This window comes from Lynx rufus, unplaced genomic scaffold (genome assembly GCF_022079265.1).
Source record: "Lynx rufus isolate CCGP_SWC_20201006 ecotype Redwood Valley unplaced genomic scaffold, mLynRuf1.p SCAF_21, whole genome shotgun sequence".
Classification (NCBI taxonomy): Eukaryota; Metazoa; Chordata; class Mammalia; order Carnivora; family Felidae; genus Lynx; species Lynx rufus.
Genome location: NW_025814836.1, coordinates 7,399,902 through 8,553,334, shown reverse-complemented (window position 1 = coordinate 8,553,334; position 1,153,433 = coordinate 7,399,902). Strand labels below are relative to the sequence as shown.

The 1,153,433-nt window shown below is 41.6% G+C and overlaps 4 protein-coding genes across 5 annotated transcripts; 3 read left to right on the top strand and 1 right to left on the bottom strand.

Moving 5' to 3' along the window:
• The first annotated feature begins 136,466 nt into the window (after positions 1–136,466).
• On the top strand, positions 136,467–243,999 carry TJP1 (tight junction protein 1). Its single transcript, XM_047086813.1, has 28 exons — positions 136,467–136,591; positions 162,197–162,253; positions 180,664–180,788; positions 181,422–181,524; positions 186,705–186,981; positions 190,229–190,332; positions 191,180–191,348; positions 192,157–192,304; positions 205,448–205,584; positions 206,690–206,795; positions 209,782–209,932; positions 212,414–212,522; positions 213,500–213,719; positions 214,163–214,347; positions 214,447–214,542; positions 218,174–218,256; positions 218,808–219,018; positions 219,559–219,659; positions 223,102–223,452; positions 223,785–224,024; positions 224,673–225,545; positions 225,700–225,797; positions 227,888–228,115; positions 233,149–233,309; positions 235,991–236,468; positions 238,203–238,420; positions 239,629–239,772; positions 242,458–243,999. Exons 1-28 carry the CDS (start codon positions 136,565–136,567, stop codon positions 242,550–242,552), a joined length of 5,295 nt encoding a protein of 1,764 aa, XP_046942769.1. The 5' UTR covers positions 136,467–136,564; the 3' UTR covers positions 242,553–243,999.
• A 117,833-nt stretch (positions 244,000–361,832) lies between these two features.
• ENTREP2 (endosomal transmembrane epsin interactor 2) lies at positions 361,833–822,918 on the top strand. Of its 2 annotated transcripts, XM_047086770.1 has the most exons (11): positions 361,833–362,051; positions 554,749–554,805; positions 692,556–692,666; positions 746,898–747,032; positions 795,082–795,189; positions 804,613–804,773; positions 805,384–805,519; positions 813,933–814,008; positions 819,606–819,812; positions 821,402–821,476; positions 822,596–822,918. In XM_047086770.1, the coding sequence occupies exons 1-11, from the start codon at positions 361,833–361,835 to the stop codon at positions 822,916–822,918; spliced, it is 1,608 nt and encodes a 535-aa protein (XP_046942726.1). The 2 variants fall into 2 exon arrangements, with proteins under 2 accessions (XP_046942726.1, XP_046942727.1); XM_047086771.1 differs by lacking the exon at positions 746,898–747,032.
• NSMCE3 (NSE3 homolog, SMC5-SMC6 complex component) lies at positions 674,419–676,018 on the top strand. Its single transcript, XM_047086772.1, has one exon. It carries the CDS (start codon positions 674,507–674,509, stop codon positions 675,365–675,367), a length of 861 nt encoding a protein of 286 aa, XP_046942728.1. The 5' UTR covers positions 674,419–674,506; the 3' UTR covers positions 675,368–676,018.
• Positions 822,919–827,015: 4,097 nt separating the features above from the next.
• Positions 827,016–1,050,795, bottom strand: APBA2 (amyloid beta precursor protein binding family A member 2). Its single transcript, XM_047086754.1, has 13 exons — positions 1,050,710–1,050,795; positions 954,740–954,793; positions 895,214–896,219; positions 873,309–873,389; positions 872,158–872,194; positions 852,668–852,813; positions 848,311–848,397; positions 845,419–845,604; positions 841,159–841,338; positions 839,903–840,115; positions 838,243–838,362; positions 830,700–830,840; positions 827,016–828,304 (listed from the first exon to the last, which is right to left on the bottom strand). Exons 3-13 carry the CDS (start codon positions 896,177–896,179, stop codon positions 828,233–828,235), a joined length of 2,229 nt encoding a protein of 742 aa, XP_046942710.1. The 5' UTR covers positions 896,180–896,219; positions 954,740–954,793; positions 1,050,710–1,050,795; the 3' UTR covers positions 827,016–828,232.
• Between the last annotated feature and the right edge of the window lie 102,638 nt (positions 1,050,796–1,153,433).

The following is a 1,153,433-nucleotide window of genomic DNA, read 5'->3' as shown; positions in this document are numbered from 1 at the left end:
TTGTGAATGGTATGAGAAAGTTGTCTAGTTTCATTCTTCTGCATATTGCTGTCCAGTTCTCCCAGCACCATTTGTTAAAGAGACTGTCTTTTTTCCGTTGCATATTCTTTTCTGCATTAGTTGGCCATACTTTTGTGGGTCCACTTCTGGAGTCTCTATTCTATTCCATTGGTCTATGTGTCTGTTTTTGTGCCAATACCATGCTGTCTTGATGATGACAGCTTTGTAGTAGAGGCTAAAGTCTGGGATTGTGATGCCTCCCGCTTTGGTCTTCTTCTTCAAAATTACTTTGGCTATTCAGGGTCTTTTGTGGTTCCATACAGATTTTAGGATTGCTTGTTCTAGTAGCTTCAAGAAGAACGCTGGTGCAATTTTGATTGGGATTGCATTGAATGTTTAGATTGCTTTGGGTAGTATTGACATTTTAACAATATTTATTCTTCCAATCCATGAGCACAAATGTTTTTACATTTCTTTGTATCTTCTTCAATTTCTTTCGTAAGTGTTCTATAGTTTTCAGCATACAGATCTTTTACATTTTTGGTTAGGTTTATTCCTAGGTATTTTATGATTCTTGGTGCATTTGTGAATGGGATCAATTTCTTTATTTGTCTTTCTATTGCTTCATTATTAGTGTATAAGAATGCAACTGATTTCTGTACATTAAATTTTTATCCTGTGACTTTGCTGATGAATTCCTTTTTTTTTTAATGTTTATTTATTTTTGAGAGAGACAGAGCATGAGTGGGGAAAGGGCAGAGAGAGGGGGAGACACAGAATCTGAAGCAGGCTCCAGGCTCCAAGCTGTCAGCACAGAGCCCGGTGTGGGACTCAAGCCCATGAACCATGAAATCATTACCCGAGCCGAAGTCGGACACTTAACTGACTGAGCCACCCAGGAGCTCCTGAATGAATGAATTCTTAATAATGCATAACTGGGAAGGAAATTTTTCTGCTATTAAATGTAAAAATTAAGATGTGGGAATAATATTGGAGGAGCTATTAGACATGAATATTAGCATCATTTGGCCACCAAATCTGGAAACTTAGGTTTATTCTTTTTCATCACTGGAATGCCTCTTCTGAACATATATTCCCCAATACATTTTGTGAGGAGAGGACACGAGAAAATAAAATTCAGATAGTTTAGTACTCTGGAGATTCATATTTCAGGCTGGCAGTGAACTGGGGCCAGCATTAAAAACCATCTTACTAAGAGATGGCCTGGAAGAGGCAGGGGGATTTTGTTTAACTTTTCCACAATCTTAAATGAGCATGTCAGAATTTCTGCTCAATGTTATGTGAGTTTGCAAATACTAATGTAGTTTCTGCAGTGGCAAAGTGAAGAGCATATGCTACAGAAACTCTAGAGTGGATGGTACTTTTTAATGTTTACTTTGAGAGAGAGAGAGAGAGAGGGAGAGCGAGTGCACATGCACACATGGGGGAGGAGCAGAGAGACGGAGAGAGAGAATCCCAAGCAGGCTCTGTGCTGTCAGCATAGAGCCCAATGCGGGGCTTGATCTCACAAACCGTGAAATCATGACCTGAGTGGAAATCAAGAGTCAGACAGTCAACTGACTGAGCCACCCAAGTGCCCCAAGTGGATGGTATTGTTAAATATAACATACATATATAGTTTTGTGGGTTTTTTTAAGTTGAAGAATATTGTGCTGCCTGATCCATCGATCTTATATCTTCTGGAATTTATTTTCTAGATTAACATTTCATTTTGTTAGTATCAGAGCAACTGCACATGGATAATTGAGACAGAACGCACCTTTACGTAGCAAGAAGATATGTAGATATGGGTTATGACTCCTGAGTGGTGGGCGGGAACCAATAGCAGACATCAGAATGGTTGTCAGACCTTGGGATGCAATAGCTTATAGCTGTTTACAAGATGTGAGGGCATACTATGATCATTGGATGTGCTATGTATAAGAATTTATATGAAGGTGCTTCTGAAAGCTTATATGCTATCTGTGTTCTGTTTAAATTTTTGCAGTCTCTGTGGAAAAACTGCATGCCTGCAAAGCCTATGCTAGTGTAAGTAAAGGGTAGGGCTGAATGTTTCAGTGTTTTGGCCCCACACTTCTATCTAGTTTGACCTTTTGTGCTCATCAGCTTCCTTTTGTGCAATATCTTTCTTTCTCATTGACTCTGCAAATCCATTAAGGAATATTATATTTACACACAATTTAAATGGACACTAAAGCAGAAAAACAGCCAGACCTGCATTAGTGGCATCTGCAAAAACCCTCTTCTCCAAGAAATTTAGGAAGTAGGACTGTTGGCAGTGTTTGGTTCTGAATCACTACTGTTTAGGAGCCTGGAACTAAGGCCTGTTAGCTCTGCCTGAGGTGGGTGTGAGTTTGCTCAGCTTGCTTCCTTTGGGGGGTTTCTTCTTATAACTGCTGGTGATGAAAGCACTAAGGCGCTGTATTTCCTAGAGCTGCTACAACATTACCACTAACTCAGTAGCTTGAAACCGCAGAAATTTATTCTCCCTCCGTTCTGGAGGCCAGAAGTCTGAAATCAAGGTGTCTTCAGAGCCATGCTCCCTTGAAGGCTCTTGGCAAGAGTCCTTGCCTCTTCCAGCTCCTGGGGGCTCCAGGCATTGCTTGTGGCCAGATCACTCCCATCTCTACATCTTCACATAGTCTTCTTGGTGTGTCTGCGTCTCCTCCTCTTCTGCCTTTTCTAAGGGCATTTGTCATTGGATTTAGGGTCCACCTGGATAATCCAGGATGATCTCATCCTGAGACCCTTGACTTAATTACATCTGCAAGGACCCTTTTTCTAAATGGGGTCACATTCACAGGTTCCTGGCTTTAGGAAGAGTGGAGAGAAAGGGCACCATTCAATCCAGTACAGGTACCAAGGCCAGCTCCTTGCTCTCCAGTGGGTGTGAAGCCCAAAAAATTGTTAACTCCTGTCTATTTTATGTGACATGTGAAAAATATTTTCACAATAATTATATTGTTGTCAGTCTTGATTTTTGCATCGAGTGCTCTTAGGAATATTTATATGGATCTTAGCGGGGGAGAAAGAGTATCATTTCATTTTCTTCAGGCTTCTAAATATATTTCTCTTGGTTATTTGATTCAGTAATTATTGAAGGCCATGTGACATCAATTCACTCACTCATTAAAAATTTTTTAATGTTTATTTAATTTTGTGAGAAAGAGAGACAGAGTGTGAGTGGGGGAGGGACAGAGAGAGAAGGAGACACAGAATCTGAAGCAGGCTCCGGGTTCTGAACTGTCAGCACAGAGCTCGACATGGGGTTCAAACTTACAAACCTTGAGATCATGACCTGAGCCGAATTCAGACACTTAACAGACTGAGCCACCCAGGCAGCCCTCAATTCACTCATTCAAATAGTTGTCCAGTAATCAGATTGTGCAAATAAGAAGAACTGCCATTCATTGAGCTTAGTGCCTGCTGGGCCCAGCATAAGTGATTTCCAAGCATCCTCTCATTAACCTGTAGCACCTCTGTGAGGTAGGTGCTGTATTTTCCCAGTTTTACAGATGAGGTCATTGACCTGCCCAGAGTCACAAATCAGGTCTTACTTATACCAGTGGTTAGGGTTAAAAACACATTTGAGCAGGGACATGACAGTCTAGAAATGAAGAATGATTGAAAACAGGTACAACATGACTGAAAAGTGCCGTATAGGATGTTGTTTCTCCCAGGGTGGCACATAGCCCCCTCATGAGTCATAGAGGTTCCCCTGATGAGGCGGGAATGTCTCTAATATCCAAGTCCTTTCTCACTGTGTTTTGTTTTTTTTACTTTTTAAAAATTTATTGAGGTATAATTGACATACGATATATTACTTTCAGGAGTACAGCATAATAATTCAGTATTTATATATATAGCCAAGTGATCAGTACAGTGAGTCTAGTTAACATCCATCCCTCCGTTTCTTTAGTGAGCAAATTGTAGCCAATTATGCACCTTATTATTTACAAGTACAGGTAAGGGCCATTTAGATAAACCTTTTAAGTGAACTCTTCAGGTTTTTGAAGTCTGATACTTACAGACAAAAAATTAGGATTTTACTAGCTTTTACTTAAGTGTCCTTCACAAAGATTCAGTATCCTAAAGTCAACTTCCCTGCTGTGCTTAGGCACCTGTTCTTATACCCTTGTTTGGGGGGAAGATACTTTGCTATCACCAATTAGTGTTAATCTTGAAATGGTTTGTGGTGTCAATTGATGATATATTAAAATTAATACCTTGTAGAAGAATTGTTAGATGTTACCTTTGTTGGTAGTTTCTTCTTGCGTAACTACCTTGTTTTTACCATCTTGATGGTTTTTGCTCAATATTTTGTTATTATTGAGATCTTTTCCACTAGAAATTAGAGGTGGGCGAGGTAGATAAGCTTGGGAGTTGTTTGTTCCAAGTGAACCATGGTCAAAAATGATTGTGAGCCAAAGCTCCCGAGTTATAAACAAAGTGAGAGGGTGGACCCTGGGTTTCTGCCTTTCAAGCATGCCAGCCATGCCCACAAAAATATGGTGCGAAAATATGAAGGGATTGGAGAGAAGCAGAAATTTTCTTCCCAGTAATCCCCTAGGGATGATTAAATGGAATTCGGAATTAGGAAAAGAAAAAACTTCATTGGAAGCTAAATACTGATTTCCCCAGAGTTCAAGGGAAAATATCTAAGATGCCTGTATCTCAGTTACTAACTTTATTTTCCCTACCATCAAGGGCCGTTCTCCTAAATATTTAGGAAATGAACTCCAAAGTCTGATTTATTCAGTTCAGACCACACCATCAGGTTGAAGGAGAGTGGGGCCCTGGGACTAAAAAGTACCCCTTATACTCCAGATCAGGAAGAACTGTCCTTGGTGGGTGTTTTGTATCCAAGTACAGCCCTTCTTACCTGAGTTGTAATATACCTCTGTATTATTATTATTTTTTTTAAGTAGGCTCCACACCCAGTGAGGAGCCCAACATGCGGCTTGAACTCACGACCCTGAGATCAAGAGCTGAGCAGAGATCAAGAGTCAGATGCTTAACCGACTGAGCCACCCAGGTGCCCCTATACCTCTATATTCTTATGAATGTCCAGCAGAAAACGATTTGAACGCACATATCCCTGCCCCAGGACAAATATTAATTCTCAAAAACTGTAGTAAAACAAAGGAGTAGAGACATCTTAAATTCCCTAAACCTCAAGACCCCTTCTGCTTATCTATGATTTGTTATTTACCCTCCCAAACAAATGCTGTCATCTTCATTGATGTTAACAAATAAGTCCTCTTGTTAACATCCTTCTTCAGGCGATGTCAAACTGTATATCACATATGGACTAGATAACAACTGTTGCTGCATAGAAGTAGAGAAACTATAAAACTAAATTGCGCTGTATCACTCAGATTAAGTATTTCCACATGAGTTACTACTGAAATATTCGCTATCTCTATGATTAACAGTCTGTATTGTTTTTTCTTTTTTTTTAATGTTTGTTTATTTTGGGGGTGGGGAAGAGCATGAGCAGGAGAGGGGCAGAGAGAGAGAGGGAGAGACAGAATCCAAAGCAGGCTCCAGGCTCTGCACCATTCAGTGCAGAGCTTGATGCAAGGCTCAAACCCATGAACTGTGAGATCATGACTTGAGCCGAAGTCAGACGCTTAACTGACACAGTCTCCCAGGTACCCCACCATTCTATTTATTACCTGGAACTGTGTTTATTCCTTTTCTCTTTTTCCCACCAAAGAAAAGGGGGTCATTACCGAATCTTATGCTTTTTAACAGTTGACCTCCTAGCTTCACAAAGACCTGGTCAAAACTTTACAGTTACTGAAATTACTGGGTAGGAGCCTGGTTCTATGTGTAGACAAGGCACCTTCCTTCTGCCAAGTCTGTGGGTGGGGTGGGTACAGACCTGATGTTCCCCTGCTATGCCCAATTCAGCTTTACTCCTTAATAAATGTTTTTATTATGATCCTGGTAGGGAAGGGAAAAAGCCATCCTTCTAATTATATTTAGGATGTTTTTTTTTTTTTTCTGTTTTACATTGTCACTGGCCTCAGTATTACATTGAGGTAAGTCTGATGAATTTCTTGGCTGTCATTTATAAATTTGGTATATGTAAATTCTTCTCATAGGTTTTAGATTTGGACAAAAGGTAAATAGTGATGTGTTTCTAAGTCAAATGAGAGGAAAATTTGTGACAGATGTCTTTTGTCAGAAAAGCTTATATTAATATCTTGTAATATGATTATGCCACATAATCAGTGCTATCAAAGTTAAGTGGGAGAAAGAAGACAAAGAAAATTTATGACTTATACAATGTTGTACAACTATTTTTTTTCCTATATGCCCTCTTTTCTTAAGTGAAATTCTTTGTTTTCATGGAAGCTTTTACTCTGAAGAGAAGAGAACAAAACTGTACAGCATACCACTTTTTTTTGTATTGAAATAACGAAAGAGACATCATCAGAATTTTATTCTGGGAGGTGACTTAAAAGGTGTTCTCATTGGCAATTCAGTGAAATAACAAATATATGAATTTAAAAAGCCACAAGAAAAATAACAATCTGAGCAAACAACGACGAATACCATCAGTGGACCAGCATTTTTGAGGAATCTCTGAAATGTACTTAGTAGATCGGATGAATCTACTAAGAGAAAAGCCTCGGAACCACTGCCTATAGGACTTTTGCACAAAGAGAGGTTGATAGCTTGAAGCAGCATTCAGGGATGGAAGAAGCAGAGGACATTTGGGGAATTAATCAGATTCAATGCACTAGGTTGGTTGACCCCTTTGCCTCACTAATTTGTGATAAATTGTGGGCAGCAGTGTGGCTTCCTTGCTTACTAAAGCAGTGAATGTGGGCTCTTGGTCCAGGGAGACTGTACCTAAGATGGCTACTGAATCCTTTGACCCAGAAGAGAAGTTGCATGTCCCAGCAGCATGTCCCGTCTCCCTGCCAGAGTTTCCAAAGGTAGGCCATGGTAAATGCTGCAGTATGGAAACAGATGTTCTAGAATACAAATATAAGTGGGCAGTAAAAATCACCAAACAGTTGGAGGAAGCCAGTATTAAGAGAATTACCATACTCAGCAAACAAAAGAACTAATCCCTGAGAAAATAGAAAAACCTTGGATTAACATGGTTATTTTCAGAAAGATGCAAGAGAGTACTGTATTAATAAAAAAAAAAAAAGCATACTAGACACTTTAGAAATTTAAACTTGACTCACTGAAGCGAAAGAAAATGGCTGAATTGACAAAATTGAAAAACAAGTTAGCAATCTGGAGGAGTAAGCTAAAGAATCCCAAAAGAACAAAGGGATCAAAAAGTGTGAAAGAGAAGTTAGGAGACCTTGAAACTATTTCCAAGAAAAGGTAGGGCTTTTGGTAGGGTTGTAATAGTGCTGTAAAAGAAGAGAAATGAAGGTGTGTTAAATGTCATTTCTTGTGTGAGAGGAGATGAGAATACCAATGAACCCTAGATGTTGATAGAAATATTTCAGACTAAATATATATGTATGTACATATATATTTATGTATGTATGTATCTACATGCATATAAATATGTAAATATTATATGTGTGTATAGTTAGCTAGAGTCAGAGTTGCCCTAATAAGATGTAGGAATTTGAAATTACTAATTGGAAGGGAGAAGGTCTAGGGGTGGGTAGAGACTAAGAAAACTCAGTCATACTAAAAAGGTAGGAAAAATATGGAAATAGGAAAAGTAGGAAAGAAGAAAGCATTTAAATTAAAAAAACAAAAACAAAAACAAACCAGGGGTTCCTGGGTGTCTCAGTCGGTTAAATGGCCACCTCTTGATTTCGGCTCAGGTCATGATCTCACGGTTCATGAGATCCAGTCCCGAGTTGGGCTCTATGCTGACAGCATGGAGTCTGCTTGGAATTCTCTCTCTTCCTCTCTGTCTGCCCCTCCCCTGCTTGCACACTCTCTCTTTCCCTTTCTCTCAAAATAAGTAACTACAAAACCAAACTAAACCAAACGAAACAGAACAACAACAACAAACCAAAATTGTGTCTTGATTTCAGCTCAGGTCATGGTCTCACAGTTGTGAGATGGAGCCCCATGTAGGATGGAGCCTTCTTAAGATTCTCTCTCTCCCTCTTCCTCTGTCCCTCTCTCTCACTCACATTCTGTCTCTCAACAATAGCAATAACAACAACAAAATAAAAAACCACCACAAACCGTAAAAGAACATGGCAGGAATAAATCTAAACATGAATAAATTTGAATGGATTCAGTTTCTCTCAAAAGATACTTATTCTTAGATTTAGTAAAAAAGAAAACAGACCCCTGGGTGGCTCAGTTGGTTGAGCATCTAACTTCCGCTCAGGTCATGATCTCAGAGTCTATGAGTGTGAGCCCTGTATCGGCTCAGAGCCTGCTTTGGATCCTGTGTCCCCTCTCTCTACCTCTCCTCTACTTGTGCTCTCTCACTCTCAAAAAATAATAATAATAACACTAAAAAGAAGAAAGGAAACAGTCCAGCTACACACTTTAACAAAAGTTAAAGTATAAGTTAAAGGAGGAGGGGTGGGGAGAGACAGGCTGATACTTGTCAAGGTTGAAAATATGAGCACAGAAAAAGATAAGCCAAGAAAAGGGTAATATAAAAATGTAGATGTGGGGGTCACCTGGGTGGCTCAGTTGGTTAAGTGTCCAACTTTGGCTCAGGTCATGATTTCACAGTCTGTGAGTTTGAGTCCTGCTGACAGCTCAGAGCCTGGAGCCTGCTTCAGATTCTTTGTCTCCCTCTCTCTGTGCCCTCCCCCACTCACACTCCGTCTTCTCTCTCTCTCTCTCTCCCCCCTCCCCCGTCTCTCAAAAATAAATAAACATTTAAAAAAACTTAAATATATAGATGGGGAAATTATTAGACAAAATAGCATTTAAGGTAAAATCTTTAATTGAAACAGATTTAAAAAAATTTTTTTTAATGTTTATTTATTTTTGACAGAGAGAGAGAGAGAGAGAGAGAGAGACAGAGCATGAGTGGGGGAGGGGCAGCAAGAGAGGGAGACACAGAATCTGAAACAGGCTTCAGGCTCCAAGCTGTCAGCACAAAGCCTGATGCGGGGCTCGAACTCACAGACCGCGAGATCATGACCTGAGCCGAAGTCAGACGCTCAACCAACTGAGCCACCCAGGCACCCAGAAACAGAGACTTTTAATATGATAAAAGGTTAAATCCCTAAAAAGATATGAATTATAAACATTAAGGCATCTAATAAAACAGATTTGAAATATATAAAGGAAAAACCAATGTATAAAGGTCAGTTGTCAGATCCATATTCATGTTGGGACTGTGTAATGGTCTTTTTTTTTTTTTTTTTTTTTTTTTACAGAAAGCAGCAATTCAGCAAGACAAATATAATGAAGGACATGGAGAAGTTGAGTTATAAAATAATAAAATAAAATTATTAAATCACCCTTATGTTTAAGGACAACTGCCCCCCACCCCCCCCATAGGAACATTCTTGTATACTGTTGATGGAAGTGTAAATTGCTAAAGCCATTTTGAAAAGCAGTGCCTAGCAATACCTAGAAACCTCTGACCCTGCATTTTACTTCTAGAAGTCTTTCCTAAGTAAATACTGTGTTTGCACCCAAAGATGTAAGATATGTTCATTGCTTTATAATTTGATAGCAAACATTTAGAAACTAAATTAAATACCCATTGGTAGAGGAGTGGTTGAATAAATTGTGATACACCTATACAATGGAATACTGTTTAGCCATTAAACAAATGAAATAGAGCTGGGTTATTATGGGAAGAGCCTCAAGAAAATTAAGTGAAAAAGTAAGGTGCAGGACAATGTGAACAATTTGGTCACTTTGCTGAAAAGTTTTGAAAGGAGATTAACACATATGTGGATAAGCAAGAACATTTATTTGGGAGGTTATACAAAGAACTGTTAATGGTGATTGTCCTTAGAAAAAGGGGTGGGGAGGGGTGCCTGGGTGGCTCAGTCGGTTAAGTGTCTGACCCCTGAAATAGTTGGTTAAGTAATTCTTGATTTTGGCTCAGGTCATGATCTCACTGTGAGATTGAGCCCTGAATCGGGCTCTGCACTGAGCGTGGAACCTGCTTGGGATTCTTTCCCCTCTTCTCCAGCCTCTTATGCATGCGTGTGCACACTTGTGCTCTCTCTCTTAAAATAAGTAATCAGTTAAAAAAAGAGTTGGGGATTTGGGATGGGGGGGAGAGGAAGGTTTTACTTTTCACTTTTGTATCTTTTCATACTCTTTAAATGTCATAACTATAGGAATATGGCACTTTTACTTTAAATGCAGTCATACCTAGAATACTCTATTTTATGATATTTACTCCCATCTTATTATATAAGTCAAATTTACTTTGCTGGTAGTTCATTCTCTGTGTTCTTGTCAAGCAACAAGAGGCCTATTTGATCTCTTTCAGACAACAAAATCTTAAATACAAAATATTAAGTAGGTCAGGAAAGTTGAAAAGTATATGAACATAGGATGTATACAAGCAGGAAACCTGACCATAAAATAAGGAAACTGATTTTGATAAGCCATACTTACCAGTCGGTCTTACTACTTAAAACCTTTGTCATCTCTAAGACGATAATCCACTAAGCAGTTTCCTCCCAGGTTCCCAGGGCACCTGCTAAGGCTGCCAGCAGAAGTGGCACAGAAACGATTGAACACATGACAGTCTTGAGTGTGTGTATACATATACAAGCATGTATGCTGATGTGCATCTGTAGATAACTTAGATTATTTACCACTTCTTTTTATCTGTATTTTCGTTGTTCTGTAATCATGGTGAACTGAGTGTTGACTGTCAATGTTTAAAATTTTTAAAGTAATTTTCCTGATTAAAAAAGCATGCTGAACGGTGTCTGTGGTTGTACACAAGGAGAGCTGACTTGCATTGGGCGTGCCAGGCGCTGGGCTGAGTGCTCCATATAAAGAACTACCCAGCAGGAAGCAGATACCTTCCAGTTACCTAGGAAACTTCAGTCTGGCTTTAATTGCTTCTTTGATGGTCACAGCGTTGACTTTTAGTAAATCTTAATGTAGAAACGTTTGAACCCTGTCAAGAAAAATTTCTAAACCAGCAAACTGCTGAGAAATACTTAGTAAGGGTATCTGATGGGAGGTAGCTCGGCTGTGGTTCTTAGCTTCTTGGTTGAAAAAAAGGAGCCTGAGGTTTCCAAAGCTGTCCTCAAGTAAATACTTATTTCATACCCGAGAAATGTGTTTCCCTGTAAACCTAAATGTGTTTCCTCTTCTTTCAGGGTAACGCCGTCCTCTGAAAATCCGAATGGTGCTACTTCTAGCGTCAGCCAAGGAAAACCTTCTTTAAGACGAATAAAAGGGAGACTCCACAGAAGCAAAAGCCTTGATAGCATCGATTTCTGTGAACTCACTGTAAGTGGACTGTTCATTAATTTTTTTTATTTTTCAAAAAATATGAAAATTTTGATTCCATTATTTTTATTTTCATATAAAACACAACAGTCTTATTTGTTGTGAGCATTTTTTTAATAATGAAAACTGTTTTATCCAACAGGTTACCAATCAGAATGCTTTGTTAACTGGTATCCTTTTGAAACATTTATAATAAATGATTCTGATTCAAAGACCAAGATAAAGAAATACTCCCTGAACTCTACAGCAAAAATTAAATTAAGTTCAGTGGACTGTTAATGTAAATGTCTTAGGAATTTTCAAATCCACAGGTTGGCATAAGTAGAGATCTGAGTATTTGATTAACCCCAGACACCCAACTTCCTGGCAGTGCCAGAAAATAGTGTTACTTTGATATTGTTAGGACAGATCCTGGTTTAGTTAATCCTGGTGCTTTCTATTCTAAGTGATTAACATTAGTGGATATATATATATATATATATATATACATACATACACACACACATACATATATGTGTGTGTGTATATATATATAGGTACATACACATATATATGTGTGTATATATATTCCAGGCCAAATGACAGGTTTTCCTGTGGTTATGTGGTACATTCATGCATGTTTTTAGAGGAACACACGGGCGCTGTCAGCCCCCACTGTCCTTTGCTATTAGTTATATTGTCTTACTCCATAAGAGATACTGCAGTGCTATAAAGGGCATAGAATTTTCTTTGCAATAAGAAAATTTCAAATTTATGTATTGTAGGGTTCAGTGGCCAGTGAATGGATATTTACAATGTTTAGTAGACCAGATGTGTTCACTTCTTCCCTTTGAACTCTGACAGTTTCTGAATTGTAAAAGTACCAGTAACCATACCTGTTTCAAACAGTGGTAACAAGGCCTTTCTTTCTTGAGGATGAGACTTCTGCATCTTTTATCTATAGTTCATGAAAACAAAAGTTCAGTAAATGTGGATACTCTATTTTTTTATTTTAATAATTGCTCTTATTAAAATAATTATACTTGATTTTGCCTGAAAGTGTTCTTGACCATTTTATCACACAAGACATCAGAAGGTGAAACGTGACCTATCAGAAGACATAAAGCAATAACTGAGAAAAGGAATAAAAAGACAGTAAATTTTTGTTAAGTAAACCTAACAATTAAAATGACTGAAGGAAACATAATTATAGTTTAAAATAAAGCAAATTGCTTTTCAAAAGTGAAACACTGAGTTGAGAAGCAAATTTGAATTACTTGTTGGAATATAAAAATGGAAATTGGAATTTCATCAGGTTCTTTTTTATGGTATTAAACATTGTCATTACTGAAGGATAGTCCAATAACTAATAAATTTGGCATGTCATAAAATATGTTTGCTTGCTGAATCAGTCTCTGTGGTTGTGGAAGAGGTTAAAATATCTGTAGAATGTGACAGAAAAAAAGCTTTACTTCATGTAATATTGCTTTCAGTATCCCAGAAATAGAAATAGATTATTTCAGCTATAAGGAAAAGTTGGCAAGTAGAGTTATCTCTTTATCATGATGAATACGTTTTAAAATTATTGATAATTCATTCATTCCCTGCCTTATTCGATGCAAGAGTTGATCTGGCTCAAGTGAGTACACAGTTCAAGCAAGGAAAAATAACACTACCCAGGTGCAGTTAACATCTGCAGAATTAATTTCTTTCTTTTTGATGATCTTTCCTGTTTGACTTTATCTCAAAAGTGAAATGTCTTAGTATCCCCAGAGTGAAGGTATTTGACATTGAGGTTAAGAGAAAGAGGTAAATTGAGGTTTACGGAAGGTCCATTCCAGGGAGGAGCATGTGTTCTGGTGTAATACTTTATTCAGCTTCAAGGACTATGTTTGTGGTTTTTGCCTTCTGGAGGGTACATTGGAAGGTCGTGGACTGGACTTTGGTATACTGATATTTCATCTCAGTAATGAGTTTATATTAATGAAATGTAATTACAGTTGGCCCTGGACAATTGCAGAGGTTAGATGCGTCAACCTTCTATGCAGTCGAGAATCCATGTATAACTTCACTCCCCAGAAACTTAACTACTAATAATACCCTACTGTTGACCAGAAGCCTTACCAATAACATAAATAATCCATTAACATGCATTCTGTATGTCCCATGTATTATATACTTTATTCTAACAATAAGCTAAGCTAGAAAAGATGTTATTAAGAAAATCATAAGGAAGACAAAATATATTCATAGTACTGTATTGTAAAAACTGCATGTATAAGTAGACCCATCATTTCACACCTGTGTTCAAGTGTCACCAGTACTGCAATCAATTAGACTTTTTTACAATTTGAGTTCATTTTCCTTCTCAGGTTTTTGCAATAACGGGTGATAGGATAGCAATCTTTGAAGATTTTTAGATTCTTAGAAATTTTTACAATGATCATGTTCCATTTTTAGGAAAGCAGTAAACTGATTTTCCAAACAATAAAGAAATTAAAAAAAAAAAAAAGAGCCTAACAGCTTGGCTACTCCCACCCACTGCCTACCATAAGCTATGGCAATTAATATTATAATATCCAAAATACATACGGGCATAGAGCATCTTTGGCATGGAGATGAAAAGGATGTTTTTCCCCTCCACTTTTAAAATTCTGTCTTTTTAAAAGAAGGAAGTACACTTAAGTAGATTAGAAGAGTGTCATGGGAGGTGAAAGGGATTCAGATCTGATTCTCTAACACAGTTGACTGTAATGTAATTGTAGAGAACCACATTTTAAAGCCTCAGCCACAGTGTCTAAAGGACAGTTATTTGGTAAATGATGTTCAATTACACAGGAATAGATAATTCTTGTCCCCTTTTGAAAATAGTTTAGCCACTGTAGGTATCTCTAGTTCAAAAAAGACTGAAAACTTTGTCATACACTATTTTCAAGTTGTAAAACTTTTTATTAGATGTATGGCTTCCTTTGAAAACCTTAAACTAGAAAGACTTAAGCTTAGTGCATGATCTCCTGTCATGGGCAAAGATCAAATTTGCATGACCAACAGAATAATATTTATATTTTTATCTTTGCATTTTACTTTTAACTTTGCCTAAGAAAAAAAATACAATTTTTATTGCTTTTGGAAAAAACATAACAAATGGAACAAGAGGTTCAGTTGCTATGCATTCAAGGTTCCAGTTTCTGGCTGAGAAGCCTCAGGTTCCAGCTGAGATGGTTGGCTTGGGTCCCGGGTGTCAGATTGATGCCATTTCACTCCTGGGGAGAGGTGATTGTTTCAGCTTTCTCTGTGGGGATTAAATGGGATGGGCATTCTTGTTCGTTTTGTAAACCCTACAGCATAAATGACTGACTTCCTAGCTCACTGGAGGAGACTGGAATCCATCCAGTCTCACTAGTTCCATGAGACAGTGTCCCAGAGAGACTTGGTAAAATTTTCTTAGGCAAGGCCTGGACTAGACAAGTCTGTTATGAACACGTTTTGCCTGGAAGACCTGTGCCTTTGTTTAACACTTTAATGGGTGCAATGCTCTAAAACCATGTCACAAGTTCCTTTTTTTTTCCCCTGGAGGTAATGGAGTGATATATTGATAATCAATATGAAGAAGAAAAGTAACCATTTGTTTTTAGCTTCATTTAATGTTTAAATGCTTAGCTATTCCATTCCACTCTGGTGTTATTGCCTATTTGTCTTTTTTTAAGTTTATTTATTTGGGGGAGGGTTGGGAAGAACATACAAGTTGGGGAGGGGCAGAGAGAGAGGGAAAGAGAATCCCAAGTAGGCTCCAAGCTGTTGGTGCAGGGCCCGATGGGGGGCTTAATCCCACAGACCATGAGATCATGACATGAGCTGATATCTAGAGTTGGACGCTTAACTGACTGAGCCACCCAGGCACCCCTGTTGTTTAGGGTGATCAGGTTGCCTTTACTCTTCTGTCCTTTCCTCCCTCTCAGATTCTAAGTGTATAGTCAAAACATTTTAAGTGATAATTTAAAAATTCAACAGATTGCTTGAAATTTTACAGCTTCTCTTGATTATACATCCTCCCTAAAACAGGAAAATGGAGCCAGTTGAGTAGGATTCATTCAGTGGGGGAAAGCTATCTTGAATACAGACTTAAGCAATTTATTTCCTGCTTGTGGGTGTAAATCTAGACTGCTAATTTTCTCTGTCTGCCAACAGACAAATACTACAAAAAGTTTTATGCACAATAAAGAGAAACAGTGAACCAATTAATAGTTTATGGCTATGTTCCCTTAGCCTTGGATGAAAGACAGTTTCAGTCATTACTGAGTACTATTAGGCAAAAATGATACATTTCAAAATCTTTAGAGGATTTTTTTTCATGAGAAGAAAAATATATGATAATAAGATATTATTTGGGGTATTATATTTTTGTACATTTCTGGGCTAATAAGTCCCATTTCACTGCTGCCTGAATATAAGGTAGTTCTAAGGTGTTTTTGATGATCAGTGATTTTTCACATTTGAAAAAAAGTACTTTTTTCTCATGATGAAGAGGAGTCTCCAATTAGGCCCCTAGAAAATATATATAGCCTATGGAGATATCAATGATAGATGTTTTCTCCTTCTCCCTCTACCTTCAAGACCTCTTTTATGATCTGTGGGACACTGAGAGATCTGGAGCCCTGTTTTATAACTAAATATTTATTTGACTTTGAACATATACCAAGTTTGCTTTCTTCTTGGCATTATTGGGTACCTGACTGGTGAATAAGTAGCTGGGTGCTACAAGGTGAGAAAATGGTAGAGGGTGAACATGTGAAGGGACACTGAACACCTAGTTATCCTGCCTCCTACTTTGTTGGGAGGGGACCAGCCACTTCTCCTCTTTCTCATTCCCACTTGATTAGCATTGCCCAAATCACCAGTTGGTATGAAAGCCTAGAAGGAACAGCAGTGAGCACTGGAAGCCCCTTTTGTTCTGGGTGCACAGATGTTCTTTCCATCCTGAGCTCTAGTGACTTGGGCATCTTTCTGTTCACTTTTACATATCTCTGTGTCATTACAGGTGCTGGCCCCAAGACCATTGACACATCTCCTCACTGTGCCCTCAACTCTTATTGCTGGTTTTGTTCCTGACTGTATCATGGGCTTCAACTCTGCAGAGACCGGGAACATTTCTTTTATGTTTCCCATAATGCTAAGCATATCAGATTTTATGCCCATTAAATATTTGTTGGTTGACTGACTACTTCATTACTGTAGCAGCTCAGTAAAGAAAAGCTTAGAGACCATTAAATGTTAAAAGTGGTGGGTATTGAGAGAAGTAAGAGGAGATATAAAATAATGTAACTCATTTGATATGGAGTCAAATAAAGTAACCAACTTTCTCTATTCACTTTTCTTTTGGGAAACATGCCTGAATACCAAGGAATAAAGGGGAGCTTTTTTGAATAGCCAAAGTAGATACTGTGGTCCCATTAGAGCTAGTGGAAGTGGAGGTGGAGGTGGTGGTATTGGCGATGGAGGTAGAAGTGATGATGGAGATGGAGGTGGTGGCAGTGGTACTGGTGGTAGTGGTGGTGGGGAGGTGGCAATACTGGTGGAGGTGGTGGAGGCTTTGGTGTTGCTGATGGTGGTAGTGATAGAGGCAGAGGTGGTGATGGAAGTCAAGGCAGTGGTGCAGGTGGAGGTGGTGATAAAGACAGAGGTGGTAGAGGTAGATGTGTACACACTCACTGTCACTAGTCTTTTGTTGAAACTTTTTGAAAACAAACTGTAGACATGATGACCCACAACCCCTAAATTTTGAAGGGTTCAGTTCCCCCAAGCATTGTCATTCTCTGCTTAACTACCATGTAACCAGATCAGGAAATCAACACTGACACAAGGATGCTGTTCAATCTATAGTTCTCATCCAACCTTCACTACTGCCCAGTGGGCCTCTCTTTCCTTTCTGTCCCAAGGTGCCATACAGGAACATGCATTGCTTTTAGGTGTCATGTTTCCTCCTTGACAGTTTTAAAGAATCTTCAAACTGGAGCTATTCAGTGTTTCTCAAGACTAGATTCAGGTCATGTGTTCTTGGCAGGAACAAGGGCCTGCCCTCACTAGTCCCAGTTCACCAAGCGTCTGGCCTCCTTGCTGGCTTGGGTGTTGGTGAACTGGACACCAGTGTGTTCTGTGGCCCGCTCCCAATCTTTCCTCAGGATATGCATTGCTGTAGGTGACAGGAATCTACCAAAATTATCACCCTGATTAATTTTCCAATGTGAGAGGAATCAGGTAGAGTATTGAGGCTTTTCTGCAGAACAAAGGAATATTTAGCTATTTATTACCTTTAGGACTTCCAGAGGCCAATCTGAATCTAGTTTGCCAGTTGATGGCCAATTAATTGTAGATGGTTTGCCTTTAATGGTTACTTTCTTCATTAAACTGAATATCCGGATATTTCTAAGGGACTCTTACAGACAGCCTTGCAAGGACTCTTGTTTTTTGAAAAGGTTAGAAGCACAGTGGCTGTGAGCTGTCTATTCTTGTGGGTATAGTCAGCCTCCATCTTTATCTAACAGGATTTTTGGATTGGTTTTGCAGGTCAGAATGCTGTCTCTGTCTTGGACCTGTGCCAACATCTTCCCTCTTTAGTTTCTTTTCACTAGCAACTGCTGCTTGAGAAGTTTGTTGGCTCAGATTTTAGGTAGGATTTTATTCATCAACACTGAAAGAAAATACAAGCCTTTTAGAAACTTATATCTTAATGAAAGCAATAGAGAAATATTTCAAAAAAGAGAATGAGGTCTTCAGTATTCTGCCTTAACTCACATTTCATAATCTGTTTTGAAAGCAGTTCTTTGATTTTACCTGACTTTTTAGGGCTTAGACTCCATCCTTGTTGGCCAGGCTGGAGAGCCACAGCCATTGTTCTTTCCCTCCCTCCAGCCACCACCTTGCTTCTTTTCATGCAGATCAGGGCACTGGCCCCACAGCAAGAACACACCCAGGCCTCATTGTTGATCATCTGGGACCCCTCTCCTTCATATCTGTGATATCTCCTTCATATCACACCACCATCACCACCACTACCCTCCTCTTGTCTGCCATCGCAGTGGTCAGATCTAGTAGGGCAAGCAGGATTGTAGACAGACAGTGTTGCACAACGAACAATAGTGGAGGCAGTCCAAGGTACCTCCAGGGAAAATGGAGTGCTCATCTCAGGCTGGAACGGCAAAGAATCACAAGGAAGGTGCCCCCTGAACTGGATCTGGAAAGAATGCATCTGACTTTGTTGGGTGGAAAAGTGAGAAGGAGGTCATTGGATTGAAGGAGCAGAGAAGGGAATGGAGACAGAGCTGAGAGCTACCAGGGGTGTGGAAGGAAATAGTTTGTTCAGAGCCCTACAGGTCTGCAGAGATGCCCTAGGCTGGACTGGGTGGGTGTTGAACCCCCATCCTTCCCTCCAGCTGAAGTAGCTCTGATTTGTTCTGTTCTCCTGGAAGGTGGGAGGGACACACAGCATTTCTTCTGGGGGGGAGGGGGAGATTTTACCCCTAGGACAGCTTTGTGTACTAAGAAGGCTAATGCTCCAGAGAACCAGAACCAGGGAACACTAGTTCAAGGGCAGTCCAAAGTAGAGGAGTATGCCGAAGAAGTTCATGGATAGATATTAGAGAAGCTGAGGAGGGCGGTTTCCAGAAGGGAGTGAGTGATCCACAGATACATGTGGCCTCAAATAGCTGGGGGAGGGCAGAGGGAACTTGGGCCTGCCGGTGATCAAAGAAGATCATTCAAGGAGCAAGAACTAGAATTTATCTTTTCCTTTGTTTTTTATGTTGTAAGGAGGAATAATGTAATTTCTTCAGAAAGTCACAGAACAAAGAGCCATCACCACTTCCAAATCTACAGAGCTGATGTCATGGACTCTGACAGTTATATCACATTTCTGACAGTTACAGCCGCCTCCCCCCAAATTTTTGAGCAGGGCACCCTCCGGATGTTCTGCTTATGGGGGTGAGCAGGCATGAGGGTGGGAGGGAACGTTTAGAGGTGGTTGGCGACATTAGCCAAGGGCAGTGGGGTGGGCAGGCAGGCCTGAAGAGGTTGAAAATATAGAAATAAAAAGAATGTGTTCATGTGTGCTGAATGAGTAAATGTATGGAAATGATTCTTCTTTATCTAAAATGGATCTGCTTCAGGTTCTCAGAGATGATCTTTTTTATTATTTAATGTTTATTTATTTTGAGAGAGAGCAAGAGTGTGAGTGGGGGGAGGGCAGAAAGAGAGAGAGAATCCCAAGCAGGCTTCACGGTGTTAGCTCAGAGCCCACCACGGGATTCGAACTCATGAACCACGAGATCGTGTCCTGAGCCGAAATCGAGAGCTGTGTGCTTAGCTGACTGAGCCACCAGGTGCCCCTCTCAAGGATGATCTGATATTATTTCATTATTTTTCACTCAATGAACAGAATCATTCGATTTGCACATTTGTTATTGAACAGAACAACCTCTGAGGAATGTCACAGATCTGTGTCTATGCATGCACACACGTAATTTCCAGTGTACATAGAAAACTGGGCACATTTCTTTTTGGAACAGACATTGTGCTCCTGGATTAAAGCTCCACATGTTAACTCATCTGGTTATTTTGTGACTTCTGAGCTTTAGAACAGAAGTAGAAGTCTCAGAATGTGTTGTTTTCCATCTCCGTAATGTGTCCTATTTTGGGGAAGCTGCACATGTCGTAGTAGCTAACATTTAGCATGGGCTGACTGTGCCTGGCAGAGAGGCGAGTGAGGGCCACACACACACAGCAAGAGCGCCTGCTCTTCACACCGGCTTCGGGGGTCCTGAGATAATAAGCCAGGAGGAAAGGAATCCTTCTATTTCCTCAGTGCTTTACTGTTTCCATCTCTGAGGCAAATGGGGGCATGAAATATTGATTTCTCCTCAGTGGTGACTTCATAGCCTGCAGGAAGGCTCTGTCCTCAGAGCCTGATTTGGGTGCTGTCACGAGACCCAGTGTTCCCCAGATGTCCTTGTGGCCTTTTGGTTCTGGATGTCTCTCACATTCTGCGTGTTCTGGAAGTCCCACTCTGAGAGTCAGTAATGAGCTTGGACAGTGGCTCTGTTTCCAGATTATCAGGGCTAGCTTTCCCCTTCAGAGGCACTGAGAGCCTGCCCCTGAGGTTGGGAAGTAGCCACTGATGGACAGCCCTGTGTGGGGAAGTCCATGGGGTGGGAACCAGAGAGGAAGGGGACATTCCAGGACAGACTCCAGGCAACTGGGGCTGGGAAGGAATGGTCCCAGACCACAGAATGGGTACCAGACACAGAAGGAGTACCAAGAGCCCAGAGTGCCAAGATGCCCTGTTTGCCCCAGGACGAGAGAACGACTTACGTGATCTTTATGTACAACTTTAATGTTAGCTGATGGGGTGCCTGAGTGGCTCAGTCAGTTGAGCGTCCGACTTCGGCTCAGGTCATGATCTCACAGTTCATGGGTTCGGGCCCCGTGTCGGGCTCTGTGCTGACAGAGCATGGAGCCTACTTCGGATTCTGTGTCTCCCTCTCTCTCTGTCCCTCCCCCACTCATGCTCTGTCTCTCTCATTCTCTCAAAAGTGAATAAACGTTAAAAAAAATTTTTTTAATATTAGCTGAAAGATCATACGTAGTGAAGCATTACCGGCAAAACATAGTCGTGACCAGGACAGATGTCATTTAAATTGGGCTTCAGCATCATCTCAGAACGTGAATTGTCCCTATTTGCACAAGCCACATGTGAGAACAGCCTCAGTAAGGTACATGCAGGTACCACATGAGTTGTTGGAGTTTCTGTTCTCCAGCAGTTAGTTGTTGCATATCCACATTGTCCAAGACACCATCCCTGGGAAACGTACAGTTTCTGCTTGGGAGACTTTATCCTGAATCTCTTAACAGCCAGAAGTGGGCACTTCGTGTGATTGTTTTAGGTGGGAATCTTCCCACTCTGGGCCCCAGGGCAGGCGGCCCGGCCACACAGCAGTTCAGCCGGCCACATGGGGGCAGGGCTTTCTAGCAAGTGCACTCTGGCAGCCTGGGCAAGGCTGTCCAGCTGGGGTCCTCCGTGGCGAAGAACTTCACTCTTTGTGCTTGTCACCCATCGTAACTCTACTTACACTTATGGTGCTTGGACTTCCATGTGGAAATGAAAGTGGCAAACCTGTTACAATTTGAAGTTATTTTGGATGTTTGAATTGCTGGAGGCGATTGGTATTTGAAGAGGTGCAGCCTGGGGCAGAGTGGACTTTTGAGCTGCTCTTCGCTTGGAAGGTGATTTCTGTGTCAGGGGCTTTGATGATTGGAGGGTTTCTGACAGTCGTGGCTCTGCTTTATTCTTCGGGATGAGTAACAAAAGTGCCCCTACCCTTCAGTAAGGACTTCGGTGTTATCAGAAAGAAGCCTTTTCTGTTGATTTTTTTTTTTTTTTAAGGAACTTGGTTGAAATTCTTTAAAACTAGCTATGTTCCTGTACTCCAAACGTGATTTTAGTTTTTGATTATAATTTTAAAAATTATGTTTTGGTATTCATTTCCATGTTTAATATAACTAGAGCCAGCTTTGTAAGCATTTATTAGCTTTGTTTCTCCATTTTCTGTTATGTACTAAATTTTGAAAGATTTATTATAATTAGAGAATGAAAACCGTAAACTGGCTTTTAAGGAATTTTACTTTTCTCCTTCTGATCCAACTGTATACTTTGAGTTGCTGCAGTTTATTTAGGTCACTCATAGTCACTGGCATTTTCCTACTATTTTGGCATGAAAATTCATTTTCAGCATTTTGGAAATTACATAATTCAGTATATTCTTGTTGCTACTATTTACATTTTAAAAGTCTGTTTCACCTTTGTCTCCCAGTGTATGTTCCATATACACAGGAGAATGTTTACAGCGGACTATTTAATTTTAAATGATTTGCAAATGTTTATTTTTTTTCTCCCTTAAAGATGTTAGAAAGGCATGCTAATGCCTTGAGTCAGGGCCATATTTTAATACATCTAAATTTTGTTTTAGTGGAATATTAGATTTACCATTTGATAATTAGATTTTTTTCTGGTAAAGAAACATGTTTTCCATTGTTCTTTCCCATGTCTAGGTATATTTTGGACCAGGGCAAGAGAACAGCCTAACTAGAACTACTGAGTTGGCAAGAATGTCATGTAGGAAAGGATTCCAGAGTCATATGTTGCCCCTCCAGACTTACTCTCTCAGTGATGATTGTGTTAAGTATCTTTCTGAATGTCATTTTCTATCTTGGACTCAGTCAGTGTTGTCTGTGTTAGGTGGCATGCAGACAGTCTCCAACTTGCAGTGGTTCAACTTAATCATTTTTCAACTTTACAATGGTGCAAAAGTGATGTACATTTCAATAGAAGCCATACTTCAGATTTTGAATTTGGATCTTTTCCCAGGTTGGAGATATGTGGTACAATATTCTCTCCCGATGCTAGGCAGTAACAGCATCGGCCACACGATCACACGAGTAAACAACCAACGCCCTGACCAGCATTCTATCCCTATACCACCATTCTGCTCTTCACTCTCCATATAGTACTCAATAAATTACATGAGATACTCAGCACTTTATTATAAAACAGGCTCTGTGTTAAATGTTTTTGCCCAACTGCAGGCTGTTATAAGTGTTCTGAGCATATATAGGTAGGCTAGGCTAAGCAATGATGTTGGTGGGTTAGGGATATTAAGTGAATTTTTGACTTAACGATATTTTCAACCTACAGTGTGTTTATCGGGATATAACCCCACTGTAAGTCAAAGATCTATACTTGCTTATTACCTTTGCTCATCGTGTGCAGATGGGTATCTGATAGCTGCTTTTCCAAGTTATTAAGTACTTCTCTGTTGTACATTCATGAGGAAAATTTTAGTATCAGTTGGTTTTAGCATGCCATCTTTTCTTAGTTTTCATTTCAGAAGATACAGTATATAAATGTACTACTATTTTTTGGTGTGTGCAGATTCTTTTTGGATCACTTCTTTAAAACATAATATGAGTTCCTTTGTTTGGATTGTATAAAATAAGAAAGTCAAAAATTTATCTGGTAGAAACCAGCACATTTGTAAGCCTAAGGATCCCCAAATCTTTGTTTAAGATTTGATTTTCCAGTATATCACTACCTGATACTAACCTTTTTTTCCTTGGTTTTTGACTGAACAGTTTCAGAAATTACTTTCAGAAATGACTTTACTCTTAAAATGCTGATCTTCTCTGAGCCTAAATCTTGGAGCACTCATGTTATATATAATCTCAAACTACAGAATATCATAGGGTCTGTAATAGTTTGCTGACCACTGAAAGAGTTGTATAAATTTCGGAATTTGGTTCTAGTGCTTAAAACAACTTAAAATAAGTTATAAATGAAATGAAACATCTGTTACAGCATGCGTGTTTGTCCACAGGTTTGATGAGAGATCTGTTGGAGATTAGTAGAAGATGAGAGGAAACCATAAACAAGGGAGCCAGGGGGAAAGGGGACCGGCCTGCTATCCCGTCGGAATCCAACACAGCAGCCAGTGTTCCTTGTGGGTTCACTGCAGTTCCTGGAGTACAGATATCCGGAGTACAATCTGAAACTAAGCCAGGAGCTGGGTGATCAGAGCTGCAAGTGTGAGAAAGAAAGCCTTACCTTGGGGGAGCCAGCGGGTGGCCCTCTAGATCCAGACATAGGAAGGCCGGAGGCTCGGTCTGAGTGGCTCAGGAACTTATTGGAGCTGAAGCAGCAGGAATGAGCATCAGGGTCTACAGTAAGATGGACGAGGAGGCAGGTACTAACAATATAAAGTAATATAACGAAAATTTAGCAGACGACTCACTATGTTCAGGGTGTAGTCATGTGTTAACTGTACTGTATAGAAATTTGTAATTTTTAATATATGCCATTTTTTTTTAATGGAAGCGTATTAAGCATCTTTATGTGCCTAGGGAGACCTTTGAAGATGCCAGAGGGAGAAGGAAGTGGATGGAGTGTTCTGCTGCTGGGGGGGTGGGGAGGGAATGGAAACCTCCTCCCAGAGGAGGAACTGCATAGTTGAACATAGAGATAAATTCTGGGTTGGGAGGCAGTTTCATTTCTAAGTGGGCTTTGAGACTACCACTTAAGGAAGAGGTGAGGATTCTAAAGAGGGGTGACTATGTAGAATTGCAAAGGGGGGAGGAAATGACTGGTAATGTGATAGGGACTGCCAGGCCTGGTTGAGGGGCCAGCAGAGGTCTGAGACCATGACTCAGCCTGGGACTGAGCAGTGGAGAGCTGGCCTGGCTACAAAATGAAGGGTGTATACAGCAAGACAAGGAAGGAGAGGCTTTTGAGGGGTCCAGACTGAGAATGCAAGGCAGTGAAATCAGAAGGGACCGGGCAGGCTGGGGCTTGATGTAGAAACCCAGAGCTTTGGCCTGAGTGCTGGAGGCACACGTTTGAATTGTCGGGGGAACAGTGCTGACTTTGGGAATGAACTGATGAAACTGAGTGGCGGGAGGTGGGGGGAGGGTCAAGGTCATTCCAGGATTGGTGAAGCCAGGAATTTTGAAGTCATTTGGAATGACCATGGGTGAAGAAGCAGGGATTCTTTCCAGTTTTCCTGACCTCCTACTATCCTTTCCTGGGCCTTACTGTGCTGCTCTGGGAGGCCCCTGTAAAGCCACAGCACCCCACAGAAGACAAGAATTTTAAGAAAATGCCTAACAATCATTGCCAAAAGAGATAGGGACTTAGAGAGTCATGTAGTTACTGATAATTGGAACAGAGGAGGGGAGTACAGAGTTTAAAAGGTAAAGATAAAGAATTTAAAATTAAATGAAATTCGAGGAGAGACTGGAGAATAAGAAACCTTTGAAGGATGAGAAAAACACTTTGTGGAGGTAGTTTGAATTAATTGGAGAGTTAAATGCTAAATATTAAAAACACCTAGGAAATCTGCAAGTGTTGGGGGTATGCCAAAGAGCAAATGCTTCCTGTAAGCAAATAGAAGAAACATCTGTGGAATGTGGAAGAATGTGGGTATAGTAATTTCTCTGTGACTTCATTTCTGACAATCATTTTCCAGATACTTCTGAGAAATTAACAATTTCCTGTTAATGGCATTGCTTTGATATTACCTCAAAGACTTCCACATTTAATTTACTAATTTATTTTAACCTTTACAGGGAGATAAAAAACGATTTCAGAAAATAGAATTGTTGAACGTTTTGTAAATCCACAGTCAAATGAAAATCTCTGCCAGCTCTGCTTCCTCAAATCACCATTAACTCTTCACACACTGCTTACAACAAGGCTAATTAGCTTTGCCTGTAATAAATGTTTGTATTTGAAGTTGAAAACCACTTTAGAGCTTCCAGACATTTCAATGTAGGCTTTAGTTACGCACATACTTAGAAGGTAAACCTCTCAAAAAATTTTTATTACTCATAAATTTTAGATCTCTTTTTAAGGAATAATTAACGAGGTCAGTAAGCATTCTTGTTTCTCCAGTTTGGTGGGTTTGTGACACAAAGAAGTCTACATTCAGGTTTTAATGTGGCATCACTCAAGGTGGGGCTGACTTTTGATGGCATTTCGATGTTGAAGGAGTTGAGAGATCATAGTGACAGCCCAGCCCTGCTTTTCTGTGACAGAGAAACAGCCTCAGTGTAACTTAACAGTACCATGAATCATCACATTTCTTGTTTAATCACAGATGTTTAGGAAAACATGAGTTGGATTATTTCACCTTGACTTGTTTTACCTTTAATTCTATAGGTTAAACTAGCAATTGCTGAATTGACCATGTTGCACGGGAACGTTCATTAGATGCAGCATCCCCAATAGTGTGGATAGACTTTTGTGTTATCAGAGAATAACTTTAAAATATATCAAGCTTTTCCTCCTTTTAAGGAAATAAGAGCTTGTCAGTCATTTGGGTCAGTGGTTAACTTGTTTGAGAAATTCCCCTTAGCGTCAGTTTGTATGCCATTTCCCTCAAATTCGTATCTTGGTTCTCATGCCATGAATGACTTGAAGTAAAGATGTAATGAGGGATTTATTTTTTAATTTGTAGTAAACTCTCAGAGACAGCTTAATGGAGATGATTCTTGATATAAATACAGAATTTTGTCCCACGCCAGGTCCCAGGTCTCGGTACTGAACTCCCATCCATACCAGAGGTTCCCCCTCTTGTCATTAGCTTGAAACACCAGTTCTTTTCTCCTGTGCTCGGCCACAACTCATGTTTCTCTTTTCCCAAGCACACTGTCTCCCACTGTCTTCAGGCTTTTGTGTCCTTGTTTTCTTCTCTCCTCCAGCGTCTTCAGTCTTGCAGTGTGTTGGGCTTCACTTCCTAGAGAGAAACAGATTTCTGCCATCTTGAAAAACACTTCCACTGATTTGTCACCTTCCTGCCACATTTGTTGACCCATGTGGTCCACACACACATGCCTTTATCTCCTATTTTCTTCGCATTCCAGTAGTCTGATATTTTCACCACAATGCTCTTGATTGCCTTTTCTTAGCACTTATTTGCCTGCAGGCTTTGGCAGTTGAGCTGTATTCTGGCCTTGAAATTCTTCCACAATATCCCGATATTCCTCCCACCTCTATGATTGCACCTTTTCATTTTTAGAGAGTTCTTTAACCCAAAACCTCAATATAGTCTTCATTCCAACATTTAGTCTTCACTCTTATTTTCCTCTTACAGTCTCTTCTTCCTCCAAAGTGGTCCATTTGTGGCTCAAAGAATAATCTGTCCACTCCCCACTCAGCTAACCTTTTTAGGTATTAGCTTACATCTCCAATGTGATGGATGTCACTTCAATGACCCGCCTTCACTTTTGATCCAACTTGTCATGCATATGTACATATGTATACGTTAAGATACATGTACATTTCTGTATATAGTAATGGAAACAAAGTATAGAAAAAAATTCCAAAATATTAACCAGAATGTATGTGCATGAAGGATTATTAATGATTTTCCTATTTTTCTATATTTGTTTCTTTTTAATTTTAATGTTTTAATAATTTAATATTTCAAGTGTAAATTTTAATATCTTTACAGGATTTCTACAATTATTTTATAATCATACAACTGTTAAAATACTTGATTTTTAAGTTTTTTTCAACAGTACTGTTCAAATCAGCTTTAAATTTTGTGTTGCAAATAACAAAAAGAGAAAAAGAATATTTTCAGAGAAGCCAAATACTTATTTTTCAAAATGGAAACAAAATATGGAGACTTTTCAGACATAGCTTTATTTGGAGAGAAGATTGATTATAGATTTGTAGGAGTTCTTTTTTTTTTTTTTTAAATATAATTTATTGTCAAGTTGGCTAACATACAGTGTATGCAGTGTGCTCTTTGGTTTTGGTAGTAGATTCCTGTGATTCATTGCTTACATGCAACACCCAGTGCTCATCCCAACAAGTGCCCTCCTCAATGCCCATCACCCATTTTCCCCTCTCACCCACCCCCCATCAACCCTCAGTTTGTTCTCTGTATTTAAGAGTCTCTTATGGTTTGACGCCCTCACTCTCTGTAACTATTTTTTTCCCCTTCCCTTCCCCCATGGTCTTCTGTTAAGTTTCTCAATTTCCACATATGAGTGAAAACATATGATATCTGTCTTTCTAGGAGTTCTTTGTATATTGTAGTTATTAGTCCTTTGATGGTAAGATGTATTGCAAACATCTTGTCTGTGGTTTATCTTTCACTTTCTGTTTCAGGTTCTTACTTTTAATGTTGTCATATTTAGCGATCTTTTCCTCTGTGATTTTTACTCGTTTAATGTCTTGCTTAAACCCTTTCTTCATGGGCACCTGGTGGCTCAGTCAGTTAAATGTCTGGCTTCAGCTCAGGTCATGATCTCACAGTTTGTGAGCCCAAGCCCTGCATCAGCTTTGTCAGTGCAGAGCCCGCTCTGAATTCCCTGTCTCCCTCTCTCTCTGTCCCTCCCCTGCTCTCTCTCTCTCTCTCTCAAAAGTAAATAAACATTTTAAAAATCTATTAAAAAAAAAACCCTCAAGTCATAAAGATGTTCTGCCTTGTATTTTTAAAAATGTTTTAAAAAATAATATTTTAAGGTTTACTTTTCACGTTTGGTTCTTTAATCTTGAAATTTGTTTTTTGGGTGTGGTGAGAGGTAGAGATTGCTTTTTTATCTTCAAGGTGGATAATCAGTCATCTCAGGACCATATATTGAATGTTTCAACCTTGTCGAATGTAAAGTTTCCATACATGTGTGGATCTGTTTTTCTTTTCTTTTCCACTGCTCTGTTTACCTATTCCTGTGTTGTAACTACAGTGCTTTAATTACTATAACTTAATAACAAATTTTACAAACTGGTAGGGCAGGTACCTTCCTTCCCCACCCTGGTTATTTGAAGTTGCCTTGGCTATGCTTAGCCCTTTGATCTTCCTTGTATATGAATCTGTCAGATTCCAGACAAAACACCCTAGCAGGAGTTCTATTGGAATTACATTGAAGTATAAAATGAAAATGGGGGGAGAATTAATATCTTTATAATTTGGACTCTTACTATACTTGGATAGAACACATCTCTCTGTTCTATTCTTAAAATTACTTTTTTTAAAAAATGTTTATTTATTTTGAGAGACAGCAAGAGGGAGAGAGAATCCTAAGCAGACTCCACACTCTCAGCATGGAGACCCATGTGGGGTTGGGTTTCACGAACCATGAGGTCATGACCTGAGCTGAAATTAAGAGTTGGACACTTGGGGTGCCTGGGTAGCTCAGTCGGTTGGGTGTCCAGCTTCGGCTCCTGTCATGATCTCACGGTTTGTGGATTCGAGCCCCGCATCAGGCTCTGTGCTGACAGCTCAGTGCCTAGAGCCTGCTTCAGATTCTTTGTCTCATTCTCTCTCTGCCTCTACCCCACTTGTGCTCTCTTTCCATCTCTCAAAAGTAAATAAATGTACAAAAAAAATTAAAAAGAGTCGGACACTTAACCAACTAAGCCACCCAGGTGTCCCTAAAATTACTTTCAATAAAGTTTTATCTCGTAACTTACTAAATTTGTTATACAGTATAGTTTTTGGCCATTGCAAATGGCTTATGTTTTCTTTTCTTTTTTTTTTTAATGTTTATTTATTTTTGAAAGAGAGAGAGCATGAGTTGAGGAGGGGGAGAGAGAGATGGAGACACAGAATTCAGATTGAAGCAAGCTCCAGGTTCTGAGCTATCAGCACAGAACCCAACATGGGGTTTGAACTCATGAGCTGTGAGATCATGACCTGAGCTGAAGTTGGATGCTTAACCAACTGAGCCACCCAGGCCTCCCTACTTATATTTTATTTTCATTTTCTAACTATGCTAATGTTTACATATGTAATTGACTGTTGTGTTTCCATGTTATAACCAGGAACCTGCCATTTAATTCTAATAACTTGATTATGTCTTGATTATTTTGTATACTTTCCTAGTCTCTGCATGTACAAAAACAAATTTTTCTTGCTTTCTAATCCTTATACCTGTCTTATTTGTCTTACTTCCATTCCAGTAGTATTGAATGGAGGTGGTGATAGTGAGCATTCATATCTTCTAATGTTTCATTGTTTAGTATGGTGTTTGCTGTATATTTTTGTAGGTCATCTTTATTAGGTTAGAGAAACCTTTTTCTGGTCTTAGTTTATTAAGAGTTTAAATCATGAATGACTGTTAAATTTTTAAAAATGCCTTTTCTACACTTGTTGAGATCTTAATTGACCTGTGCATGTCAATGTGGTGAATTACAAAATTATACTAATGGGGGTACCTGGGTGGCTCAGTTGTTTAACCATCTGACTCTTGATTTCTGTTCAGGTCATGATTTCATGATTTGTGAGTTCAAGCCCTGCATCGGACTCTGTGCTGCTGACAGTGCAGAGCCTGCTTTGGATTCTCTCTCTCCCTCTCTCTCTGCTCCTCCCTGGCTCTGTCTCGCTCTCTCAAAAAAAAGAAAAAAACTAAAAAAAAAAAAAAATAGGGGTGCCTGGGTGGCTCAGTCAGTTAAGCGTCCGACTTTGGCTTAGGTCATGATCTCACAGTTCGAGGGTGCAAGTCCTGCGTCGGGCTCTGTGCTGACAGCTCAAGCCTGGAGCCTGCTTCGGATTCTCTGTCCGCCTCTCTCTCTGCCCCTCCGCAGCTCACACTCTGCCTCTTTCTCTCTCTCAAAAATGAATAAACATTAAAAAATAAAAAATAAAATAAAAACAAACTTATACTAATGGATTATTAATTCTTTTTATTGTTTTTAGTTTCATTGTTCTACTTGTTGTTCCTCTAATTTTTTGAGTTGCACAGTTAGATTGTTGATTTTCAGTCTTCTTTTTTTTTGTTTTTTTTTTTAATTCATTTAAGTAATCTTTACACCCAATGTGGAGCTCGAACTCACAACCCCAAGATCAAGAGTCACATGCTCTTCCAGCTGAGCCTGCCAGGTGCCCCCAGTCTTTCTTCTTTTCAAATATACTCTTAAAACACCACATTTTTCTCTAAGTAGTAATTTAGCTGAATCTCATGTATTCCTTTTATTTTCCCCCTGTGTATCTCAATATTTAGTGCTTTCATTGCCACTAAAGTTTTAAGCATTTTCTAATATCCTTTATGGTTTTTTCTTCTGACTTAACAATTACTTACAACTCTTAATAAATTTCCAAGGAGATGGGCACAAATTACCTCTTCCCTTTTGATTTCTGATTTCATTGTGGTAACAGAAGACAGTCTGATAATAATTCATTGATAATTGTGGAAATTTGCATTATTGTCTAGTGGAGTCATTTTTTTTAAATGTTATCTGTAGGGTTGAAAATAATGGATTCTCTAATAAGATCTTATATTTCCTTTAGGCTTATTACTTGTTATTCAGCTTTTTTTCTATTTGATCAATTAATTTACTGAAATAAGTGTGTTAAAATCTATAATACTGGTATTACCATTTTTCTTTCTACTTTTCCTTTCTACTTCTACTTTCTTTCTGTTTTTTTACTTTTACTTTTAGAAGTTTTCTTGTATGTGTCTCATGGCATACATGTGCCTGAGTTTCTGTGGGATGTATAACCAGCTGTAGAATTACTGCATCTTAGGTTATGCATATGTTCAGTTTTATTAGATAGTACTAAACAGCTTTCTAAAGTGGTTTAAACAATTTATAATCTTAACCAGTGGTACACAAGAGTTCCTATTAACTCTGTTTGTAGCAACACTTGATATTGGTATTTAAAAAAAATTTTAGCCATCAAGTTGGGACGTAGCAGTAAGCGCATTGTGGCTTTAGTATGCATTTGTATAGGTAATGAGATTGGGCCTTTTTGTATATTTATTTGTTCTTCTTTATAGTTTCCAGTGCTCTGCCAAAACAATCAATCTTTTCTTTTATCTTGTTGACAGAGTAAGCAAGATTATTTGAAACTTTATGCCTCATTCTCTAATATCTAGAGGTATTGAGGGTATTCTATTGTTTATGATTTCTTTTTCTTTTATAGAGTCTTATCTTTTTGTGTGGTCAGTTTTGAGTACCAGAGAATGAAAAAAATTAAAAATAAATTGACGTCTGGGATAATGTAGTCTTCCTCCCAAATAGTTTGGTGTTTGTTTCTGCTGGCTACTTGTCAACCATAGCAATCTGGGGTCACTTCGGTCCAATTTCCAGGACTGAGATGATTCAGGCCCTAGCTATAGTGCCTACAGAGACCTGCTGATTTCAGGTTCATCTTCAGAAATGCTCCTTCAGAATTCCAATCCAAATTAAGGAGGATTTGCCTCCTGAATTTGGTGGGCCTTGACTCAAAGTTTCTGAAACTCAAGAACTCAAGTTTCTGACCTTAAGAATTCAAGTTTCTTGAATTTCAGAACTCAGGTTTCTTTCCCTTAATTCCCTGATGGAGTCATAGTGCTGCTTAGTCACACTCTCCAGAATCAGGGGACACCCCTGTGGGAAAGTGGTCCCTGTATGCTTGACTCATTTCTTGGACCTCCATTTTCCCAGGATTTAGCTTGGCAGTACTTTGTTGGTTCTGTGATGTCTTCAAGAAAATGTCCCATATATTTTTCCAGTTATGTTCAGAGGGAGGCTAGGTCTGAATTACTAGTCCATCATTCCTAGAATCTAAATTCCTCCCATACATGTATCTTTCCTCTTTTTATCTTAATCTATGTGTCTCTGTGGATTTTATGGGGTTTTCCTTATTACACAATCTAAATTTTTATCCAATTAAATTGACACATTTCTTATATTCTGATTTATGATATATTCAGATATGTTGCTGTATTGTTTTTTAATGCATTGTTTACCCTGCTTTTTCCAGGATTTTTAATTTTTGGGGGGGTCTGTCATTGTCCATCACACATATGGATTTTTGTCTTGTCCCAAATGATTATTTACTATTTGATGGGTCCATACAGTTGTTTATGGGATTTTGATTATTTGTGGGAATAAGGGCAAAAATTATGCAAGAAAGCTCTTTTTAAAAATAGGTCTCAGCTTTTGCTTATAAACACTCAGCTTGGCACCTATACTTTAAAAGTGCACAAAAATGTTTTATTTTTTTCACCTCCTTTTTACCCTTGTTTCTTTGGTTTTCAGTAAAATCATATATTCTGAACCTAGAGCTTGTTCCTCTTGGGGGAGTGTTGGGGGCCATAGTGTAGTGAACTAAGCCTGCTGCCCTAGCTTAAGGCTCCCTCCCAGACTTACCACACCACCAGGTGCTCCTGAGGGGCCAAAGGTGGCCATGGGTTAAATGGGGTGCCCAGGAAAACACAATAGAGGAGGGGAAATTGAAAATGTGGCTGAGAACAGAAAATGCTAATTTACGTTTTATCTTCCTCTCCATGCTGGTCAAGATCTGCCTGTCAGTAATAGACACCACTGAACTTTACCCTTTAAATACGTGAATTTTATGGTGTGTGAAGTACACCTCAATAAAGCTATTAAAAACAAGGAAGATCAGCCTGTCAGAAGAGTTAAAGGAGAATGTGTCAGAAATTGCTGACCTGCTCATAGGTTCCAGAAGCCTGCTGACTCCGTGTGACAAGTATTTCCAAGTAGAATTTCCAAGAAGAAAAGTATGTACATGTATATAGGAATGATTTCCTGGGCTTTTGGTGAGTGCCATGGCTTACAGGTTGTATGTCTGCAGCAGCAAGTCGGCATTTTGTTTGTTTGTTTGTTTGTTTAAAAAAGAAACACTTTTTTTTTTTAATAGAAAAGGAAGTAGCACAGAAGAGGGACCAGAGGTAACATTTGATGAATGGCCTCAGTGAGGTGAATGTTGTCCCGCCTCCACATTACAGATGAGAAAACTTGGGCGTGGAGGTGTTGTACAACTTGCTTGAGTAAGCAGGGACAGGAGAGGAGCAGAGCCTGGTCGAAGGGGCCTGAGCACCTGCCCTCTTTCCCTTGCTGTGCTCCTGGGGCAGATTTGTGAGAGCTCTTAGGTCCCCCTCTAGCCTCAGAAGATTTGGGTGCTGTCAGAGAATGTGCTCAGCTCAGAGGATACTGAGAAGACTCAGCTTGATGGATTCCCCTTCACATTTTGTGGTGTTGCTTGTTGTTTCTGCAGTGGTGTCATCTGTGTGCCAGGACACAAGGCAGCTGATAGGAGGCTGGAGTGCAGCCCTGAAATACTGAGGGGGCAGCCCCTGGGTCAGGGAGTGCTTGATTCTCTCAGTCTGCAGGAAATGCAGCAGTAGTGCTGACTGGGATCCGTGGCTACACCTACGAACAGTGCGATTAGAAATTCTAGACTGACCCGTATGTATTAGCGAGATCGGCTCTTAGATTATTTACTGTGGTTGGAGCAGGTTAAACAAGAAGATGCTACAGGGAGCTGCTGGCACAGGTGGCCACCAGCCAGCAGTGCTCCCATGGGATTAGCTTTGCTGTTTACAACCAGTGTGTGCTGGGAGAGTTCCTGCTTCTGCATTCCAGCCAGTTAAGAATGATAGGATTTAGGTGCAGCGAGGAAGAATCAGAGCTGCCCTGGTGGGCCTGGATTTCAGCAGCATTCCTCAGATAACTACAGTCTGCCAGGGACTTGCACTTGCAAACCAGGCCTGGGGTTAGAGCTCTTCAGCTCAGGAGGGCAGCCAGGTTGAATCTCATGGTTTCATTTGCACATTTCTAGGGAAAGGACTGTGATTGCCCACCCATCCCCAGATCAGTCTGTGTCCCTCTGGCTAGGCAGTGTAGTCGTATCACAGTAACATAGTGGTTCTCAAGGAAGGAGATGGTATTTCCAGAAAGCAGTGGATGTCCCCCATACCCATGTTATAGTTATATATAATGTACATAACAAGGATCACACTCTGTATACGCTTTGTGTTCTGATTTGTTTTCATGCATAGATCATGAGCACTTTTTCTTTATATTTCTGTGTTCATTGAAGACATTTGAATGGCTTTTCACTATTCCTTACTGGACATATTATAGCTTATTGATTTTTCAGTTATCTGTAATCTGTATCTGTAATGTTTAGATTGCTTTCATTTTTCCCCAAATTGAAGTATTTCTTTGAATATAAATTTCTAAATTAAATGTCCTTATAATAGATTTCAGAAAGATAATATCTGATTCAAGGTAAGAGTTGTTATTTTAGCTGTTGGTATGTTTTGTCAGGTGACTTTCTAGAAAGGTGGAGTAACAGATGAATATAGAGCTGGCTTGTTGTGTACAGGTGGTGAAATTCACACTGTATTTAGCTTTAAGAATGGGAGTATTGAGGTGACAAAGGGGCATGCAAAGATATTCAGCACTTGGGAGGGCTTTTTATGTCTTTTTTGGGATATAATTTATGTACCCTATACAATTCACCCATTTAAAATGTAGAATTCAGTGGCTTGTAGTATATTTACAGACTGTGCATCCATCATCACAACTAATTTTAGAATATTTTCATTAACCCCCAAAACCCCACTCCCTTTAGCTATCAGTCCTCTGTCATCCTCCCAGCCTCCCTGTATTCTCCCATTTCCAACCTTTCTCCCCAGCCCTGGGCAACCTGTAATCTGGGCTGTTCCTGTTTGCCTATTTTTAGCATTTCTTGTAAGTGGAATCATACAGTGTGTGGCCCTTTGTGACTGCTTTCTTCAACTTAGCATGTTTCCAAGGCTCATCCTGTAGACTGTGTCAGTGTTTCATTCCTTTTTACTGCCAATAAGAGGGTTTTGGCTGTGTTAGTAGAAGGGCCTTTAAGTCTGTTTAGAGAAGTTGAGGGCCCATTTGGGAGCAAAGATCATGAATTTATAGTGGCACTAAGTTTCTTTGTTATGTGACTTTCTCCAGCATCCTTATGTTTTTAATGGCAGTAGCAGCAACCCTTTTTGCAAATGTTTATTTGCAAATGTTTATTTTAGTTTATTTACCCTATCCATTGTTAACGGATATTTCAGTTTTTCATGATTTTCACTCTTTTGTACACTGCTTCCGTGGGCATTCTGATGGATGTATCTTTGAACGTTTATTTTCTAGAAGTAGATTGTCTTCTAGACGTAGATTTGGTGGCTGAAAAGGTATGGTCAGGTTTCATTTTGAGCAGAGTACCAACTGCTTTCCTAAAAGGCAGAGAGAATTTACCCATCAACCAATGGTGCAGGAAAGCATTCATTTCCCGTCTTCATGACAGTGAAATAGCCTTCTTAAAAGGTAGTGATCTGACGAGTGAAAAATAGCTCATTAGAGTCCTTGTTGACATTTCTTGGCACTTTCCAGGTTGAACAGTTTTGTTTTGGTTTTTTGCCATTTATGTTTTTTCTTTTAAAATATATAAGTTTAGAAGTTCGTAAGAATTTTTAGATAGGTTTTTCAGTATTTTAGGATTTTCTTCTACTGCTTTAAATTTAATTAAGATTTTAATATCTTCTAAATGTCTTCTTTAATATCTTTTTATTACTATTAATTATCATTATTCTACTGTTAACCTGTTTATTATTCCATTATCCTTTTCTTTGATTGTTCTATTACCATTTCCTTTCTGCTACTTTTCCTGTGGCTTTTAATAACCATTTAATTTCTTTTAAAAATGCCACCTTCAGTGTTACTCCTCAAAATATTTATTCTTCTCAAGATACAAGAAACTTACAACCCTCAATTAGACATTTTCCCACACAGCTAACCCTTGCATTTTCACACCAATTATTTCTTTTTACTTTAACTAATTTTAGAAGACTCTCAACTGCTAACTGAAGATTTTCTTAGAAACGTAAAAAGCATGGCCCTTTACAAATGCAATGTTTATGCGTGGCCTATGGGTTAATCTGTTAATTTAAAAACTAAATGTCAGATTCGTAGACTAACTTTTTCTGACCTTTGCATTATTTTCCCTACTTCTGTATAGTTCCTTTGTCTGATTTTCCTAATTCCTCTCTTAATTTTCCCTAATTTCCTTCTTATCCCTTCTTTGGAAAGAAGGGAAAGTAACATTCTTTTTATTCTCCCTAGAAAATCTTCCTTTTTATTTCGTGCATTACTTTTTCATGAGTAATCATGGTGAAAAGAGCCTGTCTTTGCAATCAGAGGTAACTCTGGCTTTGAATGATAATTCTGTAATATTGTGATTGTGAAGACAACAGGTAAGAGCTGAATGAGATGACTAAGAATATCATATAGAGGTATCAGTATAATTTACAATGAAGAAATGATAGTCTTCCATATGTACTCTAAATAGCACAGAAGTGGCTTTCCCAAAGCAGAAACTGTAGAAGATGAAAAGAGAAATAGATAGGCACTAATAAATAGGGGTATTTGACATATCACTCTTTGATTTGTGTAAATCAAGGTGTAAAAAATTAGTAGGGATATAGATGGCTTAAGTGAATAATCAGTAAGGGGATCTGTAGATCTATATTGAGCTGTGTACCCCAATAATAGAGACTGTACCTTGATGTCAAGTGCACATGGATCATTTATACCAGTCAGCCTTGTATTAGTTGATGGTAAAAAAAACTTCAAGTAATTTTATTGAGAATTGACAAACTTAACATTTTTTATTGTGGTAAGAACACCTCCCATATCTACCCACTTAACCATGTTGCACAGTGGATCTCTAGAATTTATTCATGTTCTACAGCAACTGTTACCATTTAAAAATTTTTTCAGTGCACCTGGGTATCTCTCAGTCAGTTAAGCATCCAATTTCAGCTCAGGTCATGATCTTGTGGTCGGTGGGTTTGAGCCCCACGTTGGGGTCTGTGCTGACCACTCAGATCCTGGAGCCTGCTTCAGATTCTGTGTCTCCCTCTCTCTTTGCCTCTCCCCTTCTCACACTCTGTTTCTCTCTCTCTCAAAAATAAATAAACGTTAAAAAGAACAACAACAACCTTCATTGGGGCACCTGAGTGGCTTAGTTAAGCGCCTGACTCCTGATTTTGGCTCAGGTCATATTCTCATGGTTTCTGAGATCCATCCCTGTGTTCAGCTCTGGGCTGACAGCGCAGCTCCTACTTGGGATTCTCTACCTTCCTCTCTCTGCTTCTCCCCTGCTCTCTCACTCTCTCCCAAAATAAATAAATACAAACTTTAAAAAAAGTATATATTAAAATTTTTTTTTATTTTTTTAGCTTTGATATATAAGTGACAAATTGTAAGGTTTTTTATTGCAGTATAATTGACATACAATATTTTATTAGTTTCAGGTGTACAGCATAGTTACTCAACATGTATATGCATTCATTACGAAGTGACCACCATGATAAATCTAGCTATTTGTCACTGTACAACGTTGTCACATATTAACTATAAACAACTTCAGATAATTTTGAAAAACAGTATTTCTGAATAAAATAGAAATTAATGAAAACAAAAGGGTGTTTACACAGTAGTGTAAATATACTTAATATTACTGAACTATATACTTAAAACTGGTTAAAATGGTAAATTTTATGTTACATGTATTTCACCAGGGTTTTTTTTTTTTTTTTTCTTGAAAGGCCTAACAAAAAAAGGGAATAACAACAGCAGAAGAAAACCCAACTACCTTGGGTTTTCATGGTAGAATACATGGTCCACCCTTAATAGATAAGTAGTGCAAAATGGGGCTGACTTTGCCACCATACAGACTGGGTTCAAATCATGTCTAGTTTCTTCAAGTGGCTTGGTATATAAGCAAAGCAATCACCTTTAAAATTTACTCACCTGGGTGCCTGGGTACCTCAGTTTGTTAGGCATCGGACTTTAACTCAGGCCATGATCTCACAGTTTGTGGGTTCGAGCCCCACATTTGGTCCTGTGCTGAGAGCTTAGAGCCTGGAGCCTGCTTCGGATTCTGTGTCTCCCTCTCTCTTTCTGCCTCTCCCCCCCCCCCCCCCCGTCTCTCTCAGTCTCTCAGAAATAAATAAACATTAAAAAATATATTTTTTAATTTATTTCCCTAATTTCGAAGTGGGTAATATCACTTCCCTTTACAGTGAATATTTATTTAGAATTTATGTAAAATGCTTGGTGAATTCACATTAAAAAAATAATAGGTTCTTCCTTCAAAGTTTTTGTCATTAAAATAGTTCCATGAAATGAATCTATAATTAGCAGTCAACATGAACTCATAATTTTCATGAACATTTAAAGAAGATACTAATATGGACAGCAGAGGGAAATGCAAAATGTGGTCACAAGACTCCAGATTTCTCTGCTTTAAATTCAAGAACAGGTGAGGAGCAGCATTTTTACTTGAGTGCCAATTTATTCTAAATAGAAAACAGAAGTAATTATCACTTACAGTGCAGCTATGGAATAGAATTTAGACCTAAAACCTTAGAGTCAACGCCCTACTTAAACAGATGAGGGTATTGAAGCCCAGAGAGGTTAATTACAGCTGATTAGTGATAAAGCCAGGATTTGACTTTGTTTTGTATCAGGAGGGTAGACCAGAAACAGAGGAAAACTAACAGCACCAGACAAAGAGGGATAACAGCATACAAAGAAAACAATAAAGCAATTACAAATAAAAACAAAACTTCCTTAGAATATGTAAATTTTTAGAGTGGAACACCCCTTCGCTCCAAAGTGCAAAGTCTTAAGTAAAAGGTTATTCTATTCATTAAAAAAAGAGAGAGCCTCTAAATCTGGTACATTTAAAACCCTGTTAAATAATTTTTGGAGCAAAAGGAAAAATGTGAACAAAACTAGAAAATTCTGAGAGAATAACAATATTGAAAACATGCTATAGCAGAGTCCGTGTGATGTAGTTGAAACAATGTTTAGGAAGATTCATAACATAAATATCTGTAGAAATAAATTTTAAAAATGAACTAAGCATCAAACTCAAAACACTGGGAGAATAAACAACAAAGTAAACAAAGTAAAGATAGAACATAAGGCATTCAGTAATATAAAAACTGAAATTAACTGTTAGTAAACATAAAAATAATAAATCAAGAATTTCAATATTGAGATAAAGATCAAGAAAAAGAAAACTACTAGCCCACCTAATTTTTAAAAAACTGGGGAAGAAAATAATATATACCCAAATGAGAGGTGACAAGAGGGAAATAACCATAAAAACAGAGGAAATTTAAAATAAAACAGGAGACTACATTGCAAAACTCTGTGCAGATATATTTGAAAACCTAGATAAAACAGGCCACCTTTTATGAAAATATAATTTACTAACAGTGATCCCAGTGGAGATAGAAAATCTAAAGGGCCCAAGAATACATGTAGTAGGAAAAATTGCAAAAGAGTTTGGTTAAGCACAATGCCCAGATAATCTCATAGGGGAATTCTTCCATATCTTCAAAGCTCAGATAATCCTAATACTACTTTAACTGTTCCAGAGCATAGAAAAAGAAGGAAAACTTCCAAATTTTTTTTAACAAGTTAAGATTAATACTAAAATCTGATAATGGCTTTACAAAAAAGGGAAAGTGAAGAACAATATTATCAATATCAGTGCAAAAATTTTAAGTAAAATGTTAACAAATATAATCTGATGGCACAAAAAAAGACACATGATGATCAAGTAGTTTATCCCAGGAATTCGAATGTGACTTATTAATCCATTTGTATGGTTTGTTATACTAAGTCAGTGGATCTAAGAAAAAAAATTAATTATATCGCCGCCTTCTTAGAACCAAAAATGTCATTTAGCAACATTCAACACTTACTCCTTTAAAACTGCTCAGCAAAGTAAGACTCAGTGCAAAGTAGTTTAACATGATTAGACATTCTCACATGTGTATATATGTGCCCCAAAAGGAGCATCTTACTTAATGGCAAAAATCTAGAGGTCTTCCCTTTGTGGTCAGGAACATGAGAGACATACAACTGAGAAAGGATTAAAAATCTCCATTTGCATATCTTAGGTAAAAACCCTGTAATGCTAAATCTTAATTGGAAATAACACAGTATGAGCTGATTTTTTTATTAAAAAAGAAAAACATATTTCTGGCCCTGACCTCAGAGCAGTCCTGGTAGCAGGGATAACTCTAATAACTCCAACTGTAATGTCTAACCAGGGCTACTTAGAAGAATGGCCAGTTCCAGATTTGGCAAAAAAACTTCCATGCTACTCCTCCATCTTGGCCCCTCCCCCAGTTCCAGATTTGGGGCAGTAAATATTTAAGATGAGCTTGAACATTTTACTGTGCTGGAAAGCAAAGAGATCACCAAAGACCCTTGGGACCATACCCGGAGACACAGGAGCCCACACGAATGGGCTGACATTGGCCAAAGTTAGGAAGATTAGGGAATTACACGTAAAAATGTGACTAGTTGAAACACAAGCATATGTATAAACTTGTTACTTTATAAGAACACTTTAAAAGAGAAAGTCAGAAAACTCATTGAACCTTCTTGGGTGAATCCAGAATAAGGGTCCTAGTCTTACTTTGAAGTTAGCGATTAAAAGGTAAGAATTACATACACACCTATCCTGCCTTTTGTGTATCACCTAGAATATAGGTAGACAAGTAACTGGAGCTCATGCGGAAAAGTTCCTCTTTATAAAGGAATGTCAGCTCATAGCTGTGGAAAGAATGATAGAATTAGAAAATCGTCATTTTACAACCCTTGATGAAGTGGCAGATTGAGGCATTGACTATCAGTGGGTGAAGCCATTAGACAGAAGGTGGAGGGGCATTACGATGCAGAGTTCAGGCTATCAGCACAGGCTATCAGCACCTCTGTCCACTGATGGCTTCCTAAAAGAGGGGCCAGCAAATGCTGTGGGCCTCCTAAGGTACAAGGTAGAGGCATTGGGGAGGACAGTAGACTGGATGACAAGGAATTTGATTTGAAACATTGACTCTTTTATAGGCAGCCCTAAGTAAGGGTAAGGTGTGAGAAGTGAGGGGACTCCCATGGGTATCGAGGGTTAGGAAGCTTGAGGCTGGCCTGTTGAATGCATCATTCACATGGGTATTGAAATTCTCCAAGATGATGGGAGAGCCCCCTGCCTGCATTTTATTATGAAATTTTTCAAAAATACGACAAAGCTGAATGTTATAGTGAATACTTCTATACCCAGTACCTGGATTCTACTTTGATCATTTTGTTTCACTTGTTTTATCACGTATCTGTCCATCCCTTTATCCATCCATCCATCCATTTTACATTTTTGACTCATTTTAAGTTAATTGCAAACATGAGTGTGCGTCTCTCCTGCAGGAGTTTTGAGGATTAAATGCGAGAGTATCCTTTAAAGAGTTAGATGCTGTAGAAATACACAGTATTTTAAATCTGGCTATGAAGAAGTTGCCTGACTTCAGGTTTCAAATGATGACTCAGTTCTTGAGTCAGGTCTGGGAGCAGAGCCAGACCCAGATGGAGACAGGGCCACCCCTACATTTCCTTGCTCAGCAGGAGCATCAGGCCCCATAGCTGCTGACTCCACATGTTGGCACGCAGCAGCCACTCCTCCCGGCCTGCCCCTCACACGCCCCTGCCTGCGGATGCAAACACTGCTCTGCTGTCAGGTAAAGAAAGGCAAATGCAGTGTTTGCAGTGGAAAACTAAGGTGGCATATTCCAGAAGGGACCTAGCAGTGATGCCAGTAACCCAGCCATTGAAACATTCTTCTTCTTGCAGGTTGAATTTATTCCATCTTTTATGTGCATTTCTTTCCTGAATTGTAGTTGTTTCTAATCTGAGAGATACTAAGTCTAGCCTACTTTTGGTACTTGTCTCTTACCCCGGGTAGCTAGAAAATTACAGCTCGAGGAGAAGTTCCAAGACGACTAGACTTATGTTTTATTACATGCTAAGCTAAAAGATCTTTTGTTCTCTTGAACCAACTTGAGCTTTATGTTCACTTGCATGGATAAAGTGAAAAGTAACAGGAAAAACATTTTTAAAAAGTTTTTTTTAACATTTATTTATTATCAAGAGACAGAGAGAGACAGCATGAGCATGGGGGGGGGCGGGCAGAGAGAAGGGGAGACACAGAATCTGAAGTGGGCTCCAGGCTCTGAGCTGTCAGCACAGAGCCTGACACAGGGCTCAAACTCACAAACTGTGAGATCATGGCTTGAGCCAAAGTCGGATGCTTAACCAACTGAGCCACCCAGGTGCCCCAAAAACATTTTTAATAGGTCATGTTGACGGGTCTCTGAAACAGGCCCAAACTTACAGTTTGGACTCTGTAAACTAATGTGATCTGTGACCCTGGGCACGTTCCTTACCTGGTAGTGCCTCAGTCCTTTGCCTCACTCTTATTTTGTGAAAAATACACATACAAAGTGACAGAAGTGTAAGGTCGCCTGTCTGCCTCGGCCAGTTTGGAGGCCTGGACTTAGCACATTAGCATTTAACCTCTTGTGTCCTTTCTGTCTGTCTGGGGTCCCATCTCCCTTGTAAGGTTTCCGCTGGGGAGAGAGAGGATGGATCTGACAGGGCCCCACCCTTGTGGTGGCTGGGGCTGCTCAGCCCTGCTGTTGGGCTGCAGGCAGAGTTACTTCCCAGGGCATCTGGAAGAGATGAGATGGCTGGAGCAAGCGGAAAAGCTTGTCCTTGGAGAGCGCCTGCCAAGGGAGTGGACTGAGGGGGTTGGGGGGAGGTGTTGGAGTCTCTGCCTGACCGGCTTCCCCCAGAACTCCTCGGGGCTCTGTGCCCCTGCTGTACTCAGATCCCCAAGATGGCCTCCACTCTCTCTCAACCAGCAGGGTCACACTCTGTCTCTTATACTGCTGATTTTGCTCAGCGTTTACCCAACAGGATGTAATGGTTTGTTTGTTGTCCTTCCCCACCTTAGAATGGAAGCTCCATGAAGACAGGAGCTTCATTTTTATCTATCGTGTACTCCCAGCACCTGGAACAGAGCAGTGCCTGGTACATATTAGACACTCAGGAAAGACTGGGGAGAGTGAATGAGTCAGAGGCAAAGCCACAGGAACATAATACAATGCAAGGGCAGACAGAAGCTCCCCATGCCCTGCTCTGACCAGCCATGCTCTCTGAGTCAGCTGACTTCTCTGCCCCTCTCTGAGGGAGACCCTGTTTGCCTCCGGCCTGGTTAGTGGTTTGCTTAGGTATAGAATTCTAACTTGAAAAATATTTTTCTCTGAATTTGGAAAACGTGTTCTATAGTCTACCTTTGAGTGTTGCTATTGAGACCTCTGACACTATTCCACTTTTTTTTTAATGTTTATTTTTGAGAGAGAGAGAGAATGTGTGCAAGCACAAGCAAATGGGGGAGGGGCAGAGTGGGGGGGCGGGGCCGGCAGAAGATCTAAAGCAGGCTCTGCACTGACAGCAAGATCTCTACCCTGGGCTTGAACTCAGGAGTGGTGAGATCATGACCTGAGCCAGAGTCAGATGCTTGACTAACTGAGCCACCCAGGTGTCCCGACACTGTTCCACTTTTTAAATATTTATGTAACCTGCATTTTTCTATGAAAGCTTTTAGCATCTTCTCTTTATTCCTGGTGAAATTTCACCATGATACGGCTCATGCTGTCATGTTTTCCAGGCACTGGGAAAGCCCTTTGAGTGTGGAAGCCAGTATTTTCTAATTTTGAGAAAATGTCTTCTGTTTCTTTGATAAACAACTTTCCTCTTTTCTCTCTTGGAATCCTGTTAATTTGATGTTGGGACCATCCGTATTGTCTTGCAACATTTGATCTCTTTTTTTATACAACTCTTCTTCTAAAAATTTTTTATTTATGCTACTTAAACATTTTCTGGATGCCTTTCTCATTATTTTTGGTTTGTCTTTAATGTTGGAAAGTTTTCCTGAAATATTTCCTAATCTTTAGTTATCACATTATATGTACATGTAAGTCACTAACAAACAATTGGAAGCCCTTGAGCAAGCTGGCTGTTTCACTGGGAGAAAGTCTCTGTGCCGGGTGGGGGTTTGGGCGGGGAGAGACCGAGGGATCCAAGTGCTCCATATAATGGCATCCACTGACTCCCCGTTTTCAGCCCTGTACCTGCTTGCCCTGCCCTTTGCAGTTGGTTTCAGTGCCCTGAGCCTAGAGCCTTTCCTGGGGTTCAGAGCAAATCGGTTTCTGTGTGGTGGACCCTCTGCAGGCAAGAGGCTGCAGTCTCTGCTTTTTTCGTTTCCTCATTTCCCCGCTCCCAAAAAGTGTTGCCACCTTCCATACACTGGGATCTTTTTTCCTTGTGGCTTTGTATCTTTTTTTTTTTTGTCAGTGATTCAGGAGGGAAAGGAGATAATATGCGTGTACTCTCCACCTTTTTAATGAGAAGTTTGCAGGTAGATTTTAATAGTTCTAATCATATAATTATGGACATACCGCTTTAATCGTTTTAATCCACTCACATGCAAATGGAAAGCAATTCACTTGATCTAACTGTCCACACTGGTACCACCATCACCTGGGAGCTATGATCAAAATACTGAGTCAGCTTTCAAACCCAGGCTGCAGTGTGCAACAGGTCCCTTCAGAGAAGTGTCCGTTCATCTGTAGCTGAAGTGGCATGGCTCTGTGTCCTGATAGCACAAGGCAATTCTTTTTTTTTTTAATTTTTTTTTTTTTACATTTTATTTATTTTTGAGAGAGAGAGAGACAGAGGGGGAGGGGCTGAGAGAGAGGGAGACACAGAATCTGAAGCAGGCTCCAGGCTCTGAGCTGTCAGCACAGAGCCCGATGTGGGGCTCGAACCCACGAACCGTGAGATCATGACCTGAGCCGAAGTCAGCCGCTCAGGCAATTGTTAAAACAGAAAACAACAATACTGAAACCTGTAGAGAGTTAAATCCTGTATGTCTTATCTTTTTGTCAGCTATTTAAAGAAGGCTAGGGGCGCCTGGGTGGCGCAGTCGGTTAAGCGTCCGACTTCAGCCAGGTCACGATCTCGCGGTCTGTGAGTTCGAGCCCCGCGTCAGGCTCTGGGCCGATGGCTCAGAGCCTGGAGCCTGCTTCCGATTCTGTGTCTCCCTCTCTCTCTGCCCCTCCCCCGCTCATGCTCTGTCTCTCTCTGTCTCAAAAATAAATAAACATAAAAAAAAATAAATAAATAAAGAAGGCTAAAAAAATACTTCCAAACTTGTCAAGAGAAATTATCGTTAATTTGGCTAAATTTAAACCACAACTGTATGGCATGAAAAACTAGTATGTGTGTGTCTGTGTGGGTTTTGTGTGTGTGTGTGTGTGTGCATGTGGCAGTTGGAAGGTAGATTAAGGAGAGAGCTCGAAAGGAAATGTCACATGATTTCACTTCTCACTGTTTTGTTGATGGTTTAAAAATGGTTTATCCAAATTGCTTAATTGATATTATAGAATGATACACTAAAATAAATTAGTGAGTTGCTTGTAAACCTAAGTTGTGATAGCCACATGTTAACATTTAGGTACATCTGCCCTATTCAGTGTGATTCATAAGGTAGAACTTGTCTTCATCCTCAAACTGACAACAAACCTCAGGATTGTAGGAGCTGATTGTTAACTGTAAGCAAGACTTTGAGCACCAGAGGAAGATGAATTTGTACAAATGAATTTGAAATTCACACAGTTGTGGTAATTTCTAGTGTAGCTACCTATCACACAAAGTAAATGTAATTTTAGTAAGACCATTTTTTTCTTTTCTAATTAAAGGTAAAGTTAGTTGGCCTCTAGAGGATTAAATGTAAGGGATCCCATCGCCCATTCAGGAAATTCAGTTCCATTTTCTCAGGTTGCTCTATTACGTTGAATCTTGTGTATGAAGACCATCCAGGACATCCCACCCTGCTCCTGAGATCTTACAAATATTCCAGAGTATATTGGATAATAATATAGTGACATTTTAACACATTAGGAAGAAAGAGCTACTGCATAGGTGGTATTCGCTAACAGCCTTCTGATAACATGGATTTTAAAGCATCAGTTTTCATTTATTTTGTTATTTTTATTAATTTTTATTGAAGTAATTACTATACCCTATGTGGGGCTCAAACTCACAACCCAGAGATCAAAAGTTGCAAATCATCAGTATTTAAAGGACAGCGTTTCCAACTGAATACAATTTTCAAAAAAACACAAGGCAGTTATTCAACAAAGTGACAGATTCCGTATCAAATTTTAATTTCAGTAGTTACAACTTGAATGTTTTTGTTACTGTATAGATTGTCAAACTGAAATGTGCTAAAACAAAATAAGTAACCACATATTTTACATCCAAAAATTAATTTTAAGTTTTTTTTAGATAACCTTCAATATTTGAAATTCTGCAACTGGATTACAGATGATAACAGGCACTAAGAAACTGCTTTGACAGAGCGCGTCACAGAGCTGTTTGGCGTCGACCTCCTTGTCTACGATACATGAAATCCTATTAGACAAGTTGTAGGAAGATTTGGCGGCAGTTAACGTTCAAGTCTTAATATGAAATTCTTTTTATCAAGGGAAGCCAAATGCAGATTACAGTAAATGAGATTGTATGGTTTGTGAATCATCTTTGATAATGTCCAGTAACAGAGCCAAGGATTTTCCAGTTGAAAGGGAGTGCAGCTGGTCATGGGTTGTGTGGGGCGATGGTGGGTGATTGTGGCACTGATAGCTATTCTGGTTAACTTCACATTGGGGAGGGAGGATTTGGAGAATTGTTGGCACTTTTGGTTAACTCCTATGGCAGCTGGCCAGCAAATTCCAAAACTGCAAATCAGAGAATCATAAAAAAAAGATCCATATAGCCCTTAAACACTTTATATTAACTAAACACACATAGATGCACATTCACTTACTGATGTTTGGATGTAGATCCCAGGCTTTTTCTCTGAATATGGATTCGTTCTTCTAACCACACAGCCATGTTGCAGCTGGGGTTTCTTCAAAGTGGAAAGAGCTGGATAGTCTGGGTGGAAGATTCACTATGACTTTTAGTAATTTCCTTTCCTCCTTTTTAGAGGTAATGTCTTCCATACCAAATTTGACACCATTTTTTTCATTTTTAGTAATTTGTCTTCATCAAATTCTTCCAAGGCATTCATTGAACAGGCTTTTTTTTTAAATTTTTTTTTAATGTTTATTTATTTTTAAGAGACACAGAAAAACAGATCACAAGCGGGGGAGGGACAGAGAGAGAGGGAGACACAGAATCCCAAGTAGGCTTCAGGCTCTGAGCTGTCAGCACAGAGCCCGACACGGGGCCCGAATTCACAAAGTGCAAGATCATGACCTGAGCCACCCAGGCGCCCCCAAACAGGTTTTTTTAGTACTCGTTCATCAGTTACATTAAAAAGTACAAGTGAAACAGTACAATTGACTAAGATTTAAAATTGTCTTGTCCATAGAGCTCAGTTGGTGAGAGCAGAAGTGTGTGCCTGTGTTTGTGCATGTGTATGTGGTGTGTGTGTGCATGCGTGTGCAAGTGTGTATGTGTGCAAACATGCCTGTGCTTGCCTGTGTGTGTTGCGGAGTGGGGGAGAAGCCTGAGGGCCTTGGGCGGGTGTGGGTCCTCAGTGGGTGTGAATACTTTATGAAGACGAAGAGGGGTAGTGGATCCGGCAAAGCAGCGTGAGTAGCATTCAGGTAAGAGCACCTTACTGTTTAGATACAAGCATTTAGGAAGCCTTGGATGCTCTTCCAAAAGGCCCTGTTCTCAGTCACTGTCATTTCCATGTGGCAGCCATCTCCTTCCTGGAGCTACAGTCCCTGGCCTCCCAGGCCATCAGGTTCTTCTCCACAAGACTGCTGCTCCACATGGCTGAGCATGACTCTACAAATGGAGGGCCCTCACATCTTCGTTTTTTCTGACACCATCATAGCGTCTGGCTCTTGATACCTGTTGGATGAACACAGTTCTCACAGGCCTTCTGCTGTTGGGCTTTTTCCAGGCTTCTGAAGGCTAGTTTGAAGCTCTTTGGATTTTGGGTCCCCTGGAGGTGGGTCGGACAGAGCAAGCGGAGCAATTGGAGACGCTCTCTGTAGAACACCTCTTTCTTCTTGGAGATGCTCTCTGTAGAGCACCTCTTTCCGCTTAGGCCACATGAGAATCTGAGGAGTGGGGAGGCTCTTAGAGGTAGGAATGGCCAGGACAGTTAAATCAGAGTGCTGGAGGGCCGCTGGCTTTTGATCTCTAGAAGACCTCCATCTTCTGGGGTGGAGCATTCTTATTGTCCAGGGCAGGAGAGGGGGGTCTCCAGTGTGGCTTGGGGCCATGCCACCTGGCCAGATACACCATCTGCTTCTGCCCTGTGCTGGGGGGAGTTTGGCTCAGAACAGAAGAGCACAATCTTTTCTGGAGGTGCAGACCCTGGACAGTGTCATGAAAGCTGTGCACTCTTTAACAGGAAAAAAAAAACAAAACAAAACTCCAGGATCAACAGCCTTTTTATCCAGTTTCACAGAGTTGAAAGACAATAGGAGTAAAAGGAAACCACTCCTAGTAATGTCTGCTCTTCCCAAACCCATCCTTTCTCCCATTCTTACCCATCTCCAGCCCACTCTGCTTCTCCTCTTTCCCCTTCTCTTCTACTTGAACCTTACATCTGGACACTGCTGCCTTGACCCTTGCTGACTCCTTTAGTACTCAGGGCTAAAGTGGTTTTACAGCTCTAGAGCTACATGTTTCCTTAGCATGTGCCAGAAAACTGCCTGCAAACAAGCTGTTCTGTGGTAGAAAAGACACTTCAGCAGAGGTGATAATGCGGCCCAGCGCCTCTCAGAACCCTGGCTCTGAACCAGCAGAGCAGTACTGGACACTTGGTACGTGCAGAATCTCAGGCCCCAGACCTGCTGAATCTGAAACTCTGGGGGTGATGCTCACCCTCTGGGTCATGTTTATTCAGGCTAAAGTGTGAGTACTGCTCACAGAGTGAATGAGGGCTCCACTCCCCCAGTTTTAGTGAACTTTTCCCAGGTTGTGTGAAGTTCTTCACCAACTCAGCTTCAAGCCCCTTTGCAATCAGACTGTAGCCCCGCAAAGGCCTCTAGAAAGGAACTGTGGACCCTATGGATGCAGTGCCAGGAGATGCCTCCTCTAAAAGGAGTTTCAGTCTCTGGCCCTGAGAATTGGTACGGTGACAGCAGAAGTCCACTACCATCCCCTCCCTCACTACTGCTCGGAAGAGAGAGGGGAGGCCGGGGCCTGATCTCTGCAGGAGGCTGGCAGGTAGCAGTGAGGGGGATGACGGAAGGGTTGCTGTGTGGGCCTCTTCTCTTACAGTCTTTGAGAGATTTTTAAACTTCAGAGCCATGTCTGAGTTAATGGAATCAGAGAAAGTCATAGAAGAGCCATTTAAGAACAGTCTGGAAGGAAAACTGTGTGACCAGTTTCCTTGAATATCACCAAAGTCAATGTTTTGGCAGTATTGTAACCCCATTTCCTCCCATCAGACATACAGAGGAGTTTGATGTCTTTCTGTCCCTTTCTGAGCCTTATTAATTTTACTATTAGCCTTATCTCTTTGTCTCTCTTTACCACTCACTTCTTAGACCCCTGGCTTTCAGACTTTCTTGCAATCAAGAACCACGTGGGAGACTGTTAAAGTTCAGATTCCTACTCCACTGCAGAGATTCTGATTTAATAATCTAGGTGGGACCCCAGAATCTGCCTTTCTCATACACCAGGACATGTTGATCCCATGGCCGTGGACTGCTTTGCTGTGGACTGCTTCGCTGGCCCATGTAATGGAATATGTGCCGGGATAATAGTGATTTATTTAAAAAATGTAGAGTGCTGTCATGCATTACATAGGTAACAAAAGACGATATTTTAAAAATTGTGTTTTAACTAAAGAAATTCTTGTTTTACTTAGAAATTGAAATGCCAGGGGCTCCTGAGTGGCTCAGTCAGTTAAGCATCAGACTCTTGGTTTTGGTTCAGGTCATGATCTCGTGGTTTGTAAGATTGAGCCCCGTGTGGAACCTGCTTGGGTCTCTCTCTCCCTCTCTGTGTCCCTCCCCTGTTCACACACACGTGTTCTCTCTCTCCCTCTCTCTCTCTCTCTCCCTCAAAATAAATAAATACACTTAAAAAGAAATTGAAATGCTAGATGTGAGCAATTAATTACATGTATTGGACCCAACTTTTGAGTGCTTCTGTGTATCACTTTTAACTTTGGAGAGAGAGAAAGAAACAAATCAAAAAGAACTTTAAGGCTCTGCTTAACAAATGTTTCACCACTAAAGATATGTAAATTTGTTCCTCGATATATGGTATGTATATAAAGACATGAAAGATGAAGCTATATTAAAGGGTAATCCACACTGGTGGATTACTTAAAGGGTAATCTACACTGGTGAGTCAAACTAATTAGTAAAAATCTCAAGTCCTAGGAAATGTTTTGAATATTTGAAAAAATTATCATTGTCTGTATTGCTATCTTTAGTTTACCTAACTCATATATGCTAAATTCATTGGCTTCTGTCACTGAAGCAAATGCCATGTCCCGAGGTTTTCTGATGCCATGAGAGTATGGAAAGCAGGCCAACGTAGAGAGAGAGGTCACTGTGAGAAAGACTTTGAAGATTGTTTTCTCATCTGCTTCTTATTTTTATATGCAAACAGGGTCTTCTGTAGTTCATCTTAGCTCTGTCTTTAGCCAGAAATACTTTGGCCCATAAAAATGAGGAAAAAAATCTCCGGCTCAGAGTGACACAGGCGAAAAGGTCAAGTATTTGATTCTTTGAAGTAAAATAATTTATTTTTGTTCTTAGTGTAATGATACCCCTTTCTGTCCCTTTCCCCCCTCTCTCTCCTCCCCACGCTTCCCAGTCACCAAGCTAGAACCTTTATTGTCATCTTTAAATCCTCCTCCTCTCTCACTCCCTAGTTAATGGCAAGTCCAGAAATGCAATCCTGATCAAGTGTCTCATGGGTCACTTACATTCATTTTGCACTTACTGCTTCTGCCCCACCACTATACACTTGAACATTAACTTTTTCCTCCTTAATCTTTCTGAGGTTATGGACCCTATGAGCATCTGGTGAAAACCACAGACGTTCTTCCTGAGGAAATGTGTGTACTCACATGCGTGTGCACACACGCACACAATTTTGCAATCATCGTGAGAGATCTGCAGACCCTGATTAAGAAACCTTCATCAGAGCCATTTTCATGCCTCTAATATATCTCCGGCAACAAATAAATTTTTCATATTTTTACCAAAGTAATCTTCCCAAAAGAGATTTAATTAGGTCACGACCTGCTTAAAGTTTAGTGACTTGTCTTTGACTATAGAATAATGGGCCTCCATAATCTAATTCTGCTTCATTTGGCTTCCCTGCTTTCACAGACTTCCTGTTGCCTGCTTTACTGTTCTCCAGATACATGCTGTGGGTTTGTATAACTTTTTGCCTGCTACTGCTGCTCATGTACCTAGAATGCCGACATCCTCACCCCCTCTTCATCTTTTGAAAGCATCTTTCTTTTTCAAGGCTCCAATGAAACAATAGCTGTTCAGGAGACCATCTGTTAGTCCCTTGTTAGTCTCTGCTCACCTCTGCTTCCGGTGCTCCCACAGAACCATCTGCCTGTACTAGAGCATCTGTTAGTTTGAACGATGTGAAATTGCTGATATTCAGCTGCTTTTCACTTTTTACTCTTGAATTTACATACAGCAGAATTCACTCTGGTGTACGGTTTTGAGAGTTTCAACCGATACATTAACTTCTGTAACCATCACCAGTCAAGATCCAGAACAGTTCCATCACCTGCTCCCAGAATATTTATTCCTTCATGCAACCCCTCTGGAGTATTCTATTTTTTAATGTAATTTTTAGTGTTTAATCCATAACGAAATAGTTGTTTATCTTTCTCATTGGATTGTAAACTTTTCAAGAATCCAAGCCATGGCTGTTTTCCCATAGTTCCTAACATATAGCGTGGTGCATTTTAAGTTCCCAGGGCCTGAGTCCTAGTTGTGTCAACACATGAATGCATGGTTAACACAAACAATTAGGAGAGTTGTTTTAATTATGACATTGAACTTTCCTCACCCTCATTTTCCTTCTTCAGCTGAATCTACTAATGGGTTCCACCATGCCCTGTGCAGTTCTTGAGTCAGTCATGATAGAAACAGCAGCCTTGGAGTGCCTGGGTGACTCAGTCGGTTAAGTGTCCAACTCTTGGCTTCAGCTCAGATCTGATCTCGCGGTTCATGAGTTTGAGCCCCATATAGGACTCTGTGGTGACATCATGAAGTCTGTTTAGGATTCTCTCTCTCTCCCATGACTCTCCCCTGCACAAGCTTGCTTGCTTTCTCTCTCAAAATAAATAATCATTAAAAGAAAAGAAAAAGAAAACAGCAGCCTTGACCCCTTCAGTCTCCAGATTTTGGAATGAAGTTATGAGAGTGAGCAGATTGTAGCCAGGGTACAGGGGTGTCAGAGCACCTGGCTCTGAGGGGTCCCAAACAGACCAGGTTCAGCCACTTACCAAAAGTGTCAACATAGAAATAAGTGGTAAGTGAAATAAGAAAAGAATTTAATGAGGCCAGCACTGGGAAGAGGGCAGACTAATGTCTCAAAGACAGTCTCCAAAGTGCTAAAAATACTTCCAGGTTTACATAAGGAGAATGTGGGACAGAGGTCAGTGGATACCTGCAGGTGGGCAGTGAAGGCCAAGTGGGACCGAGGTCAGTGGGTACCTGCAGGTGGGCAGTGAAGGCCAAGTGGGACAGGGGTCAGTGGGTACCTGCAGGTGGGCAGTGAAGGCCAAGTGGGACAGAGGTCAGTGGGTACCTGCAGGTGGGCAGTGAAGGCCAAGTCATCATTGTCTCAGGGTCAGTCCTGGGCAGGGTCTTGCTGGCTCAGAGCAGTCCTTATTGCTTGGTGGGGACAATAGGGGGAGGTAGTTTTGGTTCCCATCAGGGGATGCTTTGCACTTAGGATCTTTTGCCTAAGTTAGGAGAGAAGCTGGAAAGAAGAACTTATCAAGTAGCAAGTTTGAGGTCAGAATAGAGGTAGTTGAAGTCCTCTTTCAAGATCTGGTGTGCTTCATTCCTGCTCTGGGCCAAGGCATCTGGACAATGTCTCAGTGGCCCTGGGCAGCTGCTGGCTTGGTAGCATGCAGGTAGCTTTCAGGAGAGACTCCACTGCAGGTAAATGTTCCAAAGAGGGAGAATATAACTTTATCATCACCACACTCTGTTTGCCTCTGTTCTCTCAAAAATCATCATGGCACAACTTACTTGCCTCCCGTGCTCTGAAAGCAACAGAATTATCTGGAGCTGAAAGTGCCGGCTAGTGACCAGACTCCCTTTGATCTCCCATGTCTCTATTACTATGCACATGTGTGCTTTCCTTTGCCTGTCTTCCAGGGTTCATGGCCCATCTGATACCACCTCTGGTCATCTCTTATTCCCTCTCACTTTGCCCCACTAAATATAATTGATGATCTATAATCTGTGTTTGAGCTGGGGCCTCTCTGTTCCTGTAAGATGTTCTTTTCAAGACAGGAGTGATAAGTTTCCTATCTTTGGAGCTCTTAGACCAGGGTTGATATTACTTATTATGCATATCAATCATTATAAAAACTGATTCACAGGTCCATTTTTTACTAGTCTTATTAGCACAGTTTGTTAGAGCTGGAGCATACTACAAGTATTTTTAACTTTAATAAAATATTATAGAATTGCCTACATGCAGGTAATAAGCATAATCTCTCTTGCCTGATTTAATTAAAATATTTTCTTTCATATAAACTATTAAAATATAAAAGCAAACATAATATCAGAAAATATTTTAGAAGTGGAAAGGTTAAAGGAGGGTGAAAGTGCTCAAAAACAGGGCTGTGTTTAGGACTTCCTAGCGATAGGCCAAATACTTTGGCAAGGATTCAGGTATTGTAGCAATGAAGTTGGGTGGAGTGAACATATTAAAGTCACTCTTTCCACTTTACTGTTTAAAAATATAAGCAGGCTTTGATGTTAAGGGAGAAAGTAAGTGTACATAGAACATAAGTAATGTATTTATTTTTCCTTGGGTTTCTGTGACATTATAACATTTCTTAGTATAAAAGGCTCTGTCTCCACTGCCTGCTATTGTTTTGCAAGGAAAGTAGGCGTTAGATATCAATTTAGATTTGGGGAGGTGAGTAACAGTTCACATTGTTTTTCCAGATAAGGCGTTTTCTCCAGTGGTTTTTAGTAGTACAAATAAACAAATATCACGTTACTTTTTAGAGTGTTTTCCAATTTCAGTGCAGATATCCCAGCCCTTTGTGGAATATGAATCTGGATGATTCTAGAAACTCTGCTTTGACTGAGCTAAATGATGACTTAAAGAGTTAAGTTAGTTTCCCACTACTGCCTGCTGCAGCTTAACCCATACATGGGTTCCAGCTAAAGCCCATGGCTGGCCCTGGAAGGGTTTAGCCACCCCCCATGCCTTGGGGGCCTGAGTTCTAATCTACAGACTCCAGTTTGGCACCATTGTACAGAGATATTGTATTTTCTGGGAAGGGGCGCTCGGCTCCCCTCAGAACTTTGTGTAAGCATGGTGTGCAAGTGGGAGGTGCCAGGGTGCAGGGTGAGTATCTTGAGAGCAGTAGTGGGTCTTCGCGTGGTGGGAGACCAGTCTTAAAGCCAGAGCTGTTGAAGACCTAGGCACTGGGAAGGGCAACTTTGTTTTTGACTCCTAAGTATTTTGTTAAGAAATCGGTTTAAAAGCATTAGAATCTCCTTCTCTCTGGTTTATCATGTTGAAATATCATTTAAAAAAGTATCCGGTATTTTCTTTTAAATGTTTAACACCTCCATAAGGCAATCGCTTGTTTTTGTTTGGGAATTAGTGAATCACTTTTCTGGTACTTTTCAGATAGCTGAAACCAGGTCTCTGAGGTTTAGAGATGAGCAGATATCAGAGGAAGGGAGAGTCTGGAGTAGAGGAAAGAGGGGCCTGGAGAGGGCCAGCTCAGTGGGTTTGGCTCATATGGGTGCTGAGGTGCCTGCAGGGTAGAGAGAGGAAAACTTGAGAACAAAGGATGCTAAGAATAAACTTCGCTTTGCTCACTTTACCTTTGACCAGCTCCAACCATAAGGAAGCTATTAGATACTTGTTTTGAAGAATGTGGAATTAAATGTCCAAGTTCACAGTCTTCCCTGATGGAAATCTTCCTACTCTGGGATAACATTTTAATAGACAAGTCCCAAGAAACCTCCCTTTCTTCATCCTCAGGCAGAATTAAGGTTCCCCATGCCTACATCCCAGGGACAGCTCCATGCTAAGTCCTCTCTGGCCATCTGCAGCACCACCATCCTTGGGGTGGGCCTTCAGACACCCCAAGGATGATTAAGATGATGAGATTTACTCCTTTCTCCTTTAAAAAAAATTAATTCAGCCAAGTAATTATTCTCTACCAAATCCGATGGGGTATACTGCAATGGCACTTTGGCACTGACCACCCAGAATTGGTGCAGACCCCACAAAGTTAGAGTACCTGGCTCCCAACATAACTGGTCCTTTCCTCAGATGCCAGCTACACTTTGGAGGTCCCAGGCCACCTGCACTCCTGACCAACTGGCTATAAATATGAAGGTTCTCATGGCCCCCTAGGGTTTCATAGCTTGCTAGAGCAACACACAGAACTCAGGAAAGCACTGTACTTACGATTCAAGTTTTATTATAAAAGATGCAAATCAGGAGGATCGCCGAATGAAGAGACCTATAGGGCGACCCCACATTGGGGTCTGGGAAGGAACACCGAGCTTCTTTGCCCTGTCCTGTTGCATCAGGGTGTGTGGCCATCGTGGCACAGTCATGTGTTCACCAGCTGCACTGAGCTTCAGTGTCCAAAGTTTGTATCAGGGCTTCATCACACAGGTGAGATTGATGAAGTCATAGGCCATGTGACTGAACTCAACCTCCAGCATCCCCCCCCTGGAGATGGGGTGGCTGAAATTCCCAACCTTCTTATCACAAGGTCAGTCTTCCTGGTGGCCAGCCCCTGTCCTGAAACTCTGTAGGGGACCACGATGAGTCCCCTCATTAACACAACGAAGACACTCCTATGATTCCAGAAAGTCCAAGTGTTTTAGAAGCTCTGTGCTGGAAATCTCAAAGACAGGACAAATTCTTTATTACACTACAGTAATGTATTCATATAGTTTGCTAAGATAGTATTACAGGATTTAAATACCTTCAACTTTTAACTTTTTCAGGGTGCCTGACTGGCTCCATAGGGAGAGCATGTGATTCTTGATTTTGGGGTCTTGAGTTCAAGCCCCACTTTGGGTGTGGAGATTATAAATAATAAACTTTAAAAAAAACACTTTTAATTTTTTCTTTGGAATTTGTTTCCATATTGCTAAATAATATGCTTATTCTGATTTCTCTTGATTCCTCTGCCTTAGATATTTATTATCCATTGACTGTCTGAAAGATGGGGAAGTAGCCTCTTCACCCTGTGCTCTCCCTCCCTTCCACTTCCCTTCCACCCCAAATGCTGAGTTCATACATTGTAACTATATAAATATTGTTCACTGCTGGGCCAAGTAGTATTCTATGACCACTCTTTCTTTCTTGTACAAATTTTCATTTCTCTTGGACTTAAAAACTGCCTCATTTTGTAATTTGCTCAATTTTCTTTGCAGCTATTATTAATGTCTTCTTAAACTGAGAGAACTACAGAATACTTCCTTTAAAATTTTTTTTTATTTTAAAAATTTGGTGGGGGGGACACCTGGGTGGCTCAGTCGGTTAAGTGTCCAGCTTCGGCTCAGGTCATGATCTCAAGGTTCGTGGGTTTGGGCCCCGCATTGGGCTCTGTGCTGACAGCTCAGAGCCTGAAGGCTGCTTCAGATTCTGTGTCTCCTCTTCTCTCTGCCCCTCCTCTGCTCTCGCCCTCACTCTCTCTCTCAAAAATAAATAAACATTAAAAAATTAAATGTATTTATTTATTTATTTTCTTCCAGATTTTATTTAAATTTGAATTAGTTAACATATAGTGTAATATCATTTTCAGGAGAAGACTACAGAATGCTTCTTAATGTGATTTTTCACGTCATCACAAAGCTGGTGTCTCTTTTTCCTGGAGGCTGCCTTGGAGCTGCGTGCCCCAGCTCTTGTCTGCAGGTCTTTGCCCAGCTGTGTCCCTTGCTTGTCCTTTTATGGTCATCCTCGGTATTGCCTTCACCTCTCCTATTTCTTGGCTCCAGGGAGGCCTCCTCCATTAAATGTCTGAGGAAGGGTGTATATCTGTTCATGATGCTTGTAGCTACAGGTGATAGCCAACTAAAAGTGACTTAAACAGAACGGACATTTCTTATATCAGGTAAGTCTGGAATTAGGACGGTACGGAGTAGGTTAATGGTGTTTTCAAACTCAGATCCTTTTAAACTTCCAACTCTTTGAGTCACCCGCCATGTGAGGATTTGGCCTTGTGGGCTAGCTGTGGCATGGGTGCCTTGCTGCAGGTGTCGTATGCAGACAGCAGTTGTCTGGAAATGAAAAATGAGCCATTTTCTCTAGTGAGCCTCATCTGAATCGTTTCTTTAAAGCCTCCTTCCTAGCCGCCTCATATCACATCTCAGGCCATGGCGAAGGGAATGGAATTACTGTAACTGAATTCTAATAAGGATTCACCCTCTTGGGGCTTATGCCCCACCTCCTTCAGAACAGGTGACAGATGATCACTTGGGGCACCTGGGTGTCTCAGTCGGTTGAACGTCTGGATTTCGGCTCAGGTCGTGATCCCACTGTTATGGGACCGAGCCCCACATCGGGCTCGGTGCTGAGTTTGGAGGCTGCTTAAGATTCTCTCTCTCTCTGCCCCTTTTCCCCCATCACATCACACTCCCTCTCTCTAAAGTAAAAGAGAAAAAAACAGATGACCACTTAATAAATGAATAAAATTGGGGTTTTTCAGCAAGGAAGAAAGGGGATGGCTGTTGGGTTGGCCATTAACAGTGGCTGCTATGGTGCAAGGGAGTAAACAATGTCTGAGACCATCTATATGTCACCTGTCCACTAGATAGTTTCATTGAGTATAGTATTCTAGATGGAACATTAGTTCCTCCTCATTTTGCAGGCAACACTTCCTATCCTGGTTTCCAGTATTGTCACTGAATCCAGTGGCATTCTGATCTCCTATCCTTTATATGTTCCTGTTCCTCCCTTCTCTTTGGAAAAATTCAGGAAACTCTCTTTATCCCAGGTGTCCTGATGCTATGAAGTCTGTCTTTTTTTTAATGCTGATGGGCACTTGGAACTAGATAATGCCTTCCAAATTTGGGGAAATTGTTTAGTGGTATTTTCTTTCTCTCTTGTTGGGCCCCTTGGACTGATCTTTTAATTCCCTTTTCTTTTTAATCTTCTATTTCCCACCTCTTTATCCTTTTATTTTTTCTTGCTATATGAGAAAATTTCTCAATTTTGTCTTCCAAATTGCCATTTTCCCCCTGTTCTCCCACATTTTTAATTTTCAAGAGAACTTTTGTTCTAGGGATTTTTTTTTTTTTTTAAGATCAGTAAATGACAAGACGAACAAATGGGTGATGTGATGTGATGGGTGAAAATTCCAGGAAACTTTATTACACAAGCAAGGGAATTAGAGGTGGTTCATGTGAAATGAATTTCAGCATCCCTGAGTAGGTAGGCAAGTTGCTTAGTAAAAGAAAAGGAAGTAGAAGGAACCTGTGGGATATTGGGAGGAATGGAGAAGTTACAAAGGCCATGAACAGGAGTGTGATGGATAAATGCAAACAACAAAACAGGTGGCATCGAGAGGTTCATTAAAGCAGTTTGTTATTTTTTTGTCTCACATTAATGTTCTTTGGTTTTTCAGACCCCTGCATTTGTTATTACTTTTATTTTTTATTTATTTATTTTTTTAATGTTTATTTTTGAGACAGAGAGAGACAGAGCATGAACAGGGGAGGGTCAGAGAGAGAGGGAGACACAGAATCTGAAGCAGGCTCCAGGCTCTGAGCTGTCAGCACAGAGCCCGATGCGGGGCTCGAACTCACGGACCGTGAGATCATGACCTGAGCCGAAGTCGGACGCCCAACCGACTGAGCCACCCAGGTGCCCCTTGTTATTACTTTTAAATGACATTAACTCTTTATTCCTGATTATGAAACAACCCACTAGTTTATTGTAGAAATCTTGAATATACGAAATCACAAAGAGAAACATAAAAATTGTGTATAGTTCCCCCCACTCAGAGATAACAATTATTAATATTTTAGTGTTTTCGGTGGTGTATCTAATAATACATGAATATCCTGTATGTTGCTATATAATATTTAAAAACAAAATTAGAATCACACGATAGGTCATTTTTTATTCTTTGCTTTTACCCATTAATAGTATATCACATCTCTTGAGTACTCTTGATGTCAGATTTTTTTGGAGATCGTTTTTTTCTTTTGAATTCTTTTTAAATTAATAGACTTTATTTTTTAGAGCAGTTTTTAGGTTCACAGCAAAGTTGAGCAGAAAGTACAGGGGGTTCCCATGGACTCTGGTCCAGAGACCTGTTCCAGAGACCCACAGTCCTTTTACACTCATAGCCTCCCCGACTATCACCACCTGTACCTGGGCAGTGTGTTTGCTACAACAGACAAATCTACAGCGACACATTATCACCCAGAGTCCATAGTTTATATTAGGGTTCCCTCTTGGAGCTGTACATTCTGTGGGTTTGGACAAATGTATAATGACATGTATCGGCTGTTACAGTACCAAGCAGAATGGTTGACCATTCTAAAATGCCCTGTGCTCTAGCTGTTAATCCTTTCCCACATCCCCATGAACCCTGGCAACTGTCTTTATAGTTATTACTGTCTATATAGTTTTGCCTTTTCCAGAACGTCATATACTTGGAATCGTACAGCATGTAGCCTTTACAATACTGGCTTCTTTCACTTAGTAATACACATTTAAGTTTCCTCCATGCCTTTATATGGCCTTACAGTTCATTTCTTTTTATCACAGGCTAATATTTCAGTGTATGGATGTACCACAGTTTATTTACCCATTCACCTGTTGAAGGACATCTTGGTTGCTTCCTGGTGTTGGCAATTATGAATAAAGCTGTTAAAACATACGTGTCAGGATTTTTTTATGTTTATTTTTGAGAGAGAGAGAGAGAGTATATCAGGGGAGAGGCAAGAAAGAGAGGGAGACACAGATTATGAAGCAGGCTCCAGGTTCCAAGCTGTCAGCACAGAGCCCGATGCGGTGCCCAAACTCATGAGCCACCCAGGTGCCCCTGGTAAGCCTTCTAAAATCATCTTTTTAAAATCTTGTATGTTAACTTCAGCTTCTGCCAGCTGGGTATTTGGGTATGCAGGTATGCGAGTATGCGAGTGACTGCTTCCCACATTATTGATAACACCGTATGTTACTGTATTCGTTTCCCAGGGCTGCTGTAACAAATAACCTCAGTGGCTGAAAACTACAAATTTATTCTCTCACAGTAATGCAGACTGGAAGTCTGAAATCAGGTGTCAGCAGGCTGGCTGGGTTCCTTCCAAAGACTCTAGGGGAATATTCTTCCTTGTTTCTTCTTAGCTTCTGGTAGCTTCTGGCAATCTTTGGTGTTCCTTGACTTCTAGCTGCATCAAGAAAGCTGCATCTTCTAGCTGCATCAAGAAAGCTGCATCTCGCCTTTGTCATCACATTGCCTTCTAACCCACCTGTGTATCTTTGTGTGCTCCATCCTCTTATGAGGATGCTGGTCTTTGGATTTAGGGTCACTTTAATCCAGTATGACCTCATCTTAACTAATTATATGTGCAAAGACACTATTTCCGAATTAGGTCACATTCTGAAGTTGCTGGTGGGGCAGGAGTTTTGGAGGATACAATTCAACTCACTACAGTTATCTTCAAAAAATTTTTTTTCTAATCAGAGTGGAGTGGGGACATCCTATTTTTGTCTTCATTTCTGTAATTACTAGTGATGTCGAAATCTTTTGATAGGGTCATTTGTATATGTTTCTTGTTTTGAAAATTGTTGGTAGCCCTCACCTGTTTTTCATTTGAATAGTTTATCCTAACTCCTCAAGCTATCTAATAGGAATTTATTTTTATTTACAAAAAGAGGTGAGAGCTGTTGCCTTCCTCTGGCACCTGGCATGCTCCCTCTAATTGTGTACCAAATCTGGTCACCCCTCTGCCTCCTCCACTGCCTGCAAGGTCTGAGCCACTCTTGTTTCCCACAAGAATCTCTGTAGGACCCTTGCCTGACTCCACCCAGTCTGATCTCCACACAGCCACCAGAACAATCCTTTTCAAATGTAAATCAGACCCTGCCAATCCTCTGCTCACACCCTTCAATGGCTTCAGCTCACAAATGGAACAAAAGCCCAAGCCCTAACTGCCCTAATCGTGGCCTGCAGGTCCTGTGTGATAGGCAGCCTCTTCCTGGTCCTTTCCATCCACTCCCCCCCAGCCTCCCTCCCTCCTGTTTATCCAAACACATCTACTGATCCAGACTTCAGGCACTGAAGCCTCCAAGGAGTTCAACTTTGCTGAAATCTGCTCTAGTTATTTTAGGCCTCACACCCAGCAGTAAGAAGTCAAAGAACTGATAATGGAGCTGTCCCCAGGCACTTCTGTTTCCCTACTCTGCCGCTAGTTTTGTGTAAGCCTGGGATTTTGTCTTCAGGTTACCTGTTACAAAAGCATGTGTTTATTTGGTTCCCATGAAAGAATTTCCCATTGCTAGGATCCAGTTAGATTGCTGCCTTACACAGATGTTCGGCTCTGATTTCTGAAGGAGAAAGGACAAATATCTTGAAGACTGTAAAAGGATATTTTCTGATTTTACATTTTAAATATTTTTGAAAACTTGGTAAGATTAAACACATAATATTGAACAGTTACTAATTTCTCAGTGACTAAGGCTTTAATCTCTATCTGCTCTTTTACCAAATGGCAAGGAGATCCTTCTAGATAAAAATACTTACCATGCTATTAGAAGTACATTTGATCCTGGAATAAAACTAAATATTACATTTATGGCATGCTCGGTTTATGCCGTTGTAAAATATTCATCTCGAGCTTTATATAGAACAGATGATACATATATCAGTTAGAAAGTTTTGCTTCATTCAGCCTCACCCCTGTATGGAGATGGGAGATGGGTGAGAAATGTGTGAAGGGGGCCTGGTAGATGTATTTGTGAACAACCTAGCCTTTACAGAGGCTGGGCTCGCCTGTAAATCACTTAGGTCAAAACCCGGCCTGTTAGAAAAGATACTTTTCATAAATGAGGTTCACAGTTGTGTTGTTTTTCCTCAGAAGCGAATAGCACATGACAACTGAGATGTTAACTTGCTAAATTGTTGGTTTCTAAATCTCTGGTTCTTACTAGTTTCCTTTGACTCAAACTACTCCTTTGGGGGGGAGGGCAAGTGGTACCTCCGAGCAGTTTATTAAGTAAGAAATTCTGTCATAACTGGTTCATGGCAAAAAAATGAACATTAATAAAGACTAATTTCTGTGTTAACCTGATCCTTAAGGTGTTTGTAAATAGGACTAGGACTCTATTCCCATAAACCTAAATCAGTGTTATGACTGCAGAGGAAGTTTCTTTTAAAAATTAAGCCTGGGGGCGCCTGGGTGGCGCAGTCGGTTAAGCGTCCGACTTCAGCCAGGTCACGATCTCGCGGTCCGTGAGTTCGAGCCCCGCGTCAGGCTCTGGGCTGATGGCTCGGAGCCTGGAGCCTGTTTCCGATTCTGTGTCTCCCTCTCTCTCTGCCCCTCCCCCGTTCATGCTCTGTCTCTCTCTGTCCCAAAAATAAATAAACGTTGAAAAAAAAAAAAAATTAAAAAAAAAAAATTAAGCCTGACCCTTGATTGTTTTCCATATAGTTAACTGAGTTCATCTTATCCTTAGTTAAGTAAAGATTTCTTCCTCCCTGAGTACTGCAGTTAGAATAAAAAACAAACTAATAACACTATTAGTTTATATTTTCTCTGGCTGTGGAATCTGTAACTTTCAAATAACCAGGAAGCAGAAAAAATAGTGTTGCATTTTTTCAGTGGAAAGGTTTTAAACATTGCACTTCCTTATGGGCTAGTTCTGTTTGTTTTCCATTTTCCAATTTTTAAAAGATGTTTATTTATTTATTTGGGTGGGGAGTGGCAGGGGCACAGAGAGAAGGAGAGAGAATCCCAAGCAGGCTCTAGCGACAAGGGGCTGGATCCCACCAACAATGAGATCATGGTTGAAATCAAGAGTCAGACGCTTAACTGACTGAGCCACCCAGGCGCCCCTCCAATTTTCTTATAAGATAAAACTTCAGAGATCTTTATGATTCAAGTTAAAGAAACAAATGTGACACTGTCAATAATTTCATTTAATATCTGGATTTTTTTTCCTATTTGTCTTCTGACTTTGGGAAATAAAGTAGTGTTCGGAATTGACATGAATTAGGGTAATGCAGAAATTAGGGGCTTATTTTCCCATATTATTTAAAAATTTTTGTAGTTTTAAAATTTTTCCCCTTACTAAGAAAAAGCAAATGAAATACAGAATTATTGAAACTCTTAAAAACTGAGAACAAACTGAGGGTTGATGGGGAGTGGGAGGGAGGGGAGGGTAGGTGATGGGCATTGAAGAGGGCATCTTTTGGGATGAGCACTGGGTGTTGTATGGAAACCAATTTGACAATAAATGTCATATATTAAAAAAAAATACAGAATTATAGGCTGGTACTAAATCTGTGTATAGTATAAGAATTCTGGCTCATGATTGACCAGTAAGCAAACGTGTCACCAATTTCGTAATGTTATTCAGAGTGATACCTATTCACTGCAGAGGATCAGAATGCCCCAGAGGGTTCTGTGATTCTTGGAATCTAGGAAAGAGTAAGCCTAAGGGCATGGATTAGGGATCAGGGAGCTGTAGGCTTCTGTAGTGTTTTGCTTTGGAGGTCTGTAATGCAGTTACACTGCTGATTAGCATAGACTAAGCAGGTTATAATTGTGAAGGCAAGAGCAGTCAAACCAAATAACAACTTTGTAGTCAAGGAACATTCAGAAGGACTGCACTGCAGTCATCAGAGACCCACATCTCAGTGTTGTGGTTCACAGAGGACACACTGTCTCTGTTTTCAGTAGTAGATGGTCATTATTCAACGTGGGGCAAAATTCTTTCAACATCCTGTCCTTCTCTGTAACCTTTCCCCCAGCTGTAATTCTCCTAGGTTCTTCTCTTGTGAAGCCCACCCCTTACTCTGCTGTCACCTACTCCGGGAAGCCCTCTTAGACTTCTCCCATCAGAGTCAGTCACAGCCTTTCTGCCTGACTTTCATGTCTTATGTGCTTTCCTGTGACTGCTGTTGAGCCTTGAAGTACAGAGGAATATTTCTTTCTCTCACCAGGTTGTGAACTCCTCCTGGAGGGTGGATTCCACATTTTACCCCATTTGTATCTCTAAACTTAGCAGAGTCAGAGCCAGGCACAAAGTAGACATTCAGTAGGGTGTGCTGATTTGAAACCAAATGTAACTTGAGAGCTCCTGTACCAGGCACTGGGCTGTGTGCTTACATATAATCATTACTTATCTGATCCTCAGAGGCGGAAGTTGTCCCACGTATGGTGTAGGCAGTAAGTAGAATTTGAATCCCATCTGACTCTCCTACCTTACCACCTCATTAAATGATGGGGCCTGCAACATAATAACGTGGCTAAAGACTTGAAGGTTATTGGTAATAAAGGCCATTTTGTACTAAAGGCTATTAAAAAAAAAAAGAGGCCCCAAATTCTGTCTTTGACTTTATTTTGAAGGGTTTTGCATGGTAGCCTCTTGTCTTCTGGACTAGACCATTCTGTATATAGTTGCCAGTTTTTCCAAATTATCTGTGGTGATTACCCTGGAATACAGAAATTAAAAGTGGATCACACTGGTAGAGGGTGTCTCTTTAACCAGAGTCTCCTCTTTCCGCCTGCACCCATTTATCATAGCTAATCCACACTATACATATGGATCAGAATGAACATGTCTATAGTATATTTTGTAATGAGTATGTTATATAAAACTTACTTTTGTTTTTCTGAGATCATGGGTCAGTAAATTTTTGTGAATATCAAATAGCAATTATTTTAGGTTTCGTGGACCATGTGTGGTCTCTGTTGCTTCTCTTCCTCCTCTTCTGTCTGTCTCCTCCTCCTGCTCCCGCTTCTCCTCCTTCTTCATTAAACCCTTTTAAAAAGTAAGTAAAAAAAAATTCTTAGCTCTTGCTCACAGGTTGTAGTTTGCTGACATTGTTTCTAGATTAAATGAGCACTTTAATTCATTTATTATCTCTTTTTAAAAAATGTTTATATACTTCTTTTTTAAAGAGAGAGAGAGAGAGAGAGAGAGAGAGAGAGAGAATCTTGAGCAGGCTCCACACCACCAGCAAAGAGCCCAATGCAGGGCTTGAACTCATAAATCATGAGATCATGACCTGAGCCAAAATCAAGAGTCAGACACTTAACCAACTGAGCCACCCAGGCACCCCTATTTATCATCTCTTAAAGGATATGAGGAAAGATAAAAATGGATCATAGAAAAATAACAAACAATAAAAATTATTCACAGTTTTAAAAAACTGGTGTTATTTCACAGAGTAGGTTAAATATTTGATTGCTATTTTTTTATAACCATTCTGTTGAGATTATTATTCACATTTACCCATTTAAAAAAATTTTTTTTAACGTTTATTTATTTTTGAGACAGAGAGAGACAGAGCATGAACGGGGGAGGGTCAGAGAGAGAGGGAGACACAGAATCTGAAACAGGCTCCAGGCTCTGAGCAGTCAGCACAGAGCCCGACGCGGGGCTTGAACTCACATACCGCGAGATCGTGACCTGAGCCGAAGTCGGACGCTTAACCGACTGAGCCACCCAGGCGCCCCCACATTTACCCATTTAAAGTAAACATTTTAGTGGGTTTTTTTTTTAAAGATGTATTTATTTTTGAGAGAGAGAGAGAGCATAAGTGGGGAAGGGGTAGAGAGAGAGGGGGACAGAAGATCTGAAGCAGACTTTGCTCTGACAGCAGCGAGCCTGATACAGGGATCAAACTCATGAACCGTGAGATCGTGACCTGAGCCGAAGTTGGACGCTCAGCGGACTGAGCCACCCAGGCGCCCTTCAGTGGTTTTTAATATATTAACAGAGTTGTGCATCTATCACCACAGTCTAATTTTAAAACTTATCACCTCAGAAAGAAACCCTGGACCCACTGGCAGTCACTCCCTGTTCCCCATCCTAATCCCCACCCCAGCCCTAGAGAACCACTAATCTGCTTTCTGTCTCTATAGATTTGCCTGTTCTGGGTGTTTCATTACAATGGAATAATATAATATGTGGTCTTTTGTGATTGGCTTCTTTCATTTAGCATACATTTTTCAAGGTTCAGTCCTATTGTAGCATGTATTAGTACTTCATTCCTTTCTATTGACTGATTATATTTCATCCTGTGGAGATGCCACATTTTATTTATTTGTTTATCAGTTGACAGACATTTGGGCTGTCCCATTTTTTGGCTATTATGAATAATGTTGCTGTGAACACTTGTGTATGGATATATGTTTTCATTTCTCTTGAATATAAATCTAGGAGTGGAATTGCCAAGTCATATGGCAGTTCTGTGTTTAAGTGTTTGAGGAAATGCTAAACTGTCTTCCACAGCAGATGCGCCATTTTACATTCCCACCAAGCAATGCATGAGGGTTCAATTTTTTCACCTCCTCCCCAACACTTCTTATTGCTTGTCTTTTATTTTATAACCATTCTGGTGGCTGTGAAATGATCTTCCATTGTGGTTTTGATTTGCATTTCCTAGATGATTAATGTTGTTGCGCATCCTTTCATGTGCTTGTGGCCATTTGGGTATTTTCTTTAGAGAAATATTCAGATCTTTTGTCAGTTTTTCAATTGGGTTATTTGTCTTTTTATTATTGAGCTATAAAAGTTATTTCTATGTTCTGGATAGAAGTCTTTTATTAGATATATTATATGTAGATATTTTCTCCCATTCTGTAGATTTTCTTTTACTTCATTGATGCTGTCTCTTGAAACATAAATTTTTATAAGTTTTATGAGATTCAGTTTATTTGCTCTTTCTTTTGTTACTTGTCCTCTTGGTGTCATATCTGAGAAACCATTGCCTACTCTGAGGTCACGAAGATTCACTCCTTTGTTTTCTTCTAAGAGGTTTATAGTTTAAGCTCTTACATTGCAGTGAGCGGTCTATTTGGAGTTAACTTTTTGTGTGGAGTGTGAGATACAGGTTTCCAAATTCATTCTTTTGCTTGTGGGTATCCAGTTGTCCCAGCACTAGTGGTTGAAAAGAATTTCATTTTCCCTATTATATTGTCCTGACACCTTTGTTGAAAATCAGTTGATTGTAAATATGTCAATATAAGCATTTATCTTTGGACACTAACTTCCATTCTGTTCATATATATGCCTGTATTTATGTCAGTACCACACAATCTTGGAAACTTTGAAGTTGGGAAGTGTGAGTTCTCCCACTTATTCTTTCTTAAGATTGTTTTGGCAGTTTGGGTCCATTGTGTGTCCATATGCATTTAGGAAGAGCTTGCCAATTTCTTTTTTAAAAGGCAGTTGAGACTTTGATAGGGATTGCGTTGAATCTGTACATTTGTAGAGTGTTACTAACTTAACGATATTATGTCTTCCAGCCCTTGAACATGGGATGTCTTCCTTTTATTAGGTCTTCTTTAATTTCTTTCAGTGATGTTTTGTTGTTTTCAGGGTACAAGTCTTGCATTTGGCTTTCTTAAATTTATTCCTAAGTATCTTTTTTATGCTGTTATAAATGGAATTATTTCTTATTGACTATTTAAAAAAAATTTTTTTTAACGTTTATTTATTTTTGAGACAGAGAGAGAGAGCATGAACAGGGGAGGGTCAGAGAAAGAGGGAGACACAGAATCTGAAGCAGGCTCCAGGCTCTGAGCTGTCAGCACAGAGCCCGACGTGGGGCTCAAACCCACGGACTGCGAGATCATGACCTGAGCCGAAGTCGGACGCTTAACCGACTGAGCCACCCAGGCACCCCTTATTGACTATTTTTAAGTATATAAAGTGTAACAGATTTTTGTACCTGTTAGAGAAATACAGATTTTTTTTTCTTCCAGTTCATAAAGGACAAAATACAAGGAAATGGAGTTTAGCTGGAAATGAGGAAGTACTTCCTGAGAATTAAGATTAAGGGAGCCTCTGGAGTTTCAGTGTATGGTTAAGAAGAGAATAGACTGGAATGCAGAGGAATCAGCTGAATCTTCACATTCTCTTTTCAATTCACTTAAATTAGGCTCTTACCTCCACTCCTTCCTTGAAACCACTCTCCTGGAAGCCACCAGTGATCTTCATGTTTCCAAATCCACAGTCCTGTTGGTCAGGTTGTTCAGTTCACTATCATCCTGCTTGACCATCCTCATGAGCTTCATCAGCACAAACAAAACTCCCTTCTGGGACATATTCCTAAAACTCTACAGTCCTCTGGTTCTCCTTCTATCCCACTGTGGCTCCTTTTTCATCTTCCAACATCTTAATTTGGGTCTAGGATTTCATTTTTCTATCTATACTCATTTCCTTATTGACTTCATCCAACCTCATGGCTTACCAGATACCATCTAAATGCTGTTGACCCTCAAATTCACATCTCTAATATAGACCTCTGCCTTGAGTTTCACCATTATACGTGTCTAAAACCAAGCTCTTGATCTTCCTCCTACCCCATATCTGTTCTGCCACCCCAGTCTTTCTTATCTTAGTTAATGGTAACCTCATCCTTTTACTTGCTCAGGTGAGAAACCTTGGGATCATCCTTGACTACTTCCTCTCATGCTCTGCTTATATCCCGCTCATCATCAAATCTCACCTTGGCCACACCTTTGGAACAGATCCAGTATATATGACTGTTTCTTACCGCCCACATTTACCACCCCAATCTAAACTGTCATCATCTCTTTCCTGGTTTGTTGCAATAGCTTCTTAGTAGCTTCTTGCTTTCACTCTTACCCCTCCTACAGCCTATTCCCAACACTTTCTTCAAAGAACCTGAAGGATCCTGTTGAAAGGTAAGCTGTGTTATGTCTCTCCTCTGCCCAGAACTCTGCCAGGGCTCCCATCTCACTCAGAGGAAAAGCCAAAGTCCTTATCATGGCCTAGAAAGCCCCTTACCTGTCTTTTCCCATCATTTCCTTCTCTTCCCCTGGGTAACTGCTCTAGCCACACTGACAGTCCTGACTCACTGGTGCAAGCTGCTCCATTTGTCTAGATAGCTGCATGGTTCCTCTCCAACAACTTTGCATCACCTTTGTCTGAAACTGTTAAAATTGCATTTCTTATCCCCTCTGAGTTTCCTCCTTTCCCTTTTTTTTTTTCCTCACAGCACCTACCACCATTAAATACACATTTTTACTTATTTGTTGATCATGTTTTCCCTATGAAGATATAAGTGTCACAAGAGCAGGAATATTTGCCTGTTTAACTGCTGTATCCTTAGTACCTATAACAGAGTCTGGCACAGAACAGAAGGTTAATAAATAAATTTTTAATCAGCGAATCAGCTAGTCCAGCTTCCTGCTAGTAGATGAGTATTTGTTGGTTTTGTTTTTTGTTTTTTCTTTTGGAAGATCCTCTTAGCTATATGTATGTATAAGCTCTTAATGGGCCTTCCAGTGGCTTTAAACCTCACAGCAAACCTGTGGTGATGTAGACATCATTATTTCCATTTTACTGAAGAAGAAGGTGCAGGTCAGAGGGTTTTCACAGGTTGGCCATGATTACACTTCTGGTCAGATGGGCCTTGAGTCCCTGTCAGGTGGCCTCCAGCACACTGGTGCCTGTCCCAGGTGGTGCCCTCACAGTTGGCAGGGTAAGGAGGGCCAGCAAAAGCTCCCAAAGACGATAGTGAGGAAGCAAACGAAGTAAGGAGCTAGATTGGAGAGTAACTTAGCATCATGATTGAAGGGAATACATTGAGTTGTCTTTTTTTTTTTAATTTTTTTTTAGAGAGAGAAAGTGTGACGTGGGGAGGGGCAGAGAGAGCAGGAGAGAGAGAATTCTAAGTAGGCTCCGCACTGACAACACAACCTCACGCAGGGCTCAAAACCATGAGCCATGGGATCGTGACCTGAGCCAAAGTCAGTTGTTTAACCAACTGAGCCACCCAGGGGCCCTGACTTGTCTTAATAATTGAGAACAGAGAAGGCAACAAGACTAAATTGCAATATAAAAGGAATGATTAAAGTAGAAGACATAAAATAAGGATTTTTAACTTTTCTGTCCATGTATAATTAAAAACAGAAGAGACCTTCACTTCCTCATGCTGGTAGAGGGCCATTTTTCCTTAACGGTTGGGAACATGATGGCTTTTGGGCCTCTTTTCTTTAGGCCATTTTCTGTCTCATGAGACATTGGCTTCATGTTTTCAGGGCTGCTGATTAAGTGTACAAAATAATGCATAGAGGCTTAATAGAATCAGTATCATCCCAGTAATGCTTTACATTTCTGTCCCACAGACCAACCCTAACACTTGTCTTTGTCCTTCCTTTTTCTATACATACTTCGTTTCAACCAACTGTTCTAGCTGAAACCTAATCAAAATAAACCAAAAGATTCAAGTATATCTTGTTTTCATATAGTTAATGAACATGTCATCTATTCATCATTTTCTCACTTCAAGAGAATTGGGGGTGCAAATAATTCTTTCAGTTTGAGATGATATTGGCATTATGTAACAAATAATGCTGTATTTCTTTTATCGGATAGATATTGTCTGAAACATTATGAGACATAATTAAATATAACTATTCATTGAAATTAAAGAAATTTTTGCTTGTAAAAAATATTTGAAGGGGTTCTGGATAGCTGTTCCCTGTGTTCAGATTCCTTCATGTACATACGTTTACAAATTTAGAATCTTTTCTAATCAACCATCCATGGAGTGTGTGGACAGAGTACGTCTTTCATTATGTGTCCTACAAGTGACATCATTTCTATTCATCTGGCCCCAGACACAATGTTAATGAAGCTACCAGTGAAAAACTTGCTTCTCAAGACATGATCAGATAGGATTCCTTCCCCCTCTTCCTCTTTTGCAAAAAATCTACCTGTTACATAAATGTTGCTTCATAGAAGCTGTTAAAAGTGAGAGGAAAATTGATGGGAGTGGAGCAGAGGATGACTTTATGACTTTTCTTTCACAAGGGAACAAGTATAATAAATCTGTTACTTCAGAAGCTTCTGTTTTATACTCCACTTTACAAAATAGGGAGAACAGAAAACTAAAATACTGTTCAGAGAATCCTCTTTTCTCAGTAGTTCGCTACTGAGTAAGTGAGTGAACAGAGTGAACAGTAAGTTCATTACTGTTGTAAATTGTAACTGCAACAAAAAGTTGATGGCCAAAAGGATCTGAGCCAAGAATTTCTGATTTTCAACTCTGGTCACAAAATCTCTGAATTGGAGATCTGGACCATAAAGATCTGATTTGATCCCTTCCAGGATTTTCCCAACATGGAGACAAACACTGTGTTCAGTGCTCCTCCTACCTGTTGGCATTTAGTCCTCACCATCAATCTTGATGCTGACTCACACCCGTGCATAGGAGGACTGAAGCCCAGGGATGGTTTCAAGTTGATGAGTAGAGGATGTAGGATTTGAACTGCAGGCTCTTGACGTCAGGTGTGCATAGGGCCACAAAACACTGTGGGAATAGATGCTGTCCCTAGGATGACATGGGTCCTTCACCAAAGCACACCGTGTGGAGGTAGAGCTTGGGTTGGAGGCTAGCATGCTCTCAGTCCCTGCCCCAGTTTGGCACCTCTGTGCAGGGCACACATTGACCCAAGTCTGAAGCATAGGCTTCAGCAGTGCTACTGTAGAATAAGTAGACATTTTCCCTGGCAGGATCTGTCCTTATTCATAGCTTTTGCAGTCTTCTGTTGCATTGATTTTCTCACGATTCTGCTTTTTTGACAGCAGACGAGGGAGCAGTAAAAGAGAATTCTCTTTCCTCTGTTAGCAGTTGTGTAGAGATTTGCTACCACATCAGGTTCTCTGTGAAGGACTAAGAGGGGCCCAATAATTTTCAACATATTTTGTACTGAACATAATATATATATATTATTCCTTTCACAACAGAACATTTGCCCAACAATCTGTCCTAGAATTTTGTTAGGGATCGATGCCATATTTACCAGTTTATAATTTTCAGAATCTTACTCATTGCTCTTTTCTAAAAACCAGGGAAATATTCCTCTGGTTTCTATGACCTAACAGCTATCCATTTTTTCCCACTTAGGAACCCACACCAACAATCGCTCCACAGAAACATATGTAATTGCTTTTCATTGCAGTGGGAGTAATTCACTTGGGCCTTGAAGTTGTTAAGAATACCCTTCTTTATCTCCAGCTTTTCTAGTTTGAAGATCTTGCTGAAGGTGTTACAAATTAAGCAAAATAGTGAAGTGGCTCTACTTCTGTTTTCTTAGTCTGTTTCCCCTTAACTCTCATTTTGCTTCAGATGGCTTCTAACAGTCATTTCATTTTAAATGATATGAGAAAAATCTCATTTCCCTGGCAGCGGGATCCTCTCAGTAGACCCAGTTTTGTTGGGCATTTTCACTCAGAGTGGTAGACTCAACATGGGTGAGGCTGCACGGCCACTGTCTGGCCCACTGTGGAACTTCTGTTTTGCTGAGTGGGGTGGGGCCCCGGAGGGTCAGAACTGTATCTGAAGAGAGGAGAAAAGAGAGATTAATGAAGCTGGCAGAAAGGGAAGTTGTGAGCAGAAAAGAGGAGATATTTAATGGAAGATAGTATTTTTTTTCCTCTGTGGTATATACCATATATGGTATATGATTTCCTCATGAAATCTTTAATAAGACGACTATGCCTTGATAATGCCGTGACATCAGCTTTCTCTGGAGGATGGGACGAATTATTTACTAAGTGTGACCTCACAGTGGGAGAGGGCTGAGGAGGGGCCTGCCCTGCCATTCACAGGAAAGTCTCCCATAGGTGTGCTTCCAGAGCCTGGGGAATGAGTAAATGATAAGTTATAATATCCAGGAGGGCCTACCGTCCTTACAAAGAACTGTTGTAGTTACTTGTGTTTAAAAATAATATCCAGTTTATGGAAGTTACACTTTTTAAAAGCCAGTTTTCCTTTTCAATTTACAAAGCTTATTGTTCCATTAACGAATGTAATTATTTTGTATAAAATAAGACGGATTGTTGAATAATTTTAGTTCATTGAGTTTCCACCGAACATTTCAAACTACATTTACAGGTATAGTATATTTTGTTTTTAAGCATTGAAAATGTCTGAGAGGCGGCCGTGCAGGAGAATTAGGTAAGAGGTGGCAGTGTCTGGCCCTGTGGAGCAGGCTCAGCCTGGAGGGGCCCCACATGCCCAGCTCATCACGTGGACCAGGGTGTCAGACAGCAGTGTGGGCACCCCCCCTCCCCCACATCTCATCCATCCATCATTGCAACCTGCACTTCTGCCTTGTCCAAAACTTCTGGTGTTTTCCACTCCCTGCTCCTCCCTGCCCTCAGCCCCAGGTCCTCCTGAACCAGTGTGGATCACAGCTCAGCCTCCCCTTTAGACTCCAGGCCTCCAGACCCCAAAGTGGCCTCGAGTGGATCCTGTCCCTCCCTCTGGAACTTCTCTCTAGTGCCCCTGTCACTCTCAGCCATGGATGTATCTCACCCTCCCACCAGGAAAAGCAAAAGTGATGCAATCTAACCAATATATGCAATTATTTATTTATAAATTATTACGTATGCCACTATACGAATATATTGGATAAATCATAAAATACATGCCAAAAAATGAAAACTGAAAAAAGAATGAAAGAAAGAGTAAATAAATATTTAAAAATACAAATAAAAAATAAAAAAAATAAAATGTCTGAGGAGCAAACTTAATCCCAGAAAATAACCCCTAATAAATTAAACTTCTAAGTACAGTAATCAGATTATATCAGACATAACAGTATTTACAAACTTAATACATTTCTGATACATCTTGCAGCTTATAGATGACAAGACCATTATGACAGGTTTCCTAAAATATTAGAAATATAGAAAATACTATATATTAGATTTAATATATTATTAAAATATTAGAAATATTTTAAATGACAATCACTCAAACATTATCTTGTACTTCACACTAAGATAATACATGTACATACATGCTATGTGTTTGATTTACTTTGAGGCCTCTCCGCTTACTTTCTTTCCAGGACTGGTTATTCAACTAAGGGAACAGATTGACCATCTCTTGGTCTTGGGGAGCAGGCGTCCTTGGCCTTGCGCAGAGCATGTTTTCTGGGCATTTTTCAGCTAAAGCACTTGATGAGATCCAGTCTGTGTCTGCTGCCTGCTTGGGTCCTGCACTGCCTGTTATTCTTGCCGGGCCTTCAGCCCCAGTCCATAGTCCTTTTAATAACATCGCATTGCATCCAGCATTCCTCCCGTGCTTCTGTAAGGGTGTCACTCTGATGACAGGAGTGACAATGCTCGAAGGTGCCATTGGAGCTCTGGGAACCCTGAGCCAGAGCCATTCCTCACGTAGGCAGAGAATGTTGTTTTCAGACGTACGCTGGGGGAAGCAGAAACAATGAAGTCTTCTTACGCAGACTGTTATGTGCTACTCACTCATTGTAGGAAACTAATTAGTTTTACTTGAGCTTAAATGGCTTGTCGTTTTGAATATGAGTACTGTTTAATATATGCTTAATTCATAATGTGTTTCTTTTATGACTGGTGGAAAAAAAAATGGGAATTTAGAATACCCTGGAAATTAATTATATTACTCTTGAAATGAGTGGTAATGCTTACGTTAGTGACTTTTGGCCTTACACCCAGTTTTTTTTTTTTTAAGTTTATTTATTTATTTTGAGGGAGAGAGCTAGAGAGGGAGCAGGGGAAGGGCAGAGATAGGGAGAGAGAATCCTAAGCAGGCTCTGTGCTGTCAGCGTTGAGCCTGATGTGGGGCTCAAACTCATGAACCATGAGATCATGACCTCAGCCAAAATCAAGAATTGGACACTTAACCGACTGACCCACCCAGGTGCCCCTACATCCTGTTTTTTGAACAAAGTAAAGATATTAAGCAGGTGATGTGTGTGTGTGTATATATGTATGTTTATTAAAATATATAATATATGTGTATGTATACATACATCATATACGTACATACATAATGATGGGTATATTTGGTATTTTAGTGAAATATTTTAATATTTTATAAATAAGTCTAGATTTTAAAGTAAAGTTATATTCCTCATTAAGTATACAATTAGTATCTTGATTTTTTTACATTATAAAAATTTAAACATTATTACACGTAATTTCTAAACTTTTTTTTTTAATGTTTATTCATTTTTGAGAGACAGAGACAGAGCGTGAGCTGTCCCCACAGAGCCCAATATGGGGCTCAAACACACAAACCTTGAGATCATGACCTGAGCCAAAGCTGGATGCTTAACTGACTGAGCCACCCAGGTGCCCCATAAGCATCATGTTAAATGATTGCATAGTTTACTTACTGCTCTTTAATGTGTTTCTAGATTGTCTCTGCTTTTTTTTTTAACTGTCATGAGCATCTCTGTTTACAGAGAGTATTTATTATTTGTGATTATTTTCTTAGGCTGGATTTCCAGAAATGGAATTACTGGGTCATGGGTAGAAATATATTTAAGATTCCAGTTACATATACTGCCAAATTGCCTTCCCAAAAGTTTGTACTAGTTTACTAGCTACTAGCAAATCTAGTACAAATGTTATATCTCTGTTTATTGGAAAGTCTTTTTTTTGATGATCATTATTAACTACAAATATTTATTCCTCTTTGGTGTTTCTTTTCCACAAGTATTTTCTTTTTCTTTTTCTCTTTGTTTTTCTTTTTCTTTTTTAGAGAGAGAGCACGCCAGTGGGGGAGAGGGGCAGAGGGAGAGAGAAAGAATCTTAAGCAGGCTCCATGCTCAGCACAGAGCCCAACGTGGGTCTTGATCCCATGTCCCTGGGATCATTACCTGAGCCAAAATTAAGAGTCGGATGCTCAACTGACTGAGCCACCCAGGCACCCCAACATAAATTCTTTTAAGGTAGAAAAATCTATTGGATATTTAAAATACTTCTGGGGGTGCCTGGGTGGCTCAGTTGGTTGAGTGTCCAACCCTTGATTTCAGCTCTAGTCATGATTTCGTGGTTTGAGCCACATCGAGCTCTATGCTGACAGCGCAGAGCCTTCTTGGGGTTCTCTCTGCTCATGCACATACACTCTTTCTCTCAAAATAAGTAAATAAACTGCAAAAACAAAAAAAGAATTTTTGTTGTTAAAGTCTTTATTTCACGTGGAGTTTATTTCAGTGTATGGAATTGGATGAGGGGGCCTTTTTTTCTGCCTGACTTACTACCCAGTTTGCCTAATCCTTTCCCAATTTTATTTGATTGATTTTTTGATTTTTTTTTTTTAATATATGTATGTTTTATTTCTGGGTTGTCTACTCTGGTTTGTTGTTCTGCTTGTCTGTGTTTCCACCACTGCCACACTGTTTAAATAATATAGTATCTGATAGGCATAACCCCCCCTCCGGATTCTTCTGCAAGTGTTCTTTGTAATGCTTGCCTGTTTGTTCTTTCAGATTAACTTTGGAATACTTATGTTGAATTTACAAATTATTTTGGGAAAAACTGGGTATTTATACATGTTTAGTCATCCCAGTCAAGCACATGGCATGGCCTGTGTATTTACTCAAATCTTACTTTTCATATTTCTCACAGAATTTTCCAGTTTTCTTTAAATAGGTCACATGCATTTCTCATTATGGTTATTACTACTTATTTTATAGTTTGTGTTTTCATCTCCTTTTTCATATTTTTGGACTGATGACACCTGGTATTTTGATTTTGTGTATCCTGTGTTCACTCACTTTTAAATTAAATCTGATAGTTTCCCCTGTGATTCTACATCATCCAAAAATAAATATTTTATTATCTTCCTTTGTAATATTTAAGTGGCGGTGTCTGTCTCATGTCTTTTAGGATTGCCCTGAATTTCCTGAAAATTTTTGCAAGAACAAAACATTTTAAATGACAAAACAGTAAAATTTTAAATGAGTAAAAACGTATTGAATGTTGATAGCGGCATGATGTGCTTGAAGTCTTACAGACATTCCACAGAACCTTTATTAAACAGCACCTTTTGACACAACCTGGTTTTCCTGCACTGCTGTTTAAATTTACTTAGAGCACACAGTGGTTTAAACTGGGATCTCATGCAGCTTGCTCTCCTGACTGAAGGATCAGTCGATGAGGGGTTTTTAAATCTGAACCTGGCCACTGGAACTTTTGCATGTTGTCATGTCTTGAAAAACTACAAATGCTTTTGCAAACCTCCTTTGCATTCTTTGAGTCTCTGAGACATAGTTTACATTTCTCAGCTGTAGTCATTCCTAAGTACTACACAATGGGCCACATGATGCAGTTGTTACTAGTCCAGGCAAAACCATAAAAAAAAAAAAAAACAGGTAAAATATGTTTTCATAATCTGAATTTATTCTGCTTAAAGAATTGCTCTTTTTCTGAAACAGTGGCTTTCCTTCTCTGTATAAACTATAGATGTATGCTAGGCTTTGTACTCTAGAAGCAAAAGATGCTTTTTTTTCTTTTCCCCCAAATATTCTTAGATGCCAAAATAAAAGGTTGACAATTCTAGGTCAGTTCTTTGCTTTCCTCCCTCCACTTCTTTTTTTAATTTACTGGCCCAAGGCTGAAAAGAAAAGCTGATTGTTGATCAGGTTTTTGTTCTGGTTTTAAAGCTTGAAAACACAGGCAGTCTTGTGCTGACTGTCCTCAGCCTCACTGGGGGCATTTGCTGATAAAGAAGCAGGAAGAAGGGACAAAGCTTCACAGGCTGAAGCTCCTCCCCACAGCTTTCAGAAGTGCTCCTTTGTTTGGATTTCCATTTCCCTCCTAGTACTACCTCAGGGAGTTCCCTGACAGCCAGATGCTCAAAGGGAACTTTGTAGTGAAAGAACAGTGGCTTAAGAGTCAGGATATCTAGATCCAAGCCTGGTAGCTGCCGCTCACTTACTTACCAACCTCAGGGAAGCCTTGCTTCCATCTCTAAAAGATAACCTAGAAGACACTGTGCATGTTGGGTTTCCTATCAAAATTGTGGGGTTTGGGGGCAGGATCCACATCAACAACAGAGCCTGAAAAGGAGCAGAGTCTGAGGAGTGAGGAGTCAGGAAAACAGTCCCATCGTGGCCAGCCTGGCAGCCCTGGAGGTGAGGGAGACACCATGCCTGAGGGAGGATCTTGTTTTGTGTCACCTACTGTTCACATTAAGCACTTCTGTACAAAGCAGTACCTTCCAAGGCTGCAGCCCCAGTATGATGGAACCCTTCAGTGTTTACTAAACTTGGTGGTGAATGAGAATGGTTAGGTGAGTTCCTCCCCTGCCCTTAGCAGTCAGTCCCTTGCGCAGCCCTCCTTCCTGCCAGGCCAGATCTGCCTTCCTATATGAAGTCTCTTTATCATCTGAACGAGAAGTGAGGGCTTAGCTACTTAGATCTCTTGGTTCTCTTTAGTTAACCCACTCCTGTGGTGTTTATCACAGGCTGTCTTGAATTGCATCCCCTTGTGTGAATAGTTCACCTCTGCTCACTTGTAAACTACCTGTGGGCACTTCTGTAGTGCCTACTGCTATGACAGCGATGCCTTATGTAATGTGGGCTTTCTGTAAAGATTTGTTGAATAAATGAATAAGCAAGACCCAATATACTACTGTAAAATAGTTGCAGAAAATACAAGTGTTTTTTCTGCCTTTCTATAGTTTGGTTTTTAGTAAATGTTACGTTACAGAACGGTAGTGTGATATTTTGATTATTGGATTAAGTTCTACCTAGCTCTGTCACTCTACTCTTGGACAACCTAGGTTTGAGTTTCTGTGCTTGAAAAGGGAAGAGACTTAAAAAAATTGGGGGGTGCAGGGTGCCTGGGTGGCTCAGTCAGTTAAGTTTCCAACTCTTGATCTTGGCTCTTGATCTCACAGTTGGTGAGATGTAGCCTCAAGTTGGACTCTGTGCTCACAGCGCAAAGCCTGCTTGGGATTCTCACCCTCTCTCTCTCTGCCCCTCCCCTGCTCTGTCTTGAGTGTGTGCATGCTCGCTCTCTCTCTCTCTCAAAATAAATAAATTTTTAAAAAAAGAAAAGAGAAGAAATAGGATAACAGAGGTTCTCACAATTTAGTGGATAATAGTATGAAATAAGGTACTTATTAACTGTAGATGTCTTTGGGCACCTGGCACTCAGTTGGAAGAGCATGCAACTCTTGATCTCAGGGTTGTAAGTTTGACCCCCATGTTGGGTATAGAGATTACTTAAAAATAAAATGTTAAAAAAATGTAGATGGCTAGTCTCTGTCCCCTGAGATTTGCCAGGCTTGGGGTAGGGCTGAGAACCTGCAGGTTAAATCTAACCCCCAGATGCTCCAAAGAGCACCTATTGAGAACTAATAAAGAAGGTGATCTCGATGGTTTTCCAGTGTTACTTTAAAAGAATACTTAAAACATTATAGACATCTATTTGTAAAATTACTTTCTTTCAAAAGATGTTTAATTTTTCCTATTGTGAGTTCAGTGCAGTGGCAAGGACAAATAATGAGCACATGCCACATACTTTAGTAGAAAAGGCATGCCTTCAATTCTCTACAAGGAGAGAACAGTCAACAGGCTGTCCTTGTTTTAGTAAGGGATGCCCTTGGACAGCTTTGGGACTACAGACTTTTTCCCAGGAATTTTTATCTTTTAGGAATTTCCGTATTTAACATGTGTTTACTTTGTTAATAGCATTATAGTGCTGGAGCATGGTTGTGACAGTGCCACCACCAAATACATGAGGCTATCAAGCTCCATGTATAACTTGTCTATTCCTTCATAAATTTGAACTGTTAATATGTTATGAGTAGAATATATCCACACATTCTAAAAGATTTATGAAAACTTACCATTCATTGAAATGCAGTTCTTTTATTGCTAGAGACTTTTTAAAAGAAGGAGGAGGAGGAAGGGAAAGAGGTAAAGGAGGAGAAGGAGGAGGAGAAAACCCCATCTTCACAATTAAAGCCAGAAATGAAAAAAGAAACCCTTCCTAAAAACACCTCTTTCTCTTTGTCATTTGATCCAACATTAAATGGCAGCAATAGAATAAATGATCTCGGGATTAAAAAGGAAAAAAATACCATGTCACCCCTAAAAACTTGTGCGTGGAGGGTGATAGGGAGTTAGTCACTGCAAGGAATGTATGAGATTATATTTATTTTATAATTTTTTCCTCAGTCATGATACAAAAGTTACTCTCCAACTGAGCAGCAAATATAGGTTATTTAATAAGCAAGTGTAAACAACTCAGAATAAAAAAGAACACAGAACATTCTGCATTCCCTGCATTCCCTGAGCATTTTGTGCAGAACTGTCACCAAGCCCTTCCTTAAGAACCTATCTCACCAGCTTTCCAAGTCTGCAGGAAATGGACCCAGCATTACCCTAAGTCCCAAGGCAAGCCTAGATCTTGGCAGAAATCTTTTACTTTATTAGATTCCAAATTAAATTTCTTTGACAAGAATTGAAGGAAGCAGACAGATTCCTAGTGGACTTCAAGCTGTATACAGAGGTCTTCACATTTTAGCATGGAAGAAATATTTGTTAGATGTTCCTTTCTAGCAGGAATGATAGTTCTAAAACTCAAGTAGGGGCATATTTTTTCCCCATTAATTAGATCAGTTCTTTCAAACAAGTATTTTATTTTTATTTTTTAAGTTTTTATTTAAATTCCAGTTAGTTACCATACATGTAATATTAGCTTTGGGTGTACAAAAGAGTGATTCATCACTTCCATACCACACCTGGTGCTCATCACAAGTGCACTCCTTAATCCTTATCACCTATTTCACCCATCTCCCTACCCACCTCCCCTCTGGAAATCATCAGTTTGTTCTCTAAAGTTAAGGGTCCATTTCTTGGTTTGCCTCTCTCTTTTTTTTTCCCCTTTGCTCATTCGTTTTGTTTGTTCAATTTTACATATGAGTGAAATCACATAGTATTTGTCTTTCTCTGACTTAGCATACGATTCTGTAGCTTCATCCATGTGGTTGCTAGTGGCAAGATTTCATTCTTTTTTTGTAGCTGAGTAATATTTTATATATATATAATATATGTATGAAAAATTATATTTATTATATATACATGTGTATATATATGTATATATATGTATGTGTGTGTATATATATATATATAATTTTTTTTTGTCTTCCCAGATGTATGGTTAGGGTAAGGGTTTTATGACCAGGGTTAGGGTTAGGGTTCGGGCCAGGGTGAGAGTATATGCCTGGTATCCTACAATTTAGAGAACTCTCCAGAGGGCTCGATTTAGCGTTAGTTCAAACAACCATTTTAAAAGAATTCAACTGCTTTAGATATTTTTGTACTCCTTCCAGCTAAAAGTCAGTCATAGGACTGGCAGAATCAAAAGGGGCAGAAAGAAAGCAAAGACACAAGTCAGAAGGTATTACTGAGTAATGAAGTCATCACCAAGACCAAATAGGTAAGCAGCCAGCTGGTCAGATCTTGGGTCTATTTAACTTCATCTGGTTACTCTCAAAATCATCCTCTGCCAGATTTATCCAACAGGTTTTTAGGGTTATTTATTTATTTATTTAAGTTTTGGGTTTTTTTTGTTTGTTTGTTTGTTTTTAACCTTTATTGATAACCTACAGGGTCCCTCAAGCTGAATTGGACTAATGACTCTGGATTTGGGAAAGGTAATTAGAGAGGGACTTCCTTTGTTATACATGTAGGTATTGTTGTTTTTCATCTGGCCCAGCATGTTTAATCCAGACATCTCGGTCTCTTAGGAATTTCATATTTAAACCTAGTTACAGATTTAATTTTGGTCCTGTTCCCTCTTCTGTGCATGATATCATGTGCCTCCTGGTCATTTTGTGGCCCATTTTCTTCAGTCTATTGAGTGAGTTGTTTGCCTAACAATTTAGAATGAAAGTCACAAAATCATTTTTAGAAAGGTTATTAATGTCCCTAAAATCTCCATGCACTCCCAGAGAGTCTTTTATTGTTGATACTGGTAATGAGGACATGAGAATCATTTCATGTTTTTGATCTGCCTTGTAGTTTAGCTTTGAGCCTACTGACGTCCTTTCTCCTCTTCCCCCAAACCAAAACACAAACAAACAAAACATATAGTAAAAATTCAAGCCCCAGTGCTTGCTGGTGGGGAGATTGTGTTAGTGAGGGGCTTACTTGGTCTCTTTAGTCAGTGCACTGGAGCAATTTAAGGTTAGCTTGGGCTAATGCTATGAAATATGATGCAAAACACTATTTCATAGTCCAGGAACACTTTTTTAAAAGTCATTTAGTTGACTTTCTGGAAATTACTACTGAATATCCACACAGCTTCCTGAATAGAGGTGAAAAGTTTCTATCCAAAGTATGGGTCAAATTTGAATATGATACAACACACGATGAACATTAGTTGGATTTGGTCTTAGTTAATAGATGTGATCCTATGTCTTTCAGTTAATATTATCCCAGATTAGAGAGAGAAATAAACCAGCTAGAAAGAGTAAATTACTTGCCCAGTGTTCAACAGTGAGAGCAAAAGGATTTGAACTCAGGTAATGAAGCTGTAAGCTTCTCCTACACTGGACTACCTGCCTCCAAATGGCACACCAAACCATGGACAAGGACATTTAGTATTATCACAGCTTTGGTTTTAGAGACAAAGCAAAAACCAAAGAAACAGAAAATTCTGAATGTGCGTATACAGAAAAATGGTGGAATAAGTTGTAACATATTATACCAAGAAAAAATTATTGAAGATATAGTGGAAGAGGAAAGCAATAAATATAATAAAAGCTTGAGTAATTTTGAAATTTACTTTATATTTGTGAGAAACAATTGTTTTCTTAAGGCAATACTCAACATACTTCAAAGTAGCTACCAAGATGAAGGTATTTTTCACTATCATTAAGATACATTCATTAATATTATCACTTGGTCCAAACCACATATACAAGAGTACACTTCTGGTGTCACAATTCTGTTGTTAAAGTCCTAGCAGGTCAGAGGAGTGGGATTTTCTTCTTTCTTTCTTTCTTCTTCTTCTTTTTTTTTTTTTATGTGTATTTCCCTGATGAATAATGATGTTGAGCCCCTTTGCACATGCCTATTGGCCATTTGTATGTGTTCTTTGGGAAAATGTCTATTCATGCCTTTTGCTCATTTTAAATTTCATTTTAATTTTATTTAATTAATTTATTTATTTTAATTATTGAAGTATAGCTTCAGGAGAGTAGGATTGATGGTGATTATGACAAGTTTGCCATCTCTGAGAAGGACATTTCCTAGAATTTCCGGACTGAGCTTTTTTTTTTTTTTTTTTAAGTTTTTATATAAATTCCAGTTAGCATAGTGTAATACTAGTTTCAGGCATACAGTATAGTGATTTGGCACTTCCATACATAACCCGGTGCTCATCACAAGTGCCCTCCTTAATCTCCATCACCTATTTAACACATCCCCCCACCCCTATACTGAGCTTTTAAACCACTATAAAAACTGAACTGATTATATCATTAATACAGCATTAGAAATAGAAACCTATGAAAATATTTGAAAGAAAAAAAATACCACCAACAGATCTGGCCCTCAGGTCTTGGCTCTGGGGAGGCTCCTGGAGGCAGCTGTCAGGGAAAATGCAGGTGGTCTGAACATGGGCGCAGACAACTAAAGGAGGGGGCAGACAAACCTTGAGACTTCTCATCAGTGTCTTCCCAGCCTCAAGACAGTGTGCTGCCTTTCTTAGAAGTTTCTTCCCCACAAACACTGTGTCTGATACTCTCTTTATCCTATTTTAACCACTTGTGTGCAGATGTGTGCAGGGGAGAGGAGCCAGGGAGGTAGTGTGGGCATTAACTAACGTGCAGGTGGTGTTTTCTCCTATACTAATCGCAGGCCTGCCCTGCCTCCTAAATCAGCTTCCCTGCTGGTCTAGGAAGAATGGGAATATTATACAAGCAAACGTGGATACAAATACATACAAAAGGGAAATCATTTTTTTATTTGAGCTGTTTGCATGCATGATTAGAAATTATACAGAGCTATGGAACTCTAAAATTGTAGGGATGGCTTTTAAAGAATGCCTCTAGAGACTTCCCTTTTTTTGCAGATTTATTTCTGTTCTAAGGACAGATTGTTGTACGTTCTAAGGACAGACAGTGAACCATGGTCTGTTTTTCTAAAATGAGATTATATCTGAATGATCTGATGTACAAAAATGAAGTGTTTATTTGAGAATATATGTTACTTCCAAGGAATTCATAATGGTTCTCTCGGGGCAAAGTCCAGAGCTTGATGATGGAAATCAAGTTAGTTGGTTAGTTTATTTATTTTAATGTTTATTTATTTTTTGAGAGAGAGAAAGATGCACAGAATGCAAACGGGGAGGGGCAGGGAGAAAAGGGGAGACACAGAATCCGAAGCAGGCTCCAGGCTCTGAGCTGTCAGCACAGAGCCCAACACAGGGTTCGAGCCCACAAACCATGAGATCGTGACCTGAGCTGAAGTCAGACGCTTAACTGACTGAGCCACCCAGGCACCCTGAGATCAAGTTAGTTTAGATTGCACTTGACTAGTCACTGTTAACCAACTTTTAAAAAACTGCACTTAACTATGGAGAACAAACTGATGGTTAGCAGAGGGAAGGTGGGTAGGGGATCGGTTAAATAGGTAATAGTGATTAAGAAGGGCACTTGTGATGAGCACCGGGTGTTGAATCACTCTTTTGTACACCTGAAACGAATATAACATGTATGGTAATTAACTGGAATTTAAATAAAAACTTTAAAAAAAACTATACTTTTAGGGAAGACAAACTTTTTTTTTAGTGAAAAAAGTGTAAATATTATTTTTAAAGACATAATCATACATTTTATGTCCTTGAGTCAAATATTAAGGCAAATGTTCTAAAGTCTTTTGCATCTGTCATTGCTTTACATGGACGTATAAAAACAGTGAATCAGATCTGAATTAGTAAGGATTAGGTGTAGTAGAATGCTGCTGTTATCAGAGCTGCAAAGTAAACTGATGTCACACAGAAAATTGTAACAGAAATGAGGAGAAACTGAATGGACTTCAAACTTAGCTGAAATTCTTCCGTTTTGTGACTTAAGAATTCTAGTTACTTAAGGCTTCACTGTGTTCTCATAAGTGTTTGATGTAAGCACTTGCGAGGTGGTATTGACCTATCACAGGAAAAAGATGATTTCAGGCTTCAGACCAGAGGTCTGGTTTCTCAGATTCGTATTCACAGCTTGGCTGGGTATTACACTGCCCTTGCATTCTTCGGAAAAATGAGGGGCTGTAGCAGTCCACGTCGTTTTTACTCATTTCAGTCTTCTCAGCTGTGTAGGTCCTGGTAGAAAGTGTTTCGTCTTATCCAGGAGTGTGAACAACCCACCTTTCTTCTTGTAGAGCAATGCTGCCCACTAGTATTTTGCACACTGTTCAGTATGGCTGCCACTCGTAACACGTGACTGTGAGTCGCTTGAAATGTGCCTTGATTGTGTCTGAGGAACAGGATTTATAATTTCATATCATTTTAATTAATTTAATAGTCACATGGGGCTAGTGGCTGCCACATTGGACGGCACAGGTACAGAGTTTTGGGTGAAGTAGTGGCCTTTTGCCATTGGAGATGCAGCCCACAGGGAAGATGGTAACACTTTCCTCACAAAGGCAGAACCAGAACCCACAACCTGGACCGGGGGCAGAGTTTATGGACTTGTACATAGCATCTCCAGGAAAATGTAGTCCTCAGATACTTGTACGAGTGTTTTGCTTTAGGAATTCCTGTAGCAGGTGGAAAAGGGGACTCCACTAAGTTAATAAGGTCAGCAGCAACTTTCAACTGCAACAAGGTACTTGAGTGAAATAAAATCAAACCAATGAAAATTAAGTTGAAATTACCCTTTAAAAACCTCCCAGGTTGTTGAAGGCACAGTACAGGCTAGAGGCATGCCTTCATCTCCTTCTGTGGATGGGCACGGTGCCTCTTACAGCGGCACACTTACTGGGGAAGGGTGCAAGGTTTGCTTGAAGTCCCCAGTGAGTTCCTAAGCTTAGATTTCCTACTCCTTATCGGGGTCTGCTACATGACTGACGGATGTGGGCACGAGGGGAGTGGGTCTATATTTAAAAGAAGAAATCCTTGTAGAATTGACCTCATCATTCCGTCAGATGAGGTTTTGCTTACTACAACCCAAGAAAGATGCAGATATGCAATAAATGTGACTTTCCACTGAGGAAGAGAAGGAAAATCTAACAACTTTTAAAAATCATTTTAAATGGTATTATTTGTTTCTTATAATCCTGAACTCTGTCTTTACCCAGATGGTTCTACTTTATGTTTATGCATGTCAAAATCAATCAGGCAACACTTTTCACATGATGTGTGTGTGTGTGTGTGTGTGTGTGTGTGTGTGTGTGTGTGTTATTAGAAGCATCCAGTAACACTTGTAATACTGATACCGCTATGCATTCAGGTTGTGGTGTTTAAAAGCCATTCCTCATTAAATAAGGAACTAGACTTCTTTGTCTCAAAAGCTCACAGTCAAGTTTGCAGACAAAAATGTGAAATTCTATATTTGCTTAAAACAGTGGTTTTGCTAGTTTGTACTTGTTTTAGGGAATGCCATTAACATGGATTTTTTAGTAATGCCATTGCATCAGCCCAGAAAGAACAGAGACAACGATTCGCTGAGGTTTCTCTTATTTCATAATAGGGAGGATTCCTTTTTTCACCCGGGCATTGTCCCTCTGACTGCCGTCTGTGGCAGGCTTGTCTCACAGTTGACGATGCCAGTCCTGATGGTGTCCTGTGACTGAGATAAGCTGTTTCTGAGGTTGGCGCTCCCCACCCCCACCCACCCCCACCCCCCACCACTGCTGTGTGGACCAAGTTCCAATGAGCCAAGTGCCTGATTGATTCTGACAGAGCACAGTGGGGCCTTCACGGGGTTCTCTGCAGCCTCAGCCCTGACACGCTCCCTGCTGTCACCCTGCAGGTCTTTTTCACCTGTCACCCTCCTCAAAGAGAAAGGACACACGTTACCTCTGAACAGACCCTCCTTGTTTTATTAATGTGGTCGTCCCTCTGTTACTGTTATTTTGGTGTGATGGTGGTGACAGGCGTAAATGGGAAACCTGAAAGAGAACGTGCAGTATCGTCTGTGTCTAAACACCAAACCGTGTGACTGAGAAGATCCCTGTGGGCTGTACATTTTGGGGGAGAGGATGAGGAGGAGGAAGTGGAGGAGGTGTGAGAGAAGAAAACTGTTTTTCTTTCTGTCCCTTAGTTTTTTAATTTCGATTTTTTAACCTACTAGGTAGGAGCTCTGTCTAATGCTCTACTTTGTGCAATGTCAAATGTTTTTCTTGTTCTCAGCAAAATAAAAAGTTACGATCTACCTTCCATTTACACCACAAAGATTTCTAGATTTATCTGGAGAAAAATACCTATTTGTTACAACCCCTAAGAAGTCCACCAAAGCCACAAAGCCCAGGGTCTCATCTAGGCAAAAGGAGTCAGCTGAAAGAAAAGGAGAGCCTGTGCTTGAAATCTACCAGATGAGAATATGAAAACTTGAAACTGACAAAGAGTATCAAGTATAGAAAATATTGCCGTGATCATAAGTGAATAGTCCTCTACGTTTTCTTTACGTTTCTGACTTGATTCCAAAAAAGAAACTGATTCATGACAACAGTTTGCTCTTACACCGAGAAGTATGGCAGGCCATGCTGGGGGCTGGGGAGCAGGATCCCAAAGAGTAAATTCCTGCAGCAGGGCCTTGGTGATCTTCTTCCGCAAGGTGTTTCCAGCACCTGGATTTGCTGGTTTTGGCTGCGAGGGATGTCACCTTTGAATTTGGGAACAACTGATATCCAGAATTAGCATTTTATTTGTTATTGAAGTATAGTTGATATACAGTGTTGCATTAGCTTTAGTGTACAACAGTGATCTGGCAATTCTGTACCTTACTCAGTACTCCCCATGGTGGGTATAGTCACCATCTGTCACCTTACACACCATTATTACGGTATTATTCACCATAGTCCTTACGCTGTACTTTTCATCACCATGACTTATTTTGTAACTGCAAGTTTCTACTGCTTAATCCCCTTCACCTATTTGCCCCTCTCCCCACCCGCCTCTTATCTGGCAACCGCCAGTTTGTTCTCTGTATTTGAGTCTGTTTGTTCATTTGTTTTGTTTTCTAGATTCCACATATAAGTGACATCATGTAGTATTTGTGTTTCTTTGATTAATTTCGCTTAGCATGATACTTTCTAGGCGCATCTGTGTTGTCACTAATGGCAGGTTCTCATTCTTTTTTATGGCTGAGTAATAGCCCATTTATATACATACCACATCTTCTTTATCCATTCATCTGTCAGTGGACACTTACATTGCTTCCATAGCGCGGCTGTTATAAATAATGCTGCAATAAACACAGGGGTGCATATATCTTTTTGAATTAGTGTTTTCATTTTCTTTGGGTAAATATCCAGTAGTGGAATTACTGGGTTGTATGGTAGTTCTATTTTTAATTTTATGAGGAACCTCCATATTGTTCTCCACAGGAGTTGCACCAGTTTACATTCCCACCAGCAGTGCATGAGGGTTCCCCTTTCTCTGCATCCTCACCCAACACCTGTTATTCCTTGTTTTTTTGACACTAGTCTTTCGGACTAGTATGAGGTGATAGCTATCTCATTGTGGTTTTCATTTGCATTCCTCTGATGATGAGTGACGTTGAGCATCTTTTCATGTGTGCGTTGGCCATCTGTATGTCTTCTTTGGAAAAATGTTCAGGTCCTCTGCCCATTTTTAATCTGATTTTTTTTTTTTTTTTGGTGTCGAGTTGTAGTTTTGTATATATTTCAGATATTAACCCCTTATGGGATATATCATTTGCAAACAGCTTCTTTTATCCAGTAGGTTGCCTGTTGTTTTGTTAATGGTTTCTTCAGAATTATTTTAAACCTGAAAGATAGAGGGACTCTCTCAGAGGTGTTTAGTATATCTGGCAAAATACAGTGAGTTGGTCTATTCAATATGAGTTTTTTTTTTTCTAAATAGACATCAAAAGAAATGCTCAGAGCTGCTTGAAATTTCCCAAGTTCATGCTACTCTCAGGACAGAGCGTCATCCATCACCCACAGGTGGCCCCTGTGTATGTGCTCATAGAATGACATGGCCTCTGCAGTTTCCTGCGGCATCCATTTCTCCTGGAAGGTCCATTTGAGATGCAGCTTTGAACCTCAGAAATGACTGTTGAAATGACTGGTGTTCACATCTGCTTGTTAAGGATGAGACATCCGTGGGACTTAGCCCCCTATTGCAAAGTATCAGCTTTCTCCATATCTGAAATATGTTTTCTTATACTGTCCTTGAATTGTGTTTTGTTTTTTATTTTCTGTTCTAGCCTATGCTTTCATCTTTGTTTTATATTTTCAATTTGAATTTGAGTTCAAGGCACTCCATAATCATCTCTGATTGAGATACAATAAGATTTAAATGTAAAAATTTTTTTAGTTCTAGAGAAAATAAAGAACAAAAGGACGTTCCTACATAATCTAGGATAGTACAAGTAATTCTGCATTTATGCTTACCATATAAATACCTCTTTAACCCTAGAGTTTGTAAGAGAAATAACCAGTAGGGCCAAACATGATTCAAATTGAAAGCTAAGTGCTGTTACTGAGTCCTTCAGCTGACAGCCTCCTGGACCCCACTGTTCTGTTCCCTTCGCATAAGGTTTGTTCTCTCTGGGGCGCCTGGGTGGCGCAGTCGGTTAAGCGTCCGACTTCAGCCAGGTCACGATCTCGTGGTCCGTGAGTTCGAGCCCTGCGTCGGGCTCTGGGCTGATGGCTCAGAGCCTGGAGCCTGTTTCCGATTCTGTGTCTCCCTCTCTCTCTGCCCCTCCCCTGTTCATGCTCTGTCTCTCTCTGTCCCAAAAATAAAAAAACGTTGAAAAAAAAAAAAAAAAGGTTTGTTCTCTCACAGAGGACCCTGTTAACCACCTGCCTTCCTTTCCACAGCTGTGAGCCTCTGTACATTCAGACCTACCCTCCTTCAAAATACCTCAGAAAATAGAGATGCATTTTTTTAAGTTTATTTATTTATTTTGAGAGAGAGAGAGTGAGCAGGGTTGGGTCAGAGAGAGAGGGAGAGAGAGAATCCCAAGCAAGCTCTGCACTGTCAGCACAGAGCCCAGTTTGGGGCTTGAACTCATGAACCATAAGATTATGACCTGAGCCAAAATCAAGAGTCAGATGCTCAACGGACTGAGCCACCCAGGAGCCCCTAGAGAAGCATTTCTAGGGCTTTTCATTCAGAGAAGCGGCACGAGAACTCAATAATTGTTTATTAACCTTTCTGGTTCACATTCCTCATGTCTCATAGCAAGAAATCCAGTCAAATATTTTTCCACAGTTTGGTTAGCTAAGGTTTCAGTGATGTATTCTTGAATAAGAAGCCACCCCAGAAATGAGTGGCTTATTTATTATTCCCTCTCGGTTCTGGTTCTGTGAGCTAGTGGCTCTCACCAGGGGTCTGTCACAGAACTGCAGTCAGATGGTATTTGGTCTGGACTCCTGTGAATGCTCAGCTGGTCTGTATGTCCAGGATGGCTTCTTGGTGTGTGTGTCTGGTGCCTCAGCAGTGGTGGCTGGGCCATCGGGGGGCCGACTGGCACCTCTCTCCAGGCTGCTTTCCCATGTGACTGGTGTGCATTTCCTCATGAGGGAGCCTTTCGGTAGTTGGGCTTCTCCCACGGCTGGCTAGCAAGCAAGGGTTCCAAGGGGCTCAGGTGGAAGCTGCAAGGCTTCTTGGGAATCCAGTCTCAGAAGTCCCCACGGCTTCCACTTCTGCTGCATTCTAGGGGAAGGGACTGCAGGGGGTAAATGTGGGAGGTCTCGCTCTCCGTGAGAACAGTAGAAGTTGAGGGTGTCATCTTGAAGATTAGCTACAGCAGCCAGAAAACCCACTATATGTATGTCCACATTTTATAATGTTTTGCACTTTTATTAAAATCTTCGACTTTTACTGTTACTCTCGCAGTATTTGAAGTGTCCCTTTTGGGCCTCATTTCCTGCTTTGCATCCTTTTTTAGAAGTGTATGGGAAATAACCTAAAAGTTGAGTAAATGAACCTTAAACTGCAGACCAACTTCAATGACCAGCTGTAAATGAATGTCCAGTGTCTCCTTTAGAGGAGTATCTTTCATTTCCTTTGTCTAGTAAAAATACTGCAGAGTATTCAGGGGAAACTCTTGGAAATGCCTCCTCCCGGCTACTCAAACCAGTATTTGAGGAGGTGGCTGGAGAAGGCCCAGCTGGAGGAGGAAAGCCCTTGATCTCCAGGGCTGGCCACAAGTGAGTTCCCTTGTGACTTGGGCAAGTTATCATACATGCACAACCTTGGTTCCTCTCTTTGTCTGAATAGATCGGCCAATAAACTTGTAGGTTGTATTATTTTCCCCATTCTTTCTTCTCCTCTTTGCATTTGCCCTCAATTTAAAATTGTTCTCTCTAGTCTTCAAGTAGGTGTAGGTCGGCTTGTGTTTGGCTGCAGGGTCTTAGAAGCACAGGATGTCTTCCTGAGGCGGAACTTCTTAGGTTTCCTCACATCCCTGTGAGGGACAGTTCCCCTAACAGGAATTGATAAGGGCACGTTATGTAAAATCTGGAGGGCAAGCCTTTCCCTTTTAGGTCAACATTCAGCCGCAAGCTAAAAGGGCTAATCAACAGAAGCATTTTCTGTGTTCATTCCAGAGAATTTCCCAGGGGCACAATAAATCGAGCCTGCCTGTTTACAGGAACATGGTTATTTAACAAGCTAGTCTCCAAAGCTTAAGAGTCTTTGGTTTCATCCAATCTAACCCAACTTGCTAAATTTGTGAGATTCATCACTGTCTACTTCTGTTGCTCTATGTATTGTAAGATAATTTTGCATACTTAATATATAAATGGTTTTTACACACAAGACCCATGTTACATTTATTACAGAACTGTTTTAAAGTTTCATCTCTCTCGTTTTTCATCTTTCACCTGTGTTTCAATCCTGTCTCTAATCTGCCCACTGGTATTTCCAGTTAGCTAATTAAACTTATTTACACATTCATTCATTCATTGGTTCATTTATTCAGTAAATGTTATTTTTCATACCTGTGCGGGCTGTATAAATATTATATCAGAAAGGTGGTAGGACAGCATACTGCCTTCAACTTGCTGGAGCCTAGGCATCTTTGGCCAAGGCAAGTCAGTAGTGCCACACAGTGAGCTTCATAATCATTTGGTGTCAAGACAGCGCCCATTTGATTTGGCATCGAGGGGTATCATTGGTGAGTATAATCAGCAGTGTGAGTGGGTTGTGGGAAAGAACCTGATTACAGTGTGATGATGACCTGGAAATAGCACTGCTCCTTCTGCAACCTTGACCTCAGAGCGGAACCTCAGACCATGGGAGTCTATTTATAGGGTAAATTCTTTTTGGCCCAGGGATTGCTGAGATTCAGGTTTCCTAAATTTTGATAAACATTGCCAAATCCCCCAGAAATACTGCATGTAATGTTTACTCCCCTCAAGCAGTATCTCAGTGACCCAGGCCCTCCCCAGAGTTTTGCAGTGGGGTGTGGAAAAGAAATAGTATCTCATTATTTGATTTTACCTCTTCAAATATATGTGAAGTTGAGCATTTTTTAATGATTTTTTTGTTTTGTTTTAGAGATTTGTATTTCCTTCCTTCAGATTTTCTGTGATTCATTATTCTGTTAGTTTTTTTTTTTTTTTTTTGTTTGTATGAGCACTTTCTAAATTAAGGAAGTTAGCCCTTTGTATCTGTGATACAAATATTTTCCCTATTTGTTTTTTTATTTTTGTGTTATGTGTTGCATAGAAAGAGACCATCCTGTCCATCTTTGAGATACTCTGTTCACCAACACTTTCTTATAGCTTCCTTTTTATACTTAGAAACTTTGATTCATCTGAAATTAATTTTGGTATAAGGAGTAAAAGAAATCTGGCTTCATTTTTTTCCAGATAGCTACTTAGTTGCATTGAACACTTTGAGTAATCACTTTGATATGCTACCATTATAGTATAAAATATACCTTTACCATGTACCTTTATAGTAAATTAAATTCTCCTATGTATTTTTAGTCTTTTGTTTCTTGTTTATTTCTTCTCTAGTTGCAAACTGTTCTAATACTGAAGCTTCATAATATGTTTTATTATCTGCTGGGATTAGTTTCTACTCATTATTCTTTTCTGGGGGGGGGGTTTCCCTTGTCAAAATTTTACAGAGTTTAATAGCACCAGCAAAATCTTTCTCTTATGTCCTCAGAACCAGTCAAAAAACCTTAAATTTGAGCCATTTTGCATAGAGGGTTTATCTTCTCAACAAATACTGGGAATCTGGAGTATGCCAATGCCAGACATGATTAGCCATTTTATTCTCTTGATTTGTTTCTTCCTTCCTTTTCTTCCTTTCCATCAGCCTTTAGTACATGTTGCCACGTGCTGGACACTGTGCTTGGCTGGGACTTTGAGAGGAGAGCCGGCCATTCCCTGATGCACTGATAGTGCGGCAACCTTAGCCTGGCCTTGTGACTGAGCCGCATGCAGATTCGAGCTCATGTAGATTTTATAAGAAGTCAGAACGCCCAAAAGGGAAAGAAGCCTCCTCAGCAATTTTTTCTTCATTTTATCCTAAACCTTTCTGCACAACCACTGGCCAGAATTGGCAAGCTTACAACTGACCAGTTATTTTTAATTCCTGGAAAATTACAAAGAGGGAATTAGGAGCTATTGCTCTAATCCTCTGCTAATTCTTTAAAATGTTTTTAAAACAAATTTTTTATACACTGAGATGATTTTTGAGGGAATATGCATACCTGTATGGAGCCTGTGGAAAGAGGCTGGAGAGCTCCATTCAAAATTCCCACATGGTGGCAAGGGAAAAAAAATGTTTCTCCCCTGCCATGAGTGGACATAGGCTCTGTTGGGATATGCGAAAGGAAAGCAGGCTGCCTTCTTCCAGGGATGCCTGCTGTAACATTTGAACAGACAGGTTTACAGCTTCGCCCTTGGCCCTTTTGTGATGGCTGTCACATAGATGATCCCCACCCCCACCCCCGCAGTTGATTTCTTGCTCACAAATTGCCATTTGCTTTTATAAAATGGCTCCATTCTACTGTTGGCCACAGACAACACATCTGATCTGGGCATTGCTCAACTTTGATGGGTTGAAGTTTCTTATGTCTAGGAGAGTTTGGGTGCCAGTCAGAAATGACTCTTCCCACTTTGTACGTTTAGTATAATACATACTTGATTATATTTGTTGTTAATAAGTGTCATAAAAGTCCAGTTCACTGTATTTTGCAGGAAAATAGAGGGAACAGACAAGCAATAAGAAGCGCAGACACCTTTGAGCATCCATGCTAATAAAGTAGGAACCAAGGGACAATGTGATCAGGCTCGGTTGCGTGTTCTCCTTTTCCCGGAAGGCTCAGGGCTACTGGTGGGGGGTTGAGGGGTGGGGAGCTCCCTGCTGCATGTCCTTGTGCACCCGGGGCCCCTGCTGTCTTCCAGGCTGTCTCCAGTTAGGGCAGCCACTGGAGAAAGCTCATGGATGGTCTCTCCATCCACATTCCTTGATAGTTCAGTTCCAACCAGAAGGCTTCTGTATTTTTATGAAGCATACCTTACCCCTTCAGTTAATTTGTTGCCGTGAAAGGCAAATGATATTTTTCAATGGATCGAAAACATTGGAATACTTTCCAAACATTCCAGAGCACTATTTTCTGATGTGACATTTGACTTACATAAAAGCAGCCTGTTTGTTTCCTGCATAAAATATACACTAAGGACAGCTTTTGTAATATAGTAAATAAGATCCCACACAAATTCCACTTGACATACTGTGTGGGGAGTTCACATAATAAAATGAAGAATGCTGCCTGTTTGTGTTCTAACCAGTGTGGAGTTTTCATCCAACCCCGCATCTGTCAAAACCATGTTCAAATACAGAAATGATGTATTTCAACATACTGATTAAAAATGGACACTTTTTCTTCATCAAGCAAAACACACACGTTATTGCAGCTATCCTTTATATTTTAGTAAGGGTGAAGGCAAGCTCTAAGTATAGCTAATGACTTAACCTAATGCCAAATTTGTGAGAGAAAATGTGTTGAAATTCAGGTGGGTGTTGCCAGAAGGAACAGGAATGTGGGGGGGGGGGCAGGACTAGGTGACATGGGGATAAAATCATGCCAGACATAGGCACACATTTCAAAGAGAAGACTTAACAGAGAATTAATATGCTGCTATTTTTGAAAAGGAGAAGGTGTCAGATCACTGAAAGAGAAAGAAAAAACGCGGAAAGCTGTATTTACATCAAAGTTTATGTCAGCTCTATGTTTCCTTGCTTCCAAATGCCAATGGTGAAAGTATGCTTTCGCAATTGCTGTTTGCAAATTTATTTCTGTCTCCTTACCGAACAAGGGCAAACAGCTTCTCTTCTTGTGTCCCCCAGTTCTTAGCGCAGTGCCTGGCGATTGGAATTGATCTGAACAGGACTGGGCATCAGTTTCTCTTGAACACTCTGCTTCTATTTCTTTAGCTATTCTGTTTCTCTCTCTGATAGAGCCCCTCACTTCTTTTTTTATAAGTCATTTCTCCAACAGCTTTGAGGCTTCTGAGGGCCAGCCACATTGTTTGGAACCAGTGATGATGTCTAGCTCAGACCTTGCATGACACATTTTCAGATGTGTGTGCATCTCTACTAATCCTTGCGGCCAAGGCTCCTATGTGTATTCCTGTTCCTCTTGGTGCATGTGAGAGGTTTTCAGATGCTTCACATATTTATGCATGCCCGTTCATTCATTTGTTTGATAAATATTTATCAAAACAATACTTACAAATAAAAAATGCACTACTGAACATGATATTTTAAGTTCTTTACAGATATTTCAGATTTCTTTCCGTGTAAAAGGCTCTCTAGGGGCCCCTGCATGGCTCAGTCAGTTGAGCGTCTGATTTGGGCTCGGGTCACCATCTTAGGGTCATGGGATCGAGTCCCACATTGGGCTCTTCTCTGAGCATAGATCCTGCTTCAGATTCATTCTCTCCCCCCCCCCCCCACACAATGTTCCTCTCCCCTGCTTGTGCTCTGTCGAAAGAAGAAAGGAAGGAAGGAAGGAAGGAAGGAAGGAAGGAAGGAAGGAAGGAAAGAAAAAGAAAAAGAAAAAGAAAAAGAAAAAGAAAAAGAAAAAGAAAAAGAAAAAGAAAAAGAAAAAAGGCTCTTTGAAGCTGAAGGGAGGTGCAGTCCATTCTTTTGGGAAAATGGTGTTTTGAGGTTGCACTGGACCTAGTAGAGTAAAATTTTCAACATGGAACGGAATAAACTGCACAGTTTACGTTAACATTGTAAAAATCACCTGCTTCATTCCCATGCACTTAGGCTTTAAATCCATGTTCTTTGTTAATATCTTCTTGGCATTAGCTGCTGTCAGTAACTGCTGAAAGAGTAATTCTTACCCTATTGGAGAGATTGTTGTTGATTTGTGTAGCTAAAACCAAGAAAAACAGCCATCTAATCTTGTCCTTGAATAGTTTCCTGGTCTTGTTACATATTGCTTATCCTGTTAAAATTCACCTGTAGATTCCAACTCAAGCAAATTATGAAGATCTTGGCTCCCATGAGTGGTCATGGTTTCCTGAACCTTCAGATCACAGTTGGAAGGGCCCTCTTGTTGTGTCACTCCTGGGGAAGGAGAAAGAGAGGTTATTTTAAGACTTCCAAATTTAGCTAAATATTTGCTTTTTTATTATATAACTTTTGTTAGTTTAGAAAAGAGATTTGAAAACAAAATACAGGTGTTTTTAAAGCAAAAAATTAAAAGGAGTAAAAAAAATCAGCATACCACTCAGTACTCTGTAAAGCAAAGGAAGAACACTGCCATGTATAAAAGATCTGTAGGAGAGAAGGCACCCTGCATAGCTAGCTGATAAGAATTATGGGGATAGTGATAAGACAGGCAGGAAGTCAGACATAATACCAGCACCACAAGAAAGATCTGGAAGCCTTCAAGGTCAGATTCTGGGTTCCTTCTCCTCTGCCTTTTTTCCTCTTATTTGGATGAAGACCCCATGGAATTGAACCTGGCCCAGAGGCCTGCAGGTAACCCGAGCAAACAAGAGTTTGTAGGTAACAGTCCTGACAATTGGAATCCTGTACAATTCTCAGTAATAATTATCTCCTGAGGACCAGGAACCTTGTTAACTCTTGTGTTAGTAAAACCAAATGAAACATACAGTCCCTGTCCTCAGGGAGATTATACTCTGAGAGAAGGATGGGGTGAAGAAAGTTCAGGAGAAAACAAAGGACTATATTGGATCTAGGGTGCAACTTTTTAACCTGAAGAGATAGAAATATTCTGAGAGATACCAACTGAAGACAAATAGGAAATACCACCTCACTGACTAGCACCAGAATCTCCAAACAACTTTGGAAGTTGCAGCCTGTAGTTTAAAAGAACCTTGGCCTCCCAGGGAACTGCAAGTCCACTTGCCAAAGCTTTCTGCCTTAAACCTTCAGTATTTAAAGAAAACACAGTTAGACAAGACATTTTCAAAGACTTTATTTTTGTTATTGCCACAGGAGGCCAGGAACCAGCAGCGCAAGCTGTTTAGAGTAGCAGGTTCAGCAAAAGCTTTGTGGCCACCCCGGGAGATGGGGGTGGGAGGGTGAGTTAGGCGCATGGAAGTGCAGAGATTAACTTCTCTCTGTGTTCTTTCACCACCAAAGAGCCAATAGCAGCCCACTTTCAATTTATCCTGTGGGTTTATGTTTTCTCCTCTCTCTCCCTCTCTCTCCATTATTGCTGCCCTTAGTTTGGGTCCAGGTGGCAAACTCAAATGGCCACAGGGTCCAGGGAGTAACATAAATTAAAAAAAAAGCAAACTCAAATGGCCACAGGGTCCAGGGAGTAACATAAATAAAAAAAAAAAGCAAACTCAAATGGCCACAGGGTCCAGGGAGTAACTTGCTCTGCCCCGGGCAAGTCTAAAGAGGGAGTGTTGGGGCTGTGGCAGTCCAGAGGGAGCTTCCCTCTCCCTCCTCCCTAATCAGGTATTCAAGTTCAAGATGTTTTAAAAACATTCTTCTAGCCAAACAACACACAATTGCCACCTACTTCTGAAAACTGATGGTAGGCGGAGAACTCAACTTTGGGCCTGGTCATGAATTGTTTCAAGAGTCTCCTAAAGCCTTCCTCCAGGCTCTACCTCCTATGGCCCATCATCCATGTTGTCAACAATAAATTTCTAAACGACAGATCTCGTGGTGGCACTTCTCTGCTAAAACACTGGGAGTGACTCCCCATTGCCCACCTGAGAGGGGCAAGCTCAGCCTGGTCCTCAGCATACAGACCCTTTGCAGCTTGGCCTGTTCTCCTATCACTCCCTCCCCCTTTTTTGCTCCCAGTTTATTGACTATATATGCTTTTGACAACATTCCAGTGTAAATACTTTTGTAGTTGAGCTTTTTTTCTGCCTGGAATAACCCTCCCTGTGAATCTAAAATCACCAGGCAGTTAATCAGTTCCTTCTTTGTGATCCCACAGCACTTTGCATATTTCTGCTCTCGTTCCTGAACATCCTGCATTGTAATATGTGCCTCCTTTACTAGACTTCAAAATTCTAAGAAGTAGGAACCAAGTGTTCTCCTTTTCTATAACTTCCTTTATTTCAAATGTAGAGCAATTTTAACCTAATCTCTCTGGGCCTAAAACTTGCCCTGGGACCTGTATCTGTAAAACAAAGATGTTGGAGGCGTTAGACTGGAATTCAGTGGCTCTTGACTAGAGGTGTACATCAGAATCACTTGGGAGTTCAGCAAATGGTGCTGGGACAACTGGATATTTACATGGAAAGGAGTGAAGTTGGATCCCTACCTCACACCATAAACAAAAACTAATTCAAAATGAATTATAGACCTAAATGTAAAAGGTAAAACTATTAAACTCAGAAGAGAACAGAGTAAATCTTCATGACGTTGGAATAAGCAATGGTTTCTTAGATATGACACCCAAAACACGAGTTATGAAAGAAAAAATAAATTGGACCTCATCAATAATACAAACTTTTGTACTTCAAGGATATCATTAATGAAGTGAAAGGACACCTAACAAAAATGTGAAAAAGTTCTTGCAAATCATATTTAATAAGAGCCTAGTGTCCAGAATATATAAAGAAGTCTTACAAGTCAACAATTAAAAGGCAACCCAATTAAAAATGGCAAAGGACTTGACTAGACAGTTCTCCAAAAAAGATATTCACATGGCCAATATGCACATGAAAAGATGCTCAGCATCATTAGTCACTAGGGAAGTGCAAATCAAAATCACAGTGAGATACCACTTCACACTCACTAGCATGGCTATAGTCAAGATGAACAATAACAAGAGTTGACTAGAAAGTGGAGAAATTGGAACCCTCAGGTCTTCAGGCGAGAATGTACAATAGTGCAGCTTTTGTGGAAAAAAGTTTGCAGTCCTAAAAACCAGAGTCACTGTATGGCCCGGCAATTCTGTTCCTAGGGATAAATATGTAAGAACTGAAAACATCTCCACACAAAATTTGTACATAAACTTTCACACAGCATTATTTCATAATAACTCCAGTGTCCATCAACTGATAAATGGATAAGCAAGTTGTAGTGTATCCATACAATAGAATATTCTTCAGCCATGAAAAGGAATGAACTACTGATACATGCTAGAACATGGATGGACCTTGAAAACGTTATGCTGAATGAAAGAAGTAAGTCACAAAGGGCCACATATTGTATCATTCCATTTATATGAAGTGTTCAGAATAAACAACTTCATAGAGACAGAAAATGTTCATTAATGGTTACCAGTGACTAGGAGGTTGATGAGGGTGTTAGAATGGGGAGTGACTTTTAATTGGTATGAGGGTCTCTATGGGGTCCTGAAAGTATTCTGGAATTAGATAATGATGATGGTTGTGAACAACCTTGTGCATATACTAAACTGCACTGAATTGTACACTTTAAAAGGGTGACTTTATGGTATCTGAATTCTATCTTAATGAGGCTGTTATTGAAAAAATAAATCCCTTTGAGAGCCTTTATGAAATACACATGTAGTACCTACTGTTCTCCAATCTTGATTCAGATTCAGAAGGACTGGAAAGTATCTAGGATTCCACTTACAATACTCTTCTGTGACTTGACAAACCAAAAGTTGTACCAACAATGCACATACTTGGGTTATTCTGTAGCAAATGTGAAGTGTTTTTTAAATATGTAAGTATAGATGTGAAAATTTTAAAAAAATTTTTTTTAATATTTGTGTGTGTGTGTGTGTGTGTGTGTGTGTGTGTGTGTGTGTGAAAGAGAGAGAGAGCACGAGGTGGGGAGGGACCGAGAGAGAGGGGGACAGGGGATCTGAAGCAGGCTCTTCACTGACAGCAGCGAGCTAGATGTGGGCTTGCACTCACAAACTATGAGATCATGACATGAGCCGAAGTCAGATGCTCAACCGACTGAGCCACCCAGTCATCCCTAGATGTGAAAATCTAAGGGTACCTCTGCATGACTTGAAGAGGGAATGAAAGCAGAGGTGTTCTGTAATTCTGCAACCAGGCAACAAGAAGGAGGAGAGGGAGGCATGTAAGACTGAACAGTAAACTAGGACTCCCAGGGAGAGCGAGAGAACAGAGCACTCTCTCCTGGGGTCAGAGTGCAAGATGTGGTCAGGTCTGGGGCAGGTCCCAGGGCAAGGACTGTGATGCAGATAGTAGGTATCATCGTCACCTTCAGTGATGTCTGACACAGGGTTCTGGGTTGGGCACAGAAGGGTGAGACAGAGGGTCTGGTCTGCCTTCAAGGCACATATACCTGTAGTTTCATTTGGTTGGTGGCCAGAATATCTTTGGAGAGGTCCTGCAACTGAGTTTTCCCCCTAAGATATTTTCTTTTGAGACATAAAATCATTGGGCATAAATGTAAAAATAAAAAACTAGCCATATAATTCATTAATTCATTTATAATTCATTCTCCCCAATGTAGGGAGAGATGGACAGTAGGAAAAATTGTTTGCTTTCTAAGTTAGACGGTCATTTCAGACCCATAAGCAAGATCATCGTAATAGCTGTATGTTACATCTTTTGGATGTAATGTTGGAACTGATCTTAATGGTAGGGCTTTAGCAAAAGGACACATTTTTTCATTCTTACCTTAAAAATTAAACACTTCACCTCATAGTCACTCATATTTTAGGTATACTTTGATATTACTGTAAATAAAACCCAAAACTCAAGGATAAAAATGGAAAAATCATGTTGACTATGAAACTGAATTTTTATTGGCCATCTTGTTTTGTCATTTCATACGCTCTGCCAGCGTCTCAGCCTTGAGTGTATCTACTATCTTTGAAAGCTGGGTTTTTTCCCCCACACATTCAGAATCTTGTCTTTTTAAGTTTACTCATTTTGAGAGAGAGAGAGAGCATGTGCAAATGGTAAAGGGGCAGAGAGAGAGGATTAGAAAGAATCCCAGGCAGACAACATGATGTTAGCAGGGAGCCAGATGTGGGACTCAAACCCACGAACCATGAGATCATGACCTGAGCCTAAATCAGGAGTCAGATGCCCAGCTGACTGAGCCACCTGGGCGTCCCTCAGAATCTTTTAAACAGTTCTTATGGAAACTAGGTGGACTACAGCTCGTATACATTTGTTTCCAACTGAGATGTTAAAATTGGACTGCTAATATGGAGACACTGAGCAAAAAAACCCCAAAGGCATGAACACTGTTAATTGGGAGATTAAAAAAAATAAAGCCATTGTTAACAGAACATTTTCTAATAATAATAATCTTGGAAATGAAGCAGCGTTTGGGAAGAGCCCACTAACTGAAAAGGCAACATATTATAATTTGTATAGTAAGAGTAAGAGAAGACAAGTCTTATCCATCATCTTTTGCCCTTCTCAACAGAATAGCCTCCTGAGTGGTGTAAGTAGGTGTCTTTAAATGATAACGTACTAGAAAATAGTCCAGTGCTTTGTGGCTACAGCACTCAGAACTTTCCTGAGGCAGCTTTGCCTAAAAACCCTGTCTGTAAAATGATCGCAGTGGTTTTTTTTTCTCTGATATTAGCATACATTTTTATTCTGTTAGATTTTTTAAATGATTCGTATATTTTACAGTACTATAGTAATAAAATACACAATATGTAATAAGGGTTATAACCAAATTGGGCAAAATAGCCTAGATCTGACATGATGATGTATTCCTCGATAAAGGCCATGTTATAACAGGAGGCATAGTTTAATGACTGATGGGGTAGATGAACTGAGCTACCTTAAGCATATTTGGGTATAAAGAATGCCTTTGGAGCAGTGTGGCATCATGATAACCAGCATTTATTGACCATCTCTTACATACATGCCAAGGTTTGTATCAGGAGGCTATGTTATTTCTAATCCTCCAAAAAGGCTTAAATGGTAGATAGTTCTGGTCCCATTTTTCAATAAGAAAACTGATGCTCAGAGTTTAAGCCCATGTCTGCTAGGATCCAGACCCCACATGGGTAAAATATGGCATAGTCCAGAAGTTGAAGGATGCTGGGTCCTAGTCTTGACTTTTCCATTGTGACGTTGGGTGAGTCATTTCACCTCTGGATCCTTTTGTCCTTATTTGTACAATCAGGGATGTGGATTCTACAACTTCTGAATTACTTCCAAATTTCAAAAGCCTGTGAGAATAAGGAATATTTAAAAGATAACTATTGAAGTACCCTATCATTATATATATATATATATATATATATATATATATTATATTATTTACACATAAAATCTTGGTTGTTCAAAGTCATCAGGAAATGATTAATTATGAACTGCCAAGCACTGAACTTAAATTTTTAATTTCATGAATTCACATTTTTCTTAAATGTGTCCAGTGCTTCCTTGGCCTTTTTGAGTGGCATGTACTTTGTGTAACTAGACTTTTGATGTGCGAGAGCATTGTGAACACCTCTTACTGGGGGTGTGGGCAGAGGAGGGAGATCTGTACCACAGCTCTCAGGAGCCAGCATGCCCCATTGTCTTATACCTGCACTTTTCCCTTCAAGTTACTGTGAAACCTGAGCAGTATCTAGGTTGTTTTCTACAAACTCTGAGTGCAAAATGAAAACAGCTGCTCCCTGAGAATTCTCCTTGCCCTTTGGAGAATTTCCTTCCCTGATGCTCTTCATATCACTTGACCGGAAGGAACCGTACAGAGCATTCATTAGTAACTCCTGAATCACCTCAGTGATTTGCAGATACTCTAGTAACTGGGTCTCTTTCCTTAAATGAAGTCTCCAACTGTAAAACAGGAGAGGCTCTGGAGGGAAGAGACAAGGAAAAGAGCTTTCGAGCTGCTCTGATTTAGAGAATCAGGCCCAGAAGGTGCTGGAAGCTGGACCTCTGTTCACCTCCTCCCCTGCCCTTTCCAGGTGACCTCCACGGAACCCTGAGGGCTCTCAGGAACACAGATTTAAAGTGACTTCCTAGAACAAGGGCTGGGGTGGGAATCCCCAGGAAGATTGTCACCCCCTGCGTTTTTTCTGGTGCTTTGTTATTCATGGGACAGGAGAGACTATCTCTTTTGCTCAGAGTTGCTGGTGGACTGTGTGGGGTAAGAGACCGCAGATATTTTGTGATCAGATAACACATACCTCTGCTGCCTTGCCTCCTGATTCAGTTTTCTTAAAGTTCTTCTTCGTTTTATTCACTCCCCAAAGTAAGCTTGCTCATTATAGAAAATTTGGAACTTCTACAGCAGAAGATTACTACCATAGCCTCACCATTCAAAGGTAGTTAACTGTCAACACTCTGATCCTTCCAATCTTTTGTCTATACATAGGTTTAAAATGTTCTTATATAGTTGTGATTAAGATATATGTTAATATTGGGGAACCTAGGTGGCTCAGTTGGTTAAGTGTCCACCCTCAGCTCAGGTCATGATTTCACAGTTCATGAGTTCGAGCTCTGCGTCGGGCTCTGTGCTGACAGCTCAGAGCCTGGAATCTGCTTCAGATTCTGTGTCTCCCTCTCTTTCTGTCCCTCCCCCACTTGCGCTCTCTCTCTTAAAACTGAATAAAAGTTTTTAAAAAATGCTAAGATGATTTATTTCACTTAACAAAATAATATACTTTTCATTGTTATTACAAATAGCATTTTAATAAGTAGTTTTAATGGAAGTAATGTCCATCAATCCCTGGTTATTGGACATCAACCTTATGGATTTCTGCTATCATGAATAATCTGTCCATCTGTTTTAGGAGACACTGTACCCATCTTCCATTAAACTGCCTGGCAGGTAGTAGAGACTCAATGTATAGTCAGTCACTGGATTAATATTTCTACCTGTAGCTGTTTTTATATTTAACATTCTGGAAAGCAGAATTCCTGAGTCAAAGCAGTGGAAACATCTTTAATATAATAAACTTTATTCATTTAGACATCTTTTGTTGTTTACCAAGGCCGGTTTAAGTACTGGAGTATCTCCCAATCCCCAGAAGGAGAATGCATGTACGCCTGGGATAAAGCTAGAAGAGGGAACTTGAATGACATTAATACTCAGTACTGCATAATTTATGTCCTCCCTCTGTGTGTATATCTTTTATTTTTCTTGTTTGTCTGAAGAAAGACCTGCTCTGCTTTTCTTGTCCCCATGTCAGAAAGCATGACTGGTGGATGCATGTGATAGAAGAGGCAGAATGGTTGAGTTGGGGGACTACCCAGAGGGCGTCTGCTACTTTGGCCTTTTAAAATACTTGAATGGAAACGTCTTCTGTGTTTTGGTTGTTTGTTTGTTTGTTTTGTTTTGTTTTTAACCCAGCAGTATCCATTTAGGAAGTCTCTTGCATTGTCTGAGTTGGTAAATTTTATATACTCAAGTCTATCCATCTTTTATAATTTCTTTCATCCGTGCCATGCTTAAAAGTAGCCTTTCCCGATTAAAGATTATAGTAATATTTTTCTATATTTTCTCAGATATACCTTCATGGCTTTATTTTTTATTTTAAAATCTTTAATCCAACTGAAGTTTATTTCATGACATGTTACAAAGTAAAAATATAACTTTATAATTCCAGAACATTTCTATCGCCTCAAAAGAGCCTCATACTAATTGGTAGTCACTCTGCATTTTTCCTTCCCTTAAGTCCGGCAGCCACCAATCTTCTTTCTGTCTGTATGGATTTGCCTATTCTGAACATTTCATAAAAATGGAATAACGCAATATATGGCTTTTTGCATCTGGCTTCTTTCACTTAATGTGATGTTTTCAAGACTTATTCATGTTGTAGCACGTGTCAGTATTTCATTTCTTTTTATGAGTGAACAGTATTCTATTGTATGAATATACTATCTTTTGTTCATTTATTCATTGATCCATTTAGCTGGTGGACATTTGGGTTGTTTCTGTACTCTTTGGCTATAATGAAATAATGCTGCTATGTATGTTTGTTTACAAATTTTTGTAAGGATATATGTTTTCAATTTCTCTTGGATGTGGAATTGCTGGCAATTCTATATTTAACATTTTGAGGAACTGTCAAACTATTCTTCAAAGTAAGCAAACCATTTAACATTCCCACCAGCAGTATATGAGAGTTCCAAGTTCTCTGCATCCTTCCCACCCTTGTTTTCTTTGGTCTTTTTGATTATAGCCATCCTAGTGAGTGGGAAGAGGTGTCTCATCCTGGTTTTGACCTGAATTTCCCTAATGACTAATAATGTTGAGCCTCCTTTCATGGGCTTATTGGCCATGTGTACATCTTCTTTGGAGAAATGTCTATTCAAATCCTTTGCTCACTTTTAAATTGAGGTGGGTTTTTTTTTTTTGTCTTTTTATTTGAATTGTAAGATTTATTTCTCATACTAGTTATTAATATCTTTTTCCTGTCTTCTCTCTTTTCTGGTGCCCTTTTCACTGTGAGTGAGTTTATTAGATATGAGGATATTAATCCTTTTTTCTTATTTATTGTAAATATTTTCTCCAGCTCATTTTTTTCTTTTTTTTTTTTTTCCACCCTAAAAATTCGGCATAGTACAATGTATCAATCTGTTTCTTTTTTGGCTTATTCCATTGCATTTACAAGACCTCCTCTTTTCTCACTCTCCCTCCCACCACCCTTGCCTCCAGGTCAGGTCAGTTTTCTCTTTTATATCCCTCTGGCTTATTTGTTGTTTAATTTTTGACACTTAAGTCTTCAGTTCATTTGTAGTTTATTTGCATATATGGTGTGATACAAAGATTTGATTGCTTCCCTACTGCCACTTCACCTTATTCCTATAGAGTTCATTCATTTCATATTACCTTTCCTGTTGCTGTTTTACATACATTAATTCTCATATAATAAGATTTATTTCTCTGTTATCTATTATGCTTCATTTAGCTTCTTCCTTATTTTAATAACTATAGCTTTATGTTATGTTTTAGTATATGGCATATCTTGTCATCTTTTTACCCATTAGTTTATAGATCTTTTTTTCTCACTAGAATTTTATACCATAGGTATATTGGACTCATTTTAAATATCCTCCAAAAATACATGTTTGCATTGTGTCAGACCTGTCAACAAACTTGAGACTAACGTGTGTCTTACAGTATTTAGTTATCCACCCAACAACTGGACATGTTCTACTTATTCAAGACTTCCTGAATAAATTAAAAATTAACAAGTAATCATAAAATAATAATAATTTTTGTTTTTTATAGGTTCATGCGTGGTTGGTTAAAGTTATTTCTTGATACTGTGTTTCATATTTGCATACTTCTGTGGATGCAATGTTTCTCTGTTATATTTTAAACTAGTGTTTCTAGTGTATACAAAAGATACCAATTACCTCGTATTCACCAATTTTATGCTTATTTTTTACAGAATGCTTATTAATTCAGGGAATCACTTATTTGATTTTTCTTTTTTTGGTGGTGATGGTATTGTTTCCCTTTGAACAGAAGTAAAAATTGTTTCTAGGGGTGCCTGGGTGGCTCAGTCAGTTAAGCATCTCACTTTGGCTCAGGTCATGATCTCACGGTTTGTGGGTTCGAGCCCCATGTTGGGCTCTATGCTGACACCTCGAAGCCTGGAGCCTGCTTCAGATTCTGTGTCTCCCTCTGTCTCTCTCTGCCCCTCCCCCACCCACACTCTATCTCTCAAAAAATAAATAAAAACATTTAAAAAATTGTTTTCAAACTTTTTTTCCCTCCTCCTAATACCTTTCCGTTCAGTTGTTTCTTATTTGTTCTGGATTCAGAACCAGTTTGGAGGTCTCATAGTTACGTAAATTAGGTTCTGGATCTGTTCTATCGTGAATTTAAAAGAGTGATTCTCATGTTTTGCTTTGATTGGCAAGTATGTGAATTGTATTCTCTAATAAAGGGAGTATACTACTTTTCTGTGGCTGTTGTAACAAATTACCATACAGTTTTGGAGGATGGAAGGCCAAAATTTATCTGTTTTCAGAGATCTAGGGGAGAATCTGATCTCTGTCTTCCAGTTTTTGGTGGCTGTCCAGCATTCCTGGGCATTCTTGGCTGGTGGCCTCTTCAGTCTTTTGTCTTCACCTCCCCTTCTCCTCTTGTGTTTTTGTCAGATCTCTCTGTGCCTCATTATTATAAGGACAGTTGTCATTGGATTTACGGTCCATTGGGATCATCTAGGCTGGTCTCTATCTCAATCCTTGACTTACATCTATAAAGACACTTTCCAAATAAGGTCATATTCACAGGTGCTGGAGGTTAGGATGTGGCCATATCTTGTTGGGGGACACCATGCACCCTACTACAGAAGCCATGCTTTAATTGCCAGTACATAGACTCTGTCTCTTGTTTGTAGTTTTTGATAATTCTATGTATTTGTCTTTCTGTATTTTCTACATGGTATATAAAATGGTACATTTTGCACATGGTTTTAATTTGGTTAAATGTATATTTTCCAAGTAATCATGGGATTTCCTTTGACAGTACCATGGCAAGAGAATGGCCTTGTCATTTTTCCATGTATTCTACAACTTAGTAAAAGTGCTGTGACATACTGATTTTCTTAAAAATGATTCATTGAAGTCTAGTGGTGATGTGGTGAAGGTAGAAATGCACATGTACTGTTGCTCCCGTGATGTGATGTGCATCTGTTTGGTGAAAGAAAACCCCCTATCATTTCATTATTACATAATGCAGAACAGCATTATGTAAGTCATTCTCTACAAAGGATATTCATTTCAGAGGGTTTGGGTTTTGATCTAAGGAAATTGCTTTCATGATCCTGAAAATAAACACATTTAGTAACCTTGTAAAATTAACATTTTATAGAGCTTTGCATTTTTTCAATACAAGAATTTACTTGTATTTATTTTAGTTTTGATATATTGATAAATAACCACAGGGTACCAGTTCCTCCTTAGTTTTGATAGCGTGGCCATTGTGTTCATTATGAAGCTCGTGGGGGTAAAAATAGAGCCTTTAAAGTGTATATTTATCCTTACCTAACTTTTATATATTTTTCTCTAAAAAATACTCCAGGAATCTCTCATGTTGCCTTTTTCTAACCACACGCAGTTTTCTCCCTTCCCCTAACACATCCGGCTAATCTATCCTCTGTCTCTAAAATTTTATCATTTCAAAGTGTTATATAAACAGGATCAAGGATTCAGTACAGAATGAACCTTTTGGGGTTGGCTTATTACACTCAACATAATTTCCTAGAGATCCATCCAGGTTGTTGCTTATATCAATTGTTTGTTCCTTTTTATTACTGAATAATATTCCATGGTATGGATAGATCACAGTTGTGTGTGTGTGTGTGTGTGTGTGTGTGTGTGTGTGTGTGTGTGTTTAACTCACCTGTTGAGGAAAATCTGGGCTGATTCTGATTTGGGGGGGCTATTATAATAAAACTGCTGTTAACATTTGTATACAGGTTTTTGTGTGAATATGAATTTTCATTTCACTGGGATAAATGCCCAAGAGTGTAATTGCTGGGTATGGTAATTGCATGCTTCGTTTTATAAAAAACTGCCAAACTGTTTTTTAGAGTATCTCTACCATATCACATTTCCAGCGGCAATGTATGAGTGATCCACTTTTCCCACATCCTTTCTAAAATTTGATGTTGTCACCAAATAGGTATGTAATTGAAAGATATGCAGTGATAGCTCATTGTGGTTTTAATTTGCATTTCCCTGAGGTCTAATGATGTTGGACATCTTTTCATATGCTTATTAACCATCTGAATATCACCTCAATTAAATATCTGGTTTTTGCCCATTTTTAACTTGGATTGTTTGGTTTTTTTGCTATTGGCTTTGAAGAGTATGTTATATATTCTAGGCTTTTGTCAGATGAGTGGTTTGCAGATATTTTCTTACAAACTGTAGCTGGTCTTTTCATCCTCTTAACAGGGTCTTGGGCAGAGCAAAAGTTTTTAATTTTGATATTGTCCAATTTGTCAGTATTTCCTTTGGTGAATTGTCCCTTTGGTGTCAAGTCTAAGAAATCCTTCCCTAGATCCTGAAGATTTTCCCTTTTTTTCCTCTAAAGATTTTATAGTTTTACATGCAGTGTCTGATTTATTTTGAATTATTTTTTGTATAAGGTATGAGGTTTAGATCCAGGCTCATTTTTTTCTGATGGATATCCAGTTATCCAGTTGTTCAAAAGGCTATCCCTCTTTCATTGAATTGCCTTTGCTGCTTTGTCGAAAATGAGTTAAACATATTTGTGTGGGTCTAATACTGGATTCCACTGATAGTTGCTAATACCATAGTTTGGATTAGTGTAGCTATATAATAGGTCTTAAAATCTTGTAGACTGACTCCTCCCATTTTATTCTCTTTTGTTTTTCAGAGTTGATTTAGCTATTCTAATTCCTTTGCCTTTGCGTGTATACTTTAGAACAATTTTGTTCATTTTAAGTAGGCTCCATGCCCAGCATAGAGCCCAACATGGGGCTTGAACTCACCACCCTGAGATCAAGACCTGAGCTGAGATTGAAAGTCAGGTGCTTAACTGACTAAGTCACCCAGGTGCCCATAGAATAGTTTTGTTTGTATATACAAAAGTCTTGTGGGGATTTTGATTAGTGGTAATTCTTCCTTAGATGTTTGGTAGAAGTGTGCAGTGAATCCTTCTCGCCTTGTAGATTTATCTTTTGGAAGCTTTTAAATTAGATGTTCAATTTTTAAAAATGGTAATAGGCTATTCAGATTGACTATTTCATTTTCACTGAGTTTTGATAACTTGTGATTTTGTAGGTATTGGTCCATTTCTTCTGAGTTATAAAATTTCTGAGCATAAAGTTATTCATCATATTCCCTTATTATCTTATTAATGACTGTGGGATCTGTAATGATACTGCTTATTTCATTTATGATATTTTTTTTGTTTTCTTTTTATTCTTTTTATTCTTGCCAGAAGTTTATCAATTTTATTGAAACTTCTCCCCACCCTCCACACTGAACCAGCCTTTTGTTTTTTTGCTTTCTTCTTTTGTTTTTCTATTTTCAATTTTATTAATTTCTGCTCCTATCTTTATTACTTCCTTTTGCTTGCTTTGTGCTGCTTTTACTCTCTTTTTTTCCCTTCTAGTTTCTTGAGGTAGGAAGTTAGGTTATTGATTTGATATCATTCTGCATTCTTCATATAAGCATTTTTAGTGCTATATGTTTGCTTCTCAGCCACTGCTATAGCTGTGTCCACATGTTTGATATGTTGTGCTTTCATTTTCATTTAGTTCTATATATTTTTAAATTTCCTTTGAGGTGTTTTTTTGCACATTGATTATTTAGAAATGTTTTATTTCCACATAATTATTCTTTTCTCGTTTGATTTCATTATGGTAGCGAACACACTTGTGTGATTACAGTTACCTTAAATTTTTTGCAACATGGTTTATGGCCCAACATAAGGTCTCTTCTGATGAGTGTTCCATGAGTGCTTAAAAATAATTTATATTTTACTGAGATTGTTTAGTGTACTGTATATGTCAGTAAGATCCTGTTAGGTTGTGTTGCTCAGATCTTCTCTATCCCTGCTGATTTTTTTATCCAGTAGTCCTCAGTTACTGAGAGGGGGATTGCAGTCCCTACCTATAAATGAGGATTTAACCTGTTTCTCTTTTCAGCTTCATCAGCTTCTGCTTCATGCATTTTGAGGCTCTGTGGTTCTGTGCATACTAACATTTATATTCAAGTTTACATTATGTTAAACATATCAAGAACTGAAGTTCTAGCTATTATTAATTATCTATTTAGACTGCCTTTATGGAGTCACAGAGTAAGCCAACTAGAAACAAATTTAAAAATGTAACTTTCCAGCATAAGTAATATAGCAACTATTCTTCTAAAAGATTGCTTTTAACACTTTTCTTACATGTAGAGAATTGGTGGTGCTTTATTATTTTAACATCTTTTTTATATTACAGTAAATAAAATATGTGATTTATAATTACATAATAAACTGGGCAACTTATATCATCAGTAAAAAAGGCTTCCAAATAATACTGCAATCGTGAAATGTGATCCTTATAAATAAGTTTTTAAAAGATAGAACCAAAATAAAACTTCAGATTTTATCAAATGGAGTCTCTTAGACTTAATATCTTGAGGAGATTTTGAGGAACACCTCAAAGGTTTGATCCTTGGCTAAATTATTATTTTCTTCATGAAATCTACATATGGCACATCTACCTTCTTGTATTTGTCACATTCTGATTTGTGTTATACTTATTTACATGTGTGCTTATTTCAACAGTGTACTGTAGTCATTCCTATGGAACCAGATATGCAATGTGCTGGTTTTAAAAATCTCTGATCTTCTTCCCTTCAGGTCAGCTTAATTCCCTCCCCTTGAATGTGGGCTGGGCTTAGTGACTGGTTCCTAATGAACAGACTAAGGCAGAAGTGATGGTGTGTACTGTAGACCTGGTCATACACAGCACTGTGGCTTTCTCCTTGTCCTCTGCCCGATCAGCCATTCTGAGAGAAGACAGCTGCCTTGTCATGAGGGCATTCAAGGAGCCCTATGGAACAGTGTATGTGGTGGGGAATTGAGGTACTCCAGACAGCAGCCATGTGAGTGAGCCACCTTGAAAGTGGCTCAATCCAGCCCAATCAAGCAGATGACTGCATCCCTGGTCAACATCTTGACGGCAACCTCATGTGAGCCCCTGAGCTAGAACCACTCAGCACAACCGCTCCTGGATTCCTGACCTGCATGAAATAATAAATGTTTGTTGTCCTAAGTCACTATATTTTATTATGTAGCAGTAGATAACCAAGGCACATAGCGTTTTGTAGCATGTTGCTTTGCATATAGTATGTACTAAAAAAATATTTACTAATTTCAGGGCACCTGGGTGGCTTCAGTTGGTTGAGCATCTGACTTTGGCTCTGGTCATTATCTCACAGTTCATGAGTTCGAGCCCTGCATTGGGCTGTGTGCTGACAGCTTAGAGTCCAGAGCCTGCTTAGGATTCTGTGTCTCCTTCTCTCTCTGCCTTTTCCCCGCTTATTCTCTCTCTCTCTCTCTCTCTCTCTCTCTCTCTCTCCCCCTCTCAAAAATAAATAAACATTAAAAAAATATATTTACTAATTTCTTCAAGAGGCATTAATTTGAATTAGGCATTTATGTGTTTTCAGACACTTTTCTGTAACCCTAACCCTTTTATTCCTCCTTGAACCTCTTTCTAGGTCTGATCTTGTCGACTCCTAGCTCTTTGCGATCCCCACTGTTTGAGATCCCCATTTATCTTGACATGGCTAATCTCATGTCTGAGATTGCAGTGTTCGAGTGTTGTGATTTTGGAGAGGAGTCAGTCTGGGGTGATGGAAAAGCCCAGTGTATCCCCCTGGTGTGTATACCTGAGAAGGAGTACAGATTAGGAAAGTGCAGGGCTTAAGAAGCCAGTGGTGAATGTTGACGTCCTACCTGCCACAGGTGGGCATTGGGCAGGAGAAGAAGTCTGTAAGCTGGCATTCTCTGCTGTTTTATAATAATGAAAATAGATCATAAGTACATTTTATTTTGAAGTTTGCCATTTAAATGTAGTGCTCTGTCATTATTTTTACCTTACTTATTACGTATTTATTCTTGTCACTCGCCAAGGTTGTCATCTCCTTACATATTTGCTCTAGTCTTGGGAGGTTTCTGTGTTTCCTTTGCTGTCTCTGGGGCTTCCATTCCTCTGGAATGCCTGAGGAGACCAATTAGACCTAGCTGGAAAATCCATCTTTGAATAGATTCCGGGATGTGTTTAGAGTTTAGGGGAGCAGGAGGGGAAGGAGACACATCCTGACCTATATTGTCTCTTTGTTCTTATGTGTTATAGCTTTCTTATCTTTAGTGTCATTTTAGGATTTAGGAAAAGAGATAAATATGTGTGGAAGCTCTCATGTTTAATTGTAAGGCCTTCTGAAAACATTGAAAACTGAATTTAAAAAATGTCTTATGTTAAAGACTAGCTTAACATAAATTTTTTGAAGATTTTGGAGTATCAATTTTGGTCAGCTTTTGGTTATCTTCCTCACCTAGCAATAGCCTTTGACACAGTTCACAATTAATCAGTCCCTTCTTGAAATGTTTTCTTCACTTGGCTTCTAAGACACCTCCTGTATCTTAGTGGTGGTCACTTACTCTCAGTTGCCTTTACTCCTTCTCCCTAACCTCTCAACATTGGCATGCCCCAAGCTTGGTTTTGGTTATCTTCTCTGCATTTACACCAACTCTTTTGTGAGCTCATGCACCACTGGCTTAAGGCGTCTTAAATTGGTGATCATCAATGCTTCCAACCTGGCCCTCTTCCCTAAAGTCCATATTCACATCTCCAACTGCTGACTCAACACTCCTATATGGATGTCTAACATGGGACTCACATATAATGTGTCCAAGACTAGCTCCTGATATCAGTCTTCAAAATCTGCTTTTTCTAGTCTTTATGATCTTATTTTATGGCATTTCCATCCTTCCAGTTGCACATATCACAAGTCTCAGCATTAACCTTGACTCCTCTTTTTCTCTGTACTCTGTATCCAGTCTGTCAACACACCCTGTCAGCCTTACCTTCAGACTACATCTGGAATTCACAGACAGCACCTCCAGCCATGCTGCCTAGTCCAGACCAGCAGACCTCATCTTTAGGCTGCATTAGGTGCCTTCCTGCCTCCACCCTTGCCCTCTCACTTCATTGTCTGCATACGGCAGAGTGTTCTGTTAAAACAATTGCTCCATTTCACTTCCTGTTCACATTCCTCCAGTGGCTGCCATTTCACATAGGAAAAAAAGCCTCTGAGGCCCAGTGTGACCCACCCGCCCTGCTATAGTTCCTTTACTTCCTTGACATGCTTCCCTTTAACTCTGCTCCAGTATGCTGGCCTCCTTGCTGTTCCTCAGACACACCAAGGCCTCTCCCATCTCAGAGACCCTGCAGTTGGCATCCCTTCTGCCTGGAAGGTCTTCCTCAGATGTGTACATGGCCCACTCCCTGCGCTCTCATAATGAGACCTTCCTGAACCCACAAAATGAACTGTCCTCTGCCTTTCCTAAGGATTCCCTATCCTTCTTCACTTGATTTTTCTCCCTAGCACTTTCTACCATTTAACGTGTGTTTTTCTTACTTATTGTATTTGTTTCTGTCTTTCTCCACTGCAGTGGAAGCTTGTGGGGGAAGGGCTTTTTGTCTGCTGAGGGCTTCTTAACTGCTGAGTCCCCAGCATATAGAACATGATAGATACTCAGTAATTGAATCTGGCCTAGAAAATAACTTTTTTCATCTTCAGAATGGTTGCTTAACTCTTCTGACCTTACACTGATAAAAAAAATAAGAACAGTAAATATCAAATAGCAAGTCAAAATTAAAAATGGAAGCACAGAATAATTTAGCAAAAGCAATAAGCAGATATTTATTGAGTGCCTGTGTGCTATCTCATATGTGAGCCCATTTAATCCTCAACACACCAACTTGTAAAAAGCAGTGATTTTCATTTTTATTGATAAGCAACTGATGCACATGGTCAGGATATATCTGGCAAAGCAAGGACCATTATGCAACTTTGCTTGTCTCAAACCACAGATTAATTTAGCATTTCAGAAGTGATATTTTCTTCTCACATGCAGAGAAGAAATGTGTAACTTAAGAAAACATCATTCTTGTTGCTTGGGCAGCAGGTGTTAAGGGACCCGCAAAATGGTCCTTCTATATTTCTTCATCAAAGATTTGCACTTCTGATCATCACATTCATTCTTCCTTGTATACTTACATATGGAAGTTCTCCCTTGCCCAAATTTTCACCCCTTCTCAAAATAAAAAAGTTTAACTTGAGCTTCCTAGTTAAAATTTTACCAGCAGATGAAAACACCTTTCTCTATCCCACCACCTCAGGAAATGCCCCTAGTTATGGGAATTCTTCATAGGTCTCCAGGCTTTGGAAATCCCATTTATGGCGTTGAACCCAACTTTGTTATGTGTCACACTTCAAGAAATCAGAAGACAGAGACCACAAACTCAAATTTGATTCTCAGCCACATCAGCTATGGTCAAGAAGGATATAGATTATGGGGCACCTGGCTGGCTCAGTCGGTTAAACGTCTGACTTTGGCTCAGGTCATGATCTCACAGTTTGTGGGTTCAAGCCCCACGTGGGGCTCTGTGCTGACAGCTCAGAGCCTGGAGCCTGCTTCAGATTCTGTGTCTCCCTCTCTCTCTGCCCCTCCTGCCACTTGTGCTCTATCTCTGTCTGTCTCTCAAAAATAAATAAACGTTAAAAAATTTTTAATTAAAAAAAGAAGGATATAGATTATATTTTTGGTGATAACTTTTACTTTCCCAATGGCTTATAGTCATTTAAAATTAGTAAAGGAGAAGAAGGGCTACAGTTTTGAGCTTTTTAAAATCTTGAGAATTTACTGATCCTGCTACTTCTTGCTGGCAAGTTGAGAGACAAGTCAGGACTTCACAGCTTGTACACGACAAAACTTCACTAAGTCAGACTAATTGAGCACAGAGAAAGTTGGAATTAGTCAAAAGTAAAATTATAGCATGTAAAGAAATGCAGCCTTTTAATATTTTGCTTATACTGTAACTCCCATTAAATAGTACCTAAGTGTTGCAAAGTATAGGTCCCAAAGGGTGGGCCTCCTTTTAATGAGTAGTTAAGAATCATTTTTAATCAGCAGGTTGTTTGTACACAAGTATAAATTATTTTCAGTGGGTTAAATATTTTTGCTGAAATATTTTCCCCCTGCCCTTCTGCTTGGTAAGCTTTTTGTCGTAGATTAGCCAAACTCAACTTCAGACTACATTGGAATGCTGGCTCAGTGCCCTACCACCACGTTTAAGGCCCAGCCTTCCAGGCAAGTGGGGAGGGGATAAGACTCTTTCCCCTTGTCAGCCTTATGCAGTCACATTCCCCTCTTGTGAGTTCTTCTTGCTGCTCTTGGGAAATGTCAATGTCCTATTTTTAGAGGAGCAGTCCTCAAACTGGTGGTACCCTTTGAAACATACTTCAAGGACTTTGCAATATAGGAACTCTGATTCTGAGGTTAGCGATTTTCTGTTTAAGATAGTCACACTTCCACCAAGTTCTCTCCTAGGAACACCTTCCCCCCCCCAACCTCCATCCAAGTTTTCCTTTTCTCTGCTTGCTTAGTTCCCTCTCTGCGTTCTTAGCCCTTACTCTACTGGTTCTCCTTTTATTTGTCTCCCTCTCTAGACTGCAGATTCTTTGAAGACAGAGACCTTCCTTTTATTCTTTCTCATATTCCAGACGGCACTGTGAGTGACATCTAATAAGGAAACAATTAATGAATTATGGAGAAGAATGCTTTGTATTTACAGCAGGGCGATAATGGTGCAGCTTTACTCCACGGCATTGGAGTGGAAAAACTGGAAAAGTTTGGGAGCATTCATACTGCAGCCTTCCTATTGTGGGGTTTGCCCCTCCAACTCCTGTCTCTTCCTTTCCTGGAAAGGGGAAAGTGAGGAGACTACATACAGTTTTAATTTCTGAACCAAGAGTGAAATGGGGACATGGCAGAGGAGGAGGAAGAGATGGAGACCAGCCCATGTATCTGCTCTCCAAAACTTCCCTCTCTGGTCCTCTGGAATGAACGTAATCAGGTCAAGGGATGACCAGAGCCAGTAAGAGGGGCAATCCTACTCTGAGGGCTTTCTAGAATAACTCTTTTACATTTCACGCTAGGGTGACTAGTTATTCTAGGGCTTTCTAGAATAACTCTTTTGCATTTCACACTAGGGTGACTAGATGTCTTCTGTTGCCCAGTGTCCCGATTCTAGCACTGAAAACCCTTTGTCACAGGAAACCACTCCCTGGCTTTTGGTGGTGGGCACTGAAGGTTGAGGGAAAAGTATGAAACCCGTGAGGTGGCCTCCAAATAGGAGCCAAAAGCAGGGGCGCTTTACTGCCAAAATGTACTGCATAGATGATCTACTGTCTGTAGTTGCTGTCACCCTTTTTACTCTAACACTCATGGTATCTGTGATTTACAGTTCATAGTAATGGATCATCATCCATTGTTGCATCACTCTGAGCAAGGAGATTTAAGTGTATAATTAAGGATGTTGTAATCATGAGTGTTAAGAATATGGCTTTGACGTGGCCCGTTGATTAACTGTTGTGCTTTAAGATAGTGCTTGTTAAAATGTTAACATTGTGAATATTCTGATCATGTCTTCAAAGAATTCAGATAATTAACGATTACAATAGCAATGCCAGCATGGCCCACATCTCATTGAAAAAGAAAGCTAAATGACTGGTGTTTTACTGACAGATGGAAGGACGCATTCAACTGGATTGGGGAGTCAAATCAGCAAAACAGGGCATGCTACACAATACACAGAATGGACATTGGAACTGGGCATGGAGAAGGTGATGTGAAGGCACATTTGGAAGCCGAATCCCACCAGTTTGGGCTGAGATCCGCGAGTACTTCTAAATCAATGAAAAGTTTTCTCATCTCCCCAAAAGAGATCAATAATCAGTTGGAAATAGCTGCTGCTGAACAATCTTAGACATACCACACGAATGAATATGCATTATGGTTTTATTCCCTGTTGCTCTATGCAGCTTACATTTTCTGATTCACAGGTTACAGTAATGCACCCTTGTGGGCAAACAAGGAAACCTAAATGCCAGATACGTTTGCCCCTTATGGTATAGAGCTAATTCTCTCAGGTCTCTGCAACCATCCTGCTGTCCGTAGCACATCAGATCAAATGTTCTGCCCAGCTGTATTTTGATTTAAAATTAAACTTTTGAGTCATCTTCTTGATTTGTGTGAAGATTTTAATGAAATCTGAAGACAACAAAAAAGGCACAAAGATTGTTGACATCTCATTCTACTTTGCTTACTGTTTGCAGATCCAGGATAGTTCAAATGTAAATTTTGGAAGTTCCATTCAATCTACAAACTTCTCACCAAAGAAACTGAAATGATCTTACCTATTAAATGCCTACATGCCTCATACACATACTCTTTAAAAAAAAAAAAAACATTTAAAAACAGAAGCAGTGTGATTGTTTACCTATGAAATTGAGGCTTTCATAATCCAAGTTTTGGGTCACTTTTCCATTTCCTCAAAATGTGCAGAAGCATTTAATGAGATGTTTGAATTTATAGAAATGCAGGGAGAGAGCCTCCTAAGCATCTTTGCCTTACAAGATGATTGTCATTGTTGTCAGTATAAAATGATACTAATGAATTGGCCGGGTGTAAAATCGTATTTTCAAGTGTTGTGGGACAAAAGGAATGTCCTTCTCTAATTTGGAGTAACACTGAAGATGAGAATGGAGGGAAAAGGACAGTAAAACAGACATTTATATGCTGTTTCTTCAGAAGTTTTTAGTGATCTTTGATGAAGCCCTAAGAAGCCTATGAAAGGATAAAATGACTGAATCTGAGTCATTTGGTGTTATATGTAGGTTGTGGCAAAAACTCATATGGTAATAAAATGACTCCTTTTTGGAAATGACTGTTTCAATTTTTTTTTAAATTATTGGAAAAGGGAAAAAATGTCATTAGAAAAGAGTCACGAAAAAATATTTTGCAAACTACATATCCAACAAAGTCCTTATATCTAGGCTATATAAAGAACTCTCAAAACTCAAGAGTAAAATAAATAAATAAATAAAAATCTTGTTAGAAAATGGACAAAAGACGTAGACATTTCCCTGAAGGAGATATACAGGTGAATTTCTCATTAGCCATTAGAGCAAGGCAAATTAAGATTACAATGAGATACAATTACACACCTACCAGAATGGCCAAAATGAAACACAGTGAGAACACCATATGCTGGCAAGGAAGCAAACTGCATTACTCATACATTGTTGGTTGGAATGTAAAATGGTACAGCTACTCTGAAAAATATTTCTACAGTTCTTCTCAACCCCCCCCCCCCCAAATAGGATTTACCATTGGACCCCGCATTTGAATTTTTGGGCATTTGTCCCAGAGAAATGAAAAGTTATTTTCAGGCAGGGATTTGTACACAAATATTCAAAGTAGTTTTATTCATGCTATTCCCAAGTTGGAAAGTACTCAAATGTCCTTCAATGGATAATAGTTAAACTATGATACCTCCATAAGGTGGAATAAGGAAGAAATTAGTATTAGTATTAGTATTAGTATTAGTATTAGTATTATTTTTACAAAGGAATAAATTAATGATACATGCAACAACTAGTATAAACCCTAAGGAAAACATGCTGAGTGAGCAAAACCAATTCCAAAAGGTTATATACTGTATGACTCCATTTATGTAACATTCATGAAGTAATATAATTATAGAGATGGGGAACAGATTATTAGTTGCCAGGGGTTAGAGATTGGTGGGAGAGGGAACATAAGAGATTCTTGTGGTGAAAATACAGTTGAGTATCTTGGTGGTGGTGGTTGTGGCTATATAAGACCACAGCGATCAAGTTGCATAGAGCTACACGCACATGCACAACACAAGCCCTTATATAACTGGCGAAGTCTGAACAGTCTTTGGAAAGCACCACTGTCAATTTCTTGGTTTCCATATTGTATTAGAGTTGTGTAAGATGCTAGCATCAGGGGAGCTGGGTGAAGGGAGCATGGGATTTCCCTGAACATTTCTTTGCATGTTCTTGTGACTCTACAATTACTTTAAAATAAAGTTTTATAAAATAGATATTTTAGATAGGGACAGCCTATGTGATGAATTTATAGGTGCAAACAACCTGATTAACAAGCCTTTAGGTACAATGTGGATGGATGTTTTTGGAGAGGTGGGAATGAATTCCCACAAGTCTAAAAACCTGTCCTTGCTAGTAAATGAAATCCTAAGCATTCCACCCTCAAATGGTTTTGTTGAGACGATATTTAGCTTAATGTCATTATATTGGGCTGACACCAGGGATCTGTGTCACGTGGGTTTGAGCTGAACAGAGCTGCAAGTCAAAATGAATTTTACATATGACTGTTCAGTTTTGCGAGCACATAAACAAAGGATGTCTAAACTGCTACAGGTGGTTCAGACAAGTGTTATTGAAAAAGGAAACAGAAAGAATAAAAATATCCTATTGTATCATGGCACTGAAAGAAGCAGGGCGTTATTATTTTTGTGGGCGGTGGTAGTTAAATGTATCTGTTTAGCCCTGTTGTAGTTATATTTTCCTTTTAAGGAGTCTTAAATTTATATATCTTAAAAATATACAATATAAAGCCTACAAAATTAAATACCCAATAAATATTTTTTAAGAGTTAAATTGTTGTATCAGAGGACAGAAAAACATAAAATCTTTTTACATTTTTCTAATTGTTCAAATAGTCCTATTAATTACTACTGATTGCCACTATTAACTGGTTCTTCTGTTGTTTTGTTAACATTTATGCACAGAGAAGGAAATAATGCAGAATAATATATAATCTCCATCCACATAAAATATTTTTATGTTAAAGCAATCACACATGTTTATAATTACTTACTATATATTATAAAGTCTTTTGTCTGTTATTTCTGTCTCAGATTCACTCTGTAAAAGTAGGTCACCGCAGGCATAACTTCTCTTTACAACAGAGGAAGAAGCAACATTAAGTGCAGCCAGAACTGTATTTCTCTTGAGGTGGGAGGGGGAGGGTAAAAAATACCGAATTGCTCATCTATTTATCTGCTCCTCCTGACCCATGTATGTGGATTGGGTTTTTCCCTTCATAAGAGAGCATTCTGCTTTGAGTACCACAGTTTAAATGTGCTCCTGGGTAGTGTGAACATGGCATCATACCTACCAAAGACAAGAGAGAGAGTAAAGGAGTATGAAGTTAAACAAATAAACCTGGAAGCATTTTAAAAGAAGTGGTTTCTGGCACGTAGTAAGAGTTCTAAAAATACTTGTTGAATAGGTGAAAACTGCGCTAATGAACAAGTGAGTGAAAACTATGCTAAGTGTTGCTAAATTTTCTAGTCCAGCCAATGGCAGATACTATCTCTACAAAAGGAATTATGAGAACACAGATTAAAAATCTTATGGGCGTCTGTCACATTTTTTAGTTGACTTACATTGATTACATGCATAGGAATATCATGTTTTATGCTATTTTAGGCACGAGTTCCTTGCTGTGTTCAGATATCAGAGAAATGAATTTGGCTTTGTCAGAATATTTCCAAACAATCCAGAGTCAGGAAACCACACCCTTTCAAAACATACTCTCTCGCACACAGATTGAAGTTTAGCTGGATTTTTGCGTGTTTTCTAATTTGTCCAGCTTTTATAAAATTTTTCACTTTCATATATATACTCTCATGTGGAAATATTCATCATCTTTAAAATTAGATCCATTTAAAATTAGAGCTGTTCACAGAAGCAGAGTCTATGGTTTTATCATCTGTATTTTCCCTGAACTTGTAAAACCTACAAATAACCACATCCGATATTAGCCTCATAGTGTCAGGGATCAAAAGCTTTTGACTTTTTAGATCACTGAAAGTTATGGCTGGAAATGGTCTTAGGATTAATCCAGCATCCCCCTCCCCCCCGCCAACACACCCCAATCTCCCAGGTCACTCCCCTCTGTTGTACAGATGAGGAAACTTTAGTCCCAGAAGACCTTTCCCAGATTATTTCCATTATGTTTTTTCTGATGCTTTCAGCATATGTGTCCACACTTTGTTAACAGGAGAGAACATTTATTTTAGTATTAGGTAGAATGATAATGAAGCTAATGGCTTTTCCTCAGCTCTTTGTGTTGTGCTTTCATTTTTTAAAAAATTTTTTAACTGTTTTTATTTTATTTTTGAGAGAGAGACAGAGACAGAGCATGGGAGGGGCAGAGAGAGGGAGACACAGAATCCGAAGCAGGCTCCAGGCTCCGAGCTGTCAGCACAGAGCCGGATGTAGGGCTCCAACTCACAAACTGCGAGATCATACCCTGAGCCGAAGTTGGAGGCTTAACTGACTTGAGCCACTGACTGAGCGCCCCTGTTTTGCCCTTTCAATAGGAAAAGGCAGGACTGTCAGGAGCAGGAAATCAAAGTTCTGTCCCAAGTTAAGGAGGCCGAGTGGGGCCCTGGCTTCTGCTGCACCAACCTTCAGCTCAGCTGCAGGTTCTTCATTTGTCCCCTGTAGGTAGTTCCATAGATAATGAAGCTGCCACCAATTTTTCTTAGTTTTTAAAGTCCAGTCTTCCCAAATACCATATTTAATGATCTTTTTTTGTTGTTAGGCTTTTTTGAATAATGTTAATTCCAAATCCATACATAGTCCAAAAAGGCATTTGCAACGTTTACTAAATAATAGTTTGCTAATTCAAAAGAGTATAAAATATGGCCATTTACTTATAAGATTCTGTGCTTTAAAAAATGTACTTAAAAATTATATTACACCTTTAAAAATATAAATGAAGAAGTTGGATAAATTAACATGTAAACGTGGGTGGCATTTGTGAGAAGAGTAATTCTAATGTACTGAAAATAGCCATATTCATCAAAAATTAAAGTATCAAATTGATTTTAAAATAGTTGCAAATAAATAGCTAGTATTATGGAGAAATACTTAACTGTCTTGAATTTTTTTATAGGTTTAATATTTTGCTGATGATACTAAGAGGAGCCATACAGTCCTTTGGAGGATTATTTTAAAGTTATGTGATTTAGCTAAATTAATCAGTCATGATTTAAAACCCTTTAGGGGTGCCTGGGTGGCTCAGTTAGTTAAACGTCCAACTTCGGCTCAGGTCGTGATATCACGGTTCGTGGGTTTGAGCCCCACACTGGACTCTGTGCTGACAGCTCAGAGCCTGGACTCTGCTTCAGATTCTGTGTCTCCCTCTCTCTCTGACCCTCCGCTGCTCATGCAGCTCTCTCTCTTTCTCTCAAAAATAAGTAAACATTTAAAAAGATGTTTTAAAATCCTTTAATATTTTTCCTTTAGTAAAAAATACCTTGGTTAAAATATCCATATGCACCTCAGTGACTCCTGTGATCATTTTTTTTCCTGTGGTACTTTAAACACTCTCTAATTAGTCCTTATACCTGAGTCCAGCATTTGCAAGTGGATATCTGTGGTAAATAGGAAACATGATTTGTTCTTTCAGTACGAAGGGTGCAATGTGCCCTGTTGGAGAGTGCCCCAGATGTGTTCATATATGCTAGCATAGCCCCAGCTGTGGTGCTTAGAGGAGGGAGGGTCAGCCAGACTCTCACAGATGTGTGCTCTCTTTATGCACTGGCTACTTGGATTGCAGAATTGTGAGGGAAGAAAGGCGGTGCCATCTGCCAGCAATCCCAAAGACTACTTCTCTTTTGTCTGGGATTGGTGACTGGAGGCAGAGCCGGACCTCTGTAGTCCTCAAAAGAAAAAAGTTCTCCATGGTCCATCAGTCATACCTGCCTCTATCAGTGAAGTGACTACTCGATTTGATAGCCCTCACTGTACAGACAAAAGGAGGCTATCTAGCAAAGCCTCCATTGTCTTTACAGTGGTTTCCATGTGTACATTTTCCTTTTTAAAAAACAATTTTTTTAATGTTTGTGTTTGAGAGAGAGAGAGACAGAGTGTGAGTAGGGGAGGTACAGAGAGAGGGAGGGAGACACAGAATCTGAAGCAGGCTCCAGGCTCCGAGCTGTCAGCACAGAGCCCCACGTGGGGCCCAAACTCACGGACTGTGAGATCATGACCTGAGCTGAAGTCAGGCGCTTAACCAACTGAGCCACCCAGGTGCCCCCCATGTGTACATTTTCTAGTGTCATGTGAATTCATAGTGAATTCCCAGTCAGATACCTTTATGGATTACATGCCATGTGCCCCCACGGTACTTAGAATCTCCTCTTTTGCATATGTTTGTGTAGTACTCCTGGAGATTTAGCCATACACATCAGTTTGACCTTGCTGTGTAACAAATAACCCAGTACTTAACATCTTAAAAAACGTTCATGATTCTGTGGGCTGCCGACTGGTTCTTTTGCTAGACTTGCCTGAGCTCACTCATACAGATGCAGTTTGTGGCTTGGCTGAAACTGGATGGTCTAGAATTCCCTCGCTCAAATGTCTGCAGGTTGGCACACTGTGAGCGAGGGTGTCTCATTTCTTTTCCACATGACCTCCAGCCCCTGCCAATTGGGGCTTCTTCCCATGGTGGTCTCAGGATTCTTAGCAACAAGAGAAACCACACCCTATTGCCCAAGTGTTTTTTAAGCTTCTGCTTGTGTCATATTTTTCTTTTAACTAAAACAGGTCACATTGCTGCCCAGATTCAAGGGATGGGGGGAAAATATTCCAACTCTTGATGAGAACTGCGATGCCACAGTGCAATAGGGTCTCCAAATAGGGATGGCTGCAGTGTCTGACAGTTATCTATAATATACCCACCTTTGCTGACAGGAATATTTGTTTTTATTGTTTTTGTTGATTTGCATGATAAAAAATTTCAAATGTATATGAACATTCCAATATACTCCAAAATAGAAAGAATAATACAAGAAACTTCCCATATGCCCATCACCTGGATTCACCAATTTTCAATATTTTGCTACATTTCTGCCTCTACTTTTTAACTTTTCTCTTTGCTTAAATGTTTTTAAAGCAAATCCCAAGCATTGTGATATTTGAACTCTAAATGCTTCCATATGCATCTTTTTTTTGTTTGTTTGTTTTTGTTTTTGAGTGAGTGTAAGCAGGGGAAGGGCAGAGAAAGAGGGACAGAGGATCTGAAGCAGGCTCTGTGCTGACAGCAGTGAGCCTGATGTGGGGCTTGAACTCGTTAACCATGAAATCATGACTTGAGCCAAAGTCAGATGCTCAACCAACTGAGCCACCCAGGTGCCCCTCCATATGCATCTCTTAAAAAGGGATACTGTCCTGTGTAGCTGCAATACCATTATCACATCTGGGTATCATTGCACACTCAGTCCATAATCAAATTTCCCCAAATGTCTGAAAAATGTCTTTTTACAATAGGTGGATCTGAAAAGGAATCCATCCACAGATGGTCCATATCAGTCCCAACTTGCTTTTCTTTTTTTCTAGTGATTTGTTTTGAAAATTGGGTCCATTTTCCTATGTAGAACTTCCTTCATTCTGTATTCATCTGTTTGCTTCCTTGCAGAGTCGTTTAACTCCTGTATCTCTATCTCCTGTATTTCTATTTATGAAAGTTAACCCTATAGGCTGAATTTCATGCAAGTTCCACTTTGGGGGCAGACATCCTCTGTAGATAGTACTGTTTGCTTCGGTTGTAGCACATGGAGGCATAAATGTTTGTCTTAGCTTTTAATGATGCTAATCTTGATCAGTGACTTGATCCTTTGATGATCAATTGCCTAGGTCTATTATTTCAAGTGTTACAAGATGATTTCCTTGTTAGCTGGACTTATTATTTTTTTTTAAAGTTTATTTATTTATTTGGGGGGAGGGGAGGGCAAAGAGAGAGGGAGAGAGAATCGCAAGCAGGCTTGACACTGTCAGCATGGAGCCCGACGTGAGGCTTGAACTCATGAACTACGAGATCATGACCTGAGCTAAAATCAAGAGTCAGATGTTTAACCAACTGAGCCACCCAGGCGCCCTTGTAGTAATTATATAAGGAACATTTTTTTCATCAATTAGACTTATTTGATCATCTGAAATAACTCTCATAGTAAATATATTCTTTCCTTTAAATTGATGGCTTACAGAATAAGAAGTTGGTGCCCAAGTTATATCCAGGGCTATTCAATAAGTAGTTGTTTGGGGGTTCTCTCACTTTCCTTTTTGTTGTTATTATGAATTCATGGGATTTAGAAATTCAGTACGTTTCAGTTAATTGCCTTTTTTTTTTTATATTGGGGAGCTCAAGTTGTTTTATCTTTGGCTAATGGGAACTCCTGGTTGTTGGCTTCTGTATCCCTTTGAGAACTTCCTTGCTTTCTGGCACAAAATACCCCAAGATTATCTTGTATATTTCTTGCTCCAGACCTATAGCCAGGCATTCCTGTCTGGAGATTACAGTATGCGCACTAGATGTGCTTGTTGCTATTGGGTTTTCATCCTTTCTAGTCTTTTTCATGGGTGAGAGCTAGGAAATCTCTACACACACACACATACATATTTATATTTATATATGTTTTAAAAGACACTTTAAAAACTAAGTCACACTGATTTTTAAAATTTAAATTAGAATTGCAACATTTTTATTTAGCTTCTTTGATTTTATACTTAAGTAAAAATCTTGTTTATAAGAATGTTAATATACCCTAATATATATTGATGCATTAACTAATATATAACCAATGTATAAGCATACATTATAATATTAACATTATTAGCATACACTAACATGTAAGCATTATTACTTTGAAATTGTTATATATTTATATGTAACTTTGAAACTATCATACATAATATAATGCTAATATTATAAATTATTGTATGTTAATGCTAATATATTAATATACTAATGTATTTGTTAAAACACATAAATAGCAGCTAATTATTATATATAGCTTAATATGCAAATGAATATATAACCGTTTTATATTAGCTAATGCACGCATACACATGTATTAATAGTTTCAAAGTAATAATGCTGATATTATTACTAATAATTTACTGAATGAAATTTAGGATTTCTTTGGAGTGCTGTTTTCCTTAGAATATATTATACAAAGAATCTACAATCTACACTCATGCAAGAGGCATTGGTTAGGTCACCAACTTAATGTATATTTTATTGCTTCAGTTCCTTTTCAGTTTTAACAGATTTTTTTTTCTTCTTCATTTCATTTATTTTCTTAAAGTGTGTAAAACATTTTTATGTTTCCAGAGTTGCAACTATGTTATAGAGTATATGTAAAAAAGTTATTATTGATATCTCCTCCCTGTTCCAAGGTAACTGCTTGTATTTATTCTTAATTTTCCTTCCAGTGTTTCTTTTACAAGCATATGCAGCTATTTTATTCCCTTTTAAAAATTATTTTAAACATAAAAACATATTTACCTTTTTAAAAATGGAGTTTTACTCACATTTCTATATTTTATGTTTGTTTTATTATTTTTTTTAGACATTGATTTATTTTTGAGACAGAGAGAGACAGAGCATGAACAGGGGAGGGTCAGAGAGAGAGGGAGACACAGAATCGGAAACAGGCTCCAGGCTCTGAGCTGTCAGCACACAGCCCGACGCGGGGCTCGAACTCACAGACTGAGAGATCATGACCTGAGCCGAAGTCGGCCGCTTAACCAACTGAACCACCCAGGCACCCCTGTTTATTTGTTTTAAAAGAGTATTATTATAAAGATTTATCAGACACTCAAGCACATACAAACACACACACATTGTTAAAAAAAATCCAAACATACTCTGGGGGGACTCGATCATTCAGCTTATTTTAAGGAATGTCTTTTTTTTTTTTTTTTTTTTTTTTAATCCAGTGAGTTTGGGACTCCCTGCCATCTAGGGAAGACAGAATCCAAACTAAAGTGAAGTCAATAGATTTCTTCTTATCTCTGTTTACTGTTTGAGGCTGGAAAAATATCCCATGGCAATTCTTTCACAAACAGGAGTCTGAGAAAAAAAATGTCCCTGGAACATAAGAACTGTGAACCTCCAGGTGTACCCTGTGTATTGTCCTCTGTGACTTTTTGGTTTATACTCTGACTCATTCGTAGTTACGTTCACAAACCTGAACTTAAGAAAAGTCTAGAGGCTCAAAATGATTATGTCTAAAATAATTACCTTAAGATTTGGAAAGGAGGAAGAATTGGCAAAATTGGAAGAATATCAGAGTTAAAATTGGCAGAATTTGATGCAGTTAGTAATCTTGTAACAATGTTAATTTTTTTAGCTTTTAACAAATCTACCATAGTTATGTAAGATATTAACATTAGGGTGTGGTGGGTAAACTGGGTACTATCTTTGTAACTTTTCTGTACATCTAAAATTACTCCAAAACAAATTTTACTTAACACTCACACACACAAGCTGCTGATTAAAAAGACTTAGGTGCATTCAATTAAAAGTTTACTTGAAGAGCTTCAACAAATCAATAACAAAAATAACAGAAGGAAAAGGGGGGAGGGAGTAAATGAGATAAACAGACAAGCAATGTACAATTTTTTGTCTACTAGATGGGCAGAAATCTAAAGGATTAATATTATCAAGTGTTCATATGGTGGGGGAAACAGGATAAGTTGGTCTGGTATTTTTTGAGGAATGGTAGACCGTATCAGTTTAAAAAAATTTATTTTAAATAAGCATATACTTCAACCTAGAAAACCTCCTTTTGGATGTCTCTCCTAGAGAAATACTTACACGTGTGCACAAGAAGATATAAATAAGGGTTTTCATTGTAGCATTATAATATCAAAACCATCTTACTGAGACAAATTATGGTATATCCATATTATGGAGTACTAGAGAGTCATTTTAAAATGGTGACGTAGGGGTGCTTGTGACTCAGTTGGTTAAGAGTCTGACCACAGCTCAGGTCATGATCTCACGGTTGGTGGGTTCAAGCCCTGCATTGGGCTCTGCCCCTCCCCTGCTCATGCTTGCTCTCTCTCTCAAATAAATAAACTTTAAAAATAAATAAATAAAATAAAATTATGATTTTCATTGACATAATCTCTGACAAAAATATTAAATAAAAAATTGCAAAATAGTAAATATTAACTACCATTTGTTTTTAAAAAAGAGTATATATTCCTGTATAACTACACACACACTTCTCCCCCCTTTCTCTTTGTTTTCATACAGATGTGTAAATAAATACACAGAAAGTGATCTGGAAATACACTGTCTGATTCAGTTTAAATAGTATTCCTGGGTAATAGGAATGAGAATGGGGGCATGTAGTCCAGTTGGACTTTTATTTTTATTTTTTTTTATGTTTATTTTTCAGAGAGAGCGCACGTGGGGGAGGGATGGAGAGAGAGGGGGACAGATGATCTGAAGCAGGCTCTGTGCTGAGAGCAGCAAGCCTGATGAAGTGGGGCCCGAACTCACTAACCTGGAGATCATGACCTGAGCTGAAGTCAGAAGCTCAACCGACTGAGCCACCCAGGTGCCCCCAGTTGGACTTTGAAAAATACCTGTGATCTTTCTTTCTTTCTTTCTTTCTTTCTTTCTTTCTTTCTTTCTTTCTTTCTCTTTCTTTCTTTCTCTCTTTCTCTCTCTCTCTTTCTTTTTTTGTTTCTTTTTTAATGTTTATTTATTTGTTTTGAGAGAGAGCATGCGCACGCGGGGGAGGAGCAGAGAGAGGGAGAGAGAGAACCCCAAGCAGGCTCTGTGCTATCAGCGAAGAACCCAACCCCGGGCTCAATCTCACGAACATGAGCAGAAATCAAGAGTCCAACACTTAACCAAATGAGCCATCCAGACAATCCCCCACCATTGCTTCTTTCATGGAAGGAATGTATGTCTGCATTCATTGTGAAATTGTGAAATTAAGGTGAGAAAGAAAGAATGCCAACAGACCTAGGCATGCCTTGACAACAGACAGACCTAGAGGCTAAAGAGAACTTGTGAGAAGCTTGTCACCAAGTCCTAGACTGTGATCTAGAGAGAGAGGAGGTCTCAGAGCTAATGCCTACATAATTTGTGGGATACAGTAAAAAATGAAAGTGTGGGACCTTTTATTCAAAGAGCAGAAGACAGTGCCCTTAAAGGTACATACAATTTTACTGTTTATCTTTTTTTAAGTGAGCTCCACACCCAACACTCAGCTTGAACTCACAAGCCTGAGATCAAGATGCTCCACCAACTGAGCCAGCCAGGCACCCCACCATTTATCTTTATATTGAGCAGTGCCAGTTTTAACAGCAAAGATCAGACTTTAACTTGTATGAGCAATCACTTAAATTACACAATCTGTATTTTGCTGCTTGTCCCTGGAGTTTGTCCCTTAGGCTGGCCAGAAGAGACAACCATAGGCAGACTCAGGGTGGAAGGAGAGAGGACCCCATTCCTGGGAGGAGCACACTGTAGCCAGTAGAGACCCTCATAGGGTCCTGGGGGTTCCACTTGCCTCCTGGGCCTACTGGGACCCCCTTCTCACAAGCCACGTGACCTAAATGCCCTAGCTGAGGGCAGGTCCTAGGGAAGCTGAGCTACAGGACTGCTAGCTCATGGCAGCCCCTAGCAGATGGCAACTACCAAGGATCCTTAAACCTCCACCCCTGACAGCTTGGTCCTCCAGTGGGGGCTAGGCGGGAAGCTCACCCCCACCAGGATATGGCCTCCTGTCAGCCTGGGGCTCTTGCCCAGCATAAGGTGCTATGGGTACACAGACCTGACCCAAGCCTGTCCCAGATCTTTGTGAGGGACAGAGGGTGGTGGAGCAGGGAGAGAGAGTGAGCCCTGACAGGGACTTCAGGAGTTGGGGGAATGAGTAGCCAAGAAACTCTCTGCGGATTCCAAAACAAATAGGACCACATGTGAGCTGAGGTCCCCAGTGCATGCCCATTGCCCCATCACCTTCCTTTACAAAACAGATTCAATGCAAAAACTGTTAAGATTCAAGACAGCGCTGGAGAGCATTAAATCCCGTGTGGATTCTGAGCACCAGGTTCTGTATAGCTGTGCTGGCTGCATCCCTTTGAAGGTAGCCTGGGGAGGGTCAAGGGTTGCCCCCTTGACCCCACCCCCACTCCCAAACCTCATTTTTAAGTTGGAAGACATCAGAGAAGCTTGAATTCTGAGAGGCAGAATACTTTGGCTGAAAGAAGATGAAAATGATGGTGAGACAAAACATAGCTGATGGGGCCGGCCAGCACCCCTCTCCCCTCCCCAACCGGGATGGGATTCACAGCACAGGGGGAGGGAAAGAGAAGAAAAACAGGTACCCTCGGTTTGTAAATATGTCATTGTTTGGCAGGAAGAGAAGGGAGTTTCCATGCTTCAGTTTCTATTTTCTGTATGCATTACTGTTTTCACTGGGGAGGAGGTCTTTGAGGGATCTTAGCAGAGTGTGGAAGATGGGAAATAGGAACTATAGAGAAGGGGAGGCAGACTGCTCAGAGATGAGTTAAAGCCTTGGCTTGCCAGTTAAAGCCTGGCTGGGGTCATGGATTCTATGGAGTTATGGAACTAATCCTCTGCCCAGTTGTGTGACATTCTGGACCCTACACAGAGAAAGCTCCACCTTGGCACAGTCAAGGGAAGGGTGGCCCCACTCTTCTTTTAGGAAGGACTGTACTTTATTCTGAACTGAATAAAAAAGGACTTGTTTTTAGTGTTTGTATGTCCTTTTAAAAAGAAATGTACATTGGTGATAGTGACATTCTTTTGGGGTTTTTTTTTATTGTGGCAAAATGTACATTATATAAAGTTTACTATTTTAGCCATCTTCAGGTGTATTAATGTTTGTTTTTAAATGTCACTACTTTGCAAAATAAAATGAGTGAAAAAGTTGGTAATCCTATTCTGTACCCCTAAAGTGTTTTTTCTTTTTTTGAAATTTTACTGGTCTGTGAAGTCTAGAAACTTTATAAGCCTTAGAAAGTTGTTTCTTATTTAACCTTGTTATATGACTTTATTGGTAGAGGAAAACTCAGAAGCAATTTATAGAATTTTTTGAAGTTTATTTATTTTGAGAGAGAGAGCATGTGAGTGCATGTGTGTGGGGGAGGGGCAGAGAGAGAAGGAGAGAGAGACTCCCAAGCAGGCTCCATGCTGACAGCACAGGGCTTAAACTCAGGAGCCCTGTGATCACGACCTGAGCTGAAATTAATAGTTGAGTGCTTAACCCACTGGGCCACCCAGGTGCCCCTGCAATTTACAGAGTTTTTAAAGACATGGCATAAGAGTAAGGTTAGGTTCGCTTTCTTTTTTTTTTGCTGTTGTTGTAGTTATAATGCTTCATAAAGTTCTCCTAATTCTCCTGTTTTGTATATATATTCTCTTCTGTACCATTATCAACATTGTCTCATGTTCTACCATAGTTTTATAATACTTCCCCTTTGCATTTCATATGTAAATTAAGAGCTCATATCAAAAATAACATAAATATGCCTTTCTAAGGATAAAGTTTTCAGTAATGAAAACAAAATATACATGTATAAAATGTGGGCATAGATATAGCTGTTCATTTGGTCAAGGCTGTTTTAATAAACGGTTCTAAAATTTATAACGATTTTGCACAGTGGTTTTGTTTTTTGTTTTTTTTTTTTTTTTTCGTTTTGAGCCGCAGACACCAAAAATCCCACAGGAAGTTCTCTTTGTAAGTGTTGTGGTTTTTTAGTTCCTGTTCAGTTTGTACTAGATGATCAGAAATAAGATAATCTGTGTAATCAGAAGAGATTCTTGGTTAAACTTCATTGTAATTCTAAATGAGAATCTCAAATTTGCTTGTTTTTCTTCCCATGTAATCAGTCTAGAGGAGCTATAACCACATTCATACCTAGCATTAAAGTTGTGGTATAACTTGATCATTTTTTGTTGTTCAGTGGATAAACTCTTCATTGTTAAAGGGGCAACTATCTGAGATTATGCTCTATCCTTTCCACTTCTTATCAAAGCATCTCCCCCAAAATAAACCATAGGAATGGAGATGTGTTTCTCCTTGACAATACTTGACATTAGTGTTTTACTTTTATTTTTACAAATGACAAAAAATTTCTCTTGTTTCTTTGGAGAAAAGGAAATATATAAAATATAGGTTATACAGTTTACTTCAGATATTACAAATACCATTGAAAAATTTTAAAGGGTACTATTACTCATTGAGATATTTTTCTTAATGTAGTTTTTAAAGCAAGATATTCTCAAAGTAAATTTTTTTTTATTTCATTATGTTTCAAACTACGGCAAAAGTAAAAGAAACTAAAATTGTAATCAGATGGATTAGATCTTTGACAAATCACGTAATCTAGCATTTATTCATATATATATGTTTTAATGTTCACTTATTTTTGAGAGAAAGACAGAGCCCTGGTTAGGGGAGGGGCAGAGAGAGAGGGAGACACAATCCAAAGCAGGCTCTAGGCTCTGAGCTGTCAGCACAAGAGCACAACCTCGGGCTGGAACTCAGGAACCATAAGATCTTGACCTGAGCCGAAATTGGACGCTTAACCAACTGAGCCACCCAGGTGCTCCTGTAATCTAGCATTTAAATGATATATGGGAGACTTGATGAAAAGTGACAAACGAGAAAAAAAAGAGTTTCTGTGCATTTTTAGGTATGTCTCTAGGTTTAAGTGCTATTGAAGACACAATGCCTAATTCTAGGCAGGTTATGTGAATTGCACATCTAATTAAATGGTAAAAGTAATGAAGATATGAAAGGTATTTTATTACTATAAAAAAACTCCCCAGATTTTTTTTTAAAAAGAGTGGTTACTCATGAGTACATTTTAATTACAGTTCTTAAAAGAATAAATAATACTGTGCCTCCAAACAAAAAAATTACACACACCATAAGTTTAAAATAAAAGTGACTTCAGCCATTTCTATGCAGGGGGGAAAAAGAAAAGAATGAGGGTTTGATTTGCAGAATATTTTTTCTAGTTCAGATAGCTTGGCTGCAAAATATATGAAAAGGTTACTTTATAATCTGGGTAGATATTTATGTATGATATACAGATATTTCTTGGTTAAGAGAAGTTTGATCTTTCCATAAGTTGAAGTTACAAACAGAAAGCCATCGTTTAAAACCTGGTGTTTATGCTTTTTCCCCATTTCTTGTGTACCTTTTGTGGCACTATGTTAGATACTTTGAATGTTATTTATTGTTACTAAGAATTTCGGACATTTGTGGAGAGCTTTACATTTTACAAAGTTTAGAAAAGTGAGGATCGACATGATTTCTTACATATCCTTTGGTGTGTAGCAAGGCGGTCAGCACTGTGGGAAGTATATGCAGTGGCCGATTTAACTTGGACCATGGGCTTCAAGTCTTTACCTCCTTGTCTGCCCAACGTGAGCTGGAGAACTGGCTTTAGAAATGCAGGGCGGCCTGATCCCTTCACTTGCCACTAAGAATTTAAGCATTTTGGATGCCAAAAAATAAAGTTTTGAGATCCCTGCCTAGAAGGGTGAGAGAAGGAAGACTTTGGATATATCATCAGGCCTAATGTGGGTGGACCATGATACCACAGTTCTTTCTAGTATTTCTTAGCTTGCCCAGGAGTGCCCATGACCTCCTTCCCAGTTTTAGTTAGCACAATCGGTTTGAATGAGAGCAATTATTTAGACCGTGTTCTGAGCGCCCTAGAGATGAAAGCCAGGACATGCTTTACCGAAAAACGCATTCTGCTTTCAGTGGGGCAGCAAGGCCCAGGCATGTGGTGATGGCTGTGACCATCGATATTTACTAGGTTAAAGAACTATTGTCAGGTATTTGCTGTATCAGCCTTTCCAGCCGCCTTTCTGCGTGGGGGCTGATCCACGGTGGCTTGCTGAGGGGCAAGAGGACACGTCTCTGTTAGAAGTCGAAAACGCTTTGGTACACAGGGCCTCTGTCCTCGGGGGCGATTTCTGCCGGACCTTTGATTAAAAACAAACAGGAAGACTCGCATGCCAGCGGAAACTGCCCCCAAGTACTTCGGAAACTGGGCTTTTCCTTCCGCGACTGGGGTCCGACCCCTGGAGGAAGCGGGCCGCTGGGCGCTCGCCCCGCCCCGCTGCGACCCCGCCCCCACATTGGCCCCACCCCCATGGTGGCCCCGCCCCTCCCAGCCGGGCATGCTCAGTGGGCCGGGCCGGGCCGGGCCGGCAGGTTTGCGTGGCCACCCGCAGTTGCCGGCGCCGGCTCAGCCTGTCGACGCTGGATCCCTTCTCCGCGGCTGGTTCCAGGGAAGTTACGTGCGGAAGCCGGCTTCTAAAGAGCCATCGAACGGGCTACAGGGACGGCGGGAGGCCCTCGGTGCTGCCGAGTGGCGAACAGGCGGGGCCGGCGTGTCCGGGCTGTGAGAGCTTCGGGAGGCCGAGCGAGTGGCCGCACTCGGAGAGAGGCGCCGGCCGGGCGCGCCCCGCGGAGAAGACCCGGGCGGGGCGGGCGGGCGGGCGCTTCCCGGACTTTTGTCCGAGTTGAGTCCCCTCCCCGTGGGCCGGGCCTCTGCGGCCGCCCCCGCCCCCAGCCCCGCTCGCTCCCGGGAGATGTTTATCTGGTCCGTGGCGTGAGGAGCCGGCGGGCTGGTGGCGCGGAGTTTCGGGTCCGAGGAGCCTCGCGCGGCGCAGGAGAGAGACAAGATGTCCGCCAGAGCCGCGGCCGCCAAGGTGAGCGCCTCCGCGGCCGTCAGGGCCGATCCCGAGCGAGCGCGGCCGCCTGCGGGCGTCGGGCCCGCGCCCCGCCCTCCTCCCCGCGGGCTGCTGCCCCGGCGCCGGGGGCGGCGGCGGGTGGGCAGGGCTGACTGTGGCAGTGGGCCGCTCGGAGCCCCGCGGGTAGGCGGGCAGGCGGCGGGCGGGGGCCCAGGAGGGGGCGGCGGGCGCGCCGGGCTGCTGTCCGGGGCAGGTGCATCGCTGCCGGCGTCGGTGCCTGGCTCCGGCTCTCCGCGGGCGGGGACGCGCAACAGGTCCTGCGCGGGCAAACTCTGTGCGTGGAGTGGGTCCTGCGGACACCCGACGCGAGCGTGCGGCGGGCCGGAGGTCGGGGTTTGGGGTGCTACCTCCAGCCAGCCGGTAACTGCTGTCTTTGGAGGAGTGGTTGGTCACCGGCGAAACCGTGTAGTTTCGATCTGATGTCACTCTTCGTGGTATGCGCGCGCCAGCCGATAAGACATTGAGACAGCAAAACAGTGTTTTGTGTGTAGTAGGTTGGAATTTTTTTTCACGGTGTCATTTGTTTGAGGTGGCGTTGAAAAAATAACTCCTTAACACTTCTTAATAGTTTAATTTGAATTAAACTTTCAGAAGTAACACAAAATACTCCTACAAATGGACAATGAAATGAAGTCTAAAAAATAAAAAAGACTTGTGGGTGCAGCGGAAAAGTAACTTTTTCCTATCAAGTTTTACACGTGCTTTGAAGTATGCTGTTTTTCTCAGTGCTGTGAAACCAACGTGTATGTTACATCAGAAAGCTGAAGTTAGTAATATTCCGTTAAAATCCTCTTTTCCTTTTGTACATTTTAATCTTTCTCATCATAAAGTAGTATCTGCTCTTTTTAACAGTTACAGACATACAGAAATTTGAAGAGTAAAAATCGCTCTCATTTAAAATCAACTCCTTACTTCAAACGGTATCGAAGTACTTAATCAGGTAGTGGTTTTATGTATTTATTTTTCTTTTGGAAATGTTTATTCGTAGCATCTGGAACAACGTATGATATGGCCCTGAAGTTTCTGAACTCAGGACCTTGTTTTCTGGGAGGCAGAAGTTACCGGTTATACTTAGTAGTGGGTATATTTTTTAAAGGAATATAGTATTCTTTCTCTATGAAAACTTTAATTTTCCCCTTTATGACCTTACCTTGATGACGAACAATCTGAAGATGAAACTTGAGCCAATAACTTAGAATAAAAAGCAAAATTTTGCTTTGATTTTAAAATAAGTTCACATTATTTATCATTTTGGGGGTTTCCTTTCCGAGGAGGAAAGGCTTTGTTTTCATAATGGACATAATGTCACTTTGTTCCTGAGGTGTAATCTTTGGTGCTTGATATCCAAGACAACACACTTTAAAAAGGTTATTTCAAGTTAGAGTAGGATGATTTAGAAGAAATAATATTTTTCCTCCGAGTTATGGGATTGAGATTTTATGGTATATTGAAAAGCATCCCTACACACTGTAGGGATGTGTGTATTCTTAAATATTTATGAGTAAAATGTGAGTTGAAAACTTATTTTTTTAAATGCTGTATTATGAGACTACCACAAAATCTTTTATACAACAAGGCAGGCCATAAAAAAATAGGTGAAATGAAAGAATATTCAGCCGTTTCACTGAGTCGCATTTAATTTCTTAAGGTGACTGAAATGCTACTACAAGCCAGACTGTATACTTAATACTTTACATGTGATACTTTTGTTCCCCTACCCTAACCCTCAGTTAAAAAAAGCAAAAAAACAAGACATTAATTTGCAGCTTGTTTTCTTGTTTTAGCAGAGTGGTTTGTAGAACTCCTCTCTAAGCAAGTACCTGTGATTTTTATATTCTTTGTAATAATATCCCAAGAATACGCTGCAGATCACCATTTCTTTAATGACAGACATTTAACTTGTTTGGGGGATTTTGCTATTGTACTAAGTAGCTTTATATTTTTATATCTGTGAATGTTAGAGTGTGTTAAATCCTTAGAAATGGAATTTCTGGGTCACAGGGAATGTGCTTTTAAAATTCTGATAAATTCCAGTAAATTTTTCTCCCAAAAGGTCACACCTAGGAATAAATATAACAGTTGTTGGTAAATTACATGTATTTTAAAGGACATAAAATGTGAATAAATTAGGTGAGGGAGATGGGGAGAGTCAGTATTACAGAATATATCGGTTTCCCGAAGTTGATATACATATAAATGTAATACGGTTCCAAATAGAATTTCATTGTGTTATTATAGAAAACTTCACATATTAATGAGAAACTTTATCTGATAAAATGATTGATAGCTATGAAATTTTGGAAAAAGGAGGTCCTACTAGAAAACCTAATGTGTTATAAATTCAGAGGAATTTAAAACGGTCTGTCAGCTCAGGAATAGACAGTGGAACCACAGAATCCAAGAACAGCTTTTTATTTATAAGCTTTTAGTGATTATCATCGTCAGCATTTAATGTGTCAGGTATTGTTCTAAGGGTTAAAATAAACTGATTTAATTCTAGAGTAACTCTGTGAAGTGAGCATTACTATTATCCCCACTTTCTGGATAAGAAAATTGAAACACAGATAAAGTAACTTGCCTATCACTTATCCAGCAAGAGGGAAAATTAAGAATATGTATATGGTAGGGGCGCCTGGGTGGCCCAGTGGGTTAAGCGTCTGACTTCGGCTAACGTCATGATCTCGCAGTCTGTGAGTTCGAGCCCTGCATCGGGCTCTGTGCTGACAGCTTGGAGCCTGGAGCCTCCTTCAGAATCTGTGGCTCCTCCTCTCTCTGCTCCTCCCATGCTCATGCTCTGTCTCTGTCTCTCAATAATAAAAAAAAATTTTTTTAAAAGAATATGTATGTGTTAAAAGTAACATTGTAGATTACCTGGGAAAAGATGGGTTATTCAGTAAATAGTGCGGGGTCAGTTGGTTATCTTTAATTTTTTAATTTTTTTTTATGGTAGTTCTCTGCCTTAAACCATAGACTAAATAAATAAATAAATTCAAGTGTTTGAATAAGAGCAAATAAAATAAATAATAAAACTAGAAGAAAGTGTAGGATACTTTCTAAAAAAATATGCCTGAATTGGAAAGGGCTTCGTCGTATGTGACATTAACTTAGAAATAATAAAGGAAAAGGTTTTCATATGTATAACATACATCTGAATTGCACACAGAATTACTAGTGTGCCTGATAAGAAAATTATTTTAAAGTTGAAAACAGGAATTTGAGGGTGGTTCTCTGTCTCATCACGGAGTTAATTATGTAAGAAAATGGTGTGAATAATTATTAGGAACATTTCCATTGGTTGAATCACAGAAAGTGGCTGAAGGAAATTGCAGTGGCTTCTGGATTTTCAAGCTGTTTCACTTTTGAGGAAGCAATAATATTTAAGATTATACTATCATTTATGCTTATTAGATTTTGCTGCTTAAATGTTTCCATTATGTTTCAGGGACAGTATTTTTCCCCCCTTCTGGTTCTCTCTCAAATTCTACCATAGTTTAGTGTGGAAATTATTTACATTTCTTCTTAGGAATTGATTTATTGTATCAAGTAAGGCACAATGTACTTTGCTTAGTAGCTGCACATTTCAAAGTTAAGAACTGTAGAAATTAGTCTTTATGGGTAGGAATTATGTCCTGAGTGGTGGGTATGATGTAGTTTTAATTTTGGTATTTATTCATCAATGCATATTTGCTGCATATTGCTTTAAAAGTAAAGGAATAACTCACTGCACTTTATGACAGTTCACTTGGGCCTGCCAACTTCTAATGAGCTTCACTGTATTAGTATTTTTCTGGACATCCTAAGTTTATACAATATTTTTTACTAGGAATATTTTTAGAGTGCTTAAGGCAAAGGGCTTTTAATTTTTTATGTTAGCATTTTAGATATTTATGGTTAAAACTTTAATTTATGTTCTTTGTTGATAATCCTGACTATATTTACAACTTTTAACTGCATTTTAGGACAGCTCTGTAAGACAGTGACTTCAAATCATGCTGTGCCTTTTCTCTCAGATTGTGTAATGGCACAGATTCCACTACACTGTTAGGAAGGCCCTTTTTTCCTTCTTTTCTTAAATACTGATGTTTCCATGTTAGGATCTTACAACCTTTATTTTATATTTAAGAAAGACTTATGCTGTCATTGATTGCTGTCAGTTTGTGACAGAGATCAGACATCTATAGCCAACAAATAATGAGTTTGAAACCAATCTGTGGCTTTGAGGGCTGCAATGCAGTGTAGATAGTACTGTTCTCTGTTTGGTTTGAAGGAAAAAGATTACAGTAGTTTCACTCGTTTTTTTCAATCCTGGAGACAATGTACTGGCTCTGACTTTCACTTGCTCTTTAATCTTTTTTTCTATTTAGAGACCAAATGTAAACTCTGTACAGTTCTAAGAATAAAACAGTATAAATAAGACAGATCACCATGCTACTAAGGAAAACCTCTTAAAAAATAATTTTGGAGAAAATTTGTAAATGTAACCATTTCTTGATATAACCCTGACATGGTAAAAATTCAGTCTGCTGGAAGACTTGTTAGTCTGACTGTAAATTCGTGTGTAGGACCACCCACCCCTGACTGCTCAGTCATAGCTCATTCCAGGCTCCTGTACGCACACATGCACTGGGTAGCCAGTACTGACTAAGCATTGTTGCTGAAGACAAGCTAGTTATTTTTTATTAGTAGCGTTTCTAATCAAATGTTAAATAAGATTAAGAAATAGTTGATTATGACTAGTTTGATATTTCTGAAATACTTGACTGGAACTTGCTTTGCATCTCTGAATTTTGATAGACAGTCTTGAAAAACCTTACTAGTTTAACAACTTTTAATCTTGTAGGAAGAGTGAGGCATTAGGATAGTTTTCTGAAGTTTTTGTTTGTTTTTGACAGTATTTAATCTAAAATTGGTGGGTTTCAGAACAGTATTCCAGTATAAAGCAGCAATAAATATAGCCCTTTTGGTATCTCTGACCTAGAGTTCTTCTTAATTTATTTATTGCAGAGAAGAGTAGCTTCAGGTTGCTCCTTTATGGGTTAGCCAGGTGCTTTATTTCCATTCCTTCTCAAACAGATAAATTGTTAATAATGAGACGTGTATGGTGAGTATATGAGTAGGGAATTTCATTTTATATCTTAAAAATGATTGCCTGTATCGTGGAAACACTGCTTTAGAACAAGAGAAAACCAGTGTTGCCAAAATTTGTACTGTAAAACACACCATTTGAGACTTAAAAACAAAGCCCTGGTTGTTACATTTGTAGTGTTAAATACTGAATCTCAGATGGCCCTTAACTTTGGGATAGATCAAAAGATAAGTTTTTATTAGTTTGTATTGTAGGTGTATATTAGAACAGCCTATAACTCTTTCATGTTGGTGGAATGCTGGGAAGTGAGTTGACTGATGAATGACCTCAAATCATTCTAGTTTATTGTACCCAAAAAGGATGTGAAAACAGGAGTTAATATTACTTTATATGGATACTAATTAGGAACATGAGGTTAGCATATGCCTTCTTTAATTAAACACTTTTTTGACTTGCTGAAATATTTTTTATGTTTGGTTTTTAAAAATTTTTATTTTATTTTATTTACTTTAGAAACAGAGCATGAGCTGGAGAGAAGGGGGCGAGAGAGAGAAAGAAAGAGGGAGGGAGGGAGGGAGGGTTAGTGAGTGTGAGTCAGCCTTAAGCATGCTGAGCGTGGAGCCTGACGCAGGGCTCAATCCCATGACCCTGGGATCATGACCTGAGCTGAAATCAAGAGATCAAGAGTCAGATGCTTAACTGACTGAGCTACCCAGGAGCCTCTGTTTTTTGTTTTTGTTTTCTTAAATAGTATACATTCCCAAGGAGTGAAAATTATTTTTTCTTGGTTGTTTTAGGAATTTTCACTCTTTTGGAACTGCCACTAGTAATCTTTGGGGTTTGTACAATTTCTGATGACTGAATTAATTTTAATTAGCTCTCAATTCAGTTCATAATTATAAAATCCAAGAGAATTTTAGTAATGACTATTTTGTTGTTGTTAGCCCAACATTCATTGAGTACATTTTGTTTTGGATCCCTGTCCTCTAGAAGCTTACAGTTTTCAAAGTGCTTTATACTGTAATGATTGTGAAATGTGTAATTAAGTTTTAAGATGCAAAGGATTTATATTAATATAAGAGCACACTTATGGTCATCTTATAATAACATCATGTGTGCTTTTTTTGGTTGGAGAAAATGTTGGAGTCCTATCTAGAGCCTGGGCTGGCTGTAACACATGAGTTTCTGTGTTTTTCCTTGTTAATTTTTAAAAAATGTTTTAATTGAATCTGGACATATCCATATAAGTGTTATATGCATGTGTTTGGTTAAAGCATCTCAAAAGGAGAAAAAGGTTAAGGATTATAAAGTAATCAGAATTTACTTATATACTTACAACTTCTTGAGGGTACTGACATGGAAAATGCACTATATGCTAGCAATTACTGTTATATTTAGAGTCTGACAAGTTGTGAACTATGGAACAATTTGAATTTTTGAAACTTTATTCTGCATTCAACACATATTTATTGGGAACCTGGTATTGGGAGTCAGGCACTGTTGTAGATTCTGGAGATAGAACAGTGAACATATTTCTGTACTCATGGAGCATTTTAACAGTGTGAGCAGACAGCAACAAACAAAATACTGTACACGATGATAAGTTCTAGAATTCCTAACATGCCATTTCTGAATCATAACCTCCTTCTCCCAAAGATTACAACTATCTTGTCTTCTGTGGTACTCATTTTCTAGCTGTTCTTTATAATTTTACCACTTAATTATGCATTCTGTGGATACTGTAGTTTTCCCTGTGAACTTTATACAAACAGAATCTTCCAGTGTGGATTCTGTTGTACGTGGCTTCTTTTGCTCAGCATGGCTTTTGTGAGATGTGGGCAAATAGTTCATTAGTTTTCATTGTATTCGTGGATCAAATTCATCCCATTGTATGAAGACTTAACTGCCAAACTGGCTTGGGTGGGGGGGACGTTTGGGTAGACTTTTCTGGTTTTTATTGGAGAAAAATACTGTATACCAAATTCAATAAGCCTGGTGAGTGGTCATTGGAACATAACAGCTCTGTGAGAGATGTAAGCTGCTTTTGGTGTTCAGATGAAGTTTACCTTGAAAAGTCAAAAGTCAAAACTAAAGTCTTTAATTTTGATTGAGGGTATTGTATGACTAAGGTCTTAAAATTCGTCATCTTAAAGTGTATTTAATAGGTGCCCACTTACCTGACTCTGATCAGACCAATAAAAGCCACAATCTGGTGATATACATCTTTTGGGAAAACAGGCCTACTTTTCAAAGTATAATTGTAGGAAATCTTTACCATGGTGTCATGTAAAGGAACTTTGGAAGATTTATTTACTGGTTGTTGTTTTTTACAGTGATACATTTTGGAGTATCTGATTAAACAAATGTATATACCAACTCATATTTTTCTGCTGTATTGTCTATAAAATCAGAAGACAGTGGCCACGGCAAGTAAATTTATATTCTAGTTGTAAATACAAGAAATGTGTGTCTGTAATAAATATTAGTCCCCTAATATTGAGCACTGATTCTATGACAAGTGCTAAGCTAATGTTTTGTGTGCATTGTTTCACCTTAATCTTAACAACACTGTTAGGTACTACTATAACCTCTATTTTAAAAGTGAGGAATGTGAGGTTAAATTTACTTGCTCTAGCTAGTATGCTTTATAATTCATATACATGCACATGCTTATATGTTGCTGTGTTCTAAAGGAGTGTCACGGAGATGGATGTGGAATGGTGTTAGGTGAGTTTTAGACCAGATAGACAGCATGAATCATGAAAGCTGGGAGGCATAGGGTACTGTAGCTGTCAGAGAGCACAAGCTGACCTAAAGGAAGTGTGTAGCTATTGCTCAGCTTTAGCTGATTGTTGGCATGGAAGAAGGCAGGCCAGATCTTCCGGTTTTTCAAAACAGGTTGTAAATCTGGATTTTTATGTAAATAATCTTGACTTAAATGCTGTCAGCTGATGTGTTTTTATTGTGAAATATAATACATATATAAAAGTACATAAAGCAGATATACATTAATAAATAATTATAAAGTGAGTACCCATGTAAACGCCATGCAGGTCAAGGGAATACAATGTTGCCAGCTTTTCAGAAGCTTCCCATCTTGCTGCTTCTCAATAACATTACCCTAGTAAGGTAGCCACTGTCCTGACCATAAGATCCATAGGTTGTGACCTTCGTAAATAACACCTTTACTCCCCTAAGTCAGTTGCTGTTCTGACTTTTAAAGATTCAGATGTTGTTGCATATGAATTCATTCCTCTTCATTGCTGTATGGAATTCTATTGCATGAATATGCCACAGTCTATGCATTCTCCTGTTGATGGACTTTTGGGTTATATCCTAATTTGGGCAGTTAAGAGTAATGCTTCCATAGAAACTTGTACATTTTTCTTGGTAAACACACATACATTCCTCTAAGATACGTATTTAGGGATGGAATTGCTGCTGGATTGTTTAATGTATCTTCAAAATAGTAGATAATGTGTTTTCCAAAGAGGTTGTACTAATTTATACTCTTCGTCATCAGTGAATGAGAGCTTCTTTTGCTCTGCATTTTTACCAGTGCCTGGTGTTATTAGACACTGTAATTTTAGCTCTTCTGGTAGGTCTTTAGTACACTCTCATTGTAGTTTTAATTTGCATGTCCTTGACTAGATGAAGTTGATCAACTTTTCATGTTTATAGCCTGCCTGTTAAGTTTTTTGTCTGCTTTTCTGTGGGACTTTTTCTGTTGATTGGCTTTATGTTTTTTGTATAAAAGCCAGTTGATTGTATGTGTTGTAGACATATTTTCCAACATGGTAGTTCTCTCTTAATGGTCTTTTCATGAGTAGAAGGGTTTTTTTGTTTGTTTGTTTAAGTTTATTCATTTGTTTTGAGAAAGCATGCGAGTGGGGTAGGAGCAGAGAGAGAGGGGGGAGGAAGAGAATCCCAAGCAGACTCTGCACCATCAGCACAGAGCACTGTGCAGGGCTCGAACTCACTATGAGATCATGACCTGTGCCAGGATCAAGAGTCAGATGCTTAACTGACTCATGAACAGCAGTTTTTAATTTGAATGTGGTTTGAGGGTAGTGGCCCAGGGCAAGGCCAGCAAAGAAAGAAATTTCAAGAGAGAGACCTGCCAGCATGCCAGATCCTGCCGAGTGGTCAAGTGAAATAAGGACTGGAAAGGTTAATTGAATAACCGTAAGTTTTTGTAGCTTTACTATATGAGTTTAGGCTCTGGAATCTGAATCTTGAGTCTACTACTTAATAGCTGTTTTCTCATCGTGAATTGCAGTAATGATGACAGTACCCATCTCAGAGTGGTTGTGCACTCAGCACAGTACCCAGCACTGTTCTGTTCTGTTAAGCTATGCCTTTTAAAAACATTTTAAGTGAAATCCATCTTAATATCAGAGAAGAGGCATGTATTTATGTATATATTTCTTTGATATTGGACAGAGGCTGGCCTGTAGATAAGGAGTCTCAGCCCAGCAAGATGCGCTGTGGAACAGAAGTCCTTGGGCTCTGAGACACTTTTGAAAAAATTATTACAATAGCATTAAGTAAGACATGCAGTCTTTATTCTGATGGATTAGAGAATAGAAATTAAAGACTATTCCAGATCCAGTGCACAGTTGGAATATCTACCTGATCTGAATGGTTGATTAGCAAATTCTGTTTAGTTTTTAACTCTTGAGCACTTTGTAGTTTTCCACTTGTTCTATCTGTACCTTCTATCATCTCCTATGTCTCCCCTCCCCCTGTGCACATATACATATATGTGCATACATCATAGTTGCTCTGGATTCCTGTAATAGCTGCCTAAGTATAATATACCCCTTCTTTCTCCTTACTCTTTTTCTAAATTGATTCTCAAAATCCAAGTTGTATTAGTTTCCCACCCCAACACACACACTCTTCCTAAAACTCCTAGGCTTCTTACTGCCATTAGAAGTAGAAGACCAAAGTCCATACTGTATGGTCAATAAACTTCTGGATTATTTGACCCCTGCCTATCCCTCTAGACTCATCTTCCATCTTGTTCCTTCTTGCTGTGTTCTCCAACTATGCTGTCCTCTTTTTGGTTCCTAGTAGAAGTTGCACTTTCTGCCAAGTTTCTGAGCTCCTCTCAGTGGCACTGTTTTCCTTTTTAGTACTTATTTAAGCCTATGATTATGTATTCAGTTGTGAATTTTTTTCCCCCACTGGACTGTAAGCTCCATGAGAACAAAGGTCAATACTGATTGATTATTCACAGAACTTAACACAGTCTCTAGCATAATAAACTCTCAAATATTATTTGAATGAATGAAAGAAGGAAGTACTTTTTTTCTACCCGGAAAGCTTCCCTACCTTCATCCCTCATTCCTCTAGCATCTGTCCCAGTTCTGTTCCTCAAGAACTATGTCCTGAGCCCAGAAATTAGGTCAGAATTCTCTTTTAAGCTCTCAGTACTTTCTCTTTGTTACACTACAATAACTTATATTATCTGTCTGCTGGTTATTTGATTAATATCTGATGTCCTTCCTAGAATTAGAATGGCCTTTTTAATACTCTGTTATTGACTCACTGGTAAGTCAACCTAGAAACTCCTAGAAGGTACTAGCACATCTCCAGATCTAGTTGCATTTTTCTAGGGAGGGAGCTCCTAGAGTAGTCAGTCCATGGAAAATTTACTTACCTCCCTGGCGTCTTGGTAGCAGTATTCTTGGTGTAGGTTGTTCCTAGATCAGTAATTAATTTTTGGTCCCCTCATTAAGGAGTGCACTTGTTGTGATGAGCACTGGCTATTGTATGGAAGTGTTAAATCACTATGTTGTTCAACTGAAAATAATATTACACTGTATGTTAACTGGAATGTAAATAAAAACTTAAAAAAACCAAAACAAAAGACATACAGCTGGCCAACAGACACATGAAAAGATGCTCAACATCACTGATCATCAGAAATGCAAATGAAAACTACAATGGGATAATGCCTCATACCTGTCAGAATGGCTAAACTCCACAACACAAGAAACAACAGGTGTTGGGGAGGATGTGAAGAAAGGAGAAAGAACCCTTTTGTACAGTTGGTGGGAACACAAATTGGTACAACCAGTTTGGAAAACAGTATTGGAGGCTCCTCAGAAAGTGGAAAATAGAACTACCCTCCAATCCAGCAGTTGCACTACTAAGTATTTATATACCTAGAGAATACAAAAATACTAATTCAAAGGGATACCTGCACCCTGATGTTTATGGCAGCATTATCTATCATAGCCAAATTATGGAAACAGCCCATATATATCCAGTGGAATATTACTCAGCCATAAAAAGAATGAAATCTTACCATTTGCGATGACATGGATGGGACTAAGTGAAATAAACCAGAGAAAGACAGACACATGATTTCACTCATGTGAAGTTTAAGAAACAAAACAAACGAGCAAAGGAAAAAATGACCAAGAAATGGACTCTTAACCATAGAGAATTGATAGTTACCAGAGGGGAGGTAGATGGGGGGATGGGTGAAGTAGGTGGTGGGGATTAGGAAGGGGCCCTTTGTTGTGATGAGCACCAGGTGTTGCATGGAATTGTTGAACCACTGTATTGGACACCGGAAACTATACGCTATAGTTTACACTATATGTTAGCTGGAATTTAACTAAAAACTTAAAAAAAATTCTAGTCCCTTGAAGTTATCTTCTTTTTTTAAAGTGGAAAAATTTCAAAACCATTCAGAAGTAGATGAAGATTATAAAGAATCCCCACATCACCATCACCAGGTAGTTATCAAATTATGGCCAGTGTTGGTTCATTTATCCTTCCAATGCATTGTATCCTCACTCCCCCATTATTTTGAAGCAAATACCAGACTTGTCTTTTCATCATTATTGAGTATATATTTCTAAAAGATAAGAATTCTTTAAAAAAGAACTAGATGACCATTGTCACACTTTAAAAATAAATTCTAAATCCAAAATCCAGTGTTTAGTCAATGTAAAGTTTCCAATTGTTAAAAATACGAACTTTCCTTTTTAAATATATTTTTAAAAAATCAGGATCCAAACAAGGTCCTCCTGTTGTGGTTGTTTGGTATATCTACTGATAATCTTAGACTGTAAGGTCCCCCCATGTCTCTTGGTCTTTATCCTCCCTGTCCTTCTTGTGGTTTTATTGGTGAGGAACAGTTTTGTTTGTCCTCTTAGAATTTCTTAATCTGGATTTTGATGCTTGCTTCCCCACAGTGGTTACAATGTTTCTCTGCCCTCTATTTATTAATTGGTGATATAGCTAGAGCAGTTCTAATAGAAATATGTGAGCCACACATGTAAAATAAAATTTTTATTAGCCACATCAAGAAGTTAAACAGGTGAAGTGAAGTTAAGGGGTGTCTGGGTGGCTCAGTCTGTTGAGCATCTGACTCTTGATTTCAGCTCGGGTCATGATCTCACAGTTTGTGAGATCAAGCCCCACATCAGGCTCTGTGCTTACAGTGGGAAGCCTGCTTGGGATTCCCTCTCTCTCTCCTCTCCCCCGCTGCCCTTTACCCCACTCACACACGTGTGTGTGCATGCTCTTTCTCTTTCTCAAAATAAATAAATAGATAAAAACTTAAAAAAAAACAGATGAAGTTAATTTAACGTTTTATTTCATGCATATACCAAAAATATTATCATTTTAACTATGATAGTACCTTCAGTTTCTCTTTCCTTGTCTTTCACAACCTTGACACTTTCAGTGAACACTGGTCATTTATTTTTTAGAATGTTTCAATTTGGGTTTATGCGATGATGTCTCATGATTTGATTGAGGTTGTGCGGTTTTGACAAGACTACCACAGACATAATGGCTTGTCTTTCTCAGTGGAGAAAGTGTCAGGAGAAAGTATGTCTGGTCTACTTCTTTTATTCTCTCTTCATTTATTAATTGGAATTCCTTTGTAAAGAAGAGTTGCCCCTGCATTTATTTGTTTGATTATTTATCAGTATGCATTCACAGATAATTTATTCCATGGGTTACAATGTATTATTATTACTTATTTTGTTGCTCGTATTGTTAACAGCTTTGGCCATTGGAAGTCCTGTTTTGAGCACTTTTTATTTATTTTTTTTTTTAATTTTTTCTAACGTTTTATTTATTTTTGAGACAGGGAGAGACAGAGCATGAACAGGAGAGGGTCAGAGAGAGGGAGACACAGAATCTGAAACAGGCTCCAGGCTCTGAGCTGTCAGCCCAGAGCCCGACGCAGGGCTCGAACTCACGGACCGCGAGATCACGACCTGAGCCGAAGTCGGCCGCTTAACCGACTGAGCCACCCAGGCGCCCCACTTCTTATTTTTTTGGTACATGATTTATGTTGTATTTTCCCTACCCTAACCCTGGCTTCTCTCACTTATACAAGAAGACCTGATTCTTTTATTGGAGAATGGAATTTAGATACCTGGATCTGTATGTCCAGTTGGTACGGCAGTGGTTGTTCCTTTCAGCAGTCACAACTAGACAGACACATAGGTTAGTTTTTTCCCCATCCTTTTCAGCTGTGGTATTCATTTGAAATGGGTTTATTTATTTTTTGAGTTTATTTATTTTATTTAGAGCAAGTGAGGGGTGGGGGAGAGAGAGAGAGAGAGAAAGAAAGAGAAAGAGAGAATCCCAAGTAGGCTCCGTGCTCTCAGCGCAGAGTCTGATGCAAGGCTCGATCCCACAAACCATGAGATCACGACCTGAGCCAAAACCAAGAGTCAGACCCTCAACCGACTGAGCCACCCAGGCACCACATGGAATAGGTTTATTTGTTAACTCTGTGTATTCTATTTTGGGTCCCACCTCCATGACCATCCTTGTTGATTTTAATTATTTATTATTTTGGGGTATGTGAAACATTACTGTAGTTCAAAGCTGTACAAAAATATATGCTCAGGAGTGTTAATTCTTCCTCATTCCTACAACCCCAAACCCATTTTCTTTTCCTTCCCACCCCTTTCCCACTTAACCTTGTAAGGTAGTTCCTTTAGTTTCTGGTTTATCATTTCTATATTTCTTTTTCACAGAGGAGCAAGTACATGTGCATAATCTTACATTACCTTCTTTCTTACACGAAGGGTAGCATACTATAGATATTCTTGTACTTTGTTCACTTAAAGGTATGCCCTTGAAGTTGGTCCATATCAGTTCATAGAGATCACCATTTCTTATAGCTGCCAATACTCCCATTGTATGGATGTACCATAATTTTTTCATTTACTAGCCCATATATAGTCATTTAGGTGTTGCTGATACGTATTTGCAACAACAAACGTTGCTGCAATGAATGACCTTGTACCTATGTCTATTCACATTGTTGGAGGTGTATTGTAGAAGTAGAATCTCTGGGTCAAAAAGTAAGTGTTAGTTTTGTTAGGTATTGCCAAATTCCTTCCAGAAAGGCAGTACTAATTCCCATTAGAAATGTAAGAGAAAGTCCGTATCCTCACAGTCTTGTGAACAGACTGTGTTGTCATATGTTTTATATTTTTGCCAGTTTGATAGGTGAAAAATGGTATCTTGGAGTTATTTTAATATGCATTTCTCTGTGAGTGAGTTTGAACATTTTTTCAAATATTTGAGGACCATTTTAATATTTTTGTGTGAAGTATTTTTTTTTCCTTTTTTAAAATGTTTCTTTTTTTCTGCATTTCTTTCTTTACATATTAGAGATATTGGCCCTTTGAGGTATATTTTGCAAATATTTTCTACCAGGCTGTACCTTGTCTTAAGACTGGTTATGGTGTTTTGTGTGTGTGTGTGTGTGTGTGTGTGTGTGTGTGTGTGTGTTTTGGTCATGTGAGCTTTTTTTATGTACCCAGGGTTATTTTATTTCCTGAGAACTTTTAGTTATGGTTAGGAAGCCTTTCCCTACACCAGCCTTAAAGAATTCACTTGAAGGGTGCCTGGGTGGCTTGACAGTCAGTTGAGTGTCTGACTCTTGTCATGTCATCGTCATCCAGGGTTGTGGGATCGATCCCCATGTGGAACCTGCTTGAGATCCCCCCCACCCCCACCCCACTGCCCCTCTCCCCTACTCACATTCTCTCCCTTTAAAAAAAAAAACAACAGGAATTCATTTAAGTTTTCTTCTAGTACTTTATGGTTTTATTTTTTACATTTAGATCCATAATTCTTTTTTTTTTTTTTTCAATGTTTATTTATTTTTGGGACAGAGAGAGACAGAGCATGAACGGGGGAGGGGCAGAGAGAGAGGGAGACACAGAATCGGAAACAGGCTCCAGGCTCCGAGCCATCAGCCCAGAGCCCGACGCGGGGCTCGAACTCACAGACCGCGAGATCGTGACCTGGCTGAAGTCGGACGCTTAACCGACTGCGCCACCCAGGCGCCCCTAGATCCATAATTCTTTTGGAGTTTATTCTTATGCACGATGAGATATAGATCTAATTTTATGTTTTTTCCTAAATGACTGCCCAGTTTTTCCAACACTATTAATAAGTGACATCCTTTATACCAGCGATTTGACAGGTTACCTTTCTCATATCCTAATTTGCCATTATTTACTTTGAGCTCTATTTCTGGATTTTCCATTTTATTCCACTGGTCTATATGTCTAATCATGCACCAGTACCACACTTTTAATTATAGAAGCCTTGTAGTATGTCTTAATTAATTAAGAGCTCTTTAACTGATAGGGCCAGTTACCCCCTGGGAGTTTTTCTTTTGCAGTGTTTTGGTTTTTTTGTTTGTTGTTGTTGTTGTTTTAACCTGTTATTACAGTCAAATGAAAACATATTGTATGTGTTCTTATGTCTGGCTTCTTTTGTTCAACATTGAACAACATTGTAAGATTCATCCATATTGGTTTGTATAGTTGTAGTTTATTCATTTCATGGCTATATAATATTACATTGAGTGAATGTTGTAAGCCCTTAGCAACTTCTGTTCTATTAGGCTGTCTTTATTGATAAGAATTCTTTGTGTATTCTGGATATGAACACTGTGTTGGATATATAGATATTAGCAGGTTATTTTTTATTTTTTGACAACAGATCAAGTTTATTAAACTCTTATGCGTCTGCAATTAATGTTACTTTAAAAACTCAGTTTTAGGGGCGCCTGGGTGGCGCAGTCGGTTAAGCGTCCGACTTCAGCCAGGTCACGATCTCGCGGTCTGTGAGTTCGAGCCCCGCGTCGGGCTCTGGGCTGATGGCTCGGAGCCTGGAGCCTGTTTCCGATTCTGTGTCTCCCTCTCTCTCTGCCCCTCCCCCGTTCATGCTCTGTCTCTCTCTGTCCCAAAAATAAATAAACGTTGAAAAAAAAAATTAAAAAAAAAACAAAAACTCAGTTTTACATGAAAATAAGTGATGTTGCTCTTTGTTGTGTATGGGAAAAGTCCTAAGTTTACCTAAGTGGCTTGCATTAAAACTGATGTATTTACTCCATTTCTGTTGAACTTTGATCAGTTACTGTTGCCCAGTTCAGTGGTAAGATTTTTAGCCTGGAGATGCCTGATTTTATTAGAAACAGGAGGGAGTGCCCTGATGGAGTGTGCCTAAGGAAGTCTTAGCAGTTGAAACACAGCTTGTCACCTTTTTGCCTTAGACTTTTTGTGACTCGTTTAAAGCAGTTTGAGGGTTTAAGGTGAAGGAAGAAGGCTAATTTTAAAGAAATGTGACCTGTTGAATCTGCTAATTTGGTCTGTTTTTCATTGAGTGCTTTGTTGTGTATCATGTTTTCTCATATATCTTTAGAAACCAAAAAGGTTTTTTAAAGTTTTTTTACTTTGAACTAATGTTAGAGAAAAGCTTTAAAAATATTGGTTTGCTCGGGCGCCTGGGTGGCGCAGTCGGTTAAGCGTCCAACTTCAGCCAGGTCACGATCTCGCGGTCTGTGAGTTCGAGCCCCGCGTCAGGCTCTGGGCTGATGGCTCAGAGCCTGGAGCCTGTTTCCGATTCTGTGTCTCCCTCTCTCTCTGCCCCTCCCCCGTTCATGCTCTGTCTCTCTCTGTCCCAAAAATAAATAAACGTTGAAAAAAAATTAAAAAAAAAAATATTGGTTTGCTTATAATCCCTCATCCTATATGTTTTATATAACCATAGAACAGTTATCAAGGATAAGAAATTAATATTGATAAAATAATAAAATAATATTAACCAAACTGCAAACTGTACTCAACTATTACCAGCTTTTCCTCTTTCTGTTTCAGGATTCCACATTGCATTTAGTTCTTGTTGGTGTCTTGGAATCTGCAACAGACTCTCAGTCTTCCCACTGTGTTTTATGACCTTTATATTTTTGAAGAGAATTGATTTATTATTTTGTAGAATGCCCCTCAATTTGCTTTGCCTGATATTTTCTTTTATTAAATTTATTTATGTATGTATGTATGTATGTATGTATGTATTTTAGAGCGCAGGAGCAGGGGACAGGGGCAGAGGGGCAGAGGGAGAGAGTGAATCTCTAGCAAGGCTTCATGCTCAATGCAGAGCCCAACAGGGTTCAATCCCATGACCCTGGGATCATGACCTGAGCTGAAATTAAGAGTTGGACACTCAGCCAACTGAGCTACCTAGGCACCCAATCTTTTTTTTTTTTTTTTATCTTTTTTTTTTATCTTTTTTTTTTTATCTTCTTATTTTTATTCTTCTTATTTTAAGAATGCTCCATACCCAAGGTGGGGCTTGCATTCACAACTCTGAGATCAAGAATTGCATGCTCTACCCACTGAGCCAGGCAGGCATCCCTGTCTGATATTTTCTTACCATTAGAATGAGATGATGCATTTTTGGCAAAACACTATAAAAATCTTGATGGGTCTTGGTGCATCATATCAAGTGGTTTATAATGTTGGTATGTATTATTGGTGATGTTTACCTTGATCACTAGGTTAGGGTGGTAATTCTCCACTTTGTAAAGTCACTATATATTTTTTTAATTGATAAATATTTTGGAGGAGGTAATTTGAGACTCTGCTAATCCTGCTGCTTCTCAAACTTTCACCCACTAAATTTAGCATCTATTGGTGGATCTCATCTGCAACAGTTTGTGGGGTTTGGCTGATGGTAATTTTTGTTTCCCTTTTTCCTTCCCCATTTGTTAATTGGAGTTCCGTTGTAAGGAGTGCTGTCTCTTTCTTATTTATTTATTTGATTATATTGGTATAGGCTCAAGGATATCTGTTTTCTTCTATGGGTTAAAATTGAATAGTATCATTATTTACTTGGTTGCTCAAGTTATTCCAGCTTTGGCCATTAGAAGCTCCCTCAGATTGGTTCCTGTGTTCTTTTGACAAACTTACTTTTTTTTTTTTTTTTTTTTGGCAGTCCTTTAATTTCTGGTATCACATGATATTCGAGGTTCATTTTATATTTTCACCCTGAAAGCAACCACTTCTCCAAGGATTCCTGATTTCTTTTATTAGAGAATCATATTTAGAAATTTAGATCTTCATGATGGTGGCTGTGCTCATTGCAGTGGAGGTTTTTGTTTGTTTGCTTCTAGGCTCTTTCAGCAGCTAGAGCTAGGAAATAGATATATGTATAGTAATCTGTGCATATGTACGTAACTCTTTCTGTATCTGTGTGTATAGATGTCTAAAACCAAGGGTTTGTCCTGATACTTCAGATTCCAATCTTATTTATAACCTTCCTCCTTTTCTTATTTATAACTTTTTTCTCCCAGCAGTAGAAATCCAGCTTTCATTATCTACAGTGTATTTGCTTCTTGGTTTACTTCTGATATACATACAAAATAGTTTCAAACTTATACCCATACCTCCAGGAGAAAGACTAACTAGGCTACAGAATTTCTATACAATTCTTTTTGTCTTTGGCTTTACAGCATTCAGTCAGGATACTGTTTTAAAACTACAGTTTCTTACTTGTGTTTTCTCCTTGGCTTTCTTCATGTGATCACATTATTCATTTATAATACAGTTAGATTCATACTTGTTATTATTTGTATTCCATTTTGGATAATTTCCCATATCTCCATATCTGTGTTTTAATGTGTGTGTGTTTTGTTTTGTTTTGATATGCAAGGGTGTGTGTATATATATATATGTATATATTTACATACATATAGATATATATTTATAGAAAGAATACTGTGGTTCTGAGAGTCAGAGTTACACAAAAAGATACACTTAGAAATATCACTCCATAGTCCTCCCTGCCACTTCAGTCCCTTTCCCCTTTCTACCTAAAAAGAATTCGAAGTCTTTTTATCCATCTTCAGGCCATTAGAAAATGTCTACCTAAAAATAGTTTTATTTTTGATAACTGGAAAGCACTCACAGTTTTCTAGAGTGTCTGTAACTGTCCCAGATGAGAAATTGTCATTTTTAATGTGCATATAATGGTAACTTAGTTAAGTTGATATCCTTTCACATTGATTTTAGGACAGGGCAAAGATTTATTTGTAAACTTATATTTTACAGAGACCTCCAACTTTGATCAACCAAAAAATTCCATTTATACTTTATGTCTTCTAGCTGTTAACGTTTTCTAATCATATCTATCATCATTTGTCCCCTAAGTTGCCAATCAAAGAGTGGACAAAATAAAGTATTTGAAAATTTAACTCTTGTTGAGTATTAGTTGGGTGTTAGCTACTAAATTTTCTTCCTTTCTATGGAGACTGTCATCCAACTCAACATCTATTGAGAGACTGCACTCTTACTTTGATCATTATTTGAATTCTTAAGCTTAGTGAATTCTTAACTTGTATTTGAGAAGTTTGTTGAATCCCTGAGTGTCTCCAAGACCTCTCTTCATTTGGCTTTAGATTTGTCTCTTTTACTACTTGAAGAACATTTTTTACTACTTCTTGGACATCTCTATTTTGAGAGTTCACATGACAGCCCTTCAGATTAATCCAAATGCTTATTTTCCCTATTTTTTAACACATACTCTAGTCTTTTTCTTTGTATTTCATTTGTATATCAGTGATCACAGTTGAAATTAAATACTTAATTGATAAGGCCAAAGAGGTCAGGGGTCATCTATCTGTTTTATTCGTTAAAACTTAGGTTGTATTTTTTAAGTTCCTGGCTCAGCCTGATCTCAGTAGATGATCTTGCATTTTATTTTGGGTGGAAAATAACTCAAAACAAAACAAAAACACTTTGGAGAGCAGAAGAATTCAGAATAATTCAGTGTAGCAGCTCTGTTCACAGAAGGACTCCAGAGAGAGCACCTTCCTTTACTACTTGATTTTCCTAATGGAGGACAGCAAGTTGTCAAGAGTGTTCAGCTGCCTCATTTAAGAGATTGTACTGACTAAACTAGTCTAGGTATATATTTAATATTTAAAGGTCATAGCTTCCATTTTTATATTTTGTTTTGGTGTACTCTCCGAGCAATAAATGATGTTTTATGTTAGCTCATTGGTTTTCCTCTATCCTCATTGGCTGTTCCTTTGGTCCCCGCCCCCCCCACCCCCCCAAATACTTGTAGTCCACAGGGTCATCTTAGTCCTTGCGTAATTGGATCTTTTCTCTTGGTTTCAACACTACTTTGTTGATTACTTCTAGATCCTTATCTACTGGCGATCTCAGTCTTGATCTTCAGCCCTGTATATTTACCTTCCTATTGCCTATATCTCTGCTTCAGTATTTCCACAGGCACCTTCCATTTAGGATGTCTAACACTGTATTTATAATCTTTTCTTCTTCCTGCTTTTCCACTCAGCTGTCCATCTAAAGATGCCAGTTGGCCATCTTTAGCTTCTCCCTCTTTACACCTTAACTTTCTAACTGGTCTCCTTACCTCAAATCCATCTTCCACAGCCTTCAGAATGAGTTTGGGCTATGTCATGTGATTGCCTGAAATTTCTTAGTGTTTTCCCACTGAGCTTAGAGTCCTTAGCATTATATTACAAGGTCTGTTGTAAAGGAACTTTTGCAACTTCTGTTTTTACCCTTTCCTCATCCACACATCGTACAACTCAGCCATCCCACAGCCAACTTTATGTGCAGCATTAACAACCTTGCTGATGTGATGTTTCTTCTGAAACTTGTCTCCCCAGTTTTTTTTTTTTTTTCCTGATCATTCTCCAAGGTTGAACTTGAACATTGTTTTCTCAGGGACTCCTATCTCTGATCTTCACAGCAGGCAGAATCTTCATTCTCTTCTACACCATGTATGTAGTGTTATAAACTTTCTCCTTGAGCCCTTTAGAGAGGAAGAGGGACCTATTTTTGGCCTCCACACCACTTGCATATCTGATAAATATTTGTTGAATGAATGAATGAATCAATGAATGAGTGGGTTGCTTTTAAAATTACAGCTATAGCAGTAAAATTTAACTGACTATAAATCCTGCTATGTGTCTAGATAATGTTAAGGAGTAAGATTTTTCCTTCGTTTGTAGAATAGTTGCCTTATTTATTGTTTTGAATTTGGTTTTCTCCCAGTTATAGGTTCATCTTGTTTTGTCAGTTTTTGTGTCCTCCTGTCTATTCCCCATTTAATCTGTAATCATCCCTAAAGGACAGCAAAACTGCCTAGAATGGGCATCTGAAGTTTTGGCAGGAAGCCCTTTAGAGTTGGTGATCTGAGTAGTGTCTTTGCCAGCTGGATCTTAGAACAAAGAAACCAAACAAACTCTTGGCAAATTCTGAAATGCAGCTTTTTGCTTCTTCAGAAATTGTGATTCTAGTCAGTTGATACTGACTTAGAAATGTACTCATAACTCAGAATCCAGTAGTCACAATTTGCAGTCACTCCTGATGTCTGCAGTACTCCACTAATAATTGAATTTGCGGCAAGTTTGAAATTGGAATTATAATTGGACTACAATTAGAATTATAGTCCAATAGAATTTTGGAGGTAGAAAGAACCTTTTACTTGAGATAATTTCATCCAGTTCTTTAATTTTATAGGTAAGGAAAACTGAGGTCACCTATCCAGTATGGCAGATTTGGGCTCTGATCTCAGTATTTCTCATCTAGTTCATTTTCCGTGTAACAGCATCTTTCCAGGTTACTAGGGAATAATAGTGCTGGTATTGTGCTTAAAGGAGTAACACTTTTTCTTTGGTCTCCTAAAGCCCAGGGAATGAGACTGTAGATTTCTCAGAAGATCCATGTCCAAGTTATGCAGCTTTGCACTGTTTTTAATAAGAAACGAGAAGCAACTTTACAATAAGGATGTTGAGTTTAATCATCATGTATTTGTATAGGTAATAGATGAACTTGATAAAACACTACAGAAGGGGTCATAGTGAAAACGTAAGGTACTCTTAGGTATTCTAACAAAAGAAACCTTCTGTCCCCCTTTTTCTAAAGCATCAAAATTCTGTTATTAGTGAACTTTTTTTTTCTTTTAGTAGCGCTTACAAAAATAGTGTTTAATAGGGGTGCCTGGGTGGCAGAGTGGGTTAAGCATCTGACTCTTGATTTGGGCTCAGTCATGATCCCAGAGTCCTGGGATTGAGCCCTGTGTCAGGCTTCCTGCTGAGTGTGGAGCCTGGTTAATTAAGATTTTCTCTCCCTCTCTCTCTCTGCCCCTTCCCCACTTGTGCATCTGTGTGCACGCATGCACTCTTTCTGTCTCAAAAAAAAAAAAAAAACAACAGCACGAAAGTCGTGTTTATTAGTATAAAAACTGTTTCATATCACTTTTAGCCTTCAATTTTGAGTGATTTACTGTAAGACCCCCCACGCCCACTTTATTATTATTTTTGAACATAGTAAAGTCAAAAGAATTTTGCAATGGATACTTGAATCCTGACAAATAAGAGTCTTCCATTATATTTGACTATATTTGCATTATCATAAACCCATTCATTCATCTATTCTCTTCTCTATTCATTGAGAAATCCTTGTAAGGTCTACCTGGTAATGTAAACAAACATGGATAGAATTTGGCTGCTTCTGCCACTGAAGGAAACCAAAGGCTAGAGAGTGGAGAGGAGAGGACATGCTTCGTGATTTAAACTAGGACTACATTTTGTTGTTGTTTTGTGGTTTAAGTGGTAGGATTGGCAAGGCATAATAACTCATTCATATTGTGGATTAAATTGGTTTAATGTGCTGGTCAAGAGCCTGACTAATCACCTTTTTTAAATGTCTCAATCTCTATTGCATACGTCTCCCTTGTGATAAATCAAGCTAATAAGGCTATGTTTGGCTTTAACAGAGAATGAGCAATTACTACCCTTTTTTGGGAAGACATTGAGTTAGTTGAGATGTGTACTTTTCTAATCCCTCCAAAGAAATATTCATTTTGATTGGAATGCCAGACAGTTGTTGTGGTATTTTTAGTTTTTCCCTTATCTGAACAAAATTAATCTCTCTTACTGCAGTTTTCTTCAGGCTTGTACATTAAGACCTTACCAACAGATCCCTTACCAACAGTTGAATAACTACTTTTTATAATTAACAATAAAAGAAAATAATTTCCTTAAATATTACTTGGTTTCCTAAAACAAAGTTAATAAAGATATTTGAAGTTTCCAAGGGGATTTGGTGAATGTGGTTTAAAATACACTGGCAGTTTATTCTGATTGGGAATAAAGAAAGGAAAGCAAAAAGATACAATACCTAATGAAAAATGTTCTTCCTAATCCCTTCACTTTGAACATGATCAGTGTTAACACTTTGTGTCTTTTCAGCCTCCTTTACTACTCACGTTTAAAATTAGAATAACAATATATGTTGTTTCATAACCTCCTTAACATTAACCCTTGTTAACCCTCCTTAACATTAAATGAATTCCTTGTTTGATTAATACTCTTTTGAAAAATGGAAAACTTGTGGTGATTAAAATCATATGGAGGATGATAAGCTGCTTCATACCAAAGAATATGTTATCAAGGTACTTGTCTGTTGTCAGATCACTTTCCCTTTGCACTGATATGAAAGGGATTGAAAAGGCAGTTGAAGCAATGCTGCTGGTTAAAGTGGATTGAGAATAGATGAGTTTAGAGCCATGCAAGCAGTTCTCATTTTTAATAAGTCAGCTAAGATTGGACAAACTGGCAATTATTGCAGATATTTTTATCATGTATATTTCAGTAGGACTCTCGATGTTTAGCAGAATTACTCATATCATCGTTACTTCACATTGATGGAGGAATTTTTTTAAATACATTAAATCCTGGTCAATTTTTGTGAAAAAATAAAACAGCTTTGTTTCTAGCAGAGTTTCATTAAAGGGAGGTTTTGATGCATTTGATTGGAAGATTGAAACAAAACTCTGGTAAGGTTGGTAGATCTTATCTATGGGAGTGAACAGAGAGATCCTTTCTCCCTCTTTTTTCATCTGGCAGGAAAGTTAATCTAGTTGCTTTGAATTTAGGGAAACAGGCTTTCCTTAAAGGGATTCATTTTCTAAAGTGGCATTAATCTTCGATTAAAGATGTTGTGGGAAAGGAGAAATGGGTCTATGGTACCTTGATGGGCATATTCTCACGATGCTAAATGACAGCAGTGTGATAGAAGACGGATCTCACTTGTGAAATCAGCATTTCTAACAGTGGGTAACCTGTGATGTTCTGAGAATGTCATGCTCAGCATTTTCCCCTTCTACCCAGCTTTTTGTTAATTCTGGAAAGGACTTTGTTAAAAAAAAAAAGTTTGTAAATATAATATATTTTTAGTAACCCCAGTTCTATAAAATGGTAACATTAAAAGAGACTGAATTATTTAAGCCTCTAAGAGCAATTAACCCAATTTCTAAGAATTTTTTTTTTAATTCTTTAGTGCTAATGCCTTGAATAGTAACTTATTTCCCGCTTTACTAAGAGGTTCTTGACAGGAGGTGAGCCTGAGCTACACTATGGTTTGAGTAGTACCTGGATTGAAGGTGTGTTGTTTTAATTTAATGGTGATTCTTGGGGATACTTTGTAGTTAATTTGTTTTTTTGTTTTGTGTGACCACGATACATATACTAGAAAAAACTTTTTTTTTTCTTTTTACTTAAGGGTTATAACCAGAGCTTGAAAAGATAATTCTGTAGCAAAACTGAAACTAGGTGGTGCAGTAGTGTTTAACTATGTGATATTAAAGCAACCAATGTCCAAACATATCTAATGGTCTTATCTAGTTTCTGGTAACATGTATATTTATACTTACTGAGTTAAAAAGTATTTGACTTTTCCTTCCTTTGCACAGTTACACTGCGCAATGCTTTTTAATGTTTTATGTGTCATCAGATATTTTAAAATAGTACTATTCCAACTTTTATTCTTTTCTATCTGATGTTAAGTATAAAGTTACTACAGAATTAGCTTGAATGCCAGTTTGAGCTGACATGAAATGAATGTAGAGCAGCATCTGTCCAAATTAAGTTAAAAACAAAGGAAGTTCCTGTGTGTAGTTTCCTGTCTCTTACAACAAAAACAAAAAGCAAACAAAAGCCTTCCATAATTATTAAACTCTTTTCAGAATATCTAATATTAACAGCATGAATTTTGGTATTTCAGTGTGCGAATTGTTTGCTGGATTATCTCACTCACTTTATTAAAGACATTTTCTTAACAGAGAAATGATTTGTTTTTCTTTTCCTTTCTCAGAACACAGCAATGGAGGAAACAGCTATATGGGAACAACACACAGTGACGCTTCACAGGGTAAGTTTTCTGTTGCAGTAAATAATCTGTGTATAACTCAGGATACTGGCAGCTTTGGAAAACAATAGAGGAAAGCCAGATGTCAGGAAGTCAGAAGAAAGGGGAAAAAACTTTTCTATATTCCTTTGTTTAAAATTAGAGTTGCAATAAATTCTTTATTAAGGTTAGAGGTGAACGTGATTACTTTTTCATATATCCTTTTGGTGATTATTTGTATATTTGGTTTATTTTATTCCTGACTTGAGAAAGTAAGTGATTTATTTTTAAAAATTTGAATCATCAGATAAAACACATTGCATGTTGATATAAACTGTAAACTCCTTCAGACTTTCTGAATATATGTGCAGGTATTATAGGGTTAAAATCAAAACAGATTGTGTGAGTAATAAAACCTTAAAAGATATTTTTGATTTGAAACATGTAGATCCAAGCTATTGTTTAAGCAGTTGCAGATGGACAGAGAGCAAATAGCAGTAAGCTGGGTAAGATTAAGAGCTTTGGGGGCCCCTGGGTGGCTCAGTCAGTTGAGTATCTTTGATTTTGGTCATGATCCCAGGGTCATGGGATTGAGCTCCACATCAGGCTCTACGTTGAGCATGGAACCTCCTTGGGATTCTCTTTCTCCCTCCTCCCTTGCACTGGTGCATGTGCACTCTCTCTTTCCCAAATTAAAAAAAACTGAGGGGGGCACCTGGGTAGCCCAGTCCATTGAGCATCTGACTCTAGGTTTTGGCTCAGGTCATGATTTCAAGGTTTCTTGAGTTTGAGCCCCCTGTCGGGCTCTGTGCTGCCAGCATGAAGCCTGTTTGGGATTCTCTCTCTCTCTGTCTCTCTCTCTGTCTCTCTCTCTCTCTCTTCTCTCTCTCTCTTCTCTCTCTCTCTTTTCTCTCTCTCTTCTCTCTCTCCTCTCTCTCTCTCTCTCTCTCTCTCTCTCTCCCCCCCCCCTTTCTCTCCCTCTCCCTCCCTCCCTCCCTCCCTCCCTCTCTGCCCTTCCCCCACTTGGGCTGTCTCTGTCTCAAAATAAATAAACTTAAAAAAAGAAAATGAAAAAGAGCTTTGTGTCTGAAGTGAGACTGCTCTGAATTTGAATCCTAGTTCCTTCCTCTTTTCTTTTAGAAAGGAGTAAGTGATCTAATAACCCCCTGCTGGAGCCTGGGTTTTCATAGGTTTAAAATGGGGCTAATGGGACCTATTTATGCTTACCATGAAGGAAGTGCCTTCCATAATTCTCCCCAGTCCTGCTTTGAAAAGAGCTAACTCTTCAGAATGAATAGAAAGAGATTAGAGAATATTTAAATACTTCACACTACTGTTTCTACCAGCAGTATCCATTACTAGGAAAATAGAAAGGGGTATGTAAATTAAGTTCCTGAACTCTGCCCCTGATTATCTTGTATATGTTTGAATCTGAACATAATAGATAATGGGTAAATTAATTATTAAAAAACAGTGATTTCAGATAAGATACGGTTGACTTTTTTTTTATGTCTCCCTAAGTGGTAGAAGAAATCATTTAAGTAACAATAACCTTAACTTTTAATTGTTAAGGCTGAAATATGGCCACTCTGTTTGAAACGTGCTATTAGGTAGCATTTTTAAATCAGATTAAACATGTTATAAAATAACTTCATACCTTATAAGTGTTTGGTTGTGATATAATTTTGTATTATGTATTTTATTTTATCACATTACATTTTCTTAACACCTTTATTGCTTTTATTGGTATAATTTGCATATAGTAAAATTTATCCTCTGTGTACAGTTCTCTGTTTAATAAATTCATATAGTCATGTAAGCACCAGCACAACCAAAATACGGAACTGTCCCATCACCTGAAACTTTTCTCTTGTACCCATTTGTCATCAGCTTTGTTCCCTTACCCCGGCACTTGGTAGCCACTGGTGTGTTTTTTTTCCATATAGTCACGTAAATGATTTCATACAATATATAGTCTTCTAAGACTAGCTTCTTATACTCTCAGCACTTACTTCTTATACTCTCAGCCTGATGCATTTGTGATTTCTCCATGACGTTGCTTGTATCAGTAGTTTCTCTTGTTGCCATTATTTTTAGTTCCTTATTGCTTGAGTATTATTCCATTGTATGGATGTAGAATTATTTGGATATTTTGCAGTTTTTTGTGGTTATAATTCTGCATAGTGTACAGGTTTTTGTATGAACATAACTTTTCATTTCTCTTGGGTAAATATTTAGGAATGGGCTTGCTCTGAGTCTTATGGTAAGTGAACATTTATAAGAAACCACCAAATGGTCTGTACCATTTTGCATCTCCATTGGCTGTGTATAAGAGTTCTGTTGCTTTTGTATCCTTATCAACACTTGATATTATCAGGGGTTTTTTGCCCCCCTAACTTTAGCCCTTCTAATAGTTGTGTAGTGTGTTTGTCATTGTGGTTTTAGTTTGCATTTCTCTAAAGACTAAGGACATTAAGGTCTGTATGTTTGTCATCCATATATCTTCTTTGGTAAAATATATTTAAATCCTTTGCCCACTTTTAATAGGGTTGTTTGTTTTCTTAATATTGAGGTATTAAGGGGGTTTTTGTTTGTTTTTGTATTGGTTGCAGAAAAATACACATAAAATTACCATCCGTTCAAGTTCTTTGCCCATTTTTTAATTGGGTTATTTGTTTTTTGTTGTTGAGTTTTAGGAATTCTTTATATGTTCTGAATATTATTAGCTCCTTAGCAGATATATGACTTGTAAATATTTTTTCTCATTCCAGGAATTGCCTTTCCCTCTGTTGATTGTGTCCTTTGGTGCACTGAGGTTGTTACTGAGTTTTGAGAGTAATTTATATATTCAAGGTACAAGTTATTTATCAGATATTGTTTTGCACGTATTTTTCCCAGTCTACAACTTCCTTTTTTCCTTCTCTTAATAGTGTGTTTTGCAGAGCATAAGTTTTAAATTTTGATAAAAGTCCAGTTTGTTAGTTTTTACTTTTATCAATCATGCTTTTGAGATGTTTTTGCTAAGCCCAGGGTCACAGGATTTTTTCTGGATGTTTTGAGTTAAATTTTGTGTATGTTATCACATGTGGGCAGAGGATTTTTTTTTTTTTTTAATACGGATGTCCACAAACTTTTGGGCCATTGTTTATGAAAAGATTTTCCTTTCTTCATGAAATGCTTTCTACCTTTGTCAAAAATAGGTCTTTCCCTAGTCTGTTCTGTAGATCCTGTGTGTCTATCCCATCTGCCAGTCACTTCTGCATTTGTTATTATAGATTTATATTAGGTGTAGGAATCAGGTAGTGTGAATCCTCCAAATTTATTTTTTTTAATTGTTTTGACTATTTTAGTTCTCTTGCTTTTCTACACAAATTTTAGAGTAAGTTTGTCAAATAAAAAAATCTGAGATTTTTATTACATTATAGATTAATTCAGGGAGAACTGACAATACTGAGTCTTCCAGACTTTGAACATGATGTATTTTTCCATTCTTTTATTATTACTGTTTTATAGTGTTCGGCATGCAGATCTTACACACATTTTGCTAGGTTTTTAGTTAAGTACATTTCATGTTTCCTGAATCTATTGTAAATGGTATTTTTTTCATTTAAATTTTTGATTGTTCATATGTAGAAATACTATTGATTTTTTTTTTTTAATAAATGAACTTACAACTTTTATTCTATGTAGTCATGGCATCTGTGAATAGAGGCAGTTTTATTTCTTCCTTTTGATCTGATCTGTATGCAGTTTCTTTTTCTTGCCTTATTGCACCAGCTAGGATTTCCAAGATACTATGGTGAGCAGACCTCCTTGCCTTATTCCTAATTTTAGATTAAAATATTCTGTCTTTCACCATTAAGTATGATGTTAACTGTCAAGTTATCGTATATGCTGTTTATCAGGTTAAGGTCAGCAAAGAGCTAAACACAGGGCTAGAACTCACGAATCGTGAGATCACGACCTGAGTCAAAGTCAGACGCTTAACCAAGTGAGCTACCAAGGTGCCCCGCCAGTACTTTGTTTTTACAAGTAGTGCCTGAGGTTAGGAAATGAGTATTCTTACTAGTTTGTTGGTGTAATCATTGTCTTGCTTTTTGAATACTCAACAGTTTTGCATTCCCAAGATAAATTCTATTTGGTTGTGATTTATTTTCCATCTTATATATTAATAGGTTGATTTGCTAGACTTTTCTCTTATATTGTTTTTCTCTAGTTTTAGTATCAGGGAAAGCTACTAGCCTCAAAACCAGCTGTTGGAAAGTATTTCTTCCTATTGTGTTTTCTGGTAGAGTTCTTGTACAGTTGATGTTATTTCTTACTTAAATGCTTTATAGAATTTAGAATTCACCAGTGTAGCCATCTGCTCCAGGAGGGATTTTTGTGTGTGTTGTGTGTGTGTGTGTGTGTGTGTGTGTGTTTGTTTTTGGGGGGGAAGGCTTTTAACTTTAAATTCAGTTTCTTTAATTTTTTTTTTTAATATATGAAATTTATTGTCAAATTGGTTTCCATACAACACCCAGTGCTCATCCCAAAAGGTGCCCTCCTCAATACCCATCACCCACCCTCTCCTCCCTCCCACCCCCCAGTTTCTTTAATTTTATATAGGATTATTGAAGTTACATATCTCTTTATTAGTTTTTTGGGTAACTTTGGTAATTTGTGTGTTTCAAAGTATTTGTCCCTTTCATCTAAGTTGTCAAATTTATGGATATAAAATGGTTAATATTCCCTTATTCTAATGTTGTAGGATCTGTAATAATATCCCTTTTTTCATTCTGATATTGGTAATTTATGTCTTTTATTTCCTGGTCAATCTAGCTAGTGATTGAACAATCTTATTGATCTTTTAAAAAACCAGATTTTGTTTTCATCAATACTCTTTATTTTTTGTTTCATTGATTTCTGCTCTTATTTTAATATTTCCTTTCTTTTGCTTACATTGGGTTTAAATTGCTGTTCCTTATATAATTTCTTTAGGTAGAAGCTAGATCACTCAAAACCGTAGAGATAATTTGGCATTATCACATGTTTCTTTTTTCCTCATACCTTTTAAGTGTAAATAAAAGAAGACACAAATCAGCTAAGTTTGTTTCTCCTTTCTGCTGCTTTGCTTGGTTTTGTTAGGTTTTCAAATGTGGGGAAATGCTAAGTCATTTTACTACAGATCTGTATTTCATTAGCTCAGGTAAAGTAGGAAAAGATCTCGAATATTGAGAAAACAGAATCCAGTTTTCTAAATGTGTTAGAAGTATCATACCAACTCGTGGTAGGTGTAATAATCAGGCAAGTCTGAGTTTTCTATTTAGAAGATGAGTGTAGTTCTGTTCTGTAGATGACCTCTTCTCATACTTCAGTTTTCTTTTGCTATGAGAAAGGTACCAGCCCAGGCGCCTGGGTAGCTCATTCAGTTGAGCATCTGACTTCGGCTCAGGTCATGATCTCACAGCTTGTGAGTTCAAGCCCCATGTTGGGCTCTGTGCTGACAGCTCAGAGCCTGGAGCCCGCTTCTGCTTCTATGTCTCCCTCTCTCTCTGCCCCTAACCCACTCGCATTCTGTCTCTGTCTCTCTCAAAAATAAATAAACATTAAAAAAAAAAAAAGAAAAAGAAAGGTACCAGCCCAGAAAAATGTCATCAGAAGATACATAGAGATGAGTTTATAATTAATAATTCTTTGGTTTTAAACATGTTCACTGTTAAGCTGGGAACATAGACCTGTGTTGCTTCTGGGCTTCATCACAGAGACTATGACAGAATGGAAGTCTTCAAAGACCATCCCTCTAGGAATTGTTTTTTTGTTTTTTGTCTTAAGGAATTGTTTTTTGAAGGTTTTTAAAATTAGCCCTGTCAGTGCAAATTGAGACATATATGCCAAAGCATAATTCAGTTGACTTCATTCTCTGAGGCCACAGAACAGTACTTTCAAATCTGACAGTCTTTTGGTGTTCTGAGTTGATCCAGAATAGTAAGATTTAGACTATTTTAGAGCATTATCAGCACAATGTATTTTGAAGTGCTGGATGATAAGTAAACATTTTACATGTTGTAGACCATAAATTTGTCACAGCTACTCAACTCTACAGTTGTATTGCAGAAGCAACCACAGACAGTAGGTAAACAAGTGGGTATGGCTATATTTCAGTAAAACTTTATTTACTTCTTATTTCGGCCTGGAGGCTATAGTTTGCTGACAACTGACTTAGAGCAGTGGCTCTCCAGGTTTATTATAAAGAGAAGTCAACTTGGTCATCCCCCAGTGAACAGAGGTTCTGATTCATTTGGTTTGGAATGGGGCCCCTAATACGTGTTTTTAAAATGTTCCAGTTTGAAATGGAGGACCATGGCCTCTGGCGTCATATTTTTTTTTTAGTGGGTTTTTTTTTTTCATTAATGTTTGTTTATTTTTGAGAGTGGCGGGGAGGGACAGTGAGAGGGAGGGACAGGATCTGAAGCAAGCTCTGTGCTGACAACAGAGAGCCTGATGTGGGGCTTAAACTCATGAACCTTGAGATCATGACCTGAGCCAGCATCAGACACTTAACCGACTGAGCCACCCAGGCAGTCCTGGCATTGCATTTTTAAGAAGCATTGACAGAAGAAGGAGAAAGTCACTCTCCTTGAGGTGAGCTCATGGGTTTTTGGCAATCGTGGTGAGTAAAGAAGATAATTTGAGGCTGTATGCTTTCGGCAATAACTTGTAGTATAGATACTGAGTATTGCCAAATACGGTCAAATCATGTTCTTTGACATCTGACAGTCAGTGATAAGAAAGGTGGAAGTAACTTCTTTTGAAAGAATAAAATTACTGTGGACTAAAACTCTTAAAGTTTTCTATTTATTGTCAAGAATAATATATGATGTGCTTCCATATTGTCTCATCTGTTTGTGTTCTCAGAGGAAACTTTCTTCACCTTAGAATGCTAGAAACCACTGAAATCCTATTTAATATTCAAGGCTAAGTAATTTTTTGGTATTTCTCTCTATTGTAAGCATAGAGAACAAAAACAGGCAGAACTCCTTGCCTCATGGATTCTGGTCTCCCCATTGAGCCTCAGTGACAGATGAATATATTCCTTTGGTTGTTGTCTATCCCTTCTCCTACTGCATTATAATTTTCTTAAGGGTAGGAAATCTTAATCAATTTCCTATCCCTTTGGTGCTTGGTACTTGGTTATGCCCAATAAAACTTAATTCCCTAGAAGGCCAGCCTGTTCAATAAAGTCACTCTTAGGGAAAGTCTGTATAGCAGCATTGTCCAGTAGCAATACAATGCAAATGCAGACCACATCTGTAGTTTAAAACTTTTTAGTCTTCACATTAAAAAATGTAAAATACAGGTGAAGTTAAAATATTTTATACACATTGAGTTAAATAAGATTATAAAATTTTGTTTAAAATGTCATTTTCTATATGTACTCAATATTCAAAACTTGGTAAACTTTTCTCATTCTGACTCTTACACAACCAATGTACATTTTGCAATTTCAGCACAATTTCAGGTAAGACTAACCACGTTTTAAGTGCTCACTCATGATGTGTCTAATGGCTGTCATTGGGAAGTGCAGGTCTGTAGCTTGAGATGCTAATGGCATTCAGAGGGTCCTGTGTTCCACCCCTCTTGCCACCGTGACCCACCTACACTTTCTTTAGCTTCAGATGTTCTCTCTTAGAAAATGCATGTGTATTTTTATGATCCTTTGAACAATTAAGCAAATTCTTATTTAGGAATTTAAAGGAATGAGTTGGTCATCTTTTTTATTTTCTTAAAAAGCATTATTTAAAGATTATCTGAGTATTTGTATATTAAAGAATTAAGGGTAAAAGTTAAAAGAAAGGAACCTAGTTAGGAGATATTCTAAGGGTGAGCAGTCAAATGTGTCAGCTAGTGAGGTGACTGAATTAAGAAGTAAATTTGGAACAAGGTGCCAAGACAGTATGGTGGGGGGAAGTATAGTCTTTCTAATACATGCTACACTATGGATAAATGTTGAAAACATTATACTAAGTGAAGGAAGCCAGTCAAAGGACCATATATTGTATAATTCCATTTATAAGAAATGGTCAGAACAGGTAAATAGAACATAGACTAGTGGTTGCTTAGGATTGGGGACATAGAGGGATGATGGCTATAAAGAGGTAAGGAATTTCTTTTTAGGGTGATGAAAATGTTGCCAAATTAATTGTGATGGTTGTACACCTCTGAATACATAAAAACATTGAATTGTACATTTTAAAGGGTGAGTTTTATGTTATGTGACTTACATCTCATTTAACTTGTCCCAAGTTGAGCAGGTGGCAGGGGAGGGGGGAGAAATCCTTCATATCTGGTAAGTAGCGCCAAATTGGTATAAGATGGGTATAAAGTAAGCATTTACACTGATGTAAACATGTAAACTAAGGTAGGCTTGTTTTAGCTGATTGAAGGCCATTGTTTACCTTGGTAGAGTGCATTGTGTTTTGAACTCTTCATTTTAACGTTCTGTGAAGAAGGTGTTCATAGCCACACAAAGTAAACTGAGTGTCAGATAGGTCTTGTGAAATGCTGCATAAAAGCTATAACTTGAGCCCAGGTCATTGGACTTAGCATGTAATGCTTTTTCCATTTATATGTCAAATTAATTTTAAATTTAAAAAATGTGTATGGAATGTAATTTCTGAAATTCAGAACTCCTATAATTCTGTCACATAAGCTACCTATACGTGCAATAAATAAAAACAAGTAAGTTTGGTAAGGAAGCAGCCCAAGTTTGGGTCTTGTTGTTTTTTGGTGTTTTTGTCTGTTTTTTGGTGTTTTTTTAAGAGTAGAACATAGGTGGCGAGGTCAGTTTTGTGGAGAAAATGACAGTTTTGGAGAAGAGCAGTTGGAGGTGTCCTGTAAGAAGCTGGGAGTAAGAAAATAGAATAGGAATTAGAAATGGAAGCTACAGATTGAGAATCAGAATTGTTAGAGAGTGTGAGAATAAATGGGGACACATACACACACAATTTGAGTAGCCAGGGGACTGTTTAAGGACACAAAGATAAAAAGGAACCAACCTAACAGTCAAGATAATTTAAGCAACATTCTGAGAACTACCAAGATAGGTAGAAAAACTGCTTTAAGGGTCTTTTTGAGCTCTCTTTTTTAAAGCTTAATTAATTAATTTATTTATTGAGATTGAGAAAGAGATAGAGAACATGAGCAGTGGGGGAGGGAGAGAGGGAGAGAGACAGAATCCCAAGCAGGCTCCATGCTGTCAGTGTGGAGCCCTGACATGGGTATTGATCTCATGAATGGTGAGATCATGACCTGAGCTGAAATCAAGAATCAGACACTTAACTAGCTAAGCCATCCAGGCACCCCAGCACTAACTAATTTTGAACAGGCCTTTAAAACCTCATAGAATCAAAGTGTATCAGAGTTAATAGAATCCTAATCTCTTTTAAGTGAGGGAACTCAAGTCCACAGAGGTCCTACATAAAGTCATAATCTGAAAGTAGTAGAGGCACACATAGGACCCCCGACCTTCTGCCTTCATTTGTAAAAAGGAAGTTGAATCAAATGATTGCTGAGAATCTATTTGGTTTTAAAATTCTGTGATCCCAATGTCCATTGGGAAAACAATTAGAATAGGTTTCATAGAATTTTTTTTGTTATTAAATTTATTTATTTTTGAAAGACCGAGTGGGGGAGGGGCAGAGAGAGAAAGGCACAGAATCCAAAGCAGGCTCTAGGCTCTGAGCTGTTAGTGCAGGGCTTGATGCGGGACTTGAACTCATGAACTTTGAGATCATGACCTGAGCTGAAGTTGGATGCTTAACCAGCTGAGCCACCCAGGTGTCCCAGGTGTCATAGAATGTTGAGGATTGATTGGAAGAACAAGTGGAGAAGAGTTAAACTGTAATTGGCAAAAAAAGTTAGGAAAGATTAAGTGAGCTGATTGTAAAAATGTGGCATGGAAAACCAGGAGAAAAAATAGACAGTAACAAGGGAAATCTGTAACTAGAGAATTGGGCATCTTTAAAGAGAACAGAGAAGAAGGGCGCCTGGGTGGCTCAGTAAGTTAAGCATCCAATTTCAGCTCGAGTCATGATCTCATGGCTCTTGAGTGAGTTCAAGCCCCGCATCAGGCTCTGTGCTGACAGCTCAGAGTCTGGAACCTGTTTCACATTGTGTCTCCCTCTCTCTCTGCCACTACCCCATTCTCACTCTGGCTCTCTCTCCCTCAAGAATAAATAAACATTAAAAAATTTTTTTTAAAGAGAACAGAGAAGAATGTTTGGAAAAGAGATTATCCAGATGTTTCTGCAGCTAAGTCAACTTTTAGGAACTACTCCTCCCCTCACCTCCCTTTTTTTTAAAGAATCAAAAAATGCTTTAATACACATGACTGGGCAAACCTTTTCTGTAAAGGGTCAGATAGTAAATTATTTCAGCGTTGTAGGCCATAGATAGGATCCCTGTTGCAACTACTCAAGGCAAAAGCAGTCATAATGATATATAAAGGAATGGGCATGGTTAATGTTCAGTAAAACTGGACAAGAAACTGAACAGATTTCAGGCCTCTTATCATAAATTCAGTTTCCTTACCAGGCAAAGATAGAAACATTTAAGCTATTGCTGCTCATGGGTGCTTATGGTCTCAAAAGGATAAAATATGGTGAAAGTACAATTCTTTGATTCTCTTCCATCCAAAAGCTGTAACTGTATATGTGTGTGCACAAATACATGAGATTGTATGTATTCCCTTTAATCCCTTCCCTCAGCACCATAATAAAAAACATTATCTGGACATTTTCTCATGTAAGCGTGTAAAAGTCAGCTATCTTTGGGCACACCTACAAAGTGTTTATTGTAAAAATACAAGAGAAAAAAATGGACTAATTTGCATTTCTTTTGAAAATCCCTTGGGAAGGCAACCATGTTAGTCATTTAGTAAGTCCAGTACAGAGCATATGATTGTGAAGAATAATAATCATTCTGCCACTGGCAATTCTGATTAGTGAACACAATGCTAAAAATTTTTACACATGCTATCCTTATTCTTCTCCCGATTAAAAAAAAAAGATTTTTACTATATGTAGCTCATATAGCTATTACATACTTTAATCCTTTCACCCCTTAATCCTCATTTAATCTTCGAAGTAAGTATATATTTAATGCTTGTCACCAGTGCTCTCTGTGTGTCTCTTATTTTGATTGTCAGAAAGTCATTTTCTATTAGATTCTTAAGGAAGATCATGAAAACAGTATTCTCTGTTTTTGCATGTTTATTAGCTCATGTGTGCCTTTTATTCTTTCCATTCTGTCCATTCTAGTGGATGTAAAATCCTTGGCTTACTGTTTCCTTTGAGTATTTTATTTTATTAAAAAAAATTTTTTTTTGAATGTTTATTCATTTTTGAGAGACAGAGACAGAGCACAAGAGGAGGAGGAACAGAGAGAGAGGGAGACAGAATCCAAAGCAGGCTCCAGGCTCTGAGCTGTCAGCACAGAGCCTGACGCAGGGCTCGAACTCACAAACAGTGAGATCATGACCTGAGGTGAAGTCTGACGTTTAACTGACTGAGCCACCCAGGCACCCCATGTTTCCTTTGAGTATTTTAACTGTGTTATCTTTGGCATAACATTTTGCTATCCAAGGGTGATGATAATCTAAGTTTCTTTATAAATTAGGAGCTTTTTTTGCCTAGATGTCAGAGAGTCTTTTTCCTTAAAATATAATCATTTTATTTGGGTAGATCTTTGGCGTTAGTCTTTCTGAATTGATACTCTCAGATAACTCTCATATCTACAGCAGTGTGCATCCTTTGAGTATGTAGTTTAATTTAAAAAATAATAGTATTGGTTAAGTTTTGTTTGTTTTTGTTTTTGTTTTTTACCGGTTTTATTGTTCTTTTCCCTTATTTTGGTTTAGTTTTTTAGGGACTCCCGCTGTACATATGTTGTATCTCTATTGCCTATCTTGCAATACTTACTTTCTTTCAGAATTTAAAAAAAAAATCTTATGCATCATTTCTTTTTTGGTTTTAAAAAGATTTCTCTGTTTTTGCTTTCTTTTTCTCTTACAGTATTTATTTGGTCTTGTGTTCCTATCAAAAATGACTTTCAAATTTATAAATTAGCTCTTGAATTCTGTCAACTCATTTTTGAGTTTTTCTAATTCTTATTTATGTTCTTTCATGCCTTACCTATTTTCCTTATGCCTTTTAGTTTTTTAATAGTAACAGTTTTGGTCGTTTTTTTCCTCTTTTTTTGAACACTCATTCTGGCATGCTTCCCTTTTCTGTAGGGATATTATTCTGCTACTCACTATATTTATAGTAATTTTGTAAGGGATTTGATCCTGTTAACTTTTTTTTTGCTCATTTTATATAAAATTAGTTCTTTTGAGTTCTTTAGAAATTGGCTGTTTTCCTGTGTGTGTTTGTACACGTACTTGCATGTATGTCGGCCAAAAAACCTTACTGCTGCTTTCTGACATTTCCTAGCTATTTGCCTTTTGCACACTTTTATCTGGACCTTCTCTTTTGTCTCTGTTATTCCTGTCCCGCCCAACTTTGATTGCACTGCCAAAAGTTTCTCCACAGTGTTGGGCCCTGTCCAGAAAGGCCTGATAGGTCAGTGTTGAGAATTCCTAGGGGTCACACTGCTCCAGTTGATTCAGGCTCTGCTGCCTGATTCCTTGCTCTCACCCACTATTAGGGCAGGGGAAATCCCTCCCAGTTTCCACTGCTGTTCTCAAATTGTTCTGCCATTCTTTCCAGTGAAGAATACCTATCAGTTATTTGGGGGTTCTTCAGGTCTAGGTATGTCAGACACTGTATGGCTTTCCTTCCACGTAGGTATTGGGAACACACAAGTCTCATAGCTGGTTGCTCAGCCCTGACTGCTTGTGTTTTATACCTGAAGAGCATTTATTGGTTACCTGGATTTGTTGTAAATGTCTGTGGTTTTTTTGTTTGTTTGTTTATTTATCATGCAGTTGCCCTGCTTGTTTTTATTTGAGAATTCAGGAAGGTTCAGAATCCATGATACTATGGCTGTTTATTTTTCTAGAAATCTGAGCTGCTAATGCTCAAATTAGTGCTAGTTTAAAAAAAGACAGCTTTCTATAAAGGGGAATTTAATTAAAATTAAATTGAATAATTAATCATATACTTGTTTTAGTTTGTTATTGTTTTTTTGTAATTTTTTTTTAATGTTGATTTATTTTTGAGAGAGACAGAGAACGAACAGGGGAGGGGCAGAGAGAGAGGGAGACACAGAATCCGAACCAGGCTCCAGGCTCTGAGCTGTCAGCACAGAGCCCAACACAGGGCTTAAACTCACCTGAGCTGAAGTCAGACGCTTAACCAGCTGAGTCCCTAGTTTGTTATTGTTGACAAATCACTTTGTGTTAGGCCCTTGCAGGGTTGTTCTTAGCTGGAATATGTAGATGAGTATGTGAATCCCTCCCAGGCTGGGCCTTGATACCCCAGGCTTTTTACAGTGCCATTTGTTAAGTAGAAGTGTATCTCTCTTCTACTAGTGGAAAAGTGGTTTGGTTTTATGAATGGGATGACACCAAACTTGGATTTTAATGAACTGAAACTTGCAAGACTGATGAGATGCTAAAGGAATCCTAGGTGTAGAGAGGAGATACAAAATAGAGTTTGCTAATGTATGGCATGCTTAAGCAGGTATTCGTGGTTCTGTGTGTTTAGAGCAAAGACTAGGGTGCTGGGAAGCAAGTTGGAGTTGTATTTCACAATGCTTCATACTAAAGAATTTGAACCTATGGCCAATGGAATGACAGGATTAGATTGTTTTACAATGGTAACTCTTCATGGATGTCTGGGTGGTTCCATTGGTTAAGCGTCCACCTCTTGATTTTGGCTCAGGTCATGGTCTCACGGTTTGTAGAATTGAGCCCTACGTTGGGCTCTATACTATCTGTACAGAGACTGCTTGGCATTCATTCTCTCTCTCTCTCTCTCTCTCTCTCTCTCTCTCTCTCCCCTCCTTCTTCCCCTCCCCCTCCTCATGCTGACATGCATTCTCTCTTTCTCTCTCTCAAAATAAATAAACTTTAAAAAAATGATAACCCTTCAAACATGAGGGAAGGTAAATTGTAAGTAGGTGGAGGTAAGAAACCTATTGAGAAGGTCAAATAAGACAATGGTGAAGGTAGAGGGAAGGGGAAGTGTGGAATAGTTGAAACCTTTGAATTTTTTTTCTTAATTTATTTATTTTGAGAGAGAGGGAGAATGCACATGCCCGAGCAGGGGAGGGGCAGAGAGAGGGTCCCAAGAAGGTTCCATGCTGTCATCACAGAGCCTGATGTGGGGATCCATCTCATGAACTGTGAGATCAGGACCTGAGCCAAAATCAGAAGTCGGACACTTAACCAACCAAGCCACCCAGGTACCTCAGAGAGCTCTGAAGGTTCTTGATTACCAACCTGGTCTGAAGTTCACAAACCATTTAAGGCTGGGGTTCTCAGCCCTGGTTGTCCATTAGAATCACTTTTTAGGGGCGCCTGGGTGGCGCAGTCGGTTAAGCGTCCGACTTCAGCCAGGTCACGATCTCACGGTCCGTGAGTTCGAGCCCCGCATCAGGCTCTGGGCTGATGGCTCAGAGCCTGGAGCCTGTTTCCGATTCTGTGTCTCCCTCTCTCTCTGCCCCTTCCCCGTTCATGCTCTGTCTCTCTCCGTCCCAAAAATAAATAAACGTAGAATCACTTTTTAAAAAATGCTTGCCAGCTCCCCTCTTCCGGTTTTATTTAATTGGTATGAGGTGGGGGGTTGTACATCAGCAAGCACTTTGAAACTGTTCTCAAATGATTCTCATCCCCAGCCAGATTTGGGGATCACAGACATCTGGGTAATCATTAAATGAACTGTAGCAAGCACTAATCCAGGAATTCCCTGCCTTACTAAGTGCTGGAGCTGCACAGAAGCAGTGGTGCAGGCCAGGTTTTCGACCCTGGTTCACTGCAGCCAAAAACTACACTTAGACTGGCTCACAAGTAAAACCTTAAGGAAAATATCTTCTCATCTCTTTCTCATCGAAAGTTCCTGATATTTTCAGCATTTCTTTATAATTTTTTTGTGTTATTTTTAAATTTTTAAATGAAAGAATTACCAAGCAAGATGTAAATGAACAATATAAAAGTACATAGAATAAAAGATTAGTCTAGGGGTGCCTGGGTGGCTCAGTCGGTTGAGCGACTGACTTTGGCTCGGGTCATGATCTCACGGTTTGTGAGTTCGAGCCCGGCATCAGGCTCTGTGCTGACAGCTCGGAGCCTAGAGCCTGCTTTGGATTCTGTGTCTCCCTCTCTCTCTCTCTGCTCTCCACTCATGCTGTCTCTGTCTCAGAAATAAACATTAAAAAAAAAAAAAAAAAAGATTAGTCTGAGCCTCTTCCAAGGAGAAACAAAAAAAAAGCAGAAGAATAATTTGCTTTAAGTACTTTTCAAATGACTAAGGCATCCTGTTATACAATCATGATGGGTGAAATATCCATTGAAAGTGTAAAACTGGCCAATGGGTATTCATGTAACAGTACAAAATATTTATTGGTATTCAGATTGTGCATTGCGACTGTTAAGAAACTGATATCAAGTTTTGGTTTAAGATCAAACAATATCCATAATTACCTAAAAGGGCTACTAAAATAACTCTTCCTTTTTAAAATTACATATGTATATGAAACTGGATTTCTTCATGTAATTTACTAAAAAGCAACATGTTACAATTGAATGCATTTTCTTTCATTTTTTTAAATTTCTTATTAGTGAATGTTGGATTTTGTCAAAGTCCTTTTCAGGATCTTTGGATATAATCATAAAAATGTTTTCCATTGAAATTTAATAATAGAATATATGATACCAGCGAATTTCCTTATATATCAATCTTGCATTCCTATAATAAATCCCTTTGTCATGGAGTATTTATATGCCCCCTGTTTGCTCTTTTTTGGCTTAATACTTTTTGTATAGATAGATATACATAAATCATGTTGGGCTTTAATATTTGTAGTGGGGCTCTGTCTTTATGGACAGTCACTATCAGAGTTAGATACCAGTATTCTAGTTGCTTTTTAAAAAGAGTTTAGAAGCTTTCCTTCATTTTCAGTGCTCTGGACGAGTTATATGGAGCTTTGAGGCTATGAATTCTATGAAATCATCCTATGAATTCTCTTATGAATTCTTCCATGAAGTTGGTGGAATTCTCCTATGAAATCATCTTGTTCCTGGTGCTTTTTTTGTGGGATAATTCCCTCATAATGTTCTCTATTTCTTCTCCAGAAATTACATTGTTTAAATTGCATTTTTAATTTCTGATGGAGTCATTTCAATAATTGTGTATTTCCCTAGGGAATTGTCTGGTTCGTGTAGGTTTTCAGATGTATTTGAATTTGTTCTGTAAAGTAGTTTCTTATATTTCTAATGCTGTGCTAACAGGTGTTTCATGCTAATCATTTATTTTTGAAATTTTAGGCCTGTTTCTGGCTGTTTTGAAATTTGGATATTGTCTGTCTTCAAGTTATAATAAGGGAATGGTTTTGTGTAGTGATTTGTTCTTATATTATTTTGGGAAGATATATAAGGAGACAGATTCAGACAGATGCCATTGTTTTTGGCTAGCTAGATGTTTTCCTGTTTGGGTTTTTTTTTTTTTTTCAACATTAACCATTTTTTGCATTAGCTTTATTGCAACATAATTTGCATACCATCCAACTCACCCTTTAAAGCATACAATTTGATGGTTCTTAGTATATTCACAGAGTTGTATGACCATCACCAGTCATTCCTTCAGTATTTTCATTATCCTAAAAAAGAAATACTGTACCATAAGCTATTACTGCCCAGTCTCTCCATCCTTTCCCATCCCTTGTTTTAGACAACACCACGTACAGATTTGAATTTGTCTTTTCTGAACATTTCTTGTGAATGGAATTATACTGTATATGGTCTTTTGTGATTGGCTTCTCTCACAGCATGTGCTACTACTTCATTTCCTTTTACTGCAAATACTATTCCATTGTATGGATGTACACATTTTTATTTATCCATTTGGATAAATAAACATTATCCATGTTGATGGATATTTGGGTTGTTTTTCCCTTTTTGGCTATTATAAATGATGAGGCTATGAACATTTGGGTTTAAGTCTTTGTATGGGCATATGTTTTCATTTTGGGGAGGTATATACCTACAAGTGGAATTACTGGTGTTTATTCTTTTGTAAGGAGTTTTTCTTTTTTCGTTCTTGTTACTTCAGTAGGCTTTGGGGTAGGAAGGGGGGGAGGTCATGACATATGCCTAGTCTGTGGTGGATATAGTCTCCTCTCTTGTGGACTAGATAGCCTATCTCCTCAGGTGGTTTAGATTGTAGTACATAGTGTAATACAGTGTTATATGAAAACATACTCCTCTGCTTTAGTGATTCTGGAACCCTAGGAAAATATTTGATGTTTCTTTAGACAACTCTGAATACTTCATTTAATTTCAAGGGAATGGTGTGGATTTCTTTAAGATTAGTTAATTTTTTAATAACTTGGAAATATTTTGAATTTCTTTTTTGTATTGGTATGGCTTTAGTCATTGTGACTAAGATTTTCAGTTCATTTAGAAGTATGTCATGTGTTATTTCCTTTAATTAAAAACATATTTTAAAAGGTTTGATATGGTTCTACTTTCTGTTATATGCAATGTGCATGTAAGACATGATTATAATGTACTACTTCCTAAATATATTTTTAGCATAATTGAGGGAAGGTGAAATAACATATTTGATTTTCACAGCTGTTGATTTATTATACAAAATGGCATCAGATGTTTATACTAATTGTTTATTCTATAAGTTAGTTGCCAGTGTTTGTGATGGTCACACTAGTATACTGCCAATACCTTCAGGAACCCTTTTGATAATCAAAAATAAATTCCAGGATTTCAGTGTTGAGAATTTTTAAATGTATTTTAGTACTTAAAAAGCACTCATGTAATTGTCAGTTTTTAATATTCTTTTATGTCCAGCATTTATTAGAACATGCATTCCCATACCAGGATAGATCATTCTGATATGAATCTACCCAAGTGTTTGGATCATAGGTGTAAGGTGTAATAATATTGTAATTTTTAGGGGCGCCTGGGTGGCTCAGTCGGTTGAGTGTCCGACTTCGGCTCAGGTCACAATCTCGCGGTCTGTGAGTTCAAGCCCCGCGTCGGGCTCTGGGCTGATGGCTCATAGCCTGGAGCCTGCTTCTGATTCTGTGTCTCCCTCTCTCTCTGCCCCTCCCCTGTTCATGCTCTGTCTCTCTCTGTCTCAAAAATAAATAAATGTTAAAAAAAAAAATTAAAAAGATTGTAATTTTTATATCTAAACTTTTTTAGATTATAGAGTGTGATAGAATGAATAGTTATTTTTCGTACTGGCATTGTTTTCCTATAATTATTACCTTAGGCTCCTGGATTTGGATTTGGAATTGCGATATCTGGTGGAAGAGATAACCCTCATTTTCAGAGTGGGGAAACGTCAATAGTAATCTCAGATGTTCTGAAAGGGGGACCTGCTGAAGGACAGCTACAGTAAGTGCATTTGCTCTTTTGGGTGCCTATGTTACAAGCACCGTTCCTACCCTTGGTCACTGGCACATAGCGCTAGTGCATTCTTTAATATATATTGCCATTTATGTCCATCATAAACAGAAAGCTAGTCACTGTAAAAATAAAAATGGTGAAAAAAAAAACTTGCTATGCAGTTTGGCGTGGAATTTAGCCTTCAGGAACCTCTTACCCTTAATCTTGTCCTTTTTTTTCAGTTAAGATAAGCAAGAGAAAGAGAGGCAAAAGATTACCAGCTAGCAAAAAGTGAGCATATAATCAGGATTGAAAGAAAATTGGAGTGAGAAGGACTTTATTTTTTAAAAGGGAGTAACTTTTCCAGCTATGCCCTGTAATTGTACTACCAAAAATCATTTTTTGTATTGTGGTACCTGTTTACTCTTATGTAAAAACAAAAGATTTAAAAAACATTAATGACCTGTGATTAGTGACTTCCTAAATGTTGTAGGAGATGGGAAAGTAAATCATTTGACATTATTGTAACATTATCTGAAAGTATCCACAAAATTGTGGAACTATCCATCTTGAAAGTATATTCATAAACCTGTCTGTATGTTTTTTTCTAATATGTAATTTTGGTGGCCTTTTTTTCCTTAGGGAAAATGACCGAGTTGCAATGGTTAATGGAGTTTCAATGGATAATGTTGAACATGCTTTTGCTGTTCAGCAACTAAGAAAAAGTGGGAAGAATGCAAAAATTGTAAGTATCTTTTACCTTTACTTTAGTAAGAGTATCAATTTTATCATTGAAATGTTTCTGGTGTTTGAATTCCTCTTTCCCCTTTAAGAAAACGAAAACTGGATCAGTACTTATAAAGTTAGCTTACAAAAGTGTTTCTTCTAATACTGGTGGTATGTTTTATAACAGAAAATATATTTTCTCAAAGTTTAGATACTAGGATTTTTTTTCGATTGAAAAAGAAAGGCAGTGATTGAAAGGTGAAAGGTCACCTCTTTATGGCTTAATGTTCCCTTCTCTTTTAAGTTCTAAAGTTAGACTGAATCTTGGCATATAGTCTGTTTGAAATATTTAGCCCTGTTTTCTGTTACAGGATTTGTTTAATGGGCAAGTTTTACATTGTCCCTTGAACACATACATCATCAACCACTTTCCTTGTTACTGTGATACAGTTTGAGGAGAGAGAAAGTGGTAAGATTTTCTTTGTAGAGTTGTTGAGGGTGCATTTTAATGTTACTGTTTTAGTATATAGCTAGAATCTTTCTTCTATTTCATTATTTCTCTAAGTCCACTTTTTTTTTTTTTTTAAGTTCAGTTAACTCTTGATAACTGGTCTCAAATCACAGTTAAAACTAAGCAGATGTGGCACAGCATAGATTTAATGTAACAGTTCTGTTTAAAATCATATCCATGTTTAGGAACACAGTAGCTACTTTACCCACTTTGCTCCTTCCCCCATTCTGCCCATCTAGCCTCTGAAAGGACTTATTAAGGCACTGCTTTAAGCCCTTAGTTCAGGTATAAAGAACAGGAGGAGGAGGCTGGGTAGGCAGCTAGATGGATTGTCCTGCCTTGTCTGTTGAGAACTTTGCTACTTCCCAGCAGACACTCAGAACCACAGTGGACCCAACAGAAGGGAGAGGGCTGGAAGTGAGGGGAAGGCCTGCCCTGTTTTGACTTTGGGGATTGGGTGAGAGCTAGGAGGTGTATTCCCTGAGACTGTGCACTTCACAGTTGCTAAGCCCTCTTCCATCGTCTAGGCTGCTGTGCCATATGGTTTATTTCTGCACCAGTATCTTTGCTGATGAGGTGAGAGTTTTCTCAGATTGCAGTAGACCCACTATTTAGTTACTGCATTCCAAATGACAGACATCTTCTTTTGGGTATATATTTTCACAACTTCATTGTAGTCATATTTTTACACTTATAGTGTTATTTTTAAATCACAGTTCATATACTTACTGGCTAGTGTGTGGTAGAGTTTTTAAAGTTTTTATAACATGAGATTGTAATATTTATAGAAGCAAATTGCTAATTTTTATAAATTGAGTAAGTTTTAGCATTCTTGCCTTAGCTGCTGATGTTGAACATTGTTACTATTTTTCAGTATTTTTCAACTGCATATTCAAAGGTGAGCACCTTAGGTAAATTGGGTGTTTTCTTCCTGTATCTGAGTTGTGAGCTTCACCTGTAACCTCAACGTTTTAAGCTCTGTTCCTCTGAAATGTTGAGCTGTTTTGTTCACCATGCAAAATATTCAATATACATATTCCACATTGATAATGCATCTAAGAAAGTTGTATTTCTGCACTATAGACTTCTCCCCATAGAAATCATTTTATGAGAAGTAGGTCCAAAACCTGTAGTGTATTTGAAATAGGAAAAGGATTTGGGACAGCTCAAGGATGGATTTTGCTCTGATTGTACTTAGCTACGTGACTTGGAGAGGCAGAATAAAACCCCAGTGTCTTACAATGTGGTCTTTCATTGTGAGGTGTCTTTCTAAACTCTTAACGCATCCCTAGCCAGAACCAGAACCTCAAGGTCATTATATACATTGTTTTTGCTTTGTTTAGTTTTGTTTTTTTCATTTCTGAATAATCAGCTCCTCTTCCTTCCTCCCCAATCTACCGATCTGTTTTCCTCCCTGTGTTCTTACGTTAAGGTGGTTGGTTGTTTATGTGATTTTCATTCCATTAACCAAGAGCTCCCTGGGTATTAAATAACCTGTTTCTTTTCTGTTAAACTAAAATGTTAGAAGTCCTTTGATAATATAACTATCATAAATAGGTTTAGTTTAGTTTAACAATAAGTGAAGTTAGAAGTAGTTTATGACACAGTGAGCGTGTATAATTTTTACTAAAATTCTGAACATCTTTAAAAAGCATTATGAAGTGTATGAGCAGAAACACCTCCTAGAGATAATGTTTGTGAGCACTTCAGTGTATCTCCATGTGGTTATGTAGCATTTCACTGTGTGTACGTGCTTACCTAACCCATTCATTGGTGGGCATTTCAGTGTCCAGTTTCCACAAGTATTAAAAAAAAAAATACTGTGTTGAAGATCATTGTGTTTCTGCCTACTTGTTCAGTTACTTTTTTAGGAATAACTTCTTGGGAGTGGCTTCTCAGTCAGAGGGCATGAATGATATATGCATCACCAGCCCTTCAGAAAGATGATAGGGCATTGAGAGTCCAATTTCAGCAACACTTTTTAAATCTTTGCCAAACAGACTGACCTAGTATTTCAAATGAACTATTTTACAGTACAAATGAGTTTGGTCATGTTGTAGTGTACATACTGCCCATTTATGTTTCTTCTTTGCTTATTCCTTAGCATTTATATGGTGATGATTGTTGTACTAGGGTGTGGTATATATTAGGATTATTAGCCTTTTGTTATATATACTGCATATATTGTGTACCCATTTGTTTTTTTGAGTGTAGGTTGTTATGGTGATTGTTTTGGAGGGGTTTGTTTTTATATCACTTTGTTTCAACATTGAAATGTTTTCATTTTTATGTTGTCATGTCTGTCAGATGTTCACTTGGTTGGTTCTGCCTTTGGTGTCAGGCTTATAAAAGCCTTTTACCTTTTACCAGTTATAAAAGTGTATAACCTATATTTTATGCTAGTACTTGTATAGAATTCATTGCTTTATTTTACATTTGAATCTTTATGTCAGCTAAACTGTCTTGAAGTAGGCATTTCCCCCTAAGTTTGTTTCAGAGTTTTCAGTGTTAAAATCAAGGATAGTTGCCAAACCTTCTAAATCTCTTCTTGTAAGTTTACAACCATTAACGATAATGTAAACGGAGAATTGTAACAGGATTGGATATTTTTCAATAAGTTAAGCACTTACTGGTTGCAAATATTTCATTATATGTACAGTTAAATGCATGGCAAGGACCTTCTCTAAACAACTTGAATCTTAATAGGATAGACGGGTACCCACAATCATAACCATAATGCACATCTGAGAATGAGAGGCGTTTCAGGTACAGTAGATTTCCAGAGAGGTGGTAGGCACTCTCTTGGGGGAAGACATGGAAAGCTCAGAGTGTTCATCTGGTTACTTTGTTTTTGTTTGTACATAACTAGGGAGGAATTGAAGATTTAAAGTAGTAATACAGCAAAAGTATTGCTTCTAAAACAGTATGTCGGAGATTGAAATAGAGGTGAGACTAAAACGCAGAGAGTCGGGTAGGAATGTTTATAGTAATTGTTACTTGCTAAGGGCCTGAGCTGTGGAAGGACAGGCAGCCTTCTCTACATTCACAACAGGGCATTGGCTGTCTGACCTTGCCACATATAGGCATCTTGCTGCTGCTTCAGCTTCAGTGTTGTTTCCTCAGAAGGGCCATCTCTGATGACTCTTGGTGGTAGTAGGCAGCAACAAGCACTATTAAGGATACAGCAGCCCTTTGAAGAAAGGGAGGAGATAAGAAAACATGGAAATGAATAGCAAGACAGAGGAATAGAAGATTAATTAGCAGATTAGTAGTAGAGGACAAATTTGAGGGAGAGATTAAAGTTGTAAGTACCCTGAGGGGGTGTTGTTGATGAGGACAGTCTTGGAGGTGGGTAGGGATAAGAATAAGAACTCATTTGGGAGAATTTCGTTTGTACAGAAAGAGGTTCGACTTGGTCTTTGGACCCTGAAGGAAGGAAGACTAAACAAATAAGGTATTGAAAACCATCTGGAATATAGGGGATGTGAAGTGGCACTGAGCTGTGTAAGTCAGGCTGAGTGATTGGGATCTTGAAGAATAGTTTTGGAATACCTGTGTTAGCAAATTCCATAGAGAGGCAAGAGGTGGAGGAAAGGATTACTGACAAGCAAAAGAATTCTGTAAAGTAAAATGAATTTATGGAGGACCTAATCAGCAAAGTTTGGAAATGCAGCCATCTGAAGGTAAAGATAATACAGGACTGAAGTTTGTCATGGCAGGTGATTGAGAGGTCACAAGAAAGTTATTTAAATATCACAGCATGACGTCTCACACAAACTTGAGAGCAGCACAAGTGAAACCAGGAAAGAATTGGTGGACTGAGAGAACAGAAAATGGAGGAATCATAAAAAAGATGGGCATAGAAAAGTTTCAGTAGATCAAGGAGTGTTCCCCAAAAAGATCTTGCAGATCTCTGATGAGATTGAGGGTGTACCAGAATGAGACAGTCAAGTGCAGTCCAGGGATTAAGAGGCCACACAATCAGAATGTAATGCTTATAGATCTTGAACTTGCAGAAAGTAAAGGAAATAAATGGCCAGGGAAAATTGAACCACATAGCAGTCATTGAGGAAAGAAAGCCAGAAGAAGGGATTTATACCAACAATAGAAATTGGAGAGATACAGAAACTGAACAGTTTATATTGGTAAAGTATTAGCTGCAACTTAAGAAGTTGAATGTTAATGTGGAGGAGGTACAGTAAATTTATCCATTAAGAGTTTTAGTAGGATAGTTGTGGGCCTTGATACTGATGGATTCTGAAAATTTCAAGGAGTCAAGGTGGGCTTACAAGTTTGCGATGGTCTTGGTAGCAACTAACGGTGTATTTGATGGTATTAGAGTACACTGCCCCATCCTTTATCCAAATCACTAACAATTACTAGTTTCTCTTTAAGCTTGTGATTATTACACCTAAACAATCTTTCTAAATTAAGTAACTAAGGACTTTATTAGGCTCACTATTCCAAATTTGGTTCTTAAACAGATCTGTTTGTCAAGAGAGCAGAAAACATAACCATTATGGAAATGTATTCTCTAGTAATTTCTTACAATTTTTTGTGTATTTTGTCTCTCTGATTCATAATTAATTTATTTGACATAGGACCAGAAAAACATAATTTTCCTTTCTCTTAAGAACTAAAAGTGTGTGTAGAAATCAATCAGCTTTTTTTGTAATCTTTATTTGTAGACCATTAGGAGGAAGAAGAAAGTTCAGATACCAGTTAGTCGTCCTGATCCTGAACCTGTATCTGAAAAAGAAGATGATAGTTATGATGAGGAGGTCCATGATCCGAGAAGCAGCCGTGGAGGTCTGGTCAGTAGAAGGAGTGAGAAGAGTTGGGCAAGGGATAGAAGTGCAAGCAGAGAGAGGAGTTTGTCCCCACGGTCTGATAGGCGATCTGTGGCCTCCAGTCAGCCTGCCAAACCCACCAAAGTCACATTGGTGAAATCCCGGAAAAATGAAGGTATTCTCTACCAACTTGTTTATCATTTTCACATGAAAATGTTAACACTAATTTTGATGAGTGAAATTGCTGCCCTTTCCTATCCTCGTTTTTGTTGTCTTTTGTTATCTTCATTGTTGTGTCCTGTTGCCATAAGTCCTATCCCTTTATAGCAGGCTTCAGGGATCATCTACTTTTCTCTTCATGAATTAATTTGGTGCAGCAGATCGTACTTCAAATAAATTGTCCAGTAGTTGGGATTTTGAATTTCTTGTTGTGGTTAGAATAGCCAAATACAAATTATGCTAACAAATGTCACACCAGTACCAAGCTGAATTTCAGTGTTTTACTTAGCTGTTAGGATCAGTAGTAGCATAACCATTGGAAGAAATCTTGGGATTTCTGCTTTTTGGGAAGGGGGGCAGACTTCTTTTTAAATGAAGAGATTAAGGGGAAGGAACCCCTGATAGGGTATTTCTCTATAATGCAGGACTTCTTTAAACTGAAGCTAGCCGCTTCTCCTTACTTAATCAAATTTGATAAGAATGAATGCGATTGTGACCTCGTCCTGTGGACATGTCTCTCAAATGCAGGCAAGCATCTGTGACTGATCATTTTGGTGAAAAGGTGTTCTACTAAGAATATCATGTAGGCTTGCTTTGATCTGCTATACCAGCACCTGACAGACCTTTTTTCTAGTTCTTGCTCCCCACCCCACTCTGTGGTGGACATCTCAAACTGTCTACCCTTGCTGTTTCTACTTCATTTTGCCACTCATTCGTCAACCCTCTCTGACCTGGTATCTGTTAGACCTTGCTCCCAAAGCTGTTAAAACTAAATAAACCCAGTAGAAATTTTCAGTCTTTATTTTACTTGCCTTTTCAGTACCATTTTCCATAGTGTTAACCACTTCCTATATTTTGAAATAATGTCTTCTCTTGGCTTCAGTAATACTGTGTTCTTTTGGGTCTCTCACCCCCTTACGTATCCTTTGCAGGCTCCTTCTCATCCTACCCTTTAATCTTCCATAGATTTCTATTCTAGAATCTCTTTTTTCCCCTCAACGTAACCTCTTTAGGCAATTGCATCTGCTCATTGTCTCAGTTAGCTGCTGCTGATGGCAAAACTTATTTCTCCAGTCCAAGTCTGTGTGGTTGTGCGTGCCAGCTGTTAGGCATATTGACTTCAGTATTTCACGTAGCTCCCTCAGACTTAACACACCTCAAGCAAAACTCCTACCTTCCTCATAAAATTTTTGTGTTTTCTTATGAAGTTGCTCATTAGATATATTCTCATCTACCCAGTTTCTCATGCCAGTTATGGAAAATATTGTACTTATCCTTGACATCTCTTTTTTCCTCACTTCCCTGTACCCAGTTAATATATCGTAACTTCCTCAATACCATTCTTAAATAACCTCCCACTTCTGCCTTTCTCCACTATCACCACCACCTCCCTCATCCATGCTGCTGTAATCTTTTTTTCTTTCAGCTTTATTGAGGTGTAATTGACATTATATATAAATATATAAAGTTATATATATTTAAGGTATATAACATGATTTGATACATGTATACATTATAAAATGATCACAGTCAAGTTTATGACATCAGGCATTTACGTGCATTGACATGTATTTACTTAGTTACCTCAGAGTTACTTTTTTTTTTTTTTTTTTTTTTTTTGGTGCGGTGAATAACTATCATCTCTTAAGTGGACATAATGAGTCTCAGAAACTAGTCTCTGGATCCCTTCCAGTCAATTCTGCAGACACCTTCATAGAGTTAAAGGATCTTCTGTGACATTTGTTATTCTTTCGCATCTCTCTTAGTTACTCCTCAGTCCTAGCTACCCTAACAGTTGTGACTGTTCTTCATACCTTTTGGGACATTTGTTTGTAACCATTCTGTCTCTACCACCTCCCACCCCACATACACATTCACAGGTGTACCCTAATCCTTCTGGTTTAGTAGTATTTCTGCTTTAGTATTTCTTCCTCTCTGGCTCTGTACTGGACACTGAATCTATATTGCCTTTGTATGAACTCTTCCTCACACTTACATTTGCCCCTACTGACTGTTGCCAGAGTGTAGGGCCTCTGTCTCATTCGCTGCTTTTTAGCCATAGTGCCTGGTGTATAGTTAATATTTACCCAAGGAAACACTTGGAGTTGATGAATATGTGAGGATTACTTTGAAGTAATCTCTGTATTGATTATTTATAACTTTTTAATCTTGAATAAGGACATTTTTGTCATTTGTACTATATTCTTGTGATATAACAACCATTTCTCAAGCACATATATTTGACTGCCTAGATCCTCTGAAAAGTCATTTTCTCTTTTCACCCTGATTCTTTTCCTGTTTGAGCACTCTGTGTGTATTTGCCTTAAGTTAAGCTGCAATTTAGGGTTTTTTGTTTTTGTCCCCCCCCCCCCACCTTTTTTTTAATGCAGTAAGATGCAGAGTCCTTTCCTCTCTCCTGACAGAGCCAGGAGTGTTCCTTTTCCTATTGATGTGCTCTTGTCATCATTGTTCTGGTTTACAAACACACAGAATTGTGCGGTTTTGCAGGTCCCTGGACAGTTTTCTAGACTCTCCTGGTACTTTCCTCAATTTTGACCATTTCCTCATCCACAGATAAAATTAATGTTGCCTCACATTTGGATACCTGGTTGGTTGTTAAAAGGAAAGGACTGGCCTTTTTAACTCCTGCCTTTATCTGCACAGCTAGTTGAAGCCTTTGTTTGCACCAACACAGAATGTATATAGTAATGTTCTGCATGTCTCTCTCCATGGTTAGAGGTGTGTAGAATCAGAAAAACTTTTGCTCTGGGAAATTGGGGAAAACAAAACAGTGTATGCTTAGTAATACAAGTCGTCATTAAAATTGTCAACCTTTCCAGAGTTTTTCCAACCTCAAGCAGTTCACTTTTTAGAAGTGTATTCATTAAACCTTCTGAGAAGCTAGTTTAATACAACATAGGAAGAAATGGTCTTCTCTTCAGGCTTGGGTTTTTTTTTTCTCCTTTCCCCTTTCTGAGTAAAAATTGGAATAAGTATGTCAGTCTTCTTCTTGGATCATAGACTTTCTTTACTTTCACATTGGCAGTGCACACTTTTTGATGATTAGAGGAAATGACATCTTTGCAGGGTGACCAAGAATAATTTCTTGCTGTTGATCGTACTTAAAAACTCAGTGTGGTGATGATTATTATACTTTTAAAGTGTGTGGTTTACGCTAAAGACATTTAAATATGTTATTTCAGAATATGGTCTTCGATTGGCCAGTCATATATTTGTGAAGGAAATTTCACAAGACAGTTTGGCAGCAAGAGATGGCAATATTCAAGAAGGCGATGTTGTATTAAAGGTATAGTCATATTCTTACATTTTAATGAACTGAAGTAGAAAACAAATTCTAGTGTAACCATATAGTTTCTGCTCATGTTTGAAGCAATTTTGCCAAAATTAAAAATCAATGTTTGGGGCACTGGATGGTTTGTCATTTTTAATGGACAAAAATGGTTTGTCCGTTATTATGTGTCAACACTGATATTTTTCTTTAGGCATGGAGTCATTCTGAGCAAATTAATCATTACAAATGAATATCCTTCACTGCTAGGAACTACTTTGTAGGTAGATATGTCTAGTCTTACACAATAAGTGGTTTTGATAACTACTCTAAATATTATTAAAATGTTTGTTTTGGGGGCGCCTGGGTGGTGCAGTCGGTTAAGCATCCGACTTCAGCCAGGTCACGATCTCGCGGTCCGGGAGTTCGAGCCCCGCGTCGGTCTCTGGGCTGATGGCTCAGAGCCTGGAGCCTGTTTCCGATTCTGTGTCTCCCTCTCTCTCTGCCCCTCCCCCGTTCATGCTCTGTCTCTCTCTGTCCCAAAAATAAATAAACGTTGAAAAAAAAAAATTTTTTTAAATAAATAAAATAAAATGTTTGTTTTGTTTGTTTGCTTATAAGTAATAGAAAGTGACAGGCTTTTGGGGATTGGCTCAGAGATACTAATTCGGGTTTTCTGACATAGCAACAGCATAGTAAAGATTTTATTTCAGGAAAGAGGAGTACTTTGATATTATGAAAAGACTAATTTTGGTTCTTACAGCAAGCCAAGGAGTAATTTAAATATTCCTGTTTCATAATATTAAGTTAACATTTGTATTTTTATCATTTACTTTCAACTTAGAGGTTTTTTTTTCTGTTGCAGATAAATGGTACCGTGACAGAAAATATGTCACTGACAGATGCAAAGACATTGATAGAAAGGTCTAAAGGCAAGTTAAAAATGGTAGTTCAGAGAGATGAACGAGCTACCCTGTTGAATGTCCCTGATCTTTCTGACAGTATCCATTCTGCTAATGCCTCTGAGAGAGATGGTGAGTATAGTTCTGTTTGGAGAGTCCCTTTAAGTAACCTGTTAAAGTAGTAGGAAGATTTGATATGTTTGAATGAAATAATTTTCTACAAGCCAGACACCTTCAGAACCTAAGAATTACAAATATATATACTGGGAGTGGAGGGCTTAATTTTAATTACATTTTTCCTAGTTTTATTGAGAAATGTGGAAGTTTAAGGTACACAGCATGATGCTTTGATTTACATCTATTGTGAAATGATCACCACAATATGTTTAGTTAACATCTTTTATCTTCTCCTGTAGATAAAAGAAAAAAAAAAGATTTTTCCATGTGATGAGAACTCTTAGGATCTAGTCTCTTAACTTCATATATCCTATAGCAGTGTTAGCTATTATCATCTATTGTACATTTCTTCCCTGGTGCTCATTTATTTTATAACTGAAAGTCTGGACCTTCCTCCAGTTTCCTTTTGCCCCTCCCCCCACCCTCTCTGGTAACCACAAATCTGATTTCTTTTTCTGTGAGTTTGGTGGTTGTGTGGGTTTGTATTTTTGCTTTTTGTGAGTTTTCTGGTTTTTTTTGTCTTTCTCTGACTTATTTACCATATGCCTTCGAGGTCCACATCCATGTTGTCACTGTCCTTTTTGTTTTGTAGGCAGCTCACCATTATTAATCAGTGGTTGATGAAGTTAATGCTTAAATCAACCATTTTATATGAAATTATATTTAGTAGCTTATATTCATTATCATTGGAGTATCTTACATTTTACATTATTTTACTATGATCATTTCATGGGAAAATAAAAAGCACCCTTTTACTTAACAGACATTTCAGAAATTCAGTCACTGGCATCAGATCATTCTGGTCGATCACATGACAGACCTCCCCGCCACAGCCGGTCACGATCACCTGACCAACGGTCAGAGCCTTCTGATCATTCCAGACACTCTCCACAGCAGCCCAGCAGTGGCAGGTAATCACACTCTGTTGTTAAAATAGTTACATGTGCTTGATACATGTTTCTGGTATTGCTTACAAATAAAACTAGAAGATAGATTTTCTTTTATTAAGATTAGGTTGGAAGTTTTTGGTTTTTTTTTTTTTAATTAATTTAGGGATTACCTAGAAAAACATAGGTCAGTTAATCTTCCTAAAGGGTGAAGTGGTAAATATTTTAAGTATGTAAGCCATATAATTTCTTATCACTACTCTGTAGCACAGAAGTGTAACTGTAGATAATATGTAAATGAACAGACAGGGTAGTGTTCCAATAAAACTTTATGAAAAACACTTGGCCATACAGCTGCAGTTTGCTGATCCCCACTGCATAAGAAGATGCTGGCCAGCTAAAAGAATATACTGCTTGGGAAAGTTAAACATATTAGCAGCCCTTTCCTAGACACTTTAACCCGGACTTTGTTTTCCCTCTTAAAAAAACAGTCTGGTATTTATGCCAAAGAGTCTGGTATGTTAGTAGTATGTGACTTACCTGAGTTTACATGGTCTTTGGGGTTGCATATACAGTTGAGAATCTGAAAATTATGACCCTTATTTCTAGAATAGTACACATGTACACATAAACATTTGGCATTTTACATAAAATTTGTGGATATTCCTAGGGCTCTGTAGGCCACCAACTGATTTATGGTTCTGTAATAATCCATATGAAGATCTTCTGGAGGCACTTGAAAATTTGAGCTGAACATTTTAGGGTTAGAGATTAATTTGGGACTTACTTCCATGTAGGTGTTAGCTCAAGCCATAGAAGTCATTAAAGTTACTAAGAAAAACAATGTGGAGGGAAGGCCAAGATATTAGACTGGAGGCAGTGTATTCTTTGAGGAAGGTGAGGAGGCAAGGAAGAAGTAACCAGAGAAAGGAGGAGTGTGTAGCCAGAAGAAAACTTTTCTGAAGATCTTTAAAAACCATAATGATCATTATTTTGCACTGCTGGTTTTAGAGATTTATGAAGTGAATTGTCTTTAAATTTCAAATTTTAGTTTTATAAATTATATTAACTCTGATCTTTATGGTTGTAATAATTATTTATTTATTTACTTACTTATTTTAATGTTTATTTTTGAGAGAGAGAGAGACAGAGCACAAACATGGGAGAGGCAGAGAGAGAGGGAGACACAAAACCTGAAGCAGGCTCCAAGGTCTGAGCTGTCAGCACAGAGCCCGACGCGCGGCTCGAACCCACGAACTGTGAGCTCATGACCTGAGTCGAAGTTGGATGCTTAACCAACTGAGCCACCCAGGCGCCCCATAATGATTTTTTTAAAAAATATTATAGTACATCATATGCCATCCTGGCTTATCTTATAACTGATACAACTGATTGTTATTTTTAACTGCTTCAAGTTAATACATTAGTTCTAAAACTCTTCTTGACATAGCATAGATGTTACCTGGGAAAGGATCGCTGCAACCACACACACACACACACACACACACACACTGTGATATAAATCACACCCTTGGATGATTCATGGGAGTAGCTATAATTTTAACACATTTCTCTCACCTAGAAACCATGCTGGTGTCAAGAAATTTGGATATGATTTTCCTTAAAAAAAAAAAGAATCATCTACATTTTGGCCGTTAGTTTTTTTTGTGAGCAAATTCTAAATCTTAAAAAGTTTTTTTGATGCTGACTTTTTTTCATTTAGAGTTCCTAAACACTTGGCATTCGTAACTTAAAAGTTAAAGAGGTTTGTTTTATTTTGTTTTTTTTAAACATTTTAATATAAAATTATGTTGAGGTGTTTTAATTGGGAACCTCAGGTATCCTTATGGGTCACACGAGTTATATGAGATCTTTTAAAAATACAGAATCCTAGGCTCTGTTCTCAGGTGGAGTTTGTTTGTTTGTTTGTTTTTAGGTTTCTGATATCATCCTCTACTGTGCACTACCAAGTTTGGGAACTTCTGGTTAGGACATGTGGTACATACTAAAGAAAAGATAGTACTTCACGTACAGAAGGCCACAGGTCTTCAGATTATTTCCAAATTTTTGTGCTAAGAATTTAATTTCTGAAAATTCAGTGACCTTCACACATTCAAGATGTACAATAGTACCAGTTGCTTAAAGATTTCATTTTTTCTCCTAAAGTTCATGTTAAAATACAAATAACTGTGGAGTTGTGGAGGATTATCCTGTGTTTTGAGAAACAGTTTAGGTGTTCTTTAAAAGTAAAATTCTAGTAAAAACACCATGGGTTCTGTATTCCATTATTCTCATGACCTACTTGAGTTCTGTGTGATGTTCTTTTCTGAGAGAGCAAACGTTGTGGACAGAGCTCTTGAGAAAAGCCCATTAGCTTGTTTCTTCATAAGTAGATGAGCAATGCACCCTTACTGTTATCCAGAACAGGGGTTGGCACACTACAACTTGCAGGCCAAATACAACCTGCTGCTTGATTTTGCAAATAAAGTTTTATTGGAACCAATCCTATAATGGCATAATTGAGAAGTTGCAAGAGAGACTGTATGGCTCACAGAATCATATAAGGAAAACGTTTGCCAGTCCCTGGTCTAGAATGTTAAAATAGGCGTTATTGAACTAAAAAATTATATATATAGAGAATTACTACAGTGATTTTCTTACATCTTGATGCGTGTTGCCAGGTTTGTTTTATATTTTATTCAGTGATGTTTCAGAGCCCCTTCTGGGCCAAGACTTGTTCTAGGAACTCGGGATACCGAGAGAGCCCAAAACTTGTGCCATTGTTTCATGCTCACAAGGTAGCTCTCACAGAGAAGATTCTTTTCACTGATCTCACTGTGGTCCCTACATAACTGAGTATTTGATTTGCAGGGTATGTTCTAAGCCTCTCTTTGGTCATATAGTTTACTGTCCCTACTAACATTTAATTGCACCAATCCATTTTATGACTTTTCTCCCTAGAGTGACAACATATGTTTACCTTTTTTGTTCTGTTCTATCAGCTTTATAATAAAGGTGACTGTGGTGCTACTGATTATCATAAGCAGGTTCAGTATTGAAAAAATTCTGTAGTAAAAGCTGAGACTAATTAAAATTTAATGTTGAATTGTGGAACATTTGGATTATAAAGATTATGTTTTATATTAGACTCAGTCATTCCATAAACTAAGTTTATTTAAGGCCTAAGTTGTCTAAAGTTTTTAGGGAATGTATTATAACAAATAGAAAAGGTTTAATTTATATTTAGCATATTCGTTTTATAAAAATGGTTGCTTTTGAGGTACTTGCAAGCAGTGTCTTAAAAAGATTGAAACTTTGTAAAATTTTCAAATATTCTCTTTATTCACTATTTCTCCTGAGAGAAAATGCTCCCCCTAAATTCTGAAAGTTAGTGATATCAGTATTGATAATGGGTTATGATATAGTAAATATGTGATAGTAAAATTGAATTTTACAAATGAGAAATTTGTAGACAAATCCAAGTGTTGAGCCCCATTAAGCTGATATATTTGGGATAAAAACCTTTTACCTATACAGTCCACCTTTTCTGTCAGCCTTTGACTATACAGGGTTGAATTGAGCTCATGATCTGTTTCTCCAAGAGTGCCAATAAATCCTAATACCTATGCAAATAGGGCATATAATGTATCCGCTTAAATACCTTAGAGAAGTATTGACTTTTAAAGATCTTTTTTTCTTTACATATTTTACATTTTCCGTTATCTTCCATAATTATTTTATTTGATTCTAGAGGACTGTAAATATTCTTTAATTCTAGAATATATAGTCTCTTTCAGATACTGCTTGGTTCTCTGGAACTTTGCCAGTTGGCTAAAAATTATTGAGACATTTACATGTATCAGTTGTACATTTTTTTTTTTTACTATTGTAAAATGTGGAGAAGTGCCCATTTTCTGATTAGCGAATTTCGGATTTTGTTTTCTGATCTTTGGTTTTAGTTCTTTAAAAACGTTTTATTGGGGCGCCTGGGTGGCGCAGTCGGTTAAGCGTCCGACTTCAGCCAGGTCACGATCTTGCGGTCTGTGAGTTCGAGCCCCGCGTCGGTCTCTGGGCTGATGGCTCAGAGCCTGGAGCCTGTTTCCGATTCTGTGTCTCCCTCTCTCTCTGCCCCTCGCCCGTTCATGCTCTGTCTCTCTCTGTCCCAAAAATAAATAAACGTTGAAAAAAAAAAAATTTAAAATAAAAAAAAAAAAACGTTTTATTATCTCCAATTTAATAGATGCTTTATTCAGGACAAGATTTACATGTGATAATATTGGCAATTAATTTGGTATAAGTACTGCTTTATTTTTCATTTGAAGTCTTTCATGTTTATTTGTTTGTTTTTGGTTTCTCCTCTGTGAAAGATAGAAAGGGCCAGGTAGAAAGATAATTCTTGAAGTATCTCAATGAAATTAATTGATCACTTCTTTCCCGTGGATTCTATGCCTTCCAGCTGGACTAAGGGAGTTGGTTGTGAGTTGATGCAGCACAGTGAACTTTCTACAGTAGAGTGAATGTTGAAAGATCTTTTTTTTGCCAGTAATTTTGACATTATCCTGCTGATTCTTACCATATTATATATTTATTGATACCATGTATATGTTATCAGTATATGGTTATAAATTTTCCCTCAACAAACTAGGCAAGATCCCTGCTGTCCTAGAGCTTTAGGCTTATATCAGAGTGAAAAAAGCAGATAAGTAAGTTTGAAAAATACATTTCACTTTCCATCAGACTAATGGAAATTATTCCATTAGTGGTAAGTACTATAAAGAAAATGAGGGTAGTACGATAGTGAAGGCGGAGGGGACGATATTAGATAACATGATCAGAGAAGAAGGCTTCTCTAAAGTGACCTCATCTTGAAATGAGTAAGAAAGAACCCTCCAGATGAAGATTATTGTAGAATAAGAAATAACGTGCCGTTTCTCAACTTGTTGGAATACCAGCTGGATGCTGGATCACAAGAGTAAAGGAGACGGTGATTGGAGTTCTAAGAAGTATTTTCTTCTGTTTTGGAAAAAATTGTTTCATGAGAGAAAATGTGAAAGTTTTTTAAAAAAGAAGTTGTTTATTACTTGAATTGGTTTTGGGGTTTTTTGGGGGGTTTTTTTGTTTTTTTTTTTTGTTTGTTTGTTTGTTTTTTTGCTGAGATTCTTTGTCTAATGTTTTGAAATGAGTGGAATATTGATGACCCATCCTGAATTTCTGTTACTTAAATAAGAGCCAACTTGTTTTCAGTCCTTGGGAATTTTAGGTTACCAGGTTAAAATTCCAATCTGAGGTTTTGTTTTTGATATGCTTTCTAAGGAGGCCAGGCCAAGGGAAGACCATAGTTGATGCACTTCTCTAGTAATTAACTAGCAACCCAAGTGTAATAATATGTGTGCTCAATGATTGCTGAATAATTTTAACTCCTAAGAGAATATGAATCTAATGGCATAAAAGCAAGCTTAAATATTATACTTTATCCCACAATTTAAAAAGTAAAAGTATGAATTTTGTTCATCAGCTCTTACACAAGTACAATATAAAACATAAAATATGATATTTAAAAATAGACTCTCTACTTGGTAACGTATTAAAAATAGTAAATGAATGAAAAATCTTACTTCCAGATAACGATCTTCTCTTGTCCTTGGGAGAGAACCTTAGTAAAAAATGAAGAGAGTGTCGCAACATTGATCCCTTGTTATAAATCAACCAGACATTCCACTCAGTCAGAAGATTGTTTGACTCTAAATATTAATCTAAGTACCTGATAATCATCATACCACCAAAGATGGCCTAACAAAGCTATCCTTAAATTTTAAAAAGCTCTTTCTTAGTCTTTCTCATTATTAAAAATTACACATTTCTGCAAAAATCATACTGTCTGAAATCAGATGCACTAGGTTAGTCATCATCATAATAAATGAACATGTAAGATGGGAGAGAAACTCTGTACAAAATGATAAACTTTATAAAAATAAGTATCTGGATTATTACCTAAAAGCCATTTGCCAAAATGAGCAATATAGATACTCAGATTTTCTTCAAAAGCATATACACACACACATGTATTTCTAGAAAATAGATTATAGTGTATAAAGAATAAACTTAAGTTGTGGGAAATTAGCTTATAAATATGGCAAAATTGGTATAAAGTAACTATTTCTCGGCATACTACCCTTAATTTCTGTATTCCAGGACCAGCTTAGAGTCTCTTCTCTGCGTCTCTCTGCCTTTGTCATCCCTAGAATTCTGTATGTGCCATGCAGAGAGAGATCATTAATTTTTTTTTATTGCTATGAAGGAGGAACTGCAATGTATAAATACCTATTTGTTTCCATATAAAATTTAGAAAATTAACAGTGGTTGCAGCATTCTAAATAGTCAGAATGATTTGAGTGTGCCTTTAGTTTTTCTTTCTCAGGTGTCTTCCAACCCTCCATGCTGACCTATTCTGTCAATGGAGAAAAACTGTGGGGTATGGTTAGGTTAGTTTCTTTATTGTTAATTATGGCTGAGATAGTCCAGTAGCCTCTAAAGGAATTAGTACCTAGTTTTTGTTTTCATCCTAAGTTCTGAAGGTCTTGCCTCCCTTTATGCAATAAATGAGTTTCTGAAAAGAAACTATAACTTCATTTTTTAGGATGAGTCATTTAGTATGTAATGGGAATTTGGAATTGGTGTGATAAAAGGATGTTTTACTGGAGTGACTGTTCACCCTCAAGTTTATTTCCTACATTAAGGTGATTTTTAAAATAAGGCATTACTGAACAGTCATTTGGGAAGGTGTTTGGGAGCCAGAAGTATGAAAGAAAGCTTCATGAAGAATGGGCCATCTGGCATGTTTTGTCAGACAGGGTCCAATCAAGACAGCAAGTCAAGCTTGGAGTGAACCTAGCAAGTTTAATGTAAATAGATTAAATAGAAAAGGATTGGAGTAACAAAGGATTAGCTAGTAAGAAGCTGAGAGAACTCTAAATATCAGAATCGGGTATGAGGAGCAGCCACTACCCCTGGTGCTGATATGGAGTGCCCAAGGAAGAGGCTCCCCCACCCATCCCTAGGGTGAGAGCCAGCCTGCTTGGAGAGGGCACGCCCATGGCTTACTGAATGGCAGAGAATTTGGCTGTGGTGTGTTCTTAGAAGAACTTGGCAGGAAATTTTCCCTCCAAAATGTTTGGAAAAGGAGTTCATGGGCAAGTGTCTTATTAGATAGAGACCTTGCACACAACTATCCTAGGGAGTCACTGGGGGAAACTGCTGACTGCTATGTGCTGGAGGGGCCTGCTGAGGAGACACACCCCAGAACCCACAGGGGAGCCCCTGACCAAGCTGCCTGTCCTCTGCCCTCTGCCCATAGGCCTTAACAGTTGTGATTTTACACCTGAAGTTTTTCACTTAAAACAAGTTGTTGCTCCTTGCTGATCTGACAGTGTGTATGTTAGTCTGCCACCCTATTTACACAGTTAACTGGGTAAGACTTAAAGAAGGCTCTGTTTACAATGAGTTCATTTACGTGAACTGTAAAAGCTCTTCAGAGACTGTTTCACTTTGTCTAACAGCTGTCTTCCATAGGGTTTTTAATCAACCCAAAATTTCTAGACCAGTGGGTCACTACCATTAGATTGATGTACAAATGAAAAATCCAGAAAATAAACCCCATATCCTACCCTCCAGGAGAAAACAAAAATGCTCTTAAGAGGATCTTGAGGTCCAGGGGCTCCTGGGTGGCTCAGTCGGTTAAACATCTGACTTCGGCTCAGGTCATGATCTCACGGTTTGTGGGTTTGTGAGTTCAAGCCCCGCGTCGGACTCTGTGCTGACTGCTTGGAGCCTGGAGCCTGCTTCAAATTCTGTATCTCCCTCTGTCTCTGACCCTTCCCTGCTCGTGCTCTGTCTCTCTCTTTCTCTCACAAATAAATAAACATTAAAAAAAAAAAATTTTAAAAAGGATCTTAAGGTAGAATGTTGAAATGTCTGTCTAGGCTACTTGGAGCCAGAGTGTGTAGATTAACATGACTCTGACTCAGGACAAAAATGTTTTTTGTATAAAGATAGCCTTCCTCATAATAGCAAAAAAAAAAAAAAAAAAATGTTTTATAAAGCTTAGATACCATTTCAGAGCCATGGTAGTGTCCTGTATGGAAGATTTGAGGAAAGTATATTTTCTTTTAATTGTCACAGCTTTACCAGTTTCTTTCAATAACTGCCACTGATTGTAAACTAATCTGGGGTGTCTAAATTTGGTTTTTGTCTTGCAATAGACTTAGTGGTCACATCTCATAATAGAACTCTTCAAATGATTGGAAAATTTGATGATTCTGTACCATAACCATGCGTCTGCATTGCCCAGTGTCGTTGCTGCTAGCCACATGTGGCTACTGAGCATTTGAAATGTGGCCAGTCCAAATTGAGATGTATTGTTAAGTTTGAAATAACACATTGGTTTTTAATGACAAAAAAAAGATGTAAATTACCTCTAATAATTTATGTTGATTACATAATGAAATAATATTTGGATGTAATGGGTTAATAAGTAAAATGTGTTAATTGATTTTATCTCACTTTATTTAATACAGATTCTAGAAAATTTACAGTTAACATAGATGATTTGCTTTATAATCCTGCTAACAGTGCTGCTCCTACTCTGCATGTATTATTGAATAATGCCTCCATCTTTTGGTAGATAACAGAAATGCACTAAAAAGAACAGTGATTCTCCAAGTACTAGTTGTTACGAAAAATTTAATAGAATATGAATTCTATCTATCTGAAATGTTATTTAATTCATAACAGTTGTGTTAGAGGAAAAATAAAGGTGGTGGTCAGTACAGTATGGAAATTAGGCAAAATGAAAATGCTAGCAGTTTTATGTGATGGGGCAAGAGCACAACAAATGACACCCTTCTAGTTATCATCATGGAGGAGGTTTCCATCAGAAGGTTATAACTCAGTCAGGATGGGAGTTATCATTAGTATCAGTCTTTTTAAATTTAGAAAGTTTAAGTTTGAAGAAATAAAATCAATTGTAAATGTTTTTAGATCTTTTTAAAGCAGTTTAAAGTTTGCTTGTTACAGAGCAGTAAGTCTATAGAACTATTAAAATTATGCATTCTTTAATCTCATTCTTTTTCTTTAAAATGTATATATTTATAACATAATTTGCATATTTTATGCAAAGAATGTAAAGGGAACCTTCTGTTTTGTACGGCCCTTTAAATTCTGAGGTACCTAGAGCACTTTGGGGATAAAGCTTAATTGTGCTTATTTATTCTTGGATTAATTGTGAGATTTTATTACCTAAGCTGTGGCTAAAAATTTTGACCTTTTATGATTTAAAAATACCTTGACTTTTATAGTTTTGCCTAAAAGACTGTTTACCTCCATGCAGCTCATAGTAATTTAAAACTGAAAGTACACCCCCACAGAATAATTGACTATGAAAATAGAAACTGTGAAAAGTGCTTATGTTTTATCCTTTCAGAAGGGTAACAGGTAAGAAACATTTTCTTCATAAGAGACTGCTAATAGTATGCATTAATAGAACCAAATTCTTTGTTTAAAGTTAGACTTAATTGCATTTAAAAATTGGGGTATCTGGGTTGCTTAGTTGGTTAGGCGTCCAACTTTGGCTCAGGTCATGATCTCCTGGTCCTTGGGTTCGAGCCCCACGCCTGACTCTGTGCAATGTATGCTTAATTAGAACAAGTAAAATAGGTCTATTCTACCTCACCTACTTCCCACTCCTCTTGAATTAAGCCTTTCTCCATATTTCTGCATAATTTATTTAGCATCATATAGAGTTTGTGTTTTTAATAATTAAAAAACACACTCTGCACATTATTTTCTAACTAGCTAATTTTACTTAACAATACAATGTGACCATCCTTCCAGCTTATTCTTTTGATGAGAAATTTTACATATTATGGAAATTCTGTTTCTAGGTCTTTGCCTGTGCAATCAATGTTGCATAAGCATCTTTGTCCATGATTTCATATACTAGCTTTTTATTTCTGAAGTCATTAAAGAGTGTGTTGGTATTACTTTTAAATTTTCACGGATGATGCCAGATGACTTTCCAAGAGTAATATTTGAGACTACACTTGTTTATTTCTCAGAATTCCATGTTTACCTATCTGATCGTTGTAAATTGGCGACTCCGTATTTTATTTTTAAAAAAAAATGTTTAATGTTTATTTTTGAGACAGAGTGAGAATGAGGGAGGGGCAGAGAGAGAGGGAGACACAGAATCTGAAGCAGGCTCAGGCTCAGAGCTGTCAGTACAGAGCCCAGTGCGGAGCTCGAACTTAGGAACCCTGAGATCATGACCTGAGCCGAAGTCGGACACTTAACCGACTGAGCCAACCAGGCGCCTTGGCAACTCCTTATTTTAAATTGATGGTTTCCAGATTAGTAGCAGAGCTGAGCATCTTTTTATGAGATTATTGACCATAGTATTGCATCCTCGTAAATTGCCAGGTTAATTTCTGTTGCTCATTTTCTGTTATATTGTTCTTTTTCATTTTCCATCAGCTAGTAGTAGCTCTTTTGGTGAGTGTGTTGCAAATATAAATCTTTATATCTTTTCTTGTGCAATTAAACATTTTTAATTGGGGCGCCTGGTCAGTTTTTAATTTTAACATTTTTAATTGGGGCGCCTCAGCCAGTTGAGTGACCGACTTCGGCTCAGATCATGATCTCATGGTTTGTGAGTTTGAGCCCTGCATTGGGCTCTGTGCTGACAGCTCAGAGCCTGGAGCCTGCTTCAGATTCTGTGTCTCCTTCTCTCTCTGCCCCTACCCCACTCATGCTCTGTCTCTGTCTCAGAAATAAACATTAAAAAAATTTTTTTTAATAATAAAAAAATGAAAATAAAACCATTTTTAATAGTGAAATATTTTCATCTTTATGGTTTTTGAATGTTTATCACATTTAGGGAGATCTCCCCCAATCTAAGATTGCACAGGTTTTATCTAGGAGTTTTACAGTTTTTAATGCTATTGGTGCTGGCATATTTTTTCCTTTTCATTTTCCTCTTTCTTTTTTTTTTTTAATTTTATTTTTTACATTTATTTTTGAGAGACAGGGCAAGACCTAGCACGAGTGGGGGAGGGGCAGAGAGAGAGGAGGGACAAAGAATCCCAAGCAGGCTCCAGGCTCTGAGCTGTCAGCACAGAACCCGACACAGGAATCGAACTCACGGACTGCGAGATCATGACCTGAGCCGAAGTTGACTGCTCAACCGACTGAGCCACCCTGGCGCCCCTCATTTTCTTCTGATTGTAGAGGACATTGAGGAAAATAGTTGATTTTTTAAAATTAAAATGTAATTATAATTCTCTTTATATAATTTTTATAGTATTCTTTTATACTTACTAAAATTCTCCCCAATATTTCAAGCCTGTCATCTATCTCATGATTATATCATCTGAGTCTTCAAAATAGTGGTAAATAACGATAGTATTGGCAGGTATCACTGTGTTGTTACTGATTTTGGTGTAAATACATTCAGCATTTCCCTATCTAATATGGTATTAGCTCTTGATTTTGGGAACTAGTCTCATAATTAATTGTATTTCCAGTATCTTTGCTTTATTTGTGGTTTTTATTAGGAATGGCTGTTGCATGTTTTCACATGCCTGTTTGATAGTTTTTTCTTGTAATATTTAGATGTCATAATGAATTCTGTGATAAATTCCTAATGTTAAACTAGCCATATACTTGTGAAATAACCCTGCTGTGGTCATTGTAGAATAATCTTTTACTACATAGTACATCCCCTTAGTATTTTATTTAGAATTTTTTCCTCCACTCATAATTGAAAATATTTATTGTTTTCTCTGTCCCATCATTGTCATGGTTTGGGTGTTAAGGTACTGTTAGCTTCAGATTGAATTTCTGATAGAATGTTGAAATTTTTTTAAATACATGGTATTTTTATGATACTGTTTTCTGTGTTATTAGATATGTTTGGAATTTTCCATAAAAAGTTTGAAGAAAATTAAGTTAGAGACTGTTCTATTTCAGTGTGTGGTATAGAGTAGTTAAAGACACAAATTATTTGTTGCTATTACAACTGATAACATAATAAATATTCTTAAAATGTGTTCTTGGACAAAAAAACAAAAACAAAATGTGTTCTTGGACATGTATGTATTTCTCTAGGATAAACCTAGAAGTCAAATTGCAGGTTATTGCATGTTTGCATTTTCTGTTTTGATAAATGACTTCCATTTTGCCCTCAAGTAGTTATACTTATTTACACTTACTTTACCATCCTTGTATGAGTGTCTGTATCTCCATGTCCCTCCTTACAGTTGATGTTATTGTGAAAACTCTCATGAGAAGGTGATTTCAAGTTACTTTAATGTGCGTTCTCCTAGTTACTTGTGAAGGTGAACGTATTTTCATGTTTATTGTTATTTGTATATTTTTTCTGAATTGTCCCTTCCTGCTACTCATTTTTTCCTCGGTTGTCTCTTTTAAACTGATTCATAGTTCCTTATATGCTCTAAATATCAAATTCTTGTGTGTGTTGTTAGGTCAGTATATAAATCTTAATATTGAACTCATTACACATGTTCTTTCAAACTATGAAATTTATTCAGTTTGAACTTTTTAGTTATTTTAAACCCCATTTCATTTGGTTCAACCAAAAAATTATATACTATATTTTAATTATTTGCATCCTTTTTAACTTCTTATGTAATCACTGCTGTTGATATATGAGGGATTTTGTGCCTTGAACTTTAACAGTCCTCTATTTTTGATGATACAGATATTTAAGAAATATATTATGGTTTGGAGTTTGTTCCATCTGAAATTGTATTTTTGTCATTGATATGCATAGAGATCTAATATTTCTAAATCTGTAGACATTTGTCCTAACATCATTCATTAAATAGCATGCTTTTTTCTGACAGCTTGGGGCTGCCACTTCATTAATAAATTTTACTACTGTGGATAGATTCCTCCATTTTCTATTTTGTTACTTTGATCTGTACTACTCTAGTTTTCATTATTAGGTTTTTATAGTATTTTGATAACTGTTAGAGTGTCATTGTTTTTCACAGTTTGCTTGGCTGTTCTTACACTGTACTCCTACAAATGATTTCACAATCATCTTTATGCTTATAATTTTTTTCTTTTTTTTTTAATTTTACCAATGTGTAGTCTCCGGAGCAGAGAGGAAGAGAGAATTTCTAAACCTGGGGCTGTCTCAACTCCTGTAAAGCATGCGGATGATCATACACCTAAAACAGAAGAAGTTGTAGTTGAAAGAAATGAGAAACAAGCACCCACTCTTCCAGGTAAGCCTAGCAAAATACTACATTCGGAAAACATTTGCAGTCAGACTAAATAAAATAATTGTCAGAATTTACAGAAGACTTAAAGATGCTTTCTTGATTATGATGATTGTTATTTCTATTACTACTATTACTCCTACTTCTGCTACTACCTATGTTTGAATTTTTCTGTATTTGACTTCCAGAATATTCCTTATGGGTGTAATGTTGGCATGAATCAGTAGGCTTTCATGAATTTTAAAAAAAAATTTCTGGATAGAAATTATTCATAGTTGCAGTGCCTGAGTGGCTCAGTCAGTTGAGTGTCTAACTCTTGATTTCAGCTCAGGTCATGATCCCAGGGTTGTGGGATCGAGCTCCGTATCGGGCTCCACGCTGAGCATGGAGCCTGCTTAGGATTCATTCTCTCTCTCTGCCCACCTCCCACATGCTTACTCTCTCTAAAATTTAAAAGAAAAAAATAAATAATTCATAGTTAACAACTATTCACAATTGAGTAAAGTTGTTCTCTAACACTTCTCATTTAGGAAAATTGGCATAAGTTTTTTTAAGTTATTTTGCCAGTTGAAAATGTTTTCATAAGCACTGTAAGTTATACCTTGTGAAAACGTATGAGATCAGATATAAGAATCTGCAAGCCTCCTAGATCCATTTTCTTGAAAGGCTGGGAGATTTTGCTTCTCATGTCTCAGTTCCTTTGCTCAAATCTTTTTGCTCTGCTTGTTTAGTGGCAAAGAATGTGGTTATTTAAAAACAAATTTTACCACAGTGAAGAAAGATGGCTGCTTTGACAGTCTGAGAGAAATGTAGTGATTCTGTCTTGTTCTCCTTTTCCTCATCTACCTCTCCCCTCCTCCCCCAGAGGATTTTTCAGAACCTAACAGCATACTTGGTGTAAAGACATCAGAATTTGTAACTGTACTCTGTGCTTTAACATATATATAGTATATATGTTCCTTACCAATTTCTCTGAGCTTATATTTTGCTGATGAATTTTTACATGTATTTTGTGGACTCTTTATTGTTTGAATATTTTCCTGACTGCTTACATTATTCTAGTTTTTAATAAAGTGATTCTTGCACGATTTTTAAATTTTCTTTCTTTTAGAACCAAAGCCTGTATACGCTCAAGTTGGACAGCCAGACGTGGATTTACCTGTCAGTCCATCTGATGGCGTCCTGCCTAATTCAACTCATGAAGATGGGATTCTGCGGTAATGTGATTTTAAACTTGTATTGTCTTCTCTGTCCATTATTCAGCATGATTTAAAGTGAAAATTCAGTCGCAGACCATATTTCATATCCTTTTTTAAAATAGTGTGTACCACTTAATGCTATGGTTTTTTATTTTAAATTATTTATATGACAGAGATTAGAGAATAAACAAGAAACTTTTTGGATGTTGACTTTCTCACCACTGTCCCTGCCTAGTTTTCAGGTCGGGAATTACAAAAGTTAAAAATTGTTTTCTACTTAAACATCAAAAATTTTCACAAGCTTTCTAATGCCCTAGCATTTAAAAAAAAACAAAAAACAAAGAAACAACAACAACAAAACAGTGTTTCTCCATTTTAACACTATTGACATTTTGGGTTGGGTACTTGTTTATTGTGGTAGACTGTCCTTCTCATTGTGGAATATTTAGCATCATCCCTGACCACTAGCTGCCAGTGGCACCTTCCAGTTGTGACAACCAAAAATATCTCCAGACATTGCCACATGGTTTCTGGGGGCAAAATCACCCTTGGTTGAGAACCTGTTCTCAACCTGTTAGCAACTCAAAAGTAAGTTTTTTATATTCCACACCTTTTATTGCTATATGTTTTATACTTTATGGGATTGAGATATAAATTTTATAACCAGATTGCAAACCATCATGATCACCAAATTAGTCTTTTGTTGCCTCTGTGGTAAAGGGGCATAATGTTAATAACTGAAAATAACCAAACTTTTTAAAGTGGGTTAGATCTAGACCCCTGCTCTCATTTGTTTTCTTTGCTAAAGGGAATTGGGTTGTCACTACAATACCTAGCTAGCTAGAGAGAAAACTCCTGAAATAGATGGTATGACACAGATTAAAATTGTATATATTGCTAATATCAGATAACTGATAATTCAAAATACAGATTGTGAAGGAACAGTTTCCTTCTTTTTTCCTTTCTTAAAAATTGCTTGGAAGCTTTTATAACTCTAAAGTTTAAGAAAAAGTAACGATGTGATTCCAGAGACCTATTTCCCAGGAGAGCCCTCAAGAACAGATACCAAAGAAGATTGAGGATGCGGGCAGGATTTGTAGTTGAGCCAGAAAACAGTTCATTCACATCCAGTGACTGGATTTGGGGCAGAAGTAGTTAATGGGTTTACCTTTTGTTATTGTTGCAAGAAGTTGATATAATGCAGATAAAACAGAGTATAAAATGTCAGTCCTATAGGCCACATGACAATGAGACTGGGCCTAAAGCTGTCCTCAAAAAAAAAAAAAAAAAAAAGCTGTTCTTTAAAAAGGCCTATTTTGCTAAGGGATGCAGACTAAAAAAATCAATGATTTTTAGTTTTTGAGGCCTGTAGGTCAGTCTGTGTGATAAAAGAACTACCAGGGACCTGGAGTCTCAAGGACTTTGAGGAAGGGTTTCCAAAACCTCTCCTTACAATTGGTTTGGGAGAGGAGTCTGTAAGCAGGCTCTGGACTCAACCTGGCAAAGTAGGATACCACCATGCCAGGTGATTGACATGGTCCATGATAATACTGGCTACTAGTTTCATGGAGGAACCAAGGGTGCCACCAGCCCTGGGAGTAAGTGACCTTATCTAACCTACAGGCTCTGATGTTTACATCTTAGTAAATGTTAGCTCCAGGTGAAGAAGTGGGATCAAGTGTGAATACCTTATAACATCTAAAACTTAAGGTGGTCTTTAGTTGGATTAAAAGAACTAGACTCCTCTCTCTTTCCTCAGCTCATTCATTCATTGATTTGATTTGTATTTTTTACTTTCTATGAGTTTCTAATAATTTTTTCATTGTTACTTAATGAATTAAAAGAAAGGGACTTTTTCTATCCTTCATGTCAGAATAGGTAATAGAATTGTGTGTCTTCTTGACTAGAAATTGTGAGAAAGTTCTAGAAACCTAGCTGGGTAATTTGTATTTAATTACCCTACAGGGTAGTTTGTAATTATGATCCGTTTCTGCCCACTCATTCTTCTAAGACATCCTTTAGTCTTTGTTTCAGGAATATCATGGTGATGGTACACTGATGATAAAAGAATGTGCATACATTTATTCCTTCCCATTCTCTCTCTCTCATAAGAAAAGGGCAGAGATTGAGTATGGGGCTAATCCAGAAAGGCTGATTGATGATAAGATTTTTATTTAAAATCCAGAGAGGCTGCAGAGTAAGTGATCTGTATGAACTCAGAGTCTACCAACTGCAAAGTTTAAAAACGATTATCTATTGGATGTAAAGATCACAATGCTTGGAGCCTCATTTTGATTCCCTGGTATTAGGAAAATTTGTCAATTTGTGCTTCAGTTTCTACCTTTGTAAAACAGTACTTTTCAGTTATTCCATAGAGATGATATGAATGAATTGGGGTGGAAAAAAATGGAAGTTTTTTGGTTTTTTTGTTTTTTTTTTTTAAATTTTTTTTTTTCAACGTTTTTATTTATTTTTGGGACAGAGAGAGACAGAGCATGAACGGGGGAGGGGCAGAGAGAGAGGGAGACACAGAATGGGAAACAGGCTCCAGGCTCTGAGCCATCAGCCCAGAGCCCGACGCGGGGCTCGAACTCACGGACCGCGAGATCGTGACCTGGCTGAAGTCGGACGCTTAACCGACTGCGCCACCCAGGCGCCCCTTTTTGTTTTTTTTTTTACCATTGTGAATGTACCATGTATATCCAAGACTTTGAGTTGGGAAAACATTGTTTTTATAAACTAGTTTTAGAAATTAGTTGTAAAGCAGTAATTGCATATTAAATTCAGATATTTTAAAACTTATTAATCAGAGAATAAAAGAAAATACCATTAAATCTGACTTGGAATTCTAGCACTAAATTGTATTCAGTAAATTAGTGGTATGAGGGAAGTTTCAGAAATGATCGTCCTTTGTTTCATTCTAAATATAGTTCTCATTGTATCAGTTTACTATAACTTTTCAAGCTTCTCTTAACCATTTCAAATGAAATATTTGTTTTAACAGGCCCAGCATGAAATTGGTAAAATTCAGAAAAGGAGATAGTGTGGGTCTGCGGCTGGCTGGTGGAAATGATGTTGGAATATTTGTAGCTGGTGTTCTAGAAGATAGCCCTGCAGCCAAAGAAGGCTTAGAAGAGGGTGATCAAATTCTCAGGGTATGTTGGTATATCAGAAATGTGATTTGAAAGTACTTAGATCTTTAGAGAAAGACCGCAAACACAGCAAACCTATTATAATTCAGTTGTAATCTTCTGTCACAGCCTATTGAACCAGACAACCATTCAGATGAATCCGTCAAGTCTTGGTTTTACTGGCCTCATCCCTTCCCATTGCTGCATTCGTTCTTGTTGACTGCTGTGTTATGTGTTACTACACAGTGTGATGCTCTGGTTTCATTTAAATCTCTGGCGTTCATTGAACCTACCAAAAAAAAAAAAAAAAAAAAGGTCTTAGATCCCTATACCAAGTAGTCATTTTAAGTTCAACTAGACCTTTAGGCAGGCAAGACTGTCACGGGCCACAACTTGCCATCTGTCGTTTCTCTCCCATGGGATCAGTCCTTGCAGCAGTCCTCTGGGGCTTTCTTCACCCCGGTGTGATGGCTTATGTGCAGGGAGATGGGATTTCCGTCAGGCAAATGTGTAAGCTGCCCTGGCTCCAAAGCTTCATGGCCCACAAGAGACAGGACCAGTTACAGGAGTCGGAAAGTCCACTTCAGACGTGGTCTTTTCTTCTGTTGTTGTTGTTTTTCTGTCTTTTCTATAAGCAATGCTATCTAGTCACATAGGACCATCCATGTCTGTCTCTTCTTAAAACATCCAAACCTCATGGCAGATAAACTATGTCCCATTTTAACAAAAAGATCATATCTATTAAATGTGAATTCCTATTTGCTCCACCTCTCCACCTCATATTGTCATCACCACCCCTATTCTGCTCTCTTCCTGCATTCAGGCTACCTCCTGGCCATGTGCTGGATTCAGTCTCCTTCCTGCTCAGGATCTTTCTGCTTGTTCATGTTTTTCTCTTTCCCTCTCCCCCGCCTCTTCATTTATTCTGTACTGTCTTCTTTCTCTCCTTTTGCTGTTGAACTTGTCAGTATGGTGGAGTCCCTTCCCTGCTTTGTTTTCAGTCATTGCTGTCATAAAATTTTATAGTTTGGCTTCTACCTTAACCACTGCTGAATCTGAATTTTCATAAGCCATCATTGACCTAATGGCATCCTCAGTTCTCATTTTCCTTTATTTCTTAGCAGTGTTTTGACTATCTTAAGTGCTTTCATGAAGTGCTTTCTTCCTTGGATTCCATAACATTGCCATTCTGATACTCCTTTAATCTTTTAAATTATTTTCCCAACCATCTTTAATGGTTCTTCTAAAACTTGGGGAATATAAGCAGCTCTGTGCTTCTCTCTTGATACTACGCAGTCTCCATCTTGGGTTTGATGACTCATGTCAGCAGCCCACTCTCGGAATCTTCACTTTGAGCTCTTGCCTGAGTTTCCTCACACTGGGCCAGCTGCCCATGGCCATTTTCCTCTTCTACTTTCTGTCTTCCTTTCCCTCCAAACTTAGCATAAAATCAAGGTATGATCTTTGACTTACTGGTTTCCATCTCACAGTGTACTTTGATTCTTCCTGGTGATATTTACATTGTGCTCAGACACTTCGTGGATAACAATGTTCACTGTATTAAAGAAATTAAACAGACCTATCTCTTATCTGCTGCATATCCTATTTGAAATAATCAGGGCATACATACATCATTTTATTTTATTTTATATTATGTTATTTTATTTTTTAAAAGCTCTTTCTTAATTTTATTTTTTAAGTAAGCTCGTCCCCAACATGGTGCTTGAGCTTACAACGCTGAGATCAGGAGTCACGTTGCTCTACCAACAGAGCCAGCCAGGCACCCCTACATACATCATTTTTAATTTATTTCCTAAGAGTTTGCTCTTGTTTTGTATCATAAAAGTACTCATGTTAATAGTTTTTAATCTGGAAAATTTTCAAAAGGTAAAAAGGAGAAAATCTATCTGTAATCCTGCATGCACTTAGTAACATCATTTTGATATGTGTCCTTTGGTTCTTAAGAGCATCAAGTATAAGTAAATATTGACTTGGCAAACCTTGACTTACATCATACAAAAACTCTTACAGAGATGCCACAATGTATACACTTATTTTTTTTTTTTTTTGCCTCATTTCCTTCTGATTTCTTTTTCAGAAACTATTAAAAAGTAGGATTCTATTATACATTCACAGAATTTTAAAAAATCTTTTTATTGAGGGGGGTATATTGGTATACAACATTATAACTTACAAAAATTTAAAGCCAGAGAGTTGTCTTTTTTGGTCTAAATTGGTTAGATTTTGCAGTAGATGATCTTTAATGTCAGCATGCATTGTGGCTTTTCTTTAAATGAATTTACACTTTCACTCAATTTACTTGGTTTCTACTTATTTTAAAGTAAAGTATATTAATTTCTTCCAAAGGAAAATCATTTTTTCCCTCTTAAAGATGTGATATTTTCAAATTAGCTGAAGTCTGAAAACACTTGTTCTCTATGTAGAGAAGTATTTTCATAATTTTAAAATATGACCAAGAGTAATTTATGAAATACATTTTAACAGGTAAACAATGTAGATTTCACAAACATCATAAGAGAAGAAGCCGTTCTTTTCCTGCTCGACCTCCCTAAAGGAGAAGAAGTGACCATACTGGCTCAGAAGAAGAAAGATGGTGAGATATTGCCTGAAAATGGAGAAAATCTGTAGAATTTTGAGAAATTAAATAGGGACTTGAATTTCCATTTTTTAATAAATCACTCAGAGTTGAGTGATAAATGAATTTGTTAATGTCAGAAGGAGTTTAAATCACTTAGGGGCACATAGTGTTACATTATGCTTATTTGAAAGTGTGATAATACCACCAGCCTTTCTGGCATTGTAATTTAGATAGAATGCTGTCCAGACCTTCACATGGCATAGAAAAATCCTGGTTTTTATTAGCCATCAGAACCATGCAGAAGCATATGGTTAGCTTCCAAAGTTTTTACTGATGTTTTCTAAATAATACATTTTTGTTAGCATTAATTAAAGACAATGGCTAATTGTCTTTGATTAAGCAAATACACTTTTCACTTAAAACAGGATTTCTCCACCTCAGCACTGCTGTCACTTTGGGCCAAATAATTGTTTTTGTGGGAGCTGACCCATTCATTGTAGTATGTTTAGAAATGTCCCTGGCTTCTATCCACTAGATGCCAGTTGCACACATATCAAATCAAAAATGTCTCCAGATATTGCCAAATATCCCCTGGGGGAGCAGAGTTACCATTATTTGAGAACCATTTATTTAGAAAATGTGAATATCTGTAATAATTTGCAGCAAAATTAAGTTAGATGACTTAAATAGAGAGCACATGCGTGGTTTTGGACAAGTTGCTTGATCTTGCATTACTCAGGCAAGAGCTCGAGTTTCTGCATTACTTTCCTTATCTGCAAAATGGAGATGCTAACCTAAGCATTCCTGTTTCATGAGGTCATGGTGATATACATGAGCTAGAATACTTAATACAGCACCTCATAGTAAGAATGCAACATATGTTGAGGGCTATTTTTATTATTATTACCAATAGCATCTTCACATAATCTGTTCTTTTCAGATTAATTTATCTCACTAGCTATTGATACTGTTTTTGTTTTGATTCCTTTTAGTTTATCGTCGCATCGTTGAATCAGATGTAGGAGATTCTTTCTATATTAGAACCCATTTTGAATATGAAAAGGAGTCTCCCTATGGACTTAGTTTTAACAAAGGAGAGGTGTTCCGTGTTGTGGATACCTTGTACAATGGAAAACTAGGCTCTTGGCTTGCTATTCGAATTGGCAAAAATCATAAAGAAGTAGAACGAGGCATCATCCCCAATAAGAACAGGTATGAATATTTGGATACTTCTCATAGAACAAGTTAAGTAAATGATGATGGAAGACTTTAATCCCACTGGGAAATTTTGGCAATGTAAAGAGTTAGTTTTCATTGTATTTACTGTGTCTATGATTGACTTAGTTGTACAGACTCCTTTATTTTAGTTTAAGCATTGAGATTTATTTTTTATTTTTTTTCAATATATGAAATTTATTGTCAAATCGGTTTCCATACAACACCCAGTGCTCATCCCAAAAGGTGCCCTCCTCAATACCCATCACCCACCCTCCCCTCCCTCCCACCCCCCATAAGCATTGAGATTTAAACTGCATGTGAAGAGAATTCTATCCAGTATTTTGACGTTTTATCTATGAGTCTTTTTGTTTTGTTTTGTTTTTAAATATATTTATTTGTCTACCTGTCCTCTGTCTATTCTGTCTTTTTTTATCCAGGGCTGAGCAGTTAGCCAGTGTACAATACACACTTCCAAAAACAGCAGGAGGAGACCGTGCTGACTTTTGGAGATTCCGGGGTCTTCGCAGCTCCAAGAGAAATCTTCGAAAGAGTAGAGAGGATTTGTCAGCTCAGCCAGTTCAAACAAAGTTTCCAGCCTATGAAAGAGTTGTTCTTCGAGAAGGTTATTTTCTGTAGACTAACCTTAATACCCTTTAATGTCAATATGCTAAAGAAAGAAAAAGTATAAACTATGTTGTTTTTTCTTTGACTTTCTCTCCAGCTGGATTTCTGAGACCTGTAACTATCTTTGGACCCATAGCTGATGTTGCCAGAGAAAAGCTGGCAAGAGAAGAACCAGATATTTATCAGATTGCAAGTAAGTAGCCTTAAGACTGACTTAAGATCAAGGCGCCTGGGTGGCTCAGTCGGTTGAGCGTCCAACTTCGGCTCAGGTCATGATCTCGTGGTCTATGAGTTCGAGCCCCGCGTCGGGCTCTGTGCTGACAGCTCAGAGCCTGGAGCCTGCTTCAGATTCTGTGTCTCCCTCTCTCTCTCTGCCCCTCCCCTGCTCATGCTCTGTCTCTCTCTCTCTGTCAAAAATAAATAAACATTAAAAAAAAAAAAGACTGAAGATGAGGTTGAGGGTGTTACTTAATTAGTTATTTCTCTAAAGGGTGTATCTGATCCATTCACTTAATAGAAATAAAACTTTCTGGAAGTGAAAATTTGCAGTTTACCTCATGTATTTAATTTGAAGGGAAACTTGAGTGATTGTGTTCTTGTTATACCAATTCCCTTTAATAATAAAAAGAATCACCATTTATGAAGCCCTGGCCTTCATATGAAAATTGCACACAATCTTGTTTAATAAATCCTGACAATATTACAATGGGATGTCAGTATCCATTTACCAGCATTATCCATGCTGAAGTCAAGTAACTTGAGCGTTAGAGTGGTAGGGACCATCACAACCTGTTTACTCCAAACTTTCCTGATGACACCCAGCTGATGAGTCACAAAACTCAACTTTGAACCCAACCTTTCCTGGCTTTAATCCAGTGCTTTCAGTCATTGAGCTAATAGAAATACTCAAGTATATAAAAAGGGTAATGAAAGCATGATTCAAGCGATCAGTTATTATTGTAGGCATTTATAGTAAGCTAGTGTTAAATATAAATATTGAAGATGTAGTGCTTTAAATGCCTTGCAGAGTTTGCTTGCAGATTTCTTTTATTAGTTCATTAGTTTAGCTATGGTGGTATTTAAATATACAGACTTAGTTATGACCACTGTAGCTTGCTCTAAACTATATGTAAACACTTGAAACTGGTTTTTTTCCCCTAATTATAAAAATATCATTTTCTATTTGGAAAGGTTAGAGAATTAGTTTTGACATACATCATAATCATCCTAAATTTTATCCTGTCATATTTTATTCCACCCTATCACCCTTTGTAAGCAGACTTTTGTGGAGTTTTATTTATTGTTTTCTTTCTTAATAGATAATACCATATTTTTTTATTATCCATTCTGCAACCAAAAATTGGTTGAACAGCCTTCTGTTGTTTACATAATTTTTTCAGTGTTATATTTTACTGTTATAAAGGATACAGAAATCTGTCCATATTTTTATTTGCTTGTTTATGCCCTGCCTTCTTTCCCAAAGGATTTAAATACTCAAGAATATAGCTTTTTCCATATTTACGGTAATTTTCTTAGAATTTTCAAAGACAGGAAGGAGTGAACCATAGGATATGAACATTTTCTGGCTACTGCTGTTTATAATCCTATTGCCTTCCAGAGGGTTGTGCCATTGTTTTTGTTGTTTCTACCTACTATATGAGATCTGCGTTAATATTTTTAACTTCATAAGTGCTAATTTAAAGGATCAGAGCATTGCCTTATTATATTGCTTTTCACTTGGTTTTTGGTAAAGTTGAATGAGGATATTTTATGAAACTAAGATTTGCAGACACATAGTAATAAAATTTGAGCAAGTAAGAAAATGTTTATTTCTGATTCCCCATTCAGTTTGATTTTTTCAGAAGAGGTTTTTTTGGGTCATTGTTATAGGTAACATTTAACATAAAGAATTTAGTGGTGGGGCGCCTGTGTGGTTTAGTTGGTTAAACATCCGACTTAAGCTCAGGTCATGATCTCCTGGTTTGTGAGTTCAAGCCTTGCTTCTGGAGAGCTCAATCCCCACTCTGGGCTCCGCACTTTCCCTCTCTCTGCACCTTGTGGGATTCTCTCTGCCCCTTGCTCACTGGCACATGGGTGCTTCTCTCTCTTTCTCTCTCTGTCTCTCTGTCTCTCTCTCTCTCAAATAAATAAATACAATTTTAAAAAAAAGAAAAAAAGTTAGTGGTAACCCCACCCATAACCAAACCTTGGGTTTTTTAAATTTAGGAAAAGTGTGAAGACTTATAAAGCTCTACCTTAGGGAGCAATTGATTGATTTAATTGGGTTTACTCTACACTATAGCCAGACTCTTATAAAAGAGATTCAAATAGCTTAGTTAGTGTCCTCTCTGAATCTAATGAAGGTCTTTTGAGTTAAGGAATTAGTAGCTTTTCTCCAACCAAAACTCCCAGTTGATCTCTCTCTCTAATTCTCTGTTCACCAGATTTGAAATTCTGCTCTCTTTGTCCATGGAGCTTTTACCTTATGATAGTCTCATTCTCTAGAGTCATTCCCCCTATCATTCATTGTGACCTTTGTCCTTCCAAATCTCTTGATTTTTGTCTGATCTGAAACACCAGAGTTCCTTTTTGTCTTTGAAGCTTTCCATGTGACCAGAGTCACAAACATTGCTGTACCTTTTTAGGGAAGAACTTCATATAAATTGGACTTCTGAGATAATTTGGTTAGTAACCATCTCAAGCTGCACTTGACATACTGTACATGAGTAGAGAGAGATAGGTTACTAGTATGAAACCATAGGCTGTCTCACAGTTAGAAATCAACTGCTCCTAGGTTCCCCTTCTACTATTATAGAAAAGATCTCTAACCCAGAAGTCTCCAACCAGTCTGCTATATTGCATTGTTGCTGATGGATCTGCCCAGGTATTGATTTTGTAAGTCCCCGTTGGCTAGATGGAGCTCTACCCGGAGAGGCCTCCTCAGTTTATCTCTGTTGGCCATACAAATAGTGCCATTTTCTCTGCATGTCACAATGTGTAAAACATTTGGAAGTAGTGCCATGTCAAGCCATTTTAAGCACAAGGCAAAAGAAAAAATGTGGGTCCATACATACATGTTTTTACATCTTTTTCAATGGCTGTTTTTTCCCAGGACATTGAAGTAGTTAGAAAAATTTTGGAAAACATGAAAAATATGTGTATTAAAACTCATATTATTTCAAGTTTAAATATTTTATTTGTATCAAACACAGAATTTATAATTTTCTTTTCCTGGCTTTAATGGAAGCAAGCTCATCAATATTTTTAAATCTGCTTTTTAAAATCATATTTTCAATGGGAAGAATTGCCATATTTGATCATTTCTCTTGACCAAGTGACAATCTTAGATATTTACTCATGTTTCACTTAACTGGTTCTATTTAAAATTTTGGTATGCTGTTTATTGTGGGTTACTAATTTTGATATTTTGAACATATTGCAGCAAAATATTACTTGATTGCAGAGTTTTTGTAGTACCCCTTAAATATTGCTCCTGAGGCAAGCACCTCACTTACCTTCTCCTAATCCCGGAATTGTTGGGAAGCATTAATCTTAACCCAGTGGTGCTCAGCCAGGGGCAGTTCTGATCTATTGTGGATATTGGCCACTCCTGGATACATTTTTATTGGTCCCAGTGTGGACCGGAGGCATATAGCAGGAGGAGGCCAGAAATGCTGCTGAACTGGCCATGGTGCACAGGGCAGCCCCTATAACTAAGTATTGCAGAGCCCAACATGTCATTAGCACCCAGTAGTTGAGTTGAGAAACTCTGGTCTAACCAATAGAAATTTGATGTTTTGTTTTTGTCCTGACGTCATGAATAGAAAGTGAACCACGAGATGCTGGGACTGACCAACGTAGCTCTGGCATTATTCGCCTTCATACGATAAAGCAAATAATAGATCAGGTAAGTTCTTAAAAATTGCCCTATTTCATTATTAACTGTGAATGTTGTGTTTTGAGTGGGATGAAGTTTAGTTAATTTGAAAGTAGAAAAGTAGCTTTTCTAAGATTATTACTGATATACTATAAAAAAATTAAACCTCTACTGAAAGGCATTCCAGTAACCACTTTCAAAGAAAGTGCATTACATGCATCAAAAGATATTTATATGCATAAGGAATATGTTGTTACTTGACAGGGTCATGTTAGGAACATTAAATTCTTGTACTCTTTTCACTTTACTGAACATAGATAATGCTGTCAACTTGTAAGTATTGGGGCTGTCTTAAAGTGAGCTGGTTAAGAAGTTTTTTAAAAAAAATTTGGGCTAGAATTTGTATTGAACTAAGTTCTGATTACAGATTTTTCTAACATATACTCTGGAGACATTTTGGAGCCCAGTTAAAGGTCTATTACCATTGGAATGTAATCTAGGCTGTGACTTTTTTTGAAGGTGATGATTCTTAATTAACTGTGGCTTGTGTCCTTATTTGTTTTTTTGCTTTGTGTCTCCAGGACAAACATGCTTTATTAGATGTAACCCCAAATGCAGTTGATCGTCTGAATTACGCCCAGTGGTATCCAATTGTAGTATTCCTTAACCCTGATTCCAAGCAAGGTGTGAAAACTATGAGGATGAGGTTATGTCCAGAATCTCGGAAAAGTGCCAGGAAATTATATGAACGGTCTCATAAACTTCGTAAAAATAATCACCATCTTTTTACAAGTGAGTATATTAAAGGCCTTCATTTAGTTTAAAATGTCTAGGCAACAATATGTAGACAAAAATGTTGTGTTGTTTAAATGCCAAAAGCTATATAACTTTTGCCTTGGAAAGCTTCCTGTTAGTATTAACGGCTGCTGTTGGATTGAAAGAAAATGTACAGGGCCGCCTTGTTGGCTCAGTTGGTTAAGCATGAGACTTCAACTCAGGTCATGATCTCACCGTGCATGAGTTTGAGCCCCACGTTGAGCTCTGTGCTGACAGCTCAGAGCCTGGAGCCTGCTTTGAATTCTGTGTCTCCCTCTGTCTCTGCCCCTCCTCCTCTCACCCTCTGTCTCTCTCGGTCTCTCAAAAAGAAATAAATGTTAAAAAAAAATTTTTTTTTTAAATGTGTAGCACCAAAACAAATTTCAAAGATGTGTGTCCTCAAATATTGTATTTCAAATAATTAAGAAATGATGATTGAGCTCTAAGCAGATTTGAATGAATTCTGGCTTTTGACGGTATTCTAATCGTTAAACAATGTTGTTAATTTATTTTCAGCTACAATTAACTTAAATTCAATGAATGATGGATGGTATGGTGCATTGAAAGAAGCCATTCAGCAACAGCAAAACCAGTTGGTATGGGTTTCTGAAGGAAAGGTAAGAAATTTCCTGTTATTTTTGAGCCCTTTCAATAAATGATATAACAAATCAGAAAAGCCTTTGAGTTACCATTGTTTCTAATTAGATCAACATATTAGAATAATTTGGGGAGAGTTTGTTTTTGATAGTAAAAGACTTTAAGTTTTTATAAATTGTTTTTGATAGTAAAAGATTCTGAAATTTCCCTACCTATTGAATTACCACTTCAGTGGTATCATCTCAGAGAGTTCTTAAATGATAACTAAAAGAGTAAGTTTGAGTTCTGGCTCTGCTCCTGTCTGAGGAATGACTTAGAACCTGGCTTCAGTTTCCTTCTCTGGAAATGAGGAGAGTTGGGTGGGTAGGTGAGTGTTGCCCAGAGTGTTGTCCTCTGCATACAAGATTTAGGACTTGGTCAGAAAGAAAAAGGCACTGTGAAGGCAAGTAACAGATGAGAAATCTGCAACCACACCCCCTACATGGGGCAGTGGGACCCACCAGCATGATAAAGGCTTTGAGAAGTCTTAAGTAAAGAACATGTGTTATTTTGATTACCTAGGGATTTTTTTTTTTCACTTAGCAGCTGTTAATATTGTTTTAACATACTAGGAAATGTTGGACAAAGCAATTCATCATTTTTAGATTCAAATTTTGATTTTATATACATCCAAATGGCCAGCTCTATTTTTTTTTTATTATTTTTTTAAGTTTTATTTCGAGAGAGAGCATGAGCAGGGGAGGGGCAGAGAGAAAGAGAATCCCAAGCAGGCTCTGCAATGTCAGTGCAGAGCCCGGATGTGCGGTTCGAACTCTCTAACCGTGAGGTCATGATCTGAGTCAAAATCAGGAGTTGGACACTTAACCAACTGAGCCACCTAGGCGCCCTGCAGATGGCCAGCTTTAAAATAGCTACTATCTATTGTATTGTCAGTCTCTCTGGTTTTATAGCAGTCTTCAATGGGAAAAAAGTGTTCATTTTGTTTGGCAAGTTAATACAGCTGAAAGAGCCTTTTGTTTTAATATCTTTTACCTTCAGTATAATATTATTGATGTTTTGGTTACTAGAGAAAATTGAGAATATCTCTGTTGTTTTTTTTGTGTGTGTGTGTTTTATACTTCCTTGTTGGCTTGGTTCTTGTTGTGTTTTGCGCCTGCATGGCCTCTACTTTCCTCTGCCTGGCTATGGCTACAGCTGCTCTGGCAGTGCATGCTGCATGCTTAGGACCACCATGCCCTTTGTCCAGGAAACACAAACCTCTGCAAGAAGAGATGTTACAGTGCTTACATCTAGAGGTAGTGTCTGCTCTGCTATTCCCACCTGTATTCATGTCAGAATCATGGTTTTTCTCATCAGTACCACTTGGGGGATGGACTGTGCATATGAGATCATCAGACCACTTTGAATAACTGATATATCAGCTGGGACACTTGACAGACAAATCCAGGTGGAAAAAACCTACTGCACCACTTTATAAAAACACAGTATTACTAATTTTCTCTCATGTGGCATTTGATACAAAGGATCGCAGTCCCTGTCATACTAATCTGTAAAAACACAATTCTTTCAGCAGCCTTTGTCCACTCGAGTGGTTAATAGCTTGCATTGGTGATTCTCAAAATGAAGTTAGTTTATAAATACACAGAATGTGCTCTCTGCCTATCTGAGGGATTTTCTTTATCCACAAATCTTAATATTGTATAAATTTCTTTTTGTGGTATTATTGTGTGCTTCCTGTCTTGCTTGGGTTTTAAAATGCAGGTCTCACTCCCCCCAACTTTTTATGTGAGGAAAAATAGATCATTCGTTACTAGGATAGATGGATGCATTTTGTAAATCATAAAAGGTTGTTATAATTTAAATGAAGCTTGCTAGATCTCCTGCCCCTTCTATTCAAGTATATTTTATCATAATAGACAAATTCTTAAAACCACATCATTTCACATTGACTTTCCTGAGTGTACTACTTTGGTCTAATTGCTAGGAAGAGATCTTTTTTGCAAGATCTGACATGGTCTTGTGTGTTCCCTACTAAACCAAGAAAAGTCATCCTGAGGCTTTCTTAACATGTAGGCATATGTCATTTCTTGGTTCAGAGCAACCCATGGTTCTTGCTCACTAGTGCATTTCACAGCACTGAAAGCGAGGTGGATTGGTGAGTTCCAAGTTAATTCTTCCCCAAGAACTTAAATATTTCCCTGGCTGGCTGATGGGTTAGAGTCTTACAGAACCCTGGTGAGTTAAAGGTTAGAATAGATAGCAAAATGGCTTCTCTTCTGTAGCAGCCATTAGGGAGTTTAGACACCGTTGAGATTTCTGTGGGGGAGAGTCTGCTCTAACATAGAGAGAGCCCTGGGATTCTCACTCCCTGAGCCCAGCAGGTACTTTGTTGAAAACGAGAGCCCCTAGGAGGCCTGACATACCCTAGTCTTTCTTATCAGGAAGGCAGTACTCAGGCTCAGGCTCATAAGAGAGCCAGGCATAGGACTGTGTGCAAAGTCCCATTCAGGCAGCTCAGGCCTTATGTTTCTCCTTCAGTCTGTGCTACAGTGGAAGGAGGATTGTCTGAATTCTGGATTCCAGATCATTCAGCTCTCTTGCCTAACTGGGCACAATGTCCAGGCAAGCTCTTCAGGGACTGTTCTAATTAATCCAGGTACTAATTTCAAACTAGTATCTAATGGCAGCCTGTTGATGCAACTCTTTAGATTCCTTTCCCTCAGGTACTTCTCATTATCTTTCTAGTCTACTCAGAAGGTAAAGTAGACTAATAAAAACCAACTCAGTTCTTAACTACTTATCAAAGAGAAACATAATTGCATTTCTCCCTCAGCATCCATTGGACACTACATCTATGAAAAAAAATGAAAACAACAATTCTTAATTTAATGAGGCAACCGGCACTTAGGCGATTCTTTCCCATTTTGTTTTATAAAAACTTAAAGGGCCAAATACCAACTTTTTAAACAAGTTGTTTTCTCTATGTATATGTATGTCAGCTCTTACTCACCTTGAACTGTGGCATTTATTTTCATAGTTACTCTTACATGCGCTGTTCTGTCAGTGTGTCCTTGTTTCTGTCAGCTTGGTTTGGTAGCATTCTCCCTCTTCCCCTGGCTTTGGGGCAGTAAAGTAGGGACCGATTAGGTTGATTAGGTTTTATAACCCTGAGTGGTGTCAGAGTTTCTTCATGGACTCCTGGGGCTGAGCCTCGGAGTCCAGCTTTGTCCTGGCTGGCCAGCCAGCCTTTCATTCTTCCAAGCCCCTTCAGATCTCAAAGGATGTTCTGTGTGTCTGCATGTGTGCTTGTACAATCTTCTTGACCTTTCCTTGCCAGAAGTTTCAAGAAATAGATGTGATTTCTCCAAAGAAAAATGCCCTTTTCAATCTCCCTTGTAAAATAAAGGCCATCTCTTAAAGAACTACTGAATAAAATTTTTGATTTACTTTTATTTGACCCAGGCGGATGGTGCTACAAGTGATGACCTTGATTTGCATGATGATCGTCTGTCCTACCTGTCAGCCCCAGGTAGTGAATACTCAATGTATAGCACGGACAGTAGACACACTTCTGACTATGAAGACACAGATACAGAAGGCGGGGCCTACACTGATCAAGAACTAGATGAAACTCTTAATGATGAGGTTGGGACTCCACCGGAGTCTGCCATTACACGGTCCTCTGAGCCTGTAAGAGAGGACTCCTCTGGAATGCATCATGAAAACCAAACATATCCTCCTTATTCACCACAAGCGCAGCCACAACCAATTCATAGAATAGACTCCCCTGGATTTAAAACAGCCTCTCAACAGGTAAGCAGCAAGCATTCAACGTTTTGTAGTTAGAAGTGAATTATTAAATCTTAGAATGTGGTGATTGAGTTGAAGAGTATATTTTGTCCTTTCTTCAGATTAAGAATTGATCTTTAATTTCAATTTGACAATACCAAGGACTTAATTCTAAGCTTTGTGTGTTTGTCTTACACAGCAGTATACTGAAGTTCTTTTAAAAAATTGAGGACATGAGGTCATAGTTTTGTTATTCAGCACACTTAAAATGTATGTCTACCAACCCCTATAAATGGAAGTGGGAAGTTAGAAGTAAACAGAAACACTATATTTAAAATATTTTAAACACTTCACAGAAAGCAGAAGCCTCATCTCCAGTCCCTTACCTTTCGCCTGAAACAACCCCAGCATCATCAACCTCTGCCGTTAATCATAATGTAACTTTAACTAATGTAAGACTGGAGGGGCCCACCCCAGCTCCTTCCACATCTTACTCACCACAAGCTGATTCTTTAAGAACACCAAGTACTGAGGCAGCTCACATAATGCTAAGAGATCAAGAGCCGTCATTGTCGTCGCATGTAGATCCAGCAAAGGTACCTGTGCCGCAGTGTTGCCCTCATTTGTTGCTCTCCATCAGTCTAGCACACGATCATTTTTGCTTTGCCCTTTAAGTGTTCCTTTTGCTTTTTTTCCTGTGGGCTTACACACCATGGTGCTTTCCAATCAATATGGATCATTTCAGTTTTGTAGTGTGCATGGCTTCCGGTGGTATACTACTGATAATGTGGAGATAGGCCTTTTAATTGGGATTTGTGCTAATGTTTTTATTACTTTTATTTTTTGGTTTTCAGTACCCTCCAGAGTTCCTTGTAGTATGTAGCTGTGACCCATCATGAACATTTTGTGTTTTATGAATTATGGTGTCCATACTTTTCTTTATGATTTTTATTTACTCTGTCCAAATCAAATGGAATCAGTAGTTCAGTGTATTAATTTTCTACTAAATTTAGTAATTATCTTTAGCTCACTTTCATTTAGAACATGCTAAAACATAAAAGCCCTATACCTGCATTATAAATTTTGAGCTTTCACTTAAACTAGCTTTCTCACTAATCTCTTTCTGTCTTGATAATAAATGGTGGAACATACCATTTTCACATACTAAATTATATTTTTGTGTATTAAAGTAGACTAGAATTGAAAACCAGCCGTTGTATTTACACATGAATTTTTTTATACAGGTGTATAGAAAAGATCCCTATCCTGAGGAAATGATGAGACAGAATCATGTTTTAAAACAGCCACCTGTTGGTCACCCAGGGCAGAGGCCAGACAAAGAGCCTAATCTGAGCTATGAATCCCAACCCCCATATGTAGAGAAACAAGCCAGTAGAGACCTTGAACAGCCCGTGTACAGATACGACTCCTCTGGCTACCCAGACCAGTTTTCTCGAAACTATGACCATCGTCTACGCTATGAAGAGCGCATTCCTACATATGAAGAGCAGTGGTCATATTATGATGACAAACAGCCCTACCAGCCTCGGCCTTCTTTTGATAATCAGCATCCTCGGGACCTTGACTCCAGACAGCATCCTGAAGAGTCCTCAGAACGAGGCTATTACCCACGTTTTGAAGAGCCAGCCCCTCTACCCTATGACAGCAGACCACGTTATGACCAACCGCCTAGAACCTCCACCCTACGACATGAAGAGCAGCCAACTCCTGGATATGACATGCATAACAGATACAGACCAGAAGCACAGTCCTATTCTTCAGCAGGCCCGAAGGCATCTGAACCCAAGCAGTATTTTGACCAATACCCACGAAGTTATGAGCAAGTACCATCACAAGGATTTACCTCTAAAGCAGGCCACTATGAGCCTCTCCATGGTGCTGCAGTCATCCCTCCTCTAGTACCCACATCTCAACATAAGCCAGAAGTTCTGCCTTCAAATACCAAACCACTGCCTCCACCCCCATCTCTGACTGAAGAGGAAGAAGATCCAGCAATGAAACCCCAGTCTGTGCTCACTAGAGTTAAAATGTTTGAAAACAAAAGATCTGCATCGATGGAGAACAAGAAGGATGAAAACCACACTGCTGGTTTTAAGGTAAGCATGTAACCATGCTTTTCCTGCCTTGGACACGTGGGCACATTCAGTGAAGGAGCACTTCAGAGTGCTTCGTGGCTCTCCCTCTCCTGCTTAAATGAAACCTGTTGTGTAACTATCTGTTCCTGGGGCATGTTTGTCTTCTTTTTTGCAGCCTCCAGAGGTAGCATCTAAACCTCCAGGTGCTGCCATCATTGGTCCTAAAGCCACTCCTCAGAATCAATTCAGTGAACATGACAAAACACTGTACAGGTGGGTACACTTGGTGGTGTTTGTGGTATGGAACTGACCAAGAATCTGACCCAGTTAATAAGCAAGCCATTTACTGTGTTAGAAGAGGAGAGGAAGGAAAAGGGAGAGGATCTTGATTGTTGTCCTTAAACGAAAACTACTAGCCTTTCTAATTAAGATAGTGGCCCTAGAAAGAAAAATAAAGGTCTTGAAAATGCCTTCTGTAACAGATCTTTGTTAGCCTTCAGTAATCAAGTTTTTCAAAGAGATATTCTTCTAGCAAGCAATTAAAATAAAAATTTTAAAGCCCTGCATTTGTATTATGTTTTTTAGTTTTTAAAGTGCTTTCAGACATGTAAACTCTTAGTCTTTGGGGGTAAGGAAACAGAGTTTCACTAAAATAACAAAAATTAATTATTTAGGGAGCATACTCGTATGCCAGTGTGCTAAGCACTTCAGTGCAGTGTGGGTCCTTTCCTCCATTTTAGAGAGAGGCACTGAGGGGGGTGACTGGGTGGCTCAGTTGGTTAAGCATCCAACTTTAATTCAGGTCATCATCTCATGGTTTGTAGGTTCGAGCCCTGCGTTGGGCTGACAGCTCAGCGCCTGGAGCCTGCTTCAGATTCTATGTCTCCTTCTCTTTTTACCCACCCCCCTTCTCTCCCTCTCTGTCTCTCAAAGATAAATAAACATTTAAAAAAAATTTTTTTAAGAGAGGCACTACGGCTGAGGGTTTTGAGTAGCTTTTAGGATTTAGTGGAGCCAGGAGAGAAACCTGGCCAGCTGCTCTCTTAACAGTGGCCTCATCATACTGTGAGTAAATGACAGACTGGGTTTGAATAGTTTTTCTGCCCAGCTAATGAGTTTTATTTGCTTACATTTGTATTTGTAATAAAGAGAAGCTGCTATCTGACATTACGTTTTCTTTTTAATGATGTCTAGTGCTTTTCATGAAAACGTAAACTACTGTTGGGTCTTCTTTAGCCAGTATCATTAGCTGTTTTCCATAAGTTAAATATGTAATAACTGAAAGCTTAGGCCCTTTTTTGATGTGAAACCTATTTATTTTTGTTGGAAAGTTTCTAAAATTCACTTAAGCAGAGTGTACATAACAATGTATAGACAGACAGTCCTCAACTTAATAATGGTTTGACTTAGGATTTTTCAACTTTACAAGAGTGTGAAAGCAATATGCATTCAGTAGAAATCATAAAAGACCTTTTCAAAATTTTTAATTTTAATTTTTTTTCCCCCCAGGCTAGTGATATATGGTACAGTACTCTCTCCTGATGCCGCTTAGCGGCAGCTCCCCGTCAGCCATGTGATCACGGGGGTCAACAGCCAGTACACTTAAAACCACCCTGTATCCTTACAGCCATTCTCTTGTTCACTTTAAGTATAGCATTTGATAAATTACATGAGGTACTCAAACTTAATTATAAAATAGACTTTGTGTTAGATGAGTTTGCCCGACTGTAGGCTCATGTATGTTCTGAACACACTTAAGGCAGGCTAGGCTAAGCTAGGGTGTTTGGTAGATGAGGTGTACTAAATGCATTTTGGACTCCTGGTATTTTAACCTGACAGTGGATTCATTATGATGTAACCCCATCATAAGTTGAAGAAGCTCGGTATTAATTTGCTTAATAACTTACTTTCTTCCCCACTGCTTCCTGTGCCTTGTAGAACTTTGGACTATATAGAGCTGTTTCCTTCTATGAGAATCCTTTATTGATCCTGGATTAAAGTTCTTAAATTCTCTCAGTTATTAATTGTTGCTAACATAGATGTATATACTTTGAGAAGTTCTCCACTGTCTTAGTTAATGCTTCCTATTCTCTAATTAACTGCTTCTAACCTGCTGTGAGGCTCTGACCAAATAATTATCAAGCTTATTAGGTTATGTCAAAGGACTCATGAGCCAGAAGAGGGCTGCCTTCTGAGTGTAAATGTATGAAGACATGGGATTTGGAATGTCTATTTTGACTGTTGGATTGTTCAGCTAGATGCTGAATAATCATAGCAGTAAAAGGTCAAGATAACATATTTGTGTATTCCATTTTCTTTGTAAAATTAACATCTAAAAAGTTCCATTTGTCATTCATTGTCAGGATCCCAGAACCTCAGAAACCTCAAATGAAGCCACCTGAAGATATTGTTCGGTCAAATCATTACGATCCCGAGGAGGATGAAGAATATTATCGAAAGCAACTCTCCTACTTTGACCGAAGAAGTTTTGAAAACAAGCCTTCTACACACATTCCTACTGGCCATCTCTCAGAGCCTGCCAAGCCAGTTCATTCTCAGAATCAACCAAACTTTTCTAGTTACTCTTCAAAGTAAGTTATTTCACCTGAGACTTACTTTTAAAAATAAGAAACATAAACGTTCAGTTGCATAAAGTAGAGTAATCATGTGAAGTTCAGTGTATTTGGAAGGAATATAGTTAAGTCCATATTTAATACATGATTTCTGTTGGCTCCAGTGGTTCAGCACTGTGCATAGTCTGTAGCTCTAGAATATGTGTGTGTGACTTTTGTCCTTAAACCCTGATATCTGATACATGAAATTTTTGCATTAGGAAAGTTGTTAAAATCAAAAGGTTTTGAGGTGAAGACCCTGATTTTTAGGTGAATCATAAGTCTCCCCTCTCTCTGTGCAGCATATTTCATGCTGGTTCTTTTCCTTCTTTTCTGTTTTTATTTTTTAAGTATGAAAATAGCAAGGGGGGGTGACATTATTTGAGGGAAGATAATAGTTTGTTGTTTTTTTCTTCAAGGTGAGAAAGAGCTTATCTTTTTTTAAATGTGGGAGCTTGAGACGACTTTAAGTATTCTGGTCCAGTTTTACACTTGGAAAAGAAAGGAAAGTTTTAACACATGAGGTGACGTGATGGGCAGGCAGAGCTAGGACTGAACACCCAAGTTTCTCCACTCCCAGTCGTTTTCCCTGTTCTGTGCTCTTTCCTTTTGTTGACTTGTCTATTGGAGGTTTTGTTGATTTGTTTTTCTTTCTTGTGGTTTTGTTGGGGTACAAATCCAACTGAGAGTGAGGTAGAAACTCACATAGGCATAGGTAGGTTTATACTTCAGCAAAACAAACCCACAAGAATGAGAAACAGATGTGGATTTATTACAGGGAATTCATTTACACCGTTGTAGGACCCTGCTAATAAACAAGTTGTGAGTTCACAGGACAGGAAGAGAGAAGATCCAGAGCTGTTTGAGAGTCTCTGAGTTCAGGAAAGACCTAAGTTCTTTTTAAAAGGGTCCATCCAGATAATCTCCCTTTTGATTAACTGAACTCAACTGATTTAGAGGCATTACATCTGTCAGTCCCCCTCACAGCAGCACCTACATTAGTGTTTGAATGAATGATGGGGACTATAGTTTGACCTACCCAAGTTGACCTACCAAGTTCCAAAGCACCCATATTTTTACTGAATTAGATGCTTGGGATTGTCTGAACTTAACTATCATTTGTCGTGTACTGTTGAGTGAAAAATTTTTTTAAAAATACTTTAAAACCTCTATTGTTAAAAATCTAATTATAATTACCACTTTTTTCTTAGACATCATTTGAAGTGAAGATTTAAAACTTTTTTCCCACTGTCCTCTATTTCAGTCTTTGTCTAGAGAAGAAAGCCCTTTATGTAAAATGCAAATGCAAACTTTGGGTGCTGCAGTGGGGGTTCTGTTAAATACAAACAGTGTCTTATACCAGTATTGTGAGCCTCCCCCAACACAATGCTAGAGAGGTGCCCAGTACATCTGGGGAGGGTGTCCAGACTCCGGTGAGCCTTAGTAGCTCCCCTCTGGTAAGGTAGGAGGGTATATCCTTTTGTAATCATCTTTACTTAAGTCATTAAACACATTCGTTCTTGTTAGAAGCAGGTCCAAGGGTATAGTTTAAGGAGAGAGATTTTATTCATCCTTTTATATACTCGGTAAATAGAATGCAGTCTTAAAAGAACACATTTAGGTCTGAAAAGTAAGTAAGAAGTCTCATCAGAGAATCAACTGACAAGGCATTTTTGGTTTTGGGTTGAGTTTTCTACAAAGAAGACTTAACGTATTTGTGACGTATAATTTTCATTCAGGGTCTAGAACGCTGCCTAGTATTTGGTGGGTGGGGACCCAGCAACACAGGGCATAGTGTGCTAGGTGTGTCAGCTGCCCACCTTTTCATTAATGCAGCTCTGGGAGGAATGAGTCTTAACTGGTCAGAGGTTTCTCAAGGGTAGATTGCCTTTGACAGAAACACATAACATCTGTCTTTGAGAATAGGCCCCAGACTCTGAATGTTTGTGTTTCCTGCCATGAGTGTTATGGAAGCCGGAAAGTGTGACTTGAGATGCACATTTTAATACATTTCCTTCCTTTGTGATAGAAATCAAAAACTCTTTGTAGTTGTGCTTCACGTCCCCATGTGGGTATTCGGTGGGTAGAGCTTTGGGAAGGAGAATGAGGAGTGAGACATGATGGCTAAGACATAAGGGGTCTCTGTGCCTTGCCCTTCTAATGCTGTTGTACTGTTGTGCCCAGTGAATACGGCTTTAACAATTGGAAAGTCATTTAAAATATACAGCCCTCTTACAGTATTTCAAAACTGCTCTTTGTTACCAGTAGACTGCCTACAGGCTTTCATTTTCTAAAGTATAATATAGAAATAGCAAAGCTCTTTTCTTCTGGATAATAGGTGCTTATGTTCCACTTAAAAACATACCTCCGAGGGGACCTGGCTGGTTCAGTTGGTTAAGTGTCTGACTCTTGATTTCATTCAGGTCATTCATCCCAGGGTCGTGGGATCGAGCCCCACATTGGTCCCTGAACTGGGTGTGGAGCCTGCTTAAGATTCCCTCTTACTCTGCCCCTCCCTTGCTTGTTCTCTCATGTTCCCCACCCTCCAACAAAAACTCCATACCTGAGAAATGGTGGGGGTTGAGAAGGGAGAATGGTAGCACAGGACAGACGCCCCAGAGAGCAAGTGGATATCACCTGTCTTACAGCTCTGGAGAGCTGGGTTGGAATTGGGGAGATTAGGAGATCAGTGACTCAGACATTGATCTTCAAAACAAGTAAGGAGTTTCCAGGATCCTATGACAGGGTTAGAAGAGCCCTGTGCATGTGTCCCAGCCCAGAAACTGAGCTTCTTCAGGGCAACGAGAGATTTTTTTGTCACTAAAATATCTTGTCTCTCAAAAGTCAACTTACTGTGAGACTTTTAGGTCTCAAAATAAGTGTTAGTAGTTTTCAGCTTTTTAAGAACTTAGTAAGATTAACTAGGTTTCTATCTGCATGTGGCATTCACTGAGAGAGGCTGTGAGATTCAAACATGGAAGCTTTGCAAATAGGCTCCCCCCATCCCAGGACTTACTTTAGGACTGGTAATGGATTCAGGTCTTGCCAGGAAAGAGCACAGGTTAATCATAGTCAGGTTTCAAAGGCATGCATATTTCAGCTTGCCTGTTCATCATCACCCCCACTAGGGATCAGCACAGCTGTTGTGTTGTACGGCTTCCTCCTACATTTTCACTTAGAGGATTTCTTTTGCCCAGCCCTTTTTTTTTTAATGGAGCATTTCATTCTTACTTCTTCAGAGTCTGCTGATTATTCTTAGTATTGCTTCTTTATTTAGTCTGTTTCTTTGCGCACCACTAGCAAGTGAAGCCAAAGTGGGCAAAGATGGAAGAGTAATAAAGCTCAAGCACCTTGCTACTCACTAGCAGCACAGTTAAAATACGTGGAGGGCCGGGACACCTGAGCAGCTCAGAAGGTTAATTAAGTTTCCGACTCTTGGTTTTGGCTCAGGTCATGATCTCATGGTTAGTAGTGCAGAGCCTGCTTGCAATTCTTTCTCTCCCTCTCTCTGCCCTTCTTGCGTGCATGCATGTGTGCGCGCTCTCTCTCTCTCTCTCTCTCTCTCTCTCTCTCTCTCAAAATAAATAAATAAACATTTTTAAAATGTATGTGGAAAGTGGGCAGGCAGTACCTAACTATATTAACTGTATTTTGATTTATTGGTGATTTTCCAAACTTAAGTGAGAGCTAGTGATGTTTTCTTTTATAGATCAGATGATTCTGAAATGGTGGATGTGTATTTTTTGGTTGATATTTTAAAATGACATTTGAGTTCCATTTGCTGCAAATGTACTTAGTTAGATTGACCATTTTCTTTCATTTTTCTATTGCGCTTTTGCTTTGCCATCACCTAGATTTCTTGGCTCTTACCCTAGCTATGACTACTTGAAAAGGACCGTCAAGTGGTAAGACTGGCATTAATGTGAGGCTGTTACATGAGGTGTCCCTCACTGCGTCACTGGCATTATGTGCACTTTTAGATTTTAAAGTCATCTTCAAATGTTTAGCCTAAGTGCCTGAAAGCGACAAAACCACATAGTTTTAAAGCCAATCACTAGAGTAGACTTCCCCAATGAAATTTTCTGTGAAAATACCTTCCAAATGTGTGTTTTGTTTGTGCACATAAAACCAGTGCAGCTTTGGCTCTCTGCAAAGGTTTAGATGGCAGTGTTGTAATTATGGGTCTATTTTAAAGATTTCTTTTGTTTGAATTGTACGTGTTACGTATTAACAATTGGCGATCTGAAAAATAAGCATACATGGCACAATTTGACTTAAAAGAGCCTTATAAAATCAAGCAGTGTCTGCTACTCTAGCAACTATTTAAACAATTAAAAATGGATCTAGTAAATCAAGGGCAGTTTCAAAGTGAAAGATGTCCAGTGTGTTTAGTGTTACTGGAACACAACCACACCCATTTCATTTACATATTGTCTATGGCTGCTTTGGGGCAGAGTTCGAATAGTTGTGACAGAGACTGTATGGCCCAAAAAGCCAACAACATTTACTGTCTAGCCCTTTACAAAAAATTTGCCAACCTCTGGTCTATAAAAACATTTTTTGTGGTGCTCTGAGTGTGCCAGAAACCAAGGATTTGTACTTTAGATACCAAATCAGTAGTGAATCTAAGGAAGATTTGGGCCAATAAATATTTTTCAAAATATTTGCAAGACTTTCTTAAACCTCCCAACCATTACTGCCTTTTTGTAAGCAACACAATTAATATTACAAGTATACCCAAAATTTCATCTGCCTTTGGTTGCCATCTTCTGGATGTTTTACTAATATTCTTTAAGTATCTGTCCTGTCTTTACATTTCTTGTGCTGATGAATGATTGAATTTGTTTGTATATTTTGGTAGAGTTAGCCATTTATACTCATAAGAATAAATTGTGAAATTTCCAGTTTTTTGTTGTTTTTTAACTCAGGGATAATTAGAAGAATGAAAACTTGCTTTTTTGTAAATGTGAATCCATATTCATAAGTTGGCATTGTCTTTGTTTTTTTCATAGGGGAAAGTCTCCTGAAGCTGACACTGCGGATAGATCATTTGGTGAGAAACGCTATGAGCCGATCCAGGCCACTCCCCCTCCTCCTCCATTGCCCTCCCAGTATGCCCAGACCAGCTCCTCTCTCGCCCTCCACACGCATGCCAAGGGGGCACATGGTGAAGGTAGGAAGTTTGGTTTGGAAGTTGGCATTACTGCTGTAATAGAGTAATACTTACAAAATTGCATTCTTGCAGTTTGTAAGCAAAAGTGTTTTTCATTTAAAAATACATACTTGGGAGCCTGAGTGGCTCAGTCAGTTAAGTGTCCAACTCTTGGTTTCAGCTCAGGTCAGGATGTCACAGTTCGTGAGTTCAAGCCCTGCATCAGGCTCTGCACTGACAGCACAGAGCCTGCCTGAGATTCTCTCTCCCTCTCTCCCTGCCCCTCCTCTGCTCTGTCTCTCAAAATAAATAAATTTAAAAACAAATTTTTTTAAAAATACATACTTGAAACATATAGGCTGGGAACAATGAAACTAAGTGTTTTGTTAAAAGTACATCTCCTAAAAAAAAAAAAAAAAAGTACGTCTCCTGTTTTTATAACTATAACCATTATATCAGAAAAGACTTTTAGCTAAATAGATGTTAATCTGTTTTACTATCACAGCTCAATTTTTGGAAGTAGTATTTGTTTGCCGGTATGTCTGAATCTAAATTTTTGATTGGTGGTTTGTAAAAATTACTGTTATATTCCATTTATATCCATGGATATAGGAAAGCCATAAAGTCCCACATAACCTGCAACCCTTAGCACCTCACAGTTATGTGCTGTGGCAAAATCCCAGCAGAGTAGCCAACAGCTCCAGGTGATTCATTTTAACAGCTGTACCCCTGCGTTTTTCCCATCTTCTCTCCTTCATGTCTCCCTGACCAGGAACTATTTTCCTTTACCCATGCCGCCTCTCTTCCAGGGCCATTGGCATGGCTCCTCTCCTTCATTCCTGCTTGCTTCATCTTTCTCTCTGGCCTCACACAGGTGCAGCTCACTTCTCCATTGTTCAGAGCACCTGTTGTTCCTGCTGCCTCCTCAAACTGTCCTATGTCTCTTTGCCTTCCATCAAACACTCTGAAAGGGAGACTGTTGCCTTCACCTCCAAATGCCCCTTTTTTGGCCCTTTCAAAAAAAAAAAAAAGATTGTTTATTTTACCCTAAGAATATACCATGATTTATCCATTCTCCTGTTGGCTTTTTGCTACTACAGACATTTCTCTGTTATTTACAAGAATCAAATTCTAGGCCAGCTGTAGAGGTGTACTGGTAGATTGATCTTACCCCATGTTTAGGATTTTCTTTCCACACTGTCATGTCTGCAGGTAAAGTTTTAATTCTTTCCGATCCTTAAATGCCTTTTCTTTTTCTTGCCTTCTTGTGCACTGTCAGGGACCTCCGGCAAATGTGTCAGTTTGGAAGTGATGAGAGCAGACATCTCTGCCTTCCCCATCTTAGGGAGAAAGGATTTAATGTTTCACCCTTACGACATTAGCTCTATGTTTTTTATGGCTTGTTATAGCTACTCTTTATTAGGTTTTAGATATTCCTTTCTATTCCCCTCTAGTTTGCTGAAAGTATTAGGTCACATGCTGTTTCTGCATGTAGTAAGATTACCGTAACATTTTCCTTCTTTAGTGTGTTAATGCAGTAAATTATATTGCTGTGTTCACAAGGAATTTGGGTTTATTTTTTCCTTTTTATGTAATGTCCCTGTCTGGTTTTACCATCGTTGTTGTGCTAGTTCATAAAAGAGAGCCTAGGACATGTCCCCTGTTTTCTTTCTAAAAGACTTTGTATAGTGTTGGTGTTATTTTTTCTGGAATTATTTCCTAGAATTCAGTTAGTACTTCTTTACCTTGCCACCAGCCATGCATGGAGATTCCTGTTCCACATCTTTGCCAACTCTTGGCATTACTGAACCGAAGTGTTGCCAATCTAATGGGTATGAAGTGTATTTGGGGTTTGTTATGTATTTGCATTTCCCTGGTAGTGAGGTTTTCTGTCTTTTTTTTTTTTTTTAATTTTTTTTTTCAACGTTTATTTATTTTTGGGACAGAGAGAGACAGAGCATGAACGGGGGAGGGTCAGAGAGAGAGGGAGACACAGAATCGGAAGCAGGCTCCAGGCTCTGAGGCATCAGCCCAGAGCCTGACACGGGGCTCGAACTCACGGACCGTGAGATCGTGACCTGGCTGAAGTCGGACGCTTAACCGACTGCGCCACCCAGGCGCCCCGAGGTTTTCTGTCTTGTAAGGTAACTGAGCATTCTGGCCTTCACTTCTGTTGTTGCCTCTGCACAGCTTTCCCCATATTCCTATTAGTAGCATCTTTCTGGTGGGTGTATAGGGGTTCTTTATAGGTTTTAGATCCTAATTCTGTACAGTTATGCAAATTGTGCTCCCAGTCTGTGGCTCCTTTTGACTTCATTTAGGTGAGTTCTGTAGTGTTGATTTTTTTTTTCTTTTTTTTCCTTTTTTTAACATAGCTATACTGTCATTCTGTTTCTAATTTGATATGGACAGTGGGAGAGGGTACTCAGACAACCAGGCTCTGGAGGCCTGGACCCTGAGCAGCATGACCCTGACTCCACAGTCACAAGATACCCCAGAGTACCACATGTGTCCATGCCCCTCCTGGTCCCTCGATGTCACAGGTAGCCACCAGGGTTCAAGAGTCACTTTCTAATTGTGGGGACCCTGACTTGGGCCTTGACTTCAGCACCGAGACAAGTTAAGATGGGAGAGACATCATAGGGGCTATTAAAACTTCTTTGAGGAAGTTTTTTAAATGCTTATATATGTTTATTTTTCAGGTAATTCGGTGTCATTGGATTTCCAGAATTCTTTAGTGTCTAAACCAGATCCACCTCCGTCTCAGAATAAGCCAGCAACTTTCAGACCACCGAACCGAGAAGATACTGTTCAGTCTACTTTCTATCCCCAGAAAAGTTTCCCGGATAAAGCTCCAGTTAATGGAGCTGAACAGACTCAGAAAACAGTCACTCCAGCATATAATCGATTCACACCAAAACCATACACAAGTTCTGCTCGGCCATTTGAGCGCAAGTTTGAAAGTCCTAAATTCAACCACAATCTTTTGCCAAGTGAAACTGCACATAAACCTGATTTGTCATCAAAAGCCCCTACTTCACCAAAAACTCTTGTGAAAGCGCACAGTGTGGCACAGCCTCCTGAGTTTGACAGTGGAGTTGAAACTTTCTCCATCCATGCAGATAAGCCCAAATACCAAATGAATAATGTCAGCACTGTGCCTAAAGCTGTTCCTGTGAGGTAAGATTTTTGCCTTTTTCTTGGCTCTGTGATTTGTCTAATGTGAGTTTGGTGTAGTTTATGTGATTTGGGACTTTTAAGAATCATTCTGACATAAGCTTTTTTTTTTTTTAATGTTTGCTTATTTTTGAGAGAGAGAGAGAGCACACATGCACAAGTGGGAGGGGCAGAGAGAGAGGAAGACACAGAATCCAAAGCAGGCTCCAGGCTTTGAGCTATCCGCACAGAGCCTGATGCGGGGCTCGAACTTGTGAACCATGAGATCATGACCTGAGCCAAAGTCGGATGCTTAACTGACTGAGCCACCCAGGCTCCCCTTAACTTAAACTTTTAAACTGAACAGTTTTGTCCAAAAGGTTGTTGCATTGAATGCTGTTTATATGAAAGGTCCTGCAAGAGGTGGAAGAGAATATTAATAAAATAATAAAGCTAACTGATCATGTACAGTCCATAGATACTGTCAATATCCCCATTTTACTAAGAACTGAAGTCAGGTGACACTGCATGTTGCCCAGTCACACAACTAGGGTGAGGGAGCCCCGGTTCAGCTGCTCCTGGTCATCTGAATACAGAGCCCATATTCTGAACCAAACATAGCATTCCATAACCTCTAACCTTGGCCTGCTTGCATTTGGAAAATATCTCAGAAGCCTAAGCACCTGTATTCCCTGTCTACTCTCTGTTCAACAGTGATACTAGAAAATGTAACAACTTCAAAATGGTTGCTCTTTTTATGGTTTTAGTGAGTAATATATTTGAGCAAATGAGACTGGGAAAGCCTCATATACTCCTTTCTCTAGACCTGTTCTGGCCTCACATAAGCTCACCTCAGCCTCCCAAATCCACTTACATTGTCAAGCCACCTGCTGAAACAGAAGAACTTGCAGGCAGAACCCAGGGCCAGGAGGGCCACCTGCCAGCTTCCCAAAAACAGGGATGGTCATGGAAATGTGCTGCCTTCTCCTCTTTGTAAGCCTTTCCTGTAGTGGGGGATGGGGTGCCGCATCAGCATTGTCCCTGCTGCTCTGGTCATGCAGGAATCATTGTAGCTTCCCTCCACACACTTACTGTGTCGGTCCATCTTTCTGCTCACTTTTAGGTTGTGACTCAAAATTTTACTCCAAGCAGTCTTGGTAGCCTATGCTTTTGAAGCAGTCTTTGATACCACATCCCCTTGGCTTCTGATATTCTTTGTGTACTAAGTGAATATACTTTTTTTTTCATGGGTGCTTGGGGTGTACCCATACCAAAGTATTATAGAAAGCTTTGACAGCGTGGGCCATAAGTGTGCATGCTCAAAATCCTAGGGAGATAGAGAACCTAATTAGTACTCATCAAGTCTGAGATGCCATAAGTTGCAAGATGCACTATTGTCTTATATATCACTAAGAAGGAAAGAAAAGTGCTATCAGTTAAACCATGACTTACCGTCAATTTTAAAATACGAATTTCATGGATGTTAAAATGCGGTTCTTAAGACCAACGTATTGTAGTAGTTGGGTGAGCAAGGTATTAGGCTTTATACATTCAGTAATGAAATGGATTAGTTATCTTCAAAAATGAAATCGATTTCTCCAGGAAGAATATGATTTATTATTCCTGTGAGTAAAATGTGTCACCAAAAACTTACCTTTTTGATTAAATGGAGAAATAAAATGAAACAACCTGTTAGTCATAATGGAAACTCTGCTATATTGTTGGAGGTTTATTCATTAGCTGTTTCTGGATTCTCAGCCCTTCAGCTGTGGAAGAAGATGAAGATGAAGATGGTCACACCGTGGTGGCCACAGCCCGAGGCGTGTTTAACAGCAATGGTGGGGTGTTGAGTTCCATAGAAACCGGCGTTAGTATAATTATCCCACAAGGAGCCATTCCTGAGGGAATTGAGCAGGAAATCTATTTCAAGGTCTGCCGAGACAACAGCATCCTCCCACCTTTAGATAAGGAGAAAGGTAAATGGTTTTATTTTTCTGCTTGGTTTTTAATAACTTGAGTTGTCCTGTGTGCTCTTCAAAGCTTGTAGTGTTCAATTGAGAGGATAATCTGGACCCCTTTTCTGCTTTGCCAACCCCAGCACGTTTCTCCCATCAGGGCAGGCCTCTCCAGTGGGCACTGTGGAGGGGGGTGCCCTGGGATGGCATCACAGGCAGGCACAGGGTGTCCCACAGGAAGTCCAAGCTGGTGGAGGTGAGCACACAAGACCTTCCACTCATTGGGCTTTACTTTCACTGTGAAAGTGACAGTGACAGCAGATGACTGGCCTTTGGGCATTCCTCCCTTGGTCTGCTAGGTGGTCTTAGCTGACCTCACCAAATCTGTCTTTGCGTCATTCATCCCTTCCATGTCTAGAGACAGGTTAGATAACACTCACTCAGAAAGGCTTTGCTCCATGCCTGTCACCTGACTGTAAGACAGAAGCTTCTCGGGGCAGGTGCTCGTCACCCCAGCTCTAGCACTAGTAAGAGGTCCACACGGCGAATAAAATATCCCTCTCAGGTATCACCATGTGTGTTTCTGAACTTAAGGAATCCAGGAAAGCTGTTATTTTTCGTAATCTTCCTGGATATGTCAGGACGATACGATGAACTACGTGATGACTTCTTTTGGAGTCTTATAGCAGTTGCTTTACTTCCTTAAATATGTTACTCGAGCTCATTTTCTTACATTTTGCTGGAACACTAACATATGTTGGCCCTGTGTGAATCCCTTAAACCAAGTCTGTAGCAAATACAACATTTAAAACGTAAGATCTAAGTAACATTTACAAAAAATACATTTGAATATACAAGAACCCCATGATCGAATGGTGTAGCCACTAGCTACCTGTGGTTATTATGAATTGAAATGTGCTGGAAGTATAAAATACACACTGATTTCAGAGATTTACTATGTTGGTTACATGCTGAAATAATGTTTGGGATATATTGGGTTACATAAATATTAAAAATTTATGTCCCTGTTGTTTTTTCTTAATGTGGCTACTAGAACATTTTAAATTACACATGTGTCTTGCATTATGTTTCTCTCAGTCACTGCAACTATAGAGAACTAATGGCATTTGGCTTTAAAGCATGTCATTAGAAGGGAGGATGAGGAGAACTGTGGGCTAGAAAGAAGATGGTCATCTAACCTCTCACTCCCACCCCCTCCTTGACTGCAGGCGAGACACTGCTGAGCCCCTTAGTGATGTGTGGGCCCCATGGCCTCAAGTTCCTGAAGCCCGTGGAGCTGCGCTTACCACACTGTGCGTCCATGACTCCTGACGGTTGGTCTTTTGCTCTAAAATCATCCGACTCCTCGTCGGGTATGCTGTCTTCACTCTGTCCTTTGGGGGCTTTGGGTACTGTCATTGATTAATCCTTGGGCTGTTGGAGCTACACATGCTGTTTGTTAGCACATCTCTACCTCTGTTGCTGTGGCCTTGTAGGCATCACCAGTGTTTTGAAATTTCTTTGTGGTTCATATATAAATGAATATGGAAAAGTATGGGAAGTTTCTGCCTTTTAAACATTGATGATTTGGCCAAGGGTTGGCTGTTTCTTGGTGTTCAACAAAATTATTTGTTCTGTCAAAATTTTTAAGATGTAGTGGGAGAATTTTTGTTGCTGTACGTACATGGGCATTTCCATCTTCTTATTAAGATGATTCCTTTATATAATAATTTCTGTTTTGGTTACCAGTCTTTAATTCCTCAATCTACAAAGTATAGACACCAGAGAAATCTGCAAGACAAAAAATACCTTCCACTGGGATCATACTTGGCCACGGTTTTCAGTGCAAAACCCTGAATAACTGCTGTTGTACACACTACTTTTAAATGGCTTTTTTTGCTCTTAAGATCATAATTTCAAAATTTCCATTGCATTTTCACATTTCTCACTTCTTTGGGTGACTACATCAGTTACCAGTTGAAGCATTCTATATTTTTTGGTATAGATCACTTTAATTAAACCTAATATAGAGAAATAAGAATTTAAAGTTTTGCTTCTGAATTTTTAGTAAATCAGGTGAACATAATGCAGTTTTAATATGAAATAGAGCTTTAGGGTATTAAAATTGTAGGAATATAATTTAATACTACCCAAGATTAAAAATTATATATAAATATGTATTTCCTGATATCTGCAGGTACATTTTCTGGAAGAAGCTAATAAATTAATTTTAATACACTGGATAGTAAAGCTGTTTCCTCAGGGACTCCACTGAGAAGCATTTTATTAGCCTAGTTTGAATTAATGAATTAACATTAATAAAACTGCACTTAAAACGTGATATTCTGAAAGTCAAGTTGTAGCATGAGCTCTGATTGTTTTCTAAACCAAATTAGGATGAAAGTCTTTAAAATAACTGTCTATTGTAGTTAGTTGTTTTAGAAATGATTTTCTTCCGGGATATTACATGAAGCATAAATTATCTATTTGTTATTCCTGCTTTTTATGCCACAGAACAAAAGTTATTTTGTTAGATTGAAACAACTTTTTCCTGTGTTAAATTTTGAGTGCGTTCACATAGAAGAGAAATGTTCCTCTGTGTAATCCCATATGGCTCTAGAATGCTTTGCTACTGTAAATTTCTGTTTAGAAAGTCAGGGATAGCTTTTTTTTTTTTTTTTTTGTCTCCAATGTTTATTTTTGAGAGAGAGAGAGAGCGCGCACGCCAGTGAGGGAGAGGCAGAGAGGGAGAAACGGAATCCAAAGCAGTCCCCAGGCTCTGAGCTGTCAGCACAGAGCCCAACACGGGACTTGAACTCATGGATTGCGAGATCATGACCTGAAGCGAAGTCGGGTGTGTTCAACCCACTGAACCAGCCAGGCCCCCCATGGGGGGTAGCTTTTGATAAGTACTAACTTGATCCCAACAAAAATTAGTATAATAAGTGGGGGGTTTTTTGTTTTCTTTTTTTACTTCCAAAGAGTTGTTTTCACTCTACCTCATGCCTGAGCAGGCTGTTCTCTGCAGTACTGCCCATAGAGATCTGTGAAGTTAGATCACTCGGTTTTAAACTGCTGAGCCCATGATGACTCAGAGACCATTTCGGTGTACGGCTCGCTGTACATAGCGTCTCTCAACCTTGGCGTAACGTGGACGTTGTGGCCAGATGAGAATTCTTTGTTTGTAGGGGCTGTCCTGTGCATCGTGGGCTGTGTAGTGGCATCCCTGGCCTCTGCTCACCAGATGTCAGTTGTGACAGGCCAAAACGTCTACAGACATCATCCCACAGGGGTGCAGAATTGCTCCTGGTTAAGAACTATTGTGTAAGGGAGGCAAAAGTCAGCAGCTTGGAGTATCCCTTACCTTGGATGCCACAGAGCATACAGTCATGCTAGCCTTCTTCACACTAGGTGTCCGATACTGGGGCTTCTTAGCTTCAGCTGCAAATCTGAAAAGCAACAAGAGCTTGTTAAAAATGGAAATACCCAAGCCCTGCTTCAAACTCAACAGACAGTGAATTTTCAGAATTTCACAAGTGATTTTGTTGTACCGCCAAGTTCAGGGCTGAGAAACTCTCGGCCCAGACTTGCTGATTTTTGGGGGGTAAAGGGGAGGAAGGGTCTTCCTTCCAGAAGAAACCAGATTCTGCAGAATTTTCAGGCATTCATTTATTGGCGTGTAGTTGAGTGTGAGAAATGTGTTCTCATATTCAATTCAAATGGGTCCCAACTTTCAGAAGTGCTGTCAATAGTTCTGTGGAGCCAGGCACTGGAACTATACCCCAGGCGTATTTGTCGCCCCAACTTGTATTCACTGTTTGAAAAGGCATAAACTTGAAAACATAAAGAATAAAGGAGAAATCTGAAACCACTTTGAATCCTTAGATGCTAGTGGGTCCTCAATGGAATATAGCACTTAGAGCTTTGATAACAAGTGCACATGCTGAAGAACGAGAAGAAGGTTGTATGGAAGTATATGTGTTTATGTTTGTCCCATGACCATTAGGGCTGGCACTTTAACCAACCACAATTGATATGAACTTCTTTTTCTCTCATAGGTGATCCTAAAACCTGGCAAAACAAGTGTCTTCCTGGAGATCCAAATTACCTTGTTGGAGCAAACTGTGTTTCTGTCCTGATAGACCACTTTTAATTCTTAAAATATAGGAACTTGTTAAATAATGTGAAACTGGGTTAAACTTACTAAATCTAAATGGAAGCACTCTATCAAGTATTACACTTTTCTTAGAATTGATACTGCGATTTGTTAGTATTAAGCATTTTGTTTGAACAGATGAAGATTAGTGAGCATGCCCCTGCCCATGGTCAGAAAACATGCTGCAAACTGCGTGTTTATAATTGAAAAACTATTGGTATTGGCTGGAGGGTCAAAGATGGTTTGCTTTGTAATGATTTTTGTACTTTTTTATGGTCACTGCTTAACTTCACATATTGATTTCCGTTAAAACACCAGCCAGTAAATGGGGTGCATTTGAGTTCTATTCTTTCCAAAGTACATTGTTTCAAACTTTATTATGGCCCTAGCCTGGCATACACATTTTATTTTATTATGCATGAGGTAATATGCACACATTTTAAAAATGTACCTGGAACCATATAAACCAGTGTAGTAGATTTAACAGAAATGTACAGCAAGGGGAATTTATAGCTCTTTTTGGCAGGGGTGGGGGGAGTCAAGTGAAGACAATTACTTATTGTATATGAAGACACATTTTTTTTAGGGAAGGACACCAAAGCATGTGAGACTGGTTCTGTGGCTTCTTTGGATCTATAAATTAACCATATCACCACAAACATACTAACCAGCAGGAATGCCTTACCCTCATGTTTTTAATTCTTAGATCATTCTCTCCGTGTATTACTAAGTTTTTATGGCTTTTGTGCACATCTAGATACTGTATCATGAAAAAGATTGAGTAAATTGTGGATTTGGTGGTTTCAGAAATGTATAATCACCCAGAAGAAAAAAATGGTGTGATTTGGGGATTTTTCTTTTCTTCCTCCAAGGGGCAGTGGTGGTTTTCTGTTCTTTTTGGCTATGCATTTGAAAATTTTGATGTTTCAAGGATGCTTGTACATAACGCGTGCATACCACTTTTGTTCTTGGTTTGTAAATTAACTTTTATAAACTTTACCTTTTTTTATACATAAACAAAACCGAGTTTCTTAAGGCTACCTTTGTATCTCTCTCCTGTACCTCTTGAGCCTTGAACTTTGACCTCTGCAGCAATAAAGCAGCATTTCTATGACACCTACAAGGTCATTTTTAAAAAAAAAAAAAAGAATGCACAGAGTTGTTACATTTTTAAAAGTGCTGCATTTAAAAGATACAGTTACTCAGAATTCTCTAGTTTGATTAAATTCTTGCAAAGTATCCTGACTGTAATTTGTGATACCATGCTGTGCCCTAAAGTGTATTTTTTTACTAATAGACAATTTATTATGGCACATCAGCACGATTTCTGTTTAGATAATACACCACTACATTCTGTTAATCATTCATTAGGTGTGACTGAATTTCTTTTGCAGTTATTAAAAAATCTCAAATTTCTAAATCTGCAGAATAAAACTTTTTAAAATAAAGTGCTGGTTTGGTCTGTTTCCCCCCAGTTTCTAGTTTCATGCAATTTTATACTCCTGTTAAAAGTCCTGCATCCTGCTGCACATCACGTAGTCCCCTTCTGCATCAGGTAGGGTGTCTGTGGAGTACGTCCCTGCATCCACTGCACCCAGATAGGTGAGCAGTGCCAGTCACTGAAACCTCAAGACAGAGTAAGAAGAGAAGGAGGCTGACTTAGAGAGTTCTTGGCAGTGTTTCCACCGCTTCTGTAAATATACATATATTTATGTGTGCATTCGTGTCTTGTATCCTGCTTTTTCCCAAAAACGTAACATGGACATTTTCTTATGTTGTAACATTTGGGGGTAGAAAGTGATTTTAATGGCTTTAAATATTCCATCATGATTGCCATATTTATTTAACAACCGCCCTATTGACATAGAGGTGGTTGGTTGGTAGGAAGTGCAGGTCTATGTAGATTCAGTCTATTTTATTTGTTGCATCTTTTTTATGTACAGTAAAAGTATCCGTTTTAGTGTGCAGTTCTCCAAATTTTGACGGAGGTACATAGTTTTTTAACCATTACTACAATTAATACATCAAACAGTTTCATCATCCCCCAAAAGTTCATTGTTTCTCCCTCTTTATACCACCCCCCCCCCCGCCACACACACACACACACACACACACACACACACACACACACACACTTCTCCAGCCCCTGGCGGGCAATGATTTCTACCCTATAGTTTCTCCTTTTTGAGGGTGTCCTGTAAGTGGGATCCTGCAGTATATAGCCTTGGAGTCTGGCTTCTTTCACTTAGCATAAAGCGTTTGAGATCCATTTATGAAGTTGCAAACATTAGTAGTTCTTTGTTATTGTGAGTAATGGCCCACTGTGTGAGTGCACCACAGTCTGTCTGTCATCCCCAGGTGAACTTCAGGTGAACCTGTCTCCAGGTTTGGAGATTATGAATAAAGCTGCTATAAACGTTTGCATCTAGGTTTTTGTGTGAACGTAAATTCTTCTCTTACTTGATTTAAACACTAGGTGTGGGATCACTGACTCCTATTGTGAATAGAAGTTGAGCTTTGCAAGAAACTGCCATCCAGCCTGCAGGAGTGCTGTACTGTCATGCATCGGCCATCTCTGAGGGGCCAGTGGCTCCTCGTCCTCACCAACAGTTGCAGTTACCAGTGTTGTGTTTAGCTACCGTAATGGGCCGTCTCCTTGTGGGTTTGATTTGTGTTTGCCTGATGACTTAGGATGTTGAGTATCTTTTTACTTATCTGCCATGCATTCTTTGGTGAGGTATCTGTTTCTAGCTTATCTTGTTTGTGTAAATTGCCTTGTTATTTTGAGAATTCTTTGGTTTTTTTAAGTTTACTTATTTTGAGAGTGCATCAACAGGGGAGGTTCAGAGAGGAGGAGAGGCAATCCCAAGTAGGCTCCGCGCCATCAGCACCGAGCCTGATGCAGGGCCCGAACTCACGAACTGTGAGGGGATGACCTGAGCTGAGACCAAGGCCTGGGTGCTCAACCAACCGAGCCATCCAGGCACCCCAAGAGTTCTTTACATAATCTGCATGCAGATTTATTACCAGATATGTGGGTTGCAAATATTTTCTCAGTCTGTTCATTTTCTTAATGTCCTTTGAAGAGCATAAGATATTAATTTTGACAAAGTCCAGTTTATTTGTTTCTTTTATAGATCTGGCTTTTAGTGTCATATCTAAGAAATCTTGACCTAATCCACAGCATGGAGATTTTTCTGTTTCAAAAGTGTCTTTTAGTTTTAGGTTTTATGCTTATGTCTGTGATCCTTTTGAGTTAATTTTATACATGGTGTGAGATCTATGTGCCATTGAGTCTGTTCTCTTATTTTAATTGAAATATAGTTGACACACGATGTTACTTTAGCTGTTCAGGTGTACTAGTCTCTTCTGTTTTAAATGTGTCCTTATTGTGAGCACAGATCCACATACACAAGGCCTAAACAAGACTGCATGTTTCCATATATATCAGTTTGTTGTTTGTACCTACCTACCTGCCTGGCTTTTACACGTATACACTGCATGGATGTCAGGCAAGGTTTATATACCTGGTGTCTTATCATGTTTACAGGAGTGAGGGCGTGTTGTTCCCTCAGACCACCTTCCTGTAGCACTGAGCATCATACACTGAAATGACTCAGACGGTCAAGTTCTGGTGCTACTCGTGTTACGTGAGTCAATTCCTCCTCCGTTTGACTTAGTGCATTTTCACTTGGTGCAGCACACATCCGGCATCACCCAGGTGGAGGTCCAGGTGAGGGGATGCGGATCTGGAGGCAGTGGCTCTGGCCTGGATGGGGACGCAGTGGCCAGGAAGGATGTGGCAGCATATGCAGGCAAATGGAGAATCCAGGGTTTGTCGTTTGCCTTGATTGGCAGCTTGAAGATTGCTTAGTGGCTAGGAAGCCGGCTCCCATCACAGAGGTGTCCCAAGGTGGGTCACGGAGGAAGACTCCCAGCACTCTGTGCTAACCAAGCTTTCCCAGAGAGAGAGCTGGGAAAGCCCACCGTAATGTGCAAACTGACAGAACCATGTTGTCATCCCAATAAATTGGGTCACAGTTAAAGTAAGATCTGTTAATGGCATTTTTAACTTTGCTTTCAAACCACTTGACAGCAAAGGGACAGTTACCCGGGTGTAGAAAATTTGGTGTTTTCAGAATTCACAAAGAACGTACGTATTAAACTTGTTCCAATCCTATTTTGTAGGAAACTGTGGCTTTACAAATTGTCTTTAGGGCTTACCGTAGAGCCTCTTTCTTCCGGGCCATGGGTGAGCATTCAGGTCCACTGGAAGCTGGCACACACAGGGCTCACACAAGACCGTCCTGAGCCCTTGGTCTCTGCTCTCTCTTCGCAGGTTAGGCTCTTCTGAGGGAGCTGTGTTTCCAGTTGTCTTAGAAACCACATACCTATGAAGGCTAAAAATTGAGTTCTGTTACCGTGAGTATTTTCCCTGCAGGGAGGATGTAAGCCAGTTTTCACTTGGTGCCCCTGACAAGTGGGGCTAACGGAATGCACAGGAGCCCCCCCACGGCACAGCCCATCTCTGCTCTGCATGGGGAAGGTCACACACAAGTGTGCGGGGGTTTTGGCGTTCGTGTATTCACATGAAGTGTGAAGTCACAATTTTTTTTTTGAGACAGCGACAATACCATTCATCCACAGGCGTCCTCCTAGTGTGAAGTGGATTTGAAAACCTAACTGTCATAATTCTTTCTTTTTTTCTTTTACGAGAAACTGAGATGGAAAATGTAAAAACAGACGGGGAACCAGTATGCTAATAAGATCTAAATGTTAGGGAGAAAAGCACAGTATTCACACTTAAAACCCTTCAGTGCTTGGTCGCTGGGTTTATGACAGAAACAAGCCTCAAATCAGGGCAGAGGGTACCGTTAGCTAGAACCCTGGTGGTGGGGCTTCTTGCAGGGGACGTTGAGGACCTGGGATTTCCCAGAGCGTCTGGAAGAATGAGTCCCTTTCACGTTGTATGAGGACAACTTGAAGGTGAGGGCAAGTCCGGCGGAAGATGAAGCTTGTCTTTGGGCCCTGGTCTTGGTGCTCACCGGTCGGAAAGAGTCATGAGGGGGGGCAGCTGTAGGGTTTCAGAAATCCTTGAAGCCAAGTGATTTAAATCAAAATTGACTTTCTCAGCAGACTGTTACTTACCAGACAGTGTAATGCAACAGTGCCAGGGTTTCACTGGGTTCATCCCGAGCGACCCAGGAAGGAGGGTGGATGTGCAAATGGAAGCTCCCCAAATAGGGGCCAGTGCCCCGAGAAGCTGGGGCCCCCCTCCCACCCCTGCCTTCATGCCTCTGCTCCTCGGGAGAAGTGTTTTTTTTTCCTCTTTGTTTTTGAATATTAGAGTAAACGTAGTTCAAGTGTTGTATCAGCCTTGGGGACCTGCCCCCTAGTTGTAGCAACTGTTAATGCGCCACATTTGTGACAGCACAGACGCTGGGAAGCATCCGAGTGGGCATGCAGGATACTGGTCCTTTCTCCCCTGACACAGCACAGTACTGAGAGCAGATTGAAACCAACAAGGCCAGAGCAGCTTTCCGCACATCCCGGCCTCAAGCCCCCAGGCAGTGCCCCTCAAAAGAGTTTTTGTGAATGTCTCCCCAGAAGTGAGACCAGAAGTTCAAGTCCATGACCTGCAGGGTCAGAAGTTGACAGTAAAGCTGGGAATGTTCTGCTCTGGGACAAATAGGGTTAATGAAGGGATGTGGCCATTATCTTGAAAACTGCCCGAAACTGAATCACCCACTTGCCTGCAGGAACCGACCCCAAATTGCACTTAGTTCCTCTTTCAAGTGCACCACTGTTTCTTACGCACAAACTTCTCAATCATCTCAATTAGAATTTGGAGGAGGCATGAAGTGCATTTTGTCTTGGGAGAGAACACTCGAATACCCAGGGCCATGCTAGTATCAGGAAGTCTGGGTGATAGGGAAGGTTCCAGCCCATTTGCCTTCAAAGAAATTCCACAGCAGTTACCGGTTTACAGCGTGGCAGAGGATGCCTTTCTCCCAGGTTCCTGGCACCCCTTCTTGGTCCTGGCACCCTCCAGCCAAACACCCTCCTCCTCTCTCTCGCTCTCAGTGACCTTTGCCGTCCCTGAACGTGCCACACTCCTGTCCCAGCCCAGAGAAAGGCTCTCACACTGTCCCCTGACAACACACCCACCCTGGGACAGAGCAGTAACTGTTCAGCTTGCTGGGGCTGCTTGCTGGAGCAGTGAGTCCGTCCTGACATATACACTGATTTCCCCAAACTGGAGTCTCCCGGCAGGTGTCACCCTGGAGAATGGTCTGGGACGTGGCTGAGAACAGCTCAGCACAGAAGGGTGTGCATGGCACGTGCCCTGTGAACAAACGGCAACAGTCTCTAGTCAAAACCCCTCCCAGTAAAACCTAACTGCTGGTTCCACCCAGAGCTCTGGCCTTATCAAGGGCAGGTTGGAATGTCAGTGCTCATTTCCTGGTGACCCTTGGCAGCACTAAAACTGTAACTTGAGGAAATTGGCAAATGGGAACGGGCTCACCCAGCCGAAAGCTACTCCGGCCTGACTGTGGACGGAAAGGACTCCAGTGTGTATGGCTTCCTGCCCTGCAAAGCCACACAGCCTGCATTGATGAGGGCTGCTGGAACTGCAGAAGGATCTGGAGCGTCCGTGTGGACAGAGGATGCTAAGTCACCTTTCAGCTCCACTGCAGTACTTGGGAGAAAGTCACACGAGACCAGCCAGCCTTTGTGAAAGTGACCACTTGTTAACTTTAGGCAGCACTGGGTCCACAGACCTAGGGAGGGGCTAATTCTGGTGTCTGTGATGGACAGGAGGATCTGGGCCCACTGCCACGTAAAGAGAGGACAGTATAAACGATCCACACACGCTCAGCCTTTGCACAAAGAATTTGGAGCCTAAATGGTTTTAGCTTTAGAGGGCAAGGAGGGACTTAAAAGCCATTAGAGCTAAAATGAGTGTTTAGGGCAGTTGTCAGGTTGCAAATGGGCAGCTGCATTTCCCATTTGCCTTTGCCATGATGCCGAACAACTGGGATCCGCAGGAAGGTTCCTTTCCTCCTGCTGCCAGGTCATCCGTCTCCCGGGACCTGTGACCAGGTCACAGGCTGAGGGCCCAGGCTCATTGTTTATGGGATGAGTAGGGGTGTTATTGGGGACCCCTTTAAGAAAACCATCCTTTTTCCAGAAGGCGAGAGAAACATCCCCTCCAATGCATAACTGATTTGGCAAGAATTCTGCCTACTCAGCTGATAATTTGTGGAATCATAACTCTTAAATGCAGAGGCGCTGCCCCACCTCCCTTTTTCTCTGCCTTATTTTATGTTCAAGAGCACGAAAGTGCAGGAAAAATTACCAAGCAGCCTCAGTCCTGTCCACCCTGGGCAAAATGGTCAACCCGCACGTGGCCCGGTCCGCAGGGTCTGGACCTGCCTGCCCTGCGGTGACGGCAGCCATTTTTCTCAGGCAGCCAGGCTGCCGCTTTCCACATGATGACTTTCGCCTCCTAGATGAGCTTTTCTGCAAACATTATAATTCTTGTCAACTTACTGCAATTTGAATTTCATGGCAGTTCTACATTTTATGCTAAAATTACTCATTTTCCCCCATTGCGGCAGGATGATGAATACTGTACAGATGGCAACTGCTACTGTTCTCATGAGCCTTGCAATTAGGAAGCAAACGATAAAAACCCCAGACTTGTTACCTACTGAACGATTTCCAAGTTTGAAATGCACTGAAAAGAAAAAGTTGTCACCAGCCCTGCTGGGAAGGGAGCAGGGGCTTCATGAGGACAGAGTCCTACCCTGACCAGGCAGGGCCTCTGACCTTCTGGGTCTGGGTCTGGGTCTGGGCCTCTCTTCCTCCTCCTTTCCTTCCTTCCTTCTTCCCTCCCTACCCCCTCCCTCCTCCATCTCCTCTTCCTTCCTCTTCCTTTCTCTCCTCTCCCCCTCCCCCTCCCCCTCCTTCTCTTCTTCTTCTCTTCACCTTCTCTTCTGCCTTCTCTACATCCTGGGTTTCCTGAGGAGATAAATACTCATGGTACTCAAGGCAAGTGACTTTAACCAACACTGCTGACCACGTGCAGGAGCCCTTGGCATGACCTGATGGGAGAGGCCAAGGCAAGTGACATGTGGCCCCGCTCTCGCTGGGAGAGATGAGCCACATCCACAAATACCCATTCCTGCAGGGGCCAGCCTCTCCTGCTTGCACAACCACCAGCAACCCTGAGGCCATGGCTCCGTCCCCATCCCCCCGGGCTTGCTCCGGCTGGGGCTCCTCTGCAGCCCCACACACCAAGGCGCTGCTCTTGCTGCAACGTGGGACGGCAGGCTGGCCTCTCCGACCTGCATTCCACACAAGCCAGAGCAACTTTCTACACTGCAGCCCTTTGGCCTCCTCATCGTCCATGTCCATTGTCCAAATTCTAGCCCCTTCCCCTTGGTGTCCCAGCCCTGGCTTAGCTCAGCCCTCCCGGCCGCACCTTGGCTCATCTGCAGGAAGTTAAATTACCTGTTGCTCACCCACCCATTTTGAAAGTGGGGACTTCATTTCTATTCTCACATTTATCTCCTTTTAAATTTCTTTTATGTTTATTTTTGAGAGAGACAGAGCATGAGTGGGGGAGGCACAGACAGCAAGGGAGACACAGAATCTAAAGCAGGCTCCAGGCTCTGAGCTGTCAGCACAGAGCCTGACGAGGGGCTCAAACCCATGAACTCCGAGATCGTATCCTGAGTCGAAATCAAGAGTTGGATGCTTAACCCACTGAGCCACCCAGGCGCCTGCCCCTCTTTTAGATTTTCTTTTTTAATTGAAATAATGGTTTCAGGAGTACAACATAGTGATTCGATGAGTCGGTACTTCACTCGGTGCTCATCTCCATAACTGTAGTCCTCATCCGTCACCATACAACGTTATTGCGGTATTACTATGTTTCCTACACTGTGGTTTTCATCAGCATTATTTACAAGAGCTAAGATAATGAAGGTAATGTAAATGCCCATCAGTAGATGAATGGATAAAGGTGGTATGTACACACACTCACACACACACACAAACACACACACACCACAGTGGAATATTAGCCATAAAAAAGAATGAGACCTTGCCATTCACAACAACAGGGGTGGACCCAGAAGGTATCAACCTAAGTGAAATAAGTCAGAGAAAGAAATACCATATGATTTCACTTCTATATGGCCTCTTTTAGATATTTTAAACACATTTTATTATGACAAATTTTAGGCATACAGAAAAGTCGGAATAGGGTAATGATCTATATACTGTCTTGATTCAACAATTGCTATGCTAACTTTTCTCCATGTTTGCTTTATATCGATCTATACACACACAGTTGCAGACATCATGATAAATGTGGCATTTCTTATAGACAAAGGAAAGATAGACTCTTTAATAAGTGACATTGGGACAGCTGGCCAGCCCCTTAGTGGGGAGTTGTGCCCACTGCAATCTTTGGCTAAAATAAATTCCAAATGAAACAAAAATTTTAATCTGAAAAATTCTATGATGTAAGTACTAGAGGAAAACATGGGTAAATATCTAATAATTTGGGGACAGGAAAGGACTTTTTAAATGTGCTGTAAAACTCAAAAACAATGAAGAAAAAGAGATAAATATGACAACACAAAAATAAATACGGTAAAAGCATGCCTCATGAGCTGACTTTAAAAGAATAAGAAGGGCGCCTGGGTGGCTCAGTCAGTTAAGCATCCCACTCTTTGATTTCAGCTCAGGTCACCATCTCGCAATTCATGGGATCAAGCCCGATGTTGAGCTCCATGCTGATAGTGTGGAACCTGCTTGGGATCCTCTCTCTGCCTCTCCCCTGCTCGTACTCTTTCTGTCATTCTCTCTCTTTCAAAATAAAGAAACTTAAGAAAAGGTATGGGCAGCAAATCAGAAGTCAAACAGAAAATTTTCTCCTAGTCACATGACTATTTAAATTTTGACTAATACAATTAAATCAATAAAAAAATACAGTACATTTGCTCTTGTCACAATTCAAATGCACGCAATTCACAGTCACGCAGGGTCAGTGGCTACCATACTGAACAGTGCAGATTATAAGTCGTTTCTATCATGGTAAAAGAAATTATTTGCACCACGTTGTACAAACAGGTCTTGCAGCCCAGTTTTAAAAGGAAGACAAATCCAAGAGCAGAGCTCAGTAATTGGCAGTTCCCAGAAGTGTAATAGCCAAGAAACATGGAAACACGCTCAATCTCGACCACCACGTGAGAAATGTCAAAGAAAACACCAAGGTCTTGGTGTCCTCTTGGGTCTCATCAGCTTGCAGAAGACTGAAAACCGAGATGACACTTGGAGCAGGGCCCGGCCTCGGGAAACACGCACTCACACAACAGAGTGGCTCTACCCTCCCCAAGGACAAGCACCTCTTCTGGTGAGCCAGAAACCTTGAATTTCAAACTTCCAAATCCTTTGGACCCAGCAATTCTGCTGCTAAAAATTTATGTCCCAGAAAAACAAGCGTGCAAAGTCAGATCTACAAGGATGTTGGCTGTGGCGCTCTTTGTAACAGGGTGGGCGGGAGTAGGGGGAGAAGCTAGAAAGGATCCACTCTCCATGAATATGGAAATAGGGGACAAATGGCTGGAAACCCAGCCTGGCTGTGATATGGTCACAGTGAACAATGCAGACACGCAAGACCTGCTGGAGCTGACAGAGAGAAACCAAGAAATGATGAACCCAGAGGCTCTGTGTGGCGGGGAGCCGCGTTCCCAGGTGAGCCCGCTCCTCTGCGCACCCCGGCACCTGTCATGGGGTGGGGAGGGGCTTCGACTCTGTGCCTCCACCTCCCCATCTCTAGGACAGGAATGGTGACAGCATGGAGCCTGCTGTGGGCTGTGTCCTCCCCAATTTCATTCCATGCCGCCCTCACCTGCAATGGGCTGGTATTCAGAGGTGGGCCTTTGGGAGGTGATTAGGGGTAGAGGAGGTCACAAGGGGGAGGCCCCATGATGGGGTTAGTGCCCTCACAAGGAGAGACACAGCGACACTTGTGTTCACACTCTCTAGAGCTCTCTCCCCTCAGATCCCCCAGCGTGCTGGAACAAAGGAGAGATCACTTGAGCCCCGTGAGAAGGTGAGTGTCCACAGAGGGAGCCCTCACCAGCACGCAGCCCTGCTGCCGCCTTGGCTTAGACCCCCAGCTTCCAGAGCTGTGAGAAAATGCCCACAGCCTGTGGCACTGTGCTGTGACCGCCCGGGCTAAATCAGAGCCAGTAGGATCACTGCTGTTTAAATGAATAAATCCACAGGAAGCCCATGGTCAATCTTCAGCAAATGTTATTGTTATAACATATCCATTCTTTTGTTCTGTTTTGTTCTGCAAGAAAATGTAGTGTCTTTCTTTCTTTACAACTGACCTGACCTTTTTTATTGTGGTAAAAAACACAAAAAATTATACCATCCTCAAGTCTATATTGTTAAATGGACGTATCTATCCGTGATGTATACGTATTGGCATAGAGAAGATTCTTGAGGAGTATATATCAAACTTACCAAAGCTCATCTCTGGGACTGGAGAGGCGGCAGATATTATAAGGGTTCTCTCTCTCTCTCTCTCTCTCTTTTTTTTTTTTTTGAGAGATACAGAAAGAGGGAGAGAGACAGAGCTTGAGTGTGTGTGCACATGCATGAGCAGGGGAGGGGCAGAGGGAAAGGGAGAGAGTCCCAAGCAGACTCCATATCCAGCTCAGAGCCCAACATGGTGCTCCGTCTCACTTCCATGAGATCAAGACCTGAGCCAAAATCAAGAGTTAGACACTCAACCCACTGAGCCACCCAGGTACCTTTAGGGGCTCTTAATAAATGCCTATAAATTTTACATTTTTTCCTAACAAGGATGGTTCATTTTTATCATTGGGTAAAGGATAAGAATAGAAAGGGGTAACCCTGGCTGTCTTAGTTGGGCTGTTGTAACAAATTATCATAGACTGCGTTGGGGGGGGTGGTCTTTAAGCCACGGAAACATAGTTCTCACAGTTCTGGAGGCTGGAACAGGGTACCAATATGGTTGGTTCTGATGAGAGCCTGTTTCTTGGTTTATAGATGGCCATCTTTTCATTGTAGCCTCACCGGGTGGAGGGGCAGGGGGACTCTCTGGGGATCCTAATCCCATTCTCTCTGGGGACCTAATAATCACCTCCTCCAAACCCCACCTCCTAGTTCCATCAGATTGAGGGTTATGAGCTTCTGCATATGAATTTAGGGGGACACATACTTGCACTCCATGACTGTGTAAGCCAAAGACCTCACTTCCAGATTCGTGGTCATGCTGGCTGTATGGGGACCTCACGATGTAGCAGTGCCTGTCTGCTGGCCTCTGGCAAAAATCACATAAAGGGGCACAGGCACCAGCCCCCCCCACCCAGCAGCTGCCAAGGCTAGGTGTCGGGAGGGGTAGTCTGGAACCAGCAGCATCCCCCAGTCCTGTGGAGGGACCATCCAGGCTCCCAACTGCCCAAGAAATAGGTTTCTCCTCTGCAAAACCTGTCACTTTGAGGTTGCCCCAAAAATTCTCCCTGAAGCAAGCCTGCCATTCACCAGTTCTAGTTCCCAGACTTCAAGGAATCTGACAAAGTAGTGTCCCCCTGCTGGAAGAGGGGACTCCCTTGTGCCTATGGCATGCCACAGCCTGGCCTTCGGTGAGTGGGACTTACCCTCTTCATTCTGTCACCAACAAAGCCGAGATGTAGGAACTCACCATTTTCAGGAACAAGGAGGGCTTTTTCCTTCTCCTTGCATAGCAGAAAGTTACAAAACAGTAAGTTCAAATTTGAGAGGGAAAATGTGTTTCAAATACATTTTGTTTGTTAAACACAGCCAGCTAGCATGCTGACTTACTGGTGAAGGCTGGCTTTTAGTGTTAAAGGAGAAACTCCATGTTTCTGATTCCTTGACATTCCTTCTGAAAGAGAGAGCATGTAAGTTTTTTTCTCACACCACAACTGGGCTTGTAGATTTCTTTAGCTTTTTGCCCCAACCATTTAGTGAATGGTTCCCTCAGCCCGTGGGGAAATGTACATTGATTTAATAAGTTCAAGTGTCTTTTTCGAGTGGCTGTTTCTTTGTTTACAAACTTGGAGCAATGAGAATACAGGAAAGGGACAGGTTCCTGGAGAGGGACAAAAAGACATGACAAATATCTCCCCTTGTCCCCATCCAAGCCCTGAGCGCACTGCTGAACCGCATGGAGATCGATGATGGGTAGATGTGATGAGATAATTCATATCAGTGGGCTGTGCTCTATGAGAAACATCTAGAGAGCATCGTAAGAGCAGTCCTAAGAACGGAAGGGTTCAGAGCTCAGTTGACTTTATAGAATTCTCACATGCCTTGTTTCCTAAGGAGTCAGATAAATGTGGTGACACTGAGCGCTTCCTGCAGCCTGCTTGAGATCCTTCCCCAGGCCGGTGCAAGGCCCCTTTAGCGACAGCATAGACACCAGGAGAGAGCAGCTGCTCTCTTCTCTGTGGTTATGCCAGGACCCATCCTTGTCTAAAAACAAATCTAATACCTAGTGAACAAGGAAGCAGAGCTCCAATAACACCATTTGAACACCTAGATCCAGCTGTGACTGAAGCATCCCTTGAATGTTCTGCAGGATAGTCCTTTCCTCTTTGGGGGTTGGATATCACTGAGCTCCAAGCAACTGGACACGAAACCCAATGGCCACCCAAAACTCTGGGCTTGGGAATCAACTCTGCTCCCCAGTCTCTGTCTCGAGGGTTCTGATGTGGAGACATACACAAGGTTTATCAGTGACTTGTCATTCCTCTAATAAGCTTTAATTTTTCCTCCTCCCTGAGGGGCCACCACCCAGGAGGGTCACTAGCATAGGTAAGGGCATGAGTCCTCAGCCACCTGAGCGTGCAATTACTCCCACAGCACAGTGGATATTTAAGCTGGGAGTGTTTACCTTATGGCGGCATTCACTGCCCCCACCGGCTGCAAATGCTGATCTGGCAAATGGCAGGAGTTCTGCCAGAACAGCAGCCCCCGATGAAGCTCCTCTTCCAGGGTCCCTGCAACCTCTTGTCTCTCCAGGGGACCGGCGTTCAGCCAGCACCTTGCCTCAGCCCCTGTTTTTGCTGCAGGAACTCTGGATGACTCACCTGCTGGCTAGGCGGTACCCTGGGTCCGCAGCCATCACCCAACCTCCAAACCAAACCAAGTGCAAACCACCTCCAGAGCACGTCCACCGGTCCAGGGCTCCCTTGGGAAGCTTCCCATAAGGTCTTCCAACTGGCTGGCTGTGATTGTGGCCCTCTGCGATGTGTCCACAGCCTGAACCTACCCTCACCTCTCCCTGTCTTCCCCTGCCACCCTGCCTGCCTCCTGAATTTCACCTCCTCCATGGAGCCCCCGTGATCACTCATTCCCCAAACACTATATAACCTGGCTTATGGCTTCTGGGCCAGAACATCTCAACTTTTAACACCTCAGATGAAGGAGCAGGACTTATCTTAACACAAACAGCTCAGGGTCACCCGGAGTCTGACATTTCCTGTGTGTTCCATGATCTTCCCTGGCTAGAGAAAGAAACCCACTACTTCCTATTTGCTGTACTGAAAAACCCTCTTCTAGGGAGAAAGAGGACCACTACATAGGAGGGCCACCAGGCAAAATCCATCAAAAGCACACACCGGCCGGCCCAGCAGTGCCCTTTGGGATCTAATTAGTACCTACTCACGGGGAGGTGGGGGTGACAGCCAGGAACCCTCTGCCTGCCACATGGGATGGAAAATCTCTCCACCACCACTGCGTCCACATCTGAACCAGGCCCAGAGCAGCCCATAAAACCCCCTCGACACCAGCTACCAGGGCAGGACATGGAGGGGGCGTGATTTGGGGTGGCCAGAGAAGAGGGTCTGTGGGAGATGAAGAGAGGGGTGGAGAAAAGCCCCAGGAGAGGGGGACAGGACTGGGGAATTAAAGGAGAGCTCCTGGGAGCAGAACCCACAGGGCTTAATAAGGGAGCAGAGATGGGGGTCCAGAGGTATCTGTAGGGTGGCTCATGGGAGGTGAGCCAACAACCAGGAGACAGACCCTGGGAGGGGTGCAGGAAGGGGATACTGAGGACACAGTGAGAATGGGGAGTTGTCAAGGGCTCCTGGGTCATATGTGGTAGGAGCCTTGCAGTAATCGGGCTGGAGACCCTGAGACACACTCCTGACCAAGAGAGAAGGGCCTGGGGGAGACTTGGGGAGGTGTTGGAGCTGAGGCAACCTGAGTGCCCAGTGGCCAAGTGAGGCCAGGGTGGACATAAGGGTGTGGCCCTCTCTAGACAGATGGCATTTGAGGAGCCCCGAGGGGTTGGGTGAACTCAGGGTAGGCTGTGAAAGACCTCCAACTACTGAAGAGCCAAGAAGGAGGCCGTGTGGGAGGAGGAGAAGGAGCGTGGAGGAGGTGACAGCCATGGAGGAGGCCAGCGGAGCAGAGCAGGGGACAGGAATTATGAGGGGTTTGGCCTCGGGATGGAGGCCATTCCCAGGGGTCTCTGTGAGGGGCGGGAAGGGGCAGGAAGTGCAGGGAGGGGCGTCCAGTGACAGGGTCCCCCTCTCTCTCTTCCTCCCTCTCCTCATGCCTCCCTTGCTTGTCTTATTTTTCATTTGAAAGATTTACATGTATTTATATGCTGAGAGGAAAAACTGTCCCTTCTTTTCTTCTTCCTTCCATTCCTCAAAATTCTTAATCCCTCAAAGCAGTCCATCTCATGGGGACTTAGAAGAAAGAAAAATCTGATTAAAACTTTGCTCAGCCCAGCAGGGAGAAGAGGGGAGCATTTGCTGACTCTGGGGTGGGGACAGGCAGGTGAGGAGAGGGCTTTCTTGGCCCCCTTGGTCTTATCCAGTGTCGCAGGCCCCTGAGTGAGTTGGAGTTTCTCCTTCAACTTCCATGCTTTTTACCCAGAGCTGACACCCAGGCAGCCTACAGCCCAGGATACCACCTCTGAGAGCCAGGGAGGGCCTCCTGTGGCCAGCCAGGCCAGCAGGGAGCCATGACACCATTTCCTTAGTGAGCCTCCTGCCTGGCCCACAGGGGAGTGAGGTAAGTGGCCATGCATGCTGGTTTTTCCAGATTCCATTAGAGCAAAACAGTCACAACCGAATTCTCTGAACATACACACAGCAACTGGACCTGGGTCCCCATGTCCCAGGAAATGGGACAAACTTGCAGGTCAACCTACCCCCAATTCTGCCTGTGAAAGCATGCACTCAATGATAAGCCTTCACAAAATGGCACCTGTGGACCACGTGTGGTAACTTCTGATCAACCTCAGTGTTCCAGTGGCTAGAAAACTCCAGTCATCCTGGATAACTGGAATTTCCCAGATTTGATTTGATTTTTAAGAAGGGGAAACAAAAAGAAGGCAGCAGTGTTTTTCTTAAATTTTCACCTGGAAATCTTTGAACTTTATGGGGTGGTTAAGAACCCTTTGAAAAGCTTATGACTGAGTTCTTCAGAAGAGCAGGACCTTAAAAGAAACACTTGAGGCCACACGAATGCTGTGGTGAGGTCTTCTCAGAACCTCACAAAGCCATGGTGGGTGCTGCATCCACTGCCAAAGCTGATGCCACTGTGGGTGGCATTCGAGGAAGATGGGGCTCCTCTGGGACACCAAGTGCTGCCTTTGAAGGGGGCCACAGCCTCATGACCTCAGAAGCTGGGAGGCTTGTTGGGGTCACCTGTCCAAACAGAGAGCCCACAAGGACCCCAGGGTGCATGAGGGGACTCATATCTGGAGCCAGCTTTTATGTTAAAAGGAGTGTCTTTCTACCTGGTGAAAATTGAAATGTCAGAGCAGCAAATCAAACAAAAGCTGCCTTATTGACAAATGGAGAACAGCTTCCCATCTTAGTCTTCCATGGGTGTGAGGCCTTGGGCTGCTGAGTGTCCTCTGGGCCTGGGGGACAAAAGTCCGTGCCTTGTAGAACCCTTCCCTGGACCCCTGAGGAGGGCCCCAGTAATTTTGTGTCATCATTTTGTATTCTTTCAACTCTATTTATTTTGAGGGAGAGAGAGGGAGAGAGAGAATCCCAAGCAGGAGTTATGCTGTCAGTGCAGAGCCCTACGCAGGGCTTGAACCCATGAACTATGAGTACAAGACCTGAGCCAAAACCAAGAATCGAATGCTTAATAGACTGAGCCACCCAGGCGCCCCCTATATTCTTTTTCTTTAAGAGTACTCCTTAGTCTTATAAACTCTGAGCCCCATAAATCTTTTTCAGAGTGTCGTGATTCAGTGTGGCTTTTACTATCACAGAAGTTCCACAGAGCCTTGAATGAGTAAACCCAGTCCAGCAAGTTCATAAATTGATGGTAGTGTGGGTCAGAGTATATGCCACCTCAAAGGGCTGGCCCTTGTCCACAAATACCTAGTCTCCCCAAAGACTTGACTCAGTAGGTCATCCCCAAACAAACCGGTGGCTAGGAATGGATGCTGGAACCCCCGTTCTGTGCTCCCAACTAAAGTCTTCACGCGGCCTGCTCGAGGGTCACTGCACTTCTAACAGAGCAAGTCTGGCCCTGGTGCCCTGTCCAGGGACTCAGCACTTTTTTCCCATCACCCACGTCGCCTCTCCCCTGCCTGCCAATCCCACTGCCGTCCTCTCCCCCCAGCCTCAGGCCCCCAATGTGGCTCTGTCTTGAAGGTGAATTCCACAGGCTGCATTTAGCCCAGATTAAAATTGCTGCAAAATGAGATATTCAAAATCTGCGTGTCGCTCAAGTTCATCACAAATGAGAGATGCAATCAAGTCCTTTATCTTGACAGCAGAGCTGACGTGGCTTTGCAGTCAGTGGCATCTGGAAGCTCTGCCTCGATGTGGCAAGAGCTTTCTGGTGAACCCTGGGCTGGGCTGGAGTGACAGGCGCCCCAAGGACTCCGCTCCTTGCCTCTTCCAGGCTAGCACTTTCTTACTTTTGGCAATGGGGGACGGGATGAATGATGGGGAGCGCTGAAATCAGCACATCATTCAAAATGGGGCGTACATGGGGAAGTGACTAGATCTCTGCTTCCCAAGGCCCTTCTGAGGAAGCTTCTAGAAGACCTGAAACCGGCCGCTCTGGGCCCTCCTTGAGCCGAGCAAGGCAGTGAGCAGCCTTCATCTCCTCCTCGAGGAGCCTGACAGGAACCAGACAGGCCTCTGGGTCAGCCTTGCACGCGATGAGCAAGTTACTTAAGATCCAAGTTTTCCTTCTGAAGTAGTTCTAGTGAAAAGTGTCTCGAGCCTCAACGCCGGTTTGTTCGCAGGCAACTTAACTCTGCTTTGGGCGCCAGTGAAAAAGCAGCGGGTGCCCTCCTGTGGGGGTGGGACTGGAGGGTGGGGGTTTGAGTGGGGGTGAGGCTGGGGGGTGGGGGTGAGGAGTGGGGGTGAGGGTGGATGAGCATGAGTGATTGCGCAGATGTTTGTATATAAACGTGAATGTGTGAGAATGTGTGTGAAAGTATGAGAGAATGTATGCATGTGTAAGAGAGTGGGTGAGAGGATATGTGTATGTGTGTGAGTGCAAAAGTGTGTGCTTGTGACAGAAAGGATAGGAGTTGTATGTACAAGAGAAAGTGTGCATGTGTGTGTGAGAATGCGTGTGATGGAGTGTATGAGTGTATATGTGTGTGTGAGTGTGTAAATGTGTGTAAGAGTATGAGTGTGTGTGCGTGTGTGTGTGTAAAGCTGTTTCATTAACTGGAGAGTGAGGAGCCTGAGCCCTGGGCCGGCTCACCCGAGGGAGGGAAGCGCCCGCACACATGGGCACCAGGGTACCCGGGTGGTGCCTCCACTTCCTGCAGCCCTCCCTCTGCAGCCACCCTGCATACCAGGCTGGCTGGTACCTGGCGTCCTGATTCCAGCAAGTTCATCCTGAAATCCACCCAAGTATACTGGGCAATTTTTTTTTTTTGTCTCAAAAAAACACTTATTTTTCTGACTTCAAAATATGACACTTTGAATAAAAACGTAAACAAAAAAAATTACAGTGTGTGAATCCACTTCCTTCAGATACCATGGTTAATATTTTAGTCTATTTACACTGAGTTTTTTAATGCCCATTTTTATGACATGGGGTCATAATGACTACATTGCTTATTAGCCCACATTTTCCCACTTTGTGACTTCAAGAATTTCCCCTGATACTAAATATGCTTCTATTTTTAAAAATGTTTATTTATTTGAGAGAGAGAGTGACCGAGCAGGGGAGGTGCATAGAGGGAAAGAGACAATCCCAAGCAGGCTCCACACTGTCAGTACAGAGCCTGATGTGGGGCTCAAACCCATGAACCATGAGATCATGACCTGAGTTGAAACCAAGAGTCAGATGCTTAACCGCCTGAGTCCCCCAGGCGCCCCTGATATTAAATATGTTTCTAGACTCCAGTGTTCCTCACAAGATTCATTCATGTGGGCAGGCCATGATTCAACGAATTGAGTACATTTTTTTCTCAGTTTTATGAAAGTGTCTTCTATATATTCCTGAGGTAAATTCCTAGAAATTAAATTACTGGGGCAAATATATAACCATTTAAGATTTTGGTTCCTGGAAATGTAAAGGATGAAATGTGAAATAGGTACTTGACCTACCATATAAACTTTTACTATTACAGAAATTGCTGCTTAATCCTTTTTTTTCCTGTACCTCATGTCTAGAAACAGGGTCTCATCATAAAACAGTGTACATGAAGCAGGTTTGGAATGACCTCAAAACCGGCACAGCAGCTACATTTGTGTGGGTGGGTTTTTATCTGCCCCAGCTTTTTTTTAATTGATAATTTTTTTGATGTTTCTTCTTATACATTATTTATTAAGATAAAATTCACATATCATAAAATTCACTTTTAGGGTATTCTCTTCAGTGGGTGTGAGTATATTCACAGATTTGTGCAACTTTCACCACTATCTGATCCCAAACATTTTCTTCACCCTCAAAATTAACCTACACCCATTAGCACCTGCTACCCATTCCCCTTCTGGCCCAGCCCATGGCCACCACTAATCTACTTTTCGTCTCTGGAGTCGAAACATTTCATATTAATGGCATCATAATATGTAGTCCTTTGTGACTGGCTTTTCTCACTTAGCATGGGGTTTTCAAGGTCCATCCGTGTTCATGAATCAGCATTTCCTTCCTATATACGGTCTTCTGTGTGTGGATATACCCCATTTTGTTTATCCACTCATCAGTTGATGAGCATCTAAGTTGCTTCCACTTTGGGGGTATTATAAAAATAATATTGCTATGAACATTCATGTACAAGTTTTTGTAGGGACACATTTTCATTTCTCTTGGGTCTATTCCTAGAAGCGGAATTTCTGGGTTACGTGGTAACTCCATGTTTAATTTTTTGAGGAACTGCCAAACTGCTTTCCGAAGTGGCCAAAAGTCCGGGTTCTCATTTTTGCTTTTATTTTTATCATTACTTTGCATGGCTGCTAGGTTCCTTTTTCCTGGACCAGCAATAGCAGATCACGGGGTATGCGCAGTCTACCTGGTTTTGCAGATCAATTGCTCCCTCTTCTGTTGCCAGAGTGAAGGGCACTTTCTTAAATGACACCTTTTTCTTCTACCATATTTTGGGATGGTGCAATCTTGCTTCATGCTTGCGCTTAGTTTTTGCTATTTTCTTCTTCGCCTGCCCCTTAGGTGTGCCATAGACATGAGCGATGGGTGGTTTGGTTTTCTCTCCTTGCTCATCTGTACAATTTTTAGGAACATGGGTGGAGAGAGTCGAATTTCAACAGCTGCCATTGTCCTTTGGGACAGCCAAATACATTATTTTTAGACAGTGGAAAATGCCATAGGGAAAAAAAAGCAGGCAGAGATGATAGAGCAAATCAGTATTCTACGTAGACAGGATGTAGTTACAAGTTACCTTGTGTCCCTTAAAAAGATGTGTTGAAATCCTAACCACTAGTACCTGTGAATCTGACTTTATTTGGAAATAGGGTCTTTGTAGATGTAGCTGAGGTCATACTGATTGGGGGAGGGGGTCCCCTAATCCAACATGACTGGTGTCCTTATAAGAAGAGGAGAAGGTACACTGATGTAAAGGGTAAACTCCAGGTGACAATGGAAGCAGAGATTCGGTGACTCATCTACAAGCCAGTATTCTGTTGGGGACGCCAGAAGCTAAGGGAAAATGTAGAACAGATTCTTGCCTTGAGCCTTGAGAGAGATCTTGGCCTGGTTTGACCCCTTGATTTTGGACTTCCGGCTCCAGAACCTTGAGGGAATCTAGTTCCCTCACAGTCACCCAGCTTTAAATCACCCAGTTTGTGTTTCCTGCAGCCCTAGCCAACTAATACTGACATCAAGCAAGGGCCACTCTACTGGCTTACTTCCCAGGGAAGAGCTTTTCCCTGCGGAGGGCACAGCCAGTGCAAAAGTTCTGAGACAGGAGTTTGCCTGGCAGGCTCAAGAAGCAGCAAGGAACATAAGGTGATCACGACCAACCTTAATGTGGCCACCATTCTCACTGTGCACTTGAAACCATCGTGTTTTACACCTTCCATTCACACCACGTTATTATATTAACGATCGTGCAATAAAACTGGGGGGAGGGGAAGCAGCAAGGAGGCTGGGGACAGAGCTCGCAGGGCAGCAGACTGGGGGGAACACCTGGCCACCCGCTAGGCTCGGCACTCAGAGGACTTCAGATCTGATTCCAGAAGGGCTAGAGGGCCGTTTTCAGCAGGGACAGTGCAGAGTTTCATGATGCAAACCGCCTAGCTTTCCTGTGGCGAGCAGAAGCGAGTGGAAACAAGATGGCCACCGCAGGAAAAATGGTGGCTCTTGGGGCCATAGTCGGGGCAGGAGGGGGCAGAAGTAGTGCGGGCGGGCATAGCTGGAAACTCAAGCCAACAATATCGCGATGGGTGGGATGTCGGGTGAGCGAGAACCAGAGGCCAGTCAGGCTGGATTTTTGGCCTGCACCGCTGACACCCTGGGGGGGATGGAGCCGGCTGGAGAGAAAGGAGAAAGACAATTTCGGGTTCAACGCGTTACGTTTGAAATGCCGATTAGACATCCAAGTGTATAAACAGCTTCTGTTTTCTCTCTAAAGAGTGGGAGAGCCAAAGCATAAGAGACTGTTAAAAACTGAGAACAAACTGAGGGTTGATGGGGGGTGGGAAGGAGGGGAGGGTGGGTGATGGGTATTGAGGAGGGCACCTTTTGGGATGAGCACTGGGTGTTGTATGGAAACCAATTTGTCAATAAATTTCATATATATAAAAAAAATAAATAAATAAAAATAAAATTAAGAAGTAAAAAATAAAAAAATAAAAAAAAAATAAAGAGGATTGAAACACGTTCCCGGCGTTTCTTAAATGCACACGCCTAGGCTTTGCAAAATGCAGATGGGTCATCGCTTGAACATTTAGACGTTCGGAACAGATCCCGTGATACGCTTACCCATCCTGTTAGAGGAACGGAGGGCGCCTGTGCCAGGAATGGCTGCGGGTCGGGCCTGTGCTGCTCAGGGAGACAGACTATGCTCAGCCGGCGCTCCCGCGGCCTGTCAGCGCAGTTCCCCACAGACTCTACGCCTTTAATGGCAGCTTTTTATAGCGCAATCCAGTTTCCTCCCATGAGGAGGGAGTCGGAAGGGTGTAAGTGTTCCCTGGAGGGTCTCCATTACCCCCAGCAGGAAAGCAAGTGGTAGCAACCCATGTTGTGTGCCCCCCACAGAGAATGATCTGTGCCACCCCTTTTAGAGAGAACCTTTTCATCTAGGGGGAGCACAACAGTTAAGAGAGAGAGAGAGAGAGAGAGAGAAGGAGACCAGGATAGTTGAGCAATATTTGCATTTGGGCTAGATTGAAAGTACTCAGCAGCTGCTCTGTAAGCGGTGTTTGAGGCATTAAGGCCGCTTTGTGTGTGTTTACTATTGAACTAGGCTCTGCTTATAGAGAATTCATCATACGAGTCCAGAGCACAAAAACAGGCTCTAAGAGAGTGGAAGACGCAGGAGAGAAAGGGCATGAGGTAAGGCAGTGTCCCTGTGGAGGTCAGAGGCTGGGATCCAGTGCCCTGGGAAGGGCTGGGGTGTGACTCACTGGCAGGACAAGGAGAAGATGGAAGGGTGGGCGCAGATGTGGGGGGGCTCAGAGCAAGTTCCCAAACCAATGGCTGAAATTTTTTCTTTGAAGTAGGAAGGGAGAATGAGAATCAAGGGCTTCAGGAAACCAAAGACTTGAAATAGTCACAGCAGAGGGTGGTAGAGGGAGCTGACTTGGGGGCACCTTAGGTTTGTGGGGCATGCGGCATCCCTGCTGAAGGTGAGATTTCTCTCTGGCCGTGCCCCACAGTGCTGGTATATAAAGACAGGTAGATGCTGGTCCATTTAGCTCAGGTTTACCCAGGTAAGTATAAAAGGATAAAGGCACAAGGGAGTTCCAAATGTTGGCGAGAAGACCCCCAAGATTGGTTGAGCAATTTGTTAGTGTATCCCAACTGTGATAACCATCAAAATGCCTGCGTTTTAGTGAGTTAACACTACAAACTAGATTTCACAGCCCAGTGTGGGGTCAGGTCAGTGGGACACTGACAGCACCCAGCCTGAGCACGGGGAAGGAACACCAAGTACTGTGGGTCAGACAGAAGTGGAGGCAGCATGGCCTCATCTAGCTGCAAGGGATGCTGGGAAATTGTTGGGAAAAGTTGTGTGTGTATGTTGTATGTTGGGAAAAGGGGGAAAGGGGGTTTGCCAACAGCTTCAGTCTCAGCTGTTCTTGATGAGATAGACCATGGAATCCAATGGCACAAAGGGAGACGGGGAAGTGAGAAAGCCCCATGGGAGTTAGAAGAAAAAGAATCTCTTCCCACTAGAGAAAAGTATGGCAGGTTTGAAAAACAACCTGGAGCGCTGCCCAGACCTGCTGGGACAAAGCAGCTGTGGGTTCTCCACTTTGGTGTGGGGAAGTTCAAAGAGACTGAGAAGTCATCAAGCAGGCTTTGGCAGATGAAAAAAGGAGGTAAAGTTTGGCATCACAGCTGCAGCCCCCAAACCAAGGAATACTCCTCACCTTTGAGATGCAGAATGACCACGTGTACATTAACACAGTTGTCCTTAGTTCTAGTCACAGGCTGTCACCACAGCTTCAAGACAATATGGCCCTTAACTTTTATAGTGTAAAAGAATTCACATGTAAGAATTCTTTAGATTTTAAAATATTTTTAAGTCAATAGGCGCTGATTGGCAAAATGTAAGGCTACCCCCTGTATCCAGTGCTGTTACTAAAAATGATTCTTAGAAATGACTCCCTCTCATTCTCCCCGTATCCCTGTGAAGCACACTGAACATGTGTGTGACAGATGGAGAGGCTGAGGCTCAGAGTATTAGGACTCAGACCCAGTGCCCAGGGGGGTTAAGAACTCCACTGAGCTGGGCAGGGGTCGAGGCAATTATGGATCTACGAGAGGGTCAATCTTGTGGATGGAGTGGGCAGCAGGGGCGGACAGAGAGACATGTGCTGGAAGGTCTGGGTGGAGTACCCACCCCCATGAAGGGAAGCAAAACTCCCCCCTTCCAGGCCAGGCAGCAGAGCCTAAGCCAGTAAAAGTGGCCCTGTCACAAGTGTCACAAAGCCCAGGCAGTGCCATGAAGAGGATGGCCCATGAATATCACTATGCTGGGACATGTGTTACCCTATTAAAAAAATTGTTTTTTTCAGGATACATCCTCACAAATCTGATTTTTATTTAGTTTTTAATTTAGTTTTCTTTTCCTTTTTATTTTAGGAGGAGGGAGGGGGAGAGAGAGAGAAAGAGAGAGAGAGAGAGAGAGAGAGAGAGAGAGAGAGAGAGAATCCTAAGTAGGCTCCACACTCAGCATGAAGTCCGATCTGGGGCTTGATCCCACAACCCTGGGATCATGACTTGAGGCAAAATCAAGAGTCCAACACTCAACCGAGCCACCCAGCTGCCTCACAAATTTGACTTTTTAAAAAATACACACAATAAGCAGGAAAACCAAAACTATGACTCAGTTGTCTTTTTGACCTATCTACTGGTTCTTCTCTCTGGAGGCTCCATATTCCCAAGTAACCAGAGTAGGGGATCTTTGTGAGCAATCAGGCATCTATATTTTCTTTAGGTAAATAGTGTTCTGATCTCTTAAGTAGATGTGGACACAGAAAAAACATCCATGTTTTAAAGGTTAACGAATGTGTCATTGCTCACATTTGTATTCAAATACTTTTTACACTAGTTTAACAATGGTGCTGAGAGTATCCATTAACAGTGAAATGGAGACTGTAAGCCATTAATGGTTTTATGACTTCTGTGTATTACAGCCATGGAGTCTTGTAAATTTGTGTACATGTGTATAGCTCATTAAAAGTTCTACTGAATTGTAATATTCAGCCTAATATTAGGTTGTTTATAGTCAGGTTTTAAAGTAAAATCTCAGAGACAAATTAGGTCAGCTAAATTAAAACACAGGGAGGGTGTCTGAATTCTATTATATAACCTTTCTTCTTCTCAAAGGATATAATTCTCTGCATTCTTCTGAATGGAATTTTAATTTCCTTTTTCAATTAAAACACTAAAGAACACTTTTGGCTTTGTTTGCAATTTACCTTAAAAAAAGGAATTCTTTACAAATCAGTGAAAAAAGAAAATGCTGCCTTTATGACCTACCATACTCTTTTTTTTAATGTTTGTTTATTTGAGAGAGAGAGATAGCATGTGAGCATAAGTGGGGGTGGGGCAGAAAGAGAGGGAGAGGGAGAGAATCCCAAACAGGTTCCTCACTGTCAGTGCAGAGCCCAACACAGGGCTCTGTCTCGTGAACTGTGAGATCATGATCTGAGCCAATATCAAGAGTTGGATGTTTAACTGAGCCACCGAGTCCCCCCATCATGACCACATTCTTAATCCATCTAAATATTATTAATGTTTCAGAATAGGTTTATTTATTTATTTATTTTAATGTTTATTTATTTTTTGAGAGAGACAGAGCGTGAGTGAGGAAGGGGCAGAGAGAGGGTGAGATGCAGAATCCAAAGCAGGCTCCAGGCTCCACAGTGTCAGCACAGAGCCCGATGCGGGACTCAAACTCATGGACCTGACTGTCAGGAGATCATGACCTGAGCCGAAGTCAGATGCCTGACTGAGCCACCTAGGCACACCCCAGGATAATTTGAATAACTGGATTCTAATGGCAAAAGACAGAAATAAACAAACATTAAAAACTTTTACATGCAAGTGTGTATTTGCACAATTTGTCAACAAGAAATCTGAAGAAATACTGATTGAATTTGTTCATTACTTCAAAATGTAATTTAATTTTAAATTAGGAATACATTCCATACTTCAAAAGGTATATATCTAAAAGGCATATAATAGAATGCTCCTTACAGCATGGTTTATAATACCTCAAACCAGAAACAACCTAAATGTCCCACAGTAGCACATAGATAATTATAGTGTGATATATTCATGCAGTGGAATATCATATAGCAATAAAAAACAACTACTTACACAGCAACGCGGATTCCTGCAGCCATAATGTGGAGGGAAAGAAACCAGTAATAAAATTATCCATATGATTCAGTATGATTCTATTTCTGTGAAGTTCCAAAAAAGGCAAAACTAATCCATGGTGTTAGATGTATGATAGTTGTTACTTTCAGGGAGGAGAAACAGGACAGTGTTTGAACAAAAGCATCCCTTCTGGGGTGCTAGTTATGTTCTATTTCCTGATTGGGGCAGCGGTTATCCAGCTATGCTATTAAAGAAAGAAGGGCTACTTTGTTATTAAAATGTGAGTGCTGCATTTATGGATTTCACTGACTGGTTCCCCAAGGGGAAAAATCAGGGATTTTACATGCTAGAAAAGAGAGGTTCATTATGGTTTTGCCAATTATGGATTGCAGCTTGTACTGAGGATTGGCCGGGAGGAGTCCCTATGGATGTACATCTTTGTGTGAAGCCCATCTTGTTCTGTAGCCCAAGAATTAGGTTGGGTGACCCTAACAGAAGTCATTCAGACTCTTGGTTGTTTATCAGCTTTGCTAGTGCACTGCTTAAAGTTTAATTATTAGCTTATTTATCAAAGTCATTTATCAGCTTGGGCTGGTTAGAACAGCATTCAGATTTGATAAATGCCAGGTAAATGTTGCAATGATTGTAAAGTTGTTCTTTCACAAGTACTTTCTAGTGGCCCTGCCTTACCCAGGGATAAAAAGTTGAACTCAAAGGATAAGAAAATTATCAAGCTTTCCTATCCATATTAGGTTCAGATCAGTTTTGAGTATTGTATCAAATAGATTTTTTTGTTTTATTTATTTGTTTTATATTTAATGAGGTGTGATGTATACACAGGACAATTCTTTCTTATTAGTATACAGTTCTCTGAGATGTGACAATCACACATAGTTGTGTAACCACTGCTACCACCACCCACACAATCAAGATGCACAAAGATCCCCTCACCCATAAAAATTACCCCCTTTCCTAATTCTCAGTCATTGGAAACCCATGATTTATTTTATTTCCCTATAATTTTGCCTATTTTAGCATGTCATATGTCTTTAAAAAATTTTTTTTAACATTTATTCATTTTTGAGAGACAGAGCATGAGTCGGGGAGGGGCAGAGAGAGAGAGGGAGACACAGAATCCGAAGCAGGCTCCAGGCTCCAACGAGCTGTCAGCACAGAGCCTGATGCGGGGCTCCAACCCACAAACCGTGAGATCATGACCTGAGCCGAAGTCGGCCGCTTAACCGACTGAGCCACCCAGGTGCCACAATGTCATATGTCTTTTGAATCTGACTTCTTGCATACAACATAAGGCATCTGAGATTCATCCCTGTTGTTGTGTTTATCAGTAATTCAGTCCTTTTTTTTTTTTTTAAAGTAGGTTCCATGCCCAGCACAGAGCAAAATGTGGGGCTTGAGCTCACGACCCTGAGATCAAAACCTGAGCTGAGATCAAGAGTCAGATATTTAACGGACTAAGCCACCCAGGCACCCCAATAGTTTGTTCCTTTTTATAGCTGGGTTGTGTTCCATTATACTGATGTACCACAATGTGGTTATGACCTTTCCCCAGTTGATGACCAAACAGGAGATTTCCAGTGTTTGGTGATTATGAATAAAACGGCTTTAATCACTTGTATACAAGTAAAGGTAAGTTTTCATTTCATTTGGGTAATACCTAGGAGTAGGATTATTGGGTCATATAGTAAGTATATGTTTACCTTTATAGGAAACTGACAAGCTCTTTCCCAAAGTGTCTGCCCTGTTTTGCTTTCCCACCAACAATGTGTAAGAGTAAGTTGCACTTCATCCTCACCAGCAATTGTTATTGTCCGATTCTTAGAATTTCAGCCATTCTAATAGGTGTGCGGTGGTATCTCATTGTGGTTTTGTTTTGTTTTCTCTAGTGGCAAATAATGTTGGGCATCTTTTCATTTGTTGTACTGATCTAAGTTTCTGTCTGCTATCAGAATTCTTCTACCTTAAAAACTTCCTTTAACATTTCTTATAATGTAGATCCGCTAGTAATGAATTCCCTCAATTTTTGTTTGTCTGAAAAAGCTTATATTTCTCCTTAATTTTGTAAGATATTTTCATTGGGTATATATAGCATTCAGACATGAGAGTTCTGTTCTTTCTGCACTTTAAAAATGTTCCATTGTCTCTTGGCCTGTATAGTTTCTGAGGAGAATCTACTGTAATTCTTACCTATTTTCCCTTTATCTTGTGTATTTTTCCCCCTCTGGCCTCTAAGATATTCTCTCTCTCTCTCTCTCTCTCTCTCTTTCTTCTTGTATTTGACTCTTTGAATATGATGTGTTTAGATGGATGGTTTTGAGGAAAAGCAGTATTTATCTTGCTTAGTATTCAACAAGCTTCTTGCATCTGTGGTTTATTTCTTTCATTATTTCTATAAAAATCTCAGCCATTCTCTCTTCAAATATTTTTTATGTCCCTTTCTCACTCTCATCTCCTTCTGAGATTCATATTATATAGTGTTAGACTGTTTGATATTGTCTCACAGCTTTTGGATTGTCCTCTTTTTTTTTTTTCCTGTTTGTGTTTTGATTTGGGTAATTTCTGTTAACCTCTTTTCCAGTTGATTGATCCTTTCTTCCATGGTGTCAAGTCTTTTTTTTGAAAGTTTATTTGTTTATTTTGAGAGAGTGAGAAAGAGAGAGAGACAGTGCAAGCAGGGGGGAGAGAGAATCCCAAGCAGACTCTGTGCTGATAGCAGACTATTCTGATAACGCAGAGCCTGACATAGGGGTCAGTCTCACTAACTGTGAAATCATGACCTGAGCTGAAATTAAGAATTGGTCACTTAACCAACTAGCCACCCAGATGCCCCTGGTGTCAAGTCTTCATGAGCCTATTCAGGCATTCATCATTTGTTTTAACCATGTTTGCTTTATTCTCAATTCCTATTTGATTCTTCCTTACAGTTTTTACTTCTTTGCTGAAATTCCTCATCTTTTTTGCATATTGTCAACTTTTCCATAAATCTTTAACATATTAATTGTAGTCATTTAAAATTTCCTATCTGATACTTACAACATCCAGTCATATCTAAATCTGCCTTTGTTCATTGTGCTGTCTCTTGAAAAGAGTTTGCTCTTTCTTGACTTTTTGTCTTGTAATTTCTGGTTGAAATCCAGACATGGTGTATTGCTCAGTAAAGGCTGAAGTAAATGGTATTTGCACTGAAATAGGAATGGGAACATCTTCTTCTACTAGGCATTTAGGGTGGGAAGTTTAGTCAATATAAGCAGTAGCTTGGTTTGGTTTATCTTGTTTCTATGGTTACTCTCAGTACACCTTGGGCTTCAAAGTTCTCTGGTTTTACCTTATGCATAGATTGGGGCTGTGATGACAGAGTTTTTCTCTTGTTCCTGTTACATTCTCAGCTTTATGTTTTTCCTATGGTCCCATGCTTCAAAGAGGACATGTGGAAGAAGCTAAGGACACAGAGAAGCATGAAGAATTGGGGCCATCACACTCTATCATAGGTACCAATCTCTCAGAAGTTGTATTTATTAGAATTGCTTTAGAATCTTTTTGATTCAGGATCATGATGTTTGATGAGATGTAAGTATGCTACAGCATTTTAGAACCTGTTTATATATAATTTGACAACCCTACTGATTAGAAACAGAGTTAGAAAATGCATAATTAATATTTACAAAGCACTCTTCCCTTTGCCAAATTCAGGCCATGTGAAAAGATCCTATGGCACATTTTGTCAGATTTTGGATAACCAGTTGGCTTTTTCTTTAGTTTTATGTAAGGAACTCTCATTTATCCAGTTTTAACAGGAAGTTTAGCCAGCAAGCAAATATTGCCTTATCATACTAGTGTATAATCTAAAGCATTTCTGTTATCTAGCATCACTTCATCAAGAAAGTTCAGGCTTCAAGTTTCTTGGATTGGCTTTTTCTGCCTCCTGTAGTATATATATATATATTTTATATATTTATATATGTTATATATATATAATATATATAAAATTTTATATATTTATATATGTTATATATATATAATATATATAATTTCCCCAAGTGACCAATGTTGACCCATAGGCAGGGACATCTCTATGCCCCTATTCAGCAGGAAGAAGTTACAGAAAAGAAGACCTTCCACCTTCAGCAACCTTAAAGATTTAAGGGTCAAAATTGTTCACAGGGGAATGATGAGGGAAACAAAGGTAGAAAGAAATGTAGATAAAATGAAATTTCCTTATTGTGCAACCCACTGACAAATACTTGAGGCAGGCAGAGTATGATATTCTTACAGGAACTCCCAGCTGTTTTAATGTTATCATCATGATGATGAGCATAAGATCTTTATGGGAACATGTCTTAAAGAGATTAAAAAGCATAAAATAATTCATAGTATATTAAGTATCAACAAGGTTAACTCACAAAAATAAATCAGTATCTATAAGGATTAGACACAGAAGTGGAAAGCATAAAGAAAAAGAGTTTAAAAAGAAGGAAGGAAGGGGAGAAAAATAGTGGTTTTGGGTATTTAGTCTTGTTATGGTGATCTTGGGTAGAAGCTGTCTACTTCAAGTATTCATCAGCTTGGTTCAAAGTACTTGGGTAGCTACTGTCAGCCATAAAGTAGTTTACTTCATCTGGATGTAAATTTAAGGCTCAGTTTGAGACAATATTCCCAGTTGTCCTCTACTATCAAATAATTTTCTATGACCTCCTTTTGCATAGGAGATAGACACATGGATCCAGAATAAACTCTTTGTAGTTTTATGACAGTATCTGTTGTTAAGGCGCCTTCATAGGATCCTTTCCAGCATTGTACCAGAGAAGATTTCCAATTGGTGTCTTTTCCAGAATACTTAGTACTTAAGTTGAAACAGTGAAGAGGTTCTAAAGGTGAAATTTTTGAAAATCCAGCTTGTACCCATGGAAGATAAGAGTAACTATTGAATTTCATTTTGACAGCACTTAGCTAGATCTGTATGATGCAAGGTCAAATCAGCGATATGTGCTAAGACTTACAGGTGCATGGTCTTCTAGTTATTGTCCCAGAAGTTTATAGTCTATGAGTTTCAGAATGGGCTGACCTGATGGCCACTAGGGGTAAAATTCTCAGCCAGGGATGTTCAAGAGTTTCAGAGAACTTGACCAATTTCAGTTTTTTCCCCTTAATTTAGAGCTTAGATTTGACTTATTTTTTATTTTTATTATTTTTATTACATTATATTTATTTATTATATCCTATTCATATTTTTGCATTGACTTGCATTATAAAATCAAATTTGTTTAAATAGGGGTACCTGAGTGGCTCAGTCAGGTAAGTGTCTGACTTTGGCTCAGGTCATGATCTCACAGTTTGTGGGTTCGAGCCCTGTGTCAGGCTCTGTGCTGACAGCTCAGAGCCTGAAGCCTGCTGTGGATTCTGTGTCTCTTTCCCTGCATCTCCCTGGCTCGTGCTCTCTCTCTCTGTGTGTGTCTCAAAAATAAATAAACAGTAAAAAAATTTTTAAATAAAATAAATTAAATCTGTTTAAATAAAATAATGTTCAGCTCTAATAAATCTATAAAAATGCAGTAAATGTTTAAAACAATTAAACCATCAAAATCTTAGAGGAGAACACAGGCAGCAACCTCTTTAACCTTGGAAGTAGCAACTTCTTACTAGACATGTCTCTGGAGGCAAGGGGAAAAAAGCAAAAATGAACTACTGGGACTTTATCAAGATAAAAATCTGCACAGCAAAGGAAACAATCAACAAATTTAAAAGGCAGCCTATGTAATGGGAGAAGATATTTGCAAATGACATATCTGATAAAGGGTTAGTATCCAAAATCTGTAAAGAACTTACCAAATTCAACACCCAAAACCAAATAATCCAGTGAAGAAATGGGCTGAAGACATAAAAAGACACTTTTTCCAAAGATGAAATCCAGATGGCCAACAGATACATGAAAAGATGCTCAACATCACTCATCATCAGGGAAATACAAATCAAAACTATGATACCACATGATACCTGTCAAAATGGCTAAAATGAACAACTCAGGCAACAACAGATATTGGCGAGGATGTGGAGAAAGAGGAACTTTTTGCACTGCTGGTGGGAATGCAAACTGGTGCAGCCACTGTGGAAAATGGAATGGAGATTTCTCAAAAAGTGAAGAATAGAACTACCCTACAACTCAGCAATTGCACTACTAGGTATTTATCCAAAGGATATAAAATACCGATTCGAGGGGGCACATACACCCCAATGTTTATAGCAGCATTATCATCCACAGCCAAATTATGGAAAGAGCACAAATGTCCATCAGTTGGTGAATGGATAAAGAAAGATGTGGTATGTATGTATATACAATGGAATATTAATCAGCCATAAAAAGGAATGAAATCTTGCCATTTGCAATGTTTTGATGGAGCTAGAGTGTATTATGTGACACAAAATAAGTCAGTCAAAGATAAATATCATATGATTTCACTCATATATGGAATTTAAGAAACAAAGCAGATAAAATAAGGGAAAGGAACAAAAAGAGATGCTGGCAAACTATAAGAGATTCTTAACTATAGAGAATAAACTGAGGGTTGATGGAGGGGAGGTGCTGGGGGATGGGCTAGATGGGTGATGGATATTAAGGAGGGCACTTGTTGTGTTGAGTATTGGATGTTATGTGTAAGTGATGAATCACTAAATTCTATTCCTGAAACCAATATTACACTATATGTTAAGCAACTAGAATTTAAATAAAAATTTGAAAAAAACATTTAAAAATGATAAATAAGAAAAATCAACACGAATCCAATGACATTTATTTATTTTTTTAAACTTTTTTTTTAATGTTTATTTACTTTTGACAGAGAGAGAGAGAGAGAGAGAGAGAGCTGAGCGGGGGAGGGGCAGAGAGAGAGGGAGACACAGAATCCGAAGCAGGCTCCAGGCTCTGAGCCGTCAGCACAGAGCCCAACGCAGGGCTCGAACCCACAAACCGTGAGATCATGACCTGAGCCGAAGTCGGTTGCTCAACCGACTGAGCCACCCAGGTGCCCCAACATTTAAATATCACACTATTCCCCACAAAAGAGTTCAATGCAAAATAGGTGTTGCCTGACATTCAGTTTGTGTCTTTATCTTTATTCTCAGACAAATATTTTCTCTTAAGACTAATGCTTTAACTGTTCCTTGTAAAGATATTTAATTTATTCAATAATTCATTCATTATTTACATTATCATCTATGACTGATCATAAGCAATTAGCTATTATCTTTCTAAAATTTTAGGTTAGGAATCATTATTATATTTATTAATTAAAAATACCCTTAATTTTAAAAATGTCATTATTTCTTGTACTGTTTTTAAGTAGTTTGTTTTACTGAGTGTTTTGTGGATTAAAAATAAATAAATATTTCTATATCCTAAGTTGATGAGATCTATGCAGCTCTTTATTATACCAGATATTAAAACCTTAAAAGTTAATCCTCATCATCATTGAAAATTTTTATAGGGGTCAATTGTACCACACTTATATTTGTAGGATATTTTGCCCAGCTGCTCAATCCGGAGTAATGCAACTCAAAGAAACCAGACTGTAAATTAGTATCTGTGTCTAACTGATACTGATACTTTTTTTTTTCAACCTGTATAATTGATCTTCCAAGGCATATGGAAAAGGAATACAATATTTAACTTTAGCAGGATTGCTAAAGTATTGGCAACCAACCAATGCCCTGTAAACACTTTTATTTTGGCAATGGTCCACAAGGTTAACTTCTTGAGAAGTTACAATGAACTTCCTGATACAGTGAAACAACTCAAGACAACTAGACTATATAATTTTGAGAGAAAATATATAAATTAATACTTGTTTATAATTACTTACAAAATGTATGTATACTAAAATTGCTACAGACAATAAGGTACATACCCTTTAGAAAACAAAATTGGTCACATATTCTTTTTAGAAATAGTCATATAAAAATGGAAATAGACATTTGTAGCATCAATTCTTTGTTTTAAGTTTATTTATTTATTTTGAGAGAGAGAGAGAGCAGAGGAGGGGCAAAGAGAGAGGGAAAGAGAGAGAATCCCAAGCAGGCTCTGCACCGTCAGCATAGAGCCTGATGCGGGGATTGAACTCAAAAACTATGAGATCACAACCTGAGCTGAAGTCAGATGCTTAACTGACTGAGCCACCCAGGCACCCCCATTTTTGTTTTTTTAAGCATCAATAGGTTTGATTAGCAAATATCATCCATGTAGGTATGACTGCCAAATCACGAGCCAAACAAAGTATGCCTTTGATTCTAATCATTATTGTAACTTAATAAACTGTAAATTATATCATGACTTGTAATCCCTATCCACTACCAGAATTTGTAATATATGGCCATTCTAACTCACAACCCTGAGATCAACAGTCAGATGCTCAACCAACTAAGACAGCCAGGCTCCATATATGGTGATTCCAAACCCCCCCCCAAAACAAAAAACAAAACAAAACAAAAAACCCCACAACACTGTGTGCACACCAATAGGTTTTCCAAACCTCCCAACAGAGATATTTTTCTTTAAATGTTCAAGTACTTCATCATATCTGTGTGAACAAATCCTGGTGCAACAATACTCACTCTAATTTTCTTTCTTGTTACCTTTAGTAAGAATATGTGAAAATCCAACTAATCCTCCTTTACCAGTGTTATGCACAGACTGGCCAGAGTTGCCTTTTAAACCAAATATGTGCTATATTAACAAGAGGCCTTCTTGGTTGTTGAATCATAGTCTTCATGGCAGCTTTACAAGTCAGCATGGAACCCAAGAGATTAGTATGAGCTGAGATGTCATATCTTCAGGCTTTGTTCTTGCTAAAAGGCTATCCCTGTTCATTCTAGCTGTATTTACCAAGAAATAAACTCGATCTAAGTTTTTCTCCATCTCTTCAAATGTATTTTGAACCTCATGTTTTTTGGCAGCATCATAGCTAAATACCAAAAGATCTCCACCAACCAGGGCCAGTGGCTTTGGCCACTTCCAGATTCCTGGAAATGATGGCCAATCAGTAGCGTTTCTGGGCCATTAATTGGGCCACTGCCCTGCCAATGCTCTGGGAGCCTCCTGTGCATCTTGGACCTGTCCATCTTGCACACTGTCCATCTTGCACGTCAGAGTCACAAACTCAGAGGGAAGAGGTCTAGGAGTGGCAGCTCCCTTCCAGATTCCCTCGGTTCTAAAAAAGCCAAAGTGCCACAAAAAGCTACCGTTGTACACCTCCTCCTACTGCCACCCCAATACAAAGTTTTTGATAGTTGCATTTTACCTCTACTTTTCTCGGAAACTGTGGTGAGTAGGAGCAATAAGATTTTTGATTAAACGAGAACACCTTACCAAGTTCCTTTATGACTGTCCCAGTACCTAGGGAGTAGGGATGGTATCCCCCAGGTGGGAACATTACTGTCTAACAATTTGTGTAGTTATTTCAGTGCTTGGAGTAGCTTTTCTGCTAGAGAAGTCTTCACCATCCAGAGAATTTATAAATGATCCCAAGTACATATTCATAATCTTGTGACTTGGGTAACTGGATAAAGCCCATCTTTATGTGTTCGAAAGTCCTCTGGGATATGGCTCAGACCCATATGTATCCCACTTTTTAAGTTTTATTTTTTCCTGGGTTATGATGGTACAGATGAGGCCTAAGCCCTCCACACCTCTAGCTACCAGTGAGAAATTTCCCCACAAACTCTTATTCATGGTGGAAGCAGTATTTTTACATTTTGGTCAAACTTTACCTCGTTTTTTGGGTGCAACCACATGGCCATCTTAGCTGCATTAGAAACCATTGAAATGGACAGAACAACTTTATTTTAGCAAACGTTTCTTTTGTTTCTGAATCTGAGGCTGAATATCCTATGTCTGAAACAGACTTTATGCATAAATATATTCATTTTCTTACATTCGTCTCATAAGTGAGTTCTCTCAGCAAGGCCAAAAGTGCCACTTATTTTGTTTAATGATCTGCCAGTGCATTCCCTTCACCTTCTTTTTTTTTTTTTTAAAAAAATGTTTATTTATTTATTTTGAGACAGAGAACAAGCATGAGTCAGGGAGGGGCAGAGGAGAGAGAGTCCCAAGCAGGCTCCATGCTGTCAGCACAGAGACTGACTTGGGGCTCAGTCTCATAAACCGTGAGATCATGAGCCGAAATCAAGATTTGGATGCTTAACAGACTGAGTCACCCCAGGTACCCCACCCTTTCCCCTTCTTTATAATTGCTCTTACTATGTGCCTTAATGGCTATTAATTCCACCACTTGGGCTGACCCAGCTTTGGTCAGTTTTATACAAACTCTTACACAGTTTTATGTAGTCTCTGTCTAACCTCGATGGTATTGACCTCAATCATTTAAAAAGAGCATTTGTTCTGTTTGCCTGTGTGGCTCAGTTGGTTAAGCATCTAACTTCAGCTCAGGTCATGGTCTCGTGGTTCATGGGTTTGAGCCCCGTGTTGGACTCTGTGCTGACAGCTCAGAGCCAGGAGTTTGCTTTAGATTTTGTGTCTGCCTCTCTCTCTGCCCCTCCCCTGCTTGCTTTTTGTCTGTCTCTCAAAAATAAATAAACGTTCAAAAAAAGTTAAAAACAAAACAAGGAACATCTGTTCCCCATTCCATAGGGTAACATCAACTCAATCTTCCTCTTGGACATTCAATTTTACAGTTGCTGTTATATAGACATGAGGGTCTCCTTCATCAAGTAGTGGAAGCAACATGGCAGGATTAAGATTATAACAGTGACAAATGGTCACACAAGAGACAAACAATAGGGGTCAGTCCTAGTTAATCGGTTGACTGAGCAATGCTGGATGTTCCTTGTTAGTAATCAGGACTGAACAGCATGTAGAACCTATGAAGTTAGTGGTGTGGCAAGAATGTATCTACAGATGCATCTACCAGTTTTGCATCCGTGATCATGGCACATAACAGGAAGGAAGACACTAGCCATTGAATCTAGAAAAATATGTGAACAGAAAGTGGTTCTTCCCATGTTCTTGAGCCAAAACCTCTATAATTGATACCTTCCTGCCAACCCTTTTTTTGCTTCAGCACAAGGAAATGTACAGAAAGGACATAAGATGTGCTTTCTTTGTTTTTGTTTGTTTGTTTGTTTTTGTTTTTGTTTTCATTCCAGTAGACCTGGGGTTGCGGTCTCCTGTAATTTAGATTTCAAAGTGACAAAGTCAGTTCCAGCTTTTCAACTAAATTCTGGTCACCTATTTTTGGTTAAGTTCTTGAAGGAGTCAAGTTAGTCTGGAAAAGTTGGGAATCCATAGCCTAAACTTAATACCTGTTAAGTTTTGCAAATCTTACCAATTTCTATCTGGTTGTTGGGTTTAGATTTTGCTGGACCATCTAATCCAATTTTGGGGTAGAGTGCTCTCTTTGGTGGAGAAGTCACCTCCTAACTAATGTACTACCTTTTGGCAAAATTGTAAATTTTCTTTAATGCTTAACCATATTCAGCCACTTGCTCTTTCAAGAGGTAGACTGAATCCTTGTTTTCCAGGAGAGGTAAGTATGAGGTAACGTCTTCAATATTGAATGAAATCTTAACTTTTTAGGAGTGTTACCTTTTTAAAATAATTACTTAAAGAATAAAAAAACAAAAAAACCATAAAGGTGCCTGTGTGAATCCCCAAGGCATTACTGCCCAAATATATTGTTAGTCTGTTCCAAATAAAGGAAAACCTATCAACTGTCTTTATTTACAGAAATGCTAATGAAGATGAGCCAGGCCACTACTGTGAACTATTTTCCTGTTAAGTGGAACTGAAGAGAGAAGAACATTAGCATTAGGCACTCTGGAAACCTAAGAATGACTCACTGAATGGCTCTTAAGTCTTGCAGAAACTGATATCGCTTTCCACTAGGTTTATAGGAAGGCCATGCTTAGACTTGTACAAAGAATTTTATGTTGTTGCTGTTGTTGTTGTTGTTGTTGTTCTGAGGATCTATGACTGGTTTATTCCTTGAATACCTTCTGATTTCAGAAGACATTAGAGTGGCTTAGAAGGATACACCTGTATCTCTATAGGTTCTGTTCTCAGCATTTTCCTTCCATCAATAGAGCTTTTGTTCACAGATTGCAATGTACCAGTTGAAGTAAGGGCTCTAAAGTTCCAAAAGTCATGGTCTAGGACAGTTTAAGAAAGTTAAAGGCACAAACAGCATGCTGTGAAATTGTGTTTCTAGTGATTCTTTATTTTCTAAGAATAATCTTTCCAGTGAGCAGTTAATCTGACAGCTGCATTTATATAAAAGGCTTCTGCCAGGTAGTTGAAAGGTATGGGAGCACAAAGGAGTAATCAGTGTTGTTCTGTTGGTCTTAATATGGTAGCCAAAGGCTCAATATGTGTAGAAAAGGAAGTGGGTTTTAAATACCTACTGTAACACATCAATTTATCTGACTGGTTGTTGTAATGCAGTGGGGCTCAGGATAGAAAGGGTAGCACTTATGTCAACTAGGAATTGGCCTTTTTGTCCCTTTATGTTTACAGAGGTGTAGGCAGGGTCGTAACAATGCCCCCCTGCTCCAGGAGTCCTAGGGCTGGTTATAGAATCAAACATTAATGTAGGTGCTGCCAAGAAGGGATTTCATAGTTGTAATTAAAGTTCCAAGTCAGATGACATTAAGATTCAGAGGTTATCTGCATGCACCTCATCTAATCACAAGTCCTTAAAAGCAGAGGACTTTTTCCAGCTGATGGGAGAGGAGTAAGGTAGAAGACGAAGGTAAAAAGGGAAGTCAGAGAAATTCCAAGAATGAGAAGGAATCCAGGTGCTAAGGCTGGTGCAAAGATGGAGAGGCCACATGTGAAAGAGTGTGGAAGGCCAGTCCCTGGTCCCTGACTGACAACCAGAAAGAGAACCAGGACCTCAGTTCCTACCACTGCATAGAACTGAATTCTAACAGCTTCCTGAATAAGCTCTGAAGTAGATTCTTCCTCTGAACCTTCATATAAAAACCCAGCCTGGCCATCACCTTGGTTTCAGCCTTGTGAGACCCTGAACAGAGAGCCCAGCTGAGCCAACTGCATTCTGACCTACAGAGCTGTGGAATAATAAATGGGTATTGTTTTAAGTTGCTAGGTTCGTGATAATTTGTTAAGCATCAAAAGGAAATGAATACAATAATTTTTCTGAAAGAGGAAAACAGGAAGCATAGCTGAGCACTTTTACGGCCTTTGGAATTAAGTCTCTGGAGCTCTTTTGGTTTCAACTAGCATTTTGTTTTCAAGACAAGCCCGGTATGGAAGCAGAAACCTGATATTTTGCCCCACCTCCACAATGACATGTCATGGTCAGGAAGAATACCACATAATTCACTCTGAGATAAACCAAAAAAAGCAAGGTCTTAACCTTTTATTCTAGCCCCGCCAATAGATAAAATATCAAGCATGTCCCACAAAACTACTGTGATGTTTATGAATATGACAATCAATGAGAAACATGTGAGCAAGTTTCTGGTTTCTCACCAGAAACAGACAGGTGTTGTATATGGGGCGGCCTTGGCAATATTGCAAGAGTTTTGTATGTGTTGGGGGGATTTGTTTTTGTTGTTCTTTTAAACTTTTGTGCTTTATGTTTAATGAGTAAATGCTTCTGAAGTCTGACCCCCTTGTTCTTTCCCTATAAACTTGGCCTTTTCTTTCCCCAATACTTTTGCCTCTGAATCTTCCTTTGATACTGGACACATTTTCTTTTTCAAAGTCCCTGCTGTTGGCAGTATCTCCATCTATTTTTTTCACCATTTTAGACTTTATTCTGGATTAACTGAGAACAAGAATTCTCACATGTCTGTTGTCCCTGGGGTTCAGGTTTGGTGTTAGCTCCCTAGATTGGAGGGCCATGGATTTCTTTCCTTTTCTATATTCTTCATCTCTAAGTGTTCTCTGATAATGTCCTACTCTCTTTGGCAGTTCCTCTAAGTTTGTGATCCACCCAATTTCTTCTTATTGGTGTAGCAACTTGGGGACTCAATTCTATCATGACTTCTTCAGATTTCTGGTTTGCTTCCTTGGCTATAGCTGACTCATAATAAGTAGTTTTATTGAAATGTCATTCATACACCAGACAATTTATCCATTTAAAGGGCATGATTAAATTTGCATTCATATATTCATGGAGTTGTATGTCTATCACCACAACCCATTTTAGAACATTTTCATTGTCTCGAAAAGAAACTGCATCCCTTAGCTATTACCCCTCTCCCAGCCCTTAGCAACCACTAACCTACTTTCTATCTATAAAGATTTGACAATTTTGGACATTTCATATAAATAAAATCATACAATGTGTGGTTCTTTGTGACTGGCTTCGTTCAGTTAGCAAACGTTAATCCATATTGTAGCATGTAACAGTGCTTGATTTAATCTATTTGCCAAAAAAATTGCATTGTACAAATGTACCACATTTCATTTATCCACTCAACAACTGGTAGACATTTGAGTTGTTTCTACTTTTTGGCTACTATAAATAATGCTGCTATGAACATCCGTATACAAGTATTTGTGTAAATATATGTTTTTATTTCTCTTGGGTATATATGTAGGAGTGGAATTACTGGGTCATACGGTAACTATTTAAGGAACTGCCAGACTGTTCTCCAAAGCGGCTGCACTATTCTACATTCTTACCAGTAGTGTCTTAAGTTATGAAATTGGGAATTGGGAATCCTACAACTCTGTTCTTTTTTCAATATTTTTGGGTTATTTTGGGTCTCTTGAATTTCCTTAAGAATTTCAGAATCAGCTTGTCAGTTTCTGAAAATAAGCTTAGATTTATTATTTTCTGAAATCAGCTGAGATTTTCATAGGGATTACATTATTTCGACAGATCAATCTGGGGAATATTGCCATATTAACAATATTAAGTCTTTTAATCTATAAACATGGGAAGTCTTTCCATTTTTTTAGGTCTCCTTTAATTATTTTCTTTCTTTTTAAAAAATGTTTATTTTTGAGGTGCCTGGGTGACTCGGTTGAGTGTCCAACTTCGTAGCTCAGGTCATGATCTCACAGTTCCTGGGTTTGAGCCCCACTTCGGGCTCTGTGCTGACAGCTCAGAGCCTGGAGCCGGTTCAGATTGTGTCTCCCTTTCTCTCTGCCCCTCCCCCACTCACGCTCTGTCTCTCTCTTTTTTTTAATAAAAAAACTATTTTTTAACGTTTATTTGTTATTGAGAGACAGAGAGAGACAGAACGTGAGCAGGGGAGGGTCAGAGAAAGAGGGAGACACAGAATCCGAAGCAGCTCCAGGCTCTGAGCTGTCAGCACAGAGCCCGACAAGGGGCTCGAACTCACAAACTGCAAGACCATGACCTGAGCTGAAGCCTGTCGCTTAACTGACTGAGCCACTCAGGCGCCCCTGTCTCTCTTTCAAAGATAAGTAAACATTAAAAAAAATATTTATTTTTGAGAGAGAGGGAGAGAGAGCAAGAAAATGTGCACAAGAGAGCATGTGAGTGGGGGAGGGGCAGAGAGTGAAGGGGACAGAATATCTGAAGCAGGCTCTGTGCTGACAGCAGAGAGCCTGATGTGGGGCTTGAACACACAAACCACGAGATCATGACCTGAGCCAAAGTAGAATGCTTAACTGACACAGCCATCTAGGCAACCCTTCCTTAATTTCTTTCAACAATGTTTTGTAGTTTCCAGAGTACAAATTATGCACTATTTGGTTAAATGTATTCCTAAGTATTTGCATTAATTTTGATGCTCTTAATAGATGGAATTATTTTCCTAATTTTATTTTTGGATCATTCACTGATGGTATATAGAAGTACAGGAGCACCTGGGTGGCTCACTCTGTTAGGCAGAAGACTTTGGCTCAGGTCATGATCTTGTGGTTCACAAGTTCAAGCCCTACATCAGGCTCTGTGCTGACAGTTCAGAGCCTGGAGCCTGCTTCAGATTCTGTGTCTCACTCTCTGTTCCTCCCCTGTTCATTCTCTGTCTCTGTCTCTCAAAAATAAATAAACATTAAAAAATTTTTTTGAAAAGAAGGACAATTGATTTTTGCATATTGATTCTGTATCTTGAGACTTTGCTGCACTCATTTATTGGTTCTAATATTAATTTTTTTTCATGAACTCTTTCAGAAATACAAGATCATACCATCTTCAGATAGTGATAGTTTCATTTCTTTCTTTTAATTTTGAAGCCTTTTATTTCATTTTCTTGCCTAGTTGCCTTGGCTAGAACCTCCAGTACAAGGTTGAATAAAAGTGGAAAGAACAAACATCTTACCTCATTCCTGATCTTAGGGAGAAAGCATTCAGTCTTTTCCAACTTAGTACAATATTAGCTATGAGATTTTCATAGATGCCCTTTATCAGGTTTAAGAAGTTCCCCTTTATTCCTAGTTTTTAGAGCATTCTCTTTTTTTAGATAATGAAATAGTATTGAATTCTGCTAAATGATTTTTCCACATCTATTACAATTATCATTTGTTTCATCTTTTATTCTTTGATGTGGTATATTACAATAATTGTTAGATATTTTTGAAAATATTTATTTATTTATTTTTGAGAGAGAAAGAGAGAGAAGGTGGGGGTGGGGAAGAGAGAGAGGGAGACAAAGAATCTGAAACAGGCTCTATGCTGTCAGCGCATAGCCTGATGCAGGGCTTGAACTCACCAACCCTGAGATCATGACCTTAGTGGAAGTCAGATGCTTAACTGACTGAGCCACCCAGGTGCTCCAATAATTGTTGGATATTAAGCCAACATTACATTCCTGGGATAAATCCTGCTTGGTCATGGTGTATAATCCTTTCTATACATTGCTTGATTCCTTTTACTAGTAATTTGTTCAGGATTTTTGCATGTGTACTCATAAAAGATATTGGTCTCTAGTTTTTGTTTGTTTGTTTTTTCCCTTGTAATATCTTTGGCTAATACTGACCTCATAGAATGAGTTGGGAAGTGTATCCTCCTCTTCTATTTTTTGGAAGTTGTATGAAAGATCAGACCCCATTAAATGGTAGAATTCACTAGTGAAACCATCTGATCCTGGTCTCTGTGGGAAGTACTTTTTTTTCTCAGTTACTAATTCAATCTCTTTTCTTTATATACGTATATTTGGATTATATATATATTTTTTTCTTGAGTCAGTTTTGGTAGTCTGGGTCTTTCTAGGAATTTTTCCACTTCATCTAAGTTAATCTAAGTTGTTGGCACACAAGTTTTTTTATAGTATTCCCTCACAATTATTTTTTATTTATGTATAGTGGTAGTAATGTCTTCTCTTTTATTTCTGGTTTCAGTAATTCTATTCTCTTTTATTCTGGAGCAATCTAGTTAAAGGTTGGTTTATTCTGTTTGTGGAATGATCTAACTTTTGGTTGTATTGATTTTCTCTATAGCTTTTCTGTTCTCTATTTTATCAAATTCTTCTCCAATTCTTATTCTTTCCTTCCTTCTGCTTGCTTTGGGTTATTTTGCTCTTCTTTTCCAGTGTCTCCAGATGGGAGGTTATGTTATTGATCTGAGATTTTTTTCTTTTCTAACATAGGTGTTTACAATTTTAAAGTTCCCTCTAAGCACTGATATAGTTGTACCTTATAAGTATATGCCTGACTTTTTTTAAGTTCATGCAGCCTGAATTTTATTGTGTTATTGTAGTAAAATATACATAACATTTATCTTTTTAAAAAATTTATTTATTTAAATTCAATTCGTTAATACACAGTATAGTACTGGTTTCAGGAGTAGAATTTAGTGATTCATCACTTACATATAACACCCAGTGCTCATCCAAACAAGTGCCCTCCTTAATGCCCATCACCATTTAGCCCATCCCTCCACCCACTTCCCCTTCAGCAACCCTGTTTGTTGTCTGTATTTGAGTCTCTTTGCCTCCCTCTCTGTTTTTATCTTATTTTTTCCTTCCCTTCCCTTATGTTCATCTGTTGTGTTTCTTAAAGTCCACATATGAGTGAAATCATATGATATTTGTCTTTCTCTTCCTGACTTATTTCACTTAGCATAATACACTCTACTTCCATCCATGTTGTTGCAAATGGAAAGACTTCATTCTTTTAGTTTTTTAAGTTTATTTATCTATTTTGAGAGAAATAAAGAATGAGTGGATGAGGGACAGATAGAGGGACAGAGGATCCAAAGCAGGCTCTGTGCTGACAGCAGACAACCCAAGGCAGGGCTCAAACTCACCAACTGTGAGATCATGACCTGAGCTGAAGTGGGTCATTCAACTGACTGAGTCACCCAGGCTCCCCAAGATTTCATTCTTTTTGATTGCTGAGTAATATTCCATTGTATGTATATACCACATCTTCTTTATCCATTCATCAGTTGATGGACATCTGGGCCCTTTCCATAATTTGGCTATTGTCGATAGTGCTGCTATAAACTTTGGGGTGCATGTGCCACTTCAAATCAGTATTTTTGTATCCTTTGGATAAATACCTAGTAGTGCTATTGCTTGGTCATGGGGTAGTTCTATTCTTAATTTTTTAAGGAAACTCCATACTGTTTTCCAGAGTGGCTGCACCACTTTGCATTCCCACTAGCAGGGAAAAGGTTGGGAAAGAGTTCCCCTTTCTCTGCATCCTAACATCTGCTGTTTCCTGAGTTGTTCATTTTAGCCATTCTGACAAGTGTGAGGTGATATCTCATTGTGGTTTTGATTTGTATTTCTTTGATGATGAGTGATGTTGAGCACCTTTTCACGTGGCTATTAGCCATCTGGAAGTCTTCTTTGGAAAAATGTGTAGTCATGTCTTCTGCTCATTTCTTCATTGCATTATTTGTCTTTTGGGTGTTCAGTTTGGTAAGTTCTTTACAGATTTTGGATACTAATCCTTTATCAGATATGTCATTTGCAAATCTTCTCCCATTCTGTAGGTTACCTTTTAGTTCACCATTCTTTTTGATGGCTGAGTAATATTCTATTGCATATCTATATATCACTTCTTCTTTATCCATTCATCAGTCAATGGACATTTGGGCTCTCTCCATAGTTCGGCTATTACATGACTCTATGGGCCCACTGGGCTCAGCTGGGCTCTGATGTGCTCTAAGGGTCTCTTATCTTCTTTTTTTCCTTTCCTTTCCTTTCCTTTCCTTTCCTTTCCTTTCCTTTCCTTTCTTTCTTTTCCTTTCCTTTTTAAAATACATATAGAGGGGCGCCTGGGTGGCGCAGTCGGTTAAGCGTCCGATTTCAGCCAGGTCACGATCTCGCAGTCCGTGAGTTCGAGCCCCGCGTCAGGCTCTGGGCTGATGGCTCAGAGACTGGAGCCTGTTTCCGATTCTGTGTCTCCCTCCCTCTCTGCCCCTCCACTGTTCATGCTCTGTCTCTCTCTGTCCCCCAAAAAATAAATAAACGTTGAAAAAAAATTTTTTTTAAATAATAAAAAAAATAAATAAAATACATATAGAGAGGGAGCATGAGTGGGGGAGAGGGGCATGGGTGAGAGAGAGAGAATCCTAAGCAGGCTTGGGATTTGTGGAGCCCCACTTGAGGGGGATCAGGAACTGAGTTGAAAGCAAGAGTCAGACACTCAATGAACTGAGCTACCCAGGCGCCCCTAAGGTCTCTTATCTTGTGACTAGCAGTGACTGGGACATGTGCTTCTCATGGTGAATGGCCAGGGCCCACGCACTGAGCCAAACTGCACAAGCTCATTCAAAGCCTTTGCATTTGCTCATAATCTGAATAACCACAGATGACAAGATTGCTTTCACATCTGTTAAGAACTATAGTTTTGGTGAGAGATGTGGCAGCAGGGTTTGAATGTGTAGTGATTTTCAGCAAAGGGCCTGCCTTAGCCCAAAGCAGTTTTTGGTCCTTTCTCTCCTTGAAGTAGGGACGAGCTCCACTTCTTCTATGCCTGCATCTCTGGCCTCCTATATAGTAGGGTCTGGCTCACCATGGGAAGTAGATATTTGGTGTCAAATAGATTTATGTTCTGAGGCATTTTCCTTCCCAAATATCCTTACATCATCAGAATGCAGATGGGACCTGGCCCAAGAACTCCTGGTATCGATGACACCAGCCAATATTTTAGATAAACCTTTTCCTTGCATCAGCAATGGCAGCTTCATCTGACTTTATAGGGAATGAGTGGGGTTTCAATTAATGCCCATAAATCACACTGCCTGGATCAGACTTCTCTTTTTTGATTCCTCAATATATTGTGGACTCATCAAAAGGGCTCAGCTAAGACTTGGTAAGTGAGTCTCATGTGACCAGACTCAAAAGGGGGCAGCTCAGTGTGACCCTGAACACACAGTGACAGGCCCTTGCCCTACAGTGCTCAGCCATGTGGACCCCACCAGGTTGTGCTTTTGGCTTCACCTCCCAGGGTAGCCTCATGTCTTGTTATTCCCCAGTGGCAGCAGACTATGGGGACACAGTACAGCCCTGTGGCACTTCCAAGCTCCCTCATGTTATCCATGTTCTCATCCCATGCACATCCCTCCCTACAGCCTCTACAGCACAGGACTCCTAAACACATTTGGATGAGGCTGGGTGTGCCAGGCTCACAGACCCCTAAGGACATCTTCAAAGGGAGGGCATTGGATGGAAAATGTGGCCAGAGCTGGCTGTGAGTTACAGGTTTAGGCCCCAGCAGCACTAGGCAGAGATCCTAGCCTACTCTGGGAGAAATAAAATGGATTTCTGGCCTTGTCCCAGACACAACAACCAGCCCTGAATTGTGGCAGTTATTACCCTTTAGCTTTCCAGGCAGCTCCCACCTGTCTGGAAAACTGGCCAAGCTTCATCTATGCTGTACCCGGGGGCCTCTCCCTCCCCTATGATAAGCATCTATATCTGTTGCACATGAAGGGGCATCTGGAGGCCACATCCTTGGAGCATCTCTACTCACAGCACCAGAGATTGCTGGGTGTGGCCAGTCTGGGGCGGCCAGGGGCAAGAAGTACCATCCATGCAACTGGGAAGGCCCAGGTTAGACACTGAGCACTGAGACCACAATAGAACTCTTACCCCATTTGACAACATGGCTGCCTTCTGAAATTTCTGCCTGCAAAATTTTGCATAAGCTTATTGAGGTTGTGCTTTTCCTTCCCTACCTTTTTATCTTTGTGTCCTGCTTTCCTGGTTTGCCTGTTTTTTTTTTAAACACTAATGACCACACCCCCAACCCTACCCCATCATATCAAACACATTAAAATGTTCCCATCTCCAACATCAAATGCAATTTTTATCTCACTATATATCAGTTGAATTACAATCGACTATTTGACATTAAAAATACATGTTATAGATATTTAATTAAAATTAATGTTGATCTTGTTGCTTTCTTTCAGAAGTTGGAATCAATACTCTCCCCTTCCACACCCTCCTCAGGCTGCAGGCCCTTGGAAAGCTGGTACTTGTGTTTAGTCAGCCTCCTGGGCCCTCCAGTGGGACTTGCAATGTGCTGTCATCCAGCACTGGAGAAGGGCTGACAGTTGGTGGTTCCAGTCTCTGCACTGTCACAGAATCCTGGGGTACCCTGAAGGCAGATTTCCAGAGAACTTACTCCTATGGGAGTTTGCAGTTGCAATGTTCCTCCAACTGCAAGTTTACTTATTCAGCAATCAGAATTCATTCACATTGTGTGCGATCCTAATGCCAATGTCTGTTTTATTCCTGACCCTGTCCCTGAATTGGGAGCCTGGAGTAAAGCAGGCCAGGTATGTCAAGTCTCATCCCCATGTAGATGACCTCCTGACAGCCAGGTGGGCCAAGGGCAGAGTGGCTAGCCTTTCTGTGTCACGTCCAGATCACCAGTTGTCCCCTATAAGACTGGGATCCCCAGGGAATCTTCCACCTGAGTGCCATGGGTGCCAGGATGCCGATCCTGAAAGACAGGTGGAAAAAGCAGAAACCAGGCAGGAAAGCAGAAGTAGAAGTGACAGACCGAAGCACCACAGGGTGATCCAGACCAGGTACCCCTGATGGGCTGCAGTGTATGCATGGCAAAGCTTGCTCTTGGGGCCTGCCCATAGCAGCCATGGCTGCAAGCGGCTCTGGACAGAAGTTGCTCACGTAAAAGGTGATAGGTCCGTGTTCCACCTGCATGGGTAGGTCAGAGGGCTGCAGGTCTTCTGAAAACATAAGTCACATCTCAGGGAGCACATAGCTTTTATGCACAGGATAACCAATGAAATGGTTGGGCTGGACTCTTGGATTATTATTGGCAAAGTGGCAAATGCATCGTATTTATGTTGGAGATGATTATGGAAAGACAGTGCATGATTTAAGCTGTGGGATTTTGTGTTTCTCTTGTCCAATTCCTTCCAGCCCCTCTTGTGGCACTGTTCTGGGACCTGTTCCTCTGTCATGGTGGTGCATGGGGAGGTAAACTTCTGTTAAGTGGTCTGTAATAGCAAACACTTGGGGGTGCTCTGCAGCAGTGTCATTTGTCATAGTTAAGGGAGAGTGAGACAGTTCTTGATTTGAGGTTATGGAGCTCACAGAGACACCTGTCCACAGGAGAGCCCAACCTCTCATTTCAATACTGCAGAAAGTTAAGAAACAAACCAAAGAAATCTTTCCTCCAATGACTCTATCATGTAATGCACAAATGCATGTATTTCTCTGGCACAGACATTACAATATACTTTCAGCTAAAATAAAATTTTCTCTGTTAATCTAATTCTTGATCACTTTTTTTAGACTCCAATTAATCATTATTTAGGCATAATAAAAGGAAACAAGTAGATGATATTAAAAAAGAGTGTGTAGTTCAAAGTTTGCTTTGTACAAAGTGCTTGTACAAGTTGCTAAAAGAAAAAAATATATTTTTAAATACACTTTATGTTGACCAATACAAACTGGGTGTTTTTAACAGTTTTAACTAAAATGTAGTTGACATACAATATTACATTAGTTTCAAGTTGTACAACATAGTGATTCAACATTTATACACATTATGAAATGCTTGCCATGATAAATATAGATATCATCTGTTACCATGGAAAGCTATTACAGTATTATTGAATATATTCCTTATGCTGTACTTGATCACATTTTAATAAGCATATTATAAGACATGTATATGTTTGAAAAATACACTGATTTATTCTGATATTAAAAAAAACAAATTCCAGGAATTTTAGCTACAAAATAAAAGGGGGGAAAACCCCTAGTATAAAAAGAAACAGTTCTAGAAAAGCTTATAGAGACTCACTTCTCTCAGCTCCTTTCTGCTAAGAAGAACTAAAAGCCCTGGATATAATTCTTTACCCATTCAACTATGGATAGACATTTACATGGCTTCCATATCTTGGCTATTGTAAATATGCTGCAGTAAACATAAGGGTGCAATTATCTTTTCAAATTAGTGTTCTCATTTTCTTTAGGTAACTACCTAGTAGTGGCATTACTGGATCGTATGGTATTTTCCTTTTATTTATTTATTTTTTGAGGAACTGCCTTACTGTTTTCCACAGTGCCTGCACCAATTTACATTCCCACCAACAGTGTGCAGTGGTTCCTTTTTCTTGATGTCCTCGCCAACACTTGCCATTTCTTGTCTTCTTGATTCCAATCACTCTGACAGGTGTGAGGTTATATACCATTGTGTTTTTGATTTTTGCATTTCCCTGATGATCACTGATGTTGAGCATCTTTCCTTGTGTCTGTTGGCCATCTCTATGTCTTCTTGGGAAAATGTCTGAATAGGTTCTCTGCCAATTTTTTAATCAGATTGGTTTTTGGTGTGGAGTTCTATAAATTTGTCATATATTTTGGATATTAACCCCTTATCTGATATATCATATGCAAATATCTTCTCCCATTCAGTAGGTTGCCTTTTTGTTTTGTTGACCGTTTCTTTTGTTATACGGAGGTTTTTTATTTTGGTATAGTCCCAATAGTTTAATTTTGCTTTTGTTTCCCTTGCCTGAGGATATATACCCATAAATACGTTGCTAAGACTGATATCCAAGAGATTATTACCTATGTTTTGTTTTAGGAGTTTTATGGTTTCATGTCTCATATTTAGGTCTTTAATCCAGTTTGAGTTTATTTTTGTGTATGGTATAAGAAAGTGGCCCAATTTCATTTTTTTGCATGTAGCTGTCCAGTTTTCCCAGAATCATATATTGAAAACGCTGTCTTCTCTTCATTGTATATTCTTGCTTCCTTTGTGGTAGATTAATTGACCATATAAGGATGGATATATTTCCGGACTCCATATTTTGTTCCATTGATTTATGTGTCTATTTTTGTGCCCCTACCATATTGTTTTGATTATTGTAGCTTTATAGTATATCTTTAAATCTGGGATTGTGATACCTCCAGCTTTGTCCTTCTTACTCAAGAATGCTTTGATTATTGGAGATAATGATCTTTGATATAATCAAAGTTGATACAGTTATGGACAAGATTCAGCATCATTTTATGAAAGAGCCTCAGCAAACTAGGAATAGAAGGAAACTTCCTAAACTTGATTAAAAGCATCTACAAACAACCTACAGCTAACAGAATACTCAATAGTGAAAGACAAATTTCTTTCCTCCAAGATCTAGCACAAGATAAGTATGTCTGCTTTCCCCATGCTTACTCAGTATATACTGAAAGTCTTAGCTCCATAAGGCAAGAAAAAAAACATACAGGACAAAAAAGAAGAAATAAAACTGTTCCTGTATGCAGATGATATGATTCTCTATGTAGACAATCCAAACTATCTAGTAAAAAAACCTTAGATCTAATAAGTGAGCATAGTAAGGTTGTGGGATCCAAGACCAACACACAAAAATAAATTGTATTTTTATAAGCAACAACATGAAGAAATAAAAATTTAGGAATACAATACTATTTGCAATTACTTGAAAAAAAGAGACAAATATTTAGGTATAAATCTAACAAAACATGTTCAGAATCTGTGTGCTGAAAGTACAAAATACTGGTGAATGAAATCAAAGAAGATCTAAAGAAATGGAGACATACTGTGTTCATGGATTGGAAGACTCAACACAGTAAATGCATCAGTTCTCTCCCAAGTTATTAATTTCCAGCCTTTTTGACATAGACAAGCCTATTTTAAAGACACATCTTAAGAAAGAAGAATAAAGTGTGGGGAATCACTCTAGCAGATAGTAAGTCTTACTATAGAGCTATTGTAATCAAGACAGGGTGAAGGGAGAGACATAGTTCACTGTAACTGAATAGAGAACCCAGAAATTGACTCACGCAAATAAGCTCGACTGACAAATGCATAAAAGCAATTCTATGTAGGAAAGATAACCTTTTTGATAAAAGATGTTATAGCAATTGAACATCTTAGGGGGGAAAAAGAATTCCAACCTAAACCTCACATCTTATACAAAAATTAACTCAAAATGGATGATAGATTTAAATGTAGAATACAAAACTATAAAACTTTTAGAAGAAAACAGAGGACATCTTTGGGATGTAGAGCTAAGCAGACTTAAGACTTTACCCTCCATACCACAATCCATAAATAAAAAAGCAATACATTGGACTTCATCAAAATGAAAACTTTTAGTTTGTCAAAGACAATGAAAAAACAAGCTATGGATGAGGAGAAGATATTTGTAAAACACATACCCAACAAAGGACTTGTATGTAGAATACATAAAGAACACTTAAAACTCAATACTAAAAGCAATAATAACAGCAACAAAAACAAAATCAAACAAAAAAGACCATTTAGACAAATGGGCAAAATATATGAATAAAACGTTTCAACAAAAGGAAATGCAGAGGACATATAAGCACACAAAAATTTATTCAACATTATTAGCTATTAGGGAAATGCAAATTTAAGCCACAATGAGATATTACCACACACCTATTAGAATGACGAAAATAAAAATAAGGATAACACCTAATATTGGCAAGGATGTTTAAAAACTGGAACTCCCAGACTTCGCTGGTGGAAACATAAAAATGATATGGTTACTCCTGAGAATAGTTTGGCTGTTTCTTAAAATACTAAATGTGCACTAACCATATGATCTTATGGTGAAATGGAAAGTTATGTTCACATGAAAGTGTGTACATGAATGTTCATAGCAACTTTATTCATACTAGCCAAAAAATGGAAACAACCCAAATGTTCTTCAAAGGGTGAAAGGTTTAACAGACTCTGGTGCTTCTATAGAATTGAATAATACTCAGCAATAAAAGGAACAAACTATTGATTTATGCAATGGCTTGGATAGAACTTAAGGGCAGGATGCTTAGTGAAAAAAAGCCAATCTAAAATGGTTACATATAATGAGTCTATAAGCACCTTCAAAAGACCATAGAGTTGGGACACCTGGGTGGCTCAGCTGGTTAAGCGTCAGACTTTGGATCAGGTCATGATCTCATGGTTTGTGAGTTCAAGCCCCACATCAGTCTCCATGCTGACAGCTCAGAGCCTGGAACCTACTTTGGATTCTGTGTCTCCTTCTCTCTCTGCCTTCCCCCGTTCATGCTCTGTGTGTGTCTCTCTCAAACATAAATAATCATTAAAAAAAAAAGCTACAGAGTTGGAGAAAGGTTAGTGGTTATCAGGAAACCAAGCCAAGAGTTGGGCAGATAGGTGAGATTATAAAGAGATGGGATGAGAAATTTCCTTACCGACCATGATGGAACAGTTTTGTGTCCTGAGGATGGTGTTACATGAATCTGTACACAGAAGAAAACTGCAAAAAACCACACACACACATACGCACACATGCATATGCATACATGCACACACACAAACATAGGTTAAAAAAAAAGTAAAACTGAATAAGGTCTGTAGTCTAGTTAATAGCATGTGCCAAATGTTAATTTCTTGGTTTTGAGATTGTACTATGGCTACGTCACCATTTGAGGTCTCCAGAAACTCTGTATTATTTTTACAACTTCTTGTGAGTCTACAATTATTTCCAAATAAACAGTTAAAAAAGAAGTCAGCACTGATGCTTGGGTTTTTTCCCCTTTAATGTAAATTTTCTTAGATTCTATAGTTAGATCTCACTCAGTTCTCCAAAATAACATCACTAAGTTACAGCAAAATCATGTGCTGTTCTGGTTGGAGACAGAATGGCGTTTACATAAATCTAACATTTTGTGGGAACACAACTCTGATCAGGTGGAGACATGTCGCCTTACACATAGCCCAAGGCCAAGAAAATGTACGGTTACACCACCCACACATTTGATTTATGGCCAGAAACTTGAGTTAGAGTGTTTTCTAGATACTACGTTGCCTATATGTGCGCGCGTATGTGCACCCTTTATTGGGGAATAGAAGAGAAGAGATAAATTCTTGCGACTTTTCTGCTATAGCAAAGCTAGAAATGTTTAAAATTGCATTTGATAATAAGAAATGAGAGAATGGGTACCATTGGAATTTTTAGAGAATTGCATGGTGGCATGTGGACCAAGAAGACACTGAAAACCCATCAAAAGGTGAATAACAAGTAGAAGTGCTGATGGGCAAAGGGAGTTCATATTCTGCATAGCTCATGGTTTATAATTGGTACAAAACTAATAATGATAACTACAGATGAAAAAAAGAAGGACAGAAGGACAGGAATATGGAAGGAAGGAAAGGAGGGAGGGAAGGACAGGGAGGGAAGGAAGGAGGGAAAGAGGGAAGAAAGGAAGGAAGGAAGGAAGGAAAGAAGGAAGGAAGGGGGAAGGAAAGCAAGCATAATTCTCAGGTCACAGGTCGAAAGACAAACAGGCAATTTTGATGCCTTTGATTTCCTTTTGTTGTCTGATTGCTGATGCTAGAACTTCCAGCACTATGTTAAACAACGGTGAGGGGCGCCTGGGTGGCGCAGTCGGTTAAGCGTCCGACTTCAGCCAGGTCACGATCTCGCGGTCCGTGAGTTCGAGCCCCGCGTCAGGCTCTGGGCTGATGGCTCGGAGCCTGGAGCCTGTTTCCGATTCTGTGTCTCCCTCTCTCTCTGCCCCTCCCCCGTTCATGCTCTGTCTCTCTCTGTCCCAAAAACAAATAAACGTTGAAAAAAAAAAATTTAAAAAAAAAAAAAAAAAACAACGGTGAGAGTGGGCATCCCTGTCGTGTTCCTGATCTCAGGGAAAAAGCTCTCAGTTTTTCCCCGTTGAGGATGATGTTAGCTGTGGGCTTTTCATAAATGGCTTTTATGATCTTTAAGTATGTTCCTTCTATCCCGACTTTCTCAAGGGTTTTTATTAAGAAAGGGTGCTGGATTTTGTCAAAGGCCTTTTCTGCATCGATTGACAGGATCATATGGTTCTTCTCTTTTTTTTTGTTAATGTGATGTATCACGTTGATTGATTTGCGAATGTTGAACCAGCCCTGCATCCCAGGAATGAATCCCACTTGATCATGGTGAATAATTCTTTTTATATGCTGTTGAATTTGATTTGCTAGTATCTTATTGAGAATTTTTGCATCCATATTCATCAGGGATATTGGCCTGTAGTTCTCTTTTTTTACTGGGTCTCTGTCTGGTTTAGGAATCAAAGTAATACTGGCTTCATAGAATGAGTCTGGAAGTTTTCCTTCCCTTTCTATTTCTTGGAATAGCTTGAGAAGGATAGGTATTATCTCTGCTTTAAACGTCTGGTGGAACTCCCCTGGGAAGCCATCTGGTCCTGGACTCTTATTTGTTGGGAGATTTTTGATAACCAATTCAATTTCTTCACTGGTTATGGGTCTGTTCAAGCTTTCTCTTTCCTCCTGATTGAGTTTTGGAAGAGTGTGGGTGTTCAGGAATTTGTCCATTTCTTCCAGGTTGTCCAATTTGTTGGCATGTAATTTTTCATAGTATTCCCTGATAATTGTTTGTATCTCTGAGGGATTGGTTGTAATAATTCCATTTTCATTCATGATTTTATCTATTTGGGTCAAAACTAAAAGGCAACCAACGGAATGGGAAAAGATATTTGCAAATGACATATCGGACAAAGGGCTAGTATCCAAAATCTATAAAGAGCTCACCAAACTCCACACCCGAAAAACAAATAACCCATTGAAGAAATGGGCAGAAAACATGAATAGACACTTCTCTAAAGAAGACATCCAGATGGCCAACAGGCACATGAAAAGATGTTCAGCGTCGCTCCTTATCAGGGAAATACAAATCAAAACCACACTCAGGTATCACCTCACGCCAGTCAGAGTGGCCAAAATGAACAAATCAGGAGACTATAGATGCTGGAGAGGATGTGGAGAAATGGGAACCCTCTTGCACTGTTGGTGGGAATGCAAATTGGTGCAGCCGCTCTGGAAAGCAGTGTGGAGGTTCCTCAGAAAATTAAAAATAGACCTACCCTATGACCCAGCAATAGCACTGCTAGGAATTTACCCAAGGGATACAGGAGTACTGATGCATAGGGGCACTTGTACCCCAATGTTCATAGCAGCACTCTCAACAATAGCCAAATTATGGAAAGAGCCTAAATGTCCATCAACTGATGAATGGATAAAGAAATTGTGGTTTATATACACAATGGAATACTACGTGGCAATGAGAAAAAATGAAATATGGCCTTTTGTAGCAACGTGGATGGAACTGGAGAGTGTGATGCTAAGTGAAATAAGCCATACAGAGAAAGACAGATACCATATGGTTTCACTCTTATGTGGATCCTGAGAAACTTAACAGGAACCCATGGGGGAGGGGAAGGAAAAAAAAAAAAAAAGGACGTTAGAGTGGGAGAGAGCCAAAGCATAAGAGACTCTTAAAAACTGAGAACAAACTGAGGGTTGATGGGGGGTGGGAGGGAGGAGAGGGTGGGTGATGGGTATTGAGGAGGGCACCTTTTGGGATGAGCACTGGGTGTTGTATGGAAACCAATTTGTCAATAAATTTCATATATAAAAAAAAATAAATTCCAACACTAAAGGGAAAAAAAAAAAAAAGAAAGACAAACAGGAAGAGGGATGAGGTAAGGTGAGGGAGCTAGGGCAGAGACCCTCCCCTACATACACACATACACAAACACACATTCCAGCCTGTATTGACTTTCTTTCCTACCATCTGAGTTTTTCCTTTCAACACCTAGATTTAAAACCGAAAGCAGTCATCTGTTCAGGTACCAAGGCATCTTTGACCTCCTCCTGGAATCTGGATTTCCAGAGTTCTGCACTGTCTTGTTGTGGCTTACACCTCAGTCTACCAAAATCCAGGCTGCATGGTGGAGAAGCCTGTGGGCCCTATGCCCCTTCCCACCTGGGTGCATGCCTCTTGTCTTCCAATCACTGGCTGTGACCCTGGAACAAACCTGATTTTGTTGTCTTGAAGGATTAGTTCTCCAGCTGGAAAATGGAGAGAATTTCAGTCTTGAAGTGTGTAAGGATGAAACTGGATCACAATTTGCTATTGTAACATCCTAAGCTTTGCCCTTAGCTTGAGTACCATGGCTTCAGGACCCTACACTGGAACCGATGAGGGCAAGGGGTGCCAGGCCATTCCTTGCTCAGATGTTGGTACTGCAAGGATATGTGTGGTTTGGTGCTGAGTGCACCCTCAGGGGAAGATGGCCTTAGGGCTCCTGAGGAATGGCAGGTGCACCTGTTCTCACTATGTTTCAGAAATGACTCTTCCTTCCTCACCTTCTCATAACACTCTGTCCAAAGTTAATTTAACAAAGCATAAAACAGCAATACAGGTACTGAAGAAGATTCATATATTTTTAATAATTTTTAAATTTTTAAAGTTTATTTATTTTATAAGAGAGCACAAATGGGGTAGGGGCAGAGATAAAGGAGAGAGAGAGAGTATCCCAAGTGCTGACAGCACAGAGCCCGATGCAGGGCTTGAACCAATGAACCGCAAGATCACGACCTGAGCCAAAACCAATAATCAGACATATAACCAACTGAGCTACTCAGGCACCTCGGAGAGTTTATAAATTTCAACTGCTGCAGCAGAATTGCAAATGTGATCATAAAGCCATGGAAAATGCTGTTTGGGGTGAAAGTGTTTATGAACAGTCATCCGGCCCCACAAGGGAAGTGCCTAACTTCAAGGTTCAGGGACATTCCTCATCACTGTGACCAGCTTCAGCCTCACACTGTTCTCTCCCATGCAGAAAGACTCATTTGCCTCCATGGCTACCATACCAGCTCTGGTGTTATCACAGCAGAGCCAATGAAGACAGTGGATGCCTGGTTACACACTTAGAGCAAAAGAAAACGGATGCCTGAGTGGCTCAGATGGTTGAGCATCAGACTCTTGGTTTCAGCTCAGGTCATAATCTCATGTTTGTGGGTTCAAGCCCCGCATTGGTCTCTGCAGTGATGGTGTGGAGCCTGCTTGGGATTCTTTCACTCTCTCTCTTCTTTCTCTGCCCCTCCCCTGCGCACTCTCTCTCTCTCAAAATAAAGAAATAAATTTTAAAAAATAGAAAATACACATTGTGGTGTAAGTAAATTTCCATTTTAGTTTTCCCAGATGTGAACACTGAAACAGGAAAAGGGAGACTGGAGGTCAGCGTACCCTCTCTCTGCTGCTCCAATTTATCAAACAGGATAAACGTGTTTTAGTTTGGCACATGCACCCCATGCTTATAGCAGCGCTGACAACAATAGCCGAAGTATGGAAAAAGCCTAAATGTCCATCAACTGAAGAATGTATAAAGAAGATGGGTATATGTATACAATGGAATACTACTCAGCAATCAAAAAGAATAAAATCTTGCCATGTGCAACAGCATGGACGCAACTAGAGTGTATTGTGCTAAGCGAAATAAGTCAGGCAAAGAAAGACAAGTATCATATGATTTCGCTCATATGTGGAATATAAGAAACAAGACAGATGAGCATAAGGGAAAGGAAGGAAAAATAAGATAAAAACAGAGAGGGGCGCCTGGGTGGCTCAGTCGGTTGCGCGTCTGACTCGGGCTCAGGTCGAGATCTCGCAGTCCGTGAGTTCGAGCCCCACGTCGGGATTCCTACCCATCGCTTGGAGCCTGTTTTGGATTCTGTGTCTGCCGCTCTCTCTGACCCTCTCCCGTCTGTTCTCTGTGTCAAAAAAATAAATAAAGGTTAAGAAAATTTTTTTAAAAAAGATAAAAACAGAGAGGGAGGCAAACCATAGAAAACTCTTAAATACAGAGAACAGACTGAAGTTGCTGGAGGGGAGGTTGGTGGGGGATGGGCTAAATGGTGATGGGCATTAAGGAGGGCACTTGTTGGGATGAGCACTGGGTGTTATATGTAAGTGATGAATCACTGAGTTCTACTCTTGAAACCAAACTGCATATTAACTAACTTGAATTTAAATTTAAAAAAATTTTTTTAAAAATTACAAAAAAACATGTTTTGGTTGATGACGACACGGAAATTAAATATTTTCAATAAACACTTCCCTGTTTCAACATTCTTCCTCACATTAAAAAATTGTGGTAAAATATATACAACATAAAAGTTACCGTCTTAATCATTTTTAAGTGTACATTTTAGTAGTGTTAATTATATTCACATGTTGTGCAACCACTACCACCGGTCTTCCCCAGAATTTTCATTTTGCAAAACCAAAACTCAGCATCCATTAAATACTCACTCCCCATTCCTCCCTCCTCCCCATCCCCTGGAAACCCCCATTCTACTTTCTACCTCTATGAATTTGGCTACTGTAATGCCTGAAATAAGTGGAATCATACAGTATTTGTCTTTTTGTGCCTGGCTTATTTTATTTAGCATAATGTCCTCAGGTTTTGTCCATGTTGTAGCAAGTGTCAGAATATCTTTCCTTTTTAAGGTTGAATAATATTTCATTGCTTTTATAGACTGCATTTTGCTTATCCATTCATTTCTCAACGAACACGGGTTATTTCTACCTTTTGGCTGTTGTGAATAATACTGCTATGAACATGGGTGTAAATATCTCTTTGAGTCCTTACTTTCAATTATTTTGGATAAATACACATACATGGAATTTCTAGATCATATTATATTCCCATTTTTAATTTTGTGAGGAACTCTACAGTGTTTTCTGCAGTGGTTGCATCAATTCACATTCCCACCAACAGTGCGTGGAGGTTCCTGTTTCTCCACATCCTCGCCAGCACTGTCTTTTTCTGTGTTTTTGACAGTAGCCGTCCTAATGGTGGGAGATGCCTTCTTACATTTTAAGCAAGAGTAACTACTGCCATACCATTCCTCAAGTGTAGTAAGGGTGGGTCCTAAGGTAAGACTTGAGGTGGGAGAGCATGATGAGATACTTCCTACATGACTTGGGATCATCTGTTTACTCTTTGTGTTCCTGCTATACTGTCTATCTTCTGAGGGTAAGGCACATCTTTTACATTTACTTTCAGCTTCTAACAAGAAACATCCAATCAATGGTGAACTGGTTGAATGGAAGGGATTCATTCATCAGTCCTCCCTTCCTTCCCGTCCTTTTCCTAGCCTCTCAGGAAGCCCCTATCTGCCCAAGGGAAGCCTCCATAACAGGCACAGTATCCAAGACAGAGCTGGGCAGGTTCCAAGGACTCCTCCAACCTAGGTTTTTGGGTCTTAGCAGCCACTGTGGACAAGAGCTGAGCAGTCCCCTTGTCAAGATTTCCAAGTAGAAGGGAAGAAGCAGCTGCATCATTTTTATGCTTGGAGCAGGAGCTCTACAGCCCAGGCACACTGTCCCAGATGCTCTACATCACTTCACTGGCACAGGACAGCAGCTGGGCCTGCAGGAGTTAGCTACCACCAGTTCCCCTGCTCCAGCCTGCCTGACCATGGGGCCAGGACTTTGCTCATGTCCATAGTGAAGGTTTCTGCAGGTAGAGGTTTGGAGATAGGGAGAAGCCAGGAATGGTTCCAAGATCATCTTTGAGGGTTCCAGCTTGGATTCCTTGTTCTCCCCGTTTCATGACCATCCATACTTCCTAATGGCCAGTCCAGGAGCAGACTTCAGCTCCAGCATCAGTCAGAAGCAGCAGCTGTACATTAACCTTTATCCAGTTCCCATAAATGTGTGAGGTCAAATCCCTACAGTAAATCCTACATTCCATATCATTCTTTGTGGTTCTGCTTCCTTGACTGAACCCTGGCTGATACAGACTCACCCACTAGGACTGAGGACACTGGGGAAGTCAAGATCAGTCTTCTAGCTAGAGTCTGAGGGTTTGAGTTTCCTGGGATCTTTGCATTGCAGAAGCAAACTTTGCATGGCGGGAGAACAGAGAAAGCCTCAGGAGATGGTCCAAGATCAGAAAAGCCACCTGGAACAGAGACAGGAGGGCCTCCTAGCTCACAGCCAAGAGGAGAAGGACAAGCCTGGCAAGGAGATGAATGTGAAGTGGGAGGATGGCCAACAGGATTATTGGTATCAGGTAATCTTTGGTGTCTGTCCTGTGATGGTCAGTGGAAACTCAGAGAGCACCAACCGATTCTTTCCTGAGCAATCAGATCTCCACTTGACATTATTGCAGTGAGACAGTTGACACTTTGCCCTTTGCAGGCACTGTTCAATGTTGTTTCCTTGTCCCTCAGGGGGCAGTGTGCTTGATGGGGAAGTGAGTGGGTCCTAGAGTTAAGTCTAGGTTTGTGTGTGTCCCAGCTGTGCCATGACCAGAAGTGTGATCTTCAGAAGCTATTTAACCCTTGTGCCTCAGTTTCCCCACCTGTAGATAAGGATATCTACATCACGAGTTTGTTGTGAATGTTTAATGCATGTCAAACACTCAGCACATGCCTGACAATGTAGTAAGTGCTCAGAAGATGTGATTTGGCTTTAAAATTCAGATGGGCTCCTGCTTGGTGCCTCACCACTGGGAGTAGGGTCCTTCTCCAGCACCACCCATGAGAATTTTTCCCAATTCTCATCCATTCAGATTCTGTCTCCTACATGTAACTTTCTTTCCTTAGTGCCTACAGGGGCTGTCTTAGCTGATTCCCTGCTTTATCACCAAGAGTACTGTGGTTCTTTCTTGAGGACGGGGTTAAGCTACTCTCTTCTGTGTTTTTCCTAACATTGTGTAGACCCCTGAGCAGGACAAGTCTCTGTTAAGTCCATGGGGACTGCCACCTGGTATGGGAGTGCCATGTGACCAGACTAGAAGAGAGAGTTCCTTTTTCAGGGGATCCTGCCTGCAGCCACCATCCATTAGGGTAGCCTCTAGGGACCTGAGGTTTTCCTACATTGTGTTTCAGAGAAGAATTGTACTAATTTTCATTAGGAGATAATGTAATTTCTTCTTTTTTTAATGTTTATTTTTGAAAGAGAGAGTCAGAGTGTGAGTGGGAGAGTGGTAGAGAGAGAGGGAGACACAGAATCTGAAGCAGACTCCAGGTTCTGAGCTGTCAGCAAAGAGCCCAAAGCGGGGCTCAAACTCACAAACTGCGAGATCATGACCTGAGCTGAAGTCGGCCACTCAACCAACTGAGCCATCCAGGTGCCCCAATGTAATCTTTTCTTTTACCTGGATCATGTCTGTAGTTTTTATTAAAAGAATATAGTAGCAAAGCTCTTCTCATGGGTTTCTCTATTTCTCTATTAAAACACAATGAAAAACAGATTTAGGGTTCCTTCATAGATGGTTTCCTGGGTCACCTGTAAAAAAAATAATTAAAAGCAAAAGCATACCACTATGGCCATAGCTACAGATACATGAACTGTTATTTCTAGAATGTGGAGGAAAAGGAACCCTTGTGGACTGTTGGTAGGAATACAAACTGGTATAGCCATTGTGGAAAACAGTATGGAGTTTACTCAAAAATTTAAAAAGTAGAACTACGCTATGATCCAGTAATCTCACTGGGTATTTAGCCAAAGAATGTAAAAACATTAATCTGAAAGGCTATAAGCACCCCTGTGTTTACTGCAGCATTATTTACAACAGCCAAATTATGGAAGCGGCCTAAGTGTTCACTGATAGATGAATGGATAAAAAAGATGTGGTATATAAATATAATGGAATATTATTCGGCCATAAAAAGAATGAAATCTTGCCATTTGCAGTGAAACAGATGGAGCAAGAGTATTATGCTAACAGAAATAAGTGAGAGAAAGATAAATACCATAATGATTTCACTCGTGTAGTTTAAGAAAAAAACAAATGAACAAAGTGATAAAAAGAGAGACAAGCCAAGAAACATATTCTTTTTAAAATTATTTTTAAATGTTTATTTTTGAGAGAAAGAGAGAGAGAGGGAGGGCATGAGTGGGGGAGGGGCAGACAGAGAGGGAGACACAGAATCTGAACCAGGCTCCAGGCTCTGAGCTGCCAGCACAGAGCCCAATCGGATGGTGAGATCATGGCTTGAGCTGAAGTCAGACGCTTAACAGACTGAGCCACCCAGAAACAGACTCTTAACTATGAAGAACAAATTGATGATTACCAGAGGGGAGGTAGTTGGGGAGAATGGTGAAATAGGTGATGGGGATCAAAGAGCATCCTTATGATGAGCACTGAGTAAAATGTAGAATTGTTGAATCACTATATTGTACACCTGAAACTAACATAACACTGTATGTTATCTATAACTAGAGCTAAAATTAAAAACTTAATAACATTTTTCAAAAATAAAAATCTAGGAAATAGGGAGGTAGTTCACAAAAAGTGGAAAACAGAAACAGGTAGAAGTGGAAAAAGTCCAATCCTAAACTGACAGGAAATAGCCGGTTGGTTAGAGAATGGAGACCCAGATGTGAGACCCCGGGAATTTGTGCAAAGAACTCTGGAAATGAAGATATCAGCTGCAGGTCCTTCGTCTCCCACCTGATAGGCTGAACACCCAGATGTGTGTCAGACTGCCCCAGGGCCTCCAGCTTACCTGGCCCCCTCCGCACTGCCATGCAGCTCCCAGCTGACAAGCTGCTGCAGGCTTCTCTGAGGGATGCCACACCACAGTGTTCCCTACTGAGCGCCTACTCCACTGATCTGTATTCCTATGCTTAGTGACTAGGGGGCTTGGTGGTTTCAGTATCTTTCCCCCAAAGCCTTTTCAACTAAAATGCACCTGTGTTGATGAATTGTGCTGAAGTGGTTTAACGGATTCAGTCAGAGTTATTAAGGCATTAGCTAAGAGTTGAGTCATAGAAAAGTATTTAGTTGTAAAGGGGAGATGAGATTCAAAATATTTTAGAAGTTTTCTTTCCCTCTTTGTTATAGTTCGCATAGCACAAAGTGAAAAACGAATATTCAGGATTAATGATGCCAGCAAGATGATGAAGTAGGAAGTCCCAGATCCTCCTTATCCCCACAAACACACTGATTCAGCAACAATTCATGGACTGATTTTCTTTGTGAGAAATAAACTAATTGAAAGGCTCCTGCATCCTGGGAGAACATGAAATCAGGTTCGTTGAATATGGCAGTGAGATTTGGGACACCTTGTCCCCAGAGACCCTGTCCTCGGCACAGTGCCAACAATCAAGAAGGGACCCCTTAACTCCCAGGTTCACTCAGTGGAGAGAAGGGTTTGCTTCAAGTGTCTAGTGCCCCAACTTTTGAGGGGAGTTGCCCAAAGAACTTGATTCTGTTTTGCAGGTCTTGGAGCTCTAATGGGTCCAGCACAATCCAGCCACCTGGGGAGAAGAGAGGTAGCTGCTTAGGCTGGTAGATTCCAATGATTCCCCCTCCTGCTTAGCACAGACTGAAGGATGAAAAATCCCAGCTCTTAGCTTCCCCTTGGCTTCCCCAGGAGGGAAAGAGTTGATCTTTGTATTCAGTACCCTAACTTCTCTGGAGCTGCCCCAAAACTATACCTGCCTCACCAGTCCACTTATGGGAATATATCAAAAAAATAATAATCAGAATCCTAAACATATATTAGCACTACAATGTTCATTACAGGATTATTCCCAATAGCTGAAATATGGAAACAACCCAAGTATCCAACAGTAGATAAATGGATAAATAAAATGTGGTATATACATACAATAGAATACTATTTAGTCCTTAAAAAGGAAACACTCCAATATGCAACAACATGGATGAAAATTGAGAACATTATGCAATGTGAAACAAACCAATTACAGAAAGGCAGATACCCCAGGATTCCACTCATATATAGTATCTATAATAGTCAAATTCATAGAATCAAAGAGTAGAACGGTGGTTACCAGGGGCTGGGGACAGGGGTAAATGGGAGCTACTGATTAATGGGCATAAAGTTGCAGACAAGCAAAATAAATAAACTCCAGAGATATGCTGTACAACATTGTACCTATAACCAGCAATAATATATTGCACACTTAAAAATTTCTTAGGAAGATATATCTTATGTTAAGTGTTCTTATTGCAATAAGTTTAGAAAATTAAAAAAGAAAGAAAAGTTCACCAATGAGCACAGTCACAGAGATCTAACTGGTATTATTACATAAATTATGTGGCAACACAAAAATATAGACAAAATGGACAATTATCTTATAAAATGGGTGCCATTTGTTGTTCCTAATGAGTTGTACTCAAAGCTTGGTATGCTTTTTTAAAAATGTTTATTTATTTTTGAGAGAGACAGAGACAGAATGGGAGTGGGTTAGGGGCAGAGAGAGAGGGAGACAGAATCTGAAGCAGGCTCCAGGCTCTGAGCTGTCAGCACAGAGCCTGACGCGGGGCTCGAACTCATGAGCTTTGAGATCATGACCTGAGCTGAAGTCGGACGCTCAACTGACTAAGTCGGACGCTCAACTGACTAAGCCACCCAGGCGCCCCATAAACTTGGTATGCTTTTAGATATTACTATATCAATATACCCATTAGTATGGCATAATTACATTAGCTAAATTGAATCACTTGTGAATCTGAAACAATGCCTTTTGCTATTTCACAAACATACACACATAGGGAAGCAAATGTAAGACTCTACCTCAGGTCTCTCTTCTATATTTTCAAACTAATCCAAAAAATAGAAGAGGAAGGAAAGCTTCCAAATTCATCCTATGAAGCCAGCATTACCTTGATACCAAAACTAGATAAAGACACTACAAAAAAAACCCAAACAACAACAACAACAACAAAAAACCCCTAAAGGCCAATATCTCTTATGAACATAGATGCAAAAATGGTCAACAAAATATTAGCGAACTGAATCAAATGGCACATTAAAAAAATCATTCAGCACAATCAAGTGGGATTTATTCCAGGGATGGAAGGGTGGTTCAATATTTGCAAATCAATCGACATAATACATCACATTAACAAGAGAAAGGGTGAAAACCATCTCAATAGATGCAGAAAAAGCATTCCACAAAGTACAACATCCATTCATGTTAAAAACTCTCAACACAGTAGGTTTAGAGGGAACATATCTCAGCACAACAAAAGCCATTTACTAAAAACATATACTAACATCATACTCAATAGTGAAAAATTGAAAGCTTTTCCTCTAAGATCAGGAACAAGACAAGGATGTCCACTCTTAAAACTTTTGTTCAACATAGTACTGGAAATCCTAGCCACAGTAATCAGACAACTTTCACTATTTGCAGGTAACATAATACTATATATATAAAACTCTAAAGACTTAACCAAAAATCTATTAGAACTAATAAATGAATTCAGTAAAGTCACAGGATACAAAATCAATGTACAGAAATCTGTTGCATTTCTATACACCAATAATGAGGTAGCAGAAAGAAAAATTAAGAAAATAATTCTATTTACAATTGCACCAAAAAATAATAAAATATCAAGCAATAAACTTAACCAAGGAGGTGAAAGACCCTTGCTCTGAAAACTATAAAACATTGTTAACAGAAATTGAAGATGACACAAGCAAATGGAAAGACATTCCATGCTCAAGGATTGGAAGAACCAATACTGTTAAGCTTTCCACACTTCCTAAAGGAATCTAAAGATTTAATGCAATCCCTACCAAGATACCAACAACATTTTTCATAGTACTAGAAAAAATGATTATAAAATTAGTATGAAATAAAAAGACCCCAAATAGATCAATAGAACAGAACAGAAAATCCAGAAATAAACTCATCCTTGTATGGTCAATTAATCTACAACAAAGGAGGCAAGAATGAGGAAACAAATGAGGAAAAGACAGTCTTTTCAATAAATGTCACTAGGAAAACTGGACAGCTACATACAAAAGAATGAAACTGGACCATTTTCTTATGCCACACACAAAAATAAACACAAAATGGATTAAAGACCTAAATATGAGACCTGAAATCATAAAACTCCTAGAAAAATATACAGGCAGTAATTTCTCTGACATTGGCCATAGCAATATTTTTCGAGATATGTCTCCTGAGGCAAGGAAAACAAAACAAAAATTAAATTATTGGGACTACACTAAAATAAAAAACTTTTGCACAGTGAAGGAAGCCATCAGAAAAACAAAAAAGCTACCTACTGAATGGGAGAAGATATTTGCAAATGATATATCTGAAAGGGTTAATATCCAAAATATAAAGAACTTATACATGTGGCACCAAACCCCCCACCATAATCAGATTTAAAATGTGCAGAGAACCTCAACTGAAATTTTTCCAAAGAAGATTATACAGATGGGAACAGACACATTAAAAGATGCTCAACGCCACTAATCATCAGAAAAATGATTAAATCACAACCACAATGAAATATCACCTTACACCTGTCAGAATAGCTAAAATAAAAAACACAAGAAATGACAAGTACTGATGAGGATGTAGAGTGAGAGGAACCCTCATACCCTGTTGGTGGGAATACAAACTTATGTGGCCACTGTGGGAAACAGAATGGAGATTCTTCAAAAAATTAAAATAGAATTATCATATGATCCAATAATTCCACCGTTGAGTGTCTATACAAAGAAAACAAAAACTCTAATTTGGAAAGGTACTCACTCCATGTCTATTGCAGCACTGTTTACAACAGCCAAGACACGGAAGCAACCTGAGTGTCCATCCACAGTGCGTGGATAAAGAGGTGGTATACACACACACATAATGGAGTATTACCTAGCCACAATAGCCATGATCTTGCCATTTGCAATAACATGGATGGACCTAGATAGTATAATGCTAAGTGAAATAAGTCAGTCAGAGAAAGACAAACATAATTTCACTTATATGTGGGATTCAAGAGACAAAACAAATGAACAAACAAACAAAAAGAGACAAACAGGAAAACAGACTCTTAACTACAGAGAATAAATTGGTGGTTGCTAGAAGGGGAGGCCGGTGGGGGAAATGGCAAAATAGATAAAGGGGATCAAGAGTTCACTCATCTTGATGAGCACCGACAAGGTATAGAATTGTTGAATTATTATATTGTACACCTGAAACTAATTCACACTGTATTAATTATATTTCAATAAAAATTAATTAATTAAAAAATTAAAATAAAAACATCAAAGAGTACAAACTTACAGTTATAAGATAGATAAATTCTGGAGATCTAATGCACAGCATAGTGATTATAGTCAACTATACTGTATTATACACTTCAAAGTTGCTAAGAAAATAGATCTTATATATTCTAACCATAAAATACATGGTAATTATGTGATATGATAAAGGTGTTAGCTAATGCTATGTGGATAAGCCAATTGCAACATAGGAAAGCCTCAAATCAATGCTCTGTTCACTTCAAACTTACACAATATTATATGTCAATTATATCAAAATAAAAATGTAAAAAAAAGAGAATCTATCTTAGGCATGTCAGGAAAAATGAAGTCATGTGTTGTGATGGATTTATACTTTTGAACTTTGGCTCCCCCACCTTTTTTTTTTAAAGTTTTTAAAAAGAGTTAAACAAAAGGATCAGTTATAATTATGGAAATAATATACATTGCGATAAAGTTTAGGGGATCCCTGAAACCTTAGTGCTTTCTAGAGTAGCAGAAACCCTGGTATATTTTCATTATGTTAAAAAATTAATAGTTTCAATTACTTTTTACAGTTTGCCTAGACTACCACATTAACATTTGTTGCATTGCTCAGGACTAACGGCAACTTGGGGTGACAACATGGTCATCTCATGCTACTCAGAAACTCTTACTGAAAGATCTCTGATTCATTCAAAAGAACAAATAATAATGATAAAAATAAAGGCAATTTGAGGTCTAAAATCTTTCAAAATGTGGCATCTGTGAGGAGACTAACAAAAAAGACATATCTAATAATGGAATATAGGACTCATTTGTTGAGTGGAATCTTAATCTGTGCATATTGTATGAGGAAATGGTGATCTGTGACTGGACCAGCCCTATTTAGCAGATGATACTGATACTTGCTCAAAGAAAGTGTAAGTTTTATTCATTAATGATGAGCTTTTAAGCAGGCTAAAGCACATATGTGCTCATCTTTAGCTCATTCGTGAAGAAAAAATTCAAGATTTTATTTTAGTAAAATTTTCATGTTCCCTCGTCCCCAAACTATGGAGTAATACATCTCATAATATGAGTGAATCGGGGGGGTTGTGCTTGAAATATCACAGAAGGGAATTTCTGTCACCATAAAAGGGACCCCTCAAGCATTCTTTAAATAGAAAATTGATTCATGTTTTGGTTGTTCCCAAATGAATTTCTTTATTGAAAGATTAGTTACATTTAATCTATTCTTCCAGAATTTATGCTGTAAACTCTTACAGGCAAGCTCTGTGTCTTTTTTTGTAACATTATAATTTTCTTTGTGCCTGGTAGTTCTATGAGATTTATTTATGATTCCTCAAGTAGCCAATGTTACAAATGAACAGCCTGCATTTTTATCCACCATTTCCCTTCGGCAATGTCCACTCCATTCCACTCAATACAAATGCCCTTCTTTTCAGCCTCTGTGCTTGATTTTAGGGATACAAGCATGAATGTCATGGTCTTTGCTCTCAAGAAGTTAATTGAATGTCAAAAAATGAACTATTAATTGTAGAGTTGCCGTAAAAAAAATGGATGTTCTACTTTTGGCTAAAGGGCATTCTCAATGTCCTATACATAATAGCACCATAAACAATGACCAGTGCTTCTACATATGGCCACTCTGGTCCTAAGATATTTAGTACATTTATTAAACATGAATAACTATGTACCAAGACTTGTGTTGGCTTCTGTATGATATGATATTCCATATGACAGAAATTCTTTGATCACTGTTAGAATAATTCCAGGTGCATTGCAGGCTCTCCAGTAATATTTATTAAATAAACAAATAAAAGCACAAAAAGAGAAAAATTAATAATAATAAAAATGCAACCAAATTAACATTTTGTGAAGCAAATGTGAAGCTTTGTAAAGGCTTCCATGACTTTCTTTCTCCTTTCCTTCCTTTCTTTCCCCCTTCCTTCCTTCCTCTCTCTCTTTCTTTTTTTTTTAATTTTTTCTTTAACGTTTGTTTATTATTGAGAGACAGAGCATGAGCATGAGCATGGGGAAGGGCAGAGAGAGAGAGGGAGACACAGAATCTGAAGCAGGCTCCAGGCTCTGAGCAGTCAGCAGAGCCCAATGCAGGGCTTGAATTCGCAAACTGCGAGATCATGACCTGAGAAAAAGTCAGACACTTAACCAACTGAGCCACCAAGGTGCCCCTCTCTCTTTTTTTTCTTTTTCTTTTTTCTTCTTCTTTTTTTTTTTTCTTAACTTGACAGTGTGCCTCACAGAGCAGGGGGATTGAGAAAATAATCTTGTGTCTGAGTGCTGAGATGTTGGTCTATCACAGCCTCTTTATCTGGTATCAGAGGCTTCATCTTTTCACACGGCAGGCTAACTTCTGCCACGTACTAGTAAAAGAAAGTTTGACCTAGGGGTGATACTCTCTGTTAGTTCGTTCACAGATATTCCTTAAAAAGGAGCTTTTTGGTGAATAACTAAGGGAATGCTCTGCGTTACCAAGGATTTATTCCAAACTGAGGGATAAGCATTAAAAATGACTTGTCTGCTCTGGAGGTTGAAGAACTACTGTATCTTTCTGTTGTTCAAGGTACATTGTCTAGCAACAAAATATGTGTAACCCTCCAACAGATGCTGCAGTGTGTGTGTGTGTGTGTGTGTGTGTGTGTGGTGTGGGGGGTGGGGGGTGCGTTCCAAAGAAGCTTGTATGATGGTAGCTGCTCTCTGGGCTCTGGTGGGAGTTACATGTGAAGGGAGTTGCCTTCACATCCCTGTGCTCAGGTGACAGGGCACATGAAGGAGACCAGCTCTCTGGGCACCTGCTCTTCAGGCTTCTGGGCCATTAACAGAGGCAGCATTGACCTCTGCTTCTGTGTGTCATGCCATTAAGATAGGTAAGAAGGACAGTCTTTGCACACTGGAGTGTTTTTCCCCCTCTAGCTTTATTGAGATATAACTGAAAAAAATATTTAAAGTATACAATGTGATGATTTGTTAGAGCTATACTTTGTGATTACCCAAATCAAGTTAATACATGTATCCATCACCTTACACAGTTACCTTCTTTTTGTGTGGTGAAAATGCTAAGATCTACTCTCTTAGCAAATTTCAAGTATGCAATACAGTATTACTAACTACAGTCTCCACTCTGTACCTTAGAGACCTAGAACTTACTCATTTTATAACTGAAGTCTTGTACCCCTTGGTCAGCATCTCCTCCACTCCCTAACCCTGGTAACCATCATTCTACTCTGTTTCTATGTATTCAACTATTTTTTGGTTAGATTTCACAATAAGTGAGGTCATAAAGTATTTGTCTTATTTCGCTTAGCATAATATCCTCCAGGTGCATTCATGTTGTTGCAAATGGCAGGATTTCCTTCTTTCTCCAAGCTGAATAATATTTAAGTGTGTGTGTGTGTGTGTGTGTACATACTATGCATACATATATAGATGTTATATATAGAGAGTGATGTTATATAGAGAGATGTTTTATATGTCTATATATATGTTATCTATCTATCTATCTATCTATCTATTCCCATACATTTCCTGAATGCCAGGAAACATATGGGAGTGCAGGTATCTCTGAGATACTGATTTCATTATACACACATGTACATACATACATACACACATACATACATACATATATCCATACATACCTAGAAGTGGGATTGCTGGATCATGTGGTAATTCTACTTTTAATTTTTGAGGAAATGCCACAATGTTTTCCATAGTGGCCATACCAATTTACATTCCCACCAACAGTATACTAGGGTTCCCTTTTGTCCACATCTTTGCCAATACTTGTTATCACTTGTCTTTTTGATAAAAGCCATCATAACATGTGTGAGGTAATATTGTGGTTTTGATTTGCATTTCCCTGATAATTAGTAATGTTGAACACTCTTTTGCTTGTGGATATTCAGTCTTTCCAACACCATATATTGAAGAAACTACCGTTTCCCCACTGTGTGTTCTTGGTGCCCTTATCAAAGTTTTGTTGACTGTATAAGCATGGGTTTGTTTCCCTATTCTGCTTCATTGGTCTGTATGTCTGCCTTTATGCCAGTACCATGCTGTTTTTATTACTACAGCTGTCCAATAGTGTAGTATTTGTATAGTTTGAAATCAAGAAGTGATCATACTCCAGCTTCATTTTCTTTCTTAAGGTTGCTTTTGCTTCTTGGAGGTGGTTTATATGGAGGTGGTTCCATATGAAGTTTTGGTTTGATTTTTTCTATTTCTGTGAGAAATAACAGCAGAATTTTGATAGGAATTGCATTGAATCCGTAGATGACTTTGGGTAGCATGGACATTTTAACAATATTAATTCTTCCAGTCCTTGAACACACATTCTTTCCATTTGTTTGTGTCTTCCTCAATTTCTTTCATCAAGGTCTTGTAGTTTTCTGCACACTGGAATGTTGAAACAAGAAATGCAAACTCAGAACCAAACCCATGCTATCTCCTCTCTACCTGATCATAGACCCATCTGAGCAGTTTCTCCCTGGTGGTGAGCTCAAGAAAATGGCTCAGAATTTTATCAGAGCTGATAAACCCACAAAATATTCCTATGGCAGAGCCTCATATTATACAAATTGAGAGTACAAAGTATTATGAGTATGAACTGCACATGAAGTGGATGGCAAAAAATGTCAAAAGTCAAGGACCATCATCAATGACATGAAGTAAAAGGCCATGCCAATTGCTTCTTAAGGAGAAGACAAATGACAGATGTGTAGAAAATCTGGCATCTGTTTGAAAATTCCACAGAGCAGCCACATTTGCAAAGTAAGAATGCAATCTTCTCTTTTACACATATTTTGGGAATTTAATTGTCCAAATAAAATTAGAGAACAGAGCTCATGAATACAAGCTTAAAAGGGTGGAGTTATGATGATGGAGACAGAAATGGCAACCTTGATTTAAAAGAAACAAAATAAGCTAAGGAAACCCTTGGTAGTTGCTCAAAGACGTTTCCTGAACAATGAGATTTTCATGCCAGAGAAGGACAAGGAAGGAGATAGTCAACTCTTCACCCATTCAACATTTATGAACAGTGTGAAATCTTGGGAAGGTTTGAAAGCAGCAAAGAATGCCAAGGCACTAGGACCAAGACACTGGAGCTGAACACAGAAGGAAAAACAGGAAATAGACAAGTGGAGAGGGACCAGCATGCTGGGATGTTTGTAACATGCTCAGAGACAGCAGAGTAAGTGGCTGGGAAGGGCAAAATGAAGATCAGAAGGCAGAAAATAAGGTTGAGATGTGGATCGAGGCCACACTTTCAATTGTCTTCTTCCATGCCCAAGGGTGTTGACTCTAGCCATTTGACACTGGGGAATTACGGGCAAATCTATGTCAAGGAGCAGAAAAAAAACAAAGTGGTGTTCTTTTTGATAACATTTTTTATTTTATGAGCTCTAACCTATCTCCATCTGTCTGATAAAGACAGTCTCACCACTGTTTCTTCTTCCCCGGGTCCCAGGAGGGGTGGGTCATTTCCATGCTGACTGTGAGCTTTTGTGATGCAAGGTTCAAAGAAAAGGAGGTGTGGAAGAGTCTCAGAGTCCAGAGCTGGGGGCTGGGAGAGTTTAGAAGTGAAAGAGCACAGGAAAAGCTGGAGGAAGTAACAAGAGAGGGGGATAGACAAGTAGGGATTTTGAGAAATGTTTCTGTGGGCACAGTGTCCCCTGTATGGTGTGAGGAAACACAAATAAAGAACCTGAGTGATTTTGAAAAATACAATGTCTGCTGAACTGCATATTTTTTTTTTTTTTTTTTTTTTAATTTTTTTTTTTTTCAACGTTTATTCATTTTTGGGACAGAGAGAGACAGAGCATGAACGGGGGAGGGGCAGAGAGAGAGGGAGACACAGAATCAGAAACAGGCTCCAGGCTCTGAGCCATCAGCCCAGAGCCCGACGCGGGGCTCGAACTCACGGACCGCGAGATCGTGACCTGGCTGAAGTCGGACGCTTAACCGACTGCGCCACCCAGGCGCCCCTGAACTGCATATTTTTAAACATCCCATTGGTCTGAGAGCAGCCCATGTGAATCAGGCTTCAAAGGGGTGACAGGATGATCTGGAAGCAGAACTTATAGAAGATAATCAGAAAGAGTAGAGAACATATAAAGATGATCATAGAATGGCAGCAATAGAATGGAGTTTGGGGATTGATTTGAATAGTGTGTTTTATGCAGTGTTGCTTGATTGTGAGTCTGAGGGATAGTTATCATTTAACTACCAAAGTTGTCCTGAAACAAGGAATGCATCTCCCTTCTGCATAGTGAGCTCTGCCACGGCAGAGACCTCTGTTATATCTCCACGCCCCATCACAGTCAGATGCATATGCCGTCAATACATAATTGCTAACAGCCAGTATGTAATTGCTAACTGGAAGAATAAGTCAATGTCTTTTCTGTTTCCCTCTTCTACTCAAGGGGTCCCAGAATTGTACTTAGTAGAGTCTGTCTTAGTTACATTTCTCACAATAGGAATCTACCTGAGCTATAGACTAGAACAAATTTTTATTACTATTGTAAAATATATTGTGAAATATATTTCAATAAATGTTTCTAATCAACAAACATTTTGAACACCTATTGTGGTTGTATCCTTTGACTTTACTGCTCCTCCTCTAGAAATTTATCCTACAGATATGCCTGTAATTGTGCATCAATTGTGTGCAAAAGGTATATTGATTGTCATAGCCAAATTCACACTTTACGTGTCCATCAATAGGGGACTAGTTAAATAAACATAGTGCCCTGTTATATAGAATGAAGCAAGCAGGCCCTATCCAAGGGGCATAATTTTTCATTATTCTCCAATCCCCACACAGACACAGAGAAACCACATAGCAAAACCTAAAACCCACAGACAATATTAACAACAAAACTAGATGACAAATGATTCCCACTAACCCCAACGTGTGTAAGCTACCAATAGCCTCAAGACCTGTATGGTATCCAATTATGAGGGGTTGAAAGAAGTTAGGAAGCAAGGGGTGTGTGTGCCTGATGACCTGAGAACAGAAGAACCCCCAAACAGACTAGGTATTCACTAGAAAGCACTGTGAGCCAATGTGAGAAGCAGAGGTGGCATCAGGACAGTGGACTCTCTAGCATAGGGTGGTATTAAGGGCTCACAGACCAGGCAGCAGCAGTTGGGCCCAAGGAACACTTAAGACTAACCAAGATGAAGCCTCACACTTGGGAAGAAGTGCTGGGAGAGGAGTCAAAATTGAACAGGATGAGAAAAAGGAAGGAAAAAAGAAGTTTCACCATGAATTGGGGGAAGGGAACAACCAGGGAGTCCAGGAAAGCAAGTGACCATATTCTTTGACACAGAAATAGTGCCTTGTGAAATTTGAAAAGCTCTCCTAAGCTTTGCTTCATTCTAAAAGTTCAGGAAACCAGATTTCACATGAACAAACAAGCAACAAAATAGTATCAAGGTCAGTCCTATACAAAGTTATCAAAAAAAAAAAAAAAAAGGAAGAGCAAAGCAACTGCAACTGACAATAAAGTTGCAACAGAGAGATGTAGTCATAAAACATCAAGCTTCAGTTTTGATCTATTTCAGAGGAAAAAAATTAAGCAAATGATAGACATGAAAGAATAACATCAATCAGAATTAGAAAAATTCAGAAATAAAGTGACAAAACTTGGGAAAAAAATAGAACTAAAAGAAAAGGTCACCAAGGAAGGAAGCCTTAGCCTACAAGGAATATGAGAGCAAATAAACAACAGATATTACCTCAGGAGGAATACAAAGTGAAAAAAGAGAAAAAAAGTAAAAAATGAAATAAAGAGATAAAAAGGATTTAAGAGGAGGGGCGCCTGGCTGGCTCAGTCGGTTAAGCATCCGACTTCGGCTCAGGTCATGATCTCATGGTCTGTAAGTTCGAGCCCCATGTCAGGCTCTGTGCTGACAGCTCAGAGCCTGGAGCCTGCTTCAGATTCTGTGTCTCCCTCTCTCTCTGACCCTCCTCTGTTCATGCTCTGTCTCTCTCTGTCTCAAAAATAAATAAACATTAAAAAATTTAAAAAAAAAAGGATTTAAGAGGAAGTACTGAACACTGAAGGGTATTGAACATAGGATTAAGAGATGTTCCTCAAGAAGAAAACCAAAACAAGAGCCATAATTCAAGAAAACTTCTCTGAAATAAAAGACTTGAAAATATATATTTAATTCGTGCAATGCATAATTGACAATATTGGCCCAGAATGACCAAATCAAGACATAGCCTCATAAAATGACTACAGTTTAAAGAAAAAGAAAAAAAATTAACATCTAGAAAAAGAGAGAATATGACTTATAAGGAAAAGAAAAATAGACTTTGTCCAAGATTTCTTGACAGTAACACTTTATGCCAAAAGAGAATGGATTAACATGTTTAAGATAGTAAAAAAAAAAAAAAAAAAGGAAGCATAAGCCGAGGGTTTTATACCCCGAAAAACTGACCTTCGACTATAAAGGACATAGCAAATTTTTACCAACATGAAAGAACTCGTGGACTATTATTCCCATTGGCCCCTCCTGAGGAATCTTCTACACAACAAGCCTCAGAAACCGAAAAGGTCAAAGACGCATTAGTATGAGGACTGGGGGTGAGCATTAAATATATAGAACGAGGCACCTGGGTGGCTCAGTTGTTAAGCATCTGACTTTGGCTCAGGTCACGATCTCACAGTTCGTGAGTTCAAGTCCCACATCAGGTGAGCTCATGCCCTGCTTCAGGTGAGCTCATGCCCCACTTCAGGTGAGCATGAGCCCCACATCAGGTGACCATGAGCCCTGCTTTGGGTGAACACAAGCCCCACTTTGGGTGAGCCCCACTTCTCTCTCTGTCTCTGTCTCCCTCTGCCCCTCCTGGGATTCTCTCTCTCTGCCCCTCGCTTGTGCTCTCTAGATAGATAGATAGATAGAACCTGTAGAACTAAGAGTAGATTAAGCCCAAGAGGAAAAGAACAGAAGGTAATAACCATGTGCTCTGACAATGAGGACATAATACAACCATTATAAAATGAAATGACAATGAGGAAAGCATATGAGCAAAATTCTTTAATATTTTCAGTTAATCATATTATTGGTATTATTCTATTATTCTGAGCATGTTATGTTTGTGATATGAGATAAAACAAATGATTTCAGGATGCTTTAGTTCTACCATCACTTGTGTCCTTGAGAATCAGGGTTTTCTAGATGAAAGGAAAGACATACAGATGTAAGAGAGAGAGTCTCGTGAAAGCCTTGTGGTATCAAATTTAAATCGGAAATACTAATATTGTGATGGTTAATATTAACCATCAACTTGCATGGGTCATGGGATGACCAGATATTTGGTTAAACATTATTCTGGGTATGTCTGTGAGGGTGTTCCTGGATAGGATTAACATTTGAATTGGCAGACTGAGTAAAGTAGATTGTCCTCCCTAATGTGTGGGGGCCTCATCCAATCAGTTGAAGACCTGAGTAGAACAAACAGGAGCAGTAAGGGAGAATTTGCTCTCTCTGCCTGTCTCTGAGCTGGGACATCAATCTTCCCTGCTTTCAGACCTCAGCTGGAATTTACACCATCAGCTCTCCTGGGTTTCCAGCTTGCTTGCTAACTTCAGAGTTTGGAACTTCTCAGCCTCCATAATAATGTGAACCAATTCCTTATTATCTATCTATCTCTATTTATCTATCTACATACCCACAAATGTTTTATCTACATTCTATCATCTATCTATCTATCTATCTATCTATCTATCATCTATCCATCTCTCTCTCTCTCTCTCTCTCTCTCTTATTGGAGCTATTTCTTTGGAGAACTCTAACTAAAACAAATATAAACTTAGGAGGTATTTTATTTATATATTTTGTGTGTTTTTCTAGCTTGGTCCACTAAAAAGGCATAGAAACAATGGTACACTCAATGGCACTGAAATATTACTTCTTCACACACACAGAAACAAGGGCTTCAAAATGATTGATTTGAGGCCTGGAGCAGGAAATGTACAAGATGAGCATAGAATATCTTGTCACACCAGATGGCAAAGAAGCTATCAAGGACCACTACAGTCAGATCAAAAGGACCCAAGAGCCAACTCGAAGAGGCTTCCATTGACCCAGATTGAATAATTTGAATTTCATTAGGATAATAACTGAAATGTGTTGAAACCCATCAGATAAGTCAAATCCATGAATTAATAACAACATTAAACCAAAAAAATTAATCACTATCAGAAGATGTGTGGGCACCAACTTTTTACCTTGGAAACTGGGAAATAAAAGGAAAGATTTCAGAATTTTCATGTCCTTCCTACATGAGCCACATCACTGGGTAACCAGATAGTAGATGATAGAAAGTGAGTCTTTATAAAAAAGCCAAATTATTGGAAATTTTACTTATCAAACAGCCCAGATTATTCAACAGATAAATTATAAAGAAATGTAAGGGAGAGAGAAGAAAAATATAAATTAAAAGAGATTAAAAGACATATCAAAATATTTTTTAAATAGGTAGGGCTGAAGTATAGGGTTTATGGAAGCATATTTGGGTAAAAGATGAAAGGAAGGCATTAGTATAAAAGTCAGATTAACATTTCTTATGGTGGGAAGAAGGAGACAGTGGTCAGTATGGGGTCAGGGCAGGGCTTCTGGGGTAGCGGGCAAGGTTCTATTTCTTGCCCTAGTGTTTGCCTTATAATAATTCAGTAAGACAACATGCTTGATTTGTGTAGTATTCTGTACCTGTATTTTATTTAAAATAGCATGATTTAAAAAATGAGTGACATCTAACATAAAAGCCATGGGGGATTTATCCAATTAAAAAGAATGCTTTGTGAACTAAGTTATTATTCAGTGATGTAATATTTGCTGTCTTTGGCATGTGAAGATTTTTTATGTATTAAAAAAAAACTGAGATCCAGATATACTGAAATGGACCAATTTCCAAAATATATGGTCAAGTGAAATAAGCTTAAATAAGAGTGTGCATAATATGATCCATACATTTATGTGTCTGGGCAATATTTGTATGCGCATAGACTATTCCATGGAGGACACTCAGGAACTGGGGAGCCAGGGACTGAAAAGCAGACTTACTTCCACTATATACCTTTGAAACTTTCACCATGTCCATGCTTATCATTCGAAACAGCACATAACTATCTTTTTAAAAAGGTATTATTCCCAAAGAGTCTGAACAGCTCTTCCCTCTAATTTTATATCTGTCATCCACATCTTGGTCCCTGGTCATTGAGGAGGGTACACATGCTGACTGGTGGGTGGGCCAGTCAGGCTTTACATAAACTGCAGAGCTTTTCCTCAATTTAAACATTATCTCTTATCTGTATGTTTGTCAGCTGACAGTGTTTGAGTCTCACCTGTATTTGAATACCCTGTAAATATTGGGGTACATATCACCCTGTGTAGGGCACACAGAATAAGGACTGTTCTACCTCCTCTGCAGGACCACCCTCTACACACCCATGGCATCATTTCTTCTCTCTAATCAGCTTCTTTAAATGTTTTATTATTATTATTATTATTTATTTTTCAGAGAGAGAGAGAGTGAGTTGGGGAGGGGTAGAGAGAGGCAGACAAAGGATCCAAGGGGGCTCTGGGCTGACAGCAGAGAGCCCCAAGTGGGCTTGAACTCGCAAACCAGGAGATCATGACCTGAGCTGAAGTCCATTTCTTAACCAACTGAGTCACCCAGAGTCCCCTCTAATCAGCTTCTTTAGAACAGACTGGATCTCATAGGGAATGAAAGCTTTTCTTTTTCTTTTTCTTTTTCTTTTTCTTTTTCTTTTTTCCTGGTGAAAGAGCTCTCTGTTGAGATGCTTGGCTGAGAGAAAAGAAAATATTCAGCTTAAATTCCACATGGAAATTCAGAATAAAATATTTGAAATGTTCTGAGTCAGTTATTCCTTTTGAATTTTTTTGTTATTGTTAGATATTATAATTCCTTGGGTGAGATGCATAATGACCTCAGGGATTTATAACATAATTACTCTGAAAGTAAACTGAGAATTACTTGACATAATACATTATGAATAAGAAGGTATCTACATAGAAACTAAACTGTCTTATAGTTTATTTCTTTCAAGAATTACTGTGGTATGTAACTTATGGGATTTTTTTCCTGGTTCACAGAGAATGTGCATTTTGAAGTTTTAAAAGATACTATCAAATTATCATAACCAAAGTTTGTACCAATTTATATTCTCACTAATAGTGTACACTGTGATCTATTTGCCCATTTCCTGAAACTCTAATACTGGATGTTACCTATCCTAAAAAATTCTTATGCCTTTTTGACAGGCAAAAAGACCTATCCCGTTGTCATTATCACACTTCTTTGATTACTAATATGACTGATTATCTTTTCATTCATTATTAGCCAGTGTTTCTTTGTTTTGTTTCTTCTTTTTTTCTTTCCACTCACACCTGTTAACCAGTTTCCTACTGAGTTCTTTGCATATTAGGGATACTGACCTTCCCCCCCCCCCTTATAAATGTTAAACATATCTTCTCTTTCTCTGTTAGTCATCTTAATTTTGGATTAGAAATCTTACTACATAGAAATATTTAATTTTTAGGTTGCAATATGTGTCCTTTAATCAGAGTTTCAAATTAATTAGAACTTAAGAAGGGCTTTTACTGTCTTTTTCCTTAGTGTTTGACAGGGTTTTTTTGTTCTTGTTTTCTTAAATCCAGCCCTGGCAGAGTGATAGCTACAACTGAGGCCCTGGGCAAGAACCTCCCTTACTCATACGCTTCTGTTACAATTTCTTCTCTCTGTTCTATTACCTAGTCCAATAGATTCACACTTAAATGAGCGTCAGAATCTCCCACAGGGCTTCTGAAAACCCCGATTGCTGGGGGCAATGCCTCCAGAGTTTCCAGCTTAGCAGGTATGGGATAGACCTATGAATTTGTATTTCTAACAAGTTCCCAGCTGGTGCTGATGTTGTTCCAGAACCAAACTTGGAGAACCACTACTCTGGAACATTGTTTTGATATCTTGATGTCTCTGGAATCTATTCACTTGTCCCTATCTTCATTGGTTCCACCAGGAGCCAAGTCACATCATCTCTTTTCTGGGCATTTGCCAGAGCTTCTTCTCCCATAGCCATTATGACTCTCCTTCTATCCACAGTGCAGCCAGAGCAATTTCAAAATTGGATCATAGTATTCTCTTCCTTACGATTCTTTCCCTGTGGTCTCTGGACCATCTCGTGATACTCTCCACATCTTTCTGCACTTTCTGCTCTTTGGCACATTGGCCTTTGGTAGCTAGATAATACCATGCTCTTTCTTGTTCCAGGGCCTTTGCACATGCTGTTATCTCTGCTTGGAATCCTCTTCTCTTACTCTTCACAGTAGTATTTGGTCATTTGGATGACCAAATGGAGATTCCAGTTCCATTTTGAATTTATAATTTGAATTATCTTTATAGTTAGGCTGCTCTATAGATCAGATCACATAGCTCTTAATGAACCCACATGACTGCCAACATTCATATGTCAAAATGACTTTGTGTTTTTGACTCATTAAGGACTCCTAGGAACACTGCAAGGAGCAATACATCCTTTTCTCTAAGAAAAAATGGCCTTCAAAAAAGACATTTTCTAACAATGTGATTAAAGTGTTGAGAATATGAAGTCTAAGAATCCATAGTTAGAATATGGAGTTTTAGATAACCATTTGTAAATTGAATGAGCCTGCCACATGCTTTATGTGTGTGTGGGAGGGAAGCATCATCAGCATTTTTACAACTTTATTTTGTTTTGCCATCAGGTAAATTAATGACTAATATTACTCAGCAGTGATATAGCATAGGGTTTGTTTTATTAGTAGAATATTTTAGTGGCTTTATAAAAATGTAAAAAGTTTCATTCCCACATTTAGAGACTCGCTAAGGGTCTGAAAGAGTCGTTTACAATTTCTAGTTGCAATTTTAACATTTTGGGGGTCAATTTTTTTGCATGAGCATCATTTTTGGCACAAAACCAGAGATCTCTAAAGGTTTCAAGCTCTGTGCCTTGTGAACGTCAGAGGTCTAGACTGAACAGAACTCTTTTCCTTCTGTACTAGGGGAAATGGAGTGACATGTGATGTAGTTAAAAGTGTGGGGAGCAAGAGACTAGGTGAGTGACACAGAATCAGTGGAGAATGGAAGGGGACCAAGTTATATCTTTTCCAAATCTCAGGTTCACACATACGAGCATGCAAAAAAGAAAGGGATTCCACCAATTACCATGGCATAGTGACTGTTAATTCCTTAAGCACAAACTCTGGTGCCAGCTCTCAAGTCCACAAATCACTGTGTAAATAACATGTGCATCATGACCAGTGACCAATCACGGCGATTGGTCCCTATGCACCTCTTGCTCAGTTCATGCACTGACAGCAAAGTGTGCAGTCGCATTGCCTCCTTGTTTCTTGGTGATAAGGCCATGTGGCATTTTATAAAAATGGATAATCAAAAGGAAGAATTGGCCAATAGAAATGAAAGTGCATCAAAGAAATAAAAAGTGATAAAGATGGAAGTGAAATTTTCATTGGACATAAATGGCCTCATAGAAGAAAGAGCTGACTATGGAAATGTTAACACTGCCACCTTTGGAATGACTGCAGATGTGCAGCCAGATGAATTTACTGAAGGCAAAATTACAGACATAAATGAGGAAAGTAGTTGTGATAAAAATAAAAAATGAAGGTGTCCCAAAGGAAGTTAACACCAGCAAAAAACCACTTTGTGTTTTAAAAACTCTGAGATGAATTTTACAACATTTGAAAGAATAAGGAGAAAATGTTGGAAGTCACCCAACCTTAGAAAGGAGGAGACAATTCACCAAGGCATAGAAAAGTTAGTTGCTCCATATCATCAGTTCTTAAAGAGAAAGAAATTACTGTTCAAAATATTCTTGATCAGTCTTAAAAAAACCCCAGCACTTTAATTATCAATGTTTCTAGTGTTTTACATTATAGTGTACTAAGTACTTAGTTTCACTACTTCTTTTCCTGTGTATTTGCAACTGACAGTAAGAGAATTTTAAATATTTTGACAAATATTAGTAAATGTCATTGAAAAATCATATTTTTCCACTTAGAATTACTTTGCACTGTTTCAGGTTGTACAGTCATTTTTACTGTCCTACACTACCATGCAAAGTGAGGACTACGTGTACATGAATAATTAAATTTTAGATTATTCAATAACACATCATGATACAACAGGAGTCAAAATAACACGATTGTCATTAATTTTTACAGATGCTAATTTCCCTAAAAGGCCGAGAGAGAGAGAGAGAGAGAGAGAGATATCTCCAGGCTGGGATGATAATGACAATGATGATGATGATGATGACGACGACGATGATGATGGAAGTCCTGGGATGGGCTTTGGAATTTCCACTTTGGAAATTCCAGACAAGTGGAAAAGTGTGCAGAATAACATAGCAACCCATGCAATATTATTGTCATAGGAATAATATCAACAAGGTGAAGTGATTGGCTATGGAATTTGTTCTTCTTCAAGCAGCTTTCCTGACAAATCACTTGATGTCACTGTGTGTATCTGTAAAGACTAAAGGCACAAAGAACAGAATAAGCAGAATATAGATATTCTAGTGGATAAAGTTGTTTCTTGGGGGTATGGGTTAACTAGTCTGAAGCCACTCTACATGTATACTGGAATTAAACAAGTAACTTAGGTAAATGGCAGAAGTTAGGTTTCTCACTGTAGGAGTAGGAGGTTACAGATAAGCAAGATAAGGAGGCTAGAAGGATCTATGTGGTAATGGATTGGAATTGGAGACCTCAGTATGAACTCATGTTTCTCTTAAATATAGTTATATATAAAGAAATATCTATAGATAGGAAATGCACTCAGGTTAGTGTACACACATGTATTTCCTTTCCCTGTCAGCTGAGAGGGACTCCCAGCAATGGCTCCCAGTGACAACAAGCACACCCACTCTTTAGATTTTGTATTCTAATATTCTTCAGTAGAAGGAACCAGAGATCCTGGAGAATGGGTGAATCTAGGTCTCAAATTGGAAATATACCAATGAACCTGGAACATCTTGTAGTGCCATAAAGTAAGGAAGTGCTCAAAAAAAAATTCTCCACTATAATGGAGATAAGTCAAAGGGACACAAGAGCCAACTGAAAGAATTCCCAATGGCCAGAGCTGGAATTATTTGAGCAACAAAACCAAGTTATATATAATCCCAAACATAAACACCCACAAGTCCATATTTATATAAATGGTTGAATATATAAGTAAGTAAGTAGTGGAAAAGATATAAATCTCTTAAGCAGAAGAATTCCAAGTAATTTATGTAGATAACTCTGCCTTTAAGGAAAGGGAGCACAACATTTACTCCCTATGTGTGGGCTGCATATAGTGATTTTCTCCCAAAGAGCATAGAATGGAAAGTGTGGGGAGTAACTTTACAGTATAAAAACCTGACAAACATTCCCTGTGCCCAGATGATCAAGGTCAACATCAAGAGTGATAAGTCATGTTGATATAGGTATCCTTGATGTGATGTGCTGAGAATGTGCTTTACCTCTGTGGTCTTCCTCCCCCCAAACTATATTACCCCAGTCTAATCATGAAAGAAATATTTTTAAAAGTTCCAGTTGAGGAAAACTCTGCAAAATATCTGACCAATAATCTTCAGAACTTTCAAAGTCATTAAAAACAAAGAATGTCTGAGAAACTGTCACAACCAAGAGGAGTCTACAGAGACATGACAACTAATTGTTAATGTTGTGTACTGGAAAGAATCCTAGAACAGAAAAAGACATTAGGGAGAAAAACCAAGGAAATCTGAATAAAATAGTGACTCTAGTTAATGATAATGTATCAATATTGTCTCATTAATTGTGACAAATCTACCATAGTAACATAAGATGTTAATAATAAGGGAAACTTCATGTAGAGCATATCAAAACTCTTTACTACCTTTACTACCTTTGTAATTATTCTGTAATTCTATAGATATTCTAAAATATAAAAAATTCATTTTAACAAAGGTGATTCACACTGTTTCCTTCTTATACTTAAAGCTCTTCCAGTCATTTGCTCATTAAAAAAATTCAGACTGAGAGACTCTTAGGTTCCAGCCACTGTGTGTGGTACTGAGGATTTAATCATGAGTAGAAAAAAACATTGATTCCCATAATATGATAGGGAAGATTAGATATGTTTCACCTCTGAAGAAAAGGTTCAAGGTGGTAGGAAAGCCTGTAAAAGGGGGCTCGATGAAGTCTAGGACTCACGGGAGACTGCTCAGAGGTGGATGAGTTGGAGGGCATGTCACAGCAGAAGCCTATTGCATGCTAAGGCATCTGGGAAAGCCAGCATGGCTGGAGGGCAGCGAATGAAGGCGAAGGGTGGTAAGAGGTGAGGTTTTGGGGTTGACAGGGGGCATCAGGGAGACTATAAGGCCTTGTTCAGAATTCTGGCTTGTTCTAAGAGTGATAGGAACCATGGTCAACTCCCAACTGCCCTTTCTCAATGATATGAGGTAAGATATATGGTCTGCTTTGCTCATGACTCTGTCTTCAACCTCTAACACAATGCCAGGAATGACAGCTTGATTTCTTTTTTTTTTTTTTTAACTTTTTTTGGGTATATAATTATAGATTCACAAGAAGTTCCCCCCAAAAATGTACAAGAAAGTCCAGTGTACTCTTCACTCATTTTTCCTCAACATAACATGTTCCTTAACTATAGTATAATATTAAAATCAAGAAATTAACATTGATACAACCCAGAGAGCTTGTTCAGATATCCAGTTTTATATGTACTCATTTGTGTGTGTCCCCCCAGTTCTGTGCAATTTGATCACATGTGTAGACTCACTTGACAACTACAATCAAGATACTGTCCCATTACCCCCAGGCTCTCTCAAACTACCCCTATATAGCCACACACTCTAACCCCCTTCCCTAACCTGGCAACCATTATTCTGTTTTCCATCTCTCTATATTTTATTTATGAATTACTTTTAGGAAGAAGGTTGACATGTTCATAGTGACCTGAATTGTGAAAAGTGTTCCCTGCTGCTGTGTGGACTGGACTGGAGGGGGGCAAGGACAAATTAGTCCAGGGGAGAAATGATGGTGGAAGGGTAGTTACAGTTGAGCGATAAATCCAGATGCAGTGAAGCAGAACGTGGAGGTGGGGCTTTGCAGGACCTAAGAGGCCAAGGCTGCTGGGTGGGTTGTCATAGGGTATTGAAGTTACTCAGGATGATGGCATTGCTTGAATAGAGAAGCAAGCAGGAATGAACAGCAGGACACACAGAACAGAGATTACAAGGGGAGATTTGTGGCTGACACTAGCTTGTTAACCAGTATAGGGAGTAGGCAGGTGATAAAGGTGTGACAGTGTATTATAACCAAATGGTAGGAGCCTCTATGTTATGGCCAGAAAAACACAAGGAAAAAAATGGAGCAAAGTCTGGAGCAGCTCTAATAATGACAGATTTGGGTAGGAGAGAGGAGAGGGACCTCCCTCCCACAACCTAAATCTTTAGGACTTTTCATGACTCTGATTTGCCTGGTTTTGCCACAGGTGAGAGCTGTATATGAAAGGTGAGACTTGGTCAGAACAGAGCTTCACCATCCCTGCGTTCAAGAGGCAGATGGAGGAGGAAGAGAGAGCAAGGGTGGCATACTGGCTTGCTGGGATCACTGCAATAAACTACCACAAACTGGTGGCTGAAAACAGACCTTTATTCTCTCATAGCTCTGGAGGCAAAATGTCCAAAACCAAAGTATCAGCAGGGCCATGCTTTCTCTGAAACTTGCAGGAGAGAATCCTTCCTTACCTCTCCTAGTTTCTGGTGTTTGCTAGGAATCCTTGGCATTGCTTGGCTTGTAGATGCATCTGTGTTTCTTCTCTTCCTATGAGAACATGAGTCATATCGGATTAGGGTCCACTCTAATGACTCCATCTTAACGCGACTACCTATGCAAATGCCCTATTTCAAAATAAGACCACATTCACAGGTGTCGGGGGTTAGGACTTCGACTCATCTTTTTGAGGGACATGATTCAACCCATAACAGCTGAGATGGGGATCAGTGCTCTCCAGGTAATGTGGTCCAATTATGGATCGAGTAAGTCACTCCTCTTTTATAGGGAGGAGCAAGTGAACTGAACTGTGCATGCCACACTGCCCCTTGTGGGGCATGAAGATGAGGAATAAGTTTCCCTTAACAAAAGTCTTCGAAAATTGACTGAATACTTTAAAAGAAGATGGAAAAACTAATTAGGCACTGATTTCAAGGAGTTAATTCTTTTAGAAGGATTGACTTGCCACAGCATCTTCTAGAAAAGACAGAATTTTCTGAAGTCTTTTGGTATGTTCCAGAATTTGTGAAAGGTTTAAAAAAAAAGGTATGTTTTCAGGAAGAAAGAGATGAGAAATTGTATTTAATAATGACTGAAGGGAGACTGGCAAAAGAGCTGACAGTAAGGTTTGAAGATTGAATTAATGTATAAGATTAATATAGAAAGTATTAATAGCTAATAATTTACAAAGCAGTTTGTTAAGCTTCTGAGGCAAAGCACATTATAGGTCCCCTGGGGCATTATTTGCATATTATCAAGAATTTATGTGAGAGCATTTATAAAGCACAGTCATTCTTACCATGTGTTTATGAATATTTGCATCCATTAGAAACCTTTTGGTTGCATCTTTAAACATCCCATTATATCAATCATGCAATTTTTTTCTTCTTTCTTTCTTTCTTTCTTTCTTTCTTTCTTTCTTTCTTTCTTTAAAATTTATTTTTCCTGAAACTTGAAAGGCTCTGGAATGCTCTGAAAGCTTGTATCCATTCATGTGGAGCTATAGCTGTTCAAGAAATCTTTCCTTAAAAATGCAGGGAGGACCCTTTCACCTCCCAAGGACCCTTGGTCTTTCCCTTCTTCATGAATTATAATTAAACTAGACACTTCTTTCCCAACACAGAAGATTTCCCCCTTGTCCAGGCTCATCTAGAAGGGGCATTAAAGATTTTAGGTCACTGGGATACCATTCACTAAGTTCTGTGCAGTAAATTATTCCAACCGCCCTGAAACACTAATTTACTAAAGAGTAGCCTACTTTTTACTAAATTACAACTGTAATTTACTAAATTTTACCGAGGAAGTAATTTCCTTAATGGTACCCTAGTGGCCTGGACAAGCAATTACAGTTTCCTGTCTTATCTAACTTACTTTGAGGACACAGACTACTGGAAAAACTGTCAGGCGCCACAATTCTACGGATGTGCTTCATCAAAAACTCACTGGTCTGCACTGTACCCACCAGAGCTGAGATGAGGCTGAATTGGGAGGAGGACCTTGAAAGAGTCAGAGGAAAAAGCAAGAGAGCCTTGGCACACAGAGTTTGTCATACTGGTGGCCAGGGCTAAAGCCAGCCCACAGCATGGTATTTCCAAGTAGAAAATACCAAAAAGAAAAGCCCCAGGTCAGGGTACCTGGCCTTGATGGGGTGTCCTTGTGCAAGGCACAACCATACCCAGTTGCTCAGCTGCTGGTTCCATTTCTTATCCATAGGGCTAAGACAGAGCCTGGGGGCACCACAGAGAGAGATTTGGTGGAAAGGATGGTGGCATAGAATCCAGAAGAACTACATTCCTCATGGTTCTGCTTGTCACTAGTTCAAAGAGCCTCGACGAGAGAGGTTGGAAGACGGTGGTGGAGTAGGAGAACCCCAGGTTCATCTCAACCCACAAATATAACTAGATGACTATAAAATCATTCTATTATCCCAGAAATTGACCTGAAGACTGGCAGAACAAATGCCACAACTAAAGGGAGAGGAAAGACTATATCAAAGAAGGTAGGAAGTGTGGAGACACAGTTTGGGAGAGAAATGGATCATAGTCTACACAGTGGGGAAAGAGCTGCGGTTGTGGAGAAGGGCAAGAAACAGAACAGCACACAGGAGAGCTCACAGGGAAAACAAATCTCCATAGCAATCGGCTTGGAAAGTGAGAGGGGCTGAATTTTGTGACTTCTAGTGACCAGCACAGCTTAAAGCCTTGAGTTTAAAGATCACCAGGGTTGGCTAGGATAGAGCCCAGAAGACATTGTGCTTCTCTTGCAGAGAAGGCAGACAAACAACCCGTGCACATACAATGTGGAAATAACAACCTGAAGAGCACTTGGGGGACATAGTGGAGAGGTAATTTAGAGTGTCCCAGAGAAACAGCATTCACAGAAAGACCTCCAAGAACAAAGGAACTGGCTAGTGCCATTTCCCTCCCCTGCCTCTCAGCACAAGCACGGGGCCTCCTGTGGGAACCATTGTAGTGCTGACACTGGTTATCTAACTTGCTTACACCAAGCCCCACCCTACCATGCTCTGGAGGATCTGCTCCTCCCAGTCACACTTGCCTCAGTTCCAGCATGGTGGGCCCCTCCTTAAGAAGACTGGCCCAAATCCCCATTCACACTGCACCTCCCTATTCAGAAGTTTTGCAGAACCTCCATTCTGGCAGCAGTGGCAACAGGTCTCATTTCACAAGCAGACCAGAGCACACCTAGTTAAAATGCACCACATTCAGCACAGGGAGGAAACACTGCCCACAACAGGCAAATAGAGCCTCTGAAGATGACTGGTCTGAAGGATAAAACGGCCAGAGCAAAACAGTAGCGAATATGCAGCACACATTGGAGACATTCATGGAAGTGTCAGGCCCTGGGGAACAGGGGACACCAAGTGGCAGGGCATTACAGGATCTATTCTTCATAAGGTCATTACCCTCAAGAACAGAGACAGAGTTGACTTCCCTAACACACAGCAACAGGTACAGAGACTTAGGCAGAATGAGAAGACAGAGAAATTTATCCTAAATGAAAGAAGAGAACAAGGCCACGGCCAGAGATCTAAGCAAAAAAAATATAAGTAACATGCCTGATGGAGTATTTAAAGCAATGATCATAAAGATACTCACTGGACTAAAGAGTGGGAGACATGAGTGAGATCCTTAACACTGAGCTAAGGAATGACATAGCAAAGACAAATGACTCAATAAAGGAAATGAGAAACATGCTGGATGAAATGAACAGCAGGCTGGAAGAAGCAAAGGAATGAATGAATGACCTAGAAGACAGAGGAATTGAGAGTAATGAAGCTGAACAAAAGAAAAAGAAGTATTATACAACATGAAAATAAAGTTAGGGAACTCAGTGATCCATCAAACATAGTAACATTCATATTATAGAGTCCCAGAAGAAGAAGAGAGAGAAAAGAGGGCAGAAAATTTATTTGAAGAAATAATAGCTGAAAATTTCCCTAATCCGAGGAAGTTAACAGATATCCAGATCCAGAAGGCACAGAGAGCCCCCAATAAAATCAACAAAAGCAGATACACACCAAGATGTATTGTAATTGAATTGGCAAAATACAATGATGTAGAAAAAAATTTTAAAGCAGCAAGACAAAAGAAGACAATAACATATAAAGGAACTCCCATAAGGTTAGCAGGGGATTTTTCAACAAAAACTTTGTAAGCCAGAAGGGAGTGCCATGATATATTCAAAGTGCTGAATGGGAAAAATCTGCAGCCAAGAATACCCTATCCAGGAAGGCTATCATTCATAACAGAAGGAGAGATAAAGAGTTTCCCAGACAAACAAAAACTAAAGGAATTAATGACCACTAAACTATCCCTGCAAGAAATATTAAAGAGGACTCTTTGAGTAGAAAGGAGAAACCGAAAGTGACAGTATAAAGGTAGGAAACACTAGAAATGAATATTTCTATAAAAAATCAGTCCAAGAACTCACAAAATAAAAAAGATGTAAAATATGTCAACATGTACCTAAAGTAAGGAAAAAGAGGAGTAAAGAATGGGTTCAAACTTAAACAACCATCAACTAAATATAGACTCCTATATGCAGAAGATGTTATACACAAACTTAATGGTAACCAGAATCAAACAACATTAATAAATATGCAAAGAATAAAGAGAAAGAAATCCAAATACATCACTAAAGAAAATCAGCAAACCATGAAAGAGAGAAAAACAAGAAAGGATCAGAGAAAATCTTCAGAAACAACCACAAAATAATTAAACAGCAATAAGTACATATCTTTCAGTAATTACTTTGAATGTAAATGGACTGAATGCTCCAATCAAAAGATATAGGGTGACAGAAGGGGGAAAAACACAAGATTCTTTTTATGCTGTCTACAAGAGATCTATCTTTAGACCAAAAACACCTGCAAATTGTAAGTGAGGGGATGGAGAGGTGCCTGGGTGGCTCAGTCGGTTAAGTTTCTGACTCTTGGTTTCAGCTCAGGTCATGATCTCCTGGTTCATGAGTTCAAGCCCTGCATCAGTCTCCGCACTGACAGTGCAGAGCCTGCTTGGGATTCTCTCTCTCTCCCTCTCTTTGCCCTTCCCTTGCTCATGCTGTCTCTCTTTCTCTCACAATAAATAAATAAACTTAAAAATAAAAGACAGTGAGGGGATGGAGAAACATCTGTCATGCAAATGGATGCCAAAAGAAAGTTGAAGTAACAATACTTATATCAGACTTTAAAGCAAAGATCATAACAAGAGACAAAGAAGGACACTAGATAATAAAGAGTACAATTCAACAAGAAGATAAAATAATTGTGAATATTTATGCACCTAACACCCAAATACATAAAACAGTTAATAACAAACATAAAAGAATTAATTGATAATAATACAATAATAGTCGGGGACTTTAATACACCACTTACATCAATGGACAGATCATCTAAACAGAAAATCAACAAGGAAACCATGGCTTTGAATGACACACTGGACCAGATGGATTTAACAGTTATATTTAGAACATTCCATCCTAAAACAGCAGAATACACATTTTTTTTCAAGTGCACATGGGACATTCTACAGAACAGATCACATCAAAACAAATTCAAGAAGATAGAAATCACATTATGCATCTCTTCTGATCACAACACTATGAAACTAGATGTCAACCATAAGAAAAAACCTTGAAAGACCACAAATACATGGAGGATAAATAACATTCACCTAAACAATGAGTGGATAAACCAGGAAATAAAAGAAGAATAAAGGGGCGCCTGGGTGGCTCAGTAGGTTAAGCATCTGACTTTGGCTCAGGTCATGATCTCATGGTTCGTGGGTTCCAGCCCCTCATGGGACTCTGTGCTGACAGCTCAGAGCCTGGAGCCTGCTTCAGATTCTGTGTCTCCCTCTCTCTCTGCCCCTGCCTCATATGCACTCTGTCTCTCTTTCTTTCTCAAAAATAAATAAACGTTAAAAAAAAAGAATTAAAAAGTACATGGAAACTAATAAAAATGAAAATACCAATTGGATGCAGCAAAAATGGTCATAAGAGGGAAGTATACAGCAAAACTTGGCTGACATTAAGAAGCAAGATAACCTCAAGTAAACAATCTAACCTTACATCTAAAGGAGCTAGGAAAAGAACAACAAGGAAAACCTAAATCCAGCAGAAGGAAAGAAATAATAAAGATTAGAGCAGAAATAAATGATATAAAAACTAAAAATACAATAGAACAGTTCAATGAAACCAAGAGCTGGTTCTCTGACAAATCAATAAAATTGATAAACTTCTAGCCAGATTTATCGAGAAAATAAGAGAAAGGATTCAAAAATAAAATTACAAATGAGAGAGAAGAAATAACCACCAACACCACAGAAATACAACTATAAGAAAATATTATTAAAAACCATATCCCAATAAATTGGACAACTTAGAAGAAAGAGTTAAATTCCTAAAAACATATGTTACTAAAACTGAAACAGGAAGAAATAGAAAATTTGTATACACCAATAACCAGCAAATAAACTGAATCAGTAATAAAAAAATCTCCCAACAAACAAAAGTCCAGGACCAGATGGCTTCACAGATGAATTCTATCAAACGTTTAAAGAAGAGTTAATAGCTATTCTTCTCAAACTACTCTAAAGAATAGAAGGAAAACTTCCAAATTCATTCTAAGGCCAGCATTACCCTGATACCAAAACCAGATAAAGACACCACTAAAAAAGAGAACTACAGGCCAATATCTTTGATGAATATAAATATAAAAACCTTCAAAAAATATTAGGAAACCAAATCCAACAATACATGAAAAAAAATCATTCACCATAATCAAGTGGGACTTATTCCTGTGTTGCTAGGGTCGTTCAATATTTATACATCAATCAATATGATACACCACATGGAACCATATGATCCTTTCAATAGATGTTGAAAAAGCATTTGACAAAGTACAACATCCATTCATGATAAAAGCCCTCAACAAAGTAGGTTTAGAGGGAACATAACTCAATATAATAAAGGCCATATATGAAAAATCCACAGCTAACATCATTCCTAATGGGAAAAAACTGAAAGCTTTTCCTCTAAGATCAGGAACAAGACAAAGATGTCCACTCTTACCACTTTTATTCAACAAAGTACTGGAAAAGTACTGGAAGTCTTAGCCACAGCAATCAGATAACAACAACAACAACAGCAAATAAAAGGTACCCAAATTGGTAAGGAAGAAGTCAAACTTTCACTATTTTCAGATGATATCATACTATAACCCAAAACTTCACCAAAACACTGCTAGAACTGATAAATGAATTCAGTAAAGTTTCAGGATACAAAATCAATGTACAGAAATGTGTTGCATTTCTATATACCAATAGTGAAGCAGCAGAATGAGAAATTAAGAAAACAATTACATTTACATTTGTATCAAAAATAACGAGATACCTAGGAATAAACTTAACCAAAGAGGTAAAAGACCTGTACTCTGAAAACTATAAAACCCTGATGGGACAAATTGAACAAAGTAATGCAAAGACATTCCATGCTCATGGATTGGAAGAACTGTTAAAATGTCTACACTACCCACAGCATTCTATTGATTTGATGCAATCCCTATCAAAATACCACCAGCATTTTCCATTAAAATTTTTTTAATGCTTATTTATTTTTGAGAGAGAGAGAGAGAGAGAGATAGGGCATGAATGGGGAGGGACAGAGAGAGAGAGGGAGACACAGAATCTGAAGCAGGCTCTGAACTGTCAGCACAGAGCTTGACGTGGGGCTCAAACTCATGAACCCTGAGATTATGACCTGAGCCAAACTTGGACGCTTAACTGACTGAGACACCCAGGTGCCCCAACACCAGCATTTTTCACAGAGCTAGAACAAACAATCTTAAAATTTGTATGGAACCACAAAAGGGCCTGAATAGCCAAAGCAATCTTGAAAAAGAAAAGCAAAGCTGGAGTCATCACAATTCCAGACTCCAAATTATACTACAAAACTGTAGTAATCAAAATAGTATAGTACTGGCACAATAGACACATAGACACATAGATCAATAGAACAGAATATAAAGTCCAGAAATAATTCCAAAAATATATGGCCAATTTATCTTTGACAAAGCAGGAAGGAATATCCAATGGGGCAAAGACTGTGTTCAACAAAATGTGTTGGGAAAACCGGACAGCAACATGCAAAAGAATGAAACTGGACTATTTTCTTAAGAAAATATACAAAAATAAATTAAAATTGATGAAAGCCCTAAATGTGATACCTGAAACCATAAAAATCCTAGAAGGAAACACAGGAAGTAACTTTTTTTTACATCAGCCATAGCAACTTCTTCCAAGATGTCTCCAGAGCAAGGGAAACAAAAGCAAAAATAAACTATCGGGGCTACATCAAAATAAAAAGGCTTCTACACAGCAAAGGAAATAAAAAAAAAAAAACTAAAAGGCAATCTACAGAATGGGAGAAGATGTTAGCAAATGACATATCTGATAAAGGCTTAGTATCCAAAATATATAAATAATTTATAAAACTCAACACCCAGGAAATAAATAATCCAATTAAAAATGGGCAGAAGACATGAACAGACATTTCTCCAAAGAAGACATACAGATGGCCAACAGAAACATGAAAAGATGTTTATTATCACTCACCATCAGGGAAATGCAAATCAAAACTACAATGAAAAATCACCTCATGCCTGTCAGAATGGCTAAAATCAACAACACAAGAAACAACAAGTGTTGTCAAGGATGTGGAGAAAAAGGACTACTTGTGCACTTGTTGGGAATGTAAACTGGTGTAGTCACTCTAGAAAACAGTATGGACTTTCCTTAAAAAGTTAAAAATGGAACTATCCTATGATCCAGCAATTGCACATTGGGTATTTACCCAAAGAATACAAACCACGAGTTGACAGTGACACAAGCAACCCTATGTTTATAGCAGTATTATCTACAGTAGCCAAGATATGGAAGCATCCCAAATGTCCATCAGTTGATGAATGGACTAAGAAGATGTGATATGTGTGTATATATATATATATATATATATATATATATATATATAATGTATATTATATATATGTATATTATATATATATATGCATATATATACACATATATATTATATATATATATATATATATATATATATATATATATATTCCCCACAACGGAATATTATTCAGCCATAAAAAGAATGAAATCTTGTCATTTGCAATGATGTTCAATGATGTGGAGCTAGAGAGTATTACGCTAAGTGAAATAAGTCAGAGAGAGACAAATATAGGATTTCACCCATATGTGGAACTTAACAAACAAAACAAATGAGCAAAGGGATCAGAGAGAGAGAGAAATCAATAAACAGTCTTGGGGCACTTGAGTGGCTCAGTCAGTTGAATGTCCGACTCTTTATTTTGCCTCAGGTCATGATCTCATGGTTTGTGAGATTGAGCCCCATGTCTGACTGTGTGCTGATAGCACAAAGGCTGCTTTGGATTCTCTCTCCCTCTCTCTCTGTCCCTCCCATCTCGTGCATGTGTGTGTGCAGGCTCTTGCTCTCTCTCAATATAAATAAATGAACTTAAAAAAAAAAAGAAAGAGACTCTTAACTATAAAGAACAAACTGATGGTTACCAGAGGGGAGGTGGGTGGGGAAATGGGTGAAATAGGTGATGAGGATTAAGCAGAGCACTTATGATGAGCATTGGGTGTTGTATGGAATTGTTGAATCACTGTATTATACACCTGAAACTAATATAACACTATATGTTAACTAACTGGAATTAAAATAAAAACTTAGAAATGAGAATTAGGACAGATACATTTCTGTTGTTGTTTTGTTGTTTTTCAAAACCTGTAAGATGAACTCTTACACAGAGCACCAAGAAATAAATTGGATGATGTAGAACTGCTCAGAAGGAAATAGCAATTGGGGTCAGAGTCTTGTGCTTCTCTTCTTCCTGGCTCTGAGGCAACTGTTGAAGTTGGGCATGGAACCCTGGAGCTCCTTAGAAGGGACACAACATGCCACTCAGGTCAGATGGCCCCAAGACCCCTCTTGAGGCCCTCATGTTCCAAGACTACCTCTCTAATCCTTGGCTTACTAGTGGCTCTGCCACAAGGGCATCCACAGGGTACTTGAGCTCTTTTGGTCATTACTTTGCATTTGATGGGGCAGAGTCCTGATGCGACCCATTATAGGGTCTAGATGATGACAGAGAGAAAGAAATTCATTGCAAGTGAGCTGTATAGGAGTAATGAAGACACAATAGAGTTGTAGAGTCCACAAGTTGCTTTTCTATTTATCACCTCACCAAAGCCTTATAACACCTTGTGGATAACCCCCGCTTTCCAGATGAGGCAACAGGTGCAGGAATATCAAGTGGCCGGCCCCTGATCACATAGCTAGGAAGAGTCGCTGGTTGAGCCAGGTGTTTTTATTCCAAGCCTGCTGTTTTTTTCCATTCTCTGCATCACAGCTGCCTGTTTTGAGTAATCTGCTGCAGATTAGGTCTGGGAGGAATAAAGAGTTGTCATCCAAATAGCTATAAATCCACAATGGGGCAGACAGTCTACACTAGCATCTTAAAAGCTGCAGTGGTAGCAGAGAGAAAACTGAATGAGGTGTTCATTGCCACAGTTTCCTTTCATTATATAAAGGGTTTGCTTGTCAAGCACCATCTGGAAGATGATATGCAGCCACTTACCCAAGATGAATGAAGATGCACAGAGGCATATTCCAGGAGAACAGGACATACATCTTTGTTCTGTGATGTCAGATGCAAAATTGAGTTGTTTAAAAACTTACTCTCAAATACAGGCATAGAAGTCATGGTATAGAAAAGGCATGATGGACTTGGACAAACCAAGAATGTGAGCTTTTCATCTGAAATTGTAAATAAACATGCTTTTGGGGTGAGATTATAAAAATCTTTTTACGGTGTGGTAAAACAGATATAGAAATCCACGCATATCAAGTGCAGAGCTAGATAAATTATTTTAAGGAGAGTGGCCTTGCAACCATTCCTCCAGGTTGAGAAATTAAACTGCCAGCTATCTCAGACTTCCCTCCATATACCCTATACCAGTGACAACCCCTTTCTTCTCCTCCAAGCAACCGTTATCTGGCTTACAGTAATCATTTTCTTTCATTTCTTTATAGTTTTATCACTCAAGTATCTAACCCTAGACACTATAGTTCATTCTTGCCCATTTTAAAAAATGTAATGTGTCTGTCTTTTAATCTTTAGGTTTCCTCTCCATCTTTTTCTTTTCCCTACAATTTATCTATTGACGAACCCAGGCTGTCTGAGAGTCCAGGTTTCGCTGAGTGCGTTCTCACGGTGCAGTTCAACCATATTACCTGTGTTCTGGGTTTCCTGCAAATTGGCAGTTGGATCCAGAGACTGGATTGGAGTCAGGCTCAACACTTTCTCAGGATATAATTGATGTGTTCTTTCATCAGGAGGCACATTGTGTCTGTTTTTCACTGTTTGGGGGTCAGGAGCTGTTGGTGCTCACTGCCTATATCTAGTCATTGTGAGTAGCAAAATGGTGATATTTTAATTCAATATTTCTTTTTCAGCTACTGGTTGTAATATTATTGTAAAATGACACATCTCGTCTACTATCTGGTTGCCTAATAGGATACTTCATATAGGAAAGTCAAGACAAATGCTTAATTATTTTCTTGTTATTTTCTAGTTTTTAAGATAATGAGTTGTTTCCCTATCATTGTTAACAACCAATGAGTTATTTTAAAAATACCATTATGAACTTGTGAATTTAAAACATATTGGATAGTTTTAAAAGCATTTCAGTGAGTATCCTTATTGACACTCAAACTTCCCCATATTTAGCAAGTAGGAATATCTAAAATTGACTCCTCAATCCTTTTGACATCACCCTAGTAGTCTTTCATAGCATTTTTGCTATCTGATATGATCTCAAGCCTGGAATCAGCCATTTCCTGCATTGAAAAATGGGATTTCAAGACAATAATTAGGGCCCGAGGGATGTTTATTGTTCGGGGTTGATTATTGTTTCTAGAATTTTTACTGGACAGAGTTAAGAAATGCACACACACACACACACACACACACACACACACACACACACAACTATACAGATAAACAAGATATCTCATGAATTCATACTGCTCTTTCCCATTCAGATTCAGGACTATACGAGTTTTATGTAACTTAGCCTATATTCTATCTCTGACTTCTTTCCTCTAGGAAAAGACACAAGGGATGGTATAATTAGAATAACTCATAATTCCTCATTTGCTTAATCCAGAATTATGCAGCAAGAAGTCTCATAATAATTATGTGAATACTATCACAACCAATTAATTACTGAGAGAAGTTAAAGTTTTTGCATTTGTTCCCCCCATTCAACCCCAGCTTAAAAAAATAGCTGCATTATATCTACATTGTCATGGCATGTCTTAGTTTGTTTAGGTTGCTATAGCAATATCACAGACTAGGTGGCTTATAAACAACAGAAATTTATTTCTTCCAGTTCTGGAAGTCCAAGATCAAGACACCAGGAGATTTAATGCCTGGTGAGGGCTTGCTACCTAGTTCATAGATGGCCATCTGCTTGCTGTGTCCTCACATGGCCAAGGGGCAAGGAAGCTCTCTGGGGTCTGTTTTATAGCAGGCCTATGAGGACAGAGGCCTCCCAAAGGCCTCATCTCTAGATATCATCACAGTAGGGATTAGGTTTCAGCAATATGACTTTTGGAGGGACACAAACATTCAGTCTATAACAGAGCACAAAACCAGTACATACTGTACTCTTTTTAACACTCATTTGGTCTTTTGAAATATAACAGCTTGTTTGAATATAATTCATATAACCACAAAATTTACCCTGTTAAAGTATGCAATTCAGTAATTTTTAGTGTGTTTACAGAGGTGTGCAACCACCACTACCTAAGTTTAGTACCTTTTCTTCATCTGACAAAGAAATCTGTACCCATTAGCAGAAACTCCCATTTCTCCTTTCCCTAGCCCCTGGCAACCACTAAGCCATTTCCTGTCTGTATAGATTTGCCTCTTCTGGACATTTCATATCAATGGAATGATACAATGTATGATAACTTTTATGATTGGCTTGTTTCACATAGCATGTTTTCAAAGTTCATCTCTACTCTAGCACTTATCAGCACTATATTCCTTCTTATGCCTGAAAATGATTTCATTGTTTGGATATACCACATTTTGCTTGTCCAGTCATCAGTTGGCGATTTTTAGGTTGTTACCATTTTTTGGTTACTGTGAATAACAACACTGTTATCAGTGTTCATGTACAAGTTTTTATGTAAAAAATATGTTTTCAGTTTCTCTTGGGTATATACATATGAATGGAATTGCTGAGATATATGGTAACTTCAAGTTGAACATGTTGAACAACTGGCAAGTGTTTTTTCCAGAGTGGCTGTACCATTTAAATTTCCACCTGCATAGATGACATTTCCATTTTCTCCATATCCTTGCCAAGAGTTGTTATTGTCCGCCAGTTTGGTAAAACCTTTTTAGTGGCTATAAACTGCTTTCTCATTGTGGTTTTGATTTGCATTTCTCTAACTACTAATGATATTGAACATCTTTTTATACACTAATTGGCCACTTCTCTATGTTCTTTGGAGATATGTCAGTTCAGATCCTTTGCTCATTTTTTAAATTGGATTGTTTTGTTATTGTTGAGGTGCAGGAGTTTTAAAAACATACATGTGTTCTGGATTCTAGATTCTATCAGATACATGATTTATAAATACATTTCCTCTTTCTGTGGATTGCCTTTTTATTTTCTTGATCTGTCTTTGGAACAATTTGTAATTTTGATAAAGTCCAACATGTCTATTCTTTCTTTGGTGCTTATGCTTTATTTTTATTTTTTTAACGTTTATTTTTGAGAGACAGGGAGAGACAGATCACCAACAGGGGAGGGGCAGAGAGAGGGAGACACAGAATCTGAAGCAGACTCCAGGTTCTGAGCTGTCAGCACAGGGCCCAATGCCAGGCTCAAACCCATGAACCCTGAGATCATGACTTGAGACGAAGCTGGATGCTCAACTGACTGAGCCACCTATTGCCTCATTCAAGGTCATGTAGATGTATAGCTATGTTTTCTTCAAAGTGTTTCAGTTTTAGTTCTTATATTTAGGCTTTTGATGCATTTTTTCATAGCTAAAGAACTTTATTTTTCATTTTTACTTTTTAACATAGTGCTATATTAGTTTCAGGTGTACAATATAGTGATTCAACAATTCCATATATTACTTATTACTCAGTGCTCATCAAGATAAGTGCCCTCCTTAATACCCTTCACCTGTTTCACACACACCCCCACCTCCCCTCTGGTAACCATCTGTTCTGTATAGTTAAGAGTCTGTTTCTTGGTTTGTCTCTTTTAAAAAATTTTTTTTATTGTTTTTATTTATTTCTGAGACAGAGGGAGACAGAGCATGAGCGGGGGAGGGGCATAGAGAGAGGGAGACACAGAATCAGAAGCAGGCTCCAGGCTCTGAGCTGTCAGCACAGAGCCCGACACGAGGCTCGAACTCACAGACCGCGAGATCATGACCTGAGCTGAAGTCGGTCGCTCAACCAACTGAGCCACCCAGACGCCCCAGGTTTGTCTCTTTTTTCTCTTTGTTTTTTGTCTTAAGTCCCATATAAGAGTGAGTGAAATCATATGGTATTTGTCTTTCTCTGACTGATTTTTCTTAGCATTATACTCTCTAGCTCCATCTGCTGTAAATGGCAAGATTTCATTCCTTTTTATGGCTAAGTAATATTCCATTATATAACATATATATATATATATATATATATATATATATATATATACCACTTATCCTTTATCCATTTATCTATCGATGGACACTTGGGTTGCTTCCATAATTTGGCTATTGTAAATAATGAAATAATGCTTCAATAGATATAGGAGTGCAGGTAATACCCATTAGTGTGATGACTGAGCCATAGGGTAGATCTTTCATTTTTTGAGGAACTTCTATACTGTTTTCCACAAGTATTGGCAAAGTGTGGGGAAAAAAGGAACCCTCATGCACTGTTGGTGGGAACGCAAAGTGCCTCTTTAATGCATTTCTGAGTTAAGTTTTATATATGGTATGAGATAACGGTTCTCATTTAGTCTTAGTTCTAAAAGGAACTATGTATTTAATGTGTTCCACCTGTATTTATATTAATGTCTCTCCAGTTATTTTGGTTGTTTGAAGTTCACGAATTAATAAGATTCTTCAGAAGGGGTTCATGGAAATGCTATTCTCCAAGTTCTTGCAGTTCTTAAACTGATGACAGTTTATTTGTTACCTTTATACTTGAATTCAGTTTTACTAGATATGAAATCCTTGGGTGACATTTTCTTTTTTTTGGTTATCTTAAAAATATTTCGGGAAGTGGAGCTGGGTGGCAGGAGTAGCGGGCATGGTGGGGCCAGGACCGAGCAGGGCCAGATGGACCCCAGATGGCAACGGAATCACTCTAGATGCCTGGGAATCCTCATTGGATCACTGTGTTTCATATAGAGACCTGTGAGCAGTCTTTCACCTTCATCCAGGAGGAAGTCACCATTGTGTTCTCTCCTCTTGGGCCACCAGGGTGAGCAAGGAAGGGGAGGGGATTCTCCCTTTGGGTCTGTGGAGATCAGGACAGTAATTTTCTGGGAAGATATTTTGTTGTTTAAAAAGTAAAGTCAGGAGGAGGAGCCAAGATGGCAGAACAGCATGGAAAACTTTTTTTGGTCTTGTGTCCATGAAATACGCCAGATCAACACTAAACTATCTTGCACACCTAGAAAACTAATTTGAGGATTAACACAACAATCTGCACAACCTGAACCACAGAACTCAGCAGGTACACAGCATGGAGAGGTTAACTAGGGGAGAGAGAAGCCGCAGAGGGTGGGGAGCTGTTTTTTATGTGCTGAAAGAGGACGGAGATGGGGGAGGAACAATATGGGAAAAGCCCCCCCCCACACACACACACACAAAGCAGCTGGAGAGATAAAGTGGAAAAGTGGAAACAGCTGCAGGGACTGAACTAAAAAGGGAGATAGGAGAAAGGAGAGGGTTTAAATTCCATGAAGACTCTATAAACAGGGGGAGTGCAGAGTCTGAAACTCTGCAGATTGATACCTGGCGGTGCTCTGGTGAGAAGGGCAAATCCCCAGGAGCAGAGTGAAGTCCGGGGCTCTTCGGGTTACACAGGGAGAGGCGGTTCTCCTGCTGGGAGGACATCTGGTAGAGGCTATGTGGCTCCCCCATCAGCAGAGGTCCCAGTGGCCTCTGGAAGATAACCACCGCTGATGCTGGGACAAGGTCGTGGGGACAAAGCCTGGTGCTGGATGCATGTTGTGATTTGCCATAATCCCTGAAGCGCTGCTGCTACACGATCTTGTGAACTTTTTCTGGGGTGGACTGGCACCCAGCCGCAGTTTCTGGGCATTGGCAGCAGCACAGTCCTATGAACGTTCCTGCGTGCGGCTGGCACATGGCTGTTGATCAGTGAGACCCTCCCACAGAGGGGCAGAATGGGTCAAAGCTGCAGTCCCTCAGAAATAAGGGGTTGGGAAAAACAGCCGCATCTGAGATAAAACTCAGGAGTGAGGTGCTGTCTGGAGCTTGGTCACAGACCATGTAAAAGCAGCCAGTGGACAGAAACTGAAGATAAAGGACAGGTGCACGATTGCTGATTGGGGAGAAAACAGAATTCCGATACTAGAGATGGGGTACCTGGGTGACACCATTTTCACTGCTCCTGTGCATGCGCATACACACCTACAAGCGCCACAACAATCCACCCCAGTTAGCTAAGCAGCGCCATCTAGTGGATAAGGAGCAATTACACAAAGCCCTGCCCAATGGGGCCTACCTTCAGGAATGTGGGTCTCACTGACTGCTTAGTTTACAGACTATAAAGCACTTCATAGTGTGACTTTTAGAGGAAAATGAGGTAATTTCAATTGTATTTCAGTCTGTTCGCTAGTCCATCTATTCAATTTTCTTTTTTTCCTCTTTCATTTCTTTTCTTTTTCTTGAACACAGAAAGAGAAAAAATATTTTTCAAATTTTATTTAAAAAATTTTTATTTAATTTTTTCTACTGTATTTTTTACTTTTGTGTAAATCTTTTCAAATTCTTTTCTACTTCCATCATTTCATTTTATTCTATTTCAGTGTATTCATTTTTTCAAACTTTCAAACGATTTCCTTTTTATCTTTCCCCTTTTTTCTCTAATCTATCAAGCCCCTTTCAACACCCAGAACAAAACACACCTAGGATCTAGCATAATTTATTTGATTTCGTGTGTGTGTGTTGTTTTTCATTTTTTAATTTAAAATTTTTTAATTAAAAAATTTTTTAATTTTAATTTTTTTTACCTTTTAACTCCTTTTCTCCCTTCAAAAGATGAAATGAAGGAATTCACCCCAAAAGAAAGAGCAGGAAGAAACGACAGCCAGGGACTTAACCAACATATACAGATACATCAGATACAAGCAAGATGTCTGAACCAGAATTTAGAATCACGATAATAAGAATACTAGCTGGAGTTGAAAATAGATTAGAATCCCCTTCTGCAGAGATAGAAGAAGTAAAAGCTAGTCAGGGCGAAATACAAAATGCTATAACTGAGCTGCAATCTCAAATGAATGCCATGACGGCAAGGATGGATGAGGCAGAGCAGAGAATCAGCGATATAGAGGACAAACTTATGGAGAATAATGAAGCAGAAAAAAGAGAGAGACTAAGGCAAAAGAGCATGATTTAAGAATTAGAGAAATCAGTGACTCTTTAAAAAGGAACAACAACAGAATCATAGGGGTCCCAGAAGATGAAGAGAGAGAAAATGGGTAGAAGGGTTATGTGAGCAAATCATAGCAGAAAACTTTCCTAGCCTGGGGAAAGACACAGACATCAAAGTCCAGGAAGCACAGAGGACTCCCATTAGATTCAACAAAAACTGACCATCAACAAGGCATATCATAGTCAAACTCACAAAATACACAGGCAAGGAGAGAATCATGAAAGCAGCAAGGGAAAAAAAGTCCTTAACCTACAAGGGAAGACAGATCTGGTTTGCAGCAGACCTGTCCACAGAAACTTGGCAGGCCAGAAAGGAGTGGCAGGATATATTCAATGTGCTGAATCAGAAAACTATGCAGCCAAGAATTCTTTATCCAGTAAGGCTGTCATTCAAAATAGAAGGAGAGAGTAAAAGTTTCCCAGACAAACAAAAATTAAAGGAGCTTGTGACCAGTAAACCAGCCCTACAAGAAATTTTAAGGGGAACTCTCTGAGGGGAGAAAAGATGAAAATACATACATACATACATACATACATACATACTAAAAGCAACAAAGACTAGAAAGGACCAGAGAACACCACCAGAAACTCCAACTCTACAAGCAACATAATGGCAATAAATTCATATCTTTCAGTACTCACTCCAAGTGTCAGTGGACTAAATGCTATAATCAAAAGACATAGGGTAACAAGAATGGATAAGAAGATAAGATCCATCTATATGCTCTTTACAAGAGACCCATTTTAGACCTAAAGACACCTGCAGATTGCAAGTAAGGGGATGGAGAACCATCTATCATGCTAATGGTCACCAAAAGAAAGCTGGAGTAGCCATAGTTATATCAGACAAACTAGGTTTTAAAATAAAGACTGTAACAAGAGATGAAGAAGGGCATTATATCATAATTAAGTGGTCTATCCACCAAGAAGACCTAACAATTGTAAACATATATGCTCCAAATGTGGAGGAACCCAAATATATAAATCAATTAATCACAAACATAAAGAAACTCATTGATAATAATACCCCACTTACAACAATGGACAGATCATCTAATAAGAACTTCAACACCTCACTTATAGCAATGGACAGATCATCTAATCAGAAAATCAGCAAGAAACAATGGCTTGGAATGACACACTGGACCAGATGGACTTAACAGATATATTCAGAATATTTCATCCTAAAGCAGCAGAATATACATTCTTCTCCAGTACACATGGAACATTCTCCAGAATAGACCACATACTGGGACACGAATCAGCCTCAACAAGTACAAGAAGAACGAGATCATACTGTGCATATTTTCAGACGACAATAGTATGAAACTCAAAATCAACCACAAGAAAAAATTTGGAAAGGTAACAAATACTTGGAGACTAAAGAACATCCTACTAAGAATGAATGGACTAACCAAGAAGTTAAAGAGAAAATTTAAAAAGTACATGGAAACCAATGAAAATGATAATACCACAACCAAAAACCTCTGTGACGCAGCAAAGGCGGTCATAAGAGGAAAGTATATAGCAATCCAGGCCTTCCTAAAGAAGGAAGAGAGATCTCAGATACACAACCTAACCTTACACCTTAAAGAGCTGGAAAAAGAATGGCAAATAAAACTCAAAACCAGCAGAAGACAGGAAATAATAAAGATTAGAGCAGAAATTAATGTATAGAAACCAAAAAAACAATAGAACAGATCAATGAAACCAGAAGCTGGTTCTTTGAAAGAATTAACAAAATTGATAAACCACTAGCCAGTTTGATCAAAAAGAAAAAGGAAAGGGACCAAATAAATAAAATCAAGAATGAAAGAGGAGAGATCACAACCAACACAGCAGAAATGAAAACAATAATAAGAGAATATTATGAGCAATTATACACCAATAAAATGGACAATGTGGAAGAAATGGACAAATTCCTATAAACATATACACTACCAAAACCGACACAGGAAGAAATAGAAAATTTGAACAGACCCATAACCAGTAAAGAAATTGAATTAGTAATCAAAAATCTCCCCCAAAACAAGAGTCCAGGGCCAGATGGCTTTCCAGGGGAATTCTACCAAACATTTAAGGAAGAGTTAACACCTATTCTCTTGAAGCTGTTCCAAAAAAAAAAAAAAAAAAAATAGAAATGGAAGGAAAACTTCCAAACTCTTTCTGTGAAGCCAGCATTACCTTTATTCCAAAACCAGACAAAAACCCCACTAAGAAGGAGAACTATAGACCAATTTCCCTGATGAACATGGATGCAAAAATTGTCAACAAGATATTAGCCAACTGGATCCAACAATACATTAAAAAAATTATTCACCATGATCAAGTGGGATTTATACCTGGGATGCAGGGCTGGTTCAATATCTGGAAAACTATCAGTGTGATTCATCACATCAATAATAGAAAGGACAAGAACCATATGATCCTCTCAATAGATGCAGAGAAACCTTTGACAAAACAGCATCCTTTCTTGATAAAAATCCTCAAGAAAGTAGGGATAGAACGATCATACCCCAAGATCATAAAAGCCATATAGGAAAGACCCAACACTAACATCATCCTCAATGGGGAAAACTGAGAGCTTTCCCCCTAAGGTCAGGAACAAGACAGGGATGTCCACTCTCACCACTGTTATTCAACATAGTATTGGAAGTCTTAGCCTCTGCAATCAGACAACCCAAAGAAATAAAAAGCATCCAAATCGGCCAGGAGGAGGTCAAACTTGCACTCTTTGCAGATGACATGATACTCTATATGGAAAACCCAAAAGATTCCACCAAAAACTGCTAGAATTGATTCATGAATTCAGAAAGTTGCAGGATATAAAATCAATGCACAGAAATCGGTTGCATCCCTATACACCAACAATGAAGCAACAGAAAGAGAAATCAAGGAATCAATCCCAATTACAGTTGCACCAAAACCCATAAAATACCTAGGAATAAATCTAACCAAAGAGGTGAAAAATCTACAAGCTGAAAACTATAGACGCTCAACCGACCGAGCCACCCAGGCGCCCCACACTTTTGTACTTTTAGTTAGCCTCAATTTATGAAGTCCTTTCTTCTCTCTCTGTTTTACATTTAAGTCCATAATCAATTTTTACTCAGTTCTTGCATAAAGTTGAAGTTCATTTTTTGTTGTTGTTGCTTATAGTTGTCCAATTGCTCCAATATCATGTATTGGAAAGGCTGTCCTTCCTTCTGCATTGAATTTCTTGTATGTCTTTCTCAAAAACCAGTTGCATATATTTCTGGGTTCTATTCTGAGTTCTCTATTTAGTTCCACTGATCTATGTATATATCTCTCTGCCAAAACTACAATATCTTGATTAGTATAGATGTATAATAAGTTTCAGTATTGAGCAGAGTGATCCCTTCCAGTTCAATCTTCTTTTTCAAGATTGGTTAGCTATTCCAGGGCCTGTGCCTTTTCACATAAATCTAAAAATAAGTTTGTTTATGTCTAAAAAAAGGTTTGCTGGGAGTTTGATAGGAATTTCATTAAAATGATAGAGAAATTTAGGAAGAATTGACATCTTTACTATGTTGAGTCATCCAGTCTGTGAACACAGTATGCCTCTCCATTTTTTCAGGTCTCTTTAAAAAAATTGTTTTTAATGTTTATTTATTTTTGAGAGAGAGAGACAGACAGAGACAGACAGACAGACAGACATAGCATTAGCAGGGGAGGGGCAGAGACATAGGGAGACACAGAATCTGAAGCAGGCTCCAGGCTCTGAGCTGTCAGCCCAGAGTCCGATGTGGGGCTTGAACCCACAAACCGTGAAATCATGACCCAAGCTGAAGTTGGATGCTCAACCGACTGAGTCACCCAGGCACCCCTGTTCAGGTCTCTTTTGACTTCATCACTGTGATAGTTAATTTGATGTGTCAACTTGGCTGGGTCACGGTGTCCAGATATTTGGTCAAAAAATATTTTGGATGTTTCTTTGAAGGTGTTGTTTTGAATAATATTAACATTTTTAAAACACTGTACCTTTCATTCCTGTGACTTATTCATTCTATACCTAGAATGAGGTATCTCCCTCTCCCCTTCACTCAGTCTTCCCATCTCCTCACATCTCTTCCCTCTGGCAGCCATCAGTTTGTTCTCTGTATTTATGGGTCTGTTTCTGTTTTTTTGTTTGCTTGCTTATTTATTTGTTTTGTTTTTTAGGTTCTACATATAAGTGCAATCATACAACATTTGTCTTTCTCTGACTTATTTCACTTAGCATAATACCTTCTAGATCCATCCACGTTGCTGCAGATGGCAAGGTCTCATGCTCTTTTATGGCTAAGTAATAGTCCATAATGAAGTAGCAGAATGAGAAATTAAGAAAACAATCCCATTTAAAATTGCACCAAAAAGAATAAAAATTATCCAAATTATTAAATTAAATTTAACCAAGGAGGTGAAAGGCATGTACTCTGAAAAGTATAAAACACTGATGAAAGAAATTGAAGATGATACAAACAAGTGGAGAGATATTCCCTGCTCATGGATGGAAGAACTGATATTGTTAAAACATCTATTACCCAAAGCAATCTACAGATTCAATGCAATCCCTATCAAAATACCAACTACATTCTTCACAGAACTAGAACAAATATCCTAAAATGTGTATGGAATCACAAAAGGCCCTGAATAGCCAAAGCAATCTTGAAAAAGAACAAAGCTGGAGTTATCACAATTCTAGATTTCAAGATATACCACAAAGCTATAGTAGTCAAAACAGTATGGTACTGGTGCAAAAACAGACACATAGATCATTGGAATAGAACAGAGAGCCCAGAAATGAATGATATTAACATTTAAAGTAGTGGACTTTGAGTTAATCAGATTACCCTCCATAATGTGGGTGGGCTTCATTCAATCAGTTGAAAGTCTTGCTAGAACAAAGACTGAATTTCCAGAGCAAGAAGGAATTCTGCCAGCTGACAGGCTTTGGATTTGAATTACAATTTTTCCTCAGGTCTCCAGCCTGCTGGCCTATCCTACAGATGTTGGACTTACCAAGCCTCCACAATTGTGTGAGCCAATTTCTTAAAATTCTCTTTCTTGCGCTCTCTCTCTCACCATCTGTGTATACATCTTATTCTGTTTCTCTGGAGAACTCTAATTTATACAATCATCATTTTGTAATTTTCAGCATACAGATTTTTTACCTTTTTTTAAAGTATAATTAATATACAGTGTTGTATTAGTTTTAGATCCTTTACCTTTTTTTGTTAAATGTTTACCTAAGTACATAATTTTCTTTGGAGTGATTGTATATGGTTTGGGCAATCTGTTTTTAATTTCAGTTCCTATGTGTTCATTACTAGTTACAGAAATTCAGTTGAATTTTGTGTGTTGATATTGCATCCTGTGGACTTGCTGAAGTTGCTAAAAATTTTTTTTGAGTAGATTCTTTGGGATTTTCTACATTGGCAATCATTAATATCTGCAAATAGGAACACTTTTATTGATTCCTTTCCAATTTGTCTGTCTTTTATTTCTTTTTCTTGCCATATTGTAGTGGCCAGGACCTTCTTCAAACATGTTAAATAAAGTGAGAATGGATATCCTTGCTTTATAGTCCTGATCTTGGAGGGAAAGCACTCAGCCTTTCACCATTAAGTATGATATAAACCTTTAAGTTTTTTTGTAGATGGTCTTATCAAGTAGAGTTTTCTTTTTATTTCCATCTTTTCTGAGTTCTGTTCCTTCTTTTCTATATTTTACAATTTTTATTTATGTTTTTCTTGCATTGTTTTTAAATGTCTATTACCTTGTTTTCAAACAGTATGTTACAATTTTGATCTATTTTGTAGTTACATATGTCTGGTATGTTTTTATTGTCTATAGGGATGTTACTGTGTTCCTTACTCTCTCTTTTTTTAGAATATCCTCCTTAAGAATTTAATTCTTCTTCATCCCTATGAGAAAAGAGTAGGAAAGGGACTTCCACATCCATGCCAGGTAAGAGAATTATGATAATCAAGTGTGGAACCCCCCTAGAAAGTGGTTTTGGACCAGCCCTCATCTCCCTTCCTTCCTTCCTTCCTTCCTTCCTTCCTTCCTTCCTTCCTTCCTCCCTCCCTCCCTCCCTCCCTCCCTTCTTTCTTTTTCTTTCTTTCTTTCTTTCTTTCTTTCTTTCTTTCTTTCTTTCTTTCTTTCTTTCTTTCTTTTTCTTTCTTTCATGTTTATTTATTTTGAGAAAGAGTGTGTGTGTGAGTGGGGGGAGTGGCAGAGAGAGACGGAGAGAGAATCCCAAACAGGCTTTACTCTGACAGCATGGGGCTCAGTCTCACAAACTGTGAGATCATGACCTGAGCCAAAATCAAGAGTTGGTTACCCAACCAACTGAACTACCCAGCTGCCCCCAAACCCCATATTTATTTTTTTAAATGTTTATTTATTTTTGAGAGAGGGAGCAAGCAGGGGAGGGACAGGGAGAGACACACATACAGAATCTGAAGTAGGCTCCAGGCTCTGAGCTGTCAGCACGGAGCCCAATGTGATGCTAGAACTCACAAACCGCGAAGTCATGACCTGAGCCAAAGTCAGACGCTTAAGTCACTAGGCCACCCAGGTGCCCTACCCACAGGCCCCCAGGCCCCATATTTAAATCACTAAATGATTTCTGGTTTCATTTCTTGGCCCTTTTATTAAAAGCCTATTGGAATAATTATATAATTGGAAGACTAGAACTAATAAAGGAATTTCCATAATGCCTGTTGAATTATAGATGGGAATTAATCTATATGAGTTATGATGTCTGGCATAGCATCTTATTGCTCTTTACATGTTTAGGGCAATGCCTTGTACATAGTATCACTCAATAGATATTTACAGAATAGATAGATAAAGTTAGGAACAGAAGAAAAAAATAAAAAAAAAATTCTTTAAGAAAGCCATATCAATACCAAACAAAAAAATATTTACTATATCTTTTATTCTAAAAAGGCACTATTTTGAGCATTGTAGGAAATCCAAAGAAATATTCATTGTGGAGTCTCTCTTCAAAGTTATGCTACATTTGAGGAAATAGCTTAGTTTGTTTTTTCTTATGGTAGCCTGGAAGATGGCTTCCAGATACCAAGTCACCTTGGCTGGACATCTCTAATCTGCTCTTAGTCTACCAATGGTGTCAAAATTCACCTGTCCTATTTTTGTTTGGTTTGGTTTGGCATTTGAGACCTAACCTGTCTTTACCCTCTGGTTGCAAAACCTGTGTATTTAACCTGCTTTTTGGTCTTTTCCGACCTAACTTGCTCTGCATGGGCCAGGAGAAGCAGAACCTAACAAGAGTGCCTTCATATAGCTGTGGTGTTAGAATAATAGAAAAATAATGAGCACTTAGCATTTGCTGTATGCTGGTGCTGTTCTAAGTACCCTAGAGAAATTAAATCATTTAATCCTCATGAGGAGCTTATAAGGCAGGGACTATTACTATCCTCAGTAGGAAGTGGTGAACTAGGGTCTGAACCTAGGCAGTGTAACATCTGAATTTGTGCCCTAACTACCTGCTGGCCTGCCTCTGAGATGTGAGAAAAGACCTAGAAGAGAGACAAAGTTTGCATAGGTGATGAAGTAGGCTGTTCTCAGCAGGAATGGCTTACCAATGTCCAGAAGCTAAAAAAGGAAAGGCCCATGTCCTAGTGGAGTAGAAGGCTAGAGAAACATGCTGGAGAGGGCAGAGAGAAGCTGGGTTTGCTGGATGGTCTGGGCTGTGATGTATACTTGCATATAGCATACAGCTTAGTTGCATGAAAAAGGCTAACGTATCCCTGAAGAATTACATCTTAGCAATGTACTGTTGCTGTGAAAAGTGGGCCCAATCATATAACTGACACTAAAGATTAGTGAGTCTTAATGTTTATTTTTCCAAAGACTTCCCATTTATCCATGAGCCAAGTGTTTCACTTTTGTTTCCTACTTAAAAAAAAAAAAGCTATTCAAGGAGTTCTAGTTGAAGGTGACTCTCATACTTCAAAACCAAATGATAAATTTTACTCCATTATTTTCTGTTTGGTTGATGGATGAGAATTCTTAAGTTTCATGTGGCTTGACTCATAATTTTTATACATTTTCCCTAAAGGCAAAACATTACTTTCATGTATAATTTTGTTTGAGTCAGTGTGTATGAATATGAATAACTGCTTATTCTAATGAAATCATTACAATATATGTTCTAATAACCTGATTTAATAGCGCTAGTTGAGTTAATTTAAGTGGAACTTACTTCTTAGCCTCATTATACTACCTGACTAATCCAGCATCATTCATTTCTCAGAGGCTTCTCACAAAATTCTAGTCAGTAGCTCAGAAGTATTAAAAACTTCAATTTCAACATAGAGTGTAGGATATAGAATTCAATTGAATAAATAGTAATCGAATACCGCTATCTGCTAAGGACTATGCCAGGTGCATTAGGGGATTGCAAGCATGAATGAAACTGTGTTTCTGTCTGTAAGAAACTCATTACTAATGAAATAATGTCACCTAGAATTCATAAAGTGCTTTAATGTTTGCAAAATACTTTTATATATTCACGATCTAATTTAAATCTCATCACAGAACCTATGTGGTATCATAAGTGTTTCAAGTCCTGTCAAAATTAGATCTCTTTCCTTCCTGCACTAAATTGTACTTTAATTAGTTTAAATGTAGAACACTTGGGGTATAGACATCTGAATGTTGTCTTCTTATCCACGAACACAGTGCCTTTCCATTTATTTAGGTTTTCTTTGATTTCTTTCAGCAACGTTCTGTGCTGAAATGTTTGTAGAGTTTTCAGTGTACCAGTCTTTCACCTCCTTGGTTAAATACTTAGATAGCAATGAGCCAGACATTTTATAACCCAATGAATAGAGACAAGTCAAAGTTTTCATACATGCATTATTCTCTATTAAAGTCCAGTGATGCACACACTGCTTCCATCCCTGCAGTTATAATTATCTAAACAAATATGCTCCAGAGCTGGTGGTGATGACTAGAGGACATGAGGAAACAAGTTCAAGTTACTGATTTTCAATTTTATACCTAGACTTGGAATTACTGGTCATGTGATAATTCTATGTTTACCTTTGAGAAACTGCTAGACTGTTTCCACCTGCACATTTTGCCTTCCCACTAGCAACGAACAAGTGTTCCAATTTCTCTACATCCTTTCCAACACTTGTTATTTGCAGGGGTTTTATTATTATTATAGTCATCCTAGTGGATGTGAAGTGGTATTTTACTGTGTTTTTTTATTGTGGTAAAATACATATAATGTAAAATTTACTATTTTAACTATCTTTAAGTGTGTAATTTGGTGGCATTAAGTACATTCACATTGTTGTGCAACCATTGCCACCATCTGTCTCCAGAAGTTTTTCATCTTCTCTTTTTCATCTTGAAACTCTGTACCCATTAAACACTAATTCCCCATTCCCCTCTCCTCCCTGGTAACCACCATTCTACTTTCTGTCTCTATGAACATGACTACTCCAGGTACCTCATATAAGTGGAAACATACAGTGTTTGTGCTTTTGTGACTGGCTTATTTCACTCAACATAATGTCCCAAAGGATCTTCCATGTTGTAGCATGTGTCAGAATTTCCTTCCTTTTTAAGACTGAATAATATTCCATTGTGTGTGTGTGTGTGTGTGTGTGTATAAATGTGGCATATATATATACATATATATACATATATATGTACATATATATGTATATATATATATTGCTTACCCATTCATTTGTTGATGTACACTTGAGTTATTTCTGCCTTTTGGCTATTGCGAATAATGCTGCTATAATCATTAAAGTGCATATTGCTCTTTAAATCCTTGCTTTCAATCTTTCTGTATACATACTCAGAAGTAGAATTGCTGGATTAAGTGGTAATTCTGTTTAATTTTTTGAGGCACTTCCATACTGTTCCATAATGGCTGCACCATTTTACATTCTCACCAGTAGTGCACAAGAGTTCCAATCTCTCCATATTCTCTCCAACACTTGGCTATTTTCTGTTTTTAAATTAATTTTTAATTAATTAATTTTTAATTAATTAATTTTATAATAGGCATCCCAATGGATGTTAAGTAGTATCACATTGTGGTTTTCATTTGCATTTTCCTAATCAGCAATGTTGAGCATCTTTTCATGTACTTCTAGGCAATTTATAGATCTTCTTTTATCTATCTATCTATCTATCTATCTATCTATCTATCTATCTTCTTTGGAGAAATGTCTACTCAAATCATTCACTCATTTTAAGCTGGGTTGTTTGCCTCTCTGTTTTTCAGTTGTAGGAGTTCTTTATGTATTCTTGATAGTAAAACTTTATCAGATATATAATTTGCAAATATTTCTTTTCAATTCTATAGCTTGTCTTTTTACTTACATGACAGCATTATTTGATGCACAAAGTTTTTAATTTTGATGAAGTACAAATTGTCTATTCTTTCTTTTGTTGCTCATGGTTTTCGTGTCATATCTAAGACTCCACAGCCAAATCCAAAATCATGAAGATATATACCTATGTTTTTTTTCTAAAAGTTTTATGTTTTTTCCCTTATATTTAGCTCTTTGATCCATTTTGAGTTAATTTTTATATATAGTGTGAGGCTGGGGTCCAAGTTCTTTCTTTTGCATGTGAAAATCCAGTTGTCTCAGCCCTCTCTGTTGAAGAGACTATTCTTTCCCCATTGAACAGACTTGGCAACTTGTGAAAACTCAGTTGGCCTAAGATAGACGTATTTATTTCTGGACCCTCAATACTATTCTAATGGTCTATCTGTATATCTGTACCACACTGTATACTGATTACTATAGCTTTGTAGTAAGTTTTTATATCTGGAAGTATGAATCTTTTCAACTGTTTCCTCTTTTTCAAGACTGTTTGGCTATTTGGGGCCGTTGCAATTCCATATGAATTTGAGGATTGGTTTTCCCATTTCTGCAAAAAAAAAAAAAAAAAGTCTATTGGAGTTTTGATACGGATTTCTTTGAATCTGTAGAACACTTTGGGTATTGACATCTTAATATAAAGTCTTCTTATAAAAGACCATGAACACAGTGCCTTTCCATTTGTTTAAGTCTTTAATTTCTTTCATTAATTTCTTGTGCTTTTCAGCATGCAAGTCTTTCATGTCCTTAAATTTCCCAGGTGTTTTATTCTCTTAGATGCTATTGTAAATGGAATTGCTTTATTCTCTTTTAGATTGTTCATTGCTGGTCCATAGAAACACAACTGATTTTAGTGTGTTGATCTTATACCCTACAACTTTGTTGAATTACTGCTAGTAGCTTTCTTGGGGATTCTTTGGGATTTTCTATAAATATAGGATCATATCATTCTGCAAACAGAGATGGTTTTAATTCTTCCTGTCCAGTTTGGATACCTTTTATTTCTTTTCTTATCTAATTGCTCTGGCTAGAATTTCTAGTATGATGTTAAGTAGCAATGTTGACTGTAGACATCCTTATCTCATTCCTGATCTTGGGGGAAAGCTTTCAGTCTTTCACCATGGAGTATGGTATTATCTGTGGGTTTTTCATAAATTCCCTTTATCATGTTGAGGGAGTTAAAATGAATTTTTAAGATGCTATTTGTAGAAATAATTTGAGGCCTGGGGTGAGATTGTCATTCTCCAGAGTGATTTGCTATTGCTTTTGCCAGCTCCTCCTGGCCTAGGCAATGAAGGATTACCTTAAGTCAAATTCAGGTTTGGGATTTCTGGGCATCTGCAAATAGAGCAAAGGGTGGCTTATTCCTTTACTCCCTGGGTGCAGCCATCTAGGGTTCTATCACAAAGCAGGGGACTGATGCACTGGGTCCTTATTTTTCAGGGTCCTGGACTCAAAATTTGTCTTTCTAACCCTGTTTGTCTGCCAAAGCCAGAAGTATAAGTGTCCAGGGCAGAAGATTCCCCGATGGTGCACACACCTTTCTGGATTCCTTCTCTTTAACCTTTGCCTAGTTTTTCCTCATTGTCTCCATACTTTTTTTTGATACTTTAAAGGAGATATGGCCTCAGTCTGTTAGTCTCATCTGATCTAGCGAGAAAAAAAAGTTGCTATACTTGGTTTCAGGGATCTCCACGAATCTTCCATAATACTAGGACATGTACTATTGTAGCCTTTTGTAAGAGAAAAACACTGAGGAGCAAAGAAGGCCAGTGAGTTGTTAGGATCAGAGCTAGGGCTAAGCCATCTCCCTCCCTTCCTCCTTCCTTCCATCCATCCTTCCTTTCTGAATCACTTCCATGAAAATGACTCTGTTTATATCTCCAAATTCCAATTGTTTATCAAGAGAACATTGGCTATTGCATTAACTACAACAGAATTTTAAAATTCTCTACAATTCAGAAATCATTTTTAAAATGGTGAAGTTATTTTAATTTCTGGATCAGTCTCTCCCTTTGCCCCCAAATCACACTTCACAGAGAAAGTAGATCCCTCCCCTAACCCACCAACACCAAAATCTTCTGCTGTGCCACCTGGAGCTCTCTTTCCATGTCATTTATAAATAGAAGGTATTGATTTCCATACATTTTGGAAGCACATCTAATACATAAATGGGAATTCACTGGAGGTTTCTAACATTCGGTACTCTCCCCATGATGTGCCAACTGGCACCACACTATATTTAATTCATCACTGATACCTCCCAAGTATCTCAAATCCATCCAGTTCTGGGTATCTCCACCATCCCTACCTTAATCCAAAATACTGTCATTTCCTGCCTAGATGACAGCAATAACATGTAAACTCTACATTCTCTTGGGCATCCCTCAATCCATTTTCTGTAGAGGTTGCTTTTAGGCAAACAGACTTGAGTAATGGAAAGGTCCCACAGTGACCACCTGGCTGGATACAGACAGGCCCATTAGGCAATTCACCTCAAAATATCCATAGGCCTTAACTGACCAATGGGCTACTTACAACTAGGCACAGTTACCAAGACAGAGAAAATTCCATTTGTAGCCCTACCTCCTTGCCTTCCCTCCTTAAAAGCAGCACCCTCCCACCACCTCTCCTCAGCTGTCCTGTCCACTGCTCCCTTCTAACTCTTTTGTTCTGCTTCAGGTGAGAGGCACCTCCCTTGCCAAGGGCTTCCACCTGACCATCACCCCATATTTGGGGACCCCCAACGGATAGGACAGATACCCTAGTTAGGCACCACATTTTCTATATTGTGGTCAGAAAGCTCTTTCCAAAGCTCCTTATTATCTGGTTTTTGGCACCATGTAGAATTCTCTGTCACACTGAACCCAGCTGCAGTAGGCCTTGGAACAATGATCTGTGTACTGTCAATCTAACCACTAGACGGAACATTCCTTACCTTGGTGGCTTTTGCTAATCCTTACATCCTCAGTGTCTGGCACATAGTGGGTGCTTAACATAATTTTGGAATATTACATAATTCAATAACTCTGTAATTTACTTATTTATTCTGTTTACTGTCTGTTTCTCTCCTACCCTGAAGACATGGATTTTGTCTGTTTTGTTCACTAGCGAGCCTAGGAGGGCCTGGTGCTAAGAATCCCTTGTAAACTATTGTGGAGAAATGGATGAAGGAGGGAGGTGACTCCAGTGAGAACCTAACATCCTGGCAGTCCAAGGATCTTGCTTTGGTATTGTGCCAAGACCTTAAAAAGTGCTGCCTGAGAATTTCTAGATAGAGAATGCCTCCAGGAAATTTGAATTTGTACTCCAGTGCTCTAAATGACGCCAGCCTGAGGCTCAGCCATGTTATAGATAAAAACTGGAGGAAAAGGCAGAGTTTGGCTACAGTCCAGCTTTTTGAGGTCAGCCACTTTATCTGTGGAATTCCCCACCCCCAGTTCATCCCTTGGCCATCCCTTTAAATTGGAAAATAAATCCCATTCCTGCTAAGGTGTTGGCTGATAAAGGCTTGAGCTATTGCCCCTTCAAGAGGAATTTGCATTTTAATAGAGCCTCGTCAAGCCCCAAAGGAATCAATATCTCTAACGGTGAAATTTCAAGCACCAGCAACTGAGATGTTCCGGGCGAGACTCTCCAGTGTTTCGGGTCCAGCAGGCGACTCCTTCAGTTCCACAGTACAATTGTGAAAAAATGGCCTGGGGAATGACCTCCCATTGCCCTTTATTACTATGAACTTTGCCTTTTTAGCTTGATTCCTTCAGACTTCCTAACACTCCTGGGTCTCTTAATACGTGAACACATCCTTTTCAACACCAGCGGTCTTAAAGTTGTCACATCAAAAGGGCCACAAAGCGAATTATGACAATCAGAACTTCCAAGTTTTCTTGGCATCTCAAAGAAGCTGACAATCAATTTAAAACCTTATACTGGCTAAAGGGAGTAGGGACGATTTAATAGGCCCTTACTGACGTTGTTCATTTAAATTCGTTTTGTGCAATTTGTTTTAAGCCCAAACTTTTCATTTGCATCAGGAGCCCTGCAAACTAAAGGTGGGTAAGAGACGTCCGTTTGTGAACTGGGAATGTTTTAAATGCCGAGTCCTCCCGGGCCCAGTTCTCAGACGATGGCTTGGGAAATTGCGGAACTGCAGAAAAGCGGCATCTTGGATCTTGGAATTCCGCATTTGGTAGGCGCTGCTGCGCGCCACACCTGGGGCAGCGCGCTCGGAATTCACCTCCTCTCCTCTCCCCGACTGGCCGCGCGGTCTCCCCCTGCACCCCCCGCCCCCGCCGCCGCGGAAAGCCCGGGTCCCGGGCTGGCCCCGGGCTCGGCCCGCGGCTCGGTCCCTGAGGCTCCGGCCGGCCCTCGGGGCCCGGCTCCCGCGGACTCAGGGTTCGGTAGCGGAGGCTGCTGCCCTCGACCTTGACGCGCCTGCGGTCCCCACTCCCGTCCCGCGCGGGAGGCGAGAGCGCCGAGGCCCGGCCGCAGGGACCGCACCTGCGCCCACCCGCTGCCGGCTCGCGCTCCGGCCCCCCGTCCCGGCCAGGCGCGCGGCGGCGGGGCTCGCGCCCGGGGACGGCGGAGGCTCGCCCCCGGCACGCGGCAGCGGCGGCGCCTCGCGCCCGCGCTCGGGCGAGAGAACGCGCGGGGCGGGCGGGAGAGGGCGCAGCGCGGCGCGGCCGGCGGGCGGGCGGCCCTGCGGAGCGGCGGCGGCGGCATGGGCGCGGGCACGGGCAGGGGCAGCGGGCGCCCGGCTCCCCGCCCGGCCCGGCCCGCTCCCGGAGCGCGGCCGCCGCAGCCCCCGCGGCCCGCGGGAAGGCAGTCCCTTCGCCCGGCGCAACTTGCCTCGGACCCTCTGTGAGGAGAGGCGGCGGCGGCGGCGGCGCGCGCCGAGGCCGGGCGGGAGCGGGGCGAGGCGTGCGGGCGCCCGGCGCGATGCCTCGGGCCGGCGGTCCCCGCGCGCCGCGCCCCGCCGCGCTGCCCCGCAGCCTGTCCCGCCTGCGCGAGTGCCCGGGCCGCTCCCGCATCGTGCTGGCGCTCGGGGCCACGCAGATGGCGCTCGGATGCCTCATCGTGGCGGTGAGCTTCGCCGCGCTGGCGCTCACCACCTCGGCCCGCGTCCGCCACTCCTGTCCCTTCTGGGCTGGCTTCTCGGTGAGTGTCTTCGGCCGGGCAGGGGAGGTGTGCTCCGGGCCCGAGGCTGTGGCCCGCCCGGGACGGCACCGAGGGCACGAAGTTCGGGGCGCGAACACCCGGGGCCGAGCTGCTGCAGCGCGGGGTGCAGTTCAGAAAACTCCGGGCTGAATAACTCCGGGGACCTTACCGCTCTCGGAGCATCGCTTTCCCTTTCCTGGAGCGCTGATCCCTGAGTTACTTTTCTTGGAGGGAACCGAAGCCGGGCGCCCGCCCTCCTCCGGGTGAGGGTGGGCAGCGCGCGCGCGACCGGCCGCGGGGTCTCCACTGGGCCCTCGGGGACTCTGCGCTCTGGGGACCCGCGACTCGCGACGCGCCCCGGCCGGACTCGGTGCCGGACCCAGCAGCCAAGAGGCCCTGACAGAAGCGGGGAGGCGGGGTCCGAACCGGGTGCGGGGCTGCGACTCTGCGCGCGTCTCGCCTTCGCGGCGGCCGGAGCTGGGGCCTGGGGCGGGGCGCGGGGGGGGGGGCGGGGTGCGGCGCGCTGGGCGCGTCCTGTCCGGGTGCTGGTCAGTCCCGGCGCGGAGAACGGCTGGTCCCCCTGCGGCCATTCAGAGACTTGGTGTTGGGGATTTCGCGTTTCCCGCGTGCGTCTGGAACGCAGTGCTCTGGGGGCGGCGGGACTGTGCAGGCGACCCGAAGCCGGCGTCCGGGGGCGTGTTTTCTGAGCTTCAGACCTCCACGGTGCCCGATTTTCAGGCTGTTGACCCCCAAATTAGAGAAGCCAGTGACTAAGAATCCTCCACAGGAGAAAGCCACCAGGAGAGCTCTATTTTAAGGAAGTGATTGTCCGTCCCCAAGAGTTAATGGGGGGGGGCATTTTATAGCCTTTTGATGAAAGTTGTGTTTTCCTTACATTAGTAAAGAATGGACTTACGGAAATGGAAGAAATACACGCAGGGCATTTGTGAAGAGAAGCACTTGTTCTGAGAACTCTTGACATCTGTAACTACATTTGGTTTATGGTGCTGGAGTACATTTTATAGGCTTAAGCTGCACACTCAGTATGTTTTAATTCCATCTCCAGAAATCCAAACTAAGCCTTTGTAATGAACGTTTGCTGTTTGTTCTTGAATGTTGAAATTTAACAATTCTACCCAGCTTTGCTTTTTTCGTGTTGTTGCTCTTTTGTAATGGCCTCTGGTCTCCCAAGTTCACGCATGGTTTTTAAAATGGGATCTGAGTAAAACTGACTGTGAGACACCCTGATCGATACAGGTGTGGTCCTTCATCCTAATGGGGGTATTAATTTTCAAAGCTTATTTCAGACCACGGTTGAGTCTTGGAGAGCTGATTAGGAACAACAGTATGTGTGGCCACAGCTCAGAGTGTTTAAATCAGAGAGAGGAGGTTGGAGGCAGGAACCGGGGAGCCATGATTCAAACGGACCACTATATATAGTTTTCACACATCTGTTGCTCAGTTTTTAGCATTATTTAATATGCATTATTTTCATGTCGTCTGTTTTGTGGGCACTGATGTTTATGTCTGCTGCAACCAGCCTACAGGTGGCAGACTGGTAAATTAGCTTCACTTCCTGGCTCCTCCCTGAGCCTCCCTTTCTCCCACTTAGCCTTAGCTATGATTTTGGTACTCCCAAAGGGCAATGAAAAACAGCTGCCTTTTAAGAATAAAGCCAAAAGGGAAAACATTACCTAGACACGGTGGTAAAACTATTCATGTGAAAAATTCATACTCCGGTTTAGCCTAAAGAGGCAAGTAAGTATGTAAAACAATAATTCACTTTGCATTTCCGGTGTTATTCCTTTCAACGACTACAACCTATTCGTTTTAACTTCCCACAATTCAGAGTGGTTCTGCAATTGTGTCTATGTGCAGGCATTTCTCTGGGTTCTGGGGACAACAATGAACACAACAAACTCTGCCTACATTTTTGAGATTTTAAATTTTTTTTTTCAACGTTTATTTATTTTTGGGACAGAGAGAGACAGAGCATGAACGGGGGAGGGGCAGAGAGAGAGGGAGACACAGAATCGGAAACAGGCTCCAGGCTCTGAGTCATCAGCCCAGAGCCCGACGCGGGGCTCGAACTCACGGACCGCGAGATGGTGACCTGGCTGAAGTCGGACGCTTAACCGACTGCGCCACCCAGGCGCCCCCATTTTTGAGATTTTAAAGTAACCTCCACCCTCCATCTGTCTCCTACCCTACCCCCTCACATCCACTTTCTCATTGCCTTGTTTTCTTTCTTCAAACTTAATCTGCTGCAAGCACCATTGAAATTCTTTTAATACAGTGTATTCCATTTTTCACGTATTGCTTCTGTCCTTTGTAGAAGTGGTGGTTGGTTCTAGTTATGCTGGGACAGGTTTGCATGTTAGCATGGCTGTGAGTGGTTAACATTGGTCCCTTACCTTATGTATGCCTATCCCCTGAGACCTGGAAACTTCCCTGAAAGGGTATTTTTCATTTTAAGAACAGTGACTGGGGTATCTGACTTTATACTGAAATCAGATTGTGGGGTTAGGGCCACACTCTGGTTCCTCTGCATCTTCTGTAATGAAATATGAGGGCTCTAGAAATCTCTAGATTTCTAGGCCTTCTCTATGCTTTGCACGTAATGAAGACTCACTGTAAAAATGAGTTGCCTCTATTTAAGAAAAAGTAATGCATCAGAAAAAGAGCTCACATTTTTTGAGCCCGTACTGCATGCCAGACGTTAAAGCTTAGTGTCTTATATGGTGTGATAGCACATTTCGTCTGTGGCCCTCGGTGCTCACGCTCTTGTGCAGTTCCCTCCACTTGAATTTGGACCCGGCTGCTGACTTGCTTAGCCAGTAGAATCCTGATAACAGAGGCAGTCTCACTGCTGGGCCTGAGCCCTAAGAAGTCTTGGCAGCCTCTGCTGAGCACACTGAGATGAAGGGCGATTAAATCACTTGCTGTATTTATTAGTCGAGGTTCTGCAGAGAAAGAACCAATAGCTTGCTCCTTCATTCACTTGAACTGGCTGACATGGAAGCCTAGAAAGCCTGTGATCTTGCCATCAGGAAAGCCGGTGGTATAATTCACTCTGGGTCCAAAGGGCCAACAACCAGAGGTCAGTGGTTTAATTCCTGGTGCAAGTCTGAACATCTGAGAACCAGGAGTGCTGGTATCTAAGGGCAGGAGAAGACGGATGTCCCAGCTGAGTCAGAGAATGTGAAATCACCCATCCTCTGTCTTTTTTGTTCTCTGCAGGCCCTCAAAGAATAGGATGATGCCTGCCCATCTTGGTGAGGGCCATTAGTCAGTCGACTGATGCAAATGCTAATCTCTCCCACACATTCACAGAAACCTTTTACCAGCTATCTGGGCATCCTCTAGCCCGGTCATGTGGACACGTAAAATTAACCATCACACCTGCCTAAGGTTACCCAGCTAAGAAGTGGCCACTGTTGGGTTTGAACTTAGTTGCTTTGAAGTTAGAGGCCATACTTCCAGCCCTTAGACTTAAACTGCGCACCTCACCACCCCCCACCCCCTGCCCCAGGCAGAGGCAGAGGGGATGGAATAAAAAAGCACAGTAGTAAAAGAGTCAAAGGTAAAGGCCTCAAGGAGGTCACACCTGTTTCTTAGGAAAAACACAAAACATGCATGGAAAGGTGAAGATTCAAGAAAAATTTGGCGAGGCATCACATTCGGGATGGATATGTAAGGTTTAGGGAGTACCTTGGCAAAGGAGAGAGGCAGCGGGGCAGTTGGTATATCAATCACCTGCAGACCACCTTCAAATGGCATTCCTGCCCTGGGTCCTTGCTACCCAGCGGGGAGTTGGGGGTGGACTGACTCCCTCATAGATGAAGGTCCAGCCCATTTTGAGAGCTGGTGATCTATAAGGAGAGTTTCTAAGACTCACGGAGCTAGGTCTTGAGTAGTTACCCTTTAGCAGGGAAGCTTCATTATGTTTCTTTGAAAATTTCATAAGGCCCAGGACATCAGAGACAAATTCACAATGTGAATTATCCACATTACCAGTTACATAGTTGATAAAGACATAGTCATTGGGAGCCGACTGTGTAACTGTGTATGTATGTGTGTATGTATATTTTTTTTTTCTGTAAAAGCAACACTGTTGGATTTTTTCATAGCCCAAAGGCAGTATATACTTGTTGCAGTAACTGAAACAAAGAAAAAAATGAGAGCAGTGCCTCCTTCTATCCCAATTCTATACCCAGAGGTAACCTGTATTACCAGTGTTGGGTAATGTTCCATGCTTTTCTTTACAATCACAAAAGTGTGAAAATTTATGTATATGTGTGGAATATGTTTCTTTTCTTTTAAAAAGATTTACAAAAGGATTGTACTGTACACCTTACTCTGTGACTTTTTAAGTCTAGTATATACTAAATATCCCCAGCCATAACCCATTATTATCATTATCCCCATTATTTGTAATGACTGTATTAGAGTCCGTAGTATGAATTATCATAATTTATTCCATTCTCCTCCTGTTGGAGATATTCTGGTTGTAGCAGTTCTCCGTCTCTACAAACATTGCTGCTTATCTAACCTTAGGGGCCAATCCTTGTTTTTGAATGCAAATTCCCCAAAGTGGATTTGCCACAGGGTATTCAAATTTAGAATTTTGTTGGACGTTGCCAGATTAACTTCCACAGAAGATTGTAGTCATTCCTAACCACAGGAGCATTTTATAAGTGTGCCCTTTGCCACCCTCTCCCCAGCACAGGATGTTACAAATACAGGATTTGTATTTACCCTATGGGAGAAAAAAGACATTTCCTGTTTTCATTTGATCTGCATTTCCATGGTTCCTTTATTATATGCAAGTATTTTCTTGCAATATCTTCACTTCTCATTTGGCTTAATTTTTGGCATCTTTTGCCCTATAGAAAATTTAAGGACTTTTTATGTAGTCAGTTTCATTTGTTTTCTCTTTTACAGTTTCAGGGTTCTTTTCTCTGAGTTAAAGGGGTCGTCATTACAGAGGTCACACAGATACTTCTTTTCAACTTCCTTCTGATGTTTTCAGATTTTAACTCATCCAGAATTGCTTTTGCATATGGTATGAAAAAAAGGGCATAACTTTATTTGCTTTCAGACAAATATCCTATGTGGTTCTGTTTTGGGGGCTCTATTCAGTTTTACTTTTTAAATTGTCTATTACAAAGTCAATGCAGCATCATTATTTTGATTATAGTAACCGCATGTTTCACTCTGGTAAAGCATGAGCCTTCACACTCCTTGCTTTTTCAAAAGTGCCTTAGCTGTTATTCCATATGAACTTTAAAATATCTGTGTCCACTTATTCTTTACTTTAGGATGCCTTTATTTCATCTCTGTTCCTGAAGGGCATTTTCACTAGGTATAGAATTCTGGGTTGGCAATTCTTTCCTTTTAGGGCTTAAAAACATCCGAATTCCAAAAATAATAATAATAAAAATATCCTAATCCCTTAAAAAATCCCCATTCCTGCTGTCCTCCATGTTTTCTGATAGAAATCCATGGTGATATAAATTGTCATTGCCAAGAAGGTGACAGACATTTTCTCCTGTCATTTCCATTCTGCCATTAAACTCATCCAGTGAGTTTTTATTTTACTTATTATCTTTTCACTTAAAAAATTTCCCTTTGGTTCTTCTTCATATCTCCTATTTTTTCCCCCTTACTTTTGTGTAGTTTTCTTTCATTTCCAAAATAGTGACCCTTACTCATTGGAGCATTTTTATTATTGTTGCTTTAAAGTCTTTTTGTTTGAGAATTCCAAAATCTATCATTGTTTTCCCATGGAAGTTGACATTTTTCCTGAATCTGTGCATGCTGAATAATTTTGGATTGTGTCCCAGACATATTGAATATTATGTTGTGAGTCTCTGGATATTGTTTGAACCCTAAGGAGACTATTGATGGTTTTGTTTTTAGCAGGCTCTCTTTCCTCCTGAGTTTAGACCACAAGTTGTGACCAGCTTACTGTGGGTTGTGGTTCTAATGTCAGTTCATTTTTCAAAATCTCTGCAGTCCTATTCAGATCTGTCCTGCACATGTGCCACTCAGTGGCCAATCTGGTGATTAGATGGTGATCTGTCCTGTAGATCTGTTCCCAAAGTTTGTGTTTTCTGTTTAAGGTAGTATGTACACATGCATACCTTGCAGATGAGCCCATGAGTTCATAAACAAACTTCAGGGATCTCTTTCCCTGGCTCCTTCCTCTCTGTGATATGGGTGTCTTCTATGTTCCTGGGGCTTTCCTTATCCAGTCCTCCAAGGAAGCTAGGGCTTTACCTCGCTTTGCTGCATAATTCCTGTGCCTGCATTTGGCTAGGGAACATACAGTAGGAGGACAGATAGAGAATCAGCAACAAGGCTTTTCCCTGTCTTCTTGGGACCAAGCTCCCACACTCAGAGAGGAAGATTCTTCTGTGCCTTGCCTGTTCTTGCTGCTGCTATGGTATTGTGTGGGGGCGGGGGTGTGAGAGAAAGAAGAAAGAGAAATCCAAAAGAGAAGACAATGGCTATTGCCTTACTCTTTTATGGCATTGGGAGGCATATTTCCAAATCCTTGAGCCAGAACTAGAGGGCTTCCAGGCTCTCTGGTTGCATGAGTGTTCAATTTTGGGTTTCAGGCTGTGCTGAGCTTTGGCTAGGGGGTACTGAAGAGGGAAAAATGATAAAGTACTGCCAATTTGGTGGTACTTTGAATTGTATTGTTCTTCCCTAGTCCACCTGGTACTTTATTTTTCAGAGTTTTCAAGCTGTTTATTCTATGCATTCTGTTAGGTCTTACAGGTGTAATCAGTGGGAGACACAGGGTAATGTGTGCTTGCTGACTCACCTGGAATGAGAATCTCAGTGTTTTTAATATACTTACTACTTGAACCAAACATCCTATATTCAGATAAGTGTCCTTTTTAAAAGTCCACAGACACACAGTTTTCCATTTGCAATAACTGGTAATATTGAACCCAGGAGGAGTTTACTAAATAATGAGCTTCAGAAAATGATATGATGACTGTCAAAGATTTTCATAAATCATAGGGATGAACGTTGACTATATTTAACTGGAGAACTAAGACATGACAGGGCACCTGGGTGGCTTAGTCGGTTAAGTGTCTGACTCTCGGTTTCTGCTCAGGTCACGATCTCACAGTTTTATGAGTTCTAGCCCTGCTTCTGGCTCTGCGCTGACAGTGCAGAGCCTGCTTGGGATTCTCTCTCTCTCCCTCTCTCTCTGCCCCTCCCCTGCTCACACTGTCTTTGTCTCTCTCAAAAATTAATAAATTTAAATTAAAAAAACCCTAAAACATGACAATAGGGGAGCAAATCGATGCATAAGTGTTACGTGCTTTGATTATATAGAATTGTGCAGTTAAAAAAATAAATGGTAGGAGATGAGGGGAAAGTAAAGAGAAAGTAGCATACACTCCTTGTCACATTAGCTAAATTAACTAGGAGTAGAAAATGTCTCTTGAGGCCAACGAAGCAAGTAGGAGAAAGTTAAATTTATTTAAGACTATAAAGATTAGCACCAAATTAATACTAGAGACTCAAGCTGATGGTTTGAGAAGAGTGAGGGAGGAAGAAGCATCTCCTGGCTAATTGCATTATTGCTTGTAGCAGTGAGGTCATAATATCTAAAAGAAGAGGTTACCGAGGGGGTTATACAAGGTACTAATATAAAAGCAGTAACTAGAACCCACATCCTTCTTGCATACCTAAAGAAATGCAGAGAGAGATAGAGAAAGCAAGCAGAAACTGCAAGCCCACATGCCTAAAGACTTTGTGTATGCGTGTAGGTGTTTTAAATGTAAGGTTAAAAAAAATCTGCCAAAGCTGATGCCAAATATATAGACTGTATTAATATATGTAAATGGGCTTAATTAACCTAGTTAAAAAACCTTTTCAGGTGACTAACAAAGCAAGATCCAGAGATAGACCTAAAAAAAAAAAAAGCTGGAAAGGCTAAAAATAAAACAAAAAACTGGAAAAGATACACCAGGCAATTTCAAATAAAGAGAGGGCAAGTGGACAGACAAGGTGCAGTTCATCTATTCTTGCTTACTCATGATACAAGATAATGCCATTTTCATATTTTTATTCTCCTGATGAACATGTTGACAGTACTTATTGCTCCTTTAGAGAGAAATGGTTTATTTCTTTTATTTAGAAATTTTCTTATTCTGTTTATTTACTTATTTTCTTAAACTCATTGTTTTTAAGTTTATTTATTTGGAGAGAGATTGTGCACATATGTGTGCATGAGCACAAGTAGGGGAGGGGCAGAGAGAGAGAGGCAGAGAGAGAATCCCAAGCAGGGGTGTGAACCCATGAACCATGAGATCATGACTTGAGCTGAAATCAAGAGCCGGATGCTTAGCCAACTGAACCCCCCAGATGCCCTTTTTTTTTTTTTTTGAAGAGACAGAGCATGAGCAAGGAGAGGGGCAGAGGGAGAGGGAGAGAGAGAATCCCAAACAGGCTCCGTGCTCACTCAGCAAGGAGCCCAATGTGGGGCTTGATCCCACAACCGTAGAATAGGACCTGAGCTGAAATTAAGAGTTGGATGCTCAACCAGCTGAGGTAGCCAGGCGCCCTTTACCTATTCTATTAAAAAAATTTTTTTTAATGTTTATTTTTGAAAGAGACAGAGTGTGAGCAGGAATGGGCAGAGAGAGAGGGAGACACAGAATCCCAGCAGGCTCCAGGCTCTTAGCTGTCAACACAGAACCCGACGCAGGGCTCAAACTCATGAACTGTGAGATCATGACCTGAGCTGAAGTCAGACCCTTAACCAACTGAGCCACCCAGGTGTCTCATTACTTATTCTATTTTTTTAAAGTATTTTTTTCTCAACGTTTATTTATTTTTGGGACAGAGAGAGACAGAGCATGAACGGGGGAGGGGCAGAGAGAGAGGGAGACACAGAATCGGAAACAGGCTCCAGGCTCTGAGCCATCAGCCCAGAGCCCGACGCGGGGCTCGAACTCACGGACCGCGAGATCGTGACCTGGCTGAAGTCAGACGCTTAACCGACTGCGCCACCCAGGCGCCCCATTACTTATTCTATTTTTAAGTAACTTTGGGCTTTCTATACCTACATTCATGCCACCTATAAATAATTTTATTTTTTCATGTCCAGTATTTCTCATATTTCAATATTTGTTTTCTACTGCTTATTTCTTTTAGTCATTGCATTGATTGAAACCTCAATAATTCCAAAGGATAGTTTGAAAGGAAACACCGATGTCTTGTTTTTCATTTTAGCAGGAATGGCTTTCATTTCATGCTTTAAGCCGATGTTTGATTTTATTTCTTAGTAACGAGGTAAGTTTGAGTGCTTAAATTTTGCTACAATTTCAAACTTGTGGAGAAGTTCTAAGAAAAGCCCTAAGACTCCTTAATCTAGGGTATGTTAATAATTCACCAATTATTAACATTTTTTTTTTGCCTCATTAGCTTTATCATTTGCAGATGCCCAAACGTCTGATTGACCAACGGATCCATCAGTAATGCATCTATCTACGTATTTTTTCTAAACCACTTGCAGGTACATTGCAGACCTCATGCCTCCTTTCCCCTAAATACTTCAGTCTTTCCTTGTAAGGGCATAATGTACACATGGGGCACTAATAAAAGTCAGGAAACGAACAGTGACACAACAGTCCATATTCAAGTTTTGCCAATGTCCCCAAAGTGTTCCTTATAAATATTTCTCCTGCCTGCTCTCTAGTCTAGCATTCAAACTAGGAGTTTAAAATTCATACGTAGGTAGTTAATTTTTCAGGTATTTTCAGTTGTGTATTTATATAATCCCTTGGTTTTTCTCCTTCAGTAATCGATAAACTGAAGTACGTTGATAGATTTCCTAACATTGAATTATCCTTGGATTTCTGAAATAATCCTTATCGCTTATTCTCTTAACATAGTATTGGAATTCATGTGGTAATGTATTAAGATGTTTGCTTCTATGATTACATACAAAGGTGGGCTGGAGTTTGTGTGTCCATGCATGTTCACTGGCACACACTCTCTTTATTAAGTTTTGTTAAGTTGTGCTGGCTTTGTAAAATACATTGTTGAGTTTTCCATATTTGTCTGTGGATTAGCACGGGAAAGAGCTGTTCTTTGTAAAGTTAGCTCATCTGTAAAGCCTATTGCCTATTTTAAGTGCTAGATTAATAACCATTAATTGTCTTGCATATTGGTCTGTTCAAGTTGTCATCTCAGCAAATTTTGGCTTTTGGTTTTATTTATTTTTTTCTACTTGAAAATTGTCACTTGCTGTCTATTATAATCATTTCTAGTTCATTAAGTTCCACTTTTTATCCTTATTACATTCCTCCTCTATTTTATTTTCTTAGTTTTGTATATTTTTAAGTTGCATATTTGACATATTCATTCTTGTTTAAATAATAAAAGCAATTATTTACCATTTTATTCTGTGTATAGGTATATTTGTAGCACACAGATTGTTTTCATTTTTTTAATGTTTATTTATTTATTTTGAGAGAGACAGCACAAGTCGGGGAGGGGCAGAGAGAGAGACAGAGAGAGAGAGTGTGTGTGTGAGAATCCCAAGCAGGCTCTCCACTGTCAGTGCAGAACCCCGCATGGGGTTTGATCTCACGAACTGTGAGATCATGACCTGAGCCAAAATCAAGAGTCGGATGCTTAACTGACTGAGCCCCTGAGGTGGCTCACAGATTTCAGTAAAGTGTTCTTCCACTTATATTCATTTTTAGAAGTTTGTAATTTTAGTCTTGATTTTTATTTTGATTCTGGGGTTCTGTAAAAGAACTTTTCTTAATTAGCAGATAGTCTTTTTTGAGAGGTGGAGGTTGGGTGTCATTGTTGTGTTACTGATTTCTTGTTTTACTTAATGATAGTCAATGCAGCTTGCCAAGTTTCTTTTTGTTATTTAGTAGTTTTTAAAATCATCAGTACATTGTTACTTTTTCAAAGTTAAATATTTTACTTTTTTTTTTGTCTGTGTGATTTGTCACATTGTTTGACAGGTGTGTCAAAGTCATCCCCTGTTTTATGTTTTGAATTCTTGTATTTCTATGGCTTTGCTTTATGTTATTTATTTATTTATTTAAAATGTTTATTTTTGAGAGACAGCATGTGTGCATGCCCACATGCACATGAGTGGGGGAGTGGAGGGGGGTGGGGAGAGAAAGAGGATCTTCACCGACAGCAGCAAGCCCAGTGTGGGGCTTGAACTCACAAACCACAAGATCATGACCTGAGCTGAAGTCAGATGCTCAACTGACTGAGTCACCCAGATGCCCGCATTGCTTTATTTATTTATTTTTACCTTGATGTTGTTTTGTGTGTGTTTATGACTATGCCTCATTTATTTATTTATTTATTTATTTATTTATTTATTTATTTAATATTAAATTATTCTCAAATTGGTTTCCATACAACACCCAGTGCTCATCCCAAAAGGTGCCCTCCTCAATACCCATCACCCACCCTCCCCTCCTCCCACCCCCCATCAACCCTCAGTTTGTTCTCGGTTTTTAAGAGTCTCTTATGCTTTGGCTCTCTCCCTCTCTAACCTCTTTTTTTTTTTCTTCCCCTCCCCCATGGACTTCTGTTAAGTTTCTCAGGATTATGCCTTATTTATTGATGATACCTTCTGTCATAACATAGTATACATCTTTGTTGTGAGCTTTTGGTATTGGATTCCACTTTATCTGATATTAATATCACCACTCCTGCCTTAAAAAAATTACTACAACATTAGAGACTTTTATTATCCCTGTAATTTTTGTAGTCCACACCTTTTTGTAGTCAACACATATTTATCAGTTTCTTTGGCTTACCATTGCTTCTTATATCCTGTTACTTTCTTGGGGCTTTAATTTATTCTTTAGTCGAAGTCATCTTTAGCAATTTTTTCAGTGAAAGTTTGTGAGTGTTAATTTGTCTGAAAAAATTCTCTATTTCACTCTATCTTTTTTTTTTTTTTAATTTTTTTTTCAACGTTTATTTATTTTTGGGACAGAGAGAGACAGAGCATGAACGGGGGAGGGGCAGAGAGAGAGGGAGACACAGAATTGGAAACAGGCTCCAGGCTCTGAGCCATCAGCCCAGAGCCTGACGCGGGGCTCGAACTCCCGGACCGCGAGATTGTGACCTGGCTGAAGTCGGACGCTTAACCGACTGCGCCACCCAGGCGCCCCATCTATCTTTTGAAAGATTGTTTATCTGGCTGTAAAATTCTAGGTTGACAGTTATTTTTCCTCAGTATTTTGAGGATGTCTTCTAGCCTCTGGTTTTGTAGAAATTCTGTTTTTGTAGTCGGCTTGTAAGAAATCTTCCTTTTCTTGGGTTGCTTTTTAAGTTATCTACTTGACTTGATGGTCTGCACTTTCAGTGAATGTGGATTTACCGCATGAATCCTGTTCTCAAGTTCAGCCTTTTGAGGATTGATCATGTCTTTCCATATGTATCCTGGACTTCCTTCTACCTTGCCAGTCTGTTTTCCTCTTGTTCAGATTGTCTGACTCTGTCTTTCTGTGTTGCATTCTGAATACCTTCCTCATGTTTCTTCCATTTCATGAGCTCCTTTTAGCTGTTTATTATCAGCTTTTGAACCTGTCCTTTGAGTTTCTGAACTCAATGACTATGTTTTTTATTTCCAAACCTTCTATTTTTCTCTTTTCTAAATCTGCCTTTTCTTCTGTCTTAGTACTTTGTTCTTAAGGTCTTGATCCTCTCTTTTATGTCTTTAATAAATTTAAGCAAAAATGGTTTTATATGCCTTGTCCTTTGGTATTTCCCTTACCAGAAGTCCTGTGGACTACTCCTGTGTGTTATCTGCTCATGGGCAGGGGATGTGGTTTCTTGAATATTTTGTAATAGTGTTTTGTAGGGGGCAGAGGGGTTGAGCACATCTTCAGTGGCCTTTTGCTGTGGAAACCTCACGTGATCTAAAATGAGCATTCGTTCCTTCAGAGAGGCTTTACAGAACTTCTGTTAGGCTCCAGATATCACCATCCTGGGACCAATTTCTGTTAATTTATTTGCTTGAGAGTTCCTTCCTCATGTGGTTGCCAGAAATGTATTGAGTGTTTATTCTTTGAGCTTTATGCTTTGATTTTAGTTCTGGTTTTCCCTACCTCTTGTGGACCAGAGGTCCTGACTTTCCTTCCAGCTCAGGCATTAGCTAAGCCCCTGGCCATCACATCTGTGACTCCCCACCCAGTTGCACTCAACATGAAATGTTTTGTTGCTGCCTGTTCAGTCCTTCTAGCTCTCAGAGGTGGGAAGGTCTCTGTCTCAATAGAGGCTGCCATCTTGCCTGGATTGGAAGCTGATCTCTTTTTAAAACTTGTTTTCTATGTGCCTCTTGTGAATAGAACATAGCTGGACTTTGATTTTGAATCTAACCTGTAAATCCTTATGATCTGATAGAGGGAATTCAAGGCATTCCCATTTATTAAGATAAGTGGATTTAGTTTTATTCTTTTTGACTTAATTTATTATTACACATTGTCATTTTCTGTTTTTTTTTTCTCTTCCTTTGGCTTGCCTGGGCAAGTTGGTTTTTTTAAAAAAATATTTATTTTTTAAAATTGTAAAATGTACATAACAAAATTTAACATCTTAGGCATTTTAAAGTGTATTTTTCTGTGGCGTTAAGAACATTCCCATTGTCCACAGTTGTCACCATTCATGTCCAGAGCTTCTGCCCAGCTGAAGCTCTACATTCATGAAACACTAACTCCTCATTCTCTTCTCCCCCAGCCTCTGGCAGCCATCATTCTGCTTTCTGTCTCTATGAATTTGGCTATTCCATGTGCCTCATGTAAGTGGAATAATATGATATTTGTCTTTTTGCTATTGGCTTATTCTACTCAACATCCACAAGGTTTATCCATGGGGTAGCATGTATCAGAATTTCCTTTCTTTTTAAGGCTGAACAATATTCTTTTGTGTGTACGTACCACATTCTACTTATCCATTCACCCTTCAGTGGACACTTGGGTTGTTTCTGTGTTTTGGCCACTGTGAATAATGCTGTGTGTGGCTGTGTAAATATCTGTTCTCAAGTTGATTTTTATTCCATTTTCCAACACTCCTCACCTCTGCCTCTCCATTCTTTGGGTGGTTCTTATTTTCATCTTGGACAATCTATTTCGTTTCCTTTCTTTAAAGTTAAGTTTATTGATTTATTTTGAGAGAGAGAGCATGCAAGTGGGGAAGGGGCAGAGAGAGAGAGAGAGGGAGAGAGCAGTGCACAGCACAGAGCCTGATGCGGGGCTCAAACTCGGGAACCATGAGATCATGACTTGAGCCAAAGTCACATGCTTAACCGACTGAGCCACCCAGGCGCCCCCTGGACAATCTATTTCAACCTGAATTTTCTTTTTTCTTGTTAAAAAATTTTTTTTTAACGTTTATTTATTTTTGAGATGAGAGAGAGCATGAACAGGGGAGGGTCAGAGAGAGAGGGAGACACAGAATCTGAAACAGGCTCCAGGCTCTGAGCTGTCAGTACAGAGCCCGACGCGGGGCTCGAACTCATGGACCGCAAGATCATGACCTGAGCCGAAGTCGGACGCCCAACCGACTGAGCCACCCAGGCGCCCCGCAATCTGAGTTTTCTAATAGCACACCAAATTAAGTGAGTGATATGATCACTATCCTTTTCATTCAAGCCAAACCGTTTCTTCACCCTTTCCCACCTCCCGGTTCCACCAACTCCTACCCCCTGACCGGCAGCCCCTCAAGAAGAAGCCTCTGGAACCTTTCTCTGTCCCTGATTCAGTTTTAAAGGCTAGTTCAAAAGGAAATGGATTTTGAACATTATACAGTATACATACTTTGAACATGTGAGGGAGAATATTTTTTGCTTCGTATGTCAGGCTTTTACTGGGGAATTTGGAATTTGAATCTTGAAAAGGTCAAAAAGTACCATATCCTATGGTTTTATTGAAGAGTAAAGAAAATGTAATAAAGCCCTTGATGGTTTCCTAGACTACTTGATATTGTTGCCATATTTGCTGATGAATTCAAACCATGTCTGAGGCATTTTGCCCTTCCAGAGCTGGTGTCAGGGTGACAGCAACAGGAGAGATGTTGATAGACATAGCAAAAGCTAGGATAGGGCTTCCTCTCAGCCCCCAGCACCCTACCCTTCTTTGTCCTCCACAGGCACCTGCTGCTGAGAACACTACCCGTTGAAGGGAAGACCTTCACAGTCCTTGGAGAAACCCCATGTGTCTTTCTCACTGGGGTAGTCTGTGTAATGGCTCCTATTAGCTTTTCTGGAGGCTCTATAGGGGTTCCTACCCATGTGCCCACCTGGGGTAGCCCTGGGGCCTTTCTTTGAGAGACCAGGTGTGATTTCTTTCTTTTTTTTTGTATGTTTATCTTTGAGAGAGAGAGACACATACACACACAGTGTGAGTGAGGAAGGGGCAGAGACAGAGGGAGACAGAATCTGAAACAGGTTCCAGGCTCTGAGCTGTCAGCATGGAGTGGGATGCGGGGCTCGAACTCACGAACCATGAGATCAACACTTGAGCCGAAGTAGGACACTTAACCGACTGAGCCACCCAGGCGCCCCAGCCAGGAGTGATTTCTAGTAAAGGTCTGATTTCTAGGTCCACCATCCCTGCCATGCCTAGGTTCAGGGTACCTGAATTCTGTTTCTACATTTAGGCATTAAACTTACCTGACCTAACGTGAATAACATGTTTTGGAATTGTAGTTTCAATTTATTATCATGACCTTCTTTCATCTCCTCTACTGTTGACGAAAACATCATATTTTACTTAATGGGTATAGCATAGTGAAGTGGACAGTGATTTAAGGAGCCTACAGGATTTGGGGATACTAGCATTTTTGGGAGAGAGGGAGGTGTCAAGTCAAGTATTCAGGGCCTGGCAAATGTGAAAAAACGACTTCTTTTGTATCAGCAGCTACCAGAACCTATTACGTACTTATCTACCACATAGGCATGAGGTTGAATTGTTGTAAAATAAGTTCTTAAGATTCAAGCACATTCTTTTATGGAGAAAATGTAGAACATTTGAAATTGATGAGAAAGTAAATTTTTAGTTGAAAAATGCTAAGGTTATCTAATTATAAGTGAAGTGTTGGCTTGTCATCCATGATGAGAAATTATAGATAATGGCTTTGATAGTGAACATGGATGGTGATTTTGAAATAGATATTTGGAACACTCAGCAAAATTTGAAAGGACTATGATAATGACACCTACTTAACATGTTAATAAGCAACTTAGCCACAATGAGCATATACTAATCAGAATCATCTGATTAAAAAAAAAAAAAACCAGAAAGTTCTTTTCAGCTATTCACAAAGGGACACTACCTTTTTAGAAACTAATTTTTGACCCAGTCTCTGAAAAAGGCAGGGGCTCCTGGGTGGCTCAGTCGGTTAAATGTCAGACTTTGGCTCAGGTCATGATCTCGAGGTTAGTGAGTTCTAGCCCTGCCTCGGGCTCTGTGCTGACAGCTCAGAGCCTGGAGCCTGCCTCAGACTCTGTGTCTCCCTCTCTTTCTGCCCCTACCCTGCTCACACTCTGTCTGTCTGTCTCTCAAGAATAAAATAAACATTCACAATTTTTTAATTAAAAAAAGAAAAAGGCAAAGAAAACATGGCATCTTCTTTTCACCTGCCAGTTTATTGATTGAGCATTGGTGTTCTCCATATCCACTTTCCATGTCCTTGGTTGCCTTTTGGTGTCGCTAGAAGGGGGTGAGGCTCAGTACCCACTCTTTTCTCTTAAAAGGAGATAACACCTAAGAAGTGCTAGTGGATTAATAGAGCCTTAAAGGGCACCTGGGTGGCTTAGTTGCTTGGGTGTCTAACTCTTGGTTTCAGCTCGGGTCATGATCTTGGTGGTTTTGTGAGTTCAAGCCCTGCATTGAGCTCTGTGCTGCCAGCACAGAGCCTGCTTGGGATTCTGTCTCTTTTTCCTCTCTCTCTCTGCCCCTCCCCCATTCGCACTGTCTCTGTCTCTCTCAAAATAAATAAATAAACTTAAGAAAAAATCGAGCCTTAAGTCTCTTGTAACTGGTGGTAAATAACTTCTCCCAAGATTGACTTTCTTTTTAAAAAAGAGGGTGTGGGGACACCTGGGTGGCTCAGTCAGTTAAGTGTCTGACTTTGGCTCAGGTCCTGATCTTGCCCTCTATGAGTTCAAGACTTGCATTGGGCTCTGTGCTGACAGCTCAGAGCCTGGATCCCACAGTGGATCCTGTTTCTCTCTCTCTCTCTGCCCCTCGCCTGCTCTCTCTCTCTCTCTCTCTCTCAAAAATAAATAAACATTAAAAAAAAGAGGATGTGTAGTATATATATGTATCATGGTATATATATTCCCTGATACTTTATTTTTTGCTATATAATAAATAACAACAACAACAACAACAACAACAACAAAAAACCACACACATACACACAAAAGAAGACAGAGAGCCAGGAACCCCTTGAGCAAGGCACTGCCCACTGACTTCAAGAGTTATGCCAGTGGCTGTTACCTGTAGTCCAGATGGCACGTCTCAGGTGAGGGGAATAGAATCAGAGTTTAGGAAAAAGAGAGAGAAAATGTTTCTGCATTGGAGAAACAGCCCTGGGAGTGCATGTTCTCTAGAAAGCACATATTTGTCTCTGTATAGTTTATGATGGTGACGGTGATTATGATGATGGTGACAAAAAAGCATTAGCTATTTAATTTTGTGGAAATTTAAATTGAAATAGTGTGGAATGATACAGACTGAAATGCAAAAGCCATCATCCCTCAGCCTCTGCCTTTCCCATTCCTCAAAAAGTTAAATATTTTCCACCTTTCTGTTGTTATTTCTTTGGTAGCAGGCACCCTGTTGTCTTCCTGTCTCATATGTCACTGAAGAAAGGTCCGATTCCTATCTGGCTCATTTTCTTTTGTTGGCAACCCAGCCAGTTTCTCCTTTGTGGGAGCTTCTAAGGTCTACTCTTTGTTCTTGGTGTTCTGATATTCTGTAGTGTTTAGTGAAGAGACTTAGCCATTCAGTGTGCCCCTTCTTTAATGTTGGAAATCTTGTTCTTTGATTATCTCTGCATCTCATTTTTTTTTCCTGTTCTTCTTTTATGGAACTCCTGTTCACTGGATGTTTGACCTGGGTTGATCTCCTAGGCTCCTTAGCTTTTTCTTCCCTATTTTACATGCCTTTGTGTTTTGCTTTGTCGTCTGAAAGATTTCTTCAGCTTCGTCTTCTGGATCACCTATTGAAATTTAAAAAAATAATTACAGCCGTGACACAGGGATGGACAATTGAAAGGATTCTGGAGACTGCAGGGTGTACTTGGGTAAGGCTTTAATGAAGGGAGAGAATACAGTGCAGCAACAGAAAGAAACACAAGCAAATATCAGAGAGGTCCAGGCCACCCGGGGCCGACTCCCGGGATCCTTTCTCTGTCACACAGGATATGCTTGGACTAAATTGTGAACTGTCATGATATTTGAGAGCGACAGTCTTATCTGAAAGTGCATCTTTTCTACCCTTCCTGGTCATGTAGCCAAAGCCAGGCTACACAGCCAGGTTCAAAAAAAAAAAAAATAAAATAAATCTAGAGCAACCAAGTGCACACCATCAATCTAAACATTTTCTATAAACGATCTGGTGAGTTGGTGCTGGTTGCCCTGGTCTGTCTGGGACCCGAGCAGAGGTTGATGTTAATTGCTGGTTGGTGCATTTCATTCTGGTTTGGCTAACTGTCTGCACTGGTGGTTCCAAGTCTCCCTGGAGACTAGCATAGGTTGCAACAGACCGGGTGAGATTAACTCTATACTTACCCAGCAATCATAATTAAAGTTGCAATGATCTCTTTCATATTTTCATCTGATTTTTCTCAGCATTTGTCTTCCTTTCTGATTGTGTTTCTTTTTCATTTCCTACCTGAGAGTACTAATTAGAAATAAGTTAAATACATTTTCTTCTTATTCTTGAGTTCTGTTTGCTCTAGGGTCAGTCTTTTTATTTTCCTAAATCTGCCTGTTTTGTGTGTCTGATTTTTCTTATTGGTCTGGGGGTTCTTGGTTGTCCTTTTATAATGTAAGGAATATGAAAGTCGATTAAAAGATGTGCTTGGCATGTTTTCCTCTACATTCCTCTCCTCCCATCAAATGAAGGCCCAACTTCACTCTGTCTGGACGTGGGCACCTGTGGGCACTTGGGCTGTGACCCAGCTGGCTGCCTCTTCCCCTTATCTTGGGCTGCTCTGAAGAGTGTCTGCTGTGAGGGATGACTTCTCTCTGTGGAAGCAGATGAGGCAGAAAGCTCATTTCTTTGGTGCAGACAGCATTCTTTTGATTTTTTCCTGCAAACACATACCAGTGTTGTACATGTTGGGGTGAGTGCCTGGGGGCCTGGGGCCTGTGGTCCATCTGTAGTTCTGCAGTCAGCCTTTGGGCACCCACTTTAGGTCTCATTTCTTCATTTTGCTCCTGTGACCTGTGGTCTGGAGGCTCATTGATACAGATTAGCTTATCTCTCTAAAGCCTTCTCTCCTGGATGCACGGATCTGAGACTCTTCCATCTGATTCCTCTTGTTAACTTGTTTTGCATTCCTTTAAATGGTTTTCTCTTTCTCTTCTTCCACCCAAAATATGTGCATTGGCGGGAGAATGCCAGCGGATCAGCTCACATAGTCTGAGACTGGATAACAGAGCCAATGTCCTGATGGCTCTCCCTTGAGTCCTGCCCCAGTTTCCCAAGCTGTGTTCCATACCCCTCTTTCTACTACTTGGTGCCAATTTTCTGGACCTCACTCTAGTTATTGCAAGAATAATGTTTTTGATCATTTAAATTGACCCATTTTTTTTTTAACTTCCTGTAAATCATGTTACCCTGCAGCTCTTCCACCCATTAACTCAAGGAGTTGCTTTGGGGGAAAGCGCAGGTGCTCCCTAGAACAAAGCACTCATTACTCAGCTTTGAGTCACAACACTTTCTTGAGTCTCTAGAGAGACTGTAGTCATGAAAACCATGCTTTGTTTCAAGTAAAAAGGAATCTCTGAATTCTAGGAGCCTTCCTTTATACGCGGAGAACAAAGCTTAAAGGCCTGAAAATTCTTTTACCCTCATGTTCCATGTTGGTAGGACAAAGGATATGATGGGAGGGAAGTTCTCATCCAACAGGAATCAAGGAGGAAGGGGAAGCAGAAAGCCCACTGGGGCTGGAAGGAAGAGTTTTCAGGAGTTGGCGTTCCTGAGGAGAAGCTTCTTGGATCCCTGGGCATAGCATGATGGCACCCCATTACACATGGTAGAAGCCAGATGGGTAAGAACCTGACCACTTAAGCTGGTGGTCCCCTTACCCTTCATGCCCTCCAGCCTGGTGCAGGAGCATTAAGGTAGCACTTATGGAGAAGGGGAAGGAAATGTCTAGAGCGGGGGTTGGAAAACCTGTTCTCTACAGGGTAGTATTTTAGCCTTTGTGGACCAGATGGTCCATGTTGGAGCTACTCAACTCTGTCATTATATCATGAAAACAGCCCTAGTGAGTGGGTATAGCCATGTTCTGACAAAAATTTACTCACAGAAACACAGCAGGCCAGATTTGGCCCAAGGGTTATAGTTTTCTGATCTCTGGTGTAAACAATTAGGCTTGAGATTTCCCACAGTTTGTGTGTGGAATAAAGACTTCTGGAAGTTTCTGTGTGGATGTGAGACATGTTAAAGGGAGCCAGAAGAGAAGAGTCAGGTCTCCTCAATGGTGAGGAAAGATACTCCCCTAGATGAGTATCTAGGGTAGACTATCCATAGCTGGGACCTGTGGAGACCATAGCCCAGTATCAAGATCTTCAGGACCACCCAAAACTGAGGTGAGGTAGGTCGGAGGCAGTGAAAGGCAATGTCATGCTCCCTGGGAGTGATCATGTCACGTTGCCCTGTGAGCTGCACCTCTGCAGGGGACACACGAAGGGCTGGACTGACTCTAAAGAGATGGAAGGGGCAGAATGAGCTACGTTTCACAGCAGGTCATTATGTGACTCAGACTACTCTCTCCCTGCACTAGTGGGCACTTGTGTGACTCACAGAGTTCTTCACACTTGAGACGGTTACCTCCCTCCTCCCCAGCACCCTACTGCCAGCTTCCCATCTGCACTTGGACATGTTACAGATACCTCAATTTCAGGATGTCCCAACCTGAAATTTCTCATCTTCCCCTGCATACACATTTCTTCTCTTCTGTTCTTACCCATTTCTCAAACCAGTTGACCCAGTATCTTGTTGGTCACAAAGTCCTGTTGATTCTTCCTCTAACATATCTACTTCTACCTACCATATATATCTCTTACCCAGAATATTTCTGTAGCCCCCTAACTGGCTTCTCCACTTCTACTTTGGATCCCCCCTCCCCCCACAACAGTCTGTCCTTCACACATTGGCCAGAGTTGTGTTTAAAAATGCAGATATGGGGGGGGGGTGCCTGGGAGGCTCAGCTGGTTCAGCGTCCAACTTCAGCTCAGGTCATGGTCTCATGCTTCATGAGTTCGAGCCGCGCATCGGGCTCTGTGCTGACAGCTCAAAGCCTGGAGCCTGCTTCGGATTCTGTGTCTCCCTCCCTCTCTGCCCTGCTCATGCTCTGTCTCTCTCTGTCTCTCAAAAAAGAAATTTAAAAAATGCAAATATGGGGGTACCTGGGTGGCTCAGTCTGTTAAGCACCGACTTCAGCTCAGGTCATGATCTCATAGTTTGTGGGTTCAAGCCCTGCATCGGGCTCTGTGCTGACAGCTCAGAGCCTGGAGCCTGCTTTGGATCCTGTGTCTCCCTCTCTCTCTGCCCCTCCCTGCTCGCACTGTGTCTCTCTCTCTCAAAAATAAAATAAACATTAAAATTTCTTTTAAAAATGCAAATATGTAATGTCATACTGCGTTCCAAAATGGTGGACTAATCAATTTGGACCAACCCAACTTCTCAGAATGAGAAAAGCTGGATATGTCAAATGTGTTAGGCCAGTGTGGTTGGCTGAAAGATGGTCCCCAAAGATGTCCATGTCTTAATCCCTGGAACCTGTGAATGTGTGCCTTATGTGCTGAAAGGGGCTTTACAGGTGTGATTTAGTTAAGGGCCTTGAGATGAAGACCTTATCCTAGATCATTTAGGTGGGCTTGATGTAATCACAGGGATTGTTATCAGAGGGAGAAGGAAGTCTGAGTCAGTATGAGGAGATGTGATGGAAGCAAGATGTTGGGAGTGATGTGGGAAAGGACCACAAGCTGAGGAATGCTGTTGGCCTTTAGAAGCTGGAAGAGGCAAAGAAATGGATTCTCCTCTAGAGCCTCCAGAAGGAATGAGACCAGCTGATGCCTTGACCCCCAGCTCAGAGAGGGTAATTTTACACTTCTGATCTCCAGGACTATAAGATAATACACTTGTGTTGGCTCTTAGTCACTCAGTTTCTGGTAGTTTGTGACAACAGCAACAGGAAATGAATACAGTGGAGAAGTCTGGTGGGCGTAGGGGTAGCAGGAGAAACAGAGGGATGAAGATTGTTTACATTCTGATATGGGCCAAGGATGATGAGCCACACATACAGCTGGGCTTTAGCCAGACAGAACACAGGCCTGTCCCAGAATGGAATGGGTGTTACTTTCTAGTTCCAAGGACCCCTTCTCAGGTGAGTGCCAATAGAATGGGCGTGGCTGCGTGTACCTGATGTTAACTGTAATCAGAACAATCTCAAGAGGTAACGTGTGTTGAGTGCTTGCTTTTTGGCCAGACACTATCCTAAGATTTTACACATTAACGCATTTACACCTGCAGCTCTCCCATGAGCAGGGAGAAGTATTTTTTCCCATTTTGTAGATTGAAAATTGTTTGAGAAGTCCTCCTGGGAGGAAGCATTTGAGAAGGTTGGGAGGGATGTGTGCAGAGGATAGAAATGAGATGGTGGGAGAGGTTTGTCTTGTACTGTAATGGAGAGGGCCTATAGTGAGCCAGGGCTCTGGGGACTGGCTCTGGTCCCATGGGCCTGTGTTATCTCCTGTGGCATGGTCATAGTTGGCATGGATTGAGTGTGTTTGGAGATCCATATTGCTTTCCCTGTTTGACCTGGTGGACCTGGATGCCTGGGGGTGTGGGGGAGGAGTATCAGACCCCAGGTGTGGGAAACAGTAGAACCATTCTCCTTGTGGGGTGGCTTCAGCAGGCTGCTGAGCAGTGAGAGCAGTAATCACACAGGTGGCAGCCTGCTGTTCTCTGAGTATCCCCCCACCTTCTCCTCTGCTCCTCTTGCCAGAAACCTCCCCACCCACCTCCATCTTTCAGGGAATGGGTGAATTTATAAGGGCCCTTCATCACCTGGCACAGGTGGCTGTTCAAGAAAAGTTTGTGCAATGACCAGAAGAATGACTTTTCTGAGACTTACCTTTATCATTTGTGGAAAGTAGGGCTGGAACCTGAGTTCTTTCTCCAAACAAGACTATGCCATGGACAGGCAGAAATATAGAAAGTCGTCATTTTACCCATTCAGACTATCCAAGTATATAATGGTGTAACATTCTAAAATAAACAAAAGCGATTGGCACAGATTTCTAGGCATTGTGGCTGGGCTGTGATTTCTGGGTTCTCAGGTAAGGGGGAAACAGTAGGAACTTGGTTGTTTAGGTTGAGCTTGAGGAGGGAGTGGGCTCCTTTCTCATGGTCCAAGCCATGGAAAAGGTCACTGCAGGTGTACTTACATCACAGATCCTGTAAATAAATTAGGATTTATTCCCTTGTGGCCCCCAGTGCTTGCTATGTACTGCCTGTCGAGGTGAACATTAAGTGCGTATGGTTGAAAATAGTCCTGCCAGCCCCTCCTGTCCTGTGTGTCAGAAGGGGACGCTGGAGCCCAAGGACAGCTTTATTCCACCAGGAGTCTCTTGAATGGACTCCCTTAATTGCCTAGAGCAAGCTGTGGGTGCCTTTGGGGGGCAGTGGGAGAGGAGCCCGTGATGGGAATTGTTTGTGTCTCAATTGCTGCTCTGTTCCTTGTGACCCTTGACCTCGAAGCTAGTTGCTGGGAATAGAGCAGATCAGTTTGTAACCTTGCTTTGGGCTTTTATTTTTTGTTTTCTAAAAACTTTTTTAAATGTTTATTTTTGAGCGACAGAGACAGCATGAGCAGGAGAGGGGCAGAGAGAGAGAGACATAGAATATGAAACCACGAGATCATGACCTGAGCCAAAGTCAGATGGCTAACCGACGGAGCCACCAAAGCACCCCTACCCCTGGCTTTGGGCTTTTAGAGAAAAAACCCAAACCCCAACCCTACCCCCTGAGAGTCAAAGTTAGGGTCACCTAGGGTGGTGTTGATCTAAGTCTGCTGGCCTTAGAGAGCTGTGGGAAGCCCAGTGGGAGCTCACTCTATAGGGAACCTGGGCCAGGGACCCCTCCTTCACAGGAAGACCCAAGGTGAGGGTGGGGGGTAGGCATGTGTGGGGCTGGTGCCTGCCAGGTGTGGTAATGAGGACCTATAACAGATTTCTGACATAATACAAGCCGTGTTGTAGAAAGACTAATCCTTTACATGTGTGTTCTTTATAAGTGAGGTTAGCTCTTGATGTACTGGCCTGCCCATGGTGAGGAACCGGTGGGTTATTTGCAGGGGGACAAACTTATAAGCCCAGAGGAAGGAATACGTTGTGTGCTCCCCACTGTCAGGTGTTCAGGAACAAGGGCCCAGCCCTTTGGCCGTGGGATGGAGGGCTTCGGGGCCTGAGCCGGGTGTCCCATTTTGTACCCTATGATGGCACGGCCTCTCCAGTCAGCCTGGGAGTGGCTGATGAGAGTTAACACTCACAGGCACTCCATGTAGGGAACTGACATCTAGGTGTAGGACTAGGGAGCCACCTGTGTAGGCCTGAAGCCAGGGGACAGAGAACTTCAGAGGACAGAGCCTTGAATGGAAGAAGACATTGTGACAGAGACAGGAACATTGGAAAAGGTAGGGGAGCCGGAAATGTGCAGGAGTCAGCCAGGTGGGTACCCTGAAAGATCTTGCAGGAAAGGCTCAGAGTAGATGTTTATTTTTATTACTCTTGGCAAAAGTATTTCCTGACATTTTCCAGTGATGAAAATACTGAATAAACCAACGACTTAGGAAATTTGCATTTTCTCTGTGCCTTGGGAACATTGATTCTTTCCTTGGGGGAAAGCTATCACATGCGTGCAAGAGATTTGGGGGGACTGTGGTAAGGAGTGTGGGAAGAGGCAATGGTGAAGAACGAATTGTTCCGTTTGTGACCTGGGGTGTGTCTGACTTACTCAGGGCCACCCAGGTCATACTGAGCTCTGGAAGGAGGAAATGTTGGAGAAGTATGCAGGCCTCAAGAGGGCTTAGTGCACATCTTTTCTTCTCTGGTTCTGGGCTGATTTGGCATGTGCCAGCTTGGCTGGAGGGGGTGATCTGAGAATAGGTGAATAACCAGATGACCAGGGTGGTACCAGATAACCACAATGGTGTTCCTTGGAATGGCGTGCTAGGTTCACATAAAGCATTACTGATCACGGTGGTGTTTGCAGTGGGATTCTGTAGGTTTCATACACTTACCAATAAATAGAATGTATTTTAAACCAGTTTCATATTTTCTTGTTAGAGCATTTCTTCTTAAAAAATTTTTTTTTAAATTTAAAACTCAAGTTTTAGAAAACACAAAGACTACCAAAAGAGAAATCAAACCTTCCTGGCAACCTTGATTCCTTCTTTGGAGAGAAGCTGTCACAGCCCAGAGAACCCCTGTGGGCGTTTATAAGACAAAAGTGAAACTTGTACAGCAGCTTGTTAGAAAAAGTGGTTCGGAGAAGTGCAAGATGAGAAGTCACAGTCTTCCTCCTCTCCCCAGAGGTGTCCCCAAGGAAAGAGGCTTTCTTTCAGACCAGGGGTGAGTCAGAAGGATAGATGCTGTTTGCACTGTTCTGACTCTTCGTATTGTCACTTAACCATGTATCTTGCAGCTCTTTGCTGATACGGCTCATCTGCTTTTCCTGAAGTCGTCACGGTGCTCTATCGAATGTCTAAAACGTAATTTATTTAATAAGCTTCTATTGATCCCACACTGTGGTGATTTTCATTTCTGTTAAAACATCCTTGAGAGGAAATGCTAGCTTGTGTAAGAATCTTCATAGGGTGTTTCCTAGTCAACAAGTTTCTAGGTCGAGGGGTACCTACATTTTGGATTGAGGTAGATTTTGCAAATTGCCTCCAAAACAGGCTGTACGGTTCACAAACCCAACATCAGTGAGAAAGCTCCAAAGCCTTCAGTGTTCTCTGCTCCATCATTATCTCCTCAGAGAGCCTGTGCTGACCCCACTATTTTAAGAGCAGTTACTACTCTGTTATCTTGATTTTTATTTTCCTTCAAAGCACCTAATATGACCTGAAATTAAATTGGCTTATTTGTCTAACTAAAATCTAAACCCCATAAAGGTAAGGGTTTTGTTTATATACCACTGTGTGGTATATATACCACTGTTTTGTTTATATACCATTGTTGAGCCTGGCCTGCAGTAGAGCTGTGGACATTCACTATATATTTGTTAAATGAATTAATGAATGGACTTTGAGTCATTATGTTTTCAAATGTGATAGGGCTCTTTTTTTTTTCTTTTTCTTTTTCACGGAATTTCCCAGCAATTCCAGTTACTTTTACTACACAACAAATTATCCCCATAGTTAGCAGCTGAAAACAGGTATTTTATTTTGCTCATGAGTTTTTCAGTGAGGAAGTTGGACTGGCTCTGTGGGGGAGATTCTTATCTTATGTGATTGTGTCAGATGTCAGCTGGGGCTGGAATCATCTGAAGACATGACTGGGCTGGATGTGGTTGCTCACATGCTGGCAGTTGTCTCTGGCTGGCTGCTAGAGGGGAACTGAGACATGTGCCTACTTGTGGCTTCTTCAGCCCTGTGGTCTCAGGGTGGTTGGACTTCCCAAATTATGGCTACTCCCTTCAGAGTATATGTCCCAAGAGCACTGGGTGGAAGCAGATGGCTTTTTCTAGTCTAGTCTCAGAAATCTCACCATGTGATTCCTTCTGCACACTCTTGGTTAAAGCAGCCACAAGCCTGCCTGCATTCAAGGGGAGGGACACAGCCCCCGAGTCTTGATGGAAGGTGAGGCCGGGTCACACTACAGAAAAGCATGTGGGATGGGTGATATTGTAGTGCCCATGATTAGAAAACATAAACTGTCACACCTGGTAATTATCACCTGTTTGTTTTTTTAGATCTACAGTTGATTATCATTTTGTCAAGTTCCAAAACAAGTCCCAAATACTCCTGGTAGTTTGATAGGTTTGCAGTGAATTTATGGATTAATTTAAGGGGAATTAATTAATAACTTTACAGTATTGGATCTTCCTATACAAGGACATTTTTTTAATTTTTAAAAATTAATCAATTAATTAATTTTTAAATTTACATCCAATTTAGCATATAGTGCAACGATTTCAGGAGCAGATTCCAGTGACTCATCCCTATACGTCACCTAGTGCTCATCCCAACAAGTGTCTTCCTTAATGCCCCTTACCCATTTAACCCATCCCCCTGCCACAACCTCTCCAGCTACCCTCTGTTTGTTCTCTATATTTAAGAGCCTCTTATGTTTTGTCTCCCTCCCTGTTTTTATATTATTTTTGCTTCCCTTCCCTTATGTTCATCTGTTTTGTTTCTTAAAGTCCTCATATAAGTGAAATCATATGATACTTGTCTTTCTCTAATTTCGCTTACATTATACCCTCTAGTTCCACTTAGTAGCTGCGAATGGCAAGATTTCATTCTTTTTGATTGTTGAGTAATACTCCATTGTGTATATATGTGTATACATATATATATATATGTATATGTATATATATATGTATATACGTATGTGTGTATGTATATATATATATATACACACATATATACACACTACATCTTCTTTATATATTCATCTGTTGATGGACATTTGGGCTCTTTGCATACTTTGGCCATTGTCGATAGCGCTGCTATAAACATTGGGGTGCATGTGCCCCTTCAAAACAGCACACCTGTATCCCTTGGATAAATACCTAGTAGTGCAATTACTGAGTCATAAGGTAGTTCTATTTTTAATTTTTGAGGAACCTCCATATTGTTTTCCAGAGTGGCTGCACCAGTTTGCATTCCCACCAGCAGTGCAAAAGAGATCCTCTTTCTCCGCATCCTCGCCAACATCTGTTGTTGCTTGAGTTGTTAATTTTAGCCAATCTGACTGATGTGAGGTGGTATCTCATTGTGGTTTTAATTTGTCCTGTACAAGGACATGTTATTCCTTTCCTTTAACTTTCTTTTTTGTGCCCCATGTGAGAGCTGTCTGCTTAAGTTTAGCCTGTATCTGCTTAAGTCAATTCCCCACTGTTACTGTGAATGAGCTCTTTGCAAGCCTGTGTTTTCTGTTTTTGTTTGTTTATAGGAAGGGAAGATATTTAAAAATTTTGCAAGTTGTCAATTTGCTAAATACTCTATTTCTAATAGTTCTTAAAGTTGGATTCCATGTGCTTTATGGGTATATCTTGTTATTTGCCAATAATACTAATTTTGTGTTATCTAAACTTGTTGATATCACAGATATATTTGGTCCTAATTTATTACCCTGGCTGCTGCATAGTTTATCTTTGTAATGCATTTTTCCTTTTTTTTTTTTTTTTAATTTGGGTGTGTCTATGTGGTATTCCTTTCTGGTGCATTGGATTGTTTAGAGTCTGCTTTTAGTTTTTCCAGTGATTACTCATCTAATCCTATGTATTTGTGTGGTTTTTTTCATTAAAAACAATTTTTTTTATTAGAAAGAGAGTGTGAACAGGGGAGAGGGGCAGAAAGAGAGAGAATCCTAAGCAGGCTCCACGCCAGGAAGGAGCCCAGAATCAGGGCTTGAATCCCAGCCCAGGACCCTGGGATCATGACATGATCCAAAATCAAGAGTTCAACTCTCAATAGACTGAGCTACCCAAGCACCCTTAAACCTATGTATTTGTTATATATAATGTTCTACTTCTTGATTTAGCAATTCTTTTTTGGGGGGGGAGGGGAGAGAGAGAGGGAGAGAGAGAGAGGGAGAGAGAGAGAGAGAGAGAGAGAGAGAGAGAGAGAGAGAGAGAGACAGAGCATGAACGGGGGAGGGACAGAGAGAAAGCCAGACTCAGAATCTGAAGTAGGCTCCAGGCTCCAAGCTGCCAGCAGAGAGCCCTACATGGGGCTGGAACTCACGAACTATGAGATTATGACCTGAGCCAAAGTCAGACGCTTAACCGACTGAGCCATCCAGGTACCCCTAGCAATTCTTAAATTATATCTACTGTTCACATATTATGAAAATGTAAAAAAAAAAAAACAAACAAACCACATTTTCCCTTTTATCTCCTGAGTTTTATTTCTTTTTTTTTTTTAATTTTTTTTCAACGTTTATTTATTTTTTTTTGAGACAGAGAGAGACAGAGCATGAACGGGGGAGGGGCAGAGAGAGAGGGAGACACAGAATCGGAAACAGGCTCCAGGCTCTGAGCCATCAGCCCAGAGCCTGACGCGGGGCTCGAACTCCCGGACCGCGAGATCGTGACCTGGCTGAAGTCGGACGCTTAACCGACTGCGCCACCCAGGCGCCCCGAGTTTTATTTCTTATATTCTTATTTTTAGGTGTTTTTTGTTGTTGTTATATTTCACCTTTACAGACCAACTGGAAATCTCTGTGTCTGGGTTTGCCAATGTGAGGCCCTATTTTAACGATTCCCCTCTAAGATGAGGAAATGAATGCATTTCTACATCTTCCCCTTTCTCACTTCATACCATCCAATTCAGAAGACTGCTGCTTTTACATTGTCATGTTTAAACATTTCCCATCTGTAACCATAGGAAAGAGTTTCTTACTTTCCTCTCTGCAGGAGTCACAGCATTATTTTCATCTCTGGGGTGATGTGAGGTGTTGGGGAAAATTCTGTCTAGTCTCTGGAAGTTACTTTCAGCTGCTTCCCTTCTGCTCCCCTCGAAGTTGGTGGCTGTTAGTGAGAACCTTCAGGACTGTTTTGACTTGCTTCTCCCTTGCTTTCTGCTTCCAAGAAGGGTGGGGCTGGGGGCTGTGAGGACCTGGGGTGCGGTGCAGAGGCTTGACAGCAGCTCTGTTCTGTTGTTAGATTTTAGGGGAAAAGATAATTTTATTATTGCTTTTCACTGTGCCATCTTCCTAATGTTTTTTTCTGTAAAGAGGCATGTGACAATTCAGTACATATTGCCATAAGTGCAGTAGTGCCATCATTGTCTTTTTACTTATTTATTTGTTTTTTATTTATTTATTTATTTATTTAAATTTTTTTTTCAACGTTTATTTATTTTTTGGGACAGAGAGAGACAGAGCATGAACGGGGGAGGGGCAGAGAGAGAGGGAGACACAGAATCGGAAACAGGCTCCAGGCTCTCAGCCATCAGCCCAGAGCCCGACGCGGGGCTCGAACTCCCGGACCGCGAGATCGTGACCTGGCTGAAGTCGGACGCTTAACCGACTGCGCCACCCAGGAGCCCCTGTTTTTTATTTTTTAATGTTTACTTATTTTTGAGAGAGAGAGCAAGCAGGGGAAGGGCAGAGACAGAGTGGGACAGAAGATCTGAAGTGGGGTCCGCGTTGACAGCAGCGAGCCCCATGTGGGGCTCAAACTAACGAACCATGACATCATCACCTGAGCCAAAGTTGGACCCTCAGCCGACTCAGCCACCCATGTGCCCCCCCATCATTGTATTTTTATAGAAAAGAACCATCTAGATTTAAAAAAAAAATTAAGACTTAGATAGATAAGCACTAGTATCCTGTGGTTCATAGTGAAGTTTCACTTGATCTTAGCCAGAAGGCCGAGAAGTGATTCATAGTGAAGTTTCAGGCACAATCTCTCTTTACTTTGAATGTAGCCCCTAGGGACGTCTCCTGAGAATGTGGATAATAAAGTACCTAAGTGGGATATGAGTCAGGATTCTTATTTGCAGAAACGAGAGTCCATTTTAGCCAGTTTCAGAGAATTCCATGTAGTGAGGACCAGTGCCAAGACCAAAGCACTGGGCTTGGACAAGTGAAGACAACTCTAACCACCACTCAGCAAAGATACCCCAGCTCCCTCAGGACTGAATGCCAGCAGTGCTGTCACTGCTGCCTCCTTCCCTCCTCCACTCCTGTGCACTGTCTCACGCTGCTCACCCATTAGCAAAGCCAAGGCACGAGCCTAAGCGCTCGCTGCCAGGAGGGCTGGATGGGGTCTTTCTTCTACCTTGGGGATGTTCTCCAGACATAGGAAGGGTGTTCAGAAAATGCTGGGTGGAAACAAATTTAACAAAACAACTAGTAGGGTAGTGCTCTCTGCTGGGGGAAGGACCATGTTGGAGGCATGGTGTAGTCCTAGGGAAGGGAGTGTGCCAGGAAGGAGAAGGCATCAGGCTGGAGTTGAGGAAACTTGATCGCTCACGTGTTTTCTCATATTGATTAGCTCTGTGGCTATGGGCAGGTCACTTACTCTCTTTGACTTCAAGTTCCTCATCTGTAAAAAAGGGCTTAGGAATGGCACCTGGGTGGCTCATTCGGTTAAGCATCTGACTCTTGTTTCCTGCTCAGGTTATGATCTCATGGTTTGTGAATTCACGCCCCCCACCAGGCTCTGCACAACGGAACACCATCAGTGCAGAGCCTGCTTGGGATTCTCTTTCTCGCTCCTCTCCCACTCCTTTTCTATGTCTCTAAAATAAATAAACTTAAAACAAAAAAGGGCTTAGGAAGTGTGGTGTTTCACATCCCTTCCAGCATATGTAAGACACTTAGTAAATGTTTGCTGCATCATGCATGCATGAATCAATTTGTTATCGGATGGCCTTGGAGAAAGATAAATGAGCGCAAAGAGACATCATGGTTAAGTGGGTTAACTTTTGGTTACGAATTTTGTTTTAAATTAGAGTGGTTTGAAAGTTCTGGAAATTCTTCAGATTTTAGGTTTTTTTTTAAAGTTAATTTATGGCAACAACAAGGAAGCAAAAAAGTTATCAAGAAATCTTCAATGAAAATGAATTATTAATGATTATCTTAGCATTTAGAATGTTAGAATTTTTATTTGCTTTGGTAACTGTCAGACTTCAAGATGATAACATCCAGATAAAATAATAGGATAGATCTTTTCCTAAGCAAGTTAAATTATTTATAACATTTGCTTTTGCAGTACATGGAATAAATGGTATTTATCGAGTGAGTACCCAGAGGAACTTCTCAGCCTCTTCATCATCTTTGGTAGGGTGTGTTCATTGAGTGTGAACTCTATTTTAATTATATGCCGGATCTTCCTTAATTTTGTTTTTCTTGGTTAAGATTAGGAGAAAGTGAGGGATGATTATTTCTAATTTGTTCTGTCTTCCTCTGATGAGTGTTATAAAAGTTGTCCCATCTCTAATGGACCATGTGATTTTTACATAAAAGTTGTTAGGTATATATAGCAGGGCAAGGGTCTAGATATGTCCTCGTAGCAAATCTGGATGTGTCTGATGGTTTCATGCAGGTTAGCAGAGAGATAGTGTCTGTGAGGCTGAGAAGTGACTACAGGACTGTGTTCTCTGCTGTAGATGCCTCACAGAATCTGTTTCTCCTTTGTTGCTTCCATTTCCCTTTTCTGTTCTCTACCGCTAACTCCATGAGAGGGTCCTGCTCAGTTTGACCTAATCATTATATCCCACGATTCCAGCAGTTAAAGGAATGTGCACCCAATTTCAGTCAGTGTGAAAGACTGAATTCCAGGACCTGAATGGAAGTTTCTAGAAGAAATGCTCTTGCTTCCTTTAATATGAAGTTAGACTGGAAACTACCACAGACATTTAATCATCATAAGAGGGAAGTCTGAAGGTTTCTATGTGAACCCCCAGGATGAAGCTGATGCCACAGAGGCAGAGCAGAAGGTAGAAAAGAGTTGGGACTCTAGTGACATTGAGTTCCTGGTTCAAGCATGCCCTGAAGACACCTCTCATCTTTAAATTTTTCAGTTGTGGGAGTCAGTAGTTTCTTTTTATTTTATATGTGAATGTGTGATTAAATATTTCAAGTGTGCAGATGAGTGAAGAGGGTATTATAACAAATTCCCATCTTTTATAATGAAAAATCTAACTTTTGTCACTTGTATCAAAGTGCAGTTCTCCCCCCCTCACCCCCAGAGAACTAAAGCATAACAAACAGTGTTGGAAGTACCTTCTGCTGCTTCTGTACAGACAGCCCCCAACTTATGATGTTTGAATTACCAGGTTTCAGCTTTATGATGGTGGAAAAGTGATCTGCATTTAATAGACAGCTTACTTTGAATTTTCATCTTTTCCTGGGCTAGCCATATGTGGTGTGCTTTTCTGGGAGTGGCAGGGGCCACAGCTCCCGGTCAGCTAGGTGATCATGGGGGTACACAGCTGGAGCACTACCACCAGTCTGCTCCATACAGCCATTATGTTCTTCACTTTCAGTACAGTATTCAGTAATTACATGAGATATTTAACAGAAAATAGGCTTTGTGTTAGACAATTTTGCCCCACTGTAGGCTAATGAAAGGGTTCTGAGCACATTTAAGGTAGGCTAGACTATGTTATGATGTTTGGTAGGTTAGCTTTGTTAAGTGCATTTTTGACTTAAAATATTTTCAAGTTACGATAAGTTTATTGGGACAAGCACCACTGTAAGTTGAGGGAGATACGTAGTCCTATTTATTATCCTTTCTCCTTTAATGATTTTGCTAGAATATATCTTGGTGTGGCTGCTGTGGTATTCCCCCCCCCCTTTTTTTCCAGCAATATAGTGTGCCCTTTCAATATAGTAGTTAATTTAATTTATTTCTTTTTAATTGTTGTTAGATACCCATAATATGAAGTTTACCATTTTAACCATTTTTTTTAATATATGAAATTTATTGTCAAATTGGTTTCCATACAACACCCAGTGCTCATCCCAAAAGGTGCCCTCCTCAATACCCATCACCCACCCTCTCCTCCCTCCCACCCCCCATCAACCCTCAGTTTGTTCTCAGTTTTTAAGAGTCTCTTATGCTTTGGCTCTCTCCCACTGTAACCTCTTTTTTTTTTTTTTCCTTCCCCTCCCCCATGGGTTCCTGTTAAGTTTCTCAGGATCCACATAAGAGTGAAACCATATGGTATCTGTCTTTCTCTGTATGGCTTATTTCACTTAGCATCACACTCTCCAGTTCCATCCACGTTGCTACAAAAGGCCATATTTCATTTTTTCTCATTGCCACGTAGTATTCCATTGTGTATATAAACCACAATTTCTTTATCCATTCATCAGTTGATGGACATTTAGGCTCTTTCCATAATTTGGCTATTGTTGAGAGTGCTGCTATGAACATTGGGGTACAAGTGCCCCTATGCATCAGTACTCCTGTATCCCTTGGATAAATTCCTAGCAGTGCTATTGCTGGGTCATAGGGTAGGTCTATTTTTAATTTTCTGAGGAACCTCCACACTGCTTTCCAGAGCGGCTGCACCAATTTGCATTCCCACCAACAGTGCAAGAGGGTTCCCGTTTCTCCACATCCTCTCCAGCATCTATAGTCTCCTGATTTGTTCATTTTGGCCACTCTGACTGGCGTGAGGTGATACCTGAGTGTGGTTTTGATTTGTATTTCCCTGATAAGGAGCGACGCTGAACATCTTTTCATGTGCCTGTTGGCCATCCGGATGTCTTCTTTAGAGAAGTGTCTATTCATGTTTTCTGCCCATTTCTTCACTGGGTTACTTGTTTTTCGGGTGTGGAGTTTGGTGAGCTCTTTATAGATTTTGGATACTAGCCCTTTGTCCGATATGTCATTTGCAAATATCTTTTCCCATTCCATTGGTTGCCTTTTAGTTTTGTTGGTTGTTTGCTTTGCTGTGCAGAAGCTTTCTATCTTCATAAGGTCCCAGTAATTCACTTTTGCTTTTAATTCCCTTGCCTTTGGGGATGTGTCGAGTAAGAGATTGCTACGGCTGAGGTCAGAGAGGTCTTTTCCTGCTTTCTCCTCTAAGGTTTTGATGGTTTCCTGTCTCACATTCAGGTCCTTTAAACATTTTGAGTTTATTTTTGTGAATGGTGTGAGAAAGTGGTCTAGTTTCAACCTTCTGCATGTTGCTGTCCAGTTCTCCCAGCACCATTTGTTAAAGAGACTGTCTTTTTTTCCATTGGATGTTCTTTCCTGCTTTGTCAAAGATGAGTTGGCCATACGTTTGTGGGTCTAGTTCTGGGGTTTCTATTCTATTCCATTGGTCTATGTGTCTGTTTTTGTGCCACCATTTTAACCATTTTTGGTATACAACTCTATACAACTTCCTTCCTTCTTTACCCTCCTCTCAGTCTCTACCAACCACCATTCCACTTTTTGTCTCTGAATTTGACTACTCTAGGTGCCTCATATAAGCAGAATCATACATATTTGGCCTTTTGTGACTGACATATTTCCCTTAGTGTAGTGGCCTCAAAGTTCATCCATGTTGAGCATGTGTCAGAATTTCCTTCATTTCTAAGCCTGAATAATATTCCATTCTATGGATGTACCACATTGTGTTTATCCATTCATCCATCGATGGCACCTGGATTGTTTCCACCTTTTGGCTGTTGAGAATAATGCTGCTGTGAACATGAGTGTACAGGTATGTTTGAGTTCCTGCTTTTACTTCTATTGTATATTTACTCATAAGTGAAATTGCTGGGTCATATGGTAATTCTGTTTTTATTTTTTTGAGTAACAGCCTAGTGTTTTCCACAGTGGCTGCACCATTTTATATCCCCACTAGCAGGGCACAGGGTTCCTGAGTCTCCATGTTCTTGCCAACACTTGTTATTCATTGATTGATTGATGGCAGTCATTCTGATGGGTATGAGGTGTTACCTCATAGTGGCTTCAGTTTGCATTTCTCTGATAGTTGGGGATGTTGACCATCTTTTTGTGTGCTTGTTGGCAATTTGTATATCTTCATTGGAGAAATACCTATTCAAGTCATTTTCTTATTTTAAAAGTGGAATCAATATGTAATTTTAAGTATTTTATTTTTCTTTCTTTCATTTTTAATCTTTGGGAATGTCTGCATGGATTATAATTTTTGGAAGTTTTTCTTTTCTTCCCCTCTACTCAGGACTCTTATTATACACATGTTGGACCCTCTTTGCCTATCTTCTCTGTGGCTTTATTTTCAATGTTCTTGATCTCTTTTTCATTTTCTTTTATTAAGTGTTTTCCTCTTTTCCATTTTCTAATTTTATTATTATCTGTGATTGTAGAAAGGATATGTTTCTAGTTGTAGTTCTGGCATTTTTTGTATTTTCACAAAGTGACGAACACTTTGGCCATGTATTTGGTGAGATTTGCCTCTTCTCCAATATGCAACTTGTATCTGGCCCTTCTCCTTCCTTTGCCCCTATTATTTCTACTTCCAATTTTGTTTCTACTCCCAGTGGTCTTGTATTGTAAATTGGAGCCCGAAGAACCCCTGCAGTGTTATTGTTGTTCTTATACTGGCACTGGTACTTCCCAGGTATTATCTGTTGGTGATTTTGGAGTTCTCTGGCTTCCATTGTCCATAGATGTTTTATTGCTTTTCTCACACTGCCTTATACCTTACATTACTTTTATCTTAAGATGGTTCCTTTACTTTTTCAGTGTCATGGGCTAGGGCTTTCCCTTTGGTATTAGAGTTGTTAATTTTGGTACTATTTCAGGCTTTCTAGTTTGAATTTCCAATATCAAATGATCCCAAAGCTTGTCTTATCAGAAATGTCTAAAATTCCATTGTTGGCATAGATAACATGTGTCTGCAGTAAAGGCAGAAGTAACCTCATCAAGTTGTTGATTCTGTTTGTGACACTTCAAGGTCTGGTAATGATATAGACTTATTACATATACTTTCATTGTTTTCCTAGGTTGAACGTATTTTCTTCTTGGATGAGCATAGTCAATGACCCCAATTTTACACATGTTAAACGATGGTTGGGTATACTTAGGATTACCATTGGTAGCTATTTTCAGTTGTTTATTAGTAGGAGGTTTGAATTTACAGTACCCATATACAACTTAAAAAAAATCTGTATTCTGTCTCCATCAGAAGAATTTGCAATGAGTTTATAGTAAAAAGTGAGAGACAAGGTGGCCTTCAGCAAGTACCTTCATTGTGGAAAAAAATGACTTGGTTCATCACTTAATAAGTTACTGTAGCATAAAACCTGTGCTCTTCCTTCTATTACAAAGACCATTCTTTATTAAACAGTATCTTTTTAGAAAAAAGAAATACTATATTAAATGTAGTTTCCATAAGGTATCTAACCTATGCCATCATAGTAACTATGGTTACATAGTTGGTAGTTACATTTATCGCAGTGTCATACTGTTTCATCTTCAATATCACAAAGTTTGAGTTTTAAGCTCTCTTCTCATTCGTAGTATAATTGTTTCGTATCTCTTTGGCCATTGATGGTTGTATTGGCAACCTTCATCAAAAAGCTTTTCTTTTTCCATGCTCATGTTCTTGACCTGTTGTACCCCTTGGGATTGACAGCATAATGTCAAGACATATTGAAAATTACTGGATGCCTGCATTTCCTCTTTGGTTAAGCTCTGAATTTTTACTTTTTCCATAATTGCCTTATGTATCTGTGGAAATTAAACAGCTGTTCTGGAAAGTCAGCTGGAAGTTTGGACAGAGAAATGGCACAGTGCATCAGTCACTCCCACCAACCTGTCCTGACTTTGGGTAGTTGATGACGTACCCAAAAGATTTCGCGGTTGTAGTTTATTTTAATTGTACAGCTTAGCCATGTGAAAGGCAACCTTCTGCCCACACAATAATGCTTAGTTTTGGTCCTGTATCATTGTATAATCTTTTTGAAGACATTGTTGGGACAGTAGGTATTCAAATTTAAGTTCAAATTCAACCACCTGATACCACCAATGCAGATGTGTCACTAGGAACTGATACCTTTTATGCCTGGTTAAGTTTATACCTGCACAGGCAGTCATGGCTGTTTCTCAGCTTACACTTCTGCTTGGCAGGTAGCAGATTTCTTTTGAGAGGAATTGTGTGAGGCACCTCAACATCAGGACTGTTAACATGTGAAGAAATGTTGGGGTTAGACTTAGGGAAATTCATTGCTGTGCCTCTTCTGCTCCAAAGCAGACATAACACCTTGCTCCAAGAAAGGTTTCTTCTGCTAATTTTCCTGGGGAATTAGGAGTAACTATAGTGAAGGTTTTCCTTAATCTGAGCCAACCCTGGAACAGTCTTCTCCTGCTGACCAGTGGCCAGTCCTGGCTAGCATTACTTATTCAAAACAAAATGTATATTTTTTAATTTGAAAAAATTAAAAGCAATTTAAAAATTACGGTAAAATATACATAACATAAAATTTACCATCTTAGCCATTTAAGTGTATAGTTTGTAGTGTTGAGTACATTCACACTGTTGTGAAACCAACCCCAGAACTCTTCTCATCTTGCAAAACTGAAACTCCATACCCATGAAACAACAGCCCATTATTCCTCCCTCCCCCAGCCCCTGGCACCCACCATTCACTTACCATGAGTTATTTTGTTCCATGTGTCAATTAATACTTAATGTGCAAATGTCCTTTCTCTAATATCTGTTTATCTGGCTTGGAGAATGTTCTAATTCTTCCTTCTGCAGTATTACTGTATTTTACAAAATTAATAGGTTCCTTAAAGGGCCATGTACCAATTTTTAATATTTAATTGTACTGAATCAAATTATTTAGAATAAAACATTTTAATAAGGCAAATACAAATTTATATAAAATATATGAAATATAAATATTTAAAAGTTTTTTTTTTTTATTTTGAGAGAGAGAGAGAGAGAGAGGGAGGGAGAGAGAGAATCCCAATCAGGCTCCACACTGTTATCATGGAGCCCAACACAGGGCTCAATCCCATGAACTGCAAGACCATGACCTGAACCAAAATCAAGAGTCAGACACTTAACCAACTGAGCCACTCAGACACCCCTAAAAGTTATGTTTAATAGAAGGTGTCTTGTAAACACCTCTAATGAAGTTAACCCCCATTTATACAAAATCTGAGTAGTAATAAAAAATAAAGAACAAAGAGAGGGATGGAAATTTGAGACTATTTTGATACTGGAATCAAGACAGCCTTGTTGGTCACCTTCATTATGAAATTTAGACAGATTGCAGATTTGAAAAAAAAATTGGAGGAGCGAATTTTTGGTCTCTTTTGGTCTCTTTTCTGAGATGTGTAATAGGTTTCTAAAGCTAAATTTTAAATTCTTTGAAAAAGTCAAATGGCATTTTATTTTCTCCACTAGATAACTTGAAAGGAAATGAAAACTATCTCCTCATCAAGTTTCCAAGACTAGGTATGTCATGTATTGGAATCAAGGCCATGACCTATGTCATTAGCAGTGTGAGCCTCTGGCAGTGTGCTCTGGGAGCAGGGGTCTACTTCTGGTTCAGAGGCATGGTGGGAGTCCTCTGGTTTATACAGCTTTAACGGACGTGGTCATGATTTGCTCCACCTGCACTCAGATTTTGTTGTAAAACGCGTATGACCAAGTGTAGAGAGTATCTTTAAAAGTAAGAATTTACTTTGGTGGGGGATGCCTGGGTGGCTCAGTCAGTTAAGCATCCGACTCCTGATTTTAGCTCGGGTTATGATCTAATGGTTCGAGTTTGAGCCCTACGCCAGGCTCCATGTTGACATTGCAGAGCATGCTTGGGATTCTCTCTCTCTCTCTCTCTCTCTCTCTCTCTCTCTCTCTCTCCACCACCCCCCTCAAAATAAATAACCTTAAAAAAAAAGAAGATATTTTTGGGCCTATAGCCCAAAGAACTGAAAGCAGGAACTTTAAGAAGAGGCGTTTGTACCTGCTGTTCATAGAAGCATTAGTTACAATAGCCAAAAGGTGGAAACATCCCAGCTGTCCACTGATGGATTAATGGCTAACAAGATGTGATCTATACACACAATGGAATATTATTCAGTCTTAAAAAGGAAGGAAATCCTGACACCTGATGCAACATGGGTGAACCTGGAGGACATTATACTGAGTGAAAGAAGCCAGTCACAAAAGGACAAATACTGTGTGATTCCACTTGAGGTTCCTAGAGTCGTCACATTCATAGAGACATCAAGTTGGGGATTGGGGTGTGAGAGGACTGGGGCATTAGTGTATGAGGGGTTCTAAGTTTCAGGTTTTCAAGATGAAAAAGGTTCTGTGCATGGATGGTGGTGATGGATACACAACACTGTCCATGTCTACTTAATGCCGCAGAAGTGTACACTTACAATTTTTTTTTAAATTAAATTTTAAACAATTTGAAGAATTAACAGTTAAAAAAAAGCAAGAAGTTAGGAACATTATGTGAATGAAATAAAAATATAGTGCACCCTACCAATTGAAAGCAAAGAATAAAAGATGAATTTTGCTTTCAGTATGTGTGATCATTCTGATTGTGTCTGCCCCAGTCAACAAGGTAACACCTATTTTTCTCAGTTCCTGATGTTCCTGGATAAAGTACTTGCTCTTTAGCTGGTCTCCGAGGCCCCTCTGGTTGGGACCTGTGGCCCACCCCTCAGACCATCCTGTGCAGTTCCTGTGTGGTTTCTGTGCCCAGCCACAGTAGCTTCCCAATGACTCCCCCCCCCCCAAACCTTGCCCGTTCCCTCCAGTTACAGGACACTTATGCCTCTTCTTTCCTCTGTCTAGAAAACATCCGATTTGTCATTTCTAAGACTGAGGTATGTAATTCTCTGCACCTGGACTCCCAAGTTCTCATAACTCCTTTTTATGCTTCATGTCTCACCTTTTGGTTGCTTTCAGGGAGGGCTCTCCTTGACCTCTGACCCCTCCTCTTGCTATTATAAGAACCCCAGCCCCCAGCCCTGGCCTACCCAGCCCTGTTCTCCTGCATCGTCCTCTCTTCTTGCTTGCTTTATCTTCTGTTTAAACTGTTTTCGCTATCTGAAATTCAATTTCACTGATTCTTTGTCTTTCCCCGTGGAGCACAGACAGCCTGAGGCAGGGGTCTAGGTAGGTGTGTCTACCCTGCCCCTAGGACCATACCTGGCCCACAGCAGGTACTCAGCAGGGATTTACAGAACAAGCCAGTGAACAGATGAAATGAGCCTCGATTCCTGAAGACATACAGCTCTGTGTCCACTGGTTTTCAGAAGTGTGTCTGGTGGGCCTTTGCCAATTTGTGCTGCCTTTTGTAGTCAATGTAGGTCTGTGAATACCTGGTGGTTTATGATCATCAGGCCAGGAGTCATGTTGATGTCCACGAACTGCTCTGGCTATGTCATTTTGAGATGCCAGCTGGATTCTTTTTAATGGGCTTTGTTATTTAAAAAAAAATATTTTCCTTGTATCTTCAGATAGATGCTATGTCTAGTCCAGTGGTCTCTAGAATATCATTTAAGGTAACTATTCAAGGTTGTAGGACTAATGTGCTGTCTACCTTTCACTTATTTTTCAAATGTTTTTTAATTTATTTTTTAGAGAGAGTGTGAGTGGGGGAGGGGCAGAGAGAGACAGGGAGACACAGAATCTGAAGCAGGCTCCAGGCTCTGAGCTGTCAGCACAGAGCCCGAAACGGAGCTTGAACACTGGCACCGTGAGATCATAACTTGAGCTGAAGTCAGATGCTCAACCAACTGAGCCACCCAGGCACCCCTACCTTTCATTTATTTTAAAGGTTGCTTTTTTTATGTTTCTGTTTAGAGAAGACTGCTAAAAATTCCAGTGGTATCATCTCTATGAGCCCTGGTTGGCCTTGGCACTTTCTTGATCACACTATTTAGAGGAGATCCCATGTGCAGTTTGTAGGGTTACATCACTTTATAAATGCATCTTAAATGCTTAAGAACAAGATGATGGAAGAGTTGGCAATTACTTTTATGATGTCAAGTAATTATAGGTAGCAAGCAAAGTCTTAGGCCTTTCTCTCCTGACATGTTGTAGGTCTCTTGATATATTATTTTAAGATGGCCATATTACCATAAAAGTAGAAACATATCTACCTATATTGGCTTGGTTCCCCCCTTTGAGCATGATGTTTCCCCTCTCTCTTGGCTGGTGCCTAGAAACAGTTTCATTCAGCCCTGGTGAGTGAAAACAGAGTTGACAGGCTTGCATTTTAATGTTCTCCAGTGGACTCTTTGAGGTCCCTCTCTCTTTTCATCTAAAGACTGTGGGTATGGCTCCCAGAAAAGCTAGGGTGTCAGGAAGGGTGGGGTGCAGGTAGCCAATGGGCCATGGGCTTCAGCTGTCAGGTGTGGCTCAGACCAAGGAGTACCCTTGAGGCCCTGGTGTATTTGCCCACACTTGCCTAGACCTTTTCTTGGGAGTCTGTGCCTCAGGGAAAAGTAAGAACAGTGGTGGCGGCAAGCATCTGTGGCATGGTGGGCTTCCCGGGAAGTACTGCTGTGGTGTGAGGGCCTGTGTCCAGCTCTAGGAGTACCATCTATAGTCTGCTGCTCAGAGTCAGCATGGAGCCCCCTCTTGCTCTGGGCAGGACTGTGGGCATTGTTCTTGGTTTTCTAGTCCTCAGGATTTCCTTTTGCCTTCCTAGGGATTTTGTAAGCCATCCAATATTATTTAGGCAAATTACATTTTCCACTTTGCTCAGCCAACCTGTATTCTGTTGCTTGCAGACAAAAGCCCAGAATAATACCAGGTGGGAGTAAGAAGTGGACACGGGGAGTCCACAGTCTGGTCAATGGGGGCAGGGCATCTGCGTCTGGGAATTCACCCAGGTTAGGGCAGAAGGCTGGGAACTTCAGCCAAGACTGAGTGACGGGTTTCTGGCAGTCTGTGGCAGGTGGAGGGGTGGCAGGTATTCAGGTTGTTACTTCTGATCTTGCAAAGCAAGAGGTGAGCCTAAAGGCACTCACTGAAGGCAACCGTGGGGGGGATGGAAGAGTAAGAGGTGCCTGAGGAAGTCAAGGACTGGGTCATTTTGGAGAACAAGGAGGGTGATCCCAGAGTCTTCAACTTTCCCTTTTCACCGTAGCCTGAGCATGAAAGATTTCTGATGATTGCACTGAGAGAAAGGGTGTGTGTGTGTGCATGCTAAAACAGAGGAGTGGGGAGATTCAGAGTGTGACCCCTCTGGTTGCTGATCACATTAGCAGGTGTGTTCACAGCCTTGCCTGGCTCTTGGTTGTGGAAGACTGTGTTGGCATGTGGAGGAAGATTTGAAAGATGATCCCCACAGTCAATCCCCGCTCAGTTGTCTTCACCAACCCAAGCAGATCTCGGTGGCTCTCACTCAAACACCTCACCTGGGAAGCCAGTTTCCTCATGCTTATATCCCACCTCCCCTTATCATATCCAGACTTGAATCAGACCCCGGAAGGGCAAGTTAGTGTAGCCACTGTTACAGAGTCCACAAGGAGAGAGCTTACATACCAACTGAACTTGGATTTTGCTGATCTACATAGATGCAAGTTTGGCTAATGTATGCATGAGTGGATTCCAAGGGTGCTAAGCCAAGGAGAGACAGACATAATTTTAGATTACACCAAATTTATCAGTGTGGGTGTACTTCCTCCAAAAAGAGCTTAAATCCCACATTGATCTGTAATCCATTGATTCTTTATCTTTCCATGTCCTTTGTTCTCTCATGTCCTCATCTCCTTCCTTAGGCAACCTCATTTCTTCCCACTTGCTTGAAGAGTCAATCATTATCATACTTCTGTTGTTTGCCTCTTTACCTTCCTTGCTCTTCTATTCATCAAACTCTTTTGGCAAAACCCCAACCATGTTGGGTCCAACTCTTTGCTTACTCCATGTGTGAATCTGCCCAGCCTATGTATGGCTGGTACAAAGCAGGAGACCATGTTTAGTGGTCTAAATACCCACATTCATGACCACCTCTTCTTTCCCTCATTCACATATGTGAGAGACCCTCTCCTAGACACTTCTGTGGGATGTAGCAGGGTAGGCAAAAATCCCTGTCCTCATGGAACATACATGTTAGTGGAGGATACAGATAATAAACATGAAAAATAGGTAAAATGCATAGTGATAAGTGTTAAGAAGAAGAAGAAATAAAGCCAGGAGAGAGGGGCTGAAGGGTCAGTGGGAGGGCCTCCTTGATGAGGTGATTTTTCAGTAGAGACCTGAAGAGGTGAAGGAATGAGCTAGGCAGATACCTGGAGAAGGGCATTTCAGACAGGGGCAGAGCAAGTGCAAAGGCTCTGAGGCTAGAACCTCCTTGGTGTGTTCAAAGGGCAGTATGACTACAGTGGAGTGAAGAAGAGGAAGAGCAGTAGGAAATTATTGGTGGACTAGGAATCCTGGTCATCTGGGGACCTAAAAGTCATTGAGAGGATTTTGGCTTTTTCTCTTGGAGAAATGGGAGCTACTGGAGGTTTCTGAGAACAGGAGGAGAATGACCTGACCTAGGTTCTAACAGGATCATACTAGTGGTTCTATTATGAATACTTTGAAGGAGGGGGAGCAGGGAGACCAGTTAGGAAGCTATTGCCTTGACCCAAAGAGAGATGACTGTGTCTTGGGCTTGAGGAAAAGTAATTGGATTTTGCATATATTTTATATAAGGTGCATTGCTGGTCCTCAGTTTATGAGTTAACCTCCAAATTAGTCTTAAAAGAGGAATCAGGAAGAAACTGAAGGAGAGATAGACATTATTCAAGACCCTGAACTTGGACTAGAGTTTATGTGGTGTGCTTTTGGTTGCAGAAGAATCATGGCATGCTCTGTGAGGCAGTAGTCTGCGTTTGTGTGTGGAAGTGTTACGTTAGGCACAAGGGCACAAGTGTTAGGTTGGGCACAAGGTGCTGATGCTGGGTGGTTACATGGGTGGGTGTAGAGGACATTTGCTCCTTGTGGATGCTTTCTCTGTTTGGCAGCCCCCTCCTTTTTGGGACCAGTACCAATGCTAAGTACTCTTATTGGTCAAGTTGCTTTCAGTTGCACATATAGGCGTCTTCAATTCCAAATGGCCAAAGCAGAAGGAAAATGTTGTTTCAGAGTAAGAAGTCTAGACAGAAGAAGGTCTATTCGTTTCCTGGGGCTGCCCTAACACAGTACCACCAACTGGGTGGCTTAACACAGATTTGTTCTCTCACAGTCCTGGGGGCTAGACGTCTGAAATCGGGGTGTCAGGAGGCCATGCTCTTTCTGAGACTCTGGGTTGAACCCTTCCTTGTGTCGTCTCCACTTCCAGTGGTGCCTGTCCTTAGTATTCCTGGATTTGCAGCTACATTGCTCCAATCTCGGCATCCATCCTCACATGGCCTTCTCCTTGTGTGTCTTCACATCATCTTCCCTTTGTGTGTGTCTGTGTCCAAATTTCCCCCTTTTAGAAGGACACCAGGCATCCTGGATTAGAGCCCAACCTAATTACCTCATTTTTAACTTGGTTAAATCTGCTAAGATTCTCTTTCCAAATGAGGTCACTTTGTGAGGTCCTGGAGGTTAGGACTTCATATCTTTTTTTTTTTTTTTTTTTTTGGAGGACACAATCCAACCCATAACAGATTTCCCACTTGTTAATGTAGTGCCTGAGTGACATCATCAGGGACCCAAGTGCTTCTCATCTTTCTGCTTTGCTGTTAAGAACAGCTTGGCTTGGGGCACCTGGGTGGCTCAGTCGGTTAACTGTCTGACTTCGGCTCAGGTCACGATCTCATGGTTGGTGGGTTCGAGCCCCGCGTCGGGCTCTGTGCTGACAGCTTGGAGCCTGGAGCCTGCTTCGGATTCTGTGTCTCCCTCTCTCTCGGCCCCTCCCCAGCTCATGCTCACACTCTGTCTCTGTCAAAAATAAATAAACCTAAAAAAAAAATAAAAAAAAAGGAAAAAGAACAGCTTGGCTTGTCTTCAGGCTGGATGGATGCTGTAGCTCTAGGTATTGCAATCAGAGATGACAGTGTCCAATAGGAGAGAGAGTGCTCATTTCTGTCTCTCTTCTTAATGGCAAAGAAATCTTTCCCAGGAGCCTTTTATCAGATTTCCCCTCATGTCTCAATGGTCAGACTTCAGTCACATGCTCATCCCTAAACCAATCACAGGCAAGGGGACTGGGCTAATTAGTAACCCTTCCCTGGATCTAGAGGTAGATTTACTTGACCCTGAGTCACATGGGAAAGGGATGGACAGCCCACACAAAGCTGAGGATCTGTCCACGAGGAAGAAGGAAACATGGTTGTTGGGCAGGTTGCCTACCGGGTCTGAAACCCTGTGTTTAGGGGCTGTTTTCTGGCCAGACTATGCGTCTCTGATTCCAAATCCTCTTAGAAGTGTTATAACCGGTGCTCCAAAGCAGTGACTCCCACACTGTCAAATTTTGTTGTATAGTAAAAGTTCAAGAATATTTTGGTGTCCAACATAAGTCTGCTAACTTTGTTTTTTCAGAATGAAACTGTGATCTTCTATCATATCATTTCATTACATTAAAAAAGTTTATTTTAATAGGAGGAAGTTATAAAGGACACTTAGGTTAAAGGTTAGCTTTATTTTTAAGGATCGTTCTTTACATGTAGTAAGTTCATCTCCTGACTTTTGATAAGTAGACAGTGTACTTTCACTCATTCATTTGTTCCATCATTCCATCAGGCTACAGATAGTTACTGGTGCTTCCCCCCCGCCCCCGGGAATTGCTTTTATTTTTCTCATTTTGTCTGGGCCAGTGAAAACTTTGACGCTGGCCTTGGTGTGGTACCCATGCCTCAGAAAATTTAACTACCATTGAGGTACAGTTAAGGTTCCTTCTCCATGATGCCTTGCAACATGCTTACCATGTTTTTTTTTTTGTATGGGAATCTCTGATGGACTAAGACTGCCAGAGATTTAACTCATCTCCTACTAAAAATAAATAAGCCCTCAGCCCTTAAAAGAATTTGGGGGATTTATTCTTACTGTCTTGGCATTTCATTGCTGAAAGAGATTAAATATCTTCCAAACTTGGACACCTAATCTGGGTCATTTATAGACATTTAAGAAGTATAATTCTTTATCCTTTACTTCTGTTGCTAAAGCATCCCTTTTATTCATGGTGAAATAAAACCCCTTAAATATTTTTAAGAGCAAGAAGGAATATAAATAAAATAGTGGAGTACAAACAAGTAATCATAATATCCTGGAAGCTCAGTTTTCCATTTTAGGTTTTGGAACTCATGAGCCACATTTATAAAGTCTAACATGTTATTGCCATGAAACCCGTTTTAGTCAGGTGAAAATCCATCCTCCTAAAGACTCTAATGCAGAAATCAGTTCCTGATATTTAGGATTATAACAAGAGGATTGGAGCCAGAGTTTAGTTGGCTCAAACATTCTCATGAAAGCACCTTTTTTTTTTTTTTAACCCAGGGGCACCTGTGCTACTGTGGACTTGGGGTTAATGTACAAAGTTGACGTTTTTGCCGGTCACATATGGTCCAATTTGGGCATAGCATACAGTTCAGCCTAATGCATCTTAAGTGCCTGAGTTATGGAGAGTCCTAGGGCCCTGGCAGAGCACAACTGAGGAGATATAAAACAGGCCCAAATGCTGTCCTGTTTCTCATTGCTTGGGCCCACTGTGATCTGCTGGTGGCTCATTGCTGAGGTAGGAGTGATGTTTTCCTTCTTTTTCCTTTCAAAGAGAACACTGAGCCTCCGTCTGCCCAAGTGAGAGGTTCTCTTTCTGTAGGGGAGAAATGCCAGCCTCTTGTTTTTTTACTGGGTGTCAGACCAGCTCATTTGAGAAGGGTGGGTTCCATGGTGAGGATGACCATAGGTGTGTGAAGATGGAGTTTCTGCCACAGTCCCTTTGGAATGGACCATCTGGACCTGGAATACAAGAGACTCAGTGGTGACCATGATGGACATCTCCCCAGATTTTCTGGCTGCATAAACTGCTTAGGATTTTTGTACTATGTGGCGAAATTGATTTTTTTGCCAGGTGGACGGGGGAGGGTTGTACGTATTTCATTTAGGAAGGAATGAAGAGGTATTTCTTGTCCCTGAGTCTAGTCTGGCTATGTCCCTGGTCACTTCTCTAGCTACTGCTTCCTTCCCCACTGGTTACCAGTACATCAGCAGTCTAGAGCATCTCTTTAATGGTCCTGACGTCTATGTTTAAGGTCACTCCTGCTTACTGCAACCAAAATGCATAATTTTTATGATACAAGAAAAACAGGTTGGTTCAAACATTTTTGGAGAATTGACGTTTGGTGTGCTGTGGATTCGGGAGCTGACAGACATGATACACCCAAAAAGAGTGGAGGCCTCTTTAGACCCGCTTAGCACTTCCTGCCTGCATAGCCTTGGGCGAGTTTCCGAGCCTCCATTTCTGCAACTGTGGAGTGGTGATAAGGAGCCTATCTGTGGGAAATCCACAGGCAGAGAGAATTAACTGAAATAGGCTGTACATTGAACATGTACTCAGTGCATGTTAATCTCCGCTTGCTCCTACAGATGTCAGAGTAGTATGGAAGGGTCTGCTGTCTTTGGGTGGTAAATGTGTAACCGAGTTTCAATTGTATAGTTGAGAATCTTGGCTGTAATTTTGGTCCTTCTGCTTAATGCCTTTTATTCATTTATTTTTCCTTTGGTAAAATGCTAGTGGAATTTATGTATTTTATAAGTATTTCAATCTGAGCATTGCTTTTAATTCTTGGGAAGACCTTAGATTCTGTAGGCTTTAAAATCTAGTAGGGTTAAATCCTATGGGCAGGCTCTCCAGTTTTGTTAAAACAACATAAATCCTTATTTGCTATTACAGCATATATGGAAAGCTTTCAAAATCAAAACTCAGGCTTAAGCATTGGTTTAGCTAACTTAATTGGTCAGCCCATTTGTCAAGGTGAGATTTTAGTTTTAGGTTAGAAGGTGATTCTGTTTGGCATATCGGTGACCAACAGGCAGTCCGTGATTGCAGCTTCTCTTAGAAGTTGCTAGAACAGCCGGTGTTGGAGCTACTAAAACAAGTGTGTGGGATGCATCAGTTTTGTGTGTCTGCCAGCAGGAAGGTATGACCATGTTTCCTGCCTACGATCCTGAATGGATGCCTAAATCATCAAGCAAATTTTTTTAGTAGTGTATCTGGGCTGTGAATACCGCAAGTTAGGAACCACTGTCTCTTTCTTGTATAACTACATTTTATCCTCGCAGAATATATTAAAGTGTACTTGAAAGTTTTCGTAAACGCAGATCACTTCTTTAGCTTTTTGTTCCGTGATGATTTCTGAATAAAATATTTTCTCTAGATTCCAGTGTAGTGAAATAAATTCAGGACTCCTCTCTGTAATATAGGATAAACATTAAAAATGGGACATTTCAGACAACCTTTTGATACCATGGCCCTTCCTACTCCCATGTTTGGCTCTCCTCAGATTGGCCTTGCTTTTTTTCTTTCAAGTTCCAGACCCTTGATCTCCCAGTCTCTCCTCAATGTGGAAGATGCTATTACCCCACAGTGGCCTACTTTCCATGTAGTAAATGCTTCTAATGTTAAATTCTGAATTTATTTAAGTTCCATGGTTAGTTTCAAAGTTTGGAATGTCTTTGAGGAGTACTGGTGAAAAAAGTAGTCTTTTCAAATATGTTTATTAAATGAATCATTGGTAGCTAAAATTGTTTCATTCCCCCTCTAACTCCCCATCTCAAGAAGAGCCACGCATAAAAAATTTGCAAAGGCAGGAGTGATAAAGAGCCACTGCAGGTAAGAAGAAAACTTAGAGGAATGTAAGACACAAACAAACTGGGGCAGAGGATGTGCATAGGGGCATCCACTTCTCCACCTGTGGCTGGAGACACTAAAGGAAGAATAAAGAAATGCACTTGTCTCTTTTCTTCTTTGTTCTTTCTCTAGCATTGATACCAGGCCTGTTGGGGGAGAGCCATTTTGGAGATGGGTCTTCATTTGAACTCTGAAATACTGACAGGATCTAGGGTAGAGCCCAGAGGAAAGGCTGCAGGAGGCATTTGGCCAGAGCTAGTTCTGGGCTTGTGGTCCAAACCCATCGGACAACACAGCACTTGATTATAACAATATTTTTATTGTATCCCAAAATGAAAGTCCTAGAAAATCCAACTACTTTCAGTTAGGATTTCAAATAGCTTTATAAAGCCCTAAGTATAGTGTAAAAAATAAATGAAAGTAATTTTCAATAAAATAATATGTATTTTGGTGCTAAGGCATGTCTCCCACTAAGACACATAATGACCAGATACTTGGACCTCTACCTACCATCACCATGGATGTGACAGTTGTCCCTTGAGGCCAGGATGGGATACTGTGTTGGAATGGCCTTGTCATTATGGCATGATTTTCTAAGATGATGACCAGCCCTGGATAAAGGTCTGGACACACTAAAGTTCCCTCAGTTGACCTGGTAGCTGCGGTCCTGGGTAACTCAGTTGTATTAGAACAATGGAGAAACATCTTGAGTTTAAGCATGAAAGAGAGTCTTAGACTGAGATTATTATATAAACAGACATTTCACCACATTAACATTTAAAGGTTAGCACCTCTTGTGTTGAAGATGGCTGCCATTCCTGGCCTGGCCATCATTCCCCAAATGCCAGGAACAACACAGTCATATGATAGCCCAGAGTGCCCACAGGTGCCTTGAGAATTGCCATAGAGCGAGGTTCAGGGAACTGTAAGGTTGTCTGGTCCTGTTTCTTGGTGTGAGGAGACCTCTCAAGACTGAATCTGAAGCCTTGTTCTGGAGCACCTCCTCCCCACTGAGCTATATTCAGCATATCTGGATGTGGGAGATGTGAGCAGGAAAGACAGCCAGACTGAACTCTTACAACAGAGAGGGACCTAATATACCCTGGGTCCTCATATATCATATGAGCTTTTCTGGTGGGGATTGAAGTCTACAGAGGCTGTGTGGTAAAGAGCTCAGGCAAAATGCTGGAAGAGAAGGTCTGGCCTACTTTTACTCTGCCTCTATTTAGTCAGGTGACTTAAGGAAAGCTCCTTAGCCTCTCTGAGCTTCTATTTTCCTCAGATTCGGAATGGGCACAGAGCCACCATGCTTCAGAGTTCCTGTAAGGTCTAAAACGAGGTGATGTATGTAAATGCTGTGTAAACTTTAAGGTAGGATTTCTATTAGCCCACCTGAACGTAGTCAAATCAGTGAATGTCTCTGGATGTCATTCTGTGTAAGACAGGGAATCAGTGTGTATTAATCGTGTCTTTTTATTTTATACATTCTGATGCTTTGACATTTGGGGACTTGCTGACCCTGGTGGGATGCCCCTCCCAGTGCTAGCTAATTCCTAGAGTTAGCAAATGACTTGCCTGCAAGTGCCTATCAAGTACAAAGTAACCAATCCAGAGTGCAAATCCCCAACCACCCCGTGTATTGGGCTCTCATACTGTGGGCCACTATCTACCTATCCACCTGCTTTGTCCATCTGAGGGTCAGTTACCAGACAGCTAGGGATAGCCCCTTCACTTAGGGCCCACTGAAATCCTTCGAACGAGCTATTCCTGTCTGTTTACTCTGCCTCACCTGATCCTTCCTGTGGAAACCACAACAAAGGCTCATGCCCACACTTCCCTCTCTCCCACTGCCCCCTGCCTGACCCTGGTGCTTCATCACATGGCTCTGTGGTGTGCTCTGCCTTTTGTTTCCAGGCAACTCTGAGTCAAACTTCTTCCTTGACGATAGGCACTTTGTGTCTGCATGTCTAACCACACCTGATCAAAACAAATCCTGGATGCTCTTAAAACACGGTGCCTGTTCATGCCTTTCCACAGGTTTTCAGTGAGGCATAAAGAGGAGAGTGCACACGAGAGGGCCTGGAAGTCTGAAGACTAGTGTGATGATGGTCATGTGGCCTTTCTAAAACACGTTAGGAACAGAGCCAGGAGGAAAGGTTGGGAATCAATCTTGAGTTCATCTTGGGATTGTTAGAACAGAGGCACCAGAGACTCCTGAGGTGAACACGTGGGTCTTTCTTGGTATGTTCTCCGTAAAGATGTGGGAATCTTTGCCTCAGTAGTGATGGTTAAGGCTATGGAAGTAGACACAGTTACCCAAGAAATGCATGTATGGTGAGAGTAACTCGTGGCTGAGGACAGAACTCCAGACGACCATGGTGTTGTAAGGAAAACCGGAAGAGAAAATGGGAATAGATGGAGGAGTGGTCCAAGAAGTGGGAAGAGAACAAGAGGAAAGTGTCACAGGAGTCAGTGGAGTGCGTGGGCAGCAGTATCTTTAGTTGTGCAGAGGTCAGAGCATTTGGGGACCAAAATGTGTCCACTAGGTTTGGCAAGGAAAGGATCAAGGGTAAATTGTCTAGAGCAGTGGGGGCAGAAGCTGGATGGTGTGAGGAGGAATTAAGAGGTGGAGATGGGTGGGAAGGTGGAAGACAGGTAGGTGAGAGTGGAGGCTGACTTTAGGGAGAGGCAAGATGGGGTTTAATGGTGTTGAGTGGTTTTGTTCAGATAATTGAGAGAGAGAGAGAGAGAGAGAGAGAGAGAGAGAATGAAACCAGTGGAGAACCAGGATCCAGAATGCACATAGAGAGACTCGTCTCCAGCAGAAGGGAGCTCTGCTTTCTCTTCCCCTTGGGACTCTTAAGTTGGGAATGTCATAGTTGTAGGTATGTTTATGGTGATGGGAGAAACCAAATGAAGACCCACCCTGAAACTCTAGGGGGCAGGTTATCACAAGGCTTACAGCTGCCTATTTCAGGAAATAAAACCCCATCAGGGATTGTTTTGAGAAAGAAATGAGTTAATGTTTTTGGAAGACATACTGTCTGGCACCTAGGAAGGACTTTAAAAAAATGTAGTTTCCCAAAAGTAAATTATGGTTTAAATAGGCATTTATGGGTTTGGCTTGGAATCTAACCTCAGCTGTTTATAGCATGGTTTCTTTGGAAAAATATGTTCCTAGTTCCAAATAACTGACTCATAAGCAAAATTATGGAATGCAACTTGGGGTATTGTCAGTGATAAACTGTGGTACCCTTCCTTCAATTTGAAACATATAAAGGAGAAAGAAAAATATCACCAATAATCCTAAAACTTCCTTTGAATTTTATAAACTAGAATCTCCTCTTCCTTTGCCTTCTACCCTATTATAAACTATGTGAGCTATAGCCCTTGTGTGTCTATATTACTAGGTGTGTGCTCATGCGTGCACACACACACACACACACACACACACACACACACCCTACCTTTATGTGGAGTTTTGCTACTGGAAGCTCTTGGGAGCTCATGTGCTCACAGCCATTTAACTGGACATATGAGAGGCCTTTGCATTGCAGGTTGGAAAATCCTAGGGGAGACTCTAATAGATTTATTTCATGTTATGATTCCTATCCCTGGAAAAATCACAGTGGCTGGGGGTGGGGGAGCATGTAGAAAGAGTATGATTGGAAGTTTGAAGTAGAATCGCCTGGGATGAAGGAGAATTTATAAGAAAAATGGAGTTTTAGGCAGATAAAACAACCACATATCACTTGAGTAACATAGTGTTTTTAATGTTTATTTTTGAGAGAGGGAGAGAGAGAGAGACAGAGGGAGAGAGAGATGGACAGAGTGTGAGTGGAGGAGGGGCAGAGAGAGAGGGAGACACAGAATGTGGAGCAGGCTCCAGGTTCTGAGCTGTCAGCACAGAGCCTGACCTGGGGCTGAAACTCATGAATTGCAAGATCATGACCTGAGCTGAAGTTAGACGTTTAACCAACTGAGCCACCGAGGCACCCCATTAATATAATATAGTTTACCCAGTTATTTTTAATGGCTGCATATTATTCTATTTAATGAATATAATATATGTAACCATTTTCCTATTGGTAGACCTTAGATCATTAATTTTTTTTGTTTTTGCTATTTGAAACACAAAAATGTAATTTGCAAGTGTGGAGGTCTGTACTTAAGTGAATTACAAAACAGCTTTGGCATATAGCCTTTCATCGTGGAACTAATCCTCCTACTATCTAGCATTACAGTTCTTTGTAATGAGACTTTTGGACTTGATTTACCATCAGAGGATGGGTTTCTGAGGAAGTATAATTTGGCTCATTTTTAGGGGCTCTGTTTTTATATCTTTATTTTTGGGTTTCTTTACCATTTGAAACTGGCTTGTTATCTTTTGAGTGGGCACAAGGCCATCATACCAGATGGCTGTGACTGTAGGCATGCTGGGCAGGAATGTGTGACTCTCACTTGGGTAATAGAGGCTAGATTTCTCCTGGGAGTGGTGAGCCAAGAGGATGAGCATCCCTTCATTCGTTTAGGAGGACATGTGGCTTCTCTTTCAAGTCCTCCTCTTCTTCTTCTTCTTCTTCTTCTTCTTTTTTTTTTTTTTTTTTTTTTTTTGGTCAGCCCTCACATTGAGACTGTAGCTTCTAGTTTCAAAGGGTGTAGAGGTGTTGTAAAAATCTTGATGTTTGGAACGGAGTCTCGAATGCTATAAAATGATACTGCTGATCACCCAATATCAAGGATATCCCTTCAGTAGGGTATCTACTTCCTGAGGGAAGCGGTCATGGAGTTCTGTCTTCTTCAAGCAGAACAGCACTTGGAAGGTAGGACGAGCTCAGGAAATATTTGTTCAGTGAATGGATCTGTGGCTTCTTCAGGGCTGCTCTGTGGGCTGAGAGGTATCAGTTATGATGTGCACTTTTCATTATCATTGGGCCTAATTTGTTGTAATCCTAGTGGTGAATGTGGGAAACTGGAGAGGAAGGAGGTCTCGGTAAGTCAGGAGGACCCCCCAACAATCCACAGTATGGGGTGTTTTGCTTGAGTCCATGGGCTAGGCAATGAGCTTGAGGGGTTGAACCTTGAAATTTTACACAGAAGCTTGGGTCTTGTGTATGTGTTCATTTTTCTGAGGAGGGGATTCCATTTTTCATCAGTGTCTCCACGGCCTGTGAAAAACTGAGGTTGCAAGACTAGTGAGTCTGCAGACCCTGTCTCTTCTTGCTTCTCTGATTCTGCAGCCTGGTAAGGAAATGAGGCAGGCATTCTTGGGAATTACCTAGGAGTAAAGCAGTAAATTCTGTGTTTCATATCATCCAGGACTAAATTTCAGTAAGGGAGGAAGAACAGAAGGTGGTACAATTCTTGTGAAATAACTGGTGAAAAAAGGGAAGAGAACTAGCTGACTGGTTTATTTTTCCTAAGAATGTTTCAGACATACTTGTTTTTCTGCTTAGGAGTTGAGGAGAGGGTCATGTTTTTTGAGCTGGTCTTCCCACAGAATGTTCTTTTTAATGCAGTGTTAACTCAGATCTCATGAACCAATTAGAACTAAGCGTCCTGAAGCCCAGAGAGGTTGGGTTGGTGAAACAAGGTGAGCAGGTACGTACATATGGCGTTGGGAGCAGGAAGACTAATGGGCAACAAATGGGGACAGTGTGGAGAAATTAGGGGCTTTTCCTGGACCCTGAGGAATTCTATTTAGAAGCCCAGAAGAGCAGGCAGAGCCAGTAAAGGAAACCAACAGCATGTGGCTGGATCAGGGGAAACCAGGAGAATGTAGTTAAGGAGTTTGAGAGTGGAAAATATGATGAGAAGGAGCATGTGTCCAACTGGGTTGATGACATCTGAGAAGTTGAGCAAAAGAACAGAAATGCCTCCTTTGGATTCCACCACATGGAGATTGTCAGGGGCCATCGGAGGACAGGTTTTGTGGAAGATAGGTGAAAAAGTCAGATGGGGTGATGGAGGAGACAGTGGAAATGTGGGAGCACATGTGGTTCTCTGGAGGTGTTAGGCTGGCAAGGATAGAAAAATGGGGAGGCACTGGAAGGGTGTGGGTTTCACATGCTGGAACATCCAGGAGAGAGGGGGTACTTGCCAACTGGCTGTTCTCAAGTTTCTGCTCAGGAGTCAGTTAAGAAGTAGCAGACTGGGGGCTTCTGTCTTGAAACCAAAGTTTGTCAGTGGGGATTGGGGAGAATGATACGGAGGGGCTAAGATAGAAACACCATCTTCTAGAAGCTTCAGGGGAGCATTTGGATTTTGAAAGAGGGACACTTTCACTGTGATAGAATGGAATTGTGATCCTATTTTTTCCTCTTTTTATTTTTTCTTTTACCAGGTGATTGAAATGTTTGCAAGCATCTTTCAATTCAATCTACAGGAATGCTTTTTCCCTCCAAGCGTGACATTATATCATAAACATGGAATTTTAATTTTCCTTTCTGCATCCAAGCTTGAACAATTAATTCTTGTACTTCAGTATATAGCATGCACCTCTCTCCCTGGCACAGCATATTAAATCTTCCCATTGGAAACGTTTGGATTTAATAAATACAGGATTGATTAGCTCAGTTTTGAAATAAGTCTCCATTAAATTGTTCTTTTTTGAGTTGCAAAAAGTTTTTCTAATCAATTACTAAAATAATGTGCACGTTAGGAGAGGAGGGATTTATTTTTGTTTCTTTATTTTCTGTTTGTGGTAAGGTTTTTGTTTCTGTTTTGTGGGTGTACATTCCTATGAATTTTAACATGTGCGTAGATTCCTGTAACCACCGCCAAAATCAGATAGAGAACAGTTCCATTACCTTAAAAAAACTCCCTTATTTCACACTACTCTTTTATAGTCACTCCGCCCCAACCCCTGTCCAACTACTAATCTGTTTTCTATCATTGTAAGAGGTTTTGTTTTTTTTAGAATGTCATGTAACTGGAATCATACAGTAGGTAACCTTTTGAGACTAGCTTCTTTTACTCAGCACGTTGCCTTTGAGATGAATCCATATTGTTGCATGTGTCCGTTGTTTATGTTTTAATTATTATCTAGTAGCATTCCATTGGGTGTATACACCAAAGTTTGTTATTTATTCACCTGTTAAAGGATATCTTAGTTTTGGACTTTTGTGTCTGGCCTCTTACCCTTAGCAAAAGGTTGTGGCATGTAACAATACTTCATTCCATTTCATAGCTGCATAACATTCCATTGTATAGATATGCCACCTTTGTGTATCCATTCATCACTTGGTGGACATTTGGATTGTTTCTACTTTGTGGCTACTGTGACTAATGTGAACAGTTATGTACAAGTTTTTGAATGAATGTATGTTTTCAGTTCTCTTGGGTATGAACCCAGGAGTGGAATTACTGGGCCATGTGCAATTCTGTTTAATATTTTGAGGAACTGTTAAACTGTTTTCCAAAGCCGCTGCATTGTTTTGTATTCCTGCCAGCAGTGTTTGGGCTCCAGTTTCTCCACATCCTCCTCAGCACTTGCATTTTTCAGTTCTTTGTTTTTATTGTTGCTATCCTAGTGGTTGTGAAGTGATATCTCATTGGGGTTTTGATTTACTTTTCCCTAACAACTAAAAGTTTTGAAAATGTTTTTGTGTGCTTATTGGTTTTGAATATCTTCTTTGGGGAAATGTCTATTCAAATACTTTACTCATTTTTCAGTTGAGTTATTTGTCTTTTTATTACTGAGTTATAAGAATTTGCTGTATATTCTGGATTAGATCTCCATCAGATACATACTTCACAAATTTTTCTCTAATTCTGCTGTCTTTTCACTTTCTTTTCAAAAAATTTTATTTATTTTGAGAGAGAGAGAGAGAGAGAGAGAGAGAGAGTGAGCATGGGAGGGGTAGACGGGAGGGGAGAGAGAGGGAGAGAGAGAGAGAGAGAGAGAGAGAGAGAGAGAGAGAGAGAGAGAATCCCAAGCAGGCTCCATGCTGTCAGCACGGAGCCTGATGCGGGGCTTGAACCCATGACCCTCAAATCATTCATGACCTGAGCCAAAACCGAGTTGGATGCTTAACTGACTGAGCCACCCAGGCACCCCATCACTTTCTTGATAGTATCCATTGAAGAACAAAAGTTTTTAATTTTGATGAGATCCAATTTATCTGGTTTTTCTTTGCTTGTACTTTTGGTGTCACACCTAAGAAACCATTGCTTTTAATCCAAGATCATGAAGATTTCCATCTCTGTTTCATTCTAAGAGTTTTCTATTCCAGCTCTTATATTTAGATCTTGGATCCATTTTGACTTAAGTTTTGCATATGATATCAGAGGGAGGTTCAGTTTTATTCTTTTGCATGTGACTGTCCAGTTGTATCAGCGCTGTTTGTTGAAAAGACTATTTTTCCACATTGAATTTTCTTGGTACTCCTGTTGGAAATCAATTGACCATAAATATATAGGTTTAGTTTTGGACTCTTAGTCCTTTTCCATTGATCTGTATATCTGCCTTTATGCCAGAACTACACTGTTGATTACTGTAGCTTTGTAGTAAGTTTTGAAATCAGAAAATGTAAATCTGCTATTCTGGTGCCTAACATTTCCATATAAATTGTAGGCTCCGTGTTGTCCACTTTTGCAGAAAATCTAGTTGAGGTTTTATTGAATTTGTAGATCGGTTTGGGGAATATTGCCCTTTAAACAATATTAATTCCTCTAGTCCAGGAACTTGGGATATCTTTTTGCTTATTTCAGTGTTTCAATGATGTTTTATAGTTTTCAGCATATAAGTCTTATATCTCTTTTGTTAAATTTATTTCTATTTTATTTTGTATGCTGTTGTAAATGGAATTGTTTTTTGAACTTATTTTTGAATTGTTCATGCAAACTTACAGAAATATTATCAATTTTTCATATTGATTTTGTATCTTGAAGCCTTGCTGAACTAATTAGCTCTAATAGTATTTTTGTGGATTCCTTAGGATTCTGTATCTAAAAGATCATGTCATCTGCAAGTAGAGTTTTAATTCTTCTTTTTCAATCTGGATGCCTTTTATTTCATTTTCATGCCTCATTTTCCTGGCCAGAACTGCCAATATAATGTTGACTAAAAAGAAGTAAGTGATGAGAGCAGATATCATTGTTTTGTTCTTGATGTTAAGGTGGAATGCTTTCAGTAAGCTGTATGTTCTTGGTAGATGTTCTTTATCAGGTTGAGGATATTTCTTTTCTTTCTTTTCTTTTATGAGTGGTTTTTCTATTCCTTTCTATTTTAAGTTTGTTTTTTTTTTCTAGTCATGAAAGGGTATTGGAGTTTAAAGTTTTTTTTAATATTTATTTATTTTTGAGAGAGAGAGAGAGAAGGGGGGGGGCAGAGAGAGAGGTAGGCACAGAATCCAAAGCAGGCTCCAGGTTCTGAGCTGTCAGCACAGAGCCTGATGTGGGGCTTGAACTCACAAACCACAAGATCATGACCTGAGCTGAAGTCAGAAGATCAACTGACTGAGCCACCCAGGCATCTCTGGGTGTTGGAGTTTTTAAATGCTTTTACTGTGTCTATTGAGATGATCATATGATTTGCTCCCCCTCTTTTTAATTGATATTTTCTTTTCTAAGTTGTATTTGAGAGAGAGAGAGAGCAGGGGAGGGGAGAGAGAGAGAGAGAGAGAGAGAGAGAGAGAGAGAGAGAGAGAATGAATCTTAAGCAGGCTCCATGCTCAGTGTGGAGCCTGATGTGGGATTTGATCCCACAATCTTGGGATCATGACCTGAGCCGAAATTAAGAGTTGATCGCTCAACTGACTGAGCCACCCAGGAACCCTTCATTGATATTTTCTATTATATTGGCTGATTTTTGTATGTGGAATCAACTTTTCATTCCTGGGATAAATTCCACTTGCTCGTGCAGTGCAATCTTTTTCATATGTTGCTGGATTTGGTGTGCTGATATTTTGTTAAGTGTGTTTTCAGTCTTATTCATAAGGAGTGCTATTCTGTAGTTTTCTTGTGGTATCTTTGTGGATTTTGGTATCAGAGTAATACTACTTTTACAGAGTGAGTTGGAAACTATTCCTTTTCCTTTTTTTGGAGGCTTGTCAAGGATGGATGTTAATTCCTCTTTAATGTTTAGTTGAAGTCCCCAGTGAAGACATCTGGTCCTGGGGCCTTTATCTCCCTTCTCTTCCCCTTCCCCTTCCCTTCCAAAATGTTTTAGTTATTTATTTTGAGAGGGGGAGATGGGCAGACAGAGAGGGAGAGAGAATACCAAGCAAGCTCCGTGCTGTCAGCACAGAGCCCAAAGTGGGGCCTGTGAGATCATGACTTGAGTCAAAACCAAGAGTCCTACACTTAATCAACTGAGCTACCCAGGCACTCCTCTTCCTTCCCCCCCTTCTTCCCTTCCTTCCTCCCTTCCTTCCTCCTTCCTTCCTTCCTTCCTTCCTTCCTTCCTTCCTTCCTTCCTTCCTTCTTTCCTTCCCTCGGAAGCTTTTTGAATACTAATTCAACCTCTTGTCTATTCAAGGTTTCTATTTTTCTTCATAGGAATTTGTCTATTTCATCTATGTTGTTTAACTTGTTGGCATTCAATCGTTTGTAGTAGTCCCTTGTAATTCTCTCATTTCTGTAATGTTGGCAGTAATATCCTCACTTTCATTCCTGACATTTGTGATTTGAGTCCTCTCTCTCCTTCCCTTTCTCTTTTTCTGTCTTTCCCTGCTCTTCTTCTCTCCCTCCCTCATCCTCTCTGTTAAGTCAGTGTAGCTAAAGGTTTGTCAACTTTAATTTTTTTTAACTTTTATTTATTTTTGAGAGAGAGAGACAGAGTATGAGTGGGGGAGAGGCAGAGAGAGAGGGAGACAGAGAATCTGAAGCAGGCTCCAGGCTCTGTACTGTCAGCACAGCGCCCGGCGCTGGGCTTGAATCCATGGACTGTGAGATCATGACCTGAGCCAAAGTCGGATGCTTAACTGACTGAGCCACCCAGGCACCCCAAGGTTTGTCAACTTTAAAACTTGGTCTTTTTAAAGAACCAACTTCTAGTTTTATTGATTTTCTCTATTTTAAAAATTTCTCGATTTTTTTTAATGTTTATTTATTTTTGACAGAGAGAGACAGAGCTTGAGCAGGGGAGGGGCAGAGAGAAAGGGAGACACAGAATCCGAAGCAGGCTCCATGCTCTGAGCTGTCAGCACAGAGACCAACGCGGGGCTTGAACTCACGAACTGTGAGATCATGACCTGAGCCAAAGTCAGACTCTTAACCAGCTGAACCACCCAGGCTCCCCTCTCTTGTGATTTCTTATGTGACACATTGGTTATTTAGTAGTGGGCTGTTTCATATCCATGTATTTGGAATCTTACAGTTTTCCTTCCATTATTGATTTCTAATTTCTTTTCATTGTGGTCAGAGAACATACTCTATATGGCTTCAGTTGTTTCAGATTTATTGTTTTATGGCCTTGCATATGATCTACACTGGAGAATGTTCCATGTGCTCTTCAGAATAATACATATTCTGCCGCTGTTGAGTGGAGTGTTGTATAGATGTCTGTTAGGTTCAGTTGGTTTATAGTGTTGTTCAAGTTTTAAATTTCCTTATGGATCTTTTGTCTAGATAGTCTGTCCATCTTGGAAGTGGGTTATTGAACTCTGGAACAATTATTGTTGAGTTGCCTATTTCTGCATTAATTTCTTCCTGCTTTTGTTTCAAGTGTTTTGGGGTTCTGTCGTTAGGTGTGCATGTATTTATAATTGTTATATTTTCTAATTAGAGTGATATTTTTATCATTATTAAATCTTTGTCTCCAGTAATATTTTTTGTCTCAAAGTCTATTTTGTCTGATATTAGTGTAGCCATCCAGCTCTCTTTTGGTTACTGTCTGTATGGTGTATCTTTTTCCATCCTTTTCCTTTCAGTCTGTATGTGTTTGAGTGTAAAGCATTTGCCTTATAGACAGCATATAGTCAGATCATGTTATTTTTAAAAAATCCATTATGTAAATATCTGCCTTTTAAAATTTGAGTAAACACTAAATGTTAATGATTAATCCATTGATATTTAATATAATTATCAATGAGGTAGGATTTATGTCTGCCATTTTTCTGTTTGTTTTCTGTATGTCTTAATCTTCCTCTATTCATACATTACTGCCTTCTTTTGTGTTAAATACATATATTCCAGTATACCATTTTATTCCCTTGTCTTTTCTTTTACTACATTTTTGAGTTATTGAATAGTGGTTGCCCTGAAGATTAAAATTCATGTATTAATTTATAAGAAATACTTCAGATTAAAACTTAATTACAACAGTATACAAAAACTTTGTTTATATGTATCTCCATTCCTTACCCATCATACAAATTACATTTTTAAACATTATGTTCTTGATCAACACAGATATTTAATTATTTTTTTAACATTTATTCATTTTTGAGAGACACAGAGAGACAGAGCATGAGTAGGGTAGGGGCAGAGAGAGAAGGAGACACAAAATCCAAAGCAGGCTCCAGGCTCTGAGCTGTCAGCACAGAGCCTGATGCAGGGCTCAAACTCACAGACTACAAGATCATGACCTGAGCTGAAGTCAGATGCTTACCTGACTGAGTCACCCAGGCACCCCTTATATAAATGTCTTTTAAATCACATGTTAGAAGAAAAGAATTTCAAACAAAAAAATACATTTATCATCTTTTGTATTTACCTTCCTGGTGCTCTTTTTTCTTTCATGTGGATTTTAGTTATCTAGTGTTTTTTCATTTCAGCCCAATGGGTTCCTTTCAGTGTATCTTGCAGGGTCAGTTGGCTAGTGATGAATTATCTCAGTTTTAGTTTCCCTGGGAGTGTCTTAATTTCTCCTTCCTGAAGGATAATTTTTGTATATGAAATTCTCAGTTTAGAGTCTTTCTTTCAACACTTTGAATATTTCTTCCTGCTGCCTTCTTTTCTTTCTTTCTTTATTAAAATTTTTTTTAATGTTTATTTATTTTTGAGAGAGAGACAGAGTGCGATTGGGGGAGGGCAAAGAGAGAGGGAAACAGAATCCACAGCAGGCCCCAGGCTCTGAGCTGTCAGCACAGAGCCTGACTCAGGGCTTGAACCCATGAAGCATGAGATCATGACCTGAACTGAAGTTGGACACTTAACTGACTAAGCCACCCAGGCACCCTCCCACTGCCTTCTGATGACAAATCAATTGTTAGTCTTATAGAGGATCCCTTGTACGTGTTGAGTTGCTTCTCTCTTGCTGCTTTCAAGATTCTTCTTGTCTTTCAATAATTTTTTTATGCTTTATCTAGGTGTACATGTGTTTGAGTTCATCCTAATTGGGGTTTGTTGAACTTCTTTGATGCTACTTCTCATATTTAATGTTTTTCATGAAAGCTTTCACCATTAGTTATTCAAATATTCTTTCTGTTTCTTTCTGTCTTTTCCTTCTGAGGCTCCCATTATGTGTATCCTGGTATGATTGGTAGGGTCTTACAGATTGCTGAGGCTGAGGCTGTGTTGATTTTTTTCATTCTCTTCTATTCCTCACAGTGCATGATCCATTAACCTTTCTGTAAGTTCACTCATTCTTTCTTCTACCTGGTCAGATCTGTAATTGAACCCCATGTAAGTGTTTTATTTTAGTTATTATACTTTTTCTAACTACAGAATTTTCATTTCATTTTAGAAACGTAATTTCTATCTCTTTATTGGGTCCTCTATTTGGTGAGACAACATTCTTGGTCTATTTCAGATACTTTATTTGAAGTCTTTTTCTAGTACGTCCAACATCTAGGCTTCCTCAGGGAGTTTCTGTTAATAGCTTTCTTTCCCCTTTGTATATGGGCCATATTTTCTTGTTTCCTTGGATGTCTCATAATCTTTTGTTGAAAATTGGACACTTTAAATAATATAATGTGGCCACTCTGGAAATTTGATTATTCCCTTTCCAAGGGTTTATTATTATTGCTATTTGTTGTTGCTTATTTAATGACTCATAAACTAATTCTGTAAAGTTTGTATTTTTTGTTATGTGTGGCTACTTAATTCTCTTCACAGTTAGCTTAGAGATCAACTAATGATCAGACAGAAATTTCTTAAATGCCTAGCATCATTTAGACTTTTGGAAGTCTTTACAGAAGGGCTGTGTGTGCATATGGGGACATATGTTCAACACTTAGCCAGTTAGTTTATAATTCCACTTTAGCCTTTGCTTTCTGCTTGCACAGAGTCTCAAGGTCAGTCCAAGATGAGAGCTTAGGACTTTCTCAGGCCTTTACTGAGCATACGCACAATTCTTGGCATGTTCATAGCATTTTGCATGCTCATGGCCTTTTTTGGATATTCAGAAGTATGTTGGAGCTTTTCAAAGACCCTGTGTATATCTCATATTTCATGGCTTTTTCCTTTAAGCTTTTTGGTCAGCCTGTTTTTTGCCCTTTTGTTATCCATTGCTTCTAGTATCTGTGATTGTTAATAATTGTTGTCAATTGTTTTCCACAAATATCCCCAGGAAAAAGACTTCATACTGAGCAAACTCTGAGTCACGTCAAGTAAAAAGAAGTCTTCTGAGTGAATTCTTTAAGACAACAACCAGACAGTTCAAATAATGGCAGTTCTCTGGGAATGGGACCTTGAAGGAACTTCAACTGTGTTTTGTCAGGTTGCTGGTATGCATCGTGATTGTGGGCTGTTGGTTTTCAAGGCTGTAGCAGAAAATGGGAAGTGGCATGGGACTAGGGCAAACTCAAATGTCATAAGGCTCATTGTTCTTACTCAGATGCAGCCATTTTTATTTAATAAACACTCATTAGATTGCTGCAAGCCTTTTATTTCTAGAGTTCTGAAAAAGTTGATTTTGACATTTTTTGGCCAATTTTCTCATTTCTTTTATGGCAGAGAGAATTTTCATTGGTCCTTAGTCTGCTTTTTTTTTTCCTTTTGCTGACATCCCTGTTTTTATTAAAGTTTGAGGGTTCTTTTTATATTCTAAGTACAAATCCTGTATGAAATATGTGCTTTCCAAATATCTTATCCCACTATGTTGCTTGTCTTTTCATTCTCTCAGCAATGTTTTAGTGTTTTTAAAAAGAGATGTAAAATTTTATGAATTCCAGTTTTTCAATTTTTTTTATTTTATAGATAGAGATCATGCTTTTAGTGTTTTGTCTGAGAAATCTTTGTCAGATCCAAGGTCACAAAGCTTTCTCTCTTTGTTTTTTCCCTGCAAATTTTACAGTTTTCAGTTTTATATTTAGGTCTATGATTTATTTGAAATTAACTCTTGTGTGTAGTTTGAGATCTGGATTAAAAGTTATTTATTTTTGGGTGCTGGGTAGTTCCATTGGTTAAGCCTCCAACTTCAGCTCAGGTCATGATCTTGCAGTGTGTGGGTTCAAGCAGCATGCCGGGCTCTGTGCTAACAGTTCGGAGCCTGGAGCCTGCTTCAGATTCTGTCTCCTTCTCTCTCTGCCCCTCCCCCTCTCACACTCTGTCTCTCTCAAAAATAAATACACATTAAATTTTTTTTAAAAATAATAATAATAAAAAAATATCCATATGAATATCTAGTTTTTCCAGCACCATTTGTTGAAAGGCTGTCCTTTCTTTATGGAATTGTCTTTGTACATTTCTCAAAAGTTTTTTTTTGTCTATATGTGTAGGGCTATTTCTACAATGCCCTGTTGGTCTATTTGTTTATCTTGATGCCAGTACCACATTGCTTGATTAATGTGCTAAAAAGAATGTGTGTGTGAGTGTGTCTATGTGTGTGTCTGTGCGTGTTTTCTGGTAGGAAATGAGGTCTCTGTATCAGAGAAGAAACATTTTATTACTCATAGTGCATCAGTTTCCTTAGGAGAAACATAGCGCATGCCAGTTGTTCACCTGTGGGTATAGTAGCGTTGCCCGATAGAGGAGGGACTGTGAATTCAAATAGGATGGTTGGCATGTTTGCCCTTTTTCTCTTCTACAGAGAGAGAACAGACTCTTACTCTGCAATGTAAACAAATTCTTTCTAATAAAGGGCCATTTCCTAGGTTCATTACACTGGAGTATAAGCAAATGGCTGTAGGGGAAGTAAGTCTCTTTATCTCTCCTGAGCAATACATTCTTGCTACCTTTCAAGGCATTCAAATCACCCTTTAACTGTGTATTCGAGTGCTGCTTGTTTAGCAAGTCCAGACTTTGGAGAAATTCATGGAGAATTCTCTCTCAACATACTGTAACTTTTATATTAAACCTTGAAATCAGGTTATGTTAGTTCTCCAACTTTGATCTTATTTTTCAAAGTTGTCTTGGCCATTCTATGTCCTTTGAATTTTCATGTGAATGTTAGAATGAGTGTTTCAGTTTTACAATGAAGCATGCTGAGATTTTTATTGGAATTGCATTAAATTTATAGATCAGTATTTCTCAACCTTGACACTAGAACTCTTGACATTTTGGGCTGGATAATCCCATGTTATGGGGGCTATTTTCTGAACTGTAGGATGCTTAGCATCATCCTTGGCCTTTAACCACTAGATAGCAGAATTATTCCTTGCTCACAAGTTACAACTAATAATGCTTTTAGACATTGCAAATATCACCTGGGGGAACAAAGTCATCCCTGATTAAAATATCACTAATATAGATCAATTTGGAGAGAATTGATGTTGTAACAATATTTAGTTTTATGTTTTGTGAACAAATTATACTTCTCTGTTTATTTAGGTCTTTAATTTTTTCAGCAGTGTTTTTTTAGTTTTTTAGTTTTCAGTGTAGAGGTCTTACACGTCTTTTGTCAGACATACCTTTCTCTATTTCATGGTTTTTTTTCATGTTTAATGCTATTGTAAATGGTATTGTTTAAAATTCAAGTTTCTGATTACTTGTTATTAGTATCTAGAAATTCATTTGCATCTTGGGTATCAATCTTATATTCTGCAACAGTGGTAAATTCTCTTATTAGTTTTTGTAGGTTGTCACTAAGGCTTTTCAATTTTGTTTTTAATTTCAGTGCTATTTCTTAGGTATAAGTTGTATGTGGATTACTCCTTTAGTTTTCCAATTGCTTTTTTTCATAGGAAACATGGGAGGTGTTCTGTATAATTGGTGAGTACAACTTAATATAGGGTCAGGTTGCCAAATGTGGAATTCCATTTTTTTTTTTTTTGGTGAATGCTGTAGTATTTTTAAAATTGAAGTATAGTTAAAATAAACTATTATATTGATTTCAGGAGTATAACATAGTGATTTAATATTTATAAACTTTATAAAATAATCACAATAAGTCTAGTTACCATCTGTTACCATAACAAAGTTATTATAATATTAGTTTTTAAAAGTTTTAAAATTAATTAATTGATTATGTAATTTATTTTGGGTGGAGGGGCAGAGAGAGAGGGAAAGAGAGAATCCCAAGCAGACCATGCTGTCAGTGCAGAGCCTGATGCAGGGCTTGATGTTATGACTGTGAGATCATGACCTGAGCCAAAATCAAGAGTCGGATGGATGCTCACCAACTGAACCACCCAGCCGCCCTTAAATATTATTGACTATATTCCTTATTCTGTACTTTATATCCCTGTGACTTACTTATTTTATAACTGGAAGCTTGTATTTCTTAGTTTTTTTCACCTGTTTTTCCCATACTGTCACCTCCCTCCTTACCTTCTGGCAGCCACCAGTTTGTTCTCTGTATTTATGAGTCTGTTTTTTGTTTCTGTTTTCTTTTGTTTGTTTGTTTTTAGATTCTAAATGTAAATGAAATATTATGGTATTTGTCTTTTTGTGACTTATTGCATTTAGAATAACACCCTCTAGGTCCATCCATGTTGTTGAAAATGGCAAGATTTCATACTTTTTATGGGCAAGTAATATTCCATTGTATGTGTATGTCCGTTCATCTATCAATGGACACTTACGTTATTTTCTTATCTTGCCTATTATAAATAATGCTGTAGTATTTGCATTATGTGATAATTTGATATACCTATTCAATTGACCCTTGAACAACATGGGTAACTGTGAAGGTCCACTTCTGTGTGGAATTTTTTACGGTACAGTACTGTAAATACCTTTTTTCTTCCTTATGACTTTCTTAACATTTTTTTTCCCCTAGCTTACTTTATTGTAAGAATATAGTAAATTATACATATAACATGCAACATATGTGCTAATCAGCTGTTAGGCTATCTGTAAGGCTTCCTGTCAACAGCAGACTATTAGTAGTTAAGTTTTTGGGGAGTCAGAGTTACATGCGTGTCTTAACTGCATGGGGGTTGGTGTCCCGACTCTTGTATTGTTCAAGTGTCAACTGTATACTGTAAAATGATTATCACAATTAAATTAACACAACCTTTACCTTATATGGTTACACTTTTTTTTGTGGTGAGAATGCTCAAGATTTACTTAGCAAATTTCAGGTGTATATACAGTATTATTAACTACAGTTACCATGTTGTACATTAGATCTCCAGAACTTATTTATCTTATAACAGAAAGTTTGTACACTTTGACCAACATCTCATTTCTCCCACATTCTAGCCCCTCATAATTACCATTCTGTGTTTCTATGAGCAATTAAAAAAAAACAAAACAGATTCCACATAATATGAGTGATAATGGTGCAATTTTCTTTCTCTGTTTGGCTTATTTCACTTAGATTTCACTTAGTATAATGTCCCACAGGTTTATCTGTATTGTTGCCATGACAGTATTTTCTTCTTTTTTATGGTTGAATAACATTGCTCTGTGTGTGTGTGTGTGTGTGTGTGCGCACGCACATGTGCACGCACGCACATGCATGCACACACACACATATTTTCTTTGTCAGTGGACACACAGGTTGTTTCCATATTATGTCTATTGTGATAATGCTGCAATTAACATGGGAGGACAGATACCCCTTTTGAGATACTAATTTTGTTTCCTTTGGATAAGTACCCAGCAGTGGGATTTCTGCATTGTATGGTATGAGATGATAGCTCATTGTGGTTTTGGTTTGAATTTCCCTGATGGTTAGTGATATGCAGCATGTACTTCTTGGCCATTTGTATGTCTTCTTTAGGAAAATGTCTATTCAGCCACTTGCTAATTTTTTATTAGATTATTTGTGGTGGTTTTGTTTTGTTTTGTTTTTGTTTGTTTTGCTATTGAGTTAAGTATGAGTTCCTTCTATAGTTTAGACACTAATCCCTTACGTGATGTTTTGCAAATGTTTTCTCCCATTCCATGGTTTGCTTTTTCATTTTGTTGTTTCTTTTTTTGTTTAGAAGCTTTTTAGTTTGATGTAGTTCCACTTATCTGTTTTTGCTTTTCCAGGGCTTTTAGTGTCATTACTAAAAAGTCATTGCCAAGGCGAGTGTCGAGGAGTTTTTTTTCCTATGTTTCCTTCTTGAAATTTTACAGTTTGTCTTATATTTACATCTTTAATCCATTTCAAGTTAATTTGTGTGAGCGTTGTAAGATAAGGTGCCAGTTTCATTATTTTGCTTGTGGATATTCAGTTTTCCTAGCACCATTTATTGAAGTGACTGCCCCTTCTCACTTGTGTGTTCCTGGCACCTTGTCCAAGGTTAGTTGACCATACATATAGTTTGTTTTTGGGTTCTGAAGTTTGTTCTGTTTGTCTGTGTGTCTGTTTTTATGCCTGTACCATACTGTTTTGATTACTATAGCTTTATAACAGTTTGAAATCAGGAAGTGTTATGTCTCCAGCTTTGTTGTTTTTTGTCAGGATTATTTGGCTATTCAGGGTCTTTTGTGATTCCATACAAATTTTAGGATTGTTTTATCTGTTTTTGTGAATAACGCCATTGGGATTTTGATGTGGATTGCACTGAATTTGTAAATCACTTTGGGCAGTATGGACAATTTAACAATATTAATTCTTCTAATCCATGAACATGGGATATCCTTGAATTTATGTGTGCCTTCTTCAGTTGGCTTTCATCAATGTTAGTTTTCATTGTGCAAAATTTTCACCTCCTGGTTAAATTTACACCTAAGTATTATATTGTTTTTGATGCTATTAAAAATATGATTATCGCCTTAATTTCTTTTTCCCATAATTCATTGTTAGGGTGTAGAAACACAACTGATTTTTGTATGCTGATTTTGTATTCTGCAACTTTACTGAATTTGGTTATTAGTTCCAACAGCTTGTTTTTGTGGAATCTTCAAAATTTTTATATGTAAGATCATATCATGTCCAAACAGATACTGTTACTTCTTCCTTTCTGATACGGATGCCTTTTTTGTCTTTTCATGCCTGATTGCTCTGGCTAGGACTTTCAGTACTACGTTGAATAAAAGTGGTGAGAGTGGGCACCTTTTTTTGGTTCCTGTATTTGAAGAAGCAGTCACCTCCTGTAGTCTTTACTGACTGACTTTGGACTTTAGTCAGTCCATGTAGCGATTCTGATGCTTTTTCCAAGTTCTATGGGTATGCCTGCTGCATAGTTTTCTGTTTTGCTCATGGAGGGGTAGTTCTTAAGATTGTATGCTTTTTCTCAAGCCCACAAAGCCAGGGCAGGTTCTGAGAGCTGTACAGATCCCCTCATTATTCCAGGTGGAACAAGAAAGAAGTAGGCCTCTTGGGTAGTGTCCTGTACAGCTAGGGAAGCTGGGCAAAGCTCTTCCATGTTTTCACTTTCCCCATGGGAGACATCACAGTTTGAGGGGTCTCTCTTGGCACTGAGCCGTGCTGCCTGTGGGAGGGCTGATGCAGGCAAAGTGAAACTGTTTCCCTTACTGTCTTCATTGTGTCTGTTTTTGGATTTTTTTGCTTCAACACTGTGTTGAAACTTCTCTGTTGGACTCCCACAGAGATACTTTCATCCATGGGTGGTGGTCAAAATTGATATTCTGTGGGAGATGACAGTAGAAAACTGTTTTACCATCTTGCTGGCATCACTCCACCATTGCTTCTTTTAAAGATATTAATTTTTATTCATGTGACACAATTATATTTATTGATACTCTTCAAGTTATACTTTAGCTGTTTAAGTTACCTTAAAGAGAACTTTCTTATCTAATGAGTGTGAGAGTAGGTGTATGTGAGACAAAGAGACAGATAGACAGAGGGAAGTGTATATTAGAATACCAAATAATTTGGTGCTCCAAATAAATATACAGGCTTGGTTCTCTGATATCGTAAGGCAAATTTGTCCCTTTACTATGCACAGCTCAGAAAGCATTTCAGGCAGTATCTGGAGTACTTACTGGTGGAGAGATATTTTATTTGATAAAATAAATGTCTGCTTTTGTATCACAGTGGTGCACATATTTCTTTGGAACATAGTTAAGCAGTTCATCCCCAAACACCTTTTATCTATATATGTTGTCCTCCTATTCTGTGACCTCTCCTCTTTTTTCTCACTGTACTAGACTTTGTCAAGTGGTGTTCTTTTATGTTTTTGCATTCTGATAGAATTTCCGAAGCTTTCCCCTGTATCACTAGTTTGGTTTTCCAGGGTATAAGTTCTGATCTTTACTTCCTTCAGTATGAACTCTTCTTCTGTGCTTATATTTTTAGTCTCTGTGGCATTCCTTCTTGCTTCAAGCGCATTGCTTTTCATCCTGTCCCTTCCGAGCACAGTCTGCTCTCTCCTGGGCTCCGTGCCCTTGGCTCACGGAGGCTCTGTCTGCCTGCAGTCCACCCAGGATGCAATCTTCAAAAGACGTTTCTGATCCTACACATCATTTTTACAGATATGCTCTCCCTCTTAATGTCTACAGTCTCCCCCTTTTCCCTGTTTCTATGGGAGGCACTTTGATTGGCACTTTTTTACTTATCCTTTTCAAAATATTACATGGACATTTTATTTAGAATAATTTTGTTGTGAAAAATAACAAATACAATACAAACATTCACGCAATACACATTGGTGTAAAAAAAAATAAAGGAGAAAGCCACACACAAAATGCCACCTCCAACAAATAGCCCATCAATGTGCCATCTGGCGAACAGCATTTCAGGCATCCCTCTGTTTATGGATATAAATAGAGAATATGTGTATAAAGAGTTTTATATACATTTTACTGTAAGGATGAGCACTGAAATTTAAATTTATTTTTGTTATAATTTAACAAGAAGCTGAATATAAATATGCTTCACAGTCCAGTGGAAAATGTTATGAAAAATTTTAAGTGGTTGGAGTCATTCTTTTCGAGAACTAGAAGTTCCAAGTTTATGGTGTCTCTTGACTGCCTGTTTAAGTGCAGAGGAAATTAGCAGACACATACTTAATTTCACAGAACAGTGTAGGATGGGGGTTAATACTTGGTACTCAGACAGCGTGGGTTCACATCCCAGCTCTGCCACTTGACCTTGGGCAAATCGTGGAGCCTCACTATGATTTAGTTTCCCTTGTTGGTATGATAGAACTAAGAACAGTATCATTCTCACAGGGTTGTCATGAACATTAAGTGAGTTATTATCATAATTTATAATTTATGGCACTTAGGGCAGTGTCTGGCACATTAATATCATTATTTCCCCTCTCTGATTTTTCTTTAGTTAGAGTGGTAAGTTCCTAGGGCAGGGTTAGTAGCATTTGTATTCTCTCCTTCCCACTTCCTTCAATATTTCACCTTTGTCCCATACTCAGGTACATTTGGTGCACACCAGCAGCCTGGCATCTTAGCCTCTATTCCTCCTAAGCTCCTTTCTTTACTGAGGGCAGGCCTAACTTCCTCATTTTGGCCAGCTCATGTGTGGCCAGATTTTGTTGTCCGCTAGGTTTTTTTTTTAATGTTTTATTTATTTTTGAGAAAGCACAAACCAAGGAAGGGTAGAGAGAGGGGGACAGAGGAACTGAGGCAGGCTCTGTGCTGACAGCAGTGAGCCCAGTGTAGGGCTTGAACTCATGAACTCTGAGATCATGACCTGAGCCGAAGTTGGAAGTTCAACCAACTGAGCCACCCAGGCGCCCTTGTTTTTTGCTTTTATAGAATGGTTCATAATTACTTTGTCTGTTAAATTCTTTTTTTTTCCCTAAAGTGATCTCTGCACCCAACATGGGGCTTGAATTCACAACCCTGAGATCAGGAGTTGCAGGCTGTACCGATGGGGCCAGCCTGGTGCCCCATCCCTTAAATTCTTGAAGATAATTGGTTCTTCACTTGAAGGAAAACCTACCTAGGAATAAGTTTCTTTCACTAAAGACAACATGGTCCAGTCAGTCCCCCGAGAGACACCCTCCCTGGTGCTGCCCTCCGTGGGATCTACTTATTCTTCCTAGAGATTCATATGTTGGTCTCTTCTGTTATGATGTAAAAAAATTTTTTTTAATGTTTATTTATTTATTTTGAGAGAAGGAGAGAGAGAGAGAGAGAGAGAGAGAGAGAGAGAGAGAGAGAATGAACAGGGGAGGGGCAGAGAGAGGGAGAGAGAGAGAATCCCAAGCAGGCTCTGCACTGTCAGCACAGAGCCCAATGTGGGACTTGATCCCACAAACCGTGAGATCATGACCTGAGCCGAAATCAAGAGTTGGACACTCAACCAATTGAGCCACCCAGATGCCCTTGTTATGATGAAAAATTTAACGCACCCAGAAAAGTATAGAAAAAACACATATAATGTACACTTGTGTCATAACAGCTACGTATAACAAATAACTTTTCGCCATAATTGCTTCATCGCTTTTTAAATGAAATAAGTTGCTATGTACAATTGAAACTCTTGGTACCCATCCCCTAGCGCCCCACCCCCACGGCATCCTTTTCACTCCCTTTTTGGCAATTCGCCACCGTCTTGCAGTTGGTGTGTGTTCTTCCCGCCCACACTTTTATACTTTCTATTATACACGTGTCTATAATCAACACAGAACACTGTTTGGTGTATTTTAAAATTCACATAAATGGTATTGTGTTGTCACTTGTCAGTGCTGTCTTCTATTAGTCAGTGCTGTGTTTTCTATACTTACCCATGTTGATATGTGTAGACCTTGTTGTTTACTTTAGTTGCATACGTAATGTTTCATTGCATGAATGGAAACCTCAAGAGTTTTCCACTTTTTAGTATTACAAGCGGGCAATTCAGCTACTATTCGTGTATCTGACTGTGTGTGCTTTTGTGTGACCATTTCCCTGGGAAACTGGGTTTCAAACTTGCCTGCACATTTGGAGTCCTTTGGAGAGTTCAAAAAAAATGCTCGTGTCTAGGTTGCACCCCAGGTGTTGTGATTTAATTGGTCTGAGAGGTAGCCTGGGCATTAGCATTTAAAAATCTCTCCAGGAAAATTCTCACAATGTAGCAGTGTTTGAGAACCTCTGCTGTAGACACTGCTGTCCAGTATAGGAGCCACAGATCATATGTGACTATTCCAATTTAAGTTAGTTAAGATGAACTATATTGAAAATACAGTTTATCACTTGCAGCTTTCAAGTGCCTAATAGCCCCAAGTGGCTAGCGCATCGGACAGCACAGATGTAGGGCATTCCCACTGTTGCACAAAGTTCTGTGGGAGCACTGTTCTAGGGTGCATACCTAGTCAGGCACTTGGGGCCAGGGGACACCTGCGTGCTAGCTGTGGATGTGCTGCTTTTTAAAGCAGCTGTCTTTGTTTTTTACTGCTGCTACCACACACCGCTACATGTTTAGTTCTAGGAAACTGACCTACCTGCGATGTATCGTTTCCCTCTTCTCCGTGCTGTGTGGATACTTCTGTGCTTCCATTCCTTGCTGGTTCTTTTCTTTTGAATGGACCAGTTCCTTGCTGAGTGACCTGGGCCTGTGCTGGGAAGGTGAGAGGCAGAGCGCTGGGGTGGGCATGGCTTCCATTGAGTGTGGTGTCTGGATCTGCCTCGCCATCATGTGATCCCTGAGATCCCTGTCTCTGAGCTCCACTGTCTTGGGCTTTAGTCCTTCTCCACCTCCAACTCTGCACCCCCACCTGGGCCAGAGTCTTGGCTCAGGGCTGGGTTTCAAGTGATGGCTGACACCCTCTGACCTCCTCCTGCTCCCTGCTCTGCTGGACTGAACTGACATCTGGGTCTCTCCCACCCCCAGCCCTGTGCTGCCACCACTCCCCACCCCATCCCCCCAAGGGCCTGATGGCATTTCGAGAAGAGGGGATACGTGTGTCCCAGCATCTCCTCATGTTTGGCAGGGATACTGCCTCACGTGCTTTGGGCCTGATCGTAGCTTCGTTTCCTGACCCTGCACTTCTCTGCATTTCACTCTTTTCTTTCGGGTGGAGTTTGGGACTGGGAGTTGGGTACAAGTGACCCCACCATTACCATCTTTGTTGCTCGAGTGCTGTCTTTCTCTTTGGACCAGGAGCAAGCTCAGGCTAGACTAGGGACTTCTCAGTCAGCAGGACTGGAAAGGGCTCACATGGGCCATGGCAGTGCCGTCTCAGCATTGGGTAGTGAAGGGGGGTGGCTTGGTTTGGTGTGAATTCTCAGCTTCTGGCAAGCTCTCTTCCAGAGTCCACACCCCTTCTGTGGTGGCCCAGAGACCTGACTCTGATGGAGAATGAATACTCCACGGTCACCCCAGGTACTGACATCAGGGTCCTGTTCCCATTTGCCCAGTTCAAGGGGGAGCTGCACCTCCCAAAAGGTCGTCAGCTGCAGGGCTAGGGTCTCACTGTCTTTGGAGAGGGGCTGTGCTATCTTAGGCATAGGGAAATGGTAGGGGCAGGGAGGAAGGGGACAGTGCTGAGGCTGCTGGGGTCAGCATCTGGCTAGCATTTAGGAAAACCAGAAAAGAGGACACCTCCTTCCTGCCATTTTCCAGAGTTCAGCCTGGCCAGGTACTCATCAGCCAGGGTTTCCTGCCTCCTCAGTTACCTGCTGCCCTGAGTTGGACGGTTGAGTGCGGTGCTCTGGTTCTCCTCTTTTTCTCTGTCTTCTTCGCCGATATTTCAGAGGAATGTAGCTACTACCTTGCCCTGCTTTGTGAAATGGGACTCTTTCTAATTCTTTCTTTTTTAACGTTCCAGTGGATGCCATGTTCTATAAGGTTTAAGTGATCTCTCCCAAATTCTGTGTCCAGCTCGGGTCCCTCACCTGAGCCTCTAGCCTTCTGCATCTGGCTGCCTCCCTGACCAATGTGATTGGCTGTCTAGTTGACATTTTACTTATTTATTTATTTTAATATAATTTGTTATCAAATTGGCTTCCATATAACACCCAGTGCTCATCCCAACAAGTGACCTCCTCAGTGCCCATCACCCATTTTTCTCTTCTCCCCCGCCTGCCCTCAGTTTGATATTTTAAACTCAGCATCTGCAGAGTGAACTCCTAGGCTCCCCATACCTGCTCCTCCCAGTGTCCCCCACCCCCCTGAGCTCACCACAGCCTTGTCCTTCCAGACCTTCAGGCCAGAGATCTTGGAGGTATCCTTGACTTCCTTTTATCTCTCTGACCAACCCATTGGCAAATACTGTTGACTCTTTCAGGATGTATCCAGAAAGCAGCTCTTTCTCAACACTTGTCACCATGGTTCCAGCCACCACTGTTTCTTGAGGGGCTATCAGGGCAGCCTCACTGCGGGGCTCCTGCTTCCACCTTTGTCCCCCAACATGCTGTTCTCAGCATGGGATCCCCATCAAAGCATGAATAAGATCACATCCCTCCCTGCTTTGTACCTTCCAGGGGCTCCCCACTTTTCTCTGTGTCTAAGTGCCCCACAGTGGCTTCCGGGCCCTAGATGACCTACCCAGCCACCCCCTGCCCCTCTGCCTCACCTCCTTCTCACCTCCTTGCTTTCTACAGCCACACTGACCCTGGCTCTGTTCACTGGAGCCCACAAGGCATGATCCTGCCTCAGGGCCTTTACAGGAGCTGCTCCTTCTGCTGGGAATGCTTTTCTCCCAGATATCGGCATTGCTCACTGCCTCCCCTTGTTCAGATCTTTTCTCAAGAGTCACCTTCTCCATGAAGACTACCTTGACCACTCCATTTGAATATCCTTCCCCACCCCTTATCCCCACAGCCTGCTCTGTTTCCCTGCCACTGCCCATCCCTGTCTAGCACACTGGAGTATTGATTTGTTTATTGTTTTTATTCATTGTTTATTGCCCACCCCTCCTCTACAAAGGCAGGAATTCTTGTCTGCTTGTCTGCAGCACTTAGACCCATGGCTGGCACATGGTAGGTGCTCGGTAAATCAATAGCAAAGAAAGGAAGGCATATGTGAAAGAAGATTTTGTGCTGAAATAAAACCTTATGAGATTTAATCTGACACATTTAATGGGAAACATATTTAGTATTACAATATAGGCTTATTAATCAAGAATGATCCTTTTTCTCTGATTAATATATCCAGAGTTAAACCAGGTATTTTGTGTTTCTCCTTCTCGATTGCTAGTACAATGTGTAAAGATAGCTCGAGTGACAGTCAGTAATAATACCGTCTGTAAGGCCAAGGGGTACTGGACCCAATAGCTTGGCACCCTGAGTTTTTAGCAACTTTCTACCCTTCAACACACTCACTTACCTGCCCCACCAAAACTCTGTTCTGTGGTCACAGCTGCAGGCCACACTGTGTGTCCCTTCCCTTCACAGGGAGATGGGAGGGGAAGGGAGATGAGGAAAGTCAGACTGTCTTTTGATGAACTCCTTCTTCAAGCAGGTTGCCTTCAAGGTAAACTTTAATATTAGAATCAAATAAAAAATATATAAAACTTTTGAAATGAGAGCCCTTAGGAAAGAGGTCTTCTGGAATTTGAAACCCTCGATGGGTTTATTGATTTCAGCTTTCACCCGGGCACACACGGCCACCTTCACAGATCAGACAGCTAACTCATCCCAATTGCTTCTCTCTGTGGACGCTGTCACGAACCAAATGAGGGGCTGGAGGAGCCACTGGATAGGCGTCAGTGCTAATCAGCGGTGGCATCAGGGTAATTCTTAGCATGCAAGTGTTTTATTTTCATATGCTGCCTAAGAAGCTGGCTTGGGCCTCTCTGCTTCCTATATTTTTAGTAAGTCACCAGTTGGCAGACAGCCAGGATGGGTTTGCTTTTGGGGGAGTGAGGAACTCACATCGCTCTGTGATGTCTCTCTGTGCTCACCTGTGCACCCTTGTCCCGCAGGGCATGAGTCTTCTGTGAAATTGTGGGGTGTCCTTTCTCGGCTCTGCTGCCCTTCTTGGCACCATGGACACATACATCACATTCCTCATTCACATGACCTGAGCATCAGTCACAGGGATTCAGTTTCTTAGTTGCTGTGTGCTAATTACTCCCCTTGATTGACGTTGTCTCCTATATATTTGCTGATGAGTGTACTACTGGACACGATTTTTTTTCTTCAATATATTTTTAAATGCTTATTTATTTTATTATTTTTGAGAGAGAGAGGGAGAGACAGAGTGTGAGCAGGGGAGGGGCAGAGAGAGAGGGAGACACAGAATCCAAAGCAGGCTCCAGGCTCTGAGGTGTCAGCACAGAGCCCGACACGGGGCTTGAACTCATGGACTGTGAGATCATGACCTGAACCAAAGTCGGATGCTTAACCAACTGAACCACCCAGGTGCCCTAGTACTGGACATGATTTTAAATGTTCATCATTAAAATTCATTATAAATGTACCCCATAGTGAGTCTTATTGTTTGTATACAGGATCTCTTGTCTACTGCCAGTAGGTGTGGGCTGCTGGTCAGCACTCAGGTATGACCCGTCCTGACCAAGTTCCCTGCACTGTGTGGCTGGCTGTCCTGCCACATGGTCAAGATTTGTAGGGTGGTTGAGTGGGTTGTGTCTGGATTATTCAAGACTTCAGGAAGTCCCTTCTCAATTATGAATTCTTAGGGTTCCTTAAACGTGTCAGAACGTTTCTTTCCAAAATTCTGAAGGAAGGGGCACTTGGGTGGCTCAGTGGTTTAGCGTCTGACTCTTGGTTTCAGCTCAGGTCATGATCTCATGGTTTGTGGGATTGAGCCCCACATCAGGCACTATGCTGACAGTGCAGAGCCTGCTTGGGATTCTCTCTCTCTCTCTATTCCTCCCCACTCGTGCTTTCTCTCTCTCTCTGTCTCAAAATAAATAAGTAAACTTTAAAAAAGATTCTGAAGGAAGCCTTTAAGGTGGGTTTTCCTGCTGACCCTGCAGTTTTACTGGGGGGCTGTTCTCTCATAGGAAATAAGGACAGCGGGGCCCTGAGGTCATGGGCAACATTGTGCTGTCACTTTAGCTTTGTAGATGCAAATGGCGAGGGAATATCTTTTGAGCAAACTGACAGGTGCCTGTGAAGATGTTGTGCCACGTGCTTGCTTGTATCCATAATTTATTTTTAATTCTCCATTTTTACTCTTTTAATGCACTTTGGCCCAAATGGCCCCCTGCTTTGACGAAATCTGTCTTCAGAAAATAGGTGATTGTGAAGTCTGGGGGGGGGGTGGTTCTGACCATGCAAGTATGCATTGTGTAGTTACTGATAAAAGAGTGACAGGAAATAGATTAAAATTTGGAAGTTTCACCTGCATAGAAGATGGACAGAGAGCCACAGAGACCATGCAGAGGAGAGAAGTGTGGCTCCCATGGAGGCAGGAGGGAAGGAGGGTCTGTGAGATGCATGGCAGTGGGAGAGAGAGAATCCCAAGCAGGCTTCATGCCCAGCATGGAGCCTATTGTGGGGCTCTATCTCCCAAACCATGAGATCATGACCTGAGCTGAACTCAGGAGTCAGATGCTTAACTGACTGAGCCACCCTGGCACCCCTTGCCTCTTTCTTCCACTGCCAATGCAGGCCCAAGCCACTGCCATCCTCTTTTGGTGACTGCAGTGCCTCCTTGTGGCTCCCCACTCAGCTCCTTTAATATGGAGATCGGCATGTCACACCCCCCCCTGCTCAAGATCCTGCCCCCTTTGTATGATCTGCCCCCTCTGACCTCAGCACTGTCTTCCCTGGCACTCTTGGGCTTGCTCCCCTGCTCAGCAGTCTCTCAGGCCCCCTGGTGGTCTTCCTGCTACACGAGGATGCTCCCAGCACAGCACCTTGGCTCTGGCCTGTCCCACTCCTCCTGTCCCCAGATGTCCTCATGGCTCCTTCTCTCTCGCCACCTTCTATTTTCCTCAGATTCCAGCTTCTAATAGAGAACTACCTGGACCACTCTGTTTAAAACAAGGCTTTTCCTGATAGGATCTTGAAGAGATAACTGTACTCTCATGTTAACTGCATTATTCTCAACAGACAAAGACATGTGGTATACCCATACAGTGGAATACTATTCAGCCTTAAAGAGGAAGGAAATCTTGTTATATGCTACAATGTGGATGAACCTTGGGGATATTAAGTAAAAGAAACAGCCACAAAAGGACGAATACTCTATGATTACACTTACATTTATATGAGATCCTTAGTACTGGGGAGGGAGTGGGCGGTTGTTTTGTGGGTAGAGTTTCTGTTGCACAACAGTGCATAGAGCTAACACCACTGAACTGTACCCTTAAAAACGGTTAAGATGGTAAATTTTATATTATGTGTTCTTTACCACTGTAAAAAAAAAAAGCAGAAATAAAGAAAAAACTAGGCCTTCTCTGTCACTCCCCATCCCCCATTTAGTACCTTTTTTTTTTCCCACACTGGAGTACCTGCCACTCTCTTATGCACTTAACTTACTTACTTAGGATGTCTCCTCTGGAACATAAACCACACAAAGGTGAGATTGTTATTGATTTTATTCACTGATTGTCTAAAACAAAAACAGACACTTCATAAATATGTGTCAAGTACATGAATGTGCCCTAAATGTCAGCACAGCCAGACCTCAGGGACCAGGACATGGACGTGGGGGTGCTCCCAGTGATGAGTTGTGTGCCTGTTAACCTGAGGATTTGTGTTCAGGTAGGAATGCTCCTTGCAGAATAGGGATAGATGAGGCAGGGTCTTGAGGCGGGGAGGGGCAGAGAGAAGGAGAGAGAGAATCCCAAGTGGACATGGGGATCCATCTCACGACTGTGACATCATCATGACTTGAGCCGAAATCAAGAGTCAAATGTCTAACCAACTGAGCCATTCGGGCGCCCCAGAAGGTATGCTGCGTGTTTTTAAGTTGGAGCTACTATTTACCATCTCTAGCATTTACCAATGCTGAAATGAGAATTTCCTGTTCATCCCGCATGCCTCAAGCTGTGTGTCGTGCGGTTTCCTTGTGGTATGGTGGGGTATATGCATCACAGCAGGTATAGGTCTCCCTCCTCTGTGGACAAGGTAGAGGAGACCTGGCTTTTGCAGAGGGAAGAATCCTGCATTCTGTTTGCTTCTCGCTTGATGGTAATGCAGAGCAATGGTTTTCAAACCAGGTTCCAAGGAACCTTAGGGGTTTGTCATTCCTTTTCATTTTTTTTAATTAAAAAAAATTTTTTTAATGTTTATTTTTGAGACAGAGAGAGGCAGAATGCAAGTTAGGGAGGGGCAGAGAGAGAGGGACACACAGAATCTGAAACAAGCTCCAGGCTCTGAGGTGTCAGCACAGACCCCAATGTGGAGCTCGAACCCATGAACCACAAGATCATGACCTGAGCCAAAATCCAGTGCTCAACTGACTGAGCCACCCAATCTCCCCTTGTCATTCCTTTTCAAAGAGAGCACTTTAACTTTTAGTGGCTTTACGTGTTGGTGCTCAACCTAATGGCTTATTTGGCAGAGAGTTCTGTTGCATATGGCTTTAAGGTCCTTGGGGCTAGGTATTCTAACTGGGTTTGTCAGTTGGCCCCTCTACTGTTGGGTAGTTCAAAGAAGGTGGCACTGAGATTCTTTCTTTTGCCATTTTCAAAGGGCAGGGAGTGCATATCTAAAAGAAGGCAATGAATGGAAAACAACTTTTCTTTAAGGTTCAGTACTTAAGGCTAAGACATCACACAAAAGGGGATGTTTAAAGAGGGATTTAAAAAGAAAATCTCACTGCAGATGAAAAGAGGCTGACTTTCTAAAGAACCTGACAGATTCCAGAGAAAAGAGAATCCTTGGGTGCATATTTCTGTAGCATGTATAAAATGCTGGAACTCACCATTTATGAAGGGCAGTGGTGTAAATTGATGAGTTCATCAGTGGGGTGGGTGCATGACCAGGTACGATCATTAGAGGGACAGCAGGTGTATTAGTTTGGATGGGCAAAACAAAATACCACACATTTCTGGAGGCTGAAAGTCCAAGATCAAGGTGCCAGCAGAGTCATTCCCTGGTGACACTTGCTTCCTGGTTTTCAGATGGCCACCATCTTGCTTTGTGCTCACTTGGTAGAGACCACTCTCTCTTCCTCTTCTTATAAAGGCTTGAATCGCATTGTAGGGGCTCTACCCTCATGACCTCATCTACCCTAGTCACCTTCCAAAGGCCCCACCTCCCAATACCATGACCTCACAGGCTTGGGGCTTCAACATTTGAATTTTGTGGGCAGAGCAGCAGCATTGATAATTATGAAAAGGAGAGGGAGGATACTGATTTTATCACCTGGACGTGATGGTCTAGGCTTGGTTTAGTCCTCACCTAAGTGGAAAATGTTTCCATCTCTTTTTTAAAGCAGTAAGCACAGACTTACTAGATACTCCGTATGTGTTTATTCTAAAGCAGGTCATAGTCTTACTTATTTTTATTTTTTATTAAAAAATATTTTTAATGTTCATTTATTTTGAGAGAGAGAGAGAGAGCGCGAGAGAGAGCACTTCACACAAGTGAAGGGGGGAGGGGCAGAGAGAGAGAGAGACAGAATCCTAAGAAGACTCTGTGTTGTCAGCGCAGAGCCCAATGTGGGGCTCACGAAACCGTGAGATTGTGACCTGAGCCAAGATGAAGAGTTGGATGCTTAACCAACTGAACCACCCAGGTGCCCCGAAGGCAGATCATAGTTTTATGGGGCCTGAAGCATATACAGCTTGGAGGGCTCTTTATCACAAACAGTGCAAAACCCCAAATACAGACAAGCTGGGCCCTCTCCCAGCCTGGAGTGTAAGAGTCCTGGAAGCTTAAGCTTCTTTAGGTTCACAGTAAATCCAATTGTCTCATTTTTTTTTCCTTTTAAAATATTGTTTATTTGTCATTTTTGCTAATCTTAGCTGTAATACTGTTCATTGTAGAAAATTTAGAAAATACAGATGGGCCCAAAAACCTGCCCTAATTTCATAACTCTCAAATAATCGCTGCTCATATTTTATTATGCATAAGGTATTTTGATTCCAGGATGTGCATATTTTCACTTTTCAACACTTCCAGAGCCTGGATGGGTCTGCACAAATACACGATGTGTCAGCACGTGCCGGTGCGTGCCTTTTCTCCTGCGGCATGACTGGTTGTTGTTGGCATCTTCGATGATGCTGGCATCACTAACCTCTGTGAGCATCCACCCAGGTTGGACGTGATGGAGGACCAGAATCAGCGGTGTGCATGACTGAGTGGGAACCATGCCCCGCTGCTTACTGTCGTGTGCCTGTGGATGGAGGTAAAGTCCTGTGATGTGGCAATGAGAGCGCTTACCCTCACAGGGTTATTAGGGGATCAAATGAAACTGTCAGGCATTAGACTGTGCTTGTGCTTGGTATTTTGCTTGCACAGGTCAGTTCACAGATCTTTTGGAAGAGGTCTGTGAGGTTCCAGGCTGCAGGCCATGGCTAGGTACTTGGGAGAAGTTTGGAAACTCTTGACGCTCCGGGGAGGCTGTCCTTAGAGTCCCTATGACAAAATAAGCCCATCTCCCCACTTCTTCAGAAAGCCCACCGGACACACCTGAAAAAAAATTGTTTTTAAATGCAAGCTCTAGCGTGCGTTGGTGGTATAGTGGTAAATGCAAGCTCTATGCCCAATGTCAGCTCACGATCCTGAGATTGAGTCGCATGCTTTACTGACTGAGCCATCCAAGGTGCCGGTGAAAGTGGTTTCTAAATACTGAAATATTCATCTACACATCACTTTGCGTGTCTGCATGCACATCTACCTTAGAGTCATGGTTTATTTAATAAATCCCCATTTACCCAAAGTTGTTGGGCATTTTGGTTGTTTCCTTTTTATCTGCAAGGTGACTGGACACTGTACGTCTTTGTATCAAAGTGTTCCTACAACCTCAGGACAATCTAATTAGGATAAATTGCCAGATTAGAACTGCTCCCACCTAAGGAGATCTATGTTTTCAAGGTTTTTAAAGGGCAAAATGTGACCGTGCTGCTGTCCCCAAACCTTTGTCAGCCTGGGGTACCGCTGTGGGGGCAGGGTGGGCCAGGGGTGGGGCCAGATGCCAAAGCTTCCAATTCAGTAGCTGAAAGCTGTTAACACATTATTATTAGCATTTCCTGATTTGCTCATGACTGTTTTTACCCCCTTGTTAGCAAGTATTTTTTTTTAGTATTCAAATATTTCTTCCACTCAGGTTCTTAGCCTCGCCTCAGAGAAGAAAGGCCAGAGAGTGGTCCTAACTATAAGCATATATGCACAATGCAGCATTTAGATGCCTAAACTTTGAAATATTTGCATCCGTTCATCACAGTATTCTTAAAGAATGAAAACATTGCAGAGCCAGTTATAATCTTGTTTGTATCCTCCCGCAGCCTGTCTGTCCCTTTCAAAAACCAAAGAGAGCATTGCTTTTTTATTTCATTTTTATCTGCAGAACAAACATGCAGTGCCTATACATGTGCTTAAAAAAATCACACAAGTGGGATTAGCTGCATGCATCATTCTGAAACTTGCAAGCAGCATTTTGTGTTGTTTTCTTTGTCCATCCAGGTTTTCTGGATTCCTTTACCACCTCTTTAGAATTCCTTTGTGAGAATATGTCCTTGGTCATCTGCATTGTGCTGTAGTGATCATTCAGCTTGTGTCTCGTGTTCTGCCTTTACGATATGGCTATGGAGAATGTCCTCTCCTGTGTCCCCTGTGCTGAGGTACAAACATATTGACAGAGCATTTATTTAGAAGTGGAATTTCTGTGTCATGGGGAATGGGCACCTTAATGTTACTGAAATTGTCAAATTTCTCTTCCAGTTGTTCAGATCAATTTGTACTCCTGGTAGAGGCCAAGAAGCGTTACGTTTTCCCACTTCCTCTGTAGATGTTGTGGGACCCGACTTTTATAGTTCTTTTAACGGAAAGAAAATAGGGCACCTGAGCGGCTCAGTCGGTTGAGAAGCAACTCTTGATTTCAGCCCAAGTCATGATCACACGGTTCGTAGGTTCAAACCCCACATCGGGCTCTGCACTGACAGTGCACAGCCTGCTTGGGGTTCTCTCTCTCCTTCCTCTGTCCCTCCCCAACTTGCACATTTTTGTCTCTCTCGAAATAAATGAGTAAACATTTAAAAAAACAGAAAGAAAACAATGTTATAAATACAAATTTAGTCATGAAAGTGGGTATTTACTTAGAATGAGACAATAAATCACAACAAGTTACAAGTTTAAAAAAATGGTTTGAAATGTACCAAATAAATCACACGATCCAGAAAAATAACATTTGAAACAATTTAGGAATTGCATGGCACAGCTCTGTAATAGTTTTCTGTATTATGAGACCACATATTCTTTGATTTGTCTATTCATATGACAGTGATTTTGTAATTTCCTTTTCTCCAGATTCTCAGAAGATATTTAGTTGTTTCTCTCTAGCATCACTGATTAAAATGATTCTGTTATTTTCATGTTTTATTACTGAAATAGTCACATAACAAAATTCACCATTCTAAAGTGTACAATTTAGTGAGTTTCAGTGTATTCCAGTGTTGTGCAGTCATTACCACTAGTTCCTGAACATTGCCATGAACTCCAGAAGAACTCCCATACCTGTTAGCAGTCACCTCCGGTTTTTCACTTACTCCCAGCCACTGGTGACTACTAATCTACTTATGTTTCTATGGTTTTTCCTGTTTCTAGACATTTCATATAACAGGATTCATGCAATGTGTATCTTCCGTGTCTGGCTTCTGTTACTTTGCATAATGTTTTTGAGGTCCATTCCTGTTATAGCATGAAATAGAGTTCCTTCCTTATAATGGCAAATTATTTCTGTATATCTAGAAGTAGAATTTCTGAGTTCAATGGTAATTCAGTGTTCAAAATTTTGCAGACTTTTTTTTCAAAGCATCTGCACAATTTTGCATTCCCACCAGGAAGGTATGAGAGTTCCAGGTTCTCCATAGCCTCACCAACACTTGTTATTTTCCTTTGTTTGCTTTTTGTTTGTGTGAATTGGTATCTCATAGTTTTGATTTGCATTTCTCTAATGATATTGAACATCATTTCATGTGCTTACTGTCCACCTGTCTATCTTCTTTGGAGAAATTTCTAGTCCAGTTATTTGCTCATTTTTAAATTGGGTTATTTATCTTATTGTTGAGTTGTAGCAGCTTTTTATATATTCTGGATATTAAACCCCTATCAGATATATGACTTGTAAATATTATAAATGTCTTTAATTCTGTGTGTTGTCTTTTTACTTTCTTTTTTTAAAGTCATTTTTAAGCAATCTCTACACCCAACATGGGGCTCAGACTTACAGTCCCAAGATCCAGAATCACATGCTCTACTGACTGAGCCAGCCAGGTGCCCCTGTCTTTTAACTTTCTAAATAGTATCCTTTGATGCACAGAACTTTTAAGTTTTGATGAGGTCCAGTTTATTTATTTTTTCTTCGCTTCTCTGTGCTTTTGGTGTCCTAAGAAACGTTATTTAACTCAAAGTCATACAGATTTATACCTATGTTTTCTTTTAGGAGTTTTATAGTTGTAGCTCTTATATTTAGGCTTTTGATCCATTTGGAGTTAATGTTGTGTTTTTTTTTTAAGTTTATTTTTTTTTAGTAATCTCTACACCCAACTCATGAACCCAAGATCAAGAGTCACATACTCTTCCAACTGAGCCAGTCAGGCACCCCTGGAGTTAATTTTTATGTATGGTGTAAGATAAGGGTCCAACTTCATTCCTTTGCATGTGGATATCTAGTTGGAAAGATTTTATGAGAAGATTTTCCTTTCCCCATTGAATGGTCTTGGCCCCCTTGTTGAAAACCAATTAGCCATAGATCTATGGGTTTATTTCTGGATTCTCAGTTCTACTCCATTGATCTGTTCAGCTGTCCATCTGTCAGTACTACACTCTTTTGATTACTGTAGCATCACAGTAAATTTTCAAATCAGAAAGTGTGAGTCCTTCAAGTTTGTAGTTCTTTTTCAGAATTGTTTTAGTTAGTTTGGGTCTCTAGCATTTCCATATCAATTGTAGGATTCATTTGTCAGTTTTTGGAAAATATCTAGCTAGTATTTAGATACAGGTTGCACTGAATCCATTAGCAAACACAGGCTGTCTTCCCATTTACTTAAGTCTTCTTTAACTTTATTTAACAATGTGTCATAGTTTTCAGCCTACAGGTCTTGCGCATCACTGGTTAAATTTGTTCTTGTTGCTGCTATTGTAATGGGATTGTTTTATTGATTTCATTTCAAGTTGTTCATTGTTAGTGCATGGAAATACAACTGACTTTTGTATATTGAACTTGTATTCTGTCACCTTGCTGAACTTGTTTACTAGCTTTAATAGGTTTTTTTTTTTTTTTGGTGTTTTTGTATATTCTTTAAGGTTCTCTAGATAAGATCATGTTACATGACAATGGAGATAGTTTTACTTCTTTCAAACTGCATACATTTTATATAGTTTTATTGCTTACAACTTCTTTGCCCTGGCTAGAATCCCCAGTATGATGTTGAATAGAAGTGGACATCTCTGTCTTCTTTCTAATTGTAGGGGGAAGGTTTCATTCTTTCCTCATTAAGTGTGATGTTAGTGAAGAGGACCTGAATAGACACTTTTCCAAAGACATATAGATGGTCAACAGACATAAAAAGATGCTCAGCATCACTAATCATCAGGGAAATACAAATTAAAACTGCAATGAGATATCATGTCACACCAGTTACAGTGACTAGTATCAAAAAGACAAGATGTAACAAGTGTTGATGGGGATGTGGAGAAAAGAGAAGCCTTGTGCACTGTTGGTTGGAATGTAAATTGATGTAGCCACTATGGAAAACAATATAGAGGGCCCTCAAAAAATTAAAAATAGAAATACCATACATTCCAGTAATTCCACTACTCAGTATTTATCCAAAGAAGATGAAAAACACTAATTCAAAAAGATACATGCACCACTATGTTTGTTGCAGCATTATTTACAATAGCTGTGACATAGAAGCAACCTAAGTGCCCATCCATAGATGCATGACTGAAAAAAGATATGGTGTATATATACAATGGAATATTAGTCATAAAAAAAGAATGAAATCTTGTCATTTGTGACAACATGGATGGACCTAGAGGGTATCATGCTAAGCGAAATAAGTCAGACAGAGAAAGACAAATATCACGTGATTTCACTTGCATAGGGAATATAAAAAAAGAAAACAAATGAACAAACAAAGAAACAGAAACAGATGTAGACTTATAAATACAGAGCATAAACTGGTGGTTGCTAGAGGGGAGAAGGTAGGGGGATGGACATGACAGGTGAAGGAGATTAATAGGTACAAATTTTCATTTATAAAATCAATAAGTCATGGAGATGAAAAGTATAGCATAGGGAATATAGTCAGTAATATTATAATAACATAGTATGGTTGCAGATGGTAACTATGCTTATGGTGAGCGTTGCAGAATGTATAGAATTGTGAATTCACTATGTTGTACACCTGAAACTAATAAAATATAATGTTAATTATACTTCAGTAATGAAAGAGTATGATGTTAGCTGTGAGTTTTTCAAAGATGCCCTTTATCATATTGAGGAAGTTCCTTTGTATTTCTAGTTTGTTAAGTGTTTTTATCATGAAACGATGTTGGAATTTAGCACTTTTTCTGCATCTATTGATAATGTAGGCTTTGTGCTTTATTCTATTAATATGGTATATTATTTTTTATTGATTTTGATATGTTAGACTAACCTTATGTTTCTGGGACAAATCCCACTTGGTTATGGTGAATAACCTTTTCTATTTGGATTCAATTTGCTAATATTTTGTTGAGGATTTTTGCATCTATATTCACAAGGGATATTGGTCTGAAGTTTTCTTCTGATGTCTTTGTCTGGCTTAGGTATCAGAGTTTTACTGGTTTCACAGAATGAATTAGGAAGTGTTCACTCTGCTATTTTTAGAAGAGTTTGAGAAAAATTATTGTTAGTACTTCTTTAAAGTTTTTGTAGAAGTTACCAGTCAAGCCATCTATCTGGTCCTGGGCTTTTCTTGTTGGAAGTTTTTAAATTCCTGACTGTCTTAGTCAGTTTGGGTTGCTATAACAAATACTGTAGACTGGGTGGCTTAAACAATGAACATTTATTTGTCACAGTTCTGGAGGCTAGGAAGTCGAAAATAAGGTGCTAGCTGATTTGGTTTCTGATAAGAGCTGTCTTGCAGATGGCTGTATTCTTACTATTAATCTCATATGGCTGAGAGAGAGATAATCTCTTTCATGTCCCTTTTAATAAAGGCACTAATGTCATTCATGTGGGCTCCCCTAAGGCCCCACCTCTTCATACCATCACATTGGGATTGGGGCTTCAATATATGAATTTGGAAGAGACACAAACATTCAGTTCATAGCACTGACTCATTCTCTTTGTTACTAGTCTATTCATGTTTTCTATTTCTTCTTGAGTCACTTTTGATAGCTTGTGTATTTCTGGGAATTAGTCTATTTCATCTGGGTTATCAGATTTTTATCAATTTTTTATACTTTTTGCTTAGAATCTTACTAATTTTTGTTTGGTATTAATTGTGTTTGCTTTTGGTCAGTCTAGCTGAAGTTTGTCAATTTTGTTGATCTTTTCAAAGAATCAACTTTTGGTTTTGTTGATTTTCTCTTTTGTTTTTTTTTCCTCTCTTTCATTTTTTTCCATTATTCTCTTTTTCTTCTGTTTGATTTAGGTTTTTTTTTTTCTCCCTAGTTTGTTATGGTAGAAGATTAGAAGCAGAAGATTATTGATTTGAGATATTTTTTCTTTTTTAGCATAGGATTTTCTAGGTATAATTTCATTCTGAACATTAATTTCATTTAGAGGGAGGAAACTCTTATGAATGATTAAATTTTGGTATGTTGCGTTTATTTTTTTATTTACCTCAAAGTACTTTCTAATTTTCCCTGCAATTTCTTTGACACATTTGTTATGTAGGAGTGTGTTGTTTATTTACACATATTTTGGATTTTTCCAAATTTCCTTCTATCATTTTTTAACTTATTGTGGTCAGAGAACATACTTTGCATGATTCGAATATTTAAAAATTTGTAGAGACTTGTTTTGTACCTTAACATATGTTCTATCATGGAGAATGTTCTATATGCATTTGAGAAGAATGTATATTCTGCTGTTTGGGGGTTGAATATTCTATAGATGATTGTTAAATCTAGTTGGTTTATAGTGCTGTTCAAATATTCTCTTTCCTTGCTGATGCTCTGTCTAGTTGTTCTATAACTGAAACTGAGATATTGAAGTCTCCAACTATTGCTGAATTGTTTATTTCTTCCTTTGATTCTGTCATTTTTTTATATATCCTAAGGTTATGTTGTTAGATATATGTATATTTATAGCTGTTATATTTTCATGATGGATTAACCTTTTTCTTATTATATCATGTTCTTCTTGTCTCTAGTAGCAGATTTTGTCTTGAAGTCTATTTGGTCTCATACTTTAGCTGTTCTTTGGTTCCTGTTTGTATGGAATATCTACTTCTATCCTTTTGGTTTCAACCTATTTCTGTCTTTTAATCCAAAGTGAGTCTTGTAGGCAGCATATAGTTTGATCATGTTTTTAAGTCTGTTCTGCCAATCCCTGCTTTTTGGGGGAGCATTTAATCCATTTATATAGTGTGTAATTACCAATAAGGAAGAAATTACTTCTACCATTTTGCTGTTTATTTTCTGTACATTTTATGTCTTTTTTGTTTCGCATTTCCTCAGTTATTTTCTTCTTTTGTGTTAAAATATTTTATAGGGTACCATTTTCATTCCTTTGTTGCATATTTCGCTGTATATTTTGAGTTATTTACTTAGTGGTTGCTCTGGAGATTACAATTAACATTTTAAGTTGTAACAAAATAGTTATTATTCATACCTACTTAATTTCATTTGTGTACAAAAACTTTGCTCCATTCTCCTCTCTCTTACTGCTGTTATTGTCACAAATTGTATCTTTATACATTGTCCATCAGCATAGACTTATAATCATCACTTCATGCAGATGTGTATTAAGTAAGGTAGAAAGAAATGAGTTACAAACAGAAATCCATTTATATTGTGTTTTATACTTAGCCATGTAGCACCCTTACTCGTGTTCTATATTTCTTCTCATGGATTCGGGTTACTATTTAGTGTCCCATCACTTCTGCCTGAAGAACTCCTTTTGGAATTTTTTGTAGGGCAGCTATGAACCCTCATTTTTTGTTTGTCTGGAAATGGCTTAGTGTCTTCTTCATTTTTGAAGGACAGGTTTTGATGGATAGAGAATTACTCCTTGCAGCTGTTCTTGTCTTCTTAATTTCAGCACTCTGAATATGTCATCCCATTGCCTGATGGTCTCCATGGTTCCGATGAGATATTATCCTTTAGTCTTATTGATGATAACTTACACATGATGAGTTGCTTCTCATTTGCTGCTTTCAAGATTCTGTCTTTGGTTTTTGCTAGTTTGGTTATGGTATGTTTTTAGGTGAGTGAGTTTATCTACTTGAGTTCCTTGCTGAACTCTTACTAGGTTTGTATAATCTTTGAATATTGTAAGTAGACAATAATTCTGTTAGTAAATAATAACATCTCTCTCTAATCCTTATTACTCTTTCTTTTTGTTTCTCTTTTTTAATTCCTTGTCTTTACTAGGAATACTTCTAAATAATCAGCATTAAGTGTGCTGCTTGCATCAGGATTTGCAAAGTTCTCTTTATCAGTTGAAACAAGTTGTCTGAGAACATGGGAAACACTTGTTGTTGAATTGTTAGTAAGTTCATTAATTTTGACTTCAACTGAATTTGTTGTCATTTAAAATAACTTATTTCTACATAAACTAGAAATACTATTTTAACAGTGGGTGGTATGCTTGATAACACATAGAAAATTATCATTGCCTTTTCTTTCCCAGAAGGAAGCTATACCCCTATATTAATATTTTCAACACTTGAAGTCATAATGCAGTCAGATTGTAGACTTTTAGTAGCCTTTCTCTGTGCCCCCCATGGCCTTCAAAGTACCTCTCCGTGTCCTTAGAGTTCCATAAAACACTTTGACAGCCTGATCTAGAACATACTCCTCTCCTTTCTCATAGAGGGAGATTGGGACTCACCCATAACATATGGAAATTGTAGAGTCATAACTAGAACCAAAGTATGTTAGAACAAGGTGCTTCCCACTAACAGGTGTGAACTGAATACTGCATCTAATTACTAGCAGGTAGTGATCAGTGAATCCTTATCATACTTTTAGTCTTCACAACAACTTTGCAGTCTGGGTATTATTTCTCCAGTTTTGCAGGTGATTAAATGAAGAGTTTGAGGAATTAAGTAAGTTACATGTGGTGAATGTGGGTTTGGCGTAGGCTCTACTTGAGATTGTTTTCTCCTGCCTGAGAATTTTAGCTGCCCCTGCCCACCCAGAAACCCACAAACTAAACAAAATTCAAACCACCAGTAGAAATAAAAGTATTGTGCCAGATGGTTAGCACACTATAACAGGTTTGGCCTTGCTATTTGATTGTAAAAAAATATAAGTTTGAAATCCTGAGTTTTTGATTCTTTGGTTAACTAGTGTAAGAAATGAACAGATAGCTAGTATGGGAAACATTTTGAGTTTACTTTGTTCTTCCTTTAAATCAGAGGCTACATGCATTTAAAGGGCTCTAGAAGAAAAAACCTGGGGGACCTTAGGGTTCACAGGATTGGAAATTAAAGTTCCAGGGAGCAAATTAATTGAATTTTCTTCCAGAAAGCGTACATAGTCAGACTCAGCAGACCCAGACATGTTCACTGACGAGACAAGATGGACAGCACTCGACTATACTCATTTTCCTTTGTTAAACTTCTTTGGACTCCGTGGAATCTTTGAATTTTTTAGTACTGTAGAGCTATTTAGAGAAAGTGACATCATAATTTCAAGAGAATTAAAATATTTTGACGAGTATGACATGCGTTAACATTTTTTATGATGCTCTTTAGAGGAAAATCCTCAGGAAGTGTCTAAATCATCAGCTGTCTACTCTTTTGGCATGGTGTAGTTGGAAGAAATATGCCATCACAGGCTCTAATTGTGGAGCTGAGTGATGAGTCCCAGAATCTGCACATGTTTCTGGCTTCGTGGGCTGCATCAGGCAATGGCAGATCCACCTGGAGCGGTGATAGAAGTTCTCTCCCACAGAACTGCAGACACTGATGGAGGGTTACCCTTTAGGCTGCATACAGGATATCCAGACAGATGCAAGGTTCTCTGTGTGAAATACTAATGTTCTCGTTAACTGAATCAGAATTGATACCAATAATTGGCATGGGGGCTGCATTTATAGCATAAAATTGGTTAAACCAGTTTGTAACTGTTTTTTTTTTTAATTTCTGTGAAATATCCACACACAAAACCAAAGAAACGGTGGAATGTAGGACAGCCCTTGAATGTGAGATTGTATTGTGTTGCTGGATGCCAATAAAAGTTGCCCTCTCTGTTGCCTGTTCATGCCCAAGGGTAAGGTCTTACTTGGAATAGCAACTCACTAATTATGCTAGATGGGTCTTAGCTCCATAAAGCATAATGTATATTGTGTTGCTTTTTGGTATTTCTAAAAAAGCTTGATTAGCATATTATCTTAAACCAAGGACTGCCTCTCAGATGCCCGTGGGGCCAGTCCGGTAACTAAGGAGGAAAGTGAGCAGGGGGCAATCAATGCTGCTTCTGCTGATAATGCTGATTCAGCACTTCTGCCAGTTTGACAGAAGCCAGAATTTTGTGCAATTTTCAATTTTTAGTTTATTGAGGTGTAATTTACATAACATAAAATCAATCATTCTAAAGTGAGCAGTTCACTGGCATTTAGGACATTCACATTGCTGGGCAAGCACCACTTCTATTTAGGCCCAAAACATTTTCATCACTCTGAAAGGAAACTCCATATGTATTAACAGGTGTATCTTCTTTCCCTGTTCCCCAGCCCATGAAAACCACCTGTCTTCTTTCTGTTTCTGTGTACCTACTGTGGATACTTCAGATAATTGGAATCATATACTATGTGGTTCTTAATTTCTCCTTTATTGTTGAATGATAGCTTTATAGGATACACAATTCCTGGTTGACAGCTTTTTTTTTCTCTCTCTCTCTCTCTCTTATAACAATTTGAAAATGTTATCCTGGGGCTCCTGGGTGGCTCAGTCGGTTAAGCATCTGACTCTTGATTTCAGCTGGGGTCGTGATCTCGTGGTTCATGAGCTGGAGCCCCACCTTGGGCTGTGCACTGACAGCACAGAGCCTGCTTTGGCTTTTCTCTCTCCTTTCTCTGCCCCTTCCCTGCTCATGCTGTCTCTCTCAAAATGAATAAATAAACATTAAAAAATTGTTATCCCATTACCTTCTGGACTGCATGGTTTTTGATGATAAATTAGCTATTACTTTTTTTTTTTTTTTTTTTTGAGGATCATTAGTATGTAAGGAGTCACTTTTCCCTTGCTCCTTTTAAGATTCTTGCTGTCCTTGGCTTTTGACAGTTTGGTTATAATGTATTTCGGTGTGGATTCCCCTGTGTTTATTTTTTGTGGTGTTCACTGAGCTTCTTGAGTGAATAGATCTACACCCTCTATCAAATTGGGATGTTTTTGGCCATTTATTCCGATGTTCCTTATGCTGCTTTATTCCCTGCCTTTCCTTCTGAGATTCCTGTTACGCAGTTGATTTGGTCCTCCTGATGGTATCTAGCAGATTTCTTAGGCTCTGTTCATTTTTCTTAATTCTCTTTGCTTCTCAGAGTAGATATTTTCCATTGTCTTATCTTCATATTTACTGATTCTTTCTTCTGCCTACTCAAATTGAAGCCCTCTGGTGAGTTTTAAAAATTTCAGTTAGTGTACTTTTCAGCCTCCATTTACTTGGCTGCTTTTTTAAAATTTCTATTACTGTCTTCTAATTGTTAACACATCATTCTCCTGGCTTCTTTGGCTCTTTGTCCATATTTTCTTTAAGCCTTTTGGCATATTTAGGACGGTTGATTCAAAGTTTTTATGTGGTAGGTCCAGTGTCTGTTTCCTCAGGGACGGTTTCTGTTAATTTCTGTGAATGGGCTATGCTTTCTTGTTTCTTTATGTGCTTCATAATTCTTTTTTGAAAGCTGGACATTTTTCCAATGTTTATTTTATTTTTGGGACAGAGAGAGACAGAGCATGAACGAGGGAGGGGCAGAGAGAGAGGGAGACACTGAATCAGAAACAGGCTCCAGGCTCTGAGCCATCAGCCCAGAGCCCGACGCGGGGCTCGAACTCACGGACCGCGAGATCGTGACCTGGCTGAAGTCGGACGCTTAACCGACTGCGCCACCCAGGCGCCCCTAAAGCTGGACATTTTGAATATTGCATAGTCGTGATTTGGGAGGTCCGGTGACTCCTTGGGGTTTGGTGCTTCTTGCTCTCAGCTCTGTTTGTTTAGTGAATATTAAAAATTTATTTTGTGAGGCCTGTTGTATATAATCTCTGCAGGTTCTGTTAAATATTTCTTTAGCTAGTGCTGCCACACAGATTTCCTTGAGTTCCAGGAGGAGAGAGGGAGAGAGGGAGAGAGAGAGCGAGAGAACATCTCTCCTAGTCTTTGCAGAATGCTGTGTGTTGGGGCCCTCCTTAACTACCTAGCCAGACTATTTCAAACTCTTCCCTAGCCTTCGCTTGCTGGGAAGACCATCCAGAGGTGAAAGATCAGTGTCTTCTCACGTCTTTTCTGAGCATGCGACCTGCTGTGAATATACACATGGCTGTCTAACCTTCCCAGTGTACATGGGTGGTTTTGAATGCCCAAATTACCCAGAGAAGCTCCCTCCCCAGCTTCTCCTTTTAGGCTTTTGGATCTCTGTTGTATGCTTCAGTGGTAATCACCTGTCCAGGATGGCTGCCAATAGTTTATTTGCCTTACCGTGTTTTTAAGGAGGGCTTGCTGATCTTCTACCCTCAGAGAGTTAGTTCCATGTTAGATGAGCCCCTTGTGCCAGTTTTTCAGACAACCTCCGGACAGGTTAGAACAGACACAGTTTTTTTGTGAATCATGTCTGCTCTGCTGCTTCTGGAACAAGGGACCCGAGTCCTGCACTGGGAACATGGGCTGTATCTTTAACCGTTTGCACCATTAAGCTGGAGAGGAGGGTGTCAAAATGCACAGAACTTTCCTTCCATTTTTATGTTACCTTTCTTTTGTTTCAGTGTTCCTTTGGTTGCTGTGAACCTTTTACTGCTTTCCAGAATTCTGACAGAGTTGATTCTATTTTTGCTTGAGTTTTCAATGTTTCTGTGGAGGGATGGGACCTTGGAGGTGCCTACTGTGCATTTTTGCTGATATCCCAGGCCGGAAGCCAGAAATATTTAGTTATTGGCAACAAAGCATGTTGTGGCCTTGCAGAGTGAGGTTTAGGATTATAGCTTTAAGGCCTTAAACAGGCTAAGTGCTCAATGAAACCCAACAAGAAATAGAACAATAGAAATTCTGACTCACAGCTTTATGGTTTCTCCCCCTGCTATGACCCTTAGCTTCTTTTGTAACTTTTGGTGTAAGGATGCATTCTTTTAAAAGGATTTTTCTTTCATATTGTAAGCAATAGATACTTTGTTACATCATTTCATATTTCATTCAGTGAAGAATTTATTCACGTGAGCCATATGTGTAAGCTGTGGCAGGCCCCTGGGAAGCAATACATTTATAAATCAATGGGGCAGCATATTAGGGGAGTCTTTCTTTTCTTAATCAATTAAAAAAAATTATTATTTAAGTATGGTTAAGATACAGTGTTATATTAGTTTCATCAGAGTGATTCAATAATTGTATATATCACTCTGTGCTCACCACAGTGATTCTAGTCATTGTGCAATGTCATTACAATATTATTGACTGTATTCCCTACGCTGGACTTTTCATCTTTCCATGACTTATTTATTCTATAACTGCAAGTTTGTACCTCTTAATCCCCTTCACCTATTTCACCCATCCCCTTAATCCACCTACTCTCTGGAAACCACCAGTTTATTCTCTGTATTTAAAAGTCTGTTTGTTCTTTTGTAGGTTTTACATATAAGTGAAATCATACAGTATTTGCCTTTCTCTGAGTTAGTGGTGTTTCTTTTAGCATGACCACTTACAAACCTAGATTTGTTTGCATGTATGGTAAGCCTTTTTCTCAGCAAAAGATAAGCAAATAAACATTGTGGGTATGTGTGTCTGATAGACAAATGATTATTTTCTGTTGGCTGTATCTGTATTTGTTATAGTGTATGTTTATACTGTTAATAGCTTGTGGTTTGATACTTAAAACGCATGAAATTTTAACCTTCATGCAAGAATGCTCCCGAGCCTCCTGAGCCTGTACTGTTGGTGCTGTGATCAGAGATGTGTTCTGAAGCCAAAATAGACTCCCACAAATATAGTCAGCTAATCTTTGGAGCCCTGGGCTGCCTTCTGAACAATTTTGGTTGCTCACGTGACAATCTTGAAAGGGGTCCCCACCCCCACAGGTAATCCATGTACACAGGTAGATGTTGTGAACAGGGAGGGCCATGGGGTAGCTTTCCATTTTAACTAAACATTTGTATTACTAGGTGTGAACAACTTAAGTTGTTCTAGTTTGTGAAGGAGCATTCTTGCTGTCAGCCTGTACTGTAGCAAATTAATAGATTAAAAAAATCATGAAAACATTTTATCTGTTTCTTCTGAGCATTGGCATCCTGGGAGAGCCCTGGCTGTTCCCCTCCAGTTTGTGTAGTGTGTGTACCTGTCTATGCCTGTGTGTCCTGCAAGAACTCTAGGACCATCAAGTACCTAATTAGCAGTGAAGTAATCATAGCATGAATGCTTTAAAGGAGGAATCACAGATTTTATAAAAGCTGAAACTTAGGATCTAGCCAGATCTAAAATTTCCAATGAATTCATAAAACCACTTGTTTTATAATTACTTGAAAAGTAGATAATGATCAGCAATCCCAGCACATTGTTTTGTGGATATTGATAAACTTACTCTAAAGCATAGATGGAGAGGCAAAAGACCTGGGGTAGCCAATGTAGTAACAAAGGAGAACAATCAAGTTGGAGGACCGATGCTGCCTGACTTCAGGACGTATATAAAGCCCTAGGAGTCAAGATGTTGGGGTAGAGGCAGAATAATATACTAATATATCGATGGAATAGAATAGAAGTCCAAGAAACAGACTCATGCAAATGTAGTCAGCTGATCTTTGACACTGGAACAAAGCCAGTTCAGTGGAGAAAGGATAGTGTTTTCAACAAATGGGGCTGGAACAAGTGGATATCCACTTGCAAAAACTCTTTGTGAAAATAAACTAAAAATGGATTATGGACCTAAATGTAATGTAAGATGTAAAATTACAAAATTTGTAGTAGGTCACGTAGGAGAAATCCTAAATGACTTTGGGTTTGGCTATGACCCTAAACATAACACCAAAGGCGTGATCCGTGAGAGAATTGACTTCATTAAAATAAAAAACTTCTGCTCTGCAGGAGACGCTGTCCAGAATATGAGAAGACAAGGGGTGCCTGGGTGGCTCAATTGGTTAAGCGTCCGACTTCGGCTCAGGTCACAATCTCATCATGGTTGGTGGTTTCGAGCCCTGAGTTGGGCTCTGTGCTGACAGCTCAGAGCCTGGAGCCTGCTTCAGATTCTGTGTCTCCCCTTCTCTCTGCCCCTCCCATGTTCATGCTCTGTCTCTCAAAAATAAATAAACATAGGGGCGCCTGGGTGGCTTAGTCGGTTAAGCATCCGACTTCAGCTCAGGTCATGATCTCTCAGTCCGTGAGTTGAAGGCCCATGTTGGGCTCTGTGTTGACAGCTCAGAGCCTGAAATCTGCTTCAGATTCTGTGTCTCCCTCTCTCTCTGCCCCTCCCCCACTCACACTCTGTCTCTCTCTGCCTCTCAAAAATAAAGAAATGTGATAATTTTTTTTAAAGAATATGAGAAGACAAGCCACAGATGGAAAAATATTTGCAAAAGTCATATCTGATAAAGGACTGTTATGCAAAATATTCAAAGAACTCTTAACACTAAGAAAATGAACAACCTGATTAAAAAATGGGCAAACTATCTGCACCGACACCTTGCCAAGGAAGACATACGGATGGCAAGTAAGAACATGAAAAATGTTCCCACATCATATGTTGTTAAGGAATTTTGCATGAAGACAACAGTGATGTGCTATTACACACCTATCAGAATGGCCCAAATCCAAAATACCAACACCATCAGAGGCTGACGAGGATGTGGAGTAGCAGGAACACTCATTCATTGCTGGTGGGAATGCAAGATAGGAGAGCCTGTCTAGAAGACAGATTGGCAGTATCTTACAAAACCTAACGTTCTCTTTCCACATGATCCAGCAGCCATGTGTCTTGGCATTACCCACATGAACCAGAAACTTTTGTCCACACAAAAACCTGTACACGAATGTTCTTGACAGCTTTACTCATAATTACCCAAACCTGGAAGCAACCAAGATGCCCTCCAGTAGGTGAATGGGTAAACAACTTAGGCACCTCCAGGCAGTGGAATATTTTTCATCACTAGAAAGAAATAAGCTATCAAGGCAAGAAAAGACTTAGAACTTTAAGTGTAGGGCGCCTGGGTGGCTCAGTCGGTGAAGCATCTGACTTTGGCTCAGGTCATGATCTTGCTGTTTGTGAGTTCGAACCCTGTGTCGGGCTCTGTGCTGACAGCTCAGAACCTGGAGCTTGCTTTGGGTTCTGTGTCTCCCTTCCCTGCTCACTCTCTGTGTCTCTGACTCTCAAAAATAAATGTTAAAAAAAATTTTAAAAATAAAGAATTTTAAGTGTGTATTACTAAATGGTAGAAGGCAACCTGAAAAGTTACATACTGTATGATTCCAAAAAAAAGCAAAACTGTAGAGACAATAAAATCATTGGCGGTTGCCAGGGATTTGGAGGGAAGGAGGGATGAATAGGTGCAGTACAGGGGGCTTTTAGCACAGGGAAACTACTCTGTATGATACCATAATGGTGGATACATGTCAGTAATTTGTTGAAACCCATGGAATGTAGAACACCAAGAGAGAACCCAAATGTGGACTGTGGTCTTTGAGTGATCCTGATGTGTTGATGCAGGTTCATGCATTGTAGCAATGTTTTATTCTGGTGGGGGTATCAGTGATGGGGAAATCAAGTGCGTGTGTGTCTGTGGGGAATATGTGGAAACTGTACTTTTTGCTTGATTTTTGTTGTGAACCTAAACTGCTGTAAATAATAAGAATCCACTAATGAAATAGAATTTAACTTAAAATTTTTTTAAACATTTTTATTTATTTTTGAGAGACAGAGACAGAGTGTGAGTGGAGGATGAGCAGAGAGAGAGGGAGACACACAATCTGAAACAGGCTCCAGGCTCTGAACTATCAGCCCAGAGTCTGACACGGGGCTCCAACCCATCAACCATGAGATCATGACCTGAGCTGAAATCAGATGCTTAACCAACTGAGCCACCCACACGTCCCTGAAATAAAATTTTAAAATGCAACGTTTGGGGGTGCCTGGTTGGCTCAGTCAGTTAAGTGACTGACTCTTGATGTTGGCTCAGGTCATGATCTCACGGTTCACAGGATGGAGCCTTGCCCCATGTTGGTCTCTGTGCTACTGGCATAGAGTCTGTTTGGGATTCTCTCTCATTCCTCTCTCTGCTCCTCCCCTGCTCTCTCTCTCTCTCTCTCTCTCTCTCTCTCTCTCTCTCAAAATAAATAAATAAACTTAAAAAAAATGCAGTGTTCAGCAGTATTAGGGGCCAGAGGTGGAACCTGCCCATTCATCAAGTCAGAGGAGCAGTGGAGCACTCCTAACAAGGAAAGTGTCTGGGCCCAACTCTGTGATTCATAAAGGAAGATTAAGGTGCTGCTTGTTTATTTATGGGCTTCTCCTTGCCATCAGCCCTGTGTGTGCTGAACCAGGATATGTTAGGCCTGTAATTTAATATTTTTAATCTTTATGCCCTGTAAGTGTTTACTTCGCAATTTTCATTAGATCCTAAGGAGGTATGGTGGAATTGCAGAATGGGTTCACACTAAGCTCAGATGTGGAGGGGGCCTGTCAGTTCCTGATTTCTTTGTATAACTGGTTCTTTGTATAACTGGTCTGTTTTATGTATGAATCTCGCATCTACTTGAAAGTCAGAGTATATTAACCATGTGATTTAATATTTTTAATCTTTATGCCGTATCAGTGTTTTAAAATTAATTAATTTCTGTTTAATTCAAACAGATTCTTTAGGCCCTTCCTTATCACTTGAAGTGTGGCCCATAGCTGGGAGTGTGTGCATTTCGTGGGAACCTGCCAGAAATGCAGGACCTCAGGTCCCACCCCAGATGAATCAGGACTTGCGTTTTAACCATGTCCCCAGGGGATTCCTATGCACTGTTCAGTTTTGAAAAGCACCCCAGAGGCACTGCTGGGCACCTCCCAGTTCTCAGCCTTCTGCCTCCCTGCAGGCTCCTTTCTGGGGTGGCAGCAGGTTGTAGGGAGGCTGTGGCTCTATGACCTCCTGGAGGTGAGGAGCAGAGATCCGGGTGCAGAGTTCTTCGGTGCTCTGGGATCCCAAGGCAGCATCCCTTCTCCACCTGCTTGCTGCTGTCCTGCTGTCCATGGCTCAAGTTAGGCTGGAACAGAGTGTCCTCTGGTTCCTGTGACTGGGTATAGTCTGCCCTCCCCCTTCCCCACCTGACTCAGTTCCCCTGATTCCTCATGGAACCCCTGAGCATTTGACATGTTCCCATCATACCTTTAGGGTCACTCCATCTTGCCATTTTGGGCCCAGGCTCTTTGTTTCCCTTCTAAGCTCCCCAGCCACCACCTTAGCCACCCCCCTTCCCTCTACCATGGCTGTGGGATTTTCTGGGTCCTACTTACCCTTCTTGGGAAGTTAGAGTGGCCTGGGAAATGGAACATTTAGCGCCGCCTCCTGCCTTGCAGGTTTGGTCTCACATGTCCAGTCCAGGTTGGTGTAGCTCTGCCCTCAAGCCCCTTCCTTCCTGGACACTCATCCCCTCTGCTGGGATATGGGAGACTGGGAACCAATTCTTTTTCTCTAAGTCTTCCCTAACTCTCTGCACACCCTCCTCCATCCGCCAAATCCCCTTCTGTGCCTCATGTCCTCCTCTGACTGTAAATCATCAAGCCTTGCAGTCTCCCTGCCCCAGCCAAGGAGCTGGCCACTCTGAGAGGAAAGAGCACTGTGAGTAGGGGTCTCAATGTTCCCCTTAGGGCTGGACACCCAGCTACTTCTTGGTGTGTTTATGTGTTTCCCTTTTTGTTGTAGTGAATGTTTTTGTGTATACATTGTTGGATACTTGTCTGGTTATCTCCTTGGGATGAGTGCTTAAAAGTGAATTGTAGGTGGTGCAAATTGAGATATGTGCTGTATGTGTAAAACACCCGTCACATTTCACAGACATGGTATACATAAAAGAATGTATGCACAACATTCTCATTAATAATTTTTTATATTTTTAACATGTTGAAATGATAATAATCTTGATGCATTGGTTTGGAGAAATATGTTATTAATTCTTTTTTATTTTTTTAATGTGGCTATTAGATTTTAAATTCTACCCAAGGCTCGGATTATGTTTCTATTGGGCAGTGCTGCCTGGAGGCAAGTGGAATGTGATCCACAGAGGAGTAATTGTCCAGGGGAGTAGAAGCAATGTTTAAAACAGGTCATACCTTTCAGCCACCTAAGGTCTACATGGTCCATTCTTCTGGATATGTACCTTAAGAATGCCTGGAAGTAGAATTAGTGGATCATATGGTAATTCCATTTTTTATTTTTTAAAGAGCCTCCATACTGTTTTCCACAAATAAAATGAAAACACTAATTTGAAAGGATATATGCACCTGTATGTTTATTGCAGTGTTATTGGCAATAGCCAAAGTGTGGAAGAAACCCAAGTGTCTATTCATAGATGCATGGATAAAGACACACACACACACACACACACACACACACACACACACACACAGGAATATTCCTCAGCCATAAAAAGAATGAGATCTTGCCATTTGTAATGGCATGGATAGATCTAGAGGATATAATGCTAAGTGAAGTGAGTCAGTCAGAGAAAGACAAATACCATATGATTTCACTCAGATGTGGAATTTAAGAAACAAATGAACAAAAAAAGAGGCTAACAAAAACAGACTCTTAAATACAGAGAACAAACTGATGGTTGGCAGAGGGGAGGTAGGTGAGGGATGGGTGAAACAAAGGAGATTGAGTGCCCTTATTCTGATGCATACTGAGTAATGTACGGGAGTGTTGAATCACTATATTGTACAACTGAAATAAACACTATGTTGATTATGCTTAAATTAAAAAAAGGAAAAAAGGAAAAAAAAAAGAAAAAATAGAATGCCCTTAAGTGCATTCACCTCCTCCCCAAGAGGTTGGTACCTGGAGGCTTGCCCAGCTCAGGGTCTGGGCATGATTCGCAGGTACCTTGGTCCAGTGAGCCAGGAGATCTCCCTAGACCACTGTTCCCCACTATGTCTGAGATGGGGCTGCAGCTCTTTGGCCCCCACATCCTGTGGTCCAGGGGCCAGAAATTGGCAGATGCTGGCCAGGCTTGGTGTTTCTCTGATGCTAAAATTCTCTGAAACATGTCATAGGCTTTAGCGTGTATCCATACTGTGAGTTCTAAGGGCTAATAGCCAAAGCCAGAATTCTGGTGTCTTTGTCTCCTAGCAACAGATTCTCTCCCAAGCACCCCCCCCCTCTTTTTTGAACTTTTTGTTGCAGTCTAACATACATGCAGAGAATTGTACAAATTGTTGAGTGCACAGCTCAATGTGTGTGTAGTGTGGTTTTTTAAATTTAATTTAATCAAAAAAATTCTTTTATGAAACGAGCATCTGTGTGTAAGCATCACCCAGATCAAGAGGCAGAACCTCTCCTGTGCCCCAAGAACCCGTTGGGCTCCCTTCCAATTGCTCGCCTCCCCAAGGTTACTCTAATTCTGATTTTTAGCATTGCATGTCAATATTGCTTATTATTTGAACTTCATATAAGTGCAGTCATACCTTAAGTATTGTTTAGTGTCTGATTGCTGAGTGTAGTTGTGGTTCATTTGTATTCACTGCTGTGGCATGCTCTAGAGGAGGAATATGTCATGTTTATTTATCAGTTTGGCTGTTGATGTGCATTTGGGTGGTTTCTCATTTGGGCTAGTGGGGTCAGGTCTGCCAGGTGCATTCTTGTACATGGCCTTTGGTGAACACATGCTCCATTCGGACAGGTGTGGGTAAGCGAAGGGTTGCTGGGCACAGGGCAGGCATATGTTCAACTCTAGTAGTTACTCCAGCTTTCCAGGATGTTGTCCTGGTGTCCACTCCCTCCAGCAGTGTGTGAGACTTCTGCTTGCTCCTTGCTGGCATTTCTTGGCATTTCTTGGCCCTCATTTTGGTGACCCTTGCATGGCTTCTGCCCCAGAGAGGAATGAGACACTCACCCGTCCCTTGCCTCCCCTCCCCTCCCCCACCCCCACCCCTACCCCCACCCTCAGGTGGCATTTCTGTTCCATCTTTGCCATAAATGTCTCCACTCAGGCAGGGGGCCAAGTAACAAGGTTTGCTTGGGAGGGGCTTCAGGCATCCTGTTCCTCCTTGTGGCCCAAACTCTGGGTCCCCTTCACTGCCACGGTTTGTACTAATTTTAGATTGGTGTGAGAAGTCAGATTATCCACTTTTGGAAATTTAAGATTGCTAGATTCTGAAGCACATTGGATTTCAGGCTACAGGCTGAATGGGCTTTTCTCAGTGAAGCTCTTTTCTCTACTTTCTCTTCATTCTGATGGTGCAGTTTCATCCTGAAATACTTTGAGGGTCACAGAATATAGCCCATGAAGGCCAGCATACAAAATTTACCCTACATGTGTCCAAATGTTGCAGCCTTCTTAGTCCATGGGTGAGCCCCAGAATAAAACAGGGGACCAAGCAATAGTGGTTGTGCCTCTGACTTCCCAGCTCTGAGGAGAGAGATTCTCTCTGCTCTCCACCCCATCCTGACCACCCAGGCTAGAGACACAGGCGTGGAACCCGGACAGGACCCAGGCACTGCTCCACTGTGCAGAAGCGTTGCTGTTGGGATGCATGGATCCCTCCCACTCTTTCCATCCTCACGTCACTTTGCTTGAGATTGGAAGTCCAGAGAAAGCCCCTGTGACCAGACTTGGGTCACAGGTCTGTGCCTTGACCATTGAGTGCTGTGGGGGGGATGATATACCAGCCCTCAGGACTACCAGACCCAGTATACGCACAGACTGCAGCGAGCAGGGAGAGCTAAACACAGGAAGGGGCAGTAATGTGTTGCAAATGGCAAATCTAGGGAAATAAAAATAATCAAGGTGACAGAAGGAAGACAAATCCATATAGATGTCCCTACAGTTAATGGTTTAAAGTCCTCTATTAAAATAGATGTGGTCAGAGAATAAAACTCAGCTGTGAGTTTCTAAAATGTCACATGGGTAAACCAAGAAAGGTTAAAAATAGTGGGCAAAGATACACAAGACAGGTACAGATGAAAGGAAGTGATATTAAATCAAAGCAAAAGGCATCAAAAAGAATGAGTAAGGTTGTTTTACAGTCACAAAAGGTAGATTGCACAGTGGAATTGAAATTGTTCTGATCCTTTACAAAAAAATATACCCTCAAAATACATAAAATAAAAATTATTAAAAATGCAGTGAGAAATTGACAGAATTATAGTCTGTAAGTTGCTGATTTCTTTGACAGATAAGATAAAATGAGTAAAGATATGAAACGATTTAATAATATAAAGGAACAATTTAGTAGCTCTGCCCAATATTCTGTTCTTCTAGAAGAAACTACCCATTTATTTCAAATATTGATGAACCATTTAAAAAGTTGATTATATTCTGGATCTCAAGGAAAAACATCAGCTTATCCAAAACAGGAATTATATATCTATGACCACCAGGTTATAATTTAGAATTTAATAAAGAAGATAGATAAGATAGTTGGTTGTCATTTTTTTAAAAGGCAAACAAATAAAAATGAATAGTAAACACAAACACTAGGCCCATAACCTTTCAATCAAAGGGGAAATCAAAAATGAAATGTCAGACCCTTTTAAAAAAGCCCAAATAGTACACCATTTGTATAAAGTTTTAAGATACACAAAACAATATCATTTTAGGGAGGCTTCATTTGCATTTTAAGTATAAAGTGCATAGAAATGACACCAAATACTGAATGAAAATTAAAAATAACAGCAATACTCTCAATCAAACTTCTGTACATGTTCTTACAGGAAAATTTATAGTTTCAGTGCTTTTATTGTTAAACAAGAAAAAATTTTTTAAATTGAACTGAACGCATAGGGGCACTTGTACCCCAATGTTTATAGCAGCACTTTGAACAATAGCCAAATTATGGGAAGAGCCTAAATGTCCATCAACTGATGAGTGGATAAAGAAATTGTGGTTTGTATACACAATGGAATACTACATGGCAATGAGAAAGAATGAAATATGGCCTTTTGTAGCAGCGTGGATGCAACTGGAGAGTGTGATGCTAAGTGAAATAAGCCATACAGAGAAAGACAGATACCATATGGTTTCACTCTTATGTGGATCCTGAGAAACTTAACAGAAGACCATGGGGGAGGGGAAGGGGGAAAAAAAAGTTAGAGAGGGAGGGAGCCAAACCATAAGAGACTCTTAAAAGCTGAGAATAAACTGAGGGTTGATGGGGGGTGGTGAGAGGGAGGGGAAGGTGGGTGATGGGCATTGAGGAGGGCACCTGTTGGGATGAGCACTGGTGTTGTATGGAAACCAATTTGATGATAAATTTCATATTTAAAAAAATTGAACTGAACACACCACTTGAATAGAGTAGAAAAAAACCCCACAATAATCCACATCCAAGTAAAAATAGGAGGAGGGAATAAAGATAAAATTGGAGATGAAAAATTGGGAAACAGAAAAATAGTAGAATTGATGGATAAGCCTAAGAGTTCATTCTTGGAAAAGCCCAATAAGATTTTTTAAAAAATTGTGTGGTAAGAATAATCTTCCAAAAGAAGAAAAACAAAGAAAATATATTGAACAAAATGAGCATGGAATGCAGAGATAAGCATTTAAATGTAATAAGAGTGTGTGTGACTCTGATATACTTGAAATCTTTATTGAAATAAATGTTCTTTGAGGAAAAGATACCATCACATTTTCTCAAGAAGAATCAAAACCCCAAATGGGCTAGTGTCCAAGGAAGAAATAGAAAAACAACATTGAAGGACATTTTTACAAAGGAACAGGAATGAAAGATGTTTCCAGCTAGCTATTAAAACGTTATTACTGGTTCAATAAAATTAAATGCAAACAGAAATCTCAGAAAAAAGTTTGCCTGTGGTAGGAAATGTATTAAAATATTTGGACTTTATTTTTATTTTTATTTTTTAGAGAGCATGGGTGGAGAGGGGCAAGGGGGAGAGAGAATCTTAAGCAGGCTCCAACGTGGGGATTGATCCCACGACCCTAGGGCTGACCTGAGCTGAAATCAAGGGTCAGACACTCAACCCACTGAGCCACCCAGGTGCCCCAATGTATTAAAATATTTAACGTGTTGAATCTAACAAATCAATATGAGAAAAAAGTCCAGTAGAAAATCAGTAAAAAAATAATGAATGAAAAGCATATAAATGGCCAGTCAATATAAGATGCATGATTGGAGCCCTGATAAACCTCACTAGTAATTAAATCAGTAAGATTGATGATAACATGGTGTTTTTTGGTTTTGCAGGCAGCCTGGACTTTGGAGTTTTGTACTCAGGCTCATGGCCTCCCTGGCAGTCTTTAGCATGTGATTTGGGGCATGATGCTTTAATTTCCCAAGCCTCAGTTTTCTTACCTATAAAGTGGGTATTATAGAGCGTGTGATTCTTGATCTCGTGGTCCTGAGTTGTAGCCCCATGCATTGAGCGTAGAGATTATTTAAAACAGAAACAAAAAACAAAAACCACAATAAAGTAGGCATAATAATTCCTGAGTCTTTGGATTGTTTAAAGGTTAATAAATAGGATAATTTATGCAAAACTTTTTACTATTACTATGTCTAGACCGTGATAAGCAGTTAATAAATAGTTGTTGTTATTACTGGTATGTTATGTCAATAAATAAAAAAAAAAGATTTAAAGAATGGTAAAACCCATTGTTGGTGAAGATATGAAGAAACGGGCCCTTATACACCGCCCCCTTGCCCTGAACATGCTCTCAGAGATCTGGGCCAATGTCTGGCCTGTTTATTGTCACATCCCCAGCACCTGGCACAGCACCTGGCTTGTCACAGGTAGTGTTTTTTTTTCTGAATGAGTTGCACTGAATGCTGGCAAGTATTTGAGGGCTGCTGGCAGTATGATCCCAAAGCCTTAAAAACGTGCGTATTTGACTCAGCTGTTCCATTTTTTTTGAAATTTATCTCGAGAGAATGGCCCATCATTAATGCAAAAATATGCATATAACAGCAATATAAATGAGAACATAAATGTCCTCCTCAAGGGGATTAGCTAAGTCAGTGTTCTCACAGAGGATGCTGTTAGCATTTTGGGCAGCTGTGCACACAGGAGCCACACATGCCTGGGCCCATCCCCATCAGTACCAGTAACACTCCCCAGTCCTGTAACAACCCACTGACGACTGAAGGATTCTCTTTACCTATGCTGTGAAATCACATATGGTCATTACATATTATTTTGTAAAAGCATATTTGTTGATGTGAAAAATGTTTATGACATATCAAAGAAGAATGAACAATTCATAAAAGTTCACAAAAGAGTATGTACAGAATGACCCCCTTTTTGGTTCATGCACATTTATGTAGATGCATGTCTCTAAGAATGTGTGTACATCAAGAAATTAATAGTGCAGTCTGGCACTCATGTGACGATGGTTTGTTTTTCTTCCTGGTGTTTTCTGTATTTTCTACAGTGAACATGCCTTAAGGCTTGCTCCACAGCATACAGGAAGGGTACGAAGCAGCAAAGTGCCCCAGAAAGGAGCTGATATCACACAGCACTCTTGGCCTTGAAGACACAGAGGGAGGTGATAGGACAGCAGGCTGAGATAGCTATGCTGAACCCCAGGTGGCTGGACCTGAGTGGGCTTCTGGGCTGGTTCCTGATAGAATGGGGGCTGCCTGACCTCTGGGGGAGGCTGCGAGCAGCCAAGTTCAGGGTGGGCCTGCAGAAGGACAGGCCTGAGGAAGGGCAGGAGGCAGACCATGTGAGAAGCATGCTCCCCGTGGCTTCTGGTGAAAACATCCAAGGCCTGGAATCTGGCTGGGGAATTGGAGAGTGGACAGGGGCAGAGGTAAGGGAATAGGGACACATGTCCGGCAGACCCGCCTGGATGGCTGTCGTGGCTAAGCCACGAGGACAGACATGCCTTTCCTCTTTGTAGACCCCGTGCTGACTTCCTTGGTGCCTGGGGACAGTAGGCACTCAGTAGCTGTTTAGTGAATGAAGGTTCTAATGTCATTTTCTTCTTGTGTTTTACTTCAGAGAGCCTTCTAAAAATGAGGAAGGGTTATTTAACTGCTCCCCTGCAATTCCTAACAGATGTGAATATAGACTTTTTCCTTTTAGGGGATGGTGGGGTAGTGGGAGGTGAAATTTACAGTGGTTCCTGAAACTGTAAGCATATACTATCATACACAAAACGCTTTTCAAAATATTAACCCCTTATGTAAATAACCAGTTTCATTTTACTTTTATTTTTTAAAACATTTATTTATTTATTTTGAGGAGAGAGAGACAGCATGAGCAGGGGAGGGGCAGAGAGAGAGGGAGAGAGAATCCCAAGCAGGCTCCATGCTGTCAGTGCAGAACCTGACACAAGGCTCTAACTCACAAACGGTGAGATTGTGACCTGAGCTGAAGTCAGGAGTCAGATGCTCAACCAACTGAGCCACCCAGGCACCCCCAGTTTCATTTTAAAACAGCATTATTTTAGGATAAAAAGAATTGCAGATTTTAGCTGTAAAAATTACAGAGCCAGAGTTTTATCTGGAACAGTATAATTTGCTGTCTAAAATTTTTATGTAAGTATTATGTCTCTAGATTTCAGACAGTCATCCCTTGACATTTTATAAGTTTGTTTTCATTTACAGATCTGTCCCATTTTCCCTGAATAGGATTATTATGTCTGCGAGTATTTCTTAATGGGCTATTATCTCATGGATGGATATTAATGTGAACAGGAGACAGATGCCCACTGTTGGTCAGGGACATCACTGAGAAGTGAAATAGAACACCTGTTACCATGGGTCAGTCCGGCTTTCTGTTGGATCTGGTTTTCCTGGAGCCTGGAAGACATTCCAGTAGAGGTTAGATGGTTGGCTAGGGTGGATAGAAAGTAGGAGAAGGCATCCAGAGTGCTAATGAGTCTCTCAGGACTCCCATTCTGTTCTGTGATGGCTTCATTCCCCTCCTCTGGGGGACAGTGTGGACCCTTCAAAGAAGCCGCCTTCTCTTCATCTTCTCTCTGTTTGAACATCTAGGGCTGCATCTTGCCTTGGAGTCCCCTCTCTTTGCCCTGGCTGTGCCTTCTGTTGGCCTTAGTGAGAGTCAGCTTCAGACCTCCTTAAAGTTAATCGTGCTCTAGAGAGCCTGGAGCGGATGGGCCCTCCACATCCTGGTCTGAGTTTGGGACTGCAGGTGGTTGCCAAGGGAGCCAGGTGGAGTGTGGCACGTTTTCCAGCAGCCCTATGACCCCAGCCCTGCATGGGAGAGCCATTGTGGGGGGCACTTTACTGCTCAGCTCAGTGGTAATAGCAGCAATATATAGAGCTTGCCTGCTGTGAGCCTGGTGCTGGCCTAACATTCTTATCAGTCCCCAGCACAGTCCTTGGAAGCAGTAATTATTATCAGCATCATGCACGTGAGCACTGGAACCACAGGCTGACCCCCAGACCACACCTGTTGCTTTCACTCCCACCCTGCCTCTCTGTCAAATGCTGCATGTGTGTTGGCATATTTTGGCATGAATCTGTGCTCTTTATGGAGGGTCAGATTCTATTCTGGTTTGTATAATTTAGGACTTACAGGATTCTCTAGGATAATAACAGGGAGATGCTTCTATAATGGGAAAACGGGTTTCCTTCCAAAGTAAAATGAGGAAAAATCAGCATGTAATGAATGGGACCAGGTGTCTACAGATATCATCCTCCTGAGAGACGACTTTGAACTCTGTGGTCAAGGAGGTTTAGGGACACCCAAGTCCACATTTGGTACCATGACGTGTAGATTGTCGGGGTGGGAATGGCCAAAAAGATTGGACCTAACTATGAAGCTGAAATGTAACCATTTGTGTTTTGTTTGAGAAAAAGTTTGCACTTACTGAAAGACTCATCTCTGTGGACTGTTTCTGCTGCCCTGGCCCAGGAGGGTTGCCCCTGCCGGCTGGACGTAGCCTTTCTGGATGACAGAAGTGATGGCACTTGCCAGGCCAGAGCTGGCAGCATTAGGAAAGCCTGGTTTGTCGTGGTGCTCAGTCCTGTGCTTTCCAGGCAGCCTCCTGGCTACCTTTTAATGTGCCTTTTCCTGTAGGGTTGTGTTGAGTGGCCAGGCTGCTGGGAGGTTCTCCTCGTCTGGTAACCAGCTGGTTGGCTGGCATACTGGCTGATAGATCAGCCCCTTGTGGAATTTTGAAGGAAGACCCAGCAGGAAGTGGTGACTGGATGGGAAGGGACAGCTTGGGGACTAGGTGACATCCCATCCCTTCCACAATGGGGATGTCCTGGCTAGTGGGCAGAAGCCAGGTTACAAGGAAGGAGTGGATGAATTACAGGGAGAATACTGATGGTGGCCATGGCCTGCTGACCACACTCGGGTGGTCAAGTTTGGTGCTGACTTGTTTTCGAGGGTGGTGCCCACCAAAGGTGGTGGTCTCAGGTGTGGTGGACTTAGACCTGTAGGCTGGGCCATCTGTCTCTGGTCACGGGCAACACTTGCAGTTAGGCATTTTCCCAAAGCCCCTGGCCACTAAGGTCGCAACCATCTATGGGCTCCTGAGGTGTGGGAGCCCTGGAGGACAAGGACCATGGCTGGCTTTAGCACTGGTGGCCATGCACAGCCAGCCCTTTCCATCTGAGATATATTTCAGGGATGGGAGTGGGAGCCTCAACCACATACAAGCCTGGTTTTGCTGCTTGAGAACTCTGATGACCATGACACAAGGATCCAACACCGAGGGAAACAGTTATAGATGGTTTTTCTTTGCCAGCTTCCTGGAATCTTTGGTAACTTCCTTCTCTACCCACCAGTTCTGAGCTTGGTGATTTGGACTTTCCCTGAAAGTTTCAGTGAAGTGAACACTGGTCTTTATATGATGTGGGCCTTTGCTGCGATTTCTTTAACAGCTGGAGTATGCCCCTAATTAGGGCGGATGGGAGAGAAGTGAGTTTTCATGGACCACAGCATTTTTCTTTAAGGTCCTAATGATGCCCAGGCTCCAGGTGGGTGTTTAAAGGTTGTCAGTACTGTCCAGACGCCTGGCTGGCTCAGTTGGTTAAGGGTTTGACTCTTGATTTTGGCTCAGGTCATGATCTCATGGTTCATTAATTCAAGCCCCATGTCGAGCCCCACTGACAGTACAGAGCCTGCTTGGGATTCTCTGTCTCCCTATCTCTCTGCCACTCTCCCACTCATGATCTATCTCTCTTTCTCTGTCTCTGTCTCTGTGTGTGTCTCAAAAATAAATAAACATTAAAAAAAAAGGTTGTCAATACTGTCAACCAGGAGACCCAGCCTTGACATGGGAACCCTGTGTTTGGTCCTGACCATCCTATGTGCTGGGTGGTCTTGAGCCAGGTGTAGAAGCCCTTGGACCTCAGGTTTCTCATCCATTTGTTAGATGAGGGTGTTGATGAAGGCAGTAACACCCCTCTCGAGGTCTGGGGCCCCTTTCAGAAGCGGATGGAAGCTGTGAGCCCATCACAGATGGGCTCACAGTTCTTAGGGCTTCTGGGAGCCTGTCGGGCCCTCCTGGTCTTGAGATTGTCAGATTGTCATGAATGAATGCTGGAACACCAGCATGCACCCAGGGAGACGAGAGCTGGGGGCTCAGCTGACGCCCTGAGGTCAATCTGCTGTGAGCCTGAGGTGGGTACTTACATTTCCTGCTCTCAACTGAAGCCAGCCTGTGCTTCCTTGCTGAATCAGACATAGCATCAATCAGTATAGTACACTTTCTGACAATTATTATTATTATTTTTAACATGTATTTTCCTGTTCACCCTGAACACAGAAGGATAGCTTTTGGTTCATAAAACCAAACCCGCAGGTGTTCATCTGCCACTCCCAGATGTGTTTTATTAGCTCATGCAGTGTTTAAAAATGTTTAACTACTTCCTAATACTTAGAACTTGGGAGACTTCACAGTAAAATATGGATTTTGAGTTCTTTTGCAAAATTGGAAGATCTGGCCCCACTGGGTGTGAATTCTCTCAGGGCAGCTGCCTTCCCGTGAGGGAAGCTTTCTGGCAGCCACGGGCCCCCTTTGTGGCCTTGTCTTTGGCCTCATCTTTGTCCCTCCTAGCGAGGGCTTGGGAACCTCGTGTCTGAGAGGGGATGCCTTCTGCAGTGCTGTGTACTTCTTGTCCGTGTGCCCTCTACTTTGTACACACAGCCATTGTTTCAGTGCCCTTCTCTAGCAGGTGGTGGGGAGCACGGAGTAGGACATGCTGAGCAGCACAGGATTACAGCGGCTTTAGCATTTCACCTAAAGGAATGCTTCCCAGTCTGATGATGCTGGCTTTAAAAAAAAAAAAATTTAAGTTCATTTATTTATTTTGAGAGAGACAGAACAAGCAGGGGAGGGGCCGAATGAGAGGGAGACAGAATCCTGATGTGGGCCTTGAACTCAGGAACCGTGAGATGATGACCTGAGCCAAAATCAAGAGTTGGATGCTTAATTGACTGAGCCACCCAGGCACCCCAGTGTTGGCTTTCTTAATTTGCTTGAAGTAGTACGGATTTTCCAGGGAAAGAGATGCTGACATTCAGCTGCAGAAGAGTGCAGACCGCCTTCAACAGATATTTGTAATGTGTTTTTAAAAATTTATATATTTTGAGAGAGAGAAAGAGAGCAAGTGGGGGAGGGGCAGAGAGCAAGGGAGACAGAATACCAAGCTGACAGCACAGAGCCTGGCGCGGGGCTTGAACTCGAGTACTGTGAGATCATGACCTGAGCTGAAACAAAGAGTTGGACACTTAACTGACTGAGCCACCCAGGTGCCCCTATAATGCATTTTTATTTCCTTTCTAATAATCATGTGTAAGTGCTTGTAAGCTTAACCCTGGAACCTTTAAAAAATAGAGAAAAGGGGATTCTTTTTTTGTTCTGTTTCATTTTATTTTTGAGAGAGAGAGACAGAGTGTGAGCGGGGGAGGGGCAGAGAGAGAAGGAGACACACAATGCAAAGCAGGCTCTAGGCTCAGAGCCATCAGCACAGAGCCCGACGTGGGGCTCGAACCCATAAACTGTGAGATCATGACTTGAGTCGTAGTCGGACACTTAACTGACTGAGCCACCCAGGTGTCCCAAGAAAAAAGGGGATTCTTATGTGTGTATATGTGTATGAGTGTAGTGTGTACTTGTATGTGGATATATGGATGTATTTGTATATAACGTGTATACGTGTATATATGTGTGCCTGTGTATATGTGTATATACAGGTGTGTATTTATATGTGTATAAATGTATACATGTATATGTGTATATATGTGTGTATTTATATATGTATATGTGTACATATGAATGTATGTATGTGTGTGTATGTGTATTTGTGTATATGTATGCATTTGCATGTATATATGGGTGTGTGTATACATATATATGTATGTATGTGTATATGTATATGTGTGTGTTTGGGCATGTATATGTGTGTGTATATATTTATGCATGCATGTGTGTATGTATGCATGTGTATTTGTGTGTGTATTGGGGCACATATATATGTGTATATCTATGTGTGTGTGTACTCTGAAGCCAGAGATTCCTTGTTGAAAGCGGTCATCATTTGTGACATTTTCAAGGTGGGTTTGGATATTCAACAGCTGCCCTTCAGAGGCTGTTCTCCTCTTACATCCTCTGCTGAATTGTCACCGCTGACCCTGGAAGAATTAGATAACAGAGTATGGCTTTAGCCGTTGAGCTGTCTCCAGAGATGGAGACAAGGTAATGCAGCTGGTGCCATCAGAAGAGCGTTGTTCTATAAAATGTAAATACCAGGGTCACTTATGATCCCTGTTTTGCAGTTCTTGGGGAAAAGATAGAGCACAATTAAAGCGGCTGCTCCACTCGGCTCTGGCTGCTACCCCCCTTCTGAGGTTCTTCTTTTGTTATGGGGTGCTCCTTGGCCCTGTGCTTGCCTGTGCCCCATTTCTCCTGCTCACAGAGCATGCTCACCATCCCCACCCTGCAGGGCTCCCGTCTTGTGCTGCCCTTTGTGCTGTATCGACTCTATTCCTGCTTAGAAGTGGCCTCTCTAGGGCTTCTCAACCTCAGCAATCAATTGCTGGAATTGCCCCCAACCAGACAGAATACTGTGCCCATGGCCTGGGCCCTCTGGTTCCTACCTTGCTGCCTGGAGCAGTGCCTCTGAATCTCTGCATATACAAGTGTGTGTACAGCTGGGTAGTAGCTCTTTTCTCAGAAGAAGGCATTGGGTGGAAACACTGTGTGCAGTCCCTCTGGGACAGCCTGCCGTCTTGCTCTGTTGTATCTGTGCTGACCCTGGGGACCCTTGGCCACTTTTCTGCTATGCAGGTTATGCTGGGTGGGCAACCAGGCACTGACCAGCAGAGGTCTGGTCCTTCCTTTCTTACTAGTAAACCACCAGTCCTTCTAGCTGTTTCTTCGAAGCTCCTGCTTCTGTGCTCCCCGTGTCTCCAGGCTCTGTGCCCCTTGCCTTTCTGTCTGCCTTCCCCAGTGCTCACCCTCTCCCCAGCCTGCGCCTTCACTTCACTGTCTGCCTCTGCTCCCTCTGTCCTTCTTGTTTCCCTTGCAAGGTATATCATTCTGTCACTGCTGTTTTCCAAAGCCACTCTCATTCGTGGTTGGTGGTTTCCCTTCCTTCTGCAGAAGACTGGCTCCTCAGCAGTGCTGTCAAGAAGGCTCTGCCCCAGGGCCTTTGCCTTCTTTGTTCAGCACAACCTTCTGGTCCCTTCCACTTGTTCCCAGCACGGCTCAGACCCTGGGATCCAAGTAGCACACACTGGATCCTTCTGGCTGCCCCTGTAGCTGCAGAGGCCCCTGGGCTGTCAGGAGAAATGCCTGGTGGAGATTTTCACATCAGTGTGTGCCCTCTGTGTACGATGCTCCACCCAACAGTTGGGAAATAATCTGTTGTTGGCAGAGCCTTTTCTTCCCCTGAAAGGCTCAAAATAGTTTGCTTTCGTGAAATGTGAACATGGAGTTGATCTGGATGAGGGTGCGGGCCTGGGCTCATGCCCTCTCCCCTTGGCAACACCCCCACCTGGGAAGACCCTGATCCCCCTTCTAGATCCTTCTGGGCTCTGTGCAGCGCCCGTTGAGATCCAACTTACTGGGCTGAGCTCTGCCAGGCGAATTCCGGAAAATGCAGAGTAATTCCACAATCCTCCCCTTGGCTTACTTTCAAGAGGCAGTCACTGGGGGCCAAAGAACAGCAGCCAGTATTTTATAACATTATAAGATCACACCCAACAGTGGTGGCTAATGTAAAACAAGATATGATGTTTATCAAATAACTGTGTGAGCTAGAATGATTTTTAATGGTGACTTGGTACCAAGAAATGAACACTAACTAGCAATCAAGCAATGAATTAATCTAACAAGAGGGTCAAAGGAAGGGATTTTTCAGCATCAGTAACTTTGTCTGCTAATGCTCATCATTTGATTGTGGCTTCCAGCAGCTTCTGGAAGGATGGAGAAGGATTTTGAGGTGCATCCAGGCTTCCACGTGGCCTGTTAGCAGTGTCAACCATGGCTGAGGGGAGGGGCCTGTTGCCCTGGTGACAAGTATTTGATACCCCTGGATTGACCTGCAGGAGGAGGGAGGGAGTATGTGAGAGGGTGGCAGTGAGTTGACATGAAGTTTGCAAAGTTGCTAGTGGGCAGGTGTCCCGAGATGAAGCCTGTTCACAGGTGACGTGCACCCTGGGAAAAGGGCATACAGACCCAGATGGGCAGTGCCCACGGTGAATTCAGTGCACCGGAAAGCAGCCAACATGACAATTGTGGTGGTCCCCTGGCAACCCTCAACCCCCACCCACTGGCCTTGCCCTGTTCTTCCAGAGTTCGTGGGCATGTTGTAATTTTCTGTGGTATGTTTGTGGAGGTTCATTTAATTCAGCATCCATTCTTTGATCTTGTCTTAGGCTCTTTTTAGTGATTTAAAGAAATCCATTCTATGGTTTTTAAAGCTGTGTTGAACATACATAATATTAAATCCCTGCTGCTTGCAGGAAATCTGTGGTTTTAGCTCTTACTTGTGAGTACCTGTGAGCACTGATTTTGGAAAAGGAGAGCAAAGTGCATCCATGGTGGTAAAGGGAGGTATGTGTTGAAGGCAGCCATTGGGGCTGGAAGGGAGACCCCTTTTTCAATTTTTAAAACATTTTAATTGTGTGTGTTAAATACACATAACATAAAATTTACATCTTAACCATTTTTAGTATACAGTCCAGTACATTCATGCTGTTGTGCAACCAACCATCTCCACTCTCCATCTCCAGAATTCTTTTCATTTTTCCCAAACTGCAACTCTGTCCCCATTAAACATTAACTCTGCGTTCTCCCCACCCCCAGCCCCTGGCAACCACCATTCTGCTTTCTGTCTCTAAGAATCTGACGACTCTCAGAACCTTCTATAAGTGGAAGCGTATAGTATTTGCCACTTTGTGACTGTCTGATTTCACTTAGCATGATGTCCTCAAGGTTTGTGCATGTTGTAGCAGGTGTCGGAATTTCTGGAAGGGAGACAGCTGCAATGGGGTGGGAGGTGGACATCTTGGACACTCTTCCCTCACCCACCTCAAGGGCCAGCCTCATCCCTGAGAATGAGGGGGAAAACTATCTCCCAATATTTGGCCATGAAGGATTTCTCAAATGGCTTTTGTGCTGGTTCTATGAAAGGTATTACATTAAACTAGAAGAACTTTAAAAAAATGGTATTTATACTTTTTCTGCATAGCTTAACAGTTGCTGTAGCCACCCTCCCCCCAAACTAGGGTTATGTAAGAAGCTCTTTACACATTCAAGAGCTTCAAAAACATATTTACTCATCATAAAATTATTTTAAAAATGATGTATTTATGGGCTAATGATTAGGATTGTATTTTAACATAATATTCAGAAGCTTAATAAAAATGAGTCCAGGGGCGCCTGGGTGGCTCAGTCGGTTAAGCATCTGACTCTTGAGTTCAGCTCAGATCATGATCTCATGGTTTGTAAGATTGAGCCTGCGTTGGGCTCCGTACTGACAGCATGGATACTACTTGGGATTCTCTTTCTCCCTCTTTCTCTCTGCCCCTCCCCTGCTCATGCTTTCTCTCTCTCTTTCAAAATAAATAAATAAACTTTAAAAAATTTAAAAAAAAAGAATCCAAAAAATAATTGAGGAAAAAACTTCAGACATGATTGAGCTTTACTAATTAGTTTAGCCAAATCTTCAGATGTCCATTTGGGTTATTTATCCATGTTCCTTTTTATTAATTACTCACTTTTGAGTATGATTGGTGGTCCAGCACTGCAGATTAGATCCCACCTCAAGGACCACCTTGTAAAATGAACATTTGCTAGATTGGAATTTCTCAGTTAAGTTCAATATATACTTAGAGATATTTAAGACTTCATAACTTTGTAAATCTCCACTAGTTAATCAGTATTGTGTGTATGCATCTGGGGGGGTGGGGAGAGCACAGGTGCTCTCTGTGCTAAGAAGCACTGTTTTGTGTTCTTTGGGGGCAATAAAAGCAGTGCAGTGGTGGTCTCTGCTTTCATACAGCTTGCATTCCATTCAGCACATGCCATCTGTACTCAAGAGAAGGAGCAGTGAATAGTCCGCTCTGATGCGGGATCTCTAGGCGTCGGTTCAGTCAGCATCTGGATGCAGGTGAATGTTTTGGAGGCAGGTACAATCAGAAGAGGCTTCAGGGAGGAGGAGAGACAAACCTATGGATGGTAGATAGATGGGGTTTGTCCGATGGAGAGTGGAGAAGGGCAGTGGGATGTGGGTGGGCAGAAACAGACTTAGTGTATTTTTTTTTTTTTTAGGGAGAGAGAGTCAGAAATAGAGCAGGATGGAGGAACTGAGAGAGAGAGAGAGAGAGTATCCTAAGCAGGCTCCATCCATGGAGCCTGACATGAAGCTTGGCATGGAGGCGGACATAGGGCTGGATCCCATGACTGTGGGATCATGACCCGAGCCAAAATCAAGAAGTCAGATGCTCAACTGACTGAGCCACCCAGGCTCCCAGGCAGAGTGTATTTGAGGGCTGATGAGTCACACTGCAGAATGGGCAGTCTGGAAGTAGAGCAGGGCTGGACAGTTCCTTCTGTGCCCAGCTGTAGGTGGTCATAATCTGGGCTACCGATGTTCAACTTCAAACCTTAAGGGTAACGTGTGTGGTCCTATAAGGAGTGATGTCACGATACCAGGACACTGGTCATTTCACTGTGTTGTTCCCACATTTAATCACTCTGACACAGCCTCAGGAAGTGCCTGTAACTGGGACAGACCAACCACAAAGGCATCACAGCCTTCAAAAGCATCCTTGTTAACCTGCATGTCACACTGTGCTCCCATTGAATGCTCAGATGTTTTTTTTTTTTTCCTTAGCATTTTAGTGGAGGCACTTCCCTGCAAATGGGATCATATTTTATTCTGGACATTTAGTCTCCATGGTGAGTGATGTTCTGCCTTTGTCCATCCTTGTTTAGTGGGAGATGAACAGACCACAGGTCTGGCAGTTACAGTTTTGGCAACTGCTGGGATTTGAACTTTGGCTGGGACACTGGTTGGGCACATCTCCAAAAAGTGGCTTCTCCACTTGTCTGTCATTCATGTCAGAAGCCTAAGAGGCATTCTTGATTCCTCTTTTTCCTTCACGCTTACTCCTCACCTCTGCTGTAGGACACAACCAAGTTTGCTTCCCTCTCTCCATCCTGGGGCTCCTTCTCTGGGCTGAGCCCCTGCTTCTCACCTAGGGGCTCATCTGTGGCTCACTTGTGGGCCCTGCATCTGTGGCTCACCTGGGAGCTCTGCATCTGTGGCTCCCCTGGGGACCACTACATCTTCCTTGCTAGTCCCTTCACTGTCTTCCCTGCCTGTCCACTGACCGCTTCTGTCCACCATCCAGACTAATCACTACAAAAATACAAATCAGGCCTCATCATCCCCCCATTTAGATTCTCTCAGTGCTTTCTCTCCCTTCCTCACCACCCTTTTTCTTTCCACCTGGGTGGATCTGGCCCTCCTATGTCTTTCCCCGATTCATGTTGTTTTTCCTGATCCTCAAACCAGATTTTTCCCTCCCCCAGGAGTCATTGCCCTCTCCACCTACAGCTCCAGAACCTCACATAGCTGGTGGGGTGCCCCCCGGCCCTGCCCTGTTCCTTCTCAAAGCTCCCCTTCCTGCACACTCAGCCTAAAGGAGCCCTCAGCATCTGCTCCCTGTGTTCCATTTGTCTGTTTCCTCCTGTATCCTGTAGTACCTGTTTCTCCTAGTTTCTTGGCGACCACACAGCATCTATCTTGTTTATGGCTGACTCTCCAGCACATAGAACAATGTCTGGCATTTAGTAAATGTATGTTGGATAAATGAATGAACTTAATTCATCAGTATTGGGAGGAGCAAGGTCTGGCCTAACCTAGCTTCAGTGATCCAAGATCCCATGGAACAAACAAAGGAAATGTCTACTTCCTGGGGAACCTACTGCCTCTGAAAATTGTTAGGTAGGTCACTGATGTCTCTAAAAGAAGAAGCTTGGTGGGTATTAATATTAATTAGGTGTCAGTATTAAGCAATTAGTTTCTCATTTAAACTGGTAAAATTTTTCTTTTAAATGTAAAGAATTTTGAAAATCATTTAGATATGACTGTCACCCTAAAGAATTCATGACTTACATCAAATATCTTTATTTACTTATTTGTTTTGGTTTGCTGATTATAGGTATAATGGACCACAAAGTTCAGGAATCATGGAATTGCAGGGTAAAGATGCATTTACCCAGCATTGCCCAGCTCTGGTGAAAACTTAGGAAATGTCAGATGGTCTTTTCATTGCTGCTATAATTATGATGGCATATGGTATTAGAAGGTGTTTTGGTTCATTTTAAATCACCTCTCTGCAGAAGGCTTTCTTCAGTGGTATTCATGGGTTCTTGGTCTCCTGGAGCCAGAGATGGGGAGCTCACCACATCACACGCTCCATCAATAGGAAGAAACAAATAATTCTGCACACCAATTCTACTTCTCCAGTTCTTCCTGCAGAATTAGGAAACATCCTTATTCCCCTTCCCATAGTGATGTCTTCCAAGTGGGAGACCACATCTGCACCCTGTTCCCTACAAAGCTTTTTGTTCTACTCATACATTCAAAGGCTTGTCACCCAGCTTTCATCTGGTGGTTGCTGGGCATTTTGTCCTTCTGGACCAGCTGGAGGGACAGGAGGTGGACCATTTCCACTGCGATCTGGGCAGCTCCTGACCACATAGCCCACTGCCTTAGGTCACAGTGATCGTCACCTAAGACCCCATGCTTTCTTCCTTTTTCCCCTGTGGTCTACTACTCATGGCATTTTATGAAGTGTGGCACCAAAATGCAAAACATTTGTAGCATCTGTTTACTTTGAAAGTTAGCATTCTAGCCTAGGGAGATAATCTGATCTTAGTTTGGTGTCCTACTACTTTTTTTTTAATGTTTATTTATTTATTTTGAGAGACAGAGGGAGACAAACAGTGAGCAGGGGAAGGTCAGAGAGAGACAGGGAGACAGAGAATCCCAAGCAGACTCAGTGCTGTCAGTGCAGAGCCCAACCTGGGGCTTGAGCTCATGAACTGTGAGATCATGACCTGAGTCAAAATCAGGAGTCATACACTCAACCGACTGATGTCCTGTGTCCTACTTCTGAGGACACAGGCTCAATGTTGTAATCCTCGTGATGTTAAACAAGTACCCATCATTCATCCAGGTCTGGCCGGTGCTCTGTGCCCTGGACCCCCGCCTGTGTCTCTCAAGGCCATGCAGAGGGTGGCTGTGCCAGCCCCAGTGTGTTAACATCTTGCTGAAATAAAGGTCCTCATCTGCTTAGCATTCCTCTAATATGCCAATCTCGTAACCTTATTAAAAGAGAAAACGAGATGAATTTGCCTGGCACTTCCTTCCTGAGTACTCACGAGCCTGCTGCTCAGATAATCCACTCCCCCCACCTCCCGCCCGACGATCTGGCCCATGATTGACATTGGGCTTATTGGTGTGCAGCTTCCTCGATTTGCTTTTCTTTTCATCTCCGCTGCTTCCCATTATGTTTTAAAATTAATATTAAAAAATCCACCCAGTGCACAACAGAGTTAAAACCAAATAGTGTTGAGAAGCTGGTAATGAAAACAGCCGCCCCTGCTTCACCCTTGTGCACATGCACCCCCAGCCTCAGCCCCAGGACAGCCACTTCCAAGTGTCTTAGCTAGCCTTGTTTTGATTCTTTCCTTTCTTGGTGAAAAGATGTCATTATTGGGGTACCTGGGTGGCTCAGTCGGTTAAGCATCCAACTTCAGCTCAGGTCATGATCTCATGGTTCATGAGCTCGAGCCCCACGTTGGGCTCTCTGCTGTCAGCACAGAGCCAGCTTTTGATCCTCTGTCCCCCCTCTCTCTACCCCTCCCTGGCTCGAGCTCTCTCTCTCTCTCAAAAATAAGTAAATATTAAAAAAGGAGAAAAAATGACATTATTTATTAATTTTGTTTTACTTTGGTAAAAATACCCATCAGATAAAATTTACCATCTTAACCATTTCTATGAGTACAGTTCAGTGGTTTTAAGTACCTTCACACCGTTGGGCAGCTATCATCACGACCACTCATTTCCAGGACTTTCTCATCTTGCAGAACTGACACTCTGCACCCACTTAGCACTAACTCCTCATTCTCCCCCTGACCCACCCCCAATCCAGCCCCTGGGAACCACCATTCTACTGTCTGTCTCTGTGAATTTTACAATTATAGGAGCTTCATTTCAGTAGAAGCAGACAGTATTAATCCTTTGGTGACTTGCTCCTTTCACTCGGCATAAGGTCCCCGAGGTTCATCTGTGCTGTAGCAGGTGTCAGAATTTCCTTCCTTCTTAACGTGGAATAATATTCCGTTGTGTGGAGAGCCTACATGTTGGTAATCCATTCATCAGCTGATGGACACATGGGTTGTTCTACATTTCAGCTTTTTTGAACAATGCTGCTGTGACCTTGGGTGTACAAATATCTGTCCGAGTCCCTGCTTTCAATTCTCTTGGGTGTATTACACCCAGAAGTGGAATTGCTGGATCACCTATGGTAATCATTCCTTAAGTTTTATAACTGACTTTATCTTGTGCTCAGACTCATATTCTGCCAGGTCGCAGGAGAAAAAAATGGAAAACTTGTCAGTTGATGATATCTTGGTATTTTGGTTACGTCTGTCTGTCTGTCTGTCTATCTGTCTGTCTATCTATGTATGTTTTCTTGAGGTTTATTTACAAACCATACTATTCACTCATTGTAAGTACACAATTTTATGATTTTTAGTAAATTATGTAGTTGTGGAACCAGCACCACAACCCACTTTTAGAACACTCCCATTCCCTAAGCAGCTCCCTCCAGCCTGGTGAAGGTCAGTCCCTGCACCCAGCTCTCCTCGAAGCCCTGGGTCTTTGGACCTTACATGGGACTAGTCTTCAGGATCCTCCTGGGCTGTGTGTGTGTGTGTGGTTTTGTGGCTTCATGAGACAAGTGTAGGGATCTAGGGCCTGATGAAACATCCCTATTTTCTACACATGCCCTGGTATCATCCTGGTGCACCTGAAGCCTACCTTCCTGACACCTGGTAGCTTTGACCCCACATAGCCTTCCAAGTTCTGCAGGGGGATCCACCTGTACCTCCTCACCTCCTCCTCCCTGCATCTGCCAGTTCGGTCACCCTTTTGTGTCCATGTCTAGGTTTCTAAAAATGCATTGGACCCTCTTACCCATGGTCACACCTCCCCATCCCCTTGTCCTTGTGGATCTGTACCTGTGAGCTTTCAAGGGAGAAGAGAGATGGAGAAGGTTATCACTTTTTTTCACATTTTGAATATTTATTTATTCTGAGAGAGAGGAGGGGGGGGGAGAGAGAGAGTGAGTGAGAGAGAGAGAGAGAAAGAAAGAACAAGTTGGGGAGGAGCAGGGAGAGAAGAAGAGAGAATCCCAAGAAGGCTCCATGCTCAGCACAGAGCCTGATGCAGGGCTTGATCTCACAACCATGAGATCATGACCTTAGCCAAAATCAAGAGTTGGGAGCTTAACCCAACTGAGCCACCCAGGTGCACCTCAAGTTATCACTTTTAGCCAGAATTTCCTAGTTTTCATTGTTTTCCAAAACTATCAAGACGATCAGAAACTGTATATTAAAATTCTGTTACTGTTTTATTGTAAAGTGTTGTAGTTAATTGGAATTTCTTTTTTCCCAGGGTAAGCTGCAGGCACTATTTGCCCAAAGCTTGCCTGCCGTGGGGACACCAAGAGGTCATGCTCCAGAGAGAAGGATTGCTTTGCTAAAGAGATAGTGATAGAATTCTTTTCTTTTAAGTTTATTTATTTTGAGAGAGATAGAGACAGACAGACAGACAGACAGACAGATGGGGAGGGACAGACAGAGAGGGAGAGAGAATCCCAAGCAGGCTCTGCACTAGCAGAGCCTGATGATGTGGGGCTCAAACTCACAAACCGTGAGATTTTGACTGAACTGAAATCACAAGTCAGACACTTAACTGACTGAGCCACCTGGGTGCCCCGATAATGATGGAATTCTTAATGGTTCCAAGAACTTGCTACTGAGTTCACCATCACTTGCCCTCTCGAACTATCTAATTGTATTATTAAAAAACACCAAATGAAAAATGGCATGGGAATTTCTTAAAACATTAAGCAGAATTATCATATGATCTAGTAATTTCAATTCTGAGTATGCATCCACAAGAATTGAAAGCAGAGACTCATAGAGATCTTAATTTGCCTGCCCACATTCACAGCAGCCAAAAGGAGGAAGCAACCCAAGTGCCCATCAACAAATGAATGGATAAGCAAAATGTGGCATATACAAACAATGGAATATTATTCAGCCTTGAAAAGGAAAGGAATTCTGACATGTTACAACATGAGAACACTATGCTAACTGAAATCAGCAAAAGGAAAAATGCTGTATGGTTCCACTTCTATGAGGTACCTAGGACAGTCAAGTTTATAGATATAGAGAGTAGAATGCTGGTTGCCAGGGTGGGTGCTGATGGAAGGAGGGGAGGGGAGTTGTCTGATGGGTATGGATTTTCAGTTTTGCAAGATGAAAAAGGTTCTGGAGATTGGTTGTACAACAGTATGTATGTGCTTAATGTTATTGAACCATATACTAAAAAATGGTGAAGATGGTAAGTTTTATATTATATGTATTTTATCACAACTTAAAAAGTGTACCAAATGAATAATTAGCTCCTTTGGGGGTAAGATATTGGGATACTTTTTGATCATTAAACAATTTGAGAAATAACTTGTATTTTCTGACTTATTGAAATTGGCATACGCCTTGGTTTAGAACACAGTCTTAACTATTATATTTGGCTGACAAACTTCCGTGATAGTAGGAGTTAAATAAACTTGGCATTTATAAAATAAGGGGAAATAAAGGAGAGTCAGCAGGGTGCTCTGTGACAATACATTTATCACAAAGATCACCGAGAACAAGGCAATAAATTTACAAAATAGGGTAGTGTCAGGCATGTCCAACACCCATGAAAATAGGTAAAAATAGATTTCTTGCAATCAGCCTAGTGTTGTCAGGATAGTTATTGTCTTGAGAAAATCCCATTTGTAGAAAATAAATGCTCTGTAGCGAGGCACATACAAAAGTTGTAACTTGACAAGTTTTCCATTAAATGAAAACTAGAAAGAGATCAGAAAATAACTGAAAAGCTGGCTGGCTTTTTTTTTCATGTCAATTTAGAGCTCATAGAAGACTGACTTCTAAGTTTTATTCACCACCAACTGCGTACTAATTGGAAAAGAGGGACGGTGACCTGGATTGGTGGTGTCAGCCAGAGTCTTTAGTTTTTCTGTATCTCAATTGTTAGCTTAGAAGAATCCTAATAATCTTTTTGTGATTGCTAAATTTCTCAAATATGTTATGACTTGAGCCTAGTTCAACATGAAATTTAAGAATTGCAACTGACCCATGGATTGTTTCATCTTTTTGGAATTAAACTTTTAGTCTGAAAATGTCTTTAGGTGTTTATACTTAAGATTAGAAAGTAGATCACTTTACAGCCTTTAATGAAGTATGGGCATATTAGCATAGCTGTAGGTAATGGCATTTATACTAACAGAGGGAACTGACTTACCCAGTCAAGTAATGAATTATGACTAATGCTGATGGAAGAGTCACTACATACAGGTCGGATTCCCCAGCACAGAGCATGAGCTGGGGGCTAGTGGGCTTCCTGGTCCAAGGGCTTTGATGCATGGGAGACTCATTGGAGAAAGCTGTCACCATGGAACACCTGGCTTTGCTACCTCCTGACCTTGCCCAAGTCTGCATTCCAGTCTCTTAGGGGTTAGGAATGATAACTCCTTTCTCTTCATGATATTCCTCATATAACCTAGTGGATGATTTCTAGTTTGATTAAAATAGTGTACATAAAAAACTTCAAGATATGAGGCTCTCTTACAGTAACAGTGAAAGATACTTTATAAAGCTCATGGAATTGTCCCAACTCCCTTCACCTGCTAGATCAGAGTACCTGGCCTCAGGGAAAATGATGAGACCCACTGTCCTCCCCCGAAGAATGTCATACTAACAATTGTATAGGGATTCCACCCACCAGAGCCCATGAACTAGGTTTCCTGTTCCTTTCCACCCCAACTTTCTAGTCTGTTCTGAGACTATATTCTTAGAAAATGACTGGGTTGACCAGAAGGACGAGGGCTGGTACTTTTGGATGGGAAACATGGAGAGATTGACTGAGTCCCATGGTAGTGCAGGAGGGGAAATCATAGTTTCTTGAGAGCCCCATTGATTGACAATATCAAAGAGAAAGGGAGTGGGTGTAGAATCATCCCAGCTATGGATGGCAGCTGGTTGGAGAGAACGCTGCCTCATTCTGGGCAGTTCCTGTAGTTTTGGGACTGGCCCCACTAGCTCTGCACCTGAGAAAATGTGAGAATAAGTATCAGACACCTTTGGAAATCCACATAGTTCATCTGTTAGCAGACTCAGGGTTTGGATCAGTCTTCTTCATTTGAGGAAGAGCAACCTGAGGAAAAGCACTATTGGGTCTCCGAAAAAGAAAGTATTACTGCTTAAAAGAAAGGGGATGTTTTCCTGAACAATTGGAGGAGAGATATTCCTCTGAAAGTGAACAAGAGTGTGACCCAGAAAAAAAAATTGCATTAAACAATTTGTTACTCTGAGTAGAGAATTTCCCCTTTTTATGTATAGGTAAAATGTATTTCTAGCTTTGGTTGTTTAAACATAATGGTACTGGGGGCACCTGGGTGGCTCGTCGGTTGAGCGTCCGACTTCGGCTCAGGTCATGATCTCACAGTCTGTGGGTTTGAGCCCCGCATCGGGCTCTGTGCTGACAGCTCAGAGCCTGGAGCCTGCTTCCGATTCTGTGTCTCCCTCTCTCTGTGGCCCTCCCCTACTCATGTTCTGTCTCTCTCTGTCGCAAAAATAAATAAAAACATTAAAAAAATTAAAAAAAAAAACATAATGGTACTGGGGGAAGTTGGACAGACTCAGCATCCAGAGGAGGCATGACCATGACTTTGGCTCATCTCAAGTGTGCCACTCCTTGTAAGTGGGACACATACGAGGTTGGGAAGGGGAGATCAGGTGGGCTCCTGATTGCTTTCCTTCTCCACGGTGCCCAAGACTCCCCACTCCTGGCTCAGGCCTGGGCTTTGGGGCTGAGACCCAACACCCTCTTCTGCAGGTTACAGGTGACAGGTTATGACCTGGCTGCAACATCATTACCCAGAGTTTGGGGTTGTATATAGGAGTTTCTGCAGTGAGGCACATGGCAGTCAAACTGGGCCCTGACAGTAGGTGTAAGCACTAGCAGGACGGGTACAAGTCAAGGCTGTGGACTCACTCTGATCTCTGCTGAGCCTCTGCCTTGAGTACCCACTGCTTCCCACTGTGTGATGTCTGCCAGTGACCAGGGAATGGTTTGTGCCCTTGCTGACCTCAGGGCCATGAGCAGGTCCTATAGCTCAGGGCTCTGTTCATTCTTAGATTTTCATTTCTAAACTTTTAGGATCAAAACTGATATTCAGTATAATTTAAAAATAAAGAAATAATTTTCTTAGTGTACTCATACCTGCTCTCTACCAATTAATGAGGGGGCAGGAACATCTTGATGGATGTGTGAGAGAGCTGGAGTCTGGTTGGCCACCTGGACATCCTCTGCTAGGAATTGTCCTGCTTTTGACATCGCCTTGTCCTTGGGAATCATGCTCCTCCTGCCATTTACTGAGTTCTTGGGATGGGCACGTCTTGGAGCAGCTCCTGCATGCCAGGGATGTTACAAAACTGTTTCAAGAGCAGAGGGATTCGTCCTTGGTCTGTGGTCTCTTACTCTCCTTACCTAAGAAAATATTGTTTGCTCATTTTCTTTGATGACCTAGCACTGAGGGATTCTTCACCAGATCGATCCTTACGCCTTCATCAAACTTACTTCTTAGTGTACCTATTTGGCCTTTCTATGTTTACCAGGTAAATCTGCTTACTGTACATGAGTTACTTATTCCTGTTTCCTGCCTTTACACACACCCTCTCTTTGCTAAATCTTATTCCTCAAATTCTGACTTCCTCCAGGAAGTCTTCTGTGATTGCCCACAGGAGCTTCTAAGCTCCCCTTCGCCATTATGTGTTCTGTATATTTTATCAGCTTGTAAACTGATGGATTACTGTGGATCCATACATAACAAATATGTGGATTTGTATATGTGATTTGCAGAGATTTTGTACGTGAGATTGTCTCTCCACTGAGGCTGTGAACACTTAGAGAGCTGGCACCGAATTATCTCTGTTTATACTCTGCCCATCCCTTCTCAGTGCCTAGTACTACACTCAGAAAGAGCTTGTGAAATTCTATCACTGACTGACTTCAAGACTTGGGACAGGTTTAGTTTCAATTACAGAGGAAAATTGGCCTTGGAACCATCCTTTTGGTAACAGAAACTCTCTCTGCCTCTTCTACCTGCTTGTCCTAGATTGCTATTGTCATTCTTCCCTCTTCTCTGGCACCTTTCTGAGAAACCTCACTGCTTCCTCCATGCAGTCAGATTAGTGCATATTTCTCTTGGCATGTCCCAGTAGAAGAACATATAAGATCCTGGCCCAAATTAAAACAAAACAGCTATGGTGCTGGTTCAAGACTTGCTAATATACTAATAGAAGTGATCAGTGACACACATTAGATTCTAATATACAAAAACAAGATATTACAGTTTTATGAAGAAGGGGAAATTGGCCATGTGGCAAAATGTTAAGTTAGATCTTCACCTAATATCATATACCAAAATAAGTTTTCAGTATATTGGTTCAATGTAAAAAGTAAAAACATAAATGCAGTGTTAGGAAATATGTGTGACCATTTAACTGATCCCCAGATGATGATGACAGTAGTAATAAGAATGGCAGCTGTGTCTGTTATCACAGGCTGTGTGACAAAACACCCCAGAACTTCCCAACACCAACTTATTTTGCTGAGGAGTTGTGTTGGAAATTTATGTTGGGTATGGCCGGTGGTTTTTTTGGCCGGGCTCATTTACGAGTCTGCAGTTGATGGCCTCACACATCCGTAGCGGCCAGCTATTATGCACAGAGTGCAACAAGGAAAGCAGGTACAGCAGGCTCCAGCAGACTGGGCTTCTTCAAATGGTGGCAGTACGGCTCCAAGAGTAAGTAGCAAGCAGGTGCCTTTCAGATTTCTGCATTGGGTTTGCCTCTGCTTTCTTGGTCAAATTAAGTCACACAATCAAGTACAGTCAGGACATGAAAAAGGATTCCATCCTTTCATGGGAAGAATGGCAACATATTCGACTATTTTTTGCAATATGCCATAGGCACTATTTGAAGTACTTTACATATATCTTGCATTAGTTATCTCCTGCTGCATAACAAATCACCCTTAAACTTAGCAGCTTAAAATAGCAAAGGCTCTTACTTCACAGTTTCATGAGCTAGGAATCTTGGCATAGCCTGTGTGGGTCCCCTGGTCAGGGTCTTGCAAGGCTGAAGTAAAGGTGTCAGTAGGGGAGGACTGTATTCTAAGCTCACTCCATGGCTGTGGACAGGTCCCTAGTCCTTGCTGGCCCCCTAAGGGGGATACATGTGGACACCAGGAGACGGGGTTATTGGAGGCCAGCTGGGAGGCTGTCTGCCAATTACTAATCTTATGTAGTAAATACACTCAATTATCCTTCATTTTCAAATGAGGAAATCGAGGCAAAGAGAGGATCACCTGGTTAGCAAGTGGGGAAGCTGGGGTTGGATCCCAGGCTGAAGGACCTTGACACTCTATTTGCAGTGGAAGGCATAATAAGGGGAAAGAAAGACTGATACAATTGACCACAAATCCATTAGTGTCCCTTGTGTGTCAAACACCATCACCAGAATTGGCAAGTCAGGACATAACGCTGTCTGCCTGCCAATCCATCCCTATTATACTAAAAGCAGTCATAAATCAATAGGAAAACATTAACATCACATGGAAAAAGTCTGCCACAGACTCTCACTGGCAAGTCACTGAAGAAATATGAAAGGCAAATAAACAGCGTTGCTGAACCTCAGAACTAACCAGAGACATGCAAATTAAAATAATTTTCTCTCTCTCTCTTTCTCTCTCTCTCTCTCTCTTTTTTGGTCCACCAAACTGGTCTTTTAAATATTAATTCTCAGTGTGGGTGATTATATATGAGGATAGATAGATTCTCTCACTCCCCACTGGAGGAAATGTCAGTGGGTGTAACCTTGCAGAAAACAAATGTTTATGTCCTTTGACTCAATCATCTTATCATGAAGGGTTTATACTAAAATTAGAGATAAATTTATGTGTGAAGATATTCACTAGGGCTTTGCTTATCTCAGTTGGAAATTGGAAGCCTCCTGAATCTCAAGCGATAGCAGGAGGGTTACATCATGCCATTCTTAGATTATATGATCATTAAAACCCTATTTTCAAAGAATATTCAGTGCCCTGTTGAAATCCTCCTCTCATGTTAAACGGACACAGCAAGATCCTTGCTGTACAGTAGAATTCTAATTCTGTACAATATGTGTGCAGGGTAAAAAATCCCAAATGGAAACAGGTCATAATATGAATAGTGGTTATCACCAGGTGGTCATGTATATTATTTCTTTTATTCCTTTCTGTTTTCTTCACTTCCTTCCTCAGTCTTATATTAACTGTCATAACTGGACACAAAAGCAGCCTAAACCATCCAGACCAACCTGAAGCATCCATGGGCCAGCAGGCATGCCCCCCACCCTGTATTCCCTGGGGACAAAGCTGGCCAGTCCTGTCCCTGGGCATCCTCAGCAGTGGGCTGTGACGAGGGGTAGTCCATAGATCTCTACAAAGATTCTGCTCAGCAGTAATGATTTTCTGTATTTCCCTGTATTTTAAAATTAGGGCCAAAAGCCATGGGTAGCATTTCAGTTAGGTAAGTGTGTGTTTTTCATCCCTTCCCCCAAAAGATGAGGTTGGTAAATCAGCTTGTTGAACCATACCTTCTCCTGGCCTATGAGGACATGGTTATGAAATTGTGTTGAGACTCACCAGAATCTCTGCCTTTTGGGGAAGCTGTTCAGTTTTCTCTCCTTGTACCGGTGTGTCCAGTGATGGCTGGTGACTGTGGCTGTCTTCTCAGGGATAGCTTGCTATGTCATTTAAAAGTTGGTATCCTATTGTCATAAAAGGCCATTTGTGGTCAGTATCTCCATGTGAGTTTTAGAAGGGACAGGAAACAGGGAGGCATTTCCTTTTATGTTGTCTCATTATTTGTGTCTTACTCCTCTAGTTTAATTTCCTCTCGGCCCTTCTCTGCTTTTCCATTCATTTCTGCCCACCTTTCCTGCACCTCCTGATACCCCTCCAGCCTGGCCAGACCTCTGGGTTCATTTCCTTCTCTACCCTTCCACCTGACCCTGCTTCCACTGGGCTATAACTGCCCTTTCCTTTCCATACATCCCCTGCCTCCAGTGCTTTAGGGGTTTGCTTTTGGGTATTGTTAGAGACACCAGTTCAATATATTCCTTTAAATCGAAGATATATAGTCTGTGTCTTAAAGATGTGAGGCAGAAAAATATTGAACAAAATAAGACATGTGGAGATGGACAGCATTCTTTTGAGAACATCACTGAAGTGTGGAGGGATCCGGTAACACCATTCCCTGAGCAACAGTGGGGTTTCTTTCCTTTCCTCTTGGAAATCTCTCTGGAATCAGAGGCAGGTAGGAGTGCTCGATGGTGCAATGTAAGCATCTCTGATAAGCCCGATACTACCTACAAACATGAAACAGGTGACACGTAATGGCCACCTGTGTTTCGGGGCCATGGTCTCCTTATTAGTCTAACAGTTACTTGAGCCCGACTCCTCAGAGTGTGGCAGGTAAACCTCTTTTTGGTATTTCTGAGGCTTCTGGTGGGTAAGGTCCTTGGGTTACCTTCTCTGATGACTTCTTGCTCAAAATCTCTCCTCCCTAGGATTCCCATTATCAGTCCTCTTTACTGCCTGTATGGAGATGGGAGCTGAGCAGGGTGGGTGGGTGTATGGATTCCTGAGCTTCTGATTTTGCTGCGAAAAGCAAACAACCCGGGTTGTGTGTGGGGGTGCCTGGGTGGCTCAGTCTGTTAAGCATCCAACTGGCTTAGGTCATGATCTCACGGTTCATGGGTTCAAGCCCTGTGTCAAGCTCAGGCTCAGAATCTGGATCCTGCTTCGGATTCTGTATCTCCCTCCCTGGCGTGTGCTTGCACTCTCTCTCAAAAATAAATAAATAAACTTAAAAAAAAAAGCCAGCAACCAGGTAAACCACTCATTGTTTATGCCTTGGTGTGAATGAAGCATGCATTATACATTTCTAGTTTGGGTTTGGGGAATTAATGGAGAGTTGTCCCTATAGGAAAATCTACAAGGTGAAGCTAGAAAATATGCATTTTATTTATTTTTTTTTAAATTTTTTTTTCCAACATTTATTTATTTTTGGGACAGAGAGAGACAGAGCATGAACGGGGGAGGGGCAGAGAGAGAGGGAGACACAGAATCGGAAACAGGCTCCAGGCTCTGAGCCATCAGCCCAGAGCCTGACGCGGGGCTCGAACTCACGGACCGTGAGATTGTGACCTGGCTGAAGTCGGACGCTTAACTGACTGTGCCACCCAGGTGCCCCTATTTATTTTTTTTTAAATTTTTTTTAACGTTTATTTATTTTTGAGACAGAGAGAGAGCATGAACAGGGGAGGGTCAGAGAAAGAGGGAGACACAGAATCTGAAACAGGCTCCAGGCTCTGAGCTGTCAGCACAGAGCCCGATGCGGGGCTCGAACCCACAGACCGCGAGATCATGACCTGAGCTGAAGTTGGACGCTTAACCGACTGAGCCACCCAGGCGCCCCTAGAAAATACGCATTTTAAAGGAGCCAAGGTAACAATATAGAAAACAGGAATTTTATATTTGAACTCTTCCTTTCAGGAAGCATTTTTTGAAACTCTTAACGGAAGACTAAACTTCATGATTGTCTTTTTGAGCACTGCCTCTGAGCCATCCTTGCTGGTGAGCAGGACTCCTGGGGAGCAGGGCCTCAGCTAGACACGGGATGGGCAGTGGGTGGCCCCTTCAGGGAACCCTGCAGAGTCTGGGTGGGGAGGGTTCTTTGCCAGTCAGCAGTCTCTGTTCTTCACAGATGGTAAGGACCCTCCCACCGTGGGCAGGGGGACTGCTGGGTTGTTTCTAAACCTTCCTTTCTATTCATTCATGCTCTGAGTCATCCACAGCTGTCCTGGCCCCTTCTTTGCCTCTTTGTTTGGACATGCCTGGCTTTTTACCAGTACCACCCCCCCCTTCCCTTGGTCCTCTATGATCCCTGCATCAGCTTCCTGTGATTGAGGTCTCCTATTGACCCTCCCTGAGTCTGCGTGCTATGTTTGCAGGAGGCTCAGCTATGAATAAACAGAGCCAGCTGCTGGCCTGGTGCTGTAGACTTTTGGAGGAAGGGGCACAAAGGGTCAGGGGGAATGTGGAGAAATCCCATGTCCCTAACAGGGCAAAGAGTTTGGAGGGGTATGGGGGGAGCTGCGGCCTCCATATCATGAGCACTTCAGTCCGGCATCTGCGAGACCCTTGGGCTCTTTCCAGGTCCCATGGAGATTGGGGCAGGGCCACTGGGGGGCTCAATGGGAATGGCCAGGGGGAGTGGGCATTTGGGCATGTGCTGACAGTTTCTCTTATTTATTTGGAGCTGTTAATACTCCTTATTAGTACAAATGATTTCACCATAATTGGAAGTATATTTAAAAGACAAAGAATCATCTTCCTTATTTGTAATACTCTAGAAAATGCATGGCTAATTAAAACCATAAAGTGATCTAGGGTCTTTGAGGATGACAAAAATAATAAATAAAAGTCTTGAGTCTTAAGTCAGCATATTGTTTTGGTTAGTGGTTTGAAGTGTAACTGTTGATATTATAAGATCCATTTTCTTCTTTATTATTAAAATTTTTATCACCTGTTATCTTAACTGTGCATAGTCTTCTCTGCTTTCGGGTGGTACTTGAGCATGGCTGATGGCAGTGCTGATTTATTCTGCTGAATTTCTTTCCTACAGAAGAAATAAAGGGTAATTATTCATATTCGGCACATTATGAATGTAGAGAATGATAGTTATTTGTGTTTACATTTCATCTGCCAAGCTCCTTCCTCTTTCTCTTCTCCCTTGTTCAGTTGGTAATGAAGTCCTTCATCTTCCTGATGAATGTTCCACCTTCCCTGGGCGTCCCCATCACAGCACCACTGCTGGATCCTGACTCTGGCTGCCCACCCCCTACCCCAGCCCTGACTCAGATGTCTGTGAACACTGCCCTCCCTCATTCCATCCCAGACTTCATGTCTTTCTCCTCTTCAGTCTGACCCCTCTGCTTCTCTCAGATTGGTTTCCTAGATAAAGGGAAAAGCCAAGTTGGCAATTACAGTTTTAATGGCCGGTGCTCTTTTTCTTCTGGTTCATTCTGCAACTGAACAGTGTTCCCCTCCCCCCATGAAGGAGAGCTGTATTCTAGTTTCCATCAAGTCTTGTTCAATTTAGTGATTTTTTTTTTAAGATTTAAAAAATGTTTTTTTGTTTTTGTTTTTTTCAGTGAGAGAGAGAGAATGAAGGGAAGGGGCAGAGGGAGAGACATCAAATCCAAAGCAGGCTTCAGGCTCTGAACTGTCAGCCTAGAACTAGAACTGTCAGCCTAGAACTCACAAACCACAAGACCATGACCTGAGCTGAAGCCAGATACTTAACTGACTGAGCCACCCAGGTGCCCCTAATCTAGTAATGTTTAAAATTGAAGACTAACTGGACAAGATTAGGGGGCAGTGCAGGAAGGGGGGCAGCCTGTGTCCTTGCCAGCCTCTCCTTTAGTGGCCAGGATGGAGAATGTGGACTGCTGGGGACCTTGAGGGCCACTGGGGTGGGGAAGAGCATCAAGAGAACTGTGCTCTTGGAGGTAAGTGTCCCTGGACCATCTTCTCTGGAAAACTCAGCTTGTATTTGTGTATTTTATATTTTCAAAGTTGTTTTCACATTACTTTTTCCAAAGCTGATTTCGAATAAGGCAAGATACCTGGAAAATAGGATGGAAAAAAGCTAGAATAAATTTGATTCACCTGGTTGAGCAGTCTCCTTTTCATCTTTACTGATGTCATGCAGCGTTTATCATGTGGGAGAGTTTACAAAAGATTGCATGTGAACTATTTCATTACTGATTAAAAAAAACACTCTGCAGTCTTTGTTCATCCTGATTTGTTCTTGAAACGAACATCATGATTGTTGATTGAGTATCACACGTACAATTACATAGGTTGATGTGAACACTCAGTGCCAGGATAATGGAGGATGGAGTCATTAAACGCATTTAGGATACAGTACAGAGTGGATTTTGTGACCTGGGCTAAATTGCACATAGCAGGCAGTCAGACCTGTCCAGCTTGGTGCCTGTGTACCCATCCTGAAGTTCCAGAAGTAGGAAAAATCTATCTTGGGAAGATGTCTACGAGGGCTGAATGATCAACAGGTGCCAGCCATAGGGAATCTTGAACAACCACTGTATGTCTTTGTTTCAATCCACAAAACCCCACTATCCAGAAGGATGTTGTTCCCTCCCTTTGTGCTGTTTCAGAGAGAGCTTATGTCTGGACAGAAAAACAATCCACCTGCAGGCCAGTGTTTTTGTTTTTGTTTTTGTTTTTGTTTTAAGCACACCTGATAGCTTTAATTAGAAAGGAGAAGGATCTCATTAAGTTTATTACATTAAAAACCTAAGTAACTAGATGTTGCATAGGACTTATTTATTTTTAAGTAAACTAAAAAAAGTATTCAAGAACCTGCATGCTTTTTGGATGGGATATGAAGCATTATCTCAGATAGACATACAGGGGCTAGGGAGCAAGGGGCCTCAGCTTGGTAAAGACTGTGAAGGGATGTGCTGTGTAAAACTCCCCCTTACTCTACATTTGGTGAGTTTTAATCCAGGCAGGGAACCTGCTAGGTTACATGGCAGACGGGGTATGGAAAGAATTAAAGTTGCTATATATGCTGACCTGGAAAAGGGAGATTATCCTGGATCATCTGGATGAACCCATGGTCCTTACAAGTAGAAGAGAAATGCAGAAGGAGGAGGGTTAGAAAGAGGCATAGCTGTGGAAGAATGGCACATTAGTGGCCTCCAGAAGCTGGAAAAAGCAAGTAAATAGATTTACCCCTAGAGCCTCCAGAAAGGAACATAACTCTACTGACACCTTGATTTTAGTCTAGTAAGACCTGTGCTGTACTTCTACAGAACTTTAAGATGACAGATTTGTGTTGTGTCAAGCTGCTAACTATGTGGTAATTTGTTACGACAGCCATAGAGAACAAATACAGAAGCAGAACAACATGAACTCTAAAGAAAAAGCCAATCCTACCCCATTCCCCACCCCATGGTGCTACTGGGGATCCAGGCTCCTTTTCCTCTCTGCTTGCCATCTTCAGCATGTCGACTCTGTCCCATGTTTCTTGTCTCAGGGTTAAAATGGGAATACTGCCTCTCCAGGTAACATGTTTATCTTCCAAGCAAGTATTGGAAACATAAAGGGGTAGCACCTGTCTCAGGAAAGACAAAGTCTTCCAAGAACCCCCAAGGAGACTTCCACATACATCTCATGAGGCAGAATTGCGTCACATGGCCACTCCTCAGTGAAAGCAGTCTGGGAAAGCAGTGTTAGTTGGGTACATTGGCACCCCTGCCGATGGGTTCTTTTGTGAAGATGGAAGATATTGACATTGATCCACAATTCTGTCTTTTGTAGTCTTTGTCCAAAGTCTGATATATCCATGCTTCAACCTTACTGGTACCTACCATTTCTCCCTCTTCTAGAGTCAGGGTCTCAGAGTGGTCAGTGGGCAACCACAACCACATGAGTTCCCATTTTAGAGACTGTTGGCTCTCCAGCTGTATTTACCTAAAGAGTTGTGTCCATTATATCTTGTATTCAAGGCTGGTTATCCAGCCTTCATTGTGCAAGAAACACCCATCAGAATTGTGATCATCACATTATTTTCAGCATAATCATTGCCCGAGTCTGTTTTGATGGGCTAACATATGCATAGTTAATCCTGTTACTTGATTATTCCTAACTCACTCATTCCCAAGGCATAGCCTTTTCCCTGGATTTCTGGTGTTTGCTTTTAAAGGGAGAGAGGGAGTGGAAAAAAGGAAATTATTGGCAAAGAATCCATTGTTTTAGGCAAGGTGACTCTCCTAAGGCGAATGCAGGGGGGTCTATCAATCAGTTTTCTAGTGCTGACCAGAAAATTCCATGTTGACTGTTAAAACTTACCTTCCAGAGTGGCAGAAGGAGGGATTGAAACTGCAGTCAGGTTAGGTGTTAAATCTGGGTTTGTTGATGTGGGGCCCTTAACATAAGAGACTCTATTTTGGGCTTGTGTGTGTGTGTGTGTGTGTGTGTGTGTGTGTGTGTGTTTAAACAAGTCTCTCCTTTTGATTGGACTTTCAATTTAACTGAAAGATGTGATCAGAATTCAAGGCTTCAGTGCCACTTCCAGCTACCACTCTGTGGTCCTCACAGCCATTGTTGGTCCTCATGGTGGCGTTCATAGGTCATGATGTTTTTGCTTAATCTTTGTGATATTCATGGGTTATAACCTTCTGTTCACAGTTTTTATGTTGGCCATTTTCTTTGTTCCTTTTCTGATGTTCGAGTCTTAGGGAGATCATTTGTTTTGTGGTTAGCAGCTAAGAACACACATTCAAAGCTGTTGAGAGAATACAGTGCATCAGGGAGATTATTATGATTTTATAAGCCAGACAATTCCCCATGTTTGGAGTACATTTCAGAGCTATGGTTCCCAAGACCGAAACCAACCATAAAAGAAGTCAGAGAAAGACCCTGCTGAAGGAGTCACCTTTCTAAGCCAAGTGGCCTGCTCAGTGATTTTATATAATTGAGTTTCAACTTCCCCAGGTGCAGCAGCTGGTGTTGGTCACAACACAGGCAACTCTCTGCTCAGATAGAAGATAATCAGGGGTGTCCTATTATCAAGGACAACTTGGCCAGAGGATATAAGGATCTCTGTTGGGCAGCTGTTGTCTTAGCAACAGATTCCACAGTATCTACAAGAGTTAAGGAGAGGTTTCTGATCACATTCTTATGTATCTTTACTCCTAACTGGGAGAGAATAATCCTTGTCAAAGGAAGTGAATCTTGAGTTGCGAATGCCTCTTGGTAATTCCTTTCTAGCTCACTGACATAAATCCAGGGAGTCAACCAATGAGGTCCAACAGTTAGGGGCACAGCTAGGTAATCTAGGAATCATTTCCTGGTTATACACCAGCCATCTAGGTTTTCATGGGCCCAAGGAGAATAGTAAGAACTGTAGACAAAGATCAATTCTGTCAGGGCACAGGCCACTTTCATTAAGGTGGCACTGTTAACAGATAGGACTTTTTGATGACAAGTCCAGCTATCTGAAAGACAAAGCTTAACCCTAACTTTGCCCCTCGCCTCCTGCTTACTGCCCCAGCAGTGGCCTGGGAGATAGGGATGTTGGCATTATTTTCCCAGACCAGTGCCAGAGTAAAGGAAAGAAAGGGAAGAAGAGAGGGTCTCATGTTTAAGGTCTTGATCTGGCGTCTTGGGAGGAAGCAGTCCACCTCAATGTTGACTACTTCTCTTCCTTGACAATTTGATTTGGACTGCTTCCATCATTTGTATGGGATTAGATGTCAGGTGAAGCCTTCTTTAGTTATGAGATGCATATTCAACGTTCAAGTCCCTGACAGTTGGCTCCCATCTGGGTAGTAAGAAGGACCTGGTATAGTCCCTTCCAAGGAGATTCAAGGGAGGTCTGTTTTTACTGATACCAAATTTGAAGGGTAGGAGGAAACTGGAAATATTAGTTTGGAGGGTCATAGCCAGATTTTTGAGCAAACTAGAAGAATTCAGGATTCAGTCCAATTTATAGGCATATAAAAGAGATATAAAGACAATCAATAGGATTAGAATCTAATATAGACAAAGCTCTAAATATAATTTCTTCTCTCTATAGTTATCTCAACTTTATATAGTACAATGCATTAAACTTTGCCTGATTATATAAGTTTAGCAAGAAAAGTGATTGACCATATAAGCTCTTTTAAAGAATGCTTTGCTTTGTAAGCAAGTTACCAAGCCATTTTTTACATCTCTCTCAAACATGACAATCCAGTCAAAGCCTTTGTATTATGGCCTGTATTTCTTTTTTTTTTTTTTTTTTAAATTTTTTTTTTCAACGTTTATTTATTTTTGGGACAGAGAGAGACAGAGCATGAACGGGGGAGGGACAGAGAGAGAGGGAGACACAGAATCGGAAACAGGCTCCAGGCTCTGAGCCATCAGCCCAGAGCCCGACGCGGGGCTCGAACTCACGGAGCGCGAGATCGTGACCTGGCTGAAGTCGGACGCTTAACCGACTGCGCCACCCAGGCGCCCCTATGGCCTGTATTTCTAATTGTGTCCTGTTACCAGCAGAACAGATTCTCACTGAACTTATGTAAATAACTATTTTTCCATGAAAAGAATACTCAAGAGTTTCTGAATTTTGGAGAGATCAAGTAGGAAGAAAAAGTACACATTTCATCTTTGTTCACAAAGGTATATCGTACCAAATTTTTAAATTTTTTTTTTTCAACGTTTATTATTTATTTTTGGGACAGAGAGAGACAGAGCATGAACGGGGGAGGGGCAGAGAGAGAGGGAGACACAGAATCGGAAACAGGCTCCAGGCTCTGAGCCATCAGCCCAGAGCCCGACGCGGGGCTCGAACTCACGGACCGCGACATCGTGACCTGGCTGAAGTCGGACGCTTAACCGACTGCGCCACCCAGGCGCCCCAAATTTTTAATAGCTTAAGAGAAAAGAGAAAAAGATTTCTTAAAATTGAAAAAAAGCAAAACATTAGTGATGTTTTATTATTTTTTTAATTTTTTAATTAAAAAAATTTTTTTTAATGTTTATTTTTTTGAGAGTGAGAGACACAGAGTGCAAGCAGAGGAGAGGCAGAATCTGAAACAGGCTCCAGGCTCTGAGCTGTCAGCACAGATCCCGACATGGGGCTCGAACTCACAAACCGTGAAGTCATGACCTGAGCTGAAGTCAGATGCTTAACTGACTGAGCCACCCAGGCACCCCTAGTGATGTTTTAAATAAGATTCATAAATATAATCATCCTTCCCAAAGTTCATGTATTCCTGTTACTGATTCTTATTATGCTTGAGTCCAATTTTCCTTCTAGTTCCAGAAATTCTTACCCAGTTGAGTTGTATGATCTGAAAGTTATCAGAAACCTACATCCTAGAGTACTTGTCAGATTCTCTTCCATGAATTTCTCTGAAGATGAAACACATTGGCAGGAAGCTTTGTAATAGCATCTGAGTAAAGCAATAACTGTCTGTAAATGACAAGAGACGTGAAATGGCATTGTTAAAGACCTGATTAGAGTTCATTACAGTGCAATTGACAATGAAATTTGGTTATTTCTGTGACATAACAAATTTTAAGATAATAACTGGAATTTTGACTGATAACATTAAACCAGGACATATTGGATTTCCAGGAATTTCACATAATTTTCTGGAACACTTATATAGCCACACAACATAAAGAAGGCTTAATATTACTTTTTACTTGATAATGCTTCCTATGTAATTTAACATAGCAAATAAGCCTATTAGTTTAGCATCTCCCTTTTTATAAGGAGAGACAACAAATCCTTTGAGATGTCCCAGGGTCCCTCTGAAACACCTCAAAGTCAATTCAAGGTCAAAAGACTGCATTTAGAATTTGATTTGGGGGAAGTTTGTCAAAAATATCAAAAGGTTTGGGGAGGAGCCAAGATGGCAGAACAGCATGAAAGTTTTTTGTGTGTCTCATGTCCATTAAATACAGCCAGACCAACACTAAACCAATCCTGCACACCTAGAAAACTGATCTGAGGATTAACACAACAATCTGCACAAACTGAATCACAGAATTCAGCAGGAATTCACCCCAAGAGAAAGAGCAGGAAGAAACGACAGTGAGGGACTTAACCAACACAGATACAAGCAAGATGTCTGAACCAGAATTTGGAATCATGATAATAAGAATACTAGCTAGAGTCGAAAATAGATTAGAATCCCTTTCTGCGGAGATAAAAGAAGTAAAAGCTAGTCAGGATGAAATAAAAAAATGCTATAACTGAGCTGCAATCTTGAATGGATGCCGTGACGGCAAGGATGGATGAGGCAGAACAGAGAATCAGCAATATAGAGTACAAATTATGGAGAATAATGAAGCAGAAAAAAAGAGGGAGATTAAGGCAAAAGAGCATGATTTAAGAATTAGAGAAATCAGTGACTCTTCAAAAAGGAACAACATCAGAATCATAGGGTTCCCAGAAGAGGAAGAGAGAGAAATATGGGTAGAAGGGTTATGTGAGCAAATCATAGCAGAAAACTTTCCTAACCTGGGGAAAGACACAGACATCAAAATCCAGGGAGCACAGAGGACCCCCATTAGATTCAACGAAAACCAACTGCCGACAAGGCGTATCATAGTCAAATTCACAAATTACTCAAGCAAGGGGAGAATCATGAAAGCAGCAAGGGAAAAAAAGTCCTTAACCTACAAGGGAAGACAGATCAGGTTTGCAGCAGACCTGTCCACAGAAACTTGGCAGGCCAGAAAAGAGTGGCAGGATATATTCAATGTGCTGAATCAGAAAAATATGCAGCCAAGACTTCTTTATCCAGCAAGGCTGTCATTCAAAATAGAAGGAGAGGTAAAAAGCTTCCCAGACAAGCAAAAATTAAAGGAGTTCGTGACCAGTAAACCAGCCCTACAAGAAATTTTAAGGGGGACTCTTTGAGGGGAGAAAAGATGAAAATACATACATACATACATACATACCAAAAGCAACAAAGACTAGAAAGGACCAGAGAACACTACCAGAAACCAACTCTACAAGCAACATAATGGCAATAAGTTCATATCTTTCAGTACTCACTCCAAGTGTCAGTGGACTAAATGCTCCAATCAAAAGACATAGGGTAACAGAATGGATAAGAAAACAAGATCCATCTATATGTTCTTTACAAGAGACCCATTTTAGATCTAAAGACACCTGCAGGTTGCAAGTAAGGGGATGGAGACCCATCTATCATGCTAATGGTCGCCAAAAGAAAGCTGGAGTAGCCATAGTTATATCAGACAAACTAGCATGCTAATGGTCGCCAAAAGAAAGCTGGAGTAGCCATAGTTATATCAGACAAACTAGGTTTTAAAATAAAGACTGTAACAAGAGATGAAGAAGGGCATTATATCATAATTAAGGGGTCTATCCACCAAGAAGACCTAACAATTGTAAACATATATGCTCCAAATGTGGAGGAACCCAAATATTTAAATCACTTAATCACAATCATAAAGAAACTCATCGATAATAATACCCCACTTACAACCATGGAAAGATCATCTAATTAGAAAATCAACAAGAAACAATGGCTTGGAATGACACACTGGACCAGATGGACTTAACAGATACATTCAGAGCATTTCATCCTAAAGCAGCAGAATATACATTCTTCTCCACTGCACATGGAATGTTCTCCAGAACAGACCACATACTGGGACACAAATCAGCCTCAATAAGTACAAAAAGATTGAGATCATACTGTGCATATTTTCGGACCACAATGCTATAAAACTTGAAATCAACCACAAGAAAAAAATTGGAAAGGTAACAAATACTTGGAGACTAAAGAACATCCTACTAAGAATGAGTGGGCTAACCAAGAAGTTAAAGAGGAAATTAAAAAGTACATGCAAGCCAATGAAAATGATAACACCACAAACCAAAACCTCTGTGACACAGCAAAGGTCATCATAAGAGGAAAGCATATAGCAATCCAGGCCTTCCTAAAGAAGGAAGAGAGATCTCAGATACACAACCTAACCTTACTCCTTACAGCTCTGAGAAAGAACAGCAAATAAAACCCAAAACCAGCAGAAGACTGGAAATAATCAAGACTAGAGCAGAAATTAATGGTATCGAAACCAAAAAAACAGTAGAACAGATCAATGAAACCAGAAGCTGATTCTTTGAAAGAATTAACAAAATTGATAAACCACTATCCAGCTTGATCAAAAAGAAAAAGGAAAGGACCCAAATAAATAAAATCAAGAATGAAAGAGAAGAGATCACAACCAACACAGCAGAAATGAAAAAAATAAGAGAATATTATGAGCAATTATACACCAATAAAATGGACAATCTGGAAGAAATGGATAAATTCCTAGAAACATATACACTACCAAAACTGAAACAGGAATAAATAGAAAATTTGAACAGACCCATAAACAGTAAAGAAATTGAATTAGTAATAAAAAATCTCCCAAAAAAACAAGAGTCCAGGGACAGATGGCTTTCCAGGGGAATTCTACCAAACATTTAAGGAAGAGTTAGCACCTATTCCCTTGAAGCTGTTCCAAAAAAATAGAAATGGAAGGATAACTTCCAAACTCTTTCTATGAGGCCAGAATTACCTTGATTCCAAAACCAGACAGAGACCCCACTAAGAAAGAGAACTATAGAACTATTTCCCTGATGAACATGGATGCGGAAATCCTCAACAAGGTATTAGCCAACTGGATCCAAAATACATTAAAAAAATTATTCACCATGACCAAGTGGGATTTATACCTGGGATGAAGGGCTGATTCAATATCCACCAAACAGTTAATGTGATCCATCATATTTATAAAAGAAAGGACAAGAACCATATGATCCTCTCAATAGATGGAGAGAAAGTCTTTGACAAAATACAGCATCCTTTCTTGATAAAAATCCTCAAGAAAGTAGGGATAGAAAGATCATACCTCAAGATCATAAAAGCCATATAGGAAAGACCCAACACTAATATCATCCTCAATGGAGAAAAACTGAGAGCTTTCCCTCTAAGGTCAGGAACAAGACAGGGATGTCCATTCTCACCACTGTTACTCAACATAGTATTGGAAGTCTTAGTCTCAGCAATCAGACAACACAAAGAAATAAAATCAGACAAAGAAATAAAAGGCATCCAAATTGGCCAGGAGGAGGTCAAACTTTCACTCTTTGTAGATGACATGATACTCTATATGGAAAATCCAAGATTCCACCAAAAAACTGCAAGAACTGATTCATGAATTCAGCAAAGTTGCATGATATAAAATCAATGCACGGAAATCTGTTGCATTCCTATACACCAACAATGAAGCAACAGAGGAATCAAGGAATCGATCCCATTTACAACTGCACCAAAACCCATATAATATCTAGGAATAAATCTAACCAAAGAGGTGAAAAATCGATACACTGAAAACTATAGAAAGCTTATGAAAGAAATTGAAGAAGATGCAAAAAATGGAAGAAGATTCCATGCTTCTGGATAGGAAGAACAAATATTGTTAAAATGTTGATACTTTCCAAAGCAATCTACATATTCAATGCAATCCCTATCAAAATAACACCAGCATTCTTCACAGAGCTTGAACAAACTATCCTAAAATTTGTATGGAACCAGAAAAGACCCCGAATAGCCAAAGCAATCTTGAAAAAGAAAATCGAAGCAGCAGGCATCACAATCCCAGACTTCAAGCTGTACTACAAAGCTGTAATCATCAAGACAGTATGGTACTGGCACAAGAACAGGCACTCAGATTAATGGAATGGAATAGAGAACCCAGAAAATGGACCCACAAATGTATGGCCAGCTAATCTTTGACAAAGCAGGAAAGAATATCCAATGGAATAAAGATAGTCTCTTCAGCAAGTGGTTCTGGGAAAACTGGACTGCAACATGCAGAAGAATGAACCTGGACCGCTTCTTACACGATACACAAAAATAAACTCAAAATGGATGAAAGACCTAAATGTAAGACAGGAAGCCATCAAAATCCTTGAGGAGAAAGCAGGCAAAAACCTCTTTGATCTTGGCTGCAGCAACTTCTTATTCAACACGTCTCCGGAGGCAAGGGAAACAAAAGCAAAACTGAACTACTGGGTCCTCATGAAAATGAAAAGCTTCTGCACAGCGAAGGAAACAATCAGCAAAACTAAAAGGCAGCTGACAGGATGGGAGAAGATATTTGCAAATGACATATCAGATAAAGGGTTAGTATCCAAAATCTATAAAGAACTTATCAAACTCAACACCCAAAAAACAAATTATCCAGTGAAGAAATAGGCAAAAGACATGAACAGACACTTCTCCAAAGAAGACATCCAGATGGCGAACTGACACATGAAAAAATGCTTAACATCACTCATCATCAGGGAAATACAAATCAAAACCACAATGAGATACCACCTTACATCTGTCAGAATGGCTAACATTAACAACTCAGGCAACAACAGATGTTGGAGAGGATGCGGAGAAAGAGGATCTCTTTCATTGTTGGTGGGAATGCAAGCAAATGCAGCGACTCTGGAAAACAGGATCGAGGTTCCTCAAAAAATGAAAACTGGAACTACCCTACGACCTGGCAATTGCACTACTAGGTATTTATCCAAGGGATACAGGTGTGCTGTTTTGGAGGGACATATGCACCCCCATGTTTATAGCAGGACTATCAACAATAGCCAAAGTATGGAAAGAGCCCAAATGTCCATCGATGGATGAATGGATAAAGAAGTGGTATGTATATACAATGGAGTATTACTTGGCAATCAAAAAGAATGAAATCTTGCCATTTGCAGCTACGTGGATGGAACTAGAGGGTATTATGCTAAGTGAAATTAGTCAGAGAAAGACAAATATCATATGACTTCACTCATATGAGGACTTTAAGAGACAATGATAAAATGATAAAAGGTAAAATGAGAATCTTTGTTTTTCTAAGCGGACTACGTTAAAGTTAAAAACCTTTTGTTTACAATTTGGGTTTTTTTCAATTTTTTAATGTTTTTTATTTATTTGTGTGAGAGAGAGCGCGTGCAGTGGGGGAGGTCAGAGAGAGGGAAACACAGAATCCAAAGGGGGCTCCAGGCTCTGAGCTGTCAGCACAGAGCCCGATTTGGGCCTCGAACCCACGAACTGTGAGATCATGACCTGAGCAGAAGTCCGACGCTTAAACAATTGAGCCGCCCAGGCACCCCTGTTTACAATTTCTTATTAATAGCAGACCAATAATCTGAAAAACCTTTGTCCTTTTAACAGAGAGAAAAACTAAAGTCTAATTTTATACCAGTGTACTTTTTATATTAAAACTCATTTAAAAAAATTCATTTTAATCATAGCCAGATTCCTTTTCCACAGACCTCCTATAACTTTCTTTTTTACATTCAGATTTTGGCCTATATTTTTCCTCTTTAAATAACCAGCCTTACTTTAGGACAAAGTTACTTTCTTTTCCCTTAACAAAAATATACTTCCATTCTCCATACCTTCTTTTACCCAAACACACAGTCTCCTTTTTTTTTTTTTTTTGGGGGGGGGATATGGAGATGTTTCCCTTATTCTAGTTGCTTTAACCATATATATTAGAAATCTTAACCCTTAGGAATCTTAACTAAGAAGTTGACTTAGTTGTGAACTGTCAGTTGGCAAATTTAACATTTTTCTTAAGTGATTTCTTGGAATTTCTCAGTGTGGCATAAAACATGTTTACTGAGAGATCCAAACATCTTTAGTTTCACTGTAATATGAAAACAAAAGTAGGTAAACTTAGACTTGGTTAGCAATGAATGTTTCAGTATTTTATCTTAATTTGGAAATGATGTGGATATTCAGTGATTTTTAAAATTTATTTAACATACTTTGACAAAACTCTAAAGTTTCAGGTTACCAAAAAGATTTTGGAAACTTATTTTTTAGTACACATACTGTAAAACATCATTTTTGCAAAAAAGTTCACCTAAAAGCTTATCTCATATCTGTTCTAAGTCATTTGCTCCCAACAATTATGTTTAGATTACCACAAAGACTTCATGAGACATTAGGCAAGATTAGCCATCATTTGTCTTGTTAATGAATTTTGTAAGTGATAAAACATGAAATGATTTGATTGGCAAACTTAGGGAGAATAAAAAGTATATTTAATATTGATAACTCTAAAGATACATCTGTTTTAATTAAAACAACAATCTTACATTAGCTTTAATACTATCTTTCCAAATCATGTGAACCTGAAAAGCATTTGGGTTCATTTCTATTATATTTCTGAGATTTAGGGATACGTAATTTATAAATGTTCATTTTAAGCCAATTAAATAGAGCTCTTTACAAATTAATTTTAGCAATACCATCTGGCAGTAGGAAATGTCACACATCTTCAACAGACATGCATAAACGTATAAACAGAGACCTTATAGGTATTGTTTTAAATTTTCTAGCCATGAGACAGGTTTGATAACACAAAATTCACTAGTACATAAAAGAACAGTGGGATGCAGATTGTTTTTCTGGCAAATGGAATAAGTTAAAGTTACCTGCTCAGATGGCTAATGTGTTTTCTACTAATACTTGTGGAGAAGACATTTAAGATTTGTCATTAATCTCCCTTTCAAATGACCATTCCCCCTTTTGTTCTACTCCTGGTGAGAATTACCTCTCTGAGGCTGGCATTTTTAGGATTTTCATCTTGAAAGGCACAGGGAAAAGAATGCAAGTTTCTCCAAGAACTTTGGTTTCCTAAGACCAATAACTTACAAACCTTTTGAGATAAATAGGGGAGATTTTAGAATTGTTAAAAATAATAGGTGAACTCTGAATTGGTAAGATAAGGACAGTGGCTTTTAATTTTTCAAAGAATTGGGTCATAGCCTGGATGTTAAAGAACTGACATATGTACCCACCTATGTTGGAATTACATTTTTTTTGTTTGTTTTCCCTTGGCTGTTTAAGGGAATTGGGTAGCAGTGTATCAGAAAATCCCTCAGAGTCTTGTCAGTTCTGGAGGAGTGCATAGGCCGCCCTTCTTTGAAGGTGGATATGGAGGTATCTGTAACTGTCATTAACTTGGTGGACTTTGTTGCCGGTCATGTATAGGCAGTTCAGAAAGAGAATAACTAGAATGAGTATTTGAATAAAGGAAGATTAGGGAAACAGTAAGAATTACATCATTCCTACAGTTTTTGTCTTAGGGACCTCTTGTGTCTTTTTGATTTTTTTATCAGATTTTTGTAACAAAACTTTCAGTGAAGCTCTTTTTGGAATTTTGAAGCCTTTGTTTTTCAGTGCACTTCTGAAATAGTCTTATCTAATTGGAACATTCCTCATAATGGCTATTGTAATTCCAGGTTGTAATTCCCCTGAGGGCTGGCCACAGTTTGGTAGGATCCTAGCCACAAATGGTGTTTAACCCACATCCAGTGGCCATATCTAGCGGCACATGGGATGCAACTCACATTTCTGTCTGACCTTATTTTGCGGCCCCCAAACTGATAGTTACCAAGCCAGATTTTTCAGGACACAAAACAAGCTTAGTAAGATTTTGCCATCTTTGCTAGCTATCTGCAGCTTCCAGGACTACAGTTTTTATACATAAAACAAGCAGGTGTGCTGGAAGGTGAGGGGCTCAACTCTTTGGATTTAAAGGATTCCATTTCTTTTTTAAGTTATCTTTTTAATCTTTTTAAAGTTTATTTATTTATTTTGAGAGAAAGAGAGAGAGAGAGAGAGAGAGAGAGAGAGAGAGAGAGAAAGGGAGAACGAGCTGGGGGAAGGGGCAAAGTGAGAGAGTGATGCACAGAGCCGGATGCGGGGCTCAAGCCCGCGAACTTGATCATGACCTGAGCTGAAATCAGGAGTCAGACGTTTAATCGACTGAGCCACCCATGCACCCCTAAAGGATCCCATTTCTTTTAGCTACTAGGCCGTCAGGTTTTCAGAACTGCACTAACATCTAAGAGGGATGTGCCATGGGGTTTGGGAATTGTGGGAGGTTTTACAGTGTACCTTGTTGGCACAGAAGTTTTCTTGAGGTTGGTGTCAATCTAACCCATTCTGTGACCAACTTATTTTATCAACCGGAGTCTTCAGGTGGTGAGCTCAAATAACATTTAAATGCTTGACCCGTGCCCACTAATGTTTATAGCCTTTTTTTTTTTAACTTTTGAGATTCCAATTAGCACTGGCCTTTATCTAAAATAAAGTTTTATTCACTCAAGGCTTTGCACTGGACCCAGTACAGCTTAAATTGGAATAGCCTGATCCCAGACCCAGTGCGATTCTGGACCCAGTCTCATTTTCAAGTCAGACCCAGCCTGACTCTAGCCAGTGTCTACCAAAGTTCCCTATGGGGAATCTGGGGATTCAGGAAAGGATTGGGGTTTTCCACTCAAAATAGGGAACTGTGTGAAGCCAATTAGATCTGCAGCTCAATGCAAAGACAGCAGAGCTCAGAATTGAAAGGAACTTACCTACAGCCCATGGAAATGGCAAGAAAATGAAATGAGAGGATTCATGGGGTGCCACAGCTGTACTTCTCATCTCCAAATGCCACCGGAAGTTCACTTTGAATTCTATCCCTGCCACCAAATCTGTTAAACAACAGAATTCAAGTGAGTAAATTTGAAGATCGAATTGGCTTTCTTAAACAATCCATCTAGCAAATAGAAAGAGCTCCATTGAGTTGCAGAAAAGGAAAGATTCTTAAAGGTAGACAGGAAGTGGAAGAAAGGAAATTATTAGCACAGAAGCCATTGTTTTAGCACAGGTTGCCCTCCTAAGGGGAATGGAAGGGGCCTCTCAGTAAATTTCTTAATGCTGACCAGGAAATTCTATGTTGACTGGTTAAAGGTTACATACCTGGGGGTGGGGAGGTGTTGAAACTGTGATTAGGTTAGGTAGTAAGTCTTGGTTTGTTGACATGGAGCCTTAACAGAAGTGACTGCATTTGGGGCCTGTAGTTTTCTTCTTAACACCACCCACCTAGCTTCTCCTTCCTGTCCTCCAAGTCTTTGCTCTTCCGCTAGCTTCTTGTGGAGGCTTACCCTGACCACCTGTTAATACTGCCCTCCCCATGCCACAGGTGTTCTGACCCCTCTTACCTTTTTCCCTTTTACTCTTGTTTCCTGTAGCACCTGTTACCTTCTAACATACCTTAGAGTTTATTACATTTTTCACTTTGCCTCTTCTTGCTCAGACATAAGCTCTGTATAGGAAGGGATTTTTGTAATTTTCATTCATGTGTTCCAAGTACTTGGAATGCTGCTGGTTGCCTCTCAATAAATATGAATGAATGAATGATCTCACACCAGTGAGATCTTTCCATAGACATGCAAGAAGGCTTTACTCTGGGCAAAACGTGGAGCACCGTATGCCTGGAGGAGCTGAGGATGCTTCCCAGGGCAATGGTGGGCTGGGTCTCTAAGGATGAATGTACATCATTTCTGAGCAGAAGTCCTGAGAGCCAGCCCCTGGCTCACCCTGTCTTGCCCTTTGCCTCATGATCCGCCACGTTGCAGGAGTGGCTACTCCATCAGCCTGTTCTGGAGGGTGGATAGCGTGACCTGAGCCAAAGCAGACCCCCATGGACTAATTAGATGGATGGGAAATAAAATGTTATTGTTATAAAGTGCTAAGATTTTGGGGTCATTTGTGACTGAGTCACAGAAGCAACTGTGAGACAGTAGAGGTTCTAAAACAAGGAACATGGATCTTAGGGTGGATCTGAGAGGATGGGGCTGGTGCAGGCTTTGTTGCATTTGAGAGGCTGTTGGGTGTCCAGATGCAGATGTTGGGTGAGCACATGGTGTCATTGTCAAGCTCAGCAATGAAGCCTGGTCTGGAGGAGACTTGGAGCCATTGATGTGGAACCGGGCAGAGAGTCATCAGAGTGCATGAGCTCACCTGCTCACATGACAAGGAAAGAATCCCAAAGAATCCATCATATGAAAATGCCAGAAGAGAAACCAAGGAGGAATCATTGGAGGTGTTGGTGGAGAGTCAGGAAGCAACTAAGATAATTTGAGGGAATTCTGTGAAATGATATATGTGAATACCTGCATGGTGCCTAGTAGTAATAGTAAATCTTCAATAAATAGAACTATACAAACATAGGATTCATGCATATGTGTAAATAAATGCATATCCATCATTATTTTTTAATGCTTATTTATTTTTGAGAGAGCACAAGATGGGAGGAGTGGAGAGAGAGGGGGACAGAGGATCCAAAGCATGCTCTATACTGCCAGTAACTAGCCTGATGCGGGGCTCGAACTCATGAACTGTGAGATCATGACCTGAGCTGAAGTGAGACGCTCAACCGACTGAGCCACCCAAGCACCCCATATCCAGCATTATTTACAATGTATAGTCGCACCCATCTGCACATACAACTGTCCCTTGGTGGATAAGGTAAGATCCAGGACAGCAGTGGGCTCATAGCTGTAGAACATGTTGGCAGCATCAAATCCTACAGATTTCTGAGACTGTGTTACCTGACAAAGGACTGGTTGAGATGGGGGTTTGACTGCTTGCCATTCGAAAGCCAATACTCAAGAGACAAACATTGGTGGGAAAGGAAAGGTTGCTTTATTTAGGAAACTGGCAGCCTGGGAAGATGGAATATTAATACCCCAAAGACCATACTCCCCCTTCCAGGCTATGCAGGAGGTTTTCAAAGGAAAAGATGCAGGAAATGTTGAGGGGACTACGTGCCAGAGAAGCTGGTGTTCAGCAGTTAATCATTCATCCTTGCAAGGCTTACAGATTCCTCCGCTAGGCCAATTATCAAGGCTCCGAGGTGTCTCTCAGTAAAGGATACCCCTGCAGCACCACAAGCTGCATCTTGGTAAGGCAGTCCATACTCATCCCCCTGCAAGAATCAGGGCTCCCATGTGACTCTTAATGAGGACACCATGGTCAGTGGCGGCTCTTCTCAAGTGCAATAAGGACTTATCTTCCAGAAAGTATGGTCCTTTATTCCTCAAGACCAGCAATCTGCAGGATCTCAAGGAAAGTAGGTTAATTCTGCTATAAACTATGGAGTTTAGATCAGCAAGCAAGGAGTGCATAAGCTTGAAACAAGTTAGCCCTTAAAGGAGTGGGTTGGGGGCACCTGGGTGGCTCAGTCAGTTGAGCATCTGGCTTCGGCTCAGGTCATAATCTCATGGTTCTTGTGTTCAGGCCCCGCATCCAGTTACTGCTGTCAGCATGGAGCCCACTTCAGATCCTCTGTCCCCCTCAATTTCCCCGCCCCCACACTGCTTGCACTCTCTCTCTCTCTCTCTCTCTCTCTCAAAAATAAATAAACATTAAAAAAAAGAAGTGGGTTGGAGTGCACTGACAAATGGGCTATTGGACTGGGCAACTGGGGGGATGGTTATGAGTCACTTTAGTATATAAGATACCACCATCCATCCATGGAACTCTTTCCATCTTCCCAAACTGAAACTGTGTATACATTAAACACTAATTCTTCAGTCCCCCACCCTGCAGCACCTAGCAACTACCATTCTGTCTGTGGCTATGAATTTGACTGCTCTGGGGAATCTCAGATAGGTGGAATCCTACAGTATTTGTCTTTTTTATGACCAGCTTATTTACTTAGAAAATGACCTCAAGGTTCATCCATGTTGTAGCAGGTGTCAGGATTTCCTTCCATTTTAAGGCTGATTCCTCTGTATGTATAGACCACATTTTGTTTTCCATTCATTTGTCCAGTGGACACTTGGATCACTTCCACCTTTTGGCTGTTGTGAATAATGCTGCTATGAAGACTGGTGTAATTTAGTTCAAGTCTGTGCTTTCAGTCCTTTTGGGTACATACCTAGGAATGGAATTTCTAGGTCCTAGGGTAATTTTATAGTTATTTTTTTTGAGTACCAAAGGGAAGCTTTGTTTTTAGGAAGGGGAGACAAACTGTTTGCTGATGGTGGAAGGACTAGGTGGAGAGACTGAAGGAACAACCTGCAGAGCTGAGCCTGAATGGAGGGGGCATGGGAAGAGAGAAGGGAGAACAGTGATAGTGGTTCTGAGGCAGAGGCAGGTGGAGGGGAGGTGGCAGGGGAGAACTGCTTATCATCCAGGGCTGGCATAACCCCCTAGTGAGAGGCCTGGCAGCAGGTCTGGCTGAACCTTATGGTTGGGAAATGGGGACTCACAAAATGGCAGCTGAGCTAAAGTTGAAAACTAGATACTTAGGACAACATCAGTGTCACTGTTTTTCTCCAGCAAGATGTGGAAACTTGAGAGTGAACTTTTTCTACATGTTAATGTTGGAAATGAGGGGAGGTTGTTTAATTTTACAAATGTGGTGTTAACTCAAGGTTACTGCTGAAAATTTTTATAATTAATGCATACGGTTCCATTATAGGCAGAATAAAAAATGTTTTCTCTACATATAGTGTTTTATGCAAAATGACATGTGTATTAGCTGGTGCTAGGCATTAAAAAAAGAAAGGGAAATTAGATCACTGCTGTAATAATTATTTGACTCCTTTGGGGGGGGGATTTGTTCAGAAATCACTTTTAAAGAACTATAGTGTTTTATGAGTCCATTAACAGGAAGTTCAAAAACAGGTAAAATTCATCAATGGTGATGGAAATTCTAATAGGTTGCCTATAGAGGTGGGGATTCACTGGAAGAGGTACAGGAGAACTTTTTGGGATGGTGGAAATGTCCCATATCTTGACTGGGATGTTAGATAAGGTGTATGCATTTGTTAAAACTCATAGAACTGCACATTACAGCCTATGAATTTCACTGTGTGTACATTTTACCACAAATAAGATAAATGTGGAATAAAATAATCTTTTAGAGTTATGGTACATTCTAGGGATTGACACACATCCACAGAAATGAGAATAATGATGTTTAAAAACTGTATAGTCACAAAACCTAAACTGTCTGCAAGGTAAAAATTGTCTGGAAATCTCCTGACTTTGAGGTTAGTAGCCTATGGCATCAAACAGGGCCTTGGAAACTAATTTCTGAGGTGAAATGGGAAAGGGTGTTTTATGTATATATATAAAAATCAACATACTTATGTGGTTATCCCATGTGCAATAATAAAAAGCACACATATATGGCATTATATGGTATTATGGACTGAATTGTGTGAAAAATGTGGCACTAAATAGACTGTTAAAAGTATATTTGTTTAAAGTATGAGAACTGAAACAAGAGACAGTTGCCTTGTTTGACTTCAGCTGGAAACCTCACCTGGGAACGTGTGCCTCAAATCATTTGCCATCCTGCCCATGGGTATGTCTGTGAATGACTGCAAAAGCACCAGGACTATTCATTCTGGGGTATGCATACGTTTTCATGAGTGGATGAATTTGCAGATGTAGAAGCTGTGAATAACGAGGATGGTCTGTATGTATACAAACCCAGGGAGACACAGATGTCTGTATTTCTGTGTTTCTCTCTCCTTCACTCAAGCTAACCCTGAGTTTGTATTGGTATCTCCAGCTCTAACCCAGCACCACTGGGTTCAGTCAAGGGTTCAATCCCCCCGCCCCCACCACCTTGCTTATTGTAACTTCTTTCTCTGGCTTCATTAAATCCTTTTTAATCTAGTAAAATTCCCATTTTATTTATTTATTTATTTATTTATTTATTTATTTATTTAATCTATTTTGAGAGAGAGAGAGACAGAGAGTGGGGGAGAGAGAGAGAGAGAGAGAGAGAGAAAGGAAGAGAAAGAACCTCAAGCACGCTCCGCACTCTCAGCACAGAGCCCAAAGTGGTGCTCAATCTAAGGAACCCAGAGATCATGACCTGAGGCAAACCAAGAGTCAGATGCTTAACCGACTGAGCCACTCAGGCACCCCTCACCCATTTTATTTATTTATTTTTATTTTGATGGTAATGACTCATTGAAGAGGTCATTTGTCCTGTAGAATTGTCCCACATTCTGGGTGTGTCCTATGGCTTCCTCATGGTGCTGTCTGACCTGTTTCTCTATCTCCTGGCATACATTTCAATCCTCTGATTCCACTTTCCATTACCAGGGAAATTGCCTCTCTGATCCTGGTAAAAGTGGCCATTGGTGGAGAACTTGTGCCAGGGAATATGTGAGGCACTGCTCCTTAATTATATTTGTAATCTCTCCACTGCCATTGGTAGGGACTGTGGGTTACCATCTTCTTTTAAAGATGAAAACACCAAACTCAGCGTGTGATGTGCAAATCTATGCAGCTACCCAGGGCTAGAGCCAGGATTTGGATCCAGGTCTGTTGTGTTCAGTCAAGGCTGTGCTGGTCCCAGGACTGGGGAACTTGGCTCTCCAGGACGGGGCTCAGGCAACTGTATTTTTAGTTTGCTGGCTAGGTGATTCTTTGGCTTTTAAAATTTGTATTGAATTCTTTGGACTCTTACTCCTTGTTCCTACTTAAGTAACAACACATTTTCCTACATGTTGAGGCCAGATCTAAGAGGAAGCCTAATGTTGTGGTCACTGGCTTTTAGGATTGATGTTCAGGCCTGGATGGGAGTGTGAGTTCTGCCATTCAGGAAGACACTGCTTTTTTTTTTTTTCCTACTATAAAGAAACAGCATCTTCAGGGGAACTGTCTTACTTGAAAACATTCTGGGAATTCAATTCTTTGCTGCAAATACCAATGCGATTTGCATTTACTTTGGAAATTCAAGCACATTTTATCTAACCTACAAGCACTAATGAAGAGCTGATGAACCACAGAGACGCTGGTTCAAATAAATGATTACAATTGGCAAGAGAAGTATAAACATGACCCTGATGAATTATAATCAAGAGTGAGTAGAAGGAGTGAGTTTATTAATTATCCAAACTCTAAATCTAGTTTCAGAATTGTGAATAATAATAGAAATTAGAGCTGGAATATTATATAAAGTGTTCAGTCACTTTGAAAACAGGCCACTTGAAACAGAAGACTGTTTTTAGGTTCATCCTGTGGCATTTATTTATTTATTTTTGTACTTAGAACTGGATACTAATCTCCTCTTAGAATCCAAATAATCAGCTTAAGTTAGTAATTAAACATTTACTTAATTTAATATTTTATAGTTAGTTGCAAAAACATGACAATGTTTTTGTCATTGCTGGGATGACATGCTGGGAAGTTGCAGGATAAGCCAGGGATGTCTTCCTGGGCTTCAGTTTTGGATAATTAGTGAAGTAGAATGTAAAAGACAAGTTAAAATTACAGTAAGGTTTTAGTAACATTTTGTTTGTCTGGCCCCAGCTCCTGTCAGTTCGCTTTCTTTGGGCCTTATGAGTCCTTGGAAAGGAGGTTTGTAGTCATCAGGGAAAACAAAGTAAATTGAACTGAAATTTTGTCTAAAGATTAGGTGTGTACGAGGGCACCTGGGTGGCTCAGTTGGCTAAGTGTCTGTATTCAGCTCAAGTCATGATCTGGCAGTTCATGGGTTTGAGCCCCTCGTTGGGCTTTGTGCTGACAGCTCAGAGCCTGGAGCCTGCTTCAGATTCTGTGTGTGTGTGTGTGTGTGTGTGTGTGTGTGTGTGTGTGTGTGTCTTTCTGCCCTTCCCCCACTCATGCTCTGTCTCTCAGTCTCTCAAAAGTAAACAAATGTTAAAAAAAATTTTTAAAAAAGATTAGATACGTACCAAAATAGCGTGTTTTAAAATATAACACTGTTGGAAATTCCATAATGTTACAGATATATTTGAAAAATATTTTCTACTGAGTAATTAATATTTAAACTGGTGGATAAGCTATGCATTAGTTCATTTTAATGATTGAACACTGAATTCATCCATTCTCTTGAATTTTGCTTGAAGCTTCTGGATTCATTTAATTTAAGAGTCTACTAAAATTGTAAAATCAAACTCATCTGTATTCAAAATTTTCTCTAGACTGGACAACCGAAATTAAATTCAGAAGTAAATCATCTTCATAGGCAGTATCGTGACTTCGGGTGCCCTTTATAGTGTCAATTTCCAGCTTTAATGTCCTTTTGGCTGAATCTGTAATAAATATTTTAAATGTGAACTTATAAGATAAATCTCTGATAACAACACCACTTTTGTCTGTTAATTTAGGAATTTTTGGGGGGGGAATAAAAGTTCTCTTAAAGTTTAAAAACTACTGACCCTAAGTTCATGTTCCCTGTAGGCTGTATTACAGGCATTTCCTCAGGAATAAAGTCCATGGCTCTTTGCACATGTAAGTGCACATAGATAAGATCTATGGAATATTGCTGACATATAAAAGATAATTTGTGTATGTTGTAAAAGAATCAAACAAGTACATTTTCTCTCCAGGTGAATGTCAGGTGTTTTACAATGTAATTCCTATGCATGAACATAAAGTGACAAATGGCAAAATATGTGACGTCTGAATGCCTACTGGACTGAGTGGTGGGAATTTCACATGCTTTCACCCTGTGAGTGACATGGATTGGATCCATGGGCACACAGGTTCTTCCTAGCCCAGGTTCCCTATCTAGCTTTGTCGCCATTGGCCTCTCTAGTATATTGGTTGCCTAGTCAAGAGCAAAGGGTTTTATCGTTCTCCCAGTAGGTACATATACTGTACTCTGCTGTAATGTTGGATATAATTAGGCTGACCAACTAGAACTGAGGAGGTGCCCAGGATGTAGGACTTCCAGTTCTAAAATCCAGGAAGTGCCAGGCAAACTGGGACACGACATTTTTGTAGTGACATTTACATTTTTGTATTTTCTTTTGGCAACATTATTTTGAAAGAAGCTGAGGGCTCTTATTTTTATGTCTGCTTTTCCTTTTTTCCCACAAGGCAGCTTGACCAGAAGCAAAGGACAGCTTTTAAAATTACACCACAAAGAATGCTTTGAAGACTTGGGTCGTTTTTATCATCCAATAAGAGAGAGATAATATCAATGAATGTTAAAAGTTAAATAAGCAGTAATGAAAACTTTGTCCCAAGCACCATCCAGGATGCATTATCTTGGTAAAATATTTCCTCATTCCCGGAGGGTATCAGGGCATGTACCCAAATCTGGGTCTGGTTCCATCTGCAAGTTGTTGAAGAGCCAGGGGCTTTCCTCCTCTGAAATTGGCATTATTTCTTTCTCTTTGCAGACTGGAAAGTCCATTTCCACCTTGGAACAATTTGAGAAGCTACAGATCTCTGAGCTCACGGTTTTGCAGGCTTATTAACACAAATGCTAATGGGATTATGGCTCCTTGCTTAATTAGATTCCATACACTCTTTTTTAAAAGGTTGTGTTCAGAGATCTTTTTTTCCCTGAAGAAGGAAGAAATCTTTGATTTTTAAGTTACTTTTATTTTTTAAATTATGGTACAGTAAAATTGCCTTTTTGGCTGTACAGTTCTGTGAATTTTAACACATGTACATCTTATATGCTTCAGAATACAGAATAGTTCTGTCACCCCAGAAAACTCCCTCAAGCTGGCCCTGTATAGACAAACCCACCCCCTACCCCTGACTGCTGGCAACCACTGATCTGCTTTCTATCACTATAATTTCATCTGTTACATATAGTCATGTAAATGGAGTCATATAGCAGGTAACCTTTTCAGACTGGATTCTTTTGCTTGGCATAATTAATGCTTTAGACATCTATCCAAATTGTTATTGCATAAATACTTCTTTTCTTTTCATTACTGAGTGGCATTCCATTATATGAATGTACCACTGTTTGTCCACTCATTTATTGAAGGACATTTGGGTTATTTCCAGGCTTTTGGGCAACTATGAATGGAATTGACATATCCTGTAGTGTATACATTTTTCTGTGAATATGTTCCTATTTATCTAGGCTGCGTACTTAGGAGTGAGATTGCTGATAAGCATATATTACAACAAACAAATAAACAAGCAAAATGCAAATTCCAAACAAAGGCAAACTCCCCAGAAAGGAAAATGGGGGGAAACACTACAAGGAAACACCTGTTTGTCAAGTAAGGCACAGTAAGTGGGAGAATACTGGAGAGTGTCTGGAAGAGGGAGAAAATGGGGAAGAAAACAACCAAGCCATTCCAGCCCCTTGACACAGGCCACAACAAAATGGCCACAGGAAACAAGCCTCACTGAAATGAGAGCAGTTTCTCAACCTTGCTCACATCCGAGATTCCCTGGGAGCCACAAGCTCCCATTTGAGAAACGTGGTGTTGGACTCGCATAACGGTTGGCTTATGTCTGCTGTGCTCTCTTGCTGATTCTTTTACCAGAATTCTACTTTGGAATATCCATTGGCACACAAGCCTTTTGCACAGTGTGAGACATCCTTTCTCAGACCTCAGCTTGACAATCATGGGATGAGCTGTAACATTTCCTTCCTGTGGAACTAGGGTCACTTATGCTTTAGGTTGAACCCATCAGAGCAAGACTTTTTTCTCTTTAGCTCTTTGGCAATATATGGATATATCTTGTGTTCATTTGGGCATTCTGTGATTTGTAGCACACTAGCCTTTCAGGGACACCAGATCTTGTACTCCACTGTATAGCTGTGGATTAGCATGAGACACAGGTGAAGGAATGTTGATGAAAGGCAAGAATGTGCTTTTAATCCCACAAGTAATCATAAAACTTTTTACACGAATCTTGTTTTGGAAGACCAAGGAAACAATATACAGTGGGGCCCTCTGCACCAGAGAAACACATCTTTTTGTTGTTATTATTGTTAATGTTTATTTATTTTTGAGAGAGAGAGAGAGAGAGACAGAGCGAGAGCAGGGGAGCGGCAGAGAGACAGAGGGAGACACAGAATCTGAAGCAGGCTCCAGGCTCTGAGCTGTCAGCTCAGAGCCTGATGTGGGGCTCAAACTCACGAGCGGTGAGATCATGACCTGAGCCGAAGTCAGACACTTAACTGACAGAGCCACCCAGGTGCCCCAGGGAAACACATCTTTTTTAAAGCCTTCATGAAGGGGTGCCTGGGTGGCTCAGTCAAGCATCTGACTCTGGGTTTCAACTCAGGTCACAATCTTGCAGGTTGTGAGATTAAGCCCCACATTGGACTCTGCCCTGAAAGCATGGAGTCTGCTTGGGATTCTCTCTTTCTCCCTCCCTCTCTCTCAAAATAAATAATCATTAAAAAAAAAGCCTTCCTGAATACCAGACCTATCACAGATCAAGCAGAAATAATGAAGTCCATGGACCTTCACCCGTGGATTGCTGAATTCTGTGATCAGGGAAGCCCAAACGATTGCTTTGAAAGATTGCAGGGAATTCTTGAATGCCTGAAAATCAGGACATATGCTAAAATGGCATGCTAGCTGGAACTACAGCAATCATACAATAATTAGCTCATTCAGCACATTTTGTTGGTCATCTATTTCTAGGTTCAGATGTACAAAGCTTATAGGCTCTAGGAGAGACAGAGTAAACAGACAAACACATAAATCTGCAATGGAAAGCCTGGCCATAGTAAGTCTTATGATGACAAATACAGTAGGATGTGGGGCTAGAGTGATAGGTTGGTGGTTCTCAATCAATCATTAGGTAAATGGATTGCCTTTGGATTCTTTTTTTTGTTTTAACATTTTATTTTTTTATTTTTGAGACAGAGAGAGACAGAGCATGAATGGGGGAGGGTCAGAGAGAGAGGGAGACACAGAATCTGAAACAGGCCCCAGGCTCTGAGCTGTCAGCACAGAGCCTGACGTGGGGCTCGAACTCACAGACTGTGAGATCGTGACCTGAGCTGAAGTCGGGCGCTCAACCGACTGAGCCACCCAGTCGCCCCTGCCTTTGGATTCTTTATGAAAAGGTGAGGGTGGTACAGTTTAGGTAAGAAGGATATGAAGGCCTTAGGATCAAAAGGTAGCTATAGCTTCTTCTGTGTCAAGGTCCCCAGATTTGCTTATTAAGAACTTCCTTTGGTGTCTTTGAGGTCTCCCCATGAGAAGCAGACACTGGAAGACAAGGGCTCTGGGGCAGGCTTCCCTCCTGGGAATCTCCACCAGCCACCGATGGACTGTGGGGCCAGCCTTTGAGACCTGTGATTGGGGGATTTCCTCTTGAGTTCATCAAGAGCCAAATTGGGAGAAAAGGAACTTTCTTGGAATTATTTTTATCTTGATTCAAAAGAATGCATTTTTAACTAGCTATGTTATGTGATGGGAAGTAAGATTTATACTATTAGATAAATTGGCCTTTCTTTTGTGGATATGTGAATTAATATCAGCAGCCTTAAGAAAAAAAAAATGTAAACAGGGAGCCTGGGTGGCTTAGTTGGTTAAGCATCCAACTTTGGCTCAGGTCATGGTCTTATAGTTTGTGGGTTTAAGCCCTGTGTTGGGCTCTGTGCTGACAGCTCAGAGCCTGCAGCCTGCTTCGGATTCTGTGTCTCCCTCTCTCTCATCCCCCTCCCCTGCTTGTGCTCTCTCTCTCTCTCTCAAAAGTGAATAAACATTAAAAAATTAAAAAGGGGCGCCTGGGTGGCTCAGTCGGTTAAGCGTCCGACTTCGGCTCAGGTCACGATCTCGCGGTCCGTGAGTTCGAGCCCCGCGTCAGGCTCTGGGCTGATGGCTCAGAGCCTGGAGCCTGCTTCCGATTCTGTGTCTCCCTCTCTCTCTGCCCCTCCCCCATTCATGCTCTGTCTCTCTCTGTCTCAAAAATAAATAAACATTAAAAAAAATTTTTTTTAAATAAAAAAGAAAAAATGTAGGTAAATTGCCATTGGAAGTTTAGGATTTCTAACAGCCAAGGAGATTTTTGACCATTAGTTCAACAAAGAAAGGTGCATCAGAAAGGGAAAGAAAATCACATTTGTGATCCTTTCAAGGCAGGCACAGCTTTTAATTTTGTGATTAGATTCTGGTTACTCACTGTGATGAAAATGCACCCCAAAGGCTCAGTTCACTGGGGTAGGTTGGAACCTACCCTATTGGGCTAGAAACCCACCCAAATGATGTGAGGGAAGGGTACTGTCCCAGATACTGGAGCTGGGAGTGGTTCTGACAGTTCCAGTGCACAGTGTCAGAACCCTGAGGAGGGAGCATCCCAGAAGGCCCATGTGGGCACCTCAGGTTCTGAGAGGACCAGCATGGGGAGCTGTGGGTGTGGCTGAGCTTTATTTATGCCGGGAATTCAGTCATAAATAGGACATGATCTCCATTCTTATGGAACTTCAGTCAGTGCTGAAGGATAGATGTTCCCACACCATGATAGAGGCCTGCCTGGGAGTACAATGAATGGGTGGAGACCAGGTGAATATACTTGGGTTACCCTGGGAGGGTGGGGGTGGGACAGGGATGATGCAGGAGGCAGGAGGTCAGTGCTGGACCAGCAGTCGAGTTGGCCTGATTTCAGGCCTGCAGGAATAGCAGGGGCTTGTCCCATCAGTGTGGATCCCAGAGTCTGAGGCTGCAGCTTGGGGTAGAGGGAAGGGCTGAAAGCAAGGCCAGGATGGAGCAGGGCCCACCACACCCCTGTAGGTGTGAGCTGCTATGTTGCTTCTAGCCCATCTACAGAAGTGCCATCCTGTGTGTGACCCCCACAGTCTTGGTCATTAGCTGTCCCTGGAGGCCTCCTGTGTGTACTGAGGACTCAAGAGTCCTGGCTCCAGTGGATTTTACAGTTGGGGGTGGGCTGAGATGGTCAGACTGGAGATACCTCATAAAGGTTTGAGGGAGATAATGTAACATAATGCATATGCAAAGACAATAACACTAGAGCAGTTCTTCAGGGCAGATTGTCTGGAGGAGGTGAGGTTTGAACGGAGACCAGAGCAGTGAAGACCATTCTAGGCAGGACAGATAAACCAAAATGCAAACCAAAAACATACAGGGAGTCCTGAATGATTGGTGTGCTCATAGGACAGAGGACTGGTATGGCGGGGCTAAATGCATGGGGGGAGCGGTGGAGGGGGCCAAAGCCTAGGGCTGGAGGCAGGTTTTATTTTAATTGCAAAGCATTCCAATTGAGGTTATAAACAGGAACATACCTGAGTTACCTTGAGCTTACAGAAGTCTTTAATTTAGAATTAGAGTTGATGCGTTGAGAAAACATGTCACTAATTTCATATTTAACACGATACGCTTTGCCTCCTCATTTGAAGGTAAGTGCGTTTTGCAATGATATGGCATATTATGGCCAGAGAGCCATTTTAGAGCAACAAAGGATGAAATCTTCTGCAATTTGTCATGGCTTTTCTAACTATCAAAATAGCCTGTTCACATTGAAAGAAAATGCAAATGTGTTGGCATTCCATTATTTTCAGACTTCCTAATCATAGCGGTCTTGTGTTCATTTCATTAATTTGAAGAATAGAAAATGAGGATTTTTAGACCTGGAGTAAGAGGAAAATGGATTGATCTCGTTGCTTCCACCTCCCACCCCTTGTCCTCATAAAAAATGGTATTAAAAAATTTTTTTGTAGGAAAATAGGCTTATAAGATTTATTTTACTTTTTAATTTATTTACTGATTTTTCCCAGGCTATGCTCTCTATGTTCTGTGTCTAGAGATGCCAGGGATTATAAGATTACAATCAGGCTAATGAGTTTACCACTGCTTGGGTTTAAAAATAACTGTAACAAAAATGGTTATATATATTATATAAATTTGGGGAGAGGCTTCCACAAGATAAATTTTACTTTGTGGGTTCCATTTTTGTTAAAAGCATGCCTGTAAGATGTCTCTGGGGGCAAGTTCTAAAATGATAGTCAGGACTAAAATGATATTGTCAGGAGAGTGATTCCAAGTATTGTCTAGCAGTTGTAAAAGATTCAGAATGACACATAGGTGGACCCCTCCCCACCCCTGTAGACCTGTTTCATAAACATTTAGATTCATAAAAAAGATAAGTAACGTGGAATTCTTTAAGTATGGACCACTAGTTCCATCACAATAAAACCATACCTGCAGGGGCCTGGAGTGGTACAGCAGGAAGGTAAGTACAACTGACCTTTGAACAATACTTAGGTTGGGGAACCAATCCCCTGTGCAGTTGAAAATCCGTGTATAACTTCTGAAACTTAACTACTTAACAGAAACTGAACTACTTTTAGCCTACTGTTGACTGGAAGCCTTACTGATAACAGAAATAGTTGATGAACACATTCTGTATTGTATATGTATTGTATGCTGCATTGTTACAATAAACTAAGCTGGAGAAAAGAAAATTGTATTGAAAAAATAAGGAAAAGAAAATAGATTTGCAGTACTGTACCGTAGTTATTGAAAAATGTCTGCATGTGCATGGACCCGTGCAGTTCAAACTTGCGCTGTTCAAAGGTCAACTGTATGTGGTGGTCCAGAACACAGGTACTAAGGCTGGATGGCCTAGGTTCACGCCCTAGCTCCTCTGTTGCCACCAGTGTGGCCTTGCACGAGGTTCCTGGCCACTTGACCTGTTTTTCTTCTTTAGAATATCAGATCTTAACAGTACCTCCCTCTTCAGATCTTTGTGAGCATTAAACAAGTGGAGTGTGCAAACATAGATGCACATAAAGTGTGAAGAACCATTTTGGCACATAGAATGCATCAGTAACCCTTAACTATAATTTACGCTTCTGGAATGGAGTGTATTGTGGGCCAGCAGCAGAAGCCAGTTTTGGCTAACAAGCAAAAAGGAGACTAGCAGAAGGTTGTTGGGGAGGCGGGAGCTCACAGAGCAGGGTCAGTCAGTAAGATGAAGAATGGGACAACCCTGATGCTGTCTAGCTCAGTTTCATCAGATACTGCCCATTTTGTTTTCTTATGCTCTTTTGTCAGTTCATCCAATACTCAGAGTGGGTCCTTGGCCATTTTGAGGGAGGTGGTTGTCTCTAGGAAAATTAAAGCTAGATTAGATCAGGCCTTGTGCAGGGTGATCCTTCTCTCCTTCCTTCCTCCTTCACTGCCTTCCTTCTTCTTCTCTCCCTCTCTTCCTCAATTTTCCATCAACCCATTCATTCAGCCATCCAGCCATCTACCCACCCATAATAGTCTGAGTTCCTGCTGTGTGCCAGGTCCCATGCTAAGAGATGGAGATATAGTTTGGATAGGACACACAAGGCCTTTGCCTGGTGAGCTTACATTCTGGAGCAGGGGGACAGGCAATAAATAAGTAAATCATTTCATATAGATACATGTGTTGAAAAAGAAATAAAACTGCAATGCAATAGACAGGGTCAGGTCTCTGCTATGGATGGGGAACTCAGGGAAGGCCTTTCTCTAAGCAGGTGACATTTGAACTGACACCTCTGTGATGGATAGAGCCAGTCATGGGAAGAGCCTTCTATCTCAATGCAGAGAGGCAGTCATTATCTCTAACTTACCCTCTGAAAGAGAAAAAACTTCCTGCCTCTTCCTACTTTGTATGTTGCTGAAATCATATGCAAATTTAGTTCCACATTACTATTGGTTTTGCCTCATCATCTCTTGGATCTAGGGACATCAAGGGCCTTGTTGCCTGGCCTTGACCTTTGTCTCCTCCCACCTTAGCCTGGGGTGACACATCCATATCTGCGAATTTCCATGGGCTCCTTGCCAACTCCTGAGCAGGCTTGGTGCTTGGGTAGAGTGGTCAGCAGAAGTTTGCACTTTCTATTTCCCAGTCCTTTCCCTCAGAGTTGACTTCTCCTTAGAGACAGTGTGTCCATGATGGTTGGGGTCTGTAACAACGGCTTCTGGGCATCAGAGAAGGTATAGGTTAAATAGAATTGGAAAGTCTGTCCAGCTTCTCCTGTGCAGGTAAGGGTTCATGGCTTTACATCAGGCATGGATGACTAAAGCAGTCCAGCTGGTTAGGGTGGACTTGTCATTTTGACTTCTTTAATTGGAGCTCCTTCCTTCACCTGTCACCTCCAATCATGGAGGTGTCCTCACTCTAGCTATAGGATTGGGTATTGCTTCATCCAGTTGGCATTCTAAAGCTGATTACCTGGTTACTTCTCTGAGAGTCCTGAGAAATACAGTTTCAGATCATTGCCATCTCTAGGTTTCAACCACAAACTTACTTGTTCCTCCCACCAGATCTTGTCAGAATCAGGACAGAGGTGAGGAAGGACTGAAACCAACAAAGAAGGTGACATTTTTAATGGGTTATATGTGACAGAGTATACACATAAATATAAAATCCCAGCTTTAACATAGGATACCCAAATCCAGCAAAGTAAATATTAACAGTGCCGGCATAAGATAGAGAAGACCTATCATTTTGGCAGTTAATGTGAAAACAGATCTGGGTGTCTCCGTTGAGAGCAAGTTTAGTGTGAGCCAATGTGATAAGCTACCTGACAAATCCTAGAGTCTTTCAATAATCCTGGTACATCTCTGTGCAGTGAAAGTTGTTGCTTATAATTCTGATGACCCATGACTATATTTAAACCTTTTTATTTGGCAAGCATTAGGGATGACTGATAGCTCTATTTTTGTATTTCACGGTTGCTAAATGTGATGCTGTTTCTTGACATTTTCATTATACTTTTATATCAGCTGGTGAGTGTAAGCTCAGGAAACTCCCACTTTATAAAATCTGTCAATTCTGGATGCTATTTATAATAAAAATAGTGACACATTTGGAAATCTGGGTGGGCATGTACTAAGAACATTGGTCATTTTAAATTCTGTTTTCTAATAATGTATTTCAACAATTCAGAAATTTTTATTTTCTTTTCGTAAAATAGCTAAAGAAAAATTGGAAAAATGAAGCTTTAAAAAATGAAAGTATATTTTTTGAGTGTATGAGAGTCTAGCTGTCCAAAAGCTTGGTGTGAAAGAACTGATAAGGAATTTATAAGGCTAGCCACAGGGGCTCTTCTTGATTTAGTTGTGGAAAGCAGACTTCTAGTGATTCCACGAATGTTCCATACCAAGTTTTTGATCTGACTGTTATTTTACTCTACTGACTCTTCAATATGTCTGTTGTCTCATTTGATATCCCATTTAAAATTTAATTCTTATAATAAGTAGGTTGGCTATAGGTCACAATATTTAATCTTAATAAATAGCCAGAGAGTATTCTGTTTATATTATGATCAATTTCTTTATCTCTTTGTCAGTTTTGCACTTTTAAAGTAAAAAGGACTGGGGCACCTGGGTGGCTCAGTCAGTTAAGCGTCCGACTTCAGCTCAGGTCATGATCTCACAGTCAGTGAGTTCGAGCCCCACGTCGGGCTCTGTGCTGACAGCTCAGAGCCTGGAGCCTGTTTCAGATTCTGTGTCTCCCTCTCTCTCTGCCCCTCCCTGGCTCATGCTCTGTCTCTCTATGTCTCAAAAATAAATACAAACATTAAAAACATTTTTTTAAAGTTAAAAGGACTTAGAGAAGGTCCTAATTCCAATGACTATGTGATGACCTCTAGTTTGGTATTCTCAACACATATTCTGTTAGTTCTGATTAAAAGTGCAGGTTCCTGGGTGTGTAGACAGAATAATGCCTCTACCTCCAAGATGTCCATGTCCTAATCCCCCGAACCTGTAAATGTGTTACTTTATATGGCAAAAAGGACTTTGTTGATGTGATTAATTTAAGAATTTTGAAGTGGGAGATTATCCTAGATTATCTGGGAGGGCCCAGTGTCATCATAGGGGCCTTCAGAAGGGAAAGAGAGGGACAAGGGGGTCAGAGAAGGAGGTGTGAGGATGGGAGGAGAGCTCAAGAGTGATGCTGGACCACAGGCCAGGGAATTCAGGAAGTCTCTAGAAGCTGGTAGAGATAAGAGAACAGATTCTTCCCCTTGGAACCAGAAGGAATGCAGCTCTACCAATCCATTTTGGACTTCAAACCTCCATAATTGGAAGACAGTACATTTATGTGTTTTAAGCCACTAAATTTATAGTAATTGGTTACATCAGCCATAGACCTTCCCAAGTTGAATGGTCTGGGAGTTGAGACTGAGGTGGTTTGCCCTTCTGTCCTCCCCCCCCCACCCCCATACACACTGCAGGATTCTTATGAATTGTGGATCGGGGGAAGTTATTTACTCATATTAATTTGAAAGTAGCTGCAGGGTAATGATTTAGGCCTTGGAAGCTTTGAAAATAGAACCATCAGAACAACAATATTACACATAATGTTTATAAAGACACATAGATTACAACAAAAATGTCTAGTTTGCTTTAAATCTAAGCAAATAAATCACCTATAAACATGTAACCTAGGGTTAAAGAACAAAAAGAAAGTACTACTAAGGTATAAGAGTCCACTCTGACATCTTCTTGGAAACCCACATGCCTACATGTTTCTTTGGCCTTCCCTCATCATTTACTCAAATACACAATGATAAGTCAAAGCCTTCATGTTTAATCCTGATGGCACAATTCTCTTCTGCTTCTTTATATAATGCACACATACATATATGTACTGTGTGTGTGTGTGTTTATATATATATATATATATATATATATATATATATATATTCTGGAAATTTTTCTGAATCTCAATGGTTAAACAAATCAACAATAAGCATTAAATAGGAAAAAGTTGGCCTATATTCAAGGGAAAGAGAACCTGACTGATACTAGATTTTAATCCTCAAAAGTAAGTGCTAGAAGATAATGCAGCAGCATTTATGTTTCATAAAGAATAAGGTTGTTAAGTAAGATTTTGTAGGCTTTCTATATGCAAGATTTCTAAGCTCATTCATGTAAATGGGCAAATAATAGTTATCTTCAGAAATACAATGGATTTAGTGTCTGCATCCCATTTCTGAAAGAAAAAAAAATTCTTGAAGTGCATAAGCCAAATGAAAGAATTTATGAATAAAGATAAGGCAAGAAATGAGAAGCATTGGTGTAAATGATTCAGCAGTGAGCCACTGAACCCATAAAATATAAAGTAGGGGTAGTTGATCTAATGTGGTTGCTTCAGTAAAATCTGGGAGGTAGAGTGGAGTAGAAAATCTTGCCTTCTTGAATAGAGCCTGTACGTATATATTACACTGATATATAAATGTTAGATGTGTAATTTTAAATAGATATTAAAATTCAAATAGAAAAGCTATGTATAAATTCCAAATGACCAGAAAAAGAAAATAGCAAATAGAAAAGTTGACCAAAATAAAAAAAGATGGAAAATTAGAAAAACAAAAGATCAGAAAATACAATAAACAAGCATAAACATAAGAGCAGGAAAAAAAAATCAGATATGTCAGCTATCACAATAAATATAAGTTGCTTAAATTCCTCTATTAAGAGACAGTGCTTTGGACTGAGACCAAAAGCAACAATCAGATGGATGCTATTGAGCAAAAAATGTGTTGAATGAAAAGACCCAAGGCATATACAAGGAGATACCTGGCAAGGGACAAAAAAAGAAAAGAGAGAGAGAGAGAGTAGGGCTATCAACAATATAAGATCAAATAGAATGTAATACAAAAAATAATTAAACAGTAAAGAGGCTTTAGAACTATTAGTAAAGTGTAATCATCATCAAAGATGTTTGGGAATACATTGTCTGATGGGTTTTGATGACAGAAATAAAATGTACTAAGTCAGTAGAATTGGTAGAACATAACCTTGTTGATAAGAGCAAGATACTGATAGACACAGACATGATAAAGACTTATTTTTGTGGCTACCAGTGAGTGAGGAACTGGGAGGGATGTGGCAGGAATTTTTTCAGAACACTGCTTTCAGAAAGACTTGAGTTATAAGTAAAAGGACATGTATTGAAACTGTGAGCTTGAGAATACCTGGGGGTGGGGGACTGCCTGACATTTAGGCTTCATGGTCATGACCAGAATAAAGAAACTGAGAGTTCACAGAACCACTGTCCTTCTTCTTCTTCCTGCTATCAGTGTTCTCATGTTGGGCTACAAGTGGTGCAGGCAGCCTGTAGCCTCTGTTTCATTCCCTTTACCTGAGAGCATAGAGCCTGTCCAGAAAGGGTAGTAGGGAGCCAACAGTGACATTAATCTCATCTTTTTTCATAACAGACAAATTCTTGAGACAGTCTAAGTGTCTATTATAGGAGGATTGGTGTCCACAGATGTCCACAATACCTTTTTAAATGAAAATCTGTACTGTGAGCCTAGCCTTTATAAAAAAAATCATATGAACTTAATAGAAAAAAAAGCTAGATATAAATACACTCAAATATTGCCATTGGTTTATCTCTGCATGCAGTAGTATAGGTAATTTTTACTTTCTTCTCTATAATTTTTCATATTCTCTAAATTTGGCAACTTGAGTATACATTATTTATCTAGTCAGGAAAAGCTATTTCCATCTTGAAAAAAAGGTACTCTACCTTATCTTTCTCTGAATTCCCACTATAATTTCCTATGCCAACATTTCCTCTAAGGGTGCAGTGAAAGATTGCTTATACAAGATGTTAAATATGTATTTTGAATGAAAAAGAGATTCCAAGGTCACATTTGGGGAAGGCCTAGTTATTCAAGGTTGAAATGTTTTCTTTCTGTACTATGTATTAGAACTTGCAGAGTGTTTGTTATTCTGATGTGCACTGTCACTCTTCATGAAAGGGATATACTACTGTATCATGTTTTCAGACCTCATTGACTATGGAACCTTTTTTTGATATGTGTCCCTTGAGAAACTAGTACTCTGTGGGAAACACTCCAAGACACACTCATTTATCCCAAAATTATTCATTTGATCATGTATCTCAGATTCCATGCAGGCACTCCTTGGCCTTCAAGATCTGGCATTATTGACTGGGACCTGCCTGGTTGTTCTGTTCAGGATGTCCCAGGCAGTCCCCATACTTTCTTCTAATTCCCACAGATTATGTGCTCCATTCTCTGGAATCTCCATGCTCAGGGACTACTTCAGCACTGCCCTGTCTTATTCAAATTTGACAGTCAAAAAACCTTTGTGAGTTTTTGTCAGCTTCCCTCTACCCTGGTCTACCCATACAAAGGCATTTTTTTCTGAAGCATTAAAAAAAGATTACTGATGATTTTGTAGGGGAGGTGGTAGAGGGTAGCAGATTTCTCTTGCACAGTTGAGTGCCAACAACTTTCAACATGTATAGATATCAAGAATTCTTTGGTCTTAACAGCCAAAAAGGATCTTTCTCTGTTATTCTTCTCTCATTTAATGTACAGATGCTGGCCATTCTCTTCCAAACTCCTGGAGTTTATCTTGTTGTCCCTTCTTTTCAAATCCAAGAATTAAACATTTCTTTTCCTCCTATAATTCAAGGGCTTTTTACTTAGCCCTGGCAGCCTCTCTGAAACTGTCCCAGGGTTGTTAAAACTTACCAAGAGGCAGGAGAGGAGATAATATGTCTGTGGGGCTCTTATGTAGGTGAGAGGTCACTTGCTCAGTGCCATTGAGCTGGCATGTCTTCTTGTGTTTCTCATGTGTTTTTCAGGGATCCCCCATGCCATCTTCAGCATCTGGAATGATGTTGGCTGCTGTCCAGTACTTAGAGCCCATTGCTCATGAAATAATAATTGAAGAAATTAACTGATCTTAATCCTTTTGGTGCTTTGTGGGCAGAAATGCCAAATTTACTTTTCCCCACAGTACCATGAAAAATAGGGCAATTTGGGAGCTTTGGTACAATTTAGGAGAGTTTCAACTCTTAAACTAAAAAAAATTAAATGTAAAACGATCAGCTGTTTTTTCACAGGTATGATAGATGTTGGCGTTATTCAGGTGGCTTGAGCATTTCAAATTTTATGTTAGTAAAAAGAAATATATTCATGTTTACCTCTTTTTAAAATTAATTTTTATGTCATCTAACAAAATAAGGACATAGTTTAAAAAGTCAAATAGCAAATAGGAATACTTAGTAGTTCTCTGCCCTAACTTGTCCAGAGACAATTACTTTTGATTCTTAGTTTTTTTCCTAGCACTTACAACATGTCTATAGTAAGATCCTGTTTTCTTTGATTAATCAGTTTTAGACACCATTTTAGACTTCTTATTATGGTAACCAGTATTTAGCTTTTTAACCTCACTGTCCCTTCTGCTTTCCTTATCTTACTCCCCATAGTGGGTGTATAAGTTAAGTCAGTATTTGGGTTTAAATTACTGCATATGTAAATATTATTTATTCCAGAGCCATGTAGTGAATTATGAATTATTGACTAACTTACCTTTTTTCCCCTCAAGTTGATACTTGCCTTCCTTTTTCATTTGCTTTATCATTCAGTACCTCCTTTGCTGTAGCTTCTCATGCAATTTTATACAGTCAGTTCCAGCGAGTAATCTTCCTGTTCCCTTTTTCTTCTTGGATACCTCATTTGCTTATCTTGGGTTGATGGCTTTCCGGGCCTGCTGTACAGCTGTCATCTTGGAATATGCTGTTATTTTTGGAATTCTCTTTACCCATTTTCTGGATCTCAAGTCTTCTTCATTCTGGCCTTGCTCCCTTGTTTTGGTGGAGTACATCTTATATTAATTTCATCTAAAAAGATGCCGCATGGTTTCAACATACCTTCTCTTAGCTCACTCTGCTGTAATGTGAGCTAGTGCTGGTCAGTCCCTACACCACAGACCTTTTGTTTTTTTTCTTTTCAGGGGATAGGCCTGCAGAATTCTGCTAGGAGGAATTTATGGATCTGTTTTCAATTGGCCTTCCCAATTCTTTTTCCTTGTTTTAGCTCCTCCTTCCCATTTGTTATATAAATGGCAAAGATGCTTTCACTCTGTTTTGTGTATTGGCCCCTAGGTGGTTTATTTCCTTACCACATATTGAAACCTATTAACTTAAAAGCTTGCTGGTGCTTGGGCACCTGGGTGGCTCAGTCAGTTAAGCCTTCGACTCTTGGTTTCAGTTTATGTTATAATTTCATGGTTCATGTGATTGAGTCCTATGTTGGGCTCTGCACTGACAGCACAGAGCCTGCTTGGGATTTTCTCCTTCCCTCTCTCTCTGTCCTTCCCCTGCTTGCTCATGCTCTCTGTCTCTTTCAAAATAAATACACTTAAAAAAAAAAAAAAAGCTTGCTGGTGCCAAACTTGAAGTTTTAACACACCCAATCATTTTAAAGAATAGCATGAGTAAACAGATCTTTAAAAGATTTTTATTTTAAAAAAATTTTTTTTTAGCATTTAGAGCCTCCTTGCTTTGCATAATCTGAAAGACCTCCCTCAGCATCTGGTGGCTGTTGATAAGATCCAACCTTGTAGTTAAAGGCCCCATGCTGCTGCTGCCCCTTAAGCTGTCTGACCCAGAGGCTTCTCACTGTGCTGCTGAGTGACATCACCTAGATGTATGCGCCCCTCTCTGATGCCCCTCTACCTCTACTCTAGGAGTTCCCTTGCCCTCCTTCCCTCTGGATGGTGGCCAGCTGGCCTTAGGCCCCTGGACAGTGTCATGTTATAAGGCATTTCCATTCTTTTTTTTTTTTTTTTTTCAACGTTTATTTATTTTTGGGACAGAGAGAGAGACAGAGCATGAACGGGGGAGGGGCAGAGAGAGAGGGAGACACAGAATCGGAAACAGGCTCCAGGGTCTGAGCCATCAGCCCAGAGCCCGACGCGGGGCTCGAACTCACGGACCGCGAGATCGTGACCTGGCTGAAGTCGGACGCTTAACCGACTGCGCCACCCAGGCGCCCCAAGGCATTTCCATTCTTATGAAACCAGGCATCACCTGATAAAGCGCATTGTGGATTACTGCCTTTTTTGGCCTTTTTCCTTGATCAGCTCCTCACATCTACATTAACTCAGCTCTGGCTCCAGGGATGTCCAGAGAGGCCCGTGCCTGAACCTTCTGGGAATTCTGAGAATTCCCAACTGGTTGTACACCTGGTTCTGTTTTCTGCTGCTTTGGAATTCATCTTTCTCAATTCTGCCAAATCAGTGCCATCTGTCTATCTTTTTCCTAGCTTCCAAAGTTTGTTTGCCATCAATATTTGTTTATCCCTTCCATCAGTCTTTATTCCTTCCTGTTTACCTGGGCTTCTCTCTGGGTCAGTGTCCTTTAGCTTTTCTTAGTGCAGCTTTGCTGGTGACAAATCCTGCTCTGATTGTCTGAAACAGTCTTTATTTCACATTTGTTTTTTGAAGGTTGTTTTCTTGGTTATAGAATTCTAGGTTTGTAGTTATTTCCTTTCAGGAAATTATAGGTGGTCTCCATGACTTTGCTTAGAAATTGACTTTCAGTTTTTTTGTTACTTCTTTAAAGGTAATGTGTGTGTGTCCAATTCACCCCTTTGCTGGAATTATTGAATAATTTGTGGTTTGTTATTTTATTTGTTTTGGAAAATTCTCAGCCATATGTCTTCCACACTCTTCTGGGGGTGTTTTGTTTTTTTGTTTGTTTGTTTTTGTTTTTTTCTCTCTGGGACTCAAATTACACGTGTCAGGTCTTTTCATTATGTCTTATATTGCTCTAATATTATTTTTTACTTTTTTCTCTTTATCTTTTAGTTTGGGTACTTGTTTTAATTGACCTGTCTTGTAGTTTACTAGTCCTGCTTTCTTCTGTATCTAATCTGATATTAAACCCATCCACTGAATTATAAATTTTGGGTATTTCTTTTTTTAGTCCTACACTTTTTCTCTTTGATTTTTAAAGCTTTTAATTATCAAGTGAAATTCTTCCTTTCATTTGTTTTGTCCATCTTTTGTTTTCTTGGACGTAATGATTCTGAAGGTGCCCAGCTAACTTCATTATCTGGATTGTTTGACAGCCATCCCCTTATGGCAGGTGGGGACTGATGTGTCAGAGGTAGTGTGTAGTCCAGGTGAGCTGCAGTCTTGTTTTGGTAAGTCCTGGCCTTGTGGGGTTTTCAAATGGTACTCTTTTGTATTCTTCATAGACCCTCCCTCTAGGGTTTCTGAATTACAATCTTTATCTTCACTCTGCTTTTCAGTGGCTTTTTGTTAAAGATTTATGTGCTTTACCCTCAGAATTTGGAAAATATCCCAAGGGGTAAGCCAAACCTGTGCTTGCATCCTAAGTCTCTGTGTAAAGCCAAGCCAGGGTTCTCTGGCTTCTGCTTCTGCCACAAATTGGCCAATGCCTCTAGGGTAAGGAAGTTGCAGAGGTTAGCTTCACTCTAGGAGGAAAGTTTTCTCCTCAGTGCAACTGCTCTGAATTTCATTGCTCTCAGCTTCTTTCAAAGAGTTAGTTTCCAGATTTTATCTAATTTTTCCAGTTGTTCTTGATGGGAACATTGATGTGCTGTTAACTACTCCAGCCTACTTAGAAGTAGAAGACCTTAATGACTGTGAACTGCCTTTAAGAAGCGTAAGTCAAGCTTCCCTTATGCATAAATAATGGCATCCCTCTAACTGCTCTGACTTATTCAGTAGGACCTTTATGTAGGTAAGACATAGCAATATAAATTTTAAGTAATGGTGCCTGGAACACTGTGTCAGGGAGGATTCTGCATGGTGTCCCCTCTGCACTTGGCCAGGAGTGGTGCTGTGATGGAGGAGTTTTGTCCTTTTGGTTGTGGGAGGAGGTTGCCCCCTGTTTGCCTTTCCTGTTGAAGGATTCCACTTCAGTACTTGACAGACATTTGGACAGAGCTCTTAAAGAAAACGAAAGCACATTAAGTTAAATGCTGCTTTTACGCTGGAGAGAACTGGTGAGCAGGAAGTGTTTGATAAAAGCTCAGGTTTTTAGAGTGCTGTTATTAATGTTTTGATAAAATACTGCACTCCCTGTGCATTTTTTGTTTGTGTCGTGCATAACTTAAACTTTGCAGTAGACTTCATGATAGCATGTCTTTAAAATGTGTTTGCTGTAAATTCTGAATAAATGATCCCAATCATTATTCTGAAATGTTCCAAATTGCTTCTATTCTTACAGTTGTTAGTATGCCACATATTATTCCATTCTGATTTTTTGCTGAGCAAAACATAATTGCTTTTGTGGAATATAGCTCTATTGATGGTGTAATCAGATATTAAAAATAGTATTGCAGAGTTTTGCAGAAAATACAATTAAAGAAGCAGTGAATGTGTGTGTCTTTCCACTCCTGTTCATAACTATTCTTTTCAGACTAGAGCCATTAGAGAAAATCAAATCTTGATTTGAGATTATTTATATGGAAAATAGCCATGAATTATATTTGTAATATAATACATATTTTAACCATAGGAAAGTTTCTTTTTGTACTCAGATTATTGCACATGGGACTGGGGACTTAAAACAGTCTTTCCTAAGCATGAAATTTCTTCTGTAGTATGTCTTTGCTGTTCACGAGTGTTGACTCTCATGGAATTGGTTAGGCTTCTCCGTGTTGACTTTGAAACTTACTAGATCTGTTTCCTTCAACAGATTATTTCACATCTTGGAGACTTGGTTTCTTTGTCTGTAAGAAGGGAGACAATGAGCCCCTCCTGAGTTGATGCATAATGAGGTACTCGTTGTGATAGTCCTTGGTGAGAGTTGTTCCTTGGGTTCTACTCTTTGAAGCTAACCAAATGCTCTCCATCTCTCCACCTTTCCATGTTTCCCTGAACCACCATTTTAGGCATCCAGGCAAAGGTTTAAAAGCTGTAAGGATGCCTGGGTGGCTCAGTCAGTTGAGCGTCCAACTGTTTATTTCACTTCAGGTCATGATCCCAGGATCATGGGATTGAGCCCTATGCCAGGCTCCTTGCTGAGTGTGGAGCCTGCTTAAGGTTCTTTCTTTCTCTCTCTCTCTCTCTGCCCCTTCCCTGCTCTCACTCTTTCTCTCTCTCTAAAATACATACATACATACATATATACATACATATATAAGTGATGATATTTTCATACAGTGGAATATCATTCAGCCATTAAGGTGATGTAAATGAATACTTACAGGATGTGATGTCATGATCATGATACATTATATGGTAATGATTATTGACAAGACTGTGAGCCATTTTTTAAAAAATCTAGTTAAGTAGAATACAATAGGAATACAATAGGGTCCAATCTATAACAGAAGTTATGGAAGTGGTGAGAAATAAATTGTTTCCTTTTCTTCCTTTAGCTTGTAGGGCTTTCCAGAAAGCCCCATATATTTTTATATGTTGAACTTGCATTACCTTTGTTATAAAATACAGAGTAAAACTAAGAACACTGCTGCTTAGGCTGTGCTGCCTCATTGTGGCTACAGAAGTGGACAGGTGTGCAGGTGAGGGGGATGGGTAGTCTTAGGAGGCTGAGTGTCTGCACACCAAGAGCCTTCAGGAACATCACTTATGCCCAGGCCCTTTGCTCAGTTTGGGGACTGCCCACATGAAAAAGGTATGTCCTCTGCCCCCAGGACTTGCTGCATGCCAGGAAAATGGGCACATGGATGGGGTGTGGGCCCTGGTGCCCTGGTACCATGGTTCCATAGCTTTCTCCTGGGGGGCTTCACATTCTGGTGCAGGAAGGGGGAGGCCCAAGCAATTCATTGTGGTGGAGGGACCTGGATGAGGCAGCACAGATAGGCAGGAACTCTCTGAGCCTAAAGATTTGGGACTTACCCCAAAGGCAGAAGAAGGGAAGAGTCTCAGAAGAGGAGAGGGCATGGTCATATCTGAATGGGCATGTGATTCTGCAGAATGGAGAATAGGTTCGAGATGCAGTCAGAAGTGGGGGCAGGGAGACCTGTTGTAGAGCTGTTACTGTAGTTCTGGTGGTGAGGTGACAGCCAGGTGGCCAGTGTGGGTGGAGGGTAGAGGCATGGGCAGAAGAGGTGTATCCAGTATGAGTTGGACAGTGTGATGTACCTGCTTTGGATAGGATGTGAGCATGAGGAGGGTGTCAGGGAGGGAAGCGGTGTAACTTCAGATTTCTGAAAGGCCTCAGACCGAGGTAGGAAATGTCCTGGCTGGGGTGGAGGTGTGATGGCATGGTTGGCACTATTGAGTCAGACCTGCTGATAAGGCATCCAGCAGGTTTCCATAGGCTTGGGGATGTGCACAGGGGCCTGGAAGGCAGAGAGGCTGGGGGAAGAGGTTGGAGACACTCAATGAAGGATGCAGCAACAGTGAGAATAAGCTGTCCCAAGACAGATCATCTATAGAAGGAAGGAGAAGGGTTGAGGAGATGGGCAGAGGATGTTTCAGGGAGGGGTGGCTGCAGGGACCAGTGGCAAGGAAAGGGGAACAGGACTGGAAAATAGCAGTGGTCCTGACCCCTGGTACCCAGCCCTTGGGGAGGCCACTACATCTATCCAGGGCCATTAGGGGGAGATCCCCTGCATGCTGCCAGCATGACACAGTTGTGCAGGTTCCCAAGCCTCTGTTTGGGGGTCCTAGAAGTATCTAAGCCTGTGGGTAGATATAGACCATGAGTGAGGGGTGGGGGCCAAGGTGTCCCAGCATGAGTCCCTTCAATTGGACAGTCATCAACAGGCATGGTCCTCACTCCCATGGGATGGTCAGCAGTATAGAAGTGCTCCTATGTCCTCTCATAGAAATCAAGTCCCCCTACTCCCTTCCCCTGTTATCCCAACCCTCTGCCTCCTCTGGGCACCTCACTAAGTTCCAGAAAGAAGACTCACTCCGCACCCAAGTCTCTGTGTATGGCTTGGACAGCTGAAGAGGACCAGGGTTGGTGCAAGGACTTAGGGATGCCTGGGGTGGGGGGTAGCACCTGTCCCCCCTGGACTGCAAAGAAATCCTCCAAGGGGCAACTGTGAATGTCCAGGAATTCAGGGGACCCTGCAGGATCCAGTCTATAGGCTCAAGGGATTCTGAGAAGGGAGTGTGACTTGGGACAAGTTTAACTCAGAAGACACAGGGTTTAGGAGCATAGCCTCTGGCCCTGAGAATAGGCTGCCTCTAGGAAAACCCAGGCAAAGGAACCTTTAAGGAAAAGTCCTAGATTTTGGAGTTTGCATGAAGTGTGTGGTTTCTAACATTAGTACAGTGGGCCTTTATTCATAATCATTTGGAGATGAAGGAGCAATTTGTCTACCAGGCAGGTTCACTTCCTGTTGTAATTCCAGTGGATTTAAAAGTTGATGCGGGTCTGTGAATTTGCTTACATAATTATACTCTGATAGCTTTTCATTATACTTGATGTGATTTTAATGGAATTAATGTTCTGTATCAACAAATGCATTGTTTTTATTGTGCAAAGAGGAGACTTTTAAAAGGAGAGAACCAAAATGGTTTGCACATGGTTTCTATAGTATTCTTTTCCAAACTGGGCAGTATACCTGCCCACTTCATATTTTCTTCCCTGTGTTGGTTGAGGGAAGTAGAAGGGCAGGAGGCTTTTACACATGTTTGGGTACTAGTTGGAATTCATCTTTGAAACTTGCATTTATGTCTTCAGTTCTTACTGTTCTTAAATTCTTCCTATTCTCCATCAAAGAATAGCAGCCATATGGAATTGCCTATGGCCACCTGCCTATGGCATCTTACCTGGCAGACCAGGCCTCCCCACACACACCTTGGATCCCTACCACCTTCTGGACCCTCATCACAGTGCTTGTGATTCTGGTTTCTTGTCTTCTTAGTAAGGCCATAAGTCTTCAGAGACCCTCAACATTTGTTCTGAAGTAAGGGGCCCTCAGTGCAAGTTGGAATTTGGCCCCATCCACCTCTCCCACCTGTGGAAGGGAGCATTAGAGGGAATTATGTCCCTCTTACCTGGGTATACCCATCCCCTTAGAAGGTAGAATCGGCTGTTGTTAGCTTGTGTTTCAGTAAAGTATTTTTTCTATTATTTATAAAACATGGGAACCTAAAAAGTACAAGGAGGAAGCCAAAGTCCCACTCTACAGAGATGATCATGGCTGTCTTTGGGATCTAGTGCTGATTTCTTTATGTATTTTGTGTGTTTGCATTTGTATTTATTTACTTAATGCAAGGGAAATTATCCTCCCTCCATACCATTTCATAGCCTGCTCTTTCTTTTCTTCTTTTTCTTTTATGTGGTGTGAACATTTCCACACAGCACTAAATATTCTTCTACAACATGATTTAGTGTCAGCAATTGGAAAAGACCTAATAAATATAAGCAGTTCTCTGTTGCTAAACACCCAGGTCATTTCCCATTTTCAAAATTATAAAGAACACTTTGATTAATACCTGGAATTCTTAGAAGTGGAATTACAGGTTCCAGTGGTATGCATAGTTTAAAATATTCATGATATAATGCATGCACAGATCAAAGGTTAGTATTTCAGAAAGTTACACATTTAATAGCAAGTGTTTCTTCCCTTCCTCTCTCTTCCAGTTTCCCATTGTTAAGTTCCTTGTGAATACTTCCAGAGAGAAACGTTTATGTATGTACTAGCATCCATCCATTTCTCTGTTTATACAAATGGGATGATTCTATGCACACTGGGATATATCTTGTTTGTCAATTATTTATGCTTGAGATTTTCCGCAGTAGCATAAACAGATCTACCTCAAATTTCATAATGCATATATTCACGCTCTATGTAAATATCAAAGTTTATTTAACTAGCCCTTTATTGTTACCCACTTGTTACAGGTTTTTGCTATAAACATCCTTGTGTAAGTGACTTGCCATACCTCTGGTACTGTATCCATAGGCTGTGTTCCCAGTAGTGAAATCATTCAATATAAGTATATGCATTTCCTATTTTGAGAGATTTATGAAATTGCCATGAAATAAGACTACATCATTTTATACCAACACCAATAATATTAAAGAGGAACTTCTTTTTCCTCTGTTCTTGCCACCACTGGGTTTTATCATACTTCACCAAAAAGTTGGCAGCCTGATAAAAAGTATTTGTCGTATTGTTTTGGCTTGCTTTTAAAAAATTAGAGTAGGTTGGGGCGCCTGGGTGGCGCAGTCGGTTAAGCGTCCGACTTCAGCCAGGTCACGATCTCGCGGTCCGTGAGTTCGAGCCCCGCGTCGGGCTCTGGGCTGATGGCTCAGAGCCTGGAGCCTGTTTCCGATTCTGTGTCTCCCTCTCTCTCTGCCCCTCCCCCGTTCATGCTCTGTCTCTCTCTGTCCCAAAAATAAATAAACGTTGAAAAAAAAATTAAAAAAAAAAATTAGAGTAGGTTTAAGCATCCCTTTATATGTTTATCCTCCATTAAAAATGTGAACATATTTGGCCATATTTTCTATTGAGTGGTTCCCCTTTTGTAATGTTCATTTATTTAGAGAGAGAGAGAGAGAGCACACATGCACGCATGCCAGCAGGGGAGGGGCAGAGAGAGAGAGAGGAAGAGAGAGAATCCCAAGCAGGCTCCATGCTGTCAGCTCAGAGCCCAATTCAGGGCTTGAGAACCATGACCTGAGCTGAAATCAAGAGGCAGTGCTTAACCAACTTAGGCACCCAGGTGTTCCCTTTCTTATTAATTTATATGAACTCTATAAATTAAGACAATCAACCTTTTGTCTGTTGTATGTATTTTAAGTATTTTTCCCATTTGGAACTGGTCTTCCATTTTATGTTCTTTTTAAACCACAAACATTCATCGGCTCTTACCATGATAAGGCTGCATGAAGAAGCACCCCAAAACTCAGTGGTTGGCAGTATCCAGTCTTTGTTTTCTGCTCTGGTTTGCAGGTCATTGGGGTGGCCCCAATGTGTGCTATATGTCCATTCTGTGGCCCAGGCTGCATTTGATGTTGGGTGGCAGGCAACATGAGATGCCCCGGAAGTCCTGGGAGTGATGGCCACCTCCACCCTGTGTGGCCAAGCAAGTTCCGTGGCCAAGCCCAGCATTGGGAGAGGATGAGTACTGTATGCACTCTCTTGGGAGGCTTCCATGTTACCCGTAAGAAGCATGGACTTAGCTTCTAATATGGCGAGGCCCTGGGTTTGAGAGCAAAGATCCAGTCTACTATTACATACGGATTCTTTTAATATAAACATTTGAAATTTACTAATCTTTTCTGTGAGGACTCTTGATTCTGTGTCATGCCTCAAAACACTGAATTCCTTTCAAGATTGTTTTTAAAAATGCTTCCATGTTCTTCTAGGTCTTTCAGGTTTTAATTTATGATTTACTCTTTGATTACTCTGGAATTTATTTTGGTATAAAGAGTAAGGTAGAAAATAAGTTTTATTTCTTTCCAAGTGACTAACCCATTGTTCCAATGCTTTTTATTGAATAGATTTCCTTTTTCCCTTTATAGTATTTTAATTAGAATTTCATGGACTTTGTGCAATCTTTGGTCTTTCTATTTTAAAAAATGATTTTGGGGGGGTGGTGCCTGAGCCTGGGTGGCCCAGTCGGTTAAGCATTTGACTCTTGATTTTGGCTCAGATCATGATCTCAAGGTTCATGAGTTCATGTCCCATGTAGGACTCTGCATTGACAGTGCAGAGCCTGCTTGGGATTCTTTCTTTCCTTCTCTGCCCCTTCCCCTTCATATTCTGTCTCTCTCTTTCATAATAAATAAACTTTAAAAAAATTTCAAAATGATTTTTTGTATCAAATATTAGGACTTTTATATTCTCAGTAGATATTTAAGATTTTGATACTGTTCTTCCTCACTTAATATTAGTCTTTGTGTTCTAAGTCATTCTGCCTTTTTCCTTGCTGTTATAAATGGAATATTTAATTTAATTCTCTTTTCTAATCAGTCTTTGCATGCATATAGGAAAGCTATTTTTTCTGTAGTTCATGAGCTTATATCCTGACACTGTAATGTGGGTGAGTGCTTTAATTTTCTCATCAGTGCAGTGGGGCACAAAAATCACACATGCCTTTTAGGGTTGTCAGGACACAAAGAATTAAAGTATAAAGCCTTAGTAAGTGTATGTCATACAGTCAGTGTTCACTAAATATAAGCAGTGTCATAATTTTTAAATATATTAATTTTCTAGCTATATGATTTACTGAATTCTTCTGATTGGCCTCTTATTCTTTTTGATCAGTTTGCTTCAGTGTTCTAGATGGAGAAGCGTGTCATTTTCAAGTGGTAATAATTATGCCCCCTCTTTCCATATTTATAACTTTTTGTTTGTTTTGTTTTATTAGCTGGTTGTATTAGTTTTCTATTGCTATAGAACAAATTACCACAAGCACAGTGGCTTAAAATAGCACAGGTTTAGTGAGTCTGGAGTTTCCATGGGCCCAGAGTCTGGAATATTTGGGTTTCTGTTCAGGGTCTGAAGGCTGAAATCAAAGTAAGACCAGATGCATTTTCATCCAGAGGCTTGATGAGGGAAAGATCTATTTGCACAGTCCTCAGGTTATTGTGTGGCTGTATGACTGAGTTCCTATTTTCTTGCCAAGTGTGAGCTGGAAAAGATCCAGCTGTTAAGAGCTGCTCTCAAGACACAGCAGCTTACTTCTTCAGGCAGCAGCAGAATCTCCCTCGTATTTCAAATCTTTGATTTCACGAAGGGCCCAGACTCAGAGGGTTTGCCTGATGAGGTCAGGCCCACCCAGGAGAATCTTCCTTTTGATTAACTCAAAACCAAACTTAGTTTGGACCTAAGTGTGCAGAAAAATCCTTTCACCTTTGTCAAATACTGTAACCTAACCACAGGACTGAAATTCAACATATTCACAATCCCCCCACACACTCAAAAATAGGGGATTCTATAGGAGGTGTACACCAGAAGTTAGGGATCTTGGGGACCGCCTCATAATTCTGCACACCATGCTGGTATTTTCATATTAATTTTAAATAAAGGTGGCAATTGCGGGCATTTTTATTTTGTCCTATTAAACTAAGGTGTGTTTTTTTTTTTCATAAAAAAACAGTGATTGAATTTTATCAAATGCCATTTATACCTCTTTGGAATGATAATTTTCAGTTTTGTCATATTAATATGATTAATTTTACTACTGTGTTTCCTCTTACTGAACTATCTTTTCATTCCTGGCATGAACCCCTCGCCTTGTTCTTTATTCTTCTAACTGTATTGCTGACTTCTGTTTTACAACATTTTATTTAAAAATCGTATACCTCTATTTATAAGTAAAATTGGTCTGTTTCTATTCTTGTGATGTTTTACAAATTTGTAACTATTATGCTGACCTTTGTAAAAAGAATTTGGAAAATTACCTTGTTTTTTCCCTCAGTGCCCAGAAAAAAATTAAATAGTGTTGGAAACCTCTATACTTTAAAGCTTTTGAAGAATTTGCCTGTGGCTGTTTGACCACTTTCCCAATTTCTTGGTGTTTGTAGGTACATTTGGTGTTTTGATTTTGGGGGGACTTAATTGTAGTACTTTATATTTTCCTAGAATTGTGATCATCTATGACATCCTAGGTGCTATTGATTAAATGTTTATGTCCCCCTAAAATTCACATGTCAAATCCTTATCCCCAGTGTGATGGTATTTGGAGGTGGAGTCATTGAGAGGTGATTATGTCACAAGAGTGGAATCCTCATGAATGGGATTATTGCCCTTATAAGAGAAACTCCTGAGAGCTCCCTTGTCCCTTCTACCATGTGAGGCCATATGAGAAGATGGCTATCTATAATCCAGAAAGTGAGCCCTCACCAGACGTTGAATCCACTGGCACTCTGACACTGGACAAAGGACACGATCCTGGAGGCATTGCAGGTCTCTGGGGTCCACTACCGCACCCTCAAACAAACAGCACGCAATGAATCAAGGCCAGAGGGGCAGGTGGCTGGAGTCTGAGAGGCAGGGAGCAGGGTCAGAGCAGTATGTGGCTGGAGCAGGCATGTGCCCTGAGCATGAATCTGCACTCTAAGGTGAGCTGGAGTGGGGAGGGTGCAGACAATTTCCATGCTGAGCCATGAGCTGAGCCCCTTGGAGATCAGTGTTTCTAGATGCTGGATGCTTCTCGGTTACTGGCCGAAGCATACCTCTCTTGGGGAAAATTTCTCCATTTTGGATCCACAGAACGTCACTGATTAAGAGCAAGCAATGTGTTGACAACAAAAGACTTCCAAGCCTGCAAGCATCAAAGAAAGCAAACTGCAATAAGTGAGAGTCAACAGAAACAAGTGACAGACAGACTTAGATGCCTTCTTTCACTATACATCTTGGACTCTAGACATCTGCATATGAAATATTTAAAGCAGTTATGGGCAGAATCATACAGATGAGCATGCAGTCAGAAACTATCTGAAGCAAATAGTCATATTTGGGGAAAGATAAAAGCAGAACTTGTAAATACATAAAATATAAACGTTAACATTCTCTAAAGAAATGCAAATGTTCAACAGCTGATGAAACATCCTTCAGGGAAAATTGGTCATCTGGAAGGCAAACTTAAGGAACTTATTCAGAACAAAATACTGAATGACATGGGTATGGAATATGTGAAGGGAGAACTAGGAGATTTGGAGGATGGAATGTGCATGCGGCTGTTGGAGTCCCTGACAGAGAGACTGTAGGAGAGGTAATATTTGAAGATATATTGGCTATATAGCTTCCATAACTAATGAAAAATATAAAGTCAGTTTCAGGGGCACCTGGGTGGCTCACTTAGTTGAGCATCTCTTGATTTTAGCTCCGATCATGATCCCAGGGTCATGGGATCGAGTCCCGTGTTGGGTTCTGAGCTAAGCATGGATCCTGCTTAAAATTCTCTCTCTCCCTGTGTCCCTCCCTGGCTCGTGCTCTCTGTCTAAAATAACAATAATAAAAAAAAAAAACATAGTTTCAGAAGCACAGTACATCCCAAAAAGCATAAATAAAAAGAAATCTGCACCTACACATATGCAAAAATCTCAGAACACTAAAGGCAGAAAGACAGTCTTAAAAATCTTCAAAGAGTAAGGACAGCTTCACATTTCAAGGAACAACAGTTGAAAGGACTGCTAGCTTCCTGATGGCAACAGTGGAGGCTGGGGTCACCTGAGTGGCTTGGTTGGTTAAGCGTCCAACTCTTTATTTCAGCTCAGGTCATGATCTCATGGTTTGTGAGTTTGAGCCCTGCATTGGGCTGTGTGTAGACAGTGCAGAGCCTGCTTGGGATTCTTGCTCTCTCTCTCTCTCTCTCTCTCTCTCTCTCTCTCTCTCTCTCTGTTTCTCTCCTGCTTGTGCACTCTCTCTATCTCTCTCTCAAAATAAATAAATAAATTTAAAAGAAAAAAAACTGTGGAGGCCAGATGATGGTGCAATAGTATCTTCAGACTGTTGAGCGAAGAAACTGTCAACTTAGAACCGTATATACCCAAACTACTTTCCAAGCATGCAGGTGAAGTAAGACATTTCCAGATAAACAAAAAACTGGAGTTTACCACCAAAAGGTCTGCACTAAAGGAACTTCTGAGTCAAGGGTTCATACCTTGTGGGATTGCAGTCTAGGGAAGCCTGGGGACCCCATCTCAGATTAAGGTTTTTAAATGTGTACAATGAAATAGGATTACAAAGGAAACCAATTATTTTGAAGTTTTTTTAAATCAAAATATTTTAGGGGGACCTGGGTGGCTTAGTCTGTAAGTGTCTAACTCTTTGATTTCAGCTCAGGTCACAATCTCACAGTTTGTGGTTCGAACCCTGCATTGAGCTCTGTGCTGACAGCACAGAGCCTGTTTGGACTATTTTAAAAATGTGTTGTAATAATACATTTGCTACTTTATTAACTCATTAAATAACAAAATCCAGTTGCAGGTGTAGTAACTACCCTAATTTCAGAGTAAAGAGCCCTGGTGAAAGGCTGCATCTCACAAGGCATAGCCAGGACAAATGAGTTTGGTACCAACCAGTATATGAAGTAATTTGCATCAAAGAAACATTCACTGCAGAACAGACTGTGTTGCATTTCACTTGGATTTCCTTTTGACTCCTGGGTTATTTAGAATATCTTAAAACATTTAACTTTTTTCTTTTTTTCTTTCATGGGGCTATCTTTCTAATCATTTATAGTTTTGCTACTATACAGTGAGAGAATGAAAGCTATAGAATTCTTTTCTATTATGGAGGAAGTAGGCTGAGAAGGAGAGTGGCTTTCCTTGTTGACATCTTGAGTTTGATGTATTGATGCAGGCTCCAGTGGGAAGTGGCGTGGAGAAAGTCAGAACCACAGGTGAGCGTGATGGTTAGGAGAGAGAATGGTGGGTTGGGGATTGTTGTGAAGGAAGGAGGAAGAAGCCATGGATATGGGGTGGATATGAAGATGTATGTTTCCCAGAAGGGAGTTGAGATGGACATCGAAGGCTGAGGGTTTGCATGCTGGAGTGAGCCATGCCATGTGGCCCTAGGGAGACTCAGACACACAAAACCACTCAGAAAAGAAAATGTAAGTAGAATAAAGTAGGAGGTTCAGCCACTCCATGAATCAGAAGACTTTTGCATAGCACAGGTCTGATGTCTGAAAAGCTTTGAGAGACGGGGTCAGTAGACTTTTTTCATTCGGGGCAACTCAGAATATTATTTGCTCCATTTTTTTTACAACAACAGTTCTTTTGCTAACGCTGTGAACCCTGGCTTCTTAGTGGTAAATTGATACCACTGTAGCTATTAGGCACACCTGCCATATGTTTCGTGAAAGAATTTAATTGACTTTCAAGTCTGCATTCTAGAAGGACTTGCTTCCCTACCTAAAATGTTGCATTACCATTTGCCTTTGAACCAGGAATGAAGCTCCAAAGAAAATTCTTGATTTGGGGCAATGAAAGAGGACAGGATTTAAAGAGCTAATTTATTCCAGGCCTCTGTGTTCAGGCAGCAATACCAATCAAACAGGAAGACCTTTGGCTCTAAAGATGCCATTACTTCCTGGCAGTCTATTATCCCCTTTCATCACCCTCAACAGCAGGAAATTCTGTCTCATTTTTAATATTATCTCTTGCCTCTATTTAGGCTGGGTGGGAAGTGGAGAAAAAAGTGGGTTGGTGTCCTTTTAACAACTTGCAGGTGCTTGAAAAGTTAAGTCCCCCTGTCTCTGAACAGTATCATGCCTTTCCCATTTTTTTTTTTTTTTGGTCTTTTCTTTCACAGCCACTTAATCATATGTTACTCTTCTCTGACCCTCTTAAATTTCTTCATATTCTGTGTAAACTGTGGACTTTGAATAACGATATTGGCAAATTAAATGGGACAAAGGTTTCACGAGCTGCAGTAATTTCACGGCTAACTAGCTCCATGACCCCGTTCCTCACCAGAGTGGAAAAAAATAAACCTGAGGAATTACTGAGCTGGCGGAACATGCAACGTAATTCTCACCAGTAGCTGGAATTGAGCAAAAAAATAGTTCAAACTCAGACCTGATCATTTCTGAGCAGAGGTACACTCCATTCTTCTCTGTTGCCAAGTGGACCAGGAGGCATCCTCAGGGAGGAGGCACTGTGGCACCTAGGCTTTGAAGACTCTCCTCCAAGCCATTCTCCATTCTCCTGTGCCTCCCTCCCTTGTTAGAGCGGGTACCGATGCTTCTAGGTCAGAGGAGCAGGGAAGTCAGCTTCTGGTGGGGGGAGACACGGGGAAAGAGTGGACATTTGAAAACAAGAATCCAATATTGCACTCTGGTTGTATTAGTGTATTAATAAGCTTGAGCTGCCATAACAAAGTACCATAGATTGGGAAGATTAACCAACAGTTAAGTTAATCTCACATTCTGGAGGCTAGAAGTCTGAGATCAGGGTTGAGTTCTGGTGAGGACCCCCTTCCTGTCTTGCAGACTGTCAAAAGCTCACTGTGGGGGAGCTTGGGTGTCTCAGTCGGTTGGGCATCCGACTCTTGCTTTTGGCCCAGGTCATGATCTCATGGTTTGTGAGTTCAAGCCCTGCCTTGGCTCTGTGCTGATGGCGTGGAGTCTGTCTGGGATTCTGTCTCCCTGTCTCTCTCTACCCCTCCCCTGCTCGCTTTCTACCTCTCTCTCTCAAAAATAAACATTAAAAAAAATACTTCACTGTGTCCTCACATGGCCTTTCCATGGTGTGTGCATATGGGGAGAGAGAGAGAGGGAGAGAGATCCTTCTCATCCTGTAAGACCACCATCCCATCATGAGGGCCCTACCCTTACAACCTAATCTAACCCTAATTCCCTGCTGAAAGTCCTACCTCCAAATACCATCACATTAGGGGTTAGGACTTCATGTGGATTTGGGGAGGACACAAACATTTAGTCCTATGTTGTGTAGCAAACTTCCACAAACTTTATAGCTTAACACAACACCATTTAGTTTCTTAGGTCAGGAGTCTGGACATGGCTTAGCTGAGTCAACTGGTCAGGGTCTTACAAGGCTGCAGTCAAGGTGTTGCCAAGGTAACATCATTTTAAGAGGTGCTAGATAGGATCGCAGGAGTGTAAATTATATTGATAATTACCATAATTTATCATTGATTATCATATTGATAATCAAGGCTACAGGTCATCAGGGATCATCTCAGGATTTCCATGCCCCACTGAGTCTGATGATTTTATTTTTTTCCTTTGTATAGGGGAATTGAATCCACCCTCAATTACAGTTATTAATGATTCTTAGAAATGTAGTTTTCCCCAGTAAAGCAAATTGTCCATATTTGTTGGAAATAAAATTATTCGAGGGAATTCATAGAATGATAACTTTATGATGGAAGTAAGGAAAGTCCAGAATTCATACTGTGGCCTTAGTTAAGTGATATTCACTTCCTTTGTGTTTATAAATGCCTGCTCTTTGGAGGTTTGTGGGTTTCCAATAATATTTCTGTTACGAGTCACTTGGTCACTATAGACATTTGATACTTTTATAAACTTCAGCTTAGGAGAGATCAAAGACTTCTGTCTGAGCTTATTAAACATGCCTTGAGAGATCTGGTCATAGTTTAGGGATTTAGGGGGGCCCCATGTACTCATGAATTCAGAGGCCCTTCCTGAGTGAGGAGGCATTGGGCCATGTCTTAAAGAATAGGTAAAATTTTATATGGTGGAAGTGAGAAGTAGAAGGCAGAGTATAAAAGGACATTTTCTGGGAGGCATGCTTTCCCATCCTCTATCCAGGTTTTGTCTGGATGAGGCTGGTGTTGGTGTGAAGGGAAAACAGAGGACACTCTTTGGAAGTCACATCCTAAGGAGATGGCAGGGTCAGAGCCAGCTGGGCCAAACCACCTCTAGGATTTGGGTTTTAGTGACCAGGAGGAGGGATGCCACAGTGTCAGGAGAGATGACAAGAGGGAGACTGTGTTGGATACAGATGGGAAAGAGAGAGGTCATAGGCATTGTGGAAGAAGAACGAGGGACTGGGCTCAACAAGACACAGGAGAACAGTAGTCAAGGGTTTCTGTACAGGTTGCAGCTGGGGGGCATCATGAAGAGAGATTTGGGAGATGGGAAAATGTTTATAAATAATATTGTCAATATTGACTTATTTGCAGGATGCATGCATTGAAGAAAAAATATATATATGACATGCTTGGGAGCAGAGTGCCCTGTTGAGCTCTCTCTGATTCATTTGTGTGTGTGTGTGTGTGTGTGTGTGTGTGTGTGTGTGTGTGTGTGTGAATAAAGTTCACAAGTCTTTCCTATGAAAGACCAGATGTGTTCCTATGAAAGACCAGATGTCCAGATGTGTTTGGAAACCCACCTGAGACTGGTGCAGGGTGTGAGAGAGACTGTTGGGTCTAAGACTTGGCCTCACCCACTGCAGAAGTGTTTGCCAAGGGGACCTTGGGGGTCTATTCAGCCAGATACTCTCTTCTGGGGACTGATTCAGTCCTTTTGGAATTCCAGGGGGAAATGCACCAAAGCCCTCCATCCCAGGGCCCAACTGCCTTGTCCATACCCACAGCAGAAAGTTGGGGTGATTTATCTTTACAAAAGACCTTGTAAGAAAATCCCTTACTTGTAGTGGGGCCTCCCAGCATATTTCCCTGTCAAAGGGGGAGCTGCAGCCCTCTCCTCTTTATTGTGTGTGGTTGGATGTTGGCCTGTCTCTGGAATTTGCATCTGAGCGACCAGGAGGAGGGGTGCCATTGTGGGAGGTAGAGACGATAAGAGGGAGACTGGGTTGGGGAGGTAGAAATTGCAGGTGCATTTTTGGACATGTTGAGGTGGAGAGTGACACCAGGAGCAGTGCCTGGCAGGCAGTGTGATTCCGCAGTCAGGGACCGACCTGCAGGAGGTGTTGGTGGATAGTGTTAGAGGATCCCCAATGACAGATGGCTCAGGCAGAGCCGGAGCCTGAGTAGAGGTCTTGGGAAGTGGGAAGGGGAGGGAGATGTGGAAGGACAGCATGGAGCAGAGGATGGCAGCCAGAGAAGGGAGAGTGTCAGGGGAGTGACACAGAGACTAGAGGACAGTGTGCCACCCATAGGTAGATGTGGTCAGCCTCCTGTCTTCAAGCCGAGATCGCTGTACTTGTGTGTTGCACTCAGGGACCCCTTAGGTGACCTTGGGAAGTGTGTCTGCCAGTGGCAAGGGCTGAAGCCACCCTGTAGTGGGGAGAGAGCGGCTGTGTCTCTCTGATCTGTCTGCCCTGCCTGGACCCAAGGAGACTGGGAATTTCAGGATCAGCATCCAGTGACTGCCTCAGGGAATGTGGGCTTGGAGCAGCCTGAGGGAAAGGTTGGCCAGGAGCTGAGGGGTGGTTCTCCTGAGAACAGAAGACTGGAGGGTGTTCCTGTGGTTAGGGCTACCCAGAGGGGAGGGGCCAACAGAGGGGAGTGGCTGCCAGAAGATGTTCTGGAGGAGACAGCTCTGTGGGACCTGGGGCAGCAAAGCCTGGGGGGCTGGCCTGGGAAAGAAGCGAGCAGCTCAGAGTCAGCATGTGGAAAGCCGGGACCTCATCTGGTGGCACCCCTTCCTGGTGAGGTGGGAAGCTGGCTGGGGACCAAGCGTGTGAAAGGGTAGAGGGGGGCCTGGTAGGTCTGCTGTACCCAGCACCCATGCACAGAAGGCATGCACTCAGGTGACATGCAAGGGGGGTGGCTCTGCCTTTTCCCAAAGTAGTGTTTTCCGTCCTCTCTGTGATTTTTAAGTCACAGGGCTAAATGACTCACAGGACCAGAGGGGAATAAGTGCCCGATGGAGACACTTTCAGAAAGCACATTTGTTCTTGGGCCTGTCCATAAAGAACATAAGTGACCTGTCAGGACCTCCTGGTGGTCTCAGAGGCCCGTGTGCTGCAGGCTCTGAACGTCTGGATGGACCACACGCCTCATGGCCACCCAGCTCATGTATGTGGGCCATATTCTAGAAGTCATCCTTCTTTGGGTTGATCAGCTAATACTGTGTTTTGATCACCTGTTAACGGATTCCAAAGAGTCTTACCTTCCTGCACTGTCTGTCCTTCCAGGTGCTGCTGTCAGGACTCATTGGCGTCGTCTCCTGGAAGAGGCCTCTCTCCCTCGTGGTAAGTCCGCACGCAGTCTCCATGGTGGCCTTGGAGCAGGGCCCTCCCTGTGGAGATGTGAGTGCTTTAAGGGCAATGGCAGAAAACAGGATGCAGACCTTCATGAAACTGGCACTTGTCAATGCAGATGGGCACGTAGTTAACAGCCACTGTGCATCTTCCCTCCGTACATCTGAGGGTAGCCCTCAGGTGTCTGTCTGAGATGCTCATGTGCCATCTTCGTGATGGTTCTCTTTGGGTACCCTCCTCCAAGGACATGCCGGGAACAAAGACATTGTAAGAAGTGTAGATGCAAGCGTTTTCTCTAGGTGTGTGAACACCTTCGTGCATATACATATGCATGCGTATGACCACAAAGGCAGCACATATTTTATCAGAGTTCAAGACATGTTGGCTGTTTGTATGTTTTGGAGACTGAAACTTGGGAGTGTAAGAGGAGACATTTATTTGAGTAGAAGAGTGCAGGGGTACCACTTGAACCCTTTCTCTCATTGCTATGTCACTGTGTTGGGGAGGAGGGGCAGGCCTCATGGGGGATGGAAAGGAAATGATGGTTTTTCTCTCTGAAAAGTACCCCAAGCAAATTCATGTCTATTGATTTGTATGCGTGTTTTTCTCAGTGTATGCATTAATATATTTATGCGTCCGTGTCAGGACCAGACGAAGAGGTTTTCTAGGTTTTGATGGATAATGAAAAAACATGGTGTGGCCTCTTTGTCTTTTGTAGTAATCAATTATTTAAAATCCCTTCTTTAAGTGATTAGATTTGGAGATAATGACATGTACTAAATATTAATGGAAATAGAAAAAACCCACAAGTCTGCCTGTTGTAAACACCTCCTCCTCATGAGAGTTACCAGGGCGTCCTGAAGAGGCATGGGGAAGAGAAGGAGTGGCATTAATTCAGTGAGCCTCTTCTCCTATGACCCATCGAGAAATTTTCTTCGCAAAAAAAGGTGTTATTTTTTTTATGTAAAAAGTTTCAAACATGCATAAAAGTAAGAGAGGCTAGTATAATAAATCCCCATGTAGCCCCCATCTATCTTCCATAAAGATCAACACTGGCCTGTCTTGTTTCATCCAAGCCCCTTGCTGGAGTATTTTAAAGCTAATGCCAGCTAATGTATCAACAAGCTGACTCTTATGCAGAGGGAAATGGTGGTGGACACACCAGCTGTGGGGCCTGATGTCCTTTGGCTGTGCTTTTGGGTGTCCTTTAGGGACATGTAGGGACAGCTTGCTCCATTCCTCCTCACCTGTCCTCACAGTGCAGGCAGAGGAAGGCCTCTGACACTGGATGCCAAACAAGAAGAAGCCACAAATCCTTTGGGTGGGTGTGTGGGCAAAAAGACAAGAGGAATGGCACCCATCACTCAGCCACCCTTCACGCCTGCCCCCACACCTGGCCCCAGGATGGAGATTCTCATGAGGTTGCGCATTTTATTCTGAAGGATGCTGTGCAGTTTATAGCTGACAAGAAGTCAGGACTCCTTATGGATGTGGCTCAGGTGTGTCCTGGGGAAGCCAGAGCAGTAGGGTGGGGTGTTAGGGACTCACCCTAGGAAGCAGGATAAAACACCAGACTGGGATACCACAGCAGAACTTTCAAAATGCCTGTCCACTAATCCCTGTCCGTTGGTGTAGAACCAGCTGCTCTCTGGGCAATGGTCAGCCTTTCCTCCCATTGATTTATTTCTGCCCAAGCCCCAGATAGAAGAGAAGGGGTTCCCCTAGTTTGACTGACCACTTTCCTTACTTAGGTTTGTAAGGGGGTGGCTTAAGATAACACTAGGTGCTATAATAAATCCCAGACTTTCAGTGGCTTAACATGACACAACTTTGCTTCTCGAGTGGGCATTCCAGGCAGTGGCCATTCCCCATCACGGGTGATCCAGAGGACCCTGGTTGCTCCCATCTGGGGCTCTACAATTTCCTAGGCCTGTGGAGTCAGCTGCATTTCAGTGGAAGAGAAAATAGTGGAGGAGGCTCTGAAGATGACCTTCATCACTCAACACAGAGCCTGTCACATGGCCCTGTCTGGCTGGGAAGGAAGCTGGAAAATTAGTTCCTTCCCGGGCAGGCACTTCCCAGAGGCAGCTCCAGACTATGAAGAGGAGGGCAGTGATTTTGGTAGACGGTTGGTTGTCTCTACCATAAGAACGTTCTTCTACTTGTGTTTACCAGGACAATCTAGTCTTGATTCATTAGAAAATCTCATTCTATAGACTCAGCTAGAATGGCTTGAAGTCTTGATTTAAATAATTCTTTTATCCCAAGCTCCTGCTTCTGTCTTGTACCCTAATCATAGTGTTTCCTTCCTTCTGGGGGTATAAGCTGAAGAAGCTACCATGAGTATTCTGGTTCATTTCCAGGGGATATATCACCCTCTGCCCTCACTAACAACCTCTCTGAAAGAGGCTGTCTCCCATGGGGTGGTTGGAAGAGGCAGTGCTGGGCCCTACTGCTCCAGGGCCTGCGTAGCCAATGCCTGACACCTTGCAGGGGTTGCTGGGTGAGGACAGCAATGCATGGGCCATGCTGATGGCGGGATTTTGGTGCTGTCATTGGTTTGCTGGCAATATCTTTTCCTGTGAAGGGCTGGTGCATGTGTGCCCACCTAATCTCTGCTGCATCTCCTTTCTTTTTCAATACGATCTTACATGACAGAATGGGATGAAGAAGGGTTTACTTCTTGCCCAGAGTGACTGATATGCTGGAGGGAAGCCTCAGTTAGGAAAAGGGAAGGGAGAGAGGCAGCAGGCTGTCTGAGAGCAAGGGGCAGGAGACTGCCCCTTCCAGGCTGGTGAATGTGATGCCAGAGAGAGGAGGATGAAAATTTCTGCCTGGTATTTTATAAGAGCTTTTCATATGCTGAAAACTAGTGATAGCTATCTCAGTAGAGAATATGTATTTTTGCATTACTGTGGTTATTTTTTCTTTTTTTATTGAAGCATAATTAACATACAGCCTTTTTTTAAAGTTTGTTTATTTTGACAGATAGTAAAAGAGAGCATGTGTGCGTGCAAGCAGGGTGGGGCAGAGAAATAGAGGGAGAGAATCCCAAGCAGGCTCTGCAGTGCCAGCATGGAGGCTGATGTGTGGCTTGAACTCATGAATCTGTGAGATCGTGAGCTGAGCTGACTGAAATCAAGAGTCAGATGCTTAACTGACTGAGCCACCCAGGCACCCCAACGTACAGTGTTAATACTAGTTTCAAATGTACAATGTAATGATTCAATAATTCTGTATGTTACTCAATGCTCATCATGATAAATGTACTCTGAATCCCCTTCACCAATTTCACCTATCACCCCCCCACAACTTCCCTCCTGCAACCACCCGTTCTCTGTTTTTAAGAGTCTTGTTTTTTGTCTCTTTTTTTTCTGTGTTCATTTGTTTCTTAAATTCCATGCATGAGTGAAATCATATGATATTTGTCTTTCTCAGTCTGACTCATTTCACTTAGCATTATATGCTTTAAGTCCATCCGTATTATTGCAAATGGCAAGATCTCATCCTTTTTTTATGGCTGAGTAATAGTTCTTTGTGTGTGTGTGTATACCACTTTTTCTTTATTTGTTCATTTTTTGATGGACATTTGGGTTGCTTCCATATCTTGGCTATTGTAAATAATACTGCAAAAAACATAGAGATGCATATGTTTTTCTAATTCAGTCTTTTCATTTTCTTTGAGTAAATACCCAGTAGTGGAATTACTGGATCATATGTATTTCTATTTTTAATTTTTTAAGGAACATCCATACTGTTTTCCACAGTGGCTGCACCAATTTACATTCCTACCAGCAGTGCACAAGAATTCCTTTTTCTACACATCCTCACCAACACTTGTTTTCACCTGTCTTTTTTAGTCTAGTCATTCTGACAGGTGTAGGGTGATATCTCATTGTGGTTTTGATTTGCGTTTCCCTGATGGTTACTGAGGTTGAGAATCTTTTAATGTGGCAGTTGGCCATCTATATATCTTCTTTTGAAAAATTCTATTCAGGTCCTTTGCCCATTTTTCAATCAGATTTTTTTTGGCATTGTATTTATAAGTTCTTTATATTTTGTTAATATTAACCCCTTACCAGATATACCATTTTTAAATATCTTCTCCCATTCAGTAGGTTGCCTTGTCATTTTGTTGATGATTTCCTTCACTCTGCAAAGGTTTTCATTTTGATGTAGTCCCAATAGTTTAATTTTGCTTTTATTTCTGTTGCCTGAGGACACATATCTAGAAAAATGTTTCTGTGGCTGATGTCAAAGATATTACTACCTAAGATTTCTTTTAGGAGTTTTATGGTTTCAGTTCTCACATTTAGGTCTTTAATCCATTTTGAGTTTATTTTTCTGTATGGGTAAGAAAGTGGTATAGTTTCATTCTTTTGTATGTAGCTGTTCAGTTTTCCTAGCATTATTTGTTGAAGAGACTATCTTTTCCCCATTGTATGTTCTTGCCTCCGTTGTCATAGGTTAATTGACCATATAATCATAGGTTCATTTCTGGGCTCTGTATTCTGTTCTATTGATCTGTGTGTCTGTTTTTATGTCAGTACCATACTTTTACTTTTGATTACTACAGCCTTTGTAGTATATCTTGAAATCTGGGATTGTGATACCTCAGCTTTCTTCTTCATTCTCAGGATTGCTTTGGCTAGTAGGGGTCTTTTGTGGTTCTATACAAATTCTAGGATTATTTGTTCTGGTTCTGTTAAATTGTTGTTGGTATTCTGGTAGGGATTGCATTAAATCTATAGATTGCTTTGGGTAGTATGGACATTTTGACAATATTGGTTTTTCCAATCCATAAGCAGGGAATATCTTTCCATTCGTTTGTGTCATCTTCAATTTCTTTCATCAGTGTTTTTTAGTTTTCAGAGTACCGTTCTTTCACCTTCTTGGTTACATTAATTCCTAGGTATTTTATTTTATTTTTTTTTTGGTGCAGTTTTAAATGGGATTGTTTTCTTAATTTCTCTTTCTGCTACTTAGTTATTGGTGTATACAAATACAACAGATTTCTGTATATTGATTTTGTATTCTGTGACTTTGCTGAATTCAGTTTTTAGTTCTAGTAGTTTTTTGATGGAGTCTTTAGAGTTTTCTATATATAGTATCATGTCATCTGCAAATAGTGAGATTTTTACTTCTTCCTTACTAATTTAGATGTCATTTATTTCTTTTTCTTGTCTGATCATTGCAGCTAGGACTTCTAGTACTATGCTGAATGAACATGGTGACAGTAGACATCCTTGTCTTGTTTCTGATCTTAGAAGGAAAGCTTTCAGTTTTTCACCATTGAGTATGATGTTAGCTATGGGTTTTTCATGTAAGGCCTTTATTACGTTGAGGTATGTTCCCTCTAAACCTACTGTATTGAGAGTTTTTAACATGAATGAGTGTTGTACTTTGTCAAATACTTTTTCTGCATCTATTGAGGTGCCCATATGATTTTTATCCTTTCCCTTACTAATGTGATGTATCGTATCAATTGATTTGTGAATATTGATTTTTGCATTCCTGGAATAAATCTCACTTTATCATGATGAATAATTTTTAAATGTATTGTTGGCTTCAGTTTGCTAATATTTTGTTGAGGATTTTGCATTTTTGTTCATCAGTGGTCTTGGCCTGTAGTTTTCTTTCTTTCTTGCTTTCTTTTTGTAGTCTCTTTGTCTGGTTTTGGTATCAGGTAATGCTGGCCTTGTAGAATGAATTTGGAGGCTTTTCTTCCTTTTCTATTTTTTATAATAGTTTGAGGAGTGTCTCCTATGATTGAGATAATCGTCTTTCTTACATTAAACTATGAAAGGTTCTACATTATGCTAGATTGCAATTAGGAATGAGATTATATAGCTCTGATTTAAGTAATTTTTGAAAGATTCAGTGAAATATCTTGTGATTGCTTATATATCAGTAATGGAACTAGTTTCACACATAATCACAGGCAGTATATATATTTTTCTAATTTTTGAGTGAAGTAGTACTGAGATGGCCATTAGATTATTTGTAACAACTAATACTGTTGGGAGAGTAATAAGCATGAGTCTAAAAACATTTTTTAGAATTCATTTTTATAAATAAAAAAATCCATTTATTTTGTTCAGTTTTTTTTAAAGCAAAGTAAGTCTATTTTTAAAAGCACTGATTTGTAGGACTATGAGCATCATATGGATCCATTGATGTATTTAGTGCTGTTTGAATTTTGTATTATAGTTTTTGAGGAGTCTAGCTTTTTGATAGTGGTTTACTTTTGTGAAATTTTATCAACCAAGATGGGAATGTGTATCAGTGAAGGTTTAATTAAAGAAATAGAACTTCTAGGAGCCAACACCTAGCATCTCTATGAGTCATACTCTTCTAATCACTTCTTTGGCCCCACTGTCCATTACAGTAACCACACTCACCTGGTCTTTGGTGATAAAGTGCTGCCACTTGGTCCCTGCCACCCTAGAATCCAATAATCCTCATTGCATTTAGGGAACCCAGTTTGATGGTACTGACATTGACACTCGGATTTCTGACTTACAGAGAAGAGTCACCACAAAGTTCTTCAAGGATGCTGGAGTTCCTCTCACAGATTTCTTATAGTTGTGGTGAAAGATGTATTCTCTGGATCTTCCGGGGTGGGTGAGCAAGTCTTATAGGATCAATGCACTCTTATCATTCCAGTCTCCCTAAGCCTTTAGATCTCTTCCTCTTGTGGTATACTATGGAAGTCTGGCTTTTCAGCTTCATTTAGTGTAGCCCACCTTTGGATTCATATGTCAGCTAACCAAACAAACTGAGCTTTTCTTAACTGCCGCAGCTAAACATTGAATGCCAGAATCTCTGCTTAGCTGGTAGCAATAAATCTGGCCTGATTCTACTGTATATTTCTTCTATCTTGATCCTCCACCATTAAGAGTAAGTCCTAACATTGTCCCTAGCTGTGAGACAGTTTCCAGACTGCTCCACAGGTAGGGGAAACTTGGGCAGAACCTGGTACACTTGCTGAGTTAAGGAGAAGAAGGTGAAGGTCTAGGGATCCCAAGATGGCTAGAGTTCACAGAACAAAGTACCACAGAGGAGAGACTTCCATAGACAGAGAGTTTTGTAGGTCTGCAGAGGATCTCCAATGAGTATTTAGCTGACATTCATCAGCTCTTGCATAGGAGGAAACTACCTGAGGCTAGGAAAGAATCATCTGAGCAGATTAGAGGGAACAGAGCAGGCATAAAAGCAGGGTTTTCCTACCAGGCAGCCTAGAATACCTCATGATTCACTGGGGCAGTGAGTAGAATACTCAGAAGAATCTTGCCTCGGTATGGGGATTAATTAGCTCCAGAGTATATGTTGCTCCAGTCCTTTCTGACAAATCTTAAAAGCAAGATCCAAAATAATCAAACCATTTCCAAGTAATTTAACTGTGTCCCAGAACAAAATTCAAGAATGTTCAGTACAAAACATCCAGCACCAACAAGATAATAATCACAATGTCTGGCATCCAATCAAAGATTACTACACATGCCAAGAAACAGGAAAATACAACCTGAAATGAGGAGAAAAATAAACCAATTTAAACTGATAAAAAAAACTTACCCACATGTCAAAAATAGCAGACAAGGACATTAAAACAGTTATTGTAACTGTATTCCAGATGTTCAAAAAGTAGAGACAGGAAGGTATAAAAAATACCCATTTGAACTCCGAGTGATCAAAATTACAAGGTAAGAGAGAAAAGATTCCCTGGATGAGATTAATGGCAGATTCAATAAGAGAGAAGAAGAGTTTAGTGAACTCAAGACATTGCAATAGAAATTATACAAATGTAGAACATGGAAAAAAAAGAATTTGTGAAAAATGAAAGGAGCATTAGTGAGCTATATGGGACAATTTTAAGAAGCCTAATATATGTGAAATGGGTGTCCCTAAAGGAGTGGGGATGGACATAAAAAATATTCAAAAATAAGAGAATAGATCTTAAAAGTTCTTATCATAAGAAAAAATATTTTGTGACAAGGTGTGGTGATGAATGTTAACTAGACTTACTGTGGTGATCATTTCATAACATACATATATCGAATCAGTGTGTTGTATGTCTGAAACTACTATAATGTTATATGTCAGTTGTATCTCACTTTAAAAAAAGAAATAATAGCCATGTTTTTTTCCCAAAATTGGATAAAAACTATAAACTCACAGATCTAAGAAGCTCAATGTACACATAGAACAGGAAATATGAAGAAAAACATATCAGCATATTGTGGGATTTTTAACATACGTAGAAGAAAATTTGTGAAAAAAAGAGTATAAAGGTGAGGAGGTGGTATACAGTGTAAGACTCCTAAAAGATATGTGCAGAAGTATGTCACTTGAAGGCAAACTGCTATAAGCTAAAATGTATACTATAAACTCTAAAGCAACCACTGAAATAAAAAAAATGAAGAGTTGGCTAATCCACCAAACATGGAAATAAAATGGAGTCATGCAAAATATCTAATTATCCCAAAGAAACCAGAAAAAAAAAAGAAAAAAGAATAGAGAATAGATGAGACAGAAATAAAACAAATAGCAAGATTTTATTACCCATTTGAATTTCTTTGAATTGCTTGTTCATTTGTTTTTTCTATTGTCTGTAAGACTGTTTGCTTGGTATTCAGAATTTCTTCACACAGTAATTCTTTTCTGCTTTAAGTGGCTAATATTTTATTCTGGCCTGTGGTTTGTCTTTGTCTTTTTAGTTTTAATGAAGTGTCTTTTAAAAAAATATAGAATTTTTAGCTTTTTATCTCCCAAACTCTGTTGTTTTTGTTTTCTTATGCGGTGTTTATGCTTGCTTACTTTCAAAGATCTCTCTTGCCCCACAATTCTGAAATTATTTTCCTGTGTATTTCTAAAACACTTATAGTTTCACTTTTTTATGTTTAGGTAATAGATCCCAAACTTACTTTTATATATAGTACGAAGTAAAGGTCTAACTTTATCTTTTCCAAATGGATAAGCAATTGTTGAATGTTTAATATTTCTCCTCACATGTGAAGTGTCATCGTCCTCCCACTGCTATGGACATGGGTCTGTTAATGAATCTCTGTTCTGTTTCATGAGTCTGTTGGCCCATTTTTTTTAAGTTTATTTTGAGGGAGAGAGAGAAAGAGAGAGCAGAGGAGGGACAGAGAGCGAGGGGGAGAGAGAGTGAGAGAACGAGAGAGTGCGTGCGCGCGCGCGCGCACGCGCAAGAGAGAGAGAGAGAGAGAGAGAGAGAGAGAGAGAGAGAGAGGGGCAGGGAGAATCCCAACAGGCTACTTGCTGTCAGTGCAGAGCCTGACACTGGGCTTGAGCTCATGAACCATGAGATCATGACCCGAGACAAAATTAGGAGTCGGATACTTAACCAACTGAGTCACCCAGGCACCCATGTTTAAGCCAATACAATAATGTTTTAATTAGTCTAGCTTTATATTAAGTCACTCTTTTATTTTTTCATAATTTTCTTTGCTACTTCTGTGTGTTTTCTCCAGTAAATTTTTGAATCAGTTTGTCAGGTTTTACACTGATAATGGTTTGATTTTGGTTGTGATTACCTTGATTTTACATATTAGCTTCTGGACAAATAATATCTATATAATTGAGAGATGGGAATAGATTTTATGTGATAATTTCCGAAAGATATTGTGTGTTCATCTTCTGTCTGGCTGTAATACCCCATAGTGAGCTGTTGTTCTGGATCTCATTAGTTGTCTGTTGGATATTTCAAGAGAAATTTTCTCAGGAAATGTCTTCCATTAAGTTTTTGATTATATCTCTTCTCATATTTCTCTGCCTTCTTGAATTTATCCCACTTGGAGTAGGCAGGAGGATATCCTATCTGCTAAATTGATGCCAAATAATTCTTAACATTTTTAATATTTTCCTCTTTTTTCTTACTTTTTGGGATATTTCTTCTGTTTGATTTTCTGGATCACTAATTTGGGCCCCAGCCATCTCTGTTCTACCGTTTGACTCTTCTGCTGAATGTTTCATTTTGATGGTGCATTATTTTCAGAGAACTCTCTTGTTATCTAATTGCTTCTTTTTCATAGCAATATGCTCACAGTTCATGAAGCATTCATTGTACGGGTGCAGTCTACTTCAGGGAAATTAATTAGAATTTTATTTATCAGGTTTCCTCGCTCCCCTGTATTCTCACCTCCCCCCACAGGTCAGTTGGTCTCTTTACTCATCTAGGGTTTTAGGAAATTTGTTTTCCTCATATGTCAGCCCCTCCTTGGTTATCTTGCTCCTATTTACAGAAGCAGGACTGTGTTGAGGGGAGGTTGTTGGTGTGGTTGGTTGCTTGGGGTCTTGTGTTTTCTTTTCTGGGGCAGCATGTAGCAGGACCTGCCCCGGGATGGGAAGGCTGTCTTTGGGATCTGTGAAAGTAGAGGCCCACATCGACTGGCAGGATCTACTTTAGGCCTCCTGGGAGAGGCGCCCAGCTCAGGAAGGAGCACTAGAGTTTATTTTCCACCAGGCAGAGCTGCCTTTCCAATCTCCCTCTCCAACCTCAGTGTCCATGGTGAAATTTCAGAGGTTCCTCAAGCCATGCTTGTCTGGGGCTGATGATGATGACGACGATGATGATGACAACGGTAATTACTAATATTTATCAATCATTCTCCGTGTTCCAGACACTCTTCTAAAGACCATTCTATGAAGTGAGTACAACAAAGTTTAGTCGTGCCCAGCTCATCAGTGGCAGAGCTCAGGTTTAAACCTGGGTAATATGTTTCAGAGCCCATGCTCTTAACCTCTAGGCCAGCCTTCATCCTGCCTGCACATCAGAACCACCTGAGGCACTTAAAAAGAAAAATACTAGTTTAGACACAGGGCATCATTTCCATTAACTTCTTTACTAACAAGCATGGATGTAAAACATACTATGTACCAGACCCTTTTCAAGTATTCTTACCACTTGATTCTTACGATACCCTGGTGGGGCACCTCCATTACCATCCTACCCAAAGGAGGAACCGAGACACAGGACAAAAGGAGGGGTCAGTAAACAGTGGGCTGGGTACCAGATCAGGACGATGGGTCCCTGTGGGCTCTGCTCCTAATCATTGCTGCCTTACTTGAGATCTTTAAATTTAGCAACAACAAAAAAAAAACCTCTTTCTTTAGCTTACTGAGGCATAAATTCAGCTTCCTTAGCATGTCAGGCTAAGACTCACTGCAGCACAACATCAGACTAAATAAAATGCTTTTATGTCCAATTCATTATTTCATGATTCCCTTTTCATTAGAAGCTGCCAGATAGAGGAAGGTTTTGTTGTTGTTTCTTTCATATTTTCTTTTCTCAAAAAAAAGGCAGCTTCCATAGTTTTGCATTCATTCCAGCAGGTGTTTGGATGGTTCTTACACTGCAGGGGGCATTCCAGCCCTGATGAGCCCAAGTGTGTGGCACCAAGAGCTGTGATTAGCTCCCCCACTATGCTGGGCACTGGCCAGAACATCTCCAGCCCTTTGGAGCTTCATTCATTAGAACTGTCCCAGGAGTGGTACCAATAGGTGTTGAATAATCACTCTCAGGTTTAGAGAAACCAGCCCCATATATTTATACCTAAGTATAAATGACTGGTTTTTATAGTGTCAGTTTTATTGGAAACCTATACACAAATGATGAAAAAAGATAGCTTTCACCACCCTTCCATCCAGCTTGGATTCTGTTATTTTTGTTTTATCTCAGCTGCCATATTTAATGAAATGTGCAAATGCCAAGGAATTGGAAGTGTATGATGAATGAACTTCAACCTGGATTAGGGTGTTTTTTTCTCTCTTCTCATTGCTATGGCGATCATTTTCTAATATAAGAAATCTTAAAATCTTATGCAGCATCTCATGCGGCATATATATATTCACTTCTTTTTAAAAGTATCTTTGAATTTTTGTACTAACAGAAATGTTTCCTGCTGTGCCTATCAGAAATTCAGTTTTAATTTTACTACAGAGTCACATGTTTGGCCATATTTTGTGGAAAAAATGTATGAATCACTTTAACCTTTAATATGAGTTATAGAAAGCCTGTAGGGCTTTCTTTCAAGCCCATGAATTGAGCTCAAATATAACTTTAATACGCGATTTAAAAATATAGGTGAGCTAAAAGGTTAATATATTTAATGTAAATGTATTTGGAGTCATTATTTATTCAGAAAATTCGTTATAAATCCACTTTGGGGGTTTCTTACAGTCAAGATCATGACCTCTCTTTGAGAGAATGTATTTGGCTTGATTACATTAAAGATGAAGCCCTCCTTCATTCCTTAAGTGCTGAAGAGGAGAAGGAAGAAAGATGTGCACATGTTTGTACAGGTTCTTGAAACAATGCAGACTCTTACTCTGCTAATAAAGCAGCTTAAATATCTAAAACCCTCTATCTTGTTTATGAAAATAGACTAATACACTTGTCCTTAAATTTACTAACAGTATGAAATTACATTAGGGGAAGATAGTCTCACTAGAAAACCAAGACAGAAACAGACTAATTAAAGTAGAGCATAAGAAAATCACTCAAGGCCAAGTGAAATTAAAAATGGTCAATGGTAAAATACCCATTTTTATTAAAACATGACAGTTTTATTTTTATATTTGCTTGAGTCATTTATTTCTCAATGAAAATTCTTTTATTTTGATCCATCAGGTACATTTTTTTATTTAAATTTTTTTTTCAACGTTTTTATTTATTTTTGGGACAGAGAGAGACAGAGCATGAACGGGGGAGGGGCAGAGAGAGAGGGAGACACAGAATCGGAAACAGGCTCCAGGCTCCGAGCCATCCGCCCAGAGCCTGACGCGGGATCGAACTCACGGACCGCGACATCGTGACCTGGCTGAAGTCGGACGCTTAACCGACTGCGCCACCCAGGCGCCCCACCATCAGGTACATTTTTAATAGAAAATGTAATAAAACTTTTTACAAGAGACAATGAGCTTGGATAAGAAAATTACAAACAAGGTAGACAAAGACATCTATCTAGTAAGGTAGTCATATGCCTAAAAGCATAATGAATTAAATATTATTTTGAACTGTACCTGGAAAGAACTATAATAAGCCTTCCCCTGGTTGTTGTTTCTGAACTGCTGTTGAGAATCTTTTTAGAGAGCGGTAATTATTTCCATAGGCCAGTCTGGGGAATTTTGCTTTCTCCCACCGAGGGCAGAGAGTGATGAGTGATGAGGTCCATAGGAATAGCACCGAGGACAAGCAGGCAGTGGTCTTTGGGAGCTAAGGAGCCTTATGGAGCATACATACCTCTGTGCTACAGATGTCCAAGTATGTGCCTCTGCATGGAGTCCTGGGCTCTTTCTCTCTCTATTATCTGTCTGTCTATGGGTTGAGTGGTTTGCTTGTAATTCATGTCCGTTGGTTAATGTGCTGGGAGATGAATTGCATGTAGCTGAACCTCCAGACCTTGATACGTTTCTTGATTTTGGTAAACCCAGTATGTAGTATCCTCAGTTGTGGGCATCACCAAAATTTACAATGTTTCCAGAAGAGCAGAGTTTGCCCCGCTTCTGGTTACTGAGGCTTGGTTATATGTTTCCTGGTATGCTTCAGTAGATGACCTTCACATGTATAACCCTGGGTTGACTCTGACTTATAGCCAATTCTTTATTCTGTGTGTTCTGTACACATAAAGGACATGGTCAACAAGCAGTAATGCTCAGAATTATCATGTAATGAGGCTCAGAGTCTGTGGTACCACAGTAGTCCTCCAGATAACAAAATGCACTGTGCAAGGCACTGATCTGCAAGATAAGTTGGAAACCAGCATAAGATATGGTCTTGCCTTCAAAAGTTTGGATTCTAGGTGAGGAAATTATATGATTTGGGAAAATTTAAATAGCAATAAATGTATTAAAACAGTTAATATAAGATAATAGGAAACGGTTGCAAGTTAGAACTTAACAAATCAAGAAATGTACATAATTTTTATTTAGAAAGATGAAAGGAGATGATGCCTTGCTGGTGCTTTTTGTGTATCAGCTCATAACAGCCCTACAAGACAAGTGTTCACTATTACATGTGAAGAACACATTTCTTCCAAAAGCAATATATAACTGGCCAAGGTCACAGGGATGGTAATTGCCAAAGTTTGGATAGAGAAACCTAGGTCCATCTGCTTCTAAAGGGTCTGCTCTTTTCATTAGGCCTTGCTGCTTCCATGAGGGTTGGAGTGGGGAAAGACTGATTCAGACTACATCTTACAGGAAGAATGGGATTCAGTCTATATATTGGATGGCTGGAATTTGGGCAAGTGGATTGCACAGTGCAATCCTTACCAGCCATCAGAACAACATCAACAAAATCCAAGAAGCAAGAAAAGCATAGGGCCAAGGGTCCAGGAGAAATTCAACTGCAGAAACTTTGGGAAGAAAGGCATGACAATGGTTGAGCCACCAGCTGGTTCTTGAATCTTCTTTCTAGCTTTCAAAGCTGTCCTCAGCCTGTGTTTGAACACTTCCGGCAATAAGACATAGGTGACTGCCCTATACCTGACAATCTGTGGAGTTGTTTCTTAGAAGTGCTTCCTGGTGATACTTTACTAACTGGCTCCTGACCTCACAGGGCCATATGAACTCATTTTACTGCAGCACTGACCTAATCCCCCAGTGCTTATGGTATGGACATAAAGGTATGGTAAAGACAGAGTCAGCTGTCAGGGCAAGAGGAGTTCTATCTGCTGATCTGAGTGGTTTAAGCAGGGTGTTCTGGTGGGTCATAGCTGACCAGGGAGGAGGTGAGGGGTGATCCCTCAACTGAGTAGCAGTGGCACGGGCAGTGACATACTTAATGTGTGTTTTGCTGTGCTGGCAATTTAATTCACTGTATTAATGATGAGTCTTGCAGATTTCATAGCCTTTGTTTATAGACATTCATCAAAAGTGTCTATAGTTAAAGGAAGTGGGGGATCTCCTGTACAGTCTGTTTTTGACAAGAATTGTCAGATGTCCACCTTAGAAATTCTTGCTGCCTCTAAAATGCCTCTCTTTCCTAATGCACTTCCTTTGCCCTGGGGTCTTCATGGTCTCCTAATAGAAAAAAGTCATTAAGGAAAAAAAGTCTAATATGCTGAGGTAGCCCTAATATAAGAAAAGTAATAAATGAAGTGTCACTAGATTCAAACTGCATATTCTTTCAGAAAGAAGGCAATTACTGTTATAAAGATATAGCATTAGAAAAATTATTGCAGCTGAGAAGTATGTGGTATGTCTATCTGTGGCACAGTTAATTTTAAAAGTATTACCAAGCATACAAATCATAAGACTGAAATGCTGAACCATATTAATTGAAAGTGAATTTAATATGCAATTCGAGGAACTGTCTCTACTTATCCAGCTTTAAAAAAATTGTAACTTATAGGCTATTAGTTATCAGATTTTCTTTCAAATGTCCAACCTCTTTTAATGAAGAATATTACTCACGGACCTTATCTTTGATTCCTGAATAATTTTTTGCTGTACAATAAGTAATGGTAATATTGGAACATCCATATTTTACCCTGATTTTCATGTGTATTGGGTCAAATTTCTGTAGGTTCCAATTTTTATTAAAATACAAAAATTCTGGTTAAGAATGAAAAGGAAACTCCAAGGTTTCAAATTTGATCGTTCTGCTATTCACTTTGCGTGGTTCAGCTATTGATAAAAAAATTGATTGAAATTTATTTAAAATAGCACTATACATATATAGGCGGTGTTATCTAATGACTAGCAGAAGTTTCTAAAATCAGTCACACTGATTATTTGCAGGTTGACTTTAGGAAGAAGAAATTCTTTCTTATATGTGTGGTATTACTAAAAACAGGTCTTGATGCAATTTTCCCCCCACCCTATGTGAGTATTGGATATATATCCTAGAAAACCTGGAAGATGCAGGGACATAACTGAGGAAACACCTGCAGGGTTCTGCCCCCCCTGCCCCCACCCCCACCCACAGCCACTGTTAGCCTCACCTAGTCTTTTCCTCCCGCTATTTGCTCTATGATCCATATTAGTATCTTGCAGCTCTGTTTTTGCCAATTTATCACTTCTGTCACTGTTTGCTCTCTTTGGATTTTTTGTTCTTAAGGATATTAGTGTTCATTATTTGTGGATTATGTCATCTGCTAATATAAAGTGGTCTTGCACAATTGAATGTTTTATTGCCTTTGAATTCTGCTTTGTCGAAAATTAGAGCATCACCCTCATTTCTCTTTTGTTCAGATTTGCCTATCTTTGCCTAGCATTTTTATTTTATTTCTCTGTGGTATTTTATTTCAGTGTGTCTCTTAATACATATCAATTTGCTTAAACCTATTTATTTTAACTATTTATTGTTAAATCTCTTCTGTATGTGTGAATTATTTCAAGTTGTTCTTTCAGCTTTCTGCTTTTACATGGTTTTCATTGGTACTTGTGATTTGTATTGTTTTTTTTTCTAAAAGCATTCCATTCAGTGTGCTTTACACTATACAAATGTTTATTTTTATTTTATTTTATTTTTTTAAATATGAAATTTATTGTCAAATTGGTTTCCATTCAAACATTTAAAAGGTAAGCAGCTAGCTTCTTATTCTGCTGGCAGTTACGTTTTAAAATATAGTTCATCTTTTCAGTTTTAAATTGTGAAGTATTTATTAATAAAACAAAATACATGATACATACAATGGAATACATGTAAACTATGAAGCATAACCTTGAAGCAAACAATGGATACCCCCCACCAGTCAACATAAGAAATGTAAAGTACCCACACTGGGACCTGCATTATGGGCCCCTCCCCATCTCATCTCCTGCTTCTGTGCAGAGCAGGGGTTTGAGGTGCATCATTCATTTACGACATGGGTACATCTCCCTAAATAATACAGTATTTTTATTTGTTTTTGAGCTTTATATAAACAGAATGGTTTTCTATTCTTCTATGACTGGCTTTTTTTTCATTTCATCATAATATTTGTGGATTCATCCATTTTGTGTGTGTAGCTCATCCATTTTATTGCTGGTATAGTATTTCATTATATGAAGATATCACAATATATTTGTCTGTTCTCCTTTAGTGGACACATGGGCCATTTATATAACTTTTTTGCCACTATGAACTAAGCTACTATGAATATTTTAATACCCATCTCTTCATATACATGAGAGCTTTTCCAGTATATGCACCTAGATGTGGAATTGCTGGATCATGGGGAAAGCTTATCTTCACTTTCATGGAATAATGTCAAATCGTTTTTCCAAGGCCAACATAGACACCTAGCAGTGTCCCACATTTTTTCTAGAACTTCATAGGGTTTGACTTGAAAAGTTTGCCAATCTGGTACATGTTATGTAGTATTTCATGGCCTCAGTTTGCATTTATTTTATTCCTGATGAAGTTGGCCAACTTTTATGTCTTTATTGGCCAATGTGTTTCCTCTTCTGTATTAGGTGAGTTTGTGCTTTACTCATACTTTACTGGTGAATACAGATGTAAAAATTCTCAACAAAATCTAGCAAACCAAATTCAATAGCACAGTAAAAGGATCGTACACTATGAGCAAGTGGGATTTATCCCTGGGATACAAGGTGGTTCAACATAAAAAGATCAATAAATGTGATATACCACATTAACAGAATGCAAGATAAATATCATATGATCATCCCAATAGATGCAGAAAAAACATTTGAGAAAATCAATGTCTTTTCATGACAAAACCTCTCAGCCAATTTGGTATAGAAGACTGTATCTCAACATAATAAACACCTTATATGACAAGCCCACAATTAACATCATACTCAATGGTAAAAGGTTGAAAACTTTTCCTCTACAAACAGGAACAAGGCAAGAGTACCCACTCTCACCACTTCTCACCACTTGTGTTAGAGCAATTACATAAGAAAAAGAAATAAAGGGCAATCAAATCAAAAAGGAAGAAGTAAAATTGTATCTGTTTGTAGATGATGTTCACATATAGAAAGTTCAAATGACTCCACCAAAATACTGTTAGAACTAATAAGTGAATCCAGTGAAGTTTCAGGATACAAAATCAACATATAAAAGTCAGTTGTGTTTGTATACACTAATGATGACCTATTTGAAAAAGAAATAAAGACAATCTCATTTACGGTAACAAAAAATAATAACATATTTAGTAGTATATTTAAGGAGGTGAAAGATATGTACACTTTGAGCTATAAGATATTGATGAAAAATTGAAGTGGAAAGATATCCCATGTTCATTAGAAGAATAGATATTGTTAAAATGGCCATACTACCCAAAGCCATCTATAGATTCATTCAAATCCCTATGAAATTCCAATGGCTTGTTTCACAGATAGAAAAAGCAATCCTAAAACTTGTATGGAACCACAAAAGACCCTGAATAACCAAAGTAATCCTGAGAAAGAACAAAGCTGGAGGCCTCATACTTCCTGATTTCAAACTATATTACAAAACTATAGTAATCATAAAAGTATGGTATTATCATAAAAATAGACACATAGACCAATTGAACAGAATTAAGAGCCTGGAAATAACCCATGAATAAATGGGCAACTAATATCTGACAGAAGAACCAAAAATATTCAATAAGGAAAGGACAGTCTCTTTAATAAATGGTTTGGAAGAACTGGATATTTATATGTAGAAGAAATATATTGGACCTTTATCTTATACCTCTCAGAAAATTAACTCAAAATGTCAACACCAAAAAACAAACAATCTGATTTAAAAATGGGCAGAGGACCTGAGCACATATTTCTTCAAAGAAGACATATGAATGGCCAACAGACACTTGGAAACATGCTTAACATCACTAATCATCAGGGAAATGCAAATCAAAACTACAATGAGATATCACTTTACACCTGTCAGAATGGCTAGAATCAAACAGACAAGAGATAATAAGTGTTGGTAAGGATGTGGAGAAAAAGGAAGTCTCATGCATTGCTGGTGGGAATGCAAATTGGTGTGACTACTGTGGAAAACAGTATGGAGGTTTCTCAAAAAATTAAAAATAGGATTACCATATGATCCAATAATTTCACTGTTGTGTATTTACCTAGAGAAAATGAGAAGACTAACTCAAAAAGATATATACATCCTATGTTTATTGAGGCATTATTTATAATAGGCAAGATATGGAAGCAGCAGTGTATATATATATATACACATACACACACACACACACACACACACACACACACACAAAGGAATATTACTCGCCATAAAAATGAATGATCTTGCCATTTGCAACAACATGGATGGACCTATAGGGTATTATGCTAAGTGAAATAAGTCAGAATGAGAAAGACAGTAACTTATAATTTCACTTGTATGTGGAATTTAAGAAACAAAACAAAGGAACAAATAAAGAAAAAAGGAGACAAACAAAAAACCAGACTCTTAAATACAGATAAAAACTGGTCATTGCCAGAGGGGAGGGGTATGGGTGTATGGGTGAAATAAAGGGCACACTTATCTTTTTTTATAATTTAATTTAATTTTTTTAATTTAAAATTTTAATTTTTTTTTGAGAGAGAGTGCAAGTGGAGGAGGGGCAGAGAGAGAGGGAGAGATAGAATCTGAAGCAGGCGCCAGGCTCTGACCTGTCAGCACAGAGCCTGATGCGGGGTTCAAACACATGAACCATGAGATCATGACCCTCATCAGCCAAAGTTGGACTCTTAACCAACTAAGCCACCCTGGCACGCCTAATTTTCTTAATTTAAATTCTAGTTAGTTAACATACAGTGTAGTATTGGTTTCAGAAGTAGAACCCAGTAATTTATCACTTCCATATAATGCCCAGTGCTCATCATAACAAGTGCCCTCCTTAATGCCTATCACGCATTTAGCCCATTCCCCCCACCCCCTTCAGCAACCTTCAGTTTGTTCTCTATATTTAAGAGTCTCTTATGGTTTTCTTCCTTCTCTGTTTTTATTTATCTTCCCTTCCCCTATGTTCATCTGTTTTGTTTCTTAAATTCCACATTTGAGTAAAATCATGATATTTGTCTTTCTCTGACTGATTTATGTCACTTAGCGTAATACACTCTAGCTCCATCCACGTTGTTGCAAATGGCAAGATTCTTTATCCATTCATCAGCCAGTGGACATTTGGGCTCTTTCCATAATTCAGCTATTGTTGATGTACTGCTATAAACATTGGGGTACATGTGCCCCCTTCGAATCAGGATTTTTTTATCCTTTGGATAAATACCTAGTAGTACAATTGCTGGGTTGTAGGGTACTTCTATTTTTAATTTTTGAGGAACCTCCATATTGTTCTACAGAGTGGAGGCACCAGTTTGCATTCCTACTAACAGCGCAAAAGTGTTCCCCTTTCTCTGCATCCTCACTAACATCTGTTGTTTCCTGAGTTGTTCATTTTAGCCACTCTGACAGGTGTGAGGTGGTATCTCATTGTGGTTTTGATTTGTATTCTCTGATGATGAGTGATGTTGAGCATCTTTTTATGTGTCTGTTAGCCATCTGGATGTCTTCTTTGGAAAAGTATCTATTCATGTCCTCTACCCAGTTTTTCTCTGGGTTATTTGCTTTTTGGGTGTTGAGTTTGGTAAGTTCTTTATAGATTTTGGATACTAATCCTTTGCCCGATATGTCAATTGCAAGTATCTTTTCCCATTCCATTGGAAGTTGTGAGATATATATATATATATATATATATATATATATATATATATACACACACACACACACACACACACACACTGGAATATTACCTGGCAATCAAAGAAGAGTACACTTATCTTGATGAGCACTGAGTAATGTATAGAATTGTTGAATCATTATATTGTACACCTGAAACTAATATAACACTGTATGCTAACTATACTTCAATAAAAAAAGAAAAAAATTAACTCAAAATGGATTAAAGTCTAAATAAGACCTGAAACTTTAAAACTCCTAGAATAGTTAGGAAGAAAGATTATTGGTCTTGGCAATGAGTTTTTGGATATGACACCAAAATCACAAGAAAAAAAAAGAAACCAGTGACAACATCCAACTAAAAAGCTTATGCACAGTTTTGAAAAAAATAAAAATGAAAAGATAACCTACAGAATGGGGGAAAACATTAGCAAGCCATATATCTTATACAGAGTTAATATTCAAAATATAGAAGCAACCCATATAGCTCAATATCAAAGCCAATAATATAATTAAAAACAGGCAAAGTACCTGAACACATATTTTTCAAAGAAGATACACAAATGGCTAACAGGGACATGAAAATGTTTTCAACGTCACTAATCAGGCAAATGCAAACCAAAACCATAATGAGATACCACCTCATACCTGTTAGAATGGCTATTAGCAAAAAGACAAGAGATAAATATTGGTAAGGATGTGGAGAAATGGGGACCATTGTGCACTATCAGTGGGGATGTAAATTGTTGTAGCCACTATAGAAAACAATATGAAAGTTCCTCAAAAAGTTAAAAATGGAACTACCATATGATCCAGCAGTACCACTTCTGGGTATATATCCAAAGGAAATAAAATCACTCTCTTGAAGAGATTTTTCTGTATTCCCAGTTTCATTGCAGCATTATTCACAATAACCAAGACATGGAAACAATCTAAGTGTCTGTGAATGGGTGATAGCATAGAGATAGTGTGTGTGTGCATGTGTATGTGTGTGTGTCTGTGTGTGTGTGCGTGTGTGTACATACACGCACACACACACTGGAACATTATGCAGCCATAAAAAGAAGGAAATCCTGCATTTGTGACAACATGGCTGAATCTTGAGGGCATTGTGGTAAGTGAAATAAGTCATACAGAAAGAGACAAACACTGCATGATCTCACTTATGTGTGGAATCTACAAAAGCCAAACTCACAGAAACAATAGGTTGATAGTTGCCAAGGGCTGGGATGTGGGGTAAATGCAGAGATATTGGTTAAAGAGTGTGAACTTCGCGAACTTCCAGTTATGAGATGAATATGTTTTGGGGAATTCATGTATAGCATTATTACCATAGTCAGCAATACTGTATTGCATATTTGAAAGTTGTTAAGAGAGTGGATCTTAAATGTTCTCAACACACACTACAAAAAAAGTAATTATGTGGTATGATGGATGTGTTAACTAACATTATTGTGGCAATCATTTTGAAGTACATTCATGCATCAAATCATCATGTTGTATACCTTAAACTTACACAGTCTATGTCAATTATATCTCAAGGTTGGAGGGGAAAAAAAACCTTTTCCTACCTTTAAGGTCGTATAAGTATTCTTTTTTTTTCTTAAAAATCTGAAGTTTTACTTTTCACATGTAAGCATTTATTCCACTTGCAATTGAATGTTGTGTATGCTCTGAGGTAGGAGTTCTCTTTTCTTTGTCTTTTTAATGTGGATAACTGATTGTATCAGCATCATAGCTTATTCTTTACCCAGGGATCTGTAATGCCCATTTTGTCATAAATGTTTCCATATCTGTGTGTGTGTGTGTGTGTGTGTGTGTGTGTGTGTGCCTCTGGGAAGTGAATGCTATTCCTTTGGTTCGTTTTGTTTGTTCCTGTGTTATAACATTCCTTTAAGAAGGAAAGATCCTCTATCTTCTTTTCTCCAGGAGTATATTGACTGTTGTTGGCCCTTGTTCTCCCATGGAGATTTTAGAATCAGCTCATGAAGTTTCCTGAAAATCTTTGTTGGGATATTTATTGGAATTTTATTGTATCTGTGTATTATCTTGGGAGAATTGACATCTTTACATATTGAATGGTCCTGACCATAAAATACTATATCCTTCCATTTGTTTAGGCCTTTTACAAAGTATTTTGAACTGGGTTTTGTGATTTTCTCTGTAGAGGACTTTGATATCTTTTTTTTTTATGTTTATTTTTTGAGAGAGAGAGACAGCGTATGTTGGGAGAGGGGCAGAGAGAGAGAGAATGAGACACAGAATCCAAAGCAGGCTCCAGGCTTTGAGCTGTCAGTAAGAGCCCAATGCAGGCTTGAACTCATGTACTGTGACCTCATAACCTGAGCTGAAGTCAGATGCTTAACGGAGTGAACCACCCAGGCACCCCTGATACTTTGATGGACTTATCCTTGATACCTTACTTTAATGTCTATGTAAATGATATCATTTAAAAAAATGCATTTCACCTTTTCATTTCTGGACTACTTTTTGATTTTGTGAAAGTGTCCTCAATCCTACATTTACCAAATTACCAAAATCAAAGATACAATCCTCTCTTCCTCACATAGAACAGTTTGCATTTGTTTTAAGTATAAAGTTCATTGCATTTCAAGAAAAGTAAATACCTGGGTGACCATCACCATTGTGGAACTAGAGAACATTTCATCATAGAGAAATTATACCCGAAAAGAAGTTGTATTTTAAAATCTTCTCCTTTTGGAAAACGCATGTTAGCATTTTTTATTTTGTGCATATAAAACACCCTTCACATTTTCATTTTAAATTTAGACCTCAGGTTATAAATCTTTCTCTTTGTGGGACCCCCTTTATTTAACGTAGTGGTTTCACTCCCATGTTAGATGTCCAGTGACTGACTTAAGTACTACTGTATTCTGAATTTTCATTCATCTCTTTGGATTAGGTACATGAGGATATATGTTCCCCAGGCCATGTATAAACCAAAGTAGCCATCTGTTATTTTAACACAAGAGCAGTTGGGTTAGATTCAGTATTCTCGAGTAATCATTTTTTCTGGCACTAGTAATTTGAAGGAAAGTTCTGAAACCAATGTAAGTTTCATTCTGTAGTGAGAACATAATTATTTGTTTGGGATTCTTTTCGGGAATTTTATATTATTGGTCATTTTAATTTACTCTAAGTGAGAGATTTTTCTCTCTTTATTTTTATCTCTCTTTTTTTTTGGCATCCTCATGAGTGCTTCTCAACATTTTTTTTTTATCAGCAGTTGTTTTGGAACTACTTTTTAAAAAAGCAGTTAGAATGCTTAAAAACTCAAATTATTGTCTAGAACCAAAATTTATTAAAGAGATAAAGAGGCTGTCTTAGGGGTTGCCTGGAGCTCTGCGTACTCAGTATTCTTTAGGGTCTAGCAGGGAATAGACGACATACTCAGTTTGGTAATGTAGAGTTTAATGAGAGACTACAAAGGCCGGGGAGAGCTAAGGGAAGCCAGCAGGGGATGCTGAGAGCTGTGTAGCTGTGTAGGCCTGAAGGGCAGAGGGAAGAAGTGGCACCAGAGCCTGGAAAGAGCAAATTCATTGGAGAGTACCACCTGGGAAGAGATGTGGCCTTTGGTAGAAGAATGCAGGCTCTTATACAATGGTCCTGCAGAGAGGGAACAAATACCCCAACCTTTCTCCCCTTCTCACTATAGTCTCCCCCCAGTGCCTCACATATCTGAATTCCTGGGAGAACAGGAGAGCCCAGTTCATGTGGCCCATCAAGGTCAGCCTACAGGTTGCAGTAGAAGGTGCACAGTGGATTTGGAGACAAGTAGAAAATCTAGCAAAATTTGGAAAAACATTTAAATGCTACTATATGGCAAATATTTTTTTAACAATTTTTATTTTATTGTTATTTTTGCAGTGTCTATAGCCTGCTCTTTACTGTTTCCAATGCAGAGTTTAATTTGGCGTTTCTCTTTTTATGTTTTTTTTTTTTTTATTGTTTTTGTTGTTCACCTTCTTCTTGTCTTGGTGTATTTCCTTCTGGTCACCAGCTATTCTTATCTCTTCCTTTTTTGTCAATGAAGCCTGTTCGTGTTTCATAGAAGTAATGCCTTTTTATTGTTGGGAAACTTATAGACAATTTCTAAGAATTTCTTTGGCTTTATTAAAATATTTATTTAAAAATTAGTCCTTTTGCCCCTGGTGTCTTGGAAAATGCCCTCATTCTTTCCTGATAGGAAGGCCTTATTTAAGTTGTATATTTGTGTGCATATACATATGCGTGTCTGTTTATACATTCTCGAAAGGAAGGTGATCTTTTCTTCAAGGGATAGCAGTATTACATGGTAAAGAGCACAGATTTCATTTCTTAGTTACTGTATGACTTTTCAGCAAGTTTCTGAACCTCTATGTTTCAGTCTCTCCACTGATACTATTGGAATAGTAGGATTTTCTGTCTTGGTTGAATGACTCCATCTCCATGAAGGCTCAGCTCACTCAAGTGTACAAATGGGGAAAATGATAGAACCTGCCTCATGGTGAGCTCATGGCACACAGTAACCAGTACGTATGTGGTGGCCATTGGTATTTAGATTGCAAGGTTTGTGGGAATGACCAGTTAAGTACTGCATCTGGGTGCTGGTTATGGAGGTGGTACTGGTTACGGAGGCTTCCCTGTGGGAAGCACAGCTGGCATTCACTTGCTTACATACATACATACCTACCCCCCCAGATACTTTCATACATATACACAATACACACATTCCCATACATTCTTATATATACATGCATGTACAGTAGATAGTTACATATACTGTGTGTGTATATATACACACACATGTACATATATATTCATATCTCTATATATGTACATATGTATATATGTATATATGTACACATATGTATATATGTATATGAATATATATATATATATCCATGCATGCATAAATACATACAAACATAAACAGTCTGTCCAGGCAGGACCCTTCAGGAGCTCCTTTCAAAATTTTTCAGGTATTTGGAGCTCATGTCCAATGCACCTGTGTTCTTCTCTTTTGTAGACTAGTTCTTTTTTTTTTGTTTTTTTTTAAATTTTTTTTTTCAACGTTTATTTATTTTTGGGACAGAGAGAGACAGAGCATGAACGGGGGAGGGGCAGAGAGAGAGGGAGACACAGAATCGGAAACAGGCTCCAGGCTCTGAGCCATCAGCCCAGAGCCTGACGCGGGGCTCGAACTCACGGACCGCGAGATCGTGACCTGGCTGAAGTCAGACGCTTAACCGACTGCGCCACCCAGGCGCCCCAGACTAGTTCTTTTTTGTAGGCAGTCCTTAGTCCCATCTTTTTTTCTGAAGAATGTACTAACAAATGCACCAATTTGAAGGAAACTAAATAGAGAATCTTTTTCAATTCTCAGGAGAGAACATATTGCCATTTTTATATAATGAGGGGAATAAATTATGTATTTTTAATACATTTTTTAAGATGCTGCTGCGTGGTATTCTGTAAAATGCTACTGAAAAATCAGATTTTCCTTCCTATAGAAGCAAAATGGGCATTTTAGTCCAGATTTCAGATGCCATAGTGAATACATGCTAATTTAAATGTCATTCTCATGCAAATTCTAAGTCGTTTTACACAGAGCAAAACCTGTATGCATTTCATCTAATAGAAATAAGAGATAGAATGTAAATGTTTATCTATCTTGACTAATGGAATCTAAAAAGCTGTCAAATGACAAGGGATGGATAATATCATAGGATAATAAGCAAATGAACTGAATGGTTCAGGAAGAAAAAAATCTAGGAAATATTCAAAGTCAAGTTAATATGAAAAAAGGAATAAAATAATCTGACAAATGAGATAATAGCAGTTAGGAGAAAAAGTACTGGCTTGGCTGGCGGACGGTGACAGGCGGTCGGCTTGTCAGAATGAGCGGCAGCCGGGGTGTGGAGGATGAATGCACCAAAGGACAGGCTCATAAACGGCAAAATGATGAGTGAGTTAGTAAATCTGTCAGATGATGAATGAGCTGACAGTACACATTGGACGGATGACGGAGGAGAGGCCATGTGAAAAAGGCAGTCAGCAGAGACATTAAGGGAAGGAGGAAGGCTGCATTCCTAAAACCAAAAAACTTTCACATTTAATATCATAAGCAGGAAAAAAAGTGGTGCAATTAATCACAGTACCTGATCTGTTTTGACGACTGTTAAAAACATAACAAAACTTCCATTGAAGACACTAAGACTCTATATAATGTGCTCATGGCTATTAATAATTATTTGCATTATATACCTGTCACTTGCTGGTTGTTACCCTATCCATTCCTGGGGATTTTCATCTGTGAAATGGAATAATAATAATTATAGTACCTTTCATCCTTTCATATGCAGACATTTGAGGGTTCATTTCATATGAAATACTTAGAACAGTACCTTGAACATAATAAATAATGAAGAAACTATTGTTAGTTGCCATTGATATTATTAATCATATTATTATTACTACTATTAATTTTTTATTTTTGTTTTCTTCTTGGAGTGTAAATTTCCATCTTACACATCCTTGGTGCCTAATTTAGCATATGGATCTCCCTAAAGACTCCCACATCAGTCGAATAAATAAAATACTGATGAGTTCCCTTATCTCTTATTAATAAATATTGCAAAATTTTTTTGAGAAGGAGAGGCTTCTAGGTTTTTTTTTCAGAGTTTAGTTTTCAAACTGTATAAACACCAGAGATAAATTTAAACTCCTGTTTGTAATTAATCGAAGTAAATGCATAAATCCACAAAAAGAATAATTTAAGAAGACTAGAAGGAAAGTGATGAAATTGAAACCCAAGGAATAATAAAGGCAGTCAAAAAAAAAAACCAAAATTCTTTGAAAAGAGTGATAAGTACACAAATCTCTTATTATAGTTTAAGATAAAAACAGAGAAGAAACATGAATAGAGAACCAAGAAAGGAACATAGCAATGTAAAGAAGGGATTTTAGACTTTATATTATAATTAGAAACATTATGCACATATATTTGAAAATTTTAAACTAAATGGCTGGTCTTCAGAAATAATATCAAGAGCCACAATTAATGTGAGAAGAATAAAAAACCCAAGCAGAGCAATAGCCATTAAAGAACTTGAATGAACTTGTTCAACTGATGGACACCTTGATGGTCACCAGGCTTTGATGGTTATAGAGGTGAATTTTAGCAAACTTTTAAGAAACAGTGGTAGAAAAATGAGGGGAAATTACTCAGCTTATTTTATTAATCTGTTTTAAAACAATAGCAAAACTTAGACAAGGAAAGTAGAGGAAAAGAAAATTATAAGCCAGTTTCACTAATGAGCATAAGTAAAAGAGAAAACATCGCAAATCAATTCTAGGAATTTATATTGAAATGCAGTATAACTTAAACAGCTTATTTTAGGGAAGAACGAGTGGATTAACTTTTAAAATCCACCAACTTACATAATTAAAAAATTAAATATGACAACCATATTATTTTTCTCAGTAAAAGTTGCAAAAGTGTTTAATCAAAATCTTAATGTAAAAACAGAAAACTAGGATAGACTCCTTTAATCTAATAAAGCATATATCTACCTATATGCTATATAACTCATAGAATATACCATATTAAATTTTTTAAATGTTTGAAATTAAATTGGGAGCAATACAGGAAGCTTAGTGTCATCACTGTTACTCAGTTTTGTCCTGGGAATTCTAGCCAATGCAATTAGATAAGAAAAGAATAAATCATAAGTATAGGAATAAGAATGGAAAAAACATAATTATCTTTACAGACTGTTTGATTATCTACATAGAAAATCTATAAACTATTAGAACCAATAAGAAGATTGATTCAAATTACAAAAATAAATAGCATTTATATATAATAGCATAAACCAATATGAAAATTGTAATTCAATAATTTAATTAAAAGCCATGATTAAATTTAATGAATGATACAGAAGACTGTTCTTGAGGGACACAGAATTCCTGATTTAAATGAGGAAAGGGCTTATTGTAGACAGGGAAGTTTGGTGTCCTAAAGATGACAGACCTTCTAAAATCAAGCCATAAATTAAGTGCAATTCTTATCAAAATCTCAGATTTTTTTGTGTGAAACTAAATAAACTGATCCCATAATTTATACAGAACAGTAAAGGTCCAAAAATAGCCAAGTCAATTTTGAAGTAGATCTAACAAGTGGGACTCACTCTACCAGATATTTTTTTTATAAAACCATAATAATTAAAATTGTGTGGTACTGGTATAGGGATAATTGAATAGATCAGTGGAACACAATAATAAACCCAGAAACAGACCTGTGAATATTGGAATTTGATTTATCACAGAAATGATGTTTTTTAAATTGACTGGACAAGGGTGGAAACTGTTCAATGAAAGCTGTCTGTACCACTGGACATCCACGTGAAAAAAGATGGGGAATGGTAGGAGACCTTGCCTTGTACAAGGTCTGAAAATAAATTCCCTATGGATTAGAGACTTAAATTTGAAAAGCAAATCAAGACAAAAGCATAAAGAAAAGATAGACCATGAAGGAAAATATTAAAACTAAAAAGTTGTGTGCATCAGAAAAATACCATGAATGTAAAAGGTGAGCCACTGGTTGGGTGAAGATGCGTTCCAAATGTGTGATCAAGCAAGGGTTAGTGTACAGAATGTTATGAAGAGCCACAGAATAGTAAGAGGCAAAGAACTCACTAGGAAAATGGGTGAAAAATCTGGTATAGGGGTGCTAACAGTGAGGTCACTTTCTTCTGCCTCTTTTTTCCCTGCCTCCACTACCTCCATTTCTCAGTGGCTGAAGTTGTTTTTTTTTTTAATGAAATTTTTTGTCAAATTGGTTTCCATACAACAGCTAGTGATCATCCCAACAGGTGCCCTCCTCAATACCCCTCATCCACCCTCCCTTCCCTCCCATCCCCCATCAACCCTCAGTTTATTCTGTTTTTAAGAGTCTCTTATGCTTTGGCTCCCTCCCTCTCTAACCATTTTTTTTTCCTTCCCCTCCCCTATGGTCTTCTGTTAAGTTTCTCAGGATCCACATAGGAGTGAAAACATATGGAATCTGTCCTTCTCTGTATGACTTATTTCACTTAGCATAACACTCTCCAGTTCCATCCATGTTGCTACAAAAGGCCATATTTCATTCTTTCTCATTGCCACGTAGTATTCCATTGTGTATATAAACCACGATTTCTTTATCCATTCGTCAGTTGATGGACATTTAGGCTCTTTCCATAATTTAGCTATTGTTGAGAGTGCAGTTTTAATGATTTGATGTTAATTTTTCTGGTTGTTACATCCATGTCACCAAATAATATGACTGTATTACCATTGCTTGACTTACCTCTTGCTCATTTATCCTTGGCTTTTATTTGCCAGATGATAGACTGTCTTCTAATGTAGCTGTATGCTGTCTTTACTCTCACTGTTGGTGACATCCATAACATGAATACTATCTTAAATCTCAACTTATTAATCCATCAACCACAGACACTACATGTTCACACCTAATCTTATAAAATGAGTAAGTTAGCTTGGTGTCTTAATTTGAAAACTTGTGTAAAATAGTAAATAATTTATCGCTTGGTTGGTAGTGTTTGTATCCCCAAATGTAAGGAGGTATTAAACAGAGATGTCTCTGGTCAGGAATAAGATGCTTTTGAGCATCTTCAGAAAATGGAAACAGTTCATAGTAATTTATTCTAGGTTGGTATACTATTTCCTCTGTGCCTTGCTGTGAATTAATTGTGTCATCACTGTAAGTTTTTCATACTATAGGAAGCTAAAAACACTGCCTTCTTCCTGTATCTGGCAGCTTGGGATGTTTCTAATTTGTGTTATCTTTTGTATTGTTAGTTTACATTCCGGTTTGCCAGCGTGCATGTAAATAAGTGCCATGCACGAAATGTGAAAAGCCAAAATTCATGTATTCATGATTGATGCCGATTTGTATGCAATATAAGCTTGTTATACTTCCCTGATTAAACTGTTCTGTGTATTTCAATGGATGTGTTAATCTGGGTTTCACAGTCCGGCTTGCATTTTGTCTTTGCAATTGTGTGGACATAAAAGTGAGTTGACTTCATTTACTATGGGGATGCATGTTAGGAATTTGGGTTTTGTGTACCCTGTGGGAAGGAGCACACCCTCTGGCATTTCCTGGTGGAAGCAGGTTTTGCAGCGCAGAGGAAGTGACGCTGACCAAATTCGAAAGCCTGATACATGTTCAGGAGGGTCTGGGAAAGCAGACGGTGCGGTTGGGGTAGCAGCCCCAGCCAGTAGGCCTGGCTCCAGGGTGGGGAACATCAGCTGTGCATGTGACAAAATGGGAAGAACTTTGAGCAGCCAGATCTGCTGTGAATTGTCCCATCACATGGGCCCTGCTACTCCAACAGAAGCTCTCAAATTATGTCTAAGATGCTGAATGATCTTGTTAGCTAATGTTAAAATATTTGATCAGGAGGTGCCTGGGTGGCTCAGTCGGTTAAACATCCAACTTCAGCTCAGGTCATGATCCCACGGTTTGTGAGTTTGAGCCCCGCATTGGGCTCTATGCTGACAGCTCAGAGCCTGGAGCCTGCTTCAAATTCTGTGTCTTATTCTCTCTCTGCCCCTCCCCCACTTGTACTCTGTCTCTCTCTGTCTGTCAAAAATAAATAAATGTAAAAAAATTTTTTTTTTTTTATGAAGTTTATTGACAAATTGGTTTCCATACAACACCCAGTGCTCATCCCAAAAGGTGCCCTCCTCACTACCCATCACCCACCCGCCCCTCCCTCCCACCCCCCATCAACCCTCAGTTTGTTCTCAGTTTTTAACAGTCTCTTATGCTTTGGCTCTCTCCCACTCTAACGTCTTTTTTTTTTTCTCCCTTCCCCTCCCCCATGGGTTCCTGTTGAGTTTCTCAGGATCCACATAAGAGTGAAACCATATGGTATCTGTCTTTCTCTGTATGGCTTATTTCACTTAGCATCACACTCTCCAGTTCCATCCACGTTGCTACAAAAGGCCATATTTCATTTTTTCTCATTGCCACGTAGTATTCCATTGTGTATATAAACCACAATTTCTTTATCCATTCATCAGTTGATGGACATTTAGGCTCTTTCCATAATTTGGCTATTGTTGAGAGTGCTGCTATGAACATTGGGGTACAAGTGCCCCTATGCATCAGTACTCCTGTATCCCTTGGGTAGATTCCTAGCAGTGCTATTGCTGGGTCATAGGGTAGGTCTATTTTTAATTTTCTGAGGAACCTCCACACTGTTTTCCAGAGCGGCTGCACCAATTTGCATTCCCACCAACAGTGCAAGAGGGTTCCCGTTTCTCCACATCCTCTCCAGCATCTATAGTCTCCTGATTTGTTCATTTTGGCCACTCTGACTGGCGTGAGGTGATACCTGAGTGTGGTTTTGATTTGTATTTCCCTGATAAGGAGCGACGCTGAACATCTTTTCATGTGCCTGTTGGCCATCTGGATGTCTTCTTTAGAGAAGTGTCTATTCATGTTTTCTGCCCATTTCTTCACTGGGTTATTTGTTTTTCGGGTGTGGAGTTTGGTGAGCTCTTTATAGATTTTAGATACTAGCCCTTTGTCCGATATGTCATTTGCAAATATCTTTTCCCATTCCGTTGGTTGTCTTTTAGTTTTGTTGGTTGTTTCCTTTGCTGTGCAGAAGCTTTTTATCTTCATAAGGTCCCAGTAATTCACTTTTGCTTTTAATTCCCTTGCCTTTGGGGATGTGTCGAGTAAGAGATTGCTACGGCTGAGGTCAGAGAGGTCTTTTCCTGCTTTCTCCTCTAAGGTTCTGATGGTTTCCTGTCTCACATTTAGGTCCTTTATCCATTTTGAGTTTATTTTTGTGAATGGTGTGAGAAAGTGGTCTAGTTTCAACCTTCTGCATGTTGCTGTCCAGTTCTCCCAGCACCATTTGTTAAAGAGGCTGTCTTTTTTCCATTGGATGTTCTTTCCTGCTTTGTCAAAGATGAGTTGGCCATATGTTTGTGGGTCTAGTTCTGGGGTTTCTATTCTATTCCATTGGTCTGTGTGTCTGTTTTTGTGCCAATACCATGCTGTCTTGATGATGACAGCTTTGTAGTAGAGGCTGAAGTCTGGGATTGTGATGCCTCCTGCTTTGGTCTTCTTCTTCAAAATTCCTTTGGCTATTCGGGGCCTTTTGTGGTTCCATATGAATTTTAGGATTGCTTGTTCTAGTTTCGAGAAGAATGCTGGTGCAATTTTGATTGGGATTGCATTGAATGTGTAGATAGCTTTGGGTAGTATTGACATTTTGACAATATTTATTTTTCCAATCCATGAGCAGGGAATGTCTTTCCATTTCTTTAAATCTTCTTCAATTACCTTCATAAGCTTTCTATAGTTTTCAGCATACAGATCCTTTACATCTTTGGTTAGATTTATTCCTAGGTATTTTATGCTTTTTGGTGCAATTGTGAATGGGATCAGTTTCTTTATTTGTCTTTCTGTTGCTTCATTGTTAGTGTATAAGAATGCAACTGATTTTTGTACATTGATTTTGTATCCTGCAACTTTGCTGAATTCATGTATCAGTTCTAGCAGACTTTTGGTGGAGTCTATCGGATTTTCCATGTATAATATCATGTCATCTGCAAAAAGCGAAAGCTTGACTTCATCTTTGCCAATTTTGATGCCTTTGATTTCCTTTTGTTGTCTGATTGCTGATGCTAGAACTTCCAGCACTATGTTAAATAACAACGGTGAGAGTGGGCATCCCTGTCGTGTTCCTGATCTCAGGGAAAAAGCTCTCAGTTTTTCCCCGTTGAGGATGATGTTAGCTGTGGGCTTTTCATAAATGGCTTTTATGATCTTTAAGTATGTTCCTTCTATCCCGACTTTCTCAAGGGTTTTTATTAAGAAAGGGTGCTGGATTTTATCAAAGGCCTTTTCTGCATCGATTGACAGGATCATATGGTTCTTCTCTTTTTTTTTGTTAATGTGATGTATCACGTTGATTGATTTGCGAATGTTGAACCAGCCCTGCATCCCAGGAATGAATCCCACTTGATCATGGTGAATAATTCTTTTTATATGCTGTTGAATTCGATTTGCTAGTATCTTATTGAGAATTTTGGCATCCATATTCATCAGGGATATTGGCCTGTAGTTCTCTTTTTTTACTGGGTCTCTGTCTGGTTTAGGAATCAAAGTAATACTGGCTTCATAGAATGAGTCTGGAAGTTTTCCTTCCCTTTCTATTTCTTGGAATAGCTTGAGAAGGATAGGTATTATCTCTGCTTTAAACGTCTGGTAGAACTCCCCTGGGAAGCCATCTGGTCCTGGACTCTTATTTGTTGGGAGATTTTTGATAACCGATTCAATTTCTTCGCTGGTTATGGGTCTGTTCAAGCTTTCTATTTCCTCCTGATTGAGTTTTGGAAGAGTGTGGGTGTTCAGGAATTTGTCCATTTCTTCCAGGTTGTCCAATTTGTTGGCATATAATTTTTCATAGTATTCCCTGATAATTGTTTGTATCTCTGAGGGATTGGTTGTAATAATTCCATTTTCATTCATGATTTTATCTATTTGGGTCATCTCCCTTTTCTTTTTGAGAAGCCTGGCTAGAGGTTTGTCAATTTTGTTTATTTTTTCAAAAAACCAACTCTTGGTTTCGTTGATCTGCTCTACAGTTTTTTTAGATTCTATATTGTTTATTTCTGCTCTGATCTTTATTATTTCTCTTCTTCTGCTGGGTTTAGGCTGCCTTTGCTGTTCTGCTTCTATTTCCTTTAGGTGTGCTGTTAGATTTTGTATTTGGGATTTTTCTTGTTTCTTGAGATAGGCCTGGATTGCAATGTATTTTCCTCTCAGGACTGCCTTCGCTGCGTCCCAAAGCGTTTGGATTGTTGTATTTTCATTTTCGTTTGTTTCCATATATTTTTTGATTTCTTCTCTAATTGCCTGGTTGACCCACTCATTCGTGAGTAGGGTGTTCTTTAACCTCCATGCTTTTGGAGGTTTTCCAGACTTTTTCCTGTGGTTGACTTCAAGCTTCATAGCATTGTGGTCTGAAAGTATGCATGGTATAATTTCAATTCTTGTAAACTTATGAAGGGCTGATTTGTGACCCAGTATATGATCTATCTTGGAGAATGTTCCATGTGCACTCGAGAAGAAAGTATATTCTGTTGCTTTGGGATGCAGAGTTCTAAATAGATCTGTCAAGTCCATCTGATCCAGTGTCTCATTCAGGGCCCTTGTTTCTTTATTGACCGTGTGTCTAGATGATCTATCCATTTCTGTAAGTGGGGTGTTAAAGTCCCCAGCAATTACCACATTCTTATCAATAAGGTTGCTTATGTTTATGAGTAATTGTTTTATATATTTGGGGGCTCCGGTATTCGGCGCATAGACATTTATAATTGTTAGCTCTTCCTGATGGATAGACCCTGTAACTATTATATAATGTCCTTCTTCATCTCTTGTTACAGCCTTTAATTTAAAGTCTAGTTTGTCTGATATAAGTATGGCTACTCCAGCTTTCTTCTGGCTTCCAGTAGCATGATAAATAGTTCTCCATCCCCTCACTCTCAATCTAAAGGTGTCCTCAGGTCTAAAATGAGTCTCTTGTAGACAGCAAATAGATGGGTCTTGTTTTTTTATCCATTCTGATACCCTATGTCTTTTGGTTGGCGCATTTAATCCATTTACATTCAGTGTTATTATAGAAAGATACGGGTTTAGAGTCATTGTGATGTCTGTATGTTTTATGCTTGTAGTGATGTCTCTGGTACTTTGTCTCACAGGGTCCCCCTTAGGATCTCTTGTAGGGCTGGTTTAGTGGTGACAAATTCCTTCAGTTTTTGTTTGTTTGGGAAGACCTTTATCTCTCCTTCTATTCTAAATGACAGACTTGCTGGATAAAGGATTCTTGGCTGCATATTTTTGCTGTCTAGCACCCTGAAAATCTCGTGCCAATTCTTTCTGGCCTGCCAAGTTTCAAAAGAGAGATCAGTCACGAGTCTTATAGGTCTCCCTTTATATGTGAGGGCACGTTTACCCCTTGCTGCTTTCAGAATTTTCTCTTTATCCTTGTATTTTGCCAGTTTCACTATGATATGTCGTGCAGAAGATCGATTCAAGTTACGTCTGAAGGGAGTTCTCTGTGCCTCTTGGATTTCAATGCCTTTTTCCTTCCCCAGTTCAGGGAAGTTCTCAGCTATGATTTCTTCAAGTACCCCTTCAGCACCTTTCCCTCTCTCTTCCTCCTCTGGGATACCAATTATGCGTAAATTATTTCTTTTTAGTGTATCACTTAGTTCTCTAATTTTCCCCTCATACTCCTGGATTTTTTTATCTCTCTTTTTCTCAGCTTCCTCTTTTTCCATAACTTTATCTTCTAGTTCACCTATTCTCTCCTCTGCCTCTTCCATCCGAGCTGTGGTGGTTTGCATTTTGTTTTCCATTTCCTTTAAAGCGTTTTTCAGCTCCTCGTGCCTGTTCATTAGTCCCCTGATGTCTGTAGCAAGAGATTCTCTGCTGTCCTGTATGCTGTTTTCCAGCCCAGCGATTAATTTTATGACTATTATTCTAAATTCACTTTCTGTTATATTATTTAAATCCTTTTTGATCAGCTCATTAGCTGTTGTTATGTCCTGGAGATTCTTCTGGGGTGAATTCTTCCGCTTGGTCATTTTGGATAGTCCCTGGTGTGGTGAGGGCCTGCAGGGCACTTCCCCTGTGCTGTGGTGTATAACTGGAGTTGGTGGGCGGGGCCGCAGTCCGACCTGATGTCTGCCCCCAGCCCACCGCTGGGGCCACAGTCAGACTGGTGTGTGCCTTCTCTTCCCCTCTCCTAGGGGCGGGATTCACTGTGGGGTGGCGTGGCCCGTCTGGGCTACTTGCACACTGCCAGGCTTGTGATGCTGGGGATCTGGCGTATTAGCTGGGGTGGGAAGGCAAGGTGCACGGCGGCAGGGGGGGCAGGCTTAGCTCGCTTCTCCTTAGGTGATCCACTTCAGGAGGGGCCCTGTGCAGCCGGAGGGAGTCAGATCGCTGCCGGAGGTTTGGCTCCGCAGAAGCACAGAGTTGGGTGTTCGCGCGGAGCGAGCAATTTCCCTGGCCGGAGCCGGTTCCCTTTGGGATTTTGGCTGGGGGATGGGCGGGGGAGATGGCGCTGGCGAGCGCCTTTGTTCCCCGCCAAACTGAGCTCTGTCGTCCGGGGGCTCCGCAGCTCACCCTCCCTTTGTCCTCCAGCCTTCCCGCTTTCCGAGCAGAGCTGTTAACTTATGACCTCCCAGACGCTAAGTCGCGCTTGCTGTCGGAACACAGTCCGTCAGGCCCCTCCGCTTTTGCAAGCCGGACTCGGGGGCTCTGCTTGGCCGGCGAGCCGCCCCTCCGCCCCGGCTCCCTCCCGCCAGTCCGTGGAGCGCGCACCGCCTCGCCGCCCTTCCTACCCTCTTCCGTGGGCCTCTCGTCTGCACTTGGGTCCGGTGACTCTGTTCTGCTAATCCTCTGGCGGTTTTCTGGGTTATTTAGGCAGGTGTAGGTGGAATCTAAGTGATCAGCAGGATGCGCGGTGAGCCCAGCGTCCTCCTACGCCGCCATCTTCCTCGAAGACTCAATGTAAAAAAATTTTTAACAAAAAATAAATAAATATCTGATTGGAAATAGATATTAGTTCACAATTATATGGAAAGAAAAAAATTGACTACTTTCATTTACACCATTTAAATTCCAGGAGGCATTTTTTCTAGCTCATCCTTATTTTATTTTATATATGTTTTTAATTTTTTTAATGTTTATTTATTTTTGAGAGAGAGAGGGAGAGAGAGAGTCAGAGCATGGGAGAGGGAGGGGCAGAGAGAGAGGGAGACACAGAATCTGAAGCAGGCTCGAGGCTCTGACCTGCCAGCACAGAGTCCGACACAGGGCTCGAACTTACGAACCATGAGATCACCACCTGAGCTGAAGTTGGATGCTTAACCAACTGAGCCACCCAGGCGCCCCCGCTCTTCCTTAGTTTTATATGTAATTGTATTATTTTCCCTCTCCGGTTGTACTTCGTATCACCAAGAAGTGGGTTTATGTTTCAGGTGAGACAAGATAGGCATGCAGGGGTTTGTCTGTGTTATTCATTCACCCAACCGGTGTTTTCACTTGGAGGCGCCTCTGAGTGAGACTCAGATGTTAAGGATGTTAAGGACAAATGAGGGTTTGGAGCTAGTGGCCTGCTGGGAGAGTTAGAAAACAAGAACACCAACAGGGAAATAATCCAGGTGTCAAGAGGCCTCTGAGGCAGCCAAGTGGAACATCATAACTCCAAGAATGCCCAGGGGCAGAGGCAAAAAAGCCCTGAGATGACAACAGCTGGTTGTGTTTTTTAAAAAATTGCGAAAGGTGCCTCTGTGAACTTTGGTGCTTTCTGGCTGCTCTCTGCCCTGAGCTGTTCCAGGTGACAATTAGAATTTCGTGTTACCGCCACCCCCGACCTATCCTTCCTCCCGGCCTCCAGATCTTGGCTCAGTTCTCTCGTTCTTGTATTCCTTTGTCAATACTACGTCTTTCTGATATTCTGGGTTTCAGACCTGGCTTTCTATTACTCTGACTCCCAGTGCTAATTCTCATATTTCTGTTCCTGGCCTGTAACCTAGACTTCATCTACTGATTGGCAGGCAGTTACCTTCTGGCAGATGTGTGTCACTACCCCAGCCCGTAGGTTCCAAGATGAGTTAAGTCCCAGCATCAAGCAGCTTACAGTCTGTGAGGAAGGATCAGACAGACAGACAGACAGACAGACAAGTGTAATTCTAATCAGAAGTCATAAATTGCATCAAAATGGGTTTCCATGCAGAAGAGTATAAAAATAACCCTAGTTTGAAACTTCACCGGGGCCTTTATGGATGTCCTCAACTAACTGTTCTTATAGAGTGCCATGAAAATTTCTTTATCCACTTGAAAATATCCTCTTAACAGTTGCAGAACTGATGTGTTTCCAGTGATGTCTCTGACTTTGCCATGTGGTTATAAGAACTAGGATGGCTGGGGTGTGAGGGGCTGTTGCTCTTTTGCAACATAAATTTATTAGGTAGGCTTGTCAAAATGTACTCTTTGCTCAGACCTGGGGTGATGGGTTTAGACTGAGGTTCCTACACTTGCAGTTAATAGCTTCCAAAATGTCACTGTGTCATAACTGGGGCCCCTTGTGGCCCAGCCTTAGGGTGGCTCCTGCAGGAACCTTGATGAAAACTATAGAATTAGATCATAACTATGAATCTCCTTAAAGTGGCAGCCATCACATAAAGAGTATCATAAAAATCCAGTTTGGGTCTCTCTCCCAAAATTTTATGCTAATTGTAAGCGGCTGACATCGTTTCTTTCATCTGACCTCTACACCTACTAGCTGACCACCTCATGGCTCTTTGTCTCTTTTCCTTATACCTGTCCTCACCCCATGCCACACTCTCCAGGCCAGAGGGCATGGTGTCACCTCATTCTCCCTCCTTCTGAAAGCAGGTCTGGGTCCCCAGGGAGGTACATATTTTCTCTCACTCTGACTGCTTTTTTTTCTGTGAAATCCTCAAGGAAAATTTTCTTTTTTCTTTTCTTTTCTTTTCTTTTCTTTTCTTTTCTTTTCTTTTCTTTTCTCTTCTCTTCTCTTCTCTTCTTTTCTCTTCTTTTCTCTCTTCTTTCTTTCTTTCTTTCTTTCTTTTCCCCCTCCTTCTGTCTCTCTCTCTCTTTCTCCCTTTCATGAGCAGGGGAAGGGCAGAGAGGGGTGGGGGGAGATAGAATCTTAAGCAGGCAGGCTCCACACCCAGCATGGAGCCCAACACAGGGCTCAGTCTCACACCCCTGTGGTCATGACCTGAGCCAAAATCAAAGGTCAGACGCGTAACTGACTGAGCCACCCAGGTGCTCTATGGAGAAAAAAATTTCAAATAAAATTTAATATTTGCATCTGAGCTGCAAAAGTTGGGTCAGAAAGCAGAACCTGAAATCAGATTTAACGTGGAAGGAAAACCATAATGCAGGAGGCTGCTTTTCCCACACTAAAGCTGTATTTGTTTCTCAAGGTGGCCATAACAAATTACCACAAACTTGGTGACTAAAATAACTGAAATTTATTCTCTCGCAGTTGTGGAGGCCAGAAGTCCAAGAGCAGAACTGGGTCCTTCAGGAGGCTCTGAGTGAGGATCCTTCCTTGCCTCTACCCCAGCTTCTGGTAGTTGTGTGAATTCTTCTTATGTGGATTCTGCCATTTTCTATTGGGGCTGGATTTTTATCAAGATTGTATAAAGTCACAGGTCATGTTACAGAAGCCTGTTCACTGAGCTACTCTTGTGGCCACAGGATTCTTTCAAATCCTCTGTCAAGCCTGTCACACCCATATTGGAAACTTTCCAAGGAGTCTCCAATTCCTCAGAATAAAAGCCAGAGCTCCTCATGTCTGTGACCACCTTCCTCTCTCACTCTGGTGCCCGTCTTCTGGACTCCCCTTGCTCATTCAGCTCTGGCCACACCCTTCCTCACTGTTTCCTGAGTCTAGAACATTCTGACCCTAGATAGCTGCAGTGCTTCAGGTATTTGCACAGATGTCAATATTCAATGTGGCCAGTCCCATTCAAAATTGCTGCCCTACCTTCTTGCCCCCTCCCCTGTTTCAGGTCCCCCCCCCTTTACCACCTTTTAATACCCTATAGGATTTATTTAATTCCTTGTCTCCTCCCTCCATGAAGTTTACTGATCAGTTTTATTCACGGTTGTAGCTCCATACTGACAGTAGTGGCTGGCATGGTGAAGACACACCACAGTGCTTTTGAACTGAATCAGTGAAGTCAGAATTCAGAAATTTAAAGTTGATTTTTTTGGAACCCAAGTACAAGATAGGCTGTTTATCCCCTGTAAATTTCTTTGCACTCATTTAGAGCCTATGAACCTCCCAGACCCCGATTCAGCAATATAATGATATTCTCCATTTGTCTCCAGTTGAGTTCTCTGTAAATTTGTTAAACCAGACTCCCCATGCCTCCCATTGAACACTGGTGATGGCGAACAGGAAGGTTGGTCCCCAGGTAGAATTCTTTTGTTAAGTTTCTGTACTGCAAGAGAGAATACAAAATGCAGCTGATCTGTGCCACCCACATACACTGTGTCTGCACCACCTTGGCCCAAACAGTGAAGTCTAGGCTGTTCTTATGAACTCCTCATGAGCCCCTCTAGGTGCTGACCAGCTTCACGTGAAAGCCTTGTTCTAGTTATCCCTTGCCTTTTTTTTTTTTTTTTTTCAGTCACCATGATACTTGTCCATCTTCTGGCACTCTCCTTTCTCTATGATTTTTCAGGTGAAGACTACTCTGTTGTAGCAGGGATGTTTTCTGTTTCTGATTCAGTTTAAGATGAAGCCCTTAGTCTCTCTGTATTTCCTTGTATGTGTGTAAAATAAAGTGATGTCCTCACATAGGAAAAAAAATTGATAAAGATCTAAATTTTGAAAAAAATATTTATATATTTTTTTGGAGAGCACAAGCAGGGGGTGGTAGGCAGAGAGGGGGGTACAGAAGATTCAAAGCCAACTCTGCGCCAACAGGGTGACATCAGCAAACCCCATGCAGGGTTCGAGCTCTCGAGTCGCGAGACCATGACCTGAGCTGAAGTCGGATGCTCAACCAACTGAGCCACCCAGGTGCCCCAGATCTAAATTTCAAAATTAAGAACCCATAAAAAAGATGAGAAATGATTGTCTCTTTAGAATTCTGAGAACAAAGGAAGGTCTGGTCCAGGTCATATTTAAATGGGGCATCTCAAGAGCATTTCAGATGGTTGTGTGTGTGAAGCCATTCTGAGATGCATCCAGACTTTTCTGTGGACTGTAAATAACTAGAGATCAGATTGTAAGCAAATCAGAAGCTATAGTTTTAATTCTTGGCCTATGACTTAAAATTTTGAGTTATGCCCAAATAAGCTGGAAAAGACTAGATTTCATCAGAACTTGCCTTTAAGATGTGACTGGTCCCTTTTGAGTCTGACCTTAGCTTTCATTTGTGACCAAGAATCCTTAACATGAAAACCACCAAATTGGAACATTCTTATGAAATTTACATCATCTTTTAAGGAAAAACAAACCCTACTAAATAATAATGGCAACATAAATCTCGGTTTACACAGAAAACGATAGGCTTTCACTGAATATAATAGGAAAGTGAAATGGTGAATTTGGAAGTCAGCTGGAAAGGACTGTTTGAAGCTGAAGAAAACTGCCTTTTGTGGAGCTGTTCTGTAAAATAGCAAAGACTTTTCTCAATGCAAATATTTGACTTTAATGGGATTAATTCATGGAGAAAATGGAAACCAAAGACCCCACCCACTGACTTCTGTCCCTCTATCTGTCTGCTCTGTGAGGCACCTAGGAGAGAAAGACAACTGGCTTAGGCAGCAGAGCCCAGTCTGGACTTTGGCTCCACGCATCTTCCTAATCCCTCACGGGGCCCAACAGGTGACGTTCTGAGACCCTCTCACTTGGAGTGTCTCATCAGGAATTGGTGACCATTCTCTGTCTTCTGCCAACTTCTTTCCTGGTCTTTGGACTGGTTTTGTTTTCCGCTTTGGGCTTCTTCCCTCCCTTTGCTGGCTGTTCTTTTCCCTCTCGATTTCTATGTGCCTGGGTCCCCCAAAGCTCTCCTCTTGGTATTCCTCATGTGGGATAGCTTCTGCTAAAGAACACAAACCCTGAAGCTTACCTGTCCAAATTCGATCCTAGGCTTGGCTGCTTATGAGCTGGGTAACCATGGAAACTGAGTTACTTTCTCTGTGCCTCCATTTCCCCATTTGAGAATTAAAATGGTTAATAAGGTGCTTGGATCAATGTCTGGCAAGTAATCAGTGTCAATTATCACCGTTAATTTGCCTTACTAGGGAATGTGTTTTATAGGCCATGGTCTCAACTGAAGGATTTGGACAGGAGGTGGACATTCTAACCACACATGCCTGGGCATATGTGTAACTGAGGCCTCAAGTCCTTGGTATCTTCTTGGATCGCAAAGAACTCTCCACGCTGGAGTTGTTTTTAGGTTACCCTAAAGCAGAGCCCAAGCAAGGAAGCAGGCCTGAGGAGCTGGGAGAGTGAGTGGATGGGAGGAAGGATCTCTATCAGGATGCAGCAGCAAGGTTGTCACTGTGGGCAGTTGGGACTGGATTGCCCAGGATGACCCCAGAACTGACACCACTCAGTGTTATGCCTGGGAGCGTTGACTCTCCTGTATGTGAGGAGGACACATGTGCTTCCATGGTTGAGGGGGGTCCTGTTGCAGAAAGCAGAGACACACTGTGGTGACCTGAGATGGGCTGCTGTCACTCTGGGCAACCCTGTCTACCCTACCCCAAGTGCAGTTCTTTCCCAACCTCGTGTTCTTCTCTCAGATTCTAGAATATTATATATTTTTAAATACAATATATAGTATTATGTTAAAAAATTATATCTTGGTGCTTTTAAAAAGTGCCTTCTTCCTCAGGAATACATCTTCTGAATAAAACTGGATAATTCCCTTTTTTGTGTCTTAAATGAATACAAAGCAAATAACATGTATCCCTTCATTTATACGGCATTTGTTTTAGTTTGTATCTAAAAGTTGACTTTGTTCTAAACTTCACTTTCTATTTTGAATAGGTAATATATTTATATAGTTTAGAATTTCTTAACATAACAAAGTCTAAGTTGAGCATTCCTATTTCCATCCTATTCTAGCCACCTTTCTCTTATCTCTCCTATGCCCAGTTATTTCATTCCTTGTGGAAACCTGCCTGTGTTCCTGTGTGAGTCAGGGTTCTCTGGAAAAACAATCCAGTATGTGTGTTTGTGTGTGTGTGTGCGCGCACATATGCATATGTGTGTGTGTGTGTGTGTGTGTGTGTGGGTAGAAAGAGGGAGGGAGAGAGATTTATTTTAAGAAGTTGGCTTATGCAGGAGCGTCTGGGTGGCTCAGTAGGTTGAGCATCCAACTTTGGCTCAGGTCGTGATCTCATGGTTCATGGGTTCAAGCCCTGCATCAGGTTCTGCACTGACAGTTTGGAGCCTGGAGCCTGTTTCAGATTCTGTGTCTCCCTCTTTCTCTGCCCCTCCCCTGCTTACACTCTGTGTCTGTCTTTCTCTCAAAGATGAATAAACATTAAGAAAAAATTAAAAGAAAAAAGAAGTTGGTTTATGCAATTATAGGGGCTGGCAAGTCTGAAATCTGTAAGACAAGCCAGCAGTCTAGAGATTCAGCTAAATGATGATGTTGCAGTCTTGAGATCAAATCAGTTAGGGCAACAGGCTGGAAACTGAGTCAGGGTTTCCATGTTACAGTCTTAAGAAGATTTCTTTCTACTTCAACAAACCTCTGTCTTTGTGTGGAAGGCCTTCAACTGATTGGATGGGGCCCAACCACATTAGCTTTACTCAAAGACTGCCGATTTAAATGTTAACCACATCAGGGCTCCTGGGTGGCTCAGTCTGTTAAGTGTCCAACTTTGGCTCAGGTCATGATCTCGTGGTTAGTGAGTTCGAGCCCCATGTTGGGTTTTGTGCTGACAGCTCCAAGCCTGGAGCCTGTTTCGGATTCTGTGTCTCCCCCACCCGCCCCTTCCCCTGGCTTGTGCTCTGTCTCTGTCTCTCTCTGTCACTCCCTGTCTCTCTCAAAAATGAACAAACATTAAAAAAAATTTTTTTAATGTTAATCACATCTAAATAATACCTTCACAGCACCAGTTAGACTGGTGTTTGGCCAAACAATGGGGCACAATAGCCTAACCAAGCTGACACATAAAATTAATCATCACAATTCCCTTGATGAAAATATAAGCAAGTAGAAACATAGATTCCCACTTTCTCTTCTTTCTGACACAAAAAGAAGCATACTCTATACTCATTTGCTGTTCCCATTTAGCATTACATTTAGATTAACGTTACATTTAGATCTTTCTAAATCTGGGCCAAATAGCTTCCCCATTCCTTTTTTACCAGCTCCAAATAGTGTTCTTTGCAGCTATAAAATTTTGTAAATGTGACTGTTGTAAATTTAAAATGTAAATGTGACTACATAAAAGCACAAAGCTTTTGCATGGGAAAATAATTAATGAGTTAAAAAAGCAATTGGAAAAATGTCTGTTCAGGTCTTCTGACCATTTTTAAAACAGATTGTTTGCTTTTTGGTGTTGAGTTGTATAAATCTTATATGTTTTGGATATTTACCTGTTATCAGGTATGTCATTTGCAAATGACTTCTGCCATTGGGTAGGTTGTCCTTTTGTTTTGTTGATGGTTTCCTTTGCTGAGCAGAAACTTTTTTTTTTTTTTGATGTAGTCTCAATAGTTTGTTTTTGAATTTGTTTTTCTTGCCTCGGGAGAAATATCTAGAAAAATGTTCTTATGGTCAACATCAGAGAAGTTATTGACTATGCTCACCTCGATGGATATTTATGGTTTCAAGTCTCCCAGTTAGGTCTGTAATCCATTTTGAGTTTATTTTTGTGTGTGGTGTGAGAAAGCAGTCTGGTTTCATTCTTTTGCATGTAGCTGTCTAGTTTTCCCAACACCATTTATTTAAAAAACTATGTTTTTCCCATTTGCAAATTTTTGCCTCCTTTGTCAAAGATTCATTGACTATATAATCATGCATTTATTTCTGGGCTCTCTATTCTCTATTCTCTGTTGATCTGTGTGTCTCTTTTTGTGCCAGCACCATACTGTTTTGATTACTACAGCTTTGCAATATAACTTGAAGTTCAGAATCGTCATACCTCGAGCTCTGTTCTTCTTTCTCAGGAATCCTTTGGCTAGAGGGGTCTTTTGTGGTTCAATACAAATTTTAGGATTATTTGTTCTAGTTCTGTGACAAATGCTGTTGGTATTTTGATAGGGATTGCATAAATCTGTAGATTGCTTTGGGCACTATTGATATTTTAACAATATTTGTTCTTCCAATCCAAGAACATGGAATAAATTTCCGTTTTTTGTGTCATCTCCCATTTCTTTCAATAATGTTTTATAGTTTTCAGAGTATAGGTCTTTTACTTATTTAATCAAGTTTATTCTTAGATACATAGTTGGCCAACAGACACATGAAAAGATGCTCAACATCACTAACCATCAGGAAAATCCAAATCAAAACCACAATGAATATCACCTCACACCTCTTAGAATGGCTGAAATCAAGAAGACAAGAAATAACAAATGTTGGTGAGGATGTAGAGAAAAAGGAATGCTCATGTACTGTTGGTGGGAATGTAAACTCGTACAGCCACTGTGTAAAACAGTATGGAGATTTCTCAAAAAATTAAAAATATAAATACCACATGATTCAACAGTTTCACTCTTGGGTATTTACCCAAAGTGAACAAAGCATAATGTATCAACTTGTCAAATCACTAAGTTGTACACATGAAACTAATATAATATTGCATGTCAACTATATTAAAAATAAATAAATTAAAATTAAAAAGCAACTACATTCAAAAGCAAAATATCAAGCTGGGAGAAAAATATTTCCAACTTCAATCACAAACAGTTCCCACTTTGTGGAAGTTGATAAGATAAAGACCAGACATATCCAAGAGAAAAATGGACATGGAGAGAGAGTTCATAGAAAAAGAGAATCAAATGGACTTAACCTTATGAAAATACTGTGACTGTCACTGGTGATAACAGAAAATCTAATTAAAACAACATGGAGATACATGTTTCACCTTTCAGATTGGACAGAAACCCACAATTTGGATGACAGAATCTTCTGATGAGGATGTGGGGAAATTGGTCCTCTCCTCCTTTGCCAAGAGGAGTGTACAATGGTACGGCCCCCAGAAGGATTACTTGGCTGTATTAAACCAACTAGAGGTGAATTAACTATGTCAGGAATCCCAGCAAATCCCAGAGATTTGATCCTGTGGGTAGACTTGCACATCCCTGAAGTGATGCCTCAGGGCAACATTGTCTATGATGCAAAAGACTGAAAACAACCAGGAGTCCATCCACAGGGGAGCAGGTTGATAAACTATGGCACATGCACAATGAAAAACCTGCAGCGTGAAGCATTTCTACAGAACTGAAAGCTTGCACTGGGGTCTTAAAAATAGTATATAAAAGATACGAGGCATCCTTAACAATCTGTTTCTCTCACTGTCCTACACAAATGCATATTCAGTCCTGCCAGGTTTTCCTTCAAAAGCTATCTGCCATCCATTCTCTAATCTTGGTCTTTATAGCCACCTCTTTTGTTCCGGTTACCATCCCCTGTCACCAATCCCCTAATTTATGCAGCAGCCAGAATCAAGGAACCTTCTGCTCTACACAAGGGCCCTGGCCAAGAGGTGAAGGCTGGAATCTGCTACATCACCTAGAGGGAGTGGGGCAGCTTTTTCTACTTAGAAAACACCCCTATGGGCTCGGGGGTCTGATCAGTATGCTTCTTTAAAGATACACATAGGAACCAGTCAGTGGCCTTCTAAAACTCTCCAGTGGCCTCTTATCACATGTAGGAAAAAAAAATCAAACTTTTCCCCTTGGCCTGAAGTGCTCTGCCCAAGCTGCTGACTGTATCCAATGATGCCCTGTGCACCAGCCCCTCTGGCCTCTTGACAGTTTCTAGAACACCCCACCTTTTTCTTTATGTTTGGAATATTCTTCTCCTGGCTCCTTTCGTGTAGGCTCTGGGCCAACACGTCACCACCTACTCCACAGAAAGCCCCCAGGACTCCCAGCATGTCACCTGCTTAATTTCTTCCCGAACACTCATCACAAGATGCAGTGTCTTTGCTTCCTGCCTCTCTGCCTCCTGACCGTGACCTCTAAGAGGGCAGGCGTAGGGTCTGTGTAGTGCCTGGTGCATGTCAGCTTGCACTGCATATTGTGGAAGTGAGAACTCCTGCTCATTCTCTGGTTCTTTCGGGGTCACTTCTGAGAAGCCTTCACTGAGCTCTCCAGCCTCAATCAGCCTTCCTTCACCAGCAGATGCACCCATCGCACCCATGTTCGACTCGGTGCAGCACCCATAAGCCTGGTATGATGCCTCATACCCCAGTACCTCTCAGCTGGACAGGAGGCCCACATTTTCAGTGCCTGCTCTGTGTATATTTGATGGATGAATAACTGGCTGAACGTTGAAAAGATGAATGGACAAGGGAACAAACGTACAAATGAATGAACAAAGGAATACAGCAAAAAATGAATGAGCACGGTGAATGTGGTAGAAAAAGTGCTAGGCTGGAAATGAGGAATTCTAGATTTTAGTTGCATCCCCACAGCTAGGGAGGTGTGCTTGAGCGAGATATGTCTACCACCTGGGCCTCGAAAGGCACCTTGACCTCTCCTTGGGAGTGTTTCTCACAACTGTACTTGAAAACCAGATGTGCGGGCGCTTGACTGTCTGCTTCACGGGAACGGCAGCCCCAGGTGCGGAAGCTGGTTCTGGCTAGTTCATTGCTGTGTACCTGCACCACACCAGCACGGTGCCTGGCATGTTTGAGTAATGAATAAATGAAGCATTAAATTGGAAAGGAAAAAATAGAGTGGAAACAAAACTCAGGGGCATGTAGAGAAATAGGAGTAGACAGTCCATGGCTCTGACACCGTGGAAATCTTGGAATGGGGCTGATGATTCTTGCAGGGGTTTTAGACTTTTCTATCACCCGATCCCTCACACATGTGATTTCCTCAGCCATACTGCCAGATCGTCATTGTTACTTTTATATTTCTATTTTTTAAATCAAATTAGCAACATTCTAGTCAACAAACGTAGGGTGGGAAACAGTAGAAGCTTCCCAGGGTAATAACTAGTTTTCTGTTAAAAAGAAGAATTTTAGAACTGTCAGAAATTGTAAAGATGTCTGTGTGTGGTGTTGCCTTCACAGTCCCAGTTATGCTTAGCTTTATTGGAATGACTCTTGTCCCAGTTGGTTTTGGGTGAACTGATCTGACTCCGCTTTCCCAGTGAGGATGCAAACACATTTACCCAGAAAACATAGTGTTCTTCTAAGTATCTCTCCCCATCACTGGCCTTCTGACCACCCCTGCCTGGCTCCAGATCCATCCTGCTCACTATCGAAGATCTAGTTATTTGCTACCCTGCTCAGTGGCCTCCTGTGCCCCACTCCACACCCTGTCTGTAGAGGAAAGTGCCAAATTTATTAGCAAACAGACACCTGACCAGACAGCTGACAGTCTCCTGTGATGTTTTTGTCTCAAGGCTCCATGCATTGTACATGCTAACGTCCTCCTGAAATGCTTTCTTAGAGCCAGTGCAGCTGGAAAGCTCCTGTTTATCCCACAGAACCCACCTGAAGCCTCGTTCCTGACCCTCCAGGCTGACTTCATGGAGTATTTCTTCATGCTACCACAAAATCTGGTGTATGAACTGAATTGGATGCAGCATGAGTCTACCTTAATTTGGGGCAAGGTTGAAGAATTATGGATATTTTACCGTCTTTTTCTGGCCACCATGATTGCATCTGACTGACAGACTTCATAATAATTTCATCTTGCAATAACTTTGAAACAACCCTTAAGAAAAACTGTTAAACACCAGTGCTTAAAGAGAATCTTAAATCTCCTACCCTAATACAAATTCTAATTCAGACCTAGACCAAGCTAGAAAACCAGGATATAATAACATGGAATAAAAAAGAAGCTCTTATGGCAAAAATACTCATCGTCTGGCTATATCTAAAGGTAAGGGATGTCCATGGTCAATGACATTGGGGAGCACTGAGCAGACATTGTGCATCACCTTTTCTGTCACGTCCCACTTTGGGGGGAATACCAGGACCATGTTTTACATAGCCACTTTATTAAACGGTAACATTTTCGTATGTTAATGAATGACTTTGTAGTGATGAGATTACATGCCTTACAGTGACAGTTCTTTATATTTGAAAATCTTCCTAATTAGGCATCTTTCTCTGCAAGTCAAAAGATGTAATTTATCTTGAAGTTATGCATAAATTGGAGCACTGCTGGGTGCTGCTGCTGTTGTCATTAAAACATTATTTGGTAAATTAAATCTGTATTTAGTTCAGATCTAATGATTGAAATATTATTATGACATATGGTAGAGGAAGGGCCAAGCATGTTACAGTGTGCAAATCCCCTTTATGCCTTCACTTCAGAGATTGCCCCACATCACAAAGCCACAGGCAGACCTGTCCCAGCACAGCACCTATCCGTGGAGGGGCTCCTGTCACTCCCGGTCTGTCCCCATTAAGTCCTGTTTACTTTTTTCATCTCCACTTCCTTAGGCATTAGAAACCATTCTTATTTTTCCTTCTGGTTTTCCCTTTACTTTTCCCCTTTGCCCTCACCAGGCTCAGAATATCAATGGAATAATTCGGAAATGCAGCACTGGTCACAGATTTATGCAGGTGCTGGACTCACGTTAGAGCCGGTGAATCAGGAATTGGCCCAGTCCTGCTGAGATTGGCAGTATTCTTGAGGACACAGAAGGCTGTGTTCCTGCAGTCCCAAATGTGGAGGACAGGGACAGACACGGGGTCCGAGGCACAGTGAGAGCTAAAAATTTGAAACTGAGTGGGAGAGCACTGTTTGCTGGGAATCAGTAATTCATTTTATGATGTATGTTTTAAGCATTTATGATGCCTCACACAGTTATTTGGGAAGGGGCATTTAAAAAAAAACCTTATTTGACAATTATAGACAAGGGCATAACATTTATTCTTAAAAGTAGTTTACTCCTGTTGCTCTGCATAAGTGTTGAACAGGTATTAAAGGCTGTCATCAGTTGGAGCATTTGGGACAAATGCTCAATAGGGAGCTGGGCTATGAGTCAGCCAGGTCTCATGGATGGCTAATGAGACAGAGGAATATCTTCCTGCCGAAGCTACCCGAAGAAACAGTCCCTATTTGTGCTCTTTGTCCTGACTGGGAGCCAGGTGGCCATGTCTCTGGTCAATTTCTGCCAACCAAGTTTCTTGGCCTTGTTTCTCGTTCTAAGCACCATCCCACCTCATAACCCCCTCCTCTGCACTCTTTAGATCCACAGGGGCTGTGACAGTCAGGCTTCTGTCTCTCTGAACAGTTCCATGCCATTGGCTTTGGTGTCTCTTTGTCACAGCCAGCAGTGCTGGCCCCATCCCTGTGGGATTCAAGCTGCACTGTGGGTAGTAAGGGCCACAAACATGGCAGCAACAGTGTCACCGGTTCTGCAATACCTCCCCTGTTCAAGCACCTGGCAAGATGCTTTACTTTTGTATATATAACACGTTAGTGTGTCCTTCAGAGAGGTGGGTATTAACATCCTCACTTGACAGATAAGGAAAATGACCCTCAAAGGCATTGAATGATTTACTACAAGTCAACACAACCATTAAGTACCACAACATATTATTGGAAGTGCAGGGTGGGCTGCCTGGGTCAGAATCCCAGCTCTACCATTGACTTAGGATCTAAGGACAATTACTCTCTGTGCCTCAGTTTCTCATCTATAACATGGGATAGCATTAGGGTTTACTCATGGGGTGTTTGCGAAAATTGAATGACAACTCACAACAGTTCTGGGAAAACTGCATATCCATATGCAACAGAATGAATTTATACCAAATACAGAACTTAATTTAAAATCGTTGAAGGACCTAAATGTAAGACCTAAACCAATGTAAAACTCTTAGAAGAAAGCATAAGACAAAGGCTTTACCACATTGGATGTGACAATGATTTCTTAGATATAACACAGGTAACAAAAGAAAAATAGACAAATTGGACTCCAAGAAAATTTTAAAATTTTGTACATCAAAGATACTACCCACACAGTAAAAAGGCAACAGGATGGAAGAAAATATTTGCAAATAATATATCTAAGAATGGATTAATAGAAAGAATATATAGAGAACTCTTACAACTCAACAACAACAAAACAAGCAATCTGATTCAAAAATAGGCAAAATAGTTGAATAGACATTTCTTCAAAGAAGATATGCAAATGGCCAATAAGCACATGAAAAGATGCTGAATATCATTAATCATTTGGGAAAGCAAATCAAAACTGCAGTGAGATACTACCTCAGACCCATTAGGATGGCTACTATAAAAAAAAAAACAAAAAAACACCAGAAAACAGTAAGTGTTTGTTCAGGACGTGGAGACATTGAAACCCTTGTACACTGTTGGTGGGAATGTAAAATGGTGCAACTCTTACAGAAAACAGTACAGAGGCTCTGCAACAAAATTAAACATAGAATTACCACAGGACCTGACAATCTCACTTCTGGGTATATACACAAAATAATTGAAAGTGGTGTCTGAAAGAGGTATTTATACACCTGTGTTCACAGCAGCATTATTCACAAAAGCTAAAACATGGAAGCAATCCAAACGTCTGTCTATGGATGAATGGGGAAGCAAAATCTGGTCTATACATACAATGGAATACTATTCAGCCCTAAAAAGGAAGGAAATTCTGACACTTGTTACAACATGGATGAACCTGAAGAACATTATGCTGAGTAAAATAAACCAGTCACAAAATGTCAAATACCATATGATTCCACTTATGTAAGGTACCTAGAGTAGTCAAAAACATAAAGATAGAAAGCAAAATGATGGTTTCTAGGGACTGGGGGAGGCAAAATGGAGAGTTCGTGTTAACAGGTACAGAATTCAGTTTTAGAAGATTTAAAAAGAGTTATGGGGATGGATGGTAGAGATGGTTGCACAACAATGTGAATGTATTTACACCACTTAACTGTACACTTAAAAATGGCCAAGGCAGTAAATTTTAGAAGAAAAACACAGAATGGCAGTGCATGTAATGAGTGCAACCAAGGCCCTCAACGATATAAACTATTACTGGCCTCTGATTTTAAATTACTCTCCCCTTGGGTCGATCTCAAAATCTGCATGTTCAGCCACAGGTAATGTAATGCTATCTGTCCTCTTTAGCTGCATGCTGTACATAGATATTTATTTCTCTTCAATTTCTGCCTTACGCCCCAGAATTACAAGCACAATACAGTCTCATTGTGACCAGCCAAACAGTAGAGGAATGTCTATAGAAGGAGGGAGGCACACTCCCTTGCTCTGACCCACTCTCCCTTGCTAACCTAAGTTGGATGTTTGTGAGTCTCCACCCACACCATTCTGCTCCTTCCTACACACAGATATACACAGAGGGTTTTCTGTTCCTTGATTTTATTTGAATAGGAAATGGACTTACGTGATACACAGTCTCCATCAGCTTTATACTTTTCACTTAGCATTTGCACATTCCTTCAGGTCAATAAATCAGACCTAGCCAATTTGCTTTCACCAGCTACTCAATACCCTCTTGGAAGGCTACAGGAAATTTGTAATCTAAAATTAATTTTGCTTGCCTCACATAATTTAAAACACCTAACAACAGGGTAACTGAAAGCTAACAGCCCTTTAAACAAAAAACCTCAGACCTGAGAATTCTGGCCATTTTGCCCTGGGATCTGTGGAAGAGATCTCTAGGATGCCCAACCAGATGCTGGGGGCGGAGTTGGAATGAGAAATGTTTAGATGTGTGCAATGCATAGACGGGAGGACCTGAGCATTGCTGGAGGGGGTGGCATTAGGTTGGCGTGACCCAGACACTTTTCCTTGCAGGCTCTGGCATCTGGTAGACCTGGATTTGAATAACGCTCCACTCGGGACTGGCTGTGGAACCTGGGAGAGCTGCATATAACATCTCTGTGAAAACGGGGCTGGCACAGGCTTGACCTGAGGCCCGAGGAGATGGTGTAGCTGTGTCTATGAGAACAGTACTCCTCAAAGTGCAGGCAGATTCCGGTTGCTATTAACATTGGATTGTTTGCTTTTCATTTTATTTTTAATATTTTAATGTTTTTATTATTTATTTTTATTTTAAAGAGAAGGAGAGAGAGAGAGAGCGTGCGCACAAGCATGAGTAGGGGAGGCACAGAGGGCGAGAGAATCCTAAGCAGGTTCTGCACCGACAATGCAGAGCCTGACACAGGACTTGATCTCACGAACCTTGAGATCATGACCTGAGCCAAAATCAAGAGTTGGGTGTTTAACTGACTGAACCACCCAGCTGCCCCTTACTTTTCATTTCAAAACAATGTTTTCGTTGTCCACTTGAAAATCATTTGGTGCAGGTTGTCTATAAAGCAGATACTACACATCCAATTATCATTGGTTGTAAAGTCAAGTTTAGAAAAATGTGGCAATAGGATTTACATTGTACCAGCAAGGAATATTTTTATGAGACCTGAGGAAGTTGTTTTGCCTCTAAAGCCAGGGCCACCAGCAAAGGTTGGGGTTATATCTCTAAAGAGACACAATGGGGAGACATCTCTCCAGTCATGTGGGGCTATCTGTCTGGAGGTGATGCCTGGGTGTGTGACCTCTGGCCAGATGCATGACCTGTGGCCCTGTCGAGTAAGAGGAACCCATGTTTCTATAATCGCCCACCATATTATCTTTGGAATGTCTGATGCCTTCTTGAAATGAGAGCTGTGAAGCCCATAAATGGCCAGTTAAGTTCACTTTTACTGAGTTGAATCACACTTTGCTTCTAAGCATTGTGGTAACACTCTTCTAATATCCTGTCATGGTCTCCATTTTAGTTGGGCAGCTATTAGAGAGTATAAACCTGTGATACATATTTTACTGGGTAAGTTCACTGTGTAAGGTATGGTTTGACAAAGACAGTGCACTCCTTTATAATGGGAAGATGTATTTGTCTCGCTAGTTTGTTAAAGAGCATCTTTAATGGAATTTCAATTACGCTGTAGCCTCCAGACAAACCCACCTAACTTAGAACTAGAAAGAAAAAAAATACTTCATAGAAAGGCTGTTCCAGTTATCCATATTGCTGCATGAGAAACCACCTTGAAACTTAGCAGCATTAAACAACCATCCTTTTATTATGTTCATGATTTGGGGAGTGAGGAATTTAGGCAGGGCACAGTGGAACTGTCTTACCAATGACTAGAACCTTACTGTGGCTGGGATGTCTGTACTGGGGCCATATGTCTGGGGACTAGGTTCTGGCTATCAGCCAGCTTGCCTGATTCTTTTTCATGCCCTGTCTGCTGGAACTGGAATATCTAAAAGGCTCCTTCACTCACATGAATGTGCGGTGCCTGGGCTGGGATGGCTGGAGCATCAGGGGCTAGCCTGACACCCTGTCTTTTCATGATGTCTCCATGTGGCTTTTTGAGCTTTTTTAGAGCATGGTGATCTTATGGTAATTGTACTGACTACACGGTGGCTGGCTTTTCCCAGAGTAAGCATTCTAGGAGACTCAGTTGGAAACTGCCAGGCTTCTTATGACTCAGGCTCCTGTGTCCCAGAGTGTTGCTTTTGTCACATTTCTTGATCAAGGAAGTCACCAAGTCTGGCCCATATGCAAGCAGACCAGAATTACACTCTACTTTTCAGTGGAAGAAGAAGCCATCTGAATTTCAACGTTGAAGCACTTTATTATTTTTTAAAATTTTAGTTATTTACTTTTGAGAGACAGAGAGAGAGCATGATCAGGGGAGGAGCAGAGAGAGGAGAGAAAGAAAGAGAGAGAGAGAATCCCAAGGAGGCTCCACACTGTCAGCACAGAGCCTGATGCAGGGCTCGAAGTCATGAACCATGAGACCATGACCTGAGCTGAAATCAGGAGTTGGGTTCTTAACCGACTAAGCCACCCAGGTGCTGAAACACTGAAGCATTTTAATAAATTAAGTTGAGATTCAACTTAAAGTCCTATTTTAATATCTAATATTTTATTCAAACGCTTAACCATAATAGCAGAAACTATATGATCAGAGGATTCCTCTGATGGTGAAAACATGCCTCTTAGAATTGATTGATGTGAGAAAGGAAACTGCTGTAAAATTCTTATCTTCTTGAAAAACTCAGCTGTGCATTCAAGATCAAGCATTGTGTCTGCAGTGGGCAGTGCACATCTCTGAGCTTGTTAGTAGGGTCATTAAGCTTCCGGTTGAAGGCCTGAGGGCCTCCCATGAGTCATGTGCAAGCCCCTTGAAGTGTGACAATGACAGCATCTCCCCAGGGCCTTCTTCCCTTGTTTTCTGGGTTATCATATCCCAGGGAAGTTGTGGGAACATCTGTGTAAGCTTATGTGACGGGCTGTTTTGGTTTGCTGGGTAGGGCTCCTGTAGCAAAGTCCCACAAGGCTTAGCAGAAATTTAGTGTCTCATAGCTCCAGAGGCTAGAAGCCCACATCAGGATGTCAGCAGGGTTGATGTCTTCTGAGGGCCCTGAGGGAAAATGTGTTCCAGGCCTCTCTCCTAACTGCTGGTGGTTTCCTGACCGTCTTTGGCATTCCTCAGTTTGCAGACACATCACCGCCATGTCTGCTTGCGTGTTCACATGACATTGTCCCTGTGTCTCCGTGTTTCCAAATCGCCCCTTTTCATAAGAACAGCATTTCTACTGGGTTAGGGCCCACCCTACTTTAGTGTCCCTCATCTTAGTTCACAACATATGCCAAGACCCTACTTCCAAACAAGGTCACATTCTGAGGGACTGAGGGTTAGGATGTCAACAAGAATTTCAGGGGGATGCAATTCAACCTGTAACATAAGACAACCTCGAAAACTAATAATTTTGATTATATGTCCTTGGGAATAAGAGAAAACAGTTGAAGCTTTGGGGAAAATGTTATCACTAAAAAGTAATAGAAATCAGTAATAGACATCACTGCTAGGAGTGGGGCATATGTGCCTGTTGGCTGCACCTGTGCCTTGGCCCTGCCCCCACCCCCCCAACACTGGTGCCCTGAATGTCCACGTGGTGTCAGCACAGAAAGTGAGGTGTTCTTTCTTTTCTTTCAATTTATTACTGCAGTATAATTGACATACAATGTTAGTTTCAGGTATACAACATACTGATTTGATAATTATATATATTAGTGCTCTGGACCACAGTGAGTGTGGTCACCATATGTCACCATACAACATTATTACAATATTATTGACTATGTTCCGTGGGCTGTACTTTTCATCCCTATCACTTACTTATTTTATAATTGGAAGGTTGTACCTCTTAGTGCCCTTCACCTATTTCACACATTCCCCATCCCCCTGTGCCCTGGAAAACATAGATTATTCTCTGTGTCTTGGAGTGTATTTCTGTTTTTCTTTCTTTGTTTGTTTTGAAATTTTTAATGTTTATTTTTGAGAGAGAGAGAGAGAGAGAGAGCGTGAATAGGGGAGGGGCAGAGAAAGAAGGAGGCACAGAATCCAAAGCAGGCTCCAGGCTCTGAGCTGTCAGCACAGAGCCCGACGTGGGGCTCAAACTCACAAACTGTGAGATCATGACCTGAGCCAAAGTCGGACACTTAACCAACTAAGCCACCCAGTCGCCCCTGGTTTTGTTGTTGTTGTTGTTGTTGTTGTTGTTGTTGTTGTTGTTGTTAGATTCCACGTAGGACCTAAAGGGTATTATGCTGAGTAAAATAAGTCAGACAGAGAAAGGCAAATACCATAGGACTTCTCTCATATGTGGAGTGAGATGTCCTTTAAGGAGGCAGTTCACCCTGACAGGCCCCCTGCATATCTCATCAGGCTGACTGCTTATTGGGGTCATTTTCTGAGAGGGGCATTTTTGGAACTTCTTCCCCATTTCCAGCAGTGAAACCTACCTCCCCGTGTGCACTATTAGAATGCATTTTGCGAAGACTCATGCTTAAAATCCAAGTATTAAGTGTTTAGAAAAATGTGGCACAGTTAGTTTCCTGAAGATGGAAGGTGAGGGCAGTATTATCGTGTGCATTTCGGCTGCTGGCAGTCTCGCTTCTTGTCACCGCTATTTATTTATCACAACATTCATAGGCGGAAAGGGAATGTGAGAGACCACCTAACACTGTCCTCCCTTAAGGAAAAACTCTCTCAAAGCTCTTCAGCCAAATGAGAATTTATTCCTTGTTTTTTTTTTCCTACTTAAAAATATTCAATATTGACTTCCATTAGAAGCTACCCATAAATAACCAGTATAAATAATTGAGTGTCAGTGATCTAGAGGTTACCACAGATTTTGCACTTTAAATTCAGCATTTACATGTAAAATTATGGCTATAGAATTACATCAGAGTCCTGATTTCATGTTTCATTCTCTGAATTTTTATGCCACCTTCCTTTTACCATTTCCTGTTAACTTTCAGTAATTTCTTCAAGGATGGTGTGAGAAATCTGAAAGCTTTCTATGACCTCTTACATTTGCCAGTAGTAGTACAAATTTTATTAGGCACTTTTTTTTTTTTTCAGTCAGAAGTTTTGCCCTCATGAGAAGTGCACTTCATCTCATTGTATGTCTAAGTTATTGACATATATGATTGATGCTTTCATGATCAGATATGAATGGTATATATTTATGTTTATAGTAGATAGTTCCAAAATGCAATTTAGGTTTTTATATTAACTTAATCATTACAGAAGAACAGAGATGACAGTGTTGGAGAAGTTCTTCAAGAACATTTGATTGTGGTTTTGGGGGTTGAACAGAGCCTCTAGTCTTAGACTTTCCCCAGGGAAAAGACCTCAGTGGCACAGGTAAATGAATGCCACTGGTGTGATGCCTGGGGAGGCCAGATTCTTGGGTGGGCCCCTACCTATCTCCTGAGGATCCTGAACTGTCAGCCATGGGGGCCTCAAAGTTTTAGTGCTTTTGTTTTCTTTGCTTGTGTAGAGTTGCTTGTGAGGGAGGGTGGAGTTTATAAAGCTTGTCTGGCTTGTCTGGTGGATCAGCTTACATTCTTGCCACATTAGCAGTCATGCAATTGCTCAATGTAGGTACCCCAGGGTTTCTATTAAGTGTGCTTGCTTCATGGGACATCCTGAAATGTCACAAGGCAACCCTCTGACTATGGCAGTTGTATGCAAGGAGATGAGACTCTCCCTTTTTAAAAAAAAATTTTTTTAAGTTTATTTATTTTGAGAGAGAGAGAGACAGAGAGCACAAGCAGGCTCCACACTGTCAGTGCAGAGTCCAGTGTGGGGCTCGAACTCACAAACTGTGAGATCATGACCTGAGCCGAAATCAAGAGTCAGCGGCTTAATTGACAGAGCCACCCAGAAGCCCCGAGACTCTCCCTTGTTAAGCTGCATTTGGAGAGTCTGCTTCCAGAAATGTGAATGAAATGGCGTAGAAGACCCTCATCTTGAGCCCTGGCACCAGTGACACCTGTGCTTCCTAGTGACTCTTGACAGGAACCCAGGCAGCTTTCCTGACTCAAATCCCAGGCTCCTGCTACATTGTGCTGTGGCCTTCATGACAAGGCAGCACGAGGGACAATGCCAGCCCATCTGGCTGTCTTCAGACATCTCTCTCCTGTGTATCCATGTGATTTTCTCGGCTCCCGGAGTCCCTGTTTTCTGGCACATAGGGGTGGGCTGCTACCTGCTGCTAATTGAAAAGCCCTCTCTGGCCCTTCTGAAAATCATGCTCTAAGATTGTTTGTGTCTACATCAAACAAGCAAGAGTTAAACCCCCCCTTTCAACAGTATAAAACAGTCTAAACCACATGTAAATTAATTTGATTCGGGGATGGACTCCAGGGCCAATAGCTCACTGGCAGGCCCTGTGTGTTGTGAGGACACAGTCCCTGAGCCCAGCCCTTGGGGATTCTGCAGCAACCAGCCTCTGTTTGTTTGCAAAAGCAACCTGCAGTGAAGTGGATGTGGCTGACTGAGATCTCAGATCTTTGCGCTGCATGATTGCTGTTTGGATTTTTTAGAATAAACTTCATCTTTTAGAACAGGCTTAGATTTACAGAAAAATTGCAAAGGTTGTATAAAGAGTTCCCATAGTTTTCCATTAGTAACATCTGACATTAGTAGCACACATTTTTTTTATGATTAATGAGCCAATATTACCGTATTATTATGAAAGCCCACAGTTTATTCAGATTTCCTTCCTTTTTATATAATGTCTTTTTTCTTCTCCAGGATCCCGTTCAGGACACCATATAACATTGTCATTGTGTCTCCTTAGATGCCTCTTGGCTCTGACAGCTTCTCAGTCTTGCCTGGTTTTTAATGGTCTTGACAGTTTTGAGGTGTACAGGTCAGGTATTTTGTAGGATGACCTTCCATTGGGATTTGTCTGATGTTTTTTCTCATGATTAGACTGGGGTTATGGGTTTTGGAGAGGAAGCCCGCAGAGGGAGAGAACCATGCTCAGTGCATCCTCTCAAGGGCACATTCTGTCAACGTGACTCATCATTGTTGGTGTTGACCTTGATCACCTGGCTGAGGGAATAATTGTCAGGTTTCTCCACCATAAAGTGATCCATTTTTGTTCTGTCTTTTTGGAAGGACATCAGAATGCATAGCCCACATTGGAGGAGGGGGTAGTTTTATTCTTCTTCTTTGAGGGCAGGCTGTCTACATACATTATTTGGAATTCTTCCACAGAGATTTGTCTTTTTTCTCCCATGTATTTATTTATTTGATTTTTTACTTGTATCAGTGTGAACTCAGAGATTTTATTTTATGCTTTGAGATATAGACCAATGGTAGTTTATTCTGTTCCTAAAACTGTTCCATTGGTACACACACTATATGTATATGTGTGTGTATGTATGTGTACATATTCTGTGTGTATGTATATTCTTACTTCCTGGCACTACAAAAATCCTCCAGGCTTATCTTACATATTTCTTGCCCCAGTCCTAGAATCAGCTATTTCTCCAAGGAGACCTGGTTCCTTTTATTGGAGGATGGTCTTAGAAACCAAAATTAGGGTGTAAAGTGTGCTCACTGCTCCTGAGAGTCTTTGTGTCTAGGTCCTCTCAGCCAACAAAACCCAAAATATACATACATATACTAACACCTGTGTATATTCATACTATAAATATTTCTGTATGTGAAGGAATACTCTTCTGTTTGTCTCCACTCCACTCTCAATACTTCACTTCTGGTCACTAAATGTGTGTGGGGTTTTCCCATACCAACCAATTCTCTGGCAGTCCAGGCACCACTGGGTATCCTATATTTCAGTTCAATTCTAACATTATCTGAGGTTAGTGCAGACCTTACAGGGTAAGGACTCAGTCCCACAAGACTGCCCCACCCACAGCTCACCCCACTTAAGATGCCCATTGCAAGTAATGAGTCTTAAGGTTACCCACAACTTATGCCTGATTGGGCTACAAACCAGGGCTTCTGTGACCCCCTCCTCAGGTTTGGTAATTTGCTAGAATGCCCTACAAAACTCTGGAAAATAGTTTCACCTATTAGTTTACTAGTTTAATATAAAAAGATATAACTCAGGAACTCTCTTCCATCTGATGCATAGGGCAAGATGATGCATGGGGCAAGGTGATAAGGGCACTCTGTGTCCTCTCCAGGCACACCACCCTCCCAGCGCTTCTGTATATCCATCAACCTGGAAGCCCTCTAAACCCTTTTGGTTAAGAATTTTTATGAAGGCTTCATTACTTAAATATGACTGATTAAATCATTGGCTATTGGTGATTAATTAGACCTCCAGGCCCCTCTCCATTCCCTAGAGGTCATGGGGTGTGGCTGAAAGTTCCAACCCTTTAATCACAAGGTCTCTTGCCCTGGCAGCCAACCCCTATACTTAGGGGCTTTCCAAAAATTACCTCATTGACAACAACTCAGGTGTGTTGCAAGAGGATTGGTATGAATAGTAAAAAATGCCACATTCACCCTTATGTTCTACAGCTATTTCAGGAACTGGGGACAGAAACCAAACGTTACATCAAAAGATGCTCCTGTCACTCTAATCACTTAGGAAATTACAAGGGTCCTAGGCGCTCTGTGCCAGGAACTGGATGTAAATATAATATATATTACTATATTATAATATGTAACCATTGGTGTCTATATTAAACTAAATGTGAGGGCATAGTGATGTCTCCAACTTTAATCCAGTACCAGTGGATCCTTCTGTTACTGGATAAGTGTCTATTGCCCAGTGTGCAGTGAACTTAACACAGACACAGGCTTTTGCAGAGAAAATGGTTTTTATTGCAGGGTGCCAAGCAAGGAGACAGAAGGGCATTTCTCGTGTCCTCCTCCTAGAGGAAATGGGAGCTGAATACTTATGGGACTTTACTGGGAAGGGTGGTTCTTAAGGTGGTTGTAGTGATTGGAAGTTGGAAAAAAGTGAGGTAAGGGGTAAGGGATCACTGCTTCTCTGCAGGCGCCATCCAGTGACATACTTGTACATATGTCATATGTATACAAAAATTGGCAGCATTGGCATGATGAATATGGGGGAGGGAGGTAGATGTTAGGGGTGTCATCACAGAACTTACTTTCACTTTTGGTCCCTTTTGCACGACTGCAAGAATTCTTCCCAGTTTGCTCCTGTCTTAGCTGGTCTTATTGGTGGTTGGTCCACTTTTGCAAAACAGATTTATAAATAAGTCAGGTTAGCAGAGTTTTCTTAGGGTACACCAGCCATACATTTGTTAACTTAATATGATGGTTTCACTTCTAGTCTCCCCTTTGCCCCCACTCCAGCAGTGAGAAGCTTGCCACTCGCTATCTACCATTTATTTACTTATTTGTTTACTTCCACTATACTTGCCTAGTGGTATCAGAACTGTTAACCAGTACCCCCATGAAAAACAGTTCTGTCAGCTAGAGTTCAATGCTGACATACAGTTTCTTTTGCCTTTCGTTTTACAGACTCTACTCATTTCCAGAGTTAATTGGGCTAGTCCCCTTCCCCCCACCCCTTTCAGTGAGATTGTTTCATGTTTTTGTAAAACAGATTGTTTTGCTACATTCTGCGTTCCTTCTTTGAATCTTCCAGCTTCCTAAAGACTACTTTTTAAATTGCAAACATAACTTAAAAAAAAAAGAAGAAGAAGAAGAAGAAAAACTTAAGCCTGACTGGCTCAGTTGATAGAGTGTGCAGCTCTTGATCTCAGGGTTGTGGGTTTGAGCCCCACAGAGGGTGTAGAGATTACTTAAAAAAAATATAAAATTGCATACATTGTATTGTACGATTCCATGGACTCTGACAAGTGTGTATAATTGTATCTGTAATTATAGTATCATAAGAATAGTTTCACTACCCTAAAAAACTCCCTATGCTTCACGTATTCAATCCTCTCTGCTCCTTCTAACTCCTGACAATTGCTCATTTTTTCACTGTTGCTATAGCTTTGCCTTTTCCAGAATGTCATGTAATTTGAACCATACAGTGTCTTAGTATTTTCAAGCCGCTATAACAAAATATCACAGACCGGGTAGTTTAATTTATTTCTCACAGGCCAGAAGTCTGAGATCTTGGTGTGGGGATAGTCTGGTGGAGGCTCTCTAGGTCACAGACTTCTTATATTCTCACCTGGCCAAAATGCCAGGGATCTGTCTAGAGCCTCTTTCATGAGATACCAATCCCATTCATGAGGGCTCCACTTTCATGATGTAAGCGCCTCTCAGAGGCCCCACCTACCAATACCATCACTTTTAGGGGTTAGGATTTCAACATAGGAATTTGCAGGGAAACAAACATTCAGACCTTAGTGTATAGTAAGTAACTTTTTCACACTGGCTTCTTTCACTTAGCAATATGCATCTAAGATTCACTCATATTCTTTTTTGTGGTTCGAGTGTTCATTTATTTTGTTGCCAAATAATATTCCATTGTGTAGAGGTACCATAGATTCTTTATCCATTCACCTATTGGAAGATATCTTGGTTGCTGCCAGTTTGGGGAAATTATGAATAAAGCTGCTATCAACATTCATGTGAAGATATTTTCAAATAAGTGGGGTATGTATCTAGGAGTGTGATTGCTGATCATATGGTAAAACTATGTCTAGGCTTATGAGAAGCTTCAAAACTGCCCTCCCAAGTGGCCATACTATTTTGCATTCCCACCAGTAATGGATGAGAGGAAGCTTCTGTTGGTCTGCATCTTCAGTAGAAATTCATATTGTCAGTTTTTGGATTTTAACCATTGTTATAGGTGGGTGGTACTATCTTATTGTTATTTTAATTTGCAATTCCCTAATGACAAACGATGTTAAGCATTATTTCAAATGATTATCTGCTGTCTCTGCATCTTCTTTGGTTATGTATTTGTTCAGATATTTGCCCATTTTAAAACTTGGGGTAGTTTTTTGTTTTCTCATTGTTACATTGTAAATTTCTTTATACATTTTGGACACGAGCCTTTTGTGAGACATGTGTTTTGTAAATATTTTTCTTTCAGTCTGTGGCTTGTCTTTTCCTTCTCTTAACAGTGTCTTTTGCAGAGCAGAATCTTTTAATTTTACTAAAGTTCAACTTAGCATTTTTTTATGAAGATCATGCTTTTGGATGTTCTATCTAAAAACTCATCCTCAAAACCAGGATTTCCTTGATATTGTCCTATGTATTCTTTTTTTTTTTAATTTTTTTTTCAACGTTTATTTATTTTTGGGACAGAGAGAGACAGAGCATGAACGGGCAAGGGGCAGAGAGAGAGGGAGACACAGAATCGGAAACAGGCTCCAGGCTCTGAGCCATCAGCCCAGAGCCCGACGCGGGGCTCGAACTCACAGACCGCAAGATCGTGACCTGGCTGAAGTCAGACGCTTAACCGACTGCGCCACCCAGGCGCCCCTTGTCCTATGTATTCTTAAAGGAGTCTTGTAGTTTTGCATTTCTCATTTAGGTCTATAATCCATTTTGATTTAATTTTTGTGTAAGGTGTAAATTCTGTGTCTAGGTTCTTTGTTCTGCATATGGATGTCCAGCTTTTCCAACACCATTTGCTAAAAAAACTGTTCTTTTTCTATTGAATTGATTTTGTTTGTTTTAAAAAATCAGTTGACCATATTTTTGTGGGTCTATTTCTGGGTTCTCAGTTACATTAAATTCATTTATTTGTCTGTTCTCTTGCCAATGCCAATGCCATGTGACTTGATTATAGTATCTTTACTGTAAGTCTGTAACTTGGGCAATGTGAGTCCTCCAACTTCTTTCTTTTATCCTCCTCAGTATTATGTTGGCTATTCTAGGTCTTTTGCCTCAAAATAAACTTTAGTATCAGTTTGTCAATATCTAAAAAAATAGTTTTCTGGGATTTTAATCGAGATTTCATTGAATTTATATATATAGTTGGAAAGAATTGACATCTTAATATTGTCTTCAAGTCTGTGAACACAAAATATCTTTGTAGAGCATCTTTGAACTTCCTTCATCAGAGTTTTCTATTTTCTGCTTTTAGTTCATATACATCTTTTGTTAGATTTATACTGAAGTGTTTCATTTTTGGTGCTATAGTAAATGATAGTTTTTAAATTTTCAAATTCTAATTGTTCATTGTTGGTACATAGGAAAGCAGATGATTTGTATATTAACATTGTATCCTGCAACCTTGCTATATTCACTTATTAGTTCAGGAACTTTTTTATTAATTCTTTGGGATTTTCTGCAGAGATAATCACATTGTCTATGAATAAAGACCTTCCTTCCTAATCTTTGTTTTGCATTATTGTACTAGCCTGTGTATAATGTTGAATAGGAGTGGTGAAAGAAGACATCCTAGCTGTGTTCATTCTTAGGAGGAGAGTGTCTAGTCTCCTCACTAGACTCATCACTCTCATGATGTTAGCTGTAGATTTTTTGTAGATGCTATTTATCAAGTTCAGGAAGTTTATCTCTGTTCCTAGTTTGTACAGAATTTTTTTTAATGAGTAGGTGTTAAATTTTGTCAAATGCATTTTCTGCATCAATTGATATGATGATATGACTTTTCATCATTAGTCTATTGATGTGAAATATTACATTGATGTTCAAATATTGTATCAGCATCCTATACCTGAAATAAATACCCCTAGTTAAAATATAAAATTCTTTTTATACATTGTTGAATTCAATTTGCTAATATTGTGTTGAGAATTTTTGCACTGAGGTTCATAAGAGATGGGAGAGTGACCTTTTTCTTTCTTTATTGTGTTTATATGATGTTGTCATTAGGATAATGGTGGTCTCTAGAATTCTCAGAGAATCTGAAAGGAAGTGTTTTCTCTGCGTCTGTTTTGTAGAAGTGATTATGGAAAATTGATATAATTTCTTTCTTAAATGTTTGGTGGGATTCACCAGTGCAGTCATCTGAGTCTGGTGTTTTGTTTTGTTTTGTTTTGTTTTTTCTTTTTCTTTTTTTGGTAAGATTATTGATTCAATTTCTTTAGTAGATACAGGCCTACTCAGATTGGTGTATATCTTCTTGTGTGAGTTTTGGTAATTTGTGTTTTTAAAGTAATTGGTCAATTTCATCTATGTTGTCAAATTTGTAAGTATACGCTTATTCATAGTGTTCCTTTAATTATTGTTTTAATGTTCTTGGGATCAATAATGATGACCCTAATTTTCTGATATTAGTAATTTTTGTCTTCCCTCTTTTTTTCAGTCAGCCTATTTTCTCTATTGTTTTCCTGTTTCAATTTTATTGATTTATACCCGAATTTTTATTATTTCTTTTCTTCTGTGTGCTTTAGGCTTAAATTGCTCTTTTCTACAGTTTCTTTTTTTAAATTTTTTTTAACATTTATTTATTATTGAGAGACAGAGAGACACAGAGCATGAGCAGGGGAGGAGCCAAGAGATGGAGAGACACAGAATCTGAAGCAGGCTTCAGGCTCTGAGCCGTCAGCACAGAGCCCAACATGGGGCTTGAACTCACAAACTGTGAGATCATGACCTGAGCCGGAGTCAGACACTCAACCAACTAACCCACCCAGGCACCCCTCTTTTCTCCAGTTTCTTAAGGTGCAAGCTTAGAGTATTGATTTTAGATCTTACTTCTTTTCTTTTTTTTTTTTTTTTAATTTTTTTTTTCAACGTTTATTTATTTTTGGGACAGAGAGAGACAGAGCATGAATGGGGGAGGGGCAGAGAGAGAGGGAGACACAGAATCGGAAACAGGCTCCAGGCTCTGAGCCATCAGCCCAGAGCCTGACGCGGGGCTCGAACTCTCGGACTGCGAGATCGTGACCTGGCTGAAATCGGACGCTTAACCGACTGCGCCACCCAGGCGCCCCGATCTTACTTCTTTTCTGATGTAGTCACTTAATACTATAAATTACCCTTAAACACTGCTTTAACTGCACATAACAGATTTTGGTATGTTGTATTTTCATTTTTGTTTGTTTCAAAATACACTTTCATTTCAATTGAGACTTTTTATTGTAGATGACATAGAATGTCTTCTTAGTTTCAGGTATACACCATACTGATTCAATAGTTCTGAACATTACAAAATGCTCGCCATGGAAAGTGTAGTTACCATCTGTCACCATATAATGTTATTACAATATTATTGACTATGTTCCCTATGCTGTTCATCCCTGTGACTTGTTTATTTTATACCTGGAAGTTTGTAGCTCTTAATCCCCTTCACTTGTTTCACTTATCCCTCCATCCCCCTCTCTTCTGGCAACTACCAGTCTGTTCTTTGTATTTATGAGTCGGTTTCTATTGTTTTATTTGTTCATTTTTTTTAGCTTCTACATGTAAGTGAAACCATGTGGTATTTGTCTTTTTCTGTCTGATGTATTTCACTAAGCATAATACCCTCTAGATTCTTCCATGTTGTTACAAATGACAGGATTTGAGACTTCTTTAAACCATATAATATTTAGAATTATGTTTTTAAATATCTGTATATTTGATACATTTTCAGATTTTTATTGTTATTGATTTCTAGTTCAATTCCATTGTGATCTGGGAACAGACTTTATATGATTTCTATACTTAATTAAATTTGTCAAGGTGTGTCCTTTTTTAAAAAATTTTTTTAAAGTTTTTATTTATTTTTGACAGAGAGAGAGAGAGCTAGCGTGAGCTGGGGAGGGGCAGAGAGAGAGGGAGACACAGAATCTGAAGCAGGCTCCAGGCTCCGAGCTGTCAGCACAGAGCCCAATGTGGGGCTCGAACTCACGAATCATGAGATCATGACCTGGGCTGAAGTCGGATGCTTAACACACTGAGCCACCCAGGCGCCTCATCAAGGTGTGTTCTTTAGCCAAGAGCGTGGTTTTCTTGATGAATATTCTGTGTGAGCTTAAAAAGAATGTGTATTTTGCTGTCATTGGGTGAAGTAGTCTGTAGAGGTCAATTAGATCAATTGATTGTTAGTGCTGTTCAGTTCAACTGTACCCTTACTGATTTTCTGCTGGCTTGATTTATCAATTACTAAAAGAAAGTGTTGACGTCTTCAACTACAGTAGTGGGTTTGTCTATTTTTCCTCTCAGTTCTATTAGTTTTGCCTCATATATTGTGACACTGTGTTGTTAGGTGAAGACACATTAAAGATGGCAAAGTCTTCTTAGAGAATCCACCTTTAGTTCATTATGTAATGCCCCTCCTTTTCCCTGATAATCTTCCTTGTTCCAAAGTCTTTTTTGTTAGAAATTGTTATTGACACTCTAGCTTCCTTTTTAATTACCATAGCATGATATTACTTTCTCCACCCTTTTTCTTTTAACCTATCTTTTAACCTTTCTTGTAACCTAAGTCTTTACATTTAAAGTAAGTTTCTTCTAAGGGTGGATGGGAGGGCGGGGGAGAGGGAAAATGGGTGATGGGTATTGAGGAGGGCACTTGTTGGGATGAGCACTGGGTGTTGTATGTAAGCCAATTTGACAATAAATTATATTAATAAAAAAATAAAGTGAGTTTCTTGTAGACAACATATAGCTGACTCTTTTTTATTCACTCTGATGGTTTTTGTCTTTTAATTGGGGCATTTGAGTCATTCACATTTAAAGTGATTACTGATATAATTGGATTAATATAGTTAAATACATATCTGACATGAGACATATCTAGCACATTAGATTTTTCTAGTTTTGTTTGCTCTTTGTTTTTTTTTCTTATCTTTTCATGCATTCTCTGGTTTCAGTTGAGTATGTTTTTATGGTTCTATTTTATCTCCTCTTTTAGCACATCGTTTATACTTCTTTTACAGTTTTGTTGTGATGATTGTCCTAGGGTTTTCAATATATATTTTTAACTAATCTATGCCTACCTCCAAATAACACTGTACTGATTCACATGTAGTACAAGTATCTTGTAAGAGTGTTCCCAATTTCTCCCTCCTGTCCTTTAGGACATTGCTGTCAGCCATTGCATTTATGCATGTACTATACTCACCCAACAGATTGTTACTATTATTTAAGCATTTACCTTTTTGATCAATGAAAAATAAAAGAATTTATTTTACCTCCTTTATTCCTTCTTTAGTGTTCGTCTGTTCTTTATGTAAATTTGAGTTTCTGACCTATTTCATTGTCATTCTCCCCAAAGAACTTCTTTAAACGTTTTTTAGGGCAGGTCTGCAGGTTAAATTTTCTCCATTTTTGTTTCTCAGAGAAAGTCTTTATTTCTTCTTCAATTTTGAAGGATAATTTTGTTGGTTGTAGAATTCTAGGATGGTGTTTTGGTTTTGGCTTTTTGGGTTTTTTTTTTTACCACTTAATTCTTTTTAATGTTTGTTTGTTTTAATGTTTGCGTTATTTTTGGGAGAGAGACAGAATGCGAGTGGGGGAGGGGAAGAGAGAGAGGGAGACACAGAATCTGAAGCAGGCTGCAGGCTGTGAGCTATCAGCACAGAACCTGATGTGGGGCTCAACTGATGCTCGACTGAGCCACCCAGGTGCCCCCCCCTTCTTTTTTAAACCACTGTAAATATTCATTCTGTTTATGCTTGATGTCTTGATGGGAAAGCGCTGAAATTCTTATCTTTGTTCCTCATTAAGTATAGTGTTATTTTTTTCTCTGACTGCTTTCAAATTTTTCTCTTAGTTTGTGGTTATCTGAAGTTTCACTATGATATGCCTAAGTATAGATTTTTTTTCATACTTACCCTTCTTTAGTGTTCTCTGAGCTTTATTTGTGGTTTGGGGTCTGTCATTAAATTTGAAAGTTCTCAGTCATTATTACTTTAGGCAATTTTGATGTTTCTTTCTCTCTTCTCCTTTTGGTATTCTGCATTTATTATACCCTTTGAAATTGTCCCATGGTTCTTGGATTTTCTGTTTTCTGTTTTGTTGTTGTTGTTTGTTGTTTGGGGTGGGGGGCAGGGGTTGTTTTGTTTTTTCACTTCAGTTTGGGTCATTTCTATTGATCTGTCTTCAAGCTCACTAATTTTTTCCTCAGCTGGGTCCAGACTACTAACAAGTCCATCAAAGGCCTTCTCCATTCCTGTTGCAGTGTTCTTGGTTTCTAGTACTTTCTTTGATTCCTTCTCAGAGTTTCCATCTCTCTGCTTACATTACCCATCCGTTCTTGCATGTTGTCCAATTTTTCCACCAGAGCCCCTTAGTATATTAATCATAGTTATTTTAAATAGCTCATGTAATAATTCCAAAATATCTTCCATTTCTGGGTCTAGTTCTGTTATTTTCTCTGTCTCTTCAGAGTGTGTTTTTCCTTACCTTTTAAACATGCTGTGTAATTTTTTGTTGGAAGCTCAGCATATCATATTGGATAATAAAAACTGAAGAAGTTAGGGGCACCTGGGTGGCTCAGTTGGTTAAGTGGCCGACTTCGGCTCAGGTCATGATCTCGCGGTCCGTGAGTTCGAGCCCCGCATCAGGCTCTGTGCTGACAGCTCAGAGCCTGGAACCTGTTTCAGATTCTGTCTCCCTCTCTCTGACCCTCCCCTGTTCATGCTCTGTCTCTCTCTGTCTCAAAAATAAATAAACGTTAAAAAAAATTTTTTTTAAATAAAAAAAATAAAAAATAAAAACTGAAGTGAATTGCCCTTAAGTGTGAAGTTTTATCTTTCTATGGCTGGGACTTGGGCCCTGTTAATGTTTGCTCTTCCTGGAGGTCCCAGAGGCCTCAGATTCACTTACTTTCCTTTGTTTGTGTCATCTGCTTTCTTTAGACTTTCCTAAAAGCTGCTCTTCGTGTCTTGCAGCTCTTTTAGCTGTAATCTGCTGCCATTATACTGGGGCCCTGTTCATATTGTGGGAAGTTTTATGTGTGAGGAAACCATTCAATAATTGCAGTGTCCTAGAGGCCAGTGTCCCTGTATTGTGTCCTTCCTAAGTGTTTCTTAGACTTTTAATCATTCTTTAGGTGAAAGCTAGAGGGACACAGAGTCAGGAAATGCCCTTTCCACAAGTGGAACAAGACTTGGTAAGGGATTTTTACCCGCAAAAGTAGGCCTTTCTTGTAGAGAAGCTTTTGTTCACATCCCACTATGATTACTCTCCCTCCCTCTGCCACTGCCATCAAGCGATCTTTCTAGACTCTTTACCATGAGAATCTGGTGGTGTTCTTAAAGGTAAAACACACTATAATATGAGGATCTCCCAGAGACTGTGGCCCCATGCTCAGGCTAGTTCATACTCAGTTTCCAGCAGTTTGTCATACTTGACATAGTAAGTGTTCTTACCCCTTTGTGGCTCCAGCAGCTTCTCCAGGTGAGCAGACCTCCTCTGTGACTCTCTAGTTCCAACTTTACCTTCAGATTTCTAGGTTGCAGTTTGTTCTGAAAACTTTGTTCCCCAAGGAACCTGAGAAAAGTTGTTGATCTTCATTTTGTTATGTGTTTTTCTGGTTGTGAGGATGGGAGTGATGACTTTCAGGCTTTTTCCATGTCAGAGCTGAAATTGGATATCTCTGTTTAGATAATTAAAGAGAACTTTGTTACTCCTTATGAATTCCTTGTTTGTAGATACACGTGAATTAGTGCAGGAATATTCATGTTTGGCTGTCAATTGGATGGCAGTAATTAGTTTGGATAGTTGGGGATTCAGAGAGTTTTTCCATAATTGGCAGTCTTAATAGTTCATTCGATCTAAACGTCCTCATGTTACCGCAGAGGCTCAGAAACTCAGGCTGTCTGAGCTTCTTGTTCAAAATAACTAGTTAGTCTTTAAATTACTGGTCTGGCTCAGGCTTTCTCCGACTCTCTTTTACTAGTCTGTAATGAAAAAAACCTGCAACTTAATGGAACTTATAAGACCTGTGTAATATAATAAATACATGCATTTGTTCTTTGTTTCTGATTCCTGGCACTAAGTGCCTAAGACCTTTTCAATCTCCTGAGTGACAAGAGTAGCTGTATCCTGCTGGGATGACTCTTGGCCCAGAGCCTATAGATAGTTTCAGGAGTGGAAGGTCTCCAGAAAGACCAACTTTTTATTAGAGGATTGAAACTTTCAGCAACCCCGCCATCCTCCTGGGGCAGCAGAAGGGTTAGGGAGGTTAGGTTTGATCACTAGCGACCAATGATTGAATCAAGTGTGACTTCATTAGAAACCCCTAAATAATGAGGTTTGGAAAGCTTCTAGGTTGGTGGACACATTGAAGTTCTGGGAAGGTGGTATGCCTGGAGAAGGCATAGACACTCCTGCTGGCACTCTCCCCAAACTTTGCCCTATGTATTTCTTCCATTTAGCTGTTCTGAGTTTCATCCTTTATAATAAAGCGATAAACATATCTAAAGTGTCTTCCTGGTTCTGTGAGCCATCCTAAAAAATTATTGAATCTGTAGAGGGGATTTGGGGAACCTCTGATTTGTAGCCAGCTGGCCAGAAGTGCAGGTGGTCCCAGGACTTGTGACTAGCTTCTGAAGTGGGGGCAGTGGTGTGGGACTGAGTCCTTAAGCTGTAGGGCCTGTATTGTGGCTAGTTAGTGTCAGAATTGACTTGAACACCCTGTTGGTGTCTGAGAATTGCAGAAAACCTCACACCACCTCATGGTTCCATTCATATTGAAATGAAAGAACAGGTAGGCTGCTCTTACTGTATTCTAATGCCTCCGGTATCCATGGAAGCAATGCCATGCTTTCTGGCACCTCCTCGCAGAGCTACCGCTTGGCTTGAGAATATAACACAGATGTGGAAAGGAGGTAGTCTTACTTTCCATAGCTTTTTTTTTAATTGAATAGGTATGTTAGGTGGCATACAGTTAAATTTTAGGATTTAGCTTTATGTGTGGTTTTTAGCAAGTTGGCTTCTTTTTGGTAACAGCTTTATAGAGGAAAAGGCTGTGTGACGGTAGATGTCCCTGGCAAACAAGAGCATTCCACATGCAGACAGTGGTTTCCACCAACTCTTTACCACTTTGCCTCCATTTTACTAAGCCAATTGATAGGAAAACAAGCTTGTGTGTGGTTGAGAATTTGCCATCAACGTACGAACAACTGTCTGGAAACAAGGAACACTTATACCTCAAATCAGGAGTTGTTTGTTAACTTTGAGGGCCAAGTTTGGGTGGGCCTTCAGTAAACCCAGCCAGCACTCTTTTTCAAAGGAAGCCAGCTGCGAAGTGAATTCACACGGTTTCAGTATGGCTTTGCACTTACCAGTGAAGAAGGCACACCCAAGGCATCATCATTAGAAGTCTGTCTGGTTTGGTCACTGGTTTATTCCTTTGACCTCAGCCCCACGTATTTTCTGTGGATCTGTGCTGAAAATTCTCTTCATCCCACATATGTCTTTTCTGGGCTCCTGTGTAGCTTTTCTGGACTTTGCTTCAGTAACACTTTCTGTCTTTTTTGAGTGGGTTGGCCTCTAAAGCAGTAAGACAAATATTGTCAGAGTCTGTAGCATTTCTCATTGCTTTATGGTCAAACCCCATGTTTTCTGGGTTAGTACAGAGGCATTACTGGAATTACACAATACTGAATTTTCCTCTGGCATATCTAATACGCTTGAGTGTTTTAACAAACCAGCGGTTATGATCATTTTAATGGGAGATTCGTGTTCCATTTTGCATATGTGATGAATTTAAATTTGATTGAGTCTTTGAATGTAAGTCCCTAGAGTACACAGATCTAGTTCCTTAATGCTTTGAGGTCTGTCCCTGCCTATTTTTATTAAAATATTTCCTCATTTTAAATTATTGTATTTACTAGAGTATTTTAAAAGGAGCAGTATTTTGCCTGTGGCTTTATAATTAACCTAATCTGATTACTGTGTGTGTGTGTGTGTGTGTGTGTGTGTGTGTGTGTGTGTGTGTGTTTTAATGGGACAGTAGGCATACTATGTCAGCGAGGTTTTAGGAACAGTAGGCTTAGCATAGCATCTGTGGTCCCACACATTATATATTATTTATGGCAATAGTCTATGTAGTTTTATGGACTAGTTACTTAGAATAACTTCATTGCACATACCTGGGATTTGAGTTTTGCAATATTGAGCTATACATTCAGGCACCAGTTTGGTTCTATTCTAAAAAACAAGGCTGTTTTTTTTGCATAATTATCAAACTGAAACAGCTTAATTCTTTATTTCTTTTTCAAAGGTTCTTTTGCAAAACCAATTTGATTTTGTGTTTAACAAAATACTTTATTTTTTTATTTTTTTTCAATATATGAAATTTATTGTCAAATTGGTTTCCATTTGGTTCCCAGTGCTCATCCCAAAAGGTGCCCTCCTCAATACCCATCACCCACCCTCCCCTCCCTCCCACCCCCCATCAACCCTCAGTTTGTTCTCAGTTTTTAAGAGTCTCTTATGCTTTGGCTCTCTCCCATTCTAACCTCTTTTTTTTTTTTCAAAATACTTTAAAAATTTGGCAGAGTTATATATTTATTTGTTTTATATTTAGGTAAATATAAAAAAACAACTAGACTTTGTTCAGTTTTGCTACACAACTGACCCTTTGTTATATCATTAATTTGCCTTATGACTTAGGTTTATGTGTCCTCTTTTCAAAATGTAGGAACTGAGGTTTCCCAAACATAGGGAGATTTTAAAATCTGGCTACATGACAAGGAGCTAGGGTCTGAACCGATATCTTTCCATCTCTCATCTTTATTTTTCTTTTAACTGTGGGTAATTTCAAATATATACAAAGGTAAAGAATGCAGTATATTGGGCTTCAAGCACCTGTCAATCAGCTGTAACACCCCTTGGCCATTCTTGTTTCACTGATACCATTTGTCCCACTTAGTTTTTTTTTTTAATGTTTGTTTGTTTTAATGTTTATATTTTTTTTAATTTTTTTTTCAACGTTTATTTATTTTTTTGGGACAGAGAGAGACAGAGCATGAACGGGGGAGGGGCAGAGAGAGAGGGAGACACAGAATCGGAAACAGGCTCCAGGCTCTGAGCCATCAGCCCAGAGCCTGACGCGGGGCTCAAACTCCCGGACCGCGAGATCGTGACCTGGCTGAAGTCGGACGCTTAACCGACTGTGCCACCCAGGCGCCCCAATGTTTATATTATTTTTGAGAGAGAGACAGAATGCGAGTGGGGAGGGGCAGAGAGAGAGGGAGACACAGAATCTGAAGCAGGCTCCAGGCTCTGAGCTGTCAGCACAGAGCCCGATGCAGGGCTCAAACCCACGAACCGTGAGATCATGACCTGAGCCAAAGTCGGTGGCTTAATCCCCTGAGCCACCCAGGCGCTCCCTCCCCTGGATTATTAAAGCAAGTCTGAGACATCTTATCATTTCATTTCAAAATCCTGAGTATGCTATCTGTAAAGGAAAAGGATTCCTTTTACAAAATGATAAAGTCACAAAGCCATTACCACACCTAATGAATACCAGTAAACTTGTTTTATCATAAAATATCCCATGTTCAGATTTCTCAAACTATATCTATCTGTGTCTCTTAAGTCTCTTTCTCTTTTGTTTGTTTTGTTTTGTTTTGTTTTTCCTGGACCTGATGAGGGGCTGCTAGAGCCCACACAGCCCTTGTTATCCCTTTGGACATATACCACTAGAGAGATAGAGTGAAATTACTTATTTTAAGGTTACCTTAAAACTACTCTCTGTGGTTGAGCCACCAACCTAGATACTAATATGTCATTTTGCTTTTGATTTTAGGGATTTATTTTTCAAGTTTTGATTTAATTTTGTGTCATGATCATTTAGAACATTTACTGTTACAAAGTCAGATCTATACAAGAAAGGATTTTTGGAGGCTTCTGGTTGTCATCCTGTCCCCTTTATCCTGTTTCTATTTCTGTCTTCCTCCTGTCCCCACCACCTCACCTCCACCCCCATAGCAACCAGTCTTATGGGTTTTTACTTTATACTTTCATCTAAAAATTATAAATCTATGTGTGTACTCTATACATACTGCATGCACATTTGCATACTAGACACACCGTCTTTGCTCTTGGTTTGTAACTTAATGATCTATCCTGGGGACGAGTCTATAGCATTATATAGAGATGTTTCTCCTGCTTTTTACAGCTGCACATGTGAGGGGTATTAATCCTTGTCTATGATACAAGTCACACACTCTGCCCTAATTTATCATTGCCTTTTTTATTTACTTCCGGTAGGTTTTTTTAATATGTAAAGATTGTAATTTTTACATACATAAGTTTCCTATTCTTTTTCCTTATTGCTTTGGATTTTGAGTAATTGGAAGTATTTCTCAAATTGTAGGTTATAGAGGAACTCCCTATTTTCTTCTAATATTTAAATGGAATCTCTCTCCATCTTCTCTCTCTCTTTACTTTTCCACTTACATTTCTATTCAGTTTAGAATAATCCTGATATAATTTGCATGAAACAAATCTATCTTTTCCCTTTTCCACATGACTATCTGGTTCTATCAATACCACTTATTAGAAAGTCCATTTTCCCCCCAGTGGTTTTAAACAACACTGTTTTCATATTCTAGAGTCCCATAGACAAATATGTCTATTTCTGGATATTTCAGTTCTATTCAACTGGTCAGTCAATTTGTACACCAATACTATGCTGTTTTGATAATAAAGGCTTTATAATATACTTTAATATCTGGTAGGTTAGCCTTCTTTGTTGTTACTCATTTCTAAGATTTCTTAGTGATTCTTGCTTCGGTTTTCTTCTAAATGAACTGCATAATCAATTTGCCTGGCTTTTAGGAAACAGTGATGGGATGTTTTTATTGATATGGTATTAAATTTATAGATTACCTTTGGGAAGAATGGTATCTCTAATGTTGACTCATGTCTAAGAACATGATGCATCGTTTCATTTATTTAAGCCACTTTTTTCTTTTTTGAGTGTTTTTCGGTTTTCTTTATGTAGGCTTCAGATTTCTTGTCACATTGAAAGTAATGGTACTTATTTATCTGTTTTATTATTGTAAATGTGGTCTTTTTCTCTATTACATTTTCTATTTGCTGTGAATGAACATTGTTTTGTATATTTATTTTACAATCTGTTTTTTTTTTTATTAAAAATTTTTTTTTTCAACGTTTATTTATTTTTGGGACAGAGAGAGACAGAGCATGAACGGGGGAGGGGCAGAGAGAGAGGGAGACACAGAACCAGAAACAGGCTCCAGGCTCTGAGCCATCAGCCCAGAGCCCGACGCGGGGCTCAAACTCACGGACCGCGAGATCGTGACCTGGCAGAAGTCGGACGCTTAACCGACTGCGCCACCCAGGCGTCCCTACAATCTGTTTTTTTTAACTAAGTTTTCTTTTTGTGTTTGGGTGTACTAGTTTTGCATGTATTCTTTTGTTTTACAAATATATAATCACATGCTCTGCAAATAAAGATATTTTTACCTCTTCTTTCACAAACTTTATGGGTCCAATTTATTTTTCTTGTCCAACTGATGGGTGAATCACTTGAACTCTGTGTTTAAAAGTAGTGCACATTGTGGGTACCCTTTTCTTGTTACACACTTTAGCAGAAAAGCCTCTAATTATCTGTTGGCTTTTGCGGTGATATATAAGCTGTATACGTATATATTTTCTATTATGTTGTGTTGTGACTTTATTATCTCCCTTAATTCCTGTTTTTTTAGTGCTTTTCATATGAACGGATGCTGAGTTGTTTACATATCTTTGCTGTATCCTAGAGATGATCATATGATTTTTCTCCTTAGCTCTATTAATATGAGGAATGTATTTCCTAATGTTAAATCACTCTTGCATTTCTGGAATGAAATGCATTTGGATTAATCTTTGTCTTCCTGAATCTGCAGCCGTCCTTGATTGTATCTGCAGCTGGACAAGATCTTAGTCTGGTTTGTATCTTCAGTGTCTAAAAATGCTGTGTGTGTGTGTGTGTGTGTGTGTGTGTGTTTATCTAAGGAATGTTGAATGGATTTTTTCCTTTTATAATAATGATTATATGTGTGTGTAAATATATATATATATATATATATATATATATATATATATATTTGAGAGAGAGAGAGAGAGGCATAGAGGGGCAGAGGGAGAGGAAGAGAGAATTTTAAGAATTTTAAGCCTCCACGCTTAGCTTAGCCCTAATGCGGGGCTCGATCCCATGACCCTGGAATCATGACCAAACTCAAGAGTCAGATGCTTAATGGACTAAGTCACCTAGGCACTCCAGTAATGATTATATTTTTAAAAACAAAAACAATGCATATTTCTACTAAAATAAGCAACATAGAAAAGTAACAACAGCAGAAGCAATAAATTAACGGAATTACACCATCCAGAAATGATCTTTTTTTTTATTTTTTTTAATGTTTGTTTATTTTCTTTTTTTTTTTTAACGTTTATTTATTTTTGAGACAGAGAGAGACAGAGCATGAATGGGGGAGGGTCAGAGAGAGAGGGAGACACAGAATCCGAAACAGGCTCCAGGCTCTGAGCAGTCAGCACAGAGCCTGACACGGGGCTTGAACTCACGGACCGCGAGATCATGACCTCAGCCGAAGTCGGACGCTTAACCGACTGAGCCACCCAGGCGCCCCATTGTTTGTTTATTTTCAAGACAGAGAGAGACAGAGTGTGAGCAGGGGAGGGGCAGAGAGAGAGGGAGGCACAGAATCCGAAGCAGGCTCCAGGCTCTGAACTGTCAGCACAGAGCCTGACATGGGGCTTGCAACTCATGAACCCATGAGATCATGACCTGAGCCAGAGTCAGACACTTAACCAACTGAGCCACTCAGTTGCCCCAGTCTATTTTTTCATATAGGTGGCCATAAATTCAGAAGTCTCTAAATGGGTATAATGATAAAAGAGGAGAGTACAAAGGAATAACACTGTGTGTGTTTTAAACAATCATTTTTATTTGAAATTAACAGAAGAAGCACTGAGGTGAAATTAAAGTTAATTCTAAACTTCAGATTGGTGTTCCTTTATGGTAAGACACATTCGTTTCTAGAGTTAATGGAAAAAAAATACCTCCCAGCTGCCATTCAGATCCCCTTCATTGTAATTAATCACATATCACTTTCCTCCTCCACGAAATTACTGTGGCGATCTCACGCTTTCCCCCATGCCAGTACTGTGATTTTCACTCTTGTCTACTATGTTCTTCACTGTTTTCAAATTATTTATTAGATGTGCAATGGTGAGGGTTTAATTCTCACTTTGTAATTGGTTTCCTGAGTTCTGTCCCTAGTGTCCTGTAAGAGCACTGTCTCCGTTTATCACCTTGAGTGCTTCTGGTGTTGGATTTAAATTCTTATTCGGATCTTAGGTTCCATGAAGCACTTGTGGGGAGCTTCTGTTTCTTGGTTTATGTTTTCTTCCTCGTTGTCAAGCTCTGTTTTCACAGCCCTTCTGCCTCTGTTTGTTTACTTGCTTGCTGTAGCAGTGGATGTTTGTACACGCACCTGCCAACACTCTGTCTCACTCATGTGCAGTGCCACTGGCTCCGTCCTTGTGTTCCTTGGCTCCCATCTGTGTGACTCCTCTCCTATAGCCCTTACCCGGCTTATTATCCCCTGTCAGGGACAGATGTTACCTGTCAGCCTTTTTTTCTAGCCTCCAGGAGAGGATGGGGATAGCCATGCAGGCTGAGCACTGTCCTTGCAAAGGCCCTGGGGTCTTGCTTTTCCTTTGGAAACCCCACAAAATGACCCCTTGGTGGAGCCCTGGTGGGTCTCACTCCTGTGAGTACTGGCTCATCCCTTCAATCTTGGCCCTTTCTTCCTCTGTTGAGCCATGAGATACACTGTATGGGCTTCTATTCCGAAGGGATTTTAAAACAAAATTTCCTAGAGCCAGCTACCCCCAACTCTGCTCACATTGTTACTGGACAGAGAACTGATTCTGAACTCAGGTTCGACCGCTCCCTCTGAGAGACAAGGATGTTGGGAAAGGAAAGGTTGCTTTATTCAGGGAGGCCGGCAACCTGGGAAGATGGTGGATTAACGTCTCAAAGACCATCTTCCTCATATGGGGGAAGCTGCAGGTTTTTAAAGGTGAAGCCATGGGAGAACAGAGGGTTGGGGAGCTGTAGGCAGGAGAAACAGGTGCCCTGGCAGTTAGTCCTCTGTCGACACAACCCTGAGCAGATTTGCTGGCATCGGTGGCAGCTGTTTTCAAATGTAGTCAGGGCCTTATCTTCTGGAAAGTGTGGTCCTTCGCTCCTCAAGGCCAGTGGTCTGCAAATCTCCAGGAAAGCAACTTAGTTCTGCTACAGATCGAGGGACTTAGGTCAGCCAGAAAGAGTGCATAAGTTTGAAGCAAGTTCACCCTTCAGACCAGCTGGAGTGCTGTTACAAGGTCACTTCAGACTTGCAGGTATTACTGGGAACTCTCAGGACTCTATTTACCTTCTGTGCTCACAGTGACTTTCGAAGGGGAGGGTGGGTAAGGAATCATATGCTGTTGGAACCTCCTCTTTCTTCACTTATTTCTGTACCCAGTGTTCCTCTCCAGTTCAGATATTGTGCCTTTCTCTTCCTTTTTCTTTTTTTCTTATTGTGCTGGTGAATTTCTTAAAATGTTTGTCCTGCGTTTTTCATGAAGAGCCGGAAGAGGGCCCTGTGGTCTTGCCTCATACGGGTACTTAGGTGAGCTCCCAGGCCCTGTGTTTCCTTCCCACGTTCCGTTATATACTGAGGCCAGTGTGGACACTTTTTGAGGGACACTGAGTGCTGGGAGTTCTGATGGGCTCAGCATGTATCACTGTCTTAATCTTTCCAATTGTGTTTTGGGATAGGCATTACTATTAAACGTGTTTATAGACAGGGAAACTGAAGCACAGAGAAGTCAAGCAACATTGACTTGATTTGAACCCAGAGAACCCTGATGTAGAACCTGAAGTGTTTTGTGCGATGTTGCCTCTGGGTGAAAACACATGAAGGAATCTCGTGGAAGCCAGTTACTGACACAGTGATGACAGTCCCCCAACGTGCGAGCAGGCGTTGGTATCATAAGAACTGAAAATGTTTTTTAAGGAAACTACCCTGGGAGCTGTCAGTATTACCACTCTCAGATTAATGACTTCTGAGTGTATTTCTTCTGTCATAATTCAGTCATTCTACAAATAGCTTTCTGGTAGGTGCCAGGAACTGCCTAGGGTGCTTTATGAATATGAATCTTTCACCCTTCCCCCTTCCCACTGACCTGCAGGAGGCTCTGATTTTTGTGTTACTGACGGAGAAAGTGGAGGTCAGAGTGAAATGAGGGGATTCCCCAGGTCACCTGGCTAGTGAGGGGTGTAGTAGCTGGATTCAAGTCCAGGTTCACGTGGTCCCTGAAGTGAAGCTCTTTGAATGATGCTCCCCTGCCAGGGGTTAGGTCATCGAACTTTTGTCAGTGAGTTTTGAAGAGCTGTCTGCTTTGCCTGTGACCAGTCTTTACCATATTTTTTTTAAGAGAGTGAGAGAGAGAGCATGCACATGCACGAATGGGAGTGGGGGACAAAGAGGAAGAGAGAGAGAATCTCAAGCAGGCTCTGTGCTCAGCACGGAGCCCAATGTGGGGGTCGATCCCACAATCCTGGCATCATGACCTGAGCTGAAATCAATAGTTGGATGCCCAGTGAACCGCGCCACCCAGGGGCCCCTAATTTTTACCATGTTTAACGAAAGTGTCAAAGAGAGTCCTCACCCTTTTAAACAAGCATCAGAAGGGAAATTGTTGGGGCAGCAGTGTATGAAAGAAGTGATCTGTAGGCAGGAATCTTGGGGGAAGATATTGACTTAATTTTCAACTGTCTCCCAGAAAAAAATAATAGAAGTATATGAAAACATTATTACTTATTAGTTAACATTTAATCCGACATATTGTTTTCTCTTCTAAAGTAAAAAATAGAAGTAAAATCTTCTTCATAGGTATCTTAGCTTGGGCTACCATAACAAAATACCATAGACTGGGTAGCTTAAAACCTGAAATCTATTATCTCTAAGCCCTGATTGGGTTCTGATGAGATTCTGCATCCTGACTTGTAGATGGCTGCCTTCTTGCTGTGTCCCTACATGCCTATTCCTTGGTGTACACATGGGGAAAAAGAGTGATCTGTCTTTTTTCCTATAAAGGCTACCAGTCGTATCAGATTAGAACCCTGCCCTTGTGGCTCATCAAACCTTAATGATCTTCTTAAAAGCCTCCCTCCAGAAGCAGTCACATTAGGGGTTAGAACTTCAGCATATGAGTTTTGGGAGGACATGATTCAGTCTATAGCAATAGACACAATAGAGAAGATGTTTTCATTTCTCTCTCTTATTTTTTTTTTGCTGTATTTATATTTTATCCAATTTTTCAGCTGGATTATAAACACCAGTGGGAAGGATGTGTCTCTAAATGTCTGATTTACAAACCACCCAGCATATTGTTCTTTTTTAAAAAAAATTCGTTAAGTTTATGTATATACTTTGAGACAGAGAGAGAGAGAGAGAGAGCATGTGCACTAGTGGGGGAGGGGCAGAGAGAAGGAGAGACAGAATCCCAAGAGGCTCCATACCATCAGCACAGAGCTGGATGAGGGGCTCGAACTCACAAACCATGAGATCATGACCTGAGCTGAGATCAAGAGTCAGATACTTAACCAACTGCACCACCCAGGCGCCTCTGTTCTTAATTTCTTCCCGTCAGGTGATAATTATCATAGAAGGTAATGAGGGTGATCAGTGTTTGAGTAAAACTTTGAATATTTTATATGGTAGTTGAAAAATAACATTCAATCAACTTTTAAAAGGTGTGTCCATCCAGAAGAGGCTGTAAAGCAACTAAAGTATTTATTTGTGATTACAGTCCCAGAGACACAAAGTCTAGTGACATGGAAAGTTTGCTCCAAATTTGCTAGCAGGAAGGGTAGATTTGCAAAGGCAAAACCCAGGTTACATAACTTGTTTTGAAAGAGTTAAGATTGGTGTTGGCAGAGTTTAAACTAACAGGTGGTACATTATCTCTAGTTCGGTCCAAAGTAGAAGGATGTGTTCCAAGAAGTGGTGGAGTTGCAGCTGATTCAAGGGAAAAGTTCATGGTGTTCCGGAAACTGAAACAGGAGAGGTGCATGGGGTCTACTTCCCCAATCTCTTTTCAACTCTATTTTGAGTGACTCTCTTCACAATGCTTATTTTATCTTGAAACTCCTTCCACAGGTGGCTGTGCATATTTTCATTCTACCGGATCAGGTAGACATCCTGTATGTTTTATATAAGAGAAAGGATAGGGTGCTCTGTATGGTTTTAGTGGAGAGATACATTTGGAATTTAATGCTCTCATTTAGTTACAGAAAACTAGAGAGAACCGCTGCTTTAAACAGTTGGGTTCTTGGCAGATGAACTTACAAAAGAATATTGCCAGTTTTTTTTTCCCTGTGGGTCGTAGGTGCCTTGATATAACTAGCTCTTAGGGGAAAAAAATATATGAGGCAAGTATAAAATGTGGCTCAGTGTGATTAGAAAGGAAAGTCTATCTTTTTAGAAATGTGTTGAACTCTGAAAGTTTTAATTAAAACTCAGACATTGTCACATGATATTCTAAACTTGTACTTAGCTTTTCCCTTGAAAAGAGATACCTCTTTCTTCTCTGTAAATGTAACTATCCTGGTGTCTTAAATCTTCCAGCTATATAGGATCACCATGTCCCTTAAGATTCAAGTGAACCTGTTCACACCCCAGTGTCCTGCATTTGGGAAACCCAGCATGCTCTGTCCCTCTCCTCCTTCCCCAAGGATGGCTATACCTGGCCGTGGAGATTTTCCCGGTCACCCTGACTACAGTTTCCTGCCTCTGCTGAATGTTCAGGCTCCCCTGAGCACTGGGTCCCCACGACCAGCCTATACCTATTCCACATGCTTCAGGCTGGGCACTGCTCCCCATCTCAAAGGACCTAACACAGATGACAGCAACCCATGGGGTATGAGCCATACTGCCTGGCAGTTCTGGAACACTTCCTGCATTCGTGTTGTGAATCCAGTGGTCATCTTTGGCTCATCTATTTTTCCATGTGCTTTCTAGAGCAGTAGAGTCTCACCAGTCTCCCCTATATCACGGACTGCCCCCTCTCAGCCTCTCTGGTGCCTCTTTCTCCTGAAAGGAGAAAAGGGAGAGCCAAGTGCATGCTCTCTTGCTATGGTGGCTTCAGCTAGACCCATGGCCTGAAATACTAGCTCTAGTTCAACTTCTTTCTTGGACTCCCGCAGACTCATGTGTCCCACTGCCCAGTCACCATCTTTATATGGATGTCTGGTAGGCATCCCAAATGGAATACATCCAAAGCGGAAGTCTTCATTTCCCGCTCAAGTCTGTTCCTCTTAGCCCTTTTCCACACAAGTAACTGATACTTCCATTTACCCTATTGCCCAGACCAAGCATTTAGCAGTCTTCCTTGACTGCTTTCTCTTTCTCTGCAGGTCCATCAGCAAGACCCATTAGCTCTCCCTCCGTGATATACCCAGAATCTGACTCCTTCTCACTCTAGTCGAAGCCACTATAACCCCTTGCTGCACTAATGCAGCCTCAGTACTAGCTACCTAATTCCATTCTGGCCTCTAAGTCTGTGAGCCACACAGGTGCCTTGGCGGTCATTTAAAAACTTAAGTCACATGACGTCACTCCCTAGTTCAAAATCCTCATGGATGCTAGTCTCACCCAGAATATTAATCTGAACTCCTCATCATTCCCTGCAAGGCCCTGTATGATTTGCCCCTTGCCCACCTCCTGGACCCTCCCCTTCTGCACCAGCCACCTTCACCTTCCTGCTTTTCCTTGGGCACCCACATGCCTGCCTTTCTTAGGGTCCATGTGCATGCTGTTCTTTCCCCTGCCATGCTCTTCCATGAGATCTTACTCTGGCTTTCTCCTTCGCTTCTGTCAGGCTACTACCCAAGTGACAGCTCTACACAAAGGCCATCCCTGACCACACTACCTAAAATACTGTCCTTGCCCCATATAATTTTTATGCAACAAATTCTGGTTCTCACTCTCCTTTGCTTCCTTCTTCCAAAATGAGTACAGTTGATGAGTGGCAATGGAGAGGAGAATTAGGAATGGAGGGACTCTGTTTTCTAGTGTTGAACACTAGATAAAACCATTGATTTTCTTAAACAAGGAACCAATTCCTTGAGATTAGCTTCCCTAATACCCGAGGACAGCTGAAATTATAAAGCTAAATTTTAAAAGCTAAAATATTAAAAAATTAGATTTTTTTCCTTCTGGCTACATAACAAATGGAAAGAAATATTGTTATATTGGTATTCCTACTGTGCTGTCCAGATAATACACAGTTCTAGAATGCTTGTCAGATATTGTGGGTCCTGTATCTCAGGGTTAGCAGGGATTTTCATATTTATGGCAGAGTGAATTTTAAATATTTTAAAAATTTACATACAGTAAAATTCACTTCTTTTTGACATGCAGTTCCATGAGTTTTAACATATATACAGATCAGTATAACCACCTTCATCACAACCCCCCCCAAATATTCTCTTATATTGCCCCTTCGTAGTCAAACTTTGACCCTACTATTAATCCTTGGAAACAAATGATGTGTTCTCCATCCATCCCTAAGGTTTTTCTGCTTCCAGGATATCATCTAAGTGCACTCATGCAATATGTGCCCTAAGAGACTGGCTTCATTTACATTTGAGGCTCATCCGTGCCTTTGTATATATAAATAATTTTGTTCCTTTTTATTATTAGGCACTATTCATTCATATCGATGTAATACAGCTTCTTTATCCCTTAACCCATTAGAACACCACATTATTTCTACTTTTTGGTGATAATGAACAAAGCTTCCATAAACATTTGTTTATAGGTTTCTATATGGACATACATTTTTGTTTTCAATAAAAATAGGTGGAGTCAGGATGGCTGGGTCATATGCAGAGAGACCCTCAACTTTGTAAGACATAGCCACACTGTTTTATCAGGGTGGCGGTACCATTTTCATTTCCTTGAGCTTGTATGACAGTCTGGTTGCTGTGCGTTGTCACCAACCTAGTTTGTTTCCTTTGCTCTGCCATTTAATAGGTGTGCACAAGTAGTATGTTACTGTGGTTTTCATTTGCATTTCCCAACAACCAGTGATGTCCAGTGTCTTTCCATATGCTTATTTGCCCTCCGTGTATCTTTTCACATAGGAATATCTGTCAGCTCTTTTTCCATTTTTATAGGAGGTGTTTGTTTGGAGATTCTTTACATATTCTAGATGTTGTTTGTCAGCCATATGATTTGAAAGTGTTTCCTCCAAATCTGCGGCTTCTCTTTCATTTTCTTAACAGTGTCTTCCTCCAAGTAAAAGCTTTTCATCAATTATTTCTCTTCCAGTTAATCAATATATTTTTTCTTTTAGGGATCATGCATTTGGTGTTATAGCTAAGGATCTCTGCCTAAGCCAAGGTTCTGATGATTTCCTTCTATGTTTTCTTCTAAGACTTTTTTTTAGTTTGATACATTACCTTTAAGTCTGCCATACATTTTGAGTTAGTTTTTGTATATGATGTGAGGTGTACCTTGAAGTTTATATCTTTTGGCATCCAGGTACCAAATTGCCCCAGCACCGCTTTTGGAAAAGACTACCGCTTCTCCACTAAATTGCCATTGCACCTTTTTCAGAGTACATTTGGCCACATTTGTGTGAAAAGATGTTCTGGGCTCTCTGTTCTGCTCCGGTGATCTGTGTATCTACCCTTCGCCAGTCCCATACTATATCAATTACTGTAGCTTTATGGTAAGACTTTAGATCATGTACTGTGAGCTCTACAACACTGTTCTTTTTCAAAAGCTGTTTGAGTTTTCTCCTGCTTCCAAGAGGCACCTTTTATCAGTGATCTGACTATAAAATGTAGGGTTTTGCATTCCCCCACTCTCATGTACTTCCCATTACTGCATTTGCCTCAGAGCAGAGTGTGAGAGGAAAGAACCTGGTTGGGGGGTCAGTGTGGCCACCCTCCTCCCACCCCAGCCCACCTCCCACCACCCCAGCACCAGCTCCTGTCACTGTAGCTTCCACTGCAGGCTCTCCTCAGGAGGGCCAGGAGAATCCAAATAACTCGGTCTAACAGTTGCCCCTCCTTGTACCTTTCCAGAGGACTCTGAACAAATAGAATGAGTTTTTTCTTGGAACTTTTATGTCTGTATGAACGTCTAAGAATCTAAGCCAGAGGATACTGGTGGGAGAAAACAAAACTAAAAACAAACAAAAAGTAGGGAATCCATCATCATATGATTCTTTTAGGTTCAGTTTTCTTACTCAGTCTACCTACTCTTATTAACTTTTCAGACTCTTAAGATCATTGTTTTGTACACTCTGCCCAGGGTTTTGAGTTGTAAACAGTTGGTGAGAGAGGGTGGAATGTGCTTGTCCCATCTTAACTGGAACCAAAAACTCTGACCAAGAAATCTAGTAAGAAATGTATCTTTGTATTTTATAAGTCATTCGTTCATTCATTCATTCATTCATTCATTATTCATTATTCATTCATTCAACAGCTATTATCACCTTCTAACTACTCGCACTATTCTGAGCATGTAAGATATATCAGTGAACAGATCAGAGAGCTGATATCTTAATGATGGTGTTGAGTAATAAAATTAAAAGAAGAATTTGTATGTTTGAAAGTGATATGTGCTAGGGAAAAAGGAACAGGTGGAATATAGTACAGATATACTATACTCTCTGAGAGATATACTATACTCTGAGAGAGAGAGTGATTAGGGGAGAGGTTGCTATTTTAAATATGGTGGTGACAGCAGGACTCATTGAGCAGGCTATACTTGGACCAAGTGAAGGAATGAGGAAGTAAAAGAATTAGCCATGTGGATATCTGAGACAGAAGGAATAGTCAGTGCAAAGGCCTTGAGTGGGAGTGACGGGTTCTAAAAACATCCAGGAGGCCATTGTGGTGAGAGGCAAGTGAGCATGGGAGGAAGTAGAAGATGAGGCCGTAGGGGAAAGGAGCAGAAAAGAAAATGTAGCTCCTTTCAGGTAACCTGAAGGACTTTGACTTTGCGTAAAACAGGGAGCCACTGGAGAATGTTAAGCAGGTAGTGACATGGTCTGATTTAACTTTTCAAAGGATCATCTGACTGCTGAGTAGAGATGAAATGCAGGGGAGCCATGCAAGGAAGAAAACCAGTGAGGAGGCCATAACGGTGTGATGGCTAATTTATGTGTCAACTTGGCTGGGCCAAAGGTATCCAGATGTTTGGTCAAACATTTTTCTGAATGTTTCTGTGAAAGATTTTTGGATGAGAGTAACATTTAAATTGATGGACTTTGACTAAAGCAAATTCCCCTCCATAATGTGGTGGGACTCATCCAATCAGTTGATGGCCTTAATAGAACAAAGATTGACCTCCCTTGAGCAGTAAAGAGTTCTGTCAGCAGACTGCCTTTGGACTTGAACTGCAACTCTTTCTCAGGTCTCCAGCCTGCTGGCCTGTCCGATTTTGGACTTGCCAAGCCTCAATGATCATGTGATCCTGTTCTTCAAAACAGTATCCCCCTGCTCCCCTCCTCTCTCTCTCCCCCCTACCCCCACCCTGTGTGTGTGTGTGTGTGTGTGTGTGTGTGTGTACACACAAATGTCTCTCTCTGTGTACACACACACACACACATCCTGTTGGTTCAGTTTCTCTGGATAACTGATTAATACAAATAGTAACCCAGATAAGAGATGGTGGTAGCTTGAATCACATGGCGGGTAGCAGTGGGGCTAATGAGAAATGATTTCATTTAGGGTAATCTGCATAACTTCCTGAAAGTTTGGACATGGGATTCAGAAAAAGAGAAAGGTTAAAGATGATTCAGAGGTTTTGTACAATTTCAACAGAATGACAAATGTGAGAATGCTAGAAATCAGGGTGATACTTAATTTAAAAGCAAACTCCTTTAGGTACCTGGGTGGCTCAGTTGGGTAAGCGTCCAACTTCAGCTCAGGTCATGATCTCACAGTTTGTGGGTTCGAGCCCCACATGGAGGGGGGTGATCTACCTTAGCCCCCACTATGAGTGCAGAGCCTGCTTGGGATTCTGTCTCTCTCTGCCCCTCCCCTACTTGTGCTCTCCCTCTCTCTCTCTCTCTGTCTCTCTCTCAAAATAAATAAATAAACTTAAAAAAGAAAACAAAACTCCTCAGAACATATACTGGAAAAGGAGATCCTTTTTTTAAGTTTTATTTATTTATTTTGAGAAAGAGAGAGAGAGAGAATGAGCAGGAGAGGGTCAGAGAGAGGAAGAGAGAAGAATCCGAAATAGGCTCCACACCATCAGGACGGAACTTGACACAGGGCTCAGTCTCATAAACTGTGAGATCACGACCTGAGCTGAAATCAAGAGTTGGAAGCTTAACTTACTGAGCCACCAGGTGCCCTGAAAAGGAGATCCTTTTAAAAAAATTTGCAAAACTATAAAATACCTAGTCCTAAAATTAACAAGAAATATTAATAACCTATAGGAAAATAAAAACTCTGGAACTCTACAGAAAATCATGAAACATTTTTTAAAACATAAATAATAGATAAATACTCAATGTATTCAATACTATGAAGATGTCAGTGTTCATTGAGATGACATATAGATGTAATGAATCCCATTTAAAGTAACAACTGCATTGGAATAGGTATTGGTTTCCTAGGGCTGCTGTAACAAAGTACCACAAATTGGGTGGCTTAACACTACAGCATTCATTAGTAGAGAATTGGCCAAATAAGAATTTACTGGCTGGTATGCTTTGGAACACTGATGTCCCATAAATGAACCTGTTATAGGTGTTTTCGGGTGGCTTGGTGGATTCCCATATCTCAGATTCCTTGAAGGGTGCCCCAAAAGAAGCTGGTTCTGAAAGGACATACCATGGTCTCTGCAGGGAACAACATCGAGCACTCCCTCTACCATCACGATACTCTGAAACTGTGCTGCTCATGGAGGGCTCAGGGCCCATGGAGCTGATGAAGGAGTTTGTATTCCAGCTGTCCCAAGGTTGTGGGTGGTTGGGATTTCAGAAAGGCCAAGTTCCTTGAGGGTGTAGCTATAGTTGGTGGCGTCAAAATTCTGTCTTCATCTGTATCAGATACTTCTGGTTGTCTGAGCTAATGTGTCCTTTCAGTGCTGTCTCTACTAACCACACGGCAAATAATCCCACAGGGCAAGCAGATTCTGCAAATTACAGTACCATGATCCTGTGGAAATATGAATAATTCTGAACAGATTTGAAATCCATTTGCATTATTAAAAGACATTTCACTATTACATTTATCAAGAAAAGCAAAAACAAAAGCAGTTTCCTATTCTGTAAGTATAATTTCATTTGTAAAGGTGTGTGGCTGGAAACACTGTTTTTAAAATTTTATCATCTACCTGTATATATCTCACAAATAAGACTATCAAGGGGTGCCTGGGTGGCTCAGTTGGTTAAGCGTCCGACTTCGGCTCAGGTCATAATCTCACGGTTTGTGAATTCGAGCCCTGCGTCAGACTCTGTGCTGACAGCTCGGAGCCTGGAACCTGCTTCCGATTCTGTGTCTCCTTCTCTCTCTGCCCCTCCCCCACTTGTGCTCTGTCTCTCTGTATCAAAAATAAATAAATGTAAAAAAAAATTTATAAAAACAAACAAATAAGACTATCAAAAATTTAAAGAACTCGTTATTTTATTTTTTTTATTTTTTTAAATTTTTTTTTCAACGTTTATTTATTTTTGGGACAGAGAGAGACAGAGCATGAATGGGGGAGGGGCAGAGAGAGAGGGAGACACAGAATCGGAAACAGGCTCCAGGCTCTGAGCCATCAGCCCAGAGCCTGACGCGGGGCTCGAACTCCCGGACCGCGAGATCGTGACCTGGCTGAAGTCGGACGCTTAACCAACCGCGCCACCCAGGCGCCCAGAGAACTCGTTATTTTAAAAGCCTTCTCAGAGACTTCTGCTGCCCACCATGGTGAGGTAACTGGAATTGAATTCATCCTCCCACTATGAACAGTTATAACACTGGACAAAATAAATGAGGCGATTGTTTTCTGATGTTAGATAATAAGTGGTGCAAAACTACAATCCTTCAGAAAGGAGAAATTCATAAGTGAGTTCTATAGTCATCCTAGTTTTCTGCCTTAAGGCACTTTCCACGCTACAATGGAAGGAAATGGAGCCTAAGCAGAGAACAGTTGTCTCACTGAGGTTGGGGGACTGAGACCAGAGTATTGAGCTGCTAAAGTAAAAGGAGTTTGTAGGGAAGCATATTGGAGAGAAGAGAGCTGTACATAGAAGGAGCTCCCGAAGTCTTCATAAGAGTCCCCAGTTATTTAGCCAAATAATTTAGCTGTACATATGCAGGGTGAGATTCTGCAGGGCCTGACAGAGAAGAACTGCTAGAGGGCAATGAGCCGAACAGATTCCAGAAGTTGCACAATAAGGCAAGGAGTTCCAACCATGAGCAGACATCACTGAACAGCCTGAGCACTGAGCTCACAGCCCACAAAGATCATGGCTTCAGAGTAGATCTACCTTAGCTCTAGAGTAAGGATTACTCTAGACCGTGGTTTGGCAATCTATGGTTCATGGGCCAAATATAGTATGTTTGCCTGTTGTTCAACCCATGAGCTAAGAATTATTTTTACATTTTTAAAGTGTTATATTTTTTAAAATAATAATGAAAAAATATTCAACAGAGAAAATACATGACCCACAACATGTAAAATATTTACTGTAGACGAAAAGTTTGCCAATCCCTGCTCTAGACCCATCATAATAAATCTTAAAAAGACGCTCAAAAGGATTGAGCTTATCCACCATTAAATCAACTACTTGCTAGAATTAAATTCACTCTCTGAAGGAAGAAACTAAAATCCAGATTCTAACAGTATCATATCCACAATTTCCAGCATACAATCAAAACTTACTAGATGAATTCATTAGAGAACAAATTTCAAACAACCAAAATGACCTGAGACATTGACAAAAGACAGTTGGAAAGCTTTTACTGGCCAAAATTGGGACAATATGTTCATCAAAAGGAATAAAATTGCAGAGGAGTGCAACATATTAAATGTATTTTGATCTATGAGTTCATAATGATCTTTACAAAAAGTGGATTTCTACTCCTAGATGATGCTAGAGAACCAATTTATTCTCTTGAAGACTAAATAAAGAGAAAGATTTAATCACAGTAGATAAATAGTTCCATCTCCATATGAAAGAATTCAGACTAATAAATGAGGAAGAAATAATATAATTAGAGTATCATTACTTTGCAACCTCCAGTATATTAATGAATCTGGGCATTGGCAGCCAAATTTGACAAGATTTCTTGTGATTGAATACAGTATGACCTGTCATCTTACCAAAGAGAAAGAACCTGAGTCCAATCAGGCCTCTAAATCCTGTCGCTTATTTTTTGTTGTTGTTATTGCTTATTTATAAGAAATTCATCTGAGAAATACACATTTTGAACTGCACCAAAAGTAGACAATCAGTGAATCCATACAAGAGACTACAGATGAAATTCCTGAGGTCCTTCAACAGATAAAGTATAAGGAAGAGGGAAGGATTGAGAGTAAAAGAGACAAAAAGTCATAACAATTTTTAAAATGAACAGATGAAACTTCAGTGTCTTGGGATGCACATTTAGTGTTGAAACAATAAAAGAATGCAGCAGCAGAATGCACATGGTTCCTAGAACATTTATAAAAATTGGCCATATGCAGGGCGATAAAGCAAGCTTCACCAAATGTCAAAGGTTTGAAACAGAAGAGAGTGTGGTCTCTGAGAACAGTATAATTGAGCTAGAACTACATAACCAAAAGCTAACTAGGAAAGCTGTGTATATGGGGCACCTGGGTGACTCAGTTGGGTGTCCGACTTTGGCTTCGGTCATGATCTTGCAGTTCGTGGGTTCGAGCCCTGTGTTGGGCTCTGTGCTGACAGCTTGGAGCCTGGAATCTGCTTCAGATTCTGTGTCTCCCTGTCTGTCTGTCCCTCCCCATCATACTCTATCTCTCTCTTTCTCAAAAATAAATAAACATTAAAAAAAGGAAAGCTTGGGGCGCCTGGGTGGCGCAGTTGGTTAAGCGTCTGACTTCAGCCAGGTCACGATCTCGCGGTCCGGGAGTTCGATCCCCGCGTCAGGCTCTGGGCTGATGGCTCAGAGCGTGGAGCCTGTTTCCGATTCTGTGTCTCCCTCTCTCTCTGCCCCTCCCCCGTTCATGCTCTGTCTCTCTCTGTCCCAAAAATAAATAAACGTTGAAAAAAAAAAAAAAGAAAGAAAGCTGTGTATGCTTGGAAATTAAGTACTATACTTCTAAATAGCCTATGGATCAAAGAAGAAATAATAATCAATATTAGAAAATATTTTGAACTGAATGATCATATCAAAACTAATGAGATACAAGTAATGCTGTGTTTAGAGGGAATTTATAGCCTTGGAAGTATATATGAGAGAAGAAACAAAGCTGAAAATTAATGACCTATTCCTCTCAAGAATTTAGGAAAAGAACTTAAAATTAAATGGAAATTTAATAAGGAAGAAATAATAAAGAGTAAAGATAAGTACAGAAAGTAACCAAATAAAATTTCAACATACAATAAAAAGGATGAATAAAGGCCAAAGAAGGTTTGTTGCTAACTCGTAAAATTGATAAATCCATGGCAAGACTGTTGAAGAAACCAAACCAAAGGGATAAATTACTAATATCAGAAATGAAAAGGAAATATCACTTAAGATCCTGCAGACATTACAAAGACAATGAAAGATATTGTCAACAAATTCATGACAATGCATTTGAAAATTTACATAAGATGAGGAATGCATAGAAAAACACAAGCTACCAAAACTGACACAAGAAGAAATAAAAAATTTGAATTAACGGTTAAAGAAATTGAATTCATAATTAAATTCCTTCCCCATAATTAAATACCTCAGGCCTAGAGGACTTCACTGGCAAATTCTACTAAACACTTAAGGATGAAATTGTGTACATTGTACATGAATTCTTCCAGAGAATAGAAAAAGAGGGATTATTTTCCATTGTTTTTATTTTATTTTATTTTATTTTATTTTATTTTATTTTATTTCATTTTATTTTATTTTATGTCTTATTATTTACTTTTTTTGAGAGAGAAAGAGAGGGGAGGCAAAGGAAGGGGTGGGAGAGAGGGAGTGAGAGAACATAAGCAGGGTCAGCATGGAGCCCAACATGGGATTCGAACTCACAAACCACGAGATCATGACTTGAGCTGAAATCAAGAGTCTGATGCTTAACCAGCTGAGCCACCCACATGCCCCTCCCATTGCATTTATGACGGCAGCATAACTTTAGTACCAAAGCTAACAAGGGCCTTATGATAAAGGGAAATTATAGGGCCATATCTATCTTGGATATAGATCCAAAATTCCTTTAAAATTTTTAATAAACGTGACTCTAAAATGAAGGGGAAAAATCAAAGGAAATATGTATAGACATAAAATTGGCGATGTTTTCTGGAAGGAGTCAAAAGATACCAATGGAAGTATCAAGACTGGAATTCAGGTGATACTGGAGATCTTACCTTCTCATTTAGTCTTTCTCTTCACAGTTTGAATTTTCTAACCATGCTATTCATATTTTTGCTTCAAAACATCAGAAGGGGTTTTCTTGGTGGCAAAGGAGTTTTTCTTTGCAGTGCTCATTGCTAAAATAATAATTGCTATAAAATAAAAAAATAAAGGTAATTTCATTTAACAAAATTCATGAAAAGCATTGCTAATCTTTAGGGACTTCCTTGAAGTACGGAGAGGTCTTGATGCATCAAATAAACATTAGTTGGCACTCAGTATTTTCTATTTGCTAAGGCTGAAAACTTTTACTTGTGTCCTTAAGGTATTCTTCAACAAAAATTTCAGGTCATCAGAGTGCTCTGTTCCCTATACTGTCTGCTCTTCTGTAATTTTATTCTAATTCATAGTAGATTGACAGGCTATTAGCATATGGGCAAAGTTTTAAAATTTTTATACCAAGTTTTATGTCTGAGTCTGTGGCTCCGGATGTTGCCCTTGACTCCATGGTTATCAATTAAATTATAGCTCCCTGGAGTTGTCCAGGAAAGCAGGACTTTTGAAGCCCTGGGATCTTTGTCCAACTTTGTGTAGTTAAGCTATAAACCGATGTCCATTTTCTCTGTGCTTTTTCACTTTTGATGTTTGCTCAGTTTGTAGCATGTTTTCATTGTTCATCCTCACTACAAATATCTGATGTAATACAGCATTTTCTGGAGGCTCCTTTTCTAGTAAAATCCCATGAGGAGAATGAAACACAAATATGTTTTTTGGAAAATTAAAGAAAGTCATTTTAAGAAATGTATATGATTACCAAGACCCACAAAAACGATTTCATTTATCATGATTACCTTTTCATCTATCTTTTCATCATAGGATGTGAAATGTAAGGTCCCCATTTACTGACTTTTTTTTTAAGTAGGGTGATGCTGGCTCAGAGAAGTGCAGACTTCAGTGTTTTAACGGGCCTGTGCAGCTAACTTACACTGACGGCAGATAAGAATTAATTCTACTGGAACTTGATAAAGTTTAAGTCCATCAGCAGCCACACTACTTTATATTAGATTTCCAAATGAATGAAAAATTAATGAAGAACTCTCACAATAGCTTAATAATGGGCATATTTATAACCTTATCCTGCTTGCCAAAAATAATTATATCCCATTTTTTTCCTGCCAACCACTTTAACGCCTTTCACAGAAAATGGGAAAAGGGAGTTGCTGCAAGTAGGGTGTTTCCTACAAGAAAGAAGAAAGGTTTTGGAATCTTTGAGCAACTTGTAAGTCTTTTCTATTCTGGAACACTCTGTTTTGGAATGTTTCCTATATTTATGTTTATTTGTTTACATATCATTTATCCTTCAAGTCAATTACACATCATTTGTTTCCAAATTCCATAATTATGAAAGTCTGGCACCATGATAGAAGTTGCTTCTTATGGTGCATCAATTGTCTGCTGAGGATCCTGGATGTGTTTTAGGAGCTGAGGCTGAGCTCAGTGACCCCAGCTGACCTGATTCTGGGTTACCCCAGGGAGGAGCACACCAGTCTGACCAGACTTGGTGGGGAGAGAGGGAGAAGGGGGGACTTGCTTCTACTTAGACCCATCTTGTCCCCACTCCACCCTAAGCCTCTGAGGGATTTCCTAACCCACCCAGCCCTCTTCCCAGGGGCTGCACAGTCTTGTCCACCCCTTGGAATATGAGCCTTTGGCACCTGATATTTCCTTCTCAGTCCTGGGGGGGAAGCCACTGAAAAGGAGACAGAAGGATCCATTTTTTAACATTATATGTTTTAGTATTATCGCTGCACCTTTAGTTCATAGCTGGGTGCATTTATTTCACTTTTTAGATTTGTATTATACACTCTGAACAAGTTATGCTTGTTTCTTTTTTTTTTTTTTTTTTGGTCAGTGCCATCAAATTTACAGAAATGTGTAATGTATGATCAAAACAGTTTTTATTTTGACTCTAGAGTCTTAGAGAGTTTTTTCAGGTGGATCTTGGGCATTCTTAAATTAAGAAAATATGTCTAAGTGAACGTAGCTTTAAAATGAGAGTTGAATTAATAAAGTTAGAATTAATTAAAAAAATGAACTACCCTTTTTAGAAAAAAAATGTTAAGTAATCATAAAAGTAAAAAGTGAGAATGGGCAGAACAGAGGCAGGGATCACTGGACAGAGCACAGAGAAGAGATGAATTTTATGCTTTGTATGTAAATTCCTTTTAAGAAAGTTATGATTTCTTAGCATGGTGATCGAGTCAGGGAAATTAGAGAATATGAATCATGATATCACTTAGAAAAATGATTATATACAACCTGGAACAAACAATATATATCTGCATTTTGTTTTCTAAGTATAATTACATACATTAGGGACACAAATTTTGAAGTATAATTTTAATAAAACCAGATTACTGTTGCAAAAAAAAACAGAAGGAGCTCTAGCTTTAGACCCATTCGTTGGCCCATTTGTTGCTATAGAAGAAACAGTGTATCCTTCATATTTGAGAGATATATATTCTTCTCATGATATTTCCTTATTCAAAACCTCTTGCATTGAGTACAGATTACACCATTACAGTCATCAAAGAAATAATGCAGTTGTTAATTAAAAAACAACTTCCTCCAATTTTATTGAGATATAATTGACCTATAACATTGTGTTATTCCCAGGTGTACAGCGTGATGATTTGACGTATGTATATTATCACAAGACAATTACCACAGTTTAGTTAACATCCATCACCTCACACCATTAAAACTATTTTTTTCTTATGATGAGAACTTTTAAGATTTACTCTCTTAGCAAATTGCAAATATACATCACCGTATTGTTAACTAGAGTCACCATGCTGTACGTTACATCTCTGGGACTTCTCTTATAATTGGAAGTTTGTACCTTTTGACCACCTTTACCCATTTTGCCCACCTCTGATAACCATCAATATGTTCTCCATATGTATGAATTTGTACTTTTTAGATTCCACATATATTTGTGGGGTTTTTTTTAGATTCTACAAAGAGTTGTCTTTTTCTGACTTACTTAGCATAATACTCTAGGGGTCTGTCCCTGTTGTTCCAAATGGCAGAGTTTCCTCCTTTTTTATACCTGAATAATATTCCACTATATATACATATGTATATTACATATACATTCATACATGTGCAATTTCTTTATCCATTCATTCCTCAGTGGGCACTTAGGTTCACTTATCTTGGCTATTTAGAATATATAAATATTCTATATTTATTTAGATATTAAGAAAATATATTTAGAAAATATAAATATATAAACTGCAGTGAGTGCAGGAGGGCAGATATCTTTTCAAGATAGTGGCTTTGTTTCCTTTGGATATATGTCTCTTCTTACATTTTTTAAACTCAGGTGATTTCTGGTTCTGTACCTCTTCCTGCACAGTGGACCTCCCCATCAGCCTTTGTTTCTCCCACCTGGAGATGCCGTGGCTGCTAGCTGTTCCACTGCTGCCTAAGTGGCTCTGGGTGGGCTGCAGGGAGCCCCTCTCCTCTCTCAGGGCTATGGCCCTAGGTGGTCCAATTCTTTACCCTTGTACTCAGCACCTTCCAAGGATACCGGGTGAGAGAGGGTTGCAGGCTTCTGCCACTTCAGGGGGACCTTACCCCCCTGACCTCTTCCCAGTCCTGGGGAATGCAGCTCTCCATGGGGCCATGCAACTTTTCCCTGTGCCGTCCCAGCAGCCCTTGCTCCCTGTTGTCCTTGTGAGACTCCAGTTCAGCACTCTGAGGATCTGACATTTCAGGCAAGGTAGAGGCTGGACTGTTCTTGGTTTTCCAGTGTTTTGGGAATGAGATCTAAATCTGAGGATCTTCATGTACTGGCCTTGTCATCTTGTCCCTCTTCTTTCCCTTCTGGTAGTTTGGTTCTCAGTGCCTGGGGGGCCAGTGCACCACCCCCTCCAACGTGGCGGGGATCATGCATTCCTCCACTTCTAGTGGAGGAGCTTCTAGGTCCAGAGCTGCAGGAAGGCTGGCTGCAGCATTGCTAAGGACTTCCTCTCCCACAGATGAGAAATCATCCCTCAGCCAACTGTGACCTGTGCCCCAAGAACAGGAAGGACCTGCCACTTTTGTTGTTTTCTGAGTAATTGTAAATAAGACACATTCAGTCTCCTTGGGGGAAAAAAAGCATGATGTTTTACATCAATCACTTCACTGGAACTCTTCAAAAACTCACATTATATAATTATATATAAAAAGTGTATATATATTATATATTTAAAAGTCACATATAATTATAATTAAAATAAATATATTATTTTAATATAATTTTGTACTTATGGAACTTTTATTACTGAGATCTGGCCCTTATCTTTTATATGTGCTTGTTCAGTTTCCCGGGTAATAAATAACAGTGACTGGATCTGCGTCTAGGAAATGTTCTGTGAAAGTCTCCATATTTGTCAACCAAACCTTTAAGGTACTGCGAACTTGGTCTATATGTCAGAAGAGGCACATGTTCTTCTCATTTCCTCACCAAGCCTTCCCCACCACTGACCTGTATAGCTGCAGCAGGACAGGTGCAGTTACGTGCCTGGGCTTCCGTCCCACTCCCCCCACCCTACCCCCACCCCCGCCACCTCAGTGTACTTATAGTTTACTAGCAGGGTGGGGGTGTGGCTGAAGGCAGAGTTGGTTCATTCTTGGCGCTAGCCTCTAAATGTTAGGCTCTGCTCCTACATTCCACATGCGTTGAACTTCCAGAACCCTGGCGATAACGTGTTTCCAGGATTTGCCAGCCTTGCTTTGCCCTTCCTGATTCCACCTGTTTCTTCATTCCTGGTCTTCCATCCTCACTTCCTAGGCTCTGAGCTCTGGTTTCCTTGGGTGGACTGTCCCACCAGAGAGCTCTCATTCTGATGTGATTCAGTATGTCCTCTTTGCTCTGGGCACCTGGCCTATAGGTTAGAGGCTTTTGCTGCCGGCCTTAGGCTGCAGGACTCCCTGGTGACCACATGAGGGGGGTGAGGAGTGGAGGTCAGGCTACAAGGAACAGTAGGATCATAGGCCCAGCACCTCTTTGCTGTTTTGCAGTTGCTGCAAAGCCCCCTGTGAGGACAAGATGAGTGTATTGATTTGGATATAGCAACTAGCGCACAGTAGGCTAAAGAGTTCTGCTCCTCAGGATATCTGGACTTAAATCAGGGTGTCCCACAGTCAGTGTGTCTCCATTGGCAGAGTTTGAAATGTGCTGCTCAGTGCCACCTACTTTTGTGCTCCCTGTGTGTGACAAAAGCTGTGCTCCAGGGAGAGAGCAAAGCCAAGGACAGAGAGATGGATTTCTATCACAACCCAAACCTACGTACCTAGTACATATGCCCACCTCCGCGTTCTGTCCTCTGCAATAATGTTTGCCCCCCAGGAGGATTTTAATCCAGACAGGATGTCATGATAAGCAATGGCTGTCATGCTGTGAATCATACAGATCCATCCCGCTGGTGTGTTTCTGTGACAGCATCATTGACACAGGGTCTGTCAAACAGATTCTGTGTGCATTGCTGCAGAAGAGAGAGGGTCATCACTGTATTTTAATACTAAGTAGTATTGAGAAGCAGGAAGCTTTGCTTTTTATCTTGTTTTCCATGGCAAATTTATTTGACCTGCATCGGCATTTTTTAGAATCACATATTCTAGAAAATACCTAAGACTAGAAAAGAAGTGAGAAATGAAAGAAGCATTATCCTCCCCTGCTCTGTTCCTTTTTAAACCAAGATATGCAGTGGTGAACCTCTGTATTTTCCAATCCCAAAATATATCTCCCCATTATATTATTGTACATTTTTGTGTTTTGTGACCTAATCCTATTAAAATTCATATATGAAATTATGGAACCAAAGCCTGTGATGGTTGGTATTCATATATTGGTGAAATAACTTGTTAAGGTCCTGAAAGTATTGGCAAAAATTACAATCAGGCCTCAGCTAGGTATCCTTTGAGTGATACAGGTGAATTTTATTGAAGGTGGGAAAATGGGATATAAAATATAGCACTCAAGGCAGTGTCTGGTAGTAGAAAATCAGAAAAACATGAGATGGGAGCTTAGATTGTGTCCCACTGTTTAGGTGGTAGACAGTTTCTAAGCTCTCATGGGGCTTCACTCTGTGTAGTTTTAAAAAGATAGCAATAACATTTCCTTTTGTTCTTTTAGCTTGACATTTTAAATGGACATTGAACTGCTTGGTATTAAGTGAGGGTCTGGAGAAGGGTGAGGCTGCATCTCCATCTGCCATCTCAGCCTCCCTCTTTGCAACTCCCAGAGTGCTGACTGATGGTCTGAACCATCCTCAGGCTGCAGCACGAGACTTCCCTTCCATAGAAATCCACTGTCCAAGGGGAGAAAAAGTCACAGGTTCAGAGAGGTAGGGGACCCCCAGTGAGGCCTGCACTGGTAGATAAGCTCCTCCTAAGGATAGAGAGCATCAGTCATTTTAGGACCTTTTATGTGGTCGCTCTTAAACAGGATTTTATTGAGCACCTTCTGTGTGCCAGGAAATGTTCTGGATGCTGACGATATAGTGATGAAAAAAATAGACAAAATTCCCATTCTCATGAAGCTTTATTTTAGGTAGGGGAGATGGAAAAACATAGATAAATCCTATGTCACATGCAGGTGTTAGAGTGAAAAAGGAAAACCAGGAAGCAGATAGGGAGTGTGAGGACTGGGGAGCTATTTAATAGAGTGATGAGAGGTGCTCTTCTGTTGCTGGAGACCTAAGGAAGTGAGGGGGGGTGGGGAGAATTTCCCTGGCAGAGGGACTAGCCAGTGTAGAGGCCTCCACATGTGGGCATACTTGGCACACTCCAGGGACAGCAAGGAGAGATGTGGCTGGAGGGGAGTGTGTGAAGGGAAAGTTAGAGGCACACCAGGGGCTACCTTGTGTGGAGGCTGGTGGATGATTTAAAGGACTTTGCCTTTTTACTCCAAGTAAGGCTAGGACCACTGTAATGGTGAGGAGAGGAGGGGCTTTTAAGAGGGTCCCTCTGGTATCTTTGTCTTGGCAGGGCAGGGCAGAATCCACAAAAGCAATGAAGAAGGAATGAGATTAATTCATGTTGCATTTAGATGTGGTGCATTAATTCTCCCTGCTGTGTTGTATTCCATTGTGTGTATGTCCCGTATTTTATTTATGTATTTTATTGTGGATGGACAGTTGGATTATTTCAATTTGGTGACTATTGCAAATAATGCTGCTATGAACACTGACTTACATATCATTTTGTGCACCACTTAGGAGTGAAATTCTGGGTGCATGGATTCAATTTTAGTAGATAATGCCAAATAATTTTCTAAAGTGGTTGTTCCATTTACATTATCTCCATTATAACCAATACTTGGTATTGCCATTTATTTTCCTTTGAGCCATATGGTGGGTGAGTCATGGTAACTCACTATAGTTTTATTCTGCATCTCCTTGATTATTAATTACGCTGAATGCCTTTTCACATGTTTATTTGACATTTGGATCCCCTCGTTTGTGAAGTACCTATAAAAGCTCTTGCCCATTTTCCATTGTGTTGTATGTACTTATTTGTTTTAAAGAGCTCTTTATATATGCTGGAGATAAGCCCTTTGTTCAGTTATTTGTAATTTGTCAGCTGTGTCTATATACACACATATATGGATTATCTTCTTGCATTCAGGGGCTTGCGTTTTCATCTCACAATGATCTTTTTGGTGTCTTGATTGAAATAAAGATTTCCTACCTCAAGGTTAAAAAGATTTTTGTCTTGTGTTATCTTTAAATAGTTTATTACTTTTCCTTTTGCATTGGAAACTATAATTTACTGAGAGTTGATTTGATTTTTTTTATAATCAAAAAATATAGTTTCATTTTTCCATATGAATATCCAGTTGATCTAGGTCCATTTATTCAAAAGACAGCCCTTTTCCTCACTGCTATGAAATATCATCTTTGTGATGTGGAAGTGTTCTTATATCCATGGGTCACCTCCTGGATTCTCTGATCTTTTGGTCTATTTGTCCATACCATACATTGTCTTAGTAACTGAAACTTTATAAGTAAATCTTGGTATCCAATAAAGTAAGCACTTTTTTTGTTCAGTGTTGTTTGGTTATTCATGTCCTTTGCATTCTTGTATAAATTTTGTAGTCAGCTTGTCAAATTCTACAAAGAAACTCTGCTAGAATTTTTGATGGGTTATAGTGGATCTGTAAATCAATATAAAGACAGTGACATCTTTACCATAGTGTGTTTTCCATCCTATGAGCATTTATTTAGATCATCTTTAATTTCTCTCAATATTTTGTTTTATGATTTTCTGAGTAGAGACATTGCATAGCTTTCAAGAGCTATAAATCCTGTCTTTTATTTATTTATTTATTTATTTATTTATTTATTTATTTATTTAATTTTGGCGATGTTGTGCGTAGTGTTCAGTTATCTATTGCTATGCCACAAGCCACCTCAAAATATCACGGCTTAGATATCTATAGTTTATTATCCCTGATGGTTCTATGGGTATTACGTCTGCTTGTCTTGCCTGGAGTCCCTCCTGTGATGGTGTTCAAATTATGGCTGGAAGATGCCCGATGGTCCCAATGGCCTCACTTATATGTATTTGGAACTTTGATGCCACTGAAGTTGGGCCTCTCCTGTCATCATTCAGTAATCTAGGTGGGGCATCTGTCCATGACAAAGAGAGCTCTGTGAACGGGAGTGTCCCAAGAGGTCAAAAGCAGAAGATACAGGCCTCTTCAGTCCTGGGCTCCAAAATCCACATGATGTAACTTCTGCCACACTCTGTTGTTCAGGGCAAGCCATGAAGTCAGTCCACACATGAAGGGTTGAAACGATTTTCCCCACCTCTTGATGGGAGAAGCAGCCACTCACATTACAGTACAAAAGCACATGTGGGATCCATCTCTGGGAAAATGTATCACATGTGGCATATAGTTTTTATTCCATTTTGTTTGCCATTGAAAAATGGAAATGAAACTGATTGATGCGTATTGACCTTATACCCAACTACTTTGATAACTTACTAGTTCTAATGGCTGATCTGTACATTCTTTTCAATTTTCTACATATAGAATCATGTCATTAGAAAAAGAAAAGACAATTTTCTTTCCAATCTTCATAATTAAAAAAAAAATTTTAGCATTTATTCATTTTTGAAAGGCAGAGAGAGACAGAGAGTGAATGGGGAAGGGGCAGAGAGAGAGGGAGACACAGAAACAGAAGCAGGCTCCAGGCTTCAAGCTGTCAGCACAGAGCTGGACGCAGGGCTTGAACTCACAGACTGCCAGATCATGACCTGAGCCAAAGTCGGCTGCTTAATGAACTGAGCCACCCAGACACCCCAGTCTTCATAATTTTTATTCCTTATCTCAGAGGAAACATTTTCAACATTTCACAATAAAGAGTGATGTTTAGTGCATATTGTAGTGATCAGTTAAGTCCCCTTCTATTTCAAGATTGTTAAGTTTCTTATTTTGTTAGTATTTAAAAAAATTTTTTTTAATGTTTATTTATTTTTGAGACAGAGAAACAGAGCATGAGCAGGGGAGGGTGAGGGGTAAAGAGAGGGAGACACAGAATCTGAAGCAGGCTCTGGGCTCTGAGTTGTCAGGACAGAGCCCCATGCAGGGCTCGAACTCACAAACTATGAGATCATGACCTGAGCTGAAGTCATTCACTTAACCAACTGAGCCACCAAGTTACCCCTGTTTTTTTTAAGATCATGAGTAGATACTGAATTTTCTCCTATGACTTTTCTTTCTTTTTTGAGATGACCATAGGAAAGTTCTTTATTCTGTAATATAGTGAATCACGAATCACCTTGATTGATTTTTGAATGTTCGCTTTCCTAGATTGAACTCTGCTTTCTCATGCTGAATCTCTTGATTTTGTCAATGTTTTGTTCAGGGCTTTTGATTATGTGTTTGTGAGGGAGACTGGCCTTTTATCCACACTTTTCAAAATGTCCTTGTCAGTGTCTTGTATACGTTTTATTTGGTTATGTTTTTCTAGGAATTTGCCCATTTCATCTGTTTTCAAATGTATTGGCAAACATTGTAATTAATATTCTGTTATCCTTCTAATATATATAGGGACATCCCTTGCTGTTGTTCATACCTGTGTGAGAGCACAAGAAAGCTGTTTCTGGGAGTGTTGAAAGAAGTTGGAACCAATTGCTGCTGTCAGGGCAGAGGTATTGCTAGGACCTTACTGGCAGGAAGAACAAGCAAACAGGAAGAAGAAGTCCTACACCTTACCCCACTTTTCAGGCTACTCCATTGGCCCCTGTTAGAAGACTGCAACATGAAACCACCTAACAGAAGAAAAACATAGCTTACAGAGATCCAACCCCAGTATTAGAGAGCAGTGGAGGGGCGCCTGGGTGGCTCAGTTGGTTGAGCGTCCAACTTCAGCTTAGGTCATGATCCCACGGTTCGTGAGTTCTGGCCCCACATCGGGCTCTGTGCTGACAGCTCAGAGCCTGGAGCCTGCTTCAGATTCTGTGTCTCTCTCTCTCTCTCTGCCCCTCCCCAACATGCGCTCTGTCTCTCTCTGCTTCTCAAAAATAAACAAAACTAATAAAAAATTTAAAAAAAATAGAGAGCAGTGGATTTGGAACTGAGAGGTCATAGCTTAATAAACAGCACACTCTCACACTAAAATATTTTCAGTACCCTCTTGACCTCACCCCACCTGGAGAAGACTCTTAGAGTCATTTTTCTTTCTGTTCCATCTCCCCACTCTTCTCCTTTTTCCTGGGGTATTCAGAGATCGTTTGGGTCCGGGTTCTTACCAAAATCTTCCTTCTTCTATTTCAAGAATCCTTATGAGCAACTGTAGTACAATTTACATTCACATTATCATTGTCCATTAAGATTTTAAAATAAGTATTACAAGATTTGTTCTCACTATTGCTTACTAAACTCTGTCTTCACCTCCCATGGGTGCTTGTTTGATTTGGTTCTTTGGCAAGACTATACTGGAGTGTTCTCAGAGAGGACACCTGAGACCACTGCTTCCCACTGTGCACCTCCCATAATCTGCTCCTTGGTACTCACATAATAATATGTTGCCTGGGCTGAGAATTTTTGGGTTACAAGTGAAAAATGTGATGTTAAACTGATTGTTTCTAGAAACAACTTACTCGTTTTCTCTGGAAGCTGATAGGATTGTTCTTGAAATTTTAGCAGGATGGATCTAAATTCTTCCTTTTCAGAACCCTATCAAATCCAAAGCCTTGAGTTGTTTTTCCTTTGATATAGTTTCTTTGCTCACTCTCTGTCATATGTTTTGTTTTCTCCCCCAACTTCTGTGATTTACGTATTATGCCTTCTGTTTCTGCCCTTCATATCTTGATATTTCACTTATTATTTTTATTTCATTAACTTTTGTCGTGTATCTTTCATTTGAGCCTTCTAAAATAGTAATCTGGCTTTCAGCAGGGACCATTCTCTTTTACAGTACCTCTACTAGAATTTTACATTTAAAAATCAAGAATTACTCTGTTCCAGAAGTATCTTATTGTGCTCTAATAATATCTCCTTGTGTGTCCTCATTATGTTTTTGATAGTCTTATTCTGTTTCTTCTATTGGTTGCGCTCCATAGTAGCCATCTGTTCTGGAATTTGGCTGTCTCCTTCCTTAAAACCACTGTACTTAGGTGTATGTATGAGTTTACTTTGCCTGATCATTTTGCTTGGAGTTTCCCCAGTGCTGGTTTGGGCTCAGCAGGTGGCCATGACAGGATCCCCTTAAGGCCATGGTAAATAGGAAGAGATGGAAGCAGATAGCGGAAGTATTTTCCCTCTGTGGGGAAGGGGTAACTGGGCCTGGCAAACTACATTGTCTTGCTTTAGATATGGCAGGGGGAAGGAGGAGGAAAGGGATAGTGTCTGTTTTCAGAATCAAATAGGGTTAGCTTATCTTCAGGCCCACCTTGCAACCTTTTTTTTTTTTTTTTTTTTTTGTAAACATTTATTGTTGAGAGACCAAAGAAAGAGCGTGAGCAGGGGAGAGACAGAGAGAGAGGGAGACACAGAATCTGAAGCAGGCTCCAGGCTCTGAGCTGCCAGCACAGAGCCTGATGGGGGGCCCAAACCCATGAACAACGAGATCATGACCTGAGCCAAAGTCGTATCCTTAACCCACTGAGCCACCCAGGTACCCTGCAACTTGTCTTTCAACAGGACAGTGGAGTGACACCTCAGGCAAGCCTTACAGGCTCCCTCTCTGCTCAGAAGACCCCCTGGATCATTCCACTGTGGCTTGGAATGGCAGTTTCTCACTCTGAGCTCTTCCAGAAGATGCAGCCTTTCTCCATACTACCTGACCTTTGGCCTATAGAGTTTTACTGATTTGGGCTTCCTGTGCTGAGCATGCACCTCTACCATAGGCCAGCCATGGGGTGCAACTGTGAGTCAGCCTGTGGGCACATGTTACGCATCATCAGTAGCCACAGGATATAGGAGAACATGTGGCTAGCTGGCCAGCCTGGGGCTGTCAGAGCTCAACTGTACCCTGGTCATCATATTAGGAACGCTTCTAGGCAGGAAATAGGGCTAGACTTGGGGGTGCTGCATGAGTCACTTGGGGGTGCTGCATGAGTCACTTGGGGGTGCTGCAAGGACACACTGGAACTCCTGAAAACCTCCAGAGCCTCAGGTTATAACTTCCTGTCTTCTCTTTCCAAGAAAACTGGGGACCAAGTTTGTAGCATAGAGTAAGGTCTTAGGGGTCAGGGACCAGCTTATAGGCCAAGTGGCAGTGAACGAAAGACTCAGTCCCCTGCAGGATGGCCTGGAGAAGCTAAAATTCCAAGTCCATCAGGTGGATAGAGAAATGATGACTTTGCTGGAAAGTAAGAGCTGTGGGGAGTTTGCAGTATCCCCTTGTTCTAGTGTATGGCCGGAGTAAACTCCTCAGTAGGTACTCACAGGGAACCACTGGCTGAGGATGGGAATCACTCAGGCTAGGGTGAAGTTCCTGAAAATGAGGATGCATCTTCAGTACTTCCAAGCAAATTCTGCCTTTCCAACTTACAGACTGTAAATATCTGGGCAAACCATAGATCCTCCCTGTTCCCAGATAACATCTAAATGTCTTTTTGCACAGAGAGGGAGGCCGACAGCCAACTTGTGGGCTTGTACCACTACCTTCAGCAGTGCTTCAAGCTGATGTTCAAATGTCTATAGATCTCAGAGCTAGGTGGAGGGGTTGGCACATGGCTAGTGACTGGGAGCCTTGGCTTCACTAGGCGAAATCTGAACAACCAACTGATATATTCCCTTTGTTGGGATTCTCTCATCCACAGAAATCAGTTGGGATGCTTTGGGCTACAAGTGATATAAAGCCCAACTCACAAAAGCTTCAATGCCAAAGGAAGTAAATTATCTCAAATAACAAGTTCAGAGGTGGGCTGCTCCAGAGTTAGTTGGTTCAGCAGCCTAGAGAAGTCATCCGGGATTCAGATTCTTTCCAGCTCTTCATTCTGCCAGTTTCAATATTTTGATGTGTTGGCTTAGCTCTACTCATGGTCACAAGATGATTGCCACTGCTTGAGGCATTACACACAGATGTAAAATGTGTAGAAGAGGATTTTTTTCCTGTGAACCTCTTTTTGAGAGCAAGTAGACATTTCTCAGACTCCCCCCCACCCCCTCACCCCCACCCCACACACACACACTACCAAAATATTCCTCACATCTCACCGGCCAGAACTGGGGCACATGTCAACTCTTAAACCAGTCACTTGTTATTTTGGTTGTATAATTTATTTATAAATTTAAAAAATACTGCCCTGGAATAAGATTAATCAAGTGAACATGGGAATGGATGTTGATATTAAGTGGCAATAAGTTGGGCCAGATTTCTGTAATTTGCACCTAATAATCACACCTGGACACAAAGGATTAGCCATAAGCATAACAGATATATCCACATTAATCATTGTGTGAAATTTCTAAATACACAGTTTTTAAAGGTCCAAAGTAATAACCACACTGAATTAGGTAATTTGCTTAGAGGTGCATGTGAAAGGAAAAGAAAACATGCATGAGTAGTATGAACCACTTGGATAATTACAAACAACTGAACAGCTCAAGAAAATTTCATAAGCACATTTTTAATGACTGATTGGATCCTAAGAAGCAGTTAATTAGCTAACATTTGCTTTTCCCATGCCACCTCTCTCAAACCTGTGGGATTAATAAAATCTGAATTAAAAAAAAACAAACACCTCTTGTTTCTCGTGAAAGAAAGATGCCCTGCTTTATCCAGCCAGATGAAGGGATGTTGTTGCCAGCTTCAGGAGGCAGGGATCCTTCAGGAAACCGAGCTCCTTGGCCTCTTGTGCATTTAGGGCTGGCTTTCCCACGGTGGCTTCCTGGTTGCTGGATGCAGCACTGAGGCCAAGCCAGCTGGGCGGGCACATAAGTAGGCAGCAGGTTCCCCTCTGCGCTTTCTTCCTTCCCTGATGCATGTGATTCTCACCCGATGTGCAGGGCTTTCTCTCTTCCTTGAATCACTTTCTCACGCACAGCACTGGTACGTTTGCTGTCCAACATGTTTGTATTTATAAGGTTGCTACTTTCCCCTGGTGTTACAGGGTGTGTTCTGTTTTACCTATTCTGTTTCTTCCTTCTCCAGGCTTTGTGCCTCCTTTTGTCCAATTGAGGTCAAACTTGTTTATTCCCTGGAATGCCATTCTTCCTTATTTCCTCTGTTCAAGGCTTCTGAAAGCTCCACAGAGCTGCCAAAACATCTCATGCACATGCAAGGAAAGCACTTAGAGGTTCCAGGACTGAAGTTTCCTTTGGTATTGAGCTTCTGAGGGTATCTTCTGAGAGAACTAGGGACGAGTTGGTCAAATTCTCTTCTTAGCAGGGTCGTCACATATGCCCTCTATGATTTACAAGTTTTCATGGAATTAGAGTAGCAATTGGTCTTTTAATGCTCTAAGACAAGTGGATAGAAGTGAGAGTTCTGGTTGAGCATAGGTTTTACTTATTTGAATGGTTTTCATACTAAGAAAGGCAATAATCATCATACCTTTTTGTCCAGGTGAGAGAGAGAAAGTCCAGGTAAGAGAAAGCGTTCCCCATGTACAAAGGACAGAGCATCTGACTTTCTTATTCCCTCCAGGGAGAAAGATACTTTACATCAATTCTTAATTTCTGAAAATATTTTTTGGGGGAAGTATCACACTTACTGCACTATATGAACTGAAAAAAACTATTGTTGCTGTTCTTCTCCTTCTTCTTCTTTTACAGTTAAGATTTTCTTTTTTCTACCAGATGGGCAGCTTCCAGAAGGTACACATGGAAATCTGGTCAGCCAAATTAGTGAGTGGACTGAACCCCATGGTCAATGAGGTGACATGTCTCACCTGAATCACTCTCACATTTCTAGATTTTTTTTCTCTAAATTTTATTAAGTTTCACGATCCTTGTATAGTTCTTGTATATAATCTCATTGTTCCCGGTTGTCATATTTAAGAAACTGTAGGAGCTAAATTCAATTCAGTATAGTGTAGTAAAGATATGACATCAGGGTAAGGGAGACTATGTCAAAGTTTGGGCTAGATCAATAAGCAAGTTATGTGTGTCTTCCTTATTAATCCATTGCATGTGTCTGAAAGGCTATTTTGGGGGTGGGGGTGAGTGTTGCCTTATTTTTTATTGTAGATCTTGTCTTCAGTGTTGTATATGGAAATGAAAAATGAGCCTGTGAAGCAAGGGAGAAGAACTTAAAATCACATACCATAAAATACTTATACTTTTGTAGATGTTAACTTATTTTGCATTTTTTTGTGAATATCCTGCATTGAGTTATACATACTGCACTATGATTAACTCAGAGGCAATTTTCACAGTATAGGTTGATATGTTTTGATATGGTAGATCTCTTTGAGAGAACAGGTACTTGTTCTTGCTCGTGAGTGGGAAGATACAGTTTTGAAACCACTGGATCACAATGCATGCACAATTGACTTTATTACCTATTTTTGATTTTGCCCTTCTCTCAAAAATATTTGAGGGCCAAGGCTATTTATGCAGCCCCCAAAGCCTACCTTTGTCTGATGTCTCTGGTACAGGAAGCCAGGAAGCAGCAGGAACAACCAAAGCCCCCATTTCCTCAAGATATTTTGCTGCTGTTAAAGATTCATTCAACATTAGAGTGGTTTTTAAATGGAGACCTCCACTTGTCCTAGAAGTCACAGAATTGTGTCACTTAAAGAAAAAGAGAGCCAAGTTAGGAAATTTATTGTCTTATGAGCAGATGCTCTGGGAAACTCAGGATGCTCCAGTATATGGACATCTAATAAATGAGGAACCAGGTATTTCTTTACATGTTACTTTCAGGATGGGCTTTCTATTTTCCTTCCAATATGTGTGTATGATTTATGATTTAGAATTCTTTCATATATTAATCATATTTTATAGCTGAAAGTTTGCCTAACTCAGCCCTGCCTTTCTGCAGGTGAAGAGGCTGAGAACTAACCAGTGAGAAGTCTTCCAGGACCCAGAGGAAAGAAATTGGTGGCAGAGGAAGGATGAAATTGTGTTCCATAAACCATATAGCATAAGGATGTTCATTAATCACCTAAAATATAAACAAAAATCTTTGTGACAGTGGAGAAATCATTATTTCAACAGTAGACTCTCCTCCACTTTACTTTAACTTTTTAATTGAAAAAAATCTTTCTGTTGGGGCGCCTGGGTGGCTCAGTCGGTTAAGTGTCCAACTTTGGCTCAGGTCATGATCTCACGGTTTGTGTGTAAGCCCCATGTCAGGCACTGTGCTGACAGCTCAGAGCTTGGAACCTGCCTTGGTTTCTGTGTCTCCCTCTCTCTCTGCCCCTCCCTGCTCACGCTCTCTCTCTCTTTCAAAAATAAACATTAAAAATTTTTTTTTAAATTCTTTCTGTTGCTATTGATCCAGAAAGTCTGGGTGCCCTAACTGCATCTACTTGATGGTTCTCATTACTGTTTTCCTAGTCTTCTTTTCTGATTTCATCTCATTACACTTCAGAAGGAACATCTTATTAAAGATTCTTCAGCTTGACCTTCTTCAGGTTCTTTTTTAAACAGGTTTATAAAGACATAATTAACATATCATAAAATTCACTTGTTTAAAGTATACAGTGTCTTCTTAGCATACTTCAGAGTTATGCAGCCATCAGTATCTAATTTTATCACATTTAATCACCCCAAAAAGAAATCATATACCCTTTAGCAGTCACTCCCCATACCCCACCTTCCCCACAACAAAACTGTGTTCCACAGAAGGTGTAGCATGTTACGGTCCCACCAGCAACATATGAGGTTTCTCTGCATCCTTGCCAAACCTGATATTATCTGCCTTTTTGTTTAAAGCTATTTGGTGAATGTGAAGTAGTATATATGGTTTTGATTTTGCATTTCCCTAATGACCAATTGTGATAAACATCTTTTCATGTGATTAGCCATTCTTACATCCTTGGAGAGATGTCTACTTAAATCCCTTGCCCAGTTTTACAATTGGATTTGTGTCTTCTTATTGAGTTGCAAGAGTTGTTTATATGTTCTGTATATATGTCCCTTATCAGATACATGATTATTTGCAAATAATTTCCCCCAGACTGCATAGATTGCCTTTTCACTTTCTTGAGTCTCCTTGCACACAAATTTTTAATTTTTATGAAATCCAACTTCTCAACCTTCTTGTTTATCACCTGGGATTTTAGTGTCTTATCTGAGAAATCATTGACAAATGGAAGGTCATGAAAATTTGCTCCAATGTTTCATTCTAAGAGTTTTTGAATTTTAATTCTTACATTTGGGTCTATGATCCACTTTGAGTTAATTTTGTATGTGGTGTAAGGTCAGGGTCCAGTTCATTCGTTTGAATGAGGATATCCATTATCCCAACACCATTTGTTGTTATTCTGCCGAATTATCTTGGTCCCTTTTTTGAAAATCTGTTAACCATAGATGCATGGATTTGCTTTTGCACTCTCACTTCTACTCTACTGCTCTGTATGTGTATCAGTTTACTAGAGTTGCCATAACAAAATACACAGACTGGGTGGCTTAAACAACAGAAATTTCCTCACAATCTGGAGGCTAGAAATCCAAGACCAAAGTATTAGCAATAGTGTAGTTTCCCCTGAGCCTCTCTTCTTGACTTGCAGACAGCTGCCTTTCCACTGTGCCCTCAAATGGCCTTCTTTCTGTGTGCACATATCCCTGGTGTTTCCTCCAGGGATGAAGAAGGATGATGTCCTTATGAGGGCATTAGTCTTATTGGATTAGCAACCCACCCTAATGGCCTCATTTTAACTTAATCCATTTAAAGACCTTATTTCCAAAATCAGTCACATTCTGAGGTAGAAGGAATTGGGACTTAAACTTATGAATTTGAGGAGGAGGGAGACACAATTCAGCCCATAACAATATGTCTTATGTTTGTGCCAGTACCTCACAGCTTTGATTACAATAGTGTTGTTCTGACATTATTGTGGAAGTATGAGGAAGTGGGAGTCCTTCAACTTTGTAATTTTTAAAGAGTGTTTTGGCTATTCTGGGTCCCTGGAATATCCTTATGAATTTTAGGATCAGCATGTCAATTTCTATCTAAAAAAATGCAGCTGCGATTTTGATAGGTAGTGTCTTCGATCTTTTATATATATATATTTATATATATATATTATATATACATATTACATATATAATATGTATTATATATACATATTATATATATAATATATATTATATATGTATACACATTTGGTTTGCTACTATTTTGATAAGGATTTTTGCATCTGTATTTGTAAGAAATGTTGGTTTGTAGTTTTCTAATAATGTCTTTGGCTGGTTTTGGTATCAAGACAGTACTGGACTCAGAATGAGCTGAGAATCGGTTCTTCATTTTCTGGAAAAGTTTGTAAAGAGTCTTAATTCTTTTGTAAAGAATTTTGGTAGAATTCACCAATGAAACCATCTGGACCTGGATTTTCTTTATGAGAAGTTTTTAAACTAAGTCAATCTTTGTTTCTTTATATTTTCTATTTCTTCTTGAAATGTGTGTTTCTAGGAACTTTTCCATTTCACCAAATTTACCTCATTTGTTGGTATACAGTTGTTTATTGCTCATAGCATCCCCTTATAAACTTTTTTTTTCCTTTTTAAGGTTGGTAGTGATATACCCCCCTTCATTCCTGATTTTTTTGAATTTTATTTGTTTTGAGAGAGAGAGAGCATGCAAGTGGGGCAGAGAGAGAGAGAGAGAGAGAGAGAGAGAATCCCAAGCAGGCTCCGCACTTTCAGCACACAGCCCGACATGGGGCTCAATCTCACAAACTGTGAGTTCATGACCTGAACCAAAATAAAGAGTCAGATGCTTAACCTACTGAGACACCCAGGTACCCACATTCCTCATTTTTTTTAATCAATGTGGGTGTTCTTTCTTGGTCAGTGTAGCCGTCAATTTTATTACTTCTTCAAATTCTTGGATCATCGTTGATGAGTTTTCTTATTTCACCTGTGCCAGGTTTGCACTTATTTCTTTCCTCTGCAGATCATGTTTTTGGGAGTTGCTGGTAAGGTATTAGGCTGGAACAAGTGGTGAGAGGCCCAGAAGTTTCTGGCACAGCTGACTTTGCTTTTATAAGCCATTGTGAATCAAAGAATACACTGTTTACATGTCTCCTGAGGCACCATGAAGCAGCCTCTAGGAGCCCAGGCTTAAAAGGGAGCAAAACTGCTCAAGGCCTCATAGCATTTGACCTGCCTGTAAGGCTTCTACTGTGGGCAATTAGTCACCAGCCTGGGGCAGGTTTTTGGAGAACTAGCCTCAGAAAGAAGACAGCTGCAGGCTCTCAGAAGGGAGACATGGGTTTCTGACAGCTGAATATCCACAAGTAAATGATCCTGAGTCTTCCCAGGCCTTGGAAAGGGGCAAGCCTTCTCCTTATCAGGTACCTAAGTTCTCATTTTCATCTCAGGGAGGAAGAAGCCCTGTACTAACTCTCTTCTCTGCAGACTTTGAAGAACCCAGGGTCTTTGTGTACTCTCCAGCCTTGAAAGCATGCCTGCTTCAGTTGTTAATTTAACTCAAAGGAGGGAACCAGGAAGAAGAGGGAATGAGAAACAGAGGACCTGTGCAAAATTATCATTTCTCCAGGATTCCTACAGCCACCTCTAAAGTACCTCGGAATATTATTTCTGGTTTTCTGTTTATAATTGTTGTCTCCTTCAGGACCACCAGTTATGCATAGGTGGGATCTTTCTTGTCTGCCTTCATTATTTCTGTATTTCATTCCAATTCCCTTCTTTTATTCTTAACCCATTTCAATTTGCTCAGTTTTCTCAAAACTTACCTGTCTTATCCCTCTCTGGGTATTAGTTTTGTCCATTCTCCTTCTTGGTTCCCTCGCCCTGTGAGTTACCTCTGTTACAGGCTAAAGTGAAATCTAGAAGAAAAGAATGAGGCTTCTGTCATCTTGAACGGTGTGGCCTATAGGGAAATGCTTTGGGTTAAATAGGAGAACACAGCTACTCTATAATAGCAAATGTTTTCAAATATGTTCTAAGTCATCTGAAACTTCTTTCTGCAGAGGTAAATCACCAGATTAGTTCACATGTACATTCTATATGGAAAAACAGTCTTTCCTGATTTTTACTTTGGCCTTATTGCCAGCAATTAAAATCATAAGTGCATTCCTCAACCACAGAATATGCCAAGAAACAATAAAAATATCAAATTATATTCAGATAACATCTGATTACATTCAGTAACCTTACAGGTAATATTAACTTTGTCTAGCCCCCTCCTTTTGAAACAAAGTCTCATTCCCTAATACCCTCTTTTCTCCTGCTTCATTGGGTTTGGATATTGCTTGGCCAGAATTTTTTCAGTTCCAAGTGAGGAGAACCAACTGGAAGCAGATAAAGCGAAAGGACATCTGACTTGCTTTAGTAAGTAGTTATCCCTAGTTTGACCTTGAACTCAGGATCCAGGAGTTGGCAGCATTAGGATTTCTCCATCTCTTAGATCTCCTTTGAGCTGGCTTCACCATGAAGCAGGTTATGCCCAAGCAAAGGCAAAGGAGGCTAGGCTTCCATCACTGTTTAGCTTGTTAGCTCAGGGAAAGAGAACCTATGTGAGCCTCTGAAAGGATGCTGAATAGACTTCCGAACCAGTCTCTGTGGCTGCCCTGAATCATGTGCACTCAGGAAAGAAAGGTAGAGCCTTACTAAGGTCTCCTAGAGATGGGAAGCAGTTCCTAAAGGGAAAAGATGCAGAACAAGTGGCAAAAACAAGCAAACAAAAAATTTTTGGCCACCACTGAGAGACCTTGTGTATTTGCAATTTTATAACTTAACAGACCTTAATGATTTTCATAAGTAAAAGGCTCCAGGTAACTGGAAGGTTTATATTTCTTGAAAAGAGTCTGAGAAGGTGCTTCTGGGCCAACTGGCTGCAATGCTTGGAAAGAGCTATCTCATCAAACTGCACCTCTCCACCACCACCCCCCATCCCCGCCTCTTCCACCAGTCAAGGAAAGCTCTCTTGCCACTTAAAAGTATCCTTTCAAGAGAGATAAAGTGTTTTCATGTAGTCCTGCTGTGTGATTTAACCCGTATGGATCTTTGTTATGAATGGACACAAGGGATTTTGTTACAAACATTAAAATATCTGGAATCGTTTTCCTCCTGTCTACTCACCAAAATAGTATCTGCCTCCCCCGCTCCAACTCCTTTGCTCACATACTGCATACGGTCCCACTTTCTTTCACTGGAAAAGGCAGTGAAGCTGCTCATATATGATGGCTGCATGCTTTTATCATTGCTTTTCTCCCCCAAAAGCCCTTACCTGCTTTTTGCACTAGGTTGCTGGCAGAAAATTTTAAATCTTTGTCTGTTTCTGCAAGAAATACCAGGGAGTGAAGAGGAGAACCTAGTAAATAAAGATGATTAGAGATTGCTGGCAGTCATTTGCTACCAAGGAGATGAAATAAAGCAATTAATTACTCAGACATCTAAAGAGCAAGTGATAGTAGGCATTTCTTTGTTCAATGCATTTGAAATCTCAGCTAGCTTAATTTTTGCCTCAAAGAATTTTTACTTTTTTGTCTAGTAATAAAAATATTAAGATCATTACCATAAACCATTTGAAAATGTTCTTCTTTTTAAACCACTTGTCCTTATTACTTCACTGGCTGAACAAAAAGTCATAAATGTCGTATTCAAGTCACACTGAATTTGCTGAAAATTTGAATGTGTATAACTGCTACGGCATGGTGTCACCATGAAGTCAAAATCATTGAGAATGTATTTCTCATTTATCTCCCAAGCAACACAATCAACATTAATTTCATTTTTAAAATAATTTTAATAGCACCTTAATATGTTTTTTCCATACTTTTTTCTGATTTTTGTATGTACTTGTGTTTCACTGCAGTAAACATCTTTCTATATACAGCTTTGTAAAGTCCTCAGACACTTTCCTTAACATACACCCTCTGGAAAGAAGCAATCTATTATCAACTACCCTGTCCCACCTTATGCGAGGTACTTGGCAAACCTCTCATCAGTTCCCTAATGCCTGGATTATTATAGTAGTCCCCCCCCTTATCTGTGGTTTCACTTCCCACTGTTTCAATTACTCTTGGTCAACTGTGGTCTGCAAGCAGATGATCCTCTTTCTGACATAATCTCAGGTCAATAGCCTAATGCTACATCACGATGCCTGCGTTATCCCCCTCACTTCATCTTATCACGTAGGCATTTTATCATCCCATATCAGAAGGGTGACATTTTGAGGGAGACTACATTTACATAACTTTAATTACAGTATATTGTAATTGTGCTATTTTATTATTATTTTCAATCTCCTACTGTGACTAATTTATCAACTTTGTCATAGGTATATATATGTATGTATAGGAGAAAACATAGTATATATAAGATTCAGTACTATCTGCAGTTTTAGGCATCCTTTGAGGGTCTTGGAATGTGTTCCACGTGGATCAGGGGAGACTACAGTAATCTCATTTCATTGATTTGGAAATAGAAAGGAGTGCCGGTAGCTGCCTTGATATCACACAGGTTCCTAACCTAGGTCCATATGGCTCCATAACTTTGCTTTTTTAAGGACACTATGTTTATGTTCTGTCTGCTTTAACATATGGTTAAGAGGAGTCTCTGAAGGTGCACTTTCTTAATTCAGAACCGCCACTTACTTTCTATAGGGCAGTTAATATTTTCTCTGTGCCTGTTTCTTCCTTTGTGAGAAGAGAAACATAATAAACACACAGGCCTCACAGGGTTGTTGTAGTGACTGAAGTAATATATGTACACCGCTTAGAATAGTCTGACCCTTTGCAATAATCATTAGCTGTTGTTTGTATGTATTATTATTGTTTGTGTCATTATCATCACAAGTTTTTCCTCAAACATCCATGGCTTCCCATGTCAATCTAAAATGGAGTGTGGGTCTGGGTGACTTCTCCATGTGACGCCTAAACTTCATTCTAGTATTATTATATGTCTGTCTTTTCTCATGTGCATTCTCCTGGACACAGTGTAGGGAGGTGTTTTAACTGAAATCTTTTCTGACTTTGAGTATGACAATCTGCTGAGTACAGATGCTGCTGAAGGACACTGCAGATTTACAATGAAAATGCAGCCTAATTGTTGACAGTGGCTTTCATCTCATTTTGCACTTCTCTGTTATCTGTTGGTTGCTGATTCTTCCTCCCTTCTTTCTCTCTTTCATCTTTTTTTTTTTTTTAATTCACGTTACAGCTGATTCTATTGGAGGGGACTTTTGCAGAATTTTTTATTGCAGGAGGTTTAACATGAAGCCCAAATTTGTAAGGAAAATGGAGATGAATTTTCTCATTGTAAAAAAAAAAAAAATGAGTGCCTTGATGATATATTTGTTTTTCTTAGTAGGCTTCTGTCATTAAGACAGATGCTTGAGGATATATTGTTAGATCTTGCGTGGAACAGAGTTATTACTCATAGCTCACTAGATTTTAGCATACTTGCATCACAACATGGAGTATCATTTTACATTTAGTATTGCAGTTCCAATGCCATTATCAGATTGCATTTTCATATTGAATTACAAACAAAAATTTTATGTTACTAACACTTAATGAAATTTTAATAAGGTTGTGTTTTGATGCTATTATTCAAATAATGTGTTTTGAATTGCTTTCCTTTGAATATATTTGCATTAAAGAGGAACTCAGTTTGATTTGGTTCTTTGAAGAGTTTTCCCACTTTCTGGGCGCTGCTTTCAATAAGATAAAGCAGGAAATTCAGTTTCTTCTCTGCAAGTCAGTAAATAGAAAAGGAACACATTTGCTAAGATCTGTAGAAGTAATGGCAGCAGACTGCAGATGGTATGAGCTAATGAAATGACTCATGTTGGCTATTAGGGTTGCACATGATACCCCTGGGTTCTCTTTTCTTTGAGCCCTAAGGCTAATATATGAAAAATTAAGAAATTTAAGAGATTCGCATTATTGCAGTTCTTGATCAGTGATGCCCAAAATTAACTGAGAATCTCTTGAGAGAGCACGTTTCTGTTTGTAGCATTCTTACTCATTTCTGCTAAAATTGTGGTTGTGGGCCCAACGCAATTTACGTGAGCAAGTGCTTTCCAAGAGAAATAAGCAAGAACACTTGATTGTAACGTGCTTTATGTGCTGGTTTGTCCTGGTTGTCTAGCAGGGGGAGTTTAATGCATAATTATAAATACTGCAATAGCAAAAACATGGTTAAGAGTCCTGTTTACAAGGCAAGCCTGTCTTTATCAAACATTCGTTTTTAATAAACTCTTCAGGGCATTAGAGAAAAGTAACTGGTGGTAAATGTTTAGGCCGGTTTGAACCTGCACCGAGGGGTGGGGGTGGCAAAGGCAAAGCAAATTAAGAGTCATCTAGGTCTTTTATTTTTTCAACGTCGCTGTATGTAGAGAGAAATGCTTTTACTTCACTTTCACACTCTTACCTTCCTCCTCCCCTTACTTTTCTCCCACATTCGTTCTTTGAGTTCCCTCCATCTGAAAATACTCGCGATTTTAAAACTCGTAATACTTCTGCAGTATTTGCCGGAGTCCGTGTGGTCCTAAAACGAGCCGCACACTTGCTTAGGAGTTTTGGTTCCTGTCCTCTATTTGGGGGGCTTGGTAAGGACAACACTTTTAATTACAACAAAAGCCACTGCTGTGACTCGAGGTGAAGCACAGACACCACCCGCTTCCTTCGGCCGACGCGCAGCGGCAAGGCAAACGCCCCTGACGCAACGCGCAGCCCTTGTGACGCAACACGCAGTCTCCGCCGACGCAAGCGCAGTCTCCGTGATGCAACGCGCCCCCCCCCCCCCCGCGTCCCCGCCCAAGGTCGCCCAGACGTGCCGTACGCCGACCCACAATTCCCGCTGCGTGCTGCTGTCCCGCCGCCGCTTCTGCCGCCGCCCGTTACGGCTCCCGCCGCTGGGGACATGTTGCAGAAACCGAGGAACCGGGGCCGCCCTAACACCCAGGCCGAGAGGGAGAGGGACTGGGCCCGCGGCGCCGCGGAGGAGGCCCCGAGCACCTCCCGCGGGGCGGGAGGCTCCCAGGAGGCCCGGGGCACGTCGTCGCAGGGCGGCCGCCGGGCCGAGGCCTCCCCCGAGGTGGGGCCCAGGTCCCAGCAGCAGCTGGAGCTGAAGGTGGCCGAGCTAGTGCAGTTCTTGCTGATTAAGGACCAGAAGAAGATCCCGATCAAGCGCACTGACATAGTGAAGCACGTTATCGGGGACTACAAGGACATCTTCCCTGATCTCCTTAAACTGGCTGCCGAGCGCCTCGAGTATGTCTTCGGGTACAAGCTGGTGGAACTGGAACCCAAAAGCAATACGTACATCCTGATCAACACTCTGGAACCGGTGGAGGAGGATGCTGAGGTGAGAGGCGATCAGGGCACGCCCACCACCGGCCTCCTGATGATTGTTTTAGGTCTCATCTTTATGAAGGGCAATACCATCAAGGAAACGGAGGTCTGGGACTTCCTGCGTCGCTTGGGGGTGTACCCCACAAAGAAGCATTTAGTTTTTGGGGACCCAAAGAAACTTATTACCGAAGAATTTGTGCGACAGCGTTACCTGGAGTACCGGCGGATACCCCACACTGATCCTGTAGACTATGAATTCCAGTGGGGTCCCCGAACCAACCTGGAAACCAGCAAGATGAAAGTTCTTAAGTTTGTGGCCAAAGTCCATAATCAAGATCCCAAGGACTGGCCAGCACAGTACTGTGAGGCTTTGGCAGATGAGGAGGCCAGGGCCAGACCTGAGACAGGTGGCCCCACTCCCTCCTCTTGAAGTCTGAGAGAGATTTGAGCTCCAGAGGAGGTGTCAAAGGCACTGGGTGATGGGGTAGGAGGGTGGGAGGGAGCATATTTCTGTAACACTCAAATGTGTGTGGCTTTAGGATGTGTTTGCAAACTTCTGTTCTCTTTTAATATTGTAAGTTATTTGGTTCCAGCTTTTCACTTATAAAAATATTAGGAGAGGATTTTTTGTTTTAACTTGTGTTATTGTCTGTGTATTTTGGCATAAAAATTTTGCTAGCTTTATGCAAGTAATTGGAAAACATTGCACCATGATCTGGAACAGGTGTTTAAGAAAGAACACATTGGTCAATTGCTTTGGCGCCAAGAAAGTAAAAGCAAAGTGACTACTATCTGGTGTCTTAACTACCCAGTTTGTAAGTTAAAATAAAAGCCTTTATAAATTAAAAATAAAAATGTAATTGCTTATACTTTTTTTTACCTTAAGACAGCTATTATATATTTATATATTTTCTATGTATATAAGCATTACGCATCATCTAAGCAATGTGCATATTGTATTTTCTCCGAATAACAATTTTTTATATTCATAATTCTTACCTCTGTGGCCAACCATTTAGTTCCATTTAGGTTTTTTTTCCTGCTATAGTTGTAATAAATACAGTATCTTTGAAGCAGTTAAGCACTGTGCATTTTTCAGTCGTGATTCATGAGATTAATTTCTTGACTCAAAACCAGCATCTTAAAAACAGGTTTTTTTCTTGCTACAGATTATTAAGGTAAAAGCGTTTTGTAGAAGTTGCTTTACTTTTGTGTGTGTATGTGCATATTGCATCACAATCTAAAATACATTTCCTACTGGATATAAAAAAGTTGATAAAACTGTTAGCGATTAACCATACTTGGGAATCTGACTACCTGGGTTTAGATACTGGTTTCACATAACTAGCTATATGAGCATGTTACTTATATACAGATGTTTTCTCACCTGTAAAACAAGCTCACGATGCCCATGTTATGTGTGGTAATGTGGTAATTTGATATTGGAAGTGTATGTCAAGTTCTTGACACAATGCCCGGTGTGGAGGATTTTAGTTGTTAACTTTGTTCCTTAATTTTTTAAATTTGTTTTTTGTTGCTTATTTATTTATTTTGAGAGAGAGCAGGGGTGAGGCAGAGAGAGAGAGAGAGAGAGAGAGAATATCCCAATTAGTCTCTGCACTGTCAGCGCAGAGCCTGACCAGGGCAGGGCTCGAACTCATGAACCTTGAGATCATGACCTTACCCGAAACCAAGAGTCAGAGGCTTAACCTGACTGAGCCACCCAGGCACCCTAATATTTTAATCTTCTTGGTTTGGAGCAGTTAAATTTTTTTTTCAGGTTTTCTTTCATTATCTTCTAAATCATAGAATAGGAGTTACTGGTTCAAAAGTTACGACAATATTCTTCTAGCCTGATTTTATTGTGTGGTTTCATGGGAAAACATAACTCATGGTATATTGTGAGTATAGCCCACATAAAGTAAAACAGGACAGTTAGACCTAAGATCTTCCCTGGGCTTGAGAGCTAATTTTTTAGTGGAAAGGATATGGGTTTTGAGGTTGTCTGACAAATGGAATTTGAATTCTGGCTCATACTATGTCAGCATGGTGACTTGGGGTCGATTTTAAGTTTTCTGAATCTCAATTTATCTGTAAGATCAGAAAAACAGTAACTATATTATAGTTTGTTATATGTATTAAATGAATATGAAGAAAAGAGCTCAGTCTCCTCTCATTCCTCCATAGCTTCTGGCAAAATGTTGTTTATATTCAGAGATTCAACAAATAATTATTCAGTGAGTGAGTAAATTTAATTGTTTGGGGGGAAGGTACTACAAATTAACCCCAAAATGAGATAAGTACTTCAGTTCAAAAAAATGTGGATTTGATCAACACTGGACTGCCATCTAGAAGCATCTATGGTGGGTTTGTAGTGGTATGACAGAATGTGATAGGCTAATTGTTTTTTTGGTTTTTTTTTTCATTCTGTTAAATTGGAATTTGCATTTATTTCATCAGTTAGAATATAATTGGTGCTTGAAGGCATTTCTCCTTGGTTTGCATTTTATTTCAGTGTATAAATTACCTCGCGACTAAGCATCCTGCTTACTGGTCCCTCACCTCACTGACTGCTTTCCCCTCTGGAGTGTTTTAACACTGGCATTTTCCTCCGTATGTGAAAATTATCATTACCCAGCACCCACTGTCGGTTATGTCTGACACCTTCTCCCAAACTTTTCTATAGAGATGTTAGCCATTTACCTTTAATGAGTTACCGTTTTGTTTCAGATTTTATTTTTTAAAGTTTTTGTTTATTTATTTATTTTAAACAATCTCTACAGCCAACATGGGGCTCAAACTCTCGATCATGGGATCAAGAGTTGAATGCTTCCAACTGAGTCAGCCAGACACCCCCATTGTAAAATATAAAACACTACAGACCAGATCAAGCCCTTAGAGGTTCTACCCTTCCCGGAGGTGTCTAAAGTTTGTGGGTATCATTCCATTGTATGATTTAACACTTTTACCATGTATGTGTATATACATGAACAATATATAGTAGTATTTTGTAAGGTTTGATGACATATATGGGGTATCATACTGTACCCTTTTGCAACTTGGTGTTACAACTTACCCTGTTTTTGACATTTAGCTACAAAGATCTGATTTATTCATTTTAGTTGTTCTTTCATGTGGAAAAAAAGTAACTGTTTACTCATTTCCTAATGGTTAGACCAGTTCTTTCCAATTTTTTGCTATTTGCCTGCAGTATATAGTGCTTCCTTATACATGTGAGTTTCTCTAGCCAGAAATAAATTGAGCAATCATGGGGCATTGCCAAATTGCTCTTGAACTTGTATTAAGTTACAATCCACTAACATTTTATAGTTCTTTTTCACTGACGCACCCTCCTACTTCATATGAAAATTTGTCCCTTCCAGCTGTATAGTGGGTATGTAGTGATAGTTTATTGTACTATTAACTTGCACCTCTTGTTTACTAGTGACGTTAAGTATCTTTTGTTTGGGTTTTTTTTTGCCATATTATTTTGTTTTTTTATCTGTTAGACCTGTTTTTTAATGATTTGTAAGATTTCTTTATATGTTCTGTGTATATTACTCCATTGTCATATCGTGCAAATAGCATGTCACGTTTCATTTTTTCTTTTGTCATGCAGATGATTTCATTTTAATGTGTCGAAATCATCAATGTAGTGCTTTAAAAAAAAGTCTCCCTAATCCTGATAAGTGTTAAAATTAATAAGTGTTAAAATTTTTGACTTACATACACATTTTTTTTTTTTAAGTTTATTTATTTTGAGCAAGAGATAGAGTGCACGCACTGAGTCAGGAAGGGGCAGAGAGGAGAGAGAATCGTAAGCAGGCTCTGTGGTGTCAGTGCAGAGCCCTTTGTGGGGCTTGATTTCATGAACTGTGAGATCCTGACCTGGGCTGAAATCAGGAGTCAGAGGCTCAACAGAGTCACCCAGTCACCTCACATTTATGTTTTTAATCTTTTTTTGTATCATGATTTGAGGTATGGATATAGTTTTCCTATTTTTTCCTATACAGATTGCCTAGCATCAATTTCTCATAGTTTATCCTTTCCACACTGATTTATAACATGTTCTCTTATTATAAAGCCATAACTCATATAAATAAATTTATGTCTAGGACCAAATTGATTTATTTGCTATCTCTTTGCCAATGCCATGCTATTATAATTCTATAGCATCATAACAAGGGTTTTTTTTCTCCTTTTCCACTTCTTCTACCTTTTATTTTAGTGTTTTTTGCACTGGCTGGAACTACTTATGTTTTTAAAAAAAATTTTTAATGTTTTTATTTTATTTTAGAGAGACAGTGCAAGTCGGGGGAGGGGCAGAGAGAGGGAGACACAGAATCTGAAGCAGGCTCCAGGCTCTGAGCTGTAAGCGCAAAGCCCGAAGCAGGGCTTGAACTTCAGGTCAGTGAGATCAACCTGAGCGGAAGGAAGTTGGATGTTTAACCAATTGAGCCACCCAGATGCCCCATGGAACTGCAATATGTTTTTGAAAAGAAGTGGCAACGTAGACTTTAAGAATGTTCCTGATTCCTTGTTCCTGATTTTAAAGGGAATATTTAAAGTTGTACATTAACTAGGTTTGCTTTTAATTTTTTCCCCAACAAATATCTTTAATTGTGTTTTTATATTCCCCCTTTCTAGCTTGCCTAAAGATGTTTAAAAAACTTATGCATAGCTTTTTAAATTTGTATCATGCTCTTTATTAATCTGCTAATGTGATTAAATTTTTATTTTTACTCTCTAAGTTCAGTATACTTTTTGATACAGTTTAGTGTAACAACACTGATAGGTTTTTCTGATATCTGACCATCCTGCAAATCTTCTTGTGAGTGATACATATAAAAGATAGTTTTTTTATTTGCTAAAAATTTCTAAATTTTATGTCTTTGGTCGTAAGGGGAATTAGCCTGTAATTTTCCTATATTTTATTGTCATTATTGGCTTTGAGATTACACTTATTTATTTTAATTTTTTAATGCCCATACTTAACAGAAAAGTTGCAAGTACAGTGCAAGGAATTCCACCCCCCCCCAACTATTTGAATGCATTAGTTATCATGTTTCTTTAGTCTCTTTCAATTTGTAAACAGTTCCTTAATCCTTCCTTGACTTCCATGATCTTGACATTTGAGGACTACAGGCCGTTATTTTGTGGAACATCTGCAGTTAGGGTTTGTCTGCTATGCTTTGTGATCAGATTCAAGTTATGCATCTTTGGCAGGAATACCACAGAAGTGATGGCAGTGTTTTTCTTTTCGGATCCTATCAGTGGCACAAAATATTAATTTGTCCTATTATAATCTTGATCACTTTGGTGGAAGAGATTTTGTTTTTTGGGGTTTTTGTTTCTGTTTTGTTTGTTTTTTCATCATTCCTCTCTACTGTGAAATTGTTTTGTTTCTCTCTATAATAAATCAGTAAGTTGTGTGGAGATACTTTGAGACTTTGTAAAATTGTATTCCTCACCAAAGTTTCAGTTTATTCATTGTCTATGTTTATCTGTATCTGTGTAGACTCATGGGTGATAATCTTGTACTATCATTATTTGATACACAAATTATCCCTGATTTGTCCAGTAATAACCTTTTTCAGCTGGCTTATGTGTCTTCAGCCCACCCCCATCATTCTGAGACTTCCTAACTTTCTGGATCTGTCCACTATCTACTGAAAACTGTGGGATTACATTAATAATATCATTTCCACTCTAACACCACAGTGTTTATTCTAGCTTTTCCCCTCTCTGTCTTTGTATTTATCTTCTCCAACAATGAGCAACTTAGATCCTGTTATTCTCATAATGCTTATTTGATCAATCCCCCTATAAATAACAAGTCTCCTGTTGTGGCTGCCCTACCCTCCCACATGGGGATGCCCTTTGCCCCCCAGTGCTGAGCTGATATCCTGCAGGAACTACCCTTCTGGGCATGCACCCAGATGTTTGAGCTCTGGCTCCCTCCTGGGGCTTTTGCCTTTCTTCTCCCATATATGTATCTTGCTCTGTTACGCTTCATGGCTTTAGCACTGAATTGCCCAGGAAATAGGAAATATTATTCTGTTCTCATAAATGAGTTGGGCTGCTTTTCTTTTGCCATATTATATAAGGATTACATGTTTTTTTAAGGTTTTGAAGAAATCCACCTGTAAAATTCTCTGGGCCTGGTGTTTTTGCTGGGTAGATTTTTAACTACTGCTTTTATTTCATTAATAGGATGTTCAAGTTTTCTCTTCAGATTACTTCTGGTCACTTGTATTTTCTAGAAAGTGTTTTCATCAGTTTTCTGATGTATTAATATAGAGTTGTTCTTAGTATTTTCCTTTCATTTAAAAATAATTTTATTACATCTTCACTTAATATCCACTTTTGCATTCTCAGAATTATTTTTGCTTTCACTCTTCTTTTCTCCCCGCCCCCCCCCCCCAGCCAAAGCCAGTTTTGCCAGGAGTTTTGGTTATCTGGGGTCCATTGAGATTTCATATGAATTCTAGTAAGGGTTTTTTATGTTGATTTATTTTTGAGAGAGAGAGAGAGAGAGAATGGGTGCGTGAGCATGAGTGTGGGAGAGGCAGAGAGAGAGGTAGAGAATCCCAAGCAGGCTCCACACTGTGAGTGCAGAGCCCGACATGGGGGCTTGAACTCACAAACCGTGAGATCATGACCTGAGCCGAAACCAAGGGTCAGATGCTTAACCAACTGAGCCACTCAGGTGCCCCAATTTTAGTGTTTTTGAAAGAACATAAATTCTTGGTTTATGTCAGCACATGGCTTTACTTTTAGCATGTAAATAAAACATTTTCATTTATTCCATAACTATATAGAGAATTGTCAAGTGTTCTAAGGATCCTATTATTATGAATATATGATGAGAAAACTAGGATTTTTAATTATTTCCTTTCCATTTAGTGAACAGAACATGTATTGAATTGGCCATCTTGTGGCTCCATTGTAGTTTATCCAGCCTCGGGATACTCCAGAGTTCCTGAATGTCAAAATCATGTTCTCTGGTTATAAATTGACAAGTCCTAAGGGTAGTCAGGGGGAATACAGTGGGCTTCCATACACATTTGTTTTCTTTGTTCTGATTTATATGGGAGGAAGCAGATTTGAAAAAGTTTAAGTGTTATACCATATGAAGAAATGACATAGAAACTTCTATAGAGTTACTGTAATGACACAGCTGATATCTAAAGATGAATTGGAAGTGAAATTTAAAGGAAAAAGATGGTGTTTTAGGGTAACAGAACAGCACAGTGACTTCATTGGCAAATCATTTTTCATGGTAGTTACTTCATTTTGTACATTTGTGAGCTTTTCTTGTTTTCTCACTGGGAAATAGCAAGCTTACACAAGTACCCTATAAAACTTAAAAATGCATTTTCCTTATTTGGCAAATTAGAGTCTCATTTTAGCCATTTTTTTTAAAGAAACAAATGTGTCATTGTTTCTTGCCCTTATATAGGAGATGTTATAGTTAAAGTAATCAGCCATGTTATGGGCTTTGTGGAGGTAGCACTGATTCCTAATTACTGGGCTGTAATTCTTAAGAGAAATTACTGAGTTTATGACAACTGTAGGCATCATTTGTTGGATTTTTCCCCATGTGCTGCCCTGCATTTGCATTTAGCCCATTACATACTCAGACCCACTTACCTATCTCATTTACTAATACGTGATGCATTTTGTTTCATAAGTTATGCTTTAAAGGACTAATTAGCTCTTATAGTTTCAAAAAATTTTTCATTGTTAGATCAATAATCTGCCTGAATACTCAGATCCCTGTTAACAACTTAATTTTTCTGTCTTGGTCTCAGATATTCAAAATTGTTTTCCTATTCTAGGGCCAAAGTTCATGGAATCAAAGTGGAATTTTAAATTATTCTGCCACAAAGTATCCATAGCTCTGTGGTCACGAAAATGTGTGTTCATTGCTTGCTTGAGATTGGACTGAAAGTTTTTAAAATCTAAGTAGAAGAGTTTTATATGGACTAGAATTATATCTTGATATCCATGTTTAAAAACTAATTTGGTTCTGTACTAATGCTTGGAATTGGGTCTAGGAGAGCCACTGCAGCAGTACTGATCTTTGAACATGTAAAGGTAAAGACAAAGAACCTTTCCCAGGTCAAAGACATTCCCTAAAAAATTCCAGATTGTGGGCAGAGTCTGGGTGATTTAATTGGATCTTGACTAGAGAGGAGAATGTGCATCTATCCATTTTGGCATCCACACCACTTTTTACAGCTTCTGGCCCCTGGTGGAGGCTCAAAATATGCTGAATCAGTTAATGAATGAATGGTCCATTAGTCCTTACTTGCGTAGTCATATTAATAACAGCTGACATTTAGTAATCTTGTTCTCTGCTTGGCACTTACGCAATAAGTGTTTGATGAACTGTCAAGCTGATCCTCAGTGACATTGTTTTCTCCTCCTTACTTCTTGCAGATACTTGTTTTCATTTTGATCATTGTGCAGGAGCTGCTTATGTATTTCCTCACCATAACCTTTCTTGTACTTATTCGGTAAATATTTTTCAACACCTCCTGTGTATCAGTCACTGAGAATGCAGTTGTGGGCAGGATACACACGATCTCTGCTTCTGTAAATCCAGCCTCATCTACAGGGATCAATGAAGGCTTCTCAGAAGAGGTCAATGTCATATGATGGCTGAGGGATGAGTAAGAATCAAGTGAAGGAACCAAAAGGGTAAAGCCACATGTTTTGGGAAAAGAAAATAACATGAACAGAAACTGAAAGAATTCCTGGAATTAAAAGACCCTCACTATGGCTAGATGGTAGAGAATGTGGCAGGAACAGCTGGATACAGGCTGAGGAAATAGGCAAAGGCCAGGTCAGCCATTTATAAAGTTTGTCAAGTTTTGGAAACCCAAGCCAAGGAGTTTTATTAAGGCAAGGAGATGCTACTGAAGAGTTTTAAGCAGAGGAGTGATGTCATTCATTCATTCATTCATTCACTTATCCAACAAATATATATTAAATGCCTAGCTGGGCTCTTGGGCTAACCAGTAAATAAAAGACATCCCTGCTCTTGATAATCCATTTATATTTTAGTAAGATAATGCCAGTCCCAGACTCAAGGAAGTCGAGAGTGGAGGCAGGAAGAACAAAGAAAAGCCACCCATGGAGAAGATGGTGATCATTGAAATTATAGAGTGGCACCAGTAGGGGTGGAGAGAAATTTCTTACGTAGATTTAGTAGGACTTGCTGATTTATTAGATGTGGTCAGAGTAAGGGAGGGTGAGTGGAAAATGTCTCATGGCTCTAATGTGGGAAATTAAGGAGGATGGTGATGCTAGCAGTTGAACAGCATTTCAGGAAGGTCTTCCTGGGTTTGATTTTCTATGCTAAGTGAGTATGAGGAGCCTCTGAGGTACACAGGTAGAATGTTGAACAGACAATTATGTATATAATTGTACAATAGGTCTGGAAGGGAGACAAAAATAAGAACCATACATCATGTTCTTAGATAAAGTAACAGAGGGGATTTACAGTATAAGAACAATATATGGATGTTGTGGTTATTGGGGATGTTCACAAATAAGTTATTTCCTTTCAGGGCATTTGGTAGGACTGTATTTCTCCATCCCATTGGATGTTGAGTGTGGCCATGTGGCTTTTTCGGCCACTGAAATGTGAACAGATCTTGCATGTGACACCTCCAGGCAAGAACTTTAAGTTCTATAGCTGAAATGATTGTAGGAGCATCACTGAACTGAAGCCTTCACTGACTTGAGTGTCTGGGTGAATTTGGGGCAAAACCCACTTGACCTGTTTTGGCCATATAATGCGAGCAAAAAACACACTTCTGTTGTGTTAGGCCACTGAGATTTTAGAGTTATTTTTAACCTATCCTATCCTGATTGATCCAGAAATCAATCCAGAAATCCCACCCTGATACAGAGGAGATTGGAAAATGACCATACACGTTATATAATGGAAAAGCATTTGATAAAAGTGACTTTTGTGGCAACTTGAAGAAGCAGGCCATGCACCTAATGAACATATAACTCTAAAATTAAAGAAGAGAACCCTGGAATGAACATATACCTCTAAAATTAGAGAACAGAACCCTGGAAGTGTGAACGTTGGTGCCTGTGACTGCATCTAGAAAAACTGTCAGGAAAGAGATGAAATTGGAAAACACTTGGTTGGTATGTATTCAGTGATAAATAGAATAGAGAGAATCCAGAAGTGTATAGATATGCAAGTGCTTCTGAATCCCCAACCAATGAAAAATAAAAATGAGAGACAACGGCGAATTAAACCACATTCTTGAGGCAAAGATCAAATACATGGTATAGTTGTCCTTCCCATTGTCAAAATATGGGAATGTATTAAAGTGGTTTAGGATAAAGGCTTAACTATGAGTTGGATGTCCAATATTTTAAAAAGAACAAGATGAGAGAAAATAATTTAAATGTGGTCTGTCCACCAAAAGCATGAAGACCGGAAGTACACAATCAAGTAGAGAGAGAAAGAGGAACATGATGGGAGTGTATATATATATATACACACACACACACACATACATATACATATATATATGTATGTGTATATATGTATATGTGTATATATGTATATGTATGTGTGTGTGTGTATCAAATAATATTTCATATATTTTGATACATATCAAAAATATATATAGCAATACATTATACACACACACACACACACATATGCATGCAAATCTAAAATGTATGCCTAATGCCTAGAAAAGAAGTATACAGGTATGGCTATTGGCACATGGCACCAAATAAAATCAAATTGTATTTAGAGATTTGACCTGTCAAAGAAACCCTAGCCTGAATTTGCAAAAGTTGATGACTGTTTGAGGCTTAAAATAACCCTTAGATCCCCACCTTTTGTGAGCCAACGCCTATAGTCCATGTGGCCCAGAAGGGTACTGGAAAAGATAGAACCCCAGAGTGGAGTCAAGGTATACAGTTTCAAAATAAATGTCATTACTTTATTTACATAAAAATGATTAAAATCTTATTTTTTTCACCATGGCCAAGTGGGATTTATTCCTAAAATGCAAGGATGATTAAACACATGAAAAGCAGTGTAATATTCCACATTAACAGAATGATTTGAAGAAAACCAAAGCTTGGGGACGCCTGGGTAGCTCAGTCAGTTAAGCGTCCAACTTTGGCTCAGGTCATGATCTCGCATTTTGTGAATTTGAATCCTGCGTTGGGCTCTGTGCTGACAGCTCAGAGCCTGGAGCCTGCTTCAGATTCTGTGTCTCCCTCTCTCTCTCTGGCCCTCCCTCACTCACACTCTGTCTCTCTCTGTCTCAAAAATAAACATTAAAAAAATGTGAAAAAAGTTAAACAAAAAACAAAGATTGATCATCTTAGTTGATAGAGAAAAAACATTTGAAAATTCAACAACCTTTCACTATAAAAACACTTAAAAAACTAGAAATAGAAGAAAACCTTTTTAGCGTAATAAAGCCAGTATAAAAAAAAAAAAAAAAAAAACACCCACAGGTGACCTCACACTTAATGGTGAAACACTGAAAGCTTGCCAAGATCAGTAATAAGACAAGGATGACTACATTCACCACTATGATTGAGCACAGTATTGGAAATTCTAGCCAGTTAGGCAAGAAAATGAAATAAAATATATTCACACTGAGAAGGAATAAGTAAAATCATCTCTGTTACAGACGTAGATGTATCTTATATGTAGAATTGTAAAGGTTCCACTAAAAAACTCTTTGAATAAATGAATTCAGCACAGTTGCAGGATGCAAAATCAAAGTGCAACAATTGGTTGCAATTTTATACAACAGTTAACAATCTAAAAGGGGAGTTAGAATAACAATTTCATTTACAATAACACACAAAAAAGTACTTTAACCAAGTGCATGGAAGACTGCAGACTAAAGATGATAAATTTATTGTTGAAAGAAATTAAGGGATACATAAACACATGGAAAGACATCCCATGTTCATGGATTAGAAGACTAAATATTTTGAGATGTCAGTGGTGCCAGAAGTAATCTGTGGATCCTATGTCACCCATATCAAAATCCCAACATGTTTTTCAGAAATAGAAAAACTCATCCTAATATTCATATGGAATCTTAAGCAATCCCCCCAATAACCAAAACATCCTTAAAAAGAGCAAAGGTGGAGGATTCACCCTTCTTGATTTCAAAGCTTTTGAAGCAATGTTAATCAAAACTGCATGGTACTGGCATTAATGACAGACATGTAGACCGATGGAATAGAATACAAAGCCAAGAAATAAACCCTCACATATATGGTCAAATGATTTTGGACAAGGGTGCCAACCATTCAATGGGAAAAAGACAGCCTTTGCAACAAATGATGCCAGAAAACTGTATATCCACATGGAAAAGAATGAAGTTGGATCCTTACCTTACACTGTATATAAAAAATAGCTTACAGTGGATTAGAGACCCAAACATAAGCACTAATAATATATAACTCTTAGAATAAAACATAGAAATCTTTATGACATTGGATTTGGCAATGATTTTTTGGATATGGCAAGCAACAAAGCAAAAATAAATAAATGGGACTTTATCAAAATTTAAAACTTTTGTGCATCAAAGGAAAATCAACAGAGTGAAAAAGCCCTCAGAATGAGAGAAAAATTTTGAAAATCATATATATGATAGAGGATTAATATCTAAAATGTATAAAATTAGTATTCAGAATATATAAAGAACTCTCCCACATAAATCACCCCAAGTAACCCAGTTGCAACAATGGACAAAGGACCTGAATGTATACCTCCAAAGACTTCCAAAGAAGATATGCAAATGACAAGCACCTGAAAAGATGCTCAATATCACTAATCAATTAGGAAGATGAAAACCAAACCACATAAGATACCATTTCACATCTATTTGAATGACTTTTATTAAAAAAACAGAAAATACAAGTGTTGATGAGAATGTGGGAGAAAAGCAGAACCTTTGCACATTGTGCATTGGAATGTAAAATGGTTGTAGCCATTCTGGAAAACAGTATGGTGTTCTCTCAAAAAATTAAACATATATGATCTAGCACTTCCACGTCTGGGTATATATCCAAAAGAACTGAAAGCAGTCACTTGAACAGATATTTGTACACCTATATTTATAGTAGCATCATTTACAATAGCCAAAAGTGGAAGTAACCCAATTGTCCTATGGCAGATGAAAAGGTAAAGGAAATGTGGTATATGCATAGAATACAATGTTGCTCAGCCTTAAAAATAGAAGGAGGGGTGCCTGGGTGGCTCAGTTGGTTGAGTGACTGATTGCAGCTCATCATGATCTCACCATTTGTGAGCTCGAGCCCTGCATCAGGCTCTCTGCCGTCAGCGTGAAACCTGCTTCAGATCTTGTCTCCCTCTCTCTCTGCCCCTCCCCTATTCATGGGCAGGTGCTCTGCTCTCTCTCTTTCAAAAATAAATAAACATTAAAAACAAAAAAGGAAATTCTGACATGTGCTACCATGTGGATGAAACTTGAAGACGGTATGCTAAGTGAAATAAGCAAACACAAAAGAAAAAATTCTGTATGATCCCACTTATATGAGATCCCTAGAGTGGTCACATTCATAAAGATAGAATGCAAAACAATGGTTGCCAGGTTCTGAGAGGAAGAGTGAATGAGGAGTTATTGTTTAACGAGTATGGAGTTTCAGTCTGGGAAGATGAAAAAGATCTGGAGATGGACGGTGGTGATGGCTGCACAATGATATGAACTTAATGCCACTGAACTGTATGCCAAAAAATCATTAAAATGGTACATTTCATGTTACGTACACTTAATCACAATAAAATAAATAGTTAAAGCATGGTAAATTTTTTTGGTATGTGTTTTACTGCCATTTTTTAAAAGAGTAAACATGAAAAAAAATCTGTTTTGTTTTTTTTTTTTTTTTTACTTCCTAGCATCATCTATATAGTTGAGCACTTCCTGTGTCTCAAAATAGCCTCTTTTCTTGGCTTCTGTGTAGATTGCTGTCCCAGTGTTTTCAATAATAATTTTTGAGCTCAATTTTGAAACTTTTCAGGCCAGTTTATAAATGATTTGAATGATATTATGGTACTGTTGTGACATCTAATATAGAAAATTAATGCTGACCTATTCTGTGAAGTTAAACCTTCCCAGGGGATGCTGTAAGAATCCATAGCTACTAGAATCATTGCAGAAATATTATTAACATGAACTTGAAATATTTCCTAAATTAACAAAACATCCTCTTTTTTTTTCTATCCTGTATGTGTATTTTAAAGGAAAAATAGGGGTGCCTGGATGGCTCAGTCGGTTCGGCGACCGACTTCGGCTCAAGTCATGATCTCATGACTTGTGAGTTCAAGCCCCGTGTCGGGCTCTGTGCTGACAGGTCAGAGCCTGGAGCCTGCTTCAGATTCTGTGTCTTCCTCTCTCCTCTCCTTCTCCCACCTTGTGTTCTATCAAAAATAAATAAACATTAAAAAAAATTTTTTAAGGAAAAATAAATTTTGCTACATTTGGTAGAAATACACTACATTTATGGGTAATGAATGGCAATAATGATTTTTTTCTATATTTAATTTAGCCAAAACTTTTTAGGTACTAATAAAATATTAAGACTTTTTCACTTTTATATATTGCTGGTAGGGATGAAAAATGGTACCACTTCTGTGTTGAAGAATTTGGCAGCATCTAGCAAAATTAAATATTTATCTTTTGATGCAACAATCCTACTTCTAAGAATATATCCCAAAGTCATACTGCAATCATTTAAAAGACGTATGAATATGGCTGTTTATTGCAACACTATAGTAAAAAATAAAAGACCAAAACAACTCAAATGTCCATCCATAGGAACCTGGTTGAATAAACTGTGGTATATCTGAGCAATGAAGTACTGAATAACTATAATAAGGAATAAGTATTTCTATGTATGCCTATTAAGTGTTCTTCACTGTACTGGGTCAAAAAAAAAGTAGATAGAGAAAATATTTATAGTATGCTATTATTTATTTACCTTTACTAAAAACCAAATAATGGAAGGATTAAATTTAAAAATAAATGGTTACCTATAGAAGAAAGGAGGGGGAACATAATGGAGATGATAGAATAAAAACTAGACTTTTTTGAGACTTCTTTTATGGATATGACTTCGGAATCCTTTTATACAATTCCAAACAAAGCTAAACTTAAAAAAAATCCCTAACAATAAAAAATGAAACCAATGAATCTGGGTTCCCAGTCAGTAGCATAACCACACATAAAGGAACCATGGTGACTCTATCACACCATAATTTGACTATTTTTTCTTGGTACAATCTACTCTAAGGATAGAAAGAAAAATCTTAAACTGTTTTCAATAATCATGTTTTTGGTGCTAGTATTAGCATTGTTATTTTTAGACTGTTGTGTGGATATCACGAGATTAAATCAGATGGATAATTGTAATGAGAAATAAGGTTTTTGTCATGGCTGAAAGGAAATAGAGATATCAGGTTGATAGAATTAAGAAAAAACCCCGTAGTTTTGAATTTGAATCAGAGGCATTAGTATGATCTTATAATATATTGTATCTAACAACTGAAAATATTTAAAACTATGACCAAGTGGCAAGGACACTTCCGGCATGAAGAGTGTGGTATCTAAATACCATTCTCAATGAAAGGAACCAAGACCTACTGTAGAAATTGCTGATTCCAGGTCTGGGGCAGGGGATATGTATGATGATTCTGGAACATCTTGTCATAGCTTTCTTGAAAGCAGGAAAACTTTCAAAGTCTACTAGAATTGTGTCAACTTGAATTGACTCTATCTTGTTAATGACTCCAGTGAATGAAATGTATCAAATTTGTTTGTTTTGGGCTCATAACAAATCAAACACACACAACCCCTAAACAAACAGTACCTTTGGAGGATGCCAAGGACCGAACTAATTTTTTTTTAATAAACATATATCAAAGATTATATTTGACTCGTTATTTAATGAGGGAACCAGTAAAACTAACAACCAGTTCCAAGGAGAATTCAAGCTATGTGCACACATAGGCCATCAGCAATGCTGAAATAAATTTACAAATAGATGTGAAAGTGGTCAGCACCCATGGGATGGCGATCATTGCATTCTACCAGACGAAATTCATTTATATTTATATTATCAAAAATAATTTACATTACTAGTCTTATTCTGTAATTTAGAGTTGTAAAATAGCTTAAAGACAATGAAAGGCACAAATAACTCAGAAGAGTGTACTAGACGGGATATCCAGTATTTTTTTCCCATTTCAAAGTGTTTAACAAGTTTTCGTGACACTCTCTCCCCTCTTGATCATATTAATATTAAAGATTATTCTTGATTACAAGAAAAATTTTGTTTAATGTTTTGTTTCATTAGAGTTAGCCTGATTATTTACATAGGTGCAGCAAGAATATTAACTAACCATTATAGGTCCAAGTTTATTTAGTAAATATAGCACCATATCAACTAATTATTTTGAAATCTGGAAAATAAAGAATTGAACATGCGTCCTGGTTTTCCTATGTGAACTGTACTCTAGAGTGACAAAACAATTGATGAGGAAAAGTATTCTATATACTGATCCCTGAGAATAAAGAAAGAAGAAATGATGGCATTATAGATAGCGTTTTAGAAACACTAACAATTTAATGATCTAAGCAATCATTAAGAATGTCTGCCAACATCATAGAGAGACACATTATTTGCCTTCTATTAGTCTGAATGTTATCAAATCTCTGTGTGTAGCCACCAAATTACAAGATATCCAGAGGATATGGAAATTTTAACTAATAGGAGGAGACAATCAGCAAAGTTAGGCTGTAGAAAACTCTATGGGACAAATAAACTGGTTTCTTCAATAACTTTCTTGGAAGAAAAAAATACAATGGAGGGGAAAACCCATAAATTAAAAAAAATATCTTAAGATTTAGAACAATTAGTTTCACTATATGGAACTCCTTTGTATCCTGTGTAAACTGATTCAAAATAAGATATTTAAGGAAACTTGAACTGTGAACATTTGATATTAATGAATGATTAATTTTTCTAGAGGTGATGACATTATTTTGGTTATGTTTTCAAAACCAATCTTATTTTAGAAATATTCGCTGCCATATTTAAGGATGAAATCATACAGTGTCTGATATTTACTGCAAAGTAATCTAGAGTGGAGAGGGTATAAATGAAATGCAACAGACCATTTGGGTTAGTTGTTGAGTCTGGGTGATAGGTATGTGGGACTTGATTAAACTGTCTTGTCTGGTTTTGCATCAGTGGGAAGTTTTCCACAAAGAAGTTAAAAGAAATAAATTTAAAGGCCTTCTAATAAACAAACTCCTTCCATTGGTTTTCTTTAGTAATTTCTAACTTGTTATTTTCAAGACTGTATAAAACTATTTTGTAGTTTTATAGTATTTTCAAGTTTAGCCTCTAAGATATTTTACAATGTAATTCAAGTTAAAAAATAATACTGCCCTTTAAAAAATATAACTGTTATTCATACAATTTTTTGATCAACTGAAAGCTTTTTTAAAGCCAAATCACTTTTCCTTCAAACTTCTCCAAGTGAATAATCAATTTTTTGTTTGGTTTGTTTCCAGATAACCTTTTTCATGCTGCTCTCTGCAGTGTGCGTAATGCTGAATTTGGCTGGTTCAATTCTCTCCTGTCAGAATGCTCAGCTAGTCAACTCCCTAGAAGGCTGTCAGTTGGTGAGTAATGAAATGCAAACCTTTTGATAAAGGTCATAGGCTTTGATTTTACCTGAAAGTAATTTTAAAGATAAATTTTGTTATATCCTTGGATTTATTGTGATATTTTATAATTGTGTAAGGAATTTAAGTTGACTCATTTCTAAAAACTACCTTAAATTAAAAGCTGTCCTCCTTGTAAATCAGTTATGAATAGGATATTTTTAAGGATCACAGTGTAATGCTGTTTTAGAACAAGTGTCTTTAGTAATGATTATATTTTGGCATTTGTTGCATTGATTTTTATCTCCACTGAATTTTTAAAAAATCAATTTTACAAGTCAATCTTAAGTGCTAAGATACATGTAAGCTTGATAATGGGTGCTAGTTCACAGTTTTTTCAATTAAAAAAGTGGATTATCTTTTAGGAATAGATCTAGGAAACTTGTAGACAGTGTGCTGTGTACATTGTAGGGGATCAATAGATGGTTTGTTAGCTAGAACCTTCATTCCGTATCATGAGTTAGCTCCTGGTACGGTAATATGTGCTTCTGGGTGGGGCAGAAATCGAAGTGTATCCAGTCACATTCAGTAAGGGTATAGTTTGACTCCCGATGTGACCATGGCTGCTGGATGCGAACCATTGGTATTTGTTTATTTACCTTGGAGACAACACAGGGCTACCTTTTAGAGCCATTCTCCTCCACAACTGCCTGTGTATGTGCTGGGCCCATGGTGATTATTTCTGGGAGGTCAGGGGCTATACTGAATTACCTAAAGCTTTTCTGTAGCAAGGCCGTGCTTACTTTTCCTGTGGCCATGCTGTTTGTGTTCGAAGGAACAGCTGTTGCGAAGTGCTGCTCTCTACAGTTCTTAGCAGCAAAGCTAGAAGGACTAGTGTAAGTTGGCACAGTTTCGATACAGAGGCACCTACTGAGTTCCCAAAACTGTGAGAGCTTCATCTTGCTATTTTCTGTTCGGTATGGCCTAGACCACCTTGATCAGATTTCACCCCAATATGATGTACAGAGTATCCCTTGGTGTGATGCAGTATTGCTTGTGACTAAGAAATGATAAAACCTGGAGTGCCTCCACCATCAGAAAGGGTCAGTTGCCAGCTTGCATCCATAACTGGGTTAGCCTCTTTATTCCTAAATACAGGGTGCTGTGAATATGATAACATCTGGCAACTGACAAGAGACTGTCCATTTTTCCTCTGATCCCCATTTTTCAATGCAAGGCCTTGTGTTTGGGAGACAGTGTTTGGGGTGATGAGACGTGCATGGAAGTCTATATCAAGCAGAAGGCCCACACCTAGTGTCCCATCTCAAAAGGCTGACTCCTGTGGGTCTTAATCCCAGACCCCATTTTCCTACATCACAAGCAGCATGAAAGGATAGAACAGGTAGATTTGGTTTCCTTTATTCCTTTCTGTCTTCAGTACCCCCCTGAATAAATTTAATGGATATCATGTACACTCATGCACTTTCACATACATCTTGGTTATAGAGCACTGTGGAATCATCAATATTTATCTGACTTTAGAGCTTAATCCTAAGCATCGCCCCTTCCCTGGCTCATACATGGCAGGTAATTCCTGAATGAGATCAGTGTACCTGCTTACTGAAATGCAGTGTGTATAGTGGAGAGAGTAGTGGATTTGGAATCAGCAAACCAGGATCAAAGTCATGGCTTCATAACTGACTACTTAGGGGCGCCTGGGTGGCGCAGTCGGTTAAGCGTCCGACTTCAGCCAGGTCACGATCTCGCGGTGCGTGAGTTCGAGCCCCGCGTCAGGCTCTGGGCTGATGGCTCGGAGCCTGGAGCCTGTTTCCGATTCTGTGTCTCCCTCTCTCTCTGCCCCTCCCCCGTTCATGCTCTGTGTCTCTCTGTCCCAAAAATAAATAAACGTTGAAAAAAAAATTAAAAAAAAAACAAAAACTGACTACTTATATGACTTAGGACAAATCACTTTCCCTGTATCAGCTTTACTTCTCTTTCCTGTTATGTGTGGGTATTACCTGCCCTGAGCTTTTCATGAGATATTTAATAAAATAGAATGTATAAAACACATAAAAAGTATACTTCTTATTAAAAATGTATAATTATAATATATAATTACTATAGAAAATTAATAATAACTATAGAAAACTTAGAAAAACAAAATACACTTGTCACCCTACAATCCAGTCTTTCCAGTCTTTTCTGTGCATATGTGTGTATGTGTATGTATTGTGCATATGTACTTGTATACATATATGTGTGTATTTAATGTACATTTAAATGTGCTGTACTCTTCATGGAGCTTCGTGATTTGGTTTTTTATTGATTGTGAACATTATTTCATGCTTTAAATTTTTCCTACAACTTTACTTGTAGTGGCTGCTCGGTATGAATGAATACAGCATTATTTATTTAACCAGTCTCTCTCTGCTTTTCTTATGTATGAAGGTTGCCATTATCTTTAAAGCTTTTGTTACATATTGACCTACTGCCTTCTAAAAGAGTTTACCAATTTGTAATCCCAATTTATGAGAATGCTTTTCTTCCCACACCCTTCCCAGCCCTGAAAATTGTTACTTTTTAAAATTTATGCTAATTTGAAATGACATCATTGCTTTAATTTGAATTCCTTTAATAAGATTGACCTTTATTTATAATTGTATATATGTAAGTTTATATATGTACATGCATATATGCAATTATATATGTGTGTATACACACCATTTATATTTCTTGTTCAGTGAGTCGACTGTGACCTTTACCCATTTTTAGAAGTATTTATATTAGTGATTTGTAAGAACTCTTTATATATGTAATTGTATAATTCATTTATTTTATAACCGTACATACATATATATATATGTGTGCATGTACATATATGTAATTTTATATGTATATAATTTATATTTCCTCTATGAATTGACTGGGGCCTTTACCCATTTTTAGATTTAACTATCTTATTGATTTTTAAGAGAGTCTTACATTTTGAGTCCTACAGCTTGTATTGGTCAAATGTATTTCCTGGATTGTTAGTTGCCTTTTATGTTTAGTGTATTTAAATCTATGAATGTTTTCCTTTGTGATCTTATCTTGGAACCAATAAAAAGACATTCTTCCCAATATCATGTACCACCCCCCCCTTTTTAAATATAGTTAACTCTTTATATTCTGGAATTTGTTTAATGAATTTAGCTATTTTCCCCAAATGAGTAGCTAACTTTCCTAAAATGATTCCCTGAGCAGTCTAATAATTTCCTGATTATTTGAAATGCCACCTAAATTCTAAGAGTCCTTTGGTGGCAAGCTACAAAAACTGACAAAGCCATAGGCTATTTATTGCAAAGACGATAGAGCCTATAACCAGGAGAATTAAAGATTAGGCTTGGGAACTGGCTGGTTCCAGGGAAGCTTCTGTGGATGCAGAAGCCTGTCCCAGACCGGCTACAGACACCCTGAACTCACTGGGGTTTTGTTCTGCACAAGTGAACAATTCCAGTGCTTTATAATCTCTGTCCCATTTACTCTAGAGTCAGAACCCAGAGAGAGAAAGCATTTGATAGGCATTTCTGTCAAGACAGAAATCTACGAAACTGTTCCACTAAACTGAATCCAGGGCAATTTAAGAGGTAATTCCCAAAAATGAATTTAGGTGCTATTAGGAAGGGTAGGGAGTAGGAGGAGGCAAGAAATGTATGGTAGGTGGTCAAAAAACAGCCAATATCTACTCTACCAGCATTATCATATATATGTACACATACACGTAGATACTAGTGTCTATTTGGTATGATTGAATTTTTCATTCTCATCTCCTCCTATGTCCATTTATTTATATTCCAAACAATATTACTTTAATTACACACACACACACACACACACACACACACACACACACACAGGAACTTGTAGGGCAAGTCCTACCCCCACTGGCCTTCCAGACTTTAACCTGCTTCTTAAAAAATATTCTTACCTATTCTTAAAAGTTTAGTCTTCCAGATGAGTTTAAATTTTTTTTGGTCAAGACTCAAAAGGAATATATTTAAGAGTTGAATTGGAATCACATTAAAATCATAGATTGTCTTGGGGTAGAATTGACATGTTAACATACCATGTTTTCCCATTCAGGAACATTGTGTGTGTTTTGGTTTATCCAAATTGTTTTAAAAATCCTCTACCGCAGTTTTTGTTTTCCTTTAGGATATCTAGTATATTTCCATATCTGTATGTATGTTTGTCTTTTTCCTCTGCATAATTAAAAATTAACTCATTTTCTCTGCATATATATAATAAAATAAAATATAAATATAGAATATAAATATATATATTTATATATTCTAAATTTCTTTTCTATTCCAAACTCCCACCTCCTTCCAGAAAGTTTTTGGTAGCCAGACATTTTGTATGCTTATTTTGTATATTATCATTTTTACACACATGCAAAGTCTATTCTATAAATCATTATTCACACTGCTTTTGTCAGCCAGCCATGTAACTTGGCAACACATTGTATAACAGCACTTGGAGATCTTCCCAGCTGTTAAATAGAGAGCAGCAGAGAATTCCACTGGATAGATGGATGCAGGATGACTTATTCAACCGCCACTTAATGAAGGACAGGTTAGGGGTGTTTCTAATGTTTTGCTAAAACAAACATGGCAGAGATCACCCTTTGTGCACATTCCTTACTCAACAAATAGAAAGTGGTTATTATTGCTGCTGTGGGGACCAGACTAGAGTAAAGGGTACCGTGGCCAACCAGAGAGGGATATGCATGTAGATCTCGAGAAGAAATTACTAAGAGTGTCCTTTCAGACAAAGTATAAGAACTCACTTTAAATTTAGAATGTTATTCCTACTTTAACCTCCAAAGATGGGACACTGGACTCTTGCCAACAGTATATGACTGTGCCCGATTATCCAGATGCATGCAAACTTCTATGTGTTATCAGAGATTTTTTAGTCTTTGCCAATCTGGCAAAAATGTAAGATCTTAATCTGTAATTTGGATCTCTTTAATTAAAAGCAAAGTTGAGCATCTTTTATGTTTGTTTAGAAGTTATTTCTTTAGGGGCACCTGGGTGGCTCAGTTAAGTGTCCACTCTTGATTTTGACTCAGGTCATGATCTCACAGTTGGTGAGATCAAGCCCCATATTGGGCTCTGTGCTGACAGTGTGGAGCCTGCTTGGGATTCTCTACCTTTCTCTCTGCTCCTCTCCTGCTCTCTCTCTCTCAAATAAATAGACTTTTTTAAAAAGTTATTTCTTTATTTGCTAACTGCAGTTCATTTTTATTGTCTATTCTACTGTCATGTTGTTGCTGTTCACAATTGATTTGTAAGTGCACTTTCTATATTAAGGAAACTGCCCATTTTTATATGTGTTGCAGGTATATATTTTTCATAGTTTTTTTATTCATTTCTTGACTTTTTTTGGTATTCTTGTGTGGAAATTCCATACACTCAAATTTCTTTTATTCGTTTATATATTTTTACCCTTAATGACTTCTGGTTTATATGTTTTGCCTAGAAAAGCTTTTCCTGCTCCAAAATTATAAACAGTTTTTCCATTTTCCTTCCAGAATTTTAGGGTTTTGTTTTTTAAATATTTATATGTTCCATTAATCTTAGATTTATTTTGCTATAAATATCATTATAAAATATTATTTAAAAATAATATCATTAAAAAAACACATGTGGATGTTCCATATTTCCTTAAAATTTTAGTGCTAGATATTTTAAATACCTTGTTGCTCTGGTGGGTGCATTTTTAAAATTTATTGTTTCATATTAAAAGAAGACCCTAGTGGTGTATAAGACTTTCAGTGATTTTTTTTATTATTTACATTTAAAGGTATGTGACACTGAATGTACAATTGAGTCTTTGATCCATAGTTTGTCAGAAGAAATAATTATAATATTGTCTCTGCTTTCCAACGTTTTACTTGTTTTTTTGTCCTGTCTACTTATTTTGTTTAAAATTATCAAAATAACATTAGATATTAATGGTGATTCATCATTTACTTTTTGTTCCTGAATATAATGATTCACTGTCAAACATGGTACTGAGCTATAGTTTCAGATAGCTTTTTTGTAATGTTAAGGTGATAAAATTCTATTCATATTTTACTGAGAGTCTTTTAAAAATAAAATGGAGGTTAAATTTTATAAAGTTCTTTTGACATCTGTTAAGATTATATATTTTTTATTTTGATCCATTGGCATGGTAGATTACATTAATACTCTCAAGATTAAGCTACATGGAACATAATTGGAATGAAATCCCCATAGTCTTTTAAAATATTATTGGATTCTGTCTGCTGATATTTTATTTATGATTTTTCATTTGTATTCATAAATGTAATTAATTTGTAGTTTTCATTGGTCTCCTACCCTTCCATATTTTGTTTCCTGATTATAAGTAATTTTTTATAAAAATTAGTTGAATAAATGAAATCTAAGGAATTTTCTGTTCCTTGATGAATATTGATACTCAAATGTATAATTCTCTGGGTCCAGCACTGTTTCATAAAATAATTATTTAAATGTAATTTTCTATTCCACCTTTTTTTCTATTTCTTTCTAAGCTTTTGACAGTGTCTGTATTATTAACATTTTTTCATTATGTTGGCCTTTCCACATTTATTAATATGAAGTAATGCAGCGAATTGTCTCAAAAATATCTCTTGTAACATTATGTTCTTATTCCTTTTATGTGTATTCATTCTGCTTTAAATTTTCTATTTCTCTTCCTTTCATGTTATATTTTTCCAGAAATGTATCTATTTTATTTATTTGATGATTCAAACTACCAAAGAAATGAAATTTTGAAAAATTTCAAAACTACAGAAGTATAAAAAGTCCTCTTTAATACCTCTTTAATGCCCTCCATAACGGCATGTACCCTTATGGAAGTTTCTATATGTAAAATCAAGAAATAGCTTCAGATCTAGTCCTTCTTTTTGACTCCTGCATTAGGTTCAATGGATGCAAGTTGTACCAGGCCCTAACCTACAAGGCACTTAAATGGTCTCTAACTTCTAATGTCATAAATAATCCTGGAGTTCATTGTCTTATAAATAACTCTGTGGACAAGTCTGTATGTATTTATGTAGGACATTTCCTAAAAGTTGGATTGATGGCCCAAAAGGTAAATGTATTAAAATTTTTGACTGGTAATGCCTTCCAGAAAGGGTTACATTCATACACACTTCCATCTGCAGTCTGTGGGAATGAGTATGCCCCACTCCTGTGCCAAAGTTACATACTACCAATGTTGAAAACATTTGCCAGTCTGAAGGATGAAGAAAGAAATCTCCTTATTTTAATTTGCATACCCTGGTCATTAGGGAGGTTGAGCTTTTTTTTTTTTCTTTTTTTTTTTTCAGAAGCAGAATTGAATGTACATTGGGAAAGATTCTTGTTTTCAGGTCTTTCATGCCTTGAGGAAAGTCTTACACCTTTGTCAAGTGCTTAAACATTTTGTATTAACTTTATTCCTAGTTTGTTTGCAGTTTTTGATGCTAATGTCAAGGGTATTTTTCATCATTTTTTAAATAAATGATTATTGCTGTAATATAGGAAAGCTATTGATTTTTTTAAATTAAAACTTTCATTTTGAGATAATAATGGATTTGTGAAAAGTTGCAAGAAATTATGCAGACAAATCTTGTAGATTTTCCCAGTTTCCTGCATTGGTAACATCTTACAGGGTTACTGACATTGATATAGTCAAGATGCAGAACATTTCTACCACTATGAAGTTCCCTCATGTTGCTTTTTTATAGATATACTCACTTCCCTTCTACCCCTTCTCCCTCCTTAACCCTTGGTAGCCACTAGTCCACTAGAATACTCCATTTCTTTCTTTCTTTATTTTAGAGAGAGAGTGCATGAGTGAGGTAGAGGGTGGGGGAGAGAGAGAGAGAGAGAGAGAGAGAGAGAATCTCAAGTAAGCTCCATTCTCAGCACAGAGCCCAACTTGGGGTGTGATCCCACGACCCTGGGATCATGATCTGAGCCGAAATCAAGAGTCAGTCACTTAACTGACTGAGCCACCCAGGTGCCCCTCTGTCTTTTTTTTTTTAATTTTCAAAATGTTATATAAATGGAATCATACAATATTTAACCTTTAGAATTGGCTTTTTTTATTCAGCATAATCCTCTGGAGATTCACTCAGGTTCCTGCACAGCCTAATAGTTTTTTCCAGTTTACTCCATAGAGCAGTATTCCACTACATGGATATTCCATCGTTTGTTTGACCATTTACCTGTGGAAGGACATCTGGACTAATTCCACTCTATTACAAATAAAGCTGCTATGAACATTCATGTAAAGTTTTTTGTGTGAACATAATTTTTCATTTCTCTGAGATAGATACCCAGGAATTGCTGGGTTGTGTATGGCAGGAGCATGCTTCTTCTTTTTTTTTTTTTGAGACACTGCCAAGCTGTTTTCCAGATTGCCAATATCATTTTACATTCCCACCAGCAGCGTACAAGAAGAGATCTAGTTTCTCTGCATCCTTGCTAGCATTGGTGTTGTCATTTTTTTTTTTAACTTGAGCCATTCTCATGGTATGGAGTGATGTCTCATGGTGCTTTTAATTTGTATTTCCCTGATGAATAATGATGATAAACAGCTCTTCCTGTGTTTCACTACCATCTGTATATCCTCTTTGGTGTAGCATCTGGTCATATTTCATATCTTTTCCCCAATTTTTTTAATACTATTGAGTTTTGAGAATTCTTTGTATTCTAGATCTAGTCATTTGTCAAAGATGTGCTTTGTGAGTTGTTTATCCCTATTTCATCCTCTTAATAGGGTCTTTGACAGAGCAAAAGTTTTTGATTTTGATGAAGTCTGATTTATCTATTTTTGCTTTTATGGAGCATGCTTTGGGTGTCAAGTGTAAGAATTCTTTTTTTTTTTTTCAATGTTTATTTATTTTTGGGACAGAGAGAGACAGAGCATGAATGGGGGAGGGGCATAGGGAGAGGGAGACACAGAACCGGAAACAGGCTCCAGACTCTGAGCCATCAGCCCAGAGCCTGACGCGGGGCTCGAACTCACGGACCGCGAGATCGTGACCTGGCTGAAGTCGGACGCTTAACCGACTGCACCACCCAGGCGCCCCAAGTGTAAGAATTCTTGACTTACCCCTAGATCTTACTAATTTTCTCATAAGCAGGGGCAGGAACTGCATTTCCCCGGTAGGCCTCTAATTATACCTGCCTGACTGGGAAGAGTGGGGGTGCCTCACGACTGCTCCCCAGATGGCTTATACTGACAGGGGGTGGGAGAGGGCCTCATTATTACTGTGGGGTAGAAACCCAAGCTCTCTGTGTCGTTTCCCTCAACACTGTGGGTGGAGGGGAGCTTAGCCTTCATCTCCAAATATGGGATATATGAGGCAAAAAGAAAACCCAGGAAACTCATCGCTGTTCCCTTCCCTGGGTCCTGAGGTCCCTAACCAGTCTATGCTTTTCAGAGTGTTTTAATATACATTTTATATATAACATAGGGGTTTTGGGTTGTGTTTACAGAAATAAGAAAAGGTATATCTCTTATTTTCCAGAAGTAGAAATGCTATTGATTTTTCTTTTATAGAACTTTTTTATTCACTCTAATAGTTTTTCCAATATATCTTTCTCATTTCCAGGTGGACTACCATATTTCTGTGAAAATAAGGGAAGGGTGTTGTCCATTTATTATGAATATTTATGTCCATATATTTTTTCTTGGCTTTTCACATTGATTGACATGGGTTTAAGTTGGCATTCAGTACCCTGCAACATAATATGCTTTTAATCTAACCACTGAGCATCATAGACACAGGGTAGGAGACATGGCAGAAAGAAGGGAGAGAGCATTTTCACACCATTAGGAGGTCCAACAGCTTAACTTGTTCATTAGCTACAAAGCTGTTTACTGCTCTCACAGAAGAGGTTCAAGTATGCACAGGCTACTTGACTCAGAGAAGCCACAGCCTCTTTCCAGCAATTGATTTTTTGTTTGTTTGTTTTGTCTAACATTTATTCATTTTTGACAGCCAGAGACAGAGCATAAGAGCAGGAGGGACAGAGAGAGGGAGACACAGAATCCAAAGCAGGCTCCAGGCTCTGAGCTGTCAACGCAGAACCCAATGCGGGACTTGAACCCACAAACCATGAGATCCTGACCTAAGCCAAAGTCAGAAGCTTAACTGACTGAGCCACCCAGGTGCCCCTCCAGCAGTTGTTTTTAATCACACGTTTGTAGTCACAGAGCCTCAAGGCCTGCCTGCCAGAGTTCTCCTGATCAGGTGTCTCCCGAAGGGCAAATGAGGCAGACAGAGCATTTCCACATTGGTCTGTGGTGTCCAAGAAAGCAGTGACACCGGAAGTCAGAACTTTCAGGTCACTTTTCCCCAAGTTAGTCTGGATCAGCCCAAACCCTATGTCACCTCCTACTCATGATGAGGATTTACAAGGGAAAAAGTTTGACTAATAAGAGACCTTTTTTATACCATGTTTTATTCCTGACTTTCACAGGTTTGAAAGTGAAAAGGGTTGACCTGAGAGGTCACCCTTTAGTGTAATGTTTGCTGTCAGCTTACGAGAAAGGTGCCCTTGATAACTTAACAGCACTTCTGTCTAGCCTGGCTGGCTAAGATTTTTATTTTAATCAAGAATGCATGTAAATTTTATCACCATCTTTCAACATCTGTGAAGCTGATCATACGACTTTCCTCTTTTAGCTTATTAATGTAGTGATTTGAATTAATAGGTTTTCTAATGCTGAACCAGCTTCCCATTATGGAAATAGGCCCTCCTTGGTCCGGGTGCTTTTAAGGCATACATATTATTCTGCATTCAAATTGCTAATATTTTATTTAAGAGCTGTATGCCTAAATTCATACATGGGATTGACTTACGGTTTACCTTCGGTCATAGACTTGTCCAGTTTTTGTATTGGAATTAAGTATTGGATTGGAATGCTATACTTGGAGGCATTTGGTTCGATCTGTGTTCTGAAATGGTTTAAATAACCAAGGAATTATTCAAGTTTGTTACATCTTGGGGAGTTGATTTGGCTGCTTTTAAATTTTTTAATAGGGTCATTGTGTTATTTACATTTTCTTGGTAATTTTTGTTAATACATATCTTTCTAAAATTGTGTATTTCATCTGTTTTCTGATGTATTCTTATAAAACTATGGGTAATGTTCTTTTATAATTAAAACAGAACTGTTTAGCAAATCTATAGACATAGAAAGTAGAATGATAGTTGCCTAGGGCTGGGGCCTTAAAGGAAAGTAGGGAGTTTGGGCAGAGTTTAAGTTTATTTTTGGAGAGATAAAAATGTCCTAGAATGGATGTGGCTGCACAACTCTGTCAAGATATTAAACACCAATGAATTGTAAACTTTTCTTGAATTGTATGTGATTTGTCCCTCAATAAGGCTGTTATAATTCTAAAAGTCTTTTGGTTGATATGTTTTCTCTGATTTCTTTTTTTTATAATGTTTATTTATTTATTGAGAGAGAGAGAGAGAGAGAGAGAGAGAGAGAGAGAGAATGAGCAGGGGAGGAGCAGAGAGAGAGAGATAGATTCCTAAGCAGGCTCCATGTTCAGTGCGGAGCCCAATGTGGGGCTCGATCTCACCACCTTGAGATTATGACCTGAGCCAAAATCAAGAGTCAGACACTTAACTGACTGAGCCACCCAGGGACTCCTATTTTCTCTGATTTCTAATGCAAAATTATATTTCCTCTCCCTTGATTTAAAGTTTTTTTTTAATGCTTATTTATCTATTTTGAGAGCATGCATGTGCACACCCCAGCGTGGGACAGAGAGAGAATTCCAAGCAGGCTCCAGTCCACACTTCCAGCACAGAGCCTGAAATGGGGATCAAACCCACAAACTGTAAGATCATGACCTGAGACAAAACCAATAGTCAAAGCTTAACCAACTGAGCCATCCAGTTGCCCCAAGTTTATCTTTTTTTTTTTTTTCAGTTGTTTTTCCTTAAAGACCCAGCTGCTAGTTTTGTTAATCAAGTTGTGTTGTTTTGTTGACTGTGCTTTTTTTTAAGTATTAGCATTTTTTTTTTTTTTTGAGAGAGAGAGAGAGAGAGAGAGAGCAAGATGGAGGGAGAAAGAGAATCCCAGGCACACTCCACACTCAGCATAGAGCCTGATGTGGGCTCTATCCCACGATGCTGGGATCATGACATTAGCCAAAATCATGACTTGGACTCTCAGTTGACTGAGCCACCAGGTGCCCCTACCATCTTTATTTTGTTAACCCCCTTCTGCTTTCCCAAGGAATATTATGTTTATTTTCTACCTTTTATACTTAAGTGCCAGGGGTACTACTGATAACCCAGTGCTCTCACTGAGTTTCACTGAATTACAGTGAAATTGTAATTTCATTTTTGCTTTGCTATTTAAGCATTACTTAAATTTATCTTCTTAAGTTCTAGGTAGCTAGAGTTTCTTTCTTTTTTCTTTTTTTTTTTTTTTTGCTTTTTTTTTTACTGTTGATTTCCAATACTATTGCATGAGAACATGTGTTTTCTGAACATATATATGTGTGTATGTATTTTCTCAGTGTGTAGGATTCAAAATTCATTCACACATTTTTGTGTGGAGAGCCTCTTAAGATATAAATTCAATCACGTGCTTTCCATCACACATAGGATGCTGTGCAGAGAGCCCTCCTTGTGGCCTGTGAGCTCTTTGATGTGACCCCTCCTGCTTCCTATTCCTTTGGAGCCCTCCTGCCCCACTCCTCCTCCATGGAGCCTCTAGTGATGCCAACCCCCCAGCTTCCCACTCTTCCCCTAGGCTTCCCGCATTTCTCCATACTCCTACCGCCTCCTGTGGTGGTCCTTAACATCCCCTCACCCTCCCTTACAGCTTACCCTGATACAACCCCCCCCTCACTATATTTCCCCCCAAACTTCCCATGCTGTCCCTGGGCTTCCCCCACTCCTCACCCCAGCTTTCCCAGGGTGCCCTTCGGTCCCCCCACTGCACCCCGGGCCCAGCAGAGGGAGTCCTGGGCTCTTGCTCACCTGGGCTGCTCTTAGTGCTGCACTCTCTGCATGGGCTGTTCTTCCTCCAAAGTGGCCAGTGGGAGGTTCCTTTTTATGCTCTAGATTCCAGAATAAGCAGTATATCCCCTGAAGGGCCTTCCTGGACCACCCTATCCCAGAGGTTCCCCACCTGTGTTATTCTTTCCCTAGGGCATTCCGTTTTCCTCTAGAGACTGGCCTTCCCCCCCCCCCCCCCCATCATTTCCTACTTGGCAAAGCAACAGAGGGGAAACAGCCACAGCTGTGTTGTGCCTTGTCCTACATCCAGGGCCTGGTGCCGTGCCTGGCCCAGAGCGCCTGTGAGTGAGTCAATCAGTGAATGTCTCCCGGCTGCTATTTTCCTAAGAGCCCGGGGGGAAGATAAAAAATCATTTTGGGATTTTAAGTAAACATGATGTTTTAGGTTAATTACAAGAAAAAGCATTGTTGGTTTCAAAAGCCTTTTAAAATGCCTCATCACGTTTTGTTTCATTGGAGGCTGTTCATACAATGAAATATTACAGAATCAAACATTTGCTTAAAGATCTTTTTCTAGGCCTTTTTTTTTTTTTTGGTTCATTCTGCAAAAGTTTTGGATTTAGTTTCACACTTTTCTTGCTCTTTTTAAAAATGTATTTTTGGGGCCTCTGGGTGGCTCAGTCAGTTAAGCATTCAACTTCGGCTCAGGCCATGATCTCACAGTTCACGAGTTCAAGCCCCGTGTCTGTCTCCGTGCTGTCAGCTCAGAGCCTGGAGCCTCCTTCACATTCTGTGTCTCCTTCTCTCTCTGCCCCTCCCCCTCTCCCGCTCTGTCTCTCTCTTTCTCTCAAAAATAAATAAACATTTAAAAAAATAAATAAAAATGTATTTTTCATTGAAGTATAGTTGACACACAATGTTGCATTAGTTTCAAGTGTAAAACAGTGATTGACAGCCCTGTGTGTTAGTTCTTACATTGCTTTTAAATGAAAGCATAACAGAATGCTCTTCAAATGCAGATCAGTACAACATAATGCATTCTGTGTGTTGGTAAGTATTTCGTCTTAAATGAGAAGACACTGTTTGCCTTTTTTAATATGAAATAAAACATTAATAGATTCTTGTTATAAAAGATGCAAGCAATACATAAATTAGAATAAAAATGAAAGTTCCTCCCTCACTCTCTGCCTCCCACTCCCTGCCACACTGGGTAATTACTTTATGAGGCATCTAACTCTCTTTTTGTGCATTCATATTTATGTGCATCTGTGTGTACATGTACGTGCACAAACATACAGTTTTTTTCACATAGTTTTTTTTTTTTAACGTTTATTTATTTTTGAGACAGAGAGAGACAGAGAGAGACAGAGCATGAACGGGGGAGGGTCAGAGAGAGAGGGAGACACAGAATCTGAAACAGGCTCCAGGCTCTGAGCGGTCAGCACAGAGCCCGACGCGGGGCTCGAACTCACGGACCGCGAGATCATGACCTGAGCCGAAGTCGGATGCTTAACCGACTGACCCACCCAGATGCCCCAGTTTTTTCACAGAGTTTTTAAAAATAAACTTACATACTTAAAAAATTTTTTTAATTTTTTTTTTTCAACGTTTATTTATTTTTGGGACAGAGAGAGACAGAGCATGAACGGGGGAGGGGCAGAGAGAGAGGGAGACACAGAATCGGAAACAGGCTCCAGGCTCTGAGCCATCAGCCCAGAGCCCGACGCGGGGCTCGAACTCACGGACCGCGAGATCGTGACCTGGCTGAAGTCGGACGCTTAACCGACTGCGCCACCCAGGCGCCCCTTAAAAAATTTTTTTAATGTTTATTTATTTTTGAGAGAGGGAGACAGAGTGTGAGCAAGGGAGGGGCAGAGAGAGAGGGAGACACAGAATCCAAAGCAGGCTCAAGGCTCTGAGCTGTCAGCACAGAGCCTGAAACGGGACTCAAACTCAGGAACCGTGAGATCATGACCTGAGCCAAAGTCGGACACTTAACTGACTGAACCACCTGAGAGCCCCTAAACTTACATACTTTTGCCTCATTTCCCTCCTTGGTAATATTTAGACATTTTCCCTGCTCAATGATATTATTTCAGACATTTGGGTGGAAGTACATAATTGACCCTTGAACATCATGGGTTCATTTATACAAGGGTTTTATTCAATAGATACAGTACAGTACTGTAAATGTACTCTTCCTCTTCCTCATGATTTTCTTAATAACATTTTCTTTTCTCTAGCTTACTTTAGTATAAGAATACAATATATAATTCATATAATATACAAAATATGTGTTAATCAATGGTTTCTATTATTGGTAAGGCTTCTGGTCAACAGCAGGCTACTGGTAAAGTTTTGGCAAACTTAAAAGTTTCATGTGAATTTTGGACCATGAAGGGTGGGTGTTGGCACCCCAACCCCCCTGTTGGTCAAGGGCCAACAGTATAAAGGGAGTTCCTCATTCCTTTAAAGGCAGCTGTGTGCACTTCCCATAATGCACCATATTTACCTGTGCTGAGAGGCAGTTAATTCATGCCTGCTGTTTTGCTATCACAGACATGACCAGAGTAAACATGCATTTTTCTCCTTGTTTTTGATAAATTTAAATATAGTCAGGTACTAACTTTATTAAGAAGAAAATAGGAGTGTTAGTTGGCTCAGTCGGTTAAATGTCGGACTTCAGCTCAGCTCATGAATTCAAGCCCTGTGTTGGGCTCTGTGCTGACAGCTCAGAGCCCAGAGCCTACTTCGACTCCTGTATCTCTGGCTTCTCTGCCCCTCCCCTGCTTGTGCTCTGTCTCTCTCTCTCTCTCTCTCAAAAATAAACATTAAAAATTGTTTTAAAAAAGAAAACAAACGTAATCTCCATCACTGTAGTACAGAGTGGATTAAAATATTTTTCCTACTTAGAATTGCCACAGGAACTAGACATTTAAGTGGAAAATTTCATAAAAGATCTATATTTAACTCATTTTAATAGATGTTTAGATATAATCTTAAAATGTGCTCTTTGTTATTTTTATACAAAACGAGTACTGATTGCTATGTGATGATAGCAATGGAGGTGATCACTGAGTTTCTTGAGCACTTGTTATGTTCAAGGCACTGCTCTGAGCACATTATATATGTTTCATTCACTTATTCCTGACAACTAGGAATAGGGGACAGGTACTATTTTATCTCCACTTTACAGGTAGGGATATTGAGACCTTGGGAGTTAGATCATAGAGGTAGCCAGTGCTGGCTTCAGTCATCCTATGCCCATAACCACTGGCAAATCATTACATTTCTGTTTTACATAACATTTTTGCTTTAGACTGATACTAACAGCTAAAAAAGGAGGAGAGGATGAGAAGCACCAGAAAGTGGAGGTAAAGCTTATGTCTTATTTATTTTTGGTCAAGTAAATCATTGACTACATGGGAAATACTTTCCTATATAGACAAGAATTTCAAGGAACCTAAAGCATAGTTTATATGTCACAAGAAAGAGAAGTGAAAACTGCACAGTTTTATAAGAACTGTGAGCTCTCCTCCAGCCACATCAAGCATGTAACTGGGAGAAGTATCTTTCCCTGTAAGTAAACAGTAACATGAGTTGTGTTGTGCTTATCCATGATCACACCACTGTTTTTCTGACCCTAGGTCCTTTTTAATTAGATCCATCACACTGCAGGGACAGTGGGATATATTCTTGTCAGCTGGAAAGCCTGGCTATCCTTGATCCTGCTGTGCGTGTTATCTGCACACTAATTGGACATCTCTCATCTCTGCCCTGTTATGTACCTGTAACGCCAAGAACAAAATAAAAGGTGGCCTCAGGAGATATGACACCTGGGCAAGTGTTTTGATAGGAAGCAGATCTCTACCTTCTTCTTTCTTGTTTGTTTGCATTTCTATTTGGAGAGCTTGATTTCAGCCTCTCCCCTGTGAATGCCTCCCAGGTATGATGAATGATTTCTGGTAGGTGAAGCCAGAGTACATCCTCTGTTCCTAAAAGTAATGAGCAAAGAATATTTCATAGAACCCAGGAGGACAGGTGATAAAAGAAAAAGCATTTGATAATGAAGGAAGAAGTCATGATATACTTGGGAATTATAATTTCCATCTTATCCTTATTTCCAAGTCTACCTAAGAGATGTGGAAGGGATTATGATTTTGTTAAGAGACTGTCTCCTGCATTTGTGTGCAGAAAGGATGTGCTGGAGTAGACTTGTATTGACTTGGGAGAATGGCTTATTAAATTGCCAGATTTTGTGATCTGGTTATAGCCATTATTAAAAATTATATTACATAAATTACAATTAATTGCTTTCTATTAAAAACAAAGATAATATATAGGTATATTCAAAATTCACCATTTTTTTAATAAATACACTTTTCTGCATTCATGATCTTAAGGTTATTTACATCTATTATATCCTTATGCTAGAAATACTGTAGAATGTATTATATTAATAAGGTTCTCCAGAGAAACAGAACCAGTAGGAGATATGCAGCTGACCCTCAAACAATACAGGTTTGAACTGCTTGGGTCTACTTATATGTAGATTTTTTTTTCATACAGTACTGTAAATGTATTTTTTCTTCCTTAAAACTTTCATAGTAACATTTTCTTTTCTCTGTCTTACTTTACTACAAGAAATAATAAAATTAGCAAGAACTGAGGGGCTCATGGGTGGCTCAGTCGGTTAAGCATCCAACTTCAGCTCAGGCCATGATCTCACAGTTTGTGAGTTTGAGCCCCGCATTGGGCTTTGTGCTGACAGCCCAGAGCCTGGAGCCTGCTTCAGATTCTGTGTCTCCCTCTCTCTCTGCCCCTCGTGCTCTCGCTCTCTCTCTCTTTCTCAAAGATAAACATTAAAAAAATTAACAAGAACTTAGACTGATATTCTTTCTGTATCTGATAAACTATAAATAATTATGACTTTAAAACTATAATAGAAAAACTTAAAACACATGGATGTTTAATATTCAAAATAAGAGTTCTAAGAAAGAGAATTCAGTGTCTTGAATATGATACATATGACATACAAAATATGCGTTAATTGACTACTCATGTCATTGGTAAGGCTTTTACTCAACAGTAGGCTATTAGTAGTAAAGCTTTTGGGGAGTCAGAAGTTACATGCAGATTTCCAACTGTGCAGGGGGCTGGCACCTGTAACCCCTGCATTGTTCAAGGGTCAACACATATATACCTGCATATGTAAACATAGATTCATTCAGTCATATGTGAAATTTATTATATACGAAGAGGTCTGTTATGAAGAATTGGCTCACATGATTGTGGAGGCTGAGAGGTCCCATGATCTGCTCTCTGTAAGTGGGAGACCCAGGAAAGCCAATGGCATAATTCAGTCTGAGTCCAAAATCCTGAGAAGCAGGGGAGCCTACAATGTAAATCCCAGGTGAAGGGCCAGAGAAGGTGAAGTGAGATGTACCAGCTCAAAAATGAGGTAGGAAAACAGGGAGTGAATTCCTCCTTATTCCACCTTCTGTTCCATTCAGGACTTAAGTGGATTGGATCATGCCTATACACTTTGGGGAGAGCAGTCTACTGAGTCACCGATTCAAATGCTACTCTTATCCGGAAATACCCTACAGACACACCCAGAAACAATGTTTAATCTGGGCACCTGGAGTTGACATGTGAAATTCATCATCACATGTGGGCTTCTCCTGCTTCTCCTCACAATACTTTCACCGATGTCCTGCTGGTAGCTTAAAACTGGCCATGGTGGGAGTAGATACATTTTTTAATCATGTTGCTTTTACTAAGACATTGGATTCTCTTTCTTAGAACTCTTATTTAGAATGTTAAACATCCATGTGTTTAACCTTTTTCTATTATAGTTTTTAAAGTCATAATTATTTATAGTTTATCAGATACAGAAAGAATATCAGTCTATCTCAGTTCTTGCTAACTTTTTAGCACTTCAGTGTTAATTTGACTAAGATGCATCTTGGAAATCAGCAAAGACTAAAAATCAGGGGTTTATTTATTATCTTGCTCATTGTCCATGTCAGGTATAGATTTTCTTCTCCCCCTCCCCCTCCTCCCCCTCCTCCTCCTTCCTCTCCTTCTTTTTTTGGAAATGCCAAGTAGTAAATATTTCAGACTTTGCAGGACAGATGGTGTCTACTGCAACTATTCAACTCTAACATTGTAGCACAAAATCAGTCACAGACTATAATTCAATGAATGGGCATGGCTGTGCTTTCATAAAACATTATTAAACCAGGCAATGGACTGGATTTGGCCCATGGATGACAGTTTGCCAACTCTGGGTATAGATTTAAGAAAGTAGTGGAAAAAAATGTTAATAATGCAGATTAAACATTTAAGTGTGTTGTGTCTATAGGCATTACACTGAATATAGCACAAAAAGTTGAGGGCATACTCTTCCACTATCAAAAAGTAATATGATTCAGCAAAGAAGTTTCTCATTTCAGGTAAATTTCCAAAAGTCTTTTTTATTTCACTTTTACCATTTTGGTTAACGTATACAAAAAAAAATTACCCATCAAGCATTTATTCATAAACTGATTTATTTGAATAATAAAAATGGATAATGAATTTTATAAGAAACAGCAAGTCAAAAAGTTGCTACAGATAAGAGGGCCAAATCATAATGATTAAAATGTCTACACAGCAGGAAGATATGGCAATTGTAAACATATATGTTCCAAATAAGAGAACACTAAAATATATGAAGCAAAAACTGATAGAGTCACCTGGGTGGCTCAGTTGAGGGGTGGCTCAGGTGAGTGAGCATCTGACTCTGGAGTTCAGCTCAGGTCATGATCCCAGGGTCATAGGATTGAGCACCGAGCACCGTGTCAGGCTCCGTGCTGAGCATGGAGCCTGCTTGGGATTCTCTCTTTCTCCTTTTCTTTCTCTCTCTCCCTTCCCCGCCTCTCTCCCCTGCTTGTGCTCTGTCTCTAAAACAAACAAACAAACAAATGAAATATCTGACACAATGAAGGGAGAAACAGTTGATTCCACAGTAATAGTTGGAAGCTTCAATACTACCATTTCAGTGATGGATATGACAACTGGACACAAGATCAAAAAGAAAGTAGAAGATTTGAACACACTATAGACCTGACAAACATTTATAGCACACTCCACCTAACAACAATGTACTCTATATTCTGTTCATTTGCACATGGAATATTTTCCAGGATAGACCATATGTTAGACCATAGAGTTCACTGACTACAGTGAAATAGTCAAGAAATAGCAAGTCAAATTGAAGTTATGGTTGTATAAATCATAGTTATGTATGTAGAATGTACTTATGTATGGTATATAGATTTTTGTATTTTTATTATTATAAATTGCTTGTTACAAATCCTTTGTGCTATTAAAATTTATAATTAGTTCATATATGTATACAGTTTTGTTCAGAAGAACCCATTGTTAAACATTTATTAGCACATCTCTGTACTGGAGTTTTCTCCTTTGATTCATTTTCTTCTTGCTCCTTTCATTAATACATAATTTCTTCTTTACCTGAACAACTTTTTTTTTTCTTTTCCCCACCTTGCTTACTACATTCCATTCCAACCTGGATGTTTTATTTACCCTTTTGTTCATGTTTCCTTTGTTCCAAATTCTGGCACTGAAAAGAGAAAGAAAAGAAAGAGGAAAGAAGGGAGGGAAGGAGGAAAAAAATAGTTAATGAATTAATGATGAAAATAAAGCACATCTTGTCTTCCATGTATAAATACCAAAGTGTAGTACACCTTACTCAGACATTATGTCTGGAGTCAGGACAAAAGTATTAGGCAAGAGCTTCATCATCCACTATTCCTAGGATGTTATATCATAGACTTGTTTTGTATTTGATGCTACTTGACGATGAGTGTTATCACAGTGGTTCTGCCTTTCTTTGTATATGCATCTGCCTCTATGTTGTTATTGCTCATGTATTTTAGGGCACTTGGTAAAATCATCTAGACCCCTTATTTAAGCTCTTTAGTTATTCTCTCAGCTCTTAACTGTTAGTGGCTAACTTAAGCAGTGATGTAGTTAATTCAATACAATATGTCAGTCCCAAATTTACTTACTTTGGACAACAAATCAGTTTTACAGCTTATAATTGAGTGTGGCATCCACTGTTTTTGTAGGAATTTTTAATTCAAAAAGGATCATGCAGTTATTCATATTTTCATTCCATTCCTGACCCCAATCATCTCATAAGTTGTTACAAAGCAGTTTTTCAGGGATAAGAAAAGAAATGAAATGTTTTGGTTTAAAGTGTGGCTAAATCTGGTTGTTAAGGACTTTAAAATGCATCCAGACATTTAAAGAAGAGTTAGTACCTATTCTTCTCAAACTGTTCCAAAAAATAGAAATAGAAGGAATGCTTCCCAACTTATTCTGTGAAGCCAGAATTACCTTGATTCTAAAACCAGACAAAGACCACTTTGGTGTTCTATACAACAAAGGAGAGTTACAGGAAAATATCCCTGATGAACCTGGAAGCAAAAATTCTCATCAAGATACTAGCAAGTCGAATCCAACAGGACATGAAAAGAATTATTAACCATGGTCAAGTGGGATTTATTCCTGGGCTGCAGGGCTGGCTCAATATTCACAAATGAGTCAACGGGATACACCACATTAATAAAAGAAAGGATAAGAACCATATGATCATTTCAATAGATACAGAAAAAGCATTTGACAAAATACAGCATCCTTTCGCGATAAAAATGCTCAAAAAAGTAAGAATAGAAGGAACATACCTGAACATCATAAAGGCCATATATGAAAGGCCCCCAGCTAATATCACCCTCAATGGGGAAAAACTGAGAGCTTTCCTCGTAAGGTCAGCAATACCACAGGGATGTCCACTCTCATCACTGTTATTCAACGTAGTACTGGAAGTCCCAGCCTCAGCAATCAGAAAAGAAAGAAAGAAAGAAAGAAAGAAAGAAAGAAAGAAAGAAAGGGCATACAGATTGGCAAAGAAGTCAAACTTTTACTCTTCACAGATGACACGATAACTCTATATTGAAAACCTGAAGATTCCACCAAAAAAAAAAAAAAACCTGCTAGAACTGATACATGAATTCAGCAAAGTCTCAGGATATAATATCAATGTACAGAAACAGTTATATTTCTATACACCAATAATGAAGCAGCAGAAAGAGAAATCAAGAATTTTATTCCATTTATAATTGCATCAAAAACCATAAGATACCTGGGAATAAACCCAACCAAAAAGGTAAAAGATCTGTACACTGAAAACTATAGAAAGCTTATGAAAGAAATAGAAGAAAACATAAATAAGTGGAAAAACATTCCATGCTCATGGATTGGAAGAACAAGTATTGTTAAAATGTGTATACTACCCAAAGCAATCTACATATTCAATACAATCCCTATCAAAATAATACCAGCATTCTTCACAGAGCTAGAACAAACAATCCTAGAATTTTCTTGGAACCAGAAAAGACCCTGAATAACCAAAGTATTGTTGAAAAGGAAAACCAAAGCTGGAGGCATCACAATCCTGGATTTCAAGATGTATTACAAAGGTGTATTCATCAAGACAGTATGGTACTGGTACAAAAACAGACATATAGATCAATGGAATAGACTAGAGAATCCAGAAATGGACCCACAAGTGTATGGCCAACTAATCTTTGAAAAAGTAGGAAAGAATATCCAATGGAAAAAAGAGTCTCTTCAGCAAATGGTGCTGGGAAAACTGGATAGTGACATGCAGAAGAATGAACCTGGACCACTTTCTTACACCATATACAAAAATAAACTCAAAATAGTTGAAAGACCTAAATGTGAGACAGGAAACCAGGAGAAAACAGGCAGTAACCTCTTTGACCTGGGCTGCAGAAACTTCTTACTAGACATGTCTCCAGAGGCAAGGGAAATAAAAACAAAAATGAACTATTGGGATCTTATCAGTATAAAAAGCTTCTGCACAGAGAAGGAAACAATCAGCAAAACTAAAAGGCAACTGATGGAATGGGAAAAGATATTTGCAAATGACATATAAGATAAAGGGTTTGTATCTAAAATCTATAAAGAACTCATCAAACTCAACACCCAAAAAACAAATAATCCAGTGAAGAAATGGGCAAAAGACATGAATAGACACTTCTCCAAAGAAGACATCCAGATGGCCAACTGACACATGAAAAAATGCTCAACATCACTCATCATCAGGGAAATACAAATCAAAACCACAATGAGATACCACCTCACACCTGTCAGAATGGCTAACATTAACAACTCAGGCAACAACAGATGTTGGCAAGGATGTAGAGAAAGAGGATCTCTTTTGCATTGTTGGTGGGAATGCAAGCTGGTGCAGCCACTCTGGAAAACAGTATGGAGGTTTCTCAAAAACTAAAAACAGAACTACCCTACGACCCAGCAATTGCACTACTAGGCATTTATCCACAGGATACAGGTGTGGTGATTCGAAGGGACACATGCACCCCAATGTTTATAGCAGCACTATCAACAATAGCCAAAGTATGGAAAGAGCCCAATGTCCATCAATGCATGAATGGATAAAGAAGATGTGGCATATATATATATATATATATATATATATATATATATATGAATGATACTCGGCGATCAAAAACAATGAAATCTTGCCATTGGCAACAACATAGATGGAACTGGAGAATATTATGCTAAGTAAAACAAGTCAGAGAAAGACAAATGTAATATGATTTCATTCATATGTGGAATTTAAGAAACACAACAGGTGAACATAGGGGAAGGAAAGGAAAAATAAGATAAAAACAGAGGTAAACCATAAGTGACTCTTAAATACAGAGAACAAACTGAGAGTTGCTGGAGGGGAGGTAGGTGGGGGGATGGGCTAAATCAGTGATGGGCATTAAGGAGGGCACTTGTTGGCATGAGCACTGGGTGTTTTATGCTGGTGATGAATCACTGGGTTCTATTTCTGAAACCAATAGTACACTGTATGTGAACTAACTTAAATTTAAATAAATAAATTTTTAAAAATGCATTCAGACTTAGAGCAAAATGATACATGCTAGTGTGGAGAAAGAAGCTAATTACAAATCAACTTCCTCTTTTTTCTTTTTCTAAATTAATACTTTTCATATAAAGAAGTAAATTGGAAATTGGAGGAGAATGAACACAGATATAGAACAAGAGTGAAATTTAGAAATTATTTATGGTTAATCCTCTCATGTTAGAAATGAGCAAGGTGAATAGTTCTATCTATATTGATCAGATAACTTATGTAAAATTAGAATAACTATAAATCCCCCTGTTTTTACTCCCTATAGATACTGGATCTGAAAAATCTCAAGAACCCTGTGAAAATAGGTACAAAGACTTGTTTTGTATTTAATGCTACTCTACAATGAGCATCTATAGAATTGTCACCTACAAATGCTTTGTTTCTAGAATGGAAACAGAGGAGGGTTAGGATTGTTAATATATAATTTAAATTTTTTCCATTGAAATTTTTACTAAGAAATTTGTAGATTCACATGAAGTTGTTAAAAATAACAGAGATCAACTGTATTCCTTTTCCAGTTTCCCCCAATGGCAACAATATCACAACCACAGTATTGACATTGATACAGTCAATTCATCTTATTCACATTTCCTCATTTTTGCTTGTATTCATTTTTCTGTCTGTGTGGGTGTTATAGAGTATGTGTATGAAGTTTCATGCAATTTTGTCACCTGTGGACGTTCATATATCCACACCACGGTCGAGATACTGAACCACATATTTCAATACCACAATACAAGTATTCCTCATACTAGTCTTTTTATAATGATACCCACATCCTTTCCACCTCATCCTAAGAACCACTAATCTGTCCACCATTTTGAAAATAATGTCACTTCCAAAATGTTACATAAATGAAGTAATACAGTATGTAACTATGTGGAATTGGCTTTTTTCATTCAGTACAATTCCATGGAGATTCATCTAAGTTGTTGTGTATATCAGTAGTCTGTTTCTTTTAATTGTTGTGTAGTATTCCATAGTACATATATATGACTATTGAACCATTTATCTGTTGAAGGACATCGGGGCCAACTCCAGTTTTTGGCAATTATGAATAGGATGCAATGAACTTTCATGTACTGGTTTTTGTGTTATCATAAGTTTTCATTTCTCAGGCATGAATATCTGAGAATGCAATTGCTGTATCATATAATAATTATCTGTTCAGTTTTATAAGAAACTACCAAACTGTTTTCAGTATGGCTGTATCATTTTACATTTCTATCAAAAATGTATGAGTGATCCAGTTTCTCCATATGTTCATCAGCACTTAGTGTTGTCAATATTTTTTTTTGTTTTTAAGCATGTAGTGATATGATTGTGGTCTTATTTTTCATTTCCTTGGTGACTAATGATGTTGAACATCTTTTTATGTGCTTCACTGACATCTCTGTATATGGTTTAGTGAAATAAATGTTCACATGTCTTGTCCATTTTCTAATTTACTTATTATTTTTATTAAAATTTGTATTTTACCATTGAATTTTGAGAGTTCCTCACATAATCTAGAAATGTCTTGTGTCAAATATATGGCTTGCAAATATTTTCTCCAAGTCCATAATTTGACTCTTCAAACTCTTCTGAGAACAAAAGGTTTTGATTTTAATAAGGCCCAATTTGTTAATTTTTTCCTTTCCTAAATGATGATTTTGGTGTCAAGACTAAGAACTAGTCTGACAATTTTTCTCTGATGTCTTTCCTAAAGGATTTTTAGTGTTGCATTTTAAATTTAAGTCCCAATTGAATCAGTTTTTGTGTAGGGTATGATGTTTAGGTCAAGGTTCATTATTTTGCCTGTGATTATCTGATTGCTCCAGACCATTCATTGAAAAGGCTATTCTTCCTCCACCAAATTGCTTTTGCACCTATGTGAAAATACCACTTGAGAATATTTGTCTGGGTTTCTCTGTTTTCTGTTCTGTTTCATTGATCTATGTGAAACTGGGAGCACTGTCTGCCAATACTACATTGTCTTGGTAGAGTGATTCTTCCTCCTTTATTCTTTTTTTCAAGATTGTTTTAGCTATTGTACAGGCTGTGACTTACGTGTAAATTTTAGAATGTGCTATCTCTGTCTTCAGAAAGTATTGCTGAGATTTTAATAGGAATTATATTAATTTTATATAGCAGTTTGGAGAGAATTGACATCTTCCTGTGTTGAATCTTCCAATCCATGAATATGGTATATCTCTCCATTTATTTACATCTTTTTAATTTTTTCAACAGCATTTCATAATTTTTAGCATACAGATCCTCTACATATTTCTTAAATGTATATTTAAATATTTTGTTCTCTTTGGATTGATGGTAAATGACATTTGTTTTTAATTTTAGTTCTCTGTGTTTATTGTTACTATATGGAAATGTGAATGATTTTTATGTGTTGATTTTGTATTCTGTGACCTTGCTGAATTCATTTTTTAGTTCTAGGAATTTTTTTGATAGATTTCCTGGGATTTGCTTCCAATATGTGTGCATTTTATTTTTCTTTCTTTCCTGTTTGTAATGACTAGAGTTTCTAGTATTATGTTGTATAAATGTGGTGAGAATGGACATGTTTGCTTTGTTTGTAATCTTAAAGGGAAAGCATCCAACCTTCCACCATTAATGTAATGTTAGCTACAGGATTTTTTTATACACTGTGTGTATGTGTATGTGTGTGTGTGTGTGTGTGTGTGTGTGTGTACGTGTTTCAGAATGAGATCATTTCCTTCTATTCCTAACTTGCTGAGAGATTTTTAAATGAATAAATTTTGTCAAATGTCTTTTGTTGTTAATATGATCACATTATTTTTTCTTATTTGGTTTACCAATGTGGTGGATTATATGGATTGATTTCTAATGGTAACAAGTTATATATATCTAGAATAAATATTTCTTGGGCATGGTGTACAATCATTCTCATACATTTTTTGGACTTAGTCTGCTAGGGTTTTGTTGAGGATATTTTGCATCTAAGTTCATGAGAGATGTTGTGTTTTGTTTCGTTTTGTTTTTTTAATTGTCTTTATCTGGTTTTGGTATCAGGGTAATAATGGCCTCATAAAATGAATTACAAAGTTTTCCCTTCTCTTTTCTGGAAGAGATTGTGTAGAATTGGTGTTAATTTTTCTTGAAGTGTTTGATAGAATTTTTTAATGTGAGTCCATCTAGACCTAGAGGTTTCTTTTTGGAAGGTTTAAAATTATGAATTTAACTCCCTTAATAGTTATAAAACTATTAAAATTATCTATTTCATATTGGTTGAGTTGTGGTAGTTTGTGTTTTTCAAAGGAGTTGATTCATTTCATTTAAATAGTGAAATTTATATATGTAGAGTTCATATTACTCTATTATCATTATTGTAATATCTTCAGAGTATAGCGATATCTCCATTTTCATTTCTGATATTGTCATATGTATGTGCCTTTTATTTTTTTCCTTGTTAGAGATTTTTCAGTTTTCTTGCTCTTGTCAAAGAACTAGTTCATCAAACTAAAGATGGTGGTATTGAAGATAATTATTTGTCAATTTTTGTATTTTTTCATATTTATGATTAATTTCGGCTTTGAGTCATTTTTTAAGTCATGAATATAAAGTTTATAATATTCTTTTATAAATATTTTATAATTTTTTGTAGATTTTTATATCTCGTGTTCCTCTGTATGCAAGATTTTATCATATCATTGCTAATTTCTGCATCTTTCTTTTTTTCTTCTTCATTGTGTTTAAGTGTTAATAATTAAATGGTATATTAATCTGCTTATAAAGGCAAGAGTCTTTTTTCTCCTTTTTTTTCATTATGGTAAAATACACATAACATAAAATTTACCATTTTAACCATTTTTAATTATATAATTCAGTGGCATTAAGTGCATTCACATTGCTGTGTAACCATCACCACTAGCCATTTCCAGAACTTTTTCATCCTCCTGAACTGAAACTCTGTGCCCATTAAATAGTAACTGCCTGTTCCCTCCTCCCCGCAGCCTCTGGCAGCCACAGTTTTTTCTGTCTCTGTAATTTTGTCTACTCTAGGTACCTCATATTAAATCATACAATATTTCTCTTTTTGTTTCTGGCTTATTTCACTTAGCATAATATTTTCAAGGTTGCTTTTTTTTTCTTTTAACTGGTAAGTTTAGCCTATTTATGAGAGTTTGGGTGTAATTCCTATTGACTTATATGTGATGTGTTTAAATTTTCACAATATGCCTCAGAACTGCAGAAATGCAATCCTCGTTTTCTGTAACGCACCTTGACTTGGCATGTGTCCACTGATTTGGGAAAAATAAATTTGATTCTTATCACTTCCCAGTGATTTAGTCTATCAGTTTAAAACAGTCTCTCCTCCAAAATTAACTCTATCTCTTTTCAGAGGGTATTTAGCCCTTCAGCACTTCTTCCCTCTTCATCTTCTTCTTTTCTGTCCCTGGTGTTAATCTGGGTTTGGGAGACGCAGATTTAGCATCACAGCAGTGGGGGTGGGCAACATGTCACCTGTTCTGTCTGTCCTCCGAGCCCTTTCTGGCCTGCGCGGATGATGACCTATGGCCCACCCAGCTGGATGGTCTGTCCTGGCATCTTCTAGGGATGTTTGAGGCCCTTAGCACGGTCTCAATGCAAGACCTACCTGCCTGGGATTCTCCTGTCTCTCCTTAGGACTGCCTAGGGCACAAAGGAATTCTGGGACCCCCTCACGTCCTACATGTCCCTTATGAATGTAGATATGAGGGCAACATCTCAGACCCTCTCACCCTAAATATGTGACTTCTTTACTTTTACTTCTTTGCAGCTGTCCCAGGTTAGCTCCAAACAAAGGACACTGACCCACAGATGCACACCAACATGTTTAGGGTTTCTGCCAGCTCGTAACCCTTCTCCCTTATTCTCAGCCTGATGTCAGAGGCATGAGCGTTCTGGGCCTCTAAGAAGGGACCCTGGGTGAATTCTGACCTTCCAGTTCTTTTCCTGGCTGGTCAAGGCATTGCTGTCTTTCTTTTTGGAAACTCTACCCTTAGGCCACATCCTTGGTCATCTTTCCTCTAGCCAGTCCTCCACACTGCTGCTCCCCGAAACTCCTCCTTCTCTTGGGATTCAGCACAAGACTGTGACAGGAGCTCAGGAAACATTTGCTGAGTGCTGGTCTGAGCAGGATCTTCACAGGAAACCTCACATCCTGTGTGTGACAATCCAATTCACTTAGCCAAAATAATCAAATTAATAGTTTCTTGATTCAATCTGTTACTGTTTTTAAAAAGTCGTCTATAATTTTTATGAACCAGTTTTTTTCTATCACTGGGGTTTCTCAGGACCCTAGGTTGAGACCCTCAATGGCACATTTTGGAGGAGGCCCTTAATTTTGTGACAATCTCATTCTTTCCAAAGCCTGTTAGAATTTTTTCTTGAGGCTCCTAGCTGCATTTATTACCACCACTCCAATCTCAGAATTGAAAGCATCCAGTAACCAAGCCAACACCAATTATGTAGCCACAGCCCTCAGAAGAGCCCCACAGTAACCAGGGCAACCCTGATTTAGCTTCATCGTGATGAATAATAAATTACGAGAGGACAGGGCCATAGGCTGGGGCTGTTGGAAATGCCTGGCTTTAAAGATGAAGGGAAAGTTGGCAGAAAGTACACAGCGCCTCACGAGGTCTTGTGGGCCTGAGCTCCTTCATAATTTACCCTATTGCCAAGGGCGTAGCTTTTATTCTACTAATCAGGGGTCAAGAAGAGTCATGGTGTTGTGGCCTCTCTTGGCTTCACAAGAAATTTAGCATTTGACTGCTCTTTGTGGTTTGTCGTGATGACACAGAATCTTTCCCCATGTAGCAATGTAATTCTGTTTTAACTCATCTTCATGTGAGTGTGCCGTTATCCTGGCTAAAGCTGCAATTTGAAAGTTGATTCCAAACCCCAAAGTTTTCTAGCAAAGAACACATTCTCGGCAAAATAAAAACTGATATGTTTAAAGTAGGCCAACAGTGCAGTTCCATACAAATATTTATCTGCCCTGTGTGCATTCCTTTACTCTTTAATTCATTGGGTCAGTACAGTTTTACAGAGGCAGAGCCGTGTATCTGGACAGACAGGTCCTGGCTCTGTGCCCTCCATGCATGCAGCTCTCCTTCTAAGATGAGGAGTGAATGATAAACAAAGGAGACCATTTCCAACAACTGGAAGCACTACAAGGAAAGAGGCAGGGAAGGGGCACCTGAGTGGCTCAGTCAGTTAAGCATCAGACTTCGGCTCAGGTCATGATCTCACAGTTTGTGAGTTTGAGCCCTGCATTGGCTCTGTGCTGACAGCTCAGAGCCTGGCACCTGCTTCAGAGTCTGTGTCTTCCTTTCTCTCTGCCTATCCCCTGTTTGTGCTCTTTCTCTCTCTCTCTCAAAAAGAAATAAACATCAAAAAAAAATTTTTAAGAGAAAGAGGCAGGGAAGTGTTAGAAGGAAGCCCTGTGCTTCTCTGAGCATGTTACTTGTGACCTGGGGCCTGAGCAACTGAGGAGCAGAGAGGAGGATTTCAGGAGTGGGCGCAGCATGGAGGAGGCCTTGAGGCTAACTGGATGAGTTTGAAGAACAGGAAGGAGGCCATGCAACTGGAGCCCTGTAGGTGGAGAGAGGCACAGGGACTGAGGCTCCCAGAACTTACACCTTAGCCCTTGCTCTATGTCCTTCTGTGTGTCCCATGTACTCAGGCCCTAAGACTTCTATCCACTGAGATCACTGGTGGTTTGTGACTTCTTGGCTGGGGCACTTTGTGACCTTTTCACTCTGTCTTTCCAGTGTCCTGCCACCTGCTAGGTGATGCTTCCTCATCCCTGTATGGAGATATGTGTAAGCTGTGGGTGGGACTGTTTCATTGCCCTGACTCCTACAGTTCATGGAAATGTGAGAAGAACTTGAAGGTGAACCATTGTCTGTCCCAACAATGTGGACTCCAATAGAACATCTAGCACTCTTTAGGAGACCCCCAAATGTCAACATGTGTAGGTGTTTCCTCTTGGGCATGGCCCCCTCTGGTTCTCTTGAGCATAAAGTGGGGCTACCTGTGTTTGAGGACAAAGCAGGAAGGGAGCTCGGAATGGGCAGCTTCAGACTTGACTTAATCCTTTTTGGGACTTTTCCAGCCTCCCAGCCCTCTGTCAGCTGTGGCTTCTCTGGAGGAAGGTCTTCATTCTCCTGAGATGTCCAGGGTATGGAGGGATGAGGCCACCTTGCAGGGGCTGGAGATGGAGCTGGAGGTCTGGGTGCTCCAGGACCAGCTTCTCAGGTGACTTTTCTGTCCCCTCCGCCTCCTGGCCCATGGGTCTAGCGTTGTATTTATCAGGCCTTTAATATCTGCTTGAAGCGTGGTCTCTACAGGGAAAAAATAGTAATTAAAACCAGCTCATTCTCAAGGTAGCTGACTCACGGACTCCTGAGGGAGAAGCCAGATACAGACTCAATCCAGCCTGCAGCCTTGCCTTGAGGAAGCAGCTCCCACCAAAGACCTAGTGAGCCTGAAAATGGAAATTTTTCAAGAAAAGCTAGAAATTTTATGTGAAGTTCCTCAGTTTTACTCTCAAAATTTTTTATGTGAAGTTCCCCAGTTTCACTCTCAAACGCTAGGTGAGTTCCCCCAAGAATAAAAGAAAGTTAAAAAAAATCACTGTCCAGTGCCCTGAGGGTGACTAGTCCACAGCCTTGCCTACCATTCTTCCTCTCTTGGTTCTTCCACAATACTGTTGGAAGATTTTTTTTTTTTTTTTTTTACCTCATCAATACCCAGGATTCCATCTCACTGCTTCAAAGACTGAAGAGGTGGACACAGAATAAACTAAGCAGCAGGCAAAAGTTTATTAGAGTATAAGATCATAAAGGAAGAATAGTTTGAAAAGTCTCTTTACAGAGAGGGGACATTCGAAAATGAATGCCCATGACTATAGGCAAGGAACTTTATTTTATAGGGTTTTGGTTGGCCCCTTCCCTCCCCCGCCTTGTTCCTTCTCAGGTCCTACCCTTATTTTTGTGTAGGTAACTCTAAATGCCTGGTCATGCCTTTTTGATTCCCTCCTTTCCATTGGATGAGGGGTGGTCTATGGCCATCCAGTTCCTTGTGGGTCACAAGTTTTATGGTCTAACTATTTTTAGTCAGGTTTTTGTCAATTTCCTAAGGGACACCTGAGGGGGAGTAGGTGGTGTCTGTTACATTTTTTAAGAGGAACTTTATGCCTGAGGGAGTTTGCTAATGGTTGGATGCTCTCAGCATTGTTTTAAAATATGTTTTCCCCACTCAGGGACCTCAGGTCCTAACCTTTCCCTCTCTGCCTATTTTATCCTATATTTCCCTATCATAATGCCCTCTCCCCTTGCTGGATATGCTCACACCACTGAAATTGATAAGCAGATCGTCATTTGTTAAGGGCCAATTAGAGGTCTAGTTCTGTAGTAGTAGCAGTTTTGGTTTTACCTAGAAACATACCACAACACTGTGAGCAGTGCATTTTTGTGTATGACTCTAAAAGTTGTGAGAATATCACATCCTATTAGGTGAGAGACCAGAAGGAATTTAAAACTAATAAAAATGCTCTTCTTTACTGGTTAATATTTATGTTATGTTCTAGGAATGAACAGACACTAGTTGACAGGCATTTGCGTCTCTAAATCCTGATTCCAAGTGGGAAGAGAGGAAGGAGTTGTCAGCCCTGAACTTGCCCCGCTAAAGCAAGGGGTATGGAGGGTAAAGGAGGCCCCCAGCTGCCCCTGAGCATGAGTTGCTGAGATGTGAATGCATGTTCTTTTTTCTTATTTATGTTTAGTTATTTATTTTGAGAGAGAGAGCATGCCAGCATGGGGAAAGGCAGAGAGAGACAGAGAGAGAGAATCCCAAGCAGGCTCCATGCTGTTAGTGCAGAGCCCATCCCGAGCCTCTATCCCACCAACCGTGAGATCATGACCTGAGCCGAAATCCAGAGTCAGATGCTTAACCAGCTGAGCCACCCAGCCACCCCTGAATGGATGCTCTTTTAAAAAGAACAACCAAGAGGGACTACACGCCCTAGATTAGTAAAACTCTGAGAAGCCATGCATAGAGGGAGCCCCCTTTAATTCTTTAACACACTATTCTGCAAGTTAATTTGACCACAGAACCTCATTTAGCTTCTTTCCAATTTTTCTGTTATTCCAAACACGGCTGCTGCAAATACTTGTTTGGGCCTTTCTGGAAGAAAAGCATTAAATGCTTCTCATTTTCCTGTTAACCAGCACCATTGTTCCAGCCTTTTCTCCCTTTCTGCCAGCCACGTGGAGCTCTGCTTTGATTACAGTGCTAACTAATGAAATTTCAGTCTGGACTGAAAATGCAAGTCTATGTATGTAATTAACCAAAGGCGTCTCAGAAGGAGATGAAGGCATGGCCCCTCCCCTGCGGGTCCAGAAGAGAAATCTCTGTGTTCAACTAGTTCCATGCTTCTCCAGTGATGAGAACATCTCAGGAAGAGCGGTCTCGTTTTCATGTGCATAGGGAGGCTGGTGTGAAATATTCATAGCTTTCCAACTTACGCTGTCCTTGAAAGTATCATTTGAACAAACAGGTCTTGTAAAAATTCCCAAGACTGTGGAAATCATTGCCATGTCCTGTGAAGATAACCTTCAAAGAGGGCTGGGAGTCTGGGTTAGTGTTGTCATTTGACCACTGCTGTCTGGCAGGAATGTTGCAAATGGCACCTTCAAATTTCCACGCTCCCAAGATTCTCTCTTATCAGGATGGCAAACACATGATGAAAATTTTGAATAGGCAGAGTATAACTACACAAAGACAAATAAAAATAAAATAGCTGATGACAAGGAGGTATTTTTTTTCTCCTAAAAAATCAGGGAAAGTTATAAGTCTTAATTCCATGATTTTATATATATATATATATATATATATATATATATATATACACACACACACATATAGTTATACGTATATATGGCATATATATAGTATATAGTTATATATATATATATATATATATATATATATATAGTTTTTTAACAAAGAAAGCAGAAACTTGCTTTTTAAAATTTTTTTAATGTTTCTTATTTTGAGAGAGAGAGAGAGACAGAGAAGGAGCACAAGTGGGGGAGGGGCAGAGAGAGAGGGAGACGCAGAATTGGAAGCAGTCTCCAGGCTCTGAGCTGTTTGCACAGAGCCCGACACAGGGTTCAAACTCACAGACCGTGGGCTCATGACCTGAGGTGAAGTCCGATGCTTAATCCGCTGAGCCACCTGGGCGCCCCTGGTTTATATTGTTAAAAAACAAAGTCTACTGAGTGCATATGAAGATCTAATTGGTGTTATTACATGATTCTTGAATCAGGCCGCACCCCTTCTGGCAAGTAGTGCCAGGGAGCCCTGAGGAGTTGTGCAAAACTTGGGAAGTTTTCCAAAGGAAGGAGGGTGAGGCAAAGAGTCAATAGGAAAAGAAGAGAAAGGACTGTTCCAGGTGTGGTCACTTTCTCCTTCTTAGGGGGAACAGCAGGGGGTCCTCTCCTGCAGATGACCTCATCTTCCTTTGGGGGATGGAGAGGGCCCCATGACAGATGAGCTCCTTGGTACTGACCAGAAAATTGCTGACTGACTGGGTAAAACTACATTTCTTCAACTGCAATTAGGTTAGATAGTAAGCCCTGGTTTACTGACTTGGGGCTTTAACCTAAGTAATGCCATTTGGGGCTTGTGGTTTTCTTTTTTAACAACATAAGCTGCAATAAAAGTCCTATCTTGTGGAATTAGATAATTTTGTCCTTAATTGTTTTGTATTCACATACACATGTGCACACACATATGGAAACAAGAAAACAAAAACTAGGGGCACCTGAGTGTCTCAGTCAGTTGAGCGACCGACTTTGGCTCAGGTCATGATCTCAGGGTTCATGAGTTCAAGCCCGGCGTCAGGCTCTGTGCTGACAGCTCAGAGCCTGGAGTTTCGGATTCTGTGTCTCCCTCTCTCTCTGCTCCTCCCCCTCTCACACTCTGTCTCTCTCAAAAATAAATAAAATGTTAAAAAACAAACCACCTAGATTCTCATCAGCTTTGGGTTTAAAAGAATACTTTCTATACTGTCCCTTTGATGCTTGTTCCAAAGCACAATTAAAGAATGTTACAGCTCTGCTTTCATCAGCATCATGAGTGCACTTCCTGTACCACCTGTCTGTGTTGTAATGTACTTTCATTATACAAAAAGTGGAATTTGAAAACAGTGACCCGTGGTAACTGCCAAGCTTCTTTGATGGTATAAAATGTCATAACGAAAGGTGTAGGGACTAAAAAAAACTCTGTCAGTGTAAAGATGGAGATTTAAATTCTAATGAGTTTGGAGAGATAAACCTAATGGAACGTTCATGGTGCTAGATTAACCTGGTCAAGCCCCAGCTATGGGGCTCACCAGCAGGCCCAGGCGCCCTGGGGGTGATCTCTGGGGATAGTTTAGGGCAGGAGGAATAATTGCCCTGGAGTGTGAGATGTAGATGCTGGGTGGTTGGGGGTGTGCTCCACTGTGGCTGGTTTGCATATGAAAGGCAGATTAGATTCACAGACAAGTTGTTTACTATTTTGGTATTAACTAGCCCTGGGAACAGCAGTCCCTCCAGGATCTACAAGGCCCCAGGATGTCAGAGCATCAGATAGTGCAAAACATAAACAAACATAATTAATACAGAACCTCTTTGAAGCTTCTAAAATCTGACTTCATTAACCCAATCGACACTTTGCGTCCATCTTTTTTGTATACTAACTCTTCACGCATGCATTTATGTCAGTCGGTCCTGCCAGACCCCAGCACTGGGGTGGAGAAGGCAGTGCTTATCCTAGTATGATAGGGAAAGGATGGGATCAAATAGGCGGAGAGGGAAAGGCCTAGGACCTGAGGTCCCTAGGTGGGGGAAACACATATTTTGGAACAATGCTGAGAGTGTCTGACCACAGCAAAACCCCCTCAGGTGTAAGGTTCCTCTTAAGATTGTAACAGACACCACCTACTCCCCCTCAGGTTCCCCTCAGGAATTTGACCAAAGACCTGACTAAAAATAAGTAGACCATAAAACAGATGACCCACAAGGAACAGTATGGCCATAGACCACCCCTCATACAATGGAAAGGAGGCAATCAGGAACGGACAACCCAGCACCTAGAGTTATCAAGCCAATAAGGGTAGGAGTTGAGAAGGGACAAGGGGGAAAAGTCTAATAAACTTTTACCTGCTGCTTGTTTTGTGTCCAACTCCTCATTCTTCAAAGCAGCAAGACAATGAACCCCAGGTATTGAGGTTAAAAAATCTTGCAACACTGGGGCAGTTTACACTCTGATGGGGTGTCAGTGGGCAGTGTGCACAGTGCCCTGAGAGACACTCGCACATGGGGTGCAGGGGAACTCGAGCCTTAGGGTACTGGGTCCCACTGGGGCAAGCAGAGGCGGCTTCCAGAGTGGGGGATGCTTTTGCCAAGTCTTAGAAAATACAATCCTGTCTTTGTATTCTTCGCCTTGGGTGACGGCAACAGTGTGAGGTGGGAAACAGAATGTGTGGGAGGAACCAGAATCAAAATGCAACTTTCTAACTGGTTCCCACCATCACTTGAAGGTGTCCCCCTGACATATTGCCAGTGTCCAGCTCCGTGACTTTGCATAAACCCATGGAAGCAGCACCAGGTGCAGAGATAGCATGGCCAACATCCCCAGGAAGCCCCATCTTTCCTTCTCCTAGGGGCTCACCCTCTGCAAGAGCAGCCCTATCTTAACCTCTGTCAGCTTTCCTAACTTTCAACGTTTTATAAATAGTATCCTACGTCAGAATATTGTTTCCTGCTTTTTTCATCCTACGTGTCCGTTGAAGTCCATCATCTCATTGCAAGTAGCTCTGGTTTCTCACTGTATGGACATACCACAGTTCATTTTCCCATCCTTCTCTTGATAGACATCAGGGTATTTCCAGAGACGCTGTGGAGGAGGGTGCTGCTGTGAATATTCCAACATGCATCTTATGATGAACATCCCATCCCCATGCCTTTCTGCTGGTCATGCCTACAAGTGCGGTCTCTGGGTCCTGGGGTACACATGTGTTTGACTTTGGCAGATGGTGACGAACAAGTTTTCCAGAGTGGTTTGTGCTGTCTTCACTTCCACCAGGAGTGTACATGCATCCATTTGCTGAGGAATCTCACGTCTGTTGTGTGCTGGTGACTCCCCCAAACCCGGGCTGTAACTTGGGGCGGAAACACTGGGGGCAGAATCACTTCTCCCAGCTGCCGGGCAGAGAGGCAAGGAGAGCACTTGGGAGCCTCGTTATGTGCCAACATTTCTTAGCCATTTCAGAGTAGACTATCCATGTTTAAGGAATAGGCTAATTCTCCCTTAGCTGAGCATCAATGTTTTATCCTTATGTACTTCAGTTGGAAACAGGTTTTTATTTTTTGTAGCCACTATCTACTATGGCATGTGGGTTTCACCCATGTGCTAGTTTTCATCATCTGGCACTAAGTGCCAAGAGCAGTGTGTTAAGTAGGAATCTGAGGCTGTGTCTGGGCTCCATGGGGAGCAAGCATGAAAGCTGTTTTTACCACCAGCCAAAGGGGGAAAGGATGGGATGTGTGTCTTGTGTTCACCATCCCTTCTGAGGAGGACGTACCAAGTAAGTCCCAGCTCTCAAGAATTCTAACAACAGTGTTTTAGGAAGAAAAAAAACAGGTAGAGTTAAAAAATCATCATAAAGCAAATTAAAGTGAGTGCTATCATTAAGAAATGAGCTGCCATGGGGTGCCTAGGTGGCTCAGTCGGTTGGGTGTCCGACTTTGGCTCAGGTCATGATCTCACAGTTCATGAGTTCAAGCTCCGCATTGGGCTCTGTGCTGACAGGTCAGAGCCTGGAGCCTGCTTCAGGTTCTGTGTCTCCCTCTCTCTCTGCCTGTCCCCTGCTCTCAGTCTGTCTCTCTCTCAAAAATAAATAAACATTAAAAAAAAAATGAGCTGCCAAATCTGGGAGAAGAGAAGACAAAGGTTTTAGACATACTGTGGAGATCAGGAAAGTTTACACAAAGGAGGGCAGCTGAGCTGGGCCTTGAGGGATGTGTTTCCTGGAGGGAGTTGGTTCAAGGGGGCAGTCCAGGGAAGAAACACTAGTAATAAGGGGCAGAATGAGAATGAAAATGTCTCAGCTATGGGGTGCCTGGGTGGCTCAGTCAGTTAAGTGTCTGACTTGGGCTCAGGTCACGATCTCGCAGTCAGTGAGTTCAAGCCCCATGTCGGGCTCTGTGCTGACAGCTCAGAGCTTAGAGCCTTCTTTGGATTCTGTCTCCCTCTCTCTCTGTCCCTCCCCTGCTCATGCTCTGTTTTGTCTCTCAAAAATTAATAAACGTTAAAAGTTTTTTTTAATAATAAAAAAAAAAAGAAAATGTCTCAGCTTGTCCTGGGAACGTAAGCAATTTGGTGTGTCTGAAACACAGGAAAAGTGGAGAAAGGATGATGTGTACTTAGAGCACAAGTTCTGGATTCAGTCCTCCTCCGTTGCTGACCAGTTCTGTGACCTCAGGCAAGCCACTCTCTGAGCCCCATTTTCCTCATTTGTAAAGATAGTAGAGATACAAAGTTCTTAACACAGTTCCTGGCTCACACAGATTTCAGTAACTGTCACATCATAGACACCAATTATTCATCACAACACAGTGGTTTTGTGTCCATGTATAGTTAAATGTAAATATGCATGTGTATATATCAACATATATGACAGCTGGAAAATTTCACTTCAAAATATTTATGTTTATTTTAGTGCTGAACAAAAGTCATTTTTTTCAATCCTTTTTATCTTATTTTACCTATTATTATTATTATTTTGGAGACAGAGCACAAGCAGGGGAGGGGGGCAGAGGGAGAGAAAGAGAGAATCTTAAGTAGGCTCCATGCTCAACACAGAGCCCAGTGTGGGGCATGATCCCACAACCCTAGGATCCCCCAACCCTGAGCCAAAATCAAGAAGAGTCAGACACTCAACCGACTAAGCCACCCATGTGCCCCTGTATTCTCCCTTTTGTTTTTTTTTCTTTTTATTTCTTTTAAAATTTTTTAATGTCTATTTATCTTTGAGAGAGACAGAGTGCAAGTGAGGGAGGGGCAGAGAGAGAGGGAGACACAACCCGAAGCAGGCTCCAGGCTCGGAGCTGTCAGCATAGAGCCCGATGCAGGGCTCGAATCCATGAACTGTGAGATCATAACCTGAGCTGATGTCGGATGCTTAACCAACTGAGCCACCCAGGTGCCCGTCCCTTTTCTTTTTAATACTTTTTTTTAATGTTTATTTTTTAGAGAGAGAGAGCATGAACCGGGAGGGACAGAGAGAGGGAGACAGAATCTGAAGCAGGCTCCAGGCTCTGAGCTGTCAGCACAGAGCCCAACACAGGGCTTGAACTCACGAACTGCGAGATCATGACCTGAGGTGAAGTTGGACACTTAACTGACTGAGCACCCAGGTGCCCCTATATTTACCCTTTTAAACCCTGTAGGAACATAGGAAATTTCACTTTATATTTCTTAAGAATGTAGAAATTTCTAACTTTGTCATATTTTTAGATTATTTGAAAAATGTATTTGAAAAGGTTTTCTAAGGGTAAATCCATCTTTATAATGTATCACGGTAACTGAGTTGGTTTAAGAATTAACTTTGCAGGGTGCCTGGTGGCTCAGTCAGTTAAGCATCTGACTTCGGCTCAGGTCATGATCTCACGGTTCATGGGTTCAAGCCCTGCATCAGGCTCTCTGCTGACAGTTCGGAGCCTGGAGCCTGCTTCGGATTCTGTGTCTCCCTCTCTCTCTGCTCCTCCCTTGCTCATGCTCTGTCTCTCTCTCAAAAATAAATAAACTTTAAAAAAATCAACTTCGCTAATGAAAAAGGTGTTCCCATTTCAAAGTCTTAAGGTGAGGTAGAATCAGTGTATCCTATATGTATATACCTGTTTACTTGACATTCTTTGCATTTTTCTTTCAAAATATTCAAGATTCAGGCTGTGAGTTTTTTAAAATCCCAAACATTTCCCAAGAAATAAAAAGTGGTAGGAAACCTATAACTAATTATTAATAGTTTTTGTCATTACTTATTGCTCTCTTGGCGAAAATGTTCTAAAATAAATTGCTTAATTACATGGTTACACTTTAAAAGGATCATTTTCTCTTTAAGAAAAAAATATCAGCCAAGGCCCACCTATGTGAAACCCAAATCACAAGAAAGCAGAAGCCATCCACATCTGGAATGTGGTCAGGGGGCTGTAGAGGGGGACACAGTTCTATATGCTGTGGCATCTCTTCTAGGCCATTAGATGTTGATTTGGCTTATGGTCTCAGAAAGTTAGTTAGTTAGTTATTATGGTCTCAGAGAGTTATTTATTTATTTATTTATTTATTTATTTATTATTTTTTTGTCTGAGACCTTATAAGCTAATGGGAATTGAAGATACTGGTTTTTTAAACTCCCACACAAGCCATGGTCTGCAGGTTGGACTTGGGTTCCTTCCTGGCTTCTCTGCGTGGGTCAGTTGTGTAGTAACTTTCTCATGAAGCTGTTGTCCTTGCTCCTGCTTGGTCAGCAGGCTGGTTCTGCAGAAGCTATTGCATCTCTCTTCCCCAGGGTAGGTGACCAGCGGAGGCAGAGTCATGGATATACCAGAACTACTGCTGAGATGTGGTACACCTTAAATTTACACAAGGTTAGATGTTGGAGGTATTTCAATTTTAAGAAATAAAGCTGAGACTTAGGTGTTTCTGTATTTTCTTTTAATGTTTATATTGGGAGGTGGGGGCAGAAAGAGAGGGAGACAGAGAATCCGAAGCAGGCTGTGCTATGACAGTGCTGAGCCCGATGCGGGGCTTGAACCCATGATTGGTGAGATCATGACCTGATGCTTAACTGACTGAGCCACCCTGGTGCCCCTATTTCTGTATTTTCAAAGTCAGAATAACAGGTTACAAGCCATGATTGTAAGGACAGGCTACCCTAACCCATCTCAATCCCATCCCTGCCTAGGAACAACTTACTAAGCCCCTGAAGGAGAACCAGGTCAGGAGGGGTAGCATGTGGGGCTGTGTCACTGGCTTGGCAGGGAAGCTGGAGTGATCGTGATGGGCTGGCTGGATCCCCAAGCCTGGCAGGAACCCTCTGCCTCTCACGGGAGCAGACGCTCCAGTCCCTACTGCCTCCGGAGCAAGGAAGAGCCTAAAAGGCCAGGAAAGGGTGCCAGCTGCAGGGGCTCCTGTGGCAAATAGATTCAGATGCTTGGGAAGGAAGGGGGTAGTCCTGCTGTCACCAGCCCAGAGAGTCCCGCTAATGCTGAACTCCCAGCAATGTCACATTCAGGAGGGAGACCGTGATGGAGAAGGTAGAGTTCGTTGGTCTTAAACTTTCTGTGTTCATGGCACTCTTGTGAATATTAAACATTATGGCAGAACATTGAAGCTAAGTCAGTAATTATCACAATGTGATGGTTATTGTTTCTTTTTTTCAAACACCTTTATTGTGATATAATTCATATATCACACTGGTTACTCATTTAAAGTGTACAATTCAGTAGTTTCTAGTGTATCCACCAATATGTGTAACCATTACCACAATTTTAGAACATTTTCATTACCTCGAAAAGAAACCCCATATCCTAAGCATCATCCCCCTATGTCCTTATTCCCACCTCCACCCCCAGCCCCAAACAACCACTAATCTACTTTCTGTCTATTGATTTTACTGTGCTGGACATTTCATATGAATGGAATCCTATACTGTGTGGCCTTTTGTGTCTGACTTCTTTCACTCAGCATAATGTTCTCAGGATTTGTCAGGTTGTAGCATCATTACTGGAGTTTCTGGGGTCTTGTCAGTGTCATTCAGTGTCCTGAGTGTCCACCAGTATGAGAGCTACCTAGTCCTACATCAATAGGGCCTGTGTTTTAGGAGCCCTCCACTGTCAACAGCAGGGTGGCCACAGAACAACAGAGGGGTCACTCAGAATAAGCAGGACTGGGATTGGCTGAGCCGAGTTCTTGAGTTTGTCAGATTTGACAGATTAATGAGAATGTCTGCAAAACTGATGTAATGCTAAAAGTATTCAAAAGTAGTGGTGAATTTTTGCAAACCTATTCTCCAATTAAAGTAATAAAATGAAAACACTAACAACTAACAATATTTGCACTTTGCACTTTTACCCCAAGAGTGCGAAGCTCAGAGAACTTCTGTGACTTGTCCTGGGTCATTCTTTAGCAGACAGGACCCTGAATGGATATGACTCTGTCCCTCATGCTTTGCTTTTCTCTGTGGCTCAGCAGGCTCGTCACCCTCAAGGACGGTCTGCCCAGTGAGCGTCCCCAGGGTCCGTGGGCTGCCCCCAAGGTTCAGCCTTCCCCACTGCGTTCCTTTTAGGAGTGTCTGAAGGTCACCTATCTGTCTCGTTTGTGCTTCTTAAAAGAATCCAGGGGCATCCTTCTCTGTTGTCTAAGCCCTTTGTACTCCCAGACAGGCTGATGGACCATAAATAAGGGGTGGGGGGGGCAGGCTGGCTGTTAAATGCTCCAAAGAGATTCATGAAAAATTACTGCAGCTTCATTTGCAAAGCTCTGCTGTGTTGTTCCCAGTGACCCGAACACTGTGGGGGCACTCCTGAAATAAATCTGTCAGCCTTCCGCACACCCAAGATGTTGAGGTCAGAGAACTGATCGGGAGGTTTCCAGAATTTTTCTTACAATTAATCACAAACTCAGTGAAACAACTGATGGAAAAGATTTATTTTGATGTCTATTCCCCGGGGTCACTGAAGGGTTATTTGACGTGATAATCTCTGCTTCCCAGCCAAGCCAGGCCTCTCCCTTCCTTCCCCCCCCCCCCCCCGCCCCGAGGAAGCAGTCTTGCCATTTACATGAGCTCCTTCAGTCTTCGTACCAAGGTAGAGGCATGATCATGTGAAATAATTCCTTGCATGTTTTTGAGATGTGAGAAAGCAGACTATATCAGAACTCTGGACACTTTGTCCAGTTGATCAAAGTGGAAGGACACATCAGAGCCAAAGGCCATGCTCCCAGATCCCAAGGTTGTGAATCCCCAGTGGTGCCTGTTAGCCAGTGGTCATGGCATGATGTGAACTTGCCAGACTGTAATTTGACTCTCGTGTATTAATATAGTTACATGGGTAGAAGAAAAGGAAAACAAGCATTTGATTCATTTCTTATAGTTTCTTTTTATGAGTTGATTAGACTCTAAACCAGATGCGACTTTCTGGAGGACCATTTGGCCCACTTTCTTTTGGGCAACATGTCTCCCTGTTATGTGCATTTCTGGTGCCCAGCACCTACTCAGCCATGAGGCAGGCCTGTGAACCAAGCTGCTCCAACTGGAGTTCTTCTCCAGAACTTGGGATCTTTAGGAAAGTCACCAATAAGTGAGGGAAATGAGGGACCTTATCCCAGCTGTGCATCCAAAGAAGATGGCACATGTTTTAGGCCACTTAGATGTCCTTAGCTGCCGCCTTGTAAGATTCCTTCTATGGTTCATAGTCTGTTCATGTTTTTGCAAACCTGGCTGTTCCAGTCTGTTTTGTTTTTCACATTGCCAATTTTATCAATTGATGTTTGCATAGAAAATCATCTATTTTTTCTAGATTTTCAAATTTGTTGGCGCAAAGTTATTCCTAGCGTTTTCTTCTCCTTTTTAATCCTCTCTGCATTTGTATTTATGTTCCCTTTCTCATTCCTAAAGCTATTAGGAATATTAAGTCTTTGCTCATCTCCTGAAAACATATCTAGGAGCTCTAGACCCATAACCTAGAAGGTTAGCAGCCTTGGTGGACATTGTGTGTATTGTGATTGCTTTGTACTCCAGGCCTGGCTGGCCAGAGCCTTTGTTCTTATCTTTTATTTTGAGACTTTTCTAGCTTTCTGAGATTCTTGGTTTGCCGTTAAAAGGACTCTGCACCCCATGTTTGTGCAACCATCCTTTTACATTTTCCTGAGTTTTTATTGTTTTAATTTAGATTCTTAGTCAAATATATTTTATTTTTATGTTGAGACAATTATAGATGAATAGCTTACTATGCCAGCACTATTATTAAGCAAACTGTCTTTTTCCTACTGAATTGAAATGCCATGTTTTTCATTTACTAATTTCCTATAGATTATCAGTCTGATTTCTGAAATTGTTCTATCCCATTGAACTCTTTATTTATTTTTAAGCCATGACTTTAGTGTTTTGATTACAACATTAATATCTGTTAAGACATCCACTGCTCTCCCATTATCTCTTTTGGTTTTCAAAAATTTTTTGGATAATTCTTACATGTTTGTTATTTTATAAATCTTTAAAATGATTTTGTGTGGGTGCCTGGGTTAAGCATCTGACTCTTGACTTTGCCTCAGGTCATGATCTCATGGCTGTGAGATGGGGCCCCACTCTGAGCTCCATGCTGAGTGTGGATTTTATAAAGATTTATAAAGATTTTATAAATCTTTAAAATGATTTTGTCTGGGTGCCTTGGTTAAGCGTCTGACTCTTGACTTTGCCTCAGGTCATGATCTCATGGCTGTGAGATGGAGCCCCACTCTGAGCTCCATGCTGAGTGTGGAGCCTGATTGGGATTTTCTCTCCCTCTCTCTCTGCCTCTTCCCCACTCATGCTTGCTCTCTCTCTCTCTCTCTCTCTCTCTCTCTCTCTTTCTCTCAAAATAAATGAATAAACATCAAAAAATTATTTTGTCCAGTTCTATCCACTCCATTGGGATTCTGATTGGAATGCCAGCACAAGTGTGCATTCCTTGGGAAGGATCGGCAGTTTGTAGGATATTACATCTTTCCATTTAGGAATAGGCTGTGCACCTTCATTGATTCAGGCAGTAGGTGTCAGTCAGGACACATAGTAAAGAAGCCAACTCAAGCTAGTTTTCACCTAGAAGGGACCCAAAGAGTTCACAGAGTCTCCAGGACAGCCAGAAACCAAGTTTGGAGGCTATAAGGCCAGGAAAAGAAAGATGCTTCAAATTATACTCAGGAACTGCTTTGAGGAAGACCCCATAGTCACGGGGCCAGTAGTGTGACCCTGCTGACCCTAGGCTTTGGATACTGTCTCCAGAACCTCACTTCCTGCCTCCTCTGGAAACTGGCTGTGTCTGCTGCCCCCTATTTCAGAATGGAGTCCGTGCAGTACATACCTGTGTCCCAAGCTCCCACCTAAGTCCTGTGCAGGAGTGTCTCATAGTGGAGCCCTCCTTTAAGGGCTCCCTCTCAATTAGGCAGGCCTGGAAAGCATTTCTGGAGAAGGTAGACCGACTCATAAGGTGAGTATTCCCCAAACTGAGGAGGAAGGCTTAATGGCATTGGGCGGCCAAGTAGAATGACCCATATCTGTTATACCTGAGTTATTGCTACATAATAAGATTTTATATATAGCTTCCCATTGGTCATTTTATTTTCATATTTAATTTATTTTATGTTAATGTGTTTTTAGGTATTTTGTATTTGTTACTATTAACTGAGTACAATACGTTTGTCATTTTTATTTTTTAATTTTTTTTAAGTTTTCTTTATTTTTTTTAGTAATCTCTTCACCCAGCATGGGGCTCAAACTCATGACTCCAAGATCAAGAGTCGCATGCTCCTCTGACTGAGCCAGCCAGGCCCCCTGCCATTTTTATTTTTATTTGGTTGTTACTAGTATCATATTTTTAATAATCAGTATAACAAATAATCTTAATTCCAGTTTTTTTAGTATATTCTCTTAGGTTATTTTAGATAATCAATCATAAAATTTGGAAAGAAAGACAATTCTGTCTTTTCCAATATTTACACAACTTACAATATTTTCTTATTGCATTAGCTAAAACATAGGAATTATCTTTCCATTAAAGGTCACAAGCAACTCAGCTTGAAATACCATTTTGGACTTCCCAGTATCTTTTATGGTTATTGGACTTTGGGTTTACTGCATCTTTTGGATTCAGTACAATAGTTTATATTTTGCTATGAAATTATCCAGGTTCTCTAGATTTTTGGATTTATGGCCTTAGACCTGCCTCCATTCTCTAAATCTCCAACATTCTATATTTAAAGCTCCTTTCTCATTTCTAATCATGTTTGCTTTGGCTTTTGTTTTGTTTTCTTTTGTTTAGTCCTACCTGGGGTTTGTCTATTCAAGAATTATCTTTAGGCTTTATTATCCTAATATCTTTATTCCTATCCTCTATTCCATTACTCTCGCTTTTTATGTTAAATTCTTTTTTGCTATTTTCTGTAAACTTGGTTTTGTTCTTTTCCTGATTTAAGTTTTACATTTTATTTTCAAGCAGGCCATTCATTTTTAACCTTTTTCCTTGAGAATATAAAACATATTTAAGAAAGTCTGCAAAACAAAAATATAAAGCTCAGCAGTTTATCATGAGGCAAATATGCATGTGACCTCCACTAAAATCTACAAATAAAGCACTTCCAGAAACCCAAGGCCCTCCTTATGCGCTCCCAATTCACTGCTGCCTCTCTGTTCCCAGTGAGGATAGTCACTAGGATATTACAATTAGGATATTACATTAGATTGGGTAGAAATCTTTAATATAAATGGATAATGCCAAACTGTATTCCAAAGTTGTTGTCCCAGTTCACAACCCCATCAGCAATGTATAAGAGTTCCTGTTGCTTCACATCCTTATCATCATTTGGTATTGTCTATTGTAATTATTTTTCAATTTTAGCCATTCTGGTAAGAGTGTAACCAACATCATATTATAATTTTGATTTCTATTTTTCAGATTACTGTTGTGGTGGGGCTCCTTATCACATTTCACATTGGGTTGTCTTTTCCTTAATGTTTAAGTGAGGGGTTTTTTGTTTGTTTTGGATATAAGTTTTCTGTACTTGCATGTAATGCAAAATCTTCTATTTTACTCTCATTTGGGTATTATTTTATGAAAAGTTTTTCATTTCAAATACATTTGTCATTTGTTTATGATTAATACATTTTGAATCATGCTTAAGAAGTGTTTTCCTACTCCAAGGACATGAAGGTATTCTTATCATCCTCTCACAGTTTTATTGCTTTGACTTTCATATGTTCATATATAGTCCATGATAAAAATGCCTCCATGAGCAATTATGAACATTCCTGAAATAAATGAATTAATAAAAAGTCTCAGTAAAAAAATAGAAGATCTAAAGAGCCAAATGAAAATTTTAGAACTCAAAAATGAATGAAATAAAAAGCTCCATAGCTGGGCTCAATGTCAGAATGAAGGGGAATGAGAAAAGAATCAGTGAACAGAAAAATGGAACAGTAGGTAGAAAGTACCCAAACTGAACACCAGAGAGAAAATTGACTAGAAACAAAAATGAAGAGAGACTCAGTGGTTTATGGTCTAACATTCATGTCACTGGAGTTACTGAAAGAAAGGATTAAAAAAGCAAGGCTGGGGCACCTGGGTAGCTCAGTTAAGCGTGGGCTCTTGATTTCAGGTCAGGTCATGATCTCACAGTTCATGAGTTTGAGTCCTGCATTAGACTTCACGCTGCCAGCTTGAGTCTCTCTCTCCCTCTTTCTCTGCCCCTCCCCCACCCATGCTTGCGCTCTCTCTCTCTCTCCCCCCCCCAAAAATATAAATTAATAAACTTTTTTTAAAAAGTAAGGCTGAAAAATACTTGAAGAAATAATGGCTGACAATGCCCCAAATTTGGCAAAAGACATTAACCTAAAAATTCAAGAAGCTGAGCAAATCCAAACAGGATGCTCCCAAAGAAATCTGCACCAAGACACACCATAGTCAAACTTAAGAAAACTAAAGACAAAGAAAAATCTTGAAGTAAGCCATTAAAATAATGATAATTTACCCATAGTGGAAAAAAAACAATTAGGAAGAAAAGATTCTCTGTTTTCTAAAACCATTATAATAGTAAGTGTCCTGTTTATAGTTTATAATTCCTTATTTCCTCCTTAGAATTCTTTACTTGTATAAATGCTTTATTTCCTGTCTCTATTCTTGCCCTAGGGTATTTACATGGTTGCCTTAATTTACTGTTTCATCTTACTCACAGTGTAAGTTTCCTTTGCTATTATGGGGAATATTTCTAAACATGTGGAAGTTAAACAGCACACTTCTAAATAATCCATGAATCAAAAAGAAGCCTCAAAGGGAATCCAAATATATTTAGAAAGGAATGAAAATAAAGCATGACATATCAAAATATGTGGGATGCAGCTAAAGTAATACTAGGGAAATTTGTAGCACTAGTTGCTTTCATAAGAAACAAGGAAAGGTCTCAAATCAATAACCTAACTTCCTACCTCAAGATACTAGAGAAGAAAGAAAATCAACCCAGAGCAAGAAGGAAACAAAGAAGATAAGAGCACAAATCAGTGAAATCACAAACAAGAAAACAATTGAGAAAACCAATGAAACAAGGAGCTGATACTTTGACAAGATCAACACAATTGACAAAGCTCCCCTAAGAAAAAAAAGATAAAGGACACAAATTACCATGTCTGGAATGAACTGGGAACGTAACTTCAGACTCCGCAGACATCAAAAGATAATAAGGGAATAATATGAACATTTTTACACAAATAAATTTAACAACATAGATTAAATGGATCAACTTCTTAAAGAACACAAAACTACCATAACTCACACAATATTAAACAGTTTCAATTACACTATAACTATTAAGGAAATTAAACTTTTAATTTAAAAACTCCCCAAAACAAAATCTCTAGGCCCAGATAGTTTTCACTGGATAAGTCTACCAAATATTTAAAGGAATTAACACCATTTTCACATACTCTTTCCCAGAAAATAGAATAGGAGTGAATACTTCCAAGTTGATTTTATGAATCCAGTATTATGATCTACCACAACCAGAGAGAGAATACAGTAAAAGAACACTAGAGACCAATATCACTAATTAACATAGATGAAAAGATCCTTAACAAAATGTTAGAAAGTAGAATTCAGCATATATAAATAAAATTACATATCATCTCCAAGAGGGGTTTATTCCAGGGATGCAAGGCTGGTTCAATATTCCAAAGTCAATCAATGTAATCTATGATATTAATAGATGAAAGAAGAAAATCACATGGTCAGATCAACTGATACAGAAAAAGCACTAACAAAATTGAATATCCTTCCATGATAAATAAATCCTTAGAAAAATGGACTTAAAGGAGAACTTCCTGAACCTGAAAAAGAGCATCTACAAAAACCCTACAGTGAACACAATACTTAATGGGAAAAGACTGAAAACTTTCCCCCTAAGATCAGAAACAAAGCAAGCATGCCTGTCCTCACCACTATCGTTCAATGTAGTATATATAGTGCTAGAAGTTCTAGTTAATGCAACAAGGTAAGAAAAGCAAATTAAAGCATACAAATCAGAAAGGAAGAAATAAAACTAACCTTATTTGTAGATGACATGAGTGTATACATAGAAAATCCCAAGGAATCTCCAGAAATAATCCCTTAGAACTAATCAGTGAGTTCAGCAAGCTCACAGGATACAAGATAAACATACAGAATTCAATTGTATTTCTCTATATTAGCAATAAGTCTATGGGCACCGAAATTGAAAACACAGTCCTATTTATAATCACTCAGAAAGTGCGCAGGGGTAAATCTAACAAAATATGTACAAGACATGTACACTGAAAAACTACGTAATGATGATGAAGTAAATCAAAGAATTCTAAGTAAGTGGAGAGACATACTGTCCTCATGAATTGGAAGAATCAGCATAGCAATGTTATAAATTCTCCTCAAATTGATATGCAAACATAATGCAATTCCTATCAAAACCCCAGCAAGTTTTTTTTTTTTGTAGACGTAGACAATTTTATACTAAAATGTATACAGAAAGGCAAAGAAACAATTTTGAAAAAGAACGAAAGGGGAGGCATCAATTTTATTTCAAGACTTATAGCCACAGGAGTCAAGGAAGAGAGATAAGTAGATAAATGGAACACAACAGAAAACCCAGAAATATGCCCAACTGATTTTTGACAAAGGTCAAAAGCAATGGAGAAAAGATAGTCTTTTCAACAGATGGTGTTGGAACAATTAGATATCTATGGGTAAAAATAACAACTTCATCCTAAGTGCCATAGTAAAAAGTAGACAAGGTCTAACCATTCTTCGAAGTGGCTGTGCCAATTTACACACCCACTAGACCTGCCTGAGGGTCCCCAGTGCTCCACATCCTGGCATATTCTTGGGAGTTTCAGTCTTTGTAATTTTAGACAGGAAAGTACTAAAGGAACTTACTTCCCCCAAAATGAGATCGTAAGCCAAGACACAAGAGAAGAGGGGATCTAACAATGGAAAGAGAATTCGAGGTGATAAAAGAAAAATGTCCCAGCATGTACATGACTAGTGTAGACAGACCACTTATAGATTGACGAGTCCAGATTAAAGCAGGACAGAGAGGCTTCATGGAACTGTCTCTAAGAAGAAAATAAAGCTGACAGAACATCTGATGAGTAGGATTACACTCAGGGTATATTTTCAGTTCTCTTGGGGAGATTGGGGGTGAATTAGAGACAAGCACATAGGACACTAAACAAGCAATAAAACAAAAACAGTTAAGACTTTAGAATAAAAGACAAAGATCATATATAGTACATGGTTTATTTGACTATGTGGTTTGCACATATTTTCTCACGGTCGATAGTTTGTCTTTCATTCTTGTAACGGGTCATTTGTAGCACAAAAGTCAATTTTTGCTCATTATATTTTTGGTGTTACTCCAAGAACTCTTTGCCTAGCCTTAGATCCTAAAGATTTTCTGCAGTGTTTTTTTTCTAAAGATCGTATAAGTGGGTTTTTTTTACATTTAAATTAAATTAAAATTAAAATACATTAAAATTAAATTAAACCCCAGCCACAGCACAACAGAGTTGGTCACAGTAAATTGCTGGGATGTGCATTTACTCATGTGGGTGATGATTGGTCTTGGGCATTACCTGAGGCACTAGGTACTTACTGTAGCTTAAATAGATTTTCCCTGATTATAGAATCTTAATTCTTCAGTTGGAAAAAATCGTTGTGTGCTCTGTAGCAAGTACTGGGCTGTGGCTTTGAATTCAGAGCAGGCATACTTTAACAAGTATCTAGCATGAGACACCATTTCAAATTTATTATGCAGACTTGGCGATGGGTGCCTTGAGAATCTTGTTTCAGGCCTTTCTGTTCCATTGAAGGAGACTTACCTAGACCTGTCTGCTCCCCCGAAAATTATCTCCTCCTTCCTCTTCCAGCGTTAGGTTGTTTTATCCCCACAGAGTGCGATGTGATAAGCTATTTACATGAGTGTAGCTAGTGGACCATGCGATGTGCTGCATCTTTCCAGGGATCTGTTCATGCCAAACAGGCTGCACCTCATGTTGTTCAGCCAGGGCGGCAGGCAGCAATGGAGAGATTGGGAGAGAGAGCCGTTCCCAGCCAGCACTGTTGTAAGTTCTGCGTGCATCTGTGAATAAGACAGACCCAGATCCTTCGCTTACACTCTGATGGGCGGAACAGAAGATAAACAGAATGAGTCCATCTCAGGGCATGTGAGAAGGTGGTAAATGCTATGGTCAGGGGAGAGAGCAGAGGAGAGTGAGGGGGATCCAGGGTGGGGCGGAGGGAGGGAGCGAATAGGGAAAGGCAAAAGTGGGACATCAGGGGGAATAGAGTGGATCTCTGGGGAAAGAGTTTCTACAGTTTAAGTGCCTGACATTAAGCTTTTGATTGTCAAGGTATTCATTTCAAAGACCTCCATCTCAAATAAACACATTGCCCAGAGTTACAAGCCACACAACAAATAAGGAGCCAGGCTGCCCCAGCCATGAAGTTTCCCTCCCCGCTGGGCGACCCAGATAACTGACCTCTTGAGTTATCCTGCTTTTCCCTTCCAATGCCCTAATTCCTGCTCTTAGGGTTTAAACTCACCAATAAAGAACAAACCCGTGAAGCCCTAAACACCCCACCCTGGACCACAGTAAAGGCAGAGCCCCAGGCCCCCTCTACCTTCACCCCCTATCATGACATCACTACATGGCCCTGGGTATGCTGTGTCCCCTCCAGGAACTGCAGCCAATAAGCTTTGTTTTGTCAAAGTTCCCTGACAGTTGTTGCTGAGGAGTGTTTTGCAATCATTTCAAGAACCACAGGGCTGGTCTAGCCACAAGTGTCTGTGGGGAGCTCATCACAGGTAGCATGGGCCCAGGTGAGTGCCTCCAGGCATTCCTGATCAATAGCATCACTATCAATAGGCTGAGACCACCACAAAACAGTTCCCATTGCAAGAGCAATGACTGACTTCTCAGTCCTTCTTGATTTCATGGCATCTCTAGTTGGAGGAGAACCTGTCTGAGGGGTCTGTTAGGGAACAAAGTCCCCACAGCCTCAGCCCAGCCCTGGCCAGCCAGCAGGAAGGGGCCTTGCCCAAAGCACACATCTGGTGTGTGGGATTGAGGGGCCCAATCCCAGCTGTCCCTGAGTTCTGTGTGTTCTGTGGGTTAGCAGGACAGGCTGTCTCATACAAAGGGGGGACTTGTACTGAACGACCTGGCCCTGCACACCTCCTGTGCACCTCCACTGTGGAATGTTGTTATGGGTGATAGTGTTGTTAGGGCTCCCTCAGCTGGACTCCATGCTCAGGGTGGACTTCAACTCCGGAGACTGGAGACATCACTAAAAGCATTAAAAGCAAAAGCAACCTTCCCGGCCCCCGGCCCCCGGCCCGTAGGTGGAGTGGCGGAGGCTCCTGGCAGTGGTTGGTGCAGGTATGGCTCTCCTCCTGCTGGCCTCCGCCCTCAGTTCTTCTCCTCCAGTCTGTCAGTCATCATTTTAGATCAAATTAAAAGAGCAGAAATTGAAGCATAAAGTAGGTAAAGGATAAATTAACTTGAGGTTTAAAAGATGAAAATTTGGCCCTGGACAATACCCTTGACCTATGGCTGTCCCTTTTTATTTCACTTCCCTGGAAGTCTGTGTTAGTGAGCAGTTGGGTGTGTAGGTGACAGCAGCTAGGCGTGGAGGACTCAGCCAGCAATGGGAACAAGTCAGTGAGGGTGGGTGCCTAGGGCTGTGAGTTGCAGAAGGCAGTGACTTCTCATTTCTGCAGGCTGGTGATGCCCAGTCCACTTCAGGCTGCAGGGGGGGTGGGGGGACAGGCGTGCTCTGAGGGTTTCCTCCTGGGCTCCAAGCTTTCAAAACACTTGAATTGCATTTTTTCCTTCCCTGGTTTTTAATTTTCCAAGACATGTTTATTTACACAGCATTTATTGAAATGCCACACCTTACACATTGTGAATCCTGTGACTGTAACATGTGGTGGTTGCCCTCGGGGAGCACACAGGACATAAATAACTACAGCTAGATAAAATAAGTCTCCAGCAGATCTGGGGGCGGAGTACGCTGTCCAGAGAAGAAGCAAGCAGCTCCGGAGAGGGAAAACCAGACAAGGCCTCAAGGATGACATGGGAGTTGGGTCTTGACAGATGAGTAGGAGTTTGATAGGCCATGACATTATAGTCAGGAAATTGCTGACCCGGGGAGCGGAACATGCCAAGACAGAGCTACGATAACATGTCTCCATACATAACTCAATAGGAGTAGCATTCTGTTCATTTCCTTTTGTTTTTAATGTTTATTTTTAATTTATTTTTGAGAGAGAGAGAGCAGGAGAGAGGCAGAGAGAGAAAGAGTGACAGAATCCCAAGCAGGCTCCGCAGTGTCAGCACACAGCCCGATGCAGGGCTCGAACTCACAAACCATGAGATCATAACCTGAGCCAAAATCAAGAGGAGTCGGACACTCAACTGACTGAGCCACCCAGGAGCCCTTCTGTTCATTTACTTTAATCTCTTTCTGTGACTCCTCTGTAACTGTCTGTTACTATCGCTTAGGTTTCTTCAAGCTTATTTTTTTCTTTTTCATTAATTGCTTTGAAAATCGGAATTTGAAGTTATTCCTCCTGGTGTGTGTGTGTGTGTGTGTGTGTGTGTGTGTGTGTGTGTGTTTCCATGGCTTTTGTCAAGATAAATCATTTGGCTTTATTACTTAAAGAAAACTGAACCAGGGTGCTCTGAACTGAGGCATTTTCACGTGATCTTAATTGTGTAGTTCAAGTGTACCCGCCAGGGCAGAATGCCATTTTAATTGTGAGATCTGTCTGTGTTCCTCTGTCTAGATTAAGTTTGACAGTGTCGGGGTGTGTGTCTGCTGTGAAATGCAGCACCAGTCATCCGGCTGCAGCAACCTTGGGGAGACGCTGAAGCTGAATCCGCTGCAGGAGGACTGCAACGCCGTGAGGCTGACGTTGAAGGTGATGGCCAAGGGCACTGCTTATTCATGCATTCCATCCCATGCATTTACAGACATTTTAGGAGGGCTTTACTCATGTATCTATTCCTTCCACTTCTTAATTCATCTCTGTAGCTGAAATGCAAGAGGGAATATCTTTCCGGAGAACATTTTATAGGATTATAGATTTTCACTTTAAAGGTGTTGCTTTCTGGATCTCGTTTTCCATTTTTACCATTTCACTTTCCTGCCTCTGACATATGTGGAGTAGGATATGAATGGTTGAAACAGGTCTTTACAAATGTGGATGTGATGCATTCTACTGCTTTTCTAACATTTTTGCTGGTACACCATCAGGGAACAGATGGGCATTTATTTTGCCTTTTTAAAAGATATTTGGAGAAAGACATTTTACAATTTCCCACAGCAATCTATTCTTGTGTACAGCATCTGATTTTTTTTAAATGACATGGAAAATTGTTTATATTATTCCTTTCTTTTTCTTCCTGCAAGTTTTTTTTTCTCCTGAAAACCAAAATTGGCTGCTTAAAAATGCATATGAACAATGAACCCAGTTCTTCTCTTTTCCCTGGGTGAAAATGTGCTAAAACTTTTCTAAAAGGATGCAGCAAGGTCAAAGGAATGCTTTATGGTGATAAAATTGTATTTACTGTATGTAGGGAGCTCTAGAGTATGTCCATAGGGAACACAGTATGTGGGGAACTGGAGACTCGAAGAGTCACCCTAGAATCGGGGGAGAAAGAAGGAAAGTGTTGCCCTCTGGAATTGAGTACCTGGGTGTCATTCCAAATGCTGGCAACAATGACCTGTTGGTTTGGGCGAGCTCCCTATTAGTCCAGGGCACTGTGAAAACATGTGGCAAATGGGCAGTGACGTAAGAGAGATAGGAAATGTGCCTAAAGTACAGGGTGGGACTGACTTCCTCTCGCAGAGTGGTTCCAGCAGCCCTCCAGAGTAACAGATCCAGGAGGCTCAGAGGAACCCAGACTGCAGCACTCAAGGGCCTGTCCTCTTATGTGCAAGGTGGTTCTTGCCACCTCACGTTGCACACAACCATGGTTTCTCTCACTATGGGCTTGCACAGGGTCAGTTTCTGAGGCCCACCGTGGCCTTTCACAGCCCTCCTGGAATGGGGACATGGGCAGCTAGTGCTCACTCTGAGATCTCATTCTGACAACTCCTAAGTCACCTCCTGAATTTTTCTTTCCGTATTTAAAAAAAAAAAAAACAAAAACAAAAAGAGGGGCACCTGGGTGGCTCAGTCGGTTGAGCATCCGACTCTTGATTTCAGCTCAGATCACGATCTCACAGTTCATGGGATGAAGCCCTGCTTCAGGCTGTGTGCTGACCATGCAGGGCCTCCTTGGGATTCTGTCTCCCTCTCTCTCTCTGCCCTTCCCTGGCTGGCACTCTCTGTCTGTCCCTCAAACTAAATAAACATTTTTTTTAACTTAAAAAAAATTTTTTTTAATTAAAAGAAATTTTTAAAGGGTATTTCTTGCTGCCTATAACAAGACAATAGGTAATTATAATTAAATTACAGTGCAGTCACTGCCCCCTGGAAGAGTGGACAAATCCCCCAGGGAATCTTGCAGTCTGGAGGCCACATGGGTGTGTGCATGCAGTTAAATAGCTATGTCATGTCCCACTCAGTTGATGGGCTAGAGGTATTTGGTCTGAAGTCCCAAGACCTTGGAGTCCTTTATGACACCTGTACTCAGTGGGACCCTCCCAGGACCTGTCTTCTTGACTCTCTATCCCCTGAGGAGTGGCTGTGGCCTGAAAGATGGTGCTGGAACCACAGTGCTCCCTCTAAGAAGGCCCAGGCTGGGCTGACAAGCCTGCAGTCCCACCCTTTCCCAGTGCCCCTGGCTCTGGTGCCCTGATGAGGAAACTACTTGGGAGGGGATAACTACAATGAAACAAAGTGAAGGAGACCTAAACAGTTCAAGTCAGTGCAGGGGAGTCTTCTCAAACGGCTCATCCCCATGGGTGTTCAAATTGCCCAAGACAATGGTGAGAGCTGAAGGCCTGAGAAAGACTACACCAAACTTCTGAATAAATTTGTTTAAAAAAAACTTCTCCGGATGTAGGAACTGTCAGAGCTGGTGGCATGAGGCTCAGAATAAGGAGGATTTATGATTGAAAAAGAGGGAGCAGTGAGCAGCCTGCCCCCCAGCTGAAGGCCGGTAATGAGAGCAATGGCCTTGAGTGTATAGGGTGGGGAGCTGAGTTTCATCTGGAATCTGGTAGATGAAAGACACTTGGAAGGGAAGGTCTGTTTACTGCCGTCCTCTAGCTTTGTTATTTTCCCAAATCATTTTGGCTATCCTAGTTCCTCTGCATTTCCGTGTAAATTTTGGAATCAGCTTATCAGTTTCTCCAGAAATCCTGCTGGGGTTTTGATTGGGGTGGCATTCACTCTGTATCTCAGTTTGGAGAGAATCGACATATTCGTGATATAGCTCTCCATTTACTTAGGTCTTTAAACATTTTTTTAATGTTTATTTTTTATTTTTTGAGAGACAAAGAGAGACAGAGTGTGAACCAGGGAGAGGCAGAGAGAGAGGGACACACAGAATCCAAAGCAGACTCCAGGTTCTGAGCTGTCAGCACAGATCCCAACATGGGGCTCAAACCCTCAAACCATGAGCTCATGACCTGAGCTGAAGTTGGACGCTTAACCAGCTGAGCCACCCAGGCGCCCCACTTCTTTTTATATTCTACTAGTGTAATACAGTGTTTGAGATATCGATCTTAACATATTTTCTTTAGTATTTTTGCTTATGGTATTTCATGTTTGTTAGTGCTATTTTAATGGTACTTAAAAGTTTTTTAACCATCTCTTGTTCATTGCTAGTATATAGAAATTTGATTTTTGTTACTAATCTTGTATCCTGTGATCTTGTTAAACTCACTTAATAGTTCTGGTAGCTCCTTTATAGATTCTTTTGGATCTTCTCTGTAGGCAGTCATGTGAAATGCAATGAGAGGCAATTTTACATCTTCCTTTCCAGTCTGAATACCTCTTCCTTCCTTCCTTCCTTCCTTCCTTCCTTCCTTCCTTCCTTCCTCCCTTCCCTCCCTCCCTCCCTCCCTCCTCCCTTCCTTCCTTCCTTCCTTCCTTCCTTCCTTCCTTCTTCCTTTCTTCCTCCTTTCTTTCTTTCTTTCTTTCTTTCTTTCTTTCTTTCTTTCTTTCACCTCATTGCAGTATTGGATAGACATGGTGAGAGCATACATCCTTGCTTTCCTGATTTTAGGAACTAAATATAGTGTTAGCTCTAAGTTTTTCTATAGATGCCCATTATCAGGTTGTAGAAGTTATCCCTGGTTTTCCTAGTTTCCTGAGAGTTCTTTTTATCATGGATGGATGTTGGATTTATCCATCTTTTTCTGCATCGACTTAATGTTCATGTACTTTTTCTTTTTTGGTCTGCTAACATGGTGAATAACACTGATTGACTTTTGACAGTGAACCAGCCTTGCATCCCCAACATAAACCACATTGGGCCATTTTCCCCTCAGCTCTGCTGAGTCTGTTGATGCCTCAGAGACATCCTTCATGTCTGTGATTGTGCCTTTCCATTTGATTCTTCCATATAGCCTCTGTCTCTATGCTGAATTACCTACATGACCCTGCACACTGCTCACCTTTTCACTAAAGCATCTGTCCCAAGTGAACACATGCTCATGTTTCTCAACATGGAGATTCCCATGTCCTTAGAATTTGGGTTGGTTGGTTGCCGTGTGACCTCAGCTGTCTGATGGATTCCAATTAAGTTGTGAATTTGCAGAGTGTCCAGCATTTGGTCATTTAAATGGTAGGGGCAATGCTCTTTTTAGCTTTCTGTGTCATTATCCATAATTGAATATTGAATATTGCTACAGAGAAAGACCTTAAAGTCAGCCTAATGCTTTCTCCCTTTTGGTCATGTGGTGGTCATTAATTCTGTTTAAAAATACTTCTAGCTCTCCAACTTCCCTCAATGTGGTAAGATCGTACTTCCTAGTCTCCTTGTGGTTGTTCAGTGCCATGTGAGCAAAACTTCTATGTATCACTTCCAAGCCTGAGTATCCAGTGCTCTCTTTCCTTCTGGCATGGTAATAGGCAAGTTATAGATGGGGGCTGCACCATTAGTCTAGGTACTACAATGGGTAGAGCCCCCATAAATCATCCACATTTACTCACATTGGACATTTTAGCATGAGTGAGAACTAAACTTGTTGTTTTAACCCACTGAGATTTGGGGGATACTTGTTACCACAGCATAACCTAGCCCATCCTAGCTGATGTAAGGCATCATTTTTTGTTTTTTGTTTTTGTCTTTTGTTTTTTCTTGGTTTTCTTTTTCTTTTCTTTTCTTTTTTGGTATAGGTGTCAGTAATACTTTTAAATTATCAAGTCCATTCGCTTCACTGTGATACATCTTGATATTGATCAACCTTTCTCAAATTTCTTATGGTACCATGTACCCTTTGCACAGTGAGTTTTCATCTTGCTTTATTTCAGCAAAGTTTTCTTAAAGTATAAATCTGAATTTTTCTGTTGTCTTTGTTTTAGGATAGCTGAATCTCTTGGACTGCTTTTATCCATCCTTCCTATCATTCCCCCCCCCCAATTGTTTTCATTCTTCCTTTTCCATCTCATTTTGCTCAGTTTCTCTTAAGGCTCTCTTCCCACCTTGTTTTCTGCAGTGAATATTATCTTTGTGCTCTGCTTTTGATGCGATCTTGAGCTCTGGGCAGGCCACTTCTCAAGTCTTTGCTTCTCTATCACTTTTTCCTTACTTATTCCGTGAGCACTTGTGTCTTTGCTTTTAGCCCTTGGATTACAGCAACCTTCTCTGTTTGCTCCCAGTTGTCACCACAGATGTCTCTAGCTGGTTAATTACAGTGGAATTTTCAATGTGTTTCATATCTTTCTTAGATCTTTTCTGATGTGTATGGATACTTCAAAGCACAAAAGCCTATTCCTAACCTATATCAAGCATTGTGCTCTATTTAAATAGGCTTTAGCATAATGAAGATTTTATACTTCCTTCTCATAAATATAGGTACTCCTTCCTCTGAGATTCTTATAGATCTAAGTGCCCCGTTCTCTAGTTTTCTTATAATTGCTGGTGCAGTCATTTTTAATGTGATCATTACTCTTAAAGTCATTCAAGCCACGCTGTGTTGGATGACACCCCTGCAGTAAAAGGCTTTGCAGCAGGCACCTGGTGTTTCTTCTCCACATTAAAACTCTCAGAACACACAAGGGTGGTAGGAAAGAAAGGCACTCTTGTAACAAGGAACAAATTTCTGTGGGAGCCCCTTCCTGTAGCCTACAGATGTTCTTAACCCTTAGCCAAGGGAAATGCAAAAGGGGGATATTATTTTCATTAGTTTCTCTTGCTCATATTTTTTTGGCCAGCAATTAGAGCAGGTTCACTGGTCTCTTAATAGTCTGATTTGAGGTTCTAGCTATCTGATTAGTAATACTTCATGCCTAAATTTCCATATTAAATTATGGATTATCCATACTTTGTATCTAATGAATTCAGTTTGTGCTGGGGAAATCTCATGTAATTGGTTTAGGAATCAAAGCGCCTTTGATTTTAGTTGTGTTTGAGTTAGCTGATAGGGACTTAATGAGATTGGTCTAACTACTCACTTACCATTATGCCACCCTCCTTCCCCCTCCCCCGCTACTACCCACCAATACCAGAAAGTTGTACAGGCACAATCTGTCATCAGGGAAAATGAACAGAAACCAGTCTTCTTCCTGGCTAATGAAGAATATATTTGGAATCCAGAAAATGACGCAGACACTGCTTCACTCACCCCTAAGATTGTTTTCTATGGCTTGGAGGCCTGGAAGCCCTCTGTCCCTTGGTCTCTTTCCTGCCCTTCCTGACCACCCCTACTCCTGGATTCTCTTGTTCTTCAGCAGAGAACCCCCGGGGGCACACAAGCCTCTCGGTTAGGGTATTGATTGCCTCTTAACAGGTAATACCTCATGTCCTACCAAAGTTTACTGCTCCACCCTGATAGGAGTGAGGGCAGGGCAAAGGACAGAGGCACAGAGGAGACCTAGAACTCCATTGTGCCATGCAGGGATCCCAGGATTGCAGAACCAGAGTCATGGACCGTCCTGTTGTCCAGCAGCCTATTGTGTGGGTAGAGTGAGGTCAGATGGCTCTGCAGGGGTCCCTGAACAAGTCCAGTGTTGGGCAGCACTCCTCAGAGGGTCTAGTTCTCCAAGACTCGTTTCGGCTCCCTGATGACAGGACCTGGCTGTGGACATCACATTATGAATAATCTGTAAAAAGGGCCTGAAATTTAGGATTTCAGAAGCTATTTTTCCAAAGCATTAGACAATGGTGGGCAATTTTACCTAAAGATGAAGTCTACACAGATCCCCTCTCCTGATAAAATAATATCAAGGCTTTTGTAAGATAAGATGATAAAATAAATGATAAAGGATGTTTTAGTAGTGTAATGTTTGCCTTTGCCAAGCCAAACCCAGCACAAGATTGTGACATATTTCCTGATCAGTATTAACAGAATTTTTAAAAGGTTACAAAAATCAGAATTGTTAACTGGTAGAATATGCTTCATCATATGCTGATATGATATCCATCCCAGCTTTAATTCTTTCCTAGATCCCAGAATGTCATTATGGTTTTATTATAATGATATAATTCTAATTCAGAACAGAGTTAAAAATCTATTTCTTGCTTCATCTATCTGGATTTAATTTATTGAGCCATAGGAAACCAAATTACCCAAAGAAACATTATCAATGGACAAGGAGATAAAAGTTTCCCAAGAAATCAGTTATTGAATTTATGTGCTTTCTTGTCTTATCTTACAGCTGGTTTATCTTTGTCTCTAAAAACGTAAAAAAAAATGGGGGGTGGAGAGGGTGACAAGATAATTTCAAAAAAAAAAACCTAGGGACTTGGAAAATGGACTCATCATTTAGTATCTAATCTTCAGTAAGTTCTTAACCATGCTAAAGAAATAAAAATGATTCTGAGGATAAGTGAATCATCAACATTTTGTGACAAAAGTCACAGCATGGACTGGCATTGTGCAACACCACACACACACACACACACACACACACACACACACACACCTGCTAAATGTGATGTTTCCATTTTGGAACTGGGCAGCTACATAGAGTAAGGCAGATGTATCATATCTCTGTATAGCTTTCTTCTCACCTCTGGACTTTTTTAAAGTTTGTTTACTTATTTATTTTGAGAGCAGAGAGAGAGAGAGAGAGAGAGAGAGTACAAGCTGGGGAGGGACAGAGAAAGGAGACAGAATCCCAAGCAGGCTCCATGCCATCAGGGCAGAGCCCATTGTGGGGCTCAAACTCATGAACCATGAAATCCTGACCTGAGCCAAGATGAAGAGTCAGACGCTTAACTGACTGAGGCACCCAGGTGCTCCTCTCACCTCTGGATTCTTAAGGGAAACACTAATGAGTCCCTCTGGCCAGGTGGGATCCTCTCAGAGATGAGGTACTATCACACTTAAACTAGCAACCATGGGACCCATGCAAGGGAGTGTCTAGAAATAGTGAGTTCTCCTGGCCACTGAACACAACTCATGTCATGATGTCCCTGAGTGGCATGTTCTGTCCCCTCCAACACCACTGGAAGCCTGCCTTGCCACCCTCCGATCTGGTGGCATCACTTTCTGTGCACGGCTGTAATACCGAGTCTGGTGGGACATCTGCAGTTACAGATCCATTTAGCATCAGTACAATTAAACGCCCTTTGGAATAATCCTATGGATCAGAGGTTCCACCCAAGAGGGCTGTGACTGATCTGTACCTGCTGAGTTAAAACAAGGTCCAGGATACTCAGCATTTGAGGTAGAAGTATTTTGAGTGATATTCACAGAAGTCCCCTCCCAGGCAGGCGGCCTTGCTGGACTGGTTCCCTCCCAGTGTCTCTTGGCACTTGTAGCCCCACTCAGGACTGGTGGATGGGCTTGCAGGTGCACCCATACCTCCTCATGCAGTCAGTTAAATGAAGGCCCAGGCATGGAGAATGCAGGCCCCAGAGGGGCTCGCTCACTGCTGGGGAGCAGGACACTTTCAGTGGTGCCAGTCCCTTGCCTTTGTCCCTCCCTTCAGTGGTTTTCCCCCAAAGTCTCCTCTTTCTTGGGAAAGTACATGGCATTTCAGGGAGATGCCTCATGCAGAGCCCTGGCATCTCATGCTCTTAACCTCCCTGCTCCAGAACCCACCTTCTGCACAAGCCCAACAGCCCTCTCCAAGGTCACTACACAACCTGATATTTTCCCTGAACCCAGCCACCCACCCCTCAGGGAGGCTTGGCAGGGCACCCCAGTTCTCCAGCCCAGGCATTGTCACCTTGGGCTTACTTGTCCAGCTTCTACTCCCACCAAGCCTGCTGTCTGGCCTCAGTTGGACTCCACTGTGCAACACCACCCTTCTCCCTGTCCTTGAGACATATTCACCATCTCAAGGACACAGGGACCAGTGCTCAGGCCTCCTGCACTCACTTTTCCTAGCTCCTCTCTGGCTGGTTCGCCCATACTCCCTGCACGGTGTGTGCTCTCTCCCTGACTGCACCCTGACCAGCAAGACCCGCAGACCTTGCCACGAACACTGTGCCTTATGCCTTAAACTCATGGTCACCAGCCTCATCCAGCAGTCTGTGCTGCTCAGCACTTCTCCTGCCTTCCTCCTCTGGCCATCTCATTGCTCAGCTCTGAAATCTCCTCAGTATTAGTCAGGGTTCACCAAAGTAACAGAACCAGTGAGATGTGTGAAGCAGTACACACACATGCACGCACGCATGCACACATATACTATACACACAGACACACATATACACACTATATGTATATTTATATATGTATATATAGACACACATATATAAACACAGAGAGATACCTTAAGGAATTGGCTCATGTGATTATGGAGGCTGACAAGTCCAAAATTGCAGGGTGAGTCAGTAGCCTGGAGACCCAGGGAAGGGCCATCGCTGCAGTTCAGGTCTGTAGGCCATCAGTCTGTGGAATTTCTTCTTGCTCTGGAGAGGTCAGTCTTTCATTCTCTTTATGCCTTCAACCGATTAGATGAGGCCCACCAACATATTGGAAGGCAGTCTGCTCTACTCTGAGTCCGCTGATGTAAATGTTAGTCTCCTCTAAGAACACCCTCGTAAAAAAATCCAGAATATTTGATCTCGTATCCAAACACCACTCCAACCAAGTTCACACATAAAATTAACTATCACATCCTCCTCCACCCTGGTCCAAGTACATTTTCTGTCCCCTGCATCACACCATCATACATCAATGTTAAAATTGCACAACTGATTGCGTCACCACTTGCTTTTAGGGCAAAGCTCTAAATCTTGAGCGTGTCTTACAGAGTCATTATCTCCTCTCTGGCTTCAGTTTTTGTGACATTCTTGTCTCTCCCCTTCCCTGCAGTCACACTGGCTTCCTTTAGCCTCCAGGACACCCCTCAGGGGTCTCTCTGCACCATAGTCTTGGCCATAATGCTCTCTGGTCCAGAACATTCCTTCTCCTCATTTTGGTGAGCTTATTCCTCCCCACCCTTCATCTTTCACCTTCCCCCTCAGACTAGCCCTGGCCATCCTTGTGCTAAATTCTCATAATTCCTTGTACTTTATTTTCCCATGAAGCTATCACAGATTGTAGCTATGCATTTGTGTAATTTCTTTATTAATACCTGCCCCCTCTCCAGACTATAAGCTCAGTGAAGGCAGAATGGTATCTTTGCCTTACTGTGGCTTCCAGAGAAGGACATGGCATGACCAGCACTCTGTAAATGTTTCTGAAATCAATGAGTTTTTCATTCATTCATTCAGGAAGGTTTGTTTAAATATTTTATTTTTTTAATGTTTTTATTGAGAGAGAGAGAGGTGGGGGAGGGGCAGAAAGAGAGGGAGACAGAGAATCTGAAGCAGGCTTCAGGCTCCAAGCTGTGAGCACAGAGCCCAACATGGGGCTTGAACTCGGGAACAGCGAGATCATGACCTGAGCCAAAGTCAGACACCCAACCAACTGAGCCACCCAGGTGCCCCGAAGTGGTTTTTTTTTGATGTTTATTTATTTTGGAGGGAGAGGGGAACAGAGGATCCAAAGTGGGCTCTGTGCTGACAGCAGAGAGCCTGATTGATACAGGGCTCAAACCCATGAACTGTGAGATCATGCCCTGAGCTGAACCAACTGCCCTGAGATCATGCCATGGCTTAACCAACTGAGCCACCCAGGCACCCCCTCATTCAGGGAGTTTTTTAAGCATCTTTTTTTTTCATGCCTGAGTTGGACATCAGATGTGCAGAAATAAATAAAAGGCAGACTCTTCCCACCAGGTCTAATGGGGAAAAAGTCACAAGCACAATAGCAATTTCAGTGCACTATCTTATTTCCACTGTGAGAGGAAACAAAAATATTAAATTATAAAAGAATTTTGAATCCTCCACTCTGTCCTAAGGGAGGGCCATTATTTTGCTGAGTGGCCTGATGGATAAAGTGTAGGTATACACAGGAGATGGAGGTGGGTTAGCTATAAGGACAGAATTGGTGGCACCTGGGAAACTGAGGGAGTAGGAAGATAGGAAAAATATTTTGGATTCTGTCACTGAATGATCCCAAGCACACCCAGCTCTAGGTGCAGTGATAATGTGACCACAGGCCCCACCTAACCCTAACTGAAATAACTGAATGTCTATAAAAATAGATGTATTCGTTCTCCAGAAAGACAGAACCAACAGGATAGCTACAGTTATAGGTATAGACATAAATACAGATACATGGAGATTTATTATAAGAAATGGAGACCAAGATGTTCCATGGTCTGTCATCTGCCAGCTGAAGTACCAGGAAAGCCCCTGGTAAAATTCAGTCCAAGTCCAACGGCCTAAGAATCGGTGGGGAGGGGGGATGGCGATGGTGTAAGCTGTGGGCTGAGTTTGAAAGCTCAAGAAGCAGGTGCACCAGAATCCAAGAGCAGGAGGAGTAGAGAGAGAGAATTCCTCCTTTCTCCCCATATTTGTTCTATGTGGGCCATCAGTGGATTCGATGATGCCCATCCACATAGGTAAGGATTATCTTCTCTACTGAGTCTACTGATTCAAATGCTTCTGTCTTCTGGAGACACCCTCACAGACACTAGAAATAATGTTTTACCAGCTTTCTGGGCATCCGTTAACCCAGTCAAGTGGGCACATAAAATTAACCATCACAATAGGGAAAAGCCTGCATCACAGTGGACATTAAGGGTATCAACCCATCCTTTTTAGAAAGTTCCAGAATTTTTTGCCAGGTATATTGCATGCAAGACCAAAACAAGACAGATAGGGGGGCACAGCTCACAACTGAGCTTACAAACTCATCTCTGTGTGATCTTCCTGGAGGTCACTGGAAGCTATTTTCCACACTTTAGGAATGTGCCCTAATTTTTTTTTAATATTTATTTATTTGTTTATTTATTTTGAGAGAGAGAGACAGAGCAGGGGAGGGGCAGAGAGAGAGAGGGAGAGAATCCCAAGCAGGCTTTGCACTTTCAGCATAGAGCCAAATGTGGGGCTCAAACTCACGAACCATGAGATCATAACCTAAGCCAAAACCAAGAGTCAGATGCTTAACCAACTGAACACCCAGGAGCCCCAGAATGTGCCCTAATTTTGAAGAGCCAGGACTGATAGGTGAGGTGGTTGGTGGGGCAGATGTGGAAGCAACAGTGGTGACAAGGGGTATTTTAGACCCTCACCATCTCCATAGGCTGCACTCCCATTGTTTGAAATGGACAACAGACATTTTTAAGGTCTGATGCAACGTGCTTTGTAAACACAGCTTCAGGATCCCACCGCCACCCAATTCCACCTAGATTACTGCCCTTGAGCCTCCATCATGTAGACGTTCTGGAGTCACCACCAAGGGATGTGCTGCCTTTGGAGTCCTTTGGCTGTTGTGGTGAAAGCAGGATTACAGGCAGCTTCTTAGGGAGACACCAGCACTGGGGTCCTATGCCACACAGGTGGATACCTCTCCACCCCCCACACTGGGACCCAGAGTCCTTGGCCCATTCAGATAAGGAACCACAAAGAGTTATTGGCCCAATTCCTTCCTCTGTCTGCTACAGGATTGCTTCAGTGCCAGCACAGCCTGGATTTAAAGATCTGAGGGGAGCATTCTGACGAGGGCGAGCAACACACTGTCTGGGACAGTCACAGCACAAGTAATAGTAGACAACCTTTTCACTCGCAAGAGTGTCCCAGTCACTCTGGTGTCCAAACAAAATCAAGGACTACAGGAGGAGCACTATTGCTTTGTCTGGGGGCAAACAGACTGGTGGAAATGCTAAGGATTGATATAAATGAACAGGAGGAGACAGCGTGGGGACCACTGTTGGAGATGAGAGGCTATTTCTAACGCCTTTAGTTATTTCCAGGGCTCTAAAGTAATATAGGGATGCTCGGAGGAGGAGGGTGTGAAGAGGAAAATAAGCAGTATGGGAAATTTTTCAATATAATTCAATGATGAGGCCATTTGAAGGAATGCACAAAAATGGCAAAAGGGAACATGAATGCACAAAAGTACTTATAACGAAGGAAGGAACCAGATGCAACTTTTGAGTTCGGGACGTAAGTTCACTGTCTCGATTGTGGTTCTGGCTACACAGGTGTATGTGTGTGTCGAAACTCATCACATTGTCCATTTAAAAATATGTGCACTTTATCGTATGTCAGTTACACCTTAATGCATCTGTTAAATGTCTTTGTGACAGGTTAAGCGAGTAGGGGAACACGAAAAGGATTAAAGCAAAGACAGGGAAGGTAGAGACGGGATGATGCAGGAATTCAAAGATGAGTTCAGGACATTTGACTTGATCCAGAAATCAATAAGCAACTGGTTGCCGAAACTTGGGGAAGAAATGACATAATCCTGGCAGGGCTGAACAAAAATGTGTTTGAGCCACAGTGGAAATGGGCGAGTTGACAGGGGTCACAGGACAGAGTGCATTTGACTTAGGAGCAGAAGGGAGGAGAAGGAAACCGCTCAGCAGAGGAATAATGTATAATAGTTTACATAGGGCCCCAGTAGGGCTTTTCTGGGTGGTCATCCTCTGCGAACTAGTTTGCAGTCTGTTTAGATCTACCACACTGTTGTTTTTTTTCTACACATTGTCCCAGCTCCAGTGAGGTCTTAAAAGGCAGACTTTATCATTTACATTTCAGAGACGAGAAAATGGCTCCAGAGTATGCAGGGACTGAGCTGTGGTCTCCTAACTGGTGGTGGATCCAGATTTCTGTCTTTCATGCCCAGTCTGGTGCTTCCTCCCCCATCACCACCATGATCTGGTCAGGAGGAGGTGGACACAGAGCAGCAACAGGCACAGGGTCATTTCTGTTCAAACAGAAATGCCCTAGGCAGACCCTGCACTGTTCTTCTGCAGGCACAGGAACTGACCCCTCTGCCTTGCAAACATTAGGAGCAAGTTCAACATATTGGAACATCTGAGAATAATGTAGCGAATACCATCCAGACGGGCCCAATCTTATTAGACTTACAAAATTTGCTTCCAATATTTCTAAAAATAAGACATATGTTATTATATATTATTACAAACCCAGCTGAGTGACCCCGCCCCAGCTATGGCTCCCCACTCTCTCTGTCTGAAATTAGAAGGTGCCCAGGGTTAGTTTTGCCATTCCCATACACGTTCCCATACTTCACAAACATTGTAGCCAAAATGTGACATAATCAGTACCATACGCAGTTTTCTGTCTTCACCCACCATCATGATGTTTATCCATGTGGATATATGTAGCTTTAATTCTGTCTTGTCAACTTCTGCATAGGTTTGTAAAACCCTAATATTCTGCAACTCACTTATCCAGTTCATGTTAACGGACATTAATATGTTTTCAGGTTTTCGCTGTCACAACAGTAATGGAATGGAAGTCACGCACTCATCAACGTGCGCTCATGGGCTAGATTTCCTCTAGCATGCATACTGTAAGGGTGCAGTGATGTGCACCTGTGCTTTTACAGGACATTTCCTATTTCCTTGCAAAGAAATTGCACCTGCCTGCTCTTACGTCTGACGGAGGAGATGTCTTTCCTCGGTCCATGTCCTTGCCAAGAATTCTTGACATTCAGACTTTTTATATGATCATTTCCTATTTGTATTTTTCACCAGTGAACTGCCTGTTTTGTCTGTTTGCCTGTTGGGTTATTTGTCTTTTGTTCCAAATGATACCCTTAGTCATAAAAACCTTGCATGCAGTCTGTGACTTGTCATTTCGTTATGTTTTGGATGGCATTTGTCAGAAGTTTTCAGTTTGAATGCAGTCAAATTCTTTTCTAAATGATGTGTCCTTTTTGTGTTGCATTTAAGAATTATTTTCCCCTCTGGCACAGAAAAACTCTGATTCTCCCAGGATAAAGTATAATACAGTTCAGGGATGCCTGGGTGACTGAGTCGGTTGAGCGTCTGACTTCAGCTCCGGTCATGATCTTGCGGTTCATGAATTTGGGCCCCACATTGGCGTTTGCTTCTCTCACTGCAGAGCCTGCTTGGGATCATCTGTCCCTCTCTCTCTCCATTCCTCCCTGTTTGCACTGAGTCTTTCTCTCAAAACTAAATAAATATTAAAAATTTTTTAAAATGTATAATACAACTGTATTATATATTGTATATATTGTGTCATTGTAAGTACTTATTTGAATATTTAAAGTATCAGTTTAAACTCAGTGAAATTTGGGGGTGCCTGGGTGGCTCAGTGGGTTAAGCATCTGACTTCGGCTCAGGTCATGATCTCACGGTTTGTGAGTTCAAGCCCTATGTTGCACTCTGTGCTGACACCCTAGAGCCTGCTTCAGATTCTGTGTCTCCCTCCCTCTCTACCCCTCTCTTACTTGTGCTCTCTCTGTCTCTCAAAAACAAATAAACATTATAAATAAATAAATAAATAAATAAATAAATAAATAAATAAAATCAATGAAATTTGGATGCTCTGATGGCTTAGTTGGCTAAGCATCCAACTCCTGATCTTTGCTCAGGTCATGATCTCATGATTAGGGTGTTCGAGCCCTGCTTTAGGCTCCTGTCAGATGGTGCGAAACCTCCTTGGGATTCTCTCTCTCATCCTCTCTCTCTGCCCCTCCCCCATTCGCACTGTCTCTCCTCTTTCTCTCTCTCTCTCAAAATAAATAAACTTGGGGTGCCTGGATGGCTCAGTTGGTTAAGCGTGCGACTTTGGCTCAGGTCATGATCTCATGGTTTGTGGGTTTGAGGCCCGTGTCAGGCTGTGTTGATGGCTCAGAGCCTGGGGCCTGCTTCGGATTCTGTCTCATTCTCTCTCTGCCCCCCCCCCCACCTTGCTCCCTGTCTCTCTTTGTGTCTCTCAAAAATAAATAAATGCAATAAATAAATAAATAAATAAACAAACAAACTTTAAAAAATAGAATTATTTGCCCCTCTGGAGGTCATATAAATATCCTATTTTTTTTTCCTGTAAGTTTTGAAACTTGGCTTTTCACATTTATTTAATTCATTAATCCACTGGGGTTTAATGATGCATTTGTTATGAGATATGGATCTAATTTTATTTTTTACATATAATCATCAGTTACTACAGCACCAGCCTGTGCCATTTATTTGTATGGTCATATGTCAGGTTTCTATATTCAAAGACATCTATTTCTGAGGTTTCTTTTCTTTTTCATTGGTGTATGGCTTGCCTCTTTGTCAATACCACATCGTATTAAGTGCTCTTTATTAGTCTTATATCTGGTAGAATAAGCCCCCACTTTGTTCTTCAAAATTGTCTGGGCTATTTTTGGTCCTTTGTCTGCCTTCCCTTTCCTCTCACCACCCCCCGATACAAAAAAAAAAAAAAAAAAAAAGGTTCATAACTGCATTGCATTTTTAGGTTAATTAGGTCAGAATGGTCATTTTTACATATCTCTCCATTTATTTAGCTTTCTGTTATGTTTTTCAATAAAAATTATATAAATTTCAGTATACAGTCTTGATCATCTATTGTTACATATGTTCCTAGATGTCATATAGTTTTGTTGCTGTTGGAAAAGGAGAAAATTTTTAAATTACATTTTCTGATTTTTGGATTAAAAAATGTAATGCTTATTTATATTTGAGAGAGAGAGAGAGACATATGCAAGCAGGGGTGGGGCAGAGAGAAACGGAGACAGAATCTGAAACACATCCAGGCTCTGAGCTGTCAGCAAAGAGCCACACTCAAGGCTCCAACTCACCAGCTGCAAGATCATGACCCAAGCCAAAGTCGTTCGCTTAACTGACTGAGCCACCCATGAGCCCCTCTGATTTTTAGATTTTTATATAGAGAAATCCATGTGCTTTTTGTTCATTGATCTCACATCCAGTTACTTCTCACTCCATTTGCTCCAGAAGTTTGCCTGTTTGGTATTGTTTGGTATTTTCTATTTAGAAGGTTATATTGTTTGGGAATAACTTTGCTTCTTTCTTTCCAATCTTTACATTTATTACTGATTTTTCTTATTTGTTCTTGTCTTCCTGAACTGGCAAGGACTTCTGGTACATTGTTTTAAAGTTTTTATTTTAATCACCTGGTGCTCATCCTGACATGTGCACTCCTTAATCCCCATCCCTTGTTTCACTCATACCTCCTCTGGTAATTATCAGTTTGGTCTCTAGAATTGAGTCTGTTTCTTGGTTTGCCTCTCTCTCTTTTTTCCCCTTTGCTAATTTGTTTTGTTTCTTAAATTCCACATGTGGGTGAAATCAAATGGTATTTGTCTTTCTCTCACTGACTTATTTCACTTAGCATTATACGCTGTAGCTCCATCCACGTCATTGCAAATGGCAATATTTCATTTTTTATGGCTGAATAATATTCCATTGTATGTATATACTATGTCTTCTATATCCATTCATCAGCTGATGGACATGTGGGCTGCTTCCATATTTTGGCTATTGTAAATAATGCTTCTGTAAATGAGGTGTATTTATCCCTTTGAATTAGTGTTTTTGTATTCTTTGGGCAAATATTCAGTGGTGCAATTGCTGGCTTATAGGGTAGTTAGTTCTATTTTTCACTTTTTGAGGAACCTCTATACTGTTTTCCAGAGTGGCTGTACCACATGGCATTCCTACCAACAGTGCAAGAGGGTTCCCCTTTCTCCACACCCTCACCAACACCTGTTGTTTCCTGTGTTGTTGATTTTAGCTATTCTGACAGGTGTAAGATGATATATCATTGTAGTTTTGATTTGCATTTCCCTGATGGTGAGTGATGTAGAGCATCTTTTCATGTTTCTGTTGGCCATCTGTGTGTCTTCTTTGGAAAAATGTCTATTCATGTCTTCTGCCCATTTCTTAATTGGATTATTTGTTTATTGGGTATTGAGTTTTGTAAGTTCTTTATTTATTTTGGATAATAACCCTTTATCAGCTATGTCATTTGCAAAATTTTTCTCCTATTCTATAGGTTGTCTTTTAGTTTTGTTGACTCTTTCCTTCATTGTGCAGAAGCTTTTTATTTTGATGTAGTCCCAGTAGTTTATTTTTGCTTTTGTTTCCCTTGCCTCTGGAAAAATGTCTAGTAAGAAGTTACTATGGCCCATGTCAAATAGGTTGCTGCCTGTGTTCTCCTCTAGGATTTTGATGGTTTTCTGTGTCACATTTAGGTCTTTACTTCATTTTGAATTTATTTTTGTGTATGGTGTAAGCAAGCGGTCCAGTTTCATTCTTTTGCGTGTTGCTGTCCAGTTTTCCCAACACTGTGTGTTGAAGAGACTGTCTCTTTGCAATTGGATATCCTTTCCTGCTTTGTTGAAGATTAATTGACCATTTAATTATGGGTTTATTTCTGGGTTTTCTATTTTATTCTCTTTATCTATGTGTCTATTTTTGCGCCAGTACCATACTGTTTTGATTACTACAGCTTTGTAATATAACTTGAAGAAGTCTGAAATTGTGATGCCTCCATCTTTGCTTTTTAAAGATTGCTTTAGCTATTTGCAGTCTTATGCTTCCATACAAATTTTATAATTTTGTTCTAGTTCTGTGAAAAATGCTTTTGGTATTTTGATAAGGATTCCATTAAATGTATAGATTGCTTTGGGTAGTATAGACATTTTAACAATATTTGTTCTTTCAGTCCATGAGCATGGTATGTCTTTCCATTTCTTTATGTCATCTTTAATTTCTTTCATCAGTGTTTTATAGTTTTCAGAGTACACACCTCTTTGATTAGGTTTATTCCTAGGTATCTTATTATTTTTGGTGCAATGGTAAATGGGATTGTTTTCTTAATTTCTTTTTCTGATGCTTCATTATTGGTGTATAGAAATGCAATAGATTTCTGTACAGTGATTTTGTATCCTGTGACTTTACTGAATTTATTTATCAGTTCTAGCAGTTTTTTCGTGGAATCTGTCAGGTTTTCTATTTATAATATCATGTAATCTGCAAATAGTGAAAATTTAACTTCTTCCTTACCAATTTGGATGCCTATTCTTTCTTTTTGTTGTCTGCTTGTTGAGACTAAGACTTCCAGTACTGTGCTGAATAAAAGTGGTAAGAGTGGACATCCTTGCCTTGTTCCTGACCTTAGGGGAAAGGCTCTTAGTTTTTCCCCATTGAGTATGATGTTAGCTGTGAGTTTTTCATATATGGGCTTAATTATGTTGAAGTATGTTCTCTCTTGACCTGCTTTGTTGAGGGCTTTTTATCATGAATGGATGTTGTACTTTGTCAGATGTTTTTTCTGCATCTGTTGAAATGATTGTGTGGTTCTTAAACTTCCTCTTATTAATGTGATGTATTCTTGCATGTTGTTGAGTGGAGATTGAGGCAGCAGGCATCCTTGTCTTCTTCCTGATTTTAAAGGAAATGAACCCAATAATTAAGAATAATATATTCAATAACATTTGTTGAAAATTTCTGGTACTAAATAGTATTTTCCAGGTTAAGTTTATTACCAGTTTGCTAAGAGTTTACCACTATAGAGTTTCAGGGCGCCTGGGTGTTTCAGTTGGTTAAGTATCTGACTCTTCGTTTTGGTTCAGGTCATGATTCTACAGTTCATGAGTTTGAGCTTGGGATTCTCTCTCTCTCCCTCTTTCTTTGCCTCTCTTTCTCTCAGAATAAATTTTAAAAGATTTATTAAAAAAAGAGTTTTAAAAAATTTAGCAAATGCTACATCTCTTGAGATGAGTATGTATGCATGTGTTTTCATATACATACATATACATATACATTTGAATATACAAGCACACACACACACATATATATACTGATCTCAATAAGATACAATGCTCAGACACAGCATTTGCTGAGACTTAAAACTCTAATATGTATTTAATATATTACATAAATAAATGTGAATGTATATCACTCATATATATATATAACTTGATTCTGTTGATATAGTTAATTACATTAATGAATTTCTAAAGTGGAACCATTCTTGCATTTCTGGGGTAAAACTCAGTCACACTGTTTTCATATGATTATGAAAATCCAGTTTGCTTACATTTTATTAAGGATTTTTCATTATTACTCATGTCATATTCCTCCTTCTTGAGATAATCTTAGTATTTTTATTTTTCTGGAAGAATTGTCCATTTTGATTAGATTTTGAATTCACTGATATGTGAGTACTGTGCTTATAATTATGTCTCTATTAATTTCTCATCTTTGTAATTTATTCATTCTCTTTCTTTTGTTATTCAGCCTTGCCAGAGACTAACCCATTTTATTAGTTTTTTTTTTCCTCAGAGAACAAACTTTAGGTTTATTGATCCTTTCTACTGTTACTTTCTTCAAATTTCCATAATTTCTGCTCCCATCTCCATTGATTCCTTCCTTCTAAATTCCTTTTCCTTTTTTTCCCTTCTTGTATTGTGTGTTTTGTTAATAAATTTCAATCCTTCTTCATTTCTCATATAAGTATGTAAGATTTTAGTGTCCTACCTGCATACTCCAAAATTTGCTGTCTTGTCATTTTTTTTCAGTTCCAAGGATTCTCTAATTTTCATTATGATTTATTTTTCAATCCTTGAGTTTCTTAGCAATATATTCTGAATTGTGCAGATATATGGAGGGTTTTCTTGCTTCTCTTATTAGTAGCAAATGTAATTGCACTGCAGTCAGGTAACTAATATGCCTATGTTTTTGATGTTAGTTTGCTGAACTTCACTTTGTGCCCAAGTTTGTGTCAAGTCTTTGTAAAAGTCCCACATATCATGTTGGGTACAGGTTCTGGTATGTGTGTATTAGATCTGGCATGTTCAGCTCTTCGTCCTTACTAATTGTCTGTTGGACATGTTGACACAGGTGGTGTTAAAACCTCCACAGCAGTGGTGGATTTGTCCACGTCTACTCCCAGCTGCTCTTGGTTTCTGTCTTCTCTCTGCTCGTTCGCATCTTGAGAGGCTCCTCTTCTCCCTCCAGAATCATGACCTGATTCTGGGTTCTAATACAAATATGCTTCTGGCATTTAAGGAGAAGTGTCTCCTCTGGCCAGATAGGAAAAGAGACATGCCTATACCTTTAAAGAAATGCTAGAAGATCAGTGAAGTACAGATCAGAAATGTTACTTCTGGTTATAAATAGTTCCAAGTACACAAGAGGCAAAGGTTAATGAGATCATTTCAATTACTTTTGCATATGATTTGTATTTCCCACGAGTCCCTCCATTCCTTTTAACTTCATCTTGATCTCCCTGGGCCTCTAATCAAACTACATTCTCTCACCCTTAACCTTGAAGTTGAGGGTTAGGGGAAAGGGCGGCAAAGAAGCAGCCATGGGGCAGAGCTTTAGGGACACAGAAAACTTGCAGAACAATGAAAAGTGGACAGACATAAAAATTTTTTTCCCATCAGTCGAACAAAAAGTGCAACAATATAGGAGCAGTTTGGAATACCAAAGTGTAGTATTGGGTGGGCACCCAATAATTTTTGGTGCTATTTTTTCCTGAAGCTTTCATGGATGAGGTGTAAAGGTCCTCTGCTGAAATTATGTCTCGGACCTGTGTTTTCAGTTGGATGGAGGCACTCACATGGCCAGCCATGTATAATAATCACAACCAGAGTTGATTGAACCTTGCCGTGTGGCAGGCATTGCTCCAAGCACTTCACATTTATGAGCTAATTTAACCTTCACAACAGCCCTGTGAGGTGTAGATATTGTTATTCCCATTTTACAGATGAGGACACTGAGGCACAGTGAAATGAAACAACTTCCCAAGGTCATGCAGATCATAAAGGTGGAGCCAGGATTCCTGGCCAGGCAGTCAGCTCTGGACACCCAGCTCTCACTGCCATCTGCAGGGGACAAGTAGACCTGCTACCCAGGACCATGGCCATGGGACAGTGAGCACACATGCTCAGAACAAGCTGAGGCCCAGTGGAAAAAAAAAACAATTGCTTTGTAAATTACCAAAAAATTAAATTATGCTCACTCTGCTTTATGGTCAGTGCCTTAAAAAAATCCTTTGAAAATTGATAAACCACAAATTCATGTACTACGTGAGTGATAATACTCTTGGAACAGAATTTTTTGTGATGCATAAGTTCCCTCTCCCAAGCAGGCCAGGTGAAAGGCCTTAGCATGTTGTATATTCTGCCTCTGAACTACTCTGTGAAGAGAAGTTCTTGCTTTACAAAGCAAAGCATTAGGGCTCCCAGTATAAGGTGTCTCTAGTTTTGACAGACTCCTGGTGAAGTCAGTGTATCCCTTCCTTGCCAGCTGAGTAACATGTCAGTGAAGTTACCCTGCAGTTCCATTCTCCTGTCATGCAAGGAATAAACTGTCATTCTGGTACACGGGGAAAAAAATGATCCTCCACGAAATCAACAGTGACACGCAAGTGATGAATGACTCATGGGGATCTCCTAGGGAGTGAGGACACATCCCAGATCTCAGGGCCAGTGCCTATAACCAAGTCGTATCTGCAGATGTCTTCATTCAGGAAATCGCAATCTTAACAAGTTCTCATTTGCAGATTTTTCTTGAAGGGTTATGACTGTCTTATTTTTCCATTGAAAATAATGCCTGAAATAAGGTCTGCTACATTTTCTGAATCCTGAATATTTCCCCATTCATCTAAATGAGTGGCATTTTCTTCCTTTCTTTTTTCTTTCTTTCTTTCTTTCTTTCCTTCTTTTCCTTCCTTCCTTCCTTCTGGCTGTCAAGAGATTAAAATATTTTTTTATAGTTTCTGTATTTATTTTGAGAGAGACAGTGAGCATGAGTGGGGGAGGGGCAGAGAGAGAGAATCCCAAGCAGGCTTCACACTATCAGCATGGAGCCCAACGTGGGGCTTGAATTCAGAAACTGTGAGATCACAACCTGAACTGGTCAGACACTTAACTGACAAAGCCACCCAGGCACCCTGGCTATCAAGAGATTAACTTTAACTATAGAGCTTTCATTTATAAATACTTGTAATCAATTTTTTTTGTACTTGCTACGTAAGAGATTCCAAGACATTTTAAAGCAACTAAAAATTTAATTAGCATTAGAAAGTAATGCAAATGTGGGTCATTATTATAAGTGTTAAATACCTGGAAATGCTTCATAATGTTCATAGGTGAGTTCACAGCTACCTAAGAGTTGGCCTGTGGAGATATTGGTCTCTCCAAGGATGCCCCCATGGTGATGAGGCAGAGAGGAGGATGGAGAGAGCAGCCGGACAGGGAAGCAGCATAGATTTTGTTCAGCTGCCTGTAGGCATCCTTTGCAGACTTTAAACTGGGAGGGACAGGAAAAGGTACGCAGGAGGCTCTTGGAGGGACAGGAACAGGTGCCAAGGAGGCTCTCAGAGGGGGCACTGCAGATGGCGGGAGAGGACCCTGGGGAATTGGGAGGCCCCCGGCAGTCTGAGGACAGGATGAAGGCTCTGCTGAGGGACAGGCAGAGGACAGATTCTGGGGACCTTGCTAGACACCATGGAAGATTTGGACGTGGGGGTGCAGGACAAGTGGAATCAAGGATGACTCTAGGATTTTAGCTCCACCAACAGCACAGATAGCATTTTGGTTAAGCGAGAATAAGGGATGTTGTAGAAAGGCAAGGGGGCCTGTGTTCCTCTTATCCTCTCCACTCCCCCTATTCCTTCTCCCCCCACAGACTCTGTGGTGCCTTGGTAATGGGGTGCCTACTTGTTTCCTCTCTCCTCCCCACTGCCCTGCACCTGTTGAGACCTCACTGCCCTTCCCTGAGGATGTGGCCCTCTGTGTACTTACCGTGATGTAGGACCTTATGTGTCCAGAGCCCCTCATCTTCTGACCTCCCTCTTCAGCTGGACCCCCTCCAGATGGCTCCGCAGCCACTCGCCATGGAATATAACAAGAGAGGCACCAAGTGGATTAATATGGTGCCTACCCAGGTAAATGACTCAATCGGTTACTGTCCTTCATAATCAAAATGAATTCAATAAATAATGATGGAGTAACAATTTACTGCTTTGATCTGATCCCCATAGTCCAGGCCTCATGACTGTGTAGATTTATAGGGCCAACTAATTGATTCCTAAAAGATTTCCTTTTAAGCATGCTCGAATCTAATTGGTCTTCAATTCCTGAGCAAAAGAGGTACATTAAGAGTACTTTCATGAGTTGAAAACACTCCACTGCTCTTGGTCTCCTTGGAGAATTGTTTTGTGGGAGGAGATGAACCACACTAATTGAAGCCAAATAAAGTTAACCAAAATGTGCCCGGCAGCACCGCATGAGGGGCCTTTTGTACACTTGGTCAGCATTGGTTTCTAGACCTTCACAATCAGGGTTATATGACAAGAGTGGTTCAACACAAGATTCTAAATGGCTCTCCAAGAAGTGCACAATGGAGTGTCTAAAGCTACTATGTTGTTAGTCTTTTTCTGTTCTTTTTTCTTTCTTTTATTTTTTTAAAATTGTTTTAAAAATGTTTTTATTTATTTTTGAAGGAGAGAGAGAGAGAGACAGAGCATGAACAGGGAGGAGCAGAGAGAGAGGGAGACACAGAATCCAAAGCAGGCTCCAGGCTCCAAGCTGTCAGCACAGAGCCCGATGCTGGGCTCAAACTCACAAACCTGAGATCATGACCTGAGCCGAAGTCGGATGCTTAACCAACTGAGCCACCCAGGCACCCCTCCTGGTTCCTTTTACTAATTCCTTTTATTGGAGAATGGTATTTAGAAAACAAAGTCTGAGTGTTGAGAGGGCTTGTTGCTACCGAGGTGACATTGTTTCTAGCTCCTCTCATTGGACAGAGATAGGAAATCGAGTGTGTATACTAACCTGTGTGCACCCAACATACCTCCCCTTGCTTTTTGAATACATGGCCCCATCTAATAGCCAAGCCCTGGACCCAGTGTCTTTTTCTTTTTTAAAATTTTCCTCCAGGGGCGCCTGAGTGGCTCAGTCATTTGAGCATCTGACTCTTCATTTCGGCTCAGGTCATGATCTCACGGTTTTGTGAGACTGAGCCCCATGTTGGGCTCTGCACTGTCAGTGCAGAGCCTGCTTGGGATTCTCTCTCTCCCTCTCTCTCTGCCCCTCCTCCACTCAAAATAAATAAATAAACTTGGGCCACCTGGGTGGCTCAGTTGGTTAAGCGTCCAACTTCAGCTCAGGTCATGATCTCACCGTTGGTGAGTTCAAGCCCTGCATCACACTCTGAGCCTGGAGCCTGCTTCAGATTCTGTGTCTCCCTCTCTCTACTCCCCTCCCCTGCTCACACTGTCTCTCTCTCAAAAATAAATAATAAACATTTAAAAATTAAATAAATAAACTTAAAAAACTTTCACTTGCAAATCACTTTACATGAAAACACCTCATGGGGCATTGTTTCAAGCAATGACTGATTGAGTTGGAGTCCTTGAGACGTTTTGTAAGAACCTAATCACCCCCTCTGAGCTACCCCTCACGCTGCCTCCATAGACATTGGGTCACATGACTTACAGAGCTCTTTCATGTGACTTGAGTGTTTGGGTGTCCATCACTGCCTCCAGCAGTGCCTTGTGGACTTTCCTTTCTTTTTTTTTTTTCTTTTTTTTTTCAACGTTTATTTATTTTTGGGACAGAGAGAGACAGAGCATGAACGGGGGAGGGGCAGAGAGAGAGGGAGACACAGAATCGGAAACAGGCTCCAGGCTCTGAGCCATCAGCCCAGAGCCCGACGTGGGGCTCGAACTCACGGACCGTGAGACCGTGACCTGGCTGAAGTCGGACGCTTAACCGACTGCACCACCCAGGCGCCCCTGGACTCTCCTTTCTTAAATGACACTGCTTGGGCAGTTTCTCTAACCTCTGGTCACTTTCAGCTTTTGACATTGAGTTTGGTCCCCTTCAAATCTTCACATACAGTTTAGTGCCCCCTTCTCCATGGTCCCTCTCGACTCTCTCCACCCTAGCAACTGTGGAGCAAGATCGGCTCTGTCCCCTCCTTCTGGGGGCTGGTCTCTCTGGGGTATTGGCAGGTGAAGGGATGAGGGAAGTAGCCTTGTTCTTCTTCTTCTATCAGGGCTGGGCCTGCTCTGCCTGGCCTTGATGAGGCTGATTCCTCAGCTTTTGTGGTCGCCTCTGTGTACATGGTGGGGTTGGTTTCCCATGGCATCAGTGTTACCTTGTCCTCTCCCTTATTCGGAGGGTCATCCATGCTTTCTCTCATCTTGACAGCAGTCCATGACCCTAAATTCATCGCCCCCCCCCCCCCCACTGCTCTGTGGCTCTGTGGCTCAGGAGCCATGAGGACGCTAAGTTCCAATAGCCAGGATGTGACCCCAGAGTGGCTGTGTCCCTTCCTTGTGAGGAAGAATTTGCCAGCCTCTGGACGCTGGCTTAGCACCCTCATGTTACCAGTGGAATTGTTTTCAGAACTGGACATGGTGTCAGGAAGATGGCAAACTTCTACCACCACCAAATAGATTTGACAGACGCTCATTCTTTGAACTTCAGCTTAGCCTGAAGCCCTGTGTCTGAGGAAGGCAGCTTTGCTCTGCATTGGCTTTCTTGTCCCAGCTTCGCCTTGAGTAGCCAGTGACAAACCATCGGTTATCAGTGCTTTTCTTCTCAAAGCATTTGTTGTGAAGTTATTATTGGTGGACAAAACATCTAAAACGGATCATTGCCAATAAAACTTCTCTTGCCTGGAAGGCTGGTTTAAATAATTTGTAATCCATTGGTTTTTCTTTTCCCCGTCAACTATTTTTACATTATCTTGGCATTTATTCAAGAAAACTTACAGCATTAGGACTGACTGAATGTAGTCTCCAGAATATAGAGAGTTATGACAGTTCCCAAAATTATTCCAAGAGGAATTTTATACAGTAAATTTTAGGGCTTTTCCTCAATATTCCGTTGATTTAAAAAAGAACTTCACTGAATGTTTTTCATTGTAAAAGCAACACCTCACCATTGTGAGAGTTTTAAAAACTAGACAGATAGGTGATTGATAGATGATAGATAATACTACAATGAATACATTGTCTTCTAGACTTTATTCTGCACAACACTCATTTATATATGTAAATATTTTAACACATAGCAGGAGCTGTATTAATAGTATATTAGCAACTTGGCTTTTTTCAATTAATATATCACATAAATAGATAACAGATATGCTAGTTACTGATTATTGGTTATTTCTCTTTACCCCAGCCCCTCCATCCATTATCCGCTCTCTCTCAGCCTTGCGTTGGCCCCTCAAGGATGACCCCCTATGTCCTTCAGACTCCGTTCCTCTGGCATCTGGTTGGGTTTGCCCAGTGAGAAGCAAGATATTGGAAGGTGGGAAGAGAAGTCAGGACATTTATTTCCTCCTCCCCTGCTCAGAGAGAATCTGTGGGCTTTTACCTGTAGCCCCAGGTCTTGTGCAAGGGCTCCCTCTCTTGGCTACACTTTTGCTGGGTCCAGCTAACATGGCTTCCTTCCTTCGTAGCCTGGGGTACTAACAGCTCCCTATTGTTGCTCATTGCTGGATGATGTGCCTTTCTTCGTTGATTTAATCAACCCTGTCCACAGAGATTATTCATTAAATTTTCTCCAGTCAGTCTCAATACTTAGTACTCAAGTATGCCAGCTGTGTACTGCCAGGACCCAGACCAACAGAGATGGATGGATGCCTGCATAGATATGTGTGCAGGTGGACCTCATTCTTATAGTGCTGTAGAGGGTTCCACTGTATGGGCTCCTTACTGACATTTTTATTTACTAGGCAATGCTTAAGATACACAGAATGGTTTAGAAAATGATACAGTTAATTCCCATGTGGCAGTCATATGTATTAGAAAAGAAGGGACTCTCAGTTCAGTAAAAGCATCTCTCCACAATTACATCTTGTGTCCCCCATCCTTTTGTTCATCACAGTTTTTCTGCATGTATTTGTGTCCCTAAATGATGGTTTCAGTTTTTGCATGTTTTGAGATTCCCATACATGGTGTTTAATATATCTGTAGTCACCTTTAACTTATGTGGAATATGGTTTGTGGAAGTCATCTATGTCGGTGTGTAGAGCTCTATTTTGCTACTGTTCAGTCTTCTATTGTGTGGATATACCAATACTTATTTACCTTTCCTCTTGTTGAAGGAAATCTGGACTCTTCCAAAGATGTTTTCATTACAGACAGTATTGCTCTACACACCCTTGAACATGTGTCCCTGGGCTCCTGTGTGAGCATTTCTCTAGGAAATGTTTCTAGGGGTGGCATTGCTGGCAGGCATCTTCCACTTTGCTAGGTATTTTTGAGTCATTCTCCAGAGTGGTTGTGCTAACGTGCACTCCCGCCAGTGCTCTTTCAGGATCCCCATTTCTCTATGTCCTTGCCAAGCCTTCTATTTTTGCCATCACGAAGAGGAACAGAGTATCTCATTAAGTATGTCATGTGCATTTTTCTGACCACAGAGAAGTGAAACATTCACATGCTAAGGGCCATTGCGTTGCCTCATATGTGTTCATATCTTTTGTTGTTTTTATATTGGGTTGTCTTTTCATTTTTAAAAGTTTTTTAAACATCCTGAATACTGATCCTTTCTTATTTGTGTGTTTGTAAGTATGCATGTATTCTCATTCTATAGAGATAGGTAGGTAGGTAGGTAGGTAGACAGATTTTTTTTAACCTTTTTATGATGTCATTTGTCATAGAGAAGTTTTAACATTTCAATGTAGCTGAATTTATCAATCTTTTCCTTATGGATTGTGCCTTTTATGTCTTGTTTAGCAAATACACTTGATTCTCGCTATTCATAGTGCTGATGTTCTATAAAGTCATTGCAAACACTGAATGAGTGAATACCGAACCATTGTTCCTAGAGGAAATATGGAGTTCCCATGAGCCTCTGGTCAAGACATTTTGATCAACCCATCAGTACAGATCCTTGTTTCATGTGTGTTTCTGTTTAAAGACATCTTATTTAATACATATTGTGGATTCACTAACATTGAACTCAAGGCTAACAGCACTATAACTCATGCCTGAATAAAGCTCATCCAGCACTCATATTTTCTCCATAAGGCACATCACAGCCTTCCCGCACTTTAGGAATACCAGACAGCACTTTAGCACCTTGCTTGGGGTACATTTTAAATAGCAAAATCACCAACATGAAGCAGAAACAAAAAATGTGGCACTATTTAGGCCACAAAAAGAATACTTGTTTACAGTGTGAGAACTGAAACAAGAAGATGGAATGTCTCCTTGGTCAACTTCAGCTGAGAAATATGCATGGCAGGCAACTCAAATTTTGTGCATGTCCTCAAATGACCAGAAAAGCCCTGCAGATGATTTTTGGGGTTATAAATAAATTTTAGCAAGTACATGAATTTGTAAATATGGAATTTGCAAATAATGAGAATTGACCGGGGCACCTGGGTGGCTCAGTCAGTTAAGTGTTTGGCTCTTGGTTTTAGCTCACGTCATGATCTCAAGGTTCATGAGTTCAAGTTCAGAGCCTGCTTGGGATTCTTTCTCCCTCTCTCTCTGCCCCTACTCCACTTTCACACTGTCACTCTCTCTCAAAATAAATAAACTTTAAAAAATGAGTATTGACTACACTTTCCTTTCCCAAAGATATAACAATAATCTCTTACTTTTTCTTCTAATAGTAGAGTTCTGTTTTTAAGATTTAGATTTTTTTAAATTCGCATTTGTGAATGGTTGTGAAATTAATGATGATTCTGTATGGATAAACAAATATCCTAGTACCATTTATCGCTCTATCCTTTTTCTACTGATTTGCCATATGTAAATTTTCTATATACACGTAGTTCTTTTTGTTAACTCTTCTGTTCCCTTAGTTTATTTTTCAGCATTTTATCACTCTGCTTTTATAATAGATCTTGATATCTTATGAGGGCATATCCTTTTACCCTGATTTCTTTAATTTCCATTTAATATCTTTTAATGCAACAATGGATACAACAATAGAATATTATGTAGATTATAATGCATAATAATAAACACCTGGGACTCACTAGAATGTCACCAATCCTTGGAATCTACCTATGTGCTTCTCCAGCAAAGGGAACTACCATCTTGAATTTTGTGCTTTTTATTCCTTTGTTGATTTTTTATAATCACATAGGTACATATGCCTACATATAATACTGTTTATAGTTCTGTGCTTTGCTTTATAAGTGACATAATGTTGTATAAGCATTTACTACTTATTTATCCATGTTGTTGTGTATAGTTGTACTTCATTCATTTTCATGGCTGTGGAACATTCTGTCTGTGAATGTCCATGTATTCCTCACTTCCCCTGCGGAATGACATTGGGTGGGTCTAGTTGTTTATTCTTAGTAACCATACTTGTCTGAATGAACACCTGTGCATATGTCTCATGGTATATATGGCAAGAGCTTCTGATGGCAACAGTCTCAGGAATATGATTGTTGCAAATATTCAACTTAAGAAGATGATGCCCAGTTATTTGCCAAAGTGATTGTAGCAATTTTTACTCCCATAAGAAATTTGTTTCCTCATCAGAAATTTGTTTACCATCAGAAATTTGAGTCCTTATCAATCCACATCTCCAGCATTTAGCATTTTTAAATATATTTTGTCAGTCTAGCAGTTGTAGGAAAGGTACTTTATGACCTCAATTTGGATTTCTCAGTTATTACTGAAATAGATAATCTTTTTAGATAGTTATCATTTATGTTTCCTCTTCTAAGAATTGAGTTTCATGTCTATTGCCTGTATTTTTACGGTTATTTGTCTCTAATTGATTTGTATGAGATTTGTTTTTTTGTTTCGCTATAGAAACCCATCCCTATTTTGAGGACATAAAGCTATTCTCATATATGTATTTTACTTAATTTTCCCTTTCACATTTATGTCCTTCATCCATATGGCAATGATTTTTGAGTATGGTGTACGAATAGCCAATTATTTTAGCATTGGCTATTGAATAGTCCATTCTTTTCACAAATATCTTTGCTTCATCTGTTATGCTTCATTTTAATATTTATTTGCATCTTTTTCTAGGCTTTCTACTCTGTTAAACAAATCTTTTATTTTTCCTCTTTTGGTACCACACTGTCTTAGTGGCTATAGTTTCATGATAAGTCTTGATAGGTGGTAAGAATTTAGGCTTATAAACTTACCCCAAAGTGAAGCTGTTGTTTCCTCCCTTGAGTGTTAATATGTAGTCCTTACATTTGATATTTATCACTCCCTCTGCCCTGAGCCTTTCCCTGAATCCCAGGACCACTAGGGCATTATGGCTGGCACCCTGGGGCCACTGGTGTTAGTGCTGGGCTCTGTCTGGTTGGCTGGTGCTCAAGCTGTACCAGAGGTTAAATCTTTGAAATCTTACTTCTGCCCTTAGCCATCAAAACTAAGCAAATCTGTTGAAACTTAAAAAACAATGTTTATTTATTTTGAGGAGAGAAAGAGAGGAGTGGGCAGGGGAGGAGCAGAGAGAATCCTGAGCAGGCTCCACACTCAGCTTGGAGCCTGACGTGGGGCTCCATCTTACCACCGTGAGATCATGACTTGAGCCGATACCAAAAGCCAGACGATTAGCCAACTGAGCCACCCGGGTGATCCTCTGTTGAAACTTTTAAAATAGTTTTTAAATCTACCTATTCATTTTTTTGTTTTTTCATAATTTATTTCACACAGGTTTGCTTCGTGAATTTCACAAGCCAATAGCATACTGGATAATGACTCTTAATAAACTAATAAAGGATCAGCATACTCCAATCAATGATAGAACTATTATTCCATGCAAGTGGAGATAAAAGAAATAATGTCCAAATTTATTTCAGTTGTATCTGGATAAGAGTTGGTACTCATAACCTCCAGCTGAAAAAAATCTACCTGTCCATTCTAGATCATCTCTATTCATTATTCATCATTGTGCTTCCATTTGTTAATATTTTCTTAAACATTTTATACATAGCTATTCCATGTACTCCATGTCTAATAATCCTGGTATTTGAGGTCCTTTAGAATCTAAATCTGTAATTTATTCTTTCTATGCCTCCCACTGGTAGATGGCTCATACCCTCATATACAGGATGATTTCTGATTGAGAATTTCATCTTTCCTCTCTTGGAGGCCAGGAACTGCTGAGCACTTTAGTTTCTTTTGAATGTCTGAACTTCATTCTGAAGTCTCTATTCAACTGACACTTCTTACTGCTAGCCCAAGGAACCAAATCTTGATGTTGCTGTTAGCAGTTACTCTTAGGACAATCTTGTTTCTACACTTGCTCTCTGCTCACATTTTGTAGCTCCAGGTTTGGTTCACAAGTTGGTCCTTTAATTTGGAAGGAGGAGTGAAAATGAGGAGACCTTTGGAGATCGCCTCTGTTTTCTGCAAGGTCAGCAATGTATCAAGAACAATGCATTGTTCAGAATCTGTTCTGTAGCAGGAGGGACCATCTCAGGAAATCTTCCAGCAGTACTACCTGAAGTGGAAGTCTGCCATGGCGATTCTTGGTCTTATGCTCTGCTATCTAGATTTTAGTGTCATCATCTTAGTCTGCACACACATACACAGAACCTTGTTGTGATCTTTATTGGGATTCCATTAGATATATAAATTAATTTGCATAGAATTAACATATTACTGAAAGTGAGTCTTTTTTGTTTTGCTTTTTTTGTGATCAGACAGAATGTTTATTTTTTATATTAAATATAATTTATTGTCAGATTGGCTTCCGTACAACACCCAGTGCTCATCCCAACAAGTGCACTCCTCAATGCCCATCACCCACTTTCCCTCTCCCCCACACCACCTCAACTCAAACAGTAGAACAGATCAATGAAACTAAGAGTTGATTTTTTGAAAAAAATTAACAAAATTGATAAACCTCTAGCCAGGCTTCTCAAAAAGAAAAGAGAGAGGACCCAAATAGATAAAATCATGAATGAAAATGGATTTATTACAACCAATCCCCCAGAAATACAAGCAATTATCAGGGAATACTATGAAAAATTATATGCCAACAAATTGGACAACCTGGAAGAAATGGACAAATTCCTAAACACCCACACATTACCAAAACTGAAATGGGAAGAAATAGAAAATTTGAACAGACCCATAAGTAGTGAAGAAATTGAATCAGTTACCAAAAAATCTCCCAACAAATAAGAGTCCTGGACCAGATGACGTCCCTGAAGAATTCTACCAGACATTTAAAGCAGAGTTAATACCTATCTTTCTCAAGCTGTATCTCATTGTTTTTTAGTTATCAATATGCTATTTATCATTTATTCCATTTTTCTATATTCTTGAGTATATTTTGTTGCTATTATAAGTCATATATATATATTTTTTCAACGTTTATTTATTTTTGGGACAGAGAGAGACAGAGCATGAACGGGGGAGGGGCAGAGAGCGAGGGAGACACAGAATCGGAAGCAGGCTCCAGGCTCTGAGCCATCAGCCCAGAGCCCGACGCGGGGCTCGAACCCACGGACCATGAGATCGTGACCTGAGCCGAAGTCGGACGCTTAACCGACTGAGCCACCCAGGCGCCCCAGTCATATATTTTTTAAAAATCATACTTGCTGTTTGTTGCTGGTGTATGAGAATGCAATTAATTTTGCACTTTGCTCTTCTATCCAGCAATATTTCTCAATAGCCTTATTTAATTTAAATATTTGAACATGTTCTTGGGTTTTATATGTAAATAATCATTTGGGAATAATGGAAATTTTTCTTATTGTATACAGTTTACTTCTTTTTAATGACTTATTCTAATGGTTGAGATCTGCTATATGGTGTTGAATAGAAGTGATAATGCTAGCCATCCCCATCTCCTTCCTGATATTTGCTGTAGGGCTTCTTAACCTAAAGGAGCATTCATCTATTTCTAGTTTATTAGGAGCTTTTAAACTTGTGTTGAAATAAATAAAATAGCAACTGCTATTCTGCATCTATTGAGATTAAATATGATTTTCTCATTTAATGTGGTAAATTCCATTAATATATTATCTTATGTTAAAACATCCTTATAATACAGGAATAGGGTGCCTGGGTGGCTCAGTTGACTGGGCATCCAACTCTTGATTTCAGCTCAGGTCATGATCCCAGGGTCATGGGATCACAACATGGAATCAAGCCCCATTTTGGTCTCCACACTGAGCATGGAGTCAGCTTGAGATTCTCTCTCTCTCTCTCTCTCTCTCTCTCTCTCTCTCTCTTTCTCTGTCTGTCTTTCTCTCTCTCACCCCCTCTGCCCCTCTCTCCCACTCATGTGGTCTCTCATTCTCTCTCTCCAAAATAAAAAATAATTTAAAAATACAGGAATAAACCAAACTGGGTCATAATGCATTTTTTAATATGCCATTGGATTTAGGTTTCCAGTAATTTGCTTAGCGTCTTTGCCTTTATGTTCACAAGAACGAATTTTCCTCTCTCGTCCTTTTCATATCTAGATTTGTATTATTTGTTTTTTTAAATAGCCAATTATTCCAACATGGGTTATATAATGCACCATCATTATTACAAGGATCTGCATCTGTACTCTTCTGTTCCTTATCAGTGTCACATTATTCTGTGAATGTAGATGTATGGTACATTTTGATGTGTGCAAAGACCTTCTTCTTGTCCAAAGATTTCTTGACAACATTTGTTTATTTTTTCTTTAATATAAATATATGGTAATGTTTTGTTTGACATTGTTTTAGAGCTAAAGACTAATTAGAATCACAGTGAGTTTTTAGAAATTCAGAATTTATAGGAAAAATATATGTTATAAAGGAATATAAAGAAAGTTATATTCTATAAAATATATAGACTGTTAATAACTATATTTTATGTAAGCCTCTTGGTAACCACAAAGAAAATACCTATAAAAGTTAAACAAAAGTAAAAGAGAAAAGATTCAAGACCTATCACTACAAAACAAACAAACAAACTGGAACACAAAAGAAGACAGTGGTGAGAGAGGGAAAAAGGACCAGAGGCCTTCAAGACAAACAGAACACAGTTAACAAAATGGCAATAGTAAATCTTTCCCTGTCAATAATTACTAAATAGACTAAATCCCCAGTTAAAAAAAATACAGAATGGCTGGATGTACAAAAAAAAAAAAAGCAGTATCTAACTGTAAGCTGCCTACAAGAAACTCACTTTAGATTCAAGAACACACATAGGCTAAAAGTGAAGGGATGCAAAAGGTATTCCATGCAAACAGTAACCAAAAGAAAGCAGTGTGGCTATACTTATATCAGACAAAGTAGACTTTAAGTCCAAAACTGTTTATAGACAATGAATGTCATCGGTAAAAAGTCAATTCAACAGAAGATAAAGCAGTTGTAAATATATATGCACTCAACATCAGAGCACCTATGTATATAAATTGATACTGACAGCTTTGAAAGGAGAAATCAGCAAAACAATAATAGCAGACTTCAATATGCTACTTTCAATAATAGAACATCCAGACAGAAAATCAATAAAGAAGAAGTGGACTTGAACAAAATAGACCTAACAGATACATACAGAGCTTTTCACCCAACAGTACAAGAATACATGGAACATTCTCCAGGATAGATTACAAGTTAGGTCATAAAACAAGTCTTAAGTCAAAACAAGTCTTAAGAAGATTGAAATCATACAAGGTATCTTTTCTGACCACAATAAAATGAAACTAGAAATCAATAACAGCAAGAAAACAGGAAAATTCATTATATATATATATATATATATATATATATATATATATACACACACACACACACACACACACAGAGAGAGAGAGAGAGAGAGAGAGAGAGAGACAAAGATACACATATGATGCATGCAACACACACAAAGAGAGAAATTTATTTTTTAACTGATTATCTTTCCTTAAATTTCAGAAACATGGCAGTTTTCTTGATCTTAAAACTTGATAGAATTATAAGAAAATAGTCTATAAATTACAATTATTTATATAGTTATGTAGGCAATTTACATCCACCAACTAAAAACTAAAAGCTATTGCTTCAGAGGGCAGAGAACAGGTTTTGAATTGCCAAATAAGGTGCAGTTCTGCACCATTGTGGAGAGTGTAAATCTCCTCATGAGTCCTTGCTCAAAGTTAAAAGTGCCATTGAACAAACAGCATATATTGTATGAGAAGCAAACCTGTCCTCTCCTGGTAGCATTTGTGTTATTGATGGTGCCTGAGAGACTAAAGCAAGGCCAAAATTCACTTAAATTTGTAGGGATCCTAAGTAGAATGTTTGCATCTTGAAATTACAAGTTTTGCAGATTCCTCCATGAATCACTTACCTTCTCCATATGACAGCCTAATTTTAGCTCCTTTTTTAAGACCAGTATTCAAGCCAGCCACGAAAACCTCTGTCTGCAAGAACTGCTTTCTACAGAGACAAATTAAATGGCCTGGGATCTGTTCCAGGATGTAACTCGTCACTTGAGAAATTTTATGGAAAATAGAAGTCACAAATTTTACACACACACACACACACACACACACAAAGATCATACTACCAACAAAAGTGTTTGTACAGATAGAGTCTTGCACATCCATTAATTTATTTTGGTGATGATGAATTTTTCTCTTTGTGTGGTTGGAAATTTGGAAATTAAGCATAACATTTCCTTCCAGTCTGAACTTTAAATTCAGAATAGAATAATGAAATATCCCATACATTATCAAACAAATGTTTACCAGTCATTTGTTTTGAATGAGATATTCTACTATAGAGAACAGCAGAAGACTCGTTCTCTGTTCATGATGCCCTCTCAAAATGAAGACGGAAATATACTGTCAGGAACTGTGCAGAGTCTGAGATTTTACTTGCTTTCAAGCTAACAAAGTAGCCTGTTAGAGTTAACTGTTACTTCTCTGACAGAAGACATGAGACTCATGGTTCAGAGACAAAGGACTTTCTATTCATGGTGAAAGCAGTAGCCTGAGCTTCATGTTGGTTTGTGTGAGTTCCCTGTGCCCAAGTCTTCAGGGATGATACAAAGGATCCATCATGGATGCCTGCACATGCAGTGAGCTACATTAGGCAGAGAAGCACTGAGCCTGGGGAATTTGATGCATTTGTAATAAACCCATCCTTTGTCTAGGGGCAGTGTTACCTCCTTCCTCAAGCTTGCTTGTTGCAAACACAACCCTGGGAAATAGGCAGGGTAAAGAGCTGTCAAGGTTTATCTTCTTGGCATGTCCAGCAGGAACTTGCAGGCATGCTCAGGACCCAGATCAGACTGGCTCTTCCAACACAGATCACATTACATGTCAGGTAACAGTCTGTGACCAGTGTCTAACATCACAGTGCAATAGAAAATATATGGTGCAGGTTGCTCTGTGGGTTCAAAAGAGGAAAAATTTTCTGTGATATCAGCTGTTGGAGAAAAAGATACTGAAGGAAATGAGATTCAACCTGGCCCTTGAAAACAGAATCACATTTGGATCCAAGAGACAAAGAAACATAAGAAAGAACTGTAATGAGAGAAGCCCTTTAAATACTCCTCCTGGGCAAGGTGGCTCAGAAGAGGAAGAGAGTGGTTGTGAAAATGGGGTAAGTTGTCCAGGGACATAGGTGTTAATGAAGGTCTGAGCTGGATAGGCACTGGATTTGGGAGGGGACGGACAGATGGGAAGGACCTACGGAGGATATGTAAGTTCAAGCTGGTGACGTGAGAATGGTGTTGAGAGTTTTGAAATCTTCACATATTTGCTTTGTTCTCAGAGCAGAGCAGCCCAGTAATGAGTGTACCTTGTGCTTTAATGCAGGAGGTTCTAAGCTCTGGAAGTCACTGAGCTTGGCCGTCCCCACCTGGAACACAGAATGGGATGGCAACACGTGTAGTTTCTGGTCATACTCTCCATCACTCCCACCCAGCTTTTCTAACATCCTTTTTTTCCCATTTGAATCCCTTTCCTTCCATGAAAGACCCGCTGATATAGTCATCCCTGCATCGAGTAATTAGGAAGCTTCAATAGGATAATTCTGATAAAACCCAACTCCCAATTATAACACACTTACAATTACTATTGGCTGTGGTCTCATTGGCTATGGTATAGTTTTTATACCATGAGCCTTTCCTTACCTTTTGTCATTACACTTTGGCTGATAATGGGATCTCTTTCTTTATTCAAATTTAAAAAATGTTGAAAAAAACTGGTCAAGGAGCTAATAGAAATGAATGTAAGATCATTTGACCTCTGGACAATGGTATTTCAAACAACCAAAGGAATCAAACTCCTGGATTTTTAATGTTTTTTAATGCATAATTTATCATGTCTGTCACCTTCCTCTGTTAATCGTGTTATTAATATTCAGAATTTACTTGGATTGGAGAGAATTTTAAAAGAATTCATCACATGTAAGTTTACCTAAGTATTTCCTCTTTGTTTTGTTTTATACATGATTTGTTATATACATGATTTCCTAGTTTTATTAGAGGAAGTATGCACAATGGCTGACAGCAAACTTAGTATCCACAGTGAAAGACTCACCCTGTTTTAACACTTGCCATTTTGAATGACCTTATAAAAATATTTTATAGAGCACAGCTTTCAGTACTTATAGAGGATTCTTGATAAAGCTGTCAAAGAGCAGAAGTAAAGGCATTACTTAAGCCAGAGAGAGAATTGCAAAGAAACACATAAACGTAATTCCAGGTGATGTACAGTTATCTAAAAAAAAAGAAAAAAGAAAAAAAAGCCAAACATTTTAACAGCTGGAAGAAGAAGAAGAAGAAGAAGAAGAAGAAGAAGAAGAAGAAGACGTCTTTCTGGTGTGCGTTTCAAATGAATATACGCCATGAGACATAAAGTGGCATTTGCCTCCTGATGCATATTCAAAAAAGGTTGTGATATGTGTTTTTTTCTGTGTGAGTGGTTTTATTTGGTTGCAAATGAGAGTATATACAAAATTAGTGTTCTTTTTAAAAGGGCATTCATTTTAATGACAGTGGAATATGTGGTCAAGAAAGTTGAAATTTTTAGATTGAGGACAAAATTCAGGTACTGTTTATATTTTTGGTTATGGTACATTAAGAGATGTCACTATATTGGTTCAAATTTTGAATTGCCCCCTGAGAGATAAAAAATATATAATTAAGATTTATACATACTATCTGAGGTTATTCTCTTGTGTGTCTTTAAGGGGAGGATGGTAATTTTATCCAAGAATGCCCTCTTCTCCAGGGAGTCTGGAGCAACCTAATCCCCTGTGGTCTGGTAGGTCTGGAGATGGGAAAGAGTGAACCCCAGACCATCAGATACATCAAGGGCACCCACAGGTGAAGGCACATCTTGATTCTGTAGGGATGACACCTAGTCCACATCTTCAATCCTGACCTCCATCATGTGCTCCAGACCCGCCTTTCCAACTGATCACTAACGTCTCTGTGGGCAGGCTCCTGGTAGCTCAGCTTTACATGTCCCAGACCACATTGGTTATTCTCCTTTGAAGATTGCTGCTTTCTCACAGGTCCCTGGCACAACTGCTGGCATCTCATGCTCCCACTCACAATGTATGCCTCAGAATCATCTCCTACCCATTCTTCTCCCACATTCCAGTCTGCCCCCAACCAATGGCCATGCCCTGTTGGTTTTAGCTTCAGAGTCACTCTCAGACTCCCAGTCTCCATGCTTCCTCCATGCACTTTGGTTTCATTCCTCTGCAGCAGTGACAAAATGGTTACCCCCATGTTTCCAGTCTCTCATTTCAACACATATTTACTGAGCACCTGCTACATCCCAGTTTCTATGGTAGTAGGCCCTGCAAAAGGTGTTTCTCTCCATTGTTTGTGAAAATAGCTTACATTATCTTTTTCCCAACATCACACGTCTTCAGAGGTATCTCATCACTTAGGAAATAAAAAAAAAAAACCTCCTTAGCCTTTTTCCAACCACATCGTTGTGTGCTCTTTTCCACAACTGAGCTCCCGTCCTGCTCCATCCTTAGTGGCTGCAGGAGCAGGGAGGACACTTGAGATGGCCATAGTAATGTTGCACAGAAGACTTAAGGCAGATGTCTAAGCCCTGCTACAGCCGCTGAGAAAACTGAAACAAACAAAAAAAAGCCACCAAGAGCTTTTGGCCAAGACAGAATTACAGGAACTGGATTTAGTCTCCCACATGAAACAATTCCCCACACCGACTCCCCCCCCCCCACACACACACACAAAAACAGACAAAATATGAAGACATTGAACATCAGGCAATGAAGGACAGTGATCCCTGCGATATGGTCAGTAAATGTCCCAGTTTACAGCCTCAAAAGACTCCAGGTCACAGATCAGGGAAGGGGGACTCAGGAGGATCCCTACAGGCTCCCTGAGTTGGGGACACAAAGCTGAAAGTCCTAGGGAGACTAAAGCCTAGGGACTAGAGTTCCCAGGACAGGATAGTGGAGGGGAGAGAACTCTGGAGTCTTTAGAGGTTCCCTCTGGAGTATTCAGTTGGATAATGATTAGCCCATGCATGTAAAGAAACTATTGGAGTCTAGGGAAAGAACCACAGAAAAGGTTTAGAGAACAGTGTCTGTTCTCAGATGTGCTCACACCGGTCTGAGAGTAGCACTTGTTCCCACATTATTCAGAGTAATCAGCACAGCTTTCCCTCAGGAGTGAGGAATAATTAGCCCTAGCCTGAGCCCTGCTCATTTCTGCCTAACAAATCTGAAAAACGAGACTCAGTTCTCTGTCTTCACATTGTCATTGAACAGTTTAACCTTGGGGATTTGTTTAAAGATGGTATGTTAACTTTGTCCCCTATACTATCATAATCACCCTCCTTTTTGGCTATTTTACAAGTCAGCTTTGAGAACAAATGAGTGGGAAAGGGATTGCAGAAAGACTTTGTGATCATAATGACTTACAGGAGAGTGGGGAACTTTCTTAAAGGATGAGATAGATAACACGTGGGTTCATGTGTAATGGGAATTACATTCTGGGAATGCTCCCAGAATAGAAAGTCATGTGGACACATACCTCATGCATGTATGATGCATGTCAGGAAATGCAATACTTCCCACCTCCTCTTGAGGATTTGTCAATCCCTTGATTAGATCACTGAAACTAACCTCATTAGTGCCATGGTCTTTCAGGTGAAAGATCCAATTTTCCTGATACCTTTTTGAGTATGTACAGTATTTTGTGCATTTTTGAATGAGTAAAATTGAATTTGAGGCCATATCCTTACAGGTAGACCTTGTTTTATTGTGCTTCATTTTACTGCACTTCTTAGATACTGTATTGAAGGTTTGTTTGCATCAAGCAAGTCTACTGGCAACATTTCTCCAACAGCACTTGTTCACTTCATGTCTCTGTCACCTTTTGGCAATTGTCACAATATTTTGACTTTCATTATTATCATATTTTTTATGGTGAGCTGTGAGCAGCGATCTCTGATGTTTTACTGTTAAAATTGTTTTGGGGCACCATAAACCATGCCCATATATAAAATGGCAGACTGAATTGATAAATGTATGTGTTCTGACTGCTCCACTGACCAGCCATTCTCTGGTGTGTGCTGTCTCTCTCTCTTTCTCTCTCTCTCTCTCTCTCTCTCTCTCTCTCTCTCTCTGGGTCTACCTGTTTCTGGAGACATAACAATATTGAAAGTAGGATAATTAATAACCCTACAACAGCCTCTAAGTGTTCAAGTGAAAGGAAGAGTTGAATGTCTCTCCCTTTAAACCAAAGTCTAGAAATGATTAGGCTTAGTGAAAAAGGCATGTTGAAAGCTGAGATAGGCTAAAAGTTAGAGCTCTGGTACCAGTCATCCAATTAGTGAATACAAAGAAAACGTTCTTGAAGGAAATTGGAAGTGCTACTGCAGTGAACACATGAATGTTAAGAAAGAAAAACAGCCTTAATGCTGACGTGGAGAAAGTTTTAGTGGGCTGGATAGATGATCAAACAGCCACACATTCCTTTAAGCAAAAGCCTAATCCAGAGCAAGGCCCTCACTCTCTTCAGTTCTACAAGGACTGAGAGAGGTGAGGAAGCCGCGGACAGAAAGTTTGAAGCTAGAAGAGGTTGCTTCATGAGGTTTAGGGAAAGAAGCTGTCTCTATAGCATAAAAGTACAAGGTGAAGCAACAAGTGTGGATGTAGAAGTTGCACTAAGTTATTCAGAAGATCTAGGTACGATCATTGATGAAGGTGGCTACATTCAATAGTAGATTTTCAATGGAGAAGAAACAGTTGCCTATAGGAAGAAGATGCCATTTAGGACTTTTATAGCTAGAGAGGAAAAGTCAATGCCTGGCCTCAAAGATTCAAAAGACAGATCAACTCTGATGAAGATGCACAATGAAAGTAATGTCATTTTCATGCCTGCTAATACAACATCTGTGTTGCAGCCTAACGATCAAGGAGTAATTTTCAACTTTCGAGTCTTCTTATGTAAGAAATACATTTCATTCAAGCCAAAACTGAAGTGAGATATCACCTCACACCTGTAAGAATGGCTAAAATCAAAAGCACAAGAAATGACAAGTGTTGGCAAGGATGTGGAGAAAAAGGAACCCTCTTGCACTTTTGGTGGGATTGCAACGTGGTGAAGCCACTCTGGAAAACAGTATGGAGGTTCCTCAAAAAATTAAAAGTAGAACTACCCTATGATCCAGTAATCACATTACTGGATATTTACCCCAAAATTACCATAACAGTAATCCAGAGGAGAGTGGTTAACATGGTGGAGGAGTAAGGTGACCCTAAGCTTGCCTCATCCCTCAAACACAGCTAGATAAATATCAAATAATTCTTAACACCCAAGGAATTGATCTGAGGACTGAGAAAACAAGGCTGAACATCTACAAGTAGAAAAATGACCACCTCATGGAAGGTAAGAACTGTGGAAGTTGATTTGAAGGAGAAAAGAACTGTGGGTGCTGTGGAGGGGAGGAAACCCTGATCATTGTGAGAAGAGTGAGAGAGAAAGAGTGAAAAAAGAGTGAAAATGCAGAGGGTACTGCACAAGAAAACCCTTCCCAAAAACCATTGATGGGAAAAGGAGAGGTGCTGAATACTTCAAGTCTTTATACGCAACAGACTAAAGTTTTAGAGATCCACGCTGCTGCTGGGGTTGTGCCTGGTTGGCTTAGCAGTGCTCTGGTGGGGAAGGAGGGCAGAAACCCGGGAGCAGGCAGCATGGTTTAAAAATGCACTAACCAAGATGCAAGCCTGAATGATGCCAAGACAAGGAGGATGGACGAATCAGAGGAACAAATCAGTGATATAGAAGATAAAATTATAGAAAATAATGAAGCTGAAAAGAGGAGGAAAATAAAGGTATTATATCATGAATGTAGACTTAGGGAACTCAGTTACTCCTTAAGGCATAATAACATTCATATCATAGGAGTCTCAGAAGATGAAGAGAGAAAAAGAGGGGCAGAAGGTTTATTTCAGCAAATTATAGCTGAAAACGTCCCTAATCTGAGGAGGGAAACAGATGTGAAAATCCAAGAAGCACATGGGAGCAAGAGAACTCCCAATAAATTCAATAAAAGCTGGCCATCACCAAGACATATCATAGTCAAATTCATGAAATACACAGACAAGGAAAGAATCCTCAAAGCAGCAAGGGGAAAAAGTCCTTAAACTACAAGGGAAGACAGATCAGATTCACAGCAGATCTGTCCACAGAAACCTGGCAGGCCAGAAGGGAGTGGCATGATATATTCAATGTGCTGAATGGGAAAATATGAAATATGCAGCCAAGAATGCTTTATCCAGCAAGCCTGTCACTCAGAATAGAAGGAGAGATGAAGAGTTCCCCAGAGAATCAAAAACTAGAGAGTTTGTAACCACTAAGCCAGCCCTGCAAGAAATATTAAAGGGAACTCTTTGGGGAAAAGGGGAACAAAACCAACAAAGACTAGAAAGGAATACAGAACATCACCAGAAACACTTACTTTAGAGGTAACACAATGGCACTAAATTCATATCTATCAATAATCACCCTGAATGTAAATGGGCTAAATGCTCCAATCAAAAGACATAGGGTATCAGAATGTATAAAAATAAAAACAAGACACATTTATATGCTGCCTACAAGAGACTTATTTTATAAAGACCTAATGATACCTGCAGATTGAAAGTGAAGGGATGGAGAACCATCTATCATTCTAATAGATGTAAAAAAAAAAAAAAGCCAGAGTAGCCATACTTATATCCGGAAAACTGGATTTTAAACCAAAATCTGTAACAAGAGACGAAGAAGAGAATTATACCACAATTAAGGGGTCTGTCCATCAAGAAGATCTAACAATTGTAAATATTTATGCCCCCACCTTGAGAGAACCCAACTATATCAACTATATAAATCAATTAATAACAAACGTAAACTCATTGATAATAATAGATAATTGATAATAGATAATAGTAGGAGACCTTAATACCCCCCTTACAACAATGGACATATCATCTAAGCAGAAAATCAACAAGGAAACAATGGCTTTGAATGACACACTGGACCAGTTGGACTTACCAGTTATATTCAGAACATGCCATCCTAAAGCAGCAGAATACACATTCTTTTCAAGTGCACATGGAACATTCTTTGGAATAGATCACATATTGGGTTATAAATCAGTCCTCAGCAAGTACAAAATGATGGAGACCATGCATATTTGCAGACCACAACACTATGAAACTTGAAATCAACCACAAGAAAAAATTTGGAAATCCCACAAATACATGGAAGGTTAAAAACATCCTACTACAGAATGAATGGGTTAACCTGGAAATTAAAGAAGAAATTAGAAAATATATGGAAGCAAAGGAAAATTAAAACAGAAAAGTCCAAGCACTTTGGATGCAGCAAAGGCAGTCCAAGAGAGAAGTATATTGCAATACAGGCCTGTATCAAGAAGCAAGAATAGTCTCAAATACACAACCTAACTTTACACCTAAAGGAGATAGAAAAGGAGCAGTATAAAAACCTAAATCTAGCAGAAGGGAACTAATAAAAGCTAGAGCAGAAATAAACGAAAGAGAAACAAACAAAAACAGAACAGATCAATGAAACCAAGAGCTGATTCCTTGAAAAGATTAATAAAATTAATTGATAAACCCCTAGCCAGACTTGTCAGAAAGAAAAGAGAAAGAACTCAAATAAATAAAGTCATTAATCAGAGAGGAGAGATCACAACTAACACCACAGAAATACCAAAAATTATAAGAGATTATGAAAAAATATATGCCAATAAACTGCACAAGCTGGAAGAAATAGCCAAATTCCTAGAAACATACAAACTACCAAAATTGACACAGGAAGAAATAGAAAGTTTGAATAGACCCATAACCAGAAAAGAAATTGAATAAGCAATCAAAAATTTCCCAACAAACAAAAGTCGCCAGATGGCTTCCCAGGGGAATTCTACAAGACATTTAAAGAAGAATTAATACCTGTTCTTCTCACACTGTCCTCCCCCCCCAAAAAAATGGAAGGAAAACTCCCAAATTTCTTCTAGGAGGCCACGATTACATTGACTCCAAAACCAGAAAAAGACCTCACTAAGAAGCAGAATTATAGGCCAGTATCCCTGAACATGGATGCAAAAATTCTCAACAAGGTACCAGCAAATTTAATTCATCAGTATTAAAATAATTAGTCACCACAAGTGGTATTTATTCCTGGGCTTCATTGATGGTTCAACACTCACAAATCAATCAATGTGATATACCACATTGATAAAAGAAAGGCTAAGAACCACATGATTCTCTCAATAGATGCAGAAAAAGCATTTGACAAAATACAGCATCCTTTCTTGATAAAAATTCTTAAGTAGGGATAGATGGAATGAACCCCAACATCATAAAGGCCATATATGAAAGATCCACAACTAATATACCCAATTGGGGAAAAAATGAGAGCTTTTACTCAATGGTCAGGAACAAGACAGGGATGTCCACTCTCACCATTACTATTTAACATAGTACTGGAAGTCTTAGCCTCAGCAATCAGACAACAAAAAGAAATAAAGGACATCCAAACTGGGAAGGAAAAAGTCAAAATTTCACTATTCAAAGATGACATGATACTCTATGTAGAAAACCTGAAAGACTCCACCAAAAAATTTGCTAGAACTAATACATGAATTCAGCAAACTCACAGGATATAAAATCAAGGTACAGAAATCTGTTGCATTTCTATACACCAATAATGAAGCATCAGAAAAAGAAATCAAGGAATCAATCCCATTTTACAATTATACCAAAAACCCTAAGATACCTAGGAATAAACCTAACCAAAGAGGTAAAAGATCTATACTCTGAAAACTATAGGACACTTATGAAAGAAAGTGAAGAGGACACAAAGAAATGGAAAAACATTCCATGCTTATAGATTGGAATAACAGATACTGTTAAAATGTCTATACCACCCAAAGCAATCTACACATTCAGTGCAATCCCTATCAAAATGCCACCAGCATTTAAAAAACAATCCTAAATTTTGCATTGAAGGACAAAAGACCCTGAATAGCCAAAGCAATCTTGACAAAGCAAAGCAAAGCTGGGGGCATCACAATTTCAGACTTCAAGCTGTGTTACAAAGCTATAGTCATCAAAACATTATGGTACTGGCACAAAAACATACATATATATCAATGGAACAGGATAGAAAACCCAGAAATCTTCACAATCTTGGATTAGACAGAAGTTCTTAAACTTGACACCAAAAGCATGATCCATAAAGTAAAATTGGTAAGCTGGATCTTGTGAACACTTGTGTGAAGAGGATTAAAAGACAAACTATGGGAAAAAATGTTTGCAAACCACATATCTGACAAAAGAGCAGGATCTTAAATGCAAAAAGAACTCTCAAAACTCAATAAAAATGCATCCAGTGCAGTTGGGGAATGGGCAAAAGGTAAGAACACTTTACCTAAGAGGGCATAGATATCCAATGAGCACACATAGGGTTGCCTGGGTGGCTCAGCTGGTTAAGCGTCTGACTCTTGTTTTCACTTAGCTCAGGTCATGATCTCACGGTTCATGAGTTTGTACCCCACATGGGTTCTGAGCTGACAGTGCAGAGCCCGTGTGGGATTCTTTCTCCCTCTATCTCTCTGCCCCTCCCAGGTTCGTTCTCTCTCTCTCTCTCTCAAAATAAATAAACTTAAAAAACTGAGCACACATGAAGATGTTTAGCAGCATTAGCCATCAAGGAAATACAAATTAAAACCATATTGGTATATCACTACACTCCGTATCAGAATGGCTAAAATAAAAATGGTGATACCAAGTGTGGACAAGGAAACAGAGAAGCTGGATCATTCATACACTGCTGGTAGGAACGTAAAATGGTTCATCCACTGTGGAAAACAATTTGGCAGTTTCTCATAAAACTAAACATTCAATTACCATGTGACTCAACAACTGTACTCTTGGACATTTTTCCCAGAGAAATAAAAACCTATGGTCACACAAAGACCTGTACGCAAATGTTAATGGCAACTTTATTTGTATAACCCAACAAACTGAAAACAACCCAGATATTTCTCATCTGGTGCCTGATTGAGCAAACTGGGTACATCCAAGCCATGGAATACTGCTCAACAGTAAAAAGGAATGAACTACGATACGTGCAACAGCGTGGATGAATCTTCAGGGGATTATGCTGAGTGAAAAAAGTAAGGTTACATGCTATATGATTCCACTTGTATATGGTTCTTGAAAGGACAAAATTATAAAAATTGAGACCAGATTAATGGTTGACAAGGGTTGAGCTGGAACAGGGGGAAGGAGGTATGTTGGTCAATGAAAGGGCAACATGGGGCAGGGAGCCTTGTGATGATGGAAATGTTCTTCTTGACTGCATCCACATCAATCCTGGCTATGATATTTCACTATAGTTTTGTAAGATGCTACCATGGGGGAAACTGAGTTAAGAGTATGCAGGATTTCTCTGTATTATTTCTTATATACCTGCATGTGATTCTACCATTACCCCAAGGTAAAAAGCTTAATTTAAAAACTTGGCATTTTAGGGGTGTCTGGGTGGCTTCCTCAGTTAAGTGTCTGACTTCGGCTCGGATCATGATCTCATGGTTCATGAGTTCGAGCCCCACGTAGGGTTCTGTGCTGGCAGCTCAGACCCTGGAGCCTGCTTCAGATTCTGTGTCTCTCCCTCTCTGCCCCTCCCCTCTTCGTGCTCTGCCTCTCTCTGTCTCTCAAAAATGAATAAACAGTAAAAAGGAAGAAAGGAAGAAAGAAAGAAAGGAAGGAAGAAAGCAAGCAAGCAAGCTTGGCATTTTATTAAATACTTAAAAATTTTGAGATACATTTTATAATTAATAAAGATTGCCCACCCACTTAAATGCTGGTGATTCCAAGATTTTCTTAGACAGTGACTGCCTAATCATGATCAAAATTGTGAAATATATCATTTAGTATCTAATAATTCGATCAGCATTGTAGAAGAATAAACAGATGTGTCTCTATTAAAGTCCAGTTTTGATTATGAAGCAAACAAAAAGCTACAAAACAAAACCTCCATGAAGTGGGTAACAATTGGCCACACTTTTTCTGGACCTTGATGGAAATGCTAAGGATCTGCCTTCTGGGTTGTCAGGATGAGACTGACTTTCTTCTGCCTTTTTCTCTCTCACAGGATCTCCTCTTCAGCGTGTGTGCCCTCAATGTCCTCTCCACCATCGTGTGTGCGTTGGCCACAGCCATGTGCTGCATGCAGATGGTCTCTTCTGATGTCCTGCAGATGGTGAGTGGCCCCCTTCCTTCCCAAGCACACTCAAGATGGCTAGCCTGACCCCCTTCTCCTCCAGCCAGTTTGAAACCAACATAGAGTGGACACTTCTAGCTTCCAACCAGAAACCCCAAGGATGATAGGCCCTGAGGGTCCATGGAGGCCACCTCATGCTGCCCTCTGGAAGACAGAGAACCTGTACATTTGGTGCCACTAACATATTTATTTTAGGCATTGAATGCATGTTAACAGAGCTGCATGTTAACAGAGTCCAGCCACCCTCATGCCCCTCTAGACGGCCTCTACTGTGTCCCCTGAATAATTTTAGTGACAATCCTGTAGCCCTAGACATCCTCTGGGCCCAGCACCTCCAGAGCGAGGTGGCTTCTTCAAGCTTTAATATTCTCTTTTAATAAAGGGAGGTTTTAGAAGATGAGTTCTTTTCAAATTGAAAAACTGCTCATCTGTGCTTTTTAGACTTCCTAATTAACCCTGAGCTCATAATCTACTGGCAGGTCACTGGCTGGCCCTCATGACCACCCTGGCCAGGGTCTTACAGTCGAAGAACTGCTGCTCCCAAGGGAGAGAGATAAGAACAGGAGCAAGGGTCATACACATATTAATACACGTTTATAAGTACATGCTTAATAAATAATGAAGGCTCTTTATTATTCAGTGTAAATGAAACACAGCCCACTGTTTGCTGTGTCACCACTAAAGTCAGTACGATAAAGAGAAACTAATGGGAAGATATTGTTCTCTAGTGCTCAGGGTAGGAATCATCTGTGTGTGTGTGCATCTGTCTGTCTCTGTGTCTCTGTCTCTTGTGTTGCTTCTTCAAGATCCATCTGCCTCCCCCTCAGTGTTTTATGCATCTCACGAAAAGAAAAGCAAGTTATTCTTGTAGTAGGCTGTTTTATTTGCTCTTTCTTATCCACCCCATGGCAATACATCAGTTCATCAAGATACAGGGCCAGAGAGCATCATTACCAAGATGTTAAAAATTCATTGGTTCTAATCATATGCAACATCCGCCTCTTTGTCCCAGTGTATATCTACACAGCTGTCACAGCCAGGGCTGACCTTTCTGAGAAGTGGCAGTTCTCCGAAAGGTATCTAATTAAGCAGTTATTCAGCAGTGATGAACTTTTGGCCCTGCTCACCGAGGCCTCATGTTGGTGATTTTCTCTGGCATGTTGTGTAAAGGAAAGGTTAAGTACCATGGGGTTCTACTCACCTCTGCATATTTTACTATTGATCTGTAAATATCACACCAATTTGACCAAACTAACAGAACCAAAGGGCTATAAATGTAAACGTTTGCATTTCCTGGTTTGAAGTGTTAGAATGAAACCCACCAACTAAACAAGCATCAGGCCTATGGAAGCTGTGATAGATATACAACTGTAACATCAAGAGCAGGGTCATTCTATCATTCTGCCACAGGGAACCTGAGCGGGCCTGGAATCCTGGGCCTGACGACAGCCATGACTGGGTCGGAGTCCCACCTCTTCTGCATATGAGGCAGGGGACTCCGGACATGTCACTGAACCCGCCAGAGCCTCAACTTCCTCAACTCAAATGAACCTAATGGTATACCTGGTGAACATTCAAGAAACATGACCTAGTTGATCCATAAATGTGGGCAGAATATTAGTTACTGGGCTATCTCAGCCACGACTATGAATGCCATGGCCCTTGATGTACTTTGCCAACTGTAAAACACCAAAGGGAAATAAGGTGTTTTTACAATTACCACAGCCACCATCACCTCTGGTTGTTTCATAGCTGAGTGTTTGCGGGTAAGCTTGCTTCTTACCCCTGGCTTAGAAGTAGAAATCAGTTAAATTCCTGCAGGTGAGTCCTTTTCCCGTTGTGTCTATGGGCTATGGGACCAGACAAGGCTCAAGGGGGACAGGTGGTATATGACCATGGTGCATTGTGGAACCAGTGCATGATCTTGGGCACATCCCTGCCTATTGGTCCCAGTTTCCTCTGCTCTATGTAAGACTGTTCATGTTCTGCTTCCTCTTGGGTCTGCTGACAGAGGAATCACATAATGCATGTGTGTGGACTTTGAAAAACCCTGGTGGCCATGTGAAGGAGGTGGGCTTTTACCACATGGGTCAGAAGCTGGGTGAAGCTGGCCACACAGGCTGCACCCGTGAGAAAGGAGAAGTGGGAAGCCCAGGGGCTCATGGGTACGCCCTGCAGGATGGAACCTGGTACTATTTATTCATGAAAATGCCTCAGGCTCTTTTTACTTTTTTAGAAAAGTCTTCTCCTTTTTCTCCAGCTCTACTCCATTGCAATTGACTTTAATTTTCTTACTTCATTTCATTAGACTGTTTAATTAAAAAAGTAATGTATGATCACTGAAACAAGTAAAACATAGAGATAGATAAAGGCATAGTTAATAATCTACCTTCTCCCATCTTATTCTCTTGAGGAAACTTTGCATTAAATCCTTCCATTTCTTTATTGACTTCTTAGTGTTTATATTAACATATATATAATCTATTTTCCTTGTTCCTCCTTCCCTTCTTCCCTCCATCCTTCCCTCTCTTCTTCCTTCCATTATTTCTTCCTTTTAGCCAAATAGGATCATACCATTCATTATCACTCTGCAGTGTGATTTTAATAGCCTGAAACTCTCATGGACATCCCTCTAGGTTAATCTACACAGAAATGTATTCCTGTCTACATTGATCCATAATATGGATGTAACGTCAGTCAGTTGGCTATTTATCTATTCGATCCATGAATGCTTGAGTTCTTTCTTTCTTTTTTTGAGAGAGGGCATGAGTGAGCAAGGGGCAGAGAGAGGGAAAAAGAGAGAGAGGGAGAGAGAGAGAGAAGCAGGGCTCATGCTCACCCAAAGTGGGGATAGAACTACGAGATCATGAACTGAGCCTAAGTCAGATGTTTAACTGACTGAGCCACCCAAGCGCCCTTTTCTTTTCAAAAAAATTTTTTTATTAATGTTTATTTATTTTTGAGAGGGAAAAAGAGAGGGACAGAGCACAAGCGGAGGAGGGGCAGAGAGAGGAAGACACAGAATCCGAAGCAGGCTACAGGCTCTGAGCTGTCAGCACAGAGTCCAATGCAGGGCTCAAACTCACGAACTGTGAGATCATGACAGGAGCTGAAGTTGGACACTTAACCGACTGAGCCACCCAGGTGCTCCATGGCGCCCCTTTCTTATTTTTGATTTTGGTTTTGTTTATGTCACTGTGATCATATAGTGGTTAGTACTCTGTGTTGTGGTTTTGTTTATGCCTGTGCAGATGGTGCTTCAGTAAGCACATATAGTCATAGCTCCCTTAGCCCACCTGTGCTGACCCCACTGGCCGGGTAGCCATGGTCTCCATCCCACCGATGATGCACTGCCTGCTCCCCGCAACACATTTGTTCACCAGCAGCCTCTGTGGTTCACCCATGTGCCTTCTCTGCTCCCAGTAGTTGGGTCACAAGCTTTCCAAGGGACAGTTGTATCTGTCCCCAAACCAGTCTATGTCAGTGGTATTTGGATTGTTAAGTGCATGTTCTAGTGCTATATAAGCCGATGAAATATGAGTGCAAAAAAGAGAATTGTTTATTTTACAAAAAAGGATGGAGTTCTTTGGGAAGATTCAGAAAAAAAAAAGGGGGTCCCTGGATATACTGCTCTCAATTTTTGGTGTGGGTGAGATAATTATAAGAGGTTGAGATACAGAATTTTAAAAATCTAGGAAGCATCTGCACACACATTGTTTCACAAGTACCTTTAAGCTCCAGCCCTGCTCCAAAAGCACAAAAATGGGAAGTGAGTTAATGCTCATAGGTGTAGTTTATACAACAAAGAAGACCACAGGGTGCTCTAGAAAACAGACTGAGACTCACAGCAAGAGCCTTAGCCTGGCATGGAAGGAACCCGCAGTTCCTTTCTTATTTCTGGGGATCAGCATTTTGGGATAAATAACCATTTGGGGAACTCATATAATGAATGCATGTATACATGAGATGCCTAGCGTCAGAATTTAGAAAGCTGAAGTACTCTAATATGTTTGGAACTAGTGGCAAAAGGCAATCTGAGTATAAAATTCAGTTTGTAGATATGGTTTTATGGAGAAAGCTTTTACCTCCAAAGTGTCTCTAATCTCACATTTTTAGTTTTATTTCTTGAGCATAATCTCATTTTTCCATTTTTCCATTCAGCTCTTTTCCTCCCCACGTACTTTATTGCCAGCCACTTTAGCCCAAGAGACATCATCTGCTATTGCATGCATCTCCATTAGGAACTTGCCTGTGAACTTCATCTTTTATTATTGTCATTTATGTTCTCAACACTAGTCATGTGCCCTGTAAAGCAGAACACCTCCAGAAAGTACAGACAGAGCATCGTTGCCCACAGAGCTAGCAAGGGGTGTCGCAGCCAGGGACGGTTGGGACACCACCTCCTGGAAGCCCCAGAATCGCTCAAGTTCACCAGTATCTTCACCTCTCTGGCTCACTCCACTGCTGGTTCAGCACCCCACGGAGGCTGGCCCTCTTTGGACCCACAGTGGCCTTCCTTGAGGTTTGGGTTTACCAGAAACGTCTCTAGGTAGTAGGTGCTACTTATATAGGACTAGGGGACTAGGACCAAAGAGTGTCTGGTTAATCTTAAAATCTAGTTACAGCAGACAATCCTAAAAGTGATACATACAAGCTACAAACATTTTATTTTTACTTTAAATATGCAGATGAGCATTTATCCATCAGGGTTTTGATTTGGGGCCAAGATCTTCTGTTCAATTATGGTTCAATTATTGTTCAAGATCTTCTGTTCAATTATGGTTCAATTATTGCTGTACTGAGTTGCACTTCTTTTTTTTTTTCTTAATATTGATTTATCTTTGAGAGAACGTGAGTGGGGAAGGGGCAGAGAGAGGGGGACAGAGGATCCAAAGTGGGCTCTATGTTGACAGGCTGACAGCAGCAAGCCTGATGTGGGCCTCAAACTCAAGAACTGCAAGATCATGACTTGAGCTGAAGTAGGACACTCAACCAAGTGAGCTGCCCAGGTGCCCCCAAGTTGCATATCCTGTATAAACTTCATAAAAATATCACTATCTGTAATTTCCAGATCCTTGAAATTGGCATGAGCCAGGCAAAATGAGATGCACGAACTCCCCTGAATATCTTCTGACTCCTCTCCCTCCCTTACAGCTAGCTGCCTTGCCAGTTCCCATTTTGGCAGTGGTTTCTGCTCAGCTGCTCTCCTTTGTCAAGTCTTTCCAAAGCGTTCAACTTGGTTCTCGTAGAACGAGCGAGTTTTCCTGCCTGCATTCATATTTCATTATGAATTACAGTAGTAACTAAAACTGGCCTTTAGCTGTTCGGGAATGCGCCCTTGTGTCCTGGGTAGGCAGGAAACACACATGGTACACCTGGCATGGTGGCAGGACTGGAGAGCAGCAAGGTGCCTCGGGCAGGCGTCACTCCAGGGTCTGGAGCATGGAGGGAAACCCCAGCTCATCAGATCGGTTGGCCAGGAGAGGTGAATTAAGAAAACTTCTACCATAGCAATACTAGAGTATTTGTACCAAGTCTCAGGAAGGGTAGAGGAAGAGGCCTATTCCTCTGTATTTCTTAGTCCCTGAGGGAAGTCTCAAAGGTGTGTGTGACCCATTCAGGAGCCAGAATGTGGCAGGGAAACTGGGAAAGTGTGCTATTCCCAGCAAACTAGAGAGGCAGCTGCTGGTCAGGAGCCTGGGGAGGGTGTAAAAGGAGGCTGGCAGGCTTGTCCTGGGGCCTGGAGGAGACGAGTCTGCTCAGAACTCAGAGGAGTTTGTGGAAATTCCAGCCCCTTGTCTCCAGACCCCTGCAGGCCTGTCTTGCCCTCCATTCCTTACTTCTCCCCCTCCCCCCGTGGCCAGAGATAGAGGCATAGGGACTGAAGAGCTAATATTTGTGATGTGGTCTTGTTTAAGCCCCACAACACTACCGTCTGGGTCTGTGACCTAGAAATGGTGTTTCCCAGTGTGACCCTGTCAGGCCAGTTGGGGTGAGGAAAGGAGACCGAAACTCAAAGGGGTCAGTAATATGCTTATAGTCTTGTGGGCCCTCAGTGGTCAAGCAGGATCACCTGAGGCCTGCCGACCTCTTCACCCTTCATCTCAGACAACAGACTATGCGCTGTTCTCACGGAGCCAAATTTTAGGGTCTCCGCTAAGTGGGCCTCAGGAAGCCCAGCCCTCCACCCTGGTTCCCAGGCACATGTAAGGACAGCACATGCCTAAGTTGGGATCCCCTCTCCAGAGCAGACGTATGAGAAGAGACTTCCCTCCAACAGGGTCTAAAATACACACTCCTCTTTTGTGGATGATGAAGGCTGGGCAATAATGAAACTCCCATCAGGTGTGTGAACCCCTTGGGCTAGAGGAACACAAGGGTAGGAGTGGGGAAGGAGCAGGATAATGTAGTTCCCTTCTTCCAGACTCCCCCCCCTCTAGCACCCCCTGTTGGCAGAACCCAACAGTTAGCCAGCTGGCAAGGGAGTCTGGGAAATATGGTTTGCAGAGGTCTAGCCCCAGCATCTCAGAGCAGAGTCCAGAGCAGGTGACCTTGGCCTTGGAGACAGCCCCTGCCTCATTAAACGGATACTGGTTGGGGCAGGGGGAATATGTCAAGTGTCACTTGCAGCCTCCCCTTGGGGAGGCTGAGAAACCTAGGGGAACAATCTCAGTTTGCAATGGACTCAGTCTGAGTTGGTTCCATAAAGGTGGAGCCAACACACTACTGGAAAGGCAACGTAGAGTTTAGAGCAGAAGTGGTTAAACCTGTTGTTTAACCTTTAAAAAGCCTTTGGGTGTATGGCAGCATTTAAACCTCCTAATAGGGTCATCTGGGGTGCCTTGCCTCTCATTGAAAATGCTCCTTGTCCTCATTCCTGGGGGGGATTGTACCTTCAGCAGGAAAGCATTTTGGCTTTTGCATTTCCTGCTTCATTGTTTTATTGATTTTTCTAATTTCTGATACACACCAAATCAGAGTATGTCTCAATTAGACCTCAAGGACATTTGGCCTTATCCTAACTGCTCAGCTTTGTGCTATAAGCATCGGGGCTGACAGCTGTCCAAGGTGGAGGATGACAGACACACATTCGACCTGCTCATAGCCAATGACTCATCTCTATTTCAGACAATTAAAGCCACGGCTCAGACCCCTTGGAAAGGCAAGGAACGTGCTCTGTGTGTTAAGAAAACCCACACGAGACAATTTCAGTCTGTGATGTTGCATGTGTAGGCATGGTCACTATTCTTTCGCTGTTAGTCTGGAGCAGGCTAGTTTCATGGAATTTGACCATATTCAAAATTGTGACCTGACCCACACTTGGGCAAAAATGTCCTATCATCCCAGCCTTTTTTTCAAGTCCAGACCACCCTACCCACGGCTGCCAGAAGGCACTTCCTACCACACAGCTTTAATAGCACTGTTCCCTAGCTCTAGCACCATCACTGGCTCCCCAGTGCCCCAAGAATTAAGAATTAATTTCTAGAGCCTTATATAAATTTGCTTTTCTTAAACACATCTTTCACTAGCTCATCTGTTACCTTCTTGCAGGCCCACCTGTTGACATCCTACCAATCTGCAGACCCATTCAAATGTCATCTTCATTAACCCTTTGTAGACTCCGGGTCTCCACACAGTGCTTGGAGAGCACACTGACTAGTGGAACTGTCCTTGCTTGGCCGTGTACACTTGACTGTCTCACGTGTCCCTCACCCCCCATGCAGTGGGAGGTCCCAGAGCCTAGCATTCACATAACACAGAGTCTTGTTGGCCCTACAGGAGCTCACAGTGAGGTGTTGACTGGCACTGCAGCAATGGCCCAGGCATCTCCATGCCACAGGTAACCTCTTGGGAGCAGTGACCAGAGGGTGGGAAGTTATTGGCCATTGCTTCCCAGGGGAATAAATGGAAAGCTAGGCAGAGGCAGAGTTCTTTTTGCTTAAGAGATTTTACTTCAGTTTGCTCAAGCAGCATCTCAGTTTTAAGGTTGCCTCACAGAATGTTCTGGAGTTCATCAAGGATTATTTTCCCTCAAAGCAGTGTTTTTACAAAGTTTATGAATTCCCTAGGACTGCAAAACACTCATCGATACTCTGTGTCCAAAGGGATCCATAATGAAATATTTGAGAAATGTTCCACTAATGATTTGGGGGTGCCTGTGTGGCTCAGTCAGTTAAGTGTCCAACTCTTGGTTTTGGCTCAGGTCATGATCTCACAGTTTCATGAGTTCAAGCCCCATGTCAGGCTCTGCACTGATGGCACAGAGCATGCTTGGGATTCTCTCTCTCTCCCTCTTTTTCTGGCCCTCCCTGCACTTGCACTGTCTCTGTCTCTCTCAAAATAAATAAATAAACTTTTAAAGTGGGGGGGGGGCGCACTGGTGCAGACCTTCTCAGGGCCTTTAACACTGTAATATACATTATAGGGCTCCAAGAAGGGAGTACAATATGTGGCATTTCCCAGTACTTGTTTTTTTTTTTTTTTTTTTTTTTTTTTTTTTTTTTTTTTTTTTTTTTGCTGCAGGAATTTGGGAGGGGGTGGAGAAGAACATCTTGAGAGTTTGGTGTTTTCTCATGAATGAACTTCGGGAAGTACTGTCTTAAATCGTGGACCTTAGGCACCATTTTTGACTACAGGTTTTAGTTAGTATAATCTGAAGAGAAAGAGTTAGTGGTGGGGATAGAATTAAAGACTTCCTAGATTGGAGGTGCCAGGGTGGCTCAGTCAGTTAAGTGTCTGATTCTTAATTTTAGCTCAGGCCATAATCTCAGTGTGTAGGTTTGAGCCCCGTGTCAGTCTCTGCACTGAAAACACAGAGCCTGCTTGGGATTCTCTCTCTTCCTCTCTCTTAAAATAAATAAACAAACATATGTAAGAGAAAAACAAAAAACAAAACAAAACAAAACAAAAAGACTTCCCTGGGGGCATCTGGGTGGCTCAGTTGGTTGAGCATCTGACTTCAGCTGAGGTCATAGTCTTGAGGTTCCTGGGTTCCAGCCCTGCATTGGGCTTTGTGCTGACAACTCAGAGCCTAGAGACTGCTTCGGATTCTGTGTCTCCCTCTCTTTCTGCCCCTCCCCTGCTCACATTCTCTTTCCCTCTCTCTCTCTCTCTCTCTCAAAAATAAATAAACGTTAAAAAAAAAAAGACTTCCCAGACTGTGTTTTTCCTTAGAACAGAGGCATTCTGCATAGCAGTGTAAGAAACAAAGCCTAATGAAGCTTTGGAGGCGAGGCGTTCCTCACGGAGCCATCATTTTAAAGTGTGTGTTTCGCCGTCACAGCCCGACGGTTTAAATTACATAAGTTCCAAACAGATCATTAAAGCTTATGTGTAATTAGCTTAATTAGACACAAGCCACACAAGATGTCCCAAATAACTGTGAATCTCTCTGTTTTCCAGTTCCTTCCACAAAGGGCGCATTCCGCCAGCCCTGCCTGCGTGACCCCCCATGGCACCGTTCTCCACCAGACCCTGGACTTCGATGAGTTCATCCCCCCTCTCCCACCTCCACCTTATTACCCTCCAGAGTACACCTGTACTCCCACAGCCGAGGCCCACAGGTGGGTCTTTCCGGAGATGGTGGTGGTGACTTGTATTGACACCAGGAAGATAGGAGGCAGTCTGGGAGGTGGGACTGGCAGGAGCCACACTCATTTTCAGTGGGGCAGTTGAGCCAAGGAGAGCAACCATACGAAAGCATGTTTGACTAGAGGGCAGAGCGCGAGCAGGGAAAGAGCTCGAACCCTGGCTTAGATAGAACATGTCTACTGGGTATCGCTGCTGTGCAACAAAAGAGAACCTAGCCCTACCTGAGTGGCTCTATTATGTTCTCATGAAACGCAAAACTGCTATTGAGTAGTGGCCATTAACATAACATGTAAAATGTAATTAAAGATTTAATCGGCTCTGTGATTATTTTCATTTTAATGGACAGGGCCATAGAGTTTATTGAAAATGGCGATATCTTTCCAGAAAAAAAAAAAAAAAGAAAAAAGAAAGAAAACACAAGAGTTAAAACTGCCTAGCAAATTAGACTTTTATTTCACAAGCACGATGAGTAATTGACCAGGGGAAACCCTGACAAGTGACGTGCTGATTGCCTTGAGAGAAATGTCAGCCATCCAGGCTCCTTCCCCCAGGAGTGACAGTGCAATGGTTCTGTCTTTTCAGGGGCCTTCACTTGGACTTTGCTCCCTCTCCATTCAGCACTTTGTATGATGTTGCCATCAACAGCCCCGGCCTGCTGTACCCCGCCGAGCTCCCCCCACCCTACGAGGCCGTGGTGGGCCCGACTGCCACCAGCCAGGTGAGGCCCAGGCCCCAGACAAGCCAGTTTCCTGTACTAAGGCCTGCTCCTTGCATTTGGTTTTCTAATGTTCTATTTATTTTTAAGAGGGCACAAGTCGAGGAGGGGCAGAGAGAGGGGGATAGAGGATCTGAAGCGGGTTCTGGCACTGACAGCAGCGGGCCCGATGTGGGGCTCAAACTCATGAACCACAAGCCGAGGTCAGACACTCAACTGACCGAGCCACCCAGGTGCCCCTGCTTCTTGCATTTGTATTTCTCTCTAAGCCTTAGAGCAAACCTGTGGTCTTATCAACGCTCGTGAAGAGCAGGCAACAGCCTCAGGGAGTAGAACCTACAGAGGCCCCACCCCAGGCCTGGAGATGCCACCCCAATATTTGTGCACTGCCCCCTTGGCTCTTGTCAGATGCATGTGAGCTAGTGTGACTGGGGACACAGTGCCGAAGGAGCTGGTACAGATTCAAACGCATGAGCAGGGACAGAGCTCAGGCCGTGAACCAAGAACCCAGGGGACTCTGGCCTGTTCCAGCTGCATGCGTCTGTCACTGTCTCCTGGGAGGTGAGAAAGCAGTGCTGGATCCCTGGTCCTGTCTGAGGCCTGGCAGCTACAGGCCAGGGAAGTGCCAGAGCCGCAGGTAGGAGTAGCTGGCTTTCTCTGAGCTGGGCAATCCAGGTGTTCCCACAACCTCCGGGTGTCTGACCCACAACAGGCACACACTGGGGATGTGTTGGTGGAGCCTCAGTTTCTTCATCTGTAAAATGGAGATCATAACAGTACCAAGCACATGGGGTGGAACGGGATGTTTGTAATAGACCCAGCACAGTGTTTGACATAGAGTGGGCTCTGATTTGCAAAAGCCAGTTGCCCTTTTCAATGGCATCATCCTCATCATGGTTATCATCACATGTGTCGCTCCTGAATATCCAAGGCCCCTAGCCAGGGAGGAGAGATGTGAACACTCAGAAGGTCACACAGCACCCGTGTGTGGGACAGGCTGTGGGGAGGCCACAGGTTTAGGGGTGCACATGGGGAGCACAGCAGTCCAGCAGAGAACGGGCACATGCAGGGGAGCTGAGAAATCCTGCCAAGAATGGGGGCTGCAGCCTGTTCTGGGCCCCGAGCCCCAGGCAGAGGAGAGTGGGCAAAACCATGACCAGGAGCAACCACAGGGCACCAAGACACAGTCCTGGGCCCGTCCGGATGCACGCACCTTTGGGCTTCTCCCCTGGCATCCCAAGTCACCTGCCAGGAAGTGGTGCCAGACTCAGACCTGGCCCAGACCTTCTGTGTCCTCACAGCCCCTTTGAGATCTGGAGCCCACATGGTGAGAAGGCCAGGAGGCAGTGCCTGTTCTCTTCTGGGCCACCCCCTGGGGAGCTTCTGGCCCTCAGGGACCTCTGGGGGTGCAAACCTAAAATGGCTGTTCAGACTCAGCCTCCACAAGCTTCCGGAGATAATTGCACCCACAGGGGAGACCACATTCTGCAGGCTGGGTGTTGTGGGACAGAAAGGGAAGGTAAGACCTGTCCACCTCTGTGCCCAGTGGGACCTTGGCTACATGGTTTTTGCAAGAAGGATTCTCCGCGAGGGTCACTTGCGCGGGTCTGCTCAGCCCATCCCCAGCCCACCCTTGCAGAGGTGACAGCCTGGCCAGCTGAGCCTCTGAGTCTCCCGTCTCTGCCTACTCTCGCCCTGAAATGTCCTGGCCCAGCTCACCAGGCTGCAGACAGCAAACAGGGACTCGGCCAAGGACTCTTGGCCTTTTTTCTGTCCACAGATGTGTAGGAACCGCCTGAGGTCCGGGTGCAGAGGCGGAGGGGAGGGGATTCATTAGTGAGGGGGCAAAGTGTGACTGAAATCTCATTTCTAAACTTACAATGATTGAAATCCTCTTGAATTTTTTAAAAATCTGAGTGGAGAATTCTATCTTTCCAAAATGATTTCTTTTCTTCTTGATGATAAAAATAATTCAAATCAATGTTATCAATGGCAACTGTGTCCTGTGAAGAGAGTCAGAAGTACTCTGAGGGGAGCCCCCGTGCACTGCTGGAGGGTGCTGAAAAGGGGCATCCAATCCATTTTTGGGGGACCCGGGGAGCCTCTATGAGCTGAAGGCTCAGGCTGAGTGGGGTGGCAGGTGGCTAGGCTCACAAGGAGGGACCACGCAGCATGCGTATCCTCAAAACACAAAGCCACTCAGGATGAGTCTGAAATGAGTGCAACATGGGTGGAGGGTGACCTCAGTGAGGCTGGTTGGATTCTGGGGCCATCAGGACATCCAAGCAAGTGTATATGAGATGATAGGGTCTATGGCTTGGAGCCTTGGAGAGATCAGAGTTAGCCACAGAGGTGGTCACCAAGTCAGGGAACCAAGTGGGGAGAGCTCTATGGAATAATAATACTTTGGGGTGCTAGAGAAAGAGGCTCCCCCAGCACAGGCTGCAGAGTAGAAAGACGGCCTGGACTCACAGACACATGGTTCAGGAAGGGAGAGAGGGGCCAAGTGCTGCCCAGAGACGGGGAAGGGCTGACCCTGGTCCCCCGCTGGCTCACCATCCAGAGATTACTGGTGACTGTGGCAGGAGCAGCTGCAATGGGGCAGTGGGGCAGGTGCCAGCATTGGCTAGAGGCAGGGATGGGACGTGGGGAGGTGTAGCAGTGGTCTGTCCCCATGGTTTTTGGATTCCAGTGGGCATCCCAGGCTTGTCAATCAAATACAGATGGCTGAGCCCACCCCAGAGTTTCTGAGTCCATAGTTGGGGAAGGGGAACCTGCCAAGAATTTGCATTCCGGGGGTTTCTGGGTGGCTCAGTCGGTTCAGTGTCTGACTCTTGATTTCAGCTCAGGTCAGGATCTCAGGGTTGTGAGCTCAAGCCCCATGTTGGGCTGTGTGCTGATAACACAGAGCCTGGTTGGGATTCTCTGTCTCTGTCTCTGTCTCTCTCTCTCTCTCTGTCTGTCTCTGTCTCTCTCTCTGTCTCTCTCTGCTTCTCCCCTGCTCTCACTCTCTCCCTCTCTCAAAATAAATAAATAAACTTAAAAAAAAAAAAGAATCTGCATTCCTACCTAAGTTCCAGCTCCTGCTGCTGTGTTCTTCTAGGGACATGCTTTGGGAACGGGAGTGGATCACTCTTGTGAGATGCTTGGCAAAGAGGAGAGAAGATAGGAGATAGTTAGGGAGACTGTGGGCATAGGGCATGAGGATGTTACCAAAGGGACGTGGAAGGGTCCAGACAGTGGGAGCACCTGAGCCGAGGTTGGGGAGGGAAGTCCCTCAAAGGCGGAAGGGGGATGCTGAGCCAGCCTCAGATGGTCTGCTCTGCCCTGTAACCAGCAGGGGCACCAGGCAGGGCAGCAGATGGGCCTGGAAACCCCAGCAAGCCCACAGAGGTGTGTGATTCTCCATGGCTGCCTTGGGGAGAAGGAGGAACTCTGCCACCACCCCCCAGCTGCTGCCAGTTGCCATCACAGAATTTGAGCTCCGTCCTAGGGCCGAACTTCGGCCTGCCCATCTGTCCTCCCATTTGTGAATGGTTACTCCCATTTCTAGAAGAGAAAATGCCACAGAAGGGTGAGTGACTGTGCACACTGCCCTGTAGAGAGCAGCAGGACTTCTCAGAGCCCTTTGCTTCTCAATCCTGATGACAGGGAACACCCACCCCCAACAACACTCCTCATGATGAGTGTGGAATGCCCACCTCCAAGCCTGTCAGGGACCCTGGATGCTGGAAAGTGGCCTCTGCATTTGGGTGTGACATTCGATGCACACCATACTGACATACCAGAAGGCTATTGAGCAGTGTTTTATCGCTGATTTACTCTTTTTTCTGAAGCGTATAGAATACAGATCTTCCTTGACTTACAGTGGGATTTTCAATCCAAGAAACCCATGTGCTTTGAAAATATCCTTAATACCCCTAACCTACCGAACATCGTAGCTGAGCCCAGCCCAACTTAAGTGTGCTCACAACACTTCCATTAGCCTGCAGTGGAGCAAAACCATCTAATACAAAGCCTATATTTTTAAAAATATTTATTTATTTATTTATTTATTTATTTATTTATTTATTTAGAGAGAGCAAGGAGGGGGCACAGAGAGAGGGAGAGAGAGAATCCCAGAGAGAGAATCTGCACTGTTAGCACAGAGCCCAACATGGGGCTTGAACCCATGAACTATGAGATCATGACTTGAGCCAAAACCAAGAGTTGGATGCTTAACTGACTGAGCCAACCAGGCACCCCACAAAGCCTATGTTATAATAAAGTGTTGACTATCTCGTGTAATTTATGGAACACTGTACTGAAAGCAAAGAACAGAATGGTTTTGTGGGTGCAGAATGGTTTTGTGAGGGTGTCTGTTGTTTACCCAGTCGAGTGGCTGCCTGGGAGCTGTGGCCACCCACCTCTGCCCAGCATCATGAGAGAGTACCATACTGCATATCACTATCCTGGGGGAAAAAAATCCAAAGTCAAAACTCAAAGTACAATTTCTTTCTAACTGAGCATGTATCATTTCTGTACCATCGTAAAGCCAAAAAATCCTAAGTCAAACCATCATAAGTTGGAGACCGTTTGTATGGGGGAGGATAATACTGGTTCTAATATGACACCGTTCTCCAAAACTATTGAGAATTCTCTAAATGGAGATTTCTTTCACATGATTTTGGTGAGAAAATCCTTAAGGGCAAAGGAAGGCCTGTCTCCTATTGCGTTGGCTCAGAACCCACCAGCTTACAAGTGCCTGCACAAACATTTTGTGTGCAAGAAGTACGTGTCTGAATGGCCTTTCTCTGCGCTGGCTCTTCGGGGAGGGGGGCAGCATCTGGTGATTACGGGGCCACTGCAATGCTCCCCTCAAGGGGAAGCCTGTGCCTTGCTGGGCCCATTCTCTTTGACCCTGTGGTCTGGCAGCACTTTTCAATTCCACAGACACCTCTAGGAGTCTAGAAGCCAATGAAACTCGTTCCCATCCACAGAGGGAAGGCTGCGCCAGCCAGCTGCCCCCTCCCCTGGGGCAGTTCCCCCACCTGAGGACAGCAAGGAGCTGCCCCCGCTTTACGGCACAATCCTTTGTCACAGGGCAAGGCAGAGGTTAATTACTTCCCCTTATGGACAAACAGCACATAAATTGTCTATCAGTACTCGTTTGGGTAAAGAGAGGAAGACAGACTGACAGAGGAGCAAAGCAGGCATTGTGTGGGCTCTGGACAGGCGGCAGGAGGCCGCTCCTTTGGGAGAACTTTTTGATGCGGGAAGGAAAAGCTCCCTTGACTGAGCACATTCATTCTGACCCATTCACTCTCCTGGATCGGCCACAGGCACGTTCTGTTCTCTGTTTGCAATGTCCTTCTCTTTCCCATGGCTTAAGACCGTACCTTGAGGGCAAGATCAGAAGGAGTGCATTTCTTTCTATAGCCAGAAAGTTACTGAGAATTTGCCAGTGTGCTATTCCTGTGGATGACAAGCTTACATTTCCAAGGACCATGGAAAACTGTGCTGTATTCTATAGAACACAGAGCCATGAACTGAACAGAATCCCTTCCTTGTGGGACTCACAGGCTGGCATGGTAACAGGACGGCCTCCAATGAACTTTGCTGGGACTTCAGGGGAAAAAGGTAGAGTGGGATTGGCATGTGAACAATGGAAAAGGTCTCCAAGGTGCAGTGTAGACAAACACAGTGCTGCGACAGCCTGGGACCCGGCTGGGGAGCTTAGGGTAATGAAGGAGGTTCATTGACATCATTCGGGTACAGATTTCATGACCCTGCATGTCAAACTATAGCAGTGCCTTTGACGAGTTTGACATTTGGAGTTGACACGATCCAGCGGCACCTTGGGAATTTGAATTTGGTGGCAGTCTGGCGAGAAGGAGGGCAGCCTGAGGTACGAGGCTAGAAATGCTGAGGCAATGGACACAGGAGAAGCGCAGCCAACCACAAGTCCTAGAAGTCAGTATTTATATTTTCAAACAAAATCACTTTTGCATTTCAAAATCTGTAAGCAAAGTAGCTTCAAAGATTGCCTTGGGTCACTAGGCTAAAATCTTAATTCACATTTTCTGTGATTACAGCCAATTGCCCCCAAAGAACAGCTCTTTATAGTTCTGATACTAGCTGGTTGACCTGACCCAGGAGTGGGGAATTTGCTACCAGAAATAGGGGAGAGTTTTCACGTGGTGTGTCTTAGCCACAGAGCTTCCCAAAACAAAGGGACATGAGGAGATGCGGCTTATTTGCATAAATGCCAACTGACTTTTTAATCACAACTGGTCAATATAACGTGTCTGGGAACAAAGAAATGCAGCCTCTGAGTGTCCCATGTGAGGCCATACACACAGCATCTCCTCTCAGTGGCCCTCTCCTGCAAGAGCTGTGTTATAAACTTTTATTGCTAAACTAGAGTTTCACTTTAAATTCTGTGCCACAAGTATGTTTCTTCTCCACCCTTTTCCGCCGCCCTTATATTTAATCGAAAATGCCGTGTGAACCTCACAGATATTTCCTCCACAGCTTTCATGTGGCAAGGTGGCGTTGGCCATGAGGGAAGGCCAAATTCAAATTAAACCCTTGACACCCTGCTTACCAGATGTGATAGATACACTGCCAGGAGCTGTCTCCTCTCAAAACCAGATTTGACCGGGAGCCAGAGGGAAGCCAGTGATGCTTCTATGAAATATGAAATGAATCCAATTTCCTCCTGACCTTGTCCCACGGCGCATTTTATTCCTCTTGTTTTATTTATATTTTTTTATTACCAGAAGCTTTTCTTCAGGCATCAGGCCTCCAAGTTACCACCCATCCCTGAAAAATTTAAAAAAAAAAAATGTTAAGGGTCAGGAGGAGTATGGAAGGAAACGCACCTTGAGGATATTGTTCCTTTTTGTGTGATTTCGCAGAATATTCTCAACCGAGATTTCCAACATTGGTTGTAGGCATAGAGTGATTTCAGTGAAAAGGAAGGTGAGTGTTGGTGGCCGTGTGAGTCTCCCTCCCCCGATTCCCTCCCCAGCAGAACGGGATTGTGCTGAGGAAGGAAAATAGTGCATGCAGTATTACACATGGGTGGGATCAAAGGGGACATTTAGGCAGCTCTGGTTCTTCCCCGCAAGTGCGGTTCTTGCCCCCCCAAACCCTGTCGCACATTCCCTGCCCCCGGGGGCACGGTTCACCTGTTTTGTGTTCGTGAGAGGCCTGCAGCCTGGTTGAAAGAGCCGAAGGTGATCAGCTGTCTGATTGAAGTAACAGGAGACAAGGGAGGCAGAGATGTAATTACCTGAGCTGGAATGGGACAAAGCTGCAGGGGACCCCCTGAACTTCCCAGGCCTCCCCCTGAGCTCATTATTTGCAAGCAAGTCCCCAAAGCAATTCTGAAATAATACAAGGATTCAAAAATCATTTTCTGAGATAGCACAGGGGCACATGTATGTGGTATTTGTGACACCCAGACACATGGCCCATGTGGGACCATTGTGCCCTACAGTAGGGGTGGAACAGATGTGGTCACAGTGGGAACCTAGTGTGTGAGCAGAAGATGGGCAAGTGAAGACAGGGCAAGAGGGCAGATGTGCCCTACCCTCACCCAGCCAAGGAGGCCTGGTCTTCCCTGCTTGTCCTCCCGATGGCCTCTCTGGGCTGAATGATCTATTTGAGAAGAAATCTGCAAGAGCATGATAACTTCCAACATGATGCAAGCTTCACAGCCACTCAACACAACAGGACAGGACAGTATGCCCAGGGCCACGGGGCCTGCGCTCAACCCGGCACATGGCCTGAGTGGATCTGGACCTTGAACCCAAGCTTGGACAGGGAGGAAAGCCTTCTGAGTAACCTCTTGATTCCATCTGCAGAAGGCAGGAGGGAAATGGGGCAAGTACACACTATGGGGGAGTGTGAGAGCTCACCGAGGCCAAAACTATCTACTAAATGTGCCAAGCCGTGCTGGCCCAGAGCATTACAGGTCTCTTGACTGTCCCCCTGTGGCTTGATTCTTCCTGGTGTGGAATCGGGGAAAAGAGTTGTTGGGAGGAAGGGGTTAGAAGTGAGGCCAGGGGCTCTCCTACCTCCTGCAGTGACTCTGGAGGATCCTATGTGGCCTCTTTCGGTCCCAAAGAGTGCTCCCTAGAAGTGGAAGGTGAGTGGGCTGAGGGTGGCTGGTGACTGGCCCTGGTAGGCTCTTGGGGACTGCTTGGCACTCTGATTTCAGAAAGAGAAACAGGCTTTGGCCTTGGCAGCAACCCCCTGGCCTTGGCATCCTCACAGCCTGACTCCATAAATTTAGGGGAGAATGGCAGACGTGTAAGTCCATGTCACTTAGTACTTCTTTCTAGAAGATGAGCTCTGAAGTCAGCCTTGATTTCTGGAGTCTGTTGTGCTGCGCCCTTCAAACTACCTGATGACCCGTTTCTTGCTGTAGCTCACGAGTGTAGATCAGCCGGCGACTGAGCCCAGCCCCGGGGACCCAGATGCCACTGCTGGCTTCAGCACACAAGGTAATCTTACCCTTTTGATCATTTGAAATAAGCTTATACTTCTCAAAGCATGTTTCCTTCCCTCCTACTTCCTTCTCTCCTCCTTCCTGCAACTGCCTTCCCACCATTTCTTACTCTTTAAGGGGATAGAATTTGCTACAGCTTCTGCTGTTTAGTACCATATTAGTTCTCCACAGTTCCTCCCTTACTGGCAGCAGTAGTAAGTCAGTACACCTGGGGGATCTCATGCTTTCTCTGGTGGGATTTGCCCCCGTCGACTCCAGCGCCTTTCTCCTCGACTTGAGGGATATGGGTTTGAAGGAGTGCTTGACTCAGTCTGGGATGGACCCTTCCCTGAGCAAAAACTGTACCAAGCTCACATCCACTGGGCTCCTCCCTCAGGAAGGGGCCAGGCCTGGGCCCCTGGGCCTCTGGGCCCACTGGCTTTGAGGACACTGGGGAAAGGACACTACCAGTTGTGTCCTAGAAGGCATTGAAGGAAAAATGTGGAAGGTCCGATCTCAGATGTGGGGTGGGAGCCACAAGGCAAAGCCAGAGGTGAGGAGGTAGTTGAGGTGTCAGGAGAGCAGACAAGCCTGAGTAGCAGAGGGACACATGGATGAGGGTTGGGTGTTTCCATCTTCTTTGGGTCCCCAGGTGGACTCATGGGGGCAGGTTTGTTCAGAGACAGAACTCAGCTAATTCGTGAGAGGACTAAGGGTCTCAGGAAGGACACCCATTATAGTCCCAGGGATGTCTGCCCTTGACCCCAACTCTTAGTTAACATCTGAGAAATATGAAGGGGCCATCCTTCTGTGAGGATGCCTCTGGGTTGTAGGAAGCCTGGTCTCTGCAGTTGTGGGATTTGGAAGTGACCTTGTCCTTTACCTGGTGGCTCCAAGCAGTCATCAAAAGCTGTGTCTAAGAGGTGGTGTCCTGTGACCTTCCTAGAGACTACTTCAGGGCACAGTGTGTCTCAGTCCCCCAGTGCATTCTAGACTTTGGGCTGAGGGGGCTCCCCCTTCTCCATTCCAGCCCCATCACTCCTGAAAACACAAGTTCTGGAGGAAAACAGACTTTCTGGTTGGAAAGGTCGAGCAGCCTGGTGGCTCCTGGAGTCCAGGGCAGATAGTGATGAACAGAGGAGTCAGGAATTCATCCGGGCTAGGCCTTCCTCACTGATCAGGCTCCAGACAGTTAACTGGGCTTGACTGAGAAGCTCGGGGCTGCTTCCAGCACCGACTCCTGGCAGAGGGGCCAGGCCTCTGTGGGCAGGAATATATGGAGAAGTATTGACAGAGGCTCATGGGATGGCAGGCCAAGCAGGATTCACTGTAGAAAAGATGCCCCCCCCCCACACTGGGTAATTTCTGTATGGGCTGAGGTTGAGGTCAATGTCATTTTTGGGGCTATGCATATCCAACTGTCCCAGATCATTTATTGCTTTTGTACCTTTGTCAAAACCCAGCTGGACATAATGGCATGGGTCTATTTCTGGGCCCTCTTATCCTGTTCCATTAATCTGTGTGTCTGTCCCTCCGCCACTAGAACCCTCTCCTGATGACTGTTGCTCTGTGGTGAGCCTTAATATCAGGCAAGCCCGACCTCTGCTTTGCTTTTCTTTGTCAAGATTGTTCTAGGTACTCTAGGGTCTATGTATTTCCATGTCAATTTTAGAATCCACTTGTCTGTATCTATAAAAACTCTAGCTGGGAATTTAATAGGAATTTCATTCAATTTGGGGGGGGCGGTATTTATTGTTTGAGAGAGAGACAGACGACAGAGCATGAGCAGGGGAGGGATAGAAAGAGGAGGAAACACAGAATCCAAAGCAGGCTCCAGGCTCCCAGCTGTCACCACAGAGCCCAACAGGTGGCTTGAACTCACCAATCATGAGATCGTGACCTGAGCTGAAGTTGAACGCTCAACAGACTGAGCCACCCAGGTGCCCCGGAATTGCATTCAACCTGTAGAGCAATTTGGGTAGAATTGCTATCCCTGCAAAGCTGAACATTCTTGTGTAGGAACATAGTACGTCTGTCTCTCTGTTTATCTGGATCTTCTTTGATTTCTTTCATCAGTATTTTATCATTTTCAGAATACAGATCCTGAGCATGTTTTGTTAAGGGCATACTTAGGAATTTCATTTTCTGTGGAGCAGCTGTAAATGGTATTCTGTTTTTACTTTTGGTTTCTGCCTGCTCATGGTTAGTACATGTGCCCAACCATGGGACAGATGTGATTCATTCTTGTGTGATTTCTCTTGCATCCTACAACGTTGTCGGACTCACAAATTTAGCTCTAAAAATTTTTGAGGGGGGGTGGGTGGGAGGGAGATAAATGCTAGTATTATTTTTCACCTATTGAAATAAAATAGTAATGGGGATATGGATGCTGGCAAGGCCGCAGGCAGGTGCTTTACCCAGCCCTGACTGGCAGCTTGGAACTCAACCCTTTTGACAGAGCATCTTGATAAAGAGCCATAAAATGTTTATGCCATTAGATGTGGTGATCACACTTCTAGAACTGCCCGAGGGGAATAATGCAAAAAAAAAAAAAAGAAAGAAAAAGAAGAAGAAAACAATAAAACCATAAGCATGAAGATAACTTTTGTTTTTCATAAGAATAAAAACTTACAAGGACAATGAAGTCCATTGGTAAGAGTTAAGGAAAATATGTTACGTATGCTAAATATATCATCATACATTAATTAGGAGAAATTGTGATCTATTTAGGTGAAAAACTGCAAGTCCACTTATTATTACTACCGTACAAACAGTCTCACAGCACAAGCCAGTGAGGGTGTACAAGAATGAGTTACCGTCTTGGCCTATGAGCTTTCCCTGTAATGTTACCCTAATCTTATCTTTCCATTACTTATAGACATTCAGAGCTAAGTCACATTTCTTTCTCTGTGACTCTGTTTTCCTGATGAACTCAGCCATTGGATTATCACAGACTTTAAGAAAATTGGGACTGAGGCACCTGGGTGGCTCAGTCAATTGACTGAGTGTCTAACTTTTGATATCAGCTCAGGTCATGATCTCACAGTCATGGGATCGAACCCTGTGTCAGACTCCACGCTGACTAAGGAGCCTTCTTGGGATTCTCTTTCTCCCTCTGCCCCTTTCTCTCTAAACAAACAAACAAACAAACATTATTAAAAAAAAATTGGGACCAAGGGTATATTATTATGTCCAGTCTCATCAAATGGTGTATATTAAATATATACAGGTTTTTGTATGTCAATTATACCTCAATAAAGCTGTAAAAAAGCAAGAAAGCTGAGTTCAAGGAGGATCAGCAGGAAATAAATATTCTTCAAAATAGTTTTAATATACTTCTGTGTAATGTTGATAGAATTAATAATTATGCTTTCTGGTTTGAAGTGTTCTAATGATACAGGGAAGTATTTCTTCTCTACATTTATACATTCACCTTTGAGTGTTTGCCCAATCAATTCCTTAGAATAAATTCCTAAAAGTGAAATTGCTGAGGCCAAGGAAATGTGTATTTTAGGTTTTGATGTGTTGGCCACATCGCATTCTGGGAAGGTTTTCTTGCTGGTTTGCACACCCACCAGCAGTGTTTATGACACCCCAAACATCGTCATTCCTGGTGATCTTTGTCACTCTTGCAGGTGACTGTAGTACACACACAAGATTGAGTGTGAACAGCTTTTTACACATTTAGTACCTAAGTGTAGGTCAGTTTAGGGTCCACTTTTTTGCAGTGTTTCTTTCTTTCTTTTTTGGTAGATTTATAAGAAAACTATCACTTAAATAGAGACATTTTCTCACCTTTCCTATTCACTCTAGGGATGCTTTCCCTGTTAATGATGCCTGTTGCTATACACAGTTTTAGAATTTTTCTTGCCAGATTTATCAAACTTTTCCATTCTGGTTTCCATCATGGTGACAACGTCTTTCTCCACCCTAAGTGTAGACTTATTCTCCTATTTTCTACTACTATACTTCTCGTATTTTAAAAAAGAAAAGGATTAATCATTCTGAAGAATGTTTATTTAAAGTTTATTTTGAGAGAGAGAGAGCATGTGCAGGGGAAGGGCAGAGAGAGGGAGAGCAAGAGAGAATCTCAAGCAGGCCTCACACCATCAGTGCAGAGCCCAATGCAGGGATCGAACCCACGAACCGTGAGATCAACACCTGAGCAGAAATCAAGAGTCGGACTTTTAACTGACTGAGCCACCCAGGCACCCCTGAAGATTTTTTTTTTGCATATGACTTGTGAGGTTCGGTTCATCTTTCTGTTTTCCAGAAACAGCATCTATTGAGAGGGCAAGGGTAGACAGTGCAGGGCTGGGGAAGCAAGAGCACTCTAGAAGTGGGCTGCTTCCAACCGGCTCCACCACTTGGCGGCCTCACAACCCTCTTCCCCTGAGGTCGCTTAACCGTGTTTCCAGAGTGGTTAGCTGGTGGGCCATGAGGATTACGTGGGAAGTCACCTGTAAACCTCGTGGCAGTGGGAAGCTCCCAGGAACAGAGCGCACTGGAAACAGAGAGGCCTCCCACAGGACCCACAGAAAGGGATGGATAGGACAGACCCCAAAGCTTCCCACCCTGGAGTTGTTCAGGCTCCTGTGAGTCTTACAAAGCATCCCCCAGGTGAGCTGCTCACCTCAAAAATCTACCCCTGTGGAGTGATTTGCCTCACAGCAAGCAGCTGTGACGTTGCCTGGTGATGGGATCAAAGAGCAGAGGGAGCAATGCTTCTCAAGCTTTAAAAAATGTGCACACAGGTCCCCTGAGATTTTAAGACAGATTTTGATCCAGTACCCCCGGGTAAGGAAGGCCCTTGGAGTAGTGAGGGGCTAGAGCCCGATCTGACCAGCATCACAGAGATATAACAATGGGTCGCACACTTAAGGGGCATCAGAATCCCCTAGGGGCTTATTTGAACCCCTATGGCTGGGCCCACCCCCGAGTTTCTCACTCATTGGGTCAGAATTCTGCCATATCCCCAGGCAATGCTGATGCTGTTGGCCTAGCCCACACTTTGAGAATCAGGTGGGCATCACCGGGCTGGTTCCTGCACCTGCCTGACCAGTGCACGGCTTGCACTCGAGGCCCCAGGCTGTACCCTTCTGTGTGGGGCAGGCAGGTTCTCAGGCCCATGAGGACCTGGCTAGGATGCCCTGATGTCCCCCTGAGCCCTGCCCTTCTCTACGTGGACCCTGTTCATCGAGCACCCTCTGACCTCCACCTTCCTGTACTTCAGATCCCCCAAGGGATACCCTGGATAGGAGATGGGGCTGGTTTCCAACTTTTAGTCTCTTGTGGAGTGTGAAGGGTGTACATGCCCCCACCCTATACCCCTCCTGGGAATGATTCTTGAGAGATCATCTGGTGTCCCCCAAAACCTTTCTAACACCACAGAGCATCTGTAGACCTGTTCGGTGTTCACATGCCCCCAGGATTACAGGTTTGTCTAGATTTGGCATTGAAGGGCAGACTGCTCAGGCCCCCTGTGGGGGAGCTCCAGGAGGCTGAGATTTTCACTCTCAGCTCCATCAGGGGTGTGAGCAGTCACTGTGCCTGTCTTGGGTGGCTCTGTGGTGGCCCATTGCCAGTTCTAACACTAGGTCCCTTGCCTTGCAGAGCCCGCAGATAGCTCGAGCCTCCTGGCATCCGAGGGTGCCACCGCACCAGGCCTAAGCCCTGAGGGCCCTGTGGGTGCCTCACAGCCCCTGCCACTTGACCTCGAGTCCCCTGAGGGCCCTGACCAGGGCACGCAGGCACTGCCAGGTCCCGGGCGTGTGGCCCGCTCCACCAGCGACCCCACTTCGTGTGCATCCAGTGTGGCAGGTATGACTGGCCCAGCCCCCTTGTGCCCCCAGTGTGTGCCCTACCCTGCCCTGGACACTGCAGGCCTCAGTGAGCTGAGAGTCAAGGCCAGGCCTTGGGACCTCGGCTTAAGGGCCACTTTGGGAATGTGGTCTTAATGCCCTAGGGCCCTAGGGAGGGAGAGACAGTCAGGGGCCCCTGTTGTGTACCCACCAGGCTTTCCACTTTCTGGCTGGGGAGTAAGGAGAGAAAGGATGGAAGGCTTGGGGTGATGAGAGCCCACTCGGGGTCAGCCAGCCCCTGATATTAGCCTGCTGGTTGTACCCCAGCTCTGGGGCCCAGGTGGGCACTCAGGTCAGGCAGATGACCACAGGCTGTATCCATCCATCAGCCAGGACTAGCCTGGGCTCCACCCTTTTGGAAGTGCCAGGGCCTGCTGAGTGGTCTGGGGGACCCAGGGCCACATAAGGTATGTCTGTGTCTCAGTGATGGCTCTAGGTGGGTGGGGTGCCCTCTAGCTGGAGCTGCCCCCAGCAGAAGGGGTGTGTCTCCAGTAGCATTTCCTGGGCACCCTTGGCAGCACTCCATGTGTGTGGCTTGGAGCTGGGGTCAGAATCACCCACATGACTCTTACGTGTCTTTGCCAGTAGAGACTAGTGGGTATCATGGCTGCAGGGCCATTGGACTGTACACTTCGTCCAGTGAAACTGTAAGAACCCTGAAGAGGCCCCCTGGCTGCCTGGACTCAGTGGTGTTGGGCCAGCTGACCTCCAAATAGACAAGACCCATGCCCCAGGAGAAGTGTATCCCTGGAAGGAACTAGGAACCCACGGAGGTCATTGCCTACCAGGGCCCTGCTGGTGGAGACGTCAGAGTTTGCACCTGGAAGCTCTTTGGCCTGCAGTCCTCTATCTCGCTACCTCCCCTCCCACATTCAGTTACCAGCTCACTAGACAAGATCCCATAAGACTCTTCTCCTGAAGCACCCCCCCACACACACACCTCCTTCCCCTGTGCTGGGCTCCTCTGAACCCAGGCTCAGCCTTCTCTCCTCCCTGCTAGGGCTATTACATGTGCGTGTTTAGGGGAGTGTCTACTCTGTGGCCCCCTGATGGCTTCCTTTGGCCTATCCTCCCCTCAGGGAAATTTGGACTCCACAAACCATTACATTTTAGGGGTGAGGATGGAGAGAAGACGAGTCACAGTGCCTTCTCTGCGTCCCCACACCACCCTGTCGGCACAGCCTCTTCGCAGCTCCACAGGACAGTTACTGTTCTACATGTCAAAAGCATGTGCCTCCCCGGGGTCTCTGGGGACCTTCAGACATGGGATGGGGTGGAGGGGTGGCATTCTGATGAAACACACTGGGTTTGCTTGTGGCATTGCCTGCTGTGCTGTGCCCAGCCGGGAGACACCGCCTGCCCTGTGGCAGATGCCGGCTGTGGGGCTGCTCCTGTGTGATCCATGCACGGGTTTGTGTAAGTTCACGAGTTTTCCTCTGCTTATCTAGCATCTAAAATCTATCTCTTACCCGAGGGAGGGTGATTATAGTGTTACCGGGAATGCCTTTTTCCGTTTCATGTGTTACCGGAGTTCTCTCTCTGATTAAGGCAACACCTCTTCGCATCCGCCCTCCTGCAGCCAGGACCTTGAAGCAGGACTGGCCAGGGCTGCTCTGGGGACCGGTGAGATACTCTTCTAAAACGCTTTGACACCTGCTGCGAGATGGGGGGCTGGGGAGTGACTGGTGGGCTTTGTCTGAGCCCAGCCCTCCCGTTGTCACCTGTGAGCACGGGCTCTGCAGCCCTGTGGGCTTTGAAAGGACGGCCTTCCCTTCCCTTCTCTCTCAAGAGGACATGTTAGAGCCTATAACTGACTTAACATGCATGCAGCCATTTGTTTCACTGTATTTATGAGATGCTATTTTGAGGGGAGATTGGCCTCACGTGTGAGGGGTTTTTTTGTTTTTGTTTTTTTGTTTTTTTGTTTTTTTTACAGTTTCTCATGCTTAATTATCAGGCTTGCTCCATTGCTATCAAAAATAGGCCAGACCACCCAGAATGTGTTTCCTCTGTGTGACCAGACACATGCTGTGGGCAAGTCAGGCCTTAATCTGGTCCTTGGTGAGTTGGTCACAGGAGACTGGCCAGGGCTGGCTTTCTCTGGAGGCACCATCAGACCAGGGCCTGCTCCTTGGGTTATCCAGAGCAGCCATGGGCCCTGTTGGGAGCTACTTCCAGGTCCCCTGGCCTTGGGCCTGTGGGTACTAGGAGCAGGGCCCTGATGCATCTGAAGTGGCTCCTGTCCACCCTTGACCCGGTGGGGGGTGCTCTCATTGCCCCTCTGGCACCCCCAGCTCTGATCTTGAGGCAGACCTGTCTCTAATGCCATTGGACCCACAGGGGCAAAGGTCATTGAGGGAGGGAAGGCTGAAAAGGGTCAGTGCCCTGTGAGCTCAGGAATTCTGGCAGAGAGACAAAAGGAAGGGGGAATCCCTACCCTGCACCTGTCCTTCTCTCCCCGCCCACTTCCCATTTTGCTGTCCCATCCCCAGTCCTTCAGCTCAGGGGGGCTGTGGGCCTTCTAGGTTAACAGCAGCTCAACTCAGGGCTGAGAAGGGCCAGGCCACACCAGGGATGAAGGGACACAGGACACTCCCAGGGCGCCAGCCCAGGACCATGGAAATCCCACCAAAAAGCTTGTCTCAAATAGCCTTGTGTTTGCTTTGTAAAAAATTCATTTAACAGCTGCCTTCTGTTTTGTTTTGGTTGTTTTCAGATTTTATCTTTTCCCTTGATTTTTAGTTTCCCTATCTCACTCCTCCACGGCCTCCTGTGCTTGTCGGCACCGGCTCTCACCACCTGGGCAGCTAGATCCCCGGAAAATGGACCGCCGGTTAAAGCCAGAGGCCTTACAGACGGTCTTCAAAGAGCAGCCACACTCATTAATGGACGGCAAGGCCCATGCAGACACCAGGGTTTTGGTGGCTAAATTTTTGGAACACTCGAACTGTGCCCTCCCTCCCGAGGTACGGCATGTGGTGGGCACCTTTCGCCCGGCTGTCACGTCCGATGAGCACCACGTGGACGAGGCCATCTTCAGTGCCAATGTTCTGGACCAGGTGTGAACCAGTCACAGGTCTTGACATGGACACAGACAGGCCTGGGCCAGAGTGTCCTTGCTGGAGGCCACTGTGCGTGCAGGGAGGGGCTGAAGCCCAGGAGTATCTCTGGGTGGCTCAGATGGGGAACTGCTGTCCCTCTCTTGCGGAGGATCCAGTCCATTGTTTTCTTGGGGATGACACTTCCTACCTATTCCAGTGATGCAGAAAAATGACTCTCGTGGCCATTGTGAACTCTTTGGGTTTTTATCAGGCATGTAGCACCTGGAACTGGAGACACTAAGCATCTTCAAAATCATGGCCATCAAAAAGCAAGATTCTCCCTCACTTCTGATTTAGTTGAGTGTTTAGTGGATAGAGGAGGACAAGTAATGAGACCATTTTCTTCTATGGTTTGTATCACTCACTAGTCAACCCTTTATCATGTGCTGACTGGAAAGAAAATGGGTAATTCTAGCACGGATGGCAGCCCAGGCCCAGCTCTCTGCCCGCAGGAAGCAGGGCTGTTGTGGGAACAAATCATTATAGGGGGCCTCGGGCCACCTCCAGGCAGCAAGCCGGTACGACAGGAAGCTTTCCTGGACGCGTTCCCCCCCACCCCCCGCCACCTCTGCCCCACCATCACCTAGTCTCCTGGGCCTCCCCTCTCTACCCTCCCTCCATGGGGTGCCCTCCCCACTTTCTCTCTGGCTCTCTGTCCATGGTCTCCTATTCTGTAGATACTTTTGGGGACCCCCTTTGGGGGTTTTCCCTGTGTCTGCCCTCCCCAGGATGGCCTGGATGGGTGAAGGTCTGGGGAAAGAGGCCTGTGTCCCAGGATCTGTGCACCTCTTGAGAAAGCAAGTCTCTGATGACCCAGAGCAGTCCCTTCCCAGCCAGGCAGTGGCCACATCTGCATTGGAGCTTGCAGGTTGTAAGTCATGTCTTTCTATAAAACACACACTGAGCTGGGGACGTGGGGCAGGCAGGCCCAGCCTCTCTGCAATGGCAGCTTGGGCATCTCTGACTTTCTTGGTCCCCCTGCCCCTCATGTTCTGGCAACATTACCAGCTGCCACTTCTCAAAAATGGCCCTGGAGCAGCACTGTCTTCAAGAACTTTCTGCGGCAGTGGGAATGCCTGTATCTGTGCCATCTACAACAGTGGCCACTAGCACCTGAGCTGTGGCCTGCATTGAACAAGGCAGCCCAGAGCTGACATGTCTGAACCAAGAGCCCAAGGGCCTGGCATGTGGAGCACGGGGGGAGGACCTGACAACTGCCACTGCTGCTTTTTCAGCAGTCTGGGGTCTGCGTGTTGTCCTCTGCCTTGCACCCCACTGTAGCCAATGTGCGGAGGGCACGTCCTTGTGATTGGAAGCTGGGGAGGGAGGGGCAGGGAGGGTCTGCAGCCCAGACGCCTGGAGCCCCCAGGAACTGAGGTGCAGGAAGCCTTCAGGGACAGTCAGCTTCGAACACTCTGCTTCAGTGATGGTCTTGGCCATTGCCTCCCTCACCTCTGGGTGAGGCGAGAGAGCTGAAAAAATACCCATCAAGGCCTTTTGATGCCAACCGGAACGTTTCCATCGGAAAACCCCAGAGATGAATTATGAGCACTTTATCCAGACTATAAAATGGGAAATCCCTTCTCTAATTTTTCTCAGCTGAGGGCTCTTGAAGTCCCTCAAAGCAAATCCCTTCACAGGTACAGTTAATTGATGGTTTTTCCAAATAGTCTCCCCTGAGCCTGCCAGCAAAGCGTCCATGGCTGTCGATGCCCTGGCCTCTGAATTCAGGGCATTTTCAGTGTCTCTGGGGTGGGGAGCCAGAGCCTAGCAAGCTGCAGGGGTTTCCACCTGCATGTGGGGGCCCACACTTGAGCCTGGGGGCCTGCACACAGCAGTGTCCCTGGGCTGAGTCCTAAGCCTGCAGTCTGAGGCCAGCCCCTTTCCTTCCCGCTCCCACCTCTGGGCTGGAGCTGGGGCATCAGTATTATGCAGCCATTGTGAGCGGCCACTGGGAGCCTGCCCTGCTGTTCTGTGGCTTTTGCTTCTCCTCCCTGCGGCGGGGCACTGTTTTCTCCGCCATCTGGGTCTCTTGCTGCAGCCTCTGTCTCCATGTGGGTACAAGTGGGCGCTCTGGCCCGAAGTCCAGAGGCCTGGACATTCTCAAGGGCTCTGCCCTTCTCTCATCCTTTCATGCTAAGTTTTGCATTTGCTCTCATAGTAACTCTATCTTGCGATTGAGGAAACTGTACCCAATTTTATACCACTCAGCTAGAACCTTCTGCCCATTCGTTCAGGGCCCCAGCTGGCCCACATGGGCTCTGGCGGGGCCCTGGGTCCTGGCTTCCAGCAAAGGTCCCGGGAAGAGAGGAGTACCAGTTAGAGCCACCAGGAATGAGCCAGGGACCCTACTCGCCAGTTCCAGTACCCAAGACCCTGCTCTGCTCAGCAGCATGTGAGAGCCAAGAGCCCCAGCAGCAAGCGCCCCAAGCCCAGACCACGTGGGTGCATGGCCAGGGGGAAAGCTGTTTTCCTTCCCTCGCTGGTGCACCCTCTCCTACCCCTCTTGTTAAAGCATCAGCAGGCCAGGGAAGAGCTTGACGGGCTGTGCCAGAAAGCTAAGGCATGGGACCCCCACCTGCGAAGGCCTGGGTCCTGGGCACTCTCCCTGCCTTTTCCCCACCACCCAAAGGAGGTCAGCTTGGCGTGGGGCCACAGCCTGTCCAGACACTGCCATTTGCCTGGGGGCCAAAAGAACACCGAGGTGGGGGAAGCTCTGGACCCCATCTCTGTGGCAAACAAGCGGGGCTCATCCTTCACAAGGACTTAGTCTCCTTCAGCTGGTGACAATGCAAATTAAATGCTTGTAACAAACCGTGTAACAGAAAGCTTATTTCAGATGGATGTGTTTCCCCTCCCCCCCTCAGCTGTATTGATTCACAGATGCTGCTATTAGGCAGAATTTATAGGAAATTGTTTTCAAGCCACAGGAGACCTGTTTGTACAACTTGAAGGTTGTATTTATTTAATGTACCTCAAGGTGTTTTCATAATGATCAGTGTTTTAATAAAAACTATTTCTGGCCTCTGTGTCTCTGGATCTAATTGGGACAGAGGCAGAGAGCCCACGTGTGCCTCTGAAGGATCTTGAGGAGGCAGCAGGGAGCGTGAGGCATCCGTGGCCGCCCGGGTCTCCCAATATCCTTCCAGAGAAGGGCAGGGGTGAGGGGGCAGAGGGCAGGTGACTGCACACATGTAGGTACCGCCAGTGCTGGCCCAGAGCTGCCCCTCCGTCTGTGCATGTGACATCCGAGGGTTCCAGGAGGAATGCATGCCACTAGCTCAGAGATCTCTTTCAATCTGAACTTTTTATGTGTATCATTTGGTGGGACCCCCACCCCCCGTATCATCTGCCCACAGATTTCCTCTCCAGAGTCTGTTCCCCTGCCTTGTCTTGGACAACACAACCACATACCCCTGGCTCTCCTGAGCTGACACCCTTTCCCTCCAGCTCCAAGGGCATGGGACATTTCTGGCTAGATGTGAAGAGCCTCATCAGTAGCTCACAGCATGGAGAGTAGATCGCTTGTCAGCAGAGAGAGGTGGGTCCTACCAGGCCAGGTTCCCCAGATCAACAGGGGAACACCCATCACCAGGCCTTCTGACCAAAGCCTATGTTGACCCCTGCCTCCCCATGCCAGGGGACAGGCCACAAAAGACCCTAGAGGTAAGCAGACACCACTGGGATGTGTGGTCCATACACACATGGACTCACAACTCACCTCTTCTGGAGATCACTGAAATTTAAACCAAGAGAAGCCAAAGGTTTCTCTCCCTTATTAAATTAGCAGCCCGTGTCCTCCCTGGGATGGGATGGGCCGGCAGACCTGGTGACCTGTCTCCGTCACTGACCCTGTAGTCACTGCACGGCCAGCCCGGCCTGACACCTGGTGCTTGGAGCACCTACCTCTCCAACCTCACTGGAAAGGGTCCCCGGAGGCCCCGGCCTGGAAGGGGATGCCGTCAGCACATGGCACCGTTGTAGAGCCGTGCTGTGAGGTGTTGAGGTTGAGGGAAGCTGGGCATCCATTTCTCAGTTGACAAACCAGCCACGCACACAGCTTTTTTATTATGACTTCAGTTTATTAGTGATATTAGCGAGTCTTCCTAAGGTCGGCTGCATGCAACACACAGGTCACTCCTTGAATACAGTAATCCTAAAGCTTTAGTTACTGCATGGTAAGGCTTCTTAAGTCACAGTGTATTCTTCAAGGCCTGGGCCAAAAAAAGAGACTTCCAGACAAAATGACGTCGGTTAACATTGACCTCGAAGGAACTGAACTAGACTACGTTTCACCGTATTTACACACGCTGTAATACTTCTCGCGGTGACGCCTGGCTCGCCCAGTGATCTGCGCTCACCGCTGGCTGCCCCTGGAATGGCAGAGATTCCCAGGGTGGTTTTGGTTTTGGGGGGTGGGGGAGGGAGCTCGTGTGTGAATGCGTGTGTGTAGACAGAGATTTTTAAATAGAGGGCAGAAGCTGTGCCCCCCGTCCCTGGGAGAAGGAGCCAGTGTGTCCCGGCAGGTGGGGTCTGGGGGGGAAGGGGTGGCCTCGAGGGGAGGACAGGAGCGGCAGGCATGGCGACCGGTCATCTGAAAACCCTGGAGTCTGAAGAATGGCTTGTCAAAGTCAAAACCGTGAGATTATCTAAATAAATATGGAGTTTCTGTGTTGTAGCCATCATCTTTTATTTAACTCAGGAACGTCTCCCTCCTCTTTAAATACAATCACATGTTCCCAGACGTCACTTACAAGTCACACCCCGAGAGCCGGCCGCAGCGGCAGAATCGGCCCATTCGGGGCTGTTCGGGACTGTCAGGGTGCCCTCCCCCGAGGCACCCCGGGCCCCCAGACGGGGGGAGGGGCGGGCAGAAGGGACGGTCACTGGCCCCCCAGAGCTTGCTGTCCTCGCGGGGCCCCTCCACGGCCGTGTCCGCAAGCGCCCACGTCCGCTCTCCACGGCTTCAGGGAGGAAAGACATACTCCACACCACACAGAGCTACAGACAAACACCCTTGTCCGTCGCAGTGAGGAAACGGGTCAGAATGCGGCAAAACACTTGACTGTTCTACACAGATTGGTTCCTGTGACTCTCCTTGGATGAAAAGATACCCCTTTTTGTCCAAAAAAAAAAAAAGAAAAAGTGGGTCGTGAGGGCACACCCTTCAGAGAAGCCAGTGTCCTTGGGTGGGCTGTGGGGTCAGGGGTCAAGTCCTGGGTCCAGCCGTCCAGCTCCTCTGAACCCAGGTGGGCTGGGCGGTGCAGGCTGGGTGGGCCTAGATGTACAACGGGGTCTCCTGGCCCGTGAGGAGCCTGAACATGGCCGCAGGCATGGTCTTCATGTGGATCTGTCAAAGAGACAGGGGCTGAACAGACTCTCGCTGCTCCCGGCTCTCCCCTCCCCTTGAAGGCCTCTCTCCTCCCCCTGATGCAATCAAGTGAGAACAAACACTCCAGGAACTGGCTGGCTGCAGAAACCCCCTGAGGGTTTTCTGTGCAAAGTACCAGCTTTCAGAGTGCAGGCAAAATGACGTCGTCAATGAAGGTTTAGAAAGCATTTCCTGACACTGTATACTCTTACTGGACCTCCTCATCCGGGTCTTCAGAGGGTTTCACACAAGCTCAAGTGCTAGTTTTTTCTGCAGCTCAAGCTGACAGCAGAGGGGCAAAAAATCAGATTTTTAATTGTGACTATGATTTGCCCACTCAGCTGGAGGCAGGCTGGGGGGTTCCCAGGCCTCTGAAGCCCTTCCCACGCAGCCAGGGAAAAGTGAGGGTTCCGGGGTCTGAGAATATATGGAGGAGGGCCAGGGACCTCGGGCCCCTCCATCCTTTGGGGTTCAGTTAGCAAATGAGCCTTTGGGGGCCTGGCCTCCCTCCCTGGATCCAAGGGGGCCTGGGGGGGCACAAGCAAGGCACAAGATGGCCTCCCAGGGAGACTGCCCTTGTGGGGCACATCCCCCCAAATCCTGTGAGGGCACTGGGAAGAAGAATGAGACCAATGGATGCACAGAAAAGGTGGTTTCTGCTCCAGCAGGGCCAGCCCAGGGCTGTGCCAGGCTCAGGCCTTGGGGGCTCTGGGAGGTGTGGCTGGCACAGGTGCCACTGGCTTCACTCTCCTGGGTGCCCAGCAAGAGGTGACCTAGGGCAGGGGGGGATGGCGCATGGTGTGGCCTTCCCGGGGGCTGCCCTTCCTCAAGCAACCAGGTCTCAGGCCCTTGGGTGACCAACCCAGAGAAGCCAGTTGTGCAGATGGCTTTTACAGTGTCACCTGCCCCCTGCTTGTCCCTGCCCCCAGGATATGTTTGATCAATTTAGATTTTAGTGCATCCACCACGCCCAGCATGGCTTTTTCCACCAGAAGAATATTCTGTGTAATTCCTCAATCTGAAACCCACCCCAAACGTCAAGTCTTGTTATCGAGGAACTAATTTTCCAAATGTGCTCAGGGATGGTGGAAAACACAGGCAGATACTTCAGTCTCCTAGCCACACTCTTGGCCCCTTTTGTGCCTCTTTGAATATCAATTCATCTCAGGTCTGAAGAGCTGAAAACATTTCTCCTTCACGCCACTGGCTTCTTCATAGGTGTTGAGGCTGATCGCCCCAGTGGGGTGGCCATTTCAAACATCAGATTTTCCTTCCTGGGAAGCCCTTTGTAAAAAAGGACACTAATGGTGCCAACCTGGCCCCCTCTCCCTTTTGAGAGCCAGCCATCAGCCACCATCAATCTATGGGAAAATAGGATTCCTCCCCCAGCCTGGTAGTTTCACAAAAAACCGAGCAGACCTCAGGAATTGTGGTCAGAAACCCCCTCAGAAACAGCATCCACCCAGGGACTAAGCTTTACCCCCAGTGGCTACCAAAATGGAAGCCACACTCTTCCCCACATGGCCACAGAGCCTGAGAGGCCCAACAGCCCTCAGAATTAAATGCAAACTCCCACCCAGCACGGGCCCCTTTGCAACAGACCCCTCTTCCGACCCACCAGACACACTCGTGCTGGGTGAGGCCTCCTTCCATTTCACATACTCTGAACACCTTACTTCTCACCCCAAATTACCCTGTTCACCTGTGAACTCCTTGAGGAAAACTGTGCCCCTCTCCTCCTACCCCCGTCCACCTCAGGCTGGCATTGCTCCGATGCCAGAAAGAAGTAGAAGAGGAGGAAGGTTAAAGCCAGAGAAGCAGGAAAGGGTGCATCAGCCACGGCTGGCCTGCTCTGTGGATGGGAAGACGGCAGGAAGCAGGCGGAGCAGTGACCCCACTTCCGGGGTGGCCAGAGCCTCATGCCCTGGAAGGGCAGGGGTCCTGCAGAAGGAAGAGCTCCCAGACTGAGCATGCACATCCAGTTCTAGAAAAGGCGTCAGCCACCTTTGCCCTCCTGTTGGCTGCACAAACAGAGCCAGAGTGAGCAGCCAAATGCAGCCGTTCAGCCTCGTCACAGGTACTCCCTGGGTGAGAGGCCCAGCCCAGCAGCTCAGTGGGTGCCCAGGGCTCCCTAGAGAGGGGGTGGGTCACACAGGTCAAGGTGGAAGCACATGACTAGCACAGACACGCTCCAAGATTCCAGCAAGGATGGCTCTCCTAAGAGGGCAGGTATTCCTGGGCGGGGGGAACCAGTGGCTTTCCTGAGCACCTCACATACCCCACTTGGGGCACAGATGTCAGTCATGGAAATGTAGGGCCCAGATGGCCTTGGACTCAGGTTCTGACTCCAGCAAAGTGACAGGCATGGCCTTACCTCTCCAACTGAGTTAGAAAGAGCCTGGACTATCTTCTCATGGGCTGTGGCCACTACACTCTGCCCGTTGATCTCAATGATGCGGTGGCCGACTCGGACGCCTCCTCGCTCTGCGATGCCCCCTCTCATGAGGCTGCAGATCTAAGCAGACACGCATCAGGTCAGCATGAAAGTCCTCACCATGCCCACAAGGAGCTCACTGCTGTCCCCAAACACGGAAGCAGGGAAATTAATCACGCAGAAAAAGAAACCCACAGGACAACTGCTTATGTATGCAATCTGCTGACTCACCAACGGGCACATTTATGATTTGGAATAGGCTAAAAACAATAAAGTCAACAGCTTGGCCTGTGGGAGACCCTTGCAGGCCCTCAGATTCCCTACAGTGGCTCTGCCCCCTCAGCCATCCCAGAGCCTCTGTTCCTGGGTCAGGGGAGTGTAGCGTACTGGTAGTGTGTGTGCAGTTGAAGCACATCCTACAAGATTCTCCACCAGCCACACTCTGCTCCTCTTTGAACTGAAGAAATCACTGTTCCCACCTCAAGAGGAGGTGATGAATTCACGAGCCAACAAACAGAAAGAGCTGGGGGAAATGATGAGGGCCCTAAGTTTTGTGAAATCCACCCACTTGGGGATTCCCTAAAGATGGTGGCATCAGAAAGGCGGACGCCCACCCAGACAACACAGAGAGGGCAGCAGGTCCCAGATGGGAGCTGCTGGCTCAGGGAGAGGAGGGGGGCCAGCTGCACCCTGATGGCTCCACAGGAGCAGTGCCCAAGTCCTGGAGATGCGGAGGCAGGCGGGGTCAGAGAGGACTCCAGGTGCCTCTCCACCACACTTTCCAAGGACCCAACTCAGGGGTCCAACAGCAGGGACCCTGGAGCTGAGGCTTCCTGAGAGTCTGCTGGCCACCGGAGGTCTCTCCTGCCTAACCCACCCTGGCACCTGACCACAGGCACTGCGGCTGGCACTGCCTAGACCCCGGCTGCCCCTTCCTCAGCATTATCTCAGAAGCCCTGGAAGGCTGCACCCCACCACCCGTGCTGGAGACTGAGCCAGGCAGCAGAGGCCTAGGCTGCCAGAACCCTGTCCCCAGAGTGCCCAGGGGCCACCCACATCATCTAAAGGCCTCACGGAATTCACAGTGGCCCTTTATCCTCATGGTCTGCTTTCCTTAATCAGGAAACACTACCAAAACAGCTTTCATCTCATTGAGGATTTTGTGACATTTTTGGGCATCTTTAGACTTGAAAAGGCAGGGAACCCCAACCCAGAGTCAGGAAGGGTCATTCTGGTCAGCACCCTAAGAGGTCAAGGGCCAACCTGCCAGCAGGAGGCATAACCACAGGTGGTGGAAGATGCAGGGGGACAGCCAAGCCCTTCTTCCTGACTCACTGTTCTTTTCATTCCATAGCAAGGCTCTACATGACCCAAGACTCTCCTCCATGCCTTGTGGTACACACCCCCTGCCCTCATCCCAAGGACCCCTGCCTTTGTTAGGCCAACTCCTCATCCAATCCCTTGCCAGTCCTGCTCATTCAGCTGGGCCCTCTGATTTCCAAGGTTGCTGGGGGGATGACCATCCCCTTAAACAGGACAGCTCTCCCCCACTTGCCTGCCTCCCCTTCCCTCCCTTAGGACCTGGCATGGCAACTTTTTAAGGCCACCATAGGCTTACAAGGCCACTGACCACAGGCTGGCCCTGGCACCACATGCATGATTCCTATCTGTCATTTGTTTTGTGGATCCTGTCTTGTCACTAATGCCACAGGCCTTTCTAAACCAACTTAAACAGTGGGTCCCTCCCAACCTTCAGGGTCCCTGTCTTTCTGGTAGAGGACATATATACAGACTGATGTCACAGTCCCAGGCCACCACTGCCCAGGCAACTGGACTCCTGCCCAGAGCTGGTCACAGTATTGGAACCTGAGCACTCGGTACAGTCCAGGCTCAACCGGGGGGTAGGCAGAAGAAGAGAAGCAGGGTGAGCCGTGGCCACCCATTTTCCAGAAACGGGGAGCTCCCTGCCTGCCTGACTGCCCAAATTCTCCATACAAGAATTAAGGAGTAACTTCTATTCTTTTCTTCCCCCCTCCCAAATGATTTAAGGGCATTTTGTCCCCACTGTAACTGTTTCTCTGAAGATCCTGAAGAAGGTGCTTCGGGGTGACCTGGTTCACTTCCCAGCCTTACCAAGAAGCACCCAGTTTGCTCCCGGCCACAGCAGAGAAGGAGACACACCAGAGAAGGTGCAATCTTCAATCCCTGGTGGCAGCTTCCTCCATAGTCACAGAGATTCAGGACAGAAGGTGAAGAGGGAGGAGAAAACAGCTCTGCACCCTCAGAGGGAGTTGCCAGGAGGATGGATCCCCACCCTGGCAGGTGACCCCGGCTGGAATCTGGGGGTCAGGCAGATGGAGAGGACAGAAGGGAGCAGGAAGTGTTGAGGAGAAGGCCATGTGCACACACAAGCACACACATGCACACACACACACTGGTCCCAGCCTTCCCAAATGAGGTGCCCACAGGAACCAGGGTGTGGGGCATTCCAACTTCACAGGGTGCACTTCTGTGGGGGAGAAGGCTGGTGTCTCCCAGTGGGAGACATCTTGATTTCTTGAATGGTGGTGTGGAAAGAGAGAGGAGGGATCCGTTTAGAAACAGTGCTAAGTGGGTCATCCGTGGCCTGTCTGCAAACTAATGCACTGTACTCTGGGTGTAATGAAGCTGAAAATGGAAAAAGCACTTGTGCAAGACTAACTCAGATGTCAGCAAACTTTTCCAGAGGATTCAGGGGAACTTGGCTGCGTGGCACACCACTGTCAGCGGGCACAATGGTCCCTGCAGTCCTAGTCAGAGGAGAGACTGGCTGGCCCACCACCGAAGCCCTAATCAAGGCTTCAGGAGCACTTACATTGGTTACTAATGCCCTGGGCCCTAGATACAAACTTATTGGCCCCTGCACTGCTCGTAAATGGTGTCAAATCCATGCACACGCTCCCCCTGACACCCTCCCACTGCATACAAGCGTCGGAAGGTGGGCAGTGGGAGTGTGGGTCTGCTCTTCCCAACAGCTGGCCTCAGGCCCAATCCCTGCTCTGCTCCAGCTGGGAGTGTGGAGGGCAAGTTACTTCACCTCCCTGTCCCTTAGTCCTCTGTGAAATGGTGACAGAAAATGCCATTCCCTAACTGGACCAGCCTTGCAGACACCAGCTCCACAGGGATGCCCTGTGGTTGTGGCTCCATTTCCTGGTTCCTAGAACTGACAGACAGATGGATTGACACCCCAGACAGATGGACCAGGGGGCCTCCGAGTACTGGCAACAATGAAACTAGATAGACTGGAAAAATGGAAGTCCTGCACTCCCATGTTTAGAGCAGCATGAGTCACTACAGTCAAAAGGTGGAGGCAACCCAAACCCATCAATGTCCATTGATGGATGAGTGGAAGACCACATGGGGTCTATTCCTACAATGGAGTATCATTCAGTCCTAAAAAGGAATGAAATTCTGACACATGCTACGAGGTGGATGAACCCTGAGGACATTATGCTGGGGGTCAAATAGGCCAGTTGCAAAAGGGCAAGTGCTGTCTGATCCCACTTATTTCCATAAAGCACCTGGAGTATTCAAGTTCACAGAAGCAGAAGATAAAATGGTGGCTGCCAGAAGCCAGGGGCGGGGGGGGGGGGGGGCGCAGGAATGAGAAGTCAGTGTTTGGTGGGTGCAGAGTTCCACTTTTGCATGATGAAGAGCTCTTGAGATTGGCTGCCCAACAGTGTGAATGTACTGAGCACTTAAAAATGGGTAAGATTATAATTGAGGGGCTCCTGGGGGGCTCAGTTGCTTAAGCGTCCAACTCTTGATTTCAGCTCACGTCATGATCCTATGGTTCATGGGATCGAACCCCTCTAGGCTCTGTGCTAACAGGGCAGAGTGTGCTTGGGATTCTCTCCCTCCCTCTCTCTTTCTCTCTCAAAATAAATAAACAGTGTTTTAAAAGATGATAATCAGTTTTATCACAATTAAAACAAAACAAAAAACGGATGTCCTAGGAGACAGCTGGGGCTAAAGAAAAGGGGGTGAGAGAGGCTGATTCTACAACATAATGTAGCTTCTTAGCCACATGGGGCCTCTCGTTCTGGAAGAAAGACAGGGTCACTAAGCTCCAGGAGGAGGCCAGAGCCCAGGCTAGCACATCCCCCAAACACACGTGTGCACACATGTACAAGCACACACATATGCACATACACATATGTGCACATGCACACTGACAGCCGTGCAGAGGACCCCTCCCTCTCACCTCTCATGGGACAGCACCGAGATTTACTGAAACGCCCCAGTGCTGGGACATCCTTCAGCTAACTGCTTACCTTGCACATTAACCACTGCCACCTGGTGCAGGAAGTACTTCTGTAGTGATCAAGGCAGGAAACCACAATGGGTCTGCGCAGGAGCTGACTGATGCCGGTCCCAAGCCAGGCATCCTGCCACCATCCACCCAGCTATGGTCAGGTGCTGTGGAGGCTGAGGGACTCCCTGGTCACAGCTGGCCTGCTTGGAGGACACCGGCTGCCTTGTGGCTGCCCCAGGCCAGCTGGAGCCAGGTCTCCTGGTGGGGCTTGGTGAGGGGAGAAGGGCACATCTGAGAGCCTCACTGGCCCTGGGGACAGGAGGCTGGTGGTCATGAGAGAGGTGCCACCCAGGGGAGAGCTCCAGTACTGCAAGGCAGCAGGACACTACATGGAGGGAAAAGTTACCAGGCCAGGCCGCTGTGGGGAGGCTGGGTGAAGCCACTCCAACCTGAGCATGCTGTGAGGGGTAAAGGATAGCTCTCCTGTCCTCAGAGGAGGCCGTTGGTCAGGAATAGCCAGCACCCTCAGGCCTCCAGAATGTTCTCCCAAACACTCTCCTCCCACAAGGCCCCTGCTGAGCGATGGAGCCTGTGGCACTCATCAGCCCCCACAGATGACTGACGTGGCTGAGCCGTGGCTGTGGTGGCAGCTGCCTGGTAGATGGGCCTCACACCTCCCAAACCTTCCAAGAAGCCCCCCTGCTCTCCTCACTGCCCTCAGCCTCCCAGCCACTTATGTGGAGCTGGCATGGCCAACCCCACCTGCAGAGACCCACCTTCATCCCTCCTCAGTCACCTGCCTTCTTCCCAGCTACTCCTCGCCCCTGTCTCTGAGAAAGAAGGTTCATGCTTCACCTCAAGCCCCCGTATCTGTCCTCACCACTACTTCCCCAAGGACGTGTCCCTTTACTTTCCTGCTTGCCTTAATTCACCACTGACCAAATGCAAACAAGAGGCCCTCCCCTTCCAACCCCCTATCCCCAGCCTCCTCCACCATGGTCCCAGATGGCCTCACTAGCTGTGTGACCAGGGCAAGTTACTAAACCTCTCCGTGAGGCAGCCACCTCCTCGCCAATACCCATGCTCCTCCTCGGGCTGTTGTGATTTTTTAAATGTTTATTTATTTTTGAGAGAGAGAGAGAGAGAGAGCGAGAGCACAAGGAGGACAGGGGCAGAGAGAGAGGGAGACACAGAATCCGAAGCAGGCTCCAGACTCCAAGCTGTCAGCACAGAGCCTGATGCGGGGCTCAAACCCATGAACTGTGAGATCACAACCTGAGCTGAAGTCGGAGGCTCAACCAACTGAGCCACCCAGGCGCCCCAGGCTGTTGATTAAACAAGCTGAAGAAAGGGAAAGTGTTTGTGGGGAGGAGGGGCATCAGGCTTGTTCTGGGCTCATAGTCCCCAAGAACAGGCAGCTCCCTCAGCCACCAGACAGGAACCCAGAAGGGAGGCTCCTCAGGAGAATGGTACTCAGGTAGGCCCTAGAAGGCCACTCTCAGCCCCTCCCTGAGCACAGAGCCCATGCCATCCACATAATGTTCACAGCAGCCACAGGCAGAGACCCCAGTCAATTTTTTGCAGAGGCCCTGGGGTAGCCATTTGTGCCCAGGGCACCTATGTATGCAGGGTGTTGGCAGGGAAGGGCCAGGCCAGACCACCAACTGGCCTGCTCCTGGGGCAGACACACTGTCCTGGACAGAAGTCTCAAAGGGGATGCAGATATGGGCACCTATGCCTGGGTGCAAGTGCCAAGGGGCCTTTCTCTGCAGAAAAAAATGTCTCGGTGTGCTTTATAGGTTTTCTTAGTTACTTTCACAACCACATTTTGAGGAAAGCCCAGAGAAGTGACTCACCCGGGGCCACACAGCTAGGAAGGTGCAGCCAACATTGGCCAGATGGCCCCACACCCTTCCCTTCTTTGTCATAGGCACTGTTGGCCACCTTCCCAGCCTGCCCTGTGTTTTGTGGTGTGAGTGACTGAGTTCTGTCTGGCCGGGGAGGGTGGTCAGAAATGGCAAGGGCCACACCCATGTCCCTGTCTTCCTGCAGGTGCCAAGCAGACGCACAGCAGCTAGTGGGGGCCACCGAAACCCAGGTGAGGGAAAGTCTGGGCTCCTGAGTGGCTCTGTCGAACGAAGGCCCCTCCCACAGTGGACTATGTGCTGAATGAGAAATTGGCTGTTAGTGTGTCGAGATTTGGGGACTCTTTGTTATAGTGGCAAGTGTGTGCTAACATGGAAGGGACAGAAATGGGCCTTACGCCCAACCCCTGTAACTCTCCCCAGCCCTGTGCACCTCTCCACATTTCTGCACCAGACAGCAACAGGGAAAACTGTGACTCATTTACAGTTGCCTTTCTAGGATGTTCTCCCATGGTGTTTCCTCTGTGGCCACGGGTGGGCACACACATCCTCCCCACCACCTGACACTGCTACCACCTACTGCACAATCTCTTCCTCAGGTCTTTAATACCAGGGCTGCCTTAAGCAATCTGGAAATGACTGGCCTCCCCTCTTCTATCCTCCATCTGCAGCCATGTCTTTGCCCACCAGGACCTTTGCAGGAAGAATATCCAAGGAAATGGATTCACACCAGCCAAACGCAAGTTGAACAAAAGGCGGGAACTCTGAATCCAGAGCTTTGGCCTAAGGAACACGCAATGTTTGGGCAGACCAACACTCACTCAAGCCCAGAATCACCTCCTCCTGGAAACCCTCCTGCTTCCTCAGTGCCTGACATGGTGCAGACACCTCACGAATGGCTCTGGGTGGGTGAATGAACGAGCAAACGATTGAATATCTGTTTGTTGAACACAGGGAGTCAGATGTTGCCATTGGCTGTATGTGTCCAGACTGCACTGGGGAAAAAACTCCTGCCTCTCCTCCAAAGCAGGTGTTTGCCGAGAACAGCCATGACAGGGACAAGGATGCTTCACGGAGGGCCTGAGGACCCATTCCTAGGCCACATGCCAGCCCTCCCTCCCGGCTCAGGCCTGCCCTGGGAGCTGCTGAAAACTGCCCTGTGTGGCCTGGCTGCTGGCCACTGTGCCCACCAGCCGGGGCCCGTCCCATCAGATGGGAGCAGTCCCAGGGACAGAGTGGGTAGAGAGCGGCCACCCCCCAACCCCCTGAATCTGGGCCCACATGTGCACAACAGAGGTGGCCAAGGTGGAGAGGGAAGACTCACGATCCCGTTCTGCACACTGAAGCCCAGCTGGTACTTGAGGTCAGGCCGCTTGATGAGGACCGTGGTGACTGGCGGACAGCTGACGATGTTGAGTTTCACCTGCGTCTGGTTCTTTAGACCCTGCAGAGCGGGGAAGGGGTCATGAGGGAGCCTTAGATACCACCTACCAGCACACTCTCACAGGCCTAGACCGAGGAGGAGTCGGCTGGCAGGGGGGTGGCCCCTGGACCTGGTGGGTCAGTCACCTCTCAGCCTCTACGTCCCTCTGTGCTACCTGTACACGGGGCCACTGGCTTTCCCACGTGGCAACGGGTGCCGTGGCCCACCGTGTTCTGCTGTGCTGCTCCTGGAGCCGGAGGCCAGGCCCTGAGAACCACTGTACACAACCGAAGACACAGCACCAGGGTCACCCTCCGAGGATCGCGGGAGGGGCCCTCCCCACACTGCATGCAGAGGAGCACTTTCTGTCTGGAAGGACCATGGGGAAGCCTTCCTCCAGACAAAACTGCTGATGGGTCAGGAAGTGACAAGCTCAGTGAAAATCTGTAAGCCGGGGGATCTAGCATCCACACAGAGACTGGGCCAGCTGCAGCCAAGGGTGACCTCAGGCCCCAGAGAGGATGCACCCCAGGCCCCTATTGTGAGGTTAAATGCGGGGGTGAGGTGAGGATGGGGGGGGCAGGCCTCAATGTGGCTGCAGTTTTAGCTTGTTCCTCTGGCCAGTCGTGAGCCTTGGATGCTGCTCAGAGCTGCCTGGATATAGTGGGCATCCTGCTCCCTGCACAGCCCCATCAGAGCCTGGGTGACCAGGTACCTCAGGAACTGCAGCCCTCGGAGAGAAGCTCCAGGCAGACAAAACCTCTGGTACTGCAGACTGAAGCCTTTCCTGTGTCTATCATCTGTCTTCCTAGGTGGTCACTCATCAGGCACACGCTCTGCTGGGCTGGCTTTGAGAGCCGGCTCATGGGATGCTTGGGCCTTGAGAATGCCCTTTATCTCCCAGGTTGACAAGGGAGGGCAGAGCGGTGTCCTCCAGCACCAAGACCATAGCAGATGAGGAGGGAACAAGCCACAGGGGCTGGGGGCAGACCACAAACAGAAGGCCACAGGATGGCCCCCAAGCAGGCAGAACCGTCTGGAGACCCTGGACAGAGCAAAGGCAATGCTGTGCCAGGCCTCCTGGTCTCTCTGTTCTTTCTGTCCTGGGGCTCTTGGAGACCTGGTTTAGGTGTGAAGACCCCCCAGTCCCTGCAGGGGCCAGCAGCTCAGCATCTTCCAAAAGCCCAAGCTCACAGGTCAGACGGTAGGAGCAGCCTCCCGGCTCTCACACCCATGCAGGGTAACCATCCCTCTCAGTATGCCCCGGAAACGGGACTCTTGGAGTTAACCTGAGAAAGTCCCATGCAAACCAGGTCACCTTGCATCTGTGGGTCCTCGGCCCTTGCCGGGGGTCCGTGTCCCTCAGAACTGGCATAAGTGAAACCAAACATCCCCTTTTCACCCCCAAGGGCAGCCCAGGTCCTTCTCTGATTTCAGTGATATGGTGTAGTCTTGGGGTCAACATCACTGGGTGGGTCTGTCTGCACCTGTCTCCTCATGTGTCAAGGGGGGATTACAATGCAGTGAGAATAAAACAAGGCAGGGGACCCTGTGTGCGCACCTTGATGATGCCCTGGCAGGTGGCGAGGGGCAGCCCCACCAGACTGGTGCCATTGATGGACATGATCTGGTCCCCGATGCTCAGCTTCCCTGAGCGGGCAGCTGGGCCGCCATTCATCATGTTCGCCAGGATCACTGTAGGCAGGATGGAGCCCCAGCCTGACTCCACCACCACCACGCCCAGGATCTCCCCCTTGTGCTTCTCCAGCTGCAGCTGCAAGGAAACCAGCAGTGAGAGGTGTCCGTGATGGGGGCCGGGGACCTGCCCGCCTACCCTCCAGCCTCACCCAGCTCTGGCTCCCAAGCCCTCCTGGGGTGCCCCCAACAATCCTGGAAACCAGGAGCAGACTCCCTCCCGCCCATGCCCAGCATGGACTCCCCCAGGCCCAAGCATGGCTCCAGTATCCTGCCTCCCATTCTCCTCACCTCCCACATACCCATGGAGGAGGCAAGAAGAATGTTCTCAGACTCCAGGCCTCATATCTGCCCCTGGCTCTTGCTCTTGTCTAGAAAAGTCCTACGTCCCATCCATCCCAAGGGTCACTTCCTCAGAAAGCTGCCCTTCATGCATTCCACAAGAAGCCAGGATCATTCATTCATTCAATCATTCAATAAGCAGTCTGATTATTCATTCATTCACTCATTCAACAAGCAGCCAGGGTCATTTATTCATTCAACAAACAATAAGGGTCATTCATCCACTCATTTGCAAGCAGTCAGGGTATGGGTCATCCCCAGGGTATTTGCTCTTGTGTCTTAGGATAACTTTCTAAGGCCCTCCCCCTGCCCCCCCACCCCTGCCCCCCAACAGCACACACAGGAACCTGCTGAGGCCTCCACTCCTGGCAGCTTTGAAACTCCCCGGGCAGAGCACCCAAGTTCCCTGTTTTAAAGATGCTTCTCATATGCTTTTCAGAAACACCTCCTGGGTGCTGAGCTCCAGTAGATGATAATAGCAGCATTAAAAGGCACATTTTCAAGGTCATTAAGACTGATTGTAATCAGCTCCTTTGTTACAACAACACCTCATTTCACACACAAGCGCTCAGCTCTGAAGGCAGGAGCAAGCATTCTGGGCAACACTTCATTCTGCAGTGAGGACAGGGATTTGAGGAGCCCTTCCAGGGCTCCAGTCCTCTGGCAGTGAGCTGGTGTGGGGCAGTGCCGGCTGGCCCCAGCTCTTCAGGGACCCAACGTGGGTGGCAGAGGCCAGTGCAGCATGGTGCCTGGGGCCTGCCGAGAGTGCATGCGGCTCACCTCCTTGCGGTTCTCTGAGTTCGAGAAGTGGATGAGATCATCGTTGTACATCTCCTGGGTATTGATGATGTCGCTGTACTCTTTCTGGCTCAGGTCTTCTGGGTTGATGCCGTTAGCCCGCAGGAACTCCTGGTAGGCCACGCTAAAGGCCTGGCCGATGGACTGTGCGATCAGCTGGGCCTGTGGGCAGGGAGAAGCCCACTGGAGACACCAGCACAGGCTCCATGCTGCCTGGAGCAGAGTGGCCGCGGCAGGGCTGGGGGCAGAGTGCACACAGAAGCCTACAAAGGACCCCTGTCCGGGCTTAAAGGAACAAGTGGGGGGTGGCGCCCGAGCGGCCCCGTGGGTAAGGCATCCGACTCTCAGTTTCAGCTCAAGTCATAATCTTGCTCTTCTGGAGTTAGAGCCCCGCATTGAGCTGTGTTGACAGTGTGAAGCCTGCTTGGGACTCTCTCTCTCAGCCCCTCCCTTGCTTTTTCTCTCAGAATAAATAAATAAACAACAACAACAAAAAGAGGGGTGCCTCGTGGCTCAGTTGGTTTGGCTCAGGTCATGATCTCATGGTTCGAGGATTTAAGCCCTGCGCTGGGCTCTGTGTTGACAGGTCAGAGCCTGGAGCCTGCTTCAGATTCTGTGTCTCGCCCTCTCTCTCTGCCCTTCCCTGACTTGCACTCTGTCTCTCTCGCAAAACTAAACATTAAAAAGAATTTTTTTTAATTGTAGGCTCTCTTCTGGTGATAGCTGTCTTCCCACTAACGCCCCCTGGTCGGCTGACTATCTGCTGTCAGGGACCAATCCTGACTGCTCCCACCTGAGCTGTTTAAGTCCCAGACCATCCAGAACAAAGCACAATTTCAAAAAGTCTGAGAAAATTATGAATTGTTTGCTAAATATCATATTTTTGTTGCTTCCATTGGTGACTGTCCTATATTTTCTTTCCACCCCTCTTATTTCCAAAATAGACTAGAGGTGTGTTCTTCAGGGAGTGTCACAGAGACTGTCAGTTGTCTCCCCAACATTTATGTCTCCTCAACAACTGAACCCAATGGCAACTGGGGAGGCAGGTGTGTGTTCAGCTGTTCTGGTGGGGGGTGTGGCTGTTCCAGGCTGAGGTCGATAAGAAGCATCAGACCTAGGGACACCAGCACAGACCCCACAGAGAAAATCACTTCTTTCCACTTCAGGGAACCACTTGTGTGGACATTATTGAATCTCTGACACTGCAGAGCCCTGGACATTGAAAAGTCATTGTCAGGCATTGCCTGTCACCAGCCAGTGTGCAGATGGGGGACAGGTGGGTGGCAAGAGCTAAACCCCGAGCTCCCAGAAGGATGCCAAGCACACTAACAGCTGTGTGGCCCTGGAGAGCAACAGGGCTCCCAGCGGCTTGGCCCACCACAGGGCCTCCTCCCCCAGCCCTGGAGTGAGGGGACCCCAGTGCTGGTCTACCCCCTGCCACCACCTGCCTCCCCAACAGCCATCAAGGGGGCCTTCTGCATGGGTGCCCTCAGCAAACCTCAGGACTGGGAAACAAAGGATTTGACCTAAATGCCTAAATCCCTTCCTCCTTCTACACACTGCATGATTTAAGTGCCACAAATGACTACGTCTCTGTAACGAAGTGGGCTGGGCTAGGTAATAATGGCAGAGCGTGGAAGTCTTTCCTGAAATAGGTGCAGATTCTAGATTGAACTGCCCTCCTACACTGGGCCCTCAACAGTTTACAGGAAGGACAAGCCAATGTTCACTGGAGTAAGCCCTGCCCACTCCCAAGATCAGTATTTTGGTATTTTGGCAGTGCTGTTTGAGTGGACCAGGCAGAGATGCTGTGTCCTGGGGACCACTGAGTGACACCCCAGCCTGGACATGCGTGGATCAGAGGGGGGGGAGCCCGGGAGAGGCACATCCGAGAACAGCAGAGCAGCAGCCAAGGCCAGAGGGTAGAAGGTGAGGGTAGGGGGGGGACAGGGAGCCTGGGAACTGTCCTGCCCCCCCTGGGGTCTCAGGACTTGCTGCTGGTTGCCCCGAGGCCTCCAGGTCTGTCCCCAGCTGACTGAGGTCCTGACAGGGTGGGAGTCTGAGAGCAACACTCCCTTCATAGCTGCACTTATAGTCTGGCAGGGCTGCCCAGTGCCCTGGGATCCACCTAGGGTTCTGCCTGGGTGCCCCAGCCCAACCCATAGGAGCTCCTAGGGACAGTGGGTTCCCTGGGGTGCCATCCAGGAGCCCTTGGCATCTCCCAGCCAGCTGCTGGTGGCAGTCTCCTATTTCCCCATCCACCCTGTGTCCTGGTGTCTCTCCCAGCTGGACTGGGGGACATGCTTGGAACCCTTCAGACAAGGGGCTCACCTGCCCCCCAGTTCACAGCCTGGGCCTGTGGGTGCTCAATGCTGTGAGGCCAGGAGTCCCACTCAGGAAGGTGGGGAGTGCAGGGGGTCTCAGCCAGGGGCTGGCATTGGCAGGGTGGTGCCCAGAGGTGACTGACCTCCTGCAGCACTCCTTTGTGTGGCTCATCTACACTGGCCTCAGCCCAGGAGCAACTGTTTCTAGAGGGAAACTGAGGCTCAGAAAGAGCCCTGGTATCCTTACTGCCACTCCTGTTTTCTGCAGGTGTCCCACACCACTGTCACCAGACCCTCAGAGATCCCTTACTCATCCCCAGCAGCCCCCCTGGACAGAGCCACCATCCAGGACATACGCTCTGGGCAGCTGCTCAGCGTCTCTGGACACACCCCAGGGGGTGGGTCCTTCCCCTCCCTCCTTCAAGGACCACTTGGGAATCCTATTCATGCCCACCTTTATTGGCCCTCAGCCTTCTCTCCTTGCACTGAACACTGGGCCACAGCAGCACCCTCCGACAGCAGTATCCCTTCTCTACCCCTTGGCCCACAGTCATCCACAGGGGCGGCCACCTCCCCTTTGTGCCCCCTGCTCCTCATGACTTCTGTGCCAGCAGACCATTCACCCTCCACTGCTGGCCTGTTCCTTGTCTTACCCTGCCTTTCACTCATAGCCCTTCCCAAGGGCCCATCTTCACCAACCACCCCTCCCCCAAGTCTCTATGACATCCTCAAGCCCTGAGTCACACAGAAGTGCCCAATTAGGTGTCCACGGATACCTGTATTGTGGCGAAAAGAATATGTGTGTGCACCAGTGGGTGTGTTTAAATTTCTTCTCCAATCAGTATGCCATTACTGCAAAGCACTTCTAGCTGTCTTCAACTTCTTAATAAAGATGGCTGCCTCCATCCCTACAGTCTCCAAATGTAAAAACTGGGGGGCCGTTCCCCTCTGCTTCAGGTTTCTGACCTGCAAGTCCATATGTGAACAAGAATGATCCTTGCCAAGTGTCCACAGAGAAGAGATTGCTTTTTAAAAATTCTACTTTGGGGGTGCCTGGGTGGTTCCGTTGGTTAAGCGTCTGACTTCGGCTCAGATTATGATCTCGCAGTTCACAAGTTCAAGTCCCGTATCGGGCTCTGTGCTGTCCGCTCAGAGCCTGGAACCTACTTCGGATTCTGTGTGTATGTCTCTCTCTGCCCCTCCCCCACTCAAGCCCCCCCCCGCCCCCCCCCCGTCTCTCATAAATAAACATTAAAAAAAAGTTAAAAAAAAAATAAAAATTCTACTTTGGCAACAGCCACAACAAGATCTTCCCGCCAGGGGGCAGCAGAGAGACCCGGGCCCATTCTCTCCTGTTACCCCCTGGCCCTGGGCTCCCTTCTCCCATCCCTATTATCCAATTTCAGGCTCAGAAAGATGCTCTCATCCCATTGAAGGAAAGAGTGAAAGGGTTCATGGTCTCCTCGTGAGCCTGCAGTATTTAAGCTTCAGAATTATTTTTCAACTTATCATGATGTGAAGTGGTCACTAGTGAAAGCAGAGCTACTCCCCAGACGCGTATGCTGCCTTCCTTGTGTGCAAGCCCCACATGTGAAAATGTGCATCTTAACAACAGAAAAAAGTCAAGGAGTATTCTCTTTTAGGAGGATAAGGTTTTGTTAAAGGATATCTTCAGATAGCTAGCCACCAATCCCCCCGCCCCCAGCCTATTTAACTATGGTTCAATTTATAAACAGCCCTGAAGTGAAGTAGAACTGTGTTCACCATCTCTGCAAACTCTGAGTGTTAGAAAATACATCAATTACAGTGCATGGGATTTCTACCTGAGACTTGGCTTCCAAAAAGCCTGGGATGCCGGAGCCCTGGTGAAGTCTGGGCTGTTGGGAGAGGGGTGTGGCACGCCTGTGCAGTTACTTACATCCTCAGACTCGAACACGTGGCAAATCATCTTGTACTGCTTCTTCCCCTCCTGGGCCCCGGGGGTGGTCTCAATGCAGTCCTGAGAGGCCGACCGGGGCATGCGGCGCCTGGCCATCAGCACCACGATGTTCCCAATGTCTGCGATATAGGAGATGGTGCGCAAGGCATGGTCCATCATGGTTTCCTGTCAGGAGAGAGAGGAAGGGGTCCACGTTAGGAAACGTCAGGGAGAACAAGCCATTAAAAAACACTCAAATGAAACACCTGGGTGGCTCAGTCGGTTAAGTGTCCAACTTTGGCTCAGGTCATGATCTCGCAGTTTGTGAGTTTGAGCCCCACGTCAGGCTCTGTGCTGACAACTTGGAGCCTGAAGCCTGCTTCGGATACTGTCCCTCTCTCTGCCCCTCCCTGACTCATGCTCTGTCTCTCTCTCTCACTCTCAAAAATGAATAAATGTTAATAATAATAATAATAATAATAATAATAAATAAAAATAAAAAACACTCAGGTTCAGAACTTCTCAAACTTGACACTGATGATGTTTGGGGTGGGTCATTCATTGTGAAGAGCTGTCCCATACACTGTAGGATGTTCAGTAGCATCCCTGGCCTCTACCCACTAGATGCCAGTAGCATCTCCCCCTTCCTAAGCTGTGACAACCAAAGATATTTCCAGCCTTTGCCAAGTATCCCCTGGTTGAGAATACACTGCTCCAGTGAACACAGAATTTCAGGCGAGCGATTCACAGTCAAGGTGAATCTGCCTTCACCTTCAGCCTACAGCACTCTTCCACTGCTTCTTGGAGGCACGATGTTGGGGTGGAGCTCATGGTCCCTGCTGGAGGGAGAGCAGGGAGGCTGCCGGCAGTGAAGCCTGTCCCCACCTGATCACAGGTAGTCTGTGGCTCTGGAGAAGGGTTCCTTCCCTGGAAGACATGTGTTTCTCCCTAGCAGATAAGGAAGGCTCCAAGGCCAACATTTTCCACAGATAAGTTCTTCCCAGAGAGCCCAGGCCCCGGTCAGGGGACACTGAGGCAGCTCCTCTGACTGACGGATGGGTCTCAGTAGCCATTCAATTCCCTGGGCTCCTGGCAGGTCCATTACTCTTGATGGCTTTTGTTGTCTGACAGGACTCTCCACTGAGCGTCTTGCTCGTGACCCCTGCCTAACAGGCTGCGCAAGAAGGCTCGGAGAAACTAATCAGTTGTTCTTTTATGCATTTGTGCTGTTTGCACAAAAGAAAACTGGGTGCTTCGGCAGCCTCTGAAGCCCCTTTTCTTCCTCACGAATCCATTTTACAGCAGGTATTGCCCCACGTCTGTCTTCTGGGAGCTGAGCTGTTTTCTAGCCAAGGCTAGGTTTAAAACCACAAGGGCCACTTTTCAGAAAGGGGGACTGGAGAGGGGACAGTGGTGGTGGCTCCTCAGCATTTCCTGATTTCTGCCTGCATGTCCAGGGTAGAGCCATTGTCCTCCCAGACGGAGGGGCACCTAGGAACTCACAGCCTTCTAAAACACATGTATTGTCTAGCTCTGCTCGTTGCAAGAGCCCAAGAGCAACGACGCGCCCACAATGCTGAGCACGGCCAGCACGCAGGTCTTTGTTGCTGTATGTCATTCCCCACACTAAAAAGAGCTGTGTGTGGCTCCCTGAAGAAATGGCTGATTCCAGGTCTGGGGCAGGGCAAGTGTAAGAGGAGCTCAGAATACCTCACTGTCTCAGAAAGCAACGACATGAGCACAGACTAGAGGGAAGATGTTAAAACCACACAGGACCCAGTTTAAAGGTCTCTGGCCGGCTGAATTTGGGATCACTGGAGCACCAAAAAGAATAAGGAAGTTAACAGAGGTAACACAAGTTAAAAAATAAACATCAGTCCACAGTGAAGAGAGAGAGAGAGAGAGAAAGAAACAAAAGGTCTTCTGCACAGATAGAGAGAGGTCTGATAATACAAGTGGAGAGCGTGACATGATTAGAAAATCACCATTTTGCACTTCCAATGTTCGAACCAACTCAAGCAAGATGATCACTGGATGCTAAAACCTTTAGGCGAAAAAGGGTGTGAGGGAACGGGGTACCCACACATCCAGTGACACCACACAGATTACTCGATGATGACAAAGAAGCAAAGGGGTCATTACCCCGGCATCTGGCCGTCCTCAAAAAGGCCCAGTAATGGAGATCTGGCCCCAGAGTGAATGGGGCCTCCCTCTCAGCAAACCTCAAGCACACAGCATTGCCTGAGGCCTTCCCGACCCCTCCCTCCATCTACCCCTTGCCCTTGGCCTCCTTCCCTCTTTCTCCTTCTCAGCTCATAGGCGTTTATATCCTGCATGGCTCACTTCCTCTTCATGGATCTGTCTTTTCCACCAACAGCAGTGTAAAGCACAGGAAAAATGAGAAGACGCTGGCCACAACACATGGTTTACAGGTAGAAAATCTTCAGACAGCGCCCCCCCCTCCCCGACTCTGGCCCCCTGATGGAGGACCACCCATTCAGAGGGCAGAGGGCTGCCACAGGATTTCCACCCTCCAGCTCCATTCCCCGGACCCGGCATACAGAGGTTTCAGGAAGGCCATTCTAGAATCCTGACGGTGAGCACACACAGCTTCCGAATCCCGCTTTCCTTCCCCTTCATTTCGTCTATTTAATTCAGCTGCAGCCAGCACACCTACATCCCCGGCGTCTTTATCTTCCCGGCCTGATGCTCCTCGGTCCCCTGCAGCTTACTCTAGAATCCACAACCCATTCAAGACCCAAGGTCCGGAGGAGCAATGGTCCTTGGGGACAGCCATTCAGCTCATCCCAGAGGGAAAGTTCTCCTGCGATTAGAGGTGGGACGTTAGGGGTTTAATGACAGGATTTTAAACAATGGTCTTTAAAACCTTACCTGTGTGTCCGCATTTAACACCTTGATCCTCTGGGTGGAGATGAAGAGATCCACTTCGGTCAGAGTCTGGGCATCCCCCTCCGAATTCTAAGAAAGGACAGTGGATACTGTTACAAATTAAAAAAAAAAAGAAAGAAAGAAAGAAAAAAGAAACAACTAACTTGAACAAAAGCCTGACAATTTTACTAATGACCCTGAGCGCCCCTAGAGGAAAATGCTGCCCCAGCTTGGAGCAGCCATGGGAAATCTAAATTGCACACCGCCTTCCAGCGCAATCTGTAGCGAAGTGAGTTCTAAAGGCAGTTTGCACAGGGCGTGAAGGAGGAGGGAGGAGACAGCTTCCGGAAGCCTGAGCATGGAGGGGGGCTGGACGCGTGGGGTCTTATGTCCCAGCATCCAAAGCGAAGCCCTTCCACTCCCTAAAAAGTAGGCCTGCCTGCCGACCCTTATCAAGCCCGGTGAAGGTACAGGGTCTCTGTACTCAGGCTACATGCGTTTCCTGGATTTGGGATTCCAAATATCCCCAGGAAATGGGGAAGAAATTTTCAAAGAAGTTGGATTAGATTGTCAGCATCTTCTGATTTAAATAATCCTAGTCATGTCAATCGCCCCAGCAGGCTTAATGCTGGTCTTCCAAAAACCCTAAGGGAACTAAGACTCCAGCCGGACTCAGTGCTGCCCTCCCAGCAACATCAGAGAAACCAGAAGAATCTGTCACACAAATGCCCCTGCTTTGTCAGCTCCTGGAATACCTTCATCATATGGTCAATTCTTATGTGTACATGGAATGTTCTAGAAGCTGAGTGCACTATTTATTTAGGGTCTGCCCTCAACCAAGATAGCTTGTCATTGGGTTTTACATCCATGGGAATCCTAACTGCTGCTGCACAGTGGCAATGAAATACAAATTCTTCCGGTGTACCCACTGAGGTAAGTAATTCTTTGTGATCACTAGGAGCCCACAGTGGCATATCTTCCACTTCAAACGAGCAGAAAGTATGATTTAATTCCTCACTAAAAAAATCTGAAATCAGAAATCCCCCTGCTGACGATTCCTCAAGAATTCAGAGTCACAGAGGGGCCCTGTATAATATTGATAGATTCGTATTTTAGCTCTGTTTTCAAGGGAAGCAGTCTTGGGGGCTTTCAGCCCACCATGAGATGACACTGCTTTTAACTGATTTTAAAGAGAACACAGTTCTGGGGCGCCTGGGTGGCTCAGTCGGTTGGGCGTCCGACTTCAGCTCAGGTCATGATCTCACAGTCTGTGGGTTCGAGCCCCACGTTGGGCTCTGTGCTGACAGCTCGGGGCCTGGGGCCTGCTTCGGATTCTGTGTCTCCCTCTCTCTCTCTGCCCCTCCCCTGCTCATGCTTGGTCTCTCTCTGTCTCAAAAATAAATAAAAACATTAAAAAAATAATTTTTAAAAAAACACAGTTCAAAATAATCCAGGTGAAAATACTTTGCAGGAATGTAGAAGAACTACTTTTTCTCTGATTTGAAAAACCGGGTTAGGGGCGCCTGGGTGACGCAGTCGGTTGAGCGTCCGACTTCAGCCAGGTCACGATCTCGCGGTCCGTGAGTTCGAGCCCCACGTCGGGCTCTGGGCTGATGGCTCAGGGCCCGGAGCCTGTTTCAGATTCTGTGTCTCCCTCTATCTGCCCCTCCCCCGTTCATACTCTGTCTCTCTCTGTCTCAAAAATAAATAAACATTAAAAAAAAAAAAAAAAAAAAAAAAGAAAAACCGGGTTATATCCTACATCCACATGCTTCTAAACATTATAGTGTGGGGCTATTCCTCAAAATCTTTTTGCTAAAAAAAAAAAAACAAAAAAACAAAAACAGGTTGGGCCAGAAGCAAAAAAAAAAAAAAAAGTTTGCAGGAAGTTTGAGCGCTATGATGTACTTGATCAGAGAACAGGGACACACACATAGAGCTGAATGAGCTCAGACGGGGGGGGGGGGTGTGTGAATGGATTAAGCCAAAACCTGATCACTAATGGTGAACAGCAAAGCTCGCCCCATTGTACTCTCTGCTGGAAGAAAGGGGGAGCGCACCATGCATCCAACAGAGGGCCAGCAATCAGGTGGGCATGTCTGTGGGTGGGGGCACCATGACCCCACAGTCAGCAGCACGTCAGCTGTGTGGGGATGCTGCTTACGCCTGGTCCTGGGCTCCTATCAGCACTTGCCTGGCTAGATGTGAGCACACCAGAAAAGGAGCCCTCAGCCACGATCCTGAACATCCCCTTGCCCCAAGGGAAGAACAACTCTCCATGGATATAATCAGGTGAGCCAGCCGCAGAGGCTCTTCTGAGCTGGGTCTGCCTGCTCCCACCCATTCGGGCTCTCTGGACTACAGATCTGAGGACCAGGCACCAACAGAGCCCTGTTCCAGCTGCCTGGTATTTGGGCACAGGGGTGTAGGGGTGCACCGGACAACTGCAGGCAAGGGACACCTCCTCCTTGGTGGGGCGGGGGAGCACACCCCAATTACAGGTCTGCAAAGCCAACCCATCTGCACTGCCTGGAGGCTCCCAGCAGAAAGCCGGCTTGGGCAGAGGGAGATGGCTGAGTTCCTTCCTGTCCTAGGAAACACCGCGGGACAAAGAGCAAATGTCACGGGGAGAGAAGTCTCACCGCAGGAGGAAGGGAGCCACCAGACAGGCTCTTCTGGCCACACAGACAGAAAACAGGTGTCCTAGATGAGGGTGGAGGACTAAATCTCTTGCTGTCAAAGCACCAAGACTGCACCTGCACCAAGTGAGCGTCTTCCGACGCCAAGTATTTGAGATTTCCTGTATCGGGAGGACCCAGCATTTACTAAATGACCAGTTTTACAAACAAATGACCAGGGGGTCACCTCAATTTTTTTAAAGTTTGCTCATGCTCCAGAAACTCTTACCAGTGGAGAACGCAACTCATGGACAAGCTGACCTTCTCATCATCCTGATTTAGTAAATTAAACTTAATGAGTCTTTAAATATCAGAACAATTTAATTAATTCTGTACAGGAGGCCGAAGCACTCAATGCGTCACATGGTCATGTGAAATGCTACATGTGAAAGCTGTTGATGGGAAACAGTAACGTCACAGCATTAACCATGTTCTGGCATGAGAGACTGAACAAAAACGTAACAAGGGCAATGATGAGGTTCTTCTATAAGTGGGTGGTTAAAAAAAAAAGTGTCTGTGGTTTTGTTCAAAAATCTATTTATCTACCAAGGGAAGAGGAGGAAAAAGCTGTTTGCCACATGATTTGTATTCTTACAAATAGGACCGCCCCCCAAACTGCATAGGACAAAGCCCAGAAACACCAGCAAACCCCTTGGTCCTACACACCGCTTTTTTCTTGATTTTAGCAGCCTTTTGCATCCTCTGAGCAGCATGTAAGAGAAAAGAAAAACAGACAAAGGAAGAAAGAAAGGAAGAGAAGGAAGGGCAGCAAAGTTATTTTAGACTTATGGTTAACACCCTGGGACTCAGACCTTGTGCTCAGAGGAAAGGGGCAGGGGCAGGATGGGTGCATAGCCATCACTTCGGGGAGCACACACACTGACCAAGAAAAGCCCACACACGTCCCCCAAGCGCTGGAAATTACCAACAGCCACCCAGATCTACGAGGGTAAGACTAAGGACAGAGAGATGCAGAACTGGCAGAAAAGCGTCAGGCTCTAGGCAGGGGAGCAGGACTGGGGTCTGGGCAGGAGGGCCCGGGGCTCTGTGCATCTCCTCTCCTGACCACCATGGGCTCACATCACAGACCCCTTTGCCTCTATAAAAGAGGGGGGGAGGGGTCTGACATGATTTCTCACCCTATAGAGGCCAGCAGCATCCACAGACCCTGAACTGCCCAGAGGGGCACCTCCTCAAGCCACCACGCCCTTCTCTCCTGACCCCCTTAGTTTTGCTGACTTGGCCTCATCTTTCTCCTGCCCGTCTGTACCCGGTGTTCAAAACCAGGCGATTCAATGGGTACCCAGAGCAGCAAATACGTCAGAAATTTCTATTTAAACGAAAAATGTGATTCCTTTGTTTCCCCTTCTGCAAGCACTTTGGTGCCAAAGATATACAGACCATCAAAATGGGATTTGAGCCTCCACACAAATGTGTTTTATGAATGGAATGTGGTGGAACCTTTAAAAATTGTGTCTCCAGTGGCCCGGTGGTGGCTCCTCATTAAGGAGCCAGCAGCCTCTGTCCCTAGCCCAGCATTCTTCTAGACAGGCCAAAGTCTCCCTTGGCCTCTCCAGGTGCCTCAGGCATTCCCGCTCTCCCTGCTGAGGGTGGTTGCGTCCCCCTTCCCAACTCCAGTGCCTCCCCACAGTGAACCAGGGCTCTGCTGAGCCCACCAGTACCTTGACCCGGCTGACGGCCTCCTGTGCCTGCATCATTCTGATGTTTTTGGAAGGGTTACGTTCTGAGAGCAGCTGGGTGGACCCCAGGTAGTTGGCAGCAAAGATGATCCCATCAATGAGGTCTTCTGGTTCGCAGGGCCCTGGAACTGAAGAGGACACAGTTAGCATCTTCCCAGAGGACAAAGGAACAAGGCAGCAGGGACAGGGGACAAAGGAGAAGGGCTGAACCATTGCCCATCTGCAGCCAGCAGAGGGAGGCCAGTCTGCTTCCCTCCTCACTACACAGTGCCTGGTATAAGTAGTTTCACAAAATCAACACCCCGGTCAGAAAACTCTACATGCATGATACAGGAGGACAATTCCAGGTCACTCAAGGCACCTCAGCCTCCATGGTGACAGCCACTTGCTACAATCCCAGAGATGCCCTGTCCCCAAGTGGGCAGCATTTCCATGCCTGCCCCAGAGCCCTCTGGAACTCAGGACAGTGAGCAGACACTGCCTGCTACCCTACAGTTCTTCTGGGGCTTTCTCCTCCACTTCTGCACTGTAGGATTCTGGCCCTGTCACATGCCTGGGTGGGCACCCCCATCCCATACACCTCAGGTCCAGGCTGGGTGACATGGTGCTTGCTCCACCTGCTGCCTCTAGGCCAGCGCTGTCAACAGAATTTCCTGCCATGATATTGAATGTTCTATCTTCGTGCGGTTCAGTACAGGAACTGCCAGCCATGTATGGCTTTGGGGCACTTGAACTGTGGCTACTGCAAGAGGAACTGAATATTTTTTTAAGTTTATTTATTTATTTAGAGACAGAGAGTGTGAGCAGGGGAGAAGCAGAGACAGAGAGGAAGAGAGAGAGAATCCCAAGCATACTCCACACTGTTAGCACAGAGCCTGATGCGGGGCTCGAACCCACAAACTGTGAGATCATGACCTGAGTCAAAACCAAGAGTTGAACGCTTAACCAACTGAGCCACTCAGGAGCCCCAGAGGAACTGAATTTTTTAATTTTATACAATCTAACTAATTTACATAGAAATAGCCACATATGGCTAGTGGCTCCTGTCCTGGACAGGCAGCTGGAGGTAAGATCAGCAAACCTTTTCTAAGGGGCTAGATGCAAAATATCTTGGGCTTTGCGGTCTGTCTGTCCTAGGCACCTCTGCACCTGTAGGACAAAAGCAGGCACAGGCAATATGTCTAATGAGCAAGCACAGTCCTGAGTCCGTAGTCTGTAACCATCACTCAGCTTGCCTCTGAGACCCACCCACCTTCCTTTCCAGGTCACACGGCCTTCTTCCCTCTCCCTGCCTGCCTCTGGCCAGATCCCTCCTTGTGAGGGCCCTTGGCTCTGGTTCTCAGGCTCCCCCTCGCTCCAGTGTCCCCAGGGCTGGCTATCCTGTGGCTCCCCAGGCCCCAGGGCCAGCAGTCCCCTCCGCCAGCTGTTTCATGTTCTCATCTCTGACCCACTCTGCTTCTCAAAGTATCCACTCGCCTAGCCCAGATGCCACCGTTCACCAGTCCCATAACATCTGCCCACTGCCCTTGAACCTCTGCCCCCGCCCCAAGGACTCAACAGAACTCCAAACACCCATTCTCTGGGAGGCCTGAAGCTGGAAAGAGAGACGCCCAACAAGGCAAGTTGGTTCCATTACAAATTCATGGACCAAAATGCCCTCAAAACTTGTTGGCAACCCTGAGAGGTTCCTCTGAGAAGTGACTCCTCTCCCACTATGCAAGCACCATTTCATAGCTTCCCCCATGTTCTGGAACTTCCAGTTGCCCCTCCCCCTTCACTGTACCTGACAGAGTGTCACCTGTGCTCCCTGAGGGACAGGCCATCTAAGCAGTCTTCCTTCCCAGGGTTCTGTGAGGCAGTGGGTCCCCACTGGGGGCTGAGGATCACCTGTGACCCCATCCCTCTCAGAGTCAAGTCCTATGAGTTGGGTCTTCTCAGGGCTTTTAAACACCCTCCAGTGTCCCCTGGCGGGTTCCAAAGCCTCCTTCACCCATCCCCGCCTCCAGTGGGCCCCCTCCCTCCTCCCTCTCGAAGGCAAATATCTGAAAAGAACTGCCTCAGCACATCCCAACCTAACCGCTGTGTCCCTGCTCCAATGTCCCCCACACTAAAGCTGCACACAACCTCAGTGCCCTCACATTCAGTGGGCCTTCTGGTCATCGTGTCACCTGCCTCCTTGAGACATGTCTTCCTCACTTGCCTGTCACTCAGTGTCCTCCTCTGTCGCTGGCTGTTCTTTCTTGGCTCTCTGCAGGTACCCCTTCCTCCACGAGGCCACAGAATGCTGACATCCTGGGGACTTAGTGCCTCGGGCTTCCATGACCACTTGCTTGCTGATGAGGGGTACTGTAGTTCTCCAAACCCCAACCCCATGTACTCAGCAGCCTGCTTGCTGGCTCTCCTGGGATGGCCCCATCTCAACACGTCCAAAGCAAAGTCCCAATATCCCACCGCCATCCGGGCACTGAGCCTGGTTCTTCCTCTTGGACACCACCACCCTCCCAGCTGCATAGCCTTCACATCCATATCCAACCCATCCCCTGAGTGCTGTCCACTTTGCCACCACACCTATCCTGAGTCTTTCTCCAGTTGCCCATTTGTGTCCCTTCATTTCCTATGTTGAAGCCCTAAGCCCCAATGTGATGCTATTAGAAATATGACATCTGGGAGGTGATTAGGTCAGGAGAGTAGAGCCCTCATGAATGGGGTCCGTGCCCTTATAAGAGGGACCCCAGAGAACACCTTGCCCTCTTTCTGCCACAGGAGGACATAGAAAAATACCATCTGCAGCCTGGAAGGGGGCTCCCACCAGAACTCGACCACGCGGGCACCCTGACCTTGGAGTTCCATCCTCCACAATTGTGAGAAATCAATGTCTGTTGTTTATAAACCGCCACAGCCTCTGGTGTTTTGTTACAGTGGCAGGACTAAGACATGAATCTTCCACACAGACCATGCTGCCACCAGAGGTCCTTCTAGATGGGAGACCTGATCTTTTATCCTCCCCTGCTATAAACTCCACGGGGCCTCTGATTGCTCTCAGGATACAGACAGAAGTCCCTGAGCTCCAAAACACAGTGTTCCCATTCAGAGGTATGTGTCCGTGAGGGGACAAGGAGAGTTTCACTGGCCTCATCCCGACGTCAGCAGACCCCAGAGTCTGGGGCCCCGGCTCCAGCCCACACGCCCACCAGGCCGCTCAGGTGCCAGGAGCCCAGTGTGTGGCCTGTAGTGAGCAGGCTTTCACCCTGAGAAGTGATTGTGCAACTTCCCTGAAACCAGGCCCACCATGGGTTCAGGGCAAGTTTTCTAAATGATTCTGAAACTTTAGTTCTCTTTAATCCACAGGAGAAAAGGGCACACAAAGCTGAGATGCCCCAGGAGGGGGAGCGTACATCACGCTTTCACTGGAACAAATCTCAGCTCTGTGGACATGAGATTAAAGCTCCAAAGCGGGTCATAGCATGTGTGCATTAGTCTACATTGTCTGCCTGAAGATCCATACCCAGGGGCACACACATCAGACTCACACACATGTGGGGAAACCACAGATACAGAACCGCTGTCATCTCTTCCACAGCAGTGCCACGGCTCCTGCACTAAAGCCAATTTTATAAGGTGCTTTATTTTTTTTTAACGTTTATTTATTTTGAAAGAGAGACAGAGACAGAGAGAGACAGAGCACGCACGAGCAGGGGAGGGGCAGAGAGAGAAGGAGACACAGAATCCGAAGCACGCTCCAGGCTCTGAGCTGTCATCACAGAGCCCAATGCAGAGCTCAAACCCATGAACTGTGAGATCATGACCTGAGCTGAAGTCAGATGCTTAACCGACTGAGCCACCCAGGTGCCCCTTATAAAGTGCTTTAGAACAAGGTGAAGTGTTCTGAAGTTTGAAAGAAACCTATTAATAATACCAGGCCCTGGCAGGTTCCAACTTAGGAATGCCCCAGGTCATGCCCCATGGAATGGTGGGGGCCCTCCCATCCTGACCCCACTGTCCTGGGGACCCCGCCCCTTCTCCCCACTGACCTTGACAGCCTCCGCAGAGCCCCCAGATGATGTACCCCTTCCTCTTGGGTGCTCAGTGGTTTACTCCAGGGATCTTTGATAACACTTGTGGAAGTCTCTAGCAAACCCTCAGGGAACCAATCCCAAGGCTCCAGCCCTCAACCCCCCAGCACTATCTGCAGAAGCCACTGATGCCTCAGGACCTCCCTGGCTCTCCCCATAGATGATACTCTGGAAACTTCCACAGGCTGCTGGCAACACCTCTCAGCAAGCCTGAAGCCCCTCACCCGGCCCCAGCTCTGTCGTCCATGTCTGGAGGAAAGAAGCATCGCCTGCTACAGAACCAAGAGAAGGGGTCCCTTCAGGAGACTTGGGCTGGGGGCTGGGTAGGAGGAGACATGACAAAGGGGGTCCCCTTCCCTCCAATGTCCACACTGTGGGTCTGGGCCCTTTGGGATGGCCTCCCCACCACATCCGTGTCTCTGGAAAAGTTCTTCCCACACAGGTGACATTGCTGGGTCTGGAGGAGGCTGCCTGTGACAGCGAAGGTGGGTAGCCAAAGCGTTCAGGGGGTCAGTGAGGGCAGAATGGGAATGGGTGCAGGGGGTCTCGATGGGGTAGGGGGGCATGAGGGCCTGGTGGTAGGAGGGACTGGGGTGGAGGTTGGGAGCTGAGGGAAGGTGGGTGGGAGGGTCCGGGGGTTATCCTAGCTTCTGGTAGGTCTATAAGCTTCCTCTTTTAGTGCTTAAAAGACACCGAAGAAAAGCATACCGACCCCTGATGCATGTATAGATCAAACGTTTTTCATGCCACTGTTACCACCACCTTCCCCAAAGGTCAGTGCCAGTGGCGGTCCTCTGTTGTGGGATGGTGACTTCTCCTCCAGCCCAGCTGACCCACATTCCTCCCAGGCCACCCACTCTGGCCTTCAGTCCAGTCGGCACTGGCTCTGGTGGGAGAGAACCAGCCCATCACAGGTACCTGGGTGGTAGGACCTCTGAGGGCTCCTCCCAGACTCTCCTCACCAAAAGTCCAGCACAGATCAACAAGCCCTCACCCCCCCACACACACACACAACACACAGGTATGCACACACCCACCCACGCACGTACACACACACACACACACATGAACGCCACATGAGCAGCGCTTGTGGCTCTGACCCCCCAGGGCCACACCTCATAACCGGGCCTGTGCACCCAGTGGGGAGTCGAGATGAAGTGGCCACCATGGCACCTGGGCCCGCAGATACAATGCGGTGCTTTCTGTGGGCAGGCACTTTAAATTATCAAGGTAATAAAGCACCTATATTACCACAAGCCCAAACACAAGAGAAAGAGGAGTCGAGACCCGAGAGGAAGGTAATCCTGGCAGCAAGTGGCCTGGCACCCCGCATCCCCCGGAGCATGGCCCTGCTCCATGACCAGCGTCTTCACTCTTGTGCGGAGAGTGACAGGGGAGACCCATGGCTGAGGCCTCTCAGAGACCTGAAGACCAGAAGGGCCATCCAGGAGAGGGGCCACACCTCTGAACCCGCAACTCCCCAGGCCTGTGACCCCAGGACCACTCACCCCAGGGCCCACGCATGGTGCAGTGAGGCAGCGCCAGCCAGGGCTTAGCAACCCACCAGGCACAGAGAAGGGCTCACCAAGTTACGTCACCGTCATGACTGTTTTAATATTGCAACAAGGCCTGGGGGATCTGTGCTGGGTGGGGCAGGGAACTGGCTGGTCCTCCTGATTCGGAAGAGAGGGAAGGCACCTGCCTCTCCCCCTCCTGCCTGTCAGTGTTGAGGGCCAGGCTGTGTCCCCAGGGCTGGGATAGCCATGGCAATGACTGGGACAAGGCTGGGAGGTGCCCTCTGTCAGATGGTTGGGTAAACAAAGCAAAGGAAAAAGTAAGGTTTTTTCAGACAGGAAGTAGGAGGCAGGAAGCAAAACCCGGTGTGAGGTGACTGGGACTCAGTCCGGATCTGATGAGAAGGGGAAAGGTTGCTCGCAGAAGCTAAGGGGCACAGGACCCAAATGATGGGAAGGGAGATACTTGAAAAGGAGTGTTTTCTGGGGTGTTCTGGGAAACTGACACCCTCCTTTGTGCCCTTTGGACAGTCCTCTTCCTCTCCCTCTCTCCTCTCACTTCCTCTCTTTTTGTTTGCCTCTATTTTCTCACCAGCAAAATGGGCTGAGGGGGAATTCCTGATTTCTATCTCCTTAGGGTTTTCACAAAATTAAGATTAATAGGATAAGCTTCATAAACACTAAAAGCATATAAAGTACAACACATTAATTGCTGAATTCATAGCTTTTATTTGCACCTAACTCAAAACAGAAGTCATACATGGCACTTAGCTGAGGCAGGGCCTCGAGCACCAGACGAGGGAGGCAGCAGCGATGACAGCAGGCAGTGTTCAAGGCCAGCTAACGCGCTCACATGGCCTTGTGAGCAGGCTGCAGGACAGTGCACCGAGGCTCACAGGACAAAGGGATGCTGTGACCAGGCTGATATTAAGTGACAAAGTGGGGACCAGACCCAAAGGCAGCCACATCCCAAACGGTGGCCTCCACCATCATCAACATGAGGAACCTCCCGGCTGCAGATACAAAGTGGTGCAAACCTTTTCCAAACCCTGTACCGGAGGGGGTAGGGGGATGTGGCAGGTCATTTAAAACACCTGAAGCTGCAGCACATGAGGACAGAAAGAGGGAGAGAAGAAGATCCCAAGCAGTTCCTTCTGTGTCTGGAATCATGCTCAGAGACCAAGGGGCCTGCAGAGTCCCCAGCCCCATCTGAGAAATTCTGCCTCGGTGGACCCGGAGTGGGGCCTGGGAATCTGCACTACACCCCTGCCCCCCAGGTCACACTGAAGAGCAGTCAGTGTGGGGATGCCTGATCTCCAGCACACAAGAACTCACCCTCCCCGCCATCTTAGAAGCAAAGCCCTCTGGGAGACCAGGCCAGTGTCAGCTTTCTCACGCAGCCCCAGGTCCCAAGGGCGAGACTCCCACCTGCTCCTTCCATCTCAGGTGCCTTGGTCCTCACTCTGGAGATGACAAATTTTCTCCAGTTGGCCAGGGCTGGGGACACCAAGGGAGGGGAAGAGGGGACAGGAGAGGGGTGGCTGCCGAATGGGGAGGGGCATGGAGGGAGGAACCCCTCCCTGTCCATCCATCAGCAGCCCTGGTGTGCACTGCAGGCACACAGGCACCTGTCACCAGCTAGGGGAAGACAGATGTCACCCCCACAGAGGGCAAGAGGACTGCCAATCACATGGCAGCACCTTCCACCCTGACCGTCAGGGCTTCTGACTGAAGTATGTGTATTTCTACTATCTCACCCCATCTTCCCCTCAGGCCTCATTCTCTCCAGTGAGTGTGGTTCCAAGTGCCCATCATTTGCCCAAGGTCACCCCATAGCTGGGCCCAAGCCACCCGTCCTCCCTGCAATGACCATTACTGACCACTAGATGGTGCCTCTGCGTTCTGTGGGAAAGTCTGGGTGGTCCTTGCAGCCTGGGGTAACCACCCACCCACACCCTCAGCCAGCACTCAGGGAGGGATCTGGGCCTGGGCAAGGGTCTTCATGCCCTATCTGTGGGGTGGGAGTCGAATGGCACTCTGTGGAGCCCATCCCTGGGGCACGGAGGTAGGCCTTGCCTTTTGAATTGACTCCCACCCTCTGAGGCCACTTTTACCAGTTCCCAGGGTGAACATGGGCAGCTCGCCAGACCTTTCTGAAGCTCATTTCCCATTTAAATCTATGTCCCTAAATAGATATATTAAAAGCTGGCCCCGTCTCTCCCACCACTCGAATAAGCCCTGCCGGATCAGGGGGCACAGACTCCTGTGTTGTGAGGACACCCCATCCCGGGCAATGGGGTCTACCACCAGCACCTATGGACGCCTGCTCCCTGGGAAGAAGCCAGTGAAAAATTCAGGTCTTTGTTACAACTCCGACAGATGCCCACCTCCGCCGCCTCCCTCTGCGGGAGGCTCTTGTCATTCCTGCCTTGTTCTTTTTTTTTCAAAAAGGAAACAATACAAAACAAAACGGTGCCTCCAGCATCCTGCCTGTCAGACCTACTCCTACCTGCACATTTATTAGGAAGCCGAGAAGAGCGGCCGGTGTGGGGAGGGGGCGTATTTCAGTTCACAGACACTGCTCTCAACTCCAATCATGAAATGCAGAACCAAAAATCAAAGAGCTTCATTACAATACTAAAGCAGCTGGCCCTACATGTTTGAGCACAAATTGCTCTAATTTGGCCCAACTCTTGAACTAACACTATGCCAAGACCACCAGAGGGAGACAGAACAACAAAAGAATAAAGAGAGGTTTAAAGGAGATCCCATCTCCCCAGAGAGTGATTTCTCCTTTTTAATTTTCTTGTTATGACATATATTATACAAACATAAGTGTATGTAGAATGTATCTGCCAAGTTTGGACAAAGAAGAATAGGGGGCAGCAGGCTCCTTCCTGCTGGGGGAAGCCTCCATATGAAAACACCTGTTGGAAAATCTAAGCTCTGCCAACCTCTCTAAACAGGGAAGTGGGGCGTCCCATAGAGTCAGGCCTTGGAGGCCCCTGTCCCTGACACCTTTGGGGGCAATGATCATGAGGTGGGTGGTGGACAGAGGCTTCGAACCAGTAGCCTGGCCCAGGTGATCACATGAACTCCAAGGCCTGTGCCTTTTTCTGTCTTGGATCCAGGGGGCAGCTGGGTAGAGCCAGAGCACAGCCAAGGATGGGAGTGTGGGTGTGCATCTGAAAGGTCACCGAGTAGAGCCCCCACCCCCTGACACACCACACCTCTGTGTGTCACAAAGGTATAGATCCATTCGGTGCTCAACAACTCATGAAGCAGATCTCAATGTCCCAATTTTACAAATAAGGACAGTACGCACAGGGTCAAATGGCTTTGCACAAGACCACTGCCATTGATTCAGGTACTACGCATTTTTGAGCATGAGGATAGAAAACATGGAGCTCACAGGCTGACATCACTCCCACAGTCAGCAAATAAATGCATCAGGATGACCCATGATGAACGCCATGGAGGAAGGACACTGTGCCAGGGAAGAAGCAACAGGGAAGCCTGCCCTCTAGAGGAATTTGGGGCAGCTGCTCTTTGCACTCAGGTCTGAAGGATGCAAAGCAATCAAAAAAGCCAGAGACAGAAAGGAGAAGAGAGCTTTCCAGGCTCAGGCAAGAGCAGTGCAAAGCCCCTGGGGTGGCCAAGTACAGCATCTTACAAGAACTACAAAATGTTCAAACTGCCCAGGTACATGGGGTGGGCCAGCAGTCAAAACAAGTTGAGGCTGCAGAGAGAGTGCCAGCCAGGCCTGAGGGTCCTGGAGCTACACCAAGGACTGTCACTAAAGAGTATTGGTCAGTGGCCTGACCACTGTTTTTAGAAAGCAACTCTGGCTGCATAGAGGCAAACCACAGAAGGGAAGAAGGGAGAGCAGCTTGGAGGCTACTACAGCTGTCCTAGCAAGTGAGTGATGGTGACAGTGATGGTGATGGTGATGGTGGTGGTGATGATGGTGATGGTGATGATGATGGTGATGTGATGGTGATGATGGTGATGGTGATGATGATGATGATGGTGATGTGATGGTGATGATGGTGGTGATGATGATGGTGATGATGATGGTGATGATGATGATGGTGATGGTGATGATGATGGTGATGGTGATGATGATGATGGTGATGGTGATGATGATGGTGGTGATGATGGTGGTGATGATGGTGATGGTGATGATGGTGGTGGTGATGATGATGGTGGTAATGATGGTGATGGTGATGATGGTGGTGATGATGGTGATGATGATGGTGGTGATGATGATGATGGTGGTGGTGATGATGATGGTGGTGATGATGATGATGATGGTGGTGATGATGATGATAGTGGTGATGATGGTGTGGATGAGGGTAATGATGGTGCCAGAGAGACAGTGATAGACTGAGTCCATTCTGGAGGTTCAATTCACAGTCTGGAATATGAGGTGAGGACGAGGAGTTCTGGAAAGCAGGTTGTGTGACTAGATGGACAAAGCTCATCTCACTGAGGAGGGGACGCTGGGAGGCGGCTGGGCTTGGGGATTCTGGGCACATCTAGATGCAGGAACCTGAGCTTCTTCCAAAGAAGCTCAGGAGACAGCTGGACTCAGGAGTCCTACTGAACTCCTGGTGGCAGGTGAAGCTGCAGACACAGAAGAATCCTTGGGAGAAGGGGTGGGGTAGGTGGGGAAAGGGCCCAGGACCCAGCTCTATCAAGCTCTGGCACTCTGTGCCCAGAGGGGCGTCCCCAGCTGTGCCCAAGCTGGCAGGAGGAGAAAGGATCCCTCATGCTTCTGGTGCATAGTGACCAGGAAGCCAGCGGTGACCTTAGAGAGCTGCTTTGGAGAACACCAGGGCAGGGCAGGAGCCAGCCAGGGGGTTGTGGAGTGTAGGAGAGGTGTGCAGAATGAGACAACCATTCCCAAAGTCTGGTGTAGAAGAAGAGGAAGGCGGATTGGTGGCTACAGACACATGCAGGTTGGGACAGATGCACTCAGAAGCCAGCAGAGGGGAGAATGGAAGACACAGGAGAGAAAACACATCAGATTCAGTGAGTTTCAACAGCACATACAGGATGTTCAACAGTCTCAGCTGGGGTGAGGGGCCACAGCCCTCTGAGGAGAGGCTAGGAGCAGGCAAAGTGCCAAAGCCACATGCCAGGCAAGCCACGGAGATAAGCACAAGAGCTGGCCCAGGGAAGGTGTCAAGAATAGGAGAGGAGGCAGGAGGGGATGAACCTCAGAGCTGTGAAATTGAACCTCAGGTTAGACCTTCTCCCCGCAGACCTGGGGCATGGTCTCCAGGCTCTGGAAGGGTTCTTCCTGCCCTGAATACTACCCCCAGCCCCGCCACCACACCAGCGTGTCCCAGAGCCAGACACCCCTGCACTGCCATGGGCTGAGCTGTGCCTCTATGAAGCCTCTGTTAAAGGTGACCCTGTAAGAAGGCTGATATAAACAAGAAGACGCTGAGAAACCAGAGCCCTGGAACATTCAATGGGGAGACGACATGCCTGAGGCTGCAGGACAGGTTGGGTCATCACTGAAGGAAAGGATTTGAAAGTTCCACAGTGTGGAACATTGGACACCCAATAAGCGAGATGAAGTCACTGGCTGCCAGGAGGAAGAGAAAGAGTCAAGGAAGGCCAAAGCCAAGCTCAAAATAGTACACAGATCTGCCCAAGGCAGGTCCTAAGCATAAGCTTGTACCTGAGGAGAATTATAGCGCAGAAAAAGGAAAATGAATACAAAAACTGGCAAAAATGGGGAAAGGCATAGACAAAGCAGCTCTCTGCAGCAGTATTTATAAGAGCAAAGCCCTGGAAACCATCCTAACATTCCCACATAGGGGATATCCATCCACACAGTACAGGTCTACAGAACAGCACAGAATACCTCTACTTATTGGTCTGCACTGTGTGGAACTTTGGCAAAATCTCCAGGGTTTAGTGTTAAGCATAAAGAACAAGATGGAGAAAAGGGTATCTCTAACTCATTACCTTTTACCTAAGAAAGGGGAAGATTTACCTAAGATAAATCTTCGAATGTTAAAACTGGTTATCTCTACTGGAAGGAAAAGATTCGGGGTGTATGATAAAAGGGTAAGAAACTAGACATCTTTGCACACACCCTGTTTTGCATACTTGACTTTAGAACCATGTAATTATTTTATATAATTATAAAACCAAATTCAGTGAAAAAAGCAAACTCCTAAGAATTAAAAGAAAAATCCATCTAAATATGTATGCAGTATGCATTTGTGACATAATAATGGAAAGAAGAACTATTCTGAATGATTTTAAAACACAGTAAATTGATGGCACATCCCTCTTGGGCTATCCTCTAAAGACCAAAGTCAATGCAAATGATCTTGAATTGTATCTATAATCACATGTCCTTGGCAATGTTGGTCTTGTTATTCTGAGACTATTGTATGATTGAAGAAATAAAACAGATGCAGAATTATGTTGATGTCCTTGAGAACAGGGATTTGGGGCATAGGAAAAAGAAGGTGCAAATGTAAAAACACTACAGTCCTGATAATATGAATCATGATGCATTTTATCTGAAAATCAGTAAGAATCATGATGCACTTTATTTTAAAACATATAGTATATTAGTTATCTATATACATGTAACAAATGATCCCAAAACTTAGCCTGAAAACAACAAATATTTATTATCTTAGTTTCTGAGGGTGGGGAATCGAGGGGCAGCTGAGCACTTCTGACTCAGGGGCTCCCCCAAGACTACAGCTGTTTAGAACAGAGAAGGCTCCACTTCCAAGTTCACTGATGAGGCTGTTGGCCAGAGAGAGACATCAGCAGGATCTAGATTTCCCAACCAGTGTTTCAAAGGGAGGCTTCTGCCATTTCATATACTAATATAAATGTAATGCGTGCCAAATAAAAATGCCAATGGGAATTTTTGTAACTATATAAGCTAATTCTAAAGTTTCTATGGAAAAATAAATATGCAAGAGGATCTAGGGAAGTTCTGAACGGGGATGACAGTGACAGAAGACAGACATCAGCCTTCCAGGTAATAAAATGCATGGTAGGTAAATCCCCAGTCAAATAAAGCAGCCTGGTTCTGGGACCTCAGTGGAGATCCAGAAACAGACCTAGATGTATATGACAATTTATTATATGACAAAGGCAGCATTTCATTTCAGTGAGGAATGAAATTCATGGAATAGTTTTGGCACAAATAGCTGTTTGGAAGAAAATGCTTAAAATGTAACTCCTTCTGGATCCATATACCAAAATAAATTCTGGACAAATCAAATATGTAATTCATTAAAGTCATAAAAGTTCTATAAGGAAAAAAAATAATGGTAAGAGTGTAAAGGTCATACTAATCCCAAAAACCTAGTAACTTCAAAGGAAAAAGATGCATACAGTTGCCTAATAAAATGTTCAACAAAGTAAAAATATGGAGGTTCCTCAAAAAGTTAAAAATAGAACTACCCTATGATCCAGCAATTGCTCTACTAGGTATTTACCCCCAAAATACAAAAGTACGAATTGAAAGGGGGTACCTGCTGGCACCCAAATGTTTATGGCAGTATTATCTACCATGGCCAAATTATGGAAAGAGCCCAAGTGTCTACTGACTTGATGAACAGATTAAGAAGATGTGGTGTGTGTGTGTGTGTGTGTGTGTGTGTGTGTGTGTGTGTGTGTGAGGAATATTACTTAGCCATAAAAAGAATGAAATCTTGCCATTTGCAGTGATATAGATGGATAAGCTAGAGGGTATTATGCTAATTGAAATAAGACAAAGAAAGACAAATACCATATGATTTCACTCATATGTGGAATTTAAGGGAAAAAAAAGGAGCAAAGAGAAAAAAAGAGAGAATTAAACCAAGAAAAGACTCTTAACTATAGGGAACAAACTGATGATTACCAGAGGGGAGGTGGGGAGGATGGGTTAAAAGGTGACGGGGATCAGGAGTACATTTGTGATGAACACTGAGTGTTGTATGCAAGTTCTGAATCACCATATTGTACACCCGAAGCTAACACTGTGTGTTAACTAATTGGAATGTAAATAAAAACTCTACTTTTTAAAAATATTTTTTAATGTTTATTTTTGAAGGAGACAGAGAGAGTGTGAGCAGGGGAGGGGCAGAGAGAGAGAGGGAGACACAGAATCTGAAGCAGGCTCCAGGCTCTGAGCTGTCAGCACAGAGACCAACGCAGGACTTGAACCCACCAACCGTGAGATCATGGCCTGAGCCAAAGTTGGATGCTTAACCAACTGAGCCACCCAAGCGCCCCAAATAAAAACTTTAAAAAATGCAAAAAAGCAAAAGATGACAGTAGCTTAAGGAAAACTTTTACAATATAAATCAAAGGGCAAATGTCCTTTATATGTAAAGAACAGTGCAAATCAATAACAAACACCAAAAATCCAACAGAGGAGTGGGCAAAGGAGACAAACAGACATCACGCAGGAAAATCAACACAAACAGCTTGTAAACACATGAAACGGCATTTGGCTTCACTTCCAATGGAAGACGTGCACATAACATCAAGAATATATCACTTTTCATCCGTTGGCCTGGCTAAGACCAAACGGTTGGATGGCATGCAGTGTTGGTAAACCAGCATTCTCACACACAACCCTGTCTTCCTCTTGGGCCATTTCTACCCAAATTGGCATGTGGCAGACTGTAACCCTGCTCTATCTAGGAATGGCTTCTGTAAGAGAACTCATACATGGACACAGAGACATATCCATGAAGCTGCTCACTGCTGCACTGACTAAACACAACCAAACAATCCACGGGGGACTCATTAACACCCATCATATGTCCATGAACCTGAATCCTGGGCAGTCACTTAACAATTAGGTGGTTCTAGAGCTGTTATCTCCAAGATGTAGCAAGAAATGAAAAAGCAAAGTACAGACCCATTTGTCCCAGTGTAATATCTATTTTTAAGAAAAGGGTCTATAGTTTTATATATGTCCAAGAAATTTCTGGAAGGATTCACAAAAGACTTAACAGTAACTTCTATTCCAGAAAGGGATCGGGGGTCTGGGATGGGCAGATGGAAAAGGGAAAAGTACAGGGATGTGCAGATAGAGAAGGGAAATAAGGATTTCCAGGGTAGAATGCATTTTTAATTCTTAGGGATTTTGGCTTGATCTAAGCACTACTCAGAAATATCTTAACAAACCTCCAGTGAATAGAAGTTCCTATTTTAAAATCTGTCTAATCCCTATTCACGACTCCATTTGGAAAACTGGAGACAAGATCAAATAATGTTTGTAAAAAAGGAAAGTCATTTTTTTTAACTTTATTTATTTTGAGAGAGAGAGAGAGAGGTAAAGAGAAAGGGAGAAACAAAATTCTAAGAAGGCTCCTCACTGTCCATCTCATGGACTGTGAGATCGTGACCTGAGCTGACATCAAGAGTCAGACACTCAACTGACCAAGCCACCCAGATGCCCTCCAAAAAGGAAAGTTATTTTGGCTTTCACAACTTCCCTTTGGAATGCTCTGGGCCCCTACAGCCCAGGTTTACCTTACTCCCATCCTCCCACCAACAGCATCCCAGACACATGCCCACCAGTCCCCCAGGCCTGCCCGCTCTGTGATTCAGGAGCCTGGCCCCTCTGACAGGCTGGAGAAGAAGAGATGTAAGCTGTCTTCATTTTAGGAGTCTTAATCTGAACAGGTTCACCGCAAGTGCTCATTTTAAAAGGTCAGATCATAAGTTCCCACTGCATGAAAATAACCAAGGGGCGTTATCATGGTGAGGACCCCTAAAAGGTGTGAGGGGCAAGCTCAGCAGGGCCAGGGGCCCCCATGTTCTATGAGTGGCCAGTGCACAAGGGGGAAGTTGACACAGTAGAGACAGGTTGTAAGGGACCCCAGGGCCCTGGCACCTGAGGACAAGCAACGTTCTATCATAAGCCTAGAGCTGTTGGTGGGGTGGGGTGGGGTGTGTCTTAGGACATCTTGCATAAGCTTTGGCTGTTGGATTAGGAGAACAGTGTAAGGAACAGAATACAATCTATCAGCCTCTGTTGTTTTGTCCTGAAGCTGCCACTGTCAGACTCCATTGCTTTGGGGCCAGCACCAACTTTTTGGTTTTATGGAAAAGCCTTTTATGTATACTCATTTAGAGGTGGGCAACCACCTAGTCCACTTGGATTTATGCCACTGCCAGCCTCTATGTCCCTCAGAAGGGGATATCCTGGGGGTCCCGCCATTCCTCGCCACTCCAGGATTCCTCCCACAGGGAAGGCAGTGGGTCCTCCGTCCAATGGGCCCTTGCACAAGATTCACCCTGCAGCATCAACCTTTCTGGTCTGAGAGGAGCCAAGAAGATCAACAGATCCTGGGGTATTTTCCTGCAGATGGTGGTCATGGGGGCCTCTTCACTCAGGTGCCTCTGATGAGAGAGGGCTGTGACTCTGAGCCTGAGAGGGGCCAATGGCTCTGACCTCTGGAAGGTTCTCCTGTGGACTCCCTGGAGTCTGAACCACGTGTCTTCTCCATTCTTTTTCTATTCTTTTTCCTCACCTGCTGCATGCTAAGGGTTGCTCAAGCAGTACAGTTTGGGGACAATGAGCTCAGACTCCCACCTGGGTTCCAATCCTGCTCTGCCACATACTACCTGGTGATCTTGAGTGAATGACTTACCCCCTCTGAGCCTCAATTTACTCATCAGTGACAGCACCTACCTCTTAGTGTTATCAGGAGGACTGCTGAGTCAGTATATTTAAGAGCTGTGCCTGGCTCAAAGTAAGCCCCCAAAAAGAATTCCCTGGCCTCAAGAGCACCTGGGTAGCTCAGCTGGTTAAGCATCCAACTCTTGATAGCAGCTCAGGTCATGATTCGTGGTCCGTGATATCAAGTCCCACGTTGGCTCTGCTTTGACAGTATGGAGCCTGCTTGAGATTCCCTCTCTCCCTCTCTCTCTGCCCCTTTCCCACTTGCTCTCTGTCTCAAAATAAATAAATAAACATTAAAAAAAAATTCCCCGGCCTCATTATTGATGGTAGTGGTATATGAAGGCATGTCAAGAAGGCAGGAAACCAGCCTGGTGAGGAATTTATGCTGCTAAGTACCCAGATATGGGTCTAATATCAGCAACCAAATGACCTCAAATGAGTTGCTTGAACCTCATTTTTCCTACCCTATAGAATGAGGGGAAGCATCTGCCCTTCCTGTGGTGGCTGACCTGAAGCAGGTGCACAGCACACATCCCTGGCACTGGTGCACACTAAGCCCCCAGTCGATGTTAAGATGGTGTCTGTTGTCATTGTATAGTAACTGTTATTATTTTTCATTACTATTAACAATTACTAGGTGTGAAATAAGGTAGGACTGAAGGCCATCCCTCATAAAAACTCCAAGGAGCTTTTCTTCCAGTGTGATTTCTCAGACCCAGAGGAGGTGGGAGATCTGTTTTCCTGTCATAGTTATACTGGGTCCTCTCAGCTAATCAGACTTTCAACCAGAAGACTGAACAAGCCCTGGAGGTTCCCCCACACTTGAAATGCTTGTTGGCTGGATTGGGTGTAGCACTGGGGTAGGCACTGGGGGCTTGTTACCCCAATACTCATTTCTAGACCTTCTCCCCTGCCCTCCTGGAAAGCCAAATACTTGATCCTCCAGTCAACACTGAAGTTGACCAGGGCACTGGTCATATGGTACAGCTCTGGCCAATGAGAGACAAGGAGGAGTCTGTTGAGTAGGTCTTCAAGGTCTTTTATGTGAAACATACAGATTCACAAGGTTTCCTAAGTACAAGTAGACATGGGGCTTCTTCCTCAAAAAGAATAAGGCAGGAGCATTCTTCCGTGAGTGTACACACAGCTGTATAGGAGCTAGGCAGGAGCCCAAGGGTGTGAAACACCCATCAAGGAAGAGCCATCCCAGTTGAATTCAGACCCTCATATTCTCACGGGCCAATATCTCTGACAACCATTGCACGGGCATAGCTAACAGGAAATTCTAAATTAAGGCTATCCACACTGGTTTGAGCTGGTCACAAGCAGCTCTAGCCACACTGAATTGGTTTGGGGCATCCAACATTGTTTTGATTTTATATATAAGCTGGTACAGAGAAGTGAGTTTTCTGGAATGCTAGAAGTGAGAGGTACTTCTCAGAGCACCTGGGCATTGATACTGCTTCCTGATCCTTCTCCATCTGCCTCCTCTGTACCTAGGAGGCTGACTCAAGAGCCAGGGGAATCTAACATCCGAATCATTCCCGTAAGCAGTTTGAGGGAGCTCTGCCCAGATGACACCATGATACTTTGAAAAGCGAGCTTCTCGGACCCACAAGAGCCCACCTCACTGAAACACTGTGACTGGTACACCCCGTTGCAGCATTCTGACCACCGAGGAAAGTGTACATCTTTCCCTATTTATGAGATGTCGAGTCCTCTGAATCAGGAACCCAATCAACCCTACAGTGGGGGCATGGAATGGGTGTTGTCTCTTCGTGCCAGTCATCGGGTCCTGAAAAAACCACAACTAGCCAGCTGGACCAGAATTATCATAACCTATTGTGCCCTGAAGAAAACCAGTTTGATCCAGTTTTAACTTGCTAAAACTTACCTAGAACCACATGTAAACAGCTGGGCAAAACCCATTTGAGCCTACCTCAATTGGTCGAAATGGAACCAAGTCTATTTGAACGGTATAACATTGATTTCAACAGTTCAAAACTGTTTTTAATATCCAGTTTGAGCCACACTGAGCCAATACAATGTTGAACCTGTTGAAATTGGGTTGAGCCAATAAATTCGTTTTCAACCAGTTTGAATTGTGTTAGCCTGGTTCAAATTAGTCCCTTGAAAGGGAACTGGAGGGGCCTCAGTTTCCCTGGTGTCACTTCTTTACTAAAAAAGAAAACCAGGGTAGGAAAGGTTTTAAAGTTACTTATCTCTGAAGATTGATTTACCTTGCACTTTTAAATTTTCATAAAAATTAATTACCAGCTTATTGAAAGAATTAATAAAATTCACACTGTTTATTGTAACACTAGCAAGAGGAGGAAACACCCTCCTGGCTGAAGAAAGATCCTATTTAAAAGGCTCCTTAAAGGGGTGCCTGGGTGGCTCAGTCGGTTGAATGTCTGACTTTGGCTCAGGTCATGATCTCGCAGTCTGTGAGTTCGAGCCCCGCATCGGCCTCTGTGCTGACAGCTCAGAGCCTGGAGCCTGCTTCCGATTCTGTCTCTCTCTCTCTCTGCTCCTCCCCCGCTCACACTATCTCTCTCTCCTTCAAAAATAAACATTAAAAAAATCTTAAAAAAATAAAAGACTCCTTATAGTGGTGTTGGAGGACCTTTGAAAGGGAGGGCCCAAGGTTCCCTGAAGCCCTTCAGACAATGCAAAGTTGGTTATGCCAAAAGGCAAGCAGGCATTCTCCCCACACCAACAAGTGGTACAGAACAGATTGGTTCTGGTTTTTTGATCGAACGCCGAAATGCAGTATTAACCCCCTCAAAAAAAAGACAGGAGAGCGGAGGGAAATGAAGAGTCTAAAAAAGGAGTAACAGCCTGAATTTGGATGCAATTATATCCACTGTAATCAAAAGTGTTAGATCATAATTAGCTGCTTATACAGACACATTTCAATCTATTAATTCAATCATCAGTGTCATGTGTGAGGCCATTACTGAGGGTGTAATTAAATGGGATGGTCTACTGTTCCCTAATCAACTGAATCCCCCTCCCTCTATAACAATATGGGCTTACAAAGTGCTCAAACAACAAAATGCCTAAGCACCTTTTCTTATTATAATATTGTTTTCATCTTGAAGGTGTGCTTTTTAAACAAGCTTTGCAGGAGAAAACAAAAGTAAAAATACCATTTGCTTGGAGAAAAAAATGCAACTGTTTCCAAACATTAAATTCAAAGTCACTTACCAGCCACAAAACTTGGAAATGATGCCACCTTCTTTGTCTGTTAGGAAATATGAAAAAAAAAAAAAAAAAAGAAAAGAAAAACAAAAAAGAAAACAAACACATGACAGTTTTAAATAGATGGCCCATAAGATCTAGGCTGAGTACCATATGTGAAAAGTTAAACCCCACTGAGTAACTGATGTTCCTTAAAACTGATGGTCCTTGCTCCATAAAGCAAACCAATGTCATTTAGGCACCATGGTGTTTAGGCAGGACATATGGAATCAATTCCCATGAGAAAACATGGGGTACAAAGGCCATCATCTAAAACTTAGGGACCCCCAGATTAGCCTGCCACTGCTAAAAGAGAGCCTAGAGACCATACAACCAATGGTTCTCCAACTGGTAGGCATGAGAATTACCAGAGCTTGTCTTTAAAAGTAAGATAAAGGAGATTGGACACCACTCTATGGGGTGGCCAGAGTTATTTCACCAAAGCTGGAAAATCCCATCCAAACTATGTTCTACAGAAAATGGAAATAAATTATTTATTAAGGCCTCATTTTAATAACCTCCATCAAGGCAGTGTTTGTTTGTACAGGATTGTTTTTCAAAATCATGTTGTTGGTTTAGAACAGTGGCTCTCAACTGGGATGATTTTGGTCCCCAAGGGGACATTTGGCAATGTCTGTAGACATTTTTGGTTGTCACAGCTTGGGGAGGGGGTTGTGAGCTACTGGCATATAGTGAGTAGAAGCCAGAGATACTTCTAACCATCCTACAGTGAAAAGGACAGCCCTTCACAACAAAGAATGTTCTGGTCCAAATGTCAATGGTGCCACAGTTGAGTAACGCTGACTTAGAACATAACTGTCTGATAGTGGAGTATAATGAGTTTCTGTCAAACCAGGGAGCACAAATGACCCCCCACCCCCCGCCAACAAATACACCATTAGCAACACATGAACACACAGTGGTATGAGCCTGAACAGGAAAGAACCTTTCCTTCCTCCTCCTACAGAGACACCCAACTTTGTTTGACTTGAACCCCCCACCTTCCCAGGCACTGGGTGGGATGAGAACATCATGGAGAGGCCGAGAAGACCATGATGGGGTATGCAGGTCCAACATCAGAATCCTAAGCCACAACTCTTATCCTTAGAGAAAATCACCTCTGGGATGTTGTTATTGTCCACGGGTCCATTGAGATCAGAACGCTGCTGCTTCCTTGGCTGCTCCAAGCCATTGCAAACCTGGAAACCGGGAAGCGAAAGATGAGATGGTGCTTTTACACATTAGAGAAATAAACCAAGATACAGTATGATACAATTTTGGGAAATGCGTAGGTAGGCATGTGTGTGTACATGTATGCGTGCGTGCACATATGGACAAAATTTAAACTCTTCCGCAATTAACATGTATTCTTTTATATTTATAAAATGTTTTTGAATCATATTTTCTCTTTTTCTTTACCATCTGTCACCTTTATTACAATATTATTGACTATATTCCTACGCTGTACTTTTCATCTCTGTGACTTATTTTATAACTGGATGTTTGTACCCTTTAATCCTCTTAATTTATTTTGCCCATTTCCCCCTCCTCATTACTCTCAAAACCACCAGTTTGTTCCCTGTATTTATAAGCCTATTTCTGTTTTTTGTTTGCTCATTTGTTCTTTTAGATTCCACATATAAGTGAAACCATATAGTATTTGTCTGTCTGGCTTATTTCACTTAGAATAATACTCTCTAGGTCCACCCATGTTGTAAATGGCAAGATCTCATTCATTTTATGGTTGAGCAATATTTCATTGCATACATATACCACACCTTCTTTATCCATTTATCTCTTGATGGATAGTTGGGTTACTTCCATATCTTGGCTATTGTAAATAATGCTGTAATAAACATCGGATGTACATATCTTTTCAAATTAGTGTTTTTGTTTTCTTTGGGTAAAGACCCAGCAATGGAATTACTGAATTGTATGGTAGTTCTATTTTTAATTTTTTGAGTTCTATTTTTAATTTCCATATTGTTTTCCACAGTGGTTGCACCAATTTACATTCCCACCAAGAGTGCACAAGAATTCCTTTTTCTCCACATCCTCACCAATGCTTATTTCTTGTTTTTTTTATTCTAGCCATTCTGGGGCAGGTATAAGGTGATATCTCATTGTGCTTTTGATTTGCATTTCCTTGATGATAAGTGATGTTGAACATCTTTTCATGTGTCTGTTGGCCATCTGTATGTCATCTTTGGAAAAATGTCTGTTCATGTCTTCTGCCCATTTTTTAATCTGTTTTTTTGGTGTTGAGTTGCATAAGTTTTTAATATATTTTGGATATTAACTTCTTATTGGATATATCATTTGCAAATATCTTCTCCCATTACGTAAGTTGTCTCTTTGCTTTGTTGGTGTCTTCCTTTGCTGTGCAAAAGCTTTTTAGTTTGGTATAGTCCCAATCATTTATTTTTGCTTTTGTTGCCCTTGCCTCAGGAGACATAGCTAGAAAAAATGTTGCTATGACCAATGTCAGAGAGAAATTACTGCCTGTGTTCTCTTCTAGGATTTTTTTGGTTTCAGATCTCACATTCAGGTCTTTAATTCATTCTGAGTTTATTTTTGTGTGTGGTATAAGAAAGTGGTCCAGTTTTCCCAGCACCATTACTGAAGAGATTTTCTCTCAATCATATATTCTTGGCTTCCACGTCGTAGATTATTTGACCATGTAAGCATGGATTGATTTCTGGACTCTATTGTGTTTCATTGATCACTATGTCTATTTTTGTGCCAGTACCATACTGTTTTGATTACTACTGCTTTGTAGTGTATCTTGAAACCTGGGATTGTGATACCTTCAGCTTTGTTCTTCTTCCTCAAGATTACTTTGGCTATTTGGGGTCTTTGTGTTTACTTACAAATTTTATGATTATCTGTTCTAGTTCTATGAAAAATGTTATTGGTATTTTGATAGGGATTGCGCTGAATCTGTAGACTGCCTTGTGTAGGATGGGCATTTTAAAAATATGAATTATCATTCTATGAGCATGATATATCTTTCCACTTGTTTGTGTCATCTTCATGTTTTGAATCCAATTTTCTGATTTTATTATCATTTTTTAATTGTGGTAAAACATACATAAAATTTGCCACTTTTAACTGTGTAGTTCAGAGTCATGAAGTACATTAACATTGTGCAACTATCACCACCATCCATCTCCAGAATTCTTTTCATCTTGTACAACTGAAAATATGTATGCATTAAACATTAATTTCCCATTACTGTCTCACTCCAGTCACTGGTCATCTCTATCAATTTAACTACTCTAGGTACCTCATATAAGTGGAATCTTACAGGATTTGTCTTTTTGTGACTGGCTTATTTCACTCAGCATAATGTCCTCAAGGTTCATCTATGTTGTAACATGTGTCATAATTTCCTGACTTTTTGAGGCTGAATAATATTTCACTGTTTGTATATATTACATTTTATTTATCCATTCATCTGTCAATGGACACTTGGGTTGCTTCCTCCTTTGGGCTACGGTGAATAACACTGCTCTGAACATGGGTGCAAATATCTCTTAAAGTTCCTGCTTTCAATTCTTTGGGTATATACCCTTACATGGAATTGCAGGATTACACTACAATTTTATTTTTAATTTTTGATGAACCATCATACTTTTTTCCATAGCAACTATACCATTTTGCATTCCCAACAACAGTGTCCAAGAGTTGACACCATATTTCTAAAAAATGTAAATTAGTTTAATGCAAATTCTAAACTCTAGGATCTAAATTCTTTAGTTAATGCAAATTGGTCAATCTACTACTAGAAAAAACAAAATGCCCCAAGGACAAGTCACAGGTATTCTCTTAAAGAGGACATCAAACCAAAATTTCTTTTACTTCAATTAAGAAAATTTAAAGTTTAGGTATCTCTATTTAGTGCCTTGTACCATCCAGAAGATAAAGGCCAGATCCACAGCACTAAAATCACTGTCCAAATCCCAAAGGAGGTGTAAGCCATCATGTGAAGTTTCAGAACTTTCTAGAAATAAAGTATCAAGTAGTAACAATATAAGGATGAGGATGATGATAACAATGACATTAATAAGTTATAAGGAAATAAGTTTATATTTATATTATAAATATACACTACACTTGTGTTTATTTATAAATTTATTTTCACTTTATTTATAAAGTTATTTATAACTGACATTATTCCCTCTCCTTGTTTACAGCTGAGACAACTGAGGCTCCAGGTGTTGGCACTAATGGCTAGTTCCCACAGGTCCAGGTGGCACAGTAAGAGGCTGTTGCCAGTCTTCTCTAGATTCTCACTGCTGTGTTCTTTGATGTCATTCAATCTCTCTGGGAGGGTTAGAGAAAACTCAAGAGACATGGGCCCACCATCCTGGCACTGATGGCACCAAGCAGACCAAAGATTCCTAGCTGAGCATCTCCTCTGTGACTAAAAACACCACCGCGTTTCAGAGGCATTGGGAGGTGAGGAGGACAGGGATGGTTCAGATGGGAGGTGGAAAAAGTGGGACTGGGCTTTAAACATGGGGAAGATTGCACACAAAGGGGAAAAGGAAGGTGTTGCCATATCCTGAGAGAAATCAGAACTCAAGCTACAGGAAGAAATGAGGCTTTCCTGGAATAGAGGGGATGCAGAGGTGCAACTGGGGCCAGGAGGGTCAGATGTCTGGTAGGTCCCTGCATCCTTGTCTGGAAGCCCAAAACACTGTCTCTATCCCAAGCCCTGTGAACAATCAGACCATGCACATGGGTGCTGGCCTCCCTCTGCTGCCCTAGTATGTCCCCAAGTTGGGGGGCTCTGGGGCTCAGGCCTGCCTGGGACAACTGGCATGCTCCTCTGCCCTCCTTCTGGGACCTGAACCCATCCTTCCCTAGATGAGAGGGCTATGATGAGTGGACCCTATGCTGACCAAGCCAAGCTGACAGTGTCCCTTCTTGTAGGGCTGACCCTGGCTTGGGGACCACTGTCACCAGGGTCCTAATGGAGTCAGGCTTGTTTCCCAAACTCCTAGTTTAGGTCTTCCCTCTGCCCTACTGGCTCTACACCACCCACTGTGGCCAAGGTATGCCAGGCAAAATCTCCCAAAGGGGATAATGGGAACTCTCACTGGAAATGCCATTCCCATCCACTTTACGTAAATCTCAAATTTGTGACATCCTCCCAGAAAACCTTCTGTCGTCTTTCATGCGTGGCTATTTCAAGGTCCACTTAGAGCATATCTGTGTTTTCCCTCTTGTTCATAAGGTCTCTAACCTGGTGACTTTCCCTAGGCTGAGTTCACCGACTTCATTTCCTGAAGGCCCGCTCTACCTTACTAGGAGCTGAATGGACACTAGTCATCTCCAAAAACCCTAAAGAAACAAACCAACCACTGACAAATGAAAATGGGTCAACCACACCTATTGTAGACTGAATGTCTGTGCCCCCACCAATTTCATATATTGAAACCTAACCCCCAAGGAGATGGGGCCTTTGGGATATAATTAGGATTAGACGAGCTCATAAGGATGCCACCCTCATGAGTAGGATCACTGTCCTTATAAAAGAGACTCCAGAGAGCTCCCTCACCTCTTCCACCATGTGCAGACACAGTGGGAAGGCGCTGGCTATGAACCAGGAAGTGGCCCCTCACCAGACGCCAGATCTGCTGCCGCCTTGATCTTGGACTTCGGGCTTCCACAACTGCGAGAAATGAATGTCTGTTGTTTATAAGCCACCCAGTCTATGGTGTTTTTGTGATAGCAGCCCAAACGGACTAAGATAACACCACATCTACAAATGTTACAGCTTGGGGTGGAATCTAAGTTTTCTGCCACAGATGTAGGGCGACAGTCTCTCGTCCCAGTGCCAAATCCATTGTGAAGAAAAGTCTGCTGCTTGTCTTATCTTATACTGGGTGCCTTTGGCAAATGGAAGAGGTGCCCCTCTGGGGGATGCAGCCCCCACGGGGTTACAGCTTGGCCAGGTGGGCATAAGCTGGCTGCCTACACCTGTCCATGAGACACCTGGCACGGAGCCACGGCATGTGGTGACAACAGGCAATACAGGGTCTCAGATCCACTCATAGAGGCAACTTCTCCCCAAAGCTTCTACAGGCTCGACCCTATCCTCCATGTCAACATTCTCTCCATTCATCACCATGACAACCACAGTTCATAATAAACAGCTGGGGTTGTTTTCAGAGAGGTGGGCTTGGGAAAGGCCATCTGGTGCTCTAATTTCCATCTTGAGGGCAAGGCGGGGGCGCACTTGGCAGCATGGGGAGCAGCATCTGAAATTAACATCATAGAGGCCCAGGTGGATTTGGGGCTCCCAGCATCTTAGATGAAGATGCTACTTAAATCCTTTTGTGCACTCCCCAAGGTACAGCAGCCAGCCACACCTCAAAAAAAAGATGCCAGCCAGGGTTACCTCAGTTCTTTCCAGCCAACAGGGACATGAGGGCCATGTCCCTCACCAAGTAATTGCCATGGAGTGTTCCCGCTGCCATGGGCTGGAAGCCACATCAACCATCCACTGGGAGAAGATTGTGAGTAAGACAAGTTAAATGAAATCTGGCGTAGGTGGTGGGACACCCTCCCCAGAGTCCTGAGAACAGAACACGGACCTGTGGCACAGATTGGTCCTAACATGTCAGGACCAGAGACTGCTGCTCAGGGCAGAGATGATTTGTCTGCAATCAAAGTATACTAATTTGAATAAATTGCTCTAATAAGTATCTTGGCTCCAGTTGGTGAAACTAAAGCTAGGATTTTTTAAAAGTGTCAATTCTGATTTCGTCTGCTTGATTAAATGGAAAATAAGCAATATAACCCACATTACTTGAGATGAAATAATAGCAAACAAGTGCACACACACTCACGCCATCTGTAATAAAAATCAAATACAAGCATTCTCCTGAGTGACAAGCATGTTAGTGACACGTGGAGGGACACAACATCAGCTCAAAGCCAGGCAAGCCACAACCTTCCCACTGACCTGTCCTATCTCCCCTTACACATGACTTCTTGTCAGAGAAATTCCAGGCTTGCAAATAACTCAGGGGGTACCTGGGTGGCTCAGTCAATTAAGCTTCTGACTTCAGCTCAGGTTATGATCTCACGGATCTCACCTGCATCGGGCTCTATGCTGACAGCTCAGAACCTGGAGCCTGCTTCAGATTCTGTGTCTCCCTCTCTCTCTGCCCCTCCCCCACCCCCTCAAAAATAAATTAGGTGACAGCCTTCTCTGGTGACAGCACCTCATGCTCCCTGTTTCCAAAGGCATCAGTCACCCCTACTGGTCCGATGTTCCTCTGTCCCCACTCAACAGGGGTCAGCCAGAATTTGCTGCTTGTTGGGTGCTCCATGGCCAGGCTGAGAGCATAAGCCACCATGGTCCAACTGAAGATCTGACTTAGCACACTAAACATACCTCACAAGCCCCTTTATCTGTCCCCTGACATTCAGGTGGCTCAGAAAAATGACAATATTGTTCTTCTTCTGCTCCTCTTACAATTCTGATCACTCCCATGGTATTTGTCTGGAGGAGAATGAGAGCTTGGATGAAGTATTTATTCTTATAATGGTCATCCCCATGGGGGTGATCATATCTTTCTAAAGCCAATCTGTGGCTTAAAAGAATCATGACAAGATCCATTAGGGAAACCAGCCAGTAGGTCTATCTTTTAACATCTCCTGGCTGGGCCTGTGAACGGGAGGGGGAAGGAGAGTTCCCTCCTTACACTCCCTCCACCCTGCCCCCATCCATATTTCATGGAACATACCAATACTAAAAAATTATTCACCATTTGTCTGAAGTTCAAGCTTAACTGGGTATCCTCTTGTTATTTACTAAATCTGGCAGCCTTACCTAGGGGTAGGCTGATGAGCTGCCATTTCCACTGAGCCCTACGTTGCACACTCAGGGCCTGGTCATGTTCTCTGTGTCTGGTCTGCTAAAACAACCCCTACTGCTGACCACAGGACCACCTGGCACGTCTTTGACTTTATCTTTCACTCTCTTCACTGAAGCTTCATAAAGGGCAGGTGGTGCCTGGGGTACCTCTGCAAGCCAGAGAATGAGAAAACACACGGGCAAACAAGGGCGGTTCCCGCGTGACCAGGCCTGAGGGGCTCAAGAGGTGAGCCCAAGGGCTGAGCCATTAAGGTTTGGGGGCTATTAAATCTCTGCCATTTGAGAGCAGCCGGGAACCCAGGGCATTGCTGGTGGAAACATAAAATGCTCACCATGGTGAAAAACAGTTTGTGAATCCTTAAAAAGTTAAACACCACCCATGTGATCCAGGAATTGCACCCCAAAAAAAGGAGCGAGAACAGCTATCTGCACAAAGCCTTGTACCCAAATGCTCACAGCAGAATTACTGACAACAGTCAAATGGCAGACACAACCCACATGTCTATCAACCAGTGAGTGGATAAATAAAGTATGGTATATCCCTTGAACGGAATATCACTCAGCCATGAAAAGGAACGAAGTCCTGATGCGTGCCATAACACAGGTGAACCCTGAAAATATGCTAAGTGAAAGAAGCCAGACACAAAAGGTCACATACTGTATGATTCCATTCGGATGAAAATGTCCAAAACAGGCACATCTGTAAACAGAGAAAGCAGACTTTGTATTGGCAGGGGCTGGGGGGAGGGGAGGATGGGGAGTGACTGATGAGTAAGTATGGGCTCTCCTTTTAGGGTGATGAAAATGTTCTGGGGCTAAATAGTGATGGTTGTACAATGCTGTACTAAATGCCACCAAACTGTACATTTTAAGATAGTCAAAACAGTATATTTTATTTCAGGGGTATACCACTACAATTTGAAAACAATGTGGAGGGGCGCCTGGGTGGCTCAGTCGGTTAAGCATCCAACTTCAGCTCAGGTCATGATATCACGGTTCATGAGTTCAAGCCCCACATCAGGCTATGTGCTGACAGCTCGGACCCTGGAGCCTGCTTCTGATTCTGTGTCTCCCAATCTCTCTGTCCCTCCCCGACTCACACTCTGTCTCTGTTTCTCAAGAATAAATAAACATTGAAAACATTTAAAAAATAAATAAATAAAAACAAAAATAAAAATAATGTGGAAAGAATAACCTGAAGGTCACCTGCCAGCTTGTGCAGGACTAACCCTCTCCTTGGGCACAAAAGCCAAGAGAAAGGAGGGTGGGCCCAGGGAAGAAGGTGGGCGATCCAGATGGCACAGACGTTCTTCTCTCCCGGTTGCCTGCCTCACGCACCAGGATGTCACCCTTGGATTCATTTGTGGGAAAGGAGGGAAATCTACCTCTTAAAGCAGAGTGTGCTATGGAATTAGGGAGTCTTCCATTTGGTTCTGATCAATTATCAAAGGAGAAAACCTACAACCACCCCTTTCTAAAACTGTGGCTGGCCACCATCATGTCTGCTTCTCCCATAGGGTCTACAAGTTTGCTGCAGACATTGGCACATTTTCCCATCCTTCTGCTTTAAAGATGAGAAGCCCTGTGTGAGCAGAGTTTCATGGCAGCAGCCCTCCAAGGCAGAAGAACAGTCTCTTGGATTTCTGGCAGGCTCCTGCATTTGCTCAGGAGACCCGAGGCCTCTCCTACACCCAGCCTAGAGTCCTGCACTCACATTCTGAGAAAGCTAGCTTGACAGCTGAAAAATGAAGAAAACGAAGGTCCATAAATTGAAAGGAAATCAAATGACCAATACTAAGTCAATGTTAGAAACCCATTCCCAGGGCATTTCTTTCTTTTATTTCAAGTTTTTTTTTTTTAATGTTTTTTTTTATTTATTTTGGGGACAGAGAGAGACACAGCATGAACGGGGGAGGGGCAGAGAGAGAGGGAGACACAGAATCAGAAGCAGGCTCCAGGCTCTGAGCCATCAGCCCAGAGCCTGACGCGGGGCTCGAACTCACGGACCGCGAGATCGTGACCTGGCTGAAGTCGGACGCTTAACCGACTGCGCCACCCAGGCGCCCCTCAAGTTTTTATTTAAATTTTAGTTAGTTAACACGTATGGTAAAATTGGCTTCAGGAGTAGAATTTAGTGATTTAGCATTTACATACCAAACCCAGTGCTCACCACAACAAATGCCCTCCTTAATGCCCATCACCCATCGGCCCATCCCCCACCCACCTCCTGCCATCAGCCCTCAGTTTGTTCTTTTTGTTAAGAATCTCTTATGGTTCGCTTCCCTTTCTTTTCTTTCCCTCTTCCCCTATGCTCATCTGTTTTGTTTCTTAAATTCCACATATGAGTGAAATCATATGGCATTTGTCTTTCTCTGACTTATTTTGCTTAGCATAATACACTCTAGCTCCATCCACATTGTTGCAAATGGCAAGATTTCATTCTTTTTGATGGCTGAGTAATAATCCAGTGTGTGTGTGTGTGTGTGTGTGTGTGTGTGTGCCACATCTCCTTTATTCATCAGTCAATGGACATTTGGTCTCTCTCCATAGTTGGCTGTTGTTGATAATGCTGCTATAAACATCAGGGTACACATACCCCTTTGAATCAGTGTTTTTTGTATCCTTGGTAAATATTCAGTAGTGCAATTATTGGATCATGGGGTAGTTCTATTTTTAACTTTTTGAGGAACCTCCATACTGTTTTCCAGAGTGGCTGCACCAGTCTGCATTCCCACCAACAGAGTAAGAGGGCTCCCCTTTCTCCATATCTTCACTAACATCTGCTGTTTTCCAGGGGCATTTTCTAGATTTGACTTCTACACATCTATACAGGCCACCGTTCCCAGCATGGAACTGCTATGACCCGCTTTCTGTTCTCCTAACATAAGGACTTGTCTGTTTCAGTCAATATTATTAGTCCAAAGTAATAAACAACTCAATGGAACTGCCTAAGGCGCCAAACACTAAAACAAAGTGCTATGATTCATAATTTGAAAACTAAGTTTAACCAGCTAATAATACATAATGAAGATACCAGCGACCCAGTTAGCTTTTATTAAATCCACCTGTTCAATTTCTATGATTATACAATGTAGAATATTTGGTTTTCCTAACACTGAGAATAAGGAGAGAGAGTAGAATTAGCTGTTGTTTTAATATATTTGACAATACATTTTTATTTGAATGATACCAACACTGTAGGACTTCAACTATTTTACTTAATGATGTGCAGACCCACTGCCTTGTGACCACATGCACCAGTGTCCACAGGCTCAAATGAGTGTGGTCAGCTCACCTCTACTGTGACAACACCAAACAGGTGGTGATTGGCCAAAACGTGTGTCTGTGTTCACCTGATACTGGTTACGCAGGTTCAGATTGGCTCAACTTGGTTTTAGATGATTCAAGTTGGTTCAGGTGAGTAAATGGGCCAAGAGGCTTTTCCTTCCTTCTTTTGTTTCTTTTCTTTCTTCCTTACTTCCTTTCTCTCTTTCTCTCTCACCCTTTCTTCCTTCCTTCCTTCCTTCCTTCCTTCCTTCCTTCCTTCCTTCCTTCCTTCCTTCCTTCCTTCCTTCCTTCCTTCCTCCCTCCCTCCCTCCCTCCCTCCCTTCTTTCCTTCTTTTTACTGTGGTAAATATACATAATATAAAATTTACCATTTTAACCATTTTTAAGTGGACAATTCAGTGGCATGAAATGCATCCACATAATTGGGCAACTGTTACCACCATCCACCCACAGACCTTCTCATCCTCCCCAACAGAAACTCTGTCCCCATTAAATACTAACTCCCCATTCCCCCTTCTCCCAGCCCCTGGCAGTCCCCATTCTACTTTCTGTCTCTATGAATCTTATTACTCTAGGAATCTCACAGAAGTGGAATCATACAGGATTTGTCTTTTTGGCACTGGCTTACTTCACTAACTGTAGTGTCCTCGGGGTGCATGCATATTGTGGCAAGTGTCAGGATTTCCTTCCTTTTACAGGCTTAATAATATTCCACTGCATGCCAACATCTTTTCTTTTGTACTTTATCACTATGACTGTGGCACAGTGCTCCCACAAATACTGAAAATACCATGTCATGATTTCTGAATATAGGCCAAACTGCCCATAGTTTAGATGACTTGGGATTTTTTGGGTTAATTCATTATGTTTCATTCTTCTTGGCATTTAAAAGAGGGTTGGAGATTAAATATTAATGAAATATTAGGCAAGAAAAACTTTGGACAGCAATTTCACTTCCTAACATCTCCCATAATTAGCAAATTCGATGCAGCAAAAAGAGCCCTGACCTGCCATTGGTCTGGTTTCTGGAGCAGGTTTTGAGGACTGGTGGTGGCTAGATTATCCCTTCTCTCTTGAAGATTAACATTCATATTTCTCAAAGTGACTAATGTGCTATTTTTACATACTTGGGCCCGAATGAGTGAATAAATGAATGAATGAACAAAGCAGAGGATAGATCACAGTGAGGAAGAGCTTCTATTTTCATGACTAGAAACAAAGGAAACAGCAGCAGCAGTGGTCAAAAGAACCCAAAAACCTCTGAGATACCTGGCGTGGGTGTGGTATGGTCCAGGCCTAAGCCTGTTTGAAGAAGACACGTGGACAGGTGAGTCTGCATCACGGTGCATCATGGTCAAAGCCAGCAGACTCAGAGGCAGTGGGAGTGAAAGGAACAGATGTCTCCCAGCTGGCACAAAGAGCTGGTGTGAGGGGAAGCAAGAGACCCAAGGCTGGGTGGGAAGTGTTGGGGTAGTGAGGGGGCTGCATTGGGAATCAGAGTGGGCAAACAGATCTCAGAGGCAGAATCAGAGGCCACCTGCAAATGGTATGGGCCAATGGAGAGGGAGACTGACCAAGGAGGGTGAATGGGAAACTTCCCTAAACAGCAACATCCCTCCAACCTTATGCCATGCCCAAGCTGCTCTCCTGGGCAGCAACCCCACATCCAGAGTCTAGTTCAGGCACCTGACCTATAACACCTGACTGCACCCACAGCAGGACACAATGGCCAACCATGGGGGCAGACCCAGCAGCACAATGGCACTGAAGACAGCATAAGGCCATCTCTGGAAATGTCTCTTAAATGGAGACAGGAACCAGATGCAGGTCTGGATCATGTGCCCCCTGCTAAAACCAGAGGAGCCAAACAAATAGATTCTGTAAGTCCAGTTCTATAAATCCTTCAGCTCCAACAGTCTGGGCCTTGGCTTGGTCTCAGGTGGAAAGAGACCAGCTTCTCTAGTGTGAAGATTGGCTGTGGAATCGGCTAACAGACCCAGACCTGGCAGGTTCTAGAATGCACCAGCAGCCCTGGGGGCACCATTCTGTCCCATACCTCCTTTCTCAAAGTTCCTGAGATGTGCTTAGTCTTCTCCAGTTGCCCATGGTCTTATTGATACAGAGTTGGGGGGCATTCTTTGTTTGCCTCCTGTGATCATAGTCCCACGACGTTTTTAGTAACTGATTAGCATTGGTCACAATCTGAATGCTTTGGGTTGAAAACCCCGTGCCCTCCATTGCCATGCTGTCACATCTCAGGAGCGGGCACCATGTATTACATTACACATCTCTGAGTCTCATGTTCAGCAATGTGGTCTTTCTTCCTGAACAGCAGATGTTTCTAAAAATTCTTCCATGGAGTCTTGTGCTTCCTCGGGGTTGTCACGTGACAGTTTTGTCAGCTGGATGCGTCTCCAGCCCCTGGAACATGTGAAGGACCATGGGAGGTGCTGCAGGGGCCTGAGGTCGGGAACTGCATGTGGGCCAACCCCCTGCCTCAGTCCCATGCCCACCCTTCCCATTCCCAAAATCTGCCCTAGACACGTCACTGGCAAACTGGTACTACTCAGATCAGTGCAATTCAGTTCAAACTCCATGTGTACTGGGCACCTCGTCAGGCCCCTTGCCTCTCATCCTTATAAACACTCCTTCAGTTCCCACATGTGAACCTCTGCCCTCGCAATCCATCCGAGCTGCTCAGGGGCTCCCCAGAAACATCTCCCCGAACTGCCCTGCTGTGGCTGGCCTTCCAGATGTCCCTGCCCCCAAGCTCCCTCCTGGCTTCCCCCTCCCAACCAAGGGCCTTTCTCCCTCTCTCCTCTCCTATTACCATCAGAATCCCACGTGCCCTCTCTCAGGGCTCTCAGCCCCCATCACAATCCCAGCCCCCACGCATCTCCACATTCAGCCTCACCTGGTTGGCTCACTTCCCGAAGCCACCCTCAAAGTCCCAGAGCCTCTCGGCTTATCAGCCTTGCTGCAGCCAGCCCCTCTCCTGAGCACCCAGCCCCATCTGGACTGAGAAGCATCTGTGGTCTATCTCCCTCTAGAAGGAGGTTCGCAATACAGACTTATGCCATGTTTACTCTTTGCACCTCTGGTGCCTGGTACATCGCATGGGCTGTGCAGAAAGGAACACAGGGGCCAGCAGCCCCGGGAATCTGAGCAGCCTGGCTGGGGCCAGTTGGCTTTGAAGGAGAGTGGGAGTTACGCGCAGAAACTCGAGGTTAAGGAGAGACCCTCGGACGGTGATTTGGAATTAGTGAGAGATCAGTGCGCCAGAGCCCAGCTCATCTGGGTGGGGTTCTCGGTTAATTTCCTACTGGGAACAGAGTGTGAGAAAATCAGGGCAGCCCTTGGAGGTGCATAGGTATCACCTTGTTGCCCAAAATTAGAGACCCCAGTGAAGAAAGGGACTAAGGATGTCCCCAGGAGGGCATGTGAGAACTATCCCTCCTGGAAGTCCCTGCAGGAGCAAGAGCCCACCTGAGGAAGGCCTGCAGAGAGAGGAGAGACTGAGGACATGTGGGAGCTGCCCCCACCTCACTTGTCACCTCTGCTCCCTCAGGTTTCAGGCTGCACACACACTTCCTCTGTCTCCAGTGTGTCCCTGGCCAGTTGGTCCTCCTCCCAACCTGCCTTATAGTGGTGGCTTTGTCCCTCCCTTAATGGCACTCCAGAAGGCAGTGATAACAACTTGCTCATTGGTGTCCTCAGCCCTGCACAGTGTGGCCCTGGACCTAAACTGTTTGCAGAGCCTCAGCCAGCTGCCTCCCCCATATCCTGAAAGAGGCTCCTATGGATTTGAAATCATCATTGTCACCATCAGGGCGAGGGCTCCACACCCCTTACATCCACTGCAGACTCAGATCCATATCAACTCTGCTCCCTGCCACCCCAGGAGATGGACAGTTGTTGGCGCAGATAATGTGTCCAGAATGTTCCAGAACTGGGAGCCAGATGGGGTGCAGGCTTCTTGCCACTGCCATTTGCTTTCCTAACCACTGCACCTTGCTCTCTCTTCAAGGGCTAGAGGTGGGGAAGTTTCTTTCTAGATTATTGTTAGTGGAAGGGCTCTCCGTGATTTTCTTGGACAATAAAACAGTGTTTTAGAGACCCTGGCTTTAACTAGATTTTAAAAGCACCGAAGCCATCCCAGATTCCTGCTAAATAAGCTGCTCTGTGACAGCAACAGCCACCTCTGGTCACAGGTCTTCAAGAGGCCGCATAAAAATCAAATAAGGCCATTGTGCTGACTTGACAAATAGGCCCAGAGAAATCAAGTTTGGAAGCCTGAACACATCAAGTGAGGGGCTGACAATGCCAAGGCAGTACCCTCCTGGATTTTGTTTCTCAGGGTGGCCCCAGGAATTAGTTATGGCAGGTGCTACAGCTACTCATCACAGCACTGGGAGCAGAGGAGGCTGGGGAAGAGCACAGGACCCCTGGGAACTCTCCTGTGCTACCTCCTCATGTGCACAAAAAAAAGGGCAGGACCTGATGCCAGAAGAGCCGGAGCACCTGCAGAATCAGGGTCAGGGCTGTGGGAAGAAAGAGGCCACCTACACTCGAGAGAGGCATGGGGGTGGGGGGTGAGGACCTTCCTCTTCCCCCGACTGGGCCATGCTCTGTGTCTCCCAGAAACTCCTGTCCTCAGCGCCTACCCATGAGGTCTTTCTCCAGCCCTGCCCTACCTACAGCCAGGTTTGGATAGACCGCTCCCTCCTGGGCACAGTGCGAGCACCAGATACCTTTGCATACCTGCTGCCCTATGACATGCCAATGGAGCTTACCTGAGTGCCAATGATCCCAGGGTACTCCTCTCTCAGCCCCTCGGGGCCTCTTAAGACATGGTACCCTTTACTGTAAAGCAGGTGCCCATATTTACTTCCTATGACACTGAACAGGGCATGTAGGAGAGGCACCGCCCACAGGAAGCACTCACAATGCCACTGCCCACCCCACCCCCCGGGAAGGCCGAGGTCACCCATACACTTAGCATCGTCCCTCCCCATCTGGTGCCAGCATTCCTATCACAATCTCAAAAGGTCCTTCACAAAGCAAGCCTCGACTGAATGCGAAATCACAGCAAAGCCATCTCCACAAGGAGCAAGGATAAACACTTGTATGTTTGATGTGGTCTCAGGGCCCTGTACCATGCCTCCATTTAACTGTTGTATTAAGTTGACTATGATGTATTGACTTTCCTTTTTTTCTATTGTCAGAGGGCCCTTTTTAGAAAGTGCTGGCTGGACCGATGATAAACAGAAATCATGAAAACCCCCAATAATCAAAAAATGCATTTGGTGTGCCATCCTAGCACACAGCAGTATTCCGTGCAGTTGCCGCATAAATCAAACACCTTGAACTAGATGGCCGTTGAAGTGCTGACGTGCGCCCAGCCCACAGAGTGCATGGAACAGGACAAGGCATGCCTGGCCGCTTGAGAAATCTCCAGAGCCCAAAGGAAAGGAATAAATCTATTAAGGGAGAATTTCAGGCACAGAGAAGATATTTTCAGAGTACTTTTTCTCAAGATATATGTCACAGGCCAACACATGAGAAAGAGGGGGATTCCAAAAGAGTCAGTCCAAACCAAATCCAGTCCTTGCTGAACCCAGATGCACAGAGACTACAAGAACCTGCTATCCCAGGCCGCCACCAGATCTATGGAACTATGATCTCTGGTGCTAAACAAACATGTTCTTACAGGAGCATGGAGGAGCAGCCCCCAGGGGAGCACTGATCAGCAAGTCCCTGCTCCTAGGAGGTGTACTGATGACCCGCCAAGTCCCCAAAGCTCACTCCTGAGCTGTGACACCAGAGTCCCACTGAGCTCCTCTCTCTACACACACAGCAGAAGTAGGTGCAGAAATGGCGATTCAATCTGGATATTCAATACAAACTAGGCTGGACGCAACTCACATAGTCTTCAGTCACTGTATGTAAACAACAAAACATATCAACGAAGCTCCATAAAAGTAAGGAAAGTGGTGCATGAATGATCTCTACTTGACTACTCTAGGGCCTGAGCCCTCATGAACTCAGGATGTTGGGATAATTTTACAGACTGGAGGTCTTGTGTCCACTGGTCACCCCACTGGTGTCATGACACGTGGGCTACGAACAACGGAGCACGTCAAGCCCTCATAATACCAACTAAATAAGGACAAAATAGAAGAGATGGCCACTCTCTGGGAGGAATACTGCCCAATTCACCTATGTGGACTCACTCACCAGCAGGCAGGTTCAAACACATTCTGCCAAAGAAGTCAGCTTTACCTCTTCTAGAGGCCCTTCTAGAACTGCACAGTGCAAGCGCACCTGGGTGGCTCCGTTGGTTAACTGTCCAACTCTTGATTTTGGCTCAGGTCATGATCTCATGGTTCATGAGTCCGAGCCCCGCATCTGGCTCTGCGCTGGCAGCCCCAAACCTGGTTGGGTTCTCTCTCTCTTCGTGCCCCTACCCTGCTCATGCGTATGCTCTCTCTCTCTCAAAATAAATAAATAAAATTTTTTAAAATTAAAAAAAAAAAAAGAACTGCACAGTGCAGCAGTCAAAGGCATGAATTTTGGTGCAACACAGACTGCTAACCCCTTGAGCTGTGTGACCATGGGTGTGGTAGTTATCCAATGTAGGTCTTAACTGCCTCATCTGTAAAACAGGAGCAACCCTAGTCCCTATCTCTTCTAATCATTCTAGGATTTACTTAGATCATACACATGAAGTCCCTCACATAATGTTGGCCATGACCACCAACACCAGGGTCAGTTCCACCATCACCCAGGGACTCCCCACAAACAGCAAAACAAGAAACATTAACTCCTCAGAAGCCAAGGGTCCCAGTGGTGAAACAGGTGACCACTTGTCCCCCATCAACTTTCTGGGTTGATGTTGAATCATCCTGGGATTGAGACATGAAGCAGGGAGATTTCGGGAAGTTGTGTGATCTGGCTTTCTGTCCCCTAGGATATGCAACTGTGGTCAGTAGCTTCCTGATAGGCCCTGCCTGGGGAGAAAAGGGACTAATAACCAAGATTTTGGGGGAAACATTGGCCAAACAGGGCCAGGGGTATCTTTGTTGCAGTTAAGTCTGGGACTTCACACAGCACATGTACAACCAAAGGAGTGAATCTCTGAGATGGGAAATCTTTGCCGTAAAGTTTCTCAAGCTCATCTGCCAATCAGATACAGTCAGTTCTCCTTGTTCAGGGCAGTTACATTCTCTAAAAATGCTGTGAACTCTACATGTATGAATACTGACCCACTTACCTCCTAGGAGAAATACAGGATGAGGTTCCTGCAAAGCCTCTGCTCACCATTTTTGTCAACTAATCAATACATAACCTTGTTTTCCATCTGTTTCTTTTTTGTTTTTGTCTTATGTGTGTTTCTCCCTAAAGACACCTTATTTAATGTGTATTCCTCACAGATGATTACATCCTGTATTTCCTTATAATAAAACTAGCTAAGAAGAGTCTAACATTTTCCTGACCCTGGATAAAAAGACCGTAAATTTCTTTGGCTCCCAGCCTCATCACAGTGCCATCACCATGCTCTTTTTATTAATGGTCACCTCATGAATCCACAAAGTAACCCCCTTTTCCAATGCTTCCTCACACACTATAGATGTTACTTTAGCGCTTTCCAGATCAACCTCATGTACAGATTGGCGAATTTCCTCTTCCTCTTTCTGGCTGTACCATATTGTTGACTCATGGCCAACAGCTCTATCATTCACACATACATGAAATATCTAACACAACGTATTTTTCTCCATAAGGCACATCATAGCCTTCTCATACTTAGAAACATCAGACTGCACTCCAGCACTGCAAGTGGGGGTCATTTTATCACCAAACAGAAAGCGCAAAAATGCAAAAAACATGGCGCTAAAAGGCCCATGAAAAGGACACCTGTTTGCAGTATGAGAGCTGAAACAAGAAGGCAGAGTGTCTCCTTGTACAAACTCAGCTGGGATCATGCACGCTGACTGACTCACGTGCCTCTGCCTCTCTGTGAGTGTCCACAAATGCTTGCAAAAGCACCACGAGTACTGATTTTAAGCTTACACATAAATTTTAGCAAGTAGGCCAATTCACAAATATGGAATACATGAACAATAAGGATCAGTCAGGATTACCTGGGTGGCTCAGTCGGTTAAGCAACCGACTTTTAATTTCGGCTCAGGTCATGATCTTGGGCTCTACACTGGCAGTGCAGAACCTGCTTGGAATTCTCTCTGCCTGTCTCTCTCTCTCTCTCTCTCTCTCTCTCTCTCTCTCTCTCTCTCAAAATAAATAAATCAACTTAAAAAAAAAAAAGAACAAGGATCACCTATGCTTTGTTTACACATCTAACAGGATGCTAGTTTGCCTCTTTGATTTGAAACTCTCAGCAACAGAATTTGGCCATGCCATGTGACAAAATATGTTTTTTGCTTATATTTTCCAAATTTTCCTCAATAAACATGGATTGCTTTGAAATAGCTCTTTCTTCTCTAGAAATACTCATGCACAGATCTCTGTTCCCCCAATCACATGTGTCTTCCTGCAATTTGAGTTTATTTCCTTTGGTTTCTCTCACATCCTGCCCTCCCTCCCCCACCCCCATCGCAGACCTCTTGGTCTCATCAGCATTACACAGGAGAGAGGTCTACCTGCAAACTGAGCCTTTTCAAAAGCAAACACACTGAAGGAAACATCTGTAACAACAAGCAACATCTAGAGCATATAAAGTTCTCCTAAGATATAGAAAAGCACTCAGACTCCACATGATAAAGAGCACAAATCAAACATTCATAGAAAAAGAGTAGCAAAGGGTGCCTGGGTGGCTCAGTCCGTTAAGCATCTGACTTCAGCTCAGGTCACGATCTCTCAGTTTGTGGGTTCAAGCCCCACACCAGGCTCTGTGCTGACAGCTCAGAGCCTGGAGCCTGCTTCGGATTCTGTGTCTCCCTCTCTCTCTGCACCTCCCCCTGCTCATGCTCTGTTCTCTCTCTCTCAAAAATAAACATCAAAAAAAAAAAAAAAAGAAAGAAAAGAAAAAGAGAAGTAGCAAAATAACATGAGGAGATGGTTAAAGTTCATACCCAGTATGGGAATTTATTTTCAGGCAATAAACCAAAAGAAAACTTGTACATAGATGTCTGTGCCAGTCCAATGTGTAAGAAACAATCCCATCTGTAACCTGTATGCTTGGTGGCAGGGTATGTGCAGATGAATGAATTAGATGGCACGTGGCCTAAATGGAACATTCAAAGGTCAGTAAAAATGATCATGAAAATTATAAGGCAACACAGAGAAACACTTGTAACATGTCAGATTTTAAAAGGTGGATGGCAAAATTACATCTGGACTGCAAAGACAACCACATGCATTATTCATATTCAATGCTAGAGTCTGAAAAGTAACACAGAAAAACCAAAAGAGCTCATCTGCTAAGGCAGCGGGAACTATAGAGGATACTTTTTCTGTCTTCCCATTTCTATTCCATTGTAATACTGTTGTCCACACAAGGACGAAATAAAAGGCTATGCAATACTCTTCAAAGTGTCCATGATGTAACTTTTCAAGCTTTAAAATGAGGATCAGAGAGGTGAGGGATGCTATGCAATTCTTCCTCCAGCAGAAGCCTTCCACAGTATTGCCTCTCGAACTTGAATGTGGCCTCTTGTCACATGTGGATTCAGTGGTTCTGCGGTGGGGCCCTCCAGTGGGGCAACACTGCTGGGCCATGGATCACACTTCAGAAAGCAGACTCCAGGTAGCCACCATTGCCCTTTGGCCGTTAGCTATTTTGTTTTGCTTTATTTTGTTTTACTATAGCCTTAATCCCAGGCTATGACACACTAACCGTAGAAGGCCCAGGGAAAGGCCAGCATGGGACTCAGGCACCCTGTCCACCTATTTGAGGCTACTCTTTTGTTGGCTCCTGCCACACAGTCTGGCTGTCCTGGGGGGAGTAAGGGATTCCTTTTAGGAAGCAGGCTGTGATCTGAAGCAAGGAGTCACCACATTTCCCACTGGACCTTCTTCACACACTCTTGCTTTCAAGATGATTCTATCACAGTGGTTCTTTTTGGTCCAATTTCAAAAGGGTCCTCATCTGGAGAATGGGTCACCTGTGTCTACAGGATGGGAAGACCCAGGTCACATTCACCCAGGCATGGCACAGTCCCCCAAAGGAATCCTTAGGCCCCATTTTCATCAGGAACCCTTGTCAGCACAGAGCTTGGCATCATCAGGTACTCTCTTTGATGGAGTTAATTTGTGAATGAATGAGTAAACCAAAAAAGCTATGCAATAAATAACCCATTTAAATGAGCTTCTCTAGAGTGTCTCAGATTCGCTTTGAGGAGACACTCTATTTAGGGAGAGAAGTTACCTGCTCTTTCACTCAATGCCATGACTCTGAGGAACAGAGCTCCTACTGGGTCTCCAACAATGGCTCAGGATGTCTCCCACCTCCACCTGCCCTTTGAAACCACCACCACCACCCCCATTCATTCCATCCTATTCATCCATCCCTCAGGCTCTCCAACCCAAAGTCTGCATTTTTGCTCAAATTAGCATCTGGTACAGCACAAAAACAGCAAAACGTCAGGTCTTGCCCACTCCCCGTCATACTCCAAAGATAATGTTCTCTTCACGAGAACTTTGTCAGGGAAGTCATTTGTTACAGGGCGCAGTATGCCCTGTGTAGCCCACGTTAGTCCCTGTGGCGCCATCGCCACTGTTTGGCAATGAGTCCAACTCTGCCAAAGTGAAGAAGGCCGGCAGTGCTTGGGCTTAAAGCCCAGACCTTGGGCCCCGAGCCACCTGCCTTTGGGGGGAGCTCCCCACATCCACTCGTGCAACAGCAGTTTCTCTACATCCCAGAGCCCTCGGTGCAGGCACAACTGCCGTGAATGACAAGAACACCCCAAAAGTGAAGTCAACCTACATTTAATGGTCTTTAAAAAGAACAAAAGACATCAACATGCAAGTAACAGAAACCAGCAGCAAGTCATATGACTTATATCCCAAACACACGTCCTTAGTGTATAAACTCATGGACTCCTCTGGGGGAAAAAAAATACTAATTAAGGCTTTAAAAAATATAAAAGCATTTCATTGTCATTTGCCCACAGAATTGGCCAAACAGAAGTTCCTTTACACAAGTGTAATAGTCACATCTTCTTTATATATTCACAGAGGGGTGTTGTTTTTCTTTTGTTTTTGAAAAGCAGCTTTTCAAATGTAGCTATCAAAATATATGCTCACTTTGATACAGTTAAAAGAAAATAAAGTTATGCTTAAATCCATTGGCCTCATTAATATGCATTTCTTCTCCAAGACTTTGTCAAACCTTCAAATAATTATTTTCAAAATAGTTATTTACAGCTAATGGCCCATAATGCCAAGCCCCTGAGCTTTCAGAAAAGTGTCACTGGGATACAATGGTCCCTGTGAAATGCACGCAGGTCACTACCCCTTGTCACTGGGGCATCCAACCACTGCCTGCCACAGTATGCACTCCCCAGCAACCTCACAGCCTTGTCAATGTCCCATCAGCCTGAGGAAAAAAACCTGGTAGGGGGATGGTAGTCATACGGGGCCACCCCCAACCATGAACAAATCCAGCACAAAGAGGCTAGAGACTCAATCTCTTTTAGGTGGGAGGGGGGTACCTTCTGGAAGGCACTAGAATGTCCACATACCTGCTACATAACTGAATTAATGCAGAACTAAACATGCACTTGAACTATGGGCTTTGGCACCTGTGTGGGCAATACCAGAGTATCCTTTGCTCTCTGGGCCCCTCCACCCCCTTCCCTCTGGGGACAGCCAGAGTCCTACCTGCTCTTGGGGCCACTTTGGCCTCTCCTCTGGAGTTCTGGACTTGGTCTTGAAGCTTCTCTGGGGGTCTCCAGAGTGCTTGGCCTCAGGAGGGAGGTTCAGCGATTTGGGCCTTCCCTCATGTCTGCTAGGGCCATGGCTGGCCTCACTGGGTGGGCAGGCCTCTGTGGAGTCCCCGGGCCCCGGCTCGGGTCCCCGCACCAGCGCGTGTTCAGGGCTGGCCTCACCGGCGCTGGTGATGCTGGTCATGCTCAGACTCATCTTGATCTCAGCCACGATCTGGTCGATGTCCTCCTCCTGGTCCTCCAGGTCCCCATCCCCACGCCTCGGGTGATAGGGGGAGGCAGTGCCCGTGTTCCCATTGGCCTCCGTGGGGTAGTAGTCCTGGTAGCCCTCTTCACTGGGACAGTAGTGGACACCTTCTTCCTGGTCCTGGGCCTCCAGGACGGAGGCCTCGTCCTCCGGGATGGGGAGGTGGCCGTCCCGGTAGTCCGGGCTGCCTTCGTTCCCGTGGCCATGCGGATGGGGGCCTGCCGAGTCCGTCCACTCCTCCACGGCCTCCTGGCACTCATCCGTCTCCAGGTGGCGTGTGCCATGGGCCAGGTACCCCTCCCCGTTGCAGTCCATGCCCTCCAGGTAGCTGTCATCCTCAGGGCAGTAGCGGATATAGTAGGTGATGCCCTCCTCCTCCTCGGGGAGGCCCTCATCATAATCCTCCTCCTCAGAGGTGTTGTTCACATAGTCGGAGCTGGAGTCCCCATCGGGGCTGTGGTCGTGGCACCCCTGGTCTGGCGGTGTGGGGCTCTCGGGTTGCAGGGTGGACAGCTCCAGGCCCTTGGGCACGTACTCTGCCAGGGGCAGCTCTGCGTCCTCACTCTCAGGCTCCTGGCCATGGGGGACGGGGCCAGGCCTCGCCCTGTGGTCCAGCATGCTGCTCGCCGTGCTCTGACGCTTCCGGTTGGCCATGGCGGATGCTCACGCAGCCATCATCACCTGCAGGCAGCCACTGTGGGGAGGAACATTGAAGAGGACAGTCAGAACCTCACAAAACATGGCCGACCCAAGGCTCCCGCCAGGCTGCCAGCAGCAGGACCCACGGGAGTGTTCCACCACCATGTTGTCTCAGAGCAAAGTTAATGCACATCTGTTCAAATAATGTGATGTCCCCACTGCAGCTGACTCATTTGTGGAGAGCAACGAACGCATGCCCATGCCACAGAGAAGGGGGACATGCAGGGCTGAGGGGAAAGGAGGCAGGGGTGAGGCGAGGCACCTGCTATTCACCAGGATGACTGCCTCTTTCCCAGAACCTCACCGGCTCATTCATGACTTCTTAAGAATGCTCACCCCATTTGGGTAGCCAAGGTGACAAGACAAGGAGTCATCAGATCAAGTTATTTTGTCTCAAAAAGCAAAAGAGAAGCTTTCATTCAGAAGACATGAGGAGGTCTAATGAGGAGGTAACACTACCTTCCAAGTCTAAATCCGCTGCTCCTCAAAGGCCTCAAGTCCCCTCCCCTACCAGCTGTCTCGCCCTCCCCAGTGCATAGAAGCCTCTCCTTCCTCCTAGCTCCAAACCAAGAGGATTCCCCAAGTGACCAGACTTGCCAGGGACTGTCCAGGCTGAGCCCCATACAGAGAAGCTGAACCTGAGCCCTAGCCTCACAGGCTCAGCAGGGTGAGGGTACAGGAGAGGGGGACACCAGGGGGAGGACAGCACTGCCTGGCCATGGAGAGAGGGAAGAGGGTGTGGCCACAGCTTGCAGGATGTGGATCATGGTATCACGGGGCACTGCGAAGATCCTTTAAGTCCAAATGGGGGAGGTCCTGGGGTGCCTGGGTAGCTCAGTCTGTTAAGGGACCGACTCTTGATTTCAGCTCGGGTCATGATCTCAAGGTTCGTGAGTTCAAGTCCCGCAACAGGCTTCGCGCTGTGTACATCCTGCTTGGGATTCAATCTCTCTCTCTCTCTCTCTCTCTCTCTCTCTCTCTCTCTCTCTGCCCCTACCCCACTCGCTCTGTCTCTCTCTCAAAAGAAATAAATAAACTTTTTAAAAATGGAGAAGGACCTTACCCCACCCCCCAGGACTCTGCATTTTATCCCACAAACCACACAGAGTCATCAGGCAACTTTCAGCAGGTGCATGACACGCAGGATTCCTGTTTTAGTCTCATCTCTCTGAGCCCAGGGTGGAAGAGATGCTGGAGGACAGAGAGCTGTAGGGAGGGAGACCAGTGAAAAGTCTATTCCAGCTCTAGGGAATGTGAGGGGCCAGCATCAGGGAAAAGCCATAGGGGATATTCAAACGGATCATTAATGTTTTATCTCTTCAGCTGAGTGGTGACCCAGATGTTTGCTTTATTCTTTAAATGGTACTTTGACATTACTTATGCCTTGTTTTTGTTTACATCATAGTTCATTTATTTTTAAAAACTTCTTCCAGTGTCCAGAGAAGAAATGAGAGCCTGTACACACGAAAATAGTTACAATGTTATGTATATTTTACCACAATTAAAAAAATTATTTTTAAGTGAGTGAGAGCTTAAGGCAGTGGAAATGAGAGAGGAGCTGTGGAAGCATTGGGCTCAGCAGGATTAGAGAGCAAAGACAGAGATTCTCATGCCAGTTCCTGCCCAGGCTCTGAGCTTCCCTGGCTATACATCCTCTTTCTTCTACCTTATCTCCCCCTAAAAGTCCTAAACTAAAGACCCTTTGCATTCTGTATTCCCCAGAGCACCCATACAGCATTTTGCTTATAGTGGTGACTAAAACACATTTTTCTATGAGACTGGGTTTACCAGATGGCCACAGTCACAGCATTATGAATATTCCCCAAAGAATGGAAGAGATAATTATTTCATCTGTCCAGACACTCAGAGTGCGAGCGTCATTACTGATTGAGCCACATGCTTCTGACATGTGAATTCACTCCAAGAAAATTTCCTATTACAAGAGGCTCATGAATGTCTTGGTAGCATCACTAGATGCTGAAAGATTCACAGAGCCTTCTCCAGAGCAGCCCACGGACTAGAAAGATACCCCACCAGGAATATTATCACTGAGATGGACGCTGTAGGGTATGAATGTCCTCACAAGTTACCCCATCCCCAAGCCCCAAAACTGACAGGATAATCCCAGATATTTATTCCCAGGTAGGGATCGAGGTGCTCCGTGTTCACTATAATACAGGTGACCAGAGGATGCATCAAAAGCACTGACCTGCCTCACAGCCATTTATCATTTTACAACAGACCTCTTACCTGCACAAAGGATAGCTAACCACCAGGGACATGCATATGCTGTAGGACTGACGGAAGGAACTTGGCAACCACCTTTTTGTGGACACAATCTCTAGAAACAACCCCCAAAATGGTTCCTAAAGCATGCAGTGAATGCAGTGGCTAAGAGATGGCCAGATTCCTACACTTTGAGAGTCAGGATGGTCAAAGGCAAATGGAGCTGGTGGTCAGTTGCCCCTGAACACTCAGTTCCTATTCCTTGGGAGTAACTCTATCTCTATATCTCCCCAGGTCATACACATCCACATCCTTGTTAACAAACAAACTAAGGTACACCGTACCTCTTAACTTCAGATTCCATCTTAACCTCAAATTCTATGTCATTTGAGGGATAAAATCTGTATGCAAATACAGACGTGTGTATGCCCACATCTACATATGACACCATCTAGGCCAATATAAGACTCAAAGATGAAAGTACATATATTACAGTAATGTGGGACAGTCCCTAATCCCATAAATAATTTACCCAAGCAATCTACAATGTGAGGCTACTCCAGCCAAAATTTCAACAGAATATTGGGGAAACTGTGACCCAATAATTCTTAGGTTCATTTGGAAGAATAAATTCGTGAAAATAGCTCAGAAAGTTCTAAAAATGAGAGTAATTAAGAACTTGCCTTATCAAGTATGTAAATATACTCTGAAGTTTGGGGCCTGAACCCATGACCCTGAGATCAAGACCTGAGTCGAGATCAAGAGTCAGATGCTTAACCAACTGAGCCACGCGGGCACCCCCATTTATTCAAGACTTAAAAGGTCTTTCAACAGCATTACAGGATTCTTCATAGCAAGTTTATTCTTAGATTTTATTATTTTCTGGTGGCTGTAGTGTCTGCCATTATATATTTACCTGGCTATTGTTGGTACATAGAAAAATATCTATATTGATCTTGCAAAAGTCCATGTTCAAATTCTAATAATTTTTAGTTGGTAATTTTGTTTCTCTCATTTCCAGCATTTTATCACCTTGTCTGGATGCACTGCCCTGGAGTGCTACTACACAGTTAAATGGCGGAGCTACTAAAAGACAGCCTTGACTTACTCTTAATTGCAATGAAAATGTCTTTCTTTACTTTACTTCTTACCAGGGCCAGTCCAGGATAAAGCACATATGGCACTCACCTCAGTCATGAAATTTAACAGGGAAGGGGCCCCTGGGTGTCTCAGTCAGTTAAGTGTCCAACTCTTGGTTTCAGCTCAGGTCATGATCTCCCAGTTTGTGAGTTCAAGCCCCATGTCAGGCTCTCTGCCCCCCTACCCCACGTTTCTCTTTCTCTCAAATAAATAAATAAACTTTAAAAAAAAAAGAACAAAATTTAACAGGGCAACAAAAAAGAGACTAGTTTAATACAATACTTTTAAAAAAACTATGCAAAAATAGATGATAAAAAATACCAACATGTTAAATAGAGACAAGATCAGTATTATTGATTTTTCTCTTTGCCTCAGGTTCCCATAGGGCTCCGGCTGGACACTGTGAATGATCCAGTTTTTCAAAAGTTTTCACCATGAAATACCATGCTAGTTGTTGGCTTTTCTAGAGTTTGATAGAGTGGACCTTCTGATCCGGTTCTCTTTTCCATGGATACAAATGGAAAGGGACCCACAACAGAATCCTGGACGGCAGCAGCCGCGTCTTTGAAGGTCTGCAGAATTACATTTAACCTACCGGGGCACTTTTGGTATAAGAGAAAGAACCCTCCTATTAAAGATGAAGACAGAAGGTCTGTGTTTAAATTCAGACCTCCATTTGCTGTCAGGCCTTGGGCAAGATATTTAACAGAGCGATGGTCTTCTGCCCTTGGTAAATTGGAAATGATAGCACCTGCCTTCAGGGCTTGAAGTGGGTTAAATAGGAAAATAACCAGCGGAGGCCTCAACTCCTTAACGTTTGTTTTTTCCTACTATATACAGGGAACTGAGGAAAATTTTAAATGAAATGTGAACGGAGAGAATGCCTGACAAGGTGTGTGTCTTGGGTGGGTGATGGGAACTCTGCCGACACAGCTAGCTGGAAATGGCTGTTGTCAAGTGACAGTTACCCTGGCCAAGGACATAATGTGCATGTCTGCAACAGGACATAGGTACCTAAAGGCAGGACTGCAGGAAAGGAGAAGGTGTTGGGGAAAGCCAAGAGCTGCTCCCCAAAGCAGTGGTTCAGTCACTTTGTTGGGTAGAAGGCCCACCTGGGGAGTATGCAGGTTCATGGGCTCGAGATTCTGAGCCGGTGAGCCAAAAGCCAGGCCTAGAGCTGCAGGTGGTTCTGATGTCTGGGGCTCTAGGACTGCACTCCGGGAACTTTCCAGAATGGATTTGACCTCCTTGCCAATAAAATACAAGGCCTTTCCCTAGATGCCCAGGCCATCATGCTCCACGCATTCTCTATTCCTTTTCAAGATCCAACTCCTGGGTCACCTATACTCCCTGCCAGTATGACAAAGGTGGGCGGCCTGGTTCCACAAGGGCTATTCAGAGAATAGCAGACACCTCCCAGACCAGGAAGGTGTGGTAAAGTCAAAGGGATGGGAGAAGGAAAGGTGGGGCGAAAATATCCGTGAAGCAAAGTGGTTCCTGAAAAAAAAGGAGTTCTGAGTTTATAATATCCAGTGTAGTCCAATAAAGGTGTGTTTGAAAGCACAAGGCACTAACACACTGCCTTTGCATGGGAGGGCTTGCAGCTCGATGACAAAGGATTCCAGTTATAACACCTCAGTGACAAGCAGCTTTTTCAGCACCCTTCATGTCTACAGGGAGGTCCCACACAGCTGCCAAACCTCACCTTCCTGGGCCCCAAGATCATAGGCAACATCTCATGGAAAGATCTGCAGTCACCTCAGTGCATTCTCCTTCTGGGGGTGCAACTGTTTCAAGGGGACAGCTGCCCTGTAGGAGGCTATGAGGAGCTTCACTCCCCTTGGGAGAGGGGAGGACACGTGACTAATCTTAGCATATCATTTGTTAAACAAACACGGGCAGATTTTTGTACCCAGAGGTGACAGCTTCTTGGGGCATGATACTTCCCAGAGATAAGGATCACAATTTGTTCTGTGGTGTATTTAAATAGGGAATATAGAGAAGAGATACTCTCTCATAGCTGTTCCATCCACAGACAGCCACCGTTGATTTTGTCCTGTATTGCCTTCCATTCTCTTTTCTATACATCTCTTTTGTGTGGCTGAAGTCTTGCTGTAAACACTGCCATGTTCTCTTCTCCTAACATAATATATAAGCAGTGGGAACTCTCTATAATTATGATTTTAATGGCTACATAGTATTTCCTGGCCGAATAGACAGAATCTAACTATTCTCTATTGATACATGGATGGTGTCCTATTTTTATATGATAAATAATGTCCTGATGGTTCCCCGAGGATATACTCTAGGCCTTTTACCCCCTTTTATCCAGAATCCTTTAAACTTTCCTCCAATCCGAGGTCCAGGTTCTCAGAAAAGCTCCAGGAGGACTGTGGCCAGGAGAGAGTTAACCACCCCTACCAGGGGCTGGGCGGTTTTGCATGGGAACATGTGAACAAACATATTGAGGTCCTCTGCTTCTGATTAATCATATTAAAGATAAATCCTTCACAACAGACCATCTGGAAAGCAATTCAAATGTACAGAAGAAACACGATTACCTGCTATGCATCCAAGAAAATGAAAATGAGGCCCTGTGTCCAGACTCAATTAATTCTAGAACAGCAAGCACATAAATCAGTAGAAAATGCAGACCCTGATTCAGTGCTTACCACTCTCCTCCTGAAACATGCTAATGAGATGTGGGAAATAAAGGCTTATTGTCAACAATGAAGAGCCCCAGTGTCCTTATTCTAAACCACATTTTTCTTGTGCATGGGAAAACAACATTAGCCAGTTCTTAGAAGCACTACTAATACAGCAGACCAAGATGAAAAAGAGTGATTCGGTGGCCACACTACAGACCAGGTAAAAATGTTATCATACAGATGAGATATTTACTCAACCAAATGGCCACTGCCCAGGATCTTGTTCCTCAGTTCAGTCTCACAGGTTGTAAAGATAATAGCCTTTTCTTCCCTTTCAAGAATTTAGTTGTTTTGACCACAATCTGAGTTTACACAGCCCTAGAGTACACCTGTATAATCAGTTCAAGCCACCCAGGCAAAAGTCATCAATAATTTCCCCAAAACCAGGCTGAGTTCTAACACTGTCACACAAGACACTGCAACCTAGTTCAGCTCACACAGGGATATGCTTCTCTTTGAAAACTGGCAGGAAATAAAGGGCAAAAATGTCGAACCTTCAATAATAGGCTCTTGGTTAAGCCAATGTTAGCACATCCACAAGACAATTATGCAGCGATTAGAGTATTTACAAAGAGTTTATCATATAAAATGTGTTATTATAATTTATTCACAACCAAATAAACATAGAATAAACTGTGAAGAAATACATTCAAACACCAGCAAGGGTTTCCTTTGAGCAATGGTGCAAAAATTGTATTTACTTCCTTTCCTTCTTCATTTCTGAGTATGGTACTTCTATAGACTAGTAACATATAAAAAGACAAGTACCATGGAGTACAGCCCTCTACAGCCACAGCTGCCAAGTGATACTTCTGCATAGGAAGGGCGTAGGTCTCAGCATCCCTTGAAAGAATCCTGGGATGCGGGTGAGGACTGATTTGTTCCATCTGGGCCTTTCAGTATGCCAGGATATCTGCCCCACTGCATCCTTCAGCTCAGAATGAGCAAAAGGGGATGATCTAACCCTGAAATACAATTTAAAAATGCTGTCAGCCCTTCACCAATGGCAAGTCCCCAGGAGCTGGTATTTGTATCCCACAATGTAATCTACACCTGAAACCAGCATTCACACCATAATGCATGGCAGTATGGTACCCATGTGTATGTGTGGGCAGCAGACACTGCTCTTGTTAGTTACCCCTAATTGTAAGAAGTGAACTTGCTCCCACAAGAACTCCCGGAAGTGTTTGGCTTACCCAAGTCAGCGCCTGTTCTTTTTTTTTTTTTTTTTTTTTTTAATTTTTTTTTTTCAACGTTTATTTATTTTTGGGACAGAGAGAGACAGAGCATGAACGGGGGAGGGGCAGAGAGAGAAGGAGACACAGAATCGGAAACAGGCTCCAGGCTCTGAGCCATCAGCCCAGAGCCTGACGCGGGGCTCGAACTCACCGACCGCGAGATCGTGACCTGGCTGAAGTCGGACGCTTAACCGACTGCGCCACCCAGGCGCCCCAACAGCGCCTGTTCTTAATTTGCATTCAGGAGGAAATCAAGGGTCTGGATAAGAAGGCAATGAAACAACACGAAAATTATTCGCAATATGCTTGAGAATGTTGAGAAAAACACATAATGTCTGCATTTGCCAAGGCCTTGCGCCAGGAAGGACATTCTAAACACATCCTTTACCAAATCCATCCTAAGAGACAAAGGACTCAGTACCCCCAGAGAAAGCAGCCACAAGACCAGAGAGAAAACCAGAGTCGTTTGTGCTGGCTGTCCAGCTATTTTTGTATTTTCCTAATCACTTCCAAACACACGCATCACTCACTGTGCAGATTTAAAATAAGCCATTATGGGCTGAACTGTGTCCCCTCCACCTCCAAATTTATACCTTCATGTCCTAACCCCCAGTGGCTCAGAATGTGGCCTTGTTTGGAAATGGTCATTGCAGATGTAATTAATTAAAAGAAGGTCATTAGGGTGGGTCTGAATCCAATATGACTGATGTCCTTATATAAAGAGGAAATTTGGAGACAGACCTACACAGACCTACATCATGTAAACATCACCAGAAGCTCTGAGAGAAGCAGGGAACAGATTCTTCCTCACAGGAACCAATACCACAAGCACCTCCATCTCAGACTCCTGGCCTCTGAAACTGTGGAATAATAAATTCCTGTTGTTTAATGCCACCCAGTTTGGGCTACTTCGTTACAACAGCCCTAGCAAACCAATATGATCCATAAAGATTATGTGTACATTACTCAAAGGAACTCCTTTGTTTTTTTATCTTCTGGAGAATTCTCCAGCATGTAATCAGGGATGTGTTTCCACCTTGAGTCTGACCATTGTGTCAATTATTCAAGTGTCCTTCCTTGCCTTTCCACCATATGCATTTTAGAATCATCTTATCAATACCTTTAAGTTTATTTATTATTTTAAGAGAGAAAGAGAGAACGTGCATGTGTGCACAAGTCGGGGCAGGGGACGGGCAGAGAGAATCCCAAGCAGGTTCAGCACTCTCAGTGTGTATCCCGATTCAGGGCTCGAACCCATAAACTGTGAGATCATGAGCTGAGCCAAAGTTGGACGTTTAACCAACTGATCCACCCAGGTGCCTCTAATACCTGTATTTTTAAAAATCTTGCTGAGAATTTAATTGGGAGTGCATTAAATCTATAGATCAACTTGGGTACAATTAATCTCTAAACTATACTGAACTTTCCAATGCATAAATATATCTTTCCGTTATTTAGGTCCTCTTTGATTTCTCTTATCAGTACTTGTAGCTTTTGGCCTACAGTTTTTGTACACGCTTTGTTGGAATTATATATATTTCTTTTGTCTTTTTTTGGTGCATTGTAAATGTTCTTTTTTACTCACAATTGCTTTATTTATATAGTATAGAAATTTAACTGTTATATAGTGAACTTGCTAAATTCATCTATTTATTTTAGCTTTCTGTAGATGCCATTGGACTTTGCAGACAATGATGAAGTCTGCAAGTAAGAATTGGTTTTATGTATTCTTTTGCAATCTACTTCCCTTTTATTTCTTTTCTTTGCCTTACCACACTGGTGAGGACATCTGGTATGATGCTAAATAGGAGAGATGACAGCCACCAGACCTTGCCTTGTCCCTGATCTTGGTGGAAAACATTCGATCTTTCACCACTCGTATGATCTTAGCTGTAAATATTCTGTAGATGTCCTCTTTCAGATTGAAGAGGTCTCCATTCCTATGTGCTGAGTGTTTTTTAAATCATTAATGAATGTTGAATTTTGTCAAATGCTTTTTTCTACCCCTACTGAGATGCCCTTGTGGTTTTTATTCTCTATTCTGCATAACACACTGGCTTAGGTTTGACTTTCGAAGCAGTCTTGCATTCCTGAGCTAACCCCACTTGGCCATAATGTATTATTGTTAAGTATTGCTGGATTTACCTTGCTCATATATTATTGAAGCTTTTTCTACCTCTACATTCAGAATTATGTCAAATTACTGTGCATTCAAGCTTTGACCTCCATGCCAATGGTGTTGCTTTTTATTCTGTCCAGAGTTTTTAGTTCTAACGAATGAGAGAGACAGGCTTCAGTGGGCTTAATCTTGGCCAGCACCATATATCCTCCATTGATCTGCTCATAGATTTTGAAAGGTACATTAAGTAAAAACCTACTTATTTTTATTTTGTTCAATTCATCAAACATGTACAACTGCAATCAATGATACTGGCTCAGCCTGCTATCATCAGCACCATCAGCAGCAGAGAAGCCAGGCTGGAGGCAAACAGACAACTTGTACCAGTCCCAGGGTCCTCAGTCCCAGCTGCATGTTAGAATCACCCTGGGGAGCTTTTAAAAACTATCATTCCTGGGGGCGCCTGGGTGGCTCAGTCGGTTAAGCATCTGACTTCCGTTCAGGACATGTAATATCTCATCTCATATATCCTCATATAATATCAGGACAATAATGATCTCATGGTTCATGAGTTCAAGCCCACATCGGGCTCTGTGCTGACAGCTTGGAGCCTGGACTCTGCTTCAGATTCTGTGTCCCCCACCCCCACCCCTCCCCCACTTGCACTCTCTCAAGAATAAATAAAAATTAAAAACCATCATTCCTGGACCTGTCCCAGTCCCATGAAGTCAGAATTTTGGGGTGAGGCCCTGATATCAGTATTTTGACTATCCCAGTGACTGAAATATGGCCAAGGCTGAGAGCACTGAATTGGAAATATTGAAAGTATGGTTGATGGCCCTTCCAGGAAGACCCTATAACCCTCAAGGTTCACAGTCTCCAGATAAGAAGCTCTGGGCCAGGAGAATAAGGGGCAACCGTGTAGGGAAAGGGAGCTTCATGTTGCTGAAGGGTTGGCCGTAGCCTCTCCTCTACCACCCACTGCTGCAGGCATCTGAGTCTTTGGGGCCTTTGTCTAATAACACATACAATCTCTAGGGCTCTCCTGACCCTGGTCCTTCATAGCCATCTTCCCCTTGGTCCTCAGGGAAGCAATGCTGCTCTTCAGCACAGGCCCTGACACACACAAAGTGGCTTTCTCTTTTACACCGTGGCATGAAGCTGAAATAAAGTGATATGTTTAGAGGACATTTTTAAGACTGGGGATCTCCCTGCTTCTACCTCCTACTTTTGCCAATAAGGTTCAATCAGCTCCAGCTCCTTCTAGAAAATGCACACAGGCAGGAAAGGGGCTAGGAGGGAAGTGTGCATGAGGCCCCTAGGGCCCCCAAAGCAGACAGGCGTCTAGGGCTTCCTTCCCTTAACACAATGCTTTAGCACTGGCCTGGGGGCTCCAATTACAGGACTGAGATGCTGGACTGTCAAATTTTCAAAGTAAAGCTTTGCTGATTTGGCTCATCATTGTATAAACAGGATATGAAACCAACCTCTATCATGGAAAGATGTCAGTTTCCAAAGCTAACCATCCAAGGATAACCTGCGATTTAGATTTCCGTACCTCTGACCTCCTCCCCAGCTGGGGTCCTCTTAGTTCTCAAGTATCCCTCTGAAGCTTTGGTCACTTGGAGCTGGAAAAGGGGGTTCCCCAGGGCTGTTGGAGAGGGCAGTGCCTGGAGAACAGCTCTGTGGGAAGCCACAGTTCACTACTACCAAAACCAAGGGGGTCTTAGAATTCAGAAAGTACTGGGCAGAGGCTGTCAAAGCACAGGGCCAGCCATCACAGTGCCAGCAGCCCTGGCCAGAGCAGAGTGCCAGCAGCTGGCCCAGAGATGGTAGTTGGAGCACAGATCCAATGCAAGACGTAGGAGCCCAGGATCCATGGGGAAGGACAGCCATTCCAACAGGGAGAGACAAAAGTCCCACTCACTCTGGCACTGATTTCTCCCCAGTCCTAGCTCATTCAAACAGGAAATAACCAGGCCAGAGAGGTACCATCCCTGCCTGCCTTGGGCCCTCACCCACAAGGGGTGCCTATACACCCTCCTCTCCTGTGAGGCTCCCACCCCAGTTCCAGAAAACTAGTGAGGCACCAGCTCACTAGTGATGGCCCACCTGTGATCTCACGCAATTTTTCATTCACTTCACCCTTCTGGCAAGCCCCCCAAGCCATCCGGTTGGCGTTCTGGAACATTCTTTAACTCTCTGCAGATGGTGCTGACACACCCACCTGGTTCATAAGTCAATGGAGGCAGGGGCTGGGTCTTGTATTTGGGGGTCCTCCAGTGCCTAGGAAAAGGGGCTCAATGAGAGCGGCTGAAAGGGTGTAAACGAAACTCGATGCGGAGATGAAGCTCCGGAAATGGATATAAATTGTCGGCTACTCAATCACTTTGTCAAATGATTATCTTCTGAATAAAAGATCTCCCACAGGAATTTCTTTAAATAGCCAGATTCTCCTGGCTCATTTAAAATGACTTAACTTTATTTATGTATAACTCTTTTACAAATGTTTCCACTGTGGGAAGCAGGGAACTTGGGTACTTAGCGGAAGCTAGGGAGGTGTTGCAAAAGAGAAGATGCACAGTCGCCTGTGGGCCTGTGGCCACCCCTCCTCAGGGGTGCACGGTGGTCTCCATGTCCCCGAGCCCCCCACACAGGTTCCGGAGCTCGGAGTGAGAAAGCCCCTCATCCTTTGCTGGGGAAAAGCCAGCTCCACCCCATTCCCCAGTTTTGGGGGTCTGCTGACAAGCAGCTCACCAGATTTCTCCAGAACTGCTCCCAGCCACCTCCTGGGTTGAGCTGTTAATCCACCCTCCTAGGGGACATTTTGATCCTTTCCACAAGATACCCAGGATACCTTTTTCTCCTAAGTAACATTTTCTTCCCCTAGAAAAGTGTGGTAAACAGAGAGACGGTGGGTATTTTCAAATTAGGGCCCTGGCTGTAGCTTTTCAAGACAAAAATAAAAAACAGTATCTGGTGGTCGCGAGTCTGAAGCAAAGCAGCCAAGTGTGGCTGGCAGGTAATGGAGAAGTCTGGGGGCAGAGGCTCACAGCTGTCAGAACTCCTGAGTAAGGGGCAGGATGGCCCCTGGCAATGGCCCCGAGCACTTCTCCAGCCTCCTAGGGCCCCTGGGGTGTCCCAGATGGTGTAGCCAGGGCAAGAAAGCAGGGGCCCCCAGAAGCTTCTGGGCCTTGGCCTCCAACTGGGGACAAATACCCCAGAGCTGCCCTGGGTTTGGGGGCTCCAGAGCCCTGCCTCCTTTGTCCCCACATGGCATCTCTGGGCTGCTTTGCTTCCTGACAGCCCCTTCACAAAGTGGCCCTCACACTTTAAGTCACTGGGGTTAATGGAGAGATTAGTAAAATCCAGAGTGCCACACCCCACTCTCAGTGCTTCTGATTCAGGAGGTCTGGGGTAGGACTGAGAATGTGCATTTTTAGCAGGTGCCAGGTAAGGGTGATGCTGCTGGTCTGGGGCCAAATGTGAGGCACCACATTTGGTGAGACGCCAGGCCCCCCTGTCTCGCCTTCAGCACCTGCATCTCTGGAATCTATAATAAAAACCCCAGGAAAAGTAGCGTAGCAGGTTCCAGATCTGAGAGGGGCTAAAATGCCATCATCACAGTATGCCCCTGAGGCCTCTCTTCTCAAGGTACGGCCCCCAGTCCCACCACCCTAAGCATGAAAGAGAAAACAAGATTTCAAGGCCACACTCACCCATTTAACAGGCCTGCAGATTCCTGAGCTCACAGGAGCCCCTGCTGGAGATAACAGCCGATTCACCCTTTCCTGCCAAAATCTGAGTAAATACACCTAATTGCTCTCTCAGGCTGTTGATGAACCTATTTTTCAACACCTGATGGCTATTTATTACAATTATTCTAATTATCCCTCAACTGTAATCCATTAAATGTTCATTCACTACTTCACTGGCAAATCCTCACTGCTCAGCTCCTCTGGGTCATGGGCTCCTAGCAGTGAGGGAAGGTCAGTGTCCCCAGGTGACAAGGCCCAACAACCAACGCGGAGTCAGCCTATGGCCTCATAACAAGCTTCAAGAGCAGAATGGAGGTCGCATGCCCTCCTGGAAGTCAGGGCTCCAGAACCAAGCTTTACTGACACCCCTATCCAGAGCTGAACACTCACTGCAACCCTCAGCTATCTGAGGCTACAGTCCATATAGGAACTTCTACATGAGTCCAGCAATTTCCATGAAAGTCAACCCAGTCATAAGATCCAGTGTCTGAATGCAGCTGGCAGCCGGGCAGAGGCACCACGGCAGGAAGAACCTCCTTGGGAGCCTGTGTGTATAAAGTGATCTCTATTCCAGCCAAGTTTTCCATCTTGTCACTGCAGTTGAAAAACGATGGCCAAGAATCCAAAGTGACAACACAGCAAGAGGATCCACTTTGGTGGTTCTCGAATCGTGGCTCCTGGACCTGCATTGTCGGCATCACCTGGGGAGCTTGTCACAGATGAAAACTCTTGGCCCCAGACAGACTGAAACTCAGGGTGTGGCCCAGCAATCTGTGTTTTCTGATGCACGCTCAGGTCTGAGAACCACTACCCCTCATTACTGTGAATTTGGATTTAGAGCAGCTGTGCCCCAAGAATTTATAGGGCAGCCGAAGAAAATGTGCACTAGTTCTAATCATGCTTCGCTCTTCAAGGCAAACAAATGACATACATACATCCTTCTTAACACTTTTTTTTCATATAGCCTTCATCAGAGTGGTTGGAATCTGTCCTGAAACTTAAAGGAACTCCAAGCCATTCTTTGTTAGGTACTAAACATGATAGCAATCCGTGGGTGTGTAATAAAGAACTTGGCTGGCCCACATCCCTGGTTCCTGGGAAGGAGCCTCCAAACACTTGGGATTCCTGAGTGGTAGGAATGTCTTATCAGGTGAGCTTCCCTTTATCTGATTCCTGTCACACTTCCATGCTGGGAGGAGAACACATCCCTGAGGACTACAGAAGCTTCCTGTTTTGGAACCCTCCCAGTCTTTGTCCTGTGTGTCTCTTGGCTGGTTTGGACTTGTATCCTTTTGCTATAATAAAACTGTCATTGTGAAGTATAGTGCTTCCTGAGTTATATGAGTCATTCTAGCAACTTACTGAACCTAAGAGTGGTCTTGGGAATCCCCCAAAATTGTAGTCAGCTGGTAAGAAATGAGATAGTCCTGGGGACCTGAGGACAATAGAATGTGGCTAACCTTGGGTGGCTGCTTAAACAGCTCCCTATGTACAGAGCATGTGCAGAAACAAAAACAACCTTTAGGAAAGGCCATGGCCCCCAAGGAGCTTCCAGCCTAGCTGGGGGTGATAGGACATGAGTAGGAGGCAAAACAAACAAAAAAACAAAACAACATCCAAAAATGCTAAACATTTGCAAAATGGTTAAGTAAACAGTTACACCCATACAATGGATCACTTGCAGCCATTTAAGGTGGTAGAAGGTCTCAGACCCATGTGCACATTAGCGTTCTCTGGACAGTGTTTTTAAAATGCCAATGCCCCACAGTCAAAGCATCTGATTTAATTGTCAACAAGGAAAAAAAAGGGTGGGAAGGGGGAGGAACACTGTATATGATCTCTCTCTCTCTCTCTCTTACTATTCCGCCTTCCTCCAAAGAAGTTTCAGATGCTCACTGAGTCTATTCTCTTCTTCGTGTTTTTCTGCATCTTACACATATTTGGCGATAAACACGCTGTGATGGTTAATTTTATTTTTATTTTTTTTTAATTTTTTTTTAACGTTTATTTATTTTTGAGACAGAGAGAGACAGAGCATGAACAGGGGAGGGGCAGAGAGAGAGGGAGACACAGAATCTGAAACAGGCTGCAGGCTCTGAGCGGTCAGCACAGAGCCTGATGTGGGGCTGGAACTCACAGACCGTGAGATCATGACCTGAGCCGAAGTCGGACGCTTAACCGACCAAGCCACCCAGGCACCCCTGTGATGGTTAATTTTATAAGTGTCAACTTGACTGGGCCATGGGACACCCAGATATATGGTTAAGTGTTATCTCTGAGTGTGTCTATGAGGATGTTTCCAGAAGAGATTAGCATCTGAACTGGTGAACTGGTGCCCCAACATGGGTGGGCATCATTCAACTCGCTGACGGTCTGAATAGAACAAAAAAGCAGAGGAAGGATGGACTGGCTTTCTGCCTGAATGATCTTTTTCTGCCTTCAGTGCTCCTGACCCTCAAGCCTCCACACCTTCAGACTTGGGATAGAATCTCTACCATTGTGTCTCTGGCTCTTAGATCTTTAAGTTACTCTACTTACTGGCTTTCCTGGGTCTCTAGCTTACAGACGGGGGATCACAGAACTTCTCAGCATGTGTGTATGTCCTGTTTCTCTGGAGAACCCTGACTCATACTTATGTAATCAGAACAAAATGAATCTCCTAAGGCAGTGATAGAAAGGGTGTCTTGCCAAAATTCAGCATCCTTTCTTAATAAAAACCCTTGAGAAAGTTGGGATAGAGGGAACATACTTAAACATCATAAAAGCCATTTATGAAAAGCCCACAGCTAACATCATCCTCAATGGGGAAAAACTGAGAGCTTTTTCCCTGAGATCAGGAACACGACAGGGATGCCCACTCTCACCGTTGTTGTTTAACATAGTGTTGGAAGTTCTAGCATCAGCAATCAGACAACAAAAGGAAATCAAAGGCATCAAAACTGGCAAAGATGAAGTCAAGTTTTCGCTTTTTGCAGATGACATGATATTATACATGGAAAATCCGATAGACTCCACCAAAAGTCTGCTAGAACTGATACATGAATTCAGCAAAGTTGCAGGATACAAAATCAACGTACAGAAATCAGTTGCATTCTTATACACTAACAATGAAGCAACAGAAAGACAAATAAAGAAACTGATCCCATTCACAATTGCACCAAGAAGCATTAAATACCTAGGAATAAATCTATCCAAAGATGTAAAAGATCTGTATGCTGAAAACTATAGAAAGCTTATGAAGGAAATTGAAGAAGATGTAAAGAAATGGAAAGACATTCCCTGCTCATGGATTGGAAGAATAAATATTGTCAAAATGTCAATACTACCCAAAGCTACCTACACATTCAATGTAATCCCAATCAAAATTGCACCAGCATTCTTCTCGAAACTAGAACAAGCAATTCTAAAATTCATATGGAATCACAAAAGGCCCCGAATAGCCAAAGTAATTCTGAAGAAGAAGACCAAAGCAGGAGGCATCACAATCCCAGACTTTAGCCTCTACTACAAAGCTGCCATTATCAAGACAGCATGGTATTGGCACAAAAACAGACACATAGACCAATGGAATAGAATAGAAACCCCAGAACTAGACCCACAAATGTATGGCCAACTAATTTTTGACAAAGCAGGAAAGAACATCCAATGGAAAAAAGACAGCCTCTTTAACAAATGGTGCTGGGAGAACTGGACAGCAACATGCAGAAGGTTGAAACTAGACCACTTTCTCACACCATTCACAAAAATAAACTCAAAATGGATAAAGGACCTGAATGTGAGACAGGAAACCATCAAAACCCTAGAGGAGAAAGCAGGAAAAGACCTCTCTGACCTCAGCCGTAGCAATCTCTTACTCGACACATCCCCAAAGGCAAGGGAATTAAAAGCAAAAATTAATTACTGGAACCTTATGAAGATAAAATGCTTCTGCACAGCAAAGGAAACAACCAACAAAACTAAAAGGCAACCAACGGAATGGGAAAAGATATTTGCAAATGACATATTGGACAAAGGGCTAGTATCCAAAATCTATAAAGAGCTCACCAAACTCCACACCCGAAAAACAAATAACCCAGTGAAGAAATGGGCAGAAAACATGAATAGACACTTCTCTAAAGAAGACATCCGGATGGTCAACAGGCACATGAAAAGATGCTCAACGTCGCTCCTTATCAGGGAAATACAAATCAAAACCACACTCAGATATCACCTCACGCCAGTCAGAGTGGCCAAAATGAACAAATCAGGAGACTATAGATGCTGGCGAGGATGTGGAGAAACGGGAACCCTCTTGCACTGTTGGTGGGAATGCAAATTGGTGCAGCCACTCTGGAAAACAGTGTGGAGGTTCCTCAGAAAATTAAAAATAGACCTACCCTATGACCCAGCAATAGCACTGCTAGGAATTTACCCAAGGGATACAGGAGTGCTGATGCATAGGGGCACTTTTACCCCAATGTTTATAGCAGCACTCTCAACAATAGCCAAATTACGGAAAGAGCCTAAATGTCCATCAACTGATGAATGGATAAAGAAATTGTGGTTTATATACACAATGGAGTACTACATGGCAATGAGAAAGAATGAAATATGGCCCTTTGTAGCAACGTGGATGGAACTGGAGAGTGTGATGCTAAGTGAAATAAGCCATACAAAGAAAGACAGATACCATATGTTTTCACTCTTATGTGGATCCTGAGAAACTTAACAGAAACCCATGGGGGAGGGGAAGGAAAAAAAAAAAGAGGTTAGAGTGGGAGAGAACCAAAGCATAAGAGACTCTTAAAAACTGAGAACAAACTGAGGGTTGATGGGGGGTGGGAGGGAGGGGAGGGTGGGTGATGGGTATTGAGGAGGGCACCTTTTGGGATGAGCACTGGGTGTTGTATGGAAACCAATTTGACAATAAATTTCATATATTGAAAAAAAAAAGAAAGGGTGTCTTGAACCATTCATTGATTCTTTTGCTTATTCAGATTTAGCACTTCCTGTACCAGGCACCCAGGTCAACTGCGCTGGGGATGGAGTCCTTGCCCTTCAGAATACCCACTGTGAGGGGTGCGTGGGCAATAAGGGTCTGAAACAAACCCCACTGGCACTGGGGTTCCTAGAAAGGCAGGTGTCCCAGCCACACAGCACTACAGATGTGGGGGCCCTCCCAACAGAAATGGAACTTGAAGGAGAGTGCATAAGACTTTGCAGGGGAGTGCAGACAGCAAGAGGAAAGAAGGCAGGGATGGATCACCAGTGACACCAACAATGGAAAGGGTCGTTCTGCATTGGGGCTAGGCACTGAGATCATATATCCAGTTGGGCTCTATATCACTGGCCCTAAACACTCTGATTCATTAGAAAATTTCAGCATTCTCAATTACCCAAAGCTCATCCAGGTTGAGAACCATGGATTTAGGGGCAGGGAAAGATGTGGTTGGTGAAGAAGACTGTAAGACCATTCCTGCTGCCAGGAGAGAGGTGTTACCACATAAACCAAGGAAAGAGGACATCAAGAGGCAACATCAGGTCAGGAAAGCTATAAAATAGGAGCAGGCCCCAAGCAGCGGATGCAGGTCTTGTCAAGCCCTGGGTCACAGATCACCCTTCTGCAGCCTTTCCAGCACACAGCCTCTCAATGTGTCAAGTGCACCAACTACCTGGGCACCATGCTGCTATGCCAACTCGGAGAGACTGGAGTGGACCCATGGCACAATCTCGGAGGGGCCGGCCCCAAGCAGCACTGCTTGGATAAAGACAGAAGATGCCCCCAATACACAGTGGACAGGAAAGCCAGCCTCCTTGTTGACCCATCGTATCAGAACAGCCCATGGAGTGACACTGCCCACGCTGTGACTGGACATTCAGTGCATTTGTCTTTCTGACTGGTCTGCATGTATTGTCCACCCCCTGTGTGATTCCCATTGCAGGGTGGAGCAGGCTGGAAAGAAAGGTTCCCTGACCTCAGGGCTCGGGATGTGGTGTCAGAGGGAAGATTAACAGAAATGAAACAGAACACCGCCCAGCACCACATGAGGCCAAGTGTGAAACTCTAGTCTTGTGTGAACTGGGCACAAAGAACAGAACAGGGCTACTCAGTGCTACTAAACAGAAGGCAGAATTTGTGGATGGGTGATATAGCACTGACACTGGGGATGAAGAGTCTAAGAGACAGATGGCTTATCTCTGAATCTAAGGCTGTCCCATGTCAGTAGTAAAATAGCCAGATGGATCACCTAAAGATTAAAAACAAAGAAACAAACAAAAACAAAAAACCTGCTGCATCAGTCAGGGTTCTCCAGAAAGAAAAAACCAATAGGATATATAGAGAGAGGCAGATTTATTTCAAGTAATTGGCTCAGAGAATTCTGGCAAGTCTGAAATTTATAGGGCAGGCCAGCAGACTAGAAATTCTGACAAGAGCTGATGTTGCAGTCCTGGGTCTGAAGGTGATTTGGAGGCAGAATTATATCCTCTTCAGGGGACGTCAGTTTTTTCCCTTAAGGCTTTCCACTGATTGGATGTGGCCCACCCACATTATGGAGAGTAATCTGTTTTCAAAGTCTACTGATTTAAATGTTAATCACAAGCTAAAAAAAAAAAAAAAAGAACTTTCACAGCAACATCTAGATTGGCACTTGACTAAGCAACTGGGTACCATAGCCTAGCCAAGATGACACATAAAATTAACCATCACAACTACACAAGTATTATTCTGTTCCTTCAACACACACTAGCCACGGGTACCAGGGAAACAGAGGCAAACAAGACAATGTCTTTTTTCTCATGGAGGTGTCACCTCTTCCTGTTCTCTCAACAGTTGGACATTCTTCCTCTCTATGGCCCTTCCAAGGACAGTCCTCTTTGCCACATACTTATGGTTCCTACCCATGATCTTCTCCTGTTAACACCACTTATTTTTCTCAGTATCAAGACAGCATCCTGTCCACGGCTTCCTCTCTACCCACAACCTCCCCTGGGGTAGCTGTGGACACCTTGGGATTCAGAACTTAGGTATAATGTGGCCTGGCTGGCAGAGTCCTAGGCAGCTATGCTGTGGAAATGAGATCTTTATAATTCCAAGCTCAGTTGTCAGGCTCACCTGCTAACTGAGGAACAGGGTCCTTCCTTCAGAGATTTTTTGGAGGTATCAGACCTTCCCTCCACCAAACTAGAGGACTTTATCAAAAATCAATTTTCTCATCCTATATTCAAGTATACTCAGAAATTTTTGCCATCCAGACACTACAACTCATTCACCAGAAACTCCAAAGGACCACCTTCTATGTAATTTCTATGTAGAGTTGGGTCTCATAATTATAAAATGGTAATATGTATCATATATTGACTTTCACACATATCTCAGAGTCTTTTCCACTTATCCCAAGCCCTTTGGAATTCCCCACCTTCTCACAGCAACTAAAGCTACTTTTTCTTAAAATAACTCATTAGTAGACAGAAATGTGTGCCAAAATGTATGCATAACAGAGGGAGTTCTGGGGAAAGTGAACAAGACTCCAAGGTTGCTCTAATACAGCAGATTGAAGGGCAGCAGGAGCCTTGAGCAAACAAGGGTGACTAGGTAGAGTTACTAGAGTAAGGATCAGCAATTCTTACCCCTTATGGGTAGAGGCATTCAACTCTACCCATGCCAGACCGCCATATAGTATTGGGGTTTTGTCAGCAAGGAAGAAAAAGAGTGAAGAGAATGAATGTTAAGATACTGACCAACAGTTGTGCCGCACACATTCATGGTGAATTTTCAGGGTGGCAAGGATGAGAACAAATCCTAAAAGCTTTGAAAGGCAGCAGTGGGGATTACAAAGAAGCAAAAACCAGATTATTGGATGGATAGCAGACTTTTCATCAGCAACACTGAATGCAAGAAGACAATGGGAACAGAGCTCTAAAGGTATGAGTAGGGGCACCTGGGTGGCTCAGTGGGTTCAGCATTTCAACCCTTGATTTCTGTCATGATCTCGTGGTTTCATGGATTGAGCCCTACATTGGGCTCCGCACTGGCAGTATGGAGCCTGTTTGGGATTTTCTCTCTCTCCCTCTCTCTGCCCTTCCCCCATATGTACTGTCTCTGTCTCTCTCAAAATAAATAAATAAACTTAAAAAAAAAATAAGAGCAAAAGAAAATTGGTCAGAATTTATATCCGGCCAAACTACCATTCACGTGAGAGGTTAAGATGCAGACGTTTCCAGCCATGCAAACAGAATATGAATTCATAATGACAGTCCTGTCACTAAGAGGAAGCACAAATACAAGAGGAACAACAATGATGGGGAGAGGGAAGGTGAAACATTACTAATCATAAATAACTGATGAGCATGAAATGGTTCAGTAATCTGGCATTCTAAAAGGAAGATCAGAAATTATATCAACACGGAGGAAAGGGCAGGGGGAAAGTGGAGGGAAGTAGGAGTATGCCAATATTTTTGTTTTGTAAGAGAGGAGGACATATTCCTTTTCTCTGAATGGCAACACAAGATTGCAAGTTTCTCTTTGATCTCTGGAAGAAAGACTGAATGCAGAATTTCTAAAACGAATGGAACTCAGAAAACTCAATCCACTCAACAAAATGTAGAAGAGAGTCAAAACAGAAACAATAAGAAAGTATCAACAAACTACAGTGTCAAGAATAGTCTGAACATGTCAGCATCATCTGATTAAATTCACTTAATAAAAGAGATTTTCAGATTAGTCTGAAAAAGCAACACAAAATTCAGTTATGTGCTTGGTTGGGCTGAATCATGTGCCCCCCAAATTCCTATATTGAAGTTCTAACCCTTGGCACCTCAGAATATGATTTTATTTGGAGATAATTACCTTTAAAGAGGTAATTAAGTCAGGGCACCTGGGTGGCTCAGTCAGTTAAGTATCTGACCCTTGATTTCAACTCAGGTCATGATCTCACAGTTTGTGAGTTCAAGGCCCTCTCATCAGGCTCTGCACGGACAGCCTGGAGCGTACTTGGGATTCTCTCTCTCTCCTCTCTCTCTCTCTCTCTCTCTCTCTCTCTCTCTCTCCTCTCTCTCTCCTCTCTCTCTCTCTCTCTCTCTCTCTCTCTCTCTCTCTCTCTCTCTCTCTCTCTCTCTCTCCTCTCTCTCTCTCTCTCTCTCTGCCCCTCCCCCAGTCTCTCTCTCACAAAATAAACATTAAAATTTTTTTTAAAGTTACCTTTAAAAAAAAGGAAATTAAGTCAAAATGAGGCCTAATCCAATGTGACTGGTGTTGTCCTCATAAGAAGCAACTACCAGTTTATTCTTTTTATTTATAGGTCTGATTCTGCTTTTTGTTTTATTCATTTGGTGTTCTGTTTTTATAGATTCCACATATTAGTGAAACTATCACATGGTATTTGACTTTCTCAGTCTGACTTACTTCACTTAGCATAATACCCTCTAGGTCAATCCATGTTTCAAATGGCATGATCTCATTTTTGTATTTTTTTAAGTAGGCTTCATGCCCACTTAAGATGGATGTGGAGCCTGATGTGGGGCTTGAACTCACAACCCTGAGATCAAGACTCGAGTTGAGATCAAGAGTCAGACGCTTAACTGTATATCTCTCTGGACATACAGAGAGACACCAGGGGTGCACAGGCACAGAGGGACAGCCACGTGATGAGGCAGAAGGGAGTAGCCACCTGAAAACCGCAGAAAGAGCTCTCAGAAGAAACCAATGCAGTGGGCCTTTCAGGCTCCAAACTGTGCGAAAATAAATTCCTGTTTTTTAAGCCCCCAAGTCTGTGATGTTTTATTATGACAGTCCTAGGAAATTAATACACTGTTCTTTACACTCTCTTTTAGTCTGTCTCTTTGAAAAAGATAGATTTTCAGATTGTTTTAGAAAATCCAACCATGCTGTCTTAGTCCATCCAGCCTGCTATAACATAAATACAATAACCTAGGTGGCTTATAAATGACAAACACTAATTTCTAACAGTTCTGGAGGCTGGAAAGTCAAAGATCAAGACACCTGCAGATCTGGTGTCTGATGAGAACCCTCCACCTGATTCACAGACGGCTGTACCTTCTGTGTCCTCACATGACAGAAGGGGTGAGGGAGCTCTCTGGGGTCTCTTATAAGGGCACTAATCCCACTCATGAGGGCTCCACCCTCAGGACCTAATCACCTGCCAATGCCCCAGCTCCTCACACCATCCCATTGGGGGATTTCAACATCTGAATCTGTGGGGAGAACAAACATTCAGACCGTAGCATCGAGTTATTTATGGTCTCTTGCATCATTACACCTAAAACAAAATGATACGAGACTTCTAAAGATAGAAGTGGATAAAAAGATATGCCAGACAAATGTCAACAAGAAGAAAGTAGGTATGGCAATATTAATCAGACAGAATAAATATGAACAGCCAAGTATGGAAAGGGACAAAAAGAAAATTTCTATTAATACGAGGAAATAGGGGCGTCTGGTGGCTCAGTCAGTTAAGCATCCAACTCTTGATTTCAGCTCAGGTCATGATCTCAAGGTTTCATGAGTTCCAGCCTCACATCACACTCTGTGCTGACAGTGCACCCCCCACGCCCCTCCCCCTCTTGCACTGTCTCTGTCTCTCTCAAAATAAATAAATAAATTTAAAAAAAAAGGAATACTACACCAAAAACATCATGCTCTTGTATCGGTTTAACAGCATTCCTTCAATATATAAACAAAGTGAATAATTACAATAAAAGGTAAAATTAGTACTCATGATCATATTGGAAGTCTGTAACAGAAGTAAAAATAACTAGATGAAATTAAGTATATAAAGATTTAAATCAAAATTAACAAGTATGACAAAGAGATTTACTCACAATTTTGTACCCAACAAAGAAAGCAGAGTTAAATATATATATATGTACACACACACACACACACACACACACCAGGTGTGGCTCCTCCCCTGATCTTGGTGTGTGTAAATACAGGTGGCCTGTATTTACTGAACTTGAAATATCAGAGCTTCCCTAGCATGACCTGGAGGAGGTAATCCAAAGCCTCAGAGGGACACGAATGTTGGACTGGATTTATCATGTGTGACCTACATATTCAATGATTCTTCCACTATGCTCCAAGAGAAAGCCCAAAAAATACTCTATTCACCATGGTTTTGATAAATACATTAGTGAAATGAGAACTTGTACCCCTGAAAAGTAATGTGGTTGCTCACTTTTCTAGGCCAGCATGACAGTAGGGGATGCCACCACCAAGATGAAATCCATGATGCAAAGGGAAATACAGGATCCCAGAATATCAAAGGCCAAATGGTGGGCATGTTAGCCATAGAGAAAAGCAGGAGTGTGTCAGTAATCCAAACGCTTTGGCCTTCAAAGATCTTTGGTGGTGGTTGACTGGTCATGGTATCCCTAAGGAATGAAATAGATGGGCAGCCTTCTAGAGTATGGCTTCATCTACATGATAGGAAAATCTCAAAATACATGACTTGAGTTGCCAAAGTAGAAAATCATAATTTCTCATTCAAGTTTCCAGAGTAAGTCAATTCACACACCCAGGGCCCCTTGACTGAAGAAGAGGCTGAACCCTCGTGATGAGGAACTCCATGTGCTATAAATCTTCCTTGGTCTGGCCATTCTTTCAATGCAGAACCCAGAACCCCACACAGCCTGCCTGACAACCCCAGCAAGTCCTGGTGCAGGGTGCAGTCTGGTGCATACAACTGCCTGCCTATGTGTGTCCCTCAGCAAGCACCCCTGCAGAGCCTACACACAGCTACCTGTCTGGACTTGGCTGGCAAGCCCCTGACAGCCTGCATGCAGCAAGGATAGTCACACACCAAGCAGTCATTACTTCCGCATGCCCCCATGTGTCTTCTGCCCTGGCCAGCATCTGAGCTCCCAGAGAGCCCAAACCACCAGCTGCCGATCACCTGCCCCTACCTGCACCCTCAGGGTGGCCTACTGTTACAACACAAACTTCCCTGCTCTCAGGTGACTAATCTATACCTTCTCCAAGGAGAGCATGTCCTTCCTTAGATCTCTCCCAGGTTTATCCTTCTTTGGGGACTCTCCATCATTCCTAGGGTACCATAGAGGATTTCCTATATCTTCTAATTATTCTTCTAAAAGATTTAATAATTCTTGCGGTACCTGGGTGGCTCAGTTGGTTAAGCGCCTGACCCCTGATTTCTGCTTAGGTTATGATCTCACAGTTCATGGGGTTCAAGCCCTGCATCAGGCCCTGTGCTGACAGTGCAGAGCCTCCTTGGGATTCTCTCTCCCTCTTTCTCTGCTCCTCCCTGCCTATCTCTCTCTCTCTCTTAAAATAAATAAACTTGAAAAAAACATTTAATAATTCTTTTTTTCAAGTTTATTTATTTTGAAAGAGAGAGTGAGCAAGCAGGGGAAGGGCAGAGAGAGAGGGAGAGAGAGAACGACAGACAGGCTCTTTGCTGTCAGCACAAGAGCCCTATGTGGGGCTCAAACGCACAAGACTGAGATCATGACCTGAGCCGAAACTAAGAGTCGGACACTTAACTGACTGAGCCACCCAAGTGCCCCTTATTAATTCTTTAAAGAAAGCTCTCCCCATTTAACCTACTGCATGATTTCTATCACCTGGATGGACTCAAAATGCTACATGGATAGTAAAAAACAACAACTACTACATACCTTAGGTTTAAAAAGTATGCAAAATGTAAATTATAAATTTTTAGAAATGAACAAAATGTTGGATATCACAGCTATGGGATATGGCCAAATTAGCACTCAGTAGGAAATACACACATTTACTAGAGAGTTTTTTTGTTTTTTTTTTTAAGTAGAAAAGATGGTCAAAGGTATAAAACAAGCTTAAAGAAAGGAAAAGTGAATATTTAAGATAAAAAGCAGAAATCAGAAGAATGTTAGGTAAAAAATTTTAAAAGACAAAGTCCATCAAAAGTTGGCTTAATGTGAAAAGAACATACACTAAGGCAAACATGATCAAGAAAAAAAAATGAACAAATATATTTGGAAAAGTGGCTATAATTATAAGTGAACAAAAGTTTTAAAATTATAAGTGTATGTTTTTTAAAACTTTATACTCATAAACTTACAAATCTAACTGAAGGAAAAGAAATATTTTCTTAAATATAAAAATTACAGGGGCGCCTGGGTGGCGCAGTCGGTTAAGCGTCCGACTTCAGCCAGGTCACGATCTCGCGGTCCGTGAGTTCGAGCCCCGCGTCAGGCTCTGGGCTGATGGCTCGGAGCCTGGAGCCTGTTTCCGATTCTGTGTCTCCCTCTCTCTCTGCCCCTCCCCCGTTCATGCTCTGTCTCTCTCTGTCCCAAAAATAAATAAAAAACGTTGAAAAAAAATTTTTTAAAAATAAAAATAATAAAAATAAAAATTACCACAACTGGCTCAATAAGTAGAACACATGAATAACCATAGAAGATATTTTAAAATAAGTAACAGGTGTAACTTCATAAAGGCACCAGATCCAGATAAATTTATAAAGTAAGATTCATCAAATTTTCAAGGAACATCATCATGTCAGATCCCAGAAAAAGATGGAAAACTAAAGCAACTTGTTTTATGAAAACAAGATCAATCCAGTCTCCTATGTGGACACAGGTGCAAAAACTCTAAATAAAACTTTAACAAATAGGTTGAATACTCAGTGTAAGTATTAAAAGATTAATACACTATGACAAAAAATGGTTATATCATAAACAGGAACATGGTTTGACCTCAGAAAATCTACAATGCCATTAAAATTGGCTATTATACCAACTTCGTATTTTGAAAATTAATAATTGAAGGAAAACAGCCAAGCATTTATTCTGTTTTAACAACAGAAATTATATTTCAGGATGGTCCAGTTGATGGGAGAAATCTATTTTTTAATGAAGAATGCCATAAATGCCATAAATGCAAGTGGTATGAGAGAATTATTAAATACAATTTGCAACCATTAACAAGTTAATTGGTTCAGGCCAGGATCATCAATGGATAATGCAACGTTAAATGAACACCCAATATATATGGTACCAACGAGTCTCAAGAGGAATAAACAACTTTACAACAGATGACCAAGCTGTCATCATCTTAAGCCAGTGGTTAATCATAACCAGTCAGATCAATTAGTAAAAGTGAGACAACCATACACCATGTGTGAGTTCTGATATGTTACAATATGAAACACACAGCATCACTTATAAAATATTCTTGCCAAGAAATTTTCATCTGAATCCAAACATGATTTAGATTTATCTAAATTAGATTAGATTAGATTTATCACTGAATACATACCCCTTCTTCCATGGGAGAAGGATCCCAACCCCCCACCTCCACCCACTCCATTGATATTGAGCTTGGCAATGTGACTTGCCAATGGAATGTGGACAAAGCGACAATATGCAAGTTCCAAGACTATGCCGTGGGGGACCATCTCGTATTTCCACTCACTGCTCTCGTTTTCCTAGGATCCGCCATGAGCCGTGCATGCCCTAGGCAGTCCCTGGGGCTGAGTCTCAGAATAACCAGGCTGTCTCAGACCAGCCTGGGTCTCAGACTAAGCATGTGTAAGGCAGGGCCACTTCGGCACATCTGCAATCTGAACAAACTTGCAGTAACTGCCCCATAGACTGTGAATATAAAGAAAAATCCTCATTGTTACATGTCAGTTAGATTCTGTTGTTGTGATGCAGCAAAAACTAACACACAAGTGTATGGATCTAAATTCCAGTTTACAAGAACCACAAGAGATGAAGAGAAAGTTAAACGATACCACAAGAAAACAATCAAAGATGGGACTTGATACACAACAATTGGTCTGGTTCAGTCTTTACAATCAGTAAATATAATGGAAAAGAAAGCAGGGGTCGGGGGTGGTGCGCCTGCGTGGCTCAGTTGGTTGAGTGTCCGACTATTGATTTCTGCTCAGGTTATGATCTGGTGGTTCATGGGATGGAGCCCCACATCAGGATTCATTCTCTCCCTCTCTCTCTCCCCTCCCTCATTTGCACTCACTCTTGCTCTCTCTAAAAATAAGTAAACTTAAAAACTTAAAAAAAAAAAAAACTGGAAGAGCCAAGATGGCAGAACAGCATGGAAATTTTTTGTGTGTTACACATCCATGAAATACAGCCAGACGAACACTAAACCATCCGGCACACCTAGAAACCTGATTGGAGGATTAACACAACAATCTGCACAACCTGAACCACAGAATTCAGCAGGAATTCAACCCAAAAGAAAGAGTAGGAAGAAACGACAGCCAGGGACTTAACCAACACAGAAATAAGCAAGATGTCTGAACCAGAATTTAGAATCACGATAGTAAGAATACTATCTGGAGTCAAAAATAGATTACAATCCCTTTCTGTGGAGATAAAAGAAGTAAAAACTAGTCAGGATGGAATAAAAAATGCTACAACGGAGCTGCAATCATGGATGGATATAGCGGCAGCAAGGATGGATGAGGCAGAACAGAGAATCAGTGATATAGAGGACAAACTTATGGAGAATGAAGCAGAAAAAAAGAGGGAGATTAAGGCAAAAGAGCATGATTTAAGAATTAGAGAAATCAGTGACTCATTAAAAAGAAACAACATCAGGGGCGCCTGGGTGGCGCAGTCGGTTAAGCGTCCGACTTCAGCCAGGTCACGATCTCGCGGTCCGTGAGTTCGAGCCCCGCGTCAGGCTCTGGGCTGATGGCTCGGAGCCTGGAGCCTGTTTCCGATTCTGTGTCTCCCTCTCTCTCTGCCCCTCCCCCGTTCATGCTCTGTCTCTCTCTGTCCCAAAAATAAATAAACGTTGAAAAAAAAAAAAAAAAATTAATAAAAATAATAAAAAAAAAAAAAAAAAAAAAAAAAAAAAAAAAAAAAAGAAACAACATCAGAATCATAGGGTTCCCAGAAGAGAAAGAGAGAGAGATAGGGGTAGAAGGGTTATGTGAGCAAATCATAGTGGAAAACTTTCCTAACCTGGGGAAAGACACAGACATCAAATTCCAGGAAGCACAGAAGACCCCCATTAGATTCAACAAAAAACAACCATCAACAAGGCATATCATAGTCAAATTCACAAAATACTCAGGCAAGGAGAGAATCATGAAAGCAGCAAGGGAAAAAAAGTCCTTAACCTACAAGGGAAGACAGATCTGGTTTGCAGCAGACCTACCACAGAAACTTGGCAGGCCAGAAAGGAGTGGCAGGATATATTCAATGTGCTGAATCAGAAAAATATGCAGCCAAGAATTCTTTATCTAGCAAGGCTGTCATTCAAAATAGAAGGAGAGATTAAAAGTTTCCCAGACAAACAAAAATTAAGGGAGTTTGTGACCACTAAACCAGCCCTTCAAGAAATTTTAAGGGGGACTCTCTGAGGGGAGAAAAGATGAAAATATAAATAAGTAAATACATACATACATACATACATACATAAATGCATACAAAACAAAAGCAACAAATATTAGAAAGGACCAGAGAACACCACCAGAAACTCCAACTCTACAAGCATCATAATGGCAATAAATTCATATCTTTCAGTACTCACTCTAAATGTCAATGGACTCAATGCTCCAAACAAAAAACATACGGTAACATAATGGATAAGAAAACAAGATCCATCTATATGCTGTTTACAAGAGACACACATTAGCCCTAAAGACACCTTCAGATTGAAAATATGGGGATGGAGAACCATCTATCATGCTAATGGTCAACAAAAGAAAGCCGGAGTAGCCATACTTATATCAGACAATCTAGACTTTAAAATAAAGACTGTAACAAGAGATGAAGAAGGGCATTATATCATAATCAAGGGGTGTGTCCACCAAGAAGACCTAACAATTGTAAACATTTATGTGCCAAATGTGCAGGCACCCAAATATATAAATCAATTAATCACAAGCATAAAGAAACTAACTCATCAATAGTAATACCATAATAGTAGGAGACTTCAACACCGCACTCACACCAATGGACAGATCATCTAATCAAAAAATTAACAAGGAAACAATGGCTTTGAATGACACACTGGACCAGATGGACTTAACAGATATATTCAGAACATTTCATCCAAAAGCAGCAGAATATACATTCTTCTCCAGTACACATGGAACGTTCTCCAGAAAAGGCCATGTACTAGGACACAAATCAAATCTAAGCAAGTACAAAAAGATCAAGATCATACCGTGCATATTTTCAGACCACAATGCTATGAAACTCAAAATCAACCACAAGAAAAAATTTGGAAAGGTAACAAATACTCGGAGACTGAAGAACATCCTACTAAACAATGAATGGGCTAACTAAGAACTTAAAGAGGAAATTAAAAAGTATATGGAAGCCAATGAAAATGATAACACCACAACCCAAACCTCTGGGACGCAGCAAAGGCAGTCATAAGAAGAAGTATATAGCAATCCAGGCCCTCCTAAAGAAGGAAGAAAGCTCTCAGATACATAGCCTAACTTTACGCCTTAAAGAGCTGGAAAAATAACAGCAAATGAAACCCCAAACCAGCAGGAGACAGGAAATAATAAAGATTAGAGCAGAAATTAATGCTATTGAAACCAAAAAACAAAACAAAACAAAACAAAACAAAAAAAAAAAACCCCAAAAAACAGTATAACAGATGAGTGAAACCAGAAGCTGGTTCTTTGAAATAATTAACAAAAGTGATAAACCACTAGCCAGTTTGATCAAAAAGAAAAAGGAAAGGGCCCAAATAAGTAAAATCAAGAATGAAAGAGGAGAGATCACAACCAACACAGCAGAAATAAAAACAATAATAAGAGAATATTATCAGCAATTATACACCAATAAAATGGGCAATATGGAAGAAATGGACAAATTCCTAAAACATATACACTACCAAAACTGAAACAGGAAGAAATAGAAAATATGAACAGACCCATAACCAGTAAGGAAATCAAAGTAGTAATCAAAAATCTCCCAAAAAACAAGAGTCCAGGGCCAGATGGCTTTCCAGGGGAATTCTACCAAACATTTAAGGAAGAGTTAACACCTATTCTCTTGAAGCTGTTCCAAAAAATAGAAATGAAAGGAAAACTTCCAAACTCTTTCTATGAAGCTAGCATTACCTTGATTCCAAAACCAGACAGAGACCCCACTAAAAAGGAGAACTATAGACCAATTTCCCTGATGAACACGGATGCAAAAATCCTCAACAAGATATTAGCCAACCGGATCCAACAATACATTAAAAAAATTATTCACCACGACCAAGTGGGATTTATAGCTGGGATGCAGGGCTGGTTTAATATCTGCAAAACAATTAACGTGGTTCATCACATCAATAAAAGAAAGGACAAGAACCATATGATCCTCTCAATAGATTCAGAGAAAGCATTTGACAAAATACAGCATCATTTCTTGATAAAACCCTCAAGAAAGTAGGGATAGAAGGAGCATACCTCGAGATCATAAAAGCCATATATGAACGACCCAACACTAATATCATCCTCAATGGGAAAAAAACTGAGAGCTTTCCCACTAAGGTTAGGAACAAGACAGGGATGTCCACTCTCGCCACTGTTATTCAACATAGCATTGGAAGTCTTAGATTCTGCAATCAGATAACACAAAGAAATAAAAAGCATACAAATCAGCCAGGAGGAGGTCAAACTTGCACTCTTCACAGATGACATGATACTCTATATGGAAAACCCAAAATATTCCACCAAAAAACTGCTAGAATTGATTCGTGAATTCAGCAAAATTGCAGGATATAAAATCAACGCACAGAAATCGGTTGCATTCCTATACACCAACAATGAAGCGACAGAAAGAGAAATCAAGGAATCAATCCCATTTACAGTTACACAAAAAACCATAAAATACCTAGGAATAAATCTAACCAAGGAGGTGAAAAATCTACACACTGAAAACTAAAGAAAGCTTATGAAAGAAATTGAAGAAGACACACACACACACAAAAAAAAAAAAAAAAATGGAAAAAGATTCCATGCTCCTGGATAGGAAGAACAAATATTGTTAAAATGTCGATACTACCCAAAGCAATCTACATATTCAATGCAATCTCTATCAAAATAACACCAGCATTCTTCATAGAGCTAGAACAAACAATCCTAAAATTTGTATGGAACCACAAAAGACCCCAAACAGCCAAAGCAATCTTGAAAAAGAAAACCAAAGCAGGAGGCATCACAACCCTGGACTTCAAGCTATACTACAAAGCTGTTATCATCAAGACATTATGGTGCTGGCACAAGAACAGACACTCAGATCAATGCAACATAATAGAGAACCCAGACATGGACCCACAAACGTATGGCCAACTAATCTTTGACAAAGCAGGAAACAATATCCAATGGAATAAAGGCAGTCTCTTCTGCAAATGGTGCTGGGAAAACTGGACAGCGACATGCAGAAGAATGAACCTGGGCCACTTTCTTACACCATACAGAAAAATAAACTCAAAATGGATGAAAGACCTAAATGTAAGACGGGAAGCCATCAAAATCCTTGAGGAGAAAGCAGACTTTGATCTTGGCTGCAGCAACTTCTTACTCAACACATCTCCAGAGGCAAGGGAAACAAAAGTAAAAATGAACTACTGGGACCTCATCAAAATAAAAAGGTTCTACACAGAGAAGGGAATAATCAGCAAAACTAAAAGGCAACCAAAGAATGGGAGAATATATTTGCAAATGACATATCAGATAAAGGGTTAGTATCCAAAATCTATAAAGAACTTATCAAACTCAACACCCAAAAAACAAATAATCCAGTGAAGAAATGGGCAAAAGACATGAATAGACACTTCTCCAAAGAAGACATCCAGATGGCCAACTGACACATGAAAAAATGCTCCACATCACTCATCATCAGGGAAATACAAATCAAAACCACAATGAGATACCACCTGACACCTGTCAGAATGGCTAACATTAACAAATCAGGCAACAACAGATGTTGGCAAGGATGCTGAGAAAGAGGATCTCTTTTGCACTGCTGGTGGAATGCAAACTGGTGCAGCCACTCTGGGAAACAGTATGGAGGTTCCTCAAAAAACTAAAATAGAACTACCCTACGACCCAGCAATTGCACTACTAGGTATTTATCCAAGGGATACAGGTGTGCTGTTTCAAAGGGACACACGCACCCCAATGTTTATAGCAGCACTATCAACATTAGTCAAAGTATGGAAAGAGCCCAAATGTCCATCGATGAATGTACACACACACACAAAATGGAGTATTACTCTGCAATCAAAAACAATGAAATCTTGCCATTTACAACTACGTGGATGGAACTGGAGGGTATTATGCTAAGTGAAATTAGTCAGAGAAAGACAAATATCATATGACTTCACTCATATGAGGACTTTAAGAGACAAAACAGATGAATATAAGGGAAGGGAAACAAAAATAATATAAAAACACGGAGGGGGCAAAACATAAGAGACTCATAAATACGGAGAACAAACAGGGTTACTGGAGGGGTTGTGGGGGGGATGGGCAAAATGAGTAAGGGGCACTAAGGAATCTACTCTTGAAATCATTGTTGCACTATATGCTAACTAACTTGGGTGTAAATTTTAAAAAATGAAAATTAAAGGGGCGCCTGGGTGGCTCAGTCGGTTGAGGATCCAGCTTCGGCTCAGGTCATGATCTCACGGTTTGTGAGTTCGAGCCCCACATCGGGCTCTGTGCTGACACCTCATAGACTGGAACCTGTTTCAGATTCTGCGTTTCCCTCTCTCTCTGCTCCTCCCCTGCTTGTGCTCTGTCTCTCTCTTTCTCTCTCTCTCAAAAATAAACATTAAAAAAATTTTTTAATGAAAATGAAAAAAAAAAAAAACTTAAAAAGCAGGGAAGGATCCTAGTTAAAAGAGAAGACTTAAGAGACTTTACAACCCAAAGGCCTATCTGGTCCTTGACTCGGTCCTGGTAAAGAGATCAGCTATAGAAGACATTCTGGGGATGACTGAATATTTAATACAGACAGGGTATTAAGTCATATTAAGGAATTAATGTTGACTTTGTTAGTATGATAATGGTATCAGATAAGTTAGGAAGATGTGCTTCTTTTTAAAGTGCATACTGACTTTTCATGGGCAAACAATGACAGCTTTAATTTACTTTAAAAACTTCAGCAGAAAAGGCAGAGGGAACAAATGTGAGAAATAATCAGCAACAAAAACCAAGTGAATATGGCAATGGATATGCCTGTGTATTATGGCTTTCTCTCTTTTCCTATAAATTAGAAAATCTTTAGTTCAGTGAAAAAAAAGTATTATGACAGTTAAAACTTATCACCACTACCATCACCTCCTCCCCAAAGCTATCAATGCCAGACAATGCCATTTGATCATGACAAAAAAAATAAAAAGGAGCTTAATGACATCCATGAATCATTCTTGATTGAAAATCAACCTTAAGAAGTAGATCAAGAAGCAAATTTCTTAACTTGATAAAAGATATCTAGCAGCAAAATGCAGCAAATATTTTATGACAGAACAACAAGAGTCCTCCCTTTCACCTGAGGAACAAGGTTAGGATGCCTGCTACGGCTAGCATGATTCGATTGTATGCTGGTAACCCCAGACAGGGCTGCAAACACAAGGAAAAGTCTTGAGAGGGGGGAAACTGAGAAGGGGCATTTTTGCCAACAGTATGGCTATCTTTGGAGAAAAGCAAGAGAATCAACTGACCAATTACTAGAACTAAGAAGGTTAGTGAGGTGACTGTGTGCAAGTTCAACATCTAAAACTCAACGGCTTTCCTAAACATTAGCAATAACCACTGAGAAAATGTAATAAGAAAAAGATTTCAGATACAACATCAACAAAACCATGAAGCATCTAGGAAAAGAGCATAACAAAAATGTACAAAGCTTTTATGAAAAACATAAATCATATTCCTGGATGGAGACAACAGATAATATTGTAAATGTAATAATAAGATAACAATATATATTTATATATATGTCATATAAATGTATAAATATACATATGTATATGCACAATATATATTATAATATAGTTATTATATAATTATTATACCAATGTTACAAATATTTTGATTTGGTCCAAATCAATTTATAAAATCTACACAATTCCAACAGAACATGAGTACAAATAATAAAACACAGAAGGCAGAGAAATCAACTGTGGAGACACTGCAGAACAATGAAAGATATAAAAATTTAAAAATAGCAAATTTTTACCAGAATAGGAATACACAAATGAACCAGTAGGAGTGATGAGTGTTCAGAACAGCCCAACATCTATGATAACTTAAAACACAATGAAGGCAGGATGCTTGGGTGGCTCAGTCAGTTGAGCATCCAACTTCGGCTCAGGTCATGATTTCATAGCTCGTGAGTTCGAGCCCTGTGTTGGGCTCTGGGCTGAAATCTCAGAGGCTGAACCCTGCTTCAGATTCTGTGTCTCCCTCTCTCTCTGTCCACCCCCAACTCCCATTCTGTCTTTCTCTCTCAAAATATAAATAAACATTAAAACACACACACACACACACACACACACACACACACACACAATGAAGGTAACATCGCAAATCACTGGGTTGGGGTGGGGGATGGGTACAATCATTGCAACCCACTGAGGAAAAAAGATATGCCTGCTTCATACTACTCATGAAAGTAAATTCTAGATGGACCGGTGATCTCAGTATAAAAGAGATGACTCTTCAATATTAAAGAGTCCAGGTAGGGAAGAAGGCCTTCTTAAATAAGACGTAATGAAAAATCATTAAGACTTATAAATTTCCCACATTAAAATTTTAAACCTGCATGAGAGAAGAAAAAATCCACCTAAAACAAAAAAGACAAATTTACAGACCGGAAGAAAATAATGGGAGTATATGAGATAAAGGATTCATATATAGGATGTGTTACATTGTTTGCCTATGCACCACAGACCCAAACATTCACACCAACACCAAAACACGTCCTATATATCGATAGGAAAAAGACAAATTTTCCAGTGGGAAACAAAGAGCAAAAATAACAAAGGGGAACTGACCCAAGAGAAAACACAGATGTTCTTAACCTCACAAATAATCAGGGAAAATGACAAAGTAATACCGTAATCTTCCTTCCATTATATCAGCAAAATTATAATATCCAGAACTGATAACACTGTAGGGACAAAACCACTCTGTAGCCACTCAGGAAAGAACAGTAGAATATACTATTACTATAGTAATCCCACTCCTTTCAATGCACTCTAGAGAAACATGAGCCCACAAACATCATTGTTTATACACCAAACGTCAGGAACGACCAAAAAGTTCATCACAGGAGAGTGTTCATACAATACATAGTACACGCAGTCACTGGAAGCCTACATAGCGGTTAAAACAGAGGTGGTAGCTCTCCTAGGCAGTAAGTACTGTATGTAAGTTCTCCGAAATGTGCCATGAGACACTCAAGGGGCAGAACAATGCACAGACTCTGAGATACGCTCCATTTGTGTAGAAACAAAGTGTAGCCACATGCTTGTACAAATACATATACACTTGTGTAAGTGTGTGATAACAGATCCAGAGGGACACATTCTTTTTTTTTTTTTTTTAATTTTTTTTCAACGTTTATTTATTTTTGGGACAGAGAGAGACAGAGCATGAACGGGGGAGGGGCAGAGAGAGAGGGAGACACAGAATCAGAAACAGGCTCCAGGCTCTGAGCCATCAGCCCAGAGCCCGATGCGGGGCTCGAACTCACGGACCGCGAGATCGTGACCTGGCTGAAGTCGGACGCTTAACCGACTGCGCCACCCAGGCGCCCCCAGAGGGACACATTCTAAACCCCTTAGCATAGTTCTCTCCGGGGAGAAGAAGAATACTCTAGGTGGTCAAGGGAGCATCTAGCTTTATCTGTGATCTCTCAGTTTTGTTAAAGAACGCACATCTGTGGGGCACCTGGGTGGCTCAGTCAGTTGTGCGTCCGACTTCGGCTCAGGTCATGATCTCTTTTGAGCCCCGCATCAGGCTCTGTGCTGACACCTCAGAGCCTGGAGTCTGCTCTGGATTCTGTGTTTCCCTCTCTCTCTGCCACTCCCCTGCTCGCAGTCTCTCTCTCTCTCTCTCTCTCTCTCTCTCTCTCTCTCTCAAAAATAAATGAACATTAAAAAAAAATTTAAGTAATAAAAAAAGAATGTACATCTGTGTTGCACAGATCGTCAAATGTTTTACAAAGAAAATACAATTTTGGCCTTTCTAAAATATCCTTAATCAAAAATAAATTGTCCCGAGCCAACAGAGAATGCAGAAGGCCACCTTCCTCCTTGGAAGACACAGCCCCACCCCAGGGGAACAGGACGGGTAAAAGGAAGACATGAGGCTAAGGAACGGGGTTCCCTGGGGCCCTCCCACCCAGAGGCCAGCACCTCTCTGCCCAATGCACTGCAAGTAAGAGGACAGCCTAGGGAGTGTCCTGGTCTTCTGCTTATTCCTTCTCCCCTCCATCTTCATGCCTTATCCAGTCTAAAAGTTCAAGAGCAAACTTGATCTCTGCTGCATGGGAGAAGGTTATACCATAAACACCAAACTGGCCTCTTGTGCTGCAGCCTCCGTAGCCCATCCCCCAACACACACCAGCACATTTACTCTCTTGCTAGGCAGGGACCATCATGATCCTTCCTTCCTTCCCAGTGGGACAAGCCAAGGCTCCAAGAGGAGGTATGGCTAAGGTGAGGTCACAAGGCAATGAGGGATCGTGGCCCAGGCCTGACCACCTGTCTCAACACTCCTGTGCTGCCCAGTCCTTCCCATGCTGCGTCTTCACTCTCAAACCACAGCTTCTTTTTATTATTTTGTAAAGTTTATTTTTATTTATTTTCAGAGAGAGAGAGAGAGAGAGAGAGAGAGAGGGAATCCCAAGCAGGCTCCACACTGTCAGTGCAGAGCCCAACATGGGGCTCAATCCCGCAAACCATGACATCATGACCTGAGCCAAAATCAAGAGTCAGAAGCTCAACTAAATGAGCCACCCAGGCACCTAGCTTCTTGTTATTACTGATGTAGATGTATTGACACTGACATACCATAACCTGCCACACCTGGCCTCTACTGTTCTCCCAGTGGTAAGGAGAGGGAGGACTGACCTTACCAGAGCCCAAGGGCCAAACTCTCTGGACTCAGTTGAAGCTTCCCTCACAGGTCCCGTCCCATCCCCCAGCCAGGGCTGCTCCCTGGCCACATCTGCCTCAGATTGGCCCCTCCTGGATCCCACTCTTCACAGCTGGGCTGATCTGCTTTCTTCCCACATTTCTTATTGTAGCTGCATAGACGCCTTTGGCAGATATGAGCTTATCCTTCCTGCCCATGGGTTCCTGAAACTTAAGGCACTGAAAAGTCCCACTCTGCAATCTGCCAAAGGTGCAGAAAGACAGAATATCATATGGAGGTAATCAGAGTCTCCTAGGTACCCAGTGCATTAAAAGGCCCTAAAGTGGTTACAACACGTGGTTATTATGCCAACTCTAGAAAGAACCAGCATTGTCACCCAGATGGCATCCGGCTAAGGAGTGGATCCTGGCTCTGGCTGAACAATAGAATTACTGGTGAATTTAAATCTATGTCTCCATCTCTATATCTCTATCAATCTGGTCAATACCCAGACCACATTCTGAAAGATCTTGGTCCAACTGGCCTGGAACTGACCCCCAGGACTGATACTTTTTAACACTCCCCAGGTGACAAATGGGCAGTCACAGTTGCAAACACAGACTCCAATCCACTTTTGGGGCTTTCCTCCTAAATGTGACTAAACAATCAAGGATCATAGACTGGGGAGGAAAGCCTCACACAGGAAAAGGAAAATCCAGATTAAATGAGCGCAAGGAAACCAAAGGAGACAGGAGACACTGTCAAAAACAAAAAAAAAGTAGTAATTAATACCTTCAACAAATGTAAGAAGTTACTGCTCCCCAAACAGGAAAGCAGAGCTACCAAAAAAAAAAAAAAAAAAAATGACAGACTAAAAAGAGCTCTTGGAAATTAAAAGTAGAAGAAAGTATAAACATTTATTATGGGAATTCAAAGATAAAGTCAGAAATATCCTAAAAAGCACAATAGAAAGGAGTTGGAAAAATACAAAAATACACAAGACAAGAGAAGCATATAGGATGAAATCCAGAGGTCCAATGTCAGATAAGTGGGAATCCCAGAAAAAGAAAAAAGAGAGAAGGAAATTATCAGTGAGAAAATAAAAGGAAGTTTCTCAGAGCAGAACAGAGTGCTGGGTGAATCTGCTCTGGGTTCTGATTCTCTCTCCAGCACAACCACTGAGATGCACCAGCTTGGGGAGCAAAAGCATCAAACTCTGAAGTTTCTCATTTGTACACAGCAAGGCACCACGTTGCGCAAACACACATCACTGAAACAGTTTGCCCCAGGACCCAACCCTCCTTCCTCAAAAACTCTGTATACAGCTCCTGGCACATAAATGCTTCTGGTCGTCACAATAAGTCTGTGCAAGTAGAAGGGGCAAGGGAGGAAATCGAGACTCTGCAAATAACCTGCCCTAAAGTCACACCGCTGGTGTCCCTGTCTCCCAGCCCACAGCTCCTCCTTCCATTCTTGCTACACCCTTGTCCCCTCACATACCTGATTCACGATCTGCTCCTTGGGTGCAGACATAACAGAGCAAGCAAGTATTCCAAACAGTGGGTGGATCTTCCTAACCTTGCCTGATGACTCCTTTAAAAAAAAAAAAAAATGGGGCGCCTGGGTGGCGCAGTCGGTTAAGCGTCCGACTTCAGCCAGGTCACGATCTCGCGGTCCGTGAGTTCAAGCCCCGCATCAGGCTCTGGGCTGATGGCTCAGAGCCTGGAGCCTGTTTCTGATTCTGTGTCTCCCTCTCTCTCTGCCCCTCCTCCGTTCATGCTCTGTCTCTCTCTGTCCCAAAAAAAATAAATAAACGTTGAAAAAAAATTTAAAAAAAAATTAAAAAAAAATTAAAAAAAATGTATTCTCTCAACTAAGAAAGGATTTTCTTCTTCCTGACATGACAATAAACTCCACCACTAACAATGCTGTCCAGGACCAGGGTCCTGAGAGATTTCCATCTGCCCCTCTCCTCCTTACCATCCACCAGCAAACCAAACTGGTGGGTGTAGATCCTGGGGTGGCAGCCAGGCACAGGACAGAGGTGCTACCCACTAGCAGTTGACACTGTCACCCCACGACAGCTGGGGGCATCTTCTATCTTTTAAAAAACAGGAACATTTCTTCTGGAGCCCCTCGATGTTCAGTTGGTTAAGCGTTCAACTTCAGCTTAGGTCACGATCTCACAGTTCATGAGTTCAAGCCCCGCATCAGGCTCTGTGCTGTCAGCACAGAGACCACTCTGGATCCTCTGTCCCCCTCTCCCTGCCCCTCTCCAGCTCATGCTCATGCTCTCTCTCTCTCTCTCTCTCTCTCTCAAAAATAAATAAACATTTAAACAAAACAGGAAAATTTCTTCTATTAAAGATGTTGTACAAGGCATAAATGAGGGACCCCAGACACTCATTTTACAGGGTCCGCATGCACCACAACTGCCCTCGATGGCATCTACTGAAGGAATAAGACAACCTGGCTGATTTTCCGAGTGCATGCCTCTATTCTCTGATTAGAAACAGACATTCTGGACAAGCAATACAGATCACATTCTTTTCCCTTAGCAACCATAGCAGTCACATGAACACCAGCAAGATGGACGGTGCTCTTCCTCAGGTACAAATCCTCAGTAGCAGATGTGACTTAGTTTCATTTCTTATGCAACCTCCTTGAAAGCCAAAAAGGTAGACCCTATCCAAGATCCTCCTTATAGACTGAGCTGGGCAACAGAGGAATGGAGTTCCTTTTGATGCTGATTTTGGAGGAAATGTGGGAAAAAAGACAAGTGAGAAAGATTGACTACAGGAAAACACCATGTCATTGTGTGTAAGAGTCAAATGATGACAGGGCAATCTGCAGACCAGTGGGCTCAAATCTGATTCTAGAATCAAGATTTTAGGACAGCTGTTCAATAAAACTTTCTGCAATGTTAGAAGTGTTTTATCTGCCCTGCCCAAGACAGTAGGCTTAGAGCACTTGAAATGTGGCTAGTTTGGCTGAGAAGCTGAAGTTTTAACTTGCTTAATTTTAATTAATTTAAATTAAATATAAATTGCCATGTGTGGCTAGTGGCGGCCATACTGGACAGCGAAGTTCTAAAATGCACTTTTTAATGGGTTGGGTTGTGATCACCTTTAAGAAAAGTAGCCACTGCAAGAGCTAACCATGAGTTTGCAAAATTACTCCCATTCTCTCTCTGATAGAGTATGTACAGAGGTACATGAAAGAGATCCTGAAATAAGAATGCACCTGGATTTCAACAAGATACATGCCAGGTCCTTCCCAACATTCTTGGGAATTATGTTGAAATGGATGTGACACAATGAGATGGATTTTTGCCTAATTGAATGATCATATTAAAATGGCATCAATTTGTGGATAACTCAATCTGTGGGGACTTTCCCAATGATTTGGCTGTGTTCCATCATGGGTGATGAACAAGGAAGACAGCTGCTCTTCAGAACTGCAGAATACACAAAACTGGAGAGGTAGGGAAATACAAATGTATTTTCCCCAAGTGTAGGGATGGCAGAGGCAAGCTTAGCCAGAGCATGCTTGGAAGACCTGTTATATACCCTGTTCAATCTAGTTAAAGGGACGCTTTCACTGCCAGACACCCTAATGTGAGTCACAGACTTCACCTCTGAATGATGTTGGTACACGAATCCACCCTTAACCATATAGAGAGGCTTAATTTCTTTAAGGTCTAACCAAAAAATTGCATCAGTAATTGTACTGTTCCTAGGTCCCCAAGATCAAAGAGCCTATTCCACAGAGCCCTCTCCATCTGTTTCTTTCATCAGAAGCTTTATGATGAAGGCTATCTTCTTCCAAGATCATTATTTTTTCCCTTACCTTTAAAAGAAGTCAGCAGAGAATCCTTTTTCATAGCCCTTGTGACTAAGGGTATAGATAAGAATATGTAAAGAATGATTCATTCTCCTACATAACATATAAAATATGTATTACTGAGGATACTGGATGACTGGGAGCAAAGTATTAGGTCTTCAAATAATATGAGGCACCATTAACCATGACATAGTGGATGGAGAAAACAAACAATGTTATTATGCCCGATGAATCCTGCTTCAGGCTATGACACACCAGCTTGTGCCAGACTAAGCCTTCCACCAAGAACAACCAGCAGCTCTTGATGACTTTTTAAAAAATCTCTATGGAAGCATCAGAGATCTGCCAAGGCAACTAGGACTTGAGGGGCTGAGATCCTGACAACCAAGAAACTATAACTGAAATAAGCCGAGCATTTTGTGTGGCTTCTCTAAGGCATTAGTGGATCCATAACTGGTAGGAGCCAAGAGGTTTAAAAACCAAGCAGAAAATAAAGTTAAAAAAAAAAAAAAAAGAGGGGCGCCTGGGTAGCTCAGTCGGTTAAGCGTCCGACTTCGGCTCAGGTCGTGATCTCGCGGTAGGTGAGTTCGAGCCCCGCGTCGGGCTCTGTGCTGACAGCTCAGAGCCTGGAACCTGTTTCAGATTCTGTGTCTCCCTCTCTCTGACCCTCTCCCGTTCATGCTCTGTCTCTCTCTGTCTCAAAAATAAATAAACATTTAAAAAAATTAAAAAAAAAAAAAAACAAGCAGAAAGTGGTGGTCAAGAAACAACAGGGCTAAGCAGAACTCTTGGCAGTTTTAAGAGGGATATAAGAAATTATAGTTTCAAGCTCCTAACGCAGTGAGAACCTGAGAAGCCAAACTCCTGGAGAGAAGAGGGAACAGAAAAGTGAGGCTGATATTCAGATATGTTAAGAAACAGTGAAAGGTGAAACAATTTGAACGACAGCATAAATAACACAGTACTGAGTTACAGCCCAAAGTACAAAAAAAAGATCCACAAATCCACATGGACATAATTAAATGAATGAGTGTATCAATAAATGAAAGAGAAGGGACAAATCTGTGGGTTAAGAATTCCATATAATCTGTTAGCTACCGCCCCCTCATGTAGATGAAAGATAATTTACAGGTGATGTAGGTGAGTATCAAGGGATGTGTTACGTACCCTTGATTTGATATGATGGGAACGGTGCTCTTCCCTATGCAGTCTTTTGACCCAGAGCCTGTAACTCCTGTATAACCATCAGAAAAAAATCAGACAAACCTAAACTGTAGCATATTCTATAAAATACCTGAGCAATATTCCTCAAAGCTGTCAAGGTCATCAGAAACAAGGAAAGCCTAAGAAGCTATCACAATCTAAAAGTGTCTAAAGAGACATGAAGGTTGAATGTAATGTGGATGCCTGGAACAGAAAAAGGATGTGAAGTAAAAAATAAAAAGTAAAAAAAAATGAAGGATGTACTGTAGTTAATTATGAAGTATTCAGACTGGTTTATTACATGCAAGAAATGTACCATGCTAATGTAAGATGTTAATAGGGAAAAATGGGTGTAGGATACATGAGAACTCTTCTACTATCTATTTGACTTCTCTGTAAATCTAAACAGTAAAAAATATTTTAAAGAAAGTTGTTGGTGTAGTTACATTGATAGTCAGACAAAGTACACTTTAGGAAAAGAGGCATTTCTAAAAGAGAAAAAGAAATAATTCATAATAAAACATAGGGCAATCTGCTAGGAATAAAGTCTAAATTTAAATTCCAAATTTAAAGTCTAAATTTAAATTCTAAATTTATATGTATTTAGTTATATGCTCTCAGAATGTATAAAGGGGAAAACTGACAGAACTATAAAAAGACAAATCTAACATCACAGTGGAATATTTTAACATACTTCTCCCAGTAAATGATATAACAAGCAGAAAAGAATCAGAATGGAAATAGACATGAACACCATAATTACCAAAATTTTCCTCGTTGATATATGTAAATTACTGTACCAAGAAACCACATACAAATGCACACAGAAAATTTATCAAAATTAATCATATGGTAGGCAAATCTAAAATGAGTCTAAAAAATTTTGAAATGTTAAAAACCATAAAGGATGTATTTCTGACTATAGTATAATTAAGCAAGAAATAAACAACAAAAATATGACTAGAAAATATGCAGACATTTGGAAATTGACCACTTTGAAATAACTCGCATATCAAAGAAGAAAATAATCATAAAATTTAAAAACATTTGAAGAGATTAATAATGAAACTACAACATATCAAAAAAATAGTGGGGTGCCCTGGGTGACTCAGTCGGTTAAGTGTCTGACTCTTGATTTCGGCTCAGGTCATGATCTCACAGTCGTGAGATGGAGCACCACATCCAGCTCCAAGGGAGGCATGGAACCTGTTGAAGATTTCCCTGCCCCTCCCCACTCTCATGCATGTGTACTCTTTCAAAAAAATAAAAAATGAATAAATAAAAATAAAAATACTTTTTAAAAATAGTGTTGCATACTCATATTCATAGCTGCACTATTCACAACAGCCCAAAGGTGAAAGCAACCCAAATGTCCATCAATGGATGAATGGATAAAGAAAACATGATATAAACATACAATGGAATATTATAGAAGTGGAAGGAAATTCAAACATATGCTACAGCATGGATGAAACTTGAAGACAATATACTAACCTAAAAAAGCCAGTTGTAAAGACAAATACTGTATGATTCCATTTATATAAGGCACCTAGAGTAGTCACATTCATGGAGACAGAAAGAACGGCAGTTGCCAGGGGCTGTGGGTAGGGGAAAAAGAGAAGTTACTGTTTAATGGGTACAGAGTTTCACATTTGCAGGATGAAAAGGTCCTGGGGATAAGTTTCACAACAATGTGAATATAGTTAACACCACTGAGCTATACACTTAAAAAGGGCATATTTTATGTGTTTCTAACCATGATAATTAAAAATAGTAGATTACAGCTAAAGCAGGCTTACGGGGAAATTTATAACTTTAAATTTCTTTATTAGAAAATTTAAAAAGGCTACAAAAATAACCTAGATATCTATTTATTTTCAATTATTTTGAAAATAACAGCAAATTAAACCCCAAATAAAGTTGAAGGAAATAATCAATATGGGGGCAGGAAAAAATTGAAAGAGAAAACAAATGTATAATAGGGGAAAAGCAATAAACCCAATGTTGGTTCTTAGGAAGAATATTAAATTTGTAAATCCCTAGCATGATAAAAGTGGGAGTAGGAGGTAGGAAGGGGGAGCATGCACAAATTACAATATCAGAAATGAACAGTAGTTATCATTTGTAAAAGATAATAATAGACATAATAAATGACTTAACACAACTGTCACAGTTTTTATGAAATGCACAGCTTCCTGAAACACAACTTAGTGAAACTGACACCAGAAGAAAAAACATCCAATGGTCCTGTATCTATTAAAGAAACTGAATCTGTAATTAAACTTCTCAAATAATTTCCAACCTCAGTGGCTTCCCAACTCTTCCAAACATGAAGGAAGGAAGGAAGGAAGGAAGGAAGGAAGGAAGGAAGGAAGGAAGGAAGGGAGACAGGGAAGAAGGAAGAAAGGGAGGGAGGGAGGGAGGGAGGGAGGGAGGGAGGGAGGAAGGAGAGAGGAAGAGAGGGAAAGGGAAACACCAATATTGCCCAAAATCTTCCAGGGAACATAAAAAGAGGTACACTTTATAAAATCATCACTACTTTGATGCCAAAACCTGACCTTGACATTATATGAAAATAAAAGTATAGGCAAATCACTGTTAAAGACAGTTGCAAAAAGAGCTATTAAAAATTATTAAATCAACATAAAAACTATATCATATCTCAAATCAGTTGTAGTCCAGAAATGCAAGGTTGGTTTAATATTCGGAAATCAATCATATAATTCACATTAATTAAAGGGAAAATAGTCTTTGATTAATTAGAGGCAGAAAAAGTATTTGATAAAATTCAACCCCCACTCATGATAAAGCTGTACCTAACTAGAATAAAAGGAAATTTTTTGTTCTTATAAATAGTATGCACGCACACAAAAAAATGAGAGCAACCAGCTTAATTCAAAGTGAAATACTGAAAGATTTTCCCCCAAGAGGGAAATTATTGAACTGGGGTTTGCAATCAGCACAAAAAGGAAAAAAACAACTCTCATTATTCATAGACAGCATGATTATGCATGTAGAAAATCTAAAAGATCTTACAAATAAACTACCACAACTAATAAATGAATTTAACAAGGTTGCTAAATATAAGGGAAACATTTAAGAAACAATCACATTATAAATACCCATGAAAAGGAATTATAATATAGAATTAAAGAAAAACACTCATGATAGCAATAACAATAGCAAACAAAACAATACCCAAATACCTTGGAAGAAATCTAACAGAAGATGTTATACATACAAAACTATAAAATATATCAAGAAAACTTGCATTAAGTCCAAAGAGAAAGAAATTACATGTTCATGGATTAGAAGACAATAGCACAAAGTCTCCCTCTTAATGGAGCTATAATTTAAAGGACTCTCATCAAAACCTCAGTAGTAGTTCACAATCAAGTGTTTCTACAGAAATTGACAGAATGATTCTAAATTTTATATGAAAATGCAAAAGGCCAAATATAGCAAGATAATATTGAAGAGCAAAACTGAAGGACTTAAAACTAGCAGAAGTAAATACTTACTATAAAATCACACTAATTAAGATATTGTGGTATTGATGGCATTCATGGGTTCTAGTGATGCTTTATTTCTTCATCTGGGTAATAGTTTACATGGATGTGTTCACTTTGAGAAAATTCATGGCAATAATTTGCACAAGCAGAAAAGTACACCTCAATTTAAAAAGCTTATTTGGGGGCACCTGGGTAGCTCAGAGGGGTTGAGTGTCCAACTTTTGATTTCATCTCAGGTCATAATGTCAGGGTCATGGGATCGAGCCCTGCATCAAGCTCTGCACTTGGCGTGGAGCCTGCTTAAGATTCTCTCTCCTTCTCCCTCTCCTCCCCACCCCCTGCTCACGCTCTCCCTTTCTCCCTCTCAAAAAAAAAAAAAAAAAAAAAAAAAAAAAAAAAAAAAAAACAACAATTTAAGGGTTTCCTGGGTGACTCAGCTGGTTAAGCATCTGACTTCAGCTCAGGTCATGATCTCAGGGTCCGTGGGATCGAGCCTCGGGTCAGACTCTGGGCTAATAGCTCAGAGCCTGAAGCCTGCTTCAGATTCAGTGTCTCCCTCCCTCTCTGCCCCTCTCCAGCTCGTGCTCTGTCTCTCTCTCTCTCAAAAATAAACAAACATTAAAAAATTTTTTAATTTAAAAGAATCAAAAACTAAAAAGCTTATTTGAAAAAAACATAGTATGGTCTATATTGCTGATCTTGCACACTATGCAATTAACAACAGAGGCCTTGAAAAGGTGAGTCTCCAGAGCCTCCTTCTGCTTTCTATCACTTTGTAAGTCCAAGTGGTTGTTATGCGGTGTGGACTGTGACAGGGAAGGAAGGAGAACACAACTCAGATGAGATTAGAGAAGCCACTATATTATGGGCAAAGGCTCACTTTTTAAAGTTTTCTTTCAGACTTTATTCTGAGCCAGGGGCTCCGCCTGCTGTCATGGCACTGTAAACACTGCCCTCATTTCTGTGAGTCAGGCTTCCTGGAGCCTCCTCTATGATGCCCTGGTGCGCTATGGGGTTAAGGGCACCTGGGGACGATCCCCAGGCTAGGCTCTCTTTAACTAGTCCAGCATCTAAAAGGAGGATCCAGCCTGCTTCCCCTACACATACACCCACACCCCCCCACACACTCAGAGACTCACTCACATCACTCTCACCCACAGACACACAGACTGATACAGACACACTCACATAGACTGAGACACTCACACTCACAGATTCACACACTCTTCAAACACAAAGACTCATACACACACACACACACAGACATAGACACAGACTTATACATACACACAGATTCGCACATCTCAAACACATAGACACATACACACACACTCATACACACTCACAGACACTCACACATAGACTCATATCCACTCATTCACACTCTCTCATACACATTCACACGCTTTGTCCTGACAAAACCACCATAGAGAACAGCTTCCCATCTGAGCCAGACTAGAAGAAGGACAGAGACGTGATCACGATGACATTTGGAGCAGAGTAACAGGAGAGAGGAGAGACTGGAAACCAAGTCCCTGAATGATGGGAAGGCACAAACTCAGGGGTGTGAAGAATAATTGTAGATAGAATCTATACATGTTAAGTGTCTCGGTGATGGGCCCTGTGCTTTTAATAACAACATTCAAGAATATGGTGCTGTGTTCCTTCTGTTTTTTACAATGTGCTAAAATATAGGGTGGCTCAGTTGGTTAAGCGTCTGACCTCAGCTCAGGTGATGATCTCATACTTGGCGGGTTCAAGCCCCGCGTCGGGCTCTGTGCTGACAGCTCAGAGCCTGGAGCCTGCTTCAGATTCTGTATCTCCATCTGTCTCTGCCCCTCCCCCCCCTCAAAAATAAACATAAAAAAATTAAAATGTGGTAAAATAAACATAACAAAATTTACCATCTAGACCATTTTTAGGTGTACAATTCAGTGGCATTAAGCACATTCACACTGTTGTATGCCCATCCATCCCCAGAACTCTTTTCTTTGACAAAACCGAACTCTCTACCCATTAAACTCCCCATTCCTCCTCCCCAAGTCCTTTGTTGGATGAGAAAACAAAGAGGCATCAGGTCACAAAGCAACTTTCCCCTCAGAGCAGGGCTGGGCTCAGGGCCACTGGGGGTCCTCCCCCTGTCCAGAGGCAGTAACTGCAGGAGGTAAGCAGGCACCTCTAAGTCTGCAGGGGAGGTGGGGAAAGGTGTGCTACATGCTTCATTCACCATGTTGTGCCCCACAGCACCCAGCTCAGTTGTATACTGTCTGGCCATGCCTAAGATATCCTGTTTTAAACCTATCTTCTCTGTAAAACAGAAATCATGACATCCACTTACAGAGTTTAAGGAGCTCTGATTAAGCCTGATTCTACCTTTGTCTGGTGCACAACTGTGCTCAATAAAAGAATGCTACTGTTTCATACCTCTGGATCTAAGGCGTAGGGAAAAGGAGTGCACTGGTAGAAGTGAAATCATCTGCAAGGTGCCTTCCATCCAGGAACTGCCCCTGCACAAATATAGGACCTCACCAAGAAACGGAGGCAACCAGGGCCTCTCAGAGCCTAAAGGAATCCTTGGCTTCATGACTTGGTGACTAAAAGAAGTCACCCAGGGAGCAATGAATGTGGGTGCAGCTAGGGTGCTGTGAACTCCGGCTTGCACCCGACCCCATCCCCCCAGATCCCTGAGAAAGGAGAGGAAGTTATGATTTATCTCAAAGCTAATTGCTCCCCAAAGCTGATGGGATTTTCTGATATGAAGTCTCAAGTTATCACACACAGGAGCTAATTTTCTTTGGCAACTGACAGGTCTCTCAGTCTGGAACAACACCCTCGCTCTCCTGTCTTTGCTGCAGGACCGTAAACAGGACTGTCAAAACTGCGTATAGACAAAAAGCCAAACACTCCAGTGAGTGTCATTTTCCTCAGGACCTGGGGAGACCACACAGATACTCCAGTGTTCTCATGGCTAAAAATAACAGTGGAGGCCGGTTGTCTTTGGGAATGACTTTCAAAATCAGGATGAGTCAAATCCACCCTCCCAAAGTACACTTGCCACTACTGGAGATATTTGCTCAAAAGATTAACGCAGGTGCTGAATGTATTTCCATCCTGGTGACTCCTTTCTGCTCTTCACAGACTTGACTCCCGCCTCCCAGAGAGAACAGAGGTCACAGCTAGAAAGGCCCAGAGTCTTCTCCTCCAACACTCCCTCCAGGAAACAAGAAGCTCTCTTCATTGGCACCCAGGCCCCACTCCATTCTCCCTCCTCGCTGCGTGTGTTACACGCACTGCTTCTTTCCTCATCCGTAAACTACACTGAACAATCAATTTTCCACCTCCACAGAAAAATACCTTGTTCCCTTCTGTTCCCATCCCCTTCTCTTCTCCCCTTCTTAGTCTGTGCTCATGAAAAAGAAAAATCCCACAGCCACATTCTCTGCCTTTTAAAACTCCTATTTGGTCTTCCAGCAACCCCCACCCAGCCGATGAAAATCCTCAGCCCCCTTCCTTCCTGGTTTCCACCCACTTTCTGGCCATTCTCCTCAGGCTCCTTCACTCCCCGTGGAGGTCACCCCCACCCACAGCCTCAGCCAGCCTGGCCTAAGAGACTGACTCCCCAGCCCCACCCCCACCCCCTCAAAAGCTCCTTGGCCCTTCATGAAGTAGGAATTCAATAATTCTATTTCCACCTCAAATATGGTCTTCTCTCCGAGTTCCCAACTCCTGCTCCCTCCACATGGCTCTGCTACCTCTTCCTCCTTGGTGTCTGTCACCTCAGTCCTTGCCTCCACACTCTACCAGCCTTTACTCAGGACACAGCATCTTTCCCCAGGAACCATGTGAGGAGCCTCCAGCACCTGGGCCTTCGCTCCCTCTGCCTGCCTTCCACAGTCACCTATGGCGTCAGCCCTGTTAGGCTTCTCTGTGGCCATGTGAACAGGACAGTCTGGCCCCTGCTACTGCATCTTCTGTCTATTCTGTCAAGCCAACTGCGGCTGGCCATTGAACAACATGGGTTTGAACTGCTAGGGTCCACTGAGGTGTAGATTACTTCAGCAAATGCAGTGCAATACTATAAATGTACTTCTTCCTTATGCTTTTCTTAATAACAGTTTCTTTTCTCTAGCTTACTTTACTGTAAGAGTGCCGTATATAATACATATAACATACAGAATGTGTTCATCAGCTGTGTATGTTATTAGTAAGGCTTCCAGTCAACAGTAGGCTATTTATTAGTAGTTAAGTTTTTGGTGAGTCAAAAGCTATACACAGATTTTTGACTGCATGGTGTGGGGGGAGTGGGGGGTCAGTGCCCCTAACCCCCACGTTGTTCAAGGTCAACTACATCCCCTAGGGCCTGTCATGCCACTTCATGTCTCCATGCTTGAATCATACACATACTTCTGTTTGCCTGGAATGCTCCACCTTTCTCTGTGTCTGTCTGTCTGTCTGTCTCTCCCCCCACCCCCCGGAGAAATGTATACTCCCCCCCTCAAGATGAAAGGTTAAACCTCACTCCTCCTGCATAACTTACAGGACTGATGAGTCACCTCTCCCTAAAATCATCTCCTCTAACACTCTACATTCTACATCACAACATTCTACACTTCCCTGAAGTGGCTGGGAAACAAAATGGAGGGCAGTTGTCCCCTTTCAAACCTCCGACAAAGACCTTGCCAGGAGGTGAGTGGTTCTCTCTCTCTGACCCCTGAGGCCAGGACATGCTCAGTAACACGGCCTCCTTTGTAAATGAGGGTCTCTGCCAAAACTGGTAACCACTATAGGAGCCCTTCACAGGCCAGGAGTGAAGGAGGCCACTTCTAAGTACTCTCACCTTGACAGCCACCCTGAAGGGCCAGCAAGTCACCACCATTTTCCCCTGCAGATTGACCAAAGGAGATTAAGTGATACACCCATGAAAAGAGATTAATCTGTACCAGCCCCGGACTCTGAAAGAAAAACTCTTGGCAGTATGGTCTGCCACAATACAGACCCCAGAAGTGCTACCCTGGAAGACTTAAGGAATGTCCCCATCAACATATATGTTGCTTATCAACCAGTCCGAGCACAAGCTATGGCATAAGAACTGTTCTGACTTCAGTTAGCATTTTCTTATGTATCTAGAAGCACCTGTAGTCAAAATCAGTTTGGAAAATGAGGAGTTAAATAGAATTAAATAAGCAGCTTTCTTGCAGGACTTCAAAAGGTCTTTAATATGGTGCTCTGGGACTCTCCAAGAGGGGGCAGTACAGACAGCGTGTCCCAGCCTGATCTGAATGCGGATTACTATTTTCAGGAACATCTCCTGGGACTCCACAGAACACAGTTTGAGAATGCCAGCTTACACACTCATGTAATTAATTAGAACTTGGTATAATTAATTAGATCTGAATATAATGAATAAAAAGTTACATACAGTAATGGCTAACTTCCTTCAATTTAATCACACTAATTATGTGGAGCTCAACCTAGTAGCAGCTCATACTGCTATTTTCTTAACACGTTTTTCATCCTTTAAAAAAGGTGTTGATGAAATGTTTTCTCTCTTAACACGTTGCAACTTTAAGAAAAAGAAAGTTAGGTGTCAGAGCAGGTATTTTCAAGTATTTGAAAACACACATACCAAGCCTGAAAGCAAACCATAATGGCCAGCCTCAGATCCTCTCCTTGCTTCCTCCGGGGAAGGACACCAATAATATTGGGCAGCAATTACATGCCATGCACTCTCCATCCACGATGTGGTTCATTCTCACAAGTAGCCCCGAAAACCACAAGTCCCCACTTACAGATGAGGTCAATGAGCTTCTGGAAGTTTAAGAAACTAGAGCTACACAGTGAGCACAGCCTTCTGGAGCATCTACTATCCATGAGGTAACTGGGATGGACATTTGAAGGATGCAGAAGAAGCAGGCATGCAAGTCCATGGAGAGATCAGCAGTGAGGCAGGAGAGCACAGAACAGGCTCACCTGGGGCTTAAGTGTCCAATGAAGTCCCCAAAAAGGGTGGCCCTTGAGCCTTGTCTATCAAGATGGGGAGAAGCCCATGGAAGAGGGATCAGCCACACAGAGAAAAACAAAAACAAAAAACCTATGGGGACATTGCTGTTGAAACAACAGGGCAGATCAGTGTGCAAAGCCTGGCTCATTCAGCCAAGACATAGAAACAAACCAAATGTTCATCAACAGATGAACAGATAAAGAAAGTGAGGTATATACGTACAGTGGAATATTATCCAGGTTTTAAAACAAAGGAAATCCTGCCAATTTGCAACAACACAGGTGGACCTGGAGGACATTATGCTAAGTGAAATAAGGCAGTCACAGAAGAACAAATATTGTGTGATTCCTCTTACATGTAAAGTCCTCAAAGGTATAGAAGTAGACACTAGAAGGGTGGTTGGCAGGGGCAGAGGGGAGGGAGAAATGGGAAGTTGTTCAATGGGTAGAAAGTTTCAGTTACGCAAGACGAGTAAGTTCTAGAGAACTGCCATGAAACATAATGCCTATAGCTAAGCGAGGTATTATGTACTCAAAAAAATTTTTTTAAGAAGGTACATCTCATGTTAGGTGTTCTTCCTATAAAACAAACAAAACACAAAGGGACACAAGGAAATTTTTGGAGGTAATGATAAGTCGTGGTGATAGTAACATGAATGTATGTATATGTCCAAACTCCCTAAACTGTATGCATGAAATATGTGCACTTTGTTTACCAGTTACACTTCAATAAAGCTGGGAAGAAAAAAAAAGAAAGAAAGAAACCCTAACTATTTCAATGACAAGACGGATGCAGAACTACCCATAAGAAGGGGAGCCTAAGAAGTCAGCAGTTCCAGTCGAGTCAGAGGATTAGCTAGTACATAGGAGCAAGATTGCCCTGCCAGACAGACACAGGAGCAGAGAGGTTTGTGTGGGTCTACAGTGAGTTGTGCACTAGAACCTATTCTTTTATCAACTTTCTCAAATACACAAAAGTGAGTGTACAGAGTAACGTGACAAACATCCATGAACACACCATTTAGGCATCCCCAACATTATCATCCCACCTCCTTCTTCTTCATATCAGTTGCTCATTTTTTTCAATTACATTGTCTTTTTCTAATTGATTTGGAAGAGTTCCTTATTATACAGACAGAATGCTAATCCCTTACAATAAATACATCTCAGATATTTATTCCAGGTGATAGTTTGTTTTAAACCTTTAAAAAAAATTTAATGTTTTTTATTCTTGAGAGAGACAGACAGACAGACAAAGAGCAGGGGAGGGGCAGAGAGAGAGGGAGAAACAGAATCCGAAGCAGGCTTCAGGCTCCGAGCTGTTAGCACAGAGCTCGATACAGGGCTCAAACCCACGAACCACAAGATCATGACCTGAGCCAAAGCCAGACACTCAACTGACTGAGCCACCCAGGCCCCTCTAAACCTTTATATGGTGTCCCTGCTCTTAAAGAAGCTGCTAACATTGCTGTTTAATTAACTGATCTTTTCTGTGCCTGTGTGTATGTCTTACCTGTTCCTACCTCAGGGACATATAAAAAACTCTCTTGTATACAATTTAACATCTTGTCCTTTATAGTCATTAATTCTACTGGCATTTATTTGTGTGTATGCTGTGAGGTAGGGATACCATTTTAGCTTCTCCCATGTGGACAACCAGTTGTCCTGCATCACTTCCCACCTTGTCAATAATATATCTCTGCCACCTCCTGTGTTCCTGTACATGTGAGAGTTTGTTATTAGGCTCACCATCCGGCCCCACTCATCCCACAAATATCACACAATCTTAATTGCAACCTTCTATCAGGAACCTCACTGCCCCACCTTTATGCCAGCTTCCCCTTAACATTCCAGTTTTGTGTTTTCTTTTAATGTCTAGTAGCTGGGAATTTCACTGCCTTTCTTTGGATCTTATAATTTTTTTTAATGTGTGTTTATTTATTTAAGAGAAAGACACAGCAAGCGAGCAAGCACAAGCAGGAGAGGGGCAGAGAGAGAGGGAGAGAATCCCAAGTAGGCTCTGCACTGTCAGTGCAGTGCCTGATGCAGGGCTCGAACCCACAAACAATAAGATCATGATATGAGCCAAGATCAAGAGTCAGATGCTTAATCGATTGAGCCATCCAGGCTCCCCCCTGGATCTTGTATTTTAAAATAATTCTTGGTCAGCTTTTACACAGCATTTGATGTGTTTACACTTGGGCAAGAGCATGCTGACATTACCAAAAATCGTAAAAATTTTTGCGAATGCAACATCTTCTAATTTAACATATTTTCTGAGACTGCCCATGATTTAAACACACCTTATTAATCTTTCCACCATTCCTTCAGGAAATCACTAAATTTATATACAATTGGTCCTTGAACAACATGAGTTTGAACTGCACAGTTCTACTTTTAGGCAGATTATTTTTTTCATAAATATGACAGTACTGTAAATGTACTTTCTCTCATGATTTTCTTAACATTTTCTTTTATCTAGCTTATTATAAGAATACAGTATATAATACATACAACATAAAAAAAATTTACATACGTGTTAATTGAATGTTTAAGTTACCGGTAAGACTTTCAATCAACAATAGGTGATTAGTGGTTGTTTCTGGGGAGTCAAGAGTTATATGCAGATTTTCAACTATATGAGGGTCAGCATCCCTAACCCATGGTGTTCAAGGGTCAACTGTAATTACAATCCAAACACTGTAGAGATCAACAGCCCATAGGATTGATATCCTAGAATACTGAGGCCTAGGATTTAATCCCCCCCAGGGGAAAAAAAATGGGACACAGCCCCCAACTTTTACCATAAGCGGAAGCATATTCACCAAATTATTTTAGAAGGAGATGTCAGGCATAGACTCTGGGTATTAGTATTCTGATGCTACAGAGTGGTTCATTTGCAGTAGAAAAATAAATAAACCCCAGTCTCTTCTCTCTGCAGCTCTCCTCACAGAGATTCATTCCAGCAATAATTGACATTTAAAAATATCCATCTCATTGCCACTTTTCTCTCACAGAAGAAATACGCTTTTCTGCAGGGAAGCTGCAGAGAATCATGACGAGTGTATTCACTTAAATGGCAGTCCCATTACACTGCAGATGAGCGAGCACAATCGGAAAGAGAGCGAGACGTCTTGTCTATTGCAGCTGACTTTGATACTCTAATAGTCTTTCAGGATACGTAAAAATCCCACTAGGTCTTTTTTGGGCTCAAAAGAAAAAAATACCTTATACCTTAGAGGCACAAACAGAATTGCCCTGCGGTTCCATCAAAAAGCAACGACAGCCCCGGTTTCATTTAGATAAAACTTCAAGAGGCCAATTTCACGCTGGACAGTTCTGAGAGGCTGGATGGACTGCAGTGGCTGGTTGACCCTGGGCTCCCAGAAGATCTGAATGTCACCACAATTTGTGAGACCCATTCCCCATAAGAACATCTCTCTTCACAAGCTACTCTTGCTGCCAATTGCAAAAAAATCTCCTCCCTTCCCAGTATCCCCTAAAATTCTTCAGTATTTTCATAGCTAAGGGTAGCTGAGAAATCTACTATATGGGATGGCTCAGTCAGTTAAGCATCTGACTCTTGATTTGGGCTGACTCTTGATTTGGGCTCAGGTCATGATCTGACAGTTTGTGGGTTTGAGCCCTGCATCTGGCTCTGTGCTGGCAGTGTGGAGCCTGCTTGGGATTCTCTCCTCTCTCTGTCCCTCCCCTGCTCATTCTCTCTCCCCCTCCCTCTCTCTCAAAAATAAATAAATAACCAAAAAAATGAGTCTAAACAGAAAATCAAACAGGGGGTGCCTGGGTGGCTTAGTCAGTTAAGCATCTGACTCTTGATTTTGGATCAGGTCATGATCTTGTGGTTCATTTGTTCGAGCCCTTCATCAGACTCTGTGCTACTGGCAGGGCCTGCTTAGGATTTCCTCTCTCTCCCTCCCTCTCTCTACCCCTCCCCTGCTCACATTCTCTCTCTCTCTCTCTCTCTCTCTCTCTCTCTCTCTCCCTCCCTCCCTCCCTCCTTCCCTCCCTCCCTCCCTCTCTCAAAATAAAACAAATAAACATTTTTTAAAAAAGCAAACGAGATCGAAAAGGCCTCGTTGAGAGCATAGAAGTAAATTCATAAACATTAAAGACTGACAATTAAGGAAAAGTTAGAAAAATACTCATTTATTCTTATACCCAAATGCGTTACAAGTCATGCAGTTCCTGCAACATTTCCCCCTCTACTTCCTTGGAGAGGGGCTGATTATTCTAACTCTTAAATGCCTTATGAATGTGCCACCCTCCCTACCCCCAAAGTGACCACACAATCCAGCCAGGACATGCGTGACAACAAAAATCCCCAATACAATGTGAGGTGAATTCCTGCCCATGAACGGCACAGTGCTTATGGGGAGTTACCTAATGTAGGATAGAGGCTGGATTAGCAAGTAAAATAAAGGCAGCTGCCTTGACTTACAAAAGAAGGCTCTTTCGGTAGCTCCAAACAGCAGGCCTTGTGTCTTCCTACTGCCCCAGAGGCAAAACGGTGGTTTGGGACCCGGTCTTGAGGCTCTGGTATCCCAACTCTGCCCCCTCTGATCTTCATCTTTATCCTCAGATTGGCACAGAACTTCCCCACTGGGAAATCCCAAATTACTTCTCTCATTTGGAAGTCCCCAAGCCACTACTTCCCTCCATATGACACTCTGGACTGCTGACCAGTGCTGCCCTATCCAAGCCCATGGATGCATAAGAACCCACGGAATCCATCAGAAGCTCAGACCTGCTCTGGCATCAAGACACAGAGACAATTCCTGGTCCCCAGCTGCCTAACCTCCAACAACAGTCTCCTCTCCACCCTGCTCTCCAAACATACCCCAACCCATACACCAGCTTCTCCACAACCCAGCCACTAGGGTATCTTTGGTCCAGGAAAAAGAACACCTACTCATCTTTAGTCAGAACAAATCTCCTACAAGTGTCCCCTCTACCAGGCAGCCAGCTGGCACTGGGGCTACAAAGACCTATGCAAATCTGCTGCTACAGGTCCTATGGGGCAAGATCAAGCCAAGGGCTGACCGTGGGTCAGGGGGATCAGGGCCGCAGAATAGCTTCACCCACAGGGCAATAGCAACACGGAGCCATCCCTCATCCCTGAGAAGATTAGGAGGGCTCTTTCGGATCAAAGTTAGAGTCTTCCTCTTGGCGTCCTGATATTTCACAGTGGTGCACTTCTAATTAGACACAATGTCGCCCAAGTTTGATAGTGAAAGGTTGCAAATGGCGTTTATTGTTGGTGATATACATTGATTTTTTTATATAAATAGGAATCTAGATAAGAGTTTCACAAATAAATGACTGAAGCTGGTTTGGACTACAGTTTTCAGAAGCACTAGTATAGTGAGGAGGGGATGGGGGGGGGTTGTGATACTGCTGTCTCAGGGGTGACAGGGAAAGACGTCCATTCTAGGCAATATAAGCACTCTGCAGTGAGCCCAGTGCTCACGGGCTCCTTGGCTGTGAATCAAGCCCCAGCCTCAGACTCCCTGTGTGGAGGCTCGCACTGAATTACACATCCCAGCATCCCAGGAAATAAAGAACCGTGGCAGATGCCCAGATCCACCTGAAGTGTGGCATCCCTCGAGGAAAATAATTCCATTTCACACATGTCAGAAGCAAAACCGCACTCCATGCAAGGCGACCTCATATTTCTTACCGAAAACAAGTGGGTTGGTAATGTCCCCCAAAACCTCCTGGTGATGAAATCTTTCTGGAATAAAACAGAAGGAAATAGAGGAAATTACTTGGGTTTCAGAAAAGATACGGGTGATCACATAGCGCTCCTGCAAGTATAGACATCTGAACGAGTGAGAGGTTTTGAATTACCTGTAAAAGTGAACCGGTTCTCATTCTAATGAGACCATCACAAATGACCAGAAACAAATAATTAAAATGTTTCTTTAGCCATTCCTCACATAGTTATTGCCTTAAGAACATCATGTTGGGCAAATAAAGCAATGGCTTGTGTATCACTCTGGAAGAAGAGGCCTCTGCATTTTAATGAAGCTCCTCAAAGCCCTCATGAATATGCATTTCCCCACAACAAAGCTTGACCCCACTAGTGTGCAGAACCGGTATTCTGGGACACTTTCAGAGGGAGGTAGGTGTGCCTGTGGGGGCTGGGGAGATGAAGACAGATTAAAAGAAAGAGAAAGGAAAGCGGGCCACTGCTCATTTCCTCTGCCCAGATTCACAGCCCACCCCTCCTCATGGGCAACGGGGTGTCAAAAAGAGAACAGAAAACAGGCCATCAGGTTTCACACTCCTCTTGGACAGAGAGACAGCTTTGCAAATGAAAGCTGAAGAGAAAGTCTAATAGGTTCAAGGGCTCAAGGCAAGGTCCTGGGTTAGATCAGGAATTCAAGGTAGGGGCAGCAGACAACCCAGAGAAGCTGGAAGCCCAGGATGGTGCAAGAGGAGTGGGATTTATTGGTCTTATATATCCAATCAAAATTCCTCTTTTCCCAATACTGTATGTTAACCATACTGGAATTAATTTTTTTTTTAATTCCTCTTCTCCCTCCAATTTGGCTAAAGACAGAATGCGTTATAAAGGAACGTCTTTGTTCCTTTCAAAACCACAGCAATGGCAGCCTCTTCCCCAGGTCCTTGTCTGCTGGGAACAGAAGGTCTAAGAGCATAGCATTTCATGAATAGCTGTGCTGGCTGGACAGTTCACCTTCAGTCTGATCCTGAAGTCACAGGGGATGACATCATTCCTAGGGGGGAAGGTAAAATGGTCTTGCTATTGGCACAGGCAGACACTGGCTTCTACTTTATCACAAAGGTCTAACCTGGAACCAGGGTTGACACTTTTTTAATGAAAACTGACAGTCATTCTCACTTCCCTAGACAGACATTTCTAGGAGTGGGTTTTAATTAGGGAATTTGGGGGAGTTCCCTGCCACCCCAAACTGGCCCACTGCAGATGCCTCTAGTTCAGACATTTTTAAAGACGACTAGCTATCCCTTAGAAGGCTACAGGTACCTCCCTTTTGGCCAAGCCATTTGTATATCTGTAATCTGCTGGTCTCTGCTCAGAGGGAACTTGACATTCACACAGTTGTTCAAATTCTTCCAAAGGGTATGGTGCTTTCTGCTGCCTTTTTTTTTTAAGTTTATTTATTTCTTTTGACAGAGAGAGAGACAGCATGAGTGAAAGCAGGGAAGGGACAGAGAGAAAGGCAGAGAGAATCCCAAGCAGGCTCTGCGCTGACAGCATGGCTGCATCCCAAGAAGTGTGAGACCATGACCTGAGCAGAAACCAGGAGTCAGATGCTCAACTGATGGAGCCACCCAGGCGCCCCTTTGGTCGCCTTTCAAATCCCCTTTACATTGTCGGCCTCAGCTTCATCATGTGCAAAAGTAGACAATAAGTTCGATCTTAAATGTGGCTGGGAAAGCACAACAAAGCCCCCAAAACGCTGCCTGGGAACACATTACCATCAAACAGTATTTCCTTTTTTACCCCCAAGTGCCACCATCCCAGGACTTCCAAAAAGAGGTGATTTCAGGGTCACAGCACATACTAAATGCTATGTCCAGAGGCAAGAACACTTCACTGGTGGTCGTAAGACAGGGCCTCCATTCTGCACTCTGCTACAAGTTGGCTCTGTGAACTCAAGCAGGTCAGTGAGAAAGACCTTGGTCCTCTCCCAGAATCCCCCACTCTAGCAGTTTTGATCAAGAGGGCTGCATGGAAGAGCCTAGAAGCCTTGGTCTACTAGCACAGGCTGGAATTCTCCCCACATGTCCACGGTGTCCTCCCCTCCCCTCTCAGAGGTCTACAGCTACCTGCATTGTCCAGAGCCACTGTGGGCCTATGGAAGTGTCCTTCTGCCCACAAGTCCAGCTTCTGCCAGCTTCTGGGAAGCTGTCCAGCTTCCCAGCCCAGAAGCAGCTCAGGGAAACTCGGAGCCTGCCTTCAGGCTCAGCTGGGCTTCCCTGCTCCACCTGGAGGAAGGAGCCCCAGCTCACTCGCTTGCTCGCTCTTTTTCTCTCTCTCTGCCTGCCCTCAGTCTGCAAGTCTCCCAAGAGGACAGTGTCTCATTCATAGGTAGCCCGAGCATCCCCCACATGCTCCACACAGATTCCCAACAGAGGCACAGAATCGCCAAACTGCCTTGGAAAAAAGGCAGAGCTCTGCACTTAATGCTTTTCCATAGGAGGAAACAGGCCCACATCTTAATTCAATTTAGAATCGGTTTTTAAATGTCTATTTATAGGCATCACACAAGTACCCCTTATGGACGGTGGAGGAATCAGGGCTCCGGGCTCTGGTCCACCACTATTCATTAGCATTCTTTTCATGTCTGTCTTCTCTAATTTCCCCAGCAGCTTTTTAACTCAATAGCAAGGTCACCTACCACTTGGACCCAGCACCACTTTCCATTTTCTCCGAAGAAAAATATGAATTTTCTCTTCCGTGCAGCAGTGCCCTCTCCCTGTCCTCTCAGGGCCCCTTGCCTGCATTGGCTGAAGCAGGGTTGTGTTATTTTGGTGAACTGTGTCTCTGGACAGACAGTTTACCTTAAAAAAACCAACAAAGTCACGAGCACCGAGACCTGGGAAGGTCCTTGGGGGTCAGCTGGTCCCTGCTGGCTCTGAGTCCCTCACCTGGCCAGGCACATCCAGGGAGGGCCTGCTCCATTCCAGCAGCTGGAATGAACACAAAGGGTCACCTACAAGTTCGGAACAGCCACGCTTTTCTTCTCAGCCACGTTTGGCCAAACACACATCCCATCCTCTTTTCTAGCCTCTCTGGAGGCATTGAGGGCCAGGTTACTTCCCCTGTTCATCTTGGCCGTTTGTGATTAGACAGAAATCTGAGAGTCTGCTATTCTTCAGGCAATGCACAATCATTTTTGGAATCATCCTACTTCTTAGCAAGCCTCAGGGTGTAAATGAAGTACACAGGTCTCCCTGTAAGATTTGAACACTCCACTTTCCAAGTTGTTGGCCCACCCACAAGTTATTTCGGGTGGGTGGGGGGAGTAGGAGAGGGGGAGGTTATCATGTATTCCAGCTTCCCAGGGGAGATGTGAAATACAAAGCCACAGGAGCCTGGGAGATGCCATGAAGGCTCTTTCTGTCTGCATGCTGACAACTGGATTCTCCAGGGTCCAGAGACCCCAGACCTTGGAACCAAGTACAGAAGGAAAGGCAGGCCCTGGCCTGAGGCACTGAATCCACAGCAGAATTCAGGCACAGAGAATACTTCCAATAAAGAGCCCTCCAGCAGCCTGACTTCAAATACCACAAGGCTCGGCTCTCTTATGACTGCTGTTGCTGAGGCAGTTGGTATTTGGTTTCAGGATTAATTAACTTTCTCCCAGGATGCCCACTGCAACCTGCCATTGTGGGTTCTCTATTATGCGGCATGCACATTCCTGGCAATCAATTGGATTTCTGATCAAACAGAGCCTTTGAAATGCCACGTTTTCAGACACTCAGGAGGTAAACAGAAATCCTAAATATTGCCTAGAGTGGACGGTTCATAAATTTGATGACTGCCTTTGATATTATGTCAGGGGAGGCGATGGGAGGCCCCAAATCCACAAACCATCCTCAGGGCTCCTTAGTGACTCAGGTGGTCGGGGAGGAGGCCCGAGACAGGAAGCTACTTAAGAGAACCTCGATGAGCCTGGATAGAGCAGCACGTGCTAGCCTCCACCCAAAGCAGGAGATGCGAGCCCTGGAACACACAGGCCGATGCTGTGCTGGGGGGAAGCAGGTGTCACAATCAATCTGTATAAACACTTTCTTGGCAAAGTTAAGGCAACACTCACAGTTTCGTGGACTCTCAGACTTGGAAGGTGTCCTGGGAGGATGCCTGGCTCAGAGGCGGACAGAGGTGGATGTGTCCAGCACAGAGGCAGGAAGGCTGATCTTAGAGCCTTACAAACTGGCCGGGGACCTGCACAGCAGTATCACCACCCCACTGTCATACTAGCATTTCTTCCTCCAGCAGACCTGAGAGCTACACCTACAGTTCCTTGAACCAAAGAGGCAACCCAGCACTTTGCAAGAGGCTGGGCCCTGGGTACGCGGGTTTGGGGATCTTATGGTATATTGGGGTTGGGTTGTAGAACAAGTAGAATTTGATGAGCAATAATAACCCAGATTCAACGAAATACATGCTGATGGAAGACTGTGGTCACAGTGAGCAGAGGACCTGGGAGAGGGCTGGGAAGGGTCTGCACAGAGCACAGTGGCCAGAATAATAGGGGAAGGGTCAGGGTGTATCACAGGCAGAGTGCACCAGCTGCACACTGTAGCCAGCTTGAGTGTAGCTCTTTCTAGTACCAGCCCAGTGGCTGCAAAGCCAGGTATTCTATGGGACTGTCAACACCTCTGCATAACAGAGAGCACGTGGCCTTCATGGGCCAGCCCAGGTGACCATGGGGCTCATCTGCACTGGGCTGTCTCACAGAGCGGAACAGGCAGCTGGCAGAGGTCAGCATCTGGCAGATAAGCTGCTGAGTGAGGAGGCCTCCTGGGACCTGGGACTGTAGCTCCCCCAAGCTGCCCTGAGGGGGATGCGGCATGAGACAGCCCAGCATTCCCACAGGTATGGCTGGAACCACAGGATAGGACTTTGTGGGGGTGAGGATGCTCCCCAGGTTTAACGTGAGGCTGGGGCAAAGGGGGTCTGCCACTTCCTGAAGAGAAGGACACACAGGGACAGTGCTCAGTTGGGCACAGCAGAGTCCTTCCAAGGGAAAGTAAGAGGTCCCTAAGGAACCATTTCAAGTACTGGCCCCAGACCAATTACAGTGAGAAAACAGGAGCTGGGCTCAGAGAGGGGCTCCAGGTCCTCAGAGCCAGATAACAAAAGGATGTAGCCCAGGTTATGGTGGGAAGGGGGCTGGGGAAGGGGAGGGGGGTGGGCAGTGATGGTAAGGTTGGAGGATTTTCCAGCTTGAGTGGACATGAATAGACTGTTTACAAATAAAAAAATCTCAAAATTCTGAATAACTGAGCCCCCTACTAGCTGCAAGGTAAAGTCTTCAAATGCGACTAACTCCATTTATAAACACCAGCATGTATTATTTTTCTCCTGGGCAGGAAGCTGCATCTTTAGAATAAAGAGCTCAAACCTTGAGATTCTTGTTTGAGCAAATGTTTTGGGAACAAACTGGATTTAAAACTCTGTCTTCAAAGGTCTTGAAGTTTTAAACAACAATGGTTTCATCTGAGAAGGTGGCTTCTAAAAATGCTATTAAAAAGAATTAATTATTAGGAGTCACCTACAAATTGCTGCCAATGAAATGGCCAAAACTCTCCATTCATGTAAGCTTATCTTTCAGTCTGGAGGTGACAGGCCATGGAGAATGAGCCACATTCTACCACCAGATTCCTTGGTTTGGGAAGATCCTCATTCCCTGCTCGATTCCAACACAGAGACTCTCTATACGTGATTAGTTTCCACAATAGGGACTGTTCTTTCAAGGTGATTATTTGTTTCCTCTCCGTGGGGCCCGTGAGGCCACCCCAACGGCAGAGTTGGGGGTACAGACATGGATTATTTCGATCCATTTCAAAACTAGAAATTTGCTCTAAACTAAAACTGGCTCTAACATCCAATATCGCTAACTTAATTTTCCCACATTTGCTTTTATGTAAAATCCTCTGAGGCTCTACCAAATCAACCTGAGAGTTCCTTACATCAGTATTGATCTAATTTATTCATGTTGGGGTTGAAACTAAAGGTGACCAGATCCAACCGTGTTTTAATCTCAATAGATCTGCCCTTGAGCAGCTGACGGCATTCCGTGGACAGACACATGGCTCCCAGGGCTCCCAGATTTACCCTGTAACATCTGACCTGTTTCTCTGATGATTCTTGGTATTAAACAGAGTCCTGTGTTTGGAGTTCTTGTCTGGCTTTGTGGAATGAGAGAAAAGTGCAACACTGAGGTATGAAAACCAGAACGCAGTGCCAAGGCTGTCCATGTGACAGCCAAAAGTGGTGCCGTAAGAGACAAGGGTGAAGGGCAAAGGGAGGGCTGGCAGGGAGGGTTCAGGCAGGTCTGCACAGACCCAAGAGATGCAGGGGAGGGTTCAGAGGCGCCTTCCAAGCCTGCATCTGCAGGGCTCTCCTCATTATTATTCTCTCCTAGGCAAATGAGGCTTCTATTTTTGCTGCAAGGAGTCTGCTGCCTTCCAATTCCCCCACGTCCCCTGGAGGGAGGCTGGGATTTCGTGTTCTATTCAAGCAGCTCAGGGATGCTGAAGGGAGGGTCATCCAGACGGCTGAGAGCCAGAGAGAAGCACTGCCAGCCAATCTTATCAAATGAGGACACAGTGCTCGAGAAAGCTCTGGGCAAGGTGATGATGCATGTACGTGGTCTGGCATGACCATGCAGGGCACATCCGGGTTTATTTGGCCCATACCATGCTTACTGAAACAGGCACTAACTGTTTCACAGATGTGAATCTTTTAATCACCCCCATTTTACAGATGAGGAAACTCATCTGTACACAAAAGGCACACAAAAGTTATTAAGTGGTGTGCCTAAGGCCACACAAGAAATTCTGCAGCTGGGACTTCATCCTGGCAGCGTGGCCCAAGAACCCATGCTCTTAGATCCCACATTTTGTTGGTAGGAAGAAATGGGAAAAGATGTTTACAATACATAAATCAGATGAAGGATGAAATAATGGATAAGAAAATTCAAAAAAGGGACAAAAGGTATGAACCAGTAATTCACAGAATAAAAAATACATGAAATAAATATACATCAATGTAAGAAAATAAATCCATGAAAAGAGGTGCAACCTCACTGATAGGCAGAGAAATGCAAATTAAGACCCCCTGCAGAGGCCACTTTCACCCATCAGACTGACAAAAATTAAAAAACATCTGATAATACCAAGAGGCATCAAGGACGAGGGGAAGGGGAGCCCACACACCACTGGTGGGAACATTCATTAGTAGGCCCACTTGGGAAAACAACGTGGCCACTTCCAGAAAATGTAAAGATTCATACATTCTATCCTGTGGCAATTCCAATCCTTGCTACATATTCTAGACAAATCCAGCTCATGGCCACATAGAGACACACACATGAGTATTCCTAGCAGCCTTGTTTGCAGCAGCAAGAAACTGGAAACCATCTGAACATCCACCAATGGAGAAAGAATAGAGTGTATTATGTTCCCACAATGAAATGCCACACAGCAGTGAAAAGGGATAAGGTCCAGCTACATTTTCACGTGGATGAAACTCACAGATATAATGTGAGGCAAAAAAAAAAAAAAAAGGGCAAGCTACAAACACACACACACACACACACACACACACACGCACACAATTTGATATGATTTATACAATGCTTAAAAACATGCAAAAAGAACTGGCATAGTGACACTGACAAATGCAGTAAGATAAAACATGCACCAAAACTCTAATAACTCTAATACCTCTGCATGGGAGACAAAGAAATGCAATCAGGAAGGGCCTCCAGGTATACTGGTAATTATGACAGTTTAAAGTATGTCCACTAACTCTTTTTCACTCCCTTCAAAAGGTAGAGCTTAATTCCCCTCTCTTTGAGTGTGGACCGGGCTTAATAACTTGGGTCTAGAGAACAGAACAAGGCAGAGATGATGATGTGTGGCTAAGGAGTCTAGGTCATAAAGGCACGGCAGGGTTCTCGAGACTCTTGGATCACTCGCTCTGAGGCAAGCTGCCCGCCATGTTGCGAGAGAGCACTGTGGAGAGACCCCATGGAAAAGAACAGAAGCCTCCCGCCCACAGCCATGTGAAGAATCTCAAAAGCGGATCCTCCACGAGCGCCTGGGTGGCTCAGTCAGTTAAGCTTCTGACTTCAGTTCAGGTCGTGATCTCATGGTTTGTGAGTTCGAGCCCCGCAATGGGCTCTGTGCCAACAGCTCAGGACCTGGAGCCTGCTTTGGATTCTGTGTCTCCCTCTCCCTCTGTCCCTCACCCCTCAAAAATAAATAAACATTAAAAAAAAATTTTAAATAAAATAAAAAAAAAAAGTCATCTCATACCTCAAGATGACTATGGCCCTGGCCCACACCTTGACCCTGAGACAGAATCATTCAGCCACGCTGCTCCCAGATGGACTCTATGTGTGAAGTATCAAATGCTCACTGTTTTACGCCGTAAGTTTTGGCATAATTGGTTACACAGAAGTACAACCAATATAACAATATTCTTTACTTTAACTGGGTTGTGGATACACAGGTGTTCAGGTACATAATTCTTTTTACCTTTCTGTATGTCAAATATTTTATAATGAAAATTTAATCCAAAATTGCTGAGTTAGGTCAACACTGGCTAACAGGCAGAAACAGTGGATGGTAAAAGACAGGGAAGATGATAGGAAGGCACATCACCCTCCTGGGTGACCAAGGAATAGCTTCTCTCCTCAGGAGCATAAGGAACGTAGAAAAGTGCCATCTAAGGCGGAAAGTCATGGGACGTTGTCAGAGGTGGGGAGAGGAGGCAGGATTTGCTCTATTCACATTAAAATAGGGAGTCTTGTTAGGCTAAGGGAGAATATGCCCTGGGGCCCTTGGGTGGCTCAGGCCTGAGTTAGGCACCCAACTTTAGCTCAGGTCATGATCTCACGGTTTGTGGGTTCAAGCCCTGTGTCAGGCTCTGTGCTGACAGCTCAGAGCCTGGAGCCTGCTTCAGATTCTGTGCCTCCCTCTCTCTGGCCCCTCGCCCTCTCTCTCTCTCTCTCTCTCTCTCTCTCTCTCTTTCTCTCTCTCTCTCTCTCAGAAATGAATGAACATTAAAAAGAAAAATTTTTTAAATAATTTTTAAAAATATGCCTGAGCCTGAGAGGCAGGCCAGCAGGGATAAGGGGGATGTGGGAGCAACACCCAGGGTGGCCCACCTCCTCAACTGCTCCTCCCAGGTCTTGATGCCACCAGAGAAGGGCAGGGTTGCCCAGAAGCCAGGATCTGGGCCCCATCACGTCTCTCTGTATCTGTCTTCCTCTCTCTGCCTTCAGCTTCCAGAAAAAAAAAAACGTGCATTCCTTATAAGCAGTTGGGCTGGTCAGAGTCAACTGATCCAGTAAAAGCAGTCAGAACCAGTTACATCTGGCAGAACCAAAGCATATCAATCCCCAGGAACCACCATAAGTACTTCAGACCACTTATTTTCAATCCTCTTTAAGAGCCTAAATCCCCCATCTCACAACTTGTGCTGTTTTCTGCAATTTACTCATTCAAAGAAGTCTGTCCAAAATCCATTTTAATTGAAACAACCACTTTTCTTGCTATGAAGTGACAGCTGAAGCAACAATAATGCTTAATATATATTCCCTGCTTGCTTTCCTTCTTTAAAAAAGCAACAACAACAAAAACCACTGTCAAGATGACAGAAGGGCGTAGCGCTCTCCTTTCGACCTTGACTTGTTGGGAAAATGGCCACTGGGAATCTGGGTCTGCTGCGCTTGTGCTCAATACTCACCACTCTCTGCCTGGCCCTTGTGGACAAAGGGAGGGAGACGACGTGGTGAGAACTGGAAGGAGCGAGGGAAACGGTGTGGTGTTGGAGGCGCCGGTGAAACCATCAGAGATGGTGCAGGACAGGCAGACGCCCCCGTGTGTCAGCTGTCACCTTGCAGGGCGGGCAGACTGGACAGGCCAGGCTCGGCCACTCAGGACCAGGACACCCCAGGGCCTCCCTCTTTCCCCAGCCAGTTAAAGCCTGGCTCAGACAGGAGCCCACATGGCGTGATACCCCCCAGGTTTCCCTGCCACGGCCACCTCAAGCTCGGCCCTGAACCCCACTAAAGAGGTATCAGAGCACCGAGCTACACAGCATCCCCGGCCGTTCTCCCACACCCCAGAGATGGCAGGGGACATTGAGACGGCCAGGCTTCCGAGTCTGAGGCCCAACTTCAGATCCTGCCTCTGCTTACGAGCTGTGACCACAGTGTGTCCCCCCCACTGCTCTGAGCCTCAGAGGCCACATGAGAAACAGAGAAGGCCTCACAGGATCCTATAGCTCCCTCAGTCCCTCCTCAGCCTTCAGGACAGAAAGCAGCCCTCCCTGGGAGGAAATCAAGACAGAGGCCAACTCGGGGCCCGGGGGTGCGTGCTGGAGCAGGACTCAGTAGCTCTGTAATCTTAAGCCTCAGTGTCCTCGGCCATGAAATGGGGATAATAAGAATTGCTTGTAAACCTGCATGGTGGGATTGCTGTGTGGCTTACAGGAGGTGCCAGCAGGTACTCAGTGAGAAATTCATGCTGGCTCTTGTTATAAAGCCATTGGAGCCCTGCTGCCCTGGAGCCAGCCCCACTCCCTCTCTCACCCATCCCCCAGTGCCCCCAGAAGGAATGTATCAGGTATGTGTTTACCACCCACTGTGAGCCCCTCAGAGGGAGGACCCCAGACCCAGGTCTGCCTTCACGGCACCCAGCACAGCACCTGGTATGTAGGAAAGGTTCCAGAACCCCCACCCATGACTCCTCTGCAGCCCTTGGCGGCCCTTCTCTAATGAGCTGGCAGCAACCTCACAGCAGAGCATGAAAGTCGGGGTGCTCTCCCAGGATGTGGCATTTTTCAGAGAGAAAGCTCAGTAACTCAGAGAGAGACAAGTTCCTGGGGCAGGTCAGGGGGCTCCCAGGACCCCTTATACCTCAGCAGGACCCTGGCCCAGGGGTAGAGGCTGCAGAGTGGCCTGGGTGCTCTGGGTCACAGAGTCCCACATTACTACTATGAAACCCCCTTGTGCACATCCCTCCCCAGTCATGGGTTTCCCAAAAGACAGGATTCTGTTATGGTGGCACTGGAGAGAGGTCCTCCACCTCGTGGGTGAAGGAGCTCAGCTGCCTCAGAGCTGTCCCCAGACCAGGCCCCTCCAACCCACCCTGGGTTGCTCCCTCACATGCTACTGGTGAGGACTGAGTCCTCATGGAGGTCACCTGTTCTCTGTACCACATACCCTGGGGGCTTCCGCACCCCACAGCAGCCTCTATGAGAAAAGTTAAAGTTGAGTCTGGGTTTCTAAGTATGCTAGAAGAGATTCTAGAAAATAATATATCAGCAGAAGCTGAAAGGAAACAAAACTGGCCCCCAAACTGCACATCAGAACAGGATCCTTAGCAATGTCAACACTAAAACCAATGACTCACCACACATACACCACCAACAACCAGCCTCTCATCTAGAAAACAAATGCAAAGAAATGAATTTCAATTTCAAAATAGGGCTCTACTCAAGCAAGGATCATCCTGCGTTTCCCTCCCCACACAACAGCTGAGCAAAACACACAGGGAGATGGGGGCTGGGCTGGAGCTGTCTGCAGACATGTTCTACCAAACCTCAGACTTCTGGCAGGTAATCCAAGCCCACCAAAAGACGGGAACAGTGTGGTCACTACAGGGTCTGTACAAGGGAATCCCACAACCAGCTTGCAGAGTGAGGACATGAGTAGGCAATGGGCAATGACTTCAGTTTCATGAACTTCTCCCCGACCCTGATAAACCCATGCCCTTTAGGTGCCAGGACTTTAACCCACATGCAAGGCTGCCTTTGGTTTAATGATGTCTTTCATTATCATTTTCATTCTTACCTAAAGAACACTACAACCTGGACTCATCATCAAGGCTGATCGATTACTTAGGTCTCTAATTGTGCTTCTATGGAGCAGACTGGATGCTGGCCCTACAGGTGGGCATGCAATGTTCCCAGGCAGCCTGGTGAGAAAGCTTGCTCTCAGTACATCAGCAAAGTGTCCTTCAGATGGTGGTGGTTGTCAAACACCTCTTGCTTTATCATAGTAATTTGCTGTTTTGTTTTGGTCCCACCTTATCAATTTATTTTCCAAAGGCTAGTCTGTAAATAAGACAGGAGTACTACGGGAACCTAATATAAGTCCTCTATTGTCAAAGCAGAAACAGACACAATCAGAATATTCTTACTACACCAGCCTTGGGATGAAGCTGATGTAAAAGAAGAGAGGGCTGAGAGAAGGAAACTGGACCCATGATACCAAGGTCAAGCTGCTAGATCAAGCCTTGCCTAAAACCATGCGTCCAGACTTTCCAATTACACAACTAAAGTTTATGTTACCATGAGATGGGTTTTCTGTTACATCAAGTGTCTTAACGGATAAGGAAACTGAGGCCCAGGGGGGGTAACATGACTTTGCCCAGCCCACAGAGCAACAGAATGAAAACTCAGGTATGTTGCAGTAAGTCTTGCCTTGTGTCAAAATTCTAGGCTGTGTTCATTGTGATTTACACAAAATCCTTAATTCTTTACAAGTGTGAAGACAGGTCAGCTAGTCAAGCCTTACATAATCCAAATCTAGCAGAAACTACATTTAACTCAACCAGATCTTTTTTACTTTTCCAAAACCAACAGGGCAGGCCTAAATGGTCAGTGGGATTCTACCAAGCATGCAAGATAAATAGCATAATTTACATCTAACATTTCTGTACCACCTCCCTCTCTCAGACAGCTCTGACCCTGGCTCACACTTTTGTGCTTACAGAAAACCTCAAGGCAGCTCTCAGACAGCAATGTTCTCTTAATTGACCTCATTAATATGCACTGCTCTGGTGATCGGCTGGCTATGGTTGTGTTGGCTTGCCTTTTCTTTCTCTTTCCTGTCTTTCCTTTCTTCTTTCCCTCTCTCTCCACCTCCTCCTCCTCCATCTTCTTTTCTGTCTCTCTCTTTTTTCTTTTTCTGATGCAAAGGCCCAAGGAAGTATTAGCAAAACCATGTCTTAACACCCCTGTCTGCTTTAGACCTGACAATCCAGAGGTAGGTGACTTTCTCAGAGTCACAGCCTGAGCCAAGCCTACAAGGTCAGAGAATCCTGGTTCATTTCACCCTACACTGAGCCTCCCTCCCAAGAAACCATGCCACAGAGAACACCATCTGCTCACCCAAGCCTGGTGACCAGACGCAAGTCTGGCCTCTGCCCAGGACCCGGGTGACATCAGGGAAGCAGGAGCTCCCAGTTGCCCATGGCCCCTCCAGGTCTCCACAGAGCAGTCATCCACACTGAGAGGAGCCCACCACACTTGGGACACATGCAGGGGAGGAGAAAGGTTCCAGAAGAGTTTTCTGCTTCACAATGGCCCCACAGGAAAAGTCCACAAGCAGCAATGATGAAGGTTCTGGAAACCCACAAGGAGCCATAAGCAACCTTGGGCAGCTGTGCCCTGAAGTCTCTTGAGTCTGCCTGTCCTCCATCACAGAGTGTCCATCCTGCTGTCTCCCCCATCCAGTTGCCCCTTGTACCTCACTAGCCTTTCCACGGGCTCAAACTGGCTGGTTGGAGTCTGGCCCACTCCTGGCCACATCCCTGCCCACCCTGCCACCTTAGCCTCACCTCTCCTGAGCCACCCAGGACTGTCACCCACTCCTCCCACAGCTCTGTAGCATATGCTAGAGCTGTGTGTAGCCCCCCCAAACCCTGGGGTGGGTAACACAAGGAGACGTTATGTCTCCCCCTTCCGTGTCCCAGCTCTTCCCTGATGAGGCCTTGGGGAGATGCTCGTCCTGTTTCTGATACAAACAGGCAACTCGCTTTCCATCCTTCTTAGCTGCATTGGAAAGTGATGCTGAAGGTGGTCTCCCCAAAATGAAGAGCAAACATCTCACCCCCGAGGAGAGAAGGTGGGCCCTGCCAAGACATCCCCCACTTTGTACCAGCACCTGAGCCCAGCCCAGGCCTCCCACACACTGACACTATTAGCAGCCACTTTTGTTCAAGTGTGACCCTCAGGTGGCACAGCTGTGGGGGCTGGGCAGCAGGTACTGAGGGTGGGGTCGGCCCTCCTGACACAGACAGCATATGCCCACCCACTAGAGTTTGATGGACAAATGGATAGACCAACCAACACAAGACTTGCTCCAGGAACTGACATCCGGGGAGGGCTCGCATGGTAAGGCAGGAGTGAGCCCAAGACCGCCAAGTGAGGACCCACACTGGACCCACACAGCCATCTGCCCACAGAGATGGGACGGAGTATCAGGAGGATTTGACAAGAAGAAACACAGGGCTCCCCCTCAGGAGAAGAGTTCCCCCCAACTTCCCCACCCTGCACTCCCAGAGAAGCCATGCTACCCTGACAACGGCCGGTGGTCCTGCAAAGCTCAAGGGCCCTGTAACCCCTGCCACGGGCAGGTGCCAAAAACACTTGGCGGGCAAATCAAATGATATACGCCTGGCCAGGTAGGGGCTGTCTGACTCAAAACAGACAAAGGCCCAAAGGAAATTCCATTAGACGTTCTCAACGTTGAGAGAAATGGACCAGGGCTCAGGAGGGCCACTTGATGCTGAGGGACAGGGGGTGGGGGGCAGAGCAGAATGGCCAATGACAGAAGAGGGCTAGTGAAAGGAAAACTGGGGCACAGGCAGGACCCACAAAAGAAGAGCTAAGGAGAGATCAGGAGAGGAGAGGGGATGGGTTAGAGGAGTAAGAGGCCAGAAGTCCCAGGGCCAGGCAGGAAGTATGGATAGGGAGATATGGGCAGTGCACCCTGGCAGGCGCTCAGAGCTCTCCTCTCGAATTTCTGGAAAGTTGAGCAGACTGCAGCTCTTGCTCAACCCCAGGCACAGTGAAGCCACAGTGGCTAGAGGGGGTCAGGGCCACAGGATTTTAAGATCTTAACATCCCCTGATTTGGCAAGTGAGGAGCCTTTGCCCTGATCAAATGCTTTGCACCATTAAGCAGTTCAAGTGTTTGGGAAGATGTATCCCAAACTCCCAGTGGGAGCAGAAACCTCTCAACCGCCTGCTACATTTCAGGTTGTAGAAAAGGACACCACATGCTGCTCCATTCCACAGGACAGACCTGCTGGTTATCACAAAGGGACACGAACCTCACATCCAGACCACAAAGATCCTCACAGTTGATGCTGTTACATCTCACAAGCTGCCAAAATAGCTTTCATGATTTAAAGGAAGGTGGGAAGAAAGAATCTTAGAATGTTACAGAACATTAGCAGTCATGGCTCACTGTGTGGGCTCAGAATGGGCTTCATGGCCCAACAGCTGGACTTGAGGGTCCCATCATTAAAATACTCCAAGCACCCTTCCAGGGTGTACCATGTGCCCAGAGGGTGTAGGAAGCCCTGTAGCTGTCCCTGGCCCCATGAACTTTGGGTGGCATCCCCTTCCCAACAGTTCACAACACTCAGCTGTGTTTCAGAAAACTCCAGAGCTCAGAATGGTAGGCCACCCTGAATAAAGGTGGCCACAGGTATCTTCTTGCTCTCTGTGATGGTGAGGGTGAATGATGCTTACAACTCCCACTCTGCAGCAAGGCAAAGCTAAGCTGGGTAAGCGACATGACCAAGCTGGTGGCATACCTGAACCTTCCCTTGGCAAACACTCAAGAGGGACAAGGCTCTCACCTTTGAGTGAGATGGAAAGGGGGCCAAAGAAGGGAGAAAGATGCTAACCCACCAAGCCAGGGCACAGCAGCCCTTCACAAAAGCCTCCACAGCTTGGCCTCACCAGACCCTTTGAGACAGATCTATTTTGTTTCGTTTTCCTAGTTTGTCAGCTTTAGATGATGTGGCTCAGAGCAGTCACATAGCCCCTAAGTGTCAGAGCTGGCAACTGAACTGAGGTCTGCCTGAGACCACAGCCCAAGCTATGGATGTGGCAGACTGAGGATGGGGCAGACTGGTAAGTGGGTCCAACCACCCCAACTTTCCACTGTTTAAGAGATACATGGCAGCCAGTCAGTAACATTCTCCTTTCTGTGTGCTTCTCAGCATTTCTGTGCTAGGCATCAAGGCATTTTCTAGAAAGGGTATGTGCCTGACATGCACAAGAACAGAAAGGAAGGCAAAACATGCCCATGTCTGGAAGATAGCTCACTTTCCCCAATTCCAGAATGTTCCAGGGACTTGATGTGCTGGACAGAACCTGGAAGTAGCCCCCAGCATCCTGGAAGCTAAGCATGCCCTATGCTTGTTTTCTTAATGAACCAGTGTCTCTCACACACAGCATTCACCACCTTCACAGGATAGTGGAAAGGCTGAATCCCAGGAAACGGAATCATACTCCCACTTTGAGCATCCAACACAGGGAGCAAGGCCAGAGGGCTATTTATTATTTATTCCCTTGGGAGAATCCTGGGGTGGGGCTCACACAGTCACAAATAAGAAAAATGGTAGTGTTGAAGGAAACCCACCAGTGAGGCAAGGTTTATTTCTGCATTCTGAATAGACTTTATTAAAGTCAGAAACTGCCCACCAAGTAACCCACCAGGGCTCCAAGGTGTTACAGGTGAGCTTTAACGAGACCATCAAGGAACAGATCATCTGTCTCATGTGTCCAAAAAACTGAATATTACGGGTCCAAAATAACCTCTCTACTAAAGCCAAAAAATAAAAAATAAGAATGAGAATGGTAAATTTTGGCCAAACTCACTTATAAACATAGATGCAAAAATCCTAAATGAAACAGTAGCTGAGTGCACCCAGTAATTGCCAAGCAAACACCTCATGATGAAATACTGATTCATCCCAACAATGTCAAATTGGTTACTATTAGAAAAGCTGTTAATGCTATCACATAAGTCACCACATGAAAAGATCATCTCAATTGTGCAGAAAAAACATTTCAGAAAATTCAGTACTCATTCATAATTAAAGAGGGGGGAAAACTCCAAGGAAATGAGCAGAAAAGGTGTTCGTGAACAGAAGAGTGTGTCCACAGAAAATATCATAATGTTGGATCATTAGATATGGCCCCACAGGAAGGAACAAGACAAGAATTCACAGCCTCACTGCTTCTGCCTAACACCGTCCTGTCACTCCTAACCAAAGAAATAAGAAAACACAACAAATCAAAGAGTGAGGATTGAATTGGATGAGATCCACCTGGAATTATTTACAGGGGACATGCTGTCCATGGGGAAAATCTAAGAGTCTATAAACGACTCAGGAAGGTTGCTGAACAGCAATATACCAACTCAACAACTATGACAAAAGGTCATTTCCAAAGAAATGCCACTTGGACAGTCACCAAAAATAGATACCTAGGAATCAACCTAATGTAAAAATACAAGACCTTTATAGAAAAAGACCTTTAACTTTTTTTTTAATTTTTTTAACGTTTTATTTATTTTTGAGACAGGGAGAGACAGAGCATGAACAGGGGAGGGTCAGAGAGAGGGAGACACAGAATCTGAAACGGGCTCCAGGCTCTGAGCTGTCAGCACAGAGCTCGACGCGGGGCTCAAACTCACAGACCGCGAGATCATGACCTGAGCCGAAGTCGGCCGCTTAACCGACTGAGCCACCCAGGCGCCCCTGAAAAAGACCTATTAACTTATTGAAGGATATAAAAGAAAACCTATTAAAATCAGGTCTCTATATGCTATGAAAAAAAAAATGTGTGTGTATTTGTGTGTGTGTGTGTGTGTGTGTGTGTGTGTGTGTGTGTGTGTGTGTGTGTGTTTAGGTGCTGTCTTCCAAGTAAATTCAGGGAAGTAGATGGCTGGGGCAGGGTCAAGGCAGATCCACTGGGGTCCAGGCTGTCCATCTCCTCAGGGGCTTGGAGGATGTTGTTGTTCTCCACAACCTCACCAACAAAGAGTGCTGTCAACCTTGGATCTATGCCATTCTTGGCAGTGAGAAATGGTATCTCAGGCTAGTTTTAATTCACATTTCTTTTACATCTTTTCATACACTTAAAAGACCATTTGCATGTATTTCTCTGTAAACCCTCTGTTCACATCTTTTACCTATTTTCTATTTAGATTTTGTGCCTATTATTCCTTTCAATTTTTATTAATTCCTTATATTTTAGGAAAAATAAGCTTTGTTCATGATCTAAGTTGCAATTACTTTTTCCTGGCTAATTATTTGGTTTTTCCCTTTGCTTATGGTGTTCCCCACCCCCCATCTAAAAGGGATTTTTTTCCCTAATGCACTTGAATTTATCAATCTTTTTCAATGATGTTTTTGGATTGTGAATCATAATTTCCTTACCTGCATGTATAAAAGAATTCATGTATAAAAGAATTCCAGTACTTGTGGTAACTAGCACCTAGAGCCATTTGAAATACATGCCTGTAAATAAATTTTATCTTTATCCAAATAGCTATTCTGAGATAATGAAACTATATGTTAGTCTCTGCCCAGATTCCTGGCACAGGGCTCCAAAACCCCTTATAATTTCTTAAATGATAGGAGCACTAGGGACCTCTTTTGCTAATTTGATCTCTGACCTCTATTCCTGACACAGGGCTCCTGAAAACCTTGGAATTCCCTGAGTGATTGGAGTGTCTTTGTTCTGAGGGTGCCTGAGTGGCTCAGGTAGTTAAGCATCTGACTTTGTCTCAGGTCATGATCTCATGGTTCGCAGGTTTGAGCCCCGCATCAGGCTCTGTGCTGACAGCTCAGAACCTGAAGCCTGCTTCAGATTCTGTGTCTCCTTCTCTCTCTTCCCCTCCCTGGCTCTCATGCTCTCTCTCTCTCTCAAAAATAAGTAAACATTAAAAAAAAAAGAGTGTCTTTGTTCTAATGGGGGAACTCGTGGTGGGCTCCCAGATAGCTGTGGATGGGAGGCTGGTCATCAAAAAGTACAAAGCATAATCCTCATTCTCTTGAGAAGGGAGAGGGGCTAGAAATAGAAGGCATGATTCATCATGGCCACATGAGGAAGCCTTAAAATCCCAAAAGTATGGGGTTCAAAGAGCACCCACGTTAGTAAACACATCTATACTGGTAGGGTGGCGTGCCCCAACTCCGCGAGGGCAGAGGTTCCTGCGATTGGGACCCTGGCAGACCTCGTCCTATGTATTTCTTCATCTGGCTATTCATCTGTATTCTTTATCATACTTTGTAATAAACTGATAAACATAAGTGACTATTCTCCTGAGTTCTGTGAGCTGCTCTAGCAAATTAATTGATTGATTAATTCTAGGAGGAGATCAGGGAAACCTCAGATTTATAGCCAATCTGTCAGAAGGACAGGTGACAACCTGGACTTGCTGTGGGATGTGATGCTACCTCCAGGAAGACAGTGTCAGAACTGAGTTAAAGTGCAGGATACACAGCTGGCGTGCTAAAGAACTGCTTGGTGTAGGAAAAACCTCACACATCCGGTGTCAGAAGTGTTGTGAATGTGGTAGCAGTGTGTGTAAAGGAGAAACACAGGGAGGAGGGCAGGGATGCGGGCTGGGTGTTTTCCTACTCAGGAGGAAAGATTGCGTTTCTCCCATTCGGTGATCCAGTCATCCCAAAACCAATTTTTAAAAGGTTCTCTCTGCTGACATTTTATTTAGGAATTTTACATCAATATTCCTAAATGAGATTGGTGTGGAAGCTTCTTTTATCAAATAATCTTGAGGTTTCCATTTTTTTTTTCTAGGCAGTAGAATGAGTAGCATCGAGATTATCCATTATTTTAAGATTTGACAGAATTCTCCTGTGAGAAGCTATATAGGTCTGGAGATTTTTCTGTTTTTTTTTTCCAGTGGAAATTGGGTTGTTTAAATGTTATGCGTCTACTGGGGTCCATTTGGGTAATTCCATTTTCCTAGAGAAGTACGCTTTTTATCCAGGTCTTCACATTTATTCCCATAGCATAGTAAAAAGTAACTTCTAATAATTTTTTTAACATGCTGCATTTTGTTGATTATTTTCCTATTATAATTTCTTATTGTGTGTATTTGTACCCTATCTCTCTCATAATTAGGTTAGATAATGGTTTATTCATTTGAATTTTTTTCCTAAGAGTCAGCATTTTGTTATTACTTCTTTGTTTTTCTCTGTTCTAATTCATTTGTTTCCAACTTACTCTTATTTGCCATTCTGCTCACTCAGTTTATTTGGTTGTTTTATCCAAGATTTTCAGTTGGATGTTTAATTCATTTTTTTGAGACACAGTTTTATGTGCATCCCATAGATTGATGTATTTATAGAGTTTAATCTTGTGATTTTCCAAGTTGAAAGGCCTTTTTGTTTTTTATCTTATGATTAACTTCTAGTTTTATTGCATTGTGATGACATAACATTGTTTATATCATTTCTATGTTGCAAGAACTTATTGAAGTTTTCTTTGTAACCTAATAGATGTCAACTTTCATAAATGTTCCATGTATTCTGGAAACAAAGTTGTATTCTCTATTATCATGGTACAAAGTCTGGTATGTCGGGGCATACTTCTTTGTCTACTTCACATGTCTTGGATACAGAGTGGCTGTCATGGTCTCCAGAATTAGTACACTTCTTTCCACATCTCCTGCCTCACATGTGGTCTCTGCTTGATGGAGGTTCTATCAATGTTCAGTGTACCATTCATAACCACAATTATTATATTTCCTCTGCAAATTGCAGCCTTTTGTGTTATACAGTATCCCTTTTTGTTTCATTGCATGTTTTTGGTCTGAATTCTACCTTGGGGATGTTGACCTTAAAAACAAAAACCAAAAAAAGAGCCAGCCATTTTACCTGCAAAATGAGTTTATTCGGGAACAGCAGAGGAATTAACAGTGCAGAAGAAGCAAACCAGGGCAAACCATAGGCAAGTCCAGAGACTAGCAGAGCGGGACTTGCATTTAGGAGGAAAGGAGGAAGGTGGGAGGAGCTGTTTCATAAAGTGGAGGGTGATAACTGGTTTCTCATTGGCTAAATGTGGCAGTTTCTCATTGGCAGGGCTGTTGCTGGGCAAGGGAGAAATTCTTCATTCTTCCTGTGAGGAAAGTAAGCCTCCTCCTGCAGGGACATGGACAGCAGTATTTTAGAGTTCCTCTTCAGGACTTCCTGACTTTGTTTTTAATGAGGTTTCCTTTATTTTCACAGTTGAAATCAGGATTAAAACCCCTAATTTCTTTCTCTTCCCACTGGCTTCATTTCTATACACCCTCCCATCCTTTCCAGCTTTTCTAATTACTTTGTTTTAGGTTTGACTCTCTTAAACAGTAGAGCTGGGTGCCATTGCATGAACCAATCTGAAAGTCTTTTAATCAGTGGATTAAATCCATGTACACAGAGAAGGAAAAAAATCAGCAAAACTAAAAGGCAAGCAATGGAATGGGAAAAGATATTTGCAAATGACATATCTGATAAAGAGTTTGTATCCAAAATAAATAAAGAACTTATAAAACTCAACAACCAAAAAACAATCCAGTGAAGAAATGGGCAGAAGACATGAATAGACATTTTTTTCCAAAGAAGACATCCAGATGGCCCACAGATACATGAAAAGATACTCAACATCACTCACCATCAGAGAAACACAAATCAAAACAACAATGAACTACCACATCACACCAATCAGAAAGGTTAAAATTAACAACACAGGAAACAACAGGTGTTGGTGAGGATGTGAAGAAAGGGGAATCCTCCTGCACTGTTGGTGGGAATGCAACATGGTGCAGCCACTATGGGAACAGTATGGAGGTTCCTCAAAAAGTTAAAAATAGAACTACCCTATGATCCAGCAATTGCACTACTAGGTATTTACCCAAAGGATGCAAAAATACTAATTCAAAGGGATATATGCACCTTGATGTTTATAGCAGTATTATTAACAATAGCCAAATTACGAAAAGGGCCCAAATGTCCATCAACCCATGAATGGATAAATAAGAGGTGGTATATATGTATATATACACACACATACATACACACACAATGGAATATTACTCAAACATAAAAAGGAATGAAATCTTACCATTTGCAATGATGTGGATGGAGCTAGAGAGTATTATGCTAAGCAAAATAAGTCAGAGAAAGACAAATACTATATGACTTCACTCATACGTGGAATTTAAGAAACAAAAGAGATGAACATAGGGAAGGGGGAGAAAAAAACACAGAGAGGGAAGCAAACCATAAGAGACTCTTAACAATAGAGAACAAACCGATGGTTACCAGAGGAGAGGTGGATGGAACAGTGAGTTAAACAGATGATGGGAGTTAAAGAGTGCACTTGTGATGAGCATCAGGTGTAGTATGGAAGGGTTTTACACCTGAAACTAATACTAGACTGTACGTTAACTGTAATTTAGATATAAAAAATAAAAAAGATGTATTAATCAACTCATAAGTAGAAGGAAAAATAAATACATACTCTTTAAATAGAATTTAAAAATAAAGAGAATTAAAAGAAATAAATCCACTTAAATTTTATCAGTGTTGGCTGGTGTGTTTGATTTCAGCTGTCACATTATTTTGTGTTGTAGCTACTGTATTTCACGCTGTAGTCTATTTTCTTTTTCTTAAATATAATTTATTAGCTAACATAGTGTATAGAGTGTGCTCTTGGCTTCGGGAGTAGATTCCCATGATTCATCACTTACACACCACACCCAGTGCTCATCCAACAAATGCCCTCCTCAATGCCCATCACCCGTTTTCCCCTCCTCCCACACCCCTCATCAACCCGAAGTTTGTTCTCTGTATTTAAGAGTCGCTTATGGTTTGTCTCCCTCTCTGTTTGTAACTATTTTTCCCCTTCCCTTCCCCAATGATCTTTTGTTAAGTTTCTCAAACCACATATGAGTGAAAACATATGATATCTGTCTTTCTCTTACTTATTTCACTTAGCATTAATACCCTCCAGTTTGATCCACATTGTTGCAAATGACAAAATTTCATTCTCTTTCATTGCCAAGTAGTATTCCATTGAATATATATACCACATTTTCCTTTTTTTTTTTTTTTTTTGGCAGGGAATGGCATTTTATTTATTTATTTATTTATTTATTTTTTCAATATATGAAGTTTATTGTCAAATTGGTTTCCATATAACACCCAGTGTTCATCCCAAAAGGTGCCCTCCTCAATACCCATCACCCACCCTCCCCTCCCTCCCACCCCCCATCAACCCTCAGTTTGTTCTCAGTTTTTAAGAGTCTCTTCTGCTTTGGCTCTCTTCCACTCTAACCTCTTTTTTTTTTTCCTTCCCCTCCCCCATGGGTTTCTGTTAAGTTTCTGAGGATCCACATAAGAGTGAAACCATATGGTATCTGTCTTTCTCTGTATGGCTTATTTCACTTAGCATAACACTCTCCAGTTCCATCCATGCTGCTACAAAGGGCCATATTTCATTCTTTCTCATTGCCACATAGTACTCCATTGTGTATATAAACCACAATTTCTTTATCCATTCATCAGTTGATGGACATTTAGGCTCTTTCCATAATTTGGCTATTGTTGAAAGTGCTGCTATAAACATTGGGGTACAAGTGCCCCTATGCATCAGCACTCCTGTATCCCTTGTATACCACATTTTCTTAATCCATTCATCAGTTGATAGACATTTGGGCTCTTTCCACAATTTGCCTATTGTTGATAGTGCTGCTATAAACATTGGGGTACATGTGCCCCTATGAATCAGCACTCCTATAAACTTTGGATACATTTCTAGTATTGCTTTTGCTGGGTCATAGGGTAATTCTGTTTTTAAATTTTTGAGGAACCTCCATACTGTTTTCCTGAGTGGCTGCACCAGTTTGCATTCCCACCAACAGCACAAGAGGTTCCCCTTTCTTCACTTTCTATTGTCTCCTGAGTTAATTTTAGCCACTCTGACCAGTGTGAGGTGGTATCTCAATGTGGTTTTGATTTGTATTTCCCTGATGATGAGCGATGTTGAGCGTCTTTGTCTGTTGACCATCTGGATGCCTTCTTTGATAAAGTGTCTATTCATGTCTTCTGCCCATTTCTTCACTGGATTATTTGTTTTTTGAGTGTTGAGTTTGGTAAGTTCGTTATAGATTTTGGATACTAACCCTTTATCCAATATGTCATTTGCAAATATCTTCTCCTATTCCTTTGGCTGCCTTTTAGTTTTGTTGACTGTTTCCTCTGCAGTGCAGAAGCTTTTTATCTTCATGAGGTCCCAATAGTTCATTTTTTCTTTTAGTCCCCTTGCCTTCAGAGATGTGTCAAGTGAGAAACTGATGCAGCTGAGGTCAAAGAGGTTGTTGCCTGTTTTCTCCTCTAGAATTTTAATGGTTTAGGTATTTCTCCATTTTATTTTGGTGTATATGTGAGAAAGTAGCCCAGTTTCATTCTTCTGCATGTTGCTGCCCAGTTCTCCTAGCAGCATTTGCTAAAGAGACTGTCTTTTTTCCATTGGATACTCTTTCCAGCTTTGTCAAAGATCAGTTGGTCATACATCTGTGGATCCAATTCTGGGTTCTCTATTCTATTCCACTGATCTATATATGTCTGTTTTTGTGCCAATACCATACTGTCTTGATGATTACAGCTTTGTAGTACAGGCTAAAATCCAGGTTTATGATGCCTCCTGCTTTGGTTTTCTTTTTCAACATTACTTTGGCTATTTGGCCTCTTTTGCAGTTCCATACAAGTTTTAGGATTGTTTTTTCTAGCTCTGAGAAAAATGCTGGTGCTATTTTGATTGCGATTGCATTGAATGTGTAGAATGCTTTGGGTAGTATCAACGTTTTAACAATATTTGTTCTTCCAATCCATTAGCATGGAATGTTTTTCCATTTCTTTGTGTCGTCTTCAATTCTTTTATAAGTTTTCTATAGTTTTCAGCATACAGATCTTTTATCTCTTTGGTTAGGTAAATCAATGTACAGAAATCAGTTACATTTCTATACACCAATAATGAAGCAACAGAAAGAGATATCAAGGAATCAATCCCATTTACAACTGTACCAAAAACCATAAAAAAATATGTAGTCTGTTTTCTTCATTCCCTTATTTAGTTTTTTCCCCCCTTTAAGTATTTAGGAAGGTCATTATTTGTTTTGGGCATTATTTTTTCTACCAACACTTCTTACTATTCCATCTGTCAGCTTTCAATGTTATCCTTCACCTCACTTTCCTACCTGCAAGACAATCAATCAGCTTTTTCTACTTTCCTCTTTCTTTCTCCTTATACCACCTATTATTGTTATTGATTATTTCCATTTTTTTCAGTTTACATACATTTATATCTATTCTCCCACATCTACCCCTACCTTTATTTTGGTTCCTACATATATAATTAATACTCACTACCAGTCCCTTTCCCAATGTTTCTCCAACTATCTTTTAACTGAATGAAATCTGTCCTCTACCACATGGCATATATATATATATATATATATATATTGGCATGGCATATATATATATATTCAACACCCATAGTGGATCATTTTAATACCTCCACCATCTATACGACAAAAATATTTTCAGTAGTCATCATAATAATAACCAGTAATTGTCATTATTTCCTTAACATGATCTGTAACTTAAAAAACAATTTAAAAGAAAAATCTCTGGGGTACCCAGGTAGCTCAGTTGGTTAAGCATCCAACTCTTGGTTTTGGCTCAGGTCATGATCTCACGGTTTACGGGTTTGAACCCGACATTGATTCTGCACTGACAGTGTGGAGCCTGCCTGGGATTCTCTAACTCTCTCTCCCTTTCTCTGCCCCTCCCCTACTCGTGCTCTCTCTCTCAAAATAAATAAAATTTTTAAAAATGACATTTACATTTTTGGGGCACCTGGGTGGCTTACTCAGTTAAGCATCCAACTCTTGATTTCTGCTCAGGTCATGATCTCACAGTTGCGAGATCAAGCCCCGCATCAGGCTCTGCACTGGGTATAGAGTCTGCTTAAGATTCTCTCCCTCCCTCTCTCTCTCTCCCTGCCCCCAATTTTGCCCCTCCCCACTCGTGCTCTTTCTAAAAAAGATACACACACACACACACACACACACACACACACACACACACACACACAAAGAAATTTCCATTTTAAAGATACAATTCCAATTCAACACAGTATTTCCTATGTTGATTATTTTGTTATCAAACAAAAATACTACACTTTATAGTTTACGCTGTTCTACTGTTTCAATTTTAAACACAAATGAAACTGCCAAGCAGTCACACAAAATGATGGAATTAAAGAAATGAAAATTCTGTTTCTTTGTCTTCACAGTTACTGTGCTAGCATTATTTATTTCTAAGTCTACTATTTAAGTGCAGAAATATGTAGTCCCACAGAAGCAGCCTCTACATGAAGGGAGCTTGGGTGATTCTGAACAGTTACGAACTTAACTCTCAAAATAATCCATGTGTACCTGAGCCTATGTATGTCAGAGGATGACTAATGGGGAATTCTTCAAATTAAGTGCCATGCAGAATGCAATGTTTATTTACAGTTGTGCTAATTTGAAGCTGATGCATGGTACTAAAAGGAAAAATTGCTTAGAAAGTAGACCAAAAAGAGATTTTTTTTTCCAGGAGATTTTCATTTTCACAACTGATATTCTTTAACAGTGCTGGAGCACAGTGATAATATAAAGCAACTTTTTAGTAATTTTTAGTATTGTTTTTAAATTATCTGCAGATGAAGCAACTTCTAATTGCCTGCATCCAGGGCAGACCACTTTTGCCACCCCAGCCTACAACAGATTCTGGTAGATTCTTAAAATAGGACTGGTGAGTACAATATTCTTTCACTTCTTGCATTTTTTTTTTTTTACTATTTTACTAAAACCTTGATACTGAAAGGCCAGTTGGCTGAATATAAAATCCTTAGTTTACATTTTCTTTTCTTGAGTTTCTTGAAAATGTTGTGCCACTGCTACCTTTCTTTGGATGTCATGGTCACAAAGTCTGATCATTACTTGGCTTTCTTTCCTTGGTAAAGAACTTGGTCATTTTGCCTGGAGGCCCAGCTGATGGTACATTTACCTTTAATGTCCAATAGCTGTAGAGCAGAAGTTTGAGTTGATCATTCCCAGAATGACAGTGGATTACAGTTAGCCCTTGAACAATGTGAAGATTAGGGGGGCCCATCCCCACACAGTTGAAAATCCACATCTAACTTCTGAATCCCCCAAAATTAAACTACCAATAGTCTGCTGCTGACCAGAAGCCTTACTGATAACATAAACAGTTTCAATTAACACATATTCTGTATATCAATTATATACTGTATTCTTACAGTAAAGCAAGCTAGAGAAAAGAAAATCTTATTAAGAAAATCCTATGAAAGAAAAAACATAGTTATATGGTACTGTATTATTCTTTTAATGAGTCCCGAAGTGGACTCATTCAGTTCAAACCCACATTGTTCAGGGCCAACAGTATTTCCATGTAGATTCAGATATTTTGTTTCAGGAATTTGCTCTTGAATTCTTTTTAAATTTTAGTTCTGTTCATTGCTTCTCTTTTCTACATCAAGGTCTCCAGCTATAGGTATGTTGGATCTTCTTCTATCAGTATGTTTGGGGCCTTTCTATCTCTTTATTTCTGTTTCATTTTCTTGCAGCTGTCCACTTCTAACCTGACTGTATTTTTGTTTTGAGAAAGAGAAGAGCACACATGACTGGGGGAGAGGGGCAGAGGAAGAGAGAAGGGGGAGAGGGGCAGAGGAAGAGAGAAGGGGGAGAGAGAAAGAGAGGGGGAGAGAGGGAGAGGGAGAGAGAGAGAGAGAGAGAGAGGATGAATGCCAAGGAGGCTCTAGGCTCAGTGCAGAGCCCAACGTGGGGCTCAATCACAGAACGCTGGGATCATGATCTGAGCCAAAATCCAGAGTCAGACGCTTAACTGACTGTACTTTGAGTTGCAATTACTGTCCCCCTGGATGCCTTATAATATTCTAGTAATTTCAGAAATACTTTTTTTTTCAGAGAAACTTCAATTCCTTCCCTTAGTTTAATAAACTCCCATTTTGGAAGCCATCTTGGACCAGCTTGTCCCCGTCTAGTGATCAGCAGCGCTGGGCCAGGCTCTGTGCAGGGGATTGGGAAGCACAAAGAAGTTAAGTAATTTGCCCAGGTTGACACCAAGATTATAAGCCAGGTAGTCTTACTTCAGAGACTATGTGCTCAGCAAGATCCAATGCTAGCCTCATCTTCATTTGTTTGGAGGAGTTAAGATGGTGGAGATTTAGGGGGACCCTGGGCTTCCCACATCCCTCAAACACAGCTGTATTGAGGTCAGATTCCTTGGAACACTCAGGAAATCAATGTGCAGAGAGGCAGAAAGATCCCCACAGCTGGAAGGAGACAGCTTAGCAGGTGCAAGGTACATGGATGTGAGTTGGGGGAGAGAAAAATGGCGGAGCCATGAAGGGGAGATAACCCCTTCTGTGGAGAGACAAAAGAGAGAAATAGAGAGGGGCTGAGATAGTGCGACATTGAGTTAGCACAAGAGGAAAACCTCTCTGGACCACGAACTGGGGAGTGAGAAGCAATGAGTGCACCAGTTCTTTTTTGCAATCAGCGTGTAGAGCTCAAACCCTGAGGTTTTGGAAATGTGCAACTTTATCCTGAGTGGAGTTGCAGCATGTGCTCCTGGGAAGGAGGGAGCTGTCCCCAGAGTGCATTGCATGGTGTAGCAATCACCAGGGCACACTGGGAGAGAACAGTCCCCTTCCTGGAGTACTTTTGGAAGAAGGTTTATTAGCTCTCCAAGGACAAAAGACCCTGCAGGTGCCACCCAAAGGCTTTTCATCAGAGGTTGGAGAGGCTCTACCACAGAGGAGGGGAGTGGATCTGCACCATGCCAGTCCTTTAAGATTTTGGGGTTTTTTTTAATGTTTATTTTTGAGAGAGAGAGAGAGAGAGAGAGAGAGGGAGGGGGGGGGAAGGGGCTGAAAGAGGAGACACAGAATCTGAAGCAGGCTCCAGGCTCTGAGCTGTCAGCACATAGCCCAGCGTGGGGCTTAAACCCACGAACTGCGAGATCACGGCCTGAGCCAAAGTTGGATACTTAACCAACTGAGCCACCCAAATGCCCCAAGACTTTGGGTTTTGAATCCTAGCCACAAGCCAAGGAGAAGTCGCAGGATAGTTGTGGCACAGGGCCACCTGACTGCCCTCACTATTCTTTGAGGGCTGCCTGAACAGCAGGGGCTGAGATCCTTAATACAGGAATGAGAGATTGGGGTAGCAACATTTTTTCTCCCAACACCACTCAGGGTGGTACTTCAGAGAGCAGCACAGTGACCCCCAGTGGAGGCAAGACACACTTACACCAAACCCCGCCCCTCCGTGCCCTGCAACTGCTTATTTACTGGGGCACAAAGGACTCTGAGCCAATGCAGCCAGCCTCTGTTCCACACCAGCATAGACACCACCCCCCAGGCACCAAAGGACAACTGTTTTTTTTTTTCTTCCTCTTTCTTTTCTTTTGTAATCAGGCTCATAGTTTCTGACTGGTTTGGGGGTTTTTGTAATTTTATCTTTTTTTCCCCTTGGATCAGGCTTTCTTTTTATTCATTTCTTTTCCTTCTTTTCTCTTTTCTTCTGATTTTTCTTTTTTTCTTCCTTTGTCCTTAGAATCAGCCTTATAGTTTTTTGATTCTCTGTTTTGTTTTTTGTGTGTTCCCTTTCCTTTTCTCTTTTTATGGGATCAGCCACTCCCCCCATTTTTTCCAGGATTACGTCAACAGACAAATCAAAGCACACCCAGTTAAAGGTTCAAACACTCCACCACTTCAGGGAAGGGGGAGCTCTGCAGAGCTTAGGCTAAGGGCAGCTAAAATGCAACAGCAGAGTGCACACAGCATACACCAGAAACACTTCCTGGAGTACCAGCCCATAGACAGTGTATGACCATTTTTAATAAAGTAGTACTCTCAGGGCAGGACACATAATAAGCTTTTAAAACATGCAAAAGATATGGGGCTCCTGGGTGGCTCGGTTGGTTAAGTGTCTGACTTCATCTCCGGTCATGATCTCGCAGTCTGTGAATTCGAGCCCCACATTGGGCTCCGTGCTGACAGCTCAGAGCCTTGAGCCTGCTTCAGATTCTGTCTCTCTCTCTCTCTCTCTTTCTCTCTCTCAATCTCTGCCCCTTCCCTGCTCACACTCTGTCTCTCTCTCTCTCAAAAAAAGTAAATATTAAAAAAAATGTGTTTTTAACACACAGAAGACAGAAACTTAACTAAAATGACAAGATGGAGAAATTCTCCCTAAAACAAAGGTCAGGAAGAAATCACAGCCAGGGACTTGCTCAAAACAATAGAACAATATATCTGAACAAGAATCGTAAGACTACTAGCTGGGCTTGAAAAAAGCATAGAAGACACCAGAGAAACCCCTGCTGCAGAAATCACAGACCTAAGAACTAGTCAGGATGAATTTAAAAATGCTATAACAGAGATGCAAAATAAACTAGATACAGTAACAGCAAAGATTAAAGAAGTAGAGGAGAGTATAGGTGAAATATAAAGTTATGGAAAATAATGAAGCTGAAAAAAAGAGGGAAAGGAAGTTACTAGTTCATGAGGGCAGACTCAGAGAACTAAGTGATTCTATGAAGCAAAACAAGATCGGTATCGTAGGAGTCCCAAAAGAAGAATGAAAAAAAGGAGCTGAAGGTTTATTTGAACAAATTATAGCTGAGAACTACTCTAGTCTGGAGAAGGAAACAGGCACCCAAGACGAAGAGGCACAGGTGACTCCCTTCAAAATCAACAAAAACAGATCAACACCATGACATATAGTGAAACTTCCAAAATACAAAGTTAAAGAGAGAATTCTAAAAGCAGCTAGGGACAAAAGGTCCTCAACCTACAAGGGTAGACACATAAGGTTAGTGACAGACCTGTCCGCTGAAATTTGGCAGGCCAGAACGGAGTGGCAGGAAATATTCATTTTGCTGAACAGGAAAAATATGCAGCCAAGGATCCTTTATCCAGCAAGGCTGCATTCAGAATAGAAGGGGAGATAAAGGCTTTCCCAGACAAACAAAAACTAAAAGAGTTCATGATCACTAAAACGGCCCTGCAAGAAATTTTAAGGGGGGACTGAGTGGAGGAAAAAAAAAACCAGCATAGACTACAAAGGATCAGAGAACATCAGAAGAAACATCAAATCTACAGACGACACAATGGCACTAAATTCATATCTTTCCATAATCACTCTGAACATAAATGGACTAAATGCTCCAATCAAAAGACACAGGGCATCAGAATGGATAAAAGAACAAGATCCATCTATATACTACCTACAAGAGACTCATTTTAGACCTAAGGACACCTGCAGATTGAAAGTCGGGGATGGAGAACCATCTATCATGCTAATGGAGGTCAGAAGAAAGCCAGAGTAGCCACACTTGTATCAGACTATATTTTAAAATAAAGACTGTAACATGAGATGAAGAATGGCATCATATCATAATCAAGGGGTCTATCCATCAAGAAGATCTAACAACTGTAAATATTTATACCCCGAACTTGGAACAGCCAAATATATAAATCAATTAATCACAAACATAAAGAAACTTATTGATAATACCATAATAATAGAGACTTTAATACCCCACTTACAACAACGGATAGATCATCTAAGCAGAAAATCAATAAGGAAACAATGGCTTTGAAGGACACACTGGACTGGATAGACTTAACATATATTCAGAATATTTCATCCTTTATAAAGCAGCAGAATACACATTCTTCTTGAGCACACCTGCAACACTCTCCAGAAGAGATCACATACTGGGTCACAGATCAGCCCTCAACAGGTACAAAAAAATTGAGATCATACCATGCATATTTTCAGATCACATTATAAAACTTGAAATCAACCACAAGAAAAAATTTGGAAAGTCCTCAAATACATGGAGGTTAAAGAACATCCTACTAAAGAATGAATGGATTAACCAGAAAATTAAAGAAATGAAAAAATACATGGAAGGCAATGAAAATGAAAACACGACCATCCAAACCTTTTGGGATGCAGCAAAGGCAGACCTAGGAGGAAATTACATTGCAATTCACACCTATCTCAAGAAGGAAAAAAGGTCCCAAATACACTACGTAACCTTACACCTAAAGGAGCTAGAAAAGGAGCAGCAAACAAAGGCAAAAGCCAGCAGAAGAAGGGAAATAATAAAGATTAGAGCAGAAATAAATGATATAGAAACAAACAAAAAACAGTAGAAAAGATCAATAAAACTAAAAGCTGTTTTTTTTAAAGAATACACAAAATTGATAAATGCCTAGCCAGACTTCTCAAAAAGAAGAGAAAGGGCCCAACTAGATAAAATCACAAATGAAAAGAGGAGAGATCACAACCAACACCACGGAAATACAAACAAATTATAAGAGAATACTATGAAAAATGATATGCCAACAAACAGGACAATCTGGAAGAAATAGACAAAATCCTAAACACCCACACGCTACCAAAACTTAAACAGAAAGAAATAGAAAATTTGAATAGGCCCATAACCAGCAAAGAAACTGAATCAGTTACCAAAAACCTCCCATCAAATAAGAGTCGTAAGCCAGACAGCTTCCCAGGGGAATTCTACCAATTTTAAACAAGAATGAATACCTATTCTTCTCAAACTGTTCCAAAATAGAAATGGAAGGATGGGGCGCCTGGGTGGCTCAATCGGTTGAGCGTCTGACTTCGGCTCAGGTCATGATCTCATGGCTTGCAGGTTCAAGCCCCATGTCAGGCTCTGTGCTGACAGCTCAGAGCCTGGAACCTGCTTCAGATTCTGTCTCTGTCTCTCTCTCCCTCTGCCTCTCCCCTGCTCATCCTCTGTCTGTCTCTCTCTCTCTCTCGCTCAAATATAAACATTAAAAAAATTTTTTTAATAGAAATGGAAGGAAAGCTTCCAAACTCATTCTATGAAACCAGCATTACCTTCATTCAAAAACCAGACAAAGACCCCACTAAAAAGAATTATAGGCCAATATCTCTGATGAACATGGATGCAAAAATTCTCAACAAGATACTAGCAAACCAAATTAAACAGTACACTAAAAGAATTATTCACTATGGTCAAGTGGGATTTATGCCTGGGCTGCAGGGCTGGTTCAATATTCACAAATCAATCAATTTGATGCACCACATTAATAAAAGAAAGGATAAGAACCATATGATCTTTTCAATAGATGTGGAAAAAGCATTTGATGAAATACAGCATTTTTTCTTTTTTTTTTTTTTTTTCAACGTTTATTTATTTTTGGGACAGAGAGAGACAGAGCATGAACGGGGGAGGAGCAGAGAGAGAGGGAGACACAGAATTGGAAACAGGCTCCAGGCTCTGAGCCATCAGCCCAGAGCCCGACGCGGGGCTCGAACTCACGGACCGCGAGATCGTGACCTGGCTGAAGTCGGACGCTTAACCGACTGCGCCACCCAGGCGCCCCTGCAGCATTTTTTTCTTAATAAAAACTCTCAAGTATAGGGATAACAGGAACATTCCTCAACATCATAAAAGCCATATATGAAAGGCCCACAGCTGATATCATCCTCAATGGGGAAAAACTGAGAGCTTTCCTGCTAAGGTCAGGAACACAACAGGAATGTCCATTCTCACCACTGTTATTAACATAATACTGGAAATCCTAGCATCAGCAATCCGACAACAAAAAGAAATAAATGACATACAAATTGGCAAAGAAGAAGTCAAACTTTCATTCTTCACAGGTGACATGATACTCTATATGGAAAACTCGAAAGACTCCACCAAAACACTGCGGGAATAGATACATGAATTCAACAAAGTCACAGGATATAAAATCAACATACAGAAATCAGTTGCATTTCTATACACCAATAATGAAGCAGCAGAAAGAGAAATTAAGGAATCAATCCCAGTTACAACTGAAGCAAAAACCATAAAATACCTAGGAATAAACCTAACTAAAGAGGTAAATGATCTGTATGCTGAAAACTATAGAAAACTTATGAAAGAAATTGAAGAAAACACACAAAAAAAATGGAAAAATATTCCATGATCATGGATTGGAAGAACAAATATTGTTAACATAGTGATACTACCCAAAGCAACCTACACATTCAATGCAATCTCTATCAGAATAACAACAGCATTTTTCACAGAGCTAGAACAAACAATCCTAAAATTTGTATGGAACTACAAAAGACCTTGAATAGTCAGAGTAATGTTGAAAAAGTAAACCAGGGGCGCCTGGGTGGCGCAGTCGGTTAAGCGTCCGACTTCAGCCAGGTCACGATCTCGCGGTCCGGGAGTTCGAGCCCCGTGTCAGGCTCTGGGCTGATGGCTCAGAGCCTGGAGCCTGTTTCCGATTCTGTGTCTCCCTCTCTCTCTGCCCCTCCCCCGTTCATGCTCTGTCTCTCTCTGTCCCAAAAATGAATAAACGTTGAAAAAAAAAAAAAAAAAAGAAAAAGTAAACCAAAGCTGGAGTCAAAGCTATAATCATCAAGACAGTATGGTACACAAAAAAAAAAAAAAAAACAAAAAAAAAACACAGAACAATAGAATAGAATAGAGAACCCAGAAATGGACCCACAAATATATAGCCAAGTAATCTTCGACAGAGTATCCAATGGAATAAAGACAGTATCTTTAGCAAATGGTGCTGGGAAAACTGCACAGTGACATGCAGAAGAAGGAAACTGGACCACTTTCTTATACCATGCACAAAAATAAATTCGAATTGGATGAAAGACCTAAATGAAACAGGAAACCATCAAAATCATACAGGAGAAAACAAGCAGCAACCTCTGTGACCTCAACCACAGCAACTTCTTATTTGACATGTCTCCAGAGGCAAGGGAAATTAAAGCAAAAATGAACTATCAGAACTTCATCAAGATAAATAGCTTCTGCACAGAGGAAACAATCAACAAAACCAAAAGGCAACCGATGGAATGGGAAAAGATATTTGCCAATGACATATTGGATACAGGGTTAGTATCCAAAATCTATAAAGAACTTATTGGGGCACCCAGGTGGCTCAGTTGGCTAAGCATCTGACTCTTGACTTCAGCTCAGGTTATGATCTCACAGTTTGTGAGTTTGAGCCCCATATTATGCTCTATGCCGACAATGCGGAGCCTGCTTGGGATTCTCTCTCTCTCCCTTCCTCTCTTTGCCCCTCCTGCACTCGTGCTGTCTCTCTCTGTCTCAAAATAAATAAACTTTAAAAAACCCTGTATATATATTTTTTTTAAAAAGAATTTATCAAACTCAACACTCAAAAAACAAATAATCAAGTGAAGAAATGGGCAAAAGGCATGAATAGACACTTTTCCAAAGAAGACATCCATATGGCCAACAGACACACGAAAAGTCGCTCAATATCACTCACCATCAGGGAAATGCATGTAAAAACCACAATGAGATACAACCTCACACCTGTTAGAATGGCTAAAATGAACAACTCAGAAAACAACAGATGTTGGTGAGGATGCAGAGAACTTGGAACACTTTTGCACTACTGGTGGGAAAGCAAACTGGTGCAGCCACTCTGGAAAGCAGTATGGAATTTCCTCCAAATGTTACAGATAGAACTACCCTACGACCCAGCAACTGCAATACTGTACAGGTATTTATCCCAAGGATACAAAAATGCTGATCCAAAGGGACACAAGCACCCCAATGTTTATAGCAGTGCTATCAACAATAGCCAAATTATGGAAAGAGCCCAAATGTCCACCGACTGATGATGGACAAAGAAGAAGTGGGATATACATACAATGTAATACTACCCTGCAATCAAAAAGAATGAAATCTTGCCATTTGGAACAACATGGATAGAACTAGATTGTATTATGCTAAGCAAAATAAGTCAGGCAAGGAAAGACAAATATATGATTTCACTCATATGTGGAATTTAAGAAACACAACAGACGAACATAGGGGAAGAGAAGCAAAATCAAGATAAAAACAGAGAGGGAGGCAAACCATAAGAGACTATTAAATACAGAGAATAAACTGAGGGTCACTGGAGGGGAGGTCAGTGGGGGATGGGCTAAGTGGCGATGGGCATTAAGGAGGACACTTATTGGGATGAGCACTGGGTGTTACATATGTAAGTGATGAATCACTGGGTTCTATTCCTGAAACCCAAACCAAACCAACCTGTATGCTGACTAACTTGAATTTAAATAGATAAACTTAAAAAATAAAAAACTAATAAACTCCCATTTTGTATCCCCTGGTGTTTATCCATTTTCAGTCTAATTTTCTTAATTTCTACACTCATCATGTTTTTTTCCATTTGCAATTGCTTGTTAATTATACATGTCTCTTTACTTCTTGACTCTTCATATGCCTATTTTGTGACTCAGTTCTTTTTTTTTTTCTTACAGTAACATTGTATGGACTCTATGTTTGTTTAAATTTATATTTATTTTAGTTAGACTCCCCAGTTTGCCTGGACCAGCAATAGCAGGAGATGGGGGTGGGGGGAGGAGTTGGGGGGAAGGTCCAGTAAGAGAGATCTGTGTGGCTTGCTTAGGCACTTGGCTCAGTTATAGCCTCCTTTCTTACAACTCTCAAGTATAGTTTCTTTAATAAATAATAGGATTTTCCTTCTCTCCCCCCTCCCCTTCTTCTTCCTTCTTCTCCTCCTCCCCTCCCCCTGGTCTCCTTCCCCTCCTCCCTCTTACTCTCCTCCCCCTTACCCTTTTCCTCCTCCTTCTCCCCCTCCCTGGATCCTCTCCCCCTCCACTTCCTCCTCCTTCCCCCACTTTTTGGTTCTTCTCATTCTCATTCCTTGATGCTTTGTTGTTTCACTAAATTCCTTACCTCCAGCTGATTCCTTCCTTCTTTTACACCTTGCCTCCAGGATGCACTCTGCTTCCCAAGCTGCATCCCTCTCCCAGAAGCAGAACCTCTGATTCCATGCACTTTCCAAGCCCCTCTTTTTCACTCCCTCAACAGTTATCACATCTCAGACCTACTCTTGGCATTTCCCCACTGATGGCAGGCATTCTCTCTCTCCCTCATACTATAGGAAGTTTTCTGAAAGTAGGCTTCCTGATGACTTAGAATTACAAGACATTAGGATGGATTTTACAGGACACTTTAAATATGACAAGCGGTAGACCTGGACTTTGCTACACCGAGACAGTGAAGTACATATCCGAAATGTTCCTTTAAAAATAGTAAGTAGTACTGATGCTAATAGAGATCAGAAAATACGTGTCTCTGTGTATTACTTTCAAAACCAGTGGCATGTATGTTTGTGGTTGCTGCATACTAGGCTGTGTTGTGTACCTTGTATGATTTTGGTTCTGCAGAATAATGAGAAGGGTTTAATATTACTCTGCTGCATAAAGGAAAACATGAGAAGAGAAAAGATGCAAAGTCACTCAGCCTCAAAAATCACATTTCAACTTGAACAAGCAGTGAAAAGCTCTAGCGCGTTTCTGAGACACATAAATTTACAAAGCCAGGCAGGCCTTTAGGACGTTCCTCAACTCTTGCCTCACTTGAGAGATGCTGGTGTTTCCTTGGCAGACGCAACACCTCAGACAGGCTTCGTGAGGAAGTGCTGTACTCTCTCCAGGTCTGGCTTAGATACCTAAGTGGGAACATTCCAGGAACTACAAAATGATTCAGACAAGTTTGTCACCATCCCCATCTGGAATTTTGTAAGCTTTGGCCCCTTCATTCCTCTCCATTTTTAGCCTTTTCATTTCCATCACATGGGAAATCTACACACTGGATGATGTCACCTTCCTTCTCTGGACTCCCCCCCCAAACCCTCTCCTGGACAACCCAGGGGTCAGAAAACTAATGACTGGTACTTTACTTGCCAGAATGCAGGTTGATTTGGGAGGTAAATGTTTTCAAACCATCCTCTCTGTTTCCTTCTATCTGAACACTCAGGGCCCAGACAGAATATTCAGTTGTTTCGTTTTTATTTATTTTAATAAAGTCAAGGGGCACCTGGGTGACTCAGACAGTTAAAATCCAACTTCAGGTCATGATCCTGTGGTCCATGAGTTCAAGTCCCATGTCGACCTCTGTGCTGACAGTTCAGAGCCTGGAGCCTGCTTCGGATTCTGTGTCTCCCTCTCTCTCTTCCCTTCCCCCTATCCTCTCTCTCTCAAAATAAAAAATAACAATAATAATAATAAACTTTTAATAAAATAAAATAAATGAAGTCAAAATTGCTTTATTACCTAAAAATCTGCTTCAGTTCTGTCTGGTCCAGTTTGCTAGTCAGAACTGACTTGGTAAAATCAGAACCATCTAAGGGAGCATCACATGTCTATCTATACAGTCAGACCTTGTCATAACTAATCAGAACATAAATAGATTCAACATGAATACCACAGCTCTCCAGATACTGTCCTAAAATCAATCTTTCCATGCTAGGCCCAGGTACACAAACCTTCCAACTTTTCTCATTCCCTACAAGGACAGAACCCAAACTTAAATGACCTTCTCTTACTTCTTTTGCCTCTCATCATTACACATGTGTGTGAATACATGTGTCCACATGCATGCGCACACACACACACACACACTCATCCTTGGTCTCTGCCATACTAGGCCATCAGTGTTCCATGGCCAACATGGAGTCACCAACAGCTTGGCTCAGACCCACACAGGTGACAGCTGCCCATGTCCTCTACCAGCAGACACTCCGTGGTCCCACTGATGACTCTCCATTCATGCTTCAGATCCAGTCTAATTTGTGACTCATGACGGACTATAATTACCCCCTAGGTCTATGAGGAACTGTCAGGATTTCACCCCACAGCAGCCATGTTGACAAAACTCCTTCCCATGCAGACCTTCTGCATATCCTATGCTCCATTCCTGTGTGAAGTTCTTAGACTTCAGCCTCCAGAACTGTGCAACAAGACATTTCTGTTGTTTAAGCCCCCAGTCTATTACAGCAGCCCTGGCAGACTAACACAGTGCCATTCTGCAGCTCTCTGTGTTTGTCTCATATGTGAAAGTCTGTTGGAGAAAAAGACCTAATGAAAAGGCCAACCAGCCAGTAACAGTCCTTAGGATGGCCGCCACCAGAAGAGTGGGTAAGGTCTTAGGTGGGTCATTCTAACCAACCTGCTGAAGAAGACACTCAGCCCAAAGCCACATGGCACTGCCTGGTGACAGGGGAATCCATACCACCACTCACCAAGTCATGGAATTGGCTAGAACAACGGTAGACCAAATTCCCAGGGTCTGTGCACCCCAGCAACCCATCACAGCCTCTCCTTTGCTATGGTGTCTAAACCTGCCACTTGGCATCTGTAGAGTACACTCCACGTAGACGTAAATGTTGCTTACGTTGTTCTTTTTGCCTAAATCATATTTCTCTGTGATACAAATAAGGGAAAGTTGCAGGATCTTGCCCTCCACAAGGCGTTCTCCCACCAGCAATACACAGAGGCATCTCTTCCCTTCCAAATCTACCTTCTAGTGCCATCTGGATATGAACTAGTGACATCGCAGAACCACAAAAAAGAACAGATGTGCTCCAATGCTGATATTCAGCAGTATCATATTGACAGCACAGGCAATAAGCAAAACCTAGAGGCAGGGTGTGGGGAGATGTCAGTGTTGTTAGTGGCATGGTTTTGAAATCTCCTGAAATGCCCACATAAAACAAATATAGCAACTGTAGATTCAAACCCAAAAAACACAGACAACATTTATAACAAAACTAGGTGTCAGTGTTTTCCCACAAACCCAAAAATACAAGCAGGTGGGAAGAGACTTCCAACAGCCTCAAGACCTGTGTGGTCTTGACATCTGCAGAAGAAACTGGGAAAGCAGCAGGGTGTCTAAGAAACCTGACAACAGGGAAGCCCCAGAATAGCCAGTAGACATTAACAGAAAAACCCAACAGATAATCTGGGAAGAATGCTGTCCACAACAGTAGTAGGATAAAGAGTCCATAGTAGATAACAAGGTGTTCTGAGTGCTCCAAAAGGAAACCAGAGCTCCCTTTCAACTCAGGGCCCACATGGAGGAAACCCACTGGGAGTGGCATCAAAGTTAAACAGGACTGGGGCACCTGAGTGGCTCAGTCAGTTAAGCATCCAACTTTGGCTCAGGTCATGATCTCATGGTTTGTGGGTCGAGCCCTACATCAGACTCTGTGCTGACAGCTCAGGGCCTGGAGCCTGCTTCAGATTCTGCGTCTCCCACTCTCTCTACCCATCCCCTGCTCCCAGTCTGTCTCTCTCAAAAATAAACATTGAAAAAAAAAGTTAAACAGGACGGAGACTACAGAGATGAAGGAATGAGAAGGTCCAGGTACAAGTGGGGAAGAGAAATATTGACTCTCATTATGTAACACTGCATATAAATAACAGAAGAAATAACAAAACTGCATGCGCAAAGAAAAGCTCTGCTAAACCATGTACCCTCCAAAAGTTCAGGAAAACTAATTTCACATTAAAAAAGAATAACAACAAAAAATCAAGATCAAATGCCATGACATGAGACCATGAAAAGGAAAAAAAAAAACGAGGGGGGTCAGAGAACAAGGAGCAAAATAACACCCTCCCAGAAAATAAAAGCATGCCAACAATATATGCCCACACAGATCAACAACATCAACTTTGTTCCAAATTGAGCTAAAAGAAATCTTTAAAAAACATGAAACAACATGAATCAAATTTAGAAATACTCAGGGGCACCTGGGTGGCTCAGTTGGTTAAGCGTCTGACTCCTGATTTCAGCTCAGGTCATGACTTCACAATTCACAAGACTGAGCCCTGCGTCAGGCTCTGGGCAGACAGTGCAGAGCCTGCTTGGGATTCTCTCTTTCCCTCTCTCTGCCCCTCCCCTCCTCCCACTCTCTCTCTCTCCCTCAAAATAAATAAGCAGACATTTTTTAAAAAATACTTAGAAATCAGATGACAGGACTCAGGAGAGAATTAGAAGTGTTTTCATTAAAAGAAAATAATTATTTCAGAAATTAAGACTAAACTAGAAAGAATGCAAGAGCAAATAAACAGAATAGAAAATTCCATTAAAAAAATAGAAGATGAGGGGCACCTGGGTGGCTCAGTCGGTTAAGCGTCTGACTTCGGCTCAGGTCACCATCTCACGGTCCAGGAGTTCGAGCCCCGCGTCGGGTTCTGTGCTGACTGCTCAGAGCCTGGGGCCTGTTTCAGATTCTGTGTCTCCCTCTCTCTCTGACCCTCCCCCGTTCATGCTTTGTGTCTCTCTCTGTCTCAAAAATAAATAAACGTTAAAAAAAAAAAATAGAAGATGAAGAGGAGGAAAGTGTTCAAAGCCAAAAGGAAGGTAAAAATGAATCCTAGAGGAGCACCTGAGTGGCTCAATCAGTTAAGCATCCAACTCTTGATTTCAGCTCAGGTCATGATCTCACAGTCTTGAGATCAAGCCCCAAGCTGGGGTCTTCTCTGACAGCACAGATACAGAGCCTGCTTGGGATTCTCTCTTGCTCTCTTTCTCAAAATAAATAAGATTTAAAAATGAATTCAAGAGAAAGTGACAGCTACTGAGGATGGGCCAAGAAGATGCAGCACATCCGTAACCAGAGTTCATAAAGAGAAAAACCAAAGTAAGGGAAAAAAACAAATACTGAAAACTTCAAGAAATTTTCTTAAAATTTAAAACATAAAAGTGTCATTACATATTGAAAAAGAAAAGGGTCACCATATACATGAGAATGCTGACCCAACATGACCAACATCAAGACATACTCCAGTAAAATTACTACACACGTGTGCACACACACATGGAAACAATATCCACTAAGCGTATAAAATAAAAGAGGACACCATCACACATAACAGAAAGAAAATTAGATAATCATCAGACTCTTTGATAACTATGATTACCTACAGAATAAAATAGAGTAGCATATTTAAGACACTCAAGGATCTACTATCCAGAAAAACTGATTTTCAAGTATGAAGGGCATAAGTAGACTGATACCAAAATGCAAGGACATGAGGATTTCCATCCCATGAGGTCTTCCCCACCTATTGGGAGGCAAGCATCAGAAAACCAAAATGACCAGCAAGCCACCAACATAAGAACTAGTCACCATATGAGTTTGCTAGAGCTGCCATAACAAAGTTCCAAAAACTAGGTGGCTTAAACAACAGAAATGTATTGTCTCACAGTTCTGGAGGCTAAAAGTCTGAGATCAAGGTGCTGGCAGCTCTGGTTCCTTCTGAAGGCCATGAGGGAAGGATCTAGTCCAGGCCTCTCTCCTTGGCTTGAAGGCGACCATCCTCATCTTCATATGGCATTCTTGTTTACATCATCTTCCTTCTACATATGTCTGTATCCATATTTCGTCTTCTCCTAAGGACATGGTTGTATTGGATTTGGGCCCACCCTACTGACCTCATTTTACCTTGATTACCTCTGTAAAAACTGCCTATCCAAGTAAGGCAACATTCTGAGAGACCGGGGCCTAGGACTTCAAAATACGGACTTGAGGAGGACATAAATCAACCTATAGCAGTGGTGCTGAGCACTAACAGTTGCTACACTCACAGAAATGATGTGCTTCCTCTAAACTTGTCAAAAATCTGGAGCACCTGGGTGGCTCAGTCAGTTGAGCGTCTGACTTCAGCTCACAGTCGGTGAGTTTGAGTCCCTCGTCAGGTTCCGTGCTGTCGGTGCAGAGCCTGCTTGGGATTCTCGCTCTGTCCTCTCTCTCTGACCCTCCCCCACTTGCACTTTCCCTCTCTCTCAAAGTAAATAAATAAACTTTAAGAAAAGAGAGAGAGATAAAATCTAAGTCTGACAAAGGTACTGGATCCAGCTGCCAATGTGCACAAGACAGAAGATGAAGGCACATAGTGAATTGCCTCATAGGTATAACCATCCAAAATAAGACTGTAGGACATTCTACAGGTCAAATATCCCAGAATCTTCAATAGATATTTTCTAAGGAAAAGAAGAGGATAGATAGCATGGCAATTCCTCAAAATGTTAAAAATAGAATTACCACATGATCCAGCAAGCTCACTTCTGAGTACATATCAAAAAGAACTGAAAGCAAAGAGTCTCAAAGAGATATTTGTCCATAGCATGTTCATAGCAGCATTATGGGCAATAGCCAGAAGATGGAAATAACCACATGTCCATTAACAAAGCCATTAATGGCAGTGATGTATCCATATGATGAAATATTATTCAGCTTTAAAAAGGAAGGAAATTCTGACACATGCTGTAACATTATAAAGACATTAAGCTAGGGGCGCCTGGGTGGCGCAGTCGGTTAAGCGTCCGACTTCAGCCAGGTCACGATCTTGCGGTCCGTGAGTTCGAGCCCCGCGTCAGGCTCTGGGCTGATGGCTCGGAGCCTGGAGCCTGTTTCCGATTCTGTGTCTCCCTCTCTCTCTGCCCCTCCCCCGTTCATGCTCTGTCTCTCTCTGTCCCAAAAATAAATAAAAACGTTGAAAAAAAAAAAAGACATTAAGCTAAGTAAAATAAGCCAGTTACAAAAGAACAAATAGTGTAATGATTCTACTTATATGAGGTACCTGGAGTAGTCAAATTCACAGTCATAAAGTAGAATAGTGGTTGCCAAAGACTGTGGAGGCAGGGAATGCAGAGTTGCTAATAGGTAGAGAGTTTCGTCTTGCAGGAGAAAAGAGTTCTGGAAATTGGTTGCATAACAGTGTAAGTGTACTTGGCACTACTCAACTGTACACTTAATGGTTAAGATAATAACGTCTAAGTTATAAATATTTTATAACAATTTTTCAATTTTTAATTAAAGAAAAAATAAAAAGACAAAGAACCTCTTTTTATAAAAGATGTGAAAAGATACATTAACTTCTGGCTCAGAAACAAGATCACATAGGGACAACTGGGTGGCTCAGTTGGTTGAGCGTCCAACTTCAGCTCAGGTCATGATCTCATGGCTCATGAGTTCAAGCTCTGTGCTGACAGCTCAGAGCCTGAAGCCTGCTTCAGATTCTGTGTCTCCCTCTCTCTCTGCCCCTCCCCCACTCACGTTCTGTCTCATTTTCTCTCTCTCTCAAAAATAAACAAGCATTAAAAATTTTTTTTAAAGAGAGAAACAAGATCATGTAAATTACTTTCCTTCTCCTTTCCATGATATGCAAAAATTCAAACTTAAAAATTTATTACATGTTCTAAAATTAGATTGTGGTGATGGATCACAATTCTGTGAATATACTAAAAACCACTGAGTTGTACATTTTAAAAGGATGAATTACATGGTATGTGATTTATATCTCCATAAAGCCATTACCCGAGGAAAGGAAGGGGAAAAAACAGACATACTCAAAAAAATAAAAACTATGAGAATTTGTTATTAGCAGACCTACCTTTAGAGAATGGTTAAAGGAAACTCTCCAAATAGAAAGAAAATAATAACAGAAGAAGACTAAAAATATCCTAAGCCCTCATGAGTTACTTTAATCTTATTTTTAATTTTTTTTTAACGTTTATTCATTTTTGAGAGACAGAGACAGAGTGTGAGTGAGGGAGGGGCACAGAGAGAAAGAGACAGAATCCAAAGCAGGCTCCAAGCTCTAAGCTCTCAGCATGGAGACCAACACAGGGCTTGAACTCGCTGACCATGAGATCATGACCTGAGCCGAAGTCAGACGCTTCACCGACTGACCACACAGATGCCCCACTTTAATCTTATTTTAAAGCTGAAGCAAAAGTCACAGCTTCATCTGGTATGATACACAGTGAATGTGGAGGAAATACTTAAGACAGTTATATTAGAAAATGGTGAGAGTAAAGGGACTACTGTGCTCAAAATGGTAAAACTCTGATACCAGAATTCTGTGACAATATCTACAGTAGTCACAAAGAAAACCATACATAGTGGTATGCTCAGACATGTCATAAATATGGAAAATGGGATGCTAAAATATGTTTAAGTAACCCACAGGAATGTAAGGAAAATTAAACAGTAATAAAAAGAGGGAACAAAAAAAAACAAATTATAAAATGCAGGCATAAGCTGTAACATATCAATAGTTACTTCCAATATAAGAAAGTCATTGGCAGGGTCACTTAAAAAAATATAACCCACTTATACGCTATCAATAAAAAATTCACTTCAAACATATGACATTGATAGATTGAAAGTAAAGAGATGGAAAAAAGTTTTGCCACGCAAACATTAATCATGAGAAAGCAAAAATGGGGCACCTGGATGGCTCAGTCATTTAAGCATCGGATTCTTGACTTTGGCTCAGGTTATGATCTCATGGTTCATGAATTCGAACCCTGCATTGGGCTCTGTGCTGAAATGCGGATTCTGCTTGGGATTCTCTCCCCCCCCCCCCCCGCCCGTCCCCCTGCTTGCACTTGCACTCTCTCTCTCTCAAAAAATAAAAATAAAGAGAAAGCAAAGTGGCTACAGTACTATCAGATAAAATAGACTTCAGAGTAAAGAAAATTAATAAAGACAAAACAGTATATTACATAATTATAAAATTATCAACCTATCAAGAACATAAAGCAATCCTAAATGTATACTTACCAAACAGCAGAGTATCAAAATACATTAAGAAAAAACTGATCTAGCCAAAAGGGAAAAAAGACAAACTCACAATAATATTTGGGAACTTCAGTATCCTAGCTCTCAGAAACTGAAGGAACTACTAGACAGAAAATCAAGAATGCTGAAGAACTGAACAACACCATCAACCATTACAATTAATTGACACATATAGAGCACTCCCCCCAACAACAGCATGGTACATATTCTTTTCAAGAATCATGAAACATGCAGTAAGACACATTCTTTTCAAGAATCATGAAACATGCAGTAAGACAAATCATATCCTAGTCACAAAATAAACCTTAATCAATTCAAAAGAATTGAAATTAAGCAGAATAACTTCTCTGACCAAAATGGAATCAAATTAGAAATCAGTAGCAGAAAGACTACAGAAAAATCTCCAAATACATGAAAACTAAATGACACAGTTCTAAATAATCCATGGGCCAAAGTGGACTTCTCAAAGGAAAAATTTAAATACACAGAAATGGATTTTTAAAAACCCCAACAGGGACGCCTGGGTGGCTCAGTAGGCTAAGTGGCCGACTCTTGATTTAGGCTCAGGTCATGGTCTCATGGTCCGTGAGTTTGAGCACCACATTGGGCTCTGAAGATTCTCCCTCTCCCTCTCTCTGCCCTTCCCTTTCTCTCTCTCTCTCTCTCTCTCTCTCTCTCTCTCTCTCTGTCTCTCAAAACAAATAAACTTTAAAAAATTAAAAATAATAAAAGTAAATAAAAAATCAAAAACCACAACCTACCAAATTTGTGGCATACTGCCCATAGTGCTTAGAGGAAAATATATAGTTCAGAACAAGGCTTCAAGATATAAGATCAATACACAAAAATCAATTGTATTTCTTTTTTTCTTTTTTAAATGTTTATTTATTTATTTTGAGAGAGAGAGAGACAGAGAATATGAGCTGGGGCTGGGGAGGGGTAGGGGGTGGGGGTGGGGTGGTAGTGGAGAGAATCCTAAGCAGCCTCCATGCCTCGGTGCTGTCAGCACGGACCTGGAATGCAGGGCTCAATTTCACAAACCATGAGATCATAACCTGAGCCATTCTCAACGAACTGAGCCACCAGATGCCCTCAACTGCATTTCTATATAATGACAATAATAGAAATCATGATTTTAAAAAGAAATACCAGGGGCGCCTGGGTGGCGCAGTCGGTTAAGCGTCCGACTTCAGCCAGGTCACGATCTCACGGTCTGTGAGTTCGAGCCCCGCGTCGGGCTCTGGGCTGATGGCTCGGAGCCTGGAGCCTGTTTCCGATTCTGTGTCTCCCTCTCTCTCTGCCCCTCCCCCGTTCATGCTCTGTCTCTGTCTGTCCCAAAAATAAATAAAAACGTTGAAAAAAAAATTTTAAAAAGAAATACCATTTACAATTACTTCAAGGATAATGAGGTATCTATGAATATTTTTAAATGTACAGGATATGTATGATGAAAGTTATAAAGTGCTGGTGAAATAAATCAAGGAAGATCTAAATACGTGGAGAGATATACTATGTTCATGAATTGGAAAACTCAATATAAAAAAAGGTCAACTCTGCCCTAAAGAGATCTACAGGTTTAACAAAAGTCCTATCAAAATCTCAGCATGTTTTTTTTTGTTGATACAGATAAACTTATTCTACACCTTATTTAGAAAAAAAAAGAGCCCTTGAATAGCTAAATATTTTTTAAAAAGAAGAATAAAGTGAGAAAAATCACTCTACTCAATATTAAGGCTTATGGTAGAGCTATAGCAATCAAGACTGTTTCGTATTGGCAGAGGGATAGACAGATCAGTGGAACTAAATACAGAACCCAGAAAAAAATTATCTACTCAAATATGCCCATTTAATTTTTGAAAAAAAGAGCAAAAGCAATTCAATAGATGAGAGATAGCCTTTTCAATAGATGGCACTGGAACATTTGGACATATATAGGCCAAAAAAATTGTTTTTGTCCTATATCTCATAGATTGTACAAAAATCAACTCAAAGTACGTCATGGACTTAAATGTAAAACAAAAAAACATAAAACCTCTAGAAAGAATACCATAGGAGACAACTGTGAGACCTAGGATTTGGCAGAGTTCTTAGATTTGACACTAAAGACAGTATCCATAAAAGGAAAGTTGAACAATTGGGCCTCATCAAAATTTAAAACTTTTCCCTGCCAAAGGTCATGTTAAGTGAATGAAAAGACAAATTACAGACTGGGAGAAAATATATGCAAATCATCCATCCAACAAAGGACTTGAATCTAGAATATATAAAGAACCCTCAGAACTCAACAGAAAAAAATATAATTAGAAAATGGGCAAATGACACAAAAGACATTTCACCTAAGAAGATACACAGGTGTCAAAAGAATCACATGAAAAACTGTCCAATGTTATTAGCCATTAGAAAAATGTAAAGTAAAACACAATGAGATATCACTACACACCTATCCGAATGGCTAAACTAAAAAACAGTAACAACACCTGGCAAGGACGCTGAGAAATTGGACCACTCATACATTGCTGTTGGAAATACAAAGTGATGCAATCACTCTGGGAAATAGGTTGGCCGCTCCTTTAAAAACAAAAGTAGATTTACCATATGACTTAGAAACTGCAGATACTTGGGCATCTGTCTCAGAAAGAAAACTTATTTTCACATAGAAACTTGTACATGAATGCTCACAGCTGCCTTATTCATAATAGCCCAACACTAGAAACTACCCAAATGTCCTTTGATGGATGATAGGTTAAAATAGGGTACATGCACACCACAGAATATTATTCAGCAATAAAAAGGAATGAACTATTGACACATCCAACAACATGGATAAACCTCAAAGAAATTATGCTGAGGGCTAAAACCAAATCTCAAAAAGTTACATATCTTAAGACTCCTTTTACACGACCTTGATGAAATAATACAGATATGAAGGACAAAACAGATTAGTGGTTGCAAGAGGTTAGGAATGATGCAAGAGGGATATACGTGTGTGTGTGTGTGTGTGTGTGTGTGTGTGTGTGTGTGGCTACAAAGGAGTAGCAGGATTAAGTTTTTGTATGATAGTTAAATATCCTGATTGTGGTGTTGAACCCAGAAGCTAGCAACACATGTGATCGCATCAAACTACACACGTACGCACACATGCACACATACATTTGTACATGTAAAACTGGTGAAATCTGAATAAGTTCTATTGTTTACAACAATGTCAATTTCCTGGCTTTGCTATTATTGTGCTATAGTTATGCAAGATGCTAACACTGTGGAAGATTAGGTGAAGGGTGTATGGGATCTCCCTGAACATTTCTTTACACCTTCCTGTAAATCTAAAGTTATTTCAAAATAAAAAAGTAAATTGAAAAGAGTATATCAATTCACCCCAAAAATATGATAACAGTTAAGACAATGCTTCCTTCTAATTTATATTCTAAATCAATTAGAAGCCCAGTTTAATAAATAAACTTAAAGGGGGGGGCACTGGTTGGCTCAGTTCGTTAAGCATCTGACTCTTGATTTCAGCTCGGGTCATGATCTCACAGTTGGTGGGTTTGAGCCCAGCATCAGGCTCTGTGCTGACAGCCCAAAGCCTGCTTGAGATTCTCTCTCTCCCTCTCTCTCTTTGTCCCTGCCCCATTCACAATCTGTCCCTCTCTCTCTCTCTCTCAAAATAAATAAATAAGCTTTAAAAAAATAAAATAAAATAACAAAATAAAACAAGCCTATTTGGTCAGAATATGTTGTCAATGAGAACTGATCTCAGCCAGACCCTTTCTTTTGGCTGGAAACAGAAGTCAGACAGACTTAAGTTCAAATCCCAACTCTACTACCTGCCAGCTGTGTGGCTTTGAGAATGTGTCCAGAAGGCTCTCGTGAAGCCTCCACTTTCTCATCTCTCAGATACTTGAAGAACTAACTCACCACACAGGTAAGACCCTCAATAAAAGGTCAGATGCAGGGGAAGGCCTCCCACCTAGGGAAAAGTTGGTGCTTATGAGCATTCAAACTCTCATGCTGAGATTCTTAAATGAATCCCTCTGCCAGCCCTGGGTTGTATAATTTTCACTTCAATTCCTATAGCACCTGAATGACAGGAGCATCTCTGACAAAAGGGCATTCCTCTTTCCCAACCCTTAAAGGATCTATACACTGAAAATGCCACATCATTATATCAGGTCACACCAAACAAACAAAACAAAAAAAAAATTCTTAATATATGAACTTGATAACCAACTAAGAAATTCACACTGGTCCTTATTCACTGAAGACTTTTGGTAAACCCCACCCATTCAACCCTGGATGCCACAAAACTCTCCTGCACAACTCTCAAAAAAATACTCATGTAAATTCTTTGTATTGACCAGGAAGTGACTTAAAGAAGACTCAATAATCACTAGAGTTTAGAAGTAAGGCTGCAAGTCATAATGTCTAGGATAACCACTAAAAGAATGACAAAGGAACGTGTAACTAAGAAGCTGGTGGGAAGGGATGGAAAAATAAAATTACTTCATTTAAAAAAAAAGGCAAGGAAGCTATCAAAGAGAACTAGGATTATATCAAAAGGTCTCAAGGGCCAAGTTGAAGACACTCCGTTGGCCAAAGGTAGAACAATTTAAATTTCAATAAGGTTTAATGAGAGCAATGGTTTGAAACCTAAAAATATGTTCAAGTCCATGAGTTCATAATGATAGTTTAAAAAAACTAACTGATCAACTTTGGAAGATTATGGGAAACACAATCATCATTTTTGAAACTGGTGAATGAAGTGAAAGAATCATGTGTGCACCCTGCCTTGTCTCCATGAATTGTCCCCCTGGGTAAACACAGAGGTGGGAGAAAGGTATCTACAGAATCATTCTGGCTGATATGTGAAAGAGAAACATAATTAGAATATTATTTCATTCAAAAAAAATTTTTTAACACTAACGTCTGAAAAAAAAAGACAAAAACAAAAAACCAATGTCTAAGATCTATCCCAGACCAATGAAATCCAAATCCCCAGGAAGGGGGCCCAGGCATCTGTGCTTTCCAGGTGGCTGGAATGTGGCCAGAATGTGCAACCAGGGTTGAGATTTCAGAGTATCCCTTCAATTCCCTGATGCTATCACCTGCGACAAGCTTCTTCCTTTCACCTCAATCATCTACCCATAATCTCCCCTAGGATGGTGTTCCTCCATCTGGAATCCCCTCTAGCCATCCTTCCTTACCCAAAGACACTCAGTCCTTCACATCCAGCCTACTTCCTCCTTGGAGGAAGGGAGCCTACTTCCTCCAAGAAGACTCCCTTGATTTTCCATGGAGCTGAACTGAGTGTTTTTTACAGCTTCATGGAGGTATAATTTATATACCATACAATCCATCTATTATAAGTGGTGACAATTTTAGTGAATGTATTCAGTTGCTCAACAATTACCACAATGCAGTTTTAGAATGTTCCCATCACCTCCATGTCTGATTGCAGCCAATCCCCACCTACATCCCCAGGCTTAAGCAACCACTAATCTTCTTTCTCTACCTATAATTAGGCCTCTTCTAGAGGCATCATATAAATGGAACCATGCAATACGTAGACTTTTGTGTCTGGCATCTTTCACTCAGCATAATGTTTTTGAGTGAACTTGGGTATTTTTAAATGTAACATGGGACTTTGGTATTTAAAGGAATGCTGGATGAATCCATCTGTAAGCAAATGAATCACTTCTCAGTGTGACTCCTCATCCCCATCTTTATTGTATAAGAATGGTGTTTGCATCCTGGCTCCTCTTGAGGTCAGCTGGCTCCCAGAGGTAGCCTGAGTCCCCATCCACATGACAGGTTTGGCTTGACAGAGGCAAAGCTGCTTGGGCCATACTCACTCCATTTTCATCCAATTTACACCATAAACCCATCTAATATCTGAAGCCTTGGTCCCTAAACATTGATGCCAGGAGAGCGTTAAGTGTTGAAGGGCTCTGAGAATTCATCTGTATCCCCAGCACTGCTGGAAGACAGACTGCATTCTGTGTTTTGGCAATGGTTTCTGAGGTATACAGATGTTGTGGAATTATAAAAATTCTAAGTGCTATTAATTACAACTTTGCCTCATGAATTTTTCCAGTTCCTATAGATGGCAAGCTTCACAAGAGCAGGTGCTATCTCTCTCTGCTGTATGCTCCATGCTCCTGGCACATCAGAGGCAGCCCATGAAAATTATTTAAATATTGAAAATGCAGAAGCTGGAGGATATTATATAGGGAACTTATGAATCTGCTAAGGCTGGCATAACAAAGTAAAAGTCTGAATGGTTTAGACAACAGCAATTTATTTTCTCACAATTCTGGAGGCTAGAACTCCAAGACCAAGGTGTCAGCAAGTCTTGTCTCTTCTGAGGCCTTTCTCCTTAGCTTGTGGATGGCCACCTTCTCTCTGTGTCCTGACATCATCTTCCCTCTGTGTGTGTCTGTGTCCTTATCTCCTCTTCTGATAAAGACATTAGTCAAATTGGATTGGGACCCATTATAATAAACTCATATTAACTAACTTACCTCTTTAAAGACCCTATCTCCAGGGGTACCTGGGGGGCTCGGTTGGTTGAGCATCCATGACTCTTGATTTTGGATCACGATTATGATCTCACAGTTCTTGGGATTGAGCCCCACATCAGGTTCTGCACTGACAGCACAGAGTCTGCTTGGGATTCTCCCTCTCTCTCTCCCTCCCTCTCTCTCCCTCCCTCTCTCTCTCTCTCTCTTTCTCTCTGCCCTTCCCTCTCTCACTCGCTCTCTCTCAAAATAAATACATCAACTTAAAAAAAATAAAAGGGATGATTGGGCAGCTCAGTCAGTTCAGCATCCAACTTCAGCTCAGGTCATGATCTCACAGTTCATGAGTTCAAGCCCCACATCAGGCTTGCTGCTGTCAGTACAGAGCCTGCTTCAGATGCGCTCTCTCTCTCTCTCTCTCTCTCTCTGCCCCTCTCCTGCTCATACTCTCTCTCTCAAAAATGAATAAACATTTTTAATAAATAAATAAATAAATAAATAAATAAATAAATAAATAAATAAAAATACCCGGTCTCCAAATATAGTCACATTCTGAGGTCCTGGGACTTCAGCATATGAATTTGGAGGTGGGGTGGGATGATGGAGTGGGAAGACACAATTCATCCCATAACAGGAACTGATGATGTAATTCTCTCTGCTTTTGTGGGTATATGGAAAATTCTATCATGGAAAGTTAAACTTTACAAGATTTGTTCAATGAATAGTTACTGAATGACCAAAACAGTATTAAAAATGTGACTACAGTCAAGTTAGGAAGGTCTGGGAAATGTTTTGATGTTAAAAAGGCATTTTCACTTTCAAAACCAGCTGGCAATAATTACTAAAAAGAATGACCCTCCTGCTTTGGAAGTATAAGGAGGTCCACAGAGTTTGGGGTTGTCTCCCAAAAATCTAAATTGGCTCTGGATTTGCTAAGCCCCAGAAAACACAGAAGTCATTAAACACAGGTGGAGCTGCTCCCGTGTGAGCTCCCATCAGCTCCCAGCCCCACCTGGGGCGGGCTGCGGGCCACGGTAAGCCAGGGCTGTGTGCTGCTGGCAAAATCAAACCATTAACATCCGATAATTAATGCTTTAGCGAGAGACTTACCTACAGGAAACCGCAGCCCACTAGATGTTCTGCTACATCTGAGGGGTTCATTACCTCCAGGTATGCAGAAAGATATGGAGTTACCCCCAGTGCTACATCTTCATCTTAACCTACCTCTCTGTATGTAAAACACTTTGCAGGTTCCTCCTAGATCAGTCAGGATAGACTAGGTTGTGCTGCAGTAAGAAACAACTCCTAAATCACAGTGCCATAGCTTAGTAATCGTTTCTGTCTTGCTCACTCAACGTCTACTGTGGGTCTGGTTTACTCTCGAGGGCAGACACCAGCCACTTGGATATTATGGCAAGAACTTACTATATGCTTCTAGGATTGATGTGACTGAGAAAGACAGAGCATGGAAAGGCTCTTAAAGCTCCTACCTGCCCACCACTTCTGCTCCAATTTCATTGGCCAAAACAAGTCACATAGCCATCTCTAACTCTGAGGAAATGGAGAAGCAAAATCCTCCCATGTACCCAGGATGAGGAACAGTGAAAATACCAGATGGCAGCACTAATGCCCACCACTTCCACAAAGGCACCCACAGCAACAGCCATGGCCTTCAAATGCTCTCCCAACTGTCTCAGCTCCTCTGCCAGTAATAGCAGGAACACAATCTTGGAGCAATCGTAGTGGGTTGAGTGCAGACAGGCCACCTGTCAAAATAAACAATGCTCCTTCCTGGTTTGGGGGCAGTATCCTGGACACACCATGTTCCCACAGAAGCCACCAAAGCAGCATGTAGGAGGCTTGATCTGCAGGTGCAAGGAAGCAGTATCACCTCCACTCTACACCCCCCACCACAGAACTGCTCAAAGTTCCCACGGTGCTCCCACATGAGGGAAGACGCTCCACACCACTGACCATCAGGGAAATGTGATCAAAGCCACAATGAAATACCACTTCACTCCCATTGGAATGGATACTATCAAAAAACAATCAACAGAAAACAACAAGTGTTGGAAAGGACGTGGAGAAACTGGAACCCTTATGCATTTTGGAAATGTAAAAGTACAACCAATGGAAAACAGTATGAAAATTCCTCAAAAAATTAAAACTAGAATTAGCATATGATCCAACAAGTCCACTTCTAGGTATTCACCCAAAGGAATCAAAAGCAAGAACTCGGGGTGCCTGGGTGGCTCAGTCAGTTAAACCTCTGACTTTGGCTCAAGTCATGATCTCACAGGTCATGAGTTTGAGCCCTGCATCGGGATCTGTGCTGGCAGCTCAGACCCGGAGCCTGCTTCGGATTCTGTGATCCCCTCTCTCTCTGACCCTCCCCCACTCACACTCTGATTCTCTCTCAAAAAAAAAAAAAAATAATAATAAACATTAAAAAAAATTTTTTTAAAGCAGGAATTTGGATATTTGTTCACTCACATTCGCAGTAGGATTATTCACAATAGCCAAAAGGTGGAAATAACCCAAGTTTCCACTGACAGTTGAACAGATAAACAAAATGTGGTGTATTCATATTATTCAGCCTTAAAAAGAAGGAAAATTCTGACACCTGCTACAACATGGATGAACTTTGAGGACATCATACCAAATAAAGTCACAAAACATAGTTATGTGATTCCACTTAAATGAAATACCTAAAATAGTGAAATTCATAGAGACAAGGGGCACAATAGTGGCTGCCACTAGGGGAGGAGGGGAATGGGGAGTTATTTTGTAATGGGTACAGAGTTTCAGTTTTGCAAGAGGAAAAGAATTCTGGAGATGGATGGTGGGGATGATAGCACAACAACGTGACCGTGCTTAATGCTGCTGAACTAATGATATGCTTGAAAGTGATTAAAACGGTAAATTTTATGTTTTGTATAGTTTACTATATGATATGGTCTGAAGGTTTGTGTCCCGCAAACTTTATAAGTTGAAAATCTAATCTTCAGTGGGATAGTAACAGGAAGAAGGGAACTTTTGAGAGACGATTAGGTCATGAGTGTAGAGCTCTCATGAATAGGATTTGAGTCCTGATAAAAGAGACCCCAGGGGGCTCCCTCACCCATTCTATGATATGAGGACACAGGGAGAAGGTGCTGTCTATGAACCAGGAAGCCTTCACTAAACTCCAAATCTTCTGGTACCATGATCCTAATTCCTCATCTCTCATCCTGATTTCCAATCTCCACAAGCATAAGAAATAAATGTTTGTTTTTCCTAAGTCACTCAAACTACGTTATTTTGTTATAGCAGCCCAAATGACTAAGATACACCATAATTTTTAAAAATTTGAATTTTTTTTTAATTAAAAAAATTTTTTACAGTGGCTCCCATGACCTACTGGATAAAGTCCAAATATCTTGAATTAAGATTTAAAGAACATGTGGTATATATATATATATATATATATATATATATATACACACACACACACACACACACACACACACACACACACACAATGGAATGCTACTTGGCAATGAAAAAGAATGAAATCTTGCCATTTGCAACAACATGGACAGAACTAGAGTGTATTACACTAAGCAAAATAAGTCAGAGAAAGACAAATATCTTATGATTTCACTTATATGTGGAATTTGAGAAACACAACAGATGAACACAGGGGAAAGGAAGGAAAAATAACAGTGAGGGAGGCAAACCATAAGACTCTTAAATACAAACAAAAATCTGAGAGTTGCTGGAGGAGAGGTACATGGGAGGATGGGCTAAATGGGTGATGGGCATTGAGGAAGGCACTTGTTGGGATGAGCACTGGGTGTCATATGTAAGAGATGAATCACAGGGTTCTATTCCTGAAGCCAAGACTACAATGTATGTTAACTAACTTGAATTTAAATTAAAAATATAAACATATTATAGCAGTTCTTTCAACAATAGCCAAATTATGGAAAGAGCCCAAATGTCCATCAAGTGATGAATGGATAAAGAAGATGTGGTTTATATATACAATGGAATATTACTTAGCAATGAGAAAGAATGAAATTCTGCCATTTGCGACAACCTGGATGGAACTGGAGGGTAATGTCCTAAGTGAAATAAATCAAAGAAAGACTGATATATGTTTTCACTTGAGAAGCTTAACAGAAGACCATGGGGGAAGGGAAGGGGAAAATATAGTTTCAAACAGAGGGGGAGGCAAACCATAAGAGACTCTTAAATACAAACAAACTGAGGGTTGATGGGAGGGCAGGGGAGGGAGGAAATGGATGATGGGTACTGAGGAAGGCACTTGTTGGGATGAGCACTGAGTGTTGTATGTAAGTGATGAATCACGGGAATCTACCCCCAAAACCAAGAGCACACTGTATACACTGCATGTTAGCCAACTTGACAATCAATTAATTATATAAATATAAATAAATACACACACATACACACACACACACACACACACACACACACACACACACACAAAATAAAACAAAAGAGGGGAAAAAATAAATAAATAAACATAAACATAGATTTAAAGCCTTCCAAAATCTGGCTATCACCTGCCTCCACTGCACCCGGAGCAGTCCTGCCTCCCTATCATTCTTCATGCAGCTCCCCCTGCTGGGGACACCCTCCCCTCCTGTTCTCCCTCATGCATCCACATCCTGCCTGCCTCTGGGCGCCCACAGCACTCCTGCTTTCTAAAACACCATGATTTATGACTGTGTAGCTCACCCCTCATTCCCACTAAACAGCAATGCAGGGAGAGCTCTGCCATAACTCTTTCTTTTTTTTTAAATGTTTATTTTTGAGAGAGCACAAGTGGGGGAGGGGCAGGGAAAGTGGGATAGAGGATCCCAAGCAGGCTTTGCACTGACAGCAGCAAGCCTGATGTGGGGCTCAAACTCATGAACCACGAGATCGTGACCTAAGCCAAAGTCTAACAGTCAACCAATTGAGTCACCCAGGTGCCCCTGCCATAACTCCTTCTTATCCTCGCACCTAGCATGGTGTCCCAAACAGGTAGCCAAACCCTAATAACTCTGAGTTTTGGAGGCACCTGGGAGGCTCAGTTGGTTGAACGTCTGACTTCAGCATAGGTGGGTTCAAGCCCTGCATCAGACTCTGTGCTGACAGCTCAGAGCCTGGAGCCTGCTTTGGATTCTGTGTCTCCCTCTCTCTCTGCCCCTCCCCTGCTCATGCTCTGTCTCTCTCTCAAAATACACATTAAAAATTTTTTTAAATAAATAATAATAATAATAATGCTGATTTTTTGAGGATGACCAATTAGATGATAAAAATCTACAAACCAAAAACCCAAATCCTCAGATTTGCTCCAACCATGATGTGCATATAAATCCTGGGCCTTGTTAACATGGAGACTCTGAGTCAGCAAAGCTGGAGTGGGGCCCAAGATTGTATTTCTCGTAGCTCCTGGCTGGGTCCAACAGCCAAAAACAGCCAGAAGTCAAAAGTAACACCTACACCCAGGGCCCAGTTTTTGTCCCAAGGACACCTAGCAATATGGGGCTGTGATCCCTACCCACAGCCCTGCACCTGGGGCACTATGTGGGAGCTGGTCCAGAGTCCTACAAGGGCTGGCATACCTCCCAAGGTGAACACCTTTCTAATTCAAATCACTCATATGTTGCTATAGATGAAACCAACTTTCTTACTTCACTTCATTGTTGTCTACAGTTAAATCAATGGCTATAAAACCAGCTTCTTAAACTCTCTTAATTACCAAGAAGAAATCCCACAATAGATGCCATTTCCCTGAATAGAGCAGGTGGGCAGCTACAATAAAATTTCTTTAATAGAGCTGATGTTCCTCCTGGAGTAATTTAAATAAGCCACAATGGCACAATCATTAAAATTAATTATAAGGGCCTAAAAAAGCCACAGGATGGGAATCTAAAGATGGGGTTCTAGTCTTGGTTCTTTGGCAAATTAACTGATGTGACCTTAGCTAGACTCATAGCTCTTTAGGGCTCAGAAGTCTCATCTATAAGATGATAAGCTTGGTGGAAAGAGCCATGGCTTATAGACTGCTGGGAACCCACAAGCAGATCATAAAGTCCATTTACTGGGAAGCAACCAGAATTTTCAAAACAAAGAACACTACATAGAATGCATCACCTCTCATGAGTGCAAAAAATTGTTTCCTGAAATTTCTGTTTGAGATCTATAATGTATGGATGTCCTACACGGTGAAATAAGGTGTTTTTTATTGTGATTTAAAATAAAAATGTCTGAAAAAGACCTACAATCCTAGCTCTGTTCAATGCAACAAATACTCACAGAGAAGTATTGTTGGGAAGGCCCAGGGACTGAGTCACCCTGTGAGTGACAGGCATGAAGGGTGGGGTAGTTGTGCCTCTGGCCCAGCCCTCTCTAGAGGAAACCAAGCCCAGCAGTCAGTGTCTACTTGTATGCCACCATGGTGACCAGAGTGAGGGACCCCTCCCCCCAGATGGACACCCACAGAGGCCAAGCCACCAAGAAAGGTTGGTTCTGGGGTTCTGAGGACATTGGGGGCAGACTGAGGCAAGAAGTTACCTGACTTTGCTCCAAGTAGGATCAGGACTAGGGTGAGCCAAGTGAGGGGCCCAGACTACAAAATTTAAGGAGGCCCTTGCTGCTGAGTGAAGACTGTCACCATACCGGCCTGCCAGCAAGTGCCTCCTTATGTCATGTGTCAGGCCCTGGGGACCCAGGGCTGAATGAAGCCAGCCAAGCCCCTGAGCTTCTAGGCTTCCACTCTGGAGGGGATGCAGGCAATAATCAATATGTTACAGAGTTGACATGAAAGGTGCTCATGCCTGGTGAGGGGTATACCAGGATTAAATAGGGTGGTCTGCAGAGGCCTCATGGAGAAGAAAATGTTGACCCAGCATGTAAAGAAGGCGATAAACTTAACCAGCTAGATTTTTGCAGGGAAGAGTTTTAGTAAATAAGTCAGAGAGAAAACAGTTGAGGGGAGCCACCAGCAATCACTGTGAGTGAGGGTTTTGGATTGAGGAGTGCCATGATCTGATTTCAGATGTAAAGCCAATAACCCTGATTTAGGTCTTAAAGCTGCAGCAGAGACAGACCTGGCTAGGCAGATATGTGGCCAGGGTAGAAATAGGAAACTGGAGACTAGTACAATAATCTGGCAGGGAGATAACTGGGGCAGTGCAGGTGGCGACCAGGGATGGAATTCTGGAACAGCTTAGATGTAGGACTTGAGAGAAAGATGAGAGTCAAGGCTGACTCAGAGTCTATGGTCCAGGCATCTGGAAGGATGGAAGTGCCATCTACTGCAATGCAAAACTCGTGTTGGGAGGGACAATGGGGGACAGATGGCACCTGTTTCTGCAGGATGTCCGCTAGACCTCCAGGGGGAAGCGTTGTGTGGGCTTGGGTACACGAGTCTGGCACTCAGGAGAAAAGTCTGAGCTAAGATATAAATTCGAAGTTCTTCAACATATGGATGGACTTAGTGTGACAAAACTGGATGAGACTAACCAGGGTGTGAGTATGGATCAAGCAGGGAAGAGGTACACGGGTTGATCCCGAGGACACTCCAACACCCAGAGGTCAGTAAGGGCACTGAGAGAAGTGAGAAGAAAATCTCAGGCATATGGCTGCCTGAAAGGCAAGGCAAGAAGCATCTCCTGGGGAAGGGAGAGGATAAATGCCACGACAGGTCAAGTAAGAAGAGGACAGAGAAGTGACCGCTGGATGTGGAGTCTTGGAGGTGCTTAGTGAGCTTGATGGGCACAGTGTGGGCAGGGTTGGTACATGTGTCAGCAGAAGGGGCAAACAGCTGACCAGCGCGGGTTTAACAGAGAATGGGAGGGGAGGAACTGCAGAAAGCCAGTAGAGACAACTCTTTCCAGAAGTTCTATAGCAAAACAAAGCAGAAAAATAGGACAGTAGCAGGAGGAGGAGGTGGAAGCAAGAGACTTTTTTCTCCTTTCTCAGATGGGAGAGAAAAGCGGCATGTGTGAATGTGCAGAAAAGGATCCAACAGAGACAAGGGAATGGCACGGGGGGGGGGGGGGGGGGCAGAGAGAAGTTCCAGGCGCGGCATCTGGCGCTAACATAAAGAGGGGGTGGCTTCGAGCCGGATACATTATTTCCAGTCTCAGGAGGAGTGCAAAGGATATGGGCACAGATGCTGGCAGGGAAGGATGTGATGAGGGGGTGGGGGTCTGAACCAACCATACAAGTCCTTTTTTCACCAAAACTTCTGGAGCCTGCAAAACCCCAAGGGAGGCTGGGATTCCAGGTGAAGGGAGATGTTAGGTCCTCCAGGCCACAGGGCGCAACCAGGTCATGAAGGGACCATGGAGACTAGTTTCATCTTCCCTTCCCTGATGAACTTCAACATGTATATAGTACAATGAGCACAGACTTGGTTTCTGAAGATACACATTTGAGCCCATTTTTATTAGCCGCTAGAGGTTGGCAAAAAATCGTATCATTACTGAAGTTCTGCTTCTCTGTCAGAACCATGGAGACAGTTACTCTCATGTTTCTCAGGATTGCTGAGAAGATAAATACAAGAAGATAAATAAAAGTTCTCAGTTAATGAAAATTCAAGTTGCAGGAATACAATAAAATATCATTATAGTTTTATGACCTACATAATAAGAGATATCATTTATGTATATGCACAGAGTAAAAAAATTAAAATGTGCCCCCAAAATACTAAACAGTAGCTTCGTTTTAGTAGGCTTCAAAAGGGTGGTTGTGGAGAGGCATTCACAGCAGCTTGAACTGCACATACTTTATTTCTTAAACTGCGTAGTAAGTACCCAGATGTTCACCTTATCATTCTCTATATTTTTTCTGTACCTTGAAAATGATCTTTTGTTTTTTCCTGCTGTATTCAGCCACCTGTCTAACATTTCCTTTCCACTCTGGATTGTGTCGGCATGGCACCCATGAGTGATCAGGACACTGGGTCCAGGGCTTGGCTATTAGATGGGGCCATGCATTCAAATAACAAGGGGAGGTATGTTGGATGTACGAAGGTCAGTATACACACTCGATTTCCTATCTCTGTCCAATGAGAGGAGCTAGAAACAATGTCACCTCAGTAGCAACAAGCCCTCTCAACACTCAGACCTTGGTCCCTAAATACCATTCTCCAATAAAAGGAATTAATAAAAGGAACCAGGAACCCTTAGAGAAACAGCTGATTCTAGGGCTGGGGTATGGAAAATGCAAGACAAGCCTGGAGCATCTTTCTGGGACAGTAAGGAAGTACTTAAAAAATAAAATTTTAAAAAAATAGGGGCATGTCAAAGAGACAGGTGCCAACCTGAAAAAGCTTCCATTGGTCAAAGCTGGAATAATCTGAACAAAAAAATAGTGTAGGACTATATTATAAATACCCGTGAGTCCATATTGATATAAAGAAAGGTTTAAATAAATGGGAAAGAATAGACAAGTCTCTGATACAGAAAAATTGCAAATAATTTATGTAGATACTCTCCCATCAAGGAAGTGGAACATAACTCCCCACTCCATAAATGTGAACTATGCATTGTGACTTCCTTCCAAAGTGGAATACAGAAAGGGGGTTAGGGTAACTTTACAGTGGAGAAACCCAGCAAAGACCACCTCAGCTGGGTGAACAAGGTCAACCAATGGCAATGACGATAAATCATGTTGACAGATGCACATCTGAGATGATATGTTGAGAATGGCACCTGACCTCTGTGGTCCTCCTTCCAAAGACCTATAACATAGTCTAACCATGAGAAAAATGATCAGATAAACACAAATTGAGACATTCTACAAAACACCAGACAAGTATATCTCAAAACTGTCCAAAAACTGCCACAGACCAGAAAAGGCTAAGGAAACATGATAACTAAATATAGTGTGGTATCCTGCATGGGCTCCTGGAATAAAAAGAGGACCTGGATAAGAACTCAGGAAATCAGAAAACACTGTGGAGTTTAGTTAGTAGTGATGTACCAAATGTATCATGTGGATGCAAGATGTTAACAAGAAGGGAAGCTGTGGGGTGCCTGGTTGGTTCAGTCACTAGAGCGTGTGACTGTTGATCTCAGGTGGTGAGTTTAAGCCCCAGTTGGGCATGGAGCCCACGAAAGAAAGAAAAGAGAAAAGAGAAAAGAGAAAAGAGAAAAGAGAAAAGAGAGAAGAGAGAAGAGAGAAGAGAGAAGAGAGAAAAGAGAAAAGAGAAAAGAGAAAAGAGAAAAGAGAAAAGAGAAAAGAGAAAAGAGAAAAGAGAAAAGAGAAAAGAGAAGGAAGGAAGGAAGGAAGAAGAAAGAAAGAAAGAAAGAAAGAAAGAAAGAAAGAAAGAAAGAAAGAAAGAAAGAAAGAAAGAAAGAAAGAAGAAAGAAATTTTTTTAAAAAGAAAACTGGGCAAGGGGTACTTAGGTACTCTCTATACTATCTGCACAACTTTTCTATAAAACTAAAACTGAAAACAGTTCTAAAACTCAAAGCTTGTTAACAACAACAACAGGGGCACCTGGGTGGCTCAGTCAGTTAAGCGTTTGACTCTTTGTTTCAGCTCAGGTCATGATCTCACACTTTGTGAGTTTGAGCCCCGCATTGGGCTCCGTACTGACAATGCAGAGCCTGCTTGGGATTCTCTCTCTTCCTCTCTCTCTGCCCCTCCCCTGCTCATGCACACACGCTCTCTCTCTCTCTCTCTCTCTCTCCCCCTGTCTCTCAAAATAAATAAATAAACTTGGGGGACCTGGGTGGCTCAGTTGATTAAGAGTCTGACTTCAGCTCAGGTCATGATCTCACAGTTTGTAAGTTCGAGCCCTGCATCAGGCTCTGTGCTGTAGGCACAGAGCCTGGAGTCTACTTTGAGTTCTGTGTCTCCCTCTCTCTCTCTACCCCTCCCCCACCCACACTCTGTCTCTCTCAAAAATAAACATTAAATTCTTTAAAAATAAATAAATAAAACAAACTAAAACAACAACCACCACAAAAAGCCAACAGGAAAGGCATCCCTCCTCAATGAGGGCAGGCACCTCTCCTGAACAATCCAGAGAGACTTCTGGTTTACACACCTTTCCACAAACCGTGCAAAGCCCCCAAGACTTCTGCAGAAACTCAGGTGGCTTCCATTCCTGAGGCTGCCTCGACTTGCTGCCTCCACCAAATCCTGGTCTTCTAAAAGTTCTACTCCTTGTAAGCATTCCTTCCTCTCTTCTCTGCCTGATGTACACACTTGCACGCACACACACACACACACACACACACACACACACGCTACTCTGTGGGTGTGGCAGCCTTACTGAGGGTTCCAGGGCACAGCAGTCTGTACACAGACATGCAATGACAGCAGCTTTACCACTACCCCATGCTGCTGAGCCTCCAATCCCTCTCCTCCCTTCTCCCTCCCTTCTCCGCACTTGAACAAGAAACCAAACAGGTTAAGACAGACAACAGCCAAATCAGTGCTGTTTCTCAGGCAGAGCCTTTGGGCAACCGTATTAAAAAGTGGACTTGCTGACTACCCCCAGGTGACGCTTGCTCTCTGCCGCCTGGAACCTTATCGCCCCCCTGCCCATGCCAACCTCACAGACCACCCAGCCTCTCCTCCAGCAGTATTCACTAAGCACCTACTGTGTGCCTGGCACTGCACAACACATAAGGGACTCGAGATTTTCCCCATAATTTGGGTCATTCCCCTATAGTTCCATCCTCTGCCAGTTTGAAGTGAGCATCACCAAACGTGCCGTGAGCCCCCTTAAGAACGAAGATCACACGCCACAGTTTGTATCCACGTTTACAACGTCCCACCTCTAACAAGAGAACAGGTGCAGTAAGCCCACAACACAGGGACACAGGACAAAGACAAGAACAGAAACATCCTTATTAACTTTCACTGGGCACAGGTGTAGGCAGGCACCACTGCTGGTAAACAGAATTAGGCAGGGCTGCTGACCATTATGAGGCTGGAAGGAGAAAACTGGGGCCGCCCTTGCCCTCAGACACACAGCTTCCCCCCTCACCTGCCCAATTCTGAAGGTACACAGGGCAGGAAGCTCAAAAGTCAAACCAAAACAATCAATCAATCAATCAATCAATAGCAGACTTTTCTTCAATCTCAGGGTCCAAAAATTTTAATGCTTTTTTCCAAAACTAATCAGAGTCCCCTCGGGTCAAAGGGAACAAGAATATTGGGGAGAAAGGGGAAGGATAAATAGCCATGATGGCAAAGAAACAAAACGTACACCGTGGAAGAGCCGGCAACACAGAGGGGGCACCAGCCTCGGCACAAATGCCAGCACCCCCTTTTAGGAGTAGGGTCCCCCGGCAAAACCCTGAACTCTTTTGAGTCTTGGGGTCCTCCTCTGTACAAATTAATCCCCACTGGGCTGTTCTGAAAAGCAAATGAATCCACATATGCAAATGTCCCATCTTCCCAATGGTGTAAGGACCCAGATTTCCATGCCCCCACATGGAGAAATGGGCTCTCCAGAACCCTGGGGTGTCTCTGCATCTCATCGTACTAATTATTGTTGAAATTTGCGGTGTTCCTTGAAAAGCTATGTTATTTATAAATAAGTTGCCTGAAAGCAAATCTTGAACCAGAAGCATTAATCAGCATCGAACGTTTCCACTTCAAACATCAGCAATTTAGAGGAAAAACCCATAAACAGACTAGAGTATAATCCGAGTACTGAATAATAAATCCATCATTAGCTCTGAGCACTATTTACGATTGAGCTTTCTTAATCTCGGGAGGCGCATTTTTGAGGCTAAAGCAGCTCTGATTTTAAGGCTCATTTTATGATGACACAGGACGGGGAGGTCTGGTCCCACAGCAGCTACACAGACAAGCCTTTCTATCCTTCATGGCAGGGGCCAGGCTGCCAGGCTCCGAGCTCCCAGCCGCAGTTGTGGAGTTGGTCAGAAGAAATGAAGAAGCCTACAAAGCCCAGGCTGAGGGCAGCCATCTCATCCCCAAGACTGACAGGCAGGCAGCTCAAGGGACCCAGTGCTGGTAGCAGGACAGGACAGGACCGTGAGGACCACTTCCTGACAGCTCTGGCTCTGGAATAAGCAGGGAGAAGGCACTGTCCCTCAAGAACATCTCAGTTCTTGGGGCATCTAGGTGGCTCAGTCAGTTGAGCATCCGACTGTGGCTCAGGTCATGATCTCGAGGTTCATGGGTTCGAGCCCCATGTCTGCCTCTGTGCTGACAACTTAAGAGTCTGGAGCCTGTTTCGGATTCTGTGTCTCCCTCTCTCTCTCTCTGCCCTTCCCCCATTCACGCTCTCTCTCTCAAAAATAAAATAAACGTTAAAAAAAATAACTTGGTTCTCTTCGTCCACCTGCACACACACCTGGCCATGCCACGAGGATGGACAGTTGGTGCAGTTGGCAGGCAGCCAACACATAAGCCTAAAATACCCAGAGGGGAGCACAGCTCAGGTGCTAGCTCTCAGGGACACCCTGCAGGTCTCTGTTCATCATCCCCCCACCCCAGTGAGCTGACTTTCATTTCACCAGATGTTTCCCACTAATGGCCCAGCGTATATCATTCCAGAAGAGCAGCAGGCAGAACATCCACCTCCCAAAAGGCACAAGTACATCCAGGCAGGGCAAAGAAGATTTGGTGCCCAAAATAAGCTCCCATTACTTACAAAAGGCAGGCCAGTGCTGCAAGGAGTTAGCAAAATGACCAAGACAACTGGTCAACCTTGCCACCCCCTTCAAAACTCAGCCCGGGTGTCTTAGTTCCCTATGGTTCTTGTAACAAAGTATCACAAAGTTAGTGACTGAAAGTAACACAAATCTACTGCCTCACATGGGTCTCACCAGGTGAAAGCCCAGTTGTTGACTGAGCTGGTTCCTTCTAAAAGCTCTAGGGGAGAATCTGTTTCCTTGACTTTTCCAGCTACTAGAAGCCATCCACTTTCCTTGGCTTGTGGCCCCTTCCTCCATCTCCACAGCACATCACCGCAACCTCTGTTCCCATAATCCCATCATCCCACCACCTCTCCTCTGACTCTTCCAGCCTCTCTTAGAAGGACCCGATGATTTCATGGTTATCCCTAGATAACCCAGGATATCTCTCCATCTTCGTTCCATTCACTCAGTCACATCTGCAAAGTAACAGACAGGATCCAGGGACTAGGGTGTAGACATCTTTGGGGGACCATCTCCTTAAACTGGAATCCTATCGGGCCACCCAGGCGGCTCAGTCAATTAAGTGTCTGACTTGATTTCGGCTCAGGTCATGATCTCACAGTTTGTGAGTTCGAGCCCCATGTCTGGCTCTACACCGACAGTGCAGAGATTCCCTGGGATTCTCTCTCTCCCTCTTTCTCTACCCCTCTTTCTCTACCCCTTCCTCTCTCTCTCTCAAAATATATAAACTTTAAAATAAATAAATGAATGAGTGAATGAATAAATAAGTAAATAAATAGGAATCCTATCTACAACAAAACCAAGATCATAAGTGGCTTTTTTTAAACAAGCAAGGCTCATGAGGCAGAAACACATGACAAGGGTGTGCTCGGCTTCTCCTCATCTGCATAACGGTAATAAGCTCATTACCCATCTACTTCACAGCAGGTGTGGCCAAAACAGCCAAACAGCCTTGTTCAGTGAAAACCTTTTATACTGCAGGCCCAGAATCCCTCTCTATCATGACTCTATTCAAGATGGCCTGTAAATAAAGTGCCACCCTCTTGACCACACTTTCTGCCTCCAACCGTCTTCTTGGGAAAGCAACACAACAAAAATCAATGAGTATGGATCATTACTTTAAGACAGCTAGCCACTGGCAACACTAAACACACACTGAAAATCTCACTTCTCCCTTTATTTTGCAATGTGAAATTTTCATTATCAAACCCCCAAATCCTCAATGCTGACAAAACAACCCTAACAGCACCACCCGGCGTGGCTGTTTCAGGCACCTTGGGAAGATGCCAGAATCGACACGCTCATAAACATTAACGGTCAGCGGCCAAAACCACCCCGAGATCACCTTCTGCATTATTACTTATGTTGCTTCCCACGTTAACTTTTTAATTATTGACATAAGTACTTATGCTCTGCTAGTCTCCTTGCCTCAGGCCCTCCCCACCCCAAACAAAACTTCATTTTTTATATATGTTTATTTATTTTTGAGAGAGACACACACACAGAGCGTGAGCAGGGGAGGAGCAGAGAAAGAGGGAGACACAGAACCTGAAGCCGGCTCCAGGCTCTGAGCTATCAGCACAGAGCTTGATGAGGGGCTCGAACTCCTGAGCTGCAAGATCACGACCTGAGCCAAAGCTGGACGCCTAACCGACTGAGACCCCCAGGAGCCCGAAAACTTCATTTTTCATGAAGTCCCGACAATCATACCATGGCAAGACAACAAGGTACCACATGGGCCCGTACGTTCCCTGCCTGCGTGGCTGTGGTGTGCTTGGAAAGCATGATGCTCCCCAAGATGCCTCTAAGAACAAGGCTGTATCCTTCAGGGCAAAGTGTGAAAGAAAGATGAAGCCCACTGCTTCCCTACAAGAGGTGGGAGGGGTTCTCCGCCCCAGCCCAGGGGCCTCACACTCCAACCTTCCTGCCGGCCTCCGGGCTGCTCTTCCAGAGTCCACAAAACTCCAGAACCTCCACAAGGCAAGTAGCCTGGCAGGACGGCAGCCTCTGTCTACTTTTCTCCGTGGCACCATCCCAAAGCAGGAAGGGGCTCCTGATGACCACCTCTCACATTCTTCCCCATATTCACAACTGAGGCATGAAGCAGTGGCTCTTTCCTGCCCCATCTCTGCACATGTCTACATACCTTAGAGCTTTGGCATTCATTCCTCAAATATCCACTAAGCTCCTTCTACATGCTAAGTACTACATTAGGTTACAAAAGGCACAGGTCATTCCTGCCAGGAGCTTTCACCCCCCGGGGGACATCAAATCCAGGGAACAGACAGGCTGGAAGGTGTGTGACCAGTAGTGTGAACAGTGGTACACAGGGTGGTCCCTCACCCAGCCTGGGAAGGCCTCCTGGGAAGAAGAGTAGCTGCCACATGCAGAAGAGAAAGACCACTTGGAAGAGGAGGACATGGGGAGGCTTCCAAGGCCAAAGGCATAGGCCACGGTGCCTGGGCGGTTCAGTTGGTTAAGCGTCCAACTTTGGCTCAAGTCATGATCTCTCACGGTTCATGAGTTCAAGCCCCATGTTGGTAGTTGGTAGAATGGTAGTTGCCAGGGGCTGGGGGAGGGGGAATTGGGGTATTGCTATGAATGTGGTATATAACTATATATCTACAGGCATACAGTTTTAATTATGCAAGATGAACAGGTTCTAGATATCTGCTATGCAACACTGTGCCTACAGTTAAGAATACAGTCAACAATACCGAATTATGTGCTTAAAAATATGTTGGGGGGGCACCTGGGTGGCTCAGTCAGTTAAGGGTCCAATTCTTGATTTTGGCTCAAGTCATGATCTCAAGGTTCATGGGCTCAAGCCCTGCTTCGGGCTCTGTGCTGACAGCATGGAGCCTGCTTGGGATTCATTCTCTCTCTCTCTCTCTCTCTTTTAAAATAAATAAATAAAATTGTTGGAGAGCTAGAGCTCATGTTAAGTGTTCTTACCACAATAAAAAATAGAGGAAACTAAATGGAAAAACAAAAGGATAGGAGGCTGGTCTGGACATCCGGGAGAAGTAGTGGGGGTTAGGAGGAGGGGGAGCCCTGGCTGCAGATGGAGGCAGCTGAGGGAGTGTGCATTGGGGCCAGCAGAGCACCATGAGGGACCACCCCAGCCTCCCCAAGCAGGCATGTGAGGCCGGCAGAAGGGGGCTCTCTGGGATCCATAAAGAACCTATGGGCATTTAGGTCTAGAATGAGAAGTGAGGGGTGGCTGGAGCTCAGGTGCAGCTACCACCCAAGGTGGGGATGAAGGAGGCAAGGCAGTAAATGAGAGCCCTGCAGAGCAGGAGCCCTTGACTCAGACTCAGGTCGGAGAAGGTCTCACACGAGTGCCAAGGGACAAGTTTACCTCCGTCCAGATGGACATTCTTGGGATGTCTGCAGCTCTGAGCTCTTACTTCCCAAAGGTAGCACCGAAAGCACGCCCACCTCTGAGCCTCGGTTTCCCAGCCCATCAAATTAGACCACCTGGGCCAGAAGGCCTTGTTGTGAGGGCCCACATGACCAGTGCTCTCTGGAAGCCTGAAGGTGCTGTGCACACACCGGGGCTGGCATAGACAGCTGCTGCTCATCAAATAGGCTGTGCGTCCCCCACAGGTGTTTCCCAGCCTCCTGGGGTTGGGCCAGTTCTGGCCCATGAGGATAAGCAGAGGGGGCCTGTGTCACTCCCAGACTGAGGCAAGTAAGCTCCAGAAGCTTCCATGGGTCTACCTAGGAGACGGAAGGGCTGCCTGGCCCAGAACCTAGGCACAGGGGCAGGAAACAGGTGTTCAGTGAAAGGCCCCAAGAGTTCACCCACACAACCAGGCAGACATCAGCAAGGCCCCAGACACATCCGAGGCCTTGGTTAGAGGACCATCTCATTCTGAACTGGATTTTCCCCAAACTCAAGGAACCGCATGAGCAAAAGGAAATCTATAAATTCTCAATTCCATATTAGCTTGGCTCTATAATCTTGGGTGAGTCACGGTATTTACAAATAGACAGTTGAAACCATCACAGAGATGCTCCAACAGAAGCCCCACTTGGCAGTGAGCACACTCACGGGCTGCCCCACGGCTCCACGGCCGTGCAACGGGGAAGGCTGGGCTGAGGAGGACCCTAGCCTGACATGCACTCTCTCCTCAGAGGGAAATCCTAGGGGGGAGACGAAGCAGCCGCCCATGTGGATGTGTCCTTCTGGTCTGCACACCTGGGTCTGTTCAACAGCAGGTCACTCCGGTCCTGGGGGTGAGGGCACCTCACGGATCACCTGTTGGAGGGGGAGCCGCCCATATGTCAGGGTGCTGGTGGGAAAGAGACAAAGACAGCAGGAAAATCCTGGACTGGCGCCAGTGTGTCCAACTGCAAGGCTGGGTTTGCTGGCAAAACACTGCACCAAGGAACCCCCAAGAAATACCAAAAGTAACAGCAAAAGCTTACACGTGCTCCTCCCACAAATCCTCATAAGGAAGGCCAAGAGGCACTGTAACCAAATCATCAGATGAATGTCTCCTGAGCTTCCCAGGAAGCTGGCTGGCTGGGCCCAGCTCTGGAACTCACATCGCTGCAGCTCTGTGCAATCAGTCATGCATTCCTCCTGTCCTGTGGGGCAGCTCCCAGCACCACCTCTATTCCACAGATAAGGAAACTGAGGCACCGCACAGCCACATAACTTGGCCGGGGTCATACACCAGTAGGGGGCGCCGCCAGCATTTGAACCCTAGCCATGTCGCTTCAAAGCCCTGCTCCTAACCACCGCACCACACTGCCATCCACAGGGAATTCTTGTAAAGTCCCGAGGCAAAGCCAAATGGCAATCTGCCAGAATCAGGGTTTCAGTGATTCGCTCGGTCACCCTGAGATGCCACACAGCAGTGTCTGCACAGGCCCCACATCCCAGGGACTGAGCACAGAGGGGACACTAATGCAGACCCCTCCTTGGGAGCCACAGGGCTCCCCCATCAGCACTTCTGGCCCAAAGGGTATATAGGTATCTGTGCCTTCCTTGGACTGATGCCTGGAAGCTTCCACCCACCGACCTCTCCTTCATGTCTGATGGCTCCCCCTGCCCACCCTCAGGCAGTTCTCCCAATAAAATCTATACATATCTAATCCTGCCTTGGTGTCTGCTTCGCAGAGGGCCGGCCCCTAACACAGCTCCTTACAAGAAAGAAAATGGAATAAAAATCACAGAAACAACATCCAAAACACCCTTTGTAAAGCACAGAACCAAAGACAACAAACAGGGACGCCTGGGTGGCTCAGTCGGTTAAGCGTCCAACTGCAGCTCAGGTCATGATCTCACACTCTATGAGTTTGAGCCCCTCATCAGGCTCTGTGCTGACAGCTTGGACCCTGGAGCCTGCTTTGGATTCTGTGTCTCCCTCTCTCTGCTCCTCCCCCACTCATGCTCTCTCTCTCTCTCTGCGAAAATAAATAACTTTTTTTAAAGTTTAAAAAAAAAAGACAACAAACAGATTTAACGGTAAGTTTACAATAAAAGATCCGAGATACAAAATACTAGAAATGACAGCAGTCAGCTGCCTGTGCTGTAGGAAGGGGCAAAAGGGATTCAATGATGGGATATTTCACACTGCCAGGACAAAGCAGGGTCAGAGAGTAAGCAGCCCATACGAGGCCGTTTCTCCCCCGGCCTCTGACCCCCAGCCCTGCTCTCTCAGAGCAGCCACGCTCCATCTGACCCCGCCAACTGTGGTCATGGCCACACACCAAACACATTCAGTGATGTGTGAACTCAGCCACGGCAAAAAATTGCCTTGAGGGGCTTCTCTCCCATGGAGGAGAGCATGACCTTCCCACCTAAGAATGACCTTCTCAACATATCCTTGGTCATGGCCAAGCCCGCACAGATGGGGAACGAGACAAGATGGGAAATGCCCTGCCTCCCAGCCCAGCCCCACACACCTTCACTGCAACAATGCCTCTGCTGGGCCTGCTGGCCATACTCTGCCTCTATGGCCAAGGCAGGCGTGCATCTTCTGCAACAACAGGGGTAACTCTCATGGAGGTAGAGCCAGGAAGACCTGAACAGTGCTTTGCTATCTGTCAACTGCTTTCTCTTTCTGCATAAACAGATTTCCATTACGCTAATTTCAGAGACTGGAAGGAGGAGAGACTCAAAGAGTCTCAAAGAGGCCTGGGGCTCCCACTGGGCACCCCAGTCAGCGAGAGGATGAGTCAGGGCCCGTTTCTGCCTCTGGTCCCATTGTCCTCTCTCTGCTCTCTTGGGGACTCTTGTCTCCCCACCCCACCTGCTCTCACCCATCTTCGCCAAATCCCCCAATGTGCACCCTGTCCAGGTCCTTCTGCTTCCCTTTTGCTTTCCTTGGGGTCCATCTGCCCGTCCTTGGGTGGCACAATCTTCTGGGAGAGCCCAGGACCTCCATTTGATGGGCTGGAAATGGCCAGGTGAACTCTGGCCATTGCCAGCCCACTCTCTGAGCCCCCTCTCTCCTCTGTGGGGGAGCTCAGCCACAGAGAGGAACACATAGACATCGGGCACCCAAGTTCTCATCTCATGCATGGGTATCATCTTTCAGCTGGAGCCATCAGTGACCCCTGGGGGGTGAGCTGGCCACTCACCATGTCCACACACACTCTGCCAGGACGCTCCACTCCCAGCTCTCCAAGGATGCTTTTCCTGCCAACGGCTTTGCATCCTGGGGGGCAAGGGGCCCACAACTCCCAGCATAGAGCTGGTCTGGAAGGTCACAGGGCAGCAGATGGGAGACTGACAGCCCACAACTTCCACCAAAACATCTTCCTCAAAAACGAAAACGTACAAGAGGGCTGGCAGAAAGGGAGCCACGTCTCAAAGCTGGAGGAGCAAATGCAAAACCACCAAACATCACACACGCGGGAGGCTCCCAACACCTCCAACAGACCCACTGCTGCAGTTATTGGAGATGCCAGGATCACTGCAGAACCAAATTCTGTATCTACTTTCAACTAGATTGAAATACCTCTGGGGGGTGGGAGGGCGGGGGGGGGGGGGGGGGGGGGGAGGGGAGAGAAATTCCAGCAAGCCAAAAGCCTTCATTCCTCCACAGGCAATTGAATCAACAGGCAACAAGACAAAATGAGGGTCTCAAAACCTCATCCAAATGCACATTCTCCATTTCACATTCCGGTTTGGGAACGGCAGCTCTGCCTGGTCATGTATCCTGGTTCATAGCGATGTGCCCTGCCTCTATAACTGATGGTTAAGGAATGGGACACAGCATGACACTAAGCTAAAGAGAAATTAACTGTTTTCTTCTCTTGGATAAGTGGGGGTCACGCTAACCAGGGACATGCTCGCTGGCTGCTGCCTCCACTCCATCCTCATGCTCTACACCATCCTCACACCAGAGCAGGAAGCTAAAGGAAGGCGTGTCAGATGGCAAGGGGTCCTGAGGGCTCAGGCCACTGTGCAGGGCTCTTGCTGTGTTCTGGGAGACCTGTGATTTAGGGAAGTTTCAACCAACATAAAAATTCAAAGAAATATGGTATAGGAGAACTGCCTCTCCCACTCCCAGTTCCCTGCAGGGGGAACAAATGGTAAATCCCTGCTTTTATCTTTTATAATAACAATAATGGCTATACCAAGTGTACCGGGACCTATGTGGGGCACAGTTTACTGTTATCCACTCAATGCTCACCATGCCCTGGGAGGACCAAGAAACCCTCACTTTATGAGCACACGGCTAGTCAGTTCTACAGAGTGGATTACAGTCTAGATCTTCAGACTCTGTCCAGTTCAGCAGCCTGCCTCCCCTGCCACCCGCTTGTCTTTTAAGGACACGTTGCAGAACCAACCACAGCAGTATCCAAGCAGCAGAGCGGGCAACAGCTGAGCCTGTGAGGTCCATGACTCCTCTTCATCTTATTCATCTTTGACCACCAGTGCCTAGCACATGGTGAGCACCAGCAAATGCTTAGGAAAGAGGTGGCAGAGAAAGGAGAGGCAGAAAGAAGGCAGGCGAATAGGCTGGCTTGCTTTGGAGCAGAACAATGCCATTATTGGGCAGATGTTTCCAGGAGGGCTGGTACTCTGGAAAATAAAACTCATACTTTAATCTGAACTGTACAGCTTCCCCCATTCAGCTAATCGGGGCCATGTAACTAGCTTCTGGCCAAAAAGACTTTTTAAAAAATGCAACAGGGACTCCCAGGAAAGATCCTTAAAGGCAGCTTACTCAGCACGAAGGCAGGCCCAATTTGCCTACCTTTCCTCCTTCTGCTGCTTGGAATGCAAACCTGATGGCTGGAGCTCCAGCAACCACGTAGGACCATAAGATGCTGTGCAATGCAAGCCATGTGTTAAGACAGTGGAGCAAAAAGGCCTAAGAGTCCTTGTCTCTGATGATCCCATGGAGCTGCCTACATCTAGACTTCTTTCAAGTGAAAAAAACATTAACCTCTTTCTTGTTAAAGATACTATTACTTTGCCATTTCTGCTTTATGTAGCCAAACTTGGTCCTAGCTGACATTACAGGATGAAGCTACTACTTCATAGAGCAGGTCCTTTGCTTAAACATTGTTTTTCCTTTTCCTGACCTCACTCTCTGACAGTAAAGCTATGACCCAACAGCCCTGGGCAGCCAAGCTACCAGGAGCAGCATGGGGAATCTTTCTTTCTAGGATTATGAAAATCCTCTCTGGCTCTGGGGATGCCCCTGAGGATAAAGCACTGAGGCTGACAAGCGACAGCCCAGAGCCACCACCAGCCCCAAAAACCCACAGCCAAGGCAGAGCCCACACAGGCGCCCCAGAAACCACGCCTGCCCGGGCCCCGGGGATCTCACTGGTCGCTGCACGACCTGCACTCTGCCTGTGCAGTGTGTTTCCCTCTTTGTTATCTCACAAAGACAAGCATTTTAGCTGCCAGGTCTCAACAAGGTCTACACAGCAGACAAGGATGACTGAACCCCAAGCAGACAGGCACCTGCTTTTGCACAATTGGGGCCAATTACTGATCCCTGGTCCTCCCCTGTGGAAAGGTGTGCACAGCCATTAGAGGCATCTGCCATCCCCCACATTCAGAATCACAAACAGCAAGTTCTGTCCGGTCTCCCCCAACCCCTGCTCAAAACCCTACAAAGGTCCCACTGCCCCAGGACATAGTCCAAGCTCTTTAACTTTGTTCTCGAGGCTGCAGGGGTCTGGCCACCCGCCTGTTCAACTCACCTCTGCTCCAGTCTCTTCTACCCAGAACTTCCTTTCCTTCAATTTATAGGCCAGTAGTAAATAGCCCTGCACTCCCCACCTTATCCCCACACACGGGCAACTCTCTCTGCCTGGAAGCCACCCCCCATCTCTCTTTCTCCTGGGCTGATCTTCTCCTACCAGCCTCAGCTAGTAATCACATCTTCCTGGAAACTTCCCCAGTGCCCTTTGCTCCAGCTCACCATGGGCTGACCCTCCTTGAGCTCCAGCATCATACCCCAGACCATGGGCTCCTTGGGGCAGGAAGTGTGTCTGTCACGCTTCCCCCTTCCACAGAGAGCCAAACTGGCACACAGCACAGAGGACAGGGTGAACCTGAGAAAATGTCTCCACAGGCTGACTGTGTAGCCTGTCAGCACCCGCAATGGCCCCTCACTTCAGGCCAGCAAGCTGTGGGCTCACAGACTCTGCTTCCAACTCAAAGGTAAGATCTTAACACCTGAGGTTGCATTCAGGGCTTGCACTTGGCTTTAGTGACTGCTAACCAGCAGACAGGGCCTCACCTGGCATTCCCCACGTCTCTTTCAAGGAGCAGGAGGTAGTACACTTGTCTGAAGGGCCTTGATGTTCATTCCCACTGCAGGTTGAGACAGAGCTGGCTTTAATCTGCCCAGTGCTGAAATTCATACGCTGGCCATTGAGGTTGTGGTCCCTTCTGCTGGCGAGACAGGACTAACCTGCTTCAGGGGGGGCCATTCACCGACCATTAGAAAGCGATAGTCATCCGGCTAACGGCCCCTGCAAGAAGCTGAGGCATTTCTTTTACTGTCCAGGGGGATAATGAGAGTGTGGTAAAACTCACGTGCACCTTTGTGGCCACGAAGGCAGGTGAACTGCAGAGAGCACACGCTGGCCCAAAGACCCTCAACATTGCGTGTGGGCACGCTTCCCTCATGGTTGCACGGTCCACCCACTGGTCTCACCTCACAGACTGGCTCTCTGCTGTTCAAGAGGTTTCCTGCTCTTAAAACTGCCTGAGGCAGGGAGGCAGGGTCTCTCCACGCCCATCACTGCACAAAGTGTGGCCTCCTGCCCAGATGCCGTCACTGCTCATCCGCACATCCTGGTAGGCTCACTGGGCTCCAGAGTCTGGACAACACCTCTGTGCCAGGGCCTAGCCCAGCCTAACCTGGGGCCTAGAAATTCCTGAGGGGCTGGAGAAACTTGTGTGCCCTGAATGGAGTGCTCTGAATGGGACCTCAGGGGTAAGGTGTATTAAGGTGCTGAGTAAAATCCTCTGTGCCAGGAAGTGCCACAAACAAGCATTTGCAAGTGTCACTGTGAGTCATGCCCAGAGCTCTCATACAAGATGCCTCTGGGGCATGGAAGACATGGTGGAAGTACCCAGCAGGTCCTGCCTGGAGAGCATGGTGAGGGGCTCTCTTGTCCCTCATCTACCCCTGCCCAGCTGCTCTGTAGGACAGCAGGAAGGAAGGGGGCATTCGAGGACTGTCCCAGGACCGACACTTAGAAGTCAACAAAGACAAAGGGAAGAGGACCACTGGGTGGCTGCCAAGGCCTCCTGGGACACTCCCCCTAGGTCAGCAGCCCCCAGCGCTCTGGTCACAGGAGCAGCTCCCTCTCATGACTGCCCAATGGCCAGCAAGCACCCACATCCTATACACGAGCAGAGGAGAGACCCTCGGAGCTCCTCGGGGACGTCCTATGGGGTGAGCTGTCCTCAGATTTTAAACCCCTCTATGCTGGGTCAGCTATTCACCATGCCCATGACTCCTGGGCACAGGAGCCAGTAACCCCACACAGTGCAGGGTGCAGGCCCACCTGGGGACTCCAGAAACGAAGTCCTGGTGAACCTGAAGCCCCTCTACCAGCACCACCTCTGACGCCTGCCCTCATATACTATCTCAGAGTTTTAAGGGTATACCTCACACTGTTACCCCTCCTGCTCTCCCCACCTTGGTTTCTCCCCTCCCTTCTCACACATGCCTCACCAGAAGCAGAGACACCAACTGACCCAAGTTCAGGCCGTGCCACAGTGACAATGCAGCCTCTGTTTCCTGGCACCTGACAGCAGCCAAAAGGAGGGCTGGCTCCAGCCAATGCTGTGTTTAAAGGGGCTTCACCTGCAGCCTTGCCCAGAGGCAGACCAAGGCGGAGGTGGGAGTCACCTGTTTCCCTGCCGCGGAAGCCTTCTTGCACACCCTCTCCCCACCAGGGCTGAGGCTCACCCACAGGGACCTTTCTTTCCTCGAACATCTGTGCATTTTAATATAACTTCCCAAAATATTACTCTGCAATTATTTCCAGGGACTTAAATGGGATCCCCAAATACATACAATTAAGACTAAAATTGTAATTTTAAATTAACTGCTAATTTGAATAAACATAAAGCTTTCCCATCTCCAAACCAAATGCAGACAACAACATCCCAATTAACCCTTAGACACCACCAAACTCCCGAAAACAACCACTCTGGAACCCTCCCAGGGAGAAACCGCTCCTAAACCATGTGGACCCCCATCCCTACAAACCCTGGAAATAGTCATTTTTTTCAGCTTTGCAAAATGAGAGTGTGTCTCCAGCCAGCAACTAGAGGAGAAGCACTGCCCTGTTGAAAAGGTGGCAACGACTTGATCTCAGGTCTCCAGCACCAGGTCTCTGCAGGCAGGGGACAAGGACGCAAGAGTACTCCTCGCCAATCCTCATTTACTGGGTGGAGGCACAGAACTCCCTCTGAATCACAGTGCCCTTTAGCTCTCTGTCCTCACTGTAACTTAAAATTTGGGGGCCCCCTTGAAAGTCCAGGAGCTCCAGAGTGGCTGACTCCGGGCTGTCTCTCTTGGGAGGCTACCAGCTGTGGGACAACACACTGTGAGAGCAGTCCAGCTGCCCCTGGGCACCGGCAGAGGTGGCAATCATGCCCATGTCCTGCATTGACAGAGGCCCCCTGACCACATCCCCAAGCCAGTTTTCCCAGTGTTCTGGCCCACAGGAGACCAGGAGAAAGGCAGAGGCCCAACCCTGGCCAGCAGGGACAGAGGTGAGAGAAGAGAGCAGGGGACACACACAGCCCTCTTTCCACCGCCCCTTCCAAGACAAGTCAGGCTCCAACCACCTGGAAGAAGCTCCAGAGATTCTATGATTACTCATTTTGTTACTGAAATGAGATTCCTAGGACTGAAAGTAACCAGAGGAACATTATATTGCCTTAGACCAACGGAAAGTTCCAAGACTTCCCTGAATGTTCAGTTGGGCAGGTTCAAAGTGACAGCAGTGGTAGAAAGAAAAAAAGAAAAAGAAAAAGCTATCTTTCGCTCATTTCTTCCACACCCCAAGTCATTCAACGTAGTGGATATAGTGGCATCAGGCTCTGATGTCTCGGTGGACAGCAGCATTACCACACGCTGGGTATGAGACTAGACACACTTCTCCAATAACATTCTCCTGGTGTCCTCCAGCTGCAAAACTCCACATGTGCTGTATGTATGTACATTTTGTTCCAAGTGTTTGGCCCAAACCTGATTCAGAACCACAGAATATGTTGCCCACATCCACATGTGGGGTTATGATAGGGAAAGATAGGATTCTGTAGACAGAAAGGGAGAGGCTGGGGTTTGAAGATCCCTCCCTGGGGGGGGGGGACACATATTTTAGAACATTTCTTCTGGGGAAGATGGCGGCGTAGGAGGATGCTGGGCTCACCGCGCGTCCTGCTGATCACTTAGATTCCACCTACACCTGCCTAACTAACCCAGAAAACCACCAGAAGACTAGCAGAACAGAGTCTCCCAAGCCAAGCGCAGACGAGAGGCCCACGGAAGAGGGTAGGAAGGGTGGCAAGGCGGTGCGCGCTGCACGGACTGGCGGGAGGGAGCCGGGGCGGAGGGGCAGCCCGACAGCCAAGCAGAGCCCTCGAGTCTGGCTGGCAAAAGTGGAGGGGATGGACGGAGTGTGTTCCGACAGCAAGCGGGACTTGACATCTGGAAGGTTATAAGCTAACAGCTCTGCTCGGAGAATGGGAGGGCTGGAGGACAACGGGAGAGAGAGTTATTGAGCCCCAGACGACAGAGCTCAGCTTGGCGGGGAACAAAGGCACTCACCAGCGCCATCTCCCTCGCCCATCCCCCAGCCAAAATCCCAAAGGGAACCGGTTCCTGCCAGGGAACTTGCTGGCACCGCACAAACACCCAACGCTGTGCTTCTGCGGATCCATCCCTCGGGCGGGTCTGACTCCCTCCCAAAGCGGATCTCTGAAGGAAAAGCAAGCTGAGCCTGCCCCTCCCGCCCTGTGCACCTTCCTGATCCACCCCAGGTAATACCCCAGATCCCCAGCACCACAAGCCTGGCAGTGTGCAAGTAGCCCAGATGGGCCACACCACCCCACAGTGAACCCTGCCCCTAGGAGAGGGGAAGAGAAGGCACACACCAGTCTGACTGTGGCCCCAGCGGTGGGCTGGGGGCAGACATCAGGTCTGACTGTGGCCCCGCCCACCAACGCAAGTTATTCAAGGCAGCACAGGAGAAGTGCCCTGCAGTCCCGCACCACTCCAGGGACTATCCAAAATGACAAAACGGAAGAATTCCCCTCAGAAAAATGTCCAGGAAATAGCAACAGCTAATCAACTGATCAAAAATGATTTAAACAATATAACAGAAAGTGAATTTAGAGTAATAGTCATAAAATTAATCGCTGGGCTTGAAAACAGTATAAAGGACAGCGAAGAATCTCTTCCTACAGAGATCAAGGGACTAAGGAACAGCCCGGAGGAGCTAAAAAAAATGCTATCAACAAGTTGCAAAATAAAATGGAGACAACTACGGCTCTGATTAAAGAGGCAGAGAAGAGAATAGGTGAACTAGAAGATAAAATTATGGAAAAAGAAGAAGCTGAGAAAAAGAGAGATAAAAAAAATCCAGGAGTATGAGGGGAAAATTAGAGAACTAAGTGATGCACTAAAGAGAAATAATCTATGCATAATTGGTATTCCAGAGGAGGAAGAGAGAGGGAAAGGTGCTGAAGGTGTACTTGAAGAAATAACAGCTGAGAACTTCCCTGATCTGGGGAAGGAAAAAGGCATTGAAATCCAAGAGGCACAGAGAACTCCCTTCAGACATAACTTGAATCGATCTTCTGCATGACATACCATAGTGAAACTGGCAAAATACAAGCATAAAGAGAAAATTCTGAAAGCAGCGAGGGATAAACGTGCTCTAACATATAAAGGGAGACCTATAAGACTCATGACCGATCTCTCTACTGAAACTTGGCAGGCCAGAAAGGAATGGCAGGAGATCTTCAATGTGATGAACAGAAAAAATATGCAGCCGAGAATCCTTTATCCAGCAAGTCTGTCATTTAGAATAGAAGGAGAGATAAAGGTCTTCCCAAACAAACAAAAACTGAAGGAATTCGTCACCACTAAACCAGCCCTACAAGAGATCCTAAGGGGGATCCTGTGAGACAAAGTACCAGAGACATTGCTACAAGCATAAAACATACAGACATCACAGTGACTCTAAACTCATATCTTTCTATAATAACACTGAATGTAAATGGACTAAATGCACCAACCAAAAGACATAGGGTATCAGAATGGATAAAAAAAACAAGACCCATCTATTTGCTGTCTACAAGAGACTCATTTTAGACCTGAGGACACCTTCAGATTGAGAGTGAGGGGATGGAGAACTATTTATCATGCTACTGGAAGCCAAAAGAAAGCTGGAGTAGCCATACTTATATCAGACAAACTAGACTTTAAATTAAGGCTGTAACAAGAGATGAAGAAGGACATTATATAATAATCACAGGGTCTATCCATCAGGAAGAGCTAACAATTATAAATGTCTATGCACTGAATACGGGAGCCCCCAAATATATAAAACAATTACTCACAAACATAAGCAACCTTATTGATAAGAATGTGGTAATTGCAGGGGACTTTAACACTCCACTTACAGAAATGGATAGATCATCTAGACACATGGTCAATAAAGAAACAAGGGCCCTGAATGAGACATTGGATCAGATGGACTTGACAGATATATTTAGAACTCTGCATCCCAAAGCAACAGAATATACTTTCTTCTCGAGTGCACATGGAACATTCTCCAAGATAGATCACATACTGGGTCATAAAACAGCCCTTCATAAGTATACAAGAATTGAAACCATACCATGCATACTTTCAGACCACAATGCTATGAAGCTTGAAATCAACCACAGGAAAAAGTCTGGAAAACCCCCAAAAGCATGGAGGTTAAAGAACGCCCTACTAAAGAATGAATGGGTCAACCAGGCAATTAGAGAAGAAATCAAAAAATATATGCAAACAAATGAAAATGAAAATACAACAATCCAAACGCTTTGGGATTCAGCAAAGGCAGTCCTGAGAGGAAAATACATTGCAATCCAGGCCTATCTCAAGAAACAAGAAAAATCCCAAATACAAAATCTAACAGCACACCTAAAGGAAATAGAAGCAGAACAGCAAACGCAGCCTAAATCCAGCAGAAGAAGAGAAATAATAAATATCAGAGCAGAAATAAACAATATAGAATCTAAAAAAACTGTAGAGCAGATCAACAAAACCAAGAGTTGGTTTTTTGAAAAAATAAACAAAATTGATAAACCTCTAGCCAGGCTTCTCAAAAAGAAAAGGGAGATGACCCAAATAGATAAAATCATGAATGAAAATGGAATTATTACAACCAATCCCTCAGAGATACAAGCAATTATCAAGGAATACTACGAAAAATTATATGCCAACAAACTGGACAACCTGGAAGAAATGGACAAATTCCTAAACACCCACACGCTTCCAAAACTCAATCAGGAGGAAATAGAAAGCTTGAACAGACCCATAACCAGCGAAGAAATTGAATCAGTCATCAAAAATCTCCCAACAAATAAAAGTCCAGGACCAGATGGCTTCCCAGGGGAGTTCTACCAGACACTTAAAGCAGAGATAATACCTATCCTTCTCAAGCTATTCCAAAAAATAGAAAGGGAAGGAAAACTCCCAGACTCATTTTATGAAGCCAGTATTGCTTTGATTCCTAAACCAGACAGAGACCCAGTAAAAAAAGAGAACTACAGGCCAATATCCCTGATGAATATGGATGCAAAAATTCTCAATAAGATACTAGCAAATCAAATTCAACAGCATATAAAAAGAATTATTCACCATGCGATTCATTCCTGGGATGCAGGGCTGGTTCAACATTCGCAAATCAATCAACGTGATATATCACATTAGTAAAAGAAAAGATAAGAACCATATGATCCTGTCAATCGATGCAGAAAAGGCATTTGACAAAATTCAGCAACCTTTCTTAATAAAAACCCTCGAGAAAGTCAGGATAGAAGGAACATACTTAAACATCGTAAAAGCCATTTATGCAAAGCCCACAGCTAACATCATCCTCAATGGGGAAAAACTGTAGGAACACGACAGGGATGTCCACTCTCACCGCTGTTGTTTAACATAGTGTTGGAAGTTCTAGCATCAGCAATCAGACAACAAAAGGAAATCAAAGGCATCAAAATTGGCAAAGATGAAGTCAAGCTTTCACTTTTTGCAGATGACATGCTATTATACATGGAAAATCTGATAGACTCCACCAGAAGTCTGCTAGAACTGATACATGAATTCAGCAAAGTTGCAGGATACAAAATCAATGTACAGAAATCAGTTGCATTCTTATACACTAATAATGAAGCAACAGAAAGACAAATAAAGAAACTGATCCCATTCACAATTGCACCAAGAAGCATTAAATACCTAGGAATAAATCTAACCAAAGATGTAAAAGATCTGTATGCTGAAAACTATAGAAAGCTTATGAAGGAAATTGAAGAAGATATAAAGAAATGGAAAAACATTCCGTGCTCATGGATTGGAAGAATAAATATTGTCAAAATGTCAATACTACCCAAAGCTATCTACACATTCAATGCAATCCCAATCAAAATTGCACCAGCATTCTTCTCGAAACTAGAACAAGCAATCCTAAAATTCATATGGAACTACAAAAGGCCCCAAATAGCCAAAGTAATTTTGAAGAAGACCAAAGCAAGAGGCATCACAATCCCAGACTTTAGCCTCTACTACAAAGCTGTAATCATCAAGACAGCATGGTATTGGCACAAAAACAGACACATAGACCAATGGAATAGAATAGAAACCCCAGAACTAGACCCACAAACGTATGGCCAACTAATCTTTGACAAAGCAGGAAAGAATATCCAATGGAAAAAAGACAGTCTCTTTAACAAACGGTGCTGGGAGAACTGGACAGCAACATGCAGAAGACTGAAACTAGACCACTTTCTCACACCATTTACAAAAATAAACTCAAAATGGATAAAGGACCTGAATGTGAAACAGGAAACCATCAAAACCCTAGAGGAGAAAGCAGGAAAAGACCGCTCTGACCTCAGACGTAGCAATTTCTTACTCGACACATCCCCAAAGGCAAGGGAATTAAAAGCAAAAATGAACTACTGGGACCTTATGAAGATAAAAAGCTTCTGCACAGCAAAGGAAACAACCAACAAAACTAAAAGGCAACCAACGGAATGGGAAAAGATATTTGCAAATGACATATTGGACAAAGGGCTAGTATCCAAAATCTATAAAGAGCTCACCAAACTCCACACCCGAAAAACAAATAACCCAGTGAAGAAATGGGCAGAAAACATGAATAGACACTTCTCTAAAGAAGACATCCAGATGGCCAACAGGCACATGAAAAGATGTTCAGCGTCGCTCCTTATCAGGGAAATACAAATCAAAATCACACTCAGATATCACCTCACGCCAGTCAGAGTGGCCAAAATGAACAAATCAGGAGACTATAGATGCTGGAGAGGATGTGGAGAAATGGGAACCCTCTTGCACTGTTGGTGGGAATGCAAATTGGTACAGCCGCTCTGGAAAACAGTGTGGAGGTTCCTCAGAAAATTAAAAATAGACCTACCCTATGACCCAGCAATAGCACTGCTAGGAATTTACCCAAGGGATACAGGAGTACTAATGCATAGGGGCACTTGTACCCCAATGTTTATAGCAGCACTCTCAACAATAGCCAAATTATGGAAAGAGCCTAAATGTCCATCAACTGATGAATGGATAAAGAAATTGTGGTTTATATACACAATGGAGTACTACGTGGCAATGAGAAAGAATGAAATATGGCCCTTTGTAGCAACATGGATGGAACTGGAGAGTGTCATGCTAAGTGAAATAAGCCATACAGAGAAAGACAGACACCATATGGTTTCACTCTTATGTGGATCCTGAGAAACTTAACAGAAACCCATGGGGGAGGGGAAGGAAAAAAAAAAGAGGTTAGAGTGGAAGAGAGCAAAGCATAAGAGACTCTTAAAAACTGAGAACAAACTGAGGGTTGATGGGGGGTGGAAGGGAGGGGAGGGTGGGTGATGGGTATTGAGGAGGACACCTTTTGGGATGAGCACTGGGTGTTGTATGGAAACCAATTTGACAATAAACTTCATATATTGAAAAATAAAATAAAATAAAACATTTCTTCTGGGAATGTCTGACCTTGAGCAAACTCCCTCAGGTGGAAAGTTCCTCCTGAGAATGTGACAGACACTACCTACTCTCCCTCAGGCTTCCCCCAGGAATTTCACAAAAGACCTGACTAAAAACAAGTAGACCATAAAACGTATGACCCACAAGGAACAGTATGGCCATAGAACACCCCTCATACAACAGAAACAGGCCAATCAAAAAGGCACAACTAGGGATTTAGAGTTCCCTAGACAATAAGGGTAGGACCTGAGAAGGAACCTGTAAATCAAAGTCCCTTGCCTATAGTTGCGGGCATTCACTTTCAAATGCCCCCTCTCTGTAAAGAGAGCTTTCAAACTATTCTTACTTTCTGGTCTCACACTCTACTAAACGTTTGCCTGCTGCCCATTTTGCTTTGTATCTACCTCTTCAGTCTTCGAAGCCACAAGACAACGAACCCTGGGTATTGAGGTAAAAAGTCATGCAACAGAATGGGAGGCACAGGTCTGCCACTGGCACAGGGGCTCCCCACCCAGTGCCACAGCTTGGTGGTTAGCACTACCAGCTGGGCACGGGCCTGGCACAAACTCACAAGAGCTTCTGAGGGCAGAAAACAGCCCCCAAACTTGGCCTTCTTCCGGAAACATCCCCAGCAGCAGCTGGCACCATGTATCACTGCCAGCCCATTCTCACCCTGTATCCTAGAGGGCTGAGGCCTCAGAGAGGTGAAGAGACATGGTCTTTGGGCCTTTGCATTGTTAAAAAGAAAACCCCAGGCCCAAAATGGCGTCACTTAGGCAAAGTCACCAAACAGGGGCTTAATATCTAACCCAATTACAGTTTCAGCCTCCCCCAGAAATGTAGTCTTGCTCAGTTGGTGTAGAATTTTCTGATCAGCGTCAGTGAGGTCATCTGTCACAGGGCCCTCTCCATTCCCCAAAAGAAAATTATATAATCTCCATGATATGGGCCACCTAACTCTTACCCCAAAGGGAAAGTGACCCTGCCTGAGACAATCCTTTCTTTTCTTTTGCTAACAACTTCCTTGCTTCACCCTCCTTCCTATAAAAACCATCCATTTTGTACAACTCCTCAGAGCTCCCCTCTACTTGCTAGATGGGGTGCTGCCTGATTCAAGAATCATTTAATGAAGCCAATAAGATTTTCAAATATACTCAGTTGGATTTTTGTTCTTTAACGGCATCAACTTGGCTACTTCTACCTTTCTCCAAAAGTTCGTTTTATACAGAAGTAAGTGGGCCAATATTGTCCTTTCAGTAAAATAACTGTTGTGAATGCCTCAATTTGGGGCAGAAGCAACCTTATCTTTAGTGAGTGGGTGCCAGATCCACACTTCCTCCATGAGAACTGTGGTCTTTAAGAATACATATCCCTCCCCCTTCCCCATTCCCCTGATGAAATCGGGATAACAATATTTCTTACACTCGTAATTAAGAGCAGAACAGATGGCAATGGTTGAAAAATCTGTTCATGAGAAGTGATGCTGGCAGCAGGATCATCAGCAAGATGGGGAGCACGGGGGCGATTTTGTTTTTCTTGATGTGCAGAAGGCCTACCACTGTAATCCTAAAAACAAGGTCCTGGGAATGGAGGGGAAAGGGTGGGATGCAAGATTCATCCACAATAAGAGGGCAAAACAGCTGGGCCATTTAGAAGCGACCACAGAAAAGTCACCTGCTTCTGCACTGGCTGAGCTGACCCTGCTTCCCAGGGAGCTCAGCTTCCAGAGCCACCATGATAGACCATCAGCACCTGTGAGAGGCAAACAATAGCCTCCTGGGCTTTTTCCTCTGTCTAGTGAGGACACCTGGACACCTCCTCTACGTAGTCACATTCATCTCTGCTTCAAATCTACCAAAACCACAATGCACAGGAGAAAATGTACAAATTAGCAGCCACCCATGCCCAGGTGGCCTGGCAACATACTTTATCACTTTTATTCATTCAGAATGTGCCAGCCACTCTTTTGGGTGTAGGGATGGCAGGGAATAGACGGACGATGTTCCAGTCTTCCGGGTTTTATGTTCTAAGGAGGAAGCCAGGCAAAAAATGACTGAACCATCAAATAAAGTACAGTAAAACCCTGGATTGCAAGTAACTTGTTCTGTGAGTGCTCCACAGGACGAGCAAACATTTCTAATAAATTTTAATTTTAACTTGATAAAGGAGTGATGTCTTGCAATACAAGTAGTACATGACGCCAAATGTCACATGATCACAACTGAGCCAAAGGTTCTTGAAATTCGCTTTGATATACAAGTGTTTTGGATTACAAGCATGTTTCCAGAATGAATTATGCTCGCAAACCAAGGTTTTACTGTATGTAATTCTAGGTGGTGACAAGAGTCAGGAGGAAAACTGAAGCCCGGGGAAGGACTCTGTTTCAGCTCGAACACGAAAAGAGCTTGGAAGTTGCCACTTGAGCCCTTACAATAAGAAAGAGCCGGACAAAGCGAACATCAGTGACTTTTCTTGGACCCATCAATGAACTAAGTTTGCAGACGGCCCCCTGAAATCTGAAGGACCAAGAAACATCTCTTGATTCTGGCAGAGGGAGGAGGAAATAACCATTGTGAAACACCCAGAAACTTCTCCGTAACAAAGGTCTGCTGTCCAGGGGGAAAGACTTAGCCACAATCTTGTCTCAAAGCCACCAGTGAAGGGTGGGGAGGGCATTTTGCTCACTGAAGCCACTCTAGCCTCTCTCTCTAGAGTGTGCCAGGCACTCTAAGGGGGCTGGAAGAGCCATGTGAGAAGAAACTCTGGCGAAAGTCACAGGCTGGGAGCACAGGCTCACCTAAAGATGGAGATTTCATCATAAGATTACAGAATACTTCTGCTCCCCCACAGCTTCCACCACATCACAGGGCTCCAGTATGACACCAGTGGATTAAGCTAAAAGAGCTACCCCAGATTCTCTAACCAGGAGCGCCAAGGGAAGGCCACAGCCGAGGTGGGACAGACAAAACCAAGGAAGACATGACATATAGCCCAATCCCTAATGAGATTTACAAACACTCACACTAAAGGCTTCCAACATAATATGCCTGGCTTTTAACAAAATATAAGGCATATCAAAGGCAAAATAAGTAAGTAAATACATAAATAAATAAATAAATTTTTAAACCCATGTTTAAAAGAAGTAAAGCAAGCATTATAACCAGATTCATATGATAGTTTTTGGAATTATCATACTGGGAAATTAAAGTAACTATGACTAATGTGCTAAGGGTTCTAATGGGAAAAGTAGACAACACAGAACAGATTGGTAATATAAACACAAGGATGGAAAGTCTGAGAATCAAAAAGAAATGCTAGAAAAAATTTTTTTAAAAATAATCTATAATAGAAATGAAGACTACCTTTGAAAATGAAGAATACCCATCAGTAGATTTGAGATGGTTGAGGAACAAATCAGTGAGCTTAAAGACAAGTCAACAGAAATTTCCCCAACTGAAACACAAACAGAAAAAAGAATGGGTGCAGCGTGGGCCAAACGAGTATCCAAGAACAGTGGGACAATATCAAGAGATGTAACATACATGTAATTGGAACATCAAAAGGAAACAAAAGAAATAATGGAGAAGGAAAAATATTTGCGGTAACAATGGCCAAAAATTTTCCACACGAGGCTCAAAAAACACCAAACAGAATAAATATTTAAAAAAAAGAAAATGAACAAAAACAAAAACAAAAATACCTACTCAAACTGCAGAAAACCAAACAGAGAAAATCATGAAAGAAGCCAGAAGGAGGTGTGGAAACATTTTATCTAGAGAAGAACAAAGAAAAGAGCTAACAGCAGATTTCTCCTCAGAAACCATGTCAGCAAGAAAAGAGTAAAGGAAAATCTTTAAAAGTTTTAAAAGATAAAACCACGAACCTACAAGTCTATGTCCAAGCACAGTTATCTTTCAAAAGTGAAGAAGAAATAAATATTATCTCAGACAAACAAAAACCAAGGGAATTTGTCACCAGCAGCCAGATCGAGAGAAATGTTCAAAAACTCTTCACACAGAAGGAAAAATATATAGTTGGAAACTTGAATCTACATAAAGAAAGAAGAATATCTGAGAAGAAATGAATGAAGGTAAAATAAAATCTCTTATTTTTGTTACTGTTATTTGATCTAAAAAAATATTTTTTTTATTTAAAGCAATAATAGTTACAACATGTTGTGTAATTATATCTTATGGGTAAGTGGAATGAATAATAGCAATGTCATGAGGAATGGGAATTACTAATACTCTGTTTTTACTCTGTTACTTGCACTAATATGAAAAAGTATTCTTAGTATTATTTGAAGATAGACTTCAATTATTTTAGAATGTATATCGTAAACTCTGAGGTCAGAACTAAAAATTTTTAAAAAGAAATATAAATGATAAACTAAGAGAACATTATGGAATCATATAAAATGGTCCATGAAAACCAGAGAAGAAAAAAGAGCCTGTTGCAAAAATAAAAGCTATTAAAAAGTTCGATATTAATCTAAATACTCCAACAATAACTTTAAATGTGAACGGTATAAAAATACATCAAGTAAAAGACAGAGGTTATCAGAGTAAATAAAAACACAAGATCCAACCATATGCTGTCTATAAGAAACCCATTTTTTTCTTTTCAAATTTTTATTTAAATTCCAGTTAGTTAACATACAGTGCAATATTGGTTTCAGGAGTAGAATTCAGAAATTCATTCCCTACATACAACACCCAGTGTTCATCACAAGTGCCCTCTTTAATACCCATCACCCATCCCATCCCCCACCCACCTCTCTCCTTCAATCCTCAGTTTGTTCTCTATCTTTAAGAGTCTCTTATGGTTTGTTTCCCTGTCTTTTTTTCTTTTTTTTCCACCTCCCATATGTTCATCTGTTTTGTTTCTTAAATTCCACATGAGTGAAATCATACAGTATTTGTCTTTCTCTGACTTATTTCCCTTAGCATAATTCACTCTAGCTCCATCCACATTGTTGCAAATGGCAAAATTTCATTCTTTTCGATGGCTGAGTAATATTCCATTGTGTGTATATATGTGTGTGCATATATATTATATATATCATATACATCATATACATATATGTATATATGTATACATGTGTGTATATATCACGTATACATATATCACATACACAAACATACACACACACACACACACACACATTGATATATATATATCACATCTTCTTTATCCATTCATCAGTCAATAGACATCTGGGCTCTTTCCATAGTTTGGCTATAAGAAATCCATTTTAACTATAAAGATTCTGGGGTACCTGGGTAGTTCAGTCAGTTAAACATCCAACTTTGGCTCAGGTCATGATCTCACAGTTCTTGAGTTTGAGCCCCACATCGGGTCTCTACTGTCAGCATGGAGCCTACTTCAAATTATCTGTCTCCCTCTCTCTGCCCCTCCCCTGCTCATGCTCTCTCTCCCCAAAATAAATAAACATTTAAAAAAGGAATAAAAAAATAAATATAAAGACTCTGATAGGTTAAAAGGAATGGAGAAAGATAAACCATGCTAACTCTAATCAAAAGAAAATTAGAGTACCAATATTAATTTCAGACACAGCAGACTTTAGAACAAGGAAAATTATCATGGATAAAGAGGGAGCATTACATAATGATATGTAATTCTATTCAATTATTCAAGAAGATATTACAATCCTAAACAGCTATGCACCTAACATCAGAGTATTAAAATATATGAGGCAAAAATTGATAGAATTGAAAAGAGAGACAAATTCATTATTATAATTGGAGGCTTCACCATCCTCTGTCAGTAACCGATATAACAAGCAGGCAGAAAATCAACAAACATAGTTCACTCAAACAGCCCTATCAATCAACTGCTTCTAAATGACATTTATAGAATATTTTATCCAACAACAGCAAAACACACATTCTTCTCAAGCTTGCATGGAACATTCACCTAAGTGTCTTAGCCCACTGGACTGCTATAACAAAATACAACAGACTGGGTGGCTTATAAACAACAAACATTTATTTCTCATAGTTCTAGGGACTAGAAGTCCGAGATCAGGATGCCAGCTTGGTCAGGTGTGGGTCCCCTTCTGGGTCTCAGACTTCTCACTGTGTCCTCATACGGCAGAAGGGGATAGGGAGCTCTGTGGAGCCTTCTTCATAAGAATAGTAACCCCATCCCAAGGGCGCTGCCTAATCACCTGATCACCTCCCAAAGATGCCATCTTCTAATACAATCACTTTGGGGGGGTATGACTTCAACATAAGAACTTGTAGGGGCTGGGGAGATACCAATATTATGATCATAGCACAAAAAAAGACCACATTTGGGACCATAAGACACACCTTAACAAGTTTTTTACAAAACAGGTATCATACAAAGTATTTTCTTAGACTAGAATGGAATTAAACCAAAAAGCAATTAACAGGAAGACAGGTGAAATCTCCAAATACCTGACAATTTAACAACACAATTCTAAATAACACATGGGTCAATGAGTAATTACTGACAAATTTTAAAAAAAAATTTTAACTAAACGAAAATGAAAATACCAGTTGTCAGAATTTGCAGAAGGCAGCAAAAGCAGTATTTAGAGAAAAATTTATAGCACTAAATGTATACATTAGAAAAGAAGAAAGATCTAAAATCAATAACCTAAGCTTCTACCTCAGGAAATAAGATAACAATTTTTTTAATGTTTATTTATTTTGAGAAAGAGAGCATGCATGCACATGTGCAGGGAAGGGGCGGAGAGAGAGGGAGAAAGAGAATCCCAAGCAGGCTCCATGCTTAGTGCAGAGCCCAACACAGAGCTCGATCTCATGACAGCGAGATCATGACCTGAGCCAAACTCAAGAGTTGGACACTTTACCAACTCAGTCACCCATGCACCCCGAGATAAAGAACAATTTTAAGTCTAAATCAAGCAAAAGAAATATAGTGAAGAGTATATAAATCAATGAAATCAGGAATATGATAGGAAAAAAATCAACACACTAAAAGTCTGGTTTTTTGACCAAGCTAACCAAGAAAAAGGAGAGAAGACACAAATTACTAACATCAGAAATGAAAGAAATACTGATCCCACAGACATTAAAGGCATAATAAAAGAATACTACAAAGAACTCTATACCCCCAAATTTGATAATTTAGATAAAATGGGCCAATTTCTTAAATGATACACACTACCAGACTCATACAAGGAGAAAGACAAACCAGCTATCTGTGTTAAGGAAATTGAATCAATAATTAATAATCTTCCCCCCAAAATCACGAGGCCCAGATGACTCCTCTTAGGAATTCTACCAAATGTTTAAGTTAGATAGGATACCAATTCTCTACAATCTACTTCAGAAATTAGAAAAGGAAGGAACCCTTCCTGACTTATATCATAAATCCAGTATGACCCTAATATCAAAAACAGATAATTACAAGATAATTACAAGAAAGAAAACTAGAGACCAGTATCTCTCATGAATACACACCTAAAAATCTTCAACAAAGTATTCGCAAATAGAATCCAACAATATCTGAGAAGAATTATGTATCACAACCAAGTGAGATGTATTCCAGGGATGCAATGTTGGATCAACATGAGAAAATAAACTGATATAAGCCATCACCACACAGACAAAAGAAGAAAAAATATATGATCATATTAATTGATGCAGAAAAAGCATTAGACAAAAGACAACACCAATTCCTGATTTAAAAAAAAAAAAATTCACCAAATTAGTCATTGAGGAGACCATCCTTAGCTTGACAAGAGGAAATACAAATCAAAACCACAATAAGATACCACTTTACACCCGGATGGTTGGCCATCACTTTAAAAAAAAAAAAGAAAACAATAAGAGTAGGTAAGGTTGAGGAAAACAGGAACCCTCACATCCCGCTGGTGAGAATGTAATAAAGCAGTAGTGGAAAACATATTGGTGGTTCCTCAAAAATTACCATGTGATCCAGCAATTCCACTCCTAGGTATATACACAAAAGAACTGAAAACATGTATTCAAATACCTGTACACACACGTTCATAATAGCATTATTCATAACAGGCAAAAGGTTGAAACCACCCAAATGTCCATCAACAGATGAACGGATAAACAGGACGTGGTATATAAATATACAATGGAACAGTACTCAGTCGTAAAAGGAATGAAGTTCTGATACCTGCTACAACTTGGATGAACCGCATAAACATTATGGCAAATCAAAGTCCATTTGGGCTGCTGTAACAAAGTACCAGAGATTATGTGGCTTGTAACAATAATTCTCACAGTTCTAGAGGCTGTGACACAAAAGGTCACATACTGTATTATTTCTAACTGTATAGGAAATATCCATTATAGGTAAATCCACAGAGACTGAAAGCTGAGTGATGAGGTTGGGAGGGTGGGGGAGAGGGAATGGAAACAGAACACTTAACAAACATGAGCATTTCCTTCTGAGATGATGAAAATGTCTTGGAACACAATCGAAGGGATGGATCCCCCACGACACAGGAGAGGCATTAAATGTTACTAAACTACACACGTTAAGCTGGTTACTGGTTAATTTCTGTTATGTGAATTTTATCTCAGTTTTTTAACAATGTAGATAACATCATATTTAATGGTGAGAAACTAGAGACTTTCCCCCTAAGATGGAGACCAAGGCAGAAAGAGAGAGAGGAAAAAACAACGACGACAACAACAACAACAACAACAACAACAACATCCAAACACTGCAGGGCACTCAGGATGTTGACAGAAAATCATGTGTTGGATTTGTCAACACTGGGTGTTGGTGACCTGGATGAGAATTCTCAGTGGGATGAGAGAGAGAGCAGGAAGCCAACCAGGGTAAGCTAAAGAACAATTGGACTGACTTCTGGTGTTTAGGAAACAGGGTTAGAAACCTTTCTTCATCTTCTCTTGAAACTGCTTAAAAACAAAAGGAGAGCCAGAAACATAAATAAACACCATACCTGCTAATCAGAAACTGAATTTTTTCAGATCTAGGGGATGTGTTTTAACTGTCTCCTGATTTAGTCTATCCTGACTGATACACGTTTTATAGGGATTTAACCCAAAATTATGAAATAACTATACTGGTTAAATAGAGCATCCCTACGAAATGAAAACTGTGAGTTAAAATCATTTTCACCACCATAGGGAGTTCAGAAATAAGAGTGCATGCATAATCTTTACGAATGTGTGATAAATCGCAGAAGAAACAGCTGAAAGCTGGAAGTGGTGGTCCACAGGGAGCAGGATAGGGCAGGGGTCGCGTGGGGATAGTAGGAGCGATAGCCAAGAATCTGCTGTTTTTTCACAAACCTTACAGAACTCCTGACTTCTAAAAAAACATATATATGTATAGGATATCGATAAAATAAAAATAATATTTGAAAAAGCGAACCCAGGGCTGTCAGGGGGGCTAAGGGCAGGTGGGGCATGTCATGTCACAGCCTGAAAGGACCTGGCCAAGAATGCTGTGTAAGCACACCTGTGCACAGGGCTGGGTCCTAGCTGCCTCAGTTTCCACAGCACCCAGAACAGGACCCAGCATAGTGCTGGAGGTGTGGCTGAGGCTTTGGAACTGCAGCCATGATTTTAAATCCCAGCCCTGGCACTTTCCAGGTCTGTGCATGTGAGCAAGAACCTCACTTTCCTCCCTGGCCTTCAGCGAGCATTCAGGGAGTCACTCTGTGTGGCTCTCGCAGCACAGTGCCTGGCCCACTATGTACAGAACAAATAGTGCTCTTACTGCTTTTAAGTTCTCAACGTATACTTGAAGGAGCTGCCATGCCGCCAGGTTGAGAGGCAGGAGGGAGACATAATGGGGTGGGTCAGGATGTTTCCCGAAAGACAGTGTAAAGTGGGGTTGGCACTGAGCTGCTCAGTGGGGTCTGGATTAGGGACCAGATGGTGGAGAGTGAAGCACAGCAAGGCTTTGGGGGGAGGGCAGAATGGGAGCCCACGAAGGTGCTGTATAAAAACAGGGAGCCGGAAGGCCAGGCTGACTGGCCACTGAAGGACGGAACGTGGGCTGGAAGCTGTGGCTGGCTGTATGCTGCACTTGGGGACCCTGCTAGGAAAAGGTCTCATGTGGGATGATTACACAGCTGTTGATGTCCCCTCCCCTTTGCAGGACAAGCTGGGCCGCTCCACTGACCAGACCCCACAGGCACCTGGAAGATGGGCCCTGTCCTGGGAGGGGACTTGCTATGGGTTGAATTATGGCCCCCGAGGCAATATTCAAGTCCTAACCCTCAGTAGCTGTGCATGAAACCCTAATTGGAAACAAGGTCTCTGCAGGTGATCATGAAGATGAGGTCATTGGAGTGGGCCCTAATCCATTTTGAGTGGTGTCCTTTTAAAAGGGGAAAATTGGGGGGCACCTAGGTGCTCGGTGGGTTAAGTGTCTGACTTGTGGTCTCAGCTCAGGTCATGATCTCACAGTTCGTGAGTTCGAGTCCTGCGTCAGGCTCTGCACTGACAGTGTGGAGCCTGCTTGGTATTCTCTCCCTCCGTCTCCCTCTCTCTCTCTCTCTTCCCTTCCCCCACTTGCTCACTCTCTCTCAAAATAAATAAATAAACTTTAAAAAAAAATAAAAGGGAATTTTGAACACAGAGATAACGACGCAAGGAGAAAGCTATGTGGGGGTTACAATTATAGCAGCACAAGTCAAGGAAGGCCAGAGACTGTCAGCAAACTACGAGAGCTGGAGAGAGGCCTGCAACAGACTCCCCCTCGCAGTCCCCAGAAGGAGCCATCCCTGCCAACACCTTGATTTTGGACTCCAGAACCGTGAGAAAATAAGCTTCTGTTGTTTAAGCCACCCAGTCTGTGGTACTTTGCCACAGCAGCCCTAGATAGCTAACACAGGCTTGCGGCTCTCACTGCCAACAGGTGACACCCTCAGACACAGCCTTATCACAGGCTGTGTATCACAGACACACTCAGTCACAGCCTGAGTGCCCGGCTCCATCCACTTGGGGAGACTTTCCACAGTGGCCCCCAGTCCCCAAGCTGCCCTGCCCCCACCTGGTGACCCTGGAGAGAGCCCCTAATGGCAGGACCTCAGGTCAACCACCTGGGTCGATGAGTAGCCTGGAGTTGGGCAGGGTTGGGCGGGGAGACCCTGCCCACATCCTGCTGGCCCTGTTGCACTCCCAGGGAGAGCCACTCACTTGGATGTCCCTGGCCCATGTGCACCTAACTGGAAGGGGGGCTGCCTGGGGAGGCAACACAGTGCCACGCAGAACACAGTGCAGCAGAAAGCACCCTGGTGAGTCTGATAGGGGACACAGGCGGGGTCATAGGAAACAGTCTACTGTGTGGCCATTGGTCCTCTAGGGACACCCTGGACTCCTTCTTGCCTTTTTCTGCAAAATAAAGGTAAATTTGTAAAAACAGAAAGCAATGAAAAATTTTAGTGTAGGTGTATTTAAGCTTTTCTTAGAGAGAGGTGGGGGCCACAGGACACAACGCTGTTCTCTCAGCTCCCATTCAGCACGGGAGCCGAGGTGTATACGAAACGGCAGATGGGGCCCAGCACAGTGGTGACTATCACCCAGTGAGTGGTGAGGTCCTACTCACTCGCAGTCGCCAGGCCCAAGAGGACTCTCAGCCATCCGCAGGACGGTCCTGGCCTCAGAGGCTGGTTTGCCCACAAGGGATTCAGCAAAGCTTAAATCTTCCAGAGACTGAAACAAGAGAACACAAATAGGGTATCAATGGGCTGCAAGCAAGCTGCTTATGTATAAACACATGGCAGCTCTCTTATCTGAGCGACAGACCACACGTTTAAAAAAAAGAGGCTAACAGCTCCCTGCACCGAAACGTCAAAGGCGGCTCGGAACTGTGGGATCAGAACTCCAAGGTTCTGCAGAACAGCTGAACATTTTGAAAATCAAAGAGCTGCAAATAGATCGTGAGTCTCTCCAAGTTTTCAAGTGAGCCCTCCTGCTCATTCCCAAAGGTCAGCATGCACAGACAGCTAACGATTTTGAGGCCACCAGTGGCTGGGCCTTGGTAGAAAAGAGTGGGGAATGTATTTCTCTAACCCTTTTGGAAGAAGACACGGGAAACCCTATAGCATTAATATTTCAGGTTTCACTTGCTCTAACAGGAAATGAAGCACATTCTTCAAAGTTCTGTTCCCAATTTGTTTTCCAAAGAAGCAAAACGCTACACAGAACACAGAGCTTTGTGTCACCTGCATTACCTTAAAATCGTATGTGACATACATGGCTGGGAGTTCTACAAAATACACTGAACAAAGCCTTTTCAAAGACAGAGTGATTATATATGCACATGTGGGGGCACAGTGCAAGTCATCCCCTGTGCAAGTGACATCATTTCCTCCCTGACACACGGGGGCGCAGCGTCCAGCCTGCAGCCTACAGACCAGGGCCACCCTGGCATGGGCCATTGCCTGGATCTGTGCAAGGAGCTGGACTACGGAGGCACCTTGGTTGACATCCTAACTCTGCCTCTTAACAGCCTGGGAGGACTAAGGAACCTACCCATGCCTCAGTTTCCCTACTTCAGAGGAGGATGGGAGCACTAAGATATTGGGGATCAGGCCTCACCTCCAGTACCAAGACCTTGGTCTCCCTATCATGTCAAATGAAGGCACCGACCCCCATGACTTACAAGGTTCCTTAAGCTTTTTTTTTTTAATTTTTATTTTTTTTTTTTTAGTTTATCCATTGTTTGAGAGAGAGAAAGAGAGAGCAGGAAAAGGGCAGAAAGAGAGGGAGAGAGCATCCTAATTAGGCTCTGCACTGTCAGCACAGAGCCAGATGCAGGGCTCAAACTCACGAACCGTGAGATCATGACCTGAGCTGAAATCAAGAGTTGGACACTCAACCAACTCAGGCACCCTAGGTTCCTTGAGCTTCAATGTCGATGGCTGGTGCCATGTTCCCTGTCCACAGAACAGGCCATCCAGCTGAAGGCCTCCTAAATCCAAACATGGAGCCCACCCCCAACCATGGGCCCACTCCAATACCGATGGACGAGGGCATCACTGTCCATGCAGGTAACAACCAGGCCAAACCACACCTGTGCCTGCCCCAACCACAGCCAGGGACACTAATGGGGTGCATGGAGGCATGATACTACATGACATGGTCATTGACTTGACCACAGCATGTAAAGCAGCCAGCTCCCAGGCCTCAGCCTTGACCACTGCTTCAGTCTCCCCTCATCATTCCCCAAGGCCCCATGCCACTGGGGCTTCACCCCTTTCCTGCCAGTGTTCGAGTCATTCCTTTTTTTGTTCCTCCAGAATCTTATTGACAAACTCCTATTCACTCTTCAAAACCCAACTGGGAAAGGCATCCCTGAACTTCAGTAGTAAGCACACTCTTCTCAGTCTGTCCGGTTTCTGCAGTTTTCATTCTCAACCATATCCCCTGCTCCCTCTAGGAGCCTACCTGGCCTCATGAAGGCAGCACTCCAGACTACAGATGCCACAGCAGCCAGCAAACCAAGGACACGGGCCTCAAACACAGCCTTCAAGAAAGGGGAGGGTCAATGCAAGGAGCTACAAAGACCGGGAAAGGGCTCTGAACGGGAGCACTGGGTTGGGGTCACAGACACCAGCCACAGCAGAAGCGGTGAAACATGCCACTGAAACCACACTGAGCACTCAACACCAAGCTCTGAGGCCACCAGAAGTTTCTGACTGTGGAGGGGTTTATCAGGTCAGTTTGGTGCAGGATGACCTGGGAAGAGAAGGGCTCAACCACGAGTCCCTGGAAGAAATGCAGAGGTCCCTGTAGGGGTCAGACTTGCAAAGTCCCTTGGAGAGAAGTCCCCCAAAGGGTATGTTTATGGAGCCATTCAGAAGAGGCTGCACAGAAAAGCTCCTTCATGACTTCCCCCTGCTCTCCATGACTCCAGGCCCTGCACTCTGTATGGAAAGCCTCATGCCAGCCCCCAGAGCTGCATAATTACCACACTGCACAAAACTGCCTTTCCCCAACCTGCTAACCGCCATGAGCCACAGGCTGCCATGTGCAGCATGTCCCTGAGGCTAAAAATACAACGACCTTCTCAGGGACACTCCTCCTCCAGAGGCCATCCACAGAGGTGGAGGTGAGGCTGCCTGGGAACCAAAGAGTCTTTCTTGGTTGCTTATCTCCCTCCATTCAAAAGCCAACTGTGGAGCCAACTTACTATGTGCCCAGGTTGGGTCCTCAGCTCTCTGCCTTCTGCAATGTCTGGCAGACGACCCTCCCTGGTAAGAAGCAGGTGACACTGTGCCCCTCCCCACTCCCCCCTGCCCTACACTCAGTGGCTCACAAGGCTCACCCAGAAAAAAGGTTCACAAGGAAATGGAAAACACTCCAGAAACTCATATATCCCCCCAGTCGCGAACTGACTGGGAGTAAAGTTCAGCGGTGCCCTCCATGACTCCTCTTCAACCCCAGAAAGAATACGGGAAGACACGGGGGTAGACAGGCATGCCAGGCCAATGCTAGTGCTCTGCTCCTGACAACCAGCCAGCTTGGTCCACCTCACAACGAATGGTGACTGGTGGGATGAAGTGACCCTGCTGTGAACAGACAAGCTAGGGTTGGGCCGGCACAAGGAAGCTGCCTGGCCTGTTGGGAGGGACACGATGCTGGCAATGTCACACCAAGCTCCACCAGGTCCACCCTGACACTGGGCCCCTGGACAGCAGAAAAATGACCGAACTCAGGAAGGCAGAGCTCACAGGGTCAGGCCTGTCCCCAGGGTCAAGGGCAGCCCTAACCTTTGTAGCCTGCTAGAGTCACTTCTTGCCTCTGGCCCTCTATGCGCAGTGGCTGGACTGCCCATTCCTGCCCCGCCCCTGCTCACACTTCAACAGACCACTGTGCACAGAGCATATTGTCTTCTCTCAGTCAGAGGAAGGTCCCACCATGTCCCCTCCCCCAGGCCAACAGCGCAAGTGAGCTTGGTGAGGCCTTTCTCCACCCAGTCCCTAAAGAATCTGAGACAGAAAACACCCAGATGACCAACAGGTACATGAAATGCTTCACATTGCTGATCATCAGAGAAATGTAACTCGAAACCAGAATGAGATATCACCTGACACCTGTCAAAATGGCTAGTATCAAAAAGACAGGAAATAACAAGTGTTGATGAAAATGTGGAGAAAAGAGAACCCTTGTGCACTGTTGGTGGGAAGTATGTTGGTGGAGCCACTGTGAAAAACAGTGTGAAAGTTCTTCAAAAAATTAAAAATAAAACTCCCATTTGACCCAGCAATTCCACCGGCGGGTATTTATCTGATGAAAATGAAAGACTAACCCCAAAAGATATCTGCACTCTTATGTTCACTGCAACATTATTTACAATAGCCAAGATATGGAAGCAACCTAAGTGCCCACTGACAGATGAATGGATAAAGAAAACATAGTAAAAAAAGTGTATATATACACACAGTAGAATATTATTGAGCCATTAAAAAGGGGGTGCCTGGGTGGCTCAGATGGTTGAGCATCCGACTCTTGATTTTGGCTCAGGTCATAATCTCACTGTTGTGGGATTGAGTCCCATGCTGGGTTCCACGCTGCGCATGGAGCCTGCTTAAGATTCTCTCCCTCCCCCCCCCCCGCCCCTCGCTCCCCTCTGTCTCAAAAAAATTAAAATTAAAATTAAATTAAATTAAGCATTTAAAAACAGGAAATCCTGACATTTGCAACAATATGGATGGACCTTACCAGCATTATGCTAAGTGAAATAAGTCAGACAGAGAAAAACAAACACCATATGATCTCGCTTATATGTGGAATCTAAAAAAAACAGAAACTAACAAACAAAAACCCTGAATTCATAGATGCAGAGAACAGATTGGCAGAGAACAGAATGCCAGAAGCGAGGGATGGGGGTTGGCGAAATGCGTGAAGTGGGTCAAAAGATACAAACCCCCAGCTATAAAATAAGTCCTGGGAATATGATAGAGACCATGATGACCGTAGTTAATAATATTGTATTGCATATTTGAAAGTTGCTTAGAGAGTAAATCTTAAAAGCTCTCATCACAAGGAAAATAATTTTGTAATCATGTGTGGTGATGGCTGTTAACTAGACTTAATGTGCTGATCATTCCACAATATATACAAACATCAAATCATTGCTCTGTATACCTGAAACTAATATAATGTTATATGTTAATTATACCTCAACTTCAAAAAAAAAAATCTGAGAAGGAAAAAAGATCAAACCTAGGTCTGAGAAGACAGAAATGAGAATGTACAGACCAGGGACAGGGACCCAGATATGCAAGCCAGAAGGTTCTGCCCTGAGGCTCTGCCCTGCACAGACACGGCCCAGCCTCCAGGTGGCAAACAGCAGCCGGGGCAGCCATATCCTCCTCACAGCCCTCAAGCAAATGGCACACAGCTCTGGCAGGTATCCTGACACAGCCCAGTCAGTGTCCAAGAAGCCCTTCATATTTCCTCTACCTCCAAGAACCAGAAAATCAGGGGCTGCTGTAGGTGTCTGTCTGGGAAGCCAAACATGGGTCCGCTGATAGACAGAACATGGAGAACTTGTTCTCAACATCTCCCAAAGCCTTCCCATCTCAGCTGATGGCTACTTCCTTCAAATTGCTTAGGCTGAAGCGTCAGAGCCATCCTGGGCCCTTCACCTTCCCTCGCCCTCACACTAATCAGGGAAATCATGCTGGCTCTACCTCTGAAGTCAACACAGACTCCCAGCACTGCTCCCCCATGACCACTAATGCCTGGGCTGAGCCCCCATGCCCTGTATGGCTGTATGGCACCTAACATCTCATTGTCTCTACGCTGGCCCCTGCAAATCTAGCCCTGGTGCACCAGACCAAATGATCATCCCCGGTGGTAAGTCCTCACCACAGTCTCTGAGACCTTACACAATCTGGCATGCATCCCTTCCACCACCCCTCGTGACCTCTCCCTCTATAGCTGTGCCCTTGCTCATTCAGCACCAGCCACCTGGCCTCCTTGCTCTTCCCTCAAAGATAACAGACAGATGGTACCCCAGGGCCTTTACAGGGGCCATGCCTCTGGCTATCCACATGGCTCCCTCCATGCTGCTGCTCATACCTTACTCTCCCTAACCACCCTACTTAAAACCACGATACCATCCACCAGCCTTCCCCAGCCTCCTCCCCTGCTTTATGTTTCTCCATAGCTATTGCCACCATCTAATACCTGATATGTGTCTTTTATTTATCTTGGTTATTGCCTGCCTGCCCTCCCTGGAAAGCCAGCTCTATGAAAGCAGATTTTTTCAACCAACATTCAATAAAAACACATGGAATGAATGAATGAGTACATCCACCACCTAGGAAGAAAGCAGGACATGCATATGCCACAGCCAGCACCAAGTGGCCCAGAGAGCTGATGGGGACACAGCACTGCTGCCCACTTCAGTGACAATGACATGACTCCAGCACCGCCAAGCGGCCCAAAAGGAAGAAGAGGAAGCCCTTCTTGGGTCCAGATAAGCCCCAAAAGGATGCTACCTAGAGCCTAGAGCTGGAAGCACCAGCTCCGCCCTTTCCTTTTGCAGGTGAGGAGCCGAGGCTCAGAGGCCAGCACAGACCCTCCGCGCCCCATCCCAAGCTTTGCTATAGCCTACGCCTTGACCCCGGTAGCAGTGAGCACAGGGCCCAGACCCAAGGCTGGCCACAAGCACCCCCAGAGGCAGTTGCAGAGTAATGAAGAGCCCATCTGGAGCCAGACTCCCTGGGCTTGCTTCCTGAGAATCCCAGCAAACTAACTCCCCTGGCCCCTCCTGTCCCATCTAGAACATGGAGGACCTCAGACATCTCAGAAAGAACATTAACATGCACCAAACTGCCCAGAGCAAGATCAGCCAGGGATAAGTAAGCACTGTGACACTCTAAAGCAACACCTTCAATACGAGGCTGCCCTGGGGCATGGGAAAATGAGAAACGAGAAAAGCACCCTGAAAAGATGGAGAGGAACTAGAACTTTAAGCAAAATAATGAGAGGAAATAGAATTAAATGGTCCACATATCTAATGGCTCTGTCCTCAATACCCTCCCAGAATTCTCCTTACTGATCTAACGTGAGCATGCTCCACAAGGTCTTCTAGAGAACACTTTGCAGATGGGAAACACCAAGATTCACCATAATTTTCCTGAAAAAAAAAAAAAAAGTTCTTCCTATGATGGTGTGGAGTAGGGGGTCTGGAACAGTAATCCTGGCTCAAGTCCATGGCTGGATGACAAGAGCCTACTCCCTGTTGCTGGGCTCCCAGACACAACCCACAACAGATAAACCCAGACAAAGACAGGCACCTCCATGTCCTGCTTTCCCAGGAAGGGCAAGCTGGGTAGAGAAATGACACCACCCTGTGCCCTCATGCTCCAATCCTCTGCAGAGCCCTGGTCTCCCAGAGCACAGATAAGTAAACAGGACTTGAGTCCACCCCAGCCAACAGCTGGCAGGCAGAGGGGTGCTCCCTAGCTTTGGGGGACCATGCTGGGCACTGGCTTCAGGGAAAGTCTAGGGTGGCCACTTCTGCAAGACTAGCCATGGGGGCGTAGGGCTGTGCTCTCAGGTGGAGTCCAGGCCCAGGACAAAGTTAAAGGGGGTCCACTCCCCTTCACAAAATTTCAAACCCACAGGTACACCCCACCTCAATGGTGCCACACTAGGAGTCAAGGTGTGTTCTAAAAACATCTGTGCCTGGAAAGGTACTCTGCTCTGTTACATGTGACAATGGCCATATAAGGCCATATAGGTCTGCCATATGTAGACTCCTAAGGCAGCAGGGCCACCCAGTCAAGTGAGTGGGATCAAAAAAAAAAAAAAAAAAATCAGGATCGACTGTGAAAGACCCAAAATGGTGACTTTGTTTTTGTTTTTAATGTTTATTTATTTTGAGAGAGAGAGAGAGAGAGAAAGCATGAGCAGGAGAGGGACAGAAAGAGAGGGAGACACAGAATCCAAAGCAGGCTCCAGGCTCCGAGCTGTCAGCACAGAGTTCGACGCGGGGCTCGAACCCACAAACCATGAGATCATGACCTGAGCCCAAGTCAGACGCTTAACCGACTGAGCCACCCAGGTGCCCCTAAAATGGTGACTTTGCAAAGCAGTGACCACAGGCTCCATGTATCTCACAGAGTGGTGCCGGGGGTGAGAGGGATAGCAAGACACAGGCCCCAGCAGAGAGAGCAGAGGGGCACACAGTGGTTTAGGGCAGAAGGATCAACACAAATCCAACCCACTGGCCCAGAGTGGAGGGTCCTGGTCCTTGTCAGGGAGCCCCTTGTCCTGCAAAATACACCAGGGAAGGCCCGCCTTCCAGGAAAGACTCCAGGTCCATCTGCCCAGCAGGAAGGAAGCCAATGAGTCTGGAGCCTCACCCCCAGGGAGTCAGCACAATAGCCCTGAGGGAATTCTATTCTTATCCTGCACGACCAGGCCAGCAGAAGCTAAGGAAGGGCAAGTAAGTCACTTGCTCAGGGTGGTAGGGCTAAGTTCCAGGAGAAGTCGGGGCCCACTGACTTCTCAGGGCCCAACCCTGGGGTGACCACATTCTGAAACCCTCTCTTTTCTTATGCCCACTGTGCTGCCTTCCATCTGGGCATCAGACACGTAGCATCCAATGCAAGATATGATGATGTGGCCGCACTGAAGCACTTGTAGGTATACTGTTGTACTTTGCCAACTTTTGAGAGTGTTATCATTTTGTTTTATGCCAAAAGGACACTTCTCTTTGACTGTCACAAAAATCTCAATATGATCAAACAGGGTAAGTGAGATGATGGAAATCCCACTAATTGTGTAAAAATTCTCCAAATGGACTAAATTTTTTGCCTACTGTATGAGGTATTCTTAATTTGATGGATCTGAATTGGGAGGAAATTTGAGGGGAATCCGGCACCTGACTGGATCCCCAGATAAGCAAAAACTAGAAATAGGTGCTAAGCCCCCAAACAGCTCCCTCGACTTCTGGTTAGGTCACCACACCTGCTACAGGAAGCTGATGCCCCTGAACTGCACCCCAGGCCTGCCATGACTTCAATAGTCTACAGCTGTGGCTGGGTGGGCTGTCCTTTGATGGATGTGCAGACACCAAGTACAGGACCATGGACTGAGACCCATCTAAGCTGAGCACTCCCTCGTGTGTAACTCCAGCTGAGTTCTCTGGAAGTCCACACCGGCCATCCACCTCTCAGGACCTCCAATGCGTGTCGAACAGGCATCTTGACCTCAGCATGTCCAAGGTGGGCCAAACTTTCCCTGCAAAAGATCCAGCTCCACCCACAGCCTTCCCCACTCCCAGGTGATTACAACTCATTGCCCAGTTGGGGACACCCTTGACTCCTCTCTCACCAGTGCCCAGTACTGGCTTGAGCTTCAGGTGCCTCCAGAGCTCTACCTCCTCTGGTCCTCCCCACCACCCTCCCCAGCCATGGCCTCCATGATCTTGTGCCTCCTAACAGGGCTGCCTGCTGCAACCCTCACTCTATATAGCACCCTACCTTAGCGGCCAGGGTGGTCCTGAAACACAACACAGAGGAACTACATAGTGTCTCAGTTAAGCTTGGGCTACTAAAACAAAGTACTACGGACTGGGTGGCTTAGCCACACAAATTTATTTCTCACAGTTTTGGAGGCTGGAAGCCTAAGATCAAGGTGCCAGCATGGTCAGGTTCTAGTGAGAGTCCCCTTCTGGGCTGTAGGGCACCAACTTTTTGCTATGTCCTCACGTAGTGGATATCCTCACAGAGCTGTCTGGCCTCTTCTTATAAGGGCACCAATCCATCATGAGGACCCCACCCTCGTGACCGAATCACCCACAAAGGCCTTCCTCCTGATATGGGGACTGGGTATTTATTTCCATAATGAATTTGGGGGGACACAAACATTCAATCCAGGATGTGTGCGCATGCCCTTATGGTGGGTACACCTCAATAAAATGTTCACTTAAAGAAATCAAAAAAAGGGGGGGTAGAGGGGTGCCTGGGTAGCTCAGTCAGTTAAGCGTCCAACTTTGGCTCAGGTCACAATCTCACAGTTTGTGAGTTTGAGCCCCTCATCGGGCTCTGTGTTGACAGCTCAGAGCCTGGAGCCTGCTTCAGATTCTATGTCTCCCTCTCTCTCTGCCCTTCCACCACTCACACTCTGTCTCTGTCTCTCTCTGTCTCTCTCAAAAATAAACATTAAAAAAATGTTTTTAAATAAAAATTAAAACAAAAAGAAATCAAAGGCATTGTAATACAGAAGGGGAAATGGGGGGTGCCTGCTGAAGGGTATGGGTGATGGGAATGTTCCAGGATTACAGGGTGGTGGTGGTTGCATAACGCTGTGAGCATATTAAAAAACTCATTTTACAGTATGGGAATTATATCTCAATAAAGCTGTTATAAAGCTTTTTAACTCATAAGTCAGATCACATGTTCCTCTTCTCAACCTCTTTCTTCCTCCAACAGCCCACTGCCACTCAGAGTAAAAGCTCTCACAATGGCAGAGAAAACTTCCTCTCCCGCATCCACACCCTCTGGCTTTCCACCCAGTCACTTGCTCTGCCCCTGCCTCACAGGCTCTCTGCTGTTCCTCAGACACATCCAGCCTGACCTCCATGGTGTCCCACTCACCCTGAGGCTGCATCCCTTGTCCTGTCCTGCACCCATCCTGATCCACCTCATCTGCTGGGGTGGACACCCCTCAATTCCCACCTGCTGTGGTCTATGAAATACTCCCCTACCTACAGCACCTACAGAAGTGCTCAATGGCAGCCCCTTGGATGTTGATTCAATGACAGGACTGTCCCCAGGACACACACAGACTGATGCTCAGGGAGACCCATGGCCAGGTGGGCAGAGTGGCCACTTCAACCAGGGTCTGAGAACTTCACCTATAGCTTGCCTACCAGCCCCACACCATGTTTGGGACCAGCTCACTCATAATACTTCCTATGTGCCAGGCACAGGCTGGGGGTGAGCAAAGGCCCCAGAGGTAGGACCTGGAAACACAGCTCCCATCTGTGACTTGAGGGGAAACTGCCTTCCCCACTCAAGCCTCCAGCTACAAGGGCTTGTGAGGCCTAGAGAGCCAGGCCTGCTGGGGAGGAGGGCCACATCCCCACCAAGCACACAGAGGGGGACACAGGCTCTGCCTTATGAATGGTCACAGTTGGAAGGATGCCGTTAGGGAAACCTCCCCTGTAGGACTGTGGGAAAACAGCCTGTTCCAATTGAGACACCCACATCCAGGCTATTTCCTGTTCTAACAAAGAAAGGTATCAGTTCTCATATGGAAGAGACCTCAAATCCCTTCCCACCTTCCTCTATATTCACATCCTCCCCATGAGCCAGCGGGGACAGGAACACGGACTTCCCTGGGCACACGTGAGGCCACAGCAGCAGAACAGTGGCCCGTGTGTCTCCTGGCTGTGCCCTGGCATCAGCCCCCACAGTACACCACACTGCTGCCCACTCTCCACCCACTATAGGGACAACAAGGCCGGGCAGCGGCCACCCTGATTCCTGCCTCCAAAGCCTGGCTCCTGCACAGGCCCCGCATCCCCACCCCCCACGCACACCCATCCCCACCCCGATATTCCTTTAAAATCCTACATCTTGCCAGAACACTATAAGACAAACAATACAGAATCCAAGAGGGAATAAGGAGCAAAAACTGATGAAGAGGAGCATGGGGGGGGGGGCGGGAGGAGTGCTTCCTTGCAAGGCCACCTTGCCTCACCTTGCTGCCAGTTCAGAATCTCACAGAGGCTCCCAGTGATTATTATTATTGTTATTTAGGCTTAGTCGGGGACCAATTAGGGCAGCCAAGTCACCAGCCCCTCTTTGCCCCACAATGGCCCATAAGTGGTGGGCAGCTGTGCTGGGACAGGTGGACGCAAGTGGACATGGGATAAGAATTGAGGAGTTGGGGGACCAGGCCACCACAGGAGCACCAGTCCTCAGACACAAGCCAGCACCGCAGCACCCCGGCCCTCCCCCACGTCACAGAAAGCAAATACTCAATGGGTTATCACAAGGGGCGCCTGGGTGGCTCAGTCGGGTAAGCTTCTGACTCTTGATTTCAGCTCAGGTCATGAACTGACAGTTCATGAGTTCAAGCCCCACTTGAGGCTCCATGCTGACAACACAGAACCTGCTTAAGATTCTCTCTCTGCCCTTCCCCCAACTCATACACATTCTCTCAGTCTCTTTCTCAAAATAAATAAGCTTAAAAAAAAAAAAAAAAAAGGCTATCACAAAAGGCTAGTCCCAAAACAAGTACACAACTAGTTGAGTCAAAACATTTGTCAAAACCCATGAATGCACAACACAAAGAGCGAAACTTCCCCTAATTTATAGTAACAATAATATATCAGTATTGGCTCATCGATTATTAACTAATATGCCGTATTAACACTATATGTGAATAATAGGGGAAAGCAGGCATTTGAGAGTGAGGAGGCAAAAGGAAACTCTGAACTTTCTGCTCAGTTTTTCTGTAAAGCCTAAAACTGCTGAAAAGCATTAATCCTGCTAACTTTTTTAAATATAATGTCTGATTGAGAGCTAAATGTAAGAATAGATACCACTGAGGAGCTAATGGGTAAACTGGAAGATGAGGTTTAGGGATTCTCCCAGAATGCAATGCAAACAGACCCTAGAAAGCAGCCCTACAGGAGGCCAGGTTTCCCCTGACTTTGCTGAGAGCCATTAGGCTCCAGGAACATCCTCCCCAAAGCCAGCCACCACAGCCTCCTGCTCCCCAAATTGAGGAATGTTAGTAAGTTCTCAGGGTTTCAGTTATTCACCTTCTTCCCCACCCCCAGACTGGTTTTTGTAGGGTGGGGGGAGGGGTGGTGGGCAGCAAGTGTGGAGACAGCAAAGGAGCCTTAGAAAACACGCAAAACCTTAGCCTGCGTCCTTGGCCTCTCCCAAGCTGCTGCATTTCCGAGTTCATGGCCTGAGGGAGTATTCTCTCTTTATTTGGCTGTTGGTGGTGAATGACCTTTTTTGCGGGCTTTCTCTTTTTTAAAAAAAAAAATTATTTCTTTAGGAGTCCCAATGAAGCCTTTCAGAAAAGCATTTCAGCACTCTCTTTTCAGAAACTTAAATATGTACATCCTTTCATGCAACAATGCCATTTCCAGGAGGACTCACACAGATCTGAAATGATGTCTGTATGAGGGTTTTTCATTGCAGCCATCTTTTTAAAAAACTTAGGAAACAACCTAAGTGCCCATAAATAGGAGAGCAGTTAAATAAATTATGGCAGAGTCCACACACTGGAATACTCTGAGGCATTTTTTCTACAAGAGTACAGACCAGTACGTACTGACAGGGAGAAATCTTAAGGCCTACTGTTGAGTGAAAAGCAGAAAGATAGCTGGAGGCTGAGCATCTGTGTACAGATCCCAGTTAGAGATCCATCAAACCAGCTAGAAAATGTATACGTATCTGCAAGTTCATGTATGGGTGCAAAGGCATCCAGAACAGACCAGAAAGGGCAGAACGCTTGTCAGCAGTTTCCTCTGGGGAAGGGAGTAGAAGTACGGGAGGGAGGCTAAGGGGGTGTTCACTTTTAATTTATTAAATATGTGTGTACTTGTTGGGTCTTTTGCCCAAATACATTTATTATTCCCCAGCACTGTAATGACACCCACAGCCCACACCTTCCAGGATTTCATATTATAGTCGGGGAGCTGTCTGCAGTAAGAAAAATGACCAAGGGGAAGGGGAAGGATCGACGGGAAGAGAGCAAGTGGAGCTTCCCACGCAGAAGCCACTGCTCCTGAACATCAGGAAAGGGTGGAGGGGAGTCGGAGTCTCTTCAGGAAGGCAACCCCTGGCACAGAGATGCAACCCTCCCAATTGATCAGAACATCCACACACATCACAGGGTGAGCCCAGAGATGACAAAAACACACGAGGAGGCCGTGGCCCAAGAGAGAAATAAAACAAGGGCTGGGGGACCCTGGGGACTAAGATGTTCTAGGCCAGAACAGTGGGTGATGCTGGAGTATTAATCTGGGCAGGGGAAGGTAAGGAATTCAGTTCCATTCACTGAGCGGTTTAGGCACAAGTGTGTCAGGGCTGTGTGGATGTGTGTGGTGGGTGGTGCGTGTGCGTATGAGGGGGTGGACATGGGAGTGTGCACGAGCATGGGTGGTGTGTGTGTGTGTGTAGGAATGTGTATGTTGTGTGTGCCGGTTGTGTGTGCAATGTGTATGTGTGGTGTCTGTGGTGTGCACGGATGGTGTGGGCTTATACATATGTGCTGGGTGGTGCGGCTGCTGTGTGTGGAGGACTGGGGAAGACAGGCAGGCCGGCAGCCTGGGACACACCACAGTGACCTGCTGTGCCTGGGCAGGGTTCAGGGCCAGGGGGTGCAGAGCGGCAGCCCCTCCCCTACGCCACACCGTGACAACCCCAACAGCTCGGGCATCAGGCTGTGGTGCTGAGCCTCTAGGTGGAGAGAACGAGAAGCATCTCCTTCTCCCAAAACAGCACTCACGAAGGGCAGACCCCAAGTGCTCTGGATGCTTGTTTTCTTTAACCTTCTCTGGGGAGGGGGAGGTCGGGGATAAGCTCAAAGGGAGAGCCCCGTGAGGGGGACTGTGCCACGAGGAGGAGCAGGTGGCAGACACGCAGAGTCCCTGAAAGTGCCCCAGGGAACACGAGCAGCTTGTCAAAACAGCCACCCTTCTGAAATCTGGGCAGCATATCTTCCCCCACGGTGCAGCGCGGGCCTCGCGGGCGTCCACGGCACAACAAAAGCATCCAAAAAAGAGACTTTGCTGCAAGATGGCCCCAAAACCCCAACCTGCTTCAAACTTCTGCTGCAATGTCAAATCCTTCCTAGGCTCAAAAGCAAACATACGTATCTCCCTGTGTACAGATCTTCCCTTTTAAAGCCACCTAATAAAAATTAAATTCTCGGGGCGCCTGGGTGGCTCAGTCGGTTGAGCGTCCGACTTCGGCTCAGGGCATGATCTCGCGGTCCGTGAGTTCGAGCCCCGCGTCAGGCTCTGTGCTCACCGCTCAGAGCCTGGAGCCTGTTTCAGATTCTGTGTCTCCCTCTCTCTGACCCTCCCCCGTTCATGCTCTGTCTCTCTCTGTCTCAAAAATGAATAAACGTTAAAAAAAATTTTTTTTAATTAAATTCTCAAACAGACCATGCGTGGAAGAGAGCCAATTTCCCAGGGTGTGGAACCCCGTCTCATCTGCACCATCCCAGGCACTGACACCCCGAAGGGCAGCAAGGAGACTCTCTTCCAACCCCTGCTGTTAGGAGGTACTCTCACATCATTAAAAAGCCAAGAAGTAATTCTCAGACCAGACACAATGGAAACCTAGAATATTTTCTAAAAACCAAGTTTCTTCTAAAGTTTCTCTCCTCAGGGCACCTGGGTGGCTCAGTCAGTGAAGTATCTGACTCTGGATTTTGGTTCAGGTCACGATCTCACGGTTCATGGGATGGAGCCCCGCATCGGGCTCCACTCGGACAGAATGAAGCCTGCTTGGGCTTCTCTCTCTCTGCCCCTCCCCCCTGCTCTTGCTCTCTATCTCTCTCTCTCTCTTTCCCTCTGTCTCTCTCTCTCTCAAAATAAATAAATAAACTTTAAAAATAAATAAATAAAGTTTCTGTCCTCAAGGACTTCCACAAGGAGAAAGAAATACCAACCACGTGGCTAGCATAGTTACCCAAGACAAAGTGATTTTATGCCACAACTAATGGAACTTCTTCCAAACTTTTGATAACTGCTAAAGTTGTAAAGACCGCGAGCCACACGTGGTGGGAGATGCCCTCTCCCATCTGCTTCTGTAACTCCATCACCTGACCCAGCGCACACTGGCCAAGGGCCACTGCTGAGACCCCAGCCTCAACCTGCTCTCCTGCCAACCCCGTGGGCTACTGTGAAGACAAAGCAACTAACAGATGTGAAGGTGTTGGTATCACACACAAATGGCAGGGATGGCAGTATTAGGAGGGGTGGACCCACCTGTTTTAAAGTCAGTCACTGAGCAGGCTGCCCCAAGCCCGCCTCCAACTGTCCAGAAGTTCTTGCACTCAGGCCTTGTATGTTAACACACGCACACTGTGGTGCGGAGGTGTTCTGCTTTATATGTGAAAAAACTCAAAAGTCCTTGCCCCAGACAGTGCTGATGTGGGAAATATTAGAATGCAAGGCTCCATGCAACAAGGAAGCCCTCGGCTGGCCCACCGCGGTGCTTAGCAGTAGATGTTCAATAAGTATTTGCCGAATGATGAATGAGTGGATAAATGGATGGATGTGATGTGTCTTTGAAATCTTTTCCTTGCAAGTTTTTAAAGGTGTATTTTTAAAGTAAATACACACACAAGATATCTTCAAGTAAAAGGCCCAGGGAACAAAGGATAAAAATCAGGAAGCATTAGGGCCAGGGGCCTGCCCTCTGACATCCTTGCAGCTTGAAAGGATTTCCCGATAACTGCATAAGAGTGCCTAGAAGAAATGAGGCCAGCTCTTCTTTTGTTTCCAGAGAATCTGAAGAGTAAAGAGGGACAGCCCCGGGAGGGTGCCGAGTTTTAGCCTCCCACCAACCAGCCATCCAGCCTCCTCACTCCGCTCCTGCCCAGTTAAGTGACCAGCAGCCTGGAATTCGGGGCTTTGCATTCGAGGCATGCATCATCTTAACAGCCTGTCTAGAGCTCCATGTGGCTCCCGGAAAAAAAAAAAAAAAAAAAAAAAGCCAGTCCTGAACGAAGGCAAAAGCCTAATCACAGATTCTAAATCTCCATGTCACTGAGGCCCTAGTTTCTCCATTTCAGATTTCAAAGCATAAGAGGACAAATCTTTGAATAACCCATGCTTCCTAGTCCATAGTATATCCTCAGAAATAAAAAGTCTCTCTTCTGGCCTTTCCTTGAAATAGCCTGGCTCTTACATGTGACAAAATGATGCAAAGTGGCATCTCCATGACCCAAATACGAATGCTAGAAATACCCCCATGTCTTCCGAGTGGCAAAAAAAGTATTTAACATAATTTAATAACAAGCCCATTTAACAGAATTCAAAATAGCTTCAGCAAATACACTATTAGAACGGATATGGAATGACAAATTCCGACAGATACAGCTATGTAAGTAGGATTGAAAAAAGAAAAAAAAATCACTTCATAGCTATATAGGATTTCCAAAGATGACGCTCTTGAAATCTCTTTTAAAACAATATGTTCCAACTTCCTACTAATCCAAATTACTCTAGTGACGTCTGGCTTCAGCGCTAGCTGCAAAATATGCAGCTTCATTATTGTACTTGGAATGGCAATAACAAGGAAGCATCTATTTCCATCCTGCCATCACTAAAGCTAACATGCATCTATAATCTGCACTGTTACAGCTCCCTTTCTGAGGAGAATCAGAAACACTTTCAGCTGGGCTGGGAACAGTCCAGGGGACTGTCCACAGGGCTACGGTGTGGAGGTGGGTGAGGGGGTCACCACGACAGCTACCTTTTGTTTGTTTTTTAATGTGAAACGTTTCTGGATAGCTTAAGCACAATGTATTTTGCTTTAAAAGCTCTACTAAATTGAAGAGAGAGAACCCATACACAGCCCCTGACAGAATGAGTGAATATCATCAGCCCCAAAACTGTAAATGAAATGCAGGGAAGTGCACTGAATGAAACCCCCTCCCTGACCCCAGCATAGGTCCGGGCATCTTATCTCCACCAAGCAGGCCAGCAGACAAGCCACAGCCACACAGTCCTGTGCAAGCCCCAAACGCCAGCATAACACTATCTTATTTGTTCAGGGGAAGCCAAATGGTCCAGCGCTGGTGGCTGTGTTCTTTTTTCCCGACAAGGCCTAATTGCTATTGTCCTTCTCTGGGATCCAGTCTCCCTAGATAAAGAGCAGGAAAGCAGCCAGCAGAATTCAAACCATTCACTCACAGGCTCTTCCCTCATAACCAGAGCTCAGCGCACCATAGTTTCCAAATCAAAAATGCAGAACCCATGAACAGAGAACCTTCTGTTCCAGAAGGTATTTATATGAAGTCAAAATCAAAATCACATCTTCCTATGGTTGTTTTTTCTTTTAACACAATTAATCAACATTTCTTACTGCAAAGCCTAGAAGAAATTTAACATTTATAACCAGAAGCATTGTTCTTATTGGAAAACAAGAAAATGTAAGTTATTCATATAGTGATCCTTGTTTTTGGAAAAGAATCACATTTAAGAAATTGGGACATGCCCCAAAAATCACGACTTTATGATCCTAGAAACTCAAAAGATCCTAATTTCTAAATAATTTCATATCAAGCCCAGGGAATAGAATGCAAACTATCTCTAAAGCAGATACACTACTAAACAGAACTGATACAAAACTAAAATTTCAAATAGATACAGCTACATAACAAAAATGAAAAGATAAAAACCGGTTCATTGCTATGTAGGATTTCCAAAGATGATGTTATTGAAACCAGTCATGGTTTTGATGTTCTTGAAACCAGCCATGGTTTTGACATCTATAAAAGCAAATCACTGCAGTGCGATGGGACAAGTGTTCTAAGAGAAAATGGTGGGCACACACATTATTAAAAAGAACAAAGTTGGAGGGCTGATATTTCCAGACTTCATGACTTACTATAAAGCTACAGTAATCAAGGCAGTATAGTATTGGTGAAAAGAATAGACAAAAAGATCAATAGAATAGACTAGGAAAACCAGAAGTAGGTCTACATAATAATTATCAATTGATTTTCGACAAAAAAGTCAAAGGCAAATACAATAGAGTCATTTCTACAAATGGCACTAGAACTGGACATCCACTTGCAAAAATATGAATCCAAACACAGACTTCAGATCTTTCATAAAAATTAATTCAAAATGGGTCACAGCCCTAAATGACAAACACAAAACTACAAGACTCTAAGAAGAGAACATAGGAGAAAATCTAGATCTAGATGACCTTGTGTTTGGCAATGACTTCTTTTATATACAACACCAAAGGCAAAAGCCATAAAAGAAAGAATTAATAAGCTGAACTCCATTCAAATTGAAAGTTTCTGCTCCGTGAAAGACACTGTCAAAAGAATGAAAGACCAGCCAAAGACTGAGAAAAAATATTTACAAAAGACATATCTGATAAAAGCCTCTTATCCAAAATATAAAAGAACACTTAAAATTAAACAATAAGAAAAAAAACACTCCAACTATAAAATGAGCCAAACGTGTGAACAGACACCTCACCAAAGGAGATATAAAGATGGTCAATATGCATATTAAAAAATCCTCCACATCGTATCAGAGAAATATATTAAAACAACAGTGAGGGGCACCTGGGGGGCTCAGTCGGTTAGGTGTCTGACTTTGGCTCAGGTCATCATCTCACGGCTCATGAGTTCGAGTCCCGTGTCGGGCTCTGTGCTGACAGCTTAGAGCCTGGAGCCTGCTTTGGATTCTGTGTCTCCCTCTCTCTCTGCTCCTCTCCCGCTCATGTTCTGTCTCTCTTTCTCTCTCAAAAATAAATCAACATTAAAAACAAAAAACAAAAAAACAGTGAGATACCACTATACAACTATTAGAATAGCCAAAATGTGGAACACTGACAACACCAAATGCTGGCAAGAATGGAACTCTCATTCATTGCTGGTGGGACCACAAAATGGGACCGCAAAATGGGACAGCCAATTTGGAAGACAGTTTGACAGTTTCTTTTTTTGGGTGTGTGACAGTTTCTTAACAAAAATAAGCATACTACTCTTACCATACGGTCCAGCAATTGCAATCTTTGGTATTTTAACCCAAAAGAGTTGAAAATGCATGACCACACAAAAACCTGCACATGAATATTTATAGAAGTTTTCTTCATAACTGCTATATTTGGAAGCAACATGATGTCCTTTGGTACATGAACAGAGAAACTGTGGTATACCCAGGCTATGGAATATTATTCAGCACTAAAAAGAAATGAGTGATCAAGCCATGCACAGACATGGAGGAACTTTAAATGCATACTAAGTGAAAGAAGCCAAGCTGAAAAGGCTACTTACTGGATGATTCCAATTACATGACATTGCGTAAAAGGCAAAACTATAGAGACAGTAGAAAGATCAGGGTTGCCACGAGTCTCTGGGGTATAAGGATGAATGAATAAGAACACAGGAGACTTTTAGGGTGATGAAACTAAGTCTGTTGGGCTGTACGATACTCTAATGGCAGACACATATCATTATACATTTATCCAAACCCACAGAATATACAATCAAGTGACTCCCAATGTGATCTATGGGCTGTGGGTGATAATGATGTGACAGTGTAGGTTCACCAATTATAACTAATGTACCACTTTGGTGGGGATGTTGATAATGGGGAGGCTGTGCATATGTGGGGACAGAAGGGATATGGGAAATCTCTTTACTTTGCCCTCAATTTTGCTGTGAACTTACAACTTCTCTAAAAATAGTCTACTAAAAAAAGAAGACAGTAGAAACTTTCTCCCAACTAACCCTGTTGGGCATGACATGGAGGCTTTAAGCACAGTCTAGGTGCCACAGATTGAAAACTCCTTCACCAACCCCCTTCATGGACTAGAAATGCTCCAATCCTCGTTCCTCGGACACAGGACAATAAAGGTTGCTGTCAAGATGCAAGTAACATCCAGCTAGGGCAGGACATTAATTTATTGCTCACCATTAACTTCATCAGGAATTACTGTGCCAGATACTATTACCCCACCAATCACTGAGCACTTCTCATTTCCTGCCTTCTGCTGTTGGGCACGTTATGCTGTGGCCGCCGTCCCTGCCCTATCCACCTGCAGACAGACACCTCTGTCCCAGCCTTACCAGGTAAGCAGGCAGATCAGTCAGTCTCAGGCTGCTGCAAGGCTCTAAAGAAATGACATGATTCTTTCACTCAGACTAAATAATCAAATGAGGAAAGGGCTTATAAAGAAAAGACACATTCCCTGACCCAGCCTTCCCCACTCCATGGCCAATCTTCTTCATCATTTCTTATTCTAATTCTCCTGGTAGCTGTTTCTACCCCTCCAGATAATGGTTTTAAACTCTGTTTTAAAATAGACACAAGAGGCACGTGGGTGGCTTAATAGGTTGAGCATCTGACTCTTGATTTTGGCTCAGGTCACAATCTCACAGTTTGTGGGACTGAGCCCCACATTTGGCTCTGTGCTGAACATGGAGCCTGCTTAAGATTCTCTCTCTCTCCCTCCCTCCCTCCCTCTCTCTCTCTCTCTCTCTCTCTTCCAGTGCCCTTCCCTCTCAAAAACTAAATAAATAAACATTAAAAAAATAAAACAGACACAATAAGGGGCACCTGGGTGGTTCAGCTGGTCGAGCATCCAACTCCTGATTTCAGCTCAGGTCATGATCTCACAGGCTCTGCACTGACAGTGTGGAGCCTGCTTGGGATTCTCTGTCTCCCTCTCTCTCTGCCCTTCCCCTACTCACTCTCTATCTCTCTCACAAAATACTTTTTAAAAATGAAATAAAATAGATACAATAATATATATTCTGAATATATTATTGACTTTAGATAAGATGTATTGACATCCTTATATGAGAGCTGACACTTGAAGGACCTCCCACACTCTGGTGCAACTGACCATGATCATAGTACCTACTATAGAACACACAATGGGAGTTCCCATCTGTGGTGGGAGCTCTGGGAGAAACACATCCTTCCAAGAAGCTCCCACCCAATTCTGGGAACAGATAAGCATCCTTCAGATGGCCTATAATCATGCAGCCCTCAGGATGAATAGAGGCTCTTTTCAAAAACCAAAACAAACAAACAAACAAAAAACCCCAAAACCTTTAAAAGCCCTAGATAGGAGCTGGCATTAATTTGGTATGTCCCTGCTGATCACTGTGAACAGGAACGGACTCCTATCACATGTGCATTGCCTGCACTCAGAACCAGGCTCAGATGCCTACAGGGATACCGTGTTTGTCTGCTAGGGGGCAGGAGTGAGCAAATACCACCTCAGCCAAGTCAGTGCCTCCTGACTCTTTGACAGCAGAGGGTGTGAGTAGCTGAGACCAATTACCTAGTCCTCGCTTGTTGCTTCATTCTTTCTACTATGTGAGATACCGTTGATGTCTGATGGAAAAATGGATAAACAAAATGCGATGTATACTTACAAAGGAATATCACTCAGCCTTAAAAAGGAATGAAATCCTAAGCATATAAGGAACTCACACAACTCAGCAAAAAACAATAATAAACTGATTTAAAAATGGGCAGAGGACCTGAACAGACATTTTTCCAATGAAGACCTACAGATGACCAACAGACACAAGAAAAGGTGTTCAACATCACTTATCATCAGGGAAATGCAAATCAAAACTACAATGTGATATTAACCTGCACCTGTCAGAATGGCTAGTGCCAAAAAGATGAGAGGTAAGTGTTGGCAATGGTATGGAGAAAAGAGAACTCGTGTGCACTATTGGTGGGGATGTAAATTGGTGCAACCACTATGGAAAACTGTATAGAAGTTCCTCAAAGTATTTAAAATAGGACTACCATATGATCCAACAGTCCCACTTCTGGGCAAATATCCAAAGGAAATGAAATCAGTAACTCAAGGAGATATCTGCACTCACATGTCCATTACAGCACTATTCACAGTAACTAAGGTATAGAAACAACCTACATGTCCATCAATGGATGACTGAACACACAGAGACATACACACACACACACATACAAATGAAATATTCAGCCATACAAAAAAAAGGAAATCCTGCCATTTGCAACAACCTCGACGAATCTTGAGGACACTATCCTAAATGAAATAAGCCACACAGATAAAGACAAATACTATGTGATCTCACACACAGAATCTTAAAAAAGTTAAAACAGAACCAGAGAACAGAATGGTGGTTACTGGGGTGGGCGGTGAGGAAATGGGAAGATGGTGGTCAAACGATACAGACTTTTAGTTACAAGATGAATAAATTCTGGGGACCTCATAGTGACTATAGTTAATAACACTGTATTAAATACTTGAAATTTGCTAAGAAAGTAGATCTTTTTTTTTTTTTCAACGTTTATTTATTTTTGGGACAGAGAGAGACAGAGCATGAATGGGGGAGGGGCAGAGAGAGAGGGAGACACAGAATCGGAAGCAGGCTCCAGGCTCTGAGCCATCAGCCCAGAGCCTGACACGGGGCTCGAACTCACGGACTGCGAGATCGTGACCTGGCTGAAGTCGGACGCTTAACCGACTGCGCCACCCAGGCGCCCCGCTAAGAAAGTAGATCTTAAGAAGGCTACTATATAAGGTGATACAAGTGCTATTTTGACTGAGGCGATCATTTCACAGTGCATACCTACACACTATCATCATGTTGTACACTTCATGAAAACACATCACACTGTACAACCCAAATATAGAGAATTTTTATATATTAATATTATTTTGATAAACCTGGGAAAAAAAGGGAAGGAAATCCTGACGCTTGCTACAGCATGGATGAACCTTGAGGACATTATGCAGAGTGAAAAAACCAGTCCCGAAAGGACAAACACTGTATGATTCCACTTCTATGAGGTTCCTAGTGCTGTCAAATTCATAGAAACAGAAAGTAGAATGGGGGTTGCCAGGGACTGGGAGGAGGAGAAAACAGAGTCTGATGGGGGCCAAGTTTCATTGTGGGAGGTTGAAAATATTCTAGAGGTGGATGGTGGTGATGGGTGCACAGCAATGTGGATGTATTTAATGGCAATGAAGTCTACAATTAAAAATAGCTAAAATGGTATATTAGGTTACATATATTTTGCCACAATTTAGAAAACTAAAAAAAAATAATTATAATATCCTGGATATTGGAAGACAGAAGAGGGGTGATGCTCCCAGAGCATTTCCTCTGCCCACAGAGTAGCCCCAGGTCTGAGGTCACCCAAAGGGATGCCTCAGTCTAAGAAACAATAAAAGCCTTGGTGGAGTGGCTCTGGGCAGGAAGCACACAGCAGCAAGACAGCACAGGAGGGGAGGCAGGGGCTACAGAAAATACTCTACTCCCATGAGGAACTCAGAGGACCTTCTCAAAATCAGGGAGAAGTGCCTTTTCTACAGTACAAGCAGTTCACAGCAAGTCACCAGGCCAGTGAAAATATGGAAAATCCAGGGGGTCTGGCCACGCACGGGCACCATCATGTGCTCAGGGGGGACCAGAGAGAGGCCGGAGGTGTAATTTGCAAACTACATAAGAGGTATTTTTTTTTTTTTTTTTACCGAAGGTAAAGTTAATTTTTGTTAAGAACCCTAAGAGTTTTTAACAGACTTTCGAAATGAAAGGGCTCCCCTCTGCATGTGTCAAGAATGACATTTTCTTTCTGACACTTCAGCAGGCCTCGTCAGAGTCGGTTCAAAGTGAAAACACACCTTCGGCATCTGGGATAAGGCAGACTTTGTGGCCCAAAGACACTCACTCCCTCCAGAACATGTCAAGGGACAGCTACAGGGAGAGGTAGTAGGCAGTCATGTGAATGACAGGCCAGGGGGACTTAGAGCATGACCCGATGTCTACAACAGCAAACAGTTTTGGTGCAGAGGATGGCCAGGCCCTGCCAAGCTCCTAGGGACCTGAGCTTCCATCCCACCTGGGTGCATGCCCGCCTCCTCATCGGGCCACTGTCTCTGGTCTTCACGCAAGCCCGTGTACTACTGCTCTGCCTTGCTCCTGCTGAGGGCTGACAGCAGCACAACTCTGCCCTGAATACAAATGTTTCCAGGCAAAACACAGTGAAATAAAAGCCACATGGGTCCCTGAGTTGGATCTGGGGCCCCTCTTCCGCTGCCCTCCCCTCCCCTTCTGGCTGTGGCTGGCCTGTGTGACCACACACGCAGGTGGCCTCAGAGATGAGCTGGGATCTGCCCAGGCCACTGTGGGGAACAGAACTGTGAAGCAGGATTTGGCTACACATTTCCCATTAAAAGAAAGAAAAATGGGCTATTGTGAGCAGGCATATGAATGCAGTGAAATTCTGTCACAGTCCACTCATTTGAAATAAAACCCACCCGATTGGGAACACCGTAATTACAGCCCATTTCCACATTCCGCTCTATGAGGCCGACTATCGGAAGATCAGGTTTAAAACTGCATATCAAAGAGCTATTCCTCAGTGGTTCCCAGGAAATGAGGTGCACATGAGCAGATATTAAACCCGTACCCACACACAGCAGCCCCTGACCAAGGTTCCTAAAAGTTACCTTACAGATTTCCAACTTTCAAGCAAGACATAATTAGGTATGTAAGTCCTTACTAATGGTGCAGAAGCTGAGTTACTGGATTTTAACAACACCACCTCTCCGGTTCAGGAGCACCTGACAAAGCTAATCCCACTATCATGAAAGGCTGCCTGTGCCTTTTTCATCACTTAGAATTCCAGAACCCATCCCAAACTGCAGGGAAGGACTCAAACAAAAGAGAAACCGTGTCTAGCTAACCAGGGAATAAATAAGTCCTTCTCAAATAATGGAGACCCACTGACCCAAGACCCTCAGATTTGCCATCTACCTTCCTGTCTCCATATCCCACGTCCTGGGGGCTACCTGCTCTCCACAGGGGACTTCCTGTCCTTACTCCCGGCCATTCCTCTCACCAGTTTCTTGAGCCACAGGCAGAGTGGATTTTCTTGCTAGTTTCTCTTCCAGTGGGTTGTGACATGGCTGGCCTAGTTTTGCCTCCATCAGCTCTGAAGACAGCATGGAAAACCATGCAGCCTCCTCCCGCTGTGCACCCTCCTGTGAGCAGAGGAAATGAGCCTGAATGAGGCTGGAAATGGGGTGTCAAGGGGCCTGAAGGAGAAATGACTTCCTGCCTGATGGGATGCTAAAAAACAAAAACACCAGGTCTCGAGGCCACACTTCCAGGCAGGCTGCCTGTCTTCTCCATCAGACTTCCACCCTCCTGGGCCTGGATCTCCCATCCGGGAAGTCTCAGACCCCCCACCCCGGCCTGCCACCAAAGGAAGGCGTGGGTCATGCCACGGCACAGCTCAGTCCCCTCTGGAGGCTTAACCTGCACAGTCAGTGCCCATCATACCCCAAAGTGCCAAGCATCAGCACCACCTCCTAAAGGCACTAGGTGGCTGGTTAACCTCATAAAAGGAGGAAATAGTGTCCATTATCCCAAACATGTTATTAACAAGTATTGATAGCTATAATATGCTCAACAAACATTCTACATGAAACTGGTGAAAAATAAGGCAAAAATTCCATGGCGTGCAAAATAAATTAGGAAACCTAACTTGCAAGAGCAGTTCTCTGCCATTTGTCAGAAAGAAGCACCAAGAACTGGACAATGTGATGCACCAGGGCCAAGGCTACAGCATAAACAAGAGGAATCAATGTTTTTGTTAATGGTTTGAACAAAGGGATTCGAGCAAGGGGATCCCATATTCAACTCATCTCTTCCTCCCCCTCCAACCCCTACCCCTCCCCCCGGCCACTGCTGCCTGGACTCACTTCCTAAGGGTGACCCTGAGTGACTATCACCACAGATTCTAGGGCCTGCCCCAAGGATCCAGGTAGGAGTTTTGTAACCTTAGCAACACACTCTTGGCAAAGTTGTGACGGGGCATTCTTTGGGCAGTCTTGGCCAAGGCCCACACTCCCCTGCTGGGAGCCACCTCACTGGGCTCCCCCAGCCTCTGACTTCCATATGCTGGCCCACCATCTGAAAAGGGGAGCTTCAAGAACCAGGGCTATATCCTACACTCTTCACCCCACCTCACCCCCAACTTGTGCACCCACGGGGCCACCACTATTGACCGGGAGGGCCTTACCAATTCAGGGGAGGAGCAGATGCCAGGCTGGCATGGGAGCCCACAACATCGCCCATTAGCCTGCCCCTACTTCAGGACCGAGCATGTGGCCTGAGGGGCTGTGAACCCACTCGGGTCCCACGAAAGGGCCAACCCCAGTGATGTGAAGCAGACAGGCATCCTGAAGGGGCCATGACAGCCCAGGTGTTCACAGAGCTGAGTAATCAACACTGCCTACAACAATGAGCCAGTAACAAAAAGGCACAGATCAGGAAGGAAAGGTCAACATTGGCAAATGATCCCCCAATTAGAAATCCAAGAGGAACAACTAACCAACCAGGTAAGCCAAAGGAGAGATTTAAGCCAGGTGGGCAAAGAGGCCAGCTCTTCAGAAGTCAACAGCTTTCCTGTATACCAGCCACAATCAGTTAGGAAAGAAGGCCGGAGGAGGGGATGGCCCCACAGACAGCAGCAACAGGAGCCACAAAATGCCTATGAATAAATGCAACAGGAAATGCTTCAAATGTACACCAACGAAGAAATGAAACACTAGCAACAGATATAAAAGACCTTCTGAATAAGTCAAAATATCCAGATAAGAAAATATACAGATGTCTCTCCTCCCTCAAATAAACCTCTAATGCAATCCCAACTGAAATCCCAATCAGATTTTGGGATGAATTTAGTTTATTCTAAAGTTTGTCTGGTCAAGGAAATGTACGAGAAAGGTTAGAAAAACACGGGAAAAGGAAAATAATGAAGAGGCAGTGGCCCTTTAAGGTCACAGAGTATAACAAAAGCCACAGTAACTTAAACAGGAGATGTTGGCAGAAAAATACACCAGGAGCACCTGGGTGGCTCAGTCGGTTAAGCATCCGACTTCAGCCTAGTTCATGATCTCACCATTCCCAAGTTCAAGCCCTGTGTCAGGCTCTGGGCTGACAGCTCAGAGCCTGGAGCCTGTTTCAGATTCTGTGTCTCCCTCTCTCTCAGCCCCTCCCCCACTCATGCTCTATCTCTTTCAAAAATAAATATACATTAAAAAAAATTTTTTTAAACAGACAGTCCAGACACACAGGACAGTCCCACAGCCCAGGACACAACAACAACTTCACACATGACAAACACGCATCACAAAACAGAGACAGAGAGGGGCTATTAATAAATAATGCAAGAAAACTGTGTGAAAAACCTCCATCTCCAGCTTACACCATACCTAAAACTAAATTCCAGATGAATAAAAGATGTAAATGTCAAAAAATCTGAACTGTCAATATTAAAAGAAAATACACCTATACGGAAGATACTTATATAGACTTAGGGCAGAGAATTCCTTTCTCTAAGTAAAATACAAAATTCAGGAGCTCTAACTTAGCTTGATAGATCTGACAACATAAAACTTCCACATTTTTCTACCATCAAAGATGCCTTTAAAATGAAGTTGAAGAATAGAAGACAATGGGGAAAAATAATCTACAATGTATATAGCAAAGGAGAAATAATGCTCATTATTCAGGTACAAAGAACGCCTTTTAATCAACAAGGAAAAGATAAACAGGTCAACAGAAAAACAGGCAAGGATGTGAAGCAATTTAGATTCCTATTAAGCACCTGAAGGGAAGCTTGTTGTTAACATTCATAATTTTAAATAAGTGATAACTTTATACCCATACAACTGAGTGAAACTACAAAGATCGTCATCATCTGTTGGGGAGGACATGGAGAAACAGCTGTCCTACACAACCAACATACTTTAAAATGGTCAGAACTTTGGTGAGATCTATTCGCGCTGGAAATGCTCAAACCATTCGGCCCCACAAGTTTGCCCCCGTAACCCTTGCTACAAAGACGTCCCAAGGCGTGTGCAAGGATATACGTGTGAGACGCCACATTTCAGCATGACCAATGTGTGGACAATGGGAATGACCCAAAAGTCCATCAGTAGGGAAACAGTCAAGTATCGTGCAATGTTTTAGGAAGGATAACATTACTATGCACAGCTGACAAGGAACATCTAAGACACATTGCTAGGGGGTGGGGGGATGTCTAGATACATATCACATGATAATCTAATCTCAGTTCTTTGAAAAATATTAAAAATAATAAACAAATATGTATTTGTGTAAAATCTAAATAAAACATTTCTATAAACAGACAAACAAAAAGGAGGAATCTGTACCAAACCTCAACAATGGTTGTCTTTACGGGGCTTTCATTTTCTACATTATGGATCCCTGTAAAGTTTGAATCTTTATAATGAATGCATATTAGCTTTATAACCAGAAATAAAATTAAGTAAAATATATATATATATACCTATATAATATATATTATATGTATGTACCTATAGGTACATGTACCTATATAGTACCTATATATGTATATACATACATATATAGGTATATACATACAAGTATATACATACCTATATACACATATATATACACCTGTTTCTGCAAAACCAAGACCAAAAGAACCCCAGATCTACAGTATGTCAGACATCTTCCTCGTCAATAAGGCCAGGGTCCTTCTCAATTTCAAACTCTGCTGCCAGAAAAATGGCTCTTTCGTCCTCTAGAGGTACAAGATACTTGTTAGAAGGCACTGTTTTAAAAACAGAGATGTATCTATTCATTTTAATTATTAGCTCTTTCACCATTAGCTAATGACACTGCACGCAATCTCTGAGTATCACCAGGCAGTATATACCCAAAACAAGTTCAGGGTCACTCCAGTGTTGCATCTCACCCTTCTGACTTCTTCCAAGATCTTTAGGAGGAGGTGGAAGGAATATTTACCCCTGGTTACAAACAATGCTGCCGACCTGGGGAGAGGGGAACTGGGGCAGAGGAAGGTAGGTTTCCCCAGCTGTCCCCTACTCAGGGTGGGGGAGTACTGCCTTGCAGGCCTTGATGGGGCAGCTTCTGGTTTTCAAGACTCCCAGTATTTGAGAATGGGACTAATAGACAAGCACTTTAAAATTCGTTACCAGAAGGCTCCCACCAAATGTGCTTCCACACATAGAAAACAGTTCACTTTTCCAATAACGTGCTTAAAAGTCCAATTTTGGGGAATTGATACAGATTGTCCCATATGAGGTTCTTCAACCAGAGGAAATTTCAAAATTCTTCCTTCCAGCTCAGCAGAGAGAATCCATGAGTCTATTGCTTCTGCAAAAGGAGGACAAAGATCCTCCTGGGGCCGCAGAATTCGGCAGATTTTCCTTGGATTCTCAGGGCAGCCAATGGCTCCAGGACAGGACACCAGGCCAAGTGTCCCACAATGGCAACCAGCCACCTGACTCACATGCAGTCTGACCAGTCTCAGGCAGTTCAGGAGGAGAAGGCTTGGCATCACTCCACTTGCCAAATTACCAGAAAAATAAGATTTTTTTTTTTAAATAATAATGGCTCGTGAGCTCAGGGTTTGGGTCTAGCCCACGAGGCCAACACCCAGTGCCCCCCACATGGTGGGGGGGGTGGGGGCAATCAGGAAAGGAATGTCTCCCTGGAAGAAATGGTACCACACCTGAGTCATCAGCCCCACGCTGACTGGCCACCTGTGTGTCATTGGGAAGTCTCTGCAACTCTCCAGAGGCTCCCCCACAAGTTATTGGTTTCCTCTTGAAGCACCACAAGGAAATCCTGGAAGATGGGCCACAGGGAGCCAGTGTGCCATGAGGCACCAGGGGGTGGCTGGAGTGCTATCCACTAGACTGCTGTTCAATGGGGTCCCATCCAATGTGGAGGAGGGGAAAGGAGAGATGGGGGAGAAGGGAAGGAGGAGAAGGGAGAGAGAGGGAGGGAAGGCAGCCCCCTCCCTCTCACACCATCAGCGAGCAAAGAACCTTTCTTGAGATCAGTCTGAAGCTTTCACATTTGGTCCAGAAATTGTACTAGAAATTTATCACCAGGAAAGAAACAGAGTTATCTGCAAAAAAAAAAAAAAGAAAAAAGGAACTGCACGAATATTTTTAAACAGCATCATTCATAGAAGAAGAACATTCAAAATAGCTCCGACGTCCAAGCCTGGGGGCCTGGGTCAATGAATGATGTGCAACAGCTATCACAGCCAGGTGTAGAAAGAAACACGATAGCCAGGGATCCTGACACACAGGGAGAATCAAGTCAGCAGCCGGGCAAGTGCCCAACTCGACGGGAGGAACCCAATGTGAACAACAGTCCCCTGGCAGGGAGACCTGGGTGTTACAAAGTTTCTTCTGCTTGCTTACCTCTATTTTCTTTAAGTTTATGTATTTATTTTGGCAGGGGGAGGGACAGAGAGAGAGATAGAGAGAATCCCAAGCAGGCTCCAGGCTCCTAGCACAAAAGCCCCACACAGGGGCTCGATCCCACAAACTGCAAGATCATGACCTGAGCCGAAATCCAGAGCCAGACGCTTAACCAACTGAGCCACCAGGCACCCCAACTTATCTCTACTTTCTAACACAATGAATTTGCAGGTATGGAATAACTAAAAATAAACTTTTTAAGATAAAAAGTATTCTCTCTTGCCAAAAACTGCTTTAACACTAAACTATTGAATTGAACCATAGGAAATTGTTTATATTTGACCACTTCTGACTTAACAAAAATAGCAGGTTCACACAGTTCAACTTGATGTTGTCATAAAATCCAGGTGAGTTGTAAGACTCACTTGGGAATCATTTCCTCTGGCTCCGGGACACGTGAGGGGCCCTGACTTGCACAAGGTCCTCAGAGGTGTAGGTACCCTTTCCACAAGCCACAGCACACAGCCTCACCCGCCCTGCCCCAAGCACCTCCCATGTGCCAGATCCCACAGTGACGTGCTGCACACATCATCTCTCTCATGACTCGTGCCATCTTGCAAAGCAGGTGTCACCTCTGGCTACAAGTGGAGGAGCTGGAAGATGCGCCCACCACTGCCCAGCTGGGCTTCAGACTAAGCCCCAGGGAGGCCCTTATAATTCTCCATAAACCACAGCCATCCTGGCTGGCTGTGCCCATTTACAGGACAGCAGGGATCCTAACCAGGCTTTTCCCTCCCCCTGGGGACTCCTCCTTTCCCTGTCTCCTATGCCTCCTCCAAACATATAGGAAGTGATGCTTAAGTACATTAGAGAAGATGAAATTACCCAAAACCAGGGGATCGGCTGCAAGGCAGACCTGTTCTCCAGCATCCCTGCCAGCCAGCCCTTCCTATGGGAAAAAAGCCATTCCTACCACCTACTTGGTGTTGGCCATGAATCCTCAGCACCAGCCCAGCCCAGAGACACCCGGCTCCTTTTGCCTCCTCACTGGACCATCAACCACACACACATCAGCTTTGGTCCACATTGCCTTCTGTGACCAATGTTACCCCTGAAAAATGGCCTCTGGTCACTAACTGTAGGTGACCCAGGGACAGATCAGGGGAGGGCGGCAGCTCAGGAAATTTACACTTGGAATGCTTTCCTTTTCCAGCACACATAAGAAGGAACCAGAAGGAAACTCTGCTGTCCAGTCGTCGGACCGAGGGAAGCTGGCCCACGTGCTCGTGAGTTTCCTGGCTGGGCTTGGCTCACATGGGGGAGGTCCCCAGCACCCAGGCAGACCACATCTGAGACACTGTTATTTTCAAGCACCCAGAAATGCAGGGGCATACAAAAATATATATTCCAAGTTCTACACTGAACTTTCCCCCCAGTTTTCCTGCAGAAAGTAAAGAAAGAGGACCAGCAAGGACGACAAAGCCAAGAGGGTCTGAGCTGGATAAGGAGCAACAGCGAGGCTCAGACTTTACTCTTTAGAACAGTGTGAGGCCTCCAGGAAAACTGAGCAGGGAGCAGAGTTTCCAGATACCCCAACATCCCATTTCCCATTAATGTAAGATCACTAACATCCTACATTAATGTTCTACATTTGTTACAGTTAAGGAACCAGTATCAATGCATTACTGTTAACTAAAGTTCACGCTTTATTGATATTTCCTTAGTTTTTACCCATGGTCCTTGTTCTGTTCCAGGTTCCTAACGAGGACACATCACAGTTCATCATCATGCTTCCTTAGGCTCCTCCTGGCTGTGACGGAGTCTCCGTTTTTGATTCATCAGTGTTAAGGAGTCCCAGGCAGGTATTTTACAGACTACTCCTCTGTTGAAATTCAACTGCCATTTTCCTTACAATCAGATGGAAGTTATGGGTTTGGGGGAGACAGACCACAGAGGTAAAGTGCCATTTCCATCGCATCCTATCAAGGGTGCATACAGTCAACATGACTCATCGCCACTGGTGTTGACCTCAACCACCTAGCCAAGGCAGTGATGGTCAGGTTTCTCCACTGCCAAGTTACTGTTTCCCTTTCCATCTGTGCTCTCTGGAAGGATATAACCCAGTACAGTCTCGTCTTGGTATACACACCCCCTTATCACCTTCTGATTTTTATTAGCCACCATCAGAATGACCACCTCATTCAAGTATGCATCTTCCTCCCTGATGCCTCCTTGCAGGACCCCTTTTGACCCTTTATTTTTTTAATGTTTATTTATTTTTGAGAGAGAGGGAGAGCACAAGCGAGGGGAAGGGCAGAGAGAAGGAGACAGAGGATCCAAAGTGGCCTCCACATTGCCAACAGCAAGCCCAATGTGGGTTCAAACTCACAAACCATGAGATCATGACCTTAACCAAAGCCGGATGCTCAAATGACTGAGCCACCCAGGCACCCCTGACCCTTTATTCTTATATCCATTGATGATGACATCCCCCCCTCAACAACAAACTCACCAAATCAAAAGCCCCAAGAGCAGCATCCAGTCCTCACCACACTGTTTCCTGTGTGTATCAGAACCCAGCATGATGCTTTGCATACCACACACATGGAAATACTCGCCCCTGAGCTGTGCCAATGTCCCCAGGGTGGCCAGGCCACCAGGAGTAGTCCTTGGGCCAACACAGGCAGGGCATGCTTCTGGCAAGAGTCCAGCTCCATAGCTAATCGTCCAGGGCCAAAACTGCTACCGGCCCAGGCCCGCCCCCAACTCCTCCCACCCTCCCCCCACAATGGAGCACCCCCATCCTCAGCGGGCTCTCCATGCAGTAGGATGAGAAACTCATAGTATGATGCCAGGTGAATGGTAAGTGCCAAGAGGGAAAACAACATCAAGTAAGAGGAGGGAAGGGGAAATGCATTTCAGACAGGGATACCAGGGACGTGTCTTCACTGGGAACAGGTCTCAGAAGCAGCACCGAGAGAAAGGAGGAAAGAGTTAGGAAGCTATGTCTGGTCCAGGAGAAAGGGGACAGGGGGCATGAGGAGGTGAGGGAGGTGAGGAGGAGCTGGGTTCTGGGCCACCCAACTCTCTCCCCAGCCTCATAAACAAAGCTTCCACACACACGCTGGGATGGAGATACAGCTAGAGAGCACCCATCAGGGACACGGAGAATCCACGCTTCTAGATGTCTGATGCACACCACCATACACACTAAACACGTTCCTAAAATCACAGTGACGCCCCCCACAACAAGCAGAAGTGCTCCCCACATCACAAATACCAGCCAGAACCAGGGCCGCAGGGCCCCACTGCACCAGGCTGGCTCCTGATGGGCCCAGGCCCCACAGATCCCCCAGCCTCTGCCTGCCTGGGAACACCCCTCAGGCATCCCTTCCAGCCCTCTGGCCACGTGGAAGAAGCCACCATGATGTCCCTGTGCCAAGTCAAGGCTGACAGTTCACCAGAGTGAAGCCAGGGACACACAAGGAACCCCCAAGCCTGCACAGTGACTCTGTCACATGTCACCACTCTGCCTCCTCCTTTGCCATCTCTGGAGAGAAACCGTGGAAAAGACCACTGGAGCAGGCTGGTTATGTAATGCAGTCTCAGGGACAGAGCCTCCCAGCACAGCAGGGGTACCACCCATACAAGGCCGAGAGGGATGAGAAGGAATTCACAGGCAGAAGGGGTAGGAAAAACAGACCAGGGAGAGACACAGGCAAAGACAGCAGGGACCTCTGGTGACCTCTGTGTGATGGGCAAGATGGCCTGAAGGGTGCATGGGGTGCATGGTGGGAACCTCTATCTGGATTTCTGGGCTGACCCAGAGCTCATACACACCATTTCCCTCTACTCTGTCTTAACACTCTTGGATTTCCTTCATGCCCACCTGAAAGCACACAGCATCTGATGCTCACAAACCTGGGTTGTTTATTTGCTTGTTTCTTAAAATTCATTTATTTTGAGAGAGAGCCTGTGCGCAAGCAGGAGAGGGGCAGAGAGAGGGAGAAAGAGAATCCCAAATTGACAGCATGTAGCCCAACACAGGGCTCAATCCCATAAACCGTGGGATTGTGACCTGTGCTGAAACCAAGAGTCAGACGCATAACCGACTGAGCCACCCAGACGCCCCAACACCTGGATTGTTTGTGTCTGGTTTTAAGAGCACAGCTGCCTTCACATGCAGGGATTAAAATTCATTCCATCTAGATAACTTACCCATGATAATTACATGCATATAGATCTTAACATCTTACTTGGGTTTTTCTCTGATTTCATTTAGAAAGTACAGTTGGAATCTAAATATTAATAAGCACTTGTTGGAATAGCAAAACTTCATTATCTCACATTAAATGTAATCTTGATTTTGATATTATTGTTCCAGCAGTAAAATAAGCCATGAGTCAGTCAATTGAAAGTTCTTCTTGAAAATCTCAAGATGATGCACTGCTCTTTTTTTTTTTCCAGCTTTTATTGAAGAATAGGTACTGAAAAGTTTCGTATCATAAATTGGAACTCACCCATGCAAACCACCACATGGCATGTTTCCAGTACCTCCAGAAGCTCTGCCTGGCCTCACCATGCCTTCTCTGATCACCATCTCCCAAGGGCAACCTGACTTCCAGCCCCACAGATGAGAGTTGTCTGTTGACCTGCCTATCAATGGAAACATGCAGTAAGGGACTCTGAGCTGTGGGTTTTTTTCACTCAACAGTAGGTGGTAAGACTCATCCATACTGTTGCACACACTTATAGAATATGCACTCTCAGCTTGCTTGATGGCATTCCACCTGTGAGTAAACCTCGGTGTGTTGGGTGAGTCTTGGTGTGCTGGGTGAGTCTGCTGGCAATGGCATCTGGATTGTGTGCAGTTTGGCAATGACAGCCATGCTGCAGTGAACACTCTCGCGCATGCCTCTTGATGGCCGCCATAACAAATCACCACAAAACTGAGTGGCTTAGAACAACACACATGTATTCTCTCACAGCTGTAGAAACTAGAAGGCTGAAAGCAGTTCCAGTGGGCAAAAACCAAGGCCTCAACAGGGCCATGCTCCCTCCAGGGGCTCAAGGGGAGAACTCATTCCTCTCTTCTTCCACTTTCTGGGGGCCATCAGCATTCTTTGACGTGTGGCCACATCACTCCAATCCCTGCCTCTGTGGTTACATAGGCTCCTCCTCTCCTCAAATTTCCTCCTGCCTCTCTCTTAGAAGGACCCCTATGTCGGCACTTAGGGCCCACCAAGAAGATCCAAGATGATCTCATCTCAAAATCCTTAACACATCTCCAAAAGCTTTACATATAAGCTAATGTTTATGGGCTCCTGGGATTAGAACCTGATTATCTTTAGGGGCCAGCAAACAGCCCAGGGGCCATACGCATATTTCATGCAGCTTCATTCAGAGGGGGGTTGCTGATCAGAGAGATTATGTATTTTTAACTTTAGTAGGTACTATAAAACAGCCTCCCAAACTAGTTGTACAAATATATACCCCAGTCAACAGCGAGAGTTCCAGTTGCTGCCCAACACCTATTTTCTTTTAACTTTAGCCATTCTGGTGGGTATATAATGATATCACATTGTGATGGTTAATTTGATGCATCAAATTGACTAGGCCACAGGGTGCCCAGATTGATCAGTGTAGTGTCTCTGGGAGTGTCTGTGAGGGTGTTGCTGGATGAGATCAGCATCTGAATCAGTGGACTCAATACAGTAGATGGTCCTCCCCAATGTGGGTGGGCACCATCCAATCCACGGAGGAACTGAACAAAAACAAAAGGTAGAGGGAGGTAGAATTCACCCCTTTGTCCTGCCTCCTGGTAGAGCTCATTTCTTCTCCTGCCCTTGGATTGGGGTTTATACCCCTGGCTCTCCTGGTTCTCAGGCTTTCAGACTCAGACTAAACTACACTACCAGCTTTGCTGGGGCTCCAGCTTCCAGATCATGGGGCTTCTCTGCCTCCACAATCACATGAACCCATTCCTTATAATAAACACACACACACACACACACACACACACACACACACACACACACACACACACACCCGTATCCTATTGATTCTGTTTCTTTGGAGAACCCTGACTAATGCACATGTTTATATTTTATTTTGCATCTCCCTGATGACTAATGGAGTCAAGTATCTTGCCATATGCTTACTGGGATCTTTTTCAGGTGAAGTGTCTTTTATCCCCTTTTTCTACTCAGTTGTCTGCCTTTTTCTTATTAATTATGTAGTGCATGACTTTAAGGTGAGTAATTTGTTAGACTACATTCCACGAAGCACATGTGTCTGAAGGGAAAAAAACGTTTTTGGTGTCAGGGCCTGAGATGTGAGGTCCACCTGTGTCCACATGATTAGCTGACATGACTTCTGGACAAACGAACACCCATCATGGACTCCAGGCCTCTGTGAGCTTGCAGTTTCTAGAAGGAATATGCAGGAGAGCCTGGGAACTGGGGTGGGTGAGTTAAAAATAATCAGCCCCGAATTCATGACTTCTCTATTTACCTCCTGAAACCAAAGCTAATTTCACTGCAAGGATGGTCATTAAGAAAGTAAACTCTAGGGTACCTGGGTGGCTCAGTTGGTTAAGCTTCCAACTCTTGATTTCGGCTCAGGTCATGATCTTGCAGTTCATAAATTCAGGCCCCACATCGGGTTCAGCACTGTTGGTGTGGAGCCTGCTTGGGATTCTTCCCCTGCCCCCCCCTTCTGCCCCCCCCCTTCTCTCGCTCTCTCAAAATAAATAAATATACTTTATTAAAAAAAAAAAAGAAAGTAAACTCTATTTGTACTTCTACAAATATGTGTGGATTTTACAGGACTCTTCTGGCTCAGGAGACAGTGACAGCCAGTCCCTCAACAAAGACATTCATTGGTTCCCTGCTGTGGATGTCATGCATGAGCATGGACAGGCTGCCATGCCACCAACATAATTATTTGATTTCTGCTGTGTAACATCAGACATTAAATATGCCATGGGTTGGTTTCTCTATCACAGTAAAGGAAGAAAGCAGCTTTGGGAATCAGTCAAAGTGAACTGCAGTGTGGTATCAGGTGCTTGATAAAATCGTCAGGAGAGTGAGCCCTGAGACCCTCTCCAGCACGATGCTCAGTGCTGCACCGCACTCTTCCTTGCCTAGTGCAACCTCGTGGCCCATGGGCAGGATAAAGGTCAACACACAGGTACCACCACCCCATCAAACAAAGCTTTCTCTCAACAAATCACGATTTCTAAATAGCCCAACAATCAGCAAGCCATTTCCAGACACTGTGTTTGACAGTAAGTAAAGGAGAAGACGTCAGCTAGCGCCCAAGCCTGGTCCGGCAGGCAGTGACAAGGGCCATGCTACAGGCTTCAGCAGGGAGAACGGCGCTCACCCCCATGCTGTGCCAAAGCAGAAAACAGGATGACCACTCTCCAAAGAGGAAAGCAACTGTAACAGATGTTTTTGGAGCCATCACAACCCAGAGGAAGAAGAGCCACTGCAGCCTATTAGAGCCTGAAAAGGGAAGCAAGGGCACGGGGTGTGGGTGCCCTGGGGAGTCAGGACCACTGACAGGAGGCGTCTGGAAGCCAGCCCCCTGTGTGCCTCAGCACATCTGTCCAGCAACTGCACCTCCTCCTTCCTTCCCCATTCCCTCTGCCCTCTGCAACAGGGGTCAGTCCCCCTCCCTACAGAAGGCCAGAAAGCCACCAGGAGCCCTTGCAATGACCACCAGGCTGCCCAGACAGGGCAAAGATGGCCATGTGGCAGGCAGGGCGGCCACTGCGACCAGGCTGAGGCAGCACCTGCCACTGTGACCTGTGTCCCTCTGGTCTTTCAGTGCTCACTGACAACTGGAAACTAGGCTCCTCTGTTTTCACGACCGTCCTTCCAGTAAGTCAGCAGAGCTGCAGAGGTTAACTCTATGTGAGCAAATTAATAATGTGATTTATGGTTTGTCATGGATTTTGTCGTTTTTGTAGAAGAACAGTGGCAATTTAATCTAGAAAGCCTGTAAATCTCTAAAGGGTAAAATTAAACATCCGCGCCAGCAAGGCTGGGACTTGGCAGCACCAACGGCCTCCTCCTACATAAGACGGTAGGGAGTGAAGGCCCTGGAGCCACATGGCTCTGAGAGGTGCCAGGATGCGGCCTCGGCCTTCTTCAGCCACGCATGGGCTCCCACACCCTCCGCACATGCCTCTCCACGCGCCCGTCCCAGCATCCTCTTGGCGCCCCTCCTAAAACCCCTGCATGGGCCCTCCACATGCTTTCAATGAGCCCCTCTCCCATGTTCCAACTAGTTGTGAAGTCTGCTGATAGAAAACACTGTCCTAAAGACCTCTCGGCAAAGTGCATGTCATTTTTATCCCACCTCCTCTGCCCCCAACCCACAGCAAGGACACCCCAGGGCCTCAAAGGGCAGCTCAAGGCCCTGGTAGTCAGGACATCCCTTCCCCCATCTCCAGCTCTGATTGGCACAAACCACAAATGCCTGGTGCCAACTACACAGTCCGTCCCTCCCCCCATCCCGCCCGCCGTATGCCCCACTCCAGGCTGCCCCCCTTCTGTCTGGAGGGTTCTTCTGGCCTCAACTCTGGAGAGGCAATCCCACACAGTCTTCCAGGATGGGGTACATGACCACTCCCACCCATACTGGGGCTCTCACCCTCCAATCTGTGCTTTGGACCCAGAGCCAGAATTGAGGCCTCTGATGCCATCCCACATTCTCCAGCAACCCCTCTTTGCTCCTTCTATCCTGACTTCACCTAGCTCTAGACAGGGCTTGGGAAAGACAGGACAGAGCAGTTGTTCAGAAAATATCTGTTGAGTGGATGGATGGATGGATGGATGGATGGAGCTCCCAGCAAAGAGTTCAGAGGTATCTAACATGGAGGCACCTGTCCCCAATGCCTGCACTGCAGAGGCCCCACTTATCAAAGGGGGGTGAAAGACAGGTGAATGGCAGGGCAGGGTGAGGGGCTGCCATTTAAGTGCCCAGCACCCCACTGTTTCCATCAGTAGTAAGCCATGGATACAGGCTGGATAAAAAGAGTGGATAAAAAGAATAACACATACAGAGAGTTAAGACAGGGTTCCCATAGCTAGCAGGGGGAGAACACTGCCACATCCAGGGGTCCCCCCAAGGCAGGCACCGACACGAAGCCGATGCAAGTCAGAGGTGCCTCTGCAGACATCACATCAAGTCTAGAGGCACCAGCTCATCGCTGATTAAGCACAGACCAGCCTGTGATCAAGAAGAAAACTATTACTTAATGAAATGCAATTAACTTAGAAGCCGAAATCTGTTAAAGCCCAAAGGACAGACACAGTCAGGAGTTCTGGGTCTGGAGGGGCTTCTGCTCTCAGAGTTTCCGACCCAAGAAACACCTCAGAGACGTCCCCGCAAGAACCAAAGGCAGATGGCACATCCATGCTGCCATACGTTGGCATGCTCCTCTCCAGCACCCAAAGGGCAGAGAAAGGCCACAAGCAGAATCTTCACAGTACATACACAAAGAAAGGCGCAGCTGGTAGGGGCTGTGGGTCAGGCTTAGCCCACCACCGCTCCCTGGAGAAACAGCCATCCACACGAGCAGGCTGCGTCAGGGGCGCGGTCTAACAGTCAGGCCAGGTGGGCAGCATCAATTACCCATCCACTGGTCAGCCGCCCGCTTTCACTGTTACCAGCCAGCACCAGTTAGGGACCCAAGGAGTTCCTGGTGTCTGAGGCCCATCGGGCAGGCTGGGGAGAAACACACACACACACTCTCTCTCTCTCTCTCTCTCTCTCTCTCTAACCCTGGTGACTGGCACTGATCAAGCAAGCACTTTACTGTAACAAAACGCTCGCCCACATCTTACCTCACTTCATCTGCATAACTCAGTGTAACTCAGCGGCTGGTGCGGAAGGAAGCGCAGACCTACGTGTGCCCTTTTAAGAAGGATTTAAGTCTGAGCAGCGGCGATCGCTGGCTGTTTGGAGGCAGACCAGGGCTTTCTAGAGCTTCCAATTCCTAACACAGGCCCCGCTCCTACTCTACCCCACCCATGACAGCTGTCACCAGCTCTGGATAATACGGACAGATGTTAGAGCACATGGCTCACTTATTGCACCAAAAGACCGAGAAACGTAAAGTGTGTTTTATTTGAACAATGCACACACTTGCTGCCGGAGGACCTGAGAAATCCATCATCACTAAATGCATGCACTCACTCAGTTAATGGGGCTCCTGTTATTGAAACAATGGATTTTTCCAAGACAAGTGATAATCAAGCCAACAGGGAAAAACAATACATTATATATTTTTTATTAAATTAACGACGCATACAACAATTCAGAGAAATTCATATTTAGGGCTGCCTTGCGGGGGGAATCAATTCCGGGAATATAAATTTTAAATCAATTTTAAAATAGATAGATAGATATAATGTATACATACATATATATATATAAACGTGTATTATATATAGATATATCCCAACCGAGAATTCTAAATGCAAATATTGTTCTCCTCACTATTTACTTATTAGAATTTTCAGAACAAGGGCCTGAGCATTTCAGAGCCAAGTGACTCTCTGCACAGTTAATTCTTGGGGCAGGAAGTGCAAAGAATCCATGTTAGCTCCAAGTGCAAAAAGGAAAACACCTTACAGACCCACCAACAGTGTTAGCTATTTTTCTGGGTGGCAAGCTCCCAACCCTCTCTCTGTCCCCATGAAGGGCCCCCGGGCATCTGTGACATGTCCATGACTCTCCAAACACCAACCAGCACTCACGTCCCACTGGTCACAAGCTATCAGAGTCTCTAAGCACGTGTTGAAAATTAACCCTTGTATGTATCACATGAGTGGTCATAAACCCTACTCACACCCACCCAGTTTAAAAACTTAGTATGATAAGAACTAAGCTGCAGTGGGATGGGAAGTTTGGGGGAGAACACGGGCCTTGTGCTCTCTCCAACTGAGGCCAGAATCCCAGCTCTAACTGCCCTGAAGGTGCTCTCGAGCCAGTCACAGTCGCCTGGTCTTCAGCCTTCTTGCTGCCAAGATGAGGCAACAGATCTGCCTCTCAGGCAGATTTGGGATTAAATGGGAAATTATTAAAAATAGCAAACACCGAGGAATAGAACTCAACACACAGAAGTGCCCACCAACTGGGTGTTTAATTGGGTTGGTTTCTCCATCAAAAACCATCTTCAGATGGAGTGCTTCAGTTTTCAGAACCCCACCAGACGAAAACATTTTCTCAGTCGGTAGATGCAGGAAACTCAACCGCATGTTTTTTTCCTTCTTCATTTTGATCTTTCAGACACAAAACAACAGATGTAGCACTTAACCTGAGAACAGCACTTTGGAGTTTACAAAACACCTATGCTACATTCTCTTACAAGGCTGTAGTTGAAACTACCAAAACCTGACCCTTCAAACTCCCCAGTAAAATAGGAAAAACCACAACAGGCCTGCAGGCCACAAGGGACTCCATGAAGCCCTAGCCGTGGTAAAGATACCTCGCATCAGTTCAATCCTGGGGCTCACCTATGCCCCCAAAACAACCACAGGCAAGAGCTATAATGTAAGTATGACAGATGCGGAGAAAGACTCCCAAGGGCAGTGACCTGTCCAAGGCCCCAAGGGTTAGTGGCAGAGGCAGGTTCTCTGAATCCAGTTCTCAGTACTCCAAACCCCATCCTCTTTCCCAATCTCATGCTGCCTTCCTCCTTGTAAAACCAATGCACCTTCCCAGGCAAGGCCACGGCACAGGCACAGAGAATCAGGTTGGGGGAGGCTTCTGGAATGGAAGGCTGGCAAACAGGGGCAGGCAGGGCTGCTGGGAGCCCTGAGATGTCGGGTCTGACGTAAGGTACAAGACAAGTTTAGAAATATCCAGATGGAGGAAGAAGGGAACCTGGGCAAGAGGATGCCTCATTCCCAGCGCCTCTATCTCCCAGGTGACTGTAGGGATAACGCAGGGCTGGCTCTGGCAGTAGGAACAGCCCTAGTGCACACCAAACAACCAAGAATCCAAAAAGGAGTTTCTGTGAAGAATCAGAACACCCACTCCTTGGGCCGGCTTGCCTTTCCAACCGTGTTGTCTCCTGGCCTATGTGAAAACACGCCTGCACTGTATAATTCCCCAGCTCTTTCCTGTCTGCCCACTGAGCACAAGGTTCTGTGCAGAGCTCTAGGAAGGATCCACCAACCGTGAATACAAATGTGACTAATGTGACTACAGCTCAGTTCCAGCCCTGGGTCTTAGAAAAAGGATGAGCAGGGAGCCAGGCTGAAGGGAAGAAGACCCCACTCCTGGGGGTCTCACTCATTCATTCATCCACCACATAGCACTGAGGGTCTACGAGGTGCCTGGTACTGTTCTAGCTGCCAGGAATACAGAGGAGAACAAGGTCTTTACATTGGAGTGGTAAGAAGCAATTAAAAAAAAAAGCAGCAAGGGGTGCCTGGGTGGTGCAGTCAGTTAAGTGTCTGACTTCAGCTCAGGTCATTGTGAGTTCGAGCCCCACATCAGGCTCCATGCTGACAGCGGGGAGCCTGCTTGGGATTCTCTCTCCCTGTCTGCCCCTCCCGCACTCATGCTCTCTCTGTCTCTCTCTGTCTCTCTCTCTCTCTCTGTCTCTCTCTCTCTCAAAAATAAATAAATAAATAAACTTTAAAAAAAAACAGTATGGAAATAACAAATCAAAGGTTAAGTACTAAGATGAAACACAAAGCAAGAAGAAAAGGGGAGGTGATGGAGGGAACTGGCACAGAGACAGAGATCTGTGAGGGAGAAAGCAAGGTGGACACCTGGAGGCCATGCCAAGGAGAGGGAAAAGCAGGTGCAAATGTCCTGAGGCAAGTATGATCTTGGCAAATTTGAGAACCAGGGGATAAGAGGAAAGCAGTCCACATTTAGCTGGGATCATCAAGGATGGACACAAGGGCCCCAGGCCAAGGCGGCAGGAAAGGACAGGGTGGGAACAACCCAGGACAAGCCTGGGCAGCGATCCTGTCTGCCTAGAGGAACCAGACCAAGGGACATGCATGTGGAGTAGGCACTGGGAAGCCACTGAGGACTTGAGCAAGAAACACCAGACCTGGCCTAGGCCCCATCTGCTGAGAGGCAACCCTGCAGCCCAACTTAAAAACCCCAGAGCCAGCCAAGAAATCCTAATTCACAGAGCAATGGCACCCCACCAATATGTAGGGCTCCCAAACAGACTGGGGAACCGTAAGCCCCATGGAGACAGCCTGGCTTTGTGACCTTGAGGTTACTGTCCTCCCTGGGCTCCCTCATGTGTCCGAGAGAGGACAGGGAGAGAATGAACTGACTTCAGGAAAGGCGTGGGAAGACAGCCCACGCCAGCTGACTCAGCCTATGCCAGCAGGCTCCTCAGAGACACAAACTGGACCCAACCCAGGTGGTGGGCGGGGGACACAGAGAGGGGGATGGAGCCACAGAATCCTCCCTGTGGGCACATGGTCCAACCACCAACAGGCACCTGGGCTGCCTTCTGGTGAGCAATCATCAGATGGGACTTACGTTAGGGACTGAGCTGCAGGACAGTCCATGCCTACACCTGCCCATTCATCACGGCCACCTGGCAAGGTCAGAAGTATTGGCACCTGGGCTCTCCCTCTCTCCATTTCTCTAAGGCCGAGTTGCAAGGCAGGCATGCTCGTTTCTGCCACTTGTTCCAGAAAGCCCTTAAGGTCAGCAGCTGATGTGTTCAGGGCCTCTGTGCCCACCTGCCCTCCCCTGACAACAAAGGTTTCTCCAAGAGTTCCAACTGTGGTGTCACCAGAGGCCCTCACCTGTTGAGTCACCAGGTCCAGCAAGCCGAGCCAGGATAGGGAGAAGCCGAGGCCTAGGGGGTCCCCCGTGTATCTCTCCCCTGAGACAAGCCACACAGTCACCCAATCCAAACAAAGTCCAGTCCGATGCCAACCACCCCATCCAATGTGTCTTTCCTCTGAATTCCTCAGTTGTGTCTAGGAAACATCAAGGTGTTTTAGCGCTCCCTCTCAGTTTCCAGGGGTGCGACTGGTGTCTTTTACAATTATGTTTTATTTTTATCCAGCATTTCTTAGCTCGGTTGGCAAATTGAATTATTTATGCACCTCCATTTCACAATCCATCCCCACCAATTATTCCTGTGAAACTAATATTTTATATTTAAAAAGGCGGCAGGGAGGGAGACAACTACTCAGAGGATGATCATGCAAACAAGTTAACGAGCCACACTCGGCCTTGGGTGTCCAAGGAAGCACATACCGGGGAAGAGAGTAAGAAGTTGACCACCACAAGCTTCACTCTCCTGACAGGCCTACCCCACCTCTCTCTCTCTCTCACACACACACACACACACATACACACATACACACACACCCCATCTGGTTCAGCCTGCACATCTCCCAGGCGCAGAAGCCCAGTACTGGCTGGAGGTGGAAAGGCAGGCAGTGGGGGTAGGGACACCACAGTGCCCCCTAACAAACGACAAGAGGTCTGGAGAGAGAGCCGCCCACAGAAGACCCTGGCAGTGCCCCATCACTACTGCCATCACCAGACGCAAGCCCCGCTCTGGACACCACTCCAAGGGTCTCCTGGCCAGTGCTGGGGGCACCCCCTGGAGAGGCTGCCAGCTCAGGGAGCTGACCTCCAGCAAGCTCCAACTGGTCCACTAACTCCCTGGACACTGCCCAGAGTCCCAGCAGCTCCCAAGCCAATGTGGTCCTTCATCCAGGAGACCCACTCCAGCCCAGGCTGTAGATGCAAGCAGTGGAGATCGCCACCCTGGAGTGAGGACACAGGGCAGGACATCCTGGCAGCTCTGGACTAAGAAACAGGACCGTGTGCCTTGCATGGTGGCGGCTGCCCACAGGAGGAGAAGCCCCCACTATCACCTCAGCAGGAGGAGGTCTAACCCGGAGGCCGGGTACCCACGGAGCACCTCATATGTGTACTTCAGGAAAAGTTGTCCCGCTTCTTCTCCGGAAGCTTGAGGGTCATCATTTCTAAAACCACTGTTGTTTCTTAAACCGACATTGGGTGGGGGGCGGAGTCCCAGAAAAGAGGGCAGAGGCTGAAGAGGCCAGGGACCACCCCACCCACAGGAAGAAGTGCTGGGATGGGATTCGTGATTGGGGGTACTTCACCGTCTGCATGGCCATTTGTGAGTTTGTTTTAACCGCAGATTTGAGTCCGGTCCCTGTCAGGCAGTGAACGAACTGATCTGAAAGAATTAAGTCCTCCTCCTGCAAGTAAATACGAAGTTAAAACCAGCGGGCTCAATCTCAGCCTCCGAGCACCGGGAGGCTCAGATAGGGCGGGCCCCTCGCGGGCGCCCTCCGGACCTTTCCTCGGCGCCCGACCCCGGGCAAGTTCGCCCCCAGCCTCGGCACACCAAGGCCCGCCGCCCGACCCGACCCGCGCCGCGCAAAGCCCGGCTTGGGGGCCGGGGGCTCGATGTCCGCCCGGATCGTCGGTGGCCCGATGCCCCAACAGCAACCTGGCCAGGCTGTGCCCTCCGTGAGGCAGGGGCCGACGCGAGTGGCGGGTTGCGCCGCACCCCCAGCCCCGTTGCCGGTGGCCCAGGGGAACCAAGGGGTGGAATTTTTAATTGAGGAGTTTTTCCCTCTGGGCCTCATTATAAAGGGAAATGGGGGGGGGGGGGCGCGAAGATCGGGGCTGGCCTTCCCGGGAGGCAGGGAACCCATAAGCGACCCCAAACTCAGGACTTGCTCTGCACGGGGACTTGGTGCCAGCGCCAAGCGGGGCCGCGGTACGCACCAGCGGCCCGGCCAGCCCGGCGGGACCGGAACGGGCAGCCACCGCCGGCCAGCGCCCCTTGTCCGCGCAGGGTCGCCCCTCGCCGCGGCGCCCCCCGCCGGGCATGCGCTAGCCTCCGGCTCGGCCTCGCCGCGCCCGCCCGCCGGTCGGAAGGGGCGCCGGTCCGCACCCCCAGACTCCAGCGGCGCCCGGCGGCGCCGCAGTGCCGCCGGGTCCGGGGGGCAGCGCTCGGGCCGCGGCATCCGCGCCCCGCCCCGCGTCCCGGGTCCCCCCACCCCCGCGCCGCGCCGGCCCGCGAGCCCCCAGGCTGCGGCCGCGGCCCCCAGCTTACCTGGGCCGGGCGCCGGGCTGCGCGGGTCCACGGCAGCCCCCGCCCCGCCGCCTCCGGCTCCGTCCGCGAGGCCGAGCGCCCGGCCGCCGCCGCAGCTCTTTGTGAGCCCGCGCCGAGCCGCACACCGAGACTGCTAATGAGCCCGGGAAGCTGAATAGCGGCGGGCGCGCCCCGGACGCGGCGTACGGCACGCAGGGCCGCCTCTGCCGGGCGCACGCGGCGCGGCCGCCCGGCGCTCCCCGCACCGGCCTGCGGCGGCCGCCCGGCGCCCGCACCACCGCCCCGCCCGGCCTCGCCCGCCGCCCCCCACCCACAGCGCCGGCAAGCCGCGCGGGTCGGAAAACGCCCGCGGGCGAGACCGTGCGGCGGGAAGAAAGGGAGGACAAAGATGCGTTGATGCCCAGCCCCCTCCCCGAGCCCGGCGCCGGGACAGTCGGTGGGGCGGGCGGGCGCACCTGGGGCCCCGGGCTCTTCGGGGCTGAGCTGGAGGACCGGGACCGGAGCCCGGGCTCTGGAAGCCGCGGCGCCCCGACACCCCCCCCCCACGGGACCCTGGGGAGCACACAGATTCCCGGGAGCGTCCCGGACCTGCCGGATCGGGAGCCGTAGTGGTCTAGTCCTCTGGCAGGTCGAACAGGTGACGGCGAGCTCCACCGCGCCCGCACTCTGCCCCCGGCGCCGCGCTGCCCCCTGGCGGGCTCGGGAGCTCGTGCCGCGTGGTGGGGCCGAGGCGACCGCGCCCTGCTCGCCCCGCGCGGCCGCGTGCGGAGGCCCCAGGCGAGAAGCCCTCGGGGATCAAAGCCTCTAGGGAAAGCCCCATCTGGGAGGGGAGGCTCCCCCACCGCAGACCCCCCAGTCGTGGGCTGCATTCCAGGTCTCCAGTCTCTTGTAACCACCCATCACCCTTGTTTCTAATGCCCAGTGCGACCTGAGCCCTCCACTGCTGACCTCCCCTACCTGGGGCCTCGCCCGAGCCTCCTCTCTCCTCGCTGTCCTGAATGCAAAGGGCCCTAACCTCGTCCATTTCCAGATACACACACACATCCCAAACAGCGTCGGTGATGTCCCCCCCCCCCCCCCCCCGCCCAGAATGTGAATAATCCCCCCTGAAGTCCATGAAGGTTGTGCTGGAGATGCTAGTGTCACCTTTGACCCCTCTGGCCTTTTCATTCAGTCCTGGGGCAGATGTAAGCTGTGGGCTATACCTGGATGCCTTGTGCACAGGGTGCCTTGTATGCTCAGGGCAGAGGCTCAGGTACCTCCTCCCCCATATCCTGCTTATTTGCCTTCTGTTTTCTTTTCTCCTTTGGCTTGATTAGGGTGAAAACGGGGAGGGCCGCAAAAGGAAGAGGAGGCCTGGGTGGGGGTAGGGGCTCCTGCAGCTCTGAGGGGCAGACTTGAGACCCTGAGGAGAAAGAGCTGGGTAAAGCTAAATCCTGAGCCTGACTGGCACTAACAGCAGACTTGGTGTGGACTTCCTGTAGCCTTGGGCAACCTTCCACTCCCCAAACCTCTCTCCCAGCCCAATAAACACTCACAATGACCCAAAGGGCCAGAGCCTCCCCTTAGAGGAGAAGCTGGTCCTGGCAGGGCAGCTATGTAGCCCAAGTGCCAAACAAAAGCAAAAACGGCAGAGCCCAAAAGCAGGCCAGGGGCAGATTCCTGACCTACCGCCCCTTGCCGCTTGAGGTGGGCTTGTCTCCACTGTTTGTGTTCCACCTACTTAAATATGCTGTTCATCTAGCCAACAAAAAGTTCAGCTTCATCTAGCCTTCTAGGGGCCCAGCTTCCCACCCCACCCCCCACCCTGAATGTCAATCACTGGATAGCAACAATTGGGAGGAAATGATTCCATAGCCTTAAATGTCAAGTATGGAATACAAATGCTTTCATCTTCTTGCCTTTCTCCCATGTGGTCAAATCCTGTAGGAAACCAGACACCTATGCCTAGAGATGATCTGCACAGCCTTGTGCATCTGTGGATAGGGGTGGGTGGCTAATTCTGACCTGTTCCCTTCAACAACTCTCCTGAAACTCTTCCCATGGGCAGCCTCTGGGCTAACCCTGGTGTTGGACCCCATCCCTTCACGCAGGAGCAGTAGTGGCTGATGTCCACATTCCACAGGGTCAAAGGCACAGGCCTGCCTCCACCTAACTCAGGACTCCTAAATCTGGTGAGCCGTAGCCAACCATCACTATTGAGAGAATTTTGAAAGAATTTTGGAGCAGAAAAGGCCTCTGTGTCTTCCACAAAACTAAAAAGCCATAACATAAAAGATGCTAAATTTGACTTCAGAAAACTTCCTACATAGCAATCATCACCATAAGCAAAGTCAACACAAATAAGGAACAAAATACTGTATTTGCAACTCAGATCACTAACAGTTCATTTCCCTAATATATACATAGCATCAAAAATAGATAAGAAAAAAGAACAATTCAATAGAAAAGAAACAGACAAAGATATGGAGTAAACAGTTCACAGGAAAAGAAATACAAATGACTTTTAAACATCTGAAAAGGTATCCTTCTTATTCATAATTAGAAATGTGAGTTTAAAAATACACCTAGGGACACCTGGGTGTCTCAGTGGGTTGAGCATCAGAGTTGGCTCAGGTCATGACCTCAAGGCTTGTGAGTTCAAGCCCTGCGTCAGGCTCTGTGCTAACAGCTCAGAGCCTGGAGTCTGCTTCAGATTCTGTGTCTCCCCCCCCCTCTCAAAAATAAACATTAAACACACACACACACACACACACACACACACACACACACATACACCTAAACACCATAATTTTTACCTATCAGAGACCCAGGAGTGCATCAACACAATATATCCTGAGGGCAAGGGGAAATTTTGGAAGCCTGCACTGCTCCTGGGAGTAAAAATTGGTACAACTTCAATAGAGGAAAATTAGATCACTTCTATTGAAATTACAAGTGCACAAGCCCTTTGACCTAAAAATTTGGTTCCTAGGAATTTTTATACACATATACTACACACATGGAAGATAGCCATGAGCAGAGTTGTGTTGTTTGTGTGGTAAATGCCTGCAAATAGCCTTGATACCCATGAATGGGGGACTCTTCAAAACGTGAGGGCACATCTACTCAAATTATATGCAACCATAAAAGGAGGGAACAAGGAAATATGATGAATTAACATGGAACATTCAAGATATATTGTTTGAGAAAAAAAGAACAAAGAGAAGAAAGTGTATGTGACATGCCCGTGCGTGTAAAACAGACAAGAAAAAAGAGCATATGCATGTGTGTAAGCAATCATAAAGCCTCTGTTGAAGGATCATAAGAAACTAATAAATGTTGGTCATCTATGGAAAGGAAACTGGTGGCTAGAGCAGAAATGACAGAATGACCTTTTACTGATTATATTTTTTGAAGTATATAATATTATTTATCTTAAAACAAAAATTTAAATTATCTCTCATAACCATGATTCTTAACCCTTTGTTTTTTTAATGCTTTATTTTCGAAAGAGAGGGGGAGAGACAGAGCATGAGCTGGGGAGGGCAGAGAGAGAGGAAGACACAGAATCCGAAGCAGCCTCCAGGTTCTGAGCTGTCAGCACAGAGCCCCTTGCAGGGCTGGAGATCATGACCTGAGCTGAAGTCTGACACTCAACCAGCTAAGCCACCCAGGTGCCCTGATTCTTAACCCTTTAAAGGGTAACAGATTTTTGAAATCTCTGGTCCTTTCCCAAAGGGGGAAAAAAAAAAAAAAGACACTCTGATCCAGAAACTAAAGTACATACACTGCCATGACTCCAAGATTGGACCACAGGGCCATGCCACCTACCGCCACTTGGTGGCACCATTCATGAATTGCAAGCTTGGTGCCAATACCATTCAGACCAGAGGATCTCCTCGCCAGGACAGATTTCCTACAGGGCATTTATAAAGTGGAGCCAAAAACTTGTCAATTCCTCAGCACTCACCATAACTTAGTTGTAAAAAACAACACACGCCTTCCTTATATAGGGCAGAAGATTAATGCTCTGCCTTGTTGGCTGGGGAGGACCTTCCCTTATAAAACTCCTGCATGACAGAATATTAATTTTTCTTCCTAAGCTGAGTGTATAAATGGGTTTGACTGATAAAGACATGTCCTCTGTCTGTGGGGAGGGTAGACTGATAAAGACATGTCCTCTGTCTTTGGGGAGGGTAGAACAATTCATCTCCCATAAAGCTACCACTAGGCCATGTTGTGTCTCCCCTCTCTTGTAATTCTGCACACTTGAGCTTTTCTTCCTTACCCCTTCAACTCTTCATCCTTGTGTGGTCAAAATACCTTGCACTGGCAGCCAAGGGTCCTCAGTTCTGACACCAGCTAAGGCACCAGCCAGGACAAGGCCTCAGGTAGATCACCTGGAGCCTCAGTGGTATAGTTTCCTCCTCTGTTCAGGTGAGGAAGTTGGCCCCCCAAATCCCCAAGGTTCCTGATGTATCAGAAGAAATGTCATCTAAACTACCCCTGGAGAATCTCTTCATTCTTTTTTTTTCAGGATTTAAGTCAGTGGGAAAATTCACCAACCACAACACACTCTGGTTCTTCCAAGACCCAGTGCTTTACTTTAGAAAACACAGAGATAGAGTTGCCTGGGTGGCTCAGTCAGTTAAGCGTCGGCTTCAGCTCAGGTCAAGATCTCACCATTGGTGAGCTCAAGCCCCTCATCAGACTCTGTGCTGACAGCTCGGAGCCTGGAGCCTATTTCAGATTCTGTGTCTGCCCCTCCCCCTCTTGCACTCTGTCTCTTTCTCTCTCAAAAATAAATAAACATTAAACAAAAATTTAGAAGACACAGAGACACATAGCATGAAAATGCCTTGACAACCGTGGAAACAAAATATCTTCCTAAAAAGGAAATACCATTGATTTTCTTTTTTTTTACCAATTTCAGAACACAGATTCTGCACCAAATTCCAGACTTTTATAGCAATAAATGAATTATTATAAACAATGAAACCTCTGCCTCCTGACCATCCAGATCCTGGTCTTGGGAGCTACAGAGAAAAGGATCCGGGAACGTTGGAGCACAGTGCTTACCCTTGCATTGGACCTTTGAAGAGGGACCCATCGTGTGGGTGCTGGCATGAGTCTGGGAAAAGCAGAGGTCTGTTGTTTCTATGAGAGAAGATGCCCATTGCGTTTTGATAATAGCACAGGGCAAGAAATCACCACAGTGCAGACCTTCTTTATCGTATAGACTCTCTAGTGTAGATAATGGAGGGGAGATAGTAGAGACCGTGAGGTATGAATGTGGGTAGTATGTTGGTGCAGATGGGAGGTAGATCGTGCAGCAGAGAGAGCAGAGTGGACCAAGTGTGATACAGTGTGGACAGTCACTTGAGCATGCCTACTTACAAGGAATGGGACATGTCACCACCAACAATCTCAGTGGGGTACAGAGGATGGGCCAGATCATGACAGGCACGAGGCTTCTCTGAAACCCTTTATTACGTGATCTTGATCAAGGGGGAAGGGCATTGGAGGTAGGTCAGTCTTCCCAAGGAGGTGGGACCTCTTGGTTGGAAAGGACTGTGACTCCAACTGCTGTTCTCTGAGATGCAACAGGAAGGAAGTCTCAGGGGGACAGGATGACCCAGATTGAAACCTGGAGGGGCATCTGCGACAGGACTCCAGGACCCATCCTGACAGTTCTAGAGAGGTCTGCTTTGGGTGTGTCCAGAGGGCATGTGTTTGGGGATCAGTGGCCAGGCATGGCCATAGACTGGGGGCAGAGCCCACTGCGCAACTTCATCAGAGGGGGGCCAAGCGGGGCCAAGAGTACCGGCAGGACCCATCTTGAGGGCTCTTGTTGGTATCGAGAAGCTTCTGCCTTCAAGGTCTGACTGCACCTGTTCTGGATCTGCTGAGCATTTGGAAGGGATCTGCACCCCTTCAGCAAGAACAGTTTCAAACAAGATGCTGATCACAGACTGAGCATTAACAATTAACAAGAAAAGGTAAAGGAGCAGTAGCCTCGATTTGTAACTGGTATTTGTGAGGCGGGTGGTATGATAGGGTAACACATCCTTGGCTCTGGGCTATGGGGTTCATCTTTTTGCTTTTCCCTAAGCACCAAGACCATCAGATAGTTTGTGTAGCAATGAGTTGCCCTTCTTCTGGTAATGGCCACACAGATGTTCCTCTGAGGAACTGCACTTCCCTTATCCTCAGTCCCTGTAGCTTAGGAGAAGGGGCCCCTCCGGCCCACTCACCCCTCCCATGGAATGGGTACCTGGAACAGGCACATGAGTTGGGTCAACCCAAATCTGTATGTTCTTTCCCCCTGACTTTGGGGCTTTGCTCAGGGGTAGGTATGCGACCCAAGTAAGTCCCTTAAGATTTAGTCCTGGGGCACCTGGGTGGCTCAGTCAGTTAAGAGTCCAACTCTTGTTTTGGCTCAGGTCATGATCTCTCAGTTTCGTGAGTTTCGGCCCCACATCAGGCTATGTGCAGTGTGGAGCCTGCTTGGGATTCTCCCTCTCTCTTTCTCTCTCTCTCTCTTTCCCTCTCTCTCTACCCCTTCCCCCACTCATGCTGTCTCTGTCTCTTTCAAAGTAAATAAATAAACTTAAAAAAATTTTTTTAAATAAAAAACAGAAAGATTTAGTCCGAGGACTTTTGCTGAAAGTACTGTGAAAGAGACACACTTTCCACTGAGATTGTACACAGTAAGGATAATGCAAGCCTAGAGCTGTCAGGGCCCCCACGTGAATGGGGCCTGCTACAGACTAAAGCTAAGACAGAGGAAAGCAGGGCTGAAGGGAGGAGTAGGCCATGATGACCTCATTTGAAGCTCAGGATCCAGCCATGCCTGATCTCCCTGTTGCTAGACTTTTCAGTTATGTAAGTCAGTTTAAGCTGAGTTCCTGTCTCCTGTGACTTTAATCGTCTTGTCTGATACAATGAGAATCATGAGGGTTATTCATGGTAGCTTCCACCAAGTACTAGGAAGAAAGAGAACCAAGAGATTCCAGAAAAAGCAGCAGCATTTACTGTCACAGGGCCTATTTCATTTCCAAAAACAGTCTCACTTGAGCACCCGGAGAACCTTGGAACCATGTCTTAAAAGGAACTTTGAAAACTGGGTACATAAAGCTTGCAGAAAGAGAGCTTCGGGGAGGTCTTCAGAGAACCACTTCTGTAGCTGGACCAGTTATCGTACGGGGAAGCACAGACCCATGCTGGATCACAATGGGGTCCACGGTGGGGGTGTTGCTGTACAGAGCAGCTTTGCAGTCACTGGTGCTGGGCTCTGCAGGGACCTTCAACATTTGCATGGGCTCACGTGGTGCTCAGATGAGGGCTCCAAGCACAGCTGTACAATGTGGCTTTTCCAGGGGCAGGACCCCCAGCTGAATGACTTCACTCCAGGTTCAGAGTCCACCTTGTCTCCAAACCTGCTGTCCTTGGTTTACACAAGATGAACCACATTTCCCAGTCACACATCAGAACTTGGAGCCTAACCCTGGCAGTGTCTGGAGACATTCTGAGTTGTCACAGATGGGGCCAAAGTTACTGGCATCCAGTGGCTAGAGGCCAGGAGTGCAGCTAAACAGCCACAATGCTCAGGACAGCTCCTCACACAAAAAGCAATTTGGTCCAAGCCCAGATGTCAGTAGTGCTGAGACTGAGAAACCCTGCCATATTATCTTCTAATGTGCCCATTTATCTACATGAAGAAAATCTTATGAATACCTAAAAGTTAATCACATGCAGGGAATGACTTAAAATAACAAAAAGCCATTACTATATTTCCATGACATGGGAAGATGCGGAACCAGACAGTGGCAGGGCTGTGGCCCCAGACTTAAGTCCTTGTCTGAAAGAAGCCTGACCCATGGTTAGGGCAGGGTCCTCCTCATAGCCTGTTGAGTCGTCGTGACTGGCCGCTCCAGACCTGAACAGTGGCCCTTGTGAAGAGCTGCCCCCATGCCCAGACAGAGGGCTAGAGCCCACCATCCCACATCTAGGTACAAATGAATGCATGGGGCGCCTCAATGGCTCAGTCAATTGAGCGTCTGACTCTTGGCATCAGCTCAGGTCATGATCTCACAGTTTATGGGTTTGAGCTTCACATCAGGCTTTGCGCTGACAGCACAGAGCCTGCTTGGGATTCTCTCGTTCTCTCCCTCTCTCTCTCTGCTCCTCCCTCACCTCTCAAAATCAATAAACATTTTTTTTAAAAAATGTAGGCCCAGCACCAGAGGAAGGGACTGGTTCCTGGCATGTTCATTGGCTCCTCTTCCACAAGCATGACTGAGCTCCTGCTCTGCTGGTGGAGGTCCCAGGGCCTTGGTCTGGCAAGGCCTGATGACAACCTTGACCCCTACATTAGGGGCAAGGTAACAGATAGATGGTTCCCTGGTGAGGAGAAGGGCTGTGGGGAGGGCTTCCTGGAAGGAGTGCATCAAGCCCACAAGGGGCTGCCTTGTACCTTGGTTCCCTCACTGCCACAGCCCTCTAATTCCCCATTTCCCCATAGGTACCCTGCCCCAATCACTGGGCTGGATCCCCTTTGTTTCTTTGGGTCAGTCTTAGAACCCTTTACACAGAATGCAGTGACCCCAAGAAGCCTCCTCATAACTTCCAGAAAGGACTTTGAGATATTGTTCCTTTGCAGCAGGGTTCCTTTCTCTCTGGAGTGGGCTCTTTGATGCTTTCTCAGAGAAGCTCTTGTTAAAGACACCCCAGGCAGAAAGCCCAGCCTTTCTGGCAGTGCAGGGCTCCAGGGGACTGGCAGCTTCCCCCACACCCCTGCCTGACAACTGTTCCATTTTCTCAGCTGCCTTCTCTCCCCACAGGGGCCTTGGCAATGTGGGTGTCCCCCTTGAGGGCCCTTCTTTAACCTTTAGTACCTATTGATGAAGTTTTGGAGTGATGGTGGGGTTCATGGGGTCTGGAGCCAATGGCCAAGAAAGAATTCTTGAAGATGTCTTTGGAGCAAAAAGGTGATTTTACTAAAGCATGGGATGGGACCTGTGGACAGGAAGAACTGCACTGGGGTGGTGAAGAGTGGCTCCTTCTTTACTATGAAGTTGGAGAAGTACAGTCAAAAGGGAGACCACCAGAAGGACTTTGATATGCTAAAGAGGAGTCCTAACACACCTAAGGCCTTGCTATTGTCAAGCTAAGGCTGTTTGCCTCTATTAAAGCATTAGGACGGTAGGGGGTTCCTGGAGAAATGTTATAGTCTGTATTTACCTCAAGTATGTGTCAATGGGCTGCAGGTTGTAAGGAAATTTAATTTTACCTGCAATTTCCTTCTGGCCTTTGTTCCTCACATCACTATGGAGGGGTGATATTAGGGGCTCCAGGAAACTGAGGCTTTAGGTTTTTGGAGATTAGGCTATTTGATAAGATTGCCTTTTTCTTGTAATTTACCAAGACATTTGCAAACTGATGGAGATTCATGTCCTGTATGACTGTGATCTCTATTAGTTAACCATTTGTTTTCTTTCCTTTCCTTTGTCCTTGGGCAGCCAGGAGTGCCTGGGGAATATCACACATATCCCACTTGGGGGGGGGGGGGGAGGGTGGCTAGCTTGCACTTTGTCCTCAGCATGCCCCATACTCCCTCATCACCTGTGAATGTGACTTATCTGGAAATAAGGTCTTGGCAGATGACCAAGTTAAGATGAGATCATCAGGGTGGACCCTAATCCAATATGACTGATGTCCATATAGAAAGAGCGTATTTGGGGGTGCCTGGCTGGCTCAGCCAGCAAAGCATGTGACTCTTGATCTCCGGGTTGCGAGTTCGAGCCCCACATTGGTGTAGAGATTACTTAATAAAATCTTGGGGCGTCTGGGTGGCTCAGTTGGCTAAGTGTCTGACTTCAGCTCAGGTCATGATGTCACAGTTCAGGCCCCTCATTGGGCTCTGCACTGAAAGTACAGAGCCTGCTTGGGATTCTCTTTCTCTCTCTCTCTCTCTCTCTCTCTCTCTGCCCCTCCTCTGCCCATGCTCTCTCTCTTTCTCTCTCAAATAAATAAACTTTAAATAAATAAAATCTTTAAGAAAGGGGGGGAGGTATTTGGGGGTGCCTGGCTGGCTCAGCCCACAGAGCATGTGACTCCTGATTTCAGGGTTGTGAGTTTCAGCCCCACATTGGGTGTAGAAATTACTTTAAAAAATAAAATCTTTACCAAAAAAAGAACGGGGATATTTGGACAGAGACAGACATGCACAGAGGGAAGATAATGTGAAGACACAGAGAGAAGACCATCTATAAACCAAGGAATGCCTGAGGCCACCAGTAGCAAGAACAGGGGCCTGGAAAAGATTCTCCCTCATGGCCCTCAAAGGGAACCAGCCCTACCAACACCTTCATTTCAGACTTCTAGCCTGGAGATAATACATTTCGGGTATGTAAGCCACCCAGGTCGTGGTACTTTGTTATAGCAGCCCCAGGGAACTAATACATCTTTGAAATTAGGATGCTTCAGCGACACATTGCAACTGACACCAACTGTGCCCACCTGATCCCATGAGCACCCTTCCGCCAGCTTTGATGGGCTTTCTGTCTAGGCTGGTCCCTCCTCTGCTGTCCTTGGAGAACCACCTTCACACCACTGGAGGGCTGGAACTTTCTGGGAGTAAACATCCCCCAGGACAGCAAGTGGTACAGAAGTTGGAAGTTCTCTTACCATGGAGTGGGACAAACCCAGAGGGGTATACTGACCCTTCCCAGCCCCACATGGGATGGACCTGATCTGGGAATTCACCTGAAAATTCACCCTTCCTCAGCTTCTTCCAGGGCCTTGTCCTGCTTCTCCCAACCCCCTTGCCGGGCTCTCCTGGGAGCGGTTTCCTAGAAGCCACCTCCATAGGCACATCCATCTCAGGCCCCCAGACCTAAGAACAAGGGTGCAGAGTAGCCCTAGGGTGCCGCCCCTGGGGCTGGGACTCTGGAGACAGATGCCTTACCAGGCAGAGGTGAGTGGAATGCCAAGAAGCCCACAGGCTCCCCTTCTAGAGCACTGCAGTTCTAAGACTCTCACCTGTGCTGAATAAGACTAGAAACCAAGAGGAAGGGGATGCACTGATTGTGTGGTTCCTGGTGACCCAAGTAAGTGGGAAATGACAAGAAACCATCGGCTCAGGTTGATCAATTACCATTTCAAGGCACATGGCAGCATTTGAGCAAACCCTCCTCTCCTGCATCAGAGAAGAATTGGTCAGGTCACCTTAGGGGAGATGGCTGCATTCAGGGCCTCAGCAATTCTCCTGGAGCAGAGGCAAGGCCCTATTAGCAAAGGAGTGAAGCCCCACTCAAGGAGGTCCCTGAAAGACAGTGCTGAGGGGCAATCCTCCCATAGTCAGACTTCAAGCAGTGTACCTGGTCAGCCACTCTGAATGGTGAGAGAAATGACCCATATTTACATAAATTGAACCTACTTATGAGTAGTAGTAAATGTCTTGGCTGGTTGGTCAGTACCTAAGGAGCAAGACTGGAAGCTCTGTGTCATGGTGACCACATGTGGATGGACCTATGGGAGTAAGCACCCCGTGGAGGGATCTTGGCATTGCACATTAATGCCCACCTGACAACACCCAGTGCAAAGGAAGTATGACATAACCAGGTAAACAAAGGGACTCATCTGAGAGAAGTCCACCAATGTCTGTCCTCAGCCAGCCCAGGGTTTGTACGAGGGGCCTGTGAAAAGTAACCATGGTGGCAGAGAAGGCTATGCATGTCCCAACAGCATGGACTTCCTCTCAGCGAGACTGATCTCTAGCTACAGCCACTGCTGAATGTCCCACCTGTCAGCAACAAAGACCATGCTGACCCCCCCCCCCAGATATGCCACCACCCCTAACAGAGACCAAACAGCCACTTGGTGGCCAATGAATTACCCCTTCTGTTCTGCAAATTCCAACAATTCATCCTGATTGGGAATGTTGCATATTCCAGGGACGGATTAGCATTTCCTGTCAGAACCACTATTTGAGTACTTATATTGTCTGATACGAGGTCCTGCACATTACCTTGGACCAAGAGACTTACTTTATGGAAAAGGAGGCATAGGTAGCAATGAGCACATGGTCCTAAGATCCAGGTTCCTACAAGATTCTACACCAGCCAGAAGGTTTTGGCCTAGTGGGGCATGGGAACAGCCTCCTAAAGTTTAGCCTCCTAAAGTTGCAGCTAAGTTGCCAACATAGAGATACATCCTGCAAGGTTGGGCACTGCTCCTCAGGCTGGCACATGCCTTCAACTAGAGGTTTACGATGACTGGATGCACAAGCCGAGGAACAAGCAGGGGTCCTTTGTGGGAATCATCCTGCTCATTATCGTTCCAAGCAACCCACGCAGGGAACCGGTGCTTCCCACCACCACAATTGTAAGTTCTGTGGGTCCACTGAGGGTCTAGGTGTCCTCGTTGCCAGAGGGGGAGGGATCTTCCACTGGAGATCCAGTAGGAGTCACACTGGACTTACATGTACAGTTACTACCTGGTAATTCAGGGTTCCCTGTGCCAGGAGACAAGTGGGTAAAGAAAAGAGTTGCCATCCTGTAAGGGGATAGCCCTATTCATCATGTAGAGAGAGGAACAGGAGAACTGTCCTCGAATCGGGGCTCCGTTGTGGCATCTCTGGATGCTCTCAAGTCCAGTTTTAACCCTGACCAGACAGCACTGCAGCCATGACCTGGTAAGTGCATGGTAACCAGGGGCTCAGATCCCCAGAGATGGAAGTGATCCCGCTGGGCATACCACCCAGACAGTAGTGCTGGCCAAGCATGAGAGGAGCTTAGGACAGATGGTAGCAGTGTGTATTAGTTTCCTGGGGAGCTCATAGCAAACTATCATAGACACTTATATAAACAACAGAAATGCCTCACAGCCCTGGAGGCCAAAATCCCAAAATCAAGGTGTCAGTAGGGCCGTGAAGGAGAATCCGTGCCAGGCCTCTCCCTCCTTGGCTCGTACGTAGCCATCTTCTCCCTGTGTCCTCACATTGTCTTCCACATGTTCACATCTGTCTCTCTGTCCAAGTTGCCCCTTTTTTACAAGGACACCACCCCTGGTGGATTAGGGCCACCCTAACAGCCTCATTTTAACTCAATCACCTCTGTAAAGACCTTCTCTCCAAACAGCCACATTCAGAGATATTGAGGGCTATGATATAATATGTGAATTTGAAGTGGGGGATGAGGGGGAATTTGGTGGGGGACACAATACAGCCCATAACACAGAGGAAGATATTGAATATCATTTATGGCCTCAGGACCAACTGCAGCTGTGGGTCTGAAGCTCATCTCCTGACTCTCCCTGGCAAGATCTCCCTCAGATAATATGACCAAGCAGGATCCCCAAGAAACCAGGACAGGATTAGTAAATTTATTAGGAGAAGGAAGCAGCGCCAGAGAGGTATAAGGGCTGGGCTTAGCAGACACTGTGGGAGTTCCTGTCGGATCACTAGTATTCTTTTCATCATTGTGTGCTCCTGGCTACAGCTTGCAACACACTTCTGTCTAGAGACCTGACATTGGGTGACTGAAGTTGCTGTGGGTGGAGAGCTGGACATGTCTGTCATTTTGTAGACCCTCAGAGAAGCCTGAAGACAATGACTATTGTGTATAATGGTAGAAAAATGATAATTGCAACAGTAATCATTGGTAAGGATGGGTGTCTTCTCTGCTTAATCACTGGACATCTATGTATGTCACTGAACGTCTGAGCTAATTTGGCAAAATGACTGAGCCATTTCTAGAGAAAGGCGGCTCAAAGGCTCATACCCAGTGTGCTGTTTCTGGGTATGAGGCAGATTCCTATCCAGCAGTTGAAGTAAGGAGCCATCTACTTGGCTTCAGGGGAGGGTGCATGTATTAGTTGGTATTGCTGCCATAACAAATCACCACAAAAGTAGTGGCTTAAAACAACACGTTGATTTTTTTTAATCTTTATTTATTTTTGAGAGAGAGAGAGAGAGAGCAAGTAGGGAGGAACAGAGAGAGAGGGAGACATAGAATCCAGAGCAGGCTCTAGGCTCTGAGCTGTCAGCACAGAGCCTGACACAGGGCTTGAACTCAAGAACTTCGAGTTCATGACCTGAGCTGAAGTCGGACGCTTAACCGACTGAGCCACCCAGGCGCCCCCACAGTTGTTAATTTTAACATATCTGTAGGTTAGAAGTCCTACAGTGATCTCACTAGGCTAACATTCAAGGTGTTCACAGGGCTGGTTCCTCCTAGAGGTTCCAGAGGAAAATCTATGCCTTGCTTCTTGCAGCTTCTAGAGACCACTCACACACCTTGACTCATCACATCCTTCCTCCATCTTCACAGCCAAGAAAATTGTATTTCTCTGGCCTTGCTTCTGTCTTTGCATGTCTCTCTCTGACCACAGGTGGGAGAGGTTCTCTGTCTTCAAGGACTGAAGTGATTAGATTCTGCCCACCCAGATAATCTCCCCATCTCAGGGTCCTTAACAACATCTGCAAACTCTCTTTTTCCTGGAGGGTAATTATTCACAGGTTTCAGAGATTAGGATGTGGGCATCTTTGGGGGGCTATTGTTCTGCCTACCACAGCGCACAGCTGCTTAGAAATGTCTGTTCAAAGGAAGCAGTGTGCATCATGATGAAGCAACCAGACAGTCAAGCCAAAATTCTGGGCTATGACCCCAGGTAAGTGGTCCTCCTCTACACAGCCTCCGTTTTCTCAGCTGTAGAATGGGGGGAATATCATTACCTGCCTTAGAGGTTTGTTGTAAGAGTTGAATTAGGTGGTACATGTCTCTTAACCCAGAGCCGAGCATATAAAAAGAGTCAATTCAGGTTGGTCAATTATTTTAATCATCATTGCTGTAAAATGCACATGTCCATCTATGATGGCTTATTGCCTTCTTGACATTTTTTTAATCTCCACCTGAAACTTCAGGTCCATGGGGTTCCAGGTAGGGCTGGGATTCCTCAAATGCAAAATGGGATCGTCGTTTCTTCTTTAGAAAGTAGTTGTAAGAATTTATTTCATCATTAATCATATGTGTTAAAAATACTCCTGTGGGGCACCTGGGTGGCTCAATTGGTTAAGCGTCTGACTTTGGCTCAGGTCATGATCTTACAGTTCATGGGTTCAAGCCCTGCATTGGGCTCTGTGCCAACAGCTTGGAGCCTGGAGCCCTGCTTCAGATTCTGTCTCTCTCTCTCTCTCTCTCTCTCTCTCTCTCTGTGTGTGTGTGTCCCCTGCTCACTCTCTGTCTCTCTCTCTCAAAAATAAAATAAAACATTAAAAAAAATACTCCTATGCCACACACTGACCTGGAATGTGACCTGAGGCCTGGAATGTAGCAATAGCAAACTGGCTTGAGCCCTGTCACTGGCACACTGATAATAAAGGCCTGACTGGGAGCAGACAGCAGGGTGGCCTCCTTGGGCATGGATGCTCAGACTGAGAAAGATGGATCAGGAGGTTTGGCCATGCAGGATGTGCTGGCATTGATACACTCATCTGAGATTTGGCAATAGTAGCTTCAAGTGACATAATAGTCAGCTGAGTTGGCTGAGTCCTCCAATACCTGTTTAAGCAATTCTATATGTTAAAATCTCTCTTTTAAAATAGCCAGAGTGGGTTTTGTTTCCAAGCCTAGACCCTGACAAACACAGTGGCAACACTTGTTATGTTCCCTAGAAACAGACCCTCTAAGACAGATTCTGGAATTGGTCTGGTCATGTCCCAAGGCTTGAGCACAGTGCTGAGCTCCTTGACAGTGGGAAACATGGTGCTGGTAATCCATGCCATGCTGGGCATTACTATTCGTCAAATTATTGCCCGTGGTTGCTTTGGGTGAAGTCCTTACTAAAGCCAGAGCCCTGGGGGACTAAGTAATTGCCACCCTTACATACAGTAATGGTGACTTCAAGGGCTATGGAACTGGCTGGGTTTTCTAACTATACCAGAGATCCTACAGAAAGAAAATGACAAATTTGGAGTTTAAACTTAGAGCTCAAATCACAGTCAGGAAACCAGAGAACTTCTGTCATCCTCTGTGTTATAGCCATAGGGTTAACTTTGCCTAACTTTGTGAATATTGCAGAATTACAATGTCGGTTGAATTCAAAGACTTGACAGATATCTAAGCGAGCATGGAAAGGAACATGGCCTTGAGGTTTGGAATGCAACATGTTAGGAGACTCAGATGAAGGTGAGAATCTTGAACCATGAGTCTGTCTGAATCTGAGTCTGTGTCCAACTAGTGGAAATGGCCTGCTCTACTGTGTCTAAGGATGCTAGCCTTCTCTGGCTTAAAGACTCTGGGCTTGGTCTCCTGTAGACCAGGTCTGATGGTGGGAAATGTCACTACTGTTCTCCTTTGTGTTGGTGGGACTGCACAACAGCAGAAACCAAGTGGCACGTGCTTAACGACCAAAGACAAGGGAGTATATTTGTTGTAATGAGCAGTAAGACAGAAGCCAGCAGAATGCTTCTACCCACATGACCTTTGGCAATAGCTAATGGACCCTTGAGAATGAAATTAATAGCAGCCACATTTTCAGACTGAAGCCAGTTCCCAGACCCAGAGTCCTTTGATTAAAGGAGAAACCTAGCATCCTGAGAAAAGACCCTGCAATTTGTGGCAATGCCACAAATATGGGCTGTAAATCTTCCTCCAATTCTTCCCTGTTGGGACTTATGGTCATGTATAGGGTGGAAAATTGGAAATGGCCAAGACCTTTTGGAGATTTCTGGACATTGGCTCCAAAGTGACATTAATTCTTAGGTACTGCTATGAAAGTTTTTCAGAAATCAGAATGCCACATACTCTACCAATCAAAATGGGGGCTTGTGGGGGCTTGAGTAAATGGAGCTTGGGCCCAAATCTGACTCATAATGGGCCTAACAGCCTGCAGACCTACCATGTAGTTATTTTCCCACTTCCAGAATGTATCATTAGAAGAGACATTGCGGAGTCCCCAGATCGGCTCCCCTGACCCATGGGATGAGGGCCATTGTAGGAAGAAATGGTAAGGAACTGCTCTTCCCTCCTGGGATAGCAAACCAGAAGCAGCACTGCATCCTGGGAAGCTGAAAATATCACAGTCATAATCAGAGACTGGAAGAGGTGGGGGGGGGGGCAGATGTCTCTCACAGCCCCATTTGATTTGCCTCTTTGGTCTGTGTAGATGGCATATGGATCTTGGAAAATGACAATGGATTGTCATAAAACTTAATCTGGCTATGACTCCAACCACTGCTGCTATTCTAGATGGGGTTTGGAAATATTCCAGATGTACATCTAGACTGGAGCAAAACAGAGTGCCTGGCACCTGGTATGCTTTAAGTTAACTGGCTGTTTCTTTTCCCCTCCCCTGCTCCCACTTCCCCAAATGAACAAACTGGTTAACATTTTAGGTTCCAACTGAGAATTTGCCTGAGCTGACATGATCCTACAATAATATTGTGGCCAATGAGACATCTTCATCCAGGCAAAGAACAGGAGGGTAAAACAGCGGGCTGCAAGGGGTATCTCCTTGCCTGCCCCTCCAGACTCACTCTGTACCCTTCCTGCCCTGCTCTGTGCCTAGGAAGCTGACCTCTGTAAACTGTGTCCATGGGGTCCCTGGCCCTCTAGCTTCCAGTTGGACTTACCTCTGATGGGAGATACTGGCAGGAAATTGGAGGGAGTAAAAAGGGTGATGTTTGTGGATTTCCCCCAGCTCTCTTCCTTCCAGAGCACCATGAACTGGCCATGTTCTTCTTGCAAAGACTACAGCTCCTACCTCACAGCCCTTTCCCACAACTGCATGTCTCACTAGATTGCCATAATTGCTCCCTCAACTTGCTCCTGGGGTACTAACGGCTCCCCAGTGTTGCCAGCCCCAGAGTACTAGATTGTTGATTTCTCTTAACCCTGCCCCACCTTTGAGACAGTTCTTTCCCTAAACTCTCCTCATTTATTTCTTATGAAGATACCATCTATTTCCTACTAGGACCCTGACCAATTCAAGGAAAAGACTTAATTCATTCACCTAATATTTATTGAGTAGTTACCATGTAATTTAGGGGTAGGCCTTGGGGAAACCATTGAAACAAAACCAGACACACTCTCTGCCCTTCCAGAGCTTTCTGAGAGAGACAGGCATTAATCCAACAGACACAAAGGTGAAGGTAAATTAAACAGAGGAAAGGATGGGCACATGGTCCTACAAAAGCTCATAGTGGGAGAGGGTAGTGTTTTCCCCTTATATTTGAGTCAACATTTCAGGTAGTGAAAACAGCATGTGCGAAGGCCTCAGGACTGGCAGGAGCACAGCATGTTTGAGGAATTTAAGAAAGCTTTATGTATAGGAGACTGAAGGGGTTTGGGGGCGGGGGGGGGGGGGGCGGCATGCAGATGGCAGGCCAGGCTTACTAGGCCTTATCAAAGTCTTTGTCTTAATCAAGAACAAGTAAAACCATCGGAACATGTGATATGTGGCCTTTTAGACAGGCTCAGTGATCCACACCTCCTGAGATTCATGCCCTTAAGATTCCTCTCCCTTTGAGTGTGGGCTTGACTCATTGGCTTGTTTCTAATGAACAGAATGCAGAAGTGATGGGAGATCACTTCTGGGACTAAATTATAAAAAGACTGGGGCTTCTATTTTGGATGCTTTCTCTTTTTCTGTCTCTCTTGGTTTACCAGCTGCCATGTTTACCAGCTGAGGACACTCAGGCAGCTTATGGGTGACCCATGTGGTGTGGTCATTGTCAACATACACATACATGAGCCTGCAAGCAGGTTCCCCAGCTGCAGCTAAGCCTTCAGGTAACTGTAGCTCAACCATAGCTTCACAAGAGACAGCGACCAGGGTCACCCAGCTAAGCCATGCCCAGATTCCTGACTTACAGAAACCAGGGAATAATAAATGTTGGTTGTTTTATGCCAGCAAGTTTTGGGGTAATTTGTTACATAGCAAAAGATCATTGATACAGAGCATATTCCTTAAGGGGCTGGCATATTTCCATCATTTAGCAAATACTGGGGAGCTACCATGTGCCAGGCCTGTTTTAAGCACTGACATGATACATTTTATAAATTTCTATGCACTTTTTGGAGTGGGTAACAACATTGTTAACACGGTTTAAAATTCCAAAGTAATGATAGGGGAAAGAAGGAAAAATCTCTCCCTACAGGCACTCATCTCCTTTTCCATGGCTTACTTAATGTTATCCATTTCTGGATACTTCTAAAACTCTTCTAGAATACTGGTACTCTTCTAGAATACTAGTATCTTCTGGATACTTCTAGTGTACTCTTCTAGAAAGATTTTATGCACATACAAACAAATATACAGTTAACTCTTGTACAACATGGGTTTGAATTGAGTGTATCGACTTATTTTTTAAAAAAATTTTTAGGGGCGCCTGGGTGGCGCAGTCGGTTAAACGTCCGACTTCAGCCAGGTCACGATCTCGCGGTCCGTGAGTTCGAGCCCCGCGTCGGGCTCTGGGCTGATGGCTGGGAGCCTGGAGCCTGTTTCGGATTCTGTGTCTCCCTCTCTCTCTGCCCCTCCCCCGTTCATGCTCTGTCTCTCTCTGTCCCAAAAATAAATAAACGTTGAAAAAAAATTAAAAAAAAAAATTAAAAAAAAATTTTTTTTAATGTTTATTTATTTTTGAGACAATGCTAGAGACAGAGTGCAAGCAGTGGAGGGACAGACAGAGGGAGACACAGAATCTGAAGAGGGCTCCAGGCTCTGAGCTGTCAGCCCAGAGACCTATGCGGGACTCGAACTCACGAACTATGAGATCATGACCTGAGCTAAAGTCAGATGCTTAACCAACTGAGCCACCCAGGCGCCCCAAATGTATCCACTTATGTATGGATTTTTCTAGTACAGTACTGTAAATGTATTTTCTCTTATGATTTTCTCAATAACATTTTCTTTTCTCTAGCTTACTCTATTGTCAAAATACAGTATATAATACACACAACATACAAAATATGTGTTAATCAACTATTTGCATTATTGGTGAGGCTTCTGGTCAACAGTAGACTACTAGCAATTAAGTTTTTGGGAAGTCAAAAATTAGACACAGGGGCATTTGGGTGGTTCAGTTGGTTAAACATCAGACTCTTGATTTGGGCTCAGGTTGCCATCTCATGATTCATGGGATTGAGCCCAGGCTCTGCACTGACAGTTTAGAGCCTTCTTGTGATTCTCTGTCGCTTTCTGTCCCTCCCCAACCTGCACACACAACACACACACTCTCTCTCTCTCTCTCTGTCTCAAGATAAATAAACTTAAAAAATTAAAAGGAACATTCTATGACTATACATGGGGAGTTGCCTCATTGTTTTTCATAGCCATATAGAATTCCATTATATGAATGTAACCCCTTAGCCTGTCCCCTATTGATAAACCCTTTGCTAGTTTCCAATCATTTGCTATTACAAACAGTGGTGCAACAAATAATCATCACCATACAACATTTTTCCCTATAGGATAAATTTGTAAAAATGTATCCAAAACTATGCAAAAGCATAACTTTGATAAATATTGCCAAAGTACCATGGCAGTGGTACAGGTGGATAGAAGCTTCCTAATGTACACGTCCATCAGCAACAGTAAGAGTTTCTGCTTCCCCACAATTGTGGACAGTGTTATCGAACGTTTTCATCTTTGCCCATCTGATCAGTAGGAAATGGTATCTTAGTGAGGCGTGAAGTTATCCTTTCTGTATTATGTGTGAAGTTGACCTCTTTGACATGTTTAATAGCTGCTGCATGATTACGGATGTTTTGTAAATAATAGTAACAATAAATATCATTAATAATAATAGAATCAAACAAAAAACACTCTTGCTGCCAGAGTGTAGAAAGACTATGGGGACCAGAGCTGATGCAAGGAGCCCAGACAAAGGAGGAGGGACTGCAGCAGATGGACCCTGGGGTCTTTCAAAGACTAAATAAAGAGGACTTTGTGAGCGCTGTGTGTGTGCAGGCGCGCATGCGCACTTTGGGAGCCATTCGTTGGGGAGAGGCTGTGCCAGGATTTATTTTCAGTCTCTGGCTTGTGCAACTTGAACAAAGATGGTACCCTTCCCTGAGACAGGCAATGCTGAAGGAGGGACAGGTTTGTTGGGGAAGATCGAATATGTTTTCCACTGTTGCTATGAGAACCACTAACTTCTTGCCTTTACTGAATGCTGCGCATTACTCCAACACCTTAGTGGAGTTTTAAACAGCAACACGTATCTTGGATTTAAAATACCAAGCTAGTAAATCACATGTGCAAAGAGGTATGTCAGTCCATCTATAAAATGTTAATTCTTTCCCTGGTCTTCTGCAATGTGCTGGGGAATCGGGTGCGGGAGAAAGTGGGGGAGGCTGGGAGTCGCCTGGAGCTGTGTTCAGAGCAGGACGTGGCGGCTCAAATATAAACTCAAGCAAATGATGCAGGTGAACAGGCTTCCCTGAAATTGGTTTTCTCCCGCCTGTGGCCTGTGAAGCCACTTGAGGCATCTGAAGCTCTTCAACTTTTCACTTCCCAGGAGCCTTCTGATTCAGAGTGTATAACATTAATGTTCTCCCGGTGGCTGTGCTAGATCCCATTCAGTTCCTAGAGTCTGTCATTCCAGGTGGAGGAGGAAGTAACTACCAAAAAAAAAAAAAAAAAAAAAGAAAGTATTGTTTACAGTGACATATGTATATATCTTCTTGGAGGGAAAAAAAAGACTATCACCTTAAAATACGAACTAAACTGGACAGATGATACTATGATAATCCATGTTATTTTTTTACCACCCTTCTCCTAACCTTCCAGCTCAGGCTCCTACCTGTAAATATTGTCCCCAAGCCACCAAAATCAGAGACTATGTCAGTCAAATTCCTGGCTCTTCTACTTCTGAAGCTAAGGTCTGGGGATAAGAAAGAAAGAACGGTTCCTGCTCCTCTGTCCAGGACAGTGATTTTCAAATTGTGGTCTCTTAACCAGAAGGATTAGCATCATCTGGCACCTAGTTAGAAATGAAAATTCTCAGGTTTCGCCCCAGACCTACAAAATCAGAAGCTCTCATGTGTAGGGCCCAGAAATCTGTATTTTTAACACCCTTGGGGTGCTTCTGATGCACAGTGAAGTTTGGGGACCACAAGCTGAGAGAGTTACCAGGTCCCAATGTGAAACAGTAAAAACAGTTGAAGTGCTACCTGAGCAGTGGGAACTGAAGCATCAGCCTCACAGAACTCCCTGGAGAACAGCCAAATGCTTCGCCATGAGGCCTGGAGGCTTGTTGGATGTAGATGGTCCACACCCCACTTGGTGCCCTGTGACCCATGACAAATTGAGCTGAGATGTGGAACCTGACCAGAAATCCCCAGCCCAAAAGGGAATCACAGACACTTCAGCCAACACCAGCAGGAGCGCAAAGTAGGCACAAGAGAAGACCATACACCATTGCCAGCAGGAGACAGAGGACCCCTGATGAGGCCCAGATATTGCTCTGCCACTCCAGTCTGGTGCCAGATTTGGCTAGATATAAACATCTACTATCAAGACAGCAGCTTGACCACATGCTAAAATTTCTTCCTTCTACATAACATCTTTAGATGTGGTAGAAAATACATGTAAAAGCAGAATAATAAATTCATAGCTAAGACTGAAGTCAAGAAAGGGAACTTCCTTGGATTTGAAATGGTAAAGCTTTTCTTTAAAAAAAAAAAGAGAGAGAGAGAGGAAAATGCATATGGGAAATAAGAGAGGCTGTAGCCATCTGTATGTAGCCTGGAGGCCAAGACTGATACTGGCTGTGCAGAGATGCCTCCAGCTGGCTGCCTACAAGGAGCAGTTCACAACTCAGAACACACTGGGGAGAGTTTTCTCCTAGAAGATAAGTGCAGAACCAAATATTAACAAATACCCAAGGAAGTTTTATACTATAAATGCAAAACAATACAATTGATGGAAGAACCAAGGGTATAGTGATAGTAGAGAATCTGAAAAAAAAAATCTTTAAAATACATATACCTTAGAGAAATAAAGGAAGAAGTCATACTAGAACCAATTTTGATCTTTCAAAATTAAAAAAAAAGCAATTACTAAAATTAACAATTCAATACAGGGGCTGGGCAGACAAGGTGCTGAACAGAACTTGCAAAGAATCATGTGAATGTGTGGCCACATGCATGCACACACACACACACACACAGACACACACCATGAAACTTCAACACATCAAGGATAATGAAAAAAGAGATAAGCTTCTAGAGAGAAAAAAATAGATTATAAGCTAGTTACAGAGAAATAAAAATTGGACTAATCAGATTTCTTATTAGCAAGCTTTGAAGCACAAAGATGATGAATAAGAGTTTCAAAATGCTGAGGGAAAATACTGGCATAACTTGGGACCCAGAGCACCATACCTAGGAAAATTATCTTTCAAGAGTGAGAATGAAACAAACTTTCAGGCACATTTAGAAAAATTTCCACTCAGGTATCTTTGCACAAAGAGCTACTAAAGGATAATGCATGAAGAAAAGTGAACCCAGGAGGAAGTAATAAAATTCCAGAAACATTAATGAGCATATAAGTCAGTAAAACACTTTAGTAAATTTAAGTGAATTTTGATTTGGTGGAATTGGGAGAGTGCTTTTGACCAACAGGCTGGGAGTAAAATTCACTGGGCGGGAACAAAAGAACCTCTCTTGGCTACTTGAAGTAGAAAAGGAACCTATTAAATGAAATTAAATTAATGAATCTGCAGGTGGGCCAGAGACTCTTGGCAGGAGCTAGATGGTAGAAATGGCGCTCAGATTACACTGCAGGACACTACAGGTGAATTCCTGCTGTTCCTATTGACACCTCTACGAGTCACAGGTAAGTTGTCTCTCCATAGTTCATGCTACTACCACTGCAGCCCTGGGAAGCTAGATGTCTACCACTACTGAGGCCAGAATGGATTCTGCATAATACTTACTTCTTATTCTTTCTCTCTTGAATAAAATCTTATGGAGCCTCACTAATGGCATGTTTGCACCCTGGATGCTATGGAGGCTAAGATGTCAGTTTCTGGTTCCTGCCTTGGGGAGACATAAGCTCAAAAGATAAGAAATTCCTCCAAACTTAGAAATTTATGAAGAGGTTGAGTAGCCCCCAAAAGCATGACAATTTTCTGCTATGAGCAAGAAAAGAGAATTTTAAAAAAGAGAAACATAGATAAGGCATAATAAATAAAAAACACAAAATAAGATATCAGAAAAGAGTCCAAATATTTCTTTAATCACAATAAATATAAGTGAGTTAAATTCACCTATTACAAGACACAGACTCCCATACCAAATGTCTTCAAAAATAATTTAACAATAGAATTCATTTATATAATTATTATATATTTGACAAGAGCTTGATGACCCACTCAAACTGGGTAATTTGAAAAGAGTTTATTAATACTAGTTACTTTAAAGAAACAATAAAACAAAACCTTTCACAAGTGTGATAAGAAAAATCAACATTAGGGCCAAAAAGAGAAGAGATCATGGCTGCAGAGTTACTTTTCAAAATCATAATACATAAAAGGCATATTGCTGGTTTTAAGAGGACAGAGTTAAGATTTATGTGCCTCCTTCTCCTATTATAAATCACTCTGAAAAGTTAAAACATTATGAAACAGATGTATGAAATCTATTTCAACTAAAGTAGACATCTCTAATCTTCAGTCACAGTATAGGAATATATATGAATAAATATATCACATATCATATATAAATGATCATTTAAAAATAAATGTGATATATATCTGAATATATATATTTAATGTTCCAAATTAAAAAATTATTGTCAGATTGGACTTCAAGAAAAAAAAAGCAAATTTAGTTATTTCTTGCTTATGAAAGACATGTATTAAAAAAATGCAGATATTGGGGCACCTGGGTGACTCAGTCAGTTAAGCATCCAACTCTTGATTTCAGCTCAGTCATGATTTCATGGTTCATGAGATCAAGCCCCACATTGAGCTCTGTGCTGACAGTGCAGAGCTTGCTTAGGATTCCCTCTTTCTTCTCTCTCTGCCTCTCCTCCGTGTGTGCTCTCTCTCTCTCTCTAAAAAATAAATAAATAAGCTTTAAAAAAAAACAAAGCCTATTTTAAAATGCAGATACAGAAAAACTGGACTGACCAAACAAAGACTAACTAATGAAAACAGGTGTAGCTAAATTATCAAAATAGTCATTAATGAAAGAGCAGTATTTGAGATAAAGAGGGTATTTCATAATGATAAAACAGAAGCCACTAGTAAGAAACAGGAATTCTAAATTTGTTTATACTTAATTACATGGCCTTAAGACACAGAGAGCAAACATTCACAAACCTAAAAGAAATAAATTAACAATCATTGCGGGGAATTTTAATATATCTCTCTCAGTACTTGATAAAACTGACAAAAATATCAGTAATAGAATCTTTGAGCAACACACTTAGCAAACTTGATCTAATTAAAATCTGTGGTACACATTGAACATGCAAAGCATGCAGAAATAAATTTTGATATATGTATACAGTGAAAGCAATGAAGCCATGAAAAGAAACAAACTATAGCTTCATACAATATAGGTAAAACCCATGAACATATTTATGACCAAAAGAAGCCAGACCCAAACTAATACATCTCGTATAATTTTAGTCATATAATGTTCAAAATTAGGAAGTCTATCCATATCAGAAACTAAGGTATTGGTTACCTCTGCCATGGAGAAAGAGGAAAAGGATTGGGAAAGAATATGGGAAGGGGGTGCCGGGGTGGTTCAGTTGAGCGTCTGACTCTTGATTTCAGCTTTGGTCATGTATTTGTGGTTTGTGAGTTCAAGCCCTGCATCAGGCTTCATGCTGACAGTGCAGACACTGCTTGGGATTCTCTTTCTCTCTGCTCTGCCCCCACTTGAGCTCTCTCTCTCTCTCTCTCTCAAAATAAATAAATAAACTTTAAAAAAATTTTAAAGAGAATATGAGAGGGACTGCTGGGTGTTTATATACAGTTCTTTTTTGAAATTTGGATAATGGTTACAAGGCAAGTTCACTTTGTCAAGTTCTTCAAAGTGTAAACTTATGATTTATGCATGTTTCTTTCATTTTATTTCAATAAAATGTTTATTAAAAGTAAAACTACTATAAGATGACAGAATAGATTTTATTCCATATATTTAAGGATAATCTAAAATTATAATAAAAGATGAAAACAACATGAGCTATTCAGTTGATGCCCCTCTTAAATAATATCAAGTAGGATTTCACATGTGTTAATCCAATAAGAATAAGTGAAATTTATAACCTGGTGAGGACAACATGAAAGACACTACTTGTTGCTTACTTGTTATCCCCTTCTTATTAATGGAAGAGGTGGCAACATGCCCAGTTATAAATACTTACTGCTTGCAGTTGAGGATTGTGACATAGCCTAGTTGCAGCCAAAAAAGATGAAAATGGAAGTCTAATCCTTAAACTTTGGAAAAATCTATGTTTTTCAGGTAAAAGGAGATAGACTTGGCCTTTTACTCTAGCCACTCCTTCTACCTGGAAAGCAACCCAAGCCTGGAGGAATAGCAGCCATATTGTGACTATAAGAACAAAAACCACACAGTAAAGATGATATCAGGAAGTTGGAAAGAGACTTGGCCTGCCTTCCTCTGCATATTTTAGGTGACAAAAATGAAACCTATATTTCTTTAAGTCATTGAATCAGGTTTCTTTTTTATGCAGCTAAATGCAGTCCTAACTGATATATCTACCAAAAATCTACAGCAAGCACCATGCTTAATAAACAAATAATAAAAGCATTAAATGTAAAAATAATACAATGATGCCTCTTTTCACTACTGCTAAGTAACATTGTATAACTATTCTCTCTGATAAGATCAGACAAGAAAAATACCTAATATATAAATATTAGAAAGGCAGTTGAATAACAATTATTATTTACAGACCATATGATTGCCTCCCTGGCAATCCTAGGAAAACCAACTAATAAACTATTAACCTATTAAAATAATTCAGCAAGGTGATGAGATACAATACCAAACATATAAAATTCAAAAGTTCTCATATACTTCATCTATAATTAATCAAAAAATTAAAAAAGAAAGATGGTGATATAAATAATAGAACATAAAATTTAATTGAAGGACATAAAAGAAAGACTGAATAGACAAAGCAATCCTGAGAAATAAGAACAAAGCTGGAGGTATCACAATACTAGACTTCAAGATATACTACAAATTTGTAGTAATGAAAACTGTATGGTACTGGCACAAAAAATAGTGCCAGTGTTCTATAGATCTATAGAACAGAACAGAGACCCCAGAAATAAACCACATTTACATGGTCAATTAAATTATGACAAAGAAGGGGCGCCTGGGTGGCGCAGTCGGGTAAGCGTCCGACTTCAGCCAGGTCACGATCTCGCGGTCCGTGAGTTCGAGCCCCGCGTCAGGCTCCGGGCTGATGGCTGGGAGCCTGGAGCCTGTTTCCGATTCTGTGTCTCCCTCTCTCTCTGCCCCTCCCCCGTTCATGCTCTGTCTCTCTCTGTCAAAAATAAATAAACATTGAAAAAAAAATTAAAAAAAAAAATATGACAAAGGAGGCAAGAATATATAATGGAGAAAAGACTTCAATAAATGGTGCTGGGAAAACTGCACAGCTCCATGTAAAAGGAAGAATGTAGACAACTGTCTAATACCATACACAAAAATAAACTCAAATTGAATGAAAGACCTAAATGTGACACATGAAACCATAAAAGTCCTAGAGTAGAGTACAGGCAGTAATTTCTCTGACATTGGCCATAGAAATGTTTTTCTAGATATGTCTACTAAGACAAAACAAAAGCAAAAATAAACTATTGGGACTACATCAAAATAAAAGGCCCTTGTACAGTAAAGGAAACTACCAACAAAACAAAAATAAAACCTACTGAATGGGAAAAGTTATTTGCCAATGATATAGCTGATAAGGGGTTAATATCCAAAGTACATAAAGAACTTCTACAACTAAGAAGAAGAAGAAGAAGAAGAAGAAGAAGAAGAAGAAGAAGAAGAAGAAAGAAAGAAGAAGAAGAAAGAAAGAAAGAAAGAAAGAAAGAAAGAAAGAAAGAAAGAAAGACCTAAACAACCAATTAAAAAAGGGACAGAAAACCTGGACCTGAATAGACATTTTTCCAAAGAAGACGTACAGATGGCCAATAAACACACGAAAAAAATGTTCAACATTACTAGTCATCAGAGAAATGCAAATCAAAACTGCAATGAGATATCACCTTACAGCAGTTAGAATATCTGAATTCAAAATGGCAAGAAATAACAAGTCATGGCAAGGACTTGGAGAAAAAGAAACTCTCATGCACTTTTGGTGGGAATGTAAATGGTACAGCTACAGTATGGAGGTTCCTCAAAAAATTAAAAATAAAAATACCATATGATCCAATAATTCCACTATTGGGTATTTATCCAAAGAAAAGGAAAACACTAATTTGAAATGATATGTTCACCCTTATGTTTATTGCAGCATTATTTATAATAGCCAAGACATGGAAGCAACCTAAGTATCCATCAAAAGACAAATGGATAAGAAGAATGTGGTGTAAGGGTGCCTGGGTGTTTCAGTCAGTTGAGTGCCTGACTCTTGACTTTGGCTCAGGTCATGATCTCACAGTCCTGGGATTGAGCCCCACATGGGACTCCCTGCTGAGTGTGGAGGCTTCTTGGGATTCCCTCTCTCCCCCTCTCTCTGCCTCTCTCTCTTTCTCTCTCTCTCAAAATAAATAAACTTTAAAGAAGAAAAAATATATATTTACTATGCAGCCATAAAAAAGAATGAGATTGTGCCATTTGAGACAACATGGATGGATCTAGAGGGCATTATGCTAAGTGAAATAAGTCAGAGCAAGCAAGACAAGTACCACTTATGAATAGAATCTAAAAAACAAACAAACAAAAAGCAGAATCAGACCTATAAATACAGAGAACAAACTGATGATCGCCAGAGAGGATGAAGGTGTGGGAATGGACAAAATGGGTGAAGAGGAGTGTGAGATACAGGCTTCCCGTCATGGGAGGAGTAAGTCACAAGAATAAAAGGCACAGCATAGGGAATATAGTCAACAATATTGTAATAGCATTGTATGGTGATAGATGGTGGCTACACTTGTGGTGAGCATAGTATAATGCATAGAGTAGTTGAATCAGTATCTTGTACACCTAAAAATAATGTAACATTGTGTGTCAATTATACTCAATTAAAAAAAAATTAGGTGCGCCTGGCTGGCTCAGTCAGTTAAGCATCCAACTCTTGATTTCAGCTCTGTCATGATCTCAGGATTTGTGGGGTAAAGGCCCCATCAGGCTGCGGGCTGACAGTGCAGAGCCTGCTTGGGTTTCTCTCCCTTTCTCTCTCTGCCCCTCGCCCACTCTCTCACACACACTCCCTCTCTCTCTCTCAAAATAAATAAACTTTTATTTATTTATTTTGAGAGGGAAAGAGAGCACAAGGGGAGGGGCAGAGAAAGGGAGGGAGAGAGAGAATCCCAAATAGGATCCACACTTTCTGTGCAGAGCCCAATGTGGGGCTTGAACTCATGAACCATGAGTTCATGACCTGAGCTGAAGTCAGACACTTAACCAACTGAGCCACTCAGGCGCCCCGCCCTCCCCACCAAAATGTTTTTAATGTGAAATACTATGACCAACAATTCCTCTCTAAGTGTCTAGAAAAAGACACATGTCGCTAAGGAGATTTGTAAATGTTTTCTGCAGCATTATATGTAATAGTGAAACACTGGCAATCACATAACTGCTTAGTAGGGAAACTCCTAAGACATGGTGGACCAGTAAGCATAGTGTGCCAAGTGCTTTTGTTTATGAGGTAAGCTGTGAGCACATTGGAAGGAGAAATGAATTCTAACTATGAGTAGTCAGGAGAGGCTTCATGAAGAGACACAATTTGAGCAAATACTTGAAGACAGTTGGAGATGCCTATGGGCAGGAAAATGGGATGAAGGGTATTCTAGGAAGAGAAAACAAGTGTGTAAGACATAAAGGTTTAGAACAATGTTCAGGAAATACATAACACTATGAGTCACCATAATAGAGACTGAATAGCTGAACTCACCCTTTCCAAGATTTTCTTCCTTCTAGGGGGACACATGGGATGCAGATGTGGTCAATGAGACAAAAGAGGAGGTCTGCTCCAGGGGGTGTGCAGCTGCTTTCCTGATAAACAGAAAGACATTGCTTATGTGTCCTCTTTTTCTGTCTTCCTGTTCTAAATGCAGATATAATGGCTACACAGACATCTTCTAATCATGAAGGATAGGTTGAAAGAATCAGAGGTGGTTGACCCTGACAATATGGAGCCTGCAAATGCCTACCTCAAATTACATAAGAAAAATTAACTCTATTTATTTAAGCCACTGTAGTTAGGTTTTCTCTTACTTGCAGCTCAAATAATTTCCAATTGATTTACATCTTTTTAATTAAAAAAATTTTTTATTGTAGGCTCCACACCCAATGTGGGGCTTGAACTCAAGACCCTGAGATTACAAGTCATATGCTCTACCGACTGAGCCAGGCAGGTACCCCTGATTTAGCATATTTTTCAAGTATGACTATCACAAAAGATAGCCAAAAGAAGCCCTGAAAACGATGATGAAAATCTCATAGTAAAGCTGTTGACTGTTGACCTCCCAAACTACCACCAGAAGATCCTTTTGATTAAACATACCTAAATCTATTAGGCCAACTGCAGTAGGGAAGAAAATCATGTCGACAGATCTTAGTAATGTCTCAACAGTGGGGAATCAGTGAAAGATATTTATCAGGTTTTAGTGTCCAAGCTGGTGATTTTCAGGAGGTTCTCACAAGATGGGAAAGTGGTTGGATGGATAATGTTTATGACCTGATGGTTTTGGATCATTGGGCACAATGAAGCAGGGTTCTTGGAGAGCCTTGATGAGTATGTTTTGAGTCCTGATAAGTAAAGTATTTTAGTTGATTCACTCCTTACAGCAAGTGTTTCCTGAAGTAAGTAATAAGTTATTTTGCCATGTCCCAGTAATGTTTAGTACTGGGATAGGAAAGAATTTTGGCTGAGTTCTTCCAGCTGAGTGCAGAGGACAACTCAACCTTACTGGAGCAGGTCAAAGAGTTTTAGGAAAGGCCTATTAAATAAGATGAAAATTACATCACCCTTTAAGAAACATTTTAAAGCTGTTTCAACATGTTGATATAGGAGAAGGCAATTGAAGGGTTTGGGTCATTTATAACTGATCAGGCAAAGAGAAAAAATTCAATCATTTACTCAAGAAAAAAGGAAAGCATTCTGCAAGGAAGGAAATTCCAGACACTACATAACTCTGCCATAATCATACATGACCATAATAATGAAGTGTAATAATATAATTACCTAATACTAATCTAACCAAAATTATTATGTTTGCATCATGGGAAGAGAATGGGGTATGTATGTGTGAAAGCACACTAGGTGCCAAGGGACATATTTAAGAGATTAATTTTTAATCTTCCATAAAAAATGTTAAGAAAAATTACAAAATAGTAATGAAAGTATGTTATTTAGTGATATGAAGGTAAATATTAAAAGAATCAGCTAAAATATTTTCAAGGGATTGTGTCTGGAGAGAGAGAAATGGTATAATGGTGTGTTAATATTGGAGGACTTATGTTTTTCATTAAAACTCTTGAGAAGTGTTTGATTTAAACTATGTGCTTAAAAATGTTTAACAATTTTTTTTAATTTTAAAACTTGTAAGACAGAAAACTGTCATTCATAGTCTGAGACTGAGTTGCATCCAGACTGGATTTTGTGGTCTAATTATTTTTTATCCATTTTTACCACATCTTCTGCCACAAACTTTCTTAGAGAAATTGATCTTGAGCACATGTCAATGTTCATTAACTTCCTAACAAGGGAATCAGTCAGGGGGTGAAAGAGACCCTGGTGCCAGGCCCAAGAGGTTATGGACAGAATGCATACATAAACAGCTAGTTTTAAAAAATAAACATCTAATTAAGTGGGGCATCTGGCTGGCTCAGTCAGTTAAGCATCTGACTCTTGATTTCAGCTCAGGTCATGATCTCACAGATTGTGAGCTCAAGCCCTGCATCAGGATCTGCACTATTAGTGCAGAGCCTGCTTGGGATTCTCTCTCTCTCTCCCTCTTTCTCTGCTCTCTCTTACTATCTCTCAAAATAAATAAATAAATTTTTAAAAACCAACTCCTTAAGTAAATAGTGCAGTTTTATGTCATATGGTCATAGAAACACCATGTTTGTATCATTTCTGAGAAACAAAATCAGGAACAGAAAGCCTAAGAAAAAAAGAACAGATGATAAGGGAACATCTGTGGTCATTAAGTGAATAAGAAAGGTTTGCCTCCCAGATGGCCCATTTAACAGAGAAGCATTTAAGTTTATAATATTTATTTTACATAAACCTTTCACTGTGTCCCATCTGTTAGAAACAGATCGTGGAGGAGAGATGACTTTGCACAGTGAATGCACATGCTACTAATAAAGTTGGAGGGTCAAACTGACCATTTCTAATTTGGGGACACATATTTTTGACAATTCGCACTAAAGTAAGATCAGGGAACCAGTAACGATAAAGAGAATTTGGGTTTCTGTTTTCTAGAATGATAAAATCATAAAACAAAAGAATTTCAGTCCTCAATGATGACACTAGAGTTTTAACAACTCTGTCTCACAGTATGCTTTGGGGGACAGAGCACCTGGTTTTTCTTTGATATATTCCTGAATTTTATGTGTTAATCTTGTATTTAGAATTCATGCATTTATAGTTTTCCTTTGTCAGTGTTCTTAGGTTTTGAATTAAAGTTATAGGATATTGTTCTATCCTTACATCATTTTCTTTCTCCTGGACTTTTCCAGCTAATTAGCTGTTCTTTAAAGTTTACATAAAATTCAGTTATAAACCCATCTGTTCCTAGTGACTTTTCAATGGTGGAATTTTAATCACAATTTAAATCTCTTGTATTTGAAATTGGTCTATTAATGTTTTCCACTTCTTCTTAGTTATGGTAATTCATACTTTGCTAGGCCAAAAATAATTCTCCCTGGATTTTTATTATGTCCTCTCTCTCATCCATTTTAAAGAAGAGTACATACTTTATTTTTAAACATCTTTAAGTATTAAGGCATTTAAGTTTATAATATTTCTTTTACATAAACCTTTCACTGTGTCCCATATGTTTGGGCATGGAATGTCTGACTCTTCATTGTTTCTAGATAGCTTATAATTTTCCCTCGTGAGATACAACTAAAGCAGTACCTTACTAAATGCCTATATTAGAAAAGAAAAGTCAAATCAATGAATTCAGTGTCCACCTTAAGAAATTAGAAAAAGGAGACCAATTTAAGCTCAAAGTAAGAAGAGACAAGGAAATAATAAAGATCTGAGTGAAAATCAGTGAAATAGAAAACAGAAAAAGAATATAATCAATAAAATCTAAAGATGGTTCTTTGAGAAGATCAATAAAATTGATAAACCATTAGACTGATGAGGAACAAAGACAGAAAACACATCTTACAAATATCAAGGATGATAGAGGTGACATCATTACAGGTCCTACAGATATTAAAATGATAATAAGGAAATATTATGAACAATATTATTCGATAAATTCAACAACTTTGATGAAATAAACAAAATCCTGAAAGACATAAATTGCCAAAGCTCACTGAAGAAAGACAAACAATGTAAATGACCCTCTATCTATTAAAGGTACTGAATCTTAATTAAAAACCTTTCCACAAAGAAAACTCCAGAACCATATAGATTTACTAAGGAATACTTTCAAAATTTAAGGAAGAAATAATTCCTAGTCAGCATGAACTCTTCCAGAAAGTGGAAGAGGAGATAATGGTTACCAACACACTCTGTGAGGCAAACATTACCCTGTTACAAATGAGAAATTGAAATAAAGTAAACCTCTACCATAACATCAAAAATATTAAATATTTAGGGATAAATCAAATAAAAGATATGCAAGATATGTACACTAACAAGCCAAACATTGCTGAGAAAGATTAAAGAAGACCTAAACAGAGAGATATACTGCATTCATGGACCAAAAGATTTGACATTGTTGACATATTAATTCTCCCCAAATTAATATATAGAGTCAGTGTGAACCTAATCAAAGCCCTGCTTTTTGGAGGAATTAATAAACTGATTCTAAAATTTTAGGGAAAGGTATTACAAGAGCCAAAACAACTTTTAAAAAGAAAAACAAAGTTGGAGGCTTATATTACCTCATTTCAAGACTTAGTACAAAGCAACAATCAAGAGAGGTTTTATAGACAAAAGATAGACATAAAGACATATAAACATATAGACATAAAAGTAGACAAAAACATAATAGAACTGAATACAGGGTGCAAAAATAGACCCACATATATATGGATAATTAATTTTCAAAAAGGCACAAAGGTAATTCAGTGAAGAAAGGATAGGATACTGGAATAAACACAAATCTATATTTAAAAAAATGAACTTCATATCTTTACCATATACAAAAACTAACTCAAGTGAGTCAAAGATCTAAGTATAAAACTTAAAACTATAGAAATTCTAAATCATATGAGAAAATCTTTGTGACCTTTGGTTAGGCAAATATTTTTGGTAAAACACAACATCATAAGTCATAAATGAAAGAACTGATAAATTTGACTTCATAAAATTTTAAACTTCTGTTCTGGAAGTGGAAAACGCTATTAAGAAAATCAAAATACATATGGAGTAGAGTTAAGATGGCAGAATAGTGTGGGGACCCTTAGCTTGTCTCGTCCCTGAAAGGCAGCTAGATCAGCATCACACAATTTTGAACACCTAGAAATTGATCTGGGGATTAACACAACAATCTGTATAATTGGAACCAGAGAACTTGGCAAGAATGCGGTGTGGAGAAGTGAATTGGGGGACAGAAAAGCTGCAGAGCCATGGAGGTCAGGGAGCTGTTTTCACAGAGAGAGGACAGAGAGAGAAAGAGAAAGGGTGAGACTGGAATGCATCAGGATCGTACAAGAAAGGTATTCCCCCCAAAAGTAGCTGGAGAGAAAAAAGAGAGAAAGAGTGAAAACACTTGCAGGTCACTGAACAAGAAATCTGTTCCCCAAAACCATTGACAGGGAGAAAGGAGAGGGTTTCGGTACCATCAGGATTCTACAAACAGTGGATCACATAGTCTGAAGGCGGGGAGCTCAGTGCCTGGCAGTGCTCTGGTGAGGAAGTAGGCTAATCCGCAGGAACAGGCAGGAGGGTCTGAGGGGTCCATATGCCACACGGGGAGAAGAGGTTTCCTTGATGGGAGTGCATTTGGTAGAAGCTATATGGCATCCCTGTGGGCAAAAGTTCTGGCCAACCCTGGAGACCAGCCACATTTACCAATATGTGAACAAAGACACCAGAGTACAGCAAAACCTGGTGCTGTCTGTGTGTTGTGATTTAACATTAACTCTGAGCCTCTGCCACTGCACAATTGTGCAAACATTTTTTAGGACAAGCTGGCACCAGGCATTGCTTGGTAAGAACTTCCCCCAGAGAATCAGCATGGGTCCAAGCTGTGGGGGTCTCTGAAATGTGCGGTTTTGAAACACAGACCCATCTGAGACAAAACTCTGGAGGGAGGCACCACCTGGCAGGCAGATAGCTCAAACACAGAGTAAAGGCGGGAGTGGATGGAAGCTTGAGACTAAGGAGGGGTGCTTATTTCATGTCTGTGAGGGCACAAAATTCCTGTACCAGAGATTAGAGAGCTGGGCGAAGCCATTTTCACTCCTATTGTGTGTGCTCACACACTGATCCACCCAAGTGGTGCTAAGCAGCACCACCAAGTGGAGAGTGAAGTTGATACACCAAACCCCACCCACGTGTGTCCTCAAGTCACATCCCCCAGAAGACCAGCACAAATCCTTTCCTGCTTAGTATGGACTTTGGTGTGCTGCAAAGTTTCAATTCTAGGGGAAACTGGATGTAAATTCATTCAGGTTCCATTCTGTTTGCTTGTTTGTTTGTTTGTTTGTTCATTTTGTTTCTGTTTTTGCTTATGTTGTTTTCTTTTTTCTTCTCTTTTCTTTCTCTTTCTTGGATACAGAAGGGGCAATTTTTAAAAGTTTTGTTACGTTTTTATTCTATTCTATTTTCTTTATTGTGGGGGCCCGGGCCCCGGTGCCAGGCTGAGACCGGGTCGAGCAACGTTCCCTGTTGACTCAAGCCAACCCGGTGGTTCCCCCTCCCATTCTCCCACTTTCAAGGGCATACGAAAGCCTTGTCAAGGCTGAGAAAGTTAATTCCTGAAGCCTGTGGTCTGCAGGTGTTGGCAGTAATGCTACCTCCCTTTTTCTACCCCGAGTCAGATAGAAACAAACATGGGAACTGTGTTTTGCTAGCAATCTATCAACAAGGCCTTGTGACGTGTTCAGAAAGTTCACAAGGTATACAGAACTAAATGTTTTGGCTGGCAGTGATCATGTGAAACTTGTTTATTCTTAGAATGACCTGATCCATAAGAGTCTTATATTATAAAAGATTGTGTACAGCAACAATAAAGCCGTCACTTGGGCCATCAGCCCAGGGGACCCACCTGTTCCCAAACTTTCTCTTCTCTTCTCTTTTCTTGCATTCCCCTACCCTCAGGACCCTGACCTCGGTGTTTGTCACACCAGTCGCGACACTTTATTTTATTCTATTTTATTCTATAATTTTGTTTTTAATTTAAAAATTTTTAACTTTTTTTTTCTCTCTCATTCTCTCTCTCTCTCTCTTCCATCAAGCTTCTTTCAACAAGCAGACCAAAACACACCTAGGATCTAGCTTCATTTATTTGATTTTATTTTGTTCTGTTTTTAATTTTTAAATTAAAATTTTTTTTATTTTATTGAATATTTTTCTTCCTCCAAAATGACGAGATAAAGCAATTCACCCCAAAAGAAAGAACGGGAAGAAATGATGGCCAGGGATTTAATCAACACAGATATAAGTAAAATGTCTGAACTAGAATTTAAAACCACAATTATAAGAATATGAGCTGGGGTTGAAAAAAGCAAAGAAGACACCAGAGAATTCTTTTCTGCAGAGGTAAAAGAACTAAAATCTAGTCATGTCAAAATTAAAGATGCTATAGTTGATATGCAATCTTGAATACTGCCATGATGCCAAGGATGGATGAAGCAGAGCAGTGAACCAGTGACATAGAAGATAAAATTATGGAAAATAATAAAGCAGAAAAAAAAAGAGGCAAACAAAGGCAAAAGATCACAATACAAGGTTTAGATAACTCAGTGACTTATTAAAGAGGAAGAACATTCATATAATAGGAGTTCCAGAAGAGGAAGAGAGTTAAAAGGGGGGACAATGTTTATGTGAGTAAATTATAGCTGAAAACTTTCCTAATTTGGGGGAGGACACAGACATCAAAATCCAAGAAGCACAGAGAACTCCCATTAGATTCAACAAAAGCTGGCAATCACCAATGTTTATCATAGTCTAATTCACAAAGTACACAGACAAGGAAAGAATCATGAAAGTAGCAAGGGAAAAAAAGTCCTTAACCTCTCAGGGAAGACAGGTCAGGTTCACAGAAGCTCTGTCCACAGAAACTTGGCAAGCCAGAAAGGAGTGGCAGGATATAATCAACGTGTCAAATTAGAAAAATATGCAACCACAAATTCTTTATCTAGCACGGCTGTCATTAAAATAGGAGAGATAAAAGCATTTACCAGAAAAACAAAAACTAAAGGAGTTCATTACCACTAAACCAGCCCTGCAAGAAATTTTAAGGGGAGCACTTTGAGTGGAGAAAAAACAAGAACATCACCAGAAACAGGCAACACAATGGCACAAAATTCATACTCTAAATGTAAATGGACTAAATGCCTCAATCAAAAGACATTGGGTATCAGAATAGGTAAAACAACAACAACAACAAAGATCCATCTAAATGCTGCCTACAAGAGACACATTTTAGACCTGAAGACACCTGCAGATTGAAAGTGAGGGGATGGAGGGGGGCATGGGTGGCTCAGTCGGTTAAGCATCCAACTTCAGCTCAGGTCATGATCTCGCAGTTCATGAGTTCGAGCCTTGCATCGGGCTCTGGGCTGACAGCTCAGAACCTGGAGCCTGCTTCCGATTCTGTGTCTCCCTCTCTCTCTACCCCTCCCCCATTCATGCTCTGTCTCTCTCTGTCTCAAAAATAAATAAACGTTAAAAAAAATTTTTAAAAAGAAAGTGAAGGGATGGAGAATCATCTATCATGTTAATGGAGGTAAAAGAAAGCCGGAGTAGCCACATTCATATCAGGCAAAATAGATTTTATTTTATTTTATTTCAGGCAAAATAGATTTTAAAAGAAAAACTGCAACAAGAGATGAAGAAGGACATTATATCATAATTAAGGAGTCTATCCATTAAGAAGATTTAACAATTGTAAATATTTATGCCCCCAACTTGAAACACCCAAATATATAAATCAGTTAATCACAAACATGAAGAAGCTCATTGATAATAATACCTTAATAGTAGGGGACTCTAATACCCCACTTACAACAATGGGCAGATCATCCAAGCAAAAAATCATCAAGGAAACAATGCCTTTGAATGATACACTGGACCAGATAGCCTTAACAGAAATGTACACAACATTTCATTCTAAAGCAGCAGAATGCACATTCTTCTCAAGTGCACATGGAAAATTCTCCAGAATAGATCACATACTGGTCCACAGATCAGACCTTAACAAGTACAAAAAGATTGGTATTGTACCATGCATATTTTCAGAACACAATGCTATGAAATTTGAAATCAATCACAAGAAAAAATTTGGAAAGACCACAAATACTTGGAGCTTAAAGAACATCCTAGTAAAGAATGAAATGGTTAACCAAAAAATTACAGAGAAAATTAAAAAGTACATGGAAGCCAGTGAAAATGAAAATACAACAGTCCAAAACATCCCATTCTGGGATGCAGCCAAGGTGGTCATAAGAGGAAAGTATATAGCAATCCGGGCCTTCCTAAAGAAGGAATAAAGATGTCAAATATACAACCTAACCTTACATTTAAAGGAGCTAGAAAAAAAGAACAGCAAAAAAGCCCAAAACCAGGAGAAGGGAAATAATAAAAATTAGAGCAGAAATCAATGATATCAACACACACATACACACACACACACACACAACACACACACACACACAGTAGAACATATCTATGAAACTAGGATGGGGTTCTTTGAAAGAATTAACAAAACCGATAACCCCCTACCCAGATTTATCAAAAAGAAAAAGGAAAGTACTCAAATAAATAAAATTACAAATGAAAGAGGAGAGATCACAACCAACACCACAGAAATATAAACAATGATAAGAGAAAATTATGAGCAATTATATGCCAACAAACTGGACAACCTGGAAGAAATGGACAAATTCCTAGACACCCACACTGTACCAAAACTCAAACAGGAAGAAATAGAAAATTGAAACAGACCCATAAAGAGTAAATAAATTGAATCAGTAATAAAAATCTCCCAACAAACAAGTCCAGGGCCAGATGGCTTCCCAAAGGAATTCTACCAAACCTTTTTTTTTTTTTTTTTTTGGTAAGGAATTCTACCAAACATTTAACGAAGAGTTAATACGCATTCTTTTGAAGCTGTTTGAAAAAATAGAAATGGAAGAGAAATTTCCAAACTCATTCTATGAGGTCAGCATTACCTTGATTCCAAAACCAAAGACCCCACTAAAAAGAATTACAGACAAATTTCCCTGATGACCATCATGAATATGAAAATTCTTAACAAGATACTAGCAAATTGAATCCAACAATACATTAAAAGAATTATTCACCATGATCAAGTGGGATTTATTCCCAGGCTGCAGGGGTGGCTCAATATCTACAAATCAATCAAAATGATACATCACATTAATAAAAGAAAGGGTATGAACCACATGATCCTCTGAATAGATGCAGGAAAAGCATTTGACAAAATAAAGCCATCCTTTCTTGATAAAACCCCTCAAGAAAGTATGGATAAAAGGAACTTACCTCAACATCGTAAAGGCTGTATATGAAAGACCCACAGCTAATATCATTCTCAATGGGGAAAAACTGAAAGTCTCCCCCCTGAGATCCGGAACACTAGATGAATGTCCACTCTCACCACTGTTGTTCAACATAGTGTTGGAGGTCCTAGTCTCAGCAATCAGACAACAAAAAGAAATAAAAACATTCAAATCAGCAAGTAAGAAGTCAAATATTCACTCTTTACAGATGACATGATACTCTATGTGAAAAACCCAAGACTCCACCAAAAAACTGCAGAACTGATACATGAATTAAGCAAAGTCACAGGATATAAAATAGATGTGCAGAAATTGGTTGTATTTCTATACACCAATAATGAAGCAGCAGAAAGACAAATCAAGGACTCAATCCCGTTTACAATCTCATTTACACCAAAAATCATAAAATACCTTGGAAAAACCTAACCAAAGGTTAAGTACACTGAAAATTATAGAAAACTTATGAAAGAAATTGAAGAAGACACAAAGAAATGAAAAAACATTCCATGCTCATGGAAAAAACATTCATGTTCAATATTGTTAAAATGTCTACACTACCCAAAGCAATCTATACAATGCAATCTCTATGAAAATAACACAGGATTCTTCACAGAGCTAGAACAAACAATTCTACAATTTGTATAGAATCAGAAAATACCCTGAATAGCCAAAGTAATTTTGAAAACAAACAAAACAAAACAAAAAGCTGGAGGCATCACAATTCTGGATTTCAAGCTGTATTGCAAAAGTGTAATCATCAAGACAGTATGGTACTGACACAAAAACAAACACATAGATCATCGGAACAGAATAGAGAACCCCGGAATGAACACACAAATGTGTGGCCAAATAATCTTCGACAAAGCAGGAATAAATATCCAAGGGAAAGGACAGTCTCTTCAACAAATGCTATTGGAAACACTGGACACCAACATGCAGAAGACTGAATGTGGACAACTTTATTACACCATACACAAAAATAAACTAAAAATGGATGAAAGACCTAGATGTGAGGCAGGAAACCATAAAAATTGTAGAGGAGAAAACAGGAAACAACCTCTTTGACCTTGGCTGCAGCAAATGCTTACTAGACATGTCTCCGGAGGCAAGGGAAACAAAAGCAAAAATGAACTATTGGGACCTCATCACAATAAAAACCTTCTGCACAATGAAGGAAACAATCAACAAAGTTCAAAAGCAACTGGCGTAATGGGAGTAGATATTTGCAAATGACATATTGGATAAGAAGCTAGTATCCAAAATCTATAAAGAACTTATCAAACTCAACACCAAAAAAAAGAAAGAAAGAAAGAAAGAAAGAAAGAAAGAAAGAAAGAAAGAAAGAAAAGAGAAAACAAATAATCCAGTGAAGAAATGGGCAAAACATATGAACAGACACTTTTCCAAAGAAGACATCCAGATGGCTAACAGACACATGAAAAAATGCTCAGCATCACTAATCATCAGGGAAATACAAATTAAAACCACAATGAAATAACACCTCACACATGTCAGAATAGCTAAAATGAACAACTCAGGAAACAACAGATGTTGGCGAGGATGTATACAAAGAGGAACCTATTTGCACTGTTGGGAATGCAAATTGGTGCAGCCACTCCGGAAAACAGTATGGAAGTTCCTCAAAAAATTAAAAATAGAGCTATCCTGTGACCAAGGAATTGCACTATTAGGTATCTATCCAAACGATACAAAAATGTTGATTCAAAGGGTCATGTGCACCCCAATGTTTATAGTAGCACTATTAGCAATAGCCAAATTATGGAAAGACCCCAAATGTCCATCAACTGATGAATGAATAAAGAAAATGTGGTGTATATATATATATATATATATATATATTCCATTGAGTAATATTCCATTATATATATTGTATATATTATACAATGGAATATGTATATAATGTATTATATATAATATATATACTTTATTATTATATTATTATTATACAATTTATTATTATATAATAATATATATTATAATATATATATAATATATTTTATATAATGGAATATTACTTAATGACCAAAAAGAATGAAACCTTGCCATTTGCAACAAAATGGATGGAACTAGAGTTAATATGCTAAACGAAATAAGTCAGGTAGAGAAAGACAAATATCATATGTTTTTACTTATGTGTAGAATTTAAGAAACACAACAGATGAACATAGGGGAAGGGAAAGAAAAATAAGATAAAAACAGAGAAGGAGGCAAACCATAAAGAGAATCTTAAATACAGAGAACAAACTGAAGTTTGCTGGAGGGGTGTTGGGTGGGGGGATGGGCTAAATGGGTGATTGGCATTAACCTTCATAGAGAGACCCTATGGGAAATAGCTGTTTGAAATTTTCTCCTTATTTATCACAGGGATGTGATAGAACATTTTCCATAAGCTCAAAGTGTCTTCTCTATGAGAAAAAATTCTCTCAGGTGTCACTACTAGAAAATCCTGATTGTTTTAGGTTATGGGCAAAGTTTTATCTTCTGGAACCTCTGCAATTTACAACCAACTGTTTTCTTATGTTGTTTGACTATTGTTTGACTACTAATCATATCTAATTCCAATTACTGTGACTTTTAAAATCTATTTAATTCTGTTGTATTATATATACCTTTGTAACATGTATATATGTGTACATTGCCCTCACATGAGGCAATATTGCATAAAACGAATTCAAAGCCAAAAATAAGTAAAATGTTGACTTTTCCATTGTCTTTTGCTGCAGTTTATATCAGGCTATCTTTCAACAATGGAGACTAATTTCAAAAAACCCAGCTGTTTCCCAAGAGGCCTAGAAGTGACATTTACTTTGGTCTATCTCCCAGCCTGCCCAGATCAAAAGATTGATTTGGGCATAACCCAAGTGAGCCTGTCTTATAGGGGCAGACATGCATTAACCAAACCAACAGAGACTGATATACGAAGCAGAATTTCGTATTATTAATTTTGGATGAAAAATAAATTCATCATGTAGTCCTTGGATGTTGCATTGACATGTTTGATGAACTTGGAATGCCAACCAAGAGAGTTAATTTTATGCCCCAAAATAATAATAAACAAACCTGAACATCTAGCATCAGCGGGGATGGTGTGCTCTGGGATGGTGATTAGAAAGGTTCTGCTAATCTTCAGCTCATTGGCCATCCCTTTTCCCTGTTCTCAATCTTCCTTGCTATGTCCATAGTCTTGTTGCAAAAAATTAATATTTTAGTTAGTAAATTATGTTTGCATTCCTGTTTTCCACTCTGAACTTAAATTTTTATTCTGATCACCTTGATAGGAGTTTTGGGGATAACTGCTTAGTTGTGCATTTGAAAACAATATCTTAGTTTGTTTTCTGGAAAAATTGCTAATCATATCCACTACTTGTGGATTTTACTTGTGTGCCTGGCGAAGGGCAACCCCTTTTTTCTCATCTCTGCATTCTCAGGAGGAGTTACTTGACACTTCTCTTAGTAAAAACACGGCAGCCTTCTTCACTTACAAAAAACAATTCTTTTGATTTATAAAAACAAAGACTTTATTTTTTCTTTTAAACAACTAAGATTTGGATGCAAACAGAGGTAGTTTTCTATATACAATAAAGCATTCAAAAATAAATTACTTGTCCTACTGGTGAAAGGAACAGAAATAACACCTACTATTGCTTTAAACTCAGCAGGGTCACACCATCCACACCCACACCCTGTGGATGCTGGGGAACTCTTTGTAAGTCACCCTGAGATATAGGATCCTGTTTTTGTAGCTGCAAGCTGAACATGGTTGTCTGACCAAAAGTAATGTATTCAACAATTTACTGAGCATTGACTAAATGCAAAGTGTTGTATGAGCACTGGAATATAGCAATGAACAAAAGGTACATGTGAACAAAAGCCCACAATACTCTCAGTCCATTCAACAGCTCTGAGAAAAGTAAATTAAAATATTTTGGTTGAGAGATACAGAAAAAAAAGTTTACTCTCCTACCCCAGACTCCAAGAATAATTTTCAAGACTAGATCTTCTCATTCACTAGATCATCACTCTGGTCCTGTTCTTTTCTAGAAGCGTGCTTGTTGCACGAGTACCCACATCCACTCTGTGCCCATTGTCAATGTAAAGAGAGCAAGGAACAATGGACTTAGATGGAATATCTAGAGATATGCAGGTCCATATTCAGGCCTCCAAGCAGGTATATATTCCCCTAAGACATTTAGTTGTTTATTTCTTAGAGACAGAAATACTGGAAGTAGCATGATTTAGAGACATCAGGCAGAAGTGGGTTTTTACCCCAGCTCTTTTCTCATTTGTAAAAGGGGGGTTAATATTAGAGCCCAATCTGATAGAACTGTTGTGAATTTAAAGCATTTAGCATAAGTTGAGGGATGGTGATTGTGCCCATGTAAAAATTATCTTTAAGCTGAGGTGAGAATTATCTACCTAGGGAGGTGACTCAGAGAGAAGGTAGGTGGGACAAACCCTTGGGATACAGGAGGGATAAAATTCCCCCCCAAACTCCCACAGACTGAAGGTTCTGACAGCTGGGACTGACACCTGTAATAATGCCTATACTAAATAGAGTAGAGAACACTCAGCAAGCCACTGCAAGGTGGAGCAGATTTCAGGACGGTGTTCTCCTCAGAGTTCAGTAAGAAAAAGCTCCATTTGTTGGCTTAACTGCCCAGTGGCATGAAGCTTCCTGGATCTCTACGATCCTAGTGGTCTCCTTCCTTTGCCAATACTAAGGAGACCAATGGTAAGTGGGCCAACTGCAAGCAACCCCTGTTCCTTCACCTTTCCCTTTTGTCCTCAAGAGACACAGAGAGGAGCAAGTATAATGGTCTTTAGACTTTCCTAATGACATTTTCAGTAAAAACATATTGTGTATGTCTCCCTATATAGGTGTACTTAATTATTATAAATATATATAAATATTATTATGTACATTATGGAACATAAAAGCAAAATTTGCAATGACATAAAAGAGACATGGAAATGGAAATTTTAGTATTTTCTTTCTGTATTCCAATAGATTGTCTCATGCACAATTTAAAACCATGGGGATTCCCTATCCCCTGCCCGACTAACTACAGATTAAGAAAAAGTCACAGTAATGGGAACTTTAAGAAAACCTGAATTGGGCTTTGAAACTCAAGTCTAGTCTTTCCACCAAAGAGCCATTCTACATGTTTTTAAAATGCTTCTCCGGGGGTGCCTGGCTGGCTCAGTTGGTGGAGTGAGCAACCCTTGATCTCAGAATTGTAGGTTCAAGACCCACGTTGGGTGCAGAGATTACTTAAAAAATAAAATCTTCAGGGAAAAAATGTTTCTCCAGCTTCACCACAGATTCTTTAGATGTTGGTGATCAAATTTTTGTATAATTAGAAAGCTCCAATATGAGTATCTAGATTTGGTAAAACCAATAGGTATTGGTTTATATCCATTGTGAAATCAATGTGAAGGCATTCCCCACCTTGTGTTTCTTCACATGCCACTATTCCTGAGCCATTTTAGTTAATTAATTTGTCCTTAATTTTGGTTTTTAGAATCTTTAATTCAGCTGACTTTCTCTGAAGTCTCAACATAGAAAGACAAGAAACACAAGGTAATAGTTTTAGTAATTCTGGAAGAAGATATTTTGAAACTGCTTTGAAAAAAAACAGTATTAAAAAGTTGATGCCTTTATGTATTCCCTAGAGAGTGAAGTGTCTGCTAGCCATCAAGCAAGTGTCAAATGGAATGGCTTACAAGTATTTGTCTTTTCTGGGGACCTTATTTGATCTAAATTCAGCAACCCTAACACCCTGAGATTAGTGTCATCAACCTCATTTACAGTAATAAGGTGTGCACCTGCAACACGCTAATTCAAAGCTCGAACAGGTCAAAGATATGGTTTAGTTGCCCCTATCTGCTGTAAGGAAACTTATCAGGATTAAGAATCCACAATTTTACATTTTATTAAACTGATTTCTAAAAAGGTTAAACCAACAAAAGTAATGTATTCAACAATTTACTGAGCATTGACTAAATGCAAAGTGTTGTATGAGCACTGGAATATAGCAGTGAACAAAACAGCTTACACCCTAAATCATTCTCACTTGTCAACTACAACCATTACTAACTTGATAAAATAGTTAAACAATTTAAAATGTAATATTTTAAAATCTATTTGAAAAAAAAACTACAAGTGGCCATTAGCTTTTTTCTCAATGATATACTATTGAGTTATTCTTGACATGAATTATGAACACTTCATTATTTTTTTTTCTGTACTTGAAACTAATTAGAACTTTTCCATGTAGTTGTGGGGATTTTTGTTTGTTTCATTTTTGTGGTTAATTTTACTTTACTAGGATGCTTTCAGCTACATAGAGATAGCAAAAAACTCTAATCAAAGTGGCTTAAAAACTAAGGATATTAATTAGCTCATATAAAAGGCAGTTCAGAGGGAGAGTGATTTCAGAACTGAACAATCCAGCAATTAAAATATCATTGAAAACTGTAGACTTCCAGTTTCTGATCTGGAATATAAAGATGTTGGACCTCATCATTCCATCCTAACAACAAGTGAAAAGCTAAGCAAACTAAAAAATTAATAACTCATTTTATAGCCATCAGAGAAGTGAGGTCACAGAGCAAACTGCAGTCCCCAAAATTGGAGACACAGAAAGGCAGATACAGAGAACCACACCTTACCAGAGCAGAACTCACAGGCAGAAACCACTGTGGGGACCAGTGCCATAGTGGAAAATGTATATTATAAGTGATGAATTGCTGGAGATTCATTGTGGACATGTCTATGAGTTAAAAATTCCAGTGGGGACCCCACGCTTTTGTGAGTTTTACCCCCAGAAATTTTACCATGTTCCCTCAGTGAATATAAGAAAAAGAAAGTTTCCCCTGGGTAGGGTGAAAGCACCCATTTTGAAATGTGCCAGAGCATTTTATTCTTTTTAACAAGAAAAACAATTTTGCCAGATCCTAACTTATTGGTATTTTATTAAAGTCTAACCAACATGGGGGAAAGAAAATATCCAACTCCAGCCATTCTGTCTCACTTAAGGAGGAAGAGGGAGGAATTCAGAGGCACTAGTGAAATTCACAGCCCAGGGTACAGGTTCACTAAAAGACATAATCATAGGACTACTGAATGTTTCCCTTCCTTCCAGACATTACCACCACATTAATACAAGTCCTGTTTATTGGAATTTCTTTTACCCACTGCATCATAAATGGCTTTCAACAACCACAAAAACAAATTACAAGGCATACTAAAAGTTAAAGCACAGTTTGAAGAAACTGCGAGCATGAGAACCAGACTCAGGTACAACAGGGATATGGGAATTATCAGACTGAGAATTTAAAACAACTGCGATTGATATGCTAAGAGCTCTAATGGATAAAGTAGACAGCATGAAAGAACAGATGGGCAATGTAAGAAGAGAGATGCAAATTGTAAGAATCAGAAAGAAATGTTTGATATAAAAAAGAGACACTGTAACAGAAATAAAGAATGCCTTTGATGGGCTCACTAGTAGACTGCACATGGCAGAGGAAATAATCTCTGAGGATGTGTCAGCATAAACTTTTAAAACTGAAAAGCAAAGGAAAAGGCTGAAAAAAAAAAAGAACAGAATATGTTTGTAATTGGAATAACAGAGAAAGAAAGATAGAAAGGAATAGAAGCAATACTGGAAGTGATAATAATAAGAATTTCCCTAAATTAATGTCACACACCAAACCACAGATCCAAGAAACTCAGAGAATAACAGGTAAAATAAATTAAAAACAACAACAAAAAAACTACACCAAGGCATATCATTTTCAAACTACAGAAAATTAAAAATTAAAAAAAATCTTGAAAGAAGCCAGAGGGAAAAACAGCTATAGAGGACCAAAGACAAAAATTACATCTGACTTCTCCCCAGAAACCATGCAAGCAAGAAGAGAGTGAAATAAAATATTTACTGTTGAGAGGAAATAAAAACTACCAATCTAGAATCCTGTAACTTGCAAAATTATCCTGCAAAAGTGAAGGAGAAATAAAGACTTCCTCAGACAAACAAAAATTGAGGGAACTGGTAGCCAGTAGACCTGCTTTGCAAGAAACATTAAAACAAGTTCTTTAGAGAGAAGGAAAATGGTATAGGTCGAAACTCAGACCTACATAAAGAAAGAAAGAGTATTCCAGAAGGAATAAAAGAAATAAGAATAAAAACATTTATTTTTCTTATTATCAATTGATCTAACAAGACAACAGTTTATTCAAAATAATAACAATGATTTATTTGATGATTATAGCTTATACATAAGTGAAACAAATGGCAGCAATGTCACAAGGGATGGGAGGAAGGAATTAGAAATATTTTGTGACTACCGCACTACCTGCTAAATGGAATACTGTTATTTGAAAGTGGACTTGGATTGGTTGTAAATGTATATTGTAAACTCTAAAGCAATCACTAAGAAAAAGTTTTAAAAAATGGAAGTATAACTTATGTGCTAAGAAAGGAGAGAAAATGGAATTATATAAAATGCTTAATGAAAACTAAAAGTGGCAGAAAATTATAGAAGAGAAAAATAGGGAGAAAAAAAGGCAATAAATAGAAAAAAGTAACTGACATGGTAGATATTAACTTAACTGTATAAATAATAACTTTAAATGTTAATGGTCTAAATATGCCAAGACAGATTTAAAAATTTAAGACAGATTTTAAAAGTCACAATGAATAAAAAAGAAAACAAGACCTAAGTATATATTGTCTACAGGAAATCTGCTTTAAATATAAGGACACATATAGATGAAAAGTAAAGTGATAGATGTACCATGCAAACATCAGTCAAAAGAAAGCTGGAGTTGCTATATTAATTTCAGACAGGGTAGACTTCAGAGCAAGGAAAATTACAGGGATAAGTAGGAATATTACATACTGATAAAGAGGTCAATACTCCAAGAAGATATAGCAATCCATAATGTGTGTATGCCTAACAAAAGACGGTAAAATACACAAGGCAAAAACTGGTAGAACTGTAAGGAGAAATAGATGAATCCATTACTACAGTTGGAGACTTCAACATCCCCCTATCAGATATGGACAAAAAAATTTGTGAGGACATAGCTGAGCTTAACAGCACCACCAATCAACGAGGTATCATTGAAATATATAGGCAACTTTATCCAACAGCAGCAGAAAACATCCGTCATAAACTCACAAAGAACATACACCAAGAAAGATCACATTCTGAGCTATAAAACGCATCTTAACAAATTTAAAAAATAAAAATAATACAGTCCATTCATTCTGACCACAATGGAATTAAAATAGAAACCATACAGAGATTAAACAATGCACTTTTTAAACATGGGTTAAAGAAGAAACCTCAGGATAAATGTAAAAATATTCTGAACTAAATGAAAATGAAAATATAACTTATCAAAATTTGTGGGATGTAGCAAAATCAGTGATTAAAAGGAAATTTATAGCAAGGAATTAATACATTAGAAAATATCTAAAATCAATAATCTAAGCTTCAACCTTAGGAAACTAGAAAAAGTGCAATTAAATAAAAAATAACACAAGAAAAGAAATGATAAAAATTAGAGCAGAAATCAATGCAATTGAAAATAGTAAATCAACAGAGAAAATAAAACCAAAATGTGTTTTTTAAAAAAGATCAGTAGAGGGGCGCCTGGGTGGCGCAGTCGGTTAAGCGTCCGACTTCAGCCAGGTCACGATCTCGCGGTCCGTGAGTTCGAGCCCCGCGTCGGGCTCTGGGCTGATGGCTCAGAGCCTGGAGCCTGTTTCCAATTCTGTGTCTCCCTCTCTCTCTGCCCCTCCCCCGTTCATGCTTTGTCTCTCTCTGTCCCAAAAATAAATAAAAATGTTGAAAAAAAAAATTTAAAAAAAAAAAATAAAAAATAAAAAAGATCAGTAGAATTGATAAGCCACTAGCCAGGCTAACTAAGAAAAATTACTAATTTAGAAATTACTAATATTAGAAATCAAAGAGGAGACATCACTACAGATCACATGGACATTAAAAGCGTAGTAAAGGAATGCTATGAACAAATGTATGCCCACAAAATTGATACCCTAGATGTAATGGGCCAACTTCTTGAAAACACAATCTACCAAAACTCATAAAAGAAATAAGTCAATCTGAATAAGCCTATATCTATTAAATAAATTGAATCAATAATTAATAACTTTACAAAATAGAATGTACCATGGGGCGCCTGGGTGGCTCAGTCGGTTGAGTGTCTGACATCAGCTCAGGTCATGATCTCACGGTTCCTGTGTTCGAGCCCTGCATTGGGCTCTGTGCTGATAGCTCAGAGCCTGGAGCCTGCTTTGGATTCTGTGTCTCCCTCTCTCTCTCTGCTCTTCCTTTGCTAGTTCTCTGTCTCTCTCTCTGTCACTCAAAAATAAATAAACATTAAAAAAAAAAAAAACAGAATGTACCAGACCTAGATGGGTTCACTGGTAAATTCTAACAAACATTTAAGGAAAAACTTATACCAATTCTCTACAATCTTTCAGAAGATAAAGCAGAGAGAATACCTCCTAACTCATGCTATGAGGGCAGGATTACCTTAATCCCAAAACCAAAGGCATTACAAGAAAACTACAGACTGATATAGTTCATGAACATATATGCAAAAAACATTAATATATTAGCAAATCTACTCTAACAATGCATAAAAACAATTATACACTAAGGCCAAGTGGGATTTATCCCAAGTATTCAAGGCTGATTCAACCTTCAAATATCAATTAATGTATTCCATCACACCAACACGCAAAAGAAGAAAAATCAGATGATCCTATCAATAGATGTAGAAAAAACCATTTGACAAAATCCAACACCCATTATGATGGTTAGTTTTATGTGTCAATTTGAATGGACTAAGGGCAGCTGAGAGCTGGTAAACATTATTTCTGGGTGTGTCTGTGAGGGTGTTTTTGAAAGAGATTAGCATTTGTGTTGGTTGGTAAACTGAGTAAAGCAGATGGATGGCTCTCCCCAATGTAAGTGGACATTATTCAATCCTCTGAGGACCCAAATAGAACAAAAAAGTGTAGGAAGAACAAATTCACTCTCTGCTTCAGATGAGGCATCCATCTTCTCATACCCTCAGACATTGGCTCTCTTGGGTTTCAGACTTTTAGATTCAGATTGGAATTTACACCATTAACTTCCTGATTCTCAGGCCTTGGACTTGGACTGAACTACACCAGTCTTTCCAGGTTCTCCACCATGCAGGTAGCATATCTTGGTACTTGTTGGCTTCTATAACCATGTGAATTAATTCCTGCAATAAATTGTATCTATTTATCTATCTATCTATCTATCATCTATCTATCTGCCTGTCTATCTATCTAAATGTATATATATTCTATTAGTTCTGTTTCTCTGCATAACCCTAATACACCTATCCATGATAGAAAAACAATCTCAGTAAACTAGGAATAGAGCAGAATTGATTGATTTTTAAAAATTTACAAAAACCCTACCACTAACATCATACTTAGTGGTTAGAAACTTGAAGCTTTCCTGCTAAGATCAGGCACATGGCAAAAATGTCCTCTCTCACCACTCCTTTTCAGTATTGTATTGGAAATTCTAGCTAATGCAATTAGACAAGAAAAAGAAATGTATACAGTTTGAGAAGGAAGAAATAAAACTCTTTGTTCACAGATGATGTCATCATCCAAGTAGAAAATCCAAAGAATCCCTCCAGGAAATACTAAGTAATTACAGCAAGGTTGCAAGATACAAGGTTAATATGCAAAAATCAATTGCCTTACTATATAGCAACAATGAAAAAGTGGAATTTGAAATAAAAAACACACTATCATTTCCACTAGCACTTCACAAAAAATGAAATACTTTGGTAAAAATCTAGCAAAATGTACAAGATCTATATGAAGGAACCATAAAGCTCTGATGAAAGAAATTAAAGATGACTTAAATAAATGGAGAGATAGTCCATATTCATGGTTGGGAAACTCAGTGTTTTCACGATGTCAATTCTTCCCAACTTGATCTACAGATTAAATACAATGCCAATCAAAATTCAAGCAGGTTATTTTGTAGAAGTCAACAAAGATATTCTAAAGTTTATATGACAAGACAAAAGAGTAAGTACAGAGAACTCAATATTGAAGAACAAAATCAGAGACTGATATTACCTGATTTTAACATGTACTGTAAACCTGTAGTACTCAACCAGTGTTGTATTGGTAAAAGAATAAACAAATTAATGAAACAGAATAGATAATAGAAATTAAAGAAAATGTGAATAAATGGAAAGATAGGGATGCCTGGGTGCCTCAGTTGGTTGACTATCCAACTTCAGCTCAGGTCATAATCTGGCAGTTCCTGGGTTTGAGTGCCACATCAGGCTCTGTACTGATGAACCTGGAGCCTGCTTCAGATTCTGTGTCTCCTTCTTTCTCTCTGTCCCTCCCCTGCTTGTGCTCTCTCTCTCTCTTTCACTCAAAAGTATATAAATAAACATTAAAAATAAAAGAATATCTAAATGAGAAATAAGCATATGAAAAGGTACTCCACATTATATGTTCTCAGGGCAATGGAAATTAAAACTACAAGCTGTCATGACATATCTATTAGAATAGCCAAAATCCAGAACATTGGCAACAACAAACGCTGGCAAGGATAGGAACTCTCCTTCATTCCTGATGGGAATTTAGAATGGTACAGCTACTTTAGAAGACATTTTGGTGTTTCTTAAAAGTAAACATCCTCTTTTTTGGTGGGGAGCAGAAAGAGAGGGAGAATTTTAAGGAGGCTCCATGACCAGTATGGAGCCTGATGTGGGGCTCAATCTCACAACTGTGAGATCATGACCTGATCTGAAATCGAGTCATATGCTTAACTGACTGAGACACCCAGGCAACTCAAGTAAGTGTACTCTTACTGTAAGATCCTGTATTTACGTTCGTTGTATTTACTCAAATAAGCTGAAAAATACGTCCACACCAAAACATAGATGTTTATTGCAGCTTTATTCATAACTGCCAAAATGTGGAAGCACCCAAGATGTCCTTCACTAGATGAATGGATAAATACACTGTATTATATCCAGATGATGGAATATTATTCAGCACTGAAAAGAAATGAGCTGTCAAATAAAAAAGACAATAAAAAAAGACTGAGTACTGTATGATTCCAATTATATGACATTCTGAAAAATGCAAAACTATGTAGATGCTAAAAATATCTGGTGGTTGCCAAGGGAAAGACGGGAGGGTGGGATGAATAGAGAGCAGAGGTGTTTTAGGGCAGTGAAACTAATCTGTATAATACCATAATGGTGGATACATGTTGTTATACATTTATCAAAACCCATATAAGGTTTAACACCAAGAGTGAAGCCCAAGGTAATCTATGAGCTTTGAGTGATAATGATGTGTTAATCTAGGTTAATTTTAACAAATGTACCATTCTTATGTAGAAGTTGATACTGGGGAGGCTGTGCATTTATGGGGAAGGGGTTATATGAGTACTCTGTGCTTTCTGTTCAATACTGCTGTGAACCTAAAACTGCTCTAAAAAATTAAGCTTATTTAAAAGAAAAAAACATATATGTTCCACACAGAATAATTGGACATATCAATAATTTCCAATATATAAATTCTCAATTATAATTTTGATGAAAATATAAGCATTTTGTATTTTAAAATATTATAATAGAAAATTTTTTTTGAAAAAATGTAATGAGGTATTACAGATACATATGACTAAGGCATTTATTAAAGTATATGAGTAACAAGAATAATTATTTTGCTTGTTTTTTAATGTTCATAAAGCCACATCAAGCTTTTAAAATAATTATGTAGATGTACTAGATAGTTATTTTTATTTTTTAGAAATAATTTTTCAGTGAAAATAGTTTTCTTTTAATTAAAAAAAACACTGATAAAATGAACTCAACTTGTTATTCAATAATGAACACTTTTAAAATACCATTGAAAATAGAAATATAGATTCCATGTTATGAACCCATCATTGGCAAGGTAGATGGAATTTAAGGCCAAATGTGAGACTTTACCTGAGGTTTATGTGTGTGTGTTGTGGGGGGGAAGGTAGGGAGGGAGCATGAATAAGCATCGATACCTAACAAAGTCAGAATTTTATTAGGGAGAAAATGAATGGATGCTAAGAGGCTATCAACACTATAACACATACTATTGTGTATATATTGCTACCAAATTTTATTCTGCTTATGAAAACAGAATTGTATTATTAATTGATGAATTAAATTCACAAAGTTAATTTTATTTAAAAGATTATGGATTTTCATTTAGTTTAAGTGTTTTTTTATTTCCCTGAGATTTCTTTCATCTTTGACATTATTTAGAAGTTTGCTGTGTAATTTACAAGATTCTGGAGACTTTTCCTATTATTTGTGGTTTCTAGTTTAATTCAGTTATGACCACAAGGCATTTTTTTATGGCTTTACCTTTTAAAAATATGTTAATGCTTGAGTTATGACCTAAGATATGGTCTATCTTGGTGAAGGTCCCCATACATTTTGGAAAAAATGTGTACCCTGTATTAGTTAATGGTACTGTTCAGTTCTTCTGTATAGTTGTTGACTTTTGTTTAGCAGTTCTATACAATGCCAAAAGAGGTGTTAAAGTCCCCAATTTTAACTGTGAATTGACCTATTTTTCTTTCAATTCTGTCAATTCTCGCTTTGCACTATTTTGTAGCTCTGTTGTTTGGTGAACGTACATATATTGTTATGTTTTTTCATGACCTGGTACTTTTATCATACGCAATGTACCTCTTTGTTCCTGGCAATTTTCTTTAGTTCTAAAGCCTACAACCACCCTAGTTTTCTTCAGTGTTTGCAAAGTATATATATTTTTCATTATTTTATCTACTAATACCATTATATTTGAAGTGAATTTATTTTTTACTTTTATTTTTAGAGTGGGAGAGAGAGCAAATGAATGGGAGATAGGGAGAGAGAGAATCTTAAGCAGGCTCCATGTTCAGTGTGGAACCTGATGCAGGGCTCAATTGCACACCCTGGATCATGACCTAAGCCAAAATCAACAGTTAAATGCTCAACAAATTGAGCCATCCAGGAGAACCTGAAGTGAATTTCTTGTACATAGCATGTGGCTGGGGCTTGTTTTTTATCCATTCACTGAATATCTCTAAATTGTTGTGTTTAGACCATTTACATTTAATGTAATCATTGATGCATTAGGATGTAGGTCATTTTATTGTTTTCTGGTTTTTTTTCCATTTCCCCTTATCTGTCTTCAAGTGGGCTTGAAGAAAAATTCAAGTGAATTTTTTATATTATTTTTATATTTATATATACTTGTATGTTTTTATATTTTACATATAAAATATTTATAATATTTGAATACATTATCTACTATTCCATTTTTATTTGTCTACATATTTTAGTGTTAACTCTGTATAGTATTTTCAGTGGTTACTCTAGGGAGTATAATATACATACACAGTTTATCACAGTCTACTAGTATCAAGTTACCTCTTCAAGTGGAATGTAGATACTTAATCACCATTTAGGTTCCATTATCCTTCCCCCTCCCTTATGTTAGTTACAGTTGTCTTGAGTATTACCTCTACATACATTGAGAACCACATCAGATGCTATTTTTGCTTTTAACTTTTAAGTGACAAGTATAACTAGATGTGTACTTGTCTTTTATAACAAGTTCAGTGTGTACCCCACTACTCATTTACTCAACATCCAATCATCCATGAATCTGAGACATTAACCACTTTCCCATACATTATGCATTTTATCCATCCATCCAAGATTCTTGAAATTCATCTTGATACTTCTACTATATTATAATCTGATATACCCCTAAGTTCATCCTCTGAGATTGATATTCCTTTCCCTTTCCTTTTCAACTCCTTCATATTGCTTTGTGCGTATTTACATTTACTTCATGAAGTAGTTTTCCCAATTGGACCATAAGTTTCTTGGCAATGGGTTTCTATTTATTTTATATTTTTCTCTAGGACGTGGGGTATTCCATCACCTGAAGTGATAGATAACCCTACTAATTCACTGCCTCTGCAGGCCTACTGATTAGAAAAAAAAAAAAAAAA

Bases quoted from the DNA above. Each gene is read 5' to 3' on its own strand.
- TJP1 (XM_047086813.1), top strand. From the start codon at position 136,565: ATGTCCGCCAGAGCCGCGGCCGCCAAG. The intron at 180,789-181,421 runs GTAAGTGCATTT...TTTTTTCCTTAG, and splicing joins CCTGCTGAAGGACAGCTACA to GGAAAATGACCGAGTTGCAA. The intron at 192,305-205,447 runs GTAATCACACTC...ACCAATGTGTAG, and splicing joins CAGCAGCCCAGCAGTGGCAG to TCTCCGGAGCAGAGAGGAAG.
- ENTREP2 (XM_047086770.1), top strand. From the start codon at position 361,833: ATGCCTCGGGCCGGCGGTCCCCGCGCGCCGCGCCCCGCCGCGCTGCCC. The intron at 362,052-554,748 runs GTGAGTGTCTTC...CTGTCCTTCCAG, and splicing joins CCTTCTGGGCTGGCTTCTCG to GTGCTGCTGTCAGGACTCAT. The intron at 805,520-813,932 runs GTGAGGCCCAGG...TTCTTGCTGTAG, and splicing joins GCCCGACTGCCACCAGCCAG to CTCACGAGTGTAGATCAGCC.
- NSMCE3 (XM_047086772.1), top strand. From the start codon at position 674,507: ATGTTGCAGAAACCGAGGAACCGGGGCCGCCCTAACACCCAGGCCGAG.
- APBA2 (XM_047086754.1), bottom strand. From the start codon at position 896,179: ATGGCCAACCGGAAGCGTCAGAGCACGGCGAGCAGCATGCTGGACCAC. The intron at 845,605-848,310 runs GTAAGGTTTTAA...CTCTCCTGACAG, and splicing joins TGTTAAATGCGGACACACAG to GAAACCATGATGGACCATGC. The intron at 838,363-839,902 runs GTGCGCACACAG...CCCGCTCTGCAG, and splicing joins CCTGCCAGGGCATCATCAAG to GGTCTAAAGAACCAGACGCA.